The sequence below is a fragment of the Rhinatrema bivittatum genome, chromosome 6 (assembly GCF_901001135.1).
Source record: "Rhinatrema bivittatum chromosome 6, aRhiBiv1.1, whole genome shotgun sequence".
Taxonomy (NCBI): domain Eukaryota; kingdom Metazoa; phylum Chordata; class Amphibia; order Gymnophiona; family Rhinatrematidae; genus Rhinatrema; species Rhinatrema bivittatum.
The window spans coordinates 240,700,639-241,741,495 of record NC_042620.1 but is presented as its reverse complement, the minus strand read 5'-3'; the positions used below and the strand labels follow the sequence as shown (position 1 = coordinate 241,741,495).

General features: G+C 43.5%; 1 protein-coding gene and 1 long non-coding RNA gene across 3 annotated transcripts; one reads left to right on the top strand and one right to left on the bottom strand.

Moving 5' to 3' along the window:
• Positions 1 to 127,962: 127,962 nt before the first annotated feature.
• On the bottom strand, positions 127,963 to 838,527 carry HS6ST2 (heparan sulfate 6-O-sulfotransferase 2). Of its 2 annotated transcripts, XR_003857480.1 has the most exons (3): positions 837,878 to 838,527; positions 130,826 to 131,831; positions 127,963 to 130,529 (listed from the first exon to the last, which is right to left on the bottom strand). XR_003857480.1 is itself a non-coding variant. In XM_029606674.1 (2 exons), exons 1-2 carry the CDS (start codon positions 838,384 to 838,386, stop codon positions 131,135 to 131,137), a joined length of 1,206 nt encoding a protein of 401 aa, XP_029462534.1. In that variant the 5' UTR covers positions 838,387 to 838,527; the 3' UTR covers positions 127,963 to 131,134. The 2 variants fall into 2 exon arrangements, 1 of the variants encoding a protein (XP_029462534.1); XM_029606674.1 differs by having other exon boundaries at positions 127,963 to 131,831.
• Positions 442,344 to 454,406, top strand: LOC115094039. The gene is made up of 3 exons (XR_003857481.1): positions 442,344 to 442,469; positions 453,651 to 453,909; positions 454,038 to 454,406. It is a non-coding gene; the product is annotated as an uncharacterized LOC115094039 (long non-coding RNA).
• Positions 838,528 to 1,040,857: the final 202,330 nt, after the last annotated feature.

Genomic DNA, 1,040,857 nt, shown 5'->3' with positions numbered 1-1,040,857 from the left:
GTGCAGTGCCAAGAACGAAACAGCTGCGCATGTCCCTTACTGTGTGTGTGAAAAAAAAAAGAAAAGAAAATCCCCTTCTTCCTTTAGTTACTGTAACATCAACCCACCGAGTAGTTTGTGCTTTATTCCCCTAAAGTCGAAGAGTGCAAAAAATGACTCTGCAAAACAGGCTCACATTGTGCCGCTGGAGATCTAGCAGGCCACGGATGATACAGAAACTCCAGAGACAGTGCTTCAGACGTTTTTAAAAATGAAAATCAAATACTCAGCAGAAATAAAAGAAAACCTGCAGTGCCCTTACTCATCGCAGGGACAGGAGGTCTAAAGAATGACAGGCATATGTGAAGCAAGAGCTAATTTATTTTCTGCACAAGTCGTTTAAAAGAAGCAAAGAGCAAACATTTGCTTTAATTACAGTAGAAGTTCAAATTTGTCTTAAAACAGGGGCAAGCTGTAACAAATAAGAAATTGAATGCTGATGGTGAGACCTTTTGATGCCGTTTCCTAACCAACAATTTCATAAATTCTTTAAAATAAAAAAAACAAAAAACTGAGGAGAACGCATATTTTTTTTTCCTGTTAGCAGACTAAGCACGTTGATGTGCCCCACTGATTTATGCTCTGCACAACCGAACCGTAAAATAGAATTGAAAGCTGCAGAAAGAGCCCATAAACTGCACATCAGCCTTAAAAAAACAGAAAAAAAGCCTTTCATAGCAGTCTTCATACTGCTTTCCCACCCTCCAATGTTAAATTCCTATGAGAGAGAGCTTAGGGATTGTTTAAAGGAAAGAGCATAAAATCTAGCTCATCAAGCACAGAGAAAGGCAGTAGGTTTGGCAAGCTTTAAATACTGTGTACTAAAACCTAAAATAGAGAGACACATGCTGCAAGCAAAAAGGCAGTAGACACTGTATTTATGATTCAGAATCTCGCATAGCTCTGAACTAGCTGCACTGTCCAAGGTAACATTTTATATACATATATACATTATATATATATACACACACACATATATCTTTTGCTGAAGTTAAATTAGGATGTATCATTTTATCTACGTAAAACACATACTCATTCTTTCCTCATTTCGCAAACAGGCACCACCTCCCCCCCACTACCACACCACAATGAAAAGTAACATCAAAGTCTTACCTTAAGCTTTTCTTTTCTTTTTTTTGCTGATGCAAGAACAAAAAAAAAAAAAAAAACAACCCAGCAGCTAAAGGGCCCAACTCTCAGCTGCAACATGCCATATGTTAACTGCAGAAGCAAAAAAGCAGCACTAAGCAAAACAGGCAAAGTGCAGGGTGAGGTTTTAGCATGGGTATATAATGAATGCCGCCATTTTAAAACCAGGCTTCTGAAATCATTAGATATGAGCAAATTAAAGCACGCCCCACGTACATAACTTCATTGCTGGGACGTGCAAGCACGCTCAAACTATGCAGCTCTGGGGTACGAAATGTCATGTGGACAGAGAAAGAAATGATTCATGAGCCAAAGTTAAAATCAAACCATTCTGCCATACCCTGCCTTCCTCTGTTTTAGTTCTGCTTGTCAGTGCAAATGAAAAGGCACAGATTATTACTGACTTACTGGCTCTTTATTTCCCCCTAGAACTGCAAAGATGAAATATTTTTTTATTTTCCTGCCTCCCTCTGCCTGATTCACATGGTACATTCCACACAGGGAACACCTAATGGCCTTCAGGATCTATGTCGTAGGCTGTAGCTCAGTCTGGCTGCTGCCATAGCAACATAGCTAAAACCTTACTAGTCTAGCTAAATGAATCTATCAATACACTACGGTGAATCAACAAACCAATTAATGCAAACAAATACGCCAGTTCATGCGATAACTGTAGGTCGACATGACTGTGTACTTTTGGAAGATGAAATCCATCTCCTTGCTAAATACAAACATTTACTGGGGAAAAAAATATTTTAATAGGCAAATCAGAGGAATAGATTATAGTTAGTTAAAGCCTTCCAGTTGTAATTCAGAGAAGTGACAACTGCCAATGAACTATTAAAATGAAAAGCCCGTTCAACAGAACATGAATGTTCTGACATAAAATATGGAAAAAATCTTAAACTACTGTAACTATTTCAATGCTACCACGTCATCCTTAATTCATCATATTGAGCCTAGATAAAAGGGATGGCATGATATGTTATAGAAGGTACTCAAAGGGGCTGGCCCTAGCACCAGATCTGGGCCTGGGCACACTGTGGTGTTAGTACACAGGAAGGGGGGAAGACAGCTGATGATATGGTGGTGACCAACCAGCTGCACTGAGTGTGCGCCCAGTAGATGCCCTCAGGCTGTCGAGGATTATCTAATGCCACTCAGGCATGCCATTTTGGGAGAGGGCTTGAACACAGAAGGGGAAAAGTAGAAAAGAATCAGAAAAGAAGAAGGGAATCAAAAGATAATGTGGTCTGAAATCGCCTAGAAAGCCTACGTAATACACTTTTGTGTGCATGTTAAGACCCTCTTGTGCACACGAAAAGTAGTGTGCAATGCAGGAAGATCTTACTATGTATGTTGTTAAAGTGTTCCAAAAAGACGTTAACATGAGGAAGAGGAGGAAACTGCAGCCTGCCAGAAAGACTCAGTTGCTAATACTCTCTTCACTTTTTTGTAAATAAGGATGCTCTGTGCTTATCCCATGCCTGAAAAGAAGTGGGATTCTCAGATAATTCTTAGTTGCAAAGTGGGAAGACATAGCAGAAAAATTAACTGGGTCTATCTGGCAGGTGAACTTTCCTCCTCCTCTTCTTGTGCTAGCATTTAAATGTCAGTCCATGGCACATATTTGGGGGTTGGGGGGGGGGGGGGTGAGAGCAGGAATCCCAGACCCAAACCCACTCCCACTCCCTGGTTAGTCACAAAAGAAAAGTACCTGCCATGAATGGGCGATTCTCCCATGGCAAGTGTCTAGCCAGTGGACCTCCCTCAGTCTTTCACCCATAAAATATACACAAAATGCTTTCAACAGGATGCCAGCAGGATGTGGAACAAATATAGCGGAGGGCCAGAATGACAGAGAGCAAGAAAGAGGTGACAGAAGAGACACATTGATGTTTCTTGAGCACTTCAAATATATACCCACCTTTCTTCACACAAGTCAAATTTATTTCCACACAATAGGCTCCTAGAAGATAAAGATATTTGCTTACTTTCACATTGTTATTGTAGCCAAAACCAATTGCAGGACTTCAGAGGTTTGAATCTAAGGAGCAGTCTGAGCTTCAGAAGCTTTTCAGAGCTGACCAATTGCTTTGGTTGAAGTGCAGAACTCACTTCTGTGAGCTCTGAGGCAGTAGCAGACTATGTGGTGCATCCATTGTGGTGCCTATACTACAGAGTTACAGAGTGGTCATAGTGGAAGAAAAGGTTTGTGCATACACTGTCCTGAGGTAAGGCAGTCTACTTTGTGTTAAAGTGCGGTGTATGGTAATAAAAGTTAAGATTGCATTAAAAAAGCCTGGAGTCAGTATGGCTTTCTGCTCCAGCTTAGGTGATTTGCTCGATCACTCTCACATATGTGTCAGGTTGGAGATTTTTTTTCTAAGCTTGGCACAGAAAAACTCCAGATCTCCACGGGAGGTCTGTGAATTAAACTTTGTGGTGTCTGGCATGCAAAGATGTTGGAGGCAAAGTGCTGCTCAAAGAAATAAGCACCAAAGTTTGTGTGGCTCAGGAAGCACACACAAATAAAGTAGAAAAGAAAAGAGGAAACGTTTGTGGAAATCCTGCCTAAGAAAAGAGGCTGGGACAGGAGAGCAATGCTGCTAGGATTGCAGAGCACTGAAAAGGTTAAAGCTTGCTGGCTCAAGGAGGAGCACATAAGAAAAAAAAAATCTGAAACTGCCTTTAAAATAGTGGCCTGTCTGGCCTGGAAGGAGGCAGGTTTAGGGGTTTTTGCTTTTTTTTTTTTTTGCAGACTAAGGAGACTAGCTCCTTCTGAAATTTGGCCTGCTACACAGTGAAGTTAGTGCCAGAGAAGCAGGGTTTGTTTTTTTTGGTACTTTTTTTTTTTTTACCTTTAAAGAGAGAGACAGAAAAGCAGTTGTGCACTGTGGCTGGACAGAGTATGGCCCAGTCAGAAAGTGAAACTGCTTGCAAGTGCATAACCATGTACTTCTGCATACTGGGAGTGCCCCAGTCTCAAGAGCCAGCTGGGAGGGAGAACCTGAGGCTTGAGGCTTGGCAGCTGGAAGGGCAAGCCAGGCTAATGGAGCTAGAGAGTCCACTCCAAATGTCCAGGTCAGGCAGAGAAGTGAATGCCTAGAGTGGCTGGATAATGAGTGTTAACAGTTCATAGAGGAGATAGATGAGTTGCTGGCAGAGTGGTCCTGCGAGCTGAGTGAACCAGGACAACATGCTGAGGAGACCATTGGGAATGCACACAAGGCACAGCAGTGCAAAGGTGATTATGTTACCCAAGAGCTCAAGGAGAAGCTTAAAGGAATGGTCTGAGATCCCTGAGAGAGGTGTCATAGAAAGTCCAGAGGGAATACAGAAAGTGAGTCACCTGAGTGTGATTCAGCACTTCAGTGGGACTGACACGGAGACAGTTGCAAGCAGAAATGCCCTTGAAGCCAAAGCAGATCCTGAGGGCCAAAAGCCCACAAAAAGGAAGGCATCTGAGCAGGAGGAATGCCAAGGGATTGATCCTGTAATGACTGTTGAGTGTACCAGAAAGCTCTTGTGGAGTTTCATAGCCTTGCCTGGAAAAGGCAAAATAGACTGCCCAGAAGGAGGCAATGCAAAGTGGCCTGCTGGATGCAGCACTGATTAGCCTAGAAGAGGCAGAATGGACAAGCCTGAGAGAGGGGCTGCCAAGAGACCAGATGGAAGCACCACAGAAAAATAGAATGGAGGTGCTGCCACGGTGAGCCCAGAGAGGGACACTGTGGAGAGCCCAGAGGGAGGAGCTGTAAAGAGCCCAGAGAGATGCCATGGAGACCCCAGCGAGAAGGGATGCTGAGAAGCCACTGCACTACCAAGGGGCCAGAGGACATTGAGAGGAATGCTAGAGAGGAGGCACCAGAGAGTACCCACAACTGGTACCAAAGGGACCACCAGATGATGTCCCACAGAGTCCAAAGAATCCATCCTAGGAACCAGGAGCCAGCAAATGATTCAATTAAAGGACTAGGGATGCACATTGGGTGAAGGACACAGTGGGTGATGGTTATAGTGTTGGCTGGGGTAACCCTAGTATATGAGAGTAAGTCTGACCTGAGAACCCTGATCCCAAGCCAGGCTGGGGAATGGTCAGATGAAAGGGATTGAGAATTTGAGGCACTTCCCTGGATGAGATCCAGGGGAAGTGAAAAATGCTCAGACCAATGGGTCCAAGCTGAGGGAAGTGGTATGTGATGAAGTGACCCTTTTTCCTCCTTTTTGTGTGTGCAGGACCAGGGAGAAAGCTCTGTGGGCAGGACCTTGCTGGGCAGGGAGAGTCCTGAAGGCAGGACCAGCTAGGGCAGGATAAGAGTGTAAGCCCAGCTGGGTTCAGGAGGCCTCTGTGTCTCCAGGAGCAAGGAGTTCCTGACCCTCTCTGAAGGTTTGTGTGTACACTGTCCTGAGGTAAGGCAGTCTACTTTGTGTTAAAGTGCTGTTTATGGTAAAAAAAAAAGTTAAGATTGCATTAGAAAAGGTTGGAGTCAGTTTGGTTTTCTGCTCCAGTCTAAGTGATTTGCTTGGTCACCCTCACATTCAAATAAATACGCGCAATGGCATATAAATGTGTATATAGCCGTGAACAGATAATGCATGTATTTTACAACCCACATGCATATGTGTGTTTTATGAAATAGACGAATCTCTACATCGCAATATATTTGCATATGTAGGCTTACGTGTGAATGCATGCAATGCATTGCAACTATGTATATTTCTACCTATTTTAAAAATATATATGCATATATTTTGCACAGGAAAGTAAAGTAGGACTTATTTGTTTAAGCCCCAATTTATGCACATAAGTCAGCCAATTTTAAAACATGCATGCAAAAATGAAATTAACCAATTTATCAATTAGTCTATTAGTTTACCCAGTCCTTCAGATCATCAAGACATTTTTCTTGTTCTTCAGCCTGAATTCCCCCAAGTTCATCCAGACCTCCTACCCAGTCAGTACTACAAAATAAACATGTTTAATATCACTTACACCCAGGGCCGGGGCAACAGTATTAGGCACCCTAGGCAAACCTTACAGTCTGGCGCCCCCTCCCCATACACAATTTTAAATTATGCATTTATAACATACAATATATATATATATAATATACAAGTTGTTGTGATAATTTCATGCACTGTTGTGATGCCAACAAGAAAACTTTGCATCTTGGAATTCATATGGCATCATACTTAATGTGATATATTTTGGCATGGTCCTCCTGTATCAACACAGTACTATCTGCCAACACTCATGAAAAAGAGTACCACAAATATTACACCAGAATCTAAAATATCAATACACCTCCTATCAGGAAAACAGAACAGGCCAAGCTACTACAGATCCCTACAGAGAAACCACATGCTAAAAGAATGCTTCATCTCAGTCTTTGCATGCAGAACACAAACCCTCACCAAATACAGAATAAAGCCACAAAGTATAAATAGAAATGTGCAGACAAAAACTGAACTGTAAAACGCATCACGTCAGACTCTGTAACAATGATAAAACAAAAATGTCACCATTCCTCGTGAAACAAATCAATAAAATAAAGATATATAAATCATTAATCATAATTATAAAATCATACAAATAAAATAATTTCAAAACAGCTGATGAATAGAATATCTAATAATTAAAGACTCATGCACATTTTGAAAGCTTTACCAAACACCAATAAAATATTTCAAACAGCAGACACATCACATACTACCCAATAATTAAAATGGTAGTCAATCAAGAAAAATGAATTTAAAAAGCCACCTTTACTTACCCTCTCCAGCAGTTCTCCTACTCCTTTCCCTTGCAGGCCATACCAGAAGCAGCAGCAGTAGCTGCTGAAGCTGTCCTCACAGATCTCTTCCTTAGGGACCACAACCAGTCTCTTCTCTCTCTCACACACATACCAGTCACACCCTCAGGACCAGTTTCTGTCTCTCACACACCAGCTCCCGACTCGCCCTGCCTCCCCGCCAGTGCCACCCTCCCGACACCTCCCTAGTGGTCCAGCGGAGGTCCCGGGAGCGATCTGCCGCTCCCAGGGCCTCGGCTGCCACTAAGCAAAATGGCGCTGGTGGCCTTCGGCCCCTACCATGTGACAGGGGCTACCGGTGCCATTGGTTGACCCAGGTGGGGTTTGGTTTTTTGGTTTTTTTTTTTAAGCATAATTTAAGCATGAAGACTAGAATAGAATCTGAAATGGTTTTGCTTTTTTTTTTTTTTTTTAAGCCTTTAGAAAATGTATATTTTTAAATGACTAAGACTGGAATCTTCCCATTTAAAAGGGAAGCCGACTAAGGATGTCTTTCTGTTCCATATCTCCCACATGAATAATCATACGACTGATAGTTTGAAGAAAGACACTTGCTTTATTGCCTGAAAGCTTAAAACAAGAGAAGCTGTACGGTGTTGGTGGCTGTACCTTGGGAGGACAGAACACATTATAACTAAGCAGCTTGAAACAAAGTACAAAGAACAGGGAAGGGGCAGGGGGTAAAAAACGTTCAGGCTGCACAAGAGAAAGACAGGGCAGGAGGAGGTATAGCGTAACTCAAAATAACAAGCAATAATAAGGGTTGAACAAGAGGGCAGCAGGGTAATTATATACAAGGTACAAATTGAATTATATACAAAGCGGGAATAAATACAATTCAAGTATCAAGGATGGTTAATATAAGCTGGACGGTCCGAAATCCAACTAGTCAGTGATATGTGTAGGAATAGGGAGGGAGGAGGGCATGGGTGAGTAGAGGGGAGTGATCTATCCAGGGTAGGCTCGTTGAAAGAGCCAAGTCTTAAGTTTCTTTCTAAACTTAGCGTAGCATGGTTCGAGTCTGAGTAGAGTAGGGAGAGAGTTCCATTGTCTGGGGCCCTTAGACCTTAGGGTAGAGTTCCTGTAGTGGTGGAGAGCATGGCACTTTCCTCTTCAGACATGTAATGACCTATTAGAGTTCATTATGTAATGACCTATTAGAGTTCATTATTAATAGTGCCTTTAGTTTAACTCCTTTAGCTAGGAAGAGAGAGGTGGAGATTGTGGGGAGGCACCATTCGTTACAGCCTCTCCCTTTGAGGGTGCTGAGATGGCTGTCCCTCTAGTAAGGTAATACAAGCAGTTCTCTACTGAGAGCTCAGGAGGCTTTGAGTTGTGGAGTTAGCTGGAAGTGCAGAAGGTTTTCCCTGATTTGGATTTTGGGCCTACTCTGAGGACTCAGGCAAACTCAGCCTGGTGTTCCTAAGCAAGGTACGAACCCTCACCGCAAGTCTTTAAAAAACAGCTCAAAACATGGCTGTTCTTGAAAGCATTCCCTCCTGAACCCCAACATCCTATAATAAACGCTCTTGAAAGCCTTACCGCATAACTTCTACTCTGCATGAACGCATAACCCCTCCTCCCCTTCTCTACCCTCCCTTTTCCCTGTCCCCCACCCTACTCATAACCAAGTCATATTGTACATATTGTATATAGGCTATATGCCATATTTGCCATTTCTATATACCCACATCTAATATTTAATATTAATTTTATTCATATGTTACAATGTTCCTTATATTTATTGTTTAATCAACTGTTCTCTTGTTACAATGTAAAATAGGGCAGTTCCGGCTCTATTCAACCTGTTTTCTGGAAACCGATGTGATATCTCGATCGAATGTCGGTATACAAAAGAAATAAATAATAATAATAATAAAAGGTCAGGAAGCTTCCCTTCCAATCCACTCACTGGCTGGCTGGGTTTTGGTTCTAGGGTTTTTGGAGGGTTTTAAAATTTTTCTTTGTAAGAAGCATTGTGGGATCCCTGGGTATTTCCTGGAAAGATGTCATGGGGAAACCCTTCCCAAGGGGGGCCCAGGATAAGAAAGACCTACTCCTCTGTACAGGGCTGGTGCTAGCTTCTGCGGCGCCCTGTGCATTGAGTCCCTGCCACCACCCCTACGCCACCATGCCCCCCCCCCCCCACGGCGGCACGGGCAGCCCTCTGGCTGTCGGAAGAGGATACATTTCTCTTGAATCGTTTGAACCCACCACTGCTTCAGAGATCCAATCTCTATTAAAGAAAATTAAACCTTCCTCCCATCCTTTCGACCAAATACCTACAAAACAACTCCTGCTAGTACCGGACACCATTTCCAAACCCTTGGCTGTTCATTATCTTAGGAGATCTTCCCAGATGCCCTAAAACTGGCATCTCTTAAACCTCTCCTAAAGAAACCGAATTTGGATCCAAAAGATCCCAACAACTTCTGCCCTATTTCCAACCTTCCTTTTGTAGCCAAGATAATGGAAAAATTAGTCAACTCGCAACTTTCCGATTACCTAGAAGATCATAAAATACTGCACCCTACCCAATACGGATTCTGCAAGGCATTAAGTACCGAAACCCTTCTCATATCTCTGACAGACCACCTCAGCATGGGCCTGGACAAAGGACAATCCTTTTTACTAATTCTCCTTGACCTGTCTGCAGCTTTCGACACCGTCAACCATTCCATCCTCCTTAACCGACTGTCGGACATCGGAATAACAGGAACAGCATTTACATGGTTCAAAACTTTCCTCAGTAACAGAGTTTAGAAGGTTAGAATCGGATTGTAGTCTAAGTTCAGAAGGTAAACTTTTGAAAAGAACTCTAATTGAAGAAATATCAAGCAGTGATCTTCCTGGTTCTTTATCTATAGAGTCTTCTGTGGATACTATGTTGAAAGATTTTGCTAGATTGAAGAAGCTTTTAGTTGCAATGATTGACTTGCAGCACAATGTTGTTAAATTCAAAGAACGTGTTGTTAAATGTGAAGAAGTTGTGAAGAACGTTCATAAGAAATGTGTTTCTTGCAAATCTAAAGTTTCCTCCCTTCATGAGGCTTGTGGCGTGCTTGTTAGAGATCATTTATTGCTGCAGGGTAAGTTAGAAGTTACTGAAAAGCTATAAAAAAAATAAAAAGTTGCATTCTGCCCATTTTCCAAGGAAGGCGAATATCTCCGAGGTTAATACATTCAAAAGTTATCTTAACAAAATCTTGAAAACTCCAGCGCCAGCCTTGCTACCACTGGTCTGCGCTTACTATTTACCATAGGAAAAAAGTACAAAGGGGTGGCAATGGTAAAATGGAAGGATCTTATGTGACAGAAAAATCTTTGGAAGAGATTTTCTCTCCTGGCTTTAAACTACATTATTGGCAGCCTTGCTATTAGAATCTTACTGTGATTTTGAAACATTCTTTTTCACTAGGCGCAATACAATGTTCCTGGGACAGTCGATTAGAATATTTCTGGAGATTCAAATACATTGTCAAAAGTTATTGTCCTTAAGATCTCAAGTGACTAACCTGGGAGATACCTTTTCAGGTAATTATCCATGTGAATGTAAAATGAATTATAAGACTAAAAAAAATCCAAAACAGTTTTCCATATTTTAGAGCCTTATTGGAAGTCCTCAATAGAAGATGAGCGTCTCGTCTTATCTCTGGGTGACTCATTATCTGCTATTGAGGACTGAATAATTTCTTTCATTTTCTGATCAGGCTGGATCTTCCTGGATGTCACCCAACCGTATTTGTTTGTTTGCTTTTTGGTTTACTTTTTCTCTCTTGATTCTTGGAACTCCCTCTTGTGGACAGACCATTTGAATATGGTAATAAGAATTGATTTAGATTAATGAAAGGTCATACAGCGATTGGCTCAGGCATAAGAACTCCAAATTCATATACAGAGGTCTACACATTTTTCTATATTGCACTACTGTTTCTGTTTTGTTACATTTCCACTGCTATTTTGTTCATCCTACAAATGGCCTTTCTTTGTAATGAGAATATTTTCTATTTTTTCTACTCCTGAGGGAATTTTGCGCACAAAATTTTAAAATTCTGAAAAACTCTGCATACTTTATATTGGTCAGAATAACACAATATACATCCCAGTCTTTGAGTAATTAATTAAAAATGTAAAACAGAAAAAATATTATTCAAAGATGCAGTTTTTTAAAAATATTTTGAGCAGAATTCCCCTAGAAGTACACTGTAAGAATGTCCTTTCCACCATCTCTCCCTACTCCCCGGGTCAGACCCCTTTCACTCTGCCCTCTCAGGCTCTAATTCTCCCTCTCAATTATCTCTCCCCTCACTCTCTGGGTTTAACCCCTTCCACTATCTTTACCTCTCAGCTCTCCACTCCTATAAGCCAATGCAATACCAATGCAAGTCACAGTGCACAGCTCAACACATGATTGGATGCACGTTTTGGACATGCGTCCATAATCCTTAATGCAAAACGGGGGTTAGCGCTTCCAAAACACATGCAATTGAGCACATAGGAAATAGCACTCATCACATATAAATTCATGGTGATGAGGCTATTACCTATTTCTCCTCAAGTCAAAAGAAAAAATGAGCACCCTACACGTACATTTTAACCTGCAAAAATTAACACCTGCTCAGAGCAGGTGTTAATTCTTGAGAAGCCCAAAAAAATTATAGAAAAGCAGAAAATACTGCTTTTATGTTCCTTTTTTCAGTTCCTCTGACTTAGTATTGTTGTGATATTAAGTTGGAGGAACTGAAATAGGAGAGTTAAAAAAAAGTGTGCCGGTGGTCAGGTAAGAAAAAGGGACGTTCAATTAACGAGCATCCATTTTCCTAACCCAGGGGCGGATTACAAGAAAATATCAGCCTGGGGGATCTTTTTCAAATCTGGCCCACGTGGTATCTGACTCCCTTATGTGGTTTCCCTGCAGTTTGTGTTTCACCAGTTCCCAAAAGCACACCAAAATGACCCTTCAGATGTACATCATGTGACCTTAAGACTGGCAGAACTGAGCCAAAAAATCTGCAATGTAAATTTCAAAAGTTTCCTAAATAACTAAGTAATAGAACACACCCTAGACCGGGGTGAGTGAACAGAGCTGTGGGCCCTCTTCCATTCATGCAAACGGTTGCCATCTGCCCCCAAGTCTGGTTACATCTCTCATAATTATATCTTGGATTCCTGATCTGGTATTAAAGTCTCTTGTCAACCAATCAGCTCTTGAACCAGTTGCCAAGTAATGTGACAACCACACACATAGTCTCTCAGACACAAACACCTACACACACTCTTTCAGACACCCACTCTGTGTATTTCTCTTTCTGACACAAAGTCACCCACACATACACTCTTGCTCTCAGTGTATGGGTGTGTCATAGAGAAAGAATGTGTATAGTTGTCTTTGTGTGTTAGGGAGAAAGACACCCACACACACACACATTCTCTGACACACACACATTCCGTCATTGTGCTGCTGTTCATATGCTCACACAGTGAGTGCCCCCAGTCCAGTACTGCCACAGCCTGCAGCAGCCATCTCCCTTTCTCATTCCCACCTCCATCCTTCTTGGCACCCCCACTCTAGGAGACTCATGGGTTCCACATCTAGTTAACCCTTTCAGAAGGAAAGACCAGCCTACATATGCCTCCCCAACACTGCACAGGCACTTCCTCTTGGCTCATCCCATCCCTTTTTGTGACTGGAGCTTGCCTCCAATTCTCTGTGCCCCTGTCACTATTCTAGCGCATTACCATTGAGTGCTACATAATCTGCTGCTTTCATGGTTCCCCAGGCTCTGCCTTGACTACCTACTCCAGGGGAGGGGTGGGGAGACCAGACATATATCTGTTCCTTCAGGACTTAAAAAGAAAATTGAAGGCCTGGCTGAGACTAAAGAAAGCCACAGTATAGCGCCAGAAGCCTGCTTTCCATGTGGATCCAGTGCAGCCAGATATGATGCAAGGGTATTAAGCGTCATAGGTAAACCTAATAGCCTTGTACCCCTAGCCCCTTCCTCCCCACACACAGTTAATTATGCATTTATAACTGATTTTACATTAAAAATATAAATCAAAGTACAGTCTTATGAGGTAAAAGTATCACTTACAGCATGTACATTATATTTACAAGCACTGCTGTGGTGCCAACCAGAAAACCCTGCAAAATAAAAAATAAAGAAACATTTGGATTCCATATTGCAGTAAGCCTATGATAACCTTAGGTAACCTGAATTACAATTAAAATACAGTAAAACTCCTATACCAAAACAGCAATAACAGCCAGCATTCAAACTGTGACAACCCTACCTACGAGAAGGCAATGCTACAAATATTATACCAGGGTCTAAAACACCAATTTGGAAACCAAAACAAGCTGAGCTACTATAAGTGCCTACACTGAAACTACATGCTAGCAGAGTACCTCACCTCTGTCACACATGCAGAATACAGATCAACCCTCACTAAATACAGAATAGAGACCCTAAAGTATAAATAGAAATAATTGTGCAGACAAAAACTGAATTGGAAACTGCAATAAGCTAGATCCTGTATACAGTGCAACAATGGAAAGAAAGAAACATTACCATTCCTCTAAAATATCAAATCAAGAAATATAAATCAGCAATAGTAAAGCCATACTTATAAAAAGAATAAATATTTCAAAACAGCTGAACATCCAATAATTAAACTCATATAAAAAAACTTTAAAAATTTCCCAAAAACCAAAAAAAGATTTTTAAACAGCAGACACATCAGATAATACCCAATAAATTGAAACTAATAAGAATTTAAAAAAATGTCCTACTTTCTATACTTTCCAGTCCCCCTGAGATTGTTCTGGATTAGTGGGGGTGAAGGAGTGCACAAACTTTCTCTTCCCTCACATGAATGCTGGCACACACACACACACACACAAACTCCCTCGCTCCTGCTGACACACTCACTCACACACACCCACTACACATACATACATGGTAAGGGCAAAGGGCCATTTTGATTAGTGGCAGCCGACGGCCCAAGAGGGGGAGATTGCTCCTGGGACCCCCACTGAACCACCAGGGACTTTAGGCAAGTTTTTTTTTGGGGGGGAGGGGGTCGAGAGGGTGGGGGATTGTAATTAATTAAATCTGAAGGGTTGGGGTGGGTTTGGGTTTTTGGGAGGTTTTTTTATGTGCCCTTTCTCCTTCCCAAAAATGATAAGAAAACCACATGAAATTTCATGGGTTTTCCTATCTTTTCGGGGACCCCCCCCCGAAATGCGACAAAATAGGAAATATTGTCTATATTCCCTATTTCTTCGCAAACGAATGCACATCCCTAATACATACACAAACGCTCCCTTACACCCACTGACACATATACACATACATCATTTTTTGTCTGCACATTTCTATTTATACTTTAGGGTCTCTATTCTGTATTTAGTGAGGGCTGATCTGTATTCTGCATGTGTGACAGAGGTGAGGTACTCAGCTAGCATGTAGTTTCAGTGTAGAGACTTATAGTAGCTTAGCTTGTTTTGGTTTCCAAATTGGTGTTTTAGATCCTAGTGTAATTTCTATTGGTTCAAATAGACACACATACACATGCACTCAGTCACACCCGCTGACACACATACACTGCCTTGCACCCACTGACACATATACACACATGCATGCTCCCTCGCACACTCCCACTCTCTCTCTTTTACCCTGAGACCTCTGAATATCTATAAAAAAAAAATTTACTTACACTGGTGGGCAGGAGGGATCCAAGCAGGGATACTAGTTGATGGCTTTGCTATGGGTAGGTAGAAAGGGCCGATACAGCAGGGTGGGGTTATTTTTTGCCTCTGCCCCAACATAAGGGCAGAAATGAGTCAGAGGCCATTGGTCAGAGCCTGAGGCCTTCAGCCATGGTGAGGCAGCAGTGGGAGGTCTGCCAGCTGCCTCACAAGACAAAGAGAGCGATGGGGTGGTGTGAGGGAAGGTCTCGGAAAGTTTCCTGCCACCGTGGTGATGAGGGGAGGGGCAGGGAATGATCCCACAGAGCTCAGCAACACTGTGGAAAAGAAAAAAAAATGCAGGCCTATAGATCCACGCTGCAGCCGTGGAGACAAAAAAAATAAAAGAAAAGCCATGGAACCATGTCTGCAACCGTGGGACAAGAAAAAAACAAAAAAACCAGAAATGAGTAGAGAGCCTCGGTGGAAGTTCCCGCTCCGTGAGAACAGCTGCTGCGGGCCAGGTTTAATCGCAGTGGCATCCTGGGCATGGGGCCGCTGCGATCAACACTAGTATCATGGGACTGGCCCGACTGGCCCACCGGGGCATGCCCGAAGCCCCAATAGGCCAATCCGCCCCATTTAACTCGCGCGGATATTGCATCGGCCTGCTAGAATTTGACAACTCTTTCATACAGTCTTTCACATAGGCTCCCTCTGTCCCTTTCTCCCTCACACTCTCACACACACACCCCTTCATACAGTCTCTCTCTCTCTCTCGCACTCACCCCCCACACACAGGCACCCTCTGTCCTTCTCTCAAACACACATCCTCACACAGGCTCCCTCTCTGTCTCGCATACACACACATCCACCCACTCTCACTGTCCTCTCTCTCTCACACACACACCCTCACACAGGCTCCCTTTCTCTATTACAAACACCCCTCCCTCTCACATAGGTTCCATCTCTCTCTCTGGCAAACACACACTCACACAAGCTCCCTCTCTTGCACACCCTTCCACCCCTGCATATAGGCTCTGTCTCTCACTCATACACACCCCTTCACTTGGGCTTCGTCTTACACACAAACACATACCGTCATGAAATCACTCACTCACACACATAGTCTCACTCAAGACACAGGCTCCAAATCACACACACCTTCCTGTGCCTGTCATTCTGCACAGAATTCCCTGCGCGTGCACACACACACACACACACACACACAGACACCCACACAGACACACACACACACACACACAAACACACACACACATACTCATAGAGCACATTGATGTTGTCAGCTGTTCACTGCTCCTTGGCTGCGACCTGCTCACGATCCACCGCGCCTTCCTCATCTTCAGCCACGAGCGGGATGGGCTCTGCTCATGGCCTGCCAGGCCTCCTTCCACTTTGGCTGTGAACAGGATAGATTCTGCTCATGGTCCGCCGGGCCGCTTAAAATTCTGTGCAAAAAAAAGAAAATTCTGCGCAGGAGGGGAATTCTGTGCAAATTTGGCACCCCGCAGTAGTCCCGCAGTAGCACAGAATGCCTCCAGAAATAAAATGTTGTGTTATTCTTGTAGACTGAAAATGACTGTGTCTGTATTCTTATTGATAACATGTTTTCTTATTTAAAAAAAGCTAAGTAAATAACAGGGATGTGCTTTTGTTTGAAATGAAATCTCAACAAAATTTTGTTTTGAGAACAAATTGGATGCAAAATGAATTAAGATGTAGTTTATTTTTCATTTCATTTTTCTTTTTAACAAACTACCACAAGCAGATGCAGCCAACCCAAAAACCCATATCAGCAATTTTTTTTTTTTTTGTGGTGGTGGTGGTGGGGGGGTTGAAGGAGGTGAATGTAAGGTATACCCCGATCCCTTACCAATGTGTTTTTTCCTTTTTGTACCAACACTAGGGGCTTGCACTTTTTTAGACAGTCCCTAAAAGCTTCCTTCTCCCAAGGCTGGGATTGGTCAGCTTGGCCCTATGAATTAGGGCCGAGCACATGCAGAAAGCAGAGCTGAGAAGGAGTGTTTTGGCTGTGGTCCCTTGCTAAGCCGTCCCCGGCCTGGAGAAGAAAAGTGAAAGGAGGTTTTGTGGAGATTAATTTTTTGGAAAAAGGATTTTCTTGATGCTATTGTCAGGTTTGATCCCAGTTTTAAATGGGACCCCCCCCTGCCTGAGGGAAAGAGAATCTGGGGGTGTTGCTTGCTCGACACCCAGTTGAAGTGCGGTGTTGCTTCTGAACTTGCCTGGAGAAAAGAACATTTTTAACAGAAGCAGTTTGTTGCAATTTTGGAAGGTTTTTGGATTTTGCCATCCAAGATCAGCAGGGGTTTGACCATTAGAGAGACTGAGATCTGGCTGTTTTTTTTTCCAGAAGCCCACGTTCAGTCCGTACCCCATAGGGATTACTGGCTCACGAATTTATTAGGTCATTTGACTGCAATAACCAGACATGAAAGGTACAGCTGGGAAGATCGTTTCATCATTGCGCAATCTTTCAGTAAGAGTATTGTTAGGAACTGGTTCAGTTTTCAGTGTGTTTCCTATCACATAGATAGGTCAGTCAGCATTCATCGCTGCTGTATACCTTACCTCTACTTTGGGAAATTACTAAATGCAGTGTACAGGGCCTAGGAGAATTTATCTTCTCTCCGCTCAGGGAATCCTGGACATTGGAAAAACAAACTTAATGGGAATTATACCATCATTGAATGTGTTTTAAATATAGGCCTCTGGAACCTCTGTCCAGGATTATCAAGCCAGGGGTTACAAATACATCAGAATTTCATGGCTTCCACAGTCAGAAAGGCATACATCAGGCATGACCTCTGGAAAATATTAATTATATTCCTTCATCTCCATCTTCTTTTCCCACACAATTACCTTTCCTTGGACCAACCACAAGAAATAGCTGGAACTCTCAGATTCATTTTCACTCGTGCCTTTAGTCCCTACCATGTTTAAGGAATGAAGTTCACTTGTTAGCCTACCCATACCAACATTCACATCCAAAGGGGATATAATGCAACGCCTGTTTATACAACCTATTCATTCTCGTCTGGTCTTTGACTCTTCATCTAAAGTTGACACTATCTTCCTCCCAGTACAGGTTCCCCAGACTACTGCACTCAAAATACACTTTGAGAAATGCCTCACCTCAGACTCACCCCTACTCTCACACTCCTGGCCCATCTCCTCAGAAAGAGGAATGAACTACTTCTCGCCTCCTGGTTAGCTCCTCAGGAGGAGGACTAAATCTCTCCTTCTTCACAGCTTCAGGTATCTCCTCTTGAGGGAAAGAGCCCTTACAGGGTCCCTCTGTGAGATTTCTAGGCCCAACAGCCCTCAAGATGGCTACTCTAGCAGGTCGCATCTCTGGAAGTCCCTATTCACGCTAATCTGGAAAGGGCAGGAACCAAAGGGCAAAATGATAATAGCAGGATCTCCCCTACCCAAACGGGCTTGTGCAACTAGAAAACAAAAAAGAGGGTCATTAGCAAATATACAACATCATGCTTTCTTCTTACCCCAGCCCTCTACATCCAGTACTGGCAGGAAAGAGGAAAAAAACTTGTGCAACCTGAACAGCCACAGGGGAGGGAAGGGTCCCTTCTGGCACAGAGCCAGGTCCGTAATACAATGGACAAATCCCAGTAGGAAAGGTATTCCCTGGCTTCTGATTTGATGGTGGCACTGTCCTGCTGTAATATACTATATAATTCAAATAGTAAGATGGTTTGTACCATGGAAACAGTATGCAGGATATTGAGAGTACCAGGGAAACACTCTTCCTATTTGTATAGAAGTCAATTGACTCAAAGAAATCAGAGTCTACAGGCATAAACCATATAGATGGGGAAAAGCAAACCAGCACTGCTGTGGTCCCAAGAGTAATAAGTGGCATAAAGCAGCTGAGGGGCAATGCAGGAGTATTAATAAAATATATAGTCTGACCTTTCACTTAAAAGTCCTGAACTGGAAAAATCAAAGTATTGGTTGATCTCATTCCAAAGGCCTATATGGCAAAATCTGAAGCCCTCAAATGTATTGATGCAGAAAAGAACGGCTCCTTTCTCCTTCAGTGTTCTAGGACAGAGCTCCTCCTCCTCTTCTCTTATGGGAAATATCAAAACTCAAACTTTCCTTGAAGGGGTCTATGCCAGAAAACAACAACTACAAACTTACAGGGTCATTCATCAAAATGTGTTATGGTGTTAATGCCATAACACATGTGGTACTTATCACAACGTGCAGTGCAATTTTTTCACATTTATTCAATGGGGCAGGATTTGGGTGGGATCAACAATTTGTGATAAATGTTGGGGGGGGGGGGGGGGGAGAGAGAGAGAGTGCCCCCTCTAGTGTGGCATGCATAGTACTCAACTATTTATACTGCTATAGGAGGGCAAGCTAGTAACTCGAGGTGAGGTTTTTGGTGGTGGTGTAGGGTTTTGGAACCAGTTTTACATGCAGACTAAGACATATGAACAGCACAGTAGACCTTAGTGAAGATTTGATATCATTTGGAGTGAGGAAAGTCACACAAAAATGAGATTTCTACAATGTTCTCTTGCCCTAGCTTGATGGACTCTCTACCAGGCTACCATCAAGCTAGTACCCCCCCCCCCCCCCTCTCTCTCTCTCTCTCGCTCTACACAAAGTAGGGTGGCAAAGAACAAGTATCACAGTGCAGTAATTCTAAAATTATCATAGCATGCCCCTTTTTCTTATCATGGGTATTTGAAAATGATAGCATTTTGATGAACCTAGGGGTTACCGAGGTACACAGGACTACACCACTTTTACTGTTAAAGAATGTCTTTATTCCTTAGTAATGCAAAGGGCTCTGACACTGGTGTACTTGACACATGAAGCGAGCTAGCTTTCAGTCTCTCTTTCTTCACCTCACCCTCATTGTTAATTAAATTATTCCCAATGACTGAACGTATCATCTGTGCCTGGGAGACAGGACCTGTTACTGGCTTCAAAAAATTCCTCGAGGCTACCCCAACCTACAATAATAAACAGTGGCGCTTATATTGAAACGAAGGAATCTAGTTCCCCTACTTTTATTACAGCGTAAACCTAAAATATACTCCTTTTTGCTTTCAGTTGATTCTGAGCCATCACTGACCCAAACAAGCCCAACACCAGGCGGGCCTTCAAACCTGCGATGAAGCTAAAGTCTAAAACATCAGTGCCAAACAATCTGAGAGCCATGCACTAGCTTTTGATATGAATGTATTTAACATTCGTAAGAGGCAATTTTCAGAATGTCTGCTTTGGGACAAGGTCTGGGGGGTATTTTCTGCCCAGTTTTCAAAGGGAAGACCTGTCCGCATGCTCATCTTGAGACTTGCCACGGTTTCTCGAATTCAGACACCTTCTTTCGTGCAGGTACTTTTTCCATGGGAGAATATCTCCGCGTGCAATTGAAAATGCCATCTACGTGTGCTGTTTTCCTCCTCTGACCAAAACATGCCCACCCTCCCTCCCCCGAGCACCTCCAGCAAGTTTGACTAAAAACAAACTCACTGTGGGACAACGAGCACACTTTCAGCTGCACTGAGAGAGGGCGGCTTTCCAACAGCCAGTTTGTGTGCGTAAATCGCCGTTTGCCCACTTAAATGGCTTTGAACATCGCCAGGGTACATTTTACAGGCAATTAATTGTCAGGGTACATTTTACAGGCAATTAATCAGTCACAAGGCAGTGTCTCATAAACTCCAAACCCAAAGGCGCTGGTTCAAGCTCACAAGGAGTCAGTGGTGGAGGAGGGCAAGGGGGAAGGGGGGTCTTGAAGTAATTTTACCAAGGCTTCTCCTGATCCATCATTTAATGCTTTCATAACAGAACCCTCTTTCCTTATGAATTAAAATTGTAATCAGCTTTAGAGACTCTGAAACCCTGCTCCATTTGGGAGGCCTAACCGCTCTTTCTAATAATGTGTTTAATGCTGCCACAGTAAGCTCTCTACTGCACTGATAAGGATGAAATTGGAATCATGCAGGAGGTAAATAAAAAAAAATTTGGTTATGGTTATTGTTGGTTTATTTATAACCCAGCTGTGCAATAACCCTAGGCGGCTTACACAGAAAGTCAATAAAATAGCACAAAATAAAACGGCAAATAAAATCATCACCAATAATTAAAACAAACTGGATAAAAGCCTGAGAAATATTAAAAGCAGCTATGTGGGCTAAGAGTTGGGCACTCTGACCTGGGGTGGTAGTGCTGTGCACAGACAGTGGGGAGAGAAGCTTCAGAGCACATCATGGCGATAATAGCAGCTGAGGTCCTGAGTTGGAGGTGGATAGCGGTGGGTGCTGTTTCAGTGGTTCATGTGAACCAAAGAATGGCAATGAAATGCTTGACCGCAGTGGAGGCTCTCCTTCCAGTCAGAGGCACTGCTAGATACTTAAAAGATCAGGGGCTTGGGATCACAAGAGTTAGATAATGAAACTCAACAATCATGATCAACTGCCCCCTCCCCCTTCGACTGCCTGCCTTATAAAGGGTTAATTTTATAACAGGCTGCATACATTTACAAGTAGCTGTTATGGGCCCCAGTGACCCCACTTTCCAAAGTGGATGTATGCAAACTTACCCCTGCTATTTTGTGCAGGTAGTTTTGCTGAAAGAATTTGTGCACATACTTTTTTAAAACAAAAAGTATGTGTGTAAGTCCCATTCCCTCCCAGACTCCAGCCCCTGAAATGCCTATTCCCCTCCCCTGTGCACATAAAACTAGACACATTGTTATTATTTGTGATAATTGTGGGTGGATCCTTGGGCCGGAGGCAGATGACCACGCCCACGGGGGAAGATCCCGAGAGGGACCACCGGTCAGGCTCAGAGTTGGGAGACAGACACACACTAGTTCTTTTATTAAGCTGTTTTAGAGAACCACCAGAGGTGGCAGTAGTGAGCTGGAAGAGCCCGGCTGGGCTATAGTCCCTCAGGCACTGGAACAGCGATCCCAGGATGGCTGAGCTGTAGAGAAACTGAGAGACAACTCGATACAGTAAGGCCGCGGTAAAAACAGTGCGGCAGTGTCAGGCGCACCCTTCCTCCCCGCACGCACAGTTCTCCTGACCTAACGCCTGATTCTCTCTTCTAATCGCATGGAAATGCATGCCGCGGCTGTGAAGCGTTAGGGAAGGGTTATGCCCGCGCAACCCATTTTACTGTATAGGCGCTGTAACAGCGCCTATACAGTAACCTGGGTGCGCTGGTACCTGTCATTTCAAATGACATTTGAAATGACATTTGAAATGACAGGCACCAGGAAGTGTAAAAAAGTGTAAAAAAGTGTAAAAAGTGTAAAAAACAAAAAACCTGTGTGTTATATAAAAAAATAAAACAATTTTAAATACCTGTCGGAGGGCCGTGGGTCCAGGCGGCCGGTGGGCGGCGGGCAGCCATCAGCGGCATCCGGTAGTCCCTTCTCCCGATTTCGCACGGGCATTTATCCAGGCAGAGGGAGCCGACGGCGAACGACCTCCGGCTCCCCCTGCCTGGATGAGCGCCAAATCGCACGGGCGGGTCGGCAGCAGGGGGGGGGGGGGCGGCAGCGGCAGCGGGGGGGGGGGGGGGGGGGGGGGGCGGCAGCAGGATCCGGGAGCGGCGGGTAGGCAGCAGCGGGGTCCGGGGGGCAGCGGCAGCAGGATCCAGGGGCGGCAGTGGCAGCGAGATCCGGGGGGCGAGTAGCGGCAGCGTGTTCGATCGGGCAGGTAGGTGGGAAAAAAAGATGGCCGCCTGCACGGGGGAAAGCTGCAATTGGCCGCTGAAGACGTGACGTCACACCCCGTGACGCCAAACGTCGTGACGTCACGTCTTCAGCGGCCAATTGCACGCTTTTCCCGTGCAGGCGGCCATCTTTTTTTTGCCACCTACCTGCCTGCCCGATCGAACACGCTGCCGCTACTCGCCCCCCGGATCTCACTGCCACTGCCGCCCCTGGATCCTGCTGCCGCTGCCCCCGGACCCCGCTGCTGCCTACCCGCCGCTCCCGGATCCTGCTGCCGCCGCCCCCCCCCCCCCCCCCCCCGCTGCCAACCCGCCCGTGCGATTTTGGCGCTCATCCAGGCAGGGGGAGCCGGAGGTCGTTCGCCGTCGGCTCCCTCTGCCTGGATAAATGCCCGTGCGAAATCGGGAGAAGGGACTACCGGATGCCGCTGATGGCTGCCTGCCGCCCACCGGCCGCCTGGACCCACGGCCCTCCGACAGGTATTTAAAATTGTTTTATTTTTTATATAACACACAGGTTTTTTGTTTTTTACACTTTTTACACTTACCGTAGCAGGCCCGAGCCTTGCTACTTTTTCATTTGTTTTTTTTTTGCTTCGGGAGGAGGGGACCGGACGGGGCTGCAGGAGACCGAACGGGACCAGGGCGGGTAAGCAATGTTTTTACACTACACTACACTACACTAACTCCTACTAGGGGGAGGCGGTAAACTAGCAGGTTAAGGCCGCGGCAGAACAGCGGGTTACGGAGGAGATAATATCAGCGCCCGTTACAGTATCGCAGGGGAATAGCTAATTCCTTCATTATACAGCTTTTTCGTTCATTTACATGCTGGGTGCGGAAAGGGTTTAGGAAAGGGTTTAGGAAGCGCTAAGGACGCGTGAAACTGGAGACTGTATCGCTGGATGGCCTTACTCGTCTGTATTGTGCGCTCCCAGCACATTACAGACGGGGAATCTTTAACTCAACGTTACTGTATCGACCTGATAGTGAGTAGGCAGAGTTCAGGAACAGAACCTTGATGGTAATACTCACACAATAGTCTCTTGGAACAGCCCAGGAGCTGGAATGAAGTAGGCCCTCGAGGAGCGAGTACCTGATTCCAGGGAAAGCTCTGAGAGAGAGAGATGGTAACTCACTAGTGTTGTAGGCAGTGGTGACTTCCTGGCAGAAGTTATATTCAGTAGCAGGTCTGGGAACGTGGGCCTTCGAGGAGCGAATAGCGGTTCCAGACTGCGACCTGAAAAGCAAGAGAGAGAGCGAGGCCCCCGAGGAGCGGGTAGCCCTGGTAAAGTCCGAGGAGGCAGAGTAGCAAGGTAAGCAGAGAGCAAATCCCATCCGCAGCGATACCTGGAGGCAGCTAGGTAGGAAACCCTTTGCTAACTCGATTAGTTAGCAAAACAAGAGACCTTAAATATCTGGCGATGATGACGTCATCTCAGGGGGGCGCTCCTGATGTTCACGCCACAGCTGGTACTTGAGTCGGGGCCATGCCGCGCGCGCACCCTTAGGCCTCAGGGGAACATGGCGGAAGGCAGCGTCTAGCCAGTCCGGGGACGTCGGAGGAGGTCGGCAAAATGATGCCGCGGCAGCCAAACTTCCATCAACCAAGGAGGGAGTCACCAAAGAGGTAAGGTGGGTGGAGTGGAGACGTTGGGCAGCGATGGTCGCAACAGTACCCCCCTTCAAAGGGCGATCTCCTCTTCGGGTACCAGGCTTGGGTTTTGAAGGATGCGTGATGTACTGATGAAGCATGCGTGATGTACTGATGAAGCATCTCTTTGTCCAGAATATTGGTCTGAGGCTCCCAAGAGTTTTCTTGGGGGCCGAAACCTTCCCATGATAGAAGGTATTCAAAAGTATTGCCTCTCTTTTGAACATCCAGAATCTCTTCGACTTTGAACTCTAAGTCATCTTCTGCATTGATGATTGGTGAGTCTTGAGATTTGGAAGTAAATTCACTGAGTATGAGCGGTTTCAGAAAGCATTATGGATGTTGAGACCAGGTGGTAGCTTCAGACGGTAGGTGACTTTGCCAATATATTGAAGGACTGGGAATGGTCCCACATAGTGAGGAGCAAACTGAGAGGAGGGTAGTTTAAGTCTGAGGTGCTTGGTTGACAACCAGACCTTGTTTCCTGGTTTGAAGACTGGAGCTTGCGAATGGTGCGCATTGTAGTACTTCTTAGCACGGTCACTCGCTTTGATTAGCATGTCCGTTGTCTGAACCCACAGATTATGGATATCATCAGCAGTGGATTGAGCTGCTGGGGATGTCACTGAGAGCTTCAGTGGAAGTGGCAGTGTTGGGGAATGTCCAAAAACCACTTCAAAAGGTGACAATCCAGTAGATGTTGCTGGATGAGAATTGATGGCGAATTCAGCCCATGGAAGCAATTCTGCCCAGTTATTCTGTCGGGACGTGACATAAGCTTGAATAAACTGCTTCATTGTTCTATTCATCCGTTCTGTCTGGCCATTCGACTGTGGATGATGGGCTGAGGTGTGGTCTAGAGAGATGTCAAACAATTTGCACAAGGCCCTCCAGAATCGTGCCGTGAATTGGGACCCACGGTCGGATACGATGTGAGAAGGTAGTCTATGGAGGTGGAATATGTGCTTTATGAAGAGCTTTGCAAGCTCCAAGGCTGAAGGTATGCCAGGGAGCACCACAAAGTGTGCCATCTTGCTAAATCAATCCACTGTCACCCAAATGGTATTCATTCCTCCGGAAGTAGGTAAATCAACTACAAAGTCAGTAGCGATGTGCGACCAGGCTGTTCTGGAACTGGCAATGGCTGCATCTGACCCCATGGTTGTCCAGAAGTGGGTTTGTTCTTAGCACAATTGGTGCAGGATGCCACATAAGAATAGGTATCCTTTTTTATGGTAGGCCACCAATACAGCTTCTGTATCTTGAGCAGGGTACGGCGTTGGCCAGGATGGCCAGCCAGCTTGGAATCGTGCGCCCAAAGAGCACTTTCTTCCTAAGTCTTTTAGGGACGATAGTTTTACCAGCAGTTACAGACTGAGTGGATGCCAAGAGTATCTTCTTCAGGTCAATTATGTGCTGTGGCTCATCAGGCACATCCTTTGAATGAAAGGAGCGTGATAGCGTGTCTGCTCTGGTGTTTCTATCTCCAGGGCGGTACTTCAACACAAAATCGAAACGATTAAAAAATAAGGACCATCTGGCCTGTCTGTAATTCAGACGTTGTGCGTGGCGGAGATACTCTAGATTTTTATGATCCGTGAATACAGTTATTTGATGTTGAGTGCCTTCGAGCCAAGGCCACCATTCCTCAAATGCAAGCTTTATTTCCAAGAGCTCTTTATCGCTGATCCCATAGTTTTTCTCAGCTGGAGAAAATCTTCGTGAGAAGAAAGAACAGGGACGTAAGGCTTTCGAGTCTCCTGTTTGGCTCAACATAGCTCCTACACCCACATCTGAAGCATCAACTTTGACGATAAAGGGCTTGTTTGGGTCTGGATGCCGCAAGCACGGTTCTGTGGAGAAGGCAGTCTTCAATTTCTCGAACGTGGAAATGGCTTCCGCTGACCATTTTGAAGCATTGGCACCCTTGCGGGTCATTGCGGTCAAGGGTACGGTTAAAGAAGAATAGTTCTTTATAAAGCTTTGATAATAGTTGGTGAACCCCAAGAATCTCCTTAAAGCCTTCAGGCTGGTAGGTTGGGCCCAATTCTTGATACTTTCAAGTTTGTGAGGGTCCATTTGGAAGCCTTCTTTTGACACGATGTAGCCTAGAAAAGGCACTGAGTCTTTGTGAAATTCACACTTAGAGAGTTTGGCGTACAGCCGGTGTTCATGAAGACGGTGGAGTACTTGCTTGACATCTGCAATGTAGGTGTCCAAATCCTGGGAGAAGATTAGTATGTTGTCCAGGTAGACCACAACATTCTTGTACAGCAGGTCCCACAAGATGTTGTTCATCATATTTTGGAAAATGGCGGGTACATTGCACAACCCGAACGGCATTTCTAGATACTCGAAGTGGCCGTCTCGCGTGTTGAAGGCCGTTTTCCATTCATCACCATTCCGAATGTGAATGAGGTTGTAGGCCCCCTTCAGGTCAAGCTTTGAAAATATCTTGGCCCCTTGCAGCCGGTCAAACAGCTCCGATGTTAATGGCAAGGGGTAACAGTCTTTGATCGTGATTTCATTTAGACCTCGGTAATCAATACATGGACGGAGGGTATCATCCTTCTTCCCCACAAAGAAAAAGCCTGTGCCGGCTGGCGACATTGATGGTTGGATAAAACCCTTCTGGAGATTTTCTTCAATGTATTCCGACATTGCCTTATTCCTTTCGGTGGTTCAGCATTGGGCTTCAGTCTTATGACACAGTCATAGGGCCTATGTGGAGGAAGAATAGCAGCTGCTTCTTTGGAAAATACATCCCCGAAGGAAGCATATTGGGGCGGCAGTCCTGGCATCACTGGAGTCGTAGGCATGCAAATGATAGGTGAGATTTCCTTAAGGCACCTCCTGTGCCATTCTGGGCCCCAGCGGGAGAGATCCAAGGATGCCCAGTCAAATTGGGGTTGGTGCACTTGCAACCAGGATATCCCCAGGATAATAGGATGCATGGCCCTTTCCAGTACAAAGAAGGAGAGCGATTCCATATGGAGAGCTCCGGGGCAGAGAGTAACTGGTACGGTTTGGCAAGTCACGTCACCCGGTAAGGGCTCTCCATGAATGGAGGATAACAGTAGTAGATCTTTCAACTTGATGAGGGCGAATCCTCAAGTATTCCACTAGACGTCTGAGAATGAAGTTGCCTCCTGCCCCTGAATCCACCAGGGCAGGAGTCTGAACCATGACTGGTCCGTAGCTCAAGGAGACTGGGAGAAAGAGCGGAGGAGAGGGCGTAGTAAGGCCTAAGTCAGTCCTCCTGCAGGACTTAGGCCTGTCCATTTTCCGGATGAAATGAGCATGTAGAGACGTCATGGCCGGGCTGACCACAGTACAAGCAAAGGCCGCGCCTCTTCCGAAGTCTTCTCTCTTTGGAAGTCAAATGTCCATGACTTAGTTGCATTGGTTCATCTTTATCAGCAGCAGAGATTACTGGAACCATCCGAGGTGCAGGTATAGCACTAGCCTGTTTCAACCCAGGTAACACCTTAGGCTGGAGATCCTTCACCTTGTCCCGGAGCCGGTGATCAATCCGAGTGGCCAAGGCTACTAATTCGTCCAGCACATCAGGTGTTTTGCGAGTGGCCAGCTCGTCCTTTAAACGGTTATCCAGGCCTCTGAAGAAGAGACAATTGGGGTCCCAGCAGAGTTCTGCCGCAAGAGTTTTGAACTCTATGGCAAATTCAGCCAATGATCTGTTGCCTTGCTTCAATTCAACCAAAGAAGAACCGGCGACAGCAGTTTGGGCAGGGTCATTGAAAACAGATTTAAATAAGTCCATAAATCCTATGTCCTGCAAAATGGGGTCCTTGCGTTCCCACAAGGTAGATGCCCAAGTCAAGGCCCTACCATCCAAGTAAGAAAGGATGTAGGAAGTCTTGTAGAGAGCCGTAGGAAATAAAGATGGCTGTAAGATAAAATGGTTTAAAAAGCCCCGGGTCTTCTGGATTTCTCCAGAAAAATGGATTGGAGCCGCCAGTGGTACAGCAGTCTTTAAAGTTATCTCCTGTAACTGACCTTCATGGTTGGAAGATGTGCCTTGAACCTTCTGTGTGTGTAGCTAATGGAACGCTGAAGTAAGTTTCTCCAAGGTGTCTTGCTACTCCGCAATGTGTCGGGCCAGGCCCGGTATGGCCTACAAGGCATTGAGCTGTGCCGGATCCATGGAGTTAGCAATCTGTTATTATTTGTGATAATTGTGGGTGGATCCTTGGGCCGCTGGCAGATGACCACGCCCATGGGGGAAGATCCTGAGAGGGACCACTGGTCAGGCTCAGAGTTGGGAGACAGACACACACCAGTTCTTTTATTAAACTGTTTTAGAGAACCACCAGAGGTGGCAGTAGTGAGCTGGAAGAGCCTGGCTGGGCTGTAGTCCCTCAGGCACTGGAACAGCGATCCCAGGATGGCTGAGCTGTAGAGAAACTGAGATAGTGAGGAGGCAGAGTATGCAGAGTTCAGGAACAGAACCTTGATGGTAACACTCACACAATAGTCTCTTGGAACAGCCCAGGAGCTGGAATGAAGTAGGCCCTCAAGGAGCGAGTACCTGGTTCCAGGGAAAGCTCTGAGAGAGAGATGGTAACTCACTGGTGTTGTAGGCAGCGGTGACTTCCTGGCAGAAGTTATATTCAGTAGCAGGTCCGGGAACGTGGGCCCTCGAGGAGCGAGTACCGGTTCCAGACTGCGATCTGAAAAGCAAGAGAGAGAGCGAGGCCCCCGAGGAGCAGGTACCCCTGGTAAAGTCCGAGGAGGCAGAGTAGCAAGGTAAGCGGAGAGCGAATCCCATCCGCAGTGATACCTGGAGGCAGCTAGGTAGGAAACCCTTTGCTAACTCGATTAGCTAGCAAAACAAGAGACCTTAAATATCTGGTGATGATGACATCATCTCAGGGGGACGCCCCTGATGTTCGCGCCACAGCTGGTACTTGAGTCGGGGCCGCGCCGCACGCGCACCCTTAGGCCTCAGGAGAACATGGTGGAAGTCAGCGTCTAACCGGTCCGGGGACGTCGGAGGAGGCTGGCAAAATGACGCCATGGCAGGCAACCTTCCATCAACCAAGGAGGGACTCGCCAAAGAGGTAAGGTGGGAGGAGTGGAGACGTCGGGCAGCGACGGTCGCAACACACATACAGTATGTATGCATGTAATTTGACAAATTATTGGTTGCACAGTTTTACTAAAGGGCCATTTCAGCGGGTAAAGTATTATTTTACCAGCAGACTCTCTTTGAAAATCACCATAGCCAGACAGGCAAACATACTGGAAGAGCCAAGAAGATATGCCCATCCTTCACCAAGATATGCCCAGCTTCAGCTGTCCCAATTCTGCCCATCACAGGAATAACATGTAAGCTTGGCCACAGCAGTACTGTGGAAAATGTAACTCATTTCTAGGCCTCTGTGCCTCGTCTGATCATGCAGAGTTAATTTCAGGCTAAACAGCACTCTGTGCAGAAACTGAAATTGGTGAGTTTGGCACTGGTACCACAAACAAATTTTCAAAGCAGATTTATGTGCATTCATCTATTTTGAAAATTCTGGATAAAATCTGTGGGCAAAAGAGTACCAACAGACTTTAACCCATGCGGGCCATTTGACAATTACCCTCCCATTGATTGTACTGGAATATGAAAGCACACTGAGAAATAAATAGCTAGAACGTTGAAAACCTAAGTAGCATCATGGATTGGTGCCAGTGGCTGCAAGGGGCTGGAAATTAGGTGTGGAGGTTCCAGTCAGTTTATGAAAAGAGCATTTAAAGGAGAGAAGTTGGATGCAGAGTTGCGAGAAGGTAAGGAAGATAAAAAGCATCTTTATTGGGAAAAAGGTATCTTACAGCAGTAGTGTCACAAAAAAATAAGTAAGTAAATACAATTATTTAATAATTCTGTCAGCAGTCGAATGAGCAAAATCATTCAGTTTTCCCCCTTATTTTTCATGAGGAGAAATGTTTCACGTTTTTGGCATCTCCTTCTCGTTAGCAGCTCCTATCTCCAAACATCTGTGACCCTCACCTCTCTGGGTCCTCAAGACAGGAGTGGAAGGAGGCTCGCCCTGAAACCTTTACTTTCAGAAGAAACTCTAATACAATGGTTTCTTTTAAGCAGAGAGGAAGACTTATCTTAAGGGCCCTCTGTTTCCTGCGACGATGGTTTCCTAGGTAATTCACCTGGCGTTCACTGGGGGAATTTATACCAAATGTAAAAAATTCTCCAGATTTTATTCCTCAGTCCCTTCTGCTCCCCACAGTGTCCAGAAATCAGATATGTAGGTAAACAACTGTTCTTACTTATTAGGCACGCCTTATGGAATGCCTTATGTACCTAACCATTTGTAAAGTAGCTTTAGAAAAGGGGTTGTAGATGTATTTCTGGGAGGGGGGGGGGAAGAAAAAGGAATTCAGTCTCTTACTTTTTAGAGTCTGGATCCGGCTTTCTATCCAAAATCAAATCAGGAAGGGGGAGAATGATGGGGTCTTTCCCCTCACGTATCCACAAGAGTCAGAGTGACCAGAACTCAGTAGCTTCAGGTATGCTTCCGGGGGTTTCCACCTGAACTTTTATTGGCATGTTTCTAGTCTGTGATCTCTTATTCTGCATTTGGTGAGGATTTGCTTGTGTTCTGCATGTGTGACAGAAGTGAAGAATTTTGTTAGTGTTTACATTCTGTCTAGGAATCTGTTGCAGTACAGCTTGTTCTGTTTTCCCAGTAGGAGGGTTGTAGGTAGGGCCTGAAGTAATATTTGCAGTCCTGCCATTTCTTAGGCAAGGTTGTTGGCGTGTGAATCCTGGTTGTTAGTGCTGTGCTGTCATGATATGGCAGGTTTGCTAAATAGGTTCTGAGTGTGGTTGTGGCAAGGTTTTGTATGTGGTAGTTGAGTAAATTTGTTTTACAGTTAATAAGATCTAGAACCTAATTAATTTAATAGAATCAAATCCTATAATTCAATAGAAGTGAAAAAGGCATGTTCATTGAAGCTGATACCTCAATTGTTAAGAACTAACCCCTTGATTCATAAAAAATGCTGTAATACTGCATGGATAACGAACTATTTATATCTCTATAGAATGGCCAGCTAATAGCTCGAGGTGAGGTGTTGGTGGCTTCAGGATTTAGGGGCCGGTTTTACATGCAGAGTCGGATGTATGAACAGCACAGTACACCTTGGTAAAGATTGGACGTCATTTAAAGTGAGAAAAGTCTCACAAAGATGAGATTTCTACAATGTTCTCTTGTCCTAACTTGAGAGTCCTCACTCCAAATGACGTCCAGTCTTTACCAAGATGTATTGTGCTGTTCATACGTCTCACTCTGCAAGTAAAACCGTCCCCTAAACCTAAACTGCCACCAACACCTCACCTCGAGCTATTAACTGGCCCTTCTATAGTGATATAAATAGTTAAATACTGTGAAGACCTCCCCAGAGGTTCTCTCTCGCTCTCTGGCCAAAATGCAATAGCATGCATTATGCTATCAGATGGTGCAATATTGCCCCTCATTTTCATTAAGACACCTTGCCGAGATCCTGAGAGACTTTTGATTTTGTCCCGGGTCTGTGAATATTTTGCCATCATTAAGAAAAAGATAAAGATTTGTTTCCCCTGAAGAAGACTGTTTACAGTCGAAACATGGCCCATGTCGGGTTTGGGTTCTAAGTGATCTCCAAGTTGGCTAAGTATTCGTTTGCTAATGTTTTACATTAGGCTGATACACAGTGGCTTAATAGATACTTAAATAACAGTTATTTCAGTGGTTTAATAAATAATGAATTACATGGATGTTGGGTATACTATGAGACATGAGACAATAAATGATTGAATAAATATTGCTCAAAAGGCTGAAAACTGCCTGCGGCTCATTGCAGGCGAAAGACAGCAGATTAAACTATCTTTGAGCATGTGCTGATATTGTCTGTAGTCTTATGTTAGTATTTGTGGTAATAGTTGAGATACTATTTCCCTCTCTAAGTTCGCTTTGATCAGAGTAACTTTTAAAATGTTCATATATTTCTACTAATGTCATTTAAAATCCAATGCTTTTGCAACATGAAAAAGTTACTTATTCAAAATAATTTTGATGGTAATTTTGATAACTATAAACCTAAATAGGACTAAAAACTTACTTTATTAAACTGGAGAGCTAGCTCTTTCCCAAAACTTCATAACTGTTACGAACATGCCCAGCGAGCCCTGTGAAGAGCGAAGAGGCGCGATTGCTTGCTCCTGAGAGAAAGTGAGCCCTTGGGCCCCGAGGTTGCTCAGGGAGGAGCCCCCAAGACACACCCCGAGGGAGGTGAGTAAGTACAGGCATGGGCAGAGCAAGAACACAGGAGGAGGACAAAGTGGGTCAACCCTCTGTTGAACCAACACGTACTAGTGAGGACAGATGGAGGCAGAGGGCTGGAAACTCTGAGGCAAGGTACCAGAGTAGGAGATTCTGGACCCGAGAGAGAAAGAGAGTCAGAGTTCATAGGGTAATGAGGACTCCTGGAACTTGGACTCCTGGACTGGAGAAGATGAGATAGGACTTTTGGAGACTTGGACAAGACGAAACTCTTGGAGACTTGGACAAGGCGAGACTCTTGAAGACTTGGATGAGACGAGACACTTGAAGACTTGTATGAGACGTGAAGATGAAGAAGAGACGAGGCTCTTGGAGACTTGGACAAGATGAGACTCTTGAAGACTTGGACAAGATGAGACTCTTAAAGACTTGGATGAAACAAGACACTGAGACTTGGACGAGATAAAACTCTTGAAGACTTGGACGAGATGAGACACTCGAAGACTTGGACAAGACGAAACTCTTGAAGATGTGGAGGAGTGCTGTCCCTCAGGGTGCCCTACACAGCCCAATGTGGACTGGTCAAGACCACCCTGTCCTGCTGAGCGCCCTACAGAACCTGGAAGGCTGGTCACAGACCATGCAGAGAGCGGGATGTGCACAGGACGAAGAGGGTCCGGGCAGCGCTTGAGCAAAGTCCAGCCAGAGAGGATTCCAGTCACCTGAAGATGGACACTGGGGGAGACCAGAACTGCTTCTGAGAAGGTCAATTGGGGATGAAGTCCAGTGGACGGCAAGGCTGCTGGCAGATTCTTCTGGATAGGGATGAGGAGAGAAGAAGAGGGTACGCAAGAGGGGATGCCTCAAGCGCAGGTCATCCGGACATCTGGACACCTGGTCATCTGGATCTCAGAACAAGAAGACAACTGGACATCAGGGTCACTGGACAGAGAGAGATCAGAGGGTCATAGAGGAGAGGACAATGGACATCAGGATGAAGGACATCTGGACACCTAGACATCTAGATCTCTTGAACCAGAAGACATCTGGACATATGGATGACAGGAACATCTGGGACATCTAGATACGGACGAGGAACCCTGAGGCTTACGGGAAGGGAAGCCAAGGGATGGAACATACCACGAGGATGATCCGACGAGGGATGAAACCTGGAGCATCGGATGGAGACATCAGGAAGAAGAAGACATGGAACACGAAGTCTTCCAGACAGGAGCAGCAAGATGGACCACAATGGAAGCGGTGGAACTCCATGGACGAAGGAGATGCTCCATGGAGTGTGTAACTCCATCCAAAGGCTCTGAGGAACTGAATCAGAGCCTTTATATAGGGCAGGACCAGAAAGAGCCCTGAAGACGTCATCTGGGGGGCACAGGAGTGCTTCCTGTCTCTGGCCCTTTAAAAAGAGAAAGCCATGCAGCCAGCCCCTAGAGGGAGCCCTGGAGGAAGGTTGGCAGAGCTGAGGCCTGTGGAGAAGGAGTGGGCCAGCTGGAGGCAGCTCCTGCTGCCGAAGAAAAGCCATGCTGGGGCCGGGCTGCAGCCCTGAAGAAGAGGATGAGGCGGCGTTGACTCCCTGCCGCTGAAGTGGAGTCCGCGGCCACGTTCGGGTCGCGGCATAGGGAGGAGTCAGCGGCGCGGCTCCAGCCATGCAGGAGAGGAGCAACAACAAGCCACATAGGCAGAGGGAGCGTGGCTCGGCAGCGGTCCGGGCCGTGATGAAGATGGCAGCGCTGGGCCTGGCAGAGAAGGATAGGTGAGGGGCCTGTTCGCGGGATGGGGTCCGCGGGCAGGATCATAACAATAACAGATAGGGGGAACTTTTATAACTAACTCCATTCTAACTTAGGCAGTCTTTTTTCAATGGCTAATACATAAGGTAGAAATTGCTAATCAGTTGAATTGAGGTTAGTTCTGGTAGAAGTTAAGGATCACATTCATAGAGACCACTTGTGTCTACTTATAATAATAGTGTTATATTTAAATAAAAAAGCAACATTTAACAGTCTCCCATCTTGTGGTACCATGCAATGTATGCAGGGTGAGGGTGCACTTTTCATTTGGTCATAGGTGCCAAATTACATGGCTATGGCTCTGACCACCAAGCAAAACTATAATAGGAAAAAAAAGAGTAATTTAATAAGTCCAAAACACACATGTTCCTTTTGCAAATATTTTAACCCACCAAAAATTAAACTTGTAAAAATAGAAGGAAGAAGACCTCAGTGTCAGCTTGGTGTAAAGAAATCAACACTTCGCTTAGAGCTGTAATCATTGTTCTTAAAAATCCCTTTTTTATTTTATTTACATTTGTATTATCACTTTTAATTATTTCTTTGAATTAATATATATATATATTTTTTTTTAATAAAATACTTTACTCAGTACATGTATCTTTGCTCATTTTATGTGCAAAAATATTGTAATAGCTGTATATGGTCTGAATTAAAATACTTTTTTGACATTTAGAGAATACCATGTATATCACACTATCTTTGTGAAATGCTTAAAAATACAAAAATGAGAGCCTCCAGAGGAGACGCCCACAAGATGGCCGATTGAGAGGACATGCCGGTATGAGCTCCTGAGTTTTTCCTCGTTTTTCTAAAATTTCATGCCGCATACTAAGCAAAAAGCGAGGGTGCGGGGAGGGGAAACCTCCTCTACCCCGCTGGAAGCTTCTCAGCCGCGTATTGGAAGCTTTTTTCCGGCCATTCCACCACTCACGCCGAGCGGGCTGGCCCTTGAAGGAGCGGATCAGGAGCATGGCCTGTCCCTTCGGGCCGACGAAACTTCTCTGAGCCCCGGCTCACTACCAGACCGGCACCCCCAGGCTCTGACTTGGATTGTGGAAGGATTGGAACCATCGATTCCACGGGAGGTTCCCCGCAAGGAATCGAAGCGGTTAGGCAAGGATTACCATCTGGAGGACTTTCTATCATGGAGAATGCGACTAAAGTACAGCCCCTCCCAGGTAATGGCCGGGGAGAGGACGTGGGAAATGTCGCTATACTTGGTGTGTCAGGCCTGGATAATGGTGCCGGGGAGGCTAGGGGAGGAGGAGAAGAGAGCCGTGAAACTCTGGGACTGAATTTATTACTTCAGCCTACTTCTGAAGTGACTTTAATTGCAGTTTGGACGGCGCTTCAGTCAATTGAGAAGTTAATACTGGCACTTTCAAAAGATGTTACTGATATTAAAAATCAAACCCTTCTAAATGCGAACCAAATAACGGAGCAAAAACAAAAGAATGAATTGATAGAGGCTCGCCTGGAAAAAGTGGAAAAAATACAAGTAACAGTGATCAAGAAAGATATTGAGGTCGATAGAAGGCTTGAAAAAATTGAGAACAATCTGAGATCTCATAATTTAAGATTTATAAATTTCCCTGTTTTGAAGAATGTTTCCTCGGTTGATATATTCAGATTTTATGTTGCTCACATATTGAAAGTACCGGAGGAGATAAAACCGGTGATAACTAAAGCATATTATTTACCTTATAAAGAAGTGGCTTCAGGAAATTTAGAAGATCAATCATTGCCAGATTTAACTACTCTTCTAGAATCGTCTTTAGAACTGACTGTTTCAAGGAGGAGACCATTATTGGTCACCTTCACTTTTCTAATGGACAAGAATAATATATTTAAATATTTCTTCAGGAATCGACAAGCCATTTTCTTTGGTCATAAGATCCGGATCTTGTTAAGAGCACTCAAGATAGGCGAAAGCTTTTTTTGAATATGAGACCTGAAATATTACAATTGGGAGCGAGGTTCAAACTACAATTTCCTTGTAAATGCCTCATTTTTCTTCGGGATCAGAATTTTGTTTTCTTTGACCCATCCCAACTCAGAGTTTTCATAGACTCTCATTCCCAAGCCCCCCAATAGTCTAACAACTAAATATGATAGGCAAAAGTAATTATAAGTGGTGGTACCTCTCTTAGGCCTGTATGTTCAATATAGTTAAATGTAAATTTCCAAAAGTAATGCTCCTTGTTTGGGGCTCTCCCATATTTCCTTTTATAAAGTGCATTTAAATGACTAATATTTTGCCCTTTTTTTTTTATCTTTTTCTTCTACTTTAGTAATATGTGATGTTTAATATGCACTTTGAATATTACCTATCAATGTGTAAATACTTGTTAAAGTGAATATGTATTTAAAACTGCATAAATAAATAATAAAAAAAAAATACAAAAATGAAGGAATCCTTATCTTGTCCAAGGCATCTATAATGTTCCAAAGGCACCAACTGCTATCATTTAAAAACACTATTTAGAGACCACTGCTGAGTTCACTAGAAGCTGAAAAAACTGGCAGTGACCAGCGTTTCACATACGAGCTGTATCAGGGCTCTCAGATTTTGAATGAAAAAGTTTTCTCTATCAGATTTCTGGGCTGCTGCTAATATCTGTTTATAGACTTTTCCTTCAGGAACTTGTCAAATTCTCTTTTGAACCCTACCATGTTAGTTGCCTTGACTGAATTCCCTGGCAATAGATTCTTCATAGCATTCTGTGTGAAAAAAATTATTCCTACTATTTGTTTTAAATCTATCGGTTTCTAGTTTTATGAAGTGATCTGTAATGCTAGTGTTATTTGAAAGGGTAAATAATTGTTCCCTATTTTCCCACCCCCACTCATGATTTTATAAATCTCAATCATGGAAACGTGGTGCTGCTTTAGCAAGAGGAAGCAGATGCGCTGGGCTCCTATAGACCTTCACACGTTTTTACCTCCCATCAGTGTGTATTGCCTATTAGGATGTCAAAAACGTTCTCTAAGGACATTTGTAGCATCTCACTGCCAGCCCCGTAGTCTAAGCAAGCAGGAAAATGGTAGAAAACAATAGTTAAAAGTGCAGGGGAAAAGTTGGGGCTCGAGAACAAGATGGCGGTTGAGGAAATTGTGTTACCATTGACCACTCTTCCTGCCAATATGACTTCAGCCATTAAGGAGGTGCTCCAACAACTGTACATCCAAATTTATTCCAGTCTTGATGTTTTTGTTTCTTCCGACCCAGTGCTACTCTGTTTTATGCAATTCCGTGACACTTTAACACCAATACTTATCTTTTCAAGGCTCTTGATGGACAAACAACGCCAGAGTAGCATTATGTTTGAAGAAACAAAACATTTTTATAAGTATAACGCGATCATTAACTAAGAACTGTGTGCAATGAACTGGTACTAGATGTTGAAGAAGATTTTTGGATAAAAGAAAGAAATGTTTTGTGTCAAAGGAAGAAGCATAAGCACTTTAGTTTATGATCGTTGAAGCTTTATGAGATAGTGCAATACCAAATTAAGTAGTCTTGTTAAATGTAAAGACGGCTAGAGAATGGATAATTGATACTTATTTAACAAAGGTAAAATTGATAAAATGTTTTTTTTCCTGTGATGGCTAATTGCATCGCAAGAAATGATAAGTTAATACTTTCTGGAGGTGCGCTGTCTGAGGTTTTCCCATTGCTTTGAGTGGATGATGAAGAAAGGGTTTGAAATGTGGAACATTGATTGAATAATAAGAATTATAATAAAAATTTTAAAAACATTTTCTTTCATTGAGAAGTATTGTGTGTACTTGATTAATTGAGTCAGTTTAGCAGGGGAATTTGTGGACGATAAAGCACAGTTCAGACAAAAAGGCCTCTCCTACGTACTTCTGTATCCTACCAAGCTGCAGGTTTTTGTGAGCACAAATCTAAAATCTTTGCTTATGTTCAAGAAGTGGAGGAATTTCTGAAGGAAGACACAGATGGGGACATTAGTTCCAATGATTTAGTTTTAGAGCGGTGAGATCTTTGAATTTTTTTCTGTTTCTTCTTTCTATTTTGTCCAGAAACTTTCGTTTGTTATCCTGAGGAGGGTCTGCAGGGGTCTATGTGCCAAACAGTGAACTGTGAGAGTCCTTTTTTTTTCATGTGGTTTTTAAGTTTTTATATTTTGGATTTTTCTTTTTACATCTACAGGGTTTGCCTTTCTTTGGCCTGGATTTATCAAAATGCACTAAATATCGCATGCAATAGGAAAAGGGGTGTGTTTTTTGGTAATAGCCTGTTTATCGCAAAGTGTGCTATCTTAGCATAGGTATTACTGCAGACTGTGGAGAGTGGGAGAGAGAGAGAAGCTATGTGGCCCTCATACTAGGTAGGAGGCCCACCTAGCTACTCAAGGTGAAGTTTAGGTATTAGTGTAGGGGTTAGGGGCCACTTTGACATGCAGAGTGCGACGTACGAGCAGAATAGTGCACTCTTGTGAAGATTTGATGACCTTCGGAGTGAGGAAACTCACCCAAAGATGAGATTTCACCCAAAGATGAGCTAGGTTGAATGTTCTCTCAACCTAGCTTAATAGACTCTCTACCTGGGAAACATCATGCTAGGTTGAGAGAACATTGCACAAATATCATCTTTGGGTGAGTTTCCTCACTCCGAAGGTCATCAAATCTTTACAAGAGTGCACTGCTCTGCTCGTACGTCTCACTCTGCATGTCAAAGTGGCCCCTAACCCCTACACTAATACCTAAACCTCACCTCGAGTAGCTAGGTGGGCCTCCTATAGAGGTATAAATACCTACCTAATAGAGATGTGATTGGCCCACTGCGGGGAAATTTCGTCTTCCCGTGGTTCAGGCCGATTTTATTTTGGCTGCTCCAGAACGAAACCTGAAACCCACCCCCAACCCTTCAAATTTAATTAATTACAACCCCCCCAAAACTTGCCAAAAGTCCCTGGTGGTCCAGCGGGGGTCCCGGGAGCGATCTCCCGCTCTCGGGCTGTCAGTTGCCAGTAATCAAAATGGCGCCGATGGCCCTTTGCCCTTACCATGTGACAGGGGCTATTGATGCCATTGGCCGACCTCTGTCACATGGTAGGAGCAATAGATGGCTGGCACCATCTTAAAAAATGGCATGGGCCATCCATTGCTCCTACCATGTGAAAGGGGCCAACCAATGGCACCGATAGCCCCTGTCACATGGTAAGGGCAAAGGGCCATCAGTGCCATTTTGATTAGTGGCAGCCGACGGCCCGAGAGTGGGAGATCACTCCCGGGACTCTGCTGGACCACCAGGGACTTTCGGTAAGTCTTGGGGCGGGGTTTGGACAAGTCTTGGGGGGGGGGTTGGGCAAGTCTGGGGGGTTGCAATTAAATAAATTTGAAGGTTTGGGGTGGGTTGGGTTTTTTTTTAATGTGCCCTTTCTCCCCCCCCAAAAAAAACGATAAGAAAACCATACGAAATTTCATAGGTTTTTTTATCGTTTAGTCGGGCCCCCTAATTGCAATGAAATAGGAAATATCTTCTCTATTTCCTATTTCGTTGCAAACAAATGCACATCCCTACTACCTAGTATGATTACTGCTGCATGAAGATACTTAATTATTGCAATAGATTCTTTGTGCTATTGTCTTTCATTCATGAAAATCCAAATAGTTCCACTAAGTGATTTCCACTCCAGCAATGTTTAAAATAATTCTTCGACCCTACTGTGCTTCCTTTCTTTTAAACTTTCGACGGGAGACATTCACACCATTCAACCAAACATGTCTTTGCACATCTTGGAAAGAATATTCCGAACGTGACCGACGTTTCGCTAGAATACGCTGCTTCAGGGCGGACTCTGAAATTTTGTAAGCAAAAAATGAATTTATTATCTTACTTGCAACAAATTTTAGAGTGGAAATTTGTCCGGAATACTCACAATTTGAAAGGTAACCTTCTTCTTCTGGTATCGGGCTCAAACTGAAACTAAATTTAACATGGCCACGCTTATTTTAAAAAGCTGATTGGCTTAAAAATTCACCAATCACAATCTCCGTATTGAGTACATACTGTTGTCGTGTTTAAAAGTCCATACTTCCTTTAATTTCTTAAAGTAAAATGTGCGGCTTGGCTGCACATTTTACTTATTGTATTGCGCGGGAATACCTAATAGGGCCATCAACATGCATTTGCATGTTGCGGGTGCTATTAGGTTCAGGAGGGTTGGATGTGCATTTTCGACACGCTATTACCCCTTACTGAATAAGGGGTAAAGCTAGCACGTCGAAAACCACATACATAATAAAAAGCACATTACAAAAAAATTGAATAAAACTCCAGACAGATACAAACCACAGACTAATCAAAATAAACACAATTGTCCCCCTATAACCTCTTTCATTAACAAGCACCATCCTCATTATGACCACTACCACCACCCAAAGGCTATATAAACAGTGTTATCACTATTGGGCTGATACAGTAAATTAATTAATTTAAATTAGGGTCCGCGGCAAAAAGAGGCGCTAGGGACAAAAAAAAAATTAAATAACGACGAGCTATTACCCCTTACTGAATAAGGGGAAGGGGGTAAAGCTAGCGCATCGAAAATGCATGCCCAATCGCGGGTTAACACGCCTAATCGCAGGTTAACAGTGCGCTCCGGTGGAGCACACTGTACTGTATCGGCCTGATAGTAACATAGTAATGACAACAGAAAAGAACCAAATGGTCCATCCAGTCTGCCTAGTAAACTGCTTTTGGTAATATTTGCTCTGCTGTGCAGTCACCCCTAAGTTTCTCTTAAGGGTAGTCCGTGCAGATACCCCAGTCCTTATGATAAGGTTAGTAATCTTTACAAGCAACTGTCAAACCCATAAAAAATTACTGCTAGCAACATTTTTATTGGGTGAGGAGCCTTCCTGAAAATTCAGGCAATGCTGATGTGCTTTGCTCTTGGACTTGGCCATAGAACCAGTCCTGTGCTCTTTCCCTTATGTCTACATATCAGCACCCCCAGACCGTAAACGTCAGGGCCCGTGTTAGCTGCCATCTGAATCCAATTCTTCTTTCCCTCCTCCCCTTGCCGTCAAAGTGGAGAATGATGTTGCAGTTGCATCAAAAAGTCGGCAATAAGTGATACGTTCTGCGGATAAACAGGAAGGAACCAGACCAGAAAGAGATTTAAAAACTAAAGACAGAATCTTAAACCTGACGTGCCAAATGATTGGTAACCAGTGTGGGTCTGCTAACACTGGAAAAATATGAACCTGCATAGAGCAGGCCGCAGAGATCAGGCAGGCCGTGGAGTTCTGTATCAGCTGCAAGCCCTTCACTTTAGTCTGCGACAGACCTAAAAAAAGAGAATTATAGTAGTCCAACAAGGATAAAATTAAAGACTGAGTTACCACACGAAAATAGGCCTGACCATGAAATGCTTTCAAAATATGCAAGAGAGATGCAGCTTGAAAAAAAGAACAGAACAGAAAGGGCAGAGCCTACAACTATACTCAAGTCTTTAGCTTGAGACTTACTTGGAATCGAAGAGCCTGCAAAATACCAGGATGTAGGTGCATCAGTCACCTCGGAGCGAGAAAGCAATATAAATCTGTTTTGCTACCATTCAGAACTGAGCTATTATCCAAGAGTCATGTATTAATCTGCTGAAAATATCTAGACAGCTTTTCCAATGCTAAATCCCGTTGAAATAATGGGGGGAAAAAAAACCCTGTATGTCATCAACATACAGTTTAAGGTGATATCCATCTGAACCAGAATCTCACACAAAGGAAGCATATGCATATTAAATAAAGGAACAACAATGTTGCTGATCTTAAATCAAAGGAATGCTACCTACAAAGGCTTGACTATATAGATGTTTGTTATCCAATACAATACTTCTAACTTTATGTGACAAAGACTGTACATCCCTGATATCTAAAAACATTATTAAGTGCTTTGGGGATCAGAAACTGTTGCTGCTGTCTGTTCCATCATCATTAAATCTTTCCTGCATCATACTGGGGATGATGTAGTAAACCAAGCTAACCCTAGCTCAGGTTTTAACCCTTGTTGTAGTGCAGATTTTTCCACGCTAACATTACCTGGGTATGTAATAGGATTATGAGCTTGTAAAAAAAAAAAGAAAAAAAAAAAGATCACAACACACCTCAAATTCCAGCATATAATCTGAGCTAGGATTAGCATGGGTCCATGCTAATTAATTCCTGTGTAAACGAAGACATTATCTATTCCAGGTGATGCACAGAGGCCCATGTCTTTTTTTACCACAGGAAATTTAACCCCTGGCTCAGAGCAGGAGTTAAATTTCCCGCAGTAGAGAAGCAGCAATCAGTCAGAACTCTGGGAGTTTCTTTTAGATATTGGTGATTTCTTTTTGTGCGTGTGTGTGTATTCATTGCAAAGAATTAAATGTGCAGTCAGTTTTGATGGGGAAAAGACGAACGAAAACAAAAGCAGGGAGCTGGGTGGGAAGAAGAGAATGCAATTTATAAAAGAAACTCACATGGCCTCCAGGTTCCAGCTGAGTGTCCCGCAATTCTTCAATCAATGGTGATTTAAACCAAGTAATTAAAAGATATATAATTGCAAACGGCCCGGTACCATATTGGTAGGATAAAATGAGTGGTGGAACATGAAACTGAAGACATAGTGTTAATGACATTGGCACGTCCGTATGAAAAGAGACATTGGCATTTAGAAAGTAATTGAATTATGCAAAAATAATGTTGAGGCCAAATTTAGAAATCAGAATGAAAATATCAATAGGGAAGTAAAAAGCACTGCTTGTTAATTTGTTTTTAATATTTTTTTAATTTAAGATTTCATAAATAAAAAGAACAATGTGAAATAGAAGACTCTAAACACTAGGAATGTGCATCGGATGCCCGATCGTTTGCGCTTTCGGGTTCCTGTGGCCATGGGAAAATCTCATTTTCCTGCGGATCGGCGTTTTTTTTTTTTTTAGTAAAAAATCGTTTTTTGGCGCACTAACAAAAAATAACAAAAATTAACAAAAATAAATGGGTTTTTGTTAGTTTTTGTTTGTGAACGCTAGGAGAGCAATCCTAGTTGAGGGGATTGTGTGCTCTTGGGCCTCGGCATGACCCCAGACGAATCCAAGACAGTACCGAGGGTTGGCGAGGCGTGTCCCAGCATGGGCGAAGACAAAGTCTGACCCTCTGCTGGACCTGTATGCTTCTGGAAGACCAAGAACTCAATGTTGGTTATTGAACAGTCCTCCGACCATTCCCAGCCCTTTCGGACCTGCTGCTGGGTATCGGCAAGAAGCAGCAGGCCAGACTGAGGAAGAGGGTAGACAAAGGCCTTGTGACACAGAAGACTCAAGACATGGATGAAAAGACTCTGGATGAGGCGAGGAACTTGGAAGACTCTGGACGAGGCGAGGAACTTGGAAGACTCTCGACGAGATGAGGAGCTAGGAAGGTTCAGACATTGGCACTGTTTCTCAGGGTACCCTACACAGCCCACTGACATGGGCGGACCCAATGGGCTGGTCACGGACCACCCTGTCCCACTGCGTGTCCTACACAACCTGAAGAGGCTGGTCACGGACCACGCGGAGAGCGGGACAGGCGCAGGAAGGGAATCCAGCTGAGACGAAATTCCAATGAAGAAAACAGGAACCGACGAGATGGATTTACCCCAAGGTGTCATCTGGAGAACCAAAGGAGCTGGAGGGTCAAGAGGACTCGAAACAAGTGAAACAGGAATGGAACCGTGGAACATCAGGAAACGGAACATCAGGAAGCCTGGAACATCAGGAAGTGGAACATCAGGAAGCCTGGACTAGGAACCTTGGAACATGAAGACATTAAACATCAGGAAGCCACAGGAAGCAATGAAGACTCAGGCGAGACAGGACATGGAGCTCCAACAAAGAACAAGGAACGAAGACTTGACGGAGCGCTGGAAGATGAGACTTCCAGGAGCAGGAAACTCCAAATGCAAGGTAACCCAGGAGTGCAGGAGAAGCCCTTTTATAGGGCTAAACCAGGAAACCGGGTGGAGCTGACTTCCGGTGGGGCAGGTGGACCCCACCTACTCTGCCCCTTTAAGAAGTGGAAGAAGACATGGGCCTGCCCCTTAGGAAGGGGGCAGGACCTTGGAGAGCGGCCATGCTGCCGCAGAAATGCTGAGCCGTGCAAGGCAGGAGCTAGACCTCAGGGCAGGCCCCAAAGATGGCAGCGGCGTCCAAGCTGCAAGAGGAAGTCCGGGGGAGGCACCATGCCGTGGAGAGGATCACTTTCGCCACGGTCCAGGCAGCGGCAGTAACGGCGGCCTCCTGGCTGGGTGGTGGAAGGTGAACGGACCGATAGCGGCTAACAGCCGCGTTGGGAAGGCAGCAGCAAAATGGAGGTGAGAGGCCTGCTTGTGGGGGAAACTCCGTGGGCAGGAATCATAACACTCCTGTTAGCGCGCACTAACCCAAAAAATGATTTTCACAAAAATTCGGGGGGAAAAGTGTTTGTTTCATGTTTTACCCGATATATAACGAATTAAGAAATATCGTACAATATTTCAATTTGTTATAAAAACGATTCATACCCCTAATAAACACATAGAGCCTGACATTCAAATGAAGTTAGCCTAATATGTAGCGACTTATCCGGCTAAGTGATGGCTGCTGAATATCTGGCTGTGTTCAGCAGTGGCCAGATATTCAGCTGTTTATCCAGCTAAGCAGTTAGTCCGATACCTAGTGAGCGGGCAGTGGGCAGATCAGGGCAGTTCTACTTATTTGGCTAATTTATAGGGAGATTTATCAAGCTGCAAATGGACTATAATGTGCATTAAACGATGTACATATAGGCAATAAATGTATATCATGCAATAAAGATCTATCACAGTGATACTGCACGATTTTAGGCCGGAAACCCACGCCTATTATAAATCATTGCAAAGCAGCTCTTGTACATCTTATCCTATGTACATAAAATAACACGTCTGACTTAGAAATTTGTCAGCCACATTATTTCAGCTACACCTTTTCCAGAAACATTATTCAACCATGGTAGCGCTGAGACCCTACAGCAGGTCTCAATGCTGCTGCGGCATAATTAAAGGGCCCATCGGCCCAACATGACATCCACCCATAAGTAAAAAAAAAGTCACCGGGGGGTCTTATTAGACTCCCACCCCCATCCCGGGGCCAGCAATCATAGCAATCCTGTAAATATAAAGTTAAAAAATAGATTAAAGTTAGCTTGTGACAATGACTTCACTATTTATCCCCCTCCTTATAGACTCATTATCACATTATCATTATCACATGGCACCTTTAACTTTATTTTTGAGGGGCCACCTCAATTGGGTGGGGGTGGGGTGGGTGGAGTCTAGTAAGACCTGCGGTGACTTTATTTTTATTTGTGGGGGGAGCCATATTGGACCGCAAGTCCCTTTAAGCTGATGGCGGCCCCGTTTATTGGGGGCCACCATTGCGTTTTGATTAGGCCTTAGACACGTTCTTCTGTCTTGCGAGCTTTTTCCGTGAGACAAGAGAATATGGCGATACTGACAGGATATTTTATTGGGGAGGGGAAAATTATTGCAGGGCCCTCTCTCTCGCGATATTGGGCCCCTACTGTGATAAAATATTGTGCCTTAGTGAATCCAGGCCTTAGCCACATAATTGCAGATATTCAGACTTATCCAGCGAGGGGGCTGTTCTGCAATAATTTGTCCCTCCCCAACAAAATATCATGACAGTTAATCGGAAAAGCTAGACCTGTCATAGAGCAGGCTTAACGTAGCCAGATATAACTTATCTTATTCAGCTAAGTGGTTGCAAACAGGGGAATCTTCAGCAGCATAGTTGAAGCAGGGCTCTGGCTTTCACTTTCGTCACAGTGCTTTGCTGGGAGTGGGGGTGGAGTGATGCCCATGTAAACTCTTCCCGTGGCAGCTGAGACCCACGGGCGGGTTGACAGCACTGCCTTCCCCCTCCCCCCCTGCAGTTGCAGGATATTTACATGGCTTCTCCTTATCTGTGGGACTCGGGGGGCAGGGGAGGAGGGTGAGCTGTTCTCTGTTCAGCTCTTTGCTCTTTGGCTGCTGCAGGCTGCAGCTGCTTGTGATCTCTTCACAGCCACTTTCTACTGCATTTGCTCTGCTCCAGCCATCCCAACTCCCTCCCCCCCCCCCTTCCCCGGCGGTGGACAAACTGGCTTGGTGACTCTTCTACCCTTTCCTTCTCCTGTGTGTAATTGTCCGGCAGTGCCTACTCCCTTCCCCCTTCCCCAGCGGGGGAGGAATGGTCTGAGCCATTTCTCTGAGCGGCGACTCATCTGCCCTTTCCTCCTCCCCTCTGTGACACCCAGCACGTAGCGCAGAGCTCAATGGTCCGCACCTGCGCGGTAGAGCTGCTCTCTACTGTGCATTTGCGGGCCGTAGGTCAGAGCCCATTTATATTGTAGATAGCGTGTGTTGCTTGTACGTCCAACAGATGGCGCTGTTTTTCCAAAAAAACATGTTTTTACCTGTCACAGGTGTGACATCTATATAATATAGGTATATAAAAACATGCGCGTATTCGAATGCAATGTTGTGTCAAAATTTCAAAGCAATCGGTGAAGAACTTTCGGCGATTTAAGATTTTGAACAAACGAACATTTACATTTTTATTTATATAGATTATATTTTTATATATATTTTCCCATATTTAACAGCTGATAATTCTCAAAGAGATATATTTCTACAGCTAGTGGAAACCGATACTTCATGAAATTTGTTATTTCACTGATTAAGACCATGGTAGGAAATTCCAGTCCTAAAATGCCACAAATATGTCTGTTTTTCAGGATATCCACACTGAATATGCATGAGAGATATTTGCATACATTGCCCCCATTGTATGCAAATATATCTCATGCATATTCCTTGAGAATGTCCTGAAAACTAGACCTGTTTGTGGAACTCAAGGGCCTATCTCTGGCTTAAATCAAAATCCTAATATTTCCCCTGCATGACCAAAACATGCGGGGCCCAATATTGAAAGCACGTTTAGTGCTGGATAACCTGATAAGTAGGACTTATCCAGCTATCTTTTAGCCAGTCAATTTGTGGGTGGGCAGTGGGTGGATCTGGGCAGCACAATTATCCGGTTAACTTATTTGTTCTTAATCTGGTTAAGTTAATTGGAAAAGTTAGATCAGCCATACAGTTGATCTAACTTAGCCAGGTTTAATTTATCTGGCTAAGCAGCGCCTTGATCATGGATATTCAGCGGCATAACCATGTCGCTAAATATCCCTTGTAACTTAGCCGGATATTCATAAGTCATATCTGGCTAAGGGGGTCATTTTCTATAGCTTTCGCATGCTAGATCGGGGCGGAGTTGGGGCGGAGTCGGCACCAGAAGGGGAGGAGTCGGGGCGGCACTGGGGAGGATGTGGCGAGGACATCGCTGATGGTGAAAATGTAAGAACCCTTATCACTGCCAGTAACGCGCCCAATAGCACCATCTTTCACGGTGGCGCTATTGGTTTTCGAAAGCCGGCAGCGATGGCACCGCGGTGGTGCCATCGCTGCCGACTTTCGCAGGCCCAACCCCCCCCCCACTTCGCCCCCCCCCCCCCCCGTGATTAAGGCCTGCGATTTTAGAAAATCCAGGCCTAAGTTACTTAAACGGCCAGCGTTGAATATTGGGCCCATGAAATATTGTACCTTTTTTCAATGTGCATTTAATAAGTTTATCATATTGTATAAATTTTACCTTCAAAGCCCATTTTTGATGGCTATATGTACACATAGTACATGTGTCTAAAAGATGATAGTTGTTTCCCTTAATGCAACATTTTCCGTATTTTCCTTATAGTGTTTGAAACAACTTACAAACATATCATGTATCTAATGTAACTCATTATCTTTTTGCCATTTGTCAAACAAACCTTGTATCGCATCTTGTGAATTCATTAATAACATTAATAAACATGAACACGACCTGGCTTGCTCAGTTCTTCCAAAGAGGATTGCTTTAAAATGAATAATATCTGAACGTTTTTAAATATACATTGGATAGGTAATTTATAAAGGGAGTTCCATGGGTAAGGTAGTGTGCTTTGCCAGTGGAAATGGCTTATTATAAATTTTCACACTCGTATATTCTGTATGCAAATTTACCCAGAGTGAATGGAGGTGTCTTCAGGGAGCAGAGTTGGGGAGGGGTTTAGGCATATTTTCTAAAGTATGTGATTAAATCCCCCCCCCACTCCCCCCAAAAAAATCAGTGTACAAATTTGCAGGTGTAAATATGTGTGGGTCATTTTGGTGGGGTCATTTTCCAAGTAAAAATACATCTATACATTCATTTTGAAAACTAGTATAACTTAGGCATGTGTTTGCCAACTTTTTAAAAAGGCTGTTACAAAATTCCCCCTTATGGGGGTAATTTTCAAAGGTATTGTATGTCCTTTTGCCTGCAAGTTTACCTGAAGGCACATACTTTTGCATTTTTTAAAATATGTGTGTAAAAGTGCCCCCCAAAAATATTGGGACACAAATGAATGCTTGATTAGCACTCAAGCTCCAGGGCTAACGGGGTGATGTAAAAATGAAAAAAATAAATTCTATTCCATAGATGAACAACCGTTATCTCAACCCTGGAGTCTTTAGGCATCAGAACAGGAGTACATTTTCCCCAAATATTGGAGCTTGATTCCCCCAACCCCCACTCCCACCTCCAAAGGGGTCATTTTGTAACAGCTCCTATAAGAAAGTCAGCAAAAAGGCACACAAGTTACTCCAGTTTTTAAAGTAAATTCACGCATGTATGTTAGATTTGAAAATTATTCCACCAAAAACTAGCCAGACACAATTATACCAGCTGAAATATAGGCATATATTTTTTGGGAAGTTTTATTTCTCATTGATAGCAGGGCTGAATTAGCCATGCTGTCATGGGAACTGTCCATCAGGGCCCAGGAGGCGGAGCTTCTGAGTAGAATACAGAGCTTTGCTCTGTGCGGCTGCGCGTGCCTTCCCGCACAGAAAAGTCTCTCCTCAGTCTGCTTTTTCCGCGCACGGGATCGCACGCAGAGCTTCATTTCTCCTCAGGCTGTACAAAAAACAGAAAGAAATGTCAGGAAAACCAGGTCCGAGGCCTTCAGGGTTTAAACCCTGTGATTGCGGCAAAATCATATCCATCACCGATGGACATGATCGCTGCTACCGATGCCTCGGGCCCGATCATCAGTAGGCCACATGTAAGTACTGTGGCAGGATGTAGCCGCGAGCCAGGCATCAGAGGGCCCAAAAAATCCAAGCCCTTCAAGAGGCGCAATCGGGATCGTATGCCCCACCCTCAAAGGCTCACTCGTCACCGGGGCCCGCCAAGCAGAAGACCCCGAAGGTAAGGAGGGCGGCATTCGTAGAACCCTCCACCTCCAGGACTGGGGGATCCATTGGAGGGGGCTGAGCCTGGAGTCAAGGCCATGATAGCCATGACTCGACAGAGCATGATTTGCAGTGTCAACCGCAAGAGTCTAAGACGCACGGGGTGGATGACTCATATAGACCTGCATCGAGTAGCTCCACAAGGGCATCGGCGGCATCAGCATCAACGCATGCCCGACATGAGTCACCGATGGAGCTGAGGCATAAGACTTCATCAGCCCCGGGATCGGCGCAATCAGAACGGTCGACGCCTTCAACGGTGCACGTGTCGAAATACTGAACATCGATGCACAAAACGCTGAAGCCAATGCAAGGAGCATCGATGACGGTGCAAGGAGAGTCGAGGTCGACGCAGAGAGCGTCAATGTCAATACAATAAGCGTCGGGACCGACGCAGAGGACATTAGATACAATGCGAGATTCGTCAAAATCGATGCATAAAGCATCGATATTGGCACACGTAAAACTAAAGTCAATGACTAAGGTAGTAACACGATGCCACAAGAGTCTAATTCGGCACATACAGTGTCTAAACAAACGCACCCAACATCTACACTACAGCTAGGGGCGTACAATCCGACGCAACTGAAGAAAACACCACCACACATATCAACTCATGTATCGAGAAGGGAGACCCACTCAAAACACGAGTGCAGGCAAGAAAAGCACCGGGCGAGGTTGATTGGAAGCAACCTGCAGTCTTCTCCATCCCTGGGAAAGGGAGCTGATTATACCTCACACCATAGAGCCAAGAGACTCCCTAGCTCACACTTCTTGGAACACACCATATCTCCGAGGAGTGAGACTCACCATAAGTTGGCACCATAATCTGAGGAGGAGTATATCAGGCTTACATCCTCCTCCTCCTCCTCCTCCCCAAGGCGGACATCCACCCATCATTCGCCACTATCTACACAGGGGACGGATGAAACAACACCATGAGGACCAGTCCAAAAGATAATGAAGACTGGGTTGGATTGGGAAAATCCTTCGCCACCTCATTCGGCAACAGGGGGAAACCGTGGATGCCGCCGCAGACCCGAAAGGCATTTTTCCAACTATCAATGGGATTCTTTGAAATGCTGCAATCCATGTTCCAACTTCCCCCATCTCCCACGGGTAGCGCGCCACCTTCACCTCGACCACCATCATCACTGGAACAACCGAGGAACTCCTACCACCAGTTCCGTCCCATCAAATGCCCATAAAATCGAACAGGGGACAGTCACTGACAAGAATGGACTCAGATTCCACTCCATCATCACCCACATCATCAACGGGGTATCCATCAGATCCGCCAGAGGACACACCTGAACCATACTCACCCCCGGAAGACCTATCTTATCCCAAATTCCTGGATAAGATGGGGGGGGGGGTGTTTCTCAACCTGCAGGTCCAAAAAATACCAGATCCTCGAGCGGAAATGCTCGGGCTACTCAAAATATTTGATGTACCGGCTGAACCCACTTCACTACCATCCCACAAGGTGTTGGATTCAGTCCTGGAAAAATTGTGGTAATCACCTTACACTATCCCTCTGGTCTCTATAAACACAACCTCAAATTTAGAATGCAGAAATCACAATTCTATTCTACACCACAACTTCCACACTCTTCGTTGGTTTTGGAGTCTGCAATGCAGTGAGCCAAAAGGTCTAAACTGCACACATCGGCACCTCCAGGAAAGGAATAACGACTCCTAGATGATTTCGGGAAAAGAACATATCAATCTTCTATGCTGTCCTCCCGGATCAGTCAACACCAATTTTACCTGGTCCAATATCTGTACGAAAATCTGCAGATACGAAAGTCGGTGCTACCTATTCCAGAATCGTCCTCATCATCAATAACTCAACCGATTCATGACCTAGAAGAAGGCATTCAGCACCTTCTCTGAACAGTGTACAAGGTGTTCGAGTCGTTGGCTCGAACGTCAGCCTCAGCCATTGCCACCCACCGAATGGCCTGGCTCCACTCCAGCGCCATTAGGGAACATCTTCCTCAAAAGGCTGGTGAATTTTCCATGCAGAGGCGACAATCTTTTCGGGGACAAGTTCCAAGAGACGGTTGCAAACTCAGCAGTTTTGCCCTGCTCCTTACAACCCACCGCAGCGGGCAGCACCTCAAACTCTTCAACCAAGGAGGGGTAGATCAAGACCACAGAGAACTCCGGCACAACAACCTCAGCTGGTGGCCAAAGCAGCCCCATCATTTTGATACAACTGCCATCATCACTACCACTGAACCCACCAGGCAGGATTACATTATGCCTACCATGTTGGGAGATGATAACTACAGATCTATCGGTTCTAGAAATAGTAAGACAAGGATATCAACTTTGTTTCAACAGCAAACCCAATCTACCCCACCTACTGCCCAATCGAGTTCCACATCATCAGACTCAATTGGCACAGGAAATTTCGTCCGTACTCCAGTAACGAGCGATCCAATGGATTCCCATACATGCTCGAAACAAGGGATTCTATTCACCTTATTTCCTGATTCCCAAGAAAACAGGTGGGCAGTGACCAATCTTGGATCTACGCGAATTGAACAAACACCTAGTCAAAGAAAAGTTCAAAATGGTGTCCCTAAAAACCATCTTACCACTTCTTCAACCCAAGGACTGGATGTGCTCGATAGAGTTGAAGGATGCCTATACCCATATTCCTATCCACCATTCCTCGTGGCAGTACCTCTCTTTTCAATTTCGGGAGCAGCATTTCCAATACCGAGTACTACCCTTCGGCCTCTCAGCAGCCCCCAGGGTTTTCACCAAGTGTATGGCAGTGGTGGTGGCACATCTCCGTCAGCAGGGCATCAAAATCTTTCCTTATCTGGACGACTGGCTCATAGTGGCATCCGAACCACAGATTCTCAACAACTACCTTCACCAGACATTACACTGTCTACACAGTTTGGGGATTGTATTCAATTATCAGAAATCCAATCTGACTACGACGCAATCTCTTCAGTTCATTGGAGCACATCTGGATACAGTCCGAACCAGAGCTTTCCTGCCAAAGGATTGGAGACTAGAGATGTGATGACTCTTTCGTACCATCTGATTGCTCAAAAAACCTTCAGCGTGGCAGGTTCTTACCATCTTCGGACACATGGTGGCATCCATTCATACTGTTCTGAACACGCGATTGCACATGCGTCGACTACAATGGGGACTTAAGCGACAATGGAAACAACACTCACAGGCCTTAACATCGTGAGTGACGCTGACTCAGTCAATGCTGCAAGATATAGCGTGGTGGCTCAAGGAACCAACACTCAAAAAAGGAGCACTGTTCACTACCCCCGACCCCCACAATGTAGTTCTTACCACCGATGCATCTCGCAAGGGCTGGGGAGCTCATCTGGACCAACTGCAAACCCAATGTATCTAGTCCCCAAAGAAACAGAACCTGGTAATCAATCTACTCAAACTCAGAGCAATAATGAATGCTCTCCAAACATTCCTTCCACACTTAAGAGGACAGCGAGTCATGGTCTACACTGACAATCAGGTGGCGATATTCTATATCAATAAACAAGGAGGGTCCGGTTCATGGTCCCTTTGCAGGGAAACCCTGCAAATCCTGGAGCATGCGTCGCGTCACCTTCAAGCGATGTATCTGCCGGGGGCCATCAACACTCAAGCCGACCGTCTAAGTCGCATATTCTACCCTCACGAGTGGACACTCACTCAACAAGTGGTGGACACTCTTTTCGAGCACTGGGGGAAGCCAACGATCGACATCTTCATGACAGAACTCAACATGAGAGTCCCTCGTTTTTGTTCAGTGTGGGCCAATGCACATTGAACAGCGCAGGATGCGTTCCTCCTACCATGGAGAGAACCTCTCATGTATGTGTTTCCTCCAATACCTCTCATTACAAGAACATTGCAAAAATGCATAAGAGACGCAGCTCAATTAATTTTGATAGCACCACCATGGACACGACAACCATGGTACACACACCTCCTACATCTATCAATAGCAGATCCAATATTGCTACCAGACCACGCAGATCTCTTGACACAGGAACAGGGAACCTTACTCCATCTCATGCACAAATCGCTACACTTGACAGTGTGGAGATTGAGCGGCTCCTCTTGACGCAACAGGGGAGGATCTCCGAATCCACACAAACCATACTTCTCGCCTCAAGGAAACCTTCAACCCGACCGAACTATGGCTTCAAATGGAAGAGGTATTCGTCCTGGTGCTCATCTAAAGAATACATCCATTAGAATGCTCACCGGAAAGATTATTGGATTATCTTCACTCTTAATATATCACGGGCCTTGCAACTTCGTCCATTAGAGTACACCTCAGTGCGATAGCGGCCTATCACCGCCCGTATAGAGGACAGCCCATCTCTGTCCAACCTTGTATTTCACGTTTCCTAAAAGGCCTTACCCACCTACGACCTCCGATTTCTAAGCTGCCGGTGCCGTGGAATCTTAATTTAGTGCTTGAGCAATTGATGGTAGCACCCTTTGAGCCAAAGGATTCGGCGCACATTAAATATCTCACATGGAAAGTAATATTCCGCATCACCTTAACGTCAGTGCACAGAGTCAGTGAACTACAAGCTTTAGTGCACTATAGCTCGTATATGCAATTCTATAATAACAAGGTAGTACTTCGAACATGGACTGATTCAGTTCCACTTGAATCAGTCCATCGAATTGCCAACATTCTTTCCCAAACCTCATCAGAATGATAGGGAACGATTGCTACATACATTGGACTGCAAAAGAGCATTGGCATATTATAAAAGAAGAACGCATTCAGAGTCACGAGCATCCCAATTGTCTCTTTCAACCCGAACACTCCCGGTCTACTGGTAGCAAAAAGGACCATATCCAGTTGGATATCCCAATGCATTCAATTCTGTTACACAAGAAATAAACTACCTTTATCTTCTCAACCTAATGCACACCAAGTGAGGGCAGTGTCAACCTCAATGGCATACCTACAACATGTGTCGCCCATAGATATTTGCAAGGCGGCCACCTGGTCGTCGTTACATACGTTCACATCTCACTACTGTCTGGATCAACAGATGACTGAAGATGCTAAGCTTGGACGAGTCATTTTGCAAACCATGACAACCTGAATTTGTACCGACTATCCACAAAGTTAGATCACGCATAAAGACTTCCTGACCATATGATGGTGTGATTGGGAGCTTAGGACTCCCATGAGTGCATGGCTAATTCAGCCCTGCTATTAACGGGAATAAGCAAGTTTGCTTACCGTAAACGGTGTTTCCATAGATAGCAGGATGAATTAGCCATGCTGACCTACCCACTTCCCTGGATAGTCAGCAACTTATGTTCATGAACTGCTAAATCACAGACTGAGGAGAGACTGTTTTTTTCTGCGCAGGAAGGCACGTGCAGCCGCACAGAGCAAAGCTCTGTATTCTACTCAGAAGCTCCGCCTCCTGGGCCCTGATGGACAGTTCCCATGACAGCATGGCTAATTCATCCTGCTATCTACAGAAACACCATTTACGGTAAACAAACTTGCTTTTATCTGCAAAGCCCTCCCCAATTCTGTCCCTGGAAACACCTTTGCTCAGTCAAGGCAAACTTAATATACACACGTAAGACAGACGGACATAAGTGTACCTACAAGTAATTTCATCAGAGGCCTTGTCTACTGGCAGAGCACCATTTTACCAGCAAGCATGCTTTTGGAAATGATCCTCACCAAGACTTTTCAAGGTAGCGTCTAGCCTGGAGATACACAAGGAATATTCAGACAAATGTGCAGGTCGTTTCTTTTTGACAATGACCTGGCGTAAAGAATGAGGGGGAGGGGGCAGGAAATTCCACGCTTGCATGGTGTTTTATTACCCCTGACCCAAGCACCCCCACCCAGAAATTCCTCTTTTGAAATTGGGCTAAAAGTATGCGCGCCATGGACACCCATGCACCCTTTTAGCTGGAGAGTGGAGGCTAATTTTCAGACAGGCCAATTTACTGGTGTAAACGACTTTGAAAATTGCCTTCTCTGTTGGGATCTTATTGAAAGGTGCAAGAGAAAATCAAATTATTGTTGTTGTTATTATTATTTCCTTGAATTTGAATTATTATTTAAACCACCACAGGAAAAAAAGCCCGACGTCAAACGTGATTAGACGAGTCCAGCTCTAGGGACAAACCTCGGGAATCTCAGCAGATAATTATGTTCCTGTTACTGCACGATCTGCTTCACGACAGCTCCTAGAATCACATCGTTTATAGCCTGTGGTGGATTTGGCAGGAAAAATAGGAAAGGGAAAAGAAAAATAATTCCCTAAATACCTTTAATACCTCATGGCTAGACTACACTGAGAGGTCATTGTCTTCTTTCTATATATTAATCAACCACATGCTTGTTCTGTACTGCATGATGATGAACTGGGTGAGTAATCCGCCTTCTCTGAAAATGTTGCATAAAGAGTAAAGTGACCTTACTAGGTTAATACATTAAGATTTCTAAAAGCCAATATTAAAAAAAAAAAAAAAAAAAAGAACTCAGTCAAAAGAGAAAAGACTCCAGTGAACTCAGCCTAGTCCCCTGTCAATATTTGTTTACATCAAAGGATCACACAACACATAATTGCAATCTCTGCTCAGGGAAGGGAGATTCAGAGGGGAATACAAAGAATAAAGTGTGCTGAAGAGCCAGGCTGTGGTGCCTGGCTAGAGTTATGCAGAAAACCTTGCACAGTATTTTATGCAACATGCCCTCCTCCTGCCAGTGCTACCAAGACAAGAATTTAGAAATGTGCACAAAAACCTAATTCAGCAGACTGGATCTGACACATGCTAAGACCTGCTTTGTACAATTAAAGCCTAGTGCGAGTGTGTGTACGTTTGCATACTATCTACACACAAACAGCATATTCCCGGGCCAGCTGGTGGCACACTGTCATGCAGTTTAATTACTGGCTCCAATCTTCTGCTCTCTTTGGCAGCCGAGCCTGGGAATGCTGTGGAGGCAGGGTTCACAGTCCCGGGGTAGAGGCAGAGGGCATAACTGTTATCGCGCAATAGTGACATCTCCTGGCCAGATTTAGGGCCTAGGAGTGCAGGATTCCAGAGAAGAAGTCCTGAAACATGCCCCCCTCCTCCCCGCAGGTGAAAAACTGAACTAAAGTATAGCGGGAGATGATAAAAAAATAGGTGAAAAAAAATCCCTGGGTAGTTGCAAATGAAGACTCGTACCTACTCATAGCACCAGATCCTGTCCTAGTTCTGGTTCCGACTGAGCTGGAAGCCCATATGAACAGAAGAAAACTGCAGGGACAAAACCCCCCAATATATATAATCATGAGGCAGACATCATCCTGCACCTCGGACTGTAAAAGAGAATTAATTTAGCATTTCATTCCATTTTGCATGATAGCATTTCACAACTTGTTTCTCAACTGCTCCTGTTCTTTACTTTTTAATCAGCGCCTGCTGCAATTGGTTAACAGCACCCAGTTAAGTAGTATAAAGTTATCAGAACACTGATTTATTCAAATTCCAGTCAGAGCACGGAGTCATTTTTTTCAAGTAATGCTCACAGAATTGTGGTGAACAAAGCATGAGGACTACTTTTTTAAGTAACGTTTGCACAGTAATCAATGGCATCTTTCTTCAATGGCAGTCACAGAAGCTCAGATTCCTACCACTATGAATCATTTCTATAGTGCTACCAGATGCATGCAGCACTATACAGATATGCATGAGAGAATGTCCCTGCTTCATGGAACTAAACAGCTGATCAAGCCACTCAGATGAGACAAATAAGAGACTTTTTGTGATATATATTTCATATTGAAAACATGGTTCAAATCAACAAACTTAAGATCAGGGAAGGCTTAGAAAATGGCTTTCAAATGAGAGCGGACTATGATCAGAGAAAGCGCATGATGCACCAACTCAGAAAGGCTGTTCCTGGCATACAATGCAACAAGCTGGAAAGCAGCGGAAGGAAAAGGCACAGATAAGAAGTGTGCTAGGAGATAATATTAGTTTTAGTTCATTATTCATTTTGGGAGGGAGGATTATTCGGGTTTATGTTCATTTAATGCTTATTTCGGTTTGTTCATATGCCAAACCAATATAACCACTGAATTAAAAGAAACAACAACAACAACAAAAAACAAAAACAGGGCCTTCTCAGGGTCGTCGTCCCCCCCCCTTGCCACTGATGCTGTCACCTCAATGAACCCGGGCCCCTCCACTCCCTCACCCTTTCCCAAATTAGTTGGGAGCCAGGGCTACCTGGTCCTCACTTACCCCCTTCTGCGGGGTCTCCTTCAGCATAGAAAGGGGCTGGAGTAATTCCCAGTCGCTCCTGCTGTGACGGCTCCCGATACGGAATGGTGCCGGCTGGCCCTGAGGCTCGTGCCAATGTATTATTGCCTTAAAGAAACATGGCCATAAAACAAAATGGCGCAGGTCTCTGGGCAGGCTGGCACCATTCTGGATCGGGAGCCGGCAGGACCAGAGCGACTGGGGATGGTCCCTGACTCCTTCTGCACTGAAGAAGACCCTCCGTGGAAGGGGTAAGTGGAAGCTGGGGGGTACATGGGGTAGGGAGTTCCTTTTTTTTTTGTACCATTTTTTTTTTTTGTTTTGGAAACAAACTGAAAATATGCAAAACTTGTTGGATATTGTTGGGTAGGTTGATTTTTGGTTTGTTCCATTCATAATGGCCCGAAAATCAACTTTTGTGTTACAAAAAAATGGCATCCCCAGTAGCTTACCCGATGAATGGAATCCATGAGGAGGAGGGCAGAGGAGATAATAAAGGAGAGATAAGGAGGAACTGCAAAGTGAATGCAAGTGTGAGAAGGAGAAGCTTGAACTACATGTGGCAGAAGATGGGGGGGCTCAACATAGTGACTTAAGAAAAAGTGTTACATGGTTGTAGCGGCATTGCAGGAAGTTAAGACATGCGGTTGAATTTTGAATAGACTGTAGTGGTGATAGATGGTTCATTGGGAGCCCTATGAGAATTAGGTTGCAGTCGTCTATGCACAAGGTGATAAAGTGGATAAAGGTTATAAGAACATACAAAAACATACAAATTGCCATACTGGTTCAGACTGAGGGTCCATCAAGCCCAGTGTCCTGTTTTTAAGAGTGGCCAAATCAGGTCACAAGTACCTGGCAGGATCCTAAATAGTAGATAGATCATCAGAGATAAGTAATGGCTTTCCCCAAGTTTACCTGGTGAAGGACAGTTTATGGACTTCTCTTCTAAGAACTTGTCCAAACCTTTCTTAAACCCAGCTATGTTAACTGCCTTTACCACATCCTCTGGCAATGAAATCCCAAGTTTTTGTGATTGAGTGAAAAAAATGTGTTTTTTTTCCCTGATTTGTTTTAAATGTGCTACTTACAAACTTCATGGAGTATTGCCATTGTATTTTTTTAAACAACTGATTCGTATTTACCCTTTTTATTCCACTCATGATTTTATATTATATCCCCCTCAGCTTTTTCTTCTCCAAGCTGAATAGCCCATACCTTTATAGCCTTTCCTATGAAGAGAATGTTCCAGTCCCTTTATCATTCTGGTTTCGGCAATGTGTTCAGAAAGAAAGGGACAGATTTTGATGATGTTATAGAGAAAGAAACAGCCATTTTATGCTGTTTTGGATGTGTTCAGAGAAGGAGATAGAGGATTCCAAGATTAAAGGACCGAGGGTACTGGGAGAATGACAGTGTTATCCACAGATAGAGAAAAGGGAAAAGAGATAAGTGGTTAGGGAGGAAAGGTATCTTGTTCCTGGGATAAGTAGCATGGAATCTATCTACACTTTGGGATCCTGCCAGTGGATTGGCCACTGTTGGAAATGGTTACTGGCTTGATCTACCTTTGGTCTGACCCAGCATAGCAAGTCTTATGTTCTAAGATGACAGTAGGATATCTAGGTGCCAATGTTGCACAACCAGTCTGAAATTTAGGACTGAATTCTAGGTGCAAGCTCTGGTGCAGAGAGGTAGATCTGGGAGTCAACAAGATAAAGATGGTACTGAAAGCCATTCGAGGAGATTAGAACACAAAGGAATGAGCATGAAGAGAAGAGAAGAGAAGAGAAAGAAGAGGGGCCCAAAAAGAACCCTGTGGCACACCAATTAATAATGGGATAAAATTATATAGGAGGATCCACTAGAGAATACACTGAAAGTGCAATGGAAAAGGCAAGAGAAGAATCAAAATAGAATGGAGTTCTGGAATATAAGAGCGGTGTAGATGATGATGACCGGGCATTTAATACCAGTTAATACTCTGACTAGAGGAGATGAAGACCAGAGGGAATATCAATGGCATTTAGCCTAGAAAGGACATTAGATAAACTCCTCCACCTATGGGAGGTGTCACATTAAATAACTCCAAGTGTCAGCTAAGTGATTTAGAAGGGGCATATATAACACACCCAGAGAAGTAAAGCTTCTCCTAGGGAGAAGCGAGGCGAGAAGGGGAGGCGAGACTGAAGCAACATACATAAAATAAATACACCATATTACCATTGCAAGTAACATAAGCAAAATCAGTGCATACACCTTTACATAACAAATACACAAGCCGATGTAATACCATGCACTCAAGCTAGCACACAGGTTAACCCGCAGTTGGATGTGTGTTGTGGGTGCACGTCCATAACCCCTGATGCATTAAGGGGATCAGCGCGTCCAAAACGTGCATAGCTAATAGTGCTCATCATATGCAAATGCCATGTTGATGAGGCTATTGGCTATTACCCTCTGATATAAAAAAAATAACCGTGCACCCAACAGGCACCTTTTAACCCTCAAAAATTAACTCCAGCCCTGGAGCTGGCATTAACTTTTGAGGAGCTCCAAAAGTTGAACTGAAAAGCAGAAAATACTGCTTTTCTATGGTTCCTCCGACTTAATACTGCGGCAATATTAAGTCAAAGGAATCACAGAAAACAGCAATGTGATGCTTGTAAAATTGAGTGTCCATTTTTCTAGCTTGCACACAGCTGTTGCAGCCCCGGTCGCTAGCGTAGCGACCGGGTCCTTACCTCCTCCACAGTTCCCATTGCCGTGCCGCGAGCCGCAGGATCTGGGGCCGGCCTGGCCGCATGGCAGCGGCGTCTCCATGAGGGAGACGCCGCCGAGGCCCGACGATGACTCCTCCCCCTGCAGGGGAATGCGCGCGCGCGAGGGCCGGCTTTTTAGAGGTCCAGCACCCGGAAGTGCTGAACCGCCCTCTCCCTGACGTCAGCGCCGGCGGGGGATTTAAACCTGCAGCACTCCCTCCTGCTTTGCCTTGCAACGCGGTCGCTCCTGGAGTGTTAGTTGCTGTTCCCGTCTTCCTTGCTTGATTGCCTGCCTTGACCTCGGTTCGTCTCCACGCTTCTGACTTCTGCTGCCTGCCTTGACCTCGGTCCGTCTCCTTGCATCTGTCTCCTGGCCAGTCCCGTTCCAGGTCCACTTCGGGTCTTCTTTCCACGCCAGCATCTCTCCTAAGTCCCAGCGGTCCGGGTCCCTACGGGCTCCTCCTGGGGGGACCTTGGACTTCCAGGGCGAAGCCACCTAAGCCCTAGCGACCCGGGCCTCAACAGCTCCTCTGGAGGGGTCACGGGTTTCCTGGTGAAGATTCATCTTCGGCTGTGCGTGTCTGCCTCCCGACCATCTCTCTTCGCCGGTCGGCCTAAGGATCCACCTCCGGACCTTAACACACAGCCACTTCTCCTGGGCGCCCAATGCACTAAGGACGCACAATTTCCCCAGCACCTCCTTTTTAATGCAGAGGCTCATTTGCCAACTGTATTGCGTGCCAGGGAAAGGTGGATGGGCATGCATTAGGAAAGTGGGCACTCAGTCATGAGCGCCCATTTTTTCTGCATGGATATTGCATCGGTGTGTAGATTCTTGTACTCTATAGGAAACAGAAGTACATGGCATTATAGTGAAAGAATTTATTTGCATAGGAGAAAAAGAAAATTACCCTTTGTAAATGATCACAGAAAGCCACTAACCCCACCCTATATCTCAATTAATTTCAAGAAAATTAAATTATAGGGTTTCAAAATTTCCTGCTAAATTCTTGACAAAATGTGAGCAGACGTTCTCAGTTTAAATCTCAAGTGATGCTTGAATCCTTTAGATGAACTTCTTTGCAGTCCAGATGACCCAATTATCTAACTTAGAAAACTCTGAGACTGCCCCCACCATAAAAGATGACAATTGAGAGGTAGATTGACTAAGATTCACTTCAGTCAGAGTCACTATTTTCCAGACATCCCACAATGTTATTTCTGCTGGTTCTGTAATTATACCATCTGTAGATCCCTCCTCAGATGGAATCGAGAGCACATTCACTATAACTGGATCAAAAATAGGAAGAACTGCTGCCAAATCCTCTCTGACTGAAGTTGTGTCAACCAACACACCTCCACAGCTAGGAATAACCTCCAACTGGACTGAGGCTGTAGTAGGGACCACATTCCCACTTCCTTCTGTCAACACAGTGGGAGGCAGATTCACAGACTTCCCCCCAAGGGCATTCCAGGAATTCCAGAAATATCCATTGTTCCCAAAACTATAGCTCCCCTTCCCTTGGGAGAAGAGGTAGTTTGGGGCAGTGGGGAAGGAGCCATAAGGCTCAGAGAGGCCTCACCTGAAGACTCATGCTCCCAGGTCGAAGTAGATGGTTATCCTTAGGCTCTCTCACCAAATTAGGGACAGCAGGGGATTCAACAAGCTTCCCATTTCTTTGTTTCCCCCCATTGCTCCTTGCAAAGAGAAAAAACACTATAAGGGGCACATCCCTTTGGTGTGCGGCTTCGGTGCAGTGGCGCACTGCAGGGCATGTGCCTTTATGCCTCCAGCAAGGACCCCAGATGTAGCTGTCATTCTTGAGCCAGATGGGAACAGGAAGAGACTGCAGTACGGAGGCAGGCTCAGATCTCTTGCTGGAGGATGCGCCTTTATGCCTCCGGCAAGGACCCCAGATGTAGCTGTCCTTCTTGGGCCGGATGGGAACAGGAAGAGACCGCAGTACAGCAGGCAGGCTCAAATCTCTTGCCAGGGGTGCACCTTTAAGCCTCTGGCAAGGACCACAAATGTAGCTGTCCTCCTTGGGCTGGATGGGAACAGGAAGAGACCGCAAGCAGGCTCCTGCACCCAAGTAACGTTATTGAAAATATGAATTAATCAATCTGAAAATATGTATTCTGTCAAATAATCACCACTGAGCAAGTTTTGAACCAGTAAACTTTTATTTGTTGGAATCTCAGCTCTAGTATACTGAGTAGTTTTTGTCAAATATATGGCAAAAAAGAGGCTAAAAAATCACAAGGTATTTTGAAATTCAAAAAACAATTGTATCAAACTATATCATTCAATAGCATAGAAAATAAGCCATAGCATCAAACTTCAGGTGCTTAAAGTGCAATAATCCATCACTTGCTTCGCAATGGGCTATAGACGGTGTCAGAACTGCACCAAAGAATCAATCATCTGCTAATCGGCTGTGCCTAAATGTATCAAATACAAAAAATATGTACGTATCTGAATGTGGATAACTTCTCATCCAAGCAGAAAAAATCCCTCACAGCCAATCGTGACTCTAAAATGTCCACACTATGTACTTCATGTGCTGTTTATATAAACAAAAAAACAACACAGGCCAGTGTTTCGGCAACTGCCATTGCCTGCTTCAGGGACTCTCAATTCTCTACAAATAAGAATAAAACAAAAGAAATTTTATTACAAAGATTAAAAACATATAAGCAAAACATGGCTGTCGAACAAAAATTAACCAAACACATACTAATGCTTGAGTCTCGTCTGGCTTCCTAGCTCACCAACCCCAACCGGAAACCAACATTTAAAGGTCCTGTTATTATATCACATCCCTGTTCTTTTAATGCAACTTAAAACAACTGATCATGTCATTAAACGTCTCACCATGATCCCCAATCTATTTCCTTATTAAGTCCGAAAAGTTCAATGGCGTTTAAAAAATAAATCCACTGTTGTTCCTTTCTGAGCAATACCCAATTCAAATTACCACCCTGAATATCACATGACTTGTTCCAAAACTGCAAAGGTATGTTACTATTCCTGATGAGACACAGGAAGTAGTGTAAGAGAGTTTGCATTTTGATAATTTCTCAAAAGGAAAAACATTTCCATCAAACAATTGTGAGCAGACTGTTGCGACCGTCGGTCTACGACGGCTTTGCCCCACCTACCTTACTCTTCTTGCGGCTCCTCCCGCTCACCTTGGACTACTGGCTGCCACAGCGTCTGTCTGCCGACCTCTCTGGCATCCCCAGACCGGCTTTGGTGCTGCTTCCCGCCATGCTCCTCCAAGGTACCATAAGGCGTGCGCGCGCATGCTGCCCTCATCTTTATTTCTTCATTGGCACGAACTTCAGGGGCGTCCCCCTGAGATGACATCACGCTGCCCGGATATTTAAGCCTACCTCTCTTGCTAGCTGTGTTTCAGAACATGATGAATGACATTCTGCGGGACCTGTTATATAAAAGTGTCATTGTATACCTAGATGATATCCTGATATTCTCACAGGATATGCCAACTCATCTAGCTGATGTCAAGCAAGTATTACTGAGACTTCGAGAACACTGCCTCTATGCCAAGCTGTCAAAGTGTGAGTTTCATAAAGATTCAGTGCCTTTCCTTGGCTATATCGTATCTAAACAAGGCTTCCGGATGGATCCCCAAAAATTAGAGAGTATCAAGAATTGGTCTCAACCTACCAGTCTGAAGGCCCTGAGATGATTTTGGGGGTTCCAAATTACTATAGAAGCTTTATAAAGAACTACTCTTCTTTAACTGTGCCCTTAACTGCAATGACATGGAAAGGGGCCAACGCTTCTAAATGGTCTGCAGAGGCCATTTCCACATTCGAGGATTTAAAGACTGCCTTTTCTACTGGGCCACGTCTAGGTCACCTGGATCCCAATAGACCCTTCATCGTGGAGGTTGACACTTCAGATGTTGGAGTAGGGGCTGTGTTAAGCCAAGCCGGAGATTCCAAGGCCTTACATTCCTGCTCTTTCTTCTCGCGACACTTTTCTCCTGCAGAGAAGAACTATGGGATCGGTGATAAAGAGCTCCTGGCTATTAAACTTATATTTGAGGAACGGCAGCCTTGACGCGAAGGCGCCCAACATCAAATTACCGTATTCACGGACCACAAGAATCTAGAGTATCTCCGTCATGTGCAATGTCTTAACCACAGACAAGCCGGATGGTCCTTGTTTTTTAATCGCTTTGACTTTGTGCTCAAATATCGCCCCGGAGAGAAGAATACCAGAGCTGATGCCGTTTCATGCTCTTTCCTCTCTGAGGATGTTCCTGAAGAACCTCAGCACATTATCGACCTGAAGAAAGTCATCTTGGCATTTACCCATTCTGTGCCTGCCAGTAAAACAATTGTGCCAAAACACCTCAGAAAGAAACTTCTATACTGGGCTCATGATTCCAAGCTGGCTGGCCATCCTGGTCAATGCCATACCCTGCTGAAATTACAGAAGTACTATTGGTGGCCTACTATTAAGGAAGACACATACTTCTATGTAGCGTCATGTTCCAACTGTGCCAAGCATAAGCCTACTTCTGGTCAGCCATGGGGATTGCTCCAACCTTTGCCAGCTCTGGAACAGCCATGGACTCACATCGCTACTGACTTTGTAGTTAATTTACCTCTTTCTGCAGGAATGAATACTATCTGGATCACAGGTGACCATTTCAGCAAGATGGCTCATTTTGTGGCACTGCCTGGCTTACCCTCAGCCTTGGAGCTTGCGAAACTCTTCATCACACACATCTTTCATCTTCACGGCCTACCGAAGCACATAGTCTCGGATAGAGGATCTCAATTCACAGCAAGATTCTGGAAGGATTTGTGCAAGCTATTTGACATCTCTCTGGATTATACATCTGCCTATCATCCTCAATCAAATGGCCAAACCGAAAGGAGGAATAGGACCCTGAAACAGTTCATTCGGGCCTATGTGAGTTGCCGTCAGAATAACGGCCGAGTTGTTACCATGGGCTGAATTTGCCATTAATTCACATCCAGCATCATCCACTGGATCAACATCTTTTGAAGTGGTATATGGACGTTTACCTTCACCAACACTTCCACTGAAGCTCTCAGTGTCATCCCCAGCAGCTGAATCCACTGCTGATGATATCCATCAACTATGGACTCAGACTAAAGAAATGCTAATAAAAGCAGGTGATTGAGCTAAGAAGTCCTAAGACACTCACCATTCTAAAGCATCTGTGTATCAACCTGGTGACAAAGTCTGGCTATCCACTAAGCATCTGAGACTAAAGTTACCCTCCACTCGATTTGCTCCTCGCTACATTGGACCATTTCCAATCCTACGATGTCTTGGCAACATTACATACAGTCTGAAGCTACCGCCTGGATTGAAAATCCACAACGCATTCCACATTTCACTTCTGAAACCACTCATTCTCAGTGAGTTCTCATCCAAGTCTCCTGAACCATCTTCTATCAATGCAGAAGAAAACCTAGAATACAAGGTTGATGCCATTCTAGATGCCAGAAGATGTGGCAAGACTTGGGAATACCTTCTGTCTTGGGAAGGTTATGACCCCAAAGAAAATTCTTGGGAGCCGATGGCTAATATCCTTGATAAAGAGATGCTTCATCAGTTTCACCAGATGCATCCTCGGAAACCAAGACCTGGTACAAGAGTTGGAGTCCGCCCTTTGAAGGGGGGTACTGTTGCGACCGTCGGTCTACGACAGCTTCGCCTCACCTACCTTACTCTTCGTGTGGATCCTCCCGCTCACCTCGGACTACTGGCTGCCACAGTGTCTGTCTGTCGACCTCTCCAGCATCCCCGGACCGGCTTTGGTGCTGCTTTCTGCCATGCTCCTCCAAGGTACCATAGGGTGCACACGCTGCCCTCATCTTTATTTCCTCATTGGCGCGAACCTCAGGGGCGTACCCTGAGATGATGTCACACTGCCCGGATATTTAAGCCTACCTCTTTTGCTAGCTATTGAGTTAGCAACAACTCGGATTACTACTGATGGGATTTGCTCTTCGTACCAAAGCTACTCTGTCACTCCAGCGTTCTCTGGAACTCTTACTGCTAACGGGGTACCCGCTCCTTGGGGGCCTCTTCTGCTTCTTTCAGGTGCTATCAGGAACCGGTGCTCGCTTCTCGAGGGCCCATGTTCCCTGAGTTGCTGCCAGCATCTACAATCCTTTCCACTTGGAAGACTTCACTAACAGTATCCATCTGTGAGTACAACTACCATCTATTCCACAGTACTGCTTCCCTGGAACCAGGTACTCGCTCCTTGAGGGCCTGCCCTCTGTTCCAGTGCCAGACCTCTCATCTAGTGGAACTGCTGTGTGAGTACAATACCACTGAGTCTCCCTGCTCTAAGGGATCAGGTACTCGCTCCTCGAGGGCCTGCTCTTCCTGTCTCAGAGCTTCACCTATTCTACCTGGGACTCTGTATATTTCTCACTGTGTACTCATAACTTTCAGTCTCTTTCCACTACAGCACAGCCAAGCAGAGGATCTGCTGTTCCAGCGTCCTGTGGGATACTTGCCCAGCCGGGCTCAACATCTACTACTCACTACTGCCACATCTGGTGGTTTCCAAAACTGTTTAAATAAAGATTCAATCTGTGTTTGTGTGTCCAGAGTCTAGCCTGACACCGTGGTCCCTCACTGGACTGCCCCCCGTGGGCGTGGTCAGCTGCCACAGTGTCCAAGGATCCACCCAAACACCAATAACCATAACACAGACAGAACAACCCCTACAGGGGTGATGTCCAGTGTTCACTTCAGCAACTGGTAGTGGCTCACTGTCACTAAAATTATAATGAACAATTCTATCACAGATATTCTGTCTCCTAGTGAACGCAAAAATAGGCATATCATGAAACAAAAGATCTAGGCAAAACACATTCCAATGTTTTTTAATGCAATGTTGGGTTTTAAAAATTTGAGGAGAAAATGGCAAAACACATATTAATTGGTTTTCTTGAGCCTTGGACTTAGGTTGTAATAATAGATCCCAATTAATCCATTGTTCACGCTTATAAGCTTTGTTGATCACCCACCACATTCAGGAAAATTTTCTTCATTTCCAAAGTTTTGCATTTGAAATCTGCCAAAGAGGAACACACTCTTCTTACTCTAAAAAACTGACTAACAGGCACGTTGTCACGTAAAAGTTGCAGATGAAAACTTCGAGAATCTAGCAGGGTATTCTGGTCTGTGGGTTTCTTGTACAAAGAAAACTGTAAACCCTCCGTTTGCAACTTGATCACAATATCAAGGAACGACACTGCATGCTTGCTAAAGGTGCAGGTGAATTGCAGATTGCGGTCACAGCTATTTAACCAAGTCATGAAATGTTGAAACTGTTCATGATCACATAACCACAAAATCAGGACATCATCAATATACCAACTCCACAATTTAACGTGGCTCTGAAACGGAAAACTAGAAAGCCATTGTCTTTCAAAAGCCCCTACATACAAATTCGCCACATCTGGTGCCATTTTGTCGCACCCATTGCGACCCCTTTAATTTGTTTGTAAAACATGTTATTAAATATAAATTATTTTCTTTAAGGGCAAAAGTCGCTAATTCACGAACACAGGTGAGTGAAGTATGTGATGGGCATTCTGCAGAACTTAAAGTGTCGATAATAATAGTTAATGCCGCGTCTTGTGGTTTGTTCGTGTATAAGGACACTATATCGACAGTGGCAAGACATCTACCCTCCAGGGAACCTTGGTATTCTTGCAGAACACTTTTGATTAGATATATATAGGCACAGCCGATTAGCAGATGATTGATTCTTTGGTGCAGTTCTGACACTGTCTGTAGCCTATTGTGAGGGTTATTGCTCCTTAAGCACCTGAAGTCTGATGATATGGCTTATTTTCTAGCTATTGAATGAACCATTTTGATACAATTGTTTTTTGAATACCTTGTGATTTTTTAGCCTCTTTTTTGCCATATATTGGATAATCATATAAGACGGCTCTGCTTTTTTTGAGTCAGTATACCTGAGTAGTTTTTAAGCACCTGTAGTCCTGTTCTCTAATTGCCCTGAAGCTCTGATTTCTTCTCCTTTCCCCTCCTCCTCCCCTCGTTCAGGACAAACCTGGGGCTCAGTACTCAGTACCCCAGCGTACACTCCACCTTCCCAGCGAGGACACAGGAGGGGGCTTTAAATACCACTATGTTGTTCAGTTTATAATCTAAAGTAGTAAACAGCCAGTTCAATATCTGCACAAAAGAAGATTTCCATAGTTAAAGGAATGTTTTTCTTGCTGCAGACTTCAGGAAATGCAACAATATTTTACTCCTTTTTGATATTTTAATTTCTAGTATACTTCTTCTAACACACAAAGTGGGGGTGTGGAGGGGAAGTGATATAATTTAATCTCATTGTTAATCTTATTACAGGCCTGTTGCCAGAAGGACTATATTAAAGGATATGAGCAGAAGATGTGTGTCATGTTCTCAGATTTTCCACAGCCCTGCCAGCACAGCACACTATCAATTAACCTTCTTGCATGTAACTGAGCCGGAGATAGCTATAATCTATTTATAATTTTGTACTGCTTATTTTTATAGTACATGAGCTTTCAAGACCATATCTGAAGACATGATCTGTGTGGCCTCAAAAGCTCATGCATGACTGGATTATTCTTAAATTTTGTCCATTGAAGGGCATCAAAACCTAACTCATTAACTTTTATTGCCCTACAGTCCAGGCAGATTGATTAGAATCAAATGAAACATCCAGTCATACCTGTAATGTAGGATTCTAAAGGTTATGCATTGATTATTTAGGTATTCCCCCTCCTCATGCACTCCGCTCATCAGACAAGTCACGCCTATCTGTGCCCTTCTCCTCCATCGCCAATTCTCTTCTCCGTGCTTTCCACCTGGCTGTACGATGTGCTTGTAATAGCCATGCTCCCTCTCTCGCTGTGTTTAAATCTCAGCTGAAGACCCACCTTTTTGAGGCTGCTTTTAAATCTTAGGTCTGATTGTCTGTTATTAGCCTCATTAACTAACTTTTTTTCTCTTTTCTATTTTAAGCATTGCCCTACTTTACGAAATACCTCAAGTATCTTGTCCTGTAAGTTTTTCTTATTAGATTGTAAGCTTGTTTGAGCAGGGACTGTCTTTTTTGTGTGTTTGTACAGCACTACCTATGTCATGTAGCACTATAGAAATGTTAAGTAGCGGTAGTCTTAGTAGTAGCTAGGCTCAGTCCCAGAGGGACTCAACCTCATAGTTTTAACAGGAAGTGAACGTCTGTGTTCCGTAACTTTGCTAACAATTTTATTAACACAACCTTTAAGTCAACATGAACATCATATCCTTCATCACAATATCATTTTTTCAATTTTAGGAGTTTATTTACTAAGCTACGATAAATGATTAATGCACGAAAAAGAGCGTTTGTATGTAAAACGCTGTTTATCATGCAATAATTGCATATCACTGTAATATCATGCAATATTTTGTCCTAAACCCCACCCCTTTTGAAATTAGTTGCTTTGCATACATTTGCATGCATAAAATTTACTAATGTTTGCAAAACAACTAATGCATAGTTAATCCAATGCAAATAAAATAATTCAGCTGGAGACCATACAGCCCAAAAATACCCCCCCCCCCCCGCCACTGTGCAAAAATCGCCAACTAGGCCCAGACCAGTTGATGCCATTTTTCAAAAACCATAGCAACATAGTAACAGTCGGCAGAAGACCAAATGGTCCATCCACTGTGCCCAGCAAACATTTTTTCTGCACATAGCACTAGTTGTTTTACCTATTTCCATTAGTAAACCCGGATACAGCGTACTGCAATGTTTTAATTTCGGTTTATATTTAAAACCAATTTCCTAAACCAGACAAATAAGTTTTCCTAATTTTGCAGAGTAATTACATTATATGTCCGCTCTATGGGTAAGTGCATTTTATAAATTCCTTCAGTCAGATCAGTAAGTTTAGCATTAACTCGAAAATGAGCCTTTTCAGTGGTGAGTCCAACTCTGTGGAACGCTCTCCCTGAACATATAAGATTGACAGCCAATCCTAAAGACTTCAAGAAAAAACTGAAAACCTACCTGTTTAATAAAGCGTTTAATATTCAGTAACTTTAGTAAGATTAACTAGATATATTTATCGCACCTGAAATATTCTAAGTGTATTTAAATGTTTGTTTTGATTTTATGAATGTAATACTGTAAACTGCCTAGATGGGCAGCTACCTGCCTTATTCATGCGGTATATAAAAATGTTTAAATAAATAAATGTTAGAGAGTTTTATACATTTTTTTCTTTGCATGGGTCATTACTAGTACTACCTTTCACTTCTATAGTGCTACTTGACATATGCAGCACTGCACCAAAACACATAATAGACAGTCTCTGCTCAGTAGAGCTTACAATCTACGAAAACAAAAAAAAAGAAAGCTAGATGCAAAACCCTAGGGGAGAGAAAGGGAGAAATAGGTAAAATGGGTGAGGGGCCTGAAAATTACCTTTCCCCCTCTACGGGTAAAAGCGTCCATGCCTTCTCTTTAAACTGTGTGAAAAGCGGTGGGTCCAGGGATGGAAGAGAGAATGGATCTGGCCGACAACATGTGGAGATTTCATTTTAAAATCCCTGTGCAAATGTTCTCCCTGCCTCAAAGCTGCAAATGTTGTCCCTACTTCAAAGCAGGCGCGAAGTCTGTGGGACCTAAGGTACCCACAGCATGGCATGCCCCTGCATTTTCAAAGGGAAAGTCCCTGGGGACAATGATCTCACTGCAGTTTCAAAACTTGGACCCCAAAAGGAAGTAGTTGCGTCAACACTGATATTTTGAAGAATCTCATTAGCAATGCTGCCTGAAACGAATCTTCTAAAGCACGCACAGAATCGGAACACATGAATGCCGAATATATCGGGGGGGGGGGGGGGGGGCGTTATTTTATCTACAGGAATCTATAAGTATTGGAAAAAAAAATATTAACGAGCGTGCTAATAATACTTTGTGCTGGCCACTCCACTTATTGTGAGAGCATGGACTGTACTTTGAAGCATTAACGGCAATTTGGTCTTTAAAAGTTCTGGAGAAAACGATGTGGTCTTAAATACAGAAAGGAAATACCAAGCAAATATACCAGAAAGTATTACATAAACAGTATACCACCTGGGCTGACAGAAAATACATTTGCTTTTACTCCTTGTTATGACACTGCAGGCAGATAAGGACCATTTGGCTCATTCATTCTGCCTATTTTCCCCCCTGCTTACAATATGTACCTCCAGTACTCATAACTTACTCTGGTCATGAGTATTTTATACATTAAATAAGATGGGACCTATCCAGACTTCCTCTGTGTCATATTTATATCCTCACTCCCCCACCTCCACCTGTGTACTGAGGCTTTCCATGTCATAAAGGGCCGAATAAGCCCAATCTAGTTTGCTAAATCAGCTAAATTGCTAGGAAATATTTGGATTTGTCCCCTGTATCGCCAAACACTACGTGTGCTCACAGAGCAAGACAAAGCCTATTATTTTCATGAACCTCCAACACTGGGCAGGAAATTAGATGATGCAGGCCATTTCTCCAATTGAGCAATTTGGTTAGTTTAATACCCCGAAGTGCTTTGTAATACAAATGGAAGAGAGCAAATGTTTCAAAGTGAATTACTTCTCTGATGTAAAAAACACAACAAAACAAAAGGTATGCCAAGAACATCTGAGAGGTTTTTTTAGGTGGGAATCACACAGACTACGCAATCTGCAGACAGAAGAAAAGTGAAAACAACAGTTATTCTCTCTGATGAAAAATATAGCCAGCATTCATTAAAGAACATCTTTTCACAACAATTAAAACTGTAGTAGAGAAAGGTAAGGTTAATTTTTATTCTCAGAGGGAAAATAACAGAAATGTGCAGCAATATATCGTGGTCTGGAGAGGTGATGTAAGTACAGAATTGGAGGTACATGCTGGGGTACTGGGGGGTTGTCTGTGACTGTGTTAATGCTTCTATAGAGTGCATATGCTGTGTGCCTGTAGGGGAGGGCTAAGGAGATCAACAGAAATTTGCTGTACAAATTCAATCTGACATCAAGTCAATAACTCTTTTCTGGATAGAAAAGATCATTTTCAGGCTGATCTGATCTGATTCCCATATCCAATTGCTGCTCATCAGGCAAGTCAGGAGGAGGGAAACTCAATCATTTCACAATAGTATCGTCTACAGGGTGGATTTAAGTTGCATCAGATTTTGAAAGGGCTCCACCCGACAACTGTCACTGTGATGACCAGTTATAGAGGAAAGAGGGTGAGAGAATGAAAATGGAAGAAAAAAGCAAGTTTGCTTATCGTAAACGAGGTTCTCCCTGGACATCAAGATGAATTAGCCATGATATGTGACTGACGTCATCCGATGGCATCTGTAGCTCAGTAAAGTTTTGCTACTGAGCATGTGCATCATGATCCTCTCAGTCCATTGTAGAGCTTAGCTTTAGTTAGGTAGTTGACTTACTAGGGAGGTGGGCAGTACTAAACATGGCTAGTTCATCCTGCTCTCTATAGAGAACCCCATTTTAGTTTAGGTAGAACTTAAAGCATATCTCATTTCTCTAGCTAAATTGCTAGTTCTTGATAAGCTATGTTTTTTTTCCCCCCAAGAGATGTATACAATATTGCTTTTTAGTTGTTTTAGCATGTTTATGTTGTGTTGCCTAAGGTTTTGTTATGCTTTACTGTGTATGTTGACTGTAATCCGCCGAGCTTGGTGAATCAGCAGAATAGAAATTGTGGAAATAAATAAATAATAAACACATTTATAGCAAGCAAACTTGCTTTCTCCATTGACAAAGCAGGGCTGGCTTAGCCATGACACATGGGGAGTTCCAACCTGAGGGTTGCATAGTGGAGCACTTACTCAATAAGCAACCCAGATCCCCCATGGAGAGTGGACTACTGGGTGGACAGGCTGCACAAATTGTTCAAAGTTACTATTACTTCTTGAAAGATTGTCCAGACAGTAGTGACACATGAAGGTGTGAACTGATGACCAAGATGCAGCTTTGCAAATGCCTTCAATGGAGTTAGCTCTTAGGTGAGCCACTAAGGCAGCCATGGTTCTTACCTGATGAGCCTTGACAGATTCTGTGATCTGAAGGCCAGCTAACGAATAACAATGCATGATACAGTCTGCTAGCCAGTTGATAAAGTGCATTTTGCAGCAGTTATGTTGTCTGTTAGGATCGTAAGAAATAAACAGTTGAGTTTTCCTTAGATAACAGGCCAAGGCTCATTTACAGTTCAGAAAATGGAAGGCCTTCTCTCTTTTGTGTGCATGAGGTCTTGGAAAGAACATGGGCAACAATAGCTTGATTCAAATTATATGCAGATTCCACTTTAGGTAAAAACTTAGGATGGGTGCAGAGCAGTACAACTCCATTGTGAAAAGACTGAATCTTCTAGCCAAAGTGATAGTGACCAAGAACACTACCTTCCATGTAAAATACTTCAAGGAAGTCAGCTTCAGCAGCTGGTAAGGAGGTTTCATCAGCTGTGCTAAGTCTACATTGAGATCCCATGGCAAATGTGGTTTCATAAATGAGTCTTTGTATGCCACAGGACCCTCATGAGTTTTGATATGAGTATAAAGGGAGATCAGTTTTCCATTTAGTTGAGGGTTGTAAACAGTGATAGCAATAAGATGCACTTTGATTGACAATGTATTGAGATCTGATGAAGAGAGGGAAAACAAGTACTGAAACAGATCTTTTGGAGTGCAGGCAAATGGGTTCAGAGAGTCTGCCAAGATGAGAAGTGCTTCCATTTAAAGCTGTACACTTTTCTGTTGGTCTCTTTACTGTGCTAGATTTCAGCTAGGTCAGCAGTTTTGAATTTCCTAGCCAAAATCACAACTTTTTCAATCTCCTTGGATAGTAACGACAAGTGAGATAATCAAATTTGTAGATGACACAAACTTGTTCAGAGTAGTTAAATCACAAGCAGATTGTGATAAATTGCAGGAAGACCTTGTGAGACTGGAAAATTGGGCATCCAAATGGCAGATGAAATTTAATGTGGATAAGTGCAAGGTGATGCATTTAGGGAAAAATAACCCATGCTATAATTACACAATGTTGGGTTCCATATTAGGTGCTACAACCCAAGAAAGAGATCTAGGCGTCATAGTGGATAACACATTGAAATCGTCGGTTCAGTGTGCTGCGGCAGTCAAAAAAGCAAACAGAATGTTGGGAATTATTAGAAAGGGAATGGTGAATAAAACGGAAAATGTCATAATGCCTCTGTATCGCTCCATGGTGAGACCGCACCTTGAATACTGTGTACAATTCTGGTCGCCGCATCTCAAAAAAGATATAATTGCGATGGAGAAGGTACAGAGAAGGGCTACCAAAATGATAAGGGGAATGGAACAGCTCCCCTATGAGGAAAGACTAAAGAGGTTAGGACTTTTCAGCTTGGAGAAGAGACGGCTGAGGGGGGATATGATAGAGATGTTTAAAATTATGAGAGGTCTAGAACGGGTAGATGTGAATCAGTTATTTACTCTTTCGGATAGTAGAAAGACTAGGGGGCACTCCATGAAGTTAGCATGGGGCACATTTGAAACTAATCGGAGAAAGTTCTTTTTTACTCAATGCACAATTAAACTCTGGAATTTGTTGCCAGAGGATGTGGTTAGTGCAGTTAGTATAGTGGTGTTTAAAAAAGGATTGGATAAGTTCTTGGAGGAGAAGTCCATTACCTGCTATTAAGTTCACTTAGAGAATAGCCACTGCCATTAACAATGGTAACATGGAATAGACTTAGTTTTTGGGTACTTGCCATGTCCTTATGGCCTGGATTGGCCACTGTTGGAAACAGGATGCTGGGCTTGATGGACCCTTGGTCTGACCCAGTATGACTATAACATTTTCTTATGTTCTTATGAATCTGACTCTTGCAGCAGTGTCTCAGGCTAGAAGAGAGACCAGTGAAGTCTCTTTGTTCAAGAATAAGATGTACATTTCAGTAGAGAGTTCTGCATTAATGGCAAAGGGAGCAGGTGGGGGGCAGGGAAGGGGATGGTATATGGCAGAATCAAGGAACACATTTTGGGAAAGGGGCTAAAGCATAATGGAGGTAATTTTAAAAAGGTTTTGCATGCAAAGAACTGGGTTTTACACATGTAAAAGCACTTTACCCGTATAAGTGGGGTTTTGAAAATTGCTACAATATATGCCATTGAATTGTCCATAGGTTATATACATGTAAGTGCACTTTATGCATGTATATAGGTTTTGAAAATTGCTGTGACAGTATATTCCATTTACATTATAACTCCTTTTAAAATTATCTTCAATATGTTAGGAAAAAAATCGCCACAGTTCCCATTCTCTTCCTCAAGCATGTTATAAACAGATTGCTTCTTAGGCTCTTTCAGTCACGAGAGACCATGGATATGTGCCCTTTGTGGTTCTTTCAGTCATTGGGTAGACAACACTTTCTGTGACTATAAATTTACACACAGGAATGGCAGTGTTTGTTGAAATGAGTACAGTAGAAAACAGGCAAAGCTTTGTCCGAGTTTTGTTTCTTCCTCCTAAAAGCTCTCTTGTCTTCCTGGATCCATGTTAGTCTTTTCTTGTTAGTCTGAAGACCTTTGTGGAGTTTGTTTTTCTGATAGCTGAGCAGATGTTTCACAGGTGTCAATTTCAAGCTCAATAGCCTTAAGATCTTGTATGCAGACACCCTTGAACTGCAAGTGTGGATGGCTGACTGGCCTTTTGCCAGAGGTTAGTTCTCCATATAGGATGACTTTGGAGATCCTGCCATCATCCGTACAATGAATATGCCCTCACCACTGGATTCATCTCTGTTTGCTCAGGGTGAAAAATGTGGCAATAAGAATCCATTCCAAGACTCTGGGACTTTTATCCAACTGGAAGATATCAAGAATGCATCACAGGCAGTGCCTGTGAAAACTGTTCAGGCTCTTCTTTAGATGTGAGTGCAATGTCTATGCTCACTATCATAAAAGAGGGTATTGAGTACACAAGCATTTTTGTATTAATCCAATAAAAAGGTAGCACCTGCAACTTGTTTGCTGTCTTTAATTTTTTTATAGCATATTTTAATTTAGAATCTCTGCGTAGGAGAGCAGAAAGGACTGTAGATGATGTTATAATTTATTCTATAAAAGCGCTTGAAAAAGTGTCTTGCCTAAGTTATTACAAACGGCTTTTAAATGTTATGTACTGAAAAAATAGAAGACAGTGAGTCTGTAGTCTACACTAGCTTCTTTTTTCTTTAAGATTTAGCATGTGTGTACAAAAAGAAGTAGAAAGTACAGTATTAGTTAAAACTGAATGATTAATGTAAAGTATCTAAGAAGACATAGCAAACTCAGGAGTATCACGTTTCCATATATGCCTCTTGGTAGTACAGATAAGGAGAATTTATGTAAACAGGAAGTTAAATATTAATTAAGACATAATGAATCTTCTGGACTTCTAGCTGCTGAAGCTTCCACAAGATTTAAGGATTTGAATCCCTCTCATTAGTAATTAATTGGGCAGTTATCACCTTGAGAAGGCTCATTATAGCTTTCATTAGTGAAGGCTACAATTTAGAAAGTTTTTAAGATATGCTGTTCTTTTATCTTGCTGAGTATTTTAACTCTTGATTAAGCATGGTGTTTATCAAAATTTTATATACTGATGATTCATAGCATTGTATATTTTCTTCCCAGTTTCTCTCTTTTTGCGAGTATTCAGTTAAATTGAGATTTGCCCCATTAGGCCAGGAGTTGGCTACTTGGGGTTTCCCCCATGTTTAACTCTCTCCCCTCTCCCATATATATTCCAGTCATCACTGTGTCAATCCTCCACAAGACGCCATGTTGTTACGAATTCCGGAATCCAATACAACATATGCATCTAGACCCTAATCAGGAGACGATGCTGCTGTGCACTGCACAAGACTCCTTCACAGGAGCTGTGGACATCCCTCGGCACATCCTAAGCTCCTGCTGGTCCAAGGAGCAAAAGCCAGGACTTAGCAATTGAATCTTGCCTTCCTGCAGAGCAGTGCACAGTAGAATATAGGAATGTGCCACTGTTTATCTTTTGAACTGGCAGATTTGGAGTCGAGTATCAAAAGAATTAATCACTGAGATCTATTATTTCATTCAAAAATTATCTCTGAAAACCAAAACCTATTCTGCTTTTGTACAATATTTCAATCAACAATGCCAACTATCTCTTGAATCTACTCTCTGAGCAGTGATTGCTTGCAAAATATAGTTTCAGCTCTTCTTAAAAAATGAAAAGTATAACCTCTTTTTTAAACCTATTGATGCAATTCATTTTTAAACTAATATGAAGCACACAGGGAGGGCAGTTTTCAAAGGTGTATACTCAGGTAGATTACCTAAGTTGTAAATTGTTTCCCTCATAGCTGCTACAAATGAGTATAGGCTTTCACAATTAAAAAAAGGTTCTGAGAGTCCTTTTGATTTCTGCTAAAGATTTGTTTAAGAAATATTGGCTAGAAATTCTTAAATTACATTTAGAGGCCTTACTGCCAACATCTAGGGTTTATTATTTGACGCCTTCTAAAGAAAGAGTTGAAGGATACCAAGAAGATTCCAGCTGCTTTACCATTGTCAAATTTACTTAGAACCCAATATTCAAAAGCTGAATATCCAGCTGTGTTCATTGGTCACCACTTAGCTGGATAAGTCATTTACCTTGCTAAGTAGTTAGCCGCATAACTCAGGGGTGGCGAATGGCACTACTTCTCTGGCTAACTTAGGCCTGGATGCATTAAGCCGCAATGTCTTTTCATGGGAGGGGTCTCACTATGACGGAGGGTGTCACGGTGATAGTGGGTCCCATCTCCGAAAAAACATTGCGGCTGTATAGCGCGTTCTTTGTCTCGCAGCCAACACCACAGGATAAAAGAATGCAGCTCGTGGCCCCTTAGGTACGAGGCGGTCAAAACCTCAAGGGACTGCCATCGCCTTAAAGGGCCACTGCCAAGGAAAATAAATAAATTGCTGCGGCAAAATGAAAAGTTGAGCAGGGTCAGGGCAGACCTCTGGCTCAACCCACACTGGCCACCTAAGGCGGCCCCTGTTTCTCAAAGTAAAAACTAAAAAAGGTTCCAGTTCATGCACGGCAATAATCCCCATCACCCTCAGCCCTCCAAAGATTAAAATAAAATGCATTTTATTTTAATCCCATCCCAATAGTAACATGGTGGGGTATAATGCCCTCCTGGGCACGCCCTCACCCCCAAAGGTATCACCCAAAATCATTGGGGGTTCAGTGGGGGTACCCCCATCTCCCTCTCCCTTCCTCCCAGTTGTATCAAACTATATCATTAGGGGGGTTCAGGAAGCCCCCCTCGATCCCTCCTCCCACAGCCCCTATCCTTAAAACTAGAAGAAGGTCCCATCATGGGACCCAGAGCACACTCTAGCACCCAGCCGGTCAACACCATTTATCAAAATAGCACAACCTGCCCTTGTCCCTGTCATGTGATCGGGGATCAGACACTAAAATGGTATTTAATTAGTGATGTACTAAATTATTTAGCACATCCATTAAAATATAACATCTAAAGTGTATAAAAGAAATCGGGATATGAAGCTGGTTGTCAGAGTTGAAGGGAGAAGTGGTCCTTGGGGAGAGGAGGGTAAAAGAGAGCAAATAGGTCAAGAATAGGTTAAAAACCTCACATCTGCGTGGCTTGCATTGTGTTTTGTACTATTTTTGTGTATGGTCTTTCCTTTGTTCGCCCATAGGTCCTGGTCTGTAGGTGAGAGGGTGTGTGAATTGGTTATTGTGCGTTTCTGTCCATCGGCTTTCTGTTTCTGTAAGGGTCTTAAAAGAGCGAGGCGAGAGGACGTGGTTGGTGAGAGAATAAAGTGTGGGAATGGCTGAGTGACTGTGCATGAGCAAGCGGGAGGTGAAAGTGTGGGCTGGTGTAGTGAGAAGGACAGGGAGAGTGTGTCACATTAGTGTCCAGGAGGAAATGAAGAACAGAGGAAGGAGATTTACTACAATGCAGGTGTGGGGGGGAGGGAAGGGGGAAAGAGAGGAAGTAGTGGTGGAACAGGGATGGAAAGAGAGCAGTGAGCCCAGAGAGGTGGAGAAGGGATCCCACACAGCCCAAATCAGGACTACGAGACCATGCAAATGTAACCCCTGTGGCTAATAAAATTGGGGGGGGGGGGGGGGGTGTAATTTATTTTCATTAAAAATAAAACTGACCTGAGTTCCCGAAGGGAATGCTGCTGGTGTGAGGCTGTCATAGCCCACGCCTCTGCTGCAGGCTTAGAGAGCTGTAATGGCCCATGTGATGCTGGGGCAGTGTTTAGTTGCCCCATTGAAGCTGCAGGAAAGAGAGAGAGAGGCCTGTAGCTATCAGGGCCATTGCTGGCCTTTTTTGCTGCCCTGTGCGAACAATTATTGTGCTGCCCCCCCCCCCCCTCCCCCTGCATTTTCATTTAGTCTCTGTCTCGGGCCCACCAAAAACAGCCCAGCTCCTTCCAGCAACCTAAACTATAAAAACAGTCACCCCCCCCCACCTCCGGGTCTTCACCCCCTCCTCCGGAAACCATGGCTAGTGCAGGAATATTAGGTGCCCTAGGCAAACCTTACACCCTTGCATCCCACCCCCACCCTCTCCACACATTCAGTTAAAAATATGCATTCATACTAACAGATTTTACATGAAAACGAATATTCACAATACTTTTTATCTCAGTCTTCACCACTTTCTCATTGATGAATACCGATATTTTCTGTTTGCACAAAACAATTAAATACTATCCACTTACATTATTTTACTGATCACAACTTCTCAACAAATTATTTTAAATGGTTTCACAGTCAAATTATTTAAACACAATCACCTACACGCTGTGTATTTAACTGCTTACCAAAAGCAGTTAAATAATTGAGGTTTGTGGATTTTACGATGGTTGGAGATAAAATCAGTGCTTATATAGTGGGTTTGTATATGTTTTAGGTGAAACGGAAGGCTAAGAAACAGAACTGGCAGTTGGTTATTCTTATATAAGCCGCGTGGAAAACAGAGACGCGGAGTGTAGGTGATTGTGTTTAAATAATTTGAATGTGAAACCATTTAAAATAATTTGTTGAGAAGTTGTGATCAGTAAAATAATGTAAGTGGATATTATTTAATTGTTTTGTGCAAACAGAAAATATCGGTATTCATCAATGAGAAAGTGGTGAAGTGAAAATTGTGGTGAAGTAGCAGAATATTGGTGCAATAGGAGCTGGAAACAGGATGCTGGGCTTGATGGACCCTTGGTCTGACCCAGCATGGCAATTTCTTACGTATGTATGTTCTTAATTGAGGTAAGAGGATTAATAGAAGAAGAGATAAATGGGTTATAAGCAATTTGGAGGATTAATGATTTATATTTTTATACAGAGTGTGACAAGAGAAGAGTAACAGAGGAAAGAGATTAGAACATCTGTGGTGAAATAGTTGAATTATATAACACGTTGGAAGGAACAAGTACAGATCAAGAAGACGAATATACCTAAAAAAGAGAGGAATTTGCTTCACCAATGGAAATTATATTTTAGAAAAATTTGTAAAGTGTGTTTGATATTCCCTGAGGAAGCCTGACCAAGGTGAAACAATATAGGATCCTTATTGTTGGAATGTGAAATGGGGGAAAGTGGAATGAATGTGTTGTAGGTATGAGTGTGTGTGATTGTAATGGGGTATATATTTTTAATGTATAGGAGTGTTTACACAAATTTTGTATGAATAAATAAAACATTTTGTATGTATTACATTGGGCCTCATTTTCTAAAGTATCGCAGGCCTGCGATACTTTAGAAAATGAGGGGGGCGGGCCTGTGCTAGTCGGCAGCGATCGCACCATCATGGTGCGATCGCTGCCGGTTTCGCACCCAATAGCGCCATCATAGGAGGTGTAGCTATTGGGAGCGAAATAGGCAGCGAAAAGGCACCTACCTTTTCGCTGTCCGCAGCGTCGGCGCAGAGTCGGCCCCGGTGACGCCCCGACTCCTCCTCTTCCGGGGCCGACTCCGCCCCGACTCCACCCCCATCCTGGTATTGCACGCAATAAGGGACTTTTCGCGTGCGAAAGGTCCCTTATCGCGTGCAAGCGGCTTGGAAAATGAGGCCCATTGTGTCCTTATGTGATATGTGTTATTAGGACTACTGTAACACGTGTTGGGTATGGGCTTCACCCTCAGAAAGCTATGGGTAAATTGCAATTAAAATATAATAAGCCTCCCATACCAAAACAGCACTAACTGCCAGCACTTAAAAAGTAAGAACCCTATCAATGAGAAGGTAGCACTGCAAACCCTATCAATGAGAAGGTACACTAGGCCTTAAAACACCAATACACTTCCTAATAGGAAAACAGAATAAACCAAGCTGCTATAGATCCCTAAATGCTAGCAGAATACTTCTCCTTGCTCAAACAAGCAGAACACAGGCAGACCCTCACCAAATACAGAAAAAAGAAACCATAAAGTATAAATAGAAACATGCAGGCAAAAACTGAATTGGAAACCACAAGTCAGACTCTGTATGCAGTGCAACATTGGAAAAACAGAACCATCACCAGTCTCAGCCATTAAACAACAAAATCAAGAAATATAATAAATACATAAATCATACTAGTATAAACATATTAATAAAATACTTTTTCAAAACAGCTGATGAATGGAAGATCCAATAATTAAAAACTCATATAAAATTTGTTTTAAATTTCCTGAATACCAATAAAATATTTCAAAACAGCAGACACATCAAATAATATCCAGAAATTAAAACTAATAACTAATAAGGATAAGGAATTTTTTATTCCTGGTCACCCTGGGATTGTTGTAGATTAGTGAGAGAGGGATGTACAAGCTTTCTCTTCCCTCTCTCATAGATATAGATATCTATCTACACATATACACACACAAACATACAAAGATATGTTCTCTCTCATGCACATGCTCCCTTTCACATACACACATGCTTCCTCTTACATATACACACACACACAAGAGCTCTCTCTCACACCTACATGCTCAGATACATACATATGCTCTCACACATGCTCCCTCTCTCACATTTATTTTTATTTATATTCTGCTTTTCACACTTTTTTTTCAGCGCTTCAAAGTGGATTACATTCAGGTACTGTAGGTATACACATGCTCAGACACATACATGCATGCTGACACACACACACATATAGCCTCTCTCTCACACTCCACACACATGCTCACACATGCTCACACACACACACACACAAACACACATCCTCTCTCTCACACACAAACATGTTCAGATACACACACGAAAAGAAGTGGCAGGGTTGGACTCCCACCCATTCAGAGAACACCTTATGCTTGGATACCACAACCTTCCCTGATATAAATTACAGAATTTATTGCTAAAAAAAGAACCATTTAGACCTCTTACTCCATCAACCCTAGAGCTTGGTCTCTTCACCGGTCTCAATGCTCCCTTTCGAAAACATGTGTTCAGACACACACATGGTCACACATCCTCTCCCACACACACATGCTCAGACACACACCCACACATGTGCATGCTCCCTTTCACACATATACTCAGACACATGCAGACACAAGTTCACACATGTTCAGACTCGCACACAGGTTCCCTCCTGCTCATTCACACACACATTGGCTCCCTTTCTCACACACACACACCAAGGACTCTCCTGGCAGCCACAGGTCCTCCTCTTCTTCACTTCTGCCATGGTGAAGCTAGGGAATCACTTTGCAACCTTTTTTCCTTCTGGCTGCTTGGCAGGTTGGGACTGCCGGGCAGCCCGCAGCTCCTTGCTCTCAGATGCGAGGCAGCTTGGGAGCGCGGCACGATCCCACAGCTCCTTCCGCTCAGCCGCACGGCAGGTTGGGAGCACCGGGCAGCCCACAGCCCCTTCCGCTCAACCACGTGGTGGGTTAGAAACCACCACGTGGTCGCGGCCTCTTCCTATTCTTGGCCTCCTGGCGGGGTCCAGGGATGGTGGCGTGAGCCACATTGTCTTCATCTTGGGGCTGACTGTGGCAGCCAGGTTGCCAAGGCTTGCACAGTGGGTTGCGCCGGCCCTGCCTTAGTGCAAGGGAGACAGGGAATAGCTGTTGCTCTGCAGTCGCGAGATTCCCTGCCTCGCAGCCGATAACAGAAGGGTGCCAACAGCATTTGTCCTCCCCGCAATAGTGGGAAACTCGGGGCACGGTGAGATGATTGGCAGGAGGCGGCGGGACTAAGGGCCGCGATGACTGTGGTTGCAGAAAGTTGCTCAGAGCATCTATTTTAGCGGTAGCAGCTCTGGGGACACGGCCACTGCCCCTGAGATTCACGTCGGGGGCAAGTAAAAAGGTTTTTGGCACTGAGGGGAGCTGAGCTGTGATGCAGAAGTGACCCAGGTGGGCATTTCCAATTTTCGCAGCAGAATCGAGGCAAACTTTAACATTAAATAAAATTAAGCAGCAAAAACATTTGGAAAACACTCGATTCAGGGAGGGGGTCCCACTTAGCCCCAACAGTAATTTCAGAAATTTAAGATGATTCAGACCTGGTTTTACAGTCATCAGACTCCATTATGACATGGAGCTGCTGGAAAGTGGTGTCAGCATCTATGCAAATGAGGTAGCCTCAACATTTTGTGGGTCAGAGGTGAAAGAATGCTGCTAAGAGGCTGGCAGGATTATACGAGTGTGTTCCTCACTTATAGAAAAATTCTGACTACATACCAGTTTCTAATTTGGCTATAAAAATGTCCAAATTGTCAGTCCTATAACTTAATGCAAAGAAGGGAGACATTCATGGGTTAAAAGTATATTAAAATTGTCATAAAGTACCCCTGAGAACTATTTTTGCTGAGGTCATCACTAGAGCACTGAGCTCCCCGAGTGCGGCAGTTGGAGAATTCAGTCAGTCGGGGTTTGACTAAGTGAGAGAGTAGAAGGCATCTGGCCTGATCTCTTCAGAGACTGCTCTGTAATCCCAGAAATACACACCAGTGAAGCTTGCTGGGCAGACTAGATGGGTCGATTGGTCTCTTTCTGCCATCATTTCTATGTTTCTATGTTTCATAGAGAGGGCAGTCATTCTAGTGAGAGAAACAGTGTGAACGTGTGTGCTTTAGTGACAGTGTGACAGGAAGGATAACTTTGAAAGAGCCGCGTTGGTGCACATGTACGCATGTATGCCAGCTCGTGACCAGGGACATGTCCATTTTATAACATGCAAGCATATATACGTCCATATTATAAAATAGGCTGAATGTGCATACATGTGTGCGCAATTTTAAATGAACGTGTGCATGTGCGTGCAAATCCCGAGTCTACTGCATAGGTCGTGGAAATTTTCCAAGGGACGCATGCTGACACCATAGGTTGTTTTCCCAGTTCGATCCCAGTTCACCTAAGTAAGGGATACCTAATCCTCCTAGTTAAATAGCCTTCCTTCTCTCCTGTTAGCCCTGTCCCTTAAAACCCCACTGATCTTCCTATTTTTTTTTGTTTTAGTACTTATACGCCATCTGTAGCAGAAGTCAAGTTACACGGTAGGGGACCGTGGCGCACGCCTGTGCAACGTATTTACATGCAGATATTTTGGCCTTCCCTGACACGCCCATTTTCCCCCAAACCACACCCACTCTCCACCCCCTTTTAGAAACTTTTGGCTTGTGCGTGCAACGGGACATACGAGCGTCCGCAGGTGGCTTTCAAATTCTGCTTGGGGTGCGCCAACCTAACTTGGGTGCGTATCTCCCAGTTTAGGCACATGCAGGCCTTTTAAAATTCACCTATAAGTGTGGACTCCAAAGGTAAGGTTTAGAAGTTTAGGATTGCTCAGATAATCTTTAAATGATGGTTGGTCCGCGGAAATAGAAGCCAACCTTTACAGAACAAAGTCTGAATGAAAGAAAGTGAGACTGAGGTGTACAGTTTCATCCACATAATCTCATCTTCATCAGAAAGGAAACTGAACTGTATTGTTTAATTAAAGACATAACAGCAATAGGGGCAGAATTTGAAGTTCCCTCGCACAGTACACCAGTTAGTGGAATTATTATCTGAGGAGTAAATCTCAGTAATTGTATGGTTATTTTCTCCCCTTTAATAAACTGAAGAATCAGGAATAAATCCTAATGCTAGGAAAAACTGGGGACTGCTGCTAATGCTGAAAAATCATCGAGAAGCAAGATAAGCAGTTCAGGAATAGAAATCCCTGTTTAATGTCTCATGCCCGACTGCACAGCAGTTCTGATTCAGTGAAGCTTGGCACACACCGCTGCCTGTAAGTGACATCAGCTAGAGAGTCACTAGCACTGAAATATAGCTGCTTAAGCTGTATTTCAATAATGGTGAATTAGCTGGTGAATTGGAAGCTTTCAGTGAAAAGGAATATTGGTAAACGCTTCTCATGCCAGTCTATACTGACAGTAAAGCGAGAGTGAATATTACATACTACATAAGTCATTATATGATTGGTGAGAACTGTATAACTGGATAATATCATTGAGAAAAGAGAGTGATTGTGACAACAATGTGACCAGCCTAAGAGAGTGTGTGAGTGAGAAGTTTTTTTCATTCACTCACATTATTACTACAGATTCCTCTGTGCTAGCTAGGAGTAGGGAACCTTAATTATTTTTTTTTTCCACAATTAGCTAGCCCAGTTCCAATTAGACCTCATGAATAAACACTGAAGGAATATTTATAGTTCACTCCTAGATGATAAGCGTAGTTAATGTATCAGAAGAACATGCTATTTTTTAACGTAAAGAATAGTGAGGTTACTTCTGGATCCAGAGATAGTGCACCCAAATCAAGGTCAGAAATAAGCTACAGAGAGCAATGTCTGAGTTCCTCTGGCCATTCAAGATACACCCACTAGCCATGGCAGAGGGAATGAAGTATTCTTTCTCAGAACGGACTCAGCTAAGTCCACAGGCTAGACTGCAACATTGTCCAATTCACAGAGAAAGAGAGAGAAAAGAATAAGAGAGTGACACATTTAAAAGGACAGACAAAAGTATCTAAGTTAATGAAGTAGAATAAAACATGTTTCAGGAAAAATCAGATCTCACAGAGCCTGGAAAACACACAGAGAAAGAACCTTAGGGGTAGATTTTAAAAGATTTTAAAAGAAGTGCGTGTGCCTACATGTGCGCGGGCTACGTACCCAGTGCACGCACATGTATGCCTGATTTTATAACATGCGCAAGCAGGCGTATGCATATTATAAAATCAGGGCTTGGCGCGCACAAGGGGATGCACAATTATGCACCTTGTGCGCGCCGAGCCGCGCTGCCTTCCCCCGTCCCTCCCAGGCCGCTCTGAAATCGGAGCGGCCTGGAAGGGATCTTCCCTTTCCCTTTCCTCTAACATGACCATCCCACCCCTTCCCCTAACCTTTCCCGCCCTAGCCCTACTCTAACCCCCCACCCCCCCCAAATTATTATTTCACCTTTTGCGCCTGCCTCTGGGCAGGCCAAGTTGTGCGTGCTGGCAGATTGCCGGCACGCGATCCTCCAACACAGCGGCAATGGCCACTCTGTCGGAAGCTTCTGGCCTTGCCCTGCCCCCAGACTGCCCCTTTAGTAAAGCCCCGGGACTTACACGCGTCCAGGGGCTTTATGCGCGTCGCCGGGCCTTTTTAAAATAGGCCTGGCACGTGAAAGGCCAGTTACGGGCGTACATCCAGAGGATGTACGCCCGTAACCCTTTTAAAATCCGGCCCTTAGTGAAAAAGAAAAGAAAAAGAAAGACAGAAATATACAGCAACCTGCAATGTTGATCAGCAGTGCGATCCAGCAACATCTGAAAAATAAAAATTTTAACACCAAAATTCACCTCTCTTGAAAGAAATAGTAGTTGGTGTTTTTTGTTTCAGGGGAAACCTAGCAAAGTATTAGAAAATAATACTTAACTAATTGTTCATGTAACAGTAGGGAGAACTGGTTCTCTTTAGGACAGTTGTTTTCTGTAAAAAGAAAAAAAACCCCCAGAAATTGTGTTAATGGTGAAAAATTCACAGTGCCCTTATAAAGATTTCATCTGCTTACATTTGAAGTTTGCTTTATTTGGATTCTTCCTTTCCTCCCTTCCCCTGAGAGACTTGCTGGGTGGGCTCCGGACCCCTTTCCTATTCCTTAGGAGACCGGTAGGAAGGAGAATTCCCTTTCCTAACCTTCCCCCTTTTGGTATTTATATCCTGTGACTCCTCTTGTACCACCTGAAACCCTTAGCCACTTGATGCCTTAGCCAATGTAGCAGGAGGGGCACTACATTTACTCGGAGGGGTGGGGGCTTAGATGAAGGAATACAGGATTGCACAGCAGGGAGAGGAAGGGATGGAAGACAAAGGAAAACAAAACAAAACAAAGGAAGTAGAGACTCTCAGAGGCTCACGCTTTTTTAAAGAGGTAGAAAATGTTGCAGTGGAGGAGGAGCCAGAAGCGAAACCACACACTACAGCAACAGGGGCATGGCCATGCCAGTGGATGTTGTGCTTCACTCTAGAAGAAAACAGCTGCATTGAGGTTCTGGAGAATTACAATATGCTTTTTTGAAAAGGCTCCACAAATAAATCCCTGGCAACAAAAGATTACATCTGGAAACAAATAAAATTGGGTATTAAGCAACTTCGAAATCAATTCCAGGACAATAGTATAAATGAAACCGTACTATCAGGATGTTAAATGGGGCAAACAATAAAAGTCTGCAACCATCTGTGGCCATCAGACGAAGACAGGAAGTGGCCATATTGGTCTAATTCACCTCACACCGCTGGGGCAATGGCTGGCAGAAACACTGAGCCCAGACATCATCATCAGCCTCCTAGAATCCAAGAGTACAGCATCAGCAAAACATCTGGAGCGAGCTGATGAGTTGCTGCATTACAAGAGCACAAATTAGAAACACGCAGCAAGAGTCCACTAACATTCCTTTGCAGGGTTGTCGTACAGGCCCTGACCTGTCTATCAGGCCTATATATTTGGGAGGGATGGGGGAAAACCTGGACCAAGGACTTTTAGGAAGGTTGGGAACTTCTTTAGGCACTAATATATTTCAGGGCAGGGAAGTTTCAGGATAGAGACATTGTAGTAAATGATCCTTGCATTTCTGATGGAAACAAAAGGGATGCATGTTCTCCAACAATATACCTTACGCATTTCTGTATCTTTTCCAGAGCCAACAGGTTTGTGGCAAGCAGACTGAGTTCCTAGATGTGCTGGTGGATCCTACAGCTGCCTCTGAGGGAGAAGAATAGGAGTAGACAGGCATTAGCTTCATACTGGAAATAACCAACCTTCATATGACATCCAACAAGAGAGGCTGCAAAGAGGAAGACTGACATCAGACAGTGCACCTTGGCCAGCCCCAGAAGATCCATCCCATTGATGCCAAAGACAGGTTTTACGCAGGATGGCTACATCATCTGATCATCTTCTCTCTACAAGCACCATGCAGATGAAGTCAACGATGGAATCAAAGCTGTAATTAAAGAGCTACATATTCATACCAAAAGAACTGTTGATTTCAAAGAAGCCTTCAATTCCCTGATGGCTGTTCATGTTGAAGTCTCTAAGTACCTACCTCTTTGAGCACTCTTGCTACGACTACTCCTACTACTGCTTATCACTTCTATAGAGCTGCTCAATGTCTGCAAACACAAGCTTTGGTGTGAAGAGGCTGCCTCCTGGCCATGTCTCCTAATTCCCACTGGATGCTGTCTGTGAGGAACGTAGCACGTAATTGGTGCTACCTTGTGGGTTTCAGTATGGGGTTACCTGAGGGTGGGTCTGGAGGGATTTTATTTTGAAATCCCCATGTGTCTTTTATGGCACTGATTTTGTACCTGCTATAAAGCAATTGCAAAGTTCATGGTTACTGAATTACTCACAGTGCGCCAGAATTTTCAAAGGGAAATTAAATATGAGCTATCAAGTATCATGGTACCTTGTGTGTCACAATATCATATTTAAGGATCTGTCATAAGGAAATGTAAACAGTTTAACTACTTCAGTTTTCCCCCATCAGTTAGCCATAAAATACAACTACTAGTTTATGTAAACAATAACTTCTTCATAATAAGCAGCCTGGTAGTCTACCCATTTCGTTTACGGTGTAAAAAAAATAGGCATTGACTGCAGAATCAGACTTCTAACAATATGAGAATGCTATATCCTGGGAGGCATATAGGTTGCTAAAAAGCAATCTTTTATGGGAAGAGCACACATTACTAGCATTATTATTACAATGTACTAATTAGTGATAAGATGCAACATAGAAAATGACAGCAGATAAAGACTGCAAGACCCATCTAGTCTGCTCATTCCTGATGCAATACTGCAGAGCCTACCTGGTCTCAGGCCTTACCCTCAAATGCAAGGATCCTCTCTGCTATTCTGAAATATTTCTTACAAGTCTGGACCTGCGGCTCTGTTCCATGCTATTACAAGTAATTGCTTTTCATTACTATTTAGTGCTGTCAGTTATGCTATTCCCTCCTGATTATCTCATAACATCTAAGAAAGCTTTAGGCTGCTGTTTGCCAATATTTGGGATCAACTCTTGCATGAAGAAGTAACAAGATTTAGATGAGGGTGAAATCATGACAGTGTTACATTTTTCCACATAATTGTTTGCTTGTAAGAATTGCCTCAGCAATAGCGTATGGGGTGGATTTTCAGAAACCCGCTCAGCGGGTGAGATAACTGAGCAATGTTACTCAGATGCCTTTATCTGGATTTTCAGCCATATCTAACCAGCCAGATCAGCGATTGAAAGTCTGGCTAAATCTTGCCAAGGAAAATTTGACTGGCCATTTGTGCAAGTGCAGCCGCGTGGCCAATTAGAGCTGAAAAACCCTCCCCAGGATTGCATCTGTTCCCACCCCTTTTCTGATTGCTAAATGTGTGCATCTTGCAAATTATGTGCACACAAACTTAGCTGGTTGAGGGGATGGGAGTGAGGCAGGGATAGTTTTATCTAGCTGAATTTATTCAGCTAATTTCCGAAGTTAACCAGATAAATCTTTTGAATATTGATCTGTATGTTCCTAGCTCAAGAATTTCTGATAAAGAAATAATTCAGTCATGCACAGCTTCCAGCTTATTCACTAGATATATTGTCAAGTGATTATTATGCAGTTGCAAAGCAAAGCTTTCTTCATTAGAAAATAAATTGGAATCAGTAAATCTGTCCCAAAAAGTGCTTATTGGCCACTTAGAGTCTGAACTGTGCTTTTTTTCCCCTGGCAAGGTATAACAACTGTAATTATAAGGTTAGCAGAAACAAGTAGCTGTGTGACCATTTCAGTATGCCTAGTTTCTTACTTTGATAAAGAAATTTTCACATGGCTATGACAACTTTCATTATGTGATTTTCTGTGTAATATGTACATCATTAAATATTAGAGTTTTTCCATATTGAAATATGGTCAAGAAATAAAGGCAGCTGGTGACCACAGGCACTATCCAATGGCAAGCCATCTTTAAAAATGCTCAGTGTCAACTAATGGCAAGGCAGCTCAAAAATAGTTAGAAGATACCATAAGAACATAAGAAATTGCCATGCTGGATCAGACCAAGGGTTCATCAAGCCCAGCATCCTGTTTCTAACAGTGGCCAAACCGGGCTACAAGAACCTGGCAAGAACCGAAACACTAAGAAGATTGTTCCACCTGTCGGTCGCAGATGGCTGCTCACCTCATTTTGCCCTATAGCTCCGATTCTGGCAAAGATGGCCACCACTGCCTCTGCCTGCCGACCTCCCTGGCGTTCCCGGGATGGCGTGGGTGATCCCGGTCACCATCTTGAATCTGGTGTAACTTAGGGCATGCGCACGCCTGCCTCCGTCTTATCCAAGTCATGGCGGGAACCTCGGGGGTGTCCCCTCTGCATGACGTCACTGCCTACGTGTACTTAAGCCTACCGGACCTTCCTACCAACGAGTTAGCAAGGATTCTGTCTTCCACCTTCGCCTCGCTGTTCCTGAGTTCCAGACTGAGTGACTCAGGTACCCGCTCCTAGGGGGCCTTGCTGCACTCAGGGCTATCTGCTCCTCGGAGAGCCTTCTCTGCGAGTCTCACCTTCACCAGCTTAGAGAGTACCTCTCGCTACTTCTACGAACGACCCTTCAGTGTTCCTGCTCTGGGTCTCCAGTGCTGCTACAACGATATCTCTACTGCAACACCATAGAGTGAGTACTAGACCTGATCTACAACTCTGCTTCTCTCTTGCTGTATGGATCCTCGGGTTACCCTGCTCTGCGGACCACTACCGGATCCATGCTGACTTGTATCTGCTGCCAACATCTATCTCCAGCCTACCCCACACTGTGGACCACTACCGGAGCTACGACGCACAAGAACTACCAAGAAGGAAGTATTTCCCAGATTACCCCACTCTGCGGACCACTACCGGAGAATCCATCTCAGGTCTTCCTACTCAAGGACTGAGTTTACAAACCCGCTCCTCGGGTTTCTCTTTGCTGTATAATAAATATATCTCTGACTCCTGTGTCCATCACTGCTGAGACCCTGCCTGTCGTGGAGAGTCCCCACAGGGCTCCTCCCTATGGGTGGAGTCAGCTCTCTCCATGACCCAAGGGCCCACAAACCAAGTTCAAGCATAACAAAGATCCCATGCTACTGATCCCAGTAACAGCAGAGGCTATTCCCTATTCAACTTGATTAATAGCAGTTAATTAACTTCTCCTACAAGAACTTATCCAGACCTTTTTTAAACCCAGCTACACTAACTGCACTAACCACATCCTCTGGCAACAAATTCCAGAGCTTAATTGGGCATTGAGTGAAAAAGAATTTTCTCTGATTAGTCTTAAATGTGCTACTTGCTAACTTCATGGAGTGCCCCCTAGTCCTTGCATTATCTGAAAGTGTAAATAACCGAGTCACATCTACACATTCTAGACCTCTTATGATTTTAAAGACCTCTATCATATCTCCCTCTCAGCCGTCTTTTCTCCAAGCTGAACAGCCCTAACCTCTTTAGCTCTTCCTCATAGGGGAATTGTTCCATCCCCTTTATCATTTTGGTTGCCCTTCTCTGTACCTTCTCCATCGCAACTATATCTTTTTTGAGATGCAGTGACCAGAACTGTACATAGTACTCAAGGTGCAGTCTCACCATGGAGTGATACAGAGGCATTATGACATTTTCAGTTTTATTCACCGTTTTATTAACCATTCCTTTCCTAATAAGTCCTAATATTCTGTTTGCTTTTATTGACTGCTGCAGCACACTGAGCTGTCGATTTCAATGTATTATCCACTATGATGCCTAGATCTTTTTCCTGGGTGGTAGCTCCTAATATGGAACCTAACATTATGTAACTACTGCATGGGTTATTTTTCCCTATATGCAACACCTTGCACTTGTCCACATTAAATTTCATCTGCCATTTGGATGCCCAATCTTCCAGTCCCACAAGGTCCTCCTGCAATTTATCAAAATCTTTTTGTGATATAGCTACTCTGAATAATTTTGTATCATCTGCAAATCTGATAACCTCACTTGTTGTATTCCTTCCCAGATGATTTATAAATATATTGAAAAGCACTGGTCCAAGTACAGATCCTTGAGGCACTCCACTGTTTACTCTTTTCCACTGAGAAAAATACATTTAGTCCTACTCTCTGTTTCCTGTCTTTTAACCAGTTTGTAATCCACGTAAGGACATTGCCTCCTATCCCATTACTTTTTAGTTTTCTTAGAAGCCTCTCCTGAGGGACTTTGTCAAACGCCTTCTGAAAATCAAAAACACTACATCTACTGGTTCACCTTTATCCACATGTTTATTAACTCCTTTAAAAAAATGAAGCAGATTTGTGAGGTAAGATGTCCCCTGGGTAAATCCATGTTGACTGTGTTCCATTAAACCATGTCTTTCAATATATTCTGTGATTTTGATCTTTAGAATAGTTTCCACTATTTTTCCCAGCACTGAAGTCAGGCTCACTGGTCTATAGTTTCCTGGATCACCCTGGAGCCCTTTTTAAATATTGGGGTTACATTGGCCACCCTCCAATCTTCAGGTACAATGGATGATTTTAATGATAGGTTACAAATTTTAACTAATAGATCTGAAATTTCATTTTTTAGTTTCTTCAGAACCCTGGGATGCATACCATCCAGTCCAGATGATTTGCTACTCTTTAGTTTGTCAATCTGGCCTACTACATCTTCCATGTTCACAATGATTTGGTTCAGTTCATCTGACTCATCACCCTTGAATACCAGCTCTGGAATGTTATGATCACTATTGCCAAGTGGCCCCACCACAGTTACCTCTCTCACCAAATCCTGTGTTCTACTAAGAATTAAATCTAAAATAGCTCCCTTTCTCATTGGTTCCTGAACCAATTGCTCCATGAAGCAGTCATTTATTCCATCCGGCAACTTTATGTCTCTAGCATGTGCTGATGTTACATTTACCCAGTCAATATTGGGGTAATTGAAATCTAAAACCACAAGAAGCAGCAGCCTGCACTTGAGCAAGTAGTAGGCAACACGATAGTGCAAGAAAACATCAAAGTTCCACAAGGAATTCTTTAGAGAGTGTATATTTATTCAGCAAACATTTGTACGGCAACTCCACTGATTTCAAACAGCAGACATCTTATAAAAGTCCCCCGACATGGACCCGTGTTTCGCTGTGGCTGGGTCGGGAGGGACAGTAAACATCAAAGAAATCTGAAAGAAAATACATACAATGTGGAACTATAACAGAAAGGCTACCCAACCGATTTAATTGTAAATGAAAGAAACATACCTTTATAAACACATTCCAAATGTCAACAGGGAGCGCATCCACCCTCATGGAAGACAGACATTTAAACCTAAAAAGGGCGCGAAAAGGAATCCATCGCGAGACTCAAGCAGTCCAATCACACCACAGACAATAACTTCAAACCAATCACGATCAGACGAACAGATGCCATTCTATCTCTCTATTTAGTTCCGATGGATTTACAGTACCTAGATGTATGGATCCACCTCTGTTCCCTTCGACCCAGGTGTTCTGTGAAGTCACCTCCCCGAGAGGGGTGTGTGACCACTTCCACCACAAAGAAGAAGAGATCAGAGATGGAGTGTGATACCTGAGACCAATGATCAACCAAGGGCTCATTGTCCCGCTTGTTCCGAATGTTAGAACAATGTTCAATCATACGTGTCTTAACCATCCTGGTAGTCTTGCTCACATAGAAAAGCGGACAGGGGCACCTTACAACATATATTACACCTTGCGTGGTACAGTCCGAATCCAGACGCAGTTGGAACACACGTTTAGTAGAAGGATTTTCAAAAGACGAAACTATATCTGTATGACAGCACATCATGCAATGCCCACAGGGTCTGTGTGTACCTCCCAAATGTGTCAATGCAATTTCCCTAGGAAACACTGTATGGACTAATCTATCTATTATAAGGGATGTGCACCAACGCTATAAGTAATTTTCCTAGTTCATTCCCGGTTCACCCAGTTAAGGGATAGGACTTTACAAGCCTCTAGTTTAACAGTCACCCTTTCCCCATTAGCCCTGCCCCTTAAAACTCCACAGACTAGCTTAGATTTTTTAAATTTTATTACTTACACATCATCCATAGCAGTAGTAAATTATGCGGCATGGAACCCCAGCGCATGCCTGTACACAAAAATACTTATGCGCACATCTTTTGGCCTTCCTCTGACATGTCCATGTCCTGCCACGTTTTCAAAACTTTTGACTTGCACACAGGCAGCTTATAAAATCCACTTGCACACGCCAGTCCAACTTATGCACATATGTCCCAGCTTTGGCATGTATAGGGCTTTTAAAATTCTCCTCTAAGCTAATACTAAAAGCAGTTCATTTCCCTCACTTTGGGGCATATTTACTGCACTGTGCCTAATTTCACATACTCTGCATGTAAAAATGGCTAAATTGGGCTTAGGTACACAATTTTCCCTTTATTCACTGAAGTGGACACCTTGCAAAATGTATGGCTTTGCATGCAGTAAATCTATATGTGCAAGTTTATGCTTGCAAAATTTTATGCAAAATCACAGTTAATGAGTTGCTGTGATACAAATTCATGCAAATCTGCTCATTAACTATGTTCACAGTATTAAAATGTATGCAAAAAGGCCTTTGCAGCCTGGTTTTCTCTAAAAAGATAACTATACCTCAATAAGGTGTAGTTATTTTTTTATTCAAAGTTGCCTGTAGGAAACTTCCAAGTTTCCTACAGGCAACTACCAGGTTTATTTACTAAATAAACTACCAGGTTTATTTATGTAAATAAACTACCAGGTTTATTTACATATGAGTCCTAGAAAACTTATGTGTGGAGAATTGCAACTTCTGCATAAAATTTGGCAAACTTTAGTACATTGGCCCAAGTATTTTAATATAGTTTGAAAACAGACTTAAATCTTTCCGACTCTAAAAACAAACGTTGATTCTTCATCTAAAGCAATCTGACACTTTTCCACTCTAATGTACACTCTGAAGTGTCAGAGTGTACAAAAGCGGAATATAAAAATCTAAAATAAAAAGTAAATAAATACATTTCAGTTAAAGGCTTTTAATTAATGCACAAGAAAGTGGATCGGCCGCTGTTGGAGGAAGGCTGCTGGGCTGGATAGACCGTTGGGCTGAACCTGTATGGCATTTGCTTTGTTCTTACATTTTGATTTTAGCCAATTTCTGGGAGTTGCAGTGAACTCAGTCACTGCTGGCTCCCTTGGCGAAGGGACTTGCCAGTCTGAAATAGATGTGTCAGGTTTGTAAACGGTTATTATAACAGTTACCAGTTTTGCATAATAGTCTTAAGTCTTATCCAAAACATTGCACAGAACTTCAGATCCTGGGGTGCATAGACTGCTGGAGTCTTTTCTGGGCTAATACAGTTATTCCAGCCTGAAATATCACATCCTAAAGTAAGAGACAGCAATGCCTCTGCAGCCTGCCCTTTCATCACAACTTCACTGTGGTTTCACTACTTTGTGCAACATCCTAAAGGCACAAATTGAGAACGGCAGATGCACTTAAGCATGGGCATTTATAGAAATTACACATTCAGTGACTGACATCTAGCTGCTGCAGTGGGAATACACCTAGTCTGGGAAAGATCCGCATTTACTTCCTTTTTTTTGTTTTTGATGGTGCCGTTTCCTCCTGCTCCTTTGTACTCCCAGCTCGTTCGGAACTGTGGATGAATCCAACACCCTGAGCCTTCATTCCCCCCATAATTTTATGATCCCTCACAACTTTCTTTGGCCCAGTCATTGCAGCTACAGTCAGTAATCACAGAGGCTCAACAACTAACCTGTCCTTGGGACCTCACAGCAAGTCGGACTTTCAGGATATCCACAATGAATCTGCACATGATAAATAGGCATTGGTTGATGTCTCCCAGGTATGCAAATATATCTCATGCATATTCATTATAGATATCTTGACAGCCAGATCAGCTGCAGGTCGGTCTCCAGGACAGGTTTTGGAAACTATTACATGAAATCTGAAGACTTGTAATTTAATGTTAATGTAATTAATTGCATGTAATTTAGTCACATGTAATTTAAAGTACAATCATCCATTGCACCTGAAAACTGGAGGGTGGCCAATGTAACCCCAATATTTAAAAAGAGATCCAGGGGTGATCTGGAAAACTGTACACCAGTGAGCCTGACTTCAGTGCCAGGAAAAATTGTGGAAACTGTTATAGAGAATAAAATCACAAAACATTTAGATAGACATGGTTTGATGGGTCACAGCCAGCATGGATTTACCCAAGGGAAGTTTTGCCTCACAGATCTCCTACATTTTTTTTGAATGGGAGAATAAACATGTAGACAAAGGTGAACCAGTAGATGTGGTGTATTTGGATTTTCAGAAGGCATTCGACAAAGTCCCTATGAGAGACTTCTAAGAAAACTAAAAAGTCATGGGATAGGAGGTGATGTCCCTTTGTGGATTGCAAACTGGTTAAAAGAAAGGAACCAGAGAGTAGGATTAAATGGTCAGTTTTCACAGTGGAAAAAGGTAAGTCAATTACCTGCTATTAATTAAGTTGACTTAGAAAATAGCCACTGCTATTACTAGCAACGGTAACATGGAATAGACTTAGTTTTTGGGACCTTGCCAGGTTCTTATGGCCTGGATTGGCCACTGTTGGAAACAAGATGCTGGGCTTGATGGACCCTTGGTCTGACCCAGTATGGCATGTTCTTATGTTATTAAATAGTTCCAAAAATACCACAATGGGGCTATGGTGGTGTATATTTATTAATACTCATAATTCATAAGTGGAAAAGAAGAGGATCAATTTTTGATGACAGTTTTGGATGAAGTGACCCAGCGCTGCCTTATTGTTATGCTAGCTGCTTCACCCTGTTGTTTTTGCTGGTTCCTGCATGAGGTAGCCCGGTTGCCTAGGAAATGGCTTCACTTGCAATTTTCAAACAGCATGGAATCCTGCTCAGCCATGCCTAGAGTCACCAAAAACCCAGACTGATCGTGAAAAATGCCTGGATCAGAGTCAATTTTTACAATAAATTTGATTTTTTAAATTATTTTCACCACTAAACACATCCTCTGAGTAATTTTAAGATGTTTATGTAAATTTTCTTGATTTCAATCCCCATTTTACCCAAAATTACCTAAAAATACCTCAATTTTAATTGTGGTTAAAAGTACTTTTCGTTTGATTTTTAAATATAATGAGGGTTAATTTGGAGGTCTCTCATCTCTAGACTAATGTCCTCTGTAATTATTTTATTTTTTCTCTGCAACCTTTAAGCAATTTATTTATTTTTTTTTTTATTTTTAATTTTTATAGACCGAAGTTCTTGTAGGAACTACAAATCAATCCGGTTTACATACAACTTTTAAATGCCCAAAAAGAGTAGTGGGCTTTACATAGAACAGTTGATCAATAAAACAGGTAACAATAGAACTAACAATAAATTATGGAACAAATAGAATAGATAACCAATTAAACATAGTAATGTAGTAATAAATATTATATAGAAAAAAAAAAAAAAGAGATAGAGTAAATGGAGTGTGAGTAAAGTATAATTTAATTTAAGCCACTTTTTGTTAGCTCTGGAAACATTACTAATTTTGAACTTATTAAGCTTCAAAACACCCATCCAGGGCCAGATTAGGGCTCTCTAACATTATTCAGGTGTCTTATATTTGTTTTTCATTTATTTTGTTATATTTTATCTGGTTTTATTAATTTTACTGCTGGGATCCCCATTTTATTTCACAGAACTTAGAAACGATAGTAGGTCTCTATGACCTCGGGCTGTGTGTTTTTAAAATTTATGTTCCTGTATTTAATATTTATCGTGACCCTCATGTCCCAGAAGTAAAGTCAATGGCCTGCCTCTTTACTTGCCTAGACCTCCTGCAGCACCCCCGGATGCCAAAACAGGTTCACAATTGTATTTGGTAGTTTCCACAAAGATGCCACTGCCAAAATGAAAGCAAACCTTCAACAGCCTCTCTCTGTCATGGTGAGAGAAAACTGCCACTTGCTCCACTCCCTCCAGCACTCTGGGAGGACATACTCCAGCCTCCCTGTGGAAGACGACAATCTTCCGCAGCACAAAGATGCTCTCTTTTGATGCTGCCATAGGCCACAACAGTCTCTTTTTAAAAATAAACACACAGCATCCCAGTGCATCTCTGGGCCATAACACCACCTTTGGCAGAATAGCTCCACGGTCCTAGGGTAAGCCTTTCTGACCAGCCCTGTCAGTTTCTCCACCTCAGCCAGCTAGAGTCAGAGAAAAGGCAATTTTTAATTTTATTCTTTATTTTGTTCTAATTTTCCCTCCCTGTGTTACATGTGGTATGACCATTTATCCCACCAAAGTGGTACAGAGCTTAGAGGTAAGATATTATCTACCATGTTATTAATTAATTTGTTAGTTACATTTTATTACATGCGCTTGTAGCGGAGTCCTAGTGCAAGTTACAGACATATACCTATAATGACTGGAATAAGCAATCAAAATTTATATAGACATAGGGACGGATTTTCAAAGGGTTACGCGCGTATATTACGCGCATAACCCCGAAAACCCGCTCCTGCGTGCGCCGAGCCTATTTTGCATAGGATTGGCAACACGCGCAAGCCTTGGGACGCGCGTATGTCCCGGGGCTTGAAAAAATGGGCGGGGTATGGCCAGAGGCCTCTGAAGGCCTGCTAGGCTGGGGAATTGTACGCCGGCACTTGGCCAGCCAAGTGCAACCTATGCCTGCCCAAAGGCAGGTGCAACTTAATAATAAAGGTAGGGGGGGATTTAGGTGGGGCTGGGGGGTGGGTTAGATAGGGGAAGGGAAGGGACGGTGCAAGGGGGAGAAAGGAAAGTTCCCTCTGAGGCCGCTCCGATTTAGAAGTGGTCAGGGAGGGAACGGGGAGGGAACGGGGAAAGCCATCGGGGCTCCCCTAGGGCTTGGCATGCACAAGGTGCACAAGTGTGCACCCCCTTGCGCACGCCGACCCTGGATTTTATAACATGCGCGCAGCTGCGAGCGCATGTTATAAAATCGGGCGTAGATTTGTGCGCGCCGGGTTGCGTGCACAAATCTACGCCTGTGTGTAGGTTAGAAAATCTGGCCCATAGTAAACAATGTAAACAATGAGGCCGATATTTGGTGCCATTTAGCCAGATAAGTTCTGACTGGCTAAGTGGTAGGAGGGGAATGGGCATAACAGGGAGAAGCAGAGTTATCTGGCTAACTTTACAAAAATTGTTGGGAAATCTAGCTCTTTTTTATTTTAAAATTCCGACTTTACTCTGCTTTTTGTAAAAACTTAGGGGCGGATTTTAAGAGCCCTGCTCGCGTAAATCCGCCCGGATTTACGCGAGCAGGGCCCTGCGGGCCGGTGCGCCTATTTTGCATAGGCCTACCGGCGCGCGCAGAGCCCCGGGACTCGCATAAGTCCCGGGGTTCTCCGAGGGGGCGTGTTGGGGGCGTGTCGGGGGCGGTCCCGGTCGTCGCGGCGTTTTCGGGGCGTGTCGGCAGCGTTGTGGGGGCGGGTACAGGGGCGTGGCTACGGCCCGGGGCGGTCCGGGGGCGTGGCCACGCCCTCCGTACCCGCCCCCAGGTTGCGGCCCGGCGCGCAGGAGGCCCGCTGACGCGCGGGGATTTACGCCTCCCAGAGGGAGGCGTAAATCCCCGGAGAAAGGTAAGGGGGGGTGTAGACAGGGCCGGGCGGGTGGGTTAGGTAGAGGAAGGGAGGGGAAGGTGAGGGGAGGGCGTTAGAGGATTCCCTCCAAGGCCGCTCCGATTTCGGAGCGGCCTCGGAGGGAACGGGGGTAGGCTGCGCGGCTCAGCGCGCGCCGGCTATACAAAATCGATAGCCTTGCGCGCGCCGATCCAGTTTTTTGGAGCGCAAACAAAAGTAGGCCTATTCGCGGAGTATGAAAATCCGCCCCTTAGTATAGCAAATTAATTAATTTAAAAATACATTAGAATTAGGGCTTAAAGTATACATTGTATTTTTTTTTCCTTAACCTTACTTTCTTTCATTTAATTTTTGTGTTTTTATTTTATTTTATTTAAATTGGATGTCTTTCATTTTTATTTTATTTTATTTTTATCTGACTTTATTCTGACATTTGTAAACCGTTTTGGTCAAATTATTATTTGTGAAAGACGGTATAGAAATCTTTTAAAATAATATAAATAAATAAATAAATATTCAGGGGCATGGCTGCACTGCTTAATATATAGGCAAAGTTAGCTGGCTAAGTTTATCTGGCTAATTTTCTGAGTTGCATAGCGGCTGAATATGGACCTCAATAAAATCACATAAAAACATTCCCACATCTTCCTCCCAACCCTCTCAATACTCTAAACACACCCATAGAAGAATAGGACATCTCAGTTTAGGGAACGTATTATACCTCGCTTGTAACCAATAGGCTGAACTACTTTAGCTCGATTTATTAGGGTTTATCAGGGACTAACTTGCCTCAGTTCTAGCTTATCTAGGACACAGCAGCTCGTACGTAGGCTGTAGGAGCAAGAGGAGCAAGACAATTTGACCATGTTTCACCTTTATCATCTGACCTTCACTGGTTACCTGTTTTATCACAAATACAATTTAAGCTTGCTATCTTGGGGCTAGATTTTAAAAGCCCTGCACGCGTAAATCCTGCCAGATTTACGTGCGCTGGCGCGCCTATTTTGCATAGGCCGCCGGTGCGTGCAAAGCCCCGGGACGCGCGTAAGTCCCGGGGCTTCGTAAAAGGGGAGGGAGGGGGCTGGTCCGGGGGGTGAGGGGGTGGTCCGGGGTGGGTCCAGGGGCGTGGCGACGGTTCGGGGGCAGGCCGGGAGGGCGGTCCCAAGTCCCTCGGCACTGCGGCCTGTGCCGGGGAATGCCGAAGCGGTGCGCGCAAGTTACGCCTGCTTCAAGCAGGCGTAACTTGCACAACAAAGGTGGTGGGGGGGGGATTTAGGTAGGGCTGGGGGGTGGGGTAGATAGGGGAAGGGAGGGGAAGGTGGGGGAAGGTGGGGGGATGCGGAAGGAAAGTTCCTTCAGCCTCGGAGGGAACGGAGGCAGGCTGCACGGCTTGGCGTGCGCAGGCTGCCGATTTTGCACAGCCTTGCGCGTGCCGACCCCGGATTTTATAAGATATGCGCGGCTACACGCGTATCTTATAAAATCCGGCGTACTTTTGTTCGCGACGGTTGCACGTACTTATTTAAGATCTACCTCTTGGTGCTTAAATGTGTATCCTGTGGCTTCCCACAGTCTCAAGCAATACCAGCCAGAATTCGAAGCTCCTCTCCCCTGCCCCACAAGTTGAGATAAACAAACACCAGGTTTACTTACAATATGTCAACGAACTACATAACTGTAAGGGGACCCCAAAATCTGCAAGGGGAATGGCAATTGTGGCCTCAACAGATCGTCCTGCCAGCAGTGTGAGTCAGAGGTCTCCATCCAGAAGCTGCCTCTGTATGTGAAGCCAGCATACTGTAGGTATGTTAGTGGAGTGTACCATTCTCCCCATGGGGAGGGGGTTTAAGATATAACAAAATCCTGTGCCCAAGTGACAGTGGAAGATTCCAGAATCAGCCTTAGCACAGGGCTGAAGGAGCAGGCATTTCTTCTTATGGAGCACACTTGGGTGGGTCTGTCCCTCCACAAGGACAGGACCTGAAGGACTGATGTCCTTTGGGCAAAAGGGTGCCTGAAAAGAGAAAGAAGTTCCAGAGCCCAGAAGGGGTGAAGACATCCTGGGTCTCCAGAGAAACCAGAAGGTCAATTTTGAGTGAAGAAACTGCATCTGAGGCCCCCCCCCTTAAAAAAAAGGAATCTTTTCAGAGACAGAGCTCAATAGAGAGAATTGTCTTTGGAAATTGCAGAGAGAAGCAATCTGCCCAGGAAAATTTCTAGGATTGCTAACTGACAAGATCTAGCAGCCAGAGACTCTACTGAGAGTCCAGAGAGAGAGAGGAACAGAGAGGAAGACTTCATTAACCTAAAAGTACCAGGAGAGCCTAAAGTGGTAGGGTACCTGTCCCAAAGAGTTTACCGTTTGATGGGAAGGAGTGTGAGGAAGATACGGATTTGTGTTTCCGTACTTCTTGTACAGGGTGGTGCACTAAGGGGCCGATTTTAATTCCTATGTGTGCAGGGTACATTTGTGCGCGCTACCCAGCGCGCACAAATGTGCACCCTATTTTATAACATGTGCGAGCTGCCACGTGCATGTTATAAAATCCAGGGTTGGAGCACGCAAGGGGGTGCACACATGTGCACCTTGCGCGCGCCGAGCCCGAGGGGAGCCCCGATGGCTTTCCCCGTTCCCTCCAAGGCCGCTCTGAAATCGGAGATGCCTTGGAGGGAACTTTTTTTTTTAGCTCCCCCCACCTTTCCCTTATCTAACCCACCCCCCAGCCCTACCTAAATCCACCCCCTACTTTATTTCTTTGAGTTATGCCTGCCTCTGGTGTGCCAACCCTCGGCACAGGCCGCTGTGCTGGAGGACTCGGGACTGCCCCCGAACCGCCCTCCGCCCCTGGCCAAGCCCCCAGACCGCCCATTTTTGAAAGCCCCGGGACATACGCGCGTCCCTGGACTTGCGCACGCTGCCAAGCCTATGCAAAATAGGCTCGGCACGCACAGGGGTAGGTTTTCGAGGGTTATGCGCGTATCTTACGCGCGTAACCCTTTGAAAATCTACCCTAAGGGGCGGATTTTCAGAGCCCTGCTCGCGTAAATCCGCCCAAAACCGGGCGGATTTACGCGAGCAGGGCCCTGCGCGCCGGTAAGCCTATTTTACATAGGCCTACCGGCGCGCGCAGACCCCGGGACTCGCGTACGTCCCGGGGTTTTCGGAGGGGGGCGTGTCGGGGGCGGGCCCGGTCGTCGCGGCGTTTCGGGGGCGTGTCGGCAGCGTTTTGGGGGCGGGTACGGGGGCGTGGCTACGGCCCGGGGCGGTCCGGGGGCATGGCCGCGCCCTCCGTACCCGCCCCCAGGTCGCGGCCCGGCGCGCAGCAGGCCCGCTGGCGCGCGGGGATTTACGTCTCCCTCCGGGAGGCGTAAATCCCCCGACAAAGGTAAGGGGGGGGTGTAGACAGGGCCGGGTGGGTGGGTTAGGTAGGGGAAGGGAGGGTAAGGTGAGGGGAGGGCAAAGGAAAGTTCCCTCCGAGGCCGCTCCGATTTCGGAGCGGCCTTGGAGGGAACGGGGGGAGGCAGCGCGGCTCGGCGCGCGCAGGCTATACAAAATCGATAGCCTTGCGCGCGCCGATCCAGGATTTTAGTGGATATGCGCGGCTCCGCGCGTATCTACTAAAATCCAGCGTACTTTTGCTTGAGTCTGATGCGCAAGCAAAAGTAGGCTGATCGCGCTTCTTTTAAAATCTACCCCTAAGTGTACTGTTGTACTTTGATTTGTTTCCTGCCACCAGTTTGCAATAAAGACTTTTATGTTCCAGTTCCAAGTTATGGAACTTTTATGTTCCAGTTCAACTTTTATGTTCCAGTTCCAAGTTAATTTTCCCTGTTTTATTGTAACTTTCTCACACCTTTTAATTGATTCTCTGTATTTAAAGTTCACAGTTGTATTGGAAATATTTATTACGTTACGCTATACTTTACACACATTGTTATTTGTAAACCGGGTTGATGTGATGCCTATCATGAAACTCGGTATAACAAAAATAATAAATAAATTAATAAATAAATGTTGAATAACAGTTTGGAGTGAAGAATGAAGTGTGTTCCAAGAAATTTTAATACAATGTAAACAAAAACTGGTGTATCAAAAGTGAGTCCAAACTAGTGATGCTCCTGAAAATCACACAGGTTAATTCAGAATTCAGAGTCAAACACCCCAACTCAAGGCCTTAGTTATGTAGAATAACATAGGGATGGAATACTGCTGTCCCCTGTCGTCCCTTACCCCAAATAATGCAACATAGACCTTTGGTGGTATTAAATCGGCTGCAGTTTAATACAAAACATCAACCCGAGCCCTTACAACTTATAACTATTAAACAACCCCTCCAAACTGCCCCCCCCCCCCCGTCCAATTCCCGCCCTCTGCATCTTCACCACCTTGCCCCTAATGGTGAAGTGACTTCTTCCTTCCCCTATCCCCGCCTACTCCGCCTCAAACCCGTGAGAGTAGACTCACACTGGGAACTTTGGCCCCGTAGTTCTCCGGTCCTCCCGTGTAGCAGCCCCACCAACTACACGAGGCACTCCCCCCCCCCCCCCCCGTCCTTACCGTCATATCACTGCCCCATTACATATAACTTTTGGGCTCGGGTTTACCGCCACAACAAACGATACCCTATCAGTATCGGTTTGTGCCCCACTGCGGCCTGGTTACCACCTCCTAATCTCCCTCTCGAGCCCTTCTTGTATGGAATTATTAAATAAATCCATACCCACCTCGGATAAATGTATCCCATCCCCGCTAAATAAACCTGGTTCTGTCCCCCATGACCACTGATGTCTCACCCAGAATCCTCCTTCCCAACCCATCCATTTTCCTGACTGTTCAATTTTTTGACCCCTGTTTGCCAAATCCTTTCGTCCTTATTCCGCAGTCGCACAATAATGTCCGACCATCCTAATAAAATCCGTGGCCATCTAATCATGATCTGGGATAGATCTTTCTTCATGCAAGTGAGTAGTTCCCTGCAAGACTTTAACCCGATATCGTTACCTCCCAAATGAAAAATAATTATGTTAGGCTCTCCCCACATTTGAATCCGCTCGAACAAAAAGGGCAAGAGATCGTCCCATCCCATGCCCCTCTTGCTAAACCAGGACAAACGCCACCCGACCCTTTCAATGTCCAAATTTTCTCCATAAGGACGCTTCAATGCTCTTCTCTGCGCCCGATGTATGTAGGAATGACCCACTATCCAGGCACATCCTTCGAACCTTCGCACCCCCACGCGCTCTGCAATACAAATACAAAATTAGTAAACAGCAATGACATCCCTCCCCCCCTTTTCCCTCCCTCCCCTTGCCATGATGATTCCAGACTCTAACCCAAGCTAGGCCTAACGTAAGACCGGAAAGCAGAAGACTTCCAACGACCTAATCCTTTGATATCAATATCTGACAACCCGGCCTCTGCTGCAGAGGTTGCCGCCCCAATACGGAACAAATGCGAACTATAATAACCCGGATCCCCGCCTGCCTTGATGATAGCTAAACAACACTCTGGCAAATTGAAAGCGTGTGAGAGAGGAAAGATCCTTGTGTATGAAAAAAGGGCCCTTCGAATCCGAACGTATTGACATATACTTGTGAGCCAACCGAACTGGACACACCGCCTCCTGGGCATCTCGTAATAGCGGGATGACAGACCCTTTTCCTTCTTGTTCCGTCTTGGATCTGGGGATAAACAATCTAACCTCTGTATTACTAACCTGTACATTGTTTCTAAGCAGGCCAGTATCCCTGATAGCCCGCCTCGATTTTGCCACTAATTCACTGATTCTCATCGCTCCGGAAAAAGCCCAGGAAAAGGCTAATCTGAACATGGTTACTTCAAAAGTCGACCAGCAAACTTGTGGCAGAACCTCCCCCAGTACACCTAAGTCCCTGTAACGAATTGGCCTCCTTTTGTCTTCCTTGAAACCTTGACCCCTTCGCCAACCCCCCCAGCACTTTCTTCACCCTGAAACTATTCACGGGGTTCGGGTGTCCGTTTAATTTTTGAAAAAAGGCAAAACCAGCTAACTGCGAACGTACGGTGGCCAACGAACACCCTGCCTGCTTTGCTTCTATTATAAATTGAGACAACTCCCGCTCGGTCACATCCTTTCTCCTATACCCTATATTTCTTAGGAAACCTGACACCGCCATTAATCCTGTGATGTATGCCTTCCATGTTGCAGGCGCGACTGAGTTGTGGATCATCTCACTTTCTTCATCTTCCCAAGCAGACCTGTCACTCCCCATGTATCTCTCATCCGACAGTCCTCCCTGACTGCGCTCTGCTGGAACATCGTGATAGCGATAATGGCATTACAGCCCACCCCCCATCTCCCTGTTTGTTTGGGGTTTTTTTGTTTGTTTTTTTATATAATTAAAACAAATTTTTTTTTTGATACTACAGCTGGCGCTTCCCTGTCACTGCTCCTTTTGCAGCTCCTGGTTGCCCAACTTGGGGGCACTGAGAAACAGGATGTGTTCCGTTGCATGTGGAGCACGCATGCCGGAATTTGCATTCAGGAAATAAACAGCTGGCTTTATTATATCTCCAGCAAACGTCCAATCCACTAGATGGGATTTTGGCCTCATTCCCCTTTGTGTTATTCCCGAAACCCAAAGCCTCACCGCTCTTCCCTCTGCCTACCGCTGCACCCACACCACTCGCTAAACCTGTACTCTGCTCAAATTTACCAGAACCTTTGTTTGTCATTTGGGTGAGCCACAAGTTTATATCCTGCATTCCCCCAGGACATGAATCGGTTTCCCGCCATTTTTTCCCTAAAGCGCTCATCATAGTTGAGCCAAGCCCAACCTTCGTAATCCTTATAAGCCCCCAGAATGCTGTCACCATATGCCAGTAGTGCCCCAAATTGATCCGGGTGATAATGACATACGACGCTAGCTAATCTAAAAAATCCTCTCATCCAATTAAGGATATTCTTGGCCACTTTGGGCTCGGAATAATCCACCCTTTTCCTCTTTTTTCCCTTTTTACGGCCTTTATTGTCCCCCCTGCGTCCCGCTAACAAGCGGAAGATGTTAACATATCTTCTCCTGCGTATTCTACTGCGAAGCCTTCTAGGCACTCCCTCCCATAACTCTGTCAAGGACACCAGCGCTGGGTGCCCCAAATCCTGACATGGTCCCACTCCAATAGCCCTTCTTCTCTTTCCCGAGGACCCGCTGTCCGAAGAAGAAGACTCGGATGAGTCCGAACTCCCTGACGTACTATCACTGGGCAACCTAAGCTTCTTCCTATGTTTGCTCATCGCGTTTTTCCCTTCCTCCTCGCTGGCTTTACCTGTACTTCCAGGCAACCCTCCGAATCTGTGTTCTCCTGAAGCTTGTTCCTGCCTGACGCTCGGTGAAGCAGCCGCCCCGCCAGGGCTTCCTTCCTGTCGAGACCGCCAACTCTCCCTCATAGATATATATAGTCTTTCGTCGTCATCAAAACCTGAAACAGTAGAGAAACCACCACCAGTATCTTGCCCCAACAGTATCCTGTCTTCTCCTCCCCTGACCCTGTGTTGTGCGGTTTCATCTGAGTAAAGACTCCTCTCACCCTCGCTTGATACTACTGGCCTCACTGGTGTGGTGGCTGCCCTTCTTTCACTAAGTAAACCTTCTGCCCCTGCCCAGAGCCCCTGTCTAATCTGCCCCTTTCAAAACCCTCTACACCCACCCGCATCCATTGCTCCTACCATGTGACAGGGGCCGGCCAATGGCACGGATACCCTGTCACATGCTAAGGGCAAAGGGCTATCGGCGCCATTTTGATTAGTGGCAGCCGATGGCCAGAGAGTGAGAGATCGCTCCTGGGACCCCTGCTGGACCACCAGGTACTTTAAACCTTTTTTTGTGGGGGGGCAGGAGGGTGGGGATGAGAAAGAATTAAATTTAAAGGGTCGGGGTGGGTTTGGGGTTTATTTTTAAGTGCCCTTTCTTCCTGCCCTCCCAAAACGATAAGAGAACCCCACAAAATATTTTGTGGGGTTTTCCTATCGGTTCGGGGGCCCCCCGAATTCTGACAAGTTTGAAAATTATCTTCCGATATTTTCAATCATCAGAAAGACGATTCACATCCCTATCAAGAAGAAAATCAGCAGAATGTTATGAAGTTGACCCTGGCCAGGACGGAAAGCGATGCTTCTCCCAGACATTGCCCTCATTTTCCATCCTGAGGGCTGATGGAGGGAGCTATTGTGAGGCCTGGGACCCACTCTATTCTAGCCCGTAGAGGCTAGAATAGAGTGGGTCAACAGCCTTGTGGCCCCCTCCCCCTTTTAATGTCACTCAGGGAAGCCTTTTAAGCAACCCCCACTATGGGGGCAGGCTGCTCTTGGGCAGCTCATTCACCCTGAGAGGCTGATCTGGTAAACCAACCCAGTAGTCCAGTTGATTCAATACTAAGGTTAGGACAATAGATCTAAACAATTTAATGGGTAACAAAGCTTTCAATAGTTTTAATAACTTAAGTTTATAAAATACCACTCTAGCCAGCGATTGCACATGAGATTTCATGGTCAATTTAGAATCCAAGAATGCCCCCACCTTTCTGCTCTTTTCAATACTGGTAGTATATTACCTTCAAAAATTATTGTAAAATCCACATATGGCAGATATGTACCAACCCATATCAACTGACTCTTGGCTGTATTTAAAGACAAGCCCTTTCCACCTAGCCAATCTTTAATGTTTCCCAAACATTTATAAAGAAAAGGCAGATGAAAAGATCCATCTCTGTAAATCATCAGCATATATAAAATAAGTCACTCCCAATCCCTTGAGGAAGGCACCTAGGAGACAGGTAAATATTAAATAAGACAGAGGAGGAGAGCGATGATCCCTGTGAAACTCCAGAGTGTAACTGTCTCTAAATTGAAAATGAGTTACAATACTGCACCCTTTACCCCCTCCTTCGTAAGAAGGACTCAAACCAATTCAATACAACTCTGCCAATCCCCATCTGTTGTAGTTGATTAATCATCAGGTCATGGCTAACAGTGTCAAATGCTGACACGTCTAGCTGGACTAACAAGTTAGCACCTCTTCTTTCAAACTGACAATATAACTGATCCAAAGAGAAAGCAATAACCTTTCCTAAACCCAAGTTGGTGTTCATCCAATACTGTAACATTTTCCATATAGTATTCTCTACTATTTTAGCAAGTGTTGATAAATTGGATACCAGACAGAAATTAGATAAGTCATCCACAGGCAGATTTCCATTTTTCTGTACAGACCTAACAGTTACAACAAAAATAAATGCGTGGCAAATAGTATACATTGGTCAATACACGTTGGCATAACAGAACTTTAATTGTAAATTCACACACATAAGTGGTACAAATTCACCACCAGTGTATACCATTTGCCACACATTTTATTTTTGTTGTATTTTCTCTACATGGGTGTGCCGTTTACTCCGCCCTTCTTGTGTCCTTCCAGACCTAACAGTTGCCAGTTTTAATCAATCAGGCTCTACACCATTTAAGAATCTATTCAAAAGTGTTGATCGTGTTAAAATGCCCATCTAGGCGAGTGTTTGGGCCATGTGTGAGCAACGTGTATTTTAAATGCCACAAATTATGTGATGTATAGGCGCACGTGTGAGCTAAAAAAAAAAAGGGTGGGGTTGGGGCATCTCAAAGGTGTTCCAGGGCGGGACCAAGAGTTATGCTCATAAATCCCTATTTTACATCTGGTGGCTGCAGCGCATGGCAGGCTGTTAGCCACCACTCATGATTACTTCTGCTCTTGATGAAGCCCAAATCTGAATAAATCTCTATTTAGGCCTAAATTGACTGGTGAGGGGACTGGTGGACTAACTGCTGTAACTGGGAATGGCTTTGACGTGAGCATGTTTTAAAATCTGCTTACTTGTGCGAGTTAAACCCGACAAAGTCCTAAAGAAGATATGCAAAATACATTTGCTCGAGTAAATGCTTAAAATTAGGAGCATATATGCGCACGGTAAGAGTATCTTAAATTATAAGCGTGTATATGCATGCATGATTTAAAATTTCATCTTATGTGTGTTTGCTCATTTTAAAGTTATCCTCCCTGCTTCTAACAATAGGGAAAGGGTTTGCCTGTTTTCCCCCAATATATGAGAAATACATGGATCAAACTTAGAACGTGTGAAATGCAACTATTTCTCAAGGAGAAACTGGTCTACATTCTGTCCATTTTGGACTGATGCAGGCCATCAAATAATTACTATTGAACACAGGGCTTTTGTTAAAACAAGATGACATTAAATAGAAATAATTTTTCCTTGAAAAAATCTGCTAGTCTCTCACAGCTCAAGTGAGATTTAACTGTCAAAGTTCACACAGGGGAGAACAATTGTAATGGGCGATTAAGTGATGTTTCCAACTGATGGGAATAATAATCCTGTTTAGCCATCTGACAGTTTTTTTTTCATGTTTGCCTCTACAACTCCTCCATTTTCATTCTGCTCAACTTAAGGTTTTCCTTAATACTATCATGTCTTGTGAGTATAACAGGGCTTTTTTTTAATCTTGATTCGTCACTGTGACGTTCCCTTTGGGGTGCAACCCTGTCATAAGTAGAAGACAAACTAGCATTCCATCTGCCTATTACATCTTTGACTGAATAGTTCTCTCATTCATTATTGGCTGTGGTAACCTACCATTCAGTTTTAAACTAAACTCAACATGTGGGCAGACTAATTTCCTTTGCCAAGCAGTCTGCCACCATCCATTCATATACATCATTTGGAAATTAAGTAAATGATGATCAGACTAAACTGACTTATATACCCTAGGATGAGTCACCATCGTTACACAGTCAGAATGGCAAAAGAAAACATAACAAGTGTATGCCCACCTTTGTGTGTTAGCAAGTTTACCAACTGAACACAATTCAATGACAAAAAGTCTCTAGCATGCCCAGAAGAAGCATCATCTAAGTGCAAATTAAAGTCAGCCATTACTTTCTATGTGTCTTAGAATATATTATGTTTTGATTAAACTCCCCAGAGGATAACTGTCTGTTAAGCAGGAACTCTCCATATTGATTGATATTTTTAATGGAATGGTAAACTTAAATTTCAAATAAGTGAATAATTGAATGAAGGTAATTGTTGAGTTATCAATCCATGACTTTTTGTATGTAAACATTAATGAGTTTGTATGTTTGAAAATTGATAAAGAATTAAAAAAAAAAAAAAAGTCAGCCATTACTAAAATCTTGGATAACCTTAAATGTAAACTAATTAAATAATCAATCAAGTGTGTTATAAAGCTAGATGACACTCCTGGCAGACAATATAACACAATGTCACAATTAAGCATTCAGAAAAACGTTATGGCACCTCATGAGAAAATTAATTGTTCTAAGAGGAAAAAAACTTCAGATGCCTAATCTCAGCAATGACTGCCTATGATTAGGTGAAACAAAGCACCATTATTAGTTAAAAAACCTCCAATGAATCTCAGTGGTGTCTTCTTAATTTCTTATTTTATAAATGACTCTTTTTTTTTTATAATTTCAGCTTTTTAATGTGAGAACAAGCACCTTCCTTAAGAGTACCATTGAAATGTGCAAGTGTTACAGTCTGGCAAATCTCAAAAATCTCAGAATACTGAGAGCACAAAAGTACTTAAGCTTGCTGTCACTTCTCTTCAGAAGTTAAACTGTCACCGGACTTGTCCTTTCTCTCAGTTTATTGAACTTCCGGACACCAGACTTCAGTTTTCTCCTGTTTTTTTTGGAATAGACAATATATTTATTTATTTATTTATAATTTTTATATACGGAGGTTCCTGTATGAAAATACAAATCACTCCGGTTTACATAAAACTGTAACTTAGTCAAAGGCTGTGCATAAAACTGAACATTAGCCAGAGGCTGTACATAGAACAGTAGAATATGTTAAATACTTAAATATAACAAGAGAGAATGAGTACTGTGCATATAACCAGTGAGGATGAATAAGGTGCATATAACAAGGGAATGAAAAAGGGAACCTGTAACAAGTGCCTGAATACATAAGGCCATGTAATGAATATGGAACACAATAGCCGGTGAAAGAAAAGATCTAACCAGTTAGAGAATACTGAACGTTTGACCGATGGGAAGGTGAAATTAAGTCTGTCCTCACATCAAAGGCAGTTTTAAGTGTCAGGGTAAGCTTGGATGAAGAGCCAGGTTTTTAGCTTTTTTTTAAACTCCAGGTGGCTTGGTTCTAGTCGTAGATCTGGTGGGAGCGCATTCCAATGATGGGGACCTGCTGTAGATAATGCGCGCTTCCTTAGTGATGTATTAGCAGGAGGGGCATACAGTGTGCCTTTGTATGCACTTCTAATGGGTCTTGATGAAGTATGTGGTCGGAGTTGTGTGCTTAACATTATGGGAGAGAGGTTGTGTGCTGCTTTGTGAATAATTGTGAGAACTTTGAAGAGGATCTTGTATTTGATGGGCAGCCAGTGTAGGTTGCGGAGGATAGTGGTGATGTGTTGTCTTTTGTTGGAGTTTGTGAGAATTCTGGCGGCGGCGTTCTGAACCATCCATAGAGGTTTGATGGAGCTGGTAAGGAGTCCGAGTAGAAGGGAGTTGCAATAGTCGATCTTGGTTAGGATGATGGATTGTAACACCAAACGGAAGTCATTGAAGTGAAGGAGTGGTTTTAGGTTTTTTAGGACTTGTAATTTGTAAAAGCAATCCTTTGTAGTGTTCTTTATAAAATTTTTTAGGTTTAGTTGGTTGTCGAGCCAGGCTCCTAGATTTCTTACGTCAGGTGAGAGATTGATGTTTAAGCTGGTAGGTTGAGAGGAGCTTGCTGGGTTGATAGTGGTGAAATTGTCCTCATGGGAGATATAGAGCATCTCCGTTTTGTTGGCATTAAGAACTAGGTTGAGGCTAGAGAGAAGGTCCTTAATTGGCTGAAGGCAATTATTCCAATGGAGATAGTTTTTTGAAGGGACTCGGGATCAGAATTTGTATGTCGTCTGCGTAGAGGTAATGAATTAGCTTAAGGTTTGAGAGTAAGTGGCAGAGCGGGAGAAGGTAAATATTGAAGAGGGTAGGTGAGAGTGAGGATCCTTGAGGGACTCCCTGGTCTGAGAGGACAGGATGTGATTCTTTATTGTTTATCCTGACTTTATAGAACCTGTTGCATAGGAAGGACTTAAACCACTTGAGTGCTGAACCTTTAATGCCTATGTTCGTTAGTTGATCTAAGAGTATTGTGTGTTTTACCGTATCGAATGCTGCAGACAGATCTAGAAGAACCAGGAGATAAGATTGTTTTTTATCCAGGTTTAAGAGGATAGTGTCCATGAGTGATAGAAGTAGGGACTCGGTATTTAGAGATTTGCGAAAGCCGTATTGAGCCGGGGAGAGTATGTTGTTATCTTCAAGGTATTCTGAAAGTTGCTTGTTTACGATTTTCTCCATCAGTTTGGCTATCAGTGGTGTTTGCTATGGGGCGGAAGTTAGCAGGATCCTTGGAGAAGCGTTTGGTTTTTTCAGGAGTGGTTTAAGAATTGCTAATTTTAACTGGTTTGGTACTGTGCCTTGAGATAAAGAGGTATTTATAATTTCCGCTAATGGTTTAGCGATGGTATTCGGGATAGCGATGAGCAAGTTTGTCGGTAGAGGATCCGATGGGTGGGAGGATGATTTGATTTTCTTGAGGGTATTTTCTATCTCAAGAGAAGAAGTGGGCTCGAAGGACTCCAGACTGATGTTTTGTTGAGGTGGGATGATGAAAGGGTGAATTGGAGGGAGACTGAGAGTTGTAAGAGGGTGGGTTAGGTTGGAGATTTTTTTCTTGAAGTAATTGGCAAGTTCCTTGGCTTTGTTGTGTGCTTGGTGGTCTGGAATGGTGGGAGGTGAAGGTTTGGTAAGTGATGAGATGTAGGAAAAACGTGCCTTTGAATCAAAGATGAAGTTGTGGATTTTTTTTGCGTAGAAATCTTTCTTTGTTCTAAGGATAGTGTTCCTGTAGGTGTTGAGGAGGAATTTGTAGTTGGCTTGAGATGAAGTGGAGGGTTTTTTTCTCAGCTATGTTCTTTATTTCTTAGTTTTTGTTTGAGGGACTTAAGTTCATGGGTAAACCAGGGTTTTCTGTTGTCCAGCGTGGGTTGTAGGACTTTGGTGGTGGTCGAGCAGATTTGATCTGCAATTTTCTTGGTGATATTGATCCATGAGGTGGTGGCTGTGGTTACATCTGCGAGGTTTAGCTGGTTTAGTTCTTTGGATAGCTGCTCACTGAGTAGTTCTAGTGAACATGGTTTCCTGAAATGAATGGTGGTTTTGGTGGAGGCTTGCGGTGGGGGATTGTTGATCTTAAGTGTCGTGTAGATGACTCGGTGGTCTGACCACGGACTTGGGAGCAAGTGGGGTTAGAGTGGATGGCGAAGCTATCGTTAATAAAGATGAGGTCTAATGTGTGGCCTGCTTTATGGGTGGGGCTGTTGACGAATTGAGTGAAACCCATGTAACTGAGCGAGAAGAGAAACTTTCCACAGTTGATGGATTGAGGGTGAGCGTCTACGCGCATATTGAAGTCTCCTAAGATTATGGCAGGTTTTTTGGTGTTAATGTGTTTGGCTATTAGTTCAATCAAAGGAGAGGGGGTCTGATTCTAAAGTTCCTGGTGGGGCGTAGATGAGGACTAATTGTAGTTGTTCCGATTTGGAGGGAGAATTCGATTTTGGTTATAGTATTTGTTTGTTGTAAGGTTAGGCTTAATCCTTTTTTCGCCACCAAAAGGAGCCCTCCTCCTCTTTTTTTGGATCTGGGGACTGAGAAGAGGTCGTAAAATTGTGTGGGAAGTTGATTCATTAGTGCTGTGTCGGTAGGTTTAAGCCATGTTTCCGTGATTGCACAAATGTCTGGGTTCACTTCTATAAGATAATCGTTGAGAATGTGAGTTTTTTTGGAGAGCGACTGTGCGTTAAATAAAGTTAGTGTAAACAGTGAGAGACCCAGAAATTGTGTAATTGGAGATAACATTATTGGAATAAGCCTTTGTTGTCGTATGAAGGGATGAGATGTAGGTTTTGTAAGCATTCTGCCTTTGTTCCAGATTTTGGGTATAGCGAGGGGGTGTATCTTTGTGATGAAGACGAGGAGCAAAATGTTGAGAAGGAGTAGAGATTCCTGCTGCGAGGATGAATTGCTCCTACTGGTGTTAGGTTGTTAGAGGACAGGTAGGTGAGCCGTGGTGGACCAGGTCCCAGGATCAGAACACTTTAAGTCATAAGATCTCTCCACACTAAGGGGCTACACGAAGGGGTGCACAAAGGGGCAGGCCCCTTTGTCATGCACCTTCGGCGCGCGGTACCTAGCTGGCGTTTAAATTTAAAGCCCAGCCGGGCCTCTGTTGATTGGCTGCCCTGCAGCCGTCACGTGATTGGCCGGTTCGGAGGAGGGGCGGGCTTCAGTCGCGTGAGGAAGAGGAGTTAGGGCCCGGATCCGGAGGCTAGGCTTGCCTTGCATTCGGCGGCGGTCCTGCCCGGGTGAGAGGTGGTTTGAGAGGCCTTACCCCGGTGGGTCGCCGGCACCGATCGCACAGGCCTGTCCGTCTGTCGTCGGGAGAAGAGGAGAAGCTTCGCGGGCAGGTCTTAAAATATATATAGACAATATAGACAACAACAGTCCAAGTATACATAGTAGCAACTAATAATTCACACTTAGGGAGAGCAGGAACATCTACCTGCTTTAGGAAGAGTCTCCTTATAAATAATCAACACCCCTCCCACTCACCTAATGGGACATGCCTGCTGTAAATAGCAGTAACCAATGAGACAAGGACTGTTCATCATTATGACATCAAAGTCATAATCACTAAGTCAATAAGGTATAAATGATCAAATATAGTCCACCATAAAATGTAGGAGGAAAATTCAAGAATCTTTATTCAAAAATGGCTACCAAACTTCAGCTTAGAGATCAAGTTTATAACAGAATAAGGCTGCTATAAGATGGTACAGGGGGAACCAAGTCCTGGCCCTGACATAAGCCATGTTTTATAGAAACACTATCTCAAGTGGGCAGTAAGTCTAGTAAAAGTAATAGAATACATGAGAACAAAAATTAATACATGGTGGATCAAAAAATAAATATAGACAAAGTAAATGACAAAAACGTACGTACATGATAATATGTTTCAAAGAGGAGTGCTGCTCAAGCAGCTACAGCAGTTTATCTAATGAGAAAACATCAAAATTAGAAAATGGGAATCAATGTCGGGTACAGAAATGAGTTACAGAACTAATAGTAGAGAAAAGAATAAAATAGGTCTACTGAAGACATAAACAGGAGGTGAAAATAAATGTAAACAAACCAGAATCAGCTGTGGAATAAATCTCATACTTTGGGGGTGCTGGCAAGGCAGATACAACAACTTATAAAATGAAAAATCAGATTAAGACACAATAAGGTTAAGAAAAATTAAGAAAGAGTAACAAGCCTGACAGGCAGCAGCTAAGCAAATAGTCCATAAAAGACTTACCAGACTGAGTTAAACAGGAAGTGCATGAAGTGTCTAAGAGTGGACAGGCAGCAATCAGACTGAGCAAAAAACAGGATAATAAAGCTGGAAAAAGGTGCCAAGATGTCAAGATGTATGATTTGACCAATCGGATGTCTAGGCAACGGGAGTAAACAAATAACGAAGAGAATAAGGTTAGATACAAGAGAGCCACTCAGTTTCTTAGTTAAGGCCATGGGGGTGACTGGAACTGGAATATCCAGCATTATTCACGATGTTGCAGATTAGACAACTTGCCGACACAGGAGAGGGGAGCACAAATTTCAAGAACAAAGAAACGTAAATCAGAGACAGAATGCTGAAATTGTAGCCAGTGAGAAATGAAAGGAGCAATAGTGCGGGAATTTCTGATGTTATAACAATGAAGATTCTGGTTTTGATCCTGCGAATGGTTTCGCCAATAAAAGAAGGGGGCATGGGCAAAAGATGCCATAGATGACTCCTGCAGAGATTCAGTTTGAAAATTGTTTTAAGGTATATAAGTGGCCATTGTGTGGATTATGGGAGGAAATCGTGGATAAAGATAATGAACAAGCCTTGCAAGAACCACAGGAGAAGTGACCAATGGGGAGCAGGTTGGAAACATAAGATGAAGATTCATGGATATGGGGAAAGTTGGAGTCAGTAGATGAGGTTTCACAGTAGCAGAAGACACAGGAGAACCTCATCCATCAGCAACATCATCTTTTCCGAGGTCATCCAGCCAACAACACTCCTCGACCATCACACAACATGAGATTCCAGCAGTCCCAAGCTCTTCGTTGGTGATAAATTTGTCCTCTCATTCCCTGTCTCCCGCAGAAATATATATTCTGAATTGAGGACTATCATTTGTTCCTATGCCAATGTATGATTCAATTGAGATGCATGTATACCTCTACCGCTTCATCCGTTTACTAAAGTTAAAATCCTATTTCCATCTTCTCCCCCCTACCTCTGATCCATCTTTGGGTACCCATCCTTCTCACTGGTGCCCCCTCGTCCTCCCAATCCCCATATCTCTACTTTTGAGAAACTAGTTTTCTTTGATCTTGGCATACTGGAATTAAGACCCTTCCATCCATATTTTAATTTGTCACGGGAAGATAGAAATGCCCTTCACTCCCTTTGCAGTGATACCTCCATTGTAATCAAACCAGCTGACAAAGCCTTTTACATTCAAGAAGATAACCACCAACTATCCGACTCCTGCTTCTATCTCCCTTTTACTTGTGATCCCTCCCCCTCCTTTCTTTTAGAAATTAAGTATTTGGTTCATGACGCTGTATCCTCTCAATTTATCACTCCTTGAGAGGCATCCTTCTTAGTTGAGAATCACCACATAACCCCAGTCTTTTACATTGTACCCGAAATCCACAAGTCCATGACTCATTCACCCAGAAGCCTTATTATGGCTAGCACTGGTTCTCTTCTAGAACCCCTCTCTACCTTTGTCGACAAGTTCCTTCAACTATTTGTCCAAGAGACACCCTCTTACGTCCAGGACCCTAGTCACATGATTTCCCTTCTCTCTTCCATTTCCCTTCCAACAGACCCTGTCTATCTTATTACCTTGGATATCGAGTCACTCTACATTAATATTCCCCAAGAAGAAGAAGAATCAACACTTGACCTCCCCCCCCCCCCCCACCATCAATGTCCAGAATTACTATGTCCTTTTGTCAAATTCACTCGCATAGCACTTACAAGAAACTTTTTTTCTTTTCAAGGTCAATTTTTTCAACAAATCCACGGAACAGCCATGTGTACCACAATGGCTTGTTAGTGCCTGCCTATACATGGCTGCTTTTGAATCTGTTTCTATATCATTATCCTTTTTTCCAGTTGTTACCTGGCGTTGTTATATTGATGATATCTTTTGCATCTGACCCTGTTCCCATTATTCAATTTTTTTCTCTTCTGTGATTGGCTCAACTCCTGCAACCTCCACCTCCACTTTACCTTCAAGTACCAATTGTCCTCTATCCCTTTTTTTAGATATTCAGATCTCAGTGTGGATAACTCTTTAGTTACTTCTATATACAAAAAAACATCTGATTGAAACACTCTGCTTCACTTTGATAACTGCCATCACCGCTCCCTTAGACAAAACATTCCTACTTGGCAATTCCTCTACCGTAGAAGGCTGTGTTCTTTCTGAGAAGACTTTCCCTTCCATGCTCACATAATGACTAAAAAGTTCCTGTCTGGTGGTTATCTCTATCGCATCATTAAAAAAAGCCTTTAAACATGCATATTTTATAAACTGTAACCTCCTTTTCCTTCCCCGGAACACTGAAGACTCCAATGCAATGACCCGCATTTTGCCCTTTTCAACATGCATCAGAGCATTTTGTCAAATTATTCACCGTCACTGGCATCTATTTGCTCCCCTCTATGTTTTCCAATCCCCCCTTGTTTTGCCTTTAAACACAGTAAGAATCTGAGAGATACTGTTGTGTCTACTGCTACCTGTGAAACCTCGCCTACTGACTCTTAATCTAAATTTTCATTTTATAAGTTGTTGTATCTGCCTTGCCAGCACCCCCGAAGAATGAAATTTATTCCACAAGCTGATTCTGGTTTGTTTACATTTATTTTCACCTCCTGTTTATGTCTTCAGTAGACCTATTTTATTCTTTTCTCTACTATTGGTTCTGTAACTCATTTCTGTACCCGGCATTGATTCCCATTCTGTAATTTTGATGTTTTCTCATTAGATAAGCCACTGTAGCTGCTTGAGCAGCACTCCTCTTTGAAATATATTATCATGTAAGTATGTTTTTGTCATTTACTTTGCCTATATTTTTTGTTCCATCATGTATTAATGTTTGTTTAATTTATTCTATTACTTTTACTAGACTGACTGCCCCCTTGAGACAGCGTTTCTGTAAAACATGGCACATGTTGGGGTCGGAACTTGGTTCCCCCTTGTATCACATTATGGCAGCCTTATTCTGTTATAAATTTGACCTCTAAGCTGAAGTCTGGCAGCCATTTTTGAATAAAGAAATTGAATTCTCCTACATTTTATGGTGGACTATACTTGATCGTTTACACCTTATTGACTTATCTGATTTTTGGACTTTGGTGTATTACTGTGATCCTACCAATTTTGTTGCATGAAAGTCATAATGCTATGATCCTGTGATTAGTAGAATGTTCAAATGATATTCATCTATAATATCTGCTATATATATATTCCTCTTTATGCCTGACAGAGCGGGCTTTAAAATATTCAGCCTCAATATCATAAAAAATACCCCTATCTTCCTCCCCCCCCAAAAAGCAAGTGGGAGTCTTACAGGGTAGCTCAATATTTTCTTGGATAATAACCTTTTCTTAGGAATGGAAAGTCCTGCATAACAGCATGGATGAGTCACCACAGGAATAACACCAGCTATTATTATTATTATGCCCAATACATGCCAATAAGCTTAAGCCAATAAGTCCTAAATTCACTATTTAACAAAATAAATAAGTAGCTCAGTATCTTACTGACTGAGCAACAACCAGGGCTCCTTCATGATCATTACTATGTCCAAGTCTCCCGTTTGACAGCGTCCCCACGAAGCCCTCACAATGGGTCCCACAAAGGGTTGGGCCCTTAGCTAGGGGCCCACCATGTGGGAATCTGCCTAACGGGTCATACCAGCCCAGCAGACCCTCTTTGATAATCTCACAGGCTCCTGTGTGGGCCCTTCTCCTCACAGTGACAGGTCAGGAAATGCTGAGAGAATAAGTGCTGATGTGCCTCTGATCAGTAATCAGAGTCAGGACATAAGGTACAATCCCCAGTGGGCTTAATGGGCCACATTTTAATAACCAGCCCCACAAACCCTCTTTGAGGTCACCAGTTTCTGCACAGGCCCTTCTCCTCCTCCTCACAGCAATGGGTCAGGAAACGCTAGGAGAATAAAATGCTGATATGCAAAATTAGCAGCAAGTTGGCAGCAATTAGAGGAAAGATGCAAGGCACAGCCTTCAGTGGGCTTAACTGGCCACATTTTAGTATTAGCCCCGCAGAACTTCTTTGATGATGTCACCTACTTCTGCTTGAGCCCTTCTCCTCACAGTGGTGGGTCAGGAATTGCTGAGAGAATAAAATGCTGATGTGCCAAGGTACCAGCAGGTAGGCAGCAATCAGAGGCAGGAAAACAAGGCACAGTCCTCAGTGGTCTTAATGGGCCTACTTTTAATATCAGACCTCCAGTCCCTCTTTGATAATGTCACTGGCTTTTATGCAGGCCCTTCGCCTCCTCACAGCGACAGATCAGGAAACACTGAGAAAATAAAGCTCTGATGTGCAATTGTAGCAGCAGGTAGGCATGCTTAGAGTATTTGCTGCATTATTATTATGTATTTAATTATGATGATGTGTTTTGTTGTTTAGTATAATTTATGATGTATTTATTTGCACTGTAGTTTATGATGATGTATTATGTTTTGAATGTCTGATGCTTGGAATATGCATTGAATAGGTTTCTAGTAAAAAGGTGTGGCCATTTGTGAAAAGACCTTTTGGTTCCTTACCAGGAGCAGTGCCTCTCTTGGAGTTGATTGCCATTCAGACTAACCAATTTTCTTTCCATCAGAGACTCAAATTTTGAGAACTTCTTCTCTTCAGAAATTTCCCTCATTGCAATATTTTTCAAAGAAAGATTAAGAAATCTCAGTTTTTCCCCTCCTAAGAGAGCTGATGTATTGCCACGTATGCAATAATTAAATTAGTTAAAACTGAATTTTAATGCACAACCAGAACAGAATAAAATACTGCACATCTGATGAGATTGTTCTAGCAAAATAATGTCATTGCAGAAACAAATGTGGGAAAAATTGTCATCAAGTAATGGGTCCCATAAGCATGGAATGGGAAGCCATAGTAAATCAGACCCAATAATATTTGTTACTGTTTAGAGACTGGTGTAGCCCTCCCTCCAATGTTCCTTGAACAATGAAGGGATCCAATGCACTCCAGAGCAGTTATTAGGTTTGTTCTGACAAGGAGGAAGAATTCTCTTTTCAACACCCTTAGGGGCAGATTTTAAAACCTGCGCGCAGGCGCAGATTTGTTCGCACAACCCAGCGCGAACAAATCTACACCTGATTTTATAACATGCGCACGCTACTGCGCGCGCATGTTATAAAATCCAGGGTCGGCGTGCGCAGGTTTTAAAATCTGCCCCTAAGGGTGTTGAAAAGAGAATTCTTCCTCCTTGTCAGAACAAAGCTAATAACTGCTCTGGAGTGCACTGGATCCCTTCATTGTTCAAGGAACATTGGAGGGAGGGCTACTGTGTATTTATTTATTTATTTATTTGAGTTTTTTTCTATACCGGCATTCGCGATGGGAATCGCATCATACCGGTTTACAATTAACAAGGTGTGACAACAAGAAAATAATAATAAGAACATTAACAAGTGCTAAAAGAAAAAGAAAAAATTGCAGTTACAATAAAACAGGGACATAATACAACTTGGAACAGTGAAAAAGGCGATAGTAATGTAACAGTGGAAAATAAATGAGTAAACCTGCCAATTTAAAAGAGATTGTAAAATTGAGGGGTTGTCAAAATTGTTGATTATCCTGTTGGGTGGTCAGAGTTAATTAAGTTGAGTTTAGGTTCAATTGTTGTCTGGAAAGGCTTTCATAAATAACCAGGTTTTAAGCCTTTTTCTAAATGTTGGAAGGCAGGGTTCCTGTCTCAGGTCTGGAGTTCCACAAGGTAGGTCCTGCTGTGGAGAATGCCCTCTCTCTAAGAGTCATATGGTGAAAGGTTTTGGCAGGAGGAACCTGTAGTGAATCTCTGTAGGACTCTCTGATTGGTCTGGCGGAGGTATGTTTTTTAAATGGGATTTGGAGGTTAAGCGGAGAGAGTTGATGGAAAGCTTTGTAGATGGTAGTAATGGATTTATATAAGATTCTATAGTGAACTGGCAGCCAATGCAAGTCTTTGAGAATCGGAGTTATGTGTTCTTCTTCTTGTGTTTGTCAATATTCTGGCCGCAGTGTTCTGAACCATCTGAAGGGGTTTAGTGTGAGAAGACGGGAGACCTAATAGAATGGAATTGCAATAATCTAACTTAGAGAAGATTATTGATTGCAAGACTGTTCTGTAGTCGTGGGAGTGGAAAAGTGGTTTAATTCTTTTTAAGACGTGCAGTTTATGAAAGCAGTCTTTAGTAGTTTGATTAATAAAAGATTTTAGATTTAGCCGATTATCAATGATAGCTCCTAAGTCTCTTACTTGTGATGTTTGAAAGCCGGTTGGTGGATTTGAGGCAAGGTTACTGTTTTCGGGAGAAATTATGAGAAGTTCAGTTTTTGAAGAATTTAGGATTAGATTTAGACTGGAGAGGAGGTTGTCAATTTTTTGAAGGCAATTTTCCCAGATTTTATGGTTCTTGTGAGGGATTCTTTGATAGGGATGACAATCTGGACGTCATCTGCGTATAGATAGTATCTGAGGTTCAGTTTAGTTAGTTGACATAGGGGGAGGAGGTAAATGTTAAAGAGCGTGGGAGAAAGGGAGGAGCCCTGCGGAACTCCTAGCGTGGAAGGATAAAACTGAGATTCTTTCTTATGTATTTTGACTTTGTATCCTCTGTTTCCCAAGAATGATTTGAACCAGGCCAGTGCAGAGCCTGTTATTCCGATGTTCGCTAGTTGATTTAGGAGGAGTGAGTGGTTAACAGTATCAAAGGCGGCCGATAGGTCGAGGAGTATCAGCAGGTAGGCATGACCTTTGTTGAGGCCCATGATGAGGTAATCTGTTAGGGATATGAGAAGTGATTCGGTACTTAAAGATTTTCGGAAGCCATATTGAGAGGGGAGTAATATATTGTGGTCTTCGAGGTATTCTGATAATCTGGCGTTAACTAATTTTTCCATTACCTTAGCTATGAAAGGGAGGTTGGAGATTGGGCGAAAGTTGGAAGGATCTTTGGGATTTAAATTAGGTTTTTTAAGAGAGGTTTGTGGAAGCAATTTTCAGGTCGTCTGGATAGATTCCTTGGGCTAAGGAACAATTGATAATGTCAGTCAGGGCATTGGAGATGGTATCTGGTATTAGCAGCAGTAGTTTGGAAGGGATATGGTCAAATGGGTGAGAGGAAGGTTTCATTCTCTTCAATACTGATTTGGCCTTTGATGTTGCAATAGGTTCGAAGGCTTGTATAGAAGAGCCTTTGCACGGATGGAGGTATGTGCTGAATGGAGCTATGGTGTTAGGTTTCAGCTGTGATTGCAGGTTGGAAATTTTGTTACTGAAGAAGATGGCCAACTCCTCTGCTTTTTCGTGCGCTTGGTTGAGTGGAATGTCTGGCGGGTTGACTTGAGTTAAATTCGAAACGTAAGTAAAAAGGGCTTTTGAATCAAAGATGAGGTGATGGTGAGGTGTATGTTTTGCTGTGAACTGCTGCAATCATTCAGGATTGGCAGCATAGACATTTTTTTAAATAAATTAAAGCTCCTTAAACTTGGATTGCTTGGCACAGTCAGGGGTCTACTCTCTCTGAGCAACATTCCTGATTGGCCTCAGCAGTGGATCAGGAATCTTATGGAAATACAACACCTACAGCTCTGTCAAAATGCAATTTAAAAAAATATACCAGAGATGATGTTTGGTTAGTTATATTGAACTGCCATTCTAAGTAATGAATGGACAGTGCAGCTGCCTACCTTAGGCATGCCCAGAGCAGATGATAGGATGTGTTCATGTCAAAGAAAGATACAGATAGAAACATATTTTGAAAAGATTCTGAGGATGATTAGTACTGGTGTCTCTTCAACTTCTAAACAAATTTGATAAATTGCTTAAACTGAACTCTAACTGCATATGTATTTATTTGTTTGGATGCTTCAAGGAGACTTAACATGTTTTTTGTTTCTTTGTCTTCTATCTCCTTGAATGGTTAAAAAATTGTATGTTAGTTTTAAAATCATTGCAAAGCAAAGTATAAAGACCCATTGGTTCCTTACCAGGAACAGTGTACCTCACCAGAAGGACATATTGTGATTGGATAGTATATGGAGTGAAATTACACCGTTTTCTACAATAGTGCATGCCAGAGTTTTCAGATATTGACCCATAGACATTTTTAGAGTCGTTTTTGGGGAGTGAGAGAAGAGAGGACACAGGAAGTACTCTGCATTGGGCAGGAGCTGAAAACCCAAATTCTATGGATTTTATAGGGTCATTCATCAAAGTGCATTATGGCGTTAATGCACACGACAACGCATGCAATAGTACAATTATCGCATGGTGCGAATGCACATTTTTAGAAGGGGTGGGATTTATTAAAATGAGAGGCAATATCGCACTGTTTTAACACCTAAGAATCTTTGCCTGGCATTAAGCTGTGGAATATGCCATAACGCAAATTGCGTTAAACACTATAAATTGCTTTTTCAGAGAAACTCTTTATAAGGCTCTCAAATAAGTAAACTAATAGCTCGAGGTGAGGTGTTGTTGGTGGTTTAGGGGCCAGGGGCCAGGTTTACATGCAGAGAGAGACGTACGAACTGCACAGTACAACTCGGTGAACATTTGATGTCATTTGGAGTGAAGAAAATATCACAAAGATGAGATTTCTACAATGTTCTCTCGCCCTAGCTTTATACTACCATGTTATAGAGTCCATCAAGCTAGGGCGAGAAAACATTGTAGAAATCTCATCCTTGTGTACTTTCCTCACTCCAAATGATGTAAAATCTTCACTGAGGTGTACTGTGCAGTTTGTACATCTCACTGTGCATGTAAAACTGGCTATATAGGCATATAAATAGCTGAATACTATGAAGGCCTTATTAATAGTCTCTCTCTCTATTTCTCTCTCTCTCGGTGTGAAAACTTTACTGCACCATGTGATACTACCTGTGTGAAGTGCTGTGTTACCGCACCATGCAGTGATGAAAAAAATTACCCTAAACACGCCCCTTTCTCTTACCGCAGGCTTTATGCATGTAATAATATAGCATTTTGATGAACCTAGGGGTTAGGGATGTACATTAATTTGTACAACTACCAAAATTGCAAGAGATGAAGCCATTTTTGGTTTGTTTCAAATGGAACAAACTGAAAATAGCCTCCTGCGAAAATACCCAAAAATGTTCAGGTATTTTCATATTTGTGGCATCTTTTAAAATGCCCTGGCTGATTCTTACTGGCCAAAATGCGACCCAGGCAATTGTTATGGGTGATTGCTACACTGCAATTGATTATAACTGGATTAATCTCCCAGGAGGTGTACATTATATCAGCTTGTCTCTATTATAATTTATTTTTAACACATTTATTTCTTTGCTGGAATGTGTGAGATGATCATTTTACTAGATCCCAAGCCTAAGGGGTAGATTTTCAAAGGGTTGCACGCGTAAGATACGCTCGCAACCCCCAAAAACCTACCCCTGCCTCCCCTTGCGTGCGCCAAGCCTATCTTGCATAGGCTCGGCGGCGCGCGCAAGTCCCGGGATGCCCGTATGTCCCGGGGCTTCGAAAAATGGGCGGTCCGGGGGTGGGGTTGTGGGCAGGGACATGGACTGGGGGCGTGTCCGGGGCGTAGCTGCGGTCTGGGGGTGGTCCAGGGGTGTGGCCGAGTGCCCCGACACAGCAGCCTGTGTCGGGGCCTGGCCAGCCAGCGCGTGCAAGTTACGCCTGCCTCAGGCAGGCGTAACTTTCTCAACAAAAGTAGGGAGGGATTTAGTTAGAGCTGGGGGTGGGTTAGGTAGGGGAAAGAGGGGAAGGTGGGGGGGGGGCTGGAAAAAAAGTTCCCTCCAAGGCCGCTCCGATTTCGGAGCGGCCTCGGAGGGAATGGAGGCAGGCTGCTCGGCTCGGTGTGCGCAGGTTGCACAATCGTGCACACCCCCCTGCGCGCGCCGACCTTGGATTTTATAACATGCGCGTGCAGCCTGTGTTGGGGCGCGCGGCCTGTGTCGGGGCGTGCCGCACCAGCAGACAGCCGGCACGCATAAGTTACGACTGCCTGGAGGCAGGCGTAACTTCGCGGATAAAGGTTGGTAGGGAGATTTAGGTAGGGCTGGGGGGTGGGTTAGATAGGGGAAGGGAGGGGAAGGTGGGGGGAGGTGGAAGGAAAGTTCCCTCCGAGGCCGCTCCGATTTCAGAGCGGCCTTGGAGGAAACGGGCAGCGTGCGCAGGGCTCGCCGCACACAAGTTGAACAAATGTGCACCCCCTTGTGCGCGCCGACCCCAGATTTTATAAGATACGCGCGGCTACGCGCATATCTTATAAAATCCGGCGTACTTTTGTTTGCGCCTGGTGCACGAACAAAAGTACGCGCGCGCTGTTTTTTAAATGTACCCCTTTGTGATTAGCTTTTGAGAGTTAATCATAAATATATAATGTTGGTCTAATACAAAAGTATCACCTACAGCATATTTGTTGATCTTTGTTTCTATGTACCCAAGTGGACTATCACAGCAACCACACTGTTTTAGTCATATTTAAAAAATCTGGTTCCAGATATGGAGAATAAATAACATCAAATACAGGTAATTAAATTTTATTTATCAGTTCTATAGTTAAATTACACAATCAAAGTCAGAGGAATTTTTCTGTAAATCTACACAATAAGACACAGAGGTCTACTGTGAAAATCAGTAGATTTTCTATGATTATGACAAAAGATTGTTTCATACATCCCTTATATACAATAAACAGTATACACAAAGAAAATGCATCAAGTATCTGTAAACCATGCACACCACATCATAAAACAAAATGCATTGTCTGTAATAGACCCATTAACCCTCTCTTGTGTTATGAATAAATGTGTATGTGTATGTATATATATATTTATATATACATGCACAAACACACACACACATATATATATATCCACAATTTCATAGCAATTCTATTTTTACTTTTTAAGACTAAAATACAATTGAGAGACACAATATGGGTCTATGATTTTCTGCTCAAATAAATTTCTGTACGTGAAATGATTCTTTCCACAGTAGCACTTACTTCACTTTCTTTCCAGTTAAAAATCCCAGAGTTGTAGCATGCTGTCGTTGGTAACTTAAACCCTAGGACTAGTTGCAGTATTTCTTAAAGACTGAAGCAAAACATTTCAAAGCCTTCTACTTCCTATACTAACCTGACCAACGTGTCTTGCTGTACAGATGAAAAGACATACTGTAGTGCAAATGTGTATTTTTAAGCATCTAATTCAGAGGAAAGAATGATGTTACCAGCTGTCTTCTCACTGTTTGCTGACAATAAATGGCTTAGCCTAACACATGTCTTTACAAACAAACAAGCATATCAACTGAAATTAATTATAATGCTTTTAGTCTTGTGGACTAGTCCTATGACATCTTCATTAGCATTTGTACAGTGTTTTTGCATAGAGTCTTTGATACATTGTTCTGAATTTATACACCTATTACCTTACAACGTTTCTTTCTTTTAGTACTGCAGAGCCTTTAGGAGCACCACCAGAAATCCTCTTCCAGACCTGATTCTAACCAAGATAATGGCAGAGTTACCTGAAAGATTGGAGTGCTTAGTTCTACAACCCCCGATCAGAAAAGTTTGACCTATTTGGCCTGAGCTAATCTACTTTGACCGGCTGTCTACCGTAATTGCCATTTCAAACTACTGCCAGCTGAGCTGCTGCATAACTACGACCCCCATCCATGCTCCTAATATTCTTAATATTAAATATTTGCCTCAATTTATTTGCTGTCTATTCTGCTAGTTATAGAGGATGTACACTCTAGAAACAATTCCAGTTTTTACGATACTCAAAGTTCTACAGAAATTAAAGAAAATATATTTTTTAAGTGCAAAATGTACAATGAATCAATAAGGAGCTCTGCAATCTTTTAACAAATAGTACTAGGATCTAGACTTTTTTTTTTTTTACAGCTAAACTGCATTGAAACAATGAAAAGGAAATTTTGCAGGAGGTATCCCCTGATAATCTGTATTATAATCAACCACAGTAAATGCAGTTGCATAAGCTTAGATATGCTGTATAGAAAAACTGATTTCAAACGGTGCTTTTTAAATTTCAAATTGCTTTATAATGTAGAAAGTAGAGCTGATGACCAGAATATGTTAAAATGATAACGAGTCAAATCCATTCGTGTAACCAGCTAAAGAGTTCAGATTGCTTTTGTGACAAGAGGCTGCCCGCCTCTCTGAAATCTTCACACCTACCCAACAGAAAATCAGCATTAAGGCAAAGCGCTTCCTCCTTGCAGGAGCAGGAGACAGAAGGAAAGATGATAGAGAGATTTTCTCATCACCAAACTGGTGGTTTGCCTCTGCCAAGTTGAAATGGAGTGAAAGATGCTCTGGGCCCACTCCACTGCCTTGCGGTTTTTGGGGTCTAGTCTCGAGTCTGCGATTAAAGCTCTAAATGCCTTATTTACCACTTTGCTGGTCCGGTTTCAGGAACTGGCACTCCATTTACAACTTTGTTGTTTAAAACAGGCCTCGGAAAGTGTGTTCATTTTCTTTCATCACCCATAACCTTCTCTTTTTGGCAGCATTAAATTTCTCCATGAACAGGAGAAACTGCTATTGTAACAATGCTTCACAAAATAAGTTTAGATGTTTTTTATGTGAACTCTAAAACAAATGCACAGTTTTAAAGTTGAAATACGATAAAACTTTATGGATCATTTAAAACTCATATTTTTGGGACATGATCAGTGAACATTTTATGACAGTAATAAAAAATTGGGAATGGGTCTTATTCATATTAGGCAGCCTGAAAGTTATGACAGCACTTGGCTTTGCCTTCTCCTAGACATCCTTAAACGAGGTAGTATCTTCAATCAACAACATGCTCGTGTTATATCATGAAAAATTCTCCATTTCAAATACGTGTATCTGTATGAGATTCATTGTGATTTCATAGATTTCTCAGCAGCCTATATAACATTTACCATTTTGAGTAACTATGAATGTAAAAATGGACACATTCTTCCCTTTTTAAAATCCAATATTACAGTATTTATGAAATACCACTTTCTTTTGGTTTTCTGGATTTCTCTTTTCCCTCCTAGTTTGGCAAGCAATCCAGCTGGGTACATTTTCTGCAAAGATACCACAAATAAAAATGAAAGAGAAAGTTGGAAAATTCTGATTTTATATATATATATTTTTTTTTTGTTTTGTTTTTAAATTTCTAATGTTCTATTTATCATTCATTGCTAGAAAATCAGCTGGCATCTGGAAGAGCTTCAACAGTGTAACACAAATAATTTAAAAGCCATTTAGCGGCCATGTATAAAATTGTCACCCTGCTTCCCTCTTCTTGCCTACAAACCATAGAATTTATTCTCTCAGGATTTCATTTACCATTGTCAAAAACATAGGAGAAAATCCTTACGGTATATAGGCCCATGCTTTAGGACTTAGACAGTCATTTCCAAAGATCATCTCAGCAAGGCTGCAGGGAACCTCCTCTTGGCTTTTACAATTTTCATATATACTCCAAGAAATCAAAAAATGACAATTCATTTACATATTAAGTTATACCCACATAACATTTAATGCAAAGGCAACTGCAAAGGCAACGTATTAACTCTTTTGCTTCAAATATTTGAGAAACATAATCTGTTTGGACTATTTTATCTTCTATACATTTTTTTTTTTAATTTACAGTATTACTAGTCTTCTATAAAGATGCAAACTCCTATTATCGCCATTTCTCTATATTGCCAATGTAATCAGTAGTTGAATTATCAGTCTGGTTTTTGAAATAAATTTGCTTTGCTTTTAAAATTTTACGTTGCTCGTGACGCTTTCGCCGGGCTTCTTGGTGTTGTTTTTGTCTTGTATACTGATACCTTTGCAAAAAGAGGTCTTTTGCATAATCGTACAATGCCATGTCTAAATAATTTAGTACCTCAATGCGTTCTTGAGTCTGCTCATCTATTTCCACACTAGAGGCCCGTGTGCTATTAAACTGAGTGAATGGCGATATGAAATTCATGTTAAAAGTTTTTTCAAACAGATACTGAGTCTTTCTTTGAAATTCTGTTAAGCCAAAGAATGCCATGCGTTTCAGGTTCTCTTTCGCGCTGTCCAGAAGCAGTTTGTTCCTTTGCTCTTCTGCCATGATGGTCAAATTGTAACATCCAACCAGGCTCAGGTCAGAAAGCATGCGAACCTGACGATTATTGGCTAGATTATAAGGGCAATCCATAAATTCCTTCAGGGAACACCCTGACCAGTCATCCCCTGTATAACAACTGGGCAATTCTTCTGAAGTTGGAGATCTCCCATCACATAAGTGCAGCGAACCCTTCCATGTTGCTCCTCTCTGAACATGCCTCCATTCACTCAAATAGCGAGAAACAGGGTCACGTAGGATTGTGATGTAGTAGAAGTTCCTATGGAATATAAATAAAAATATGTTCAGTTTATGCAGTAATAAAATGATTGTGTATATATATCGCATGGCATTTTTAGAAACACAAGAAATGTCAGAAGAAAAAGACCACTTTGTCCACCAGTCTGCCCATTTGTGCCTGCCTACTATGCTGTCACAGGTTTTGCTCGATCTGCAGTTTCTCCCTCCCTCTACCACTAAGATCCCTTGTGTCCACTGCATGCATACTAGAATTCTGAAGCTGTTTTGACTCCTATAAACTCTGGTGGAAATCTGTTCCAGGTTCTCATCTTCCCTCAATGAAAAAATATTTTGTTGCATTTCTTTTGACAGTTTCTCAGTTCAGCTTCAAATAATGACTACTGTCCTTGAGTTTTCCAGTCTATGAACAAAGCCACCTTCTGGTACTCAATTGAAACTTTGAATATTTGTATGATTTGAATACAGCTCCCCTTTGCCACCTTTCTTGTACAGAGTTCATCTTTTGTTCCTTCATTCTATCTAAACGGCTTATACTGCAGGTCATGCAGTATTTTAGTGGCCATCTTTGAAATGACTTGTTAATGTACTTTTATAGATGTAGTCTCCAGAAATGAACGGTATTCAAGATATTCACTGGAGACGTCTAGAAAAGTAATATTTCTTTCCTTTTTTTAACTAGTGATATTTCTCTTTATGCGCCTGTTTATTATTTGCTTTCACAACTCCTTTATAACATTTATTAAGGACCAGATTTTAAAACGGTTACGCGCGCCAGGCCTATTTTAAAATAGGCCTGGCGACGCGCATATAGCCCCGGGACGCGCGTAAGTCCTGGGACTTGCAAAAAGGGGCAGGGGCGAGGTGTGGGTGGGGTGGGGTGGGGGAAAGGGCAGGGTCAGGCTCCCGGCACAGCGGCCGTATTTTCTGCTGTGCCAGGGATCGCGTGCTGGCAGTTGGCCGGCGCGCATCTTACTTCAGCCCCAGGCCTGAAGTAAATTGTGAAATTAAAATAAAAGCACAGGCAAAGGTAGGGGGGAAAGGGTGGGGGGTAGAGAACGGGGGAAGGCAGCATGGCTCGGAGAGAGTTCGGTGCGCGCAAGGTGCACAATTGTGCACCCCCTTGCATGTGCCGACCCCGGATTTTATAACATGCTCGCACATGCTCGCGCATGTTATAAAATCGGACGTACATATGTGCGCGCCAGGTAGCGAGCGCACATGTACGCCCACGGGCTCCCTTTAAAAATCTACCCCTAAGAGTTGATGACCCCAGGTCTCTTTCTTATTTGGTGACCATTACTTCTTCACCTCCAAAAAAGACATATGACCCTTGAATTTCTGCATCCCAAATGTATGATTTTGCATTTTTTTGACTGAAGTGTAGTTAACCATTCCTTTGAACATTTTTTCCAGTTTGTTAAAGTTATTTTTTATTTCATTTATGCACTCCGGCATGTCTGCTCTTTTGCAAATTTTCATTTCTTCTGCAAACAGGCATATTTTCCTTTCTAACCCTTCCTTAAGATCACTTCTAAAGACAATTAGATAGAAGGTCCATGGGTACAAAAGTACTCAAGTACTTTGAAATAAGGCAAGCTACTGAAAATTTCCCCATAAATAAATATAAAGTACAGTACAATGATATAGCTTAATAAATACATAGATAAATATGAATCAAATAATTATATGTGTGTATACTTGCGTGCATGTGTAGCTCTTAAGGGCTGGAGTTTGAGACCCTTGATTTATAGCTTGCAAATTCATGATGAATCTTGAGAATGATCACAGATACGGCAAGAGCTACTGTTGCAAACTGTATAACTCAAATGAAATACTGAAGTCTATTTTATACTTCATTATACTGTACAGTTTTTATTTATTGGTTTAAAAATGATACAAAGACTATGGTTATGGTTATTTATATTTTTAATATATTCATGGGGCTCTGCAGGACAAAAGCTCAGATTCTACTTTTGTGCTAATATATTCAACTGAACCCACTGTGTCAATGATAAAACTGTAAATTTCATTTGCTCCTGGGTCTCATTTCTAATTAAACCAAACTTTTTAACATGTACTGTACTAAAGCTTCAGTGACCTTTACTGGCAGAATCTGTAGAGAAATACTGCCCTTGCTAAAAGATTGCCTTGGATTTAATACCGAGGAAATAAAAAATCTTCCTATCCTAAAAACCAAACAAACAAACCAGACAAATTCTAAGAATTATGCATATAGATAGACTACATGAAATGCTTTCTTCCTATGGTTTGTACTTGTAAAACACAACAAAACAAAACTGAGTTTCTGTTATGCGCCCCGTCCGCACCCGTCCCGCGCACGGGCCTGCTCACCTTCATGGTTCCTCGGCAGGTCCCGGGTCGGCCTCCCTAGTGGCAGCTGCTAGCACTTCCAGGCCCCGGCGTCCCGCGACGGCGGTCGCCGGGCCTTCCACTGTGCACCAGGCCTCACGCCGGAGCTCAGCGTCTTCGCTGCTGTTGGCCATGCCCCTACGCGCACGCGCATGGACCGCCTGGCCTCTTGTAAGGCCAAGGGCAGGTCTTAGCTCCGCGGAACACCTTGATTGATTCCCCATTATAAGGAAGTCCCTGCCTGCACTTCCTTGCCTTGGCAATCGGGTTGGCTTATGCTAGATTGCCTCCGCGCTTGCACCTGCTCCTGTCTAGTTCCAAGTCTTATTCCAGGACCCTTCTGTTCCAGTTCTGTTCCTGCTTCATAGTTCCAGCATTCCTTCTGTTCCTGTTCATCTCCTAGGTAGTACCTCTGGACTGACTCTCTGGTACTGACCTCGGCTTGCTACTTTACCCGTCTGCCTGCCTGCCTGTCTCCTGACTCCAGTCTCTTCCTCAACCTGCCTGCCTCCAGTCTGTTCCTCGACCTGCCTGCCTGTAGCCTGCCTTCTGACTCAAGTCTGTTCCTTGACTCGCCTGCCTGCTGCCTGCCTTCCGACATCCGCCTGTTATTTGACTTGCTGCCTGCTCCCTGGCTTTTCACCTCAGCCTGCCAGTGACCTCGTCTGACCTCCGGTACCTGACCTCTGCTTTGTTGACCATTCTTCGGACTGACTCCTGGACTTTGACCTCTGCCTGTTTGACCTCGTCCCTAGATTCTGGCTCTGTTCCTAGCCTTGTTATCACCTACGCTATTCTGGTCCTCCTTGTTCCACCTGACCTCCAGTCTCGACCCTGACCACGCTCCCCTCCTGTCTGTGGGCACGCCGGACTTCCATTCTCCCAGGAGACCCTGCGAGGCCCACCTAAGTCCAAGCAGCCCGGGTCCCTTCGGGCTCCTCCCAGGGGACCTTGGGCTTCCAGGGGTGAAGCTCTTCCTAGCCTCTGTCTCCGTCTGTGCTCCGCCCCCTGGGGGCAGTTGCCTCCTGGTCTCTACCAGGAGGTGGATCTCCACTGCCACAGGATGAGGGTCCACCCCTGAGTCTCCCGCCTCCATGGCCCTACCTTGTTTGGCCGCTACAGTGAAACAGCATCATCAAGAGTTGGAAACGTTAGCCTCTTCGGTGGAGGAACTTCGTTCCCAATTACAAGATACAGCATTGGCCAATCCTGTGTGTCTCTCAGCCACCATGCTTCCTAAAGCATCTTTGGCATTCCCTGCTCTTCCTCGATATAATAGGGACCCATGCTCCTGTCATGGCTTCCTTAATCAGTGCTTTATGCAGTTTGCACTACAACCCTTGTTGTTTCTGAAGGAAATCACTAAGGTGGCCTTCATTCTGTCTCGTCTGGAAGGGAAGGCTCTTGCGTGGGCCTCTCCTTTATGGGAACGTTATGATCCCATCCTTTCCAAGTTATCTGAATTCATCGCTCTCTTCAAGCAGACCTTCGGAGACCCAGGCTGTTGCTAGCCATGCCTTACTCCACCTCCGTCAAGGGGCAAGGTCCCTCTCCGAGTATACAGTGGAGTTTAGGACTCTGGCCACAGAGCTTGGGTGGCAAGAAGATTGTCTGCAAGCCATCTTCCTAGATGGACTCTCCTGTGCTCTCAAAGAGGAGCTCTCTGTCCGTGAGACTCCCACATCTCTAGAGGAATTGATCTCCCTTGCCGGGAAGCTTGATCATCGTCTCCGGCAAAGACGCCTAGAAGTAAAGGCTCCACGCTCTCCTATAGCATGTCCCACAAGCACCTCCAATCTTCCGGTGAAGAACTCTGCATCACCACCTTCCTCCGTGGTGATGCAGAGTTCTTGTCTTCGACCGAACAGCTACGTCGGCGGAAGGAGGGGCTTTGCCTTTACTGTGGAATTTCTGGACATTGTCTGTAGTCCAGCCCGGCTCGACCGGGAAAATGCAACACCTGAGCCCAGCGGGGGTCCCTAGCTTGGGCGCATCTGTTACAGGCCCTCAACATTTGCTTCCTGTTTCCCTAGGCATCAAGGCCCACACCTTCGCTACCACCCCCCTTGTTGATACCGGAGCCAGTGGCAGCTTCATTATGGACAATATCGTCAAGCTCTTGAACATCCCTCTCCAGCCATTGGAGGTGAGTCTCCGCATTGCCTCCATTCAGGGGGATCATCTTCCAGGACTCATTACCCACCAGACAGTGGCTGTCTGTCTTACTGTGGGCACTCTCCATGAGGAAGAGATGTTTTTCTACGTCCTGAAGTGATCAACGCACCCGATTATTCTGGGCCTGCCCTGGCTCCAGGCTCACAAACCCCAGTTCGACTGGCAACCCCTGCAGTTGGTACAGTGGGGCTCCAAAAGCCAGAAGTCTTGTTTGCATTCCGTATCTCCAGTAGTTCCTGTCCTGAAGTCTGTTACCTTACCTGATCTGCCTCCGCAGTATTCTGACTTCAATGATGTCTTCTCGAAGCAGAAAGCGGATACCTTGCCTCTGTTACGCAAGTTCAACTGTCCTTTTGAACTCCTGCCGGGCACTGCACCTCCCAAAGGCAGAACTTACCTATTGTCTCAACCTGAGACTCAGGCTATGTCGGAGTATATTAAGGAGAACCTAGAGAAAGGTTTCACCCGTCCGTCTGACTCCCCTGTTGGTGCGGAGTTCTTCGTCAAGAAGAAGGATGGCAGCCTATGCCCCTGTATTGACTACAGGGGGCTCAACACCATAACCCGCAAGGACCGATACCTGTTGTTGCCCCTCATCAGTGAACTGTTCGATTGCCTTGAAGGGGCACGAATCTTTTCCAAGCTGGATCTGAGGGGTGCGTACAATTTGGTACGTATCCAACCTGATGATATATGGAAAACCGCATTTAACACAAGGGATGGTCACTACGAATACACCGTGATGCCCTTTGGGCTATGTAATGCCCCAGCGGTCTTTCAACACCTTATGAACGAAGTCTTCGAGATCTTCTGTACTCCTTTGTGGTTGTATATCTTGACAACATCTTGATCTTTTCTAAAGACCTGGAATCTCATAAAGATCACGTCAGAATCGTATTACATAAGAACATAAGAAATTGCCATGCTGGGTCAGACCAAGGGTCCATCAAGCCCAGCATCCTGTTTCCAACTGAGGCCAAATCAGGCCACAAGAACCTGGCAATTACCCAAACACTAAGAAGATCCCATGCTACTGATGCAATTAATAGTATAGAAAAAAACCTTAATGGGCAATACGATAAAATAATCAATTGCAATAAGACATATTTACCAAAGAATAACAATGAAAAAATAGTCTTCTACGGGACCATCATATAAACCCCTCACTTTAATATCTTTTAGAGCCTTGCGTGTGCTCTATCGATAAATCAAAGGGGTACAGTTTTAATCATTGGTCCAATTTTTAAAGGATTTTTTTAAAGGATTTTCACAAAAAATATTATTAAAAAAGTGTACTACTTCCCCATTAATTGAAGTTAATTCAAGCCCAACACGGTACCATGTTTCGCAAAACTGCTGCTTCAGGGGCTGGAATCAGCATATCTCAAAATTCAAAGAGTTCATTCTTTTCTTTTCAGTCCCGTTATTATTATTAATTGAAGCGGCTGGCCATTTCTTCACAAGGCATTTTCACCCACCAGAAACTCGGCGATTTAACTATGGTGACGAACCAGGTTTTTAAAATTTTCTACGTGATGACGTTGGGCATGAATTAACTTCAACTAATGGGGAAATAGTGCACTTTTTAAATAATATTTTTTGTGAAAATGCTTTAAAAAAATCCTAAAAAAATGGACCAATGATTAAAACTGTACCCCTTTGATTTATCGATAGAGCACACGCAAAGCTCTAAAAGATATTAAAGTGAGGGGTTTATATGATGGTCCCTTAGAAGACTATTTTTTCATTTTTATTCTTTGGTAAATACGTCTTGTTGCAACTGATGCAATTAATAGCAGTGGCTATTCCCTAAGTAAACTTGATTAATAGCTGTTAATGGACTTCTCCTCCAAGAACTTATCCAAACCTTTTTTGAACCCAGCTACACTAATTGCATTAACCACATCCTCTGGCAACAAATTCCAGAGCTTTTTTGTGCATTACAACGTCTATGAGAGAACCACTTGTATGCCAAGCTGGAAAAATGCCTGTTTGAGCGTAATCGCTTACCCTTCCTAGGGTACATCATTTCTGACTGAGGATTTTCCATGGATCCCAAGAAAGTCCAGGGGATCCACGACTGGCCCCAGCTAATAGGTCTCCGCGCCCTGCAGCATTTTCTTAGTTTTACCAATTATTACCAGAGCTTTATTGCTAATTACTCTTCCTTAGTTGTGCCACTTACTGTTATGACTTGGAAAGGAGCTAATACCCGGGTGTGGACACCTAAGGCACTTGCCGCCTTCCAGACTATCAAGGAAGCATTCTGCTCCGGCCCTTGTTTGCAGCACTCGGACCCCTCACATCCCTTCGTCGTGGAGGTCGAAGGCTCAGCAATTGGCGCAGAAGCCGTCTTGAGGCAGTTTTCCCCCAAGGGCAAACTGATTCCCTGCTCTTTCTATTCATACAAGTTCTCCCCCATGGAACAGCGTTACACCGTTGGTGACCGTGAACTCCTCACAGTCAAGTTGGCACTCCAAGAGTGGCGCCCCTCATTAGAAGGGGCGAAACATAAGTTTACTATCTTCACTGCCCATAAGAGCCTTAAGCTTCTGAAAGAGGCTCAACTCCTGCACCCTCGTTAAGCCCGATGGACACTCTTCTTCGAACGATTCAACTTCACGATTTGTTTCCGTCCTGGTTCCAAGAACCTTCGCGCTGATGCGCTATCCAGATCATTTGAACCTGAGGATGTTCCTGAAGTTCCTAGCTTCATTATTGATCCTGCCTGTATTTCCCTTGCTGTGACCACTACAGTTCCTACTGGAAAAACTGTCATTCCTAGGAGATTACGTGAACGAGTTCTGAAATGGGCTCATGACTCCAAGTTGGCAGGCCATCTGGACCATGCTAGAACCTTAGAGATGTTGCAAAGACATTATTGGTGGCCCAATATGGTGCAAGACTCCTGAAACTATGTGGACTCGTGTCCCATCTATGCCCAGTAGAAGCCGCCTACTGGAAAGCCCTGGGGCTTACTGCAACCACTCCCGGTGCCTACCGAACCATGGGCAAGCATCTCGATGGACTTTATTACGGATCTACCTCCTTCCTAGAACAACACGGTGATTTGGGTCATCATTGACCGTTTTTCGAAGATGGGTCATTTTATTCCTCTGCCGGGCCTCCCTTCAGCCCCAGAACTAGTGAAGCTGTTCTTGAAGAACATCTTTCGCCTCCATGGACTTCCCAAGTAGATCATCTCCAATCGGGGACCACAGTTTGCTGCCAAGTATTGGTGTTCGTTATGTAAGATGTTCAATATCTCCTTAAGCTATCATCCACAGGCCAATGGCCAAGCTGAAAGGACCAATTGGACCTTGAAGACGTTCCTCCGTTCCTATGTAAATGATCAGCAAGATAATTGGTCTGATCTTCTTCCTTGGGTTAAGCTGTCATACAATACGCATGTTGCTGCAGCCACTGTTTCCCCGTTTTCTGTGGTATTTGGACGGCAGCCCTGCCTGCCTCTTCCTGTTCCCTTGACAGTTCCGTCTCCAGCGGCTCAATCCATGGCTCACACCATTCATTAGGTATGGAACAGAGTAAAAGAACGCCTTTCTCAAGCCACTGAGCGCTCCAAGTGTAACTCTGATATCCATAGACGTCCTGCTCCACTCTTCCATCCCAGCCAAAAGGTGTGGTTAACCGCTCGACACATACAACCAAGACTTCCCTCTCATTGCTTGGCTCCGAAGTACATATGACCATTTCCTATAATCCAAAGAGTGGGAGCGGTATCTTACCAACTCCAGTTACCCCATGCCATGGGCATCCATAACACGTTCCATGTCTCCTTGTTGAAGCCGTTGGTCTTCTCCTGGCCCTCACACAAAGTACCCTCTCCTCCATGGGTCTCTTATGAACCTGACTCCTCCCTCCAGGTAAGAGAGGACCTCGATGTTCGGCGACGTCGAGGAAAATGGGAATATCTCTTAGCCTGGGAGGGTTATGGGGCCGAGAAGAATTCGTGGGAACCTTCCCATAATATCCTTGATAAGGAGCTCCTGAAAGCCTTTCATAAGGTTCATCCTGATAAGCCATGGCCGCATAGGGGGAGGCCTAGAAGGGGGGTACTGTTACACGCCCCATCTGCGCCCGTCCCACGCAAGGGCCTGCTCACCTTTATGGTTCCTCGGCAGGTCTCGGGTCGGCCTCCCTAGCGGCAGCTGCTAGCACTTCCAGGTCCCAGCGTCCCACAGCGGCAGTCAACGGGCCTTCCACCGTGAACCAGGCCTCACGCCGGAGCTTGGCGTCTTCGGCGCTGTTAGCCACGCGCGTGTGCGCACAGACCACCCAGCCTCTTGTAGGGCCAAGGGCGGGTCTTAGTTCCGTGGTGCGCCCTGATTGATTCTCCTTTATAAGGAAGTCCCTGCCTGCAGTTCCTTGCCTTGGCAATTGGGTCGGCTTATGCTAGATTGCCTCCGCGTTTGTACCTGCTCCTGTCTTGTTCCAAGTCTCGTTCCAAGATCCTTCTGTTCCAGTTCTGTTCCTGCCTTGTTCCTGCTTCCTAGTTCCAGCGTCCTTCTGTTCCTGTTCATCTCCCAGGTAGTATCTCTGGACTGACTCTCTGGTACTGACCTCGGCTTGCTACTTTACCGTCTGCCTGCCTGCCTGTCTCCTGACTCCAGGCTGTTCCTCGACCTGCCAGCCTGCTGCCTGCCTCCTGACTCCAGTCTGTTCCTTGACTTGTCTGCCTGCCTGCCGCCTGCCTTCCGACGTCTGCCTGTTACTTGACTCGTCTGCCTGCTGCCTGCCTTTTGACCTCAGCCTACCTGTAACCTCGTCTGACCTCCGGTACCTGACCTCTGCTTTGTTGACCATTCTTTGGACTGACTCCTGGACTTTGACCTCTGCCTGTTTGACCTCGTCCCTAGATTCTGGCTCTGTTCTTAGCCTTGTTATCACCTTCGCTATTCTGGTCCTCCTTGTTCCACCTCACCTCCAGTCTCGAACCTGACCGCGCTCCCCTCCTGTCTGTGGGCACGCTGGACTTCCACTCTCCCAGGAGACCCTGCGAGGCCCACCTAAGTCCAAGCGGCTTGGGTCCCAATGGGCTCCTCCCGGGGGGACTTCGGGCTTCCAGGGGGTGAAGCTCTTCCTAGCCTTTGTCTCCATCCGTGCTCTGCCCCCTGGGGACAGTTGCCTCCTGGTCCCTACCAGGAGGTGGATCTCCACTGCCACAGGACAAGGGTCCACCCCCGAGTTCAACAGTTTCTTAGGACCCCCTGTGCTGTATCACATCTCATGCTTCTATTTTAGTGAATGACGTTTCATCCCTCTGAACCACATTAGATAAATAACACTGTGATCTACCAAATACTCCTTTTAAGAAGAAACAAAAGCTGTATACACAACAAATTGATACTGCTTGCTAGCTATATCATATGGAGTGAGGAAACAGTCTAATTTGAGCTATGTTGCACAGCAGTTGTTCTGGCATTAAAAGAAGGCACATGAGACCATTCTCTATTACAAGGAAACTCACATCACCATATTTACTCTATAAGTTATGCATCCTGGGAATCAATGGGATTAAAACTAGCAAATTTGCTTAAAATGTGGACAATTTTGCTCTAAGCCCCAGAGGTTGAGAACTACCAACTTGCAAATAATTTATACATTGGATTAGTTAATATCTTTAATAGTTTGTAATTCAAATAAATGTACAGTTTGTTGAGAATTCATGCAGACATTTTGCATTGAACATTTACTGAAATCACTGTATGGTTGAAACGGATTCAAGTTTTGCTTCTGTATACGGAGTGGCCAAGATATTCCAGTAAAATATTAATTAAAATCTTATCTTGGACACCACTGTAGTTGAAGATCCTTCTATAAACAATAAGTTTATACCAAATAGAATGAACTAATTTATAGTACCAATTCAGCAAAGCTGACTCAAAAGGAAGCGATGCAGAAATGTCATCTTTTAGTACTATGAACCATGGAAAGAAAAATATGATTTTAATAGAAATTTTCCAATAAAATCATGGGCAGCTGCACACAAGAAATTTGAGGTTCTGTGAAGCCTGTTCTACCAAACAGGTATTATTAGACAATTAGCTTATATAATTGAACAATAACTCTTAAATGTTTGGATGCCATTAGCAATAGAGAGAGCCATCCTAAGTTTTATAATCCATTAATAGTAGATGTAAGGGGGTACGTCATTCCCTTTCCTCTAATTTTTCTGTTCTCTATCTTTGGAGGGAGGTTTTTTTTTACGTTTTTGGACAATCCCTAAGGTATTTTCCCACCTTGGGTGCTAGGATTAGTCAGGCTACCCCTATATTCAGCATATGCAATGTGTGGTTGATTGTAGTTTTGGTTTTGGAGCAGAAGGAGGGATTTGTTTTATGGATCCCAGCAGGTTCCCAAAGCCTGCAAAATTAGGGCAAAAAAAGACAGTAGCCTGCTAGAGCCCTCACAGATCTGGAGGGTACTGCCTTGTGTGAGTGGAGAAGAGAAGGAAGAGATTTGCCTTTTATTTTTGACCTGCTCCTAGCACAGGAGGGCAGACACCCCTGCTTGAGGGGACTGGGTCACTTTGCCCTGCGCCCAGTTAAAGTGGGCACTCTAGTTGCCAAGAAGTAAGAACTGTTTTGGAGAAGTTTTTCTTTATTCTTGGTTAGGAAGAAGTTTTCATTTTTTTTTTTTTTACTACTACCTTTCTACCCACTGTTTGGAGAAGAGATTTCAATCTTTCCTGTCATTAGGAAGGGATACCGACTCTAAGATGAAAATGAAGAGAGACAGAGATTGAGGTGCTTGGGAGTTTCTGTTAGGATGCATGGGTTAGTGGGCCCCAGGTGAGAGATGGCACTGCCCACGGGGAGGAGCCCCCCACTGAGCCTCACCATTGGGAGGCGAGCTCTGCAGCAATAGGAGACACAGTCCAGAGAGTACTGGGAGAGCAGGACACTGGGTTGTAGATGCGATTGCCAGAATAGGTCCTCCTAGTGGTGAAGTGCTGAACAGGCCCCCAGAAGCGGGGAATGCAGGCAGGATATGGAGGAGTGCCGAGGGAGTGACCCCAGGGGGCGGAGCCACAGAGAGAGTCAGCATGGGAGGAATGACGTAGGCTTACCTGAGGAAATGCGAAAGAGCACTTCCCCTAGGAGCAGGGGAGTGCGTACAGTCTCTGAGATAAAGCAGGACGCTTACCCCGAGGAGCGGGGAGTGAGGTGTAGTCACAGGAATACACAAGGTGCTGCTCCGAGGAGTGGGGAAGCGTGGCACCATCAAAAGTACACAACGTGCTACCCTGAGGAGCGGGGGGCACGGCACAGTCACAGGCACAGGCAATGGTCCGCAGAGCGGGGTCCACCAATGTTGAGTCTCCACGAGTAGAGTAGTTCCAGGAGCAACCCTGAGGAGCGGGGGAGCTGGTAGACAGCATCCGAGGCATAGGGCCCTCCGAGGAGCGGATAGCCAGAGACAGGTGCAGGGCCCCCGAGGAGCAAGTACCCGAGAGTGTCTCACACCAGGAGTACGTCTGAGCTTTGCTGACCAGGGAAACCACAGAACTACAATTAAGTCTTAACTGTACTCCAGAGCACTATCATTGGAATTCTGCAAGGTCTGGTTGTTTGCCTCTCTGAAAAGTTTGAATCCCAAAGTTAAAATAATAAAAACACCACAGGAGCACAGCTTAAGCAGAGTGAGGGATGGGGGAGACCACGTTTTGAGTAAGATTCAGCTCCAAAATATAATTTAGGTTGTGTGTATGTAAAAGGCAAAAAGATGAAGGCAACAAAAATATGTTGTACTATTACTGATAACAATACCTTTGTCAAAAAACCCCATGAAAAGTGGAAAACATGAAATAAATGACATCTATTAAAATTCCACCAATACATTTCAATAGTTACCCACCCTGTATACGCTAAAGTGGTAACTTTCAGTGACACACGTGCATACATGGACGCACGTGTATTTATGTGCGCATTTTATAAAATCTGCTACCTGCGCATACATGGGCACTCGATTTTATGTTGACACGCACATATGCTGTCTCCAGTGTGTAAGTGGAGGGATTTTAGTAGATGCATTTGGTGTCACATTAGGCCTTTTTACCAGTTCGCGCAAGTAAAAGAGATGACTTCCTAAACCCCCAACCTAGCTGTCTCCCTTTTAACCTACTAACCCTGATCCTTAAGATCCCACTAACTACCCTTTTTTTTTAAAATGTACCTACTTACACGCAGCCTATAGCAGAAGCAAGTTACACAGTTGTGGGATCCCGGAGGCGCTAGTGCAAGTAACTGACTGCATGGTGCAGTCCCAGGCCACTCATGGCCCCACCCATGCCGGTGTCCCACCCCCTTTTTGCCAAAACTTTATTATCCGCATACCGGGAGATTCGTGCACGGCCGCAGGCCTTTTAAAATCCATGCGGCCCACACACATCCAAGTCTCGCACGTATTTCCTAGTTTTGCCACACACATTGCTTTTAAAATCTACCTCAAAATGTCTTGGTATAACATCAAAATATTATAATGTATGCTTGTAATGCACTAAAATATCATTGCTTCCCGTCCTCTAGTCCAGTCATCAGTCTGTGTTTTTTTTCAAGTCTTATACATTATAAATAACCAGTCTCAATAAAACAGCCAATGTGCTAAACAACACCAGAGGAACATTATATCCACAAAATCTTGTCTTGTTGAAATACTTCTCTTCCGATTGGCAGCATACTTAAATGAGAATTTTAAAAGAGATGCGTGCACACAAAATAGCAGATGCACGTGCAAATAGCACAGATTTGCACACATGCTATTTTATAAACCTCACACATAGATGTGCAAGTACTCGTGCGCAAATACATTTGCTTGTGAAAAAAAGGGGTGGGTTAGGGGCTGGTCAGGGGCATTCCAGGGTGGGGCCAACATTCACATACATAAGATGCGATTTTAGAACCTGTGAACGCAGTGCATGGACGGCTGTTACTTCTGCTATTTATCAGGTATAAGTCAGAATAGAACTCTGTGGGGTAGATTTTAAAAAAATGCGCGTTCGCGTACTTTTGTTGGCGCATCAGTCGCAAACAAAAGTACGCTGGATTTTAGTAGATACGCGCGTAGCCGCGCGTATCTACTAAAATCCAGGATCGGCGCGCGCAAGGCTGCCGATTTTGGGCAGCTGGCGCGCGCCGAGCCGCGCAGCCTGCCTCCGTTCCCTCCGAGGCCGCTCCGAAATCAGAGCGGCCTTGGAGGGAACTCTCTTTCGCCCTCCCCTCACCTTCCCCTCCCTTCCTCTACCTAACCCACCTCCCCGGCCCTATCTAAACCCCCCCCTTACCTTTGTCCGCGGATTTACGCCTCCCGGAGGGAGAAGTAAATCCGCGCGTGCCAGCAGGCTGCTGGCGCGCCGAGACGCAACCCAGGGGCAGTTCCGGAGGGCACGGCCACGCCCCCGGACCGCCCCGGGCCGAAACCATGCCCCCGGGCCCGCCCCCGAAACGCCGCGTCCCGCCCCCAAAATGCCGCGTCGATCGGCCCCGCCCCCGACACGCCCCCGACAAAAAACCCCGGGACTTACGCGAGTCCCAGGGCTCTGCGCGCGCCAGCAGGCCTATGGAAAATAGGCGCGCCGGCGCGCAAGGCCCTGCTCGCATAAATCCGGGCGGATTTACGCGAGCAGGGCTTTTAAAATCCGCCCCTTTATAGCCAAATGCTGACTGGGTTAAGGGTCAGGGTAAACTGGGAGATGTGCAGGCTGAATAACCAGAGGGGTCTTGATGACGTAGCGATAGACTGGGCAAACTGGTGGACTAATTGGTAAAACTGGTCATTTCCTTCACTTGCGCATGTTATAAAATGTGCTGACCTGCACGTGTAAAAGCCGACAAGTGCTAAGAAAAATACACAAATAACATTTCCTCATGCAAATGCTTAAAATTAGGAGTACACAGATGCGCAGTGGGGTATTTTATATAATGTGATGCAATTGCGCGGACGATATAAAATTCATGTGCATGTGTGCTTGCGGCCACATATGTGTGTATATGGGAGTGTATGCGTTTTAAAGTTACTGTCCCTGAATATCAACATGGCACCATGTTTCGAGCAAGTTGTGTGTCAGGGAATATGAAACAAAAGTTTGAGATAGAAGCATAACTTGTACTGTGGCTGAACAGCACCATTTTAATTTGACGAAACCAGGCCTGGAGCCTTGGGGATGCTCCAGGACCCACTAGGCCACCAGGTCTTAAAAATATGCCCAGAGAGTGGGTCGGGAGGAGCCTAGAGCCAGGAAAAGGTTTGGAGCCTGAAAAGGGGTGGGGAATTGGCCACACAAACAAACTTTTTGGTGATTTTTGTATTTGGGAAATTTTTTTAATTCAATTTTTAAGTACCATAATCATAAACAAATATCAAATTCAAACATTATACAGGTATAACATAAGAACCCCATCCCTGGCCCCTGGCCCCTTACCCATGTCTCATTTCCAACATCACAGAACTCAATAAGTATACCAAGAGTAGATAAAAACACACCATAGCATATTGGGTATCTGCTATATGTACTATCTAATGAGAGGAGTACATTCCTTCTACCAAGTACTTCAACAGTAGGGTCATAATGCAGATTTAATGCTTTGACAGATGCTCCTTTATGACTTATGCCAAATTTGATATGGTATAGCCTGGCTGAAACCTTAATAAAGTTTATCTTTCATGTCCCTAGAAATTCTTTCAGATAAGATGAATAAAGTGTTGCGATTTAACAAAGCACATTATTTAGAGCAGGCCTGGGTGCATTTTCATTTGCAGCGGCCATTTTGCCATCAGCCATACACAAATTTTCTTTAATCTTTTTTCCTCACCTTAATGGGCATACTTCCTGGTGATTTTTTTTTTATTTTTTAGGTATAAGTTTATCAATTTACAAAAACAATTACCTTTGTCACAGAAATATATGGATTTTAGCGTGAATAGTTACATACTTTTCAAAAGTAAAAGTAAAAACAAGACATGCTAGTCTCCAAAACCAAGCAGTACAAATGAAAGGGGGGCTAAGAAACAAACAGGCCAGTTGGATGCGCATACTGGACATGCATCCACTACCCCTTATTCAATAAGGGGATTAGTATGTCCAAATTGCACGCCCAAACCCTCCCCCACCCTCCCAAAACTAATAGCACTCATAACATGCAAATGCATGTTGATGAGGCTATTAGCTATTCACCCGGGATACAGAAAAAAAAAGTGCGCCCGATCCACACATTCTATGCTCAGAAATTAAGGGCGGGCGTTAATTTCTGAGCAGATCAAAAATGTGTACAGAAAAGCAGAAAATACTGCTTTTCTATACATCCTACAATTTAATATCATGGCAATATTAAGTTGAAGGAACCAAAAGGTTAAAAAAAAATTGAAAATGTGCCGGTGGGTCAGGTTAGGAAAATGGACTCTCAAGTTTATGAGCATCCGTTTTCCTAACCCATAGCTGTGCACAGGTTAGGAAAACGGATGCTTGGGGGTTTACACGTGTAGAGGGGGAGGGTAATTGGACTAATATAGCCCTTTAAGAAGATGGTAGACCCTGACAAAGGGGCTGCCATCACATGGCTTTTGGGGTATTTTTATCTCATGGTATTTTCCCCCCACAGTATTTTACCATGGGGAAAATACCGCAGGGATTTACTAAGCTATGGTATCGAGTACCGCAGCTTAGTTAATGCCCACAGTATTTTACCCTCCAGCAGAAAATACTAAGGCTTAGTAATTGACCCTTATCACAGCATCACGGGTACCTGCATATGTTTGGGGATGTTCCCATGGTAGGGTTTGCTCGTGGGAGGCATTTATGTGGGTAGGTTTGTATAATCATAACTACCCCTGTAAGTTTCTCGTAGGAAATGTATCCATATCTGAAAACGGTGCATCTTTGTGTGGGTACTTTTCTGTAGGCAATAGTTAAAGCGAAATCATCTGTCTAGTTTGGCTTTATTCCAGCAACTGAAATGCAGGCAGCTTATCTACGCCCAAGAGCAATTTTTGCAAAAGCTGTCTACCCAGGAAAATGGGCTTTTTGAAAACTGACCACTTAGTACGGGGGTAAAAGCTTGCACACAGTTCCACAAGATGCACACTTCTACCCGCGTTGTAAGGGAGGCAGCATGGGGAGGGGTTAGGCCAGGGGGGAAAAAAAACAACATGTACGGTTTAGGATTTTCAAAACTATGCACCTTGCTTTGGTCGGGAAAACATAACTGCAGAAACAAAGGAGATACAAATCTCTATGGACATCCTTTCCTTAGGCAACTGTTCAAAGGGAAAGGATGCACATACTTCCTTTGTTAAAACTGCTGCTGCGAAATCCACAAGTAAAAGTTCCCAGTGGACTTTTCACCTGTCCACACAGCTTTGAAAAATTGCCTCCTCCAGCCCTAAATAGACCGCTGAAACATGGACAATAAGCAGAAAAGAGTTGAAGATCAGTTTTGTTTTTTTTTTAATTGTAGAGACCCCTTGGTTCTCTACCAGGTCAGGGCTAATTCTTTTTGTGGGGAGGAAACAGTGAAAGAATTCAAAGGGGCATGGGATAAACAATGTGGATCCCTAAAAGCCAGAGGATGGAAATGAAGAAAAGACTGCATGGGGGTAACTTGCTGGTGCGGAGGTTAACCAAATAAGCCTTCATACTGTTGATGCAACTCCAGCATTGCTCTCTGCTTCAACGGCAGGGGGAAAAGGGGAACTGGATTCAGATAGCAACTAAGGAGGGCCCTGACTTTTGTGGTCTGGAGCAGTGGTTCTCAACCTTTTTTCTGTCGGGACACGCCTGACAGATGGCTCTCACATGCGTGACACACTGACCCATGATCGTCACGGGGCTAGATGTAAAAGTACAGTTTGCATCCACGGGAACCCCCCTGACCCACAATAATGGATGTAAAGCAGAAGTATGACATTCCCCATACAACTCACCCTACAAAAAAGATATTCTGGTTCTGGTGTCATCTCAGTAACAGCAACTCAAACTCCTTCTACTTCCAGGCTCAATAGCCCTACTTATGAAAAGACAGCAGTTTACCACCAATGCATGTCCTCTTGAGAAAACACAACAAATAAGACCGATACAAACACTTACATGCTAGCAAAATATCTCATCTCGGTAACAGACACAGAACCGACCTAACATACTCCCAGGATCTGTAGTAATGCACATAAACTAATCCGCACACAGTTACACCTGTATTATGGAATACACTCTAAACAGGAGCAACCCTATCTATGAAACGGCAACACTACAAATATTAAATCAGGTCCTAAAAACCAATACATCTCTTATTAGGAAAACAGAACTAGCAAGCAGCTATAGATCCCCACACAGAAATAATTGTAAAACTATACTAATAAGCAGAATAAATGTTTCAAAACAGCTATGAACAGAATAACATCCAACAATTAAAAACTCATAAAAACTATTAAACATTCTCCAAACACCAATAAAATATTTCAAAAAAGCAGACATCATACAATTAAAATGGCAGTCAAGAAAAATAAACTTAAAAAGCCACCTTTACTTACCCCCTCCAGCAGCTCTCCTACTCCTCTTCCATGCAGGCCGTAGCACACAGCAGAAGCAGCAGTAGAGGCTAAGCTCTATACTCATGGTCCTCTTCCTTAATGCCCATGTCTCTCACACACACACACCATACCAGTCATGCCTCCATGACCAGTTTCTGTCTCTCACACACCAATCATCTCCCAAATAGTCTTTGACACACACACCAGTCACCTTCCTGAACAGTTTCTCTCATGCCATACACACACACAGGCTTCCCACTCCCGTGTTCTACTTACATATACGGGCTTCTCACTCTCATAATCACTTTCTCTGTCTCACACACACTCACCAGTCTCTCACTCCCATGCTTGTTCTCTCCACATGCACAGGCTTCTCATTCCCATAATCACTTTCTTTCTCTCTCACACACACACACACACACACACCAGTCACCTGATCTCTCTCATGCATACACACACAGGCTTCCTACTTCCATGTTCTGTCTTACATATACAGGCTTCTCCCTCACATGCTGTGTCTCACACACACCCAGGTTTCTCACTCCCATGCTCACTCTCTTCACATGCACAGGCTTCTCATTCCCATAATCACTTTCTCTCTGTTACACACACATACATACACACACACACACACCAGTCTCTCTCTCATTTCCATGCTCGCTCTCCACTGCACAGGCTTCTCATTCCCTGAATCACAATCTTTCTCTCATATTCACACACACCAGTCTCTTTCTCTCATACACACAGTCACCTTACCAACCAGTCTCTCGCTCTCATACATGCACACACACACAGGCTTCCCACTCCCATGCTCTCTCTCTCACATAATCAGGCTTCTCACTCCCATGCTTTCTTTCACACACATCCAACCCCCCCCCCCCCCCAACAGCAGGCTTCTTACGCCCATGCTTTCTCACATACCCAGATTTCTCACTTCAATGCTTTTTCTCTCTCTCTCTCACACACACACACACACACACACGTCACCTCCCTGACTAATGTCTCACACTCTCACATACACATCGGTCATCTCCTTGAGCAGTCACTTTCATTGTCTCTCACATATACACACACATCAGCTCTCTGACCAGTTTCTTTCACTCACACACATGCTCTCAATCACACGCAGGCTGGCTGCTTCTTTCTCTCACTCACTTCCTCTTCCCCGCCCCTCCCCGAGCACAAATGGTAGCTGCAGCAGCCTCCTCCTCCAGCTCCCGCAAGCCAAGAAAGTAGAATCCCATCGGCCACGGGAGGCTCATGCTGCTGTCTCCTTTCCCGATTACCGGCTGCTTCAATTGCTCGGGGGCCGATGCTGCAGCCGCCGCCGCTACTTTATCATGCGGCACGGTCTTTCTCCTTCCCGCGCACCGCGTATCACTTCCTGTTCCGGGTCACGGGTGGGGGCAGGCGCGGGAAGAAGAAAAGGCCAGTCACAAGTGCCACAGCTTTTTTTAGCACTGCTGCTGTTCCCACTGGGCTTGAACGTGTTGATAGCCCAGCGGCAACGGCAGCAGGGAAGAAAGAGCAGCGGGAGAGACCGGGAGCACGTGACCCAGCAGCCGGTGCTTGGCGACACACTGGTGTGTCGCGACACACCGGTTGAGAACCGCTGGTCTGGAGAACAAATAAGCATGGGCGTAACTTGCTGATATGTCTGTTACTACCCATAACCAATAAGCTGGATACTTTTGATGCAACTCCAACATTGCTCTCTCAATCCATGGTAAGGGGTAAAGGAGAATTAGATTCCGACAGTAACCAACGAGGGCCCTGACTTTTACAGTCTGGGAAACTGATAAGCATGGCAGTAACCTGCTTGGCGTGGCAGATACTACCATAAAGTTGCTGGGCAGACTAGGTGGACCATTTCATTTGTTTCTATAATAATAGTGTGGGAGTTGACTCCTCCATGTGGGGGAGGTCTGGTGGTGGATACCTCTTATATACATACTTTCACCACTCTGGAAGATTGCTGTTTATCTCACAGGGGCAGCAGGCTCCTGGCTGTCCCCTGATTGGGATTATGCTGAAAGGGAAAGGCCACTGGAGATCTCACAGTGAGACCTGGGTTAGATATGGAGTCAGAGGGCCTTTCTTTATTTTTGAAAAGCCATTGTATGTTGCTGAGCTGAGAGTTGTTCTACCCTCCAGGACTCAAGGGTTTTTCTGTATTTTGTAAAGAGATTTTTATTCTATTCTTTTTTTTTTTCGAGTTCCATTTATTAGGGGCTCAGCGTTTGTTTTTGAGAACTTCAAGGGAGAGGCCTCCTCATTATGAAGGAACCTGAGAGATCACCAGCATCCAAAGGAGGGGAGGAGAAGGAGAGGAGTCACCCCTTTCAAGGGCTCACATACCTACTGGAAGTACTGGGAGATGAGAAGTGGTAACAATATCAGGCCGGTACATGGAAGAGAATGTGAGTTCAGAAAAGGAGGTAGATGAGACCTTGTATTTAAACAGGGCTCATCATTCTAATCCCCTCCTACCACTGACCCTAATCCACGAGGAACGGCAAGGCAAACTATATGTATCCATTCGGATAATTGGCTTTTACAACCATTAGCAAATTAAAGAACAAAAAGGCCACCAATTTATCAAGAAACAACAGTAATATCTATATCTGAAGATAGAGCTGTAAAGAACACGCCATCATTGCCCAACTCGGTAAAAGTATTGCTGGAAGCGAATTCAGCTTCTAGTGTGCTTTTTCCTGCTTAAGGAACTGAACTCTTATCACTGTATCACACCATAACTCCTAACTGGGATTTAAATAACTGAAATGAGCCCCCCCCCCACTCAGGGATTCCTGGAAAATGATGTAATTTAATAGAAAGACCAAAAATGAACTATTCTAATTTCCACTCTAATAAATCATTATCCATTATTGGAAAATATTTCACAAAATACCACTCCCAAAGATTATTGTCAGCAACCTTTTTGTTAAATCTATGACCGCATCATCAAGCCTGACAGCGGGCTCCCTAAAGCGGGGGCCACCCGGACTTCTAATAATCTGCAGCATTCATTTTCTATTTTTGCTGGGGTTTTTTTTTAACATTTCTTATATTATTTTTTCTTTTTTACCCAGTAATTCTGAAAACAATTTTCTTATATATCCTTGTGTATGTATGTCTAAGAATTGTCATCGCTTTTATGAGTCTCAAAAAAACAGCTCGACAAACAGCCAAAATTTCGCAGAACAAACTGCTTCATCAGGAGCTGCAGTTCATAACCAACTTTTGAATAAGACAGCGATACTCTTCCATATATATATATATGTTCAACTTTTCTCTGTCAAGTAAATTCCTTCAAACTGGACGAACATCGTCTCGCAACTTGTTTCAGTAAAGGAACAGAGAGTTTAATAGAATTTAATAGAAAGAGAAATATAACATCAGTGACTGTGATTTGAGATATGGCCTCTGGAACCTTTCATCCGCAGGGCCGGAGCAAGAGTGTTTGCAGCCTAAGCAAACCTTCTGTCATGCGTCTCCTCTCCAACTTGCCTACTGATGGCAGCTCCCGCACAGCACTCCCCCTCCTATTGGTGGCAGTGGCTCCAGCACAACCTCCCTTATTTAGTGATATTGTATCTGGCACAGAACCCCTCCATGCCTCACGCTGGCAGGATTCTGCCACCCCCAAACGTTTGGCGCTCTAGGTGACCGCCTAGTTTGCCCTAATGGAAGCACCGGCCCTGTCTATTCAGGGCTACCAGCCCACATTATCAAACACGGTGTGCAAGTACAAATATATGGCAGTCATTCTGTATGCCAGTACTTCGTTGTCATTCTGATAAGCCAGATATGGGTGAGCAGCAGCTGCTAATTAAATGAGCCCTGCTCATCAACCACTTTTTTCTCATCCTAGCTTTCCGAAAAATGTTGCTTTCGGTCTATGATCAAAGAAAAAAAAATCTGCACCATGAGATCACGGATTCATAATTGTCACATAGGTTTGTGTTCGGATCAGAGTTGCCTACGGTCGGCCTGCACCTTCCAATGATTTTGAATCCTCCAACTTAGTCGCAGCAGTCTCTCCTGTAGTGCTCTGCAGGTACCCCTCAAACACCGCTTCAGAAGCTGAGCTGGTCACTGAGCCAGTCTGACCCACAGCCGAAGCTGACCTCACATCTCTATGCATGGGGGAGGGGGAGACAGCATGGGGGAGGGGGGGGGGAGAGAGTCTGCACACCAGGAGTAAGTTTCTTGCTCTAGGAGAAGTGGCACGCTGTTCAAATCAGATGCTCCACCAAGGGAGTTTCTTGGGTTTTTTTATACTGCCTAACCTTCCTACCCTTTCCCCTCTCCTCCCCAACCCCTTCCTAACTACTTACTTTTTTTTTGTTTGATTACTTATTGCTTCTCTGAAGCAGAAGTAATTATGCACCGGCCGGCTGCCAGCGTGCACTTCCTCGGGACAGCGGTTAATGCCGCTGTCCCGGCCCGACCCTGCCGGATGCTTGCAACAGTGTAACGGTTCACAGGTTGCAAAACTGTTTGGACCAGGAATGAGGAGCAGGTCTGGATCTGTCCATAGCAGGAAAAATAACAAAAAGGAGGTATCGCCTTCTTTCAACCAGACTAAGTGCTGCCACTCAGCATGGCTGTTTGTCATATTGGAACTTCCCTTCTCTACCATGCCAGTTTTAACTCCGGTAAGTACACAGCTCCACTAAATTTAGCTTTCTTGGTAAAACGTTATTAAAAAAAATTAAAATAAAATCCTTTTCACAAGAAAGCCACTAGATGTCATGGTTTTACAGAGGATGGAGTGAATTACTCAGCAAGCTCAATGTAATCAGAGACACTCGAGAGAAGATACATAGCCTCCCCCTGCCATTCACGGTATATAGACTTTATCGGGGTAATCATCAAACACATTTATGCACATAAAATTTGGTTTTATGCAGGTAAATGGGCAGGGGCTAATTGCAGGAAAATATCAGGCCGGGGGATTTTTTCAAAACCAGCTCATGGGGGTATCTGACGCTCTCATGCACTTTCCCTGCAGCACGTGTGGCAAAAGTTCCCAAAAGCATGCCAAGTCAACCCTGGAGCCCAGCAGAATTGAGCCAAAATATTTCCAAAATAAACGTCATTTTTCTTAAATAAATAAGAAGTTGAGCACATTCTAGACCAGTGGTGAGCAGAGTTGCAGCCCCCGTTCCATCCATGCAAATTGGTTGGGCCCCCTACACATCTGCTTATACCTCTTACAGAGATATATTCTGGATTCCTGGTCTGGCTCTTGAACCAGTTGCAAGTAATGACACTGCCAGCCAGTGTTAGACAAAGATATGCTTAGTCGCAAATGAATTTTTAGATTGCAGAAACTGGGATCCTGTCAGCTACTTGTGATCTGGATTGGCCACTGTTGGAAACAGGATATTGGACTTCATGGATCTTTGGTCTGACCCAGCATGGCAAGTCTTACGTTAAGACACGTACTCTCTCTCAGCCACAAAGACACACCCACACACACTAGGAGTGTGTGTCTGTGTCAGAGAGAAAGATACCCCCACAAACACTCTCTTTCATAGAAAGCGTGAATGGGTAAGTATCTCTCTCTCACTCTCTCAGACACAGACACACAAACACTCTCCTCTCTCTCATAGAAAGCGTGAATGGGTAAGTATCTCTCTCTCTCTCTCTCTCTCTCTGACACAGACACACACTCTCTCTGACAAGCTAATGTTGTGCTGCTGCTGCTGCTGATGTGCTCATACACAAGTGAATTTTTAAAGGCCTACGCACGTAAAAACTGGGGTTTACGTGTGTGGCCGGGCCTTGAGCGTATAGTGCGCATTTTACTACAGGCCCAGCCACGCGCGTAAACTCCGGTACGTGCACAAGTGCCAGCCGAGGGAAAAGGGGCAGCCCAGGGGGTGTGGTCTGGGTGGGGAAGGGCGGGGCGGGGTCGGGCCGGGACAGCGGCATTAACCGCTGCCCCGAGGAAGTGCGCGCTGGCAGCCGGCCGGCGCATAATTACTTCTGCTTCAGAGGAGCAATAAGTAATCAAACAAAAAAAAAAGTAAGTAGTTAGGAAGGGGTTGGGGAGGAGAGGGGAAAGGGTAGGAAGGTTAAAACCCAAGAAACTCCATTGTTGGAGCTCATGGATGTTAAAATCTGCTGTGCATGTGCATGCAGATATCATATTTTATAACACGCGCGCATGTTATAAAATAGCCGCGTCCATGGGTCTTAAAATCGACCGCACAGGGAGTGCCCCCAGTCCAGCACTGCTGCACCATGGTGTAAAGGTCTTGCTTGCTGCCAGCCCTTCCCCATTCTGCAGCCTCCCCCTCCCTTTCCCAATCCCATTCTCTAGGAGACTCGCTGGTTCCACAGCCAGCTGCTTCTCTCAGAGCTCAGTGCAGTCACCTCAGACAGGTCTCCCCAACACTGCACAGGCACTTCCTCCTGGCTTGCCCCCTTCCTTCCTGTGCCTAGAGCTTGCCTCCACTTCTCCGCAACCCTCCCACCACTCCAGTGAATTCCCATTGACTGCTTTAATGGTTCTCCAGGCTCTGCTCTGCCTACCAACTCCATGGGGGGGGGGGGGGGCCACCAGAAGTGACCCATACTGTTCCCTGGGCTTATAAAAAGAGAAAGTTAAGCCCTGGCTGAGACTGGGGAGAGCCACTAACCCAAAGCAGCGCAGCTCCAGATGGAGTCCTGCTTTCTCTTGCAGAGCCAGTGCAGCCAGAGCTGGAGCGAGGGTATTATGTGTCATAGGCGAACCTTACAGCCTTGCACACACTCCTGCCCCCACCCTTCCCACAAATAAATAAAAAATATGCATTTATAGTAACAGATTTTACATGAAAAAGAACATTCAGTGTTCTAAGGTAAAAATATGACTTACATGTGTATTATTTATATGCACTGCTGTGGTACCAACCAGAACACTCTGCAAAAAAGACACCTGCAGCCATATGGTATTAGGACTATTGTAAAGCATGTCAGTCCTCAGAAAGCTTTAAGTAAACAGAATTACAATATAGTAAACCTCCCACACGAAAACAGCAAACTGCCATCACTCAAACAGTAACAACCCTACCTATGAAAAGGCAACACTGCAAATATTAGCAGGCCCTAAAACACCAATGTACCTCCTATTAGGAAAACAGAACAAGTCAGGCTGCTGTACATCCCTACACAGAAACTACATGCTAGCAGAATACCTTATCTCTGTCACATATGCAGAACATAGACAGACCTTTACCAAACACGGAATAAAGAAATCATAAAATATAACAGACACATGCAGACAAAAACTGAATTGGAAATTGCAACAAGCCGCACTCTGTATGCAGTGCAACAATGGAAAAACCAAAATATCACCATGCCATATAAAACAACAAACATCAAACAACATGTAATAAACAAAATAAATAAGGATAAAAATTGTGAATGTTTGATTTCCAGTCATCCTGTGATTGTTGTGGATTAATGGGGGGAGTAGGAGGGAGGCATTCAGACTTTCTCTAGACATGCATTAACACACTCTTCTCACATGCTCACACACATTCTCTCTCTCTCTCTGCCATATGCTCTCTTTCACACACACACACATACTCTCTCTCTCCTTGGAATTTGCAGGTAGCAGCCTCCTCTTTGGGCTCGCCACTCATACATGCACGTTCTCTCTATCACACACACATGCTCTCTCTTCCTGGAATATGTAGGCAGCAGCCTCCTTGGGCCTTCACAGCATCACTCACATACACACTCAAGCTCTCACACATGCTATTTCTCACACACACACTAACTCTCATATGCTCTACTGCTCACACTTCCACATGTTCTTTCTCACAGATACATATACAAGCTCCCATACATGCTATTACACACACAGTAGCTCTCAACCATGCTACTGCTCACACTCACACAAACACACTTTTGCTCACTCACACACAAGCTCTCATGCATGCTATTGCTTACACACACACACACACACACACACACATTCTCTCACTCTCTCTCTGACCTGGAATTGTGCACAGTACAGGCAGCTGTAGTCGTCCCCTCTTCGGCCGCGTGGCCCAGCCTGATGCAGCAGCCTCCTCTCACATGTGGGGTCAAGCTGATGCTAATCTCTCTCACACTCACTGGATCTCGTCATCAGCTGCTGTGGCACAGTGAGGCCCTTCTTCTACCGCCAGCTTCAAGGGAAATGTCGGCTGCACAGCTGGGCCTCCTCTTCTGCTGCTGGCTTCAGGAGAAACACCAGCGGCACCACTGGGCCTCTTCTTCTTCTGCCGTCAGCTGCAAAACAAATGCCGGCGGCCCTGCTGGATCTTCCTATTGCTGGCAGGAAGTGGGAACCCCCGGCAGCATATCATTTCACAGCGTCACCGGGTAAGCCTACTCTAGTGCTGGCGGGGGAATAGGAACCCTGCCAGCACGTCAATCTGCAGTGCTGTGGATTTTCCTGAAAAGAGGGAGTGGGAACCCCGCTGGCATAAAAAATTAAAAGGCTACCACAGGAGGTTTTTTTTTTTTTTTTTTTTTTGGGGGGGGGGGATACTTGCCTCATTATAGATCTTGGAAGATGAAAAAAACCACATGATGGGAGCGATCAGCCCATTGGGGGAAGCCCGATCCTCTGATAGTTATATAAAAGTATGCACCAAAGTAATTTCATGTGCAATCTTGCACATACCTGAAAGAGGCATGAAGGGGGGAGGAGCTTTGATTTTTGAAAGCATGCACAGAAATGTATGCAGATATATTTCTGCCTGCTCCCAAATAGTTCTTCGGGATTCTGCATTCAGCCACCAATTTTCAAAGTGTACTTACATGTGCAGATCTGCTTTGAGCATTAGGGCGGATATAAAATTACCCACTTTAAATACAAAGAAAGACTTCCTACACTAATTGTCACTGAAGTCGCTATGGGCTGCCATGTAGGTCATTTGAATTTTGGATATTACTTGTTTTTCAAATTTAGATTTAAAAAAAAAAAAAAAAAAAAAAAAAAAGCTGTCAAAATCAGCAGCAAACTATTTCAATTTTTTGGGCTCAGATTACAAAAACATTAAGCCCATTTGCAAATCCCAAGCTTTGAGTTACATCATATCCAGCGTAACTCAAAAGTAGAGCCTGGGGAAAGTGACTTTTCTGAAAAGGTTTTACAATTTAAGTTGTCTTTGAAGCTATTTGTTTTCTGGTTTTAACTGATATAAAAGATACATTCATCAGATGTTTTCACCTTTTACCCTGAAACCAGACAACCTAACTGTAAGTTAAACGAGAAGTTCCTATGGAAAGCTCTGAAGAGTAATTAAACGGATATTGTCACTTAGAATGAAAGACTGCAAAACTGATCCGGATTACATAAAGCTCAGCTGGGAGCTGGGGATCTGCCTATGGGAGGAGTTTATTGGCTTGTGATCACACAAAACTCAATAAAGAGGAGACAAAAACCTAAACGCATGCGTGACTTTGTGTCCCCCCCCCCCCCCCAACAATTTAATTGCTTGTATTATTGTGATCGCTGCCTGATAAATGTCACCCTTAGCCCACTGTCCTGATAAGAGGCTGGATTTATGACTGCAATCATTTTGTCTATCTCTACTTCAGATTAATAAAAAAAAAAATCATCTGTGCCTTCAAGAGGGCTCTTACCCCCCAGTAATCTGTGCTCAGAATTCACATGAACGCTGAACCTGCAGAAAAGGGACAATGTAAGGAACAGGAGCGTGCCCTGCCGTAGGTTCCCTATTTGGCCTTTTCTTGGTTGTGAAATGGAAGAGTGTGAAAGCAAAAGGCAGATACCATAAGACTGGGCATGGCAGAATACCAGTGGGGAGAGAATTTAATGGTAGAAGGAGGAGCAGATGTTTATCAAATTCTGTATTTCAGTTTCTGAATACATATAATGCGTATTTTGATATAAACAAATGTCTCATCCCACTCACATTGAACTGTAGTTTACCTAGGGAAAACAAATACTTATAAATATAGTCTTTTTTAGATTAACTCAAATACAAAATTATCTGGTTTAGCTGTCTTCCAGTTGTTTTCACTACAATACTGTTGCACCTTATAACTCTGTTGTGGTCCCGACACGGCCAAACAGGACAAAATAAATAATAATAATACAAACCTAGTGCCCAGCACAGCCATTAGGTTGGGAAGCAGATAATTCTTTCTGATCTCTTATGTACTTGTAGTGGTTTGTGCCACAAAACTGACAACATGCTGATGAAACTTCTCTTTCAGCTTAAAAGTACAAGCGTTCAAGCCCAACCGACCACAAGTCACCTGCAGACCTTAGAAAAGGTGACAGCAGGAGGTCACAGAGACCCCCATGGATAATAAGAGACTGTTCCTGATTTGCACACAAGAAAATTTATAACAGAAATAACCTTTTATAATAAAGTATATTTCTTCCCCTCCAGTACAAGAAGATGAATCTTTAGCCAGCTAGGATGAAATACTGATGGAATACCTATTCTGGCTGGAATGTCAGCTGTTTCCCTTACCGGGAGGCTGTGCAGATGTACATCTTGACAAGCTACATAGAACCTTCATTTTCTTTATTATTAGACAGATACATTTTCAAAACGTTGGGGGTAAAATATAGCATATTATGTGCGAAAGCAGCTCCATCTGAAATATTACATATTTTATAAAAGTAAATGTGTGCGTGTTTACTTTCGCGCGCCCTTATATGCGTGTAAAAAAGGGGCAGTCTAGGGGTGTTGCAGGACAGAACTAACAGACCCGTGTGTAAGTTGCAATTTTAAAAGATACATGCATACATTTTCCAGCGTATGCATGTACTTTTACACTTGCTCATTATCTGGTGTGATAGTAAACGTATTTATTGTGGAGTACTAACAGGGATGGAGTTCAGACTGAAGAAAGGAGGAGGGTCTCAATGATCTGGAGAAGGACTGGGCCAACTGGTGAACTAATTGGTAAATTAGCTAATTTCTTTAACATGTGCATGTTTTAAAAGTGGCTGACTTGCACGTGTAAAGCAGGATTTACGTGAGCAAGTCCTAGTTTGCTTTCACGTGTAAATTATATGCATGTATATATTTAAAATAGGTGGGTAAAGTACGTCCATTCAATCCATTGAAATAGATGAATTCAATCGCTTACCCCCCAAAAACCTGGCCGAAGTACCCCCTGTGCGCGCCGAGCCTATGTTGAGTAGGCTCGGCGGCGCACGTGCAAGCCCCGGGATGCGCGTAAGTCCCGGGGCTTTCCTGTGGGGGCGTGTCGCGGTGGCACGTCATTTGGGGGCGGGGCCGAGGGTGTGGTTCCAGCCTGGGGGCATTTCGGGGGCATGGCCAAGGCCTCCAAAACGGCTCCTGGGCCTGGGAATCGTGCGCCGGCAGCCGGCCGGCACGCGCAAGTTACGCTTGCTTCGGGCAGGCGTAACTTGTACAACAAGAGGTAGGGGGTTTTTAGATAGGGCTGGGGGGGTGGGTTAGGTAGGGGAAGGGAGGGGAAGGTGGGGGGAGGCGGAAGGAAAGTTCCCTCCGAGGCCGCTCCGATTTCGGAGCGGCCTCGGAGGGAACGGAGGCAGGCTGCACAGCTCGGCGCGTGCAGGCTGCCGATTTTGGGCAGCCTTGCACGCTCCGACCCCAGATTTTAATGGATACGCACGGCTATGCGCGTATCTACTTAAATCCCACGTACTCTTGTTTGCGCGAACAAAAGTACGCGTGGGCGCAGATTTATAAAATCTACCCCTGTATGTATTCATGTGTAAGTTTCCATACACATGTATGTTGCATGGTAGAACTACATGTATTTTATAAAACATGCATAGATCATATGAGTGTTTTAGAAAACACTACAGCAGATATGCATGTGGCCACCACATGCAGTTGTTTGAAAGTGATCCTCATAGGTTTTAGTTAAAGATTGTAGTACGCAGACTGAGATTTTGATAGTTGGATTGGGGATTATTTTATGTTTATTATTGTAAACCACTTGGAGATTATTTATTTCAGATGAATTAAATCAAAACCAAATCTATATCTATATCTATCTATAGCTATATATTTTTGGATATATATATATATATATGCTACCCAAAGCCTATAGGTAGATACATTGTTTTTGTGTATACTGCCATTTCCTGACCTATGGAATTTCAGGCACTCAGGTCTCCTAACAAGGACACTTGTAATCTTTGATTCCATAGGTCAAATGTGGCCAGTTACATTCCTTGAGAGCCACAAACAGGCCAGGTTTTCAGGATATCCACAATGAATATGCATGAGATAGATTTCAATGCTTAGACTCCATTGTCCTTAAAAGGAAGCCTCCTCGGTTTTAACTGGTATGCTACTCTCCCATTTCTCAAAGGAATCAAACTGACATACTTCCCAGAGAAGGAACAAGGAGACATCGGAATGCTGCTAGAAAAAAGCTACAGGCCAGTTTGGCGAGACGTGACAATTCTAACATCCATTTAGTTGGTTCTATAAAAAGTATCACAACCTACTAAAATTCCAATAAATTAAAGTCAAATACAACTAAGAAGACAAAAACCAGCTACTGCAAGTAGATTAGCTACAAACTTATTTGTTTTCATCCAAGTTTAGTGGTTCACTGAATGTCGTAGCTAGATCATCTAAAACAGAAAATATCAAAGCTCTGTTGGAAGAAGAAGGCCAACTAATCTGTAAATTCGAAGGTCATAGCACCAATCAATAAGAAGTTAATGTAGAAAGGAAAACAAATCTTTAGCCCAAATCAATAAAGCATACATTTTATCAAAGCAGGAATTTTATTTATTTTACTTTGTGTTCTTAGGTTATGACCAACGATTAATAAAAAAACAAGAAATAAAAAAGAAGCAGCAATGGTCATCTATTAAGAAGAATGAAGAAGTTATTTTGTTTAATTCCAGCAAAGAGAAATGTGAACATAAAGAACTACAATATTACATCCAGTACTAATGAATTCTGAACAGGCTGTGCTTGTTAATATTCACTAAGGCTGCCAGTCTCATCAGAATACTTTAAGTCATTCTATGCTGTTCAATCAATCAATCAATCAAAATGCAGCTTTTCTAGGAGCATGAGAAACACTTTAATAACTGAATGCATCACTTGGAAAGTTTGTAAAAGAAAACTTTAAAAATGATTTTAAAGGCATGCTAAAATGACTTGCCTTGAAGAATCAGCACATTGGTTCAATTCCGGTCATCCAAACTGAATGGGTGCAGTACCCCAAAAAATCTATCATACTTATTTGGTATTGTCTCATTAAGGTCTATGGAGGAAGTAAAGATAGACAGAGTGGAGCTGGTAGGGTATGAGACAAGGAAGGAGCAAAACTAATCATGTTTCATCACTTTTTCAACCAGGCTATCCCAGCTGGCTGCTGCATAGATTGACTTCTTTAAGTGAAAGTGAAACTAAGTGCACTTTGAGCAGCAAATGGCCATTTTATTTTCAGTCATTCTACTGGATCTCTGTGCGAGAAGGCAGAGATTTTAAAGCTTCTTGCTTCAAAGTTCCAGAGTTAAGGAAAAAAAGCTTTAGATTTAGAGAAGCAAAGTGTGCTGTTTCAGTCACTTTGTCCTAGCTCTGCTGACAGCCACAGGAAACATTGTAATCTATCAGAAGGTTAGAGTGTAAATGTATATCAGCAGGGCAAGATTGTAGGTACCTTAATGCATGTGATAAGCAACATAATGCATGGTGCGATGCAAATTTTTAAAAGGGGAAGGATTGGGGAGGAGTCCGGGGTGAGATTTCCAAAAAAGTGGGCTGGCTTCACACAGTTTTAACGCCGAAAATAACTATTCCTTTTTCCATTGTGTTAAGCTGTGCAATATGCCCATAATGCAATTTTTTTTCACAAATTCTGTTTTGGGCATTTTTAGGTGGAGAGAGAGGGAGAGGGAGAACTTCTGGGATAGCCTCATAGTAAGCAGCTATTTATGCTACTATAGAAGGCCTACCTAGTAACTCGAGGTGACATTTAGGTAGTAGTGTAGGGGTTAGGGGCCACTTTTACATGCAGAGTGAGATGTATGAACAGAACAGTACACTCTTGTGAAGATTTGATGACCTTCGGAGTGAGGAAACTCCCACAAAGATGAGATCTGTACAATGTTCTCTCAACCTAGCTTGATGTTACCCAGGTAGAGAGTCCATCACCTAAACCTCACCTCGAGTTACTAGGTGGGCCTCCTGTAGACATATAAATAGCTTACTACTACAAGGGCCTTGTAGATAGTCTCTTTCTCTCTCTCTTGTGAAAAGTTAACACATTTTGTGGTAATAACTATATGTAGCACACATTGCCACACCCCTTTTTCTAACACATGCGATATTTTCACCAATTTGATAAATCTAGCTATTAGATTGTAAACCCTCTGGGGATAGGGAAATACCTATACCTTAATGTAATCTGCTTTGAAGCGCTGAAAAAAGTGTAAAAAGCGGAATATAAAAATCTAAAATAAATAAATAAAATGTGTGGAGTGACAAGGGACTGACTGTGACAGGGGCAAATTGCTTTTCTGTGTAAGAGAGTCAGTATCACTGTGATATTATACTAGTAGTTCTATTTATTACTTTTGCACTAGATTCTTAAGGCCTGATTTTAAAAATAATCTACACACTTAAAATTGGGTTTTTCACATGTAAATGCACCTTACTTGATTAAGTGGGCTTTTGAAAATTGCTAAAATATATGCCACTCAATTGTCCATAGGATTTACTCACATAAATGCACTTTACTTGAGTAAATGGCTTTTGAAATTTGCCACGATAGTATGTGTTTCAGGTCCAGACTGATCACGCACTGTTTGCATACCTTAATAACACTAAAACACCTCAGACCCAGGTAAAAGTAATAATGTATTATTAGCTTATAGGAATAATTTATAAATGGGACTAAATACTGCAAATAACACTAAATGGTACAAATAACACTAAATGGTTGAGTGCAGACAATAACAACTACTTAATTATACATACATATCTACATATAAAGATTCAGAGCTTCCATTCCTAGCCAGAAGGGCTCAAGAGATCCGTCCATACTGCCATCTCTAGGGTCTGTGTTGATGTTCTAATCATTTGTTGCTTTGTCTGCCCTTATAATGTTTATAAGAAATCTATCAGGAGAAGTCTAACACTAGCAGCTGCATAAAGTGGAATAAGCAAACTGAAGGAGGGAGGCTCTTCCTTGTGCCACAGTTAAGCACATCAGACCTTTATTTCATGGGCTGAGTCCTAATCAACAGCATCTGCAACTGTGAGAGAGGACTCCCTTCTGCTTGTTAAACTTTAACGCAATTGCTTGGGGGATGTACAAACAGTAAGCAATTATGCAAGCAGTGTGGTATATGCAAGCTGTAATTATGTAGGGAATTAGATGTCAGGGTCAGTTCTCTGTGCCTGCACATGTGTAAATTAAGTTAACAGGTTCTGAATTGGACAGACCCAGAATCAGTTTTTCTATAGGTACATTCTGTCTGTGGCTTTGAGTTCATCAATAACCATATTCAAGCAAAATAATCCCATAACAATATGTAACATTTACGCACCTAACTTCTTTGAAAATGACCCCCGAGATGGTAACTTTTAAACAGGCGCGCGGGCGCACATGTGCGCACATTCGTCAACCCGCACCCAGGGACGCGGCCATTTTATAACACATTTTAAAAAACACACATGCCATTGCCACTACCAGTTTTACCAGTTCATTCCCAGTTCACCCAGGTAAGGAATAGGACTTCCAAATACCCTTGGTTTAATAGCCTTCCTTTTCCCCTATTAGCCCCGACCCTTAAAACCCCGCCGATTATTTGTCTTTATTTTATAACTTGCATGTCATCCAGGGCAGAAGTAAAGTTATGCATCAGGGGACCCAGCGTGCACCTGTGCTCCTACGTATTTATGCGCACATTTCAATGTGGAATCCAGGAAAGCCCATACCCTACCCAGATAATACCCATAATCCACCCCCTTTTTCAGAACTTTTCATTTGTATGTGTAGCAGCTTTTTAAAATCTGCCTCAGCACGCGCTGGCCCAACTTGTGCGCATATCTCCTGGTTTTGGTGGATGCCAGGATTTTTAAAATTCACCTTTTAGTATAAACAGTCAGCAAGCATCGGCAGTTCCCTGCATTAACAGCAGGGGTCCCCAGAATATGGCCCACGGGCCAGGCCTGGCCTGTGGAGCTCATTTTTCCATTCCACAATCTTCTGCCTTCCCGCAGCAGGATCTGGCACACAGAGGAAGATTTTTCTTTTTCAGTTAGCAGCAGTAATGATGAGAGGCATAGGATCATGAGGACCAAGGGCCCTCGGCTAAGGGGGAACCATCTAGAGAGGCAGGGTCGGCTGAGAAAATATAACAGCTACCTTGGCTCTAATCTCCACCGTTAGTATTGGTGCTGGGGCAGAAGAAGGTGTTCAAGCCACTCTACCTCCTGTGATATCCCGCATTCCATGCCTTGAGCCCCTTTGTTCCTATTTTGGTACCGGGAAGCGTTCATCCCACATTCCACCATGCCCCTCCTCTCACGGTGGCATGAGCTGTTCATGCCACTGCTGAGGCCTCTTTTGGTGTCATGGGGTGTTCATGCCATTCTTGGTGTTTTGGTGTGCTGTTGCCTCTGATGCTGATGCTTGCCAGGAAGTTTTATAAAGCTTGAGTGGAAAACCCCCAAAGGAAAAGTGAAAAACAGGATGCACTGCTTTAATGGAAACAAATGAAATTAATGTGCTTCTGATCTCAACAAAACAGGAAACCAAACTGAAAATCTGAACAGAACTAAAACTTTTCTCCGTACAGACCCGTATATACTGTTAAAAGAATAACTTTTTATCAAAAGGTATTTTATCCTTAGATGGGTGTACAGCACTACATTTTGGAGCTATATACCATAGGAAAAGCTTTTCAAACTACCAGAATGTAAAGGCCCTATGTACAAAGCATTTTTCCCATAGAAAAAAATGGAAGAAAGTCTTAAGTACCGTATTTTTCGCTCCATAAGATGCACTTTTTTTCCTCCATAAGTGTGTGTAGGGGGGGGGGGGGAATGTCTGTGCATCTTATGGAGTGAATATAAAAAAAACTAACTACAACCACACACCCTCCTGACCCCCCCAAGACTTGCCAAAAGTCCATGGTGGTCCAGCGGGGGTCCGAAGCGATCTCCTGCACTTCGGCCGTTGGCTGCCAGTATTCAAAATGGCACCGATAGCCTTTGCCCTTACTATATCACATTGGTCGGCTCCTGTCACATGGTAGGAGCAAGGGACGGCCGGCGCCATCTTAACATGCCTTATCAATGTTTTACATTTAACTTGTTAATATTTATGCTTTATCTTATTTTCTTCTGATGGATCCTTCTTCCAATTTTTGAATGAAGATCTTTTGGCTAAAATAACCTCTTTCACCTCACTTTTTAACCATGTGACCTATGGAAAACAGAAGGATTTGTTGCCTTATAAGATAGCAAAGATAAATGAAATTAGGGAAGATAACTTGAAAATTGCGTGTGGTGGAATATGTGTGTATGTGGTCGCACGTAATTTTGTCTTAGTATTTGATAACATTCACATATCACACATGCGCATGTTATAAAATACACGTATGTTTACCCCACAAACTGTGTGTGTATGTAGGCTGATGCGTGATTACAAGCAATACATTGAAACCATGTTTTTCAATGCATTGAAAATATGTACTTTACTCACCTATTTTTAAAATATTCATGCATATATTTTATATAGAAAAATAAAGTATGGCTTACTTCCATGAATCAATATTTACACATGTAAATCGGTGTACTTTAAAATATACACACGAGTGAAATTGCCAGTTTAACTAATTAGTCCACCAGTTTACCCAGTCTTCCCCAGGTCATCAAGACCCTTCTAGTTCTTCAGCCTGAACTTCCCCCAGTTCCCCCAGACCTCCCACCCAGTTAGCAATACATAATAAACATGTTTATTATCACATACGACAGACAATTAGCAGTTGTAACAATAGGCAAGTAAGTTGGCTCCTGTGTGTGCGCGTGTCTTTTAAAATAGCAACTTTCGTAACTGTTGACCCCGCCCAGGGAACACCCCTAAACAGTGGTAAAGACAAAAACTGTGAAGGATTTCAAAGGGGCATTGGGATAAACACCGTGGATCCCTAAAAGGCTAGAGGATGGGAATAAATAAAAAAGCTTAACTGGCACGGAGCGGCAGTTACTACCTTGGGAAGTTCACTGGGCAGACTAGATGGACCATTTTGGTCTTTTTCTGCCGTCATTACTATGTGTTACATGCATCTATGTGCACATGAAAGTGAAACTACGTGTGTATTATAAAATATTGATCAGGTGAGTAGTGGCTGCTTACGCACCTGTATACTAATTTATATGCGTGTAACATTTTGAAAATTTACCGTTCATGTTTTCCCCCCCCATTCAAATAAGTTTTGGCTGTTGGTACAGCTTATTGCTTAGAATGCACTGCTGTGTACTCTGGAGACTAAATCCCATGCGGGGAATCCTGACCCCGAAAGTTGCTGTATGTGATTGGAGTAAATCACTTCACCTCTCTCAAACTCTGCTTGTTCTCCATATTATTTTTATTATCCCTTTCTTCAAATATTGGTGCACATGTTGTTGGCTCATAGTCTGTCAACGAAAGTAAAGTTGGGGGTGCAGAGTTTGGCTAAAAGGGGCTAAACATTTTTTTTTGGAAGAGTAATTGTCTGAGGCCAATAGCAGGGACAAGGAAAAAAAAAAAAAAAGCAAAAATTCACACATTTGACTACATATAGTGTTGAGGATGAAAAAATAAAAACATGGGAATAATTCTCAACATTTCCAGTTAAACATTTGTCAAGTATATGTGCACTGAAACAAAAATGATTTCTCCCTTAAATTTAGAAAAATTCAAACTATTTCTTCAAGAGTAGAAATGATTTTCCATGTCCCCCCCATGGAAAATATTTTCACAAAAGCAATGCAAACTTTACTGCTACGCACAGGCTGTTTGAAAATGACTCTTTCCATGATTAAGAATGGGGAACAGTTGTTCAATTCTAGAGAATTGGTGTCTGCTGCCTCGAAGGGCTCTCCTCTTTCTCCTATATCGCTTAATATCCTAATGCATTCTCTTTGTGATATTATCCAGAAATCTGACTTTACATTTTACTGCTTTTTGAAACCTTTTATTTATAGATCAGGCAGACAGAGAACACAGTGTGTTATGCATTACAAGCATGAAACAGAGATTACATACTAGCATAGGTAAAGCTCTTTTATCATCTAATCCAACTACATCCATTGAGTGTAGATAAACATCAATCTGTATTCCCCTTCAAGGTCACAAAAATCTTCTGTCTGAGATGATCTAGTCTCTTTCCTCTCTATATAGACCCCAGATTTTATCATATAAGGCTACTTTCTTTTGAGGAGAAAAAGTCATTTTCTCAATTATCACAATGTCATGAATTTGTTTATACTCAAAAATACAACCCAAAAGCAGTGCAAGAAAACCAATATAGATATATATAAAACTTGCTGCTAATAATTTCTCTGTAGGATAGTTAAAACTTCTATTCCAAGTGGATTTCCAGATAAGTACTATTTTAGTACTATTTTGATTGCCCATTTTCCTGGACTATAAACATCATGAAGCAATAGAACAGCACAGTTCCTGGTCACCTAATGATTAACAGAGCTCTTACTATAATTATAGAGCTGATCAGCACGATAACCATTTTTTTTTTGTATTGTATGAAGGTAGACCTACAGAGAAAATATTAGCAGCAAGTTTTATATATATCTATGAATTTGTTTATGCCAGTGACTGATTTGTGGATCTGATTTCCAGTGGGTTTGCAATTGTGAACAGTGCCATGTGTATTAGATGATCACACAGTTTGTACTGAAAGCTACTCAAGGTCATATCAGCTCAAATCCCCGAAAGACATGTTGCTGGCTGGAGTTGCATGTACTGACCAAGGACAGCAGCCATTCTAGCTTCAACCCTTCTCCAGAGCTCTTTCAGTAAAGCAGAAGTCCACCAAACACAGATATATGACACCAGTTCCCCACAGCCCCTCCAGCATAGTCTGGATGACTACAAGGAAATAAGCAGCACAAAAAAGAAAACATCTATAAGTCCTCCTCACTAGTTTACATATAAGCTCAACTCTATGACTATATATAGAGAGATTTTATGCATTCTTCTCCAAATTGTCCCCCAATCCCTCTCTGTCACTTGAAGCCCTAAATCTTCATTCCATAGATTTATCAATGCTGTTATAGGTTCCCTCTCCTCATATGATTACCCGGTACAAAGCAGAAGTGATCTTGCAACCCACCTTCGCTGCTAACGATATCTGCTTCACTAATGAAGGCTTTCTCCGTACCAGGGAGGTCACCTCTGACCTAGACAAATTCATACGAATCCTTTAGAAAAACCTCCCTTAATCCAACCCTCAGAGCAAAATTGCTCTTCAGGGTTTCAAAGGTATGTTAGTCTCATCCCACAATTGCCCAAGGAATCGCAATCCAGCATACTGCCAATCGTCAACTTTGGGATGAAATGTGGCAATGGAGATATTAGGGCTGTTTTTCAACACCACTAATGGCAAGTGGGCCCATAAGGGAATAGCCAACTGTTTGCAAAACATGCACTATACCCTAACTGTATGTGCTATGATTGGGAATTACCTTAACACTCGTTGAATCTGTGGGAAGGAGGGAGGTAGAAAGAGTAAAAGGGAAAGATCAGGACTCTCGGCTACACCAGCCCCTAAAGAGAGCCATGGTTCTGAGTGGTCTTTGGCCAGCTATGAGACCCTGTAATAGCTGAGCAGGGTTAGGAAGACCCATGCCCCCTTCCCTCCATTCTTTGTTCGCCGAAGGGTGCTCAGCTTTAATCTGGGAGACCTACCTCACCAAATGAATTTGGAGATAGGCCCGTTGAGTTCTGCAAAAATTTTCATAGGCAAATTTATAAGGGGATGTTGGAATAAATATATCAATAAATACATCTGGACAGCACATTCATCTTCAGGATCCCAATTCTTCCTGCCCAGGAAATCAGGAGCCCAGACCATCACTACATATCCTCTAAGATCTTGTTGCATATAGGTACATCATTTTATAGATATCACCAATTCTTTGATATTTGAACCCCCTCTGTTGCCATTTTGAAATGTGACATCCAATCCGGCAAGGATTGTGCATTAAAATTCCCTATAAAAATGTGATCAGACTGTATCAGACTGTTATAGAATCAAGGGTCAGCACATGCAAGGGGATGCACAATTGTGCACTTTTTGCGTGCCGAGCCCATGCTGAACCGGGCTGCCTTCCCCCGTTCCCTCCCAGGCCGCTCCGAAATCGGAGCGGCCTGGGAGGGAACTTCCTTACCCCCCCACCCCACCTTCCCTTCCCCTACCTCCCCTGCCTTTCCTCCCTAACTTTTTCTTTGGTTTGTTTTTATCTCAAAACTTACTTCAGCCCTGGGGCTGAAGTAAGTTGCACGTGCCTGCCGACTGGTGGCGCGCGATCTCCGGCACACCGGTAAATATGGCTGCTGTGCCGGGAGCCTGACCCCGCCCCTGGACCTCCCCGCCCGGCCCCTTTTTGCAAGCCCCGGGACTTACACGCGTCCGGGGCTTTAGGCAGGTCGCCGGGCCTTTTTAAAATAGGCCCGGCGCGCGTAACCCTTTTAAAATCCAGCCCAAAGTGAATAGCATGGTGAAGTAAAACAAATATTACTGCTCCCCTTGTGAATCCATCCCAAGAAAATAAAACTTGCATATACACCTGAGGCTCTCCCGATTCCTCCCATCCCCCTCACCCAGTTCAGTGCCCTTCACAATGATCTCAATAAATGACTAAAAGCTGAAAGTAACAAACCAGAATGTAAAGACTAAGGGGTACATTTTACAAGATGCACGAGTGCATCCATGTGCGCATATTATGAAATTGGGGGTCGGCACGCGCAAGGGGGTGCACAATTGTGCACCATGCGTGCGTCGAGTCGCGCTGCCTTCCCCTATTCCCTCCCCCCTAGCCGGACCTACCCACCCCTTCCCCTAACCTTCCCCCCCCCAGCCCTACTCTAACCCCCCCGACCTTTATCTTACCTTTTGCGCCTGCCTCTGGGCAGGCGCAAGTTGCACGCGCCGGCAGCCTACTGGCACGCTATCCTCCAACACAGCGGCAATGGCTGTTGTGATCGGAGGCCTCTGGCCCCACCCCTGCCCCGACCGCCCCTTTAGTAAAGCCCCGGGACTTACATGTGTCCCAGGGCTTTACGCGCGTCACGAGCCTTTTTTAAATAGGCCAGCGCGCGTAACACCCCCCCCCCCCCCCCCTACGCATGTAAATCCTCTTGTTGTAGTGCCATCTTGTTGTACTGCCATCTTGTTGTACTGCCATTTTGGAGCTCCTCAAAACTCCCAGTCAGGAGAAAAAATAAATAAAAAGGAAAAAGAGTACTAGTGAAAAAATTAAAAATGGAGTTAGTTGTCCTCCTGCTGTCTGCCATCTTTGTTTTAACAGTGTGGGTTTCTCCAGGCTTCTTTAAAAACCTCTGCACCTCCTCCACCACATTGCTTGCTGAAGACAGTGATTTTGAAGCGAGTGGGATACAACAGCACATATGACAAGCCTCTTTGCTGGAGGGTTTTCTTCACCATAGCAAATCCATTTCTGTTTTTTTTTTTTTTTTTTGCAGATTAGCAGAAACGTTTTTTGTAAAACATTATCGTCTTCCCTTTAAGGAGAATCTTTCCAGCACAACAGGCCTTGTCTAAGCTGTGTATCTTGTCTGGATAGTTGTGGAGCTACATAATGATTATCCAGGGGCACCGACTAGGGTCCAGGTTGGGGGGGGGGGGGGGGGGGGAGGAGCCAGTGAGTGGTGCGCTCTTTCAATTTTTAAACATGCAACTTTCACTCATAGACCCAGGGCCTCTGGCATCCAGGGTGCAAAGAAGGCTGTTGGGTTTGTTCTTTCCTCTCTTTCTGAGAATCTGTTTTGCCTGCACCCTCTGTTTTCCATCTCAATTTTTTCTCCTCTCGCTTTTAATCCTTTCTCTAGCGAGTCCACTTTTTTACAAACTCCTCAGTAAATCCTTCAGCTCCTCCATCCAGACCTCTGTTGCTTCAATCCAAGAGGAGTTTTCCTGTACTAAAGTCACCAACCTTTTCAACAACTTCAAAGTTGCTATTAAAAGTCTTAAATATTTTCTGCATTGTTTACATGCTATCAAGTGGTGTTGCGGGTGCAGGCCATTCCTCGTCAAAGGCCTGTTTATCCGCCGAGTCCATCTTCTCACTTGGCTGTTTTCCCCCCATTTCTTGGGCTTACCAGACTGCTCAGCCCTGACAGCAGGCAGATACTTTGTAGGCACATCTTTAGACATGGTTCCAGCAAAAAAGAGTCAGTATTAAAGTATTTATTTTTTTTTTATTTAAAATTACTTATTTTCTGCACTCTCCTATGTTCGGGGTGTAGCACATACATAAAAGTGTAATGGTAAATTAAAAAATAACATGAATACAGGACAAATAAAACAGCAGCATAGCAAAACAATAACATAAGTGAATTATGTACATAACTACATCATTCATGATTGACTCTTTCGGACCATGGATGCTGTGTATCTGTGAGGGAAGTGGATTTTAAAGGGTTGGGCCGGCAATGTAGATGTCAAAGAATTATGGACTGGAAGTCTAGCAGCTGTCAAGTCTCACGTCTCCACTCTTTAAGCATATCACATGACCCCCCTTCCCTATACTTCACATTTACACAGAAAATATTCAGATTCTTTGTTCTTCTCATTCCTTGGCGGTATTAGCCTTAAATAATTGTCTGAACAATATTGCCGTGTAGATGAGGTTGAGTTATCTTGCAATGAACAGGTAAAATGGAGGATTTTATGGCTTGTTGTACCAAGGATATAGAAATAGTCTTTGTCTCTTATGTCATCCTGTCAGCAATTAGAAATTTGGGGATTACTATGGATTCTACTCTCAGTTTTTAGCTTCATATTATATCAGTGGTGAAGAGACACTTTTGGTAATTGCAACTTGCTCATCAGTTATGACCCTAACTCCCTTTGTCTTTGTTTAAGATGGTGATTCATGCTTTGGTTATTAGTCAAATTGACTACTGTAACAGTTTACTATGGTTTCTCAAAGAAGACAGTTTATAAGATGCAGCTAGTTCAAAACGCCACTACAAGGGCTATCTTTAAAATCCCCCTTTGGGAAAGTATCTCTCTTCTGTTGAGGGAATTACATTGGTTTCCTGTAAGGCACCAGCTTAGTTTTAAGAGACTTGTAAAGCCCTTTGAAGTTTGAGACCACAATATGGGGCGGATTTTAAGAGCCCTGCTCGCGTAAATCCGCCCAGATTTACGCGAGCAGGGCCTTGCGCGCCGGCGCGCCTATTTTCCATAGGCCTGCCGGCGCGCGCAGAGCCCCGGGACTCGCGTAAGTCCCGGGGTTTTTCGAGGGGGCGTGTCGGGGCGTGTCTGGGGTGGGGCAGATCGGCGCGGCGTTTTGGGGGCGGGACGCGGCGTTTCGGGGGCGGGCCCGGGGGCGTGGCCGCGCCCTCCGGAACCGCCCCCGGGTCGCGTCTCGGCGCGCTAGTGACCCGCTGGCGCGCGGGGATTTACTTCTCCCTCCGGGAGGCGTAAATCCCCCGACAAAGGTGGGGGGGGGGGGTTTAGATAGGGCCGGGGGGTGGGTTAGATAGAGGAAGGGAGGGGAAGGTGAGGGGAGGGCGAAAGCAAGTTCCCTCCGAGGCCGCTCCGATTTCGGAGCGGCCTTGGAGGGAACGGAGGCAGGCTGCGCGGCTCGGCGTGCGCCGGCTGCACAAAATCAGCAGCCTTGCGCGCGCCGATCCTGGATTTTAGCGGCTACGCGTGTATCTACTAAAATCCAGCGTACTTTTGTTTGTGCCTGGTGCGCCAACAAAAGTACGCGAAGGCGCACTTTTTAAAAATCTACCCCTATATGTGGTTTAGATTGGAATATGCTCACTAGAATTGCCTTTAGATTTGTGACTCATTACTGATTATGTTAAGTTCTGAAAACTCTTGAAAGCATGATTATTTTCTTTGAATTAGTTTTTTTGGGCTTAGGATTATTTCTCTATTTAAAACATTTGTAGACTGTCTTCCAGCCATAAATTGGCCATCCAAAGTGGTGTACAAAAAACACAGCTGAACACATACATTAAACAAAATAAAAGTCAACATAATATTCATAAAATTCATCAGACAAATTAGAAACAAAACATAACAAACTAATATAATAAATCAAAAAAGCAATAGACCTAAACATATAACGAACCAGCCTTTAATGCATTGCCAGACATATTTGGTTAAATGTACCAAAGTAAAACTGATTACACCGCATACCGTTAGTTCTTGTAGATTTAAACATTTTCTGAAGATGTAAACTTAGATTTTGAAGACTGTAATCTGTAAGCATTTGTATTTATTGTAAGAATTTGTATTTATTATTTAGCTATTTACATTGATTGTATATACCTGCAAACTTTGCCTACTATAATTTATTAACCTAACTTTTTTCTTCTGTCACTTTTCCCCCCCTCCTTTTTTCCTCTTTTACCCTCTTGTAAATATGTTATTTTAATTTTAGTTTAAATCTTTATTTCCCCTTCCGTTCCTTTACTCTCTAGTTATATTGCTTCAATATGTTTCAATTGTATTCTGTTAAACATGTTCGATGTAAAGCGCCACCACAGGCACTAGTTTCATGTTACGCTGTGAACCGATGTGATATCATTGATGAATGTCGGTATATAAAACTTTTAAATAAATAAATAAATAAATAAATAAATCTGTTACCACTTGGTCCTGTTCTCTCCTTTACCTCAAGTTCTAAGTTCCTACAAAGTTAGCCTTGTTATTTTATACCCACTTGTTTGATGTAATTTTCCAATATTGGTTCTGTGTAAACCGAAGTGGTATGTACTAGTACATGAACTCCAGTATATAAAAGCCTTTAAATAAATAAAAATAAATAAATCTTCAAGGAAATAACCAGGAGGTCCACGTACAGATACAGTTTGGATAGCAAAGTTAGCTAGATAAATGTATTCGGCTACTTTAGAGGTATTTTCAATAGTGCAGCCAATCATTGATTATAACCGACCATCTTAAAGTTAGCTGGCTAACTATAGCTTGCTAATTTTAGGACGGTTCTTTGGCCCAACCAGACTTAGCTACCTAAGTCAGCCGGCTAACTCTGAATATGGAGTTAAGAACATAAGAACATAAGAAATTGCCATGCTGGGTCAGACCAAGGGTCCATCAAGCCCAGCCACCCGTTTCCAACAGAGGCCAAAACCAGGCCACAAGAACCTGGCAATTACCCAAACACTAAGAAGATACCATGCCACTGATGCAATTAACAGCAGTGGCTGTTCCTTAAGTAAATTTGATTAATAGCCGTTAATGGAGTTAGTCAATTAACTTAGGCCTGGATTTATCAAAATACAGTAAATATCGCATGCGATAGGAAAAGGGGTGTGTTTTATGGTAATAGGCTACTTATTGCAAAATCTTAGCCTTCGCATAGGTATTAGCACAAACTACAATAACATTTTTGCGATAAGTGATAGAGAGAGAGACTAGCTATAAGGCCCTCATACTAGGTAGGTATTTATACCTCTATATGAGGCCCACCTAGTTACTCGAGGTGAGGTTTAGGTAGGAGTGTAGAGGTTAGGGGCCACTTTGACATTCAAAGTGAGACGTATGAATAGAACAGTGCTCTCTTCTGAAGATTTGCTGACCTTCGGAGAGAGGAAACTCACCCAAAGATGAGATTTGTGCAATGTTCTCTCAACCTAGCTTGATGGACTCTCTACTTGGGTAACATCAAGCTACGTTGAGAGAACACTGCACAAATCTCATCTTTGGTTGAGTTTCCTCACTTCGAAGGTCAGCAAATCTTCAGAAGAGAGCACTGTTTTGTTCGTACATCTCACTTTGAATGTCAAAGTGGCCCCTAACCCACACACACTCCTACCTAAACCTCACTTCGAGTAACTAGGTGGCCTCATATAGAGGTATAAATACCTACCTAGTATGAGGGCCTTATCGCTAGTCTCTCTCTCTCTGGCCCTGATAGCTATGCTGGCTCTCCAGCAGCTTAAAATACTAAAAACGCTGTTTGTGAAAACATCGTAAAGTGCAATAAAGCCATATCGCACGGCTTAATTTAAAAGGTGTAGTTAAAATCTGAATTAAAGCCGTGCGATATGGCTTCACAAATTACAAAGCCAGCCCACTTGGCCACAAATTAGGCCCCTTTTCCTAATTTGCATCGTGCCATGCGTTATGGCATTTTCGCATGCATTAAAGGCATTTTTTGCATGTGAAAATGCCATATAGCACTTTGATAAATGACCCCCCTTAGTCGGTTAACTGAACTCCTCCTACTTATGCCCCCCAAACACCCCTAACTTATCCAGCTAAATTCTAGCCTCCTAACTTATTAGCCAGCTAGAATTTAGCTGAATATGTGCCCAGATATTCTTTTAGTCAGTTATCTGCTGAGTTAGCTGGCTAAATGCTTTTGAATATGGACCTCCAGGCTTTTACTAGCTTGTGGAAGTGAAGGTAATTTTGATTCTGTGTAATAACCACAGGAAGTTTCCTCCCTAATGAGGGAGCCACTACTGAGAAAGCCCTATTGCGTATCCTAACTTCTTTAGCTGACTTAACCTGATTAAAGCATGACTGACAGCCGGGTGTGTACCACCATAATTTCTTCCTCAAATACATTGGCCCATTACTTTGTAAAGCTCAAAACATACATGATAAAATCTTAAAATGTATCCGGAGCCTACCGGAAACCAGTGCATGCATGAGGTAGAGATAAAGATGAAGTACCCCTAGGTTACCCTAAATTAGCTTTCCCTTCCGCATTCTGGAACACTTGCAGCCTGTGAATTAGTCTCTCAGGGAGACCAATGCACAGCCCATTACAGTAAGTCAGGTGAGACAGAGCAAGAGCCTGAACTACAGTCCTAAAGGAATTTAAACCTAAAAAAAGGATGGAGTTTTCATATTAGGAAAGCCTATGGAATATCTGAGCTAACTGTGACTCCAAAGAAAACATCGACGCCAGCCAGACCCCTAGATCTTAAACTAGTGGGGCAGATGTAATGTCCTCTGATGCAATCTTTGGGGTGACAAGTCCCAGTGCTTATAATCTATGTTTTTTGGGTATTCAAGTTAAACATATTGTCAGATAACCAACTGATATAGTCAAAAGATCCTGATTAAGAACCAAAGGAGCTCTTGCACCCATTGGAACAATGATTTGTATATCATCTGCATAAATATAGCCTTAGAGACCTGTTGATCTCAACACTCCCACAAATGGTTGCAGAAAGACAATACCCAGGTGACAATAATAATCCCTGGGGAACGTCACAAGGCAATCTACATTAATATTAATTGACATTATCTGGTCACACAAAACAGTGGTGAGCCACTGCTTATTCCACCAGTAGTGACAAAAGTAAAAGTAAAAGTCGCTGAAAATGAAGGGAAATCCTTTATTAATATTACAAAAATTGATATGCCCGACTCAGGCCGAGTTTTGCCCAAATATTGGGCTGCGTCAGGGGCTTGCAAGTCTAAATGCATGATGGGAAAACTAAAATCAGAATGCTCCAGTGATTTCTATTAGTAGTAAATTGCTTGGTATATCGTGATTGTCTCTAGCTTACAAGTAATATGCGAGTAATCATTCAGCAAACACTTATAGTGAGGGAATTAATTCACAATTCTTTACTCGCAAGTGGCCAGTGCATGATTTCCTTAACGCTGCTCACTCCCGCGGTGCTACCGCAGTCCCCTCATTCACCCTCCCTGCTCCTGAAGAATGATTTACTACTAATAGAAATCACTGGAGCATGCCGATTTTAGTTTTCCCATCATTTATTTAGACTTGCAAGCCCCTGACGCAGCCCAATATTAGGGCGAAACTCGGCCTGAGTCGGGCGTACCAATTTTTGTAATATTAATAAAGGATTTCCTTTCATTTTCGGTGACTCGCCTCTTTTACTTTTGTCTCTTTCTGGCTATAGGAGATCGTCTTCCGCTTTGTTTGTTTGGACTATTCCACCAGTGGTGCACTAAATCGAATGCAGATGTTAAATCCAATAACATGAGTAAAACCCGTTCTCCTGCATCAATATAACCAAACACCTCATCATTCACAGATATTAAAATTGCCTCTGTGTTATGCCCTGAATGAAAATCAGCCTGCTACATTTTCTTTCAAAAAAGATGGCAACTGAGCGGTGACCATACACTTGATCAGCTTAGCCAAGAACAGGATGTTTGCCTCTTGTCCATAATTGGCACAGAGTCATCAAGAGCTGATTTTTTTTAAATAAGGGGGTCGCAGCAGAATTACATAGCTGAAAACAAACCACCATCCTTCAAGTGAATCATTCGCAATTCTCTTTGAGGAAGCTAAAACTGAGTCTGGCAAGCCTTTTAATAACTGAACAAGGCACGGATCAACAATACATGATGTAGCTCTAGTGCTGGGTAATAACTCCTTCGTTTTTAACAGACAGCAGATCAACATTCTCAAAATCCCTGAGATTACTTCATCAAACACATCCACTTTCAGCGCTGACATCCCTATACAATGTTACTCCCCTCTTTTCTAAACTCTTCCTCAAATTAACCTTCTTTTTACTAGAAAACTGGACAAAGGAACCACAATCTGGCATAAGCAGATCAGTCTGCCTCCCCATTAAATCCTTGCCCAGTAGTCAGAGACTACCAAGAATAATAACTTGGGAATTATTCCCTGTTTCTTAGCTTTCACTACAGCTGCATGATATCTACTAGCTTCTATCTGCCGGTTCTTCCTTGTTGTGGTTGGAGGATTACATTTGGGGTTTGAGGACCTTCAAAATTGTTGTAAATAATAGGATTATGGCACCTTATTGCTTTCCTGCTGTTTTTATTGTATTTTAATCACTTGATTTTATTTTAATCTTTGGAGGGTCCTCAAATAAAATAAGTGAGGATAAAGGGCTCCTAGTAGACTTGTTTTTTGAGTTTTTGTGTTTTGTCTTTCTTAAGGTGTGGATGTCACGTATATGTTTGCTATATTGTAGGTGGTTATGTTTTACTATTGTGTTTGGGTTGGTCTGGTTGATTATTAAATTGATTCTAAATTGTTTTTGTTTGTTTTAATAATTGTATATTGTATGTATATTATGTTTTATTACTTAATCCACCAGATTTATTCATGGTGTTATAAAGGTGGAATATAAATATGTGAAATTATTGACCATATAGATAGACAAGGCTTAATGGGGAACAGCCAACATGGTTCTGGCAAAGCAAAGTCTTTGCTTGCCAATCTTTTAGATTTTTTTTGAAGATGTAAATAAACATGTATTACAAAGGGGAACCAATTGATACAGTGCATGTGTATTTTCAGAAGGCATTTGATAAAGTCCCCCATTAAAGACTCCTCAGGAATTAAAAAAGTCATAAGAACATAAATTGCTTTACTGGATAAGATCGAGAGTCCATCAAACCCAGCATCCTGTTTCCAACAAAGGCCATTCCAGGCTACAAGTACCTGGAAAGTACCCAAACATTAAATAGATCTCCTGCTACTGATGCTGGTAATAAGCAGTGGTTATTCCCTAAGTCAACAGGATTAATAGCTTATGAACTTCTCCTCCTAGAACTTATCCAAACCTTTTTAAAACTGCCTTAACCACATCCACTGACAATGAATACCAGAGCTTAATTGTGCATTGAGTAAAAAATAATTTTCTCCAATTTGTTTTAAATGTGCTACTTGCTAACTTCCTGGAGTGTCCCCTAGTCCAGTGATGGCAAACTCCAATCCTCGAGTGCCACAAACAGGCCAGGTTTTCAGAATGTCCACAATGAATATACATGATCAATTTGCATACAATGGAGGCAGTGCATGCAAATCATTCTCATGCATATTCATTGTAGATATCCTGAAAACCTGGCCTATTTGTGGCACTTGAGAACTGGAATTCACAATCATTGCCCTAGTCCTTGAATTATCTGAAAGAGTAAATAACCGATTTACATTTACCTGTTCAAGTCTTGTCATGATTTTATAGACCTCTATCATATTCCCCCCTCTCTTCTCCAAGCTGATCAGCCCTAACCTCTTTAGCTTTTCCTCATAGGGTAGCTGTTCAATCCCCTTTATCATTTTGGTTGCCCTTCTCTGTATCTTCTCCAGTGCAACTATATCTTGAGATGTGGCAACTGGAATTGCACACAGTATTCAAAGTGCAGTCATGAGATCAGAGGCAGTGTCCTATTTTTGGACTGGTAACTGGTTAAAAGAGAGAAAATAGGTAGGACTAAATGGTCCGTTTTCCAAATGGAGACAGGTCATTAGTGGAGTAGCACATAGACTAGTACTTAGACCTGTGCTGTTTAACAAATTTATAAATGATTTGGAAAAGGTAAAAGTTGTTAAAACAGTAGCGGATTGTGGTGAACTGCAAAAGGATCTCATGAGACTAGGATACTGGGCCTCTGAATGGCAGATAAAATTTAATGTTGAAAAATACAAATTGATGCATATAGGGAAAATAATCCCAACTATAGCTACACAATACAGGGTTCTGTATGAGGAGCCATGAGCCAGTACTAGGACCTTGGTATCATTGTGGACAACGCATTGAAATCCTCAACTGAATATGCTGAGGCAGTCAAAGAAGCAAACAGAATGTTAGGAATGATACAAAAAGGAATGGAGAACAAGATGCCAAAATAATATTGTCTCTGTATCAATCTATGGATTGATTGTACCTAGACTATCATGTGTAATTCTGTTTGCCCCATCTCAAAAAAGACATAGTGGAAATAGAAAAGCTGCACAGGAATGTGACAAAAATGATAAAGGGAGTGAAACAGCTCCATTATGAGGAGAAGCTATACAGGTTAGGGCGCTCCACTTTGGAAAAGAGAAGGTTGAGAGAGGTCACGTGGAAGTTTTTAAAATCATGAGTGGGGTGGAACAACTAAATAAAGGATGCTTATTTACCCTTTTAATTAATACTAAAACAAGGGGGACCCTCCATGAAATTAGCAGCCAGCAAATTTCAAAGAAATCACAGAAAGTACTTTTTCACTCAGCGCACAATCAAGTTGTGGAATCTGCTGCCAATGGACTTGGTCCTCATGACTAGCACTGTGGGGTTTAAAAGAGGTATAGATAATTTCCTGGAGGAAAAGTCCATAAAACATTATTAGCCAGGCAGACTAAAGAAAGCAACTGTTATTCCCGGGAGTGAGCAACAAGAAGTGGCGTAGGAGGTGGATCCTTGGGCTGAGGTGGGGTTGACGGAGAGGCCCGACAGATGGAGGCATCCTGGCTGGAGGTCCCGGGAAGCGGAGCAGGGCCGGAGGTGCGGGCGGCCCACTGCCGCCAGCGACAAGGAGCTGGAGCCTGAAGCTTTTGTAGAGAGGTGAGAGGGCCGCACCATCGGGCTGCCGCGGGCGGGCGAGCGTAACACAAGAGTTCTTGTGTCACAGAGTGCTTACTGATGGAGACAGAACGGACCTTGGTCTGAACCAACATAGCATTTCGTACATTTCTTTACTCTCAATATATACAAAAAGGAACTCAAGCTTGATCTAAAAATACTTTAATAGTCCTATTTTGAAAATATTTCATCCATCAGGAAAGAATGAAATACCATATTTCTCTTATCTAGCAATAAAGACAGCCTTCATAAACTTGCTTGACAGAGCTAACCCCCTCCTCCCCTGATCTTTATCTAATCTTGAAATTGATGCCTTAAATGCAGACCTACCTTTCTGGTGTGTCCCAAACTCAGGGCTGGTGCGGGAGTATTAGGCGCCCTAGGCAAACCTTACAGTGTACATCACTGGCCCTCCCCACATGCAATTAAAAATTGTACATTTACAATAACAGATTTTTCATGAAAAATGGACACTAATCTGAGGTAAAAATATCACTTAAAACAACATGCACATTATATTATAAGCACTGCTTTGGTGCAAACCAGAAAAGTGTGCAGAAAAACAAGAGACACCTGCAACTCATATGGTATTGTAATGCAAGTTGGGTGAGGGCACGACCCTCAGAAAGTCATGAGTAAACGGAAATACAAATAAATTATAGCAAACTTCCCTTACAAAAACAGCACTAACTACCAGCATTCAAACAGTAACAATCCTACCTACTGAAAGGCAATATTTCAAATATTATACCAGGCCCTAAAACACCAATATATGTCCTATTAGGAAAACAGAACGAGCCAGGATGCTATATATTCCTATATAGAAACTAGCTAGAAGAATACCTTATCCTGGCAACACACAGAGAACATACACTGATCCTTACTTAAAACAGAAGAAAGAGACCATGAGTATAAACAGAAACGTGCAGACAAAAACTGAACTAGAAACAGCAGGGAATCAGACTCTGTATGCAGTGCAACAACTGAAAAACAGAAACATCTCCATTCCTTATAAAACATCAAATAATAAATTCAAGAAATATAAAGCAACAACAGGAAATCCATATTAATAAAAAGAATAAATATTTCAAAACAGCTGATGAATAGAACAACACCAATAATAAAATAATCATAAAGGAAAAAGAAATTCCACATACCAATAAAATATTTTGAAACAGCATACACAAACAACTCTCAATAATTAAAACAAACTAGGATAAACAATCCCCTGCTCGCCATACCTTAGAACTTTGGATTTTGAGATGCCCTGAGATTGCTGTGAATTAACAAGGGGAGGGTGATATGTCATGCAGACTTTCTTCTCTCTCTCATATACACACACCTAGTCTCTCTCTCACACACGCTCTCGCTGAGATTCCTCCTCTCCTCTGGCCATGCAGCAGCATGTGCAGACATGCTGTCACTTCTGACTCCTTCCATCATTAGAGCAAGCTGGGAGAGAAACACGGCCAGTGTTGGATTTGGATTTTAAGATTACTTGGCCTTTTCCACACCTAAGCTCAAGGTGAGTTATAATTCAGGTACTGTAAGTTATCTCCCAATCTAAGTTATACCTGAGGCAATGGAGGGTGAGGTGACTTGCCCAGGGTCACAAGGAGTATCTGCAGGACACTGGCTTCTCTGACTCTCAGTCCTCTGCTCTAACTCCTAGGCTGCTCCTCTACTGCCAACCACCTGGAAATCTACATAAAGATATTTACAGAGCTTGCAGACACATCCATTTTTCTGTTTTTACAGGCAGCCCATGAAATTACAGGCAATTGGGCAACCTTGCATCCCACAGCTGTTCAGAAGGACTCTCAGCAGAAGAATTACAGTTGCTGCAATAAGCCCGGTAGGTTTTTCCCTTAACAGAGTGACCCAGGATACACATCGTCTGCCATTCTGGGTTGCTTTCCTGGTTCCGTGGTTGGAAAGCTCTCCAGGGAAATGTGTCTGATTCAGCTCTGGGAACACAGTCCCACACCCTCTTTGGTCCTCTGATGTTGATAATCTCACTATAAGTCTGCACTGCTAGCACTTAGAGAGGGCTTCAGCTGCATCATGAGATATTGGCCCAACACATGCAGAAAACAGGATTGTATGTGGATCCCTTGCCGGCACACAAACCGGCCCTGTGCAGCAAGATAAATCCTGAAAGGAAGAAGGCATAATGGAAGCTGTTTCCTAAAGGCTTGCATTGCTTTGATGAGCCAGCAGGTGGCACTGTACCCTACATGGAACAGCCTGTGGAGAAGCAGTCACACATTTTATAAGTTTGGAACAAAAGCATATTTGTTACAAAGGGCATGATTAAACGAGTTCAGGGGAACATCAGGAATGCTATGCATATTCTCAGCATTTTTCAGCTGTTTCTCTCCCACCCCAAGTCCCTCAGGACATGGAACTGATGAAATATTCCTATGGCGTAGATAGGAAAAACAGCTGACAATTTATTATTAGAATAAGTTTTCTAAATTTCTATTAAACTGCGTGTCCTTCACTTTGCCTATTACATTACTGCTAACTTATACCCAAAATTGGCAATCTATAAGAAATATTACAATGCTATCCTGCACCTAGGTTCAATAAGATAAATATATTGCATGCTTAGTTTCAGTTGTACAATGTCATCACATATTGCTCTTTAACCCGTCAAATTAATAAAATGTTATTTTCACCATGACTTTCGAGTCGTACTTTTGGGAGCTCACAAACCTTCATGAGGTCCTATCCACGAGCACTTCCCAAAACGCAGACCCCCCCCCATGATAAGGCAGACACTGCTATGAGACAGCCATTGGAAGGGGGTATGCAGTATATCTATGAAATATATAATTCACTTTGCTACTCCTACTCCTGCTGTTCTGAGAATCACATTGATTTCAACGGGGCTTTATTTTTCAGGGGGTACTTGCCAGTACTAAAACCTTTTTCTTCCACCTTCTTGATTTGTACTGTGGTCCCTAATCTCCCCCCCCCCCCCAAATAAATAAATAATAGAAAACCTACATGCATCCTGCATGTGACTACTGGTACCATTTTTTCCAGAAAGATAGCAAAGATTTCCTGGAATCATCTATCATTACCCAAATGATTTCCCCAATGAGAACAGCCTGGTGGCCCCAGTATGAGTTTTCTGATCTACTGCTGAACTCTGGTTTCCCCATGCTCTCCAGACTCTGTGTCCAGCTTCCTTAATGAAAGCACCTCTACCAGGTCTCCCACTCTGATCTCTTCTATGCAAAATGGAAAGCTGCCATCTAAAAATCTTCTCAATAATCAATCAGTATTACTTCATGTAAACCACTTGGGAACTTTTTATAGGCGGTCAAGAAATATTGCAAATAAATAAATAAATAAATAAGGGAAATAATAGAAAACATATATGCCTGCTACATGGAGACTTGGTAGAACAGAATTTTTAAAGTTTTATCAGACTGTAGGGAAATTTATGTGATTTTTTTTATACCAGTCCCATTATCTAGCCAATGGTCTCTCCTCAACAGACTGAACTGCAATCTTTTTCATCTTTGAGGTTTATTTCCTTTTTGCTCCAAGCAAAGAGAGGAAATAGGGTAAAGCAAGCTTGCTTACCTGTAAACAGGGCTTTCCTTAGATAGCAGGCTAAATCAGCCATAACGCGTGGGTGATGTCATCCGATAGCAACAGACATGGACCCAGCGCTCAGCTCACAAAAAGTCTTTCTGAGCATACATGGAAAGTTTCGCATGTGTGCTGTCTCTTGAGCCCCTCGGTTGATTCTCCGGGTATTAAGAATGGTTGACTCATCATGAAGTCTACAAAAGGCAGGCATCTTTCATAGGAAAGGAGGCTCTGCAATGAGAGGTCATGGGATGAGGGTGGAAGGGTACAGACACAGGTGCAACCTAAGGCAATATTTCTTCACAGAGAGGATGGTGGATGCATGGAACAGCCTTTCAGTGGAGATGATGGAGACAAGGATACTAGCTGAATCCAAGAAAGCATCTCTGAAGGAGTGGTAGGGATTTTAGAGCTGAGTAGTTGGTATGGAATGGCAGAATAGATAGGCCGAATCGTCTTTTTCTGCCATCATGTTTCCATGTTTAGGTACTCTTCTCAGCATCTCATCCAGTGCCTTCCGATTCCATGCCTCACTCAATCCCTGGACTGTAGCAGGTCCAGAAGCTGGCACTACAGGGGTAGGAGGGGGGATCCTTTTCTGAGTTGAGGGAGTATGAAGAAGTAGAGTCTTGGTACGAGTGATATTTCTTTTGACACTGGAAGTTGAAACAGATCTTCTTCTGGGAGGTGAAATGGCTCCGGTGCCTGCCTTCACACCGAGACTTCGGGGTCTTATCCGACGGCACCTTTCACAAAGCTTCCGTCTTCCAAATGCAATACTGCTGTGCTCGTGAGGATATCCTACTACAACTGGAACAGCTGGTAATCATCGTAGTCCAAGTGCAATCGGCAACAGCAGACAGAGTGTGTGTCTGAGATGGATATGCAATGCCCACACTCACAGGCCTTAAACCCACTTACAACAGGCTTTTTAAACTTTGGTTTCTCCATTTTTTTTGGTAAACAAACATTTCTGTTGAAGGGCTGTCAAGACAGTGGCAAAAGAAGAATTTGCAATATGTTGTGTGGCAATAATTAATGAGCACCTGCATGATGTTGTAATTCCAGCCATTGTACCTTTGCCTGTGCTGCAATACTTGGTTCGTGGGTCTTGAGTATCCCTCTTTTGCATGTCAATGCCAGGGGGGTCCTGCATGTGCTGCTCACTGGCCTGTCCGCTGAGGAGGGTGGTTAGAAGAGGAGGACCTGATGGGAAGGGGAGGGACCTGATGGGAAGGGGAGGGTGCCTCGGTGGAGTAAGGGGAGACTTAAGGGGGGATAGAAGGGTGGTCAGAGGAGACATAGCTGATGGAAGAGGGAGGGTAAGGACCTGATGGAAGAATAGGGTACCTTAAGGGGGAACTCATGGGAGAGGATCGAGCTTTCATTGTCACATTTTAGTAGGTTTTTTTTTTTTTTAATTGTGTGTGTATATAATCAGTTAACCACAAATTTCCTGGGGGAGGGTTTTGTTGGATTAATTGAATATGGGTATTCTGTGTTTTTTTTACTTGTTATTTTTTTTTACTTACTACAGGGTTTTAAATTATACCTTTGTTTTTAATTTGATAATATTATGCAGCTTAAATAACCTTTTGGTGCTCTTGGTAAACTTTTGATATGATATAAACAGTATAAAATATGGCAAATTGTTAGCTGTTGCAGTATTCACTGAATTTGGTCTTAAATTTATCACTCAGTGCAACGCATTTTTGTTGTGGTGAAAGCATGTTGATAGCTGTAGAGGGAGACAGAGAAAGTCACCTGCAAAGAAACAGTGTTACACCATCCATATCAGACACTGAGATTTGAGAAAACTGTTTAATGCCTGCATCCATAGTTTTCTGCACAATTTTTCCCTCAGTCACTACAACATAAAATGATTTTATCCTTTTACCGCAGTGATAAGGAGAGAGAGTTGCGTGGGTGGCTGCAGGGAAAGAGGGAATGTGGCGGTGGAGTGAGAAGACAGTTACAGAGCACAGAGAGTCTGTCTAGTGACTGCTGTGCCCAGGCTAAAGTTTTGGCACACACAGTATTTGCTTTGCATCATTACAAACAGCTGCTCAAATGTTGGTGTCAGATCATCACACTGACTCAGAGGGTCGACAAAGAATCTCTGCTCGATTTTGTGAGAAAACACCACTAGAAAAGTCACAAATATATCAGCAAAAGAGAGTGTGACCGATTTTCCAGGACAAGCATTTGGAAACCGTGGAAAACTCTTTTACAAAATGAGCAACATTGTTCTGGAAAGGAAGTCAACAGTTGCAAACCACCTCAAATCACAGAAACACAAGCGGAGCAAAGCTGCATCAGACAGAGCCCTGAAAGTCTAGCTGACAATTTTAATGTGCTTTATACAAACCACAGTAGCACAACTTGGGCGAGTGAATGTTGCTTATGACTGGGTCTTAACTTGTGCTGCAGTAAACGTACCATTATCTAAAAATCACTCGTTTTCTAAACATAAGAACATAAAAAATTGCCATGCTGGGTCAGACCAAGGGTCCATCAAGCCCAGCATCCTGTTTCCAAAAGAGGCCAAACCAGGTCACAAGAACCTGGCAATTACCCAAACACCAAGAAGATCCCATGCTACTGATGCAATTAATAGCAGTGGCTATTCCCTAAGTAAACGATTAATAGCAGTTAATGGCCTTCTCCTCCAAGAACTTATCCAAACCTTTTTTGAATCCAGCTATACTAACTGCACTAACCACATCCTCTGGCAACAAATTCCAGAGCTTAATTGTGCGTTGAGTGAAAAAACATTTCTCCGATTAGTCTTAAATGTGCTACTTGCTAACTTCATGGAATGCCCCCTAGTCCTTCTATTATCCGAAAGTGTAAATAACGGATTCAGATCTACTCGTTCAAGACCTCTCATGATCTTAAAGACCTCTATCATATCCCCCCTCAGCCGTCTCTTCTCCAAGCTGAACAGCCCTAACCTCTTTAGCCTTTTCTCTTAGGGGAGCTGTTCTATCCCCTTTAACATTTTGGTTGCTCTTCTCTGTACCTTCTCCATTGCAACTATATCTTTTTTGAGATGCGGCGACCAGAATTGTACACAGTATTCTCTCAAGTCAAGAATGGTGATGCAATATCAGGAGGTTACCAGCCTCAAGATGATATCTTACAGGTGTCCTCAACATGGAGAGAAATAAATTTAAGGACAAACTGAAGAATAAGTACATATTAGTTTTATTTGATGAAATGTCTGATGACGAAGGCTGCTATGCACTCAATATTTTACTTGCAACACTGGACCACACAGACTCTACAGGAAAGGTGTCCTCCTAACTTGCTGATACAAACTTCATGGGAAAAACAGATCATAACACAGTTTCTCAGTCATTCAGGCTATAGAAAGCTACAAAATTGCTAACTACAACATGGTTGTTTTTGACACAGATAACCCGGCCTACGTGAAAAAAGCATACAAAACAGTATTGTCTGGACTGTTTCCTAATAGCATCCATGTAACATACCATATTCACATCATCAATCTAGCGGAGGAAAGAGTTTGAAAGCCATTTCAGGATGTCAATGTAGTGATAAAGTTTTTTCTCACAAATGTTCTATATGGCAGGGGGATAGGAAGATTACCTCAGGCAAAAAGTGTCCAGAGCACCAGAAGCAGATGGAATGCTGCCGTAGAGTAACAATGCTAAGCACTCTGAGGTAGATTTTAAAAGCCTTGCTCACACAAAAATGGCTACATATGTGGGTCGTGAAGGATGTGTGTATTCATGTCCAGAAAAAGTGGAGCAGGGCACAGGCCAGCACTGATGCCCATTAACACCTGATTTTCTTCATCCAGTGTAACTTTGCTACAGCTCTCAGTGGGTGGGTGGGTGGGAGGGAGGGAGGGAGGGAGAGGGAGAGGGAGAGGAGAGAGAGAGAGAGAGAGAGAGAGAGAGAGAGAGAGAGAGAGAGAAACTCTTTTTAGGGCTCATCCTGATACAATATATGCACCATTGTAAGGGGCACTTTGATTCAGGGTGAGTTTTCAGAAGGTGGGCTGGGGTTTGGAGGGTGGTGTTACAGAAACATTCAGAGGTATTCATTGTGAAATTGACATCAGTAAAGAATTTTAATCCTTTTAGGCAATGAAAAGGAGTTGATTTGTACAATGCAGCTAGCAGAGACTGCAGTGTAAAAAGCAACTCCTCTTGTTAGAATTTTCATCACTTATAAGGGCTAAAATTCTATGCGAATGTCAATTTTACAATGAACACCTCTGAATGTTTCTGTAACGCCAGCCTCCAAACCCCAGCCCGCCTCCTGAAAACTCACCCTGAATCAAAGTGTTTCCTTAAAATGGTGCACATAATGAGTGTCAGGCTCGCTTTCTCTCTCTCTCTCTCTCTCTCTCAGATGTGCATGTACAGGCCATATGCACATGAAGAGTATTTTAAAATAGTGCATATCTATGGGCGCATGCACAGTCGGCTTGAATTCTATCATTAGGTTGTTGAAGAAGAAATGTGTGTGTGTGTGTGTGTGTGTCTAACAGCACCGAATTCATTGTGTGAACTTTAAAAAAGGGCTATCAGATAAAAACCAGTGTTTAATGCTGAAAACTGTCTTGGGCTTAATTAGTGAAATGTGCAAGTCAATCATGGAACTAATGGATGTAGTTGAAAGCCTCTCTTCGCTTTTGAGAAAATGGAGGAACTGCTGTTTTTCCTTGACACACATGCCCAGTTTACAGAAGAAAGCACTCAAAGGTTTCTTAGGGCTGAAGATGTGAACTGTGTAACAGAGCCAAAAAGGAAATTCCGTCCGCCTGAAAACCTGAAAAAGTCTATAAGTGATAATGTTAGTGGGCAGCCTACAATTACATTTCTGAAATGCATCAGGATTTGGAACCCTAGAAGAGTTCTCATAACAAGGAGGACTACTCTTCATTTCCCGCCTCTGATGACATCTGGGCTGAGGAATTTGCTTTGTATACTGGGTAGGTGGTGCCTGATGCAATCCAAAGTACTCCACAAGGGGAAACTGACATTGCCACAGTTTGGTTATCAACAACTGATCACCTTCCAAAACTAAAAACATTAGCTGACAGATATATAAATTCTATAACAAACACAGCTAAGGCAGAGCGCAGCAACTCACTGTACAACCTTATCTTCTCTGCTCACAAGCTTTCTCTTTCAAAAAATGAACTGTAAGAGCTGGTCTTCCTTTATTTAAACCTTGGAATTTAGGATCAAGAAGATGCAAACTTTCAGCAGCTGCTTTAATTCCTTCCTTGACCAAACTGGCTGAAAGATTAATGAAAAGATGCAAATTCTACCTTTAGCAAGGAAGGAAAGGTGATCCAGCTGTTCAAGGCAGGGTTTGCGTCTTAATTAATCCTTGATCCAGTTTGGCCAAGGAAGGAAGGAGGTCCAACTGTTGAAAGCAGAGTCTGAATCTTTGTTTGAATCAGTTTAGCAAGGAAAACAAGATCCAGCTGCTCAACTAAAGATGCAAATTCTGCTTTGTATACAGCTGGACCTATCTTCCTTTCCTTGGTCAAACTACCTCAACAAGGATTAAAGATACAAATTTCAGTGCATCAAGGATTGAAAAGATGCCAACTCATTGGACCCTGCTGGTTCACAGAGTCCATCTCTGCCAAATGAACACATTCAGCTGAAGCGAGCAAGCCTTGAAAGTCCTCTTCTTTTCCTGGCAAAGTAACTCCTCCTGTGATCTTCTGTCACTGGCGGACCCTGACTTGTATCCATTCTTGAATTTGCAGTCTGTCTACTGTCTGTAGCCCTGCAGCAGCCACTTACTTCTCTCTGCCGCCTACCCTGGTCACCACCCCATTGGATGCTGAATTCCCACAGCAGCTGCATATATGTGATAGCTTTTGGCATGTGCACGTGAGAAGTAAACACCCAAAGTGGTCTGGCATCTGTTTCCAGAAACATATGTTCTCATAATTGTGGAATGCAAACTTACCTGCATATATTTGTAAGCATGCTCTAACAATATTCTATACTGTTCTGTTTAATGCACTGAACAAAAAGTAAAAGTATTTACTTTTCCATAATTTTGAGTTTTTCAGTGCATAATTTTCACTATTTTTATGCATAATTTTCCATTTTTTTGGCGCATAATTCCCAAGGATGTAATTTGTGAACTCAATGCATAAAAAGACTAGGCCAAAAAAAAGGTCAAAGGAGAGAGAGAGAGACTGGGCCCATGTCCATGTGGTAGTTCAGATGAAGAAAGACCGCGGTGCTTAGAAAGCATTGTCTGCATGTGGGAACATGCTTAGAAAGACTTTCTGAGCACTGAGCACTGGGTCTGTGTCAGCGCCATCAGATGACATCACCCACACCGTATGGCTGATTCAAGCCTGCTTGTGGATAGTTAAAAACCTTGTTTTTTCAACTACCTGAGGTAGTCACTTATCTCTTTTTTTTTTTAAAGTCATATTCACTCAGTAATGAACAAATTAAAAAGAATGCTGATTTTCTTGAAGAGGTCTAGTAGAAGTTTGGAATTACTTATTCGAATTTCCTTTAGAGAGCTGTGATAGCAGTGATGCTTGTTTGGCGAAATGGCTCGGTATATGTTTTGTACTCCCTAACATGGGAACATCATGAGTAAGGTGTGATGTGATCCTGAGGAAGTAAATAAAAACATCTCTTTTGTGGGCTAAAACTAAATCTGCAAATCTTGCTTTACTTAAGTTTCTAACTACAACATCTGGAACTTGGTGCGTCTCAAAACTGAGTACTGAACAGGCAGAGCAGAGATACTGTTCCATTAGAAATGTGTTTTTCTCTATCTGGGAATTATTTTATTAACCTAAACAAAGCCTATATGATTTGCAGAGAATGATAAATTAGGCCCTGTATTCCTGTGACATCTCAATTTCATATTTAGACTTGCTAGTTCTCTGTTCCCACACCATAGCATTCCCTTTATACTATAAGCAGCACTGTATGTAATCACTGCAGGGATAAAAAAAGAAACCGGTACATTTCTCTGAAATTTATTTACATAAAAATGTTGTCAGTTTAACCCAGTTTTCAGAATAAAATCTCATTTCCTCCAAAATTGGGTGTTGTCCATTTTTTCTTACTTAGGTTTGTAGACAATTTCACAGGCTCTGCATGGACATGGCTGATATTGCATGTCTGAAGAAAGCAAGTGATTTCTGGAATAATCCATGCAAAAATAATAAAAGAAAATTGGTGCTAGGTGATATTCTCTCTAAAATGAGACGGCATTTGCTGTCATTCCTTTTTAGTACTGGTTCTTTAACAATAACCAATGTTACGGATGCTTTATTCTATTACATACTGAGAACATTAGCCTTCACATGTGCCTGACCAGAGGTTTGAACAATTTAAGCCAAAAGCAGTGAAATGCTTAAGGCCAACATTTCCATCCAGCTTTCACATTAATCAATCATTCTCACAAAATGTCAATGAGAAGTCAAATTCAATTATACCACACAAACCACCCACAGTGTTTCTTCTTATTGACCATAGTTCTTCCCAGTAGGAGAAGTTAATTCTCAAAGACAGTGACCCACAGAGAATTTGATTTGTTAAGGTTATGGATTTTCTTTCCTTGAGAAGTATCCCTGCTACTTTGTTAAGAGAAAGGTGGCAGAACACAGGACTTGTTCTGGGGTGAACAGCAATGCTTAATTAATGTGGGCTAATCTAATACTAACTTTTATGGCTCTTTAGTACGAAGACACCATGTAATAAAAATGACATTTTTTATGCATGCTGTGAATACAAGTATACCAAAACCAAAAAACCCAGGAAGTGTAAGAATACACAAGGTATATACAGAATGTGATCTCACTCAATCGATAAGGGATCACATTAATCAGAAAAGGATGACCATCATTATTTGCACACGACTAACACACAGACGTAGGGTTTTATAGTCCTTCTTTTTGTGCTGGAATTCTAACCATCGGTCGGCTATATAATTTTCAACACTTTTCTTTCAATTTTTATTTTTATCAAGCGTGAGTGGTATATATTTTTAAACCATATTTTCTTTTGCTGCAAACTCCACATATATATCAAAATCTCACTTATGTGAATGCCCATGCTCGTGTCTCCAAGAACAGTCGTGGATAATGTTATGACTTTTTCAACCCAACCTGACACTGCAGTATTTCGGTCGGAGTCTTCCTTCTTAGGGGGTTACTCAGCACACACAACGCAGACGTGGCTGACAATAACGACAGCCTCTTACTCATTCAGGGAGTCTGATGTCAAACCTGGGATTCAAGCGAAAGTAGAACCCCAGTGTGCTGGGCGACCCCTGCAGAAGGAAGACTCCGACCGAAACACTGCAGTCTCGGGTTGGACTGTAAGAGTCAAAACATTCCCCAGGACTGCTCCCAGACACACCAGCATAAGTACTCAGATAAGTGCGATTTTGATATATATATGTGGAGTTTGCAGCATCTTTTATATGCAAAAGAAAATATGCTTTAAAAATATATACCACTCATGTTTGATCAAAAAAAAAAAAACACTGAAAGAAAAGTGTTGAAAATTATATAACCGACCGATGAAGGATGAGTGTAATTCCAGCACAAAAAGGACTATAGAACAGTATATGTCTGTGTGTTAGTCATGCGCAAATATGATGATCATCTTTTTATGATTAAAGTGATCCCTTATCGATTGGCGTGAGATCATATTCTACATATTTACCTTATGTATACAAGTATTACATTATCTACCGCACTGCACAGTTTTTAGAAATATATGTGGAGGACAATTTTCAAGGCATTTATGTGGGTAAAAATCGATTTTCCGGGTAAAATGACAGTTTTGAAAATTGCTCACCAGTAAAGCCCAAATTTTCAAAAGCCCACGTGCACAAAAACTGGGGGATATGCGTGTGGCCAAGCTGTGCGTGCACTGAGCGAATTTTACAAACGGCCCGGCCACACGCCAAAGTGCCGGGCTATGTGAAAGTGGTAGGCTGGGAGGCGGGAAGGGCGAAGGCCGGCCAGGACAGAGGCCATTAGGCCCTGTCCCAGGGAAGGGCACCAGCAGCTGGCCGGCACGCGCTACTCACTACTGCTCGGGGGAGCAGGTAAGTATAAAAACAAAACAAAAAAAAAAAAACTTAGGTAGAAGGGTTTTTAGGGGTCAGGGAGAGAGGGGAAAAGGGAGGGAGCAAAGGTAGGGACTTAAGAAAGGGAAGGCCCGATTGTGTCGCCGCGCGTCTTTAAAATAAAATCCCCCATGGTTCCGCGCACAAGTTGGAACCCGCACACACATGCGTGCGCTGATATAAAATCGGGCGCACATGTGCGAGCGGGTATCTGATTTTATAACATGCCGGGAACTGCGTGCGCATGGACGCTTGCACGTTTTAAAAAAAGAAATCTACCCCTAAGTGTCCTAAAGCACGTATCTAGTTTTGCCATGCATGTATTAATCTAGTGATTCCCTCACTTCCACAGGCTAAATTATCCTCCACCAGAAACAGAGCCTTTTCCATCATCGGCCCAAAGCTCTGGAATTCATTACCTCATTCCCTCACCAATCAAGAAAACTTAAAATCCTTCAAAAACGACCTAAAATCCCGGTTACTCAGCCAATCTTTTAAAGATAGCACTCAATGACTAGAAAATACTTTTATTTATTCTGCTATTTTTTCAATCTCCCTGTTTCAATGATACAGATGCCCTTCAATGCTTTACGAGTTCTATGTTCATCTATTCAGGGTTCTATCCTGTGCTATCTTGTTATTCATTCTTGTTATGTCTTTATTTATCGCTAATTTTAAATTGTTAACTTCATACATCGTTCAATGTAACATGTTGTTTCTGTATGTAAACCGGAGTGAAGGAAACTCTGCTATACCTCGGTATATAAAAAAATGCTAAATAAATAAAATGTACTTTTAGTTGCATTTAGGGGAGGCATTTCTAGAGGGGTCTTCTGGGAGGGAATGGAAAATGTACAGATTTCATTTTTACATACATGCATGCATGTCCTTTTTCTTAGAGGTTTAAGCAGATGCAAAGTCTGTGTACCCATGGGAAGTTTTCAAAGGCATCCTATGAACTCTACACTAGGCAGGCAGTTGGAATTTCGCTCCCTGGTGGGGGGGTCATTTTTATAACCGCTCTGCGTATATTAAGTGTCAAATATGCATGTAAGTTACACTGATTTTCTAAGTGCACTTACATGTATAAGTCTGCGTTGAAAATTTTCTCATCAAATTTATGTGTGCAGAAAAGTAACATGCATACTTTTCAAAATACCAAAATTATTCATGTTAAATCTGAGCCCCTCTCCAGCTCTCTCCCTAGGAATGCCTCTGTGAGCGAACAGGCAGTACGTACTCAAGTTTACCCACATATGAGGCAGGTTACATGCAGGAATGCTTTTTTTTTTTTTTTTTAAATGCCCTCTTTTCGTGCAAGGAGGCCATATTCTAAATTAGTTATAATTAAAGTGAATCTTATGTTTGAAGTTTATCATCCGGCGGGCAAAAATAGTATTAACATGTCCATATACTGTACGCAAGGAAGGGTAATCAGGTGCATAGGGTTACGCAGAGGCTAAATGAAAAATATTCTTGTTACATTATTGACCCTCTGCCCAGACCAGTGACCACTGTTTTGCAGAAGGTGCCAGAACATAGGACATGGGATTTCCCATGTCTGGGGATTGCACTCCATTTTCTGGAATGTGACCTATTTGTAAGGAATGTGACCTATTTAAATCTACTATAATGTTTTCTTTTTACTAGGCAATTAGTAGCTGTGATTTATAGGAAGAAAGATTTTGTAAGTACCATATTCTATCTTTTTAAGGTCCTTGTGTCTATTCTTAATTTTTAGTGCTCTGTCCCAAGGCATAGCATTTATCTTTACTTTCAGGTTCACTTTTTTCAGTGCTATATTCCATTTTATGACTTACAGGCTGAATATCTTGTTACTTTCTAGTGAGTAGAATTAATTTGTGCCATAGTAACAAAAAAAAACCTCATCAGAGATGTATTTAAAGAGATGCACTATCATATAACAAAGCATCTATATAAAAAGCCTCTATTTGTGGTCACACACATATTTTGATAATCTGTGGGTGTGGTTGACCAAAAAATGTAATATTAAGGAGCAATGAAGGGGGTGATTCAATCACGGAGACCGACCATTGCTGTTAGCTGCTTTTTCCGGCTCGATTGTGGAGACAATGGCAGTCACCCCAGCATGGATGTGCGGGTGCCGCTAATAACCGGGCGCCTGATGCACCCGTGCTGGCGGCCGCCCCCCCTCACCACACCCTGTGATGTACCTGAGCACGGCAGGAGGGGAGGGGTCCGACTCCCTTCCCCTCTATATGCCGGCATCAATGGCGCCGGTCTCATGTCATCGATGCAGCAGGCGTTGATGACATAAGAATATAAGAAAATGCCATACTGGGTCAGACCAAGAGTCCATCAAGCCCAGCATCCTGTTTCCAACAGTGGCCAATCCAGGCCATAAGAACCTGGCAAGTACCCAAAAAGTAAGTCTATTCCATGTTACCATTGCTAATGGCAGTGGCTATTCTCTAAGTGAACTTAATAGCAGGTAATGAACTTCTCCTCTAAGAACTTATCCAATCCTTTTTTAAACACAGCTATACTAACTGCACTAATCACATCCTCTGGCAACAAATTCCGATTCGTTCGACGTCGGGGGCGGTGATGTCATCCAAGTGCACCTTGACACCGGGCCACTTGATTGGCCTGAGGGAAGCACCTATGGCTGACATCGGAGGAGGTGGCCGGTTTAAATACTGCTGGCACCCTCATCCTTTTTGACCCCCGAGCGGAGCTGTTTCCCCACCCATTCCCCCCCCCCACCTTGTGTAGTTCGAGAATGCTGTTAGATAGTGGGTTAAACTTTTCTGTTAATCTGTCTAATGCAGAAGCATTAGAAGGAAGCTGGGAGGTGCCAATATGTACGTAAGAGGCCTAGGGGCCCTCACTCGCTTGCCACGAAAGATCAATGTTGGGCCCGCGCTTGTGGCTTTGACAGATCAAGGCTGTTACGTGGGGAAGGGACTCTGGCAGAGCTTGCTTTGTGGTGGTCTAAGCCGGATTCCATCCAGTTCTTGGCGGTCACAATAACTGTTCCGGGGGCTCGCTGGACGCGAGACCCTGCGGTGCTGCTTGCGTGGATATTAGAGTACCGGCACCTGCTCGGCCGCGATTTTGTAAACATTATTGAATGATTTGGCGCTTATTTAGACTCCCATGTTAGGGATTCTAATAAACGGCTGCAGGCTTTGCATCCAAGTTCTGTGTCAAGTTTTCCTTGTGTGTAAGTGGGGAAGCCCAGTGGGGCTGGGATGGATAAGAGCCCACGGGTGTCTGGACTGCCCGGTTATTATGTTCTCTGCTAGCTGTTCTCTCTGGCTCAATGTTTTGCCACATTGCGGTTTGTTTCTCCCCCCCCCCCCCCCCCCTCTCTCAGCAAGCATTGTCTTGAGGTCATCTAATGATGCCAAATTCCGCCTAAGAACAGCTCCAGTGTGGGAGTAGGGGGACTCAGTCAAGGAGACTGACCATCACTGCTGTTTTCTCTGGATGGATATTTTGCCACTTTGCAATTTGCTCCTCCCCACCTCCCAGCGAGCACTGTCTCAATGTCATCTAACAGCACCAAAATCTGCCTGTTTAAGAACATGCCCCAAGGCATGGCCCTTTGCTTGATGTTTTGAGGGGAAGATCGAGAGATTTTTCTTCCATTTGCCCTCAATAAGAGGAAAAAAGGGAGGTTAAGCCTCTGATGGATTCAACTTTGATTTGTGGCCCTATGGATGCACATAATAAGAAGCGCCATTCTGGGTCAGACCAAGGTCCATCGAGCCAGCATTCTGTCTCCAACAGTGGCCATTCTGGGTCACAAGTACCCGTCAGAACCAAAATAGTTGATCTATTTCTTACATTTCACTCCCAGGCTTTCCCATGCTTATCTGGCTAACGACTGGTTATAGACTTTTCCTTCAAGAACTTGTCCAATCCTCTTTTGAACCCCACTGTGTTTGTTGCCTTGACCACGTCCTCCAGCAACAGATTCCATAGCTTGACTGTGTGCTGAGTGAAAAAATACTTCCAACAATTTTTTTAAATGTGCTGGCTGCTAGGTTTCATGGAGTGTCCCCTAATCCTAGTATTGTTTGAAAGGGCAAAAACACACCACTCAAATTTTTATAAATTTCAATCATATTTATTTGATTTGATTTATATTCTGCTATTTCAATCGCTTCAAAGCGGATTACATTAAGGTACTACAGGTATTATTTATTGCATTTATTAGGGGTGTGGTTTTTTTTTCATGTCATTTTCATTTTGGGTCATTATCTGTTTGATTTTGTTTTTAAAATGGTTCAGGGAGTGTTTATTTTGGGTTTCCCTAATTTCAGAGTTAGTGTGCACTAACAGGACTTCTGAGCAAGTCTAAAGTTATGCGGCTTACTTAGCCAGATATACTTAATATTTGGCTTAAGTTAGCCAGATAATGGAACTCCGCCCCACAACGCCCCTTTTATATCCGGCTAAATTATAGCCAGATAACAACATATCCGGTTATAATTTACCCAGATAATTGGCTGAAATTGCCATATTAGCCATTTACATGGATAATTTTTCAGTTATCCATCTAAAAGGCTTTTGAATATCTATCTCCTCACTTTCATCACTTATATTATATTAACCTCCACTATTGTGGTATCAACCACAAAATCCTGCAAGAAAGCAAGACACTTGCAACACATATGGTATTAATCCTATTATACAGTGTGTTACATGTGATCTTGGCCCTCAGAAAGCCATAAGTAAACTGAATTACTAATTATAATATAGTAAACCTTCCATACCAAAACAGCACTAACTGCGAGCACTCCAACAGTTTCAACCCTACCTATGAAAAGCAACACTGCAAATATTTTGTTGGGTCCTAAAACACCAATAACCTCCTATTAGGAAAACAGAACAAGCCAGGCTGCTGTACATCCCTGCATAGAAACTACACATTAGCAGATACCTCACCTTGGTCACACATGCATAACACGGCTAGACCCTCACCAAATACAGAATAAAGAGACCATGGGCCAATGCTACTCCTGATCCTTCTGGCTGCAGTGGTTGTACTTTCTTCTTCCCACCCATGTGGGCCCTTGCAACAACTTCCTATGCTAGGCCCACATGGGCGGGAAGAGTAAGGAGCTGCAATCATTGCAGTCCTGCCCCTGCTGTACCACCCCCAAAATTGTGGCATTCTAGGCAGCTACCTACTTCTACTGGCCCTATACTCTCTCTCTCTCATTCACATCCCTCATAATACATTCTTGCTCTTCCCCTCTTTTCCCCATTCACTCACCCCTACCTCCTTTTCCTCTTCCTACTCTCACTCACCCATTACCCCTTCCATCTCTTTCTCTCCCCCTCTTCCCCTTCTCACTCAGCCTACCTCTTCCCCCTCTCACTCATGCCTTCCCTCTCTCTCTTTCCCCCTTCCTCACTCCTTCCCTCTTAGGCAATCTTCTTCCTTCCTTCTCACTCACTAACTCACCTTCCATTCCCTTCTCTCTCTATTCCCTCTCCTTTCACTCATTCAGCTCAGCTCCCTCCCCTTTCACTGAGAAGGGAAGGGGAGCTGAGCTGAGCTAAGTGATGGGAAAGGGAAGCATGAGAAGTAGTCTTTCACCTTCCCTTCTCTTCGCTGCCAGTGCATCGCATCTCCTTCTCCCCATGACCTTCTAACTGCCCGCGGGAGGGTGGGAATCTTTGGCGCATCACAACTCTACTTTGGCCCAGGGGCACATGACCAATAGCACGCTACTGCTACTGTGGTCACTTTCTTCTTGCCCACGGGGGGGAGGGGGGGCCCACGGGCATGTCAGTTTAAACTGTGCCACCACTGCTGTCTCTCTGGTTCCTTCTTCCTGCCCACAAGGAGTGGGGACCCCGTGGACACGTCATTAAAAGTGGCCATCGCTGGCCACGATACCTTTCTTCCTGCCCATTGGGGGTGGGGGGGACCCATGGGTCCTTCATCAAATTCGCACCACAGCTGTTTTTTTCCTTCCTGCCCACAGGGGATGGGAACCCCTCAAGCTTGTTGGCAGAGCTGCTCCTAAAGGAAGTGGCCGTGGACGGAGAGTTTAGAGAGACACATTTTGCCGCCAGAGGCATCTGCCCACCCTGCCTCATGACAGAACCGCCCCCACTCCTAACTACCCAGAGTATGCAGCAGCTTCTCAAAAGGGCAGGTGTCCTGCAGACAGGCATCCCACAGTGGCTGAATGCATTCCCTAGGGCTTTACTCTGAAGGGGAAAAGAATGACCCTACTCAGGGTGCAGATGTGTGTGATGTCCTCTTTCCTGCTTTGCACCTGCTCCTTTCTGACTTGTCTGGGGAACATACTAAGTGACTGTAATTTCTCTTCTCTTGCCACCTTGACTGGTCATGCTTATACTCTGCCTCTAAGAGCAACAAAAAGGGGAGGAAAGGCCCTAGGGAGACCAAGGAAGAACCCTCACCCCAGCCAGAAGCTCCTGAAACCTAGCACCCTCTTTTCCACTTGCCCCTCTGGGAAGTGAGATAACATTTTAATAAAAGCATGTTTTTACATAATAATATACAATAATTGTGTTTGAGATTGGATGTCGGTTGTGGTTGTTTTCTAGGCTTAATGTGATGATGAAGATGAATGCAAAAGTGCGAGTGCCCTATGCATACTATCTACTTGTGAGAGTGACTCTGAAGAGAAGTATTAAGGTGGAGGGCAGATTTGTAGCAAGTAGGAACTGTAAAACCTGCTTTTCACCTGAGAAGTGCCATAATGTGCTCTTTAAAAGCAGTGAGAAGTGGTGCCAAACAGTAGTTTTTGACAGCTTTTCCCTGAGCCATTTTACTGATCCCATGTCAATGGAACTGGAACGATTAAAAGGAAATAGTATGGCACTGGGTGGGCTACCATGAGTTTCCATGGGAGGAAAAGAACAGTAAAATGGTGAGAGCTGCATGGGCAAATGGAAGGCTGGCAAGACTTACTCCTGCTCTGAGCTAGAGAAAATCCTTTTGGGGGTAGAAGCTTTGGGGAGGTGAATGAAAGTTATGTATCTATGGGGGTGAATCATTATATGTCGGCAGAAGTGCAGTTCAAAACTGGAGAGTACAGACTGGCTCCATTTTCTGCACACTCCAAACATCTTGGTTTGGGTCCTTCTGATTACATTACTCATTGCTCCTTTCTAGATCACTAATGAATGAAGAAGCTGAATTTATTTATCATCCCACGGATAGGTCCGGATGAGTGGGTTTTCCTCCCTGGCAGCAGATGGAGACAGAAGAAAAGTCTTAACTGTACTGTTCGTTGGTAGATGTCTAATTTTAATGAGTGTTTGAATGGTATAAATACAGTGAATGTAATTGTGTGGTATTTATAAAATAATTGTATTATTCATTTGTTTATATTAATCATTTATCAATGCTCTTTGATATGAGATGTTGTAATAAACTTGTGGAAAATTAAACTGGAAAATTGAATTTAACAACTTTGTATAATTTTGTTATGATGATAATAGTGACTCCTTTTATATTGGTATATTTGAGCATTGGGAATCTGTAATGTATACCTTCGGTGAATATAAGACAGTGTGCCATCAGACTTTGGAGATGATTTACTCCCAAGGGTCTTAGGTCCTGGTTTGAGACTATTAGCCTACTCACGTAGGGATGAGCAGTGGATCAGTGTCCCTTGGTGAGCTTTAGCCCTGGCAATGAGGAGGATCTGATAGTCAGTGGGTCTGCCTCCTTCATTCCCATTCCTCGCCAATCTTCCTTTTGGCTGTTCCTTTCAGGAAAGTTTCTTTCATTCTTTTTCCTGGGATTATCTTCTAAGTGTTTGGGTAATTGCCAGGTTCTTGTGGCCTGGTTTGGCCTCTGTTGGAAACAGGATGTTGGGCTTGATGGACCCTTGGTCTGACCCAGCATGGCAATTTCTTATGTTCTAACATCAGAATATGCCCTTTATGACCCTAGGTATTCATGAGAACTCAATGTTTGCCCAATACTTTCCTCCTGAAGGTCAAAACCACCAGGATGAAGGGTGAATCAGCCTCTCTGATTTCATCAGTTTGAGTCCATTAACAAGGACAACACCCACAGTTCTGCCTCAGAGTCAATAGTAATTTTAGGAGATGATGAGAACAGCTGATTGGTGAAAATTCCAGGAAAAATAAAGATACATTTTAGATGTTAGCATGTCAAGGACTCTTTGAAGGATGTTAGAAACACAGCAAGGCCAGAATAAAAGGAGACTTTTTAAAGGATGTTATAAAAATTATTACTAACATCAGCTTAGGAAAATATTTTTGTGTGCTATGTCATTTAGGGTAGGACAAACATTGCAGTTCACTTTTTTTTTAGATATTTGTGGTCAAAATATTTTTTCTTTCTGGATAACATTTTTCTTAAATGGACCTGCAGCATGCTGTTCCCATAAATATCAGACAGTTGTGTATGTTGGTAGGAAGGTGCAAAGTTTATCTAAACACTGATTACATGCCCCAAAATACAGGACATGCTTCATCATCTTTAGGACACATGACACCACTAGTGCATACAATCTAATTAGGACAGAGGCAATACAAAATGTTTTCTCTATTATGATGGGGGAATAGCCATTGACTCATTGCAGGTTTGCAATCTCAGGTACCTGAGAGCTCCAGTTAATCTTATTTCATCTCTGCTTTCCATGAGATCCTTATCTGTTCATTCATTCAGCTCTCTCCATGAATACAACTGCCTATTTCCAACACATTCAAATGATAAGGCTTCTCTTCCCCCTCTGTCAAACACAATCAAAATAATAACACAAAAGAAGTACAATAAGTCAGATGTGTCCCAAAAAGGAGACAGGTGCTTTACAGTAGAGATATGGGAAATCTATCTCATCTGTTCAAATTAGAGTTTGGATCATTAAATGTTTGCCTTGGATAATCAGAGTTAGCTTCTGCTCAATTTGAATGTGACTCAATGTTTTTCTAAATCAGGATTTACTTGAATTTGCTCACACTTACGCACTTGCAGATGGTGTTAATCTTCAAATATAAGTACAGAAGGAAAAATTAATAAAAATTATGTAAAGTGATCCCTTTTCATTTGGATTAATTTACTACATTTTTTGATTGCACTGGCTCATTTTATTGAAACCTGAAGAAAGGTGTGTAGCTCCTTAAAGCTAGTCACGACATAGATTACATTAGTCCAATACATAATTGTTCAATGTATTGACCTTTATTTCTGCACATTCAAGTAGACTGACACAGCTGCCACAGTATTTTAACCAAATATAAGTGCAAATTCATGAATCCAATTTGTGATCTAAACCAAATAAAAATATGCAGTATATCAACTACAATAAACATAAAGGCACATTTTAAGACCTACGTGCGGGAGTACACATGCCCGCATTTGCCTGCATGAGCACACGGATGCGGCGATTTTATAACATATGCACATAGATGCATGCCTGTTATAAAATCATCTATAGACGCGTACATATACGCACAATTTTACATTGATGTACGGGTGCCGATTCAATTACCTGTTTCCCCAGTTCGTTCCCAGTTCACCCCAGTCAAGGAGAGGCCTTCCTAAACCCCCTAACTTGCCTCCCTTTTACGCTATTAGGCCCGACCCTTAAAACCCCGCTGACTAGCCTAGTATTTTTTGTTTCATGACTTACACACCGTCTACAGTAGAAGTACAGTTACGTGGAGAGGGACCCCGGCGTGCACTGGTATGTGTAAATACTTCCGCACTCGTTTCTTTCATATTTCCTAGAATGCCCATGCCCTACCCAGACCACACCCACTTCTGAAAAAAATTGTACTCGCGCACCAGGAGATATGCGCGTACCCGGGCACCTCTTAAAATCCGTGCAGTGTGCGTTGAGCCGATGCACGCTCGTGTCTCCCGGCTTTGGCGCACGTAGGTCTTTTAAAATTCACCCAATAATGTTGATGACAGTTAAGCCATGAATGGCTCAAATTCATCTAATCTCGTTTATAACCTATCCCAGTTTGACTCTGACTATCCACCCTTTCCACGTCTGGATGAAATCTGGATTTAATCCAAACTGGTTTGGCCAATGGTATGGTCTAAATTGTTCAACCCAATTTTTCATTTCTGTGGATAGCAGACAAGATTTGGTCTCTTATTCTCCCATTCCCCCTTCCCATTTTTGTAAATAAATGAAGTTTTTATTGACATCAAGATAAGGCTACAGATAGCTCCAGTTGTGCTACTCTGACATTATAATAATACAGTTTATTTTACTTGCTTAATCCTCAGGATAGTAGATACAAACTGGATATTAAGAAATTAAGAAGTTGCCATACTGGGTCATACCGAGGGTCCAACAAGCCCAGCATCCTGTTTCCAACAGTAGCCTATCCAGGTTACAAGTCCTGGCAAATACAGAAACATTAAATAGATCCCATGCTACTAATGGCAGTAACAGCAGTGGCTATTCCCTAAGTCAACTTGATTAATAGAAGTTTATGGACATCTCCTTCAGGAACTTATCCAAACCTTTTTTACACCCAGCTACACAACTGCCGTAACCACATCCTCAAGCAACAAATTCCAGAGCTTAATTGTGCACTGAGTGAAAAATAATTTTCTTCAATTTGTCTTAAAAGTGTTACTTGCTAACTTCATGGAGTGCCCTCTAGTCCTCTCATGATTTTAAAGACCTCTATCATATCCCCCCTCAGCTGTCTCTTCTCCAAGCTGAACAGCCCTAACCTCTTTAGCCTTTCCTCATAGGGGAGCCTTTCCATCCCCTTTATCATTTTGGTCACCCTTCTCTGTACCTTCTCCAGTGTAACTATCTTTTTTGAATTGCAGCAACCAGAATTGTACACAGTACTCTTGGTGCTGTCTCACCACAGAGGCATTATGACATTTTCCATTTTATTAAACATTCCCTTCCTAATAATTCCCAACATTCTATTAGCTTTTTTGACCGCCGCAGCACACTGAGCCGACAATTTCAATGTACTGGTATTGGAGGTGGCTACTTTTCCATGGGCCACCCTGTATTATCCACTATGACACCTAAGTCTTTTTCCTGGATAGCAACTCCTAATTTGACACCTAACATTGTGTAACTACAGCATGGGCTATTTTTCCTTATATGCATCATGTTGCACTTGTCCACATTAAATTTCACTGCCATTTGGATACCCAATCTTCCAGTCTCGCAAGTTTCTCCTGCCATTTATCACAATCTGCATGTGATTTAACTACCCTGAAAATTTTTGTGACATCTGTGATCATCTCACTCATCTTGGTCCTTTCCAGATCATTTATAAATATATTGAAAAGCATCGGTCCAAGTACAGATCCCTGAGGCACTCCACAGTTTACCTTTCTCCACTAAGATAACTGACTATTTAATTCTACTCTCTGTTTCCTGTCTTTTATCCAGTTTGCAATCCATGAAAGAACATCACCTCCTATCTCATGACTTTTTAGTTTTCTTAGAAACCTCTCATGAGGGACTTTGTCAAACACCTTCTGAAAATCCAAATACCCTACATCTACCGGTTCATCATTATCCACATGTTTATTAACCCCTTCAAATTTGTGAGGTAAATTTGAGCAGATTTGTGAGGTAAGACTTCCCTTGGGTAAATCCATGCTGGTTGCGTTCCATTAAACTGTGTCTTTCTATTCTGTGATTTTGTTATTTAGAATAATTTCCATTGTTTTTCCTGGTACAGAATTCAGGCTCACCAGTCTATAGTTTCCCGTATCACCCTTGGATGATTTTTTAAATATCGGGGTTACCCTTGGAGCCCTTTTCAAATATTGGGGTTACACCAGTATTCAGGTTCAAAGGAGGATTTAATGATAGGTTACACATTTTTACTAATAGATCTGAAATTTAATTTTTTAGTTCTTTCAGAACCCTGGGGTGCATACCATCCGGCCCAAGTGATTTGCTATTCTTTAGTTTGTCAACCTGGCCTATTACATCTTCAGGGTTCATCGTGATTTGATTCAGTTTATCTGAAATATCACCCTTTAAAACTGTCTTTAGAACCGGTATCTCCCCAACCTAATTAGTAAACAATGAAGCAAATAATTCATTTTGTCTTTCTGCGATGACCTTATCTTCCCTAAGAGCCCCTTTAACTCCTAGATCATCTAACGGTCCAACTGACTCTGTTACAGGTTTCCTGCTTTGAATATATTTTTAAAAAATTTTATGATGAGTTTTTGCCTCTACGGCCAACTTCATTTCAAATTCTCTCTTAACCTGTCTTATCAATATTTTACATTTAACTTGCCAATGCTTATGCTTTTTCCCATTTTCTTCAGATAGAGCCTTCTTACAATTTTTGAAGGACTTTTTTTTTTTCCCTAAAATAGCCTCTTTCACCTTGCCAGAAATTGTTTCGCTTTCCCTCTACCTTTCTTAATGCGTGGAATACATCTGGACTGCGCATCTAGGATTGTATTTTTAAACAATGTCCATGCCTGTTGTATACTCTTAACCTTTGTAGCTGCACCTTTCAGTTTTTTCTATTTTCCTCATTTTATCAAATTTCCAATGCCATTGTTAGATAAACCATACTTTAAATTCCATACACTTACATTCTTGTTTATTTTTTTTTATCTCTGAGGATGCTTATATTTGATTTGTAAAGCAGCTTTGATGAATCCATGGACAAAACTGCCAAGTTACTCTAATCCACAAGGAAGATTTTTTAGCCAGTTCTGGTTCTGAACTGACATCCCAGTGTACAGTGGTATTGGTAGTCCTTACGTCTACCTATTGAAAGCAGTGTTGTCAATACCAGAAAGCATCAGGATGGAGTTCTCAGAAATCCAGAGAGATGCTTGTATGAGACAATGAAAAAGACCAAAACAAATGGGGAGAGGCGTGGGGAAATTTCGGGTAGCTGAACATAAAATCCCATGGCACTGGAGCTCCAGTAGGCACTGCTTCTTACTTAGCTACAAGTGCAAAGGTACAGGAAGAAGTTGCTGGTGCCCAAAGTATAGAATACATCTCAGTAATATGCTCAGAAAGAGCTTACAATAAACTCTTTTGGGTACATAAGAAAGAACATAAGAACATGCCATGCTGGGTCAGACCAAGGGTCCATCAAGCCCAGCATCCTGTTTCCAACAGTGGCCAATCCAACCATAAGAACCTGGCAAGTACCCAAACACCAAGAAGATCCCATTCTACTGATGCAATTTGATGTTCACCTATTACACAATGGAAAAATAAAGTTAAGCAACATAAGTCGCTCATATGTGGGTAAGAGTGTTCTCAGACTCCTATATGTAAGCACACATTTTAGGGAGGACAGCATTCAAACAAAATACGTGGCAGCATATGTGGCCATGAGCAGATGTATGCTAGTATTTTATAACCCATGAGTTTTATACACGTGCGTTTTATAAAATATACATCTCTACCCTGCAACATATGTGTATATGTAGGCTTGTGCATGAATATGTGCAATATATTGAAAGAACATATATATCAGTGTATTGAACATTGTTTTGTAAACTGCTCTGAGCATAAGAGGGTGCAAGTAAGAAATACCCAATACATGAAATAAAAATGAAAATGCGTACTTTTCCTACATTTAAAAAAAATATATGCGCATATATTTTATGCATGACAATAAAGTAGAACTAACTTGTATTTACCTGGGGAAGGACTGGGTGAACTGGTGGACTAATTGGAAAAACTGGTAATATCCTTGATGCGAGCATGTTTTAAAATGTGCACACGTATTTTAAAACACGTGTGCAAGGAATATTACCAGTTTTTCTAATTAGTCCACCAGTTAACCCAGTCCTTCTCCAGGTTATTGAGACCCACCTGGTTCTTCACCCTCAACTCCCCCCAGTTCTGCCAAAGCTCCCATCTGGTCAATACTACCCAATAAGTATATTTAATATCACTTAAGCACCAGATAATTAAAAGGTGTAAAATTACATAACTAAGACCTGGATTTTCTAAGGTCGCAGATCTTAGAAAATCCGGCAGTAACGGGGGGTGGGGTGGCGAAGCAGGGGGCGGGCCAGCTTTCGCACCCAATAGCACCATCGTAAAAGATGGGCGCAAAACTGGCGGCGAAAAGGGTCCTTACCTTTTCGCCATCAGCGGTGTCTTTGCGATGCTGCCCCGACTCCTCCCCTTCTGGTGCGGACGCCGCCCAGAACCTGCCCTGATTTAGCTATCGCACGCGAAAGGTCCCTTTTCGCGTGCAATCCGCATAGAAAATGACCCCCTAAGTTGGAAAATCTACGTGCGTGTTCTTTAAAAATAGCAACTTAGGCATATAAATGTTGGCCCTGTCCCAGAATATCCCTAGACCCTCCTTTTTTTAAGCACATATATACGCACAAAAGGGAAAATAAATGTGTATTTTTTTACTTTTATAAAATGTGGAATACAAAAGTAGACACTACTTATGTACAGGTATGCTAATATTTACGCACGGAACATTTGGAAAATTCACTCCATAATGCACACAAACTAGTCTACATAAAAAAAGGGAAATCCAGGGGGATATTTTGTGGGTGTATATGAAATCTATGTGCATACCTTACATTATTGTTTTAGTTTTCCTAAATGTATGCGCATACAGACCTCATGACAACACAATTTTGAAACTCAATGCACATAGGTAGCTAGTATTTGAAAACTGCCTTATTCTGTACGGGCTTTCAAGTATGCACATAAGATTGTTGTTAGGTGCCTCAGTGAAAATGTATCCCTGTATAACAGATACCCATGTGCATGAATTATAAAACTGGTGCTTGAGCAAAATACTGTGGTTGCCATGGAGGTCCACTTGAACATGTAGAAATAAGGGTCAAACCAGTTGTAGGAGATACTTTTTTATTGGACTAGCTCAGCCCATTCATGAGTAGCTTTCAAAAGTTATGCTCCTTTCATTAGGTTAGTGAAGAGGTAGTGCACTTACATTGAGTTTATAGAGTCGGGGATGGGGGGGGGGGGGGGGTGAGGCATGAATTTGTCTATGTATGCCACGATATTATAGTATATATTACTACTGCTATACTTTTGTTATTAAATTAACTTCAACAGCACAGTCTAATCCAGTTCCTCAATCAGAACTACTTTTAACAGGAAAGTATGGGAGATGTTACTGAATGTGCAGGTCTGGCAAAGGAGACCAAGCCAATCTGTATTGTGTTCCTGCAATTCATAATTAATATAATACTCCATTTGTTACTATACCCAGAGGAAACAGCGTCAGAGTGATCTTGCTCCTATTTAATGCTATTTACAAGGTCAAATCTAAGTGTTCCAGGGCAAAAGTTGAGCAAGAAATACTGCTATGGCCCATTTCTCTAAGAGCAACAAAATCAAGGGATATAGCTAGTATACAATAAAGACAAAACAATGACTGGCTATGTAATATATGCTGCAAGATAATAATATTATATTCTCAGGGAATAACTACTGTAAAGTGTATAATGTAATTTAGATATAATTGTGACTATAGAGATAAGACCTCAGTATTGGTAAGAGATCTGAATTAACAGAAACTTCTGATGGCCAATTGGTCCAATCATCGGTCTTATAATCTCTAATTTTGATTTTATGTATTTTATTTAAAATTACTTTTATTATAACTTGTGCACACTTACTTTTTATTTTATTAAATTTTTTATAAAATTAATGTCTGTTAACACCAGTGAAGCAACATTGTGATTGGGTATTCTAAATTTACATTAAAGTTTAACTAGGTTCACTTTCAGTTTCCTAAATGTTAATGAGGTTAATATTAATCTTTCATTGTTGAAATCTTATATACTGTGTTGCCTCTTATCTGGAAAGCTATTTAAATGGACAAATACGTCTCCAAGAGGCAAACATAGTGTTGCTGTTCAGCAAGTTGATGACATTGATGAAACAAAGTGACAAAAACTTTCACTCAGCCAGACGATTGGCTGTGTTGTGCTGATGAATTCAATTGTCTCGAAAAGTAACAATGTTAATGTTCAAACAACTTAGTAACAGTAAGTTAACCACTCGATGATTTGGTATGAATAAACGACAATGTTGACTGATGAAACTGTTTAAGACTGGTTCAATGGCTTTGTGCCACAAAATTTGGTGCAAAATTCTCTGCAGCCGTATATGTGATGCAACTTAAGCAATGAAATTTCAGTCTTGCAATTGATTGCGGGACAGGTGGTATAATTCACTCCGTCTCTCATGGAATCTTGTGTCCCGACAATATTTATAAGCAGCAGAACACTTATCTTAAATTTGGTGAGTTTGATGATCACAGACGCTTACAGATTGTTCATTCACTCTGTTCACTCTGTTCTGCCGTGACTGGGACCCAGAGGGTCTAACAGCCGCCGCCAACGCGGCTGTTAGATTGGCAGCCAATCAACAGTTTAAATCTAGCGCGGCCATTTTTGAAAACAATTTCAGTCTGAACCCGACCACAGTAGAAGGAGTTTTTTCTCTACAAATCAGTCCGCCCTGAAGCAGCGTTTTTTGCGAAACGCCGGCCGCGTTGGTGGCGGCTGTTAGACCCTCTGGGTCCCAGTCATGGCAGAACAGAGTGAATGAACAATCTGTAAGCGTCTGTGATCATCAAACTCACCAAATTTAAGATAAGTGTTCTGCCGCTTATAAATATTGTCGGGACACAAGATTCCATGAGAGACGGAGTGAATTATACCACCCGTCCCGCAATCAATTGCAAGACTGAAATTTCATTGCTTAAGTTGCATCACATATACGGCTGCAGAGAATTTTGCACCAAATTTTGTGGCACAAAGCCATTGAACCAGTCTTAAACAGTTTCATCAGTCAACATTGTGGTTTATTCATACCAAATCATCGAGTGGTTAACTTACTGTTACTAAGTTGTTTGAACATTAACATTGTTACTTTTCAAGACAATTGAATTCATCAGCACAACACAGCCAATTGTCTGGCTGAGTGAAAGTTTTTGTCACTTTGTTTCATCAATGTCATCAACTTGCTGAACAGCAACACTATGTTTGCCTCTTGGAGACGTATTTGTCCATTTAAATAGCTTTCCAGATAAGAGGCAACACAGTATATAAGATTTCAACAATGAAAGATTAATATTAACCTCATTAACATTTAGGAAACTGAAAGTGAACCTAGTTAAACTTTAATGTAAATTTAGAATACCCAATCACAATGTTGCTTCACTGGTGTTAACAGACATTAATTTTATAAAAAAATTTAATAAAATAAAAAGTAAGTGTGCACAAGTTATAATAAAAGTAATTTTAAATAAAATACATAAAATCAAAATTAGAGATTATAAGACCGATGATTGGACCAATTGGCCATCAGAAGTTTCTGTTAATTCAGATCTCTTGCCAATACTGAGGTCTTATCTCTATAGTCACAATTATATCTAAATTACATTATACACTTTACAGTAGTTATTCCCTGAGAATATAATATTATTATCTTGCAGCATATATTACATAGCCAGTCACCATTTCTCTAAGAGCCCAACAAGACGCAGCAATTATTATATCCTGTAGGTCTATTTCTTTAACTTTCTTTAAAGCATCAAAAATAGATGTTTTTTTCCTGGAAAGTAAGGTGGGACAGGAGGAGGGAAAAGGAAAAAGGGGATCAGAGAAGGTGCTTTACAAACACCAACAGTTTTTTGGGTTTTTTTTGAGACAACAAATGAAAGAAAAATAATCACTCGAACAGCTAAAATACATACAAAAAGAAACTAAACTCTGCACACAGCCACCCTTATCCCCTTGCACAATACTAACCCTTCAAAACCTATTGACCCCTCAACCACAAAGAACCTCATTTTTTAACCTGACTTAACTGAATGGAACCTATTATTGCTGACATATAACCAGTGCACTATGCTAGGTTGGATTCTAACTAGCGTCTGAATTGTAGATCAATTCTAATTTCTACCTATACTGAACTGAATTCTAAACCAACTTAGAAGGCACTATTCACCCTAGAAGGAGCTATTATATATCTGTAAATAACTATCGGATTTACTCATACTCCTATAGCACCAGCCTATGTATTCTACTGTTCTGTACGTATAAAATGGCTCTACTTGTAACTCGCTTTGAACGCAAGGGTTGGAAAAGCATGTCATAAACAAACAATGATGATGACAAAAAAATAACCCAATGGAAAAAGAACTATTTAAAAATATCACTTAATCAAGAATTTATTACATTAATCATGAAAGTGCTAATCACACCAGAGTGAAAAAGAGAGAAAAACACATCGTGCAGCCATGCCAGGTCATGGGATTTGTTTAAACATTTGTCTACTGAAAAAACATTCTTAAGAGAGTAATTTCAAAGCCACTTTCACGCATAAAATCAGTTTTATGCACGTAAGTGGCTCTTTGATAATTAGCCCTGCTGGATGAGCATGGAAGAGCATTTTATTTATTTATTTAGACATTTTATAAACCGGCATTCCATGGATAAATCACAACGGCTTACAAACTGACATTCATAGGTAAAACTCAACAGCCAAACAATGACTGGTTACAGAGGTGGTATTCCTAGACAGGCATTAATATCTATCGAGTAAATTGTTTCGAGTACATATTAATATAGCTGATCTAGTACTTAAGGCAAAGAGTACAGAAAATGATAATGAAATGAGAGTTTCCACATCTTTGTTAGTGGGTTGTTTTGAGAATCTTTCATTCTCTCGTTTGATTTATTCTTCACGATTCGATTTTTATCTTTTGTTCTTCTCGTCTTTCTGTAGTTCTGTACATGCATAGTCTCATTTTACTTGCACTCAGAGAAGGCAGAGCTGGGGCAGGGATACTTATTTGCTAACTTTTGAAATTTTAATAATCTGCACATAAGTTTACATGCAGAAGTTACGCACAATTAGCAATAGGTGCAATTTCCTGGGTATTAGAAGACTTTATGCCAGTATTTTATGCACATAAAACTGCTTTGAAAAGCAGCAGTAAAGCCTATAAGGTAGATTTCTAGACCTGCATGCTGGCATCTAGACATATGCTCATATTCTACTGGCACATGAGATGGACTGATAACATGCGTGCATCGAAGCACGCATGTTATAAAATCCGCTACCCGTGCACACTATTTTATATCTGTGTGCGTGAGTGGGGGGATTTTACAACCTGCGCGCGGTGACACCTATTCGAGCAGACTGGGAGGGAACTTCCTAAACCCCCTACCTAACCTACCTACTAGCCCTGACCCCTAAAACCCCGCTAACTGCCCTACATTGTTTTGTGTTTGTACTTACTCCCTCTCCGGAGCAGCAGCTACTTGAGTGCGCTGGTTGGTTCCCGGCGTGCCCTTCAGTGGGACAGTGCCTTATGGCCCTGCCCATGCCCCACCCAGACCCCGTCTCTGGCCCGCCCCTTTTCCCCAAACCCGTTCTTCTGCGTGTACTGGGAGATAAGCGTGTGGCTGCATGTGTTTGAAAATCCGCGCGGTGTGCACATGTCCTGGCTACGTGCGTATCTCCTGGAACAGGTATGGCTAGGCCTTTTAAAATTCGGCCTTTTGTGCAGACTTTACTGCTATGAGCAGCATTCTAAAATGACCCTGTGTGAAGTATAATCTAAAAGGGGTTTTGCATGTTAAAATAGCATAAACACGTGTAAATAGAATGTGCACAAGAACTTGCTATTAACCTCGAGAATATGAGCATACGAGGAGTAGGGTGCATACATTTCACGGGGGCGGAAAAGTATGGTCTCGAGGCATTTTGGGACGTGGTTCAGAAGGACGTCTACAAGTGGCTATTTTGTAAGAGGTATAGGTTCATATATTACCAAACTTTACCAAATATTTTTATACCTGCTACAGGACTCACACAATTGAAATTGGACTTGTCTTTTGTCTGCAGCTTTTGAGTTGGCAGTCTGGGTTAAGTGGTGGGAGTTAAGTGTGAAATGCTGAGATGAACCGGAGAAAGAGTGAAAGAACTGGTGGTGGTATTAGCAAATTGGGGAGTCTAAGTCACGCGTGAGGCAGTATTTTCAGAATGATGCATACATATACTTTATAAAATGCCCACCTCCGCGTTCAAATCAGAGTTAGTAGCTGAACATATTAAGTATTTTTACATGCTTAAAATATACGTGTGCACATTTATAAAATGGGTAGAAAAATAAAATGTTTGGAAGCATTGGAAGTATACATGGTTTCTACGACATACACGTGTACATTTGGGGCAGAAATAAGTTGGATTTTATAAAATGTGTGGCACCTGCCACAAAGTTTATAAAATATGAATTTCTGCATGTCCAATTATACATGCATATTTTATACCACAGAGAGGTTTGAAAGTTGGGCTCCCTGTGTCCAAACAGCCCGACTTCTGTGTTTTGTCTATCAAGCCTACATCAAGGTTACAATTACTAAAACTATGCTAAACTTTGCTTCCTTATGATGGGTTTGTGCAAACTCAGGATCTCATAGCTGAAAATCAGTTTTTCATAGCATTTTTATATTTCATGCAGGCTTGATAGGGTGAAACTAGTAGGAGTCAGGCTATTAGGACATGCAAGAGTGCTTATATTCTAGGAGGAATAAAAATGCAAGAGAAAGGAAAAAAATATTATTTCTAGAAATATATATTTTTGGAGAATCAAACCATATTCTACGGTATATTTTTAAATGCTTAGTTGTGATTTACGCAGGAGTAACACAAGTAGATTTGCGGAATCCATGTAAGTGGATTATGATTTGCCTGAAAGCATGTGTGTAGTTTCACAACATATATTTTTATTCACATTAAAAAGAGGTGTTATGGGGGTATTTGGGAGGGAATGAACATAAGAACATGCCATACTGGGTCAGACCAAGGGTCCATCAAGCCCAGCATCCTGTTTCCAACAATGGCCAATCCAGGCCATAAGAACCTGGCAAGTACCCAAAAACTAAGTCTATCCCATGCTACTGTTGCTAATAATAGCAGTGGCTATTCCCTAAGTCTACTTAATTAATAGCAGGTAATGGAATTCTCCTCCAAGAACTTATCCAATCCTTTTTTAAACACAGCTACACTAACTGCACTAACCACATCCTCTGGCAACAAATTCCAGAGTTTAATTGTGCGTTGAGTGAAAAAGAACTTTCTCCGATTAGTTTTAAATGTGCCACACGCTAACTTCAAGGAGTGCCCCCTTAGTCTTTCTATTATCCGAAAGAGTAAATAAGTGATTCACATTAACCAGTTCTAGACCTACATTAACCCGTTCTAGACCTAGAATGGTTAGAAAGTTGTTTTTAAAATAAATATTTATTTATGTACAAGGATTTAAAAAAAAAAAAAAAAAAAAGTGTATTGGATCTAAGATATCTCAGAGCATATACTAGCTGCAAAATTAATATCCCTTAGCTCTATTTAAGGCAGTCCCTTTAAAAGAGTGAACAGATAAAATTACATTGAAGTAAGCTGCCATATGGTAAAATTAGAGTTTTCTGTGAATGGTCTCTTTTTTTGCAATTTGTTGTGCATTCATGGTATGCTTTTTTTTGTGGGTGATTTAGAAAGTATATGCGTGCATTAAAGTTTAAAAAATGTATGCTCGCAGCAGGCATGCTGCTAACATGGTTCCTTTAACCAGTATTCAACTCTGTTCAAGTGTTCATGCAAACTCTAAGCCACATAACAAGCCAATCTCACATGAATTTTCAAAGGAATTATGCATGCAAATGTAATTGGTTATTATAGCAATCTTCAAAAGCCATTTGCCTGTGTTAAGTGCGCTTAACACAAGTAAAACCTATGGACAATTCAATGGCATATATTGTAGCAATTTTCAAAAGGCCACTGATGTGGATAAAGTACATTTACACATGTAGAACCCAGTTTTAAGCATGCAAATGCTTTTGAAAATCAGGCCCAATGTTTGCAAGTACCCAGTGCTTGAAAATTGTCTGTGTTTTGCGTGGGGTGAAATATATGCATGTACTTCTGAAGTTAAGCATCTGGTTGAAAGGGTACCTTTCTATGTCATTAGCCCAATGGACATTACTGCACAGAAAATGTTATCAAGAAACAGGAGATTGAGATACCAGCACTAATCCTCAATTGTTCATTACTAGGCATTTACAGTAGAAAATATCGTGCAAACACTTGTCCATAAAGCACTGTCATACATTTGCCCAATAACGCTAAATGTAGAATTGTGCAAAAGTGTCATAATGCAGTAGGTGTAGTCTTTGCTTTAAGAATTTTTTCTGTATATAATTTTTGTCTTCCTGAAGTTGCATGAAATGTAATTCTGGGACATAAGATGCTCAATTTCAAAACCGGGCTAAAGAAATGGCTTATGTGCCTTGCACACTTCATTTTTCCTAAAATCAAAATCTGACTCTTTCCCAGATTTCTTTTCTCAATTGAATGGGGTCAATTTTCAAAGAACTGTGCATGTAAATATTTGCACACAAGAAGACTGTATTTACCCAATCACTATTTTATGAACACCAAAAGGAAGCACGTTCCTTAGGTTTCCTGCACACATATACATGTGAGAAAACAGGGGGTCGAGGGTCGATCTGGGATGAAGCTAACAGTTACATGCAGAAGCTGCTATTTTATAAAAGACTTATGCATGTACATTTGGCAAATTATAGAATTTTATCCCTGCTAATTATCTTGTTTGATATCAGACTTGTTATTGAGAGGGCGGTATGGATGAACTGGGGGGAGTTCAGGATGAAGAACTAGGAGGATGTTGATGACTGGATGAACTGGTAGAGGAACTGAAAAACTGGTAATTAAAATTACATACAAAGGGGTGAAATTTAAAAGCCTGGCACGTGCCAAAATCGGGAGATATGCGAGTATGTCCGGCCATCATGTGCCGTGTGGATTTTAAAAGACGCCCATGTATACGCGTATCTCCCAGTACGCGCACAAGTGAGACAGCCCAAAAAGAGGCGGGGTGTGGGCATGATCTGGGCAGGGCATGGATGCTCCGGGACTTTAAAATGAAATGTGCGTGTAAGTATTTATGCTCCAAGTGCACGCCAGATTCCATGGCTGTAACTTTCCTACTGCTGTGGATGGCATGTAAGTAATAAAAAAAAATCTAGGCTAGTCAGCGGAGTTTTAAAGGTTCGGGCTAACAGGATAAAAGGGAGGCTATTTAACAAGGGGGGTTAGGAAGTCCTATCCCTTATCTGGGTAAACTTGGAACGAACTGGGGAAATTGTGTTGGTGTGCATGTCTACTAAAATCCCACTGATGTAGAAGAGGTGGCATTTGCGCGCACATGCGCAGCCATATAAAACTGTGTGCACATGTACGTGTAAACAGCCTATTTTATACCATTTGTGCATATGTGCATGTATGTTATAAAATGGCTGCATCCTATGGCGCCAGCCAACACACTCCTGCGTGACTGTTTAAAAGTTATCATCAAATGTTTTAAAATATGCCAACTTGAATGTGTAAATCAGGTTTTATGCAAGCAAGTCCTACATTATTTTTGTGTGCAAAATATATACACACATTTTTGAAATTGGTTGAAAAAGTACGTGCATTGAAATACTCGCTTACAATGTATTGCATATATTTGTGCATAAGCATACATAGGCATATATGTTGCGGGGTGGACATATGCATATTTTATAATATGCACGTATCTTATTAGCATGGGAAATAAAATTACTATCATAGATCTCTGTGCAGCCATCTACATGGGTACATGTGGCTGCGCAGTTATTTGAAAGTTATCCTCAATGTATATAGAATTCAACGAACTATTATAAGAACTAAGCATTCTTCAACTTATCACATCATTTTTCCATAATCTAGAAGAAGGTACACATGCACGCACACACACACGCACACACAAAGTTTGGGAAAATATTCTTGCTACAGAATTAGATATTTCTATGCTGAAAGCAACTCTTGAATGGGAATTAAAAAAATTAACTGTTGCAAAATCTCAACAAAAGTAAATTTTTTATGAAATTTTACAGAGGGTAATATCACTGTTGGGTGAATCCGCAAAAGTCAGTGCTCAGTGCAAACAAAATCTCATAAATATCAACTGATATCCAGCAATATTTAGTGCATCTAAATGCAGCTCTAGGAATTGTTTTTCTCTTGCAGCTGATAGCTCTGTGGTGTACATGATGTAACCTTCAAAGGATTACACTCCATAAGCAGTGCTTTACAGAAACGGAATAGTGCTAGTTTTTCATTTTCCAGGGTCCGCTCACCCTGCTCCAAGCATCTAAATGCCTCATTGATTCATAATACAGTGCATAAAGATTCCATTTTTTTTCTGCTCACAGTGATATATTATGGAAGCAATCTATTTTGCCACTGAAAAGTTTGCTTTGCAGAAATACTTGGGAATTTTGACATTCAGGAAATTACAGTCATCTGTAAAATACGACTGATATGCCAAGGTTAACATTTTCATTGTAGCCATGGAACCTAAGTAACTATGCTCAAATATTTATTATCCCATATAAACCTTCCTTCTGAAGAAACACATTAAGCAAACTAAAAAGTTGCTTTAATACTCTGTACTGTAAACAAATGCTCCAAACAATATAAATCACACCAGAGCTCATAACTTAATGAAAGTGATGATCTTAGAAGCCCTGCTCCTTAGTTTAAAAGCTTATTGCATGTACCTAGAACCATGGGGTCAGTTTTCAAAAAAATGTTCAGCGATTCACTGGCTCCGCAGATTTAGGTGAAGTTTCAGCCAAACTTATTCCTGAATGCACTAAGCCTCGATGTTTTATCGTGGGAGCGGTCACGGGGGGGAGGGGCCCCTCCCCCCCAAAAAGAATCCCGGTTGTACGGCGCGTTCTTTTATCTCACAGCCAAACACCGTGGGACAGAATACATGGGATAAAGAATATGTGGGTATTTCAAAATGAAATCTCTGTGTGCACCTTACTGGGCTTACACTATCTCCTCCCCCATTCCTTTGACCTGCAGGGAAAAAGTACGCATGCAGAGGGAACGACGTCCTTCCCCCAGGGGGAAAGGAGGGAAGGACGACAGGCAATTTTGAAAGGGGTTTTTTTTTTTTGTTTTTTTGCAGATTCCTGCAGAAATCCCTTTCAAAATTGCTCCCACTATAAGCACTGTAAGCACCAAAAGCGCACACAGACTTTTACTTGGTCACAGTTTCAGTATTTTATTTTTTATTCAAGACAGTGACTCCTTGCATTAACACCACAGAATTCAGCCACAAATGTTAGCAGCGATCCCCGACATGGACCCGTGTTTCTCCAGTCCGGCTGCTTCGGGGGGGAATTTTTAACAATATCCGTGTTATAACCAGTCACTGGTTATAACACGGATATTGTTAAAAATTCCCCCCGAAGCAGCCGGACTGGCGAGACACGGGTCCATGTCGGGGATCGCTGCTAACATTTGTGGCTGAATTCTGTGGTGTTAATGCAAGGAGTCACCGTCTTGAATAAAAAATAAAATACTGAAACTGTGACCAAGTAAAAGTCTGTGTGCGCTTTTGGTGCTTACAATTCACTTGTGCAGAGTGCACTTGAGCTTCGGTTCTTGCTTGGACTCCCACACTCCAAGCGAGACATTTTTCAAAACTAATCATCATGAACCACTCAGAAACAGTAATGTAGTCCAAACTAGATTTATTTTTGGGGGGGCTCCTAAGGTTAAAATGGATGGGCACAGTGGCCAGTTGCCCCCAACCCCAGCCCTTACCTCATCCTATGTGGGTCTTCACGGCAGGGGCTACAAAAATCTTTTCATTCCTAGTAACACGACATCCTGTCTCTTCACTGTCTGCCCAGTCTATCTCTGCTGTTTCTCACTCTCCTTCTGCAGTTAAGGCAGCTCTTTAAATAAACGTCAATCTCTTGGTCTGCTGTAAACAGGCTTCCACAAAACCTAGGCATCCTGAACTTTGAAGGGCCTGAGAAAGGAGGGGGGGATAACTAATTACCTGCCACAAGTAAACAGAGACTTTGATGACCTCAGACTTTTACATGTCTAGCCCAAAGGGCAGTGGTGTTTCTCACTGAAGTTAGCCTCTTTAACGTTTACTCCCAGGGGAATTCTGCTCTCCTGCAGGGCGCAGAACTTCCACAGAATTCCTCTCCTGCGCAGAATTTTCTTTGTTTGCGCAGAATTTTAAGATGCCTGGCAGGTCATGAACGGAGCCCATCCCTCCCACTGCTGAAGATGAGGGAGGCATTGGTGGAAAGTGAGCGGAGTCCCGCTTGCGGCTGAAGTTGAGGGAGGCCCGGTGGGCCACGAGCAGAGCCCATCCTACTTGCTGCTGAAGACGAAGAAGGCCCCAGTGGGCTGTGAATGGAGCCCATCCCACTAGCGGCTGAAGATGAGGGAGGCCCTGGTGAGTCACGAGTGGAGCCCATCCCGCTCGTGGCTGAGGAGTAATGAACATGGCCTGTGATTCTGTGTGTGTGTGTGTATAGAATGACAGGCCTAGGAGGGTGTGCATGTGATTTGGAGCCTGTGCGCCTGAGAGTGTGTGTGAGAGAGGGATTTTGTGAGGGTGTATGTTTGTGTCTGAGAAGGAGCCCATGTGAATGGTTGAATGTGTGAGAGAGAGAAAGCGCCTATGTGCAGGGGTGTATGATTGTGCAAGAGAGAGGAGGAGCCTGTGTGAGTGCGTGTTTGCCAGGGAGAGATGGAACCTGTGTGAGGGGGGAGGGGTGTGTGTGATAGAGCAAGGCAGTCTATATGAGGGTGTATGTGTGTGCACAAGAGAGAAGGAGCCTGTGTGAGTGTATATGTGTATGTGAGAGAGAAAGGGAGCCTGTGTCAGGATGTGTGTGAAAGAGGGAGGGAGCCTGTGTGAAGGGGTGTGTGTGTGTGAGTGGGACAGAGGGAGCCTGGATGAAAGGCTTTATGAGAGAGTGGTCAAATTCTAGGGGTTGAGTCTGGAAGGGGATGGTAGAGATAGTGAAGAGCATAGAAGTTAGAGCCTGAGAGGGCAGAGTAAAAGGGGGTCTAGCCAGGGGAGTGGGGAGAGAGGGTGGAAGGGACACTCCAATGTTCTTCTAGGGGAATTCTGCTCAAAATATTTAAAAAACTGTATCTTTGAACAACAAATTTTCTGTATTACATTTTAAGTCAATTACTCAAAGACTGTGTTATTTTGACCAATATAAAGTATGCAGAATTTTGCAGAATTTTAAATAGTTATGCACAGAATTATAAAATTCTATGTGCAGATTTTTAAAATTTTGTGCACAGAATTCCCCCAGGAGTAGTGTGCATGAGATCATTAACTGGTAGTGATTTTAATACCTCCAGACCTTTTAACTCCTGCAATTTTAAGGGCCTGAATCAGATGGGACATGACCCCGTTTCTAGGGGCATGGCCCAGAAGAGCATGCTAGCTACCAAAGTTTAGAAATAACTGCCAACATATTTCCTAACATGAGGCAAGAAATGAAAGATTTTGAACTCTCTTTCAGACATGGAATCATTGATGAGTATATGTAGTTAACTAAACTTTGGATCAAATATATGCAGTGTGCATGATACCATTCTCTGGACCAGTGGTTTGCAACCTGTTTTCGACCAGGACACACCTGACAGATGGTTCTCACATGAGTGACACACTGAACATTTGACCGTCACGAGGCTAAATGTAAACATACACTATGCATCCATGGGAACCCCCTCGACCCCCGACACTGGGTCAGAACAGAACTAGGTCTTTACCCATACAACTCACCATACAAAAAAGATATTCTGGTTCTGGTGACATCTTAGTAAAAGCAAAACAAATGCCCTTTACTACCAGGCACAATAGCCTTCATTATGAAAAGACAGTAATTTACCACTAATGCATATCCTATTGAGAAAACACAACAAATAAGATTGATACAAATGCCTACATGCTAGTAAAATATTTCACCTCGGTCACATACAAAGCCAACCTTCACCAATGACAAAAAGACCACAAATTATAAATTTGGGACAGAAACTGGAATGGAAAACCAAAAAAGCCACTCTGCATGCAGTGTGAACCTGGAGAAATGGAAAGAGAAATATAGCACCTAACATAGTCCCAGGATCTACAAAAATGCGCATAAACTAATCCTCACAAAGTTACACCTGCATTATGGAACACACTCAAACAATACAATCTTATCTATGAAAAGGCAACACTACAAATATTAAACCAGGCCCTAAACACCAATACACTCCTATTAGAAAAACAGAATAAGCCAAGCTGCTATAGAACCCCACGCAGAAATAATTGTAAAACTATTCTAATAAATGTTTCAAAACAGCTGAAAAGAATAACATCCCATAATTAAAAATTCATAAAAATTGTTTAAAAATTGTCCAAATACCAATTAAATATTTCAAAACAGACAGATTACTTAATACCCAATAGTTAAAATGGCAGTTAATCAAGAAAAATAAACTTTAAAAGACACCTTTACTTCCCATCTCCAGCAATTCTCTTACTCCTTTCTCTTGCAGGCCAAAGCAGCAGCAGCTGCTGAAACTTCGTCCTCACGATCCTCTTCTTAGGACCCACTCACACATGCATACCCCAAATTAGACCCCATGACCAGTCTTGGTCTCTCACGCACACACCAGTCATCTTCCTGACCAGTCTCTCTCTCACCCAGAAACACATCAGCTCCCTGACCAGTCTCTCTCTCTCTCTCAATCACACACACATGCTCTCTCTTATATACAAGCTCAAAATCACACACAAATGCTCTCGCACCCATTCACACCCACAAAGACCAGCCTGCACCCATTCACACGCACACACACCAGCCTGCACCCACTCACACCCACACACCAGCCCGCACCCATTCACACACACATACCAGCACTCACGCAGGCACCCATTCACACCCACCAGCCCTCACCCAGGCACCCATTCACACCCACACACACACCAGCCCCCACCCAGGCACCTATTCACACACCAGCCTTCACCCAGGCATCCATTCACACCCACACCCACACACCAGCCCTCACCCAGGCACCCATTCACACCCACACACACACACCAGCCTTCACCCAGGCACCCATTCACACCCACACTCACACCAGCTCTCACCCAGCCACCCATTCACACCCACACCCAGGCTCCCAATCTCACATGCATGTACCGGGCCTCACCGCCAAACCTCTTCTTCCTTTGCTGCAGGGATGGGCACAAGTTCCGCCATGGGTTTACTCCAGCGGGACTTCTTATTCGCCACCATGGGGATGGGCTCCCATGGCGGTCTTGCTTGGCCAGGGTAAGGCTTCCTCTTCACCACCATGGGGATGGGATCCCGTGGCGGCCTTGATTCATCGGGGTTGGGTTTCCTCTTCACCGCCACAGGGATGAGCTCCCGTGGTGGCCTTGCTTCATCGGGTCAGGCTTCCTTTTCACCGCCATGGGGATGAGCTCCCATGGCAGCCTCGCTTTGACACTGCCACTCCTCCCAATCCCCTATGCTATGGCCTATGCTATGTCCCTTCTTCCTGCCTCACTGGCCAATCAGAAGCTTCCTACTCCCACTGGCAGGTAGAAGGGAGGAGGGTTCTGATTGGCCTGTGCGGGGGCAGGAAGAATGGAGGAGGCTTGCCATTGGCCCGCGGGGGCAGGGAATGGGGAAGCACAACCGGGGCAGTGGGACACCAGGAGTCGCGACACACCTGCCGGTGCTTGGCGACACACTGGTGTGACGTGACACACCGGTTGAGAATCTCTGCTCTGGACCAACTTATACATGATCCCTATTTGTTGAACATAAACTTCTGAAATCACAAAAGTCCCTTCTGCAGAATACAAGAAAGGACCGATATGGTCTCAAAAGTACATTCATAGCACCGTGTTCTGATCACCCTTGAACTAGCCTGATATGCATTTACCTTAGTTAATATCATGAATCTCTTTCTTTAAACCTTTGTAACTGGCATACTAGGTAATACAATCCCTGTTGGAGGGGAGTTCTAAACTAGTCGTGATGATTCCTCAGCTGTTGAATGGAAATAGTTGTAGATCTATTGGACAAGTTTCAATGGATAAGGGGAACTGAGTCAGTTGATTGAAGTTGGGGAGATGAGGCAGAATGATTGAGTTTGGGATGGGAATGGAGTTTTCTTTAGTTGGAGAAAAGGAAGGGAGGGATTTTTTTTACATTTTGTTGGGCAACAAATGTGGCCTATATTGCTGATTAAATCCCTTCTGGAGGACCTATTGCCTAGACTGCAACAAGTTGTTAATACCTCTCTTGCTGTTGGGAGTTTACCAGCCATATTGAAATGAGACAATTTGGACAAAGAGGATTGTACCAGTTATCACCCAGTGGCAGACAGTCCTATTTTAGCTATGTAATTGAGAGAGTGGTGTGTTTACAGTTAACCTTCTATTTAGATGAAATTGGGGCTTGGATGTGTGTCGATCTGATTTTAAGAGGGGGTATGGTATGGAGACAGTTTTAGCAGCAGGAAAGGATGATATTTTGAGATATAGAGATAAGAGTAAATCACTGTTCTTGATATTATTGGATTTGTCAAGTGTCTTTGATTTGGTGAATCATGGGATCTTATTGGAGAGATGCAAGATGAAGGGGTTAGGTAGGATGGTTATGAATTAGCTGTCATTTTTGACTGCTGTAGTTCAAGTGAAGGGTGAGTTTTCTAATCCTTTTAGTATGGATTGTGGGGTTCGTCAGGAATCCCTTTTATCCCCTTTTTAATTTTATTTTTGCAACAGTTAGGATTAATCATCCAAAAGTTGGGTTTTAAAGATTGTATTTATACGGATGATGTTCAACTGTTGCTTCCAGTGGGTAAGGAGCCTAGTGAGTCAACGAGGTCGGCTATTGAAGGATTGGGTTTGAGACTAAAGTGGTTTGAGGTACATAGACTGTTACTGAATATGGGAAAAACAGAATAAATGTATGTGGGAGAGGCTGGAGGTCTCTATGAAACTTTTTCCTTGAGTATAAAGGATATGATAATAACTAAATGTTTAAAGGTTAGGAATTTGGGGGTGCTATTGGATGCATCTTTGAATTTGGATCTCCATATCTCTATTGTGGCATAGAAGGTCTTTATTAGACTTAGGCAACTGAGAAGGTTGCATCTATATTTGGATAACCCCGTATTTGATAGTTCATGCCCTGATATGTCCTCTGATTATTGTTACAATTTATTGGTAGGTCTTCCCTAAAAGAGCATTCAGCATTTAGAGGTAGTACAGAATATGGCAGCCCATCAAATTTTTAGTTTTTTTTAATATGGGTAAGCACAACACCAATGTTATATTAACTGCACTGGTTGCCAATTTAGAAAAGAGCACAATTTAAGCTTATAACTGATGTATAAGGCATTATGTGGGTTGAGGGCCCAGTATTTTCAGGATAGGATAAGGAGTTGAATTCCTAATCAAAGTCGACAATTTATGGATGCAGCCATGGCTCATGTACCTACAAGACAGGAAGTATGTAAAGTAGCCCACAGGATGGGAATGTTTTCTTGCATGGTCAAGAGCTGGGGAACTTGGCACCTTTGGAGGTAAGCATGGAATTGAATTATTTATTATTTAGAAAGAAGGAGGAGGCTTGGCTTTTTCTAACCTAATTTGGTGTTGTAGCAGTTATAGTCACAGTGGGACTTTATCCTGATGAGGGTAGTAATGTGGTTTTTATTTAAGGGGTTGGGGGTGGCTGGGTGTTTTGTGACGATGTTTTAATTTATTTTTATATTTGGGTGTTTTTATTTTAACGTATTGTTTGTATTATTGTTGTGTACCCGTTTTGGCCAGATCTGGTATTTGATCGAGAAGTATAAAAGAAGTAAGCAAATGAATAAATAAACAAATAAATACATTTACAATAGTAATCATTTATCTAGAGTGCCTACTTTCTCTCTTAAGTCTTTTGGTGAGAAGAGCCTGAAACACAGAAACATTTATATCAGCAAGTTACAATTTTAATTTTGGCTTTCATTGATTTTATTTAATGCACTGAGATCACATAATCAAGAAGTCAGTCTCAATTGAAAATAAAATAGTCCTTACCCACTAGGGCACTTTGGTCATATCTAAGTAATGAAAGGGGACTTTCATTTAATTGAAATGGAAATGCAGCCTATATTAGCTAAAGAAACTTAATCAGTGTAATAAAATTAAAATGCAGCACTCAGACAATCTGTACTGATTAAGGTACTTGCAAACATTCTATAATGATCACAGAGATTCATAGTGTTAATGATTTAAAATAATTTCTTTTCCTTCAGGGATTAAACTTGGTATTTTATATTACACATTATGTGACCTATGAACTAAAACTCAAGCTTAAAGGTTTTTTAGCATACTATACTAAAACAGCATTTAGTGGGCATTGTACTTTGGCATATATCGTAGCCATTTTCAAAAGCCCATTTGCGTACATTCAGTCCATTTACTTGCATAAAACGTTTTGAAAATTCAGCCCTATGGAGTAAATTTTCAAAGGGGTTGCACACATAAAATTAATTTTCAAAAGTCCTTTAACACATGTAAATCCTTTTGAAAATGATCTCCTAAATCTGTAGTACACCTGCTAAAATGTAGAATCCATAGCCCATGCGCAGTAAAGGCTGAATTTTAAAAGGTCGGTGAGCACTGAAACGGGCAGATACGCGAGTGGATGGGACATGCGTGAGCTGAGGGGATTTTAAAACGCCCGCAGCCACGTGCGTATCTGCCTTACGGGCACAAGAAAGGCTTTCGGGAAAGGGGGCGGGGCGTGGGTGGACCGGGACAACGCCATTAGGCACTATTCCCGCTGAAGCGCACCCCAGGAGCCGACCGGGCCGCCCAAGTTGCTGCTGCTGAGGAGAGGGAGTAAGTACAAAAACAAAAAAAGAAAAGGGTAGTCAGCGGGGATTTAGGGGTCGGGGCGGATAGGGTAAAGGGGAGGCAGGTTAGGTAGGGGTTTAGGAAGCCCTTTACTGGAGCGGACTGGAAGGGAACAGGGAATACTGCCGATTGCTTTGCCGCATGCAAGTTATAAAATCTCTCCCCCCACTTACGCGCGCGATTCGGCACTTGTACGCAGATGTGTGTGCCGATATAAAATCGTGCGCGCGGGCAGCGGATTTTATAAATGTGCACGCGTCAGCACACAGATGATATAAAATCGGAGCGGCCATGTACGTGCGCCGGCAATGCGTGCACATGGGCGCCAGCGCACAGGTCTAAAAATCGACCTTCAAGGAGTTTTCAAAGGGTGGGGGGGTCAGTGCAGAAAAATAAGCGTTTGTGGGCGCAAGTACACATACGCACGTATCTGTTACTTTATAAATTATGAGAGCATGCGCACATTTTCAGTTTCACACATACATTTTAGCCAGGGAGGAAAAAGGGCTGGGAGTTAGAAGTACATGAGCAGTTGCTATTGTGTAAGAGATCTACGCGGATACATTACCCTCCACATATATATATATATATTCCTTTATGAAAATCTGTTTTTGTTGTGGCAATGCAATTCCTTTATAAATGTTATATTTCTGTAAAATCTTGTGTGTGTTGATTTTATACAATAGAGGGCAAGATTGGGGAGGAGAGCTTATTGGAATAATATTTTGGTGTTTACGATTTTAGGCGGGAACTGAGGAGAGCGTGGCTGACTGAGTCAAGAGATTATTATTCAGAAGCTCTGAAAAGCCAACCCTACCTCCCAAGCTGCTATGTATCACCATATAGGAACCTATGCAATAAACTCAGCCTGCAGGCTAAGGCTGTTTAATGTGCACGCGAAATACCATACTATGCACTTAGCTCTAGTGCGTGCACTAAACTGATCCCAGTAATTGAAAGAGCATCAGATGCAAATTAGGATTTTGCAGGCGTGTGCTGATAGGTGTCATGTTCTCCTTATCCCACTATTTACCATCTACCTGCATGGAGCCCAACTTTAAAACGTGTCTGCGGTGCAGCATTTGTGTACGTAAGTAGGCGTGTGTAGATTAATGCTGAGATTTGTAAACTGTGCTGCGGGAGCTGCACAGCTTATAAAATACTGCTCTGAAAGTACACGTGCATCTTTTAGTATGTGCGTGTATTTCCAAAACAAGAAAATGCACGCTTTCTCTACCCATTTCATAAATGTATGTGCATATATTTTGCGTGTGAAATAATCATGATACTGCATGAACACCCAGAATTAAACGTGGAAGCTGGTATTTTATAAAGTATGTGCAGATACCATTTTGAAAATACTTGTTTGCATACTTGGAATCACCAGTTTGCCAATACCTCCACCAGTTCACTCAGATTCCTCCAGCATTTCACCCTGAACCCGCACCAGGTTACCCAGACCTCCCATCCAAAACTGCAGACAAGTTCAATTTCACTTGCGCAAGTCTATTAGTAACTCCTAAAATATATGTGTGCATATTTTTAAAATAGGTAGGAAAAGTATGCACGTTCAGTACATTGCTATATGCTCTTTCAATGCACTACATGTATTCATGCATATGCCTGCAAATGCGCGTGTGTTGTGGGATAGAGAAACGCACATTTATAAAACTGCTATAAAGTACTTGTATAGATCTGCTCATGGCCATAAACACGAGTATATGCTGCTGCATATACTCCTTATTTTTACCAAAAGACTGGAAAGGGGAGATAGCTCTAGTGAAATGCAGGTATGTGCTCACAGAGAGTGCATCCGGTATCCTATCCCAGACCTCCACAGAACAAACTGCCACACGACCTCAGGGACAGGTGTTCCCAGTGCATCTGCTTCCAGGGCTAATGATCTGAAAACAGACCACTTAAAGCAAAAAATTGCATCAGCAATATGATTTTGCAAGCCCAAAAAATATGAAGCACTAAAAGACATTCATCTTATGGCAGCAGAACAAAAGCTCCCTTAGTAAACTAATGATTCCCTCGGACCAGGCAGACAAATGGTTAATGGAATGCATTGCGATATTATCAATATGAAAAACCAGGGTGCTGGTTGCTTTTTTTTTGTCAGAAATGTAGAGCTACTACAATTGGGAAAAGCTCTACAAAAGTCACATCCCAAGTTATCCCTTCATCCAAGTACTAACCAGGCCCAACCGTGCTTAGCTTCCAAGATGAGACAAGATCAGCACATTCAGGCCAGCTTGGCCATAGGCATGATGTCAGGCCTCCAGCCAGGCTTCTGCACACCAAGCATCCATGAAATAAACACCAAAATCCTTCCTCCCAGAGGCATCCATAAATAGCTGAATATCACTAATAAAGATGCTCCCCCCACAATATTCTATCATTAAAATAATAGAGGAATCAACCTCAAACTGTCATGTTATCACTTATTGGACAGGTATCTGTAATAAAATGCTTTCTGTATATGCCCACTGTGGCCAGTTCCAGGTACCAAATAAAAACCTGTCCCATAGGTATAAGCAAAGTTTAATTGACTTAACAGGGATTGGAACTGATGTAGAGTGTCCTTCTTTGCAGCTAACAAAAACCTCAATAAAACAAAATACTGTTAGGAAGTCTGAAGACCCTGGTTCTCACATCTGTTTCAATACTTTGAAAAACCAAAGATGACACTGGACCCTGAGTTTTTTCCCCTCTGTCAGTGGGATAGCAAAAAGACCAGAAATAAAGACACTGCTGCCCATCTTTTCCTACAAACAAATCATTTTCTAGATAATTAATTTCATTTGGTATATCCACACAATGTATAAAGGGATCTAAATTTTCAAAATTAGCAAAGGATATCGAGCAGCCTGTAAGCATACATTTGCCAAAATAAAAATTATCTTCAAAGCAAAAACTTAATACAGGAAAACTAGAAGGATGAACTTGAAAAAGGCAAAATACTGATTCTCTGTCAGCCTTTGCTATGAAAACTGATGAGCCAACTTTCTTCACTAACTCAATGGCTCGGTCAAAAGAGGAATATGGGACAGAACACATAGTCAGGGTCAGGAAATTCCTTACCAACATACCCAGGGAATAAGAAAGGTTATGAATTTACTGGAACTTGTGGGGTTTCCTCTTGAGCAAAATGCCCAATGGGAAGACTATCATAATGTTAAAAGAGGCCACACAAAAAGGGTCAGCTAGTCTTCTTAAGGAAAGCTCCTTCTCTATTTTTGCCTCAGCCACCTCACAGTATTTCTTTAAGGAAGAGGTGTTAATACAGGGCCTTGACAGAATAAGAGGAAACCAAAGGAAAATCAATCTAGCAACATCTATACCTGAAAAAAACATTTCAACCAAGTAGCCATAGACTCAATCTTAACTGGAAATGGGGCCTGGGCCATCACGCCTCTCTGAAGTACAGGATGGAAAGGTGCATGATGTGAAATCTCTACTCCATCCAAAGCACTGAGATAATGGGTGGATTCTCTATCCTTAAGAACATAAGAAATTGCCATGCTGGGTCAGACCAAGGGTCCATCAAGCCCAGCATCCTGTTTCCAACAGAGACCAAACCAGGCCACAAGAACCTGGCAAGTACCCAAACACCAAGAGTATCCCATGTTACTAATGCTAGTAATAGCAGAGGCCATTCCCTAAGTCAACTTGATTAATAGCTGTTAATGGACTTCTCCTCCAAGAACTTATCCAAACCTTTTTTAAATCCAGCTACACTAACTGTACTAACCACATCCTCTGGCAACAAATTCCAGAGCTTAATTGTGCGTTGAGTGAAAAATAGTTTTCTCTGATTAGTCTTAAATGTGCTGCTTGCTAACTTCATGGGATTGCCCCCTAGTCTTTCTATTATCCAAAAGTGTAAATTGCCAATTCACATCTACTCGTTCAAGACCTCTCATGATTCTAAACCTCAGCCGTCTCTTCTCCAAGCTCTTCCCCTTACAGCCAGAACAAGGATATCAGAACTTGCAATGCATCCATGCATCCATGTACATTGCCCTGCATTAAATATTAAATATATATAGTTTCCAGTTCCAGTCTGGAGTGTTTGGCCTCTGAGGAGTCATCTTTTTCAACCACAGATCAATGTCCCTATACTTTCAGGAAACAGATGAATCACTGGCCATAGTCTTTCTATAATTTTATGTCATAATTTAGCCAGGCCCACCACCATGCTTCCTGTGAGCTTTCATGATTGTGTCAAGATATCTCAGCAAATAAGGTCTCTGATTATGCACCTTAGCTTTTCTTCATTTTCATCATGCCTGTTTTTCCTTATCCTTGCATCAATTTTCTTTTTTATCATGATCAGTTATCAATAAAAAAAATATATCCTAAATCTGAATCTAGTTCAGAGGTTGAAGAGCTGGACACCAAACTTTACTCACTTGAATCCAAGTTGGAATGTACCTTCGAAACATTATGTGATGAATCTGCATGGATATTCTGCTTGTTGCTCCCTTGCTCATCTGACTGCTGCCTCTTGCTTCCAGATGATGGAATAGCCAATGGTTCACTTATATTGAGGATTGCTGAACCCATTCAGCCCCATACTGCTTTGTCTATTCACAAACCTTAGTCATAATTTTATCTAAACCATCAGGATCAGTAGCATAAGAGTTTCTCCTTGAATAGATAATGTACTGGAAGATCCAGGCAAATCTTTCATCAATGCAATCTCACCCACGCACCTACCTTTCTTCTTAGAAGACGGCCATGCTGAGATGGATAGCCTCCACTAAAGGCTCTAAATGAGTTTGCGTGACTATCACTTTTTTAACCTTCTGAGCCTTTTCCTTCGGAGCGATGTGGGCTGCATTATCCAAAGGTTCAGGGAAAGTGAAACAGGTAATTCAAAACATCAGAAGCAGCAGCATGTGAAGCCTCAGTCAAATGGACATTTCAGCGAAATTGCCTAATTCGTTGTGGTTCGGGGACCTGAATCCCAAACGGATTTTTCCCGAAATTCAGGAAAAATTTGTTTTTCGGGTTAGCGTGGGGGGGGGGGGGGGGGGGGGGAGGGAGGGGCACATTTATTTAAAAAAACCCAAAACCAACCAAACCTTTCAAATTTACTTAATTACAACCCCCCCACCATCCTGTTTTCCCCCCCAAGACTTACTGAAAGCCCTGGTCTAGCAGGGGCCCCGGGAGCGATCTTCTGCTCTTGGGCCATCGGGTTCTGCCAGGATTCAAAATGGCGCCGATGGCCCTTTGCCCTTACAACGTGACAGGGGCTACTGGTGCCATTGGTTGGCCCTGTCACATGGTAGGAGCAATGGACAGCCGGCACCATCTTAGAAAATGGCGCGGGCCATCCATTGCTCCTTCCATGTGACAGGGGCCGACCAATGGCACCAGTAGCCCCTGTCACGTGGTAAGGGTAAAGGGCCACCTTAGTGGCAGCCGATGGCCCGATAGGGAGAGATCGCTCACAGGAGCCCGCTGGACCACCAGGGCTTTCAGTAAGTCTTGGGGGGGATTGGGATAGTTGGAGGTTGTAATTAAGTAAATTTGAAGGGTTGGGGTGGGTTTCTTTTTTTCATGGAAAATCGGCGAAAAAAAAAACCAAACGAGCCACAGGAAAATGACATTTTCCACGAGGCGCCCGAACCGCAGCCCGACCCGAAAACCTTAAACGATGCACATCTCTATTTTTAAATAGCCAAGTTTTTAATTCATGTTTCAATGTTTTTCTTTCTGGGATCAATCATATTGTCTATGGTAGTGAATTCCACAGTTTAGGGCCTGCTATGGAGACCACGCGATCACTTATTTGCTTCAGGTGATTGTAGGTACAGTTAGTAGTCCTTTGTTTTGGGACCTTAGGGTTCGTTGTGATGTGTATAGTTGAAGCATCACGCCTATTAGTCTTGGGTTATCATTGTGGATGATTTTACAAATTAAAGTTAAAACCTTGAAATAGATTCAGTATTGTATCGGTAGCCAGTGCAGTGCTATTAGCGAGGGTGTGATGTGATCAAATTTCCTGGCTCCAGTTAAAAGTCTTGCTGCTGCATTTTGTAGACTTTAATCTAGCAGACATCAATTGGAGCACCCCTGCTGCAGATACCTTTAGAAGCATGGAGATCCTGAGCTGGAAGCGCCTTAAATGTCACCGAAAATAGTCATCTGAGGTGCAGAGATCAACAGGCAGTGTGGTTTAAGAAGAGAGAGAAGCCACACTAACTTCAGGGACCTGGATTTCAACAGCATCAAGTTAGTTAAAATAGGGTGTATCTTAATGAAGATCTAGGCAAACTGGGAGGATCTAGACAAAATAGAAGCGCAGTGGTTTAAACCTAAAAGGAGCCAATATAAAGACAAGAGGTCCTTACAACAGGAAAGTACAATTTTCAACAGAAGAGGCTTAAATGGAGAGGGCCAAAGCACAATGTAGAAGATATCTCAGAAAGAGGACAGGAAACATTGTCTGGAAAAGCTGAAGGAGTCAGGACAGCAAAGACACACAAAAAAGAAATAGCTAAGGTGGCAATGCTGTTTTATTTTTAGATGTGCAAGTGAAGGGAGGATGTGCCGGTGGGACCGTGAGACAAAGGAGAAAAGGAGGAATGTGCAAGGGTAATGAAACAAACACAAATACTGAATATTCTGTTCAGTGATCACTAAAGAAGGGGTTGGAAAAGGGCCTCAGATAGATAGCAGATACATATATGGCAGAAGAAATGCAACCATTCAATTTACAGAGCATAGGGTTTGTGTGGTCCTTGCAAAACAAAGCGGACAAGTGAACATATGCTCTAAATGATGGGGGGAGGGAGGTATGATAGAGAGATTCAAATATTTCAGAACAAAAAGCAATTATTCTCCCAGTGGAAAGGAGGTTCTAGAACTAGTCCCAGTGGTGCTAGAGTCAGGAGTAATGTAAGGAAATATAATATAGAGCCTCCCGGTGGAGTTACTGGAGGCCAAAACAGTACTAGATAAGAAAGTCCAGGGTGAGATGAGAGCATATAAGGATAAAGTCTGAGACTGAATAAACTCTGTTGCATTAGGAATGGGCAGACAGCATTGCATGGCCGTGCAGTCTTTATCTGTCAGCACATTCCTAAGGATGAATTATGTTCAAATTCGATTGGTATCTGCAGATTTGTTGTTGATGCTGCGTCTAGAAATGTTTAGATCTGGAAACATATAGTACACCTGCCACCTCCTTCTGTCCTTATTACCAAGCGCATGTAATGAAAACAGGACAGAAGGCCCTTAATAATATGTCGCCTCCTTTTGGTCATCCTCAGAATTTAAAATGTAACATTTGTATTATGCTTTTTCACTATTCCACCCTTACACTTAAAAGTAAAAATTGTTCCAAAAAAAGATATTACCAACAAACAGTAGTTATCGATGATCTCTGCAATGTAAACAAACCAGGATAGAAACTCATCATGTGCTACTTGTGTACAGATTATTCTGGTTAAAAACCTGTGACATTTTAATTATCAAGTACAAATGCTACTGCAAGCAAGAAATCAAACAGATGGTGTCCTGAATTTTACAGCAGAGCCAGCATTTTCCAGACAAAATTTACTGTTTACTCATCAGTGAGCTTTGAGGTCTGCCATGCCTTTTTTTTTTTTTTTTTTTAGCTTGAATTATAGTAACAGCCAAAGATAGAGAAGAGCAATTTTGCCAGTGGAAATAAAACATAAATTAGATTCTGGTGCAAGGAATCAAAGAATTAGCAAGTAACACCCATAATGTTATGTACATTTCAGAATGCCTGTGCGTCCCACTTATATGGCGCACAAACAAAGAAAATTCAATAGCAAAATAAAAACTGCAGGCCTTTGGGAAATTTAGGACTTCAGTAGGGAAATTAGCTAAATTCCTTGTTAATAAAAAATAAAAATGCCCGTAGTCTTCCTGTTCTGCTTTCCAAGCTGTGCTGTTCATTAAGCATCTTCGCTAATTGGGTTATTACTTAAAGCAGCATTTCACAATAAATGATCAAAAGTCAATCATGCTGAAATACTCAGCTGTGAACATATAAAACTACACCTGCTTTGGATGTAAAAGAACTACTTATCAACAGACCTTATTGCTGCATAGTAACTTACTCTAAGAAGAAAGGACGCTCTTGGTATTTCCTACAATTGTCAAATATGGATTCAATGAAAGTTTTAATTACATGTGCCACATGAATTTTTAAAGGCCTACGGCCACGTGTGTATCTCCCGATACATGCCGAAGACCGGCTAGAAGAGAAAGGGGCGGGGCAGGGTGGGACAGCACCATTAAGGTATTGTCCCATTGCCGCGTGCACTGGGAACGCCGGACACATGCAAGTCACTGCTGCTCAGGAGAGCTGGTAAGTTGCAGAACAGAAAAATAAAGGTTAATTGGGGGGTTTTTAGTTGTCGGGGAGGATATGGGATAAGGCAGGCAGGGGGTTTAGGAAGTTCCCTCCCAGTCTGCTCATTTATTGGAGCAAACTGGGAGGGAACTGGGGGAAGGCCCTATCGCATCGTCGTGCACGAGTTGGCACTCGCGCACACGCTGATATAAAATCGGGTGCACAGGTAGCCGATTTTATAACATGCACGCGTCAATGCGCGCATGTTATAAAATCGGCACATCCATGTGCGCGTGCCGGGAACCGCGCGCACATGGATGTGATATTTTCTTTAAAATAAAAAGTTAAAAAAACCCCCTCCAATTAATAATTTACATACATATGTTTGGAATCTATTATTTACAACTCTCAACTGTACTGACTATAGTGCCTACTTAGTATCTCTATATCTTGATAACATAGCACCCCACACTGTTTTTGTAAATCCCTTGAATAATCTAGAAATTAAATGCAACAGCTCTGTATTCACAACCTGTCCTTTTGTTCTCCACATAAGGAATTTCAGCTTCATTGCCTGAGGAGGGGACTGCAGAAGCCTAAAAATGTTTGCATCATTCACTGGACTAATAAACTATCACTTCTTCAACAACTACTTTGAGGCAACTTTCAAAGCAAAAGTATGTGCATACTTTTTCTTTAAAAACCGATACAAAGTCTGTAGGTTAAAACTACCTGTGGATTTTGTACCAGTGTGAATCATTAGAAAATTACCCCCAGAAATTTTAATCTCACAAATTAGCAACCCATAAATAAACTCTTTGATTGCATAGGATCACTTTGAAACATGGGGGTGCGTGCGCCTATATACATGTGTATATGGGTGTGTACAATTTTACTATAGTATTTTATAATATGCATCTTTCACATATGCGCATAATATAAAAGACACATATGTTTGCTACACAACAGGTGCATGTATGTAAGCCTATGCGTGAATACATTGAACACGTGTACTTTATCCACCTATTTTAAAAATATACATGCATATATTTACTCACGAAAGCAAATGAGGACTTAGTCCCGATTTGCACGCTTACCTCAGCCAAATTTATAACATGCGTGCACGGAGGAAATTATGTTGTACCAATTAGTCCACGAGTTTGCCCAGTCCATCGAGACCCTCCTGGGTCTTCAGCCTGAACTCCCCGCAATTTACCCAGACCTATCCCCCAGTCAGCATTACACCACATGTTTATTATTGCCAGCTATGCCAGATAATATAAAGAGCAGGTGTAAAATTAGGCAAGAAAGTTGGAAAACGTACACACATACGCGTCTTTTAAAATAGCATTTACATGTGTACATGTTGGTTCCACCACGGAATGCTCCTTTTCTAAATGCATATATTTGTGTGCGAAAGTGAATATGTGCGTGTAATTATGGCATTTATAAACATGGAATAAACGTGTAGCAGCTACTTAAGCATTTATGCTAGTTTTTGCTGGTGTAAGAATTTTAAAATTCATCTTTAAGATTTCTTTCTAGACTTCCTCCAGCAGAAGTCCAACTTAAATAATCTTAAGTCTAACAAGAGCTGAGGGACAGTGACAGCTACTACTGTACCAAACATGAGAAGATGTGACGAAGATGTTTCACTTTAATTAATATGGAAGTCACTTTTCTTTGGACTGGGAAATGAAATCAACACATTGGACTAGATGTTTGCTTCTATCCAAAACAGAAAGTTGGTTAAATAACAACAAAATACACAATATGTGGTTTGCTTGAATATTATTTCTACCTAATTGTCCAAGGAGGATACGCTGCAATGCAGATAAATTGATGTGAAATAGTATTACTAGAAAAGTAATGGGGCATTAGTGGTGGAAACTCTGCAGGTTCAGTTACATTACATCACAGCAAGGTTGCAATTTAGTGTAAATCCAACATTTTATTGCTACATTTTTTTTTTTTTTTACTATTACAACCTGAACTACACCTGTGCTACGCAGGTAAATGAACCCTGCTGCTACAGCTGCAGTAATAAAATGACAAGATATTTTTCAAACAAACAGGCAAAACGGGATCTGCTGCGCGTTGCAGTATTTTAATTGCCTAGGTTGGAAAGCGAAAAATCTCAGCAGCTTGTCCTATAGCAAGATAGAATATCGGTCAAATCACTTGTTCCTGGCTAAAACAGTCATGAGAGCAGCTTTCCTTCCTGGTATTTATATCCCATTGTAAAAAGAATGAAGAGTCAGTTGCTAGTCTCTTCAAGAATCAATATTTCAAAAGAGCGTTACATAAAATCCCAAGATCCATTCTAGGTAGGAAACTTCAAACAGATGGTTTATGACCCACGCACATACACAAAAACAAGGTGTGATGCAGAATCTGTTTTACAACCTGGTCATTATGTTCAGTTATGGCGCCCCTTGTCCTTTAATACAAAAGCTTTTCATCATTCTGTGCATTCTTCTAGAAACCTAATGTAATCAAAAGAATTGCAGAGGCGCATATTAAGCTCCAATTTCTCATAAATCTCTCGTTCCATCAAAAGCACGCTTTGTTCATATTATATCTGGAGCGGATGCACTCCGTTCATAATGAGCAATGAAGAATGCAAGACAATCTCCAATTAGATGCATGTCAAGGTGCTTCACTCACTGTGGTTTGCAGATAAGCTAACAGCGCGCTTAACAAAACATTTTGATAGAATTTATTTTCACATATTAAACAATCTTTGTGAGCTGAATTCTAAGATTCAGCTTGGAAGCACTGTTGAAGCAGGTGCTTATTCATGCGCATATCAATTTCATTCCAAAGTTTTAACGGAGATTTTTCATGGTGCTTGTAAAAGTCAAAACGAGTTGTAATCTGCTTTGGGGATGTAATCTTTGGCTTTCATCTCAGATTTTTTTTTATATTCACGTAAATACCTAACATTTCATGCTACGTAAGAATCTGAAATGGCATCATGGAGGGAAACAAAGCCTCTTAAAATAAAATAAAATGCAAATAATATATTTTTTTGTTTCTGGAAATGAGAATTGGAACACGGTCAAACTGCAGCATTCACCGTCTAATTCTGAATGTAAAAGTATGTAGCTGTTGCAAATTCCCCTCTCATTGCAAAGCCTTGTTCTTGTAGAGACATATCTTATTGCCAGATTAGGGCCCTTAACACAGCTAAACCATTTTTCATCTTCTCTATTCCCACAAAACACGACTTAGAAAGACAGGTCATGCTCTCTATCAGTGTTTGTGCTTACCACCCAGCGATACAGCAACACGTCCCATTATAGTTGTGTCTGCAGAGATTGTGAGAGCGCGGGCATGGCTGCAGGCACCTCCTAATGGAATTACATAATTGGAGGTATGTCATCTAAATCTGAACAAATTGGATTCACTTGACATGCACTATTGAATCAAAATGAAAAGAGTATTCAATGCTGCTATCTTTGGGAAGCCAAACAAGGCACCTTCGGTCTCACTGCTATTTTCATAATTCAATGCATGACAATATTTACAGTACCATAATGAAAGGGGTTGGGCTAAGTGGGCTTTAACTGTTTGGTGCACAAGGCACAACTGGTGGTAAAAACAAAACAGCTGAATTTGAAAATGTAAAACAACATTAGTTATGCAATCATGTGGCAATGGATTGAACTGAAATGCAGCACTGTTCATATAGTCAGTTCTTTCTTTATAATCATCAGTATAGAAAACCTTTTGTGTGCCTAATGAGTGCAAGAGGGACCTTATGTGTACAGAATCCATGAATCAGCCAAGCTGATTTCCTGATATAATACTTATTCTTTCTATAATGTTATTAGATGTACATAGTGCTACATGATGTTATATTTATTGCTCATCAGAGCCCTTAATATATACTTGGGGGAAGGTAATTTTCAAACAGTCCACACACCTTAACACAGCATAGGCATACACATTACGTCTGTTAGAGAGCAGACGAAAATCCCCATGCAAACATTTATTTGCATACTTTCGAAAATCAAAAGTGCACTGTAGAAATATAAGGGACTTCTTTAGCCAATGCCAGACAGCCCACTTACTCCCTGCCTTTTTGTATCTTTCTGCCTCTGGGGAGGGGAAGCACTACTGCTTTATTTATCTTATATGCGATATGAAAAACCCAGGAAAGGATACCTGTTTATCTCAGAATCAGACCTATTTATTTTCTGACATTTCAGATTTACCAATTAGAATAAAATAACACTTTATGCTAGGTAAGAAACTTATAGTACAATTTTTAACACAGCAAATACTTATAATGTCAACAGTTTAGCATACTGTAAGTAAACTCAGAGCAGCAAACATCAGAATTCTTGACTTGCTTAGGAAGTTAATTAATAAAGATAGCTAACTAGCCCCATAACTTTAGAAGATTGCAGTCTCACCATTACAGATGCCTGGTTTGCAGAGCCATGGGAGTCCCTCTGGAATGGCCACCCATGTTAGTCTCCATTGTCTCAGGCAGCAATGCAGCAGACAGGAGACTTTCTTACATGCAGGGACCTCCAGTATGCTGAAGCTGCTCCACTGGGCTATAGGAAGGGGGCATACTCAGGTATCATTTTCAGGTGTTAATGGGTTTTCTTCTGCCTGCCACCTCCACTGAACCCTCTCCTCTGCTGCTTTTCTAAGCCAGGATATTCATATATAGGAGCTCATACATAATAAACAGGAGCACAAAATGGGGTGTCTTCTTCATTTTGGACTGCTGGACACTCCCCCCCCCCCCCCCCCCCCCCGATCTTGTGATCTCCGGACATGTGACATCTGTTCTTATGATGTCTTGAGCAGAGCTCTGACCTGGATGTGATAGAGCTCCCCGCCTTTTAAGCCCACCTTCTTGGATTGGTGGTTTCTGGTCTCCAGGCAGATTTGGGCTCTGCTGCAGGCTTAACCTGTCCTTATACACAAACATCTGGCCTGTTAGTCTCAGGACCTCTGTTTATAGAGAGAAATTATTATTACCTCAGAGGGGCCTTGTTAAACAGGCAGATCAGATAATTCAGTCACATATTACTATTTTGGCCAAAGTTAATCATCTCTGTATTTCTGCTGAAATACAGGTCAGTGTCCATCTTATGAAGTTGGTGTCCATTCTGTAAAGTCAGTATTCATATTTGCCACATACAGTAGTGAAACTTCTGGTATCTCCCTACAGCACGTATAAATGATCTCTCCAGCTCAACTTCAGCCCTGTTACTCTTTGCAATACTTAGAACAGTGCACATGAAACTTCTTCCATGCATACTTTTATGCATACAATCCACAGGGGAATTTTCAAAATCCATGGTCCAAGGGTAATTTTCAAAAGGATTTACGCACCTAAAACAGGGATAACATGTGCAAATGCACTTTACCTATGTAAGTGGGCTTTTGAAAACTGCTACAAAATATGCTATTGAATTGTCAATAAGTGCAATCAACAAGGGTAAACAGCTTTTGAAAATTGCTATGATAGTAAGGTACATTTACATACTGTCTCGTAATGCCACAACACTACCGCTAATACCCACGCAGGATAACCCTGTGGCTACTTGGAGGGTCCTGTCAAGCACTGCACAAGTCTGCCTACACCTACACACATGCTTCTACACTGGCAACCTCCCACCCCACTAACTGGGTTTCTGCTTGCCTCTGGGCAAGTTCCCTGCCCGCAAGTTATCTCCTGGTGGTTTCTAGAGATATTGAGACCCCTCACAACCAAGGGTCACACAGTTTCTAGAAATACACCCACAAACCAAGACAGGCAGAGCAAACAAACTAATAAGTTTTTTTTATGGAAAAGGCTGAATAGTGAATGGATAAAAGTTTTAAATTGCAAACAGAAACAGGTAACACAACAAGGATTAAACAATAGAAAGTAGCTAAACACTTTTCACTATCTTACTAGTGCCTGGGAAGGTCAGGAAAAGGCTGTCCACAATAGGGTCTCAGTAGAAAGGTCTGTTCCCTCTGCACTCCCAGCTGAGACTAAAGAATTCCAGAACCTTCAGGGCGAGTTCTCTGTCTCCAGGGCCAATCAGGGCACGCGTTAACAGTGAGCTTTTTGGCCAATGTCACTGCAGGGTGTTTTGGTGTCACATGTGCTCAGGGCTGCCGGGATGTGTATGCTGATTAAACCACTTTCAATCAGGGCAGAATACAAAGCCTCTGCTTGAACTACAGGCAGTGGTCAAACACTACCTGCAGGCCAGCATACAGGAAATGAACTCACTGGGGAAAAGTGTCACAAGGCAGAAAAATAATCTACAAGACATGCAACTCCCCTGTTTCACAACACATACATTAACTCCTTTTAAAATTCACTAGTTTTTTTGCACAAAAAATGCATTTGAAAATCATCCTCACAAAACCCAGTTTTATGCATCCATACAGCCATTCTAAAACTGGCCCAGGCTCAGTGCATTTACAAGTTCATGTGTAAGCTGGTTTCACACATACTTTTCCTTGCATTGAGGAGAGACATTCCAGAGGGTGGAGTTGGGGGTGTATAAGTTCACTCTGAAAATCAGGATGGAAGTCAAGTGCATGCGAAGTTCAGTTCTATGCAAGCTGTTACCCTCTAGGTGTGTGAAAATGTTCCCCATTGTCATTCTATAAAAATGTTACTACATTCCTATATATCACAACCTCTCTCCTCTCATACTAAGTTCTTAATTGAGACCATTCACCTCATCCAGACCCATAAGAAGTGCATACAAAGGCACGCTGTATGCTCCTCCAGCGAAAACATCACTGAGGAAGCGGGCCCTATCTACAGCAGGCACCCCCATCAATGGAATGCTCTCCCCCCGGACCTAAGACTTGAACCATGCCCCTCGGCTTTCAAAAAAAAGTTAAAGACTTGGCTTTTCATCCAAGCCTTCCCCGAAACGTAACCGTTCGGCCTGGGTTTACTAAAAGCTTGGTCCTGTTCACAATGTTCTCTCTCTTAACTATTAGCCTTGGTTTAATAATACTCTCTCCCATTTCCCAATGTACTCCCCACTCAGTTTATACCCAGTCTTTAAGCGCTCCCATTAAGCTCACTTTGGCGGTCTCCTGGACCAATTCATATTATAGAATATTTCTTTCACTTTCCTTGAACCATTCCTGTATCCACTTGCTCACCTGTACCAGATGTATTACTTGTTTTAGCCGTACCAGTTGTACCAGTTGCACCAGTTGTACCAGCCATACCCACTGTTTTCTCTTTTAACAGTGGTACTATTTCAGGGCATCCTTCTGGTATTCACTTGTTCTATGTATCGCCGTCTTGTATTCACTTGTTCTATGTATTGCCTTTGAGCAAAGTTGCTGTTCACTGTAAACAGGGATGATCTGTATCCCATATAGGAATCTCGGTATATAAAAATTAAAAATAAATAAATAAATATATTATCTTACTAATTCTAAGGGCAAGTGCAGACAAAAAAAATGCTTATCTATAGGGCATTTGCACCTTCATAAAAAATCTTTCCCTGTACTTAATTCAATCTCATTTACAAGAAGCACTAAGAATAAGTCTTTCAGCTAATGCAGAGCTGTAATATTTTCTATTTATGCCATGTATGAATGCTTTTTCTTTGGTGTAGGTCTTTCAGGACTTTTTTGGGGGTGCTATACAAGGCCTTTTGTGGTTTCATCAACCATGGAGAAACCACCAGAATATACATTTATCACATCTGATTGGGCAGACACAGTCTGATGTATCATTGCATTCTAATCCCAGTGCAGAGTTAAAAAGAAACAAATACGTTAAAAGAAATGCTTACTGAAAGTATATTGACAATCAACCCAGCCAACTAAAAATGCCTATATATATACTTATGTAGGCATTTTCTCTCTCAAAAACAAAAAAACATTTCTGATTATCCAGTAATGTAAATAGGAATGTGCACTCAACATTTTCATTTCATTTGATTTGTTTTTTTTTGGGGGGGGTTGGGAATGCAATTATTCATTTCATTCAGGAAGGCCCTTTTGTTTTGCTTCTTTAGCTTACTTTCAGGCCAATACAGAACGGTGTGCTTGGCCGAGTGCACTGTTTAGCCCTCATTTGGCTGCGCGTTTTAGACGTGCTATTATTACCCCTTATACTCAGGCCGATACAGTACAGTGCACTCCGGAGCGCACTGTTTACCTGCCCTTGGAAGCACGTTTTCCTTTACCCCTTATTCAGTAAGGGGCGGAAAACGAGCGTCCAACCCGCGGCACCTAATTGCGCCCTCAACATGCAAATGCATGTTGATGGCCCTATTAGGTATGCCCGCGGGATATAGAAAGTAAAATGTGCAGCCAAGCCACACATTTTACTTTAAGAAATTAGCGCCTACCCAAAGGTAGGCACTAGTTTCTGCTGGCACCGGGAAAGTGCACAGAAAAGCAGTAAAAACTGCTTTTCTGTGCACCCTCCGATTTAATATCATGGCGATATTAAGTCGGAGGTCCCGAAAGTTAAAAAAAGGAAAAAAAAAATAGGAAAAAAAAATTGAAATAGACCCGCGGGTTGAAAACCGGACGCTCAATTTTGCCGGCGTCCGGTTTCCGAACCCGTGGCTGTCAGCAGGTTTGAAAACCGATGCCGGTAAAATTAAGCGTCGGCTGTCAGACCCGCTGACAGCTGCCTCTTCCGCTAATAAGGATGTGCTAGGGACGCGTTATTGTCCCTAGCACCTCCTTGTTAGTGCCAGGACTTATTTAAATACAGAATCACACACCCAGGAGAGGTGCCCAGGCGCGCGTCGGGAGAGCGGGCGCTCAGCTCGGAGCGCTGGCTCTCCCGCACCTTTTACTGAATCGACCTGCTTGCGTTCAGTAAATAGTGCACCTATTAGAAAATAGGTTCCTAATGTTTGAGAAAGTAAATAGTTCACTTGTTACAAAATAGGTGCACTATTTACCTCTTGGTTAAAGAGGACTTACAGCCAAAGCAAAACCTCAACACAGCACAACCCCAGAAATAAAGCCTCTCCATGGTTTAGTGTCCCCCTCCCCCACCCAAACTAACCTGATACAAAAGATTCACGGAGTTTAGGGCCCTCAACCCCTGAATCCCATCTGAGCTCTACGTTAGTATCCCTGGGCTCAAGTGTGGACAGGAACAATTCCCATTTGCTTCCACCATGCCCATGTCACTTTTCAAAATGGTAGCAGATGATGGGATCTGCTACTTGGATGCAGTGCAGAGGGTCAAAGTAGCGAATGATATCAACCGGTACTGGCTGAACCAGGGTGCTTGAGTGCCTGCATGTCTGGGGTCACTGCCATCTAATGTCATGTGCTAATTTTAACCTGCCACATGGGGTCAAAGCAGCATTATCACATCAGTGAGCACCATTCTGAAAAATGATGTGGATGTGGTGGGTACTGCGGGAGTGAATGGGGATCACTTCTCTTACATCTGCAGCACAGGATACTAGGATAAGCTTTGGGAGGTGGGAGTACTAGTCTCCAGGGATTTTTATGTATTGGCTTTTGGGGGGGGGGGGGGAGGGGTCAATGGAACCCAGGGAGTTTTTTTAACTGGGGATGTCCAAACGTGAAACATCTGAAACATTTCAGAAATTTCCAAAAATTTTCAGATGAGTCTATTTTCATTTTGTTTCATTCAAAACAAACTGAAAATCAACTCACTCATTTATGGTAAAACGAATGCACATCCCTGGTAGTTATTACACTAATTAAAGACATCCAGAGTAAAAAGTGTCCTTAAGTAGTATGAGGAGAATTTTCAAAACGTTATGCACATAAACATTAGCATATATGCATGTAAGTAGCCTCTGCTGGCATATTCCTTATTTTATGAAAGTCCAAAAAGCCTGCATTTACATTTTCATGCGCACATATATCTGCAGAAGAAAGGGGGCGGTCTGAGGGCATTCCTGGATTGGGGGGGAGGGGAGGCTAACATTTACATTTATGCATATAAATCTGCCAGCTTGTGTATTTTGCACCTGCTAATTATCTGGCATAAGTGACATTAATTGTGTTATTGTGTACTATTGGCTGGATGGGAGGTCTGGGTAACTAGGGGAGAGTTCAGGCTGAAGAACCGAGAGGGTCTCAATGTCCTGGAGAAGGACTGGGCGAACTGGTGGATTCATTGGTAAAACTGGTCACTTCCTTGATGCGCAAATGTTTTAAAACTGGCCAACTTACTTGCGTAAAACGAGACTTAAGCAATAAGTCCTGCTTTACTTTTGCATGTAAAAATAAGTGCATATATTTTTAAAATAGGTAGGAAAAGTTTAAATGCATTGCATGTATCTGCGTGTAAGCATACATACACACGTATGCTGCAGGGTAATACGTATTTTATAAAATGCGTGCATGTCATATGTATAGGTGGCCATATATGCGCATATATGCTGCTGCATGCATTGGTTTGAAAGTTATCCTCCCATTTCTAAGAAGATGCACATGTCTCATACATATTTTACAAATGAAAACTGTGGTAAAGGGACAAACTTGTTTTTTTTTAAACTAACCACCAAGTGCAGTACGATGACTTACAACCTCATCAGAACATTGTTGATAACCTTAAAATGCGTACCTCTTTTCAGGTAAATTCCGAAAGCTTTTCCCCATGAACCATAAGGAAAATATCTTTTCAAACTCTGCATTTTTTGCAAAATGGTGATACAAAGAAACAGTTATACAATGTTTCAGTTGACACAAGGTTTCTAGAATTTGAGAAAAGCAGAGAGTGGGGGAACCTGAGCTGTGTCCTGAGATCCTTGCACACTCAGTGGAATTTTTGAGGCTTTACTTTCCTATGTAAGAGTGTTTGCCTTTATTTATCCTACATAATGTATATCCATTTTATATTCTATATATATGTATATGTTGACATAAAATTGTATATGCATACTTTCTGATGCAGTGAAGAATTATAATAAAATCTTAAGGAAATGTATTTCTCAGCACTTTAAGCTTCAAATGATTAATGTTAAAACTATTGTGTGAAATGAGCATAAGGGTAACAGGACTACAATAGCAAGCATTTCATGTGAAACCCCATTGCCTTCCACCCATTTGTACCTCTCAGTTTAAGAGCCTGCTGACTTTTGCTGAACTGAGAGGAAGCCAATTGACCTTTAAAAGCCTTTGAGAGATGTTATCAGCTGGATTAATATTTTTAACACATAATATTAATACGGGATGGCCAAGCATTCAGATATTTTTCCTTTAAAAGCACAATGGCTTTATAACTAATTGAATTTAAATCTCTCCTTTTATAATTCTACAATTTATGTCAGTCCTCTAAAGCAATTACTAATAAATCACAAAGAAGGTCTGCTTAATCTCATCAGGTTGATAAGATCACAGCAGAATTAATCAATGTAATGTAAACAAAAAAGAATAATTGATCAAGCTTTGAGCCTTTGAGAATTTGTGCTTTTTGTTTTATGGCAATATTTAGGTATTAGCTTTTAACTTCAGCTATTTTATAAAATAGCTACCTTTTCTCATCTCTGAATTTCCATGGAGATCTATTTGAATCTTACGTTTTTTTCTTACAGAGGTATTGATTCACCCAAATCCAGAACTTTAGAAACATTTCCAACAGAACTTGGTGAAGGAAACTAATCAGATCCTATGTTTAAAACAAATAGTTTGAAATAGTACAAATCTTGGAAATGTTGCACAAATCCACAGTTATGTGCTGTTCCAAGTGACACCCAGTAAGTTGCATCAACAGTAGGAAGGCTTGTTTTTTTAAGGGTAGTAACTGCCACACCAGCAAGTTACTCCCATGTGATCTTTTCCATCCTCTAGCCTTTAGGGATCCATTGTTTATCCCATGCCCCTTTGAAATCCTTCACCGCTTTTGACTTCACCACCTCCTCTGGAAGGGTATTCCTGGCATCAACCACCCTCTCCGCATTCCAGGCATCAACCACCCTCTCTGTTATGTTATGATCACTATTGCCAAGTGGCCCCACTATTGTTACCTCTCTCACCAAATCCTGCATTCCACTAAGAATTAGATCTAAAATAGATCACTCTCTCGTCGGTTCCTGAACCAATTGCTCCATGAAGCTGTCATTTATTCCATCTAGGAACTTTATGTCTCTAGCATGTCCTGATGTTACATTTACACAGTCAATATTGGGGTAAATGAAATCTATAAATAATGAGGGAAACCAAAAATATATTTATAGAGAAGCCTAAGTGACGGTGTCAGCAAGCCTGACGTTGTGATTTTTTTTAAAAAGAACCCAACCGGTCTTCTAATCATTCACCATCACTGTCAAAAAGGAAAACTTTTATATTTTTCGTTTTAGTCTTTTTTTATAAAAATCAACTGTAATCCTTAGGAGAAGTATGACCAGCAATCTCTCTGTAGAATAATAAACGCAGCCCTACACGGCCGGTGTTTCACAAAACATGCTTCCTCAGGGGCGTGTGAAATTATTATCACATGAGTCCTTGCCGTTTCAAGATGGACACAGTGTCTCAACAATCTTCCCAAAGGTAGGCATTAATTTCTGCCGGCACGGGGAAAGTGCACAGAAAAGCAGTAAAAACTGATTTTCTGTGCACCCTCCGACTTAATATCATGGCGATATTAAGTCGGAGGTCCCAAAAGTTAAAAATAATCAAAAATTAAAAAAAAAAAGTTGCCAGCATCGGTTTCCGAATCCGTGGTTGTCAGCGGGTTTGAGAACCGACGCTGGCAAAATTGAGCGTCGGCTGTCAAACTCGCTGACAGCCGCCGCTCCTGTCCAAAAAGAGGCGCTAGGGATGCGCTAGTATCCCTAGCGCCTCTTTTTACTGCGGGCCCTAATTTAAATATTTTGTTTTAGTGAATCGCACGCACAGGAGAGTGGCCTATGCGCTCTCCCGTGAACTTTACTGTATTGGCCTGATTGTGATATAATTTATACCCTGATATAACAGTCTCATTGGTAATCTTCCTTCCACCAGGTCTCTGAAATGTCAGTTATGTCTATCTCATCATTCATTGCTATATACTCTAACTCTTCCATTTTACTTCTACACTTCTGGCATTGGCATACAGACATTTCAAAGTGTGTGTTTTGTTTGTATTAATAATCTGCTTTTCAGTTGATAGGGATAATTTGGAATCCTTAACTCAGGTGATTTTTTACATATAGGCACATAGACTACTTTTGCTTTTATTGGAACCCCTCTGTTGGGATGCCCAAACTCTCCTGCTTCATTAGTATCCTTTGAAGATACCTTCCTCCGAACCATGCACTGCTGAGTGACTGTCGGCTTTCCCCCTTGCTCTAGTTTAAAAGCTGCTCTATCTCCTTTTAAAAATTTAGTGCCAGCAGCCTGGTTCTACCCTGATTATATTATATTATCCTCATGGCCAGATACGTTGCAATTGTATATCCTGCGTGCGCATATACTGGCATGTTATAAAATAGCTCTGACGCGCATATGTGTGCTCCTCCCCCTACTAATTGTAAGCTTGTGTGTGAAGTTGCATAAACCAGCTTTGGGACGCACAGGTGAGGGAATTTTATTATAGACATGTGTCCAGGCCATGACCAGTTTCACTTGTTCATCCACCAGTTTGCCCAGTCTAGAGCTAGGTCCTCCAAACTCTCCTGGTTCTTTAGCCTGTACTTCCCCCAGTTAACCCAGACTCCTTCAAACATTTAAGAACATAACAACATAAGAAACTGCCATGCTGGGTCAGACCAAGGGTCCATCAAGCCCAGCATCCTGTTTCCAACAGAGGCCAAACCAGGCCACAAGAACCTGGCAATTACCCAAACACCAAGAAGATCCCATGGTACTGATGCAATTAATAACAGTGGCTATTCCCTAAGTCAACTTGATTAATAGCCGTTAATGGACTTCTGCTCTAAGAATTTATCCAAACCTTTTTTGAACCCAGCTACACTAACTGCACTAACCACATCCTCTGGCAACAAATTCCAGAGCTTTATTGTGTGTTGAGTGAAAAAGAATTTCTCCGATTAGTCTTAAATGTGCTACTTGCTAACTTCATGGAATGCCCCCTAGTCCTTCTATTATTCGAAAGATGTCTGGTCATAGTTTTATAAAGACTTATAGCTCCTCTATTGCAGAAGTAAATTTGTGCTCAAATATACCTGGATGCATGCCCAGGCACATAGCTACTTGCATGCATATCACTTGGTCCCACCCTGGAATGCCCATGCCCCACCCACATTCCGCCCCTTTTCCCCACAATGCGAGATATTCATACTTCAGTACTTGTGCATGCTTGTGGGTGGTTTATAAAATTGGTTGAACATACATATGTGCTAGATGCATGTATATCTATCGATTTTGGCATGCATCCAGCTTTTAAAATTCATCTTAAATTGAGAGCAAATACTCACATTGGCCCAAATCCAAAAGAAATCAAAACAGAACCCAGGGGCACACTCTATAGGTGCACTGGTGGCGGCATGCCTCAGGTCCGCAATTTAAGCAGGGGGGAGCAGGCACCAAAAGATTACATCAGGCGCTTCCAAGGCCAGTCACACACAATTCCCACAGCACGGACTGAAGAGAGGGCCACTGGCTGCTCTCACCTCCACGATCTCCCCCAACAATGCATATCTGTATTCATTTATATTCGGAAACATAGCATTTAATAAAGTTTCTCAGCTTCATAAACTATGTACAGTAAAAGAAGCTATAACCCTTGGGCTGGTTTACCCTGGATAGTGGATCCAGAGACCACATCTCCAATACAGACACTGATGGTAAATGTCCCTTGATAGTAAATTACTTTAATCTCTAGGATTCCCGGAGCGGGGGAGGGGGAGGAGAGATAACTTTCAAGACCCTGGGTCATTGCAAATACTTAAGTCCTAGTTCAAAGTGATGGTAGACAGCAGTGATGATAACAGCACTAATGATTTAATCAGTCACTATGCAGCAAGAAACACATTGGAAGCTGACATGGTTTCCAACATTACTTTTACTGAGATACTGTGAAATGATGAAAATCATCTTTACAGCTATTTGCTCAATAAATTTGTGACTTCTCAAAGTCTTGTTTAAAGTTTAAGATGGTAAAGCCAATTAATTCAGTTGTAAATCTGAGGTTTCTCCCATCCTATTGGCATGGGGCAAGGTTATTGCTTCCCTTCCAATGGAGGTGAAATATTACGGATGAAATCCAATCTTACACTGTCATTTATCTCCTTCCTCTCCTTGTTCTCCTCTCACACTCCTTAGTCTCCTCACAGCACCTGAATGGATTGGAATGATTTTGCTTGTTACTATATGTCTGACAATACATATCATGTCCTAGGGATTCACTGCTATACCTGCTAGGTATACTGAAGGCTGTTTGGTAAGATCTCAAGTTACAAGATCAATTTCTGCAAATCTGAGGTGATGCCCTTGTCCTCCAGAGTTGATAAATAACTGTTTAGCCACCATTTGTTTAACTAGACTACTTCCACATTTAAATACCTAGTCATTAACATTTTAACCTGCCCTGAGAGCCTGTACAAGCCTAATTACCCAAGGGTAAGAATTCTATTAAAACAGACCTATCAGGATGGCATACTTTGCCTTTGAAGCTCTCAGGATGCAGTAGCAGAACAGTCAAAATGAACAGCACGTCCAAATTGCTTTATTTATTACTAATGATCTCAGTGCCTGTCCCTAATAGGGTCAAAGATCTGAATAGCTTTTTTAAATGTATCTGGAGGTATAAGAAGCTGTGTGGATGACTCCAGCTTAACCAGGCTCCTTAATAGCATGGCGGCTGGCACTGATGGACTTGCATATTTATCTTCTGGTGCAAAATTCCTCTGTCTCCGGAAATGGCTGTTGAATGATAATGGGATTGAGTGGATTGCTCTGGAAGGCTCAGCTGTCTCCCTTTATAAACTCAAAAACATGATTTTGGTGCCTGCAAAATGCATGCTGCACACAGTTAAGAACCATCCTCTGGCTCATTTTACACTGCAGGCTTGGTATAAGGCTCCAACTATTTCTAGGGTCAACAAAAAGGCAGCAGGATAACTTTGAACTCTCCCCTATGCTATGATAGTTGGGCCTTTCCTGCTTAGTAGATACAGGCCTAGGTCAAAACAAATACCTTATAGCAAGGGAACAGAAAGTTCTTTTTCTAAATCTTGTAAAATCAGAAGCATTCTTGGTTCCCCCTAGTTGGTCTATGGCCAGAATATTATTCACTACATTTCAAAAAGGGGCTTACCTGCCTTCTATAGGGAATTCACACCTTTAAAGGCTCAAGGAACAACAGACACTGAGTTTTCTGAAGACTGCCAATATATATAAGCTACTAATTTCCCACAATAAAGCTCAGAGTAGGGCATTGCTTTGTATGTCTTATGCTTGGAAGGAGATGAGGATGCCCACTCATGTAGAGGATCCCAAATCTTTCATAAGTTCTTCCTATTTCTTAGAAATATGTTCTGTAATGTTCTCTGGGTTTGTTAACTGAAAACTACCAAATACAATATATTTTTTTTAAATAGAGAAATGAATGTATGTGTGGCGGCTGTGGCATCTGTACAAGCTGGATATACTTGTGCCTTGCAAATTTTCTATATGTATTTGGATGAACAGCCACTGGGAGGAAGACCCATTGCTGGAGTTGAACGGAGTGTCGATGGTTGCCCAACCTATACACAAATTTATTTTGAGCTACAGTAAAATTGATTTTGCATGAATATATTTTTATAAAGAAATCAGCAAATAAGCATAAAAAATATACAATAAATTAATGAAATTCTTCAAATTTTCACGGTCATTAACGGCATTAATGGCCTAACACATGCGATATTAATGGTATCTCATTGCACAAATGCAGACTTTTCATAGGAGCGGGATTGGGGAGAGGTTGGGGCGGGATTAATGAAAATGAGGGGCAATATCGCATGGTGCGATAGCATAACGCATGCTATTGCACGTTTTTAACGCTGGAAATAACTACACCTTTTTTCCTGGTGTTAAGCTGTGCAATATGCGCGAAATGGCTGTAACACGATTTGCAATAAAGGTTGCAAATTGCATTTCAGCCATTTCTGGGCTGGAGAGGGGAGAGTGGAGTGAAGTAGAGAGAGAGAGCCTCTGGGGAGGCCTTCACAGTATTCAACTATTTATATCACCATAGGAGGGCCAGCTAACAACTCAAGGTGAGGTTTTGGGGCCAGTCTGACATGCAGAGTGAGATGAACATTCTGGCTTGGTATAAGGCTCCAACTACTTCTAGGGTCAACAAAAAGGCAGCAGGATCTCATATTAATTTATGGGAGCTCAGCACAGTATACCTCAGTGAAGATTTGACGTCATTTGGAATGTGGAAAGTCTCCCAAGTATGAGATTTCTACAATGTTCTCTCACCCTAGCTTGATGGACTCTATTACAGGGTACTATCAAACTAGGGCGATTACTAATAAAATAGTTAGATGATAATGGTCGGGCAGTCTCATCTCAAAACCCAACATGTTTTGCCTAAGGCTTTCATCGGGGGTAATCATATTGCATGGCTGAACTTTTTAATAACTTCTTGTTATTGACCCCCATCAGCACCGTCACTAGAAATGGTCATCAGAAAAAAGGGAGGTGATATTATCCCTGTATAGCGATTGATATTACTGTGCTTGTCCAGTGATTCAGCAGTGATTGTTTATTTGTTCAAGATGAAGATCTATATGTGTTCTCCATATCCCATTGACTCGTCTTTTATTTTACGCACCATCTAGCTGTGGCCAGTTTTTGTGAATGTGGAGCTTTTGATGGTTGAAAATTGATTTCCATTAGCTTTTTTGGTATTTTTTTCAGCATTTTTTTTTAAAAAGAGCACATACAAAGGAGTTTTTTCTTTTCTGTTTTGTGTTTTTTGGTGGTCTTTGTGAGTAGTTATTTGTGGTTTTTATGCTTTATTTATATGTATATATAAATAAAGCATGTTTTGCCTAAAACCTCAACTGGATCTCCCCTCCCCTACATCCGCGCACCTCCATCAGACCCACCCGCCCCACCCTACAAGGAACCCTCTGCACGCCGACTATCAAAACTATCAAACTTACCTTTACCATGAACAGAGCATTCTCACTTGCTGGCCCCACCCTATGGAACTCCCTACCCCCTGATATACGCACTGAGACCTCCACTCCTAAATTAAAAAAAAAACTAAAAACCTGGTTGTTTATACAGGCCTACCCACATGCTCCCCCCTCCTAATGAAGAAGACCCTACAACAGGAATTCCCAATGAAGAAGACCCTACAACAGGATATCGATAGGATAACCCATGCTTCTGGCTCTCACCCCCCCTTAGCGTTTCTGCTACTCCCTAAACCCTTTGGCCACCTCCCTGTAACTCATGACCCACCCCTCGCTCCTACCCCGTATGCCCTCCTTTTTATTTTCCCTCACCCTCCTTTTCTCTCCCACACCCTTTTACCTCCGTTATGCTGTTTTCCCCACGACACACCATTTGAACCTCTGATTTACTCTGCTCAACACTGCTGTTTCTAAACTTTATTATGATAACCTTGTATAGTTTAAGATTATTGTTTTGCTAGTAACATGACACCTTCATCATAATTATTCTCTTTAAGATATATTTATTACTATTGTTGTCTAAGAATCCCTCTTCCATACTCCCTGTTAGTATATACATATATATCCCTTGTATATTGTTGCATAGAGCGATTAATTACACATATATCTCTTGTATATTTGTTTTCCACATTCTTTTTACTGTTCGTTGTAAGGGCTATGCCCACAGGTTATTAGTTGATGTAAACCGATACGATGTGCAAACGGCTATCGGTATACAAGAAACTCCAAATAAATAAATAAATAAATAAATGTATATATGATTTTTGAACTGGGCCCTCAGCAGTGTGATTAGATTTAGTCTTGTTTATTTAGATGGTGGTTTAACATTTTTTTTCCTGAATACTGTGAGTTTTGTTAAGAATGTGTGATATTTTTGTTGCATTATGAACATTTAATATAATTTGTAGAATTTCATTAATTTATTGTATATTTTTGTATGTCTTATTGTTGATTTCTTTATAAATAATAGTTGTATGTTTAAACCAAGTTTTCTTATTTGAATATATTTTTATGACAGTTTATGTTATTCAAAACCTGAATATCCAAATTTATTCATTTTTATCTAATCAAAAATAATACAGATGATTTGAGCCTGGCATGATTAGGGAAATATTAAACTTCACTTAGATCAACTGTTTACCTTTGTGGGATAATTATGTAACATTGTTCATAAGTTAGCTGACAAATATGTGCATAAGTTACACTCATTTTCAAAGAGGACTAATTGCATAAAGTTACTTTGAACATTATCCTAACAAAACTACACACACACACTCATTTATCTGATTGATGTATGTAGTTTTGTTGAGAGAATTTACTGCCTTAAATGCAAATTTTAAAAGTTCTACGTGCGCCAAAGCCGGGAGATACGTGCAGAAGTCGGGCTGGCATGCACCGCACAGATTCTAAAAGAAGGGCTGGGTCATGGACGGGGTTTGTGCAGGGCATGGGCATTCCTGGGTTTATGAATGAAACCAGCATGTACTTACAAGCACAAGCACGTGCTGGGGTCCCCTACCGCATAACTTTACTTCTGCTACGGATGACGTGTTAAGTCATAAAACAAAAAATAACTAGGCTAGTCAGCAGGGCTTTAAGGGTCGGGGCTAACAGGGTAAAAGGGAGGCTAATTAACTAGGAGGGTTAGGAAGACCTATCCTTTACCTGGGTTAACTGGGAACAAACTTGGGAAATTGGAAATTGCATCGGCACGTCTCTTAAAATCCCCTCACGTATGTGACTGAGACGGCATTTGTGTGCACATGCATGCGCCCATATATAATTGTGCACCCATGTACACGCATACAGCTTATTTTATACCATGTGTGCATATGTAAGAAAATGGCCAGGCGTGAGCTGGCATATGCGCGTACATGTGTGCCCGCACGGCTGTTTCAAACATCTGCTGTGAATTTTCAAAGGAGCTACGCATGCAAAGTACCCTATCATAGCAATTGTCAAAAGCAATTTACCCACGTTATCTCCACAGGTTGAGTCCTTTGGTTTTACAGCAGGCAGGTCTTAGGAGGGTCCCTGGGGTAGTGGCAAGACGAGAGTCCAGGTCCAGACAAGTTTGGGGCAAACAGCAGACAAGTGAGATCCAGGAGGCAGGCTGAAGGGCAGGGCAGGCAGCAGACAAGTGAGATTCAGGAGGCAGTGCTTTTATGTTTGTGTTGAAGTGTGTGATCATTATCCTTTTGATGTTTTAGTTCTCAGATAGGTCTGAATTTCTCTTTTCTTATCCTGATCATAAGTGGTTTGGACCCAAAAAATATTCACCTATAGCTAAAGAAACTGTGGGGTAGATTTTCTAAATCTACGCGCGCGAACAAAAGTACGCCGGATTTTATACGGCTACGCGCGTATCTTATAAAATCCGGGGTCAGCGCACGAAAGGGGGTGCACATTTGTGCAATTTGGGGTAGATTTTATAATTTTGTGCGAGCACGAACAAGAGTACGCGGGATTTCAATAGATACGCGCGTAGCCGCGCATATCCATTAAAATCCAGGATCGGCGTGCGCAAGGCTGCCGATTTTGGGCAGCCTGAGCGCGCCGAGCCGCGCAGCCTGCCTCTGTTCCCTCCGAGGCCGCTCCGAAATCGGAGCGGCCTCGGAGGGAACTTTTCTTCGCCCTCCCCTCACCTTCCCCTCCCTAACCCACCCCCCGGCCCTATCTAAACCCCCCCCTACCTTTAGCGCTGGATTTACACCTGCCGGAGGCAGGTGTAAATCTGCGCGCGCCAGCGGGCTGCTGGCGCACCATCACCCGACCCGGGGACTGTTCCGGAGGGCGCGGCCACGCCCCCGGAATGCCCCCGGGCCGAAACCACGCCCGCGCCGCCGCCCCCGAAACGTCACGTCACCCGCGCCACACCCCCGAAACGCCGTGTCACGACCGCCACGCCCCATGACACGCCCCCGGCACGCCTCTTCATGCAAGCCCCGGGACTTACGCTCGTCCCGGGGCTTGTGCGCGCCGCCGAGCCTATGCAAAATAGGCTCGGTGCACGCAGGGGGGGTTTGGGGTAGGTTTTCAGGGGGTAAGCGCATATCCTACGCGTGTACCCCTTTGAAAATCTACCCCTTTGCGTGCACCGAGCCCTGCGCGGTGCCCGTTCCCTCCGAGGCCGCTCTGAAATTGGAGCAGCCTCGGAGGGAACTTTCCTTCTACCCCCCGCACCTTCCCCTCCCTTCCCTATCTAACCCTTCCCCCTACCTTTGTTGGCAAAGTTACGCCGGCCGGAGGCAGACGTAACTTTGCGCGTGCTAGCGGGCTGCTGGCGCGCCATCACCCGACCCAGGGGCTGGTCTGGAGGCCTCGACCACGCCCCCGGGCCGGCATCACGCCCCCGACACGCCTCTAGCCCCACCCCGAAATTTGCGCCGCCCACCCGGCACGCGTCCCGGGGCTTGTGCGCGCCGCCGAGCCTATGCAAAATAGGCTCGGCGCACGGAGGGGGCTTTTAAAAGGGTTACGCGTATAACTTATGCGCATAACCCTTTTAAAATCTGGCCCTGTATTTTTTTGATGTTAACAAAACAAATGTGCCCACTTTATTAAAAAGGCAATTCTGAAACTCCCTAGGTATATTTGTGATTCTTGAGGATTATAGGCAACTGAGAGCACAAATATTTCCACAGGTTAGAGAATAGAGTTCTTATTGAACAGAGGGAAGAATCAAGACAGAAAAAAAAAATTCAAAATCATGTACTAAAGTAAATTGAATGTAGCACAGAAAAATATCTTTATTGTATGCATATTGGCATGGGGCAGAGAACAGCACTGGTAAGTTACTATGTGGCAGGGAGATGGCTTTTAATATTAATTTACAGTGCATACCCTAAAAATAGTTAAAAGCTGATTTACAAAATCACATTGCCTTCCATCTGCAAACACCACATTCATCATATAACAAAATATTGTTCTGAATGTAAGTAAAGGTAAATTATTTCATAATTATTACTGTTGTGGCCCTCAGAGGGCCTGCTGTACCGCCACAGAATCATAATCAAGGTTCATCAAAGTTCTGTAAAAACAAATCAATATCTAGACTTGGCAGAATGAGTTAATTAATACCAGAGTGCTTTTCTCCAGGTTTTTCAGCTGTCAGTCTACCACAGTATGTTAAGCATAGCTCTTTTTGAATCCTCTGCAAAAGCCTTCTTCCACATCTGGTGTAAAAGTGAGCCAGAGGCACTGCAGTACCATTAAGCATATTGTATTCAGGTGGGAAACTGTAAATCGCTACGTTTTCAAATGGTTTTTAAAGCAATGCTTTTTAACATAAATAGTATTTGGTGTGTTTAAACTGAAAGGCTGTAATCAAGTCCACATTAATCTATACTTTTATCTTCAATGAAGGAGGTGCTTGAGGCAGAGTGGCTCGGTGGTCCGAGAAAAGCTGCAGACGCAACCGATTACCTTTCTGTGTGTTTCAGAACACAGCACCGGAATCATAACAATCTACAGTCTACCCTGCATGCCCTTAAATACTCTTGCATGCTTTGTCAAAAGACAAATGCCCAAGCCCAATTAATAAGGCATTTCTGTTTGCAGTGGAGTTGATTGATTGGGGGATTATTAGGGGTTCAGTTAACCTAAATGTTTTATGTCACAATTGTGCACACCAAGTGAAATGTATTATTTTTCACATTGTATGTTCCTGTTAAAATAAACAGTTTAAAAAAATAAATAAATTCTGGTTCACTAATTTTTTCTGGTGGTATAGGCTCTCTTGTACAAGTGATACCATCAATATATTACATAGTGAGATTTAGTTTCAGCTCCTTATCTACCTGTTTCAATTTACTGAATGATAGAAGATGCCAGGCCATACCTAACAAGCATCACACTCTCCTAGATTTATATTGTTACAGTTTGGAAAGCCAAGGATTTTGAAAGGAGCCCAATGCCAATAATGAAGAACTCATCCCTGAGGGGCTGCTGTCACTGCAGAGAGGAAGAAACGTCTCCTGGGCAGTCATGTGGCTTGGGTGGCAATTTGCAAACATTCCTGGCTCATAGATGTTGCAGAGCTGGGGCCCCTAAAAGGCTATGTGGGGTTGAGTTGGGTATAGCCATGGAGGAGGAAGGCAGTCTAGTTGGGAAACATGGCAGGACTCGGTCAACAGATTCTTGAGGCTGGCCAAACTGGTCCTATGATGGGCGTGATGGAGGAGGAGCTTTCTGGCTATTTCCACAGTGGCCAGTTGGACACAAGTGTTTTTTTATGACTCAGGTACATGCAAAGGGGATGATTTCTTTGCCATATACAAATAAAGCTGCAGCCTTTTTTTATTATGCCATAACACTTGATTAGGATGTAGGAAACAAAGAATACCAAAACATTACAGAGGGGAATTTTCAACTGTCGGATTTGATGCAAAATCTGCAAGTACATTTTACCCACAGACTTTACAGCTTTTTCAAAAGGAAAGTTCACAAGTACTTTTCTTTTTGCACTTCCTTTTGTATGAGTAGAATTTTTATGGAAAATAACATGCATAGATTTGAAAATAGAAATTTACACATGATATATTCTGCACATCCTCAAAACATGATCACAGGAAATCTTCCCCCCAAATGTACCCATGTTATACAATTCTGAAAGTACTTTTAGCCATATTGAGGAGGTAAGTTTTCAAACAGTTGATTAATGTGGGTAAAAATGTTTTTTTTACATGTATAAATCATTTTGACAATTACTCTCTAAAGCCCCTATCAATCATGCTAAACCACTCTGAAAAGATGTTCACATATAAGTGTTAAAATGTGAAGTATATCACATGCAAATTAAGCTTTAGTGAGCACACAGTAAACAGTATGGAACATGCTCTTTCATACACTATTTATGTCCGTACCCTAGCACCTAAAATTAAACATCTGCTTCAGGCTGGGAGTTTACTTCTTAGCTCACACACTATTTAAAGGGCTCAGCTAACAGTATGCATTCAAGGAATAATGATGGAGAAGATGGGACTGTGGTGATAGGTAGAATTATGGGAGATGAGGAGGAGAGTAGAAAGGAGAGAGGAATAAAGAGGCCAGAGAGGAGAGACATCAACACACAGCTGATCTCTTCCAAATTGACTTTTTATTTAGAAAACAAATAAAAGATTAACAGATGGTAACTCCTTTTCAAACATTGCTATACACTGGCTGTTATGACTGGGCGGTGGTAAAGCGAAGAGTGGACCCTTGGGCCGGCCTGCAGGTACTACACAGAGCAGGCCGGGAGGCGGAGTCAGTGCTTGGCAAGGATACCCGGAGCCTGGAATCCCCCCGGGAGGGGCCCGTAGGGACCCAGGCCCTGGGGACTGGAGCAGTTCGATATAGTCCAGAGATAGCTGCCGGTGGAGAGGCAGATGGCTGGCTGGCAAGCAGGTCACAGAAGGCGGTGGGGTCTGAACCAGCAGCGGGTAGGAGACCAGGCCGCGAAGCAAACCAGAGTCACAGCAGGCGGCGGGTTAGCAGAGAAGGCCGCGAGGCAACCCGGGATCAGGAGTGGCGGCAGGCTAGCACAGGAGTCCGTGGCAGACCGGGGTCAAGACAGGCGGCTGGCTAGCAAGGAAGTCCGTTAGGCAACCGGGATCAAGGCAGGCAGCAGGCTAGCGAGAAGTCCGTCAGGCAAACCGGGATCAAGGCAGGCAGCAGGCTAGCGAGAAGTCCGTTAGGCAAACCGGGATCAGGAACCAGGAGACAACGAGAGTCAGCAAGCAAGGACAGGAACAGGAAGCAACTAGTCAGCAGGAAACCTCGTTGCAAGGCGTCTAGTGGAGGACTGGACGCCGGTTAAATCTGGAGCGAGGCGTGACGTCAGCAGGCGAGGCAGAGCCGGGCTTCCAGGTGCTGTGCGCTCAAGAGAGCCCTCCTCGCGCGTGCGCGCAAGGCCTGCAATGGCGTCCTCCTTGTGGGAACTCCTCGGGCGGAGGCCCTGTCGAGCCTGGATTCAAGTGAATTCCTGAAAGAGCTGAAGAGACGGTAAGCGGGCCTGACCCCGAACATGAGAGGAGCGGTCGGGACCGCAACACTGGCGACAGGGAAATACCTATTATATCTTAATAATAAATAAATGAAATTAAAATAAATACTTTATAATGTATGAGGCACAATGTTGTAACTACCCCACACATTGAACAAGTACTTCAGTTCTGTGTTCACTAAAGACGACTCTGGAAAAGGACTGTTGCTGGTTAAATAGATGTAAATGGAATGGGATAGACGACTTCTTTTACAGAAGGGATGTATGGGAAGAGCTGGGAAAACTGAACGTGGACAAGACCATGGGGCCAGACGAGGTACATCTCACGATACTGAAGGAGCTGAGAGATGTGTTGACGGGTCCACTTAAGGACCTGTTCAATAGATCCCTGGAAATGGGAGTGGTGCCACAAGATTGGAGAAGAGTGGTGGTGGTCCCGCTTCACAAGAGTGGGAGCAGAGAGGAGGCTGGAAACTACAGGCCGGTTAGGCCTCACCTCAGTGGTGGGAAAATTAATGGAGACTCTACTGAAAGAAAGAATAGTGAACTATATACAGTCCAGTAAGTTGCAGGATCCATGGCAACATGGATTCACCAGGAGAAAGTCCTGTCAGACAAATCAGATTTATTTTTTTGATTAGATGACTAGAGAATTGGATAAAGGAAGAGCACTTGATAGGATTTCCTTGGATTTCAGCAAAACCTTTGATATGGTCCCGCATAGGAGGCTTGTGAATAAAAAGAGAAGTTTGGGAGTTGGTGCCAAGGTGGTAAAGTGGATTACAAACTGGCTGACTGATAGGAGACAGTGGGTAATGGTAAATGGAACCTAATGTGAAGAGAAAATGGTGTTAAGTGGACTGCCACAAGGATCGGTATTGGGACTGGTTCTGTTCAATATATTTGTGAGCGACATTGCAGAAGGGATAGAAGGTAAAGTTTATCTATTTGCGGATGATACTAAGATCTGCAACAGAGTGGACATGCCTGAAGGAGCAGAGAGAATGAAAAGTGATTTAAGAAAGCTTGAACAGTGAATGAAGATTTGGCAGCTGGGATTCAACAACAAGAAGTGCAGAGTTGTGCATCTGGGATGCAGTACTCCAAAAGAGCTATATGTGATGGGGGTGAAAGACCGATGTGACTGGACCAAGAGAGGGATCTTGGGGTGACAGTATCTACCAATCTGGGGGCGGTGAAGCAATGTGATAAGGTGATAGCTAAAGCCAGAATGCTCGGCTGCACAGAGAGAGGAATAACCAGTAAGAAAAAGGAGGTGATAATAATGCCTTTGGACAGGTCCTTGATGAGGCCTTACCTGGAGTAGTGTATTCAGTTCTGGAGCCCATATCTCAAAAAGGATAGAGAAAGGATGGAGGCCATCCAGAGAAGGGCAACCAAAATGGTATGGGGTCATTATCGGAAAACTTATGAGGAGAGGCTGAAGGATCTAAATATGTATACCCTGGAAGAGAGGAGGTGCAGGGGAGATATGATACAGAACTTCAGATACCTAAAAGGTTTTAATGATGCACGAACTTCAAACCTTTTCCATTGGAAAGAAATCAGTAGAACTAGGGGTCACAAAATGAATCTCCAGAACCAACACCAGAAAATATTTCTTCACGGAGAAGGTGGTGGATTCCTGGAATGTTCTTCCGGAAGATGTGGTGAAGATGAAAACAGTTAAAGAATTCAAAGTGGCGTGGGATAAACACTGTAGAGCCCTAAAGGCTAGAAGATGGAAATCAATAAAAGATGGCATGGGGGTAACTTGCTGGTGTGGTAGTTACTACCCTTAACCAATAAGCCTTGATACTTCTGATGCAACTGTAACATTGCTCTCTGCTTCAACGACAGAGGAAAAGGAGAGATGGATTCTGACAACAACCAATGAAAGCCCTGACTTTTACAATCTGGAGAATTAAGTATGGGGGTAACCTGCTCAGAGCAGCAATTACTACCCTTAACAGAAGGCAAGAGATTACTACCGTCAACCAATAAGCCTTGATACTTTTGACACAACTACAACATCTCTCTCCATTTTGATGGTGTTGGGGGGAGGGGAGTGTAGAAGAGGAATTGAAATAATATAACCATCAACATGGGACCCGACTTTTTACGGTCTGGGGTACTGATACGCAGACATAAGTGAAAAAGTATAGGACTGCTTCTAAGGCCAACTCCATAAGCAAAACATATTAGCACTGTCTGAATTTTCAAGAAGGCTCAGTGGGTAACTGCATGGATCGGCAGTTGCTACCCTTAAGAGAAACAAGGGGTAACCTGCATGGCATGACAGATATTACAGACCATTTGGTCCTTTTCTGCCATCATTATTATGTTATGTTGATGTTACACTTTTAGTGATAGTGTGCAAGCTAACTGTGCTCATATTATAGATGCTACATTTTGATGGGTGCTAAAAATATTTAGTGAATTGCTGTTATAAGATGTTTTTAGTATACATGCTGCAATTTTTATCACATTTTCTAAAAGATTTTGCATGTGTGACTTGCAAAACAAGATAGATGGTGTTAGCGAAGAACTAATTTCTATAAATAAAACTGTATAATTTGTGTTTCTATAATCCCAAATAATTTCATACTAAAACTAAAAGTATTTACCACATTTTTAGTGTAGGGTTTACATGTGCATTAGAGGTCTCTTATTTATCAAGCTCTAGATGGAGTTAATTTGTGGCTCAAATTTAACACTCATTGGATAAATGTGTGGGTGCAACAATTGGTGGTATGCTAAAGCACATTTTCCTAGCTCATGGGACAGACTTGATGAGTTTAATTGCTTGAAAAGTCCAAACAAAGGAGCAGCACTATAGTTTCTATTCATGAAAGTGGTGTTGGTATGAAATGAAGGAGGCAGAAGGGCAAAGTATAGGCAGCAATGATAGGTACTTCAGATGAGAGACTTTGGCATCCTCACACTTTTATATGGAATTAATCCCCTGTTTGGACAGCATGAAAAGACAAGACTGGCATCTTTTGGCATTACTAGGACTACAGTACAGAAAAGAGACTTAACAAACTTACACTGGATATTTGTATGCATGAATAAAATCATCTCCAAAAGAGATTGCTTTTCGAATTTATTTGGTGTTTCTACTTTTTAGAAGTCTCAGAAGTGTCAGAGAAACTGGCACGTGGAGGTATAGTAAGAACTCAGGATGAATGGCTTAGATGTCTTTTATTAAACTGATTATTCTAAATGACTCAGAAAGGGATATTTATGACACAGCTATGTATAATTGTATAAGTGTTTTAAAAGCTTGCCAAAATTGTGTTTCATCAGAGAATAACTGATGATGCATATATTATGGTGTATATGTAATTTATCAGCTTTCAAAATACATTTTTCTGCAGTCATTTATTCCTTCTTGACATAAGCTTGATCCCACAGCCTTGTATATGTTCACTACTCTATTCTTTCAACCTAAACATAACTAGGAGCTCAACAAAATTAAGATGAAGACAGCGTCCAGCAGCAAGAGGGGGAGCCTTCCAGTCTTTTGCATCGAGTGTCACATATATGATTTGTTACCCGCCAGTGAGAGGTTGTATGTGTACATCCGATGCAGAGAGCTCCTGGCTCTCAGAGAACGAGTCTGATCTCTGGAGGCTACAGTGGCAGACCTGGAGGAGCTGTGGGTGTAATTTTGTAACATGATGCATAAATTAGCCAGCAAATAGGCGCTTTGAAAATTATCCCATTGAAACTACCCCATGCAGTTCCACCTGCTAAAAACACCTGCCCACATTTCTTGGGAAACTTTTGTATACTTACTTTATAAAATCAAAAAGTATGCATACAAGGGAAAACCCCTCCCTAGCTATCTGCAATGCCTCAGTTCAGCCTCTATTCCACGTGAACATGGTATACGTGTGTAAGTTTATCCGCATTTTGGGCAGGTAATTGTGTAAAAGAACATTTCTGTACACGAGAAATGCTTTACCTGAAGAAAAGCTTTTGAAAATTCCTCTCCCAGTGTTGCTGTACAGCGTTATATACATATGATATGTGTTGTACAAATAATAATAAGGGTGACTCCACTTTTGTAGGCGATTGAAGAATGGCAAAGGGATGAGGAGGTTGTGAGCAGCAGACCTGCACTTGATTAGAGGCCAGTAAATTCATTAACTGAAGATCTGAACTGAAACTATGAAGTGGGAAATGTACCTATTTTACAACAACCTGTGTCTCCTATTTACAGTGAAATTACTTTTTTCCATTGGTGGGAATCATAGCTGCTTTCAAAAGTCAAGTGAGAGGATTACTATGGCAAACTTAGACGAATACTTTGAAGCTTATACAGAACAATTTTCAAACACAAGGTACCCACTTAATATGAATCCTAAAATCAAGTTGTTATGGAGCTAAATATACACATGCATATTTAGGGAATGCATAATTAGAGTGCACCTTTAGAAACACCGCTGCATTTCAGTGGCTACTTTTCCAAGCTCTCCCCAACAACAACAAACTCACAATAATCTCCAATACTAACCACACCAATCCAACCATTGGGCCCCTAATGACGTGAGGGTCAAATTCCATGATTTAAATAGCAAGTTTAAAAGCATGCACACATATCTGATGAAGTATGCATGTGTTTCACGTATAAAATACCCCAGAATGCCCTATTTGTGCATACATTTGCACACAACATTGGCAGAACACACATTTTGCCAACCTTTGGAAAATTCACTTGGTTCATACTAAAGGCCACTTAATAAACCCTGACTAACTCTTTGAAGTGTAACTCCTAAGGGTACATATAATCTTTTATGCACATTGTAGGAGATGCAGAGTCCCCCCTGCAGCAGAATCTTTTACCCCAGAGCTGATGACTGAATGAGAAAGCCTGCGTAAATTCAGGCTGGCCAGAACTCCATTTCCCAGTTGTATTCGTACCCGGTATCATATGCAGATTGCCTTAACAGCTTGTCTGATGAGGTGAAATCGATGACAGGTCTGCAATATCTGACTACTGGTTCTTTCTAGAGGTTGGAAAGAGGCATGACTGGCATCAGTTAGTCTTCTGTCTCCAGATATCCCTACTCTTTTTTGGAGGCCATGCTTGCCTTCTTGACTGACTACCTCCATATGATACCTAGTGTAATTCAGCAGCTGCAGCACTGCTGGCAAAAGAGCACTCATGTCCCTTCTGCCAGTGAATGTCAGGACTCCAGAATGGTAGGGGTGGTAGAGAGCCTTTCGGGCGTGTATGTGACTGGAATAAGAGGTCTGGCCTTTAGGGGTATTCCATGAAAGGGGGGCGGGTCATTTTCTTAAGGAGGGAGAAGTCTTCCTTAAGGTGGGATTTGGTCTAGTATGGGGAAGGCATGAGATTTGATGGGATAGTCACAACTCCAGGTTGGGGAAGGACAACCAGGCTTGGGTAGGCTCAGGAGATGAAACTCTCCATATTAACTGGTCCTTTAACTTTGGGACAGTTTATCATGAGGGATTTCAATATGCAGCAAGTGCATACAAGACTTTTGTTTTAGTTTGCCTGCTTTATCTACATGTCTGCTAAAGAGGCACTCAAAACTTTTCAGTACACCCTATATTAAGTAGGCCATTAGTTTGTATCTTCAATTTTTACTACACGCAAACAAAGTTAAGAGTTATATTATGGTGCGTGACATTTTGTGATGTATTATATGTACATTATTTTTTTATAAATGTTTTTAATGTTATTTATTTATTTGAAAAGATTTGTTGACCGCTCCCTCCAAATTTTGTGTACGATTCCTGCTCGCGGTGCTCATCCCGTGAGCAGGCTTCTCCACCTACCTTCTGCCGCTGCCATGTCTACGCAGCCTGGACCGCCGCACTTCTGACTTCCTAAGCAGCCCGGTGGCCGCCCCTAGTCTTGTTCTTCCTTGTGGCAGGGAGCCGCGGACTTCGGTCCTCTTCGCGGCCTGGAGGCTGCTCCTGACGCCGCCCTCGGGGCCTTCACTCATGGCAGGGAGCTGCGAGTCAGCCTTCTGTTACAAGCGGCATGGAGCCGCCACTTCTGAGGCCTGCTTTGCGGCCAGGGGTCGCCCCTGAGCCTTCTCTTGCGGCACAGACACCGCCATCAGCTGTCTCTGTTGCTTTCCTGCTCCTAGGCGCCGGCGCGCACCTCTCTTCTGGATTTAAAGGGCCCACGGCCGGATATGCCCCGGGCCCCACCTGATGACTTCATCCTGGGCGTCTTCCTGCTAGCCCTATATAAGGGCTTCTTCAACAGTCCTGCTTTGCCTTGCATCGGAGTTCTTCGTCCCTGGAGGTTCCTGTCTTCCAGCGCTCCGTCAGGTCTTCGTTCCTTGTTTTTTGTTGGAGCTCCATGTCCTGAGTCTTCATTGCTTCCTGATGTTCCATGTCTTCATGTACCGAAGTTCCTAGTCCAGGCTTCCTGATGTTCCACTTCCTGATGTTCTGAGGTTCCATTCCTCCTTCGCTTGTTCCGAGCCCTCTTGACCCTCCAAGCTCCTTTGGTTCTCCAGATGACACCTTGTTGGGGTAAATCCGTCTCGTCGGTTCCTGTTCTCGTCATTGGAGTTTCGTCTCGGCTGGATTCCCTTCCTGCGCTTGTCACGCTCTCCGCGTGACCAGCCTCTCCAGGTTGTGTAGGGCGCGCAGTGGGACAGGGTGGTCCGTGACCAGCCTATTGGGTCCGCCCATGTCGGTTGTGTAGGGTGCCCTGAGAGACAGTGCTTATGCTGAACCTTCCAAGTTCCTCATCTCATCCAGAGTCTCCCAAGTTCCTCATCTCGTCCACAGTCTTCCAAGTTCCTCGTCTCCTCTAGAGTCTTCTATGTCACAAGGCCTTCATCTGCCCTTATCCTCAGTCCGGCCTGCTGCTTCTTGCCGATACCTAGCGGCAGGTCCGAAAGGGCTGGGAACGGTCGGAGCACTGTTCAATATCCAACATTGCGTTGTTGGCCTTCCAGAAGCATGCAGGTCCGGTAGAGGGTCAGACCTTCAGTCTTCACCCATGCTTGGACACGCCTCGCCTACCTCGATGCTGCTCTGGAGTCTTTTGGGGTCGTGCCAAGGCCCAAGGGCACACAATCCCCTCAAGATGGGACCACTCTCCTAGCGCTCACAGAACATTTTGGGGCAGTTTACAATAAAACGGGCATAATAAATTAGTTTATAGAACATTATATACATATAAAATAAAGTTACATTAACATAAAATCAAAATGAGCAGACATCAAACAGAGTAATGGGGAACTACAGACAGAGTCAGCTAGAAGGTCATATCTGTGGACGTAGACAGGTAAGATCATAAAAAGTCTTTGAAAGACTTTTTAAACAGGTGATGTTTAGGGCTTTCTTAAAATCTCGCTTGTTATTTAGAATTCTTATGGAGTTGGGTGTGGAGTTCCATAAAATGGGGCCAGCAATGGAAAAGCCCCGCTCTCTTGGTATGTCGAGTCTCATTGCGTTGGGGGATGGGATCTGAAGGAGTGATTGGCTTTGAGATTGAAGGGTTCGTGAAAGGGTGTAGAGGTGAAGAATTGCAGAGAGCAAGGGGCTATTATTGTCGTGAATGAGATTGTGTAGATGATTCAAATTTTGTACTTGTTCATCCAGGAAATCACTCCCTAGAGCTGTGGAAGTAGGCAGCATATAAATCTGTTAAATAAATAAATAAAATAAAATAAACCTCTAAATTAGAAGACATTAGGAAGAACATTCTCTTGTTTGCAACAACCCAAATTGGGTTTTAGAATCAGACAGATTTTTGGCATAATAAGTCAGAAGACTGATAGGTCATGACTATTCCAAACTTTAGCACTTTAAAAGATTGGAACTGAGTTCTTTATTGTTACAAGCTGAAATATTGTACTCTCATTATAAACAGAGCTTTTATGTGTAACTGATGAGATCATAGTTGGACTTGAGAACCAGTCACAGATTCATCTGATTGAGTCATCGGCTACTTGACAGCTCCCTCCCTTTATTGGGCACTAAGGCTTGAGAATGCATTTTTTATTTTTAAAATCTGAATATGATTTAACAACAGTACAGGCCTTAAGTTATCAAAACTCTACTTAATGAAAACAGAGTTCTTACCATCATAAGAACATAAGAAACTGCATGCTGGGTCAGACCAAGGGTCCATCAAGCCCAGCATCCTGCCTCCAACAGAGGCCAAACCAGACCAAAAGAACCTGGCAATTACCCAAACACCAAGAAGATCCCACGCCACCGATGCAATCAATAGCAATGGCTATTTCCCAAGTAAACCCAATTAACAGCCGTTAATGGACCTCTCCTCCAAGAACTCATCCAAACCCTCTTCGAACCCACCCACACCAACTGCACTAACCAGATCCTCTGGCAACAAATTCCAGAGCTCCATCATGCGCTGAATGAAAAATAATTCTCTCCAATTAGTCTCAAATGTGCCACTTGCTATCTTCATGGAATGCCCCTAGTTCCTCTACCATCCGAAAGTGCAAAAAACCGATTCACATCCACTCGTTCAAGACCTCTCACGATCCTAAAGACCTCCATCACGTCCCCCCTCAGCCGTCTCCTCTCCAAGCTGAACCTCTTCAGCCCTTCCTCATAGGGGAGCTATTCCATCCTCTTTATCATTTTGGTTGCCCTTCTCTGTACCTTCTCCATCGCAACTATCTTTTTTGAGATGCGGCGAACAGAATTGTACACAGTATTCAAGGTGCGGTCTCACCATTGAGCGATATAGAGGCATTATGACATTTTCTGTTTTATTAACCATTCCCTTCCTAATAATTCCTAACATTCTGCTTGCTTTTTTGACTGCTGCAGCACACTGAGCCGACAATTTTAAAGTATTATCCACTATGATGCCTAGATCTTTTTCCTGGGTGGTAGCTCCTAATATTGAACCTAACATCGTGTAACTACAGCAAGGGTTATTTTTCCTTATATGCAACACCTTGCACTTGTCCACATTAAATTTCATCTGCCATTTGGATGCCCAATCTTCCAGTCTTGCAAGGTCCACTGCAAATGGCTAAAAAATATCAACTGTATAAATATGATTTTATATATATATATATATATATATATATTGTGATGCAGTGCGACCTGGCCCGGGGCAGAAACAGCCGAGACACAGCCAAGCAGAAGCTAGTGGTACCAAACTTAGCCACCGGAGGGCGCTGAGGAAGATAGCAAAGACTACACATCCCAGGTTCCCTGAACCAACACCTGACCCCTGGCTGGAGCCTGAGCAGGAACAGGTGGAGGAAATTGGGACTGATCCCTATGACTCAGCAGAATCTATGGAGGCTGAGGAAGAGGGCGTGCCCCCGTGGTGGACCTGGCCACAAAAGCCCGGCTCCTCAGAGTCTCTGGAGGAGGAGATGGAGGTAAGCTGGGGAGAGGAAAGTTCCAGCTGTTCCTCTATGGAGGTGGAATAACCAGGAGGTTGGGGGATGGTAAATCCTGTATTGCTGTATGGATGTATGAGAAAGGCGGGAAGGGAATTGTGTTTTAAATGCTGTTTACCCTGGGGCTTGTAAGGACAACCCCGCATTAGTATAAGGCTGCAGCCGCTGAGCTACAGCACCACATTAAACTCCTTATTGATTAAGATCCTTTTTCTGTGTACTGCTTGGGAGTGCCAGGACTGGGCCTGGCACTCTGACTAGAGGCTGTGAGGAGTCCATAGCAGCGCTGTGCATGAGCTGTGCAAGGGGACAGGACGTGTCATAGGAGCGAAGCCAGGGGCCTGAAGCCCAGCAAAGCCCCACAGCATGCTGAGCGGAGGGACCTGATCGTGACAATATATATATATATATATATATATATATATATATATATAAGATTTCTGAATATTACTTATATCTTTATCGCCTCAGCTGACCAATGCCCTAAATATATAAAGAGAATACAGGAACCATATTTTGTTTGCTCACACCTTTTTCTCAGTTTTTGATAATTCCAGATTCTCTCACTATTCCTATTAACTTGGCAGCAGCTAGAAAGCCCACAGGAGTTTGCTGCTTCATTATTCCCCTTCTCTCCTTCTCCCTGAAACATCAGAAGTGGCTCTAGCAGGGCCCTACCCACAACCCCAGAGGTCAGACAGGACAGTGGAAAGTTCTCCCAAAGTGACCTCCTGTATCTTCCCAAGGTCACACATTTTAAGTCACTGTTCAGTCTTCCCATGGATAGGAAATGCCCCTACAATGAAATGCATTTATTTTACCTTACACTTTATCCACTATTTTCAGTACGTCTTCTATTTGAAAAGCTGTAGTTTATTATTTTTCCTTGCACTTTTCAATTGGGCATACTGTTAATTGGAGGCATGTGTGTAAAAAGCACAATGTATAAACCAGCCTAACATTCATGCTCAATTTGTCCAGTGATGCTGATGCTATGGTTCCTAGTCTCTCACATAATCCTTTTTTCCATTTATTGTGACTTGGGGGTTTAGATGGTGGAATGATTCAAGGGCTCTGCCACAATTAGAAAGCTGACTATATAGGACAGATAAAAAACACAAAAGTCTTCAGTCAGGTCCATGAAGCAAAATAGAGGGTCCTGATTTATTATTTCTCACATGCAGTCCCCCACCCCTGCAAATAATCCTCTAAGCTTTATTCCCAAAAGACATTTATTTTATTGCTGATGCTAGTCCTAGCATTTTTGCAAACCTAGGAAAACATTTTAATTGTGTTTCCCACTCCATTTAATGGAACACGTCAGAGAAATCCCTTTCTACCCCTCCTTTCCTGACTTGATGCTGTCAGCACAGGATCATTCTTCTTGCCTAAGCATCTCATGTCCCACATGTGGGTTGCACTACTCATGAGTAATGAGGTCTGTGTAATGAGGAGAAATATCGAATATCACCAGCGTTGCCATGAAATATTCTACAGGGTGGCAGGTTCTGTACTCAGCTGCTACTTTTCCTATAGGTCTCAGTGTACCCAGAGCATTCTACATATACATTTATATATATATATATATATATATATATATATATATATATATATATATATATATACATAGAGAGAGAGAGAGAGAGAGAGAGAGAGAGAGAGAGAGAGAGAGAGAGAGAGAGATACACATATATACACATTTAGGGATGTTTTTATTTTCAGAAAACAAGAAAATGAAACAAGCTGTTTCATTTAATTTAAAAACAAAAGGAAATGTTAGAATTTTGTTTTCATTTTACACACTACACTGGAAATAAAAAATTGAAAAAAAAAAAAAAAAGACTTTCCCTCCCTCCAAAATAACACAAAACAAAATATTTGGGGGCTGCACACCCCTAATATATAAACACATACATATAAGTATAAATATATACATGCACACACACACACTGACTGATTTTTCATATAAGATGTCTGCAGCTGGCAGCTGTAGATATCTGTAGCTAGAGCACTCACTGTAGGCATGGACAATAGAGTTGACTAGGAAGGCCTTATCTGCTGATGGCACATTTTTTATGCTATTCCTGAAAACTGGAATCATAACTATTCTTCTCTTCAACCTAGTGTCAACTGAGTATGATGCTGGAGATGTGAATATAAAAGTTACTACAATGATTATTTCTGGGATGTATACATTTTTTACATTATATTTTGTTCTTTGAGCTCATTTCTACTGTACACATCTGGTGCTTTCTTCAGAAAATCTTTACACATTTTTATACACCTTTTTTAACATTTTCTAAATGGTCTCTAGCATATATATACACAGGCTGATTCAATAAGAAGTACAGGCGAACGAGCGCTCCGTGCTGAGTGCCCACTCTCCCAACGCGTGCCTAGCCACCTCTCCTGGGTGCGTGACCCTGTATTTAAATCAGGGGTCGCGCTAAAGAGGAAGTGCTAGGGACGAGAGTGCATTCCTATTGCCTCCTTATTAGCAGCAACCCAGGAGAGGTGGCTGGTTCAGGAAACCGATGCTCAATTTTACGGGCTTCCAAATCCACTGACAGCCATAGATTAGGAAAACGGATGCCGGTAAAATTGAGCATTCCTAACCTGATCGGCCAGCACATTTTTAAAATTATTATTATTATTATTTTTTTTTTTTAACATTTTTGGTTCCTCCGACAATGTCACTAGGATATTAAGTCAGAGAATGTACAGAAAATCTTTTCTGTACACTTTTTCGGGCTGCTCAGAAATTAACGCCTGCCCATGGGATTGGCCGCACATTTTACTTTCAGTATCCCGGGTGAATAACTAATAGCCTCATCAACATACATTTGCACTATTAGTTCCTGGGGGGATTGGCCACGCATTTTTAACGTGTTAAACACGTGTCCAAGCACATGTTAAACAGTGCGCTCAGCCCAAGGGCACCTTACAGTATTGGCCTCTAGATGTGTAAGAAAAGAGCCTTAAGAGCTTTGAAGAGTAGATACAAGATGACTGAAATTTATGTATAGATAAAAATCTAGTACCTCACTTTCACTGTAGGGTTATGGATTCCATCTACTGTACACTAGCGTGACCCAAGTACTATATGATTACTGTATGATTTATAAAATAAAGTGCAAGTACAGCTTGATTAATTCAGAGAATAAATAAAGAAGAAAAAAGAGAGGGCAATTTCATTTATAGTATTTATTTATTTGTGGGGGGTTCCCAGGATATTAACCAAGGTAGATATAGGGTCTGTCGTTGTGGTCATGTGCTAAGTCAATTGAGACTGCCATTGGTTAATTGCTCTGTCCGAGGACTGAGCATCCCCTGGTGCACTGGACAGTTGTCCAGGCTCTGATTTTCCCTGTCATTGAATACTACAATGCAACTTATTCTTGGTATACCATCTACTACTATGAGGGTCTTTCAGTTACTACAGAATGCCTCTGCTCGGTTAATTTCTGATTGTAAAATGAGACATTACATCTTGCCAGTTGGCTACCTGTGCAGTGGAGGATCAAATATAAAACTGTCATTTTGGTTCATAAACTTCTAGCCCTAGATGCCTTGCCATGGTCAAATGCTTGGCTTCAGATTTATAATAGTAGTTGGACATTGGGGTCTTCACAGAAGGGATTACTAGATGTGCCCTCAGGGTGACAAGCTAGGCTTGCTGACTCAAGCGAGTGGGCTTTCTCAATCACTACTCCGACTCTTTGGCACACCTTGACTCAGGAGCTGTGACTGCTGGACTGACCCAAGACATTTAAAAAGATGGTGATGACTTTTCTTTCAAAGCTGGTAATCTTATAGATAACAAGCCCTTGTACTTTGAACTTACATTGACCTGCAGAATATGAGAGCGTCTATGTATGTTATTCTCAGTCTGTTCTTATATGCCTTCGCCTAGGTGGCATATAGATAAATAAATAAATAAGGCAATGTGGGCAGCATTATGTTCCACCTGAGGTCGCCCCCTTAAAGGCACTGGAATCACCACCAGCCCCTGCACCATGCCTTGAACCTTTAAGGGGATGGACTTGGATAGGATATGCCACTCTTCAGTGCCAGGAGTACTAATGGCTAGTACTGGCTGCAAGAGGAGAGGAATGGGAATACTTGCATCTGGTACGGTCTATGAGAAGAGGGACCATGGCCTATGCCCGAGCGCATTGCCGGAGTCTTTGCCTAGGCCCTGGTCCAATGCTGGGGCCATGGCCAAGACCCAAACAAAGGACCAGGTCTCAAAATTTTGCACACTTCCCTGATCCAATGTGCTGGCCCAGTCCAGAGGCCAGGTCCTGATGCCTGGACCTTGGCCTAGGCCAGGGCCCACTCCGAAGACTGAGTCCCGATGACTGGGCAATGGCCCCTACCCAGGGGTCTGACATGGAGCCTGAGTTCTGAAACATGGACCTTGGCTTAGGCCTGACACAGGTCTGGTCTAGAGACTGGATCCTGACGCCTAGGCCTCAGTCTGGGCCCATGCCCAATGCTGGGGCATGACATGGAGGCTGGGTCCTGTTCTCTGAGCCTTGGCCTAGGCCAAGGGTCCAAGCCTGATAATGGGGCCCGGTCCGAAGACTGGGTTTCAATGCCTGGGCCTCGGTCTGGACCCAGGACCAACACCTGGGCCTCAGCCCAGGCTAGGCCCAGAGCCCAGGCCTCGGAAGTCCTCTTGTGACATTTTATTTCTTCTTACTTAAAATGATGGGGTCTGGCCTGTGCCCAGGCTCTGACCTAGGCTGAGGCCCAGGTGTTGGGCCTGGGCATAGACTGAGGTCCAGGTGTCCTGGGCTTTGCAAAGTGCCTAGGCCAAGGTTGCAGCAACCTACCATGGCTTAGTCCTTCGGAAGGCTGAACCTAGGCCTCCTCAGGGGATCCCCCCCCCGTACTGGATAAGTGGGAGGTTGGGGAAGTTCCTAGTCCTGGCATTTTTGTGGTTGAGAGGGATGGGTGGAGGGGACAGGTGGCCTTGAAAGGCCCTGCTTCTTCTTTGTATTGCTTTTTGGGTTTTTTTTTTAACGTTTATTTCGTTAAAACTACAGGAAATCCTTGGGGAAAATATCTCAATAACAAAATCAAAAAACAAAATTAAATTTTTACCTTTGTACATCCCTTCTACCAACTAAGAAAAGAGGTGTGCAATGTACCACCACCATCTCTGGGTCCAATCCGAGGCCTCATCTGGGCTTTCCCAGGCCCAGCCCTGAGATCGCTACTATTTTGATGTCACTATTGCATTGATTTCACAGTTGACTAATGCCTATTTTAAGGGATGTCAGTGGGGCAGAAGCCAAGTTGGCATCCCTCTTGCTCCAGGACCCCCATTAGATGGTTAAGTGGGGGCTGGGGTGGTTCCCGCCTTGGCATATTTGTCAGGGGGGGGGGGGTATTACTGAGGGGATTTTCTTTTTTTTTGTGCACCACCATCTTTGGCAGTCACCTTATGCCTCTACTGGCCCTTACCTGTTTCCTGTTGGGGGGAGGGGGGCAGAGAAGACAAAAGAGTGGGGAGGAGGGAAAAGAAAAAGAAGAACACAGAGGTGAGAGCACATGTAGGCATACATGAAAAATGCCCAGAGATGATCCTCTTTTAACACACAGTGTATCATGTCTCAGTAGCTTCTGTTTCTCTTCCTTTTCCCCACCCATTGGCCAAGCATACTGCAGCTGACATCATTAACACTGGTTATAAATTAGATTGCTGATCTCCACCATCAGCAATACAAGAAACAGAGTACAGAAGAAATGCTTTCCAGTTTTGGGCATACTTGCTCTTGCAATTTTAGATTTATTAAAGTGCATGTGTTGATTTAAAAATATATTGATTTAAACTACAGAAAGACTACAGTGTAAACTCAGTGAAATAGAAAATATTTATTTCCCATGCAGAAAGTCATGACACATACAATCTATATTTACTTATGAAATTTAATGATCAATATGGAGAAAACATAAGAGAAGTAAAAAAAAAAGCTATAGTTCTGTAGTAATGAAAAATCATTAAATCATTTCCTCAACTGTTTACACTTGGAGCTGTGATAATAAAGTGATGGGAAAGCCAGAAAGATGCTTGGCTGCATAGGAGGAGGAATGGTCAGAAAAAGGGAGGCAATATTGCATCTCTACAGGTCCCTGATGAGACCTTATTAGGAATTCTGTGTGCAAGTCTAGAGACTGCACCTTCAAAAGGATACAAATAGGATGGAGTCAGTCAAGAGGGTGGTTACTAAAATGGTCAGTGGTCTTCATTTTAAAGCATATGGGGATAGCCTGAAAGATTTAAACATGTATACCCTAGAGGAAAGGGGAGAGAGGGGAGATATTTAAATATCTCAAAGGTTTCCATGCATGGGAGTGAACCTCTTTCAGTGGACAAGAAGCTGTAGGATAGGGGTCATGTGATAAGGTTGAAATGGGGTAGACTCAGGAGTAATCTTAGGAAATATTTCTTTACAGAGAGGGTGGAGGCTATTTTTGTCCACCACCTCTACCTCCCAGTGGAGGTGGTGGAGACAAAAACAGCATCTGAATTCAAGAAAACATGGGATAAATACAGGGGATCTCTAAGGAAGGGATGGAAATTATAATGCTAAATTAATTGGGCGGATGGGCAGACTGGATGAGCCATACAGACTTTCTCTGCTGTAATGTTTCTATGTTTCTCAGGGAAAGTCAGCTGACAGCTTGGAAACTATGTGTTAGCTGAGTGAATGTACGTCCAGGTAGAAGATACAAGGTAAATATTCAAAAATCTGCTGAAAGGGCAAGATAACTGGCAAAGTCTATCTGGTTTTACTTAGGCGAATATACAGCTGAACCTGACTGGTTAAGTTTTCAAATAAATAGTCATCGAAATCTAGCTATGCAGAATTTGATTGTCTAGCTTTAATGCAGCTGGGTTCTTTGGCTAAGGTTTTCTGGTTAGCACTAAAAATCAGCTCTAATCAATTAAGTTAAAAGTACCAAAACACCATGAAGGCCAAGGTCTCCCCCCTCCCCCCTTTACACAGTCTCTCTTCTGATCCCTTCCCGGCTTTCTTAAACCCCCCATCCCTCTCACAATCCCCCTTCCTGGCTTCCTAAAATAGTGTTGCAAACCCCCCATCCCTGTCCCGATCTGCCACCTGGATTTCCCTCCTGACATTTTAAAAATATACAAAGTGATTGTGCCCCAAAGCCCTCTTCTTTCCCTAGAAATACTCGTGTTCCACCATTGCATGACTTCCCCAATCAGAGGTCCCAAAAGTATTCCCCAAGCTGAGCGGGAAATGAACACAGTCTTAATTCCTCCTGCTTCAGCTGAATACTAAGTGCAGGTAGCGCTCAGAGCCTACTGGCATTTAGTATTCATTTATTCACTGCACTGTCTGTGAATGGACCAATCCTCATTCAAAATGCAGGGCCCAGCCACACAGTATATCTTTTGAAATGGTGGATGCAGGAACCACCCATGCTGAGGTCTTCTATTACTAGGAACAGTAACATGGAACAGGTTTTAGTGTTTGGGTACTTTCCAGGTTCTTATGGCCTGGATTGACCACTGTTGGAAACAGGATGCTGGGCTTGATGGACCCTTGGTCTGACCCAGCATGGCATGTTCTTATGTTTCATCACCACTGTTGCACTAGCAGTCTCAGGGGCTTAAGACAGTAGCTTTCCTTTGGAGTCCAGAAGCAGCTGCAGTCCTTTCCTGACCAAGGTTAGATGGCTGAACAAGATCTCCTTGAGCACAAAGAGGAGGAAGCAAACAGGAAAAGTGATGATGCAGCTCCAATTTTGAGGCTTCTGATCTCAATCACACTCCTCCAAGCAGTAGCAGTGGTGCTCACATGTCCTGACTACTGGGAAATGTGGCAGACTGTTCCATCCCCTTTTCATTCCCTTCAGCGCATATCAAGGAAAAACAATTTGTTCACTATCGCATGCGGGTTTATTATAACAAACAACCTGACAGAAAAGACAGAATATACACATCACACTAGGACAGAATACTTTGGCAGCGCAGAACTAATTGTGTGGAGATACTCATCTGCCTTACACAATTCCGGCATTAACAGCCTTTGGCACTCCATGATGTAAAATGCACAAAAATACAGGATAACTTTATTACAAAGTGGGCAACTACACATCTCATAAACCTAATGAAGAGCCTACATTCAACTGTCTACAGCTTTTAGATTAAATGTTCTCAATAAATAAATCTGTTAGATTTTGTATAATTTTTGTACATGTTACATTTCTAAGCCATATGTTCAGAAGTGTTGTGTATGGAAAGAAAAATATGGTAAGTGAAATTGAAATTGATGTGTTGTCTTTATGTTGCGTGAAATCAGGGTATGAGTGATACATGTGTACATTAGCTTTTATGATACAGAAATGCCTGTATGAAGTAATGCTATAATCAGTAAGAGTAACTTATGCTGCTAATATAGCATTGCTGTTGTACGCTAATAATATATAGAAAAAATAGAGGAGCTTAATGTTTTTCCATCCAATCCCAAATGAAAAAAATCAAAAAGGAAAAACTCCAGAACCGCCTCTCTTGTGCACTGCACCACTCACAAACCTTTGTCCAAATTTCAAAAAATTTTTTGTTGCTATTTAATCCACATCAGCAAGCCTGACGGCATGCTTACCCACCACTTTCAAAGGGAAGCCGCCCGGTCTTCTAATCATTTGTGGTTAAAGTCTATATCAAAATGTGTGTAATTTTTCAATTTTTTCAAATTTTTTTTTCCAATTTTTTATTTATTGCAATTTTTTATAATTACAAAGCATAATCATCTTTGTACAGAAAAGAAAGGAAAACAACCATTTTTTATCCAATCAGAATAGAATTTCAAAGAAAAATACTTATTTCTATAGTCCCCTATACAATTGGGGGGGCGGGTACTTAGAAACTAAGGAAGCTACGATCTTCTTTACATTTTAAAGAAATAGACATAAAGGAAACTACCCTTAACTTGCAACAAAAACACCAATTTTTTTTTACTAGGTTATTGGACCTTCAACAGGCGAAGATGTTACCATCGCCCTTTTATGGGAATTGAGCCACAATTTCAGTTGTTCAGGAGTCGTAAACACATATATATATTACTACTATATTTAATGACACATTTACATGGATATCTAAGTTGGTATGTAGCCCCCATGTCTCTAGTTTCCTTTCGGAGTGTCAGGAAATCCTTTCTCCTTTCTTGTGTGCTTCTTGCCAGATCAGGAAAGATCTGAACAAATTGGCCCACGAATTTTTCCCCCATATTCTGGAAATAGTTCTTCATTATCACACTCATATCTTGTTCGTAGATAAAGGAAATCAATAACGTTGCTCTCTCAATGATCTCTGCCACTGATGACTCTAAAAAGTCAGTGAAATTTTCCAAATCCATTTGATTCTGTCTCATCCCTTCTCTTCTCTGTTTAAACGGCAAGAAATAAACCTTGATAAATGCTGGAATGTTTTCAAAAGGGATTTTTAATATTTCATTCAAATATCTTCGCAGTGTTAGTCTTGGTTGCTCTCCCAGTATTCCGGGGAAGTTCAATAGCCTTAAATTAAGCCTTCTCAGCCTATTTTTCAGTAGCTCTGTTTTTTTATTTAAGGCAATACAGTCCTGGATTGTGACCGCTTGTACTTTCTGCATTTCTTTCATCTGCGTTTCAAATGATTGCATTTTATCTGATTGATTTTCGATTCTTATATCGTGATCTTGAGTTACCATTTCCAGTTTAGCAGAAATTTGTGAAATTTGATTCATACAGCCCTGGAGGGCTACATTTTGCTGGGCCATCAATTCCCATAGGGAGTCCATTGTTACCACCACGGGTTTACTAGGAGGAATTAGCTCACCATGTTGTTCCATTGTCGGCGATAATAACAAAGAAACATTAGAAGTAGGGATCAAAACAGCCTTACCATTACTGGCTTCTTCAGGCTGCAAAATGGCCACCAACATTAGAGCTGTCTCTTCTCCCTGTAAGTTGGTTTTCCCTCCGTTCAAACCGCCAGCTTCTGTGCCCTCCATGGGCTCCCCTGAGCTAATTGCTCTGGATATCTCCGTCACAGCTTTCACCGGCTGGCTGAACAGCGTCGCTTGTGGAGTCCTAGGTGTGGGGGGGCTTAAGGATAGTTCCCCAGACGAAGCGGCTGCTTCCCCACCAGTTTCGTCAGTGGGGCACGGCCCCTTCCGCTTCTGGTGAACGGTAGCACACTCTTCGATGGTTTTTTGTCCCGAGGGTACTGAGGAGCTGGAGGGGTAAGTCCTCAGTTTCCCCTTTCTCTTTGGAGGCATGTTTGTCAGGAAATTTACGTTTAGAAAGAATTTCTATGCGGGAGCTCAGCGTCAACGCTACATGCAAGCGGCCATCTTGACTCCACCCCCCTTTTTCAAATGTTTTAATTTTATATTCCCATAGCCAGAAAAGGATTAGCTCGACACCCGGCCGATGTGTCGCTATGCTTCATCAGTAGCTTTTGATATTGAAACCTTTCCCGCCATTTTTTAAAGGGAACCCATCTTCAAAACATTTCTCACTTGCATTTACTGTTCGCTTGCCGACATCCTACATAAAAAATACTTCAATCAATATGTATTTAAACCAAGTGAACACTTATCTTGTGTTGGTAGGGCACACTCCAACCTTCTCACGGGGCGGGAAAGGTTTCAATATCAAAAGCTCCTGATGAAGCACAGCAAAACATCGGCCGGGTGTCGAGCTAATACTTTTCTGTCTATGGGAATATAAAATTAAAAAATTTGAAAAAATTGAAAAATTACACACATTTTGAAACAGACTTTAACCGCAAAGGATTAGAAGACCGGGCGGCTTCCCTTTGAAAGTGGTGGGTAAGCATGCCATCAGGCTTGCTGATGTGGATTAAATAACAACAAAATTTTTTTTTAAATTTGGACAAAGGTTTGTGAGTGGTGCAGTGCACAAGAGAGGCGGTTCTGGAGTTTTTCCTTTTTGATTTTTTCAATCGCTAATAATATATGACATCTGATTTTCCTATAGTCTCACGGATCCATTGTGCTATGGATGTGTTCTGTGTGATACAAAAGTTGAAAAGTAATATAGTAGATGATGGTGGCAAGTAAAGACCAAGTGGCCTATCCAGTCGGCCCATTTATTCTGGTCTACATTGCTAAAGATATATCCCAGTTGCTAGCATTAGAAACTTGACCACTTGTAGAATATTGCTCTTTAATCAAGTCAAGTCCTGGGTAACATAATAACATACAGGCCGATACAGAATGGTGCGCTCAGCCGAGCGCACCATTTAGCCCGTTTGGCCGCGCGTTTTTAATGCGCTATTATTACCCCTTATACTGTAAGGGGTAATAGTGAATGGAAATCGCACGGCCAACCCCCCCCTCCCCCGAAACTAATAGCACTCATCACATGCAAATGCATGTTGATGAGCCTATTAGTTAGTCACCTGCAATACAGAAAGTAAAATGTGTGGCCAAGCTGCACATTTTACTCTCAGAAATTAACGCCTGCCAAACGCCGGTAAAATTAAGTGTCGGCTGTCAGACCCACTGACAGCCTCCACCTCCGCCAATATGGAGGTGCTAGGGACGCGCTAGTGTCCCTAGCACCTCCTTATTAGCGCGGGCCCTAATTTAAATATAGAATCGCGCACCCAGGAGCCTCGGAGCGCCAACTCTCCCGCGGACTTTACTGAATGGGTCTGATAGTAATGATGGCAGAAAAAAGCCAAATGGTCCATCCAGTCTGCCCAGCAAGTTTCTTATGGTAGTAACTACTTCTCTGTGTAGGTTGCCCCCCATGTTACGATAAGGGTAGTAACTACCATTCCATACAGATTGCACCCATGTTTCCATTAATGATAGTAATTGCTGCTTCGTGCAGGTTACACCCAAGCCTTACGTTAAGGGCAGTAAAATTTACAATCAAAATCAAGCAACTATCAAACCCATAACAAAATTACTGCAAGCAACATATGGGGTGAGCAGCCTTCATGATAATTCAGACAATGCTGCTTGAATGTGCTTTGCTTTTGGTCTTGGCCATAGATGTAGTCCTGTGCTTTTTTCTCTAATGTCTGCATTTCAGTACTCTGGAATGTAAAAGTCAGGGCCCAGTGTTGGCTGTTGTATGAATCCAATTCCTCTTTTTGCCCCTACTGTTGAATCGAAGAGCAATGTTACAGTTGCTTCAAAAGCATCAAGGTTAACTGGTTAAGGGTAGTAATCACCATGCCTTCTGTTAAGGGTAGTAACTGCTGCCATGTGCAGGTTACCCCCATGTACCCTTTTCTTCATTTCTAACCTCTAGCATTTAAGGATCCACAGTGTTTATCCCATGCCCTTTTGAATTCATTTACTATTTTCATCTTCACCACCTCTTCTGGAAGGGCATTCCAGGCATCCACCATTTTCTCCGTGAAGAAATATTTCCTGATTTTGGTTCTGAGTTGTTCCCCCTGAAGTTTCATTTTGTGACCCCTAGTTCTACAGTTTCCTTTCCAATGGAAAAGGTTCAAAATTCATTCATCATATCTTCCCTGCACCTACTCTCTTCCATGTTTAGATCCTCCAGCCTCGTCATAAAATTTTTGCTACATATCCTATACCATTTTGGTCGCCTTTCTCTGGACAGTCTCCATTCTGTCTCTATCCTTTATCAGATACGGGCTCCAGAACTGAAAATAATACTCTAGGTGAAGACCTGTACAAGGGCATTATCATCTCCTTTTTCCTGCTGGTTATTCCTCTCTCTATGCAGCCAGCATTTTTCTGGCTTTGGCTATCACCTTGTCACAATGCGTTGCCAACTTCAGATTGCCAGACACTATCACCTCAATGTCCTGCTCGCAGTCCATGGATGTTGGTCTTTTACCCCCATCACATAAAGCTCTTTTGGATTACTGCTCCCCAGATGCATGACTCTGCACTTCTTGGCACTGAACCCCAGCTGCCAAATCTTCAACCACTCTTCAAGCTTTCTTAAATCACTTTTAATTCTCTACTCCTTCAGGCGTATTCATCCGCAAACAGACAAACTTTACCTTCCATCCCTTCTGCAATGTTGCTTACAAACATATTGAACAGAGCCGGTCCCAAAACCAATCCTTGTGGTACTCCACTTAACACTGTTCTCTCTTCAGATGTCACAGTCGTGAGCCCTTGTGCTGTGGCATGGTTGATACAGCCTACTGGCGAACCTACTAGGCCCACACCAACTGCTGATGAACATGCCCATATTGGGACGGAACAGAAGCTTCACCAATACCAGCTCCATTCCCCGCAAGTTGAGCTCTTAGGTTCCAGGGGCCAGCAAAACTTAAATGAGTACCCTTTAAAGCTTGAACATAGAGTCCAGGTACAGGCAGTGATCAGGGATGGCAGCAGGCAGACAATAACAGGGTTCAGGCCACTGGTCAGGGCAGGCAGCAGGCAAGAGCATGGTCAAAGTCCATAGCAGAGGTCAGTACCAGGTGGCAGGCAGTACAAGGAGAGACAGACACAGGACCAAGACAGGATGAAATGGGCTCAGTCAAGGGAACAGAGAGGCAGACTAAGAAGGGGCAAGGAGGCAAGGCAATCAGAAAGATACGGAGTCAAGGCAGGACAAGACTCAAAGCAAAGTAGAAAGGAGACATGAAGATAGCAGCGTACACTGCTGGCTAGGCAGGGGTCGTTGCCAAGACAGGGAACTGAGCATGGCAGGGGTTTAAATACCCTGCTGCAGACGTCCTTCTCAGGTTTTCTCGCCACAGGGCCTATAACGATCAGTGCGTGTGCCTAGGGGATTAGGCCAGGAGAGCTGGGATCAAAGCATGGTGCAATTCCAGCCAGTGGAGTAATGATGTGCATGGTGAGTGCGGCTAGTACCGGGACTGTTCCGCAACTGGCCAAACATTACATCAGAGTAGGTTTCATTTACTATTACCTTCTGTCTCCTGCCAGTCAACCAGTTTATAAACCACTCAACCACCTTGTCGCCCACTCCCAAGCTTTTCATTTTATTCACAAGCCTTCCATGTGGGACCATCTGAAAAGTTTTGCTGAAATCCAAGTAAATCACATTGCGTGCTCTTCCTTGATCCAATTCTCTAGTTACCCAATCGAAAAAATCTATCAGGTTTGTCTGACATCATTTTCCCCTGGTGAATCCATGCTGCCTTGTGTCCAGCAACGTACCAGACTGTAGATCGTTCACTATCATTTCTTTCAGCAAGGATGGCGAACTTTCAGTAGAACTCGTGTGTGTAGGAACACACCAGTTCCTATATATAGTCTCTCAGGTCTTACCACATAAGGTCTGTAATAATCTAAAAATGCACATGCATTTGTGTGAAGAGGTTTGTGGGCATCTCTGTAGGTTTCACACATCTTTTCTTCAGGCCCTAATGAATAAAGTCTTTGGTGACCATCCGGTGAATGTCTCTTTTCACAATAGCTGCTATTCGGTAAAACCCATATATCTCCTGCTGTTTGCCTTCTGGAGGCCAAAAGGATTTCAGGTGCATTCAGCCACAACCAAATATTCATAAGGCAAGCATTAATCATTTTAATGAACATGTTCATTTATAGAAAAACCGTGAAAGCTGGGAATGTGCAAAAGAATCAACCAATATTTCACTACAGTCACGTCACAGAAAATATTTTCAGATGACTAAATATTAAATGCTTTTCTCAGCGACTAATTCCAACAGGATTAAGTGCCTCTATTACTCTGCTAAATACAGACTGGAGATTGGGAAATGCCGCAGACATTCATCTTTCACAGGTTTCATCTTCCTGTGGATTTGGCAATTACTGCAAACACAGGACAGGGCTGAATAGCAGGTGAGTGAAAAATTGAATATGACAGCACTAATTGAGCCTGAAGTCCCATTTACTGAAAGTGATCTGGCATAATTAAAAATTCACGACTGGAGGAGACTGGTTATGGTGAATGCTATATAGTATGGGCTCTCTGAAATGCACCACGAAAGATACATCATTGAACTCAGATACACAGCCCAAACAGTCAGTTCTAGGATGACAGTATGACTCCTCTAGAAGGCAAAAACCCCCAACATCTAGTTGCTCATGACACTGTTTGCAATCTGCAGTGACCGCCATGGCATTGGAACTTTCCATGTAATGAACAAAACTTCTGCACTCAACAAATATAGCACCAGATTCATGAAGGCTTTTCTCCCATTTTTTTTGTCTATAGGAAAAGCCCTTAGTGAATCAGATACATAGATAGTTTAAAAGATGAATTGTGCAATGATCCCTACCCCACAAGGAGGGAAATTACTGTTCGCATGTGCTGATCACAAGATGCATTTGTGATTCTTGGGCCCTATGCTTGCTAGTGCAGTACACTGTAAATTAAATTAGTATGCTAACATCTATATACTTAATGAGCTCTACCATGTGAGCTGAGATCACAGAGGAATCTATTAGCATTTAGGAAAAAAAATTAAATACCTTGCTGCTTCAGGAGGGTACATAGTGGGTAATATGGTGATAGTGGAGGGGAAAATATGGGATAACGATTAATTTGGGGGAGTCTATTTTGGTGTTGGCAGCAGCTTTATAAGATCAAGAAGAGTTTGGTCTATTTTGTGTTGATTTATAAGTCTTATGCATTTTACTATGATATTTTGATTGCGTTTATTACGTTGTTCACCACTTCAGGCCATTTTATCTGGAAGGCGGTATATAAATATGTATGAATGAATAAAAAAAAAAAAGATTAGGATACAGTACTCCTCTGAATTGGGCATTTTTGACAAAACACTTAATTCCTCACTTAATTTACATGCCCCTGTATGCCCTGTCAGTCAGCATGTCAGAAGCAGAAACCTCTGCCAGGCACTCATACCAGCACATAACCTTGCCTCTGGGATGCTCTACTCAGACTCTGTCCAATCCTGGCTACTTTCTGCTTTAGGAACAAGCAATTCAGTATGATTTAGTTTCTTGACTTGTGCTTTTATAGCTTATTTTAGTCTTTAGAGTTTTACCAGTTTTAGTATTTGGCTTTGCTACTATTTAGTCTTCAGCATTCATAACCACACAGAACTGGTTCTATGGGAAAAGCAGTGGTTCAGAGCGGCAGACGGGGACTTATCAAAATCTACCACATTGTAAGCTCTATTGTATCTGTGACGCTGAGGTTTGATTCTTAACCTCTGCAGATTTCTATCCCTTTCCTCACTTGCCCTTTTTACTGTAATAGCTTGCACTCAAACAACATTGGGTGCACTGTCATAACCCCTTCTGGGACCTGCTGTCCTCAATGGCCAGGAGGACACCATGGGTATTCCCAGAGTTGTGTATGCTACCTAAATAACAATGACAGCCAGAGGAACAAAATAATTTTTCCCTATCTTGTGTCTGGAAAAAATGTTTAGCCCAAGAGAAATAATTTAGGAAGTCTATGGCAAGGAAAGAGCGCTACAAAATAGTCTGTCCTGGCACTGTCAGGTGTGTTGAATGTTCCTGAGGACTAAAAGAACTTGGATCCTCTGGGGATCAGGATATAATATTATTGTAGCAATTTTTAAACAGCCTGGGTAGTCTGCAGGTCTTTTGTATCCACGGACCTGCAAGTTAATTTTGAAAGAGTGATTCTATGGAGAGTGTCACATTGAAAATTCATGGGCTCTTTAGTATCCATGGGCTGCTGGCCTGAGCTTGCATCTGCTTCATTGCAGGTGTAAGGAACATGCAGGGATTTAAAAATGAAACCCCCTGCTTGTACTTTCCCTCCCTCACTCTGGGCATTTCCATTTTATCCACAGCTAGAAGAACATGCACTGGGAAACCGCGCAAATATTTTTAGTCACTGAAGGAAGGGTAATTTTCAACCATGCATAATTTTTAATTCAAGTATATTTATAATCAAAGGCATTACTGAGTACTTAATAGATATGGGACTCATGCTCAGATGTAATGCTATGCAAATGGTGTTCTTTACAGTAGGATGGGGAGCGAAGGAATGTCCCCTCCAAAAAGTTGCAGCTACTTGTGTGGGGAGACCCCCAAAATAGTATGTTTCTGGTATAATTGTGGGTGGGGGAGGCCCTGGGACTTTCATTGTTCAAAGTGTTCTAGAAAAGTTTTGAACCTTTGAACCTGTAGTACTGCTAAGTGTCCACAGGATGGCATTTGGGTGTGGTAGCTGGGGTATGTTAATGCCTTTTAAGTTAAGGGTCTTTTTTTTTAGGGAGTTGTCCCCTTAAATGGATAGGGTCAGGTTCTGATTGACTGGGGAGAGTCCAAGGAAGGTATAAATTCTTGGCAAATTGGCAGGAGTTGCCTTTCTAGGCTGGAGTTTGAGAGAGAGGAACCTCTAGGACAGGGCTTCCCAAACCTGTCCTGGGGACCCCACAGCCAGTCGGGGTTTCAGGATATCCACCATGAATATGCATGAGATAAATTTGCATATACCGAGTCTCCCAAGGTATGCAAATGTATCTCATGCATATTCATGGTGGATATCCTGAAAACCCGACTGGCTGTGGGGTCCCCAGGACAGGTTTGGGAAGCCCTGTCCTAGAGGTTCCTCTCTCTCAAACTCCAGCCTAGAAAGGCAACTCCTGCCAATTTGCCCAGAATTTATACCTTCCTTGGACTCTCCCCAGTCAATCAGAACCTGACCCTATCCATTTAAGGGGACAACTCCCTAAAAAAAAAGACCCTTAACTTAAAAGGCATTAACATACCCCAGCTACCACACCCAAATGCCATCCTGTGGACACTTAGCAGTACTACAGGTTCAAAGGTTCATAGGCAGGCTACCTACAGGTTCAAAGGTTCATAGGCAGGCTACCTACAGTAGCCTGCCTATGGACTGGTGGGGTCTGGAGACCTCCTCCAGTATGGAGTGAGTCCTTCCCTCAAGGGAAGATACCTGAGGCCGTGGAGTGGAGAGTTGGCCATTCCTTCCCTTGAGGAATTGCTTAAGGAGAAGGAGTGGAATGAGAGGCAGTTCCTCCTCCAAAGAAGAAAGAATAGGAGACCATACTCCTCTGATGTGGGAATTTTGATGAAACACTTAATTCCATGCCCCTGTATGCCCTGCAAGGAAGAGTCTTCGTGTCAGTCAGCATGTCAGATGGGTTCTTTGACAGTCAGTCATACCAGCACATAACCTTGCCTCTGGGATGCTCTGCTCAGACTGTCCAATCCTGGCTACCTTCCGGTTTAGGAGCCAGGCAGTTGATTATGATCTAGTTTCTTGACTTGTGCACTTACAGCTTATTTTAATATTTGGCCCTTCCTACAATATAGTGGCGGGCTATAAAACCAGAAATAAAGTTATGTTTTGGTTCTACATGAACATGGCATGATTGTTTTTTTGAGGCTATACTGGTGCCAACTCTGTATTTTCTAAGCTTATTTGTGCACCTAAATTCACTTTGAAAATCCTTGGTTAATTGACTGAGTATACACACAAATTACCTTACAAAAAGTTATACTTGCTCCAAGCAGAGCATTAAGTTTTGTGGGGTAGCTTACGCTAATGCATTTGCATTAGTTGCAACTCTGCCCCCTGGAATACTCCTTAGTGCACATAGAAGAATGCTTGAAGCCAGTTGCATGCATACTCATGTACATACTCTCTCTCACACAGATGCTCACTCACTTTTCTCTCCCTCTGAAAGGTACATGCTGCAGCAGCAACCTCCTCCCTGGAGCCGCATAGCGGACAGTATGCCTCCTCTTTCTTCAGGCTGTACGGGCCTAGGCTGCTCCACCTCCTGCCTGCTCCTTGTGGGCATGCAGCCTGCGCCTCCTTCTTCCCACTTGCATGGGGCAATATAGCTCTCTCTCCCAGATCCACACATCGGCATGAAGAACGAGGAGGAGCAACCGCTGCAAATCTGCACCAGCTACAACAGTGGCGCTGTAGGGGGCTGCCTAGTCTGCCTTGCGCTGCCGCCAGCCCTGCACCTCCCTTCTTGTTCTCTCCCATCTCCTTGTGTCCTAGCCTTTCTCTCTCCCCTCACTTTCTCACTTTCTTCTCATGCTTGCCTGTCTTTCCTACCCCTCTCTGGCTCTTGTCTGCCTCTGAGCCCTCTACCTTCATACCTAGGAACTCTCTGGATCTGGCCTGGAGACTCTGGAATTCTGAACACATTACCGGGTCTCCGGGCCAACACCCAAAAATTCCGGGTCCCCTGCTGCATAAGAGCAGAAGAAAAACCGGCTGGAACAGCACAGGCCTGAAGGAGGAGGAGGAGAGTCAGCAGTGGCACCCGTGCTGCAGGAGGATGAAATGAAGTGCGGGGCTGCGCAGGAGGAGTGAGATAGCGCCCGTCTACCCCCCCCCCCCCAACCGTGAGGAAAAAGAAACTGCAGATGTAGGATGAGCAGAAAAGTTGGGCCGTGCGCAGGAAATAAGGGCAGCGCAGGCCTGATGCTGCAGAAGAGGAGGAAGTGGCACATTTGTCTCATGAGCCTGAGGAAAGAGGTGGCTCCTGTGGCTAAATGGGGATCAAGATGTGAGCATGCACGTATGTGTATGAGAGTGCATGTGTGTGTGTGTGTGAGAGTGCATGTGTGTGTGTGGGAGAGTGCACATATTTGTGTGGCAGGAGGGAGGTGAATGAGTATGTGTGGAAAAGGGAAAGGAGTGAGTGTGCATTTGTATGTGAGTGCATGAATGGGTATGAAAGAAATTGAGAAATGAATGAGTGTGCGACTGTGTATGTAGAAAAGGGAGAAAGTGAGTGTGCATGTGTGAGGAAGAGAAGTGTGTGTGTGTAAGAGAATGAGCTTCTGTGTGTGTGTGACAGAGTGTGAATGAACATGTGAGTGTGCTAGAGTGTGAGACAGAAAGTTTGTGCACAATTACTGCTACTAGGCCCCCCTCCCCCATGATGATCTCAGGGTGACAGGAAATCAAAAGTTCCCAGGGATGTCTATTTTCCATCTCTCTCCATCTTTTCCTTCAGTTCCTCCCTACCTTTCCCTGTCTCTGTTTGCCCTTCTCAGTCTCTCTCTCTTTCATCTCCCTCCTGCCACCTGTGCCCCTAAAGCTCTGAAAATGCTTTTTCTTTATTAGGAATATGAATTTACTTATGCACCAGATATAAAGGGATGCATATCCATATCCAAATTTGACCTTAGCTCAGTTAGAGCCCAGCAATAAATCTCTACTAGTTTTAGGGTTCAAAGCAGATCATCTCTATATGGACGCAAATATTGACAAAATAAAGAACATGATTGTTACAGATACATATTGTTAGGTGGCAGGCCTGTTATTTTCAGAAGCAGTCTGCCAGCTTACCTGTTCCTTCTCCTAAGCATGGCTATTCCTGCCCTTGTTTCAGGGCTGCTGCTTTCCCTTATCCCTGCACTGAACCGTTGGTAGCAGAAAAGCCTCTCAGGATTCTGTGCAACCCAACCTCATAAATTACCAGCAATGATGCTTCTAAGGTTGCTCAGGAAGCATCTTGCCCCCAACGAATCCATAGTTACGAATTTGAGATATATTTCATAGTGAAGGCTTATTTACTGCAACAAAAGACAATAAAATAAGAAAATATATTTTGGCACATAAACTAGATGCAGTCAAATATAACAGGATTTGCATAAACATGAAACATAATTTCCCAAAGCAACAACTAATCTACTTTTGATGATCTTCCCAGTGTTTGTTGTATGCACTGCCTGTCTAAGCAGAAGTGGACACTGCTGTTCCTCTTCTTTCTTCATTTACGGTATGGCGCTAAATCACTTACCGCTGATGCTTTGTTAGAGCTATTTAAAGAATATCATTTTCCTCAGTCAAGAGATGAGGCATGATCTAAAACAGCAGTGCCACGTGCTTGCTCTGTTTTGGTCAAATCTGAGTGAGACATTCAGTGATCTATTATCCTTTAGGCTTGGGTGTGCCAAATGGCTCTATTTTTTAAGACACGGGTGAGCCAGTCCTGGTTTTACTTCTATTGTACATATAGACCTATAGTTCTCAATCTCTGTACACCCCCCCCCCCAAAAAAAAAAAAAGCAGGACTACAAGTCCCTGCATAGTGAGGGGCAGAGCCAGGAGTGGATCAACCAGCCCTGGAAAAAAAACCCCAAACAAACAGCTGGCACCCCTATTCTGGGCTGAACTATCTTGCCAATTCTTTTACTTCCGAGTTTCTCGGATTTAGTAGAACATAATTTTTAAGGACCATTTTTAATAATTCAATTTAAAATCATGCAGTGATGCACTTTCCAGAGTTTATTCAAGTTTTAGCCTCATCTATGCACAGACACCATGGAATGCTACTTTCTAGTGGCTAAACAGTAACAAATGATGACTGGAAGGAAACAGAAAAGAAAGAACCACTACCACAGATGTTAGAGATGACATGGTAAAAACCACAGAGATAAGAAAAGCTATCTTGGGGAGGAGCGGTGGTTCCATCTTGGCCTGTTCCTCTCTGCCTACGACGCTGAGCTGGCTCCACATGTCATCATTGAGTGGCTGGAACCCTTACACAGAGGTGTGCTGTCACAGGCACACCTAACGGGTGCACCCCGGGAGGAAATTTGATCGAGTACCATGCCATTTTCATCTTTTGCCGCAAAGGGGAAGAAAAGAAAAGGGAGCATTCAAACTCGCCCAGTTCCTTACAACTGATGATAGAAGCGTTTTATTCACCAAGTTCTGGTGAACTTGGTGTTCCAAACTCCGTTCCGGATGACTCTTTCATCTCCCGGAGTCCTGCTGGGCCTATACCCCCTCTGGCTTCAGTACCAGTGGAAAGTGGAATTTCCAGAGGAAGTGAAAGGGTTAATTACGTCATCCCCTCTTCCCTCTGGGGGTGGGGAGTTATTGATCCCCAGGAATAGGGCTTTGATAAGCTCCTCAGGCTATCAAGCTGGTTTAAGTCTTCCAACTGAGAAGCCAGCTATAACAACGTTGGACACTTTATGGTTTGCAATTTCCAAGCCGGATCAGTCCGTCTCCACAAAATTTGATTCCTTGGCTTCACAGAAATGGTTGGAACAGAGGGACTGGCCACTAAGGGCCTCATTTTCCAAGCAGTTTACCGCGTGCGATAAATTCGCAAATCGCGTTAACAGCTGTTAACAGCCGCAGTGTTAGCGCGGCTAATAACTACAACCCTCAAATTTGCATTACGGAGTGCGCTACAGGCCAGTAAAGGGTTATCGCGGGAAGAGAGAGAGAGAGGTATTTTAATCCCTATGGGAGGGCCACCTACTAACTCGGGGTGGGGATTAGGTATGAGCGTCGGGGGTTGGGGGCCACTTTCGCATTCGGACTGCGCTACGGGCCAGTAAAGGGTTATCGCGGTCCACGATAGTTCCGGAGAGAGAGAGAGAGAGAATGGCGAAAACATCGCCGCACGCGATGTTTCCCCACTGCACGAAAGAAGCCTCATTTGCATTGGTAACGCCCCCTAATGCGTTACCAATGCGATATTGGAAAATGAGGCCCTAAGTGTCCTATTTTAAGAATTTGAAGTTGATGATGCCAAAAGTTCTCAATTTCTCCATCGAAAGTTGAAGAATATGGGTAATTTGTTAAGAAGGTGCAATTTAAGATATCTTAACTTTCCTCGATGTGCGGTGATTTCTCCCTTGGAGATGCTGAGGAGGTTCTATTATAACTTCTTCCTCAGGATATCCAAGGAAATTATATCTGATGTTATTAAAGTATACTATTTGACTGCTAAAATTGTTTCTTTGGGGTTTATTTATTTATAATTTTTATATACCGACATTTAATCAGAAGTATCACATCGGTTTACATTCAGGTACTGGAAGTGTTTCCCTATCCCCAGTGAGCGTTTTGATTGCTGAGAGTTTTAGAAAGGTGGGTTGTTTAAATATCAGGAAGTCCAGAAGAAACTCTTTGAGCGTGGAGACGCCGTTCGGTTTTTTGTGCTGCAGGGTGGAGCCGTGAGCGGCCAAATAAATGAGTGAGTCCCGTGTGTTAAAATGCCAGGCAAATTTGTAAATATAAAAAATTTTCTGTAAGGGAATAGTGTGACAGTGTGCGTGTTGTTTTTCATTATTAGGAAGAATCCCCTGAAGCAGGCGAGATGAGCCACCGAAACATTGCAATGTTGGGAGGTTGAAAAGTTTTTAACAGCCACAAAAACAGATACACTGAACGGGTGGTAATGAGCACATCAGGTTTTGAGCCACGAGAGGAGGTGATGGAAGTAATTGGAGTTTTCATGGAGCATTTTTAAAAGATAAGTGATTTAGTAAATGAATGAGTAATTTTTAAAATAATAATAAATAAAAATTGTGGTCTAATGGGAATTGGTAAATGAGGTTAACAACTAAGTGCTGTTTTTGCCACGAATATGGTTGCAGCCCTGTAAGGGCAAGAGCCTAAACGAATGAGCACAAAACATTCTGATACTAATTCCCTGAGTTAGGAAAAATTTTGAAAAATGGAGTGAGAAACTTGGTAGTCCTCATTTGTTTTTAATACTGAGTATAGGCATACATTGTGAGGAAATAATAGCCCCAATAGCAGGTTTATTGGGCTTGTTTACATTTGCCATGTATTTTTTAAAACAATGCTCATTACTGTGACATTTAAAAAAATAAAGTAAAATAAGAAAAAGAAAAGCTCTAAGAATTTTTTTTTAATATGTCTTGAGAGGAACTGCTGTTTTAATAGTCATGCCAACTTATAATATTATTAAAAGAATTTTGAAATGGCAATCACAGGGGGAGAGGAAGGTATCATCCTTAGCCACAGCAAAAGTGCAGGTGCAATAGCATTACAAATTCTATTTATTTTCAGGTTTTTCTGCAATCTTGATTTGCACTTTTTACATTTTTCTTTTATAGGAAGTTTCATTCTGTGTGTATTGAACATAGATTCAGGTAATCTTTTCTCCACTCTCCCTGAAGCTTATTAGACATTTGGAGAAACTGAAACCCCAAAATGTGGGGAAACAGATAGTACAAATGAGTCTAAGTGAATTCTTCCAATTCTCCTTACTATGAAAATTGTCCACACTTCCCCAGTGGCCCTACCTGTAATCAATAGAGAGCACAGTCTGCTGTGAAATAGAAGAGCTGGGTTTGGTTCCTTTACCATGATAGGTCTGCGAGGGCAGGGAAAACTATTGAAGTAGCACTCACAAGCCTTGGAGGGGAGGGCAGACTGAGGATGGCAGATTTAGGCTGAGACAAATTTACAAGTTATTTTTTGACTTTTGAATAATTTTGTTTGCCAATCTTATTTAAAAAAAAAAAAAAAAAGAAAACAGTTTAGAAGCCCTGTCTGCCTTGGAAAAAGGCTATGCAAAGTGCTTTATGTGCCTATTTAGACAAGCCACCATCAAGCATAGAGGCTTCAGTACAATATATATGGCTCTCACTGTCCCATTCCCAACACGCAGAGTCACTTCAGTGACATCATAACATTTGTCTTTATCTTTATTAACATGTATAAATCAACTGATGCATTAGGCTCTAGGTGATTTACAAGTCAACATACAAAATAAAATGAATTAAACAATCATTGACAATGACAATCTGGAATTAGGTAAAGAAATTGCCATGAATGTGCTCCCATTAACTAAGAAAAAAAAGTAAAAACTGCTTGCCCATGTTGCCTTATTTCAATATGCTGAAAACCATAATATGTGCACTAGTGTTGTAGGAATAGTAACATAGTAAATGACAGAAGAAAAGTCTTAATTGGCCCATTCAGTCTGTCCATACTGTTATCCCAGCTGGCAGTTTGACCTCTTCCTTATCCAAGTTAGGTTTTGTTTACTTTCTTATTGGCTCTTCGATCCAGAGAACATAGGCATAAGCATACAAGATTCAATATTTATTGCAATACCCAGTAGCACTCCATATCTTACCAGCAAGCTTTGCAATAACCTAAACAGTTTCCAAAACTAGTGAGACTGTTGCCCAAACATTTGGCATCCTAGGTCCCCTTCACCTTCCTGGATATGGTATCTTTATCTACCTCTCATTTTCTCCTTGTCATCTTCCTGGCAATATCTGGTTAGCGCCAACCTCCCAGTACTGACTGTGTTGGTTTCTGAGAAATTGTAGCCTATAAGTACCAACCTAATTAACCCATGGTTTGCAATTTACTAGGATGTTTTTTCTTTATTGGCCCTTTTTTTCTCCTTATTACTGTACTAGACAATACCTAATTACTATCAAACTGCCGGTACCGACCTGGTTACTTTCTGGAGAATTGCCACCTGCTGGTACCAACTCAGCTAACCCATGACTGTTACACCCCTGTCCGCGGACTTCATCCGCGGACAGGGCCCACCTCTCTCTCCAGCGCTGCCTTTTCACCGCGGCCCAGACTGCTGCCGAGCCACGCCTCCTTTCTCCTTAGAGGCCTGCTGCCACTTCTCCACGCTGCTGGAGTCACGCTGACGACTCTTCCCTTCGGGGAAATCCCCTTGCTTTCCATCTTCGGAGTTCCACTGCTTCCAACGTGGTCTGTCTTGCTGCTCCTGTCTGGAAGACTTCATGTTCTGTGTCTTCTTCTTCCCGACGTCCGTCCGACGCTCCAGATTCATCCCTCGTCGGATCATCCTAGTGGTATGTTCCAGCCCTTGGCTTTCTCCTTCCATAGCCTCGGGGCTCCTTGTCTGTCCCAGATTGTCTCTGATATCCCTGATGTCCTGATGTCCAGATGTCTAAATGTCCAGATGTCCTCTGGTTCCATGGTTCCAGTAATCCAGATGTCCTTCATCCAGACGTCCTTCGTCCTGATGTCCATCATCCTCTTTTCTATGACCTTCTGATCTCTACTCATCCAGATGTCCAGAGACCCTGATTTCCAGTTGTCTTCTCATTCCAAGATCCAGACGTCCAGGTGTCCAGATGTCTAGATGACCTGTGCTTGAGGCATTCCCTCTTGCATTCCTGGAGAATCCGCCAAACAGCCTTGCTGTCCTCCGGACTTCTCCTCCAGTCGTACTTCGCAGAAGCATCTGGTGTTCCCGGTATCAGTCTTCAGGTGACCGGAATCGTCTCTGGTTGGACTTCTCTCAAGTGCTGTCTGGATTCTTTTCTCCGTTCTGTGCACGTCCCGCTCTCAGCGTGGTCCACGACCAGCCTTCCAGGTTGTGTAGGGTGCGCAGCGGAACAGGGTAGTCCATGACCAGTCCATGTCAGGCTGTGTAGGGTGCCCTGAGGGACAGCACTCTCCCAAGTCTCCAAGAGCCTCATCTCTTCTTCATCTTCAAATTAATCCCCTTGTCTAAGTCTTCAAGAGTATCATCTTGTTCAAGTCTTCGAGTGTCTTCCCTCATTCAAGTCTTCAAGTGAATCCCCTTGTCCAGGTCTTCAAGAGTATCGTCTTTTCCAAGTCTTTAAGTGTCTCCCCTCGTCCAAGTCTTCAAGGGTATTGTCTTGTTCAAGTCTCCACATCTTCGAGAGTCTCGTCTCATCTAGTCCAGGAGTCCTCATCTCCCCATGACTCATTGACTCTCTCAGGTCCGGAATCTCCTACGCCAGTCCTTGCCTCAGAGTCCCAGCTCTCAGTCATCTCCAGTATGTGTTGGTTCAGCAGAGGATTGACCCACTTCATCCTTCTCCTGTGTTCTTACTCTGCCCATGCTTGTACTTGCTTACCTTACTCGAGGTGTGTCTTGGGGCACTTCCCTGAGCCACCTCGGGCCCAAGGGCTCACACTCTCTCTCAGGAGCAAGGGATCACGCCTCTACGCCCTTCCCAGGGCTCTCCTAGCATATTCGTAACAATGACCTGCTGTGTCACTACAGTATTTTTTAAATATTCCCCTTGTTTTCTCCTAATACCCTTGCTATACAGTATCTGACCAATACCAACCTACTGACATCGATTCACTTGGTTTATGGGGAGCTGTAGCCTGCTGATTATAACTGTATAAAGCTGCTTACTGAACTTTGTCCTACTAAGCTTGTGTGCCAATATATGTCAGTACATATGAACAGTAAGGACAGCTGACTAGTATCTGGTCAGCAGAAAGTAAAGGACATTGGAATGGGCCACATAGGATATATGTGTCATCTGTGTGGAAATCAGCTACAAAGGAAAGTACAGATAGTGATAAGAGATGATCAATGTCTTCCTACAAGCCGTGGGGAGACAGTACAGAAGGAGAATAAACATTTGGACATGAAAGAAAGAGAATGAATGTTTGGGTGCAAGTGGTCTGGGGAAAGGAAGCCAGGCCAGAATGATGCATTTAGAAAAGCCCAATACTTGGCAACAGAAATCAGGAAAAAATGTATATAAGCCTTGTAAGGTTGTGACATAGGCAAGGACAAGCCTAGGGTGTCCAGCGATTTGCTCAACCTGAACTTTTCCTTTCCAGACACATATTGTGATTGGCAATCATTTATTTCCTATAATAAAGCTTTTACTAAATTACTAAAATATCTCAGAATCTTGTGTCTGGTACATTGGGGCAAAAACCATACAATTTGGTGACCTCGACGTGATTGCCAGGCATGGCCTGGAAGGCTAGCAAAAGTTGTTTTTGAGACGAGTTTGAAAGTAAGTGAAGGGATACCGTAAGATGACAACTCTATAGGAGATTGTAAGTATAATTATTTCCTGCTTTTTTGTAAGTATAAGATTTGCTTACTTACTTGTAGGTAAAGGTGCACTATTTACTTTGATTTGCCATGCACACGCCCACTCATTTTTAGGTTCTTTCTAGCATACTAAATGAAAGCTTATCATGACTGATTTTGGTTCTAGTTTGCCTGTAGATTTGTTTTGCATAGCATTTCCATTTAATAAGAAGCTTGTACTGGAACATAATAGAAAGTGGTTCAAGGCAGCAAAATCTAGCCCTTGTTTATATTGGCTACAGAAAGGATCCTTGATGGCAGCCTCACTTGCAGGGCTCCAAGATTACTTACAGGAGCATTAGAAGGGAAAGTCTCTTGAAAAGCATTTGCAGGATTTGGACTTGTGGGAAAACTATCATCAGACTAGGGAGGGCAAAAAAGATAATCCCCTAAAAATTGTTTGGAATCGGGTTTTATGTTTATGTCTGATTGCTGCTATGGTGTAACTGTGTTAGCACATCACAGTGAAGAGCTGCTGTCTGCCCAAATCACAGAGTAGGGATATGCTTCAGGAATCACAGCTCAGTCTCAATTTACACTTGCCGTGGAAGTTTTAGAACTTGAAAGGACACAGGGATCTGAACAGTTAAATGAGTTGGCAGATAAGGAGAATTGGGGGATATGTAAAACTGAAAGTGCTTCTCATCCGCAAACACAAATAAAGGAGAAAAATTGTTTAAATGAATTGATTTTTCTGTTTAAAAGTTATAAACAGACTGATGGGGAATAAAAAATATGGAGACATTAATTTTTACAGAAAATGAATTTAATTTAGTAGATTGTTTAGGAAAGTTTAGTTTTACTTGCAGTGAAGTGTGATCTGTAACTTGTCAAAGTGACAGCAAAGAATGTTTACCTGTCTTAATGGCTAGCAGTGAATTTCTACAGAAACTAATAACTTATGGTTTCTTTAAAGGCTGGATAAATACTTGTATTTGAGTTACATAAGGAAGGTGAATGGGCCTGGTCAGGAAATAGAGAGAGAGCAATGTCTTGTCTATTTTCCCTGAATAAAATGTATGTTTTGGTTCTGAATTAACAGACCGGAATGCCTGTCATGTCACTAATTGTGTTTATATGTTTTTTTTATCCCTATTATATGTAATGAAATATTATAGATACTATTTATTCAGTGAAGGGACCCTATACATTACAACATGCATCGCAGAATGAGTTAAAAATGCAACTAATTTTTGGAGTGCTTTGATCTTTGAATAAATCAAATGTTTGTAGCTGTTTATACAGAGATTTGATATAAATGATGAGATAAGCTTCCTTTTAATTTTCTGCTTTTTGTTTTCTTTGTTTAATAAATGTAGTTAGAACAGAATGGGATTTCTTTCTTTCCTTCTTTTTTAAGTTGTGTAAAATAATCACAGTAGTTTTCTACTTTAATTATTCAGAAATGAAAATGTATCCTATAGCTATTTTTGTCTTGCTATGTGATTAGATATTAAAGATGAATCCATTTTTCTTTGTATATGAGATTTTATTTCTACAGGTTAACAAAATGTTTGATCTGCCAGATGCAGAAACGAAAGGGTTATTTTCCCCAGTTTGTTTTTTCTTTTAAATTTCTGACTTTTGATTTAATTTTGGATCTATCCAAATGCTTTTCTTTGGTCTACATGTTGAGCTTAAATTTTTGATAATTGGTGTCTGTCTTTATGTGTTGTCTGTATGTTATTACAAAATGAAAACAACAGAGTTTGATTAGAAGAATGGAATGAATGAATTTATGTAGTCAGTTCAATGAAATAGGTGATCAACCATCCCAAGAGCCATTTATAGCTTTTTTTTTTTTTTTTTTTTAAAGAGGGCCACGTTACTGGTGCTTATTGGAGCTGAGGGCCAGAGTCCCCCTTAAAACGTTTCAGTGGGGGGATCCTCCTTAGAACTCCATGAGCAGCGACTGTACCAATAAAAATAATTCAACTATCAAATAGTTAAAAACTCATATAAAAATGTTCCAAACACCCATAAAATAATTCAAAACAGACACATCAAGTAATACCCAGTAATTTACAAAAATTACCCACTCTCCATACCTGGAAACTTTTGATTTCCAGATGCCCCGAGAATGTCATGGATTAGCAGGCAGAGAGGAAGTTGGGGGGTTGTTGCACACAGCTGTACTTTCTTTTTCTCACCCACACACATATACACATGATCTCCCTTACCCAGACACACAATGTGCTCTCACACAGACACACACATTGCTCTTTCTCCCATGCCCCTTCACACAAACATGCATTCACTCTCACTGACTCCCACACATTAGAGATGTGCATTCGTTTTTGCTGAATTGGAAAATTGCAATGAAATTGTCCAATTCGGCATGTTTCAGGGAGCCCGAAAAAAATCAGGATTTTCCCGTTTTTTCGCAAAAATTCATTTTTATGATTAGTGCGCACTAACGGGAGTCAGTGCACGCTAACTCCCTGTTAGTACGCTCTAACTTCCGTTAGCGCGCGCTAACAAAATAACAAAAAGAAACAAAATCTAACGGTTTTTGTTAGCGCGCGCTAACGGGGAGTTAGCGCACACTAACTAAAAATTGATTTTTCGCGAAAAGAAAAGACCCGAACCGAAAAAACCTGACATTTTCCATGGCGGCTGAAAAACGAAGAACGACACGAACACAAAAACGATGCACATCTCTACCACACATACATGCAAACCTCACTCTGGCTCCTTGACCTGCACATGCACTCACCCTCACTGACTCCCTGACACACACATATGCACTCACTCTCACTGGCTCCCTCACATACATAACCCAGGCAAGCTCCCATTCATTCTCACACACACAGACCCCCCAGGCAGGCAGCATTCATTCTTACATACACAAACACACACACCCACCCACACCCAGGCAGGCAGCCATTCATTCTCTCCCTCACACACGCACAGACTCCCATTCATTCTCTCTTTGAACGGGTACCTGCCTGAGGCTTGAGTCTCTCTTGCTCCTCTAATGTCGGCACCGCCGCCACGTGCCGGAATGGAACGATCCATCGTCGAAACTGCTCTGCAGGCCACTCAGTATTGAAAAATCAAAGTTATTGTATTTTCTCCATGCCGATCTCATGTATCGCAAGATCAGCATGAGAAAGTGCTGCCCTTGGGAGCTTTTAATACTGTGAGGTCTGCTGAGATGACAGGCTCAGTTTGCCTGGTGGTGCAGATGCACATCTTCTGCAATGCCAGACAAACTGAAGAGATGGGTCTCTTCTCCTCATGCTGGTGGGATGGGATCCACTGGTAGCCACTTCCTTTCTTTGGTGCCGCATGGGCTGCTTCTCTTCGCCACCGGTGGGATGGGGTCCACCGCTGGCCTCTTCTTTTCTTCACCACCAGTGGAATGGGGTCCACTGTCGGTCGCAAGGGCCTCTTTATAGCTGGGCAATGCTTCTCCTCTTCCTGCCCTGCTGATCCCTCTGAGGAGGATGTCACCTCCGACCGCTGACATCCAAGTTCTTAACAATTGTTGATTACATTGAAGGTGCTGGTGGGCTGGATCTAATGGAGCAAATTAAGAAAGAGGAGGGCCATAAAAAATCTGTCAGTCCAGCTTTGGCCTGCGGGCTATAGTTGGCCCAACCCTGATTTAGAGCTCTCTAAGTCCCTAGAATATCAGGTAACTGGTCTGACTCCACAGCAGGAAAGGTTTTCATGACTCTAGAGAGCATCTGCAAGCTTCAGGTACAGATAAAGGAACTAATGGTGGTCAGGAAGCCCCTGGTATATGTATATCTCCAGGTGCTGGGCTTGATGCCAGCAGTCAAAGACCTGGTCCCCTTTGACAGAGTCCATATGCATCCCCTCTAGTGAGTGCTTTTATCCTGCTGGTCCCTGAAAGAGCAAAGTTATGAAAGGACTATCATGGTACAGAGGGAGGCCAGGAAGAATTTGAGATGGTGACTAACAGAAGCCAATCTGCTGAAGGGTGTAAATCTAGAGCTCCCAGAGTGAGTCATGGTTACTACAGATGTAAGCCAAGAGGCCTGGACAGTGCATTGTGGATCACAAGTGGTGTAGGGCATCCAAGAAAATCATCCTGGCCAATAAAATTGGCTGGAAACCAGGGTCATAATCTGTTTCCTTCCAGTAATAAAGGGGAAAGCATTCAAGGTCTTGTTAGGCAATGCTTCAGTAGTAGTTATGTGAACCACCAGGGAGGGACCAAGAGTCTGTAGCTAGCAGCAGAGGCAAAGCTCATGTTATTCTGGACAGAAAGTCATCTCAAAAGAGTTATCGGGGCTGCATACCTCTGGGATGGACAATGTTCAAGTGTAACTACTACCTCCGTGGGGGGGGGGGGGGGGATCTCCGTTATAGCCGAGGATGTTGGTGTGATCAGCATTTGTAGTCATGTCTGCTACAGTGGCGGGTCCCTCAATGTTGTCCCACAGGGTACTTGGTTCAATGCCATCCTTCCAACCCATTCTCCCCAATGAGAATAGGGCCACACAACCCACCCAGCACAGTCTCCCAGGGAATTAAGGGGAGGCAAGAATGTGTTAAAGGAATATACTTTCCCTTTTAAATATTGGCTTTAACAATTTTATTCAATTTCTCAAAATAAACTTTTATCAACAATGTACTTTTCTTTTCTAGCTTAACATCTAGGAAGAACCAGTTCAAGAACTTAAAGAACAATACTCAGCTAAGTAATATTGTTTTAACTTTTCTTAACTTCAGTTTATTTTGCTATATATCTCCTTTCCTTAGAAAGTGAGTCTTTTGCTCTACTTTTGTCTTACAGAGGAAGGGTGTTCATTCTATCGAAAGGACGTTTTATTATTCTGACCTTTTCTCTTGTGTCTGTCCCTGTTTATGTTGAGTTTGCATTTTCTTTCTTGCTCCCTGTTTCTCCTCTTTTTTTCTTTGTTGTGCCTTTATGTTTATTTTTGCCTTTTTCTCTGTTTCCTGTCTTGTTTCTTTTGCGTGCACTCTCCCTTTCTCAATCTATTGTAATGATGATTATTGCAATGATGGTGTGTATATACACTTAACTTGAAAAAATGTTGGGCTCCCTTTTAACGCAAATCTTCCGGAATCTGGTGTAAGAGTTCTTTACTGTGGCTATCTCCATTTATTTATTTATTTATTTAAAGATTCTTATATAACACCCATATGTGAGCTCCATGCTGGGCAGTTTACAATAACAGAATAAAAACAGGCAGCACACAAAGAATGGCAACAGCTTAGCAAATCATAAAACAAAATAATAACATAATGGGACAGGCAGCATACAATAAACAAAAAAGCTTGGTGTTACTGTGATACTAGCTATTAAAAATTAAAAGATAATTAATTCTGCCTTACACCAAACAAGGACAGGGAGTCCCCAGACTTGCTTACACTTTCACACTTGGTAACTTTAGACAATTCAGATGAACTTTTATGCATCACATAAACTCCTCCATATTTGCTAGGAGTGTTTTATCCTAGAAAGTTAAGAATTGTCTTTCTTATTTCAGTCACCTTATAGTATATATGGTTGGAATTTATTTCCCTTTGCTTTCCTTACTTTTCAACTTTGAATAAGACCATGCCGCTTCCTGACAGTGGTAAAATGGAGTTTAGGATCCACTAGGAAATTCACACTTTATATCACGGTGAATAATAATAAGGCACTGTATTTGCTACAAGTGTTTCTATTCCTTAGTTATACAAGTTATCACTCACACTCTGGTAACTCTGTAACAATTCCCAACAATCATCAAAAGTAATCTCTTCAATGCCTATCAAATGCTGACTCTAGATCCCGTGAGTCCGCTTAATTTACTTGTAAATTTTTCTATTCCTGCCCTTATCTGATCTGGATACCTTTATTAAAGGCCCATCCGCTCAAAACTTCACTTAGTAAAAGAGCTCTTTCCACCGCTGGACCTAAACTCTGGAACTCTCTCCCTCCTGACCTGAGATTGGAACAATCGACTCCCACCTTTAAAAAGAGACTCAAGACTTGGTTGTTTAATCAAGCATTCTCCTAATCCCAATAACTATTCTGAACTTTTCAATATTCGACCTCAGGCCCGACTCTGTCAATTCCGAATATATATTCTCCTATATTATATTGTATTTAAATTGTACTTTCCTTGCTCCGTTGAAGTTATTTATTGCTCTCATTAAGTTATTTTATTTATTTCCAAGTTAAATCTTCCCTGTTCTCTGTAAGACATTATTCTACATTCTGTCAATTTTATTGTTACAATGTAAACCGAATTGATTAGCAACTTTGTTGCTAGAACTTCGGTATATAAAACAGTTAAATAAATAAATAAATAAATTAAAACCACTCACTCACTCTTTCATATACATCCACTCCAAGCCTAACCACTGACCTTGATATTTAGAAATATTTTCTGCACTTTTTATTCTCTGGATCACTGGCACAAATTCTAAACTGTCATCCCTCTTCTTAGAGTCTAAAATGATTGCCCTGGCTGATGTCATGATCTTAAATAGTCTTTAGGTTTAGATTTTATACCTATTAAATGATCTGCTATGTGCTCTTTCCTTGTTTGTTGTTACTGTCATCTATGTTGGAGAATTTTTGGTGACTTTAAAATGTAACACTGTCTCTGGTTTTCTGTAATTTTTGGTGCTTTGACTGTAATTTTTGTTATTACGCTAGCCCTTTCTCTGTAACTAGGGAAGCCATTGCCATGGAGCCTCGGCTACAGCTTCAGAATCTCCCTGTGTTGCCATGGCAGTCCTAATTTTCCTCAGGTAGTGACTGGACTAATCCATTAGAACAGGGTAAAAAGGGAACTACCATAGTTCAAAAATATTAATTTTTTGTATCTAAAGTCTTCCAAAAAGTGTTTTCCCATACAATAAAATTATTCTAAGAGCCAACTCCCCTCCATCCATGACACCATGAACCCCTAAACATTCCCTAAGCTGTTCGTTGGCATTAACATTCATATTTAAAAAAAAATAAAATAAATAATTCCAGTAATCCTTGGGTAGGAGTCCTCATGGTCCCTGATGACTACAATCATAACCTCTCTAGTGGTTTTTAAGGGTTTTTGATCTCAAAATCAGCAGGGCTACAATGAGGTTCTCATGGTACTTTTACAAGGCACTTTGGAGACAAAGTGGTGGTGTCCTCGTCGTCTTGAGGGTCTCCCCACCTGAACTCAATCTTTATTTTATTTTAATTTTACTTCTGTTTGCCTTATTTTTAGTTAAATTTAATAGCCCCCAACTCTGGAGCCCTGGATTCCTGCTGACATCATTACTATCAGCAGCAGGATTGCAACCTGACTCGGTTCGCTGTGCCAGGGGCCTCCTCAAGGACCCCAATCCCTCCTGCATTCTCCCTCTTTCAAACCGCAGCAATATAGAACTTCTGGACTCACTGCTACAGCTCAGGACATCAGCAGTACAGTCAGCTGGGAGCGACAGCAGCTTTATGCTCAGCTATTAGCTATGGCCTGCCTCCTATCAGATGTTTCCTGCTCTGGCACTCCCTGTGGCTTCTTGCCACCGCTCCAGGCCTTCCCCATTCATTGTCTTGGCCAGGCTGACATCGGGAGAAGCAGCAGTGGCTCATTGCCACTCCTCTCTCACCAGGCCTTCCGCTACAGGGCTGCCTTCTCTTCAACTCTGGGTAGCTTCTCTTTCCTCCTACAGCAGACAGCTGTTGCCAGCACTCTGAGACTCGACAAGGCTCCCCTCCTCTTGTAGGCCTTTCATCTCCCGGTTGCCCTAACTTGTGTCTTTGTTCCTCGGACCCCACTAATGAAGCTTCTCATTGTCTATTTGTGGCTTTCAGCTGTTGCTGCAGGTCTCCCTAACAGTCCTCTTTCAGGCCTACACCAGGCCCTGGATTCTTTCACAAACCCAGTACAAGCAGCTTGGCCTCTGCAACCTAAGCCCCACCATTCTGTGACCACAGGATTTTCCCTTCACCATTGGAGCAGATTTACACTGTCTCCAGCCACTGTATCCATCAGCTCTGGGCCTTCTCCAGTGCCCAGACATTCCCCCATCTATGTTAGTAGGCTTCCTGAGAAGGCATACCCTAGACTCAGTGGAATGGGAATTGATACAGGAGACATTTGCATAAATAGAGTCAGCACAAGGCCTTCTTCAGTGGGAACTAATGACAACTTATCAGAATGCCAAAGTCATGAAGTTTTTTAGCCGATGGAGAGAACAAGAATCCAAGAGGTTGGATGTATTGGTTCAACCTTGGCTACAGGATGAGTTGTGTATATGTTTCCCCCCTTGGCCCCTGATAGAGTGGTACTTCAAAGGATTGCAGATAACCTAAGCTGGGTCATCCTGGTCACGCCAGATTGGCCCAGATGACCGTGGTATGTGGATCTGATCAGACTCTGAAGGGGGTTGCTGGTCAAACTGTCTTTGGGCAGAGGCCTACTTCATCAAGGTCCAATGGAGATGGAGGATCCATGTCCATTCTGTCTTATGGCATGGAGAGGACAAGACTGTGGAAGAAAGGTTACTCAGAAGCAGTGATCTTGATATTTTTGAAAGCAAGAAAAAAGTCCACATTCCTATTGTGTGTCAGGGTCTGGAGAATTTTTGACACCTGGTGCAAGAAGAAAGGATATTCTCCCTTTAAAGGGCAGAAATCAAATGTGCTGGAATTTCTGCAAGAAGGACTAGACAAGGAACTGGACTTAAACTCTCTGAAAGTTGAAGTGGCAGCACTGGCCTACTATAGAAGTCAGATCAAGGGGATCTCATTGGCCTCATATCCTGATGTTCAGGGGAGTGAAATTTGCAACCTCCAATCTGCCCACTGGTTTCCCCATAGAATATGAACGTGGTACTCAGATTCATGGTGGCAGCACCCTTTGAGCTGCTGAAAAAAGCATCTCTGAAGGATCTGACCTTGAAGGCGGTGTTCCTAGTAACCGTCTATTCAGCTAGGAGAATTTTGGAAATGCAAGCAGTACAGGGCTTCCTACTTGATGCACTCAAAGGAGAAAATCTCAATTTGTCCAATGCTATCCTTTTTGCCTAAGTGGTGTCAGAGTTCACCTCAATCAAGCCATCTTGCCACCATCATTCAGGCCATTGGAGAGCATGCAATAGAAGCCAGGTTTACACTTCTTGGATACTTCTACCTTACCTAAAGGTTATGAATTGATTCCAGAGGTTAGTTACATTGTTTGTTTAGTTTGGTGATCAAGGAAAGGAAGAAAGAGGCATCTAAATCTTCCACTGCTTGCTGGTTCAAGAAGGAAATGGCCTCAGCATACATTGGGAAAGGTAGGCATGTACCCTAAGGATTGAAGGGCCGCTCCATTAAAATGCAGACCTCATCCTGGGCAGAGTGCAGACTAGTTTCTCCAGAGGAGATTTGTAAGACAGAGACATGGGCTTCAATGCGCTCATTCGTGAAACATTACAGGCTGAATTTCCAGGCAAGGTCTTTGGTGCTGGCATCCTTGAGGCCACTCTGGCTTCTCCCCACTCGGGTTAAATGCTGCTTTGGTATATCCCATACATCCAGACTGGCAGGATAATAAGTAAGGTGAAATTTAAGCATACCTGTTAATTTCCTTTCCTTGAGTTCTGACAAACCAATCCAGAACCCACCTGAAAGCCAGAATGATGGACTAAAGGAGGAATGTTTTGCTGATAATTTTAGGGGAGATCGATGTTGGTATATATGTAGATAATGGACTCAAAAGAGACGACCAGGGCTCCCTACAGGTATCTTTCTGGAGAAGATAGAGCAGAAAGATCTGCTATTTCTACAAGAGAAAATATTTGTTTAATTTGGCTGGTATAGTCCTTAGGTATTGAAAGCTTAAACAATGGACTACTGACAAGCTCTCCTGCTACAGCAGACTATATAGCCACAATGACATCAGTATTAAGAATTCTCTGCCTCCATCTGCTGGTTGGTGAACATAACCTACCCGTCTGTGCTGGTCTGTCAGATTCAAGGAAAAGAAATTAATGGATATGTTTAAATTTCACCTTAGTATATAATTCTTCCTAGGCTCTACAGTCCCAGGCACAAACTTATCAGACACTAGGAAGATAGTGGGCAAGGCTGGACAAAATGGCAGCCAAGTTACATCCAAACCTAGGAGCTCCTAAATATGTTGAGGATAATTTTATAACACTATGCACAGCAGTAAAATCTATATGTACCTTTATTCCCAGATTTTACCACTAATATTCAAAATGATTTTATGTGCATAGACGGGTAAAGTCCCCTAGAATATGCACTAATTACATGTAAGAAGTTACATCTGCTCCTAGAAGCCTGTAATGTCTGCTTGTAAGCTTAGGCATAGACTTTTGAAAATCCCATAATCTGCGTGTAAGTCCTCACCCTGCCCCAACTCACCCAGAATACGTCTTACAAGTGTGCATAATAATAGTACTTGTACACACATATTCGCCCTGGCATCAAAGGTTGAAAATTATAGACCAATTTCTTCGCTTCCTTTACCAGCTAAAGTTATTGAAGGGATTGTGCTTCAACAACTTACTAATTTCCTTGAGAAATATGACATCTTAAGCCCCCATCAATTTGGTTTTCGGCGAGGCCTTAATACAGAGCTTCTCTTGATCTCTTTGGTCGACTCCTTTAAAAGAGGTCTCGATCGTGGTGAACAATTTATATTAGTCTCATTAGATATTACTTCTGCTTTTGATTCTATAGATCATGAAATTCTGTTGTTTCGTTTGAGGGAGTGTGGCATTACAGGAACAGTGCTTAGCTGGTTTCAGAATTATCTTTCAGATCGGTCTCAGACGATTAAATTTAACAACTATGCCTCTGACGCTCAGGCTTTGAAGGTTGGGGTCCCACAAGGCTCTGCTCTTTCTGCTATGTTGTTTAACATTTATCTGGCCCCAATAACTAAACTTTTAGCCATCATCACTGATGGCTTTAAGTTATATGCAGATGACATACAATTTTATGTCAAAGTAAAGAAGTCCTGGCAGGAAACAGTAGATTCTCTCACCTTATGTTTAGACACAATGAATCGCTGGCTGAAACATAATAAATTACTTCTCAATATTAATAAGACGACTATGTTGTTAATTCATCGATCATTATCCATTCCTATTCAGAATTCTTTGTCTATCAATAATATTTCATATCCTCTTCTGTCTCCGATTAAGAGTTTGGGTTTCTTGTTGGACTCCAACCTATCCTTTAAACCTCAAATTAGAATGCTTATCAAAACTGGTTTTTTCAAATTGCGTTTACTTGTTGGATTACGTCATTTGCTCTATGAGAGGGATTTTTTGACCGTTGTTCGTGCGCTCATATTTCCGCATATCGATTACTGTAATGGACTTACATTGGGTTACCAAAATGTCAAATTCATTCTATTCAGTTGTTATTAAATTCAGCTGCTCGGTTGGTTTCCAATCTAAAATGTTTTGAGAGAATTTCACCAGTGCTCTGTCACCTTAATTGGTTACCTGTTTGCGACCGGATTTCCTTTAAAATTGGTTTAATTGTCTTTAAACTATGTAACTCCAACTCGTCACATTGGTTTAATGCTTTATTGAGAATATTATATAAGCCAGTGAGATGCCTGAGATCTTCACAATTGAATAATCTCGAAGTCCCTTCTATTCGTCAAGCTCGTCTGTTTAGTACCCGAGAGACCTCTTTTTTCAATTGCGGCACCCTCTCAATGGAATTCAATCCCTATAGAATTGAGATCTATTGATGATGTTAAGAAATTTAAATCATCCTATAAAGAATTTCTCCTTGCCCGTGCGTTCAGGTTGTAATGCATTGTTCGATTCTCATTTTGCTTCTGTGTTTATGATTATTTTATTGAAGTAAAAATGTTTATTTTTATTCAGATGTGTTATTATTGTATTTTTATTATTTTATATAATTTATAATGTTTGTTTGTTTTGGTTTTTGTTAATTTTCTTGTTTTTATTATGTATGTTCATTTTGTATATCGCTTAGGCCTTTTGTGTTAAGCGATTAATAAATTTTTTAAATGAAAAAAAATTTTTTTCAAAACGCCACTTACAATGCAGAAAACCAGGTTTTATGCACATAAGAAGCTTTGAAAATTTCCCTTGGCAAACCTAAGTCTATTGTTTCATGCAAGGCACAGATTTCAGACATATATCCTTTTGATGTTATGGCAGCTACATATATTTATTTTTAGGCTTCACCAGCAGAGCTATCCATTGTTGAAAAGAGGTTTGCATTACGAGTCTGTATTATGTGTAAGCATGGGGCTTGCATAGCTTGGTCCATCTGTCATTTCAGATGTGTGAAATACTGTTATTATTTTTTACTACTGGGAAAGAACATGATACATGGGAGTATAATGAGTGGCATTACGGAATAAACAATAGTAATAACTAGAAATAGGATGAACATTTAAACAGTAGGTGGTACATTTTTACTGCTATGTTTCTGGGCAAAGTACTGGCAATGGATTACAGAATTGAAACAACACAGAATCAATATTTTCTTCCAGGTGTATTCCTCTGTTAAACATTTTAGAAGGATAGGGTGAGCTGTAGCTCTTTCAAGGTTACCAACAAAATGTTACATATAAAAGCGATCTAATCATGTTTAAGATGATAAGGTCGTACACTGAAATATAATTCCACAAAAGTCAATGGAAATTTAATTATATGTGAACCATTTTAAAACTGTACTTTTGATCATCCACAAAATAACATAAATTAGTGCCTACAGCATGTTTTTATTTTCAGATCACAAACTTACTGATTTAAAACATTAAGTACATTTAATCAATACCAAATGTACTATTAAACAGCCTGTGTCCAGTTCACTCTTGACCACCTCCTGCATACCAAGGTCATTCTGAAGGACACAACACAATGGTCTCCACATTTCACTTTGAATTTTTTATTAAACATCTCACCCTTCCCCCACCCCCCCCAAATACTGCATTTTCCTTCATTTAAGAGGCAAATTTCAGCAAAGCAGGTAGTTCAAAGGTCTATGAGTATCTTTGTACCTTTCAGCTCATTTTTAAAAGGGTGGTTAACCTTTGAAAACTGATTTCAGCAAAATTGTTTGGCACCTGCTGCATGCATGGGCCATGCAGGAAACTACACAGGGGGTTTAAAGATCAAATCTCCTCTCGCCTCCCCCTTTCCTTGGGGATGTTCATTTCCCCCACCCCAGTTAAAGCTACCTGTCCTGTGAAACTGTGGCCAGATTTAGCTGCTTAAGAGAAGGTGATTTCGATTGCCAGGAATTTACTGGACGGCTCCTTAGTTACCATCTACCATGGTTTAAAATTGTACACTAATTCATCTTGCCTAAAATTCAGCTCCTGCACTAACTGAACACAAATTTAGTCTAAATATATATAAAAAAAGGCCAAGTTACTTTACATTCCACAGACATATAACTGAAAGGCTTATAACTATTTTTAACTATATACAGATGGCAGCTAACCCATCTGAATGTGAAACAAGCTTAAATTTCGTTCATGCAAGAATTTTACAGGAAATTAAAATCTGACATCAGGACCCACAGTCCCACAGAGTAAAAACACTAGGAATCGGATGATCAAAAGTAGCCCTTTATTATAACGCTACTTTTGATCATCCGATTCCTAGTGTTTTTACTCTAATACAGCCAACTGGATCGGCTTCCGCTTTGCTTTTTGGGTCCATCCCACAGTCCCACATACACATAGGGAGGGTAATGTAGACGCGCAGACTTTACCCACACATTTTCAAAGCAAACCTGCATATATGCTTAGGTTTGCAGTGAGAATGCCCGGGAAAATTACCCTTTACCACACACAAAATAACCTGTACGGGCTATACCTGCTCTTTGGAAGGTGTAACATGTGGGTAAACTTGCACACATGCTTTTAAAAATTAAAAAAAAAAAGTATGCAGAGAACTTCTAACTCCGCCACCCAGAACAGCTGTCCCCAGTGCACATAAAAGTACTTTCATGTGCACAGAACCTTGGGCAATTTTATCAAAGCCGTGTTTTACAAAGGTAAATGGCCTTGGAAAGTCAGCACTAAGATGGTCATTTTCCTAAGCATTTCCATGGGTGACGCAGTGTTTCACCGCAGAATTGGGCTTTGATAAAATTGCCCTGCCCGATATTATGGGTAAATTTATATGCACCTATGTCCTGCTTGCGCATAAACGTAATCAGACTGAGTGGAGGCGTTGCTGGTGCTGAAACTGGGGAGGGGTTTGGATGTATATGTACATTCATTTTCCCCGAAAACTTTCTGTGCCTTGTGCAGCAGGGATAAGCGTGGTGGGATGACTTTCAATGTGGAGTGCACTTAGGTCCGCTGTGAAAATCGGTTTCATTTCTGCATGGTGTCACAACACTACCATCAAAGAGGCAATTTTCAAGTGGCCCACATATCTGCAAAGTCCGCAGACACTTTCATCATGCGGGATCTGCAGAAAATTCCCCCAAAATGCCTGGGTTGTGATGCTCCTTGCAATCAGCCAGCATAAAGTCAAGGCGCTACAATGGCCTGCGGACTTTGCATCAGCTCTTTGTGTGGGCAGCTGAATGATGAGGAGGGGATGAAAAACTGCAAGTGCACTTTTGAAAATTCTGTAGATAGTTTTCCTTCTTCCCTCCCCCCCATTTAAACATGTTAACTGGGACCACCTTTTTACAAGCCGTGCCATGAAAGCCTGTGGGTATTTTTAGCTGGGCTGAGGAGGGCAATATTCAGACCACAAACCACTTTGAAATCTGCCTTTTCAATGGCAAGCAATAAAATTGCTCATTCTTGCATTCCAGTTACAATAGAGATTGATTCAGATAGGGGTTACTGAAAAATCCAAGTCTGTGAGCTGTGCTGGCCATGTTTGGCCTTTCAAGCCTGACAACCACTACAGATACAAGACAGTGAACAAAAACACCTTATACATTTCCTGTTCAGAAATATTTCTCAGGTTTACATGAGCTTCGAGCTGCATTTTTGCACAAAATACGGAAAGCTTTGCTCCTGTCAAAGAATTCAGCCTGCCTTGCAAATGAGATAAGCAGAAACACAGAACTTTTAGAAACGGTAATCTGCATTATGTTAAAAACCTACGCTTAAAAGAACACTATGTCAGCAACAATAAAGTCCAAGATGGAATACGGAGCTTCTTGGCCCTCATGACAGCTCTGAAAGGCTTTATGTACAATTGTTTAACACAGATATATCTAATACTCCACCTTTGTAGTCTCTCTTTCTGCAGATTATCAATCATTGATCCATGTCAAACAGACCAATGTCCTTGCTACAGTTCATCAGATTATGGGTTTTCTTTCAACAGAAAAAGAAAGGGCATGGCTACAAAAATAATGCATTAATTTTGACATTCGAGGGGACAGTTTGGTAAGATCACGCATACGTTTTTCGGCAAATACTCGCATAAATTACACCAATTTTCAAAGCGGATTTACGTGCATAAATCCACTTTGACAACCATCCCACCACATCTACCCACATGAGAAGAGGTGTTACCGGGGGGGCGGGAACAGGGATGGGTTTGCACTTATGTACATAGTTTTGGAAAGCCAAAAGGATGCACATGATTTTTCTAAGAAAAACTAACCTGCACAAATTAACAGGCGTGGGCGCGTAATTTTCCTGGGATAATTTTCAAAGGGAAAGTATGTTTTGCAAAGTTCCCAGGTAAAACGTATCCACAGACTTTGCAGCAATGTGGGCAGTTAAAAAAGGATCTCCTGAGGGTATATATACACTGCTGCGTACGTCTGGTACGTGCCGAGCAAATGGGCTGATGATGAGAATGCAGAACGGGCAGGGCACCGAATGTGCTGTGTAATCCCGGTGCAAAAAACGCAGTGTTAAGAGACATATTCTACAAGCCCCTAGTTTTCTTGTTCAAGGCGTTTGCTGAACGGAGTCTAATGTATCGTGCTTTATACAAAAAAGCCCGATAAAGTCTTTTTGCATTTGCTTCATGGCTACTGTTCATCTCTTGCTGAGATATGTGGATAAACAGTAAGAGGCATTTATTTAAAGATTCTGTAGTTGTGATGGCGTTAAGAACAAGATGTATAATCCTATTGCCTCCTTGCACGCTCGGCTGCCCCACTGCAGCTGAATCAGCTGACACACTCAATCTCTGTATCACAGGTGAGTGCCCCCTTCCACATCTTTATATTGATCTGTTTCGCAGTATGCCGAGCAGCAAATACGGTGCAGTGGATGAGTCCAGAACAGCATTCTGATGTTTGCCTTGGGTCACCAATCCACCCAGTGGGAGCGCCATGGTCTAATTTTGGTTCATTAGAGCATACGCAATCTACTGCAACCTTGGCAAGGCAAAACGAGCTCGGATTAACTTCTTTGGTAAGGTGACACATAGCTCTCTGTAACTTTATGGTGCTTACAGAGACATCTGGATTAGAATGTGAAAGGTAGGCAGGAGGTGGTACAAAGATGCTTCTGTTCGACTAATGACTGGGGCAGAAACGCTCATGGTTGGGAAAACCATTCCTGCAGAGCGTTTCTGTCTAGACTAGAGCGATGCCCATTTCATGCTTCTGCGGTAACATAATACACAACCGACAGAATCACACTTTTGATTGCAAGTACGGTACAAGTATTTCTAACGCAAGAATTTCAAGAGCTTGGTAGTTAAGGTAAGAGGAATTCCTTCTTCAGGTGATACACATTTAACATGACGCTCCACTGTCCTCTGAACAGCACTCACACAAATAGCTCCCTTTTTCTTTCTTTTTTTTTTTCCCCCTCAACAAAATCAAATCGTAGAACAAAACAGCTAAAAGCCAAGCATTCATACGGAAACAAGTTGACAGAAGGGCTGGCAGAAAAAAAAAATCTTTTGTCATTAAACCGTACACAATGTTCATCTGACAGGAAACAACCGGGTATCTACTTTACCTGCCCTTTTACCACCAGAACACAAGTAACGTTGCAAAATTGGGGAACAAATCAACCGCACCATTTATTCCATATCATCCTCAAGCTGCCTACAAGGAAGGAGTTTAATTTGCTATTTGTAAAGATTGGGGGAGGGGTGGAGGGCTTTTTACACAGCCCGTGTACTTGCAAAGCACGCCGGCACTTTTAGGGTGCAGGCTTAATGCTCTCTTTCAAATTTAGCGTGAAGTACGTGTGCTAAATGTGGCCGACCACTTTGCACCTGTTTTTTTTTTTTGGGTGGGCAGCCGAGAATTGCACACACATTTGTGAAAATGTCATCGGTGTGCGCTTTATTCCTCCCCCAATCTAAACAAACTGCTGGGGATGATTCTTGGCAGCCTCCCTGAAAGTAGCTGCAATACAAAAACACCGACAGTGGGGTCTGGCAGCTGGGGGCTATTTTTTTAAACACAAGGAAGGGGCTGGCAGCAGGACATGAGAAGGGGAGCTTTTTTCTAATACATTTTTGGGGGGAACTTTGGCTGCCTCCAGGGCTGGATATGGGATAGGGGGTCCCTCAGGTTATTTTGTTTGTCCGAGGAGCCGATGCGCACTATCGGCAAAACAGTGCGAACAAAAAAAAAAAAAAAGCGATATAAATTAAAACATAAATTTCATGTTTTTCTATCATTTAAATGTAAAAAATGACTTGAAATGATAGTTTCAAATGACACCACCTCCCTACTACCAGATAAGTATTGATCTGCCATTTTGAAAGGTCCCCATGAAGAAGCCAGTTACACTGGTGAAGCCTGAACTCTGTTGGGGTTTCTGCTGCATATATTTCCAGAGATAAGATTTCCGGCTGACTTTCCTAATTCATGAGACAAGTGATGGCTTATATGGATTATTTATGTGTTTTGAGTGTTTTTTAATGGCTTTATTATGATTATTTTTAAGCCACTACTGTCTACATTACCATTTGACTTGTAATGCCGGCATGAACCAGCCATTTTTTCAGTCATTTTTTTGAGTTGACTATTCAGATTTGTATTAATTAAATATTTAAGTTTATTTGTGTAAATATTGGGTAATTTCTTTTCTCTTGATAATCACCGGTGCGTGCAAAAGCTGGAGATACAAGCGTGGCTAGGCCGCGTGCATTTTCCAAGCGACCCGGCCACACGTGTTTTTCCCGGTATGCATGGAAGAGCCGGGTTGGTAAAAGGGGGAAGGCCAGGGACTGGGCGGGGCAGGGGTGGGGCAGCGGCCGGCCAGCCGGGAAGCGTCATCAGGCTCTGTCCCAGTCAAGCGGGCACCAGCAGCCAGCCAACACGCGCAACTTACTGCTGCTCCATCGTGCAGGTACGTTTAAAAACAAAACAAAATAGGGTAGTTAGGTAGGTTTGAGGGGTCAGGACGGTGAGGGGGAGGCAGGGTAGGTAGGGGGTTAAGGAAGTTCTCTCCCAGTCCGCTCCTTTATTGCAGCGGACTGGGAGGGAAATGGGGAAGACCCTCTCGCGTCGCCGCGTGCTTGTAAGAATATTCCCTCCCCTTGCGCGCGCAAGTTTGCACCCCTGCGCACGCCGATATAAAATCGGGCACACATGTGCACGCGGGTAGTAGATATTATAACATGCGTACGTTGGGAACCACGTGCACCTGGAAGCCCGTAGGCCAGTTTCAAAATCTACCTGTAAGTGGACAAATTATCCAGCTAAACATCCCGCTGAATATACCTGTTTAAAGTTATCCGGCTACATACAGCCAGATATGGCCAGTTAAGATTAAAGTTATCCAGCCTTGTGTGGCCAGATAGCTAGCTATTTACCTAGATACCATCAAAGATGTCTGGGTAGAATTCCTGTAAAACAAACAAAAAAAAAAACTTAAAAAACCAAGTTGTGAGCCTCCTGGCCTAATTACCAATGCCCCACCATAAGTTGCAGCTTTCTACTGGTCAGGATCCCCGCAACCCCTAGAAATGTTTAATACAGAAATACTAGTGCTCTCAGGCCAGGGCCCCCCAGTCCTCACTTCCCTCGTTAAAGATACCAAGAAATCACATTCTCTTCCCCGAAGCACCTCCCCCCTCCAGAGCGACATCCTTTCCCCAGATACCCTCCCACCCACCCAGTACCCCCATCGGGGTCCCTGCTTCGTACGCCGGGATCGCTGTGCAATACGATCCTGGTGGCTTCCAGGGTTACTCTGGTAATAATGCTGGACGCATACATTCATACTGATACAGTACACTTCTAGGGTAAGAATAACGCTGGAAGCTGCCGGGATCGCATAGCTCAATGGTCCAGTCATACAAAGAGAGGGCCAGGTAGCAGGTGGAGGGGAGGGCTTCTTGGGAAGGGTGTTAGTCTTGGGGGGGGGGGGGGAAATGTTTGGGGAGGAAAAGGTGCAATTTTTTGGTACTTTTGGTGGAAAGGTTGGTGGGAGGGCTGGAGGCCCTGGCCCAGCAGCGCTAATACCTCTGTATTGAAAACATTTCTAGGGTTTGGGGAGGGGGGGTTTCCTAGCCAGTGGTGGGCTTGCAACTTGTGGTGAGGGGCGGGAATTGGGCTGGGAGGACAGCAACTGTTTTTTCTTTCATTTTACAGGAGCACTACTTACCCGGCTGTCTCTGAAGATATCCAGGTAAGAGTCAGTTATCCAGCCACACGAGGTCGGAAAACTTTATGTGTGTTCTGAAGCAGGTCTAAAATTGTCCGGCTAACTTAGCCAGTTAGATCTGAAAATTGGCTAAGTCAGCTGGTTAACTTTATTCTTCCCTGGAAGGCCTCTTATTATCTGCCTGGATTTTAGCCGGATGTCTAGCGGGATAATGGGCTGAATATCCAAAACCTTGCCATTTAGACAGATAACTAAGTTATTGACCTCATCATTTTATGGGTTGCCTATTTAAGTTTGATTGCCATTTTGTGTTCATCTTCAAACTTGACTTCTCCCATCATTCAGCAATTCTAGGGCATTGTGCTGGTCCAAAAAGACTGCTGGTTCATTTCACCCCCAAAGTTACTCTCTTGGGGGTGGTGCAAATGATTTTACATCTTTTTGAGAATCTGTGGGAATGTAAATCGTTACAGGAAATACAAAGGATAAAATTAACATTATGTGTTGGACCTAAAGATACAGAGAAACCAATTCTCCTCAAAATGTAACCGTATTTCCTGGGGGGGGGGGGGGGGCAGAAAACACATTGTCAGTAGTAAGAAATCACAAAAGACAGACTTTACTGAAATCTTCACACAGCATTTTCCTTGGAGACTAAGAACTATGCATCTTTTCATTGTTTGCTTTTGATTTAAGTGCACACTTGGCATGGGCTTGACACACCTAACAGAGCAAACACTGCAGATAACCAATCACAATGTGACAAATTAATGGCTAATAATTAATCACAGTGGTAAGTACAAAAAATACTTACACAGTAGCTGGCAGTTTGGAACCTGTTCCTGCTACAAGGAATGAGATAATGTTTTACACTTATTCAATTAATCATTTTCATTTTTCTGCCAGGCTGCCCTTGCCATGTAAAACTTTATATTTTCAAAAATTATTGTTGAAAAGAACCCACAACATTTTATAATGATTGTTGGTCTCTACAGAGCTGGATTAATTGAGTGTTGGGCATTAAACTGAGCAAGAAGCCATCTGCTTTATGGCTTGTATGTAGAACAAAGCTATTCCCAATTAACAACCCCAAGAACCAGTTACCTAATGATTTTGGTATAAGAATTTCTATGCAGTGTATCTGATATCAGACAGCTGCCGTCTCGAGAGCAGCTAGGATTAAATAATTAAAGAGAGAACATGAATGATGATTTTTTTTTTTTGCAAGCGGGAGAGAGGAAAATTGTTAATAAGGAAAGATGCACTAATGTGAACTCTGGTACTCGGAGATAAAATCTGGTTTTGGTCAAATGACTATAGCCGATAGTCCAGAAATCTTTTCAGCATCTTCCCCTGTCCCAGTGATACACACTTTTGACAACAAAGGGGAGACACACACACAGAGAGAACAGCTGAGCACAATGTGGGAACACAGAAAACATGGGAGCTTTAGAAAGCAGGCAACAGGATATACTAGTAACATGTAAAATCCAGTGGATTGTGTAAGAAGGAAGGCTGAATGCTTTTGGGGTGGACAGGGCCGGTATTAGCATTTTTGCTGCCCTGTGCAAACAATTGCCATGCTGCACCTCCCACCCCCATTCTGTGTTTTTGTTTTTTTTTTTAACATAAAATTTTTGTTATTTTCCCCAATAACCAACACACAATGCATTTGACAAAGTGGACTATCCTCGAAAGCTCATGCTTTAATAAATTAGTCTATAAGGTTCCACTCAACTCCTGTCATTTCAACACACAATAGAAATTGTCAGTCTCACACTCTGTCCCAATCCCCCTTCTGCCTCCAAAAAAAGCCCTGCTCCCTCCGGTAATTGAAACTATGAAAATTAACATAATCCCCCCAACCTAATTTACTCCATCCAGAGGTCTAAAATTTCAAAATTGTGCAGGAATGATCCCCAAGTGCTCCATCTCCACCCACCTACCAGTATATAAAATTGTTGCCGGCTGGGCCGTGTAGCCTGCACCAGTTTATTGTACAGAAAAGCATGCACTGCTGTGCTGCCAACCAGAAAACCCTGCAAAAAAGACACTTGGAACCCATATAGTACTATTGTAAAGCATCTTAGATGTGGTTTTGGCCCTTGGACAGCCAACAATATAGCAAAAATCCCATATCAAAACAGTACTAACTGCAAGCACTCAAACAGGAACAACCCTGTCTATGAAAAGGCAAATATTACACCAGGCTCTAAAACACCTCCTATTATTAAAGCAAAACAAACCAGTCTGATCTAAATTCCTTCATAAAAATTATACATGCTAGCAGAATACCTCACCTTGCTTACACATGCAGATCACAGACAGAACCCGACCAAATACAGAATAAAGATACCATAAAATAGAAATAGAAATGTGTAGACAGAAACTGAACTGGAAACTCCAACAAACTAGACTCTGTATATTATGAAGCAATGGAAGAACAGAAATATCGCCAATCCTCATAAATCAAACAATAAATCAAGAAATATAAATCAATCATAATAAGCCATACTAATATAAAGAATATTGCCAAAAAGTTGACAAATAGAACATCATCCAATAATTAAAAACTCATATAAACAGTGGCCTGGATTGGCCACTGTTGGAAACAGGATGCTGGGCTTGATGGACCCTTGGTCTGACCCAGTATGGCATTTTCTTAATATTAAAAATTTCCAGACAGCAGTAAAATATTTCAAGTTAGCAGACACATCAAACACTGAATAATTAAAAGAAGAAGGAAAAAATACCTCATCTCCAATTTCTGAAAATGTTTGATTTCCAGTCACAGTATCATTAATTTTATGTGCCTTGATGTAAACCGTTGTGACGGTATCTTCCAAACGACGGTATAGAAAAGATTTAAATAAATAAATAAAAATAAACTTGAGTTTGTCGTGGATTAGTGGGGGTGTCAAAATTTTTTCACCCCCTCAAGGCAGGCTCCCATTGACACCCACCCACCGCAGGTTCTCATTCACTCATGCATCCCAGGTAGCTTCCATTCACACACATACACTCATTCCCCCCCAGGCACGCTTCATTCACAATTATACACACAAACTTCTATGCTGGCAGGGTCCACGGGTCTCTCTTGCTGCTGTTGCCATCCAGTGCCTCTTTCCTTGGGAGAGCGCAGGATTCGCGGCAGAGCTGTGAACATCCTTCCTGAGATTCCTCCTCGTGTGCAGGCCAGCCCATGGTATTCAACACTCGCACTGCTGGCACTTCCTGTATAATCATCTCGTGCATCGTGAGATGACCATAAAGGAAGTGCTAGCACCATCAGTATTGAATAACGCGGGGCCTGCAGCACACAAGAAGGAAATCGCAGAAAGAGCTCCCGTTCCTTCTGATGCTGCTGCTGACCGCACGAGCCTCTGCATTTTTCTGCCGCAGGTGGGATGGGGGTCCACCGGCAGCTACATAGGCCTCTCACTGCTCCTTGTCCTTGGACCCCTCTTCCAGGTTTGCAGCTGCCACCTTCCCAGGTGTGCTGCTCCGTGCAATTGCATGGTTTGCTCACCTGGTAGCGCCAGGCCTGGGGGTGGAGGCTGATGAGCCATATCATAGGGCTATGGAACAGCACACTCAGAGCCATGAAATGTGGCCACAGTGATGGAGAATGGGGTCAGTAAGACTGGACAACAGCTGGGGAATCAGAAGCTAGATGTGAGGGACAGATTGTAGAACATGGAAGGAGAGGGCTGTACCCGAGGACTGGAGTCTCCAGTGAGAAGAGTAGCTTGAGAGACACAACAGGGAAAAAAGAAAGAAGGTGGTGATGCATATGTTCTTCCTGGAAGATGTGGCAGTGCAATGACTGAGCTTAGGGAATAGGTAGGGAGGCCCAGGGACCACAGTTTGGTACACAGAATTAAAGAAAAACCTGTCCTCAAGGAGCAGAGAATCAGATCACTATGGGGACAGAGGAATAGCATCCACAGAGGATGTCCACCAATGAAAGAGCAGTGTACACCAGTCTCAAGGAATCATTGTCCTTGATGCAAAAGGCCCAATTCATAAAACAGCAGCAGGACCCCCAAAATCCTTGACAACAGACATACAAAATTGGGACAGACTCCCCGAAGGGAACTGCCACAGAACTGACTGAGGGGGTGATATTGAGTGGGGGGGGGGGGGGGGGGGGAGGAGGAAAACAAGTGTTTCCAACATGATCACCATAGGTAAATACAGAAAGGAGCTCCTGGTTATGCTGCTGCTCTGTCCAGGAAAATTAGAGTCCCTTGAGATCATGGTGAAAGGGGAAAGTAAGAGCTTATCCGATGGAGCTGGTGGTGACTGTATGCGGTCCAATAGATAGCTTTGTGACCTAGACCTCCAATATTTATTTATGTCTTTATTTCTTTACTTTTCATCCACCTATAGTGGAGGCGAAGTTGCTGTTGGGGAAGATATGAAGTCTGCTGGCCCCTTGGAGCTGGATATCTTTTTGACTTTTGACAGTAGTAGGTCCCCTATTCCTCACCCACTTGATTTCAGTGGCAATCGAGATTGGATCTCCAGCCAGTCTCTTCAGTGGAGTTGATTGAAGAGAGCAGAATGTTTGTTCCTGCAGTCACCAGCATTTCTTTGGGTAGGTGGGGGTTCAGCTGCAGCCCAAGGCCCTAGTGTGCTAATGTAATCTGCAAGAGCTTGGAGGCGTTCCGATTCCTACAGCTCGGAGGCGTTCCGATTCCTACAGCTCGGAGGCGTTCCGATTCCTACAGCTCGGAGGCGTTCCGATTCCTACAGCCTGGAGGCAGGAGTTGGAGGTGCTAGAGCAGCAGGTGTACTAGCTGTATGGCAAGTGATTACCAGGTACTCTTTCTGAACTGGTTTCCAAGTTACATCAATTTTCATATCTCAAGCAGAAATCAAGTTTCAAGATCAGATATGAAACTGGAAGGTAATCACTCTGGGAGGTTAGGTCTCTGGTCTGCAGGCTTCTAATGCAGCCTTTATTAAGGACTCGTTGCTGCTATACAATAAAGCTGAGGCTACACAGTATTTGGCCAGGGCAAGGAATCTGTGGTTGCTGAACCTCACCAGGACCAGGCTCATATATAATTAAGAAACTTGTGGGAAATTCTGAAGATTGAGCTAATTTACTACTCTTAAGGGCAGATTTTATAAATCTGCGCACACGCGTACTTTTGTTCGTGCACCAGGCGCGAACAAGAGTACGCGGGATTTCAATAGATACGCGCGTAGCCGTGCGTATCCATTAAAATCCAGGGTCGGCGTGCGCAAGGCTGCCCAAAATTGGCAGCCTGCGCGCGCCGAGCCGCGCAGCCTGCCTCCGTTCCCTCCGAGGCCGCTCCGAAATCGGAGCGGCCTCGGAGGGAACTTTCCTTCGCCCTCCCCTCACCTTCCCCTCCCTTCCCCTACCTAACCCACCCCCCTGGCCCTATCTAAACCTCCCCCTACCTCTATCCCGAAAGTTACGCCTGCTGGAAGCAGGCGTAACTTTACGCGCGCCAGGCCGGCTGCTGCGCTCCATGTTCCGGTCCGGGGGCTGGTCCAGGGGCCGCTGTCACGCCCCCGGACCGGAACCACACCCTGGACACGCCCCCGGACACGCCGCGTCACTCCTGGCATGCCCCCCCCGACACGCCCCCCCCTGAACGCCCCCTCCATGCAAGCCCTGGGACTTACGCGCATCCCGGGGCTTGCGCGCGCCTCCGAGCCTATGCAAAATAGGCTCGGCGCGCGCAGGGGGGGGTTGGGGTAGACTAGCATCAATGTTAGGCTGCTGGGCAGCTGAAGGGACTTGAACAATTGTTGGACTGCAGAGTGCACTAGTCCCAGTGCCCTCGATGATGGAGCAGTGAGGCCTCACAATGCACAATGTCCAAGGCCTACTGTATCTTACTGTGCAGCTTCTCCTCAAAGATAATTGATGCCAAAACTGACTGGGAAGCAGGAGGGATGGCCACATCTTCCTAGGAACTGAGAGGTATAGAAGTGGCTGACACCTGGACCCTTGGAGACTGGCATAGTACCTGGTACTTCAGTGACGATGAACTCTACTCTCCACAGATCCAGTTTGGGGGGGTTCTCAGCCACAGCTGGACCATCCCTGCTCCCGGCATTTTGCACAGACACAGACTGATGTTGATGCTTCTTTGCCTTCGCTCTGTAATTGGCATCAGAACTCTTTGATGGCAGGGTCAAAGAGGATAAACTCGATACCTTCTTTGAATGGGAATAAGCAGGCAATGGCTTGTATCTCTGTCCCTAACCAATGCTTGATGTTGAGAGCGTGGAATGCTCCCCCAATGCAAATGCATCACCAGCATCTGGCACAGCTCCCAGGTCCCAGATCAATGCCTCCAATGCTTATGGATTGGTCTTTCAGTGCCCAAAGTGCTTCTCTCATCATTTCCAACCCAGATCGTTGTTCTTTTGGGGTGATGGTCAGGTACAGACAACTCTTCCAGACATCATGCGATGCCCTCTGTGCACAGAATAAATCTGTCATGATGATCTGTGATAAATATAACCGTAGTGCACAGGGAGGGGGGGCTTATTAGAAGCTGCTGGTTTGCTTATCCATGGTCAGACGGAAAAAAGGGAAACAAAATTAAACTTGATGATTGCGAGACGGTTAATGCCTATCAGTGCACTAATGGTGCATTGGTCAGGCATAGGGAATGAAACAGAAACTCAGGAAAAGATGAACAAAAAATGTACCTGGGTTTCTAGAAGGGGTGAAAGAAGACTACAGGGTCGTGCAACAAATGACCTGCATCTTTTTTGCTGAAATACCCACAACCCTAGCAGGAGAGTGAGGAACTGTGTCTGGTGGGCTCCATGGAAAAGAAGAGACTGAACGGGCCCCCTGCACGGATGCATGGTATAGTGCCAATTCTTGGCATCCCAGTGAGACAAAGTCAAAGTTGTAGAAACTTTAACATAAAAGTTCAGGGCTGGGCTCCATTAGATGTATCAACACACAATTTTAGCATAAGGATATTATTGTGAAATTTTTGAATTCCAGTTCCAACAACCCTGACAGTGTCCCTGTGATTAGGAGCAAACATAATGAAAACTACAAAAACTGCCTGTTCTAGACTTCACTCTGCAGCACATTGACACTTGGATCAAACAAGCAACTGCTGGGGAATTCCCAAGATATATTAGTAGGACTGTGACGTGTATAGAGTTCTTCAACCATGAAATTATTATTTTAATAGCTTATATTGTAAATGTACAGAATTATATTTACAAACTGCACAGAATGGCTGGGGATGGAGAAGGTTTCCAGGTCAGTCATTTAGTTGATCAGAAGGCTTTGTACTTTTTCCACAAATGTGGTCTAGGAGTTTTCAAGCAAACTTTAATTTATTAAAAGCTGGGAGTACAGAATATAGGCAACAGCATCCCACAAGATACTCAGAGCCTACATTTGATAGAACATTTCTGTACCTTACTCCTGCACCTTTCTTAAATGCACTTAGTATTAAATTGATTTGTTTCCCTTGTTGTAGGTGTGCATAATTACATCTTTGCTTCTTGTTCTCCTAACTGCAGAGGCTGCAGCTAAAATTAAACATAATGTACAAATGTGGGGCTTATTTCATAAAACAAAATTCCTCAGAGTTTTTTAACCTTAGTTTTAAAACAGAGCAAAGTCGAAATTGTTTCCCCTAGACTACTACTTCTGTAGATACCCCAAGATCAAAGCAGTCCCTAACATCCACATGATGCCTTTGGCATTTGTAGACTGATAAGGTTAAAGAATTAATGGTATTTATTTTGGCAATCTAGGGTGAGCCTGCTGAGATGAGACACTAGCTTATGAGGCTCATTATGATCATACTGCAGTTGTGACCTTCAGCATGCAGCAAAGGAAAGCAGGATTTACTGCTCATGTCAACAGGGTAATGAAACAACTGTAAGGAAGGCCAACCTTATCCGCAACTTTTGTACTGGCAAAGAAACTCAAAAAGTAGGGCCAGAGAGAGGGAGCAACAGAGAAGAAGAAACGAAACCCCTTGGGATATTTGATTTTTCTCTTTTTTACCCTCCACATACTTAGAACATTTTATAACAGGCAAATCACTTTTTAAAAAAATTGGTAATTGTGATCTGCAGGAATTCTGTAGCTCCTGTTTTATCTAGAACACCTCTGCTGAAACAACCATAGAGACTTCACCAACATTTTCTTTAGAGTGAAAGCATACTCTGCCTTCTGCGAAGATGGTACTATCAAAAGGTACAGGTATGTTGCAATAGTGTTCACAAATGGTCCGACAAACTCAGAATGAACAAGCAATAAGAGCCTTCAAGGTTTGTGCATAACAATAATCTATTATGTAATTAATCCCCCTTTTTTTTAGGGTTTGTATATAACAATATTTATTATGGAATCGGTCCCCCGACACGGAACCATGTTTCGCATCGGCTGCATCGGTAGGGACAGTTTACATGAGAGTAGAAATCTCTATAGGGTTGAAAGTGAATTCCAAATGAGAGCTGTTATGGTTATGCCATGTTCATTGTACCATTCCAAAAGGAAAATAGTTATGCATGTAAAGATGGGTACAGATCTAATAAAAAGGGGGTTGGCAATCTGAAATCATCATAGCGATTGAAGAGGAAGGAAACAGGGTTGATATAAAGATGAGGTAACAAGGCTGTGGATAAACTTTTGTTGACAGTAATTCAAAACGGCTGAAAGGAATGGAGAATAAAACGTATCAATCCATGGTGTGACTGCACCTTGAGTATCGTGTGCAGTTCTAGTTGCCCCATCTCAAAAAAGATTTAGCGCAAATAGAAAAAATGAAGGGAAAGGCAACAAAAATTATCAAGGGGATGGAACAGCTCCCATGTGAAGAAAGGACAAATTGGTTAGGGCTTTTCAGCTTGGAAAGGAGACAAGACGGATGTTTGTAAAATCATGAATGGGGTGGAACAAGTAAATAAAGGAGAGTTTTGCACTTTCAAATAATACTAAAAGAAGAGGGCACTCCATTAAATTAACACCAAATTTAAAACAAATCATAGAAAGTACTTTTTCACTCAAGGCACAGTCAAGCTGTGGAATCTGTTGCCGAAGGATGTGGTCATGCCAAATAGATGTTGCATCGGCCGGTCACGGAACCCATGCCAGCCTTCCTTACTCTCTGCCGCTGCCTTCCTGGGAACGAGCTCTGGCCCCTATGTGATGCGGAGGGAACGCCTCCAGCGCTGCCCTCCTCACTGCGGCCCTGTCTGCTGCCCTCAGCCTCGTGGCATGGTGGAGACGCCGCTGCTTCTTGTTTGTTGCCAGCCCTGACTCTAGCTTGCTCTACGACGCCTCTTCAGTCTACATCTTGGACTTGGCCTATTCAGGCTTCGGCCTGCTCTTGCTTGGGCGCCCCCTTTCTGACTTTGGTTCTATTGGCGTCCAGGTCTCCAGGACTCCACCTCATCCAGTTCTGGCTTCCCAGCGTTTCCATTGCTGCCTCTGGGCTGACCTCTCGATGACGATATACTTAGGCCCACCTAAGTCAAGCCGGCCCTGGTACCCAAAGGCTCAACCCGCAGGGAACGAGGGCTGGGTTTGGTGAAGCGCCAGCTGGCCTCCATCCTTCAGCCCACTCCACTTGCTGACGGTGGGGACCCATAGGGTCCCTCCTACGGGTAGCGTCAACCCCACTTCGGCCCAAGGGTCCACCTCCGGCGCAACGATAGTATAGCTGAGCTTAAAGAAGTTTGGACAGGTTCATGGAGGAAAAGTCCATAAAACACTGTTAGTGAGGTAGACTAGGGAAAACCATTGCTATCCCTGGGAGGGAATCATAAGAAATACTGTAGATCTACTTTTGGGGATCTACCACGTACTTGAAACTTGGACTGCCCACTGTCCGAGACAGGATGCTGGGCTCATAAGAATTGCCATGCTGGGTCAGACCAAGGTCCATCAAGTCCAGCCTCCTGTTCTGATAATTTTTGTTGCCCTTCCCTGCATTTTTTCTAGTTCTGCTATGTCTTTTCTGAGATGGGCTAGCAAAACTGCACACGATACTCAAGGTGCAGTCACACCATGGTTTGCTACAGAGGCAATATGCTTTATTCTTCATTCCTTTCTAAATTTCAAACATTCTATTTGCTTTTATGACTGTCGCTGCACACCAAGTGGAGGATTTCAATGTATGGTCCGCAATGAACATATCTGGGAACTCTCCAGATTTCACCCAGAGATTCACGGAATTTGCATCAAATTACCAGGTCTCCAGGAAAACACTATAAATCCCCAAGCCTCCCACTCCAGCCAAGGAAGCTTGCAGAGAACAGAAGAGGAGGGGAGTCAGCCTAGAGCACACACTGCAGGCAGCATATGGAGAAACTGGAAAGGAGCTGCAACACACAAAGCTTAGCCTGCAGTTGTGATTCCAGGATTTGAGACTCAGCTGAGGATTGAGTGAGGATGCACAAGTCAGGGAAGTGTGCCTTACAGGTGCTGGAAGCAGAGAGTGCTGGATGAGGATGGAAGAGAAAGAATGCTGGAGGGGGTGGTGGCGGAGAGTGTGGATTAGCAGGGAAGAAGTGGAATAGAGAAAGTTGGTATGCATTATTTCTTCCTCCCAGCCCCGTGCTAATCCATAGCAATCTCATGGTGACCACCTCTCAGAAGTTCCCTGATATGATAATGACTCCAAGTCCTTTTCCTGGGTAGTGACTTCTATTATGGAACTCAGCATTGTGCTCCTGTAGTTGGGATTAGCTTTCCCTATGTGCATTACTGTGAACTTTTCCAGTCTCACAAGGTTCTTCTGCAGTTCCTGAAGTGAACTCCATGTCACAACTTTGTAGATCTCTTCCATGGAGGCTGATCTCAGGTAGGCGACTGTCATGGCTCTTAATACTATCAGCCTTGATATTCTCAAACATAAGAGGATTGTTTGGCCTAAGCCTCACAAGCTTGACTTAGGATGCATTCCGAAGTTAGACCTCATTGGAATCCGTGTTTTCACCACTGGCCCCTGCATCATGTGACTGTGCAAGTGTGGGAAAGGAAGATATGACAGATGCACAAGCTCTGTGGTGAGGGAGTTAAGAGTCACAAGAGAACACCAGTTGTTTTCTTTCCCTGGACCATGTTTTGGAAATCACATGAAATCTCTCAAAACATGCTTTCAGGTGTGCAGATGAAAGGGGTATAATTAACAGAAGCATAAGAGGGAGTGGGGGGAAGGACAGACAGAGAGAAAGAGAGAATATCTAACTTTCAGCCACCCTCTTAATAATTGTAAGAAAAGTATTTGTACTATATTATTGCAACTATGGTCTTTGCTACCGGTTGCCTACTGCCTTTAAACTTACCCTTTATGAAGCTCTTGAATAAATCTGCATTAACTACTTCACTGCATCTTCTTAATTAAGTTGGTGGACATTGTTAGCGTTATCACACATTTGCCTCCTTCTTCTTTGTGAGATCTGTACATTACCCACTGCTTTTGCTATATGTATCTACATTACCTTTGCTGCAGTGCTTTCTGGAGTGTAACCTAGCATTAATAATGAAGCACTGCTTATCCTGGAACCTGCAGTTGTGCTGATCCAGGGTGTGAGCATGGCATGAAGTACTTTGTGTCGCAGATCCTGTCAGGAAGGGAGCCTACAGAATATAAGCCCCATTGATCAGGACAGTGGATATACTGTGTCTTACCATACCCACAGAGTGTACCTGTAACAGCATCCAAAGTCAGATCAGCCTAGGCCTAACAGGGAGAGATGCAATCTGCTATCTAATTAGAAAGGGTGCAGTGACAATGGCAGTTCCAGGTTTACTGGGGTCAAAAGAAAGAAAAAGCTGAATAAGCATTCTAAGGGCTTCAGTCTGCTCCAGATAGAAAGCTAAGATTCTCTAACAATCCAAATGTGCAAGGCTTGTTCACCTTTCTAGATATGTGGCCTGGGGAAAAATGTTGGAAGGACAATTGACTGGTTAAGTTAGAAGTCTGACACAACTTTAGGCAGTAATTTAGGGTGTGTGCATAGAGCCATACTATTATGAAAAAAACTTAGTATAAGATGGATACTTCACTAGGACCTGGAGTTCACTAACTATGCATGCAGATGTGACTGCCCCCAAAACTATGACCTTCCAGGTCAGGTACTTCAGCTCAGAGCAGTCTAGTGACTCAGCTGGGTGAGTACTGCATTGAGGTCCCAAGACACAGCAAGAGGCCTTGATGTGAGGCTTCAACTGAAGCAAGACCCACATGAAAGGCTGCTGATTACAGTGAGATGAACTCTAACAGAGTTAGTCTTTAGACAAGACTCTGAAAGATGTAGAAGGTGTTCAAGCGGTTTCTGTATGGGACCGAAGCAAGAATCTAGAGCCTTTCCCTCACACCAGAAGGCAAACCTCCTCCATTTAAAACCATACAATTTCTTTGTGGAATCCTTTCCAGAAGCCTGAAGAATCTGAGAGATACCTCAGAGAGATTAAGGGAAACCAAAGCTAACCTTTCAACATCCAGACTGTGAGGGCTAGGGATCTGATGTTGGGATGACACAATGTTCCCTGGTTCTGAGTGTTCCCCAAATCTGTCTCGACCAATAGGGGGCTATGAGGATCATGGTTCCCCAGTGTCTGAGTTTTGCTAAAAGTCAGAGAAGAATTGGAGGATAAGCGTAAAGAACACTCTCTCCCCAATCTAGGGAGAAGGTGTCCAAGTTAGTTTGACTTAAGTCCGTCTTCCAGAGAAGAAGATCGGGACCTTTCTGTTCAGAAGAGGCATAAACAGATCCACCACGGGTGTTTCCCACTTGCAGAATATCTGATTTCCTACTCCTCTTTCAAGGATCATTTGTGTGGTTCTTTAATCTAACTCAGTTTGTTTGCCAGAACATTCTCCTGGCCTAACCCACAGGACTATTCCTTGAGAAATCGTCCAGGCTCACAACTGGACAGCTTCCTGACAAAGAAAGTGTGAGGCTTTTCCTTCCTATTTGTTCATGTAGAACATTGTTACTTGCTTGTCTGTATGAAAGAGACAATTTCATTGGCCAATTGATTTCTGAAAGCCTTTAGAGACTATAGTATTGCCTGTAGTTCTAGAAAATATATATGATAAAGCTTTTTATGAGTAGACCAAATGCCCTGTGTCTGAAGCCTCTTGTGGTAACATGGCCAACTGTGATTGTGTGCCACCTGTTGTTCAAATAGCATAATCGACCTCCCACTGGTATCTGAGGCAGTGGAAACTGGATGCTGCTCTCTAAGCAGGAGTCAAAAACCGGAAACAGGGCCCGGCTGAGGAGCTGCTTGCGGCTTTTGTTTACGAGGTTGACGAGACTGGGCTTTTTGGAAAGGTCTCGTGGAACAAGTCCTAGACTGTGGTGGATAGGACTTCTTTGGATGGAAGAATTACTTTTTAGTATCCTTCCTGAAAGGCTGTTTTTGGAGGAATACTCAGAGGGCATCAGAGAGAGCTGGTGAAGGGTCTCATGATGGTCCTTGAGTTCCGCCACCGTCCGCTGAATCTGTTCCCCAAACAGATTGTCTCCTATGCAGGGCAGATCAGATAATCTGTCCTGTACTTCAGGGCGCAAGTCCGAAGACTTAAGCTAGGCCCATCTTCTTGCCGAAATAGCAGTTGCAGATACCCTGGAAGTGGTGTCGAAGATATCATAAGAAGATTTTATTTCATGCTTCCCTGCCTCAAAACCCTTGTGTACTAGGGTTAGACGTTGTTCCTGGAATTGCTGAGGCAGGGACTCTGCAAAGTCCTGTATCTGCTTGAATAAGACCCTGTTGTACTGGGTCATATACAGCTGGTAGGAGGTGATTCGAGAGATAAGCATTGATCCCTGGAAGACACGCCGGCCAATGGCATCCAGGAATTTCTATTCCTTACCTGGGGGAAAGGAAGAGTGGGGTTTTGATCTTTTTGCCCTTTTTTGGGCAGATTCTACAACCACAGATTGGTGATCCAGCTGAGGTTTCTGGAAACTTGGGACTGACTGGACCAAATAAGTGGTATTAGCTTTTCTGTTGACTGGAGCAACAGAACCAGGGTGTTCCCAGTTCTTTTTGAGTAGATCCAAAAGAACTTGGTGAATAGGGATGGAGGTTATTTTCTTGGGAGCAATCAAGAATTGTAACAACTCCATCATTTGATGTCTGTCATCTTGTTCAGTCTGCAATTGGAAGGGAACCAATTCAGACATTTCCTTCAGAAAAGTTATGAAGGATAGGTCCTCTGGAGGAGAACGCTTCCTGCTTTCAGTAGGAGAAAATGGTGATGGCACGTCATCGGTTTCTTGAGAAGAATCATCGGTCCAGGTGTCATAGGGATCAGGGCCTGCCACTCTAGGAGCCTGATAAGGACGGGACGATGGTATTCCTGAAGGTCCCAGTCTAGGTTCCGAAGGCATCGAGAGAAGTGCTGGAGGCACCGATGAAGGCATCGAGGGCATCGATGGATGGATCGGTGGCGCCGAAGGGCGCATTGGCATCGATGGTTGAGGCATCGGAAGGACTCCTGATGGAGGAATGCTGAACAGTGTTCCCCCCCCCCCCCCCGATGACAGAGTAAGCGGAGAGGGCACCGGAGCCATCGGTGACCCAGGATCCATTGCTGGAAAAGCAGCTATTAGCGCTTCCATCTTTGAGAACAGCGGTGTCAGTGCTGCCGGAATTGGATCGTGGTCGGTTCCACAATCGGCACCGGTTTCGGTGTCGGAGGAACTTGGAATCTGTGCATCGCCTTCTCGATGGCCTCCTGAACCATCCGGTCCAGTTCTTCATGGAGACCTGGAGCAAGCAGCCCCGGCTCCGGAAGGGAAGAAGGAGGCAGAGGCATAGCCGGAGGGACCACCGTTAAAGGCGGAGTCACGGCTCCCGATACCCGTCCGGGTGAGGGTTGCCTCGGTGACCCGGTCACAGAAAGGGTCGGTGCCTTTTCTGGACGGGGCTTTTTTGATGGCGGCTTGGACGATGGCGAGGTCGAAGATTTTCCTTCCTCGATGGTCCGAGAATTGCGGTGTTGATGCCGATGTTTCTCTCTACAATCCCCTCGGTCCTGACGGGGGGAGTAGAGGTAGTCGATGGCCGAGAAGTCGTCGACGCCGGACGGTCACCGGCCGGTGGCCAATACTGGCGCAAAGTGGACGGTGCCGGTTCAGACGACGTTGATGCAATAGACGGCGTCAGAGTTTGAGAACGGAAGAAAAGTTCCATTTTCTCCATTCTGGCCTTGTGACCTTTTGGTGTCATTAAGGCACATATGGTGCAAGTCAGGACATCATGCTCACACCCGAGACACATTACACAGACTTTATGGGCATCTGTAATGGACATGGTGCGAGTACAGTCTGGGCACCGACGAAACCCTGACTCCATGGCCTTTGAAAAATTTAGCCGTGGTACGGTCGATGGCCAGTAGGTCGCAAGGGCCATACTCGACGGGAATCAATCAAAACCGGGTAAAAAACTTACCGGAGTACCGCGGAGTCAAAATTTCGAAGGAGGGACCTCTGTGGTGTATGAAAGTTTTTAGTAATTCCGTGAGGAAAATTCCTGTCAGGAATCTCTGTGGAGCTCCTTAACCCGCGTGGCTACTGCTGCTCGGAAAAAAGAAGACTGAAGGGGACCCCTGATGGCTGCAGGTTTAGTGCCATGCTGGGCATGCCCAGTAGGTGGGCATGCCCAGTAGGTGCCAGTCAAAGTTCTAGAAACAAAAGTGTTCCGTGATTGGGCTCCATCCTGTGATGTCACCCACATGTGAGGACTACCATCCTGCTTGTCCTGTGAGAAAAGGCCTTGACATATCTTCACATATTCATGGTTGTAGGTTGACTTGTGTTAATTTTCTATTTTCCATTTTTCATTAATGCCAATCCCTCTATGGTGATGTATGCTTGGATCTCCCCTATATACAGTTGAATTTTCAAATGTTGGGCACATAAAAATTAGCATTTGCATGTGAAAATAACACTTATGCGAATACATGCTATTTTCAAAACAAATATACACGCGTAAATTGGGGTCAACAAGTGACTGCTCATATAAGAAAGGGGCATGCCAGGGGCAGGGCCAACATTTATGTGCTTAAGTTGCTATTTTAAAACCTGCCAAAGTGACATGCATACATCTTTTACTTGCATGTACCGTATTTTTCGCTCCATAAGACGCACTTTTTTCCCCCCCAAAAGTGGGGGGAAAATGTATGTGCGTCTCATGGAGCGAATATTAAAAAAAAAAAAAAAATCTAACAAACCCCCCCACCCTCCTGACCCCCCCAAGACCTGCCAAACGTCCCTGGTGGTCCAGCTGGGGTCCAGGAGAGGTCCGGAAACGATCTCCTGGGCGTGGGCCGTCGGCTGCCAGTAAACAAAATGGCGCCGACGGCCCTTTGCCCTCACTATGTCACTGGGACCGACCGCTGCTATTGGTCGGTCTCAGTGACATAGTGAGGGCAAAGGGCCGTCGGCGCCATTTTGTTTACTGGCAGCCGACGACCGAAGCCCAGGAGATCGTTCCCGGACCGCTCCTGGACCCCAGCTGGACCACCAGGGACGTTTGGCAGGTCTTGGGGGGGTTGCAGTAAATTAAGTCGGCAGGTCTTGGGGGGGAGTTGCAGGAAATTAAGTCGGCAGGTCTTGGGGGAGTCAGGAGGGTGGGGGGTTGCAGTAAATTAAGTCGGCAGGTCTGGGGGAGTCAGGAGGGTGGGGGGTTGCAGTAAATTAAGTCGGCAGGTCTTGGGGGAGTCAGGAGGGTGGGGGGTTGCAGTAAATTAAGTCGGCAGGTCTTGGGGGAGTCAGGAGGGTGGGGGGTTGCAGTAAATTAAGTCGACAGGTCTTGGGGGGGTCAGGAGGGTGGGGGGTTGCAGGAAATTAAGTCGGCAGGTCTTTGGGGGGGGTCAGGAGGGTGGGGGTTGTAGTAAATTAAGTCGGCAGGTCTTGGGGTGGTCAGGAGGGTGGGGTTGTAGTAAATTAAGTCGGCAGGTCTTGGGGGGTCAGGAGGGTGGGGGGTTGCAGGAAATTAAGTCGGCAGGTCTTGGGGGAGTCAGGAGGGTGGGGGGTTGCAGTAAATTAAGTCGACAGGTCTTGGGGGGGTCAGGAGGGTGGGGGGGTTGCAGGAAATTAAGTCGGCAGGTCTTTGGGGGGGGTCAGGAGGGTGGGGGTTGTAGTAAATTAAGTCGGCAGGTCTTGGGGGGTCAGGAGGGTGGGGGGTTGCAGGAAATTAAGTCGGCAGGTCTTTGGGGGGGGGGTCAGGAGGGTGGGGGTTGTAGTAAATTAAGTCGGCAGGTCTTGGGGGGTCAGTAGGGTGGGGGGTTGCAGGAAATTAAGTCAGCAGGTCTTGGGGGAGTCAGGAGGGTGGGGGGTTGCAGTAAATTAAGTCGGCAGGTCTTGGGGTGGTCAGGAGGGTGGGGGGTTGTAGTAAATTAAGTCGGCAGGTCTTGGGGGGTCAGGAGGGTGGGGGTTGTAGTAAATTAAGTCGACAGGTCTTGGGGGGGTCAGGAGGGTGGGGGGTTGCAGGAAATTAAGTCGGCAGGTCTTTGGGGGGGGGTCAGGAGGGTGGGGGTTGTAGTAAATTAAGTCGGCAGGTCTTGGGGTGGTCAGGAGGGTGGGGGGTTGTAGTAAATTAAGTCGGCAGGTCTTGGGGGGGTCAGGAGGGTGGGGGTTGTAGTAAATTAAGTCGGCAGGTCTTGGGGGGTCAGGAGGGTGGGGGTTGTTAATTTAAAGGGTTGGGATGGGGTTTTTTTTGGGGGGGGAGGGGTTCCCAGAGAAAGAAAAGTTTTCTGATCTGGGGAGTGGACCGAAATGGCCCTCCCCAGACCCGAAAACAAAATGGGGAGGAAAAAAAAAGCTATGCACTCCCCTAATTTGTTCCATAAGACGCCCAGACGCAGAGCCGGTTTAGCACAAATTTTTTTTTTTTATTTTCCCCCTCTGAATCCTAGGTGCGTCTTATAGTCAGGTGCGTCTTATGGAGCGAAAAATACGGTAATTACTTCTGCTTAATATCTGGTGTAAGTGATTTTAAACAACGATTGAAAAAAATGACTGGGTAGAGGGTCTGGGTGTAATGGGCAAATGTTAGGATGAAGAACCAAGAGGGCCTTCACGAGCTGCAGATGGACTGGGCAAACTTTAGACCAGTTATTTCATTTTCTCACGCATGTTATAAAATATTCTGATTTATGTGTGTAAAAGCCAACTTACGTGGGATAAAAGCATCAAAGTAATGTGATAAAAATCTACACTCGTATCTTTGTAAAACTGAAAATACAAATACGCGGGCATATGAGATGTGCACACTTATCTGGCTAATTTCCAACTTATTTGGCTAAGCAGCACCTTTCCTGCTACTTAGATGGCCAAATTTGAACTTACTTGGATAAATAATGACACTTAACTGGCTATATTCCAATTTATCTAGCTAAGTAGCAGCAAGCTTCTATACTGTAGCCAGATAAATCTGAAAAGCACTATTTGTCTAAGTAGCACTTTTTGGACTTATCCGGCTTCATACCGCTACTTAACTGGATAAATCAGCATTTATCTGTGTAAGTCCAAATTTGGTGACTTGAAATTTTTACATATGCAAGCATTAGTGTGCGCATATGTACATGTATTTTACAACCTGTACATATCCTTTCTACGCTGGTTATAAAATAAGTAACAACTTTGTGTGCACCCATATATACAGGTAAATGAGCGGATGTGAGCAGTTTTGAAAGTTGGACTCATTGTGGGCTAATAGGGAATGCTGAAGTAATTGCTTCTTATGCAATGTATTTAGATATATTTCCTTTTTCATTGTATCCTGTTTTTTTATTCAACTTTGGCTTATTGAAATTAATTTGGAAGAAAAAGAAAGTTAAATAAAAATTAAAACATACTGCAGATAATAGTAGCAGCTAGAAAAGCAAAAAGCCATTAGAAGTCACACGCTACAACAATTTTTAAATTAAAATTGTTAATACATGGTTTTATAACTAGCACAGATTTAAACCATGTCAACGCTAAGGAAAGTCCGTATATTCTCTTTCTCTCTCAATGCATTAAAGGACATTCAGACAGAGTATTTTTGGTGGACATAAGAAGAAACCTCTTGTCTCCTAGCTGTGTTGATACCCTTGAAATATCTTTGATTTCTAGCCAAAGAAGAAGCAATAAGATGGTGACAAAACAATTACCCATGCCATATACTTTAATTATAAACACAGAAATGATACCCAGTCAGCCAAATCTTTTGACCCTGAACAGATTGGTTCCTGGTAGAGTTTAGAGGAATAATTATAGAGGGAAACTAGATCCAGAATAATGTGAAACAAAGTCAAATTTTGAAAAGGTGTGTTCATAGAAAACGAAGACCACCAGCTAAAATAAACTTTTGAATAGTTGCAAAACCATCCTCTTGTTACTAGAATGTTATTTTAACAACATAAAGAATTATTGAGACTATTTTCACTCAGATGATATTGCATTATTTCACTAAAAAGTACTTGTAACACTGCAATATGGGAAAAGTGGTTATATTAACTCTGTCTAGGCCTGATTTGTAATCTGAGATGTTCTTGTTCAATGTAAGTACACACAGGAACTCCCTTCCCACTGATCTCCGTCTAGAACCATCCTTACGCAATTTTAAAAAAGGCATCAAGACATGGCTTTTCAAACAGGCCTACCCAGATACTAACCAATCCTAGGCATAGCCCATCCTGCCTCGCAGAACTCGCCTTACAGCATATTTATGTATATAGCTAGCCCAGTTACTTTATGTACTCTCCCAATGATGTAAATATAGTAAGTTTTTATAGCTATTTTGGTTCCTCTCCACTCTCTCCTCTTTACTTCGTTTCAGTACTCTACTCCTAGTCCCTCTCGTTCCCAGCCCTTTTCTCTCCTTTTCTTGCCTGCTCCCCTCGCCCAACCCCCGTTACATGTAATTTTCCTTTCTTTGAGTTAATTGTAAACCAGCGTGATGTGTTCTACGAATGTGGGTATATTAAAAGTTCATAAATAAATAAATAAATAAATAAATACATGTATTACTGAAAATGTTGACAAGACTAAGAATGTTCTATGAAGAACAGCAAGAGGTCCATATTAAAAATTATTTAGCTGGTTAATAATTAGGTGGCCAGAATTTAGTTGGATAAGTTAGGGGTATTCCGGTGGCATAACTGGGAGGCGCTAAATTAACCAGTTAAGTAACCCTCCTAACTCCAATATTCACAGTTAGTCGGCTAAGGGGGTCATTTACCAAGCGGATCGCACACGATAAGGGACATTTCGCATGCGAAAAGTCCCTTATCGCGTGCGATACCAAGATGGGGCGGAGTCGGGGTGGCACCGGGGCTGACGCCACGAAGACTGTGCCGACAGTGAAAGGTAAGCACCTTTATCACTATCAGTTTCGTACGGAATAACTACATCTTTTATGGTGTAGTTATTTGGCACGACGCTGCCGGCTATCGCAGGATGGCCCCCCCCCCCCCCCGCCGTTTCACCCCCCTGTTCCCCATTACCGCTGGATTCACTATGCCTTGTGGCATTAGTAAATCCAGCCCTAAGTCTGGTTGGGCAAAAGAGCTGCCCTAAATTTAGCTGGATATAGTTAGCCATCTAACTTTAAGCTAGCTGGCTATGTTCAATAGTGTGGATGCACTATAGAAACTACCTCCAAAGTTATTTGGATAGGTTTATCCAGCTAACTTTGCTATCCAGATGGACCTCTAAATACCTTAGAAGAGAAATGGGGCATTTTTTCTATACAGACACATTAAAAAAAAAAAGACAAAAAGTATATTCTGTAAAAATTCAGGACTGGGAGACTATGGTAATTTTATATACTGCAAGTAAGAAGTTCCTTAGATATTCATGTGAAAGACAGATGAGGATACACAGAAATAGTCAAACTCAGGGATGCAGGTTGAACGTGATCAAGGACACATTTGCATTAAAAGTAGTTTTAAAGGAAATGTTTACATGCGGTTCAGTATTTTAAAAAAAGAAATATATGAATTACGGATGTGTATTAATTTTAAACAAATCAGTAAAATACAACGAATGAGTACATTTTCATTTGTGGACCCCCTCGAAACAAATTTAAATAAAAACTTTCATCTCATTTGCTGTAACCCATTCCGGTCCATGGCTCTATCAAGTGAGCACTGAACAAACAAGTGCAGGTTACTATAGCAACCAATTATTGTTTGTATGATGTCAAAACCTTCTGGTAGCCGCGGCAGGACAAGTTGGCAAGGAGACTAGACTGAGGACAAATCATCTTTTTAACTAGTGTTGCGCGTCCCATCTGCGCTCAGCCCGCGCATGGGCCTGCTCACCTCTCCAGCTCCTCCGGGGGTCCCGGGTCGTCCTCCCCTGCAGCGGTGGCTAGCATGGCTAGGCCTTGGCGTCCCGCGGCGGCGGTCCCCGGGCCTTCATCCTCCAGCCAGGCCTCACGGCTGGGCTCGGCATCCTCCGTGGCGTCGGCCCCGCCCCTAGGCACGCGCACACGGACCGCCTGGCACCTCATAGGGCCAGGGGCGGGTCCCAGCTCCGCGGCGCGTTCTGATTGAGGGACCTATATCAGGAAGCTCCTGTCCTGACTTCCTTGCCTTAGCAATCGGGTCGATCCTTGTGATTTCTAGTTTGCCTCTGCGTTCCAGTCTCGTTCCAGCCTTTGTTCCAGTCCTGCTCCAGCGTCCTTCTGTTCCAGAGTCCTCCTATCTCCTCATCTCCCCAGGTAGTACCTTTCGGACTGTCTTCTCGATACTGACCTCAGCTTCCCTTGACTACATTTGATTGATGCCTGCCTCTGACCTTCTGCCTGTTTCTATGACCATGTCTGCATGCTGCCTGGAAATGACCTCTGCCTGATTACCGACCACATCTGCACACTGCCTGGAACTGACCTCTGCCTGATTACCGACCACATCTGCACGCTGCCTGGAACTGACCTCTGCCTGATTACCGGCCACGTCTGCACACTGCCTGGAACTGACCTCTGCCTGATTACCGACCATGTCTGCACGCTGCCTGGAACAGACCTCTGCCTGATTACCGACCACGTCTGCTCACTGCCTGGAACTGACCTCTGCCTGATTACCAACCACATCTGCACACTGCCTGGAACTGACCTCTGCCTGATTACCGACCATGTCTGCACGCTGCCTGGAACTGACCTCTGCCTGATTACCGACCACATCTGCACACTGCCTGGAACTGACCTCTGCCTGATTACCGACCATGTCTGCACGTTGCCTGGAACTGACCTCTGCCTGATTACCGGCCACGTCTGCACACTGCCTGGAACTGACCTCTGCCTGATTACCGACCATGTCTGCACGCTGCCTGGAACTGACCTCTGCCTGATTACCGACGTCTGCACACTGCCTGGAACTGACCTCTGCCTGATTACCGACCATGTCTGCACACTGCCTGGAACTGACCTCTGCCTGATTACCGGCCACGTCTGCACGCTGCCTGGAACTGACCTCTGCCTGATTACCGACGTCTGCACACTGCCTGGAACTGACCTCTGCCTGATTACCGACCATGTCTGCACACTGCCTGGAACTGACCTCTGCCTGATTACCGACCATGTCTGCACGCTGCCTGGAACTGACCTCTGCCTGATTACCGACCACATCTGCACACTGCCTGGAACTGACCTCTGCCTGATTACCGACCACGTCTGCACGCTGCCTGGAACTGACCTCTGCCTGATTACCGGCCACGTCTGCACGCTGCCTGGAACTGACCTCTGCCTGATTACCGACCACGTCTGCACGCTGCCTGGAACTGACCTCTGCCTGATTACCGACGTCTGCACGCTGCCTGGAACTGACCTCTGCCTGATTACCAACTACGTCTGCACACTGCCTGGAACTGACCTCTGCTTGATTACCGACCATGTCTGCACGCTGCCTGGAACTGATCTCTGCCTGATGTCTGACTGCCTTCTGGAACCTGACCTCTGCTTTGGCTGACTTCCCACGGACTGACTACTGGTAACTGAACTCTGCTTTGCCTGACTATCCACGGACTGATTACTGGCTCTGACCCTTGCATTGGCTGATCATGCTTCCTTGAATCTGGCCTTGATCCTTGCTATACAATCAGAGACTCTCTTCTGGTCTTCTCAGGCACCCAGGACTTCCGGCCTGAGTATCGACCGCGCACCCTTGATCGTGGTGGGCACACCTCTGAACTTCCTATCAAGGAGATCCTGCGAGGCCCACCTAAGACCAGGAGGCCCGGGTACCCAAGGGCTCAACCCGGGGGTACCTAAGGTTGCTAGTGGCAAAGCTCCAGCTAACTTCTGTGTCCTCTTGTGCTACGCCTCCTGGTGGCAGGCGCTCTCTGGGTCCGACCAGGGAGCCTACCAATCCTGCAGTAGGCCAAGGGTCCACCTCCTAATAGATAGTTTTTGGGTACTTGCCAGGTTCATATGGCCTGGATTGGCCACTGTTGGAAACAGGATGCTGGGCTTGATGGACCCTTGGTCTGACCCAGTATGGCATTTTCTTATGTTCTTATGTCCTGGCGCAACAACTAGCCTATAACTGTCATCTGGATCAAGTAACACTGATGCCCCCCCCCCCCACACACACACACTGAAAGGTTGAAGCAGGTGCAAGAAAATCTCTATTTCCTCTTTAGAAATTGGTAGAAAAGGCTCTAGTTTTAAGAAGCTCCCTGAGAGTTAAAAAAAAAAAAAACAACTCTACAAAAGTTGGCTTTGGCACAAGCAAAGGGATGTTTCTGATCTCCGGTTCTGCAGCAGTCTTGACTCACTGTATCAGAAAGACAAAGGAAGTAGCATTGTGCTTCCTCTGTTCACTGGGGAAGGTAGGAGTATAGAGATTCAAGCAGTGCTTTTGTCTGTGTCTGAGTGTCTAGTACAGTGTAATAAGGTTGGCACACTAACAAGTGAAGATTAAAAAGAGTTTTGCCAAGCTGCCAGCCTTGTTGGTTCTGTTTAACTTTCTAACAGTTTTTGCGTGTGTGGAAATGGAGTCATTCACTAGTGTACTGGAGAGCACACACACACACACACACACATACACACTGTATGTGTCTGCATGTGTACAACAGACATTTCTGCACATGGCGTAGTGTTAAGGGGACGCTGGGAAGCAGTCCCAATTCCGAAGAGGTTGTGTGCCCTTGGACCACGGCGTGACCGCAGAGGGGCTCCGGGGAAGCGCTGAGGCAGGCGAGACATGTCTAAGCATGGGCAGACAGGCTGAAGACCAGGAACTCTGATCTCTGCCGAACCTGAACGCATCAAAGAGACCCAACAACGCAATGTTGGTCTCTGGGTTAGCCCTCCGGCCACTCGATAGCCCTTTCGGATCTGCTGCTTGGGAATGGCAGATGCGACAGAACGGACAGAGGTTGAGGACAGGCGATGGTACTGGAACCTGGAACACAGACGAGATGAGATGCTTAGAACATGGATGCAGGATGTTCAGACGTGGACTCAGGAAAGTTAGGCGTGGACTTCGGATACTCAGACAAGGACAAGGACTCAGGATCTAGGTCAAGGACAGAAGCAGGCACAAGGTACTCTGAAGACTGGGAACGGGATACAAAACTCCGGATTCAAGACTCGGAACTTTGAATATTAAAAGCAAGGGTCTTCCAGAGGCTTGCGCTGCCGAGGAAAAGGACATCTGGATACAAGGACATCAGGGGATGTCTGGAACTTCAGGACATCAGAACTTCAAACTCCCAGGGCACTCAATCAAGAGCATCAAGGAGGCACTGAGAGACAGAACATCTGGGCATCAGGACATCTGGAAAACAGGACATCAGGACTTCGGACCCCCAAGAGACTCAATCAAGAGCATCAAGGAGGCACTGAGAGATGGAACAAATGGACATCTGGAGAAACAGGACATCTGGAACATCAAGGCAACGACATCAGGAACTGACAAGATGGACACGCAGGATTCGACGAGAGACCAGGACATGGAACCGTAGATGAAGATAAGGAATTCCCATGAAGAACAACCTAAGAGAAGCTGAGATGACGAGGAGTCCAGGAGCAGACTGGCTCCTTTCAAAGGCAACGAAGAACTGATGAAAGGCCCTTCTTATAGGGCTGAAGAGGAACACCCAGGATGACATCATCAGGAAGGGCCTTGGGATTATTCCCACCGCGGGCCTTTAAGAAGGCAGGAGAGGCGCGGCCTCGCGCCTAGGGGCAGGACGCTGGAGAGCGGCATCCATGCTGCGAAGAGGAGCAGAAATGGCACTAGGCCGCAGGACCAGTCCCAGTGTTAGCAGCGGCTTCCAGGCCACAGAAAGGAGGTTGGGGCGGCTACAAACAGCATCAAAGGAAGCTGGCGTCGGTGGCCTCTGGGCCTTGGGACAGGACAACGTCAGCAGCCTCCTGGCTGTAAAGGTGGAACGCGGTGGCTCTAGGCTGCGTGGAAGCATGGCGGCACAGCCTGCCATGCAGGAGAAAGACAAGGACGGCCTCCAGTCTACACAGTGGCGGCTCCGCCCGCTGCGGAGCACAAACAGCGGTCACAAGCCACGAGGTGGCATCGGGAGAGGCAGCAGAGGTGAGAGTCTGCTTGCGGCCCTAGCCGCGAGCAGAATCGTAACATGTAGTATTGTGAATGATGGTACAATATCAATAAATAAATTCCTTTGTGTATCCAAACCCCCAGTAGGCACTTCAAATTCCATCATGCCACTGAGAGGGAAAAGCAGAGGAAAGAATGGAAGCCTTGGCAGGGGTAAAGGGTTTGCTACAGAGCTAGTCCAGCTTAGTAGCAGTACTTCATAATGATTATGAAGCCCGTAAATTGAAAGACTAAGAGAGTTATAATCCGCCCTGACGAAGCGTTAGGCGAAACGTTAACGTTGGCAGTGGCGTGCAGTACAAACTTGTTCAACATGAAGGAAAATTATAACAAGTTTTAAGATAAGTGCTTTACTATGATGTCGGGCAAAGAATTACTGAAATTGGAGACATGTTAATTCTGTTTTAGAAGAAAAAAAGACACTAAATTGATGGGCTTATAGCAAACATAAGTTATCGTGGCAGCAAACAGCGAGAATATACATGCCGTCAGTGTGGCAATAAACGGCGAGAAGAAAATATGCCATTGAAAGCAGTCAGCATATAAGGCTTTTGGATTGCTGGGACGTTAACCAATACATTGTGCTATTCAGTATGCTGCAACATTGATAAAGTTTGTTACAACAAAACAAGCGATACCAGTTGTTTATACACAACGGGAATTGAAAAGCTGCTTAATTATAAAGAGTCAAACATGTTTTTATAAAAAAAGAACAAAAGAGACATAATAGAGACCTATGATTGAACTTACTGGTTACAAAATCCATGGTCAGTCAGACCTTTTTTTGCCAGTTCTGAGGTCTTTGTCTCTTAAATAAAAAATAATAAAACAAGAATAATTGGTATTAATAATCTTCAATAAAGTTCAATAAAGTTTAATTTTAACAGAGTTTCAGAACAAATGATAACTTATGCAAGTTGTTACAGTTAGTTTTTGAGTATAATTGAATTGGATACTAGCTGGTTCCTTTTTTTCGTTTATTTGATATATTATAAGAATGGAAAGCAGTTAAAGGCAGAAGAAATGTGGAGAGCATGTGCCATTGCTGTCTATTTCTCTCCCTCTTGTTTTGGAGCAGAGGGGAAAGGCAGAACCATCCAAGTACTTGCGGCCTGGCTTAGCCACTGTTTGAACAGGATCCTGGGCTTGATGGACTTTTGGTCTGACCCAGTATGGTAAACCTTATTTATTTATTTATTGAAGGCTTTTATATACCGACTTTCTTGATACAAATCAAATCAACTCGGTTTACATCGAACTAGGCAATAAATATAACCAACCAAACAACAAGAGACAGTTTGAAGGAGTAAAAAGAGGAGTAAAAAGTTATATTATAACAAGGGTGCCTTAACTGGGAGTAGGAAACAAGAAAGGAGGAACGAAGATAAAGTGCAATATACAAGAGAATATGTGAGGGGCAAGGAGCCATCCTCGTGGTAACTAGTAACATGATTAAGTGTTTTATGTGCAGGAGGAGTAGCCTAATGGTTAGAGCTGAGGGCTATGACCCAGAGAACCACGATTCAAATCCCACTGCTGCTCCTTGTGACTGTGGGTAAGTCACTCTACCTTCTATTGCCTCAGGTATAAAATTAGACTGTAAGCTTACTGGGGATTGGGAAATACCTACAGTACCTGAATCTGCAGAATTAAAAAAAAAAAAATTATGTTGTTAAGTATTCATGAAAGTAGCAGTAAGTTTGTCATCAACATTTGATTTTTCACTATTTTATTAGTAACAAACCAAACATAAGTGAAACTGATATGTCAGGTGAAGTTGTACCTTTGCTTTTCATAACTGAAAACCAAAACACCTAATTAACACGAACATATTGTTTTTATAGTACAAACATTAAGCCTCCAGAATAGCCCATCTGATTTAACTGAGGCTACCTGCAGATATTTAAAGCAAAAATGCTTCTTTCTAGCTGCAAAACTGAGATGTGCAGTTAGCAGGAGACTAACAACAAATAGACAGCCTGATGCAGAAAAGTGTAGCTTTGCCTGCACTGGAACACTCATTTTGTGAGCATAAACTTTACTGCCAAAGCAGCAAGGAATTTAACGCTGATGAAATGAGCATTCTAAAATGGAAGTACTGCTTAGCCCCCATGCATGCAAATCCCATGCAAATGAGGGCACCAAGTATTACTTCCCGATGCAAAGAGGTGAGTTGGCTGACCAGAATTTTCTTAACGCTGGAAACTTAACTCCAGGGTTAGAGAAGGAGTTAAGTTTCCAGCGCTACTGTGCTGGCACTTAAAACCCATAAAAGAACTGAATTTTTTTTTTTAAATTGGCAAATACACTTTGCCAATAGCTACTCATCTGGGTAAGTGGTGGCAACAGACACTACTTATCTGTATAAGAAGACTTAACTTGCTATCTGGTGAGGTTTAAGTACTTATCTGGATAAGTAGCAGATACCCAGGGAAGTGCTGATTTATACGGCTAAGTGGCAAACCTCATCAGATAACCATATAATGTACCTGGGAGAATTCTGCGCAAAAAAAATGTGAATTATGTGCACAAAACTTTAAAATTTTGCAAAATTCTGCAAACTTTATATTGGTCAAAATAACACAATTTACATGACAGTCTTTAAGTAATTACATTTTAAATAGTTATTACTTAAAGATGCAGAATTGTAAATATTTTGAGCAGAAATTCCCTAGAAATTCACTGTAAGAGTGTCCCTTCCACTCGCTCTCCCTACTCCCCTGGCCACTTTGCCCTCTCAGGCCCCTTCACCTGCCAGTATCTCTTCCCTCCACCTCTAGGCTCAACCCCTTCCACTCTATCGCCAGTCCTAGAATTTGACCCCGTTCTCAGTACTGCCCCTCACACAGGCTCCCTCTGTCCCTCCCTCTCTCTAGTACACATACACACACCCTCATACAGGCTCTCTCACACTCTTGCACACACACACACACACATCCCCTCATACAGGGCCCTCTCTCTTCTATACACACCCACACAAGCTCCCTTTCTCTCTCACACATACATCCTCACACAGGCTACCTATGTCTCTCTCTCATGCACCCCTTCACACAGGCTGTCTCTCACACATACACAATCCCTTCACACAGGCTAGCACCCTCACATACACACGATCCCCTTTTCATACACACGAGCTCCCAATCTCTCTCTCACACACACACACACACACACTCCTTCACAATCTCCTCAAACAGGCTCCCTCTCTCTGAAACCCACACTCAAGCATCCCCCCCGCTCTTACCTTCCATGTTCTCTCTCATCTTCCCCTCTCACACCCCTCTCCCTGCTCTCACCCTCCCCTCCCCACATCCCTCCCCTCCCTCACACCCCCCTCTCCCTTCTCCTCTCTCACACCCCCTCCCCTCTCTCACACCCCTCCCCCCTCCCTCACACCCCCTCTGCTCTCTCACACTCCTCTCCTTCTCCTCTCTCTCACACACACACACACACATCCTCTCTCACTGGGTTCTTTATCTTTGCTGCGAGCAGAGCACACTCCGCTCACGGCACATGGGGGCCTTTCATTTTTGCCACGAACGGTGCGCCGGGCCTTCATCTTCGCCACGAGCGGAATGTGTCCCGCGGCACACGCAGGCCTTTGTCTTCGCGCAGTCCGTTCGTGGCATGCCGGGGTCTTCTCTGCTATTTTCTGCACATAATTTGGCAATTCTGTGCAGAAAATGGCAATTCTACGCGGGGGGGGGGGGGGGGGGGTAATTGTGTGCAAATTCTGCACTCCGCAGTAGCGCAGAATTCCCCCAGGACAATATAAGTCAGTTCAGCTTGTGCCTAACCCACATTTTAAAGGCAACCAGCTTTTTTTTCTTAAACTCCCAATGCATTAGCGTATCATTAGCTTGCTACTTTGAGAGTTAAGAACATTTTTCTCTTGAGCGTTCACATTGGGTGCTGAAATCCAGGGCACAGCATTTTAACATGCAGATTGCGGCAGCGGCCTGAAAGCCAGCAAATCTAAAAGAAAGCGTTTTTCCTCAGCTGTGAGAAAATGCCAGGTGGTGGGTTGTATGGCAATTCCCAGACCTAGTAACACCTACTTTGTGATCTGCGAAGAGCAAAACAATGAAACAGCTCTTTAAGGAGCCCTACTAAGTGGCAGAATGATAATGTCACATTGGTTCTGGATCTAAAAGTTTAATCAGATTATTTTCTTAAATGGTCACGTGTCCATGAGAACAGGAAATAAGAAGTTCTGATAAAAACGCTCCAGTTGTTTCTTCCTGGTTAAGGGGTCACAAACTTGCAATGGGGAAAAAAGCAGAGAGAGAGGGTAAATAATTAGACATTGCTGGAGAAGCACTCTTAACACAGCTGTTTGACCTTGCTTCAACTGTTAAACACAGGTTAGCTGAGAACAAGTGACATCTATTCAAACTGAGAAACTTCGACACTTTCTTGCCATCTTTTTCTTGCCATCATCTTTCAAGACGGCCTTAATAACAAGTTTACAATTGTTGCTCCCAGTTATGCTATATCCTCGCTTTTTTTTTTTTTTTTTTTAACTGCAGCTGGTATTGCTCATCTCTCTTCTAAAACCACTGAGGTATTTATTGATTATCAGACTCATTTTACAGTTCTCTAATGATCTGGATTCTGACATTTTTATATTTCACGATTCCCTATTCTACATGGTAATTATAGATTTCTTTCTTTTCTTTCAGGTGGAGCTACTATTGGCTTCACAAAGCCAAGTGACCACCTGGCTGTCAGGAATTCTTAGCATTTCTTCCCTGTGATTCTGTCTCAATAAATACCTTATAGTCTGCAAAAAAAACAAAAAAACCCCCAAAAACTTATGCTGGCTTGTAAGGAACTGTTGACAATAGCATTCATCAATCCAATAAGGCTAGTAGAAGCGAAGTTGATCAGGTGAGAACATTTTATAAAGTACAAATTCAGCAATGGCTGAATATGCTAAACTCACTTGCAAATTTGTGATTCTGTGCTATATTTGAGTTTTGCACACTGCATATCCAGGAATATAGCCCTTTCATTACTGCCAGATTTGCCTACGTACTGCTTGATACGGTGAGCTGCTTCCTTTGTCATGAGGTACAAATTGGTCTGTTGTGTCCGTTGGTCGCTCCCCTCCTGCACCTAATCCCAGTAGAAATCTCTGCAGAGGTCTGAGCGGGTTAACTGCAATTACTAAACTCCCTACCTACCCACAATGACTTGTGCTGACTCGTACTTAATGACTAAGATAGAAAATTTCTACCACAAGGGATTAATAAAATCAGTGCAAATGTCATCTGTGGATTCAATTTCAATTACCTCATATTAGACCAGTCATCAAGAGGTAACATAAATCAATATTTATTTGCACCAGAGCCAGCATAATTCTTGCAACCATAACAGCTGGCTGTTATAAAGTGAGGTGCTATCTAATGAATGAATTGTTAGAATTCAATAATGTACAGCCCAAGAGACACTTTTTGTAGGAAGAAGAATTAATAAATTAAATTCTCTATATAAAATGCCTTAAGAAATTTACATTTATTATTAGGTTCCTCGGGGAATATAAAACGTTGTCCAATAGAAGTGAAAAAAATGGAATGTTGTCCAAATATATCTTTAATCAATTGAATTAAGCCTTAACCTATTTAAACTTGCTAATTGTTTTGGCAGTTACAAATTAGTGGGAATAACCTTCAGGATAATGTATAATGCACTTTGATGACAGCAGATGAATAAATACAGATTTTTAAAACTAGATCAAAAGAAAATTATTTACACTCAACTTTCTACAAATGCAGTTATCTAGGCTTCCCTCTATATGGACCTTTACCTATATTCCTATTCCTTTAGGTAAAGCAATTAGGAGTAGCACATTTGTACACCGTTTTTCCCTGAGGGCCCAATGTGCTCTATAAAACATATAACATCAAATACAAAGCTGCTCAGCAGCCAAATATTCAGCTATGATATGGGTAGGCCAATTTTTAACATTTTTTCCTAAAGTTTGCCAGCTAGTCAGGTGCCTAAATTTGTAGCCTACCTATAGGCAGAAGTCTAACTAGATGGCTTTGAAAATCTAGCCCTAGGTGCTGGGTTCTCATATCTTTAAGTTTATGCTCCATGTACAGAGGATTTTCATGTCACATCTCATTGCTGATTGAGCGTCTTTGTGTGAATCTGCAGCCTTGCAGTACACGCTGCTCTGTATCTTACAGCGAATGACTTAGGTATGGTAGGGGGGCTTTAAATATAGCATCAGCTGGTCTATGGCTGAATCACATATGGCCAGTGCATGCAGGTTATTGCAGAAACTTACATTTTTCAAATACAGTAAATCTTAGTTTCAAGAGTTTCCATTTCAATTTGATTTCTGACCCCCACAGTAAAGTGTCATCACTCAGTAGCTCAATAGGTCAGGGAGCAAGGGGTCCTTGTTTTATTGCTGAATTCTTCTCCAGGATTATAACATTTACAGAAAGGAAAAGGTTACAACAATGGGATGACTAAGAATTGTAATATTAACCATCTATTTTCTTGATTCTCATGAGGTTGATATGGTACGGAGTGGGCAGTGGCAAGTTAGCTGGGATATTCAGTGGGAAATGTAACTTGCTGAATATACTTGGTTAGGATTAAAGTTAAGTGGCTATGCTTACCTGCTCTCCACAATGACCAGTCTTACCCAGTTAAACTTAGCTGAATATCAGTGCTACCCAGCTAAATTTAAGTCCCATCCCGGAACACCTCCATCCACCTCTTTTTATCTGGGTAAGTTTTAGCTGAGCTATGACTTACTCGGCTAAAACGTATCTGCTGTGAGGGGCAGGAAATTGAAAACGTGGGGTTTGTCCAGCTAAGTCCCAAACGTAGCTGGACAAAACCTTTGAATATAGACTTCTATATCTATCTATCTATATATTTTTTTTTTAGCAAGTAGGAAAGCATGCTGAGGAATGACTTCAGGAATGCTTTCCAACCCAGACTAGTAGAACGTAGTAACGTACATGGTATATGACAGCAGATAAACTCCAAAATGATCCATCCAGTCTGCCCAGCATTCATCCAATTTAGGTATATGCACACACAACATCCCTTATGCAACCCAACACCATCTTCTTCCTCTCACCAAGCCATTCACCTGTCCTTTCAATCCTTTTCTCACCACTATCCTGAGCATGCCCAAAATCTGCCAAATGGATGGTCATTCATATCTGCTTCTAATAGGCCATTTCAGATGTTGCCATCCTCAGTTTTATTTCTCCTAAAACCAATGCCCATATCAACAAACTGAGCACATGTGATGTCTCAGCATGATTTTTCTACTTGCTCAATATGTTCAAACGTTTCGTGTCATGACTACAAAGAAAAGAAAACTTCTGGAAAAAAGTGATAGGAAATACTATTTTATTTAAGACCGTTCATGTGTTTGGGTCTGTGTGCACATGCATCTGTGTAGCATAGTAGATGATGGCTGAAAAAAATCATTTGGCTCATCCAGCCTGCCTAGTTATTCCTGTCCACACTGCCAAGGATGTATTCCCAACTTCCAGCCATAGAGAGTTTGCAGGACAGCACTCTTTATCCAAGACAGTATTTACCATCTTTCTCCTATATATTCCACTATCTTAGGTACAGATAAATCAAGATTCATTATTTAGTTAACCCCACAGGACCCATTCCTTCCTACTTCTAAACACAGAGGGGCGGATTTTCAGAGCCCTGCTCGCGTAAATCCGCCCAAAACCGGGCGGATTTACGCGAGCAGGGCCCTGCGCGCCGGGAAGCCTATTTTACATAGGCCTCCCGGCGCGCGCAGAGCCCCGGGACTCGCGTACGTCCCGGGGTTCTCGGAGGGGGGCGTGTCGGGGGGCGGGGCCGGAGCGCGCGGCGTTGCGGGGGCGTGTCGGCAGCGTTTTGGGGGCGGGTACGGGGCGTGGCTACGGCCCGGGGGCGTGGCCGCGCCCTCCGTACCCGCCCCCAGGTCGCGGCCCGGCGCGCAGCAGGCCCGCTGGCGCGCGGGGATTTACGTCTCCCTCCGGGAGGCGTAAATCCCCCGACAAAGGTAAGGGGGGGGTGTAGACAGGGCCGGGCGGGTGGGTTAGGTAGGGGAAGGGAGGGTAAGGTGAGGGGAGGGCAAAGGAAAGTTCCCTCCGAGGCCGCTCCGATTTCGGAGCGGCCTTGGAGGGAACGGGGGGAGGCAGCGCGGCTCGGCGCGCGCAGGCTATACAAAATCGATAGCCTTGCGCGCGCCGATCCAGGATTTTAGTGGATACGCGCGGCTCCGCGCGTATCTACTAAAATCCAGCGTACTTTTGCTTGAGTCTGATGCGCAAGCAAAAGTAGGCTGATCGCGCTTCTTTTAAAATCTACCCCAAAGCTTGTACATTCAAACTTTAGAATGCCAGCAAGGAAGAGTAGACCAAACAAAACGGCTCTCTCTTTATTTGCAAACTGAAGGAGGAGGGTATTACATTTGGAGGAGAAGTAGACACGGGCACACAGACATATGCACACATAGATATATACAGTAATAAATCTCATATGTATGTGTGTGTGTATGGAGTGTTGTGTATGTGTGTGCCGGGTGGGAGCTGTGTGTGGCGGAGGCAGAATGTGCCTCCCGTAGTAATGCAATGGTGATATTTTGGGAGGATCTGTTCTCTGAAAACACTGACCTAATTCCCATTATCTTCCAGCAAGCTGAATTTGGTGACCTCCTGTCCCTAGATGGATGGACAGACACAGACCCCTTTTACAAAATTTTTTCCAACATTCCACACATGATGGAAAGCATAAATACCATTACAGTCTTTAGAAATACTGTGTCAACGTACCTGGGTTTTTATCATAATACTTTCTGCAAAGAAGAAATTCTGATTTGCAGATGGAGTCTAACTTAAAATTGTCTCCTTGCCTATATTAATATGATAGGCTTAATAGCACTGCAATAACAGGGAGAAAAAGATCATGGCTTTTAATTAACAGAACATGGCAAATGAAAATAAAGACCAGCAAGGCATCTTTCTTGGCTTCCTTCCTCCCCAGCTGCTCAATGACCCCATCTAAGTCCTTGGAGGAAAAAAGGGCAGCTAAGGAAGGAAGACTGCAAAAGTTATTTGCCTGACATTATTTTACTAGCACTTAAAATTATTTTGAACTCCTCTGTGGAGCTCTTGCTCCCCTAATTGGATAAATTAAAACACAACCTTGACAAAGATAAATTCTGACTCGAGCAGCCGATTGGAACCTAAAACTTCAGGCAATTCCAACTTATTTAAAACCAGATGGTACAGTGTTTTTTTTTTTTTTTTTTAAAGATGTTTCTTTCACATCCCAAACTATTCTGATTTTGAAAGCCTGGATTACAAGTGATTAAAATCTGTATTTCCTTTCAATTGAAAAGGAGACAGCTCTTCCAATATTGTTGTTGGGCTCCAATAATCCTTGTGACAGTCCAGTATACACTGATCATGCCTCTGGTAATGTCAGTCTGACTATCAGTCTAGTGCATTAACTCACTGATGACACTTACATCTATATAAATAAAAATGTTAAATAGTTTGGACAAAATCGCTAATCTCAGAAACCACTGAACCGATTGCTTTCAAATTTGGACACAACCTTCATTTCGCATACAGGAAGGTTCTTCTGTACTTACATTACAGATATGTCACACCTGTGGCAGGTAAAATAGGTTTAAAGATGTTTTCAAGAAAACAGCAACATCTGCTGGACGTAAACGCCATCTGTTACACCTTACACTAACACACGCTACACTAATCATTTCGCCAGTCCAGGTCCACGTTTCACTTCCATTTTAACACATTTGCGCACTTTTTTCGCCGGAAGATAACTATTTCCTTTACAGATAAAATACACCCCCCACCCTCCTCACACCCCCCACACACATGCCAAATTGATTTACTTCCCACAGCCTCCCAACACACACAAAACCACCCTCCTCACACCCCCCACACACATGCCAAATTTATTTACTTCCCAGGCCCTCACAACACACACAAAACCTGACAGAAGTCTGGGTGGCTCCAGCGGGGGGCCAGGACCGGTCCGGGACACATCTCCTGCACTACGGCCATCCGCTGCCAGCAATCAACATGGCGCCGACGGCCCTTTCCCTTACTATGCCACTCGGGGACACCAATGGCAGCAGTAGCCCATGTGACATTAGTAAGGGCGAGGGCCCCTCGGTGCCATTTTCAGGACTGGCAGCCGGCGGACCTTTGCCCTTACTATGTCAGAGGACCTACCGCTGCCATGGCTCCACCCCACTGACATAGTAAGGGCAAAGGGCCGTTGGAACCCGTTTCAGTGCTCGCAGCTGACGGACCAACGCCAATACATTGCTCCCAGACCGCTCCTGAACGCCCGCTCCACCGACTGACATTTTTATCAGGTCTCGGGGGGGTCTGGAGGGTGGGGGGTGGTAATGAATTTATTGCGAACATCTTGGGGAGGGGTCATGAGGAGGGGCAGGTTTCATTCATTCAGCAACTCTGGGGGGGGGGCAGGGGGTGGGCTACTGTTTTTCGCAGGGCTGGGGGAGGGGGCAGGAGAGTGTGGGGTGGTTAGTTTAAGAGAACTTTTCTCATAGGGTTGTTTTTTTGGGGGAAGGGGGAGGTTCACACACAAATACATACACTAAACTTGCACGATCTCGGGAACGCACCAAAATAGCCCTCCCCAGACCACAAAACAAATTTGGAAGTGCAAATTTGGTTAGGCACTCCCCTATTTGGCTACATAACGCGCAGAGATGCCCAGGGACAGACCACATGTAGCACCAACAATTTTAATTTCCCAGGTCTTGGGAGGGGGCAAGAGGGTGGGGGGTTATTATTTGATTTAAAGGGTTGCGATTGGGGGGGGGTTCCCACAGAAATAGAAAGACAAAGGTTTTCTGATCTGAAGGGTAGGCAGTAGGCGGGGGGAGGTGACAGTGAGGGGAGGGAGAATGAGGGGGGAGGTGAGTGTGAGGGGAGAGAGTTGGAGTGGGGACAGGGGAGGGAAGGGGGGGGTGAGTGACCAAGGGGGAGGAGGATGAGTGACTGAAGTAAATGGGGAAGGGGGAGGGAGGGTAAAGAACCTGACTCTGCCACTGCAACGCGTGGCCGGGTACCGCTAGTTTCTAAATATAAACAAAAACGTACTACAATATTTTTCATCTGACCAAGAAAAATTGACACCTTGTGGTCACTGTTGGCATTGCAGCCTCCCATGTTTCCCGAACAGATAAAAACTATTATTTTAGGAAGCTTTTCTTCGTCTTGAACATGCATGTAGAGTCTGACTATGAGGCTGCAGCTTTGGGCCATGTTGGGCATGGGTCCAGAGTGGGTCACACTGCAGGAAGGCATGCCAGTAATGGATGATGGGAAGAGAAAGTGATGCAGAACCGACTGCAGCATTGTTGGCACCAGGCAGGCCACATCAGGTATACCGGCAAAGGGTGGTGGTAATGGGATACTGATGCAGCAGAAGCAGTGGGGGTCATGGCTACATTGTGCTTTAGAGGGCAGCGAGTCATGGAATCGGTGCACAGACCACATGTGTTTGACAGCAGGAGGAGGCATCAGAGGGGCAAGAGAGGGGATTGGTAGTGGTATCCACTGGGGGGGGAGGGGGGCACTGGGTATTGACAGAGGGATCGGCTTGCAGAGTGAAAGGGGATTGGCTCGGTGTATGTGTGTAAGAGAGAGAAAGGGGATCAGCACTAGTGATATGTGTGAGAAAGGGGGTGGGTGCCAGTGATGAGTGCGTTTTTGAGAGGATACCAGGGATGGGAGATTGAGAGAGGGCAGCAAGGTTAGGATTTGGAAGGGAGAGAAAAATGATTGGGGGTAGTGAGGTGATGCATGGGGGAGCGGGAGTAAAGCTGAGGGTCACGTCCTCACCCTCCAATACTGCTCCTCTCTCCTCTGGATTATGCTAGCCTTTGGTAACAGAATAACTAGAAATCCTGGATTTACATACGAATACACTGGAATAAAGATATTAATTTGACCACAAATGGTTTGCAGGTTTCAGCTAGCGACCAATGCAAGAGTTTGTTAAAGCGTCCGTTCACTGCTGTTCAGCACCATGGGCTGGAGAGCTCCTCTGACAGCAGGCCATACTGAATTTAATAGCACTTTTCAAATGTTTGAAATTATGATTGAGCTATAACTATACAGATGCATAGAAAAGGACTCCTTTTGAAAAATTTTTCTTCTTAAGTTTGTGATGTTTCTGTAGCCAGGATACATGGTCTTTACGTTTTAAAGCAGCAGTGCTCCTTACTCACGGCATAGTTACAATCTATTGTGACCAAGCATCTGCTTATTTCGAGAAAAAAATGGTCTTATTTGCTGGCACTACTAGATTTGACAAACACAACATACACACACCAGAACAATTTATGACTTCAAACTCGACTTGTAATAAAAATGTGAACAGGATTTTTAAAAACCCTTAATAGTTCATATTTTATAAGTACAACAACAGGGGTTTTAAGATATGGACATAAAATCCATAAATTATGTTTATGCAGTCCTGCTATCTCACCCTTTTAAATTAGACTTCATGTTCACTAAACATTAAACCATCTCACACCTAAATTGTGTTACCCTATATTTCAAAAGAATTGTCAGAAGCAAGCTTTGTTTTTCTTTTAGAGTAAACATTTATTGCTGTAAAGACTTATCATCATGTTAAAGGAAAATTCATAACTCTCTTATCTGACTTTGCCTTCTGCATGTTGGAGACAGACAAGAATTTGGGGGTAAAGTAAAATACTGCTTTCATTAACCGTTACTGAAACACAGCTGTAGCCCTGTTGCCTGAAACATCCTGGCAGTTGGCAAAAGCCTCCAAAAATCTTATGATCTCATCTATTGGCGCACTAGCTCCTGTACTAGTGGATAACCACCCATAATGCAAGTTACTACAGCTTCCTTAAGCCAAAGATGAGAATGTTCAAGGCAAAGGCAAAGGTGTTTAGGAAAGAACAGGCTAGTGAAAGGAACTAAAGCTTTTAAAATACAAAACCCCCCAGAAACAAACATTAAAAATCATGTAATGGGAGGGAGGTGTGTCCAAGATGTTGGATGCATGGCTTTGAGCTCCACATGTTCTATGGAATCCTACTCCGATTCTTCTGGCAATGGTGAACAGAAAGGGGAAGATTCAGGTGAGAACAGTAGAGCCCATGGACTGGCATATGGTAAAGAGTCCCTTACTTTGATCTCCGGAATCTTGTCCTTGGAGGGGCAAACACTTGACACATCTCTCTCTGCTCCTATGGATATTGAGACATCGCTCACTCTGGTGGAATAGCTCTGTCCTCTGATGCTGAATCACAAGGAGATCTTGGAGAACAGCATATGTGAGGTGCCTACTGATAACATCAGATGCCAGATATCATCAGATGCCAGGACCTGTGCCATCAGATGCCAGGACCTGTGGAAACTACAATAACCTCTGGAGATAGTTGAGATACAAGGGAAGCTATAGGAGTTGTAACACAGTGAGGAAGCAATCAATTGGAATCTGGAAACCTGTATGGAAGTCCTCAGCGAGACAGCTCTCTGGTCAGTTTTTTCCCTCTATTGACCTTGGTAAGACCATCTGCTTTCATGTTAGAGGGGATCTCTGATGCAGTTGCCAAAGTGGAACAATCTATGACTATCCAGTTACAGGGACTTTTCCAACAATTACAGGATATTCCTGGGAAAGTTAAAGAGCTCCAGTTGGAAGTTTAGGATAATAAATTTGAAAAATTTGGAGGTTACTATGGAGACAGTACAGCAGCAAATACAGACTCTAAAAATAATACTCTAATTCATAATAAAGTGGAAATGTTGGAGAACATCTTGGAGATGTTTCAGGAGATCATCTGTGCAAGCATTCTTTCTCCATGTCTGTCCCCAACCACATTTTCAGCATTCATGCTCTCTCCAGTACCCCCTACACAACCCATTCCCTGTGATCTTTCTCCTGTAGCCCCCCTTGCTCTCTCTCTCTCCCATTTGGTCTCCCCAACCCAACTCCAGCACTCTTTAGCCTAGCCCCTGACATTTGCTTTCTCACCTTAACCCCAGCCCCCCAACCCTGGAACTCTTACTTCTCCACCTCCATGTTGCTGTGACCACTTCCACTAAACTATCTCCATGTTGTTCTTTCAGTAGGATTGAACTGTATAGTGCTCCTGGAACTGCACACTCCACGGTGCTGAGTAAGGTCCCAAAGAATGACATGGTAATCCAAGCACTGCACTTCACAGTTTAACCGTATCCAAAGAACTATGCAAAGTCAGATTGGTAGAAGCGGCAGCTATGACAACAGGGGATTGAGAAAGAAAATCAAGAGGGGTGAGGGAGAATGTGGGGGACCTGCTGGGGTGCCTGGAAGAAAATGTGCATAGTGGATAAGTAATGACTGTGCAGAGAACCCATCAGCGATGGACTGAAAGAGGTAGCGGCACACCGAGGAGGGACCAGAGGACAGAAACTGGGAATGAAGAGAGTGAGCACAGATGGTAAACTTGAATTCTGCAGAGGCTGTAGTTTCAACAAAGGGAAAGGAAGCAAGTAGAACAGAGGGAAGGAGGCAGGGGATGAGAAAGTAGGAGAGGACAGTGTGGGGAGGGTATGGATGAGAAGAGAGCAGGTGGGGGGAAGAATGGAGAGGGGGGACAAGATGCGGATGGATGAGGAAGGATAATGGCCATGCTGCTCATTGCACCACTTACATTTTGACTTACCTACTGCCACTAGGTACATAATAAACCCTACTGTAGTAGACAGTAAATGCAAATAAACTTTTACATATTCCTGCACCAAGCTTCTAAATCTATTATCTCAGATCTTTAGAAAAGATCTATTTTAGCACTACACTGTTTTCAGAAATAATCACATTAACTATAATGTTATTAAAAACAGAAATACTAGCCACATTTTTCTTTTAATGTAATTTAGTTATTTTTTGTTTGCCTTAATATATTTTACTTTTGCTTATCTGTCTATGTATAATTTGCATCATTTGCATTTCAGTCGCTCTGTACATTCTGCTCAAAAACAGATAGTAGGGCAGTCTTTCTGGGCCATTTCATGCTTGATTCCGGTTTCTTTGGTTTTTCTCTCAATAAGGACCTTAATTATGATTTCTAAGAGACAATTTTCAGTGGGGCAGACCTTAAAAGGGCAAAAGAGCATCACAGATTACATTTTTGAATGTCACATACAGCATTACTGCCTCAATAGTAAAGCTTTTTCCCCATTCTATCTATCTAAGAGCAAAAAGCCTTAGTAAGCCAGGTCTAAAGAAAAAATACAATTAAAATAAGTGTTGCCTCATTGTTTCTCATGGGTGGAAATGTATGCGTGTAAACCAGAAGACAGTCCAGCCTCTCAGCAGGTACAAATACGCATGGCTTTCTAAGACTGTGCACGCTTTTTCCCTGCTGCAAAGCAACTTTCAGGCTAGTATTAAAATGAGCACGCATGTGCCCTTACGCACGCGAATCAGCAAGTAAGCGGAGATACGCTACAATATTAAATCGTGCACACACTTGCACACATGTTTTACAATATACCTCCTGGCACAAGTATACACCTAATCTTAGGACATTGCTTTCCTAGGACTTTGCCGGCTCTTACTCTTTTATTTAGGTGGATTTTAAAATATGCCGGCATGAGGGACAACGCAGTGTTTCCAATGAGCTCACCAGTTTGCCCAGTTAATAGCAAGGTCTTCAAGACCCCCTCTGGATTTTCATCCTGCACGCCTCCCAGTTGACCCAGACCCCTTACCCTAAGTCCTAAAACTCGAGATCCACAGAGTTGCTCCCCATCTGGAGCAGCAGGAAAGTTACGCGGATAACAAGCCACCATGTGCCGCTGGCTCCAGTTTTAAAATACTAAATTGCACGTCTAAATGTTGGCCTCATCCTGGAATGCCCATCCTCTGCCCATACCCTGCCCTCTTATTTTTAACACACGCACCGGTCTATATGTGCATACTTTGCAGCTGTTTTAAACCGCATTCCTCACGCGGGGCTCACATATGCGTGTATTGGGCATTTTTGCACGATCAATGCTTTTAAAAATGACTTCTTTGGGTGCTCTATAACAGCATGCGTACACGTGTCCTCAAGGTGAGCTTGAGAGATGGTGCAGAACTGGGGGTGGGGACAGGTTGGAGCAGCGAGTTTATGCGTGCGCCTGCTTTTTCAACCACTACTATTGATGGGCCACTGGTTTCTAAACAAAAAGCATTGATCTCTCTATTTTAAAAGTCTCTTCTGCAGATTCTGTTGTTCATCTCTTCGTGTGTTTCGGTGTGACATCTGCATGGGCTTCCGATAACCTGATTTATTGCCATTTCAATAGATTTGGATTCAATTACTTGCCGATCCAAACCTGAGCTCAAGGCAAATTACATTCCAGTACAGCAAGCATTTCTCTGCCCCAGAGGGCTCAACAACTAAGTGCTTTGTTTACTAAAGCTTTTACCCCATTCTATATCTATGCCCTATGTTTGTATTTAAGGCAGAGAGAGTGATGTGACTTGCCCAAGGTCACAAGGCACATCAGTGGAAGGAGGAGCATTTGGACCCTGGCTTTTCTGATTCTCAGCCTACTGCAGTAATAACTCCACTCCCCCATTATTAACTAGTAAGTGTTTTGCTAATATTGCCACCATAAGCCTGTAGAAGGTTCTTTAATCCATGATGGGCATGCTGTCTGTAATCTTCTGTGCTTCTTTCATGTTTCTTTCAAAATCTATCAATCTAGTTTTTATTATCCAGATCTTCCCTACTCATTACAAGTGATTCCTACTATGACAAAAATATTTTCAGTGGCAGTGGCTTAAAATATTATCTGGGAAAAAAAAAGTAATCAAGAAAAACATCAACAATTACTCTTATTTTGAAAGATCCTCTTCTGCCTGATTAAAGATTGGCACACTGCCCAAACCTTTTTTTTCCCTGCAAAGTAACAGTCCAGTACTGCCGCCGAAGTTGGCAAAGGTTAAAACAACAAGCAACATTCTAATCCATATGACATTTCCAGAGGTTGAAAAGCTGGCCTTTACATCAAGACTTCAGTTTAATCTGAAAAGAAGGGAACCTTTCATGAGAAAAGAGCCTTGTGTCTCTCATTCCCACTTTCCAATAATACCTATCAGCCACAGGAACAGCAAGTCACATCTATCCCACAAAAATGTTAAGCCATCCCAGGTATCAGCCATCGCAATGAGCAGTCCTCTTCTCCAGACTGACCCCTGGAGGAGTGGGTTAAATGAATCAGTGTCTGAACTTTAACCATTTCTATAACCTTTTCTTCCAAATATTTGTCCATGCCAGGGTAGGAAAATATGGCACCTACAGCAATGACTGGGATAGCTCCGGTGAGAGCGGATTTGAAAGCGAGATGCTCTATATCAAGTCAGTCCTCTACTGGACCCCCATTAGAATCCGGACTGCACTCTTGTGTGCTACGAATACTGATGGAGCAGACAGCGGAGAGGCAAGCTTTTGCATGGTTTTCTTAAAGCAGCATTGCAGGCATAATCCTTTTTAACTTTGCCAGGAGTTCTGGTCCTGGATATATTTTAAACACTCACCGATAAAGCTGAGCGCTGCTGTGCTCCTTCGTATAAGTTCTTTACATTCCCTTATCCTGTACAAGATCCAGTGGTGGCGTCTGCACCTTCAAAAAGCCTTCTGAATGTTTTTTTTATCCATTTGAATACCTTTTTTTTCATGGCAATGGACATAGTTTTATTTAGTAGCACCATCTAATGCCAACCATAGAGTTCAGGTTTTCTCCTGAGCTGCACTGCTGTTTGAAATCAAGCTATATAAAAACATAGACATTCTCCTTGGCTTCTTATCTCCAACTTCCTACTGCATGATGCATTTTGGGGAAATGTTTTAAGCATTCCATGCTGGGAACTTTTTGCCCAGTGCCTTTGCACAGAGTTTCAAAATAAAAACCTATACCTGTCCTTTCACTCTGAATCATGCCACGGGGAATATCGGCACCTCCTTTTTGCGAAGGTAAAAGTGGAAAATAACACAGGGAGGGCTGAAAATGCTATCTATGCACATACGTTTCTTGCCCCGACCTCAATACGTCCCCTGGGCATGCCTCCTCTCCATGCGGCTAAAAGCACGCACGTGTGAATGTGCTGAAGGAGGGCAATATTCAGCCAGCCAACCTTCGTGTGCAACTCCCCATTTACCCGCAAAGCTGTCCTCTTACAAGGCACAGGGTGCTTGCTTTCCAAAGCTTGCAGTCAAGAGCGTGAAATATTACAATCAAAGTTGTTCATATTGTCCTGAAGTGATTACAACTACTGACAATGTGCCAGTGTATTGCATTATCAGGGCAATTGTTAGTGCAAAATGCATTCCCAGTTGGTACAGTTTGGTGCATATTGGGGAAAATTCACGGCGTTGCACAGCTAGTTTCGCAGAATAATCTTGGAATATCAACATTTTTTTTACCTTCTTAAGTTAGCTGTTTTCCAGCACGCACTGCTCTCAGTACCTCAGTTTTATGTCAAAAATCCAAATAGGCGGGCGATTATCACCCTTGGTTTGATGTTACTTTCTTTTTTTGTACCCAGCCGGTTAGCTCGCTCAACTCGCAGGTCCCCACAGCTCTCTGTAAAACTCAGTTCCTGGGGCAGCCATTCTTCTAAGAATGTAGCAATGTCCTGATCTTCCAGTGCCTCCGGGATACCGACAAATCGCAAATTGTTTCATCGGGACCTGTTTTCCAGGTCCTCCAGGCGTTCTTCTTGTTTATCGAGAGCGTGTGTAAGGCAGTTACCGAGGTTTGCACAAAGTGCAGGCCGTCTTGGCTGGTAGAGATTTTTTGCTCTGTTTCCCCCATGCGTCGCTCAAAAGTGGACATTTTTGCTGATACCTCCTCCAAATTATTAGTAATGCGCTTTAATTCAGGTTCAAGGGCCTCTATTTTGCCCAATTTAAGGTCAGCCACGGAGAGTGTTGTCTGGACATCCCGTGTGCCTTCCACACTGCTGGTGGCTGCCTTAGGAGAGGGCGGCTTGTACTTGTCTTTGTCCTTTTCTTTTTCGCGAGGCACGCTGACATTCCCACCGCGAGTAAGAAGAAACTTTACATACTCCCCGAAAAATGATCCTCCTGAAGATATAAAATGAAATCAATTTGGGGTTCTTTTAGGGGTGGAAAACAGAGGGCCGGCTCGGGAGAGATGGAACGTGTGTACTACTCTCTGCACAGCATCACATGAGCTTGCGGTCCAGGGGTCATGTGACCCCTGGACCACAAGCTCTTTTAAAAGGGGAAATCCCGTGTGGGATTCCCCTTCTGAAAATGCGTAAGTCACGGGAATGGGGCCCAAATTTGGTGCCTATATTGGTACCCAGTTTTGGAGCAGGTGCAAATCAACCTGCTGAAAGTATGGGCTTTCAAACTAAAAACCCCACATGTACCCTTCCCCTCCCCCACCTCCCTTTCCTGCCACGAGGGAAAAATTACCCACATTGGGGGGGGACGGGGGGACGGGCATATTTCAGTAAGACTTTTACCTGTGGAAAAATATTTGAAAATTGCCCTCTCTAATGCAAGTAAATGTGTAAATATTTGGAGAAATAGACTGGAAAGGTTCTATCAATAAAAACAGATATTAGAATTTATTTATTTACAAATACAGCCACTTTAGTATGTTTTTTAAAAACCTAAAACAATATAGCGCTTTGTCATCTACAGAAAGGAAATCTTTGTGACTAATACTAAGACAAACACTATCATGTTATCCCGTCAAAAATAAAAGTTATAGAAAATCCGTAAAGCAGTTCAGTGGAAACAATATCTTTATTAGGATAAATTAGGGCCTTGCTTGAGTAATGATACAGGACAATGATAGAAACTTTTAGGATTACTAAGCATTTGTTAGTGCAACTTAGTTCTTTTTTTTTTTTTTTAACTAGGTCTACTAGGGATATCATGAAACAAAAACATTCAATCTATCTTCATGTTAATCTTTGGAATATGCAGTGGCAATAATGAATAAAATATATAAAGAAATGTCAATGCCTTACCCTCAAATGAACTTTTCTCACAAAAAAAATTCCAAATAAACTTGTTTTTTTGCTTTAACAAGTTTGTAATTAAGTAGTGAGTTTGCCATGTAAATCCTTTTGAACATATGCCTATAAAGTTCAAATATTAGGTAATATCTTTTTATTGGACTAACTTACCACATTACTTGACAAGCTTTCAGGGAGGATATTCCCTTCATCAGGTTAAAACAGGTTCATCTACTTTGGTGTGCCAGAGGGAAGAGAGCTCCTCCTTTATCATTTTCTTGGTGAGAAGGGGAAGGAACCTATCCCTTTGGAGGGTGAGTTGATGGATTTTTCAGTCTTAATCTTTAGCTTTCCTTTACTGTCTGGAGATCCCAACTGTCTGCGACTATTAGAGTTCATATAAAACCTCAGCCTTCCTTCAACAGGCAGATTCTCTGAGAAGGAGACTGGGAGACACTGACTCTGGTTTTGCCTGGTTTGCTTAGTGGTGTTTTGAGCTTCTGCAATAACGCTGGTGAGGCCTTGAGTTCTGTTGCTGGGGTCAAGCATATGGTAGATAATAGGGATGTGCATTTGTTTTTCATGAATTAGATAATGTCAATGATATTGTCTAATTCGTCATGGTTTGGTAGCGTTGATTTATGAAGCGATTTTTGCCAAAATTTCGGCAAAATTTGTATTTCTGCACACCAATGGAGTTACTGCGCACTGCATATCTCTTAGTGCGCAGTAATGCTAATTAGTGCGCACTGTTTTTCTAGCTAATGAACTCCTCTGAATTGATATTTTTTAATTTTTAAGTTGCATTTTTTTAGTGCGCACTAACATTAGTTACAGCGCACTACTACATACTTAGTGCGCGGTAAGTTCTATTAGGGCGCACTAACTAACCTGTTAGTGTGCACTAACGGGCCTTAATACGCATTAACATCTAGCTAGTGCGCACTATCTCGTTCGGTGTACTGCGCACTAATGCTGAGATAGTGCGCACTAACTGGTTGTTAGTGCACAGTATTGCCCGTTAGTGCGTACTAACGCACTTCGTCAAAAATTGCTGGATAAAACAAACAAACCGTGGGAAAACAAAATTTTCCTCGGAGCACCTGATCCGAAGCCCATACTGATATCTTTAAACAAAGCATATCTCTAGTAGATAATGCTTTTTCAGAAGGAAAAAACTGCCTTCTTGTTGTACCACTTTAAAGCCTGCTAGACAAGGAGGAGGGTAGATGAAAAATGGCAGTGGAGAGCATCTGAAGTGTTGAGCAGTGATCCTTTATGAGATCCAGTATTTTCTTGATCTTTTCATCAATAAGATTCTCTCCACAGCATGGCACGTTACCCCTCATGCACATATTCTAAAGCCTGAAGCTTCCAGTGATGAAAGTCTTCATGCTCCGAAAGCCATGGTGGAGTCGTGTCGAAAGCAGCATAGGTCACACAGATCAACTGCTTTCAACACTCCTCTCCTTGCTTCATTGAGTGAATGAAGACCTGATTCTTTAGAGGGAAAAATTCAGTAAATCTCAACTTTTGCAGAATGACATACATTTTTCAATCAAGTAGATCTAATGAGATGCTATGTAGAAGCTAAGCAAATCTTTATGAAAAAATTCCCTCCCAATAAGGTTCAAGTTCTTGTACTCATTCCCTGATGGCTCTGAGAAAAGATTTCTAGACTTCTTGGACCTTTTCAGAGTGGATTCAACAAGCAGAAACTAGTGCGGTAGCTAGACCTTATTGAATCAGGAGCCTCTTGGACATGACACTTGGTGACTGCTTTCTTTTCAATAGGACGTACAGTTGAGTGGGGTCTCTCACAGCCAAATTGCACATCCTGAAGAAGCTGGTGGAGGGGTACTGCCTCTAGTTTCTTAGGGCATTGAAATTGTGAAGAAAAATGAAAAAGGTGCCTTAGGCAAACTATCTACCTCTGAATTAAAAGGAATGGCTTCAGCCATTTCTTGCACAAAAGCTGAGTAGGAGAGATATTCTGGTGGGGAGATACTGCTAGCCTGTGGTGGGGAGGAATATGAAGGGAGGTTTGGATATTTCCTCTCTTCAGAGTTATAGTCTGCAAACTTGAAGGACAAATCCCAGGATTCCTCACACTCTGACTCCAGTCTAACAAGAGTCTTAGAAAGCTGAGATGGCACTGACCCGACAGTCTGACCCTATGAAGGTTTACCATGAGGCTGTTGAGGCCTAGGGAACAATGGCCATTAAGCTGCAGGTAAGGCTTCCCTCTCCAAGGTCAATTGACTATGACTTGGTGCAGTCAGCACAGACGTTCAGCCATGGAATTGCATGGCGCCCTTTCAGTCCTTTTTCATCTGCACACCTACTGCTGGACATGATTCAGTTTACTTCATTCTTTAGCAAAATAGTCTTTCTTGTGCTGGAAATCTTCAGACCATTGTTATTGTCCCATCTAGGTTTTTCTATAGTTGTGCAAGAATCCCTCTGTATCGATACCATTGGATGACATCACCCACTTCTGTAGCCAATCCATCTAACTTGTTAATTGAGAAATACAAGTTCATTAGTTGTAACAATTACTCTGTACAGAACCTCTCTTTATTGTGTGGCTGTAAATCTTCAGGCTTAGAACATTTTTAATTAACTTTTGTCTCACAAAGGCTCCTGTTTCCAACAGATTTTCCCTCAAGATATGGACCGCAAGAATATCTTCAGAAAACAGATGAAATGTTTTGTCCAATACTAAATAGAGTCAATTTTGAATAATATGATATGCCGATATTTTAGTTGGAAATGAGGGGCATGCCGAACTCTCCCACTGAAATGGACTAAACTAAAAGAATGTTTTGGATGAACAAAGTGTAGAAAATTAAGAAATACAGAGCTGGCACTTGATGGAATTTATAATGTGAAATTAAGTCCTGAATATATTCTGCTCTGGTGGTCAGTACATTTTGAATTCAGTATTGTATAATAATTTAAGAGTTCATGCAGAGTGAGATATATATATAAATATATATCTAATATATATATATATATATATATAAATATATATCTAAATAGAAACCTATATGTATCTCAAAATCACACTGCATGAGTGTTCTCTCTAGTCTTTTTATTTTCCCTGCCTACTGCAGTATTACAGACCACATATAACCCTGGCTTTAAAAATTAATGGAGACTTATTAAAGGAAAGAATAGTGAACTATTTACAATCAGGTGGGTTGCTGAACCCGAGGCAGCATGGATTCACTAGGGGAAGGTCCTTTCAGAGAAATCAGATTTATTTTTTTTGATTTGGTGACTAGACAATTGGATCAGGGAAGAGCACTCAATGTGATTTACATGGATTTTTAGTAAAGCTTTTGATATAGTCATGCATAGGAGACTCGTGAACAAAATGAGAAGCTTGGGAGTGGGTGCCAAGGTAGTGGCGTGGATTGCAAACTGGTTAACTGACAGGAGACAGCATGTAATGATAAATGGAACCTACTTTGAAGAGAGATCAGGTTTGGGAACAGTTTTGTTCACTATCTTTGTGAGCGACATTGCGGAAGGGATAGAAGGTAAAGTTTGTCTATTCAAGGATAATATTAAGATCTGCTTAAGGTGGAAATCGGTCACAACCTTGGGCAGAAACTTAGCATGTGAGAAAGACCACACGATCGTCGAAGAAATTTGTGTATGGCGGATATGTAACCAGGACCTGAAGCTCACTGAATTTACGAGCTGAAGTAAATGCCACCAGGTGAGGAACTTCAGATCGTAGCATTGTAGCGGCTCAAAGGGTGGGTTGTATGAGCCATGCCAGGACAATGTTGAGGTCCCAGGATGCAAGAGGAGGCCGAAGAGGGGCATTTGGGCTGGAGGAGGCCCCTCATGAAACGGCCTACTAAAGGCTGTACCAAAACAGGCATGCCAGCAACACCCCGTTGGTACACACTGACAGCGCTAGGGTGAAACCTGACCGAGATGGTTTGGAGCCCACACTCGGAGAGGTGCCACAGGTAGTCCAACAGCTGGGGAAGGGAACATGAGAAAGGATCCAAGTCATGCCCTGCACCTCAGATGGAAAATCTTTTCCACTTTAAGCTGTAGTACTTCCTGATGGAAGGTTTCTGAGGCACCACCTGTACCTAGGGAGACACAGTCCAAAAGCACGAAGGGCTGAAGGACTATGTGCTCAACATCCAAGCCGTCAGAGCCATCACTCGGAGGTTTGGATGGCACAGGGTGCCCTGATTCTGTGAGATGAGATTGGGCACCATCCCCAGCTGGATGGGAGCCCAAACCGACAGGTCCTGCAGAAGCGGGAACCAGACCTGTTGGGGCCAAAAGGGCATCACAAGGATCATGGTCCCTCTGTCCTGTTGAAGCTTCAGCTGTTTCTTGTAGAGGCCTCTCCCCCAGTGGAGGGAGAAGGCATCGCAGGCCAGATGTCCATCCCCTGACTGCAGGGAGCAGAACCTACTCACTATGTAGTTGTGAGGGGAGGTGAAGAGGTCTACATACAGCGTACCCCACCGGCGAAATAGCTCGGTCGCTACCACCAGGTTGAGGGACCACTCGTGTAGATGGAAGGAGCGACTTAAGAGGTCCGCCAGCACATTCAGATGACCGGGAAGGTATGTCGCCCGCAGAGACAACCCCTGTGTCAGGGCCCAGGTCCATACTTGCAACACCTCGTGACAGAGAAGGAATGAGCCCATGCTACCCTCTTGTTGATATACCACATTGCTACTTGGTTGTCCGTCCGGATCAGGACTTCCTTGTGCAACAACTGGTCTCTGAAAGCCCACAAAACATAATGGATTGCCTGAAGCTCCAGAAAGTTTATCTGACAGCGGGCTTCGGAGGCGGTCCAGAGACCCTCCATGTGGATGCCATTAACATGGGCTTCCCAGCCCTGAGAAGAGGCATCGGTGGTAAGGATCACCTGAGGCAGAGCAGTTTGAAAGGGAAGTCCCCTCTCCAAGTTGGAGAGGCCTTCCCACCAGGACAGAGGCACTCACAGAGGTGCTGTGACTATGGCATGAGTCTTGAGGTCCTGGGAGGCCTGTCGCCATTGCGATCTCAAGGTCCATTGAGCCCTCTGCATGCACAGGTGGGTGAGAGGGGTGACATGGACAGAAGCTGCCATTTGGCCTAGCAGACAGAGCAGAAGGCAGGTGGATACATGCCAGCTGTTGCGGACAAAGCCGCCAGTGAGGCAAGGGTGAGAGCCTGATCCCGGGGCAGAAACGCTTTTGCCTGTGCTGTGTCCAGCCTGGCCCCTATGAAGTCCAGCTGAGTAGATGGGCAAAGGTGAGACTTGGGGTAGTTGATAACAAACCTCAAGGTCTGTAGCATCTTGTGAGAAACTTGTTCAACGCCCTGAGGTCGAGGATGGGGGCGTAAGCTGCCACTCCTTTTGGGAATGAGGAAGTACCTTGAATAGAACCCTCGGCCCTCCTGGGTGCGAGGGCCTGGCTCTATCGCACCTGCTACAAGAAGGACAACCTGTTGGGCGGACGAACCCCACGATGGACATTGGGGAGAGTTCTCTGGGAGATGACTGAAGTTGAGACGATACTCCTGACAAATGATGGCAAGGACCCAGTGGTCCAATGTGATATCCTCCTAGTGATGGGCGAAGCTTAGGAGGATGTGGCATTGACTTTCACTCCCTAGCCGCCATTCAAAAGCTCATAGCTGGGGCTTGCTGGGTTACCGGCTGGGGTCTGGGCACTCACTGCTGGTGAGTGTGGCCCCTGGAGCTGATGCATAGTGGACGAGCCCAGGAGGCGGGAGGATAATACTTCCTCTGCCTGTAGAAAGGCTTCCGAGATCCCAGCCTGGAGGATTTCCTGGCCAAGGATGGGGTGTCGTAGGCGCTGGCGGAAAGTCGTTGAAGGGTGTCATGGTGGTCCTTCAGTTGTGCTACCACATCCGGACCTTATCCCTAAAGAGGTTTTCACCTGTGTAGGGGAGGTCCGTTAGCCTTTTTTGCACCTCTGGACAGAGGTCAGGGGCCCTGAGCCAGGCCATTCTTCGGGCGCTGATGCCCACCGCGGCCACGTGGGCTGCTGTCTCAAAGACATCATAGGTGGAATGCACCTCATGCTTGCCAGCTTCTAGACCCAGGACGATGGCCAAGAGTGCCTCTTGTTGCTATTGAGGCAAGCCCTCTGCGAGGTCCTGGACCCGTTTCCAGAGGTTCCTGTTGTACTGGGTCATGTAGAGCTGGTAGAAGACAATACAGGTAACCAGCATAGCGCCCTAGAAGACCTTCCTGCCCAAAGCATCAAGCTCCCTGTGCTCTCGCCCCCAGGGGGCCGGGGGGGGGGGCAGAGGCATCAAGCTCCATGTGCTCTCGCCCCGGGGGGCGGGGGGGGGGGGGCAGAGGCGTGCATGCATGAGCACCAGACCTTCTTCAGGGTGGACTCCATGACCATGACTGGGGGAGATGCCATCTCTCAAATCCCATGGCCTGCTGCACCAAATAGGTGGCATCAGCCTTTCTGTTTACAAGGGAGATAGAAATAGGGTGCTCCCACATCTGAAGGAGAAGGTCCTTGAAGATGTCATGGATGGGAACCACCACGGTCTCCTTAGGAGCGTCGACAAACTGGAGTATCTACAGCATTTTATGTTGCGCATCCTCCTCCATGAGCAACTAAAAGGGAATGGCTTCAGCCATGGCCCTGACAAACCCCGCAAAGGACAAATCCTCAGGGGGCGAATGGCATTGTTCCTCCAGTGGGAAGGGATTCAAGAGGGGGTTATCTGAGTAATTGGAGGACAACTCAGTGGATTCATCTCCCCAAGGGTCGTAAGGCGGGCAAGGTCCGTGAGGGGCATCAGCCCTGGGATACGAAGTCTTCAGAGGCCTCAAGGACACCACGGGAATTGACGGTTCCTCTGGCATCAAGGAGACTGGAGGCCATGGAAGTCCAGAAGGACCCGGCAGGGGCTCGGGGAACCATGGCACCAGCCATATCTTCCTCCTCGGAGGACCCAAGGATCGGGATCGCTCCAGTGGGGGGCATCAGTGGTCATTGGAGAACCGAAGGCCCCTCGGTCACCGGTTGCATTGGTAGGGCACCTAAAAAGATGTCCAGATGCTCCAGCAGAGGTGTTAAAATCAATGGTGGAGGCTCGGCACTGGTATGGGGGCCAGTGGCACTGGCAGCTCAAAGCTCTGAAGTGCCTTGAGCACTTAGGACTGCACCCTGCAGTCCAACTCCCCTGAAAGTCCAGAATGGCCAGGACTGAGGGAGGGGGATGAGGTGGTACGATGCCCGGCACTGATATTGGTGGGGAACACCTGGGACTCCCAAGGGCATCGAAGGATGGGGCCTCCTGCTGCATTGGAGGGGGATTCCTGGGCTGAGGTGGAGTTGGCGCAACCCGTAGGCAAGGGGCCCATGGGTCCCCACTGTCAGCAGGTGGAGCGTGCTGAAGCTAGAGGCTACTGGAGCTTCATCTATACCAGCCCATGTTCCCCTCAGATTGAGCCTTTGGGTGCCAGGGCCAGCAGGACTTAGGCGGGCCTTGAGATAGAACAATGCTAGTAGGTAGTTCAGCCCAGAGACAGCAGCCAGCAGATGGCGTAGCTCTATCCAGGATGTGTTGCGGAATGGAAACCCAAGCACCGAGGAAATGGAACAGACTGAGGGTGCTTGAGCACAGAGGGGCCGAAGCCCTAGGAGTCCACGTCCTAAGGACAGAGTCCAAAGAGTCACTGAAGAACTTGAGCTGAGGCTGGCAACCAAAGGAAGCTGTAGCAGGCAACAAGGAACTCGGAACGTATCAGAGTCTATAGCAAGGTCATATGTAGCATTGGTCCGGATGCGGAGAAGGCACGCATGGTCAGGCGTAGCAATGGTCAAGGCACGGAGAAGGCAAGCGTAGTCAGGCAGGTGCAGGTCAGGCTTGGAGAGAGGCGACGTTGTCAGGCAGGCAGAGGTCAGGCTTGGAGAGAGGCGATGTGGTAGGGCAGGCTTGGAGAGAGGCGACGTGGTCAGGCAGGCAGAGGTCAGGCTTGGAGAGAGGCGACGTGGTCAGGCAGGCAGAGGTCAGGCTTGGAGAGAGGCGACTTGGTCAGGCAAGCAGAAGGGAGCATAGTCAGAGCGAAGCAGAAGTTGGCACCAGAAGTCAGTCAATACGAGGAGACAAAAGAACACAGGAACTGGGAACCGGAGACACTGGAACAGGAACGAAGACACAATGAGGCAATGAACGCTTGGAACCAAGGACAACTGTTGCAATGGCAAAGGCTTCAGAGTAAACCAGGGAATTTATACTGAGCAGGACATGACGTCAACATCCGGGGTCAGCGGCCTAGTTCCCGCTGCGGGCCCTTTAAAGGTCTCAGAATGGCACGTGCACATGCCTAGAGGGAGGCACCGCACTACTTACTCGACTGATGGAGGCGTCCCAGATGGAGGGCCCAGGACACAATGCAAGACCCGAGGTGCTGGCGAAGGCATCCCGGCCAGAGGGCCCGGGACGAGGTGCAGAATCAGAGGTACTTTCGGAGGTCCGCGGTTGGAGCCGGCGGCCTACCACTGCCATGGAAGCAGAACTGGGTCCCGTGGGCTGCGCAGCAAGGTACCAGGGCTGCACCGTGGGGTTGCCATGGGCGGTGAGCGTAACACCTCCGATAGCTGGCGTTGCTTCGATGGTGGCCCGGCAGCTGCTGGTGCCACACCAGAACCGGAGCTATGCACCGACAGCAACCGGTGGCTATTCTTGCAGGATATTCCACGGTGCTCGGCCCACTCTTTCCCCGGTGCCGAGAAAGCAGAGAATCCCGATGTCCGAGACAGCAGTGAAATCATCGAGGATCTGTCACCGTTCCTGCAATCCTTTGAAGAGCTAGCGAGAGGAATGGTGAGCAGGAGCATATCAAGAGGCTCCCCGCAACCTCTCAGCATTGATAGTTCCGACGCAGGAGTGGGAGGAGCAGACTTTGAGGAACCAAACATTTTCTCCATCTTATCAAGGCGCACCTGATGGCCTTTGGGAGTCACCTGGTCACACAGATGACACCCACGGACGTCGTGTGAGGCCCCCATGCGGATCCGTGATAGATATGGTCCATGGGCACTGGGGACACCAATGAAAACCAGTCAGTGACATGAAAAAATACCTGGTGTGCAGTCAATGACCGGCGGTCACCATGAGGTGAAGAGTTGGGAATTGACCGCAAAATTGAAAAGGCAAAAAAAAAAAACCTACCACACCGAGGAAGCACCAACCGTGAAGTGGGACCCGACGAGGAAAACCGTGAGAAGACCCGATACTGTCAAGCAAAATAAGAAATAGAGGAGTTCCACAAACCGCGAGGGAACTGCACTGTGGAAAAAAGAGACTGAAGGGGGACTTTGTGTGGACGCGCGGATAGCAGCATGCTCAGTGTGTTGATCAAAGCTTGTAGAAACGTTGACAAATTTTTTCCATGCTGGGCTCCATTGGATGATGTCACCCACATGTGAGGACTACCATCCTGCTTGTCCTAGGAGAAAGAGGAATAACCAGTAAGAAAAAGGAAGTGGTGATGCCCTTGTACAGGTCCTTAGTGAGGGCTCACCTAGAGTACTGCGTTCAGTACTGGAGCCCATATCTTAAAAAGGATAGAGACAGGATGGAGGCTGTCCAAAGAAGAGCAACAAAAATGTTATGGCGTCTGTATCGGAAGACATGAGGAGAGGCTGAATGATCTGCATATGTACACTCTGGAAGAGAGGAGGTGCAGGGGAGATATGATACAGACCTTCAGTTAACTGAAAGATTTTAATGATGCATGTACTTCAAACCTTTTCTGTTGGAAAGGAAACATTAGAAGCAGGAGTCACAAAATGAAACTCTAGTGGGGACAACTCAGAACCAATGTAAAGAAATATTTCTTCACTGAAAGGATGGTGGATGCCTGGAATGTCCTTCTGGAAAAGGTGGTGAACACAAGAACAGTCAAAAAAATTCAAAGGGGCATGGGACCCTGTTGACCCCTAAAGGCTGAAGGACGGAAATGAAGAAAAGAGTGCATGGGGTGTAACCTGCTCGTTGGCAGTTACCTTCCTTAACAATCTGCATGGGGATTACTACCCTTAACCAATAAGCCTTGATGTTTTTGATGCAATTGTTCTCCACTTTGATATTGCTCTGCACTGACGGAATGTGGGGAAAAGGGGAATTGGCTTCAGAGGATTACGAACACGGGCCCCAACTTTTAAGCTCTTGGGTTCTGATATACAGACATAGAATTTGGCTTCTATGGCCAAGTTCAAAAGCAAAGCATGTCAAGCAGCATTGTCTGAATTTTCAAGACAGCTCCTCACCCAGTAATAATCTTACTTTGTTAATATACAAGGCTTGGGGGTAAACTGCATGGAGCGACAAGTTGCTACCATAGGAAACTTGTTGGGGCAGACTGGATGAACCATTTGTTTTTTGTTTTTTTTTTTCATCATTACTATGTTACAATATTATGGCAGATACATATTATATACAGTATATCTATATATAACCACACAATATTATGGCAGATAAAGAACTGTAGCCATGGCAAATGTAAGGGTAAAGCTAGGATTATGTGTAGTCTGATTTGCTGCTGTAGGTAGGGAAAATGAAAAAACTAGGTAACAGAAAAAGACTGCTAAATCAATCAAATTCCATATTTTTTTTTCACATTTGCATGTGATATGCCGGAAATGTTTAACAAAGTCTACTGACTACTTCAGTAGAGTGTATTCAAATTTTATGCATAGTAAATGCCATCAGATGACAGTGATGCATGTTTTAGTAGATGTTACTATAATATTTTCTATGCTTTCAATATGGCATAAAAACAAACACAGACTGTACTTGGACAAGGCACAAAAAAAAACCCAACAACCCAGAACTAGACTCAGTGATCCAACATTGTGCTGGAGTTGCAACTTGACTCTGGATATCACCTTCCTATACTATATTTTGGCAATGGGACAAAAAGGAGATATAGACACAGTAATGCTATAAATTCCTATACCATTTGTTTTAAATGATGGTTCTACCTCCTGTCAAAAAAGGGGATAACCTTTTTAGATTTCAATAACTAACTTATCTCTACTCCAGATATTATAAATAGAAAAATAAGTGAGTAAGAAAGATCCAATCATTCTAAAAAAATGTTCCTGTTGTGAGTGATCGCTTTTTTTTAAGAATAATCATACTAGTTCAAAAAACACTCTGAGGATAACTTTCAAACAAATGCATGCAGTAGTATATTCAGATGTCTATAGCTGTGAGCAGATCTATCCTAGTATTTATTAACCCACGCATATGATATACGTGCATTTAAAAAAAATATGCATATCTCTCCCTTGCAACATTTCCGCATATGTCAGCTTAAGTGCAAACGCACACAATGGATGTGGAGTAAAACAATCTGGCAAGAGAAAATGTGTGAGAGCAGGTAGCACTGTTCAAGCTGATAGAAGAATACTCATAAATCTTCAGAGGATGCAACAAGGCTATTTATTTTTAAAGCTTATTGCAAAGTACACTTTGTATAGGAAGGTGATATCCAAATTCCAGGCTTGTTGCAAGCTCTGAAGATTTATATGAGTATTCTTCTATCAACTTGAACAGTGCTACCTGCTCTCACACATTTTCCCTCAGCTTATGCGTGAATACGTGCAATGCTTTGAAAGAATGCACATATTTTTCCTACCTGTTATAAAAATATACACATGTATATTTTAGGTGTGAAAATAAAATAGGACTTATGTATATTGGGATTTATGCGTGGTGAGCAGTGTATTTTAGAATATGTGCATGTCGAGGAAATTACCAGTTTTACCAATTAATCCACCAGTTCACCCAGTCCTCCAGGTCACTGAGACCTTCCTGGTTCTTCAGCTTGAACTCCCCTTAGTTCAGCCAGACCTCCCACCCAGCCAATGGTATGCAATAAACACATTTAATATCACATCAGATAATTGGCAAATGTAAAATTATGCAAGCTGGCAAATCTATGATGTTTACTTTCAAACCAGCATGTGGGCACACTTTGGTGCGTGTGCCTCGGTGCATACCCAGGAACAAGGCGATTTTATAACTTGCACACGTTATAAAATACACTGGGCATGTGCACATGTGCCCCTAATCTTAAGAAGGTGTGCAGCTAGCCACGTAAATCACGATTCTACCGCAGAAGATGAGGAATTTTGAAAGGGGCGCACTGCCTCGCCATTCCCAATTTCACCAGTTTGCCCAATTAACAGCTAGATCCTCCAAACCCCCCTGGTTTGATCGTCTGAATTCCCCCCACCCATTTACCCCCCCCCCCCCAGATCCTTTAAACTAGTGGTTCCCAACCCTGTCCTGGGGACCCACCAGCCAGTCGGGTTTTCAGGATATCCACAATGAATATGCATGAGAGAAAATTTGCATGTTATGGAGGCAGTGCATATACATTTTCTCTCATGCATATTCATTGTGGATATCCTGAAAACCCGACTGCCTGGTGGGTCCCCCAGGACAGGTTTGGGGACCACTTCTTTAAACCCATCAGAAATGGGTCTTTCTTTTTATTTTATTTTTTTAACTTACACCTCCTCCAAGGCAGAAGTAAACTTATGCAGCACGGGATCTGCACATCTCTTGGCCGTGCCCTGAAACAACCATGCCCCACCTAGCCCACACCCCAACCCTTTTTGAAAACTTGAGATGTACGTGCAGCGGGAGATACAGTGAATCTGGATGGCCTTTAAAATTCAGTGGGTGCACACGTGCCCAGCTTGTCAGCGTACCTCTCGATTTTTGACATGCGCTGGGCTTTCCAAAGTCACCTTTATGAGCATAAGTGGTCTTTTAAAATAGCATCTTACGACATAATTGTTGGCCCAACTCTGGAATGCCCCTAGACCTCGAAAGTGAAAAAACGCATGTATTTTCAACTTTTATAAAATATAGAAAACACAAGTAGATGCTACTTATGTACATATATGCTAATTTTAATGCATGCAACATTTTGAAAATTCAGCCCTCCATGTGCAAAAATTCAACTCTCAGCATTTAAAATGTGATGATGTGATTTGACTTAAGCCTGAAGCTCCGATTCTTTGTGTGGCTCACTAAGCATTTGCAAATGCATCAGAAAAGTGGATTTTGGTTACAAGTCCACTTAAAGAAGCCATGGGGCAGATTTTAAAAGGTACGTGCGCCCTACATTTGGGCGCGCTACCCCGGCGTGCACAAATGTACACCTGATTTTTTAACATGTGCGCGCAGCCGCGCATATGTTATAAAATCAGGGGTCGGCGCACACAAGGGGGTGCACACTAGTGCACCTTGCGCGTGCCGAGCCCTCGGGGAGACCAGCTGGCTTTCCCCGTTCCCTCCGAGGCTGCTCCGAAATCGGCCTCAGAGCGGCCTCGGAGGGAATTTTTCTTTCTCCCCCCACCTTCCCCTCCCTTCCCCTACCTGTCCCGCCCCCCAGCCCAAACCTCCCTCCCCCCGTACCTTTGTTGTGTAAGTTACGCGATCCCCCGGCCCAGTGGCCGTGGAGAGGCATCTGGCCACGCCCCCGGCCTGCCCCGCCCATTTTTTCAAGCCCCGGGACTTACATGCATCCCGGGGCTTTATGCGTGCCGCCAGGCCTTTTGAAAATAGGCCCGGCGCATGTAACCCCCCCCTATGCGCGTAAATCCTCCTGGATTTACGTGCGTAGGGCTTTGAAAATCTGCCCCTATGTTTTTAGAGAAACAGAGGTCGTTTGTCAGGGCTTGATGTTATTTACTATTTTTACCAGCAAGAATCAGAGTTTTGGTTTTGAAATAAGGAGCTTGATGCTATTTATTATTTCCACCAGCAAACTGGAGCTTTGATTTTTAAATAAGGAACTCTGGTGTTCTCATGCTACTTAAACATTTTTGAGATATTTCAATAAGAAGTTTGAAATTTAGATGCACATTATAAGTTCTATAAGGGATTTTTGCAAATCGAGTGGTTTTGACCCAATATGTTTATTCTTTAAAAAATAAAAAAAGCTGTCACTTACAACAGGAACACATTTTTGGAATGATTGCGTCTTTTTCACTAAAGAATTTTTCTAATTATAATAATAATTGGTGTAAGTAGAGATAAGTTAGTTATTGAAGTTTAAAATGATTACCCCTTTTTTTATTTTTTGACACGAGATTTCATTAGTTGGGCTAAAACCTTTCTGTAATTTATAGTGCCTATGGTTCAAAGTTACACACATTTTCAGTAGATTTCTACAGCAGTCCCTTGTGCTCGAACAATATTCCCATAACAGAAAATAACTTCCATTCTTCACTGATGGAGTTCAAAACCTAGCAGAAAGCTGCTTTAAAAAAAATTACATACAAAATACAAGATAAGCCCAATCTTTTCTACACAGTGAATTATTTGTGGTAAATTTAGAAAGCACTCACATTACGTTATGCATTATTTGCATTTAAAATGGCAAAGAAGTGTGTCAGATATGTTATCATACATATAAAGACCGACATTAGAGCTAGTTAGCATGCCAGTGCTCCATTATCTAGCACTTAGAATGACAAAAATATAGAAAAATCTACAGTTCTGAAATTATAAAAACTGAGCTTGACTATTTAGAAGATGCTTTCCCAGAATAGAAATTTGCTTACCATCAGCTGCAGAAGCTGTGATAGTGTTGGCTATCTCAAAAAATATAAGACAATCACTCAGAGAATTCATGCTCTTCCATCCCACAGAAAAACAAACAAGTTCCTGATCCCAAACAATTAGTATTCCTGTTAATTATGTATATGCATTAGGAACAACATCAGGGCTTTGGGACTGCTTCCATTTCAATTGTTCTCCTCCTGTTCTAGATAACAAAATATATTCAGACAGCTAAATAAATTCTTCATAATACTGATGGGACTTCTTCATAGCAAGCAGTTATGCAAATTGGTAATTACAAGGCAGAGAATGATAATCTTGCACATTTGTGCAACCACATATACAAGAGGGATAGCCACAGCAATAGTTACTTTATTGTTACATTAGAATTAAAAAAAAATTATGGCATGATACCTATTTGTTAATGGACCGTAACGAAGGGAACATTATGATCTAACATTGCAGTACAGTGTCTGGAATGGATATCCCACAGCAAAAATGAGCTACGCAATGCAATGACAGGATCAGAATGCTATAAAAGGTGAGGCTACTTTAGATTATTCTAATCGTAGCCAATTACTTTTAAATCATTTCTTAATTACTGTTCATTGATTACTATTAAAAATGACATTCTGACAATGAAAATACTAATGTGTCCCTTCCTTTTCCCCAAAGATTAGATTCACGGATTTGTTAACGGAAGATCTGATCTCAGACTTTTACGCCTTCATCTTCTCTCTCTCATTTCATATCTTTTCTTAAATGAGTTGGAAGGCTCTGCATGCAGTACAGGGCTGCACAACTCAAGACAATAATTTCAGGGCACTGGGTAGCTAAGGGCAAGGCAGGGTGATGAGGAGCAAAGGTGTCATCTGTAAGTATTGGCCCTCAAAGTCCCCAAACAAATGTCACATCTAAGGAAGTACAAGTGAAGTGTCAGTGAAGGAGATCATGGAAACTCATAGGATCCCAGAAGAAAAACAGAAAGTAAATGACTTGCGGACAAATTTTAAATCGGCCAAGCGCGTAAAAAAACGGGGCTTACGCACGTGGCCTGGCCTTGCGCGCATTTTCAAAAGGGCCCAGCCACACGCGTAACCCCCTTTATACGCAGAAGTGCCGGGCCCAGAGAAAGGGGTGGTCCGGGGAAGGGTGGGGTTAGAGGTGGCCAGCAGTAAGCAACAAAACAAAAAAAAGGAAAAGTAGGAGAAAGGGTTTAGAGGGTGGGGAGGAGAGGAGAGGAGAGGGAAGGAGTATGGGGAGGCCCGATTGCGTCACCGCACATAATCTTATAAAATTGGCCCCCCTTGTGCACTCCGCCCAGACATGCATGCGGCCATGGGATTTTATAATATGCATGCGCTGGCGCGCGCATGTTATAAAATCAGCGCATCCATGTGCGTGCGCCGGGAAACACGTGCACATGGACACATGCACGCACCTTTTAAAATCTACCCCTATGTACGTTAACATCTTGAACTTCTAACTTATTACTGAATTAACGCTTCCAAACACAATCAGCAACAAAAATATGTATTTTTTTAAATTCTGGAAATTATTTGGGCAGTATGATTTGGGGAGAGATAAATCATTGCTATTTTAACACACCCTCTAGTTTAGGCTTTTACTGCAAAACTTCACTTTTCAACCTCGCTTCAAAAATTTGAAAACTGCTATTCATTTTGAATTGGGCATCTATCAGTCACTGTGCACAGGAGCTCTCCACACAATAGTGCTCAATAGCAGTGTAATGCCCCTGTTGAGCTGTGGATAGATATAAACCTAAGACTACCATTTCTTGGGCTTCTCTAAATTTTACTTTGCATTATCTCCAAGTTTTGTTCTTGTCTGAATTACGCTGTGAGATCTTAGCAGCACTGTGTTAGGAAAATATATAGGGAGGCACATTTTCAAGTTTGCAATGCACCAGCTCTGATCCTCCTGGTACTGAGGCGATAAACTCCGTGCTCTGCACTTCATATTCTAAATGAATCTTTATCAAAGACTTTTCTGTTAATTCCTGCAGAGATTATCAGGGCTGGGACTTTGTGATAAGGTGGTGGATTGGTTCTCTTCTGTACATTCCTTCTCAAAGAGTTAAGGTTGCTGATAGTATTTTGGAGTCCTGGCCTTCAATTTGTGGTGTCCCTCAAGTCTTTATTATTACTAATGCTTTTAAAAATCTATCTTGGACAGCTGCTAAAGGGACATGGGATTATTTATTTAATGTATGCTGATGATATTCAGCTGTTTATCCTCCTTAGGGAAAAATGTCTTGGAATTGTTATATTAGACTGGATGAGCCCGAATCAATTAAAGCTGAATCCTGGAAAAAAACGAGATATTGTGGATAATAAAGTCTGTATCCCAGCCATCTGCTCTGGGTTTGACTTTGAATGGCTAGCCTTTTTCTTTGAAGAGTGTAAAAGAGTGAATATCAAGATCCCCTTAAAAGACCAGAGCCAGACATTTAGCCTGGTCCACCTTAAGGTACAGCCCAGAAGGGAATCCTGGTCCCAGAGCATTTCCCTGAGCAGGAGATTAAGAGAGCAGGCCCAGGAAGGACTCTGTGGTGGCAGAAGATAGATATCCTGCTGAGAATCTTAATTTATGTTGCCAACGTAAACAGGCTGTTTATGTTATTGTTTTGCTTCACTATGAATAAAGCATTTTATGTAGAGAAAGGTAGGAGTCCAGACCGTTCTGACCTTCAGCCCCATTCTAAAGCCAGAGACAGCTTGCACGGTATCACATATGGTATTTGAAGTGGGATTTCTGCCCTCAGCGAAGACCCACAATGAAGTAAAAAAATAAAAGGAGAACTTTTTTTTTTTCCTGGAGCCTCGCTGCAGCGGCAGCCAGGAGTTTATAGCAGGCTAAGCCTGCCTGGACAGATAGGGAAGGGTAGTGAGTTAGAGGCAGACAGGCTAGGTTGTTTCGTTTCCCTTCACCGACGCTGAAGAAAGAAACTTGTGCGACAACAGAGCAGATTAAATCAAAATGGAGAAACCACTTGAGCTCTTCAAAGAGAGACAACAGCAGCTAAAACAGTAGTACAGAACCAGTATATTAAGCAGAAGGTGCTACAAGAACAAATCAGTCAGCAACAGTTGTTACTGATGCAGATTGCACAAGTCTACAAGCTACTATAGCACAGCCTACCCTACTATCTCCCATGGTATTTAAGATGGCTCTAAGCAAGGATCCAGATTGCATTTTGGTCAATTTTGAGGAAACCACCTGGCTGCCAGGATGGCCAGAGTTCACTTAGGCTACATACCTTGGGAATATACTGACAGGCAACAGCTAGGTTGCCTTTCAAACTGCAAACCCTGATGGACAGGTCAGCTATGCAGAAATTAAAGCCACCTTACTTGGGAGAGCTGAGGCACCCAGAAGAGTATTAACAACATTTTCAGCAGGACATCCCTCAATCTGGGGAGAATCCACAAAACGTTTTCTACCAGTTAAAAGATGTAGGTGGGAAATGGCCACAGCATCAGGGGAAGACTAGCACTGAAGTAGCCAAACTGATATTACCTGAGCAGTTTGTGGATCACTTGGACTCACCTGTGTGACAGTGGGGGTGTGCCAGCACCCAAATATTAGCATAGAAGCAGCTTATGCTTTCTATCAGGTACACTTGGTGCCAGAGTGCCCTAGGCTGCCTGAAAAACTACCACCAGGGGACCAAGATGCCGCAGTCTGAAAGCAAGACACAGTCATGGGATCCAGGTCTGCCACAATGCTTCGGTTAAATAGAGAGAAAGAGCACTTTACCTGCAACTCTCCTAGAGCAAGCACCGACTATATAGATGTTAATAGAAGAACCCCACATGTTTGCAACTTTATAAACAGTCTCTGATCAAGTTTCTCCACCTTTGTGATTCTGTGGAGCTGGATAGCTCTGACATGTAAGTTTGTGGTGGACTTGGGAAGCAAGTAAAGAAAGCACAGATTAACTATGAGAAAAGCATGACTCTCGCCTATATAAATGGTGACCAATGACAATACTGACCAGCAGGTCCTACTGCCTACCCCAGCTGGACAAGCCAGCATAGAAATGGGAGTACTTCCCAGGCTCCCATATCCTGATTTTTTGGGATGCAATTATTAGAGTTTGAAGCTCTCTGAACCCAGCTTACGACTAGTTCAACCAGTTCAGACTACATAATGAGGCATCTCTCCTGGAGGTCTTCCCATCAAAACAGCCAAATCTATATATCAGGAAATATAAGATGTTCAGACCATGATGGTAATACCAGAGAAGAAAATTCAATTAGTTCTAGAGTTTAGAAATAGCTATGGATAGAGTTCCACCTGGGGTACAGGAGGTTCCCCAAACACTCCATGATCCTGTAGCTCCACCAGATGGGGACAGGGAAAGTAACCCAGATAGTTTTAGAAGTACCAAAGGGAAGATGAGCCAGTCAGGTCTGCCCAGGAAGTAAGTCCCTGGGTCTGAAGGTCATAATCCAACATCCCTCTTATTCGTAATGAAGAAAGAGGTAAAGCATTGAGCAAACAGGGGAAATCCAGAGACTATTTCCATTTCCAGGCAGGTAACCATGGTAGGGGAAGAGACTTGACCTGGGAAAGTTAATATGAGGGTGAGGGTATATAAAGGCGTGTATATCAAGTTCCACTTAAAAAAACAAACCAAATCTAAACATTTTACCTGGTCCACCTTAAGATACAGCCCAGAAGGGAAGCCTGGTCTCCGGGCATTTCCCTGAGTAGTATATTAAGAAAGCAGGCCCAGGAGGGAAAAAAGAGGCCCTGGGGTTGAGGGAGATAGATATCCTGCCAAGACTTTTGATTTATTTGGGAATTTTGATTTATGCTGCTGAGGTAAGCAGACTATTTCTGTATTGATCTGATTCCCTGGGAATAAAGCATTTTGTGTGTAGAAAGGCTAGAATCTAGACTGTTATGTCCTCCAGACCCCTTCTAAAACCTAAGAACCTTTGCACCACATCACAAGGAAGAAATATGTAGTCTCTGTGTTACCTTCAATATTGCCTAAATCTTGGAAATGCAATAAGCAGAGAGGAGTGGTTAAAAGGTAGGGAGTCCATAAGCTAATGCAAATTAGAACAAGAGTTTATTGAGCTTCAAAGATGTGTCAAGAAGAAATAATACATTTGTAATTGTTTTTGCGGTTCCCCGACACACACCATGTTTTGATTGACTGCTTTAGGAGGGACCTCAAGCTACAATTCAGAAACAGAATATAAATATTTAGAAATAGCTGTACAAAAGGGCGTAGCAAAAAACAAAAAACACAACCGGCATAACTAGATCAGATAAAGGGACAGCTAAACACTTACCAATAGTTTCAGTGATTCACAATGCACAATTGAATGGCACATCAAACGGAACTTCCGGTGAGATAAGGTTAAATAAGTAGTGAGTGAAGAAAGCATGACAAAAGAAAGGTCATTTGACATACTCTGTCAATCAAAAAAGCAAGGCTAGCATATTATTTGGATATAATGATATGATACAGTAATGTGTACAAATATCAAATATATGAGCAAAATACAACAAATATTGATGAATCAATGCAAGACAAAGAAATAGTGAAAGTAATAGTTTAGAAGAACACAGATCATTCAATATTAATATTGAGCTCAACGGGAATCACAGTTTTAAGAGTGTGCATATCCACTTTTGTTCATGTTGTACTAAAGTGCGAGAGCAGTGGCTATTTTCTTAGTCAACTTAATTAATAGCAGGTAATGGACTTCTCCTCCAAGAACTTATCCAATCCTTTTTTAAACACAGCTACACTAACTGCACTAACCACAACCTCTGGCAACAAATTACAGAGTTTAATTGTACACTGAGTGAAAAAGAACTTTCTCCGATTAGTTTTAAATGTGTCACATGCTAACTTCAAGGAGTGCCCCCTAGTCTTTCTATTATCTGAAAGAGTAAATAACCGATTCACATCTACCTGTTCTAGACCTCTCATGATTTTAAACACTGCTTTTTCCAGGATTTTTGAGAGGCAAGATAGGTTGGATATTGGATGATAAGTGTCCCAATCGTCAATTCTATCAGCTTTATTTTTTGGGATTGGTTTTATCACTGCTTGTTTTGCCCCATCTGGGACCAATCCTTTTGAGAGCGAATGACTGATTATAGTTGTGATTGTCAGAGTGATTATGTTGTGTATTAGCTTCAAGGAACTTGCTGGGATTGGGTCATGTGGATCAGTTGCCGGATTAATTTTAGTAATGATTTGACTGATTTCAAGTTCAGTTACTTTGTCAAATATGGTCCATTTAGCTTGTTCATGATTTTCTTGGCAAGCTGGTGGTGATTTGTATTTTTAATCTATTGATTTTGTCTAACAAAGAGGTTGCATAATTGTTTCTCTGAGAAGTTATTGTTCTTTGAGATTGAGGAAGACAGGTCTTGTATTAAGTGTTTTACAACTTCAAAGAGTAATTAGGAGTTAAATATGACTCCGTGAATCTGTTTTGCATAGTATTCTTTTTTTGCTTTATTGATTAGTATGTGGTATTTTGTTAGGAGGGATCTGTATTTTCCTAGGGAATCTGTGGAAGAGCATTTCCACCATTGTTTCTCAAATTTTCTCAGTGTCTATTTCGTGAACCTTAGCTCTTCATTGTACCATGGCTTCTTCTGTTCAGTCAAGTTTTGTGCTTTTTGTAGCATTTTTGTCTGGACTGGGCTTAGGTTGTCAGCTATTTCATTGATGATTTTATCTCAGGAGTCAAATGCTGAGTAGGCATTTGCTTGATTGAAGGCAGTTAGTTTGTTTTTAATTGCTTCTGCAAGTATATCTGTTTCTATCTTTTTCTGAAGGTGAATGTTTGATTATTATTTATGTTTTTTTTGCGTTATGTTGAGGAAGGTTATTTCTGCTTTGATTAGTTGGTGATCAGACCAGGGCAGTATAGTGTTGGAAGTACTGATGAGACAATTGTTGTAACTGGCAAATATTAGATCAAGGATGTGTCCTGCTTTATGAGTGGGGTTAGTTACAAATTACGACCATCCCATTGCTTCCATTGTGTCTAGGAAGGTTTCACATGCTGTAGTTTTTGGTGTTCTATCTACATGTAGGTTGAAGTCTCCTACTATAATGGCAGAGTCAAGTGATGGAAATGTATTTGTAAATAATTTGATTAGTGGTGAACAGTCATTTTGGAGTAATCTGGGGGAGGCAGTAGACCAGTCCTATGTTAGTAGTTTAGTATTGCTACCTCATAAGGTGGGTTAATCTCTATTTTATAAGGTTTCAGTTTGAGTTTGTTTTTACTGATTATTAATAGACCCCCACCTTTATGTTTAGGTCTGGGGAAGTGAGACATCATAACTGGGATGTGCAATTTCATTTAGGAGTACACTGCTTTGTCATTCAGCCAGGTTTCAGTAATGCAAAAGATAGTAGGATTTAATTCCTCTATTAGATTTATCAGTGGCATTTTTTTTTGATAGAGCCTAAACATTCAGTAATAGTAGTGCAAATGTTAGGTAAGAGGAGTATATTGGGAGTGTTGTTGCATATAGTGCAGAAGACTGTCTTAGATTTCTTTCTTTGGTTGTTTCTTAGGTTCCCACATATACCCTGTCCTAGTGTGGGTTTGATTAGGTGGTGTCGCTCCATTTTAGATGACAGAGAAAATGTAAAACTGGGAAAAATAAAGTGAGAGAACTGAAGGGGGAAAAGTATGAAAACAGAAAAAGAAAACAGAAGTGAACCACAGACTAGTGGAAAGGGGAAAACATAGAAAGGATGGAAAGATATTTAAATGTTGCCTGTAACTTTCTATTTGCCATATAATCTTCTCCCACTACTGTGGCAAAATCTTTGGTGTAAAATATTTCCAGTTCTCAGCATAGTAGCACAAAACACTAATTTTAAACAGCAGTAACCTTCCCCCAACCCTGACCCCCAAAATAAGTTTCTTTCAATCTGCTGCACTTTACTGCCTCTGGTTGCCATTCTCTTAAATCAGCAATGATTCTGCCTGTAGGCACTCTCTGTTCCTTATTGTACAAAAGAAAGAAATGGACTGATATTGTTTTAAAAAAATGGTGTTCATCGGTGGACTTTCTATTTTCTTGGTGAAAGCGATACCATTCTTGGGTTGGACAAGTGCTAAAAGCACCAACAGCATAAAAGCAGAAATGTTATATTTCAGTATCTATTATTAATCATCTACTCCTGCAGCACAGGAATCCAGAAATGTATAAAAAGGAGCCCAGTTTACAGGCACTTGCAACACTGAAGAAATTAACACTGATTGTGCCAATCAGAAACTTTAGTTGGGCATTCAAGTACAAATGGAAGACTGGGTGGTACCAAATGGTCCTTTTCTGCAAATCCCCCATACTCTATGGCAGTGATCCTCAACCAGAGGTATGTGGAAGCCTGTCAGGGGGGGTACACAACCACACACACACACACACACACACACACACAGGATCCCAAACTGTGGAAAGCAACCATCAGCCCCAGTTGCAGAAAAGTGGCAACCTCAAGTGGAAGATCCTGAGCTCTATCCAGCTGCCATGGTCTGGCCTAGAGAAGTAAAATGCAGATGTGCAGCATCGCTGCTGCTACACAGGAGAGGGGGGAGCCTGAGGTTGCCATCGCTAGCACAAGAGGAGCAGGAAAGGCAACTGGCTGCCGAACTAAAGCACAGACAGCAGGCACTGTGAGGGGCAGTGAAAGCACTGTCCTTCTAGCTCCCACCGCTGTCTCTTCTTCCTCCTGCCTCCCTACCACATGGGCTTCCTGATTGAAAATGAAGCCTTCATACGAGTAAGAGGAAGAGGAGGAAGCAGCCACAGAGACAGGAAGTTCAGCATTTCACTGTCTCCCACAATGCCTGATGGCTGCTTCTTCTGCGACCCCTGTTCCCTGCTTGTGGTGGTTGCTTTGTTGCTGCTTTCCAGATGCCAAGATTAGTGAGATGGAGAAAGAGGAGAAGAAATGGAGGCTGGGAGTTAGAGAAAGCAAACAGGCTGAGGTAGGAAGAAAGAGCGAGAGAAGAGATGCGGAAGGCTAGCTGGTTGGGAGAGATTAATTAAGGGACATGAAAGATTAATAGGTCAGGAGAAGGGGAGATGAAGGCTGTGGATATATGGGGGGAAAGGTAAGAAGAAAGGGAAATGAGAGTGGGAGGTCTAGGGAAATGAATTGTAGAGAGGAAGATGGAGGGCTGGTAAGTGTGAGGAAAGAGCCAGGGAGAGGGAGATGGAAAGCACGAGAGCCAGTAAAGAAGAGATGGACAGCCCAGAGGGCTCAAAAGGGTAAGAGGCAAGGAAATGGGAGAAAGAGGTAAAGCAGAGAGAAATATTTGGAGAAGAAAGATGGAGAGAAAGGAGGTGGAAGAAAGATCTGAGAGACAGGTGAGAGAGAGGGGTGAAAACAGGAGACAAGCATAGAAGAGCAAATGGAAAGGAGAACCAGGCCCCAAAGTTAGAAAATGGACAATATGAAAGCAGAGAAAAGACCAAAGAGAAAAACCTCTTATAATCAAGGGGCGGAAAAAACAAAAGTATGGTATTATTTGCTAAGGAATCCAGAAACCAGGGAGAACACAAAACACCTGGAATGCTTGAAAGACATACATTAGTCATGAAAGCTTAGGAACCACTGCTTTATGGGGTAAACTTTCAACAATCTGCTAAGCAGGTAAGATAGCCGGATAATTTTATTTACGAGGTTTCTTTAGTAAAATTTTCAATCAAACTAACCAGCTCAATTATCAGCTGAAATTTCACTTACACCTAGCAGGTCAAAATTTGATCACTCATTTTTGTAACTGGGATAGCCTGCCTTAAACTTAGTCAGTTAGCTGATAAAGATAAACTTAGCAGGTTAGATTTAGAGCAGCTGTTTGTACAACCAGTGTGATCCAGCTAAATTTAGTCTGTTAGTGCTGAAAATCCATGCTGACTGGCTAAACTGCAAACCCGCCCTGTGAATATCTCCAGAGTGTTACAATGGCTAAGCATATGTGCCCTGTACATTTGGGTAGTTTATCCAGTCAGCGGGGAACATTTTTCAAAGTTAGAGGTGTAGTCAACCATCCTCTGAAGATAGCTGTGTAAACCTAATGAAAAGTAGGTTCTACGTATTGTAGATTTATTTATTTATTTGGAACTCTTATATTCCACATTTTCCATAGTTCACAAATTGAAATACAGTAGATATTTCCTTCTCCCCAGGGGGCTTACAATCCAAGGGCCGGATTTTAAGAATTACGCGCGGGCGTAGATTTGTGCGCACAACCCGGTGCGTACAAATCTACGCCCGATTTTATAACATGCGCGCGCAGCCGCACGCATGTTATAAAATCCGGGGTCGGCACGCAAGGTGCACAAGTGTGCACCCCCTTGCGCCGAGCCCTAGGGGAGCCCCGATGGCTTTCCCCGTTCCCTCCGAAATCGGAGCGGCCTCGGAGGGAACTTCCCTTCCGCCCCCCTGCACCTTCCCCTCCCTTCTCCTATCTAACCCGCCCCCCAGCCCTACCTAAATCCCCCCCTACCTTTGTTTTCTTATTTACGCTTGCCTCTGGGCAGGCGTAGGTTGCGCGCGCCGGCTGAGTGCCAGCGCATGATCCTCCGGCATAACCGCTGTGCCGGAGGCCTCGGTCCCACCCTCGCCCCGCCCACTCCCCACTCCTTTATTCAAGCCCCGGGCATACGCGCATCCTGGGGCTTGCGTGCGTCTCCGGGCCTATGCAAAATAGGCTCGGCACGCGCAGGAGTGGGTTTAAAAGGGTTACGTGCGTATATTCTGTGCGTAACCCTTTTAAAATCCGCCCCTCAGTGCCTAATTTACTAAGCATTTTTCCCATGCACACAGAATTGGAGAAAAGTCCTAAGTTTGTGCACCTATCAACCCTCACCATCTCAAATTAAAGCCAAAATTTGATAACTAATCTCATATTCTAATTTGGATAAAGGCATTAAAACAAAGCTGTAGTATGAGTTTTGATATAAAAAATAATTTATTTTTAAATTTTAATAAGCATTTTCCTTGCTATTAGATAGTAGCTATTGGAAGCTATACATCCCTTGTGTTTCTTTAGGACCGTGCTTTCACCATAGTGCATAGAAAAGCATACACCCCAAATCTTAAAGGCAACAACATTAGCTGGACTCTTCCCACTGGTCTGCAATCCAGCCCCAGCCCGCAGCAGCATTTCTGCTAGTCCGTAAAAGCAGCAGTGATTGCAGGAGGAAACGAGACCCGTGCCATGTCTGCAGCTGTTCCGCTGCACTGCTTCCCACCAGCAGAGACTTCTCCTAACCCCCCCAAGGCCCGAACGCTGGGAGGGCAGCAGTGGCTGCAGCTCAGTGTTAAGGAGTCAGCAGGAGACGGAGTCAGCATCCACTTAGCTCCGAGTGGACGCTGCCTCAGCCACCAGCCGGCTCCTTAACGTTCAGGGGGGGAAACCGGTGTTGCCCTCCCAGCGATCGGGCCTCAGGAACGGCCCCCAACTAACTGAAAGGTATGCAGGGCAGGGCAAGGGACGGGCAGTGATTGGTGGCTGGGTGGCATGAGGGCCAGAGGGAGGCAATTTTTTTTTTTTTCCAAAATGAACAACTGCTTGCAGGCTGGGTGGAGAAAAGGAAAGAGAGAGGGAGGGATTTTTTTTATTTTTTTTAATGTCCAACTGCCGAGTGCCTGGCTGAGAGGGAGGAGTTCATTGTCTTCTTTTTCCTTTTGAAAACAGAACTGAGAGAAGGGAGGGGAAAAGAGAGTGAAGGGTAGATTTATTTTTATTTTATTACCAACTGATGACTGGCTGAGATGGGGGGAGAAAGGAGAGAGAAAGAAAGAAAGAAAGAAAGGGTTGGGTTTTTTTTTTGTTTTTCATTAAGAGCTTGTATTTTAGAAACTCGAAAAGTGAATATAGATCTCTATATTTTTACATGCAAAAAAACCCAGCGTCAATATTGCACAAATAGCCATTTATGCACTAATTACTAAATAGTATTAGGCCATAACAAATTGGATGTATACTCTAAAATGAGCAAAGAGAGTCCTCTTTTCCTTATAACTCAACTCCCCTCCTTGCAAACCTGTATAAAAGCCTTGGGGGCTGCTTGTCAGTACTGAGGACAGAAGCAAGAACACATCTGGATGCCAGGAGTGGAGGGGGGGGGGGGAAGACTTCCAGGAGAGGAAAACCAGACCGAAAACATGCATCTCAGGTGTCTGCCCAGGAGGAGAAGGACTGGCATCAGAAGATGCCTTGGCCAGCCCCAGCACATCCATCCCGATTGCATCAGCATTTAACCATTTCCCTCTATGAGTACCCTGTAGGTTTGGGGCAGGGCACGGTCAACTGTTCTGCAGTTGGCTCTGTATTAATAATAAAAGTAGCAATCATAGTAAGAACAATTGTAAAAATAATCCAGGTCCCAAATTCACTTTCCAGTTAACCATAGCAAAGAGAGCAAAGACCATTACCATATATTAGCAAAGGAAGCTCAAATGACCGACACCACCACTGTGTACCCCATCACCCAAAGCTACACCCCCTCATCCCAACTCATCTGAGGCCTCCACTCCATCCATCCCATGCAAGAACATCTGTCTCTGAACTTCCCAGACCAGAGGTTGCAAAGAGACATCCAAGCTGTGGTAGGAAAGGGATGCTCCCTGAACAGCCCTCCCTGGTTCCCCGTCCATGCTTTCTACTCCTGATCTGCTGGTGCTTCTTCTCCGCTGCAGTTTCTGTCCTGCAGACTGGGGGAAACCTATGAGACCATGCAGGACATTAATCACATATGGAGAAATGTTTGTGTACCATCATGGCAGTGGCAAAAACCTGATGGGATGACCCTTTTTTTTTCATTCATAACGCCATTGGGTCTTACACATTTTGAAGTGTACAACATTGTCCCCTGTGAACCTTTTGCTTGGAAATTCCTTTGAATTATGTACATAAATGTGGATTTACTTTTGAACTGCTCAATTGTGTGTTGGTATCTCACTTCTGTCTCCCACTTCATCATTTTTTAAAAAGGAGCCGGTCATCCATTGCCCCTACCACGCTGTCTCCGGATCCCCCCCACCTCCTGAATCCAGATATAAGGTTGGAATCCTTTGATCCCACTTACACTATAGAGGTGGAAACCCTGATAAAAGAATGAAACCTTCTACCCACCCTCTAGACCAAATACCATCCAAATTTCTGATTCTCATACCAGAATCTTTCTCTAAACATCTAGCAGATATTATCAACTGTTCCCTCTCACAAGGAATATTCCCGGATGCTCTCAAATTGGCCACACTTAAACCCATACTCAAAAAACCGAACCTGGACCCAGATGACCTCAACAACTACCGCCCTATATCAAATCTGCCGTTTGTAGCTAAGATCATGGAGAAAATCTTAAATAAGCAACTTTCAAATTACCTGGAAGAACATCCTACACCCGTCACAATATGGATTCCGAAAAGAACACAATACCAAAACCCTCCTCATCTCACTCCTAGATCAGGTATACATTGGCTTTGACAAAGGACAGTCCTTCCTCTTAGCACTTCTCGATATCTCTGCGGCTTTCGACACCCTAAATCATAATACCCTTCTAAACCAGCTATCAGACATAGGAATCGCAGGATCCGCCCTCAGATGGTTCGACTCATTCCTTAGCAACAGAGGCTACAAGGTTAAAATCAACAACAACAAGGAATCCCCTCACACTAACGCCCCAGTCGGAGTCCCCCAGGGCTACTCCTTATTGCCCACTCTGTTTAATATTTACCTACTCCCTCTCTGCCACTTACTCTGAAAACTAAAACTGAAGTTCTATATATACGCAGATGACATTCAAATTTTAATCCCCATATCTAACTCACTGGACTCAGCACTCAAACTATGGGACTCTCCCATGCAAACCATCAACCTTCACCTCTCAAGCCTCAATCTGGTGCTCAACACTACCAAGACAGAACTATTGCTCATCACACCAGAAGGCAGTCCCTTCCATCACCAACTGCACGCTAACACACAAGTATCCCATGCAAGAGACCTTGGAGTTATAATAGATAGTCACCTGAACCTAAAGCGATTTATAAAACACATTACAAAGGAGTGCTTCTACAAGCTACAAGTACTCAAAAAACTCAAGCTGCTCCTTTTCCATTATGATTTCAGATCTGTCCTCCAAGCCATTCTGTTCTCCAAGGTCGATTACGGCAATTCCATCTTGCAAGGTCTTCCGGCTACTACAATAAAACCCCTCCAGTTGCTCCAAAATGCGGCGGCGAGAATTTTGACGAATACCAATCGGAGAGAGCACATCTCTCCCATATTAAAAGATCTTTATTGGCTCCCAGTAAACTTTACGATTCTCCATAAATCACTCACAATTATTCACAAAAACATTCACCATCAGACCCCTCTTGATCTGCTACACCCTCTCAAACTTCACTCTACGACCAGATCCTTAAGGGAAGCCTACAAGGGATCCTTACACGTTCCTCCAATCAAAGTGGTGCACCACTCAAACATCAGAGACTGGACATTCTCAATAATAGGGCCCTCCATCTGGAACGCCATGCCTCCGGACCTCAGGCAGGAAACTTGTCTACTAACTTTTAAAAAGAAACTCAAGACATGGCTGTTCGGTCGAGTCTTCCCTAATCCTAGCCCTACAGCTTGACTCAGAATTGTTCCATCACCTCTGTAAATAAACAAGCTCTAAATCCCACAAACACGTCATAATGAGGTTGGCTCTCTGCCTCCCTCCCACACCCTCTTGTATATAGTATTCTATCTGTGTTCTCCCCTCTTTATTTCCTATTCCCAGTTTAGGTACCCTTGTTATAATGTAACTTTATGCTTCATCAAATTGTCTCTGGTTATTTGGTTATGGTTAACCGCTTAGTTCGATGTAAACTGAGTTGATTTGATTTGTATCAAGAAAGTCGGAATATAAAAGCCTTAAATAAAAATAATAAATACCATGTGACACAAGCCAGCCAATGGCACCAGTAGCCCTTGTCACATGGTAGGGGCTAAAGGCCACTGGCATCATTTTGGTTGGTGGCAGCCGATGCCCTGGGAGCGGCAGATTGCTCCCAGACCCCCCACTGGACCACCAGGGTTTTTGTGAGTCTTGGGGGGGAGGTGGAGGGGTTATTTTATTTAAATTTGGGTTGGCGGTGCAGGGGATGGGGAAGCAGGGGCATGTGGTCCCTAACCCTGGAGTCAGGGCTGCGACCAGGGGCGGGGCGGGGCAGGGGGGTGTCGGCACGATCGGGGTGGGGGGGGGGGTGCGGTGCCAGGCAGAAGGTGCCTAGGGTGATTAATCCCCTTGCACAAGTCCTGAATTCAGATACTGTCCTTGTCTCCACCACTTCCAATGGGAGCTGTTCCATGAATCCACCACCATTTTTGTAAATAAAAACTTCCTTATATTACTCCTCAGTCTACCCCTTTCACCCTCAACCCAAGACCCTTTGTACCAGAGTTTTTCTTCTGCTGAAAGAGACCTGCCTTCTGTGCATTGATACCTCAAAGATTGTCTTTATCATATCTTTCTTACCTCGCCATTCTCTACAGTATACATGTTTAGATCTTTAAAAAGCCTGTCCATCCCATTGACGTCAAGGAAGAAAATCTACCAATCCTAACTCCAGAGGGCACCAACACCCAATCATCCACCCTCAACAACCACCCTATAGTGTTGGAGCTTGGGCCAGCCATAGCAACCATGCTTCCCTGTGTAGGAAAAATGAAACAGGTAACTCAGATTTTATGGCTGGTTCAGTTGGGTTTGCTTATATATTTGCCTGGCTTTAGTTGTGTTAGATTCTGAAGTCTTAAATTCTTTCAATTCAGTTTGCTTCAATAGGAAGATTAATAATAAGGTTAGCATTTTTGCTAAGGCCATTTAGCATACACAAAAAATGTGTTCTGCCCTAAGGCCCTATCATTTATTTATTTTTTATTTATTTATTATCATGCATGCTAAACCAGGTTCAGAAGACATTAGTGGGTATGTGCTAAAAATAGTCCTTATTTACATGTAAATGAAGTAACATTACATGCAAATTTGGCTTTATTGGGCATACAAGAAGTATTTCCTGTGCATTCACTATGTCCTAACATTTTATGCCTGTTTTGGACTAGGTGTTCCTTTTTTAATTTTATTTTATTTTTTTTTTTTTAGCAAGCATGCTATTGAAAAGGCTCAATCACCACCATGCATTGTGGATAAAAACAAACTCAGCTGAACTAACCATCAAAACTGAGTCACCCATTTCATAACTGGCACAGCTCAAATGGAAGTTCACCGAGGAGCACAATGCCTAAGGCTCTTAACAAATTAAGCCTATAATTTGCACACCTTTGTGCATTAGTGCAGGATTTTCCTAAGACATCTGACCTAATAAATCTCACTCTATATTTGTAAAAGTAATAAAAAGATAATTAATTAATTTCGGTTTTTTTTTGAGACAAGACCATGGAGTTTCCTTATAAAGCTGCAGTGAGCCACAAAGGTTTACAGAAAAATCAAAGCTATAAGAGAATACAAAAGGATGTGGAAAATGCATTTATTCAGCATTCTGATAACATTTACTCTAGCTTGTGTTTGGTTTTATATTGATTCATGCTTGCCTAGCTGTGCTTTCTTGGCCCCTTTGCAAAAGTCATTAGTCGCAGCTTGGTAGAACCAATATAACAGATTTACATGAATACAAAGTTTTGCATTTTGGAAACAAGCCAACCTACCAATGCAAATAAAAACTAATAAAAAAGCAAGGAACTGTAAGCATGAAGATTACATTCCTTGCTTTCAGTATCCTTTTCTTTCTGGTCTATCCTACCATTATTTATTTTCTAATCACATTCTATAGGTTACAACAATCTAGGAACTGTACATTGACACATAAGACCATTTCATTTGCAAAGTAATTCCTTCTTCACTGGATGCTCAGAAGCACCAATACAATTTTAACTTTCTAATGGCAGTCATCCAAAAGAGGACAGCTTTTCCAGGACAAAAGTCCATAGTGTACCTAATTATTAGATCAGCATCTTTCCCTTAAAGTCTTATTTTATAAAAGTCAACACCCATTAGTTTGTCTTGATCGCTTTACACCCATTTAGAAAGAAGTCGATACTGGGACACTGTGTCAGCAGCAGGTTTTAAAAGTAGTGAGGCCACTTTCCTGGCGTTATCCTCATTTCAGCTGGGGGCTTTTCTTTAGGTTGTAATCTGATCGTGCCATACTAACAAGGTTACTGCTGTTAAAGTACTTTGCTTATCTTAACAGCTGTATCAAAATGAGGGCCTATGCAATAAAACTCTTGCTAAAAATTGTTATCATGCACAGTGGTAAAGTTTGGGTGTGTATGTTAAAATGGTCCTTATGCTATGCAACAATATTTACTAAGGATACTGTAAAAATTGCCCTCAGTTCTGCAGATGCAGGACTAGCATGTACGTTATCACAAAAATGTTTAATGTCCCTGTAACCCATGGGTTGGTTTATCCCAAACAGTGGATCCAGAGGCCATATCTCAAACACAGTCACTGACAGTAAACTTCCCTGCTATGTCAAAAATGTTATTAACCAGGATTCCCCAAGTGCGAGGAAAGATAAAGTCCAAGGCCCTATGCATTGCAAAACACTTAAATCCCAGTTTACAGTTCTAGTACACAGCAGTGATGACAACAGCACCGATGATTTAGTATGTTTCCTCCCCCACACATATGGAATATTCTGAAGGGCTCTGTCAAAGATCTGACAAGATTTCTACATCCACGTAAAGTTGCAGCCTGAAATCTCCCATGTCATCTGGCCTTTTCACTTTGGGGCAGCTAACTTAGGGGATACCTTCTCTCTCTGTACTCAGCAAACAGAAACTGGCAGGATGAAACACCACCTTCCAAACACCATTCCCTCCAGCATAGCAGGAACCCCAAATCCTTCTAGAGGCATCTTTGTGACCCATATCAGGAATGGCCCCTCCCAAGAAAGGCTTCCTCCCCCAGCTTATATCAGGGCCACCACACAATTGGCTCTCCCCTGTAGACATATACACTCCCAAAAGCCAACCACTCTCATATATCAGGAACCCCCACCCATCACTTCAAATAGGTCTTACCATCCTGGCAGTGTAAGACTTTCAGGGGCCGGAGCGGGTATCAGGGTTCAATTGCCACACCATAGTTGTCATGAATGATGCCACTAGGATCCTTCATTAATATCCCATTCATGTTTTAACATGCGGCCTTACTAAATAGCACTCTATTTTTTAATGCATGCCAAAAGGCCTTAACATGAACATTAAGCGTTATTGCATTGGCCCCGTGGTGCAAGAATAGTATGATTTGCATAATCTTTCATTGTTACAGCAGAAAGCAACAATAATTAAATCTTAAAAAGTCAATAGAGCCCTGTAACCAATCTAAAACATTCCCATCAGAAAAGTTTATTGTATAACATCACTACTGTTGCTGCTACTACAACTAATACTTTGAATTCAAACAGCATTGGTCATCCCAATGCAGTACGTCAGTAACTAGAGCAGATAGCCTTACTGCATATTTTGGTCACCTTAAATTCATAAAACCTTCCAAATCAATGAAAGAAAAATGAAACTGTGCTATTACTGTTAGCCATTTTCAGCTACACAGACTGAAGCACAGGAAGATAAAGTAGCTCATGTGAGGATACACGAGAAAGTTTTGATTTTTGATTTTCAGAATAAATCGATGTTCTAAGTACCAAACCAGGAAACCTCCAGCAAACCAAACCAGAATATGACAGCAGATAAACGCTGCAGCGTTCATCTGGTCCACCAGTTCCTAATGAAATACATCATAACCTACACTATCTCAGGATTTACCCTCCCTTTGTCACAGCCAATGATCCTCTGTGCTTATCCTGTGCTTTTCGATATGTTAGTGTTTTGGCGTCCACCATGTCCACTGGGAGGCTGTTTCATAGATTCACAAACCGTTCTGTGAAGACATATTGCCTCATGTGACTCCTCAGTCTAATCCCTGTATTTTATATATAAACATATACTGTATCGATATCTATATATCTGTTGGTGGTGTCATGCCTCTAACTCTATGGTACTCTCTCTAGCCTCCATCTCTTCTTTTTCTGGCTGTTCTTCATCACTTTCCTTTTCCTCCTGCAGTCCTTGGCCTCCTTCTTGCCTGCTCTTGAGACATTCGAGGTGCATTCATTTGTTTTTGTTCTTCCCTAGCCTCCTCTCCTGCAGTCCAGTAGCTCTTGTTTCTTCCATTCAGTTCCATGAGTCGGGTTTACTTATGTATACATCTGTAGAAAGAGATCCCCGACAAGAGGAAAAGAGAACTGAACATATTCAGTTCAGTGTGTGCAGGTTAAATGTGTGCAGTGTCCACATACTATTTAATGCACAGATGTTATAGTTTTGTGGGTTAATGTGCATCACATGTTGAGTGATGTTTGAGCACGCATGCTAACAGTTTTGCAAGCTCATGCTAAAAATGAAAATAGTACGTGTTTTAATGTACAGGCCTCTACGTTATTTATTTAAAAATTTTGCAGTCCGCTAAACTGAAAATCTTAGCCGTAAGAATAACACGCATAATAAAACTGGCAAAATACAAACGATCAATACTTTTCTTACTTGATAGTACCAATTCTGATATTACCTCCGACTTTTCGGATCTGTTAGCAGCTGCCTGAGGAACGCTTCTTATTTATTTATTTATTTATTTATTTATTGTTTTTGTTATACCGAGTTTCATGATAGGCATCACATCAACCCGGTTTACAAATAACAAGGAGTGTAAATAATAAGTGTAAATAATAAGTGTAAATAACAAGGAGTGTAAATAATAAGGAGTGCAGGAAGGATGCTCCCATCAACATCTGTCAGATAAAAGTCTCTCACCAACATTTCCCCCTTTCATTGTAATCTTATGGATGTCTTTGACTAGTACTCTGTCCAGCTTATTCACCTGCACTGAATATTTAAAGATCACCACTGTGTAGACAGAAGTGCCAGACCCCCTTTTTAAAGTGTATCAAATATCTTCATGGAGATTGGAAGTTGCTGTTAGTAGGACTTCCTTTTCGCTACAGATAGCAGTGTTAGGGAGGCCAAGACCAAACCCTTCACCCCATTTAGTTTTGCAGGTACAAAAGCAGTGTAAAATGCTACAGACACACAACTCAGACAGGGTCCGTGTTTTGCCGATTCAATGTGTTCAGCTCATGGATTCAGCAAAAGAGACTGAACCGGTACTGAGAATGTGTCCCCACACTACAAAAAAAAAAGAAAGCTCTGAATGGGCCATGAACTGGAAATGATGGATGCTGCTCACTCTTGCTGTAATTAAATCTCCTTTCACAAAAGAAGAACTACAATCTGTGTTCTTCTGGAAAAAAAAATGCTGCATCATGGAAATAGAGAAGACTGATTGAAAAAACCAAGGCAAAACTGCCAGGAAATTTCTCACCCTGTCAGTGGGATATTAAACACAGACAAAAATAAAGAAATACAGCTAGTGCAGACCTGCTATCCCCTCTCTAACAGCCCGCTGGAACTCAGAATAGAATATATAGGCAGCAAAACCGATAGGCTAGCATTCCATATTTATGATTTCAAGCTACAATAATAAAATCAGTTTTTCTACGTTTAGGGATTTAGCTTTCCTATATATACACATAACTAGATACATAACGGGCCCGTTGTGCCAAGGTCCTTCCCAATGGACACAGAAGGGAGAAAAGCCTTACTGATCCAGGCCCTTAGTGATAAGTATCCATTGGAAACATCTACTGTTTCAAGGCCATACGTTCTATATCCTGAGACACCATCTGCACCGTTAACAGTAGTGGTATCCATTTCATGTTGCATTTTATCAAACACGCCTTGGGGGTAATATTCCAAATTTTACATGGATAAACCCCCATAAAATGCCCTCGGGTAATTGTGCTCCTAACATGCAGGTAAATGTTTTTACTTGCGTGATTAAAGGAGCAGGGGTGGGGGGAGTATGCACGACGATTTCCTTTTGAAATCACTGAACCTACTTTCCAGCACATCTATTGAACCTGCTTCAAAGGAGAAGAAAAGTGCCAAGGCACAAAGTGTGTCAACCAACCTCATGGGGAATTTCCCTTGGAAAATGAGCCTGCATACCTGTGGACACAAAAGTACCTGTGGGCCTGTAAACTACCAGGGGTTTTGAAAATTGCCGCTCTTGCAGACAACTGGACAAGAAGATGCTCGGCTCCTTATCTAGCTCCTCTAGTAGACACCAGCATTTCACCAAAATGGCAAGGTCCAAAATCTACACGGGAACTCCAGATATACACAGACAGGTACATTTTCAAAGGCCCACGTGTGTAAATTTTGGGGTTTACGCGTGTGGCTGGGCCTTGTGCACATTTTACAACTGGCCCAGCCACACGCGTAAACCCTGATACGTGCACAAGTGCCGGGCCTGTCAGAAGGGGCGGGGAAGGGCATGGGGCGGGCTTGGACAGCACCGAAGTTGCTTCTGCTCCAACAGAACAGTAAGTAAAAAAAAAAAAAACAAAAAAAAAATGGGGATAGTTAGGGTTAGGTTGGGGAGGAGAGAGGAAGAGTTAGGAAGGGTAGGGTTAGGGATAGGAAAGATCCCTCCCAGTTAACTCCTTAATTGGAGCGGACTGGGAGGGAACTGGGGAGGTCCGATTGTGTCGCCGTGCATAGTTTGCTAAAATTCACCACCTCTGTGCGCGCCGCTCGCACGTACGCGTGCGGATTTTAAAATCCAGCTCGTATGTTATGAAATCAGCATGTCCATGTGCGCACGCTGGGAACCGCACGCACATGGACGTGTGTGTGCTCCTTTTAAAATCTACCCCATACTGTAAGTAACTGGTTAAATAAATCCTTAAAAGCACTTGACCAGTTTCATTTCAAACAACCATCCACATGACTGAAATAGTAAAGTACTTTATCTCTAGAGTGCCAAAGAGGTACCAGAAGAGGCAGCGTAACAATAAACTTAGAAGGCTGTGAGACAAAAGGTGCTGCATTCATTTTGAGTGTACTTCTATTTCTAAAAGACCTACATGGATGTATGTTTGTTCAAACATTTAAAACTGATCACGTTTTCAAAAGCTCCCGCCGACACTCATAATACATGACCTCAGTAATGTGATTCTGAATTATCTGCTATACGACAGTACAGGATACGAAAACTGTTCACATTTATCTTGTATTCTGCTCATCACAGAGACAGCGAAAATTAAAGGAAAAGGTAAAATTTGCATCTTACCTATTAACAGATGTTTGTAGAAATGTTGCAGTTTTGAAGAAACATCAAGGAACCACAGACGGAACAATCGAAAGGATGATCATTGGAAGTAAAAAGAAAAAAAAATACACATTAGCAGGTTTTAAATGCAGAACTTTAGCTAAAGCCTTTAAATGAAATGTATATACACTTCAGTACTTACAGAAAGCTGTAATAAAATACATATCAAAAAACAAATACCACAGGATATATTATAGATCAGAGATGTGCATGATGACCTTCCTGTATCTCGAGACGCTAACTGTATTCATAGGTCCAGTGGCTGAAGTCTTGTGGCATAATCATAGGTCAAACACATACCTAAAAGGACCAAAAAAAGTATGTATGTGTATGACCTAAGATTATACCACAATATGCTATGCAACAAGACTTCAGCCACAACCTATGAGTGCAGTCAGCATCTCCAGATATAGGAAAGTCATAATACACATCTTTGATCTACATCATATCCTGTACGTGTCTCAGTTTCCTTTATGGAGGATTTGCTTTTTGATATTATATTATTATTCAGCTTTGGGGGTTCACACTTTCAGTAATAAAACACATGGCATTTGCCCCTAAATGTTGGTGGGATTTCAGAATCACAGTTGACATACAAAATAGAGCAATAAATGTCCAATCCATATATTTTTTAAACAAAGAACTTTATGCTTTGAAGCAATCACTTTGTACTTGTTGCTCACATAACTTTATGCACTCAAGTCCCACATAAGATACTACTGTTTTTCAGCTTTTAAGCTCCTCCTTCTTAGCTGCCCAGCAATATAAAACTAAATAAACAGATTCTCACCAGAAATAATCCCACAAAGGAAGCATACTAATACATATAAAGCACATTTTTAATAATACCAAAAGAACAGTTAACTTGAAAAGAAAGAAAGAGGACCAATGCAGAGGGAGCCAGTCATTGTGCAACGGTGACACCCAGTGGCCAGCTTTAGGGGTTAACAGGCCGATACAGTAAAGTTTGCGGGAGAGCGGGCGCTCGCCTGCTCTCCCGGTGCACGCACAGGCCAGTGTCCTGTGTGCGCGATTCAGTAAACTAAAATATTTAAATTAGGGCCGGCGGTAAAAAGAGGCGCTAGGGACACTAGCGTGTCCCTAGCACCTCTTTTTGGACAGGAGCAGCAGCTGTCAGTGGGTTTGACAGCCGACGCTCAATTTTGCTGGCGTCGGTTCTCAAGGCCGCTGACAGCCATGGGTTCAGAAACCGGACGCCGGCAAAATTGAGCGTCCGGTTTTCAACCCGCAAGCCACGGCCGATTTCAAATTTATTTATTTTTTTAACTTTCGGGATCTCCGACTTAATATCGCCATGATATTAAGTCGGAGGGTGCACAGAAAAGCAGTTTTTACTGCTTTTCTGTGCACTTTCCCGGTGCCGGCAGAAATTAGTGCCTACCTTTGGGTAGACGCTAATTTCTGAAAGTAAAATGTGCGGCTTGGCTGCACATTTTACTTTTTGTATCGCGCGGGAATGACTAATAGGGTCATCAACATGCATTTGCATGTTGCAGGCGCTATTAGTCTTGGGGGAGTTGGACGCGCGTTTTCAATGCGCTATTAACCCTTACTGAAAAAGGGGTAAAGCTAGCGCATCCAAAACGTGTGTCCAAATGCAGGTTAACAGTGCGCTTCACCGGAGAGCACTGTAATGTATCGACCTGTATGATAGCTCTGGTTTATGGCCCCAGCCAAGGATTGTTCCTGTGATGACTTGGCAAAAGTAAGCTGGGAAGGGATATGAAGAGGGCAATTTTATTTTTTTTTTTTAGTTCAAATTGTTTATTAGAAGCATATACCGAAAAACAAAACAATACAATACAACACAACAAACCCCCAAAACAAACATCCAACAACACTATACTTCAAGGAACAAGTTAAGAATATAGGATTACCAGAGATACAAGAGTCAAATAATGGAAAAGAAAGAATCATATCCCACATTTTCCTTCGTGCGGGACAAAGGCAGCATTTCTCCAAAGCAGTCAACTAATATTTAGAATACAGGCACATACTGTTCCACCACATGTTAATATTCAAAACAGAACAGTCCTTCCAGTGATGTAAAATAAGTTGAAGCGCAACTGAAAGCAGAAAGTCTAAAAGCCTTTTATCCTGATGTGATAATCAAATGTACAAAGCCAAAAATTTCCAAGTAATTTGTAGGAAAGAAGTATCTTGTAATACGTTGCAAATACGCTCCCAGATCTAATCCAGATAACTCTGTAGATTAGGACAATAAAATAGCAAATAGGAAAATGAACCTGCAGAGCCACTATAAGACCAACACAGAGAGTGAGCAAACTTAGCAATTATAATAGGAGTGCATGGAACTCGATGTGCTAGAAAAACCATGGATTAACCAGGCAGAAAGTGATTATATGAATCATTTTATCCCAGAATGTGGACTACTGAACAGGCGCCTGCTCTACACTGGCATCATTCTCCCACATCTTTTCAGTGCCCACACATATGGAACTAAGTTTAAGTTTCAAAAATGTATGGAAACCAGATGCAGGCTTAATTGAGGCAAAACCCACATTACATGTCGACTGATAAGAAGGAGAGTCAGGGGCAAAACCAAAAAGTCAGTCAGGGGCTAAAATACAAGAGTTAGAGCCATGAGAAGTGCTGGTGAGCAGGCAAACCATATTCTTGACACACGCATGCAAAGGACTTTAAATGATTATTAGAAAGCACATGCTCTAAAGACCATATGCCCTTACTATACACCAATGACTCCAGGAAATGGGATGCTTCTTAACTTGAAGGTTAATATTGCACCACAATGGGGTCTGTCTAGAATATTGAGAGTACTGGAGGGAAATCAGAAGAGGTATTCACTCTAGTTGAAAATACAAAATTCTCTTTATTAGCAGAAGAAAAGGACATTTCAATGAGATATCTCAGTGGAACTGGATAAGCAAAAGCTTCTTCCAACTGAAGCTAAATAGGTTTGGCAATGAGAATGCAATTTTATAATAGCCCATGTCAGGCTACAGTTTACAAGTAGAAAATACACGCAGACATTAGCACAAATAGTCAAAGTGGACACATACGCATAAATCTGCTTTGAAAATGAGCGGGTGTACCCGGAACCCTGGCGGTACACATGTGTGCAAGTAGAACTGCAGGCATATTTTCAAAGATTTAAAGCATGGTTAAAATGGTTTCCCAGCCCCCAACTCCCTCCCCTTCCCAAAATGCCTCTTTCTGCGTGTATAAAAGTACATGCAAAATCACACTGTAGGTGAATTTTGAAAATCCTAGGCGCGCCAAAGCCGGGATACACACGCACAAGTTGGGCTGGCATGCGCCGAGCAGATTTTATAAGCCGCCCATGTACGCACGCATCTCCTGCTATGCACACAAGGGGCAGGTTGTGGTCTGGGTGGGCATGGGCGTGTCAAAGGAAGGCCAAGGGATGTGCGTGTAAATACTTACGCGCCTAGGCACCGGGTCCCCTGCCACGTATTTTTACTACTGCTAAGGATGGCATGTAAGTAAAGAAACAAAACAAATCTAGGCTAGTCTGCGGGGTTTTAAGGGCTGGGGCTAACTGTGAGGGAGGGAGGCTAATAAATTAGGTGAGTTTGGAAATCATATCCCTAAATTGGATGAACTGGAAATGAAATGGGAAAAATGGCTATGGCGTCGGCGCACGTGCCTTATAAAATTCTCCCACTTATGCAGTAGCTACAGCATTTGCATGCAAGAATGCATCCATTTAAAATCTTCACATTTTCACCACCCCTCTCCTCAATGTGTACTTTATTCTAATATATTTTAATGGGAACAGAAGTACTAATTAGTGACTTCAAAGTTTCAGCATACAAGCCTCTTGGGTTTAGTATGTCTGCTTTTGTTCACATTCCTAGGTCTGCCTTTTATTTTGTAATGAATTTGGAAAACCAGGAAATGTGGCATTTATTGTTACATCTCCTCGTTTTCTAAATTTTCTCTTTTTTTGGCAATTTCCTGGCGGTTTAATTTACTTTATTTTATATGCAATATGAAACTTAGTTTTCCAGATATTAAATTACCGGTACATATCAATCCTGTATGAGCCAAAAGTATTTCACTTGTTAAAGGCAGTTTTTGTCTTAGGCCACAGCATTGTGCACTGAGGCAAAAGCAGACCATGTTAGGACTCCCTGTCCTTCAGGGCCAGTTGGGTGGGAAGGTAGAGCTCAGCACGCGCAGGGGCTGCCCTAAGCTGCCCCTGCGCGTGCTGAGCCTATCTTGCATAGGTTCGGCGGCGCGCGCAAGTCCCAAGACGCGCGTATGTCCCGGGCTTCGAAAAAGGGGCGTTCCAGGGGAGGGGTCATGGGCGGGGCGCTGGCCCAGGGGTGTTCTGTGGGCGGGACCGAGGCCTCCGAACTGGGGGATGGCGCCCCGGCAGCCAGCCGGTGCGTGCAAGTTACGCCTGCCCAGAGGCAGGCGTAACTTTCCCGATAAAGGTAAGGAGGGGGCTTTAGATAGGGCTGGGGGGCGGGTTAGATAGGGGAAGGGAGGGGAAGGTGTGGGGGGCAGAAGGAAAGTTCCCTCTGAGGCTGCTCTGATTTTGGAACGGCCTCGGAGGGAACGGAGGAAGGTTGCGCGGCTCGGCACGCGCAAGTTGCACAATTGTGCACCCCCTTGCGCGTGCCGACCCTGGATTTTATAACATGTGCGCACTGCAGCGCGCACATGTTATAAAATCGAGTGTAGATTTGTTCGCGCCGGGTTGCGTGAACAAATCCGCCCACGCGCAGGTTTAAAGATCTGCCCCATAGTGCGCTCAGCTCAGCATCCACAACCCCTTATACCATAAGGGATTTAGCACATCCAAAATGTGCATCCACCATCCCCTGAAACTAACAGCGCTCATCACATGCAAATGCACGATGATGAGGCTATTAGCAATGCGCCCCAGATACATAAAAAAAAGTGCACCCAACCTGCACATTTTTACGCTCAGAAATTAACGCCTGCCCTAAAGCAGGCGTTAATTTCTGAGCAGCCCAAAAAAATGAACAGAAATGCACAAAATACTGCTTTTCTGTACGTCCTCCAACTTAATAACATGGCGATATGAAGTCAGAGGAACAAAAACGTTAAAAAAAAAAGGATGCAGACGGTCAGGTTAGGAAAAGGGACGTTCAATTAATGAACGTCCCTTTTCCTAACTCATAGCTGTGCACAGGTTAGGTAAACTGACACCTGTAAAATTGAGCATCTACTTTCCTCACCCGCTGATAGCTACCTCTCCTGGGCATCCACCGCCAAGGAGATGCTAGGGGCGTGCAACTGTCCCTAGCGCGACCCCCTCATTTAAATATTGTGTCGCACGTCCAGGAAAGGTTGCTGAACGCGCATTAGGAAACCGGGCGCTCAACCCTGAGAACTCGTTTTCCACACTTCTTTACTGTATCGGCCTGTATGTTAGTCCCTGCCCGAGAAAAACAGCACTTGGGCTGGCAAGGGTCTGTGAAAATAGCTGGGCATGCATTCTTGGGGAGGCTGGGAGAATGTGGAAGGTATTTAAAAGGCGGGAAAAGTTTATTCTAATGTATTTTCATTTGTTACTGTATAACACAGTAACACCTATTTTTAAAAAAAATACCTAAAGATGTGGGGGGTTCTAAAAGTTAATATTTGCTTCACTGGTTTACTGGTACTAGTCTGACACTTGTAATGTATGGAAGTTTGGAACTAGAATATGCATTTAGGGTTGATGGTCTATCACTGGGATATCTGTATTGATAAGTTGATTAGACCTATGACTGATGGTCAGTATAGTTAGTTGGGGGTGGACGAAGCATGGGTGATTGCAATTGATGAAAATGGGGTGGAATGGTCCAAAATCTTTTTAAACCTTTTTTTTAATGATTTTTATAAAACATATTGATTTGGACAGATATATTTTAAGTCTGCTTAGGCTGAAATTGGATTTTATCTTACTGTTACACACCACTTTGGATGGCTCTGTAGGGAAAGCGGCATAGAAATTATTAAAACAAATGAGCTAAATTAGATTATGTTGCATAATAAATCGCAAATCAAAGTGACATCTTCCATCCTTGAACTACATGAATAAAAACCCCATAGATACATGAGGTACCAAATTACAGATTTTGACGTGTAGATATGCAAAATCATATTCACATTCACATGTGACCTTTGATCTGGCTGTAAAATTGAAAAATATCTACTGCACATGTGTTCTAATGAGGATCAGAGTTTTGAAACCTGCATAATTTTGCATATGATTTGTGCATCATTGCTTCAGCTAGTCTACTTCTGTGCACTGCTTTGAATGGCCTCATGACCAGGAAAGCGGCATATAAATGTTAAACAAATAAAGATTAAACGTCTGTTCAATCACATTAGAAAGATTTCCACAGCTTCATGGCATAATGTTGTTGGATTATTTTCATCAAAGCATGGGCAGATAAAATGCAATCAAGGACCCTAATTTCTCAGAATGCAGTTACAAGAAATGGTTGCTATTGAATTTTGAGTAATGTGCTTAGCAATCATTAGCAACAGTCAACATTTAAGGGCCTATGCAATAAAACTCATGCAAAATCATTTTAAATGTGAGCTTGCAAAAAAATATGGGCACATTAAAAAAAAACACAACACTTAAGCATGCAAAAATCTTAGCATGCTCAAAGTAAAAAATGTCTGATATGGTGTGATCATGCTATCCGCATGCTCGAAAACCTGAAAATACAGGGGTAGATTTTATAATTTTGCGCGAGCGCGAACAAAAGTACGCTGGATTTTATAACATACGCGCGTAGCCGCGCGTATCTTATAAAATCCAGGGACGGTGCGCGCAAGGGGGTGCACATTTGTGCAACTTGCGTGCGCCGAGCCCGGCGCGCGGTGCCTGTTCCACCCCCCGTACCTTCCCCTCCCTAACCCACCCCCCCGGCCCTATCTAAACCCCCCCCCTACCTTTGTTGGCACGCGCCAGCGGGCTGCTGGGGAGCCATCACCCGACCCAGGGGCTGGTCCGGAGGCCTCGACCTCGCCCCGGGCCTCAACCATGCCCCCGGTCCCACCCCAAACCGCCCCCTGACCCCCAGACACGCCCCCTCCACGAAGCCCCGGGACTTACACGCGTCCTGGGGCTGTGCGCGCGTAAATCCGGCCGGATTTACGCGCGCAGGGCCTTTAAAATCCGGCCTACAATGCCTAAATATCATGAGCAGGTAACTTACTGAAGGCATGCTAATAGCATGAGAATATTAAACTGAGCATATTCAGTTCTCTTTTCCTCTCAACTCCTCCTGTTGGTTTCTAAGAGGTATACAACTAAGCCTGGCATATGGAGGTTGCTTGTCAGTAGACAGAAAAGAAGTGGAAGAGTACACTCGAGGAGGTCAGAGGAGAGCAGAGAGTTCCAAGAAAGGAGAATATTGCCATGACTGTTTGGAACTCTCTGACTTGTGTGTCAGTTAAAGAGTGGTGTGAAAATAAATAGCTGTGTACAAGAGGGAGACCCCAAGAGGAATCTGGCTGCCTTAACTCATGAGGGCATTAGCATCTGACCATTTCCCCCTCTTTAACTACACTAGAGTTTAGGCACAACAAAGGCTGCACCACAGTCTGCTACTGCCTCAAAGCACATAGAAATGAGCTCTTCACTCAACCCAAAACAATTGGTCAGCTGAAGAAAAAAAAAACCCACCCTGCTTTTCAGCCTTAAGCCTCTTAACTCCTACAGTGGTCTTTGGACACAATTTCAATGTCAGTTTTTTTATTTATGAAAAGTTCTTATTAACCATTTCCCAAATTCTAACAAATAGTTCAAAGTGGTGTACAATACAACATGCATAATTTACACACAACTAAGTAATGATAGCAAAGACCCGGAAGGCTTTCACAGGGTACCACCTGAATAGGGAGACAAAGGAGATGAAAGAGAAAGAGAAGGATGTGACAGGAGACGCTGACATACATGTGAACAGTTCAAAAATAAATCCACCTTTCTTTACACAAAGCAAATGTATTTTCAAATTTGTGGTCCCATGCAGCATTGCTCAGTAAAGTACATGCATTTTAGAGCATGGAGCACCCCCTAGCAATCAGCGCCAGAATAACACTGATTGACAGACGGATATGACAACTCTCATTAACTGCAATTTATATATATATATATATATATATATATATATATAAACACACACATACTATATAATCATGTGTGTGTGTGTGACAAGGCCTCTAATCGGAGCCTGTAGCACTGTGATCTTGTTGGTTAGAGTGCAATGTTCCTTTAAATTGTTGAAAGACTGGGTGCACAAAAATGTTCCTTTTGTGCAACCTTTTATAAGACAAGTTCAAATTTATGCACTATGAGCCAGTATAATGCAAATAATATCAGGGTATTCTGTGTGCGCTATGTTTTGCTGTGTGCTTGGGGTTCACGACTTCTATGCATGCACACAGCTAAAAGGGTACAGTTGTAGACAGTTTGGGTGGGAAGAGTTCATGTAAACTCTGCCTATGTAGTTGCATATGGTTTTATTATGGTTGAGTGTTGTGAAGAAATTTAATTGAACTGCCACTAGATGGCACTGTGTTTGGTACTATTACATGATGTTTGTGATTGAGAGCCTATAAGGGGAGAAGGTTGAATCTAGGCTTCTTTTAGGAGGGTTGGGGAAGAGGATTCTGTAGAGGGAGTAGTGGTGGGGTATATAATCCTGAGTTGAAGTTTGGCAGGAGAAGTAGGAGTTGGGTAGATTTCAGGGACTCACTTGGGATTGGGCAGCCTGGATGGAGCATCTCTCCCCAAGGAAAGGGCTTTGCCGGGGCTTTCCTCCTCGAAGGGAAAGGCCCAAGGTTGGAGAGGTGTTTCTCCCACAGAGAAATATCCAGGTGACTTGTCCTGAGTCCTGAAGAAAGGAGGAGTAATTATGGGTCCCACCATTCATGGAAGACCTGGAGAAGAGGGTGTGACAGGCTTCAGCTGCCCAAGTCTACAGGTGCATTCCTGTGTTGGTTTGGGAAAATAAGGTGATAACTCAAATGTGGTAAGATGACTTGAAGATTTCATTTCAGATTAGTAGTTTAGAAAAAGCTGTAAAGCCACTGTGAGAGTAATACAGTTTGGCAAGTGATTGGAGCAATGAGGGAAAACGGGATGGGAGACAGATATTCTATACCCAATGGAAAGAAATAGTTGTAATACTAAAAATGAACATCAAGTCCTTATTAAAATTGACGTTGCTATAGCCGTTTGTGGAATCCTATTAACTCCTGATTTTATCAGTGCATTTAAAACCCTTCTGTAAACTTTGACTGCTGAAAATAAATGTTATTAGTTTGGATATACCTTGGAATGAGTTCTTACTTTATCTGCTACTGTATCTGGGGATAACGTCAAGCAAGCAGTCAAGGGGGTTCATAGAGGGGGGAGAACCAGATGGATGGTTTTCCTGTCCAGCTCAGAAGGAAAACCTTGCCTCTGGCTTGGGTCCACTATAACATCTGTTTGACCTAGCTTTTCTTGAACCCATCAAAGAGACTGGTATTTGGTTCACTCAGGTGCCAGATCCTCTTGCATTTTATGTGCCCTGTCTGGCACATATATACAGATATATACAGATATATAGAGAGATATATATACAGATATATACAGATATATAGAGAGATATAGAAATTGATACTATATATCAAAGTCTCCACCCCAAAACCACATAGAAAATACTCTCCCAATTGAAAAACACCATAACACATTTAAATCATCACAACAAATAAAATAAAAAATTGCACTCTCACAACATGAAAATATAACACAAACAACAACCCATAAGTTGCTTAAAATCAAAACTCCCCGGGCTACCAGTCATTCCCAGCAACTCTCTTTGTATTGAGAACCAATCTGGATTGTCCAATTGTGTAGTCACAGGTCTAAGATCCTTCTGGGTTGCTCTGATTCTGTTTATCCACGATACACAGTGGCTCACAGAGAAGGCGCTAGCCCCTCCCCCAGTAATCTGCTGGTTCAAGACCGGATTAGGCTCTTTTACCCTGACATCAACACCACCTAAATTCTGAACAGAAAAAAAATAACTCTTTCCTTGTTGTCCAGATTAAATTTAATTTGCTAAAAGTGTGTGTTAAATTTAGCTCTAGCACAGGAAGCCTTAGAAAAATATCATGCTAATGACTATTAAAGTCATTAGCAAGTTATGCATCTGTTTAGGATTTGTGAGTGCATGAAAATCTGAAGAACCCACCTATGAGATAAACATTTTCATCAGCATCAAGACCTTTGTACATAGCACATTAATTTTAATGCACTTTTAGAATATTCTGTATGCTCTATAAAGGGTTCCCTAGAAATAGAATCTAGGTCAAGCATTGAAAAAGCAAATAAATGACAAGGTAGTTTTTAGAGCATATACTTCATTCTTACTTATTAATTACACCAAAATGCACAGAACACTCAATGATTCTGTTAATAAACACAGCTTCTTTTGCTTTCTGTGGAACTTCACATTCCTCAAAAACTGACAGGTTTCTGATGACTGCACACTGCTTTATCCTCCCCAGAGGGTCATTTCAACTGGACTAGCAACAATAGAAAAATCAATGTCATACTCAACATCTTCTTTAATGAGTATAAATCAGCGGAGCCAGAGACAAAACCCTTCAGATGGAAGCTAAGCCCTTGTAAACTGGCTGCGTTCGGCAGAGAAAGGCTGGAAAAAAAGCGGACTTCACCTCTAGCAGTTCCTTCCTTCCTTCGAGCTGACCTCGCACAGCAAGAGGCTTGTGCACCAAATTAAAAAAAAAGAAAAAAAAAAAACCCCCAACCCGTAGGTCTCATTAAAAGAACGGAGGTGTTGAGAGAAAGAATAAAATGGGCAGAGTGACAAATATTAAAGGATCAGCACCCTCTTGTCACACAAGTAGCTGTGGATGGTTTCTGGATGTGTGATGGCAGTGAGCCCTCCACAAGTCCTATTATGCTCTTTTCATCCTAGGCACAATTCTCTCAAGTTGTAACTATGACAACTTTAGGTTCAACTTAACTAAAAGGACAGAGATACAGAAAAGGGAGAGATTAATTGCATCACAGATCTAAAATGTATAAACTGCATTGAACAGCTGTTGGGGGGGAGGGTTCACATATTACTTTAACACTTGTGTCTGGCAAACATCAGTGATTTTGCTGTATATTCTGCATTCTGGGTTTACAAAAGAGCATAAAGACATTACCCTCTGAAAAGAAACATGCCTAATCAGAAGAGCTGTTGAATAATCTTTTGCAAAATGATATGTATTACCTAAGTAAATATTAGGAAATCCAGATGGTACTGCATGGCATGCAATCTTCTACCATGGAACGGGTATGTGCAGTATTTACTCCACGTAGCCCGAACTATAGGGCCGATGCAGTAAGATGCGCGTTGAAAACGGGCGCTCATATTGAGTGCACTTTCTCCTAATGCGCACGCGGCCACATCCCCTGGGTGCCCAAATGCAGTATGCAAATGGGCTGTGTAAAAAAAAAAAAAAAAAAAAAGGACACGCTAGGGGAGAACTGTGTCCTAGCGCTCAAATACATCAGGCACCACACAATTGCAACGAGGGTTCAATATGAGCATCCGGTTTTTATCCCACTTCTTCTAGCCGGTTTTGCTCGTGGTTGCAGAAGACGCCCAGAGCTAAGCACCCCTTGCTATGGGCATCCACATTGTGAGTCCAGAATAATATATTTTTTTAACAATCAAGCCAATATATATTTATTTTTCAACACTGCGGGCAGTAAATTTGTGTCACAATGATGCTAAGACAGAGGACCATATTTTTTAATTTCTCGTGACTTGCAGATTGACTTTATGCCATCTCCGGGGCTGGAGTTAAATTTGCTGCGTTGAAAAGTGTGCGTTGGACGCCTAGTGATTTTTTGCATTGGGGGGTAATAGCTAATAGCCTCATCTACGTGGAATTTACATGTGACGGGTGCTATCGGCTACACATTTGTTTGGGTGCACGTTCTGGAGAAGCTAATCTCTTTATTGCATTGTGTGCTAGTCTAGCACATCCAAAACGCACCTCCATGGGTAGACCTGTGCATTAGGCTGGGCCCACTTTATTGCACTGGCTCCTATGATTTGGTTCATTAAAACCTGGCCATTTCTATTTGCAGAGCTCAAGGTTTGCCTCGGCAATGAAAGGAAGGCTTTTCGTGTGGTTTTTAACATGGTTTTGCAAGCATCTACTAGACGACTCCATCCAGGGCCGGCTTTTAGGCTGTGCAACCTGCAGAGGGCACCAAACATGAGAGAGGGTGTTCCTACACCAACTCCCTCTCCCCCATCATGTGGGTGAGGGAAAGAGAGGGGATTGGGGAGGAGAGGGGATGTATGGGCAGAGAGTGGGGAGAAATAAGAGAGGGGGAGGGAGAAATGGGGATGCTGCAGTGGCACCAACACCACTACCAAAGGAGGCAACACTGTGCTGGAGCAACCACTGCCAAAGGGGAATGGGAGCATCAACTTCAGTTTCTGCACAGGGGGCCAGCTAGGGGTGAGCCAACCCAGATTTCATCCATAACTTTTATGCTGACAATACTGAAATATAGTTCTGTAAACAAGCAAGGAAGTAAAACCAGGCATCCAGGCATCCAGGCATTTCAATCTTATTAGGCTGAGGTCATTTTTAGTAGCGTAAATTCCTAGCCCCTTGTTGGCCTTCACCCCAAATTTGACTGTGGTTTATCCTTCTTGAGGGGAAGTTATTATCATTATGCCTCTAAACAGATGGCTTGAATCACTACAAATGTGCTTTCCATCATGTGTAGAAAAGTACGTAAAAACATACGGGCCGATACAGTAAAATTCGCGGGAGAGCCGGCGCTCTGAGGTGAGCACCCGCTCTCCCAACGCACGCCCAGGCCACTCTCCTGGGTGCGCAATCGAGTATGCAAATGAGGGCCCACGGTAAAAGGAGGCGTTAGGGACACTAGCGCGTCCCTAGTGCCTCCTTTTTGACAGGAGCGGCGGTTGTCAGCGGGTTTGACAGCCGACGCTCAATTTTATTGGCGTCGGTTCTCAAACCCGCTGACAGCCACGGGTTCGGAAAACAGACGCCGGCATAATTGAGCGTCCGTCTTCCGACCTGTGGACTGCCAGCCGATTTAAATTTATTATTTTTTTAATTTTTGATTTTTTTTAAATTTTGTGGCCTCCGACTTAATATCGCTATGATATTAAGTCGGAGGGTGTACAGAAAAGAGGCTTTTAAGTCGGAGGGTGTACAGAAAAGCAGTTTTTTCTGCTTTTCTGTACACTTTCCCGGTGCCGGCAGAAATTAACGCCAGCCTTTGGGCAGGCATTAATTTCTGAAAGTCAAATGTGCGGCTTGGCTGCACATTTTACTTTCTGTATCGCGCGGGAATAACTAATAGGGCCATCAACATGCATTTGCATGTTGCGGGCGCTATTAGTTTCGGGGGGGGGGGGGGGTTGGCCGCGCGTTTTCGACGCGCTATTACCCCTTACTGTATAAGAGGTAAAAATAGTGCGCTGAAAACGCACGGCCAAACGCGGGCTAACAGTGCGCTCCACTGGAGCGCACTGTACTGTATCGGCCTGATAGTAAATAGGGCCAAATAAAAATGTATATAATTATTTCAGGAAATGTGAAAGCATTGTATTTTCTCTCAGTTTTGCTAACATAATAAAGCTACATTTTTTTCTACAGAAATGCCATGACAACTAAATAAGTATATGAACCACTAGGAGTGGCGGAGTGGCCTAATTGTTAGAGGAGTGGCTTCTCCCACTAATGCTTCTTGTGATCCTGCACAAGTCACTTCGCTATCCGTTGCCTCAGGTACCAATTTAGATTTAAGACTCGCCTTCATCTTGAGCGCAGGTTTAGAAAGGCAAATATTAAATCCCATCCTAAAGCCCTTTGGGTGGACGAGGGGGTAAGAGGCTAAGATCTCATTAGGCAGAAACTTGCTGCTGTCAAATTTTCATTCTTCTTGACTTCTTTTTTTCCTTTGTACAAGGGATCCAAATCCTAATTCTTCAGATTATTTTAAATGAGAGAGGGACAAATATAAATATATTCACATGGTTTCAAGACCCTCTGCTTTGTAAGCTCTTGAATAAAAATGGATTCGTTTAAAAAAATTTCAAACAGTTCTCAGCATTAATGGCTCTATTCATCAGCACTTACTATGTGATATAAACCGTCATTTCTCCATACGAATAATGGGAAAATGGCCTTATAATAGACACAAACACACTGCTAAGTACAACCCTGTAATTACTGCAAAAATGTTGTGTCAATAAAACTAAAGTATCATCATCCATGCTCTTTAGCTACTCACTTAGTCTATTTACTAACCAGTGTTAGAACCAACACAGTAACATAGGTGATGGCTCTCTTCTAACATGTGTGTTAGATCAAGCTTTAAAGTTCATGATATACAAAATGCGTCTGCACTCCCCATGGCTTCTTTAAAGACAACAGAATTCAAAGAAAGCTACCATGTATTGCAGTTCAGATACCCCCATGTTAACCAGTCCAAAGTAGAAGGGATGGCCAGTTGAGATGGAGAAGACTTTGCCTCCCCATTCCCAACCAACAAAGGTATCAGCACTCCCCGGCAGCACAAGACCCTCTCTGGCATCAACATTCCCCTCAGAACTGTAAGAAAGCACAACAGCAGCACAAGACAACCCCCCGCCCCCCAGCAGTGAGCACTCCCCCTCGGCACAGCAACCTATGCCTCCCTCCTCAAAGTGGAAGAGCCCCCAAGAGGTCCCAAAATCCCCCCATATCCCCCGTACCAGAATCAGTGTCCTCTAAGTCTTCCACAGCAGGACAGAGTCAGTCTCCCTCCTGCTGGCCTAGGCACCAAGTTCCCATGCTTCGACATCTGGGTCAGCGGGTGACAGGTGACATATTGTTAATTGTGCTTGAGCCATCAGGAGAAAGACTGGCTTCCTCCTGCTGCAAAAGATTCAGAGGGCACAGATTCCAAAACTTGGCGGTTTGGGGAAGATTGCGGTCCTTGGAGGCTTCCGTGGTGTGAGTTTCTGGAAGTGGGGTGTTGACTGCTGGGAGAGAGGAATCTCGCTCTGCTGGGATCTTCAGTGGCCGGCAGATGGGGGGGGAATGCTGGTTAGAATTGCTGGGGAGGGCAGGCCTACCCTTGGGTAGCTCTTACTAAAATGGGCCATGCATGGCTGTACAGTTTAGTGCTCCTTCTGAGATGTACTTACTTTCTAGCTTTATGCGGCCCATGTTACACCTGTTAGATTTTCACACTGGACGGTGAATGTAGAGCGTTAACCGGTTTAGTGAAACGGGCATTAGGTAATACGTAACACACACATAGCAGATGGTAACTTTAAAATGAGTGCACGTGCGCCCACATAAGCGCCTATGTGGACGCGAGCACACACACGCTGGAAGGTGAAACCGCCTGTGCAAGTGCAGGTGCACTATTGAAAATATGCCTGGCACATGTAAGGGTGGCTCTAATTTTAAGCTACTACGCGAGGAAATGTTATTCCTTAGGGCTTGTCGACTTGTACACGTGCAAGGAAGCACATTTTAAAACATGTGCGGGTGAAAGAAATAACCAGCTTGACCACTTAATCCACCGGTTTGCCCAGTCTATCTCTAGGTCATCAACCTGCCACACCCCCCCCCCCCCCAAGTTTACCCAGATCCCTCACCCAGTGAGCTGTTGGCTAGAATGAGTTTTATTCCGACTTACACCTGAAAAAGAGCAGAAGAAAACACGCGCAGGTAACAGCTTGGATTTAAAATCACGACTTATGCGTGTAAATGTTGGTCCCGGAATATCCCTGCTCCTCCTCTTCTTTTTTGTGTGTTCAGTTGTGCGCACGCACACACACGCACGCAATTTGCTGATCTGAAGCTCAGGCTTGGCCCATATACTCACATTATATGGGACTTAATGCGAGCAACTCTTTTAAAATTTACCCCAAGAGGGTAATTTTCTAAAGAATTTACATGTGTACAAGCAGCATATATCGTAGTAATTTTCAAAAGGCCATTTATGCGCCTAAAGTGCACTTATGCACGTAAAACCTATTGGCAATTCAGTAGTATATTTCAGAACAATTTTCAAAAGCCCCATTATGTGTATAAAGTGCATTTACTTGCATAAAACCCAGTGTTAAGCACATACATAAACCTTTTTGAAAATGACTCCCTACATGTGTATATCAAGCTCAGCGCCTACAAGTAAATATTAACTTTAACATCTAGTTTCATTTACTGTACAGCCTACAAATCTATATGTAGTTATTTTTTTCTATGTCCTCCCAATTTAATGCACAGGCACCTCTTCACCATACAATTTTCATTTATTAGATCTTAAGACTTCATCCCCTAAGGTGAGAGCCATCTGGGTGGTCCTCGACACAAACCTCTATGCTGCAAAATTTCTGAGCCGTGTAAATGGCCAATTATCTGGATATACTCGGCCACTCTCATCAGAGAAGCATGGTTTATAGCCTCCTGAAATTTCCCATTCTCTCCCATATACCCTCCAGTCAGTGTATAAGTCAAGTATGGTAATGACCTTCTATGCCTGAATGAGCAGGATGCGCTTCCCATGAAAACTACTTACAATGATTCCCTCTAGCCCCCAAGTTGGTATTACTGCAAGGACATAAGCATCACATTGCTACTGAAATTATTTACTCCCATTAACAAACATGAAACACAATAAAAAATCCCCTATTTGGTGCTTTATCATGAAAAAAACAGAAGCTTGGAAGCTCTCTCTTTAGGTTTTCAATAGGCAGCCTTACCTCTCTGTTTCAGTAAAGATTATGCGTAAGTATGGAAGGCTAGCTGCTGGAGAGGAAGAATAAATTGCACGGTGGTCAGTCTTCTTTAGCTACCTCCTGGGCATTTCTTTATGATGATTCGGGGAAGGCAGAAAGAAACTAGGTTTGTCACAGCCAAACCCAGAGGACAAAATGCCTTCATGATGCCAAAAAAGTCGTCATCAGCACTTAATATTAAGCAGATCAGCACAACTGCTGATCGTTTTAGCCATTGGGAGCCTATCTAGCTTCTTTAACATTTCACAGGAGCTAGGACTACATAAGAGATTTATCACTCTCAAAGTACAAATCATGCCTTCGTTTGGGGAAGGTGAAGAAACCTGCACATCTAGTTTCAGAAGTTGCTCCTTGTTTTGTTAGCCCCACTATAAGATCTTCAGTTACATATTTATATATAATGAAACTGTATAATCAGAAAGCTCCAGCTCAGGGCTTCCCAAACCCGTTCTGGGGACCACATAGCCAGTCAGGTTTTCAAGATAGCCACGATGAAAATGCATGAGATAAATTTGCATACCATGGAGCCTCAATATATGCAAATTTATCTCAGGCATATTCATTGTGGGAATCCTGAAAACCCGACTGGCTGAGGCAGAGCTTTCCAAACTGTGTGTCGGGACACGTTAGTGTGTCGCCTGCAGTGTGCAGGTGTGTCGCACAAGCCCGGTCAACTCTGATGCGAGTTTGGGCTTTTTTTTTTCTAGAGATTCACTTTTTTTTTTCAGTTTATGGGTTGCTTATTATTGGGTGATTTTTGCTGTCAATCGCGTTTTTTTGGTGCGCTTGGTGGGTGGAACGAGCCCAGCCATCCTTGCATTGGCTGCTGCTGCCGATGAGGCCTGGCCATGAGGAGTACTGACTGCAAGCAGCAGTGTCTGGTGATCATGGAAGGGAGTGAAGCACTTAACTGGCAACAATCAAAAAGACGAGGTACATGAGTGTGGGGGCCAGACATGTGCTGGGGGGAGAGAGATGAGTGAGTGGGGGGACAGACATGTGCTTGAGGGGGAGAGATATGAGTGTGTGGGGGCCAGACATGTGCTGGGGGGGAGGAGAGAGATGAGTGTGTGGGGGACAGACAATTTGTTTTATTATTGTTTCTCATAAATTATAACAATAACATGAATCTTGGAATATATATTTTTAATATAAATTTAAGGTTTTCATGAGATAGGTTGTGTCATGAAACATTTTATTTATGTATATATTTAAGGAAACATACATAAATTGTCGAAATATGTTTCATTCGTTTAACCTTTAACCTCTGGTTTACTAGTAGACAATTACTGTGTCGTGAAATTATGTTTGTCTAAAAAGTGTGTCACCAACATGAAAAGTTTGGAAAGCTCTGGGCTGAGGGGTCCCCAGGACTGGTTTGGGAAGCCTTGCTTTAGCAACCTTTTTTGAGTTGGGTGCATTCTGCCTTTTTGGATCACTATTTGTGACACGTCCCCATTAAGACCTGAGAGAGCCTTTAGTTCAGCTAGAGAAGGTGCAGGTTAGTGTGAGGAGGAGGTTACCTTTCAAGTCCAGCCCTTCCTTTTGAGAGTCTGTATAGCAGCTCCCTACAGAGAACTTGGGAGGCAGTCCCTTTAGGTTTGCTTAGAATTAAGTTATTTTTTCAGGCCCAGTCAGAGGAGCAAGGCAAGCCCAGCTTGGTAGCCCTGACCAGGCTTGGGAGGGGTTTCCTTTTCCAGTCCACTCACTGGCTGGTTAGGATTTCCCCTCTGGGTTTATTTTCTGGGTTTTAAGATTTTAAGTGGTACCGTGTTTCTCCGATAATAAGACAGTTCTTATACTCTTTTTTTAGCTCCGAAAAACGGTTAGGGCTTATTTTCAGGGGATGTCTTATTTGTTTTCCATGAACAACAATCACACATTTATTCTTGAACAAAAAATCAACATTTATTCAAATATAACCATGTCATCAAATTCTGAAACATCATCATAACTCTCCAAACCCTGAATTCCATCATCATAACTCTCCAAACCTATTTTTCCATGTACAACAATCTGCATTAACCGGTATTCATGAACAAAAACCAATATTTATTCAAACACAGTCATGTCGTCATCTTCTGAAACATCATCATAATTCTCCAAACCCTGATTTCCAGAGTGAATTTCTTGTGATTCTATTTCCTTTAGAATCATTGGCCCCAATTTCTCATGTCTAGCAATAGCACTTTCCTTAAATGAGCACTTCTTGTCCATGTAGCCTGCTTTTAGTATGTTGCCAACGCAACTGTCAGTGACTTTCTCCCATTAATTCTTTACCCAAGTCACAATCTCCTGCAGTTTAGGCTTCACAAAGTTTCCACGCTGATTTCTCTCCATTCTATTTTCAATGTACTCATTCATTTCCATGCGCAAATGGTCCTTAAATGGCTTGTTTATTGCAATATCAAGAGTCTGGAGATAGGCTGTCATTCCTGCGGGAATCATTATTTGATCTATTTTTCTCTCATGAAAAAAGTTCATGTCTTTAGCATGGGGTGTACTGGCTGAATCCCACATTAGTAGGCCTCTTTTGCCACCTCACAAAACAAGCGGCACCATTAAATCGACCCACTTTCTTATAACTGCCTGTGTGCACCAAACTTTTTTGGATTCAAGAATATAAATGCCTGCCTGAAACACGTTCAATCTTATCCTTCTTGCTCTTGTTAATGATTAGAGGTGGGGCTTTAGTTCCATCCAGATGAATTGCCAAAATACAGGTAACACGTGCACTTTCGTAACCAGAGGAGGGAACATAGACTGAAGAGACACCCTGGTGATCAATTGTAGTTTGTGAGCCTTGGCCCATAAACACTGCAGTTTCATCCTTGGCAATCGTACTTAAAAGCTGGAATTGAGAAAAGTCGATGCCATCAACAAAAGATTTGAATGCAAGTGCACGTTTAATAACGTATTTATTTATTATTTTTTTATATACCGACATTCTGCATCGTCCAGCTTAAACAATGTTATGGATCTTCTTAGAGACAGTTCACATCGCTGAAGGAAGCCATCTAGCCAGCGATGTGATGCTTTGAAATCTTCTAGGGATATGTATAATTGTGGTACCATTACAAGAGCAAATTCTTGAATATCAGCCCTGCGCACAACCAAAGCGTTTGCTCTCTTGTCAGCAACCCATTCACAGATCATGTCTTCCAGCTCAGAAAATAATGGATGCCGACCTGATCCACACTTGCGCTTCTTAGCATTTCCCTTGCACACCTGTTGACAGAGGTTATCATACTCTGCTCGCCATTTTCTGACCATTCGAATATCCAACATCTTCTCTTTGCAGAAAGCAGTAAGATTTTTTCCTTGGGAGTCCTCCACGATTCCTTTCTTGTACTCCACAGTATAGGTCTTTCTTCTTGAAGTCATGTTGTCTGAGGGGCGGAGGGGGCAAAATGTACTGGTGGTACCAGTAGTACAGTATACTGCAGTGGCATAATAAGAACCTTAATACCGGTAATACAGTTTCATGTGTCCCATACAGCAGTCTCCCCTGCCCAAAACACAACCCAACTTCCCCAGCTCCCTGCACTGCTACCATACAGTAACTGTCCTCTCCTCACACTGCAGTCAAGCCCCACACACAGACAGCCAGGAGCAGAACAACACCATCAGCAGCAGAGATTGGTGAATGAGGACAAGGCTAAGCTCGCCTCCTCTTTCATTCACCAATCAGATTCAATTTTCAGCCGAACCTTTTAGTTTGGCCTTCATTATCTGCCTGCCGCAGGAAATGTCTTTTTCCCGAGGGTCGGGCCGATTTTATTTAATCTGCCCCCACCCCCGAAACAAAGCCCGAAACCTGGGGGGGGGGGGGTGCAGACAAAGGGTTGTAAAAATCAAAAAACCCCCAAACCCACCCCAACCCTTCAAACGTAATTCATTTCAAACCCCCCCCACCCTCCCGAACCCCCCCAAAACTTGCCGAAACTCGCTGGTGGTCCAACGGGGTCCCAGGAGCGATCTCCCGCTCTTGGGCCGTCGGCTGCCAGCACGCAAAATGGCGCCGATGGCCCTTTGCCCTTTCATTGTGACAGGCTATCGGCGCCATTGGCCGGCCTCTGGCACATGGAAGGAGCAATGCCTTGGAGGGGTGGGGGTTTGAAATGAATTACATTTGAAGGGTTGGGGTGGGTTTGGGTTTTTTTTGTTTTTTACAACTCTCCGTCTGCCCCCCCCCCCCCCCGGGTTTCAGACCCCCCCCGGGACTTTCAGTAAGTCTTGCGGGGGGGGGGGGGGCGGGCAATTCTTGGGGTGGAACTGCTCGTCCTCTTAAAAGCTAGGGCTAACTTTTGGAGTAGGGCTTATATTTCAAGCCCTATATATATATATATATATATATATATATATATATATATATATATATATATATATATATATATTTGCAGCTATCAAGATTTTCTCACCATCGCAATCCCTTCTGCAGATCACATTTAACTTAGACAATTACGCCTTATTTTATGATTTGGTTTCTCAAAGAGACTTTACAATTTTCTCAATGTTATTTTTCGAATCTGTTTTCCCTGTTTTCCAAGTTCTATAACCTTGTTATATGTACCGCCTCTTGGCGTAATTTTTAGGTTTCATTGTAAACTGATGTGATCTGTATTTTAATACAGGAACACCGGTATATAAAAATCTAAAAATAAATAAATAAATAAATGTTAAGTTTAAAAAAAAAATGTATAAGATGGAAACAAGTAACCGTGAAAAAGGTGGCGCATGCTGTTAAATAACTACTTGTGTCTTGAGTTGCTACCTAGCATACAGGCTATTACCTTCCTCCTGTTTCCCCCAGCAGGGGGGAGGAAAAGTACCAAGGGAAACAAGATGACACAGGGCCCTGGAAACGGGGCAGGTCCGCAGGTACAATCGCGAGCAAGTCAAAACCTGCACAGCTCTCTAGCTGGTGCCAACAGTTTTTATAAAAATGTCCTTTAGTGCTTTCAGTTTCTGAATTCAGGGACTAGCAGCAGCTAAAACTCCTTAAAATCTATAGCAGAAGGAAACATTTCTGGATTCTGAACATTCAATGCCTCTACCACCGGGGTTACTGTGAGAATCCTGCAGGACGCCCTATTGTAATTAATGTGTAGCTGTTGCAGTCAAATTAAGACATAGTATGAGTTTATTCATCTGAAAACTGTCTGTCTTTATGTGTTACCAAGGTAATAACTTACTCCAACTTAATTAATGCTACAAGGCAATGGAAGACTGTTCCAAATCGTTCTAATCAATACATCTTGTAGAATGTAAATGAGGACTAGAAAACGCTGGTGCTTTAGTAAGAAATATGGAAAGTCTGACTTTTCCAGCTACCCTCAAACATTGGGTCTAGTGTTATTTAATGAAAGTCTATTTTGAATTGATGAGAAAATGGGACTATTATTAAAAGTTATAAGGATGCTAGAATGGAAGAAGGTGATTGGTCAGAGAATGGATTCAGTGAATGAGCTTGCAACTTAAGAGTTGCTGCTGTGATAATCTGGAAAAAAGAAAAAGAACACATAATGAAGAAAGATTATATAATCATGTTGCTTCTAGAGCAATATAAAACTGACCTAGTAAATGAACGCAATCTAAACATTCACTGTATATAAGAATTTGAACGTTTTCCAAGGTCAACTAGGATTTCAGTTATTCAGGTTAAAAGAGAGAAAAAAAAAAACATTGTTCTTCCTTTCCCTCTTAAAAAAAAAAAGATAAGATTTTTTTTTGTCGGGACCCCTAGGTCCACATTCCATGTCATCTCTAGTTGAGGCTTTGCGTTAGGATTTAGGAGAGGTGAGTTGGCAGACCATCCCTGACAAGCAGGGCTGGAGGAACCACTAGGCGAGAAAGGCCTGTGCCTAGGGCACCGAGACTTAGGGGGCGCCACGGCAGGCAGCCAGCCCCCGACTCGCCCTGCCTCCCCCCCAGTGCCACCCTCCTGACGCCCCCACTGGTGGTCCAGCGGAGGGCCTGGGAGCGATCTGCTGCTCCCGGGGCCTCGGCTGCCACTAAGCAAAATGGCGCCGGTGACCTTTAGCCCCTACCATGTGATAGAGGCTAACCAATGGCACCGGTAGCCCCTGTCACATGGTAGGGGCTGAAGGTCACCGGCGCCAATTTGGTTAGTGGCAGCTGAGGCCCCGGGAGCGGCAGATTGCTCCCGGGCCCTTCGCTGGACCACCATGGGGGGCGTCGGGAGGGAGCACTGTGGGGGGGAGGCAGGGCGAGTCAGGGGCTGGCTGCCTGCCACGGCGCCCCCTAAGTCTCGATGCCTGGTCTCCGGCTGCACGATCTTCCTTTCTTCGGCCACGTGATCAGCTAGACCTGCTGCGCCGATCTTCTTTCTGTGTGTGTGTATGTGAGAAAGGAATGGAGCTTCTGTGTGGGTGTATGTGATGGATATGTGAGAAAGGAATGGTACTTCTGTGTGTGTATGTGTGAGTATGTGGTATGTATGTGAGAAAGGAATGGAGCTTCTGTGTGGGTGTATGTGAGAAAGGAATGGAGCTTCTGTGTGTGTGTATGTGGTGTGTATGTGAGAAAGGAATGGTACTTCTGTGTGTGTATGTGTGAGTATGTGGTATGTATGTGAGAAAGGAATGGAGCTTCTGTGTGTGTGAGTGTGTGTGTGTATGTGGTGTGTATGTGAGAAAGGAATGGAGCTTCTGTATGTGTGAGTGTGTGAGAAAGGAACGGTGCTTCTGTGTGTGTATGTGGTATGTATGTGAGAAAGGAATGGAGCTTCTGTGTGTGTGTGTGTGTGTGTGTGTGTGTGTGTGTATGTGGTGTGTATGTGAGAAAGGAATGGAGCTTCTGTATGTGTGAGTATGTGAGAAAGGAATGGTGCTTCTGTGTGTGTATGTGTGAGTATGTGGTATGTATGTGAGAAAGGAATGGAGCTTCTGTGTGTGTGTGTGTGTGTGTGTGTGTGTGTGTATGTGGTGTGTATGTGAGAAAGGAATGGAGCTTCTGTATGTGTGAGTATGTGAGAAAGGAATGGTGCTTCTGTGTGTGTATGTGGTATGTATGTGAAAAAGGAATCTGCCAGTTTAAAAAAATGAAATGTGATAATACATATACCTCAACTTTTGTGCTGGTAGCGCAACTTTTGAAAAGTTGGATGAAAAATGAAATTACTGAATTTTAAGCATCCCTCTTCTGGAAAATAAAATTTAACAAAGTGGGTAGAGACAAATACTAAAGCAAAAAAAAAAAAAATTAAAGTATTCAAAATGTTCATCTCAGCAAAATCACAAATTTAAGATACTTATGCCAGGTGGGGTTTGGGGTTTGTTTTTTTTTGAAGCATAATTTAAGCATGAAGACTAGAATAGTTCCAATCTGAAACAGTTTTGCTTTTTTTTTTCTTTTTAGCCTTTAAAAAATGTATATTTTTAAATGACTAAGACTGGAATCTTCCCATTTAAAAGGGAAGCTGACTAAGGATGTCTTTTTGTTCCATATCTCCCACATGAATAATCATACGACTGATAGTTTGAAGACACTTGCTTTATTGCTTGAAAGCGTAAAACAAGAGAAGCTGTACGGTGTGGGTGGCTGTCCCTTGGGAGGACAGAACCTGAAGGAAGGGTGTCATTTCGCCTTTGATAGGAATGTGGTTTTCTTATTTAACGGTTGGGAGCATCACTTTCACTTTTAATGTCGGTATAAAAAAGTACTAACTAAATAAATAAATAGTAAAAGTGAAAAATGCTACAAGTCTGAAAGCAAGGTGCTTCTGTGAGAATGTAATGTGTATGTGAGACAGGGAGGGTGCTTCTATATGTGTGTGGTGTACATGTGAGTCAGGGAGGGTGCTTGTGTGTGTCAATGTGTGTGCGTGAGAGAGATGGAGCATGTTTTTGGCTGGCTTGTGGCTGTGAGAGAGGGCATGTATGTGATTGAGAGCTTGTGTGTAAGTGAAATAGAGAGAGCATGTGTGTGATTGAAAGCCTGTGTGTAAGTAAGAGAGAGCGAGAGCATTGTGTGATTGAGAGAGACTGACCAGAGAGGTGACGTGTGTATGTGTGAGAGAGACTGATCAGGGAGATGACTAGTATGTGTGTGCTTGTGTGTGTGTGTGAGAGACTGGTTGGGGAGATGACTGGTGTGTGAGAGACAGAAACTGGTCCTGAGGGTGTGACTGGTGTGTGTGTGTATGTGTGAGAGAGAGAAGAGACTGGTTGTGGTCCCTAAGGAAGAGGATTGTGAGGACAGCTTCAGCAGCTACTGCTGCTTCTGGTGTGGCCTGCAAGGGAAAGGAGTAGGAGAACTGCTGGAGAAGGTAAGTAAAGGTGGCTTTTTAAGTCCATTTTTCTTGATTGTCTACCATTTTAATAATCGGGTAGTATGTGATGTGTCTGCTGTTTGAAATATTTTATTAGTGTTTGGTAAAGCTTTCAAAATTTATATGATTCTTTAATTATTGGATGTTCTATTCATCAGCTGTTTTGAAATTATTTTATTTGTATGATTTTATAATTATGATTAATGATTTATATATCTTGATTTTATTGATTTGTTTCACGAGGAATGGTGAAATTTTTGTTTTTCCATTGTTACACTGTATAGAGTCTGGCGTGATGCGTTTTACAGTTCAGTTTTTGTCTGCACATTTCTATTTATACTTTATGTGGCTTTATTCTGTATTTGGTGAGGGTTTGTGTTCTGCATGCAAAGACGGAGATGAAGCATTCTTTTAGCATGTGTTTTTCTGTAGGGATCTGTAGTAGCTTGGCCTGTTCTGTTTTCCTGATAGGAGGTGTATTGATATTTTAGATTCTGGTGTAATATTTGTGGTACTCTTTTTCATGAGTGTTGGCAGATAGTACTGTGTTGATACGGGAGGACCATGCCGAAACATATCACAATAGGTATGAGGCCATATGAATTCCAAGATGCAAAGTTTTCTTGTTGGCATCACAACAGTGCATGAAATTATCACAACAACTTGTATATTAGTTTTACCTCAGAATGTCATTTTTCATGTAAAATATGTTATAAATGCATAATTTAAAATTGTGTATGGGGAGGGGGCGCCAGACTGTAAAGTTTGCCTAGGGTGCCTAATACCCTTGCACTGGCCCTGCTGACAAGCACCTCCAGTGAGGCTGTTTGCATTGGTTAGCCTGCCTGCTGAAATGCAGACAGAGCAGAAAAGAAGTGTGGCCATTTTGGTTTGGATTTTGGAAATGGAGTGTGTTGGAGTGGCTCTCAATTTCAGGCATTATAGCTTGATATCAGAGAAAGCAAGATGCAGAGTCAGATTCCTGGCCCAGCACCCAACTGGTCTGGAAGGGTTTGTCTTGGTAGAGAAACATCAGGTGAGGAATTGTTTTTCTTATTGTGTCATGGAGACACCCTGATTCTGCCTTTAGGAGGACTTTATCCCCGGCTTGGAGAAGGACAAGGGAAAAGAAATTGGTGGCTCCCATCTTAAGGGGAAGCAGTTCTTGCCACAGAAGATACTTTTTCTGGAATTTTGAGAAGATTTTGCTCCTATTATTGGTTGGGAAGAAATTTTATGCCATCATTCTTGCCCTAGAGACAAGAATGATGGCAAATCAGATGGAAACTATTATAAAGAATAAAATCACAGAACATATAGACAGACATGATTTAATGGGACACAGCCAGCATGGATTTATCCAAGGGAAGTCTTGCCTCACAAATCTGTGGTGTATTTGGATTTTCAGAAGGCATTTGACAAAGTCCCGCATGAAAGGCTTCTAAGAAAACTAAAAAGTCATGGGATAGGTGGCGATGTCCTGTTTTTGGATTGCCAACTGGTTAAAAGACAGGAAACAGAGAGCAAGATTAAATGGTCTGTATTCACAGTGGAAAAAGGTAAACAGTGGAGTGCCTCAGGGATCTGTACTTGGACCGGTGCTTTTCAATTTATTTATAAATGATCTGGAAAGGAATAAGACAAGTGAGGTTATCAGATTTGCAGATGATACAAAATTATTCAGAGTACCGGTACTTAAATTACAAGTTGACTGTGATAAATTGCAGGAGGACCTTATGAGACTGGAAGATTGGACATCCATAAGGCAGATGAAATATAATGTGAACAAAGTACAAGGTAATGCAGATAGGGAAAAATAACATACTGTAGCTACACGATGTTAGGTTCCATTGTAAGAGTTACCACTATTGAAAAAGATCTGGGTGTCAGTTGATATTACACTGAAATAGTCATCTTAGTGTGCTGCGACAGTCAAAAAAGCAAACAGAATGTTAGGAATTATTAGGAAGGGAATGGCAAATAAAATGGAGGATGTTATAATGTCTCTGTATTGAATACTGTGTGCAATTCTGGTCACTGCATCTCAAAAAAGATATAATTGCACTGAAGAAAGTACAGAGAAGGGTGACCAAAATGATAAAGGTGATGGAATGGCTTTCCTGTGAGGAAAGGCTAAAGAGGTTAGGGCTGTTTAGCTTGGAGAAGAGATGGCTAAGGGGGGATATGATGATAGAAGTCTACAAAATCATGGAAGGTCTTGAACAGATAAAAGTGAAACGGTCATTTACTCTTTCGGATAATACAGGACTAGAGGGCACTCCATGAAGTTAGCAAGTAGCACATTTAAATTAGAGAAAATTATTTTTCACTCGATGCAAAATTAAGCTCTGGAATTCATTGCCAGAGGATGTCGATAAAGCAACTAGTGTAGCTGGATTTAAAAAAAGTTTGGATAAGTACCTGGAGGAGCAGTCCATAAACTGTTATTGCTTGTTGCCAGCATTAGAAGCATGGGATCTATTTAATGTTTCAGCACTTGCCAGGAACTTGTGACTTGGAATAGCCACTGTTGGAGACAGGGGCTTGATGGACACTTGGTCTGACCAAGTATGACATATCTTATGTTCTTATGTTATGTTCTCAGACGTGAGGTTGAGAGGGCATTGTTTTTTCTGGGTCTCACTATTAGAGAGGGCCCTGAGAACACCAGAGGAGGACAGGAGAACCCAGTGCTCATCACTAGGGGCCTATCTTTCATCCCTGGAAGGAAGGGCTGTCCATGATATCTGCAAATCAGCTCATCATGCCTGCATTGTGCCAGTTTTGCTGGGGTGGGGTGGCTAACACACTATCTCAAATATCACAAGTTCTCTGCATTTGGACATTTACCATGCATTAAAGCTCTATGGCGGCTTAGTAAATCACCCTCTAAGTTTGTATCTTAGACCAAGGTGAGCAAACCTTTTGAGCTTGGCTCTCCCCTTACATTTATGCAATTAATTGGAGGCCCCCAAGATTGGTCTATATATATATATATATAGAGAGAGAGAGAGAGAGATCAATATTCATGGGATCAATATTCAGACATAATTGGCTAAGTAAGAGCGGCCATGCTGCTGAATATACCTGGATAAGTTTAAGGTTAGCCAGATAAGTTATCCAGCCAATCTAATATTAGCCATATAAATAAGCTGACTAAGTCTGAATATCACTACTTTTCCGGCTAAGTTAGCTGGATAAGTAGCTCCTCCTAGTTTATGCCCTTGAGCTCCTCATTTATAGCCAGCCTGATTTTAGCCAGATAACGACTTACCTGGTTAAAATCTAACTGGATAAGGGCTGAATATACCAAAACGTGTCATTTGGATGGATAACTTTGTAATCCCTATAAATAGCTTTGGAATATTATAATATATAAAGAGTAGCCATTCTACCAACCATGATGTCACTAGACTCTTGCAGCTCCCTCCCTTCTTAGCTTGCAGTACCTCCACGGCACTGCGACTATTTGTAGTCATTGTTTTCTTTCCTAATTGAGCAGCCAGCATGCCCCCCCTTCAAGATCATTCATGGCCTCCAGTTTGCACATCCCTGCCTTAGATAGTGCCCATGGTCACAAGGAGTGTCAGCAGGATTTGAACCTGGTTTCTCTTGTTCACAACCTGCTGCGCTAATGACTAGGCCACTCCTTCACAATTCATTTCCCTTTGCTTTTGGATGACAGATGATGGCTTCCGTAAGTAATTAAAACGGACTCTGACAGAACAACGCTGGCAGGAAAGACAATTCTTCTGTTTCACTTTTGGTTCCATTCATTCAAAATTGAATGTGTGCAAATATTTGTATTTATGAAAACCATGCTTTTGTTTGAGTCCTGGCACTGTGTGTAACAGTAAAGGTTTAGAATATTTCAGAAAAGGCTTAATTTACACAAAAACTCTTATTGGCCTCTGGAGAGAGAATATCAGGAAGTATTCAGGTTGAGTGGAACAGCAATGGTCGAAAAAGGAAATAGACACACAATAGTAAGCAAAAAAAAAAAAAAAAGATTAAAAAAACAAAAGCACATGAAAAAAATATATTCAAGGCTCAGAGAAGGAAAAGCCATCAAAGAAGCTCCATTAACATCCTTCACTTTGCCCCCAGACTTGGCCACAAACACCTGTTCTCTCACACATGTGTGCCTATTAGTCACTTCATGGGGAAATCACGCTCACTGGGGTTCCTTCACCTAATTCTAGATATCAGTGACACCAGGAGAGCAACTTTGCATATTTCAAAAGGTCATGAAAATATAATTGAACAGTTCCAAGAGGGAGCCAGTCAAAAATCTCATAGAGAAGGGATTCATTCACTTTTCTCAATATATACTCTACATAGCCTCAGAGTTTTTTGTTTTTTTTACATGAAATGTTTTTTGACACTCACAAAAAACAAACACCAAAAGTCAATAATAAGACCTAAAAATATACAACAGATAACTTAAGTTCTAAAATAACCTGCAAAAACAATCTAAATATGAAATTACATTAGATTGAAAATTAGAGACCTTCATACACAGATGTGAACCTGTGCGGGTTAATGTTTGTCTGGTGCCTACATCACCATTATAATCATCAGTCTTAGTCCAAGTTTTACTTGTGATTTCACAATTTTTATCTTGCATTAAAATATCCACCAAGTCAATATAACAAAAATAACTGCTTCTCTTCAATAAAAAATTCATTGGCTAGAGCTGCAAGCTACAAACCAGGGATACAAGTGATCAAATCCCACTGCTACTCCTTATAACTTTGGGCAAGGCCTTTCACCCTCCAATGCCTGAGGTACAAGCTTACAGAGTCAGTCATCAAATTGCGATGGACCGTTATCACGATTTGAACATTTAAATTAGGGAAAGGGGAGGGGTTGGGCAGTGTTTAGGGAAATTAGGGGCCTATCGCACTGCGGGAGATAATGTATCACGCATTATCGCCTACAGTAGCACTGGAAATAGCTACAGATATTTCACTGGCACTACGGGGCGATAGTGTGCAGCACAGCGGGCAAAAACGCACCACCATGATGTGGCCACTGCTCACTATCGCCCCCCTCACCCCTTTTTTTTCTCACGGCTCATCATTCGCAATATATTTATAGCGGAATGATGAATCCAGGCCTCAGATTGTGAGCCCTCTAGGGACAGGGAAACACCAGCATGTAATCTGTTTTTAACGCACCTGAAAGGAGGAATATAAGTAAATTACAGATATATGGCATGTTCACATTTACCCCAACTCAGCAGCTGTGTTAATGATAAGTAGTGATTTTTGGTTGTCTTTTGTTATACTGACTTGGTGGATATTTTAATGCAAGATAAAAATTGTTCCTGGGGGCAGCATTGGAAAGGGGTTTGGATCTCCTTGTATGCTTTAGAAAATGTGACTGCATGCATACATGTAAATGAGCATCAAACAGCAGGTATGATTTGTGTGGGATAATTTTTAAAGTGGACTTATGTGTCTAAGGGCTAGATTCATAAAACTATTGCATGTGATAGGAAGAGGGGTGTGTTTTATGGTAATAGCTTATTTATTGCAAAGTGCACTATTTTAGCACTGGTATTATGAGAGAGAAACTAGCTATAAGACCCTCATACTAAGTAGGTTTTATACCTCTATAGGAGGCCCACCTAGTGACTCGAGGTATTTAGGTATTAGTGTATTTAGGTATTAGTGTAGGGGTTAGGGGGCCACTTTGACATTCAGAGTGAGATGTACGAACAGAACAATGGTCTCTTGTGAAGATTTGATGTCCTTCAGAGTGAGGAAACTCTCACAAGATGAGATTTGTATAATGTTCTCTCAACCTAGCCTGATGGACTCAACCTAGCTTGATGGACTCTCTTCTTGGGCAACAACAAGCTCTCTCTCTCTTCCCTGTGGTGGTAGGTAGCTTACAACACTAAAAATGCTATGTGCGAAAACATCGCAAAGTATGATAAAGCCATGTGAAAGGTGTAGTTATTTGCCACATTAAAACTGGTCTGAAATCCCGCCCCAAACTCCACCCCTTTTCTAAATTAGCATTGCACCAAGCATTATGGTGCTTTTCGCATGCGAAAAACACCTTAACGCAGCTTGGAAAATAACCCCCTAAGTCTGCTCTAAAAACTGGTACAATTTATTTGCATATTTGTGTTATACATTATGTGGGATGTTTGAAACTGCCTAACTACATATTCCTAGCATTTAAGGAAACACATTTTTATTTCTTTTCTAGTACTATTGGAAGGAATAAACTCTCAGGAAACTGCAATTCTGCAAACACAACTAGGGAACCAAGCAGCAATTTATCTAAGTTACTGCTGAAAAAATACCTCTTGAAGAGGATTTACAAGCTTCATGAAATTATTATCTGTAACACCTGCCTTTTCCAGACAGGTGCTTGTTAATTCATAAGCAGAACTCAGCTATTTTTGCCTCACTTATTTCTTAAAGAAGACAGTGATGAGAAATATGCAAGGCTGATGTATTTTTCTGCCAAGGCTTTTTATATCAAATCATAAATACAATGGGAGATCATAAATTGATCATCAGTTTGAAATACGGAACAAATTCACCTACAGCTACCAACTGAGGAGAGTATCACATATGGATGAAACTTTATCCCTGTAGATTCCAAGTCAATTCAGAATTATAGCCCCGATATGGAGGGAGGGTGGGGTGGGGGCAAAAAAGTAAAAAAAAAAAAAAAAAAAGGGCCTAGCTTCCAGGGAAGCCATATTCTGCAGCCTTTTCAAGCTAAAAGAGGGGATCACCTGTCCTTGCCTCCTCACCTGGCCTGGAGAACCTGTGGGCTGTTGGCCTGAGAATTCCATCCTCTATTCTGACTTGTGCCCTGGATTGGCCACTGTCAGAAACAGGATACTGGGCTTCATGTTCTCTTGATCTGGCCCAGCATGGCAACTTCTTAGGTTCTAATGACGCCACCCTCCACAGGCCTCATGAGCTACCCTCCGAGCGCTGGCTGCAAGTCACCTCCAAAAGGGCAATCCAAAGCTGCTCTCCCCTCTGCAGGCACCTTAAGAAGCACTGCCGCTACCAGTGATTAACCTTAAGATGTCCAGGGATCAATTCAGCTTGCAGTAAGGATGCATACTCTGAGAATCCTTTCTGTGGCTAAATCTCTGCTTTACTTCACTCTCTGGTATAAAATTTCTGGAGGTTTGCTACTTACATAGCAGCACTGCCCCTTTAACATGTATTTTGTTATTGTATATTAATCAAATTAACTGTTTATCCTGCTGGCTACTGATTTTTGATTCATTTCACTTTGGTTCTTAAAGGAATTTTAGGGGCTAGTGAGATGAGTAATATTCAAACTTTCTTCCCTATTAAGACAATGACATTTACAATCTCTTTCTAGAGACTGTAATTGGATAACCTACTCAGAGTCCAGAAGGGGTAAGGATGATATAGACTAAATGGGTATAAGAAAAAAGGGTACAACAGGGTTGACAATACAGAGGTTTATTTTGCCCACTTTGATTATAGAGCCAGGTATTATAACCAAGGGGAGACAGAAAAGGAAATGAATTCAACACATATGTTATCAAAAGGGAGACTGGTGATAAAGGATTTATTATTCATTATTTAAGTAAAGAAAAGGAGCTGGAACTGATGGTCATAACAGAGTCATGGTTAAAGGCGAAGGGAAGGAGTGGTTATATCCTAAATGTGTCCATTAGAATACTTTCTTGAACACCAGCCTAGGACATGAAAGTCGGGGGGGGGGGGGGGGGAGGGGGAGAGTTGTGTTGATGTGTAGGGCTCAAACTGACGTTACATAGAATTAGATGCATCCAATAATTTAGGTAAATCATCAGCCCTAGTCATTTAAAGATGAATTCTAAAAGCCTGGTGTGCCCATCAATTAGGGGACGCTTGCACAAATCGGACTTGCATGTTCCCACCCTTTTTCCAAAACCTGGAGATGCACGCACATTTCACGTAGTTCAAAAAGGGGCGTGGTGTGAGCAGGACACGGGCATTCTGGGGCAGAGCCGAGAGATGTGTCGAACTTATCTACGTGCCTGGGGGCGAATCCAGGTCCCCTACAGTGTACATTGTTTTCTGCTATGGAAAAGCGGTACGTCAGAAAAAAAAAAACCAGCCTTTCTTTGGAGGGGGTTTAAAGGTAGAGATATGAATTGGAACCGGAATCAGTTCCAGTTTCATGGACCATCGGGAAATTCTGTTTCCCGCGGTCCGAACGTTTTTTGTTTTTTTTTAATCAGCTGCGCCCGAGCCGATAAACAAAAAACCCACCCCGACCCTTTAAATCTAATTCTTTAGAATCCCCCACCCTCTTGACCCCCCCCAAAACTTTCTTAATGTACCTGGTGGTCCAGCGAGGGTCCCGGGAGTGATCTCCCGCTCTCGGGCCGTCGGCTGCCAGTAAACAAAATGGCGCTGATGGCCCTTTGCCCTTACCATGTGACAGGGGCTATTGGTGCCATTGGCCGGCTCCTGTCACATGGTAGGAGCAATGGACGGACGGCGCCATCTTTAAAAATCGCTCCCGGACCCCTGCTGGACCACCAGGTACTTTAAGAAAGCTTTGGGGGGGGGGGGGAGTCGGAAGGGTGGGGGATTCTAAAGAATTAGATTTAAAGGGTCGGGGTGGGTTTGGGGGTTATTTTTGTGTGCCCTTTCTTCTCACCCCCCCATCGCTTTCGGGGACCCCCTGATTTTTGACGAGCTTGAAAATATTGTACGATATTTTCAGTCGTCAGAAAAATGATTCACATCCCTATTTAAAGGGTCTGGAGTAACTGGAGGGGGGTTTGGAGGACCTAGCTCATAAGTGGGGTGAACTGGTGAATGAACTGGAAATGGCGTGGACGTGTTCCCCTTTTAAAATTCTCTGATTTACAAGATAGAAGCAGCATTTACATGTCAACTGTATCTTATAACATGCACACATATGTGCGCACAAGTTAAAAAATTGTTGCGTCCCCAGCGTGCGCCAGCACACATGCGCCATTGTGTGCCCATGCACCAGCTTAAACGTTACCGCCCCTAGGGTTACATCTGAATATTTGGAGGCTACGTTGGAAGCAATTTCACAGGTAAGTTTGAGATTTTCCTCTCTACTACTGTCAAGACATTTTAATCATGATATTGATGACAAGAGTTGTAGAAATGCTTAGCATTTTATCTCAGCTGTATGAATTTGTGAATTGGAGAAAGTGGTAAAAAAAAAACAACCCCTACTCATAAGGAAGGCCACCTATTTGATTTGGCATTTTGCTCTGAAGATGTGAGAGAAAGGGGAATATATGGTATAAGCATGCGAGAAGTTCCTTGATCAGATCATTGTGTTTTTAGGGATATTATCAAACAGTACCTGAATGTAATGTATTTTGAAGCGTCTATAAAAGTGGTACATAAATCTAATAGGTAAACAAAACAAGGAAATCTGTCTTTATCATGGTGTCAAATTAATAGCAGAGTTGCTTACCTGTAACAGGTATTCTCTGAGGACAGGCAGGATGTCAGTCCTCACGTATAGGGAATCCTTAGCTAGAGACTGCCTTGAATGTAAAAAGGAAGAACCCCCCCCCACCAATTGCCAATGAGCACAACAAACTATTTTTGTTGGCAACAAGTCTTTTTTACATTTTATATCTTACCTATGAGTGGTAGCCTAAAACAAAAGCAACAGACGTTGGTGAGGTGATTGGGAGAAAAAACTGTTTAAATTACATCAGAGGTGCATATATAGGCTTAAATCTATTGAACCGCAAGGAATGAATTTGTCAATTGAATTTTTGCTGAAAGAAAATTTGAATAATATACGATGAATGTGCATAAAAGATTAAAACAGCCTGGAGAGCACTGAAGGAGGTTTTCTGTTTTAAACCAAAGAAAACAAAGAATGAATGTTTTGACGAAAACTGATTGGCTGTATGATGTTTCTAGCATTGAGCTCATACTGCACATGCATAAGTGTACGGAAGCTTCGGCACAATTTTTGGAGGGAAAATAAGTAAGTGAAAAAGCTTTTAAGCTAGATCTATTGATAATTTAAAATTAATTAAACATTTATTATGTGTCGTAGAGATTGCCCTGAAGCAGGTATCCCGCAAGATGATGGCCACCGTCGGCATTGGCATTTAATCATTTCTGCCTTCACAAAAATAAGTGGATTATCAAAAAAAAAAAAAACAACTTTAAAAAGAATCAGATGAGTTTCCTTTCATTATAAATTTTGAATGAAAGCCGTTGAAGGTTGATAATCTCAATGTTCCTGTAAGGATTGGATTTTCAAATGGCATATTTTCTGTTGTATCTTTTTTTTAAAGGGATAGTACAAAAGAGAATCAATAGGTGTTTTATGCCTCTAGGAAGCATTAAACAGACACTGGCTGGTTGAAGAAAGCATCCTATGAACACTGGTGTTTCTAATGATCATAGTTATATATTTGTTATCTCACATTTTAGAAAAAGATAAACAGATAAAAAAAATAAGATATAAAGAAAAAAAGAAAAAAGTGCTTATTAGTAAAGAAAATTTAGCTTTCAAAATAAAATAAATATTGGAGGCTGGAGGTTTATGTGACCTATGATTGAATGAACGATGCTCTTTTTTTGAGCTTTTAATAGCTGTGGCATCAACATTCTGACACCTTTTCCGCCCTTTAAAAAATATTCTTAATTATAGGGTGATGTTGGTACTATATTATATTTCATGCTGATCAGTGCACAGAACTTACCACTTGAGCCATCAGGCTGGTAAGTACCACCTTTTTAAAGGTCTCCTGGTTTCGACCGATATGATAGTCTAAGGACAATATAAGATCCAACATGACCACAGATCTCTAATCTCTATGGCCAATGAGTAGAGTGCCTTCAACTACAAGTAATATCAGTAGATCTTTTGAACTTGTTAGGAGCGCGGAGGCGCGGTCCTATTTCAAGGGAGGTGTGAGCCCTTGGATCACGGCACAGCTCAGGGAGGAGCCCCAAGACACACCGCAAGAGGTGAGCAGGTACGAGCACGGGCAGAGCAGGAGAAATGTTGGACTGAAGACAAAGTGAGGAATATCTGGAACAGGAACAAGGCAGGCTCATGTATATATAGGACCTATATGTACCAATGAGACCCAGCAACGCAATGCTGGTCTCGAGAGTAGCCCTCCGGCCACTCGATAGCCCTTCCGGACTCGCCGCTTGGGAACGACGAGTGCGTGAGGCCAGACTGAGGCTGAGGGCAGGAACAATAAGACTCAGACGAAGGATACTCAGGAGACTCAGACAAAGACTTGGATACTCAGGATACTCTGAGGACTCAGATGAAGACTTGGATACTCTGAGGACTCAGACAAAGACTCAGGTTGCTCGGAAGACTCAGACAAGGATTCAGGTTACTCAGAGGGTCTCATGCAAGGATTCAGGATTCAGATGAAAGTACTGGGTGAGGACAGCATCACAGCATGCCCTACACAGCTGCCGATGGCTGGTCGCGGACCATGCTGAAAACAAAGCAGACTCCAGACGAGGCAATGGAATTTGAAAGCAGGACATGATGAAGATTCAGGAGAGGCCTGCACCGGGGCACGCCCTACACAGCCAACTATGGCTGGTCGCGGACCATGCTGAAGTGGAGCAGATTCTGGCAGAGACTTAGGCATGGATGGAAGTAAGCACAAGGAACTCCGAAGACCGGGACAGAATTCAGGACTCAGGATTCTCAGAAGCAAGGCATTAAAACCAGAAGTCTTTCGGAGGCTTGCACTGCAGATGAGAAGAAGACCTTGTACTACGAGGCGCCCTACACAGCCCCCCATAGGCTGGTCATGGACCACAACAGTGGCACGCTGATGTGAATCTGATGTGATCTCCGTGAGGAGATAACAATCTGTTGTCAAAGCTCTGTAGAGAAAGCTGGGAGTTAGCAATCTGTCAGAAAGCTCTGTTGTTAAAGCTGGTATTTAGCAATCTGTAGTTATTTAGAATAGTTGTGGGTGGATCCTTGGACCAGTGGCAGATGACCACGCCCTCGGGGGAAATCCCGAGAGGGACCACTGGTCAGGCTTAGTGTAGGAGACAGACACACACTAGTTCTTTTATTAGACAATATAGTAAACCACCAGAGGTGGCAGTAGTGAGCTGGAAGCGCCTGGCTGGGCTGTAGTCCCTCAGGTATTGGAACAGCAATCCCAGGGTGGCTGAGCTGTAGAGAAACTAAGACAGTGAGTAGGCAGTATATGCAGAGTTCTGGAACAAGTCCTTGATGGTAAAACTCACACAATAGTCTCTTAAGGCAGCCCAGGAGTTGGTATGCATTAGGCCCTCGAGGAGCGAGTACCTGGACCCAGGGAAAGTTCTGAGAGGTAGATGGAAACTCACAATGTTGTAAGCAGCGATGACTTCTTAGCAGAGGTGGTATCCAGGAGCAAGTCCAGGATGTGGGCCCTCGAGGAGCAAGTACCAGTTCCAGACTGTGACCTGAAAAGAAAAAAAAAAAAGCGAGGCCCCCGAGAAGCAAGTACCTCTAGTAAAGTCCGAGGAGGCAGAGTAGCTAGGGTTGCGGAGAGTGAATCCCATCCACAGCAACCAGGAGGAACCTAGGCAACCAATCCCTTGCTAACTCATCTTGTTAACGAAAACTGAGACCTTAAATATCTGGAGCTGATGATATCATCTCAGGGGGACGCCCCTGAGGTTTGCGCCAACCCTGGTACATTAGTCAGGCCGCGTGCACGTGCGCACCCTTAGGCATCTAGTCAACATGGCAGCTTGCAGCGTCGAGCTGGTCCGGGAACACCAGAAGACGACGGCCTGGAGACACCGCAGCAGCAAGCCTTCCATCAACCCCGAAGGGAGTCGCCAATGAGGTAAGGTGGGCGGAGCAGAGACGTTGGACAGCGAGGGACACAACACACACCAGGAAAGGTGGACAGATGAGGGACCTGGGAACTGGACGAAGAGCTGAAGATGAGACGGACAAAGTCAGGACAGGAACATCGGACATCAGGAACGTGGAACATGGTACCTCTGGACACGGGACATCAAGACATGGAACATCTGGACATCAGGAGAACTGGACATCTGGAACATCAGGAACATGGAACAAGTGACGAGGGAGCTCCAATGAGGGACGATACCAGGAACATCAAGGTGACGAAGTTCAGGAACACAAAGAACACAGAACGAAGATCCATCAAGGCACAGGAAGACCACGGAGGACCTGGATCCGGAACGAAGACCACAGATACTGTGAAGACCGGATCCGAAGGCCCTCAGGAACTGAGGCTGGGCCCTTTTATAAGGCTGATCGGGCGAAGACTGGATGATGTCATCAGTGAGGGCCGCGGAGCTTTTCCCGCTGCTGGCCCTTTAAAACAACAGAAGAGGCGCGTGCCCAGGCCTAAAAAGGGCAGGAGGCAGGAAACAGTCGAGAGGCCATGTTGGCGGCGTTCCTGCCGTGAAGAGGATGGACAGCGACTTCCCTGCTGCTCAGGCAGCAATGGCAGTGGCACCCCATGCCGCGAAGAGGGAATCCTGGCGGCGGCTAGTATCCGCAAAGAAGCAGGAGCAGCAGTCCGGGCGGCGGCACTAGGACCATGGAGGCACCAGCAACAGGGGTGGCCTCTGGGCCGTGTGAAAGTCAGTGTTGGTGGTGACCCGCAGGCAGAATCCTAACAGAACTCATAGAGCCCATCTTCAAGATCTTGGTCTTATCACTGTTATTCCAAATTAGCCAGCTAGAAACCTGCAAACAAGAGTTCAATGGCTCAATTGTTTTTGCAGGGTCATTTTTAAAGGTCACACTAACTGAATGACATCTGCATAGAAATGTGTCATAAACCCCCACCTCATTATTTCTCCCAAAGATGTTCAGAAAGCAGCTGAAAGTGTTTTCCTTTCACAAGCATTTGAGGTTTTGTCATGATATTATTTCTTCCTTATAGTCGCTGCATTTTTATTTTGGGGACTTTTATTGCAGGTTTTCTCATGGTCCAGTTTGTTTTGTTGATTGTTATTAATATGCGTCTCTTTATTGTTCCTTGTCTTGGATAATGAATAAGGAGAGTATAAATCTTTATAAATAAATAACGGAGAGACATACATATTAAAAAGGAGCAGGGATAGGGCTGATCCTCTGAGGCACTCCATCTGGAATGCCACTGGGTAATAACATTTCCTTAGCACTAATTGATTATGTTCTTTCCCTAAGGAATGCCTAAATCCAATCACCATGCCTTCCAGAGCCAGTTCTTGACCTTTGTACAACAGTACGATATGATTAACTAAATCAAATGGACTAGATAGGTCCAGGAGGAGCACTAGTACCAAATCATTCTTATTAAGAATACCAAGGGTCCTATCCATGGCAGAGACTAAGAATGCCTCTGTACTATGTCCTGCCTGACTGTGCAGGCTTTGTGAAATGTCCAGAAACAATGTCAATTGAGTCAGGATCACCCTTTCTATCAACCTAACACTAAATGGCAATTCTGAAACAGATCTGTAGCTCAAACACAGGACGTTTTCCAGCCAAGGAGGTGTTATCCTTCTCCTCCTTGGTTCTGTACACAGCAGACCCCACGTGTCCATCTGAGGCAGCAGCACGCCCCTAAGTCCAGCCAGCACTCCAGTCAATACCTTGGGATGAGGTTTTGACTGAATTGCGGAGAGAATAACCTGCATCTCAGTATTGATGTCAGAGTATTTTCCCCATCGGAGGCAGGCTGAGGTTTAACAAACCATTGGCCCAGTGTAACTTCAGAAATGTGGGGATCAAATTACATGTGGGGATCAAATTACATCTATTGGGTCTCCTGCCATATCTGCCCCCGGACCCAAGTCAGGGTCATTCACCATATCAGGAACTGCTTCAAAATGCGCTTTCCTCCCTTTTGGAGACCAAGGCCACTGAACCCGTTCCAGCAGGGGAAAGAGGATTCTACTCCAGGCATTTCCTGATTCCAAGAAAACAGGGGGACTCCATCCCATCCTAGATCTAAGGGCCTTAAACACATTTTTTTAAAAGAGAAAAATTCAAGATGGTTTCCCTGGACACCTTGGTTCTTTTACTTAAAAAAGAAGACTGGCTATGCTTTCTTGAACTCAAGGATGCTTACACCCACATAGAGATATCATCCTGCCACAGGAAGGATCTCAGATTTGTTGTGGGGAGATCATCACCCCCAGTATCACATGCTGCCTTTTGGCCTATGGTCAGCCCCACGTGTCTTCACCAAATGTTTTGCTGTGGTGGCAGTACATCTGCATAAACTGGGGGTGTATGTGTTTCCCTATCTGGTCTAGAGTACATCATGTTGGAGATGTTAGGGTTTATCATCAACTACCTGAAGTCCTACTTGAGCCCATCATCTCAACTGGAATTTATAGGCGGTTTGCTAGACACAACTCAAGCAAGAGCCTTCCTTCACCAACAGAACGCTGTCACCATGATATCTGCAGTGGAAAGGATCTAGATGAGTCAGCAGACATCAGCATAGGACATGCTGAGGATGCTGAGTGACTTCTTTGGCACGTCTCCTCATGAGAAGGGTTAGAGGTCAGTTGGTATATATAACAGATGAGAATGATTATAGATAAGATTCATAATGTTATAGAAGAAATAGGAATTGGGAATTTAGAGAGTTGATACAATAGGCGTGAGAATCAATTAGAGATAACGGAATAACTGGCTCTTTTGGGGGTATTAGTATTAAGTAATAATGGCTAGAAGATAGTTTAGGCTGAGAAAAGATGGAGGGAATTAGGCTATTATGGTGGGCTGGGGCATTGTTTTTGAGCAGGATGAATGGGGAAGGTGAGAGAGCTTGATGAGGTTGATTATTAGGAGGCAAAGGTTAATGTTATGTATATGAATGTTGTCATGTTTGTTATATTAAGAAATGTATTCAGATTTTTAAATAATTGTGCACTGCTTTGGAGGAATTGCAAAATTCAGACAGGCAGTCTATAAAAGATGGTGAAGATGACACAGTAACATAGTAGATGGCAGCAGAAAAAAATCATTTGCCCAGCTAGTCTGCCCAATTATTCCAGATATAGTCCAACTGCCAAATGTAGAAGCATAGCCAATTGTAAAATATTATTCCTTATCCTAGTCAGGTTTTATTTTCTAAACTTTTGGTTCTACACCATGCTGGGTCAAATGAGTGCAAACCTTTTTCGGAGAATAGTGCTGATCCCAAAGGGCCATAAAAGAATTTCTTTCCGTGGGCTAGCTCTTCTGTTTTTTTCCCCCAGCTCTTCTTTCTCTCAGGGAGGGATTCTTTCTGTGGGGGTAAAGGATAACCTTCATGGCCTCAGCAATGGAAATCTTGTGTGTGTGTTACCCTTACTCTCCAGGACAGGTACCTGGACAAAACAGGCAGGACTCAAAGGATGGGTGTTTAAAATAATAATTTTACGGATATTGATTATATGAAAATCAATAAAGTGTATAAATAAAATGTCCAAATACATCCAGATTCCTTGTCTTTGATATAGTACCAGTTGAAATGATGTACCCCTCTGTGGAAGTGTCCCTTTTTACTGAAACTTGGAACTTGTAATCCATCCATGGTGTGTGTAAGGGAAACTGCAGAATCAGCTAAGCACAGCATGTTTTTTGGCCCAGAGAAAAGATGACCATCCATCCTTGAGTCTGGAATGCATTGTTTAGACTGGGACTGCTGACACAGGCCTGATTCTAGGATATTGAGTAATCCTGCCCACATACACACAGTTTAGTTTGACACGCACACTTGTTTACATTAGGCTATAAAAGACAAACAGCTATGGCCGAGAGAGAGAGAGAGAGAGAAACCTGCTCTTCCTTTGCAGACATGCAAAGTGATGCTTCTCCTTTGCAGACGTGCAAAGTGATGAGACCCCTTCGTCTGTGATGCGCTCTCTCCTTTCCAGGCTGATGACTAAAAGGGTGTTGTGAGTATTGGCTGAGATAAAGTGTACACACATATGTATATGCTTAGCACTATTTCAATGCTTAGAACTGTATATCTTTAATGCTTAGAATTGTTAAGATTGTATATCAATATCAATACTTTTACTAAGATTGTATATCAATAAACATATTATTTTTACTTTTACCTTGTTCTTGCTTACCTCATTCCTAACAGTGTGGAATGAATGTCTGTCCCGAGGGGCTGGGGTATCCTAACCAGGGCAGATGTCCCTTTTCCCAACAGTACCTGACTCCAGAAGGGCACTCCTGATCTTCAGCTGCTTGAGTCCAGGGCAGGCGCAAGGGTATTAGGCACCCTAGGCAAACTTTCTGCCTTGCACCCGCCGACCTCCCCCCCCCCCCCCTCCTCGATCCAGGGCCCGGCTCTGGCTCCAACCTCATTCACTCAGAGAGGCCCCCTCTCTTACACACACACAGGTTCCTTCACAGGCTCCCTCCCTCTCTCTCACTCTTTCAAAAATAGCTCTCTTGCTGGGCAAAGAAGGGGATGAGGGCAGCAAAAACACTTTCCTTCCCACAAATTAGAAAAAAATACCAAACAGGAGTTTCCCTTGCTGGGCACTGCAGCCTCCTCTTAATGGATTGAAGGGGTGTACAAGGTCCTTACAGCCTCCCAGAAGGTGCAGGTCAAACCAGCCAAAATCCTCACTTTCAGTCTAGGAAAAATTTAAAAAATCACCCTGTTTCCCTCTCTTTCCCTTCAGCCTATCGCCAAGAACTGGCAGGGCAGTGCCTCTGCCTTCTTTTGCTAAACTGAGAGCCTAACTCTGGACAGCACACTGAAACACGTCCTTCCTTCTTGAAATCAAAACTACCCTACCTCCTAATCACATGGTCTAACCCCAGTGGTGTAGCCAGAATTCATATTTTGGCAGGGCACTAGACATACAAATATGACCATGCTGTTTATACATTTATCCACACCCCCCGAAGCAGTCACTCTGGTCTCTCTCTTCCTCTCTCAATGCTCCTTCTCCCCTCGATACGTGAGAGACAGGCTGATGGAGGAGGGGCACTGAGAGTGCACAAGACTGCTAGGGACAGGATAGGTAACAGCACTGCAAACATATTACACCAGGTCCTGGAACACTAATATACTGCTGAACAAGCTGAACTGCTACAGATTCCTACACAGAACAAACCGACCTTTACCTAATACAGAGAAAGGGACCACAAACTAGAAACAGAAATATGTAGACAAAAATTCAACATGAAACCCCAAGGAGCCATTTTTGCATGCAGTACACTGGAAACAAACAGAAATGCTTTTTTTTTCCTGAACTAAACAAAATATAAAGATATCAAAGTTGCACATTCCCAAAATTAACATATTCCAGTCATTAAATTGACAATAAAATGCTTTTTTCTACCTTTATTGTTTGAGCATCTTAGTTTTCTTATTGCATTGGACCCAATTTCTCTCCCACTTTCCTCTATCTTCTTTTAACTCTTTTTCCAGGGTCTTCTTTCTATGGTGCATTTCTTTTCTCTCCTCCTGTCTTCTTCATTTCTTCTTCATCATCTGTCTCGGACATTGATCTTTCATGTCTCTTTCATCCATTTTCTCTTATTTACCTCTCATTACTGTAGTCCTTAATATCCCTCTTTTCACTTCACCTACCTATCAGACTTATCTCCCTATCTTCCCCCCCTTCCATTTCCCCCTCTGTCTCTCTCTCTTCCCCAGACTCTTAGCCCCCTGCCTTTCACTCATTCTCTAGTCTGCCACTTCTAGTCTATACTCATTCTTTTCTTAGCCCTCATCTATTTTCCTCTGCCTTTCATATTCTCACCAGCCCCAGTCCCTTCCCTGCTGCTGTTTCCCTTCCCTGCCTCCAGTTCCTTTCATCTATCTCTTATCCTCTACTTAGCCTTCTATTACACCCTATTTACTTCCTTTCCAGCCCCATTTCCATCTTCTCTCACTCCCTTCAGAGACCCTACCTTTCCAATGTCTCTCACCCCTCTCCAGCCCCCTCTTCCCATCCTTTTCCACTATCTTTCACCCCAGGTCATTCATGCCACCTTTCAGCTCCTCCCCACCCTTAAGCCCCCTTTCTTACACCCATCTCACATTCATAGCACCACCTCAAATTCCCCACTCATACTCTCCCTGCCCAATTAACAACCCATAAGCTTCCTTCCACATGCCAAGTACCCATTACCTTCCCATTCCCCACTCAGTCTCTTGTCCTTGTTCTCCCCCATCCCAGAGTCCCTACTTCCCCACCACTTTTCTTAGTCCCTTTTCAATCTCTTGAGTTCCCACCTCTCCTAATGCATACCCAGTCCCTCAGCTCTCACTGACTCCCCATTCTCCCACCCAATCCTACTGTTCCCCAATTCCTCATTCAGTACCCACTCTTCCCCAAAACCTTCCTCAGTCTTATTCTTTCTTCACAATCCACAACCAGTCCCTGAGCTCTCATTAACCTCCTACTCACCTTTCAAGTTCCCAGTCTCTCCTCCCCATGCACCTCACCTAATCCAGATATCCACTTTCACACCATTCCCCAGAGCCTCTAACATCCAACGCACCCCACTCCGGAATTTCCATTCTCCCCCCGAAGTCTCCACTCCCTAGTCCCTAAGCTTTCACTTAGTTCTTCCCCAGAGTTCCTTCTTTCCATGGAGTCCTCACTTCTCAGAGCTTGCACCTTATATCCTTCTCCACCCTCTTCTGTGCTCCAGCATAAACGAGCAATTGCTCAAACCCTCCAACTTCTAGTTGTTGACTTCATTTCTCCCCCCTCCCATTTGGTACAATGATCTGCTTTTTGTAGTAAATCACCTGGACCGGATGGTATACAACCCAGAGTTCTGAAGGAACTAAAAAATGAAATTTCAGACCTATTAGTAAAAATCTGTAACCTATCATTAAAATCAATCACTGTACCTGAAGATGCAGGATAGCTAATGTAACCCCAATATTTAAAAAGGGCTCCAGGGGCGATCCGGGAAACTACAGACCAATTAGCCTGATTTCAGTGCCAGAAAAAATAGTGGAAAGTGTTCTAAACATCAAAATCACAAAACATATAGAAAGACATGGTTTAATGGAACAAAGTCAGCATGTATTTACCCAAGGCAAGTCTTGCCTCACAAATCTGCTTCACTTTTTTTGAAGGAGTTAATAAACATGTGGATCAAGGTGAACTGGTAGATGTAGCATACTTGGATTTTCAGAAGGCGTTTGACAAAGTTCCTCATGAGAGGCTTCTAAGAAAAGTAAAAAGTCAATGGATAGGTGGCGATGTCCTTTCGTGGACTACAAACTGGCTAAAAGACAGGAAACAGAGAGTAGAATTAAATGGACAATTTTCTCAGTGGAAGGGAGTGGGCAGTGGAGTACCTCAGGGATCTGTATTGGGACCCTTACTTTTCAATATATTTATAAATGATCTGGAAAGAATTACGACGAGTGAGGTAATCAAATTTGCAGATAATACAAAATTGTTCAGAGTAGTTAAAATCTCAAGCAGATTGTGATAAATTGCAGGAAGACCTTGCGAGACTGGAAAATTGGGCATCAAAATGGCAGATAAAATTTAATGTGGATAAGTGCAAGGTGATGCAAATAGGGAAAAATAACTCATGCTATAGTTACACAATGTTAGATTCCATATTAGCTGCTACCACCCAAGAAAGAGATCTAGGCGTCATAGAGGATAACACATTGAAACTGTCGGTTCAGTGTGCTGCGGCAGTCAAAAAAGCAAACAGAATGTTGGGAATTATTAGAAAGGGAATGGTGAATAAAACGGAAAATGTCATAATGCCTCTGTATCGCTCCATGGTGAGACCGCACCTTGAATACTGTGTACAATTATGGTCGCCGTATCTCAAAAAATATATAACTGCGATGGAGAAGGTACAGAGAAGGGCTACCAAAATGATAAGGGGAATGGACCACCAGGTACCTGTAAAATGTTTTTGGGGGAGGGTCAGGAGGGTGGGAGAAGCAAAGGGATTAGTTTTAAAGGGTCGGGGTAGGTTTTTTGTTTATTGGCTCGGGCGCAGCTGATAAACAAAACCGCGATCGGGCCCGATGAAAAAAACCCCACATGTGAATCGGAACCGGAATCCAAACCGATTCCGGTTCCGATTCACATCTCTAGTTATTTACTCTTTCAGATAATAGAAAGACTAGGGGGCACTCCATGAAGATAGCATGTGGCACATTTAAAACTAATCGGAGAAAGTTCTTTTTCACTCAATGCACAATTAAACTCTGGAATTTGTTGCCAGAGGATGTAGTTAGTACAGTTAGTATAGCTGTGTTAAAAAAGGATTGGATAAGTTCTTGGAGGAGTAGTCCATTACCTGCTATTAATTAAGTTGACTCAGAAAATAGCCACTGCTATTACTAACAACAGTAACATGGAATAGACTTAGTTTTCGGGTACTTGCCAGGTTCTTATGGCCTGGATTGGCCACTGTTGGAAACAGGATACTAGGCTTGATGGACCCTTGGTCTGACCCAGTATGGCATGTTCTTATGTTCATGGGGTGCTCAGTATTTACAGAAGTGTGAGTGGTTCAAAAAGCAGACCATTGAACTGAACAGGTGGTAGGAGCAGCACTAGCAGCTAGAAGCTGCCCGGTTAGATACATGATCACAGCATTGGCAGGTCACATTGGCCTAGCAATGGCCCTTTCTCTGGCACCTCAGCATAGCTCCTGATGCTTATGTTGCCTCTTTTCCACTGGCATAGGGCTGCAGAAACTGATCTGCCTCTACTTTTGGCCTTGCATGACCAGGCAGAGGCCGAAATTGGGTGGGCCTGGCTTCAAAATGGGTGGGCCATGGCCCATCCAGGCCCACCTGTAACTATGCCACTGGTCTAACCCCCCCTCCCCCCCCTTGCACCTAACAGACTATCTATTCCTGCAAGCCTCTGGGGGAGGAGCAGAACTGAATGGCATGCCTATAATGTTGCTATCTAAACAGGGCTGGGGCCCTCTATATCTTACCACCAAGCTTTGTAATAACAAATCTACAAAAATCTACATCTAGCCTCCCAAATATGAAGTATATTTTGTGACTCTATTCTTAATATCAAATTTGTGAGAAACATATATGAGTTCTGGAATCATTAAGACAACATATATAAATTATTCCACAGATGGTTTTATTTTTTAAATACTTCAGACAATATCAGCAGGGAGCTGACATATTTCTAGTCTTATAGGGGCGTCATTAGTGTGTGCACATGGGAACCATGCAGCAACTCTCTTCCTCAGTGCCACGGGTCTCTGGTGGCTGTCAGGCGATGAAAAGGAAAGGCCCATCCCAACCTGGATCCCAACCTACAGTGGCCCAAGAACAGACCCAGCAGGTTGGCTGCAGACCCCATCATGCAGCAGCACCAGGAAAAGGCCTAGTGTGACTGAGAGAGAGAGAGAAAGAGAGAGAATAAGGAAGTTTATGTGACAGCATACATGTCTGTGTGTGTGTGAGGGAGAAAGACAAGAGAGTGGGAGCATGTGTAAGAGCAAGAGAGCATGTATGACAGCCTGTGAATGTGTGTGAATGAGAAAGAGAGGGTCAGAGAAAGAACATGTGTGTGTGTGTATGTGTGAGACAGATAGTGGGCGTGAAAGAATGTGTGAGATCATGTGTATGTGTGAGAGCATGTGTGTGTGTAGGTGTGTATGCAAGTGTGTGTGTGACAGCATGTGTATGTGTGTGTGTGAAACTGAGCTCATGTGTATGTCAGCATGTGTGCGTGTGGGAGAGTATGTGAGAGCATGTGTGTGTATATGACAGAGTGTGTGTGTGTTAGAGAGAATACACGTCAGAGCATTATGTTTGTGTTTGTGAGAAAGAGAGTGTGTGTATGTTTATTGCTGCTTGATTAATCACAATTAATTATAGTATGAGTGTGAGAGAGAGAGCATGTGTGTGAGAGAGGGAGTGTGTGTGTGAGTGTGTATGAGAACAGGCATGTTTGTATATGGCAGAGGATAAATTTTGTGTGGTCCTCCACCCTCCGCTTATCCACTGCAATCGCAGGGTGCTAGAAATCAAAAGTTGTCAGGTATGGAAAGCAAAGGATTGGTTTATCTTTATTAGTTTTAATTATGAGTGTTATTTGATGTGTGTTCTCTTTTGAAATATTTTATTGATATTTGGGAACTTTTAAAAAAGTTTTATATGAGTTTTAATTATTGAATGTTATTCTTTTTGTCAGTGATTTTGAAATATGTACTATTTTATTAGTATGGTTTTAATATTATGATTGATGTTTTATATTTCTTTATTTAGTTGTTTGATGTTTTATGAGCATGGTAATGTTTCTGCTTTTCCATTGTTTCATTGCATACAAAGTCTGGCTTGTTGCAGTTTCCAGGTTTTGACTGCACGTTTCTGTTTATACTGTATGATTGATCTCTTTATTCTGAATTTGGTTTGTGTCTGTGTGTTCTGCATATGTAATTGAATTGAGGTATTCTGCTAGCATGTGGTTTCTGTGTAGGGATCTGCAGCAATCTAATTTGTAGTTTTCCTATTAGATGTATTGAGTTTTAGGGCCTGGTGTAATATTTGCAGTATTGCTTCTTCATAGGTAGGGTTGTTCCTGTTTGGCAGTTATTTTTTTATGGTCTGGCAGGTTTACTATAAGTTCTGAGTACATTTTTTGCAGGGTTTTGAATTATTACAATATTTGTGTGTTTCGGTTACTGAGGTAACACCTGAATTTGAATATTATTTTCCTATGGTGAGTGGTAAGAGAAATGTCCTTGCTCTGCTCTGTACTCTTTACCTTGAGGTGCAGAGTTTATATTGGGATTCTGTCCCATCTTGTATAGATCCCAGATTTCACTCTCACATAGGATTTTGATTGATTGATGCTCTTGAATAATTTTGTGGCAGTCTTACTAGATGGCTGCAACTGGCCAGGGTTTTTTTTGTTGTTCATAGAAGGTCCTTCTGCCTAAATACGCCACTGACATGAATGCTCTGCACCTTGAGACAATGGTGCAAAATATTTGTAGCAGTGCCTCCTGCTTTTTTTTTTTTTATTATTTTTATTCCGCCTTTTGATACTTCAAAATGGATTACATTCAGGTATTGTACGTATTTCCCTATCCTCAGAGGGTTTGCAATCCTTATGAGTGGGGTGTCCTGCCTCTGCTTGGATAGAATTTGATAAGAGGTGGGTAAGAAGAGAGCCATTGGATCCCCGCCAGGCTAGTTTCCCCTGTCACATATCATATACGATAACTCCCTGAAGACAGCTGCATGGGAATGTAGAACAGAAATCACTGATGTCAGGTCCCATTATGTGTTTTTAAAGGATTGTTCTTGGTGGGGGGGGAGGGGAGGAAAACTGCTGATCATGATTGAGTTAATTATCAAAATCTCAGGGGAGGAGGGAAATGGGGAGGGGGGGAGGGCTTATGGGACCATGCACCAGATCTTGTAAGTACCTAGCAATGCCTCTGCTATATAAAAATAAACTTCCCCAGTACTTTGAATAGTACAAATATATCCCCCATTCTAAACAAGAAATGTGGGTGTGAACTATGTTTTCATCTTCCATTCATTAAGGAAAGCAACTTTGACCTCCTTTTTTTTCTTTGTTGACTGAAGTATAAAAACTTATGTTTTGTTCACGAAAGCCAGTTTTGCTAAATTTCTGAAATGTGATGGTGTTTATGAAAATTTTCAAAATGTGCACACTGGCGCAAAATCCATGCACTTCCTACCTGCCAACACTGCACTGGTCGTCAAAGGGAAACTATGCAAGGACCCATTCTGAAAATTGTGATGGGTACAAACAGCCTTATTTACTAGGGGTTTTTTTGCTCCATGCTATGTAAAAAAAGGCTGAGTAAATCAGGCTCAAGGAAAGTACAGTCACTTGGTCTTGCTTTTTTGTGCGGGTGGAAACCTGCTTGAAAAGTGCACGCGTGCGTGGCCTCCAGCGACCTAAACATGCCCCTGGGAATGTATAAGCTTTTAGCTGCACAGAGGATGTATGATTAAAATGCCTTTTGCCTGAGTAAATTGCTTTGTCCCCGTCAGTACGTAAATCCACCAGCCATGATTCTTCAGCTTAAATATTAGAAAATAAAATACAGTGAGCCTCATCTTTACATCTTTTGCTTTGCATAAATCTCTGATACCAGGCAGGCATTATACAGGAACCACTTTATTGCTTTAAATGCTTTTTCTTTCCCTGGTTCCCTTCTCTCAGAATAAGGTACCTGATGATTAAATACTCTCAATTTATTCAGCTCAAATTTAAAATGTATTCTGACAACTAGGTAAGGGATTGTAACCAGAGATAAAAGAATTCCTTAAGGAATTGCCTGCCAGAAACGAAATGTAAATCACTAAGCACTGCCCTGCCCCCACCCCCAAGAATTTGTTTTGATGGGGAGGGGGGGGGAAGCATCAGCGGGAGTCCATGTTGACTGCATTTGTGCCCCAGTAACTGCACGCTCTCCTTTTCCAGTTCAACCTTTTCATTCTCCTTCTCCATTCCCATTCCCTCCCTGAATCCCCCACCCAGGTGCAGCCCTCTCCCCAGTCCTCTCTCCCACCTCCCCAGTCCTTTCATTTTTTTTTCCCCCATCAACCTTATTCTCCTCTCTCTCTCTCACCCCCTGCCCTCTCACGCTCTTCTTCTACCCCCTCCTGCTTCCTGGGCCTGAAAGAAAGCGCTCCTTCCTCCAGGAACCAAAGACGACACCACTTAGGGACAACGAGGCCGCTTGGTCAGCTGAGGAAATCTGCTCACTCCCTCGGAAATCCTAACTATACCTACTGAAAATGAATATATGTATATTTACATAAAGTCACTGGATGCATCAGGATAACGCGAGTCCAAGCTGGGAAACTGATTAACAGACTGGCGTGGAGGAGAGGTTAAAGCAGTGAGCTTAGAACCAGGAACGCCGGGGCTCAATCTTCTGTTACGTTTATATCCTGCTAATCAGAAGAAAACACGATTTGCCATTCTGGGTCAGACCAGAGGTCCGTCAAGTCCGGTTATGCTGTTTCCGATCCAGGTTACTAGTAGCTGGCAGGATCCTGAAAGGTAAACCGATTCCACAATCAATCTCACTGATGCTCCTTGGGCAATGCATTTGCCTTCCATTGCTGGGGGCATCCATTGTAGACCCTCTCTGGGGCAGGGCCTTACCAACTGTTACAGAAATTCTAACTTGCCCTGCATATGGGTTTGGAAAGGCGAGTAAAGAAATCAAAATCCATAAGAAAGTTACCTTACATATGTGTGACAGGCACTGCTCACACCCTGGCCTGGACCACTGCCAGATAGCCCAAAACAAGCAAGCCAGCCAGGCAAACGGGTCAATTTTCAAAGGCTTTAGATTCCAGAATTTGAGGGATAGGCCCCTAAATTGGCCCTTTGAATATTTACTAGAGCTGAGCCCCTAAATTTAGGCTCCTAGTTTTACTAGCCTCTTAAATTAAGGAACCTAAAACGTGGGTGGCTATGGGTGTGGAGTTAGGGTGGGGAAAAAGTCAGTATTTAGCACTGATTTTCAGAACTAGGAAGATAACTTGAGACTAAATCTAGGCAAATGAAGAACAGCCCTAAATTTAGGTCCTAAATTTAAGCTCAATGACTTCTAAAACTCCTAACTTATGTTCCAAAATTTAGTTCAGCTTTTTTTTTTTTTAAATTAATAATGGTTGTAATTAGCTTTGAACAATTTTATTGTCTGATTTCGAATATAAAACCTTTCAATAAGTAAAAAAATAAATAAATGTTGGCCCCAGTGCTTTTTATTCTTTTTCTGGGTCTGTTATTTCATCGATAAGCAGGTCCTTCCTTCAGACTGTAGTGTTCCATATATATATATATATATATATATATATATATATATATATATATATATATATATATGGTAGGCATTTATGTACAGGCAGGTACATGCAACAACCTATAGCTCCCTTTAAGACTGTACCTGCTACTCTTTAAGACAGACTTTAAGCCTCAGACTCGCCAGGTTTCTTGCACGTGGTAACTTTGGGCTTCCCAGGATGTTTCTCCAACTGGCCTTTGCTTCTCTGGCAGACTCTTGGCCCTTGCAGGCTCTACATGGCAGCTCTTTGGCCCTCTGCTCATCAGCTACCTTTTTTCAGCTTTCCCAAGGGACTTTCCAGTCTATTTGGAGCACCCTGTAATAGGCCACATCCCTCTCCATGGCTCCTGCCCCATTAGGAGTATATTAAGGCAACAATCTCCTGGCTTTCTTGCCCCCTTTCATTTTCCTCGTTGTAATGCCTTCTGCTTCTCTGGTGGGCTAACTGCACCATATCCCCGCTCTGTTCCCAGCTGGGTGGAGTCCAAACTACGTTATAGACTGCATCACCGAAGAGCCTTGCCAGCCTGCCCATTTTCCCTAGCTACTACAGTACTGCAAATCCTACTTCATCTCTGACTTTAGCCTTATTTTTCAAATACTTGGCATCCTTGTGTCACTCCCTTGCATTCTTGAATTTGAATGTCGTCTTTGTCCTCAGTATACCACAGAGTGCGTGCAATTGACTTGCCACCCATGGTTATCACAATGAGTGGGCAGGAATGGAGACCACCCCGGGCGCCAAGCATATCACCTTTTTTGCGCCAGTCTGTAAGCATTCGAGTATGAAAGGGGAAGAGAGGCAGAGAAAGCCACCCTTGCCCTGGGGGCCATATGCCCAGCAAGCACCCTTTCGCTTGAAAGGAGGATTCACAAGTCACCAGACCTGGAACAGACTATTCCAATGCATTGTGGTAAAAACCAGAAAATAAAGTCAGCTAAATATGTAATATGGAACTCCATACCAAACTATATCCGTCAACTTACTACCAAAAACGACTTCAAAAAAGGCAATAAAAACATACTTATTCTCTATGGTCTTTCTAAATTCCCAGAGTTAATTTTTCTTAGAAAAGCATTAAGTAACTTGTACCTTTTGCTATTTTTCTTTGCTTGTTTTAATTTTGTTTATTTTTATTGATTTTATGTGTGTTAATTGTAAACCGACTAGTATCCACCAATGTGTGTATATGCGGTATATAAGGATCTTTTAAATAAAATAAACCAATTATTAAACCCTGTAACTTTAATCTTTCTAAACAGATTTTTAACTGCAAATAATACTTTCTTTTTTTCAGAGCACAAAACCAATGCCTTTGAAGAGGAAAAAAACTAAAGTGCAAGCCATGTTCATAAAATATCTGTGCCTTCTACCTGTAAATGTTTTTTGTTTTTTTTTTAACATATAAATAAGTTTAGTTCTCGGGGGTGCTTTTTCTTAACAATTAAACAAAGTGCGTCACAACATACAAGCAAAGATGGAAACTGTGAGCTTAAACTCCAATCAACTACATTCTTTCTACAGGATGAACTTCACTTTTAATTACACTTTTAAAGGTACAAATTGTTTTCTGGCCCTTAAACATAATTAAATATAGATGTTCTCAGTGCTTAATGTCACTTTAAATTTCAGTCCACAGAAAGTAATTTGTTTGTATGTTCAATGAACAAACCCTTTCTTATAGGTTTGAAAGAACCAAGCTCGTACATCATGAAACAAGGTTTCCTTTATCAAAGCCAACTGCGACAAGACCTCAGAATGCAGTTTCGCTGGCCTGGAAGGACAAAAATCAAACTTTTGATTTTCTTTCACATTGACTGCGCAGGCCCCTTAATTCTCCAAGTCAATTACGCCTGAGTTATATGCACAATCACAACCAGTCTCTGCTCCCTTCGTGTCAATATGGGCTCTAGAAGCTGCCTAATGAACTTCATGCATCACATGAAGGGGCAATCTGTCTCGGGCTTCTAATTACAACCTCTAGAGGTCATTGAAAGTGACACTGTGCGTGATCCAGAGTCGAGGTAATTAAACTGAAATAAACGTAAAATACACCAGCTTCCCCATTGCACGCTCCAGGTTTTGTAATTGCGATTTCATTCGATAACCGCCACCCCCGCCCAAAAATAATAATAATAATAATAATAATAATAATAATAAAACAGCCTATCATTTAAAAAATAATAATAATTGTAGTCTAGGAATGCGGAAACAAAGGCATTTGTTGGGCAAACCTCTTTCTCTGCTAGATGATATTTTGTGTTCCACACCATTCTTCTACATGTCTTCTTCCGAGGTGATATCCCAGTTAACTGAGCAATGTGTTAATGCTACAAGTAACACCAGCAGCCTCTTGGCATTTCTCTCTTGCAATCTGTCACTTTTTTTTATTTCATGGAAGCAAGGAAAATTCTCCTTACTGAAGACAAATTAAGTAGGTGAGAAGTCACTCTACGGGTGAAAACATTCCTTCGGTTTAGGGAAAACGGAGATAATGGGAGCAGCATTCTGAAAACTAAGGTGACGTCCCATGCCTGACTAGCCATGGGAAGGAGGGAGGGACTGAGCTTCCTTTTTTTTTTTTCCTTTTCATCTCTTAGATGATACTCAAAAAGAATATTTTTTTTTTGGTGTGTGTGTGTGGGGGGGGGGGCGGATCCTACAGGGACCTCCTGCTCCTCTATACTCTCAGCTCATCATTTGGAACCAGGGCTGGGATCTGGCAACCTGTCCCCTTTTCTCTTTCTCCTCCCAGCGTCCTTGAGTCCAGTCACTGCAGTGGCAGGCTGTGGCGGGGAGCCACGCACCAGGGAGACTTTCAGAACCCTGCAATCGAGGTGCCTAAATCCAGCCAGCAGGGGTCTGCTTTGTGATGGCCGGAACCCTTCCCCCCCCCCCCCCCCCCCAATTCTCCCCAGCAGCCATCCCCATTCTCTGGCCAATCCAGGCACCAGGGCATCGGATTCCGTTTCCTCTGTAATGCTGTCCAAGGTACTGCCTCTGAGACGCAGGACTAGCCCCAGAACAATGATATCACATCTGCACTTATTTGTTCTATCATTCAAGTAAGATCTGCAGGTATATGAATGGCGCTGTGATTTAAGCACTGATGCACTTCACAAGAGCCAGGGTAAGAAAGGGCATCTCTATATATAAAATGCATAGGTATGGTGCACAGGCATCTATCAGGGACTAGGTGTGAGTGTGTGTGCGTGTGCCCTCGCCAGCCGCCGTATGCACCCGTGTGGCTCTGGTGGCTGCACAGGCTGGAAGGAGGCTCAGGCACTTGCCTCCAGCTCACGTGGCCAGAAGGCCTGGGGAGAGTCGCAGCACAGCCAGAAGGCTAGCATGGGCCATTGGCAAAGGCAAACAACTGGGGCAGCTAAATCAGCCAGAGGAGGGACACAGGACACCAGTGCGATCAGGCAGAGAGAGGGAGGGTCATACAGATATTTATTCATTTAACAAGGATTTATATTCCACTAGTTCCATAGTTCACAGCGAATTCTATAAAACAAAACCCACATGCACAATAAATAACACTCATCACAATTGAAAGACACAAGAATGTACTTCTTAATACTATAACAGACAAACATACTCGCTGTCCTGCAAATATTTTGTGGGTGTCAGCTAGTTAAGGTGCATACCCTTACATTTGTGTAAACAAAGCCAGTGGTTACAGATTAGACAGAAGCTTAGCATAAGTATTGCCATCTGACGAACAATGCTCTCAATAGTGAGGTACTACTGGCAATATGATTCTAGTTCCGATATAAGAAATCAACCAGTGACCTGTGGCGGAGAGATAAAGGTAATGCCAGTTAAGCCAGGGCTTCCCAAATCTGTCCTGGTAACCCTACAAATAGTGGGGCTTTCAGGTTGTCCACAATAAATATACATGACGTAAACTTGAATGAACTGGAGACCTGGAATATGGAAATTTCTCACACATATTCACTATATATATATATATATCTCTGAAAGCCCAACCGGCTGTGAAGTTAACAGGACAGGTTTTGGAAACTTCCGAGAAAAGTCACATCAACAATTATGAAACTAAGACTGGTACCTCTAGCTGGCATCAGACACATGCAGTTCTAACTCGTCATACAAGTCTGCCAGTGAACTACTACTTCCCATAAGAACATTACTCCAAAACACCCTGTCAATCAGGCAGAATTCACAGACAATGGTGCTCTTTTACAGAGGATAATATCTTCCTATATTTTACAACATCAGCTAACATAATTGCCAAACCAGTAATAGCTGCACTAGCCACCGAATCCCTGGCAGGAGACTTCCGAGAACAAGACTGTGAGCTCCATCACTGTGCTGGGATTCTATAAACTGGCAGAAAAGCCAAAACAAACAGCAAGCCAAGTTTTCTTTTGCATCATATAAAACTTTCCACAAAGGCAACACATACATACCCAACATGTTTACCAGATTTTGCTTTACTGGAATTAATGAGCAAACAGAGATCCGTTCCTGATGCTATCAAGGGTTATGTGGTCTGTCTTGTATGAGCCAATTATGTAAACTGGAGTTGCAGGGGGCCCAGAGTTATGCCTGGCACTGCAACAAATCAAAGGATGAGAACCTTGCCCTGCACGATCCATGTCATATGCCATTAATGTTGTTATGAACAACTTTTAACTACTTCTGGCAAGGATTTGCCTTCTCTTAATATTCATATGAATGAATTAGAATGAGTCACTCTTTTATTAATAAATAGGGCCACAGGCATACAACAGAATATTCCACTGAGGGCATACTGCTGCATACCAGACTATGGGCAAACACAGCCAAGTGAGGATGTGGAGCTTGAAGGATTCAAACAAACCTCCTTTCATCTGCTAATCAAAAATATTACTTAAAACACTCTTTCATGGTAGTGGAGAGGGGAAGGATCCAATTCCTTTGAACTGACTTTCTCTCTGGGGTATGAATGTTTTCGCCTGCTCAACTACACTGTAAATCGATTATTTGCCACACTACTAATTATGCTCCATTGATTTTAAGCAATCCAAGTTCTGTAGATGGCTGCAATATTTTGGGAGCCGGGGTAATTCCGTATGTTATGGAGTCATTAGGAATAAAACGCCAAAGAGAACACTGCTATGCACTGCCAAGCAGAGGGACCCTGGGTTCAACTCTTGGCTCGGGTCCTCTGCACTCCGGGTCAGCCAGAGCTGGGGATACTGTGCAGGCAGCATTCACAACCCCTAGGGGAGGGGAGTCATAAGTCATCATGCATCAGCGACACCCACTGGCTGAGTTAGGGCCCGTGATTGCAGGGTTTCCGAGGAAGGCCTGTCGCTGTGATGACTGGACCATAGTAAGTTCGCACAAAAAAACCCAGGGTGCCGGATCTGGTTCAGACTGAGCTGAACAGCCACAGGAGCAGAGAAAATAACCAGATAAAAAATAAAATTGTAGGTGCACACTAAAATATCACTTAACAGGCAGTATATAGGGACAGTAACTTTCAAACCAGCGCATGCTGGCGCGTGCCAAAATAAGTGGCCATTTTATAACACACGCACACACGTGTGCCAAATTTTAAGTGGACGGGTGTAAATCCTGCTTCTTCTGCGCACGTCGGGGAATTTTAAAAGAGGGGCGCATCCACCCCATTGCCAGTTTAACCAGTTCGTCCAGTTAACATCTAGGTCCTCTAAACCCCCCTGGTTTGATAGTCTACACTCCCCCCAGTTACCCCAGACCCTTTAAACCCCTCAGAAATGGCTTGATCCTTTTATTACTTAGATGTCCTCCATAGCAGAAGTAAAGTTACGCGACAAGGGGACCATGGCACGCGGCGGGGCGCATAAATATTTGCGGCCACATCTTTTGGCCAGCCCCAAGACGCTCATGCCCCGCACAGACCACTTCCACACCCGGAAACTTTTCAGATGTGCGTGCGGCCAGTTTTACACACGTATCTGAGTGCTTTTTAAAACAGGGTTGCTGCGCATAAGCCTGACTTATTCACGCATCCTCTGACTGATGTGCATGCCGGGCTTTTAAAATTCACCTTTAAGTTTTAGAAGGCCCCCATTAAAACATAGCCTCAACAGGGTGTGAATGCTATTAGAAGTGGCATGTAGATGCCACACCAAAAAGTATTAATCCTCATACAAAACAGACCAAAGCCTTATATCAACTACATAATCAAAGACACAAATCCTCAAACCTTGCACCTCAACAGCCGGACCTGCTGCGGGGAAACACTATCATCACTGGAATTGTGTCATAAAAAGTTCAATGATTTTTGTGTTATTTTTTTATGTTGCAAATAAAATCTTTCATGTCTTCTTTTATATTAAAATCTTTCAATTCTTCTTTTATATCAAAAAGTATTTATTTATTTATTTATTTATTGGTTTTTATATACCACCGCTCATCAAAGATATCACGTCGGTGCACATAGAACAAAAATACGCAGTTGCGTGTACATATAACAATATAATAATAGCTGAATTCCATAAAACATTAGAACAGTTACATATGGTATCAAGAACAACTTATTTAGCTAATAATAGATGATAAAATAGTGTAAAAAATAACTGTGAATGCACAACTTTATCTAGTATCAGGGCAAAACGGGGTGGGGAACAAAGTGGAGCGGGAATGAAGGAGAAAGGGTCAGGAATGGAACAGTATATATACATATATACTTAGCTTACCCAGGGTGGCCCATGGGAAAGTAGCTAGCCTGGTGGCACAAGTATTGGAGGCGGGCTACTTTTCCATGGGCCACCCTGTATAAGCGAGGAATACAGGCGACACCAGACACTGACAGCGTTTCTAGAACGTACTCAACTGCTCTCTGCTTCAGGGGAACTCCCATCTTGTCCGATCAAATCCTTGTTTCTGAGAGAAAAAATGTTTTATAGTCAATTTATTCACTGCTTCTTCTCAATAACCAGAGTTGCTATTCACACAGAATGTCAAACCTCACTTGATGCCCAATGCAACTCTGATTGGTTATTGAGAATCTTGAAGCAGTGAATAAATTGACTATAAACATTTTTTTCTCTCAGAAACAAGGATTTGATCGGACAAGATGGCAAGTTCTCCTGAAGCAGAGAGCAGTTGAGTACGCTCTAGAAACGCTGTCAGCGTTAAGTGTTGACTGTATTCCTCGCTTATATAAGCTAAGTACTTTTTGATATAAAAGAAGAATTGAAAGATTTTGATATAAAAGAAGAATTGAAAGATTTTATTTGCAACATAAAAAATAACACAAAAATCATTGAACTTTTTACAACAGTGTTATGATAGTGTTTCCCCACGGCGGATCCGGCTGTTGAGGTGCAAGGTTTGAGGAATTGTGTCTTTGATTATTTAGTCGCTATAAGGCTTTGGTGCTGTTTTGTATGAGGATTAGTTCAAATTTACAGCGTGCCTTGAGTGTGTGTTGTAATTAGTTTTGTACACCAAAAAGTATGGCATCTACATGCTACTTCTGGCAAAGCGGTAGAAGGCATCTAAAGACGACACCAAATAGGCTGCGCACACTAAAGGAAGGATATGCGATTCTCTGTTCTTCATGCTTCTCTGTCCCTTTGCTGTTAAACTGTATAAAAGAAAGCTTTGCATATGGAACTGGTTGTCAGTGCAAAGGGCAGGGGAGAGAGAGAGAGAAAGAGCATTTGAACTTCAGAAGAGGAAGTGAAAAAAAAAAGAAAAGAAAGGAAATACCTGACCAAAAATATGCACCTCAGATGTCTAATAAGAAAAGAGAAGGCTCAGAGGAAGAACTGGAGCGTGGTTGGAAGCTGCAAGCTCCAAGCACGGATTATATATGCTTCTCTGTTCTTTGCTCATGATTGTAGATCTGCTCTATTAAATTTGTTTTGTTTATATCAAATATATAAAATCTAAATAAGCATTACCTATAGCTTTCTGTTACTCTATATCCCTAAATGATGGAAGACAATTATAGCCTCAGTCTAAAAAACAAAGCGTGCACCCCCTCCCCGCTGCAACCCTCTGAATTTTCCAGGTGAGTCAAAGCACCCTCACTGCTCTCCTTTAGCGTCTCAGACGAGTGAGTGACCAGGAGGTTCATATTCAGACAGTCCGGATAGCGGAGCGCAGAATTTGCGCGGAAATTCCCCCCTGTGCAGAATTGCCATTTTCTGCGCAGAATTGCAGAGGAGACCCCCGGCATGCTGCGAACGGTGCGCATCCCGCGTGTGCCGTGGGATTTGTGCCGTTCGCGGCGAAATGGAAGGCCCCCGGTGAGAGATATGTGTGTGTGTGTGTGTGTGTGTGTGTGTGTGTGTGTGAGAGGAGATGGGGAGGGGAGGATGAGAGAGAGCAGGAGGGTGTGAGAGAGAGCATGGAAGGTAAGAGAGCGGGGGGGAACGCTTGAGTGTGGGTTTCAGAGAGAGGGAGCCTATATGAGGGGAGGGGTTGTGGGGGGAGGGGAGGGGTGAGAGAGGGTAGGAGGGTGTGAGAGAGAGCACAGGAGGTACGAGGGGTTGGCATGCTTGAGTGTGGGTTTCAGAGAGAGGGAGCCTATATGAGGAGATTGTGAAGGAATGTGTATGTGTGTGAGAGATTGGGAGCTCGTGTGTATGAAAAAGGGATCGTGTGTATGTGAGGGTGCTAGCCTGTGGGAAGGGATTGTGTATGTGTGAGACAGAGCCTGTGTGAACAGGTATGTGAGAGAGAGACACAGGTAGCCTGTGGGTGTGTATGCAAGAGAGAGAGGGACCTTGTATGAAAGGATGTGTGTGTATGCGAGAGAGTGTGGGAGCCTGTATAAGGGGGTGTATATGTATATTAGAGAGAGGGAGCATGTGTGTGAGAGAGGGAGGGACAGAGGGAGCCTGTGTGAGGGGCAATAGTGAGAACGGGGGTCAATCTCTGGGACTGGCAATAGAGTGGAAGGGGTTGAGCCTAGAGGTGGAGGGGAAAGATACTGGCAGGTGGAGAAGTTGGGACCTCAGAGGGCAAAGTGGCCAGGGGAGTAGGGAGAGCGAGTGGAAGGGACACTCTTACAGTGAATTTCTAGGGAAATTCTGCTCAAAATATTTAAAATTCTGCATCTTTAAGTAATAACTTTTTTCTGTATTAATTTAAAATATAATTACTTAAAGACTGTCATGTAAATTGTGTCATTTTGACCAATATAAAGTTTGCAGAATTTTGCAGAATTTTAAGTTTTTGTGCGAAGAAATTTAAACTTTTTTGCGCAGAATTTCCCCAGGAGTACATACAATTGAATATAGCCGGCTATCTTAAAGGTAGCCGGCTAACTTTACGACAGGTCTACAGGTTGATCAGACTTAGCTAAGTTATCCTCTGAATATCAGAATTAGCTGGTTAATTTAGCTAACTCCACTCCTCTCAATTATGCCTCTGGAACACCCTCACTTATAAGGTCCTTCATCAAAATGCGTTTTGGCATTAATGAAAGTGATAACACATCAGCGCATGCGTTAACACCATAACACATGCGTTAAGAACAATAACAACGGCGCAAATGCAAATTTTTTGGAAGGGCGGGATCAGGGAGGACTTTGGGCAGGATTTAATAAAATGAGGGACAATATCGCACCATGTGATAGCATAGCACATGCTATCGCACGGTTTTAACATGGGAAATAACTACACCTTTTTTCCTGGCATTAGATTAGGCAGTGCAATATGGCGAAATGGCCATAACGCAATTCACAATAACTTTTTTGAATTGCATTTTAGCCATTTCTGGGCGCGAAAGAGGGACAGAGAGAGAGAGCCTCACAGTGGGCAACTATTTATATCTCTACAGGCGGGCAATCTAATAGGTCGAAGTGAGGTGGTGGTGGTGGTGGTTTAGGGGCCAGTTTTGCATGTAGAGTGAGACGTACGAATAGCACAGTACACCTTGGTGAAGATTTGATGTCATTTGGAGTGAGGAAAGTCTCACAAAGATGAAACTTTTACTATGTTCTCTCACTCTAGCTTGGGCATCAAGGTATACGGTGCTGTTCGTATGTCTCACTCTACATGAAAACTGGCCCCTAAACCCTAAACCAACACCTCACCTCAACCTATTAGATGGCCCTCCTATAGAGATAAAATACTTCACTACTATGAGAGTCTTGTAGATAGAGTCTGTCTCTCTCCCTCTCTCTCTCTCGCTCTCCCTCCACAAGAAATAGGGATTATTGCAGGTATTGTACTAAGTTTACCGCAGCACTTGATACTACCAATGCAAAGCAATAAGTTGTTAATAACGCATTTTTAATGAATCTAGGGGTTAGCCTACTAATGTTTTAGTTGGCTAGAATTTAGTTTAGTTTAAATATTAATTTAGCCGACTAACTTCGGAATTATCCAGCTAAATGCTTCTGAATATGAACCGCCAGAAGCCTATGTGCATTGGTGTCTTTTACTTTTCCAAACACAAGTAAGAGAAGATGTGTTCCAGCTCAGGGGCCTATGGGTTACAGTGTTATCACTTGCACATCTGCTCCAACTTTAAACCACAACCTATAAGCTAAAAAGTTAACACCTGGTTCAAGGTAAGTTTGACATTTTATATTTTAGTGGCTTTCATTTGCATATGTCATTCCCTCGTTTACACATGGATACATGCATGCTAATTTTAGCATGAACCCATTAATGTCCCCTGACCACATGCATGCTAGGGTCTTAGTGTATAGCCTGCTATTCTTGGTGCATGCTAAAAGGTGAGGTTTAAAACAGATGCACACCCATAAAATAACAGATGGATGCACAAGAAGCACTTATTTGTTCGCCTGCTGTTTTATAAACCTTGCATATAGGCAGGTAAGTACTGGTGCATGAATAACTTTGCTTGTGTAAAAATGGGGCAATGCGCATAGGGCTGTTACCTGCGCATATTTACTTCTGCTCTTTAATCACATAAGAACTTGCCATACTGTGCAAAGGGTCCATCAAGCCCAGCATACTGTTTCCAACACTGGCCAATCCAGGTTACAAGTATCTGGCAAGTACCCAAACACTGACTAGATCCCATGCCACTAATGCTAGTAATCACTTATATAGAAACATAGAAATGATGGCAGAAGAAGACCATCCAGTCTGCCCAGCAAGCTTTCGCACTTTTTTTTTTCTCTCACATACTTATGTTTCTCTTGGCTCTTAGTAACCTTTTTTATTCTATTTCCCTTCCACCCCCGCCATTAATGTAGAAATCAGTGTTGGAACTGCATCTAACTGAAATAGCTTAATTAGTTAGGGGTATTAACCACCGCAATAAGTAAGCTATACCCATGCTTATCTGTTTATCCAGACTATGTAATTCAGTCCTTGTTGATTGTTTACTGAATATAGATCCACCTTTATTCATTCCCCCCTGCCGTTGAAGCAGAGAGTTATGCTGGCTTTGCATTGAAAGTGAAGTATCAGTTTTGCTCCCCTGCCGTTGAAGCAGAGGGCTATGCTGGATATGTGTGAAGTGTCAGACTTTCTCCCCTGCCATTGAAGCAGAAAGCTATGCTGATATGCATTGAAAGTGAAATATCAGCTTATTTGGTTTGGGGTAGCAACTGCCGTAACAAGCAAGCTACTCCCCGCTTTTTTGTGAATGCAAATCCTTTTTTCCACATTTCCTCATTGCCGCTGAAGCTCAGAGCAATGTTGGAGTCGCATTAACTGTGTGTATGTTTATTGAATAAGGGTATTATCACCAGGTAGTAGCCATCGTCCTGTGAGCCACCCACTCTTCATTCACATCCTCTAGACTTTATGGATCCACAGAGTTTATCCCACGCCCCTTTGAAGTCCTTTACAGTTTTGGTCTTCACCACTTTGTTAATGAACTAATGCTAGTAATAGCAGTGGCTAATCCCGAAGTCATCTTAACTAATAGCAGCTTATGGACTTCTCCTCCAAGAATTTATCCAAATCTTTTTTAAACCCATCTACACTAAATGCCTTAATCACATACTCTGGCAATGAATTCCAGAGCCTAATTGTGCGTTGAGTGAAAAAAGAATGTTCTCAGATTTGTTTTAAATGTGCTACTTGCTAACTTCATGGAGTGTTCCCCTAGACCTTTTATTATTGAAAGAGTAAATAACCAATTCTCATTTACCCATTCAAGTTCTTTCATGATTTTATAGACTTCTATCTTATCCCCCCTCGGTCGTTTCTTCTCCAAGCTGAACAGCCCTAACCTCTTTAGCCTTTCCTCTTTATCAGATGTAAGTCAGAATAGAACTCTTTATAGCCAAAAATTGGCTGGGTGAGGGGTCTGGGTAAACTGGATGGCGTACAGAGTGAAGAACCAGGAGTCTGGATGACCTAGAATAGACTGGGCAAACTGGTCAACTAATTGATAACATTGGTTATTTCCTTCACCCATGCATGTTATAAAATGTGTTCATTTGAGTGTTTAAAAGCCGCCACACACTTGTGAGAACCATTTAAAATTCAAGTGCATGTGTGCTCGTGCTCACATAGGTAGGTAGATGGACCCACACATGTTCATTTTAAAATTACCATCTAAGATTCAGTGCACAGGCCCCCAAATCAGAACACAAAACTTCACTTGCATTAAAGATTATGGTTGCTTTTATATCAACTCACAGACATGTAGGAAGTTATTGAGAAAGGTCTTATAGCCACATCAAAGTGAAGTTCATAATCATAGATGTACAGGTAAATAGAAGTTATTATGGGCGCTTCTCTTTTCTATTACTTTAATACATGGAGAGGGGAAAAATGGAACAAGATAAACAATAGCCGTAAGGGAAACTTCACATTTCGATATCAATAGTTAATCTACTGTGTCACATTCCCTCAAAAAACTAAGTGAAAAGCAGTAACTGCTGTGAAATTGGACCTGGGTAGCAAAATGACTTTCTAGCGCAAATAGCTATCTTATAGTTGAAGTTTTCTGCCTTATTGAACATCTTGCAGTTTATGAAACCAAAGTTTCACAAATCTTAGCATGCCAGGCTTCTCAGTGAAAATATGAAGCATTTATACAAGTAGAAAAAAAAGGATCAGCTTTGCTAGTCTCCCACTCTCAACAGGACAAGTCCAACATATATTCTGTGGTGCAGGGACTACAGTACTCAAAAGGCCCCAAGATGCATGACATATATCTATACGGCAAAAATCTTTGGTAGCACAGGACCGTCCTAAATTCATTATTTTTAATTTGATGACTGAAAACGTGTCAATTCATTATTTCATTCATTTATTTTTTATTAAAAATATGTATTTATTTTTCACCTAAACCAAAATGTGCTAAGCAAATTATAACACAATTCATAAAATAACAGGGTAGAAACATAAAATAATCAAAGCAGATATCCAACAATAAACATCAACAGAAGACATTTTGTTACCCCTCTCTGCCTCTATTTCCTGTCACACCACAACATCTAATTAAAAGCTGCCAAAGGCCTCTTTAAATAAAAAAGTGTTACAAAACTTTGCAACACTTTCCATTAACTGTAGAGGCTCCGGCAAGGCATTCCAAAATGAAAGGCCAATATAAAAAAAAAGCTTGTCTGGCCTCGGTGAAATGTGCGGCCTGAGCTGAAGGCTGGACTAAAAGAATTTTGCTGGAGGATCGTAATGGTCCTTTAAGTGCCTTAAATTCAGGACTAGATCCTTGAATTACACTTGCTGGGGGATGGGGAGCCAATGCAATTCTTGCAGGTCACATGATGCTATAGCCGGCCACCAGGAGCACTGCAGAAAGCAGAGTTGCCTACCTGTAACAGGTATTCTCTGAGGACAGCAGGATGTCAGTCCTCACACATGGGTGACATCATTGGATGGGGCTTGGCATGGAAAACTTAGGGGTGGATTTTAAAAGGCCTGCGCGCGTAAATCCTTCTGGATTTGCGCGCGCCGGCGTGCCTATTTTGCATAGGCCGCCGGCGCGTAAAGCCCCGGGACGCGCGTAAGTCCCGGGGCTTTCGAAAAGGGGCGGGAGGGGGCGTGTCCGGGGGCGTTCCCGAAACGACGCGGCATTTCGGGGCGGGCCTGGGGGCGTGGCGCCGGCCTGGGGGCGTGGTCGAGGCCTCCGGACCAGCCCCCGGGACCGGAGGACGGAGCGGGGCTGCTGGCCGGCGTGCGCAAAGTTACGCCTGCTTTTCAGCAGGCGTAACTTTGCCGACAAAGGTAGGGGGGGGTTAGATAGGGCCGGGGGGGGGGGGGGAAGGGGGGTTAGGTAGGGGAAGGGAGGGGAAGGTGGGGAGAGGGCGAAGGAAAGTTCCCCTACGAGGCCGCTCCGAAATCGGAGCGGCCTCGGAGGGAACAGGCAGCGCGTGCAGGTTGCACAAATGTGCACCCCCTTGTGCGCACCGACCCCGGATTTTATAAGATACGCGCGTAGCCGCGCGTATCTTATAAAATCCAGCGTACTTTTGTTTGTGCCTGGTGCGCGAACAAAAGTATGCGATCGCGTATTTTTTAAAGATCTACCCCTTAATGTTAAACTTTGACTGAGCCTCTTTGAGCATGCTTGTGTAAGAAATATACCATGCATCCATGAAGATTCCCTTTGGTCTTATAACATAGAATTCAGAATAATAATAACATAAAATAATGAAAAAACCCATATGTTGGAAACCCGACTTCGCAGGGTGGTGGGCAGATTTCGTGAGAACTGACATCCCGCTGTCCTTGGAGAACACCTGTTACAGGCAAGCAACTCTGCTTTCTCTGAGGTCAAGCAGGATGGCAGTCTTCATGCATGGGTGAATCCCTAGCTACAGATTGCCCCCAATTTAAAAGGGGAACAACAAAATACCAAAATAAGTGCCATCAGGCACAACAACTAGTTTTGTTTGTAAAAGGTGGGGCAGCCTGAACAAAAACAAAGGGCCCTAGGCAGGAACAGAGTTGGGTTCTACACTTCAAACAAGTTCCAAAGTACAGATTGGCCAAATCTGCTGTTGCGTTTGCCATCCTTATCCAAACAATAATGCAATGTGACTGCATGGAGACAACTCCACGTGACAGCTCTGCAGATCTCCTCCATGGAAACAGCTCGTAAGTGGGCCACCAATACTGCCATGTCTTAAACAGAGTGAGCTTTGACATGCCCTCAAGATGCAGTCCTGCCTTGGCATAATAGAAGGAGATGCAGTCTGCTAGCCAATTAGAAAGCATCTGCTTGGCAACAGCGCTGCCCTACTTATTTCTATCAAAAGAAACAAAGAGTTGGGTGGACTGTCTATGGGCTTCTGTCTGCTCCAGACAGAAGGCTAAGATTCTTTTGCAATCTAAACTGTGCAGGGCTTGTTCACCTTGATGCGAATGGGGCTTGGGAAAGAATGCTGGCAGGACGATGGACTGGTTAATATTGAAGTAAGACACTACCTTAGGCAGGAACTTAGGGTGCATACGTATGACCACCCTGTTATGAAAAACGTAGAATAAGGTAGATAAGTCACTAAGGCCTGGAGCTCACTGACTCTATGTGCTGAAGTGATCGCCACCAAAAATATGACCTTCCAGGTCAGGTACTTCAGGTCACAAGAGCGCAGCGGCTCAAAGGGAGCTTTTATCAGCTTAGCTAACACCACGTTGAGGTCCGAAGACACAGCGGGAGGCCTTAGTGGAGGCTTCAACTGAAGCAGGCCTTCATGAAACATACAACTATAGGCTGTACAGCGATGGGCATACCATCTACACCATGGTGATATGTCCTAGTTGCATTCAGATGAACTCTAACAGAGTTGGTTTTCAAACCAGCTTTCGATAGGTGTAGAAGATAATCAAGTAGCTTTTGTGTTGAGCAGGAGAAAGGATCTAGGACCTTCTGCTCACACCACACAGAAAACCTCCTCTACTTCAGTCTGTAGGACTTTTTAGTGGAATGCTTTCTGGAAGCCACCAGGACCTAAGACACATCTTCTGAGAGATCAAGTGGTTGTAATATTAACTTCTCATCTTACAGGCTTTGAGTGACAGGCCCTGGAGACTGGGATGGTGCAATCTACCTCAATCCTAGGTGATGAGATGTGAGGAAGACCCAGCCTGATTATTTTTTGGATGGACATCTCCCCGAGGAGTGGGAATCAGACCTGCCTCAGCCAATGAGAGACTATGAGGATCATAGTCCCTTTGTCCTCGTGAAGCTTCAAGAGAGTCTTTGCTACCAGTGGAGCTAGAGGATGTCCACACAGGAGACCCTCACCCCAATGGTGGGTAAAGGCATCTGAGGCTGGTTTGCTGTGTGTCCTGTACAGGGCCCAGGACTAAGGAAACTTCCTGTTCCAAGGTGCTGTGAAGAGATCCAAATCCAAGCTTCCCCAGAGGCAGAAGATCAGATTCACAACCCCTTAGTCCAGAGACCATTCATGGGGTCTGAAGATACGACTCAGACTGCCCACTGTTACATTCCCTGTTTCAGCCAGGTACACAACCCTGAGCACCACCCATGGGAGAGGGCCCACAACCAGATGTGGGCCACTTTCTGACACAGGACATACGATCCCGACCCTCCCTGCTGTTGACATACCACACTGCCACTTGGTTGTCTATCTGTATCAGAACAATTTTGTTGGATCTCTGAAAGTCCACAAAGCATACCTGATTGCCCGGAGCTCAAGGAAATGGATTTGATAGAGACGTTCCTGGGCAGACCATAGACCATGGGTGCTGAGTCTATCTACATGAGCTCTCCAGCCCAGGGTGGACACATCAATAGTTAGGACAATTTTGGTGGGAGGACGTTGGAAGAACAGCCCCTTTCCCAGATTCAAAATTTCCCACCACCAAGACAAAGAGTCCCAGAGAGATGGCATGACTCAGATGTAATCCTGGAGGTTTGAGTGGCTTGTCACCACTGTGACCTCAAGGTCCATTGGGCTTTTCACATGTGCAAACTTGCCAAGGGAGGGATGTGTACTGTTGCAGTCATATGGCCCAATAACCTTAATATGTGCCATGCTGACACTTGTTGACTCTGTTGAATCCCCGCCAAAGGTCATCAGATTGATGGCCTGTTGCTGGGACAGGAACGTGTTGACCTGAGCCATGTCTAACAGGGCTCCAATAAATTCCAACTGTGGTGACGGGCTGAGATGGGATTTGGGGTAATTGACAACAAACCCTAATGTCTCCAGCACCCGGATGATTGAGCGCATGGGCTCGTGAGCTCCCGCCCAAGAGGTGCTCTTGACCAGTCAATTGTCCAGATATGGGAAAATGTGAACACCCAATCTGCAAAGGTACACCACCATCATAGCTAGGCATTTTATAAAGACACATGTGGCTGACGTGAGCCCAAACAGCAGAACATGATACTGGAGGTGCAGCTTTCCTACCACAAATCTGAGATACTTCTGGTGTTCTGCGAATCTCTCAATGTGAATGTGTCTTTTAGATCCAGGGAGCACAGCTAGTCCCCTTTATGCAAGAAGGGGATCAGGATGCCCAGACAAACCATCTTTATTTTTCTCTTTTGATGAAATTGTTCAAGGCCTTTAGGTCCAGGATGGGAAGGAGTCCCCCTGTTTTCTTTGGTATAAGGAAGTACTGGGAGGAAAAACCCCTACTCTTTTTGCGCTAGTGAAGTGGTTCGACCACTCGGGCTATTAAGAGAGAGGAGAGCTCTGCTACTAGTACTTTCTGATGTGCTATCAGGCCTCAGAATGGGCTTGGGGGCAATTATGTGGGGTACTCAATAGGTTCAATTTGTAGTACTCACAAACGATGGAGAGAACCCACTGGTCCAAGGTTATACTGGGCCACTGGTTCACAAAGAACAGAAGCCTTTCCCCAATCGGCAGGCACATCACTCCAGATAGGGGCAATTTGCTATGTTCCCTGCAATCCAGTCAAAATCTGGAATTGACTGGAGGTGCCTGCTGGGGCTTCAATGCCCTCTGTTGCCTAGAATTGCCACAAGGGCCCTGGTGCTGCTGACGGGAGCAAGGTGGCAAGGGTAGTATTTCTTTGGGTGAAAGGACTTCCTGGGCCCAAACCTTGATGGGCTCCTGGCTGAGGAGAGCGGGTCGTGAGTTCCAGTGGAGAGCTGCTGGTGTGTTGCATGGCAGTCCCGGATATGGGCCACCACACCCTTCACTTTATCTTCAAAGAGATTCTCTCCTATATAAGGCATATCAGCGAGTCGCTCCTACACCTCTGATCTCAGATCTGAGGTTGAAGCTGTGCAAGCCTGCGGGAGCTGATTTCCACTGCAGAAACACTTGATGCCCTTTCAAAAGCATTGTAGGTTGATTGGATGCCGTGTTTCCATACTCCATACCCTTATGCACCAGCAACTGCAGGGTGTCTTGCTGCTGCTGAGGCAATTGCTTGGCAACCCCCTTCACCTGCTTCAGGATGTTGCGAATGCACTGGCTCATGTAGAACTGGTAGGCTGCTATGTGGGCAATCAGCATAGCACCCTGGAACATCTTCCTCCCAAGAAATCCATCCCTCTCTGATTCTTCCCTGGGGATGCCGAAGAATGTGTCTGAGAGCGCTTGGCCTTCTTGAGAGCGGATTCGATGACCACTGATTGGGGAGGCAGCCGACACATATTGAATCTAACAGTCTTTTGGACGATATAAATTGCGTCTGCCTTCCTGTTCACGAGAGGCACTATGATGGGGTGTTCCCACATCCTCATCAATAACTCCAAAAGGATGTTGTGCACTGGGAGTGCCACTATTTCCTTGGGAGGCTTCAAATATTGGAGGATATCTGGCATTTTGTGCCTGATTTCCTCTTCAGTCAGCCTCAGCCATCACCCGAACAAAACCTGCGAAGGAGAGGTCGTCTGGTGGGGATTTCCTTCAGTCATCTGGAAGAGATGGTTCTGAGGGGACACCATGCGAAGCATCATTGGAAGCCATGGAGGAGTCATCCCCACAGAGGTCATTGATACTCTCGTCTCTGCTGTCATTGACTGGTGATGAGGCCCTAGGTGCTAAGCCCCCAGCCAGCGACATAGGCACCAATTCAACTGGCCTTTCTGGTCCATGCCCCAGTGCCACCTCCAGTATTGGGGGGGGAGGCTTCCTTCTCCAAGGAACTGAGGATGACAAGCAGATTGGCTGGTGGTGGCATCTGTGCCCTGCAAGGCATCAATACTACCACAGGAACTGACACTGGGGACTGAGTCAGAAACATGCCGATAAGTGCGTGCAGGGATTCAAGCAGTGGCTCAAGAAGAAACATCGCTGGTGCTCCGATGCCAAGGCCTCGCATCCCCCTCTCCGTGGCCAGCTGCATTCACCTCTCCAATTCCTCCTCGAAAATCACCAATGCCAGGAGAGGATGAGACCCAGAAGGTGTAACCAGATCCTCTTCAGAACTGACAGGAGGACTGGTAGTGGGGATTGGGACCAGTAGAGATCGTGGGGCACCTCTGGCATTGATGTAGGACTGCCTCTCCTTTCCATGGGGGTCACTTTAGGGGCATCACAGCAGAAGCGGGTGCGTTCCCGAACCTGGCACTGTGCATCGACCGGGACCAATTCCAATGCTTCTTCAGCTTCCTTCGATGCTCAGATTGGTCCTCCCCAGTTCCAAGGACGACAAACCCAACATCCTTGACTGGAGAAGCCTGACAATGGCTGATTTCTGGCATCCCTCTCAGCCGACCTTGACGGAACCTGCAGCCCCGCCAATGTCGATAGCTTGGTGTCCAGAGTGGCTCCGGCATCCCTCAATGACAATGTCTCCAATCAGTGACATAGCAATGGGGGGCCAGGGGGGCCAAGGCCCCTGGTGCCAGGTTGTAGGGGGCACCCGGGGCAGTGAGGTCTCATCCTGCCCAGGCAAATAAATGGTCTGCAGCCATGGGAGAGCCCATCCCTTCCGGCGGCAGAAGAACAAGAGGCCAGCGGTTGCCATGGAAACCCATCCCACCCAGTGGTAGAAGAAGAGGATGTCTGTGACCATCGGGGAAGCCCATCCCACACTGCAGCAGAAGAAGAGAAGGCCCGCAGCCGCCAGAGCCCATCCCAACCGGCAGCAGAAGAAGAGGAGGCTTGTGCCATCAGTCTGGAGGCATGGTCTTTCCTTCATGCCCACGCAGCCTGGAGGAGGATGTGGTGGTCTGATTGGGCAGGAAGAAGCAGCCATGCAGTCATGGCCAGAGAAAAAACAGCGCATCCTCCATGCATCACTTGCTTGCTTCCATGCATAGTCTGGACTGTTATGATTTACAGTTCAGTTTTTGTCTGCACGTTTGTATTACTACTTTTGGTTACTTTATTCTTTATTTGGTGAGGGTCTGTGTGTTCTGCATGTGTGATTGAGGTTAAGTATTCTGCCAGTGTGTCATTTCTATGGAGGATCTATAGAAGCTTAGTTTGTTCTGTTAACCTAATAGGAGGTATATAGGTGTTTTAGCCTAATGTAATATTTGCAGAGTCTCCTTTTTATAGGGTTGTAACTGTTTGAGTGCTTGTGTTAGTGCTGTTTTGGAAAGGGAAATTTATTATAATGTAATAGCAATTTAGTTTGTTCATGGATTTCTGAGGACCAAGATAGGTAAAAAAATGTTAATGGGTGAAATTGCACGTTATTCCCAATATACACTCATATGCAAACATTTAACTAATGGGAAATATATATACAAATACAAAAAAATACAAAATTAATACAAATTTTATTGAAATAGCAGCATAATTTTACACAAGTGGCATTATCCCAATTGTCTCATTCATATCATAAAAATCAAAACATCTAAATTGTGTTTCAAAGTTTAAAAACAAATCACACACATTTTTTACAAAAATTCTCTATCAATATTACAAAATTATTCACACACCTGTTGTAAACAATTTACCCTATTCACCTCCCCACTATGTGAAAATCTTCTCATATTCAACATGATGCGCTATATCATCCGGGTGTCTCAAGATAGTATCTCTCACGTCAGAAACGATCCCTCCTCACTATGTCAAAATCTTCTCATATTAAAAGTGATGCACTATATCATCCAAATATCTCGAAACAATGTCTCTCATATCAAAAACGATCCACCACTCATCCAAATATCTCAAAACGATGTCTCTCACTTCAAAAACGATCTCCCCCTACAAGGGACCCTTGTTTCACCCTACCGGGCTTCTTCAGGGGGACATTCTACAATAAACATAATAAATGAACCTTTACTATGTATGACAAACAATAAACTCCTTTTAATATAAAAATAAAAATATAATTACCACAAAAAAAATCTGAGGACCAAGCCCACACTCAACATGCTACAATAGTACTAATACCATATGTGTTACAATGGTCTTTTGGGCTTCCACGTAGTGTTTTCTGGTTGATACCACAGCTGTGCATGTAAATATAATATACTTTGAGTGTGTTTTTTTCATGTCAAATTTTTTATTATAAAATGCATAATTTGAAATTGTGTGTGGAGAGGGTCGTAGAAGGGGGAAGGCTGGGCACAAAGCTGTAAGATTCACTTAACATGCCAAATACCCTTGTACTAACCCTGATTGGTAAAAGAATATAAATTAAATGTTAAATAAAAAAAAAAAACCAGAATGAGGAGGGGCAAGCTCAGTAATTGTTTGCATAGGGCTGCAGAGAAGTTAGCATTGGCTCTGTAGGGCAGCACCCTGTGGTGCTGCACTGGCAGGATTCCCATCCCTCCCCAGTGAAGAGACCACACATGGTAGTGCCATGTGGTGATGCACTGGAAGATGGGTGGGGAAGGGGGCCTGCTCTGGAGACATAACATGTATTGGCCCCCGGAAACCCTTGCTACGCCTCTACCTCCGATGGTGATGGATCGGTCTTCTCTGGCCCAAAGCAATGTTCCATCTTATTGAGCCAAATCTTACATCCCCTTCAGGGTCATCTTGGCACACTTACTGCAACCCTGGACATTGTACAATGCCCCAAGGCAGAGAACACATCTGTCATGGAGATCCGTGATAGATATGGTCCTCGTAAATCTGAGGTATCGCATGAAACTAGAAGTGGACATGTCATTGCGAAACAAAAAGGACGCCAGATCAAAATCAATGGCAGCGGTCGTCGATGGCCGGTGGGCACCGAGCGCATTGCTGCCCCAGGAGATTGACAACAAAAATACCCAAAAACAACGAGAAATCTATCTAGGACATTAATGGGAGAACCAGGGGAATCCCACATCAACGGTGCACGGAATACAAAAAGGAATCGCTGAGAAAAAAGCACTTTAAAACTGTGCCAAACGGTTGAAAATTTTTGAGGCTCACCCAACCACGAGACGCAAGGCTCCACAGAAAAGAAGAGACTGAGGGGACTCCGAGTGGACGCATGGTTTATTGCATGTGTGAGCATGCTCAATGAGGCTCTGTCAAAGTTCTAGAAACTTTGCCATAAGTTTTCCATGCCGGGCTCCATCCAATGATGTTACTCATAAGCAAGGACTGTCATCCTCGGAGAATACTGCAAAACCTGCAGCATTTTAAGGTAGGAACCTGGAACTCCAACAAAAAGTGAGTAACAATAATCAGAAGTGGTAAGTATGAAGGCCTAGTTTCAAATGGCGGAGTAAACGTAAGTTATAATATACTGTATGTATATTATGCTAGCTGGATTTGGGACTTAAAGGCATTCTACTATCAAATACCAGGTTCTTAACTGCGTCTTTAAATTTAATAGAGGCACCCAATAAGGGGATTCAGCTTACTACTTGAAATTATTTAAAACTGTGCTGGAAACTTTTCAACTATCTTATCAGTATAGCATTTGGCATTAGACATGTCAAACTCAAGATTAGGGGGTGGGAACTATTAATGACCAAAATATCTTGTAATTAAAGATCATGATGAATTACCTCAACCATTCTTTTCTTCTTTAGGAATATTTTTTCCTTCTAGAGATGTGCACAATGGTGCAATAGCAGCACCACAAACTGCCATAAGGTTTATCACCAACAGAGATCTTTGTCCTTGTACAAACCAAGTAATCTCAAGTCATCATGCATTCAGTCCCTCACAAGGCGAGAGGTGCAGCACGGTAAATATAAGGAAATGAGACCGTCATCTTTGGAAATTCAGATCCCTATTTGGTAGGACCTCTATGCTCATTTGGGTGCTACTGCTGGGGGGGCGGGGGGGCAACAGGATTCCCCTTATTCTCTGATTTTATAGATACCCCACACACACATGCCCAAATAGCACCAGAAATCCTTGGAGCCCCTGAAGCCTGGAGGGATGTCTTCTCTAAGGAAATCTCTCTAAGCCACTTCTTTTATGGCAGGCAGGGGGGGTCCCTATGATAGCTGCAGCCAGAGTGTACGTTCCATTAGAAAAATATTCCATAAAAACTACCCACAGAAATTTACACCTGCTAAATTATGTGGGTAAATTCAAGGCCTCCCCAATTCTGCCTCCCCCTGCTGTGGGTAAAACATGAGCATAGACGTCCTACATGTGTAATTTTATTAAAAATTCTTGCAAACCACCTATTTTAAATCAAATCATTCTAGGTGGTTTTATCTGCTTATTGGGTGGACAATTTTCTAAACACCTCTTTCCATGGGAATTACCTTTGAAAATTAACCTCTCTGATGGCAAATGCCAAGCTAGTTTTTCTCTTTGAAAATTATTTACAAAGTAAATGCAGTAAAAATACCCCATCCCCCATCATAAACAAGCAAGCAAAAATTTTTCAGAGAATGGAAATGATTTAGGGAAAGCCATAACACATAAAACAAAAATCTGGTAACGTGCAAGACGATGGCATTCTGCAGAAGCAGTAAGGCCTCTAAAGTTTAATGTCTGGGCAGCTTCCGAGTGCAGCCACCAGTTCTTACTTATGGCCACACTGACACGTCTCCCTAACACTCGGTCTTTTTTACCCAACTCCTTCATCTGTAGTAGCTGCAAAATATTTCATTGGTAACCATATCTGAGAAATGCTGGCTTAATGCTAAAAAAAAAAAATTCTTAGCTGTCATTCCAATGTTGACAGCAGTTTTTCTCAGAAGAAAGGTTTACCAGATTTTATCCTTAAAAAACCTGGTGTTATGCAGACAGAAAAAAAAATGATTATTGTATCTCTTGACTCAAACACCTCCAGTGCCCAGGGAGTAGCAGTCGTTACAAAGGCAGCTGCGGTACCACAGAGGAAAGCAGTATTGGCTGAGCTCACCCATTGGTGAAACAACATTGACCCTCACCGGGAAGTAATAAGAACTCTCTGAGATTTTGAGCTATCAAACCGACATTGATCCTATTCGTGTTTTGGTGGAAGAGAATCCTGATCATCTTGGTCTCTCAAAAGCAATTCAACCAAAAAGAATAGTTTTATTCTCATAAAGGGCCTGAAATGCCAGCTAATGTGTCTTCTGATGAGGCTTTATCCACTGAATGCATGGTGGTAAAATTTTTATATCTATTTTGTAGGTATTAGTGACAAAAATAGATGAGATTCAAGATTCAATCATGTGTCAAAAAAAGTTAAAAAATAATTATGATGTGCTTTACAGTTGACAAAGATTATGACATTGAAGTTGGGTGAAATATGGCAACCATGCAAATAAAACAGTAATCTCAGCTTTAATAAAGGAAAATGCAACATATCTTGAGACAAAGCAAGGCTCTAGTTAATAAACGTGCCCTTTAGAAGGAACAGATGACAACTTTCCTGGCTCAGTAAGGGAAGAAATCATGTTTAGACAATTCCGATATTTATTAAAAGTGGACAAAGCTTAACTAGAATTTAAACTGCTTAAGTGAAAGCACTTTCTTCTGTGAATGTAATTTCTACATACAATTTGCCAAACTCAAGGAAAAGAAGCATTGATTTTGACAACTTTATTAGCTCAAAATCTGGAGCAATTTTGTTTTTCTTAACCTGTCAGTTTCCTCCTAAGCCTGATTAGACTTCCAACTCAGTAAGAACTATGGCACCTTCATTTACAGCTAGCTAGACATTATCTCTTTTTTTTTTTCGGCTAGGAAGTTCTTCCTCTCGCCTTCCAGCCTTTGTTTGCAACTACTTGATAATTGTTTTTCCCACTGGACTAGATCATTCTACTGCTCTGCATCTGGTAATTGCAGCAAGAGTCCTGAAGTTGGGAGCCATGCACTGGGGCTCCTTTCAGAACCCTGTGTCATGGGCTCTAAAATCTGATTAGCAGACATTGCCCTTGTCGATTGACCAGGACTCCCTCACTGAGACGCAGTCCATGCTGCCATTCTTGGGGGCAAAAGGTCCAATTCAGGAATTGAACCTGAGATTTTCCTCATAGAGGCGCACATAGCACCTGTCACTGAACATCCAAGCCAGGACTGATTTTCCCCATTTTTAACCCTCTTCTTTCCTCCTATCTAGCTCAGCCATGAAGCAACATTCCTCAGCCAAGGGCCACAGAGCATAGCTACATTCAAAACATGGCATCTTTACACCTGGAGTACGGCCAAAACCATAGGATGCACATATTTCAAGATCTCTCTAAAGCTGCGTAAATAAGACAGACGTGAGAACCTTTTATATGTAAAGATTTCTGACAATAAATACTAAACAGTAAATGGTATTCCACACGGAATTTAGAACCCTTCTAGGTATATTCAAATGTACATTCTTTGACTATAAAATAAAAAATAAAAAGACTACAAACCTGACCCCCAAAAATAGTAAATGTATGAACTAGGAATTTTTTTTACAATAAGCGGAGAAGGCATAACCCTCAAACCGTTGCACTATTATTTTGCAACTTCCATAAAGCCTATACATATATTTGTAATCATCGAGCTTATGCCACAAACCACCTTAAAATTGAAATTCAATTTTTGTGAACAAGTACATTTAGGGCCTGATTTTAAGCATTTACATGCGTAAATCTGGGTTTTACGCATGTAAATGCACTTTACTCGAGTAAGTGGGCTTTTGAAAATTGCTACAATAGTAGTTACATTTATGCGCGTAACTCCTTTGAAAATGACCCCCTTAGTGAAAAAAATCTTCTAAAAAGCACACTTATCTTGAAAGGAATGAAGAGTACGCCAGTCTCTGATATCTTAACAATTTAAAAGAAGAGGATTGAGCCAATGCGGTCCACATTTTAGAAGCAACCACTTCCTACTTCAGGGAACAGCTTCTTTCTTCTTTCAAATACAAACTGGACAAAACCTTAAAAATTTTTTGTGATCATATTCCATGAAGACACTCCGTGAAATTCATCTCACCATCACATTCTTGACGCTCATTGTATTACCATAGCATCTGACGTCTTCTCCACTTAAATATTTGTTGTAAAAAATTCATAGTTGATATATTTACTATTTTTGGGGGTTAGGTTTGTTGTCTTTTTATTGATTGGAATTTCCTACCTTGGACTTATGTTTTTGATACATTCTTTGACTATGACAACTCAAGATCTTTCCTTAACAATTAATTGCCAAAAATTAATGGCTAACAAAACACAAGTTGTGAAACCATAAAAGAATTAATCTCTGAGTTTTTACCAGTTCATAATGTGAAACACTTAAAATATCATTCCTTTATTTTTTACAATTGCTAATCTGTTCATAAAGGCTTAATGAGCTTTGCTTAATTTGGAAAATGACATCAACTGTTGTTTCCAGGATAGGGATTATAAACTGGTTACATATCCTTCTTCCTGCTCTAGAGGAAAGTTGTATAATTATTTATAATGAATGCTCGCTGCTTATTAAAAATGTTAGTACCGTCATGGTTACTGTGGAGGTTTTTCCCACCCCTTGGCCCCAGAGATAGAGTAAAAGTTTAATTTTATGGAATTGTGTATAACAGTTTAATCTATCAAGAGGTTTAATTGCTGTATTTTATAGATTATTAATGTTTCTCTCAAATGGTGATTGCATTATTCTGAAGCTTATGAAAAAGAAAAAAACTTATAAAAGTATAACTATATGACACTGATCAACAGGATGCTATCATGATTTGTGTCAGATTTTAAATATCAGGTCAAAGTATTTTATTTTAAGTTAAGGGTTGTGCTCAAAGACAGAACAGACTTAGAAACCATGCCACAGGAAAAAATGGGCGATATTATTTTAGGATTCCTTTAACATGTTAACAGATGATCTATAAATCATCTATAGAGAAATCCCAGAACCAAAGTTTGACATATTGCTTGTGTGCTAATATGGGATATAGGCCTTTTTGAGGCAAATCAATTTGTAGGGTCATTCAACAAAATGCATTATGGCATTAACACATGCGATAATATGTTGACGCCATAACACATGTGATAATCATATTACCGCATGGAGCGAATGCAAATTTTTTGAAGGGGCGGGGGATTAATGAAAATGAGGGGCAATATCAAATGTTTTTAACACCAGAAATAGTAATGCAATTTGTGTTAAAGATTGTAAATTGGAGTGGGAGAGAGAGAGAGAGAGCACCTCTGGGGAAGCCGTCACAGTATTCAACTATTTATATCTCTATAGGAGGGCCAGTTACTAGCTCGAGGTGAAGTGGTGGTGGTGGTTTAGGGGCCAGTTTTATATGCAGAGTGAGATATACGAACAGCACAGTACACCGAGGTGAAGATTGACGTCATTTGGAGTGAGGAAAGTCTCACAAAGCTGAGATTTCTACTGTATTCCCTCACCCTAGCTTGATAGTACCCTGTTATAGAGTCTATCCTGATAAATAGGATCTCTCTCGCTCTCCCTCCCACTCTTTTCTTACCGCGGACGTTATCCATGCATTATTATAGCATTTTGATGAATCTAGGGTCAAATGTTTTGCCCTGATAGTAAATCATGGGAGAAATTAAATACAAACTGAATCGATGGACTATTGTTATAATCTCTCTCTCTCTTTTTTAAATAGATAATTCAGTGGAGGGAAAGGAAGGAGGGGGAGAATTAGTGCTAAGTTTAATAATTTTTAGTTATGGAAATTGTACTATATGACCACAGGGAAAAAATGAAATCCTTGCATAAAGTCATTGATGAAGCAAAGCATAGAAGAACAAAGAAGGACTTACATAGCACAAAAGGGAGATGAATGCATATACACTGTAAACACCAGTGAGGCCTCCTTATGGACCAGGAGACTGGGGCTATGCATAAGCAAGTGTAACTCTGTTATGACGGTCGGTCGCAGACGGCTGCGACCGATCCAACTCACGACATGTGTAGGTCTGCTCTCTGCGGGTCAGCTCGTGGCCACTGCCGCACATCTCCGACTGTACAAGGCTCCTCGTGGTGGCCGGGACGCCACCACCACCCACGCTGACTCTGGGCCTTCCTAGGTGCGTGTGCATCACCAGGCCTCTCTTTAAAGGCCAAATGACAGGAACCTTGAGGGTGTCCCTGACTGATGACATCACGAGGTTGGGATTCTTAAGGACCTCCTTCGCCCCTTGCTAACTGACTTGGCAACGAGTTCCTTCGCTAGTGCTTGCTTCTGTTCCTGCTTCGGACCTGCCTTGGCTCTGGACTCTAACCTGGGTACCCGCTCCTCAGGGGCCTGCTCGCGCTCAAGTTGGGGACTCCATCTCCAAGCTTCCCCGCTCCTCGGGTTAGCCCTGCGCTTTCAGAGTTCCTGCCTGCCGGCTTCCCTGCTTCTCAGGGTTGTCTCTTGGACCACCTTCCTGCCTAGAAGTCAGGTCACTGCGCTTCCCTGCTCCTCAGGGCAGTGCCTGCATTCTACTACAGACTGTGCTCTGTGCTTCCCTGCTCCTTGGGGTAGTACCTACATTCTACTTAAGACTACTCTCCGTGCTTCCTGCTCCTCTGGGCAGTGCCTGCATTCTTCAAGAGACTGTGTTCTGGGCTTCCTCGCTCCTTGGGTTTGCCTACGTCATCATACCAGAACCCCGCTTGCTAAGCTGTCCCGCCCCCTCGGGACAGTCTCTGCAGCATTTCACCTACAGTGCCTGCCTTGCGCTCCCCGCTCCTTGGAGCCTGCCCAGCGATCCTCTGTCGGGGGCTCTTGCTCTCACATATCCTGCCCAGCCCGAATACTGTAGGTTCCCTCCGAACTGTGTCTGCACCCCGCTCCTGGGGGCTCCTCACAGTATCTACTAGCTCCTGGGATCACATAGCTGTGTCGCAGGACATTCCATCTCTCTGCTACTACTCACTGATCTCCTGCTACAACTGGCTTCGCCTCCCAACGGTGAAGACCCCACAGGTGGTCCACGAAACCCACGAATCCTAACAAACTCTTGCCTTGAAAGTGGTAGGTTCTTTCAGGGAACACAAACAATTTATAAATTGGGGCTGTCTCTCTTGCCACTTATCCCCCTCTGGATGAGTCCTTTCTGTAGGGGGAAAGCTATTGCTTCTGGCCCAGGGGGTAAAGTGGATTCCTTTATTAGTGTGTAGCTGATTAGTGTGGTGCTGATGCCTGGCTCGGACACACGAAGCAGGACACAGATCTGGGTGTTCAAATAATAAAAGTTTACTGATTTTTTCAAAAGTAATCATGTTGCGTGTTCTTTTCTCTCTGTGTACATGTTGAGTGTGTGAGAGGCCCAGGCTCTGGGGTAATCCTATTCTGCACAAGATCCCCTTTAGAAATATACAGTCCTACCTGAGTCCACCAGTTGATCTGAAAAAAATTCCCAACCTGTGCCTGTATCCCGGGGTGAAGATCTTGAGCATGGTCTTCAATTCTGCTCTTCTTTTTCCTTCCCTGCTTTATGGGACCCTCTCCGAAGGAAAGATACTGACGGAGAAAGATCAGGCACACAGTGCCCCATCAGCAAATGTATTTATTTATTTGTGATTTTTCTATACCGGCATTCACGGAGTTCGTATCATGTCGATTTACATAAAACAAGGGGTGAGCAATACATAACTATAACTTGAATGTATACATTACAACTTATAACAAATTATAACAAGTGTTCAGAAGAAGAAGTTACAATAAAACAGGGATGATTCTAACTGGGAGTAAAAGAAGAGGAAGATAGAAGTTTAACAAGAGGTAGAACTTTGCGGTGGTTGTTAATGACTATATTAGTTTAACGGAAGATGATCAGTCTTGTTGTATTTAGTGTAGGAGAATCAGTAAGGGTCCGGAAAGGCTTTCTTGAACAGCCATGTTTTAAGTCTTTTTCTGAAGGTTGGTAGACATGGTTCTACCAACCTTGGTAGACATGAAAGGAGGGGTGACAAATACTTCCTCTCAACAAAAAGAGAATGATTTATTCTAAAATGTCCAAAAACTTCCAGGATGACGCTATCACTGCAACTCTTCTCTTTTCTAGAAGGGTACTAGCAGATCTTCAGTTTCATGATCTCTGGATCCAAGGAAAGGCCATCTCCAGGAGTACCAGGCTGCAACCCAGCAAATAACACTCTCAAAGTAGTCACAATCCTAACAAAGTCTCTTTCTCTAACTTAAGGTGTATAACCTGGCACAGAAAGGAGTGAAGAATGTAGACCTCACTAAAAGGAAACCACTCTAACAGAGCTCCTCTCTACAAAATCTCAACTCAAATGCCATGCACACTATTGATCTAATCTCTATTTAAAGGCAAGGTCCACCCACTCAGGTTTCCTGTAGTGGAGGAGCTGAAATGGGTTATTCCTGCAAGATCCATGGGCTGCTGCACTAATCACATCTGCTGGCAACAAATTCCAGAGTTTAATTGTGCATTGAGTGAAAAAGAATTTTCTCTGATTAGTTTTATGGTAAATCTGTTTTTATTGTTTTGGATAAAACAATGAACATCAACAAAGCATAACATATGGTACATAATGTGGTCTGTTACACACCATACAGTTGTAAACCTCTATGGTCATAATTTCCTCCCCCACAGCCCCCTGAGGGCCTTCCCCTAACCCCCCACCCTCCCCCTGTGCAGTTTTAAATGTGCTACATGCTAACGTCATGGAGTGCCTCCTAGTCCCGTCTATTATCTGAAAGAGTAAATAACAGATTCACATTTACCCGTTCTAGACTTCTCAAGATTTTAAAGACCTCTATCATATCCCCCCTCAGTCTTCTCCAAGCTGAACAGCCCTAACCTCTTTAGTCTTTTCTCACTGGGGAGCTGTTCCATCCCCTTTATCATTTTGGTCGCCCTTCTCTGTACCTTCACCATTGCAACTATATTTTTCTTGAGATGAGGATACCAGAATTGTACACAGTATTCAAGGTGCAGTCTCACCATGGAGCGATACAGAGGCATTATGAGATCCTTTGTTTTATTCACCATTCCCTTCCTAATAATTCCTAACATAGGGGGGTTTATCGCGTGTGATAAGATGCAAATAAGCTGGAGGGGAGGAGTCGGGGCGAGGAGGAGTTGGCCGCGGCACAGCTGCAGGCGATAATGTGAGAGATTATTGCTGGCAGTAGCGCGGCAAATAGCACCACCTTTTCTGGTGGCGCTATTTGTGTGAAAGGCTGCAGCTGGCCGCATTGCGGCTGGTGAAATTGCACCACCGTGGTCCAAACGGCTGCGGCGTTTCGCAGGCCCACCCCCGCCCCCTTTTTTTCTGGATTCATCATTCTGCGAAGAATGAAGAATCCAGCCCATAGTTTGCCTTTTTGACTGCCACAGCACACTAAGCTGACGATTTCAAAGTATTATCCACTATGACGCCTAGATTTCTTTCCTGGGTGGTAGCTCCTAATATGGAACCTAACATAGTATAACTACAGCAATGGTTATTTTTCCCTACATGCACTTATCCACATTAAATTTCATCTGCCATTTGGATGCCCAATTTTCCAGTCTCACAAGTCTTCCTGTAATTTATCACAATCTGCTTGTGATTTAACTACTCTGAATAATTTTGTATCATCTGCAAATTGGATGACCTTACTCATCGTTAGGGATTTGCAGAAGAGAAGGATTCATCCGAGTCGGTATTCGTAGGGATCCAAATCCGTTGCATCCGTTTTCGGGGAACCTGATTCGTCCATTAGTTACATATGGTATTCATTTCCCAATAAAGTTGAAACCCCCCCCCCATCCCAACCCTTTAAATTTAATTAACTACAACCCCCCACCGTCCTGACCCTCCAAGACTTGCCAAAAGTCCCTGGTGGTCCAGCGGGGGTCCTGGAGCGATCTCCTGCACCTGGGCCGTCAGCTGCCGGTATTCAAAATGGCGCCGATAGCCTTTGCCCTTACTATGTCACAGGGGCTACCGGTGCCATTGGTCGGCCCCTGTCACATGGTAGGAGCACAAGATTGCGATATAATTTGTACCCCGGTATAGCACTGTCCCATTGGTTATTTTCCTTCTACAATGTCTCTGAGATGCCCCCTTTGTGCACCCCTTCGTGCAACCCGTAGTGTTAACCATTTTCCATGTTATTTCCCTTGTTAACATTTTCCATGTTTTTATTGTTCAATGTATTTGACAAAGGAAATGCTTGATTTCCTGCATTTTTTGTTGGAATGTAAACCGATGTGATGTGAAAAACGAACACCGGCGTATAAAAACAAACAAACAAACAAACAAATAAATAAATAAATAAATAAATATCATCATTCACTGCTTACATTCTAATTCTCCCTTCTTACTTCTTAGACTTCTGGCATTAGCATACAAACATTTCAAAGTGTGTTTTTTGTTTGTATTTTCATTCTGCTTCTAATTGTTAGGGATAAATTGGAATCTTTTAGCTCAGGTGACTTTTTAATTACAAGTACTTGGACTACTTTTCTTATTATTGGAATCTCGCTGTTGGGATGCCCTAATTCTAATGCGTCATTAGTATCCTTTGAAGATACCTCTCTCCGAACTGAACTACAGGACAAATTGATTCATAACTGCTGACAGAAGAGATTCAACAGATACTGCAGATTTTGTAAGCTAGAGTGCACATATTAAATCATATGCAATTAATGAGCTACTATTCTGGAACAACATAGAGCTCTGAAATATCTTATTTTTGCTGTTATCAAGTGTTTTGGCATTTTTCCATGAGCATTATTTGAGCAAAATTCTACTACTACTGAGTGTTTGTTGTAGCTGAACTTTCTCATGACTTGGAGAAGGTTAGACTCTGTACTTGAGGTCTATTCTTTTGATACTAGCTGACAGACAAAGATGTTTGTCAAATCATGGACTGAAGCTCTTGGAGTAGTATGTGGCTTGGCACCATGAGTATCTATTTTGGAGTGTTGATTTATTTCAAGCTACAGATCCCCTTCAAGCTACAGATCCTGCTGTAGCTTGAAGGGGATTTCCTTTACCATATTTTAGAGGAAAGCTAGATAGGACAAATCCTCTGGAAGGGATGCACTTCTAGCTTTTCAGGAGACAATAACAATAGAAAGCTTGCAGAATAGTGCTCCTCAGATAAGAAAAAGAGACTGAGCAAAATTGAGGCTTGCTTCCGAGTCAGATATTTCTATAGGTTGCACAGGAAGTGAGGACACGCAAACCCCGGGACGCACGTATGCCCCGGGGCTTGAAAAAAGGGGCAGGGCGGGGACGTGGCCAGAGGCCTCCGAAGGTCTGCTGGGCCGGGGGATCGCGCTCCTGCACTTGGCCGGCGTGTGCAACCTACGCCTGCCTGGAGGCAGACGCAACTTAAATAATAAAGGGGGGGGGGGGATTTAGGTAAGGCTGCAGGGCGGGTTAGATAGGGGAAGGGAGGGAAGTTGGGGGACGAAAGGAAAGTTCCCTCCGAGGCCGCTCCGATTTCGGAGTGGCCTCGGATGGAACGGGGAAAGCCATCGGGGCTCCCCTAGGGCTTGATGTGCGCAAGGTGCACCTCCTTGCGCGCGCCGACTCTGGATTTTATAACATGCGCGGATGCGTGTGCATGTTATAAAATCGGGCTTAGATTTGTGTGCGCCGGGTTGCGCGCACAAATCTACGCCCACACCTAGGATCGAAAATCTGGCCCACAAATTCTAAATGATCTTGAGATTTCACGCATATCCAGCATTGCTATCTGCTTCAACGGCAGAGAGCTATGCTGCCGCTTACCCAACTAATCAAACTTAATATTTCACTTGGAAGCAGCTCCATCACTGCTCTCTACATTAATGGTGGGGGTGAAAGGGAAATAGAACCTAAGGTTACTAAGAGCCAAGAGAAAGAGATAAGTATGAGAAAAAATAGTGGGGGTGAAAGGGAAATAGAACCTAAGGTTACTAAGAGCCAAGAGAAACAGATAAGTATGAGAAAAAAGAAGTGTGAAGCTTGCTGGGCAGACAGGATGGACCGATTGGTCTTCTTCTGCCATCATTTCTATGTTTCTATGTTTCTATGATTTATTAGAGTGATCTGTTCACTGATTAGGTGAAATAGGTGATTGGCTATCTAACCTAGGGATCATAGTGAAAATACAGGCATCATCTTTATTTTATTTTCAAATTTTCTCTCACTCAAATATATCTCAAGGTAGATTACCAAAAGAAGATATATAATACAAATATATAGGTGTGCTTGAGTCATTTTTTGTTACTTTTTGCTGAGGATGTACATAGAGGACAGGCTGTATGGATTCAGAGTTTTCACCCAGACACAGACTAGTTTGAAGGTCAAAGACCAATCTCTGAGTTAACTCCTGTTTATTGTCTTACGCTATGAAATGTTTATGAACAGGCAAGAGTCTGCACTAAGTCTATGATGAGAAAGCAAGCAATTAGCTTATACTAAAGCCTGAGAGAGAGAATGAAGGCCACAGCTGTGTCTGAAAACTGATAAGAACTCAGAGGGAGGAAATGGGGCTGTTCTCACAAGTGTTTGTAGTGTATAAGGAGAGACAGCAAGAGAGGGCAGAGAGCCCTGGGCGTGAATGTATGGCTGATCCTTTGGAAATGTAAGCTTTTTATATCTATGTAGCAATTGTTACCATTACTTTTTCTATAAGATCTGATTTTATTTGTTCTATCCTTCTATTGCTCAAATAAACTTACTTCCTTACCTGGAACCATGACGTACTGAATCCAAGTTTGTGTGTGGCTCTCTGTATAGGGCATAAGTCCCTGGGTTCAAGCCCCCAGGTATAATCCCAGTAACTGTGTGTGGCCATTTTTGTGGAGGATAAGCCCCTGGGTTCAAGCCCCCATGTATAATCCCAGTAATTGTATGTTTATATGAGATTATCCCCCAGGTCAGAGCCCCTGGGCAGGAGAGCAGTGTGCACAACCTGAACCTGTAACAAGGTGTAACATAATACAGCAAATAAATACAATACAATAGCAGAAACATTCTTCCTAAAATGCTTGCTTAAACAACCAAAACCTTTAATTGTTATAGAACAGAGGTTGAGACCTCTGTCATTTGATATGCATTTGGAAGCCAATTTTATCCACTGGTATCCCCATGAGGTAATAATATTTTGAGACAAAATCTTCCCCAGGTCATGATGGATTTGAATTGTCTAATTTAGGAATCAAAATGGGTGGTGAATCACCTGTTGACCTTGACTGATCAGCACCAAGAAGCTGTTTGGTGATGTTGTGTAGAATAAGGTTGCTCTATACCATAAGGTAGGGACAATTTTCCTTGCATGGATGCTTCTTTGGCACCATACTGTATAAGGGCTATGCCTGCCATTCTTGGGCACCATGTGGCGGTGTGATCCTTCTCAGTGCCAAGAAATGCTCCATGCCATGCTGCAGCATGAATATCCGTGGGTCCAAAGAGTGTTGGGGTCCTAAACTAGAGCAATAGCCTTCGGTGTCAGAGGTGGCTGGATGTTGGATTATGGTGTCATATTTCTTTGCCTCAGTGGTATGGGTGGATGTCTGACTGCGTCAGCAACAAAGAATAAGCATGCTTTTCTATGCTAATCATTTTTGGCATCCAGAAAGTTCAGTTAAGAGGACAAGTTCTAGTGCTCGGACTGCTCACAGTTACAGTGCCTTGCTGCTTGCTCAGGCATCTGTAATTGAGCTTGTTCAGGGCCCTGGCACCGAGAATCCAAAGCAACACTACTGTGAGCTGGCACAGGGATTTCATGGAGACACTGCAATCACCCTGTCATCTGGGAAAATTTCACTTTTAACTTTTTTTGCGGCTGGCTGAGCCCCTTCTGACATCTTTTTTTTTGGAATAAGTAGGCAGAGGGGAGACCAGAAAATCAGAAAGAATATAACCCCTCAATCCGATGGCTCTGAGAGACATACAAGCACAGGCAGTACAGTTGGAACATTATGATCACAGCCTAAGCACTTAACACATCAATCATGCAAATCAGTCAGGGAGCTCAAAACCCATAATGCTTAAACCCTGATTTTGTCGGCAGGACAAAAAATCGCTGAAACAATGTTGAACTCCAGTGAAGAGGTAGAAGACATCAAAATATTTGGACAAATAAAACCAGGAATCAAATCACGGTGAACCTAGAAGATGTGGTAGGCCTGATTGACAAACTGAAGAGTAGTAAATCACCTGGACCGGATGGTATACACCCCAGAGTTCTGAAGGAACTAAAAATGAAATTTCAGACCTATTAGTAAAAATTTGTAACCTATCATTAAAATCATCCATTGTACCTGAAGACTGGAGGATAGCAAATGTAACCCCAATATTTAAAAAGGGCTCCAGAGGCGATCCGGGAAACTACAGACAGGTTAGCCTTACTTCAGTGCCAGGAAAAATAGTGGAAAGTGTTCTAAACATCAAAATCACAGAACATATAGAAAGACATGGTTTAATGGAACAAAATCAGCATGGCTTTACCCAGGGCAAGTTTTGCCTCACAAATCTGCTTCACATTTTTGAAGAAGGTAATAAACATGTGGATAAAGGTGAACCGGTAGATGTAGTATACTTGGATTTTTAGAAGGCATTTGACAAAGTTCCTCATGAGAGGCTTCTAGGAAAAGTAAAAAGTCAATGGATAGGTGGCGATGTCCTTTCATGGACTACAAACTGGCTAAAAGACAGGAAACAGAGTGAAGGATTAAATGTACAATTTTCTCAGTGGAAGGGAGTGGACAGTGGAGTGCCTCAGGGATCTGTATTGGGACCCTTTGATATAATTCATAATTCTGGTTCAGAACTTCGGCTCATTCAGCCATTCCCAGAATCCTCAGAGGGCTGATTCACACTGACACTGCTGAAATATAGTGACTTTCTGACTATCACAGATTCAAAGAATGTAGAAGAGTTGGGAAACTTGTGGCTCTGCAAAGCCTATAATTAAAAGCCAGGTGGGCATCAATGACAATATTTGCACTACAATACAGGGAAGCTTGGTTCGCATGAAGCCAAGATGCAAGCTTTTGTCTTACAGATGCCTATCTCAACGACAGGAGCCAGGTGAAAAGAAGATTCTTTTAAGGTTACAGTGTTAATTAAAGTCCTGGCGCCAGCAAACGGAATTCAGGCCTATTTTCTATTCAGAACACAGATTTGCTATCTGTTTACACAACACAGCGGATCAAGAGAAGATCAGAAGAAACAAAGGGCATCAAAGCCATGTTGATAAAGGAACTTTTATGGTGGGAGGATGGACAGGTTTAGTTGGTGAAGAATTCTCAGGGTGGGGGAGTGATCCTCACAAGCATTTTCTATACATGATAGATTGTCATGAGAACAGCATAATGTGTCTCTGTAAATGAGTCTTTGGGCAGTCACGCCATTCTGGAAACTTTGGCGGTGCTGTATGTTTGACTATAAAAGTAAGGGCACGTCCTATATTCTGGGAGATGCTTGTTATTTTGAAAGACAAAGGGCACCCAATATACAGCATCTCCCAGGAACACTTTAAAAAAAAGCCAAATAAAATTTACTTTATACCTTTTACTGAGTCTAAGTGTTCTTGCTTGCCTGGCCCTGAGTACAGAAATTATGGACACCTTACTTTTCAATATATTTATAAATGATCTGGAAAGAAATACAAGTGAGATAATCAAATTTGCAGATGACACAAAATTGTTCAGAGTAGTTAAATCACAAGCAGATTGTGATAAATTGCAGGAAGACCTTGTGAGACTGGAAGATTGGGCATCCAAATGGCAGATGAAATTTAATGTGGACAAGTGCAAGGTGATGCATATTGGGAAAAATAACCCTTGCTGTAGTTACACGAATTTAGGTTCCATATTAGGAACTACCACCCAGGAAAAAGATCTAGACCATAGTGGATAATACTTTAAATGTTACGGCTGTGGCTGCTGTGCTACCGCCTCACCACCAGGGGTCCCTCTAGGGCTGGCTTTCCTGACAGGCCCAGTCCATCTCCTATGTCCACTCTATGCTCTGGGTGTGCCCTCTTAACCCTGCCTGACAGTTGCCTCGGTGCTTCGGCATCGAGCTCACCTGGGCTCCCTGCTCTAGCCTGCCTTGCGCGGCCTTCGGGCCTATCCTTGCCTTGCCTTGCGTGGCCTTCGGGCCTATCCTTGCCTTGCCTTGCCTTGCGTGGCCTTCGGGCCTATCCTTGCCTTGCCTTGCCTTGCGCGGCCTTCGGGCCTATCCTTGCCTTGCCTTGCCTTGCGTGGCCTTCGGGCCTTTCCTTTCCTTGCCTTGCCTTGTGCGGCCTTTTGGCCTTCTTCCTTGATTTCCATACCTGGCCTACGGGCCTTCCGTGTGTGTGTGTGTGGCCTACGGGCCTTCTGACCTGCCTTGCCCCGCTATTGGTGTGTGGCCTACGGGCCTTCCGTGTGTGTGTGTGTGGCCTACGGGCCTTCTGACCTGCCTTGCCCCGCTATTGGTGTGTGGCCTACGGGCCTTCCGTGTGTGTGTGTGTGTGGCCTACGGGCCTTCTGACCTGCCCTGCCCTGCTTACTGTGCCCTGACCCAGCCTGGACCCAGACACTGCTGACTGCCGCCTGCCCTGACCCAGCCTGTACTTGACACTGCCACTTGCCGCCTGCCCTGACCCAGCCTGTACTTAGACACTGCCACTTGCCGCCTGCCCTGACCCAGCCTGAACCCAGACTCTGTTTCTTGCTGCCTGCCCTGACCCAGCCTGGTACCTGACTCTGTTCGAGCTTCCTGTCTCTCTCCACCTGGAGCCACCCTGCGGGGTGGTGTGCACGACTCCTGTCCGGAGCCCAAGCGTAACAGTATGCCGAAGACATCACATTTTCCAGGGGAAGAGATAGGTCTGTGTCCTGCCGGTGAGTCAACTTTTCACTAATTCAAGATGCCTCCTTCTTTAAAGTTTTATACCTGCAATTCCTGTCAAACTTTGAACTATCCTAGCTATCAGAACTGTCTAGCCTGTGAACTTGTTGGTCAGGAACACTGGTCATGCAATAACTGCAACAAGAAAAATGTTTCTGTCTATCAGGAGTGTTTGAACTGTCTGGCTCCTAAACCAGGGTGGTGGAAATGCTCCTGTCTCCCGTGTTTGTTACCTCCAGGCAAACCCTGCCCCTGTTGTTCTGCTCTAGGACCAGCTGTGCAATTAGAAAAAGCTATCAGCTCTCCTAACCAGTATTCTGTTTCTGGCTCAACTAAAACAGACATTTTTGCTGGCAGTTTGTGGGTAGAAAAACCCAGGACTTACCTGGCCAAGAAGGCTTCTGTGAGACCAGTGCTAGAGCCTCGGGAACAGGTTTCTCTACAACGGAGAGAGCTGATTAACTCTAGCAGGGCTCAGCTTCCCACAGCTGCCAAGTGGACACTAACGAGCACCTTCCCTAGACGTCCTAGAACTGCCTGTGCCTTCTCTAAACTGCTCCTCCAGAAACAAAATCAGGAGCATCAGACTTTGGCTCGAGGTATCAAGCCCACGGCAGTACAATCTGTGTCTTCCATGCACACTACCTTTAACCATGCTACTCTGCCATCTGAACCTGCTGCACTACCCCGAGAAGAGCCTGAGTCTGCTGAACCGGCCCTGCTGCCGTCCTCGGAGGGGTCCGCACCAGCCCTGCTGACAGACTTTCTAACTCTGCCATCTGAGCCTGCCGAACCGGCCCTGCTGCCGTCTTCAGAGGGGTCCGAACCAGTCCTACTGACAGACTTCCTGAGTCAGCCATCGGAGTCTGCTGAACTGGTCCTGCTGCCACCCCGGGAGGGGTCCATACCGGTCCTGCTGCCACCCCTGGAGGGGTCCATACCGGCCCTGCTGACGCCCCGAGAGGGGTTCGAGCCTGCTTCATCGCCCCGAGAGGGGTCCGAGCCTGTTACAACGCCCCCGAGAGGGGTCCGAGCCTGCTTCATCGCCCCGAGAGGGGTCCGAGCCTGCTTCATCGCCCCGAGAGGGGTCCGAGCCTGCTACAACGCCCCGAGAGGGGTCCGAGCCTGCTACAATGCCCCGAGAGGGGTCCGAGCCTGCTTCATCGCCCCGAGAGGGGTCCGAGCCTGCTTCATCGCCCCGAGAGGGGTCCGAGCTTGCTACAACGCCCCGAGAGGGGTTCGAGCCTGCTTCATCGCTCCGAGAGGGGTCCGAGCCTGCTACAATGCCCCGAGAGGGGTCCGAGCCTGCTTCAACGCCCCGAGAGGGGTCCGAGCCTGCTACAACGCCCCGAGAGGGGTCCGAGCCTGCTACAATGCCCCGAGAGGGGTCCGAGCCTGCTTCATCGCCCCGAGAGGGGTCCGAGCCTGTTACAACGCCCCGAGAGGGGTCCGAGCCTGCTACAATGCCCCGAGAGGGGTCCGAGCCTGCTTCATCGCCCCGAGAGGGGGCCGAGCCTGCTACAACGCCCCGAGAGGGGTCCGAGCCGGCTACATCGCCCCGAGAGGGGTCCGAGCCTGCTACAACGCCCCGAGAGGGGTCCGAGCCTGCTACAATGCCCCGAGAGGGGTCCGAGCCTGCTTCATCGCCCCGAGAGGGGTTCGAGCCTGCTTCATCGCCCCGAGAGGGGTCCGAGCCTGCTACAACGCCCCGAGAGGGGTCCGAGCCTGCTACAATGCCCCGAGAGGGGTCCGAGCCTGCTTCATCGCCCCGAGAGGGGTCCGAGCCTGCTACAACGCCCCGAGAGGGGTCCGAGCCTGCTACAATTGCCCGAGTAGGATCCGAGCCTGCTGTACTGGCCCAGCTGCCGCCCCTGGAGGGGCCTGTACCGGTCTTAATGCCGACCTTGGAAGGGTCCGGACCGGTCCTACTATCGCCTCAAGAAGGGTTACGGACTATTTCTCTGCCCCAGGTGGGGTTTGTGTTCCCCTTGTCACCCCAGGAGGGGTTATGGAAATCTGCACCGCCTCTGCTACCCCAGGAGGGGTCTAACCCTGCCGCCTTGTCCCAGGAGGGGTTATGGACTATTTTTCTGCCCCAGGTTGGGGTTGTGTCTGCCTTATCACCCCAGGTGGGGTTATGGACTGCCTTATTTCCTCGGGACGGAGTTGACCCTGCCGCATCACCCCCGGAGTGGTCTCCCGTTATTCTTGATTACCTCCTGCACAGATGGGATCCAGGAGGAGGGGGAGGCCTTGAGGGGGGGGTACTGTTACGGCTGTGGCTGCTGTGCTACCGCCTCACCACCAGGGGTCCCTCTAGGGCTGGCTTTCCTGACAGGCCCAGTCCATCTCCTATGTCCACTCTATGCTCTGGGTGTGCCCTCTTAACCCTGCCTGACAGTTGCCTCGGTGCTTCGGCATCGAGCTCACCTGGGCTCCCTGCTCTAGCCTGCCTTGCGCGGCCTTCGGGCCTATCCTTGCCTTGCCTTGCCTTGCGTGGCCTTCGGGCCTATCCTTGCCTTGCCTTGCCTTGCGCGGCCTTCGGGCCTATCCTTGCCTTGCCTTGCCTTGCGTGGCCTTCGGGCCTATCCTTGCCTTGCCTTGCCTTGCGCGGCCTTTGGGCCTATCCTTGCCTTGCCTTGCGTGGCCTTCGGGCCTTTCCTTTCCTTGCCTTGCCTTGTGCGGCCTTTTGGCCTTCTTCCTTGATTTCCATACCTGGCCTACGGGCCTTCCGTGTGTGTGTGTGTGTGGCCTACGGGCCTTCTGACCTGCCTTGCCCCGCTATTGGTGTGTGGCCTACGGGCCTTCCGTGTGTGTGTGTGTGGCCTACGGGCCTTCTGACCTGCCTTGCCCCGCTATTGGTGTGTGGCCTACGGGCCTTCCGTGTGTGTGTGTGTGTGGCCTACGGGCCTTCTGACCTGCCCTGCCCTGCTTACTGTGCCCTGACCCAGCCTGGACCCAGACACTGCTGACTGCCGCCTGCCCTGACCCAGCCTGTACTTGACACTGCCACTTGCCGCCTGCCCTGACCCAGCCTGTACTTAGACACTGCCACTTGCCGCCTGCCCTGACCCAGCCTGAACCCAGACTCTGTTTCTTGCTGCCTGCCCTGACCCAGCCTGGTACCTGACTCTGTTCGAGCTTCCTGTCTCTCTCCACCTGGAGCCACCCTGCGGGGTGGTGTGCACGACTCCTGTCCGGAGCCCAAGCGTAACATTAAAATCGTCGGCTCAGTGTGCTGCAGCAGTTAAAAAAGCAAATAGAATGTTAGGAATTATTAGGAAGGGAATGGTTAATAGAACGGAAAATGTCATAATGCCTCTGTATTGCTCCATGGTGAGACCGCACCTTGAATACTGTACAATTCTGGTCACCGCATCTCAAAACAGATATAGTTGCGATGGAGAAAGTACAAAGAAGGGCAACCAAAATGATAAAGGGGATGGAACAGCTCCCCTATGAGGAAAGGCTGAAGAGGTTAGGGCTGTTCAGCTTGAAGAAGAGATGGCTGAGGGGTGATATGATAGAGGTCTTTAAGATCATGAGAGGTCTTGAACGAGTAGATGTGAATCGGATATTTACATTTTCGAATAATAGAAGGACTAGGGGGCACTCCATGAAGTTAGCAAGTAACACATCTAATCAGAGAAAATTCTTTTTCACTCAATGCACAATAAAGCTGTGGAATTTGTTGCCAGAGGATGTGGTTAGTGCAGTTAGTGTAGCTGGGTTCAAAAAAGGTTTGGATAAGTTCTTGGAGGAGAAATCCATTAACGGCTATTAATCAAGTTTACTTAGGTGTACATTTTAAAAAACAGCGCGCGCGCGTACTTTTGTTCGTGCATCAGGCGCGAACAAAAGTATGCTGGATTTTATAAGATACGTGCGTAGCCGCACGTATCTTATAAAATCCGGGGTCGGCGCACGCAATGGGGTGCACATTTGTGCAACTTGTGCACACCGAGTCCTGCGCGCGCTGCCTGTTCCCTCCGAGGCCGCTCCGAAATCGGAGCAGCCTCAGAGGGAACTTTCCTTCCGCCTCCCCCCACCTTCCCCTCCCTAACCCACTCCCCGGCCCTATCTAAACCCCCCCTACCTCTGTTTCACAAGTTACGCCTGCTCAAAGCAGGCATAACTTTGTGCGCGCCGGGCCGGCTGCCGCACGCCATGTTCTGGTCCGGGGGCTGTCTGGAGTCCGCGGCCACGCTCCCGGAATGCCCCGGGCTGAAACCTCCCCCGCGGCACTGCCCTCGGATGACGCACCGACCGCGTCACGCCCCCGACATGCCCCCCGATGACGTGCCGTCCGCGTCACGCCCCCCGACACGCTCACCCCAAGAAAGCCCCGGGACTTACACGCATCGGAAGACTATGCAATATAGGCTCGGCGTGCGCAGGGGGGTTTTAAGAGGGTTACGCGCATACTTTATGCGCGTAACCCTTTTAAAATCCGGCCCTTAGGGAATAGCCACTACTATTAATTGCATCAGTAGCATGGGATCTTCTTAGTATTTGGGTAATTGCCAGGTTCTTGTGGCCTGGTTTGGCCTCTGTTGGAAACAGGATGCTGGGCTTGATGGACCCTTGGTCTGACCCAGCATGGCAATTTCTTATGTTCTTAAAGAAATGAGGATACTTGTGCAGTGAGTATGTGCGCAGAATATCCGCACATAATCAGAAAACCTCTTCGCCAATTTGTTCTAAAGCTTTGAGAGAGCTTTTCCAGTTCAGCACTATTTATCTATTTATTTATTAATTTATTATTAATTTATTTATTTAACGTGTTTTGTATACCGTCATTAAGTTTCACCATCAGAACAGTTTACAGTGCTCATGAAATAATCATGGTTACAAAAATCAACGCAGCAAAAAGTCATCTGGACGGAAAGTTTTGGGGTTTGATTCTTAGTTGAGTACAAATACAATAAGTATTACATATTAACAATCTACTATCACAGAGATGTTCATATATGTGGTAATGTTTATATAACTAAAAAAGAAACTGTTGATAGATATAGGCTAGGGGTAGTAAGTGAGGTCAGTTGCACATTGTCTTAGGTGTTCAAATGGTGGGAGTTATTTAATTGATTGAGGGACGGAGCGTTTTTCTTGGTGTTGTGTTGCTTGGTTGCTTGGTGGTCTTGTTGAATGAGTAAGTTTGAGTAGGCTCTGGTGAAAAGCCAGGTTTTCAGGTCTTTTTTGAAAATTTTGGTGCTTGGTTGATTTATTTCCATTGGTATTGTATTCCATATCATGGGGCTAGTGATGGATATGGCTCTCTCGTGGGTTGCGTTTAATTTTGTGGTTCTGACGTGAGCGATTTTGAGGAGGCCTTTGTTCATTGAGCGTAAGTTCCGTTTTGGAGCATGGATTACGATGGATTTGCTTAGCCAGTTGTTTTGATGAGCTTGGATTATTTTATGCAGGATTGTAAGTACTTTGTATTCTATACGGTATTTTATTGGGAGCCAGTGTAAAGAGATGAGGGTTGGTGTAATGTGCTCATGTTTTTTTGATCCAGTCAGAATTCTTGCGGCAGTGTTCTGTAGGATCTGTAGAGGGTGGATGGTGGTAAGTGGTAGGCCAAGGAGTAGCGCGTTGCAGTAGTCTAGGTTGGAGAAGATGAGTAGTTGCAAAACTGTTCTGAAGTCATCCTGTGCAAGGAAGGGTTTGAGACATCTGAGCGTTAGTAGTTTGTGGTATCCTTCCTTTATTTTGTTGGTTATGTGGGTTTTGAATGAAAGTTCTTTGTCTATTGGATGATGTCACCCACTTGTGTGTCTGATATTACCCTTCTTGACCACAGAAAAATGTATACATGTTCAAAATGCACTCTTATCTGCAGATTCTGGAGGTATTTGTAGGAGGCAAATGCATTTAGGTTTGATTACTGAAACACATGTGCATGGTTTCTGAACTCTGTGGCTAATTTTCTGGCAGCAAAAATCAAAGTAAAACGTTTACTTTGTTTACTGGTGCAAACCTTCAGGTCAATACAGTGCGGCCGCGGTTACCCTGCTCCTAACCCGCTTTCTACTCACTTTTCGGCCGCGTTAGTCCAACCCGCGATACACTATCCCCTTTAACCCATTCTTACCGCCTCTTTAAATCACCGGGTAACCCCTTCCGCCCGCGGCATGTATATCAGATGTAAACGATCGAATTAGCTATTCCCTCCCATACAGTAACGCGCGCCCCGACTATCGCTTTTTTAACCTGCCGTTTTGCCGCTCGTTTAACCTGCTAACTTACCACCTACCCTTACCCCTGCATTAGAGGCAGGGGTAAGGGTAGGCGGCAAACTTTCCCCCAGCCCCCGCTCACCTGCCCTGGCCGCATCCATGGGTGCTGGTCTCCGGGGCAGCCCCAGTCCTCTCCCCTCCTCCCCTCCTCCCGAAGCAACGAAAGCGGGAAAAAGCGAAAAAAAAAGCAACGAAGTGGATGGTTCTCCTACGCTCGGGATTGCCAGTCCTCTCTCCCCTCCTCCCGAAGCAAGGCACGTAAAGCAGCCTTGCTTTGGGAGGAGGGGAGAGAGGACTGGCAGTGTAAAGCAACGAAGTGACTTACTCTTCTTGCAGCCCCCCTCCGGAGACAGACATCGGCAGAGACGGACCGCGGCTCCCCTGCCTCCAGCTGCCGGCGAAGATGGATGCCTGCACGGGCGAAAGCGGCTCCTGTGCGTGCAATTGGGCCGCTCAAGGCGTGACGTCACGACGTTTGGCGTCACGGCATGTGACGTCACATCTTGAGCGGCCCAATTGCACGCACAGGGGCCGCTTTTGCCCATGCAGGGATCCATCTTCGCCGGCAGCTGGAGGCAGGGGAGCCGCGGTCCGTCTCCGCCAATGTCCGTCTCCGCCGATGTTCGTCTCCGCCGGGGGGCTGCAAGAAGAGTAAGTCGCTTCGTTGCTTTACACTGCCAGTCCTCTCTCCCCTCCTCCCGAAGCAAGGCTGCTTTACACGCCTTGCTTCGGGAGGAGGGGAGAGAGGACTGGCAATCCCGAGCGTAGGAGAACCGTCCACTTCCTGGTACCTGTCATTTCAAATGTCATTTGAAATGACATTTGAAATGACATATACCAGCGTGTCCATGAAGCGTTAGGCCAGCGCACCCAGGATACTGTATAGCACTCTATACAGTAAAATGGGTTGCGCAGGCCTAACGCTTCACGGACGCTTCTTGGACGCAGCTTGCATTTGCAAGGTATTTACATACAGTATCGAGCGGTAGGTGAGCCGGACTGTGCGTGCGGCAACCGCGGGTGCGCCCGGCACTAACGCAGCTCTTCCTACCGCTCCTTACAGTATCGGCCTGCTTGTGGGTAAAAGTACCTGCAGGGTTGCACTAACACAGGCAGATGTGATTATTGCCCCACGTTGCTACATACCTCCTAATGGATTTATAAGTGCTAACTAAAGGAGCTGGGGAGAAGTGCACCCAGAATTCTAGTCACACAAGAAATATTGCATCAATACAACAAAACAAAACAGGATTATACCTCACAAGGTTGATTAGAAAAAAAAATCACCACACTTGTGCCAAATACAGTATTCATTAGTATAATGTCAGTTAAGCTTACAAATATCTTTCAGACATATTTCAATATCTTATTTTACTCCAATTCATAATAAACTCAAGCAACATAACTTGCAACAGAAATTTTGGGTTTACATACAATTACAAAAACAAATCAAATATAGAAAAAAGAAAAAATATATACTATCCTCAGTACGATAAACCCATCGTCAAAGGAAATGGAGGGAGAACCAAGAACAAGGAAGCAAACTTTACCCAAGAAAAGTAAGAAAATATTAAACAAATAAATGTAAGGACAAATCCAGCACTACAATATATGACAGTTCTAAATAGCATTAGAATGCTGCTGGCCTTTAAGAATCAAGAAAATATCTTAGTTGCGAAGGCTGAAAAGTTCACATATCTGGCATCATAGAATCTCAAAATACATTTACATGGATAACAAATAGTAAGTCTCCTGGCTCATAGCCAAAAATGTTTTTCTACGATCTTGTGTAGATCTAGCAACATCTGGATAAATCCAGATTTTTTACCATAATATAGAACAGATCTGTTTCGAAGAAATAATCTCAATATTGTGGCACGATCCTGAGGCTACCAGAAGAATATTTCTATTCATTATCTGTATGGGATCTAAGCTTTCCAAAAGATCTGTCAAATCTGAGGCAATTCCATCTGTGTGGGCAGTTCCTGGGGCCATTCCAGTCAGACCCCCCTTCACTACAGGCCAAAAAACCCCACTTTTGCAATAGACGAGGTTGCCTCAACAAGATGTTTTTAAAATTTTAACCATTTTTTAAATTGTTCCTATGGAACATGCGCTCAATTATTGAAATGTTCAAGACTCTAATATTTAGATATCAAAAAGAATTTTCCAAGTTTTCCAACTTCTTGGCGTGAATCAAACCCCCTTGAACCAAATTTGACTGAATATTTTGGATTCCAGTGATTTGTTTGTCCATAGCTTCCAATTTTTCTCTCTGTATAGCATTTAAATTCTCAGATACCCGCATTTCCTGGCTACTCTAGCCTCCAAGTTCATTTTCCCTGTTATTTGTAACTGCGCCTCGGCCTTCTTGTTATACAGTTTTTTTACTAATTTAACCCCTAAGTTCGATGTAAACCGGCCTGATATGACGCCTGTCATGAAGATCGGTATAGAAAAATGTTAAATAAATAAATAAATAAATAAATAAATTTGGTGATGAGTATCAGAGGTCACTGACATTAACTGAGATATAGATTTCCTGAGGGAAACACGTGCCACCCAAACCACTAGTGTAATAGTTTCAGGTCTTACCAGTCTTAAGCAGAGTCCTGAAAGTGCAACACTGGGCCCCTCCATTGCGCTCTTACTCCCAGCGTGGTCGTCACCGACTAAAGGAGCAGAAGTCAAGATTTGAGGGCTGCCCCCTTCTCCTACCTCCAATACAGCCCGATATTCCGTTGGCAATGTAGCAGCTTCCATCAAACATCTTGTGTCCACTCTTGCGTTGTTTAACGAGAGAGACACCCTAGCTATCGTCATTCCCGCAGCTTGTTCCAACAAAGCTGCTGGTGGCATTTTGGGGCCTAGTCAAGAGATGCACACGTAAATACTTCTGCACCCCTGGTGCGTGCCAGTGTCCCCTGCTACATAACTTTACTTCTGCTATGGATGTTATGTAAGTCATAAAACAAAAGAATAAAGTCATTTCTGAGGGGTTTTAAAGGGTCTGGGGTAACTAGGGGGGAGTGTAGACTATCAAACCAGGGGGGGTGGGATGACCTAGCTGTTAACTGAGTGAACTGGTGGATGAACTGGTAAACTGGGAATAGTGTGGGTGCGCACCCCTTTTAAAATGCCCCCAACTTATGCGGTAGAAACAGGATTTGGGTACCTTCTTAAACTTTGGTGCATATGTGTATGCGGCCCTGGGAGCAGGCCAACATATGTACACAATTGTACACCTGCAAGCCAGTTTGAAAGTTACCATCCCTGCCTATTTATTTTATACATTTATTACATAGTGGGTAATAATTTATGCTGCTTTGATTATGATTTTATCACATATGTGGCCAGTTGCGCTAGCCTGTTTTTGTTTTTTTTTACATGGTTTTGTTCATCACCTGGAGCTTGTGGGTAAGGCGATTAATCAAATATTCTAAATAAATAAATAGAAAGTAGTTTACCCTGAAGCTCAAATTAGGTTAAATAAAATTCATGCAGTTAAACACTACTAAAATGTCAGAAACTCATTCAGCCTCTGCTAGAAGTTTAACCTAACCCCCAAAATGATGACTACCAAGTGTACCCACTATTAATAAACTTTTCCCAATTAAAGATTGTTGCAATGTAGTGATGGATTTAATGAGCAGCAGATCAGACTCAATATCATTGCTTCACTCTCTTTAAAGTCCTTATTGCTATTAGACAGGTTTCATGGTTATCTAAGACTTCAATATTCTTTTTTGTGCTCTGCAAAACATTTACTCATTTTTATACTACAGTGTTATATTAATAATAAATCAAAATGGCCTAGAGAAGTGGCTAAACAAAAACTGCTAGTAATTTTAGTCTGTCAAAAATTTGCTCAACAAAGTCATAAATTTAGCAGACGTCTATTTTTACTCTAGTAATAAAAGCAGCAGAAAGGAGAGCAGATGTCCAAGATCTGCACACATGTTTCTTTGTGATCCCTTTGGAACTTGATATTTAAATATCATACAGCTCTGAATAAGTGCTTAGTGTTAAGAATGTCTATAATTATGTGTTGAAAAAAGCCCTCCGTTTTCCTCTAAAACTCTGAAGGAATCCCTCATCAAATTATATGGTTTAAACAATAGAATCCAAATCTGTAGTTACTTGTCTTAAATATAAAGGTGATGGTCCACATATCTAAGAAAGAGAATCAGTATTATACTATACAAATATACACAAAATGACTAACAGTAAACTGGTACTAATTTCCATGTGAAAACCATTGCTGCAGAACATAGGAAGCCTACTGTGGAGTGATAGCAGAGAGAAAAATTCTAGGAATAACAATTGTATTAGTTTTATACAAATATCCAATTATACTAAGTACTGTGGAACAGCCTGCTTGGACATGCATAAATCTTTAGCTAGCTATCCAATCAAATAAAAAGGAATTATCTCACCCAAAATCAGTCAGTCCTAACTCTTGTTACTTCGGCCAGAGTTCCATTTAATGCACATGCGCGCGCACACGTGCACACACGCTTTTTTGTGTGTGTGCACGTGTGCGCGCAAAAGAGTTCTGATAGTTCTGATAAGAGTTCTTGAAAGTTCTGAATGTGAAAGTTCTGATGCTGTCACTAACAGATATTTATAAGAACTGCATGACCATATTTGATATATCATTTGCTCTTTAGTCATTAAATGCAGAAAAGATGAACATTGATTGCTTCTTTCATTTTAAATCTTATGCTTCACAATAATTGAGCCAAATGGTCAGTAGAGGGAGTGCACCCTCTTCCATATATTGATGACCTCATGACAAAATCATTGTAAGATATTCCATCTTCCTTTGCAGCTTTCCATTTTGCAAACCAGTGGTTGGTTTGTGATAACGAGCACTGCTCTAAGATACCTATCTGAAACAACAGCTTTTCATTTCATTGACCAGTTAAGCAACTCGCTTCTTCCCATTACCTGGTGTAAAGACCAGATATAGTTTACAAAGACAAACCAATCCATTCTGTTCTTTTTCTTGGTATTCAGCAGATTTTGTGATGACAGAGAAACGGGCATTTTATACTTGCCCAGAAAGAGACTGATTTTTTAAAATTCGTCTCTATTATCTACATTAATCAATCTATACCTGTTAATCCACCCATCTTTATATAATAACACCATAAGAAACAATCTCCCCATTTTTTTTTTTAATTCTGTAGAATCCATGAATTATATACTAACACAAAAATTTAGAATGTGGGGCAATTTTCAAACTGTCCACTGTGGGATAAAGGGTATTTTTTACCCATGGACTTTGTGCTGAAACATGAAAGGTTTTAATGATCCATGGTCGTCAACAAATCTTTTCCATTGGAAACAATTTAGTAGAACTAGGGGTCACGATTTGAAACTCCAAGGAGGAAGACTTAGAACCAATATCAGGAAATATTTCTTCACTGAGAGGGTGGTGGATGCCTGGAATGCCCTTCCGGAGGAAGTGGTGAAGGCTAATACTGTGAAGGATTTCAAAGGGGCATGGGATAAACTCTGTGGATCCCTAAAAGGCTAGAGAGGATGGGAATAAATAAAAAAGCTAAATCTAAGAGTAACATGGGGTAACCTGCACGGAGTGGCAGTTACTACCCTTAAGAGAAACATGGGGGTAACCTGCACGGAGCGGCAGTTACTACCCTTAAGGGAAAAATGGGGTAACCTGCACGGAGCGGCAGTTACTACCCTTAAGGGAAACATGGGGTAACCTGCAAGGAGCGGCAGTTACTACCCTTAAGAGAAACATGGGTGTAACCTGCACGGAGCGGCAGTTACTACCTTGGGAAGCTTGCTGGGCAGACTAGATGAATCATTTTGGTCTTTTTCTGCTGTCATTACTATGTTACTATGCTGTGGATACCAAGTACCTGTAGATATTTGTACCTGCTTCCTGTGTGGGTAGATTTTCTGACAATATAATCTACATGCTTGTTTTTTGATCCTGCTCAAAACGTTCCCCGAGGAACATTTCCCCTAAATGCGGCTACAAGTACATACATTGTCTGCCTATACTGTTAGCCATACTGAGGGAAAGCAGTCTTCAGACTGCCAATTTACATGCCTAAATTGCTATCAAAATAGTCCACTGAGAGCGAAAAAAGTAGTAAGTAGGTTTTTAGACACAGATTATCCTCATGAAATTGTCAAACTAGCCTCTAAAACAGTGCTGCGCTCTTTAACAGGCAGCCACTATTATGCCCAAGTGAGAAATATATAAATACAATTCGCAGTAATATTCAATACTCTTTGGCTTAGTGTTTTAAAAGTACATGGGCACATTTTAAGATTATATGATATCTTTGCAGAGTTACTACACTTATCATTCTCGCATGCTAAATTAAAGTCAACATCAAGAAAAGATGTACCGGGTGACTGCATCCTCACTGGCCATTTTAAGCGGGTTGGCTAGTTTTATTCATCTAAAACTAATCTGTTCACATACCAATGGATTCAGAAATACTCTAGACAAATACATTTCTCCAACTGCAATTTTTCATTTTTGTTTATGAGATTCTCTCTCTTTGTTGCTTGATTTGTGTCAGTAAAAAACAGATTTCTATGCATAAAGAAGGACACTGTGCCAATTTCATTAGCATCATTTTTTTGCAAAAAGTACTTTATTTTAATGATTTGAAACTTTTGGCCATCAAATTTCTTAATTAAACCTGACATCACTTATGCCAACAAGACCAAATAAAAATATGGAATTACAGATACTTTTTGACAATTTTAAAGTGCAATTCTTCCACTTCAAATATTATAATTTAAACTGAAGCTAGCCACTTATGCATGGACTGTGCTGTAGATTTCTCATTTACAGTTAGGCTCATGAATATTGTTTTAAATACATTCACAACCATGAGCATGTATATTTTCAAAAAGGCATCAAATAAACAAAGGACATGCATACATTTCAGTCTGCACAACTCCACCTGCTCTTCAAAGACAACTTCCTGCAAAATATGTGCCTGAAGATTGAGTTGCTAAATAGATGAAAAGTATGCATGTATTTTTACTATTTTTTTAAATCATTTTTATTGAGAGTTTTTTGTTTTTCACCATAGAAACATAAATGAAAAATACAGCCACACGTGTAACAGAGCATAGTTGAGGCATAACAGAGAGATCCAAACAGAAAAACTGGTCTCCCGTGAAACAATTTTTACATGTAAGATTTACATGCTATAGTAAATACAAAACTGGAAGAACTTAGGACAGGAAAAATACCTCCCCACCCCTCCCATCTCCTCCCCCCCCCCCCTTCCTAGTCTAACCTCCCAATGTTGTTCTTGGAAACGCTCACTAACAGTGCGTGATCAAAGAGTACAACTTAACGTTTGATACTCCTAATCAAAAATAGTAGAGTTACATTTTTAGGTTGAGTTGCTTTAAAAAGCAGTTCTAAAGGTTCGTAAGCTGATCTTACTAGATATGGTACATGTTTCACAAAGCCTGAATGATAAAGTTAAAGTTGAGGGTCACTAACTTGGGTTGAGTGAGAGACCCCAATTGTAAAGCTTGCATAAATGGAGACCTTGCATAAAAGGAGACCTCGGCGCACGCTTGTACACGTAAATACCGCTGTAAGAATTTCATTGAGAATTCTAAGAACGCCCATGCCCCACCCAGACCACGCCCACCCCCTCCCTTTTTTTGCAAAAACATTTTTGTACGCGTGTACTCGCCTGCTTTTTAAAATCTGCATGGCGCGCACCTACCCGACTTCTGCGAGTCTATCCCTGCTTTAGTGACTCGTAGAACTTTTAAAATTCACACCTCAGTTTTTCCGTTAATATGCTCCCTTTACCTTTTGTGCCATTTAATACAGTTCCTGTTTCCCATGGTACTAGATGAGGTAATTTGCATAGTTTGCTTCTCATCTCATTATAAATTGTAGCATTAAGGAAAACTCAAGTGTATTAACACATTTAATGCACATTGGATGCCAGTGTCAACTAACCAGGTAGTTAATAGGTGTTAATGCTGGCATTAGCACTATCACACCTTAGTAAATGAACCTAAGATTATTTAAAGTGAATTTCCTCTTGTTCTTTGTGCCTGTAAAATAGCAAATGACAGATTTCAAATTGTTATGTCTGTGGCAGCCTTAATGAATTGTTTGGGACAATCTTGCAAGACTTTTTCATCCAATTTCATCCAAATTTTCCCATACATTCATTTCCTCTCCATATATGCAGCTGAGAGCAAGCTGCGGGTCTGTTTCTGTAGAAACTTCCAAAACAGCAGTTGAGGAACCATAAAGATTAATGGCCCGTAACCGAGGAGAGGACAGGGAAGGCACAAACTGACCTTTCTCCTGATGCTCCCACATGTAGGAGAGACAGGTGGAGGAAAACATGGGAATTCTAAGATCTAAAAAAAAGCTTTTACTGTAAAAGCAAAGTTTGGCATTGTTTTTAAAAACAAATCCTCCCCCCCCCCCCCCAAAGGGTTCGCAATGAAACTAATCCACGGTACACATTTCTAGACTGGATGTTTTCCAGAAAATACCTACATCAGGAGATAAAGAGAGACAAGGAAACTGAGAGATCCTCTTGTAATTTAGGGCTGAGTTTTCAAAGCCATTTACATGCATAAAACTGTGTATTACGCATGGAAATGGCCGTTAGAAAATAGCCCAGGTCTCAATGTATGTACAAGCTTTTACACAAACCGGGGAGAGGCGTTCCGGAAGGCGGCGCTGAAACTTACATTCATTCCTTTGATTTTAGAAAGGGATCTGCATAAGTTTACCCGCCCTCTGAAGAGCTGGCTGTAACTTTGTGCAAGTTAATCTGTGCATATACTGGACCAACTGCCCCCAGAGTTTCAAAGCAAATTCATGTACGTAAGTTTGATAAAGGCCGGAGTAAAGTCCTGACTAAAAGGTACGCACGTACTGTCTGACTGCCCACAATTATAAAGTTACCCTCCCCGGTGCAATGTAACAGCAGCCCATATAGCGGTTAATACCTGGATGTACACTATACATACAGATTTCTAAAGCATTTTCAAGGTGGAATTACGCACACGAGTTCGCTTTGAAAACCAGTGGGTAATTTGGTTGCGTGCGCACAAAAATGACCTTGCAAAATTGTGCCTGCTCTAAGCAGGGCATAACTTTTGCGCCTTCCATCAGTGCGAAGAAAAATCCACATGCAATAGAGTTAGACGTGAACTTCCCCCCATACAGCCCCCCAGATGATTTTTCACAAGCCGATTTCTGTGCATAAATCATGGATTGTGCACGTAAATCACTTTGTAAATTACCCCTTCACCCAGTCTCTAAAATCAGGTCACTATTGATGAGAACCCCCAAAGTACTACGTGTGGGTAGGGTGCAGCATTTCATCCATAACCCTTTTAATTTCTGTCTCATTGAACGTTATTTTATTTTTTTTTAGTACTGTTAGCAATTTTTCTTTTAAATTATTATTATTATTATTTTTTTACCTAGTAGTTTCCTTCTACTTCTTTTGGGGTTCCAGCTCATTCAAATCCAGGGGTGGGATCTGGATCCACCAGCCTTCATTCGCAACTACCCGGGGACTTCCCCCTGTTATATCCCCTCTCAGTTTACTTAATTCCAGTCACTGCAATGACAGTGCACCACGCCTGCAATGAGTGCACCACGCCTGCAATCATGGGTCCTAAATCTGGCCACTAGGTGTCACCATTGCACAATGACTATTGATTCCCTCCCCCTCCCTGGGACTGTGAATGCTGTCTCCACAACATCCAGAGCCTCAGCTTGCGTGGGTAGCTAAAGCCTTGAGCTGGTAATCAAACCCATGTCTCTCTGCATGGCAGTGTACAGTACTAGTACACAGTCACCATGCTAGCTCCCCCTGTTTGCAATTTTTTTTTTTTAACATAATTGGGACTTTATTGTGAAGTGAAATATGATCAGTAGTCCAGCTGGTCTCTGAATCATGAAATTTAATCATGGTCAGGAAAACTAATCTATTAATATGTAAACTATGAGAGCCAGGTACAACAATCATTTAAAAAAAACCAAAAAAAACCAGGAGTGCACTAAACAGCACAAACTAAAGTCACTGTACGTTTATAAAATCTGATTTCTTTAGTCCATTATTCCAATAAAAATATGCTAATAAACACCGAAACACCCTCTGCCAGACCCAGGCTGATGCCCTAATACTGTCATTTTGTGCATCTGTGCTTCTCCAGGAGTGTGACTCTCATCCTGCATTTAGACTCCAACCCACCAATACAAACCAAAGCTAACTCTTTCCACTGGCAGGCAACATCCTAGAAGCTATGAAGTTTACAAATAAACACCAATTCTGAAGCTGCTAGGAGCATCCATTTTAAGCCCTGCACTCAAATCAGTCTACGATGTCAAAGTCATGTATTCTACCTGAATCAAAGACTGCCCCCGGCTGCTAGGGCAAAACACAAATGCACTCAGTCACTGAGGGATGATATTAAAGCTAGGGTACCGGCCAGGAAGTCCTTCTCTCCTGACTAGATATTGGCTTTGGGTTTTTGAGGTGCTAGATTTTCTCCCTTAATGTTCTTTCAGATACATACCCTTTAAAATCCAAAAGGTCCAAAGCTGGGAAAGCAGCCAACCTGAGAAAGTACTATGCTGCAAGTGAAGAACAGTTAAACCTCTAATTTCTCCCCTGGTGAACATACAATAATCTTAAGCACTTATTTTGAAAACCACTTTCTTAATCAAGGCTGGATCATTTATTCTCAAGCTTCTATTCAACTTTTAAGATATATGTGACAACAAATGCTTTAGTAAATTAAAACCCATCCTGATGTCAGGTTTTTCTGTGACCTTACTTTTCCATTGCCTATTAACAAGGCTTTCCCTACACAAAAGGCCCAAAGTCGGCATCTTATCTCCTGGGCATAACAAAGTGAATCAATAAGAATCTTTATGTTATTGCAAAGCCCAGAATTTGGTGTGACAGCACCATGACACAACTTAAACGGAGTCACTGATTAAGACAAATAGAGCTCAGCATGAGCGGTGCAGCGGCAGCCAGCAGCAGCTTGCCAGTGAAACCCCCAACAAGCTCATATCCTTCTATATGTTCTTTCAACCTTATGATAAGCCAGATGCTGATCACTTCACCCACAGGATACAGTTTGCTTGTTTCTGATGTAATGGAGGGCAAGACAAGGAGAGAGAAAAAAAAAAAAGCCAGTACTTTTGCAAGCTGATTCACAAGTAAAATTGCAGCAGCATTTCAGCCTGGGTCAAAGTAACAGCAAAAAAATATTCTGTCATAATCTGCTTTCAAACATTAAATTCTAGAAGGTAAGTGTAATGTTGATTGAATAAAGATGCCACCATCATGAACAATATAAGTGCTAACCTCTCCATCCAAGTTCATAAGCTATCATCTGGTGATGGTCTAACAGAAAACACATAGAAGAAAATCTGATTTTCTGCAATAAATCATATTAATTTGTAGAAGATATTAACAATGAAAAGGAAACAGTGCAAAACTTCTCTACAGGTATTAAAGTAAAAAAAAAAAAAGAAAAGAAAACTTTCCTAAAGTACAGCATGAAATCACACAATTAAATGCTGCCAATCAGTAAAAATGCTACTCAAAAACCTATACCACTTATATATGTTATTGCCTTTAAAAGGTTCTTTCTTTTTTGTTCTCAGCTTGATTGCTTCTTCAAGTCAATTGTAAGCTATTTTGCTACATCCAAGATTGGTGAGAAAGCTAGGGGGGTTGCTTCTTTTTGAGCATAGAAAACAAAACAAACAAACAAAACATAAGACAGCATGACAAAACAAGAAGTTCTAGCACCCTCATCTCCCATCTCAGCTAATTACTGTATCTTAAAGTCTCTGTTTTAAAAGTATATTTATACGATTCAGCAGGTACATTTTTAGAAACTCTGTTTTATATTGCTTTTTCATGTTGTGTTACTCCTGGCAACAATTGTTTAAAAATGCCTTTTATTCAAAATGTTGCTATACAATATTAGTACTACATTTATTCAATGCAGTGTTAACTAAATAGGAAGCTCTGCACCTCCCCTTTAACTGATCTGTTCACAAAACATCAATCCTGCTCCCAGTCCAATGTGGGATGTGTGTTAACTGGAGTTCCAACATGCTGGTGGCAGTGTTGCCAATTAGCTACATGTCATAGGGCAGTGTTTCCCAGCCCTCTCCTGGACACACACCTAATCCAGCTGGGTTTTCAACTAGAAAGTGGACAAAGCCATGGGGCCTGATGAGGTTCATCTCAGGATACTGAGGGAGTTCAGAGATGTGCTGGCAGGTGTGCTGCACGACCTATTCAATAAACCCCTGGAAACGGGAGTGGCACCGAGTAATTGGAGAAGTAATGGTCCCGCTTCACAAGAGTGGGAGCAGAGAGGAGGCTGGAAACTACAGGCCGGTTAGCATCATCTCGGTGGCGGGAAAAGTAATGGGGACTCTGCTGAAGGAAAGGATAGTGAACTATCTACACGCAGGTGGAATGCTGAACCCGAGGCAGCATGGATTCAGCAGGGGAAGGTCCTGTCTGACAAATATGATTTTTTTTTTTTTGATTGGGTGACTAAAGAATTGGAATGAGGAAGAGCGCTCGATGTGATCTACTTGGATTTCAGCAAAGCTTTTGATACGGTCCCACATAGGAGGCTTGTGAATAAAATGAGAAGCTTGGGAATGAGCACCAAAGTGGTGGTGTGGATTACAAACTGGTTGACAGATAGAAGACAGCGTGTGATGATAAATGGAACCTACTCTGAAGAGAGAGGGGTGTTAAGAAGAGTGCCGCAAGGATCGGTGTTGGGACCAATCCTGTTCAATATCTTTATGCGTGACAATGTGGAAGGGATAGAAGGAAAAGTTTTTCTTTTTGCAGATGATACTAAGATCTGCAACAGAGTGGAAATGCTGGAAGGAGCAGAGAGAATGAGACGTGAACAGTGGTCGGAGATATAGCAGCTGGGATTCAACGCTAAGAAGTGTGGAGTCATGCATCTGGGGTGTGGTAATCCGAAAGAGCTGTATGTGATTGGGGGGGGGGGGGGGGGGGTGAAGGGCTGTTGTGCACCGAGCAAGAGAAGGACCTTGGGATGATAGTGTCTAGTGATCTAAAGATGGCAAAGCAATGTGACAAAGAGATAGCTAAAGCCATAAGAATGCTGGGCTGCATAGCGAGAGGAATAACCAGTAGAAAAAGGAGGTGATAATCCCCTTGTTATGCCCGGTCGCAGACGGCTGCGACCACTCATGCTCACCTCTTTTTTCCCTGCACCGTCAATCCTAGGAAGAATGGCGGCCTCCGCCAACCAACGCCGACCTCCCCGGTGTCCCCGGGACGACATGGGGATTATGAGATATAACTGGTTATGAGATAATTTATCTCATAACCAGTTATATATTATTTATTTGTTGCTAATTTCCGCTCTACCTTTCTTCCTGGCTACTTTAGCCCCCAAGTTCTATGCCCTTGTTTTATGTAACTTTGCTTGATTCAGCCTTCTTGTTTTTTGGTTACTCTTGTTTTTTTCCCCTAAGTTCCATGTAAACCGGCCTGATGTGAATTCTATTCGTGAAGTCCGGTATAGAAATATATATTAAATAAATAAATAAATAAATGGGCACTGCCGACAGCCATCTTATCTACGGAATCACCTAAGGCGCGCATGCACAAGGGCCTCCTTTGTACACGTCATGGAGGGAACCTTGGGGGCATCCCCTCCAGATGACATTAACTCAATGCTGTACTTAAGCTGACCGGCCCTTTGCTTCAACAAGTTAGCAAGGAGTTCCCTCGTTGCTGAATCCGCTCCATTCTTGGACTTCCAGTTCCAGATTCCTCTCTTGGCGTGTGGACGCTCTGTGTATCTGCTCCTTGGGGGTCCTTCTGCGTTCTTGGCTATCCGCTCCTCAGAGAGCCTTCCTGCCTTGGACTACTATCTGACCCACTTCTTGGGACACTCTCCTGGAACTACCACTTGTGAGTACTTTACTACAGACTTCAATGATACCAGTTTTACTGAAGCTTCTCTGCGGTGTACCCCGTGCCTCGAGCCACTACCGTTTCCTCTTCAATAGAAGTTGTTCCAGTATACCCTGTGCTGCAGGGTATTGCCACACCAGCTACAAGATCCACTTCCGGGTTCCTGCACCTCAGACTTCTCATCATCACCATCTTCAGTACAGTCATCATCGGTGTACCCCACTCTGCGGGCCACTATTGGATCTGCACTTCTGAGGTAATCTCTACTCGTCTGAAGGGACTTCCTGGTGTATCCTACTCTGCGGGCCACTACCGGATCTTCTCATCAGTGGTATCTCTCTGGGTATACCCCACTGCTCAGAACTGTCCTTTTGCATCTCCTGCTATGCAGGCTCTGCCTTTCCTTCCTTCATAATAAAGTCTCTATCATACAGCTGTGTCCTATGCCACTGAGACCACGCCTACCAATGGCGAGGCTCACAGGGCTCCTCCCTGTGGGCGGAGACACCTCTCATCTCGGCCCAGGGTTCACATCCTTACAAAAACATAACATATTGCTAACTCCATGGACCCGGCTCAGGTCTCAGCCATTCAGGCCACCCCTAGCCTGGCCCAATGTCTTGCCGAGCAACAAAGGACATTAGAGACTTTGGCTAATGCCTTCAATCAACATCAACGCCTGACAAGGCCACTTCCTCTCCACATGTGTTGCCTGTACGGCTCTCTGTGCCCTTCCCTGCACCCACTCGTTTTACAGGTGATCCCCTGTTATGTAGGGGCTTTCTGAATCAGTGATGTATGCACTTTTCACTACAACCTACCTATTTCCCAGACGTAGTGTCCAAAACTACGTACATACTGTCTCTTTTAGACGGGAAAGTCCTGTCCTGGGCTTCACCTGTCTGGGAGCGTAATGATTCAATTCTCAATGATTTGAAAGGCTTCCTGTTCTCTTTCGTTCTGTATTTGACGACACCGCTCACAAGACTGTTGCTGGATCTGCACTCCTGCATCTACAACAAGGTACCAGACCTTTTACTGATTATGTTATTGAGTTTAAAACCTTGTCCTCGGAGCTACATTGGGACCTGGGTTGCCTGAGGGCTATTTTCCTGGAAGGTCTTAACTCTCACATCAAAGATGAATTAGCAGCATGTGAACTCCCCGATACTCTGGACTCTCTCACTGACCTTGCAGGATGAATTGATTGTCGTCTGCGTGAGCGGTCCAAGAGGTAAAGGGTCCTCAAAAGATGCCACCAGGGGTTCCTCGATCTCGTCCAGCGCCTGTTACTCAGACTACTCCCACACCCAGTATCAAGGAGGAAGAACCCATGCAACTAGGCCGCAGCCACCTATCAACTAAGGAGAGGCATCACCAAAAGAGATTAGGTCTCTGCATGTACTGCGGACAATCTAGCTACGCTGTTCCCTCCTGTCCTATCTGTCCGGGAAAATCACAGACCTAGGATCCGCTGGAGGACTCCTCCAATAACTTCTCTATCTCCGCCACTAACACTTCCAGTCTCCATTAACTCAGATGCCCTTGAATTCCACACACTAGCCCTAGTGGACTCCGGTGCCGGTGGGAACTTCATACTCAAGACAACTCGTAGAGCACCTACGAATCCCCACTATTCAGACACCTACTTCACTGCTATTGTCATCTATACATGGCGAGCCATTACCTGGTGAGGTCTCTTATTCTACTCAACCTATTCGTCTCCGCATGGGGTCTCTACACTCAGAGACCATTTCTTTCCTAGTCCTGGATAAGGCAATACATCCAGTGGTACTCGAACTGCCATGGCTACAAATGCACTCACCCCAATTCGATTGGAGTACCCTGGAACTGTCCCAATGGGGAAAAGCTTGCCATGGAAAATGCTTAGAGGTAGTAACTCCTGAGAGGACTCAAGATGGCCCCCAGGTAAAGACGCTGTAAAAACCTCTCATGGCGTTTTTATCCTGTTACTGGATTTCCTTCATTCTAAACATGCCACACACAAATGAAAAGTGAAATTGAGGGGCAACAACAAGTTGATCCTCAAGCGATCATCTTCAGCCACGCATCAAGGGTTTCTTTACAGGCGACATGACACAGATGCCGGGAGGCATTGTTGCTGAAGGGAGAGTTGAGTAGCGAAACCTCTTCCCTCTGACCCTTGATACAACTTTAAGCCCCGGAGCGCTGAACAGACCCGTTCCCCCAGACCAAATAACACAGAGGCTCGTGGAATCGGCAGCATCTTCTCCTGTAATTTTACAGGAGAATTTGGAAGCGCTGCAGTATCGGGTGACCCTGGGAGAGAAGACAGGGCCCTGAAATTCTGGCGACACGAGAATGGGAAAAGAAAGCGAGGAAGATCAAAATCCCTGCGAAGAGAGGGAGTCAGCTACTCCCGGAACATCAGAACAAGGTAGGGGAACGGGCACAAGTGAGTGCTGGGGAAAAATCCAAAGGCTCTTGAATCAGAGAGTATAAAATTTAATTCATCACCTACCACTATGGAAGGCATATGTAGAGCATTGAAATCTATTGAGTCCTTTCTGGCTCTGCAAAAAATCAAGTTATGATAAATACCAGCTTATTATCAACATACAATCAAAAATTAGAAGATATGGATAAAAGAGTTATTGAAACAGAAAACATCTCTCAGAACTTGGTAAAATCAGAAATTATAGTAAACAGAAGATTAGAAAATCTGGAGAATGCTTTGAGAATGTGCAATTTAAGGGTGTTAAACTTCCCTGTGATTAATATGATCTCTCCTATGGAACTCTATAAAACATATATGCAAAAGGTATTAAAAATTCCAAAATTGGTATTACTGGTAATTACAAAGATTTACTATCTTCCACAAGTTGCTTCTAGAGATTAAGAAGAGAGAAATTAACCTGTATCGCTGGATATTTCTGAAATATTGGAACTTTCTAGTGAGACAGAAGTTACCCAGAGGAGGCCAGTTTTGGTGACATTTGCATTTATATCTGAATGTAATAATATTCTGAAAATGTTTTTTCGCAACAGGCAATCTTTGTTCTATGGTCATAAGATCTGGATTTATCCAGATTTGACTAGACCTAGACAAATAAAGAGAAAACATTTCCTAATGTTGAGATCAGAAATATTGAAACTAGGAGCGAAGTTTGTATTATGTTACCCATGTAAATGCTCTATAATTATAATAATGCCAACTGTGTCTTCTATGAGATAGAACATTTGAGAACTTTTTTGGAAGCCCATACCCAGACATAGCACACTTGTGGTTCGCAATAGAGAAAAGGTCATGTTAAATACTTGGCAACCTTATTAGTATGATTATCTTTTTCTTTGGACTGATTCGTTCAGACTTTCTAGTCCTCTCCCATATTTCCTCTATTTAGGTACAAGGAATGAATAAGTGAATTGTATTTCCTATGCATTGCTTAAGATGTACTGTATTACCCTAGCAAGATACATGCTTGTTATAATATGTTAAAATTTGAAAATTAAAAAAAAAATACCTGACCACTACCACCTCCCTTCCGGGCCTACCTCAGCAGTACTCTGCGTATCAAGATGTATTCTCTAAGGGGTAGATTTTCTAAATCTACGTGCGCGCATACTTTTGTTCGCGCACCAGGGGGTGCACATTTGTGCAACTTGCATGCGCCGAGCCCTGCGCACGCTGCCCGTTCCCTCCGAGGCCGCTCCGAAATTGGAGCGGCCTCGGAGGGAACTTTCCTTCTACCCCCCGCACCTTCCCCTCCCTTCCCTACCTAACCCACCCCCTGGCCCTATCTAACCCTTCCCCCTACCTTTGTTGGTAAAGTTACGCCAGCCAGAGGCAGGCGTAACTCTGCACACGCCAGCGGGCTGCTGATGTGCCATCACCCGACCCGGAGGCTGGTCCGGAGGCCTCGACCATGCCCCCGGGCCGGCGCCACGCCCCCGACATGCCCCAAAAATCACACCGCCCACCTGGCACGCCCCCCTTGCGAAGCCCCGGGACTTGCGCGCGCCGCCGAGCCTATGCAAAATAGGCTTGGCGCGCACAGGGGGGGGGTTTAAAAGGGTTACACACATAACTTATGCGCGTAACCCTTTTAAAATCCGGCCGTAAGAAAGCAGCAGACACTGTACCACCTCACCGATCTTTTGACTGCGCCATAAATTTAGTACCTAATTCCGAGCCTCCAAGAGGAAGGGTGTACCCACTTTCGCTGTCAGAGACCAAGGCTATGTCTGCCTATATTCAAGAGAACTTGGTGAAAGGCCGAATTCTTTTTTGTGGGTAAGAAGGATGGATCCCTTCGCCCATGTATAGACTACTGCGGCTTAAATGAGATCACCATGAAAGACCGCTATCCATTGCCATTGATTTCTGAACTCTTTGATAGGCTCCAAGGAGCCAAAATATTCACGAAGCTGGACCTCAGAGGGGCATATAATTTGGTCCGAATACACCAGGGCGATGAATGGAAGACAGCATTTAATACCCGTGACGGCCATTTTGAATATTTAGTCATGCTCTTTGGCCTTTGCAATGCCCTGGCCGTATTTCAAAACATGATGAATGAAATCTTCAGGGACATGCTGTATAGCTGTGTAGTAGTATATCTAGACGACATAATGTTTTTTTCTCAAAACCTCCACAGCCATCAATTGGACGTCGCCAATGTTCTACAGAGACTAAGAAATAACCACCTGTATGCCAAATTAGAGAAATGCTCATTTCACCAGGAGTCCGTTCCCTTTTTAAGCTATGTAGTATCCAGTCAGGGGTTCCAGATGGATCCGCAAAAAACCAAGAGTATTGAGGACTGGCCCCAACCTACTGGTTTTAAAGCTCTGCGAAGATTCCTCAGATTCACTAACTACTACAGACCATTCATTCATCACTACTCTATCTTGACAGCGCCTCTTACAGCAATGACGCGAAAGGGAGCCAATCCCTCTCAGTGGTCTCCAGAAGCTGTGATTGCCTTTCAGGAACTCAAAAAGGCGTTTCTTCAAGAGCCATGTCTACGCCACCCAGATCCCTGATGACCTCTCATCGTCAAGGTGCATGCTTCAAACATCGGAGTTGGTGCTGTCCTTAGTCAACATAGTGACACCCACACCTTACATCCCTGTTCCTTTTTCTCTCGGCGCTTCGCCCCTGCCGAGCAAAACTACAGGATAGGAGACAAGGAGCAACTAGCAATCAAATTGGCATTTTAGGAATGGTGCCCATGGCTCGAGGGTGCACAACATCAGATAACGGTTTACACCGACCACAAAAACCTCGAATACTTATGTCATGCGCAATGCTTGAACCACAGACAAGCCCGCTGGTCCTTATTTTTTTAACCGATTTGATTTCCTCTTGAGGTATTGCCCAGCGGACAAGAACACCCACGCAGATGCTCTCTCCATAGGACGTCCCTGATACTCCATGTCCCTGATACTCCATGTACCCTACTAGGGTACTTCTCTCAGCTACCCACACAGTTCCAGCCGGGAAGACAGTGGTTCCCCAGACGACACTCAGGAAGAAGATCCTCAGATGGGCCCATGACTCTCTGCTTGCAGGTCATCCTAGACAATCCAGAACACTGACCACCCTGCAAAGATATTACTGGTGGCCCTCCATGAAAGAAGACGTATGGGCCTATGTGGAGTCATGTCCTATCTGCGCAAGACAGAAACCACCGGCCAGTCATCCCTGGGGACTTCTCCAGCCTCTGTCCACTCCTAGCGAACCATGGACACATATAGCCACGGATTTTATTGTCAATTTACCCATGTCCAATGGCAACAACACCATCTGGGTCACGGTAGACCGCTTTTCTAAAATGGCTCATTTTGTGACATTACCCGGGTTACCATCAGCTCCAGAATTAGCGAAGTTATTCATCCATCACGTCTTCCGTCTGCATGGTATGCCAAAGCACATCCTCTCTGACCGAGGGGTTCAATTCACAGTGAAATTCTGGAGATCCCTCTGCAAAAAGTTTGACATATCCTTGAATCTTACATCAGCATACCATCCGCAAGCCAACAGACAGACAGAGAGGACGAACCGTACGCTAAAACAGTTTCTCTGGGCTTATGTCAATTTCAAACAAAGCGAATGGTCCGAGCTGCTCCCCTGGACCGAATTCGCACTGAATTTCCATCAGTCAGCTTCAATAGGATCGTCACTTTTTCAACTCGTCTATGGACGTCAACCTCTACTTCTATCATACAGCTGTGTCCTACACCGCTAAGACCGCGCCTACCGACGGTGAGGCTCACAGGGCTCCTCCCTGTGGGCAGAGACACCTCTCATCTTGGCCCAGGGTTCACATCCTTACAAAAACATAACACCCCTTGTACAGGTACTTGGTGAGGCCTCATCTGGAGTATTGTGTTCAGTTCTGGAGACCATATCTCAAAAGGGACAGAGACAGGATGGAGGCAGTCCAGAGAAGAGTGACAAAAATGATGGAGGGTCTCCATCAAATGACTTATGAGGAGAGGTTGAAGGACCTAAATATGTATACCCTGGAGGAGAGGAGATGCAGGGGAGATATGATACAGATCTTCAGATACCTGAAAGGTTTACCGATGCATATTTGACTAACCTCTTCTGTTGAAAAAATCAGTGGAACTAGGGGGTGACTCAGAACCAACGTCAGGAAATATTTCTTCAAGGAGAGGGTGGTAGATGCCTGGAATGCCCTTCTGGAGGAGGTGGTGAAAACCAAAACAGTGAAAGATTTCAAAGGGGCATGGGATAAACATTGTGGATCCTTAAAGGCTAGAGGATGGAAATGAGGAAGAGAGCACATGGGGGTAACTTGCTGGTGTGGTTGTTACTTCCCTTAGCCAATAAGCCTAAAACTTGTGATACAACTCCAACATTGCTCTCTGCCTCAACGGCAAGAAGTAACGGGGAATTGGATTCAGACAGCAACCAACAAAGGCACTGACTTTGATGGTTTGGGAAACTAATTATGGGGGTAACATGTATGGCATGGCAGATGCTATTCCCCGATGCTACCATTATGAGGAAGACCTGTATGGCGCAGCTGATGCTACCATAAGCTTGCTGGGCAGACTGGATAGGCCATTTGGTCCTTTTCTGCCGTCATTTCTATGTTTCTATATTTCACAATGAATATGATGTGATAGGCTTGCATACACTGAGTGTCCAATGTATGCATTCTATCAAGTATATTCATTACCGATATCCTGACAACCTGACTGTTTAGGTATGCCCCCAGGAGGGATTGGGAAACTGTCATAGCTAATTTTTCCTCCCAGTGCATGTATGGATTTGTTGTTCCGATTCTAGAGAAATCAATGGAAAAATCAGAATTACAAATCTATGAATGCAACAGGGAAAAAACAGGTCTGGTTTAACTTGTTCCTTAAGACAAGAAGCCAATTGGCAGCCTTAACTTGGGCCCCATCTGCTGCAGCAGAGCAACCAAAAATTAGCTGGCAGCATAAGAAGAAAGAGGTTGCTGGTTACAGCAATAGTTCCCCGCCAACAACCTTCAAAATTAGACATGAGCTCTACATGCTTTTTTTTTGCTTTTTAGAAATTGCTTATTTGAAATATGTGAAAATGTATTTTTTGCAACCAAAAAGGCTTGGTCCTACTCCCCTTGGTTTTACCCTATTATGTGGATAACTTCGAAAACAACTGTGTGCAATGGCTATACACATGTATGTGGCCGTGCATAGCTTTACTATAGTATTTTATTACATAAACATATATATCAAGCACATATTATAAAATAACGGTTATGCTTACTCCACAACATACTTGAGCATAGAAGCCAACATGCAAAAACATTTTTAAAATGTAGTCACATATTTTACACGAGAAAGAAAACTAGGACTTACTCGCCCAAGTCCCGATTTACATGCTTAATTCTGCTAATTTTAAAACCTGCGTGCTGAGGAAATTAACCAGTTTACCAGTTAATCCACCAGTTTGCCCACACCTTCTTCAGATCATCAAGACCTTCCTGGTTCTTCAACCTACACTCCCCCCAGCCTACCCAGACCTCCTACCCAGTCATTAAACGCAATAAACACATTTAATATCACTTAGGCCAGATAATAAGCAGGAGCATAAATACACAAGGAACTCGGAACATGTGCGCCCATGTAGCAACCTACGTAAGTATCAGCCCTGCCCCAGAGTGCTCCCTCCCCCCCCATTTTTTTTTTACACGCGTATGTGCGCGTGAAAGTGTAAATACACACGTATTTTTGACTTTTATAAAATACGGAGTACGCAAATTTACACTCATAGGGGTGGATTTTAAAAGGGTTACGCGCGTAACCCCGAAAACTCACTCCTGCACGTGCCGAGCCTATTTTGCATAGGCCCGGCGACGCGCGCAAGCCCCAGGACGCGCGTATGTCCCGGGGCTTGAAAAAAGGGGCGGGGAGTCCGGGGACAGGACAGGACCGAGGCCTCTGGCACAGAGGCCGTGCTGGGGGATCGCGCGCTGGCACTTGGCCGGCGCGTGCAACCCAAACCTGCCTAGACGCAGGCGCAACTTTTAAAATAAAGGTCGGGGGGGGGGTGATTTAGGTAGGGCTGGGGGGCGGGTTAGGCAGGGGAAGGGAGGGGAAGGTAGGGGGGCGGAAAGAAAGTTCCCTCCGAGGTCGCTCCGATTTCAGAGCGGCCATGGAGGGAACAGGGAACGCCCCTAGGGCTCGGCGCGCGCAAGGTGCACAAGTGTGCACCCCCTTGCGCGCGCCGACCCTGGATTTTATAACATGCACGCGGCTGCGTGCACATGTTATAAAATCAGGCGAAGATTTGTGCGCACCGGGTTGCACGCACAAATCTACGTCTGCGCGTAGCTACTAAAATCTGGCCCATAACGTTTTGGAAATTCACCTTCAAGTCTAATGAATGTCACAGCTGGAAAGCAGATAGAGAACTGTAATAAGGTTACCCCTAATCCGCAGAAATGAAAGAACCAAAGGCTTATTAGCACAGTCATGGATTTTTATGTAAAGAGAGGTCAAATGTTAATGATTTATTCCACCCTTATTGGGACTTCTGTTAGGACACACGTGAGGGTACAATCTAATTCTCTTGGCTCTCAGTTATATCAAACACACTTAGAATCACTGCATTAAAAAAAAAAAATGTGCATAGAAAATGTTAGACTCCCACAGTTCCTGCATAGGTAAGGGATACTTATTTGGTAAGTCAAAAAGTCTTGGTATGCAATGTGATGTCGATTTGATAAATAAGATGTAGTGATGTAAAAACCTCATGGTTTCTCTGAGGAACCCTGCATTTCTTCTTGTGTAATGCAAATGTTACCATAACAAACATCAGGACTGGGTGAGACACCTTTGGTAAAAGCCAGAGAGGGATGAGGTACTCGGATAATTAAAGACAAACGGGGACATGTTATGAATAGATTGGATAAATCTGAGACATTTGCTAATTAACTGTGATAATTCTGGACCAATTGCAGCTCAACATGAATATTAAGACACTTCAATTTTTTTTTTTATTTGGTTCAGATAAAAATTAACAGATTCACATTTGTACTCGGAAAAATGAATTTTAAAAGCGCCAACGTGTACATCAATTGGTGGATGCACGAATATGTTGGGCTGGCGCACGCTAATGGATTTTAGAAGCTGCCTGGATACGTGCGTATCTCCCGCAGCGAGCACATCTCGGAACTTCTCAAAAAAGGGCGGGGCATGGGCGGTACATGGGCAGTTTGAGACTTTAACTAGAAGTTTGTGCTTACTTACATGGTCCGACACCTGCGGAGGATATTTTTACTGCTGCTACCGTTGACGTGCAAGCAAAATAAATCCTACCTAATAAACGAAGGATGACCGACGTGCCGCAAATGCGCAGTAGAGACCAGCTCTACCGCGCATGTGCGGGCGAGCACGTCGGTCTGAGCCAGAAAAAAAATGGCGGCGTCGAGTGGCAGCGGTGTCCAGTGGCAGCGGCGGCGTCGGGAGGCAGCGGCGGCGGCAGCGTTGAGTGACAGCAGCGGCGGCGGCGTCAGATGGCAGCGGCGGTGGCAGCAGCGGCGGCGGCGAGGGAGGAGAGAGAGAGGGAGGGACTGACAGAGAGAGGGAGGGACTGAGTGAGAGGGGAGGAGAGAGAGGGAGTGGGACTGAGTGAGAGGGAGGGAGGGAGTGGGACTGAGTGAGAGGGGGGACTGAGTGAGGGGGGAGAGAGAGTGAGGGGGGGAGAGAGAGTGAGGGGGGAGAGAGAGTGAGGGGGGAAGAGAGTGAGGGGGGAGAGAGAGAGAGGGGGGGAGAGAGAGGGGGGGAGAGAGGGAGTGGGACTGAGGGGGAGGGGGAGGGAGTGGGACTGAGTGTGAGTGAGAGGGAGGGAGAGAGGGGGGAGTGAGTGAGTGAGACTGAGTGGGAGGGAGGGACTGAGTGAGAGGAGAGGGAGGGAAGTAGGGGTGGTGAAGAGTGAGGGGAGAGAGAATGAGGGGGAGGTGAGAGACAGAGGGATGTAGCCCGTTAACGGGCTTAACGGCTTGTAAATAAATAAATAATGTGCCATATATGAGAGGTGTAAATGGTCTGGGGTACCTGCGGGGTGTGCAGGCTATCAAACCAGGGGTGGGTGGGGTTTGGAGGACCTAGCTGGTAACTGGGCGAACTGGTAAAACAGGCAATGGCGTCGACACATGTACCTATTAAAATGTTCCCACTTATGTAATAGAAGCCGCTTTTACATGCACAGGTGCATGTCTGCTTAAAATTGGGTGCACTTGTGCGTGCGGCCAGGCTATTTTATAACATGCATGCATATATGTGCCTATGCTATAAAATAGCCGTGTCTCTGGGTGCAGGATGACGAATCGTGCCTATTTGCACCCCTGCACCGGCTTGAAAGCTACCGTCAAAGTATTCAGACTCACACTATCTTTAGAAAATTAAAATTGTTTAAAATCTGTAAATATTCATATAGAAAGGAATGATCTAACTAAACAAATTAAAAAAAAATCTATGTTGGATTCAAAGCAAGCTGAAATTATTACTGAGAGTAGAGAAGTAGTCTAGTAGTTAGAGCAGCAGACTAAAAGCCTGAGAAGCCAGGGTTTAAGTTACTTTACCTTCCATTGCTTCAGGTACAAATATAGATTCTAAGTCCTTTTAGGCAGGGACATACTCCAATACCTATATGCAACTTAGCTTGGGCTTGGAAAGGTTGAGTAATATAACCTAAAATCCAAGTAAATTTCATTTATATTTGTAGATTTGAACTTTGATGCAAGCCAGGTTGAAGGACGCTCACCCATTCTCAATATAAGCTTTAAGCTTAGCATAGCCTGAGGATGGAATAATCATAGGTATTATTTGTTTGGCTCCTGAGTATAATGTCCAAGGTTTTTTGAATATCATGCAAGAATCTGCATGCGGCATTTTAAGAATGGCATCTCTGCTTTACAACATAAATTCTCTCAGGGTCTATGTAATAAGCATGAACAAAAAATCAGCACCTCTTTTTCAGCACATGTACTACAAAAAGTGATCTAAAAAGAGCACATACATACAATACAAATTGCACGATTGGGCAGGATTTAGATAAATGAGGGGCAATATCACACGGTTTTAACACCGGAAATAACTGTTGCGCCCGACAGTCACAGATGGCTGCGACCTCTCATGCTCACCTCTTTTTTCCCTGCACCTTCAATCATTCCCCGGGATGGCATGGGCGCTGCCGACTGCCATCTTACTTCTGGAATCACCTAGGCGCGCAGGGCCTCCTTTCATTTACTTCATGGCGGGAACCTCGGGGGCATCCCCTCCCGATGACGTCAACCCGCTGGTATACTTAAGCCAACCGGCCCACTGCTAAGACAAGTTAGCAAGGAGTTCTCTTGTTGTTAAATCCGCTCCACATTGGGATCTTCTCTTCTAGTTCTACTCGTGGCATTGGGACGCTCTGGGTACCCGCTCCATAGGGGCCCTTCCGTGTCTCGGCTATCTGCTCCTCGTAGGGCCTTTCTGCCTTGGACTTTGCCTAACCCAAACCTCGGGTTCAGCTCCTAGAACTTCCTTCTGTGAGTACCTTCGTCAGTTTCCTATGCTGTCTACATTGCTGGGATTCCACAGTGTACCCCGTACCTCGGGCCACTACCGTTCGTCAGCATACCTCTTCTACCTATCCTGAGCTACAGGGTATCGTACCACTACTCAAGATCCTCTACCTGGTTCCTGTATCTTCAGACCTCTGCTACTTCATCTACTGACCAGCTATCCTCGGCTTACCCTGTGCTGTGGGCCACTACCGGACCTTCACATCTACAGTACTACCCTGAGTATTTCCTGCTCAAGAATTGTCTGTCTTATTGCATTTCCCGCTCCTCGGGTTATGCATTATCTTTTCTCCCTAATAAAAGCTCTTTACAGTTGTGTCCTTCGTTACTGAGACCGTGCGCACCGAAGTTGAGGCCCACAGGGCTCCTCCCTGTGGGCAGAGACATCGCTCATCTCGGCCCAGGGTTCACTATTTCCAACAAAGTCATAACAATAACTACACCTTTTTTCCTGGCGTTAGGCAGTGCAATATGCCCGAAATGGCCATAGCGCAATTCACGATAAATGTTTTGAATTGCATTTTGGCAATTTCTGGGCTTGGAGGGGGGGAAGAATAGGAGAGGAGTAGAGTGTGTGTGGGGGGGAGAGAGATAGAGAGAGAGCACCTCTGGGGAGGGCCTCACTGTGTGCACCTATTTATATCTCTATAGGAGCGTCATCTAATAGGTCGAGGTGAGGTATTGGTGGTGGTGGCAGCGATAGCCCCGTCACATGGTAAGGGCAAAGGGCCATCGGCACCATTTTGTTTACTGGCAACAGACAGCCTGAGAGCGGGAGATCGCTCCCGGGACCTCCGCTGGACCACCAGGTACTTTAGAAAAGGTTTTTTTTGGGGGGGGGAGTTGGGAGGGTGGGGGATTCTAAATAATTAAATTTAAAGGGTCGGGGTGGGGATTTTTTTTCCTTCGGCTCGGGACAGCCAAACAAAAGCGCTCAGGTGGTTCTACGAACACGGTACCGGAAACGAGTCCGCTACCGATTCACATCTCTACATATTATAGAGGTGTTTAAAATCATGAGGGATCTAGAATGGGTAAATGTGAATTGGTTATTTACTCTTTCAAATAATAGAAAGACTAGGGGGCACTCCATGAAGTTAGCATGTGGCACATTTAAAACTAATCGGAGAAAGTTCTTTTTCACTCAACGCATAATTAAACTCTGGAATTTGTTGCCAGAGGATGTGTTTAGTGCAGTTAGTGTAGTAGCTGTGTTTAAAAAAGGATTGGATAAGTTATTGGAGGAGAAGTCCATTACCTGCTATTACTAGCAACAGTAATAACATGGAACAGACTTAGTTTTTGGGTACTTGCCAGGTTCTTATGGCCTGGATTGGCCACTGTTGGAAACAGGATGCTGGGCTTGATGGACCCTTGGTCTGACCCAGTATGGCATGTTCTTATGTTATGTTTGTACATCTCACTCTACATGCGAAACTGGCCCCTACACCACCACCAACACCTCATCTCGACCTATTTGATGGCCCTCCTATAGAGATATAAATAGGTGCACACAGTGAAGCCCTCCCCAGAGGTGCTCTCTCTCTCTCTCCCCAAACACACACTCCACTCCTCTCCTCTTCTTCTCCCCCTCCAAGCCCAGAAATGGCCAAAATGCAATACGGAAAATGTATCATGAATTGTGGTATGGCCATTTCAAGCAGTTTGCACAGCCTAACACCAGGAAAAAAGATGTACTTATTTCCAGTGTTAAAACCATGTAATATTGCACCTCATTTAACTAAATCCCTCCCAAACTCCTCCCTGATCCCAAGCCTCCAAAAAATGTGCATTTGCGCCGTGCATTATTGTTTATAACGCATGTGTTATGGTGTTAACGCATGCGTTATCGTGCGCGTTAACACCATAATGCATTTTGATGAATGACCCTGTAAGTTATCCGGCTAACTCCAATAATTCAGAGTTAGCCAGATAACTTAGCCAACTAAATTATTGGGCTAACTCCGATATTAAGAGTTAGCCGGATAACTTAACCAGCTAAATCTGGTCAGGTGAAAGAGCAGTCCTAAAGTTAGCCAGATAAAGTTAGCAGGAGTTAGCTGGCTATATTCAATAGTGCAGCCACCCTTTTGAATATACCTTCAAAGTTAGCCTCATAAAGTTTATCCGGCTAACTTTGCTATCCGTGCATACTTTCCTGCTTGAAGATCGGTGAAAAACTCTGCATGGAATAAGCACTCACAGATTTTGTCCCAGTGAGGATAGCTGGAAGATCTCTGCTAGGCCTATTTGGGAGAACAGGCAGCATTGTTTACCAAAGTTAGCATGATGAAAAGGCAGACTTCATATTGATCTGTCAGCCGTAGCCTAAGTCACCAGGGAAAGCCAGTCTGAAAATATATTCGTCAAGGAACAGCAAGACTTAGAATTCAGCTTCTCCTAAACGAAATAGTTGTTTCTCAAGAGAACAGAGCAGAAATTAATCATGCAGCCAAGGAAGAACTACATAGGCCTAAAACCTTCAAAGAGAAGAAAAAAAAAAAAAAAAAAGAGAAAATGTTTCATTGCTACAGCGATTCAAATTATAATTCAGGACCAGCATTGGGCTGAATGGTGCCCTAGGCAATCATGGGGGCCCTCCTCTGATGGTACAGATGCAGACCACTTGGGGGGGAGGAGGGGGAAGGGGGCTTCCCTCCATTAGTGTGGCAGCCTTAGCAGATGTAGCCGCGTATTTTTTTTCACAGCCCTGCTACAGCTGAGCAAGCAGCAAGACTATCACCATCTCACAAGAACTGCATGCCATCACAAAGGCAAGCACTGTTTATATTTTATGACAAGTTCATGTTAAAGCAACTGGTAAATAGAACGTTTCCAAAAACGTAGTTAAACAAATTCATTGGGTTTTTTTAGGGATTTTATAATTTTTCCCCATTTTTCACCCTCCAACTTTGAACTTCCCTCCTCAAAGGGCAGGCAGCTCTCGGAAACCCTTGGTGGCCAGAGGACCGCTTACTTACTCCCAGCTGCACCCTCAGCGCTGCTCTTTCACCTGCAGAGGCCCCCACAGCAGCAGCAGCAACTCATCCTCCCTCCTCCTATATCTGAGCACATCGGCTTCATGATGCTCCCAAACTCATGCAACTCCACTGGATGGGGCATTAGGACCTGCATCGTGGCATATAGCACTATAACCTAAGTCACGGGGTGAGTCTGCCCATCGCTTTTCTTTAGGGTAATTTTCAAAGGGATTTCTGTGGGTAAAGTGGTGCATCGTCCACTAAAATCGTCCTTTAGAAAATCTGCACAACTGATACCCAAGTAAAAGTACATGCACACACGCTAAGTACATGCACTTTTACTCCCCCAGGGGAAAGGCAGTCCAGGGGTGAAGCCCGGGTTGTGTTGGGATGTGCATACTGTTTATTTTAAAAAGTATGGGCATTAATTCTCTTGGCAAGATTGTATGCACCAAATAGGTGTATTTGAGTCTGTGTAGTTTTGCTGGGATAATTCTCAAAGCAAAAGATTGCATGCACTTTCACTTTAAAAAACCAGTGTAAAGCCTGCGGGTAAAAAGTACCCACAGACTTCACACCGGCCGGAAATTGTTTCTTTATGTCATATATATTATATGATGTAGTCCAATGAAATGCATCCCACATCTGAATAAGGAACCTATGTGGTCTCAAAAGCTCATAATCATCATCTTTGGATAATTCTTTACACTGGAACAAAAGGAGGTATCACAACTTGCAGAAATAATTAAAGGACTAAGGGGCACTCCTTGAAGTTAACAAGTAGCACATTTTAAACAAATTGGAGAAAGTTCTTTTTCACTCAATGCACAATGAAGCTCTGGAATTCATTGTGGGAGGTTGTGGTTAGTGCAGTTAGTGTAGCAGGGCTTAAAAAAGGTTTAGACAAGCTCCTGGAAAAGTCCATAAACTGTTATTAGTCAAACTAACTTAGGGAATAGCCACTGCTTATTTCCGGCATTTGTAGCATGGGATTTATTTACTGTTTGGGTATTTGCCAGGTTCTTATGGCCTGGATTGGCCACTGTTGGAAACAGGATGCTGGGCTTGATGGATCCTAGGTCTGACCCAGTATGGTAACTTCTTACATTCTTATGAGACCAGTTTTTTCTTAGCATTGATTTGACTATTAGTGCTAAGCACTTGAATCAACTTGAAATCAAAAGGAAGAAAAGAATTGAAGCTACCTGCAGAAAAAGCAGTGCAACTATCAACAGAAATCCAAGCTTCACAAATTCTGATCACTACTTGGATTTTCAGCCTCACTGTCTCTATACACCAATTCCAAAGCCAGACAAGCCAGATGTATTAATCTGTCACATGCACTGTTATCAAATTATAATTAGAAAATGCTTGATTAATGGAGCAAACTGGTTAATGAACATTCAGCCTAGTAAAATGACAACAGGAACACAGGGGTCAGAATTCTTATGCCGCTTTTAGGTACAGGGTAAGGAAAAAAAAGCATTTTCTATCACATCTTCCAGGATATGCACCTGAGAAAACTGTAACAAGAAAAGCATGACTGCTCTATCTCCAGACCTTCTTACTGCCTGGTTTTATCAGCACAAAATACAATCCAGACTTAATTTACCACACGGTTGTTTATCAAATTATAAACAAGACGAGACTATTCTTCAATTCTGGCTGCTGATGGTTACTTTAAGAAAATGCAGCACACATTTTCAACATTTTTTCTTCTCATTATAACCCACCCAGTTTTACTGTTATTGTTACCTTTTACCTGATTGATGGTTCTGTGCATGAAAGCAAATGACTTTTTCTAGGATACATTATTAAACTGAAAACCGATTACTCTAATATTAAAACATTAGTAAACTGAACTGCAAGTTATGTACACATCTACTATTCTCCATGTAATTACTTAGGGCCTGTGGATGAAAGAGGCTCACCAGCAGCATCACCAGAATGTTTAACATTATCAAACTCTAGAATGTTTTGAAAGAAATGATTGCTTTGAAAAAATATATATATTTTGCCTGCATTTTTGGAAAGAGTGAAAAGCAAGTGGAAAATTTTAAAAAAGATGTGGACGTAAAAAATAGGACGTGCATGCAAAACCCGACTGTACTGCACGTCAGGCTATTTTATAACGGGCGCGTGTCCACGCCATTGACAGTTTCATCAGTTCGTCCACCAGTTCGCCCTGTTAAGAGCTAGGTCATCCAAACCCCCCTGGTTTGATGACCTGCACGCCTCCCAGTTACCCCACACCCTTTAAAACCTGGTAGAAAGTTATTTTAAATTTTAAGTTATACTTCCTCCATAGCAGAAGGAACGTTCCATAGCAGTGGGCCTGGGGGTGCATAAGTATTTATGTGCACCTCTCTTGGCCACGCCCCAATATGCCCATGTCCTGCCCAGACCACGCCTATTTTTGAAATCAAGTGGGATATGCGCACAGCAGGAGAACGCATCTGGGCAGCTTTTAAAATTTAGTGGGCACGCACACAAGCCCGACTTATGCATGCATCTCCCGATTTTGGTGCGCCAAGCTTTTAAAATTCACCTTTAAGTGAGGAAAGTTAGTTGAAAACCGGTGTATGACTAATTGAATAGATTCTTGGAGAATACACAGACTTTTCATCTGCGTCACTATGAGTTTAGGAGGAGATATGGGACAGAATTGGTATTGCTAATGCCAATAGATGAGATCTGGAGGCATACGGATAGGGCATTGGCACTGTTCTAGTGTTGTGGTTTCTGCAGCCTTCGTCACACAGGATTATAATCTTCTGTTCTGGGGGTTCAGATTCATTAGCAACTGTGTTTTTTTTTTTGTGTTACAATAGTTTGAGTTAATCATTGCTACTAGGATGTAATTGGTAAGATGGGCCAATAGTGCTCTACTTCAATTATGCAAAGCTCAGTATTCTCCCGTTTTATTTAATCTGTGCATGCAGCCCCTAATAGAGATGATTCTGAGCCACAGTGTGGCTTGTCAGCTCTTTGCTGACTATGTTCAATTCTATATCAATATTGATGTGGAACAATGAATGCCTGCCTACAGGCAGAAGCTGATTGGCTGGAACTCCACTGGTTAAAAACAAATCCAGCAAAATCAGAGTTACTTTGCCTCAATAGAAGGAACAAAGTTCACACTTATTTTCCTCAAATCTCAGGAACAGAACTGAAGCCTAAGAAAATGGTCCACAGCTTGGGTATTCAAATGGGTTCCCAACTGGAAATAGAATCACAAGTGTCATCAATGATTAAACACACTTTAATCATTTATCACGGTCAGGCAGTTGTGCCCTTATAATGAGAAGAATCAATTAATTTCTTATACCAGGGTTTACCGTCAGGGCTGTTAAGTCTCTCCAACTGCTCCAAAATATGGCTGCTAGGATTTTAGTGAGAGTGAGGACTCATGATCATAATACTCCAAACTTACATTTGTTACCTATTCTTTGGAGAATCAAATTCAAAGTATTGTCAGTTGTGTTCAAGTGTTACCATTATATAGCTCTACTCCATTTGACTGAATTATTGACACATATACTAAGAGCTCTTTGGTCATTCTTCATCTCTTCCTGCAACAAAATTGTCAGTCACTAGGAGTATTGCCTTTAGCTCATATGCACCATTTTTAATGAATTTGTTTCTGTCTGACATTTAGGAAGAATCACGTTATCTTACTTTTCGTAAAATGTTAAAAATATTTTCCTGAATAGTTGAACTGAATAGTTGAACTGGCTTGTATTAAGTCATGCTTATTTACATTGGTAACTAGAAATTAGCTATAGATGTTGCGTTGGAAGTGGATCCTTGGGCTGAGGTGGGGTTGATGCAACCAGTAGGCGAGGGCCTACGGGTCCCCACCATTAGCAGGTGGAGTGGGCTGAAGCTGGAGGCCACTGGAGCTTCACCTGTACTAGCCCATGTTCCCCTCAGGTTGATCCTTTGGGTGCCAGGGCCGGCAGGACGTAGGCGGGCCTCTAGGTAAGGGACAGGTAGTAGCTGGTTCAGTCCAGAGACAGCAGCCAGCAGGTGGTGTGGTCCTATCCCGGACAGGATGTGGAACAGGAACTCAAGCACCAAGGAACAAGAAGGAGCTGAAGGTGCTTGAGCAAAGGAAGGCCAAAGCCTTAATAGTCTGTATCCAGAGGATAGGGACAGAGACATCACTGTAAAGCTCGACTGGAAGCTGGCAGCACTTGGAAGCTGTAGCAAGCAACGTGGAACTCTGGACTCAAGAAAGTCTGAGGCAAAGTCGATCGTAGCAATGGTCAAGGCATGGAGAAGGCAGGCATGGTCAGCCGTAGGAATGGTCAAGGCACGAAGAAGGTAGACATGGTCAGGCATATCAATGGCCAAGGCATGGAGAAGGCAGGTGTAGTCAGATGTAGCAATAGGCAAGGCATGGAGAAGGCAGACGAGTTCAGGCAAAGCAGTGGTCAGGCTTGGAGAAGGCAGGCGAGGTCAGGTGTAGCAATGGTCAGGCTTGGAGAAGGCAGGCGAGGTCAGGTGAAGCGATGGTCAGAACCGGGTAGTCAATCAGCACACAGATGAGACGAACACTGAACAGGAACCAGGAACTTGGCGAAACAGGAACACAAGGCAAACTCACGGAGAAGCAACGAGTACGAGGAAACCTGGAACAGGAGATCTGTTGCAAAGGCAACACTTCAGTGTGAGGCCTGAGCATTTAAGTGCTGAGGGAACTGACATCAGCATCTGGGTCCACGGCCAGGTTCCCGCCGCGGGCCCTTTAAAGGTTTCACATGTGCGCGCGCGCCTAGAGAGGGACGTGGAGTTGCCGGAGGTGTCTCTCTGTGAACCCCGCGAAGAGGCCCAATGGATGGAGGCATCCTGGCTGAAGGACCCGGGAAGTGAAGCAGGGCCGGAGGTGCTGGTGGAAGTCCGAGGTCAGGACTGGCAGCCCACTGCCGCCAGCAACAAGGAGCTGGAGCCTGAAGCTTGTGTAGAAAGGTGAGCGGGCCGCACCACGGGGCTGCCATGGGTGGCGAGTGTAACAATAGATTAAGGGGCTGACTCTGATGAAGCTAAATATTGTTATAGGGTTATGATTTTCTGTTTTCTACCATAATTAGATGAGGTTGGTAGGAATGCTAGAGGGAAGGGATTGCACATTTTTAATATGTTTAGTTTTATTTTTCTTGTCCAGTCCTGTGCTCAGAGTTTTATTGTGCATTATTGTATTTGTCATTTCATGTATTTGGTTTGTATCTGCTTTGTAGTTTGCACAAAAAGACAGAACATTAAATCCATTCTCTTCCTGCAGGCCTTATAAGAGTGTTTTACCCCCTTCTCCTCTCCCCAAGAAACTCTAAGAAAATCAGATGAAAGACTAGAGCAAACCTCAAAAACTGAAACAAAACAAATTTCTGGAGGAGTGTAGAACTGTGCATTCTCAATATACACTTGCAGAAGATATGAACTATTATGTTGAGATTTTGCTTTAAACTGCACAATCTGAAATCAGCCAGATATCACACAAAATGGGGCAGAAATGACATGTATCTAATTTGAGTGGTTTTATATTTTTATGTTATTGTAAGAATTTCACCTGCTACACAGCCTCATCTTACCCTGCTGATTCCTACAGTGATACCTCCCCATCTGCGGAGGCCTCTAATGAGCTCTGTTTCCAGCCACTGGAGCCATTTCCTCGCGGCCAGTCTGACTATGCCTATGGTGCAGCCTCCTCTCCACCAGGAATTCGCAGTGAGCTTGGCTTCCAGCCTTGCCAAGTTTCCCCTCTATGTCTGCACCACAACCATGCTCCAGCACCATTTAACCCTGTCTTGTCAGAACCTCCTTGCCTTCTCATGGTGTCACTCTTGGCTCCGTGACCTAACCCTCATTCCTTGTCTTGTGGCCTTTGGGCCTTCTTGCAGTGGAAAAAAGTTAAACAGTAGAGTGCCTCAGGGATCTGTACTTGGACCAGAGCTTTTTTTTTTTTTTTTTTTTTTTTTTTTAATTATTTGTTTATTGAATTTTTCAATATATATACAGAACAAAAGTTCTCAGAATAATGACATCATGTTAGGATTAAGATTAAAAGACAAATGTAAACACAGAAATAACATTTTTTCCTCACATTTATGTCTACTATTATAGGAAATTAAGAGGACCAAAATGTAGCTTAAAGCAGACTTACTAAGAAAAGCACATACAAATGTATTTTATACAAAATTGCCTCAGAATTAACCCATGCCTTATTTTAATTTTACTGCCAACTCGCCCTTGGAGCTTAATTGGAGTGGGAGTCAAGATATACCCTTAGTTATTCAGGTTCTCTACAAATATACCTAGAATTCTGATATACTACAATACATTTACATGGAAAGCGAAGTATATACTTAGCTCCTCTCGCTACAACTTCTTCTCTCATAAAAATACATTTTTTCTCTTAATCTGAGTGATTTTAGTTATATCAGGAAATATTCTTAATTGGTATCCATAGAATTTATGACATTGATTACGAAGAAAAGTTTCAATATTGTCTCTTTCTGATGCAAGAGCAAACTGTACAAACAGCTTAGCTCTTTCTTCTACTACCATTTCATGAGATTTTTCAAATATTGATGTTAGATTAATCAATGTTTCCTCCTTGTAATCTTGCTCCTGATTCTTTCCTCTCTCACCTTGGGGTAAATAATACATCTTTACAGTAGCTGGCATTGCTTGCTCTGAAATCTTAAATATATATTTAGAAGATAACTCTTAAACAATTCATGATGTGCTAGCAATCTAATCCTAGGGAAATTGAGAATTCTTAAGTTATTTCTCCTTAAATGATTTTCAAGGTTTTCCATTTTATTCATCTGGAAACTTTCAGATTTAACCAAATTTCTTGAACTTTTTCCATCTCTACTAACTTCTGTTCAATTCCCGTCATAGATGATTCAATTTTCACAACTCTGTTCTCCAAAGTCTGATTTTTTGTAATACTTTCTTTCACCAATAAAGTTAAAGATGTTATCGATTTTTCCATAGATGATATTGCTCTCCATATTTCTTCTAACGTTATTTTTGACGATTTTAATATTGGAGTTTCGCAAACTACTTGTATTTCTCCTTCGCCCACACCTTCCTCCAAGGGTTCAGCTCTTTCCCCTGCTCGATACCGTGCTTCGATATCCAGGCCCCTGGAGCCCATTATTACTGAGCTCTCCAATGGCTGCATTAGTCCGGCAAAAACCTCCTCGATCCGGGGCTGCCTTGTAGTTTGAATCGGCATTGAAGTAAGTTCTTTAATTTTTGCCTTGTGTTTCGTATGTTGCATGGTATACCATGTAATCCAGAGGAAAAAAATTTTAATTTAAGGTAAATTTAGGGAAAAACGAAGTAAATCGCCACCGGAGCTCAAAGTTTGCCATTCATTCTTCGGTGGCCATCTTGGTCTGGGTGCTTTTTAATATATTTATAAATGATCTGGAAAGGAGTACGACGAGTAAGGTGATCAAATTTGTGGATGACACAAAATTATGAGACCACACCTTGAATACTGTGTGCAATTCTGGTCACCGTATCTCAAAAAGGATATAGCTACACTGGAGAACATGGAGAGAAGGGCAATCAAAATGATAAGGGGCATGGAATGGCTGCCCTATGGAGAAAGGCTAAAGAAGTTAGAGCTGTTCAGTTTGGAGAAGAGGCGACTGATGGGGGGGATATGACAGGTCTACAAAATCATGAAAGGACTTGAACAAGTTATTGTAAATCAGTTATTTACTCTCTCAGATAATAGAAGGACCAGGGGACACTCTATAAAGTTAGCAAGTAGCTCATTTAAAACAAACTGAAGAATATTTTTTCACTCAGTGAAATTCATTGGAATTCATTGCCAGAGAATGTGGTTACAGCAGTTAGTGTAACTGGGTTTAAAAAAGGTTTGGATAAGTCTATAGGAAAAATTCATAAACTGCTATTACGGTAATTAATAAATAATAGTAGCTTGTGATGTATCTAATGTTTGGATACTTGCCAGGTACTTGTGACTTGGATTGGACACTGTTGGAAACAGGATACTGGCTTGATGGACTCTTGGTCTGACCCAGTATGGCATATCTTATGTTCTTATGTTATGTTCACCTTGCCTTGTTTTGAGGCTTTCGAGCTTGCTCTATCTTGCTTTGAGGCCTTCGGGCCTGCTCTGTCTTATACCCTGGCTTGTGGCTTTTCAGGCCTTCCTGTGAACTAGTAACTTTGGGGCCCTTGCCTTGTTGCTTCTACGTTCTCTGCTCTGCGTTACCCTTGTTTGCCTTGTCTAATTCTTGCCCTAGTTTGCCTTGTTTAGTCCTGTCCTTGTCTGTTCCTGTCTTGTCCAAGTCCTGTCCTTGTCTGGGCTTGTTGTGCCCTGCCCACTCCAGCTTTTGTATTCGTGCCTTACCTGGCTCTTGTCTGTACCTGTGTCCTATCATTGCCTTGCCTTTGCTCATTCAGTGTTCTTCTAGTTCCAGGTCCTGCCCAATATCTTGCCTTGCCTGCACTCCATGTCCAAGTCTTACCATATGGTTCAAGCTTTGCTCCAGCCTGGCCTGCTCAGCCTTGCCTGCCCAGCCACGCCTTGTCTAGTCTGGTTCCAGCCTGTAGAGACTCACAAAGACCTACTGGCCCCCAGAGCCCAAGGTCTCAACCTGTGGGGGAGGGAGCTGGCTAGGTAGAAGATCAGCCCTTGTCTAGTCTGGAGTCCTGTCTTGCAGTCTTGTGTCACTCTCCGAGTGGGTTTCCCCGATTCCAGAAACCGTGATAGTTATATTTGTATCACTTATGTAATGTATATTGAGATGTACATAGTTAATACACACAGGTAAATATATACATTAAGTTTATTTGTCCATTTTTTTATTTTAAATACTGTTACATTTCTTTACAATCCATTTTTGTTACTACAATGTCATATCCTAATGCCAAAAGCCAAATGTGGTAAGGAGTATCTTACTATACAGCACAGTACTGAAATATTTCAATCAATTACTCAATGAATTCTGAATAAGGTTTTGCAAGTCCCTACAATGAAACCATTTTCAACAAGAGAGATTTATTTCTTTTTGAATTGCAAGTTCCCCCTTCTCAGTAAACACAGGATGAAAAGCACTAGAAGCATTCTCTCCCCCAAGGCATCCGCTCTCAAAACCACCAACTGCTAACAACGTGATAAATCAACAATTTTATACTGTCTATTCCAGTATTCCCAGAAGAGCAATCCAATGGCTTCCCAGTTATTTTTCATTTCTCATTCAGCAGCAAATATGAGCTACCACAGAGATTAAAAAAAAAAATTCACTGCAACAGATCTCAAAATGGATCCTTCTCCACATGTCCTAGCAGCACCTGAAGGAACCCACAGAGTCATTAGCATCATCTAGTCTTTCATGAGCTAAAGCCTGGTTTGATACCCATTTACCGGTATTTATAGAATCCTGATTGAGCCATTAATAAGACGGCTAAAAGAACAAAGTGAGCTTTGAAGTAGCTAGCAGTCAAAAAAATGAAAGAAAGCTTTTTTTATTGGTGGTCTAGTCAGTCAATTATTCCCCTTTACCTTCTTTTTTCTCATCCCTTTATCCCCTCCTCCCCATCTCCATTATCAAAACCTAAAATAATGGGAGCAGTGACTGAGAAGCCATTTATTTAAAGGTCTATTTTGACTTTGTTAGCCTTTAACTGGTACAGTTTAAAAAGGCAAAGAAATGGTCCTAGAAAATCCAAGAGATAGTTCTTCAGTTCACAAATTAAAAATTGGGTGTAGAATTTCAAGTAAGCAGGAGCCTCTCTGCACCGTCCTAGGATGTTCATATACACGACACTGCTCACCTAATACACCGCGCGGCACGTTCCACCACAACTTGATGAACTTTCTGAAAAGTTCCCCCAAACCACTACATTATCTTTTAGAGAGTTAGAGGGTAATTTTATAACAATCTGTGAAAGTTATGCGTTATCTATGAACATAAGATACATCAGTTTTCAAAGCCATCTTATATGTTTAAGCTCCTTCTTGTAAATTAGCATCCAGGTTTCCTAACAATAGCTGTGTGAACATGAGCGCCTTAATGCTGGCACACTGAAGTCTTACAGCAAATTCACTTATTCAAGATGATCTTCAAGCCCAGAACAAGCGTTTAACCCAGTGCCAGTTAAAATGGATTTTGAAGGCTCTTGAACTGAATTGACTGAAACCATTAGCAGATTATCAATATGATTATACTCAATCACTATCAGAATTGCAAGTACATTATCCTAGCTGTGTATATAGGCAATCAAACAGTAAACCTTGGCTGCCCAACAAAGTCAAATTAAATGATACCTCTGGTATTTATGTAATGTTTTCCATCACCAAATAAAAGAGGGGAAAAGAAATCCACTTGAGATTTACAGTTGTTTGAAGAGAATATTCCAAAAGCTATCTCTGAAATGATAAAAATAAAAAGCCATGCACATGTCATCTCCTGGAGAATAAAGGCTTCAGCTCTGAAGCGGTCCCACCAGAAATTAGAAATAGAATATAAATGCCAGTAACATTATGTGCAGGAAACACTTTATGAAAATAAATCTCCGAACATAAAACCAGCATAATGGCAAAGTTGATAACTGCTGCCTTGAATCAAGGATGTCTCTGGGTTTATTTCTCTCTGAAAGCTCAGAACTTGCTAGCTTTGTACCTTAGTAATGTCAGCTGCACACTACAGCAAAGCACGTACTGTAGATGGCCCAGATCTAAAACTAATAGTCTGTTCATGTAATAATTTCTACACATAACAGGAAAAAAATGTCTCTTTCTTTAAACATATTGTCCTGCCAAGCAGCTAGAAAGGCATTCTTTCATCACCTAACAAATTTCTAAGGGTAATGACAGATCCTTTGAAAACATGAGCCCAACTTTCAAAACAGTCTGCACTGCGCCATTTGCATGCATAAGTGGGCCCATAGAGATTTAAGCATGTATTTTAGAAATTGTTTTGGCAGGAGCCACACAGTTTATAAAATACCTTGCACTGCTTCCCTGAAAGTCTGCACATATTTTCATTATGCATACCTTACCTATTTTATAAAAATACACGTTAAAATTTACATGACTAATAACCCAGAAGTAAACATGGAAGCAGGTATTTTCTAAAGTATGGGATACATTTTCAAAACTTTACACACATAAAAATTAGCACATATGTGCATAAGTAACCTCTACTGGCATTTTCCATATTTTATAAAAATCATAAATACATTCATATTTTCCCTTTTGCACACAAAACTGGGGTGATCTAGAAGAATTCAAGGGAAGGGCCAACACACACAAGTTGCTATTGTAAAAGACTCACCTATAAATTTACCAAGTTACTCTCATATTTTTATACCTGCTAATTATCTGGCATAAGTAATATTAAACTTGATTATTTTGTATTACTGACTGAATGTGAGGTCTAGGAGAAATGGAAGGAGGTCAGGCTGAAGAACCAGGAAAAGGTCTCAATAACCTGGAGAAGGACTGGGCAAACTGGTGGCTAACTGGTAAACTGGTTAATTTCAATCACAAGTACATGTTTTGAAATTGGACGACTTACGTTAAGTCCTATTTTACTTTCGCACGTAAAATATTTGCGCATACCTTTTTAATATAGGTAGGAAAAGTATGTGCATTCGATGCATTAATACTGACGAGTTTATGCGACAACCATACAAAAAAAGGAAGGTTTTTAGTTTAGATTTAAAAGATGATAGAGAATGTTGATTCCAAATAAAACATAACTAAATAAATACATAAATGGAAGGACCTAGGAAAGAATGCCCCAGAGTGAAAAGAAGCTGATATATAGCAAGATCGAACAAAAATGAATACAGTTGAAAAAAAAGTCTGTATGCATGCAAAAAATGTAGAAATACAAGGATGAGCAAATAAGGTAAAAGAATGAGCAAGAAGATATAAACAGTGACTACAGGATAAGAGAGACAGAGTGAATGTTATATAGATTAAAGTAAGCAGAATTGGTATAAGCAGTTTGTGGAAAGCAAGCGCCACAATCCCTGTGTAGGAAAACCGCCCTAGCCTTTTAAAAGCAGCTTTTGCATGACACATAGTAGTCAGTGTTTAAAAAAAGGGAAGGTAATTAAACATTTATCAGGGCTGTTATCTGATAGCATAAAGATAGATAGGGGTTTCCTCCAACTAATAGGGTCATTCATCAAAATGTGTTATGGCGGTAATGCCCATGATAATGCCATAATGCATGCGTTAACGCCATAACGCATGCAACAGTAATGGTATCACATTGCGCGAATGCAAATTTTTCATAGGGGCGTGATTGGCATGGGGTTTAGGCACCCTGGGATATTACCTATGCGAAGGGCTAACACAGTGCATGGAGCAGTAACTAAAATTATCATAGACATGCCCCTTTTTCTTTTTTGCAGGCGTTATACATGTGAAATTATAGCATTTTGATGAATCTAAGAGAATCTTTGCTATTTTTATGCATGTATAAACATTTTTCAAACATTAACATGCTCCATAGAAAAGTAATGTGAGCTGCCTAGCAGCAGCAGAACTGCAACCTGGAGCAGGAGTAAATATAATTGGATCTATTTGTCCTCCAAAAACCCAAAAGATTCTAGGTAAATTGAGTCCTTTGTCTACGCTTCCTTTTTAGATTCAAGAAACTTGTTTTACTTTAAAACACCGATGATGCACTGAAATTCCAACATATTTATTCATTGTGTATAACTAAAAGAAACATCCAAATATCTGCATAATCTACATAATTAGTATTATTTTCTGTGCCAGGTTTTTAGCAGAGATCCTGCTCAGCAATTACTTTCAACCATCCTTGCTGAATGCATAATTAAAATTCAGCATACAGATATTTCACTACTTTTAGGTGTTTTTCCACCTGTGCTCATTTATTAAATGTGTTACAAATATCCTAATAGATTATCTACTCAATAAGCTCTCCCTCAGAAATGTTGTATCATATAGAACTAAGCTATTTTAGAAAAACATAGCGCAGATATTTAGGTTGGTGACAACACAATTCAGAGCTATTTGGGAGGGTCATAGACAAGACTCACGATGGACCTCTCATTCCATAACATATGGTGCTCCATTTATAGTCAGAAGTAATTAGTTTAGAATGGGTGGAGATGGAACAGGAATAATTTACAGTAACAAAATGGGTGATTGCTAATTATTAGTTATACTATCTATGCTACAAGGGGGGCAAGTCTAGAGCGTATGCTGGAGATTACTTATGTTATCGACTGATGTTGTCTGTTATTTGTATGTTGTGTTTATAACTCACCAAGATGAAACAGAGCAAGTAATAAATATATTAAAGTTAAACTCAAACACGATTATTATTATCATCATGATTTGTATAATGCAGAAGTGCTGAAATAGGTCTCTGGGCTCCTGCACCCCCCCGTTTTCAGGATATTTCTAATGAATATGCGTACAATTTATTTACATGCACTGCCTCCAATGTAGGCCAATATTTCTATTTATTAAGGATATCTTGAAAACCCAGCTGGCTGGAGGGGGGGGGGGCAAAGATATTGTTTGACCCTCCCAGGTATAATGCATACCAAATGTACGCAGCACTGTACATATACACATAACTGACATTCCTTGGAGTTTACAATCTCATCAAGACAGAAAGGACACACTACAAAAAACCATTAACAGGTTTTGCGTTAAGAGAGCAAGACCATGATTAAGCCTATTTACGATAGGTGATTATAGGTGCAGATCAATGGAAGGTTTTGATTGAGTATCATCAAATGTGATGCTGGGGCTGTAAATAATTAAGGAGAACTCTGGTTATGGATGTTGTTACTGATCAGACTATTCTTTCCACTCTTTTATTGATGAGCTGTACTGTGCTGCATATGTCAAGTGGCACTTTAAAAATGATAAGTAGATAAGTAGTGTGATGAATGTAAATAGTTTACAGCCCATGCAGAAAAAAAATGAGTTAAGACTAATCTCTATGGCCAGAGAATCAAAGTATAGAGAAAAGGAAGGTGAGGCCTAAAGACCTGGGTGTTGTGAATGCCACTGCGGGACTGCAGAGTGCTGCCAACCTCCTGGCGTGGCCTTGTTCCGCCGCTCTGCGCTGCCTTGAAACACCACCGTCATCGCAGACCCGCGCTGCTGTTCCACCACCTTCTGCATAGCTTGAAGGGCTGCCGCTGATGTTTGTGGCCTAAAAAAGCCGCTGACATTCCTCTTTGCAGTGCGCTGCCTCCCTAGGTGTGCACGCGTGCATCTCCAAGATTTAAAGGGCCCGTGGTGGGAAAAGCTTTGCGGTGCTTCCCAATGATGTCAGCCTGCTTGTCCTATAAAAGGGCTCTTCGGTCTGTCCCTCGTTGCCTTCGCAAGGAGTTGCTTCGGCTCTGGAGTCTGAACCATCTCTCGCTCCAGGAGTCTTCGCAGTTCCAGTTCTTCACTCCTTCAAGATCTCCATGTTCCATGTTTCTTTGTGGGAGCTCCTCTATGTTCTTCTTTCCATGTTCCTGGTCTCTCGATGGTCCCTGCACCTTTTGTTCTTGATGTCAAGTCCTTGCTTGCTCCCAGTCTTCATCCTGTCCAGAGTCTTCAGAGTCTTCGCTGTTGGATCAAATTTCTGGAAGTCCACCCTTGATTTTAAAGTCTGAGCCTGAGTCTGAGTTCCTGAACCTGAGTCCGAATTCCTGAGTCCAGTCCCCTGGTCTTCAGAGTCTTGACCCAGCTCCTACCTGGATCCTGAGCCCAGTGCCTTCACTGCTATTGTGTGGTCCGCGACCAGCCTCTGGGTTGTGTAGGCTCTGCAGCGGTGACAGACACCCTTAGAGCCTTCATCTTATCCAACTCTTCACAGCCTTCATCTGAGTCCTAGTCTCCAGGGTCATCTTCCGTCCTCGGCCTCTGTCTGTCCTGACAAACAGGCTGCTTCCAAGAGGCAGGTCTGAAAAGGTTTTCGAGTGGCTGGAGGGCTACCCCAGAGACCAGCATTGCATTGCTGGGTCTCACTCCTGTGCATGCAGGTTTAGCAGATTGTTCCAAGTGTTCTTAGTCTTCAGGTGTTCCAAGTGTTTCCAAGCTTCTGTCCATCCTGTGCACAGATGCGCTTGCCTACCCACAGCACATACCTTGGAGCCTTGCCCTGGGGTTATGCTGTGGTCCAAGGGCTCACACTTACCCATCGTTCAGGGCCTGTGACCCTGATCGCAACACTGGGATCCATTCCAAGCATTTCCTTCTCCTATGCATCTCTCACATAAGGGAAATTAATCTAGAACAAGGAAACATAGAAATGACGGCAGAAAAGGACCAATAGTCCATCTAGTCTGCCCAGCAAGTTTATGGTAGTTTCTGCTGAGCCATACAAGTCCCCCATTCTTATCAGTTTCTCAGGCCGTCAAAGCCAGGGCCCTTGTTGGTTGCTGTTTGAGTCCAATTCTCTATTACCGTCTGCCGTAGAAGCAGAGAGTAATGTTGGAATTGAGAGTAATGTTGGAGTTGCATCAAGAGTTTCAGGCTTATTGGTTAAGGGTAGTAACAGCTGCATCAGCAAGTTACCCCTATACTTATTTTTCCCAGACCGCAAAATTCAATGTCCTAGTTATTTGCTGTCTATAATTAATTCCCTTTTCCTCCTTTCTCCCTGCCATTGAAGCAGACAGCAATGATGGAGTTGTGGCTTATTTGTTGTGCCAGAAAAGCAGCATCAACTAGTCACATCATTTTCTAGTTTATAAATCCTAATTTGCAGATCTCTGTCTCCTGCTCTAGAACAATCTCCCTTCTTGACCAGACTCAAAGGAACCTCTTGGGATCCAAAAAGAAACGATAGAATTACAGTCTGGTTCCTGAGGCTTATCTTGGTTACAAGAAGGGTAATTTTGAAGAGCAAAGATTCTTTTATAAACTTTTTTGCTAACAGTAATTACTATATTAGATATCAGAGACCTTTTTGCTTTTTGTATCCTTTTATTCCAGCAACTGGAATACTTTCCACTCGTTCCTCTCAGCAACAGTCGCCTTACAAAGGATTTCAATTAGTTGTAATTCAATATTGCTTAAAAAGATGGGAATCAAATATGGTTTCCTAACAGGTGAAACAAGACCTCTGCAGTTATAAAGGTGAAGTATCTTCTAATACTGTACAGACTATTAAAAAATGTCTTTGTGTCCTTTGTAAATCTTTCAATTTTTCTTTTGCTCTGTTTCTACAATTAAAAAAAGGTATCTATGCAGGAATCATTAAGATTCCATCTTACTAAACTGTGCAAAAACTGCACATCAGTTTCCCAGGATGAACAGGGGATTTACTAAAAGGCGGGAAAGCTACCAATGCTCTCAGCCAAATTTAACTACCCCTTTTAGAGGGTGGTGAACTTGACGGGGCTGAACATGGATCACGTAGTTCAATGCAAATGGCGTTAATCTACTTTAATATTAATGAGCTTCTTGGTATGAAGCACAGCTCATTAACATTTGCCACACGTGAGGTAGAGATTTTTCGTATTTTTGGTGCTGTATAAGCATATTAACACATCTGTTTATTTATTTATTTGCTTATTATTCTCTTTTTATTTCCTGCCTTTCACTTTGGGAAACTTCAAAGCAAGTTGCAGGAACTACTGAATTCAATGTTTACTGGGCAGTAACACAGCTTGGTAAATAAGAAGGATAAGGGGAGATAAGTCTGGAACTGTGTACTCCTATTTGGAATATACAGACGTTCCAAATGCATTCCTTGTGCCTTGCATACTCCTCAGTCTATTTCACAGTTTAATAGGTGTGTAGATGAACAGACAGCCGGACGCCGGCAGGATGTGTATTTTGCTTTGCTGCTTAGCAATGCAGACAGATGGATAGACAGTCGCACACTGGAACACATACGAGGATGGATGGACAGATGGAGACGATTTCCCCATAATGCATTCACTGACTCACAAAGAACACATACAAACGGTTATGTTTCTCATGATCTCACCTGAAATACTTTACATAAACCTCATGCTATGGTACATGGCTCCAATTTTTTGTTCTTTTACTTAGTGAGTTTATTTTGGTGCACTCAATATCTCTTCTACTTGCTGCTAATACTGTGCATTAATTTTACCCCAAACACAGAGTGAGAAATTCTGCCTCAGAAGCCAGGGGTATTATTGCCCCAAGGCTAAACTGGCAGAGGGCACTGAAAGTAAGGCAGCTAGCAGCCAGAATGTGAGCATATTAACAGCAGGAGGACACCGTTCTGTTCTTCAAAGGCTGCAAACAAGTCTGGTTTTCAGAGTAACTAAGCTATGCACATTAGCATTGTTCTTAGTTCATCTAATGAATATTCATTTTGGATACACTGAACACGGGACCTGTTTTTGACCCTTTCGGGACCAGAATTGTGAGCCCTTGTGCTACACAATGCTTTGGTTTGATATATCCCAAGGCTTGAAATTGATCTAACATCTGAACTTTGGTGACCCTTTAATTACCACTTACGAAAACTGTGTTAGAAATATATTGTCTTCTGATAATCCATAAATAATAACACTGTCCTAACTATACCTGGATAAAGTTCACACATAACTCATCAAATAAATTCAATGGCAGACCTGCATGTAAGTGCCACTGAATATTCAGGAAAATGTAACACATAACTTTCCCCAAATATTTTTTTGCTGCTCGCTGAATGTTAACTTCAGTGTATATAGATAAGCACCACAGAATCCATTACTAAGAGTTCCCAGCATGATATTAGCTGGTAACTCTCGTCCTATGTGAAAACGTAAGCAGAACATGGAATCTCATTTGCCTTAAGCAAGTTTTTATTGGCCAAACTCTAACAGATTAAAATCAAATGGCTAAATAATTTATTTGGAAACATAAATACAGAGAATTACATAAGCCATGCTGAGCAGCAAATAAGATTGGACATCTCCTGGGTTTTTAATCTTTTAAATTTATTCAATTTCTGAAGCAAAATGGGTAGAATAGTTTATTTGATTAGTGACCACAAAACCATGAAGCCCAAGCTCCAAAAGCAGTGAGCTTAGTTTTCTTCAGGCAATAGTATTAACCTCAGCCCACAGTCACTTCAGAGAAATATGAGTACAAACACTATTTTATTTTTTTAAGGTTACTACTAATATTCGACCAACAACTAGCTCAAGATCTGGTCACATCTTTGTCCTCAATGTCACATTTTTTTCCTACTCGTCCAGTCTAAGTGCAACATCTGCCTCTGAATATTCACTGGCATTGGTAAATAAAGTCTTAGATAGTGCTGTGGACACTGCCTTGAGGTAAGTACAGCAGCAACCCCCTGAGGCTGAAAATGAAGTTGATAGTAGGGATGTGAATCGGGCTTCGGACGATTGAAAATATCCCCCAAAACGATAGGAAAACCCCACGATATTGTTCGTGGGGGTTCTCTTATCATTTTGGGGGAGGGCGGGAAAAACGGCACACAAAAATAACCCCTAAACCCACCCCGACCCTTTAAAACTAATCCCTTAGCTTCCCCCCACCCTCCCGACCCCCCAAAAAACATTTTACAGGTACCTGGTGGTCCAGTGGGGGTCCCGGGAGCGATCTCCCGCTCCCGGGCCATCGGCTGCCACTAATCAAAATAGCGCCGATGGCCTTTGCCCTTACCATGTGACAGGGTATCCGTGCCATTGGCCGGCCCCTGTCACATGGTAGGAGCACTGGATGGCCGGCGCCATCTTTAAAAATGGTGCGGGCCATTTTTAGGAGTTCTGTTTATTGCCAAAGGGGTGGCACTGGGAGGAGGACTGTTCAACACATCTGGGAGAGTCGAGGTGCTTGATATCAGGACCTCAACATGACTAACATGTTAAGTAAACACATAAATTATTCTATTCACCAATTCCACCTTAAAGAGTGTCAATGACAACACCAAAGTCAGCCTCATAAGGGAGGGAACATCCTCCACAGCTTTCTGAAAGTCACTGTCCAAATCTCTAAATTGGACATCTGTAGACCAGCATAGCATTTTTAATGTCTGGGAAACTGACCATCAGATGGGGCTTCTCTGAATTATATGGATCCTCTAATACCTTCCAGTTCTCAGAGCTGTGCTACAAAGAGATATATTTAAGTTTCAATATGTCTGCTTAAGGCTCTCTTGCTCCATGCTTGAGCACAAATGTCTCTGGCCTCAACCCAAGTTGGGTGAGTGGAATTTTGCTTGACTCCTGTGTTTGCGCTCAGACTGAGGAGTTGATGAGGTAGAGGGACTCTTCAATATTGCCTAGCCACCAGTGGTTGGTGTGACTACTTCATCTTTGGATCAGGTCCTTGATGCCAGCTTCAAAGAAATTGCCTTTAGCTCACCAGTAAGAAAGGCAAGAAGCCTGTCCTTCCAGGTGACATATTTGCAGAGATATTACAGTTGGAAGTGTCATGATCTTTTCCCAGAAATGTATAACAAACCTTGAAATGGTCAATAAAGGACATCTGTTTGTACCTGGGACAGAACCTGCAGCCACTGACCTGATTCTCAGAATGGTAAGGAAAACAAGAAAAAAATAAATAAAAAAGCAGAGATACATACCTGTAACAGGTGTTCTCCTAGGACAACAGTCCTCTCACATGGGTGACATCATCTTTGACTAGGCACACTGAGCATGCCCAGCATGCCACTATCCATGCATCCACACGGGGTCCCCCTTCAGTCTCGTAAAACAGAATTATGAAAAAATAAAATAACAAACATAGTAGAAACCCAACTCCGCGGAGTGGTGAGTGGGTTTCCTGAGGACTGACATCCTGCTGTCCTAATAGAACTCCTGTACAGGAAAGCAACTCTGCTTTCTCCTAGGACAAGCAGTATGGTAGTCCTCACAGATGGGTGAATACCAAGCTACAGGCTGCTCTCGGATGCAATAACAACCAACAGCCCGTAATTGGGTGCCAACAGGCACAATAAACTATGGTACTGTTGGTAACAGAGGGAGGCAGCCTGGACCCTAACAATGGGCACTAGGCAGGGAGAGTTGGGTTCAAAGCTGGAAGAGATTGCGAAGGACATATTGGCCAAAGCTACTGTCGTGCCAACCATCCTTGTCCAAGTAGTAGTGGGCAGCAAACATGCTCCACATCACAGCCCTGCAGTTTTTGGCAACGGGAACTGCCCACAAGTGGGCAACTGATGCTGCCATAGCCCTCACAGAATGAGCCTTGACACAGCCTCCAAGGCCGACTTGCGCATAGCAGAAGGAAATAGAATCCGCTAGCCAACTGCACAGATTTGCTTGCCCACCGCAACTCCCTATCTATTCTTGTCAAAAGATATGAAGAGCTGTGTGAACTGCCTGTGGCCTGCTGCGTGGCCTGCTGTGCCTTCCAGATGGAAAGCTATCCAAAGTGTGCAGAGCCTGTTCACCCTGGTGTGAATGAGGCCTCAGAAAAAAGGTGGGCAGAATGATTGACTGATTGAGATGAAAACCAGTCACCACCTTAGGTAGGAACTTGGGATGCAAATGCAGACCCACCCTATCATGAAAGAATTTTGTGTAGGGTGGATACGTAACCAAAGCCTGAAGCTCACTGACTCTACAAGCCAAAGTGACCGTCATCAGGAAGAGAACCTTCCTGGTCAGGAACTTCAGATCGCAAGAGAACATAGGCTTGAAAGGATCTTGTGTGAGCCACACCAATACCATGTTGAGGTTCCAGGACACAACAGGAAGCCAGAGGGAGGCTTCAGTGGAAGCAGACCCCGCAAAAAGTGCCCCACTATGGGCTGCTCAGAGATGGGTGTACCAGCAACACCCTGATGGTAAGTGGTGATGGCACTCAGGTGTACCCTGACCGAGGTGGTTTTTTAACCCAGCCTCTGACAGGTGCCACAGATATTCCAGTAATTTCGGAGTGGGACAGGCAAAGGGATCAAAGCTATGCCCCTCGTACCAGAACTTCCTCCATTTTAGCTGGTAAGACTTCTTGGTGGAAAGCTTCCTGGAAGTTACCAACAACTGAGATATGTCGTCAGAGACGTCCAGGGGCTGCAGGATTAAGTGCTCAACATCCAGGCTGTCAATGCTAATGGTTGGAGGTTTGGTTGACACAGCCTATCCCCGATCCTGCGTGACCAGGTTGGGCGAGGTCCCCAGACGGATGGGCTCCCTGACTGACAGGTACCGAAGGAGCAGGAACCAGACCTATCTGGGCCAGTAAGGGGCCACGAGAATCATGGTCCCCTGGTCCTGCTGGAGCTTCAAGAGAGTCTTTATGACCAGTGGCAGAGGAGGATATGAGTACAGGAGACCTGTGCCCCAATGTCGGGCAAAGGTGTCTGAGGCTGGAAGTCCATCTGTTCTGAAGAGGAAGCAGAATGTGCTCACCTTGAAGTTGTAGGAGGAGGCAAAGGGATTCACATCTGGAGTTCCCCACTGGCAGAAGATCCAGGCTGCCACTGCTGGATCCTGCGACCACTTGTGTGGTTGAAACGCATGCCTCAGATGGTCTGCTACCACATTCTCTGCTCCGGCTAGGTACATTGTCCTCAGAAGCATGCCCTGCGACAGTGCCCAGGACCAAATCTGCACCATCTCTTAACAGAGGAGGAACGAGCCAGTGCCTCCCTGCTTGTTGATGTAACATATTGCTACCTGATTGTCCATCTGGTTCAGGACTGCCTTGTAGGATAAGCAGTATAGAAATGTGCAAAGGGCATAATGAATCGCACGAAATTCCAGGAAGTTGATATGACAGAGATTCTTGAGCCATTCACCGCCCCTGTGTGTGGAGGTCGTCCACATACGCCCCCCCCCCCCGCCCCAGCTGCGGGGGGATGCATTGGTTGTATGCACCACCTGAGACAGGGCAGCCTGAAAAGGGACACCCTGCTTCAGGTTGGATAGATTGTCCCACCAGCACAAGGAGACCTGGAGAGGCAGCGTGTTGTAGACACGCGCCTCGAAGTCCTGGGAAGCCTGCTGCCACTGTGACCGCAAGGTCCATTGCATCCTGTGCATGCACAGGCGGACCAATGGGGTGACATGGACAGAAACAGCCATGTGACCCAAAAGATGAAGAAACAGATGAGCAGAAACCTGTTGACGGCTGCAGACCAAGCACGCCAGCGAAGATAGGGCAAGCGCCCAATTGTGGGGCAGAAACGCCTTAGCCTGAACCGTGTCTAGTCTGGCACCTATGAAGTCCAGGCAGGGTGAGGGGCAGAGGTGGGACTTGGGGTAATTGTGACAAACCCCAGAAATTGCAGCACCTGGATGGTCAAATGCAAGCAGCGAAGCACCTCCTGCTGAAAGGCGCTTTACACCAGCTAGTCATCCAAGTAGAGGAAGACATGCACCCCCTGACACCAGAGGTGCATCCCCACCACTGCCAGGCACTTGTTGAAGACTTGAGGGGCTGACCAAGGCCAAATGGTAACACCTGATACTGAAAGGGATCCTTTCCCACCACAAAGGGGCAGATTTTTAAAGCCTTAAGCGCGCAGGGGGGATACGCGCGCCAAGCCTATTTTGCATAGGCCCAGCGACGCGCATATGTCCCGGGCTTGAAAAAAGGGGTGTGGTGTGTGGGTGGGGCGGGGGCGTGGCCAGAGGCCTTTGTAGGGCCGCTAGGCTGGGGGATCGCTTGCCGGAACTTAGCCGGCGCGTTCAACCTACGCCTGCCCGGAGGCAGGCACAACTTCTAAAATAAAGGTATGGGGGGGTTTTAGGTAGGGCTGGGGAAGGGAAGGGAGGGGAAGGTGGGGGGGGGGGGCAGAAGGAAAGTTCCCTCTGAGGCCGCTCCGATTTCGGACTGGCATCGGAGGGAACAGGGAAAGCCATCGGGGCTCCCCTAGGGCTCGGCGTGCGCAAGGTGCACAAGTGTGCACCCCCTTGCATGCTCCAACCCCGGATTTTATAACATACGCACGGCTGCACGTGCGTGTTATAAAATCGGGCATAGAGTTGTGCGCACAATTCTATGCCCGCGCGTAGCTACTAAAATCTGGCCCAAAGCGAATATACATCCTGTGACCCGGGAAGATTGCAATGTGGGTGTAGGTATCTGTCAGGTCAAGGAACCAGAGCAATCTCCTCTTCTGAGAAGCAGGATCAGGATGCCAAGGAGACCATCTTGAACTTCTCTCTTTGAAGGAATTTGTCAAGGCTCTCAGATCGAGAATAGGGCGAAGACCCCCCAGTTCTCTTTGGTATTAGGAAATACCGAGAATAGAACCCTCGGCCCTGCTGGGAGGGGGGAATGTTTTCTACTGCTCCTGCCATTAGAAGGGCGGAGACTCTGTCAAAAGTATTTCCGGAGGAGTGGATGAAACCCATGAAGGACATGGGGAAAAGTCCACAGGATCGACCCTGAAATTCAGCCGGTACCCTCAGCGAACGATTGTGAGAACCCACTGGTCCGAAATAACAAGGAGCCAATGGTCGGCAAAATGGCACAACCTGCCCCTGACCTGAGAGCAGGACACTAACGGTATGGAAAACTGACTCGCGTTCCCTCGCACCCAGTCGAAACCTCGCGGTGGGGCCCTACCTGGGGGCTGGCTGAGGCCTGGGGGTCCGCTGCTGGTGGGATTGACCCCTGGAAACAGTGCAGGGGTGCGAGCTTGTGAAGCCAGAGGATAATACTTCCTCTGACGATAGAAGGACTTCCTCAAGCCTTTTCGTGAGGATTTCCTGACAGAGGATGGCAGGTTGGAATCACTAGTCGACAGCTATTGAAGGGTCTCATGGTGGTCCTTCAACTGGTCCACATCCCCGAAGAGATTCTCTCCCATATAGGGCAGGTCTGCCAGCTTTCCCCTGGAATTCTGGCCAGAGGTCCGAAGCGCAAAGCCAGGCCATCCTGCGGGCACCAATGCTCGCTGCAGCCACCCTCGCCGCTATTTTGAAAACATCGTAAGTGGACCTCACCTCGTGTTTTCCTGCCTCCAGACCTTGTTGTACCACCCTGCAAATGCATCTTGCTGCTGTTTAGGCAGGCGTTCTGACAGCTCCTGGACCTGCTTCCATAGGTTCCAATTGTACTGGGTCATATATATTTGGTAGGAGGTGATACAGGAGATCAGTATAGCGCTCTGATACATCTTCCTACCTAGGGCATCTAGTGCCCTGTGATCTTGGCCCGAAGGAGCAGAGGCATGGGTGCAGAATCACTACCACAGACTGGTATGGGAGATAGCGCCTCTCAAAACCCAGTGCCTGTTGGACCAGGTAGATGCCATTTGCCTTCCTATTAACAGGAAGAATGGACACAGGATGTTCCAGATCCTAAGGAGTCCCTTAAAGATATCATGGACAGCGGCAGCCACTATCTCCTTTGGAGCATCTATGAACTGGAGGATTTCCAGCATTTTATGTTGAGCGTCCTCTTATGTGAGGAGCTGAAACGGGATGGCCTCAGCCATAGCCCGGACAAAGCTTGCAAAGGAAAGATCCTCTGAGGGAGATCTATGCCTCTCACCTGGTGGAGAAGGCTCCTGAGTCTTCATAAGAGGACTCCAAGGTAACATCTCCCCAGGGGTCATACAGGGCCATTTCCTCGCTAAGGTCCCCTGGGGGCTGGCGTGGATGGCCCCTGTCCAAGCTCTTTGGTTTGGGCACCAATGGCATTGAGGGCACTGGGGGCATTGATGGCCCTGAGGGCTTCGACTGCCCCAAGGGCAGTAGTGGCATTGATGGCACCGAGATCCACAACAGACCAGGAACGGGATTGGGAAACTCTGGCCGCGGGACAGTGGTCCCGAAGGCACCAATGGCTGTTGCAAGTCCTCCTCCTTGGAGGACCCAATAATGGGAATTGCTCCAGAGGAGGGCATCGGTGGGGACCCAATGGTCCTAAGGGCATCGGCTGCAGCAGAAGGACATCTAACAGAACATCCAGATGCTCTAGCAGGGGCGTCAAGAGAGACGGTGCAGGCTCCGGCATGGGGGCTGGTGTCGGGAGCAGCTCAATACGCCACAGGGCTCAGAGCACCGCCATCTGAATACTGTGGTACAATTTCCCCTAAACGTCTGGTGAAGTTAGGACAGATGAAGGAGGAGGAAGAGGCATCACCGGAGTCTCCTTGGAGCCCCAAGGAGGCTCGGTGCCCAGCACAGACATTGGTGGGGAACGCCTAGGACTCCCAGGTCTGATAGAGGACGACACTTCTTCACTACGGAGTTGCTTTGGTGGCATCATGGCACCGATGCCACACCAGTTTCAGAGCCGAGCGCCAATGGCGACCAGTGGCAATGCTTATGGGACTTTTCACAATGCTCGGCCTGGTCTTTCCCTGGTGCCGAGGAGGCTGAAAAGCCCGATGTCTTGGAGTGCGACAACAGCGGAGACGGTCTATCACCGGCTCCTCAAGAGAGAGAGACGGGCCCACTGGGGGCAAGGAAAGAGACGGCAAATCTAATGACTCCCCTCAGCTCCTAGTTGTCAACACCTCTGATGCCAAAGTAGATGGAGCAGACTTTTTAGGCTCAAAATGTTTCTCCAGTTAATCCAGCTGGGCACAACGATCTTTGGGTGTCATCTGATAGCACAGATGACACCTGCGGATGTCATTCGATGCCCTCAAGCAGAGGATACAAATCTCATGCAGATCAGTAATCAACATGGTCCGCGGGCATCGTCGAAAATCGGACGACACCATGAAAAGCAGCCGGCGAGCGGTCAATGGCCGGCAGCCACCGAGAAGCGACACGCTAGGAATTGACCGTAATGAAGGGAAACGCAAAAATCTTACCATGCCGCTGGACAGGGCACCGACCGGAGAAGAGGGACCCAACTGTGACAAGCTGAAAAACCGGGAAAAAGAAGTTTGAGAAACTCTAAAGAGCAGAGCTCCACCACCGCGAGACAATTACTTCGCTGAAAAAAAGAGAGTGAAGAGGGACTCCACGTGGATGTGCGGATAGTGGCAAGCTGGGAATGCTCAGTGGTGCCAGTCAAAGTTTCCATGTCAGGCTCCATCTGATGATGTCACCTATCTGTGAGGACTACCAACCTGCTTGTCTGAGGAGAATAAGCCTTGACGAGTCTCCAAGCTGAAGGCCTGCCTGTGAATAGCAGAAGGAAATACAATCCACCAGACAGTTGGATAACGTGTACTTGGTGACCTCAACTCCCAATCTGTTTTTATCAAAGGAGACGAAGAGTGCGTGGACTGTCGGTGGTCTGCTGTTATCTCTAGATAGAAAGCCAAGGCTCTTTTCAGTCCAGGCTGTGTACAGCCCGCTCACTATTGTGAGAATATGGCCTGGGAAAAAAGGTAGGCAGGACAATTGACTGGTTGAGACAAAAATCAGTCACCACCTTGGGCAGGAACTTAGGGTGGGTGCGAAGTACCACCCTGTCATGGAAAAACTTTGTGTAAGGTGGATATGTTACAAATGCCTGAAGCTCACTAATTCTGCGTGCTGAAGTAACTGCAATCAGGAAGATAACCTTCCATGTCATGTACTTCAACTCACAGGAACACAGTAGCTCAAAGGGATCTTGCATGAGACGAGCCAAAACTACGTTAAGATCCCAGGACACCATAGGGGGGGGGGGGGTTCAGCTGAAGCAAACCCTGCATGAACCAGCTTACCACAGGAAGCATGGAAATCAGCGAATTATCCAACTCGTGATGGTAGGCCCCGAGAGCACGGAGGTGCACCCTGACCAAGTTGGTTTTCAGACCAGCATTAGAAAGGGAGTAGGATAAGTGAATGGATCCAAGCCATGTCTCTCACACCTCCTCCACTTTAAAGTGTATGACTTCCTGGTGGATGGCTTTCGTGAAGCTACCAGGACCAGAGATATGTCCTCTGAGAGGTCAAGGGACCCTAGGACTAACCTTTCAACATCCAGGCTGTCAGAGACAGTGCCCGGAGATTGGGATGTGCAGCCTGCCTCAATTCTGCGTGATCAGGTTGGAGGAGCTCCCTAGACTGATCAGAGACAGAGAGGTCCCGAAGAATCGGGACCCAAGCCTGTCTTGGCCTTCGGGAGGCCACAAGCTTCAGGAGAGTTTTTCAACACCAGTGGAAGCTGAGGATATGCATACAGAAGGCCTTTACCCCAATGGCAGGCAAAGGCATCTGAGGCTGGTCTTCTGGTTCCCCAGTGAAGGGTGCAGAAGTTGCTCACTTTGCTGTTGTAGGGGGAGGCAAAGAGATCTATGTCCTCGTGGGGGTGGAATGCTTGGCTCAGGTGATCCGCCACCACATTCGCCAACCCTGCCAAGTGTGCCACCCAGAGCAGAATTCCCTGGGACTGGGCCCAGGACCAAATTTGGACAGCTTCTTGGCAGAAGAGGAATGGTCCAGTCCCTCCTTGCTTGTTGATGTACCACATCGCTCCCTGGTTGTCGGTCTGGACCACTCGATTGGACAGGAGATCCCAGAATGCCCAGAATGCATACCTGATCGCCTGAAGTTCCAAGAAGTTGATCTGACACGAGGCCTCCTGGGCCGACAATCAACCTTGTGTGCGGAGGCCATCGACATGCATCCCCCAGCCCAGGGTATAAGCCTCCATAGTGAGCACAACCTGGCATGGAGGGGTCTGAAAGGGAACCCCCCGCTCCAGGTTGGGGAGAATTTCCCACCAGGACAGGGAGACCTGGAGGGGAGGCGTGATGCGCACCCACACACTGAGGTCCTGGGAGGCCTGGCACCTTTGTGACTGCAAAGTCCATTGGGTTCTCCGCATGTGCAAGCAGACCAAGGGGGGTGACATTGACGGAGGCAGCCCTGTGACCCAACAACAAAGCATAAGTTGGGCCGGCACCGGTCAGCTGCAGCGGACCAGCCTCGCCTGAGACGCTAGAGCAAGCACTCGTCCTGAGGAAGGAAAGCCCAGCCTTGGGTCATATCCAGGTGGGCCCTGATGAAGTCCAACTGGGTAGTTGGAACAAGGCGGGACTTCGGGTAGTTGACAACAAACCCGAGGGATTCCAGCAGCCATATGGTCAAGTTCAGGGAATGAAGCGCCCCTTCGTGTGTGGCCGCGTTGACTAGTCAGTCGTCCAAGTAGAGGAAGACATGTACCCCTAGACAACGAAGGTGTGCCCCCACGACTACCAAGCACTTGGTGAAGATACGAGGGTGCCAAGACCAGGCCAAATGGCAACACCTTGTACTGGAAGTAATTGTCGCCCACCAGGAATCATAAGTACCTCCTGTGACCGGGAGAGATTCCTACATGGGCATACGGGTCCTTTAGGTCGAGGGAGCAAAGCCAGTATCCCTCTTTGCAGGAGGGGAATCAGGGTGCCTAGTGAGACCATCTTGAACTTTTTTCTTTGTGGATATTTGTTCAAGGTCCTCAGGTCTAAGATGGGGTGTAACCTCCGCTGTTTTCTTTGGAATCAGGAAGTATTTGGAGTAGAAATTCCATCCTTGTTGACACTGCGGAACGGGTTCTACTGCTCCTGCCATTAACAGGGCGGAGAGTTCTGTCCAAAGAATCTCTGGCCCCATGATGAACAGGGAGGAGAGTCCTCCGGGACACTCAGGAAAATCAACTGATACCCTCGAAGGATGATGGACAGGACCCAATGATCCAAGGTGATCTGTGGCCATTGGTCCTGGAAGGACTGTAGCCAATCTCCGACCAGGGATGGCAAGAACAAGGGTATGGGTAGTGGGCTTATGCTCCCTTGGGGCCAGTCAAAACCCCGTGGCGGGGCTTTGCTGGGGAGCCGGCTGAGATTTGGGGGTCTGCTGTTGTCGAGACGAGAGCGGCCCCTAGAATTTCCTCGCGGCAGTCAGATATGCGGGGCCAGAGGATAGTATTTCCTCTGGCGATAAAATGATCTTCTGCTGCCCTGATGTGAGGACTTCCATGCAGATGGAGGGTCCAAAGTGCTGGCAGAGAGATGCTGGAGGGTCTCATGGTGGCCCATCAGCTGAGCCACAGCATCCCTCATTATGTCCCCAAACAAGTTCTCCCCAGTAAAGGGACAGGTCAATGAGCTTGTTTTGGACCTCTCGCCGGAGGTACAATGCTCGGAGTCATGCTAGCCTACAGGCCGAAATGCCTGCCGCCACTTCCCAAGCCACAGTCTTGAAAGCATCATAAGTGGAACACACCTCATGTTTGCCACACTTGAGGCCCTGCTGAGCAATGGCCAGAAGGGCTTCCTACTGTTGCTGGGGAAGGCGTTTGGCTACCTCCTGGTCCTGCTTCCAGAGGTTGCAAGTGTACTGGGTCATATAAAGCTGGTAAGAGGCGATGCGAGCAATCAACATCATGCCCTGATACACCTTTCTACCCAGAGCATCTGCAGCCTGGTGTTCCCATCCCAGAAGTTCCAAATCATGGGTACGGCAGCGTTTGGTTTTTTTGAAGGCCAACTCCACTACCACTGACTGATGTGGGAGCTGGTGCCTCTCAAAATGTAAGGCCGGCTGGACGAGGTAGAGTGTGTTTGCCTTACAGTTCACCGGCAGTACGGAGACTGGGTGTTCCCACATCCTGAGGAGTAATTCCTTGAAAATATCATGGATGGGGATAGCAAGCACCTCCTTTGGGGCATCCATGAACTGGAAGGGGACAGACTAACCCATAGTCTGCACAAAGCCCGCAAAGATCAGATCCTCCGGGGAGGATCTATGCCTCTCATTCGGAGGAGATGGATCCGAGGGGATGTCTTCCGAGTCCTGCGAGGAAGACTCAGAGGGTATCATCTCCCCAGGGATCATACAGGGCTTCCACCTCACTGAAGTCCCCTGGGGCTTCCTGAGGAGGGTCCCTGCCTGAGACCCCCCAGCCTCAGAGCCAAAGACACTGACAGCACCGATGGAATCGGGGGCACCAATGACCTCGAAGGCACCGCAGGCCCCAAGGCACCAGGAACTGGAGTGGGCAAAATAGCATGCGGCACTGGCACTCATGTTGCCCCCAGACAGGAGGCGTTGTCCTTCTCTGAGGAACCAATAATGGGGATGACTCCAGATGGAGGAGGACTCGGCGGCCGCTGAGGCATTGAGAGACCCCTGGGCATCGGTGGCGGCTGCGTAGGCAGAATGCCCAAGAGGATGTAGAGTTGATCTAGTAGGGGCGCCATCATTGAAAGGGCAGGCTTGGATGCCAGGGGCACCAGCAGAATTGGCGGCTTGATGCCCCGAAGGGCTTGAGACACCACCTGTTTCACCCTGCGGCCACCTCCTCCTGGAAGTTCTCCAAATTGAGGATGGAGAAAGGAGGAGCAGGACGAGGCGTCATCAAAGCCTCCCCATAGCTCAGGGGAGGCTCGGTACCCGGCACCAATGTCGGTGGGGAACGCCCAGGACTCCTGGGTACGATGGAGGTCGATGCCTCTTCTCCGCGGGGATGCTTTGGGGGTAGCACGGAGGACCCTGGTGCTGCCCCAAGGATGGTACCATGTCATGATGGTGACCGGTGCCGATATTTCTGAGGTTTCCCACAGTGTTCAGCCCGGTCTTTCCCCGCCACCGAGGATGGAGATGATCCTGAGGTCCTGGAGTGCAACGACACTGAATAAGGTCTATCTCCGGCCCTGCACTCACAAGAGGGTGCCAGAAGGGGAGTGGGCACCTAGGGAATCATGAGTTCCCCACGGTCCTTGGGAGTAGAGGTGCCCGACGCTGGAATCTAAGGGTCAGATTTTTTTTTACCCAAAGAGTTTTTCCATTTTATCAAGACGAGCTATATGATCCTTGGGGTTCATTTGGTCGTAAAAATGATACCCCTGGACATCATGCAATGCCCCCAGGCAGAGATTGCAAACGTCAAATGGATCCATGATGGACATGGTCCACGGATACTGGGGGCATTGGCGAAAACCTGACAACGCCATGAAAAGTTGATGACCGGTGGATACCAAGCATGGCACAGTCAGGAATCAACTGCACAGAAGGTACAAAAAACTTACCATGCCGCCCTGAAGCACCAATGGGGAAAGAGGGACCCAGCCCAGAAAAATACTGATGAAAGAACTGATGAAAGTACCAAGAAAAGACTCTAAAGAGCAGAGCTCCAAATAACTGCAGGGCAAACAGCTTTGCGGAAAAAAAGAGACTAAAGGGGGACCCTGCGTGGATGCGTAGATAGTGACATGCTGGGCATGCTCAGTGTGATTGAGAAGTTTTCTGTGCCGGGCTCCTTCTGATGATGTTACCCATGTGTGAGGACTACCATCCTGCATATCCTAGGAGAAATTTTCTTTCCACAAAAAACAATCTAGAGATGAAATATGGTTGCTCTGAAGGAATAAAACCCTACTGATTTGTTCAGTGGATCAATAATGAAAGAAACTTTCAAAAAAAATCTAATTAGGACAATCTGAGGGGAAGAAGGGTATACAAGAAAACTTTATTAAAAGTACATTTATTGAAATTTATAGAATTGCAGAACATATCCAACATTCTCAGTTGAAAAAAAAAAAACAAGTGGAAGTGAGCTGAGGAAGCCTCTATGGAGCTACATGCATTAGTAGTGAAGGGTTCTTACCCTTTCCAGAAAGCTCTGAAAGTAGCCATATGTTCAAAATTGAGTTCAGTCACACAAGACATTATGTGATTGGTTGAACTGCTGGTCTTAGCTATTCAGCAGTACAGGAAATTAGTCCTAAATTTAGCCAGACAAAGCCCTTTGAATGAGAATAAGAACTGGCATGAAAAAGAAATATATAGCAATTTACTTAAAAAATAAGCAAATATTAAAGCAACCAAAATCCAATGGAGAAGGTACTGTGGGGTTGCAACAAATGGAAAAATGGAACTTTGGGAACTGGGTAAATGAGATGGGCCCTGTGATTTCTTGCCGCTTTCATATTCTCTGTTTCTGTTTCTATAAATTATCATGAAAACCTACTTCCCACTGAGTAGAAAGACACACAAAATCTATATTAATTATAATTAAAGAGACTTTCATTCCCTCCTAACCTTTAGAATGATCCTTAATAATGAGCAAAACTATAAATGCAGAATATTACTCTTGAGCCCTTGATTATAGGAAACTGGAAGGAATTACTTTAAGCTTACACAGTAGCTTTTAATATGCATCAAGACAAAAAGTCCCTTACAACTGATGAGTGATTGAAAAGGAATTACATATTTTGTACCTTTGTGGACTAGAATTTAAATTAGCAGCAGAATGATCTATCATGATACTCAGACAGCACATAACCAACTGGAGAGAATGCCATCCTATTTATACCACTGAGAGTGCATTAAAATTAAGAATGTCAATTAGAAAGTCAAGTTTTCTGGTGAATTACAAGGCAGAGGAAAAAAATCTCAGATTTGTACAACCAAAATAAAAATAAATCTATTAAATTGCCAAATATGTCAGAGCCATATCCCAAATATCTAAGCTAACTTTTGATTGTTCCAGGGAATATCATCATATAAATGGTCCGCTATACAATATATTTTCCAAGATACAACTTTCATCAAATTTCTGCTATTTCTAATCTGCCAGTTCAATGCAAATCTTCTGCTAATTAAATAATCCATTTAAAATGCTCTCTGGGACACTAGAGGAGTGTACCAGTGATGGCAGCTTAATATTTTCTCTCACCCACTATCCGGGCCTCTTTTCTGTTTCCCAGCCTTTTTCTTGCTGGCTGTCCCTCAAATGGCCATATCCCCTGCTTTATTTACTCATCCTGGGTGCCGAGGGGCTGTCTCCTCACTGTGGGGCATTTGAATCAGCTCAGTTTTAGGCACTGGAGCTCTGGGGGAATTGCAATGCGAACTGGGCCTACAATGCCGATTGCCGCCTTCGTTGAACAAGTCCCGTGGTGTGTGCTGATGGTTTAGGCCATGTTCGATTTTGGTGGGAGGACTCTGGGAAGTGCCAGACCCAATGCTCTTTAGATCCAAGGAGGAGGAAGAACCAGAATCCTGCCTTAATTTTGCTGGGTTATAACCTTAAGACCCTGTTGGTGCTATTCAACACCGTTCCTTGGTGATTCACATGCTAATAGCTGCAAGGTGCCTTGTTGCTTATACTGGAGCTCCCCTTCTAAGCCTTCATTATCCTTGTGGTTCCAAAATTTGTAACGTACTTATGCCATGGGGCACCTGACTCAGCAAGTTAGAAATTCATACGTGGATGTTGTAAAAATCTGGAAACCCTTTTTGGATATGATGGGTAAAGAAGAGAGGAGCAAACGCCTGGGGGCTTTGTAGCCCCTTGTTAGCCAGCTGTTTATTTTCCTTACCTATTTTACTTAATGCACGTATATGCTACACATTTGCCTTTCTTTACTTTTGGAATTCATGTCTTTATGACCCTTTTAGCAGGTCACATGTTCTCTTTTTGTTTGTTCTTGTTCAAACTCTTTTGATTCCTTTATGTTTACCTAGAGGGTCATTCCTGTTTGATGTACTGCATATAGCCTCGTTATGGGTACCTTTATATTGTATTTTCTGCAATGTTATGTATCTTTGGTCTTAGATTCTTGCAATGATTCCTTTTGCTCTAATAAAATTTTTTTAAAAACAAACAAATCTCTCCCTGATGCTGTGACACATCTATCGCACCTTTGCTCTTACAGAGCTAGGACAGCACCATTAAGGGATAAGAGAGGCCTTGTCAGAACTAATGGTTAAGAGAGACCGGCAGGGAGGGAGGGCGGACGGGAAAAGGGAATGGAGGCACCACTGCATCAGCTGAAAGCGTGATCCCCACACAGCTAGGAGATTATGTTACACTTCAAGTTGTCATCCATCAAACACAAAAAGCAAGCTCATCCGATGGGAAAAAATCAATACCTTTTCATTTCAGTACCACAGGATGCATTTCTCCAGCATAGGTCTTAATCGGCATGTACATTCCAGTATTGTGTTTATGTGGCTTGTGAATTCAGCAATGGTAATGTCATCTGGAATGTCAAACTGAATTTTAGTCAAAGACATTGCTTTTAAAATATACTCTTCCTCCTTTCTTTGTACAATCATTAACAAAAAAAAACTTTGGAAAGTTAAGCAACAGGTCACAGATGACAAAAAAATACCCTAAGGTCATGATATGAAACTTTAGGGGAGTAGAAGAAGGAACAACATCAGTATATATTTTTTCATGGAAAAAGCAGGGATGTCTGCAATACCCTCCCAGAGGTGGTGGTGAAGACAAAATGATGACAGAAATCAAAAGGGTGTGGGATAAACATAGAGAACTCCTAGTGGCAAGCGGATGAAAACTAAGCATTGGGTAGCAGGTGTAACTCTTCTGTATGGCTACTCACACAAAGCAGCAGTTACAACCCTGAACTTGAAGGAAAAGGGGTAACCTGCATGGAGAGGCAATTACAACCCTGAACACCTTGTGTATCTGCCATCATTTACTATGTCACTATCATTTCTCTCAAATACATCTCTATTCCGTAGAAGAATATCTGTTGCTTTTGTGGTTACTAGTTAAGTGCATGTCCCATAGATGAGATATAGGACTAAGGAAATTACCCCAATCCACCTGGGAAATACAATAGATAACTAATGTAAATATTTTCCAGTCATTTAAATACAATGACAAAAACAAAAGATATTTAGGAAACAAAGTAGTAATTTCATGGAAAGGTTTAGCACTTAATGAGCTATTTTTCTCAATAAATGTGGTTTTATCCACTTTCATATTATATAAGATGGAAACTACATTTCTTTTTCTTGTTTTGTTTTTTTTTGACCCAGCAGTTTCCTCCTGTTCCTTGGAACTTCCAGCACCAGGTGACTTCATTTGCAACTACAAGGTGATTTTTTTTTTCTTTAGTTTATATCCCTCCCAACTCATGTTTAGTCTAGTCACTGCAGTGATTGTCCTGAGCCGGAGGCCATACCCCAGATATTTTTCTGATGATTCTAAGAAACTGAATAAAATCATGGTGAAGTGGAAAGCAGAGTTGCTTACCTAGGACAGCAGGATGTTAGTCCTCACATGCGGGTGACATCATTGGATGGAACCTGGCACGGAAAACTTATGTCGGCATTTCTAGAAACTTTGACTGGCACACTGAGCATGCCCAGCATGCCACTATCCACGCGTCCATGCGATGATGTCACCCACATGTGAGGACTGCCATCCTGCTTGTCCTAGGAGAAAGGTGTAATAGAGCAAACTGATAAACTAAAGAGCAACAGTCACCAGGACCAGCTGGCATACACCCCAGAGTTCTGAAATAACTAAAAAATGAAAGTGCAGGCCTATTACTAATAATCTCTAAGTTTCATTCAAATCAACTATGGTACCTGAGGAGTGGAGAGCATCCATTATTTTTTTTATAAAGAGCTCTAAGAGTGATCCAGAAAACTACAGATGTGCAGGGGAAAAATATTCTTTTTCATTTTGTTTTGGGAGTTTTATCCCTTGAATTTTGGTTCATGGATTGCTTGATTTGTTTAATTCGTGAGAAAAAAATGAATCAAGAAAAAAAAAATTGAAAAACGGCCAAAAATCATAAAAGGGGGCTCCTGCCTGCCCGGAAAAATGCTAGGGCAAGGATCCCTGCCAGTCCCCAATTACCCAGTCCGGAGATGATTTGCAGGTGAGACCTAAGCCTAGGCAGAAGCCTTGGCCTGTCCCACGGCCGAGGCCCAGGCAGCAGGACCCAGCTTCCAGGCCAGGCCCTGGCATCGGGATCCAACCTCCAGGCCAGGTTGTGATGTTAGGCCTGGGACCAGGCTCCAGCCTAGGCCAAGGCTTAGATGTCGAGAACCGGTCTCCAGGTAGGGTTGCAGCGTCGGCCTGGGTCCAGGCTGAGGCCTCTGCATCGAGACCTGACCTCCGGGCCGGATCGCGGTATCAGGACCTGACCTTTGGGCCGAGTCGTGGCATCAGACCTAGGTCTGGGCTCCAGCCTAGGCCGAGGCCCCAACATCAGGACCTGGCCTCTGGGTCGGGTCATGGCATTGGGCCTGAGTCCAGGCTGAGGCCCAGCGGCAGGACCCAGCCTCTGGGCCAGGTCATGGTGTAGGGTCTGGTTCCGGGCTGTGGCCTAGGCTGAGGCCCTGGCATCGGGACCTTCCCTCTGGGCCGGCACAGCATCAGATCTGAGCCCAGGCTCCGGCTTAGGTCCAGACTTCAGGACCCAAGATCCAGCCTTGCCATCGGATACCCGCCGACAGATCAGGTAAGATACCCCGGCATTGTACTCAGACCTAGGCCGCAGCCTCTACTTTGGGCCTTGGTCTATGCCATAGGCAAGGCCCCGGCTTCGGGCCTAGACTTAGGTCTAGGCACCGGTGTCACACTAGGGCTTAGGCCACGGCCCTTATTTTGGGCCTCAGCCTACCCTTTACACAAGGTCCTGGCTTCGGGCCTAGATTTAGGCCCACTGCATTAATTTCAAACAAATGCAAGAATAAGGTTTGTTTCATTCGGGGGGGGGTGTCCCTGAAAGAAACAAATTGCCCTTATTTGTCGTGTTTTTAAAATTTGTTTGAAGCAAATGCACATCCCTACAGCTTATTAAGCCTAACACTGGTACCAAGCAAAACAGTAGAAGCTATTCTGAAGAAAATCATTACTGCTCAACTAGATAGACACAGATGAATGGAGCAGAGCCAACATGGATTTATCAAAGAAAAATCTTGCCTTACAAATGTTATATTTTATTTGAAGGAATTAACAAAAATGTTGATAAGGGTGATCTGCTTAATATAGTGAATTGGATCTTCAGAAAGTGTTCGTCAGGAAATTAAGGAGCCACGGGGTAGGAGGCAATGTCCTGTTGTGGTCTAAAGGATGGAAAAACAGAATGTAGGATTCAATGGTCATTTCATTTCTCTCACTGGAGAAAGGTAAATAGAGGAGTGTCTCAGTGATTTGTACTGGGACCAGTACCTTTTAGTATAAATAATCTGGAAAAGGGAACCTTGAAAGACTGGGGGACTAGGCATCCAAATGGCAGAAGAAATTTAATGTGGGCAAGTGTAAAGTGATCCGTATAGGGAAGAATAATTCAGATTATAGGTAAACAATGCTCGGTTCTATATTATGTGACACTAGCTAGGAAATGGACCTCCGAGTCATTGCGGACAATATATTGAAACCCTCGACCCACTGTGCGACAGCAGTAAAAAAAAAAACCAAGTGGAATATTAGGCATTATTAAGAAAAGAAAGGAAAATAAAATAGAGACTATCATATGGATCCATGGTGTCACCATACATTGAGAATTTTGTTTGCAGTTCTGGTTGCCACGTCTTAAAAAAATATATAGCGAAACTAGGAAAGGTAGAGAGAAGGGTGACCAGAATGATAAAGAGGATGGAACAGCTTCCCGATGAGGAAAGGTTAAATAGGTTAGGGCTCTCCAGCCTGGATAAAAAGCAGCTGAAAGAAGATATAGTACATTTAAAACAAATCGGAGAAAGTATTTTTTCACCCAGCGCATAATTAAACTGTTGAATTTGTTGCCAGAAGATGCAAGTAGTTAGTGTAGCTGGGTTTTAAAAGGGTTTAGACAGGTTCTTTGAGGGAAAAGTCCATAAACTATTATTAGACATATAAATTTGGGAAAGCCATTGCTTATCCGCGGTTATAAGCAAGAAGGACTGGGCTTTTTCTTTGGAATTCTGTGAGGGCTTGTGACCTGGATTGGTCACTATTGGAGACAGGATGCTGGGCTTGATAGACCTTTGGTACGACTCAGTATAGCATTTCTTATGTTTTGATTCTGATACTTTCTGCATGGCTGTGCAACCATTTATCAACTAAGCCTGCAGGGTGGCCTGGAAATTCTGCATTTCAGTGGATATTTTGCCCTTCCTAGCAATATTAACTTTCAGCAAAGAGAAGAACAAGTTTTACACGTATCTGTACAGCACTGTGAACAACTTGTGGTGCTACCTAATAGTAGTAGTAAGACAGGAACCCGGCGCGCACAAATCTACGCCCGATTTTATAACATGCGCGCGCAGCCACGCACATGTTATCAAATCCGGGGTCGGTGCACACAAGGGGGTGCACACTTGTACACCTTGCGCGCTCCGAGCCCTAGGAGAGCCCCAATGGCTTCCTCGTTCCCCCCGAGGCCGTTCCGAAATCAGAGTGGCCTCGGAGGGAACTTTCCTTTCGCCCCCCCCCCCTCCACTTTCCCCTCCTTTCCCCTACCTAACCAGACAACCCCAGCCCTATCTAAACCCCACCCTGACCTTTGTTGACAAAGTTGCGCCTGCCTCTGGGCAGGTGGAGGTTGTGTGCGCCGGCCAAGTGCCGGCGCACGATCCCCTGGCCCGGCCGCTGTGCCTGAGGCCTCGGTCCCGCCCCCGCCCACTCCCTGCCCCTTTTTTTCAAGCCCCGGGACATATGCGCGTCCCAGGGCTTGCGCGCGTCGCCGGGCCTATGCGAAATAGGCTCAGCGCGTGCAGGAGCGGGTTTTCGGGGTTACGCGTGTAATATACGCACGTAACCTTTTTAAAATCCGCCCCAAAATCCCTTTTAATGTGCTATTTCCATTTTCTGCATGCTAACATTTTTACTACACACTTAAAACTTAGCAGACACCATAAAAAATTTAGCATGTATTAACTGAAATGAAACAAATAACAGCACATCCCCACTATGAATACCACTACTGAGATTTCACAATACACAAGTCACATTATCCAAATACCAGATGACACTCGCACAAGCTCCAAAAGGAAACAAAAAATTTGAACCACTGCTGTGACATGGAAAAAAGTGGAAAACCTTCCCCTGTGTGCTGCTGGGTCACTATCTTAATGAAGATTTTAAAAAAAGTAATTTAGAGGAGAATTTAAACTATTTGTTTCATCAGAATGACTGTTTGGGCCGTTTTTCAGAGACTAAAGTCAAGATGTGCAGTCACTTATCTGCCACACAAAGAAGACTGATTGTTCCTTTCATGAATAAAATCTAAACCCTCTGATAATGTCTTCACTCAGCCACTACGACACCCGGGCAAACACCACTAAAACAACATCTTCTTGCATTTAACCTTCAACCAAGATACACAACAGCTAGTCTGCAAATATTTGTGAGCTCAAATGGAGCTAGCATCCTCCACAGGCTGGCATGCAATTCATCTAAGAATGCTCTCGTTTACAATAAAAGAAATAACAAACAAGCAAAATATTGTTCTATAATCAGCAGATATTGTATGAATAGAACATGAAATATCATTCTAAAAGATAAAACACAAAGAAACACTATTACAGGGCTGTTCTCTGTTTCAGCATTGCAAATGTGGCCTTTGATTACAATCTGAATAAGACAGGAAGACTCACTAATACCTACTTAGAAGAGATCGAATTGTTAATTAAACAAGTGCAGCTGTAACTTGAACCATACTCTCAAACCCTCACAGACGTCACATGGTACCGTTACTCAGGGAGCAGGAGATGGATAAACAGTAAATCAAATCATGGAAAAGCCTGTAATGAAGGCTTTGGTTCAGAGCTCACTGATGTCTCAAGGCTGACATTCTCCATGGAATTGTTTCTCATTAAAAGAACAAACAGGGAGTACAGCATGCTACCCATCCTTCTCCCCTGCACAACAATGCCTGCTCATAAGAGATACGATTGCCCAGAGATTTCCTCCTGTTCACCCATTCACTTCTTGCACTAGAAAGGTAGAGCCCTGAGAATATTTATTCATTACTAAATATATTCTTCTCACTAACCATTTCTACCTTACGCTCAAATTAGGACATTCAATGCTGATCCCTTAATAGGTTAATCAATCGTAATTATTTCTGCATTGGTGGTCACAAGTATTTTCTCTTGAAATATCACTAGGGATGGCATGCCAAAAAGCAAGCAGGTATATTTTCATAGGCTTGGTTAGTAGCTCCATCTTTAAAATAAAAAGCAGTCTAGGTAGCTTTGCTGCATCTGCTCTAGTTGATTATCAGCACGTGCAGACTTTCACAATGCGCATACTTGTAGCCACATTAAAAAAAAGAGATATTTTGGGAAGCATGATTGGAAACTACTTGTGTGAATTTAATATTAAAAAGAAATAAGTACATGAGATTTGCAGGATCCCAAGGGGTAAATAGATTCCATGCTGCTTATCCCAAGGATATGCAGTGGATTTCTGCAACTCTACCTTAATAATGGTTAATAGACTTTTCCTCCAGGAACTTGGCCAAACCTTTTTTAAATGCAGCTACACTAATAGCTTTCACCACATCCTCTGGTAACAAATTCCAGACCATAATTATGCATGGAGTTAAAAAATATTTCCTCTTATTAGTTTTAAATGTATCACCTAGTAACTTCATTCTGTGTCCCCTAGTCTTTGTTCTCTTTGAAAGATTAAACAACCGATTCGCGTTTACCTGTACCACTCCACTCATTATTTTACAGACCTTTATCATATCTCCCCCTCAGCCATCTCTTGTCCAGGCTGAAGAGTCCTAACCTCTTTAGCCTTTCCTCATAAAGGACTCATGCCATCCCCTTTATCATTTTGATTGCCCTCTGTACCTTTTCTAATTCTGCTATATCTTTCATGAGATGTGATGACCAGAACTGCACACAATACTCAAAATGAGGTCGCACCAAGGAGAGACACAGAGACATAATGATTTCTCTGTTTTATTCTCCATTCCTTTCCTAATAATTCCTAGCATTCTATTTGCTTTCTTGGCTGCTGGTGCACACTGAGCAGAAGATTTCAGAGTATTATCAACGATGACGCCCAGATCCTTTTCCTGAATGGTTACTCCTAATGTGGAGCCTAACATTGTGTAGCTATAATCTGAGTTAATCTTTGCAGTTGTCTACATTAAATTTCATGTGCCATTGGTATGCCCAGTCTCCCAGTGTTGCAAGGTCCTCTTGCAATTTCTCACAATCCTCCTGCAATTTAACAACTTTGAATAATTTGGTGTTATCGGCAAATCTGATCACCTCACTTATTCTCATTTCAAGGTTGTTTATAAATATATTAAAAAGAAGTAGTCCCAAAACAGATCCCCAGGGCACTCCACTATTCAACTTTCTCCATTGGAAAAATTTACCATTCAGCTCTACTCTTTTTCTTTTAACTAGTTCACAAGCTACAATAGGACACTAGCCCCTATCCCAAGACTTTTTAATTTCCTATGAAGTCCCTGATGAGAAACTTTGTCAAATGCTTTCTGGAAATCCAGATACACTATGGGGCGGATTTTAAAAAGCATTTACATGCGTAAATCTGGGTTTTACGCATGTAAATGCACTTTACTCGAGTAAGTGGGCTTTTGAAAATTGCTACAATATATGCCATTGAATCGTCCATAGGATTTATTCGCATAAGTGCACTTTACGTGAGTAAATGGCTTTTGAAAATTGCTACAATAGTAGTTACATTTATGCACGTAACTCCTTTGAAAATTACCCCCTATACGAACTGGCTCACCTTTATCCACATTTATTTACATTCTCAAAAAATGTAGCAGACTGGTGAGGCAATACTTCCCTTAGCTAAATCCATGTTGACTTTGTCCCATTAAACCATGTCTATCTATACGTTCAGCAATTTTGTTCTTTGCCTGGCACAGACGTCAAACTCACTGGTCTGTAGTTTCCTGGATCACGCCTTGATCCCTTTTTAAAAATTAGCGTTACATTGGCAATCTTCCCGTCTTCAGGTCTATAAATTGTAATGATAGTTTATAAATTACTAATAGCAAGTCTACAATTTCATTTTTCAGTTCTAGCAGCATTCTGGTATATATACCATCTGCTCCAGGTTATTTGCTGACCTTTCGTTTGTCAACTTGCCCTATTACATCTTCCAGGAACATGGAGATTTGATTCAGTTTTGCTGAATCATCACCTTTGAATATCATTTTTGGCATGGTTATGTCTCTTACATCTTCCTCAGTGAAGACCGAAGCAAAGAATTCATTTAGTCTTTTTTCTATGGCCTTAAGTGCCCTTTTTACCTTTTGCTAATCTAATGGCCAAAAATGATATTCAAAGGTGATGATTCAGCAGAACTGAAACAAATCTCAGTGTACCTGGAGGATGTAATAGGACAAATTGCCAAACTAAAGAGTAGCAAATCACCTGGATCAGATGGTATACATCTCGTAGTGATGAAAGAACTGAAAAATAAAATTGCAGATCTGCTATTACTAAACTCATTATAATTATTTTTGCTACCTGAAGACTGGAGGGTTGCCAAGGTAACACCAATTTTTAAAAAGGGAACAAGGGGTGATCCAGGAAACTTCAGACCAGTGAGTCTGACATCTGTGCCAGGCAAAATGGTGGAAAATATTATAAAGAACAAAATTGCTTAACATATAGATAGACCTATCAACAACCAAACCTCTGTTCCCCCCCCCCCCCCCCTCTTTTTTTTTTTTTTTTAAAGGATTATGTGCGGTAGCTATATCCGAGATGACCACTCTGTAATCATCTCTTTGTATAGTCACAGTCTTTATTCTCAAAATATTTTTTAAGTTTTTACTTTTTTGTATTTTTATCAATTATTCCATATCTAGTCCTTGATTTAGACTCTCCCTGGTGGTCAGCTCGACCCTCTTAGAGTGCTTAACCTTCTTGTCATCAACACTTATCGTTCTTTATGCTGTGAATGAGTGCCTGCCACTTCTACCGTATTGGCTTTCTCTGAGTCGAAGCCGCCTGCACGAAATCGGCCATGTTTCAACAATTGCTTGCCTGCTTCAGGGACCTCGAAGAGATTTTTTGTTGTGACCACACCGTGGTTTCAAGGACTCTAAAACACATTTATTTTTTCTTTCAGAATCATTCTTGTATGCGGGAAAGGCGTCGCGTACAAGAATGATTCTGAAAGAAAAAATAAGTGTGTTTTAGAGTCCTTGAAACCACGGGGTGGTCACAACAAAAAATCTCTCCGAGGTCCCTGAAGCAGGCAAGCAATTGTCGAAACATGGCCGCAGGTGGCTTTGACCCAGAGAAAGCCAATAGAAGTTGCAGGCACTCATTCACAGCATAAAGAACGATACGTATTGATGACAAGAAGTGTAAGCACTCTAAGAGGGTCGAGCTGACCATCAGGGAGAGTCTAAATCAAGGACTAGATATGGAATAATTGATAAAAATACAAAAAAGTGAAAACTTAAAATATATTTTGAGAATAAAGACAGTGGCTATACAAAGAGATGATTACAGAGTGGTCATCTCGGATATAGCTACCGCACATAACCACACATCAGGGTGTTCCCTTGATGGTTAGTAGTTGATGAACATATAGACAGGACAAAGCCAACATGGATTTAGCCAAGGGAAGTCTTGCTTTACCAATCTGCAATATTTTTTGAGGGCATTAGTGACTTGCCTACTACGACAGGTGCATTAGTGACTTGCCTACTACAACAGGTATAGGAGGCAAGTCACTAATGCACATACTTTACATCATCCTAAGGATACATGCATGCTTTTATTCGCATAACAAGACGATATTCAAATACAATGTATGTAGATAACTTGTACTTGAAATCGACTAGTTTTTAGTGAGCTGAAAAGTACATGCTTACATTGACAGTTAAACACCCTGTTGAAACTTTCCACTTGACTTTATTGGTCACGGGGAAAGTCCATGAAACCCAGCATGCTGTCTCCAGAAATGTCCAATCTGCATCACAAGGAGGTACCTGGCAAATCCCAAAATGTAGATCCATTTCTTATTGCTCACTCCCAGGGATAAGTAGTGGCTTTCCCAATTCTACCTGGCTAATAATTGCTTATGGACTTCTTCTCTAGGACTTCATCCAAACCCCTTTTAAAACCAGCTATGCAAGATATCTTGCTCACATCCTCTGACAACAAATTCCACAGCTTGATTGGGCAATGAGTGAAAAAAATGCTCGCTCTCTCTCTCTCTGATTTGTTTTAAATCTGCTAGCTGATAGTTTCATGGAGTGATCCCTAGTTCTGCTACTAGTCTCTCATAAAAGACTTTGTCAAGTGCCTTCTGAAAATCCAGATACAGTATACTGATCAGTTTGCTGTATGTTTATTTAATTAAAGCCTAACTAAAAACATATGGTTAGACTAAAATGCTTTAAATGCTCTATTATATGGACTCAGAACAAAACTATTTTGCTAAAGAAAAGGTTAATTTTTCTATAACCCATTCTAATCAACTTTTAATAGGCAGGAACAAGGATCCTGGATGGCACAGCTCGTTAACTAGAGAACTGTAATATCAGTATGCGGCTTGTTTGGTGGCTCAATGGTAGTGCTGTGCACTTCCATGGAGAGGATATGGGATCAATTCCCAGGTCAGATCTTTCATGCTCTGGGCTGGCCTGTGCTGGAGAGGCTGCAAAGTCAGCATTACACACCCCCTTGGTGCGGAAGCCCTAGTCACTATGCAATAGCAATATCTAGTAACCAAATTTAGGGGCCATTATTGTAGAGTGCAGGAAGGAGCACTGGTGCATGCTCCTGGCCAAGGACTATCACTGGGATGACTGGGCTAGATGAGCTGGAAGTGGATATTAAAATAGGGGACATTTTTTTCAGGTAGTTGTGACTAAATGTTCATGTTGCCAAATCCCAAACCTTGTTTAATTGTAGTTATTTTACAGCAAAGTAGGGTATAATAAAATATTAAATCACAAGGAAATAGCCATCACAATTACCCATCCCCAAATATGTTGCTCACAAAAATGTTGAAAAGAACCATTCCCAGGACCAATCCCCGAGGCACACTGCTAGTAACAACTCACTCCTCAGAGAATACTCCATTTACCACGACCCTTTGTTGCCTCCCGCTCAGCCAGTTTCTAATCCAGTCAGTCACTCTAGCCATACCAAGGTCGCACTATTTATTTATGTCTTCATTGTGGAACCATGTCAAAATCCTTGCTGAAATCCAAGTACATATGGGGCAGATTTTCAAAGGGTTATGCGCGTAAGATACGCATGTAACCCCCGAAAAGCTGCCCCTGCACGCACTGAGCAAGCCCCGGGATGCATGTATGTCCCGGGGCTTTGAATAAGGGGCGGGTCCAGGGGTCAGGGGCGGTCCGGGGGTGTAGCAGAGGTTCGGGGACGGTCCCGAGTCCTCTGGCACAGCGGCCTGTGCCGGGGGATGGCGAGCTGGCGCGCGCAAGTAACTTCAGAAATAAAAGGTAGGAGGAGGATTTAGTTAGGGCTGGGGGGTGGGCTAGATAGGGGAAGGGAGGGGAAGGTGGGGGGGAAAATCGCAAAAAAAGTTCCCTCCAAGGCCGCTCCTATTTCAGAGCAGCCTTGGAGGGAACGGAGAAAGCCTTCAGGGCTCCCCTTGGGCTCGGCGTGCACCCCCTTGCGCGCGCCGACCTCGGATTTTATAACATGGGTGCGGCTGTGCATGCATGTTATAAAATCGGGCATAAATTTGTTCGCGCCGGGTTGTGCGAACAAATCTACACCCACGCATAAGTTTAAAAATCTGGCCCATAATGTCTAGCGATCTCCCTTGATCCAAGTATCTGGTCACCCAATCAAAGCAATTGATCAGATTTGTCTGACAAGATTTACATTTGGTAAAACCATGCTGCCTCCGATCTTGCAATGCATTGGAGTTAAAAAATTATAATATCCTCTGTTTTAGCAGAGATTCCATTGGTTTTCTCACCACATATTTTTGTCCAGTTGCAGCACTTTGGATATAGGATCTGATTTATTAAGGCTTTTGTTCCCATTCTGTGTCTATTGGAAAAAGCTTAGTAAATCAAGCCCTTAGTCTGAAATTTTCTTTACAAGTAAAATAAAGAAATACTAGGTGTTACTGCAAGTGAAAACTCCTTGCTAGATCATTTGAGTATCAGTCTGAAAATGTCTTAGAGAAGGAAGAGCAGTTCACTTATTGGATAATGGTATGCAAATCAGGATTATTTGGTTCTAATGTTGACTGTTCCATCAAAGCTCTTTCCAAATCATAACGTCACAGGATTTACAAGTAATAAATTCAGTTGCTATGACATTCACTATATAGGTAACTTTAAGCGTTTTTCTTAGAATCCATGATACTAACACATAGGGGCAGATTTTAAAAACTTGCGCGAGCGCGTACTTTTGTTCGCGCAGCAGGCCCGAACAAAAGTATGCTGGATTTTATAAGATACGCGCGTATCTTATAAAATCAGGGGTCGGCGCGCGCAAGGGGGTGCACATTTGTGCAACCTGCGCGCGCCGAGCCCAGCGCGCGCTGCCTGTTCCCTCCGAGGCCGCTCCGATTCAGAGCGGCCTCGGAGGGAACTTTCTTTCGCCCTCCCCCCACCTTCCCCTACCTAACCCACCCCCCCGGCCCTATCTAACCCCCCCTTAACTTTGCGCGCGTTGGCCGGCTGCCCCGCTCCATGGTCCGGTCCCGGGGGCTGCTCCGGAGGCTGCGGCCACGCCCCCGGAACACCCCCGGGCCGAAACCACGCCCCCGAAACGCCGTGCCCCGCCCCCCAAATGCCGCGCCATCCCAATACGCCCCCCGACACACCCCCGACAGGAAGCCCCGGGACTTACTCGCGTCCCGGGGCTTTACGCACGCCGGCGTAGCCGCGCGTGCGTAAAGCCCGGATTTTATAAGTGCGGATTTTATAAGATACGCCGGCGTAGCCGCGCGTATCTTATAAAATCTGGGGTTGGCGCGCGCAAGGGTGTGCACATTTGTGCAACTTGCGCGCGCCGAGCCCTGCGCGCACTGCCCTTTATTGGAGCGGCCTCGGAGGGAACTTTCCTTTGGCCTCCTCCCACCTTACCCTCCCTTCCCCTACCTAAACCCCCCCCCCAGCCCTATCTACACTCCCCCCCTACCTTTGTTGACAAAGTTACGCCTGCTCGAGGCAGGAGTAACATTGCGTGCGCCGGGCCGGCTGCCGCACTCCATGGTCTGGTCCGGGGGCTGGTTCGGAGGCTGCGGGCTCGCCCCCGGGCCGAAACCACACCCGCAGCGCCGCCCCCGGATGATGTGCCGGCCGCGTCATGCCCCCGACATGCCCCCGATGACGCGTGGATCGAGACACGCCCCCGACACGCCCCCTCCAGGAAAGCCCTGGGACATACGCGCGTCCCGGGGCTTGCGCTCGCCGCCGAACCTATGCAAAATAGGTTCGGCTCGTGCAGGGGCAGATTTCCTTAGGTTACGCGCATAGCCTTTGAAAATCTGCCCCAAAGGTTCCTTAGTTGGAAAACAGTGAAAAGAAAATGCACAAGTTTATTAGTAGCTGGGTCTGTCTGACAGGCTGCAAGGCCAGGAATAACTAGAATTAAAAACCTAGCAGAACTGCAGGCACTCACGTAGCTGGGTCCATCTGTCAGGCTATACAGATAACCTAGGAGGCCTGATGTGTAGGCATTGGCTATTTGGATTATTATAAAACGTTATACTTAGACATTGGGAAAGGTGAGTTGCCGGAAGGGAACTTAGTAGAAATATTGTATGCTTATCTCTCCAAGATGGTAGAGTACAAATGAAGAAAAAAGACTGCCTTGGATAAGGAGAGAGATCTTACAATGGTAACACTCTGTGGCTGGCAGCTGGGATATATCATTAGCACTGTGGACCAAAATAAATGGGCAGACTGGATGGGCTAGTTGGTCTTTTTCTGTTATCATCGACTATGTTACCCTGTCTCCTCTTTTCATTATCACTTTTAGGATATGCTCTCCTTTGCCCAGTAACATCATGCCCATCTGGAAAAGGGCAGAGGGAGTAACTGAGCATACCACAACTGTTCAAATCACTATGGTGCGGGTATGAAGCTCAAATAATCTGCAGATATACAGATGGATTTTTCTGATTTTCTGCCTGAAATATAGATGCATAAGTGACAAATTAGATAAGACAAGATGAACTCATGGCACTTCAGCTCACACACAGCAATTATTTCAAATATAAAGTAAACCTTCTGCTCCTCATCTACTCAATTAGTCAAAGAATAGCAATTCAGAGTTTCAATATATATAGAAATATAAAATGTCAAAGGAACATTCTTGACACAACAAAAGCTCTCAGAATTCTAGGGTCACTCAATCCTCTACAGGCATCTCCCTGAAAACATCCCTTCCAGATTATGATTTCCACCTTCACTCACATGATCCTAGTAAACTGCTAAGATATGATTATATTTTACCATAATTCAGTATTTAAGTCCTACCCTATATGAAAACATATATATTTCTTTCTTTAGGAGATCAGATCTTGGTCCAGGAAGTGACCACAAATTTTTTCCATTGTTACTGCCTGCACACTACACGACCACCATCAATGCAATCACATCCAGACTGCTTCAAACAGTACTGCGATGGCTTTTCGAGAACTAGAGGAATCCAAAGTACAAATGGTGCAATCTGCACTCACAGGTGGACTACAAGATAACCAGAATCCATAGAAAAGGCGAGCCTGGATTGTCTTGAACGGCACCCTACAACTTCTCATCCTGGAGCCTTACCTAGTGAACTATTCGCCTGCCTAAAGCTTGATGTTTTTCTGTCAGCTCACCACTTCCCTTGAGATTTGCATGAACTTCACCAACCATTGGCCTACTGGACGGCACAAGCCAGCTATTATTTGCTGGCGTATATAACTTCATCTTCAGCCTTGGCTTACTGTTGGTACAATCACGCTGCCTGGATCCATTCCGGAGCTCCTGTTTCCTTGGACTCTCCCCTTTTCTGGTCTTCATCTTGCTTGTTTACTAATCTGTAAGCCCTGAACCCACTTCCCCCTGATGTTGGTTTTGCAGCTTCAACCTCGGCCTGTCCTCAGTTGAGTCTGCTTGCCAGAAAGCTTCTGTTTCTTCCGGAACGATCCCCATCCTGCTTCTTCTAAACCAGTGGTTCTCAACCTTTTTCCCATCTTGACACACCTGACAGACCACACTCACACATGTGACACACTGCTCAATATAATTCATGGCGGAAATAAAAAATAAAGGCCCAGTATTACTTTTATTGTTAAGAATGACACAAGTGAAAGACAAGTACTCTGTCTGAACAGAAATTGCATAAATAGTAAACATCCCATACCAAAACAGCACCAATTTCCAGCGCACAAATAGTAATCACTTTACCTAAGAAAAGGCGACACTGAAAATATTACACCAGGCCTTAAGACACCAATACACCTCCTATGAGGAAAATGGACCAAGCCAGGCTGCTATAGAGCCCTACACAGAAACTACACGCCAGCAGAAAACCTCACCTGAATCACATGTGCTGACCCTCACCTAACAAAGAATAAAGAGACCGTAAAGCACAACTGGAATCATGCGGATAAAAACAACTGGAAAACTCAACATGCCAGAGAGACTGTATGCAGAGTAACAAAGGAAAAAGAGATACGTCACCAGTCCTCATAAAATAAATCAAGAAATATAAAATTAACAGCAGTAAAACCATAATAATAAAAAGAACAGATTATTTCGAAACAGCTGATGAATGGAATATCCAATAAATAAAAACTCGTATCAAAAATTTCTAGATACCAATAAAATATTTCAAAATAGCAGACACAAAGACCCAATAATGAAAAATAAGGATAAAAAATGCTTTGCTCTGCATACCTGGGAATGTTTGATATCCAGGTGCCCTGGGATTGTCTTGAATTAGCAGGAGGAGGGATGGTTTGCTTGCAGCTTTCTCTCTCTCTCAGTCACACACAAGCTCTCTCTCTCACGCTGGCTCTCAATCACCACATATACACATGCACTCTCACTTACATAGGCTCTCAGTCATGCACATATTCACATGCTTTTGCTCTCTCACTTATTTAGGCTCTTAATCACACATTTACACACATGCTGTCTGTCTTTTCACACATACACACAGGCTTTCAATCACACACTTGGATACATGCTGTCTCTTTCTCTCACACATATAGATTCTCATTCACACACTTACATACATGCTCTCTCTCTTTCTCTCACTTACACACAGGCTCTCAATCACATACTCACATGCTCTCTCACTTACACCGGCTCTCAATCACACACAGACATACATATTCTCCTCTCACTTATATATACAGGTTCTTAATCACACATACACATACTCTCTTACTTACACATACAGGTTCTCAATCAAACACTTACATTCATGCTATCTCTTTTACACACAGGACCTCAGTCACACACAAGACTCTTTCACACAAACTGGTTTTCAATCACACACTTACATACATGCTGTCTCACACATACACACTCACAACATCTCAAACACACATGCTTGCTTGCACACTCACTCACTCTTTCCCCCCACCGAACTAGCGGCAGCAGCAGCCTCCTCCACCTACAGCCCTCGCGGCCTCTAGAAGGGAGTCCCGTCAGCCGCGGGGGGCTGACGTTGCTCCTCCTTTGCTCCGTGCTGCGCTGCTCATTCTTCAGGCCACGCTTCTCTTCCTCAGGCCGATGCTGCCCGCACTAGCATGGTCTCTTCTTCCCACGCGCGCGGCCACTGCATACCACTTCCTCTTCCGGGCCGCAGGGGAGCAGGAAGAAGAAACCATGGCTCTCCCTGCCACGTTCCACCCGGGCTATCATCATTTTAAGCCCGGGTGGAAGATACTTTTCTACTTTGCTGGGGCAGAGGGAGCAGCCGGGCCAGCAGGGGGACCGGGAAGTGTGGCAACACACCTGCGTGTGCTTGGCGACACACTAGTGTGTCGCAACACACCGGTTGAGAAGTGCTGTTCTAAATTGTGCATCTGCGTTGGTCATCTTCTCCTTGATTGTGACTTAGAAGAGGTACAGTGATACAGGGAAACAAAATCTAGAAAGTAGGTATAGGGAGGGCAATAATCAAAGGTATTTCCATGTGTAAAATACTGTTTTATTTGTGGAAAAGGGCCCGTTGATTATTACCTACCCTGCATTTGGATAAAAGTGCACACATTTTCAACGTGTGTACTTATAGCCGCGTACTACATAGACATTGCTGAGGGCAGGAAGAAGGTGCAGAATGGAATAACGCACAGTCCTGAGGGCAGGAAGAAGGTGCAGAATGGAATAACGCACATAGTTTTCATCAAACAAATCGATGCCCATTGTTGTGTTTCGAAAAATTGCCTGCAGAAAAAGCAGGTGCAGGTCCCTGCAGGTAATTTTTCCTTAAGTAATAATCAAAAGAAAACTAGTGGCATAGTTTCACTTTGATTACTGGTGCACACCCTTTGGGTAAAAGAACTCATGGAGCAGTGGCGTAGCCAGAACTGAATTTTTTGGGGGGCCCAAGGTTAACATGGGTGGGCAGTAGACATACAGATCTAGGCCCTACTAGTTGTACTCTTATCGATGAATAATGCCTTAGCATGCACCCTACAATGGATTTTTGAGTTGTCTGCAACAGCCATCATGCATCATGAGTTACTTTTTAAATATTTTAATTCTATTATTTCAAGCACTTACCAACATTAAAAATGCCTTATTAACCTGTTTTATTTGATATTTAATGCAGTTTATAAAGCACAATATCATGTAAAAAGTAAACAAAGAACACTTAACAGAACATCAGCTCCAATCATGTAATAAAACAAATATCAATACATTCTTTTCTGAATCCTCTTTCCAAAAATGCATAGAACTACAATAAACAGCAATAATCATAATAATCTTACATGCTCTCTCACACACAGGCTCCCACAAACACATACACAGGCTCTCATTTTCACAACCTCTTACACATATGCCCCCATTCCCACAAACGAAACACTCAGGCTCTCACGCCTGCTCCCACTTCCATACATACGAACACATGCACGCTCTCACTCATATGCAGGCTCCTACTCTCATATGCTGTCTCTCAAACCCCCCCCCCCCCCCAGATAGGCTCACATTCACATCCCCCCACCCAAGTAAGCTTCCATGCTTCCATTCAAACACACACATGCACAGGCAGGCTCCCATTCACTCCTCCCCATCCCTCCCAGACAGGCTACCATTCACACACACACACACACTCAGGCAGGCTAACATTCACACATATACCTCCACTCCCCTGGCAGGCTACCATTCACACACAGACCCCCCCAGGCAGGCTACTATTCATACACCCCCAGGCAGGCTACCATCCACATACACACTCACATCCAAGCAAGCTCCCATTCCCCCCCCCCCCCCTCTCCTCCTCTGGGCAGGCTATCATTCACATACACACACACACACACACAAACAAACACAAAAAACAGGCAAAAGGGGGAGCCTGTTCTGATGCTGCTGCTCCTCATGTGCATGCCCGTGACAATAAAAACTCACAGGGGCTAGCATGTCCTCTATGCTGATCTAGCAATACATGAGATCAGCAAACATTGGACACGCGTGTTTTGAATGCTACAGGGCCGGCCCACGTGGAAGAGCAGGAGAATGGATGCCTTCCAGTGAGGGTTATTTTTTTCCTCAACCACCAGCCTCCCGGTCCTAACCCTCCTCTCGTCCACCGGTGAAATGGGGTCTACCGGTGGCCTCGCGGGCCTAATCCTCTTCTCGGCGGCCGGTGGGATTGGTCTACCGGTGGCCTTGCAAGCCTGCTCCACTTCTCAGCCACTGGTGAGATGGGGTCCAACGGCAACCTCACGGGCCTGCTCCTCTTCTCGGCTGCTCGGTCTCTTCCCTCTTCTCGGCCAGCGTGTCTGCTGCAGCCCTGTAACAGGGCTTCTTCTTGGGCCACCGGGCAATGCTGTTTGGGTGCCCCTGAGCCCAAAGTGAGTGGGCCACGGCCCACCCGTGGTGCTGTCACTGCTGTGGAGTTTGCACTAATGCACTTTTGATTATTGCACCCCACAAAGTGCAAATATGTAAAAGTCTGGGGTGTATGACAGAAGTCCCAGCTGAATTCAGTGCAGCTGCTTTGCTGCATACTCCTGCCAAGTGGATTTACTTCTGCCTGAGACAGGAGTAAATATATTTGTTCTGCAAGAACCTATGAGGCTGGCTGGAGGCTCCAGGGACTTTCAAAGAATAACTTTCTTGATCATGTCAGGTGGCAGAATTTGACATGTCATGGAGTATATGTGATAGCTTCTCTAGCACAAATAAATCTCCATAGGAGAGATTCATTTCCTCTAAACCAACCTGAATATCTTAGTATAGGCACAATTCTGTGGACAAATTATCTCCAGATATTGTCATTTCCTAGTCTAAGGAGTCTTACAGAATCAAGGGCAATGAGATTCTGTTAGGATAGATAAGAAGTTCAGTGGAAACTTAAAATTAACTAAGTACTACATGCTACTGAAAACATATGTAAATATTTAATGGATTCCTATTTAAAATTACTGCGAGACTTCAAACATAAGTGCTGATAAGGGACATTTAAAATAACAGCGCTTCCATTTTATAGCATATTCATCACCTATTTCTGCCAGAAATTCAGCTGGGCTGCAAGATCTGATGTACAATTCCCCCAAATTAAAAAAAAACCCCACAGTCTTGTTCTGTTAGTTTGTTAGTTAATTAGGTCCCCATGGCTTGCTAGTTCATTTTCCATAGGGACTCTTATCTTGAGGGGTATGGAATTACAAAACATACTATAAACATCCTCAGCTATAAATCCTTCAGGGTTTTTATGGTCACCAAATTTAATAATTTTTTTCCTTTGGTATTATTTCATAATTAAACTGTAAGAGCAACTTCATGGATGGCATTCATAAAATTCCTTTTATACATTTTTTTTTTTGAGGCTGCAAAACTGAGCTATCGCCTCTTGCTGTTTCTGCTTCCTCTTCTGGCAAATTTCACATTCTCTGATGACAAAAGAGCCTCAATGGAAGCACACGGATGGGACTAGATAGCTAAGGACTGCCTTCAAACAAAACAGAGGTGAAAACAGCAGCAAAAATACCAACACTTCAATCACCAAAATTCAGGACTCGGAAATAATTGTATCCTTGCCATCTAGAGGCGTGATAGCATCAAAATCTCTGGAGTAAAGGATCTGCAGGAAGATCTGATTTGTCTGTCACCGCCCACAATCCCTGTTCATGTCTCCCTATCCAGCAATTGTAAAATACATTACGTCTGTTCCTTATACACCTTCTCATCATATAGGGACTCTTGCATTGTTTACTACTGTGGATGATTTTTTTCTATAAATGAAAATGCCTAAATACAAACAATTGAAAAATAAAGAAGAAAAAGTGAATAAACATTTGGATCCTATTAAAACCCTCAAATGACTAATATAATTAAGGAAAACCAAATAAACCCCCCTATACATAGGTTTTAAACTAGCTCCCACACGGCACCACAAAATGCATTATTCGCTTCGCTATAAGTATGAAACTCATCTCCTTTTCAAAATGCAGTCACACTTCTGACACCAGAGGAAGGGCTCTGAGCACATTCCAGCTATGAGGTTAACTCAAAGTTAGAACACCAAATAATTCAGATACGCTAAAATCATTTATGCAGATCTACTCCATAGAAAAAAATTAGGAAACTAGGGTAAATAAAAGAAAAATCCTTCATTTTATTGTGCAAACAAGCACTTTTTCAAACTGTCCACACTGTGATACAGAGCATGCTTTTTTTTTTTTTTTTACCAGCAGCATTAGTACCAATTCTCAAAGCAAAAGTATGCATGTCTTAGTGCTCTGAAATCTGCAGTGGGTACAAAGTTTGTGCAATCCTTTGCACCTGCATTTTCTGCTGGGAGAACTGTGCTGGAAAAGTAGATACAAAGGGGCCGATGCAAAACTGTGCACTCAGCTGAGAGCACTGTTTTAACCCGTGATTGGACGCGCGTTTTGAAGGCGCGTCCACAGCCCCTTATGCTATAAGGGGTAGATTTTAAAAGAAGCGCACGCGCACATGTACGCCCAATTTTATAACATGCGTGCGCGAAATCGGAGCGGCCTGAGGGGGAACTTCCCTTCCCCCTAGCCTGACCTTCCCACCCCTTCCCCTAGCCCCCTAACTCTAAACCCCCCTGAACTTTATTTTACCTTTTGCGTTGCACGCGCTGGCCAATTTCCGGCCCGTGATCCCCAGCACAGCAGCAAATATGGCCACTGTGCCGGGAGCCTGATCCCCACCCCTTTAGCAAACCCCGGGACTTACGCGCGTCACTGGGCCTTTTGAAAATAGGCCCGGCGCGCATAATCTTTTAAAAATCCGGCCCTAAGGGATTAGCGCAACCACAACGCGCGTCCAACGAGACGCAAAACTAATAGCGCTCATAACGTGCAAATGCATGTCAATGAGACTATTAGTTATTCACCCCACATGGGAAAAAAAAAATGTGTGCCGGACCCGCACATTTTTACGCCCAGAGCAGGCATTAATTTCTGAGCACCCCAAAAGGTTGCACAGAAAAACAGAAAATACTGCTTTTCTGTGCATCCTCCAACTTAATATCATCGCAATATATAGTCAGAGGAACCAAAAGTTTGGGGATGAGTGGGTTGAAGGCGTTGGAAGTATGGCCGGGAAGGAGCCTGTGGGGGGGAAAACGGCAAAATAAGATGGGATAGAGACATGATGGAGGTTTTGTTGTTGTTATTTTGTGTTGGATAATTTTGCGCTGTATGGGCTTCTAAATATATTGGTTGTGCCTGCTGCAGTGCGGGATTCAATGTCTGTTCATGTTTTATCCCAATAAAAATTATTTTGGAAAAAAAAAAAGTGCTGGTGGTCAAGTTAGGTAAACAGATGCTCAGTTAACAAGCATCCTTTTTTCTAACCCGTGGCTGTGCATCGGTTAGGAAACTGGACACTCATAAAATTGAGTGTCCACTTTCCTAACCCGTTGACAGCCGACCCCCACCTGGACGCCCGCTGCCAAGGAGGCACTAGGGGCATGCAATCGACCCTAGAACCTCCTTAGCAGGTGACCCCTAATTTAAATATTGCAAGGCGCCCCCAGGAGAGGTGCCTGGGCGCACGTTAGAAAAACGCGCACTCAACACTGTGCGCCCGCTTTCGGCACACTTTTATTGCATCTGCCCCAAAGAGAGGAAAATGCAGTCTACACGCCTTATTTCACTCCGCTGACCTAAACATGCCCCCAGGAGCAACTCTGCTCAATGCGGCTTAAAGCATGCACATTCTGGAACACAAGGCTAACTTTCTGTCACATTGAGAGTCACTTTCAGACAGCCAATGAGAACATATAAACACGTTTATTTATTTATTTATGTACTTATTTATTTATTTATTTAAAGAGTTTTCTATACCGACATTAGTCGAAACATCACATCAGTTTACATCAAAAATGAAAAGGAAGGAAATTACAAAAAACAGGGCAGAGGGTAGGGGTTTAAAGCAGTTTTCACCCTTGTAAACTGCTTTAAGAATTGCCTTCTACATATATAAGGAAATAGTGATTCACAGAAATTAAGGAAGTGTGTCACGTATTCTGAAGTTAAAAAAAAAATCATCATGCATATTTAACACTTTGGCAGGAATCAGCAGCAGAAAGTCATGAATCACACAGTGAAAGTAGGTTTTCAGAAGGCTAAACATTTGCTTAATAACGTCCCTGGTTGACTGATGGGCACAACTATAATGCTCTTCTGAACCAGCAGATGAGTATAAAAATTAACAACCAGGAAAAGAGGGGACACCCATGATCATCTACAAACACTCAACAAGAAGGATACAACTCCACTGACAATATTCCCTTCATACTTTCATCACACAAGTATTCATTCTCGTCCATGCTATGCAGCAGAACCCAGTCCTGAGGATTCTGATCACACATGCAGTTGTACATGGCACTCTGCTTTAAATACATGGGGCACCATGGCAATCCCACAAAACCCAGCTACCACAGTTGTTACCAGGTATTGTATGTGTGAAGTGAAGGAAGCTTATGAGTTATCTGTATGTATATTAGCTTGTGTTTCTAAGAAATGACTATATAGTAATACTGGATAGTATTGTAAACTCATAATATAATAAATCTTCCTTGTCAACACAGTAATGTAGTACGCCAGCTGTACATGTGGTTTAATATCTGTAGTCTCATGAATGCATACCATGTATCTGAGTACATGACAGACGTATATGTGTAAATAAGGTTTGCATGCATGTAGAAAGTATGATTGAGAGAATGGGTAATAATCTGTGAATGCTAATTTTTTAAAAGGCTCATAATAATATAGGCCAGCAGAGGCACCTGGGTAGGCCAGAGTGCTTTTTATAAATGTGAGCACCATAACATCAAAACATGAGTGGCACTTTAAAAGGGGTTCTTGTGCAACAAGCCTTAGCCAGTGTTTAGAAAATAAAGCTAAAAACTTGGGGGGAGGGGGTATTATTTGACTATACATTTAAGATAAGTTACTTATTTTACTTATTTTAGCAGAAGGGTAGGCACATTTTAAATAAGTCAATACTGCTCCTAAAGAAGGCAGTGGGAGTTGTGTGACTGACAGTGCTCTGGCCCAGAGTTTGCTACCTTCAAGCAGGAATAAATAGACTGAGATCTGAGGGTTGCTAGAGATAAATAAGAGGTGGATATGTATTTGGGTGAATGGTGGTTGTAAGCAGATCTGTGGGAGGAATGGAAGGAATTAATGGAGCATCTATGGAGGCTCATCCTTTTCCACACACCAAATATATATTTTTTTCAGGCCATCACAAGTATTTTCTTTTTATTTGCTGATTATAATATGAGCAGCTCCTCTTATGAGAGTTGACATTTGGCAAAATTGAACCATTTCTTACTATTCATCCTTTTAGAGACCAAAAAATTGTTGGGTAAAGTGAGCACTAAAACTTTTGGGTAGAAGTCCCTCTTTCTCATCCTTTTTTTCCCTTATTGTGGGGAGAAGGGGGTTCAAGTTAAACACAAAACAAATATCAGAAGACAATCCTGGCCACTTAACAGATAAAGGCCCTACAACCAATGGGATTTATCCTCAGAAAAGACCTTGAAGCAACAATAGGCCTGATCGGGAACCCTGCCGAGAAGCAGTTACAAAACAATAAAGTTTCATGAATATATATAGAGCTGCAATCCATGGCCCAGCATTGCAAATCTCTTCTAAGAAGGCAGATCTTAAATTGGCAACTCATGCAGCCATCAGCCAAACAGCATGGGTTCTGACATGTCAGTCTACAGGGAGCTCTCAACGGCACAACAAAGAGAACTGCAGTCTCCTGATCAGATAGAGATGGTGCATTTTCCCTTAGAAACTGCATGCATGCTGGTGTCAAATGAAACAAAGAGCTGGGTGGAATTTCTAAGGCCTTGATAACACTGCACTTGGTCTTAGCCGATGCAAAATACCGAAATGTGCCAACAATTTTACCTGGGAAAAACATTTGATCAGAAATCTTTAATTTTAGACGTTGAGACTTTCTTCAGGTCTTGTATAATACAAATCTACCTGAAAAATAAAGACCCTTTAAAAAAGAGCAATGCCTTCTTTAAGCTGAAATCATTTTGTTGTGAAGGGGAGGCTAGGGGGACAATAGAAATGAGAATGTTTCCAGCAGTCTTTTTTTTAATTTTTTTTAATTGGATAGGTAAAAGTAATTACAAACCTCCGGTAAATCAATTAACTAGACTGGCTAGCCAGTTGCAAAAACCTGATGCTCCCTCTCATCCCCCTCCTGGTTGTAAACCCCCCCCCTCCCCCGAAAGGAGTGGCATCCTGTGACAGCTGACGGAAGGAGTAAGAGGAAGAATGGAGCTGCTGCAGCCAGTCTTAAGGCAGTGTCACAGGTTCAATCCAATTTTTCTTTAACTTGGGCTCTGTTTTTAGTTTTGCGTGTCTGTTTCTAACTAATGCACCAGGGGATATGTACTTGCTTCCCCATTCCCCTCAGCCTCCTACGTGCAGCAAAATTACATTTTTGCTAATGGGATTTTAAAATGAAATTCTTGGGGTGTGAATATTATCGAGAGAGAGCCTCTTACTCAGCTCTCAATTTCAGTTTAACACACAATTATAATCATTCACAATAGAGGGATGTGCATGGGGACAGTAACTTTTAAATAGCCACCCAGGTGCACATGTACGTGCATATGTAGGCTCACGCCAATGGACATGGCTATTTTATAACATACGCGTGTATATGTGCGCATGGTATAAAATAGGCTGTACGTGCGTACATGTGCACACAATTTTATATAGATGCGCACATGTGTGTGCAAATGCCACCTCTAGTGCGCAAGTGAGGGGATTTTAATAGACGCGTGCGCCAACACAATTACCAGTTCGTTCCCAGTTCACCCAAGTAAAGGAGAGGCCTTCCTAACCCCCCTAGTTAACTAGCCTATCTTTTATCCTGTTAGCTCCAACCCTTAAAATCTCACTAACCTCTATTTTTTTTTTTATTTCAGGACTTACACGTTATCCATAGCAGATGAAAAGTTATGCGAAAGAGGACCCGGTATGCACTTATGTGCGTAAATATTTACACGCAGACTTCATTAAGAAATCTAAGAATGCCCAGACCCTGCCCCTTTTTTGAAAAAATATTTTTGTTTGTGTACCAGCATGCTTTTTAGGATCCGCACGGCACACGCTGGCCCAACATCTGTACATATCTCCTGGCTTTGGCACACATAGGACTTTTAAAATTCAACTTTCAGTTTCTTAGTATGGCAGTAAGGACAGCTTGCATTCCATCTTTTGCTCATGGGAAGACCCTGTGGTTGTTCAATCTTCCATGGTGCCATAAGAGAATAACATAAGAACATAAGATTTGCCATACTGGATCAGACCAAAAGTGTTCAGATGTGTGTGTGTGGGTCAGGCCACTGTTGGATCCTTTCTCCAACAGTGGCCAATCCAGGTGACAAGTACTTGGCAGGATCCCAAAAGGTTGATAAATTCCATGCTGCTTATTCCAGGGTTAAACCGTGGATTTCACCAAGTCCAATTTAATAAAGATTTATGGACTTTTCTTCCAGGAACTTGTCTAAAACCTTTTTTAAATGCAGCTACATTAACAATTTTCACATCTTACGGCATTGAATTCCAGACTTTGGCCTGACCCAGTATGGCAAGAAGTTGCCATACTGGGTCAGGCCAAAGTCCATCAAGCCCAGCATCCTGTTTCCAACACTAGCCAATAGACGGTACAAGTTCCTGGCAAGTACCCAAAACTACTAATGCCGGTAATAAGCAGTGGCTATTCCCCAAGTCAACTTGACTAATAGTAATTTATGGACTTCTCCTCCTGGAACTTGTTAAAACTTTATTTAACAAACAAAATACGTGGAAAATGCAAATCCTTATGCATAGACTTTTAATGTCCGGTATCTTTAAAGGTGACTCCCAAAAAGGGAATACCTCAATGTTAGAATATACTGTTTTTGCTTTAAATTTTTAAGTGAGCTTTAGTACTCGTGTTTGTGCAGCATTTTGTGTTCTATGAGATAATATATTTTATCTTATTCGCAAACTCTCCTTAATAACCACAGTCCTTAAGAGAAGCTTTGAAAGGTAATTATTACACAAAAAAAAGAAATGAAGCCACCCATACTTGAGCAGCCACTATCATGAGCTGAGCTGCTTTTCACCGCATTGGTAATGAATACCTTAACCGCATTGTAACCAATTTCTCTTAGGTCCTGTGAAGCCACCCGACACTGCCAGTGTTTCAGCAATAATTGCCTGCTTCAGGGGCCGGAGAGGTGTGGATTCAATGCTGCACAAACATGAGTACTAAAGCTCACTTAAAAATTTAAAGCAAAAACGGTATATTCTAACACTGAGGTACTCCCTTTTGGGAATTACCTGTAAAGATACCGGACATTAAAAGTCTACCCATAAGGATTTGCATTTTCCCCTTATTTTGTTTGTTGTTTGTTCAAGAAGAGGGGAATTATATTTTTGAGGTGTGTATTTTTTGGTTAAAGCTTTTTTTTAAACCAAGCTAAGCTAACTGGCTTAACCACATCCTCTGGCATGAATTCCAGAGCTTAATTGCACATTGAGTGAAATATAATTTTCTCTGATTTGTTTTAAATGTGTTACTTGCTAACTTCATGGAGTGCCCTCTGGTCCTTCGATCCTCTGTATCATTTTGATTGCCCTTCTATGTACCTCCTATTTGTCTTAAATGTATCACCTAGTAACTTCACTGAATATCCTCTAGTGTAATTTTTGAAAGAAGAAACAACCGATTCGTGTTTACCAGTTCCACTCCACTCAATTTATAGAAGTCTATCATATCTCCTCTGAGCCGTCTCTTCTCCAAGCTAAAGAGTCCCAACCTCTTTAGCCTTTCTTCATTGGGGCTTTGTTCATCCACTTTATCATTTTGGTTGCTTTTCTCTGTTCTTTGTCTAATATTGTCTTTTGCCTCAACTACACTGGTGACATTTTGTACATCAGGTATAACATTGCTCCAACAAAGAAGCTATTTGTTTTAGAGCTTAATGACAATGATTTTAATATGGGGAGGGCAATTTTGCTACTGCCTATGGTGCTTCCCTTTCAAAATGCAGGTGATGCCCACACTTCGAGTGCTTCTGTACCTGCAAACTTTGCAGCTGCATTGAAACATACTTTCCCTCTCCAGCACGTATACTTCTACCCAGCTACGGAGAGAAGCAATTTTTAAACCATAATTTTAAGCGAGTAAACACACATTTATCCACATAAACTTTTGAATTTTGCCCCACAACATTTTAATGCTTCACAGTGTTACAAAGATCATTTTTCCAGATTTGACATTCTACCCAGTATTTTCATAAGAACAAGACAATAATTTGATATATGCTGGTACTAATTATTTTCAACCTTTAATTTTAGGAAACTTCAAAGGTCAATGTAATGCGCCAAGGTCTGGCTGGTCCTTTCTGGCCTGTTCAAGATGTTAGCACTGGTTTTGCTTAGTAAAATAGGGCACAGAAATATTCATTTGCTAGGGAAGATTTACTCACAATGCCTCTGTGCAGTAGAAAAAAGGGATAAAGTTGCAATAAAAGATTAGGAAAGAAGGAAAAACATAACACCGGTTACCTTGCTGACTGGGGCCAGACTAGGCCTATCATTCCTACCAAATAACAAGAGTAAATGTGTAGAGAAAAATGAGGAAAAAGTAGAAATATTAACAAATACTTCAGTTGGAGAAATGATCACTACTAGTTGAAATGAGTATGAATGGTCATGGGGTAGATTCTCTCTCAATTACAGAAGAGAGTTTTTTGGTTGAGCTAACGAAACTGAAAGTGGAGAAGGCCATGGGGCTGGATGAGATGAATTCCAGAATACTAAGAGATCCACTGAAGGACCTGCTCAATAGATCCCTGAACTCAGAAGTGGTGCCGCAAGATTAGATAAGAGCAGCTGTGGTCCTGCTTCTCAAAAGTGGTAGCAGAGAGGAATTTGGAAATTACAGGCTGGTTAGCTTTGCCTCGGTGGTAGGAAAATGAGATTCTGAGGCAACATGGTTTACCAAAGGAAAGACTTGACAGACAAATCTGACTGATATTTTTAATTGGGTAACTATGGAATTAGATCAAGGAAGAACACTTGGTATGATTTACTTGGATTTCAGCAAATGGTTTTGACACAGTCCCACATAAGAGGCTCATGAATAAAATCAGTAACTTGGGAGGTGGTACCAAGGTGGTGGAATGGATTAAAAATTGGCTGACTGACAGACGCCAGCACATGGTAGTAAATGGAACTCACTCTGAGGAAAGAAAAGTGGTAAGTGGAGGGCCTAAAGGATTGAGTCCGTTCGATATCTTTGTGAATGGTATTGTGAACAGTTCACAAGGAAAGACTTGTCTTTTTGTGGATGACACTAGAACTTGCAACCTCTGAAGGAGTAAAGAATAAGAGAAGTGGTCTCTGCCCACAAAGTCCAGTCTGTGGCTTGTGCCTGCCCTGCCTGTCCCACCTTGTCCAGCCTTATCCGGCTTAAGCCCTACTGGTCCCCAGAACACATGGACCCAACCTGCAGAGGAGGGGGCTGGCTAGGGAGATGACCATTCCTTGTCCAGCCCTGCGGTCCTGTACCACCCCTGTGGGGGCTGTATCCTAACCCCAGCAGGGCACCCTTGACAATAAAGCAGTGTGGCTGTCATACAGGAATCATAAAAGGCATTTTAATGATAGGATGAAGGGGAAAGGGTGGGGAAAGGGTGAAGGGAGTTTGATGGGTGATCAACTGGTGACAGGCAGTTTAATTTTATGGCTCAAAATGTGATAGGAAACCTAGGTTTTTACTGGATCCGTGCATTCAAGTGGACTGACACAGCAGCCAAACTATTGTATCCCAAAAATACAGTCATACATTTGTGGTGTAGTAATCTAAAGGAGCTCTACATATTTGTGATGGGGTGGGGGGGGGGGGCAGAGAGATCTCAGGGTGATAGTATTTGATGATCTAAAGGCAGTAAAGCAATATTACAAGACAGTGATTTGGACTAGAGGAATGCTGAGCTGCATAGAGAGAGGAATAACCAGCAGGAAAAAGAAGATGATAATGCTCTGTATAGGTCATTGGTGATACCGTTTCCATCTGGGCTTGAGCATGCTGACAGGCTGGGCGGCATCAGCAGCAGTGCAAGGATGTCTGCAGTCTCTCATTGGGGTGAATGGAGGGGAAGAGAAGAGCAGCCGGGCCAGTGGGCGTGCGCAACACACTTGCCGGTGCTTGGTGACACACTGGCGTGTCGCGACACACCGGCTGAGAATTGCTGATCCAGTCATTTGAAATAACAGGCCCTCAGTGGGGGCCCATGAACCAGGGCTCCTTCTGCAACTCTACAATCAGGAGCACTAAAATCCATCCCACTTGGTGTCCCCAGTGCACTATGACTATGAATACTGTCTCTGCAGCAAGCCCAGCTTCAGCTGACCTGACCTGAGAACTGAGCTCAGCTCTCTCTACAAGATGGTGTACAGCACTGCCACTGAGCAACTGGGATGGCTGATTTCTCTGTAATTAAAAGTTTCTTTATATATTTTCTATTATGTGTTTCTGAAAAGTGGATTTATAATGTTGAAAAAGCTTTTTTGATACTCTGTCATCAGAGCAATCAATGTTTACACATAGGTAGCTATTTTTTGTTTTTTGGTTGTTGATCATCGTTTAGTACATTTTGTTTGTTTATAGCTTTTCAAGGTTTCCATGTTCAATTTATTTACTCTAAACTCTGTCCATGACTCTTTCCCGATTCAAGGTGTACCTGATGAGGCCTGGATAAAACATACGTTGGGTCTTTTTTGGTGGGAAGGAAACTGTTCTGGAGCCTCAGATCTCTTGTGCATTCACCACAATAACCATGAATATTTTGTGATGATCTTGTTACTGTGAAAATGAATATCTATAAGCATTATATATCATTGCAAATAGGGTCACTGCATATGAGTTAAACAAAATGTAATTGTAAAGAAATCAACAAACCTCCTCATGCTTTCAACTACAGCTAATAAATGCTTCTAGATTTCTATCGGTCTTTACTCATGTAACTGGACAGGAAACCAATCGACAGGGTGTGATCTGTCAATGCAAAATTTGTAAACACAACTAAATGTATGCCCTGAACGGAAACGCAAACAACACACCACTTGCCATTATGAAGTTCAAAGCAAACAGTCTTCTGAATTCTCAGCCCTCTAAATAACCCCCATTGAATAAAGAAAGAACAGTTTCTCAATTATATTCCAGCTTCAGTCTGTCACATGGGCCCACTCAGGACCTGTGGTGTCAAGCTGACAGAACTGGGAAGAATTGCTGAAGCATGAAATTGGTTTAAAATGATGAAGTGAAGCTCTGTTTTTCTTCAAGATCAAATAGTCTCCAAAACTACTGACAAGCAGGTCTATAAAATTTCTCCAAAATTTGATCTGTAGCATTGTTTTTCATAACTTCATCTGCTCTAGAGATCACTATGTATTTTCAGTTACCCACAAGGCATTTTATGAGGAGCAAAACTAATATAGGCCAAGCTAATAGTATGCCCTGAAACACAGAACAAAAATAACAAAAACAAAATATTTACTATAACTTTCAGTGGAAAAAAATAAATGGCTAGTATATTTCCCAATCTGTGTTGTAGTGCTTTCCAGTGACAGATTATTAATACTTTGTCATCCTGTGAAAGAGCTCAAGTAAGAAAGATGACATAATAGTATTTTAGGTCTTCAAAAAGCACTACTATCACCTATTAAAGCTCAACCTAAAGATTTAGAAATGGATACTCAAAGAATGTGTCCAGCTAACTTTTGGAGGAAACTAGAAAAATGCTAAGATTTGAATGTTTCTCACCGAGCGGACACATTTTGTGCACATAACTCATGCACATTAAATGTGCTGGACATGTCCTGGGGGAGGGCTAAACTTTAGCCACTGTGCAATATTGAATGCTATCCAGTTAAAGTTACATGTAAAAATCTAGTAGAAAAAATATCTGTCCTAAAGTTGTATTGGTAAATTTATGTGTATAAGTATCTGTGTATATTCAGCAGCAGACTTAGGCCTGGATTCTCTAAGGTCGCAGACCTTAGAGAATCCGGCGGTAACGGGGGGCGGTCCTGTGACAGCCGGCAGCAATCGCACCTCCGCGGTGCAATCGCTGCCGGCTTTTGCGCCGAATAACTACAGCGCGAAACTGGCGGTGATAAGGGATCTTACCTTTCGCCGCCAGCGATGTGTCCGCAGCGTCGGCCCCGGTGCCGCCCCAACTCCTCCTCTTCCGAGGCCGACTCCGCCCCAAGCTAGCTATCGCACGCGATAGCGTTAGAGAATGACCCCCTTAACCAGGTAAGTCCTGCTAAATAGCTAGATAAAGTTACATGTATAATCTTTAATTCGATAATTTATTTATTCACCACCGCTCTAAATACAGACTTCTTAAACTGCAAAAGGTGCTCCACAAAAAAATACAACAAAGAATGTTTGGAAGTTTCTATTTATTAAGATTTAACAAATTTACATTAAGAATTATCTTAAAATAAATACACATACAAAATAAATCCAGAACAAACATGAAAAAAATTAATCACAAAATCTAATTAGAAAGAAAAACATGCTTAACATAGACTCCTTTATAAGGGATTCAAGGTTCGTTCATCCCGGCTGCCCTTCACTGTGTGCCCGGGGACTCCGTCCTGGATCTTCACCTTGGAGGCTCGTCTCTTAATCATTCCTCCGATGTTCTGGACTCCAACTACGCCTAGCCTCTGGCGGGCAGTGCTCCAGGGGATAGCCTGAGGGACATTCTGGCCACTGCAGCCTTCTCCCCAGCTGAGGGTGTTAGAGCCTTATCCAGAGTCTTCTCCATCCTGAGTTTTATCCTGATTTTAACTTGTCTCATCCTCACGACATCTGAGTCTGATCTTCGTCTGAGTCCGTCTTCATCAGCACCAGAGTCTTCAACTTCGGTTCCAGTCCACCCTTGCCTCCTGTCCAGTCTGCTGCCTCTGCCATTACCCAGCGGCAGGTCCGAAAGGGCTTGGAGTGCTCGGAGGACTACTCAGAGGCCAACCTTGCGTGGTTGGCCTCACTGAGGCTGTGCAGGTTGGCAGGGCCTCGGTTTTCACTCCACTCCCAGATGAGGTTCCGTCTCACCGCAAGGGCACACACACCTCGTTCTGCAATGCTGAGCGCAACAGTAACTTTCAAACCGGATTGAGGGCACATGTTTGTGTATCTGCATCGGCCAGCACCCAGGGACGCAGCTATTTTATAACTTGCCTGCATATACATAGTAACAGAGTAACATAGTAATGAAGGCAGAAAAAGACCAAATAGTCCATCCAGTCTGCCCAACAAGCTTCGTATGGTAGGAACTGTCGCTCTATGCAGGTTACCCCCATGTTTCTGTTAAGGGTAGTGTGAGGGAGTGTACAGAAAACTCAAGTCATATCAGAGGGGAGTCAAGATGGCCGACGGTGAAGAACTCTGAGAAGAGCTTCTCTGCCACGATATTCCTCTTTTTTTTTACCTCACAGAGCTTTTGATGCCGCATACAAAGCATAAGGCCAAGCTGTGGAGTGCTAGTGTAAGCTCCCTGTCACCGGGTAATTTACAGCTGCGGATTGAGGGCTTTTTCTCTCCCATCCCAAGAATGGCTCCGGAAGTGATTGCATGTGGGAACGATGCTGAGAAAACGCCGTCTCCTTTGATCGAGGAAATATCGTTGACTCCCAGAGCGCCTAAAATGCCTTCTCCTCCTAAAAGTGAATCTTTTGATCATCTGTTCATGAAGGTGATGAACCGAGTTGATTTGAAGGTGGGGCAAATGGAGGCTAACCCTGATTGGGTTATGAGCACCAAGGAGCCTGAATCTATTCTGGGCGCTACAGGAGGAGTGAGCCCCGATGGAAAAGTTGTGGAAGGGGCCATTTCCTCATCTGTAAGTAAAACATCTACCCCGCTAGTACAACTCGAGGGCGGAATAAGGAGCAGAGGTGGTGCAGACCTGACTGCTATATTCCCTAACTTGGGTTTAGTTAAACCCCCAGAAATAACGCTGGAAGTCTTGTGGCAACCTATCATGTCTTTAGAATCCTCTTTTTCTAACCTTGCAAAGATTTTCATGGATACAAACTCTAAGGTTTCAGCTAATGTGAATTCCATTTCTCAGTTTGGGTCTAAGTTAGAAGTGTTGGAATCATGGTTTACTGTAGTGGAGCAAACCTAATCAATTATGGTTCAATCTGACTTAATTACATCAAAGAGGTTGGAAAATATTGAGAATACCCTGAGGAGCTGTAATCTGCATATTGTAAACTTTCCGGTTATAAAATCTTTGCCTATTATTGATTTATTCAAAAGCTATCTTTCCTATGTTCTGAAAATACCTGAATCAGCTATGTTGGTGATTACTAAAATATATTTTTTTCCTAAATCTGAGAGATTGGCATCGACTGACTCTCTTGAAGAAGTCTCATTGAATTTAACTCAACTTTTGAAACAGCCGAATGAGATGGTAGTTTCTCGACAAGGAACTTTATTGGTCTGATTTGCCTTCCTTGCTGATTGAAATACTATTCTTCGATTCTTTTTCCAGAACCGGGAATCTATGTTTTATGGTCAGAAGTTATGGATTTTTCCAGACGAGACAAGGTCAACACAACATCGGATAAAATTCCTATCAATGTGTGAAGAGGTTCTTTCAAGGGGGTCTTATTTTCTATTACAGTACCCATGTAAATGTTGTGTCAAACTAGGGAATGTTAAATATCTTTTTTTGAGCCTTCACAATTACAGGTTTTTCTAGATACGCACACCTAATAAGGCTCTGAATGTTAGGCAATATGGAGTAGATTTTCGAAGAAGTGTGCGGGCATGTTATAAAATCGGGGGTCGGCGCGTGCAAGGGCGTGCACAATTGTGCAACCTGCGCGCACCAATGCCTGTGGCCTTCACTCGTTCCCTCCCAGACCGCTACGATTTCAAAGCGGCCTGGGAGGGAACCTCCCCCTAATCTAATCTTCCCACCCCTTCCCCTAATCTAGCCCACCCCTTAGCCCTATCCTAACCCCCCCTGACTTTTATTTTACCTTCTGCGCCTGCCTCTGGGCAGGTGCAGTTTGCGTGTGCTGGCAGCCTGCCGGCACGCAATCCCCCAGCACAGCGGCAAATGGCCTCTATGCCGGGAGCCTCTGACCCGCCCCGCCCCTTTTTCGAAGCTCTGGGACTTAGACGCATCCCGCAGCTTTATGCACATTGCCAGGCCTTTTTTATAAAATAGGCCCAGCGCGCGTAACCCAATTTATGTGCGTAGAGCTTTGAAAATCCAGCCCTATATGATTAATGGGGTGTCTCCTCACCTATTTCTTTTTACATATTTCAATGTTTGTTGCTCTTAAGAACATAAGAAATTGCCATGCTGGGTCAGACCAAGGGTCCATCAAGCCCATGTTTCCAACAGAGGCCAAACCAGGCCACAAGAATCTGGTAATTACCCAAACACTAAGAAGATCCCATGCTACTGATGCAATTAATAGCAGTGGCTATTCCAAAAGTAAACTTGATTAATAGCCGTTAATGGACTTCTCCTCCAAGAACTTATCCAAACCTTTTTTGAACCCATCTACACTAAATGCACTAACCACATCTTCTGGTAACAAATTCCAGAGCTTTATTATTTATTTATAATCTTCCCCTCCCCCCTTTTTCCCTTAGTTTGGCATAGAAGATGATCTTCTTTTTTTTTCTGCTGGATATTATTCCCTGTGAAATATGTATATTTAATGGTAATTGTATATTCCTATTTCTTGATATCATACAAGATGTAATTTTTGGTTGTCTTATTGTAAACGCAATAAAAAAAAAATTATAAAGAAAAAAAAACAACTCAAGTTATAAAATAGCCTGGCCATGCACACATATGCTCCTAATTTTACGTGGGTGCTTAAATCCCGCTTCTACCATGTAAGTCATGGGATTTCTAAAGGGATGTGCGCCCACACCTTTCGCAGTTTATCAGTTCATTCACCAGTTCGCCCAGTTAACAGCTAGGTCCTCCAACCCCCCACTCCCACCCCCTGGTTTTATAGTCTACACTCACCCCAGATACCCCAGACCTTTTAAAACCCTTAGAAATGGTTTGATCCAATTATTTTATAACTTACATGTCCTCCATAGCAGAAGTAAAGTTACACAGCAGGGGGACCTTGGCACGCCCCGGGGCGCATAAGTATTTATATGCACATCTCTTGGCCAGGCTCCAAAACACTCGCACCCTACTCCTTTTTGGAAATTTCTGAGATGTGCGCGCCGCAGCATTTACACATGAATATGGGTGCTTTTCAAAATACGGTTGGTGCGCGCAAGCCTGACTTCTTCGTGCATCCCCTAATTTCGTCGCACGCTAGGCTTTTAAAATTCACCTTTTACAGTGCATTTATGCACATAAAACGTATTGAAAATTAAATGGCACATACTATAGCTATTTTGAAAAGCACACTTACATGTGTAAAATGCATTTACATGTGTAAAACCCAGTCTGAAGTGTGTAAATCCTTTTAAAAATTACCTAGATATACATAAATTGCTGATAAAATTGCAACTTTCTCACAGAAATGTTGGCCCTGCCCCAGAGCACTCCCTAGCCGTCCCTTTTTTAAACATGCAAATTTATACACGTACCCTTACTTACATGGGTATTTTGAGGATTATGAAATAGCATATACCCTATAGTGTTGCTGCATTTGAGGTTAAATTGACATTTTTATTTCGCCCAACTGGTACTCCAAATCAAACAAAAGCAGTTGAAAAATGGTATGGGAAGACGGTATGAGTGACGGTAGAGCTCCATATCTGGAGGGACAGATTAAGCCAGTCCTAGTTTTACTCTATGGTATGCATGGAAATGTTATTCTGATTTCCCTACTGACACAGCAGGCTTCATCAAAGCTCAGTTAATTCCCTGTATTAGAAAACAGACTGGGGAAAGTACTCATTTCACATCCTCCCCAAACCTAATACTCACATCACGTCAAAATGTAATTTTGTCAGGCGTGGGCAGCCTTAGTGCATTAAAAACTGTCTGGCATTTTACATAAAAGAACTGTATTAATCACAACTAAAAAGGAGAATGACAAGTCAGTTTTCCTAACAAACAAATCAATTCTTATAAAATAGTCAATATTTCATATTTGGTTTTATGGTTCCTTTGATTCACATTAAAAGATTTACTCCTTTGATCAAACCATTGGCTGTTAGAGGGTGTGAGTGGTTTTGTTGGAAGCCCCTCTAGCATTTAAGCAGCAGCTCTGGCATTCACAAGTGACTAAAAACATATGGGTTGCAAAGGTAGAAAAAAATGGACTTTGTTTCAAATAGTGGGGGGGGAAGGGGTATTCAAAGGAGTATGTGAAGCACAAAGGGAATCTTTATGAGATTCTACAACATTAGAGAGATTTATGGGGCAAAAGTTACTTGCATAAAAGCCTTTTTTCTTTTCTAGCAGAATTTACGACTCGCAAGATTTTGACTAATTACTCCTGGCATCATGCGCATCAGCAATTTGAGTTCCTTCATTCAAAGAAAAAGGAACAGCTGGAAAGAATGCTGCATAAACAGCTGCATCAAGTTGTGATAAATAATTTTGCATTAATTAATCATTTCAGCAATAATTGGATGTCAGGTTGTATAATCCTACACACGTTCTGTTACAAAGGTCGCGAGCCCAAATTTGCATTGAAAATCACTTACGTTTTCATGTTCCATGAGACACGTCATAAACGATTTTTCTACAAATTGCCATAGAATTGTAGATATTCTACAATTTTTTTTTTTTGCGTACATAGCCAGATCTATAACAGTTGGAACTGCTGCCTGTTTCTTGCAGAGATTCTTGACACATTCCTAATTCCTGCTCAGTCTGCTTTGTCCGGATGAAGGATATGTAGCTCTGAAAAGCTAGTCAAGATATAAATGAAATTAGTTCAATAAAAAGATCTCACCTACAACTTTTTTTGCTGACCTTCTTTCTACTAATTCCTACAGAACTTCCTATGATTGACAGATTGATTTAAGGTGTTCTTAAGAGATATTGCACTTTTTCAGAAAAACATAAGTACAGAATAGAATGATATTAACTTCTACAGAGCACATCTGAAAAAAATATTAATATAAGTAAGCTAGCTACCATTAAACCTTTATGACTGTTTAAATGAAATATTAGAAAAGCAGAACTGAAGATTGTGAAACTGCAGCCTTCAATTTATGTCTGATAAAAGCTTGTTGTCATAGTGACAATGAGGAGTATTCCAATTTATTTTTTTAACACTTTTCTGTTCATCTACAGACAATGCTGTTTTTCGAATGAATATGCAGATTAAGATTAATTTACTACCATTACACTATGACAAGTCAACATTCAGGAAATTGTCCTTAGAAAACACAGAAAGCCACCCATTCCTTTACTCAATTAACATTTCATCTTTCTTTATTTTGAGACTACAGATATCTTATACAGGGATTATTTAACATCAATCGTTTTTGCTACGCTGCACTGGGAGGGCAAACTCTGATCTTCTTCCATGGACCATTGCCTTTTGCAGACCTCGTTCACCTTCCTGTCCTAGGGCTAAGAAAGGAAGTCTCCTCTAAGATCAAACACTCCAGCTACACTCTTGAACAAGTAGGGAGTCGCACTCCTAAAGCAGCAATCAACTTTCTTGCCCTCCCCTCTGAACGCATTCTAGACCACAAGTAATTTGCTGCTGAAAGGCTGCCATACTCTCCAATAAACAGTAGACTCCAACATGGGTCTCCACACCAGAGTGCTGAGCGCCATCGCTAAGTCAAAATAACTATGTTAAACATTGACAGTTTTCCTTAGCTTTTAAATGATGTGCCCTACTGCATCCTTTTCTCGGTTTATTTTCAAATGATTTATCAGATTATATAAGAGCATTATTATTATATTTTTACTGACGCTCGTTGTGTTTTGCTAGTGGAAGGCAAGCTGCATATTTAATTCATTGTGAAATCATCCTGTCCTTCGTATTTTACTGTGAGGCTATGGAGAACACCCACAAATACATTGAGGGCAATTTTAAGACAGCCTGTATAGGGCTGGTCCGCATATAGAAAGTGCATGTGGGCTTCAGCTCTTAATTTTAAAAGTGGACTAATGCGCATAAATCCGCTTTGAATAATTAGTGAATACACAGGCACCTCTACACAATGCACCTGCTTGGAAGCAGGAGTACAGTAAATGTATACCTCTTTCAAGTACACATAAAAGTACAGGCAAATCAGTACTGTACATACTTTATCCATACAATCCCCAGGGTAATTTTCAAAAAGCTCTTTCATGCATGTTGCTTTTGAAAATTATCCCTATTATATTTAGATATAAATATGGCTTTTTAAAGATGAATTTGCTGGATTTAATAATTGTTCAGACACAGCCTACAGCACAAGATTAACATAGTAACTCATGACATTAGGAGGGTATTTTTTAACAGCTCATGTCAGGCTAAACTGTACACTCAGAAAGTATGCACTGACTTCAGCCCGAATTTTCATAACTGACTTAGATGCGTAAGTCTGCTTTGAAAATTAGCGGGTATGTGTAGTACCCCAGCAGCATACACACACACACACACACATGCATTTATAGCTGCAACTTAGCAAGTGTAAATGTATGTGTAGATTTATGTACATATCTAAGAAACTGAAACTATGCATATTGTGATGTAGCGCAGCCCGGCCGCAGGCAGGAGCTGACAAGCTACCATAAGTGCAACAAGAGTACCAGAGCCAGACAGCAGGGGGCGCAGGGGAAGAGAAGAACTACGAATCCCAGCTTCCCTGAAACACCACCAGACAGGGAAGGAAAGCCTGAAGGCGAACAGGTGGCAAGCATAGAGGTTAATGAGGCAGACACCGATGAGTCCATGGAGGTGGAGGAAGAGGGCGTGCCCCCTTGGTGGGACTGGCCACAAAAAGCCAGCTCTTCAGAGTCAGAGGAGGAGGAGATGGAGGTAGGTTCAGGGATAGAGGAGTCCTCCAGTTCATGCATGGATACGGAGTAATCCAGGTGGAGGGGGAAGTATAATCTTTACTCTAAAAGGGCCTGTGGTGTTGGGGGCTGGTAATAGTGCTGAGCAGAGGAGGTAAATGATGGCTCTGAACTAGCACTGCTTGTAAGGAAACCAGAGGGCTGAGGGGGAGGGGACAAACCCCATGTAATGCAGCCAGTTGTTACTTATTAAACTGCTTTGAAGGAACTATTCCTCTCTCTGTGTTGTCTTTGGGGATTGGGGGAACTGCTTACCCCCAACCCTGCCTGAAGGGAACTCAGAAGCCCAGCAAAACCAGGGCCAGCAGAGGCACGGACTCAGGGAGTTACGTGAACACCGTGAACTCCAGGGACCGGGGCAACTGGTGGCGACTCAGGACTGGAGACCGAAGAGTGGCGCTCGAGGCCTCACGGACGGTGAGCCATCACAATATAAATGGTTTCCCCTCCCCAACTGTGCCTTCAGAGCGCCTCTTTCTAATGTGCATAAAAGTACACCTGAAATTGCTTTTGCACATACTTTATGCACGGCACCCCCGACTCCCCCCGGGCAATTTTCAAAAAATCACTTACACGCATAAATTGCCCAAAAAGGCATCCTGATTGGTTTTTCATTTCTTATTGCATTCTAATAAACTCTCCCTATTGGTTCTTTTTTCCAATGTGATCTATCTGCATGTTAGCACCATCTAGGAGTTCGAAAACCGCCAAGTCAATTCTCAAGAAGGGAAACAAATATGAGAATTCATGTAAAACACCTGGGCAGAGCTGGTGTTGGTTGATTTATAAGAATTTACATGCGTATATATCCATAGTGGTAGAGAACCAGAGAGGAAGGCAAGTGAGAGGACTGGGTAGGCCATTTGCTCTTCTGTTGTCCTTTAGTAAGTTAGACACCATGTTAGAGTCTAATTTATACTAAGATTTTCCCCATTCTGTGTCTATGGAGAAAAAGTATAATAAATCAGGCCCAAGATGTCACACGTACAAAAATTGCTTCGACAACTCTTCAAATAACTTGAAAAAGTTAATGCCCTCATTCATGATATCAGAAACCTTTCCAATCTCTATCAAGAAGGCAAAGAAATCAAAACTATAACTGCACAAAGGGAAGGCAATTTTAAAAGCCATTTCTATAGGTAAAACAGTATTTTGCCCACAGAGACAGCCTTTTATAAAACTGCCTGCCCGATACACTTAACATACTGCCTGTTCACGTGTTAGTTTACCTGGATTGCATGGAGCGTTCCCAGGGACAGAGCCAAGCTGGGGGTCTACGCTTATTTTGTTTTGGATTTTCAAAAGTATGTGTGGAGATTTTTGGGGAACATAATAGCAGGTATAACTGCGCAAGAATAAATGCAACAGAAACATGCATATAAGCTGGCTTTGAAGTCTGGTGTAACTTGTGTGTGTTTTGGCCACCTAATTTAGGGCCAGATTCATTAAAGCTTTTCTCCTATTTTGTGTCTATAGGAAAAACCCTTAGTGAATCAGGTCCTTGGGTGGGCTGTTAGAAAATTAACCCCAAAACTGGAATCAATTTAATGTCGAACAATTTGAAGCAATACTCTGCTGTGATTCCGAAAATATGAAACTGCTCTGAACAAGAGTCATTCTGATTAATTTATCTGATGGTTACTTAGTCTACCTTACCTCGGTCTCATCCCATTATTTCAGTGTTCTGTTTAACTTCCAAAGTCAACGAGTTTCTTATTATAATGGTTTAAGTTTTAAGCACAAAATAGTGTTGCCACTAGGGTTGCCAACTGGCTCGATTTTCAGGACAGGTTAATCCAGTCCTGGTTTTACCTCACTGCATGCTGGGCAGAGCACAGGCGTTTTCTGGCATGAAGCTGAGGTGCACACATAAAATACTTACACGATCCGGCAAACCAATGCTCCCTGCCACGAAACTTTACTTCTACTATGGGTTATAACAAAGTTATAACAAAGATAAACAGGCAGATCAGCGGGGTTTTAAGGATTGGGGATAACTGGGAGGAGTGAAGGCTATTAATCTAGTGGGGTTTGCAGAATCTCTCTCTTAACTGGGTGAACTGGGAAGAACTGGGACTAACTGCGCGCATGTTATAAAATCCGGGGTCTGCGCACCCAAGGGCATGCTGAGCCCTAGGGGAGCCCCGATGGCTTTCCCTGTTCCCTCCCGTCACCCCCCACATTCCCCTCCCTAACCCGCCCCCCAGCCTTATCTAAAACCACCCCTTACCTTTGTTCGCGAAGTTGCGCCTGCCTCTGGGCAGGCGCAGGATACACACGCCGGCAATGGCCGGCCCGCTGTGCCTGGAGGCTCCGTCCCTGCCCCGCCCCCTTTTTCAAGCCCCGGGACATACGCGCGTGCCGCTGAGCCTATGCAAGATAGGCTCAGCGGCACGCGCAGGGGCAGCTTTTCGGGGGTTACGCACGTATGTTACGCTCGTAACCCTTTGAAAATCTTCCCCCTAGTGCGTAAGTCCACTTTGAAAATTGTCGAAACCTACTCACATTTTTGCTGACTTTCTTAGTTTGAAAATTACCCCCACAATGCTGGGGTAGGGGTGGAAAATAAAAATATTTAATTACTTGATTATTTAATAATTAAATCGATGTAGATCTTCTCCCACTTTACCTCATCTACGACTCCGCCAAAGGACTACTCAAGAATTCCCCTCAGGATCAGCTATTCGCCTAAATAAGCCGGCATGCAGCTAGTGAAGTGTGAGGCCATATAAGCATTGACAGAAAAGGATCATTTGCTGCTTCAAAGGAACAGCGCATTCACCAGATTGCAGTTTTATTCTTTACGAGAAAGGAAAAACAATTGTTAAATGGGCTTTCTCCGAAAATAATAAATATATAAAATAGAGTATGACTGCTTTACTTAGAGCTGGTTTAAATTTGGCAGGTTTCATATGTGGCATTGAAATTTCCCTGGATTCGTTTTTAAGGAAACAAAAGTTTACATTTCATATATCACTGAATAAAAAGAGGATTCTTCCCATACATGAGGAAACGATCTTGGTACCGAAAAAAACAACATCTTCACGCCCTCAGCAGTTTAACAAAATAAATTCCTATCAAGGGAATAAGCGCGCATGAGCTATGAAAAGATGCTTTACTATGGACTCCTATTTCACACAAAACAGAGCATTTCATATACCAATCCTAAAATAAAAATGGTAAAGTAGCAAATCCCACCTCCTCCGCATAAACAGCAAATTAATTCAAGATAAAACTAAAGATCTTTAAATACAGCGCGTGCTATGAACCTCTCCACAGGACTGCTGCCTTTCCTCAGACAGGGAAGATTGTAACGGCCACGAACCGGCAGGGAATCAAACTGGGATTTCATAGGGAAATAGAAACTTGACATTAAACAGCGTGATGAGGACTGAAAATGCCACGAGAGCTTTCCCCCGAGCCCTTCATTTTCCCGGTTTTGTACACTGACAAATAAAATGTTAGGTGACTAGGTCGCACCAAAAAAAAAAAAACCTTGCATGCGGTATGGAAGTGCTAGCCTTGGCTCCACGCATTTAATTCTGGCAACATGTCCTTAAACAAGGATTGATATCTCCTATGTATAGGCACCTGGGCAGAACTGCCAGCTCTTCTGCTTATCAAACCAAGGAAGGCGAGCAAGGATGTTGCCCAATTAGGAGACAAAATAAGAGGAGAACTAATTTACTGAATGCTCTCTCCCATTCTGTTGCTATGGAAAGATCCTCATTAAATTGCAGCAGTGCCTCAGACTACAAAACCAGGTACAGGTGATGAAAACCCCCCAGACTGGTAAACATGAAAACAGAACTCCAGCTGAGCAGTGAAATGAGCTCCAAGAACACAGCAAATGGATGTCATCTGAAATGGTGGCTTGGCCTTCGGATAACGTACCAGAGAGGAATTGAAGGGTGGCAGGGAACCGGTGCTTTCTTGTTACTCAGTTCATTAACTGGGGGCTCTGTTTTAACATTACTGGTCTATTTTTTTTTTATTTCCCAGTGCCTCTCAGCAAGCAGGAAGTAAAGCTGTTTTACACAGGGCCTATAAAGATGGCGGCAAGAGAGAGTGCTAACAGAGATGATGGAAGGGAGGCAGACCACGGAGGACCGAAGGAAGTACAGGCCACAGGGGAAGGAACCAAGGGAAGAGAGGAAAGGCGAGTCCAAGCCATGTGGTAAGCTGAGAGGAAGAGCTAATTCTGGAGAAAGAGGGACAGATGGGAGACAGGCTCGTTGAGTAGAGAGGGAGAAACAAAATGGCACAATGGGTAAGGGGGTGAAGACAGCTACAGCGATATAGAGAAGAAGAGGAAAAAGAGCTAGGTGGCCATATATAAATCAGAAAGGCTGAGACAGATGGGGAGAGAAGAGCGGACAGCAGAGAGGAGTTTTGTGGAGCTTTGCTGATTTTTTTTTTTTTTTTTTGCGAAAATCAAAATGACTTTTCAGTTGAAAAAACATCACAAACTAGCAAAATGCAAGTCTTGGAATATATGTAATAAAGGAAGTGAAAAAAAAGAAAAGAAAATTATAATAAAGAGAAATGAAAGGTAAAACAAAATCAGAAAACAAAAAATGTCCTACAGAAAGAGAAAAAATAATGAAACAAAATCAAAAGAAGAAAGAAAACAAATGCAACCCCTGGTTCAGATCTGTGAACCAAAAGGGCAGGGACACATGAGGCTCCTGAGGCTGTTTTTCTACTTCTCTCCCACTCTGGCACAGTCCAGGGAAACCCGGGATGTTTCGTTTCTAGTTGGGGGGGGGGGGGGGGGGAATAGATCCTTCAAGACCCAAGGTACCAGGGTTGACTCAAGTCTACTGTCTGGGGAGGGTATCAGTTCACTTTCACCACAGATAAGAGGGCCAACAAAATATTATGGAGGCTCTGATTGAGCATCCAAAATAACATCTTTACTATAGCAGCTCTTAAATGGCAAAATGGCATAGTTCACATCAGTTCTTGGCACGACCACTGAAAATCACAGCTCTCTAACCTTTTCTCTATCTCTGCAAGAGAATATCTGGGCCAGGAAAACTCTTACCCTACAGGACATGAAAAAACAAGGCTTCTCCTAGGTGGGCAGAAAAAATACTGGCATCCAAAAATATAAGATCTCGGTCTTTGCACAGTTCTTAAAGTGACCTCTTCCCATGACGAACACTCCGGATGGGGGTCCTCAGATGTATCAAAACTATTTTATACACAATTCTCCTGTTCAGACAACATAGGATATTTCTTGGGAAAGATCCAGATAGAGGGGAACATAGCAGCTCTTTCAGATGTCTCTTCTTCAGTGTAGGAAGGATGACTACAAACTTCCTTCCTGGTACACAAAAATGGGAAAATCTGGAATTCTCCTGCATCGAATCACCCCTGGTCCAATACACAGTTTGTGGGGTGGAGAGCAGCAGAATTGTCCGTACCTTCTGGCCTAGCCTAGCTATTGGACTCCCCCAAATCCTCCAGCCAGGGCTCTCCCAAGAAAGAAACCTCAAAAGTAAGTCCAAAAATCCTTAATCAAAGCACTGGAACCGGCATCACAAGGTACTGGAACCCTTCCTACTGCAGGTGGAATTCTGGGCCATCAGGCCTAGCACAAAGAGCAAGGAAGCACAACTGTAACTCAAGAAACCTCTCTTACTTGCCTCCACTCAAGCCACATTTTGCAATGCTGCAGGCTGCTTTTATAAATAGCAGGGGGCTGGAGGAGCAGTTCCAAAACAGCGTACCCCTCCCCCTGCTACCGCTTCCTACCCTCGCTCAATCAGGATTCAGAACTAGGGCCATGTTCGTCATGAATCCCAAAGGGTCACTGCACACAACAACGTGAAAAATGTATTTTTGAAGGGAGATGGTTTTTTCAAATTGGATATTGATGTGGTTGATATAAAACAAAGCTAATTAAAACAAATTCTGAAAGAGAGCCACATGCAAGACAGTGTGCAAAAACAAAATCACCCCATGAACTGGAGTAAATACCACTTGGAACATATGAAGTAACATCCGATGCATCTGACAAAGTGGGCCCTGGTCCTCGAAAGTTTATGCCATCATAAATCTGTTTGCCCAAAAGATGCCACAAGCCTCGGTGTCAACATATGAAATGTAAGCTACCAACCAAAATGGATATTGTAAAGCCTTTGCCCAGACGGTTTCTTGCTGACTGAGTACCAAAACAGAATTGTGCAATGCCTAGATGATCGAGGCCAATGTCACTGCATGCGCAAAGCTGCTTTCAAACCTACTTTAATTTCCAAGGCATGGAGAAACCAAGTTTCAAAGTGATTTATGTGAGCAAAAAGCGTTTTACCTGTGCTAAAATTGCCCTCCACAGCAGGCGCATTTTTAGCCGCACTGAGAAAAGACATTCCCAGGCAGAGTGCTTGGATCGAGGAAGGGAACAAATTACACACGCGGATGGCATTCTCCAACTATAGGCCCCGATTTTCAAAAGCATTTACATGCTTCAAACTGGGGTTTACACATGTACGTGCGGTTTACTTGTGTGAGTGGGCTTTTCAAAATTGCTACAATATATGCCATTGAATTGTCCAAAGGTTTTACCTCTGTTAAGTGCGCTTAATGTAGGTAAATGGCTTTTGAAAATTGCTATGAAAACAGGTCACATTTACATGCATAATTCCTTTGAAATTTCACCTGTTTGTAAATACATTTCCAACAGAAACCTAGCCACAGAAAAAGCAAGTGCAAGCAGCAGCATGCACTACGTGCCCATGGCAAACCTGAAAGCCAATGTAAGCCTGCTTTTTTTCTTTGGAAAAAAGTACATGTGATCTTTCTTCTAATGTGGACAATTTGACAATTGCCTCTGTAATCAAAATGTGGTCTGTTGATGTCTTTTGAACAGAGTTGTGAAAGTTCCTAAAACATGCAGAATGTGAGTACATCTCTAACTCGTCCATTCATTTATATTACCTTGAGATGTTTTAGTGGAAAGCACGGTCAATCCTTTGTTAAAAACAAAACAAAACTGCATCCCTTAAAGGCTGGCTTCTTTTCCTGCATTGCATTACTTTCTATCTCTTATAAATATATCCCATTATATCTTTAGCCGAGAAGTTATGCCAAATCCTGTCCTGCTCAGAGCATGAAAAATAGAACATCATCTCTCAATCGGTAAGAAGTCAGAGAAACAGATTGCAAGCAGGGTTGCCCACGCATATTTATCCTAGAAACCTAGTATGTTCAGGGCCCTGCCATGACCACGTGCATGCCACATAGCCATCTATACCAAGGGTACAGAGACAGAAACAGGCCTTGTTTTCAAGATATCCACAAAGAATATGCAAGCGATAGATCTACATACAATGGGGGGCAATGCATATATTTCTGTCTCGTGCTTATTCATTGTGGATCTCCTGAAAACCAGGCCTCTTTGTGGATGGAGTTTGCCACTTCTGATCTACACTCGGCTATTCAGCCGTGTCATAATTTCTTTGAGGGTGGGACCTTACTTCTTAAATGCAAGTTGAAATGATTTGTACAGTCTGAGTTGTCAGCATGTCCCCTTCCAATGATGTTGCCACTTTTGGCAAGCCAGGCAGGGGCATGCAGACATTTTAGCCTTGGATGTTTTTAGCAGTGGCAGACAACAGCTTACATGCTTGCTTTCAGCTGCCTCTATCCTTGGATTCCAACTTCTGAAGATAATGTAGGATTTCCTTCCCTTTTGGAGCTTATACTGCTTTTTTACAAGCTCAGAGCACATCCTTGAAAGATCAATTAATAAAAGCAACAGAAGCATCCCTAAAACTGCTGAAACAAACTAGGCATTTACCCTTGCAGAAAGTACTGTGGACAGCAAAAAGGATGAGCTGGAATACACTGTTCCGCTTATGCAAAATTCCTCTCCGGCTCTACAAATAAATACTGAAGGGCAACAAAAAGCAGGGAGATGTGAGTCAGCGATTTCTTCAAGACGTCTTGACAATGAAAGCAGACTGGAGGTTTCACTGTGTAAGTTCACATCTTTTTTTTTTACATTTGTATAATAAGATAGGTTAGCAATACATATAAAACATACAAACTGCATGATGATAAAAGGAAAACTCATTACAAAATGTAAATGGGACCTGGCCATCTTATGGTTGGAATTTATATCCCACGCACAGCAGCTACTCATTCAGCTCTCCGAAGGAACTCGAGACTGGTTTGCCAGATGCTATAAAATGTGCTTATCTTCCCTCAAAGTTACAATGGACATTTCCAGAGGGGATTTAGGCTGTTAAATCAGTCACTCATTTCGGTGCCGAGGTCTATCAATGTTTCATAGAGGAAGAGAAAAAGAAATGTGGGTCAGCAGCAAAGAAAGGCAGGGTATGGAATGGCAAGAGGAAAGAAATGAAAAATCAAGTGTTAATGTGCAATTTTCAGACTGCTGGCATTAGGGCAATCTCATTTTAGCCTTGGATGTGCACCAATATTCAAAAGGAAAGTAGGTGGCTACCATTTTCATTTTAGCTTCATTTTGTGTCACGGGGGGGGGGGGGGGGGGGGTGGGGGGGTTCATTTCATTTTTATTGCATTTTGTTTCTAATGTGTGCTACTTGACAATGTTTTAGTGTACATCAAAGGCTCCGGTATGTACTATAAAACCATAACCCGTTTCGTCCCCCCCGCACGGCCACCATTTTAAATTCAATCCCGCATCATCCAATTACAAACCGCCTCCTTCTCATGAGCTCTCCCCTCAAACCCCTTGGATGCCCACCAGGCCTTCACCCAAACTTACCCACAATGATAGTAAATCATAAAGAGACAGAAGTCAATCGTGCCTTGCCGGTACAGAATTAAAAGGTTGTGCTGGATGACCCGAGGCTGGTGTCATTTGTGAAGTACAATCCATACAACAAAATGGCACCAGGCTTAGGTCCACCAGTGCCATTTTTAGTTACCTGACTCGCTACCTTCGTTTTTCTACAGGTCTCTGGGTAGTGATTGCACTTAAATTCCTGCCGGAGGTGGCCTTTGTCAGCTTATGTTCTGCAGCTCCCTTTTGTTGTTTTCTTCTTTTTGGTGTTATTTAGCTTTTAATTTGCAACTTTGTTGCTGTCTTATTAATTATGCATGGAACTCTTGTTCTCTGCCTTGAAGGTTCTAGGAAATGAATACAATTTTTAAATAAATACATACAGGTAGGTCGATTTTAGAAGCATTGCTCATGCAAAAATGGCCACATATGCGTGTATGTGCACTGTGCGGGAGCCACACAGATTTTAAAAAGCCACAAAACATGCGTGTATGTACCTGTGTGCGCATAAGGAATAAGGGGGCGGAAAAGGAGCAGGGAACGGGCGGGGCATAGAAATTGTGGGGCAGGGCCAAGACAAGCGCATAACTATGAACTTTAAAAACGCAGCCCGCTTATGTGAGATAACCACGTAACTTTACTGCTGCTCCTGATGAGGAGCAAGTCTATAGATCTCGGGTTTTAGGTCATATAGGACGAGGTGAGGGTGTCTGGGTCAACTACGTGGCAGGCAGGACGAAGAACCAGAGGGGTCTAAAAGTCCTCGACATTAACTGTTTAAAATGGTGGACTAATTGCAAAACTGAGAATATGCCTCATGTGAGCCTGTTTTAAAATTCGCTGACATCCATGTGTAAAATCCAACAAGGTCCTATGGAAGACACCCACACGCTAGCTGTGCTCGCGTAGCCTCTTAAAATTAGCATACTTACGCACGGTTGGGGCATATGTAAGTGCACGCACTATTAAAAATTCCAGCGTATCCTTGTTCATGCATTGATGCACATGTGAATGGACGCACCTCATACTGCATTGCTTTGGGTATTATTACTGCAGGTAAGCCAGGGGAGGCCTGGAAGGGATCTAGGAAGGTCAGGTTTGAAGAAAGCCCAGAGGGTTTTTTTTTGTAATCAGTTGACCCAAGATTTAATTTAAAATGGCGGATGGGGCAGAGAACAATAAAGAAATGAAATAAAAAATGAACTAAATTTAAATTTGGTTTCTTTTGTTTTGTTTCAAAAATGATACAAGATATTGCTGACATTTCCTATGTTGTTACAAATGAGAGTACATCCTTAAAAGAAAGTATGAAAATACTTTCCCTTTGAAACTTCCTGTGGGTACAAACTGACCACGGACATTTTCACCTGTTGTTTTTGGGCAGGTTCTTTTTCCATGGAAAATGCAGGTAGAGTTGAAAATGTCATCTACGCATGTTATTTTCCTCCCCCGATCTAAACACACCCTCGAGAACACCTCCTCTAAATGTGGCTAAAAGTACACACTTTGTGCGACGACATGCATATCTTCAGCGGCACTGAAGGAGGGCAATTTTCATGATAAATCGCCATGTACCCACAGAAATAACTTTGAAAATGGCCCTCTTTGTGAATAAGCGATACCCCCTGGCTTGGATAGGGGACCTGGTCCTTCAGCTGAATGACAAAGCCTTCAACAATAAGACTAAAGGGCTTGCAAGTTCAGTTCCAGAGATCCCCAGTTCAAAACTTAAGGAGTAAGACTACAAAATGCTTGACTGGCCATGAACTCCTCATGAAGTTCCAACCTTTTCCCCCTCAAAGAGTTCAATAGGATAATTAAGCAGCACAACAACAAAGCTTGTTTGAACTCATTATACATTCTGCATACCTGGGTGGTGAACGTACTCTTATATCTGCTAGATAAGTATGGCTCGGAGCCCAATGAAGGCACCGAACTGCCAATAATGCAGATTTTCTTCTGTTACCAGAAGCTGCATTAGCACAGTGACTTCCACAGTTTTTGGATCAATCCCCACAAAATAGAAATCCTGCGAAATCCTAAAACACATGATTAAATCCCAGTCTTTCTCCCTCCCTCAATCTCATGTCTGCAAGACTGGTGAGTATATGGGGTTTTTTTGGGGGGGTGGGGATGGGGTTGCCTACTGTACTTGGACCTGAAATTTGATGCTTTGGAATTTTATGCAACTGGAACAAGTCCTTTATTTTCAGACACTATGGCAGAGAAGAATATAGAATATGTACAATATTCTCAATCCATCATGGGAGAAGACAGCAATCTGCAAATCAAAGTCTGTAAATCTTTCCAACTGCGCTACCATGTAAGTAGGAAAACAACCCAAGCTGGTTTAACCAACTTCGAAATCACAGGCAGGCCAACATATCTCTCAAATTAAAAACATGCTCACAATTCCAATATCACAGGTTTTCAACAGGTCATCAAAATCAACATCCTCATCACTTCACGTTATCTTGCATTGGAGGACATGACTGCTGGAGTACCATTGGAGAAAGACTGAATCTGAGAGACTGTGCACCGATTTCCACCTAGCGTGCATCTAGGGCCCCAGAGGCTTGTCCTCCCCCCACCAATGGAAGCCTGGCTCCCCAGTGCTAACAGTGTGGGAAATGGAGAGAAAAGTGAGAGGTCCCAGACAGTGAGATTGGCCCTGGGGACTGTGAGGCCCCCCCCCCCCCCTTCCCTTTATTCTGGCACTAAACCAAAGCAGGGGTTACACACTGTTCACAGAAACCCAAATACACTGTTAAAAGATCCCAAAATAGAAAAATCCTTCTCTTGGGAGACTTCACTGTTAAAGATACTAACTTGGGGACAAGCTTAGAAAGTATCAAACTTACCAAAAGCCTGGCAGGATACTCAGCTAGCAGGAATACAAAAGAAAACAGAATGTCATTCTTCTGTGATTGCAGAAAGAATCTGACACTCATCTTATATCCATTCAGATACCATTGACTTGGCAAGAAATGAAGTCTACTGATTTCCAGACTTTAGTGACTGGGTTCAAGCCTCCGGCAAGAACAGAGGAATTTTCAGAAGTATTGCCTGTTCATAGTATAGGAACCGAAAGGCTTGGTTGTGTTGCCAGCTTTAACAGTTGCAGAGTCCAAGGCAGCAGTGATATGGCTGCATTGGTCATCCTGGAAGGCATGGGGTAACCTTCACAGAGCAGTAGCTGCAACTTTAGGGGCTGATGTAATAAAACCCATGCTAAAACAGGAGTTACATTTTAGCACAAGTTTTGATTAGTGCTGGCAGCAAAAAACAAGGTTCCTGTGGGATGCAGTAAACTAATGGCATGCACATGCCCCATGAATCAAAAAAGCATGATACTTATTTATTTAGTTGGTTATTTAGATTTATATTCCGCTTTTTGCACTTTTTCAGCGCTTCAAAGTGGATTACATTCAGGTACTGTAGGTATTTATGCTAAAAGTAACTGTTTCAAGCCCTCATGAAGAGTGCAGTATACAAAAAAATTAAATAAAAACACTCTTTTATTTACCCAGAGGCAATCTGCATGCCCACAGATCTGCAAACCCTCACTAAAAGCAGAGGAATGACAGCCAAGCGAAAGAGCAGGCAGCCCAGCTGAGCAGTGAACCTCCCTCCTACCACAGCCCACCCCGTGGTGGCCAGGGCACACATTTCCTCCTGTAAGATGTCCTCGCACAAACAGCACAACTGACTTTCTTTCTGCAAAGGAATGTCACTTTAGGAGTTGTCCAAAGAGGAGGGGAGAGAGACCTAATTATTGCTATGCCAGTCTGGGACCTTTTGGGCAAACGCAAGCCTCAGTGTAAGTGAGAGAATGGAGGGCCCTGTTGTGGTAAATACACCCAGACCCCAGCACGAGGGGAAGAGTCTACCTCCCTCAACAGTAGTAGCCTCGGCACAAGTTTCCTCCTCACACCTAAACTCCAGCATGAGGAGGAGGAGGAGGAGGAGGAGCTTACATCTCCCACTTGGCAGCCCACAACAGTAGGATTACTATGAATGAATTCATGTCCTCCTTTCACTGACAGTAACAAGATCAGTCCCATTGGGGAATAATGAACAGTACTGGGACAGTGAGAGTTGCAGCAGGCTAGCTGGCTGGAAGAGGTTAAGCTCTTTTCCTACTGGTGCTGGCCCTATTTATTTTTGTACGGTGAGAGGGAGACGCCCGCAGGGGAGGGAGGCCCGACCTGATCCCCTTTTTATTTTGAAGGTAAGAGCAGTTGGCACGCTTGGGAGGAGAGAACTTGCCAGACCGACCCAACCTGCCCACCCGAGTGGGATTTTGTGCCCTCCTTCCTACTGTGGAAAGTTTACATTTCCCATGGCAGGAGGCAGCGCGCTTTGGCAGACTGCCCTCTAACACACCTCCTCGCACTGCAGGCTAATAACTAATGAGGCTGCTTACCCTGCAATTAGTATGAGATACGCTAATCTTGCCACAGATCTGTCTGGCGCTAAAGCCTCTGTTACATACCAGAGTTAGGTTAGCGCCTAAAAACACAGCAGGAACTGGAGTGGATTCCATGAGGGAATTTGATCTACTCTGGGAGGATGATGGGCAGATCAAGCTGGGCCTTTTGGTCTTTATTTGCTGTCATTTGCTATGTAAGATATTTTTGTCAGATTCCATGTTTTCATATTTTTGCACAAATATACATTTTATATTAACTTCCACGAGTTGTCAGCCTTCTGCATCCTATGATGTAACTGTATACAGTTGTTGTATGTTTGCATTGCATTTGGCTTTTTGTGGTCCAAAATCTTGTATAACTTGAATAGTCCTTACATGGGATGAAAAAGAAAGCTAAATTAAACATGCCAAGTTCTTTATTTACAGTTCAGTCCAGGGAAGCCTCTAAAGATGTAAAAAAAAAAAAAAATCACTTAACAGTTTTGATTGATTGTAAATATAAAGATGATCATGATTTTCTGCAACCACTGGTTCATTACCATATCCATCTTATTCTAATTACATGAGGTAATCTGCAACCTGTTCCACTACATGACATAAAAGTACTCCAACAAAATGCTCTGGCAGCCAGACAATTTCATCAGAAACCCAGGCTAGGAGGGGGTAATATGCACAAGAGAACCCCCACAGCCCCGTGGGTAAGAAAGACAGGGTGAGGGGGTGGTAAGTACTGAATAACACTTAAAGAGATAGGTCCCATGCCACCCTGATCCACATACTCAAAGTGAGATCACACCATGGATCAATACAAGGACATTAGGATAAACTCCATTTTATTCTCCATTCCTTTCTAAATTATTCCTAACATTCTATTTGCCTTTCTGGTGGTCACTGCACACCGAGCAGAAGATTTCACTATATTATCCACAATGACTCCAAAATCATTTTCTTGGGTAGTGACTCCTACTAAGAATATACTTAGGATATGCAGCCCCCCCAAAAAATGTTTTTGGTTTTTTTTTTTTCCATTTGAGGGGAGTTTCAGGTTTCAGCTCGTTTAATGTATATTTCTGATCAGGTCGTTTGCAGAACCAAAATTAACATAAAAAAAATAATGGGATCTCCCAGGTCTCCTCTGACTCCCCCCTCTACTATTATGATCGACTCATTTATTTTAAGTATTTATTGCAAACTGCTTTCATTAATACAGAAAAGCAATACATTAAGAAAATGACAAATCTAAACTAAACCTAAACACAATTTGCTCATGTTTTAACAATTTTGAATAATTTTGTGTCATCTGCAAATTTGATCACATTTTTTCCCAGATCAGTTATCAAATCTTAAACATCACAGGTCTCAGCAGTAAGCCCTAGGACACATTACTATTCACCTCTCTCTATTGTGAAAACTGACCAAAGTCCAACTCTGTTTTGTATCTTTAAACCAGTTACCAACTACAGTAGGCCATTGCTTCCTATTCTATGGTATTTTAATGTCCTAAAGAGTCTCTCATTAGAGACATTATTAAATGCCTTCTGAAGATCCAATTGCACGGTATCAACTGGCTCTCCCTTATCTACATTTGTTTACACCTTCAAAATATTCTAATAGATTAGTAAGGAATAACTTCCCTTTGCTAAATCTATGTTGGCTTTTTCCAATGAAATTTCTATCCATATGCTCGGTATTTCTTTTCTTAAGAATCTCTTCTACTATTTTGCTTGGTACCGACATCAGACTCACCTATGGTTTCTTGAAGCTCTTTGGAAAAATTGGCCACTCTCCAGCCTTCAGGTACAGTGGCTGATTTTAATGATAGGTTACAGATTGCTAATAGCGGATCTGCAATTTCATATGTGAGTTCTTTTAGATCTCTGGGGAGATTACCATCCAGTCTTGGCGATTTGTTAATCTTTAATTTGTCAAGTTACTCTATTACATCTTCCAGTCTCAGATATTAGCTATAGTTCCCCTGATTCATCACATTCAAAGATTCTTACCGGCGTATCTCCGCACCATGTTCCTCAGTAAAGACCAAAGAATGTATTTAGATTTTCTGCTATGGCCCTGTCCTTCCTGAGCACTCTTTTCACCCCCGGTCATCTAGTGGGTCAACTGATTCTCGCACAGCCTTCTTGCCTTTGATACAGCATATTTGGGAAAAACTTTTAGCATTATATAGCAAGCTACTATAAACCAGATTCCTGCCCCCACGAGCTTATCGTGTACTGGAACCTTACAATGTGAACTGAGCTTTATCTAGATCTGAATGATGTATTTTGGACCTGTCAAAAAGGGATTTTCAATTCTCCACAGAATGCTAGCCACTGCAGCCAAGGTGAAAGAATATGAAAATACGTCAAAAGCCCTGTGTACTCTCTTGTGAATGATACAATGTAGTGCTGTTCTCCTACCCAGAAAACAGCACTACATAACCAGCAGAAAAGGAAGCCAAAGGAATGCTGGGAGACCTATTAAAGTAAAAATGCACAATTTGGCTGGCTCTGTCTGTGTGCGGGCAAGGGACGGCCAGGAGTTGGAATCAGGAAGAGAGGAGTGCATCTGGCAACCCTGCAATCAGTTTATGTATTTATTTATTTATTGATCATTTTTGTACACCGACTTTCCTCACAAGATATCAAGTTGGTTAACAGTACAACAAATACTTCTCAGTTCTTCTCCTGGAGATAATTATCAAGAGGGAGAGACAGAAGTCTGTGCTATGAGGAAATAGAGAGAGACTGCTGTTCTTGCTTCATAGCTGAGCTTCATGTAAAATCCCAACAAGGGACAGAGGAGCCAGGAGCTGAGAGATTTCCTTTCCAGAGATATCCAGGCCCAGGAGCACATAGCTGGATCACCCTCCTAAGAGACAAAGTTAAGTAATGTAAACTTTTGTACAGAGTATCTTAGCAGAGGAGGGAGACAATTTATTTCCTTGCCTTTTGTCACAAATTCAGTATCTCATCTTAATTATTTCAGCCTTTCAGTCAAAGTCAAGAATAAACCCTTGTTCAGAAAGAGAAACTGGTGGACTGTGGTCTTTCTGTAAGAGACTGAAACCAGACCCGCTTTCTGTTTAGTAAACCATCTGGGGAAACTCCCCAGGAGAAAGAGACCTTTTACACACTACAGTGCTCATCTATTTGGTTTGACATCTAGCCAGCTCCATCATCAAGAGGACTTCTTCATTTTTCTTGATTGTTTATTTCTACACAGTTCTGCATTTGGGACAGGGTGCACCCTTTACAAACTGGTGACATTTACCCCTAAGTGCTCAAAAAGAGTTGAGCACTTAGGGGTAAAGACAATTTTTGAAAGTTGTGTACTTCACTGCTTTTCCCCCAACCTTTCTCTATTATTGTTTTGTTTTGCTTTTTTACTATCCATATAAGTATGTTAGTTGCCCTGGCTAATAGGCCATAACCAGTGTTATTTTTGCAATGCTTGATTTAAAATAAGAAAATAGCAAGTTTATATTTTACTTTACTACTGTACTTTTCCCATTTAATGCTCTAGTTGGATTTACTGTCTACTTACAAAATACTAGTAAAAGGGTTAATTACCATTTTATTCTGGTGTGATGATTTTATCTGGTCTGTGGTGCCACAAGTGAGAGAGTATTTGGAAAGGGCACAGAATTGTGGTTATCTGGGTGACTGGGACCCAGGCTACAAACCCAAAGATACATCATATTAGTAAGTATTTCTCATGTGGTACTCCCCACCCTAAGCATAGGGGTAATTCATAGTCTGGACCAAGAGAGGGCCACAATTAGTTTTGGTGTCTATGGAAAATGTCTTCTCAAATTATGTCTTATGGATGCTTAATATCTAACTTGTCAGTGCTTATATTATTTCCTAATCTCATCTGAATTTGCCTTCATTGATAAAAGATGCCTCTTTCATCTCATCATTTAACTATGCTGGCATTTGTTTGGTCTGCCTTTGACCTTTTCTAATGCATGGAATACATTTATCTGGGCTTCCAAGATGGTATTTCTACACCTTGTGCAAATTCAACCTTCAAATCACTTTGAGTTGTTTTTTTCCCCAACTTCCTTATTATATCATAGTCTCCTTTTTCAAAGTCAAATGCTACTACAGTAATTTTGACTCCACAAAGGAAAGGGCTTTTTCCATTGCGCTCCTACCCTATGGAACTCTCTACCCTTGTATATCTGTGTAAAATTGAAGAATTTAAAGAATTTAAAAAGACACTGAAAATTTTTTTCTTTAACATCAACTTTAAAGATTTGCTCCATGACCAGTACAACTTATGTAGTAACTATCCCTAAGCATTATCAACACAATGCCATGCTAGGGTCTTTACCAGGCTGATCTATGCATCTGTCTATATTGTCATTTTATTTTGATGTTATTATGTACTCTTTCTTTGAATGTATCCCACCCGAACTTTGGAGGGAGTGGGTAATAAGTGATTTTAAATGAATAAAATACTTGATATCCTCCCTCCAGTGATTATGCCAAATTTGACTGTATTGTGATCATTATTGTCAAGCGACTCCACCACTTTTATCCCTTTCACCAGGTCCTGCATTTCACTGAGAAATAGATATAAAGTAGCTCCTCATCTAGTCAGTTCCAGGACCTGCTGTTCCATTATACAAGCTATTAACGGCATCTAGGAAGCTTACCTCCCTAGCATGTTCCAATAAGACTTTATCCAACCAATATTTGGGTAACTAACATCTTCTATTATCATTGTGTTGCCAATTTTATTATCCCATCTAATCTGTTAGCATTTCAGAATTTTTTTTTTCTTCCTGGCCAGGAGAGCAGTGGTAAACCCCCATAGTTATATTCTATCCATAGAGATGCTGGAGTGCAGTTTGTTTCCAATAGAAGTTTTATTCTACTGGACTCTAGGCCACCCTTAGTGCCAATCCTTCACCAATTTGGTCTGCCCTCTCACTTTGATAAAGTTTCTGTGAATTTACAGTCCCATTGGTTGTCCTCTTTCCACCAGGTTTTTGAGATGCCTACTATGTTGATATCTTCATTTATGGGTGAATTTTCCAAGTGTTATGCAGGGGTTGCACATGTACACATAGGGGAAGATTTTAAAAGAAGCACGCGTGGCTGTAGAACAGCGCGCGCTGCTGCGCACACAGTGGGTCACATAAATTTTGCACAGTTTGCGCACTTGTGCATGCACTACACAAAATCTGCGCATATGCGGACTCTGATTTGTGCGTGTAACTCAAGTTGCCGCGCACGCGGCCTATGCGCGCAAGTAAACTTGTGCGCGCCGGTATATCTGTGCACCTCCCGCAATCGTGCGCCCGTGAGCAAGCGAATGCAAGGGCGGGACTTCCCGTTTCGCCCACACCCCAAAATGGCAGAACGTGGAAGGCTGCCAAATTTCACCACCAGGGACGTCTAACTTCTGGCATCCCTGGTTGTGGCGAGGGAAAGTTTGCTTTTTCCAGTCCGTGGACATAGGACCGACTTCCCTCACCTTCAGCGGTCCTGGAGGCAGTTGCAGGGCCGCTATAATGAGCAAGCTTCCCACTCCCGTGGAGTAAGTAGACTGTACTACAGCTGATGGGGTTAATGTGGGAGTGTGAATGTCAAGTTAGGCCTCAGAGGAGGAATCAGTCAGAGTATTGTAGTGTTATAGTTTACTGTAATGTTAAAAGATAATTGGCAAAGCTGATCTAACTACATGATTATTCAAGATTATCATAGTTCTTCAAGATTCGTTAATGTTATAACACTCACATTCAAGTATGCAATTCCTATTATTACTATCAGAGTATACTAATGGTTCTCTCTTCCTTTCCTTCTAATAGATAGAGGACCTGAAGAAGAAAACCCGGTGGCTGTGCCTCAAGAGTGGAGGTGGCTGGAGCGGCTGTGGGCAGAGCGGGCTGGGCCTGGTGGTAAGTGATCCTTCCAAGCTACTGGAATGTTCTATTTCCTTTCTGAACCTGAATGTACTGTTTATTCAGACTTCTCCTTTTGTTTGACAGATGCTAAAGAGGCCAGGCCAGGCCCAGCTCCACGGGAAGTAGCCACAGCCGCTCCGGGGGAGAGCTGGATTCTCCCCTCCCTCCCCCCGGCGAGGTGCCCACCTCCCCGGGTGGAGGCGCACCCTGGGCCTCCCCCTAGCCCCCCCCCCCGGTACGGCATCCTCCCCGTTTTGCCCGGAGAGTTAGGGACACGGGGGCACCCAGGGGCCAGCCTTTGCTGGCCCAGGGAGGCATTCATGGCCCTCTTGTGCCTCACCGCCCCCCCTCATGGCAGCAGCACAGAGGCTCATCCTCATCCTCCCAAAGATGAGCCTCTGACGCAAAGGCAGTTTATGGCTTTCGTGAGGGGGGTCCGAGAGGGACTGAGGGCTGTGAATGCCTTCCAAGAGAGGATGATCCGGAACATGGATCAGATCCTCAGGGTTGTACAGCTGCTTGGCGCAGCTGTATGGGTCCTGGGGAATCTGATCTGTCGTCCGTGATCATCCTCTCTGGTCCCTGCCTCCCTAACTTCCCGGGTATTTTTTTTTATGTAAAACGTTTTGCTCCTTAGTTCTCCTCTTCCCATCCTTTTTTTTTTTTCATTGTAAATATTGTAAATATTGTTTCATATCAATACAAGTTTGATTTTCTAAACTGGTGTGTTCATTTCAGGTAAGTGTGGAAGGGGCTCATGTACTGTCCCAGAGGGGGAAGGAAGGTGGGGGAGGGAGGGAAGGAAGGAAGGAAGGAATGTGGGGGAGGGAAGGAAGGTGGGGGAGGGAAGGAAGGTGGGGGAGGGAAGGTGGGGGAAGGAAGATATAGGTACAGTAAGACTGCAAATTATCATCCAGTGGTCAAGAAGGAAGAACCATCTTGGAGGTCAAGAAGTGGTATCATCTGTATGATCCCAGAGGATCACCAGCAACATCTCCTGCACCACATACAGCTGGGATGTTCAGTCACCTGGACATGCAACACACATACAAATACCGTTGTCATCTCTCTTCATAACAATGTCTATAGTACTGTAAAGCTGAGGTGCACAGGGAGGCAGGGCAGTGTAGGCATCAAGGTAAATGGAGACATGTAGGCTTAGAAAGAAAACATGAGGAGTAGTGCAGATAGGGATCCTAATATGGTGAAGGAGGAACAGCTGACGGGCTAAAGACTTTTGTAGGTACCACGTCTATCGGCAGTATAATTCTGCATTGCTATACACACCATGAAGTCATGGATGGGGGCAGCCACAGGGCCCCACCTTCCTATTAACACCACCCTCTGTACATATCACGGCACATACATACTGAAACACATGGTCATAGTAATTAAGGACACCCAGAAAGGGTGTGCAAAGCCTGCACACCAAAGTTAGTTATCATAGGTATGTTATACAGCTCTCCTCTCACTCATAACCTGCCAACAGAGCTCCATTAAAGTCAATGGACTAGAATCTTGTCCCACTATAGCAGCCCACCAAACAGCCTGGATTGCCGATGATATTGTATCATCTGTTCTGTAGTATGGTATGGATTACAGGCAACATATGTGTGTCACCCACAGACTTTAATGGAGATGTGCGCGCCGCATAGACTTTAATGGAGATGTGCGCGCCGCATAGACTTTAATGGAGATGTGCGCGCCCCATAGACTTTAATGGAGATGTGCGCGCCCCATAGACTTTAATGGAGATGTGCGCGCCGCATAGACTTTAATGGAGTTGTGCGCACCCCATAGACTTTAATGGAGTTGTGCGCACCCCATAGACTTTAATGGAGATGTGCGCGCCCCATAGACTTTAATGGAGATGTGCGTCGCCCATAGACTTTAATGGAGATGTGCGCGCCCCATAGACTTTAATGGAGATGTGCGCGCCCCATAGACTTTAGCGCGCACATCTCCATTAAAGTCTATGCGGCGCGCACATCTCCATTAAAGTCTATGGGGCGCGCACATCTCCATTAAAGTCTATGGGGCGCACAACTCCATTAAAGTCTATGCAGCGCACACATCTCCATTAAAATCTATGCGGCGCGCACATCTCCATTAAAGTCTATGGGGCGCGCACATCTCCATTAAAGTCTATGGGGCGCACAACTCCATTAAAGTCTATGCGGCGCGCACATGTCCATTAAAGTCTATGGGGCGCGCACATCTCCATTAAAGTCTATGGGGCGCACAACTCCGCAAGTCTATGCGGCGCGCACAGCTCTGTTGAAGTACATAGGCGGCGCGCACATCTTCATGAAAATCAATAGGCGGCGTGCACAACTCATCCAGAGCGCACAAGTTCCGCATCAATTTTAATTGTCGGCGTGCATAATTGCAATTCGCGCTGATAGGATCAGCTGTGCGCGTTACTTACACGGCAGTGGGGTGGGAAACGCACAAATTGGGCTCCCTTCAAAACGATCACTGGTCCACTCACTGGGCACCTTCACCATGTCTCAGGCACGTGCTGTTCTGATTCGGAAGCCGAACTTCTTGCCAGCGGAGGTTGATATGCTGGTGGAGCATGTCATATGGCACCAGGATCTGCTGTATGGTCCACAGTCTCGTACGGTGGGTGCATACAGGAAGGAAGAGATCTGGAGAGGGATCAGGCACGCTGTCAACTCCATGTTCCACCACAATCGGAGTATTGCTGAACTCATGCACAAGTGGAGGGACATGAGGAGACTCGTGAAGCGCAAGCAGGCCAGGCGCCTTGCAGAGGGAGAATGGAGCCACATCACCTTCTCTTCCTCTGAGCAGCTGATACTGGGTACCATTTCTGAGGCAACTGTGGGTGGAGTTGGCCAGCTTGACACCATGTGCCGTGTAGGGCAGGAAGGTAAGCAGAACTACAACATTTTCAACCCCTCTGTAATCCTATCCATGTACCTCCATATTATAGCAGCATAAGTCTTCATATATCTCTACTACCTGGGCAGCTGTACTTTTTCTGAACTGATTACTGTTAACCTGTATAACCAACACAGTGGCCATTGCATGTAGAGCAGTCAGTATCCAGGATTCCAGGCAGGGCTGCTGTATAGATATATGTACCAAACCAGCACAGAGGATTGCACTGCTCCAGCTTAGGTACTAGACCAGCAGTACAGCGTGCACTTGTCTCGTAGGTATGTGTGTGTATGGCAATGCTTTATATATGTGGTCATACAGCAGGCCGTATACGGCATTATAGCGTAGGGACTGTCTTACAATATTTTGTGGATGTTATTTCTTAGGGGCAAGGTAGACTGTCAGGGTATCTGCTGGTCCACATGGGTAAGCAGCCACACAATGCTAGCTTTCCACACTGTCTGCAATGAGAGGGGGCAGTTTTTGTATGGGAACTGATGAGCGGCATATGAACGATGTGTCCATTACAGTTGGTAGTGTCACCTGCTCATTATTGGATGTTCCACCTTGCAAAGGGATTTTTAACTCTTCCCCCCCCCCTTTCCCCATGTTCCCCTTCAGCCCCTTCCTACCCTTCCCCTATGATTTCCCTTCCTCCCCTCCTCTAGCAGGCATGCCTAATTCAAAGGTTCCATAGCATGTTGCACAGGTCATGTGTCCCTAGAATGCATATAACAGTAGGGCTCGATTAGGTTGAAGGTTAGGGCTTTCTGTCCTAACTCAGCCTGGTAACTGCAGCACACTGACAACCCTCTCTATCCAGAAGGGGTTGTTGGGAAAGTGCTGGATGGTTTGGTTGACGGCCCCACTATGCCACACATGATACCCCCAGGGGTGTACATCAGGATGTGGGCCTACTTAGAATGCCGAGTCCCATGTCTCTACCACTGGATTAGTAGTCAGGTCGGCTACTGTACCATGTATCACATATGGAGCCAAGTACATAACACCCCTATTGCCAGTGGGCTAATGTCTATATGCTTTTGAATTTAGGGGAGCCAGATGATGAGCAACCTGGACCTGCACCTAGATGACCCCAAAGGCTGTACCGGCGTCTACGGGTGATCCCTGACTCGTCGCCACAGGAGGAAGTGGAAGCCCGTGAACACATGGAACAGCCTGCGGAGGAGGAGCAGCAGCGGCAGGGAGAGGAGCCGGAGGACCACTGGCTGAACTGCTGCATGATCGGCAGCAGGACAGCAGTGCGTCGGACCAGCCCGAACCCGACCTAGATGCCAGTCAGGCAGAGAGACCATTACAGCAGGGTGCCAGGCTCTTGGACGCTATCTCTGGCCTGTCTGATGTGGTGCAGCAGGAAGCGAGTTCCCTCCATGATACCATCAGGGAGGAGTGTCAGGGGATTCAGGCGTGCTTCCGAGACTTTTGCCGGGCTACTGAGGAACAAACGGAGGTTTGGAGGGAGATGCTGCAGCGGTTGCCTCCTGTGCAGCTGCAGCCACCAGCGGCTCCATGGGCTTTCATGGGGCCCTGGATGCATTACCCTCCACCTTATGGGCCTCCATATCCATGGATGGCACCTGCCCGTGCAGAGGCGCCCGGTGTGGTACCGTCACCTGCACCTCAGCCTGTTTCAGGCTATCCGTGGATGGCACCACCACCTCCGCCTGCACCTCCTGTGATGCTTCCCCCACCAGCACCAGAACTGCTGTTACCCCTGGCTGTACCGTCCTGCAGCCATGACCTGGAACTGCCCCAACCTCCTCTGTCCTCTGAGGGTAGTGTAAGCAGTGGGAGGAGTCCACTGCGCCGGAGCACCCAGTTGGGGCAGTCTAAGCTTCCTGATGGCCGTAGGAGAGGATGGCCGAGGAGGTGAACTGTTGCTATATTTTTGTTCTTGCTTTTTACTTTTATTTGATTAGCACTTTTTTGACACACTTGTTAATAAATGCACTATCACCTACTGAAATGGCTTTCTATGAGTGTTCCTTTCTCGTATTGCCCGCCTTTGGCTCAAGCAATGGATTTCTGCCAATTCCTTCACAGTCAGCTGCACGTCCTCATCCTCCTCATTCTCTTCAGGGTCCTCCTCTGGTACAGGGATGTGTCTGTTAAGTGCAAGGTTATGTAGCATACAGCAGGCTAGGAATATCTCACAGACTTTAGGGGGGGGAGTACAAGAGACATCCACCAGATCTTTCCAGACAGCAGAAGCTTGATTTCAGGATGCCAAATGTTCTCTCTATGACAGCCGTGGTCCTACGGTGTGCCCTGTTGTAGCGAGTCTCAGCTGCAGTGTTGGGGCAGGCCATGGGAATCATGAGCCAGGATTTCAGTGGATAGCCTCTGTCACATGTAGCATAAGAGAAAAAAATGAAGGTTATATTCCGTCTGTGCTTCATTGGGGTACAGCTCACAGGGCTTACAAATAGAATGCTTACTGTGGCACCCTAAATATAAGGGTTCTACTAATATAGGTGGGGGCTCATGTGAGCAGTTGATTAGCGTACTACCTACGAGCCAGCCCCCAGTGATGTGTTGCAGCTGGGACTGTTGATAGATCCTGGATTGAGTGAGAATGTAGGTGTCATGAGTGGATCCAGGAAAGCAGGCCACCACACTGGTGATGAGGCCCTTGGCGTTGCACACACCGCATGTTTAGTGAGTGGAAACCCTTGCGGTTGCGGTAGATGGCCTCATCTCCTGGTGCCCTTAGGGCCACATGAGTGCAATCAATAGTTCCCAAGACTGAGGGGAAGTGTGCTATTTGGTAAAAGTCTCATGGTTTCATGCTGTTCCTCTCTTCTGAAGGGGAAGGAGATAAAGTGGTGTGTGTGTGTCACAGCAAGGCAGCCAGGGCCTGCTCCAGACACCTTGATGTCGCAGCCTGAGTGATTCCAGAAGTCACGGCAAGTGGTGTTCGGAAGGTGCCAGTAGCCAAAAATGCCAGGAATGTAGTCACCTTGATATGTACAGGCAAGGCATGGCCCCTTTGGGTGAGAGGTTGCAGGTCAGCCTCTAACATTTGGCAGAGGGACAGTATGGTCTCCTTATTAAATCTGAAACGGTGCATTACTTCTTCCTCAGACATATCCAGAAATTGTTTGCGAGTCCTATAAACTCTGTGTAAAGGGTCCCGCCTCTGTCTCAGCATTCTTCTTCTCCTCCTCCTCCTCTCTCTTTCTCTTCTGAGCCATACTGATTGCAGGAGCCATATTGCTGCTGTAAACATGTATAGAAAAGGAATAACCAAAGAATAGCTGTTGACTTTAGACGCTCCTGAGGCAGTCAGCTACCGTTATACACACATTAACGGTGGCTATGGAAAACGTTTCTACTTTCCCAATTACTTTCCCAACTTCTGCCCTTCTCCAGACTGTCTGGTCCTTGAGCGATGAGAGCCATCAGCCGCAGACCCTTCACTCGTCTCTTGTGCACACAGGCAAGCAGTAGTAAATATATGTGCGTGACCTTGGCAGCGCGCGCCGGTGGATTTATGCATGTCGCTTATAAAATACGTTTTACGTGCGTATGTCGGGTATCCGCCCCGACACGCCTCCCCCCGACACGCCCCTTTGCCATTCGTGTAAGGTTGTGCGCACAGGGTCATTTACGCGCACAAATACTCCTATGCAACATTTGGGTTGTGTGCGCCCCTGCCACTTACGCGCATATGTGCCGGTTTCGGCGTGCGTAACGCTTTGAAAATCTGCCCCATAGCATGTACATGCATAGTAACAAAGTGAACGATGGCATATAAAGAACAAAATATTCCATCTAGTCTGCCCAGCAACCCTTCTGTTAAGAGCAAAAGCAACTATTGCTCTCGTGCTCCATGCAAGCTACCCCCAAAGCAGAAATGTAAATCTTATATGTAATAGAAAAGTTACTCCATTTCTTCATTTCCATTCTTTAACCAGCAGGTATCCTCTGAGCTTGTCCCTTGCCTTTTAGAATTCCATTACCGTTCTTGTTTTCACCTCTTCTAGAAGGGCATTCCATACATCTACCACCCTTTCTGTAAAGAAATATTTCTTGGCATTGTTCCTTAGTCTTCCCTCTGCATTAAGTAGCATGTACATGCTTTTATATTTTATAAGCCTCATGAGTACATGCATATCTTTTAATGGGAAAAATCGGGACAATCTGGTATGTTCCAGGGAGGAATTGCTAAGTACATGCCCAGGTTGCAATTTTGTAAGAGGTATGCATGCATGTGTTACCAGATTGTCTGAACACTTGTTAATAGACTTATGTAATTGAAACTGGACTGCTCTTTTGTATGCAATTTTTAAGTGGTAGGTGAACTGGTGGAGGTTATCGGTGAACTGGGATTCCAAGTAAGAGCACAAGTATGACTTTTCAGAAAATGAGTATGCGCATACTTTAGAAAATTACCAACTTCCACATTTAATTCTGGGTTAATACTCACAAATTGTTACAATTATTGCACACGTAATAAATACATGTGTATTTTTCTAAAATGTTTAGTGAGATTATGCATGTTCCTCTATTGCAAAAATGAATATACTGAAACATACGCATGTACTTTCAGGGAAGAAGTACATGGTATGTTACCAACTTTGCAGCCCCTGCCACAGAGTTTATAAAATGCTAGCATAGATCTTCATGCACCCACTTAAATTGCGCAAATGGTGTACCACAAACAGTTTTGAAAGCTAGGCAGTTAGTGTTAAACATTCTAATTCTCCAATCTTATTTTTGTAGACTTCTGACATTTGCAAACAGGCAACTATGAGTATGGGTTTTTTTTTCCTATTCAAAGCCTGCTTATTATTAGGAGTTGATATAGGTAATTTGAAAGGATCTCTACTGGGAAATGTGCTGTTTAACATATTCATAAATGATCTGGGAAAGCGAACAATAAGTGAGGAGATCAAATTTGCAGATGACACAAAATTATTCAAAGTTGTTAAAACAGCAGCAGATTGTGAAGAATTGCAGATGGACCTTGAAAGACTGAGAGACTAAGCATCTGAATGGCAGATGAAATTTAATTTGGAAAAGTTCAAAGTGATGCACACAGGGAAAATGAATCCCAACTACAGGCACATAATGCTGGATTCCATATTAGGACTCACCAGCTAAGAAAAGGACTTTGGAGACCATGTGGACCATACATTGAAATCCTCAGCTCAATGTGCTGTGGAGGTAAAAAAATAACCAATAGATGTTAGGTACAATTACAAAAGGAATGGAGAATAAAATGGAAAATATCATACTGCCTCCGCAATGGTCCATATGATGACAGAACCTTGAGTATTAGGTGCAGTTCTGGACACCTCATCTGAAAAAAAGACATAGCAGAACTAGAAAAGGTTCAGAGAAGGGCAACAAGAATGATAAAGGGTAGAAAAGCTCCTCTACGGTGAGAGGCTACACAGATTAGAGCTCTTCAGGATGGAAATGAGACAGCTGATGGGGGGACATGATAGAAGTTCATAAAATCATGGGTGGGGTGGAACGGGTATATAAATCTTTCAAATAATACTAAAACAAGGGAGACACTCCATGAAACTAGCAACCAGCAGATTCAAACAAATCACAGAAAGTATTTTTACTCAAAGCATATCCAAGCTGTGGGATCTATTGGCAGAATACGTGGTCAACTTAGCAGGCTTTAAGAGAGGTATGGACAAGTTCTTGCTGGAAAAGTCGATAAAATGTTATTAGCCAAACATACAGGTCTATCCAGTAAAGTGCGGCCGCGTTTACCCCGCTCCTAACCCGCGTTCTACTCACTTTCCGGCCACGTTAGCCCTTCCTGCGATCCACAACCCCCTTTAACCTACCCTTACCGCGTCCTAAAATCCCCGGGCAACCCCTTCCGCACACGGCATGTATATTGCATGCAAACGAGCGAATTAGCTATTCCCTAGCATCCAGTAACCCGCGCCCCGACTATCGCTATTTTACCCTGCCGTTTTGCCGCGCGTTTAACCTGCTAACTTACCGCCTACCCTTACCCCTGTGTTAGAGGCAGGGGTAAGGGTAGGCGGCAAGCTTTCCCCCAGCCCCCGCTCACCTGCCCTGGCCGCGTCCATGGATACTGGTCTCCGGGGCAGCCCCAGTCCTCTCCCCTCCTCCCGAAGCGAAAAAAAAAGTTGCAAGAGAGAGAGGGGAGAGGACGGGCAATCCTACGCTCGGCGACAGTGTAAAGCAGCGAAGCGACTTACTTTTTGCAGCCCCCTCCGGACATCGTGGCTTCCCACGTGCCAGTCCCCCTCTCCCCTCCTCCCGAAGCAGGGCGACCTCTCCTGACTCCAGCTGCTCGTGAAGATGGACGCCTGCACGGCCGCTGAAGATGTGACATCACATGCCGTGACGCCAAACGTCGTGACGTCACGTCTTCAGCAGCCGTGCAGGCGCCCATCTTCGCGAGCAGCTGGAGGCAGGAGAGGTCGTCCGATGTCCGGAGGGGGGTGCAAAAAGTAAGTCGCTTCGCCGCTTCGTACTGCCAATCCCTTCTTCCCTCCTCCCGGAGCAAGGCTGCTTTTCACGCCCTGCTTCGGGAGGAGGGGAGAGGGGACTGGCACGGGGGAAGCCACGATGTCCGGAGGGGAGCTGGCAATCCCGACTTCCTGGTATCTGTCAATTCAAATGACATTTGAAATGACAGATACCAGTGTGGCCGTGAAGCGTTAGGCCCGCGCACCCAGGATACTGTATAGGCGCTCTATACAGTAAAATGGGTTGCGCGGGCCTAACGCTTCACGGTCGCTTCTTAGACGCAGCTTGCATTTGCAAGCTATTTACATACAGGATCGAGCGGTAGGTAGGTGAGCTGCACTGTGCGTGCAGCAACCGCGGGTGTGCCGGGCACTAACGCAGCTCTTCCTACCGCTCGTTACTGGATAGACCTGATAGGGATTTACTTTTAGGGCCCAGCATTTAAAGGGGTGTCATCCAATCAATCAAATGGCTTAGGAGGGGAGAGATAGAGTGGTGGGGCCATCTTGTGGGAGACAAGGTAGAGTGGTCTGGCTGGGAGGAGGTTGGGAGAGTGGGGAAAGATTTTTGGGATCTGGACTGGAGAGGGGAGAGAGAAAGATAGTGATTCGTGTGAATTAAACAAATCAAGCAATTAAAAAAAAAACCCAAAACAACCAAAAATAAAAAATTAGGACTCCTTACCACCCTCCCCCCCCCCCCGGGAAAAATGCCAGGGCCAGGATTTCCCCTCCCCAGCCCCAATTTACTCGGTCCGGTGGGGAATCACTGGTGGCAATTAGGCCAAAGCCTCAGACTTGTGTAGGCTGAGGCCATGGTAGGTCACCTAGGCCCGATGCATTTGTTGAAAATAAAATGATGAATAAAGTTAGTTTCATTCAGGGGGGGCCCAAAATGAAACAAATTAGCCTAATTTGTCACATTTTGCATTTTTGTTTTAAATGAATGTGTATCCCTAGTTTGCACATAGATAAATCAAATTTCAAAAGCATTTTCCAAATGAGGATTGCCAGTAGTGTGGGTAGAGCTGAATTCTCCAAGCCATCGATCGGGGCTCAGTGCACAGAAAATTTTACGCAAAACCCAATTTTAAACACATTTTTATGTGCACCAGCTATTCCATCAGCAGAATTAGAAGTTAAGCACACACTTTTGTATTTTAAAAGTATGGGCCTGATTTTTAAAATCAGTTACGTGCTTAAATCTGGATTTTGTCTGTAAATGCACTTTACCCATTTAAGTGGGCTTTTTGAAGATTGCTACAAAATGGGGGTAATTTTCAAAAGTATTTACATATGTAAATGTAACTATTATTGCAGCAATTTTCAAAAGCCATTTACCCTCATAACATGCAATTATGCAGGTAAATCCTATGGACAATTCAATAGCATATATTATAGCAATTTTCAAAAGCCCACTTACATGGGTAAAGTGCATTTACATGTGTAAAACCCAATTTTAAGCGTGTAAATGCTTTTGAAAATCAGACTATAAAAGTCATTGAATTGTCAATAGGTTTTACCCATGTTAATTATGCTTAACATGGGTAAATGTCTTTTGACTATTGCTACGTAGCAAGTTACATTTCCATGCATAACTCCTCTGAAAATTCACACATATGCATATAAGTTCACCTGCATAAGTAATGACTTCGATACCACAGGAGTAACACGTGCACACATACCTGCCCACGTTTGCAGGAAGTTTCCAAATGAACTTATGTGCATAAGTTGTCTTTGAAAATTCAGGGTAAAGTCAAAAGTACTTGCAGACTTTACTTCTTATTTGCACAATTATAAACTTACCCTCCCTTCCACCTACCATTCTCAGTCCCTACCATGAATCTTAAATTTAACATCTTTGAGCTCTCAAAATCTGAAATTAGAGCAGGTTGATAAGAAAATACTTAGGTGAGGAATTCTCCCTGCTATACAAAAAAACCCCAGAACTTAGAGCTAAAAATTAAAATGTTTTATAACTTTAACTTCCTAAAGTTCACAGTAAACAACCTTGAATTTAGCTTCTAACCAGAGTAATGAAACCCTAGAGCATTGAAAATTCGTGCTGCTGTAGAGAAAAACAAATTGGACAGACTCGATGAGTGCTGTACTTCTGGACAAATGAGCATAAAGAAGATGCAAGAATGCAAAGCTAGCATGTACCGCCAGCAATAAGTTTTAGTGATTAGAGACTGAAATGAAATGTAAAATAAGGTCCCAGGGTGTCAAATTAGTAAATAAAAAAAGCCATGAGAAACATGAAAAGTAAAACCCAGTAACATGCAATAAAAATGATTAAAAACCAAGAAAAGATTGTTTTTCAAATGAGTTTCTGCTTCAGTTAAGCACATGAAAAGAAACCTAGGAACTATATACATAGGCTGTAGGTGGGGCTGAGGCCTACCAGGTAATATAAATTGAAGTCTCCCTGCAAGAGCCTTCTACTCAAGCAGAATGAGCCACTGATAGTGAACAGTCTAGATTTGGGCTACCATTAGGGTTAAGAATGAAAGAGTAATGCACTACTAAGCCAAATATGAAAAAGGAATAATAATAAACACTACTGTAAAAGAAAGGGATGTTAACAAAATAAAACAGAATACCCATCCACAAAATTAAATAGCTACAATGTTACTTGTGAATAAATATATATAAACAATATAAATAATCACAAACTAAGAATACAAATACAAATACAAAAATCCCAACATGATCATGTTTCGGCAATGCCTGCATCAGGGGATTATTTCAACAATGGATTCTGAAATTAAAAGTTGTGTGACACCATAAGAATGGACTAAGCAGCCTCATAAAAGTGGAAATCTATAAGGAGCTCCTTAGTTTTTCAGGGACTGCTACCGCATCTCTGATGAAAAACCAATGATTGAAAAAGTCAAATCCTCCCTCCAGTGGAGGATTGGCTGGTAGTCCACCTCTCACAGCAAGTGATCACTTTCTCTCCACTACTGAGAAAGAATAACTGCATCCAACCATGCCAAGAGTAATTTGTTTGCAAATACAGGAACAAAGCTCTCTAACCGCAGCCAGCAACACTGCACCATTAACCAATTGTCAGCCGGCCTAATGATGGGGCCGATGCAATATAGTGTGCTCAGCTAGTACACAGCTCGATGCTCAGTTGGACACACTAGAATAACTCCCGATGCAATAATGGGAATAGCGCGTCCAAAAAAAAAGGCATCCAAACCAGCATGTAGCAATTAGCGCTCATCACATGTAAATACCATGTAGATGAGGCTAGTAGCTATTCCTCGATGCAAAAAAATCATGTGCATGTTTTAACATATAAAAGATAACGCCATCCCCGGAGCTGGCGTTAAGTCTTGATGCTCCCCAAGCCTCAACCAAAATGCAAAAAATACTGCTATTCTGTGGTTCCTCCGACTTAATAATACTGTGATAGTAAGTAGGAGGAATCACAGAAAGCAGTATCATGAAAAAAAAAAAAAAAAATCTTGACAGAGGTCAGGTTAGGGAAATAGGCGCTCAATTTACCAGCATCCGTTTACCTACTCCGTGACCATGCACGGGTTAGGAAAGTGGATGGTCGTAAATGGAGCATCCCTTCTCCTAACCCGCAAAGCCACGTCTCCTGGGCGCCCGATGCCAAGGATGCACTAGGGATGCACAATTTATCCCTAGCGCACCCTTTTTAGCGCGGCACCTCATTAACATGTTGCATTGGGCCCAGGAGAGGTTCTTCCTCTCTGCCAACTTCTCACCGACCTCAATCTAAAGTTTTTCCTTTACGCAGATGATATTCAAATCATCATCCCCATCAAAGACACATACTCTAATACTCTTGACTACTGGGAATCATGCCACCAAAAAATCAAACAACTACTCAACAGCCTACACCTCATCTTAAATTCCTCCAAGACTGAAATCCTACTCATCTCTCCTGAGAACAACACCTCCAACAGTACTCTTCCTACCAATCTGCCTACCACACAAGCTAGAGACCTAGGAGTAATAATAGACAACTGGCTAAACTTCAAGGCACACATCAACAAAACAACCAAAGATTGCTTCTATAAACTCCAGGTCCTGAAAAGGATAAGACCTCTTTTCCACGCTCAAGACTTCAGAACGATCATCCAAGCAGTCATTTTTTCGAAACTAGACTATTGCAATTCCCTATTGCTAGGTCTACCTTCATCCTACTCCAAACCTCTACAGATGGTTCAAAATTCAGCAGCCCGAATCTTGACAGGCGCAAGGAAAAGAGACCACATATCCCCCGTCCTGAAAGAGCTTCACTGGTTACCTGTATACTTCCGCATCATGTATAAAGCCATAACTATCACCTACAAAACTATACATCAACTCACCACCCTCGATCTCCAATTCCCTCTCCAAGCACATAACTCTACCAGACCTACCAGAGATGCTCACAGAGGCTCCCTCCAAGTTCCCCCAGCAAAAACGACCAGACACGTTACCATAAGAGATCGCGCCACCTCCACAGCTGGCCCTCTTCTATGGAATTCCATTCCTACAGACCTCAGACAGGAGCCCTGCCTCCCAACTTTTAGGAAAAATCTTAAGACTTGGTTATTCAAGCAAGCTTTTCCGGACACAACCCATTGACACAATCCAATGACTCCTAAAACACCATGCCTCTTGTATATAACATTTATTTTGTATACCATACTTAAATTGTATATTGTTTAACTATTTCTATTCTCTCCTATTTCTTCCTCTCCAAGTTCGGCTACCCTTGTTAAATGTAACTGTACCTTCGGTCACCACAGTTCTAGTTTTTATGTATATAATGCACCCCTGTTTTATGTAAACCAGCAAGATATGTTTTCATGATTGCCGGTATATAAAAATTCTAAATAAATAAATAAATAAATAAATAAAATGTGCACACGTTTAGGAAAACGGACACTCGATATGAGCGCCCATTTTCTGTGCACTTTTATTGCATCGGCCCGGAGGAGTGTATCGCAGCCAGGCCAGCAACACTTCCCTGTGCTTTGTGACACATTCCAGTTGAGAACCACTGTCCTAGATCAATCAGCTAAATCTCTTCCCCAGCTGCAGATATCAGATAAACTCAGTTCTTGGTTACCAAAAAACATGTACTTGAATGAAGAACAATTCAACACTCAGAGCAGATGAGCAGGTTCAAGAGTAGCCAAACAGATTGATGAGACTGATACAGCTGAAAAAGGATTCTCTGAAAGTTGAAAGTAGTTACGGGTTAATAGGAAAGAGGTGAAAGATGATGTCTATCAGAGCCCAAAAGAGAATGAGAACAAGCTGTATGCCTGCCAAGAGCCTACTTCCAACTGAAAGTCTCTGCAGGAAATAAACTGTCCCAGGCATTCCTTGGGTCATGGGACCAATAGGAAGAGGAGAAAACACAGTGAGACAGCAAACATGAATAGATCCAATAGGGAGCTCAGAAACATTCAAACAATAACCAATCAGGAAAAAAAACTCCAGTCTGTAGAGACTCTAAGCTAAGCAATACCACACGATGACACAGAGTGGCAGTGTAACAAAGAAACATACATATACAAAACAAAAAAACCCAAATATAACCCACAGCATCCTTTCAATACAAAACAATTTTTAAATACTTTATTCATTTATATAGTAAACATCTTTCCAATTAAACCACGTATTAATACCCTCCCTATGTGGTTTAATTGTAAAGAGTTTTACTATATGAATGAAGTGTTTAAAAATTGTTTTGTATTGAAAGGATACTGTAGAGAATATTAGGTTTTTTGGTTATTAATTCTGTGTGTATATATATATATATATATATATATACAATTTTGAATTAAGTACATGCCATTAGTGTACACACACACAGAGATATATATATACACACTGCAGAGGCAGAACAGTGGATTAGAGAGGGGGAGGGGTGTTTGCACATCCCCATCCCCAATCTCTCTCACACTCATATACACCATCTCTCTCTCTCTCTCTAACACACATAACATACGGTATATATATATATATATATATATATATATATATATATATATATATATATGTGCTTATCACACACACACATACACATACATACACACTCTGTCTCTAATGCACTCGCTCATTCTCTTCCCATCCCCTCCCCCTCAGGCTCGCCCCCACCAGTAGTGGCTGCCTCTTTCTTTGGCCTGTGTAGCTAATGGGACTCCTCCTCTTTCTTCCGACCACACAGGCCAGCTTTGCTACTGTTCCTTTTTGGGCCATGCTGGAACACCTAGGGGCTCCTCCTCCTCCTCGCCCTCCACCTCCTTCCCTCCCTCCCATGTGGGCCAATGCAATGCGACTTCCTCTTCTGAGGCTGCTTTAGAAGAGATTCCCCCATTTGCCCAGCGACCCAGCAATCTTGTAGAATAACAGAAATAAGAGTGGATATTCCTTAATATGTAAGTTTCTTTTGTCTTTTTCTCTCTTTTTAGAATGAAAGCTTCTGGCATACCTCGTTTCCTGTTTGCTGACTGCAGATTGCCATTTTTGAAGCATATATTATATAACAGATTTATCAGCCAGTAAAGAGATCTTCAAAAAGTCTAACTAAAATCAGTGAAGACAGGTTTGAGAAAATTGCTCATTTTGGGCCAGATTTTCAAAGGGTTATGCACGTAAATCCTCAGGAATTACGTGCGTAACCGCTCCTGCGCGCGCCGAGCCTATTTTGCACAGGCCTGGTGACACACGCAAGCCCCGGGACGCGTGTATGTCCCGGGGCATTGTGAAAGGGGCAGGACCAAGGCCTCCGGCACAGCGGCCAGAGTCAGGCATAACTCCATGGAATAAGGTAGGGGGGGTTTTAGGTAGGGCTGGGGGGTGGGTTAGATAGGGGAAGGGAGGGAAAGGTGGGAGGGGAGCGAAAGAAAAGTTCCTTCCAAGGCCGCTCCAATTTCGGAGCGGCCTTGGAGGGAACAGCGAAAGCCATTGGGGCTCCTCTTGGGTTCGGCGCGCGCGCAAAGTGCACAAGTGTGCACCCTCTTGCGCGCGCCAACCCTGGATTTTATAACATGCGCGCGGTAGCGTGCACATGTTATAACATCGGGTGTACATTTGTGCGCGCCGGGTAGCGCGCACAAATGTACCCCCCGCGCGTAGGATTTAAAAATCGGCCCACTCAGTGCTGTACAGATACACAACTGAAACAGCCCCTGCTCAATGATGTTTACAATTTAGTCACGACAATTCTCTTTCTTGACCCAGTGACTCTTTTCCCTTCCATGAACAACCTGGGATGGTCAAGCTAGTTAGTGCCTGTTACTTCATGCCTGAAGCCTCAGCTCATGGCCCTTCAGTGTTCCCATAACCATTGGGGGGGGGGGGGGGTGTCCCGAGAATGAAAGTGGCTGTGCTCACACTTCATGGAACTGCAGTAACATAGTCCCTTTCCAGCTCCGATGCAGTTCCTTTTCTACAGACTCACCAATGCAGTCACCACGGCTCTTCAGCTTGCACTGCGGGAAGCCTGGCATATCTACATGCAGGACTTGGGGGAGGATGAAGAGGAGCAGCAGAAGGGATCCTGGGAGGAAGGCCGTATCATGGGAACTCTTCCTAATAAGACTGGCTTTGGTCTGCCAAGCTGGGTGTTTTACTTGCATGGTGAACAGTGGCAGAGATGTAACAGAATAGCATGTTAAACTAACAGTAATAGCACTCTAAAAGAAATCTGTGTAGTAATTAGCATTTTCCTTTGTTCTCTCAGGCTTCTAAAATATACCGTATCATTTGTCACCCAAATAATGGGCAGTGAAAGCACTGTCAACCAATCCACACAGCACTGAGCTGATAGGTCGATTAATTGAATATGCCACTGAATAGTGAGAGAATTCCATGGGGCACACTGACAGACAGGTGATAGAGAAAGAGCACAATATCTTAGGTTTCACAACCTTCTAAGCCAAATGCCTCCCAAGTGGCACCAGTTTTTAAATGGATGACATGTAAAGAAACCAGAGACAAAGCTTAGGAAAAAGGTTATCCAAAAATGGACACAGTACTATCATCTAACAGCCCCGTGAAATGCTGCTTTGTGTGCTGTGCATTGTTGTAGAGGTGCTTTTTAAACTCGGACGCCACTGTGCATGCCGTCACGCAAAACCATGGCCAAAAGATATGTATTCCTTTCTTTCAATTTCTTTTGTCCAGGGCAGTCTCTTCCTGCCCCTTTGTACTTCGGCTCAGCTGGAATCAGGGCTGGGATCATCTTAACAGCATTTGCAACTACCCAGAGATTTCTCCCTCATTTCATAAAATCACAGGCCACTCCCCTCCCCACAACATACCCAATCTGGTCCTTGTACAGACTGTGCTGGGCCAAGGGCCCATGCACCAAAGCTCCTTCTAGGGCCTTGCAATCATTGGCCCTGAATCCTGCCACCAGGTGTCACCCTTCAGCAATGATTATGACTCCCTCCCCGCCCCTTCCCCACCTGGTGTCTGCTGTCTCTGTAGTGTCCCTAGCCACAGCCAACCAGGGACTGGACATGGGACCTTAAAAAGTACGTATTTCTGCCATCAGGAATCTAGCTCAGAGTTTTGTTTTTTTTTAATACATTTGGAGTATTATTTTCAAGTACTATTAATATTAGTTATGGAAGAATATATTTAAGAATTAAGAGAAAAAAAGATTAAGACGTTTTCTTCTTCTTATGGTTAGGGCTCAGTTATAATCCAGTGCTGCTGAAGTATTTCTGAGATTCCAATGAAGCAAATTAAGAAAGTTAGCTGAGCTTCAAGTCAGCATTACTGCGGGTAATGATTGTGTCAGTTCATCATAACAATGCAACTTAGTTGACTTTGCTCAGAGAGATGACAGAGTGCAGTAATATTCTATAACTGAACCATAGCTTAACTGCACATTATTAAATCTGAAAAACGTTACTTCTTGTCTGCCAGTAGCCTAAACAGTACCTTCTGCAACCACTGTTCAGTGTCCTCATGGCAGCGGTGCCCCTGTTGTTTATAAGGTGGCATTTTGACTACATCCATCTTACTGCAGCTTTTGGGCAGCAGCGAATTCAGCTCCATAGTATGGGTTTGCAGCTAGCTTTGCCACATTTTTTTTCCCCTAACTGTAGCACTATCACAAAGCTTTTCACAAGCATACTTTTTGAATAAAGATGGACTTTAGTGCTAAGATATGTAGAAACAGATGTCTGAATTGTTTTTCCCCAACAGGCACAGCACAAGAGAAACCCCTTGATAATCCGGCTGATTATTACATGATGGGCATTCTGTTGACTACCTCCTTCACCAGTGCTTTGCCCAGCACTATCTTTTCATAGACAGCATCTTTCTATGTGACTGTCTAGAAGATTTACAAGTTATCTTCAGTATGCATCCACATTCAAGCCAACACTTCAAGATGCCAATCACCTAACTTTCATCTGATAAATGGACTCTTGCCCTTGAAAGCTTATGTCTTAATACATCTGTTTGTCTATAACGTGCCAACAGCCTGAGTGTAATTTTTCCAATTGCTGTAGTGTTTCTTCTTTCTAGTGACAACTCTTCACTTGATGATAACCAATATAAAAGCCATGGAAATAATAAAAAAAAGATCCATCAAAGTCAAATCACTATATCTCAAACTTCTTCTCTCTCTTAAATAATCCTGAATTGTACTCCCTTGTTCATTGTAACTTTCTTTCTTTCATCCAGTTAAATGGTTTCCCCTGGTTCTGCTGTAAACCGATACGATAAGACTTGGTCTTGAGCATCAGTATATCACAAATAAATAAATAAATAAATAAATATACCAAAATTTGTGACCAGGATGATCTACTTTAGGAGCATAATTTTCAAAGGGACTTCTTTGTGTAAAGTAGTGCTTTACCCGCAAATATGGTCCTTCAGAAAATTGAGTGACCGATATATAAAATATATGTATAAATGCATGTACTAGGGAGATTTCAAGATGGCGCTATAAGGAGAGGTCGTAGTGAAGTTGGCTCCGCTCTCTTTAAAAATTTCCCGCGATACTAATGCCCCACACTAAGAGGAAGGGGCGAATTCGGCAGGAATCCTCCATACCTGCTGTGATGACCCCCTCCCAGCCTACGATAGTGGGCTTCTTCACTCCGAATTTAACTTCAACTCCGGGAGAGAAGTCCGCAGGGGAGTTGGGCGAGGGACACGCTGATTCACCCCAGGACACACAGACATCGTTGAGTCCCGGAGCGCCCGAGAAGCCATCGCCTCCGGCCCACAGCCATAACCCGGACCCGGGCCGGATCATCTCTCGGCGAGAAGTGGAGAGAGAATTGGCCACTGAGGCAGAGAAGGGTACTTTGGCTGCGTGTGCAATGGCGGACAGCACTGAGGTGGTAAGAAGACGGCAAGATCAGAGGGCGAAAATGCAGTTGCGGGCTGATCTGAGACCGAGTGCTTTCCCAGTAGACCTAACGGAGGAAGAGGACTCGACAAACGAAATCGCTAAGGTTTCAGAAGTTTGCCGAGGGGATAAGGTAGGCACAATCCCCGTTCAAAAATTGGTAACTTTGGAGACGGTGTGGAGTGCCTTAATAACATTAGAAAAATCTATTGCAAAGCTAACACAGACACTAGTTAACAATCAAGAGGCTTTTAAAAAGATTGAACCTTGTGTAGCCCAGCATGAAGCCAAAATTAAAGAAATGGATACTAAAATGACTATTTCAAGAAATACAAATAAATTTGGTGAAATCTGATATGATAATGACTAGAAAGATAGAAAATATGGAGAATTCTCAAAGATATCTAAACCTGAGGGTTTTGAACTTCCCTCAGGTGAGACTGATCCCCTTGAGGGATCAATTTAAAAAGTATCTTACAGAGATTCTGCTTGTACCTGCTGAAGCTATTCCCCCAATAGCAAATATATTCTACTCCGCAAAAGTGAATTTGTCTAACCCACCCTTGAATGATGGTAACAACCTAACAGCATTTCTTAAAACTTCCTTGGAGGAACAAGTCGAGTCTCATGGAACTGTCTCCGTCTCATTTGTTTTTCCAACAGACAGAGATATGGTTTTAAAATTATTTCTGAGAAATAGGGAGAAAGAATTCTATGGACAAAAGATTTGGATCTTCCCTGACATTACAAAAACAATGCAAATTAGAAGGAAAAAAATGGTTGGAGATGCACCAGGAAGCAAGGTTGTTGGGGGCCAGAGTCACAATTAGATATCCTTGTAAATGTATTTTATTTTGGAATAATGCTCGCTATGTTTTCTTTGAACCAGACCAAATGCGTGTATTTCTGGATAGTCATAAGAATGGGGGGGAGTGCTGCCTAAAAACGTCTCGAGCTAGTGATGAGTTAATAATGCCTCCTTAATTCCTTACATTTGTGTTTGCAAGATGATGTCCCGTAAACTCTTGGATCTCCCAGTTTTCCGCTTAAATAATTAAATATGATAGGGGAGAAGGAAAGGAATAATTGTCTAACAAAGTTGTTTCTTTTTTGTCTTTTTGCCTTTCTTTAATGTTTGTTTCAAAGAGATGATAATCTTTAGTATTATGTTTCTGTATATCATATTAACATTAAATAAATAAATGCATGTGCTTTTACGTGCATGGGGAGGGGCATTCCAGGGAGAGGAGTCTGGGCAGGTTTCAACTAACATGTATACGTTTTGATTTTAAAAGGCATGAACGTAAATTCTCTCGGCAAAACCGTGCACACCAAATAGCTGCTGTTACTGTGTGAGCATGGTAATGTCGGGATATTTTTGCAAAGAAACTTGCAGGCAGAAGTCTGCCTTGAAAATTGGTGTAAGTTGGGTGCATAGCAGCCTGCTAGAAAAGGAGCCCCAAAATGCCTAACTCTGCCGATACTGTAAAGTTCGCGGGAGAGCAGGTGAGCGCCTGCTGTCCTGTGCGCGCAATTCAGTAAACTAATATATTTAAATTAGGGCCGGTGGTAAAAAGAGGCGCTAGGGACCCTAGTGCGTCCCTAGCGCCTCTTTTTCGACAGAAGCGGCGGCTGTCAGCAGGTTTGACAACCGACGCTCAATTTTGCCGGCGTCGGTTCTCGAGCCCACTGACAACCACGGGTTTGGAAACCAGACACCGGCAAAATTGAGCGTCCGGTTTTCAACCTGCGGGCTGCTTTTAAATTTTATTTTTTATTTTTTTATTTTTTTTTTAATTTGCGGGACCTTTGGGTAGGCGCTAATTTCTTAAAGTAAAATGTGCGGCTTGGCTGCACATTTTACTTTCTGTATCACGCGGGAATGACTAATAGGGCCATCAACATGCATTTGCATGTTGCGGGCGCTATTAGTCTCGGGGGGGTTGGACGCGCGTTTTCGACACGCTATTACCCCTTACTGAATAAGGGGTAAAGCTAGCGCATTGAAAACGCGCGTCCAAATGCCGGTTAACAGTGCAGTGTACTGTATCGGCCTGTAAGAGTTTCAGAGGGAGGAACTCTACCAGAGCTGACAACCAACCTTAAGTTCACAAAGCATATAATACTACAAATTGCAACTGGCTGTCCAGTGTTTTCCTCTTATTTTTCCAAACAATGCTTCGTCTTCTGATGCACGTAATCTTCTACAGTTCACCCTTGGGTCCCAGCCACAATTTTAGAATCAGTGACCTACAAACTGGAAGGATGTCAGTGAAAAACAATTCTCTTTGCTAGCCTCAATGATTGTGATAATTTCCCACTGCGCAAGACAGAACTACAACCAAGTTAATATTGCTCTCTGCTTCTAGGACAAGTCAGTCAAAGCTATGTCACTAGAAAAATCTAAAATATTTTCAAAGATAAACCATAAATTTGAATAACTTATAGGATCCGTTTTAAATGTGGATGGTCTTTTTCTGCCATCATGTTTCTATGTTAAATAATGTTCCAGCCTCCAGTGAAAGCAGGTGTAGCACACAGTAGTGGCAGCTGGCTTAATTGGAACATAATAGAGTGCTGCAATATTTTCAGTATTTCGTACACAATTACACAAGGTGAAGGGCTAAGCCAATACATTTCTTATATGTGTACATGCCTGTCTTATGCTAGAGGGACATTGCTAGTCTAGAAAGTCAACAGGCAATACAGCATCTGTACAACCACACTAAAATTTCCCAAGGAGCCAGAAAAAACTAATTTACACTGCTTCTTCCAGAAACCCAAAAATCTATCTGAAATACATTTTTAAAAATGTTGCTTTTATGCCTAAAAGAAGACCTGATAATCTCTCTTTATGTAACACTATCTACTACATCAAGTTTAACTCACTTTAGGAGTCAATTAAAAAAAATCACTTAGTGCTCTACTTAGGTCTCTATGTTTTAGATGACATTTTTAACCTTGTTTAGGTCCCTAAGTTTTCAGCTGAAAATGTACCTACATTTAAGCCCCTAAAACCTAGTTATCCAAATTTAGGCCTGAAATTCATTTGCCTAGCTTAGGTGCCCAATGCTGAAAATCTGTGCCTTTCCCACTCCCCACCCCTAACTCCATCTCCATTAGAGATGTGAATCGGAACTGAAATCGGATCCGATTCTGGTTCCGATTCACATCCATAGCAGCACCTACATTTGGAAGTTCAGCCATAGTCAGTTTTGAAAATGGGCCAATTTAGATAATTAAGGGCTAAAAATCAAAAACAGGCTTAGTTCTGAAAAATCAATGCAGAGCACTTCTTTTGTTTCCCACCCCCCGCCCCCCCTTCATCCTAGCCACCTCCTAAATATTCAGAAAGGTCAATTTAAGAGCCGAATCCCTTTGAAACGACCCCTTAACTTGTAAAGAAGTGAAAGAAGGTAATGACTAAGTGGAGGTGAGAGCTTCGTCTTACTGCACTTCTACAATAGACAGAAATGGGGGGGGGGGGGAGGATGCAGTGAAAAATATCAAAAGAAAGCTTATGCTAGGAAAAAAAAACAAAGATGACACATAAAGAGCCTGAATTAGTAAAAGTTTGAAATGTGAGCAGTTGCACCACTTAAGGTAAATATGTTAATACATCAACAAAAATTAGAATTACATCTGTGGTTTTCCCCAGTAATGATATATAGTTATGAAAACTGGATATTATGAAGGAATGTGAGGAAACGAACCAACACATCTGAAATAGGATTTTGGAAACGATTCCACGGACAGTAAGGAGGATCAACTAATCTTGGGGCAAATGAACCCCCAATTCTTCTCTTGAAGTATTGATGCTAGAGCAGCAACTGGCATTCTTTGGCCATGTGATGTGGCCAAACAGTGGAAGAGAAAAGATATTACTCTGTAAAACGGAAAACGAGAAGAAAGAAAACAAGGTGGATGGATGGGATCAAGGAAGTCACTAATGTGTCTTGGCAGCAACTTTGGGAAGCAGGTCACCTTGGCGAGAAGTAGTCCGTCAGTCATCAGGTCAATGAACGTGATGGACAAGCTGGCAAAGTGAAAATAGACTATTTCACTTCTATTTACTATGATACTATGTAGCAGGAGGTTAGCAAAATGAGCTTTACACAAACCAGAAGCTTGCAAACCAAGTTCTCAAATGTAAATAATTTTAAAAGGTATTCTGCTGCAGCGAGTGTTTAATGTATATTTAAAAAATAAAGCAAAAATGTCACCTTCTGGATTGCCTGCTGTGTGTTTAATATTCCTCCATGCAATCATATCAGCATGCAGCAGAGTGCTAAAGCAGGAACAAAACTGTGATTTAGAAAGACAACAACATCCAAAGATCATTTCTATCCATTTCTTTTCTAGAGTGCTGAGGATGCAAAGCTTTGCAGCACACTTAAGGAAGTACTTCACTGTTACATGTGTTCCAACAACTCACTATTTACCAGCACATTAACATAAAAGGAAATTATTTCTCTTCAGTCATGCTTAAATGCTAAGCACAGTGTTTTACAGTGGTCTCAAGTAGGTGATCTTTAATTCACTTAACTCTGGTCTGAGATATAGCAAATGTTGCCTACCTGTAACAGGTGTTCTCACAGGACAGCAGGATGTTAGTCCTCACATATGGGTGACATCATCAGGATGGAGCCCAATCACGGAAAACTTCTGTCAAAGTTTCCAGAACTTTGACTGGCCCCTACTAGGCATGCCCAGCATGGCACTAACCCTGCAGCCAGCAGGGGTCCCCCTTCAGTCTTATTTGAAAGCTACAGGCAGTGCCGAAAAATAAAATAACAAAACGTTATGAACCCAACACCGCGGGGCGGCGAGTGGGTTTCCTGAGGACTAACATCCTGCTGTCCTGTGAGAACACCTGTTACAGGTAAGCAACATTTGCTTTTTCACAGGACAAGCAGGATGGTAGTCCTCACATATGGGTAAGTACCGAGCTGAGGATGTCCGAACATGCACCAAATGTACCCAACGGCATGCAACAGGCACAACAACTGGGGTGGAATTTGGTAGAGAGCATCCTGAACCCCACCGGGCAGGCGGTAGGGTGTAGGTACGTCACGTTGGAAATAAGTTACGCAGGACAGACTGGCCGAAGATGGAATCTTGTCTTCCGGCTTTGTCCAAGCAATAGTGGGCTGCGAAGGTATGGAGAGAGCTCAAGGTGGCAGCCCTGCAAATGTCAGGAAGCGGCACCGATCTTAGGTGTGCTACTGAAGTCGCCATGGCCCTCACAGAGTGTACTTTAACACGGTCTTGAAAAGGAATGCCTGCTTGCTGGTAGCAAAAAGATATGCAGTTGGCCAACCAGGAGGAGAGAGTCTGCTTACCCACAGGTTGCCCTAATTTGTTGGGATGGAAAGAGAAGAATAACTGAGTGCTCTTCCTGTGGGCAAGTGTACGGTCTAGATAGAAAGCTAGAGCCCATTTACAGTCAAGGGTATGCAGAGCCTGTTCCCCTGGATTGGAATGGGGCCTGGGAAAAAAGGTAGGTAGTATGATGGATTGATTAATGTGAAACTCTGAAACTACCTTGGGTAAAAACTTAGGGTGAGTGCGGAGTACTGCCCGGTCCTGCAGGAGTTTAGTGTAAGGCGGATAGGTAACTAGGGCCTGTAACTCACTAACCCTGCGAGCTGAAGTGATAGCTAAAAGGAAAATCACTTTCCATGTGAGATATTTTAGGTCACAGGAGTGAAGAGGCTCGAATGGCGTTTTCATGAGCGGACCGAGAACGAGATTAAGGTCCCAAGAAAGGGCCAGAGGACGTAAAGGTGGCTTGATATGGAGCAAGCCCTTTAAAAATTGTGTTACGAGGGATTGTACTGATATAGGGACATCCCCGACACCTTTATGGAAGGCGGCTACCACACTGACATGCATTCTGATGGAAGAGGTTTTTAGACCTGACTCTAAATGCCAGAGATAGTCCAAAAACCTTGGGATTGGACAGGAAAAAGGATCAAGGGACTGCGAAGTGCACCATGATGTGTACCTTTTCCATTTATAGGAATAAGATTTTCTTGTGGAAGGCTTCCGTGAAGCAATCAGGACATGAGAAACCGAATCTGAAAGGTTAAGTGGTTGAAGGATTAACCTTTCAACATCCATGCCATCAGGGACAAGGACCGAAGATTGGGGTGGCGTAGGCACCCATCGTTTTGAGTGATCAGATGCGGGTCCGTTCCCAAGGGAATGTGCCTGCGGATGGAGAGATCCTGAAGTATTGGAAACCACACTTGGGGTGGCCAGTGAGGTGCTATCAGGATCATGGTTCCCTTATCCTGACATAACTTCACGAGAGTCTTCAAGAGAAGAGGAAGTGGAGGGAATGCATAGAGCAGACCGGTTGCCCACGAGAGGGAGAATGCATCTCTGGGCAGAGAGCGCTCGCTCCGAATGAGGGAGCAGAAATTGTCGACTTTGTGGTTCTGAGGGGACGCAAAGAAGTCTGTCTGGGGATATCCCCATTGTTGGAAGATGAAGTTCGCTGCCGAGGGGTTGAGAGACCACTCATGCAGTTGGAAGAGACGACTCAGTTTGTCTGCCAAGACATTGTCCACTCCCTGCAAGTAGGTGGCCCTGAGGTACCTCGAGTGGGAGAGTGCTTCCGACCAAATCTGCGCAGCTTCCTGACACAGAAGGAAGGAGCCTGTGCCTCCCTGCTTGTTGATGTACCACATGGCCACCTGGTTGTCTGTCTGAATCAGGATGACGTGATTTGACAGGCATTCCTGAAAAGCCCTGAGAGCATATCGCATTGCTCGAAGTTCTAGGAAGTTTATTTGATATTTGGCTTCCCCTGGAGACCAAGACCCTTGTGTCTGTAGATTGTCCATGTGGGCTCCCCACCCGAGGTGAGAATGAGTTGAGGATCTGGCACTTGAAAGGGTAGTCCCTGGAGGAGATTGTTGTGATCTTTCCACCAGACGAGAGACAGACGGAGTGAGTCGGTGAGTCGGTGATGTGGACAATGGTCGACAGAGGCTGAACAGCTTGAATCCATTGTGACCTCAGAGTCCAATGCATGAGCCTCATGGCCAGGCGGGCCATTGGTGTGACATGGACTGAGGACGCCATGTGTCCCAAAAGGATGAGGAATTGGCGAGCTGTTGCTGAATGCTGAGACTGCAACTGGTGAGCGAGAGACACGAGGGTTAGTGCTCGTTGTTGAGGTAGAAAGGCTTTTGCCTGCAAGGTGTCCAAATCTGCGCCAATGAACGACAAGGTTTGAGATGGGACTAAATAGGATTTTTCGTAATTGACGAGAAATCCTAGAGAAATTAGAGTGTGTAGGGTCAATTCGAGCAACGACAGAGCGGCTTGCTGGGTTGGAGCCCTGATTAACCAGTCATCCAGATAGGGGTAGACGTGAACACCTTCTTTCCTGAGAAAAGCTGCGACAACCACGAGACATTTGGTAAAGACTCGTGGTGCTGATGCTAGGCCGAACGGAAGCTCACGGTATTGATAGTGCTTTGTGCCTACTAAAAACCTGAGGTACTTGCGATGAGCTGGAGCTATCGCAATGTGAGTGTATGCGTCCTGAAGGTCCAGAGAGCAGAGCCAGTTTCCTCTTTGCAGAAGAGGAAGAAGCGAGCCCAAGGTTACCACCTTGAACTTTTCTCGCTGTAGGTACTTATTGAAAGCACGAAGGTCCAGAATTGGATGAACTCCCCCGGATTTTCTGGGGATCAAAAAGTACCAGGAATAGAACCCTAGGCCTTGCTGCGAGAGAGGGACGGGTTCTATTGCTCTTAACTGGAGAAGAAGGGAAACCTCCTGCTCCAGAAGGACAGAATGGTCAGATACTCTCCATGCTTGCAGAGGTGGGGAGTCCGGTGGCAGGGCGAGAAAGTTTAGATGGTAACCCTGAGCAATGATTGCTAATACCCATTGGTCGGTTGTGATTGACTGCCACATGTTGTGAAAGTGGCACAATCGACCTCCCACTGGTATGCTTGGCAGAGGAATCAGGCTGTTGCTCTCCAAGTGAAAGTCAAAAACCTGAAGCAGGCCCCGGCTGGGGAGCTGCTTGCGGCTTTTGCTTCCGGGCCTGGCTAGGCTGAGTTTTTTGGGAAGGCCTCATAGTCCGGGACCTTGCTGGTGGAGGATAATACTTCCTTGGACGGAAGAATGACTTCTTAGAGTCCTTCCTAAAGGGCTGTCTTGAGTGGAAGTTGGAAGGTATCGAGAGCTGTTTAAGGGTCTCATGATGGTCCTTTAATTCAGCCACTATTTGCTGGATCTGTTCACCGAACAGACTGTCTCCTGCACATGGTAGGTCAGATAGCCTGTCTTGTACTTCTGGCCGAAAGTCAGAAGATTTAAGCCAGGCCCATCGTCTTGCCGAAATGGCAGCTGCAGACACTCTAGTAGAGGTGTCGAAGATATCATAAGCTGTTCTTATCTCCTGCTTTCCAGCCTCAAACCCTTTGTTGACAAGGATTTGAAGCTGTTGTTGGAATTGGTCAGGCAGGGTTTCAGAGAAGTCCTGTATCTGCTTGAAAATGACCCTATTGTATTGGGTCATATACAGCTGGTAAGCAGCAATTCTGGAGATGAGCATGGCCCCTTGGAACACTCGTCGACAATATTGTCTAGGAACTTGTGTTCCTTAACAGGAGGGGTAGATGAGTGAGGCTTCGTCCTTTTTGCTTTCTTTTGAGCCGATTCCACCACAACTGAGTGGTGGTCAAACTGAGATTTTTGAAAGCCGAGGGCTGACTGTACTAAATAGGTAGTATCAGCTTTTCTATGAACTGGGGCAATGGATCCTGGGTTTTCCCAGATCTTTTTGAGGAGGTCAAGAAGAACTTGATGAACGGGAATAGAAGTGATCACTTTAGGGGCATCCAGGAAATGGAGGAGCTCTCTCATCTGGTGCCTATCATCCTGCTCCGTCTGAAGCTGAAAAGGGACAAACTCAGACATTTCCTTCTTCCTGGAGGAGAACGCTTTCTACTTTCAGTGGGAGAGGGAGGTGAAGGTAAGTCATCGGTGTCTGTGGAAGTATCATCACCCCAGGTGTCATAAGGATCAGCAGACTGACCTGTAGGATGAGAAGGGGGTTGGATACCTGAAGGCCCCGGCTGAGGCTCCGAGAAAATCGAAGGAATTGCCGGGGGCACTGTAGACGGCCTAGAAGGCATCGGTGCTGGTATCGAAGGCATCGATGGCGCCGATGTGCGTATCGCCCCCGATGAATGAATCGGTGGCGAGGGACGAATTTGCATCGATGGCTGAGGCAATACTCCCGAAGGAGGAATGCGGAACGGTGTTTCTCCTCCCGATGAAGTTGTCAACGGGGAGCGCACCGGAGCCATCGGAGACCCGGGAATCACCGGTGGAAGGGCGGTCATTAGCGCCTCCATCCGGGATAGCAGCGGTGCCAGCGCTGCTGCCATCGGGTCAGTGACCGGTTCCACTCTTGGTGCCGGTGTCGGTGCCGGAGGAACCTGGAGCCGTTGCATCACCTTGTCGATGGCCTCCTGGACCAGCCGATCCAGTTCTTCCCGGAGACCTGGAGCAAACAGCCCTGGCTCCGTGACAGAAGAGGGAGGCGGAGGCACAGTCGGAGGGACCACCTTTACAGGTGGAATCGTGACTCCCAAACCCCGATTGGGTGAGGGTGGCCTCGATGTCCCAGTCGCAGGAATGGTCGGTGCCATTTCTGGACGGGGCTTCTTGGATGGTGGCTCGGACGGTGGCTCGGTCGATGATTTCGCTCCCTCGACGGCCCAAGACTTACGATGCCGATGGCGATGTTTCTCCCTACGATCCCCTCGATCTTGAGGGGGAGTAACGGGAGTCGATGGCCATGAAGACGTCGGGGTGTGAGCACAGAAGAGGAGTCCCATCTTCTCCATTCTGGCTTTGCGACCTTTTGGTGTCATGAGGGCACATTTGGTGCAAGTCAGGACATCATGCTCACGGCCTAAACACAGTACACAGACTCCATGAGGGTCTGTGATAGACATGGTACAAGTACAGTCTGGGCACCGACGAAACCCCGACGCCATGGCCATAGAAAAAAATCGAGCCGCAGTACGGTCGATGGCCAGTAGGCCGCAAGGGCCAAACTCGACGGTAATCGACGAAAGACGGTCAAAAACTTACCGGAGTACCGCGGCCTGAGAAAAGTTAGAGGAGGGACCCCTGTAGGGCAATTTAAGTTTAATTAACTCCGTGAGGAAAATTCCTGTCAGGAATCTCTTCAGAGCTCCTAAACCGCGAGGCTACTGCTGCGCGGAAAAAAGAAGACTGAAGGGGGACCCCTGCTGGCTGCAGGGTTAGTGCCATGCTGGGCATGCCCAGTAGGGGCCAGTCAAAGTTCTGGAAACTTTGACAGAAGTTTTCCGTGATTGGGCTCCATCCTGATGATGTCACCCATATGTGAAGACTACCATCCTGCTTGTCCTGTGAGAAAGGGGTCATCATCCCGGGTCGATCAAACAGGCTGATCCAATCCTATTTTTTTTTTCCCATTGCATGCACGGAGTTCTAGATCTGATTATCTAAGGCAAATCAAAGGGACAATCAGAACTATAACACCATACATGGGGAAAACCCAGAACTGCATCAGCCTGCAAATCAACTTGACATTAGTTGGCAACCCTACTAAAATGTAGGGGGTGAAGTGGCAACATAGCGCATAAGTTAGCCAGCAAATGTGTCCAAAAATTACACCACTTTTCAAAGCAGGTACAGTAAGTTTACTCGGAAAATTATCCCATCAAATCTAGCCATGCACATTTACACCTGCAATTTACTGCATGGAAACCTTGGGAGAAAACGAAAACGGGTATGTTTGACATATGCACCTAAGTTCAAACCCCTTCCCAACTTCACCGTGAGAACCACCTCCACTCAGTCCAGGTAAACTTATGCACAAAGACAACCTTCACACATAAGTTTACCCCCATATTGGGCAGGCACTTTTTTAAAAGCCCTTTTCTGTGGGTAAAACCACTGTTGATCCATGATCTTTCGCTCAGTAGGTCTATTGATAATGTATTACCCATCTGCTGCCTAAGTACTTTCCCTTCAAAAACTGTTCCAGGAAAAAGTACCTGCAGAGATTTCCACTTGCTTTTTCCCCAGGACAAAACCTGTATACATTTCAAAATGTAATCTACGCATGTTACTTCCCCCTACCACCACCCTAAACACACCCCGGAAATGTCTACATCTTTCCTACCTAAAAATATGTGCATTGTTGATCCCCCATGTACTTTTAAGCAGGAAAGGGCTGGGTAATTTTCAGAGCCAATTTACCCAGATAAATGGCTTTTGAAAATTGATTTTGATACATAAACTACTATGTTGTATGTAATCTACATTTTTTCAGCAAGAAATGGTAGTCATGAAGGGCTCGTGTCTTTCAGCTTCAAATATTACTACATTCTTAAAGACCTGGTCACAGCATAGAGGTTTTGTTATTAGATAACTTTGAAATGTCAACCAAGTTTATTTTGGTCCTTCTTGATGTTTGTGCCACTTTTGATACTGTGAATCACTGCACTCTATTAAGTTGTCTGATGGAAATTGGTATCTCTGGGACTGTATTAAATTGGTTTACCTCCTCTCTTTCCAACTGTGTTCAGCAAGTTAAGAACTCAGCGGGGCATCTGTGAAAACTGGGGTCCCCCAGGGCTCGACATTTATCTCCATCTAATCTGTGTCCTATTAGCCATTTGGGGTATAGGCTACAGACTTTTATGGTGATAACATTCCATTTTTTTTTCCTGTCTTTACCACGATAAATGAGGCCTTCTTGACAGTCTCAACATGCTTGTGTGCTATTAAATCATAGATGGCAACAAACAAATGTTGAATGTTGGAAAACTGAAAGGATGATTTTAAGCAGATTTCCAGTTGTAGATCCTCCAACTTGTCATTTTCTTTTGAGGAATGGACAATTCTGGTGTCATGTAAAGTGCAGATTCTTGGGGTTATTAAGTGCCTGACATTGCCTTGCATTTATGCAGAGTACTTTTTACAAACTATCAGGGTCATTCATCAAAATGCATTAGGGCATTCTCACAGGCGTTAGGGCCCTAACACCCGCGATAACGCATGCGTTATTTATTGCATCACGAGATGCAAATGCAAATTTTTAAATTTTAGCCAAAGCGGAGGAGTTTATGAAAATGATGGGTGTTTAACATAGCATACAATAGCATAACGCATGTTATAATACCAGAAACAACCACACCTTTTTTCCTGGCATTAAGCTGTGTGATATACCCAAAACAAGATTTGTGATATTTATCACAAATCTCATTTTGAGAGAGAGAGAGAGAGATTCCTTATAGGGCTCTCATAGTATACCACTATAGGAGGGTCATCTAGTAACTCAAGGTGGGGTTTTGATGATGCTCTAGGGTTTGGGGGCCAGTTTTACATGCACAGGCAGATATACGACAGCACAGTACACATCAGTGAAGATTTGACGTAATTTGGAATGAGGAAAGATACACAAAGATGAGATTTCTACAATGTACTCTTGACCTAGCTTGATAGCAACCAGGTAGAGGGTGCATCAAGCTAGGGTGTATCTGGCCTTGGATGCTTTTCACTTTTTGTTACAGGCATTAGTGTTATCTATCTAAATGATTACTGTAATTCTTTGTACACTGGTTTGCCTTTATTCTAAAGAGTCTCGAAACAGTACAAAATGCTGCTGTGAGGCTAATCACAGATGCACAGATATATCATCGTATTACCCCGGTGTTACAATCCCTTCACTGATTTCTGATCTTTTTGCACATCAAGTTTAAGATAGCATACCTGGTTCATCAGGGTCTGAGTGCAGACACTTCTATTTAATCAGTTCTCTATTAAAAATCTTTAAACCCCCTAGGGGACTAAGATCTGTGGGTTGTAATTTGTTGGAGATCCCCTCAGCTCAGCAGGTAAGGCTTGATGAGATACGTGAAAGAACTTCATGTTGGTGTGAGCTTCCTGGCAAGTTGATGCAAATTGATGACTATTTGCCATTTAGGAAGAAGATGAAATCTCACTTTTTTAAAATTAGCTTATTGCTGTGAGACCTAGACTATTCTTTGTTGTTATGAACAAATCAGCTTTACCATATAGCTGGCATTTTACTGCAGTTGGATTAATTATTCCATTATATTTTATGTTTATGTCTTTTTATATTTATTATCATTTTATCTTTTACTTTTATGTATGTATACAATTGCCACCCACTAAGTTATTTGGATCATGTGGGATATAAATTAAAGTAAATCAATGCATGGAAAAAAAGTCTGAAGTAAAGACATAACATCTGTAAACTAAATTTCAAGATGCAAATATATTTTTAAAATAATGTCAGACTCAATTTCCAAGGAAGGGTTAACCTATTTAGTCAGGCACCCTTGATTGGCAGTATGATGGACTAGGAGGCTGAGAAACATTTTTTGACATGAGATATGTTTTTTCATATGAAATTGTACTCTTCTTTCATGTATGTGATAATATTGCATATGTTCTGTTGTGAGCCGCTTTGAGCTTAGGCATTAGCGGCATAGAAATCTTAATAAATAAGTAAATAAATAAATAAATGGAATAGTTTCAAATAGAAAAGAGTAGTTAAAAAAAATTAATAGTGCTAGAACATGTTACTATAGGGGTAACATTGTAACAGCCTGCGCACATTTAAATTCAATTGCCTATGGACTGTGCAGCAATTTTCAAAGAGAAAGTATGCCCAATTTGGAGGAATTTTCAAAGAGTCATAAGAAGCATGTACATGCATACATGCTATTTTATAAACCTCAAGAGTATACTTGTACTTGCAGAGTAGGAATCCTATGGGATATCTGTATCATTGCAAGCAAGTCATAGTACGTTTTGGATAACGTGCTAAGGTGCAATAGGAAGAAAGCTTAGGTGTAACCTCCAATGTCTTCATATCCTCCTTCTGACTGAACAACCTCCCCTCCATGGGAGATGCTAAACATTTTTCCTCTCTTAAGGGAAAGTCATGTATAGACAAAGAGAAGTGCAAATAAATAATTTACCGAGTTGTAAAGCATGGTAAATAACAAGTCTGTTGAATCATGAACTAAGCCAACAGCTGAATCATAGGTAAATACTGCTTTGAAAGCAAATATTTGTATGGATTTTAAAGCTTAATTAATATCAAAGCAGGTAAACAATACCTACTTTACAATCACAAGTTGAAGTTCATTTTAAAATGTATAGTGGGCATCTCACAGCCTTCTCTTTCTCCTCATTTAGAAATGAGGAACGAGGGGCTCTAGATATCTAAAATGTCAGAATACCCACTGATCCAGCTTTGCAAAATTTAAACAAACAGGGAAAGCATGCAGAGGCATGGCTTTGGGAACGCTTTCCAACATAGATTTGTAGAAATAATGTGTGTGTGTGTGTGGGGGGGGGGGGGGGGTTATGGGCTGGCTGTGCTGTGTGTGTGGGGGGGGTGGTTGGACGGTGCCCGTGTATGAGGGGGTATACTTAAGGTGTGTTGGGAGGGGGGTGTTTCGTAATGGATGGGGTTGTATGGAAGATTGTCTCTATATGTGCATGGCTGGATGGACGGGGGTGGTGGAGGGATGTGTTTGGGGATGTAGAGATATGTATGTGGGGTACAGGGCTGTATTTAGAGTGGATGTGGGGGCATTCTGGGGGTGGATATGCAGACATGTGGGATACGTGTATGCATTTTTGGGTGAGTAAGGGTTCTATAGGTAGGAAACATTTATGGAGGAGTTGTGTGTTTATGGGAGGTATGGATGTTTGTTTGTAGATAGCAGATGTGCTTATGAGGGAGTGTTTGGGGTCTGTGTGTAAGTTGTAAATGAGCAGAGGGGTTGTGGTGAATGTGTATATGTGGGGATAATGAAAGTGGATGTGCTTACATGTTTAGGAATGGACGAGTGTGGGTAGGTTTGCAGTGGTGGGTTTTGTGGGGGGTTAATGTACGACACGTTTGTGTGTGTGTGTGTGTGTGTGTGTGTACGGGAATCTATAGTATATTTTGGGGCATAGTTGTGTGTATGCAAGAGAGAATGTGGTTGGGGCAAGTGTGTTTGTGTGATTACGATTTGTGGGGGGAGAAGTGAGAAGCTGTGCCATTTATTTTCCCAGTTCTGTTGGGAGATGTGATGTGTGTGAGGGAGCAGTGGAGGATTTTTGGGGTATAGGAATATGTAGGATGTGTGTGGGAGTGAGACACAGGGCATGCACCTGTGTGTGTGTGTGTGTGTGTGTGAGGGTTGTAAGTGTGTAGGGGGAGATTGTATGTGAGGATGCACAGGGATGACTGAAGGTTCTGTGGGAGGAATGCGGGTGTGAGTGGGTGTGGCTTGGTGTGTGTGTGTGTGTGTGTGTGTAGAGTGGATGTGAGGTGTGTGTGGGTGTGTGTGTCTGGGAAATATGTCTGTGTGTGTGTTAGGGGGTGGTATGGGGAGGAGGAGGTGGGTGCATTTCAAGCACCATATTTGGTATATTTCCATCCCTTTTAGGGACAGTTATTGTGCTGACAGATGGATGGATGACAGACCTCTTGTTCTCACCCAGACCATATCTCTGCTTTTTCCTAGAAGTTGATAAACTGTTGTTCTTCATTTACCATTTGTATATATGGAAGTTGGTCTACCTCATCTCAAGCATTGTAAGTATGCAGAAAAGTGACCAGATCTATAGCATAAAATAATGCACGCATCTTGTTCAAATATAAGTTAAAGATGGTTTCACTTCACATTTTGTACCGAAATCAAGGTCAATAAATATAAACCTTTTTATCAGACTAAGAACATTTCCTGAATAGCTCTTGGAAGCTCCTGAAAGACAGTCAAGAAATATAGTTGGCCTATTTTAAGAAAAAGTATCACCTTATAATTTATTGACTTTTTCTATGCATTCAAGTGAACTAACATAGAAGCAGATTTAAGATTACCTTACATTTTGAAAGCTATATAAACCTATACAAAAGAAAGCAAAAGTCTTTATGGTGAGAAAAGGCAGCAAAAACATTATAAGGTTACATAAAGAAAATCAGAAAAAGTAACAGATGCTGTGTCAGCCATCATCCCCGTCCATGTGCCTGCCACTTTGCCTGAGCCCTTCCCCCTCCCCCCCCCCCCCCCCCACACACACACACAATGAGACACTGCAGGTCCTAGCAGATGACTGACAAGACTATTAGTTCAGAATGACTATTAGGAGTGACTACTAGTGTTACGTTTTGGACTGCTCATCTAGTGAGGGACAGCTGCCTGGCAGTATGAACAGCTGAAGATGGCACACCTACTGAAGCTAATCCGTGGTTCAGTGAGCTACCATCCAAAATACAAACTAGGGATGTGCTTTGTTTGAAATAACAGACAATGTTATTGACTTTCCTATGCTGTTTCAAATAAAAGCATATCCTTTGTTTCATGGTATGTAACTAATGCTTGCAAATCACTAATCTGTCTTGCCAACATGATCACTAATAAAATTTCCACAGGTGAGATGTTGTAAACTGATCTCTTCATTAGGTTCAAACGGAGGCTTTCTTAATGAAGATAAAACCACAGAAAGATCCCATTATGGAATTGATTTCTTTATAGGAAGTTTAAGTTTGTAGAGTCCTTTCATAAACCTTGAGACATCCGGATGTAATGTTAAAGATTTATCATTAATAAGTATATGAAAAGCTGAAATAGCACTTAAATGATTTTGTACTGAATTTGTTTTTAAACCAGAGTTCAACAAATGCAAAAGTTAATTCAATACATGTACCTCTTCTGCTGTTCATAAGCCTTCCAAGTATTCGGTTTTCTTGAAGCTTGTATTACTTGTTTAATCTCTTCAGGGTATTTTAATGCCCGATTTTCCATGCAGTGAGGTTGAGAGATTTGAGATTGGGATACAACATCGTCCCGTGGTCGTGTGTTAACAGATTCGGTATTAACGGCAATGTCACCATATTCTGCTTTGCTAGTGCTTAAAGCGATGAGAACCATACTTGGCGAGCCCGACCCTGGACCACCACCACCTATTCCTCTATTACCCAGAGTAAGTCTCAAGATACAATTCTGCCTGTCGGTAGGTAACTTTCTGTAAAACTGTGTCCAGTTTTGCTCCAATAAATTCCAACTTTTGAGATGGGATGAGAAAAATGTTTTCTAATTTATTAACCAACAAAGTGATTACAAAAAATAGATCTGAAAGCGTACCACTGTATGATGGACTGGCAATTAACAGGTCATCTAGATATGGAAAAATGGAAATTCCGATTCCACAAAAAAAGCTGCTACTACTACCAGACATTTTGTAAAAAAAAACTCTCAGCGCTGTTGATAAGCCGAATGGGAGAACTTTGACTTGGTCGCTCTTGTTCTGAAATTGGAAATGCAAGAACTTCCTGTTATCACATCTTATGGGAATATGCACGTAAGCATCCTTTAGGTCTATAGAGGTTAACCAATCCCCCTAGTTTATAAAGTGAAGTATTGTGCCTAGGTAGATCATTTTGAACTTTTCTTTCACTATATATTTGCTTAGATTTCGTAAATCTAGAATTGGTCTCATTTCTCCTGCTTTCTTTGGAACAAGGAAATCACGGGAATAGAATCCCATATGTTGACATGAAGAGGGCATTAGTTGTATCGCTTCTTTGTGAAGAAGATCTTGAATTTCCCTCTTTAGAAGCTGAGAATGGTGGTGTGACAAATAAATCTTTAGTGGTACTTTCTGAATTAGAGAAGAATGAAATTTTAGAAAAAATCCCTTTTGAACAATCAAGAGTACACAGGAATCTTTTGTAACCAATCTCCAATTGTTGATGAAAAAAAGTTAATCTGCCCCCCGCCACTGGAATTTGCACATTTAAATTGTCTAAATTACTGTTGCAACTACTCTAAATTCTGGGAAGTTGCTCTCTGAACAGACTTTCCTCTACCTCCTCTGGAAGTAGAATTATGAAGTTGTTGTAATCTAGGTTGAGAATAGGATCACTGTCTTTAAGGATAAGGATTATTGGTATTTCCTTTTGTTATAGAAATTGTAATTCTTTCCTCTATAACGAGTTGTAGATATTCTTGACTGAAAAGGATCAAATGATGGAGTTGTTATTTGACTGTAGTGCTGTACAGATTCATTCATTTTTAGTACAGCTTCTTGTACCTTTTGTCCAAATAAATTATCACCAGTACACGGAGCATTATCAATTCTATCAAACAAATCTTCTCCTTTGCTCGAAGATTTTAACCAGGCTATATCTAGCAGCAATAGAAGTAGTTGATGTTCTTGTCACAGAGTCAAAGATATTATATGCTGCCAGCTTTAGATGACCTGTAGCTTCTTCTAGTAAAGTTATGTGATTTAACAAAATTTTCCTATCCTCTTTTAATAAATGCTGAAGATATTTTTTTATATCCTGCATTTTATTAAAAATACATTGCACCATCTGAACATAAAAACATAAGAAATTGCCATACTGGGTCAGACCAAGGGTCCATCAAGCCCTGCATCCTCTTCCCAACAGTGGCCAATCCAGGTCATAAGAACCTGGCAAATACCCAAAACACTAAGAAGATCCTATGTTACTGATGCCAATAGTAGCAGACGCCATTCCCTAAGTCAACTTGATTAATATTAGTTAATGGACTTCTCCTCCCGGAACTTATCCAAATCTTTTTTAAACCCAGCTACATTAATTGCACTAACCACATCTTCTGGTAACAAATTCCAGAGCTTAACTGTGCGTTGAGTGAAAAAGAATTTTCTCCAATTAGTTTAAATGTGCTACTTGCTAACTTCATGGAGTGCCCCCTAGGCTGTTCCATCCTATTACATTCGCCAGCTGCAGCAACACATGGCCGGCCTCACTTACCCATCGGGACCCCGGAGCTGAATCATCCTCTCTTGCTGTGGCGGGAAGACGCCGCCACGATTCCCCAGGCCCATCGGCAACACCACCAATCCTCCAAGGCCAGCTGCAACCTAGGAGCACCCCTTGTCGGGTCTTAAAGGAACTGTGGCGGGAAATGTTCCCGCGATTCCTCCCTGAGGTCATCCAACAGGGACTATTTAAACCTAGTCCCTGCTCTCCAGCCTTGCCTCTGCAACAGAACTTCTGAAGCTGCTGGCTGCATTATTGCTCCTCGTCCTGGTTCCTGTTCCTCTCTGTTCCTGCTCCCTTCCTTTTGGATTGCCTCTTGGTCTCGACCCCTTGGATTGTTACTGGTTTCTGCTGTTTGCTGCCTGCTCGACCCTTGGATTGTTACTGGATTCTGTTGTTTGCTGCCTGCCTCGACCCTTGGACCAAGTACTGGATTCCACTGCTCGCTACCTGCCTCAGCCCTTGGATTGTTACTGGATTCTGTTGTTTGCTGCCTGCCTCGACTCTTGGACTGTGTACTGGATTCCACTGCTGATCATTGCCCGGACTGGTACTGAGATCCACCTCCCCAATGACGAAAGCCTAGGAAGTCTCCTCTCAGGTAGGCCTTGCTCATCTCGGCTCAGGGGTCCACTGTTGCAATACATCCCCCCTTTATCATTTTCTCTGTACCTTCTTCAGTGCAACTCTATCTTTTTTTTGAGATGCGGTTACCAGAACTATACACAGTACTCAAGGTGCGGTCTCACAATGGAGCAATGCAGAGGCATTATGACATTTTCTGTTTTATTCACCATTCCCTTCCTAATAATTCCTATCAGATATTCTTGCTGTTAGCATTGAAGATTGAAAAGTCTTCTATCCAGTATTCTCATATCTTTTGAAGAAGGAACCAATGCAAAAGCCTTTGACTTTATATTTTTTAAGAGCAGATTCAACCATATCCGAATCATGAGGGAGCTGCATTCTCTGATGACGAGGACTGTCACGCACCTTGTATTTTAAATCTGTTGACTTAGGTACTGCCGGAATTGTGTAAGGTGTTGACCACAATTTTTCCTGTAAATTTTTCAAAGTTTTATGAATAGGAACTGTTCTGGCCTTTGATTTCAGTTGAATACTCTTAAGAATTCCTGACAATTCCTCTTGAACTGGTTCCTGAGGTTGAATTGGAAACGGGACTTTCGCTGCCATTTTATCAACAAAATTTGGGTAGGACACATCAGGTGACAGGGAATCAGACTTATCCAATGATGGTGAATTAGGCAAATACCAATATCCGATTCTGAACTATTATTTTGCTATGTATCTTGATTATTTAATATAGTACTATTCTGACTTTTCTTATCAGAAGGTGGATCAGGTACAGAAACATCTGATTTATGCAGATTCAAAATATCTATACCTTTAAATTGAGCCTTTAGGAATTTATGCCATAAACTCTATAACTTTCCTTGGAATAGGGAGATTTTCCTGTACAGGAATTTCCTCTTCCAGCTATGTAACTGATTTTGTAGGAGATGGTGATAACATCCTTCTTCTCTTTAAATTCCTTTTTGGAGAACACTGCAGAGTTATGACTGAAATTATAGAAGAATTTGATTCCTTTTTGATTGATTATTAGAATTAGGGTTAGAACCTTCAGACTGTGAATTAAAACCTCCACATTATGACTTTTGTCTGAAGATGCTATATAAACTATGTGCTTCTTATAGTTTCTATCAATTTTCTTTGCTCTCTTTTTATGGTGTTTTTTAGAATAATGCCACAATGAATCTTTATGGGTTTCATTACTTGTCGCAGAAGTCCCAAACATTTTTTCAATTAAATCTGAATCTTGTGCATGGCACAATGAAGGGAGTCTAGAATCAGTAACATGTGGCCGACTTGTACTAGGGACTAGTGAACCACTAAACCCTCACCTCCTCGGCGCGATAAATCTGGACTCTGTTCTCGGCACAGCACTGTGGCCTTATGCTGCCAGCACGGTGGGATTTCTGTGTGCTCACAGTGCGATGAAGATGTTTAATGCGGTGAGCTTGTTTTCTTTTCTCGGTGTGGTGATCGTGTCTGGCGCCATGCCTGCTCAGGAAAAGGCGACAACGTCTGGCGCCGTGCCTGCTGAGGAGGTGGTGACAGCGTTCGGCGCAAAGTTTCTATTTGTTGATGCTGGCCCAGTAAAGAGGTGTGACTCTTACGGCACGGTGACAGTGATTGATCGTGGCATCCCTGTGAATGTGCAATGTGTTGTCGGCTCGGGGAATTCCTGCCTTGGCATGATGACCGTGAACTACTTTTCTGGCGCGATACTGATAATTCATTATTTGAGCAACTTATAGATGTCTGGTGCTCACGACTGAATGAATGCAGTTCACAATCTTTCATTAAAGAAGGAAGTCTCTTATTGACATTTGCCTGTGGATCCGCACGTTTCTTTAATCAAGGTATAATGTTAACGGCTTGTATGTCTTTGTTGCATTCATTAACAGATAAATCAACGCATGCCTCTTCTATTGAAGAATCTGTTAAATTCTTCAATTGTTTCAAAGGTGTTATACAGTTATTAGTTTTCCCTTTCTTAGCCTTTGGTGCTTCAGATTCATGGGAGATACTATCCTTCTTCCTTTTAGAAGGAATATTCTCTCCTAATTCCTTTTGAATGTCTCCTAGAGCGCTATATTTTAGCACTCTAGGAGACATTCTCCCCTAGGGCGCACAATTCATAGGATCATGTTCTGTTCCTAAACAACATATGCAAACAGAATGCAGATCCAATGCCCTCATGCACTTAGGACATTTCTGGCATAATTTGAAGAAAGCCTTACCTTTAGTCTCTATCTTTCAACAAAGAATTTCTCCTGTATGAATCTCTTTATTAAGAAAAATAATTGTGGTTTTTTTTTCTTTTAAATGCAGAGTTGAACGATGCGCCCACTGTTGGCCAGTGGAAAACGTTGAATTGAGATAATCGAATGCTAACGGTCATCGTATACTATTGCGCATGCTTTTAAGATTCTTCTAGAGTCTTAGGAGCTAGGAGAGAGTTCACTGGTCCGCCATCAGCGCCTTTAGTAATGTCACCCAGTATGTGGGGTTGTTTTGGCGCATTCACGGAGAATTATCTGGCTTTGTGGCGCAGTTCACCATTAGTTAGCTGGATAGATAGCCAGATAAGTCAGTACTTATTCAGCTAAGTGGCAGAAGATTGCTGCTGCCAGATAAGCAGATAAATCAGTACTTATCTGAGTAAATGGCAGCGGCTACCGCCATTTACCCAAATAAGTCAGTACTTATCCAGTTAAGTGTTCTGGACTTTTTTCCAATTCTTTTCTCCATTTTAAGGGGCTTAAGCGCCAGTGCAGTAGTGCTGGAAACTTAACTATTGTGTCTGTGGAACCTTGGGCTGAAGTAAGATTGATGCTACCTGCAGGGAGAAGCCCCGCAGGTTCCCACCGTTGCTAAGCGGATCCAAGCGAAACAGAGATCAGTCAGGATCTTCACCTATACCATCCCACCTTCCTCTCGGGTTCAGCCTTTGGATGCCGGGGCCAGCAGGACTTAGGTGGGGATCTCTGCTGATGGCAGAGGGGAAGATCCATAGTTAACTAGAGATCATAGGCAAGAGGCTGTCAGGTGTATCCAGAATCCAAGCAGTGGTCAGAGGCAGATGGAAATCAGGCGTATCCAAAGTCCAGGTGGGGGGGTCAGAACCACGTATCCATCTGAAGGAGAGGAAGAGGGATGGATAGGCTGGGGCAGGCAGGCAAGGGCTGGACAAACTGGCAACAGAGGATGGAACGGTTGGATCAAAGACTGAAGACAAGCTGGTCGAAGACAATCGCTGAGAAGCAACTTCCACTACTATAGAGTAGCTGGACATTTGTTGAGGACGGTTGTTTCTGGAGAACTGTCCTTATATAGGGCAGTACTGATGATGTCATCTCAGTGGGGACTTTCCTGCCATGATCCCTTTAAATTTCAGGCAGTGGTGCATGCACGCACCTAAGGGAAGGTGCGGCACGTGCTCTTGATGACGTCCTGCTGGCAGCATTCTGCCGTGTGACTTAGCTGGCGGCGTTCGCCACGTTGTTGAACAGCGGGATTGGTCCGGCCAGGAGAGGTAAGTGCAGCGCTTCGCGGAAGCAGCCCGCAGTCTGCCAAACACAACATTAATTCCATCTCTGACCCAGAGTTAAGTTTCCAGCGCTAAGAAAGAGTGAGTTTGGCCAGCTCAGCTACTTAATGCCCTCCTTTTCATGGGATTTCCATGTGACAGCACTAAGAAGTACTCCCAGTTTTACTTGCACATTTTCTGCGAGTAAAACTCCTTACTGCTTCAGTGAGAAAGTTTACCTGCAGAAAATAAGCGCACAACTGCTTCTAAAACTGCGATAGGCCAAACGCACCTCTCTGCATCAGCCTGCAAGAGAAACAAAAAAGTCAAGGCTTGATCTTCTGGTGAGAATGGTGTGGTATGGATTATTTCACTTGCCAAAACCTAGAAACACAGAATACTAATTTCATTGCTGGTGCAGTGCCATAGACAACGGTTGAATTTTAGATTTCACTTTGTCACAATCAGTAATCCTCTGCACTTATCCCATGTTTTCGTCGTCACTGTTTCCATCTCTGCCACCTCGCCGGGGAGAGCATTCCATGCACCCATCACTCTTTCTGTGAAGAATTTATTTTCTGCTGAGCCTCAACCCTCTCTTATTCTAGAGCATTTTTTCTTCTGGGAAAAAAAAAAAAAGCTTTGTTTCCTACCATTGCTTTTCTTTTTTTTTTTTTTTAGTGCTAGTGCACTAAAAAATGCAGGGCCGTCCTTTGGGCGGGATACTGCGCAGGAGAAATGAGGGCAACCGTCCAGCGCCCCACCCACCCACAAGGTAGCCCAGCTTCCTGCAACTGGTGGTAGGGTTCAGTCATTGCATGATCCTCTCCCTCTCTTCCCATCCTCCCACAGGTTAAAGGTAGAAAAAAGAAGAAAACATATATAATATTGCTCATAACAGTAATTAAAATTACAGGGTACGAAACGGTTAATAATGTAGACAATTACCACACTCTAGTGCTGTTTTCTATTATCCCTAGTCAATGCATAGGGCTGGCGCCCCAACACTATTGGTCCTTGGCCTGCTAAAAACAGACTGAAGCAGAGTAGAGCTCCTTTGCCCTCTAATCCAGCCCCTCCCCTCCTGGTATTTTATCAGGGACTTATGCAGAGGGTGGGAATAAGTGCAAGTTCTATGCACCCTCAAGTACTATCAGATAAAAAGTCCTGCTTCCTGTGCGTTATGGATAGCTTTGATGTATTTAAACATCTCTATCATATTCTCCATCTCTCTTCCAGTATATACATATTTCATTTCTTAAGGTTCACCACAGGACATTTGGTGTAGACCTGCACCATACTGGTAGTTTTTCTCCGGACCATCTCCACCCTGTCTCCAGAACTGGACGCAATGCAGGTAATTTCAAAAGGCATTTCCAGAGCTAAACGGTGTTTTATTTGCAGAAATATAAAACTGCCCATCTAATGGGCAGGTAAGCTTATGCACATATGTCCTGTTCGAATGCAAGTTTGCACAGATTGAGCGGAGGCATTCCCAAGCGTGGGGTCAGGGAGGGGGGTTTGTGCTTAAGGGCATAATTTTGCATTTTCAAAAAGTATGCACGTAACATTTCCTGAAAATCCTCTGCGTACAGTTTAGCAGGTGAAATTATGTGTGGGTAGTTTCCGTAGGATAATTTTCAAAAAGGAACAAATACATTCATACACACACACACACACACACACACAATTTCCCTTTGAAAATCGGTATAACTAATAAGCAATTTGCCTTCTACTTAACTGGAGCAGGCTGGACACCTGAGGCTCCCATCGCCTCCTTTTCCTTTTAAGCCAACCATAATCACAACACAAAATGTAAGAACAGTTACCATAACAATAACCACACAAACAACACATTAAACGCTGAGTTGGATGCAAATGGCCACAGCTATTTATTAGATGCCCTAACAGGGAAATCTAATTGGAGTGCAGAGTCCTATGCACCTATCTATGCTTTCCCGCGGGGGCAGGTGCCACGATCGGTGTGTCCTGCGAGCCCCAATAGGTGTGGTGGGGAGAACTTATGCCACCATGCAGCAAGCTTACCAAGAGCCCTCCTCTGTCACATTTGAGGCCGTAAATACATCAAGGCCCAATCCCAGGGCCTCACATCTCCCCTCTTGCTGTCTGCCATACAAGGGTATAGTGCACTAAGGGAAAAATATAGTTCAATAGGTTCCCTATATCTATGCAAAGTCACAATTAAGGGAGCCCTCTATATCAATATCAACTCACACAATATGTCAGTGAATGACATATCAGCTCACACAATATGTCAGTGAATGACATATTGTGTGAGTTGATATTGATATAGAGGGCTCCCTTAATTGTGAACTTGCCATACAAGGGTGGCACTATTCCTTTAAATAGCATCGTCCCGCCCCACTATCTCCCATTATCACTACATCAGCCCTCCTGGATTCAATCACCCCCACCATAGGGATCTCATCACCTGTGGCCCAGGGTGCAACAGACTGACCAGCATGTGAGGAGTCCCCCCAAACAAGCTATAACTCATGCATCCAAGTTACAGATCGTCCTTCGTATGGCTTGAAGAAATTGGTTGTTACCCATATCAGAAAGATGAACTCCATCCCACGCATAGAACTTGGGGCAATGGACATCTACTCATTTGTGGCACAAGTGTATGCCACCAAACCACTGCACAGTCTTGGCCACTTGCTGATTGAGCTTGGTGCAGTACTGCCCCCACCAACCGCTGCCTATCATTCGTAGCCATATGAATGCATCTGTATGATTTCTGAACAGCAAATTTTGAATTCTGGCCATTCTATGGCTAGCTGACTTAGATCATCTTGGATGTTATTCAATAACATCAGACCTTTCCTATTCCCCAAATCATTCCCACCCAGATGTATGATGAGCAGGGTCAGTTAATTTGGTCCTGCTGCACCTGATCGAAAAAGGGGACATAGTTGATTCCAATGTATGCACCCCCTCTCCCAAGCCACTCAACTGCCCATCCTTTTGCTGAGAGTCCTAAAGCAGAGTGGAACCTCCCTTGGATGGCCCTTCTGTGAGCGTGCGTGACGAAAGAGTGCCCGATAATCAATGCGGAACAACCACCCATCGTGGCTGTAATTAAGCAAAAGAGGTTAAGCTTTGTCAGGTATCCTGCTCTTCTCAAGCACAGGAGGAACTGTTGCCATGTTGAACGCATGCCATAATATCCCCTGAATCACCACCTTCCCATGTTTTGGATGGCTGCCTTCAGAAGACCCACAATGCTGGTACAGGATGCTGCTCTGATACGGAACAAATAAGTGCCAAAGCACTCATTCTGCAAACCCACCACCATCATGAACCTCATCAACATAACTGTGAACTAATGTCTAGTCAAAAGGGTTCTGTCACAATGGAGTAATAGCAGGCCGTCTGCAGCGGGGCGTATAGCTAGGTAATTCATCACGGTTTTCACCTGACATATTGTCAGACCCGGCACCATTGTCAACATGATGGTCTGCCCCCATGCTGCTTGGTTGGTCTTCGACTGCCTTAATACTCTTTTCTTCACTGATGCTTATATCAGATATAAGCAGTCCCCTAAACTCCACTGCCCTTCTAGATGAATTCTCTCACTCACATTGCGCTGAAAATCGCCATGGAAAAAGCAGCTCTAAACAGAGTGGTCTCGAACACATCAGCAGCGACTTCTGGCAGCGCGCACCAAATTAGATGCAGCAGCTCATACGTCAATGGCCTCCATGTTGGTGTGGAAGCTTCTTCCTAGCCCAGCCCTGCATTATCCTTTTTACAGCAAAATATTAAGTCTCAGTGCCACCATATGGAGAAAAGGCAGAATGTCTGAAAACTGCAATACGAGTACATGCTCCTCAAAGAAACTTAAGATCGGCCAACAAGGACCTTTTGACAATACCTACTATCAAATCAGCCTGCTTAAGTCAAGTAAGGGAGCAGGCAGTATCAATAGCAGGATCAAAACTTTGGAACTTTCTCCCTATGCACCTACGGCTACAAACAGATAAGAAAAAATTTAAAACCGAGCTGAAAAACCTGGATTTTTAAATGCGCATACGCAGAAAATGAATAGCAATCTTTACCAGCACAACATGATTTTTCTTTTAGTTACTTTTAGTCTCTATTTTTATTTTAGCTTAAATTGTTTTAAAATGTTTGTTATTATATTGTTAGGTACGCTTGATTTGTTTATGAGTTTTATTATTTTATCCATCACAGGGTATTTTACGTTATAGTATGTAGACTGTTATGTATTTCGGCTTTTAAGATTACGACTACTTAAAATGTATTTATTGTTTTAGCATCTAAAATATAATTTTATGTACTTTTTAACAGATTTTAGATGCCACTATATTTGATAAATGTTTTGTATTTCCTTTATGTTACTGAATGTGAACCGTTGTGAAGGCCATGCCGATGTGACGGTATATAAAAACAATAAACCATAAACCATACTTGAGTTTCATAAAGCATGTTAAGGCTTTAGGGTGTGAGCGAACCAAGTTCCTTGATAAGCCTTGTTGTTTTGCCTGCACTATGTGACTGATCAATAGATCCTCTGGAACCTTCTCCCTGGACCTGCCATGACTTTGTCATAGTTTCTGCTATAGGCATTCCATGAGGAAGTGGCGAGTAATCTTCACAGCATTTTGCGTGCTGTCTGGTTCCAAAGGCCCATAACTGCTCTGGGACCTCCTATCCAACCATCTCTGCCTGAGGTGCCAGCCTCCTGAATAGGGACCACTTGCAATGAGAAAGAGACCGCTATCTCACTGCACATCCCAGGAAACTGTTTCACTTGCGCCACAATATTTCTACGCAGGCAGAATAGAACAAATTCCCTTAGCAGCTCAATGCCAGGGAGCATTTAGATGTCTGCTTGTTTATCGAGTATTCCTCAGCCACGTTGTCACACCACAGGATTACCTGATGGCTTTTCAATACCTTGCCCCATTTGTGGACTGCAGCCACTAGGAGGAAGAGCTCAGGAAAGGTGATATTCCTGGTTAACCTGCTCTGTACCCACTCTGCTGGCCACTGGACTGTGCACCATGTCCCTTTAAAGTAAATGCCAAATCCAATGCCCTCAGCGCTCCGAGGCCAGGCCTGCTCACCTCTCCCGACCGTTCACGAGCTCAGGCCTCCCTTCCTCTGCTGGTCCCGGCCTTTCCCGTCACTCTCCTCGGCCCGCTCCAACTCCGGCAACGTCGCAGGCTTCACAGTGGAGCTCCCACCAGGGCTCCGAGTCCAGCGTCTCCTCGGCCCTGCTCCTCGGCGCGCGCGCAGCCGATCTCCTTCAATTTAAAAGGCCAAGCACAGGAAACCCGGTTGGGTTGCTCAGTGATGACATCATCCCTGCCTAGTATCTACGTGAGGCCCTGTCTCCCAGGACCTTGCCTTGGCAATTGGGTCGATCACTTTGTGATAGCAAGTTTGCCTTCCTGCGTTTCCTGTGTCTCCTGTTCCAGTTTCTTTGTTCCAGAATCTCCTGTGTCTCCAGTTCCAGCGTCTCCTGCTCCTTCGTCTCTCCATCCCTGGTAGTACCCTTCGGACTGATCTCATGGTACTGACCTCTGCTTGTTCTTGACTACTCCTTGATCGCTGCCTGACCTGACCTCGCTGCCTGACCTGACCTCTGCCTGGAACACAGTCTACTCTCATCTGCCACCTGGAACCCGACCTCCTCCTTGACTTGACCATGTCTGATCTGACCTCTGCTACTGACCCTGCCTGGCTGACCACTCTACTCCAAGACTCTGGCCTTGATTCTCGCTATACACTCAGACACTCTGTTTTGGCCTCCTGCGACCTCTGGACTTCCTTGTCTGAACACCGACCGCGCACCCTTGTTCGTGGTGGGCACTCCCTTGAACTTTCTCTCTAGGAGACCCTGCAAGGCTCACCTAAGACCAGGCGGCCTGGGTAACCAAGGGCTCAACCTGAGGGATCCCCGGGTTGCTATTGGTGAAGCTCCAGCTAGCCTCTGTCTCCTCCTGTGCTCTGCCTCCTGGTGGCAGGCGCTCTCAGGGTCCGACCGGAGGGCCGTACCAATCCTGCACCAGGCCAAGGGTCCACTCCCAGTGCAACAACTATGACACGTCTCTAGTTTCTAATTCAGTCTCCCGGCATGCGACCCACCCCCCAAACGGCTCAGTTTTTTTATGAACTTTCCATGCAACCCAGTACCAAAAGCTTTGCTGAAATTCAAGAATGCTATATCCAATGCACCTTAAAAAAGGTTTGGAGGAATTCCAGGAGGAGAAGTCCATAAACTGCTATTAGTTAATTTGATTTAGGGAATAGCTACTGCTTATTACCAGCATTAGCAACATGGGATCTATTTAATGTTTGGGTTCTTGCCAGGTACTTGTGTCCTGGATTGGCCAATTTTGGGAACAGGATGCTGTGTTTGATTGACCCTCAGTCTGACCCAGTTCTAATGTCACCTAATCAAGAAAATTGATCAGACTGGTCTGACATAATATCCCTCTAGCAAAAATCATGCCTTGGATCCTGAATCCTGCTGGATTCGAGATACTTCAGCATCCTTTCCTTTAGTAGCATTTCCTTCAATTTACCCATCAATGAAGTGAGACTACCTACCACTCTAATGAAGAGGGGCAACGTCTGCCCTGCACCTGAATTGTGGAACCACTCCCATCTCCAATTGCACATCAGAGGACCTTCCAGAGTATCTCTGAGCTCCGTCAAAATCATAGGCTGCATCTCATCTGGTCCCATAGCTTTGTATACTCTTGATTCTATTTATTTGAAAACATTTACTTACTTCCCACTAAGATGCCCAAGTTGAAGTACTACAACATAAATAAATACATTCAACAGTAATATAGTTATCATCAAATAAACATAAAGAAATAAAAACACAAAAAACAATACCCATGTTACAACTATCAAACAAAGGAACTACAAATAATCTCCTCAATACAAACCTTCCAGAGGAAGATCTGAGTTGTGCTAATTCCTACAAACAAAAAAATCAACATAAAAATACCTTTGTGTGTGTGTAAGTTCACGAGGATTCCTATGCTCATTTTCAAATGTGCCAAATTAAAGGGACGCTTTAGGATATGGAAAGAAAATGATAAACTCTTGGAGAGGTTGGGGAAAAATAGAAAGAATACTAGTGGGAAAGTTTGCATAAACAAAAAGATTTCTAAAACTTTCAAAGAAAAGGATAATTGAATTGCCTCAAATCCAATGTCACAATAGCCCAAAGACAGCAACCTATTTCTGTAATTTCAAAGTAATGACAAAGAGATACATAAAGAAGGTTTTGTTACTCCAGTGGATTTACTCAAAAGAGAAATTATTCCACATCAATAAGTGCAAACATCTTTTTTGACATTCTGGTTTAGGCTCTATTGATGGAGGTGTGTTCTGATATTTTTTGTTTTTCCCTGTGGTGGGGTTTAGCATGTTAATAAATATCCATGGTTAAATGTTAGAGAAATTCACTGCCTACAGTCTTCAGATAAGCAATCTTCGAGATGCAAAAGGCATAACTTGATATTTTATTTTATGAGTAGGAGTCAACAGATTTTTAATTCATTTTCCAAGATAAAGGGAAACTAAAAGACCATGAAAGGCTCTCACAGGTGTTCACCACAAAGAAGTCAACAGTCATTGGTGCAATGAGTTAGAAGTTAGCTGATTAAAGTTAACCAGCTAATGTTGGTCAGAATATTCACCGGGACTTAGCCAGAATATACTTGGCTAAAATTACTCTGATAAAATCACCTGGGCAACTTTACCATTCACCAGGCTTTTGAATGTTGAAAAAACTAGAATGTAGAGTGGGTGCCAATCCCCCCATTCCCAACCTTAAAAAAAAGTGTTGGCCAAATCCTTAACTCTTGAACTCCCAAAGTCGCCTGTTGGGTTCAATGCGAAGTGTGATAGAGCTGAAAGCTGGCAGCACGTTAGTAATGTATTCACTTCACTCCAGGTGAAAACACTGGTCCCATCACTGACTAATCTGCTTTCAGAACTAAGTACTCTTAATCAAGTAAAGTTAAATGGCTAACTTAACTAGTTAAAGCTAACTTGCTAGAATTAACTGGATGTCTGGATAAAGTTGCCTAGTTAACTTTAGCAATTTAAAATGTCTCAGTTCTAAATGGAGATTGATATTTTCACTTGGAATGAAGTGAATAAATTAATCCTAAAGTGATGGGAGCTGTCAGCTCTACTCCAGCTTACAGAGGGCCATTTTTAAGGGTTGTGGTGGTACAAGGAGGGACTGAGAATTTGTCTAAATCCTTTTTATTAAGGTATGGAATTTGAAGAAGGTTTTGGAACCTGCTTGGCATGCTAGTTTGCTTGTTTGGGGGGGGGGGGGGGGTGTTTCTCAGTTATCTGGCTAACTTTAGAGCAGCCATTTCTTTTTTTACCAGTTAGCCTGATAACTTTATCTGGTTAGGGATGAATATCGGTGCTAAACAGATAACATTTTAGCCATGCCCCTGGAATGACCCTCCCACCACCACACACACACACACAGCCTCTTTTTAATTGGATAAATCTTAGCTGGGTATTAACTTACATGGTTAAAATTCAGCCAGTGAATGGGGAAATAATTTAAATACTGTGTTTTGTCTGGCTAACTCCAAAAGTTAGCTGGACAAACACTCTGAATATCAACCTGTAAAATATCATATTATGCACCCTTTCAGTCTTAAAACAATTTGAAGGCTACTAGACTCCAAAACAATTTTTTGCTTCAGCCCAGAAGGCATTGTAACCCCTGCTGGTCTTATGAGAGCATCCATTCTCCCCAGAAATTACCACCGAAGAACCAGCATGGCACCAAAGAGCAGCTGAGTGCCCAGCATCATGAGGAAAGTAATTTTCATTTACCAAAGCAGTATATGATACAAAATGACTCAGTACTGTAAATATACCTTTGGGAACTTTGTCAAGTAGTCAACATTTGACTTGGATAGTTTGAAGGCCTATTTCTCATACACAATAAAATCCTACATTGAGACACATGTACACTTCATGTCATTCATTTTCATTTAATAAATGTATCTATTGCTTAACACTTATGGCCTAAGCAATGTACAAAATAAAACACTCATATGTTGTACAGAAGCACATACATACAAATGCACAGTTGATATACAATACCGGAAAATATAACAAGGCAAAACAACAAATTCACGCTCATTAGTAGACTGCATCCCAAGACTCATCCCTGTATCCTGCCTAAAAAAGGGAAACTCACTGATGTACAATACCTACTAAACTTGAACAGCAGGACCTGCAAACCTAGCAATACGCCTGCTCGAACAGGAAGGTTTTCAAAGCTCATCTGTCTTCCACTGGAAGAGAATTAAAAAAAAAATCTGCTACAGAAAAGGCAGATCCTCTGGTAGCTGTAAGAGGAGCAGTTCTCACTGATGGAATACCAAGCATGCCACACTGCGATGACCTTAACTGGCGGGAAGGTTGATATAGTTTAAGAAGGGCATTAGCCCATGGCCAGGAACTTGAGTTTATTAACTTAAACATAATTGTTCCGATTTTATAAGCTAGCCACTGTTGCATAGGAAGCCAATGTAGACTCATAAGGGTAGGAGTGATGTGTTGATTGCATTTGATTCCAGAAATCAAATGTGCAGTGGCATTCAACAGAAGCTGAAGAGGTTGCAAGGATAGCTCAGGAAGACCAAGATAAAGACTATTACAATAGTCAACAAGGGGAAAAATAGAAGCTTGCACGACTGTGCAAAAATCACTTTCATGCAAGAGGTGTTTTAGGCCTGCAAGCAGATGCAATTTGTAAAAACTTTTTTTTTTAATTATAGACTTAATTTGAGTACGAAATGTGAGATGTGGATCAATCCAAACTCCTAAACTTTTAATAGAATCATTGATTGGGAACATCATGCTTTCAAAAGAAATAGGAGCATGATGTATCATTGAATGTCCCTTCTGGATCAATAGAAATTCTGTTTTTGACATGTTGAGTGATGATTTATTGTGATGTAACCACTGTCTGATAGTAGACATACAAATCTGCAGGTGTTGTTCTATGGTATCTTTCCATGTGGTATGAAAAACAAATATAGAATTGACGCATAATATTTACAAGGAAGTGTCACTGCTAACCAGAAATAGCAGAATACAGAAATGAATATAGAAATGTTAGCTTTCCAAAACTTACCAAAAACAGGGAGACATGATATGCTTAATAGGCTAATAAATGTATTCACTACTCCTAAAGTCTGGATTTTGGGCAATATTTATTTATTTATGCAGCAAACCAACCTAAAGTTGCTTATGTAGGCGAAAAGAATAGGAAAACTCCTGTCCAAGGAAGTTACCTGACTGATCCAAGTGCCAGAAAGCCACCTCAGAAATCTGAAAGTGCTAGGACACAGAACTGGAAACCCTTTCTAATAAAAACTGCTTGCGAGATATCAGCATCACGCAGAACCAGAAATCCCTTCTGATGAAACCACCCAAGTGATCGGAACACTGGCACAGGAAAGAAAAGCTCTCCAGACAAGGCTATATGGGCAATTTGAGCGCAAGCCGGAAAACCCTTTTGCCTGATTTTCTAAAAAGAAAATTTTTTTGTTTCCACTTTTCTCCAACATCCTGCATTCCACTTTGTACCTTTTACACACTCCCTCCCCCACCTAGTTTCAGAAACCTTGGGGTAGGTAATTGCATCAGAAAAACAACTGATGAGCATTACAATTCACCCTCACTTCCTGACTCTGAAAAACAGAAGGTGTTTTCACTGAAAAAAAAAAAAAGGTTTTGCATCTCAGCAAGTACTGCTGCTTCAAAGGGATGCAGCTGCTGATCTACGTCAAATGGAATATCATGGAAAATCTCTTGACATATTACAAGTGACAACTTACACAACATGCTAGTTCTCTTTTATATTGCTCTTTGTATAAATGTCTCAATCACACACACAGGTAGGGGAAAACCCGAGGAACAGGAACGTCTCTCTTCACAGGGGCAATTTTCACAAAGCAGCGTAGTGGCAAAGTATGAGAAAATTGCATGGCCATGGAATGTGTCAATACTGCGATTTCTGGGGATGGGGGATACGTGGGAGAAACAGAGTGCGTAGATTTGGAAATTCACTCATATGTACTTAGTTTATGCCCAGCTCAAAAATAGACCATCCATAACGCCTACGTTAACAGTGGCTAAATAAAGCCATTAAGCAGCTAAGGGGGTTATTTTCCAAGCTGCGTTATGGGCGAAAAAGTTATCGTACTCTGCGGTAATACCCATGCGAAGCGCTTTTCAAATCACTTTCTTAACACAGGCTTGTTTGTGTATGTGTAAATGGTTTGTTATAAAATTGCATAGGGGTTGTATGCATAAAAGTATGTGCATATCCCGATTTCACGCACACTTTCACATGCACAAAAAATTAGGTAGCTTCAAAAAGGCATAAATTCTGCAGGTGCATTGGGAATCTTTTCCCAAACCAGTCCCACTTTACGGATTATATCGCCAATGCCTGTAATTAAAACAAGCAAAACAGGGCAAGAAGCCCAGTCGTTCAGTGGCAATGCCATGCAGTAGGTCCCCAGTTTGATCCCCAAGGCAGGTCTTCTGCTCCCCATGTCAACTGGGGCTAGGGATGCTAAGGAATTATTATTCATATTATTCATATCCATGGGGGGAGAGCAAGTCCTAGCCACTGCTTACAGGTAACAACCTAGTGGCCAGATCAAGGGCCCATGATTGCAGGGTTCCCTAAGAACCCCCGATGCACGGCCCCTCTGCCCAGGACCATCACCGCAATGACCAGGTTAGGTAAAGTTGGGAGGAGATGGAGGGGTGGTATATAATAGTGGATAACTCTCTGGGTAGTTACAAATGAAGACTCATGACACAATATTTCAGCCCCATTGCCCCATAACATATGGACAGTCCATATGTTATGAAAGACACCCTAGTAGATGCATTAGTTCATGATACGCCCATTAACATTGTTCGCTGTTACATGTATCATTCAATTCTTTTTATTCATTTTGTTACGTCTATTTATTTTGTTACGTATATTAACGCTGTTCGACGATTCATTTACGACTATTTAATATTTACGTTCTATTGTTCTGACACCTTGTTTAATGTCACGCCTTAACCGTGACTGTTTTGTTATAATGGAAACCGATCTGATTTGATATTTGTATCGAGAATGTCGGTATATAAAAAGTCGAAATAAATAAATAAATAAATTGCTAAGTGAGTTGGAAGTACAAAGGAGCATGAAGAAACTGAACTGTTGGGTCGAGGGGAAAATGAAACAATGAAAACAACAATGCAGATGAGAAACGTAAGACTGCATCCAGCCCTCCAGCTTACACTCCCATTTTCAGTTACATACAACTAAAAGTCAACAAACATGCCATAGGTGATACCTTTTTAATGGAGTAAGTAAGGACTGATTTACTAACATATTTTTCCCATTCTGTCTCTATGAGCTCATCTGCATGGACCTGATGAAGGGTGCGTAGTTCCTTAAAGCTAGCGGCAAATGTATCAAGTTAGTCCAATAAAAAAGCATCACCCACAACTTGTTTGTTAAGTGTTATTTCTGTGTATCCAATTGTACTAATGCAGCCACTACAATATCCCATTTTCAGTTGAATGCAATCTGCAGCTTTGACAAAGATTTATAGCCAAACCCCAGAAGCAAGAAAGCAATACAATAGGAGCCTTTTCAGGCACAAATACAGCAACAGACTGCTACCCCTATTGTGAAAGATTACACACTAAAAAAAAAAAAAGAAACTGCATGAATTATAAAAGTCATAACCCAATCTAATAAATTGAAAATGCCTCTAATGTTCTTTTCACAGCATGTGCCGTAAAATGGTATAATGAAACTGTTCAGATATACTGCAGCAGTAAAAAAAAGAAAATGTACTGAAGGAACAAAAGTCACATCTACCTTGATAAAATGAATCCACATCCTTTTCCATGTCAGTGCACAAGTTCGGAGAAATAGAGAGGACAAGGGCTCTCCAGAAACGGCAGATGAACTGGAAGGAAATGGCAAAAATGGACTGCTGCCGACGCTATACATGGGTTCAAATCTGGCTAGCTTCCGAGAGATGTGAATTACTCTCACTAGCAAAGGAACATGATATCCTGTGACTTCACAAAATATGAACAGGATAAACATTGTAACCAGTTAGTTCCTGAAATGTATTTACTGGGGACAGAAAGGATTATTTCAAAGCATATTAAAATGAATAAAAAGCAAAAAAAAAAAAGTAGGGATCTGCAGTGGGAAATGAATATGAAACAAACGAATGAGACATCAATTATTCGTTTCATCTGTGGGACCTCTCCAATCGTTTCTGGGGACCAGGAATATGGGCTCATTTCTAATATTTTGTATATTCAATTCAAATAAATGCACATCCCTACCAGATACATAAAAACAAAATCTTGGGGAAACAATTTTTTTAAAGGAAAAAGGTTAAAACTTAAAAACTAACGCCCAAATTTTAAAAGGCCTTGGTGCGAAAAATCAGGGGTTACGCATGTGACCGGGCCTTGCGCATACCGTGCGCATTTTAGAACGGGTCCTGCCACGCGCGTAACCCCCCGATACGCACACAAGTGCTGGGCCTGCTGAAAGGGGCGGGCCGGGACAGTGTCATTAGACGCTGTCTCAGGAAAGCATGCACTGGCAGCCAGCCGGCGCGCGGAGTTTACTTATGCTCCGGAGGAGCAGGAAGTACAAAAATAAAAACAATGGGGATAGGTAGAGTTACTTTAGGGGTCGTGGAGAAGAGGGGAAGAGGGAGGGAGGATAGGGTTAGGAGTAAGGAAGTTAACTCCCAGTCCACTCCTTTATTGGAGCGGCCTGGGAGGGAACTGGTGAAGCCCTACGCACGTCGCCGCGCCTATTATTCTAAAATTCCCCCACCCCCCACGCGCAGAGCAGGCCACCTACCCACACAGGCGCACGCAGACATGAAAATTCAGCGTGCATGTGTGCGCGGTAAAGGTATTTTATAACATGCGCATGTTATAAAATAGCTGTGCCCATGTGCACGCGCGCACATTTTAAAATCTACCCTTAAGGCAACACAGCAGACAAACAAAGCTAACTAATACTGCCGCATCGTGATATTTAAACAATTTTATAAATGAGGCACACGTTGAATCAGGCACAAGACTGCTCTTCTAGTCTTGAAAGATGTGTGAAGAAAATATTAAGAGAAATAACTGACATGTAGCACCTAACAGTAAAAGGGGATCCAGTCAGCTATTAAGCTTTCTGTTTCCCTCCAGTGCCAAGCTCAATCTACACATGCATACACACGCACACCCCCCATTATCACCACAGATAAAAGTGAAAGTAAACCTGCTCTGCAGTATTTACGATGCCCATTCTGTGCGCTTTATTTACCGTGTGCCAAATGTTCAGCAAACTGTCATTGTGCCACAGGCACCTCCCAGTGGGACAAAGGTTTTTGAGGACACCTGGGATCCAGATGTCAACAACACATTAAATGGTTGACTTTGGTTATCGTAAGCTCTTTGGGTGGTATTCCTAATCTAGAAAGACAGAAGGACTGCATGATTTTCATATTTCGTTTGTGCCAAAACAGACAGGTCAATTCTTTTATGGTCATTATTATTTGAGGGAGGCTTTTTACATAAAGACAGAGGACCTGGCTATTTAACTCCACGCCAAGTCGCCTTCGCTTCTGGAAACCTAATGCAAATACTCCTACAGTAATCCTGAGCTCACAACAGTACATGTACTGTAAAAGTTGTAAAGAGATTTCTTTCAGCCTAGATTCCTACAAAGGAAGAGGACATGAGCTCAATCACCTGTTCCCCCCCCCCTTTTGAACCATTCACATTTCTGTCACAAACAGTAGCACATCCAATGGTCTCTCTTCCATCTCCCCTTCACAATATTTTGTTTACATTTTAGGTAGGAAATACATGCTATTTTATAAACATCGAGAGTATGTTACATTTTTCTTTAAAAACTGACCCTGCTTGTGTTTTGAAAATACATGCGTGCATACTTGGACTCACCGATATCTGCACCAGTTCTCCCAATTCTTCTCCAGTTTACCTAGACCCTCTAGCTCTTCACCCTGAACCCCTACCTGTTCATCCACACCTCCCACTCAAAAACTGCAGACAACAGACAAGTTCAGTTTTCACTTGCACGAGTCAATTAGCAGGTGAAAAAGTGTATTTATTTATTTATTTATTTAAAAGGTTTTATATACCCACCGACAACCGTTTGCACATCATGTCGGTTTACAGATAACTTAGAACCAAGGTATAGATAGGCATGGCCTTTACAAAGAACAATGAACAATCAACATATAACAAACAGAAAACTAGATAATTTAGTTGATGGATTCAACTGGGGGTAACAAATTAGGAGAGGGGGATGAACAAAAACAATAAGAAAAGGCTATGTACAGGGTTCAAATAATACGTTCGTTGAGATTTTTTGATTCTTATTGGGGGGAAAGAGAAGGGGAAAATTTGGGAGGCCTGAAATTAAGCAATGAGATTTTTTAGCGGTAAGTCACAGGGAGAGAAGAGTTAGCAAGAGAGGATGAGGAGGGGTAGGCTTGTAGGAAGAGCCATGTTTTGAGTTTCTTTTTGAATTTATTTTTTATTTTTTTGAATTTTTGAAGTGTAGGAATAAGTTCAGTAATGTATCTGCGTAGTTCACTTACAAAATAGCTACCTGCTCTAAACCTTCCCCTGGAACACCCCTTTTTTCCCCTGATAAAATGTACACATGAACTAAAAATATGCATATTCTATCGTACCAATTTTCAAAAGCCGATTTACCCATGTTAAGTGCACTTGATGTGGGTAAAACCTATTGACAATTCAATAGCATATATTGTAGCAATTGTCAAAGGCTCTTGAAAATTCCTACAATATATGCTATTGAATTGTCAATAGGCTTTACCCACGTTAATGGGGTAATTTTCAAAAGGAGTTACATGCATACATATAACATACTGTCGTAGCATTTTTCAAAAGTAAGTGCACTTATTCAAGTAAATCATATGGACAATTCAATGGCATGTATTGTAGCAATTTTCAAAAGCCCGCTTACTTGAGTAAAGTGTATTTACTGGAATGAAACCCTGTTTTACTGAAGTAAATGCTTTTTAAAATCAGGCCCTAAGTGCACTTAATCGGGTAGATTTTCAAACAGCGCGATTTGGCGTACTTTTGTTGGCGCATCAGGCGCAAACAAAAGTACGCGGGATTTTAGTAGATACGCGCGTAGCCGCTAAAATCCTGGATCGGCGCGCGCAAGGCTATCGATTCCGTATAGCCGGCGCGCGCCGAGCCGCGCAGCCTACCTCCGTTCCCTCCCCTCACCTTCCCCTCCCTTCCCCTACCTAACCCACCCCCCCGGCCCTGTCTAAACCCCCCCCCCCTTACCTTTGTCGGGGGATTTACGCCTCCCGGAGGGAGACGTAAATCCCCACGCGCCGGGACACAACCTGGGGGCGGGTCCGGAGGGCGCGGCCACGCCCCCGGACTGCCCCGGGATGTAACCACGCCCCCGGACCCTCCCCCGAAACGCTACGTCCCGCCCCCAAAACGCCGCGTGGATCGGGCCTGCCCCCCGACATGCCCCCTCGGAAAACCCCGGGACTTATGCGAGTCCCGGGGCTCTGCGCGTGCCGGTAGGCCTATGTAAAATAGGCGCACCGGCTCGCAGGGCCCTGCTCACGTAAATCCGGGTGGATTTACACAAGCAGGGCTCTTAAAATCCGCCCCATTGTGAGTAAATGGGCTTTTAAAAACTACTACAATAGTATGCTACATTTACATTTTCCTTTGAAAATTACCTCTATATGTAATAGAAAATATCTGTCTCCGTGTATAAATCCTGATTATTACACATACATGTTATATTTTTTTATACACCTAAAATATGTGTATGTTTGTTTATAAAATGGGTAGAGAAGGCATGTGCTCCTTGTTTTTCAAATATTTGCCTTTACTGAAACATATACGTGCACTTTTGGAGCACAGATATGCAGTATTTTATAGACTATGCAGCTCCCGCCGCACTCTTTATAAAATACTAGCCTTAATCTCCACGCGTTCATTTGCGCATGCAAAAAGCAGACCACGGAGAGGTCTGAAATGTAGGCTCCCTATCGCTTTGAAAATTAGCGCAGACGCAGCAGGTAAAAAGTATCTGCATTTATGTAGCCAGTCTAAAAGTGACTCCCTTAAGGGGGTCTTTTATCATGGCGCACCACTGGCAGAGTGGTAAGGTTGCCCACATGCAGGAAGGGACATTTTTTAAAAAGCACTGCTTTACCAGCAGAAATAGCTTTGAAAATTACCCTCCCTAAATATTATTATGTGAGCTACTGGATTTTTAGTGTCTTTAATGCTTTTACTGTATTTAATTCTTGTACACCACTCTGAGCATCATGGATGGAAGGGTGACTCGTCAGAATGAAAATAAAGACCAGTTCAGTTGACATCTCACGTAGGTCAGAGCCACACTGTGAAGTCATGGACCATTTTGAAACATGCCCTAGCCCTTGGTTAGGAGTCACTCTAATATCGTAGAAGTTAAGCAGGCATCATGAAACGTTCGCACCTCGCTTTGTTTTATGATTCGTTTCACTAGAATCTTAATTCAGTTATAAGCCCAGATATAAATCGTGAAGACCACTATTACTCTACAAAAAACATGATCAAAACTCTGTATGCGGCAAAAAAGTCAGGACTGCTCAAAGACAATCATCATACCTTGCATTTGCCTTTCTAGACCCTTCATTAAAAGAGCCAGATGGCTCCTAACAACATAAAAAATTGCCACTAGGTAATAAATAAAGCATGTGCTAAATTCATGACTTAAGAGCATATTTTGAATTAAGCAAATAACTGCACTGCACACATTGTTTTTTTAATTAAGCTAAGCAGAATGTTAAATTGCTTCATAATCAGTCTGACTGGCTTGCCGTCTGAAGCATCATTTCACCGAAGTTCCCAGCATCGCAATGCTTGAAGAGATGAAAACAAGACATAAAAGAATACGTTTTAGCTTACTGTAGTAATGACCCCCTTGATCCACAGCATTTACTAGCAGCTTTCTCTCGTATAACGTGTGGTTTGGGTTTCCTTGCAGTCCTTTTTGAAGTAGCATTCAATTTTCAGCTATACTGATATGGCTTGCTCGTCTAAACTCCGCCCGTGGAGGGATTTTTGTCTTGGCTATTTCACTATATAGGTCTTGTCTTCATTTTTTGTTGGGCATTCTTTTTTTGCCACAGTAGAAAAAAGGATCTTTCTTGGTTAACCAATGGGGAAAAAAAATCACTGGGCTACCCAGAGAGTTGTTTTGACTCATACAGCACAAATTCTATAGTTTACACTGCTGCACATTTGAATATTCTCATGATCTCATCCATTCATTACCAGATATTTTCTGCCAATTATTTTAGAAGCAATTTCTGGCCAGCGCTAGCTCACAATATTATTTTGTGGCCCAAGTATACAAAATTCCCCAAGTATTAGCATTTCTAATCAACAGCCTTTTATCCATCCTCACCCAGTTTATTTTGGGGGACAATTATTTTCAGCCTAAGCATGGAAAATTCGTTCCCATACTTTAACAACAACAAAAGTCTACAACAGCAACTGTCACAAACATAATCCGAGTTGCAAATAAGTGCATGGCTATCTAATTTACTCTCAGTTGCCCAAGTATATATGTATATACCAGTAAGCGAGTGTACATTAGGCAAATTCGAAAACCTGATTAGCAAATAAGTTCAAAGTTTGCTGCTCTAAGAAGGACTAAGAACATCGGGCTGAATCTGTACATGGTAGCTGGGGGCTTTGTTGCAGTTTTTGCTCAGCAGATCACGTCAAAGGTCAATGCTCAGGACTGCTGACAAAATACAAGAGCCTTGTATTTTTGGCTGGGTTTGCTGAAAGCAGGTGTGCATTCCTCCAGTAAGTGCAGATGTTTGTCCACACTGACAATCTTAGCAATTCTGGGGCTGCTCTTGCTGCATTCCTTCCCGAAAAAAAAGAGAAGGCTCTCATCTCGATGGTCGAGGGCAGCCTAAAACCATTTGTTCCACCAGTGATTACTGGAGCTGGAGGGTGCCGGGCAATTTGCCACTGTATTCCTGATATAGCATGTTTAAAACCTTTCCCCTAGGCATGGTAGGAAAAAAAAGCTTTCAATAACAATTTATAAGGAACATTTTAAGACTCCCATTGCAAAACAGTTTGAGCCATTTCATCTTTGACTTTGACTGTAGTTAACCATATCTGAACAGGTGAAAAGCCCTTAGCCATACCTATACAAATAAAAAATGTAGATGTGCCTAATTAAGCTTACAGTCAGTGCTCAAAACTGCTGTGCAGTGGAAGTCAAGTTTTCTTGGAACCAGAATCAGATTTTTAACATGTGGATTATTTCTGTTGCCAGAAAATTCCAATTATACTACGAAAGCAACTCTAAAGGCAACTCTTACGACACTCTGCCTACAAAGATCTGTACTTAATTACATTTCATTTGTAATTTTATAAATGCATAATGTGAGCCCGCAAACAGGCCAATTAAGGGGGTAATTAGCCAAAGGATACACACCCATAAACTCTGGTTATTCATGACAATTGGCTTCAAAATTACCCGGGGGGGGGAGTGTGCGGGGAAACGTATGTGTGTGTACGCGTGTAACTCGAATACATGTGTACTTTGCCCTCCACAACATTGGAGGTGTTGGGGGCAGGGAAAGTATTTGTGCACACCTGCTCCAGAAAGGGGCAAGACAAGCCTCAGACTTTCAAAGCCGATTTGTGCGAATAAAGCCACATTCAACATTCTGTGGGTACAAACCTTTGGCCTCTGAGGGCTGTTTGAAAATGACCCTCCACAAGTAATAATCCAGATTTTTTTTTTAATTTTATTTGGATTCAAAAAAAAACTTTCCTTTAGAGACTGCAAGGTTTTTTGTTCTTTTTCAGGATCCAGTCAGATCAGCATGATTTAAATCAGATCAGGAAACAAAAGGAACGTGTGATTGCATGCTAAGCAGCATTCTCATTAGATAAACCAAAATAAGTAACAAGGGTATGGATTATAACTTTTAGCCAAGATTCCGTTACATTTTGCATTTAAAACCTAGAAAACTTAAAAAAAAAAAAGTGATCTGAGAGAACAGGTGATATCAAAAAGTAAAAACAGCAACAATGGTATCTGAATGTATTTAGTGCTTTTCCTGAAAAACGGATCCCAGTGGGCTTTTCAGTTTAATATTTGGAAACGTATATGCAGTTACCTCTGAGGCTGATTACCTGGAAGCAGGTTTTGGATCAGAGAACTATATAAAAGCCTGAAAAAGAGGTACAGGAGGAATAACATTTGGTGAACCTAGGCACAGTGAAACAAAATTACCTGCCCACTGTCAGTAGTAGAAAACAGACAAAAATATTCCAGGAATTGTTTTTCTTTCATTTCAGTGTTGCAGTTCCTAGATCACAACGGGTTACCAATAAAAACCAACACAGTGCAGTAGCAATTATGAATTTCCCCATCCATGTCCACTTTACTTTGCTTTTCACATCTAGAAAAGGGTTCATGTCACATAGTTTTTGGACCTGTTCAGTACCAGCTCTACATAGAGAGACACATTTTTCTAGAACTTTTTTTTCTTTGGTGCCAGCAGTTTCTTTTTTGGACTTCCAGCTCAACTGGAACTGGGTCTAGGAACTAGTACCATAAGCCTCTAATTGCAACTACATAGGGATTATTTTCCCCTTCCAACTCATTGCAGCAACTCCCCCTCGCCAAGAGTCATTGTTATGAAGCAACAGACCAATGGACGAGGGCCACCGTCAGTCAGTAGCTCTTGAACCCACAGCCTCAGACAGTCTGCCAGGGCTACAGCAGGGAAAGCCAGAGAAGCAGTGGAAGCAGAATGAAGCCAGCATTAAACCATTCCCTGGCCCAGGAAGGATTAGGACTGCCTCATATGCACGCATTTGGTTCTGAGAAGGGACTGCCAAATTTAAATCCAGAGCTAGCAGGGACACCATGCTGGCATAAAAGAATTCCTGGAACCTCTCGGTGAAACCTGTCCCTTTGCCTGAACTATTGCCTGGACTTCATGCTTGCACTTTTAGCCTGGACCTTCCTCCTAGATTGCTCTTGGACTCTTACCTAATCTGTGCTTGAGCTATTCAGGGCCGGGACCTCTCTCAACCAAGCTTTGCCCATATTAATCGAGAAGTGCCACAAGCTCTGCCTGGTTGTTTGGAAGAATGTCATCCAAGCAGGTAGGTGGACACTTCCTGCTGAACAGTCAAACACATTCCCAATCACTCCGATAGTGTGCTGGAGTCCCCCCATGCTCCCAACCACATCCTGATAACCATGCACCATGGATTCTCCCAGAGCTCTGAAAATTATGAGCCCATTCAATCTCTAAGTAGTGCCATTATGTAATGACTTAGACTCCCCCCTCCAACCTCCAAACATAAAAGGCCTGATTTTAATCCCCTGCGTGTGGGGAAAACGGGAGTTACGTGCGCAGCCGGGCCTAAAATGCGCACGGCGCACAAGGCCCGGCCGAATGCGTAACCCCCGTTACACGCACAAGAGCCAGGCCTCTTCCAAGGGGTGGTCCCAGTGGTAGGGAGGGGCAGTCTGGGGGGGTGGGGCGGGCCAGGACAGCGTCATTCATTGCTGTCCCGGACCCTCGTTCGTGCAATTTACTTCAGGTTGGGCCCTGAAGTAAGTATTGAAACAAAAAAAAAGAATCAGTCAGATTTAGAGGTTGGGGAGGGAAGGGGAAGGGAGGTTAGGGTAGAACCTGGGGAAGGCTGCGATGCGTCGCCACGTGATTTTGCTGAATTTTACCCCCCTTGTGCGCATGGATTATAAAATCTGGCTGCGCATGTGTGCATGGCCTGCCGATTTTGTGTGCACGCTCAGGAAGCGCGCACACATGGACGTGTGTGTGTGTGTGCACCTTACAAAATCACCCGAAATTTAATATACAATTTATTCATGTGACCAATAGCTTGGAATTATACAATACCAGTGGCCAATAAGAAGTTTTCTTTCCATAGGTATTTGGCAATCAAAGATATCAGTGTGCACTGACCTATACAAACTTGTAACAAATGCACAAAAAATGTGTAAAAACATTAACAAGGATCTTTGTAACTAAAACGAACATAGAATAAAAAATGTTACATGCAACATTGAGAAGCTAAATCTTCAAATAAGAGAGAAATATATATCCTCATATCTGGCAGCTCTTGAAAGAGAGCTCTTATTCTCCCTTTAAAACACATTGGAGCCAAAGGAGTTTTAAATGGAAAGCAGTGAAAAAATAGTGAAATGTTTGACGAAGGAAGAAGTCTTCTAAACTAAAGAGGAAGAGGAAATAACTCAAAATAAATATTAATTCCATCCGAGGATAAAGAGACAATCAAGACAAAAACCACAGGTATCTGGATTACAGACTCGGGCAGGTAATTTTTAAGAGACAGCATTAGTTGGTAGGAAATAGAACAGCTGTGCCAGATGGAGAGCAGAAAGCCATATTTTGAAATTATGTACTTTGGAACAAACACACGAGAGTAAGTGATTTTCAAGAAAACTCCAGCTTGGGGGTTCTGTGACATTTCACAAATTACTTAAGCTTCACTCTCTTGGTTCATAACAGAGCACAGTCCCAGACGGATTTATGTTGTGTAATTCACTGCGGTCTGGGTATTACTGAGTCCCGTAATTTACTGCAGTTCCCTCCATATGTCCTGAAACTCAATTAGTTCTTCACAGAGTTGAACAAGGACTTGAAATTAAACCAATATGTGGAGGACTGCCTACAGAGAGGAAGTCTTGACTTCATAATTATGTTCTAAAATGGAACCCAACGCGGCAGCAAAGGAATATAGCCAAACCGGTAAATCACAACACATTTATTAACAATTATCGGGTTACATTTTTTGTTAGGTGGCATTATTTAGCCGGCCAAGAAGAATCTGAAGCATTTGGCTTGCTTTTATACCGCAAGCACCTTTAGGTGCTCCCCTGTTATTTTCTGCGATCTTCATCTGTGATCAGTTTGCAGAGGTGCACAGCAATGACCTGGGAGAGTTTAACATCAGCAAACTTTACATGGGAAGCAAGAGGAGACCATGACCAGCAGTTAATTTAATCTGTTCGTGAACACTGTGCAAACTGGTGGTTTTAAACTCAAGAAGGTTTTTGGCTGCAAACCTTTTTTGCATTTTTTTTTTTGTTTGTTTGCAATATTTTGTTTCCCTCTCCTGTTACAAAAGGGAAGGGCTATTTAATTCACATTTCAAAGCAGGCACACGTTTTGCAAGGCTTCGTGGTTAGATAATAATGTAAAAGATTTTCATCTGGGTCATGGTAAACTGAACACCTGGGCTATGGGATATATTTGCAAGTGGGTTATGGGATATGTTTCAAGTGCTTTAAGTTTTTTAGACAGTTTATTCTACTAAATACACTTGGTTTTTAATTAAGTTTATAAGGGACACTTTGGGGTGTAAGATATGCACGTAACCCCCGAAAAGCTGCCCCTTCCACCCCCTGCGCGTGCGGAGCCTATCTTGCATAGGCTCGGCAGCGCGTGCAAGCCCCGGGACGCGTGTAAGTCCCGGGGCTTTCCTGGGGGTGGGCGTGTCGGGGCGTGTCACGGCCGGCACGTCATCGGGGGGTGTTCCGGGGGCTGGGCCGCGGGCGTGGTTCCGGCCCAGGGGCATGGCCTCAGCCTCCGGATCAGCCCCCGGACGGGAACATGGCGCCCGGGCAGCCGGCCGGCGCATGTTACGCCTGCCTCGGGCAGACGTAACTTGTAAAATAAAGGTAGGGGGTGGGGAATTAGTTAGGGCTGGGGGGTGGGTTAGATAGGGGAAGGGAGAGGAAGGTGGGGGGGGGGGCCGGAAGGAAAGTTCCCTCCAAGGCCGCTCCGATTTCAGAGCGGCCTTGGAGGCAATGGAGGATGGCTGCGCGGTTCGGCACGCGCAGGCTGCCGATTTTGCGCAGCCTTGCGCGTGCCGACCCTGTATTTTATAATATGTGCGCGGCAGCACGCGCATGTTATTAAATCGGGAGTAGATTTGTTCGCGCCGGGTTGTGCGAACAAATCTACTCCCGTGCGCACCTTTTAAAATCTACCCCTATGGGAGCAATTTTTCGAAAACTATGCATTTTGATGAATACTGTGTACAATTCTGGTCGCCGCATCTCAAAAAAGATATAATTGCGATGGAGAAGGTACAGAGAAGGGCTACCAAAATGATAAGGGGAATGGAACAGCTCCCCTATGAGGAAAGACTAAAGAGGTTAGGGCTGTTCAGCTTGGAGAAGAAACAGCTGAGGGAGGGATATGATAGAGGTGTTTAAAATCATGAGAGGTCTAGAACGGGTAGATGTGAATCTGTTATTTACTCTTTCGGATAGTAGAAAGACTAGGGGGCACTCCATGAAGTTAGCATGGGGCACATTTAAAACTAATCAGAGAAAGTTCTTTTTTACTCAACGCACAATTAAACTCTGGAATTTGTTGCCAGAGGATGTGGTTAGTGCAGTTAGTATAGCTGTGTTTAAAAAAGGATTGGATAAGTTCTTGGAGGAGAAGTCCATTACCTGCTATTAAGTTCACTTAGAGAATAGCCACTGCCATTAGCAATGGTTACATGGAATAGACTTAGTTTTTGGGTACTTGCCAGGTTCTTATGGCCTGGATTGGCCACTGTTGGAAACAGGATGCTGGGCTTGATGGACCCTTGGTCTGACCCAGTATGGCATTTTCTTATGTTCTTATGTTCTTATGATATTTCACTTTGAAATCCAATTCCTCAGTGTAATCTGCCACCGGCTATGAAGTATTTGCAAATTCTGCAGGTAAAAGCTAGTCCTGATATTACAACAAGAAATGTCCTGGGGCACTTCCCCGTGACATTTAGTTCGCAGGTCCATGGGCACCTGCAAGCTTCCTGCAAAGTTTGGAAATCACCTTGTAAATGTTTTGTGACATTAAGGACTGAATAATGAACAATGTTTATGAATTCTTGATCACAGCACAGAATGTAGGAACCTTTCATTCCTTAACTGAAATAGATTTGTGGATAGTCTTTCTGTCTGTTGTGTTAAAGAATTATTTTATTCTAATTCAGCAATTTTACCTATAAAATGGTAAGTCATAAATGTCTTGATAGACTAGTGAATGTTTCTCAGCCCATAAAAACCTGTTTCACTCCAATAACCTTTGCACTGATTTAATGTAGATTTTCCCCCCATTTCCAAGATTGCCCTACCCTAAACATTTAACACATTGAAGTGAATTTTCAAAGGAGTTATGCACATAAACGGGCGGATTTTAAAAGCACTGCTCGCGTAAATCCACCCGGATTTACGCAAGCAAGGCCTTGCGCGCCGGTGCGCCTATTTTCCATAGGCCGCCGGCGCACGCAGAGCCCTGGGACGCGCGCAGGTCCCGGGGTTTTTCGAAGGGGGCGTGTCGGGGCGGGACCGGATGATGCAGCGTTTCGGGGGCGGGGCGCGGCCCGGAGGCGTGGTCCAGGCCTCCAGACCAGCCCCCGGGTCGGAAGACGGCACGCCAGCAGTCCGCTGGCGCGCGTAGATTTACGTCTGCTTCTCGCAGGCGTAAATCTAGGGACAAAGGTAAGTGGGGGTTTAGATAGGGCCGGGGGGGTGGGTTAGGTAGGGGAAGGGAGGGGAAGGTGAGGGGAAGGCGAAAGGAAGTTCCCTCCGAGGCCGCTCCGATTTCGGAGCGACCTCGGAGGGAACGGAGGCAGGCTGTGCGGCTCGGCGCGCGCAGGCTGCCCAAAATCGGCAACCTTGCGCGCGCCGATCCAGGATTTTAGAGGCTATGCGCGTATCTTATAAAATCCAGCGTACTTTTGTTTGCGCCTGCTGTGCAAACAAAAGTACGCGATCGCGCTTTTTTAAAAAATCTACCCCAAAAGTAGCATACATTGTAGCAATTTTAAAAAGCCTATTTACACACGTAAAACCCAATTTTATGTGCACATATCCTTGTTAAAATTACTTCCTACGGGCCAGATTTTCTAACCTGTGCGCGGGCGCAGATTTGTGCGCGCAACCTGGCGTGCACAAATCTATGCCTGATTTTATAACATGCGCGCGCAGCCACGCACACGTTATAAAATCTGGGGCTGACGCGCTCAAGGGGGTGCACCACTTGTGCACCTTGCACGTGCCGAGCTCTAGGGGAGCCCCAATTGGCTTTCCCCATTCCCTCCGAGGCCACTCCGAAATCGGAGCGGCCTCAGAGGGAACTTTCTTTCTGCCCCCCCCCCCTTCCCTATCTAACCTGCCCCCAGCCCTATCTAAATCCCCCCACCTTTGTTTTATTATTTATGCCTGCCTCTGGCCACGCCCCCTCCCCGCCCATTTTCTCAAGCCCCGGGACATACGCGCATCGCCGAGCCTATGCAAAATAGGCTCGGCGCGCACAGGAGGGGTTTTAAAGGGTTACGCGAGTATATTAAGCACGTAACCCTTTTAAAATCTGCCCCTATATGTTTTGTGCATTTTTAGTAGGTCTTTTATAACTTTTAATTTGTATATATGTTTGTTCTGTAATCTGCTTTAGCACAACAGGTCTGATATAAGTGGAATAGAAGAACAATTAAATAAATAGATACTAAACAGAGGAATACCAATGGAACGAGTAAAAAGGCATACTACCATAATTCACTTTACTTGTCTGCTGGGATGTTCTGGACAATGTATTATTATGACACATCAGTAACTGCAATAGTTTTTAAATTTCCCTCTAAATAAGATGGTGATGTATTTAAAGAGCTGTAGTTGAAAAGTCGCATGCATGTTTCAGTAGCTGGTCTGCCAGTCTTCTTACTGAACAAACCAACTACAATTCTCTGCAAGAACTGAAACTGCTTGTGGTCCACTGCATTGTCACACACTATATTTTCGGCTAAGAATGCCCATTAACTTTGCATAAACTATTACCACATTACACGTATGAAGAACAGAAGCAAGTGACATACCTGAGATCTGTCATCCTTAATTGCCTTCTAATAATCCACATATTTAGTGACAAACTAAATGCAACACATGTTTACTAGAGATGTGAATCGGAACCAGAATAGGTTCCAATTCCGGTTCTGATTCACATCGTGAATTTTTTTTCATGCGGCCTGATCGGGTTTGGTTTTTTTTTTTTATCGGCTGCACCTGAGCTGATAAACAAAAAACCCACCCTTCAAAACAGCTCCCTTAGCTTCCCCCACCCTCCCGACCCCCCTCCCCCCCAAAACATTTTAAATTACCTGGTGGTCCAGTGGTGGTCCCGGGAGCGATCTCCTGCTCTCGGGCCGTCGGTTGCCACTAATAAAAATGGTGCCGATGGCCCTTTGCTCTTACCATGTGACAGGGTATCTGTGCCATTGGCCGGCCCCTGTCACATGGTAGGAGCACTGGATGGCCGGCACCATCTTTAAAAATGGCACCGATATTTTCAATCGTCAGAAATATGATTCACATCCCTAATGTTTGCAGGAGGGCTTGTGTGTATCACAAAAGGAAAAACTACAATGGGACACTGTTTATTGTACGATAATGGAATATCATGGTAATATTGTGTAATACCGTGAATATTGTGCATTATTTAACCCATATATTGGACCCCTATTGAAATTAGCTGCTCTGCATGCATGCATTTTTAAAATGTATATAAAGCAGCTAATGCTAAGATAATCCTATGCAAATAAAATAATGAGATAAAAAAAATAAGGGAAGATGCATTATTTTAACTACAACTCAGGAGTTGTAGATATAATTTTCTGAGGGAGCATCAGGATGCTAATGCACATCCCAATACTCCTGCACTGAAATTTAAAGAGCCCCGGAGGCTGGGAAGCCACTCTCCCCCCGCCACTTGTCAAGGCGGCCCAAACGTTATTTTAAAAAATCAATTTTCATCTGTGCAATGTCTTGTCCTCTTCCCAAACCCAAAGATGTCACATTCCCCACAAGCAACTCTCCCCAATTAACCCCCCCCCACCCCACCCCCTTCATAAAAGAACCTAATCCCTAGAGATGTGCATTCGTGTTTTCCGAATTGGACAATTTCAACGAAATTGTCCAATTCGGCATGTTTCGGGGATCCCGAAAAACGATTGGGATTTTCCCATTTTTTCACGAAAATTCGTTTTTTGGATTAGTGCGCACTAACGGGAGTTAACGCGCACTAACTCCCCGTTAGCGCGCACTAACAAAAACAAAAAGTAACAAAATCTGTTTTTGTTAGTGCGCGCTAACTCAAAAAACGATTTTTCACAAAAAAAAAAACCCGAACCGCAAAAAAACAACATTTTCAGTGGCGGCCGAAAAACGAAGAACGACACGAACACAAAAAACGATTCACATCTCTACTAATCCCCGGTAGTCTAGTGGCTCCCCCCTTACCTAAGAAAAACTCCCCTGGTAGTCAAGAGATGAGACACAAGCTGGTCAAGGCTGTTTTGGAATATATTGATGAGTAGCCCTGGGCCTAGTGGGAGCTCCAGGTCACCATTAGGTTAACAGGGAGTCATTTTTAAGGGGAGAATCTTGGGAGTAGGCCACTAGACCATAAGGATGTCTCTCCTATATAAGGAATGGAGGACCTACCTTAATACCAGGGGAATATGTTGTATGGGGGGGGGCCCAGTGATGGGGGGGCCTATTACTGGGGGGGGGGGTGTTTTAATCTGAGAGGTCTTTGGTTGGGGGTTTTGTGTAAAGGGGAGGAGTTTGGCAAATGGATGGGGCATCACTATGTGACTTTAAATGATTTTTTAAAAATCTATTTTAAGGCTGGGCCACCTCTACAGGCAGCGAAGCATGGGGGGAAATTTAACCAGACCTCCGGGGAGATTTTGAAACAGCAGGAGGGGGTTGTTTTGGAAATGTAGCATGGGAAGGAGCAAATTATGGCAGGAATCCTTTGCAATATATCTCCCATCCCACGGTAAAATTTAGCACTGTAGTGAATCTCCCCTTAGGTGAATAATCAGTCTTAATTTTCAAGTTAAGCTGACTGAAACAGCATTTGACAATGCTAGTCTCATTAAATGCGGCTGGATTTATCAGTTCAATGAGATCCGCAACAGTTTGTTTTTTTTATCAGGTGAACCAGCTTTGTGCACAACAAAATATTAAAAAGCGAAATGAAGCAATCATCAGGAGAATACTGCCACCGGTAGGCCTGCCCCCAAGGAAATACCTTTTTTGTTTGCAAGTTGGCAAGATGAACAGTTCATTACATATTTTTCTTGCATCTGAATAGAAATTAATCACTTTTTCTTATTTGTTTAAAAATTATGCATTTCTAGGTAGAAAACTACTGGCCTAGGATTCTTATTCCATATCCTCACCAATGAATGCATATAACTGGAACCAAAAAACTATACAAAGTATCAACATGGAGTTTATGAAAGTGAGAAAATTAGGGTTATTACTTCTGGAAAACTGCTGAAAATGATGTTAAAATATTGCAGTCAAACGTAGTCAGTTGCCTACATTTGAAAACATAAGAAGTGCCATGCTGGGTCAGACCAAGGTCCACTGAGGCCAGCATCCTGTCTCCAACAGTGATCAATCCATGTCAAAAGTACCTGTCAGATCCCAAACAGGTGATTTATTTCTTGCATCTCACTTCCAGGGATAAGCGTTGGTTTTCCCAACACTACTTGCCTAATAATCGTTATGGACTTTTCCTTTAGGAACTTGTCCAACCCTTTTGAACCCCTCTGTGTTAGTTGCCTTGACCACATTCTCTGGTAACAGATTCCATTGCTTGACTGTGCACTGGGGGAAACGAATACTTCCTGCAATTTGTTTTTAAATCTGCCAGTTGCTAGTTTCATAGAGTGTTTCATGTAGTTTGAAAGAGTAAATAACCATTCCCTATTTACTTATTTCACCCCTCTGATGATTTTATAAATCTCAATCATATCACCTCTCGGTCATCTTTTCTCCAAGCTTAAGCCCTAATCTAGTGACTCTGTTTCTGTAAGAGAGCTTTTCCATCCCCTTTATCATTTTTGTCGCTCTTCTATGTCCCACTCCCATTACACCAGTCAACTTGACTACATTTTTTTTTAATTTTTAGCGATTGTCAGAGTTTTTCCACTTATGACTAACGTCAGCTGAAAAACCACTTCATGTATAATCACAGTCTCACCAATCAGACACTTCGAGGTGGTGACTCTCCCGCTTCGGTGGCTGAGTGAGAAATTTCAAACGATAGGGGTTTTGGATGTTAATAAGAGGGTCACTAACAGATGTCATCAAAGCACCAATTGAGAGAGGAAAAATGTGACTGCTCTTCTTCCTGTTGGGTCTTCCTCCAAAGAAATATGGGACAGAACCCACCCAGGCAGTCTCCCAGGGGTAGAGACGGAAGACAGAGTCTTTAGACAGCAATAATTCACCCTCCTGACCCCCCCCCCAAGACCTGCCAAAAGTACCTGGTGGTCCAGCTGGGGTCCAGAAGCGATCTCCTGCACTCGGGCCGTCAGCTGCCAGTAATCAAAATGGCGCCATCGGCCCTTTGCCCTTACTATGTCACAGGGGCTACCGGTGCTATTGGTCAGCCCCTGTGACATAAGGGCAAAGGGCCGCCGGCACCCCGAGTGCAGGAGATCGCTCCTGGACCCCCGCTGGACCACCAGGGACTCTTGGCAGGTCTTCGGGGGGTCAGGAGGGTGGGGGGGTTGTAGTTAATTAAATTAATTGGGATGGGGTGGGTTTTTTTTTTTGGGGGGGGGGGTTCCCACAGAAAGAGGACGATAAAAGTTTTCTGATCTGGGGAGTGGACCGAAATGGCCCTCCCCAGACCTGAAAATGAAATGGGGACAAAAAATGTTTTTATACACTCCCCTAATTTGCTCCATAAGACACACAGATGCCCGGGAACAAAGCAGTTTTAGCTCACCTTTTTTTTTTTTTTTTCATTTTCCCCCTCTGAATCCTAGGTGCGTCTTATGGTCAGATGGAGCGAAAAGTATGGTAGCTGTTTCCTTTGCTTTGCAGTCAATCTTTGTCCCCTTCACTGATGCTTGATAACGTAGCTAGCTAAATTGCTGTTAGGGATCGCAGCTTTTGCAACTGGATGGACCCTGTCACCAGATTCACAGTTGGGGAGCATAGTCTCCTGGCTTGACTTTGTGCCTAACTGAACTTTAAATAACAGAAATAGTGTATTCCTAATTACACTGGGACCGACAGTCTCTTCTGCAAGTGTTCTAGTTGAGTTCCTTCAAGCTGTGGACTAGAAGCCTTATTGAACTCGGCTAGCTAAGTAAGTGAAATAAAAAAATAATTAAATTTCTCTCTCACTACTTATGCACAGAGAAATTGCTTCAGCGGTCTCTTACGTGTATTATACAGAAATTACACACTCTAACGCTCTCTCTTTGTACTCACATATTTACCGTATTTTTCGCTCCATAAGACACACTTTTTTTCCCCAAAAAAGGGGGGGGGGGGGATGTTTGTGCGTCTTATGGAGCAAATATAAAAAAAACAAACCAACCCAAAACACCCCATCCTAACCCTTTAAAGTTAATTAACTACAACCCCCCACCCTCCTGACCCCCCCCCCAAGACTTGCCAAAAGTCCCTGGTGGTCCAGCGGGGGTGCGGGAGTGATCTCCTGCACTCGGGCCGTCGGCTGCCAGTATTCAAAATGGCGCCGATAGCCTTTGTCCTTACTATGTCACAGGGGCTACCGGTGCCATTGGTCAGCCCCTGTCACATGGTAGGAGCAATGGCCGGCCGGCGCGTAGTTAATTAACTTTAAAGGGTTGGGATGGGGTTTTTTGTTTTGGTTTGGTTTTTTTCCCAACAAAGAGAATGATAAACGTTTTCTGATCCGGGGAGTGGACAGAAATGGCCCTCCCCAGACCCGAAAATGAAATGGGGACCCAAAAAATGTTATGCCCTCCCCTAATTTGCTCCATAAGACGCACAGACGCCCAGGAACAGAGCCAGTTTAGCACACCATTATTTTTATTTTTTTTTTTTTTATTTTCCTGCTCTGAATCCTAGGTGTGTCTTATGGTCAGGTGCATCTTATGGAGCTAAAAATACGGTACTTCTGGTCACTGTTTTCTAGACCAGGTATCTAAATAATATAAGACTGAGTCAGTTCTTATAACCCTTTTAGGATTAGATTATAGCTTTACACTCTGCTCTGTAGTACAGACATGATATCACACCACTGCACTTATATCTGGTTTTTTCTTAGCACACTCACAGTTCTGAGTGGTTTAACACTCAGAATAATCTGTTTCTAGTGTTTGATTTGTTTCCCTAATATTACAGTAATGTTCTCACTCTGGGTGAGAGATGCTGTTTTGAAATACTGTACTCTATATCCTTTTTTTTTTTTTTATCAGTACAGCTCTTACAGTAGAGTTCTGGTACTCATTTACCTTACCAGCCACTTGACCAGCAGTTTAGGGAAATTGATCCTTAAAACCAATATTAGTTTGCCAGACACCTTGTCCCAGATTACTGAGGCTGTCTGGTTTTCCATTCACGAAGAATCCAGTTATCATATAGCAGAGGTTCTCTCAGAAGATAAACTTCTCTCATGTACTTAAATTTCTCCTTTTCCCCTTGACAGCAAAGAAACAGAGATATAGCAGGAATATACACAATGTATAACTGGATGTGTGAACAGAAATTCACTTCACAATCACACTTATCAGGTTCAGATAGCACATGAATTTTCTATAAACAGCTGCTAAAATCTCATGCGCTGCAGCCAAAATTATTAATCTTGCAGGATTAACTGTCTTTATCCCGACTCTTACCTGGAAAATACTGACTCCACCACTACTGAAACTCTCTGTATACACTCACACACACACAATACTCATACACTCTCTGGTGTGTGCCTTCCTCTCTGTGCTTTCTACTACTTTCTAAAGTTTCTGAGCAGGCTCTGGTAGAGCTGGGACATAAAACCCCTTCTGCTCTGTCTCTCTCAACTTCCCCTCTCTGACTGGAATCCCAACTGCAAGAACTCTCCTGTCAGCTTAGCTTGAAGCACTTGGGTTACAATGGATACAAGTATAGTAACAGTTTCCAGCAGCTCTTAGGTTCCAGCATGGGCTATGACAGTCCCAATCAGCGGACAACTTCCACTGAGAGCCGGGGATAGGATAGGGCATCTTCTCATCTATTATATTTAACAAAAAAAAAGAAATGTTACCCTCCCCCTTCTTTACTGGGTTACAATAGTTCCAGTCTTTTTCATTATATTGCAGTGCAATCCATACATGAATTTTAAACAATCTTAATAATTTCAAGAATTAAGCCAGCATTTCCCTACAGCACCAGACAGTGGCATGTTTCTGAGTCCTGCTTCAGGAGCATAGTCATCCATAAAACTCTACTGCAGGGTCGTTGCTTCCACATTTTCAAAAGGCTTACACATGTAAAAAAAAGGCCATGTATGCAAGCAAGTGACCCGATCACATATAATGTTCATTTTAAATTATTTTTAACAAGGGGACATATACTAGTGTACATGCACGAGCACAAGCAAAAGTCCACATGCAATGAGATATTTTAAAAGCAACGTGTGTGAGCTCATTTACTACTGCTCATTTACACACACAAGTGTAAACTTTCCTTTTGATTTTTGACTTGGTGTTTGGCAGGTTGGCCTATCTGGGTGAGTGGACACAGGAGCAGACTAAGGGGTGAGAGGGAGTGTACCAGGGATAGACTGGGACTTACAGGGGCCAAACTGGGACACACCTGGGTCATACGGCAGGGGGGGGGGGCTCACCAGGACACACAGGGACATGTGGGGGGGAGGAGTCAGGGTTAAAAAGGGGGATGTAAGTGCCTGGGATAGATACGGGGTGGTAACTGGGACATAATGGTTTATACTGAAGGTTACTGGAACACACTGGGGGGGGTGGGGGTAAGTGGCATATACAAGGCTATACAGGGGGTGGGAGTGTGTGCTACTGAGTCCTATTTGGACCTAGTGGGGGGTGGGAATCATTGGTGATTACCTTTTCAAAATGACTAATTGCCTTATTAATACTTATGGCACAATGGCTGAGAAGAGGAGGAGGTAACCTTATAGAGACTCTAAAGCACTAGGGCACAGTTTTTGGATCTCACAAAGGAGCAAGTCATGTGCAGGTTCAGATTCATCAAGGAAACCATTACTATACCTATGCCAGAAGTTAAAGCAGGACCTGCAACCTACCACCTGAAGGGACAATGCCTTGCCAGTCACATAAAGGTCACTACCACCCTGGCATTTTTGGCCACTGGCACCTTCCAGGGGTCACGACTAGAATAAGCCAGTTTGCCAACTCCATATCTACAGATCAGTTCCTGGCACCATTGATCCAGAAAACACACCACTATATATCCTTCCCATGGAGCACACAAAAAGAATGAACCATAACTGATTTCTATCAAGTAGCACGCTTCTCCCTTATTTTGGAGGCTATCGATTGCATTCATGTTCCTATAAAGATACCAGGAAGAGATGAGGCCACCTAATGCAACCTCAAGGGCTTCTATTCCATGAATATGTAGGTGGTTTGCGATGCCAAGGGCATCATCATAGCCATCATGCCCAGTTTCCAAAATCTACTCACAATGTCTACAACCTCTCACAGTCAGGAATTCATGACTGCTTCCAAGAAACATACATCACCAGGAGCTGGTTCTAGGTAGGAATGTACTTATCACTACCACAACACACCAGCTAACCTCTTTTTATTGTCTCCCTCATATCTAGGACAGACTGACAGTTTGACCTAGGAGGATTGGTCTAACCCTGCCCTGTGAACTACCCTGCTACCCAACCCAAGGGCATACCTATCTGCTCTTCTCAGCTACAAGGGATAGATCATATCCACTCAAAACCTGGCTCATGATTCCGCTGGCTAACCCACTACAACAGGGCCCACTGGGAGACTGGGCAGTCAACAAGAGAATCTTCATTACTTAAAATGCATTTCTGCTGCCTGGACAGATTTGTGGGATACTTTCTCTACAACACCCTAAGGTCTGTGAGATCTTTCTAGCCTGCTGCATGTTTCATAACCTGGCTAGAATCAGAAGCCTAACTCCTCCAGAGAGACTACAAGATCATCTAGATGAAGAGCAGGAAGAGCTGAATCAGGAGGAACTGCAGGAGATACATCGCCAGAGGCAACTATAGAGAAAAGGAAGACTGCTACAAATACATTTTAGAAGGTGAATATGCATTTATTTACATAGTGTGCTCAATGTGATGAGTAATAAATTAAATTTGTGCTTCCTTGGCCACCTCTGGTGCTTTCAACTGTCCAATTCTGGCATGCCGCAGCAGCAGTGTCCTGTCACAGCTGATGCTGCCCTCAGCATGGGAGCTGTTGGAGGGGCCTGCAGGGCTCAAAGACAGCTAAAAAGATAGACCCACCACAGCTGCTGACCTTTCCTCCTCTGCAACCTGTTCCCTCAGAAAGGTAGGAGCATCACTCTGTGGTAGTGGCTGTGGTGATGCTGCAGGCTACATGGGCAAAAGTGGTGATTGAAATGGTGGCAGTAGAGGAAGTGGTACCATGATGGGCAGTGGTGGAGGCATGGATGGAGCAGCCAAGGGGGCAGGTAGAACTCTGGTCTGAGCAGGTCATCCAGCCTGGTGGTGCTGCAAATGCTGGTGGGAGTGCATTCAGTGAGCCATAACATAGCATGGGGCTGGTGGGGGCTATGGCTAGCATCCTCTGTGGCATCTCTCGCCACACTGAAATCTTAGCCTCAATTGCATTACGTATGCCCCCTGGCTCCTGCCAAACATCCTGCATTTCCTACAGTATGTCCTGCATCTCTGTCCTCAGTTTTGCCATCCTGCCCATCAGTCTGGAATTTAGGTCTATTAAGCACCTCTTCACCAGTATGGCCTGCATCTCCTCTTCTTGAGGAGAGACGAGGTCCTCCTGTACAGAGCTGGGCTCTTCCAGGCCACCTACAAGCTGCTGGACATCTGGCATGCATGGAAGTGTAGTAGTTGCTTGAGTCTCATCTGTGTCCTCCTCCTTCATCATGAGCTATTGCTACCCAGACGCTAGATGCTCCTCTGCAGGTTCACTTAACCTCCTCACTGTCCTCTTTAGGGCTAGGCAGCAGCACCGGAGAGTGGTGTCTTGATCCATCTGAATCCTCAGACAAAAAGGAAGAGTTGTACATATTTTCAATATACCTGCAATGTGGCTTGCTCTCTTCACAGGCACTAGAGCTGTCTCTCTGCCTACCAGAACAACTCCATGGGCCCATATCTAGCATCTCCAGCTGCACCACAAACTGTATAGAACACATTCCCACATGCCTATTGCTGGTCTGAGTGCCCCTAGTAGGACAGAGGTTTCTTTAGATCTAGCCTGTCAGCTGTCAGCATTGTGGCAGTACTGAAAGGATGTACAGCACTCCCCCATTGGGTGGAATGTCTTCACTGAGTGGCAGCATAGGGACAGTATCTTCTAAGAGCAGGCTCTGCGCAGAGTTGAGAAGATGATTTATATGTAAGGACTAGCACAGGGAGGTGCTACAGGTAGGGCATCCATGCTGTAATGTTTTGTAAGGTTTGGGTGGACCCTTGGACACTGTGGCAGCTGACCACGCCCACGGGGGGAAGTCCCTTGAGGGGCCACAGGTCAGGCTCAGCTCTGGACACACAAACACAGGTTTAATCTTTATTTAGACAGTTTGTGAAGCCACCAGAAGTGGCGGTAGTGAGTAGAAGATGGAGCCCGGCTGGGCTAGTATTCCTCAGGGCGCTGGAACAGCGGCTCCTCCGGTAGCAGTGCTGTAGTGAAAAGAACTGAGAGAATGAGTACAATAAGACATTCACAGAGTCCCCAGTATGGAGAAGCCCTGAGATAGGGAGAGCTGGCCCTCGAGGAGCGAGTACCAGATCCCTGGGAGCAGAGACTCGTTGGCAAGTACTCACGCAGCAGTTCCACGTAGGAGATGGCACTGGCGCTGGAACGGGGGCAGGCCCTCGAGGAGCGAGAACCTGGTTCCAGGGAAACAGCTCTGAGGAGTAGATGGTAGTAGTACTCACAGATGGTCTCTGTAGCGAATTCTTCCAAGTAGAAGAGGAGATGGACACAGGCAGCGAGTCAGGGAACATGGGCTCTCGAGGAATGAGTACCAGTTCCTGATAGCGACCTGAAAGAAGCAGAGAGGCCCCTGAGGAGTGGGTACCCAGTTAGCAGAGAACAATGGCAGTTGGAGGCAGAGTAGCTGGGTACGGAGAGCGAATCCCATCCGTAGGAATTCCCCTTGCTAACTCAACAGCTAGCAATAAACTATAGGCTTAAATATCCGAGCAGCATGACATCATCACAAGGGGACGCCCCTGAGGAACGCGCCAATGAGGAACTAAGAATGAGGGCCGCGCGGAGCACGCGCCCTAAGGTACCTGTAGAACATAGCGGAAGGCAGCGCCCAAGCCAGTCCGGGGACGCTGGAGAGGACGGCAGGCGGACACTGCGGCAGCCAGGCATCCGTGAAGAGCAGGAGGAGCCGCAAAAAAGGAAAGGTAGGCGGAGTGAAGCCGCTAGGAAGTGACGGTCGCAACACATGCTTGGGAACAATCACCAGATTTGGAGTCTGATTCAATTACAAGCAGCCCTAGACTGTAAGGAGTGTGAACACAGCATAGCAGCTCATGATTAAAGCTATCATCTACTCTGGGGGCCCTGTCCCAAAGACCTGACCAGTGTAGTGGGTCTGGAGGTGACAAGACGAAAGGATATTGTTGTTTCTGTGTGAGTACAGAGATCATGGCAATCCTAGAAAGAAAATTGTCCAGGTTTTACAATCAATTCTAAACCAGCATTCAATAAAACTTTATATTCTACCCAATAGGCCTGGAGTACTGATAAGAGAGAATGTTAAAGGAGCGAGAAAAGTCTCAGAGTTTACCAGTGCATTAGGCCAAATACATAACTCTGATTTCCCCCCCATATCCAGGACCCCAAGGAGGTCATGAGGCCTGGGATGGTGCATGGCCCTCATTGTGTGCCCTAGGGCCCGGGACCTTTACTGGATGAGGAGCACATATAATCATGGAACAATATTACAAGATATCAAATTGAAATATTGCCAAAATTATATGTTCAATCAACCATGACAAATTTTCCCCCAGTTTACTACCCCCCCCTCCCCGCAGATAGTCACAGTGTGGTGTATATGGCTGAGTAGAAAGTCTCTGATCAACATTGTTATTACCATTTCAAGAATGGTTCCCACACTTTTATATGTTTTGGTAATTTATCTCTTTGAATTGCAGTAAGATAACTCATATAATGCACTCTCCATGGTCTACACACAACTAGGCGCATATTCTGTGCCTGCAAACATTTCCAGTGTGCCACCACTTCACTTCTAGCTGCACAGAGAACATTATTAATCAGAAGCTTCACGTCCATGGACCAACAGGATGGGTAAAGTGATAGTAAGAAAATCTTGGGGGTCCCAATCTATTAAAATAGAAACCATATTCTCTACCACTGTCCCAATGTTCTTCCAGAAAGAGACCATTCTTGGACAGGACCACCAAATATGGAAAAACATTCAGTCATCATTACATTGTCACCAACAACTGGAAGGATATTTCAGATATATCTTATGAATCTTAGCAGGGCTCAAATACCATCTAGACAATAATTTGTAATTTAATTCAACAATGACTGATGATATGGAATTTTTAGCTATTACCAGGAAACACTCTTCCCACACTGGATCCACCAGTTCTTCCCCCCAGTCTTTTTCCCATTCGATTACACTGGTAAACAAATTTCTGGGAACATTTTGATTCCTCCACAACCTTCGGTGAAACAAGTAGATTTTAACAAGCTGAACACAAATATGATTTATTATGTCTGCGTCACGTACCGTTTGCCAGAAAAGTGTGATATACATTAAGCATTGTTACATGTCTGTAGCGGCATAAGCTATAATGGCAATGTTGGCACCAGAAAACAAAACTAAAAAGGTTTTGCCGCAGATTTTCGTTTGTAATCACTGTCTGACGCTTCGCGGATGAGAGTCCAAGAATAGTCACCCAGCATGGAGGGGTTCCACTTGTCTTGATAAATTTTCTCCATTTTGACAATGTCTTGATGAAACCTTTCACTGTCACTCACAGTGCCAAGGTTGTCTGGGAAGAAGTCCAAGTGGGAATGAAGAAAATGTATCTTCAATGACATATTGCACATCATCAATTTGTATGCCTCAAGCAGATTTGCAACCTGTTTGACATAGTCTGATGCCTTATAGTTGCCTTGAAAGTTACAAATGACATTCTTGAAGGCTGTCCACGCAACACGTTCTGTACCTTGCAGAAAACCATCAAAGTGGCTGTCCTTCATCACAGCTCAGATTTGTGGACCAATGAAAACACCTTCTTTTATCTTGGTGTCACTTATGCATGGAATCATTTGTTGGAATATTACTGCCGAGCTGGGGCTTGCCCGAGCAAATTCTGGAATGCTCAGGCACAGTTTCTTGGTGTATTTTAAAAAAGGTTAGTCTCTGTTACATGTTACGTTGCTTATGGCCATCAAAAATACGACATGAATTTTAAAAATCATAAAAACTACTGTCCAGCAAGAAAATATATGTACGCGAGATTATGTTTTAAAATTTCACAATTATCGTAACACAAAATTGGCCATTTCTCAAAAACTTTATGTGATGTACAATTTCAAAGTAATATCTGTGATCAGCATCAAAACCTCTATTTGGAACACCAAAATGCCTGAAGGAAACAAAAACTTTGTTTACCAGTGTTACATATTTGGCCTTAGCTCCCAGCAGAGGCTCGTTATAGAATCCTCAAATGCACACTAGAACCTGCTCCCACCTCCATTCACACGCGCCTTAAGCAGCCCCCTAGTGAACCCATGCACCTAACTGCCCCCACTCCTACTATCTGCTGTTTATCCCACATGAGTATGATGCCTGGTGATTAAATTCTCACTACAGGTCTTTCCAGGCCTGTTTGTTTTCCTGGAAGTTCCTCCTAATTCCCCAGATGGGGGAAGAGAATCCTCTCAGCGAAGTCCCTAATGATGAATTTGGGCTGTCCACATGGTTGCAGCATGGTAGCTGAATAATCCTGCACCAGAAGAACTGGAAGCTGTGCATCGCAGACGTATATGCACGTATGAACCACATGCAATTTGCACATAAAAATTACACGTATTTTATATCGTGCGCATGATATAAAATTTGCACACGTGTGCACACGAATCCACATGCATATGAATATGGGCTCATGCACAATTCTTTCAAAGTTATCCTCCCTACGTTCAGATTTTCCATTTCTATGTCCGCCATGTCTTTCTTGAGATGGGGCTAACAGAACTGCACACCATACTCAAGGTGTAGTCACACCATGGACTATGCAAAGGTATTAGGATATTCTCAGTTTTGTTCTCTATTCCTGGAGCAGTGCAGGAGCACATCCTACTCCTCCATCGCGTGATGTGATATCCTAATTACTTTTTTTTTTTTTTTTTTAAGGCTAACTTGCCAGTGCTTATGCTCTTCCCTATTTTCCTCAGTTGGGCATGCTTTCCATTTTTGAAAGATGCACTTTTCGCCTAAATTGCCTCTTTCACCTCAGCCCTACCACTCTTCTCCATCATTTTTTTCTCATTACTCTCTTTTTTTCTCTCTAAATCCTTCCCTCACATCACCACAAACTGTCATTCACTTTGGGTGGGGCGGGGGGGAGAGTGGAGGTTATCTCATCTGGATGCCTCCTGTTTCCGTCTCTCCTCTTGAGTATCTCTCTTTAGTTCTCTTTGGGGCGGATTTAAAATGCCCTGCGCGCGTAAATCCGGACGGATTTACGTGTGCAGGGCCCTCGCGTGCCGGCGCGCCTATTTTGCATAGGCCGCCGGCGCGCACAGAGCCCCGGGACGCGCGTAAGTCCCAGGGTTTTTTAAAAGGAGCGGGAGGGGGCGTGTCGGGGGCGTGGCAGAATGACGCGGCGTTTCAGGGGCATGACGTGGCGTTTTGGAGGCGGCGACACGGGCATGGTTTCGGCCCGGGGGCGTGGCCGCGGCCTCCGGACCAGCCCCCGGGACCAGAACACGGAGCGGGGCAGCCGGCCGGCGCGCGCAGATTTACGTCTGCTTTTCACAGGCGTAAATCGTGGAATAAAGGTAAGGGGAGGTTTAGATAGGGCCGGGGGGGGTGGGTTAGGTAGGGGAAGGGAGGGGAAGGTGGGGGAACAGGCAGCGCGCGCTGGGCTCGGCGCGTGCAGGTTGCACAAATGTGCACTCCCTTGCGCGCGCCGACCCGGATTTTATAAGCTACGCGCGTATATTATAAAATCCAACGTACTTTTGTTTGCGCCTAGTAACAAACAAAGGTACGCGATCGCGCAATTTTTTAAAATCTACCCTTTTATGTATCATCTCTCCTATTCCTTTCATTTAGTTTCTTCCAAGACCAAACATGCTAAACTTTGCATGGCTCTGCTTATTTTACATGGGCTTCTGAAAACCCTCAATCCAAATGAACAAAGCATCCAGACACATTTAAATCGGCTTTAAATAATAAGAAGAAAGACCCAACACTCACCAAAGAACAGAATACAGTTAAGTTAACAATCTGTCAAAGACAGGAAATTGCAAAGCAAAAGAATCCACAATACTATTGCATTAGTAATTTTCTTCTTGCCCTAGTAACAAGAAACTTTAAGAGAAAGTTTTCAACTAATATAATGTATTTTATTGCACAAGCCAGGACCTGAAGATAAAACAGACAATAATGGTTATAGTATAAATACTGCTGCTCCAATTATGTCCCTAAGATATACCCATCTAGTACTGTATAACACTAGATTCCATAGCAGTACAATGAAATAGACCTGTGCAGAATTTCTAGAACATTCAGGGGCCAATGTACTAAAGTGCAATGCAAAATTTACCGTACATTAAACACTTCTAGACATGAACTATTTACTGTGACAGCTATGATGAAGTAAATAGTCCTCTGTATAAATGTGATGACGTGCATACTAAAGCAGAATACCGAGGTGTCCAGCTACCCTCCTCCAAGGTGCAATAAGTAGGAAATTTAAGTTAGAAACAAAAATATGCAGGGTGGGGTTAAGTCACATTCCATGTGGGAGAAAAAGGACAGGGTGGCTTCTCTCACTAAGGTGGAATCTTTTAGAGACTTCAACAACAGCAAGGGAAATAGGAGGAGAGTCCTCAACAAGCTGCACCGCATTTGTGTTCTGTCTGCTGACCCTGGATTGTCTCAGCAGGTGCTAGTCCAGATTGATTGAGGTATTTCTTCCCTGCTCCTGGCTGGCTCATGGTCTGAACTGTGGGTTACTCATGTTCCTGCCTATATCCTCATTGGCTTGTATCTTCCATGCAACACCTGTGTTCTTGCCTGTCCCCTGGTCTATTTGGGTGTTTTGGTGCCAGACTTTAGCCTGATTTTCACCACAGTACCTCTGTATCGCTCCATGGTGAGTCTGCACTTTAAGTACTGTGTTCGATTCTGGTCACTGCATCTCAAAAAAAGATATACTTGCACTGGGAAAGGCTCAGAAAAGGGCAACCAAAATGATAAAGGGGATGGTACGGCTTCCCTATGAGGAAAGGCTAAAGAGATTAGGGCTGTGCAGCTTGGAGAAAAGACGGCTGAGGCGGGATATGAGAGGGGTCTATATAATCATGAGAGGACTAGAATGGTTAAATGTGAATCGGGTATTTACTCTTTCAGATTAGGGGGTACTCCATGAAGTTAGCAAGTAGCACATTTAAAACAAATTAGAAACAATTCTTTCATACAACGCACAATTAAACTCTGGAATTCATTGCCAGAGGATGTGGTTAAAGCAGTTAGTATAGCTGGATTTAAAAAAGATTTGTACAAGTTCTTAGAGGAGAAGTTCATTAACAGAAAATTAATCAAACTGATTTAGAGAATATCCATTGCTTATTACTGGCATTAGTAACATGGGATTTATTTACTGCTTGGATATTTGCCAGGTGCTTGTATCCTGGATTGACCACTGTTGGAAACCGGAAGCTGGACTTAATGGACCCTCGGACTGGCAACTTCTTAAGTTCTGCTTCTGCCCACTGAGGCTTGCTGCTAAGGTATGGTAAATCTTGATTAGCAATAGATAAGCATTGTACAGAACTTCTAAATCTGGTTTCCAGTTCTTGGTGATTAGATTTGTGCTATCAGTGAGCATAACGGGGGTTCCAACCCTTAGTGGCTGCCCACACTCCAGCCAAAGATCCTGACAAACACTTGCCAGTAGTATTGAAGCTGTTACAACAAATACCTGACAAAGCCATAAAAATAAGTATAGCTGTGAGCTAATTTGTCAAAGTTGTTACAGGTAGTGTATATCTGTGATGGGGTTAAAGTGATGCTTCTTCTTTCAATGACTTCTCCCATCTGCAATGACATGCTGATAAGGCATAGGAACCAAAAGACACCTAACCAGCAACTACTTGCTTTTCAGACTAAAACATAAGGAGAAGTTTTCAATAAACTGCATGGTGGCACAATACAGGAGTTACTTTTGCAACCACATACCTGTAGGCAATTTTCAAAGAGAATCTATGTGTAGTTTCTCTTTGAGAAATTTCCTACAGGTGCATAGGCATTGTGCCTGCTTCTTATACGACTAAGGTCCTGGAGGACAAACTAGGTGCATACAACTCAAAACCCAAACATACTTCCAGGACACCTACTTGAAAAGTGGTAAAATATAGCTGTGTTGTGAAACCATGAGACCAATATTTAAAAAAAAAAAAAAAAAAAAATCCAAGCTCCCAAATTTACACTCCTAAATTAGGTGCCTGTTTTAGGCCCTAAGTTTTCAGCTAAAATTCACATTTAGACTCTAAACAGGTTCTAAATTTAGTGTTGCTATTCATTTTCCTAGATTTTGATGCCTAATGCTAAAAATCAGTGCTAAGGCTCCTTCCCTAACCCTGCTACTGTAGCCATCCACTTTCTAGGTCCCTAAATTTAGAGTCCTAGTGAAAAAAGGAGCCTAGATTTAGGGACTCAGCCCTACAAATTTTCTAAACGACCAATTTAAGAGCCTAACTGCAAAAGTTAGGGACTAAACCCTCTGAAAATGGGCTTCTATGTGACTATATTTAGTCGCTTTGCCTAGGACCCTTAGATCCAGTTTGAAACTTGGCCCAAAAGCTGTTTGGCTACACAGATTTGACAATGAATATATGAATATTCGTGTATACATATATGTATTTTTTAGGAATATACTAATCACTATTCAAATTGACCTACTCTGCCATATCACTACTTTACAGATATTTCATAAGAAAGTAGGAACTCAAGGAACTTATGATTCTCCTAGGAAACATTTTAAAATGCAGATACATTCATTTTTCATAGTTTTAGATGGACTGCATATTGAAACTTCTTGTAAGAAAAAAATCTTGAGGACTAGAAAAATATTTCCCATTATTTGTACAAAAATAAAAGGTCAATAAACTAATAAACCTATATGGTGATATCTTTTTATTAGACTAACTTAGCTTGCCCGTCCTGTAAGGCACATCAAACCCCAGTCTTGGCGCTCCCGAGAATTCACTACCTACATCTCTGGAAAAACTCCTGGGTCCATGCACACTACTATATCCATCTGAAAAACTCTCTTGCATCCAACCCTCGCCGTCTCTCTTTGCCATACTCAATTTCCTCCTCAAACTTCCCTCACCTCCCTCCCCCCTACACTCTCTGCCCAGACTATGGCTGACTATTTCCATGACAAGATTCACAAAATTAGTCTTGCATTCCCAATCAGGACACCTCTACCTCCCTCTCCCTCACTTCTTTCCTCTATCCTTCCCCTGGCAGCCACCACTCTCTCCTCCTTTCCTGAAGTCACAGTGGAGAAAATTACCCATCTTCTCTCATTCTCCAAACGTACTACTTGTTCGTCAGACCCTATTCCCACCCAGTTCTTCAGCTGTCTCCACTGCAATCATCCCTTTCTGTCACAAGTTCAATCTATTACTCACCACTGTGACTGTTCTGCTGCCTTCAAACATGCTGTGATCATACCGCTCCTTAAAAAAAAAAAAATGTTGCTGGACCCCGATCAGCCAACTATCATCCCATCTCCCTTTTGCCTCCAAACTACTTGAACATGCTGTTCACCACTGCTGTCTTGACTTTCTTGCATCTCAAATCATTCCTGATCCATTCGTCTAGTTTTTGCCCTCAACATTCAATTGAAACAGCCCTTGCCAAAGTTTCCAATGATCTGTTTATGACTAAAGCCAAAGGTCTTTACTCTGTCCTTATCCTCCTTGACCTGTCTGCTAGTTTTGACACTGTTGATCACTACCTACTCCTTGATACTCTGTCCTGTCTTGGTTCTCTTCTTATCTCTCCCATCGCACTTTTAGCATTTCCTCTGGTGGTTTCTCCTCTATTGCCATTCCACTATCAATTGGTGTGCCTCAGGGTTCTGTCCTGGGTCCTCTTCTCTTCTCCTTGTATACTATTTCCTTTGATACTCAGATTTCTTCTCATTGCCTAGCAGGGACAGTGCTATGTATATCAAGTAGTGCTATAGAAATGTTGAATAGTAGGAGTAGTAGTAGCTTCAGCTCCCAAAAGTAGTTAGTCCAATAAAGGAAACTACATATTTTTTTATTGACCTTTCTATGGATTGAAATGGATTAACACAGCAACCCTACTACTTTATCCACTAACTTTAAAATAGAGTAATTATACCAGTATGACCAACTTTTCATCATGTATCTTCTGTATATACATACAGCAAGATAAATTAAAATGTATTTTTAATCAAAAGTTAATTCAAGAATTTAAAATACCCCCTTAAATAGTCTTGCTTCTTAGTTGCTTGTAGCAAGTTGCAATTCAATTATATTAAAAGGTCATGGATCTATTAATTATATACAAACATTCTGTAAAATCATGTGAATTAATTGATGGCAGGGCAAATAAACACATTAGCCCAAGGTTGTTATTTAAAAGCGTAAGGTACTAAAGACAAAGAGAGGCAGTTTGATGAGCAAGCATTACATGGGAAAAGAATGTGAAAATACAGAGAGCCAGCAAGAAATGCTATAAAAGAAATGCTTCTCAGTCACTAGTTTATGAAGACGGGTCGAATGCTTATGTTATTTGTTTTCTGCAGGATGCACCTTGACTAGCATTCCTCCTTGCTTTTGATCCTTTTCCTACTGTTCTGGGAAACAGTATCCTTGTCAGTCAGTGGCTAACCTTGTCAGAGGAAAAAGGACTGAAAAGTGACAAGTTTGACAACCTGTTGGATGCCTGGTGCTCAGCTATTCTCCTCATCTGATCCGTATCAAACACACTGCAAAGGAGTGTAACTCAATGCTTTCCAAACTCAGCCAAGAAAGATAGCAAATCAGCTAAGCTGGCAAGAAGCTTCCATTGTCTTTTCCATGAGTTGCGGGCCACTATAAATCTGCTTACATCCCCTGAATAAAATTTAATGGAGCTTTAGGTTGAAGATCGTCATCAAGATAGAGGGAAAGTCCAGGTTTTCCTACAGTCAACATCTGATCGCTTGTTTTCTCTCTCCTGCATCCAGCACACCTAAAACCCAGCTCAGCCAGAATAATGCAACCTTTTTCAGTAGATGACTGCCCCAGCCTCTTTAACCTCGGCATGCCATTTCCTCTCCCTGATACACCTGTCCCGTCGTCGTCCCCCCCAACCCTTCTTTTGCCCTTAAACCAATAACCACACTTTGGCAGCCTCAGATTGGAGAAACACATTCAGCTATTCAGCTGATCATGTAGCTCACATTGCTCAGGAAGTCTCATTATTCTCAGACACAGTCACTCCATCGGCTAACACAGATCTATTTGGTGATCTCACGAATCTATATAAGAGATGCGCTCGTGCTGAATTACATGGCATTTCATTAATAGAATATGTCAAGCAGCAATACATTCCCCGGGGTTTAGGAATGAACAATGAACCCCTAATGTTCACAGAACACCCGGATTTCATGACCAAATGGGTGGCCATATTGAATAAATGTTCTCTGGACTTGATGCTATTCATCATCGAATACACTAAATTAGTGACTGAAGAAATCAAAGCCGAAATTGTCGTCATTGAAGATGAATACAAGCAAAACCTTACTGAAGATGTGGTTCAAACATCACTTGAAGAACTTCAAGGATCTACTGAGAAGTTGAAAGCCAACATCAAACGTAGAAAAATCTCAAAAATTTAATAGAGAGAAAAATGATAACAACACTGACAATGTATATGCATGGTTAAATAAATATAAAGAAGGCGCCCAATAACCAAAAAAGGTTACTTTTGCCACATCTGACGACTCCTCAGATGGATCGGATGATCAGCTTGAAACTAGACAAGGCAAACCTTTTTTAGGCAAACGCAGGTACCCCCCCAAACCTGGACGATCTCGAGGCAAGAAGACAACATACACCCAATCCCAAGACGAAGACACACAATGGCACAAGCCGTTCACCAGGTCCCAAAGCAATCGTCCATAATTAACTTATCTCATCATATCTTAACCCCAGAAGAAGACTCTGTCCTTAACAGGGGGTTATCATTTGTCCCAACCAACAGGCACAATCCCTTCAAGTGCAGGATAGCATTACACAGGTTCTTTCGGTCTCTTATAATCAAACTTTATTTTTCCAACACATCAGATGTAGCGCAAGACACATCTATAGTCCATCCTAAATCTCGATGGCTTCCACCAGGTCTCGTTGACCAGCAAATCAAGGCATTTCAGACCTTGGTATTTTACAAGACATTACTACAATTGAGGAAAGTCAACACCACACTTTCTTTAACTTATCCAAACGTGAGAATCAAGCGTTAAAATCCTTATCCACAAATAGAGACATCATCATTAAACCAGCTGATAAGGGTGGCGCAACAGTCATCATGGATTATACAGCATACCAACAAGAAATTTATCAGCAGTTAGACGACTGCTAGTTTTACCGTAAGCTTTCCGAGGATCCGACTACCAATTTTAAAAATCAAATTCAGCAACTGCTACAAATTGCTTCCATGTCTGGTTTTTTTTGACTCCCAACGAACAGAGATTCCTCAATGTAGAATTTCCTAGGATTTCTGTTATATATGGGGTACCCAAAGTGCATAAAACTCTAGAACAGCCCCCCTGCCATCCTATAGTATCGGCCAATGGGTCTCTTTTGAAACCATTGGCTAAATTTCTTGATCATTTTCTTCAACCGGTTGTGAGTCAATCTAAGTCATACATACAAGATACCTCATACATGTTACAAAAATTAACCGACATTCCTCACATACCAGCCGGGACCATACTTGTCACCCTTGATATTGAAGCTCTTTATACAAACGTACCTCAAGATGAGGCCTTGGAACTCACAAAGGAAGTATTAACCAATCGAGCACGTTCACAATGTATCCCCACTGAGTTTTTGGTATCTCTGATGGAATTGGTCCTATTCAATAACTACTTTGCCTATCAACAACAGTATTTCCTACAAATTCATGGTGTTGCCCCTGACATAGCCAACCTATTTGTTGCCAAATTTGAGGAAACTTATATACCCCTCTGAGTACTTTAAATCCATAGTGCAATGGTCCAGATACATTGATGACATTTTTTTCATCTGGACAGGCACTGAGAGTCAATTGCTACAATTTCATCTGTGGCTTAATGCTTCCCATCCTCACTTGAAATTCATTATGACTTATGACACAGACCATCTTCCGTTCCTGGATATTCTGATTTCCATAAAAACCTGTGGCATTCACACTTCACTTTATAGGAAATCCACAGACAGGAACAATTTCCTTAAATTCGAAAGCCATCACCCCAGACGGTTCAAAGTCCTTCCCGTCAGGCATTTTTTCCGCAAACAGAGAATCTGCTCGGACTATCAAGACTTTTTACAACAGAGTAAAGTATTGACAGATTCCGCGAAAGAGGACATCCTCTGCAATCGATCAAACATGCCTTCAAACGGGCTAAATACTCTGACCGTGAAGGACTTCTTCAATACAGGAACAGAAAACAAACACCAAATTTAGTGTGTATATTGGAACATTCAGATCTTACCCATCACATTAAACAGTCTGTCCGTCGGAATTGGCATGTATTAAGTCCGCATTCTATTTTTCAAACACCGCCCATGTTTGCTTACAGTCGAGGCATCAACATTAAACAACATGTGGTACGAGCAGCACAATCTATTGGATTTTCTCATGATCCCCCTGGACAAACCACATGCAGCAACTGCAGTTTTTGTGCTCAAGCCATCACCGGGATAGAGTGGCATGATCCCAACAATCGGGTTAAAATTGCCCGCAAACAACCCGTAGATCACAACTCAGAATTTGTAGTGTACGCGCTGATATGCCCATGCTCTAAAATTTACATTGGCCGCACCAAGCGTAAAATCTGTGTTCGCTCAGTTGAACATAGAAGCAGGGTTAACAATTTAGATCTAAAAGCCCCCATTGTTCAACATTGCATTACACATCAGCACACATGTGAACAATTCAAATGGCTTATTGTTGAACATGTTGCTCCATCCTGGAGGGGAGGTGACCGATTATCTCTACTCAATTATAAAGAAAACCAATGGATTCACTGCCTCCAGTCAGTAGAACCTATGGGCTTAAATGAAAAAGTAGAATGGTTCACCTTAATTTAATGCTACATTGATGTAAACCTTATCCACCATAGCATTCCATCTTCTCTCAAATGCAGACTTTTCAACATGGCCAACAGATGCCGCGCGCAACGCGATGACACACACACTTCTGTCTGGACTATTCATAGAGTTTCAACAAGTTCCGATTCTAAAGCACACAAACCAAGATAGCACCCGATGATGCACATGTTCTTATTTGGACTATTTAGAGACTTCTAACACAGCTGATCGACAACTTCATCAAACCAAGATGGCGTCTGATGATGTATGTGCCCATATTTGGACCATCTTCATCCTTGCAGCCCGATACTTATGCACATAAACCAAGATGGTGTCTTGATGACGCAGATAACCATATACGGACTTTCCCAATTAATCGGTCCGAGTTTTTGGCGGGCCTTTGTGTTTTAAATGTCAGCGTTTTGGTCTCATCGCTGTTGCTGATAGACTGTTCACAGCGGGGCAGCAGATTGTTTTTCAACATCGCGCAAATGAGTGCCAAAGCTTTTCAGGTATACAACAACATGCCAACGCCAACATGACTGTCTTTCTTTATTTTTCACATGCATTATTTTTTGCAGCGCAATTTCGAAACGTTTGTCACAGCGACATAAGAGCACCACATAAATGTAAGTTTTCTCCAACACTGGCGCCACTTTTCAGAAATTGTATGTGGGTTACTTTGTACTCTTTTCTGTCACAAGATAAGTGTACCTTTCATTGGCTCCAGACTTGGGAGCAACCTATAAACTCTCTCTCTCAGTGACCAAGGATTAAAAAGATTCCTGCTGCTGAAAGCTCTTTTGGAGCCTGTAGCTTCCGTAGCTTGTGACCTCTAGGGCACGGTATATGAGGTCACTTTGAGAAACATCATATAATCTTTAATCCACTACACATACACTCAGGATCTTCATATTGCATATAAATCTTTATTCAGTGGATGAAAATGGCAATTGTTCATTTCACCTGATTAGCTTAGAAGTTCTTTACTGTAGTGATTCTGTCTATGCTACATCACACATAAGAAGTCATCCCCTTAGGCTGAAGGCAGTACATAATTATTCAATGCAATTACAGATGCACTGAGCCACAATAAGCACATCCTTTGACAGTGCAAGAATGTTACATAAAGATTAAAAATCTTCAAAATGGGGGATGTTATATGTATGCACAGCATGAATGGTCGGCAAATTCTGAAAACACCACCAATGCAGAGGTCGCGCCATACTGGGAGGTAATGACACCCGCAACAAGGATTGCTCTTATCCATTGGAAAATGAGGCCTTCATTGTGTAACCCTAATAAGTAGTTTGCCCACCTGTATATTGCTTTGTCTTTTACCTGGTTAAAAAAATACAAATATCTTGCCTTGTACGTGTCTTCTTTTTCTACCATAGATATTATCATTATGGCGTAATCACATAACATGCAGTACAGCAGTTCTCTTTACCACTGACCAAGAGGACCAGCTCTAGAGTAAATGGCATCCTGGGCAAACATAGTTCGTGGCATTGATCTCCCCCACCCCAACTGATCCCTTCCCATGACAATGGTATTAAAAAAAAATGTGTATACCTTATAGTCTAATAATGGAGAGCAGAATAAAATGGTTTTAAGAATTTGCTGCTGACTTTGACTGAAAAATGTTTTGCCATAACACCGGCACCTTTTTGTAACTGGGCACCAGGAAGTGTTTGGAGGCAGCATTTTGATGCAACTTCTTATAAAAGCCAGTTTAAAACACGGGTGCTGCAATGAACAGTTCAACACACATGAAACTGAGATGGAAAGCAATGCGTGCACCTGTCTGATTGCTCAACATGCCAAAGTGCGCTTTATCCCTCTGCACCTCAGACTATCCATGTGAGCACAGGCAGCACAAGGTGGCGTGTTACAGAACGCAGTTCTAAAAAACGTAGTGCCTCTCTTGTACTGCCCCCTCCAGCAGCGCCTTCTCACGGGCATGGCAAGAAGCAAAAATGGAAAGCAAAAAAAAAAAAACAAAAAAACCCCCCACAAACTGTAGGCACTATTCCTGTGCACTGTGCTGTTTTTAATGTCTTTGATGAAAGTATCTGCAGGTGTTTGCTTTAAATAGTGCCTCTCTTCTCACAGCACCCCCCGTTGACTGCCCAGCTCACTCTACCCAAAGGCTGGCACTGCTGACAACCATTTCTCTAAACAATGGGAAACTAGCATAAATTTAATCTCCCTGTGGCCTCCCACCCAACTATTTATAACGCTCCAGCTCCAGTGAAATGTTTTACTACGGGTACGAAAGTTCACTACTGCAGTACAAGCAACAGCCTAGTTCTTGAGAAAATTCAATAAGAAATCAACAATGATGAATGTTGTTGCACAATATTTTTTACATTAATCGTGTTTCTGTGCTCTCAAGAATATGAAGTGTAAAATCTATACTCATAAAAGCATAATTGGTGACATTCTTTCCACTTACAATGATGTGTGGAAGTCAAGCTTAACAGAATTATAATTATGTATCTATTGCTTTTCTTTTATGTTTGCTAAAATATTCCATATTTATTGAAAGAAAAAATGTTTCCCTGATGTTTCTCCTTGCGTTTTCATTTTTACATATCTGGATCGCTGCGCGAGTTTTCAAAGATCTCCAACTTAGATTATGTTATTGCAATAAATTAATAAAACAGAATGTAAGATAAAATGCAGTCCTCTTGTAAAGTAATAGATTTCCCTTGAGGGATCAGGTCACAGTGATCACATGGGAAGCAAAGGTGTCTTCATTAGCTTTTATAGTACCGTCCCTTAGGAAAACTAAGCCCTTTGTTGCCTGGGAAGAGATGCCTTTGAGATTTAGCAAGGGTAATAAAAACTCCTCTGTAAATTGATGACACCAAGGCTTAAGATGCACAGTTTCCTCTTCTTCAGCATGAAGTAGCATGAAATAAATGGATGCTTTTTTTTTTTTTTTTTTTACAAAACATATAGGTAAATAAAGAAAACTGATCATATTTAGATCTCTATACGGTAAAATTTGTGCTAAAAAGTGTTAGCAGGCATGTTGGTAGAAATGTAACATGCATGCTAAAACACTGAATTTCAAGGGTTATGCAATACATTTTAATGTGAAGAACCTAAAAGTTAGCCTGAATAGTGTGTTCATGACAGCAGCATGTACATGAACCTAAAAAATAACTTGACTTTTCTTCCAGGAACTTGTCCAAACCTTCTTTTTTTTTTTTTTTTTTTTTTTTTTTAAACACGGCTATGCTAACTGCCTTTCCTCTGGAACTCTATTCCAGAACTTCATTGTGCACTGAGTGAATACATTCTTTCTCTGATTTGTTTTAAAAGTGCTACTTAATAACTTCACGAAATGTCTTTATTTTTTGAAAGAGTAAACGACTAATTTGCATTTACCCAGTGCACTCCAGTCATGATTTTGTAGACCTCTATCATATATCCCCTCAGCTGTCCTTTATCTAAGCTGAAGAGGCCTATTCTCTTTAGCATTTCCACTTAGGGGCGCCATTCCATTCCCTTTATCATTGGGATCATCCTTCGCTGCACCTTTTCCAGTTCTGCTATTCCGTTTGTGAAATGCGTGGACCAGAACTGCACACAGTACTCTAGAGGGTAGATTTTCAAAGGGTTATGCGCGTAACCCCTGAAAACCTACCCCAAGCCCCCCCTGCGTGCGCCGAGCCTATCTTGCATAGGCTCAGCGGCGCACTTAAGCCCCGGGATGCGCGCAAGTCCCGGGGCTTTCCTGGAGGGGGTGTCAGGGGGGGCGTCGCGGCCGGCGCGTCATCGGGGGCATTCCGGGGGCATGGCCGTGGCCTCCGGACCAGCCCCCGGACCGAACCATGGCGCGCTGGCAGCTGGCCCGGTGCGCGCACGTTACACCTGCCTCGAGCAGGCGTAACTTTCGCGATAAAGGTGTGGGGGGGGGAATTAGTTAGGGCCGGGGGGTGAGTTAGTTAGGGGAAGGGAGGGGAAGGTGCAGGGGGGATGGAAGGAAAGTTCCCTCCGAGGCCCCTCCGATTTCGGAGGGGCCTCGGAGGGAACGGAGGCAGGCTGTGCGTCTCGGCGCATTTTGGGCAGCCTTGCGCGCACCGATCCCAGATTTTAATAGATACACGCGGCTACACGCGTATCTATTAAAATCCCGCGTACTCTTGTTTGCGCCTGGTGCGCGAACAAAAGTACGTATGTGCGTAAATTTGTAAAATCTATCCCTAGGTGCAATTGCACCATGGAGTGATGGCTTTATGACGTTCTCCATTTTATTCCCCATCCCTTTCTAATAATTCCTACCATTCTGTTTGCTTTTATGACTGCCGCTACACTGAGCTGAACGTACTGTCCACAATGATGCCTAGATCCTTTTCCTGAGTAGTGACTCCTAATATAAAACCTAGTAAATGTGGATTACTTGTCCATATTACATTTCATCTGCCATTTGGAAGCCTAGTCGTCCAGGCTCTGAAGGTCCTCCTGAAATGTCTCACAATCTGCTTCTTATTTATCAACATGGAATAATTTGGTGTCACCTGCAAATGTGATCACCTCCCTTTTCCAAATCATTTATAAATGTATTAAAAAGCATCAGTCCCAGTACAGATCCCTGGGGCACTCTACTATTTACTTTCCTTCACTGAGAAAAGCGACCATTTTGTCCTACTTCCTGTTTAATCTTCTAACCAGTTCACAATCCACAATCTTATAAGCCTCCCTTCCATAACTTTTTTATTTTCTCAGGAGGCTCTCATGAGGGACTTTGTCAAAGCCTTCTGAAAACCCAGATATACTATATGCAGGATCCACCACATCACCATTATGCACATGTTTATTAACCCCTTCAAAAAATGGCGAGGCAAGACTTCCCTTGGGTAAACCCCTCAATCCAATTCAGTCCCAACATCAGTCCAAAGCCTCCATAATAACTGGTTTCATTCCGTATCTGCAGCGTAGATTTCTAGTAGCTGTGTTAGTCCTGGAGAAAACTGGAGCATTTGTAAGCTGAGATACCTTTTACAGAATCAACAAAACCGAGACCCTGTAAGGTCTTGAAAGTTTCCGAACCTCATCTTTTTTGTTGATCCTTTTAACGTTCTCTCAGGCTATAAAAACTCTGGTGCAGATGCTTAAGCCTCTTATCAAGACTATTCAGCCTAACAGGTACCTACCTTCCATAAAGCAGATGAAGAGGTCGGCTTAGCAAAATCATATTCTAATTGGATCCTGAAATTATTCATAAAAAGTATATTCCTATTAATTTGGAGAAACTAACTAGATAACTTTGCCAAATGGGAAGATAATCACTGTATATATCACTCCAATTTGCTCAAAATTGAGCAGGTAGGAGACACTGCTGCTTAAAAATTTGTTAATTTGAAAGATCTTCATATAAGAAAACATGCAAAATGGACATAGCTCGATGGAGATGTTTGCTCAGCTCCTGACTTGCATGAATATGACTGTATCTTTTTGTCCCATAATAAATATCTCTCTAAATCTTTAATTTAATTTGCAATTTATATTCAGTCTTCCAAGGCTAAAGGCCCCTTCAATGCATATTACAACAATTTTTCAATATATTAAAATTGACATTAAAATAAAAGTTAAATCCTACACCATAATTAAGTCCAGTATAGGATTGACTAAAAAAAAAAATCCCAAACAACACCACACAATGAGGTACATAATCAGCCACCGCGCAACTGAGCTGGTTAGCCAATTATACATAACCAGCTAACTAGTGATGTATATTCAGTGGCACAGCCGCTCTGCTAAATATGCCTGGATATTTTAAAGTAAGCTGGTTATATTTAACTGGCTAACTTTAGGACAGCGCTACTGCAGTTAACTGAATACATTAACTCCGCTCCTCCCAGGAACACCTCTGGCCTGCCCCTGGAATGCCCCTGATTTATCCAGCTAAATTCCAATTTAGCTGCATACAAGCTGAATATAGTCAGGTAGCCATTTAGACGGATAACTTACATTATCCATCTAAACGGCAGTTGAATATGGACCTCAATATTACACTATACAAGAAAAAAAAATCATAACCATAATATATTTATTTTATTTATTTATTTTGAATTTTTCTATACCGGTGTTCGTGTATCAAATACATATCACATCGGTTTACAATGAAACAATGGATGCAAAATAGCATTACACAGATCAGGGGTTACGCAGAACTAGGATCCATGCAGATAAATAACTGGGGTTAAATACAAACTGCTAATATGATATTCGAGTATAGTATATGTATGTAATCTTCCTATACATGCTAAAAATCAAAACAGCCCCTTAATATGGCTATAGTAGTTATAGGCCCTAGCTAACATATATTGAGTTTTCAATATCCCTACTTAAAAAACTATCTATACATCAAATGCTCCACTGGGCAACCTTCTCCCTTCACTTCTATTATGAACTGGGACTACAAAGCTTACATTCTATACATTTTGTACAAGGAGAAGTGTTCAAATATCAGTAGATAATCTTCAGACATTTAGCTGCTTGAAATAAAATGCAGAAGACACATGCAGCACTCAATGAAAACAAAATGTTACACTATCTTTGAAAAGTATGCCAGAAACACTGATTGGTGCAAACCTAACGCTAATACGCTTCTTCGTGCAGAGAATCTGGATGCAGAAACGCAGCATTAACTCACACTGATAACTAAGGTTGACTGAGTTTTGCATTTCAAGTACAGCGTCTCTCTAGATGCTGATTAGTGATCCAACTGCTATACGGCCTACATACGACAAAGTCATTCATCATTCCTCATTATTTCTACCAGTTTCCTTTTGTAGAAAGATTTTTTTTTTTTTGCTGGCCTTTAAACACATGCAAGGGAAATCGTCCCCTCCCCCCAGTGTTTCTCAAGTCATTGTTCTCTGGAGAAAATGATGAATATGATGTTGAATATTAAACATGCTATTTTCTCTTCCCTAGTTTGATGTTGGCTTGCTAGCTGTAATTCAGTGAGAGAAAGCACAGGTGCGAAGGCTGCACAAAGAAGGAGCAGATATGAGCAGTGAACCCTCTGTTACTTAACACACAGTACATGCTGTCATTTCTTTTCAAATGTTACCTTTATCTCAATATGTGAGAGCGGCAGAGGACTCCAAGAGCACGCCGCTGAAATGTGTGTGTGTCACCGCTTTAAACAACAGAATGGATACGCACATATTCCAGAACACGAAGAGCAGCACATTGGGCAAATCAAACAGCCTCTAGTGCTCAAACTCTAATACAGAAATATAGCCAAAAAGAAATGCTTTCTTTACTAGAGGGCAACATAATCTGCACTATACCAATCCATTTATTTAAAAATAATAAAACTAAGATTTTATGCTAAGCAGACTTTTCTAAGACAGCACTGGCAAACAGAGCAATCACATTATTTATTTATTTAAATTTTTTTCTATACCGACGCATAGCTAGATGCCTTCACTCCGGTTTACAGATACAACACCTTAGTACAATAGTCAACAGCTGATACACACAGGGTAATACAACAACCGATCCAAACAGGGTATATCAAGAACTGATGCAAACAGGGTATAACAGTGATCAAACCGGGTAATGATCCACAGGTTGATTGAAACTTATGTAAGTTAAAAAACACCTTAGAGTGGGTTAATTTATATAATTGAATTGTGTTGTCCTTGAAGGGGAGAGTGTAATTTAACGTGCAGAAGTGGATGGCTACGTTGATTTACCTATGGGGAACTAAATTTTAAAGTCTTTGGATGTTTATATCATATTATTCCTTTTTGTCAGTGCACAAACAAGCTTAAACGTTCTATGTAACAGACTTGGGATTGTTCTTGCATAACCACAATGGGTTATGTGTTTGATAAGTTGTGTGTGGTTATCCGATACCGTCTTTGAAAGTTTGACTGAAGATCCATGTTTTGAGCTCTTTTTTAACGGATTTGATGTTGCTTTGGAGCTCAGGTAGTCTGGTAGTGAGTTCCATAGTTTCGGTCCTGCAATGGAGATGGCTCTGTTTCTTGTGTTGGACAGCTTAGCTAATCGCAGTGATGGTATGACTAGATGTAATTTACTTGCGGTTCTTGTCGTGCGTTGTGATCTGTGTATCTGTATGATGTTATTGAGTGCAGTGTTTTCTGCTTTGTATATTGCATTGTGCAGGATTGTCAGTGTTTTGAATTCAATTCGTTTTTCTACTGGTAGCCAGTGTAGACTGTTGAGTACAGGGGTGATGTGGTCTTAGAAAAGGGCTGCCACAACAAAGGGGATCATATGGAAGCCATGCTGGCAGAAGCCAAGAAACCAGAAGAAAACAGGAATCCAAAATGGAAGACCTTAGGGGAGGGGCCTGATGGCAGTGCCGTGGGCTCTCATTCAGGAGATCCAAATTTCATTAAGTGCTGGCGATGTTCAGAATCGAAACAGAACGATCATACAAGGGAAACTTTCTGGTTAGGTGCACGGTGCGCATAGAGGGCTCCAGAGGAAACCACTGTCTAGGACCCCTGGCTGACAGCTGCCGCTGCAAATACAGCAATACAGCAAAATTGCCAGCTAGTTGCAGATGGAGGCTCATGGCTACGTAGCCCCAATACGTGTTGGTTTGGATTGAGATGGAAGCTCCTCGAAGGGCAATGCCAGTGTAAAAAATAAAAAAATGAAGAATTTCTGCTAAAACTATATATACTCCATTTTTGGCACAATAAATATGGAACCCAGTTTCCAATAGTATGCGTCAGTCAAACACATGCATAAGTGGGGCCAGTGGAGATTCATGCTAGTATTTTACACACTGTGTGGTGGCAGTTGCACAGCTTATAAAATACTGTGTATTTCAGCCCCAGAAGAATGCGTATATATTTCTAATATAGGAAAATGCACACTTTCCCTAAAGGTTTTATAAAGGTGCATGCATATATTTTCTGTACATAATAATTGTAACATATGCACGTTACATGCTGAGACTTTTTAAAGACTGTGTACACGCTGCTTCTGAAAATGCTTGTGCACGCACTTGCAATCACCAGTTCACCGATACCTCCCTGGTTCACCAACACCTTCACCGGCTCATCCAGACTCTCCAGCAGTTTTACCCTGACGACTCCCCTCACCATCACCACCACTTAAATTAGACTACCCACCCAAAAACTGCAAACAAAAAATGAATGCAATTTCACTTCTGCAACTTAATTAGGTGGAAAAGCATACAGATAAGTTTGGTAATACATGCACATTTGTGGCCTGCAGAGTAGCAACCTGGGCACACACACTGCTGAACACCAACCTGGAATGCCCTTAAACCATACACATCACAAGTACACGCGTAATCATGATGCTGCAAAATAGCACGCACACATCAAGAGTACATGCCCATTCGTGGTGTCACGCATATATGTTAACAGGAGGATTGGGGCATGCCACGCTGGGGGTCAGAAGTACGCAGCGTGGCACCCTACTCGCGATTTTATAAATCTCAGTCGTATCACCTGTCAGGCATTTCTTCTCCAAGCTAAAGAGCCTTAACCTCCACAATGGAGCTTTTCCATCCCCTTTATCATTTTAATACCCTTTTCTGTGCCTTTTCGATGTCCGCTAGGTCCTTTCTGAGAAGTGGTGGCCAGAACTGCACACAATATTCAAGGTGCGGTCGGACCACAGATCTATACAAAAGCATTATGACACTCTCTGTTTCTTTACAAATAACTCCTAACATTCTATTTGTCTTTTTGACCACCGCCACATACTGAGCAGGAAGTGATCCTGTAGCAAGGACCTGCTCTCCAGGTGATGTATTGTCCTCTCGCACCGAGGACAAGTCTCCCAGGGCTACTGCCCAGGAGGGAAGGGTTAGGCCTGCCATCATAGTTGGCGATTCAATTATTAGAAATGTAGATAGCAGGGTGGCTGGTGGACGTGAGGACCGCCTGGTAACTTGCCTGCCTGGTGCGAAGGTGGCAGACCTCACGCGCCACCTAGATAGGATTATAGACAGTGCTGGGGAGGAGCCGGCTGTCGTGGTACATGTGGGCACCAACGACATAGGAAAGTGTGGGAGAGAGGTTCTGGAAGCCAAATTTAGGATATTAGGTCGGAAGCTAAAATCCAGAACCTCCAGGGTGGCATTCTCTGAAATGCTTCCTGTTCCACGTGCAGGACCCCAGAGGCAGGCAGAGCTCCAGAGTTTCAATGCGTGGATGAGACGATGGTGTAGGGAAGAGGGATTCAGCTTTGTAAGGAACTGGGGAAACTTTTGGGGAAAGGGGAGACTTTTCCGAAAGGATGGGCTCCACCTTAACCAGAGTGGAACCAAGCTGCTGGCACTAACTTTCAAAAAGGAGATAGAGCAGCTTTTAAACTAGAACAAAGGGGAAAGCCGACAGTCACTCAGCAGTGCATGGTTCGGAGAAATGTATCCTTGAAGGATACTAATGAAACAGGAGAGTTAGGGCATCCCAACAGAGAGGTTCCATTAAAAGCAAATATAGTCCATATGCCTATATGTAAAAAATCACCAAAACTAATGATTTCCGAATTATCCCAAACAACTGAAAAGCAGGTTGTTAAAACAAACAAAAAACACACTTTGAAATGTCTATATGCCAATGCCAGAAGTCTAAGAAGTAAGATGGGAGAGTTAGAGTGTATAGCAGCAAATGATGAGATTGACATAATTGGCATCACAGAAACTTGGTGGAAGGAGGATAACCAATGGGACAGTGCTATATCAGGGTACAAATTATATCGCAATGATAGGGAGGATCAACTTGGTGGGGGTGTGGCACTTTATGTCCGGGAGGGTATAGAGTCCAACAGGCTAAAGATCATACAAGAGACTAAATGCTCAGTAGAATCTATATGGGTAGAAATCCCATGTGTGTTGGGTAAGAGTATAGTGATAGGAGTATACTACCGTCCACCTGGACAAAATGGTCAGACAGATGATGAAATGCTAAGAGAAATCAGGGAAGCAAACCAATTTGGCAGTGCAATAATAATGGGAGATTTCAATTACCCCAATATTGACTGGGTAAATGTAACATCAGGACTTGCTAGAGATATAAAGTTCCTGGATGTAATAAATGATTGTTTCATGGAGCAATTGGTTCAGGAACCAACAAGAGAGGGAGCTATTTTAGATTTAATTCTTAGTGGAACACAGGATTTGGTGAGAGAGGTAACGGTGGTGGGGCCACTTGGCAACAGTGATCATAACATGATCAAATTTAAACTAATAACTGGTAGGGGGACAATAAGTAAATCTGCAGCTCTAACACTAAACTTTCAAAAGGGAAACTTTGATAAAATGAGGAAAATAGTCAGAAAAAAACTGAAAGGTGCAGCTGCAAAGGTTAAAAGTGTTCAACAGGCTTGGACATTGTTTAAAAATACAATCCTAGAGGCGCAGTCCATATGTATTCCACGCATTAAGAAAGGTGGAAGGAAGGCAAAACGATTACCGTCATGGTTAAAAGGTGAGGTGAAAGAGGCTATTTTAGCCAAAAAATCATCCTTCAAAAATTGGAAGAAAGATCCATCTGAAGAAAATAGGATAAAACATAAGCATTGTCAAGTTAAGTGTAAAACATTGATAAAACAAGCGAAGAGAGAATTTGAAATGAAGTTGGCCATAGAGGCAAAAACTCATAATAAAACTTTTTTAAATATATCCAAAGCAAGAAACCTGTGAGGGAGTCGGTTGGACCATTAGATGACCGAGGGGTTAAAGGGGCTCTTAGGGAAGATAAGGCCATTGCAGAAAGACTAAATGAATTCTTTGCTTCCGTGTTTACTAGTGAGGATGTTGGGGAGATACCAGTTCCGGAGTTGGTTTTCAGGGGTGATGAGTCAGACGAACTGAACGAAATCACTGTCAACCTGGAAGATGTAGTAGGCCAGATTGACAAACTAAAGAGTAGCAAGTCACCTGGACCGGATGGTATGCATCCCAGGGTACTAAAGGAACTCAAAAATGAAATTTCTGACCTATTAGTTAAAATTTGTAACCTATCATTAAAATCATCCATTGTACCTGAAGACTGGAGGGTGGCCAATGTAACCCCAATATTTAAAAAAGGCTCCAGGGGTGATCCGGGTAACTATAGACCAGTGAGCCTAACTTCAGTGCCGGGAAAAATAGTGGAAACTATCCTCAAGATCAAAATTGTAGAGCATATAGAAAGACATGATTTAATGGGACACAGTCAACATGGATTTACCCAAGGGAAGTCTTGCCTAACAAACCTGCTTCATTTTTTTGAAGGGGTTAATAAACATGTGGATAAAGGTGAACCGGTAGATGTAGTGTATTTGGATTTTCAGAAGGCGTTTGACAAAGTCCCTCATGAGAGGCTTCTACGAAAACTAAAAAGTCATGGGATAGGAGGCGATGTCCTTTCGTGGATTACAAACTGGTTAAAAGACAGGAAACAGAGAGTAGGACTAAATGGTCAATTTTCTCAGTGGAAAAGGGTAAACAGTGGAGTGCCTCAGGGATCTGTACTTGGACCGGTGCTTTTCAATATATATATCAATGATCTGGAAAGGAATACAATGAGTGACGTTATCAAATTTGCAGATGATACAAAATTATTCAGAGTAGTTAAATCACAAGCAGACTGTGATACATTACAGGAGGACCTTGCAAGACTGGAAGATTGGGCATCCAAATGGCAGATGAAATTTAATGTGGACAAGTGCAAGGTGATGCATATAGGGAAAAATAACCCTAGCTGTAGTTACACGATGTTAGGTTCCATATTAGGAGCTACCACCCAAGAAAGAGATCTAGGCGTCATAGTAGATAATACATTGAAATCGTCAGCTCAGTGTGCTGCAGCAGTCAAAAAAGCAAATAAAATGTTAGGAATTATTAGGAAGGGAATGGTTAATAAAACGGAAAATGTCATAATGCCTCTATATCGCTCCATGGTGAGACCACACCTTGAATACTGTGTACAATTCTGGTCGCCGTATCTCAAAAAAGATATAGTTGCAATGGAGAAGGTACAGAGAAGGGCAACCAAAATGATAAAGGGGATGGAACAGCTCCCCTATGAGGAAAGGCTGAAGAGGTTAGGGCTGTTCAGCTTGGAGAAGAGACGGCTGAGGGGGGATATCATAGAGGTCTTTAAGATCATGAGAGGTCTTGAACGAGTAGATGTGACTCGGTTATTTACACTTTCGAATAATAGAAGGACTAGGGGGCATTCCATGAAGTTAGCAAGTAGCACATTTAAGACTAATCGGAGAAAATTCTTTTTCACTCAACGCACAATAAATCTCTGGAATTTGTTGCCAGAGGATGTGGTTAGTGCAGTTAGTGTAGCTGGGTTCAAAAAAGGTTTGGATAAGTTCTTGGAAGAGAAGTCCATTAACTGCTATTAATCAAGTTTACTTAGGGAATAGTCACTGCTATTAATTGCATCAGTAGCATGGGATCTTCTAGGTGTTTGGGTAATTGCCAGGTTCTTGTGGCCTGGTTTGGCCTCTGTTGGAAACAGGATGCTGGGCTTGATGGACCCTTGGTCTGACCCAGCATGGCAATTTCTTATGTTCTTATGTTCTTAAGATTTCAATGGATTGTCCACAAGGACTCCACGGTCCTTTTCCTGAGTGGTGACTCCTAACACAGAACCCAGGATTGTGCACCTGTAGTTAAGATTCTTTTTCCCTACATGCATTACTTTGCACTTATCCACCTTAAATTGCATCTGCCATTTAGATGCTCAGTGTCCTAGTCTCACAAGGTCCCTCTGCAGCTCCTCATAGTCCACTGCTGTTTTAGCACAAAATAATTGTGTGTCATGTGCAAATTTGGTCACATTATTCATTATTCTCTTTTTCTCAATCATTTATGAATATGCTAAATAGAATAGGTCCCAGTAGAGACCCCTGGGGCACTCCACTAACGACCTTTCTCCATTTGGTAAACTGACTTTTTAGTCCTTCCCTCTGTTTCCTGTCTTTTATCCAGTTAACAATCCACAATAGGGCACTGCCTGCAATCCCATGACCTTCCAATTTCCTGAAGAGTTTCTCATGAGGGACTTTGTCAAATGCCTTCTGAAAAGCCAAATGCACTACATACCCTGCTCCATCTTTATCCTCATGCTTATTTACACCTTCAGAAAAATCCAGTAAATTAGTAAGGCAAGACTTCCCTTTGCAGAAACCATGTTGATTCTCCATCGTTAAACCACACGTCAGTAATTCCATTTATAAGGATTGCTTCTTCCATTTTGCCCTGAACCAACATCAATACTCACCGGTCTATAGTTTCCTGGATCACCCTTGAAGCATCTTAAGGATCTATGTTAGCAATTGATAAATGAAGGTGGCAGGAAAAAACTATAATATATATATATATATATTTGGGGTTTTTTGCACCATTTATTTTCTTCAATTTAACTTAAAAGGTGAATTTTCAAAATGCTGTGTGCGTAAGAATTAGCATATATGTGTGTAAGTAGCCTCTACTCACATATTTTGTATTTTTACAAAAGTCCAAACTACGCACGTTTTTTTCACTTTCGCACGCATATACAAGTGTGTGAAAAAGAGGTGGCCTGGGGCATTCTCTGGCAGGGCCAACAGTTACGTGCATATGTTGATATCTGAAAAGACACTTACAGCTTATGTATTTTTACACCTGTGATATTCAGTGTGTTTCTTGAGTACTGCTGACTGGGTGAGAGGTCTGGAAGAACTGGGAGGCGTTCAGGCTGAAGAACCAGGAGGGTCTCGATGACCTGGAGAAGGACTGGGCAAACTGGTGGACTAACTGGTAAAACTGGTCATTTCATCGACCCACGTATATTATAAGATACTCCAACTTACACGAGCAAGTCCTATTTTATTTTCACGCGTAAAATATTTGCACGTATATTTTTAAAATAGGTGGGTAAAGCACATGGTCTCAATGCATTGCATGTATTCGCGCACAAGTCTACATACCCTATACTATGTAATCTCAGTGTTCCTTGTAAACCGATACGATGTGCAAAAGGTTATCGGTATATAAAAACCATTAAATAAACAAATAAATAAATAAATACCCTCAGGGACAGTAACATTCAAACAGTACACGGGCACACATATACATGTGCATATGGGCGTGCAGCCAGATACGCAGCAGTTTTTATATCCTGCATGCACATACATGTGCATGTTATAAAATAGCCCTGGCACGTGTATGTGTGCTCCTAATTTTAAGCTTGTGCATACACAGCAGCATAAGCCTGTTTTGGGAGACGCAAGTGAGGGAGTTTTATAACAGGTACACGTCCAGCCCATGACCAGTTTCACCAGTTCGCCCAGTCTACAGCTAGGTCCTCTAGACCCCGCCTAGTCCTTTAGCCTGCAATCCCCTGCAGTTAACCCAGACCCCCTCAAACACTTCATATATGCCTGGAAATTGTTTTAGTAACACATCTTCTCCATAACTTTGTGTTGAAATATACATGGATGTGCGCCTAGGCACATGGCCCCACTCCGGAAACTCACGCACCACCCACATTCCACCCCTTTTTTTCCCCCGATGCGAGATATTTACACATCAGTACTTGTGCGCGCATGTGGGTGGCTTATAAAATCGGGTGGACAGGCGGAGATGCTAAATGCGCACCCATCTCCCCATTTTGGCTCGCACCTGGCTTTTAAAGTAATCTTATACTTCGCAAGGTAGAGATATGTGTATTTTGTAACAAAAGCGTATATCATCACATGCGTGTTATAAAATAGTGAAGTACATCTACGCACGGCCATGTACATGCTACCTTACACAGTTGTTTGAAAGTTATCCTCCCTATGTGTAGCACCTAACAGGACATTCAGCCACAGAGGAAAAACATATTACAGGTTCATAAAACAAACAGAAAACAGTCAGAGGACAAAAAGAAAGCCATCTAGACCTGCAGGTCTTTCTAACATACATTTTCACTAGATAAGCAGTCAACAACATTATTTTGCAATGGTTCCAATAGAAATAAATGGGCTTAGGGGGGATAATTTTAAAAAAGCCCACGCAAGGCTGAACACACAGAGAAAGCACACACAGATTTCAGACCACATTTTCAAAGCAGACATGCACATACAGAAGCCAGCACTGCAGATGCACACACATTTATGCTTGTTTGGGAGCAGGTCTGTGTGTGCGTTAAGTGGTGTCTCTGTGCTCCAAGAACACCTCTTTCTAGTACGTATAAAAGGACACGCAGAAATCACTTCCCTGTGCACTTTTCCATGCACAATCCCCAGGGCAGTTTTCTAAAAACCCATTACATGCCTAAAACCACAATTTATGCATGTAAATGCTCTGGAAAAATCAGGTGCAATATGTCCAGGAGTTAAAATCATTCCAAATTTATGTAATGAGTGCGAACAAGCTCTGTCCTTGGTACAATGCTTAAAACTTTCCACATTATCTTAGGCATATGCCTAGGCTGCAAGGCATTGATATAGATAACCATCTTCACTGTCCTAATGTCATTTATTACATTAAAGTTAATTAAAAATGTACTTCAAATAGCTCTTAATTATTTATAGTCATTTGAAAAGAATGTAACACAAACCCATTAATGTTAATGAGAGATTAGATGCACAATAATTATCTTTGACCTTAGGTGAATTAAAATGAAAAGGAACGGGCCATATCAAGTCAATGTCAGTGTCAAAGTGTTTTCACTCTAAATCTCAGGCTACATTTGATAGCACATGATAGAACTCATAGACTTTTACTGTTTTACTGTAAAAAGCATATGCTAGCCTTTACCACATCAGAAATAAAATCCTCCAACTGAAATTTCCATAACAAAGCACTCATTTTGAAATGCCTGCCATCAATAGTTAGTTTTAATTTACTTCTAAGTCATAGACCCCCTTAAATTTAACAAGATAAAATAATTGTTTTGACAAGTACCAGCTCTGGTGAACAGATTTTTAAATGACAAATACGATCTTGACTCTTCGTTTTCCCCCTCTGCTGACACCTAAGAAGTAAATCATTCATTCCTTCTGGCATTTTGCAAACTTGAACCAATGCTACAGGGAAATGCAGTCTTCTATTTCTCCAAGTAATTTCATAAAGTGTCAAGCCTGGAGCACTTGCGCAATTTGTTAAAATACAATTCTGTGAAAAGTAAACACCTGTCTAGCAGCTTTCCAGCTTCTGTGGCCCATATGTTGCCTTCAAGCCATCCCTTTTCAGAAAAGCACAGTCTTCCCGTCATATCTGGCCACTGCCTACGTACCAACGTATCGGCTTTCTTTTCCTAAGACAATTATTTGCTGGTTTTATAGGGGTGGCACAGCATCACGCTACAGCTTTATTACATTCAATGGGACAGATAAGAGCAGCAACAAAGGGCAGTTGTTGAAATGAAAGGATGATTATGAGTGCTAGGGAAAATAAAGGACTACAACCCTATTCAAAAAAGTACTATGAAGCTATCAATGGTCCAATGTCCAATGAGAGCTATCCCAGGTCTTTGATCTCCTGGCTATCCAAGGCTGGGAATACTGAAGATCTGAAAATAAACAAGAAAATGTTTCCTGGAGGAAATCCTGAAGAGTCCTTAGCATTACTGTTATGCAAAATAGACAGTGTACCCAATTAAGCAGAGGATTGCATATGAGGAATAAAGATGACCAACCTTCTGGCTCAAAGATTCAAACAGTATTATTGATCATTTCTTTTTGTATACTTATTTGTTGATGAGCTAGTCTTCCATGCACCTTTTGTCCATTAACTAACCACACATGGCTCTCAGCAGCTGATTATTCCCCTTGCTAAGATTCAATAAAATATATAGTAACTTTTGAAATACACCCTTGTTTAATACACACCCAAAACTTCACTCACAAAATCCCTATTAAAAAAAAATACTTCTACTAGCAAGTATAATTCACACCCTCATTTTAGTACCGCTCGGCTCTGTAGCTGTCTCTGTAGGTCTCTCAGCGTGTATTTGCTGGAGTCACAAGGTCCCCATTTTTTTTGTCTTCTTATTCCTCCACCTGCAGCATTCCAGTGCAGTTGGAGATTATAGTGCCAGAGGGTACTGTGAACTTGAACTCATGAGGCTGCCTTAATCTTGCAGTACCTGATGGCATCACAGTTTCCAACTGCATAGTGCCATAATGGGTGAAGAAAAAGGTTTCACGGGTGGAAATCTGCATCAGCAACAGCTACCTCATACAGAGGAGCTGGTGGAGCAGCTCAGGGAGGCAAACTCAAAGCAAATACAGGATAAGCAGTAAAGCAGAACCAATGTCAGTGAAACAAGTGAGTTACATAGTGGCCTTCAAATTTAAGATGATAGAGGTTGCTGAATAAAATGACAGAGCATCGACATGTGCATTTCAAATATACAGGTTCATTCATCAAATTGTGTTAGAGCCCTAACACCCATGATAACACTATAACACATGCGTTATCGCAGTGCATGCTGCGTATGCAAATTTGCAAAATTTATTCAGGTGGGTGGACTTTGGGAGGAGTTTGGACCTTGAATACTGTGTACAATTCTGGTCGCCGCATCTCAAAAAAGATATAATTGCGATGGAGAAGGTACAGAGAAGGGCTACCAAAATGATAAGGGGGATGGAACAACTCCCCTATGAGGAAAGACTAAAGAGGTTAGGACTTTTCAGCTTGGAGAAGAGACGACTGAGGGGGGATATGATAGAGGTGTTTAAAATCATGAGAGGTCTAGAACGGGTAGATGTGAATCGGTTATTTACTCTTTCGGATAGTAGAAAGACTAGGGGACACTCCATGAAGTTAGCATGGGGCACATTTAAAACTAATCAGAGAAAGTTCTTTTTTACTCAACGCACAATTAAACTCTGGAATTTGTTGCCAGAGAATGTGGTTCATGCAGTTAGTATAGCTGTGTTTAAAAAAGGATTGGATAAGTTCTTGGAGAAGTCCATTACCTGCTATTGAGTTCACTTGGAGAGTGGCCACTGCCATTGGCAGTGGTTGCATGGAATGGACTTGGTTTTTGGGTGCTTGCCAGGTTCTTGTGGCCTGGATTGGCCACTGTTGGAAACAGGATGCTGGGCTTGATGGACCCTTGGTCTGACCCAGTATGGCATTTTCTTATGTTCTTATGTTCTTATGAGTAAATGAAAATGAGATGTGGTAACGCTGCATGCAATAGCAGAACGCATGTGTTATACATGCTGTCACGGGCAATAACACTGGAAATAAACTACACCTTTTTTACGCACGCTATGACCTGCAACATACTCTCACCCTAGCTTGATAGCAACTAGGTAGAGATTGCATCAAACTAGGTCGCAAGGACAATGAACAAATCTCATCTTTGTGTACCTTTCCTCATTCCAAATCACATCAAATCTTCACTGATGTGGACTGTGCTGTTCGTACCTATGATTGTGAATGTAAAACTGCCCCCCAATTCCTAGACTACCACCATAACCTCACCTCGAGTTACTAACTGACCCTCCTGCAGTGATATAGTTTACTTATATGAGAGCCTTATAAAGAGACTCTCTCTCCTGACCCAGTAAGGCAAGTGCTTAACATCTACCTGATGATTTTGTATGAGGACCAGCATTTCATCATAAAGCTGCAAAAGAAGCATCACTGCAATACTTGTCATATTTCCAGTGTGGTTCACACACCTCTCAAATTTGACATGTACGATGCCCATTGAAAGGAAAAGATTTCTCACCTTAAGATCTACTAGCACAAAAATAAAAATATTTTCTATCATGCTCAGAGCATATGGAGATGGGAAGAAGATGCCATCATATAAAATTTCAAAACAACATCTTCCATGATTACATGGCCATGAGGTGTGATCATTACGCACATGAAAAAAGGATGGATGAATGAATAAATGAATGATTTACCAAAGAGTGATTGCATTGCATGTGGTGAAAAGATTCCTCTCGAGAACATCTTGCACTGATTCTGATGCTTTCAGCCAACTGCAATTGATGGATGTCAGCTGCAACCCATAAAAATCCATTTACCCATAGAAATCCCTATACAAATTGTCCCAATCAATAGAAAATAAGCCAAACTTTGAGCAAGTGGTTTTATTCTGGAGCATATGCATTTACACCATCAGTAAAAAAGAGGAAACAGATGCCTGGGCTGCAATTGATCTGCACCTGATTAAAAATGGCTAGAAGAAATTTTGCCTCATAAATAACTTGGACGGTTCAGAAGATGACATCCTCTAGGACGATCATGAAACCAAGGTGGATAATAAGGAGGAAGATGAAAAAGACTAAGTCCACATTGATGAAGAGAGAGATGCAGACATGGTATAGAGATCCACAAACTTTTTGAGAACTGTGATTCAGAGTTTGAAATTGAAGGTTTTACCGAAAACTATTTATTTTTCTTTTCTAACATTTCAGACTGCACATCTGCATGTAATAAAATATTCACATCTATGCCTTGAAAACCAAAGGAAATAAACACAGTAATATGTAAGACAGTACACGACAGCAGCAAAAGACTAAGTGAACCCTCCAGTCTGCCCAGTTATGCCAAGTCACATTGATAAAGACATATCTCAGCTGCCAGCCATAGCAGCTTGACTGTTGGTAAGATATTGCTCTTTATCCTTATCCAAGTCAGATTTTACCGTCTTTCCCCTTGGATTTTCACCATTCCAAACAGCTGAGTACGCAAGTTCCCACACTCAATCAAAATCCTATCAGCTCCTCCTTCAATCTCACCTGCAAACCCTGCAACAATCCAAGCAACCAACAAAACCAGAGAGGTAGCTGCCCAAACATCCAGTTACCTAGGTTCCCAGGGCCTTGCTAGATGGTACCCGGCCACCTCCAATCTGGTTGGTTTCTGGGGAGTTTAGTCTGTCGATACCAGCCTGCCTACCTCATGACCTATGGTATTGCTCACTCATGCTTCCTTTATCTACCCCTTGTTCTCTTCTTATCACCTTTCTGGATAGTATCTGGTTACCACCAACCAACTGCCACTTACCTGGCTGGTTTCTGAGGAGACTTGGCCTGCTTCTACCAACCCAGCTACCCATGGCCTTCACTTTCTCACTTAATCCTGTTTCTACCATTGCCTTCTATAATCTGACCCAAGCATGCCCAGATTTCATTACAAGTGTTGGCCTCTGTAGAAGTGCAACATTTCTAGCAAACATTCAAATATGATGGGGGGGGGGGGGGGTTTTACAGTTACAGTTACATTGTAAGCCGAGTTTCCCTTTTAAAGTCTCTTGGAGGCTGGACGTCACAGAGATCCTTTACCCCACACACTTTGGAGGTGAAAAGTAGGTGAGATAAAGAATGTTCAGGGATCTCAAAACAAAATCCATGTGTGCACTTACCCAGCCCACCTAACTCTGGCCCCTCTCCTTTTTCCCCCACATGGCAGGTAAAGGGACGGCAACAATTTTCACAGGTATTTTTTTTTCTGCTGCCATACATTGTGAAAATCACTTTGAAAATTGTCCTTACTGTGTATAATACACACACACACATTTTAACCTTTTTTTTTCTTTTAATTTCAAAGAAACAAAATGTGTATTATATATGGAAATTACAGTATTTACAAACATTGAAACTACAAAAGCGAAAGAACTGGAAAAGAAAACAATGCAATGATACAATCTCAGTTTGAAATGATTCGAGATGAGAGGCTTCATGGTAAATACTGATTTTCATAGCCAGTCAGCAAAGCTGAAGCTGCCACGTTACTCAGTGTCAGGAGGGAGATTGTAGGCGAGGACTGGTTTTCTGACCCCGGCATCCTAATGCAGCACTGAATTCAACGGGTAGAATCAGGGACTACAAATAGCACCATGCTCTGGGAGGTCAGCTGAAAACCAGGCCTTGCCAAAAAAGAAAAGCAGCTCTGGCAAAGCTGGAGCAACTTATGTTCATTAATAATCAAACACAAGTCCCAAACGTAGAGAAACCCATTAGTGGGCAAAGGGGCTGGCCCTCCTTCTTTACATTTCACAGGTCATTTTAATTCAGTTAAATGGTTTCAAAACATTAATGTTTTTGTCAATAATTCTGCATCACATTTTAAAAGGCCCTCCATGGGACTAAGTTACATTGACACAGAATAGGAAAAAAGCCCGAGTATTTCAGCCCCCATGAGTTTCTTTTTTCTTTTGATTTGTGTGCCAATTCTTTAACCTGACGCTTTGATTTTTAATGCAATGTTCATAGCATATTGAACATTTTTTTTTAATCAATAAAAATCAAGTTTTAAAATAAGGCTCTCTGAAGTACTGGGATGGTAACATTTAAACATTTGTCGGCCCGCACCCAGGGTCACGGCCATTTTATAACATACATGCGTTTATGTGCACGTTATTTATTTATTTAAGTTTTTTATATACCGGCATTCATGAGCAAGTCACATCATGCTGGTTTACATAGTAACAAGGGGTGCATAGAACAGTAGAACTAAACTAGTGCAAGGGGAAGCAGTTAAAAAAAACAGGGGTAAGATAACTGGGAGAGAGAAAGAGAGGAACGGTGGGGCGTAAAGATTTGTACAGGGATAATTGCTTAATAACTTAGTGAATATTTACAGTAGCATTGTTACAGTAGCAAGTGATGGTTATAAGTTATCCGGGAAGGCTTACACGCAACTTTAAGTGGATGTGTGCCTATGCACGCAAATCCAGCTTCTACCACGCAAGTGGAGGGGAATTTTAAAAGACGTGCGCACCAACGCCATTACCAGTTTTAGCAGTTTTTTCCCAGTTCACCCAGGAAAGGAATAGGACTTCCAAACTACTCTAGTTTAATAGCCTCCCTTCTCCCCTGTTACCCCAACCCTTAAAACTCCACCAATCTATTTATTGTTATTTTATAACTTGCACATCATCCGCAACAGAAGTAAAGTTACACTGCACGGGACCCCGGCGCACGCCCATGCTCCGCCCAGACCATTCCTCGCCCTTTCTTTGGAACTTTTCATTTGTGTACATAGTGGTAAGTACGCATGTACTTGGGCAGCTTTTAAAATCCGCTCAGGGTGTACTGGCCTGAATTGTCTGCGTATCTCCCAGTTTTGGTGCGCACCAGACTTTTAAAATTCACCTTTTAGGTTTTAGATCTATTGAGATGGGGCTAATGCAAGATGTCTGACCATGAAAAGCACTGTAACAATACAAGCACAACCATAAGAACAGGCTTGATATGGTGGTAAAATTTAACTTGCATATCCTGGTTCAGGAATAAAAGTTGGGGAAAAATGCAGACCCCTAGAGAAATGTACGAGTCCTGCATGCATGCAGTTCTGTAAAACCTAGTGAACCATTTCTTCCGTTAGATTCTTTGTACATGGGGATAACTTTTATTGAATCAACGTAAGGGTTCTCCAAAGATGATGATGTGGCTGCAAGTAGAGCACTTCCAGCCCTTGCGAGTTCCAGCCATCATTCAACTGCAACAATTGTTGCTGGCTGATTCATCAGGGTAGTAGAAGGAACCATGATCTACTGTTCTCAGTCAGACTATTCTTGCTGAAATGACTGGACTAGATGAGAGAGGCTGAGGGACTAAAAATAATAGGGGAGGAAAAGAGCCCGGGTGGCCAAGAATAAAAGCCCATGGTGCTGTAGATTTAGTGAGGCAGGCTCTAACTGGGTTGGAATCTCAAGGAGTAGCTTTCAAGCAAAAATAAAACAGCTGCTAAGATACATCAGCTTTCAAGGTCCCTTCTCCACCTCTTTTAAAAATTTAATATTGATAGTATAAAATGTATCTATAATTTCTTGGTATGCTTAAAGAGGATTGGTAAGTATAGCTTTGGGAAATCTTTGGACTTATATAAATTTGGTGAAAGGTGAAATAGAGAGATATACTCTTTAGAGTTTGTGTGTGTCTGAGGTAATAAGCAAGTCAGAGAGTTAATTCTAGTGTCTGTCTTTCCCACCCACTCAACCCTTGATGTTTAGGCAACAGACACGTTCTCAATAAAAATCAATCAGGGTCTTATCTAAATCATACTATTGTACCAGCCCTTATTGAAATTTTAATCATCCCCTTGTAGGACACTAGCTGATTAATTAGTAAATTCACCTGTAAATTTAAAGTACACTAATTCCAACTCCCTTAGTATCCTAAACTTAACTAGAAGCTCAATAAAACTAAGATGAAGGCAGCAATCCAGCAGCAAGATGGGGGCTTTCCAGTCTTTTGCATTGAGTGTCACATGTATGATTTTTTTACCTGCCAGTGAGAGATTGTGTGTGCACTCGGTGCAAAGAGCTCCTGGCTCTCAGGGAATGAGTCCGATATCTGGAGGCTAGAGTAGCAGACTTAGAGGAGATGAGGCAGACAGAGAGATACATTGATGAGACCTTCAGGGATAAAGTAGCCAAGTCCCAAACCCAGTCTGCAGCCCCAGTGCTGCCTTGGATCAGAAAGGTCTCCCAGTAGGAGAACATCACCCTGTTGTAGCAGGAAGTGATCCTGTAGCAAGGACCTGATTTCCACGTGATGTACTGTCCTCTTGCACTGAGGACAAGACTCCCAGGGATACTGCTCAGGAGGGAAGGGTTAGGCCGGCCATCATAGTTGGTGATTCAATATTAGAAATGAAGATAGCAGGGTGGCTGGTGGACATGAGGACCGCCTGGTAACTTGCCTGCCTGGTGTGAACATGGCAGACCTCACGCGTCACCTAGATAGGATTATAGACAGTGCAGGGGAGGAGCCGGCTGTCGTGTGGGCACCAACGACATAGGAAAATGTGGGAGAGAGGTTCTGGAAGCCAAATTTAGGATTTTAGGTAGAAAGCTGAAATACAGAACCTCCAGGGTGGCATTCTCTGAAATGCTTCCTGTTCCATGTGCTGGCCCCCAGAGGCAGGCAGAGTTCCAGAGATGGTGCAGGGAAGAAGGATTCAGTTTTGTAAGGAACTGGGGAAACTTTTGGGGAAGGGGGAGACTTTTCCCGAAAGGTTCAGCTCTACCTTAACCAGAGTGGAACCAAGCTGCTGCCACTAACTTTCAAAAAAAAGATAGAGCAGCTTTTTAAACTAGAACAAGGGGAAAAGCTGACAGTCACTCAGCAGTGCATGGTTCGGAACAATATATCCTTGAAGGATACTAATGAAACTGGAGAGTTAGGGCATCCCAACAGAGAGGTTCCAATAAAACCAAACGTAGTCTATGTGCCTATATGTAAAAAATCACCAAAGCTAATGATTTCCAAATTATCCCTAACAACTGAAAAGCAGGTTGTTAATACAAACAAAAAACACACTTTGAAATGTCTGTATGCCAATGCTAAAAGTCTAAGAAGTACGATGGGAGAGTTAGAGTGTATAGCAGTAAATGATGAGTTTGACATAATTGGGATCACAGAGACTTTGTGGAAGGAGGATAACCAATGGGACAGTTCTATATCAGGGATCAAATTATATCACAATGAACTTGGTGGGGGTGTGGCACTTTATGTCCGAGAGGGTATAGAGTCCAACAGGATAAAGATCATACAAGAGACTAAATGCTCAGTAGCATCTATATGGGTAGAAATCCCATGTGTGTTGGGTAAGAGTATAGTGATAGGAGTATACTACCGTCCACCTGTAAAAAAATGGTCAGACATATGATGAAATCCTAAGAGAAATCAGGGAAGCTAACTAATTTGGCAGTGCAATAATAATGGGAGATTTCAATTACCCCAATATTGACTGGGTAAATGTAACATCAGGACTTGCTAGAGACAAAGTTCCTGGATGTAATAAATGACTGCTTCATGGAGCAATTGGTTCAGGAACCAACAAGAGAGGGAGCTATTTTAGATTTAATTCTTAGTGGAAAGCAAGATTTGGTGAGAGAGGTAACTGTGGTGGGGCCACTTGGCAATAGTGATCATAACATGATCAAATTTAAACTAATAACTGGAAGAGGGACAATAAGTAAATCTACAGCTCTAACACTAAACTTTCAAAAGGGAAACTTTGATAAAATGTGGAAAATAGTTAGAAAACAACTGAAATGTGCAGCTGCAAAGGTTTAAAAATTGTTCAACAGGCATGGACATTGTTTAAAAATACAATCATAGAGGTGCAGTCCAGATGTATTCCATGCATTAAGAAAGGTGGAAGGAAGGTAAAATGATTACTGTCATGGTTAAAAGGTGAGGTGAAAGTTCATATTTTAGCCAAAAAAAATCCTTCAAAAATTGGAAGAAGGATCCATCTGAAGAAAATAGGATAAAACATAAGCATTGTCAAGTTAAGTGTAAAACATTGATAAGACAGGCGAAGAGAGGTCCCACACAGGAGACTGGTGAATAAAATAAGAAGCTTAGGAGTGAATGCCAAGGTGGTGGCCTGGATTGCAAACTGGTTGACGGACAGAAGACAATGTGTGATGGTAAATGGAACTTACTCTGAAGAGAGAGCGGTGTTGAGCGGAGTGCCGCAGGGGTCGGTGTTGGGACCGGTCCTGTCAATATCTTTGTAAGCGACATTGCGGAAGGGATAGAAGGTAAGGTTTGTCTTTTTGCGGATGACACTAAGATCTGCAAGAGTGGACACGCCGGAAGGAGTGGAGAGAATGAGACGGGATCTAAGGAAGCTGGAAGAGTGGTCGAAGATATGGCAGCTGAGATTCAATGCCAAGAAGTGCAGAGTCATGCATACGGGGTATGGAAATCCGAATGAACTGTATTCGATGGTGGGTGAAGGGCTGATGTGCACTGAGCAGGAGAGAGACCTTGGGGTGATAGTGTCTAATGATCTGAAGTAGGCGAAACAATGTGACAAGGTGATAGCTAAAGCCAGAAGAATGCTGGGCTGCATAGAGAGAGGAATATCGAGTAAGAAAAGGGAAGTGATTATCCCCTTGTACAGGTCCTTGGTGAGGCCTCACCTGGAGTACTGTGTTCAGTTCTGGAGACCGTATCTCCGAAGGGACAGAGACAGGATGGAGGCGGTCCAGAGAAGGGCGACCAAAAAGGTGGAGGGTCTTCATCGAATGACTTATGAGGAGAGATTGAAGAATCTAAATATGTACACCCTGGAGGAGCAGAGGTGATATGATACAGACTTTCAGATACTTGAAAGGTTTCAACGATCCAAAGACAACGACAAACCTTTTCCGTCGGAAAAAAATCAGCAGAACCAGGGGTCACGATTTGAAGCTCCAGGGAGGAAGACTCAGAACTAATGTCAGGAAGTATTTCTTCACGGAGAGGGTGATGGATGCCTGGAATGCCCTTCCGGAGGAAGTGGTGAAGACCAGAACTGTGAAGGACTTCAAAGGGGCGAAGGATAAACACTGTGGATCTATAAAGTCTAGAGGACGTGAATGAAGAGCAGGTGGCTCGCGGGAATGACGGCTACTACCTGGAGATACTACCCTTATTCATTAAACATACACACGATTAATGCGACTCCAACATTGCTCCAAGCTTCAACGGCAAGAGGAAATGTGGAAAAAGATTTGCATTCACAAAAAGCGGGGAGTAGCTTCACTTTCAATGCATAACCAGCATAGCTCTCTGCTTCAACGGCAGGGGAAAAAGTCCGATACTACGTGCATATCCAGCATAGCTCTCTGCTTCAATGGCAGGGGAGACAGTCTGATTCTACGTGCATATCCAGCATAGTTCTCTGCTTCTACGGCAGGGGAGAAAGTCTGATACTACATGCATATCCAGCATAGCTCTCTGCTTCTACGGCAGGGGAGAAAGTCTGATACTACGTGCATATGCAGCATAGCTCTCTGCTTCAACGGCAGGGGAGAAAGTCTGATACTATGTGCAAATCCAGCATGGCTCTCTGCTTCAACGGCAGGGGGAATGAAGAAAAGTGGATCTATATACAGACAACAACCAACAGGGACTGAGTCGCATAGTCTGGATAGACAAATGGGCATGGGTGTAGCTTGCTTATTGCGGCAGTTACTACCCCTAACTAATTAAGCTAGATATTACACTTAGATGCAGCTCCAACACTGCTCTTTGCATTAATGGTGGGGGTGGAAGGGAAATAGAACCAAAGGGTTACTAAGAGCCAAGAGTAACAGATAAGTATGAGAAAAAAAAAAGTGCGAAGCTTGCTGGGCAGACTGGATGGGCCGTTTGGTCTTCTTCTGCCGTCATTTCTATGTTTCTATGAGAGACTTTGAAAGGAAGTTGGCCAGAGGCAAAAACTCATAATAAAAACTTTTTAAAATATATCCGAAGCAAGAAACCTTGTGAGGGAGTCGGTTGGACCATTAGATAACCGAGGGGTTAAAGGGGCTCTTAGGGAAGATAAGACCATTGCAGAAGGTCTAAATGAATTCTTTGCTTCCGTGTTTACTAATGAGGATGTTGGGAAGATACTAGTTCTGTAGATGGTTTTCAAGGGTGATGAGTCAGATGAACTGAACCAAATCACTGTGAAGATGTAGTAGGCCAGATTGACAAACTAAAGAGTAGCAAATCACCTGGATCAGATGGTATGCATCCTAGGGTACTAAAGGAACTCAAAAATGAAATTTCTGATCTATTAGTTAAAATTTGTAACCTATCATTAAAATCATCCATTGTACATGAAGACTGGAGGGTGGCCAATGTAACCCCAATATTTGAAAAGGGCTCCAGGGGTGATCCGGGTAACTAGAGACCAGTGAGCCTGACTTCAGTGCCGGGAAAAATAGTAGAAACTGTTCTAAAGATCAAAATCATAGAGCATATAGAAAGACATGGTTTAATGGAACACAGTCAACATGGATTTACGTAAGGGAAGTTTTGCCTAACAAATCTGCTTCATTTTTTGAAGGGGTTAATAAACATGTGGATAAAGGTGAACTGGTAGATGTAGTGTATTTGGATTTTCAGAAGGCATTTGACAAATTCCCTCATGAGAGACATAAAAAAATTAAAAAGTCATGAGAAAAGAGGTGATGTCCTTTCATGGATTACAAACTGGTTAAAAGACTGGAAACAGAGAGTAGGATTAAATGGTCAATTTTCTCAGTGGAAAATGGTAAACAGTGGAGTGCCTTAGGGATCTGTACTTGGACCGGTGCTTTTCAATATATATATATATATATATATATATATATATATATAAATGATCTGGAAAGGAATACGACAAGTAAGGTTATCAAATTTGCGGACTATACAAAATTATTCAGAGTAGTTAAATCACAAGCGAACTGTGATACATTACAGGAGGGCCTTGCAAGACTGGAAGATTGGGCATCCAAATGGCAGATGAAATTTAATGTGGACAAGTGCAAAATGTTGCACATAGGGAAAAATAACCCTTGCTATAGTTACACGATGTTAGGTTCCATATTAGGAACTACCACCCAGCAGTCAAAAAAGCAAACAGAATGTTAGGAATTATTAGGAAGGGAATGGTTAATAAAACGGAAAATGTTATAATGCCTCTGTATCGCTCCATGGTGAGACCGCACCTTCAATACTGTGTACAATTCTAGTCGCCGCATCTCAAAAAAGATGTAGTTGCGATGGAGAAGGTACAGAAAGGGCAACCAAAATGATAAAGGGGATGGAATAGCTCCCCTATGAGGAAAGGCTGAAGAGGTTAGGGCTGTTCAGCTTGGAGAAGAGAAGGCTGAGGGGGGATATGATAGAGGTCTTTAGGATCATGAGAGGTCTTGAACGAGTAGATGTGAATCGGTATTTACACTTTTGGATAATAGGACTAGGGAGCATTCCATGAAGTTAGCAAGTAGCACCTTTAAGACTAATCGGAGAAAATTCTTTTTCACTCAACGCACAATTAAGCTCTGGAATTTGTTGCCAGAGGATGTGGTTAGTGCAGATAGTGTAGCTGGGTTCAAAAAAGGTTTGGATAAGTTCTTGGAGGAGAAGTCCATTAACGGCTATTAATCAAGTTTACTTAGGGAATAGCCACTGCTATTAATTGCATCAGTAGCATGGGTTCTTCTTAGTGTTTGGGTAATTGCCAGGTTCTTGTGGCCTGGTTTGGCCTCTGTTGGAAACAGGATGCTGGGCTTGATGGACCCTTGGTCTGACCCCGCATGGCAATTTCTTATGTTCTTATGTTCTTAAATGGCCCATATAATACTTTAAAATGTGTACATTAAGGAGATATAGTTGTTAGAATAGAGGTTCTAAAGCAAAAATATGTTTTATAGAATTAAAGATTACACTATGTTTCAATATGCACTAATGGATGAATTTTAAAGCCCGACACATGCCAAAGACGGGAGATATGCAGAAAAGTCGGGCCGCCGCGCATGCTCAGATTTTAAAAAGCATGCGCGTACACAGATATCTGCTGGTACGCGCACACATTTTTTTCCAAAAAAGGGGAGGGGTATGGGCATGGTCTGGGCGGGGCATGGGTGTTCCAGGATTTCTCAATGAAAGCAGCACGTAAATACTTACACGTACTAGTTTGTGCCGGGCTCACATACAGCGTAACGTTTCCTTCTGCTATGGATGGCGTGTAAGTCAGAAAACAAAAAATACCTAAAGAGGTGAGCGGGGTTTTAAGGGTCAGGGATCACAGGATAAAAAGGAGGCTAATAAACAGGCGGGGGGGGGGGGGGGGGGTAGGAAATCTGATCCCTTAACTGGGTGAACCAGGAATGAACTGGTTTAATTGGTAATTGTGTCGGCGTGCATGTCTACTAAAATCCCCCCACTTATGCAGTAGAGGCAGAATTTGCATGCACATGTGCGTGTCTATATAAAATTGCACATACAGCCTATTTTGTACCCTGCACGCATATATGCATGTATGTTATAAACTGGCCGCGTCCTTTGGCGCGAGCTGGAATAAGTGCGTACATGTGCGCCCGCACGCCAGTATCAAAGTTATCATCCCTGGTAACAAACCTTACGTACAAATTCAATTACCAAAATACCATCAAGATTCAAGAATCTAAATCTCAGCTAGCAAAGCCAAACATTCTCAAACATTATAATTTGTATCATAGCCTGAACCAGGCATAATTATAGCATTCTGAATCAATTTGTAGCCAATTTTAATCTTTTCTGAAATAACATTGTCAGCCAGGAAATGTTAACTCTTGACAACCACATAAAGGATAAATTTATCAGTTAACTACTGAGTTCCATATAAAACAATGAAATAATGAAAAGAGGGGGTTTTTTTAAATTTTATGCTATGAAATCTTTCTATATTAAAATGCAAAGTAATAAATGAATTGACAGACATAAAATGGCCTTATGCTAGAAGCATCCCTGTGACTGGCACTAACTGAAGAACACCCACATTTCTACTGGCAGAAAATATATCAAGGAGTGATTCCTAGAAGCTACAAAACTAAGGGGCAGATTTTCAAAGGGTTATGCGCGTAAAAGCTGCCCCTGCGCGTGCCGAGCCTATCTTGCATAGGCTTGGTGGCACGCACAAGCCCCAGGACACGCATATGTCCCGGAGCTTTCCAAAATGGGCGGTCCAGGGGCGGGGTCGAGTGCTCCAGCACAGCGGCCTGTGCCAGGGCATGGCGCGCCGGCAGCTGGCCGGCACGGGCAGGCGTAACTTTTGGAGCAAATGTAGGGGGGGTATTTAGTTAGGGATGGGGGGTGGGTTAGATAGGGGAAGGGAGGGGAAGCCGGAAAAAAAGTTCCCTCCAAGGCCGCTCCGATTTCGGAGCGGCCTTGGAGGGAACTTTTCCCCATTGGCTTTCCCCATTCCCTCTAAGGCCGCTCCGATTTCGGAGCGGCCTTAGAGGGAATGGGGAAAGCCTTAGAGGGAATGGGGAAAGCCATCGGGGCTCCCCTCAGGCTCGGCACGTGCAAGGTGCACATGTGTGCACCCCCTTGCACACGCCGAGCCTGGATTTTATAACATGCACGCAGCAGCGCACGCATGTTATAAAATCGGGCGTAGATTTGTTCGCACCAGGTTGCGCGAACAAATCTACACCCGCGCATATCTTTTAAGATCTGGCCCTAAGTGCATGCCTGCCTATATATCACTAACTCATGCGCTCTTTCCTAGATCGGTTCAATTAAAAATGTCACAGAGAAGTTTCTGTGATTCTCCGTAACACCTTCAGGAAGGTAGTCACTTGAGTTTTAGGAAACAAAGCTTAGAATTATTTAGCAAGTCTGAAGCACTGAGATGATTCCAAGATTTGGGAACGCAAGTTAATTTAAGTAAAAAATCTAGATTTTACGAAGAGAAAAAAATTCCAGCTAAAAACTACAAGGTCTATTACACCAATTTGGGACTCAAAGTCTTCTTGCTCTGCTTTCCAGCAGATGGAGACAGAAATAAAGCAGATTGAAGATACACTTAGAAGATAACTTCAAACACCACGTTGTAGCACATATGCGTGTATATGACCATGTGTAGGTCTATGATAGTATTTTATAACCCACACACATCATATATGCACATCATATAAAATGCACACATCTTTACCCCAGAATATATGTGGGTATGATATGCTTACATGTGAATACATGCAATGCATTGAATGTATGATTCTTTTCCTACCTATTTTAAAAATATACGCACATAAATTTTGCATGCAAAAATAAAGTAGGACTTAAGCGCATAAAACCCAATTTATGCACACAAGTCGGCATTTTTTAAAACATGCACATGTAATTTAAATTGAACAGTTTACCAATTATTCCACCAGTTCACCCAATCCTTTCAGGTCATTGAGACCCTCCTGGTTCTTCAGCCTCAACTTCCTCCCAGTTCCCAAATCTCCCACCCAGCCAATAGTGCACAAAAAACAAGTCTGATATCAATTATAGCAGATAAGTAGGTTGTCAAATTTATGCAGATAATTCTTTTGAAACATGCAACTTGTGCATAGAAACACTGGCCTCACCCTAGAATGCCCTTTTTGATGCACATATATGTGCATGTAAAACGTAAAGTATATTTGTACTTTTATCTTTAATAAAATACTAAGATGGTAACTTTGATACCAGCTCGTTGGCACACAAGCCGCATCCTATGTATGTACATATGCCGGCTCGCTCCAAAGGATGCAGCCATTTTATAACACACGCAGATATGCGCGCATGGTATAAAATTGGCTAAAAGCAAGTACATGTGCGCACAATTTTATATGGATGCGTGCAAATGCCACCTCTATCGCGTACCAACGCCATAGGGAGTTTTCCCAGTTAAGAAATAGGATTTCCCAACCTCCCTAGCTTAACAGTCTCCCTTTCCCCCGTTAGCCCGGACCTTCAAAACCCTGCTGACTAGCCTATTTTTTTTTTTATTACTTACATGCCATCCACAGGAGTAGTAAAGTTACATAGCAGGGGACTCCAGCTGTGTGTAAATAATTACCCGATTTCACGTTAAGGTCGAGGAATGGTAGTATAGCGCTGGTTACGTTCATGGAACCTTGTCTTACAGAGCTCAATCGAAGAAACTTAACAAAGAATTAATTTTAACATATTCATTATTTATTCACAGTTGTTTGACGAGAACAGATTTTTGGTCCCTCAACGTGTTTCACCGCATGGGCTGCGTCGGGAGGGACAGGAGCCCAAAGGATGAGCGGTAAGGCCAGTTATGTAGGAGTGATGAATATATAGAAGAGCCCTGCAGAGGAATCAGAAGAGTTTACAACAGTTAATAGGGAGTGCAGCAGCGTCACCTGAAGATAATTGTTTTCCAGATTAAATGCAAAGTACTTGGGATGGTTAGCAATTATATTCAGGAGATGCTGCTGCACTCCCTATTAACTGTTATAAGCTCATCTGAAAATAACAAATCTTAAGGGGCAGGAAGAATCCACTGAGATGAAAAAGATGGATTTCATATTGAAGACATTCCTTGAGGCCCAGTTTAAAATACACAGTAAACTCAAAACTGCATGACCTCTGAAAGTAAACACTATACCCAAAATCAGAGGTCCTTAGGCAATTATCCATGCCATATTATCTTTTATTTTCAACAATTTGTTACCTCAAATTTTTCACAAATACTCTATTACATACATGGACCCTTCCCTATATTACCTGTGCTAATTATATCCAATTACTAAAAATCATCCAATCATGCTTTACCCTTCAATTACTCCAATCATGCCATACATGTATCACACTCATTCCTCAGTCATCCTTCACATAAAATATGTAAATGCTAAAACTTACTTTGCACAAATACAGTTACATTATTTAAACATTTGCAACACATTCAATGCTATCTTCAAATATCATTCAAAGAAGTAAAGTTTTCTTTTTTCATAATGACTAGCTTCAATTATCTTCATTTACTCCTATAATCATATTGTATTGTCCACATATATTCCTGAGGTCTTTGTCCAAACGAGAGCCTCGTTTCACCCTAACACTTAGGGCTTCTTCAGGGACATCATTCTTTTTAAATTTCCTGATCTGTTACTTCACTTATAGAACCTAGCACATGTGTTCACAAACAATTGGTCCACTGTATGACGTTGTCTCATTTTGTTATCTATAATGCAATAAACAATCATAACTACTAATCTACATTCATGTTCTTTTTTATATGAACTGTATACTTCACACAAATACATAATGGGGGTAATTTTCAAAGGAGTTACGCGCATAAATGTAACTACTATTGTAGCAATTTTCAAAAGCCATTTACTCACGTAAAGTGAACTTATGCGAATAAATCCTATGGACGATTCAATGGCATATATTGTAGCAATTTTCAAAAGCTCACTTACTCGAGTAAAGTGCATTTACATGCGTAAAACTCAGATTTATGCATATATATATTGGCTCGCCCTTCACTAAAACTGTTTCACAATTCGTTTCAAGAAGTCCAATGGTCTAACTATCCCTATTGTTGAGCCTCATATATGAACAGAATATTGATCCTCCATATTGGTATGCTTCAGGAGATTAAATGAACAAATTTAAACATCCAATACGATGTTACTGATAATTGCCTAACACTTATCATATATACACATCCATCTGTATATTTATAAAACGGCCAGATAATCTGAAATCCACCCCATCATAAAAAATACCATGAACTGCTCTTGCATTCCTTACTACCCAAGTAAATGGTACTTCATAAGAGCCATCAGAATAATTGATGTTATTACGATGCATAAAATGCATCCCATTCCACTGATTCATTGAGACCCGATGGCGTTACCGTGTTCCAATTGCATATATATATATATATATATATATATTTGCTCAATTCTTCTTACTAAATTCTTCTTACTTTTTTTTTTTTTTTTTCTATATAATATTTATTACTACATTACTATGTTTAATTGGTTATCTATTCTATTTGTTCCATAATTTATTGTTAGTTCTATTGTTACCTGTTTTATTGTTCAACTGTTCTATGTAAAGCCCACTACTCTTTTTGGGCATTTAAAAGTTGTATGTAAACCGGATTGATTTGTAGTTCCTACAAGAACTTCAGTCTATAAAAATTAAAAATAAATAAATAAAATAAAAATACTATCTTGTTTTCTCCCCCTTGCTGTTGGATATAACATTGTTGAATAACAAAAAAATTTGAATTGTTCAATATTGTGATGTTTCCTGTCAATGAGATACTAACGGAGCTCCAATCTTCCCTGTTCTCAACCTACTTTTATGTTCGATAATTCTTGTTTTTATTTGTCTCTTGGTATGGCCAATGTATATTAAATCACATGGGCAAATAATTGCATATATAACCATGCTGGATGACATGGGGCTGTCTGTCTGAGGACACCTTAAATGATTTAATAGCAAGGACATTTCCACAAACAGAGCACTCCCCACAAGTGTATTGTCCCCATGATCCTTCATCTACAGATATTTCTCTAGATATTAACATGGATCGAATATTAGTACCTCTTTTCATAGCAAATATAGGAGATTCCTCAAATCCAGGTAATGTTATTACCACGGCCCAATGCTTCAAAATGATTTGTTTAATAGTACTTACTTTTGAAGAAAATGGGAGGGTACTTATAGGCCTAATAATCTGATTGAATGATGAAACTAATAATAGATTCTTCCTATTCGAATATAGGGCTCTCTTATAAGCCTGCCTTATGCATCTGTTGGGATATCCCCTCTTCTTAAATTTCTCCATAAGTATGGATGCACATTTTTTATATTCAATAGATGAGCAAATTCGTCTGTACCAGAGGAACTGGCTTATAGGAATGCTTTCCTTAAGCTTTTTTAGGGTGAAAACTTCCAAAGTGTAGGGTAGTATTTCTATCTGTTGGTTTAACATATATAGACTTATGTAGTTTATTATTAAACAATTGTATACTAATATCTAAATATGATAACTGTATAAGATTTGATTGTAATATGAATGTTAAATTTTCATCACAAGAGTTCATGTAACGTTCAAAGCTATTCAATTTATCCATGTCTCCGTTCCATACCCAAAATAGATAGGGGTACAATTTAAAAAATAGCGCGATCGCGTACTTTTGTTCGCGCACCAGGCGCAAACAAAAGTACTCTGGATTTTATAAGATACGCGCGTAGCCGAGCGTATCTTATAAAATCCGGGATCGACGCGCACAAGGCTGCCAATTTTGGGCAGCCTGCGCGTGCTGAGCCGCGCAGCCTGCCTCGGAGGGAACTTTCTTTCGCCCTCCCCTCACCTTCCCCTCCCTTCCCCTACCTAACCCCCCCCCTGGCCCTATCTAAACCCCCCTAACTTTATTCATGGATTTAAGCCTACTGGAGGCAGACGTAAATCCGCACGCACCAGCGGGCTGCTGGCGCGCCAAGACCCGACCCGGGGGCTGTTCTGGAGGGCACGGCCATGCCCCCGGAACGCCCCCGGGCCGGCGCCACGCCCCCAGGCCTGCCCCCGACACGCCCCTTTTAAAAAGCCCCGGGACTTACGCGCGCGCCAGGGCCCTGCTCGCGGGCAGGGCATTTAAAATACACCCGCTAGTCTATATACCTCTTGTAGAATCCCACATATTGAAAAAAATCAGAGGCATACAAAAATTTATCTTCATATGCACTGACGTACAAGCATACCACTGAGGGTGCAAGGGGCGAACCCATGGGGATCCCTTTGATCTGTTTAAATAAACTTGCCTTGAAATTGGAAGTAAAATTGTGAGATAACAATCTCAGCCAACTGTATGATGAATGCTTTTCTGCGGCTGCCAATTTGTAATTTAGTCAGGGACATATTGATAATGTCAAGGGCCTCTATTTGGGGGATGTGCATATAAAGTGATGTAATATCTGCTGTCACCAGCCTACTGCCCTCTGGTATATCTTGTAACCCCTCAATCATGTTAATAAATTCTGTTGAATCTCGAACATAAGATGTAATATCTTTTACTAAGGGTTGTAGCATGTTATCAATAAACTTTGCTGATGTCTCAAAGACCGACCCTCTCCCTGATACTATGGGTCTCCCTGGTGGTTTATCTAAGGACTTGTGAATTTTTGGTGCAAAGTAGATATAGGGCATTTTAAAACACTATTTGCAAATATATTTTTTCTTTTTTTGATATAATGTGATCCTTCAATGCTTTATCCAAAATATTATTGATCTGACTCATAATCTGCTGCCCTGGATCACTGTCAATATTTTCATAAAAGATAGTGTTATTAAGCTGTTGCCATGCCTCCTCCTCATACATCACTGTATCCATAACAGCCAAGGCACCCACTTTATCTGCTCCCTTAATCACTATATCTCTATCCTCTCGCAATTGTTGTATAGCTGACTTTTCATCTTTAGAAATATTAAATTTAATCCACTCATTTTGAGCTTCTAAATCCTCCATATCTTGTATGACCAATGTCTCAAAAGCTATTATGAGGGTATTGGGGGACTCCGAAGCATCCAGCCTGTAGATTTTGTTACCATGTTGTTAAATGGAACAACTTGTTGGGGGCCAAAAAAATCTTTTAGTCTGATTCTGCGAAAAAACATTTTTAGTTCGATACAGGTAGTGAAGCTATCATGCTTGCTGCTTGGGATAAATGACAATCCTTTATTCAGGACTTCCATTGCAGGGTTAGAGAGGTGTTTAGAGGATAAATTAACCACATTATTAAGCTGGTTATTCTGTTGTGTATCACTATTACAATGTCAATTACCTGCGAAAATTATACAGTTCTCTATAACCAAACTGCTTTTTGGTCCTAGGATTATATTCACCTCGAGCCCCTCTACTCCTATTTACAAAGGATTCCTTATCGGGCAAATGATCTTCATATTTATGCCCTTCTGAAGTTTTAAAATGAACTTGTCTGGCGTTATCCTTGCTTTTACTATTCTTTTCCTCTCGGAGGAATCATCCAACGAAGGGGGAGAAATCCCCTTTGCCTTTATATCTGTTCTTTTTGGCCTGCATCCAGGGATATAATTAACCCAAATTATCTTTTATGTCGCGATGAAACTTATTCAGCTTAATCTTTTTAATGTCATTACGATATGAATCTAATTGTTTCTGATGTTCACTGAGCTGTAAATCAAAGGCTTCCTTGGAGAAATTCTGCTGTATTTTTAATGCCTCATTTTCTCTCTCTTTATTAATGTCCTCCATCTGATTCTTTATTGTAGATACAATGAGAACCATGAGATCATGGCTGCACTTATTCAAAACAAAATTCCAACATCCTACAAACTTCTCATCAGTCGCAAATAGACAGGATTCTTTAAAGACCCTCAGTCCTCTTGGGATTCTCTTTACATGGCAGTATTCAGCCAAAGTTGCAGCATGCTACTCCATTCGTATAACTTTTCTCTTGGCTTTTTCAAAAGTATTCCAATCACCTTCGCCACCTGCAATTACTGTATCAAATAAACGCAAGCCAGCGAGAATCTCAGCTGATGCCTGGTCTGTATAGCTATGCATATTATCCATCTTTATCTAAATTCAAGTACCAATACTATACTTAAACAATTTATTCAATTTACCTTTGGTCACGTTTTTAATACTGTGTAGTCATGCACAAGTAGGGTAACCTTATATGGTAAACACAAAACTGCATGTCCTCTGAAAACTCAGTAAAAACTATACCCAAAATCAGAGGTCCTTAGGAAACCATCCATGCCATATTATCTTTTATTTTCAACAATTTGTTACCTCAAATTTTTCACAAATACTCTATTACATACATGGACCCTTCCCTATATTATTACCTGTGCTAATTATATCCAATTACTAAAAGTCATCCAATCATGCTTTATCCTTCAATTACTAAAATAATACCATACATGTATCACACTCATTCCTCAGTCATCCTTCACATAAAATATGTAAATGCTAAAACTTACTTTGCACAGATACAGTTACAATTATTTAAACATTTGCAACACATTCGTTCAAAGAAGAAACTTTTTCTTTTTTCATAATGACTAGTATCAATTATCTTCATTTACTCCTATAATCATATTGTATTGTCCACATATATTCCTGAGGTCTTTGTCCGAGAGCCTCATTTCACCCTAACACTTAGGGCTTCTTCAGGGACATCATTCTTTTTAAATTTCCTGATTTGTTACTTCACTTATAGAACCTAGCACATGTGTTCACAAACAATTGGTCCACTGTATGACGTTGTCTCATTTCGTTATCTATAATGCAATAAACATAATCATAACTACTAATCTACATTCATGTTCTTCTTTTATATAAACTGTATACTTCACACAAATACATAATATGTATATCCACACAGTATCTAAGTAAACAAATACAAGTGTTTAATTATACCATTGACGTTCACACACCCAGCCTCTCATTCTTTCACGTAACTTCATACCGGCTAAACTGCATTCCTCTGATGTCTTATATGCTTAATGCTTCCAGTTAATCATGTTTCTTTCTTGTATCTTATATTCAGATGTCTCACTGTATACTCAGCTGCATTCACACATCTGAAATAGATTAAGTCCACCATTATCACGACCATCACACTATCAACTGCCATGCTGCTTACCACTATTATCCATTTTGATACCACCACAACCCACACTACTCGTTACCATGATTTTCTCAACGGTTTTTTTCCGGCATCCTCTAGCTGGGCCAAGGCCCCTTATTTGCGTCTATGCACGTATCATGCGTTCTTTTAACTAACCTTAAGCCAATGACCCATCGAACATGCATGATGTCAAAGCCACATCCGGGAACCTCAATTCTCAATAAACTTTATTGATAGTCACATTTGCGATCACTATTATGCCTATGTACCTATATACATCCTGCAAGAGTAGTTCATGGATTTTTTTTTATGATGGGGTGGATTTCAGATTATCTGGCCATGTTATAAATATACGGATGGATGTGTATATATGATAAGTGTTAGGCAATTATCAGTAACATTGTATTGGATATTTAAATTTGTTCATTTAATCACCTGAAGCATACCAATATGGAGGATCATTATTCTGTTTATATATGAGGCTCAACAATAGGAGTAGTTAGACCATTGGACTCCTTGAAATGAATTGTGAAAGTTTTAGTGAAGGGCAAACCAATATTATGACCAAGCTCTTTGAAGGAATTGTAGGGTATGTGAGTAAGGTCCCGTAGTTGAACTCAGGATGTATATAGGTACATAGGCATAACAGCGATCACTAATGTGACTATCAATAAAGTGTATTGAGAATTGAGGCATCCGGATGTGGCTTTGACATCATGCATGTTCGATGGCTCATTGACTTAAGGTTAGTTAAAAGAACGCATGATACGTGCATAGACGCAAATAAGGGGCCTTGGGCCAGCTATTTATTTATTTATTTAAAATCTTTTCTGTGCAGTCGCTAAGTCATATACCATCGCAGCGGTTTACATGTAGGCACATAAATTAATGTAGGTGAGGGCGTACAATAGTACATTCATTTCATTTATTAAAATGTATTGATCACCTAACACAGAATACGGCTAGGCGATGAACAAAAATACATACATAATAAAAACAATAATAAACACACACTTCAGACAAAAATTTTTAGTTTCACAGAAACTAAGGGAAAAATACTACCAAATAATGGTATCTATGTCCCTAGATCAAGTTATTTATTATTCGTCAGTTGACATTAACGAAAGCTCATAGCAATTACTCTACTCACATTATTCTCATTTTTCTAATAACCATATTCTCACATTCTTTTCACTGAAAACTGAATTACACATACTTCAGGCTGTTACATGTTATAGGCACGGCAGAGTAAAAACTCTTTAAATTCTAATTTAAATCTTTTAACATCATCCAAAGACCTCAATTCCACAGGAATGAGATTCCAATGAGTAGGAGCTGCTATGGAAAAAAAGGTCTCCCTCGTACTAAACAACTTAGCATGTCAAACTGAAGGAATCTCTAAAAGATTCAATTCAGAAGATCTCAAACATCTTACAGGTTTATAAATCCGTAATAATGCATTAAGCCAATATGAAGAATCTGAAGCAAGAAGCTTATAGACTATCATGCCAATTTTAAACACAATACGCTCAGTAGCTGGCAGCCAATTAAGCCTACATAAATTGGAGAAATCCGCTCGAAACTCTTAGAATGAGAAACTAACCTAGCGGCTGAATTCAATAAAGCTGAATTGAATAAATCAAACCTTTAGGTAAACCAATATAAAGACTATTGCAATAGTCAATATGCGGAAATATGATCACCCGTACCACTGTCAAGAAATCACTGTCATAAAGCAAGTGTCGTAAACTTGCTAACAACCGAAGTTTAAAGAAGCCAGGTGCCGCTAAAGGTTCGGTTACAATATATCATTAAGGACAATCAATTGTTTAGTGGAGTAGGTCATGACCAAATGTACCAGTAAGGTACGGTTCACGGGTAAAATTCACTATTCATAGTGTTACAATTATGTTTATAGTGATGCAGAGTTCGTGGACCACTCTACTGTACAATTCTAAGTGCTGTGCGCCGGCATTCTTCTGCCTGTTCCTAAATATTTTCTATTCTCCCGTCTCTTTATAAAATGCTTGTTTGAAAAGCCATGTTTTTAAACTTTTCTTAAATGTTTTGAGATCTCTTTGCAATCTGATCTCTAAAGGCATTGTGTTCCAAAGTATGGGGCCTGCTAGTGATAAGGCCCTTTCTCTCACTTGGGTTAGTCTTGCCGTTTTTACTGAAGGAATGGTTAAGAGTGCTTTATTTGCTGATCGAGGGTTTCTGTGTGGGACGTGTACTCTTAATGCTGTGTTCAGCCAATCCGGAAAAAAAACATTGAAAAAATCATTGAGAAAATCGTGGTAACAAGTAGTGTTGAAGTGGCGTATCTATGCAGTGAGAGACACAGTAAGTTTGGGTTGCGGTGGTATCAAAATGGATAATAGATAGTTTTAGGTGGCGGTTTCAAAATGGATAATAGCGGTAAGTGGCATGGCAGTTTATAGTGTGTTGGTCGTGATAAAGTTACTTCACGGCGCCAGGCGGGGAAGGTCCTCACTGCTGATCAGCGGAGACTGCCGGCGGCAGCGCGGGCCGACGCATCTCGCGCGCAAGCTCCGCCCACCAGCCGACGTCAGGCGCCCTCCTGAGGATCGCGTTTGCACGCGAAAAACTAGTATTTAAAGAGCTGAGTCCAGCACAGCATTGCCTCAGCTACAGGCTTGCTGTGCTGGTGCTCAGTTGCGTTTTTTGCCTTTGCCTGACTTTTGACCCGGAGTGTTTGGACCTGCCTGCCTGCCTGCCGCCTGCCTTCTGACCCGGATTGCCTATCGGACCTGCCTGCCTGCCGCCTACCTTCTGACCCGGATTGCCTATCGGACCTGCCTGCCTGCCTTCTGAGCCGGATTGCCAACTGGACCTGCCTGCTGCCTGCCTTCTGAACCGGACTACCTGGACTTGCTTGCCTGCGGCCTGCCCTCTGACCCGGAGTACCTACCGGACTTGTCTGCCTGCTAGCTGCCCGCGGACCGAAATTGGGACAGGACTCCGCCTTCGCAGTACTGCGGTAACGCAGTACTGGGCAACTATCCTTGTTGCAGAAACCAGGGATGACCGCGGCAAGGTAAGGCTAAGGGATATTTGGGGATCCACTATCTACAAATCGTAACAGATAATGGTGAACTTAACAATCTATTTCAGATGTGTGAAGGCAGCTGAGTATACGGTGAGATGTCTGAACACAAGATACAAGAAAGAAACATGATTAACTGGAAGCATTAAGCATATAAAGCATATAAAAAATCATTTTGTTTTTTATTCTTTTTGGTTAGTAATATTATATTATATTGTTTATAATGTTATATTGTTATATTGCTACATTGTTTTACTGTATCTCATCTGAGTTCTTTGTAAACCGGCATGATGTGCTTCACGAATGTCGGTAAATAAAAGTTAACACTTGTATTTGTTTACTTAGATATTGTGTGGATATACAAATTGGGCCAGAGTTTTAAATCTACGCTCGATTTTATAACATGTGAGTGCAGCCGCGCGCATGTTATAAAATCCGGGGTTGGCGCGCGCAAGGGGGTGCGCACTTGTGCACCTTGCGCACGCCGAGCCCTAGGGGAGCCCCGATGGCTTTCCCCGTTCCCTCTGAGGCCGCTCCGAAATCAAAGCGGCCTCAGATGGAACTTTCCTTTCGCACCACCGAACCTTCCCCCTCCCTTCCCCCATCTAACCTGCCCCCCAGCCGTATCTAAATTCCACCCCCCCCCCCACCTTTATTATTTAAGTTGCACCTGCTTCTGGGCAGGCATAGGTTGCGGGCGCCGGCCAACTGCCGGCGCGCGATTCCCCGGCCTAGCAGGCCTTCGGAGGCTTCTGGCCACGCCCCGCCCCGTTTTTCAAGCCCTGGGACATATGCGCATCCCGGGGCTTGGTGCGCGTAACCCTTTGAAAATCCACCCCATTATGTATTTGTGTGAAGTATACAGCTTATATAAAAAAAAGAACATGAGGAATGTAGATTAGTAGTTCATTACAGATAACGAAATGAGACAACGTCATACAGTGGACCAATTGTTTGTGAACACATGTGCTAGGTTCTATAAGTGAAGTAAAAGATCAGGAAATTTAAAAAGAATGATGTCCCTGAAGAAGCCCTTAGTGTTAGGGTGAAACGAGGCTCTCGTTTGGACAAAGACCTCAGGAATATATGTGGACAATACAATATGATTATAGGAGTAAATGAAGATAATTGATACTAGTCATTGTGAAAAAAGAAAAAATTTCTTCTTGGAACGAATGTGTTGCAAATGTTTAAATAAGTGTAACTGTATTTGTGCAAAGTGGGGCGGATTTTCAGAGCCCTGCTCGCGTAAATCCGCCCAAAACCGGGCGGATTTACGCGAGCAGGGCCCTGCGCGCCGGGAAGCCTATTTTACATAGGCCTCCCGGCACGCGCAGAGCCCCGGGACTCGCGTAAGTCCCGGGGTTCGCCGAGGGGGCGTGTCGGGGGCGTGTCGGGGGGCGGGCCCGGCCGTCGCAGCGTTTCGGGGGCGTGTCGGCAGCGTTTTGGGGGCGGGTACGGGGGCATGGCTACGGCCCGGGGCGGTCCGGGGGCGTGGCCACGCCCTCCGTACCCGCCCCCAGGTCGCGGCCCGGCGCGCAGGAGGCCCGCTCGCTCGCGGGGATTTACTTCTCCCTCCGGGAGGCGTAAATCCCCGGAGAAAGGTAAGGGGGGGTGTAGACAGGGCCGGGGTATTGGGTTAGGTAGAGAAAGGGAGGGGAAGGTGAGGGGAGGGCGTTAGAGGATTCCCTCCAAGGCCGCTCCGATTTCGGAGCGGCCTTGGAGGGAACGGGGGTAGGCTGCGCGGCTCGGCGCGCGCCGGCTATACAAAATCGATAGCCTTGCGCGCGCCGATCCAGGTTTTTAGCAGATACGCGCGGCTCCGCGCGTATCTACTAAAATCCAGCGTACTTTTGTTTGCGCCTGGAGCGCAAACAAAAGTAGGCTATTCGCGCGCCTTTTAAAATCCGCCCCAGTAAGTTTTAGCATTTACATATTTTATGTGAAGGATGACAGAGGAATGAGTGTGATACATGTATGGTATGATTGGAGTAATTGAAGGGTAAAGCATGATTGAATGATTTTTAGTAATTGGATATAATTAGAACAGGTAATATAGGGAAGGGTCCATGTATGTAATAGAGTATTTGTGAAAAATTTGAGGTAACAAATTGTTGAAAATAAAAGATAATATGGCATGGATAATTGCCTAAGGACCTCTGATTTTGGGTCCAGTTTAAAATACAGCATGAAGATGTTATGGATGAACTGTAAGTAGATCTCAAACCACTGGCAGAAAACATTCAACACTCTCTGTAGTATCTTCTGTTCCAACCACTCACTGCTGAATGTCAGTTTACTTGAGGCAGATTATCCAACGATAAGATCTACAGATAGATAGATATATAAAATGGTTTTTCTTACTGAATTTTTATTTAATCCTTTAAGTAATTTTCAAAAGTACCTGCATAGAAGCAAAAGGACTTTGCACCATGAAAATATGAGCATGCTTTCCCTCTGCAAAACTGACCTGGGAAAAAAGTACCCACAGAGACAGACACCCGATTTCTTTCTGCATGTACTTTTTTCCTTGAAAATAAACAGGTGAATTTTCAAAAGGTTACTTGTGCAAAAAAATCCCCACATACACACATTTGTGGACTGGGAGCGAGTAACCCAAATTTTAAAAAGCTGCAAAATACATGTGTATATACCCTGATGTGCGTAAAAAATAAAAGGGTGGAAAAGGGGCGTGGTATGGGCGAGGGGGGAGCCTTCCAGGGTGGGGTCTAGACTTACGAGCATAACTCCATATTTTAAAATGGGTGACTGTGGCGCGCGTAGGCTTTTCTTATAATATTTATTGCTGCTGCTTATGAGCAGCAAGTTTGTAGATCTTGAGGTTTAGGGCTTTTAGGACTGGGTGAGGGGTCCAGCTCATCTTGCAAGCATCAGAGGAGTCTGGAAGACCTTGATAGGGCAAACTGGAGCCCCTCGCGCAAGCATGTTTTACAAGCTACTTACATATGTGTTTTAAAGCCAGCAAAGTTCTACAGAAGATGTGCAAAGAAGGCTTGCTCGAGAAAGTACTTACAATTAGGAGCATAAATGTATTTTCAATAGTACATGCATAACAGCGCGCACGATATAAACTTCCAAGACATACACGCATATATGTGTTCACGTGCGCTCCTTTTAAAGCTAACCTGAAATTGTGCGTATTTAAAAATGTAAATCTTCATGAATTATTTCCACCTAGCACTCCCCATCCTTGCCTACTTTTCACCCAATTAAAAGTAGGAATTTTTTGATCAGCTTACGTACTTTCAGACAGGCAATGGCAAAGCAATTTGTTAGACAGGCAAATGATTTATGAAAATTGCTCAATAAATGCAGTTGCCACAAGCCGAGGTCAATATTCAAAGGGTCCTTCTGGCTAATTCTGGCAGTTAGCTGGAGGAACCCCAAGGTTTAATATCCCCCACCCCCACTGCTTTGCAAAATTTTGATCATTGCCTGCATAGAATTTACCCAGGTGAAAAGAGGAGGCGCGGGGGGCATTATCGGGGCATGGCTTCACTTTGTCCAGACAGCGCTAATCTCCAGTGCTGCTTGGACAAAGTAACCCAGGTAACTCTGATCAGACAACTTGATGCTCTATTTCCCAGATAACTTTATCCAAGTATATTATCCAGTGTCACATTTACCCTGATAAGTGCTGCTGAATAGCTAGGTAAGGTTAACTGGATAAAAGGGATTATTAGAAGAAAACAAAACATATCCCCTCAACAGGACTTTGAAGATGGACCTTCATGTATTTTATTGGTCTAGCACTTTCTTCCTGTTTCTTTTGCTCTTCCAATTCAAACAGAACCAGCCTCTGCTATGGTACATGAGCCTTTGGGGCCGATGCAAAAAAAGTGGGCGCTGAGTGTTCCGCACCCGCTTTCCTAAAGCGCCCCCAGCCACCTCTTCTGGGGGCGTGACGCAATATTTAAATTAGGGCTGCGCGCCCCTAGCACCTCCTTGACAGCGTGCGCCCAAGAGAGGTCCACTGTCAGCGGCTGTCCATCGGTTAAGAAAAATGGACGCTGAATTTTCCTAACCGGCGCACATCAGAGACTCCTGAGAAAAATAAAAGTCATGGAATAGGAGGCGTTGTCCTATTGTGGATTGCAAACTGGTAAAAAGACAGAAAACAGAGTAAGAATAAATGGCAGTGTTCTCAGTGAAAAAAATTAAACAGTGGAGTGCCTCAGGGATCTGTACTGGGACCAGTGTTTTTTAATGTATTTATTAATCATCTGGAAAAGGGAACAACCAGTGAGGTGAACAAATTTGCAGATGACAGTTATTCCTAGTGAAATATCAAATAGACTGTGAGAGAAAAGCAAACGGGCCGATACAGTACAGATACAGTACAGTGCACTGTGGTGGAGCGCACTGTTAGCTCGCGTTTGGATGCGCGTTTTTGACGTGCTAGCTTTACCCCTTATACAGTAAGGGGTAATAGCGCGTCAAAAACGCACGTCCAACCCCCCCAAAACTAATAGCGCCCGCAACATGCAAATGCATGTTGATGGCCTATTAGTTATTCCCGCGCGATCCAGAAAACAAAATGTGCAACAAAGCCGCACATTTTACTTTCAAAAATTAACGCCTGCCCAAAGGCTGGCGTTAATTTCTGCCGGCGCCGGGTATGATATTTCTGCCGGCGCCGGCGCTATGATATTAAGTCGGAGGCCCCAAAAATAAAAAATATAAAAAAATAAAAATTTAAAATAGGCTCGCGGCCCGCGGGTCGGAAGACGGACGCTCAATTATGCCGGCATCTGTTTTCTGAACCCGTGGCTGTCAGCTGATTTGAGAACAGACGCCGGCAAAATTGAGCGTCGGCTGTCAAACTCGCTGACAGCTGCCGCTCCTGTCAAAAAAGAGGGGCTAGGGACACGCTAGTGTCCCTAGCGGCTCTTTTTACCGCGGGCCCTCATTTGCATACTAAATCGCGCACACAGGAGAGTAGCCTCTGCACGCATCGGGAGAGCGGGCGCTCACCTCAGAGCGCCAGCTCTCCTGCAGGTTTTACTGTATCGGCCTGAATGTTAGGAATTATTAAGAAAGGAATGGAGAAAGAAAAGGAGACTATCATAATACCTCTGTATAAATCCATTGTGAGACCACACCTAGAGTACTGTGTGCAATTCTTGTTGCCACATCTCAAACAACATATAGCTGAACTGGAAAAGATACAGAGAAGGGCAACCAAAATGATAAAGAATATGAAATTGATCCCCTGTGAGGAAAGGCTAAAGAGGTTAGGACTCTTCAACTTGGAGAAGAGATGGCCGAGGGGGATTATTAAAGAGGTCTAGAAAATCATAAGTGGAACAGAACAGGTAAATGTAAATCAATTATTATTTTGAATAATACAAAAACTAGAGGACTTTCCATGAAGTTAGTAAGTAGCACATTTAAAACAAATTGGAGATAATTATTTTGCAATGCACAATTAATCTCTGAAATTAATTACTGCAGGATGTCGTAGCTGGGTTTAAAAAAAGGTTTGGACAAGTTCTTGGAGGAAAATTCCCTAAACTTGTCAACCAGATTGACTTGTGAAAAGCTACTACTCATCCTTGGGCATTAGCATCATGGGAACTATCTCCTAATGGAAACAGAATACTGGGCTTGATGGATCCTTGGTCTGACCCAGTATTGCAATTCTTATGTTCCTATACTAGGAACAGTGAGAGGTTTTATCTATTAAAATTAGGGGTAAAATCCCTGGACAGGTCTCAATCACCTTTTGGGATTTTCTTTTGTTTTGACATCTTATTTGAATACATTAGAACATGTCCAGTTTGATTTTTTTCAACTGAGCTTGCTGCCTGGAGTCACAACCACTAATAAATATTTGCAGAGCCAAAACAATTCTGATATCGCAGTGTGAAAGGAACAAAGTACGGAACACAGCAAGACACCTTTGAAAACCAAGGGAATCAATTGTCTAATTCCAAAACAGTATTAAAGTACAACATTTTGCAGAATCATTTATAAGCAACAGGTGAAAAATTAAGCAAAATTACATTACCAGTCAGCTTCTGCTCAATTTCGGTTTATGCTTAAAGCTAACAGCAGTACATCGATGCAGCCAGTATAGTAACATCCAATCTGCAAAGTATTCTCTCTCCTAGAATGGGAATTTTCCTTAATATTATTATGTTAATTCCACAGCAGTCCGGGCCTGTGAGCAGTTCTGCTGGGGAGCAAAACAGACACACAGCTCCAAACCTAATGCTGAATCATGCGTCCCCTCCCAGCAAACCCTCCTGCTGTGGTCCTTCTTGCTCACTCTCAGCACTTCTCAAGTAATCCATTACCTGAAATGTACATTTTGATGATGCTCTTTAGTACTAGATTAGGCTACGTGCTATACAAGTGGCAGGCAATTCCAGTCCTCGAGGGTCACAAACTGGTCCGGTGGTCAGGGTAAATCAAAATATGTATGTAACCTCAGGTGGGATAAGACCCAAATATTGAACTCACAGGCACACAGAAATAAGATAGACAACTAGTTGAAAATAGGGTCTAAGGATAGCGTTTACTTCTGAGGCCCATGGCTGCCTGTGTGGGGAAACAAGCTTCAAGGTCCTTTTGTATTAACCAAAGCACACAGCCCTTTTCCACTCCCCGTAAACAGCACTGATAATGTCCACCATCTACAGCAGCAATAATTGCACTGAGAGGCAATGTGGTTTCCAACTCCTCTGCGGATAGCTGATAAATTGACTGAAGATTCTTTGCAACACAAAGGGTTCGATTTTAAAAGGAGTGTGCGCGCGTCCGTGTGTGTGCGATTTCCGGCGCACGCACATGGATGCACCGATTTTATACAAGCGAGCGCCGGCTCGCACATATTATATAATATCATGGCCGCACACATGTGCGGGCGGCTCGCATGGGGGGGTGAATTTTAGTAAACTATGCACGACAACGCAATCGGGCCTCCCCCAGTTCCCTCCCAGTCCGCTCCAATTAAGGAGCGGACTGGGAGGAAACTTTCCTGTCCCTAACCCTATCCTTCCTACCTCTTCCCCTCTCCTCCCCAATCCCTAACCTAACCCTAACTATCCCCATTTTTTTTTTTTTAACTTACTGCTCCGTCGGAGCAGAAGTAAGCTCTGTGTGCCAGCCAGCTGCCGGCATGCACTTCCCCGGAACAGATTATAATGGCCTCCGTCCCGCCCAGACCATGCCTCCCTGCTCACCCCTTTTTCAGAGCCCGGCACTTGTGCACGTATCGGGACTTGCGCACGTGGCCTGGCCCATTTGAAAATGCGGGCATCGGGCACAGGGCCCGACCACTCCCCTTAATAAATCCTCCAGTCCTAAGACTTTTCCTAGGTGAAAGACACCTCTTCTTCCCAATGGATTGGAAACTAGGCCCCCTGCTACCAATGGCACTCAGTCCCAAAACAGACATTTACTTAAAAGGGGAAAAACAAATAAGAGACAGGAAGGTGGATAAAATATCCGTATCTCCTATAGTCACTGATGAAAAACAACTTAAAGAGGACCTCCTCTGCATCAGGTCACTGACTTGATCTATTCACTGGAAGTGAGAAAGCAGCAGGTCTTCCCTACCCCTCAGTCTAACTTTACACAGGGACTCCCTAAATCCTCTGTGAAGGGGTACCAAGGCTCTCGCAGCGAAGGTTTCCAAAAATAGATCAAAAAGAATAAATAATTAAAAATAGATCAGACAAAACACCAACCCCCAATAGGGCAACTCAGGAGTCCCAAAAGACTAACAAAATAACAAGAGACTCAAACCTCCTGCAGTCTGAAAGGTTAACTAAAAAATCCACACCCTAAGATGGTGGCATGGGTTTATAAACTGCTAGAGCACACCATCTGCAATTTCCATATGGGGGAGTCAAAACCCAAATGTTTCTTCACTAAATCTCTCTGAACCTCCCTAGCTAGTTAGTACTTTTCTTTTGGCAAGGAAACCAACGGTTTCTTACATGTAAATTACCTCCATCTCTTGCACCAAGTGCATACAAATATAGAAGCCAATTTTCAAGTAGGCTGCAGTTCTTGCATGACAATTGTCAAAAGGAAATGCACCAATTTCTGACTCCAGTAACTAACATTTATTAGTTATATACTTATTAGTTCAAATATCTACTTCTCCCCATATATGACCTATCTCAGGTGCCAAGGTGATCTGATAATAGGTCAGTTACTGTAGGTTGGATACAGGGTCATTCGTTGCATGGACATTTCTTTATTTCTTCATTGGTCACTAGCACTGAATTTTCTATTAAGGCAACTAACACTGTTCATTGATGAGAAAAGACAGTTTAAGCATCCCAGGGACTCATTTCATGATACAATCAAAAAACGAATTATATTGGTATTATGATAGGTGGCGGGCAGCCATCTGCTCATTATTTTAATCCCCTTCAATTGACCTTAGTATGGTTCTGCATGCTGCTCTCCGAGAAAGCAAAAATGAAAAATTATCCTTTTAAAATAACTGCTTTTGTACTGAAGAGATCTAAAGAGTAGAATGCCGAAGGTGGTGGTGTTTATTTTGTTCATGATATTTATGACCGTTTATATTAAAGAATAAATCTTTACAATCTTATTGCTATTCTAGTTCACTGCAAACTTCTTTTAACAGAATTCATCTAACAAGCTGCAATGGCTGCACGGAGGCGGCACTCTGTTGATAAGGCCAGTCTTTAGCCCCTGCTTCTGCCATCTGTCCATCCCCTAGAGCAACTGTCATTGAAGCCAGTGTCTAGAGTGATGTGCCAGCGTAATGAAAATCCAAAGAGACGAAATAGGGTGCTGAAGAGCAGTGCATCAAGCCTGCAGCACAAGAAGCCTCAACATCTTGCAACTCCTGATTGACTAATGTTTGACTTGTATTCAGTAATGACTGGAGCTCTCACTCATATTGAAAGCATGCTTGTTTTTCTTTTTTTTTTAAGGAAGTTCATATATTTTGATGGGAGGACTGCATGCTGCTTTTGAATATGTAATTCCATTATACTCCCCAAAAGTTATGATAAGTGGCAAATTACTGATCAGATAAGACTAAATGAGACCAGTAATCTGAAACCAAAAGTTGCATCATTGTACTGTCTGCCTCTCCAAGTCCTCCTTTTCAATGATTCTTCCTGCCCGTTCTTCTGTTCGTCTTAAGCATGGAAAGACTGGCAACCGTTCCTTTAATAATTATGCTACTAGGCATAGAGTTAAACCCTCACCCCACAACCACTGCCATGGCAGCCTCGAAGGGCATCCCATGTGCGGACTACCCATAGCTGCCATCTGAGCAGGTGGACCAGGTAAAAGCGCTCTGCAGATGCCACCATGGAATCAAGTTTTACAAACTACAAAATTGGAAGTATGGCCCCAGAGGCCTTGAATTTTGCTTTTGACATGTACATTTTTTCTTTTTGGAATTTACTGCCATTTCTCTTGTAAGTCAGGTGCTTCAAGACTGTAAAAAGTTTTATGTTAATTTTTTCTTGACCAATAAAAATGAAGAGTTACTTTTGCAAAAAACCAAGGGAACAGTACAATATAGAGGCTGAATTTTTCTGTGCATGAAACAAGAGCAGGGTCTTGTGAGTGATTGTATCTGATGATCTTAAGGTGGCCAAATTAATACGGCAAAGGCAAAAGCCAGAAGGATGCTTGATGCGTAGGGACAGAAATAGCTGAACAGAAAAGATAAAAAAGAATGAAGAAGTGATATTGTTATGTGTAAGTCTCTTGTGAGACTACATTTGGAGTACTTTGCATAATTTTGGAGACTGCACCTTCAAAAGGATATAAACCAAATAGAGTCAGTCCAGATTGCAGCTACTAAAATGATCAACAGTCTTCATCATAAAGCATATAGGAACAGATAAAGATAAACATGCATAGCTGGAGGAAAGGGGAAATATGATAGAGATATTTAAATATCTCTAAGGAATAAATGCACAGGAAGCAGGCCTCTTTCAACGGAAAAGAGGTGCCAGGACAAGGAGTCATGGGATAAGGGTGAAAGGGGGTAGACTCAGAAGTAATCTAAGGAAATAGGTCTTTACAGGAAGGGTGTTGGATGCATGGAACAGCTTTTCTATTGAGGTGGAGACAAGGACAGAATCAGAATTCAAGAAAACATGGAACAAGAACAGCAGATGTCTAAGGATGAGGAAGAGACTAAAAAGCTAATCAGAAGATGTGAATGGGCAGATTGGATGAGCCGCATGGTCTTTATTTGCCATTATGTTCTATGTTTCTGTGAATCTTAACTGCCAAGCAATGGACCACTCCTTGAGCTTTCTTAGATTATGTCTCATTCTGTTTACTCCCTCAGTGGTATCCACTCTTTTGAAGGTCTTAGGATCATCTGCAAAAAGCCAAATGTTTCCTCCTAACTGTTCCGTAATATTGCTCACAAACATGCTGAGCAGATACAGCCCCAGGAGCATTCACTGAGACACTCCACCAATCACCTTTCCTTCACTCCGTTTCTAATCTATTCTACCATCTTAGCATCCGTCCCTGGACTGCTCAGTTTATTGAGCCACCTATTAGATTCAGTATCAATATCTTTGCTGGAGCCCATGTAAGCCATATCCAGTACATGCCCTTGATCTAATTTTTCTAGTCAACCAAATCAGAGAAATCAGATGTGTTTAATACATTCTCCTTCTGGCAAAATAATCAGGCTGCCTCAGATTCTAAATAACGTACTATCCTTTCCTTCAATTGTTTCCCTTAATTTTCCAACTACTGAGGTCCAGACTAACCTGCCAGTAGTTTCCCATCTCTTCTCTCTGTTTCTGCTTTTATGAAGAAGGCCAGAATCTGCCCTTCTCCAGTTCCATGAGACCATTCCCTTCCCAAAGATCTACTGCACATGCCCTAGAACCACTCTGGGCTCTGTAAATATTCTAGGATGTATCCCAGCTGGCCCCTTCAGTTTTGCTTACTTGCTCTTCCATGAATGGTGCGGTATCTACCCCACTCCCAAATGTGCCCTTGCATGCGATCAGCAGTTCTTCCCCAAGCCCTTCTTGGATGAACACCACACAGAAGCATCTGTTTAGCATTTCTGCTTTGTCCTTGACCTCCTCCATACATTGCGCCTTGTCTCTTCTCAGTCACCCAATTCCATCTCTTGCCTTTCTCCCTGCACCGAAACACTTGAAAAAAAAAATCTTGCTTCCTCGCTTTATCTCATTAGCTATCTTTGCATTCTTGCCAGCGTTCCCTGATTCTTCTCCGTTTTACCAGATATTCTTTCCTGTGCTCTTTTTGAGATCCTTTATACTTTGACGGCTAATCTTTCTGCCCCGATTTTTTCCCTGTCAACTCTTTGGAAAATCACGGCAGTTTCTTTTCCTTCTTACTTACATTTACTTTCCTGACAAACGTTTGGTACCCTTCTTTTAGTTGAGCTCACTGTTCTTCCACTTCACTGGCCTCATCCCACTCTGCCAGCATCTCCTTAATCAAAGTCAGCATTTTTGAAATCCAGCAGTTTGAACTTCGTGTGACTCCTCTGCACCTTGGCTGTTATATCAGACCTCATCACCTGATGATTACTGGTGCTCAGGTGGGCATCCACCCAGACATTAGAGATGCTTTCCCTGTCATAAGTAAATGCATGGCACAGCAAAGTCACACAGGGCCTTCTGGACATTCTCTAGGCATCTCTGTAGGGACAGATCTTATAGCTTGCGTTCTATGAGGCCTCTCAGCTTGTTCCTTCCCAGCCAGACCTCTAATGAAGTCCTGTACAACCTCCAGCAATGTCACTGTTGCTGTCATATATGCCTTTGCTAGAGAGTAAAAAAAGAGAATTAAAGAACTTGGGTTCCAATAACAAAAATATTAAGAACCAGGGTCCTTTTTATTTATTTATCTTTTATTTATATTCCAATTTTATTTACCTTTATGTTTTTTCTTTGCATGGTTTTCTTTTTGGGATTTCTTCTTTTTTTTGACTGCTCTATTTTTTTTGTGCAAGGGGTTTGCTCAGTTTTCTCCGATCTATGTTTTTCTTTTTGTTCACTTTTGGGAGAGTTCAATCTTCCGTGGTTTAATAATTTTCTAATTTTTACCTCCATGAGCACCCTTTCTCCATCTCTTCCCCTCCCATTCCTGTGTTCCTTCTTTCCCTCCCCACTCTTCCATTCTACTTCCAGACAGTCATTGTGTTGCCAAGTGGTATGCCCCAGCCCTTCCGCCTCTTCATGGTGGCAGGGCAGTATGGGCTTCACTAGGTCACAGGGCACACCCTTCCTCTCCATGGCCTGGTAGTATTAGCTTCATCAGGTCACAAAGACAGGCAGCTTCTCCATGGTCCAGCAGGGGTCAAAGTGTTTAGGTACCTAAGCTACCAATTTAATATTGCACTTAAATAGAAACAGTATTTACAATTAGGGTTGAATTTCCAATCGAAAGTCATTTATGTTGGTGTGCCTGCTTGTGACTCCGAGCTGTTAACGCTATAACTTCTAGCCAAATGCTGAGGACTTCATTACTGAATACCCTTTGGTGTAATTAGGGTTAATCAGAGAGACTGCTCATGGAGAAGATCTTTAGTTGGGTCTAGCAGAAAATAGAAAAGCAAGAAATTCATTCCAGGCACACATGATCAATATTTTTACAGTCCTATTTTTAGCTAAAGCAGGTGTACTATGCTATATATAGACGAATGGAAGGTTGGCTTTGTTGAAATGCTGCTTTAAGTATCAGCTCTAGGAAGGCTGTAATACATTACAATGCTATAAACAAAGAGAAACCTGAAAAATCCATGTTTCACAAGTTTAATAACCTGTGCCCACCACAGGGAAGTTAGCTTTTGGAAAGAGCTCTGAATCTTACAAAGAGAAAAGCGAGCTCGTGTTTGAAATGTCATTTTAAGGAAAACATTCTCAGCCTGTCACTTCCTAGCCAGGTGTGAGTTCTGAACCAATGACTAGAAAATGGAAGATGTCATTTTGCAGTATTAACATCCACAATCTAGTATCTCACAACACCACCACAACACATAAAATCAGGACCATGCCCTCCAGAGTGAACAGGTAGAAGGGAACAGGTACTGTGTACATCAGATCAGTACTTTCCTAATAAAATATTCTCAGGCCTGACTAGAAAATGAACTTAGGCGTTACATATCCAAACTATTTCTTCTGGAATCTTCTTCCAGCTAATGAAGGACAATTTCTCAGTAAGCCTTCAGTGAGAAGATTAGAAATGAGCTCTCTGCAGTGGTATTGCCTGAATAGCCCCATTTACTGTATCCCGTTTGGCCAAATAACTTCCTCCTGATAAGAAATTGTTCACACAGGACAGTTGGAAATGAATTGATAAGCATTTAAGACCAGATTCTTTTTTTTAACCCTTTAGGAGATTACTTGCACATATACCTGCACTTGTTATTTGTGTAAGTACTTTTTCCAGGAAAATACATGCTAATTCCTCCCAGCCCTGTTCCCACATCGCCTGTTTGTGTATAACTTTGCACGCAGATAGGGCAGGCAATTTCTAAGGATCCCATTTCTGTACATAAAAACTCTCTTTTATGCGTGTAAATTGCTTTCAAACTTGCTCTGGTAATACAACCGATACTTTTGAGACCAAGCCACTAACTTCACAGTGGAATCTAAGCAGTGCCATCTGTGTGCACCCAGCTCCTCACTCAGTCAGCTCCCTGGGCTCAAGTTTGTATGTTAAACGGGTCCACGCTGAGGAAATATTCAGTCGCTTTATTGCTAGCTGCTGCCTTTCTGACCCAGATCATTCATAAAATCCTAGTTTGGTTAGGACATCAAACCTCTATGAGCACAGGCATCAAGAGTAAGTTTTTCAAAAAGCTGCTACTATCTAAAATCCTGGACAAACCACAAAACATGATACTCTAGTCATATCGACACCATCAGTTCCTACCCTATGGCAAAATTATCTCCTCTTAAAACATGTTGCCTAAAAAATGTTCTTTGAATTCTGCACCAACAGAATGTGAAAAGAACTTTATTGACAGTGCCACAAAAAAGAAAAAAAAAAAGAGGTAGGTTTTGTTTTAGCCTTCTTATCAACAGACAACAGGACGCTCATCTTCAGTCATGGTCTGCCTGCTAATTAGTCTCTTTTGTTGTTTGCACCCTGTCGACACCTGAATCCCTGTCACTGCTGTTTCTCTTGCCAGACAGTTAACTTTGGTTTTAAATTGTTTAAAATGTAATACAGTAACAGAGTAAATGATGCAGATAAAGACCGAAATGGCTCATCCAGTCTGCCCAGCAAGGGGTTTAGGTCAGTAACTGCCACAGGTTACCCTCTCGCCTTCTGTTTAGGGAGGTGACTTTTTTAGTTGTAATAAAAAGTGAAAGACATGAAAAACAAACTGCTTGCCCTTCGGCATAAAATGTCTGCACCATGGGGCAACATGGGGGAAGCAAACAAAGGTACTACAAAAGTATGTTTTTAAACAGTTAAAAACTTGGCTTTGTCTTTTTTTTTTTTTTAATCTTTAGTGATTTTAAATTTCTGAAGCTTCTTTTATGCTGTTTATTTTATTTTAGAGATATCATCAGAAAATGTAAGAACATGCCATACTGGGTCAGACCAAGGGTCCATCAACCCCAGCATCCTGTTTCCAACAGTGGCCAATCCAGGCCATAAGAACCTGGCAAGTACCCAAATACTAAGTCTATTCCATGTTACGATTGCTAATGGCAGTGGCTATTCTCTAAGTGAACTTAATAGCAGGTAATGGACTTCTCCTCCAAGAACTTATCCAATCCTTTTTTAAACACAGCTATACTAACTGCACTAACCACATGCTCTGGCAACAAATTCCAGAGTTTAATTGTGCGTTGAGTAAAAAAGAACTTTCTCCAATTAGTTTTAAATATGCCCCATGCTAACTTCATGGAGTGCCCCCTAGTCTTTCTATTATCCGAAAGAGAAAATAATCGATTCACATCTACCCGTTCTAGACCTCTCATAATTTTAAACATCTCTATCATATCCCCCCTCAGCCGTCTCTTCTCCAAGCTGAAAAGTCCTAACCTCTTTAGTCTTTCCTCATAGGGGAGCTGTTCCATTCCCCTTATCATTTTGGTAGCCCTTCTCTGTACCTTCTCCATCGCAATTATATCTTTTTTGAGATGCGGCGACCATCATTTATTGATATTAGCTTCAGTATAGCTGTGTGGTTGGGTTATTTTATTTATTTACCTGGGTTGTTTCAGCTGTTTAGTTTGTTTTATGGAATTCCCTGAGATTGACTATATCTAGGTTTTTTTTTGTTTTGTTTTGTTTTTTAATTTAGCATTACATTTGTTAAGACAAGGTAAATTGTAAGTATTATATAGATAGGTTTTTATATGTTGTGGATTTTATTGCTTGAACTTATTCTCTGAATTATTGTATTTTGTTTTTATAAATTGTTTCATGCTTAGAGCACTTTGATGAAGACGCATTCTATAAATATTGGGCGCTCCTGGGTGCCTGATGCAATAGACACATGAGCTATCGCACTAAAAAGGATGCGCTAGGGATAAATTGTGCATCTCTAGTGCATCCATGGTATCGGGCGCCCAGGAGATGTGGCTGTGCGCAGTTAGGAAAATGGACACTCCATTTATGAGCGTCCGTTTTCCTAACTCACGCAGAGCCATGGGTTAGGAAAACGGATACCTGTAAATTGAGCGTCCATTTACCCAACCTGACAACCATTATGGTTTTTTTTTCATGCTGCTTCCTGTGGTTCCTCCTACTTAGTATCAGGACAACACTAAGTAGAAGGAGCCAAAGAAAAGTAGTAATTTCTGCTTTTTTTTTTTTTTTTTTAACCCTTGACGTGCATCAAAACTTAACACCAGCTCCGGGGGATGGCGTTAAATCCTGCATGTAAAAACGTGCACGTCGTGTGCACGGTGAGTTTTTGCATCGGGGCAATAGCTAATAGCCTCATCTACATGGCATTTACATGTGATGAGTCTATTAGCTACGAGCGTGTTTGGACATGCATTTTGGACATACTAATCCCCTTTTTGCATCGGGTGTTAGCCTAGCACATCCAAAACGTATGTCTAATCACGGCCTTGAGTGCTTGATATTGCATTGACCCCACAGTACATTCCAGGATAAGTTTCATTTTAGCGTGCATGTTATACTTTTACCAATGTGCATACAAAAAATGTATATTGCAAGCTTTAGTGCATGCGCCTCTAAGTCCGGGGTGGCCAACTCTAGTCCACTAGAGACACAACAGGCCTAGGTTTCAGGATATCCATATTGAATAGGTATACGTTTTCCTACAATGGAGGCAGTGCATGCAAATCTATCTCATGCCTATTCATTTTGGATATCCTGAAAACCTGCTCTGTTTGAGCTGTTGAGGACCAGGCCTTTTAAATTTTTGACCGTTTCCTGTAGTTAAATGATGTTACTGTGTAAAATAGTAATGTACTGAAGGTTTTACCTATGGTTTAGGTTACTCTATCATGTTATTTTATGTACATATATTATAATTTTATGAATGTTTTCTGTACATCACCTCAGCCAGTAGTGTGAGGCGATTAATAAATTTTTAAAAGAAAAAAAGAAAAGAAAGAGTTGGCAACCCCCTGCTCTAAGTGGCGTATAAGGAGGACACTAGGAAAACTGTGTTTTCATATTCTGATTCCTTCTTTGTCTCCTATGCTGCCAGCATTACCTTTAGCAATCATTTAAAGCTTCATTTTTTATGCATCCACTAAAATGAAACCAATTTCATGCAGGCAAAAAGAAGCATGCACACTAAAACAAAGAAGTGCAGTGTACACATGGTGCATTTTGAAATCCCAAGTGCAGGCACACAGTTCAATCCTGACAGAGTGCTCTGAATCGGTGTATATATTAAATGCTTTTAATTCTTCAATATGGCAACTCCTCTGGCTCATACAAACATCAGACTTAATGGCGTCCCCCGACACGGTACCCGTGTTTCGCCGCGGGCTGCATCGGGAGGGCTCGCCAATAGGGATTCATAAGAAAGCTGTAGAAGATAAATATACATCAGGACAACACGACAGGACTTATAACCGAATATAAAGTGCAGCATTATACAACATCATAACATACCTGACAGCATGAGAACTTCAAAGTGACAGGGAGCGCACTACCCTTTCCCACTGACAGGTATTTAAATCTGATTAAGGCGCCAAAACAGGAAGACAGACCACGTGGGACTTCAACGTCCCATTCATTGGCTGCCGTTCCTGTGACGCGCCTCAGCAGGGTTGTAAACCAAACAGTGCTTGTGAATGACCGGCGCTAAGGGAGGGCTCTATGTAAACAGAAACCATTCAATGTCTCGATTTAACCCCTTAGGAAATACAGAATCCAAAATAAAAATCCAACGTTGTTCGATACGACCCAGTTGTTCAGAATAGTTACCCCCTCGTGGACACCGCGGGAATACCTCAAGAACACTGTATGTAAGATCTGACAAGGTGTGTGATGTTTTAACCCAATGGTCTACGAGGGGTTCGTTTTCACGGGAGTGACGAATATTAGAGCAATGCTCTATAATTCGAGTTTTTACCATGCGGGATGTTTTCCCAACGTAGATCAGGGGACAAGGGCATGTAATCACGTAGATTACGCCAGCCGTAGTACAATCAGAGTACGAACATAACCTAAAAGTTTTTTTAGAAACTGGATGAATAAAACTAGTGGAGGGTGAAGTATGAGAACATACAGTGCAGCGTCCACACGGGTGGTGACCAGGTACACTATCGGAATTCCGTGGCCCCGGAATATCAGTGTGAATGAGTTTGTCTCGTAAATTTTTTCCCCGTCGAAAAGTAAATCTGAGGGGACCCGGAAATAGAGTGTGTAAGGAAAGGGCCTCCCAATGTCTGCGAATCATCGCAGTAATCTGGCGGCTCAGGGTGGAGTATGGCAAAATACAATTTGTAACTGTTTGATCATCATGGGATGATGGTAAAAATAATAAGTCACGATTGGTGTACAAAGCCCGTTTCATCGCCTTTTTAACAACGTGCCTCGGGTACCCCCGGGAAATAAAGCGAGAGGACATGATTTGAGCCTGTTTGAGAAACTCACATCTAGTAGTACATAATCTACGAAGCCGAAAGAATTGGCCAGTGGGAATATTCCTTCGTAATGTACTGGGATGACAACTTTGAAAGGCAAGTAAAGTGTTCCTGTCAGTTTCCTTGCGGTGGATGGTGGTCGAAAAACGGCCCTCATCCACAGACACAAGTACATCCAAAAAGGCTATATGAGACCGATGTAAACAAAAATTAAACTGTAGATTAGAGTCACATGAGTTAAGCCAATCAATGAACAAATAAAATTGAATCTCCGTACCCTGCCAAAGTAAGAAGATATCATCAATGTAGCGGAGCCACACTGTTATGTATTGAAACCATTCACCAGGGTACACAAAAAGATCCTCAAATTCCGCCACAAACAAACACGCCAAACTGGGGGCCATAGTCGAGCCCATAGCGGTGCCCTTTATCTGGAGATAAAACGTCTCACCAAATCTAAAAAAATTCTTCGTGAGTGCCAGAGTGGCTAACGTAACTAGCAAGGAAGTGGGGACACGCTGGGGACCAATGCGAGAGTTCAAGGTTTTTTCTATAACTTGTAAAGCAGCAGTTTGGGGCATACTCGTGTACAGAGAGATAATATCCAATGTGACAAATAAAAACGGTTCACTGGGAACAGGTGTCATATCCAGAAGGGTGATGAAATGTGAGGAGTCCCTTATGTATGATCGAATACGGGGTACGAATGGTTTCAGGAACAGGTCCACGAATTGGGACAGGGGTTCTAACAGCGAACCAATGCCTGCCACAATGGGTCGCCCTGGTGGGTTCTGTAGATTCTTATGTACTTTTGGTAAAGTATAAAAAACCGGGGTAATCGGGTGTTCTGGTGTAAGGAACTTGGCCTCACGAGGGGTCAAAATATGGCGGTCCAATGCATCTTCCACCACTTGTATAACCTGCTGACGTAACTGAGGGGTGGGATCCTCAGTTAAGGGAAGATAAAATGATGTATCGTTTAATTGTCTAGATGCTTCAGACATGTATTGGTGTTTGTCCTGGATAACAATGCCTCCACCCTTATCGGCGGGTTTAATAATAATAGAAGGATCTTGCCCAAGTGATAAAACGGCCCGATGTTCAGATTTTGATATATTGAACTGGGTATAATGCTGCCTTGAAACCAACTCAGTCATACCCTGATCCACCAGCCGCTCAAAAGCCATAATGAGCGGATCTCCGGGGCCAGGAGGCACCCATCTGGATTTTGGACGGGCTAGGGATAGGTCTGGGCTGGGAGGCACATCTGCAAAAAACATTTTAATCTTCAACAAACGACAGAAACGATATAGATGTATTCGAAGATCAAACAAATTACATTTTGCAGTGGGCACAAAAGAAAGTCCTTTAGATAAAACCCCTAATTCAGAGTCAGTAAGGGCGCGTGAGGATAAATTAAATACCGAAGGCAGGTCTACAGCCATGGGTCTGGAACTGCATGGGTCGCTCTGGTCACTCGAGGAGGAGGCTGAGATTGTTGATTGCGGCCGCGGGACCGAGTCGTGCGAATAGGTTTGGTAACAGGGCCGGGATCGGCGAAACACGGGTACCGTGTCGGGGGACGCCATTAAGTCTGATGTTTGTATGAGCCAGAGGAGTTGCCATATTGAAGAATTAAAAGCATTTAATATATACACCGATTCAGAGCACTCTGTCAGGATTGAACTGTGTGCCTGCACTTGTGGTTTCTGCGATATTGCTTGGAGTGCAGGATTTTGCTCCTATGTACTGTTGGTCTTGCATTTTGAAATCCCCCATACTAACTGGCCCAAAATGAAAGGATTCCCTCCACATCAATGCAACCCCATTGAACCAAGACCTCTCCCCATCCTGCAACATCAACACCCTCCTCCCCTCACACCACATCAAGACCAGTCTGCCAACCTTCCAGAGTACATAATTCTATAGGGCCCCAATGTTCACTGCTAGAAAGAGCATGAGAGCTCCCAACAATGCTGCCTAATGGCATTTCATCACTATCAAAGAAGGGTGGGAGGATGGCTGGGCCACTTTTAGTTTGGAGGGGGCTGGTCTTGATGAAGGGGTCTTGATGTTGGGGTATGGCATGGGGGGCATTTTGAAGAGGGGTGGTGTTTCCTTGATGAGGAGGTATGGCCCTGTTTTTTGTTTTGTTTTTTTTGAGGGGGACGGGAGAGACAAGACAATGGGAAGGGGGATCAGGCTTATTTTGATGGCGAGCTTAGCAGGTGAAATCCTTCATGCTAAACGCCCCTTTCATTTTGGTCCAATTAGCATGGAGATTTCACAATGCAACGATTCACATTTAGATTTAGAGTGCAAGCAAACTATTTAACATCTGCTACGAGGCAGGTGTATTTTAAACCTGAATGTGCACACATGAAATAGCACATTCAGGACAGCATACCACATATTTTATACCTGTCCATTAAAGCCTAATTTGCATATGACCTGCCCTCACTTACATATGGGTGTTGCACCCGGTCGCAGACGGCTGCGACCTTTGCTGCTCACCTCATGTTGCCCAGTAGCCTCAATTCTGGCTAAGATGGCCATCTCTGCCTCTGCACACCGTCCTCCTTGGCGTTCCCGGGACGGCGAGGGCGATCCCGGTTGCCATCTTGAACCCGGAGTGACCTAGGGCACGCGCAAACGCACCTGCCTCCTTCTTGTGCATGTCATGGCGGGAACCTCGGGGGCGTCCCCTCCGCGTGACATCACTGCCTACGTGTATATAAGCTAACTGGGCTTTCCTACCTACGAGTTAGCAAGGATTCCATCTTGCTATTCCTTTCTCTGAGACGCTTCGCATCGCTGTACTGGCGTTCCTGGCTGAGTGATTCAGGTACCCGCTCCTCGGGGGCTTTGCTGCACTCAGGGCTATCCGCTTCTCGGAGAGCCTCTCCTGTCTCACCTTCTTCAGCTAAATGAGTTCTCCTGCATTGGATCTCCGCTGCTGCTACTACATATTCTCTACTGCATTGTGAGTACAAGACCTACTCTTCGTTTCCTCATCTATCTTGCTCTGTGGGATCCTCGGGTGACCCCGCTCTGTGGACAAATACCAGATCCACGCTGTCTTGGGCCAATTGCCAACACCTACCTCTGGCTTACCCCGTGCTGCGGACCACTACCAGAGCTACAATGCACAAGCTATATCTGAAGCAAGTACTTTCCGGGTTACGCTGCCTTGCGGACCACTACCGGATTTACCCTGTCTTGTATCAGTTACTCACATCTGCCTCCGGCCTACCCTGCACGACGGATTACTACTGGAGGTACCACGCACAAGATTATCAAGAAGCAAGGAATCCCCAGGTTACCCCGCTCTGCGGACCACTACCGGAGAATCCATCCCAGGTCTTCTAATTCCAGGACTGAGTTTACAACCCGCTCCTCGGGTTTCTCTTTGCTGTATAATAAATATTCTCTGACTCCTGTGTCCATCACTACTGAGACCCTGCCTATTGTGGAGAGTCCCCACAGGGCTCCTCCCTGTGGGTGGAGTCAGCTCTCTTCACGACCCAAGGGCCCACAAACCAAGTTAAAACATAACAATGGGTAAGTACTAATTTTAGTGCTTTACCACTAACATAGCCATGGACCAGTTTAGTATACATGTTAGGCCATTATTGCATAACATGCTATTTTTTGTACACAGTACATGCAAATTAAGCTTTAGTGCATAGATCCCTTATAATTGTGAACTTGCTAGAAATCTCCTAACACTTCCTGTTAAGCTGCCCAGTATGAATGCAAAGAAAAAAGTCATTATCTGAAATTTCAAACACTGATATCAAATAAGGAAATTAAAAGGTACAATTATCCTAGAAAAGACTTCATTAAGAACAATTTGTTGTAGATGTGGAATACAATTTCCTTTGAAAAAAAAAAAGACCTCTTTTGAAAAGCAGTTCACAAGTTCAGTCTTCACTGCATAACAATCTTTTATGCACATTGCCACTTAAATGTAAGGCTGCACTGAAGAGCTTTTTTCTCCTTTTGTTCTAATTTTATGAATGCCTTCTGGTTACCCATTCTGTAGCGCTGTAATCTGTAGAACCTTGTGAATTTCCATTTCTACAACAATGCCTACAGTAAAACCAACATAGAGGAATCGCACAATACCCCTCTGCAGAGTAAACAGTGATTGGATTGCATCGTTAAGCTAAATTACTTTTTTCTGCATCACAAAACCAGTGGAAACAGCGAATCCCACTAAAGGAATTACTCTCTCTCTCTCTCTCTCTCTCTGTGACCACCAATCTTTCAGTAAAAGAGTAAAACTATCCCAGGTAGCAAATTAAAGGGTTTATTTATCAAACTGCACTAACATGAGTTGTCAGGCATTAACTCATGTTATTAGTAAATAGGCCCCAATGAGATTAATGGGGCCTATTTACAAGTAATGCACAATAACACATATTAAGGTTGTTAGCACAATTTGCTAAATAGGCCCCTCAGCAAGGAAAATTGTTTGTTTGACCAATTATGGACATCAAAAAGGTGAAGGAGCAAACCCAACTCAGGAAATTCCAGTCCCCCCTTGTTTAATACCCTGCAATCCGCCCCCCTTTACCCCAAACCCTTTAAACCCCTCTGAAATGGCTTTCTTAAAAAAAATTGTTACACCTCTTCCAAAGAGAAGTCAATTTACGCAGCACTGGACCTGGACACGCGCCCAGGCAAGTAAGTATCTACGTGTGATTCTCTTAGGCCCGCCCCGGAACACCCATGCCCCGCCCCTTTCTGAATCTCCTTCAGATGTGAGCACAGTACAAGACGGGCGCACATCTTCCAACTTAATTCGCTGAGCACAAGTAAGCCCGACTAATTCGCGCATCCCCAACTGATGCACGCGCCAGGCTTTTAAAATCTACTTCTAAGCACACATGTCGTCTGTACTCGTGTACGTACTATTTTACAAACACAAAAATGTTTGCGTATTTTTGCTTTTGTGCACACATATGCATGCATATAAAAGGGGCCGCCTAGGAGTGTTCCAGGGCGGGGCCAAGAGTTACATGCACTAGTTGCTATTTGGCAACTTATTCCCACAGTTTTACACCTAAGTATCTTGCACATTTGTTATCAGACTGGTCTGTTGTCAAATATTTGTTGGGTGGGAGGTCTGGGTGAACTGCTGAGGAATTCAGGCTAAAGGACCAGGAGGGTCTCGAGAACCTGTAGGAGGACTAGTTGAACTGGTGGAGGGATTGGAAAACTAGGGATTTCAATTTCGCGCACATGTTTTAAAATATGACTTATGTGCATAAATCAGGGTTTTATGTGAGCAAGTTTGATCTTTGTGCATAAAATATACGAAGCAAAAATACACACTTTCAAAGCATTGAAATGCACACTTTCAGTATATATAAATATATAGTATCATAGTAATGACAGCAGAAAAAGACCAAATAGTCCATCCAGTCTGCCCGGCAAGCTTCCCTAGGTCGTACCTGCCGCTGCATGCAGTTATCCCAAAAACTTTATGATAACCCATAAAAATTTTAGCTAGCAACATTTTTACTGGGTGATGAGCTTTCTCCAAAATTCAGACAGTGCTGCTTGACCTGTGTTGTTTATGGACTTTGCCACAGAAGCAGTCCTGTACTTTTCCCCTTATGCCTGAGTATCAGTACCACATATAACCATACATGTGCGCATATATTACGAGGTAGATACGCACGTATTTTATAATCTGCACTTACCCAATATGCACAGGTTATAAAATATGTAGAAGATCTCTGTGCAGCCATATATATGCATATATGGAGCTATGCAGAGTTAATTGAAAGTTATCTTCCCTGTGTGTTGTAACAGAATTGGTCTTTTCTGAAGAATTTAATTAAAATCAGAAGAAATAGAGGAAGAGTTTAAGTTAGTTTGATTTCTGAGTTTGAGAAAGGATACCACCTAAAAAACGGGGTAAAAAACATATTCTGGATCCAACTAGGGTCTTTCTTTTCAGGCTGGCAATTTGACTAGAATTTGACAAACCCTTATAAAAATAAGTTTCTTTTCTTGGGGATCAGTAAGGGGACAATTTTCAAAATTATGCAGATGGCTGCAAGTCTATGGGAATTTTTCCCCATGGACTTTGCACCAATTCCCAAAGAGAAAAGCACCCACATGCTTTACCTGTGAAAGCTGCCCAGGGGAAAAATCTGCACCTACTTTTTCTGCAGGTACGGTTCCCTTAAAAGAAAAACTCAACATGCAAATTCTGGAAATGCAAAACTGTGAGTTGTCATCTCCTCTGACCTAATCCCGCTTCTGATCCTACCCTCCTTTCTCTACAGGTAAAATACAGGCGTTGTTGATCCCTACACATGCTTTTACCTGCTGCAGGGTGGGCAATTTTTAGACAGCCAGCTAAATGGCTTTTGAAAAACTGCTCTCCTCAGTCTGATTGCAAATTCCAATTAAAAAAAAAAAAAAAAGGCCTCCCCTGCAAAGTGCCCACATTGGGCATCATGTTTTTGAAATGCAATCCTCATGATCCAAAAGTTGGCTCAGTCTTAATGTTTTGGGGTTTGTTTGTTTGGTTTTTTTTATTCAGTTAGCAACTATCTCGTGCTTAAAAAAATTGAATCAGTTCAGTTCATTCATTTTGTACGTCATTTTGATTTACACTAACAAAAAATAATTAATAAATAAAGCTATTAATAAAAATAATATAACCAAAATGGCAGGCAACAGAAGTTAAAGTTAAAAGAAAAGTCAATGAAATACAATACAAAGACAATGATTAAAGCAAGTATTCAAATAGTTAAGGCACAAATAGAAAACAATTATACTAAAAATGATGAAAGAAAAAGGCCACTAGAAAGTGATACTAAAAGCTTAGACTACAGCTGACCGGCAGACATTACGTTTGGAGCTTTCACAATTGGCATCCTAACAACTTTAACCATATATTTATCAAAATATAAAATTAACTAACATTTCTTACTTTTTATTTTTTCTTCTCGGTTTCTTTTTTATCAAAAAATATTCTATATATTGTTTAGAATAAAAATATAGATGCCTTTCATTATGATCACACAATTTGTTTTTAAAAACCTACCTCCTTGGGGTAATTTCAGCTCGATAGAAATCACCCAAAACTGTTTCATGAGAAAGCTCTCCAATTTAATTAGACCGATAGAGCATGTAGGAGGAGCTCTCTCACACTTCGATTGCCTCATACTAATTAAAATATCGGAATGAAAGGGCCAGCCGAGTACCTCAGTGGCAAGCGTGTTTACGGCCAACTACTGCTCCCTGGGCTGATCAGGGATGGTGGATGCTACAGAAGTAGCGCTCATGGCCCCTGAGGTGAAGGGGCCTCAGTTACTGTCACCACCTGCAGGAGATGACATAGTGGGGGTCCAGACAGAGCCTCCAGCCAAGAGCCACTGCAATGGCTGAATTAGGTAGGGATTATAAAAAAAAAAAAAAAGAAAAGAAAAAAAAGAGAGAAAACCCCAGATAATTGAGAATGAAGGCCCATGGAGCCAGAGCTTAGACTAGATCTTTTCCAATTGGGCTTCTAGTTCCAAGGAGCAGGAAGAAACTGCCAGACCAAGAAAATAAATTCTGAATGAAAAGTAAGTATACAGGATATCAAAAGCTGCATTAACACGAAGTCCATTAAAAACTCACTTATACCAAAAAGCCCTCCCAAGGCATAGGCACTATTTTAAATAATGCTATGCAATCATGGAGGAGTACTTCAGAAAACCCCCTTTTGCGTTGTTAAAATGGAGAGCAGTTTAATGATTCCATTTATTGTGAAGGCCAACCGAAATGTGCCTGCAAAAAATAATTTGGCAGCAAAGCCGTTTTAAAATTGGACACGTTCAGTCTCCTGCCTTCCACCACCTCATAAATGAGGTGCTTCCTCCACCATCCCTCTTTTTCTCTACACCAGTGATTCTCTTTGCTTCTTGGGTTGGGTCATCTGTATAGCAGTTCCAAAAAAACCACGGATTAATTGCACTCTCACTCCCTCACTCACACATACACACACGGCAAGAAAATATAACTCAGCTCTTATAATAGAATGCCTTATTATAACATAACATTTACGGCTACAAATTCTATTATAACAATTTGGGAAAAAAAAAAACATTGAAATGCTTTTTCCTACAAACTCAGTGAGGCACTCACTATTATGAAAAAGAGTAATTTTCTGCACAGCACATTTTTTCCTGGGTTGATAAGGGTGTGCTAATAGAAACATCAATCATATAATATTTTGCTTAACCACACTAGCAAAGAAAAGTAGGGTCTATTTTTCTCACTGTTGTGCTATAAGCCACAATTTAAATCTCATAGTTTCAATTCAGGCAAGCACACCAAACTTCCCATAGGTCAAGTAGCGTCATTATGTCATGATCATGCCATAAAAGCAGAGCTCTGTTTAGCTGTATTGAACATACCACCAGCACATAAACTATTCTGCCACTGCACTCGTTACCATTGTCAGACAGGTATATCATCGGCTTAATTGGTCTGTTTGGGTTGGGGGGGCAAGCATTTTTCAATTCACTTCTTCAAAATACAAATCTGCAGATGAGCTACAAAACTGAAATTTTCAGCCAAGATGGCCGTCAATGGGTCTCTGCAATTCATTCAGGACACTGGACTCATCCCCTCAATGGCCACTTAAGAAAATGGGAAGCTTGAGGGATTCTTGTGCCTTCATTTTTTTTTTTTAACTTGTAAAAATGTCCTTCAGAAACATTCACCAAGCAAATTCTTCACAGGAAAAGATAAAGAGGCCCACACATCCTGCTGAAGCTAAATAAGCCCCCTTTCTATGGGTCCTCAGGCCAGCTAAGATGTTCCAGAACATATTACTAGGCTCTTTACTATATACTTTGTACACGGATTTGGGCAGCCTAGAAAGGCTGGGAAGATGGACTAGGAATATTTTTAAATAACTAAAATAAGCATGTGGCTCATTATGACTTTTCAGACATGTAAATTCATGTTCCTGATGTCAGAAACATCTGGAATGGGGAGAGGAAGTACAGACAGCTGCTCACTGTATAACCCCAGTACAAACTAAGGGCAAAAAGCTAAAATAGCTTGCCCACACTAACAACCACTCACCTGGTCTCATGGGGAGGGCAATTTTCAAAATGTTTTATACGGATAAATATGGGTTTACCTATGTAAACTAGGGTTTTGAAAATTATCCAGCCTCAGTATGAATAAAAGTACTCGTCTTTTATTCTTGGGGAAAGGGGCAGTAAGGGAACGTACAGTGAGGAGAGGATTGCGAGTATTTATTACCTGCTCAGCTACCGGAGTATTCAAAACAAAGTTATTATCAAGTAGCTATATACATGACAAAATATATAAACATAATAAATAATGTAAAAGTACATAAACAGATTTAATATTTTGAGCCCTGTAGGTACTTTTCCCCAGTGAGCTGGCCAACACAGACAGCAGGTACAAAGACTGTTAGTACCTTTGTACCCACGGACTTTGCAGGTCGGATTTTGAAAGGAAACTCTGTGGGGTGTTTCCCTTTGAGAATAAAACTAAGGCCTATAGGCCTGTAACCTCCACAGGGAATGTGAAAAATTGCCCCTTAAAATTATGTCCTGGAACACATATATGCCCCTCCTCCAGAGGATAAAATAAGGGGGAAAAAAAAGGCTCAAAGCACCAGATCTCAGCCTTGGTTTTCAATTGAGCTGGAAGCCAAATGGAGGATGAGCAAACAGCTGGGCACAATTCTTGTAATATACGTCCAACCTGACTTGCAAAACTGCACAGCTTTTACAGACCTTGCCAGAGCAAACACTTATCAACTAGGCATTGCTTTTATAATGAGAACAAATATCCACTGGCATAGGCTTAAAAGTAAGATTCAGTAAGATTCAGAATAGTAACCCAAGCCGGACATTAAACCTAAAGGTAAACAGTGCAAGGCTATTGCAATTACTCAATGTACCATCTTGACCTCTTAGAACCTCACTTTAAAATGTTGGGTTTTTCCCAATGCACAAATTCTCTGACAAACTACAAAAGTTATTGAATCTGCCAACAGCTGCCACATTCAACAATCTACTGTGTGTTCCAATCTCAGTACAAGCCCACCATTTCCTGGCATGGGCCGGGACTGCTTATGTTTCAGGAATGCCAAACACACAAAACTGTCTATTCTAGATAAGGTAGGTAATTTCTATTTTTAAAAAATCAAATTTCTACATAACATCAAACTTCAAAGGGATATGGTAATTAAAGATTATAAATTCATTTATTTAAAAGAAACAAAAAACATCATAGGAAAAAAAAAAAGCCCAAATCCTGCCAATTGGAAGGCACAATGGGTGAATTTAGCTATATCTGTTGAAAAGAATCTGTTGTAGAAAGAGCAGTAGTTTCATTTAGCAAACTAAGGGGGTCATTTTTCAAAGCGATCGCACGCAAAAAGGGATTTTTCGCGTGCAATCACTAAAAAGGGGCGGTGTCAAGACCAGAACAGGAGGAGTCGGGGGCGGCACCGGGGCGGACGCTGCGAAGACAGTGTGAACGGCGAAAAGGTAAGGAGCCTTTTCACTTCCAATTTCGTGCCCAATAGCACCACCTTTTACGATGGCGCTATTGGATGCGAAAGCTGGCAGTGATCGCACCACGGAGATGCGATCGCTGCCGGCTATCGCAGGCCCGCCCCCCCCCCTCCCCCGCTCCCCTGTACCGTGCGATTCACGCCACGGTGTCTTAGAAAATCTAGGCCTAAGGGGGTCATTTTTCAAAGCGATCGCACACGATCACTAAAAAGGGGCAGTGTCAAGATCGGAACAGGAGTCGGGGCGGCACCGGGGCAGACGCCGTGAAGACAGCGTGACGGCGAAAAGGTAAGGAGCCTTTTCGCTTACAATTTCGCGCCCAATAGCACCACCTTTTACGATGGTGCTATTGGGTGTGAAAGACGGCAGCGATCACACCGCGGAGGTTAGAAAATCTAGGCCTAAGGCTTAGATTCATCAAAATGCTATAAATAAAGCAGAAATATGGCACAATAGCGTTCCGGGATTAAAAAAAACATAGGCGTGGCTAGGGGAATTTCTGATCTACCGCATCATGTAAGTAAATTGTGCAATTTGCAACAATTAATCTCGTTGTGTAATGCATTATCGTGTCGCGTCCTTTTTTTTTTTTTTATATATACTGGCTTCTTGCAGCTGTCTCTCTGAGGATATGTCAGGCATGGGAGGGAGAGGAGAAGGGGTGAGTTCTTGAAGTTTAGCAAGTTCTGAGTTAGTTGTCCTGTTTAGTGTTCTCTTTACCTTTGTCTCTTGTCTTTATCTACGTGTGGAAGTTTTCTGTGTGTGTCAAGTGTGTCTGTCTTTGTGTTTTGGAGGAGTGGTGGAGAGGATGCAGTGCAGAAGGCATAGGGAGAGAGGAGAGGCATGGAGAGGAGGTGGAGGATGGCAGGAGGGAAGCGAGGAGGAGGCAGGAGTGGTATGAGGAGCAGGAGTAGGAGTAGGGACAGGGACAGGAGTAGAGATAGGGAGGAGGGACAGGAGGAGGTCGTGAGAAAGGGGATAGGTTGGCGAGTGTGGCGGAAGGAGGACAACAGGGTAGGGATAAACAGAGAGGGCAGAGCGGAGGTGCCAGCGCAGGTGCAGAAGGGGGGAGGGAGGGGAGCAGGGAGTAGGAGCGAGAGCGAGGAAAGTGGCACCTCTCCGGAAGCAGAAGTGGCACCTCATTCATCTGACAGCCAGGCAAGCAGGGTGGACTTGTCTTCGTGCGCACAAATTCACTGTTGAGGACAATGCGATTCTCCTCACCGAGGTCCTTGAAAACTACAGCAGGCTGTTTGGGAACCATGCGGCAAATATGTCCAGGACAGCCAAGGGCCGGATAAGGCGCACCATCGTTCAGGCCATATCTCGGCACAGTGAGATAAAGAGGACCTAAGAGCAGGTGGCACACCGCTACCACGACATCAAGGCCCAGCTGAAGACCAAGGTGTCAAGCCGCAATAAGTATCCGCGCCAGATGGGGGGGGGGGGGCCGGCTCCATAGTCCTGACCCCCATGGAACTGCACTGATCGAATGCTTGGGACCAGAAGTTTTTTAGGAGGTGGACGAGCACATGGACACAACACGAACTGGGGCCGGTAAGTTCTCCTCACCTGTAAATATCATGTCTGCTACAGATGTTCACATATTTTGGCATAAGATGTTTACACTGATTGATGCAAAGTGCTCATCTTATGCCACATAATATATGTGTACTTCTTAGCATTCATACTTATGTCTTCTTTGTTTCCACAGCTCTTGCCCAGGAAACCGCCTATCCCAGCCGTGAAGCCACAGGGATCAGCAGCGCAGCTCCAGTTATCACTGCAATCTTGCAACTTGATGAAGAAGGGGAGGAGGAGGAGGAACAGCATCAGCTGCCACCAGAACAGCACCAAATACTGGCACCCCTTGTATCACCTCTACCCCTTGATACGAGCCTTACACTCTTGTGCTTCATAGAGGGACATCCCTGCACTGGGAGCAAGCTGCCAGTCCTCACCTGCCTTCAGCATGCTACATCGTCAGCAGGATTCATCAGACACCCAGACACAGCCTACCAGCCCAGGCATGCCGGCTTTAGAGCGACAGACAGCACCTCAAGCACCAGCAACCACACCACCAGCAGCACCAGAGCAGGCAATACAAGATACGCTCAAATGCATCAAAAGGAGGCACGGGTTCCACTTCCACCACATACAGGTAGAGATGGTGCTGTTGATGAGGGCACAGATCTGCCACACCCAAACCCTGCAGGCACAGACAGCAGCCCTGATGCAGGGCCTAACACCATACCTATAGTACATGAATGTAATCCACTTTGATGTACACTTTGAAGTGCCAAAAAGCAGAATATAAAAAATTTAAATAAATAAATAAACAATAAATAAATCTGGACCTCCATAAACAATCTTACAACTGCACCGACACAAATCCTTGACAGATTGCCAGAGTTTCCACCTGTGCCATCCCTACCATCCCAGGAGTTCACTCCATGTGGTAGTCCCTGGCTAGCAGAAAGGCCAGGGGTAGGTCCTCCAAAAAAATACCACCCCAAACTGAAAAGCCCTTCCGAGGAAAAGGCCCATGGGACCCCTAGTAGTAAAGAGAAAAAAAGCAATCAAAGAAGACTTGTCCAAACAAGCCTGGCATGTCCTGAGTCCAGAGTTCCTGACTCGGCTAGATGGAAGATGCCTGCTTTGCCCATCCTGACTACAGAGTTCCTATTCTGGCTTGCTGCTGGGAATGGTCTACTGTCTGCCTGTGTTGTCCTGCTACTTACTTGTTATGCCCTCCTTTATGCTCTGCCTCCTTGATGCAGTTTCCAGTCACAGTCTTCCTAGTGTCTCTTCTCAGCTCATCCTGCTGCTAATTCCATGCTTCTGTCTCATCTTCTGGGGCTCCTGCTTCAATGCTGCTGCCTCATTTCTTGGTCTTGCTGCCTCCATGCTGAACTCTCCGGTCATGGTTCCGCTGCCTGCTACCTGAACTTTATTGCCATGGCCCTAAGGCTGTCCCCTTTGAGTGCACTCTCAACATGGACATAAGAACATAAGAAAATGCCATACTGGGTCAGACCAAGGGTCCATCAAGCCCAGCATCCTGTTTCCAACAGAGGCCAATCCAGGCTACAAGTACCTGGCAAATACTCAAACATTAAATAGATGTCAAGCTACTATTCTTAATTGATTAATAGCAGTTTATGGATTTTTTCCTCTAGGAACTTATCCAAACCTTTTTTTAAACCCAGTTACACTAACTGCTGTAACCACATCCTCTAGCAATGAATTTCTGAGCTTAAATATGTGCTGAGTGAAAAAGAATTTTCTTTGATTTGTTTTAAATGAATTACTTGCTAACTTCATGGAGTACCTCCTAGTCTTTTTAGTTTCTGACACTAAATAACTGATTTACATTAACCTGTTCAAGTCCTTTAATGATTTTGTAGACTTCTATCATATCCACCCTCAATCATCTCTTCTCCAAACTGAACAGCCCTAACTTCTTTAGCCTTTCCTCATAGGAGAGCTGTTCCATGCCCCTTATTTTGGTCGCCGTTCTCTGCACATTCTCCAGTGCAACTATACCATTTTTGAGATGTGGTGACCAGACTTGCACACAGTATTCAAGGTGCAGTCTCATCATGGAGTGATACAGAGGCATTATGACATCGACTGTTTTATTTGCAATTCCCTTCCTAATAATTCCAAACATTATTTGCTTTTCTGACTGCCACAGCACACTTAGTCAATGATTTCAATGTATTGTCCACTATGACGCCTAGATCTAGACTGTCTGGGCCTTCTCTGCACTTTTCTGCCATGGCCCTTAGGCTGTCCCCCTTTGAGTGAATTCTTTCAACATGGACTGACTGGGCCTTTTCTTGCCATCACATAGTTGTGCTGGCATCAGCTCTAACCTTAGAGCTGAACTATAGCTATTGGGTTGTGACTTCCACTTTCTAGGTTCTTTGCAATAATCATGATTTTGCAAAAGGATACGATCATAATACTGTATGTGTCATGTTGCCATTTGTAACAATGTATGTACATATCATCATTAAATGTACTGGTATTTTCAGTTGCAGTGTCATGTGCTATTTGATATCTTGTCCTTGCAGCATGTGATTACCAAAGATGATGACTTGCTTTGAATCTGGTGGCTATAGTTTTAAAATAAAGTGGTCACATGCTTTGAAACTTCACTCTCTAGTTGTGTCTTTTTATTGCATGGTTTTTGTTTTAAAGGCTCACTAGGTAAAAGGTTTAGGACACACATGATCTTGCATGTGAGAGTGCCACTGGCCATTCCAACCAGGCACATTTCTCACATGTATAGCCATATGGACTATGCCCTAAAATTTAAAGCTCATTGTATGCTCCCAAGGAGGATAGCAAGAACCAATGGTAAACTCCTTACTGTAGAGCTTCACAAGTGGCTCATGTTGTCTTCTCCAGAGAGCATACTCTTAGGTAACTCTTGGGTATATGGGCATGTATGTGAGATGGGCACTATCTAGCTAGTGGTCACCACCATACGCTGACCAGTGGAAGAGGTGTAGAAATGCTTGGTTAGAAGTGCAGTACTAATGTTATTTTATTTAAAAAGTTTTATATATATTGCGATTCCAGTAATATTCATAACAGTTTACAATATTACATACATAATTAAAATACAGATAATGGGGTATATGAAATACAATACAATATAAAACTTTATGCAATCAAATATCTTACTCTGTTGGTGAACAATAGGTTGTCTAGCTATGCTAATGTCATAGTGCAGCTAAAAACACACCATTGGCCTCTTCCATTGTGAAGATCTAGCACCTCTGACCAAACAATGGGCCTTCTCCCTGGGTCTAGCACCTAATGCTATCTTTTCATAAGTCTTTAGTCAGAAGCTTACCTGAAAAGTACATTAAGCACTAGGTCTTATTCCTCTCTAGGGAGCAGAAATGTGCAGCTGCAGGTGCCAGACTGAGAGGATATAGTGTACATGTAAATCTTGTGTGGTGTTAGGTGATGTACCACTCATCATCCCACAACAGATTACTTACTCCACTTAAAAGATACTCAATAAAAAAGCTTTTAGGATATGATAGTTTAAAAAAGATGTCATCTACTTGCAGCCTGCTAGAAGACCATGTCATCCCTGAAAGTGGCCTCTATGAAAAGCTCAGAGGCTGCTGTATGAACACTGCGGATGAGTCACAGAGGAAAAGAGGATAAAGATTCCCCACTGGCCAAGAGCAGAGAGTGATGAGGCTTGCTGTTGCTTGGGACCAAGCAGACTTGAACAGATTGGCTCCCACCCATGCACTGCCTTGGGTTGGTAATCTATACATACCTGTTTAGCTAAGGCTGATGTCTGCAGGGCTTGCGGCTCTGACTCCAGTGCTGGTACTTCCCTAAGGAAGCAGTTGAACCTGCCTTCCTGTTGTAGTTGATGTTGAGCAGCCCGAAGGAGCCAGTATCCCACTACTAGTACACTTCTCTCTAACATTGTAGCTTTAGGAAAATAGGACAAGTAACAAAAGCTGTTTTTATTGGGCCAACAGAGCTGTGTAGTTATGTCTGTGAGAAGGCCTTTTTTTATCACACCCAAAAATAGCCATGACAATGGCTGCTATGGTGCGATAAAAACTTTTTTTTTTCACATCTACCACAAAAAAGTGGGGGTTTTTTGGTTTTTTTTTTATTTCCCACGTTAAAGCCTGAGTTATTTTGCGTTATTTTACCACAAAATGCAGTAGGAGTCCCTCATTTGCATAATTTTCCTGGTTCTGCATACTCATCATATTTGCATGCTAGCACGCGATGCGATAAAGATTACACATTTATCGTGCAATAAGGCCCTAATGCAGTTCGATGAATGACCCTGTAAGACATGAGCATCATTACTGTTACTGAAGTAAATCTACCCTGTAAAACTGCAGACTCTGAGAAAACAGTCTGCTGGCATTTCATGTATACCACCATTTTCTGGAGAGCAACAACCTAAAATGCAGCTTTGATGTCCTCAGTCTCTGCTAATACATGAGCTATTTACGATTGTGGCTACAGGACCAAGGGAAATGCGCATTGTTGAAAGCTACAATATCTCGCAAATAGCAGATACTGGAAGCAATTTAATACTTAAGTATGTCACACGCAATGCTAAATGGAAACAAAAAAACATTTTTTTTATTCCAAATTCAGGAACACCAGAATCTTTATCAGAGCTGAAGACTTGACCTTTATAAATTACAGCCACAACCTTGGTCCTTATTCAGCAATTCTGCATAGCTTGACAGCAGAGTGTATCAGAGGATGGCATAAAAAACTGGGATTTGGGTTAATGCTATATATTAAGGGGTTAATTATGTAAAAGCCCGCATGAGAAAATAGTCAAATACATACATACATTACATCAATCTTCAAACCACACTTACGCAAGTATGAACGCTCAAAGTTATTCAACCAAAAATTACCCCCACACAATTACATTGGCTAATTTGTGTGCAGGAAATTTTTGAGGATATTTAAAGTGTAAAATTCAAAAGTATAAATGCAAATCCATAGCCCTCCACAAATCCACCCCCAGGAATGCCGCCATTCTGGGTAAACGTACACACATACAGGACGCACGCACATAAGTTTACCTGCGCACTGAGCAAGCAATTTTATAATGAGCCATTTCCCCAGTAAAGCCTTTTCCTTGAATATAATAATGCTTTACCCATGGAAATGATGTGTGTGTGTGTGTAGGTGTTAACAGGGCCAGAGTTGGGGAGGGGATAAGACTTACATGTATACTTTAACATTTTCAAAAATATGGGCCCAATTTTCAAAAGCATTTACACATTTAAAAATGGGTTTTATATGTGTAAATGTATTTTACCCATATAAGCGGGCTTTTGAAAATTGCTACAATATATGCTATTGAATTGTCTATAGGATTTACCCATATAAGTTAACTTACACAGGAAATGGCTTTTGAAAACTGCTACAATAGTAGTTATATTTACATATGTATTGTGTAAATCCCTTTGAAAATCAAACCAGCGTGTGGGTGCACATTTGAACATGTATGTTGGTCCGCGACGAGGGACGTGACCATTTTGTAACATACAGACGCATGTTATAAAATAGTCTGGCTGCACAAACGTGTGCCAATTTTAAGTGGGCATGCAATGCACGCAAATCAGGGGCAGGCACCGACGCCATTGCCAGTTAAACCAGTTCATGCCCAGTTAAGAGACAGGTCCTCCAAACCCCCTAGTTTAATAGCCTTCACTCCTCCCAGTTAGCCTTGACCCTTAAAACCCTGCAGATCTGCCATCTTTATATCTTACATCTCCTCCATAGCAGAATTAAACTTATGCAGCAGGGGATCTGGGCATACGCAGGCATGTAAGTATTTACGCACATATCTCTGGTTCATGCCCCGAAAAACCCATGCCCCACCCGGACCATGCCCCTTTTTGAAAACTTTGGAGATGTGCACGCTGCGGGAGATAAGCACATATCCAGGCAGCTTTTAAAATCCGCTCGGCATAGAAATGTTGCACTGGAGGTGGACCCTTGGCCTGGCGCAGGATTGGTACGGCCCTCTGAGGGATCCCAGAGGACGACTGCTGCCAGGAGGCGAAGCACACAGGGAGACAGAGGCTGACAGGAACTTCACCAATAACGGTCCAGGGGCTCCGCGGGTTGAGCCCTTGGATTCCCGGACCGCCTGGGCTTAGGTGGGCCTCTGGGGATCTCCCGGAGAGATGATGGAGAAGTGTGCCCACCAAGAGAAGGGGTGCGTGGCTGTCAGTGAACAGGCGAGCTAGACCGGAACCGAGAGTTCCGGAAACCACGGGAACAAGGCAGGAACTGAAGGTCCTCCGGGAAGGATAGGCAGCACCTAATGGTCCAGCTCAAAGAAGGCCGCAGGCGAGGTGAGCCTGGTGATCACAGGAGGAGTGAAGAGAGTGTCCGAGTGGAGCACAAGGGTCAAAGCCAGGGTATCCGCCCGAGGATAGTCAGCCAAAGCAAGAGTCGGTTCCAGGTATCAGTCCGGGCGTGGTCACAGGCAAGCAGAGGTCGGTTCCAGGTATCAATCCGGGCGTGGTCACAGGCAAGCAGAGGTCGGTTCCAGGTATCAGTCCGAGCGTAGTCAGTCAAAGACAAGCAGAGGTCGGTTCCAGGTATCAGTCCTAGCGTAGTCATTCAAAGACAAGCAGAGGTCGGTTCCAGGTATCAGTCCTAGCGTAGTCATTCAAAGACAAGCAGAGGTCGGTTCCAGGTATCAGTCCGAGCGTAGTCAAAGACAAGCAGAGGTCAGTTCCAGGTATCAGTCCGAGCGTAGTCAGTCTAAGGTGAGCAGAGGTCAGTTCCAGGAATCAGTCTGGGCGAAGCCAAGGGCAGGTAGAGGTCAGTACCGGATATCAGTCCGAGAAGGTATTACCTGGGTAGCAAGACGAGGAACAGGAATCAGGAACGAAGGAACTCTTGAACAGACGCTGGAACACAGGAAGGACCACGGGAACTGGAACACTGGAACAAGCACAGGAACAAGGAACGGCAACTAGCTACACACGAGGGTGTCGACCCGATTGCCAAGGCAAGGGGCTGAGGAGCAGGCCCTCGCTTAAATACTGAGTCAAGTAACGTCATCGGGACGCGCTGCGGAGGAGTTTCCCGCTCTTAGCCCTTTAAAGGGCCAGGCGATCCGTGCACACCTATGGGCGGAGTCGAGGCAGCGGAGGACGCCGAGCCCCTGTGTGGGACGAGGGGCGAGGCCTGGGATGCCAAAGCGCTTGAGGCAGCCGGGGACGCCGCCGTCCTGAGCCAGGGACACCGCCGTCCTGACCCGGGGACGCAGGCAACTAGCTGCGGCAGCGAAGGAGGAAGGGCCAGAACCTGCAGAGCTTGGAACAAGGTGAGCAGGCCTGGGCGCAGTGCCAGCGCAACCGGGACACGCAACAGGAAAAACCTGATGTTTTTGCAAATCCCCTAATTAATGCGCATGCTGGGCTTTTAAAATTCATCTTTTAGTGTGCAAATTTTCCTGAAAAATTCCTGCATAGTTTTGGTAGGATAATTTTTAAAAAAAGAACTTAATGCATAATTTGCTTTGAAAACTAGTGTAACTTATAAGGTATGCACTTAAAAAGTTTTAAGTTTTGTCTGTGGTTTGTTTTGTTTGAAACTAAATACAAATTAAAAAACAGCAACAACAACAACAACAAAACACATCTTCAAAGTCCAATTGGGGCAGGAGTGATCCTCAGTCACTCTTGCCTGCCAAGTTGATATTTCAAAATGGTGTCAGCCAGCAGATCATCTGAATAATACAGTATTGGTGTCAGCACTGGTTGGTGCCTTTTGGAAATGCTGACCCAATGGAGGCAGGGTCAACTGGGGAATATGCCTGCCCCACTTGGGCTCTGAAGACCCCCGACAGAGTAAGAAGCATCTGAAAGGAATAAGCACAAGTACAGGGGATCTTGAATTTTGTTGTTTTGGTTTTTTTTTTCTTTTTTTTGCAGCAAGGTAACGGAGCTGTAGGGAGCCCAGGCAGGAGCGGATGGCTGCTTACTAGAAGGAAACTGAAATGAACAAATGAACAAATTAGTTTTTCTTTCATTTCATTTTGTATATGAAACCTACAGGAAATCTCATTAAAATTTACTGTTTTGTTTCAAATGAAAGCACATCCCTAGCAACCTAGTGAGTACATTTTAAAAGGGGTTCCATGTAGAAGAATAGCACATACACCTGTAAGTAGCACGCATTTGCATAAATGCTATTTTATAAACAGTGAAAGAGCATGTTTTTTCAGTTTGGCGTGTATATTTTACTGGTGCAGAAAAGGGACAGTCTAGGGTAAGGAGTCAAGAAGTCCACGCTTTAGTTGCTATTTTATGTTATGCACATATATAAATTATGGAACTTATTCATCCAATTTTACACCCAATTGACTAGCGCGGGTGCAATTGGACTTGTCCGCTGTCTGTAATCTTTGGGTGGGAAGCATGGTGAACTGTGAGGGTTCAGGGTGAAGTACTAGAGGGTCTAGGTGAGCTGGAGACAGACATATTGAACTGGCGGAAGTATCGGCGAACTGATGTTGCAAGTATGCACACAAGTGTTTTTAAAGCAGTTTATTTATTTTGTTTATTTAACATTTTTATATACCGCAGTTCATGTAGCAAAGTTACAAATCACTTCGGTTTACATTAGAACATTAAACAAGCATGTGAGAATGCGATTACATTGAACAAGGGAGATAAACTTGGATCAAAAACGGAACTGGGGAAATAAAGTACTAATGAATAAATAAAGGTAATAAAATTCTTTAGTAGATACTACTAAACTGGAAGAGGGTCTAGGTGCGTACTGGTATAATTAAAATTACTGTACATGGAGCATATATTTGGATTGGTTGAAAGTAGAGTTGGAAAGCTGGAAAGCTAAACTGATATATAAACTGAGGGAATCTGATAGAATAGCTTGTAGGATAGTAAGGTGAGGTAGAGGGAATTATTGGCCTAAATTAAAAGCTTGTTCGAATAGCCAGGTTTTGAGTCTCTTTTTAAAGGTGATGGGGCATAGTTCCTGCCGGAGTACTGGAGGTAAAGAGTTCCATAGCGCAGGGCCTGCTGTGGATAGAGATCGTTTATTTAAAGAGGTTTTGATGGGTGGGGCGAGGAGAGTATCTCTATAAGCTGTGCTCACCGGTCTGGAAGGTATATGTGGTCGGAGAGGGATATTGAGTTCCAGAGTGATGAGGTTGTGAATAGCTTTGTGTATGATTGTTAGAGCTTTGTATGTGATTCTGAACTTAATTGGGAGCCAGTGTAGGTTTCTCAGGATCGAGGTAATATGGTTTCTTTTGTTGGTCTTGGTTAGAATCCTGGTTGAGGCGTTTTGCAGCATCTGTAAGGGTTTTATGGTGTTGGCTGGGAGGCAGAGTAGAAGAGAATTACAGTAGTCAATTTTTGAGAAAATGATTGCTTGGAGAATTGAACGGAAGTCTTGGAAGTGGAGGAGCGGTCTGAGCCTTTTTAGGACTTGTAACTTATAGAAACCATCCTTGGTAGTGTTATTAATAAATCTCTTTAGGTTTAGTTGATTGTCCATGATGACTCCGAGGTTTCTAACTTGAGGAGAGAAGGATGGTAGATAATTAGGGAGTAAGTTAGACGTTGCATAGCTGCCGTCCTGTGAGACAAGTAGTATTTCAGTTTTATTGGGGTTAAGGATTAAGGCTAATGAGCAGGTTGTTGATGGCTTGAAGGCAGCTGTTCCAGAATTCTAGAGATTTTTGTAGTGATTCGGTAACCGGGATGAATATTTGCACATCGTCTGCGTAGATGTAGTGAATTAGTTTTAGTTTGGTGAGGAGGTGGCAGAGTGGTAAAAGATAAATGTTGAAGTGGGTGGGGTTAAGGATGAGCCTTGAGGGACTCCCAGAGAAGAGTGGATGGGGTGTGATTCGTTATTGTTGATTCTGACCTTGTAAAATCTGTTATGTAGAAAAGATTTGAACCAGCTGAGAGAAGTGCCTTTGATGCCGATGTCAGATAGCCGATCCAAGAGTGTTGAGTGCTTCACCGTGTCAAATGCGAGAATGAGTAGACCGAGTTGTTTTTTGTCAAGATTCAAAAGTATAGTGTCTGTTAAAGAGATTAAGAGAGCTTCTGTGTTTCGGGCTTTTTGGAAGCCGAACTGAGAGGGGGCTAATATTTTGTTATCGTCTAAGAACTCCGAAAGTTGCTTGTTAACTATTTTCTCTAAGATTTTGGCAATGAAGGGAAGTTTGGCAAGCAGGCGTTAGTTGGCGGGGTCGTCTGGAGACAGGTTGGGTTTTTTCAGAAGTGGTTTTAGAATTGCTAGTTTCAAAGGGTCCGGGGCTAAACCTTGCATTAGTGAGCAATTGGTTTGGCGACGGTTTTTGAGATGGCGATGAGTAAGTTGGAGAGGATCGCATCTGTTGGGTGCAAGACAGGATTGAGCTTCTTTAGGACTGTTTCAATCTCTAAGGAGGAAGTCAGCTCGAAGGTTTCCAGACTTGTGTTCTGTTGAGTAAGTGTAGAGTAAACTGGTGGAGGAAGAGGGATGTTATTGGCAGTTAAAGGTCGGATCAGGTTGGTAATTTTTTTCTTGAAGTAAGTTGCTATCTCTGAGGCTTTGTTGGCCACTTGATTGTCCGGGATGGTCCTGGGGGAAGATTTGGTGAGAGACGAGACGAGAGAAAATAAAGCTTTAGAATCGAAGAAGAAGTAGTGCATTTTCTGTGAGAAAAAATCCTTCTTTGTTTGCAGGACAGATATCCGGTAGCGGTGCATGAGAGATTTGTACGCACCCATGTTTGATGGGGAAGGATTTTTTCGTCATGCATGTTCGAATCTTCTAAGCTCTTGTTTTAGAGTTTTAAGTTGAGGGGTGTACTAGGGTTTCCTGTTGTTCAAATTAGAGTGGATGGCTTTAGTGGTTAAAGGGCACATAAGGTCTGCCACGTTCTTAGTTATGTTGATCCAGGAGGATGTGGCTGAATTGGCATCCATGAGGTCTAATTTGTCTAATGTAGAGGATAGATGAAGGCTAAGGGTTTCTGGGTTGCATAACTTCCTGAATTGGACAGTTGTTTTTTGTAATGGTAGGAGGATGGGTTGGATGCGCTTCAGAGTTGTAGAAATCAACCTGTGGTCCGACCAGGGGACTGGGGAGCAGGTTGTAGATGAGGTAGGAGTAAGGCTTTCATTTATGAAAATTAAATCCAGTGTGTGTCCCGCTTTGTGCGTCGGGCCTTTGATGATTTGTTTGAAACCCATATACTTTAGAGTAGTGAGAAAGGTTTCACAACTGGTGGATTGGGGGTTTTTATCCACGTGGAGGTTGAAATCTCCCATTAATATAGCAGGCGTATCTGTGTTGACATGTTTGGCTAAGAGTTCAATTAAAGGAGACGGGTCAGATTCTAGACTTCCTGGTGGGGCGTAGTTAAGGCAGATTTGAAGGTTTTTAGATTTGAATATTGTGAGTTTGAGAGAGGTAGATGAGTTTGAAAACTGTAGAGATAGCCCTGGTTCTTTTTTTGCTGCTAGTAATAGACCGCCGCCTCTTTTTTTCAGTCTGGGGATAGAGAAGATGTCGTAAGCATGTGTAGGGAGTTGGTTGATTAGTACCGTGTCTTCAGGTTTTAGCCATGTTTCGGTAATTGCGCAGCAGTCCGGTTGTGAGTCTGTTAGGTAGTCGTATAGGAGATGAGTTTTTTTTTAGAGATTGAGCATTAATCAGGGATAAGGAGAGTAGCGTTAGGCCCAGAAGTTGGTTCAGAGGTGATGTCATGATTGGGATAATTCTTTTTTGAATGAAGTTGGGAGTGGTGTGGTTTTTTACGAGGTTTCTCTGTTGGTTGTAAATGATCAGAATAGTGAAGGTGTGCATGAAGGATACTGTCTGGATGAGTGCTGGGGAAGTCAGAAAGCATGCTGGAGAGGTCTGGATGAAAAACTGGATGAGAAACTGGGGGAGTCTGGTGGAATGCTGGAGGCGTCTGGATGAGTGCTTGCGGCTTCTGGATGAGTGATGGAGGTGTCTGGATGAGTGATGGAGGGCGTCTGGGAGAATGCTGGAGGCTTCTGGATGAGAGCTGGGGGGGGCTCTGGATGAGAGCTGGGGGGGTCTGGATGAGTGCTGAAGGCGTCTGGAGGATTGCTGGGGGGTCTTGATGTATACTGGAGAGGTCTGGGATAATGTTGGGTGAGTGCTAGGAAATGGAGGGTGATAAGTTGGAAGATGCTGGGTGAATATTAGTGGTCCTTATTTAAGATGAACGGATTCTCAGAGGGGCTTGCAGGGGTAGGTTGCAGGATACCGATGGTAGATGGGCGTCTGGGCTGTTTCTGTGCAGTAGCGCACTGGATTCCGGTAGATGTTGTAATAATTGGCTTTGAGGGCGGGTGGTTGAAGAGGTAAGATTTCAACGGAAGTTCAGCGATGCCCTTCAGGGGCTGCACGAAGGGGCGCACAAAGGGGCAGGCCCCTTTGTCGTGCACCTTCGGCACGCGATGCCTGGAGGGAGCGCTGGGGTTTAAAGCCCCCTAAGTCGCCTTCCTATTGGTAGCTGTCCGGTGGGGAGGCGGGACGCGTATTTAGGAGGAGGAGGAGACGCCGGGATCGATGAGCCTCATGGCCGGTGGGGGAGACGTCTGCGGTAAGTGTTTCAATTTGCGGGCCTTACCCCGATGGGCTCTCGCACCAGCTGCGCAGGCCCTGGCTCCCACCCCTGTCCGGTTGTCTGTTCGCGGGTCCGTCAGGTCCGGGGCACGCTGGTAAGAGGGCGCCTGGAGGGAGTGCTGGGGTTTAAAGCCCCCTAAGTCACCTTCCTATTGGTAGCTGTCCGGTGGGGAGGCGGGACGCGTGTTTAGGAGGAGGAGGAGACACCGGGATCTGTTTACACACATTCTGTTTACACACATTCTGTATAAAATACCTGCGGCCACCTATAAATCCAGGTTAATGTGTGTACCATTATATTTTTACTCCCACCTAAAATAAACGTACATAAACTAGGTACAGAAAGTAAGAGCTTTCATTGCTTTGCAAAAATGCATGCATACTGAAACATATGTATGCACTTTCAGAGCAGGACTACATGACATTTTATAAACTGTACAGCTCCCACTCACAGTTTATAAAATGCTAGGATAAATCTCTGCATGTCCACTTACATGCACAAATACAGTATCACAAATAGATTTGAAAATTTGATGCATAATTGCCATCAAATGTATGCGGGCTGTTACAAAATTAGCCCCTGACTGGCTTGTTAATCAATGTTGCTATTACACATCGAAGCTGGGAGATATGTGCATGACTCGGCACAGCGTGCACTGCGCAGATTTTAAAACCCATACAGGTGTGCGCGTATCTCCCACTCCGCACACAAATCATAAAATGCAAAAAAGGGGCGGGGCCTGGATGGGCTGAGTCTGTAAAAACTAGGCTAGTCAGCGGGGTTTTAAGGGTTGAGATAACAGGGTAAAAGAGAGTCAAGTTAGCTAGCTGGATTAGGAAGTCCTCTCCTTTACTGGGGTAGTGAACTGAAAAAAAGGGCTATTGCATCTGTGCGAATAGCTAGTGCTACTAAAATTTCCCAATTTATGCGTGCAAGGCATATGTTATACAATCGCCATGTCCATATGCGTGCACCGGCAAACATGCGCACATGTGCCCCCGTGCACGGGTCTTAAGATTCACCTCATTCTGTTTTTGTGGGATTCATAAGTCTGTACAGCGAAAAAAACTAAAACTGAGACATCAACACCTATTACATACACAGTACAACTTTTTTTTTTTTAAAGAAATTGTATTGGAATTTATTATTTTATTAAGAACATTGAAATGATTGTTTTAAAATTCTGTGTGCACACTGACTCATATTGACTATTAAACACAATCTGGTTGGCTAGTAACACTGCATGACTCGGGACAGATATCTTCTATGCTGTTTTGTCCAGTTTAATATGTCTATCAGCATTTGACATCTGACTTTTTTATAAAGAAAAATTAATGGTTGAGCTCAAAGCAGCAAATCTCACAGTTCAGCCTTGCAAGATACAATTGTAGCTTATCCTACGATTGTGTTCTAATGTCCATACTGCATATGCAGACATTTTTAACACATTAATCAACACATGAACTATCTACTGCAGACCTTTCTTGCCAGGTAGAGTCAAATGTTAAGATGAAACTCTGGAGCTCAATAGGATTTTTTTTTTTATGGCTGTTAATTAAAAAATAGAAGTCTCTGCCTACAGCTTTCATGCTCTAGTCTATGCGCCTAAAGGTCTGTTTACCACTCTCAGTCAGCTGAACAAAAGAATAGCTGTATAGGCTTGGTGTGGAGTGCCTGGAGGTAAGACACTGATACTCACCTAATCCCATATCATGATGAGAATATTCATATGATCCTTTTGTTCTCTTAAGCCATCGAGTTCCCCAAGTCATTTGAAAATCAACAACAGCTATATTGAATAAAGTGATATCACGCATTTAAGTACAAGGTAGAGATAAACTCCACCATCTCATATTCTATAACCCCCTTCCCCCCCCCCCCCCCCCCCGAAAGACTTCAGAAGGGAGTCCGCTATGCTATAGTTACCAGATTGTCTGTGCAGAAGCTAAGAGGCAGGAGTAGAATAATTAAAGGCAAGAGTTAACTTTAGCAGAAAGCATATACACTATCCAATCTTCTAGAACCAGCCACGAAGACAGACAAGACAATTTCAGCCTTTTATAATCAATTTACACTGCTTTAAATTAAAGTGAATGTCAACATGATGTTCTTATTAAATACGTTTTTTCATTATTCATTGTGCTTAAACAAAATAACGCAAGTTAATTCAGTGAATCTACATTTTTCTCATTTTGTCAAAACCAATTTTGATGCTATTCAGTTTGCCTTGAACAGTGTGAACTGTATTTGGAGAGTTGTTTTCAATCACTGAGTAACTTTATGGATAATCTTGGCAAAATACAAAATCACTCCCACACTTCACATTTGAATCTTAATGTAATTCACCGAATGCCACCACTGCAGATCTCATTTAGTATAGCCAGGGGACAGGATTCCGAAATGCAAGAATCTTCTTCTGAATTTCTAGCAGACAAATGTGTTATTCACCGCAGCACTTTATCCAGATGAAGAAAAATCTGTTATATCTTTGAAAGTGTCATTACAGGCACCATGGCTAAAAATCTCTCTCCTTCTTTGATTCAACCAACATACCACAACTTCATTTTGAGCCAAATGAGGAAAAGCGTAATGCAGATTAGCTTAAACTACCAGCACAGACGTGGGTAGGTACAGAAGCAAAGAGACTTGCTGCAGCTCCTGTGCTTACTCGTGCTCATGCCGGAAAGAAAAGCGGATCCTGCCAAATAGGATCCAGATCTTTGAGCAAAGCTTACCAGTAATAAACTTGGAGGTTATTACATTGGTTGGAAAGTTATCCTCCTTGTGGATGAATACCCACAGTGCTGAGGCTTGGCCAAAAGGCAGAAAACCGCGCTAAACCTGTCTTTTTCCTACTACAATTCTAAGATACCTCCTGTGACTTGGATGTCAGCCTCTTGTAGACCCAGAGAACAAGGTAAGTCTCCTTTATTTAAAAGGGGAGACAGAGAGCCCAGAGTAACCATCTTGAATGGTTCTTTTTTCAGAAATGTGTTCAAAGCTCTACGGACTAGGATGGGATGGAAGGCTCCTGTCTTTAGGGACAAGGTTGTAGCTGCTATAAAATCCCTTCCCTCACTAGTGCTGTGGCATAGGTTCAACCACTCTGACCTGCAAGTGGGAGGAGATTTCCAACCTGAGCAAGTCCTGGTGTTGAGTTTTAGTGCTTTTTCTATGTGGATGATTTGGAGGGATTCCCAACAGGTATAATCTATTGCATTCTGTTATGATCTGAAGGTTTCAGCTCTGAGGCTGCAATGGGACAACAGCTTATCAAAAAGCTCAACCTCCTGTCTCTACCCCCACCCTACAGGAAGATCTTTTCTACATTACATTACACTTTAGATTTAGTTGTCTACCCTTCTCCAAAAATGACTCAGGGCAGCTTACGACATAACAACAAAATACATCATCAAAAATACAGTTCAATGGCTGAAAGAACTGACCTAATATTAGTAATCTGTAAATCATTAATATTAGCTATGGTACCTGAAGATTGGAAGGTGGCCAGAATAACCCCAGCTTTTAAATTGTGTTAAAGGGGTGATCCAGGAAATTACAGACCGGTGAGCCTTATGTCAGTGCCAGGAAAAATGGTTGAAGCTATTATAAAATACAAAATAACTGAACATATAGGTAGTCATAATTTAATGAAACAAAACCCACATGGATTTGATACTTTTGGTTATGGGCTTGGAGGAGTGGGCCCTGGGACCACTGACTGACAGAACCAAGGCGTGGCACAAAATTGTGAGGCAGAGACGAGGTCAGGCACGCAAGGCCAAGGCAGGCGGAGTCCGTATAGGAGCAGAAGACAAAGCAAGGATCAGGGCAGGTAGCAGACAGAAAGAACCAGGCCAGGTCTCATTAGAAAGTCAGAATCAGGAATAGCGAGACACAAGGCAACAAAGAATCAGAAGTGGTTTCTCAGGCACCTGTCCAGGGGAGTAAGCTTCTTTTTAGGTTAGAGCAGTGCTGATGGGATCAATGCAAGGAGGAAGGACACGAAAGTTCAGCAATGTCCACAGAGTTCAAATACAAGATTTTTATAATATTGTGTACAAGCAAGCAGAGAGTTTAATTGTCAGCATCAAACCAAAAAGGTTATGTCAATAGATTCATGATCCCCGACAAGGGCCATGTTTCAAAGAGACTGCGTCGGAAGGGTACTCGTGAGGAGTTGAAAAATCTTCTAAACTAAGAGAGTAACAGGTTGAGTGAGCTGAGTCCCCAAGGCAGAGATGTAAGGAAATTTCATTACAATGCTTTACGAGAAGTGTTTATAGAAGAAAGTCCAGTTCTAAAGGGAGGCAGACAAGGTCAGTCCAAGAAAAAAAACTTTTGCTGTTACGCCTTTTAAGCAGACTGTAAGCCAAAGAAGCTTTTGTGACGGGGTCAGGGGGAAAATCAGGCTGCGGAGCAGGCAGAGGGACGCTGACTGAGCTTGCCGAAGGAGTGCTGATGTCATCAGTCCGTGCCACTGGGCCAATAAAGATGGTGAGTTGCTACGGGTTCTCATTCAGAGCAGCACAGGAGCAGGATACCAAGAGCTATGCTGGGAGGTCCCAGCAGATCGCTGGGGACCATGAGGTACAGAAGCAACCGCAGTGCGTCACTCTGTGGTTGGTGGCATGTTACACAAGGGAAGTCTTGACTCGCTAAACTGCTACATTTTTGGAAGGCGTGAATAAGCATGGAGACATGGGTGAGCCAGTTGATATATCGTATCTGGATTTGCAGAAAGAGTCTGAGAAAGTACTGCATGAGAGACTTGAGGAAATTACAAAGTCATGTGATAGAAGGCAATGTTCTATTGTGGACTGAGACCTGATTAAAAGATAGAAAATAGAGTAAGGCTAAATGGCAAATATTCTCAATGGAGAAAGGGGAATAGTAAAATGCCTCAGGGATCTGTAATGGGTCCGTTGCTTTTTAACATTTATAAATGACCTAGAGATGGGAACAAGTGAGGTGCTCAAATTTGCTAATGATACAAAATTATTCAAAGTTGTTAAATCACAAGAGGATTGTGAAAAATTGCAGGAGGATATTGTGAGACGTAGACTGGGCATCCAAATGGCAGATAACATTTACTGTGAACAAGTGAAAAGGGATGCAAGTAGGGAAGAGCAACCCAAATTATAGCTACATGATGCAAAGATCCAAATTAAGAGTCACCACCCAGGAAAAGGATTTAGACCTCATTGTGGATATGTTGAACTCCTCTGCTCAGTGTGCTTCAGCAGCAGCCAAGAAAGCAAATAGAATGAAGGAATTATTAGGAAAGGAATGGAGAATAAAACAAGGGGTGTCATAATGCCTCTGTATTGCTCCATGGTGAGACTGCACCTTGAGTATTGTGTGAAATTCTGGTCACTGCATCTCAAAAAAGATACAGCGGAATTAGTGTACAGAGAAGGGTGACTAAAATCATTAAGGGGATAGATTGATTCCCCTATGAGGAAAGGCTAAAGAGGTTAGGACCCTTCAGCTTGGAGAAGAGATGGCTGAGGGGAGATATGACAGAGGTCTATAAAATAATGAATGGAGTGGAACGAGTAAACATGAAGGGTTTATTTACTCTTTCAAAATGTACAAAAGCTAGGGGAGACACAATAAAGTTACTAGGTATTACATTTAAGACAAATAGAACATATTTTTTCTCAAGACATAATTAATCTCTGGAATTTGTTGCCGGAGGATGTGGTGAAACCTGTTAGTGTAGCTGGATCTAAAAAAGGTATGGATAAGTTCTTGGAAGAAATGTCCACAAACTATTATTAAGGTGAACTTGGGGAATAGACATTGCTTATCCCTGAAATAAGCAGCATGGAATCTATCAACCTTTTGGTAGTGTGTCCTGGATTGGCCACGGTTGGAAACAGGATTCTGGGCTTGATGAACCAGTATGGCAAATCATATGTTGACTATATTCTTATAGAAAAGAACCATAGCATAAGAATATAAGAAAATGCCATACTGGGTCAGACCAAGGGTCCATCAAGCCTAGCATCCTGTTTCCAACAGTGGCCAATCCAGGCCATAAGAACCTGGCAAGTACCCAAAAACTAAGTCTATTCCATGTTACCATTGCTAATGGCAGTGGCTATTCTCTAAGTGAACTTAATAGCAGGTAATGGACTTCTCCTCCAAGAACTTATCCAATCCTTTTTTAAACACAGCTATACTAACTGCACTAACCACATCCTCTGGCAACAAATTCCAGAGTTTAATTGTGCTTTGAGTAAAAAAGAACTTTCTCCGATTAGTTTTAAATGTGCCCCATGCTAACTTCATGGAGTGCCCCCTAGTCTTTCTACTATCCGAAAGAGTAAATAACCGATTCACATCTACCCGTTCTAAACCTCTCATGATTTTAAACATCTCTATCATATCCCCCCCCTCAGTCGTCTCTTCTCCAAGCTAAAAAGTCCTAACCTCTTTAGTCTTTCCTCATAGAGGAGTTGTTCCATTCCCCTTATCATTTTGGTAGCCCTTCTCTGTACCTTCTCCATCGCAATTATATCTTTTTTGAGATGCGGCGACCAGAATTGTACACAGTATTCAAGGTGCGGTCTCATCATGGAGCGATACAGAGGCATTATGACATTTTCTGTTTTATTCACCATTCCCTTTCTAATAATTCCCAACATTCTGTTTGCTTTTTTGACGGCCGCAGCACACTGAACAGACGATTTCAATGTGTTATCCACTATGACACCTAGATCTCTTTCTTGGGTTGTAGCACCTAATATGGAACCCAACATTGTGTAATTATAGCATGGGTTATTTTTCCCTATATGCATCACCTTGCACTTATCCACATTAAATTTCATCTGCCATTTGGATGCCCAATTTTCCAGTCTCACAAGGTCTTCCTGCAATTTATCACAATCTGCTTGTGATTTAACTACTCTGAACAATTTTGTGTCATCTGAAAATTTGATTATCTCACTCGTCATATTTCTTTCCAGATCATTTATAAATATATTGAAAAGTAAGGGTCCCAATACAGATCCCTGAGGCACTCCACTGTCCACTCCCTTCCACTGAGAAAATTGTCCATTTAATCCTACTCTCTGTTTCCTGTCTTTTAGCCAGTTTGCAATCCACGTAAAGGACATCGCCACCTATCCCATGACTTTTTACTTTTCCTAGAAGCCTCTCATGAGGAACTTTGTCAAACACCTTCTGAAAATCCAAGTATATTACATCTACCGGTTCACCTTTATCCACATGTTTATTAACTCCTTCAAAAAAGTGAAGCAGATTTGTGAGGCAAGACTTGCCCTGGGTAAAGCCATGCTGACTTTCTTCCATTAAACCATGTCTTTCTATATGTTCTGTGATTTTGATGTTTAGAACACTTTCCACTATTTTTCCTGGCACTGAAGTCAGGCTAACCGGTCTGTAGTTTCCTGGATCGCCCCTGGAGCCCTTTTTAAATATTGGGGTTACATTTGCTATCCTCCAGTCTTCAGGTACAATGGATGATTTTAATGATAAGTTACAAATTTTTACTAATAGGTCTGAAATTTCATTTTTTAGTTCCTTCAGAACTCTGGGGTGTATACCGTCCGGTCCAGGTGATTTACTACTCTTCAGTTTGTCAATCAGGCCTACCACATCTTCTAGGTTCACCGTGATTTGATTCAGTCCATCTGAATCATTACCCATGAAAACCTTCTCCATTACGGGTACCTCCCCAACATCCTCTTCAGTAAACACCGAAGCAAAGAAATCATTTAATCTTTCCGCAATGGCCTTATCTTCTCTAACTGCCCCTTTAACCCCTCGATCATCTAACGGTCCAACTGACTCCCTCCTAGGCTTTCTGCTTCGGATATATTTTTAAAAGTTTTTACTGTGAGTTTTTGCCTCTACAGCCAACTTCTTTTCAAATTCTCTCTTAGCCTGTCTTATCAATGTCTTACATTTAACTTGCCAACGTTTATGCTTTATCCTATTTTCTTCTGTTAGATCCTTCTTCCAATTTTTGAATGAAGATCTTTTGGCTAAAATAGCTTCTTTCACCTCCCCTTTTAACCATGCCGGTAATCGTTTTGCCTTTTTTCCACCTTTCTTAATGTGTGGAATACATCTGGACTGTGCTTCTAGAATGGTATTTTTTAACAATGACCACGCCTCTTGGACATTTTTTACTTTTGTAGCTGCTCCTTTCAGTTTTTTTCTAACAATTTTTCTCATTTTATCAAAGTTTCCCTTTTGAAAGTTTAGCACGAGAGCCTTGGATTTGCACACTGTTCCTCTTCCAGTCATTAAATCAAATTTGATCATATTATGATCACTATTGCCAAGCGGCCTCTCCACCGTTACCTCTCTCACCAAGTCCTTTGCTCCACTGAGAATTAGATCTAAAATTGTGTGTGTATATATATATATATATATATATATACACACACACACAAAAATATATATAAAGTCTGCATCTACCTTTTTTACATGCAGACTTTATCCTGAAGTTTCGAAGTGAATTCATATGCTTAAGTTGTGCTTTGAAAATTAGTGGTGGTCTGCCTAGAAAGCAGTGTTTCCCTCAGTGCCATACTCGCCCCAGACAGCAGGGGTTTTAAAGCTTTGCCATCAAGACCAGAGATACTCTGAGCCCCACAGTAAACAGCCAGAATCCCATCCAGGTTCTAGCAGGCTTGGACTGTAACTCACTGCCTGCAGTTGGCTGCAGGATGCTCCTGGTTGCAGGATGCTCCTGAAGGGGACTTCCAAAGTGGGGGATTACCCCTTTTGGATTTCCTTCAGGAGTGAAAGGGAGAGGGTGGCAGGGTTCTGATTTATTTTTTTGTAGTGATTTAGGTAGGAGTGTTTATAAATTGTCCTGATCCCATATGAAGGGAGAGATACCCTATCTAAATCACTACAAAAAAATAAATCAGAACCCTGCCATCCCCTCCCTTTCACTCCTGAAGGAAATCCAAAAGGAGTCATCCCCCCACTTTGGAAGTCCCCTTCAGGAGCATCCTGCAACCAGGAGCATCCTGCAACCAACTGCAGGCAGTGAGTTACAGTCCAAGCCTGCTAGAACCTGGATGGGATTCTGGCTGTTTACTGTGGGGCTCAGAGTATCTCTGGTCTTGATGGCAAAGCCTTAAAACCCCTGCTGTCTGGGGCGAGTCTGGCACGGAGGGAAACACTGCTTTCTAGGCAGACCACCACTAATGTTCAAAGCACAACTTATGCATATAAACTCACTCAAACAGGGACAATTTGAAAGGGATTTCTGCACATAAAGTAGTTCTTTACCTGCAGAAATGACCCTCTATAAAACTGTGTAACCATTGGTTACCAATATGTGAGTAAACTAGAGTCCGTGCGTATGGCGGTGTATGCGATTTAACGCGCATAGGAGAGAGGCATTCCACGGACAGGGGGGATGGAGTCTGGTTAGGGCGGTATACATTTTGACTTTATAAAGTAAACGTGTAAATTCTCTAGGCAAAATTACGCACACCAGACAGCTGGCGTAATAGTGTGCCCGTCATTTTGCCATGATAACCCCAGTCAACGCAAGTGTTCTTCTACCTCATGCTGCAGTCGGCAGAGAAGGGGATATTCTTGTTAGCATTCCTTCAGCATGATACGGGTTTTCCAAGATTCTGCATATTTCTTATCATCAACCTAACAGTTTCTTTTGATTTTAGGAAATTATTAATGTTTGCCATTATAAGCAAAAATGACTCCGATTTTTTTTTCCTACATAGCACAAGCTCATTTCAGTGGCAAGATCTAATCTTGCTGCTGCATTAAACACTATCTCAGCTGCATAAATTTAACCAGATCACATCAAAAGTACACCTCCTCCTGGGTAGGATGAGCTGCTGGAAATTAAAAAAAAAAAAAAAAAAAAGCAGTGTGATTTGAGTCTTCGACGAATAGATCTTGTGACATCCTGGTCTCTAAGCACTTAATGATTTTTCCAGGCACTTTGGAATAAATGGAAATTTCTCTCAAGGTTGTATACCTGCAGAAGATGATACTTCACATGGATTCCCTATAATCAGCATCACTCAAACGCAGAGGAACAATTACATTAAATAAGCGTCTCTGTCTAATTGCCATTAACACAAGCAGCCACTGCTATTTTTTCCCCCTTTCCGAAGTACTGCTAAAACCAGCGCTTGGAATCTGAAACACTCCGTGCTCCTTTTCCTGGGCAAATTTGCAGGTCATTTCCAGTGCGTCTGGCACGCACGAAACAACGTAAGTTAAACATGGCATATTCTCACAGATAAAGAGCGGCACTTTCAGGCAAACCTGCATTCACTTGTCCATTCACAACACATTAAATTTAAATTGAAGATAATATTCCCAGATCCGCCAAGTCTGGGGGAGGGGGGGGGGGAGAATCTCACCCCAGAGGCATTGCTAGGCACATAAACAATCCAGGGCCTGGGCCCATAAACCCTTCTTTTCCCTCCCCCTGAGATTTTGACAATTAACTCCCATCATAATCATCTGCTTAAGCTTGCTCCAAGAAAAATCCTATAAAAACACATAACTGGACCTCACACAAATAATCTCTGTTCTACATTCTCTTGCGTCCATCAGCCTGTGACAGGTAAATCACCCTGCTCGTTAAATCTTGGTGAGGGTCCACTGGCTCTCTCCATACCCGTCTTCTACCAAATTCCATCCATGCAGAGAAAGGACGCCCCCTTTCATAAAGCAGGAAGCACTGCTACAATTATTTTGCACCACTGCCGCAAGGTGTGGGGCATGCATGTCAGTCTCTACACAGAAGGACCTTCTAAGCAACCAAGAAACCTCTGGATAGTCTCAACCATCTAGACAGACTATCGCTAAAATTATTCAGGAGCATCAATCAATAAGAATTCTTCCATACGGGAGCAAAGTCTGGCACTAGGACAGGATCCAAATATAAAACCTGCACCAAAATCCCCCAACAAAGGGTGCAGAGCTAAACAAGGACATTTCCCCTTACCACTCATCATACAAAAATAATATTCAGATTCTGATGTCACCACAGAAACAGCAACACGCTGGGGCAGATTTTATAAATCTGCGCACATGCGTACTTTTGTTCGCACACCAGGCGCAAACAAGAGTACGCGGGATTTCAATAGCCTCGCGTATCCATTAAAATCTGGGGAGCGGTCTCGGAGGGAACTTTCCTTCGCCCTCCCCCCACCTTCCCCTCCCTTACCCACCCCCCTGGCCCTATCTAAATCCCCCCCCCCCACCTCTGGCCTCTGGACCAGCGCCCGGACCGGAACATGGACCGCGCTCCATGTTCCGTTCCGGTCCGGGGGCTGGTCCAGAGGCCGCGGCCACGCCCCCGGAACACCCTTGAGCGAAAACCACGCCCGCGGCACCACCCCCGGATGACACGCTGAACGCATCACGCCCCTCGACACGCCCCCAATGATGCGCAGATCGCGACACACCCCCAGAAACGCCCCCCCCCAGGAAATCCCCGGGACTTGCGCGCGCGTCCCAGGGCTTTGCACACGCCGGAAGCCTATGCAACATAGGCTCGGCGCGCGCAGGGGGTGTTTGGGCCAGGTTTTCGGGGGGTACGCGCATACCTTACACGCATACCCCTTTGAAAATCTGGCCCAAACTTCCTCCGCTACCATTGAATATTGCATAATGATACAAAATCCGTCACAAAATATATTTGGAACCTATAGGAAACCTGTCATACCATAACACCCTAACAGTAACAACCCTACTATGAAGAGACAACAGTGCAATTACACCAGGACCTTAAAACCCCAATACACCCAATTAGGAAAACAGAACAAGCCAGGCTGCTACAAATCCCTATACAGAAACTACAAGTCAGCAGAATAATACACATGCAGAACACAGACATACCCTTGCCAAACACAGAATAAAGAGACCATAAAAAAGAAATATAAATGTGCAGATAAAAACTGAACTGGAAATTGCAAGAAGCCAGACTCTGTATGCAATGCAACAATAGAAAAACAAACATCACCAGTCCTCATAAAGCCTCAAATAATAAAATCAAGAAATATAAAATATCAAGAACAGTAAACCATACTAATAAAAAGAATACACAACTGACAAATAGAACATCCAATAATTAAAAACTCATTACAAAATGTAAATAATTTACCATACACCAATACAATAACACCCACTAATTAAAACTCATAAGGATAGAACTCCCCCACTCTTCATAACTGGGAACTTTTGATTTCCTGTCACCCTGCGATGTCTTGAATTAGTGGGATGGGGTGGTGGGGGGCATAGGTTGCACCAAATTTATCCCTCACACCCACATCATCCACATAAATGCTTTCACACACACTCCCTTTCTCTCTCACCCACACACAGGCTCCCTCACAAACACACACATATATGCTCTCAATCCCATAGGCTCTGCCACACATACTCACATAGGCTCTGTCTCCTCTTGCACCTCTCACATAAGCTCTGTCACACACTCTAGTCCTCCCCCCTGTGCTTTTGTTGCCAAGGAATGAGGTTCATAGCAGCCTGTCAGTCCTCTTCTTTGGCTGCTGTGGGATAGGGTCTACAGTGGCCTATCAGGCTTCTTCTTTTGCCATCAAGGGATGGGATCCATGACGGTCTGTCAGGCCTCTTCTTTGGCTGCCCCGGGATTATGTCTATGATGGCTAATTGAGCAGGATAGGATCCACAGCGGCCCCACTGGGCCTCTACTTTGGCCCCTATGGGATGGGATCTGCCGTTGGCCCTGCTGGGCCTCTCTTTTTTTTCATGGCTTAACAGCCACTGGAGACTTGAGGCATCAAGAAGGAGACTCAGGTTCTCACGCTTTTTCATAGTATGTTTTTACTATTATAATTGATGTTTTGTATTTCTTGATTGTATTGTTTGATATTTTATAAGGAATGGTGATGTTCCTGTTTTTCCATTGTTGTACTGCATACGGAGTCTGACTTCTTGTGGTTTCCAATTCAGTCTTTTGTCTGCATGTTTGTATTTCTATTTTAAGGTCTCTATTCTATATTTGTTGAGGGTCTGTATGCATTCCATATAGTACAAGGAGCAGCCCACAGAGAGTTCAAGAAAGCCCATATTTATACCCCAGACATGCTGCCTGAAAAATCTCACTCCTTAGCATACAATCTCATTGGAGGGTAAATCTCATGCACTGGGATGGACCATCCTTGACATCTCTATATTCCTTTGGATTCATATTTATTAATGTAATTATCTTTTATTGATTCTACATGAATATTCACTTTGGAGAGAAACAATTTCTAAGGGGGGGAATTCTCAGCCAATGGAAATAAAGCTTGTGCATCTTCTCTCTTTGAAAATTATCCATGGAAAACATTTATGCTTACTAACATGCGCTGGTAGTTTCCCTGCCAGAATTTGCATGCATAATTTTTTTAATTAAAAAGTATGCACGTAAGACCAATCTCTGCCCAGACTCTACCCCCTGGAATGCTTCTCTGATATGCAAGGCACAATATGCATATACAGGATATACATGTGTATTTTCTAAACAAAAAAACAAGCAAAATCTTGAATTATCAAAATAAAAAATAAAAAATTTGATATAAGACTTTTAACCACAAAAACATTTTTCTTTTTTTTTCTTTTCTTTCAAAGGGCATGGTATCAGTTATATTGGTGCTTATCTTTTAATCTAGAGGCTCTTTCCTGCAATGAGCTTCAACCAATATCATAAACTTAGCACTCAAACTCATGTCATGTACCTTTCCATACAATTTTTCTTATACTGCTAAAAAACTTTGTTATATATCCTTGAAAAATATTAAAAACTTGAATATCACTTAGCTTAGTATCCTGCTCAGATTAAAGTGCTCAAACATACTTTAATCTGAGTGGGATACTAAGCTAAGTGATATTCAGGTTTTTAATATTTTTCAAGGATACATAACAATAAAAACATTTTTAGCAGTATAAGAAAATTGTGGGGAAAGGTACATGAAATGAGTTTGAGTGCTAAATTTATGATATTGGTTGAAGCTCATTGCAAGAAAGAGCCTCTAGATTAAAAAATAAGCACCAATATAACTGATACCATCCATTTTGAAAGAAAAGAAAAAACAAAAAAGAAAAAAAATTCTGGAAAAAAATGTTGTCGAAAGTCTTATCTTGAATTTTTTATTTTTTTTCTATCATGTGTACTTTCTCCCATAAATCAGGGAGGGGAGAATCAATTTTAGAAGACAGCATTCATGCAGGTAAACACTGCTTTACTCCCATGAAAATGTTCTTCCTTCTGTCCATTTAAGAGCAAAATAACACTTTACTAGATTTATTACTCAGCCTAATATATATTGCTCACTTTGAGACTAATAAAATTATTTCTGACTTTGAATATATACCTGCTCCTATCAGCAGGCCAATCAGAAAAATAATCCGTACTTGGCGTTTTCCAACCCTCGCCTCTAAGCATTCCTTCCCTAAGTCAAATGGGAAAGAGACTGGGAGAATACTGAAATTTCAATTCTATATTTGAGTCAGAGTTGGTTAATAACCACGGCTTACAGGGTCCCAACGATCACAAAAACACACAATCTGAAGCAGCCGACCACCAAACACCTTGCATAATAAGTTTCCATTTAAGGCTTTGTGCAAGGCTTTCGACGTGACCATTAAACGGGGAGTAAAAAAAAAAAATCTAGGATTTCAATTCCACTGGTCTAAAAGAAACATTTAATTTCTGCAGGTCGGTTTTTATCATTTCCCATTTCCATGTTGGTGTTGCTAATCACAGGGGGAAGAAAGACAGATGAACAATTCTTAACTGGAAAAGAGAATAGCTACAGGTTTAACTATTAAATGAACTAAATTTAATTAAAAAATAATAATTAGGAAGCAAAACTGTATACTTAATGCATGGTTAGATAAGAAATACGGGTGCCTAGGCTTTGAGTAGGACAAGAATTAATAAAACAGCATTATACAATGCATCCAAAACGAAACATTCAAACGTTCTTCTATCAGAATGAAAGCAAATAGTAAGAGAAAGATCTTACTGCTGTCGCACAGGTTTCCAAACAGAACAGTGGCATTCACTTCTAGTCCTTGAGGGCAGCAAATGGGTCTGCTTGCCATGATATCTATAATGAATATGCATGGCATAGATTTACATACAATTGGGGCAGTGTGCATAAAAAAAAATCTCTCTCATGCATATTCATTAGGTTTGCCCTGATAATCCCACTCGTTTGTGGCCCCCCCGAGGACTGGAAGTGAATATCACTGCCCTAGAATAAAACACTGTACAGATACACATAAGCAGGGTGACTTATATGATCTGGCTTTTCTTGGGGAACGCAACAGGAAAATCAGAACTACATCTCCCATGCATATAATGGGGTAAAATCAGGACTGACTCAAGTTGTCACCCTGGAGATGGAGTTATAAAGGTCCACCCTGCTACATAGAGGCCTGTATTCTGCAAATATTCCAGAGCCATGGAAACCACTGATTATCTGAAGATACTGTGTCAGCACCTTTTGTATTCGGACCGAGGGTTTGCTGACTCACTGTGATTCTGGATAGCGATTACCAGCAGGAAATATCCACATCATAGGCAGAGTTTGCAATCACACTCCAAAAATCTCAAATCACTTGTTTTTGGGCCCAGCGGTTTCCTCCTGCTTCTTTGTACTTTCTGCTCAATTAGAAACAAAACCGGGATCTAGCGTCAATCGCACCAACCTGGAGATTTTTTTCTTCCCCTATTTTATATTCCCACCCAATTTATGTTTAGTCCACTGGGCTGGGGGCAATGCACCAGGGCTACCTCCAAAACCCTGTGACCATGAGCTCTGGATCTGACCCGTAAGCAGAGCCCCTGGGTTTCCTGAGGCAGATGAAACATTCCACACCAAGAACAGGCAAATTCTGTGGCAATTATATGGCAAATGGGCACACTTTTGCATATATTTTTACTTTATAAAAATTAAGTTCTTTTCTGACATTTCTGTAACGAGTTAAATATATTTGGGGTTTTTTTTTTTGTTTGTTTGTTTTTTTTTTAGAGGAAATGGAATCTTAATGATTGGGGCTGAGGAGGAAGGAGTGGAAGCGATCTGGGAATGGGAAAAGATGAGATCACAGAGGTGGGACATGAAGAAATCTTAGGCAGTATTTATTAACAAAGTCTTGATATTTATTGTTTATTTATTTATTTACAAAATCTAATATTCTGCAATTTCCAAAAATATCTTGTTCAGGGCAGATAACAACATTCCATACATATCTGGCAAAAAAAATATTCCGCACTTATTACCAAACAAAATGTTTGAGGCGGATTACAACAGTAAGTGCATGCAAAGTTTAAAATAACAGAATTAATTCGTTCATCTAAATAAAATACAAGTTAAAAATACATTACTTAAAAGCTTCTCTAAACAGATGAATTTTCAGCATCTTCCCAAGCTTTTTATAATCATTTATCAATCCTCTAACAGGATCTCATTCCACAATCTAGGCGGTATACAGGAAAACGCCCATTTCAAAGTTTGTTGCCTACGAACCTCACTAACACTCAGAAGCGTTAGCAACTGTTGAAATTCTGAATGCAAAAACATTAACGAATGCTATGCACTGATCAACTGCTTTAGAAAAGCTCACCATAAATTATTCTGTGAACTAAAGATAATACCTTAGAGATTGATTTTAAAAGGAGCGCGTGCATGTGCCCATGTGCACGCAGTTCCCGGTGCACGCACATGGACAAACTGATTTTATAACATGCGTGCAAAGACGCACACGTTATAAAATGCGAAATCCGCATGCATGTGCGGGTGCCCCATTCATGCAATTAAGGAGCAGACTGGGAGGGAACTTCCCTAACCCAACCCCGACCCCTGAACTATCCCGAACTAACCCCTTTTTTGGGGTTAGTTCGGGGGCGCCGGCCAGCTGCCAGCGTGCCCAGGGACAGCGGCTAATGGCCAACCCGTCCCCGCCCGACCTCGCCCCACCCAGACCACACACCCCGGCCCACCCCTTCTACTTGGCCCAGCATTTCTGCGCATAACGGAGGTTACACACGTGGCCAGGTCCTTTCCAAAATGCGTGCAGCATGCACATGGCTCAGCCACACGCGTAATTTCCGTTTTTTACACGCGCAAGGCTCTTAAAATTTGGGCGTTAAAGCACCCATGAAACTCAACAGGGAGCCAATGCAAATCCCGCAAAATCAGAGAAATATGAGCAGAGAAGACAACCCAAAAGCACAGGAGCAACAGAATTTCATCAATATTTGCAGTGTTTCCACATAGCATTGAGGCAGCCCTATCTATAGGGCATTACAATAATCCTAACAAGTTAAAACAAAAGCTTGCACAGCCATCCTAAAGTCATCATGATGCAGGATGAATTTTAGTCTACGCAGCTTCCGCAACTTAAAAAAGCCTCTTTGTACCAGAGCACACAATTGAGGATGCAAAGAAAAATTCCATGTCTAGCTAAAAAACGAGGCCAAGAACCGCCTCTATTACCGAGATAGCATCCCCCTCAACCTGACAAAAGATGGGAGGAACTGGTATCTTTATCCGAGTAATCGGTAAAATTTTGGTTTTCTTCACATTCATCAGTAAATCACTATTCTTCATCCATAGCATGATCTCATCTATGTTCTTATTCACATGCAAAAGCCTTTCCTGCATATCAGTGCTAACTAGATACAACAATTGCTGATCATCAGCATACAGATGGAAAATCACATTCATATCTTCCAACAATTTGCATAAAGGCAGTAAAAAAATATCAAACAATATAGCCGATAGACAGGATCCCTGAGGCACCCCACGATCTGGGTTCATACACACAGAACTATCATCACCTACTCAAATCTGAAACGACCCACCTATCAAATAAGAAGCAAACCATTTTCCTACCAAACCGTCTATCCCAATATCTGCCAGCCTGGATAATACCAAAGGGTGAGACAGCGAATCAAACACACACGAGATATCTAAAAGCACCATCACTACTGCATGATTCTTATCTATTTCTCAAAGAACATAGTCTGCTACAGAAACCAAAACTGATTCAATACCAAGTGCACTGTGAAACCCACTCTGTCTTGAATGAAGCCCACTATTATCCTTTAAATAGGATGTCAACTGATTTAGCACCAGTTTTTCAATGACTTTCCCTACAGAAGGCAAGCTAGAAAGTGGACGATAGCTACCTGGGCCAGACCTGCATAAAGCAGCCCCTGACCCCTTCAGAACAGGGTGCACAATTGCCTGTTTAAATATCTCAGGGAAGAGACCTTCCATCAAAGACATATTTACTAGCATCAAAAAATTTCTTTACATAGATTTCTATTCCAATATGAAAACCAAAATGGACACGCATCCAATGGACTATGAGATTTCCTCAAACCAGATTTCCATTTAAGAGGCAGCTACCATATCAACAGTGCCCCATTTAACCTATCTAGAACAAAATTAGAAAAACTAGCTTCTGCAAAGTGCGCTGTCATAGCCATAGCAATCTTCACGTTTTTTTCCTTCCCAAAACTGTGCCAGATCGGCCACACCAATCCCTTCCTGAACTAATCCCTCTGGAAACTCGGTGAACTGATTTACTTTGGAGGATAACTCAATAGGGCGATTCAAGGATGCCTTTAACCACATAATAAAATAAACTTTCCTAGATTTCATAAACACCGACCTATATGCAGATCTGCAGCTAGTGCATCTATTGGCTGCCTCGATGATATGGCGCTTTCTCCAAAAATGCCCAGCACTTCACATCCGTTATTTTAACCGAGTCAAATTCTTATTAAACCATGACACTCTATGTCTAAACACACGTCGCTCAGTAATGATGCTGCCGTGGTGGGGGAACGGGGCAGACGAGCCTCGGGAACACAGAACTCTCTCCGCTCTCAGAATGAAGTGCAAATGCAGGAGCACATCAAGTAAAAAGTAAGGCTCACTGCAGCTCACAGGCCTTCACTTCTCAGCCAACAATAGAGGCTGAGGGATAACAGATGGAGGCAGACAGAAGCACAGAGGGAAGAGAGGATAAGAGAGGGAGAGGAGAGGCAGGGGTGAGGGGGGATCAGTAGTGGGGAGATGGGAAGAAAGGGAAGATTGGGGATCGGAGTGGAAGAGAAGAAGGGAAGATTGTGATGAAAAGAAAGGACAAAGATGAAAGACAGGGAAGTGGTAAAGGACGAAGTCACAGGGGGCCCCCCCCCAAATCACAGCCCATCCCCTCTCTTATCCCCCTCTTCCAAAGCCCCTTTTGATCTCCTCACTCTCCCACATTCACTTCCTCCCCTTCTTTCCCTCTTCACTAATCCTGGTTCATGCCCTCTCACCCCCCAACAAATCCCTTACTCACCCTGGTTCACTCCTTCCCCATCCCATGAACCCCCAAGTTCATTCACTCCCCCCTTCTCCTCTCCCCCATGGCAATTCCTGGTTCATTCACCCCCTCCCACCCCTATGGTGATCTCCAATTCATTTATTTCCTCCCCCCCCCCCCGTGTTCCCCAATTCATTCACTCACCCCTCCCCTTCCCTTCCCCTATCTTTGCCTCCCCCCAAATCACTCCTATTGTAAAGCAGGTGGAGGCGGATGCCAGCCTTGCACATCTGGGTTCAAGCCTCACACTCTGAACCGTGTGGTTCAGGGACTGCCATTCAGGCCCCCATCCGGCTCCACCTGGTTTATAACAGGAATGGGTGAGTGAAGGGTTCTAGGGGTGTGCACCGCTGCACTGCCAACAACGCTTTTTTTCCAGGAAGGAAGAGGAACCGCACGCTGTATCAGTGCTACCAATACTTCTCTTCTGAGAGGACACACGGCCTCCTGCAGCAACTGGGTCATTTTTTTACTAATGCAGGGATTGAACCAGGGACCTTCTGCAGGGCACTTAACAAGTGAGCCGCCAAGCTGGCACCTCTGAGTAGCTTATACCAATCTCTTTCTTTCAGAGTGTACACCTCTATTCTTCAACAATGGAGATTTTCACTAATTTTGTGTCCAATCCCTTCAAGTTTCTGCAAAAAAAAAAAGCAGCAGCAGCAGCATGGGGCTTTGTCAGATAACTATGACAATATGAGCATCAGCTCATATTGTCATAGTTATCTGCCATCAGAATATTCCTAGTCAAGGAGCATCAGCTCCTTGACTAGGAATATTCTGATGGCAGTGCTAAGTGTCACTTCTTGAGTCAATCTTCCTCTATAATCATCATCACCCAGTTTGTGCATATTGACTGAATACTTGTCTGGAGGAACCACAAGAGGATGCTTGGCAGGGGGCTAAGGTAATTATTGTTTCACTATAACCTGAAAAGAAATCTGTTTTACATATAGAAACATAGAAATGATGGCAGAAAAAGACCAATCGGCCCATCCAGTCTGCCCAGCAAGCTTCCACTCTTATTTTCCCATACTTATCTGTTTCACCAACCACCAACTTCAGGGCTCTTGCTGGTAACTGATTCAAGTTTCCTGTCATCTCCTGCCATTGATGCAGAGAGTAATGTTGGAGTTGCATCAAAGGTGAGCATAAGGCTTATGTTTAAGGGTTGTAACCACCGATGCTTGTTCACCCAGAATGCACAGATCGATGCCTTGTTGGATGTTGTCTGAATGTAAATCCTGTTTTCCTCACTTCCCCCTACCGTTGAAGCAGATAGCAACGCTGCGTATGCTTTCAAAGTGATGTATCAGGCTTAATTGGTTTAGGGTAAAACTGCCGTAATAAGCAGCTACCCCCACGATTGTTTACCCAGATTGTGAAGTTCAGTCCTTGTTGGTTGTTGCCTGAATGTAAATCCTGTTTTCTACTTTTTTCCTCCTGCCGTAGAAGCAGAGAGCAGCACTGTATATGTAATCAAAGTGATGTATCAGGCTTAATTGGTTTAGGGTAGTATTATTTTGTGAACCCCAAAAGGAAGTGAATAATATATTTTGGAGTTTTTAGACCCAGCATTTTCTTCCCACTCCCTTGAGCTTCCAACCCAATCAAAACCAGGGCTGAGATCCTGGCCCCCATGAATCCTCACGTATGGGGATTTTTGTTCCCTCTTTTTATCCCACTGCAGGATAAAGTCAACATCACAGCTGAACTAAAAAGGGACTTCAAAGATGCAATTAACAGGAATCTTGTGAATTTTGGCAATTCCAGGAGGATCCAGTGAAATTCATGGAAACATTTCTGCTAAAGCTACTGGGATTTCACTTTCTAAAGGACTTTGAAACTGAAAGAGTATGAAGAGTGCTTTCCCAGAATACCACCAATAAAAATGCACATCAGTGGTGATTTGTATCTTAAGATACCCTCAACAATTGGGTATCATGAAAAGAAAGTCAAGGCATGGGTACCTGGACGGTGAAAAGAAAGTAAATTTTGATTGTCAGGGTATGACCGAGATAACAGATAGAACCAGAACTGCAGTCCCAGGCTCAGTGACAAAAAAGAAAGCGGATCAATAACGATAGCTTGAATTAAAACATGCTAGAATCATGACAAAGGCATGCTTCCCTTCCACCGAGTGAGTGAAAGTTGGCTTGGGGATGAGACAAATTTTTCAGACAATTGCATTTTGTACTGATTCATGACAAAATCACAATCCCCTTACAACTTTTAATTCTGATCCCCCATGCTAAATTTCAGCCATATCCATTCATTAGTTTTTGAATTCCAACTTACAGACACACAGAAGGCCTCAACATTTACAATAAGAGCTCTCACACCAGCAAAATGCTTCTAAAAACATAGGAAGAGAAAATGAGAGCCCCTGGGAGGAGCTTGGACTGAGCTTCACCCCTTTAGAAGGGCTGATGCCTTTGGGGGCCTAGAAAAAGCCAGCCAAGGTGGCTCAGTGGGAGAAAGACTAGAGTGAATGAAGCCTAAAAGCCTGGGAGAATTGATAGCTGCTGGTTGAGCAAGGGGTCTAAGACAGAAGGAATTTTACCAAGGAAAGCCCCAAAGAATGCTGGGAGCCAAGACTCATGTTTGACAGTCAGTTGCAACAGGAAGTGGAGACAGAGAAAAGAAAGAGATGGCCAGACAGACATAGTAGTACAGCTTCTACGCAGAGTTCAGAGGCGGTCGGAAGGCCACCTTAACTGATGAATCTATTTTAAGTCACAGCAGAAAAAAAGGAAAACTATTTCCATAATACCAGAACAACTAGTATATAAAAAAAGCAAGGCTCAGCTGGTTCTACCCAACATTTGAGAATCCTGAAGAACAAGCTTACCGTGTATTGATTCTCTTTCAGAAAACAAAAAAAGGGAGACTCAATAATTCATATGTGCCGAAGGAGACAAATGGAGACCATCAGGATGAAACAGTGAAGTAGGTAGGGGAAACGGTTCAGATAAATTGTACACTTGTTAAAATGAATGAATGGGATTAAATCAAAGGATGAGTGTTTACAGGGAAGGGAACAGGAGGGCAGAAAGAGGGCTAGAGTAAGTGAGATTGTGAGACTGGACTGTGAATGAGTGAGCAAGGAAAGAGATGATTAGTTTTCTTTAGGGCTGCTTCCAATCTCCAAGGCCTGATTTATCGAGGTCTTTTCCCCGTAGACACGGAATGGGAGAAGAACCCTGGTATGAGTCAGGCCTGTAGCACTAGACTGCCTGGGAAGAAGTAAAGACTCATCATGGGCTGTGGGAGGAAAATCTTAAATAGCAGATTCCTCTTCTTGGTATTCTGAATGTAATTTGTGGGGCTCAGATGATTCGTTCTATGTTCTGCAGAAATTGTGAAAGGTCTGGTGGATGTTTGTTGCTGATTACAGAGATGATGATGATGATGCATAAATTAGGCTGTACAGTATGCTGGGGAGGGTCCTCTTAAATGAGTTAATGTTATGATGTTCAATTGCTATATAAAACACATCTTGTGAACTGAAGATAAATATGTGAAAAGGGAATTTGATGTGTGTGTTTTTACTGAAGATGTGCAATTTTTCACCAATTATTTTTGTATCTCAATGAATACATGAATATTAAGTGCCTGGATCTCAGAGTCTCGCATGACAGATAACATTACAAGTGGGTGTAGTTTAAATTTCCTTCGGCATCTTTTCATCAATGAACAAGTCTCAGCTGACTGTCAATCAATAGAAGAGACAGGTTTTTATACACTCTTTGAAATTACTACTGGCAGAGCTATCCAGAAAAGGGGGGGCGTGTTACAAAGTCTGCCCCGGGCCCCCCATGCATCAGCAGCTTCCAGCGTGCTGCCCGTGGCAAAGTCTTTCCTTAATGTGCCCCAGAGCCATAGCAGCCCCAGCAGCTTCTTCCGCCTCCTCCTCCCCTTTACTCCTGCCCATGGCACGATCCTCTCCCGCTGGCAGGAGGAGATGGGGGTGCAGCCCGTCACACCTGCACCTGCAGATAAGCAGCGCTGCTCTCCGACTCTTCCTGCTAACGGGAAGGGATCGCACCGGGAAGCGAAGTGAAAAAGAAGAGATGCCAGGGGGTAGGGTGAGAGGCACCCCTCCCCCAGCAGGGTCAGCCCGAATTGCTGTTCTTTGCCATACGCGTTTTCACTGATGCAGACACAAATCTGTAGAAACATAGACCAGAAGTGGGTGTCAGATGTGGACTTGCCAAGAATGTTTGAAGAAGCAAAGAAAGACATAACTACATTTTATTAAATGGACCGAATAAGTATATATATATATATATATATATATATATATATATATATATATATATATATATATATATATTTAAAAGTGTTTTGCATGAATTACACTTTCACATTTTGTTGTATTTTTGGCACTTTGAAAAATTGGGAACTTCCGATTACAAACTATTGAGTTTGATGATGACTTGATGATTTGCAAACTTGATCATATGCAAGCGTCCTTAAAAGTTCTTTTATGCCTCGATCCCTATAGGCTGCATGAAGAGAGGCCTAACCAGCAGGCAAAAGGAGGCAATGATGCCCCAGGACAAGCCCTTGGTGAGGCATCGCCTGGAGTACTGTGTTCAGTTCAGGAGACTGTAACTCAAAAAAGTATAGGGGCAGAATGGATGTGGTTGCAGTGAAAGACTTATGAGACTGAAGGGCCTAAACATACATACCCTGGAGGAGAGATCAGATAGGGGAGATACGATGCAGACTTTCAAATTCCTGAAACCTATTAATGATGCGCACGAATCAAACCTCTGCCGATGGGAAAGAAAGCTGCAGAAGTGGGGGTCATGAAATGAGACTCCAAGGGGGTGCACTCAGGAAGAACATTAGGAAATATTTCTTCATGGAGAAGGTGCTGGATGCATGGACTGCCCTCCCAAAAAAAGAGCAGTGAAGGCAAGAGCGTGGGATAAACACAGAGGATTCCTAGTGGTTAAAGGTTGGAAATGAAGACAGGCATAACCTGCATTAACAGGGGTAACTTGCACAGAGTGGCAGTTACTACTCTGAAACAAAAATAAACTTGCTGGGCAGACTGGAATGGCCCAATTGGGCCTTTTACTGCTGTCATCCGCTATGTTACAATGAGACCACCGGGGTATTTTGTCCGTCGTTTTCTTTCGCTAGTCTCTTTCTCCTATTTTTCTCCGATGCTTCCCAAAGCGGAGACATGATCTCAGAGGAGCTTTCTCTCTTTCCCCCCCAGCATTCAGTCCACAGAGGGCTCCCAAGCCATCCAGGCATGGCCTCGGGCATGGGGAGTCTATTAAACGAGTGAAAAAAAAAAATCACCCTAAGATAAAGTTATATAAAAATATATCTCCAAATGTCGCACAGCTTAGTAGCAGGATATCACGGCAACCTGGTTCAAAAGTAAGCTGGGCTAACGCACGCCCAGCAAGTGATGTGATCAGAAGAGGCACGGTGCAGGACAGTGAACATAAACATTGTTCACGCTGGAGTTTTAAAGCAGAAAAGGAAACGCTGAACAGTGGCGTACTAACGGGGGGTGCGGCCCATCCCGGGTGACGGCCGAGAGTTCGGCAGCCACGAGCAGGTTTTTTTTTAAGAGAAAACTTAGTATTTAAGACCTTCTCCTGTTTGTAACAAATACTTTTCTTTTTTTTGTGTGCGTTTCAGAAAAGAACACAGACTCCTCCTCTTTCTTTTCTTTCTGTATATTTTTGGCCTGGCATTTTATTCCTGCTCCAGTTCAATCGACGCCAGGACTGGGATCTAAACACAGAACATGACGGCAGATAAAAAAGACCTTATGGTGCATTCAGTCTGCCAATCTACATTTCCAGTTCAGCTTTATAGTCGTTTCTGGGAACTTTTCACCCTGAGATTGCAGGGAGGGGGGGATGGAAAGGAGGAGCAGGAGTGCCTATCAGCCTTCTCTCTTTCACCCCATCCCTCCAGGAATAACCCCAGAATTCTTCCGACCTGGATATCAATATGCTCTCTCTCTTCCACTCCCCGATAAGTCAAAGCTCCCTAACTTTACACCATTCCTCTACCTTCAGCCGAGTCCTAAGCCCTGGAATCACAGCTGCAGGCTGAGCAACGTCTGTTGCAACCGCTCTCCTTCACTTTCTCCCCACACATCTGCCTGCAGTGTGTGCTCCCTCCTCCTCTGCTGCGTTCCCTGCAGGCTTCCTGAAGGGGGGAGCGACTGGAGCAGCGAACAGAGAGACCCGGTGTCCCTGGATGAAATCTGTGCAGTTCCCAGGTACGTCTGCAGTCCTTTCCTCTCCCTCGGAGGTTCTTCTCTATGCTTGTTCCATACTGTCCTTATCTCTAGCACCTCCACTGGGAGGCCGTTCCAAGTCTCCAGCGCCTTTCCGTAAGGAAACATTTGCTCAGATTACTGCTGAGTTTATTCCCAGTCACCCTCATCCCAGAGTCTCATTTCTGCTGAAGGAGCCCCACCTCCTGGGCATTTATTCCTTGGAGGTATTTTTATACCTCTATCCTATCTCCCTTTCCCTCCTTTTCCTCCAAGGTGTAGATGTTTAGTTCTTTAAGTCTATCCCCATATGCTTTGTGAGGAAACAGTTGACCATTTCAGTAGCTGCTCTCTGGACCTACTATTTGGTTTTTAGCCATTTGAAGGCCCAGTCTCCAGAACCGTACACAGTACTTCAAATGTGGTCTCACCAGAGACTTATACAGAAACAAAACCATCTCCTTTTTTCCTGCTACTTATTCTTCATCCTATGCAGACATAGGTTTATGCCATCACTTTAGTTCCATCTTTGGCCACCTTAAGATATGATCACTGCTAGATCCGCCTCCTAATTAGGGTTGTCAACCGGCTCCAGATTTTCAGGACAGGTTGATCCAGTCCTGTTTTTATGCCCCTGCATGCAGGTACTTATAGTCTTGCTTTTCTTAGGAAATGCAATAGGGAAAGCAGAATAAATCCCAGCATGCAATGGGATAAAACCAGGACTGGATCAACCTGTCTTGAACATCTGGAGACAGTTGGCAACCCTACTCTTGAAGAACTTTACCCCTTATATTGTACTGCTCCCTTAGGTTTTTGCCAAATGCAAGACTCTATAAATCTTAGCTGCCATCCTCAAGTTTCCTTCTGACGTTTTCCACACCTTCCAGAGTGTCTATCCTTTTACAGATTTTGTGTATGATTTTGTAATGATTTATTTTTGTAATCCACCCAACACAGATTTGTTATAGGTGGGAAATAAATGTTTTAAATAAATAAATAAATAAATAAATAAATAAATAAATAAAATAAATAAATAATAAGATGTAGGTATCATCCACAAAAAGGCAAACTTTTCTTAATAGCCCTTCTGCAAAATCACTTTCACAAATGTTAAACAGAACTGGACTGAGAAGTGATCCCTGCGGCACACCCCTGGTAATCCTCGTTTCGTCAGAGTGAAGTTGTTTACCACAACCCTTTCTTGCCTCTCGCTCAACCAGTTTCTAACCCCGTTAGTCACATTAGGGTCCATACCCAGGGCACTTAGTTCATTTATAAGTCGCCTATGCAGAACCGTGTCAAAGGCCTTGCTGAAATCCAAGTACACTACATCTAATGCTCTCCCCTGGTCTAACTCACTGATCACCCAGGCAAAGAAACTGATCAGATTTATCTAACAAGACCTACCTTTTGTAAAACCATGCTGCAATGGATTCTGTAATCCACTGGCTTCCAGAATCTGCATCATCCTCTATTGTAACTGCGATTCCATTCATTTACTAACCACCGAGGTCAAACTAACTGGCCTGCATAGCTGAATAGTTGGCGTGGATGGGAAGCCTAGACTAGAGCGGCTGTATGGTCCTTTTCTGCCATCACGTTTCTACATTTCTCTGCAGCTTTTCAGACTCTGCCTTACGTCTACTTTTATAAAGAAGAACCACATCCCCCTGTCTCATCCTTTGAACCCTCTCCTGATTCTAAAGAAGTGTTGAAAAAGGCAAACAGTATAGTTTATTTAAAAGAACTAGGACGACACATGGTTGCTGTTCAAAATAAAGTTTTTACTGAAGCACTGGTGCAATAAAATGAATCTGACACTTTTCCTCTGGTAAAATCCACAATCCAGAAAAAAAAAAAAATACTTGAATCAGCAACTGTGATGTTCCCCTCTGTTACTGGGGTCCCTCGGTCCTTTTTTTTTTTAATTTTGGACCTCTGTCAGATATTCCAACTGGAATTTAGGGACTATCAGGCCTTTGTAGGATAGACACTCCCTCTAATTTACAATTCCCTATAAATAGTACCTGAGTAATGCTGGAGCTCTGGTTGGAGCCTTCTCTTTAACTCCACTCCAGTGTTTCTTTCTTGTATCGGTTTAGTACCTTCTTACCTCTCTGGTGTACACCGGACGGGTACAAGCTGTGAATACCCTGTGGGTGCCACTTCTCTCTCCTGCTTTCTCTGGACAGTGAGGAAAGAGGCCTCACTTTCTCCACGACTGCTGCCCTGGTCGGCACAGACTCTCTTGGGCTGAGAGAATCCCGTGTGAAATAAACAAAAAAGTGAAAGGAAGAGTGGAAAACTTCCTTTCAAGTGAGGATCCACAATAAAAAGAGACTTCTTTAACCTCAAGAGATAAAACCCAATCAGAACGACTCAAATATCCAAAAATCCATATCCCATTGACTTGGACCTAGGATTTTTTTTATTTTTTTTTTTTCAGGAAATAGGGAACTTAAAAGTAAAACTCCTCTCCCTTAGACTTTCAACTGAAAAATCCACAACTCCTCTATCTGTCTGATATAGACACAGAAATAGCCACTGCAGCAGCCTAACATGGGGGAGCTGTGGCACAGAATGTATGTTCCTCTCTCTCTTTCTCTAAATGTACAGCTTTTCTACAAGGCTAAACCTTCGTAAGGATCCTACTGGGGTCCTACACCTGCAACACTGTCGGTAAGCCACCGGGCCACCCTCCCCCTTACAGGCCGGTGCAATGAAACGCGACCAGCCTAGGGCACAGCTTAACGAGCTGCGGGTTTTGGACGCACGTGCATAACTCCCGATGCAATACGGGGATCAGGGCATCCAAAATGCACATCCAAACAAAAGGCGTAACTAATAGCGCTCATCACATGTCAATGCCATATAGATGAGGCTATCAGCTATTACCCCGTGATGCAAAAAAAAAAAAAAAAAAAAAACCCGCCATGTGCCTAAGGTGCACTTTTTAACCCCTCAAAATTTTACACCTGCCCCTGAGCAGGCGTAAAGTCTTGCTGCACGTCAAGGGGCCTACTTAAAAACAAAAAAAATACTGCTTTTCCATGGTTCCTCCAACCTAGGATCGTCGCGATACAAGTTGGAGGAACAGGAGAAAGCTGCATCCTGGAAATAAGAAAACACAAGGCTTGATGGAAAAAAAACCCAAAATTCTGGGCACACAATAATATGCATGCTCCAGGTCATGAATATTGTGAGTGTGTATTGTCCCAGTAAATTCGCTGCTGTGGGATAAAAAAAAAAGGACGCTCGTAAATTGAGCGTCCATTTTGGTAACCCGCACACAGCCACGTCTCCTGGGCGCCAGATGCCAAAGATGCGCTAGGGACGCACAATTAATCCTTTGCGTGTCCATTTTAGCACGGAAGCTCATTTGTATAATCGCATGGCGCGCCCAGGAGAGGTGGATGTGCACGCGCTCAGAAACAGGCTCTCGGTTTGGACGCACGTGTTTTACGTGCATTTTATTGCATCGGCCTATGAGCCAGCCAGCCGTTGCACGGGCTGTCCTTGACCAGCAGCCACAAACTGTGGAACCCCCCCCCCTCAACACCCAGCATGCATGCACCCTAAAATGTCACCACTAGAAGAGGACGCCCTTCTCCCCAGGGGGGCTGTGAATGCAGCCTTTGCCGCACCCTCGGCTCCGACCGGCCCACAGAGCTCGGCACTCAAACCCATACACGCTGCTGCTAAGCTGTCGAGTTAGCCCCCCTTGAATAGTGAACAGAAAATCTATCAAAGGAGTTATAAGGTACCAAACCTTGTCTATAGTAAAATGCCTTGTCTATAGTAAAATCAGTAAGTAGTGATACCAAATCGAAGGGAAATAAACCGCCCCACAATCCGAAACTGCTAGTGAGTGCTACTGGGAGAAAAGCACCCTTCTTTTTAGTTTCTGTGAAGCAGTGCCGAATACTAACCCGGGCCCGTCAAATGCAATGAACAGACTGAATCACTGCTCCCTTGGGGTACCCAGGGGCACTTCTAGGCTGTCTTAACATATTCTCGCATTAACTTTGCAAACCTGAACGCTTTTCCCCTGGTCATTTCCTTATTCTGCTTTCCTGCAGGGGAAAGGTAAGTCTTTTTTCCCAGACTTTAGTAATGCTGCAATCATCTACAGGAGTTAGCCTAAGCCGATACTGTACTGTCTTCATTATTACAGTTGCTGGAGAAAGTAGATTAATGCCAGGGACTGCGCACAGAGGCCTAATCCATTTGATGTAAATCAATGCTTTGCACATTTAAATTGCTCTGCTTTCCTTCAGAAAAGTACATAGAAGTGATTCATTAGGCAGTGAACTGTTCACAAGAAACCAAGCGATTCTCCCAGGCATGCCCAGTGCATCTCTGCAGCTCAAATTTAAAAAGCAATCAAATCTACTAAGTCTGTTTTGCTGACATTTACATTGGTGGCAAACATGATTTTTGACAATTCTGATTTAAATAAATGAGAGGCAAATACATCCGAGTTAATATAGCTCAGAGCTGAGGTTTGAGTTGGGTACTCAGAACTGACCATATTTTATCCTAACATCCATTGGATGAGAAATCTCTTGACATCTGTGCATACTGGAGAAATCTAAATGAAACATTTTCAAGATCAGCATTAGTGCTGCTTATTATTATAAATGGGACACAGACAATCACAGTGTCCTTTTACTAAAATGGTAACTTGCAACCATGTTTTTTAAAATTCTTCTGAATAAAGCAAAAGCAATTCAATGCACAATAACACTGCACAATCAAATCTTTAGTGGTATCTAAGCCTACTACTTTATTTAGTGAAGTGGAACAACAGACAGGTTAAAACAAATTTGAGCCACATGCATACAATACCTAGCAATGCTAGCAGAATCTCCAATAACTGTTGTGTTGGTTTTGCAGACTTATATAGATTTAAAAGGAGCACAGCGCAGTAAGTGCAAATAGACCGTCTCTCGCTGTAGCAGTGTTACTACCGGCGGTGCTATCAGCAGAAGGAGCCTGCTCGGCCTGGAAAATCCAAGTGCTGCAAACATCTTTGCTGTTGATCAAATAATAGGTATCATGATCTGCAGGGCTGTTGTTTCTCTCCAGCTTGGGTTACTAGGACTCTGCCCTTACAGGGGAATAACTGCATGGAACCCTGTTTATCAGAGCCCACAAAGGGCAACTTTCAAAGACCGGATACCGAAACGGCTCTGCACCAGCTGTGCTAATTGGCAAAGCAGCCTAGGTAGGCATTGCTGATGTGGCAGCTTCCAGGACATGTTTCAAATAAGTGATTGCTTTAAGAAAAAAAAAAAGTATCTCATTCAGTTTACTGATCTAATTGCACATTGTCACTGTCTGAATAGGAAAAGTATTCTCAGTTTGTTTCTTTCTAAATACACACACACACACCTTTAAAAAGTTGCCCAATTTGCAATCTGATATTTTTTGTTCCACTGTCACAATTTCATGACTCAAACACCCCTTTATAGGCAGTTTTAGAATTTCTAGATAGGCGGCATTTTATTTCCCGTCATTTCTCATCACAATGGGGGTTTCTGTATCGTGCCAGTACAGCAAAGGGAGATGGAAGGATATGCTCCATGGGAGTCCGCTGCCAAGCTCACTGATCGGCATCTGATGCGGAAGAGTTTAAGGCTGCACAGCAGTTTCAGCTAGTACAGTTTTTCCTTTAAGCTTAATTACAGAAATGCCAAGGGGGAGGAATTTTTAAGGAGATTTTTAGTCCACGCCCCCCCTGCCCCACCCCCACTGCCAATTCTCAACCGTGCTTTCCACTATGCTGCACTGTGTGTGTAGGTCTGGAACAGACTTCCCGAACTGAAACAACCTATTCCCTCTCTGCCTTATTCAAATGCAGTCCAAGAACTGAAACTGCTTTTAAATGTCCATGTATTTATTTACAATTCACCTTTCAGACACTTCAAAGTGAATTTCTTAACACCAGTTTACAATACAATCTCTACGCTCTGGATAGATTACAAGTTAAGGTACATTTGGTAAGTCCCTGCCCCAGAGGACTTAAAATCCAGGTTTTGTAACTAAGGCAATGGTGGGTGAAGTTGTAGTAGTAGGAGGAGGAGGAGCAACTCACACATACATACAGACCCCTCCCTGAGGTGACTGATGTCCCCACCCCCTTTCAAGCAACACACACACACTCTCCTAATTGACACCTTTCTCCTCCTGCCTATGAGCAACTGCCTGTCCCCACTCAGCAGCTGCCCCAATCTTCTTCACCACTATCTGCCCCGCCTGGCCCAATCCCTTTCACCAATAGCTGCCCCTGCCTTCCCCCTCCTCCAGCATCTGCCCCCTGCCTGTTCCACTGCCCTTCACCAATATCTCTGCCTCTACCTGTCTCCACCTCCTTTCTCCCTTTCACCAGTAGCTACCCCCTGCTTTCCCACTTTTTTTGTGTTCCCCTTCTCCTCTCTTCTTCCTCTAGTGTACTTCTTATCCTGTCTCTCCCTTCCTTCCTCTGTGCCTCTATGACCCCTTCTATCTTCCCTCTCATATACATATATCCCTCCGGCCCTTCCTCATCTCTCTCTCCTCTTCCCTTTCATCCCTCCCTTCTGCAGCTCTGGGACTTCCCAGCCCAGTACACAGTCAGAGGGAAGGGGGACCAAGAAGAGCCTTTGCTGCTAAAGCCAGAACTGTATGAGAGAGCTGTGCTGTGTCCCCTTGCAGCGCTGCCCTGCCTCCTTGCCCAGCACTGACTGGCAGCAGTGAGGAGAGGAGGAGGAGGAGCACAATCAGTGCTGGGGAAGGAGGCAATGCAGTGCTGCATCTGGAAGTGCCTGCACTGCCTGCCTCCCTCTCTAGTCAGGAAGCACTGCTGGGGAAGGGAGGAGCTCTCCCATACAGTGAGCCTGCTGCATTTAATGGGCGCTCAGAGGTCAATATTCCTAGCCATAGCCAATTTCCATCTAACTCCCAGACAGATGGATAACTTGGAGTTATATGGACAATTCTATATGCTCTCCAGGTTAGCCATCTAAATGTTTAGTTTTTAATATTGACCTCTCAGTGGCTGGTTCTAAGCAGACTAAACAGGAGTTTGGCCACCTTTGGCAGGAGTGCAGAACATGGCCTGCCAAATGCGGGAGATGACAGCACTGAAAAGGGGAAAGAAATTAATCCACCATAAGAAACCCTTCTCTTCTAGCACCTCTGCAGCTCAGGGTCTAGCCCCAGGGGAAACAGGGGGCAAAGAGAGGCCTAGAAGTAGTAGAAGCAAGGACAAAAGGAAAAGGCTGAGCAAAGCCTAGGATTGCCCCAATGCATGCATGGAGCTGTAGTTCCAATTATCTTGGGGACCTATTTCAAGCATTGATAAACATGGCAAGGGCCTGTCATCATAGGTAGCAGCCCCTGCCACAGCTGCTTTCCTTGGGATCCGTTTCAACAGAACCCAAGCATTAACAGGGCAGGGAACTGCCTAGTTAACCCCATCACGTGTGTCAACTAATTGGGCCCTGCATCCTGCGAAGTGACCACAAAATCTCACCTGAAATGTGGTTCCTCCAACTGAGAGACTAGAAAACTGAATGATTGATGTTCCCAAGCTCAAGAATGGAACTACAACCTACTTTCTCATGACCTTATTGTACCAGCAAGGGGAAGTTCTTGCATGCTAGCCACGCTTGCTTCGCTCTTCAAGTAGGACAACACTATGTAATCCACTTAGCACGGTGGGTCCACTATAAGCGAAGGATAAATTAGTAAATAAATAGGATGGTGCCCCCCTCACATAGTAAATGCCAGCAGAAAAAGATAGGCAAGGTCCATCCAGTCTGCCCAGTGAAGTTGGTTTTTTTTCTTTTTAAGTAGTAGCTGCCACTCCATGCAGGGCTAACATAGGTTATCCCTTTTCTTTATTTCCATCCTTTAACCACTAGGATCCCCTTCTGCTTTTATTCCATGCCCTTTTGAATGTCATTACTGTTCTTGCCTTCACGACCTCTTCTAGCAAGGCATTCCTTGCATCCATCACCCTTTCCATGAAGAAATATTTCCTGACGGTGCCCCTTTGCCCTGATAAACAATTAGAAAAAAAAAAAAAAAAGAGAAATGAAGACCGACCTCTCCTTGATAGGGGTGGCGGGGGAGCCAGACGCCTCAAACCCACACAAGCCAAACTCATTACTACGGATTATTTACAAGGACCCATGCACAAAAGGAACGCATTGTACTTCTGCAGGATGTTACATAGCCTAGGAATGATTAAGTCCTCTTCAAGAGTGGGCATGGATCCTGGCCCCTAAAAGAGATCGAGTGGGTAACAAGCCTCACACACAACTCCTGGGGCACCCCCTACCATCCAGGGCCACCCCCACCACAAAAAAAAGGAAAGAGAAGAGCACCCAGTTCTTTCCCACCTCCTCTGCTTCAGAGTAGGGAGGAGAGGATCTAATGCCGCACACGCGCCGCAGAGCTGCCTACCGCCCCCAAGGGCCTTGTACCTGCTCTTCCTTACTCCTGATCTCATTCCACCAGGGGAAGATACAGCTCGGTGTGTGATGGGGAGGGTCACTCACTGCAAAACCCATTGAGGACGTCAGTAATGACAGCTGCGAGGACTCCAGAGGGCACGATCACCCCAGGTCCCTTGACCCTCCCCCTGGAATGGGAGGCTATTTTTCACGACTTTCCCTTTCATGACAGCCTTTATCCATCTCTGACTTTCTGACATCTTGGGAAATCAGCTGTCCCTCCATCTCCGGGAGCTTTCAAAGCCCTCCCAGGATGGGAAGTCATCCTACAAAGGATTTTTTTCCCCCCTTTGCCTTCTCCCACGAGTCTGGAGGTTACCCTCCTACCATCCCTCCTGCTTGTGCTGTTCCGGGTCTCAACCCCTGGGAGAGAGAATTAGAGATGACCCTCTATGGCACCTCACCGCTGACATTAGGGGGTCAGCAGGACCACTGCTGGAGAGCTAAGGTGTTCTGGGTCTCCACCAGGCTCAGGTGAACCCTCAGCCACATCCCTGGTGCTTCTGGGCTGCGACGTCACAGCTCCTTTTCTGGGGAGTGGGGGCCCTGGATGCAGGTGCACCTCCGTATGCTCTGGATTGTGGCAGTGGAACCACTCCCTCACCCCTGCTGCCCCTCATGTTACCCTGGCCCCTTGAATGACGTTAGGTGTCACAACTCCGCGCCCCAGGGAAATCACAGAAATCTCTAAGCTGGCCTACCCTTGGGCACGCAGGTGTGGCTGCAAAAGGTCTTCCAGGAGGAAGGATGCATTTGACAGCATCATTCTTGTCCCTGGCTTCTCCAACTACTGGGTTATGCCTGCGGTCTTAATATCTTCCTGGGGGGGCTCATGTTACTGCAGCTATGGATGTGAGGAGTACAACTGCCCTCCTGCTTGCCTTCGTGGCCACCAGCACAGCCTTCAGCCCCACTAGATTGGCCACAGCAGAGGTGTAGTGATGGATTTTATGGTCTGGCAGTGTATGACATGATAGCATATGCTGCCAGCTTATGCCCCCCGCTGCCTGGCAGGCTTGGTCTCTGCCCAGACTCAACTGATGGCTGGGCCTCCACTGGCCAGATGTTTGGTTTTCTTTATTGCCTTCCGACTCCTCCCTCCTTGCCCGGGGTCCTATCTCCACCCCCGCTCCTGACAGTGTGCTGCCGACATGAGGCAAGGCTACCCAGCGAGTCCCTTTCTTGCTCTTTGGGGATATGGAAATACCTGAATGTAACTCGCATTGAGCCTACCAATGGAAAGGCATGAGCTAAACAAACGATTCGGAGGAGAATCCTCAGGAGGAGGAAGATATTCTCTTTTTTTGGGAGTCACAGGTGGTTATGGTGTGCCCTTCCTGGGAATCAGCAGCAACCAGGACACCCGCTCCCCAGGGTTAGGGACAGCAGATACATCCCCTCCCCTCCCTGGCGATCAGGGGGAGCCACATTATCCCCTCCCAAAGAATCAGGGGCGGCCAAGCTGTTCTCTCCCATCGGATCCGGCGTAAGTTCCTGTTCATTGTACACCGACGTGATATCTTTGATGAGCGGCGGTATATAAAAAACTTTAAATAAATAAATAATAAATAAATGCTCTGCCTCTGAGGGTCAGGCTGGTCAAGGTGTTCTCCCCTCCTGGGGGATGCAGACTGCTTCCCCAGCCTCGGCTAAGAGGCCACCAAACCCTGATCCTTAGCCAGCCCCTTGTGAGGCCGATTCATTTATTCTTTGGGGGCCTGAGGCCATTCAATGACCCCTTGGTGCTCCTGATGTTTGTGGTTTACTTCGAGGGCAAGGCTTCTATCCAGCCTGCCCCTGGCTTCTCTCCCCAGGACATCTTTTTAATCAAAATGAAAAAAAAAAAAAAAAGAATAGGGAGTCTAAACCAGGAAGAACTGTCACCAACATGCCAGTCCTAGATCTTCCAAGCAATTGTTTTCAATTTAAAGACAGAATATTTTTTTAAATCGCGATTCCAGGTTTCATTATTTTTATTTGTTGCATTTGATTTCCTGCCCTTTATCAGAGACCTCAGAGCAGCTTACAATAAATTAAATTTACAAAATAAAAATCTCAGAAGCCAACCCCACAATATTAATTCCCCCCCCCCACACACACACACACAATAAACCCATGCACACAGCCCCCAGTTTCCTGTGGCAGATTTTTCAAGATTTTGCAGAAACAGCAAATTCTGTGGCAGATTTTTTAAAACCCTGGCAATTATGTGGCAAATTTGCATGCATTTGCATACATGTACAATTTAAATAAGGCTGGGGGGGGGGGGGGTTCTTCTCTTCTTTACGTTATAAAAATACAAGTCATTTTCTGACATTTGTGTGTCCAGGTCATTTATTTTGTTCTTTAACAGAGGGAAAGGGATCTTAGTGATTGGGGCTGGGGAGAGAGGAAATCTCAAAAGAGGGAAGGGGGGATCTCTCTGAGGAGGGCAATGACTAGGCAATGTCAGACATGAGGAGTAGGGGAATCTAGGATGCAGGAGACTAGAGGTAGAAAGAAAGGAAAAGATGGGGGAATCAGGGAGGATTAAGAAAGGGAATGATAAGATGAGAGGAAGGGAGGGAAGAGGGGATGAGCAAGGATGGGGGATACGGGTGGAAGAGAAGAAGAACAGGAGGGGAAGGAGGTCCTGAGATCTTGTGAGGGTGTTGGGGCCAGGCAAGGGACACTTCCATCTCCATCTCCCCCCCCCCCCCCCCTGAGCTCAGGATCTCCTTCCCTTCCTACTCTATTCCCTAGATCTGAGATCCGTGCAGAGGATAGGGATCTGTCCCTCCCCAGGCCCCAGCTCTGCTCCCCCTCACATTCCAACTCCCAAGCCCTACCCTCTCTCTGTCACTCTTCTCATTCCCAATACTCTCCCCTTTCCTTTTTCCCCCAACAGTTCTTTAATTGTCCCCATCCCACCTGCCCATACACACACACACACACACACACACCCATCCTCACAATACCTGATTTCCCAGTCTCCCGATCACACACTTCCCATCTCCCCAGTCCATCCACCACACATCCCGTCTCAGAGGGGAGGGGTAAATAAATTGGACCAATACGGTCCTTTAACAAGTTGGTAACTCCAGGTGACTGGGTCGCCATCATGCAGCTTGTGGGGCCTTTAACCTGCAGAGTAGCACAGCATAGTAAACCCCTGTGGTATTTTCCCCACAGGGTCATTCACCAAGTTGCGGTATTTTCCTCCAGAGGGGAAATTCCGCTGCTTAGTAAATGACTCTCTAAGTTTTTACCTGAGGCAATGGAGGTTGAGGTAACTTGCCCAAGGTCCCAAGGAGTATTAACAAGATGTGAACACCTTCCCTGGTTTGTAGCCTGCTGTGCTAACCACTAGGCTGCTCCTCCACTAGTGGAGGGACATGGTTCAACCTTCTTTTCCTCTCAACTAAGCCAGCAACAATGTCCAGAAGCAAATTCAATCAATCACTTTAATCTCACAGCAGGAAGCCCTTGATAGAGGGCATTACAATAGTCGACTTTCCCCCAATATCAAGTCATGAGTAAATCTTTCTTATCAAGAAAAAGTCGCTCCTGACCAATGTATCTCAGAGCCATAAAAGCTGGTTGTACCGCTTGCAGTATGAGGAGATATTATTGTAAGCTGGGAGTCAAACCGCACTCCCGGACTATATACTGTCGCTTTCAGCTGCAGTGCACACCCAAAAACTGAGAGCAAACACACAAGTTGTCTTATACACCTACTAACCCACAATCGTTTCACTGTAAGCTTCCGTCAAGTTGATGATACTCAGTCTCAGTGCATAACTGTGCTAGAGGTACCTGCCCCTTAAGCTTTCTAACATATTACATGAAAAAAAGAAGGCAAAATGCCAAGAGAGCGAATGTCCTTATCTCTGCAACTCCGCATTTCAGAATGGCTCAGCCTTTTATTAACGTTACCTTTTGTGCAAGCTTATCCTTAGAACAGGAACAGATTCATTTTATTTCCAAGAAAATGCCATAGACTTTTTACAAAAAAATATTTACCCCCCCAAAAAAAACCCCCACACTTTTTATATTGTTCAATACAAAATAGACAATAGTTTGCTATCCACAGATAAAAATTATTACATTATGGCTACCATAAGGTATTCTAAAGTGCGTGAGCATGAGAAAGCTGACCTCAATAAGCATTAATACTATAAGAAGTGGCCTTTTAATGAAAGAGCTTATGGATTAGGTATTTCCCACATTTAACAATATAATTATAACATGAATCTCTACAATAACATGGGTTTTCTAAGAAATGAAAAAAACATATAAAAAATATTGTTTCTACTAGATGGCAGTGTAGGCAGTCTTTTACAAAAGAAGCCTACAAATATGTTATTATCTTAAGTAAATAACTGCTTAAAAATGTGACCCTTCAGATAGTTAAGTACACACAGAATAAACTCTATAATATTCTACACCAAAAAGCTAATTCAGACAACCAACAATGGCTACCAATAACAGTCATGTTTCATTCTAAACACTTCATGACCCACTAGTATGCAGATTCCACATATCTACATTTTTAACAGGACAGGTGAATGCAAACATTTTGCCCCATGCAGAAAGGGCTCCAAAATCTAAATGAGTACAAAATGAATACAGCAGCTGACATTATTCTGGGTCTCTGTCCAACTTGTTTAACATGCTTGCTCTCAGCTATGGAACTAGATAAGGTGAATGGCACAGTTTTATTTAAATTTCCTAAACCACTAAACCTCAGTTGATCACCTGAAGCAAGTGAATTTGAAATACTAGTCTCTGCACATTGAGCAATAAAATAAAATAAAATACAAATAATCACCACTCATTTTGCCAAAGGCACAAGTTTATTTTTTTTTAACAAGATGCTGCTTGCAGAATCTATTTCATCGTGCACTTCAAGTGCCCGAGATTAAAAGATGCTTTGTAAAATTGTGAAAAATAATGTAAAGCAAAAAAAAAAAAAAGGGAGATCTGACACAGAAAATATATTTGATTTGACAATAAACTTTAAATTACAAAAATAAAAAAATATTTGGATTATACAAAAATGTCTACTATTGCACCACAGCTCACTTCTTTTCAAAAACTGTAGACGAAACACTGACACATTGTCATTACAATGGCACCATTTGCAGCCTGGATGCTTAGAGAAACATAAAAACAAAACTGCATACATGTAGCTACTTCAATTAATGAAGAGAAACATACAAGATTAACTGTTCATTCCTTCAATGACCAAAAACCAATATTTATTGCCAAACTAAAATCATTAGTGTTTAACTACAATTAATTTGTACATGAAATCCTTAGGGCCTGATTTATTAAGCTTTCCCCTGCCCCCACCCTAGACATACAGCATAAAAGAGCCTCAGAAATTCAGGGCCCAGTAGCTGGGAATTCTTGAGGGTCAATCCCATCCACACAGGTTTAGCTATAGGGATCAAAATGATGCACAATTTCATTATAGTTATTATCAAACGTTCAACTTGGTCAGCCAAAATAAAACATGATTTCCTCATTAACCAAAAATCTTTTGCCATGTGTAGTAAATGTGAGAATAGAGACTTTGTGAACAGGCCCTTGGCGCATAAATCGGTGAATTCACATTAAGAGTTGATCCTTGTATAGGTAACTAGCCATTCTCACCATATCACATCAAGTATGCAGTGGTTACTTCATATCGCTGAAAAGGTTCCCTAACCGAGCTATAGTACAAGCTCTCATTGAGATAAACTGATACACTGACAGGATTCAGTCTGGACTCCACGGGCTTCGCGTTCCCAAAAACCATGCACCAGTAAATGCAATTCTGCCCAAGACAGCTGTATTAAGAAATTAAAATAATCATCTTCAAAAGACACACATATTCTAAAACATCAGTTTGCCTTTAGACGGGCACAAATTCGAGCCAGGCTGCATAAAAACAGCGTTGAAAGCCTCCAGCACTTTTCATGCACGTTTTTGACTACTGCGATCACACAATAACGTCACTGCTGAAATTCAAGCTAAGGAAAAGAAACCCCTGTGCTCTCCCTAAACAAATACAGCATTATCTCTTAAGCACCTTCTTTCTCCTAAAGAAACACGCTGCAATGATCAATCGTTAGCACCTCTGGTTTTCTTAAGATTTCACTGAACAGCAGCCAGGAGGTTCCTTGCGGTTCTTTTTATTTATATCGGTGGAAGCGAGAGAGAGAGAGAGAGAGAGAGAACGAGGGAAAGCATACAGACTCAGCCCCGGGCCAGTGATCTCAATATTGAATCTGACAGCAAAGATATATATATATATATATATATATATTTTTTTTCTTTTTACAACGGCTTTAATAAATCACAATCAGACGTAAGAAAAAAGTGCAGAGCTCCTTCCTAACCATGCTGCATAAAGTTGCAGAGCTGGGGAAAGAACGCCTTTGTCAGCGCGCTGAACGCTGCCGCTGTCTAACTCACCTCGTGGGTCTCAGCTTGGCTTCTTTCTTGTTGTCCACCACGGCGGGGACACAGTTGGTCAGCTCGGTCCAGTCCGCGTGCAATCCACAGCTCCAACCGGTCGAAAACCGGGAGAAGAGCCAGGTCTCCTTCTTCCCCGGTCGGTGGCAAGTGCATTTCTTCTGTCCGGCTTTGCACTCGCAGGGCTGCTCGAGCTGGATGTTCCTGACCAGATGGCGACCGAAAGTGGTCCCCCCCGTCTTCTGGATGTGCAGGAACACGATCAGGTCGTCCCCCTTGATGTTAAAATCCACCTTCCTCAGGAGATCGTCTTCTGAAAAATTGAATTTGGGGACAAATTTGACAGGAGTTTCGTCTTCCGCCCGGTAAGGGTCTTGCATGGAAGAGCTGAAGGCTTGCAGTCTCAGAAACTGGCATTCCGTCCCCGGGCACACGTACTGCAGGACGATCACAGCGAAGAGGCAGAGCATCACCAGGGCCAGCAGCAGCTTGTTGGATTTGTCATCCATGTTCCCGGTGCAGCTGGAGCACCAGGACCATTACGACTATTCCCGATCGCGAAGCCGGGACGAGGAAGAAGGTAATGCTGGCAGCTGAGCTCGGCTCGTGCTTCCAGCTCGCTGCCTTCCTTTCTGCCTGCCCCCGCCTCCTCCTCCTCCTCCTCCTGACAGAGAAAATCAACATCTTTCCCAGGCCCCATTGTAAACAACTTCTTGATTGGGTCATGCATATCGGCTCCTGATTGGGGGGGGGGGGCTGCTGGGCTCTTGCCTCATTGGTTGGAGTGAATCGCAGAAGGGGTAGCGAGGAAGGTTTCTTCCCCCCTCCCGACAGAAAAAGGGTCCTGTCAGACACACGCACAGAGAGAGAAAAAAAAAGCTCCCATGTTATACGGCTTTTAATTGGCTGCAACAGCTGTCTGTGGATTAGCAGGATTCCACTCCCTCGCCGGCCTTTCTGCTGGGCTGGGAGACAACTCAGGACCCACCCGAGAGAGAGAGAGAGAGAGAGAGAGAGGGAGAGTTCACACATGCACTTTCAGAGTAGCACCAAAATAAGATGAATAAACTTAAAGCCTCATTTACTAAGCATTTTTTCCCATAGACACAAACTGGGAGAAAACCTTTAGTAAATAACCCCCCTTAGGGTGGTTGCCGTGTTAGTCCACTTGAATGCATGGAAACAAAGGTTAACAAAAATGAAAAATATATAAGCTGATAAATTAGTCGATAAAATGTAACACAGTTTGGAACTGGATGGCTAGATGTTCAGGGTCTGGCTGAAGGAACTACAGTAAAGCTTTGCAGTTAACTGTCAATCTGCAATTGCCAGTGACTTTTTTTTTTTTTTTTATTGGACTACTTTAATCCATTTGTGACTAGTCAACAAGATCAAAAAGAAAACTGAACACAGAATTTGGGAATCTGCAGAAAACATGCTTAGCCTAAGGCTCCTTCTGGTTTTGTTTGGGGTTAATCAAGGCATACATATGAAAGTTCCCCATTATTTGTGTTTTTAAACATTCTAGCATAAATTATATGTATTTATCTCAATTTGCAGCTGCACTGATAAAGGAAAAGCAGAAAAATTGCTATAATCAAGTGTGATATTAAATGTGGAAATTGATGTGGCTTCTCTTTGAAGGAGGAAAATAAATTTTTAACATGAGATTTAATAGATTTTGTTTGTTTTTTTGGAAATTATTATGTTTAGTGTTCCTGGTATTGCCTACCACTTTAGGTGTAGTGTTATCACAACAAATACATTATTTTTAAGGTTTTTGTTTGACCACGAAGAGAAAAGGTAGTCACCAAGAGCAATAAATGGTTGAAGAGACATCTGTAAGCTCCTGTTGAGTATTCTGTACTTTAGAATATTTCTTTTAAGAAGAAGTATAGGTTTCCCAGGCATTAAAAATGTTTTCCCACTCTGTTTGCATGTGTACCCCCCAATCCCTTCTTTCAGGCACTGTCATGTAAATAGTAACAATTCTAAGTTTAACCTGCACAGAGGTCCAGTGCTCTAGTGAATTAAAATTCACTACAGACACAAAAGCTTGGACCACATTGTTCTTGTGAACATTAGGAAACAAACAGTAGCTTAAACCTTTTTATGGTTTAGGATAAGTGTAAGAAAGGGGAGTGCAGTCTACCCTGCCGCCTTTAACATGGCGGCAAGAAGACAGTCTGTGTAGGCACTGGAATTTAATTGGATCCCCCTTCTCAGGCCTCCTGTTCCATGGTGGTGTTATTCCTTGACTTTCCTGCCAGTGCCCCAGGGCATTCATGGGAGATGGGGCAAAGGCGGGAAAAGCTGGCACTTCAATTGGTCGATGGGAGAGGGGATAGATGGGGAGGGGGGCTCAGGCTGAGGTTGTTTACCTTTTCCTCACTCTGTTCCCTATGGGCTCAAGTCGTCCTCATCTTCATCCTTCATCCAGTTGTGGTTTCAGCCCTGGACTTGTGTCTCTGAGGTTGCAGTAAAGAAAAGCGCGGGTGCTGGGATGTCGGGCAGTGCACTTGGCAAGGGTGTTGGAGCAAGTCAAGCAGGTCTGTGGTTTGTAGTGGGGTTGGAGGTCCTGTCACAGAGGATAGCGGCGCTGAGTGGTTGAGTACGAAGGCTGCGACAGTGGTGATGCGCAGCAGCATTGGCTGCGGGGTTGATCAAGGAGGAAGCGATTCGAGTGGAGGCCCGCAGTCAGCATTGTGCGTGGAAGAGCATGCAGATCAGGTGATATTGGGAGGTGGGACAGTGATTATTGTGCTGGAGACTCTGGGTCAATAAGGCAGCCGGAGTGCGAGGAGGGCATCCTGGTGCATACCAGGTAGCTAGGGCTGGCCACGGGCGGAAGTGATACCCAAAGCTATGAGCACACACATACAAAGTGGAGCTCCATGCATAGGGACCAGGGCAATACGTCTTACGAAATTTGGGGCTGAGGACTGCATGGCTAAAGGGGGTGGGGTTTGCAGGGTTGGAAGAGAGGCGATTTTTGGGGCAGTCGTGGTTCCTGCTGGGTCAGTGGGTGCAGGGGGAGGGGAAATATTGGTAGGCATGAAAAGGGCTCCGGCAAAGGAAAAGTGGCTAAGAGGAGCGGAGTTAAATGGTAAAGCCAAGGGAGTTGTGACAGTCAGTGCATCACAGGGAAGCAAAGGGGGGAGGTTTTGAGGGGGCAGAGGGTGTACAGGAGGAGGATAGGGAGTCTGAACAGGGGCAAGAACAATTGTCTGATGCGGGGCCCGATTTTTCTGGAGCTTGGGGTATGGGTGTTGACCCAGATACTGGCAGCAGCGAATTCTCAATGGGCTGGGGTGGTTGGGGTTAGCCTTGGAGTTCGGGTGGGGTGGCTTCTTTCAGCAGGGTAATACGGGTTGGGTTTGGGGATATACAGTTGGGGAGAGGGGAGGGGGTTAGGTGAGGGATATTTTTACACGGACAATAATTTGGCATTAGAAAGGGGTGCCTACAGTTGGGGGTTAGGGCAAGAGTGATTGGAAGATTTGGAGCAGGTGAGAAGAATGTAGGGTCTGCGGATGGGATAAAGGGCGGAGCTTGACTTCGACTTCATTGTCCTCTTCCACTTCATGAAGGTCCTCTGATCTAGATCGTGTAGTGATTTATCAGGTGGGCCGTGTCATGACACTGAATTGTGGGAGGGGGTGCCCAACAGATTGTGGAGGAAGATCAAGAGGTGTGTATACTTAGATATTTTTAAATTAATGGAAAGAAAAGATGAGGAAGGGAAAGAAGAAGGGGAAGAAAAAGGACAAGTAGGGAGAGGTTAGGAAGGTGCCTGTAATATATATAATTGGGTGCAATACTTTTCTTTTTTTTGAGGATGGTGAGCAATGTTGGGCATTACGATCCTTCACAATATGTGTCATTGCTGGCTCATCCGGACAGCGTTTTGGGTGTGTATCAAGACTACAAGGGTTGGGCTTGCCTCAACTACAACAAGCGGTTCCAAGACAAGATGGAAAAGAACCACTTTGTCTTGAGGGTACCTGAGATGTTAATCTGTGGCTGATGCAGCTGACACTCAAGGGGTGTGGTATGGGGGAGACAAGCCAGATTTGCTGGTATTGCAGGTGGTTCCTTTCATGCTTCTTAGAAGTCCAGCAGGGCGAGCAAGTTGGGAGTGCACTCCAAGGGAGCTGGGGGAGGTCAGGACATTTGTTGGCATTTTAAAAAGTCCTCCTATATGTTCCCAGATTGTAAGTTCCAGCATGCTTTTTAACATGTGGGGCAGGGCAGGGCACCCTGCTTCTAAGTGAGGGGGAAGTGCAAGAAGAGGAGGCAAGGCCCTATCCCTGATACTGGGAGTGTTGTGATCTTCCTGCACGCAGTGCCCTATCCCAGTTACCGGGGGTGTTGTGATCTTCCTGCACGCAGTGCCCTATCCCTGATACCGGGAGTTTTGTGATCTTCCTGCACACAGTGCCCTATCCCTGATACCGGGAGTGTTGTGATCTTCCTGCACACAGTGCCCTATCCCTGATACCGGGAGTTTTGTGATCTTCCTGCACACAGTGCCCTATCCCTGATACCGGGAGTTTTGTGATTTTCCTGCACACAGTGCCCTATCCCTGATACCGGGAGTGTTGTGATCTTCCTGCACGCATGAAGATCACAACACTCCCGGTATCAGGGATAGGGCACAAGTTCTAGTCACATTGACTGATCAGTGATCACATTACTTTTTTTGTCAAGCTACCAACCGTTTCCACCCATCCCCCATATATTAAACCATCACCTCAGTGGGAACCTTGGTAACATCAATAAATAAGAGGGCAGCCAGCCAATAGGAATACATATTCATTCCTAACTGACTTAACTTGACCTGAAAAGTGTCAAATTGTATCATTTTCTGTTAGTGCGCACTAACCAAAAAACCCGATTTTTCACGATAAATCGGTGGAATTCCTATTGTATCGAGTCCCTTACCGATTAATGATGATTTTAAAATTATCGGATGATAATTTAAATTGTTAAAAAACGATTCACATCCCTAGTTCCTGGTCCTACCATGAGTTTTTAAACGGTAGCCAGGAAGGACTTGAGAAGGTTAATGAATATTATGCCCTCATCTAAGTTTGTGTGGTCTGTTATGTTAGTCAGACCAAAGTATAAAGAATGGGCCGGATTTTAAAAGATTTACGCGTGTAACCAGGTCTACGCACGCTGGGCCTATTTTCAGAAGGCCCGGCGACGTGCATAAATCCCCGGGACGCGTGTAAGTCACAGGGCTTTACTAAGGGGTGGGAAGGGGTGGGGTTAGAGGCTTCAGGCACAGCGGCCATGCTGCTGTACTTGGGATCGCGCGCTGGCAGTTGGCCGGCGTGCGCAACTTGCGCCTGCCCGGAGGCAGGTGCAAAAGGTAAATTAAAAATGTGGGGGGGGTTAGAGTAGGGCTAGGGGGAGGAAAGGTTAGGGGAAGGAGTGGGAAGATCAGGTTAGGGGGGGGAGAACAGGGGAAGGCAGCACGGCTTGTGCGCTTGCGCGCGCCGACCCCTGATTTTATAACTTGCGCACGCAAGTTATAAAATCAGGTGTACATGGGCCAGCGCCGGGTAGCGCGCGCACATGTAGGCCGCGCGTGCTTCTTTTAAAATCTACCCCAATAGGCCTTATGGTCAAGGGTTGTTTGATCGCCAGGTTGGTAATTGGGTAATGGCCCAAGGAGTTTCCACGTGAGACATGATTGGGCATTGGATGGGTACCCTGGCCTTCAAAGGGCGGATGGGGTCCATTTATTCGACGTGGGGCAGGCGGCTTTGGAGGTAGTATTTAATATTAAATTATCGGACACAGTGTTGGGGACTATTTCTGGAAATGCCCTTGGCTGTGGTGGTGAATCTGAGTTAAAGTTATGTTTAATTGTGATATCGCTGCCTTTTTATGTGTGCATGACTTGGGGGGGAGGGGGCACATGTAGCTGGGGGGACTGCTACATGAGGCCATGGGCAGTAGGCGAGAACTGCAGCTGGAACACTGATGTTCTCTGTTTGGGTGTGGAGAGAGGGCCGAGCAGGTGGCAGAGTCCGCTGGAGGTATGCTGGGGGTCTTGGTGGGCTGAAGGTCACAAGCCGTTGATGAGCTGTCCTGAAGAACACCACGAAGGTGTGAATTGGGGCAGGTGGCTTGTTTCTGTTGTAAGGCTTAGGTTTCATGATTGTGAAAAATAAACTGTGGCCTTTGTTAATGCTTGTGTCAGTGTGTATTTGCTAAGGGCGACTGGGAGGAAAGCTACGAGTCCTGCATGCCTATGTTATTTCATGCAGTTCCCATTCTAATTTCTATTTTCATATAAAATAAGCAAACCAAATCTGTACATAAAACTCTTTTGACCACTTGCAGAACATAAAATCTCAAATGGATTTTTTTTTTATTGAATACATATTTTAAAGTACACCTGTAAACAGTAAAATCAGCCACAAAAGGTTTCACTTGGCCACTGCCATTAAACAATAAGTCACTGCTGAAATCCAAGCTAAGAAGGAAAAAACCTGTGATCTTGCTAAACAAATACAGCATTCTCAAACACCTTCTCATAAAGAAACCTTTCAGCAGTTAATTCTTATCAGCTCTGGTTTTCTTAAGATTTCATTGGACACTAGCCAGGAGGATCTTTGTGATTTGTTTGTATTGGTGGAAGAATGAGAGACTAGAGAGCGGGATGGAGAGACAGAGATAAAATGTGCACACTGGAAACAAACAGACTCTGCCCCGAGCCAGTGATCTCAATATTGAATCTGACAGCAATGATTTTTTACAAAGGCATTAATAAATCACAATCCCAGACGTGAGGAAAAGTGCAGAGCTCCTTCCTAACCATGCTGCATAAAGTTGCAGAGCTGGGAAAGGATGCCTTCGCGCATGTACAGTGCCGCTGTCTAACTCACCTCATGAGTCTCAGCTTGGCTTCCTTCTTGTTGTCCACCACGGCGGGGACACAGTTGGTCAGCTCCGTCCAGTCCTCGTGCAGTCAGGCCCGGCATGACTGGATGTGCATACCGTGCATTTACACGGGGCGGCACGCCATTAGCAACAGGAGGGGCCACCGGTGGAGCCTAATCTGCTGGTGGCAGAAGAAGGAGAGAGACTGCCAGCAGAATGGAAGTCAACCCACTGGAGGCTCAGCAGCTTAAAATGAGAGGTCGGTGTTCCTATGCGTGCACGCGCCCCAAGCAAACTTTACCCACGGGAGCACACAGCTTACGCTCTCTCCCCCCCCCCCTCCCGCAAACAGGAAGGCTGGTGGGCTGTGGTGGAGTTCATCTTACCACAACCCGAAGAGAATAGAAGGCTCGCGAAGGCATGGTGGAGCTCATCCCACCATGGCCCGAAGAGAACAGAAGGCCATGTGTGTAAACAAGTGAGAGCTTGTATGTGTCTGTGAGAGCGTGTGTGTGTGTGTCTGTGTGAGAGTATGTGTGCCTGTCAACATGCCTGTGTGAGAGCCTTTGTGCTTGTGTGTGTGTTTGTGTATGTTTTTGTGCCTGTGAGAGCCTATGTGTCACATATAGGCTCTCACAGACATGAACAAACAAACATATAATGTATCTGTGAGAGAAAGGGAGTGTGCAAGAGAATGAATGTGTTATTGTGCGTGTGTGTGAGAAAGACGATAAAATGTTTGCAGCCCTACTTCCCCAACGATCTCAGGGTGAATGGATATGAAAAGATCCCAGGTATGGAGAGCAGATTTTTAAATCCTTATTAGTTTTAATTATTGGGTGTAATTCTAAGTTTCTACTTTTTGAAATTTTTAATTTTTGTAGGGGAATAGAACATTTTTTAATTATTGGAATTTTTATTAATCAGATGTTTTGAAATATTTTATTTGTGTTTAGGAAATTTTTGATATTTTATTCAACTGGTTTGAAATATTCTTTTTATGAATATGATTTTAATATTATGATGTTTTATATTTCTTGATTTTATTATTTTATGTTTTATGAAGAATGGTAATGTTTCTATTTTTCCATTGTTGTTCTGCTTATAGCGGCTGGTTTGTTGTGGGTTCCAGTTCAGTTCTTCTCAGCACATTCTGTTTATACTTTCTGATCTCTTTATTCTGTATTTGGTCAAGGTCTCTCTGTGTTCTGCATATGTGACTGAGGTGAGGTATTTGCTGGCATGTAATTTCTGTGTAGGAATCTATAGCAGCCTGGTTTCCTAATAAGAGTTTTATTGGTGTTCTAGGACCTGGTATAATGTGTGCAGTGTTGTCTTTTCATACATAAGGTTGTTAGGGGTGTTTTGGTATAGGAGGTTTACTATGGTAATTCTGTTTATTCATGGCTTTCTGAGGCCCAAACTCACACCCAACATGCATTACAAAAGGTCTAATTCCATAGGAGTTCCAAGTGTCTTTTTTGCAGGATTTTCTGGTTTGCACCACAGCAGTGCATGTAAATATAATATGCATGTTGTAAGTGATATTTTAGCCTCAGAAGACTGTACTTTTGAATGTTCTTTGTCATGTAAAATGTGTTATAAGTGCATAATTTAATTGGTGTGTCTATAAATGCTGTGGGGGTGTGGGGGGATGGCATGACTGCAAGCCTGTAAGATTTGCTTAGGGTACCTCACACCATTCCCTATCCATGGGTTCTGGGGAGGGGGTGGGGTTTGTCAATTTTTTAAAATATAGATTGCAGGACGGAGCTGGGCTTTATTTGATGGGACAGAGACTAAATGAATGGGGGGGGGGGGGGGGTTGGGGGGAAGCACAGTAATAGTTCACACAAGGCAGCAAAAAAGCTAGCACTGGTGCTGCAAGCAATCCACAGCTCCAAGGGATTGAAAACCGGGAGAAGAGCCAGGTCTCCTTTTTCCCCGGTCGGTGGCAAGTGCATTTCTTCTGTCCGGCTTTGCACTCTCAGGGCTGCTCGAGCTGGATGTTCCTGACCAGATGGCGACCGAAAGTGGTCCCCCCCCCGTCTTCTGGATGTGGAGGAACACGATCAGGTCGTCCCCCTTGATGTTAAAATCCAACTTCCTCAGGAGATCGTCTTCTGAAAAATTGAATTTGGGGACAAATTTGACAGGAGTTTCGTCTTCCGCCCGGTAAGGGTCTTGCATGGAAGAGCTGAAGGCTTGCAGTCTCAGAAACTGGCATTCCGTCCCCGGGCACACGTACTGCAGGACGATCACAGCGAAGAGGCAGAGCATCACCAGGGCCAGCAGCAGCTTGTTGGATTTGTCATCCATGTTTCCGGTGCAGCTGGAGATCCAAGATTATTAAGTTTCAATGGCCCCCCCATGAGTGGCCAAAGGCACTTAACACTGCCATTGTCTTTGGTCTCCCCCAGCTCAATATTTTGTTTGAAGGGGTCCAGTTTCCAGCTCTTGGGACCTATGGGTAGAGGAACAATGCAGGTTGGTATAAGGTGCCAAGGGATAGGAACAGAAGATGGAATAGTACGCAGCATGCCAGGGCCATTTGATCAGGACAGCAGCCCTTCCAGTCCAGTATTACTGAGGAGGAAAATGCGCCAACCTGGTCCAGAACAGGGGAAAGGGGAGAGGAAATTGGTCTACAGGGCAGCAAATGCATAGTAGATGGATAGAGGTATAAGGGGTGTCATATAAAATAAGCCTTTGCTTTAAGAAATTAACAGGATCTAGAAGAATGTGATTTTATATGTAGCACACAAATGTATGGAGCTACAGCAGGGCAGCATAAACTGGATAGAGTGTACCATCTCAGTAACCATCGGAAGTTATAATTTTTTTTTACGTGGAAGTAGAGTCTGTGGAGAGGTAAAGTCAGTGATGGAATAAAGAGGATGCAGAGGAAGATAAAGACACAAGACAGCAAGGGACCAGAGAAAGAGAGAGAGAGATCAGAAGGGCGAGAATGGCACAGAGTGGCAAGTAACCAGACAGTGATGTAGACAAAGGCAGAGCAAAGATATGCAGACACCCTAGGAGTAGCGAGGCACTGAGAGAGAGATGCGGGATGCAGCAGAACGGCAAGAGAGAGAGATGCAGACAGACGAGGAGCAGCAAAGGACCCAAGAGAAATGCAGACAGACTAGGAGCAGTAAGGGATCGAAATTTACTGAGTGGCATTGTAGAGAGCCCTCCACTGGCCTAGACATCGTGTAGACTTCAGGAATGGAGGAGGTGCATTTAATGAGTGTGTGTGTGTGTGTGTGTGTGTGTACTTGTGTGCGCGCGCACACAGACACACACACATAGGCTGGGGGAGGGGATGAGAGAGGGATACTTTTAAGATGATTGTCATCTTTTGAAAGATGATGCTGGAGAGCCATATTAATGACAAGGTTTTATAAACAAGATAATTCTATCAGTTTGTTTAATGCATGAGCAAAAGATGCACTTAAATTAATAGTGAACTGTGGTAACGTGGCATAGGCATCAGCAACTAGCTAAGAGCAGTAAGGGAGATAATTTGTTACTACTAATAGGTCATTTGTGTACAAAGCTGTTTTAGATACAGTATATGAGGGCATGGTAGTGAATGAGCTCTCCAGCAATAACAAACTGCACCTTTCTATAAAATATGGCTAGTAGCAAATTTACCAGATGATATGTGTTGCTGTAAGAATCTACCTCCAGGTACCATGGGGTTTTTGTAAAGGGGCAGGAGAAGAGATTGTAAGTGTATGGAGAATTGTATAGACAGATATATAACTAGTTAACATTATATGCTGCATACATATTTTGCATAGGAAGGATGAGAGATATATATTTAAATAAGCTTTTGCTAAGCTTTCCTACAAGAGTTAACTTCAGTGGCAAGGGTATACAGTACAGGAAAATAATAGTTCAATTAAGTTTTTGCTAAACTTGTGGATAAGATTACTTTGATGCTAGGTTATGATTTGAAGGTGAATGTAAGTGAATATTTGTAGTTCAAAAACCTCTAGAAGAAACTGACTTAATGAATTACAGCAATATTCATCCAAGAAGTTAACAGATGAATTGAAGGATGGTTTCCTGCACCCATAAGTCAGTCATTTCATTAACAGAACTGACCACTATCTCCTTTCAGTAACAATGAACAGGTGGGAAGTCAGCGCTGGTGGAAAAAAAAGATTGAGATTAAGAAATACTCATGTGAACAACCCTTCAGTTTGTCACTAGATGGCCCTAGTAACATGATGGGATTTTCCATTCTCTTTCAGTCTCTCCATTCCGCTGACTCTGATTGGCCACCCCAGGGGCATAAGGCGGAGTTAGTGGAGTACAGAGGGTGGTCACTTTGAGTTAGAGGTTGAGGAGTAAGGAGCTGTTTTTGTTTTCTCCCTGCTGAGTTGGGCCCACTAACCCAGCTTGGTATTTTTCTTACGTTCAGAGGAGATCCCTGTCTGAGAGGGTCTGCCTCTCTTTTGTAGAGAGTAAGGTTTTTGTAGCATTTGATAAGATTTTTTCTTATTCTGGGAAACACCCCGTGTCTTGAGAAAGGATCAATCCCCTCTAATCCTGAAAGCAGGGGCTGGAAATCTCTGAGCAACTCTCTCTACTCCCTAGAGGAAGCAAAACCAGTGACAGCACTACCCAGCGTGAGATATTTTGGATTTGTGGGATTTTTCCCTTTGTTTTTGTTCGTATGGAGCAGCCCCAACTTATAAATGCTTTTATGGCCCGAGAGGAACCACCACCCCCACCCCAGCAAAGGGTAACACGTAAGATGTTTGTGATGCAGGAATATTAAACTAAGGGAGGCTCACAATATGCATTAGGAGCTAATATACATGAGACTGGAAATGGCAGCTTCTTCATACAGTAGTGAGAGCAGAGTAATTCTGTGGAGCAGTATATACTGTGCACATCCGGTATTTACTAAACTGGCTTCCAAATTGAATTTGAACATGCTGCATGGACACAAGGGTAAGAAGCCAACTGCAGTGTAAAATGGGATAGAAGAAGTTGAAAATAATTTGAGAGGGCCATTTCAGGAATATGCAAACAAGAGGAAACCATGGAGTTTAACAACTTAATGGGTGGGGCGTCAGACAGTAGGTCCGCAGAGCAATGATGAACAAGAAGGGTCAGACAAAAATTGTTATTAACAACTACTTCTGAAGTAATAGAACTATAATCAAGGAGCTCACATTCTAGCATCGGGGCCGGCGCAAGGGTATTAGGCACCCTAGGCAAACCTTCTGCCTTGCATCTCGACCCCCCTGGCCATGGCCCTGACCTCTCCCCACATACACACACATTTTACATTTATAATAGATTTTACATGAAAAAGGGCATTCAAAGTACAGTTTTCTGAGACAAAAATATAATTTATAGCCATGCACATAAATATAATATACTTATTGTATGTCAACCAGAAAAGCCTGCTAAAAGGTAAAAAAAAATACACTTGGAATCTGTATGATATTAGTCTTATTGTAACTTGTGTTCGGTGTAGACAAGACACTCAAAGCCATGAGTAAAGTGAATTACAATTACAATATAATAAACCTTACTTACCAAAAACAGTATGATTTGCCAGCACTCAAATAGTAACAACCTTACCTATGAAAAAGATGTAATATTTACACCAGACTCTAAAACACCAACACACCTCCTATTGGAAAACAGAAAAAGGCTAGCTACTATAGAACCCTACACAGAAAATAATGCTAGCAGAATGCCTCAGTCATGCATACATAAAACAGACAAACCCTCATCGTGTACAGAATAAAAAGACCATAAATTAAAAATGTAACATGTACAGAAAACACTAGATTGTGTACGCAGCGCATCAATGGGAAAACAGAAACACTGCCATTCTTTGTAAAATATCAAACAATAAAATCAAGAAATAGAAAATAAATAATAGAAAAACCATACTATTAAAAAGATAATTTCAAAATAGCTGACAAATAGAATGATATCCAATAATTAAAACCTCATAAACATTAAAAAAAGAGAAAAGTTCCAACTCCCCCCAAAATATTTGAAACAGTGCATACATCAAACAACACCCAATGATTAAAACTAACAAGGATACAAAATCAACCACTTTCCATACCTGGAAGCTTTTGATTTTCAGATGCCCTGAAATTGTCGTGGGTGGAGACCGCGGGTTGTTGCAAACAAACGTTCTCCTTTCTCATATATATATGCACACCACATGTTCATTCTCTCTCACACATGCACAGGCACTCCTACACATGCATGCTCTACCACACACACACACACTCTCACTTATGCATACACAAACATATGCTCTCTTGCTCACACCCTCTCTCCCTCATATACACACCCCCTCATTCACTCAGACAGGCCCCTTCGCTTTTGACACACATACACACCCTCACACAGGCTCCTTCCCTCTCTCTCTCCCACACACAAACCCTTGCTCCTTCATACACACAGAATCCCTCTCACTCACATACACACCTTTATATAAGTTCCCCTCTTACTTACATACCCACTCCTTCATAAAGGCGCCCCCTCCCTCTCACACCCACATACTCCCTCTATCTCTCTTTCATACACCCCCTCCCACAGACACTGTCTCTTGTGAATTCACACATCCCTTCATACAGGCTCCTTCTCTCTCTGGCACATACATCCTCACAAAGATCCCTCTCTCATACAGACACACTCACACACATACGCTTGCTTTCTTTTACAGGCTCCCTATCTGTCACTCATATACACACCCTTTCATAAGCTCTGTCTCTCTCTCACACACACATACCCTTGCTCCCTCATACACCTACACCCTCAAACAAGCTCTCCCTCTCACTCACATACACTCCTTCATAGAGACCCCCCCTCTCTCTTTCACACACACCCTTCCACTGTCTCTCTCAAACACCCCCTCACTCAGACACTATCTGTCTCTTGCATACACACATACTCTCCTTCACACAGGCTCCCTCTCTCTCTGGCATATACACCCACACATGCACTCTCATTCCCTCACACAGGTTCTCAATGTCACTCATTCACTCCCTGATACAAGCTCCCTCTCTCACACACACACATAAAGGTTCCCTCAAACAAACACGCCATGATTCCAGACTGTCTCTCACAGGTTCTCTTGGTCACTCATTCTGGGCCTCTCTTTCTTCCGTCCCCAGCTCTCCCTGGCCTCTTTCTCCTCTTCTGTCATGGGTAGGATGGTTCCGCCCACAGCCTTTGCTAGACCTCTCGCTGTCTTCTGCCGTGGTTGGAATGGGCTCCACCCATGGCCCTGTCTGGACTCATCTTCGGCTGTGAGATGGGCTCCGCTCATGGCCCCAATAGGTCTCTTTCCTGATTTTGGCTGAGAGCAGAATGAGCTCTGTTTGCAGCCCCAATGGGCCTCTTTCCTAATGTAAATCATGAGTGGGATGGGGCTCTGCTTGTGGCCTACATGGCTGCTTTTTGCCACCCCCCTCATGTTTGGCAATTTAGGTGACTGCCTAGTCCACCTAGATAAGGAGGATATAAGGATAGAATAATGAAAAATTGAAAATTATTTCTCATGCAATAGGGAAAGCTATTCTTCTTGTGAAGTTTAATGCAAGGCAACATTTGCAATTTTAAAAGCTTTTGGAGAAAATCAATCCATTCTGGTTAGCTATTTTGAAGACATGGGTTGCAGCCCATCTGCCTACTTTACCTAGCTGCCTCAGTATTTGATTCTGGAAGTCACTGCAACCTACCTCGGGACTAAGCTGTTCCTTAAGCAGCTGGCCAGGTATTGGGAAGTTTGTAGGCCTCTCTGTTTTCTATGGCTCCATTACATTTCTCTTCCAACCATTCCCTGCTGAAAACTACTACTAATACCAAAATATACCATCCCCATTCTCTATATTCTTTACCTCACTTGCTTTTCTGTCATCTGCACAGTCCACTATTCTTGAACTTCAAAGTTTTCTTCCTCTCATTCAGCCATCTCCACTCTCCCTGACAGCATCTCATCTTCGTCACTGTCATCTCACCTCTACCTCTCTTCTATGTATTCTCCTGCCCCTCCTCCCACTCTCTGCCAGGGATATCAATTCAATCCTGGCCTTCCAAGGCAAATTTCACCCCATTCGTGGATATCAAACCATTACCTTTCCAATCTTATCACTATTCCCCCTTCTTCCTCCCTCTTCTCTTTCTTGTGCTCTTTGTGGAATGCCCACTCTAATCCCAACAAACTTGCCTATATTCATGACCTCTCTTTCTCATATTCTTCATCTTCTTGCATTGACTGAGACCTGCCTTTCCCTTGAGGACTCTGTTTTAATTGCTGCACTCTGTCATGTAAGTTACCTTTTCTCCCATACACCTTGCACAGTAGGCCATAGTAATGGTGTTGGCCTGCTGTTCTCCCCCTCCTGTAGCTTTCAACCCCTTCTTCTACATCAATCCTGATGTAGAAGAAAAGACTGATGTAGAAGAAAAGACTTAAAACCTGGCTCTTTCACCAAGCCTTCACCGATCCACCAGACAATCTCTAGTTGTCCTTCACTCTAACCCGGTCTGGCATTTATACTCACGAACAATGGACTCTGACACTTCCAGGTTAAAGCACCTTTTAAGCTTTTAACCCGTACGCTCTATGGTAACACTTTATACTTATTTCCTGCCTTATCTTCTTTCCAGCTTGTCGCAAGCCTCCAAGTTCTCTTTCCCTGTTGATTGTAACTTTGACCTATTCCTACCTATTGTTATCTTTCGTTTACTTGAATTGTTACTCCAGTTATACCCTGGTTAAATGTAAACCGATCCGATATGGTTATTTACTATGAAGGTCGGTATAAAAAACTGTTAAATAAATAAAAATAAATAAATCAATCCCACTCTTTCTTCCTTTGAGGCCCATTACATCAACCTATTCATCCTATTGCCTCTCTGAGTAGATGTCATTTATCAACCCCTTGATAAATCCCCTTCCTCTTTTCTCACTAAGGCCTGGATTCATCATCCTTCACAGAATGATGAATCCTGCAAAAACGGTGCGCCGGCTGCTGCCTTTCACACTGAATAGCGCCACCATGAAAGGTGGTGCTATTCGGCGCGCTACTGCCGATGATAACGTTACTAACATTATCACCAGCAGCGAAGACACCGCCGACTCCACCTCCTCCCCACCCCGACTCCTCCCCTCCCCCTAATTTGCATTATATTGCATGCGAAAAGGCGCTTTTCGCATGCGATTTGGTCTTATCGTGTGCGTTAGGGCTCTAAAGCACACGATAAAGCTTTAGAAAATAACCCCCTAAGTTTGATCCTGGTTTTCCTTCTTCCTTGACCCATCTTCCTCTTCCCTTGGCTACTTTAACCGCCATGATGATGATCCCTCTGATGCTTATACCTCAAAACATTTTTTCTTAACCCCTTCATTTGATCTCCAACTTTTCTCTACTGCCCCTTCTCACAAGCATGGCCACTGCCTTGACCTAGCCCTTTCCCTCAACTGCTGTCTCAGACTTCTCCACCTCATTTATTCCTCTAAGACCTTCATTTGATAAGTTTCACAATAAAAACCATCCTCCCCCATAGCCTTGTCCAGTCATCACCTACATATTCAGGAATCTTCAGACTGTAGATCCTTGTACCCCCTCCCACTTCTGTTTCTTCTCTCCTTTCCTCCACTACATTTCTGAATCAGTTAATGAAGCAGTTTGTTCTAAAGACACTCTTTCCCCTCCCCGTTCCCATCCTATCAAGCACACTAAAACCCAGCCTTGGCTTACCCCTAGTATTTGCTTCCTATGTTCCTGTGCCCTTCATACATTTCAAATTCATGCAAATCTCCTTCCAGTCTGCTATTGCACATGCCAAGTATGTTTACTACGTCCATCTGGCAAATATTCTTGCATCCAACCCTCACCATCAATTTGCCACGCAATTCCTTCCTTCGATTCTCTTTCCCCTTCACCCTCTGCCCAGACTATGGCTGACTACTTCCATGACAAGATTCACAAAATGAGTCCTGTGTTCTCAGCCAGGTTACCTCCAGTTCCCTCTCTTCTATTTCATTCCTCTCCTCTTTCCCTGGCCTCTGCCACTCTTTCCTCCTTTTCTAAAGTCACAGTGGAGGAAACTGCCCATCTTCTCTCCACCTCCAAAATCATTACTTGGTCCAGTGACCCCATTCCCACCCAGCTACTCAGCTCTATTTCCACTGCAGACATCCCATCCATCTGTCACATCCTCAGTCTGTCACTTTCCACTGCTGCTGTTCCTGCTGTCTTCAAACATGCTCTGATCACACCACTCCTGAAAAAAAAAAAACCTCATGGAACCCTTTTCCTTTTTGCTTCCAAACTACTTGAATGTGCTGTTCACCACCCCTGTCTTGACTTTATTTAAACTCAAGCCATTCTTGATGCACTCCAGTACGGTTTTTGCTCTCTACATTCCAGAGAAACAATCTGTTTTGGTTAAAACCAAAGGCCTTTATTCAATCCTTATCCACCTTAACCTAGCTGCTACTTTTGACACTGTTGATCATCACTTGCTCCTTGATATTCTGTCCTCATTTGGATTTCGGGGCTCTGTCCTGCCTGTTCTCTCCTTACCTCTTCCATCACCCTTTTAGTGTTTCCTCTGTCAGATCCTCATCTACTGCCAGCCCACTATCAACTGATAGAAACACAGAAATGGCGACAGAAAAGGACTAAATGGTCCATCCAGTCTGCCTAGTAAGCCTGTGCTGTGTAGGTTACCCCATGCTTATATGTTTCCCAGACCATAAAAGTCAGGGCTCTTCTAGTTGCTGTTTAAGCCCACCTATTTGAGGCTGCTTATAATCTTAACCCTTAATTGTTTCACTTACAGTTTCATTAATCTTTAACCTTTTTCCTAATATATGAAATTCCCAAAATCTCTTTTGGCCTGTATGTGTTTGTCTTGATTAGATTGTAAGCTCTGAGCAGGGACTGTCTCATATGTTTTCTACAATGCTGCGCATTCACTGAGTAGCACTACAGAAGTGCTAAGTAGTAGTAATAGCAGTAATTAAATTCTGTTTTCAATCTTAATGTAGGCGAGCAATCAAGTTGCGCCATTAGTTAATCATTGTTCAGACAGAGAACACCCTGGGCCTAATATAATAAACTCGGCACACAGTTTCTTAATGCACAGATTAAAAAAGTTTTTGAAATCCTGATGCCGCAAGTTAATGGTATACTAATGCATCAGAAGTTAAAACAGTGTGCTGACTGGAAAATGTGCTCAGAAACCCAAGTTAAATGTTCGTTCAGCACAGGCTGATTGCATATTTTAACTCAGAAAAGCAGAAAGCATTTTTTTTTTTACACATAAAGCATATTAATGTACAGAAAACATGCTCTGTGTGCGCAAAGCATGTTTTCTGCAGACAACTCCAGATTGCAAGTCCCAGCACTGAAACGGCAACTTCTGCCTATAGACTAACGCTAACAGCAAAAACATTGTTCCACCTCTGACCAAGAGTAAAGTTTCCAGCACTAAGAAAACATGAATTAGGCCAGCACATCTCCCTGCATTTGCGGGGGAAGGGTGGGGGAGTGGGGATAATAGTTACCACTTTGATTTGCATGGGATTTCCATGTGAGGGCGCTAAACAGAATGCCCAGTTTTACATGCACATTTTTTTTGTGGGCAAAATTCCTTGCTGCATCAGGAGTAACGTTTGCGCATAAAAACTGTACACATCCCAATAGGTACAACTGTGTGCTCTGCTGAACACACCTTATTGCACAAAGCCCACTCTGACTAGAAAGTTAAAAGTAGTAAAAAGATTATACAGAACAAGAGCTCAGGCAGATTTTCAGCGGGCCTCTCTCTGGTGAATTTTCTAGGTGGAGCTTTTCCTTCCAGAGAAAAGGGAAGCCTCACAAGGTTGTTGGAGTAACTACTGCTAGTGGACAATGGTGTTACACAGTATATGTAAACTTATCTATGGGCACTAAGAGGTAGATTTTAAAAAGGTTGCGCATGGAAAACCTGGGAGATGCGCACATGACTCGGATGCGTGCAGGTCATACGGATTTTAAAAGGCCCGCGGCCACAAGCGTATCTTCTGGTTCGCAGATGATAAGGTTTTGGGCAAAAAGGGGGCGGGAGGGGATTGCACCAGGCAGTCAGTTAGGCACACTAGCGTGCACCAGGATCCCACAACAGTGTAACTTGCTTCTGCTATGGGCTGCGTGAAAGTAGGTAAATTTTTTTAAAAAGGCGGTAGTTAGCAGGGTTTTAAGGGTTGGGTTAGTAGGGTAAAAAGGGAGGCTAGTTAGGTAGGGGGTTTAGGAAGTCCTCTCCTTTACTGGGGAGAATTGGGAGGGAATTGAGATATAGGCTTAATGCATACGCATGTACGCGCACGTAGCCAGTTTTATAACATGCACACATAAACACACGCATGTTATAAAATCGTTGCATCCATATGCATGTGCGCACGTCACTTTGAAAGTTACTAGTTTTGTAAATATCCAATTATAAGTACAAAGAGGGAGGTGAGTGCATCATATATGCATATATATGTATTTAATTGCATGTATTCCTACCTAGTTAATATATAATCAATTTACAAGGGTTTGGGATAATCCAGTTTTTTCAGAGTTGGGGTTGCAAGCTAGCTATAGTGGGGGTGGAGATGGGTGGGGAATAAAGCAGTCTTTTTCAGAGTCAGGCACAGATAATTACAAGCATAGCTGAGCTCAAGCTAAGGGCCTTTTGCAGCGGTGCACAGTGGTAAGCTGCATCCTACATGTGAGATAAACAAAGGGTCATAAATTCCCTTCCCCACATTCCAGCAAGCCACTGCAGCTGCTAGCAAAAATGGGATTGACCTGTTTACAAATAAATGCATTGCTTAAAGCAAACTTTTACTGCTGTGCCCTCACTTTTCAGTTGTCTGGTTGCAGGTTACTGACTGACATCTGAGGCAGAGGGATGAGCCCCGAGAACTGTGATAGGGGTTCAAGGAGCTCTAAAGACTGAGTAGAGCGGAAAGTTTATGGAAGGGCTACTGGAGGGTCTAGAAGAAATTCCAATTATTGGGTTGCACGTAGGGAATGGTAATCACCCAGGGGCAGGTCAGTCTAGTCTGATCCCAGTTTTAGCCAGTGGGTTATGCCTCCACTCTTAGTCAGTCTGGGATAAGTTTCAATAACTTGGCCACACTTACCCTGAAGTTATCAGAAAGCAATCGTTAATGTATTGGTACCCTGACGATAGGAGGGAGCTTCTAAGGTACGGAAGGGTTGACGTTTAACAATCCATGCCTGCGATAACTACGGGGGCTGTAAGACATAAAAGAGTTCTTCCCACTTAAGAAAACAATAAAAAGAAGGGGGAAGATAGAAAGGGACTAAAAGGAGACTCTCTGGAACCGATCACAACCAAGGCAGTGGCAAAGGTGCTGCCATCTTTTTTTGTTGGGTTAACGTTGGGTGGCAGAAATTCTGCTAAGGGGGCCGTGAGGATCCGCAGTGTGTTAATTCCCATTCTTTCCAAGAGTGAATGTGGACTCTGACTTCCAAATTTATTCTTTCAAAACAGAAGCAAGAGGTAGGTCTTGTAGGTGGCAACGACATGGCATTAGTAAGGCCATTGATAGCATCATCGGAAGGAATAATTGTTTACACAGATTATGATGAGGTTACCAGGGGAGGGCCATGAGAAGGGGGAATTATTATATAAAACACATTTTACCCAGGCCATGCTGGGAGGGAGCTGGTGCCTTGGGGAATTTAAGGTTTACGAGGTAATGCCAGAAACTAGGACCACGGCACACAGCCCAGTGCTAGGAGAAGGAGATGTGCTAGTGGCGGACTTTTCAAGTTTAGTTTAATAAATTGTTATACCGCCTTTCCAAATAAAATCTAAGTGATTTACCATAACATATATAATTAAAATGCAATAAAACAGACAACTTCAATATAACATACATACAATAATAAAATCCATGCCATGATCAGGCAAAATTTACATTTATTTGAGTTTGGAGTTATAAATCCCTTTGGGCTCAGTTAAGCTTACTTCATTTTACTCTTTTGCCTAATGGAAGAGGTTCCCTTCCTGCAAGAGGAGATCACCATGATCCAAAGAGAGGATGACTTCCAGGATTCCTGAGAGAAGGAAGGGGAAAGGGGAGAGAAGGAGAAGAGATGGATTACAACCATAGCCTGAGTATTTGTCTACTAAAGATTGGGAGAAAGAGTTATCACCCTTCATAGTACAGAAGGAGGTAGGAGATAAAAGGCTAAGCACCAAAGCTTTGCCCAGAACCCAACAGGAGGGAAGAGCTCAAGTAACTAAAAGAATATCAATTGGATTAATATCTGAATTTAAGAAAGACTGTAAGAAGTCACAAACTTGCTATAAGTATTTGGGACATTCTTTGTCAAGTGGACCAATTTAGAAAATCATCCACACTCGACCTCCTTCAAATTGAATACAATTTTCTCTAAATGTTTGCTAGGGCCTCAAACAAAACTATGCAAAATTTTTCGGCTGGATCTCTACTGGTTCAAGAGCTAGAGGCAACTGAATGAAGGTCACAGAGTACTGTGCTTCACGCAACACAAAATGGCCGCTTTGTCCGGGCACTGCAGCCAAACAACCCTTATTAGGGACCTGAAATTTTGTGGATTATTGCAACCTCTGGTGCTAAGTTCCTAAGCAATGTTTGGAACCTAACATGAGCTTGTCACCCTTTTTATTGGCCAGCAAAGTACGTGAAACATTTTACAAAAGAAATTTAAGGCCTACTTTGACTCCTCATTGCTCCTGATGTATATACTTCGATTCAGGCCATAACTGGATCAGTAGTCATGGCCCATGACGTACATCTAGGATTTTCACTAGGAGGCTTTGCAGCCAACTGGAAGCAAAGATATAGTTACATAAAGAAATGTCACCTTTTCATGCAAATTTTTTCCATTTTTTGGGTGCAAATATCTCTGTAGTTTTTAATTCTTTTCTAATGTCATTTGAAAAAGCACCTTTTTTGCTACAAAAGTCACCCTGTTTCATCTTGAACCCAGCCTTGCTTTGGTCAGAATTACAGTCCCAAAGACAAACAGCATTTGCATGCGTGACTGCATTATGTTAAAAAGAGCCATTTTTGGCACCCAACTGTAAAAACATGCAAATGAGCTAGAGATGTGAAATTTTACAATGCAGTTCAGTTTACTGTGCTTACCACACTTTTAGCTTTTGACACATATTTGTTTAGACATATTTTCATAAATTAGTCATCAAATTCAGTGCAAAATGTTGTATGCTGATTAGTTACCTTGCATTTGTCAGTGGTGTCTGAGCCACTGGGCACTATGATAATGATACCTGCCGAACTGTATCCAGCGCTTGTGGGCAGTTTGTGATAGTGTTCCCTGCCGAACTGTACTTAGCACTTGTGCCCTATTGTGCCTGAGAGTGGGCAAGTTTTTTCTGTACAGAAGGAGTGATTTATTTCTTTGAGTTTGAGTCTCTATGCCTCAGCTGCCACTTCTTTTTTGAGTCCATTGAGACAAGCGTTTCAAGTTTTAGCCGGTGCTTTGTTCAGCTGCTGTGTCTCTAGAACAGTGGAGCTTCATAAATATATAAAAATACAAAGTTGATGAACCTGCGAATGAAGATAGGCTTGGAGTTGAATCTTGAGAATGCATTCATTGAACAGCTTTGCGGCAGCGGAAGTGTGGAGTGAACTGAATTAACCTTCAGTTTGAATGGACTATTACTTGCTGAAGGTGTTTGGGTAATTGGCAGGTTCTTGTGGCCTGGTTTGGCCTCTGTTGGAAACAGGATGCTGCGCTTGATGGACCCTTGGTCTAACCCAGCATGGCAATTTCTTATGTTCTTATGTTCTTAAGGAATATTACAATTTGTACTTTCATTTTTTAAATTTTAAATAGTATTGGGAAGTTTTGATTTGCCTTTTTTCTTTTTGGTTGTTTTTGCTTTCTTTTTATAATTTTTTCCCTACAGATTTTTCTATTTCTTGGGGGTTTATGTTTCTGTCGTTATGTATGTTTTGTGTTTTGTTTTTTTGTTTTATGTTAGGTAAGAATTTTATACAGTAATGATCAAGAGGTGTTTTCCTCTTTTTGTATAATGCAGTGAGGAATTGATAAGTATAGATATACATAATTCTTAGATTTTGACAAGCATATTAAAACAGGAATTCATCAATAAAGAAATATAGGGGTAGATTTTATAAAAGTACGCCCGCGCGTACTTTTGTTCACATACCAGGTGCAAACAAAAGTACGCCGGATTTTAATAGATACGCGCTTAGCTGCACGTATCCTTTAAAATCCGGGGTCGGCGCGCGCAAGGCAGCCCAAAATCGGCAGCCTGCGCGTGCTGAGCTGCACAGCCTGCCTCCGTTCCCTCCGAGGCTGCTCTGAAATCGGAGCGGCCTCAGAGGAACTTTCCTTACACCCCCCCCACACCTTCCCCTCCCTTCCCCTAACTAATCGCCCCCAGCTCTAACTAATTCCCCCCCCTACCTTTATTGCGAAAGTTACGCCTGCCCAAGGCAGGGGTAACTTGCGTGCGCCGGGCCGGCTGGCCATGGTCCAGTCTGGGGGCTGGTCCGGAGGCCGCGGCCATGCTCCCGGAATGCCTCCGATGATGCACCGGCCGTGACACGCCCCCAACATGCCCTCTAGCAAAGCCCCGGGACTTACGCTCGTCCCGGGGCTTTGCGCGCGCCGGCAGCCTATGCAACATAGGTTCGGCGCACGCAGGGGGAGCTTGGGGCAGGTTTTCGGGGGGTACATGCGTATCTTATGCATATCTTACACACGTACCCCTCGGAAAATCTGCCCCAGTGTTTACTAGCTGATTAGGATCAGCTTATCTTTATGATTGTCTTTTTTTGGTGTCCTTCATGTGACTGAACCACTGCCAATTCAGCAATATTGACAACCCCATTGCCTAGGGGCCACTCCAGACAGCCAGACAAGGTACCAGCCACAGATTTCCAAGCTTTTATTTAATCACAAAACAAGAAAAGGCAAGACACTACATATGAGAATTGCTTAAACTGCAGATTTCACAAAAATCCACTTACGGGTAGATTTTTAAAACATACACGTGTGCGTCCATTTGCGTGCACACATGGATATGCAATTTTATAACATGCGCCTTGCCGGCGCGCACATGTTATAAAATACGGGACGTCGCGCACAAGGTAGGGTTTGAAAATAGCAATTTACGGCAGCGACGAGATCGGTCCTCCCCACCAGTCTGCTCCAATTAAGGAGCAGACTGGAAGGGAACTTTCCTACCCCCCTATCTACCCTCACTCCCTTTTCCCCTCTCCTCCGCGACCCCTTCGAAGGTCCTACCTTTTTGTTTTTATCTTGTTTTCGAACTTACACCAGCTCTTGAGCTAGCATAAGTTGTGCGCGCTGGCAGGCTGCCGGCACGTGATCCCCTGGCACAGCAGCAAATGGCCACTGTACAGGCGACCTCCAGCTTCACCCCACCCCGCCCCCTGGACCGTCCCTCCCCGCCCCCGGGACCGCCCCTTGGACGAGGCCTGGCTCTTGTGTGCGTACAGGCCTCTTCTAAAATGCGCACAGCACACGCAAGGCCCGGCCGCGTGCGTAACCCCCGTTTTCCCCGCGCGCAGGGGATTAAAAATCAGGCCTTTAGTCTTTTTTCCTGCCTTGCACATGCTTTTGAGTGTCCCATCAAGGTGTGACAAAGTAGCTTGTGAATAAATGTACTACCTGCCTGATGAAGTTGATAAGGTGCATCAAGGGTAGCAATAATGTGCTCTTCTGAAACCCAACAGGTGTTTCTATGGGGCGACCAATAAAATGACCTGGCAGGACCTTGGGGATGCAAGAAATTGACCAAGACAGCATGTTCCTCAATTGAGACTTCACATATATGGCCAATCCACCAAGAATTATCATAGATGTAAGCTAAACACTGACCAGGCAAGTAACACATTTAAAACTAATCGGAGAAAGTTCTTTTTCACTCAACGCACAATTAAACTCTGGAATTTGTTGCCAGAGGATGTGTTTAGTGAAGTTAGCGTAGCTGTGTCTAAAAAAATGGATTAGTTCATTTACTGCTATTAATCAAGTTTACTTAGGGAATAGCCACTGCTATTACTGGCATCAGTAGCATGGGATCTACTTAGTTTTTGGGTAATTGCCAGGTTCTTATGGCCTGGTTTGGCCTCTGTTGGAAACAGGATGCTGGGCTTGAAGGACCCTTGGTCTGACCCAGCATGGCAGTTTCTTATGTTCTTATAATTGGCATCTCATAGATATGTTAGAAGGAGGGTAACCAATGGGACAGTGTGATCCCAAGGTACATTTTATATTGCAATGATAGGCCAGGTCAAATTTCCATTCATAGAGTTTTCACATTGCATTTTGTCTCCTGCAGGACTTTTATCTTCTTTGACTGGATGCCATCCTTAACATATAGTACCTGTTCATTCAGGCATGTATTCCAACTCTTCCATCTTCTATCATTTCCTACACTCTTTCACTTGAAGTCCTGACCTTCCATTTCATCTTCAGAATTCTGCCGTAGTCCCACATTTCAAATGTGTATCTGTGAATGCACTGTTACTCATAGTTCACCAAAGTCAAGTTCTCAACTTGCTTCTTTTAAGTTTTAAGGACCAACTAGAAATAGAAAACAGAGATCCATGTATACAATGGAAAAAATGTCATGCCAACAAAATATTTAAGTTAAATCACATGATTCAAATGATAATGTAAGATGAAAATATACATTACAAAAAAAAAGAACTAAATCTTTTTATGTATTATATAGATATTTGAAATTTGCAATAAATGCAAGTCTATATCTTAACATGCAGAGATCTTACATATAAAGCATGAAATCAACAAATGCCAGAAAGGGGAATTTAGAAAAACTAGGTTAATGGCATGATGCCTTTAGATTTAAAGGTGATGCTTTTTCAATGTTATATTTTTAGAAAGACTTTCAAAAAACTTTTCTATTTTTAAATGTTTTGGTAGCACTTGCCCTTTTTTTCCTTTACAAATTATACACACTTGCATACTTACAAGTACATTTTCAAAGGGTTATGCGCGTAAATTTCGGGGTTTGCGCTCATGGCCGCACCTTGTGTGCGCCGCATGCATTTTACGACCGGCCAGACGCATAAGCCCCAGTACGCGCAGAAGTGCCGGTGAGGGAAAAGGGGTGGGCCGGGAAGTATGGTCTGGGAGCAGGTGGGCGGGCCGGGACAGCACCATTAACCACTGTCCTGGAGAAGCGCGTTCTGGCAGCCGGCCGGCGCGTACAAATTACTTCTGCACTGTAGGAGCAGCAAGTATTAAAATAAAAAAATGAGGGATAGTTAGGGTAGGTTTAGGGGGCGGGGAGGAGAGGGGAAGAGGGAGGAAGGATAGAATCAGGTGTAAGAAAGCTCCCTCCCAGTCCTCTTCTTAATTGGAGCGGACTGGGGGGAACTGGGAAAGTACCCAATGGCATTGCCGCACGTTGCTTTGTAAAATTCCTCCCCTGCGTGCGCAAGTCGCAAGCCACCCGCACATGCGTGGACGGATTTTAAAATACAGCACGCATTTGTGCGCGGCCATCAGACTTTACAACATGGCGCGTGCCGGTGCACGCATGTTATAGAATTGGCGCGTCCGTGTGCACGCGCCAGGAGCGGCGCACACACAGACGCGCGCCTTTTAAAATCAACCCCATAACGAGGTCCTACTTAAAGATCTTGTAGCTTAACTGCATGTCCAAGAAAGAACCAATGCCAGTAAGGTTCACATGGCAGGAACATCTGTGACAGAGGCAGAGTTTGTAATTATGTCTTCTGCGTCGCGTCTTTTAATTTGCCCACAAGACCACTCCTCTGCATAAAAGTGATTCGTTTTATAAAAGTCAAGAAAGGGTTGAAGGTTATATAAAGAGAAAAAAAAATGGTTTTTAACTGAATAGGATCGAGAAGACCTGTCCAAAAAAAAAAAAAAACCCAAAATAAAATATTAGTTCTGTATTTTTTTTGTTGTTTTTACTGAAGTAGCTTCCACTTTTGAATTACATCCTCATTTAATGCATTGCTTATAATCATTCAGCGTAAAGGCTCACCTTACCCCATGACCATTGGTAAACAGGAAAGCATGTATGTAACCGGTTCCACCTGAATCAACTGCATCCAGAGAAATTGTTCAGCAGCTGCTTTAACTAGCCTCAGTGGTTATGGTATAACTGCTACAATGGGCATTTTCTCAGCACAGCAAGAGTAGCTGAATCATCCATGCAAACTACTCAAGAATTCCTGAGAGAGGTTTTGAATTTTATCTTATTTTCTGATGGTGACAGTCTTTATGATGCTTAGTGCAAGGCTTTGCAAATTTTAAATGCCCTGAAGGAAAAACATTGGAAGAGGCCTAGAAAAGGCAACAGAGGTGAAACGTCTTCAATGTAATTTATTCAGAAATTGACAGTCCACTGAAATGAGTAATTGATTACTAGTAATTACTACAATAGTTAAACAAAACTGTTGAACCAGAAAGCGCAGGTGTTCTCGGAGCACACCCATTGCAGAAAATGGAGATAAGTTCAGCATCTATTGCTGTGGGTGCAAAATAAACCAAAGACAGTGGGAGCTGGAGATAAATGAAGACATACTGTACACGATGAACAATGGGACCGTATTCCAGCAAACAATAAGAGTAATACTGCAGAAGCAAAGGCAAACCAATTCAATGTAAAATTACAAACAGATGGGACTGGACTCCTGGAGAGAGATTTGAAGGGAATCTCTGCAAAAAGACGACTTTTTAAACAATCCTTTGGGATTTAACTGTTCTTTAAATGTTGCTAGAGTATGCAACTTTTTCAGTTATACAGAAATATTGTATTGCTTTAGTACAAACCACAGCCCTCATTAGACCGGGTCTGCAATGGATTTTTTTAAAATCAGCTTCTATGTATTTTTGATTCAATATATTGATAGTGTGTGCTAAATTTATTCTTTTAGTTGTTTAGTGTAGTCTCAATGGGGCCGATGTAATAAGGTGTGCTGAAGCTGCCGTGGGTTTGTGCATGCCTGTACACGTGTTTGTACGCGCATTTTCCCACTCAAAGCCCTATACGGGCATGTAATAACAGTTTTGTGCGCAGGAAAAAAACGCGTACCAAAACACTTACAGACCCGTGGTTTTTACTGCGCGAATGCATGCTAACAGCATGCAAAGAAGGCAGTTAGCTAATCATAGGCAATGCAGAAAGCTGCGCTAATGCTAGTGTGGGGTTTTTAATGCGGGATTTTTACCGCCACAATCAGGGCACGAGTTAAGTGTCAGTGCTGACTCGGGGGGGCCTATGTCGGTGTCCGAGCTTCCTGAAAACCACCTACCTGAGCGCCAATGTCAGCATCCGAGTGGCCAGCCTAGCAAAGCACTTTTCTGGAAGACTGAGCGGTCAGCATCGCTAGGCGCTTTTCTTGGCATCGGAACGACCAGCTTAGGTTGGTGCTTCCCTAGGCAATTTTTCTCAATGTTTGAGCGGCCAGATTTGCGACCAGAGTCTAGCTCATAAGAACATAAGAAAATGCCATACTGGGTCAGACCAAAGGTCCATCAAGCCCAGCATCCTGTTTCCAACTGTGGCCAATCCAGGCCATAAGAACCTGGCAAGTACCCAAATACTAAGTCTATTCCATGTTACCATTGCTAATGGAAGTGGCTATTCTCTAAGTGAACTTAATAGCAGGTAATGGACTTCTCCTCCAAGAACTTATCCAATCCTTTTTTAAACACAGCTATACTAACTGCACTAACCACATCCTCTGGCAACAAATTCCAGAGTTTAATTGTGCATTGAGCAAAAAAGAACTTTCTCCGATTAGTTTTAAATGTGCCCCATGCTAACTTCATGGAGTGCCCTTAATTGATAAAAAGCAGTAATTATTACCACCATTCTGATTTGATTCTGTAACGTTAACAAAGAGTCCAAATGAGCTCCCAAGGTCAGATAAAAAAAGGTCTGTTAGAATCTTTTTCTATTTGTAGGAAGGTACCAGAGGGTAAATTATCATTCCTTCCTAGCCAAAGAAATGTTGTCTTTTGAATGTTTAGTGCAAGCACATTATGCAGCATCCATTTATTAATCATTGACATACCTTGTGGAAAAAAATGTTCTGTCCCACTGCCATCAGTATGACATGGAATTAATAACTGAATATCATTGGTGTGTACATAATATTTTACATCCAATGTTTATAATACATTAGTCAAAGGCTGAAAATATATATTAAATAATACAGCTGACAAGGTTGATCCTTGTGGAACAGCACAAGTTTTCACCTGGGGGAATTCTGCACAAAAAAACCTTAAGATCCTGCAAAATTCTGCATACTTAAATTGGGTCAAAATAACACAATATTATGTCAGTCTAAGTAACTAATTTAAATTACTAATTTAACTAATTACTTAAAGATGCAGAGTTTTAAATATTCTGAGCAGAATTTCCCTAAAAATTCACTGTAAGAATGCCTCTTCCACCCTTTTTCACTATTCCCCTGTCCAGTCTCCTTTCACTTTGCCCTCTTAGGCCCCAACTCCTCCACCTGCCACTATCACTCCCTCCCACTTTAGGCTCAGTCCCTTCATTTCTACCTCCACTCCCAGAGTTTCACCCCTCTCTCAATACTGCCCCTCACACAGGTTCCTCTCTAGTGCACATACACACCCCCTCATACAAGCTCCTTTTCTCTCCCTCACATTACAGGCTCCCTCTCTCTCTCTGGCAGACACACACACACTCTCATTCAGATTTTCTCTTCTCTTGCACACACACACACACACACACACACACACACACGCTCTCTCTCTCACGCATACACCCTCACACAGGCTATCTATACCTATGTCTCTCTCTCTCTCACACACCTCTGCACACTGGCTCCATCTCGCTCACCACCCTACACATAGGCTCCCTCTCTCTTCTCACACACACACACACACACACACACACACACACACACACACACATATCCCTTCATACACTCTCTTTCTTACACATATACACACCCTCACACAGGCTCCCTCTCTCACAAACAAGCACCCTCACATACACATAATCCCATTTTCACACACACCAGCTCCCAATCTCTCACACACACACACTCCTTCGCAATTTCCTCACAAAGGCTCCCTCTCTCTGGCACCCACATTCACACACCCTCACACATGCTCTCTCTCATCCCCCCTCAGGCTTGCACTGTTACACGCACACACACATACACACACTCTCTCACAGTGGCCTGCTCCATCCTTGCCACGAGTGGAGGCCGCCCCACTTGTGGTGAAAATGAAGCAGGCCCAGGCATGCCACGAACGAAGGCTGTCCCACTCACAGTGAAGGAGCAAGCCCAGGACTGCCGCGAGTGAAGGCCATCCTGCTCGTGGCACGCCAGGGCCTGCCAAATTCTGTGCAATGGCACAGGAGGGAAATTCTGCGCTCTGCAGTAGCACAGAATTCCCATAGGACTACAGGTTATAAGTTTCCATGATGACAAATTATTTACAATTTGTTCTTGCTGTTTCCTTTTTGTTAAAAAAAAAAAAAGGCAAACTATTTCAATACTGTTGATCCAACCCCAATGGCCTGCAAATTCCTTAATAAAATTTTGTGACATATAGTAGTACCGAAGGCTGCACTCACACATCAAGCTGGACTTACAGCACTGGACTTCTCATCTGTTACTTTATACAAGCTACCTAACAAGGATCGCATACATGCTTCTGTGCCCCAGGCCTTTCTAAATGTGAATTGATAGTAGTTAAAAGCTCTCTTTTCTTCTAAAAATTCATTCAGCTGTATTAAAAACTATTTTTCAATTACTTTAGTTAGAGTAGGCAAATTTGAAATAGAATGGTAATTTGACATTTCTGAAGAAGGTAAAGGTTTGTTTTATTCCAGCAGACACATCCTAGCCTTCATCAAATCAACTTGTAAAAGCATAATTACTAACACTAACACCTTCTACATCTCTTTCATTAACATTCGAACTATCCCAAAAGGCCACAGGTCTAAAGAGCTAAATTTGGACTTTAACTGTGAAAACATTTCTTTTATTCTAATCATTGTAATTGGAGAAAATTCAGACCATTCCTCTACTACATTATTTACTCCTGGAGGAATTCTGTGCACAAAAATGTAAAATTCTGTATATTTCATATTAGTCAAAACAATACACATCAGTCTGAATAATTAATTTAAAATGCAATGCAGAAAAGTTATTACTCAAAGATGCAGAGTTTTAAATATTATGAGCAGAATTTCCTAGAAGAACACTGTAAGAGTATCCCTTCCGCTTCTCTCCTTACTCCCCTGGCCAGACCTCTTTCACCGTGGCCTCTCAAGCCCCAACTCCTCCGCTTTCCTCTGTCTCTCCCCTTCAGGCTTAACCCCTTCCACTCTATCTTCATGCCCCAGCCCTCCACTCCCAGAGTTTGACCCCTCTCTGTCATACTGCCCTCACACAGGCTCCATCCCTCCCTCCTATTTCATACACCCTCTTGCACACACATCCCCATGCAGGCTGTCTTTCTCTCTCAGACACACACACACATTAACCCACCCACCCCTGCACACAGGCTCCCTCTCATACTCACACCCACACACCATAATACAGGCTCCCTCTCATACTCACACCCACACACCATGATACAGGCTCCTATCACAAACAAACATGCACCCTCACTCCCTAATACACACACACCAGTGCCCAGTCTCTCACTCATATACACAATTCCTCACAATCTCTCCACATTCACACACACCTATACACTCTCACACAGGCTTCCTCTCTCTCTCTCTCTTGCATACACATCCATGCATCCTCACAGAGGCTCTCTCTCACACTCACACACCCTTGCACACTCACCTGCCTGTCAGATCTCCCTGTACTCATCCCCCCAACCCTGTCCCCCAAAATTATTTCTTCGCCTTCCCTCTGCACATATACCTATGCTGTTTCTCCTCTTCTGGAAAAAAAAGTATCTCTTTAGGGATGGGCTCCACTCGCAGCGTGCCAGGTCTCATTCAACTTCACTGCGAGCATGATGGACTCTGCTTGCAGCACGCCGGGCCTGTGAAATCTTCATCAAGCAGGATAGGTTCCGCTTGCAGCCTGCTGGGCCTCTTCAACTTCTGCACCAAAAATTGAAATTCTGCACTCCACAGTAGCACAGAATTCCCCCAAGAGTAATTAACTTTCTCCTCTTCTACTTTTGTCCTATCCCTTTCCAAAGTGATATACAGATCCACAATTTTATTCTAAAAAAATTGAGCTAATAATTCACTATCTGGCATTTCAGCTTCTAACTTTCTAGGTGGGGGTTAATAAATTGTGTATTAGATTAAACAATACTTTAGGAATATTTAATGAACACTCTGTGCACTTGGTATAATAATTCTTCCGAATTTCATAAACACACTTTTTATCTTTAATCATACATTCTAAATATAGGCCTTTTGTTGCAATATATTTTACTCTTCTCTATTTTCTTTCAGCTTATCTGACTTCATATCTTAGCTCTATCAATTACTATTCCTACATTAGCAGATTTGTTGTAAGAAATGTCAAAAAGTGTATCGTAGGAATATCTGATTTATAATAAAAAGGACAATATATCAAAACATAGTGCTATATGGTTACTGTTCCTATTCCAACATTGATATAATCCTATTCACATTATGTCCCTTATATCTATATCTATCTTACTTTTATAGATACATGTTTTTTGCAGTTACAAGTTGTTTGAATATTATAGAGTTGTAATTTTTTTTTAATATTTGAAAATTTTATTGGCTGACACCACAAACAATACACAATAAAACAGATACAGCAAAGAGAAAAAGTAACGAGTATATGGCCAAGTTTGTTTTCAATCCCCCCCAACCCCCCCCCCAGTGCAAAATAAACTGAGCAACACAAATCGAATAGTGCTATAAACAAAAATAGAAAGACCAATAGGCCAGGGCTACAGAATATAAAAGCACTCCCTCCTGGAGAATCCAATACTAAGCTACCGAATGGTTATTGGTATTATAAGTAGATAACCATACATGAAACACTTCTGCAAACATCAACATATCTAAAAAATATATTCATTATAAAACCCAGCACATCAGGTGCCCTGACCCTGATCTGTGTACCAAGTTTTAAACAGACCTGACATTGCTACAAAGGCAGGTAAGCTGTCATGTTTCAAACTAGTAATATGTGCTAGGTCAGTGGTTCTCAACCTTTTATCTGTCGGGACACACCTGATAGATGGTCCTCATATGTGAGACACACTGAACACATGACAGTCACAGGGCTAACCCCACCACCACACCTGGCCCTCAGTAATGGGTATAAAGCAGAAATATAAAATTCCCTGTACAACTCACCATACAAAAAAGATATTCTGATGTTATCTGAATAACAGCAACACAAACCGCCTCTACTACCAGACGCAATAGCCCTACTTATAAAAAGACAGCAGTTCACCACCAATGCATGTCCAATTGAGAAAACACAACAAATAAAGGGGGTTATTTTCTAAAGCTTTATCGCATGCTTTAGGGCCCAACACACGCGATAAGGCCATATCGCATGCGAAAAGGGTCTTTTCGCATGCGATATAATGCAAATTAGGGGGAGGGGAGGAGTCGGGGAGGGGAGGGGTGGAGTCGGCGGTGGCTTCGCTGCCGGCGATAATGTTACTAACATTATCGTTGGCAGTAGCGCGCCGAATAGCACTACCTTTCATGGTGGTGCTATTCGGTGCGAAAGCTGGCAGCCGGTGCTCCGCCATGGTGCAAAGGCTGCAGGCTTTCGTAGGCCCACCCCCCTGCTCCCCGTTTTCGCATGCTAGTTAAATATCTCACCTCGGTCATACACACAAGATCGACCTTCACCATATACAGAAAGACCATAAATACAAATATGGAGACAAACTGGAATGAAAACCCAAAAAAAGCCACTCCGCATGCAGAGCAAACATGGAGAAATGGAAGCTGAGATATAGCACCTAACAAAGTCCCAGGATCTGGAATAATGCACACAAACTAATCCACACAAAGTTACACCTGCATTATGGCAAGCACTCAAATGGAACAACCCTACCTATAAAAGGCAACTCTACAAATATTAAACCAGGCCCTAAACACCAATACACCTCCCATTAGGAAAACAGAAAAAGCCAAGCTGTTATAGATTCCCACACAGAAATAATTGTAAAACTATATGAAAAATGTTTCAAAACAGTTGATGAACAGAACATCATCTAACAATTAAAAACTCTTAAAAATTATTACAAATTCTTCAAACATCAATAACATACTTCAAAACAGCAGACACATCACATACTCCCCAATAATTAAAATGGCAGTCAATCAAGAAAAATGAACTTAAAAAGACACCTTTACTTACCCTCTCCAGTAGTTCTCCTACTCCTTTCCCTTGCAGGCCACACCAGAAGCAGCAGTAGCTGCAGAAGCTGTCCTCACAGTCCTCTTCCTTAGGGACCACAACCAGTCTCTTCTCTCTCTCTCTCACACACACACCAGTCACACCCTCAAGACCAGTTTCTGTCTCTCACACATCAATCATCTCCCTAACCAGTCTCTTTCTCTCTCTCTCTCTCTCTCTCACACACACAAGCACACACATACCGGTCATCTCCCTGATCAGTCTCTCTCACACATACACACATCACCTCTCTGGCCAATCTCTCTCAATCACACAATACTCTCGCTCTCTCTCACTTACAAACAGGCTCAATCACACACATGCCCCCCCCTCTCTCTCTTACACCCAGCCAAAAACATGCTCCATCTCTCTCTCGCCACACACAGTGACATACACAATACCTTCCCTGTCTCACATACACGCCACACACCCACACAGCACCCTGTCTCACATACATGCTACACACACACAAAGAAGCACCCTCCCTGTCTCATATACACGTCACACACACACACACACAAGCACCCTCCCTGTCTTATATACACACACACACAGAAACACCTCCCTGTCTCACATACATATACACACACACACAGAAGCACCCTCCCTGTCTCATATAAATGCCACACACACACACAGAAGCACCCTCCCTGTCTTATATACATACCACACAGAAGCACCCTCCCTGTCTCATATACACACCACACAGAACACACAGAAGCACCCTCCCTTTCTCACATACTCACCACACACAGAGAAGCATCATTCCTTTTTCACATACTCACCACACACACACACAGAAGCACCCTTCTGATCTCAAATATATACACACACACAGAAGCACCCTTCTGATCTCAAATACATACACATACACAGCACACACATAAAGGCCCCCAGCTGACAGCTCATCATCAGCCCGCCAGCCTGGTTTCTGGCGGCGGCTAGCAGCACCGGTCTTCCTTTCTTCAGCCCTGCCAGCTTGGGTGGTGGCTAGCAGCATCAGTCTTCCTTCCTTCGGCCCCGCTAGCCTGGGCTCCAGTGGCGACCTGGTCTCTGCCGGCGGTGCCCGTCTTCCTTTCTTCAGCCCTGCCAGCCTGGTCTCTGGCGGTGGTGCCAGTCTTCCTTTCTTCGGCCTTGATGGCCTGGTCTCCAGTGGCGGCTAGCAGTGCCGGTCTTCTTTTCTTCGGCCTCGACGGCCTGGTCTCCGGCTGCGAGTAGCACGCGACACACCTGCCGGTGCGTGGCAACACACCGGTTGAGAATCGCTGTGCTAGGTGATAGTGGGTATACAGGTGTTGGATGACCATCTGTAAGGATGGTACATGAATTTGTTTCCATACTCTGGCCAATTCACATCTGGCTGCAATAAAAACCTGGAGGCAAAGACACTGCAAATGTTTAAGACCATCCACTGGTAGATTGAGCAAAATGAAGCGTGGATCAAGAACTTCACCTTATCCCAATAACTGGGATATCCAATCTGCAACTTGTTTCCAAAATGAGGCCACCACCGTACATTGCCACCAGATAATATAAAAAGTGCCCAGTTGTCCACAGTTTCTCTAGCATCTATCCAGTGCTGTAGAAAAAATACTATGTAACTTGGGGTCAAACACCATCGATAAAAAATCTTGTAACAAATTAGCAGTTATGAACATTTAGCAGTGCGGAGAAATACTAGATCCCAGTCATCGTCAGTGGGTTTCCCAGATCTAAATTCCAAGCTTGAACATGCCAAAAAGGTTCATTGGAGCAGCTATTAAGAATACAATACATTTTGGAGATGAGACCCTGTAATTTATCAGATTGCTCACAATAGTTCTCAAATAAGGATTTAGTTAGCCGAAAAGATCCAGCTCACTTCAGCAAGTCTATAAAGTGTCTAATTTGAGCATAAGCTAAAAAGTTCATCAATCCCAGATGATAGATAACCGCTAAGTCACCTGTGCTATATAGGTCACTTTGGGTAATAAGGTGGCCCACACGTGATACCATGATCAGACCACTTTGTAAACGTCTTAGAAAGTAAACCAGCAGGAAAAAAAGTATTGTGAAAAAGATGGGATAAGTAGAAATAGATACTGTTACCAACTCAATAAGACTTCCAGTGACGCCATGCCCGCATAGTATTCTGCATAGATATCGGTTAATACTTCACTGGTCACTGAGTGGATCGGGGTTGCCAAGGCAGGACAGCTAAAGGCATCATCCCCACCAAAGCCTGTTCCAGCAAAACCCATTGTTTCACCTTGGTCTTTCTATACACATCCACCAAAGCCCGAAGCTGAGCAGCAGCAAAATACCACAGCAGGTTAGGTATTCCTAGTCCGCCTCAAAGCTTGGGATGAAATAAAACTGAGCTAGCCACTCATGGCGGACGGTTCTTCCAAATAAAGCCAAAGATTCTCTTTTGCCACAACTGCAATAAAGAGGAGGAAATAAAAATTGGGAGAGTGGGAAAAAAATAAAGAAATTGGGGAAGGATAATCATCTTAACATTGGCTATGCGGCCCAACCAGGAGAAGCTATCCCTCCCTATTCCACTTCTCCAAATCTCACTCAATAGCTTTCAGCAGTGGAACATAATTTAAAGCATATACGTCTGCTACATGGGTCCCTATGTGAACCCCTAAGTATTTAAGAGATTGCTTGGCCCACTTAAAGGGATACCATTGCTTAATATTGCATACTTCGATGACTGTGAGATTAACATTCAAGAGTTCAGACTTTTCAAAGTTGACTTTGAAGCCAGAGACTCTGCTAAACTGATCCAGCTCAGCCACCATACCTTCTAAGGACAGATAGGGATTCGTGAGCATAAAAAGAATATTATCAGAGAAAAGAGATAATTTAAAATCCAAATTATCCAACCTGATCCCCGTAATTTGCTTAGACATGCGAATCATCATAGTAAAGGGTTCCAAAAATAATATAAACAACAGTGGGGATAAGGGGCAGCCCTGCCTCGTTCCCCATCCTAGACTTTCCTAGGCTTTCTTCATAGCCACCATTAACTTTAACCCTAGCTCTCAGGGATTCATAAAGCTTTTCAGTCCATTGAAAGAAAAAAGGCCCAAAGTGCATTTTCTTTAAGGTCTTAAATAAAAAGGACCAATGCACTAAGTCAAATGCTTTTTCAGCATCAATTGACAGCAAAGCAGATGGAATATTTTCATATTGTATCCAATGAAGGAGGTCAACAACCTTTCCAACATTGTCTGCCACCATGCAAGTAGGTATAAAGCCCACTTGATCAGAGTATACCAAGGAAGTCAGAATTTTATTCAGCTGCTCGGCAAGAACTCTTACCAATATTTTAAGATCCAAATTAATCAAGGAAATTGGGCGATAGGATCCACAAAAGGAAGGATCCGAATCCAACTTTGCCAGCACCATAATCCCAGAAACATTAGAATTTACAGAGAAAGAGCTACCCCCCTAACAAAATTAAAGATGTCCATTAAAAGAACCACTAAAACATGAGACAGCTTCTTATAGTAATCACTGGAGAACCCATCCAGGCCCAGTGACTTCCCTGATTTCAGCAACTTGATAATGTTTAAAACTTCACAGGTGCTAATCGGGCTAACAAGAAAAAGATGTTGGTCAGCTGAAATTGCGGGAAGAGACACTGAAGCTAAATATGCATCAATAGCAGAGTCCTGCCCAGCTCCATTCGTGCTATACAGGGAGGCATAAAAATTGGTAAAACATTATTTTATTCCAGCAGATGTGGTAAGTACCCCACCTGAAGTATTTTTAATTTTGGCGATGGAACTCTGTTTTGGCGATGGGGCTCTGAGACACCAAGGCCTTTAAATGCCTAGCCAAAAAATGCCTAGTCTTATTTTCCCCTTCATAATACACTTGTTTAGTGAACTCTAGTTTATGGGCAATAGATTCAGCATCCAGTGCCTGAAGCTCAGATCTTGCCACAGTGAAGTGCTTAAAGACTGTCACAGACTGGGTCTCCATATATAAATGCGACAAATACGATATGCGTGCTATGAAGTCATTTTATGATTTCTTCCTCTCTTTCTTGCAAAAAGTTGCATGAGAGATAAGGAGGCCTCACCACAGCTTTAGAGCAATCCCAGATCACTCCCTTAGAAAGAGTGGAAAGTGCATGAAGATTAAAATACTCTTTCAGGTGCCCCCCCCCCAGTTACCTGACAAATAATTTGTCCTTCAAGAGACCCTCATTTAAATGCCAAAAGTGTTGCCCATTTTCCACGCCCTGAGTCTGAACATCAATCCAAATAGGCATGGGATCAGACCATGTAATATGGTCTGATGCCCGCAGCAATTACTCTTTTCTGAAAAATTTTATCCACCAAAAAATAATTGATGCGGGAATAAGAGACATGAAGCGAAGAATAAATTCCTATGTGTCATCCTTGCCCCTGATAAATTGCAAGTGGTGTGTTGGGAGTTATCCAGGTTAGAGTTCCTGGTGAAATTAAAACCTCTGCCTATAACCAGCAAACCCTCTACATGGTTCAATAGAACCATATCCAAAGTTTGCAAAAAAGACACCTGATCAGTGTTGGGAGCATAGATGGTAACCAGAATAAAGACATCCCTTTCCACTCTCAATTTTAAAAGAAAATAGTGACCCTGAGGATCTGCAACTTGTGATAATACTTCATGAATAAGGTGACAAGATATCAAAATGCCCACCCCCGAATACTTCACTCCCTTGGAGCTGGCTGACAAAAACGTATGTGGATAATTCCGGAAGGAAAGTGAATGCTCGTGTCATTTCTGCAAGTGTGTTTCCTGAAAAGGCTATTCTAGCATTATGTGCTGACAGCTCTTGTGCTAATAAGTGGCATTTGCGATATGTGTTAAGTCCCTTTACATTCAGAGAGTGTCCTCTCCACCATTTTTTATAAAACAAAAACTTCAGTAAAACCAGCCATCCCACAAGATACCCCCACCTGAAGCCCTGACCCCTGATCTGGTAATTTTGTTGCAAACCATACAAGGAAGCTAAGTAAATCCCCCATATATTTCCCAAACCCTTACAATGAACCACCCAACCACCATGATGGTCCCCACTGAACCCTGGGGGCACAATTGTCAATCCAAGAAAAATGCCCTACAAGCCTCCACCCACAGAGCAACATTCATAAAAAAGGAACAATAACCACCATCGCCTCTTTAACAAGTATAGCTCTCCACCGGGAGAGAGAAAGGTTTGCTCTATAATGAAAAATACAGCACAATAACACTGTAAACAGTAAACCATAGCACATGAGCATTGACTATAGCCAGAAATAACAAGAAAAACCATCAGCCCTGATTGGACAAGCAGAGCAAGAGTCCTCAGAATGGCGGCACAGGCATCATCCCACTTTGCCTGCCCAATGCCATCTCGGGTGCATGTTCACCTTCTGTGCACTAGGCGCCATCTTGGGAACTGTAAAGTTTATCATGAGGCCCGCCTGCTTGAAAGCCTCTGCCGCTTCAGAAAGCGATTTGACCCGGTGAGTGGAACCCTTTAGGACAAATTGGAGTGCAAATGGAAAGGTCCAGTGTTAGCAGATACCTTCCATGCGGAGAAAACTTGTCACCTTACGTAGCTCATACCTTTTACGCAGGGTCGATGGGGCCAGGTCATTGAAAATAGCCAAGATATGACCTTCCCATAGACATTCTTGCTTCTTTCTTGCTGCCTCAAAAAGATTTTTGTAGATAGCTGTGGAAACACAAAACAATGTCCCGAGGATGCTTGTCAGACTGGGGGCCAAGAGCCTGGTGAGCACACTTGAGTTTAATATCTAGCGCTGAGGGATCCATATTTGCCATGGCATCCAGGCTGCCAGAGAGAATAAATGTACAGATTTGCTTGGCAATGTCACTGGCGTTTGCAAACTTGGAGTATCAGTGACTCCCCTGATCCTCAAATTGCACCTCCGGGTGCGATTCTCCAAGTCCTCATGTTTCTCGGACAAGGTAGTGAGCTCAGCATTAATCATCTTGTGCTGCGCAGTCAGGGTGTTCAAAGCATTGCCATGACTGTCGACTCGGGTGTCCAGTACATCAACCCAAGTGCCGAGTGCCACCAGATCATTGCATACATCGGAAATAGAGGCTAATAACTCAATCTTGTGTTGGAGCATATCCGAGCAATGCTCAAGAAACCAGTCTCGAAGCTCATCTCTGGTTGGTAAGTCAATGGATCCTGCCAATGGTGAAATCATGGAAGTCCTGCCAGTGCCATCTTTCTCACTTGAGTCATCTGTGGCCTGCCCGGCCTGCTCGCTATCACCATCCAGTAGATTCGCCGCATGCTTCCTGAAGGAAAAGTGTTTCAAGGCCACGGTTTTGTGTTTGGCCGTCATTGTAAGTGAATAGGGTAGGCTAAGAGAGAAATATTCTCAAAAATCGCAATTAGAGCACAGTTAGGCGATATCTTTATTGTTCTATGAGAGGGAGCTCAGCACTCAGACATCCACCCTGGATGACGGCTGTATAGCGCCCCAGCTGTGATTTTGTGTGCTCATATTGTTTTAAGTTTTGTGTATTACTCCTAAAAATTAAGGTGAATGTTAAAAAGATGACACGTAAATTTTTAAAAAGAGTGCGAGTGCGCCGATAAACATATGTATCAGCCACGTGAGCAAAAATACGCTGAATTTTATATTGTGCATGCAAGTACACACATATCATTTAAAATATCCCTATTGTGCATATGTGTGGAGTCTTGTGACCATATTGGGGAGGGGGGGAAAGAGAGAGGGAGGGAGGGAGAGAGGGAGAGAGAGACAGACAGACAGATAGACACATGCACACACAATCTGACACTCTATATATATCACCCACTGTAAGAGGGGCGCTTTCAACTCAGGGTGGGTTTGGGGGGGGGGGGGGGCGCAGTGTTACAAGGGTCTACAGAGCGTTGCGCCATAGGTAGACCAATGTAACATTGCCTCCCCTCCCCAAACCCACCCTGAGTTGAAAGCGCCCCTCTTACAGTGGGAGACATATAGACTGTCAGATTCTCTCTCTCTCTCCCCCCCCCCCCCCCCCGGTGTTCAGGATCCCTCTGGTCAAAAATCTCCTGACTTGCACCTCATCAGGACCAGTAGTAAAGTTACACAGGTAACATGGCTTGGCATGCATTGCCATGTTCAGTCTTGCAAAATTCAGGGGTTACGCGCTCCAGTCTTGGCCCTATCCCAGAACGTCCATGCCCTGCCCCTTTTCTACCTCCTTGTTCTTGATGCGCACACAGGCATGTATGCATATACTTCACGGCTTCTTAAAAATCGCATTGCTTGCGCACAGCCCACATACGCGTGTATGGGGCCGTTTTTGCATGAGCAATGCTTTTAAAATCTGTCTGTAAATGTAGCACATAAAGGTGTTGTGCATAAACTGCTTGCATGAGACACATACAGATATCTGTAGGGGTTGGGTTCAGTAGTGCTATTTGCACCAATTATTAACCTCACCAGCAAATCAATTTAAAAATAAAGTTAATGTACTTTCTTCTACATTTCAGTCCCATAAATTATACAGTAACTGAACATTGAACAATACACCATCCAGTTTAATTTTCTCATTAGTTTCTAACATTTGGTCGGTATAAGGAGATATTTTCCATGTTAAAATGACAAACAGTTTGCAAATACCCACTTGAAAATTGCAGAATTTGGATTATATGCAGTTATAGTACATTAGATGGTAATGGATGAAAATTGCAATGTGCTTGACTGAATTATTCTCGAGTGTCACAGATGTACATAAAAGCATTTATGGGCATCACTTATATAAAATTAAATACACTAAATTTACAAAAGCTCCAAAACATGAGCATTCATACAAATTTTATCATCATAGATAATTAAACACATCCTTAAATTTTTTTTTCAAAATACAAAAATATTTCTCATATAATAAACCTTTATTATTCTTACAAAAGTTATTTTTGATCAGTTTCAACTAATTGCTTATAAAGACATATCAATAGCAAACCTTACATATTTAAAAAAACAAAACAAAACACAGTCCTAAAATAGTCCAATGATCCAATGCAAGACTTTAATTGTCTTGATGTTACTTATCGTCAACGTGACAATCGTGTAACAGCGTTTAAGACACCCCAGATCATGCTTTACCTGAACGGAAGAGTTCTAAAATATTCTGAGTCGTTCAGCATTTGGCTCTGCACCTCCATGTACATTCAAGGCACCAGATTAAGCACTCCCCTTTGGGTCTTAAAGGTTCTTTATACCATATTAAATAAGGTCACAATTCCCTGTGCTTCATCTTAGTGCACCTAAAAGTGCAGTCCGGCTATATTTTTAGATTTGATGCAGCGAATTTGTTCTAGCAATAGCACACAGCAGCATTGACATTAACAGATTCTGATATCCATCTCAGATGAGAACACAGACCACTTACCTAGAAAGAGCATCAATATCTGCTAATGCCACCATGGTATGTGTTATCACAGATACAAAATGTGCAAAAATCAAACCAAGCATAAAGTACTTTGCCTTTAACTTCAATAATGTTTAACTTTAAATATGCTTTTATTTTAATCTTAGTTCTGCATAATCTGCACATATGGCTGAAGAGTTGATCCCAACATTATTTTTTCTTCCACTGCAAAACATGTTCAGATCAATTAAAGATATATTGCACTTTTACTTTCTTATTGTAGTTAATAAGAATTTCTCCCCCATCTTTCCAAATAACATTCAAGATCATTTACAGCATTATAAGTAATCCAGCTACAATTAGCCCCTGTCCAGTGACAGATTTAGGATTTAGTGCCCCTAGGCACTGCTGGCACTGTTGCCTCTCTGTCACCCCATTACCCCTCTCCATCCCTGAGGATGGACAAAAGGGAGCAGAAGGTCTAAGGCACAGACCCCTAGTTTCCTGTGGCAGCTCAGCGGTATATTTTATTGCAAAAATGTAAAAATTCTGAAGCAAATTGGCAAACATTTCCATCTTTTATATTACAATATTTTAAAAAAGTAGTTTTACAGTATATTTATTACTATAATTTATTTTTATTGTGTAAAGAAAAGTGATCTCAATTATCAGACAGGGAGAAGATCTCGGGGATGGGAAGAGGAGACGGGGAGGTGTATGAGAAGGAAAGAGAGGACTAGGGTTGGGGAGGATGGGAGATGGGAAAAATTAGGAGGGAAAGAAGAGGGAGGTTCTTGGATTGAAGAAGAGGAGGAGAAGTAGGAATGGTTGGGGAGTGGGTCTGGGGAGAAGAGGGAGGTAGGAAGGGAAAGGGGGTTCTAGGATCTGGGGAATAGAATCCAAGATCAAGGGAGGGAGGATTTAAATTGCAGAAGATGGGAAGGAGAAGAGCAAGCTGTCCCTACCATGTTCTAGTCCTGCTCCTCCTTACATCTCCTCTCTGACATCCTACGTAATATAAGATACACACACACACACTTGGCACCAATCCTTTCTATCTCACACACACAAATACTGCCCCCTACCCGTGTTCCCCTTTCTCTTACACAGACATATGCCCCCCCCCCAACCTCCAATTGTCTCTAATCAGCTCCTTCTAACTGCCCCAAAATGAACCCCTTTGCTGTGTCTGCTGCAGGCTCTCCTGTTCTCTGTATGCTGCCTGGACATGAGGGGCTGGATCAGGAAGCATAACTGAAAGGCAGCAAATCTTCAGTCAGCCTGCTGCCTCCCAGATTTCTGCTGCCTTAGGCACAGGCCTAGAGCCTCTATGCCTGACCCAAAAAGCTTCCATTCTACACAGGTTCCTAAGGCAATGGGAGATAAAGTGACTTGCCCAAAGAGACTAGGAGTGTCAGCGGGATTAGAACCCAGGTGTCCCTGGTTCTCAGTCTTTTGCTGTAATAATTAGCAAAGACAAAGGGAAACCAAGCACAAATTAGAGAACAAGGGCTTAACTAGAAAGGTATCAGCAAGCTAGACGGCGTGTTCAAGAAAAACTTGAACTGCCTGGTCTTTTCAATCATCCACCTTGTGATTAAGTGAACATGTATAATGATGTGATAATAAATAAGAGAAAATAATCTTTAAATAATTTCCTCAAATCAATATGTCCAAAAAGCTAAGGGGCAGTTTTTCAAAGGCTTACACGCGTATATTACACACGTAACTCAGAAAAACCGCTCCTGCACGTGCCGAGCCTATTTTGCATAGGCCCGGTGACGCGTGCAAGCCCCAGGACGCGCGTATGTTCTGGGGCTTGAAAAAAACGGACGGGGAGTGGGTGGGCCAGGGGCAGGGCGGAACAGAGGCCTCCGGCACAGCGGTTGTGCCAGAGGCTCGCGTGCCGGCACTTGGCCGGCGTGTGCAACCTATGCCTGTCTGGAGGCAGGCGCAACTTCATCCACAAAGGTCAGGGGAGGGTTTTAGATAGGGCTGGGTGGCGGGTTAGGTAGGGGAAGGGATGGGAAGGTGGGGGGGATTTCGGAGCGGCCTCGGAGGGAACAAGGAAAGCCATCGGGGCTCCCCTAGGGCTCGGCGCGCGCATGTTATAAAATCAGGCGTAGATTTAAAAATCTGGCCCCTAATGCATCCAAAAATAATCCTGATGATGAAATTCCAAAGGAAGCCCGACACGGCTGATTTTTTGCTTGAAAAAGCTTCATCAGGGGTAAAACGATAATCAAATTTCTAAGATTAGGGACTGTAGGAAATAATAAATAAATAAGGTCACCATTTTAATAATAGAATCCACCAAATACTTGTGAAGCCCAATAGCGTATACCGTCAAATCAGAGTGAACAGGTCTCAGAATCTTTCAAGGCAGGATGAAACCAGAAGGAAGTTCACACTGCTTAAATATATTCATGATGAAATGACGTAGGATGCACAAGGACCTGAAAGAGAATATTGAACAATATTATATCAAAGACGTGAAAGAAAACTTAGATCAAAATGGTTAATTAAAAAAAAATGCTTAGATCACGATCAGCATTCAAACTGTTGCACTAGGAGTGGACCCTTGGCCTGGTGCAGGATTGGTACGGCCCTCCAGTCGGACCTGGAGAGCGCCTGCCACCAGGAGGCAGAGCACAGGAGGAGACAGAGGCTAGCTGGAGCTTCAGCAATAGCAACCCAGGGATCCCTCAGGTTGAGCCCTTGGTTACCCGGGCTGCCTGGTCTTAGGTGGGCCTCGCAGGGTCTCCTAGAGAGAGAGTTCAAGGGAGTGCCCACCACGAACAACGGTGCACGGTCGGTGTTCAGACAAGGATGTCCAGAGGACGCAGGAGGCCAACACAGAGTGTCCGAGTATATAGCAAGAATCAAGGCCAGAGTCTTGGAGTAGAGTGGTCAGCCAGGCAGGGTCGGTAGCAGAGGTCAGATCAGACTTAGTCAAGTCAAGCAGGAGGTCGGGTTCCAGGTGGCAGACGAGAGTAGACTGTGTTCCAGGCAGAGGTCGGGTCAGGCAACGATCAAGGAGTAGTCAAGAACAAGCAGAGGTCAGTACCGTGAGATCGGTCCGAAGGGTACTACCAGGGATGGAGAGATGAAGGAGCAGTAGATGTTGGGACTGGAGACACAGGAGACGCTGGAACGGGAGATACAGGAAATGCAGGAAGGCAAACTTGCTATCACCAAGTGATCGACCCGATTGCCAAGGCGAGGTCCTGGGAGCTAGGTCCTGACTTATATACTAGGCAGGGATGATGTCATCACTGAGCGACCTGGCCGGGTTTCCCGCGCTTCGGCCTTTAAATTGAAGGAGGTCGGCCGTGCGCCTAGGGGCGAGGCCAAGGAGATGCTGGACAAGGGGCCCCAGTGGGAGCTCCGCTGTGAGGCCTGCGATGTTGCCGGAGTCGGAGCGGGCCGAGGAGAGAGACGGGGATGGCCGGGACCAGCAGAGGAAGGGAGACCTGCGCTCGTGGATAGTCAGGAGAGGTGAGCAGGCCTGGCCACGGAGCGTACGGGGACGGGAAGCGAAACACAAAACAGAAGGCATTTGACAAAATCCATCATCAGAGGCTTCTAAGAAAACTAAAAAGTCATGGGATAGGGAGGTGATGTCCTTTTGTGGATTACAAACTGGTTAAAAGACAGGAAACAGAGAGTAGGATTAAATGGTCAATTTTCTTAGTGGGAAAGGGTGAACAGTGGAGTGCCTCAGGGATCTGTACTGGGACCGGTGCTTTTCAATATTTATTTATTTATTTACTTGTTTTTTATATACCGATATTCAACTCGAGTCATTACATCGGTGTACATATATATATATAAATGATCTGGAAAGGAATACGACGAGTGAGGTAATCAAATTTGCGGATGATACAAAATTATTCAGAGTAGTTAAATCACAAGCGGATTGTGATACATTACAGGAGGACCTTGTGAGACTGGAAGATTGGGCATCCAAATGGCAGATGAAATTTAATGTGGACAAGTGCAAGGTGATGCATATAGGGAAAAATAACCCTTGCTGTAGTTACACGATGTTAGGTTCCATATTAGGAGCTACCACCCAGGAAAGAGATCTAGGCATCATAGTGGATATTGCTTTGAAATCATCAGCTCCGTGTGCTGCAGCAGTCAAGAAAGCAAACAGAATGTTAGGAATTATTAGGAAGGGAATGGTTAATAAAACGGAAAATGTCATAATGCCTCTATATTGCTCCATGGTGAGACCGCACCTTGGAATACTGTGTACAATTCTGGTCGCCACATCTAAAAAAAGATATAGTTGCCATGGAGAAGGTACAGAGAAGGGCAACCAAAATTTGACAAACGGGATGGAACAGCTCCCCAATGAGGAAAGGCTGAAGAAGTTAGGGCTGTTCAGCTTGGAGAAGAGACAGCTGAGGGGGGATATGATAGAGGTCTTTAAGATCATGAGAGGTCTTGAACGAGTAGATGTGAATCGGTTATTTACACTTTTGAATAATAGAAGGACTAGGGGACATTCCATGAAGTTAGCAAGTAGCACATTTAAGACTAATCAGAGAAAATTATTTTTCACTCAATGCACAATTAAGCTCTGGAATTTGTTGCCAGAGGATGTGGTTAGTGCAGTTAGTGTAGCTGGGTTCAAAAAAGGTTTGGATAAGTTCTTGGAGGAGAAGTCCATTAACGGCTATTAATCAAGTTTACTTAGGGAATAGCCACTGCTATTAATTGCATCAGTGGCATGGGATCTTCTTAGTGCTTGGGTAATTGCCAGGTTATTGTGGCCTGGTTTGGTCTCTGTTGGAAACAGGATGCTGGGCTTGATGGACCCTTGATCTGACCCAGCATGGCAATTTCTTATGTTCTTATATTCTTATATCTGGACAATTTTCTGGTGAACAAAGTGGTTCTTAATGCTGGTAGTGTTAGTTTTCAGGGTAATTATACTGGTCCAATTGCGTAAATGACAGTTTTTTCTTTTTAATATTATTGTATGTTGTTTCTCTCCCTGTTGTGGTCTGATTTAGTTCTTTAGTCCTATTTCATATTTGGTAAAAAAAAAAAATAAAAAATTCTCTGTTAATCTTATTAATGCTGTGACAAAAGCAGTATTTTTTTCTGTAACCAAGTTTTCTTGGATAACTGATTTATCAAAAATGTAATAAAGATATGGAAAAAATAAAAGAACATTCACTAAGCTTTTGCTGAATCAGGGATGCCATGACAGATGAAGCTGTAAATTTTCACACGGATTAAATGTAGCAAGCGCAAATATACACGTGTGGATTGATATGCATGCTTTGGAATATCAAAACTGTGCCCGTAAATGATTTCCCCACCCTAAAACCACCCCCCAGAATGTCTGTTTTGAGTGAGTGTAAAAATACGCGCACTATTGCTTTTGCATGCACTTTCATGCACACAATCCCCCTTCTCTCTAGGTTTTTATGTTCGTAAGTCTTTTTGGAAATCCAGCCCGGAATGTATAGTTCAGTCTTAAGTCACTTCTCTCCCCATCACTTTAAATTTCACAGCGAGCTCTGAATTCCACAATGCTGTACTGCTGCACAGCGGTAGATAAAGGTCAAGAGATCTCTGCCCTACATTATAAACTGCTGTAGAAAAAAAAATAATTGTTTTCGAAACAAATCAATTAAAAAACCTAGGAGACAAAAAAAAATGACAGTTTGAGAAAGGACAGCTTGTCAGCTGCATTATTGACACAAGTAGTAGAGGGCTCAGAGGTCAGATAGAGGAATGGGGACAATGAACTGGCCCAATTACTGAGGGAGAGAGTAATTAAGAGGCAAATAGCATGGAAGAAGAAATGGGATGGGGGGAGGGGAGGGGAATTGGGGGGGGGGGGGGAACTCATGCCAGCCCAGGCAGCAGCAATGTCAAACCACTACCACCAGGGCAGTTTCTTTATAGGGACACATAATGGGTTATTGGCTGTACTCAGCTATAAACAAATGGATGGGAAAATAATCCCCATTAAAGATTATAAACTGTTAAGAGCAAGGCGCTCCTTTGTCTGCTGTACCAGCCAGACTGGTCTTAATCATTCAGGGGCTCGATACTGAAAAGCCACAGCACAGCCAAAGATAGCCGGGTTTTACCTAGTTTATCTTTACCTGGATATTCTGCAGCACTTACCCAGCTAAAAGGGAATATCCGCTGACAACCCAGTTAAGTTTACGCGCACAGATTTGGTGTGGATAGATTTCAGAATATCGAGCTACTTTGCTCCATTTAATAAGCCCTCCCCGGGAATGCCCATGTCTTGCACCAGGTACACTGGTGTGGGTGGCGAGTTGTCTCAGAAAGCAGCCACAGCTGAAAGCAAAATGTCTTTGTTCATCTCATTTTCACTCCCATACTTACCTTCTCTAGTTTTGGCTCAGCATATTTGCTGCTGCAGTTGATTATAACTCCATTACAATACCCTCTTCCCTGGTCATTTCCCCCTAAAGATAAACAAACAGGTTGGGGAAATGCAAGAGATATTGTTTGCAGAGGCTCTGTAGATTATGCTAGGAGCTCACTGGTGTTGCTAGCTCATGATCTCCTTAGTCCAGCTGCCCATCCAAATGTTTGCAGGATGCTTAGAAAGTCAATGTCTAATCGATTCCAAATACAGTGTATACTATGAACTGACTGTGTCTGATTATTTACACGATATAAGAACATAAATGCCAAACTGGGTCAGAGGGAAGGTCCATGTAGCCCTGCAATTTGTCTATAATAGCGTGGCAAGCACTAGCAGCAGACGCTTAGAGGACGCGTAAAATAGCAGGGCATGGGCAGCACTGGCTACACCCTTTCGGCTCCAGGCAGTCATTGTCCAGGGATGCAATGAACCAGATATGACATTAAACAGCCCGTAATTAATGTCTTCCAAAAATGTATCTAATCCTTCTTTGAACCTACTTGATCCATGTGTCTCAGCTCTTGTGGCAATTAACTGTATGTTGTGTGCAGAAGCCACTTCCGGCTGCCTGCTGGTTTTAATGCATGCCTAGTGGTATTATGAGATGTTCTGAATAATAGTTGCCTTTTTACTTTGTCTATACTTTTCATAATTTGTATAGCACTACCTTACCTTCCTTCAGTCACTTCTTTCTCACCTGGGTACTAATAGCCATTAAAATTGCCAGTTATTTATTTTGAGGTATTAATGAGGATGCACAGAATTTAACCCTCATTATCAAATCCTGTGTTAGTGTAATGAGTCTATTTGCATACATTTGCATCTCATTAGCTCATTAATATGGGCATTAAGGCAGGCCCCTGTTAAGGTTAAACACAGGTATAATGCATGTTAATGGCCATGTTAACAGATGCATGTTAAATGCCCATATTAGTGCTAGCACACTTTGGTGCATAGACCCCCCTCCCCCAAGAAGGTAAAAGCAAAATAAAGCAAAAGTAGTAATTCTGCAAAGTATGTAAAGTACCTCATTATCGATTAGTGCAGTGATAAACCACTTGCCTTAAAACTTTGCAAAATCTGCTGCAGTCCCATTAATGCTAAAGACTCAAACTATGCTTCCCTGGACATGGTTACCCTTTCAGAACCTAAGAACATAAGGCTTGCCATTTTGGGTCAGACCAAGGATCCATCAAACCCAGTATCCTGTTTCCAACAGTGGCCAAGCTAGGTCACAAGTAGCTGGCAGGATCCAGATTCCAAGCTGCTTATCCCAAGAATAAGCAGTGGATTATGACGACATGGGGGGGGGAGTTTGTAAACTGCTTAGGTAGCTTCTATGGATCCCACAAACTAATTTTAAAAGTAAAACTTCCCATGCAGCGGTGGCATGCAGTGACATTTATAGCAGGGGATTCAGTCTCCTCCTGACCCCTCCCGTCTTGCTGGTTCAGTTCTGTCTCACCTTCTACACCCTCTCCCCCAGGTCTCCTGCAGTCTTACTCCCTTAACACTGTCTCCCCAAGACACAGAAGATAGTTGGAACACATACAGCATTAGGTCCCCCTAGCACCTCCTTGAAAACGGGAGCCTGCGAGCAAGCATTGGCTGTCCGCCGGTTAGGAAAACAGATGCCGAATTTATCGGCGTCCGTTTTCCTAATCGGTGCACAGCCAGGGGTTTAGGAAATGGACACTTGTTAACTGAGCTTCCGTTTCCTGAACCTAACTGCTGGTGGTTTTTTTTTTTTAACTTTTTTTTTTTTTAAAGATTGGTTCCTCCTACTTAATATCGCAATGATATTAAGTAGGAGGATGTACAGAAAAGCATTTCTTTCTGCTTTTCTGTACAACTTTTGGGAGCGCTCAGCAATTAATGCCTGCTCTGGGAAGGCATTAATTTCAGAGCACAAAAATGGACATCTTAGACCCACATTTTTTTTTCTTTTTTTGCATTCGGAGTGAATAGCATTTGCATGTGATGAGCACTATTAGTTTTGCTTCGTGTTGGACGTGCATTGTGGAGGCACTAATCCCCTTCTTGCATAAGAGGATTAGGTAGCACCTGTACAACCCGTGTTCAGTTGCCGGTTAAACCGTGTGCTCGGCTGAGTGCACTATATTGCATCAGCCCCAATGTTGCTTCCCTCGTCTCAGACCTGACTGACATTCTCCAGCTGTTTTTTTCTCCGGTTCCCTCTCCCCATAGTCTTCACTATAACTCATAGCTCAGTTCAAACACCAGCACTGAGATCCTAGAAGAAATAGCCATATAGTACATTTACTTATACACCTACTGCCTTGCCCTTGGATCCACGTGGGCACAGAAACTAGCTCTGAGTTGAAGGGGTCCCACCCTACACACCCCGGGGACCTGTTTATCCAGCAGAAGCAGAGTCCTGCCTTCTACCTCATGCTGTGCTGCTTCTGCTTAAGTCAGTGCCTGAGCTGCCACTTGCCTGCATCCAGTCCCCGCGATTGGTCCCACCCACGAGGCCCCTGCCTGTTCTGCAGACCATGAACCTTCTTTTTATTGGCTCCCTCTGAGGTGTAGGCTGCTGTTTCTATTGGCCGCCCAGACTTGCAGCTGAAAAATAAGAAAAAGTCCAGAGCTGGGGATTCACTGAATCCCTCGAAGGCCCTGACCGCATGCCACTGCTCTCTTTCATTACTCTCACTTCTTCCTTTTACTCACCTCCTTCCTGTTTTCCTTCCCCCTTCTTACCATCTTCCTTCCCTCTCATTCATAACCTCCCTGCCTTCCTGTTCCCACCAGTCCTCTCACTCACCCCCTTCCATTCATCCACCCCTTCTACCCTCTTATTCAATCATCCCCTTCTTTCCCTCAGCTCTCCTCACTCATGCTTTCCATTCCCTCTCACTCAGTCCCCTCACTCACACTCTTCCTTCCTTCTCACTTAATCCCCTCCTTTTCTTTCCCTTCACTTTCACTCAACTCCTTTCCCATTCCTCACCCTCTCTTCACTCGGTCAGTCTCCCTCACCTGTCTCTACTCTCTTCCTTCTCATTAACCTCTCCCACCTCAGGCCTCATGTTCCTACAACTGGTGGTGCTTTCTGCTGCCACCATTGATACCTCCACCACAGTGCTGATCCTGCTGCCCCTTGTTCTTGTACTCAAGGCATCATGTGGCAGTGGGATGAGTTCTGAGCAGATGTTCTATGATGTTCACCTGGGGCCCCTTATAATTTCTCTCTCTACACACACACACACACACAATGTAGAGGGGGATTTTTCTAGCAGGTACATGCTGGAGAGGGAATTTAGGGGAGATTAGTAATCCTCTTAAACAGAGCTAGACTTTGTTTTGTGCAGTGCTTATACTCTATATATGGCTGCATTGTAAAGAATTTCCCTATAGAGGTTGTATTGTAAGAAACTGAAGGGGTGGCAGTGGTTTTAAAGGCAGTCTGGAGGCCCAGGCACATGGATTGGACGCATCCATTGTGAAACTTTCACGCTTATTGGTTCAGGATTTGTATTTACTTTCTGTATCATTTTTTAAAAATTCAATAGTTGGGGTTTTCTGGTGCCTGATTGTTTTGTTTTCTGTGTGCTGTCAATCTTATACTCTTCTTGCTGGAGGATGTTTTTGATTTCTTGGACCAAAACTGATGCTGAATATATGTTTTATATTTGTTCTAATAAAGTGCATGTGTGTAAGAAAGGGGGGAGATCCATTCCCTAAATGCAATCATTATGATATTCCAGCTGAATAATATCAGGTAGAAGAGGATGATTAGCCTTCTTGGTGTAAGACTGAGTGCTTGGATTTTTCAGTGATGCCTGTAAAAAGCACTTCTTGCAGCACTGTACTAAAGTACTCTTTGTCAAGCAGATTTGCATCAGAATAAAATATCAGGAATAAAATATCAGCTTATGCCAAATAAAAGGCATTCTAAGTTTCAGAGGATGTGACAGCAGGAATATTTACATCTTAAACCAAGAGCTGTATCCTGTCAAGGGTTTCACATCAGATTCACTGACTGTGATGAGGAGTTGGCATTTTTGCTTCTGATTAAGCTCTTTGGTGTCAAATACTAAACAACTGACACTGTTTTTTCCACTGACATTTCTTATACTGATCCAGCATGACACTGGCTGGCAAAACACTGAGCCAGCTAAGCAGTCTTTTGATACAGACAGTCAGTTCTCAATCTGTCGAGCAAGAAATATTGTTTGTAGAAGTCATAAAGGGGGGTCTGCATATAAAAGCAAGGTTCTTTCATAAAATAATTTTATCTACTACTACTATTAACCATTTACATAGTACTACCAGATGTATGCAGCACTTTTCAGATACAGATAAGGTGACAGTCCCCATTCCGTGGAGCTTGCACACAGACACAACAACTAATAGAGAGGGTTTGGATTAAAATTGGCAAAGGCATAACTGGGAAAAATCAGAACAAGCAGGCTGATTCTGTAAAGTGTGCTCAGCAGTGCACACTGTTTAACACAGGTTTGGTCGCATGTTTTCTAAGGACGTCTATTACCGCTTATACTGTAAGGAGTTTAGTGTCTCAAAAACACGCAGCCAAACCCCTTGAAAGCTAATAGCGCTCATCATATGCAAATGTTGCGGGAGCGCTAGGGAGTGGTTCCGATTCCTGAGAGGTTAGTGTGCCCTTGGACCATGGTGCAACTGCAGAGGAGCTCCGAGGAAGCGCCGAGGCAGGCAAGACGTGTCCATGCTCGGGCAGACAGGCTGGAGACCAGGAGCTCCGACCTCTGCCGAACCTGAACACACTGGAAGAGATCCAACAACGCAATGCTGATCTCTGGGGTAGCCCTCCGGCCACTCGATAGCCCTTTCGGACCTGCCACCTGGAAACGGCAGATGCGACATGACGGACAGAGGTTGAGGACAGACGATGGAACTAGAACTTGGAACAAGACAAGGGTACTTGGAAATTTGGACAAGACGAGGAGACTTGGAGACTTAGGCAGGCTGGTCACGGACCACCCTGTCCCACTGTGCACCCTACACAACCTGAAGAGACTGGTCATGGACCATGTGGAAGTGGAACATGCACAGGACTAAGACTCAGGATGAAGGAGGAATCCGGGCTGTGCTTGAGGAAGAATCCAGTCACCGAAGACGGACACCGGATCAGATATGGATTTACTCCCAGGAAGGTCGGCTGGAGGCGAGGTTCAGCAGGCAAGGCAAGGCTTGAACCCTGAGCTAGGAACTAGCAGATACATCAGGATCAGGACTGGAACATAGGACGTCAGGATTAGGACTTGGAACTTGGAACTCGGCGTGACTGCAGAGGAGCTCCGAGGAAGCGCCGAGGCAGGCAAGACGTGTCCATGCTCGGGCAGACAGGCTGGAGACCAAGTTCCAAGTATCCTCGTCTTGTCCAAGTTTCCAAGTACCATTGTCTTGTTCCAAGTTCTAGTTCCATAGTCTGTCCTCAACCTTTGTCCATCCTGTTGCATCTGCCGTTTCCAGGTGGCAGGTCCGAAAGGGCTATCGAGTGACCAGAGGACTACCCCAGAGACCAGCACTGCATTGTTGGGTCTCTTCTGGTGTGTTCAGGTTTGGCAGAGGTCGGAGCTCCTGGACTCCTGCCTGTCTGCCCGAGCATGGACACGTCTTGCCTGCCTCGGCGCTTCCTTGGAGCTCCTCTGCAGTTGTGACTTCAGGATCAGGACTCAGAACTTGGAACTTGGAACTCGGATACATCTGGATCAGGACTGGAACATAGGACACCTGAAGACAAAGACATCAGAAGACAAGGACATCTGGACATCTGGAGATGAGGAGATGAAGAGACGGGATCCAACGAGAGAGTAGGACATGGAACGAAGACAAAGGATCAGGAACCACAGAGGAAGACAAGGGAATTCCCATGAAGAAACAGAGTGCTTTGAAGAAGTGAGGATGGACATCGGAGCCTCCTGAATGAAGAGATGAAAAAGCGGAGAATCCAGGAGCAGACAGCTTCTTGTGAAGGTACTGAAGAACTGGCAAAGGGCCCTTTTATAGGGCTGAAGTGAAGTCACCCTGATGACATTATCAAGTGAGGCCGCGGGGCTTCTCCCACTGTAGGCCCTTTAAGAGAGCAGGAGAGGCGTGACAGCATGCCTAGGAGGCAGGACCATGGACAGCGGCATCCATGCCGCGAAGAAGAGGCAGGAGCAGCACTAGGCTGCAAAGCCAGGTTCCTGCGTCGGCTTCTGACCGCGCAGGAGAGGAGGATGACGTCAGCGGCCTCCGGGCCACGAAAGCAGGACTATGGCAGCCTTGCCAGTGCAGGGAAGATGTCAGCAGCCTCTGGACCATATGGAAGCACGGCGGCACAGCCCACCGTGCAGGAGGAGGACGAGGGTGGCCTTCTGGCCGCAGAGGCAGAACAGCGGCAGTTCTGACTACTGCGGAGCACAGGCTGCAGCCTCCAGGCCGCAGTGACGGCATCAGGAAGAATTGCGGCGAAGGTAAGAGGCTGCTCATGGCTAGGCCCGCGAGCAGCATTGCAACAGCAAATGCATATTGATGAGGGTTTTAGTTAGTCATCCGGGATACTGAAAGTAAAATGTGCGTCCAATCCGCACATTTTCCACTCATAAATTAATGCCTGCCCGGAAAAGTGTACAGAAAAGCAGAAAATATTGCTTTTCTGTACACCCTCCAACTTAATATCCTAGTGATATTAAGTCGGAGGAAACAAAAATGTAAAAAAAAAAAAAAAGTGCCAGCTGGTCCAGTTAGGACAACAGATGCTCAATTTTACTGGCATCTGTTTTCCTAACCAATTGCTGAGAGAGAGAGAGAGAGAGAGAGAGAGTGAGAACCTAGCTATAAGGTCTGCATAGTAGTTAGGTATTTATACCTCTATAGGAGGCCCACCTAGTTACTCAAGGTGAGGTTTAGGTATTAGTGTAGGGGTTAGGGGCCACTTTGACATTCAGAGTGAGACGTAAGAAAGAACAATGCACTCTTGTGAAGATTTGATGTACTTCGGAATGAGGAAACTCAACCAAAGATATTTGTCAATGTTCTCTCAACCTAGCTTGATGTTACCCAGGTAGAGAGTCCATCAAGCTAGGTTGAAAGAACATCTTACAAATCTCATCTGTTTTACCTGCATAACTCCCATTGACAATTACCCCCAAAGTAAGGATATCACTAGTAGAAATAAAGAAGTAATATTATCTCTCTACAGGTCTCTGGTTAGAGCCTCACCTCAACAACTGTCCAGTTCTGGAGATCGCATCTACAAAAGAACATTGTCAAGGTAGAGATAATTCAAAGCAGAGACACCAAATCAAAATGGTATTTGGCCTGCAGTAAAGTACCCGAAGCTGGGATTTTGCATACAATGAAAAGTTCAAGGAAAATTGGGTCATCATATGAATTTGGAGGGAGGAAAAATCGCAAGGAATGTGTGAAAATACTTTTTCACTGAGGGATGGACTTGTGGAACAGATTTCCAGAGGAAGTTACAGGTGCCAAAATAGTGGCAGAATTCAAGCATACATGGGATAGACACAAGGGAACCTTAGTGGCAGAGAGAGGGGGAAGACCCCCCAGACCAAAAATGACCTGTGCCAGGACAGTAAGCAGGTACAAAAGGGCAGGCTGGATGGACCAAGTGGTCCTTTGTCTGCCAACATCTTGTTTGTCTTTGTTTTTGTAAAGCAGTTATGCCCACTAGCATTAGGTAGGTACACATTAGAATGCTAAGCAAAGACCCAAGGAAAGATATATTGAAGAAAGTTAAGAAAGAGATTAAGCACAGAAAATACATTGCTTAAGGCTATGCAGAGAGTAACTGATGAAGCTTTGTTCTCTGACTGCTAGTTCACACTGTTAACGTCTCATTAATTTTCACATGCAGAATTAGATGATAAAACAGTAGCTCATATTTCATGAAACATATTCCATGTATTTTGGAGATTGAGAAAACCTACATTCAGGGTTCATAATTCGAGCGATTTAGGATTCATTTTCATTATTTCAATTTCATCCAATGATCGCGATTTAGATTGAGGATTGCTGATTGTGATTTGAATTTGAGTACATTTAATTTGCTTGGTCGTGTTTGCTTATTAATCCCCATTTAACAGGCAAGCATCACAAAAAAAAACAAAACTGTTAAACTTGAAATAATAGATGATTGTGAAAGAAGTAACAAATTGGATACCTAACCACCAACTCTTTGAAGCATCCAAAGATTAGGAAAAATAATAGCTTGCTTGAGAAGCTAGCACAAATGTTTCTTTTCTATTTATATTCTGCTTTTCAGGCACTGTAGGTATCTCCCGATCCCCAGAGAGTTTATAATCTAACAGGAAGATGTATGAAGCCAAAGAAGTACTTGAACACACGTTATTAAACAGTGTATATCACGCGATATATGCAATATTTTGCATGTCCCTACCCTGGCACCCTTCCCTATTAAAAGGACCTTCTTTGCATGCGATTTGCATGCATGAATAATACAGATTCATTAATAGGAAATCTGATGCAGATTTTTTGTTGCAGCCAACTTATTTGAAAAGTGGTAAATGTGAGGTGGGAGGCGCAGGACTCACATGAGGGTCCCCAAGGCTCCCACCTCACATTTAAAGTGTTCAGCATAAAAATAAATTACCCCTCCCCCCCTCAACTTCCCTCATTTCCAAATGGGGAAGTTGAAGGAGGTCAGGGCTGACCCTCGGCTCAATGCACGGATGCCACTCAAGGTGGCCCCGACTCCCCAAAAGTGTAAACCTAGATGAAAGTGACAGCCCTGACCCCCCATCCCCTCCCAAAGGAGTATTACAATAAGTGGCACCCCTTACCCCCTCGATGGGGGCCCTGGGTTGAGCCGGTGGTCAGCACTGAACCCTGCTGAACTTCCCCATTTTACTGGGCTTTTTTTTTTTTTTTGGAGGGGGCCAGCAGATCTTTAAGATAATAGTGGGTACCTTGAGATTGGGGCTGCCATCACATTAAAGGACCACTCACCACCATGTTCTTTTGTCCTGCGAATGTTTGGTCATGAGACAAAAGAATACTTCACAGAGCTGCAATGTTTTCTCAGGGGAGGAGCCCCACTATTGCGGAACAGCTCCCCTTCCCACTGCAAAAATAAATCATAGCTTAGTGGCTGTAGGTCTAAGTTTGTACCTGAGGCGATAGAGATTGAAGTGGCTTACCCATGGTTGCAGTGGGATTTGAACCTGTGTCACAGCCCATTGTTCTAACCACTAGGCTACTGCTTTGATATTGGGGGGGGGGGGGGGGGGGCGGTCAGATTTATCAAGTATATGCTTTCAAAACAAGTAGTTATGGTATGAGGCTCCAAAGAGGCAGACTTGGGAGTAACATCAAAAAATATTTACATAAGGCTTACCATACTGGGTCAGACCAAAGATCCATCATGCCCAGTATCCTTTTTCCAACAGTGGCCAATCCAGGTCACAAGTACCTGGCAGGATCCCAAAGGATAGACAGAGTCCAAGCTGCTTCTCCCAAGAATAAGCAGTGGATTTCTGCAACTCTATTTTAATAGTGGTTTATGGACTTTTCCTCCAGGAACTTGTTGAAACATTTTTTAAACACAGCTCTACTATTAGCTTTCACCACATCCTCTGGCAATGAACTCCAGCTCTTAATTATATGTTGAATAAAAGAGATTTTCTCTTATTAGTTTTAAATGTATCACCTAGTAACTTCATTGTGTGTCCCCTGGGCTTTGAACTCTTTGAAAGAGTAAACAACTGATTAACGTTTACTTGTTCCACTCCATTCATATTTTATAGACCTCTATCATATCTCTCCTCAGTCATCTCCAAGCTGAACAGTCCTAACCTCTTTAGTGTTTCCTCATAGGGGAATTGTTACATCCCCTTTATCATTTTGATTGCACTTCTCTGTACCTTTTCTAATTCTGCTATATCTTTTTTGAGATGCAGTGACAGAATTGCACACAATACTCAAGATGGAGTGATATAGAGACATTATGATATTCTCCGTTTTTTGTCTCCATTCCTTTCCTAATAATTTCTAGCATTTTATCTCTTTTCTTGGCTGCTGCTGCACACTGGGCTTAGAAGATTTCAACATTTATCAACAGTAATGCCTAGATCCTTTTCCAATGTGTAGCTATAATTTGGGTTACTCTTACCTAAGTGTATCACTTTGCATTTGTCCACATTAAATTTCATTTGCCATTTGCATGTCCAGTCTCCCAGTTTTGCAAGGTCCTCTTGCAATTTCTCACAATCTTCTTGTAATTTAACAACTTTGAATACTTTTGTGTCCTTGGTAAATTTGATCACCTCACTTGTTGTTCCTATTTCCAAGTTGTTTATAAATATATTAAAATATAGTAGTCCTAGAACAGATCCCTGGGATACTCCAAAATTCACCTTTCTCCATTGGAAAAATTTACCATTTAGCCCTACTCTCTCTGTTTTCTATCTTTTAATCAGTTTCCAATCCACAATAGGACACTGCCCCCCTGTCCCATGACTTTTTCATTTCCTAAGAAGTCTCTCATGAGGAACGTTGTCAAATGCTTTCTGGAAATCCAGATACATTACATCAACTGGCTCACCTTTATCCACATGTTTGTTTATGCCCTCAAAATATGTAGCAGATCGATGAGGCAAGACTTCCCTTAGCTAAATCCATGTTGACGTTGTCCCATTAAACCATGTCTGTCTATACATTCAGCAATTTTGTACTTTGTGATGGTTTCTACCATTTTGCTTGGCACAATCAGACTCACTGGTCTGTAGTTTTCTGGATTATCCCTTGATCTCTTTTTAAAAATTAGCATTACATTGGCAACCCTCCAGTCTTCAGGTACCATAGACAATTTTAATGAAGGTTTACAAATTACTAATAGCAGGTCCACAATTTCATTTTTCAGTTCTTTCAGCACTCTGGGATATATACCATCTGCTCCAGGTGATTTGCTACTCTTTAGTTTTAACCATGCTGGTATCCTTCCTTCCATCTTTTGTAATGTGTGGAATTCATCTGGTCTGGGCTTCCAAGATGGTATTTTTAAACAACGTTCATGTCTAATATAGATTCTTAACATTTGTAGCTGCTCCTTTCAGTATTTTCCTAACCATTTTCCTCATTTTATCATGGTCACCCATCTGAAAGTTAAATGTCGCTGTAGATTTCTTTAGTGTCCCCTCTCCAGTTATTGTCAAATTTGATCAAGTTGTGATCATTATTGCCAAGTGGCTCCAACATTGTAATCTTTTGTAACAAATCTTGTGTTCCACTAAAGACTAGGTATAAAATAGTTTCCCTTCTGTCATGGAGTGTGAGCCCTTTGTGCTGAGGTGGGATTGATGCTGCCCAACCAGTGACCCAGCTGGGCCCCTTCTGTAAATAGGCAGACTTGCAGAGACTGGGACCAGGTCAGCTTCACCTATACCAGCCTCCTGCAGGTATAGTTAGAGCCCTTGGGTTCAGAGGCTGGCAGGACTTAGGTGAGGACCTAGAGATATCAGACCAACAAAGATGAGAAACAGGCCACGGTCAGGGCAGGCAGCAGAAAATGGCATTAGCTACCAAGCAGTGGATGAGACAGGCTGATAATAATCAGCATCAGGTCCAGGCAGTGGTTGGGGCAGGCAAAGATGGGGTAGTGTCAAGTTCCAAGAGAGGGTCAGAGCACATGAGATCAGTCCAGAGGAGCAGGAGAGGATCAGGACAGGGCAAGATAAGACAAGACAAAGGTGTTATGACCGGCAGCCGCAGGCAGCCACAGCCGACCCAACTCATGTCATGTGCTGCCCTGCTCTCCTCTCTGGGTGAATTTTCAGCTGTGGCTAGCTGCTGCTGCCGCAAACTGTCTGTCTCCCAAGACTTCTCATGGCGGCTGGGATGCTGCCGACCTCCATGCCTCCTCTGGGCCTTCCTAGGTGCGCATGCCACCGAGTCTTTCCTTAATTACTCTATGGCGGGAACCTCAGGGGTGTCCCCGATTGATGACATCACAAGCTGGGATTTATAAGCACCTCCCTTGGCCTATGCTAATTGACTTGGCATCGAGTTCCTTTGCCTACTGGTGCTTGTTCCTGTCTCCTCAGACATTGGTGCCTGACTCGGATCTCTACCTGCGGTTCTGGACTCTGGCTCGGGTACCCACTCCTTGGGGGCCTGCGTGCGCTTCCTTGGGAGACTTGTCTCCAACTTCCCCGCTCATCGGGGTGGTCCTTGCACCTCTCCAGAGGTGCTGCCTGCTGGCCTCCCCATTCCTCAGGGTTGTTTTGAGAACTTCCTTGCAGAGACTCCTGCTCTACGCTCCCCGCTCCTCGGGGTACTATCTGCCTTGCCACTGGAGACTTTGACTCTGCTCTCCCCCGCTCCTTGGGACAGTGCCTACGTCTCTACACCAGTGACTTGCTCATGTTTCCTCACTCCTCGGGGCAGTGCCTACGTCTCTGCATCAGCGACTTGCTCCATACTTTCCCACTCCTCGAGGCAGTCTACGTCTCTACATCAGCAACTTGCTCCACACTTTCCCGCTCCTAGAGGCAGTGTCTACGTCTCTGCATGAGTGACTTGCTCCATACTTTCCCGCTCCTCGGGGCAGCGCCTACGTCTCTATATCAGCGACTTGCTCCACACTTTCCCGTTCCTCGGGGCAGTGCCTACGTCTCTACATCAGCGACTTGCTCCATACTTTCCCGCTCCTAAAGGCAGTGTCTATGTCTCTGCATGAGTGACTTGCTCCATACTTTCCCACTCCTCGGGGCAGCACCTACATCTCTATATCAGCGACTTGCTCCACACTTTCCCACTCCTTGGGGCAGTATCTACGTCTCTACATGAGTGACTTGCTCCCACTTCCCTGCTCCTCGGGGCAGCCTACATCACTACTGCCAAGATTGACTCTGCACTTCCCTGCTCCTCAGGGCAGCCCCTACATCATCATACCAGAGACTCTGTTACTACGCTGTCCCACCCCTTGGGACAGTCTCTGCATCTCGCCTACAGTAGACTCTGTCCTTGCGCTCCCCGCTCCTCGGGGTCTGCCTCACGGCACAGTTCTGGGCTAGTCTGAGATCACATGGTAGTGATGCAGGACGTTGTCTCTACTGAACTACAGCCGGGTTTCCTGCTGTATCTGACCTCGCCTCCCAACGGTGTGGACATGTGGGGCTCCACCCCTCAGACTGTAACAACCTTCACCTCGGGCCAAGGGTCCACAAAACCCACAAATCCTAACAAAGGAGGGAGAGCAAAGGTGGGAAGGAACAAGGTTCAGCAGGAATAGAGTAAGGCAAGAAGGATGAGGCTGGGAGGAAGGTCAAGCCTAGGCAGGAATCAGGCAAAGCAGAGAGGGATGTATAAAACACACTGCAGAAAGGCAGAAGGACCCATTGAGAAGGCTCCGGCTTGGTGCATGGCAAGGGTTTAAATGCCTTGCCATGCTGATATTATCAGAAGGTGCCAGTTCTCTTGGTTCCTGCTGCAGGGCCTTTTTAGCTGGATGTGTGTGTGCATGCATGCCTGGGGTGGCATCAGGCACAAGGGAAGATGGCGGTGACCTGGAGTGAGTGAGGCAGGTTGCGGGCTGTTCCGTGACTGGTCAAACATTACACTCTTATATTGGTTCTTGTACCAGCTGCTCAATGAAGTAGTCATTTATTTCATCTAGGAACTTTACCACTCTAGCATTGTCTGAAATTACATTCACTCAGTCAATACTGGAGTAATTGAAATCACCCTTTATTATTGTGCTGATGATTTTGTTAGTTTCCCTAATTTCTTTTAGCATTTCATTGTCTGTTTGTTCATACATTCCCAGTGTTATTTTATTCCCATTTTCACCTTGAATAAAGATTCAACATTAAATTTTATTTACTGCAGAACTTTTATCCTGTTTGACTCAATGCCCTCTTTAATATTTAGTTCCACCCCTCTACCAATTTGATCATTTACCCTGTTATCACATTCTCCTTCCACTAGCTCTCTGAGATGCCAATTATATCTACCTCTTCATCCAGTGCTATACATTCCAACTCTCCCATCTTATTTTTTAGACTTCTAGCATTTGTTTACAGACATTTCAAAGTATGTGTTTTGTTTGTATTAACAACCTGTCTATCAATTAACCACGGTAATTTGGAATCTTTCTGCTCTGTCTGCTTTTTACTTAAAGGCACCTGGTCCACTTTAGCATTTATTATAACCTGTCTACTGGGATGCTCTAAATTCCCTGTTCTCTTAGTATCCTTCAAAGATACATCATTCCAACCATATGAATCTGAGCAACTATTGGCTTTTCCCCATCATCTAGTTCAGTGATTCTCAAGTGGTGTGTCGACACAACCGGGGCAGATGTGTTGTGGCTCTCGGTGTCCCAATGCCCCAGTTGTGTTTCCCTTCTCTGTTTTTCCTGCCTCTGTGGGCCAATGGAAAGTCTCCCTTTTTCCTGTCCCTGTGGGCCAATGAGAAGCCTTCTCCCTTCTTCCTGCCCCCACGGACCAATTGGAAGCCTCCTTTCTTCTTCTTGCCAGTGGGAGTAGGAAGAAGGGAGAAAGCCTCTGATTGGCTGGTGGGGCAGGAAGAAGGGGCATCCCTTAGAAAAGAATCCCAACCCCACGAAGCAAGGCCATCAGGGAGCTCATCCCTTTGGCGGTGAAGAGGAAGCCCAACCCTGCAAAGCAAGGCCATCACGGGAGCCTATCCCTGTGGTGGTGAAAAAGAAGGCCCGCCAGAGTAAAGCCATGGCACAACTGGAGCCCATCCCTGCGGCGAAGGATGTAGAGGTTTGGTGGTGAGGCCCAGTGCATGCATGTGTGAATGGGATCCTGGGTGTGGGTGTGTGTGTGTGTGTGTGTATGAGAGAGACAGACTGGTCAGGGAGGTAACTGGTGTGTGTGTATGTGTGTGTGTGAGAGGCAGAGACTGGGCAGGGAAGTGACTGGTGTGTGTGTGTGTGTGAGGGACAGAGACTGGTCAGGGAGGTGACGTGTGTGTGTATGTGAGTGTCAGAGACTGGTCAGGGAGGTGACTGGTGTGTGTGTGTGTGTGTGTGTGTGAGAGGCACAGACTTGTCAGGGAGGTGACTGGTGTGTGTGTGTGTGTGTGTGTGAGAGAGAGAGGCAGAGACTTGTCAGGGAGGTGACTAGTGTGTGTGTGGGTGTGTGTATGTATGTGTGTGTGTGTGTGTGAGAGGCAGAGACTGGTTAGGGAGGTGACTGGTGTGTGTGTGAGAGGCAGAGACTTGTCAGGGAGGTGATTGGTGTATGTGTGTGTGTGTGAGAGAGGCAGAGACTGGTCAGGGAGGTGTTACTGGTGTGTGTTTGTGAGACAGAGACTGGTCAGGGAGGTGACCAGTCTGTGTGTGTGAGTGACAGAGACTGGTCAGGGAGGTGACCGGTGTGTGTGTGTGAGAGACAGAGACTAGTCAGGAAGGTGACTGGTGTGTATGTGATTGTGAGAGACAGAGACTGGTCAGGGAGGTGATCGATGTGTGTGTGTGTGTGTGTGTGTGTGAGATATAAAGAGACTAATCAGGGAGGTGACTAGTGTGTGTGTGTGTGTGTGTGTGTGTATGTGAGAGGCATAGACTAGTCAGGGGGTGACTGGTGTGTGTGTGTGTGTGTGTGTGTGAGAAGCAGAGACTGGTCAGGGAGGAGATTGGTGTGTGTGTGTGTGTGTGTGTGTGTGTGTGAGAGAGAGAGAGAGACTGGCCAGAGAGGTGACTGGTGTGTGTGTGTGTGTGTGTGTGTGTGAGAGAGAGAGGGGTAGAGAATGATCAGGGAGGTGACTGGTGTGTGTGAGAGAGAGAGAGGCAGAGACTGGTCAGGGAGGTGACTGGTGTGTGTGAGAGAGAGAGAGGCAGAGACTTGTCTGGGAGGTGACTGGTGTGTGTGTGTGTGAGGAAGAGACTGGTCAGGGAGGTGACTGGTGTGTGTGTGTGTGTGAGAGAAGCAGAGACTGGTCAGGGAGGTGACTGGTGTGTGTGTGTGTGTGTGTGTGAGAGAGAGAGGCAGAGTCTGGTCAGGGAGGTGACTGGTGTGTGTGTGTGTGTGTGAGTGAGGCAGAGACTGGTCAGGGAGGTGACTGGTGTGTGTGTGAGACAGAGACTGGTCAGGGAGGTGATCATTGTGTGTGTGTGAGATAGACTGAGACTGATCAGGGAGGTGATTGGGGTGTGTGTGAGAGGTAGAGAATGGTCAGGGAGGTGACTAGTGTGTGTGTGTGTGTGTGTGTGTGTGTATGAGAGAGGCAGAGACTAGTCAGGGGTGACTGGTGTGTGTGTGTGAGAGGCAGAGACTGGTCAGGGAGGTGATTGGGGTGTATGTGTGTGTGTGTGTGTGAGAGAGAGGCAGAGACTGGTCAGGGAGGTGACTGGTGTGTGTGTGAGACAGAGACTGGTCAGGGAGGTGATCATTGTGTGTGTGTGAGATAGACTGAGACTGATCAGGGAGGTGATTGGGGTGTGTGTGTGAGAGGTAGAGAATTGTCAGGGAGGTGACTAGTGTGTGTGTGTGGGTATGTGAGAGGTAGAGAATGGTCAGGGAGGTGACTGGTGTGTGTGTGTGTATGTGTGTTTGTGAGGCAGAGACTGGTCAGGAAGGTGGTCAGCGTGTGTGTGAGAGAGAGAGGCAGAGACTTGTCAGGGAGGTGACTGGTGTGTGTGTGTGTGTGTAAGAGAGGGGCAGAGACTGGTCAGGGAGGTGACTGATGTGTGTGTGTGAGAGAGAGGCAGAGACTGGTCAGGGAGGTGACTGGTGTGTGTGTGTGTGTGTGAGTCAGTGACTGGTCAGTGAGGTGACTGGTGTGTGTGTGTGAGACAGACTGGTCAGGGAGGTGATCGTTGTGTGTGTGTGTGTGTGTGTGTGTGTGAGACAGAGACTGGTCAGGGAGGTGATCATTGTGTGTGTGTGAGATAGACAGACTGATCAGGGAGGTGATTGGGGTGGGTGTGTGAGAGGTAGAGAATGGTCAGGGAGGTGACTAGTGTGTATGTGTATGTGAGAGGCAGAGACTAGTCAGGGGTGACTGGTGTGTGTGTGTGTGTGTGTGAGCGGCAGAGACTGGTCAGGGAGGTGATTGGGGTGTGTGTGTGTGAGAGATAGAGAATGGTCAGGGAGGTGACTGGTATGTGTGTGTGTGTGTGTCTGTGTGTGAGAGAGAGGCAGATACTGGTCAGGGAGGTGACTGGTGTGTGTGTGAGAGAGAGGCAGAGACTGGTCAGGGAGGTGACTGGTGTGTGTGTGTTTGTGTGTGTGTGTGTATATGTGTGTTTGTGAGGCAGAGACTGGTCAGGAAGGTGATTGGCGTGTGTGTGTGTGTGTGAGAGAGACAGAGAGACTGGTTAGAGAGATGACCAGTGTGTGTGTGAGAGAGAGATAGAGAATGGTCAGGGAGGTGACTGGTGTGTGTGAGAGGCAGAGACTGGTCAGGAAGGTGATTGGGGTGTGTGTGTGAGAGAGAGAGAGTGAGAGACAGAGACTGGTTAGAGAGGTGACCAATGTGTGTGTGAGAGAGTTAGAGAATGTTCAGGGAGGTGACTGGTGTGTGTGTGTGTGAGCGGCAGAAACTGGTCAGGGAGGTGATTGGGTGTGTGTGTGTGAGAGGTAGAGAATGGTCAGGGAGGTGACTGGTATGTGTGTGTGTGTGTGTCTGTGTGTGAGAGAGAGGCAGATACTGGTCAGGGAGGTGACTGGTGTGTGTGTGAGAGAGAGGCAGAGACTGGTCAGGGAGGTGACTGGTGTGTGTGTGTATATGTGTGTTTGTGAGGCAGAGACTGGTCAGGAAGGTGATTGGCGTGTGTGTGTGTGTGTGAGAGAGACAGAGAGACTGGTTAGAGAGATGACCAGTGTGTGTGTGAGAGAGAGATAGAGAATGGTCAGGGAGGTGACTGGTGTGTGTGTATGTGTGTGTGAGAGGCAGAGACTGGTCAGAGAGGTGACATGTGTGTGTGAGAGAGAGAGGCAGAGACTGGTCTGGGAGGTAACTGGTGTGTGTGAGTGTATGTGTGTGTGTGTGTGTGTGTGTGTGAGTGAGTGACAGAGACTGGTCTGGGAGGTGACCAGTGTGTATGTGTGAGTGAGAGACAGGGACTGGTCAGGGACGTGATCAGTGTGTTTGTGTGACAGAGAGACAGACTGGTCAGAGAAGGGACCAGTGTGTGTGTGTGAGAGAGAGAGACAGAGACTGGTCAGGGAGGTGACTGGTGTATATGTGTGAGAGACAGAGACTGATCAGGGAGGTGACTGGTGTGTGTGTGTGAGAGGCAGAGACTGGTCAGGGAGGTGACCAGTCTCTGTGTGTGAGTGACAGAGACTGGTCAGGGAGGTGACCGGTGTGTGTGTGTGTGAGAGAGAGAGACAGAGACTGGTCAAGAAGGTGACTGGTGTGTCTGTGTGTGTGAGAGGCAGAGACTGGTCAAGGAGGTGACGTGTGTGTGTGAGAGAGAGAGGCAGAGACTTGTCAGGGAGGTGACTGATTTGTGTGTGTGTGTGTGTGTGAGACAGAGACTGGTCAGGGAGGTGATCAGTGTGTGTGTGTGTGAGATAGACAGAGACTGATCAGGGAGGTGAATGGGGTGTGAGTGTGAGAGGTAGAGAATGGTCAAGGAGGTGACTAGTGTGTGTGTGTGTGTGTGTGTATGTGAGAGGCAGAGACTAGTGAGGGGTGACTGGTGTGTGTGTGTGTGAGAGGCAGAGCCTTTTCAGGGAGGTGATTGGGGTGTGTGCGTGAGAGGTAGAGAATGGTCAGGGAGGTGACTGGTGTGTGTGTGTGTGTGTGTGAGAGAGAGAGAGAGAGAGAGGCAGACACTGGTCAGGGAGGAGACTGGTTTGTGTGTGAGAGAGAGGCAGAGACTGGTCAGGGAGGTGACTGGTGTGTGTGAGAGGCAGAGACTGGTCAGGAAGGTGATTGGGGTGTGTGTGTGTGTGAGAGAGAGAGAGAGAGAGTGAGAGACAGAGACTGGTTAGAGAGGTGACCAATGTGTGTGTGAGAGAGATAGAGAATGTTCAGGGAGGTGACTGGTGTGTGTATGTGTGTGAGAGGCAGAGACTGGTCAGGGAGGTGATGTGTGTGTGTGTGTTTGAGAGAGGCAGAGACTGGTCAGGGAGGTAACTGTTGTGTGTCTGTGAGAGACAGAGACTGGTAAGGGAGGTGTGTGTGTGTGTGTATGTCTGTGAGTGACAGGGACTGGTCAGGGAGTTGACCAGGGTGTATGTGTGAGTGAGAGACAGGGACTGGTCAGGGACGTGATCAGTGTGTTTGTGTGACAGAGAGACAGAGACTGGTCAGAGAAGTGACCAGTGTGTGTGTGTGTGTGTGTGTGTGTGTGTGTGTGTGTGAGAGAGACAGAGACTGGTCAGGGAGGTGACTGGTATGTGTGTGTGAGAGACAAAAACTGGTGTAGGCCCTAAGGAAGAGAACCATGAGGACGAAGCTTCAGCAGCTTCTGGTGTGTGTTTTTGGCCTGCAAGGGAAAGGAGTAGGAGAGTTGCTGGAGAGGATAAGTAAAGGTGGCTTTTAAAGTTTATTTTTCTTGATTGACTACCATTTTAATTATTGGGTATTATGTGATGTCTGCTCTTTTGAAATATTTTATTGATATCTGGCCATTTTAAAATAATTTTTACTAGTTTTAATTGTTGGATGTTATTCTGTTCATGAGCTGTTTTGTAACATTATTTCTGTGTGGAGATCTATAGCAGCTTGGCTTATTCTGTTTTCCTAATAGGAAGTGTATTAGTGTTTAGGGCCTGGTTTAATATTTGTAGTGTTGCCTTTTCATAGATAAGATTGTATTGTTTGAGTGTGTTCCATAATGCAGGTGTAACTTTGTGCGGGTTAGTTTGTGTGCATTATTGCAGATCCTAGGACTATGTTAGGTGCTATAGTTCTCTTTCCATTTCGCCAGGTTTGCACTGCATGCAGTGACTTTTTTTGTTTCCAGTCCAGTTTCTGTCTCCATATTTATAATTTGTGGTCTTTCTGTACTTGGTGATGGTCAGTTCTGTGTGTGTGACCGAGGTGAGGTATTTTACTAACATGTAAGCATTTGTACCAATTTTATTTATTGTGTTTTCTCAATAGGACATACATTAGTGTAAAATTACTGTCTTTTCATAAGGAGGGTTATTGTGCCTGGTGGTAAAGGGACTTTGTTTTGCTTTTACTGAGATTTCATCAGAACCAGAATATCTTTTTTATATGGTGAGTTGTACGGGTAATGCCCTAGTTCTGCTCTGCACCCATTGTTGGGGGTCAATGGGGTTCCTGTGGATGCAGAGTGTATGTTTACATCTAGTTCTGTCATGGTCACATGTTCAGTGTGTCACGCATGTGAAAACTATCTGTCAGGTTTGTCCCAGCCGAAAAAAGGTTGAGAACCACTGATCTAGTTTAAAAATTGTTCTGTCTCCTTTTTAAAGCTTAGGGCCAGCAGCCTGGTTCCACTCTGGTTAAGCAGGAGCCCATCCTTTCAGAAAAGGCCTCCCCCACCCCTTAACCAAAATGATGCCCAGTTCCTAACAACCTAAACCCCTATATCTTACACCATTGTCTCATCCATGCATTGTGACTCTGGAGCTCTGCTTGCCTCTGGGGTCCTGCACATAGAATGGGGAGAATTTCTGAGAATGCTATCCTGGAGGTTCTGGATTTCAACTTTCTACATAAAATCCTAAATTTGGCTTCTGGAATCTCTCTCCTGCATGCTCCTATGTCATTGATACCCATATTTAGCAAGACAACTGGCTCTTTCTCAGTACTATCTAAAATCCTATCTATGTGATGCGTGAGGACTGCCACCTTTGTATCAGGCAAGGCAAGTTACTAAGCGATCCTCACATCCACCCAGCTATCTACTTTCCTAATAATCAGGCCATCCTAACCCTTCCCTCCTGGGCACATGTTCCTAGAAACATATCCTTGGTGCAACAGGATACTACATCACCTTGAGCACAGGTCCTAGCTACAGGATTGCTTCCTGCCTCACCAAGGTGATGCTTTCCTTGCAGGTGACCTTTATCCTCCAAGGCAGCATAGGGGCTGCCAGAGATAGGACTTCTTTACTATGTCCCTGAAGGTCTCCTCTATATACCTCTCTGTCTCCCTTAGCTCCTCCAGGTCTGCCACTCTAGCCTCCAGAGATTGGACTTGTTCTCTGAGGGCTTGGAGCTCTTTGCACCGAGTGCACACCTACAACCTCTCACCAACAGGTAGCAAGCTAAGTCATATAAGTGGCACTCAGTGCAAAAGCCTGGGAAACCTCCCTCTTGCTGCTGGACTATTATCTCCATCTTAATTGAGTTTAAAAATTTTAAGGCATGATTATTTTATATTTGTCTGTCAGTGACCCTCAAAGCACTACAATTTTATAACTATTTACTTACCCACCTTATTGACTCTTGTTTTGAATTAAATACCTGCTGTATAAGATTTGTATTAAATTTATAGTAAGGAGCTTTGACGGCGCGCTTCCAGTCCTCTTCTGTTGCAAGGGGTGCAGGGCCTCTGAAAGCTGGGTCTGTGCAGCCTGATATCTTGAAGTCTCTGGGTGACCCTCTGGGTGACCCTCTGGAGTCCTCGCCCCGGGACTGCTGGGCAATGTATGCAGATAAGCCTTCTGGTTCTCTTCTGCTGCAAGAGGTGAGGAAGGAGTGGTGGATGCATGAAACGGCCTTCCAGTGAATGTGATGGAGGGAAAAACAGTAACAAGGTATGGGATAAGCAGCACAGTCAATCCCTGGTCACAAAACACTGAGAAGAAATCCAGAGATCAAATGCAGCTGGAAGTAAATCGGTCAAACTAGGTGAGTATTAAAGTTATTACTTGCTGTTATATTCTGTCTTTCTACAATATTGCTAAATCAGTCTAACTAAAGAGATGCAAAAGACAGATATCAGTCAGTATCATCATTGTAAGCAAGGCATTGTCGAACTGAACTAGTAAACCAGAAACTAGAAGCATGCCATTTTCAGTTACTATGCCCTGGCAGGCTACTAAGAGCAGCGGCATCAGTAGTCAAAGCGGCAGAGAAAGTGTGCCATTTCTTCAAGTGGAATGAGTAGCAATGATGTGAGCAGTATCACAATTACTACTATCATCATCATCGTCATCACTGCCTACAGTGTGTCTGATTTCCTATTGTCATCAACTACAAGCTCATTTTTCTAGTGGAAGAATCTGAGTATGCTCTTCCAACTGACCAGAGTATGCAGCCAAAAGTGCTGTAGCTAGCTTTGATGTATACAAGCTTTTTTTTGCACAATTAAAGAAGCAGACGCCTGTGAGGATCATTGAAAAATATGGTTCCAGCAATGCTAAATATTTTCTCTTTCTTTTTCTTTTCTTTTAAAATACTTCCTTTACATGCAATCAGCTGTTGCTTTTTTCCTTACTTCCCTTCATATATATACCTACTTTCACTTCTCGCGACTGGTTGGGAGTGAAGCATTTCTTCAGTACTGGAATATGCTCTAAAATGGCAGGTGAGATCAGACTGAGTGTGCTCAGAATGGCTGAGAGTTTGGAATACTGCAAGAACAACCAGAAGAAGTTAGTCTCAAGATATTTCAGTGCAAACTGGAACCAGAAGCACTCCAATCCAGACTTGTGACTGATGGCTCGTGGCTTCAAGTTCCACTGGCTTGCCCCTTCCAGATCACTTTTGTATCATGATCTCCTGAAACCCTCGACTCAAAGAAAGCTTGAGAGGGAGCCCTGGTGCATGGTACCCAGCCAAATACTGACACCACAACGACTTGACTAAACGAGTTAGGAGACTGATATAAAACAAGGGAAAGTCCCTGGGTAGTTGCAGAAGACGACTCATGACACTCAAGCCCAACAGAGGCCAATTCTGATTGAGCTGGAAGCCCAAAGTAGCAGAAGGAAACTATTGCCTTCACCAAAATAAATTTGGAATTTTTTTTATCTCCACACTAATTTCTAAATGTAAACTTGAAAAACTTGTTTTTATAAGAAGTCTGTGCCCTCTTGTATTGTACAATAGTTGATACAGCAAGCTGTGTTTGGAACTAACTGGAAAGGATGGGATGAACAACATCTAAGGAGAGTCATTTCCAATTAAGAAGAGCAGTATACTTTGTGGTTTTATCCAGTTCATTTTGCTACATGGTTTTTTGCCCTAACAGTTCCTACTTTCTTCTTCTTTGTCCAGATCAGTCAGAACCAGTGCTAAGATCCTAGTACCATGAGCCTTGATTTGTGTTGCTCCTTCATGTTGCATTTGTGGACCCTTGGGCTGAGGTAGGCTTGATGCAAGATACAGGGAGCAGCCCTGTAGGTTCCCACCATCAATAGGCGGAGCTGGACAAAGCAGAGGCTCAGCAGGAGATTCGCCTTTATCAGCCCTTGTTCCCCTTGGATTGAGCCTTTGGCTGCCGGGGCCAGCAGGTCTTAGGCGGGGGCCTCTGCTGATGGTGGAGATGTTCATCAAGGTAGCTAGATTGACATAAATGGAGGCCAGGCATATCCAATGAAGGACTGTGGTCGGTGGCAGAAAAGAGTATCCAGAAACAGATTGAGGTCAATACCTGGTATCCGTCTGAAAGGAAGGCGGAACAGAAAGGCAGGGTAAGCAGGGTGGAGAAGAACAGGTGAGTGATAGGGAAGACACTGAAGAACTGAAGAGATGAAGGCAAGGATGCTGGAACTGAAGACAGAGACAAGATGCTGAAGACATTGGAAGTGAAGACAAAATGCTGAGGTAACTCATACTACTCAAGAAGCAGGAATGTTGCCAAGGCATGTTGGCAACTGAGCATTGCCTTTAAATAGAGCCTAGTGCTGACATCATCACCTGAGGTTGAGAGGGATTTCCAGCTGTGGTCTCTAAATAGAGACAAGAGCCTAGGAAGAAGTGCAGCACTCAAGGCTGGCAGCATCCAGCCGTGTGTGCGGATGGCTTTCCTCAGAGGCATGGATGGTCGGGACGGCGGCATTCTGCCACACTGGAGGGCAATGTTGGTGGCTTCTCTTCATGTTGAGGATCTCTAGCAGCATCCTGCTGCATATGTTGGGACTGGGCCTGGTGGGAAGAACAGTGATCTGAGGAGCAACCCATGGGCTGCCAATCATAGCAACACGTCCTTCTTAAGCCCCTCTCCAGAGGCCTTGGATTTGCAGGGGTACTGGTAAGAAAAGTCCCTTTTCCTTATCTTCTACTGGGATGCCAACCCCCTTCAGCTAACTGAGGGTTTCTTGGCTCGTTTGGTGTTTTTTCACAACCAAACAATTGTTTTATTCCCATAGTTCATGCAATTCCAGGGACAAAAGCTGAGCTGCAGGTGAGGGGGGTAGTGACTTCTGGAATGTTTTAATGGAGGACAACCCCTGCCACGAGGGTGGAGACATCTACTTCTTTGTTAGATTCTGGACTGATGGGACTAGATGGAAATACCAAATTCCTTTCCCTTTCTTGCCGAAGTCAGGTATACAGGATTTGTATCTGTTCATCTTTTCCGGTGATAAGAGATTCAAGTCTTTGCTTAACACAGCTGTTTTCCTTCTCCAGGCTCCTCCATTTTGATCTCTCTTATTCCAGCTGTGCTTATAAGGGATTATAAATAAAAAAAAGCCCTTGGTTTTTGTGCAATCAATTAGCATAATAAAAAGCACACAGGTGAATGATTGAAACAGAAAGCACTAACGTTTTCAAAAAGCCCAGTCTTCAAATCTAGATACTATCATATAGCTTGAGTGTATAAAGCTCTCATTTAAAAGTGCAAGAAACCTTGTAAACACCACTAAATGTGCTAACGCTTCAGAAACTTTAATCATAGGTCTCAAGAATTTAGAAGCTTGTAAGGGATCACTTCCCTCATGCCCTTTTTTTTTAAAGATTTGTTTGTAAATTGTATATAAAAAGAGTCTTTAAATGAATGACACTTAGCTTATATGTAGTCCATAAAAGTAGACCTTTAAATGTAGATGCCAACCCAACATGAATCATATTTTGGTGCTTCATTAGGGGCTGTGTCCAACAAACAAATAGGACTTCTATTAAATAGTAGCTTGTCTTCTTCTTAAATAAGGCTTGTTATCGGATCCAGGAGACGCATGATCCATGGATTACAGACTGCTAGCATGTTGAGTTTTATTTAAGGCTCGTGGACTCTTGAGCTCTTGGGCTCTTGAGCCAAGGTAGGGTGGACACAACCTATAGGGATGAGCCTTGCAGGTCCCCACTGTTAGCAATTGGAGCCAGATGAAGCAGAGTCCCATTGGGAGATTTCCCTCTACCAGCCCTTGCTTCCCTTGGGTTGAGCCTTTGGGTGCTATGGCCAGCAGGTCTTAGCTGGAAGCCTCTGTTGAATGCAGAGATATTCATTAAGGTAGTAGATTGATGTAAATGGAGGCCAGGAGTATCCGATGATGGGCTATGGTCAATGGCTGCCAGCAGACAAGGGTATCCAGAAACAGGATGAGGTCAATACCTGGTATCCATCCCAAAGGAAGGCAGGACGGAAAGGCAGGGCAGGCAGGCATGGAGAAGAACAGGCAGGTGATGGAAAAGACACTGGAGATCTGAAGAGATGAAGGCAAGGATGCTGAAACTGAAGACAGATGCTGGAACTGAAGGCAGAGACAAGCCACTGGAACTTATGATGGAGATAAGACACTGAAAACAATGGAAGTGAAGACAAAATGCTGAGGCAACTTGCACCACTCAAGAAGCAGACAAATCTGTCACCGAGGCATGTTGGGAGCCGAGCGTTGCCCTTAAATAGGGCCTAGTGCTGCCATCATCACCTAGGGAGACGTGGGTTTCCTGCCGTGGTCCCTTTAAATAGAGGTAAGAGTTGTGTGTGCGTGCCTAGGAAGAAGTGCAATGCTCAAGGCTGGCGGCGTCCAGCCGCATGTGCAGAGGGCATCTTCGAAGTATGGCTGGTCGAACTGGCAGCATTCCACCGCATTAGAGAGCAATGTCAGCGACTTCTCTTCACATCGAGGAGTGGCCAGCTCAGCCTGGGATTGCTAGTAGCATCCTGCCACGTACATTAGGACCGGGCCTGGTGGCAAGAGCGGTGGTCCATGGGGCAACCTGCAGACTGCCAATCATAATACTTCACAGTGTAAATAGGTGCTCCAGTGAGTAAAGATCCTGTTTTGTTAATATCACTATGAGCCTTTAAGGTCTTGTCAATCAGTTTAAGAAATCCCTTGTGTGTGTGTTGTAATACCACTAGAGGTCTCTCTCTTAAAGAGCTATAGGCAGTTGTACAGGAGGCTGTGATGTAGCACATCAAGTTGCCTTCTGCTCATTATGGAAAATTCCAGCTTTCCAGCCTATTGCTAGGATGAGCTTTTTCAAATCCCTGGGAGTATTATGCAATGCAATTACTGAGCTCTTCTTTTTCTGATGGTGCTTGCCTAAAGATCAAAATCACAGAACATATAGAAAAACATGGTTTAATGGAACAAAGTCAGCATGGCTTTACCAAAGGCAAGTCTTGCCTCACAAATCTGCTTCACTTTTTTGAAGGGAATAATGGACGGCCAGCACCATCTTTAAAAATGGTGTGGGCCATCCAGTGCTCCTACCATGTGACAGGGGCCGGTCAATGGCACGGATACCCTGTCACATGGTAAGGGCAAAGGGCCATCGGCGCCATTTTGATTAGTGGCAGCCGATGGCCCGAGAGCGGGAGATGGCTCCCGGGACCCCCACTGGACCACCAGGTACTTGTAAAAAGGTTTGGGGGGTTCGGGAGGGTGGGGAAACTAAGGGAACAATTTTTAAAGGGTCGGGGTGGGTTTAGGGATTGTTTTGGTATGCCATTTTTCCCGCCCTCCCCCAAAGCGATAAGAGAACCCCAGGAACAAAATCGTGGGGTTCTCTTATCGGGAGCCCCCGATTTCTGACGATTTTGAAAATATCGTCCGATATTTTCAATTGTCCGAAGACCGATTCACATCCCTACTAGGGATCTTCCTAGATTGTGAATTCACAATGAAAGCGTGCGTAAAAAAAATCATTTTTGCAACAAATTTTGAGTAGGTAAGGTGAAAGGGATGAAAGATTTTACTCAATGAATCACGACAGAGGTCTTCTGATGGGGAAGTATGTTCAGAAGGATCCAGAACTGGATCAGAAGGAATACCTGTAGAATCCTCTTCTGCACCTAATAGCAAGGATTCACTGATCCAGAACTCCAATGATGAAGAAGGCAACAGAGGGGATTCTCCTGGTTGCCTTGAGAAGGCGCCATTTTTAAGATGGAGCCGGCCGTCCATTGCTCCTACCATGTGACAGGGACCAGCCAATGGCACGGATACCCTGTCACATGCTAAGGGCAAAGGGCCATCGGCGCCATTTTGTTTACTGGCAGCCGACGGCCCGAGCGCGGGAGAATGCTCCCAGGTCCCCCGCTGGACCACCAGGTATTTAAAAAAATTTTGGGGGGGTCCAGAGGGTGGGGGGATACTAACAAACTCATTTTAAAGAGTCGGCTGTATTTTTTTGTTATCGGCTCAGGCGCAGCCGATAAAAAAAACCCGATCGGACTGCAAGATAAAAATTTCACAATGTGAATCGGAACCGGAATCCGAACTGATACCGGTTCCGATTCACATCTCTAGAATCTGGTGCTTTGAAAGGAGTCAAATGCCTGGAAGCTGCCTTGGAATTCTTCCTTTGAGACAATGTTGACGCAGAGCTGGAATGTTTCTTTGAAGCATACATCAGGAGCACCAGGATGGTTCCATGTGTTCTTGCGCTATGCATTGGTGGATCATGTGCTGCATCATGAGCACAATGCGTTGATGCATTAAGATACATTGATGAAATGTGGCCTCAAGCACTGAGGCCTTTAATGTGTCGTGTGTCAAGGGTACCAGTGTGACATGCTTGAGTGCATTGATAGGTTGTGTATCAAGTGCACCAGTGAGATGTGCATCAGATGCATCGGTGTAACATGCATTGAATGCAGTGTTGCACCATTGTCAAGAGTTCTAATATGTCATGTGCCATGTGCGAAAGAGCCAATAACTGCTGTGTTGAAGACTCAGATGCATTGTGCATTGATTGTGCCAATGCACCTCACTTCAAGGTCTACTGCTTCTTCAACAGACTCCAATGGCTCTAGAGAGTGACACTGCTTGATCTACAATACAGGGCAGCTCATTCCACTTGATCTCATGGCTTTGGACTGTGCTGATGGGGGTATTTTGGAGGAGCTCCTGCTAAACTCCTTACCCACAGAGGCAGACAATGCTGCACTGCAGGAAAAGTATTTGCTGTGACTCTGAAGAGATTTATACAACATCCGTCCACAGGTGTAGCAGTTTGCCTGATTGTGATTAGGCCCAAGCATTGAGGAGTAGCCTAGTGATTAGAACAGTGGGCTACAAACCAGGAGACCAGGGTTTGAGTCCTGCTGTCACTCCTTGTGACCTTGGGCAAGCCACTTTACCCTCCATTGCCTCAGGTACAAAACTTAGATTGTAAGCCCTCTGGGGATAGAGAAATACCTACAGTACCTGAATGTAAACTGATGTGATATCTCAGATTGAATGTTGGTATATAAAAATAATAAATAAATCTGTGAGGGAAATTATCTTGCCACAGGCGCAACTCTTGAAGACAATGAGATAGATTTCTTTTTGCAGGACATGTTGAGGAGGCAATTAAATAGTTTTTGTAAGCACTGAAAAGTGTTGTCTATGCTGCAGAGGAAGTGAGGCAAATGAAAAAGGCAAAATCTGATGAAAATATATAGAAAAATATCAAGGTTTAAAGATTATATAGAAACATTTCTGGTGAGACTGAGTACACATCTGAGTTTGTGCTTGGACAAAAATGACCAAGGAGGCTCATGAGGCAACACCTATGTGAGAACGCCCACACATGCTGAGTAGAGCTTAAAGCTCTACTAGCTAGGAGAGATATGTCCTTTTGGTGCCACCGGATGACAACACCCACATGTAATGGCTGTGGCTAATTCGGCCTACTTATCACGTAAAAAGCCATATCCCTTTTATTTCTCCATAATCCTATACAAAGATATTCAAGGAAATATGATCTTGATTCAGAGTTCTATCATACCATAGAGAAGTGCAATCATTTCCTTTGGAGAAAGTTATTGTATAGCTTGTGGCTTTGTTTTGTACAGTTTTAGTGTAGTTTTGATTACTGTCAGTCAGTCTAACCATCTTGCTAATATGATGGAAAGAAATCTTGAGTCATAAACATCTTATAAATCAAGAGAAAAGAACGGAAAACCTACTGAAGAGGATTCTGTGAGCCTACTACATAGGACATCAGCATTAAGATGGCACAAGGTAAGAACAAAATAAAATAATTTGTTTTTGAATGCTTTTGTAATTAAAATGCAGAGTTTATAAAGGTTAAAGTGTTCTGAACACAATAAGAGGTCGTTTTGACTATTGAAGTAAGGCTGCAGTTTTTTTACAACCGCTCTTCTTGATGTAGATTTCCATACAAGCCAGTCTCTTCCATTGCACTCATCACTGTATAAAAGGTCACTCAAGTGCTCTCATCAAGTTTTTTAGATTCTTGTTCTGATGAGTTCAAAAGGTTGCAATTTGTTATGCAGTAGGCTTTCTCTTCAGCAATACAAAAAAAGAATCAAGCTTTTATCAACATATTCACTTTTCGTGCAGAAACAGTTTTCTGTTATTTTTCAGCCAGGGATTAATAATTGAAAGGAAGAGACACTGAGATTTAAACAGAAGGTCAGAACTGGGTGATGACTGCATGCCAGACTGGAGAAAAATAAATGCTGCTTAATTGCATTGTCTGTTGTATAATATAGAATCTGGTCTGGAACTGTATCCTTCTGCCCCTATCCCCCACCAAACAAAAGTCTCATTGGAAAATAATATAAATTTACTTCAGAAACAATTTGGAGGGCAGTCTAAGAGTCACAGGAAAGACACTAACATCTTGCAATGGAGCATTCCATACTGCTATGTTATTAGGCTCCACTGTAGGTCCTAAGAGCTAAATCCCCCTACAAAAAGGCAAAAAATACTTCACCAGCTGAGTTTCGATGAATGTAGAATCAAATTAAACCACAGTTGGAAACTGTCAGCTTGTGTCTAGTGGACTTGATAAGATTTGTACTTGATATTATTGGAAAATAATCTTTTTAAATTAAGAGTCGCATATTTAATAAGGGAGGAAGTGAAAACCAGGCTTATGAATATATTTTCTAGCGCTTTCCAACTTTGATCCTATTTATTTTATTTATTTACAATAATTTATAGCCCTATTGAAAATGACCTTAGTCTTATCAGATCCAACTCATTTTCAATAGGGTAGATGGCAGGACCATGCTCCACCTTTCTCCCAAGTTTGGACCTGATTTGTGAATTTTCCTGGAAGTTAGCATGCCCTCAGGCAGGCAGATTGAATCACTGCTATTATGCTTTCAGTCCTCATTGAAAAGTGCTGAAAAAAATGATTGTGAATAATATATCCAGGCTATTAAAGAAGATTTTGTTTAGTTTAAAAAAAAATCTGCATAAATATATAAGCAGGAGGAGTAAAGAGAGGTTCCTTATATCAGTTTAGGGAATGTGGGCCAGCCCAGAGGCTCAGAGGCAAGTGCTGAACACTTCTATGCATAAGATCTCTGTTACAATTCCCAGATTGCATCTTCCACATCCCTGGTTCGCTGGGGCTGAGGTTAGGGATGCTTTAGAAGGAGCATTCATAGCCTCTTGTCATTATTAAGGGTGATACCTAGTAGCTGGATTTAAAGCCCATATTACAGGTTTCCTAAAGGAATCTTGGAGCATGGCTCATGGCCTCAGGACTATTGACCAGAGTAGGAGGGTCTATTAATTTGGGGGGGGGGGGGGGGGAAGTCCATGCATGATTGTAAATGAAGGCTCATAGTGCCAAGATCCGGGAAGTGATCCGGGAACTGAGCTGGAGGAAGGAAGAGAAAAGAGGAACCAATTAAAAAAAAAGAAACAAAACAGTGAAAGTGTTAGCACTCAAGGACTACTTGGCCCACCCAGTCTGTCCACTGGTGCCTGCTCACTCCTTCACCTTCTCTCCACCCACCTCCACCACTGAAATCCCTTAGCATATGCCCTATGCATACTTGAATTCTGCCACTGTTTTGGGTTCTACGTACCACTTCCACTGGAAAGTTTGTTCCAAGTGTCCCAGCAACCTCTCAGTGAAAAAACATTGTCTCAATATCCTTTTGAGCTTCACTCCCTTAGCTTCATATGTTGACCTCTTGTCCTTGAGCATTTTATTCTATGGGAAATGTTATCTTCTAAATTAAAGCCTAATCAATATTTGACTATTTGTATCCTCCCTTTTTCTCTCTTTACTCTAGAAAGTACATCTTTGTACCTGTTATGGATTTGATGCCGGATGGGCGGAGACATCAGATAGGAGTTAGCAATAGGGATGTGAATCATTTTTGAACGATTAAAATTATCGTCAGATAATTTTAAAATCGTCCAAAATCGTTAGATACGCGATATAATACAAATGCCCCCGATTTATCGTCAGGGGCATTTGTATTGTATCGTTAAATAGGGCGCGGGAAAACCGGCACACCAAAAAAACCCTAAAACCCACCCGAACCTTTAAAACAAATCCCCCACCCTCCCGAACCCCCCCCCAAATTACCTGGGGTCCAGTTTTAAATTACCTGGGGCCCAGTGGGGGGGTCCCGACGCGATCTCCTCCCACTCTCTGGCCACCGCTGCGTTGAGAAATGGCGCCGGTGACCCTTTGCCCTTATCATGTGACAGGGCAAAGGTAGCGCAGGCGCCATTTTGTTTCCTGGCTCCCGACGTTACGCATGCGGGAGATCACCCCCGGACCCCCGCTGGACCCCCAGGGACTTTTGTCCAGCTTGGGGGGGGCCTTCTGACCCCCACAAGAATTGCCAAAAGTCCAGCGGGGGTCCGGGAGCGACCTCCTGCACGCGGGCCGTATTGCCAATCTTCAAAATGGCGCCGGCACTACCTTTGCCTTCACTATGTCATACGGGCGACGGTCGCCCGTATGACATAGTGAGGGCAAAGGTAGCGCCGGCGCCATTGGCAATACGGGACCGTCGCCCGTATGACATAGTGAGGGCAAAGGTAGCGCCGGCGCCATTTTGAAGATTGGCAATACGCCCCGCGTGCAGGAGGTCGCTCCCAGACCCCCGCTGGACTTTTGGCAAGTCTTGTGGGGGTCAGGAGGCCCCCCCCAAGCTGGCCAAAAGTCCCTGGGGGTCAAGCGGGGGTCCGGGGGCGATCTCCCGCATGCGTGACATCGGGAGCCAGGAAATAAAATGGCGCCAGCGCTACCTTTGCCCTGTCACATGATAAGGGCAAAGGGCCACCGGCGCCATTTCTCAACACAGCGGTGGCCAGAGAGCGGGAGGAGATCGCGTCGGGACCCCCCCACCTGGATCCCAGGTAATTTAAAACATTTTGGGGGGGTTCGGGAGGGTGGGGGATTTGTTTTAAAGGTTCGGGTGGGTTTTAGGGTTTTTTTGGTGTGCCGGTTTTCCCGCCCTCCCCCGATTTACGATTTTTAACGATTTTTAGAAAAAAAACAAAACTCGACGATCAGATTTCCCTCCCCCCCCCAGCCAAAATCGATCGTTAAGACAATCAATTACACGATTCACACCTCTAGTTAGCAATCTGTTAAGGATCTGCTAGGGAGTTGGCAATCTCTTATGCTTTGACTCCTGAGAGGTGGGGGCCTTAGCAGAGACAACTGATGTAGAGGTAATAGTATTTCGTAACCCTTTCTGGTTCTCCCGTGCACAGCAGCAGCAGCAGCAGCAAGTTGGGCTAAGTCCTCCTCCTCCTCCGCTGGACATGCCCAATTGCTGCTTTCAGCCACGGGGTACTAATGATATCACTCCTTACTCAACCAATTATTTGTTTCCCCAACTGCTTTATCACACTGATTGGCGACCTTGGAGCAGGCCTAGATTTGTCATTAGGCACATTAGGCCTGTGCATAGGGCGGCAAAAATCTGGGAGGGGGCAGCAGGCTGGCTGAAAAGCAGCTGTACTGAACCTTACTTAGCAAAAACCGCTTTCTGTTTCCTTATCCAGCCCCAACCCCTCCTCCCCCTTCCTCAGTCTCAGACCTTCCCTCCATTTCTTCCATCCTAAATCCCTAATCTCACCCTCTCTTCCTTTTTCTCCCATTATCTCCTCTCTTTGGTCCATCGCACTTTCTTCTTCTCATTCCTGAGATCTCCTCCTGGTACTGACACTTGAGGTCCCTTTTCCTCACCCAATAAAAGGAAAACAAATTGTACAGACATAAGCAAGGTTTATGTTGTCATAGAAAAGAGCTTCAGAATTTTCACATTTTTGCCACAGAATCTACTCCCGAGCTGCAGAGGGAAGCTCTGGGTCTCTGCCTTTGACCTATTCCCTGTTGTCCGACCTTGCTCTGGTGGGAGGTGAGGTGGGGAGGGCGGCCAACAGCACCAGCCATGCCTAGGCGTGGCAAAATCCTAAATCCATCACTGCCTTGTAGGTCATTAGAAATGATGACCTCCAGGTCTTTTTCCACTTTGGTGATTGCTAGGATTTCTACACCCCCTCAAAAGAATAAGATTTCTATACCCCCCAAAAGCAAAGGTTTTGTTTTTTTGATTAAAGCAGAGTTGCCTAACCTTTGACCAGGCTTTTATGCTCATCTTATATATTTCCCTGGCAAGTCTGTTCTGTTATAGATTTTAATATCCATAACATTCCCTTCTAGTTCTTCCACAATATCACTTACCTTTTCTTGGTTGTATTTCTTCCTCTTTGTGACTTAGTCTTCAGTCTCCTTCCTTTGCTGTCAATCTATTTTTTTATATTCTCTTCCACGTCCTGCACTGAATACAGCAGTTAAGCCTGGCTGGCAGAGGAGGAGAATGTTCTTCTGACGTCCTGCTGGGATGGGGGATGGAGTTGTTAGAGGCTGGAGGTGGAAAGGGGATAAGAGATTAGATGGAGATTGGGGAGGGGGTGATTGGATGTGGAGGTTGTGTGAAACAGGGGAGAGCCTGGAGATGGAAAAGGGAACCAAGAGATGGAGATGTGTGATTGGGGGGGTTTGCGTGAAACAGAGGATGGGGTTGAGATAGGTTGGAGGGATTATGGGAATGGGGTGTGTGATGGAGATGCTGGGAATAAGTATATGACAAGAATCTGGGGAGATGGGGGTGTGTGATAGTGGGATTGGGGAATCTGGGGTTGTGTGAAAGAGATGCTGGGGGAGGATGGATATATGTGTGTGTGTGTGGTCAAGTGAAATGGGGGACAATAAAAGAATGGGTTGGAGAGAGGAAAGGATAATAAATAGAGGATAGGGACTGAGGATTGGGATGTAAGGAGGAGCAGAGCTGGAGCCAAGGGAGGGATACTTCCTCTCCTCGTCCCCCCTGCTAGGTCTCAGGACTTCCCTCCTTATCCCAACCCCAATTTTCCTTCGCCACAACTCCATCCTCATATTCCATCCTCTTCCTCTCCCATCTCCAGTCTCTCTTCCTCCTGATTTCCATCCCCCTTCCTTCCTTTCTTCCTACCTCCCCATTCCTGATCCCTCTTCCCTCCCTTCCTTTCATTCATTTTCCTTATCCTCTCTGTTATCCCCATTCTCACCTCTCTCTGTGCCTCTAATCTTCCTCCAACCCTTATCCCTTTACCCCTCCCGCCTGAGATTCCTTCTTCATTTCCCTTCTCTGAGATCCCATCTTTCTCCACTCCCAGAAACTAAAATCCCTTTTCCTCCAATATAGAAATCTCAGAAAATTACTATTTTTATAAAGTTTAAAAAAATGCATTTTAAGTGTGCAAACACATGCAAAGTTATGCAAATTTGTCATAATTACCACAGAATTTTAAAAAATCTGCTGCAGAAACCAGGAGCTCTGCTTAAGGGACTTGGAAAATGTGTCTTTTCCCCCATGTTGGGAAAGAATCCTTTGGGAGATATGAATTCTGCTTTTGCTCATGATCTCCCCAGTAAATCCCTATGCCCAGCCAGGAATCAGCATAAGGATTACACATTCTATGGGGAAAAATCTTTCAAAACACATATATTTGTTTTCACTTTACAAAAAGCTTATTAGCATCAACTTTATATTTTCTTATTAATCTCTCTCTCTCTCTCTGTTATGGTTTGTGGGTTTCATGGACCCTTGGCCCGAGGTGAGAGTTGTTACCACCTGTGGGGTGGTGGTAACAGCCCCACAGGTCCACACCATTGGGAGGCAAGGTCAGGTGCAGCAGGAGCTCGAGGAGGGGTAAAGGGATAAGGGTTGGAGGAAGATTAGAGGCCCAGAGAGAGGTGAGAATGGGGATAACAGAGAGGATAAGGAAAATGAATGAAAGGAAGGGAGGGAAGAGGGATCAGGAATGGGGAGGTAGGAAGAAAGGAAGGAAGGGGGATGGAAATCAGGAGGAAAGAGTGACTGGAGATGGGAGAGGAAGAGGATGGAATATCGGGATGGAGTTGTGGAGAAGGAACATTGGGGTTGGGATTTGGAGGGAAGTCCTGAGACCTAGCGGTATTTTAGTTTCTGGGAGTGGTATTTTAGTTTCTGGGAGTGGAGAGAGATGGGATCTCAGAGAAGGGAAATGAAGAAGGGAAGGTCCCGAGGAGTTGGGTGAGAGACACAGTACTGAGGGACCCCACATTATAGGCTGAGCTGGAGAGCAGTACCTGGGCAGAAACATTCCGAGAGAGTGGTGCTAGTCAGGCCCGAGGAGCGGAAAGCATGAGGCAGGCGGTGCAGGAGGTATACTGCTGAGACAGCCCCGAGGAGCGGAGCTGCATAGCGAGGAAGATACTGATGCGATGATGTAGGCTAACCCACGGAGCGGGGAAACCCGAGTCGGTTCTCCAGGTAATCTTGTAAGCAACCTCGAAAAGCCAGGGAGGTGTGAGAACAGTCACTGATGCAAATGAAGATGCAGCCCCGAGGAACGGGGAGCACAGACAATCATCGGTGTGGAATGTAGGCACTGCCCTGAGGAGTGGGGAAGCACAGACAGTCTCTGGTGTAGAACATAGTCACTGCTGCGAGGAAAGGGGAAGCACAGACAGTCTCTAATGTAGAATGTAGGCACTGCCCTGAGGAGTAGGGAAGCACGGAGATGAGTCTCCCAAGTGGTGAGGCAGTTCCCAGAGGCAACCCCGAGGAGCGGGGGAGCCGGCGGGTAGGACTCCTGGAAGGCGCAGGGCTAGCCCAAGGAGCAGGGGAAGCCAGGAGACCAGGTCTCTGGAAAGAGCGCAAGCAGGCCCCCAAGGAGCAGGTACCTGAGCCAGGGTCCAAAGTCCAAGGAAGGTCCGAGACAGTCACCAAAGGTCTGAGGAGAAAAGAGCAAGTAGAGTAGCGATGGAACTCGTTGCAAAGTCAGCTAACAAGGGGCAAAGACAGTGCTTAAGAACCCTGACCAAGTGATGTCATCAGTCGGGGATGCCCCTGAGGTTCTTGCCGTAGCGTCTTCAAAAGAGGGCCCGGTGGCGCGCGCGCATGCCTAGGAAGGCCCAGAGTCAGTGTGGGTGGCGGCGGTGTCCTGGCCACCACGAAGAGCCTTGAGGTACGCGGCGGTAGAGACTAGCCCCTGTCACGAGCAGGCCCGGAGAGGGGAGAAGAGTAACACAAGACGTGAGTAGACGCGGTCGCAGCCATCTGCGACCGATGGTCATAAAACTCTCTGTGTATATATATATATATATATATATATATATAAAGCATTATGTTAGTCAGTCAGTCGGTCTGTCATAGTGTGGCATTCTGACCACTAGCTGGTATATGGATCTTTGAAATTGCTTAGACTGAATGTAGCCTATATGTTAAAATGTGGAATTCTTCAGTTTTAGAAATCAAGTAGAATGTGTGGAAGAGGGTGCTAATGTATGAGTGTCAGCATGATTCAGTGCAATAGGGGAAACTATCAGAGTGGTATAAAAGAGGTTGTTCCATAAGAATTAGCTGCAGGTCACTGAAGGAGGAGTCTCAGGGTAGAATGTTCTAGAGAGGCTTGAACCAAGGAGAAAAAATAGGTGCTGCACTCAGTAGTTCTAAGGGGTTCCAGAAGGAGTTAAGGAGTGAAAATCTGAAAGACATTGACAGAAGAAGCAGAGAGAGAGACAGAGACAGAGAGAGAGAGTATCTGAGTACAACATAGCAAGAAAGGATTAGCATAAAGTGAGAAGCTGTGTTGAAATTCTGTAGGGCCCAAGGGAGAGTGGTGCCTGAGAGAAGTTCCTGTTGTGACTGAGGATCTGCATCTGCCTGCTGAACCAGACAACCTGAGCAATGCCAGTTACTTTTGACTTGCAAAATAATTCCAAATTATCCCTATCAACTGAAAAGCAGGTTGTTAATAAAAACAAAAAACACACATAATACCAGGGGTGTTGTGATCTTCCTGCACACAGTGCCCTATTCCTGATACCAGGAGTGTTGTGATCTTCCTGCACGCAGTGCCCTATCCCTGATACCGGGATGTGTGCAAGAAGATCACAACACCCCCGGTAACCTGGATAGGGCACTGCATGCAGGAAGATCACAACACCCCTGGTATTAGGGATAGGGCACTGTGTGCAGGAAGATCACAACACCCCGGAGGAGTGAGGGTCAGGCAGCTCCCCCCTGTCTGTGAAGCCAGCCTCTCACTAGTAATGCAGGGAGGGAGCTGTCTCAGCCTTCACCATCCTCCCCCCCCCCCTCACCCACACACCATTCACTGGCTGGGACATGGGGGAAGGGAGGAGTGAGGGTCAGGCAGCTCCCTCCTGTCTGTGAAGCCAGCCTCTCACTAGTAATGCAGGGAGGGAGCTGTCTCACCCTTCACCATCCTCCCCCCCCCTCACCCACACACCATTCACTTGCTGGGACTTGGGGGAAGGGAGGAGTAAGGGATAGGCAGCTCCCTCCTGTCTGTGAAGTCAGCCTCTCACTAGTAATGCAGGCGGGATAGGGCACTGCATGCAGGAAGATCACAACACCCCTGGTGTCAGGGTTAGGGCACTGTGTGCAGGAAGATCACAACACTCCTGGTATTAATAGGGATAGGGCACTGTGTGCAGGAAGATCACAACACCCCTGGTATCAGGGTTAGGGCACTGTGTGCAGGAAGATCACAACACCCTGGTATTAATAGGGATAGGGCACTGTGTGCAGGAAGGTCACAACACCCCTGGTATCAGGGTTAGGCGACTGTGTGCAGGAAGATCACAACACTCCTGGTATTAATAGGGATAGGGCACTGTGTGCAGGAAGATCACAACACCCCTGGTGTCAGGGTTAGGACACTGTGTGCAGGAAGATCACAACACTCCTGGTATTAATAGGGATAGGGCACTGTGTGCAGGAAGATCACAACACTCCTGGTATTAATAGGGATAGGGCACTGTGTGCAGGAAGGTCACAACACCCCTGGTATCAGGGTTAGGGCACTGTGTGCAGGAAGATCACAACACTCCTGGTATTAATAGGGATAGGGCACTGTGTACAGGAAGATCACAACACCCCTGGTGTCAGGGTTAGGGCACTGTGTGCAGGAAGATCACAACACCCCTGGTATCAGGGTTAGGGCACAAGTTCTAGTCACATTGACTGATCACATTACTTTTTTTGTCAAGCTACCAACTGTTTCCATTTCCCATCCCCCATATATTGTCCGTGGGAACCTTGGTAACATGAATAAGTAAGAGGGCAGCCAATAGGAATACATATTCATTCCTAAACTGACCTTAACTGACCTGAAAAGTGTCAAATTGTATCATTTTCTGTTAGTGCGCACTAGCAATGGTTAGTGTGCACTAACTCCCGTTAGTGCGTACTAATCGGAAAAAACGATTTTTTAACTAAAAAATCGTGCCAAACACGATTCTCTTCTCCTGCCAGATGATTTCAATCGTTAAGACGATAGGGCACACAATTCACATCCCTATCATATTGACTTATGGAGACAGATAGAAATAATAAATCAAGAAGAGGCCAACATAAATCAAGAAGAGGCCGACATCCTGAAAACCAAACTGGTTTGCAGGCCTCGAGGACAAGAATAATGACAAATAATGAGCATTATTTGCGATAGTACCTACCATTTTCCCTTGCAGTGCATGAAGTGAATGTTATAAAACCGGTTGGCCTCGCAAATAGTAAATTTTCATGCATAGCCGCAGGCTAGTGGAAAAAAAATGAATTAATAATTAATGAGTTGGAGCAATGCAACATTATGTAAAGCAGCTCATTAACTATTGGCACATAGTAAAACTGTGTGAAATATTCTTTTCAAAGCGAATTTTGCACTTACTTTAACTACAACCTCCATGAAATTTTGTGAAAGTTTTTGTGAAATTTTCTCTAGAAAAACAAGTATGCTATTTTCCCACCAGACTAATTTGCATAGAATTTCCAGTTGAAAAATAGCACATGCTATTTAACAAATAATGAGCATAATTTTTATTGGCGTTAGTACATCAACCTCCAAGTCCCTAATAATATATACTTATTCAAAATGGGGTAGATTTAAAAAAAAAACCACGAGCGCGTACTTTTGTTGGCGCACCAGGCGCCAACAAAAGTACGCTGGATTTTATAAGATACGCGCGTAGCCACGCGTATCTTATAAAATCCTGGATCGGCGCGTGCAAGGCTGCCGATTTTGGGCAGCCAGCGCGCGCCGAGCCGCGCAGCCTGCCTCCATTCCCTCCGAGGCCGCTCCGAAATCGGAGCGGCCTCAGAGGGAACTTTCTTTCGCCCTCCCCTCCCCTCCCCTTCCCCTCCCTAACCCACCCCTCCGGCCCTATCTAACCCCCCCCCTACCTTTGTCGACGGATTTACGCCGAGACACGACCCGGGGGCGGTTCCGGAGGGCGCGGCCACGCCCCCGAAATGCCGCGTCCAGCCCCCAAAACGCCGTGTTGATCGTCCCCGACACGCCCCGACAAAAAACCCCGGGACTTACGCGAGTCCCGGGGCTCTGCGCGCGCCGGCAGGCCTATGGAAAATAGGCGCGCCGGCGCAGAAGGCCCTGCTCACGTAAATCCGCCCCAATGAAATTAATAGCAAAAAATATTCAGAATGAAATGTAGCTCCAGTTATATGCAATTGATTGTACGTATGTTTGCCCTTTAACTCTGGCTCAGCCTTTCTGCCATGGGCCTTCAGTCATAATAACGTATTCAAAATGTAGTTTTTCCAACATCATTCATTATTTATTTTCTCCTTAAAACTCATCATAATATCAGCTAGTGATATCAACTTTCTCTTAATTTTACTAATCAAAGAACAAGTTAGTACTTAAATAAACATTATTTGATTCTTATTCATGGAAATGAATTTCAAGCTATTGGTTTTAATTTAAGGGATTCCCTAAAACATAATTGTTTTTAGCCTTCCTTTTCTGACAGAAGAATACATTTTTTTCTTACCACGTGTTTCAGGTCTGTAGGATTGCTTTCACCTCACGGTAATTTGAAAACAGGCAACAGAAGGATAGAGGCAGTCTAAAGAAGAGCGACCAAAATGGTGATAGGTCAGCACTGGAAGACTTATGAGGAGAGGCTGAAGGATATGAATATATATACCCTGGAAGAGAGGAGGTACAGGGGAGATTTGATACAGACCTTCAGATACCTGAAAGGTTTTAATGATACACAATCGTCAAACCTTTTCCCATTGGAAAGCAATCAATAGAACTAGAGGTCATGAAATGAAACTCCAGGGAGGATGACTCAGAACCAATGGGCTGGATTTTAAAAGGTTACACGCATAAGGTACACGCGTAACCCTTCTAAAACGGTCCTGCGCGCGCTGAGCCTATTTTGCATGGGCTGGGTGGCACGCGCAAGCCCCGGGATGCACGTAAGTACCGGGTCTTGCAAAAAGGGGCGGTCGGGGGCGTGGCCGGGGGCATGGTGTCAGCTCGGGGGCGTGTTCGGGGGCATGTGGGCGGTCCGGGGGCGTGGCCAAGTGCCCCGACACAGCGGCCTGTGTCGGGGCCGGCCGCACCAGCGCGTAAGTTACTACTGCCCGGAGGCAGTAGTAACTTTTCGAATAAAGGTAGGGGGGGGGGGGTCTAGATAGGGCTGGGGGGTTGGGTTAGAAAAGTGAAGGGAGTGGAAGGTGCGAGGGGGAGGTGGAAGGAAAGTTCCCTCCGAGGCCACTCCGATTTCGGAACGGCCTCGGAGGGAACGGGCAGTGCGCGCAGGGCTCGGCGCGCGCAAGTTGCACAAATGTGCACCCCCTTGCGTGCGCCAACCCCGGATTTTATAAGTTACGCGCGGCTACACACGTATCTTATAAAATCCGGCGTACTTTTCTTTGCGCCTGGTGCGCGAACAAAAGTACGCGTGCGCGCTCTTTTTTAAAATGTACCCAAATGTGAGGAGATATTTCTTCATGGAGAGGGTGATGAATGCCTAGAGGTGGTGAAGATGAAAACAGTGAAGGAATTCAAAGGGGCATGGGATAAACACTGTGGATTCCTAAAGGCTAGAGGATGGAAACAAAGAAAAGAGTGCATGGGTGGTAACTGGGGGTAATTTGCTGGTGTGCAGGCCAAGTGTGACCAGGTATGCACCTGCATGGGGCAACACACCCGGGGAGGCGGCGAGTTGGCGGCAGAAGGAGAGGCTACGGGGCCGCCAGCTGCCGAAGAAGGAGAGAGGCTGTCGGCGCTCAAGCCCCCTCTGGATTTATACACATAACCCTTTTAAAATCTGTTCCACAGCTTCTACTCCCCCCCCTCCCCAAACAGGAAGACCCTCAGGGCTATAGTGGAGCTCATTCCCTGTCGGCAGGGAACTCAACAGCTTTGATAAAATATGCTGTGTGCAGTTATTTTTTCTATTGTCATTATTTGGAAAGTTCCAAAAAAACGGCTTTAAAAAATAGTAAAGACCTACTCTTTCCATCTGCACAGATGCTTGACTATGAGATAAAAAGCTATATTAGGAAGCAGAAATTTTTGTTCACAAGAAACTACGTTTTTCTGGCACACGGCACTTAGCACAAAGGAGGCCATGTGTGTATGTGTGTGAGTGACTGAGAGCATATGTGTATCTGAAAGCCTGTGTGTTTGTGCATGTGTGTGTGTCTATGTGAGAGCCTATGTGTGTGTATGTGCGTATCTGTATGAGAGCCTGTGTATATGTTTAGGTGCTTGTGAGAGCCCATGTGTCACATATAGGCTCTCACAGGAAGAGGGAACCTGTGCATCTTAGAGAGAGGGAGTGTGTGAGAGAATGAATGTGTTATTGTGCGTTTGTGTGTGAGAAAGAAGATAACATTTGGGCGTCCCAATCCACAACAGTCAGACTGGAAATCAGAAGATCACAGGTATGGAGAGAAGGAGATTTTTATTGGGTGTAATTTGATAATTCTGCTCTTTCAAAATATTTATTATTTTTTTTTGGGGGGGGGGGGGGAATAGCACATTTTTTAATTATTGGATTTTTTATTCATCAGATATTTTGAAATACTTTCTTGGTGTTTGGGAAATTTTATATATTCTATTCATTAACTCTTTGAAATATTATTTGTATCAATATGACTTTACTATTATGATTTATGTTTTATATCTCTTGATTTTATTATTTAATGTTTTATGAAGAATGCTACTGTCTCTGTTTTTCCATTGTTGCTCTGCATGTAGAGGCTGGCTTGTTGTAGGTTCCAGTTCAGTTCTTCTCAGCACATTTCTGTTTATACTTTCTGATCTCTTTATTCTGTATTTGCTCAGGGTCTCTTTGTGTTCTGCATATGTGACTGAGGTGAGGTATTTGCTGGCATGTAATTTTGGTGTAGGGATCTATAGCAGCCTGCTTTCCTAATAAGAGCTTTTATTGGTGTTCTAGAGCCTGGTATAATGTATGCAGTGTTGCCTTTTTCATAGATAAGGTTGTTAGGGGTGTTTTGGTATGGGAGATTTACTATATTGCAATAGTAATTCTGTTTATTCATGGCTTTCTGAGGGCCAAGTGCACACCCAATGGGGCGGATTTTAAAAGGCGCGCGAGTAGCCTACTTTTGTTTGCGCTCCAGGCGCAAACAAAAGTACGCTGGATTTTAGTAGATACGCGCGGAGCCGCGCATATCTGCTAAAAACCTGGATCGGCGCGCGCAAGGCTATCGATTTTGTATAGCCGGCGCGCGCCAAGCCGCGCAGCCTACCCCCGTTCCCTCCAAGGCCGCTCCGAAATCGGAGCGGCCTTGGAGGGAATCCTCTAACGCCCTCCCCTCACCTTCCCCTCCCTTCCTCTACCTAACCCACCCGCCCGGCCCTGTCTACACCCCCCCCTTACCTTTCTCCGGGGATTTACGCCTCCCGGAGGGAGAAGTAAATCCCCACGCGCGAGCGGGCCGCGACCTGGGGGCGGGTACGGAGGGCGTGGCCACGCCCCCGGACCGCCCCGGGCCATAGCCACGCCCCCGTACCCGCCCCCAAAACGCTGCCGACACGCCCCCGAAATGCCGCGACGACCGGGCCTGCCCCCCGACACGCCCCCCACGGAGAACCCCGGGACTTACGCGAGTCCCGGGGCTCTGCGCGCGCCGGGAGGCCTATGTAAAATAGGCTTCCCGGCGCGCAGGGCCCTGCTCGCGTAAATCCGCCCGGTTTTGGGCGGATTTACGCGAGCAGGGCTCTGAAAATCCGCCCCAATATGCATTACAAAAAAAATCTAATTCCATAGGAGTTCCAAGTGTCTTTTTTTTATTTTGCAGAGTTTTCTGATTGGCACCACAGGAGTGCATGTAAATATAATATGCATGTTGTAAGTGATATTTTTGCCTCAGCAGACTGTACTTTTGAATGTTCTTTTTTCATGTAGAATGTATTATAAGTGCATAAGTTAATTGTGTGTGTCTGTAAAGGATGTGGGGGTGTGTTGGGTGTCTTGTGTGTAAGGCTGTAAGGTTTTTGCCTTAGGTACCTCATACCCTTCCCTATCCATGGGTTCTGGGGTGGGGGTGGGGGGGAATGTCAGTTTTTAAAAATATAGATTGCAGGACGGAGCTGGGCTTTATTTGATGGGCCCGGGACAGATACTGAATGAATGGGGGGGGGGGGGGGAGGGCAGCGCAGTAACTTTTCACACAGGGCAGCAAAAAAGTTAGCACCGGGCCCTGCGGTTATGGCAGTTGCTCCCCTTAACAAATAAGCCTTGATACTGTTACTGCAACTCCATCATTGCTCTCTTCTTCAACGCCAGTGGGATAAGGGGAATTGGATTCAGATAGCAAGCAATGAGGGCCGCGACTTTAATGGTTTGGGTAACAAATACATATGGGGGGGGGGGGGTGGTGGTAACTGGCTGATGCGGCTTTTAGTATCGTTAATCACCAAGCCTGATACTTTTGATGCAAGCCCAACATTGCTCTCTGCTTCCACGGCAAGGGTTAATAGAACAGCATCCAAAGGCCCTGGCTTTTACGAAACTGATAAGCGTGAGGGTAACCTGCACAGTGCAGCAGATACTGGCATACGCTTGCTGGGCAGACTGGGTGGATCATTTGGTCCTTTTCTGCCGTCATTTCTATGTTTCTATGAATCTTAATGTTAGTTTAAAGAAAAACCTTTTTGGTTTTCTATAGCCTCAGCAAGGATTCAGATGTAGTAAAGTAACCAAGCAGAATTTGGATGTGTTAAAATTGCCATCTGTCGTATTACACAGTGCTATGGACACTTGGAGAAAAAAGAAAAATGTTGCAATAGCAAAGTAGTTGTCCCTGTAATTTTCGGCGTAGGTTTTCGTTAAGACACTCCTAGATGGGCTCTGATCCCCACTGAGCCATTATAGAGGGACTCGCAAGGAAAAACAGGCTCTCTGTCAGAACTCAGCGGGGGTCAAAGAGCTGATGGGAGGAGAAGAAAGTGATCGTGGTAGGCAACCTCAATAATTATTTTATTTCAAGTTATTTTGTTCTTCAAAGAGTGTGCAGTGCCATGTAATTATATAAATCCTGCTTTATAATCACTGAATTTGTTTGTTAAAGAGAACCATTAAAGTCACATTATAGGTTTCTGATGAACTCACAGCAGCAGGAAACTTTAAAGTTAATGGAAGTATGCAAGAGGTGCCTCTCCGAATTTCATCAACAGCGCATTATTCATTCTGAAGTTCAAGAACCTGAAGGATCCTCAGAGACTCAAGGTTACACCAACAAATAGGTTTTTAGTGAAATAATAATTTTTTAAAACTCTTCTGCATAGCTGCATGAACAAACAATATCCTCTATCAATGCCTTCATTGATCTAAGAACTTGACATTTCCCTTCTTTCAGCACTTAATTGCTTTGAAGATGAAGACATTAGAATCTGTGCCCCAAGTCTCATGCTGAAACAATTTAAAATCCTATAAAAATGGGAAAATGCCTCCTTGAGCATCATTTATCAAAGGACTTGAAAACCTTGTAAATCTGAAGCAGCATCAAAAGTAAAGCCAGATCTGTGGGGGAAAAGGGACCAGGCGTAGAGGCACTGAGCCGCAATGTTTTTTTCAAGGAAAGAGGTATCACTATCATGGGGGAGGGGGGGATGTTGTTGTGATAGTGGGGCTCCGCCCCCCAAAACTATCGTGGCTCTATGGTGCATTCTTTTGTCTCGCAGCCAAACACTGCAGGACAAAAGAACGCAGCTACTGGCTCTTTAGGTGCGATGGTGGCCCTAACCTCAAGAGACTGCATTCACCTTAAAGGGCCACTGCCAAAATCTTAAAATTGCCACGGCTAAAAAAAATGTTGAGCGGTGTTGGGGTTGGCCCCTGGCTCAACCTTGAGCTGCCACTTGAGGCCGCCCTAACTCTTCTAAGTTAAAGTGTCCACATCACAATAAAAGTCATTGGTGTTCAGGGTGACCCCCCCCCCCCAACCCAATATTAAGTGAAACTCATTGGGGTATAGTACCCCCTCCAGGCACCCCTCCCTCTAAAGGTCTAACTAAAATCATTGTTCAGTGGGGGTACCCCTCTCTCCCCTCCCCCCCAAATGTAGCCTCATGGTTTTCAGGGAGCCCCTGCCCCCTCAGGAAGCCCCCCCCACCCCTGACCCCCCTCCCATACCCCAAACCTTAAAATATAGATGAATGTCCCATGATGGGGCCAGGATGCCCCATAGCACCCAGTCCGGTCGACACCATTTTTCAAAATGGCGCTGACCTTACCTTGCCCTGTCATGTGACTGGGGCAAGGTCTGAGGATCAGATCTAGACTATGTAATACTGTCTCCCTCCTTTTTCTGATCGATCTGTCTTTAGAGTAACCGGAATCTGTCCCTTTTATGTCCTGCTGTCTCTCTTCCCCTTTCTGCCCCTTTTTTATTTCCCCAACTTGCCATACCCCAAATCAGCTGTCTTCCAGGGTATTACCCCAAATCCCTGTCTGCATGACTATTCTGCTTCTGTGCTCACTTGAGACTTTGCCTTGTTGGAGCTCGCCCTGCTGCTTCAGGGTGACACATAGAGGGTGTCTCTACATGCTTCTGAGACTACATTACCCAAAAGGCCTCTGTTTAAAGTTACACTGTTTTCCTTCCCTTTCCCACTTTTCTCTCTCCAGAGCTGGATATTACTCTCACAAGCTGTTTGCTCAGCATTGCAGGGCCAGTTCTGCATCTGCAAAATACCCATTTCCTCACATCTCCATTTGAAGGATCAAATTAATGATATCTCAAGCACCAACTGGCATAGCCTTAAATGTGATCATAACAGCAGATGGTAGCAGAAAATAAAAAATTGCCCCTCCCCCAAAGTGTGCCCAATGTTTACCCACTGTTATTTTCTTTTCTTCTGAAAATAATTATCAGTAAAGGACCACCTTATTTTCTGATTTAATCAGTAAAACAAAGGGTTCTTTAATCTGTCACACAAACATTTGTACTTTAGTTTCCATCCTAAGCTGAGATAGCTGCACCTAATAGGGTTTATGTAGTAAGCTGCAGAATGGCCGTATCTTGAGAGGTATTTCTTGTGGTGCCAAGTCATTTGCATAGCATGCAAGTGGCTCCCACAAGCAACTTCCATGCAAAAAACTGAGCAAGCAAATTGCTAGCTTTTTTGTAAAAACACTTATCTACACCTCTCTGAGGTGTATCTAACTTTCAGGGGAAATTGCCCATCTGAGCGATTTTCTGCCTGAAATTTAACTTATGCAAATCACTAATGAGCTGATCTGCATGATTTCTAAGCTCATTAGAGATTTTACATAAGTATTATCAACAGCTTTGCAAACGAAAATAGCAGATGCACAAACAGCAAATACATGCGTAGAAATTCACAAATACCATTACATGCATGATTTGGATTCTTTGTGGGCACTATCGCTTTTGTGAATCTGTTTGCAGTTTAATACATTGACCGCATTGTTTTTGTTTATCTGGGTCTGCAAACATTTTTTTTTATTGAGAGAGGGGGATTTAATGCAAATAGAATGAAGTGGGATTTCTTTAAGGTAAAACTTTGTACATTTATAAGCCGGTTTACCTGAGGCTACAATGGTAGTGTTAACATTTGCAGGCTTCTTCTAAAGTTCCAAATCCTTGACTTCTTGGTAACACAGTCTATGCTTTGTTAGAGAACTATTAATATTACTTTTCTGTAAGAATGCTTTTGCGTCTTTTCCCATTGCTTCCCTATGTTCAGTGACTTTCAGCAGGTGACATGTCCCTTTGTGATGTTCTTCTGTGCTTTAATTTACTTTTTGAGTAAAACGTTTTTCAAATTTCACAGTTAATTATAGATTAAAAACTCCTTTAGCATATTCTGAGCAATGTGATAATAACCTGTTATGGCCGTCGGTCACAGACGGTTGCAACCGCGTGTACTTACTTCCTGCACTGCTCTCCTGCCCTCTCTGGGGCTGCTCGAGGCTTGGGCCAGCTTTCACCGCTGCGTTCCCTGGTACTCCTCATGGCGGCCTGGATGCCGCCGCCACCCTCCTTGACCGGGTCTTCCGAGGCACGCGCACGCACCACTGGGCTCTCCTTTGAAGCCTTCTTGGCGGGAACCTCGGGGGCGTCTCCGTTGATGTAGTCATCAGACCACCTTCGCCCTCAGCTAGCCGACTTGGCAACAAGTTCCATATGTCTTCAACTACTGCCTACTTGTTCCTGTGACTACGCTTCGTGCCTGTGGACTTGGACCCTGTCTGGTACCCACTCCTCGGGGGCCAGTGTACGCATTGGGGACTTGCTCTCCTTGCCTACCCCGCTCCTCGGGCTGGCTTTGCGTCTCCTGGGTTCTAACCTGCAAGGCCTCCCATTCCTCGGGACTTCCTCTGGGACATCTCTGCTATCTGTGAGTTCTACAGTGGGGTTCCCAGCCCGCAGCCTGAACAAGACTGTCCGCACCTCCTGCTCCTCGGGACTGCGCTTACGTATTTCTTAAGTGACTTTCTCGCTCCTCGGGGTAGCGCTCTCCGGCTTCTCTGGGACTTTGTACGCTTCCCCGCTCCTCGAGGTCGCGTCTATGTACTACATCGAGACTGCCAACACTTCCCTGCTCCTCGGGGCTGTGCTACATCATCTCTAGAGGCTCAGCTTGTGCTTCCCTGTCCAGAGGGTTGGCCGACGGCGTTACATCATCACCTGCTATGCTGTGCAGCTCCTCCCCTCGAGGTTGCCCTTGGAATACTTCCTGATTGGTCAGCCTCGTGTCCCCCGCTCTGTGGTCTGTCTGGCATTTCTCCCTTCAGGGTCCCTGCCCAGGTACTATCTCCAGCCCAACTCTCCACGGGGGTCCTCTCCTGGCTATTCGGGACTCCTCCAGAACTCCTCGCTGTCTCTGACCTCGCCTCCCGACGGTGTGGGCCTGTGGGGGTTCTTCCCACAGGAAGCAACAACTCGCATCTCGAGCCAAGGGCCCACATACCCACAAATCATAACTTAACCTTTGCTGTATACAGTACTGTAGCCACCCAAGAACTGCGGAGTCACTTTCAGTGCGGGCTGGAAGGAAGTGGAGTTACAGTTTACAGTTTATTAAAATTTATGAATCTCCAGATGTAGGAAACTCTAGGCAAATTTCAATAAAAACATACACAATCATTTAGACATACCATAAACCACAATAAAAAAAATAAAAACAAAACATATTCACATAAGTGCTCTTCATAGCAACTATGACATTAGCAACCAGATCACAATGGTCATGCAAAAGCCAAATAGAACAAGGAGGCCTTCAGCTCAGCTTTAAATTTTTTAGTGTTCGTCTCTTGCTGCAGCTGGATGGGTGGTGGCATTGCAATAAAGAACATTTTGTCTCTAGTCTCTTGAAGCCGAGCCAGTTCATGTGAGGGTACCTCCAACAATCCTCTATTCTGTGAACTTAGGTTACGGATAGGAGTGTAAATCTTAAAGAGAGAGTGTGCCCATGTAAAAGAATTAATCTGAAGCAGGTGGTGTACCATAACAGAAATGTTATACTTTATTCACCACTGAATTGGAAGCCAGTGCAAACTGTAAAGTACAGGTGAGATGTGCTTTCGAATGTGTGTCCTGAGATAAGATTGCACAGATAAGACAGCATGAGAATTAGGATGTTTATTTGAGTTTGGAGCACTGCTGTCAGCTGGTGAGGAGTCTGGGGCTTGGGGGGGGAAATGCGTGGGAGGAAGCTGGAGACGGGCTGGGGGATGAGTGTGAGGGGTCTGAAGGCTGGACTTGGAGGTGGGTTGAGCATGGGGGGGCTGGGAACTGGGCTTGGAGCGGAGGGGTGAGGGTGTGGGGGCTGGGGTTGGACTTGGGAGGAGGATGAGGAGGCTGGGGGCCGTGGTCAGGCTTGGAGTGAGAGCATGAGGCATCAGGTGGATTAGAGTGAGATTGTTTGAGAAGAGGTACATGAGGGATGAAACTCGTCAACATATGGATTCTTTCCTGTCCTCAGCAGTCTCTCAAGTCTCAGTCCTGGTCCTCCCCACTAGGCTCACCTGCTCTCTCTCTCTCTCTCTCTCTATTTATCTCTCTCATCATGGGAAGGAGGGGCATTGAGAGAGAGAGAGAGAGATGGAAACTCCTGTGTATAGGGCTTGAAATTTTAGAGAGAATCAGGAAATCTGACTGGCAAGGCAATTTGTACATGTTGCCAAAGTGATTACAATAAAAGTAATATTTGTGAAAAAAATTACATTAGTAATACCAGTATAATAAAATTACAGGTTAATGAAACGTCAATAATGAGAATGATTGTCAGTTTCTGGTGCTGGTCCTTATTTCATTTAATCAGAACATGTTTATGTCCTGGTGGCAAGATACAGCATATTTTGTTGCTATAATTGCTATTTCTCCTGTATTTGTAGTAGAGGATAGATGCACTTTTGGACTGGACATGGTCTTTTGTTAGATTATTTTGCTGATGTATTTTAGATATTTTATACTTATTATTGTAGCGGGTTTGCTTCAGGTGAGGAAGGTGGTATATAAAAGTGAATGTAATATTCTCCCGGGAGGTTTTCCTGCTCATTTATCAATTTATGGGAAGTGTTCCATCTCTCTATCAGTTTTGAAAAATGTGCATCTCGGATACCTTTGTATTTTGCACAGTACAGGAGGAAATGCATTTCTTTTTCTTTGGAGTTGTACTGCAGGCACATTCTGGCATTTTGGAGTTTCTGGTTCAGCTATTGTCTGCATATTTCTTTTTCATTTTTTAAATCTATTTTATTTAAGCATATCCAAGAACAACAAATAAACAATAACATTTCAATTCCAATAAACCATATGTGTCAAAGCAATATATCATATGCTTGGCCAAAAGTTATCAACACTCCATCATCCCTTTTTAATTTTTTAATTTAATAAGCTTACTTCCCTCATCATTTACTCCCAGCCCCATTAGTGCTACCTTCTCTCCCCCACTCTCTCTCTTTACTAATTTGTATCATTCATACCCTCACACACACACATATACCCTTGGTTATCATTTATCATCCTTATTTTGAAGCAAAGAATTACTTTATCTCACCAGGCTTCGTTGTCCAGTTGGAGGAATATCCCAAACTTTTTAGTGCACTTGTGCATAACAGATTAAAGAAGCAGTCCCATGCCTTAATATAATCTGTAGGGACTTTTCTAGCCATAACCTTTATATCGTATCTTTCCTTTTGCATTAAGGAGGTCATTTTTTCACACCAAATATGGAATGAGGGAAGTATGACGGTCATCCATTTTTTAAGAATACAATTTCATGCCACCAACAATGCCAATAATATAAATAAGTAATATCCCTTAGAGATACCTGATGTTGAAGACTTTAACGCTTCCCTATTTCTCAATAACAAAATAGCCCACTGAGATGGCAGCATAAAACCTGTACATTTATTCAACCGATTGAGCGCCCATTTGCCAGAAAGAGGCAACCTTCTGACAGGTAGGGAACATATGGACAAAGGTACCTTTTTTTAGTTTGTATTTATGGCATTCATCCATATCTACCGATTTCATTTTGTGTAAATGATCCCTGTCTGCTTAACAGTGATTTTATATTTTAAATTGTATTTCCTTATAATGTACCGGTAAATAATGTACCTCCTGAAATAGTTCACTAAATTACTCAAATGTGTAAGTCATACCCATTTCTCCAGCCCTGTACCCAGCCACTCCCTGTAAGCCATCATGACCCATGTTTATCTTGCAAAAGCCATATCACTGAGAAATAGAATTCTTCCTTCCCACTAACTGCTCCATCTGTGCATGACCTTGATTTCCTTTTTCATGTCTTCATGATTAAACGCCAGGCTGGAAATACAGTGTCAAATTTGTAGATATCCATAGAAGTGAGCGTGTGGGATGTGAAAAGCATCTTGTATCTGTGAAAAACTCAGAACACCACCCGTTTCCTTATCTATCAGTTGTCTAATAGTAATTAACCTTTGTGTGGCCCACATTTTAAAAATAGCATTTTCCATCCCTGTTGAGAAATTGGGATTAGCCTGAATTGGAGAAAGCAGGGAAACATTACAAGGCAATCCCAAACTGTCTCATGCACCTCTGTGCTAATAGCCGCGCCCTCCCAGCCATCCCTTCCTTACATTCAGTGGTTCTTGTTCATCAGGAAGATGCAGTACACCCAATGGAGTGAAATGTTTACTTATTTCTTCCAGCAGTTGAAAAGTCATATTTGAATTTTCCACTAATGCATGCACAGTTATATAGTTTGAAATTAGGAACATCTATTCCTCTCCAAGCTTTACTTCTTACTGGTTTATTATATGCTACCTTGGGTTGGCACCCTCTCCAAAAACATTTTACAAATATAGATTTGAGAACAGCCAAATCCTCATTCTTTAACCAACAGGTAAGCATTGCAATCTATATAGTAACTTAGGGATTAATATCATTTTGAAGAGAGCATTCCTGCCCATCATTGATATCGGCAACTCTCTCCAAATATTTCATTGGTGAACCATCCCCTCTATCAAATCTTTTAGATTCAGCTCTTACAGCACGGAAAGGTTATTCAGTATCCAGACCCCTAAATACTTTATCTTTTAAGGAGCCCACCTAAATGCAAAAAGGGTCTTTCCACAAATCCAGCATATCCCTGTTAAAATGTAATGCCTCAGATTTATCATAGCTTATTGTGAGACCTGCGAAAGATTGGAAAGTACTGAAGAGGGACAGTGCAGGTTATATTGCAGCTCTAGCATCCTCCATGAATAACATCATATCTGTGAAGAGACACATTTTAATCTTCCTTTGGCCAACTTTAATGCCCTCAATCTCCAAACATTGCCTGACATTTTCCACTAAATGTTCCAAAGTCAATACAAAAAGCAGCGGGGGAAGTGGGCACCCTTGGCAATTACCCCCTTTCTAGAGAAAATCCCCCCCCCCCCGAAAGTGAGCCATTTACCATGATATGAGCTATGGGATCTTTATTCAGTATCCTAATTCAGTCTACAAAATGACCGTTGATACCAAATCTATCCAGCACAAAGAACATATATTCCCAGTTTATTTTATTGAATGCCTTTTCCACATCCAAACTCAAACCATTCTCCAGCCAATCCGCATTTCATCGCCAGATAGAGTTGCTAATAGTTTTCTAACATTATTGACGAACAATGGTGATCGGTGTAAAAGGGATTCTTTATTGGCTAACACCAATTGGCTAACACCAATAAAGAATCCTTTTTACACCGATCACCATTGTTCGTCCTGCTTCTCAGCATAATTGATCGGTTTCCGATTTGCTTTCTGAGCCTAACATTACTGACTCCATATCTTACGGACACGAATCCAGTCTGATTAGAATCCCGAAGCAATGGTAACACATTGCCCAATCTGGTGGCTAAAATGGAAGCCAATATTTTCCCTAGATCCCTGCCTTTCTTTGGAAAGCACTATTATGACTGCTTGGGTCATATGAGAAGTATAAAATCCATTGGTTAACGCATGAATAAACATTTCCTTCAATGATTTCAGCAGCTAGAATTTGAGAATTTTATAAAACTCAGTACCTACCTAAACCATCTATACATGGGGCCTTTCCCAGCTTTAACTTACTTATAATTCTAAAGATCTCCTCCTCAGAAATGGGTAAATTTAGTTTGTCCAATAAGTTCTCCTATAGTACAAGAAGTGAGAGACTGTTGAAAAAACTATCCCTCATCAATTTATCTGACCCTTTTCCTGAATATAATTTTGGATATTTCCTAAATATCTCCAGCATTTTATTTGTATCTGTCAATGGGGAACCCTGTTCATCTCGTAGACTCGTAATGTAAATTTTCTGTCTTACTCCCTTAACTAAATGTGTCATCATCTTCCCTGCTTTATTTCCAGATTTGTAAAATTCAAAACAAAAATAATTATTAGAGCAAACTGCTTTGAGGTATATCAAATAGTTCAGCAAAACCTTGATCTCATCCATTTCTTTCTTCACCATTTCAGAGAAAGGGGAGATATGCTCTCTTTTCAGTTTTTTGGATAGATTCAAAATCTTCACATCTCTCTGCTTCCTTTTCTTGACTACATACATCAGTAATTCCCCCTGCATGACTATATTCTATCCACTTCTGTGGATAGAATATAGTCTAAGAAATCACAAAAATAAGAAATCATAAATAAGAAATCACAAAAATCTGAATCCTTGAAAAGGCCCGGATTCATCCTCCAGGAATATTGATTGTAGGCTTCTCTACAGACTTTCACTGTGAGAAAAACTGGAGCATGATCCGAGATAATAATGTTACCAATTGATTCATTTAAAACAGTAGGGAACAGCTTCTCCAATAGGAGAATAATATAGTCTAACCTAGAATAACTCTGGTGAAGATTAGAAAGGAAGGTGTAATCTTTCTCTCCCAGGTGTAGAACTCACCATCTGTCTAATACTGCCAATTCTCTTTTCAATAAATTCACCCCCCTTTGGCTCTCCCTTGGATTAGGGGTTCTAGACGGTTGGCAGTCCTCACCACTATCTGCCACTACATTTAGAATCCCCCTCTAATACTAACCCATAATCATGATATCCCAAGAAGCACTGAAATAAGTTTCGAGAAAAAATCTGGGATATAAATATTGGGTGCGTAAATGTTCCCTATAATTATTTTCATCCCATAGAACATTCCAATTAAAAACAGATAACACCCTTCGGAATCTTTAATTATCTTTTCTGCTTGAAAAGGTAAATCTTTATAAATCAAAGTGGCCATTCCACATTGTCACCTGGGCAGCTTCCCACCCGTTCTTTTTTTTTTTTTTTTTTTTTAACTTGCAGTGTTCTTCTTCAGTCAGATGTATCTCCTGCAAACAAGCTTTATGTACTTTCTGTTTCTTTAGCAAGGCTAAAATTTTTGTTCACTTTATTGGAGAGTTGATACCATCAACATTCCAAGTCACAATTTTAGGATCACCCATTAAGAAAAATAAAGAGCAGACACAGTTATAATTCCCCAGAGACCCTGTATTCCCCTGCCTAGCTGCAAGGATGAACCATGAAGCAACTCTAATCCAACTCTCTGCCTCCGTTTCTTCCTCCTTCTCCATTTATGAAAAACTGTACTCCTGCTTCCCTTTAACCATTTCTGGACCTTTCCTCTGCTAGCAATAGTACTCCCCACTCTCTTCCCTACTTCCCCCCTTTTATCTACCCTCATTCTCCTCTCCCTCCTCCCTCAAAAAATTCCATACTCACAACAGCCATACTACTCTCACATAAAAACAACTCTCCCTGAATATTACCCTAAGGGACCACCATCCTCTACTCTCCATCATCTCTTTCTCTTCTGATAAGATAAGAAGATGGGCCCATAGGAACCCTCACCACGTTTCATAATAAAATAAATTACTTATGACACTTTGACATGTTAATAAAAAACATATACACAATCTGCGCATAATAATAAATCTAGAAATAACCTGCAAGTGCTGAGGGTGAGGAATAAAAAGAAACAAAAAGAAAGAACATCCATCAGTATTCGCTAGCCACTCAGAAATGTGTCTAGCAACCATGTTTATGGTGCAGTTATTAAACAACTCTCCGAACTTCCTTTCAACTAAACTCTGGGCAGATTCAATGTGTGGTTTGTCGGGGAATAGTCCAAATTAGTTGGGACCTCTCCTTTGATTGCATGGGTAGCGTCTTTTGTCCCACACACCTCCAGTGACCCAGCCCATGGGTAGGAAGTGTTCACCACAAGACATGTCATGCTGAAGTCCTTCACTCATGCCTGCATTCCAAAACTGCCGACCCCTCTTTACTGATTGTTCCCCAAGTGTTTAAATAGAACAGTACATTTTATAGTGTGAGCCAATATTCAGGGTGTCAGACTGTTGCGGCTAGGACAATTTGAAAATAAACTCAAACTTGGTTAATGGCTGCCAGTAGGAATTCACAGTCTTAGATTCAATGGCCCCTGTGAAAGTTCCTGCATGCATATTCACGGCTCCAGAAAATGATCGATCCTGCACCCAGTACAGTCATCATCCTCAATCAACTACCGGTATGTATATTTCTCCAATTTGTAAATTTGTAGCTCCCGACTACTTTTGCAGCCCCAGAACCATACATTTTAAAGCATGATCCAATATTTGGGTGTCAGACTGTTGCAGCTAGGATATATTGGAAAATTATCTCAAACTTAGCTAATGGCCACCATTATAAATTCACATTCACTGACTCAACGGCCCTTGCTGAAGTTCCTGCGTGCATATTCATGGCTCCAGAAAATGATCCATCCTGCACCCAGTGCAGACATCCTCAATCAACTATGTATATTTCTCCAGTTTGTAAGATTGTAGCTCTCGACTACTTTTACAGCCCCTGGATGAACTTTTGTATCTGCTCTTCATCAGTTAAAAACTAAAAAGAGTGTCTTGCCCGCATGTTGGATTCATAGCTTTGCAGGAAAGAGCACTGAAAAGGTGATCCTGCATATAGTTATGAATTCTTTCTTCTGGGCCACCACTTTGGCTGAATAATCATTAAATAAAAATATTAAGATCTTAATACCATCATATTCGACAGAGCCTTTAAGTGTGATAAGCATTCAAAATTTTTGTTTTATCAGCCCAGTTTAAAATACAGGCGATTACCGGTCTCGGCCTGTTACCAATACTCTTAGGTTATTCCGTCACTTCCTATTCTCTTGCTCTTCAACTTTAGCCATCAGCTCTGCATTTCTTTTTGGAGTGTAGTAATTTGTCAGTGTTCTGCATGTGGAAGGGATTCTGCTAGCACAGGAGTGGCTCGTAGCTGCAGCCCTGGCTATGGCACAAACGAGTCTCCTAGAGAGTGTGGGTGCCAAAATGGAGTGGAAATGGGAAAGGGAGGTGGCTGCTGCTGCAAGCTGTGGAAGGGCTGGCAGCAAGCAAGAACTTTCCATAACGCTGCATTTACTGGGGTGTGGGGCACTCACTGAATGAGTACATGAGCACAGCAGTGCAACAGCAGAATGTGTGTGTGTTTTTGTGTCATAAGAAGTTTCCAATCTGGGTCAGACCAAGGGTCCATCAAGCCCAGCATCCTGTTTCCAACAGAGGCCAAACCAGGCCACAAGAACCTGGCAATTACCCAAACACTAAGAAGATCCCATGTTACTGATGCAATTAATAGCAGTGGCTATTCCCTAAGTCAACTTGATTAATAGCAGTTAATGGACCTCTCCTCCAAGAACTTATCCAAAGCTTTTTTTTGGATAGTGTGTCTGTATCTTTGTGTCAGAGAGAGGAAGTATGTGTATGTGTATGTATGTATATTTTTATCTGAGAGATTCACATTTTTCTTATGTGTGTGTGTGTGTGGGGGGGGGGGGGGGGGGGGGAAGCTGAGGATGTCATCTCTCGCCTGCCCATGAAATGCATGGCAGCTCTCTAACTCTGTGAATTATTTTGAGACTCTCGACGTATGAAAGGTTGGCCACCTCCGCATTATTTGATGCAGACCCCATTACTTTCACTGGGCCCTATTACTAATAAAGTACAGTTTAATGCATTAACACAATGCACCTTTTTGAATAGGGCCCAATATTTTTACAGTATAGTATAATATCTGGGACTGTGCCCACCCATGTTAACCTTGGGCCCAGCCAAAAAAAAATCAGTTCTGGCTATGCCACTGATTGTATATTTTCTACTATTCAAAAGACTGGCAACCCCTGTCTGAATATAGATAAAGCTCCTGTAATTTATCAGCTTTCAAGCCACTGAAGTAAGATGGACAGAGAGATCTTTGTTGTTTAATACTACTTTGCAGTCAGAGAAAACTGGCCACTGAATTTATTTACCCTTGTCAAAACAAATTTGGCTCTGGACTGCTGCAGTACCATTGAGACCCTGCTGATAATTTTAGTAACCAAACACTCACTGACAGCTTGAATGTTTAATGGATTTTTTCCCATTCTTTGTCTACGGGGAAAAGAAGCGTAGTACATAGGTCTTTTAAAGTGGGATAAACCTCTACAGTGGTAGTGTAATAGGAGTTAAGTATTCATTCATTTATCTGCAGGCCCATTTGCTTGTCCTCAAGGAGTGCTTCATCGGGGCTTACAGGATCCTGGCCATGTTGATTACCCATTCTTTCAGCATGTTCCAACTCAGTGGGTTCTGGCCTGTTAGAATCTGTGCACAAATACTTAGGGGCAGATTTTAAAAGTTACGCGTGCGGGGTACATTTGTGTGCGCTACCTGGCGCGCACAAATGTACACCCGATTTGATAAAATCCGGGGTTGGCGCGCGCAAGAGGGTGCACACTTGTGCAACTTGCGCATGCCGAACCTATGCAAAATAGGCTCGGCATGCGCAGGGGTAGGTTTTTGGGGGTTACGCGCATAACCCTTTGAAAATCTACCCCTATGTGTATGAGTACTATTGCTTGCATGACTGTTTGCAGGTCGTCTGGCTGCAGAAAGGAGTGTAAGTGTTTCACCATTCGGCGGAGCCAGAATGCTTTCTTTGTCACTGCTATTTGTACCTCCATGGTCAGTGCAGAGTATAGGTTGATTCCTAAACCTTTTATCTCATGCGGTAGATTCAGAGTGACATCATCTAAGATAAGAGAATGAAGGCAGGGGTAGTATTACCTAATTGCAGAGCTGTAGCCAGGTCATTTGGCACCCATGGCCAAGAAAAAAGTGCGCCCTCATCTTGAACACCATATCCAACACCATGAGCGGGGAGCCTCTGCTAAATGTAGGGGACTTTGAGTTTTATTTTGACCCAGCAGTTTCATCCTGCTCCTTTGGGCTTCCTGCTCAGTCATTACCAATACAGAGATGCTGGCGCCCTGAGCCTTCATTCACACATAATACTGAGGATATTTTTTCCCCTTATTTGATATCCTCTCCCAACTTATTTACTCAAGTCATTGCAGTGTCAGTCCTGGGCTAGGGGCCAAGCACCAGGGCTTCCTTCAGAACCCTGTAGTCATGGGCCCCCAATCCAACCACCAGGTGTCACCCCCTCCCAGTCCTGCCTTCCCCACACACATTTAAAAATTATGTATTTTATAATACCAGATTTTACATGAAAAAGGACATTCTGAGGTAAAAATATCACTTATAACATCTATATTATAATGTGCATGCAGAAAACCCTGTAAAAGAAAAAAGGTATTTGGAACCCATATGGTATTAGGCCTATGGAAACACATGTTAGATATAAGCTTGGCCCTCAGAAAGTAAACTCAATTACAACATATTAAGCCTCCTATACCAAAACAGTATTACATGCCAACACTCAAACAGTAACAATCCTAGCTATGAAAAGGCAACACTGTAAATATTACACCAGCCCCTAAATCACCAATTTACCTGCTATTAGTAAAACAGGACAAACCAAGCTACTATAGACACTGCACAAAACTACATGACTGCATGCTAGCAGAACACCTCACATTGTTCACCATGCAGAACACTGACAGATCTTCACCAAATAATAAACAAATAAGATCATAAAGAGTAAATACAAGCATTCAGATAAAAACTAAACTGCAACAAGCCAGACTCCTCATGCAGTGCAACAATGGAATAACAGAAACATGCCTAATAAAACATCAAACAAAATCAAGAAATATAAATTATAATAGTAAGACCATACTAATAAAAATTATAAATATTTAAAAAATCATGATAAATAAAACATTCAATAATTAAAAATTCATATAAAAATTTCAAAATGCTAATAAAATATTTCAAAACAGCTGATACATAAAATAATACATAAACATACTCATTTGCTTTTCCTCTCATGCACAACTATATATGTGTGTGTGTGTCCTCTCTGTTTCACATGCTGAACTACATACACACACATGCACATACACTTTCTCTCTCTCAAGCTCAAACATACACACACATACTCGGACCCTTCCTCTCTCATGCTCAACCATACATAAACATGTTCATTCACTCTCTCTCACATGCTCAATAACACACACATGTTCATATGCTCTCTCACACAGGCTTAATCACATTCACACACGTGTTTATATGCTCTCTCACATGCTCAATCACTCATACCAATACAGGCTCATATGCTCGCTCTCACATACACATGCTCACAAGTTCATATGCTTTCCTTCTCTCACTTGCTTAATGGCACACACATTCTTATGCTCTCTCTCACGTACTCAAACACATGCCGTTGCTCATACACTTTCACATGCTCAATCATATGCTCATATGTTCTCTGTCACATGCTCAATCACTTACATGCTTTCTCATATGCTCAATCAGACACAAACGCACCCATACATGATCTTTATTTTCCTCTTTCAGAAGCACAAGGGGCGGCAGTAGCAGCAGCAGCCTCTCCTTCAGCCCCCAGGAACCATCAGACTCTTCAGTTTTCTTCTAGCCTTCATTTGTGCAGTACTTCTCCTGCTTCTGACTTTGGGGGGGGGGGGGGGGGGGGGGATGGAGTATGCAGAGGGTGCAAATGCTTCTTGCACCCGATAGGCCATGCTACTTTTCACTGCCGGGGAAGGTGGGTTTGGAGGAGGCCGATGCTGTTTTTTTTTCCTCCTGTTGGCCGCATTGCTTCTCACTTCAGGAGGAGGAAGCTGATGTTTCTTGCGGCCCCACGGGCTGCACTGCTTCTCCTTACCAGAATGGCGGTGGGGGGGAAGGAGGCCAATGCGTCTCACAGCCCCGCGGGCCACACTGCTCCTCACTGCCGGAGCAAATGAGAGAATAAGTGGCTGACACTTTTCACAGCCCTGCAGGCTGCGCTGTTCCTCACTGCCGGGACGGAGCATGGAAAAGCAACCCGATGAGTCTTTCGGCCCTATGTTCCTCACTGCCAAGGCAGAGGAGGAGATTGATACCTCCCCCTTGGCAGTGAGGAACGTAGGGCCGAAAGAAGCATCAGGTTGCTTTTCCATGCTCCGTCCCGGCAGTGAGGAACAGCGCAGTCTGCAGGGCTGTGAAAAAAATATCAGCCTCCTCCTTTCCTTCATCGCCCCTGCAGTGAGAAGCAGCATGGCCCTGTGGGCCGCGCTACCTCTTACTGCGTGGGGGGGGGGGGGATGCTGCTGATGTTTCAGCACGATGGTTTGGTGCCCCTGGTGAACGGAGCCTATGGCTGCGGCCATATTGGCCATAAGCTAGCTACAGCTCTGCCTAATTGTAGTGAATCGCTCCTCCATAGGATCTCCATTTTGTCTCTGTTTATCTGAAGTTGGTTGCTAATCATCTAGGTTTATTATCTCTTAAAGTCATTGTTTGAGGCGAGCTGCTGTCTCTTCCTAGGTGTCTGATGTTGGCATAAGTATCTGTATGTCATCAGCATAAATGTATACTTTAACCTTCTTACAATATCTGCAAGGGACACGAGGTATACTTTGAACAGGATGGGCATAGTGGAGAACCTGCATCTCAGGGGCCAAGATTCAGAAAAGACTGCATCCCAGTTTATTTTCTGAATTCTGCTGGTAAGGAAGGATTCTAACAAGTTTTTTCACATTTTCCCGAATACCCATGCTTATTAGCCTAGTCTGGCTAATTTGGAGATTGATCCTGTCAAATGTGGCTGATGGATCCACCTTGATCCATCAGTAGCCGCATGTCATCTATTAGAGATATTAATAATGTTTCTGTACTATATCCTGTATGGAATCCTGACAGGGTTGGGTCTAATCATTTGGTTTCTTCAAGGAAGTCTCTCAGTTATCTGGTGGCCATGGACACCAAAAGTTTGGCCAATGTAAGACGGTTTGATAGCAGGTGGTAGCTGTCACATTTTGAGGTGTCCAGTGAGGGCTTTTTTAAGTGTACGTTTGAAGTAGGTTAACATTAATCAGTAAGGACGCTACCTGGACTTAAGGGAAGAGTTTGCCATTCTTACTTTGGTGAGGCAAGGATCAGATAAGCATCCTCCAGTTCCTAAGTGCCCTGGGAGTTTTTTGTTGCTCTGAAAGCCTATACTGCAAAACTATTTGGGAATGGCTGCATCTGCTTCCTCCATCTCTGGTGCAGTGAGGGATTTGCACTTCCCTTCTTACTTGTGTTTCCCATCTTAGTTGCTGTGACAGAGGACTTTCCTTCCTGGGGTTTGAATATGTCTGGGGAATTCAGTGATTAATATATTTTTACATTGCTTCCTCTAAAACAGGCCTAGAGGCTTCTTTTATGGTCAATTTACCTTCATTACTTAGGTGAGGCTCAAAGTCTAGCTTCTTTTAAATGTCAGTTATTTTTCTAGAACAATTTGGAAAGTTGATTACAGTCTGGGAAATTTCCAATGCATTGATGAGGCTGTGGAGGTGTCCAGGAGGCCATTAACAATGTGGAATAGCTCTTTGGTAGAGATTTTTGCTTCATTTATGGCATTAGAATAATGGTCCTTTTTTGTTTTATTTAGAGCTTTTCTGAAGTTCTTAGTGCCCATTCCATCATGTCCTCTTTTCCTGATTTTTTATCTTCCTTTTGGCAGATATTATTTAGTTTTCTTACGTACTCTATAAATTGTGGTTTAGAGCAGTTATGATTACTTGTTTTGTCTTTCGGTGATGCTACCTGGTCTAGGGCTGTCAAACAATAATTGTTCTGATGAAGAGCTAAACTATCAACTAGTTCTCTTAAGAAGTTTTCCAATTTAGTGCTCAGATTTTCACCGAATTGGAGAGCATTGGTCTTTATCTTGATTTTTATGTATCGTTTGGCCAGTCGTGGAGAAGGCCCATGAATGGCCACACTCATACCAGGCCGCCGCCAGTTCTCCCAAACACCATGCTCCGTCTTCACAGCACGAATGCCACCACTCCTGTGCGTGTGCTTTCACCAGGGTTAATGGCTTTGCAGCAGAAAGCCCTATGCGGCACTGCTGGATGATGTCACTAGAAGCTCCCTCCAAGTACCGAGTAGTCCCACTTCCCAGCACCTCAGCAACAGGTCCTCCTGCTCTGCACTGCATGTTGATTTTCCCTGTGCCTTGTCTTGCAGTCCTGTGCATGCTTTGTTTTCCTGCTGTCTTGCCTTGCCTTGCCCATCTTATTTATTTATTTAACGCTTTTCTATACCGGCATTCATGATGGATATCATATCATGTCGGTTTACATGGAACCGGGGTAAACATTAACTTAACATTGAACAGGAGGCAAAGTTACAATAAACAAGGTGGAGTGAACTTGGGCATTGAGGTAGCAAGTGGCTACAGAAACAAAGGAGGAGAACTTAACATGTGGTAACTGGGGGATGCCTAGATCTATATAGAGGATTTTCCTAAAAGTCTTTTATTCATGGTTCACACCAGTTGGGGGAAGGCTTGAGTGAATAACCAGGTTTTAAGTTTTTTCCGAAATGTTGAAAGGCAGGGTTCGAGTCTGAGATCTGTAGGCATGGTGTTCCAGATGGTGGGTCCTGCAATCGAGAATGCCCGATCTCTGGTGGTTATATGAAGTGTGGCTTTAGTTGTGGGGATGTGTAGGGTTCCTTTATACCTTTCTCTGATGGGTCTTGTAGACGTGTGAAGTTTGAAAGGAATCTGCAGATCGAGTTGGAGCTGTTTGTGGATGATTTTGTGAATGATGGTGAGGGACTTGTGTAAGATTCTGAAGTTTATTGGGAGCCAATGTAAGTTCCTGAGGATGGGTGTGATGTGATCATCGTGGTTGGTGTTTGTTAAGATTCTGGCCGCCGGGTTCTGGAGCATTTGCAGGGGTTTAGTTGTGGAGGAGGGGAGACCCAAAAGAAGGGCGTTACAATAGTCTAACTTGGAAAAAAGCAGGGTTTGGAGGACTGTCCTGAAATCTTGAAAATGTAGGAGAGGTTTGAGTCTTTTTAGCATTTGTAGTTTGAAGAAGCCATCCTTGGTGGTGTTGTTGATGGATTTCTTTTGGTTCAGACGGTTGTCGAGGATTACCCCGAGGTCTCTTACTTGCGTGATCTTGGTATTGAAAGAGGTCTGTGGAGGAAAGTCGGTGTGATTGGAGGAGATGAGGAGGAGTTCGGTTTTGGCTGTGTTGAGGACCAGGTTTAGACTGGTGAGGAGGAGGTTGATGGATTGGAGGCAGTTTTCCCAGAATATGAATGTTTTTGTAAGTGATTCAGTTATGGGGATCAGAATTTGAACGTCGTCGGCGTAATGTTTTAATTTTAGATTTGTTAGCAGCTGGCAGAGGGGAAGGAGGTAAATATTGAAAAGGGTAGGAGACAGTGAGGAGCCTTGGGGAACTCCTAATGAAGATTTGATGCGGGGGGGGGGGGGGTTCTTTATTGTTGATTTTCACTTTGTAGCCTCTATTATTGAGGAAGGAGTCGAACCATCTGTGGACTGTTCCTGATAGACCAATGTCTGAAAGACGATTTAAGAGAATGGAGTGGTTCACAGTATCGAATGCGGCGGAGATGTCACAGTATTGAATGCGGCAGATCTTATCTTGTCCTGTCTTGTTCCATGGTGTCTTGTCTCTGTCTGTCTTGTTTGTCTTGGCCTGATTCTCTGATTCTGACTTCTGCCTTGGATTATGACCTCACCTGGACCCGTGTATCGTCTGCTCGCTGCCTGTCCTGACATTTGGCCAGGACCTGAATATGGTCTGCCTATTGCCTGTCCTGACCCTTGGCCTGAACCTGAACTTCGTTTGCTCACTGCCTGCCCTGATCACTGCCTGTACCCTCTCTGGCCATTCCTGAAAGGGACACTCGTCTAAACCCTGCCAGCCCCTGGAACGCAAAGGCTCAACCCGCAGGGAATGGAACTGATACAGGTGAAGTTCCAACTACAGTCCTAGTAGTGTGTGTTGGCCAGCTGTCGGCATGGGCCTAGTAGGTTCACCTACTTGGCTGCATCAACCATGCCACCGTCCAAGGGCTTACAACCATGACATTTACATGGCTTGCTTTTGTGATAATGTATATTTATTTTCAGACCCAGTACATGTGTTGCTGTTAAGAAATTAGAAGCTGCACTATACGTTTGTTAGTGAAAGGGCAAATTCCCTTTCAGAATTTTGAAAAGCCAGCCTTCTGAAAGGGGATTGGTCCTTTCACTGACAACTGGTAGTGGAGAGACCAATCAGTAGTCAGTGAAGGAGTGAATACATTTATATTAAGGGTTGGGTTGTGGTCAAGGGCCATGCAGCACATAGTTATGGGTGTTTCTAGGATAGAGGGATATATACTTTCAGGAGTAAGACATTTTGGAGTGGGTTGATACACCCTTCAGAGTTTACAGCTGGGACTGAGAGCACCTTCCAAGTAACGTTTCATGATAGTGCTGCCCGTGACCCAAGAAATGCCAAGATCAAAGTATGTTTGTATGAGAGTTTGTTTAAGGTTAAGGCAGAGAAAGGGTCTTGCTGAGTTGTAGGCCAATAGTGTGGCTGGTGATGTGAAACAGGATGTACACAGACCATGTGAAAATCTCCCTGATGGCCATATCATGAACCTACCTTCAGCCTCATCTTTCCTGGCATGCAGCCAGTCCAGCCACCTCCAACGCTTCTGGCACAGCTCCCAGTCCTTCTTCAGCTACTTAATCTATAAAGAGAAGTTGGAATAGAAAGTTTAGTGTGCACTGCAGCTGCTACTGTGACCTCCATACTGGTATGTATCTATGATTCCAACTGATGTCTGGAGGGAGTGGCATGGATCTTTGCACTCCCATAATGCACCTAGAAGTGACCAGACCTGAAAGTACCCCAGAACATGAACTTCCATGATACCTCTTTTCATGAGGGAGCAACCTAAGCAGTCTAGCAAGTGGGAAGGGAATATCACTTTCTAGTAATAGCTAATTAAAAACGGAGAATTCTGGCACAACAGAGAGCACACAGTTTTGGGAGTAACAGGAACCATACGAATGGGCCAAACCTCTCCCTTCTGAAAGGTTGATTTACTCTGCTGTTGGAGCCACCATTAAATCTATTACATGTCCCAGAGGAGGTTCTAGCTCATCATGGCACCTTTATTTTACTTATAATTATTGGTTTAAGTCCTCCCTTTTTATCTTTGCTTACAATTTCACTCTCGCATTATATTACATTGGCAACACATGTTCATTGATCATGCTATTAATGGAATGTAGATCTGTTATCGTATCCAGACATACCTATTAGGGATGTGAATCGTTTTTGAACGATTAAAATTATCGTCAGATAATTTTAAAATCGTTCTAAATCGTTAGAGTGCACGATACAATACAAATGCCCCCGATTTATTGTCAGGGGCATTTGTATTGTATCGTTAAATAGGGCACGGGAATTATTTGGGGGAGGGCGGGAAAACCGGCACACCAAAACAACCCCTAAACCCACCCCGACCCTTTAAAACCAATTCCTTACCCTCCCCCACCCTCCTGAACCCCCCCAAAATGTTAAGTTACCTGGTGGTCCAGTGGGGGGGGGGGGGGTCCAGGCGCAATCTCCCGCTCTCGGGCCATCGGCGCCATTTTGGCTGCCACTAATTAAAATGGCGCCGATGGCCCGATAAAAAAAAACAAACCACCCGACCCTTTAAATCGACCCCCCACCCTCCCGACCCTTTTTTTTAAGGGAGGCCCGCGCTGCTAAAAAAAAAACCCCACCCAACCCTTTAAATCAACCCCCCAAAACCTTTTAAAATTACCTGGTGGTCCAGGGGGGCCTCGGGGGACCTTGGGGAGAGATCCAGGGGGGCCTCGGGGAGAGGAGAGATCCAGGGGGGCCTCGGGAAGAGATTTACCGTTCCCAGGCATCAGCTGTTCTAAAAAAAAAATGGCGCCGATGCCCCTTTGCCCTTACCATGTGACAGGGTATCCGTACCATTGGCCGGCCCCTGTCACATGGTAGGAGTACTGGATGGCCGGCACCATCTTTAAAGATGGTGCCGGCCACCTTTACTCATCAGCCCCTATAGGGGGCTGATGAGTAAAGGTGTGATAATCGGAAATGATTCCAATTCACATATCTTAACAATCAGATTTCCCCCCTCCCCAGCCGAATCTGATCGTTAAGACGATCTGGCACACGATTCACATCTCTAATACCTATTGACTCTTGCCCTACCAGTAGGTCACATTGGTGACCCCTCTAATGACCCCCTATACCCATCCTAAGCAGCTCTCTCCCCATCCCCACAGCCCTATAGCCTCAATTATTGACCTCCATGCAAACCCTAAGCAGCCACCACCCCTACTACCCACAATCTACTTGCCCCACGTGGGCATGACGTTCTGTGGTTAAAAACACATTGCAGGCCTTTCCAGGCCTGCTTATTCTCCTGAAGGTTTCTCCTTACTCCCAGGATGGGCATACAGCACCCTCTCATGTTCCATCACCAGGGACGACAGTCGGGAGACATCCCTGGTAGTGAAGTTTGACTGATGCACTGATACTGACATTATGCAATGAACCCACCCCAGAAGAACCAGAAGTTGCATGTCATGGAAGCGATTTGCTTATGAATGAAAGACCACATGCAGAGGTACATGCAACATGCATGCACAACATGCATGCAAAAGCTATGCTTATTTTTAGGGATGTGAATCGTTTTTCAACGATTAAAATTATCGTCCGATAATGTTTATATCGTCTTAAATCGTTATAGAACACGATACAATAGAAATTCTAACGATTTATCGTTAAAAATCGTTAAATCGTGTTAGTGCGCACTAACTCGAGTTAGTGCGCACTAACTCGATTTAGTGCGCACTAACTGAAAATGATACAAATAAACACTTTCCAGGTCACTGAAGGTCAGTTAGGAATGAATATGTGTTCCTATTGGCTGGCTGCACTCTTATCTATTGATATTACCAAGGTTACCACTGAGGTGATGGTTGGGGGGATGGGAAATGGAACTGGAAACTAACGAACACCAACAGAAAATGAAACAAAGTGTTCACACTTCCCAGGTCAGTAAAGGTCACTTAGGAATGAATATGTATGTATGTATTCCTATTGGCTGGCTGTGCTCTTATCTATTGATGTTACCAATATGGTTGGGGGGATGTGAAATGGAAACAGTTGGAAGCTTGACAAAAAAAGTAATGTAATGATCAGCACTCACGTGACTAGAACTTGTTTGTTTATTATTTTTGTTAGCAGGCACCTGAAATGCTAGTGCATGTTGAATTTGCCAATCACTGTGCATTTTAGAAAGGTGGTCCTGGCTGGAACTGTACACAGTTCAAATATATGTAATTGATTGTTGGTAAGTGTATTTTTTAAGTAGCCACACTGGCACCAGTATGTTTACTTTTCCTCCTACTTAACTCACTAGCTCAGCTTTGTAAGAAGGGCTTCTCTGCTTGTGTGTTGTTTTTGTTTGGTGTGAGGAGAGCAGAAACATCAGATCTTTATTCAATCTACTACAGTCATCTCTTACAGTGCCCTATCCCTATTAATACCAGGAGTGTTGTGATCTTCCTGCACACAGTGCCCTAACCCTGATACCAGTCTGAGACAGCTCCCTCCCTGCATTACTAGTGAGAGGCTGGCTTCACAGACAGGGGGGAGCTGCCTGACCCTCACTCCTGACTTCCCCCATGTCCCAGCTAGTGAATGGTGTGTGGGTGAGGGGGGGGGGAGGATGGTGAAGTCTGAGACAGCTCCCTCCCTGCATTACTAGTGAGAGGCTGGCTTCACAGACAGGGGGGAGCTGCCTGACCCTCACTCCTGACTTCCCCCATGTCCCAGCTAGTGAATGGTGTGTGGGTGAGGGGGGGGGGGGGGGAGGATGGTGAAGTCTGAGACAGCTCCCTCCCTGCATTACTAGTGAGAGGCTGGCTTCACAGACAGGGGGGAGCTGCCTGACCCTCACTCCTGACTTCCCCCATGTCCCAGCTAGTGAATGGTGTGTGGGTGAGGGGGGGGGGAGGATGGTGAAGTCTGAGACAGCTCCCTCCCTGCATTACTAGTGAGAGGCTGGCTTCACAGACAGGGGGGAGCTGCCTGACCCTCACTCCTGACTTCCCCCATGTCCCAGCTAGTGAATGGTGTGTGGGTGAGGGGGGGGGGGGGGGGATGGTGAAGTCTGAGACAGCTCCCTCCCTGCATTACTAGTGAGAGGCTGGCTTCACAGACAGGGGGGAGCTGCCTGACCCTCACTCCTGACTTCCCCCATGTCCCAGCTAGTGAATGGTGTGTGGGTGAGGGGGGAGGATGGTGAAGTCTGAGACAGCTCCCTCCCTGCATTACTAGTGAGAGGCTGGCTTCACAGACAGGGGGGAGCTGCCTGACCCTCACTCCTGACTTCCCCCATGTCCCAGCTAGTGAATGGTGTGTGGGTGAGGGGGGGGGGGGGGAGGATGGTGAAGTCTGAGACAGCTCCCTCCCTGCATTACTAGTGAGAGGCTGGCTTCGCAGACAGGGGGGAGCTGCCTGACCCTCACTCCTGACTTCCCCCATCAGCTAGTGAATGGTGTGTGGGTGAGGGGGGGGGGGGGGGATGGTGAAGTCTGAGACAGCTCCCTCCCTGCATTACTAGTGAGAGGCTGGCTTCACAGACAGGGGGGAGCTGCCTGCCCCTCACTCCTGACTTCCCCCATGTCCCAGCTAGTGAATGGTGTGTGGGTGAGGGGGGGGGGGGAGGATGGTGAAGTCTGAGACAGCTCCCTCCCTGCATTACTAGTGAGAGGCTGGCTTCACAGACAGGGGGGAGCTGCCTGGCCCTCACTCCTGACTTCCCCATGTCCCAGCTAGTGAATGGTGTGTGGGTGAGGGGGGAGGGGTGGATGGTGAAGTCTGAGACAGCTCCCTCCCTGCATTACTAGTGAGAGGCTGGCTTCACAGACAGGGGGGAGCTGCCTGACCCTCACTCCTGACTTCCCCCATGTCCCAGCTAGTGAATGGTGTGTGGGTGGGGGGGGGGGGGAGGATGGTGAAGTCTGAGACAGCTCCCTCCCTGCATTACTAGTGAGAGGCTGGCTTCGCAGACAGGGGGGAGCTGCCTGACCCTCACTCCTGACTTCCCCCATGTCCCAGCTAGTGAATGGTGTGTGGGTGAGGGGGGGGGGGGAGGATGGTGAAGTCTGAGACAGCTCCCTCCCTGCATTACTAGTGAGAGGCTGGCTTCACAGACAGGGGGGAGCTGCCTGACCCTCACTCCTGACTTCCCCCATGTCCCAGCTAGTGAATGGTGTGTGGGTGAGGGGGGGGGGGGGATGGTGAAGTCTGAGACAGCTCCCTCCCTGCATTACTAGTGAGAGGCTGGCTTCACAGACAGGGGGGAGCTGCCTGACCCTCACTCCTGACTTCCCCCATGTCCCAGCTAGTGAATGGTGTGTGGGTAAGGGGGGGGAGGATGGTGAAGTCTGAGACAGCTCCCTCCCTGCATTACTAGTGAGAGGCTGGCTTCACAGACAGGGGGGAGCTGCCTGACCCTCACTCCTCTGGGGTATTGTGATCTTCCTGCACACAGTGCCCTATCCCTGATACCAGGGGTGTTGTGATCTTCCTGCATGCAGTGCCCTATCCCTATTAATACCAGGAGTGTTGTGATCTTCCTGCATGCAGTGCCCTATCCCTATTAATACCAGGAGTGTTGTGATCTTCCTGCATGCAGTGCCCTATCCCTGATATCGGGATGTGTGCAAGAAGATCACAACACCCCCGGTATCAGGAATAGGGCACTGTGTGCAGGAAGATCACAACACCCCTGGTATTAGGGATAGGGCACTGTGTGCAGGAAGATCACAACACTCCTGGTATTAATAGGGATAGGGCACTGTGTGCAGGAAGATCACAATACCCCTGGTATCAGGGTTAGGGCACAAGTTCTAGTCACATTGACTGATCACATTACTTGTTTTGTCAAGCTACCAACTGTTTCCATTTCCCATCCCCCATATACTGTCAGTAGGAAACTTGGTAACATGAATAAATAAGAGGGCAGCCAATAGGAATACATATTCATTCCTAAACTGACCTTAACTGACCTGAAAAGTGTCAAATTGTATCATTTTCAGTTAGTGCGCACTAACTCGAGTTAGTGCGCACTAATCGGAAAAAACGATTTTTAACGATTTTTTAACTAAAAAATCGTGCCTAAGACGATTTTCTTGCCCTGCCACACGATTTCTATCGTTAAGACGATATGGAAAACGATTCACATCCCTACTTATTTTATATCATGTACACAATTGTGTGCATGATATAAAATTCACACACATGCACATGAGCCCATATGCACGCAAATATAGGCTCATGTGCAGTTCTTTTACAGCTATCCTTATAATGTCTGGGATTAGATGCAATTCACTGGGCAAGGCATTCCACCTAGTAGAACCAATAATAGAAAAGGCCCAAGTTCAAGTTTCCTGTTGTATGACCAGTGTGCTTGACCTTTTCTAATCAAGGCTTTGCCACTGTATTCTGCTCTGGATTGCACATAAATAGAGCAAATTACTGTAAATTACGTTAACAATGTGCGTAAGGAATTAATGCAACAAAACGTTCTTGCTAGTCTGTATGTTCACGATTCCTTACATATTTTTTCTATTGCATTGCTTGATTGGCCCCAAATACATTTGAATAGCTGTTATAAACTTTGCACATTTCAAAGTCTATGTCAAATTTGTGTTATCGAAGTCGGTTTAAGTGGAGGGAAGAAGGAGAAATTACAATTTTGTTAAGACACAATAACCTGAATAAATGACAACCCACTATTATGTTGGAGGTTTTTATAATGCTTATTTTTTATTTTTATTTTTTTCGCCATTCATATCCAGAAATATACAGAGATTGAAAGGAAAATCACTGGGTTTAAGTGACACATTCTTCTTACTAAACCAAACAGCAAAGCCATGGCAGGAGAATATAATTGTAAAAAAAAAAAAGAAAAAGGAGAGCAAGGTGAATGGGTTTCTCAAAATACTAACCTGCAACTTCAAAAGCCCTGCTGATTGCAGAGAAAGTTGGCAAAAGATGCCAACATCTGTGCTGCCTTTTCCGTCAGACCCATGTATTTCCCACTTCAGAAATATATTGGGGGGCACAAAATATTGTGTTCAACTGTGTTTTTCTTTCAGTAGTACTGACGTTTAATTATAATATTTTAATTTTTTTAAAAAGCACACTGTTTTTCCTGCAATTTTTTTTCTTGCCTCGATGCTTTCATTAGTCACCAACAACTAGAAGAGCTGTGAAGAATCTGTCATGGTGAGTTGTTCAATAAATTGCGCAAACAGCCCTCCTGTCACGTTACAGCCACCCACCCACTAATCATAAAAAAAAAAAAGGAATTGGACAGCCACAAGCAAAAGGTATTTTGGCATTATGTAAAAAAGTGTTGGCAGGAATTAAAAAGAAAAAAAAAAAAAAGACTTGAAAACCAGTTTGAAAACAATTAAATGTATGTTGCTTCCACAGGCTGGAATTATGGCAGGGAAAGAAAAAAAAAAACCTCCCTGTGTAAAATGTTTCACATGTACTGGAAGTCAGAAATGTCTGGTGCTCGTGCTTGAGGAGTTTCCACCCCAGTCAGTGGCATTATCTATCTAACTCTGAGACCAGTGCACTGCAGCAGCAAGATTTCTCAGGTCATACTATTAGAAGAATGAGCCCTAGAAAAAAAAAATGAAAAAAACCTAACATTGGCACCAGGAGCCCTTTTTCCCGCAGGCTGCTAGACAACGTTCTGTAGGCGTTGTGGGCTGGGAGGAAGAATGAGTGTGTGCTGGGGGTTCACTTAAAGAGGAGGGCAGAAAGGAAGGGGGGGAGGGGGTCCTTCTCTTTCCACTCAGTGCATCCACCAGCATCTGACTCTGCATAGCCCACATGTTCCTCTTTAGCAGTTTTTCTGTACCTGCATCTCCCGCCCCCCCCCCCCCCGTCATCCTGGAGAAATCATCGGCTGCATGAATGGTCCTCTGGCATCTTCAGTTGACTCCTTTTGCCTGCCTATTCCTGCATGTGGCAGCTTCTTTTGGCTCAGTAGCAGGTTTGTCAGAGGTTTTCCAGTCTGCCAGCATTTTCAGGTTAGCATCTCTCTTTTTTTTTTTTTTTTTTTTTTAAAGTGGAGAAGCGGCTTCTTTGCTTTTCAGATGGCTCAGGTACTAAATGAAGGCTTCATTTCCTTTAGTCACCCACTTCCTTTTCAGTGCATTGTTTCCTTTCAGGGCCTTTACCAGCAAGTTGGCTGCCCCTCATTCTTCCAGTGGTAAGGCCTCTCTTCTGATGGCTGGCCTCTTAACAAATGCCTCAGTGCCCAATGTCACAGGACATCCAGCCCTGCAGCCCACTCCTGGATAACATACTCAATCTGCAGTAAAACCACTCAGGTATGTAGCCAAGCCTTCCTGGGCATCAAGCTGGGGATGATGGGCATGTCTGATAGCTCTATGCCATTGCCTTCACTTCAGTGTAGACAGTTGATGCCTCAGAAGGGGTTTTTGAACTTACGAGGACAGCAGTGGAAAGGATAGAGAGAAGAGGATCTCTTTTTGTCCCCACAGGTTCAGAGATGGTGTTATGACCGTCTGTCATAGACGGCTGCGACCGCATCTACTCACATCTTGTACTGTCCTGCTTCCCTCTCCAGGCCTGCTCGCGGCAGGGGCTAGCTTCTACCACCCTGTATCTCATGGTTTCTCGTGGCAGCTGCCGCCATCTAAGCCAACTCTGGGCCTTCCTAGGTGCATGCGCGTGACACCGAGCCCTCTTTTGAAGTTGCTACAGTGGGAAGCTCAGGGCATTCCTGACTGATGACATCATTTGCTCAGGGTTCTTAAGCACTGCCTTTGCCCCCTGCTAGCTAACTTGGCAACGAGTTCCATCGCTACTCTACTGTCTCCTTGGACCTGTGGTGACTCTCGGACCCTTCGTGGACTAAGGACCCTGGCTCAGGTACCCGCTCCTCGGGGGCCTGTGTGCGCTCTCTCCGGAGACTTGGTCTCCTGGCTTCCCCCGCTCCTCAGGCTAACCCTGTGCATTCGATGAGGTCTGCCCGCTGCCTTGCCACTCCTCGGGGCTGCCTCTGGGACGCCCTCACCACTTGGGAAACCTAACTCCGTGCTTCCCTGCTCCTTGGGGCAGTGCCTACGTTCTACTCCAGAGACTGTCTGTACTTCCCCGCTCCTTGGGGCAGTACCTACGTTCTACTCAAGAGACTGTCTGTACTTCCCCGCTCCTCGGGGCTGTGCCTACATTTGTATGCCAGTGATTGCCGGTATTTCCCCGCTCCTCGGGGTTGTCTACGTCTTCACTTGGAGACCTGACTCGGGCTTCCCCGCTCCGCAGGGTAGCCTATGTCATCGCATCAGAACCTTCTTCGCTATGCAGCTCTGCCTCTCGGGGTTGCCTCAGCTGTATACCTCCTGCGTTCCCTGCCTCGCACTTCCCACTCCTCGGGCCTGCCTAGCACTACCCTCTCGGAGGTCTCTGCCCAGCTACTGCTCTCCAGCCTACCAGCTTACTGTGGGGTCCCTCATTCCTGTGTCTCTCACCCCGCTCCTCAGGACCTTCCCACAGATTCTCTCCCAGAGCTCCTGCTGTACCAGACCTCGCCTCCCGGCAGTGTGGACCTGTGGAGCTCCTCTCCACAGGTGGGAACAACTCTCACCTTGGGCCAAGGGTCCACGAAACCCACAAACCATAACACTGGCAAATCCTGGACTGCACAAGTTTCTGACCCATGCCCTTAACCTGATACAGATTCTACTGTGGTCCATCAAACTCAGCATGTCACTTCTTAAACCAAGAATGCCTCAGGCCTGACAAAGAGGAAATCATCCAGGTAAGGCACTATGTTCCTGTTTCCCAAGACTTGAGATGTAACTCAGTACACAAAGCATTAAAGGCTTCAAAGTAAGTACATTACATAGCCCATTGGCATGTAGATATCAAAGTAAAACTACCCTTCAAGGTAGAAGCCTAATAGTGGAAACTTGAGTTTTCCTGGCAACAGGTAGAAGGCGCTCAATATTTGCCTTTGCCATGAATGCATAGTGCCTGCATTTCCATATCAGAGAGATTGTGCTATCAAAAGAGGCATAGTGGACAGAGTAAGAGAGAATGCCGTTAACCAAGTCACCCTTCAGGTAAGAGAAGCTGTACATGTCTATATTTGCCTGATTTCTTTTTTGGGATCATGGCCTAAGGTGACAACCAACATCTGGTGAAAAGACTTTCCTGAGAAAGGGCCAGTTATCTGTACCAATTCAAGTTCAGCCTCAATCTTGATCTTCCTTTGTACTATCTCTACCAGCTGCTGGATTGACAAGTTATTTCTAATGGGCTGATCATGCACAAAACCATAACAGGCTTGAGCTGTTGTATCACCAACAGATGTCTTTGTGAGCAGCCATGGACATACTTGACTGTGCCAAATGGCCGAAGAATCAGCAATGATTTTTCTGCCAGGTTCCTACCTCAGAACCTTATCCAGATAATTATCTGGATAATTGGCCAAGATATTTAAACCTCAGGATTTAACCAGATAACTCAAATGTTATCCAGATAAACCGCTTTGAATAGAGACCAAAAAAAGCACTCTTCTGTTATTGTAACATTGTCGGTGCCCTAGACCTTCCAGGTTTGTAGCAATATATCACCTTAGTTTCAGGTCCTAATGATGACAAAAAAGAACAAATGTCTGAAGCTTCTTAAAAGAAGAAATGAAAAGTCACAAAAAGGAAACTCATCATCCTTTTTAAAGATGATAAAGGTTGATTTATGAAATACTCAGTGCCAGGCTTACAGTTCTGTCTGAACAAAACTTGACTTCTTTTTCCAGAATTGCTCGCCTAGATATTAGTCCCTCGAGAGGCCAACAGGCTTTCAGAGTAAGACTACTTTGATTTAATGAATGAAAGAAAAGAAAAAGGTAATTATATAAAGAATACAATATTTTTTCACAGACAGTTTGCAGAATGCAATATACCGTATATTTATTTACCGTACTTTGTTTACTTTATTCCACAGTACGAAACACTTTAACAATAAAAACACAGACAATATAATATATACTAATCAGAAATGACCCCAGCAGTACATAGCAACCTAATGAAAACAATAATAATCCATCTTATTGATCCAAAGGTCTAGTGGAAGAGGAAAGCTTTCACTTTCTTTCTGAAAAACAAATATTCCTCCTCTTGATAAAGATATAATAGCAGCAAATTTCACAAAATGTGGCCTGCAACCAAAAGGCATGGGTCCAGTACTCCATTAAATGGATAGCCTTAAAGATGGAATGCAAAGCAAGAACTTTCCACTTGAATGCAGCTGATGAGAGGGAACATATTTTGTAATAACATTTTTAGACCCTTAAAGACTGCCATTTTGAATTTTATTTATTTATTTATTTATTTATAACTTTTTTTTATCCCAAAGTTCAGGTAACAGAATTACTTATCACTCCGGTTTACATTATAACAAGTAGAAAACAATGACAACATATGTCTTACAATGAACAAGGGAGTGAACAACTTAGGTAATATAATATAACATAACTAGGAACAGTAGCAGTATGCACTATTAGAGCGAAACTAGCGCATGGGGAGGGAGGTTTGCTAATGGGGGGGGGGGGAGGGGGAAGGAAGGTTGTTCGTGGAGGGGGGGAGGAGGGAGAAATTTCTTATTGGTGAGTAAAAACATGAGCATAGGTTCTGGATATCAACAGTATGAAAACAGTCTATGGGAGCTGTGGAAGACTAAGTAAGTTAAGGGAATGCTTGACCGAATAGCCATGTCTTGAGTCTATTTTTGAACGTGTTGGGGCAATGTATCAGCCTTAGCTGATACATTGCCCCAACACTTTACTTGCCATAGTACAGACAGCTAATGCAAGTCTGCCAGCACCGGAGTAATATGATCCTTTATGGTAACCCCTAAAATAAAACAAGCAACTGCATTTTGAATCAATTGCAAAACCCTCATCAAAACAGCAGGAAGCCTAAGATAAACTGCATAAGAGTAGTCAATATCTGACAATAACCTGCTCAACCATTCTAAAACCTTTCACAGACAGCAGAGGCTTTAATCAACAACCTACCAGCCTCAGTTTAAAAAGGCAGGGTGAGGGAGAGGCAGCCTGTGTATGTTAGAGAGAAGGAGTGGATGAAAGAATGAATGTTTTTTGTGCATGTGTGTGAGATAGAAGATAAAATTTGTGTGGCCCTACCTCGCCCAATCCATGACAATCTCAGGGTGACTGGAAATCAAATCCCAGGTATGGAGAGTATTGACTACTCTTATGCAGTTTATCTTAGGCTTCCTGCTGTTTTGATGAGGGTTTTGCAATTGATTCAAAATGCAGTTGCTTGTTTTATTTTAGGGGTTACCATAAAGGATCATATTACTCCGGTGCTGGCAGACTTGCATTAGCTGTCTGTACTATGGCAAGTAAAGTGTTGGGGCAATGTATCAGCTAAGGCTGATACATTGCCCCAACACGTTCAAAAATAGACTCAAGACATGGCTATTCGGTCAAGCATTCCCTTAACTTACTTAGTCTTCCACAGCTCCCATAGACTGTTTTCATACTGTTGATATCCAGAACCTAAATATACGGTAATATACCTAAATATACGGTATATTGCATTCTGCAAACTGTCTTATTAATTTTAATTATTGGGTGTAATTTGATGATCCCGCTCTTTTGAAATATTGGGGGGGGGGGGGGGTTAGAACATTTTTTAATTGGATTTTTTATTCGTCAGATTTTTTAATTTTTTTGGTGTTTGGGAAATTTTCGATATTCTGTTCCTTAACTGGTTTGAAATATTCTTTTTATAAATATGACTTTACTATTATGATTTATGTTTTATATTTCTTGATTTTATTTAATATTTTATGAAAAATGGTAATTTTTCTGTTTTTCCATTGTTGCTCTGCAAGTGCATATATAGAGGCTGGCTTGTTGTGGGTTCCAGCTTCAGTTCTTCTCAGCATGTTTCTGTTTATACTTTCTGATCTCTTTATTCTGTATTTAGTCAGGGTCTCTCTGTGTTCTGCATATGTTTATTTATTTATTTATTTAACATGTTTTATATGCCGTGTATTCGATTTTGCCATCATAACGGTTTACAGGACAAAAATATTAGGAGAGTAACAGAGTTTTAACAAAGAATTTCATATGTGACCGAGGTGAGGTATTTGCTGGCATGTGATTTCTGTGTAGGGATCTGTAGCAGCCTGGTTTCCTAATAAGAGTTTTATTAGTGTTCTAGAGCCTGGTGTAATGTGTGCAGTGTTGCCTTTTCATAGATAAAGTTGTTAGGGGTGTTTTGGTATGGGAGGTTTACTATATTGTAATGGTAATTCTGTTTATTAATGGCTTTCTGAAGGCCAAGCTCCCATCCAACACGCATTACAAAAAGTCTAATTCCATAGGAACTCCAAGTGTCATTTTTGCAGAGTTTTCTGGTTGGCACCACAGCAGTGCGTGTAAATATAATATGTATGTAAGTGATATTTTAGCTTCAAAAGACTGTACTCTTGAATGTTCTTTTTCATGTAAAATGTGTTATTAATGCATAATTTAATTGTGTGTGTCTATAAAGGGTGTGGGAGTGTGTGTGTGTGTGTGTGTGTGTGGGGGGGTGACATGTGTGGGTTCTGGGCGGGGGGGCTTGTAAATTTTTAAAAATATAGATTGCAGGATGGGGCTTGGCTTTATTTGATAGGCCTGGGACAGGCACTGAATGAATTGGGGGGGGGGGGGGGGGGGGAGGGCAGCACAATGTTTTCGCTCACAGCAAGAAAACTAGCACCGACCCTGTTAATGAGCCCCCACTTAATCATTCTGTTTCTAGTGGCTTGTTTAAAATTGCAGAGTATTGTATTAAGCTACCTTGAAAGGCTGTTGAATTTAGGTGTCAATTTAAGGGTGCAAGAGTGTAAGAACATAAGAAATTAGCATACTGGGTCAGACTAAGGGTCCATCAAGCCCAGCATCCTGTTTCCAACAGTGGCCAATCCAGGCTGCAAGAACCTGGCAAGTACCCAAACACCAAGAAGATCCCATGCTACTGATGCAATTAATAGCAGTGGCTATTCCCTAAGTAAACTTGATTAATAGCAGTTAATGGACTTCTCCTCCAAGAACTTATCCAAACCCTTTTTAAACACAGCTACACTAACTGCACTAACCACATCCTCTGGCAACAAATTCCAGAGTTGTTTAATTGTGCGTTCAGTGAAAAATAAGTTTTCCCAATTAGTTTTAAATGTGCTACTTGCTAACTTTTGAGAAGGGCTTAGAATCCTACCCACCCAACTGGCTCCTCAGACATAGACTCCGAAGAAGCCTCATTTTTTGCAGCTTTACACAAATAAAGCTGCCCCTTTCCTTAATTAATTCCAGATCTAACTCACCTACTTTAATTCTTCCCAAATCTGGCCTCGCTGTTTTTAACTCAAAGCCTCTTGTTCGTTTTTGTCCATCTCCCTTGGCTGGAAAGTCTTTGCTCCTTGGAGCTTACGGTCTTTTATGTCTTTGTGAAGTGCTGCCCACACCTTGTAGCACTATATGAATAATATTAATAAAAATAGCAGTAATTATTATTATTGCTGCTGTACTGCTTAACATGCACTCAATGAAAATTTACAGTCATTAGAATGAATATAAAATAGGTTGATCTGCAGCCAGTCTGTTTTAAACACCCCAGTGCTATAATTATGATTGTAGTTTGTTAAAGAATTCTGTTTGCTTAGCATAGAGTATTTATAATGCTCAACTACTGCAGCAGACAAGTTAAACCACGTGATTCATAATAGTCTCAACATAATCTGCTGAAACCTTTTTATAGTCCCCAAAGGTATTCATTTTTCAGCTCATTTTCAGTGTTAATCTAAAGCAGCAGTGATTATTTTTGCTAGCAGACAAGTAATCCACCACCTCACATTCTTTAGTACAACAACAAATGTACGAATGAGGCAAACATTTCAGCTCATTGTCCTCATTTGATGGGTGGGCCTACTGATGAGGCATTTATGCTAAATGCGGTAGCAATGCCATGTGATATTTTCATGCAGAGTCCAAAACTATTTGTAACCCTCCTGACAGGGCACATAAAATAATAGAGAGTCGGATGCCTGTTTGTGAGCTAAGCACCAGTCTCTGTGGCATCAAATTATAAAAATGGTGAAGCAGATGGTGCAATGGACCTGGCCCAGAGCCATGGGCTGTATTTCTCAAAATGGACAAGGAAAACATGTCAAAACCTCTCTTTCCCCTCTTTTACTCCCCAACTTCTTCCAAGGATGGACAGATGACTCTTTCGAACCCATATCCTGGGATAAAGAAGCTTCTCACTCAAAAAGTATCTTTGTTTTTTAATCTGGGATTTCCAGCAGTCAGCTTTTCATTCAGCACTCCACGGGCTCGTGGGGGCACCACTTCCAGGTATTTAAAGGGACCATGTCTTGAAAGTCCCTGCGGATCCTAGAGATGACTTCATCGGCACAGCCTGATATAAGGGCAGCTCGCCTCAGCATCAGGCCCAGCTACTTCCCAGTAGTGCATGTTGCTGCCCTGCGTTCCAGTCTTCAATCCTTGTCCAGCTTGTCTTCTGTCTTCGTGTCATGATGTTCCATCCCCAGAATGCCTGACCGCTGACCGCCTCTGACCATTGCCCTCTACCCCGGATCCATCTGACAGCCGCCACCCCATTACCCTAGCTACTACAGACCTTCTCTTCTGCCATCAGCAGAGACTCCCACCTAAGTCCTACTGGGCCCAGCACCCAAAGGCTCAACCCAAGGGTAACATGGGCTGGTATAGATAAAGGTCCCAAGTGGTCTCTGCTTCGCCTGGGTCCACCTGCTGTTGGTGGGAACCTGCAGGGCTCCTCCCTGCAGGAGGAGCCAATCCTGCTTTGGCCTAAGGGTCCACAGATACAACATCAGTGCACAGTTTTAATGCTCAGATTATTATTTATTTTTTTTTAACTACAAATTAGCAAGCTAATAATATGCTAATGATAAAAAAAAAAAAGCTGGTTGCCTTTAAAATGTGCCTGGCTGAAGGCAACACTTTAATTCAGGAAGGGGGGGGAGGGGGCGGCATCCCCGACAGGCAGATTGTGCAGCGGCAGCCACCACCACCTAGCCGAATATGTACTGATTTATACGGCTATCTGATGAGGTTCCCCAAGTGTACTGGACATATTTTTTTTAAATTTTGTTTTATTACGTTTTTAAGTGCTAGCACGGTACTGCTGGAAACTTAACTCCATCTTTGACCCAGCACTAAGAAAATCCTGGCCAGGCCAATGATTTCTCTGCATCGTGGAGTACTACCTAATGCCCTCATTTGCATGGGATTTCTATGCAAGGATGCTAAGTAGTACTCCCATTTTAGAACACACATTTTGTGAGTGTAAAACTCCTTGCTGTATCAGCAGTAAAGTTTACGCTTACAAAATGCATGTTCAAGTACAGGCAAATCTGTGCGTCGGCCAAAATGTACCTTTCTGCATTGGCCTGTGAGGTCGCAGCAATAATACCAAAGCACTCTTCCTCTAATCAATCTTCACTTCAAAAGTTTATCCCCAAAATACTAGGGGTGTGCATCCGTTTTCCACGTATTTTTAATCCGCAACTTATTTTTTGCAATCTGAAAAATACGTGGGGAGGCGAAACGCATCGCGACGCCCCACGTATTCAACAGATATCCGTTTTATTCGGCCTCCTAAATAAACATTTAAACCCCCCACCCTCCTGACCCCCCCAAGACTTACCAAAACTCCCTGGTGGTCCAGCAGGGAGTTAGGAAGCCATCCCTGCACTCGTTTGCGGTTTCCTCACGACGCCGATAGCCTGTGAGGTCATGTGGCAGGTCATGTGGCAGGAGGTCGCTCCGGGACCCTTGTTGGACCCAACCGGAACTTTTGGCCAGCTTGGGGGGGCCTCCTGACCCCCACAAGACTTGCCAAAAGTCCAGCGAAGGTCCGGGAGCGACCTCCTTTCACGCCGTCTGTCCGATCCGATTACTCAAAATGGCGCCGATCGCCGCCATTTTGAGACTCAAAATCGCCGTCCCGCCAATACTCAAAATGGCGCCGATCGCCGTCATAGTGAGGGCAAAGGCGATCGGCGCCATTTTGAGTATTGGCGGGACGGCGATTTTGAGTCTCAAAATGGCGGCAATCGGGACCACCAGGGAGTTTTGGTAAGTCTTGGGGGGGGGGGTCAGGAGGGTGGGGGGTTGTAGTTAATTTAGTGGTAACGTATTTACAGATAGACAACTTATTGAATTTTCCATACTTCCGCATGAAACGGAATTGACCCCCCACGAATACCTATCGCGTACGCAACGAAAACTTTTTGCCTGCACACCTCTACAAAATACCCCAATTCTTCTTCAGTTCAGATGAAATTCAGTATTCACACCTTACAGAAATCTCCTCAGTCATAGTCCCATCAATACAGTTCACTCCCCAGTAGCTTTCTACTAGGCTTTGATGACCCATAATCCTCCCAGGCTGTCACATGGATACCACCCAGGAGCCCAGGAATGGGTCACTACTGTCCCATGCCTTGGCTGTGCTAGACTGTGAGGACCAAATGCTCTCCAAAGAACTGTGAGAGCTCGGTACTATAAAGGAAAGCCAAAAGAAGAAAGACATTTTTGCACTCTGAGCTCCACCTTATATTGACTCCAAGAAAGCTCCCTTTTTTGTCTCTCCATCATAGCACTCTTTTAAAGAGATTTACCATCCCCTTAATACATTTCTGCCACACTGACTCAAACTATAAGCCAAAAATAGAGGTTTCGTGACCACCCTTAAACAGTTTTCCAAGGAATACATTCGCTAGCAAAACGAGGAATACATTCGCTAGCAAAACGAGCACTCTCCACTGCTGGGCCCTCCCTATGGAACTCATTACCGCCAGATCTTTGTCTTGAAACCTGCCATCTTACCTTCAAGAAAAACCTCAAAACGTGGCTCTTCCGACAAGCCTATTCGGAATCGCAGAAACAATTCGACACAGGTCAAAGAGCAAAATAGCACAATATAAAGTCCACTACCGACTTTATACACTTAGGACCTTCAGGACCTTTTCTGGACAGTCCACCCACCTGCTATGAAAAACCATCTCTTGAAGCATCAGCTTTCTAGCTCATGCTCTTCCCATAGTTATTTTATTTTATATATCTTTTTTACGTTTAATATTTAATATTTATTGATCTACGTTCTTTTGTTCAATAATTTGTTGATTGTTTAATGTTATGCTGCACGTTCTCTGTTCAATACTTTGTCTATTGTTTAATGTACTCCCTTTACCTTTACCATGTTTAATGTAACGCCTTACCGGCGACAGTTTTGTTATATGGAAACCGACTTGATTTGATATGTATATCGAGAATTTCGGTATATAAAAACCCTAAATAAATAAATAAATAAAGTGACTAGGACCTGATTTTAGGGTCCTCTGCTATACTCCACTCCCCACCCATAAAACATTTTGATCCTCCAAAAACTCCCAGTGACCACTCACCATTGTTACCAAATACACATCGTAAAGTAGCTATAGCAGAAACTGTAAGGAAATCTTTAAAAAAATAGACGCTAGCAGTCAGATACCGAGAAAATCTGCAAATAGAGATTGGATCAAACATGAAAGAATATCATGCATCAGGATGATGCACTTGTTCCCCACTCAGAAGGGAAAAAGTAGAAGTTTAGTGGCCACTGGCCTGAAACATTTTTCCAAGAACAAATTTCAAGTGACCAGGACCAATTTAGGGCTTCCATACAAATATATATATATATATATATATATAGTCTTTCTGTCAACTTACGAGCAGGATTAATGTTATATTTATTCAACAGAGGTGCTGAATAAATATAACATATCGGATATATCAGAATTTAGACAGATAAGTGTGCACAAATAATATATCCGCATATTGAGGTAGATTTTAAAAGGTTGCGTGCGGGCGTACATGTGGACGCGCTACCTGGCACACATGTACACCTGATTTTATAACTTGTGCGTGCCAAGCCGCGCAGGCTTCCCCATTCCCTTCCCCATAATCTGACCTTCCCATCCCTTCCCCTAACCCAGTGGTTCTCAACCCTGACCTGGGGACCCCACCAGCCAGTCGGGTTTTCAAGATATCCACAATGAATATGCATGAGAGAACATTTGCATGCACTGCCTCCATAACATGCAAATTTTCTCTCATGCATATTCATTGTGGGTATCCTGAAAACCCGACTGGCTGGTAGGGTCCCCAGGACAGGGTTGAGAACCACTGCCCTAACCTGTCCCCCCTAGCCCTACTCTAACCCCCCCCCAACATTTTTGTTGTATCTTTTGCGTCGGCCGATTGCCAGCACGCGATCTCTGACACAGCGGCAAATGGCTGCTGTGCCAAGAGTCGTTGACCCCGCCCCCTGGACCACCCCGGACCACCCACACTCCGCCCCCTCCCCCGCCCTTTTTGCAAGGCCCAGGACTTACGCGCGTCCCGGGGCTTTATGCGCGCCGCCGGGCCTTTTGAAAATAGGCCCGGCGTGCATAACCGTTTGAAAATCCGGCCCATTTTTACTTCAAATTTTAGAGGGCTAAGTGAGTAGATTTTATACACATTATTTCGATGCATAAATCAGCTTTTATATGCATAAGTCGGGATTTTCTAACATGCGCATAGCAATGAACTAATCTGTTTTATCGATCAATCTACCAGTTTGCCCAGTCCATCTGCAGATCATGAAGACCTTCCTGGCTCTTCAGCCTGAAGAACCCACATTTCACCCAGACCCCTTACCCAGTCATTATTTCACTTTTTTTTTTTAATTCTCCTTATTAAGCCACTGAGACAGTACAACCAATCAAGAGCAGAATCAAGAGCAATAACAATATATACATGTGAGCAAATACTTAGACAATTATGGAATTATCACCAGTGGCACATCAAGATTTTCCATTTATTCTTAATCCAACATCCTCATACACAACACCAACCACTCACACATTCACCCAACATGTAAAAGATGATGCCATCTCTATCTGCAACTCTTTTTAACATTTACATGTTACCATTGTGCAAATTATTGTCCAGACTAGGTATTATCCACTATATATATGCAGACGAAGTGCAATTTTTAATTATTTATTTATTTATCTATTTATCTATTATTTATTTAAAATTTTTATATACCGACATTCATCCAGGATATCACAATTAAAGATTTCATAGAAAATACCTTTGTTATGGGAATCGGCCATGGAGGGCCATGGCCAGCTCCCTCCACCTACCGCTCTCGCACCGGCGTCCTGACCAGTCTAGTTGGCCCCACGCCGGACGTCCACTGCCAGAGCGGCCTTCTTGGTGCACCCAAGCCTATCTGGACCCTCCTGCTTCCCAGCTGCCTTAGGTGCACACGCGTGCCTCTGAACTTCATTTAAAGGGACCACGTCAGGAGGCGCCCTGGCTCCACCCTCCTGACCCCGGCCAATATTAAGGCAAGGCCTGCCCCCAGACCTTTCCCTGGCTTCCTTTGGCTCCCATTCAAGTTCCTAGAGGTTCCTGTTTCTGATTCTACATTCTGACCCACTGGACCTGAGACCCACGCTTATCCCTGGACTACGAGATTCGCTGCCTGCCTTGATCCTCGTTTGACCCTGGACTATGAGATTCACTGCCTGCCTTGACCCACGCTTGATCCTGGACTACGAGATTCGCTGCCTGCCTTGATCCTCGTTTGACCCTGGACTATGAGATTCACTGCCTGCCTTGACCCATGCTTGATCCCGGACTACGAGATTCGACACCTGCCCTGATCGACGCTTATACCTGGACTACATGTTCTGCTGCTTGCCACTACCCATGCCAAACCAGGACCTCGAGACACTCTGGAACCGTGACACCATATAAGTCCAGCCGGCCCTGGTACCCAAGGGCTCAACCTGAGGGGAATGAGGGCTGGTAGTGGTGAAGCTCCAGTGGAGTCTTGGCCTCACTCCAGCCTCGCCAGCCAACGGTGGGGAGCTGTGGGGCTCCACCCCATAGGTAGCACCAATTCCCCCTTAGCCCAAGGATCCACGTTCCTAACAACCTTGAAGCTGGTAGAGGTCTATCCAGAAACTGTTGATTCATATGAAACTGGTTTTGAACCATCTCAGAGCTGAGATTATACTATTAAATAGAAAGCTATCATCAACATTTATTTTAAAACAGATTCTATGCAAATTGAATTAACTAATCATGCACGTGATCTGGGTACAATAATTGATGGTAATCTTTTTTTTTTAGTTAATCTTTATTGAATTTTCATTTAAATCTTTTAAACAAAAATATCAAGAAGTAATTTTGATGTTATCAATACTACATATATCTTCCATAATCATATACATCTCAATTACATAACCCATATTATGGGGGATCTAAATTATACAATAATACATAAATAAACAGCAAAGCGGTAGGGAGAGAGAGAAAAGGATTTCTATTGACCTTCTATATGTTGCGATCCCGGGTTGGCCCCGGGACCGCCACTCACCCCCAAGCCGGGTTCGGGCCGCCTCCAGCTCCGTTGGGCCTGCACAGGCCTCAGACGCGGCACTCCCGCTCCGGAGGAGCAGCCGGCGTCCTCCCACGGCTGGCCCCGCCCCCCAGCCGCGCGCACGCTAGGGCACCAGATTTAAAGGGTCCAGCGCGGGAAAACTCTAATCTGCCTGCAGATGACATCAGACGCTGCAGGGCTATTTAAGCCCTGCAGCTGGAGCCTTCCCTTGCCTTGCAATGAGGTTCCTCAGGTTTCCTGACTACTAGTTGCTGCATTCCTGGCTTGCTCTTCACCTTCGACCTGGCTTGACTCCTGACTCGTCCTTCGTCTTTTCCCTTGGCTCTGGTATCTACTTCTGACTTCTGGTTCTGACCTGGTTCCGTCCACGACTCCGCTTTTAGTCTCATCCCTTGGTTCTGGCATCTACTTCTGACTTCTGGTTCTGACCTGGCTCCGTCCACGACTCTGCCTCTTGTCTCTCCTCCTGGCTTGGCTACCCCTCTGACTCCTTGCTTTTGACTTGGCTTCGTCATTGGACCCCGTCTCGGACCTTTGTTGTTCCTTGGTTCCTGGTGTTCGCCGGCCCTGAAGATTCGCCTAAGTCCCAGCGGCCGGGCCCCTACGGGCTCCTCCTGGGAGGGCTCCGGCTTCCAGGGTGAATCTCCAAAAGTCCCAGTGGCCTGACTCCTACGGGCTCCTCTCGGGGGAGTACCGATCTCCAGGATGAAGACTCCTCAGTCTACAGGGCCCAACGTCGTCCGTCCTCCTCCCCATTGCCGAGTCCTTGGTCGCATAGGACTCCACCTTGTTCCAGTATCCAAGCCTTCCTCAAGTCCGTCGAGCCGCCTCCCGGTCAGGACGCTTGCTGTGGCCCTCCACAGCGCTCCATCCCCTGTTCCGACCGGCCCAAGGGTCCACATTTGTAACACTATATTATTTCCTCCAATTGTATCCTTATCTAAAATAAAAGTTTCCAATTGTAATGGGTCAACAAAACTATATTTCTTCCCTCTAAAATTAATATGACACACAGATGGATATTTAAGGAAAAAAATTGCTCCTAGGGCTACTACTTTAGTTTTTAGAGAGAGGAAGTGCCTTCTCTTAGCCTGTGTGGCTCAGGACATGTCTGGAAACATTAAGATCCGTTGCCCATAAAAATGTATTTCTCTGTGTTTAAGGAAGTCCCTAAATACTCTATCCTTGTCAATTTCTAATAACATAGAAACAAATAAAGTAGCTCTGTTTTGTATGATATCAATTGACTCTTCAAGGAAAGTAGACACTCCAATAGTTGAAGTTCTGGATTCTCCTCCTCCACCCCTCCAATTTTTTTGGAGAAGTAGAAGACTTTTGAGAACACAGGTATTTCTTTCTCTGAATATTGTAATATTTCCTTGAAGTATTTTTTTAACATTTCACTGGGCGAAAGAAGCCTAGTTTGAGGAAAATTTACCAAACGTAAATTTTTATCTCTCATCATATTTTCAAAATTTTCTCAATCTCTGTGAATAGAGAGACTATCTTTGATCTGGGCCACCCCAGTATTTTCTAACAATTTAATTTTAGTTGTTACTTTTCCCACTTCATCTTTCAAGACTCTTAAATCCTTTCTATGTTCTTCTATCTGTAAACTATTAGAATTAACAATACAAGACAATGAATCATGCATTTTTGAAACATTATTACTCAAAGTAGCCGTCAGTTTCCATATATCTTTGAGGGTTAAATTGTCAGGGGGATCCAGAGGCCACTGCTCTGGTCTCTTTGATTCCCCTTTAAACAACCCTATTTCGATAGTTTGTAAATGTTTACTTATCTGAATTTCTCCAGAATTGGTTGAATCTCTTCCATTTGGTGGACCAGCCAATTCCAATTGTAAAAAACCTTCAGGAATTGACGCTTTAGGTTGTGGAGGAAATGGTCCTTCACCGGACTTAGTGAAGCAGAAAACTGCTCCTCCTGAATGTCCTCTCTTGGTGATGTTTCGATCCGTCGTATGACATGGTCATCCATAGGGCCCCTGGATGTTATCGGAGATATCGGAAAGCTTTTGACTTTCCTTTTCCTCCCCATAGATCTTAAGGGAGTACTCAGGAAGTTCCAACTTTATCTCGAGCCCACGAGGAGGGTGGATAGCTTCTCCAGCCTTCTCTGGACTAAGCCGGACAAAGCCGCATGCCCCTTCGGAGGCACGCGGCTTAGGTGGCGTCGGAGACGGTGGTGCGCCGTCTGCTGTGAGATTTTATACCCAGCAGATGCCGGATGATGACGTCGGACACGCCCTCACTCGCGGGTCTTGCGGCTTCCCAGGTGTTACAACAGTTCTCAGCGGTCTCGTACCAACAGGGGAGAGTATAAAAGAAGGTGAGAGAGAGACGCCCCCGATTAAGACACCATTCTGGGAAGGACTGTTGGTACAAGACCGTTGAGAACTGTTGTAACACCTGGGAAGCCGCGAGACCCGCGAGTGAGGGCTTGTCCGACATCATCATCCGGTGTCTGCTGGGTATAAAATCTCACAGCAGACCCGGGAGAAATCGGGGCGCGTAAAAGAAGGTGAGAGAGACACGCCCCCGATTAAGCCACCATTCTGGGAAGGACTGTTGGTACGATTAAGCCACCATTCTGGGAAGGACTGTTGAGAACAATTGATGGTAATCTTAACATGAAGAAGCACATCAGCCATAAAATTAGAGATGGCTACAATAAATTACATATTTTAAAATGACTAAAGCCTCTCCTCAATTACAATGATTTCTGTTTTGTGCTTCAAACATGGATATTTTCCAATCTGGATTATTGTAATACCCTTTTACTTGGTCTACCTGCAAGTACAATAGGACTACTACAATTATTACAAAATGCTACAGCCAGGACTCTGACAGGTAGAAGAAAATGTGATCATATTACCCCCAATTTAATGACTCTACACTGGTTACCAGTAAAATTTAGAATTTACTTTAAAGTCCTGTCTCTATTATACAAATTAATTTATAATGATAAAATAGAAAAGCTGAATGCCTCTCTATACCTTCATACCCCTCAATGAATTTTGAGATCTGAGACTAAAGGCCTCTTAAATATTCCCTCAGTATGAACTGCACATTTAAGTGAGGTGAGGGAGAGAGCTATATCGATTGATGGGCCCAAGTTATGGAATTCTCTCCCCGCTGAATTAAGGCTGCAAAGAGACTTTTTGGTTTTAAGAAAAACCTGAAAACCTGGTTTTTCAAACTGGCATATGAGAGCAATGATTTAATTAAGGCAATATTTTAAATTCATGTTTAGATTAAGGACTATGATGGAATTGGATTTATGAAGGATTGAGTCCTTTTTTAATTTTATTTTCTCCTTGCTTGTCTTTCTTCTCCCTCCTTATTTTTTATCTTTTATTTACAAAATGTGTTATAGTTTTATTGTAATTATTATGTGTAATTTTATTTCTCTTGTTTTATTATAATGCAGTTAATGATTTTATTGTAATTTTAGAATTCTATTGATTTTGTCTTTTACTATATTATGGTTTTTTTTGTAAACTGTTATGATTGGTCACAAAATGCTGGTATATAAATATAATAAATAAATAAATAAAATTGGACAGAACATCTTCTGAATTTTCCCCACTTAGGAAGAATTCCAGTGAAGAACATACATTAGAAAGAGAAAAACATTAAATTATCTTATCAATCCTCTCCCATATACAAAGGCGAGCCCCCCAACATTGCAGCTATAACTCATATTTAAACATCGTATCCACCTTTTCCCTTAAGAAAAAATAACCTCTTTGAGCAGCCAGTAATTTGGGGTATTGATTTCTTTTACGCAAAATTTCCAACGTAGCAGTTTGTGACATTAAAACTTTCCAACTATTAAATGTCAGAATTTCATCACTCTTCCAAGTAGCAAGAATCACCTTCTTGGCCAGTAAAAATGTGACCACGTAAAACGTTATTCCCCCTGCTGGTAAACAAAAATCCTTAAGGGCTACATTTAAATAAATAAAAAATACTAGCCAGTCCACAGACTGTCACAAAAGCCTGTCAAGAATGACAAACATTTGTCCCCAGAAAGCTTTTAACATATTGCATCCCGTAAACATGTGGCTCAGGCTTCCCTCTTGATAGTTACACTTCAAACACAAATCTGAAGGCCAAAGTTTCATTTTGTATCCTAAAAGCCTAAGAAATATAAATTCTGTGGAGCAACTTAAATTGTAATTCTCTCATGGTAGCTAAAAGAAAATATTTATATAACATTGTAAAAGCTTGTATTGTAAAATCCTCAGTAATGTCCTCCTTTAAATTATCATTCCATTGTACTGCTAATCTAAGTAAATGAGTAGTGGGCAGCAACTAGGGGTGTGCATTCGTTTTGAACTTAAATGTAAAACGCAACTTTTTTTTTTTTTTTTAACTTAAAAAAGTGATGAGGCGAAAACGATCGGATTTCCAACTTATTCAACATAGCTATGTTGAATACGTTGGAAATCGCGATTGTTGATCCTAAATAAAAATTTAAACCCCTCACCCTCCTTAATCCCCCCCCCAAGACTTACCACAACTCCCTGGTGATCCAGCGGGGAGTCAGGACGCCATTTCTGAACTCCTTTGCGAGGAGCACGTGACGTCGGCGCCACGTCGGAGTGACGCGGTGTCACGTGATTCCCCGCGGGTTCGCTCCGGGACCCTCGTTGGGCCCAAAAGGAACTTTTGGCCAGCTTGGGGGGGTCAGCAGCAACCATACAACATGCATAGACCAAGTAGCAATTTTATTGTATCTAGGCACAGTATCCAAGAGTGAATCTTCCAAATCATTAGCAGCTATCAGCCCCAAATTCCTTTTGGCTAGTTGCAAACAATAATTACAACTTTGCAAATAAGCAAAAAACTGAGTCTGAAGGAGATTCCACTGCTCTCTCAATTCATCGAATGAGTACATAATGAGAGATTCAAAATCTATCCATTGATTAACATTAACAAATCCCCTTTGGAGCCAATCTTAAAATGTGTTGGTGTCAAGCCCTGGCGAAAAGTCTGCATTACCCACTAACATGAGATTTGGGGAGATATTTTTGTCACATCTCAGTGCCCTCCCTCCACCAATTCCAAGCATTCTGGATAGCAAGGACCTAAGAGTTAGAATTACCAAGACCACCAAAACTACCCGGAAGGTGATGAGGCAGATTGCATGGTTTGTATGGGAGTGCCCAATCCAGTATCAATCCCTCTACATCATATTTATCATAACATCATATCAATTAGTTTTAAAATAATAGAATATTCCTTTGTTCAATTTAGTTACGGTGGTTACTATCAGCTCTATTATTGACTTTTATGCTCTAAGGTTTTGGTTGGTTCGTAAATGATTTCTAGAAAAATCCGATTTCATTCTTGTACGTAAAACATTATATTAATTTATGGTTTACTGTCTGTACTGCCTGTTATCTATCATACTTGTTATCTGTAAAGCCTGTTGCTAATTAGTGTTTATTGTAAACCGCGGTGATATATCTTTTTACGTACTGCGGTGTATAAAAACCCCTAAATAAATAAATAAATAAATAACCTGAGACACAGTCTTGTATTTGACATAAAAGACAAGATATATTATAAAGCAGAAAGTCGGGAACAATCGAACCACCTTTGCATTTATCCAGGCATATCATGTCAAACTTCACCCTCACTCTTTTGTTATTCCATATAAACACCTTCAACAGAGCATGAAATAGTTTTACATCTTTGTTCCTGATTCAAATAGGGAACATTTGTAAACAAAATAAAAATTTGAGGGGAACCATTTTGACTAGAGCACATCTCCCCATCAATGAAAGAGGTAATGATTGCCATTGTTTGAGTGTGTGCCTAGACTTCTCCAGTAGTACCTCAAAATTATGGTGATATAGTTCTCCATACCTATATGCCAGCTTGATACCCAGATAGCACATAGGATTCTGGGCCCATAACAATGAAAAGTTACCCACCCATCTTGTTGATAAGGATTTGTCAATTGGAAATACCTCTGATTTAGTGTAGTTGATTTTAAAGCCTGAGAACATACCAAACCTGTTGAATATCTTCAAAATAGTATCCAGACTGATCTTAGGGTTCCCCACAAAGAGCATAATATCATTTGTGAACAGACAATTTGATATATTTATTTTGAATGCAAATGCCCTCAAAAATTTCTAAGGAGCACAACTTCACCGACCAGGGGATCCAAGGCTAGCACAAACAACAGAGGTGAAAGAGGACACCCCTGACATGTGCCTGTTTTTAAAAAGAAAATTTCTAATAGAGAACCATTTACTAACAGCTGCGCCTCCGGAGCTTTGTATAATAATTGAACCCCATGTATAAACTGGGAGCCCAGGCCAAATTTATCCAGTATCCACATTAGATAGGGCCATTTCACCCTGACAAAGGCCTTTTCAGCATCTGTGCTCACTATTATCCCAACCATCCTGACTAGATTAAAAGCCTGATGTGTCAGCAGCACTACTTTGAACAAATTATTGTTGGAAAGCCTATTTTTTTTTTATAAATAGTTTGATCTGTAGCAGCTAAGCCTTGTATGACTCCATTTAATCTATGGATTAAATTCAGCAGGGATATTGGCCTATAAGATTTAGGATATCTATTGTCCCTACTAGGTTTAGGGAGAAGGACAACCGTTATCAGATTATGCCCTGATTCAAAGCTTCCTTTCTTTCAAGCTTGGCAGAGCATATTATTCAATGGGGTGAATATTTGACCTCCCAGCAGTTTATAAAATTCAGGCCCAAACCCATCAGGTCAAAGTACGTTGGCAAGCTTCAATTCAGTACTAACTTTCAAAATTTCCTGGTCACTAACTGGGGCATTCAATCTCGTAGTAGCTTCTTGATCAAACCTTGGAAGTGCTAAGTTAGAAAAAAAAAAGAATGTCATTCCTGCACAGACCCTTCCCCTGCTTGATAAACGAGCACATGTTTAATCATTCGCGAGTGTAAAATCCGGGGGTTACGCGCACGGCCAGGCCTTGCACGCATTTTAAAAAGGGCTCAGCCGCGTGTGCAACAAGAGTTACGCGCAGAGGTGCCAGGCCTCACACAACGATGAGATTTGTACAATGTTCTCTCAACCTAGCTTGATGGAGTCATGGTTGTGTGAGTTTCCTCACTCCGAAGGACATCAAATCTTCACAAGAGTGCACTGTTCTGTTCGTACGTCTCACTCTGCATGTTAAAGTAGCCCCTAACCCCTACACTACTACCTAAACCTCACCTTGAGGCACTAGGTGGGCCTCCTATAGTAGCATAAATAGGTAACTACTACAAGGGCCTTGCATCCACATTAACAAAATTTATCATGGCTGAATACTATGAATTATTTTAAGACTGACGTCATATATTCTGAAGCCATCCCTAAATGGATTTTAAACCTTTGGTCTTGGAGAAGAAAACATGAGGTGGACACTGTTTTTAAATATACAATCATTTAATCTATAATTATAAATTGGGACTTGAATTACAATAATGCTATTGTACAAAAGCAGTTATATTGTTAGAACATGAAAAAAAACAAATACATAAATGCTCACTAATTTGTGTAACGATTTCCTTTTGATAGTCAAATAAATGTGAACATAATTTTCAAGGGTCTGGAATATACTTAATCATGTGTCAAAAATCAAAACGTTTAGATTGGTTCCCCCCACTTGTCACCTTCTGAAATGAACACAGATGTATACTGGTGTGTCTAGGTTTCTAGCACAGGTGTTCTTTGTTTTAAAGTGGTCTCATTGTTCAGAAGCATTTAACCTTATAGCTTTCAGAGTCTTTCTTGCCCTTTTCAAGAGCCTGCTCCTGATTCAAGCCCTTCTCCCTGGTTTCTATGCCAACAGCACAAAAGTTCACATCTGAGGAAGGAAGCACGAAAACTAATTCAGACTACCATGCCACCCTTCTGCTAAAGCTACTTAGGAAATTTTCCAGATTAGATTTTGCAGCTCAGACACATAAGAGAAATTAAATACATTTTTTCCCCCATTGCATCACATATGCAATTACAGGTATACCTCCATGGCCAAAACAAAAAGGAGCCTCTACATTTTTTGAGAAAGATTAAAAACATGTGACATGCTTCTGTTCTCCCATTTAGAATCTGCTGTTAATTTGTATTGTCACTAATGCTGCTAGTATAGAAAAAAAAGAAGGCAGCCTCATAAGACATAGGACCTGGAATAGATTTCATTGAGGAAGCATTTGTGATTTTAAGACTCCTGGGGGCAGGGGAGCAGTGAAGGGTGAGAATGAGACTGCCGGGGATGGGAGAGTAGCAGAGGGTGAGCGTGTGAAACTGCTGGGGCAGGATGGGAACAGAGGAGTGAATATATGAGACTATTGGGGATGGGGTCAGAAGGGGGATGAGTGAGAGAGTGAGACTCAACCCCATAGCCTTCAAGTCAAGGCACGTAACACTTAACTTTAAACTTCGAATGCTACAAAAGATTAAACCTTGCCTTGAGCACATTGATTTTCAGACTGTTCTGCAATCATTGGCTCTCTAAGTCTTGACTATTGCAACATAATTTACTTCTAAGTACCACTATGAAGGCTTTGCAAGAGGTAGAGAGCTCTGCTGCACATGTACTTACTGGGGCAACTTAATATGATCATATCACTCCCCTACTAAATGCATTGCATTGGCTGCCAGTAGAACAGAAAGTGAAATTGAAGTTGCTGCACATCATTCATAAGCTCCTGATTGCCATTAGCTCCATTCTGAAGTTATACAGGCCACCAAAAAATTGAAGGTCATCTTGCTCGTGATCATCTGTGCATGTATTATGATAAGCAGAATCTTGCGACAGATCATTTGCTGTGGTATTGGTCTGACACTGTGGAATAAGGTCCCTGAGGCACTCTATGAAGAATCAGGAATAAAAAAAATTGTTTTAAAAGCTTTGGAAACCTATATAAATCCTATATATAAAAATCCCATATAAAGGGATTTTTAAAATCCTTGCCCTGTTGAGGATTGTTTATTTAAAACCATTTATAGTTCACCTATAGCGAACCAGTCATGTTGAGCGGGTCACAAACATAAATTTCATAACATATTCACATTAATATACATACTCCTAATATAATACACTAAAAAGTAAAAACACAAGGCAAGCATTGTGCTTTAACACCTGAAAGTCAAGGCTCACCAAATGCTTCTTGGAATAAATAGGTTTTTACCTGCTTACAGAATACTTTTATATCTTCTATTGAACGTAAAGCTTGTGGCAAAGCATTCAAAATAGTGGGGCCTACTATAGAAAAAAAATTATTTATTGTTTCCTTTAAATGGGCCTCTTTCATAGTGAGAACCTTGAAAACAGTGGTCCCCAATCCTGTCCTGGGGGCTTACCAGCCAGTCGGGCTTTCAGGATATTATCCACAATGAATATGAATGAGAGAAAATTTGCATGCACTGCCTCCATAACATGCAAATTTTCTCTCATGCATATTCATTGTGGCTATCCTGAAAACCCGACTGGCTGGTGGGCTCCCAGGACAGGGTTGGGGACCACTGCTTTAAAAGACCCATATCCTGGGAACTAAGGGTTCAAACAGGGAAATAATATTCCAGAGTTGGCTGTTTGTTACAGTGTTCATGCATTCTATGGTGTTTTATATTGTCATTTTTTAAAATTTTATGACTGTACCATTGTAAACCAATTAGAATGTAAGATAATGTGGTATAGAAATGTTTTAAGTAAATAAATCTGTCCCCAGTAATCTCAAACCCTCCTTCTCAGGTGTCTGAGAAAGCTAAATATCATTTTGCGTGGCTTCTTTTATTTGCTAAGCAATACAACATTCAGATCTTTTAATATTTATACCCCAGACACATAGCCTGAAAATCTCATGCTTTGGCCTTCAGACTCACTCATTGGGGCAGTAAATCTTTCTCATTGGGATGGGACCCTCCTTGGTGTCTCTGCTGCTTTTCCCTTGGGAGCTCATTACATATAGGCAGGCACAACCCTTCAGTTTGGCCTAGAGCCTCATGGAAAGAGTAGATGTTAGCAGAAAAGAAGCTTCTTGCCCCCGAAGCTTCCAGAGCTGTGCTACTCCCACTGTTCTGCATCTCACCCAGCAGCCTGGCAGAGTGGGACCTTTTGCCAGAAAGCTCCTTAAGCCAGGTGGCACCCCTCCCCCTTCTGTGTTGTACAGCATGTTAAGCAGAGCTACCTTCAAGCTGGCCGCTTAATTGGCTCCCGACACCCACCTTACCCTTCTGTGGCACCATGTGCAGTCAGAATGGCCAGAGAATAGACACAGGTTGGGCTCTGGCTGGCTCTTCGTGAACTTCTATTAATTCACAACAGGAAAAACAACTCTGCATATCTTTGCAGCTTAGAAACAAAGAAGCAGTAAAATAACGTACAATCTCTCAGTCTTGGTCTTTCCTAAGGTCCCTCCTGTTCCCTCCTGGGCCTGGCTAGATATTCACCTTCCCAGGGGCCTCCTCCTAAACCAGGATTCCCTGTTGTCTGGGGCTTAAGATGGACTGGGCCAGATCTCTGGATCTGGTCCCTTAAGGTATTCTAGGGTTTTCTTGTGCATAGCCCTTCACACCTTCTCTTAAGTTTACCTTCTGCATCTATTTTCCTCTAGGCACTTACCACTCAACAGTATTCTACTCTGCGATTTTACTCTCTCCAGATGACCCTCCAGGCCCAGGTCATCTGCCTAAGGTTCTACCAAACTCCACAGGTGGGAAAGGGGTCATTTCATGACTGACCACGAGAAGGGCAAGCCTCCTCATGTCCCACCCATGAAGTTCATCTTTCATACCTGGGCTGCCATTTTACCTATGTGCATACCCCATGTGGAAGCAGAAATACAGTAGTATATGCTAAAAAGGACACCTATACATTTTACCAAAGTGCGTGCATATTTTCTATGCATTTAAGAACATAAGACTTGCCATAACTGAATCAGACCAAACGTCCATCAATTCCAGTATCCTGTTTCTAACATTGGCCAAACGAGGTCACAAGTATCTAGCAGGATCCCAAGGGGTAGACAGATACAATGTTGCTTATCCTAGGGAAAAGAAGTGGGTTTCTGCAACTCCACCTTAATGGTTTATGGACTTTTCCTCCAGGAACTTGTCTAAACCGTTTTTAAACACAGCTACTCTAATAGCTTTCACCACATCCTCTGACAATGAATTCTAGAGCTTAATTATTCGTTGAGTAAAATATATTTTCTCTCATTAATATATCACCTAGTAAATTCATTGAGGGGAGGATTTTAAAAGGGTTGCGCATGTATATTACGTGCGTAACCGCAAAATCCTGCTCCTGCTCGTGCCGAGCCTATTTTGCATAGGTCCGGCGACGCGAACAAGCCCTGGGACGCGCGTATGTCCCGGGGCTTGAAAAAAGGGGTGGGGAGTGGGCAGGGCGGGGCGATCCAGGGGCAGGACCGAGGCCTCCGGCACAGCGGCAGTGCCAACGCGTGCAACCTACACCTGCCCAGAGGCAGGCGCAACTTATAAAATAAAGGTGTGGGGGGGGGGGTGATTTAGATAGGGCTGGGGGGCGGGTTAGGTAGGGGAAGGTAGTGGGGGAGGGGGGGAAGGAAAGTTCCCTCCGAGGCCACTCCGATTTTGGAGTGGCCTCGGAGGGAACAGGGAAAGTCATCGGGGCTCCCCTAGGACTCGGTGCACGCAAGGTGCACAAGTGTGCACCCCCTTGCGCACGCCGACCCTGGATTTTATAACATGCACGCGGCTGCGCCCGCATGTTATAAAATTGGGCGTAGCTACTAAAATCTGGCCCTGTGTGTCCCCTAGTCTTTGTACTTTTTGAAAATGTAACCAACTGATTAACGAATACTTGTTCAACTCCACTCATATCATATCTCCCCTCAGCCACCTCTTCTCCAAGCGGAAGAGTCCTAACCTCTTTAGCCTTTCTTCATAGGGGAATTGTTCCATCCCCTTTATCATTATGGTTGCCCTTCTCTGTACCTTTTCTAATTCTGCCATATCTTCTTTGAATGTGGTGACCAGAACTGCACACAATACTCCAGATAAGGACACACCATGGAGCGATACAAAGGCATTATAATATTCTCTGCTTTATTCTCCATTCCTTTCCTGATAATTCCTATCATTCTGTTTGCTCACTTGGATGCTGCTGTAAACTGAGAAGAAGATTTCAAAGTATTAATATTAACAATGATGTCTAGATCTTTTCCCTGAATTGTGACTCCTAATGTGGAACCTTGCATTGTGTGGCTATAATTTGAGTTACTCTTTCCTGAGTGCATCAGCTTGCACTTGTCCACATTAAATTTCATTTGCCATTTTCATGCCCAATCTCCCAGTTTTGCAAGGCCTTCTTGCAATTTTTCACAACCTTCATATAATTTAACAACTGTAAATAATTTGGTGTCATTGGCAAATTTGATCACCTCACTCGTTGTTCCCATTTCCAGGTCATTTATAAATATATTTAAAAGCAGTGGTCCCAGAACAGATCTCTGGGGCACTTCACTATTCACCTTGAGAAAATGACCATTTAGCCCTACTCTTTGTTTTCTATCTTTTAATCAGTTCTCAAGCCACCATAGGACACTGCCCCTCATCCCATGATTTTTTCATTTCCTGTCATGAGGAAATTTGTTCAATGCTTTCTGGAAATCCAGAATTGTATGCGGGTACTTTTCTGCATAGAAAAGTACTTTTGGGGGCAGAGGTACACATAATATTATAAAAGCTGCGCTGCTCCTTCCACACAGTTTCTAAAATACTTTTAGAAATCTCCGTGGGCCTGCTTACCTGTGGACTTCATGACTTGCGCAGACTATTGACAATTAGCCTCCCAAGGTTTCCAGGACTGGTATGTAAATAGTTGAGCTTCATTTGACAGCTAAGATTCTGATTTTATGATGCAGCCATATAGCTCTTCACAGCTATAGAAATATCAGCATGAAACAGCTCTCATTTGGCCCATCCTGTCCATGGATGCACTCACAAGCTGATGCTCAACATGCCTGTACACCAAGAAAATTAAGAGACACCAAAAAATGATTTAGCGATAGGGATTTAGAGGCTTTTATTTTTTTTTTTGTTGGCGAGTGGGACACGTTTGCAGGAATGCTGAATGCGTCCTCTTAGCGAGGTTTCTTAGACTACGCAATGAACCAAAATGAGAAAGGTCAGGTAAACATCATTACATCAGGACATATATTTTTCATTGAACAGACTTTCTCATCTAATTGTTTAAAACTGCCACTTTACTAGGCCTTGGCGGGCTAATGACTTTCGAAGCAATTTGCAATAAAAGTTGGAGCCTTATTTTGTACTTGATACAGTAGAAATACAATGACTTGACAGTCCTTCAGAGTGGATGAACTAGCTACTGCTCTTTTGTTTGTTATATGGAAATCTGTAAAAAAAAAAAAATAATAATGGGACAGAAAGTGAATATTTAACCTGCTCTTGTAATTTATCCAGCTGAGACCTGTGGTAAGGAGGAAGCACGATGCGGAATAACTCACCTTTCCTTGACCCGGCCGTTCCCTTCTGCTCCGTTGGGTTCCCAGTTCAGTTGAAGGCTGGGACTAGCGTGCCACGATTCTCCATTTGTAAGTTCCCAGAAAGGGAAGGTACTTTGCCCCTCTCCCTCCTCCTTTCTATGCCAGCCATTGCATCGACAGTCGTTGGCCAGGGCCCACACCAAATGGCCAGGAGATTTGAGGGAGCCGCAGTGAATAAGAAAGTTCCTTTGCTTGATTCTGTTTAGCTTCCCAAAAGGGGATACCAAAGTATATTCAGAGAAGGAGCAACTGGGAGCAGGGGGCAACCAAAAACTGAAAAAATAAGGATAAATTATTAAAACTGTTGATGATTTTACTGTACCTCACTTTGATGTGATTAATGAAATATGAGTAATCAATTATTATTAAACTGGTGGAATTGCCCATCAAAACAAGTACAAATGTACTCCCCTACACTCTCTCTCTCTCACACACACACACACACACTAGTCACCTCCCTGACCAGTCTCTCTCATGCGCACACACACACAGGCTTCCCACTCTCGTGTTCTCTCTCACATATACAAGCTTCTCACACCCATGCTCTGTCACCCCCCCCCCCACACACACACACACACCCACCCAGGTTTCTCACTCCCTTGCTCGCTCTTCACATTCACAGGCTTATCATTCCCATAATCACTTTCTCTCTCACTCTCTCTCTCTCACACACACACACACCAGTTTCTCTCACACACACCAGTTACTTCCCCAACCAGTCTCTCTGTCTCATGCATACACACTCACACAGGCTTCCCACTCCCATGTTCTCTTACAGATATAGGCTTCTTTCTCCCATGCTCTCTCATTTACCAGGTTTCTCACTTCCATGCTTTCTCTCTCTCTCTCTTACACACACACACATACCAATCACCTTCCCGACCAGTCTCTCACTCTCTCACCCGCAGCCAGTCATCTACTTGACCAGTATCTCTTTCTCTCACACACACACTCCAGTCATCTCCCTGACCAGTCACTTTCATTGTCTCTCACAAATATACGCATCACCTCTCTGACCAGTTTCTCTCAATCACACACATGCTCTTTCTCTCACACTTACACACAGGCTTTCTATCACATATATGCTCTAACTTACACACTGGCTCTTAATCACACATGTTCTCTCTCACTTCCACACAGGCTGTCAGTCACAGTTACACATACACATTCTCAATCACACACACACACTCTCTCTCTTACACACAGGCTGGCTGGCTGTCTCTCTGTCTCTCACTTCCTGCCCCCAAACACAAATGGTAACTGCAGCAGCCTCCTCCTCCAGCCCTGCAGGCCAAGAAAGAAATATCCCTTCGGCCGAGGGGGACTAATGCTGCTGTCTCCTTTGCCAATTGCCGGCTGCTTCTGATTTTGTTCCGGGCCCACCCACTGTCGGGGCCAGGCCATGGGGACAGGGGCAGGAAGAAGAAAAGGCCAGCTGCAGTTGCCAGCTTCCACTAACCTTGCTGCCATTCCCAACAGAGCTTGAATGTGCTGATAGCCCGGGCAGCTATTGGAAGAACGTCTGCCTCTCGCTCGGTGGAGGAAGGGGAGGGAAGAGCATTGGGAGACAGGGTAGCATGCAACACACTGGTGTGATGCGATACACCGGTTGAGAATCGCTGGTCTAGGGAGTGCAGCACTATAGGGAGGTTGGGTATCTGTATGTGCAGCATGGGGGGAGGAACAGTGTGCCCAGACAGAGAGGGAAAACTAAATGGTGGGTGTGCCAAAGAATGGCAAGGTTAGCTTGAGGTAAGGTGGAAGAGGAGAGAGGGAACTCAACAGAAATTGATTCAATTATATCCCAGAGAATTACGTGATTATCCACATGCAAAATTTTGCATAATTAATGAGCAGGGTCATAATCATGTAATTCCTCTTGTGCTAGGTATCTTTGCCTGTCTTCAGTGCATCTAGGTTCTCGAAGCTGATCCTGAATCTATCCTAGTGTGTGCCTTGCCTTCCAGGAGACCCTGCATGCGCCCTGTGACATCATTGTCTCGCCAGTACCCTGCCCTGCAGCTGCCACTGCTTCCTCGCCATCAGGTTGCCTGAACCAATGACTGACTGTCTCATTGTGCTCCCACAGTGGGCAGCTTGCAGGTTAGTCAGGAGAAGTAAGGAAGCCCTGCAAGTCAGTCGATAAATAAAGTGTGTTTTCCTTCATGCAGCAGCTGCTGCAAATTGAGACTTGCACGTGCAATTGCTACTGGCTGCCTCAGGTATGGTGGTGGTATACCTCATTCATTTTTCCTGTGGCTTTGCTGCCTGCTATGGAGGAAGGGTACCTGGATGGGGAGGGAGGAATGTGAGGGCCATTTGAAGAGAACTCAGGAGAATGTCTAAAAGGGGACAGGGAAGGGTGCTCTGAATGATGGGAAGAGGAGGGTGCTTGGAGGAAGGGGGCTTTTCTGGGGGGAGAGAAGCTAATGGGAGAGTTCCTAAGCAGGGAGGAACTTGTGGGACCTGATAGGAGAAAGGTGGGGGCACAAAAGAGGGTGCCCAAGTGGGAGAAAGGGGAGAATCCTCATGGGGGAGGAAGGGGGAACCCAATGGGAAAGAGGGTGGTGGTTGGAGGAGGGGACATGATGGGAAAGGAGAGTACTTTAACAGGTAGGGAGGAAGGAGGAAACCTTATTAAAATGTAAGGAGCCAATGGAGAGGAGGAAGTCTTTACCACATAATATTTAGTTTTATTTTTTAAAATTACATATATATCGCTAGAAAGAGTTTTTCTGAGGGATGAGAGTTTTGCTGGATTCATTATATATGGGTTTTGTGAGGCTTTCACTTAGTTTTTACTTTCTATGCAGTTAATTATTTTTAAGTTGTTCAATTATTTTTTGATTTGATTATATTTTGGAGCTAGATAATTTTTTGGTGTCTCTTGACAGCAGCTGCATATGTGTGAGTTTTTTTGTATGTACATGCGAGAGGCGAACAGCCAAAGTGGCCTGAGGTGTCTCTCTCTAGAACTATGTGTTTTCATAATTGTTCAATGCAAAAGAACCTGCATATATTTGGGCGTATGTGGCTCATCTGCATATGTGGGCCGTGCATGAGTAACACAAATTTTAAGAAGCCAGGAAGGGCGTAGCTAGCACCACAGTGCACAAATCAACTTCTCTTGTTAGACTTTTAATCACTTATAAGGACTATAATTCTTTACTGATGTCTGTTACAACATCCCCAACCCACCTCCCGAAAACCCAACCTGATTCAAAGTGTCCCCCTAGAATGGTACATATTTATAGAGTGTCAGTCTGACTTTAAACAGAGGTTCTCTCACTCTCTTTTTCTCTCTCTCATGCAAGATATGTACATAAAAGACTGTAGAAGTATGCGTGGCAACAATATTTTAAATGCCCCACGCATACTTTATAAAATTAGGTGTATTTTTGCTCGCGCTGCAATACACCTATTTATGGGCACATGCAAGTTCCTTTTAAAATTTACCAGTATGTATTTACCTTTGCATAATTTTGAGATTTTCAGCAGATAATTTTAAAACGTTTGGTGCATAATTTTTAATTTTGTTGGTCCATAATTCCCTGGGGTGTATATAGTATGACAAAATGGTGAATTGTTCTGAATTTTTCAGTGTGACTGACAGAAGCCCTAGCAAATTCTGCATATATAAAATATATTAAATTAAATTAATTTAAATGAAAATTCTACTGCACTTAATTTGCATGGATGTTGTTTAAAAACACTGTCTTGAAATCCCAGAGAAGATATAGTCTATGCATTAGAAAAGGTAGAAAAAAGACCAAACGAATGCCAGCATGGTTATGTGATGAGGTGATAAAGGCTATGAAAGCCAAAAGGCCATTTTTCAAAAATTAGAAGGTAGATCCAAATGAAGAAAATAGGAAAGAACATACTAAATGTATGTACATAAATGTAAAAGTATTAATAAGGCAGACCAGAAGAGAATTTGAAAAGAAGCTTTCCAGACCTATTACTAGTAATTTGTAATCTATCATTAAAATAATCCATTGTACCTGAAGACTGGAAGTTGGCCAGTGTAACAGTGATATTTAAAAAGGGCTCTAGGAGTGATCTGGGAAACTATAGACCGGTGAGCCTTACTTCAGTGCCAGGAAAAATTGTGGAAACTGTTACAAAGAATAAAATCAGAGAGCATATAGTCAGACATGGTTTAATGAAACACAGCCAGCATGGATTTACCCAAGGGAAGTCGAAGCTCAGAAGACTTTTTGAAGGGGTTAATAAACAAGTGGATAAAGATGAACTGGTAGATGTAGTGTATTTGGATTTTCAGAAGGTGTTTGACAATGTCCCTCATGAGAGGCTTCTAAGAAAACTAAAATGTCATGGGATAGGAGGAGATAATATTCTGTCCATTGCAAACTTGTTAAGACAGGAAACAGAGAGTAGGATTAAATGGTCAGTTTTCTCAGTGAAAAAAAGTAAACAGTGGAGTGCCTCAGGGATCTGTACTTGGTCTGGTGCTATTTAATATATTTATAAATGATCTGGAAAGGGATACAATGAGTGAAGTGATCAAATTTGCAGATGACACAAAATTATTCAGAGAAGTTAAATCACAAGCAGATTGTGATAAATTGCAGGAGGTCCTTGCGAAATTGGAAGAATGGTTGTCCTAATGGCAGATGAAATTTAATGTGGACAAGTGCAAGGTGATGCATATAGGGAAAAATAACCCATATACCAGGCACAAACAAAGGTACGCTGGATTTTATAAGATACGCGCGTATCTTATAAAATCCGGGGTTGGCACGCGCAAGGGGGTGCACATTTGTGCACCTTGCGCGCGCTGCCCATTCCCTCCAAGGCCGCTCAGAACTCAGAGCAGCCTCGGAGGGAACTTCCCTTCCGCCTCCCCCCACCTTCCAATCCCTTCCCCTACCTAACCCACCCCCCCCCCCCCCAGCCCTATCTACACACCCCCCACCTTTATTCCCAAAGTTACGCCTGCTCGCGGGACGGCTGCCGGCGTGCCAGGTTTTAGTCCGGGGGCTGGTCCGGAGACCATGGCCATGCCCCCGGAACGCCCCCGGATGATGCGCCGCCACGGCACGCCCCCGACACACCCCCATCATGCCCCCCAGGAAAGCCCCTGGACTTATGCGCATCCCGGGGCTTGTGCGCGCCACCGAGCCTATGCAAAATAGGCTCAGCGCGCGCAGGGGGGGGGGGGTTGGGGTAGGTTTTCGGGGGTTATGCGCGTAACCCTTTGAAAATCTACCCCATAATGTTATATTCTATATTAGGAGCTACCACCCAGGAAAAAGATCTAGGCTTCATAGTAGATAATACATTGAAATGGTCAGCTCAGTGTACCATGGCAGTCAAAAAAGCGCACAGAATTTTAGGAACTATTAGGAAGTGAATGGTGAATAAAACAGAGGATGTCATAATGCCTCTGTATCGCTCCATAGTGAGACCGCATCTTGAATACTGTGTGCAATTCTGGTTGCCACATCTCAGAAAAGATATAGTTTCACTGGAGAAGGTACAGAGAAGGGTGGCCAAAATGATAAAGTGCATGGAACGATTCCCCTATGAAGAAAGGCTAAAGAGGTTAGGGCTGTTCAGCTTAGAGAAGAGATGGCTGAGGGGGATATTATAGAGGTCTATAAAATCATGAGAGGACTAGAATGGATAAATGTAAATCAGTTATTTACTCTTCCCAATTCTACAAGGACTAGGATGCACTCCATGAAGTTAGTAAGTAGCACATTTAAAACAAATTGGAGAAAATTCTTTTTCACTCAACGCACAATTAAGATCTAGAATTCATTTGCCAGAGGATATGATTAAGGCATTTAGTGTAGCTGGGTTTAAAAAAGGTTTGGATATGTTCCTGGAGAAGTCCATAAACTGCTATTAATCATGTTGTCTTAGGGAATAGCCACTGCTTATTACTGGCATCAATAGCATGGGATTATAGTGGGTTTGGGTTGCAGCAAGGGTGTTGTGAACACCACCTCCAGGAGTGGTGCAGGAGGGCAAGGCTAGAGTTAAGTATGGGTGGTCCAATGAGGCTGGAATAGGAACAAAGCGCAGACTGTGCTGGAGCTCAGGGATGGAGTGAAGCTGGACTGGAGCACTGGAGTGAGGTACAGGCTGGCCTGGAGCTCAAACACTGGAGCTGAGTGCTGGTAAGGGTGAAACTGGAACACAAGAAAGGAGTGGAGAGAATGAGACGGGATTTAAGGAAGCTGGAAGAGTGGTCAAAGATATGGCAGCTGAGATTCAATGCCAAGAAGTGCAGAGTCATGCATATGGGGAGTGGAAATCCAAATGAACTGTATTTGATGGGGGGGGTGGGGGGTGGGGGGAAAGGCTGATGTGCACGGAGCAGGAGAGAGACCTTTGGGTGATAGTGTCTAATGATCTGAAGTCGGCAAAACAATGTGACAAGGCGATAGCTAAAGCCAGAAGAATGCTGGGCTGCTTAGAGAGAGGAATATCGAGTAAGAAAAGGGACGTAATTATCCCCTTGTACAGGTCCTTGGTGAGGCCTCATCTGGAGCACTGTATTCAGTTTTGGAGACCATATCTCCAAAGAGACAGAGACAAGATGGAGGTGATCCAGAGAAGGGCGACCAGAAAGGTGGATGGTCTTCATCAAAGACTTATGAGGAGAGATTGAAGAATCTAAATATGTACACCCTGGAGGAAATGAGGAGCAGAGGTGATATGATACAGACTTTCAGATACTTGAAAGGTTTTAATGATCCAAAGACAACGACAAAAAAATCAGCAGAACCAGGGGTCATGATTTGAAGCTCCAGGGAGGAAGACTCAGAACCAATGTCAGGAAGTATTTCTTCACGGAGAGGGTGGTGGATGCCTGGAATGCCCTTCCGGAGGAAGTGGTGAAGACTAGAACTGTGAAGGACTTCAAAGGGGCATGAGATAAACACTGTGGATCCATAAAGTCTAGAGGACATGAATGAAGAGTGGGTGGCTCGCGGGAATGACGGCTACTGCCTGGAGATAATACCCTTAATTCAATAAACATACACACGGTTAATGCGACTCCAACATTGCTCTAAGCTTCAATAGCAAGAGGAAATGTGGAAAAAAGGATTTGCATTCACAAAAAAGTGGGGAGTATTGTTACTGCGGTTACTACCCCAAACCAACTAAGCCTGATACTTCACTTTCAACAGCATAGCTCTCTGCTTCAACGGCAGGGTAGAAAGACTGATACTTCATGCATTTCCAGCATAGCTCTCTGCTTCAACGGCAGGGGAGAAAGACTGATACTTCACGCATATCCAGCATAGCTCTCTGCTTCAATGGCAGGGGAGAAAGACTAATACTTCACGCATATCCAGCATAGCTCTCTGCTTCAATGGCAGGGAAGAAAGTCTGATACTTCACTTTCAATGCATATCCAGCATAACTCTCTGCTTCAACGGCAGGGGGAATGAAGAAAAGTGGATCTATATACAGACAACAACCAACAAGGACTGAATTACATAGTCTGGGTAAACAAATAAGCATGGGTGTAGCTTGCTTATTGTGGCGGTTACTACCCCTAACTAATTAAGCTAGATATTTCACTTAGATGCAGTTCCAACACTGCTCTCTACATTAATGGTGGGGGTGGAAGGGAAATAGAACCAAAAGGTTACTAAGAGCCAAGAGTAACAGATAAGTATGAGAGAAAAAAAAAGTGCGAAACTTGCTGAGCAGACTGGATGGGCCGTTTGGTCTTCTTCTGCCATCATTTCTATGTTTCTATACAAGAACAGAGTAAAGGTAAATGTGGAGCTGGATGCAGGTAGGTATGGAACTAGAACACTGGAGCTGAGTGCTGATAAGGATGAAACTGGAACACAGGAACATAGTGAAGGTAAAATTGGAGCTGGATGGAGGTAAGCATGGAACTGGAACACTGAAGCTGGGACAGGGGCAAGACAGACTAGAACAAGGCAGGACAAACCAGTACAAGGACTACACAGAACATGGAACATAGAATGCTCGAAGGCGGAGTAGGCAAGGAAAGGGGGGCAAGAGAGAGAGAGAGAGGTCTAGAAGCAGAGAGAGACCTAGGACTCTCATGATTAGGCCAGAGGCTAGGAAATAGGGAGGCCTAGAAACAGAAGAGACCTGGGAATTCTCAGGTAGGCCTGACAGGACCGAAGACCGGGGGCCACAGGACAGGCAAGGGAACCAGGAAACAGAAGGCCCAAGGCCAAAGAGCAAGGCTCAGAGGCCATGCAGAAACACAAGGAAAGGCCTTAGAAGGCCACAGAGTGAGAGTGGCTAAAGCAAGGAGCCAAGGAGTACTCTATGCCAAAGCAATGAGGCATGGGAGAGGCAGGATTAAGTAGGGTAGGAGTCTGGGTATGGTGCAGGCAGGAGAGAAGGGCTTGGCTAGCCAAGGTCAAGAGCTCATGGAGGCCCTCTGGTAGCGTGGAGGCTGTAGGACAGGCAGAGGCCAGGAACCAAGGATATGCTGGTAGTTCAGAGCCGGGCTCACTGGAGTTCTCTGGTGGAGGGGAGGCCGGGCAGGGGCCAGAACCATAACAAGAATCTAGTTAATGTTTGGGTACTTGCCAGATATTTGTAGCCTGGATTGGCCACTGTTAGAAATAGGATGCTGGGCTTGATGGACCCTTGGTCTGACCCAGTAAGGTGACTTCTTATGTTCAGAGATGCAAAAACCAACAATAAGTATATTCAAATCAAGAACCCTGTAAGATGACTGAAGGCTAAAAGGGGCATGTAGGAAAGACAAGGCATAGCAGAAAAACTAAATGTATTCTTTTCAATGATCTTCTCTGAGGAAGGTGTCAGGGAAATATCTCTGCCTGAAACAAATCATGGTGACCTGGGAAAATATAATAGAACAATTTATCAAGCTGAAGAATAGCATATCACCAGGTCTGGATGGTATATACCCAGAGTGCTGAAAAAAACTAAAGAATACAATTTTGGGTTTATTAGTAGTAATCTCTAACTTCTCATGCAAATCAGCTATAGTGTCTGAAGATTGGAATGGCTATTTTTAAAATGGGTTCTAAGGGTGATCCAGGAAACTATAAACCAGTGAGCTTGTCATCAGTTCTAAGCAAAAGAGTAGAAGCTATTCTGAAGAACAAAATCACTGGCCATCTGGATAGATATAGATTAATAGGGCAGAGCCAACATAGATTTAGAATAGGAAGTCTTATCTTACAAATCTGTTAGATTTCTTTGAAGAGGTTAATAATATGTACAAGGGATAGTCAGTTGATAAGGCATACCTGGATTTTGAAAAGGCATTTGACAAAGTCTCTCATGAATGGCTCAAAAGGAAATTAGAGAGTCATGGGATAGGAGGCAATGTCCTATTGTGGATTGGTAACTGGCTAAAAGATAGAAATCAGAAAGTAGGACTGAATGGTTATTTCTCTCAATAGGAAAGGTAGTGGAGTGCCCCAGGGATCTGTACTGGTGCTTTTTAATATATTTTTATAAATGATCTGGAAAAGGGAGTAAAGAGTGAGATGATCAGATTTACAGATGTCAGAAAAATTATTCAAAGTAGTTAAATCTCAAGCTGAATGTGAGGAATTGCAAATGGATTTTGCAAGATTGGGAGATTGGGCATTTAAATGGCAGATGAAATGTTTATGTGGATAAGTGCAAAGTGATGCATATACTGAAGAATAATCCAAACTTTAGTTACATGAGGCTGGGTTCCATATTTAGTGTCACCACCCAGGAAAGGGATCTTGGAGTCACTGTGAACAATACTTTGAAATCCTCTGTTCAGGAGGTGGAGGAGTGAGGAAGTGCCTGATATTGGACTGCCATTACCTGCTGGAGGAGAGGAAGGGGTGAGGAGGGCTCTCCCCGCCCCTAACGGACCCACAGTAACCGGTTTCCTCAACGCTGATGTCATCAAGGGGCGACTGGCTAATTCTTTAAAAGCCATCCCTCTGTGGCGTTCAAACGAGGTGGAGGAGTGAGGAAGCACCTGATATTGGACTGCCATTACCTGCTGGAGGAGAGGAAGGGGTGAGGAGGGCTCTCCCCGCCCCTAACGGACCCACAGTAACCAGTTTCCTCAACACTGATGTCATCAAGGGGCGACTGGCTAATTTTTTAAAAGCCAGCCCCCTGTGGCACTTGCCGCCACCGGTGCATCGCTGAAGTCGCGCACGCCAAAGTGGCGCGCGGCTTTGTTGGAGTTCTTCAGAAATTATTTGGAATTTGGACTTTACATTTTCAACTTTATGTCCACCTCTAAAAACTGTGAGTAATTGATACGTTTTGCTTAATTCCTAGCTTCCTCAATCGAAAACCCCTACCCAGGAAGGAAGTTGAGTTAATTAGAGAGTGTTGTGAAGAGAGAGTTTTGAATCTCTTTTTTTTTTTCCTATAACGATGCCTCATACTAAAAGGAAGGCCAAAATTAGAGAGATGAGCACATCATTAAGATGCAATGTCATAGATTAGAGAGATGAGCACAAAAATTAAAAATAAATAAATCATCTCCCTTAATAGAGCCTTCCCAGTTGCAGATCCCTGCCTTCTTCACACCAACACATGGTAACGTACCGGAGGAAAGGGCCATTGAAGAATCAGGCATAGAGCGGATGCCTGCTCTTCCGGCCGAAACATCTCTAAGCCCCGGGGCCCCGAGTACTCCTCCTCCACACCAGCTAATGCCTCTAGATTTTCTAAATATACAAATGGATCAAGGGGAAAAGAAAGGAGGCTAAAGAGGGGATTTGGGAAATGAGAGTGGAAAGTAATATTTCCTTACAATTGGAAAGACCTACACAAATAACATTAGAATCCCTCTGGTCTGCTATCAAATCTTTAGAGACTGTGATTGTTAATTTAACAAAGATAGCAATGGATTCAAAACAGTGTTTTACAGAGATTGTAATCTCTATTCTAAAGTAGGATAAAGAAAGAGAGCAGATGGAAGCAAGAATGATCAACTTGGAAAGCTGCCATCAAAGACTTACAAAAACTGAGATATTATATGATAAGAGGCTTGAAACTATCGAAAACTCATTGAAATATTTAAATCTTAGAGTACTGAATTTTCCTGGACATTCTTTAATAATATCTCAAGATATGTTCAAGAAATATTTAAGTCAAGTATTAAAAATGCCACAACAAGCTATGCCAGCTTTCTCTAAGATTTATTACACTGCAGCAAAGGGACCCATATCATCAGATGGCAAACCAGGAGAAACCTCATTAAATTTAACAGCAATTATTGAGGATACCTCTGAAACAATTATTACCTCTAGATCTACTTTGCATGTCTCTTTCATTTTCGCTTCAGATAACGATGCAGTTTTTCGCCTCTACATGCGAAATAGAGTGGAACTTTTTCATGGGGAAAAAATTTGGATCTACCCCGAATTCTCTAGATTCACGCAGGAGAGGAGGAGGAAATTTCTTGCAGTAAAACAAGAGATAGAAAGTAAGGAGGGTAAAATGACCTTAAAATTTCCATGTAGATGTGAGCTACTGTATCAAAATCAGAAATATATATTTTATGAAATATCACAATTACGATCCTTTCTCGACTCTCATACCCGTGAAACTTTAGCTACAGGATCAGAGCCAAAGTAAATATATACTATGTGAATCTCTTATTTTCAATTGTTAAGAGGGGTTAATTCCCTAATTTACCTTTAACCGCTTATTAATGCATCTTCTTTTCCTGGGGATTACCCCTTAATATACAGATTTGAAATATGATTTCCATTTAAATATACTAATGGTTTATAGTTTATAAATGTATCTGTATTCCTAAAATTTATTCTTTTGTATTTTGAAATGGCATAAATAAAAAATTAAATAAAAAAAAAAAGAAATCCTCTGTTCAGGATGCAGCAGTAGTCAAAAAGCAAATAGAATGTTAGGAATGATCCAAAAAAGAATGGAAAATATAACAGAAAATATATTGCTTTGTATGACAAGAGTACCTGTCCCCATGAGCATGTATATGTCTCTGGTTTGAGCAGCATAAGGACTTTGAATGACTTAATATTGACAAGTTGCGTTTAAGTCCCATGCAGGGAAAATATCCATCAACTATAACAGCCTTTTACTGAAACAAAGGACTGCTATCAGTCCCTTCCATTAGATCTGCTCACATCTCAGAAGTCAGGGAGAGAGCTTTTTTCTATAGCAGGCCCAACAATGTGGAATCAAATACCATGTGAACTGCGAATGCAAAAAGATCTTAAGGCCTTTAAAAAGATGTTAAAGTCTTGGCTTTTTAAAAAGTCATACGACTCTTAAATTCTTTTAGCTGCCAAAGCACGTTTGCAATGTATAATATTGAGACCATATTTTAGCTGTTTTTTTTACCTTGTATGCTCTTATTTTTTAATTTTTTTTAAATTAAAATTTAATTTTATATTCTTTATTTTAACAATTTTATTTTGTAATTTATTATTGTAATTTTCATTATTATAACGCTGTACACCATTAAGATTGTCATTACAGATTGACGGCATATAAAATAAATAAATGGATTAAATTCAAGAAAACCTGCGAGAACTGACTGCTCTCCAAAGCCTCCCCTCCTGAGGACAGCTGAGTTAAACTGCTGTAGGAAGTGTGTTGGACCAATGGGGAACCTTAGGACTGCCTAGGAAAGAAAGGTTCGCTCTGACCAATGGGGAGGGAGGAAAGGACAAATGCAGGCTTTTGCTGGGAAAAACCCCCTCATACAGACAATGGCATCAGAGTTGAAAGGAAGGTCAGAGATCTGATATTGTGTAGACTTCACACAGCCCACAAGAACTTGTGCTAGCATAAAGAAACCCTGGGAGAAAAACAGGAAAGAATTTCTCGGCAAGAGACTGGAGATGAGCTGGTAAGAAGTTCCTCCTTAGCTATCCTCCCTGACCTCAGAAGACAGTCAGAATACAGTGATTTCAGCATCCATGGATGGGGTACTACTCTGCTACAGAAGAAACCAATTAAGATAAGTAAAAGAAAATAGTTCTAAACTTTGACTGTAAGATTAAAAGCCAGAGTTTCCTTGAAGTGCCTCCCAGCACTAGATCCTCATAATTATGAGTAGTTGAAGAACTGTTCTGAAGTCGTTGGGGGAGAGGAAAGGTTTTAGACGACGTAGAGTTAGAAGTTTGTGATATCCGTCTTTGATTTTAGTAGTGATATGGTTCTTGAAGGAAAATTCATTGTCAATTATGACTCCTAGGTTGCGGGCATGATTGACTGGTGAGATTGCAGCTTTTTGGTTCATTAAGTTGAGTGGTGGTAGGTGAGGAGCGTTGTTCTTTCTATCCAGTATGATTATTTCTGTCTTATCGAAGTTTAGGATGAGTTTCATATTGGTTAGTAGTTGCTTTATTTTGGTGAGGTAAGTGGCTGTTTTTTTGTAGGTGTCTTCCAGAGTGTCATGTGTCAATGCCAAGAAGTGCAGAGTCATGCATATGGGGAGTGGAAATCCAAATGAACTGTATTTGATGGGGGGGGTGGGGGGTGGGGGGAAAGGCTGATGTGCACGGAGCAGGAGAGAGACCTTTGGGTGATAGTGTCTAATGATATGAAGTCTGCGAAACAATGTGACAAGGCGATAGCAAAAGCCAGAAGAATGCTGGGCTGCATAGAGAGAGGAATATCGAGTAAGAAAAGGGAAGTGATTATTCCCTTGTACAGGTCCTTGGTGAGGCCTCACCTGGAGTACTGTGTTCAGTTCTGGAGACCGTATCTACAAAGAGACAAAGACAAGATGGAAGCGGTACAGAGAAGGGCAACCAAGAAGGTGGAGGATCTTCATCGGATGACGTACGAGGAGAGATTGAAGAATCTAAATATGTACACCCTGGAGGAAAGGAGGAGCAGGGGTGATATGATTCAGACTTTCAGATACTTGAAAAACTTTAATGATCCAAAGACAACGACAAACCTTTTCAGACGGAAAAAAATCAGCAGAACCAGAGGTCACGAGCTGAGGCTCCGGGGAGGAAGACTAAGAACCAATGTCAGGAAGTATTTCTTCACGGAAAGGGTGGTGGATGCCTGGAATGCCCTTCCGGAGGAAGTGGTGAAGTCTAAAACTGTGAAAGACTTCAAAGGGGCGTGGGATAAACACTGTGGATCCATCAAGTCTAGTGGGCATAAATATAGAGGAGGTGGTAAAACACTGCACGGAGCGGCAGTAGCCACAGAGGCATTCACGGAGCGGGATGCCAGTGGCAAGTAGTTGTTCCACCTTCAGGCAGCAAAATACTGCACGGAGCGGCAGTAGCCACAGAGGCATTCACGGAGCGGGATGCCAGTGGTTTGTGTTCCACCTTCACGGAGCGGAAGGTTGGAGGGCTGCCATCTCCAAAAAAACAAAAAAACAAAAAAACCAAAACAAAAAAACAAAAAACAAACAAGCAAAACAGAGGTGGGTAAGAGTATGGGGCAGGGGTGTGGCCGTTTATTGTGGCAGTTGCTACCCCTGATTGAACTGGATGTTCATTGGGATGCGGATACGGCACTGCTCTCTGCATTGGTGGAGGGGTGAAGGGAATTGGGGCCGGAGGGTGCTGGAAGCCAATAGTGACGGGGGAGGGGGAGAAAAAAAGGGGTGGGGGGGAAGATAAAAAAAAAAAAAATGGATAAACTGCGTAGCTTGCTGGGCAGACTGGATGGGCCGTTTGGTCTTCTTCTGCCGTCATTTCTATGTTTCTATGTTTCTATGTTATTATCCATGGCCCAGGGCTTATTGACTCATGATCACAGATCACACAAATATGATCTAAAAAATAGCAGGTGAATTTTCAAAAGTTGTGTGCATAAACATTAGCACTTGCATGCATAAAATAGCATATACATGAGTGTATGCTATTTTAAAAACTGCCACAAAAACGAAAAGATTCAGCTATATAAGGAACTCTATGGAAAAAGGTGTCAAGCAACCGTCATATCTTGCCACAATATGCTTTATGGCTTATATTGTCAAACCCATGAAGCACAGGGCTTGACATAGGTTGTGTGGGACATATTATATGTCCCACGCAACCTATGATTAGACAAGCCCAGCGCTTCACAGGCTTGACAATATAAGCCATAGAGCAAATTGTGGCAAGATATGACGGTTGCTTGCACCTTTTTCCATAGAGTTCCTTATATAGCTGAATCTTTTCTTTTTTGTGATTGATTTCTAATTTTCAGCTATTGTTTGGGTTATCAATAGTGCTATTTTAAAAACTGCAATATACATGCATAAAACAGGGTCTGCAAGAAAATTTGTGTGTGTAAAAAGAAGGGTAGGCCAGGGAAATTCTTGGGAGTGGCCAACATTTATGCAAATTGCTATTTTGCAACCTGCCAAAGTGACTCATGTAAGTTTTTACTCCTGCTCAATATCTGATGTAAATGATCATAAACATCTTAAAAGTAAAAAAAATGATTGGGTAGGGGTCTGCGTGAAATGGGTGGACTTCAAGCTGAAAAGCCAGGAGGGTCTTCACAAGGTGCAGATAGACTGAGCAAACTGGAAGAATAATTGGTAATACTGATTATTTCAGTTCTGTATGCATGTTATAAAATCCCCTGACTTACACATGTAAAAGCAGATTTACGGGTGGTACAAGCAACTAAATAATGTGAGTAAGATCTACTCACAAATCCGTTTAAAATTTGAAGTACAAATACGTGGGTATATCATGTGCGCATACTTATCTGTCTAAATTCCAACTTATCCGGCTAAGTCACACCTTTGCTGCTATTTAGCCAGACAAATTTGAACTTATTTAGATAAGCCTAGGCACTTATCCAGATATATTTTCATTTATCCAACTAACAGCAGCAGGTGCGACTTTAGCTGGATAAGTCTGAAAAGTGCTACTTCTCCGTCTAAATAGAACTTTTCAGATGTATCCAGCTAAGTGCTGCTACTTAGCCAGATAAATTGGTATTTATCCGGATACGTCCAAACTTGAGCAGCTCATTGTTTTTAGATACATGAGCATTTGTGTACACATATGTACTCATATTTTATAACCCACACATACTGCATGTGCCCATATACGAGTGTAAATGGGTGCACACAAGCTGTTTTGAAACTTATCTTCTCAAGGAAAAAATATCAGTCCCCTTTAAGGAATACCTTATTCTGCAGTTTGTGACTGCAAGTCAACAAACACCATCCAGATTAAGAGATAAATTTATAATTTGAATTATCCCAACCCTGATTATTTAGCACCTCCTTCCTTTTCCCTCTCCCCTCCCACCAGTTCACATAAATGTTGGATTTAATCAGGCAATAGGTTTTATCATCAGCAACAGTAAAATTCTTAGACTCTTTAAAACTGTCAAATATCTGTCATTATGGGGATTGCCTGATGGCTCTTTAGCAGGACTTGGTTTCATTCTAGTCCAGTTTTTGCTCCTCAGGCCAGCTCAGGCCGGGAATGCTGCGGAGGCACTGTTAACTGGCTGTAGAAGGGACAGTGCCGCATTTGTCGCTCAACAGCAACACCTAGTGGCCAGGTTTGCATATTCATGGCCCTGAAGAGAATTGAACTCTGTGGCATTGGGCAAAGGGATTGCTCTTGGATTGGACCTATGGGTGGAGAGAAAACTCTGGATAGTTACAAATGAATGTTTATGGCTATGTAGCAACTGGAAGTCCAAAAGAGCAAGGAAGATACTGATAGACCAAAAAATAAATAAATATGCCATTGAAATTACAATACTGAATGGTTGTCTAATAGGAACACATTAAAAAAATATTATAGATGAAATATAACTCCAGGAGAAAAGCAAAATGTTTTCAATTGAGGTAAGTCTAGCTTTGATTAAGATCAAGAGTGACTGTTCTTCAGGATGATATTCAGGGACCAGTCCTGCATTCATTTTCCATATTCTACTTAAGTTCTCTTATGTCATTGAGATAAGCAATCATGAGGTACAGTATGTGTTTTTCAAAGTGATGTCCTCATTCATCATTTCTTCCTCAGTGCTCAACCTGATTACAAGTAATTTGAATGAAAGAAAAACCTCGATTTGGCCCACTGAACATGTAAGGTTAAAACAGCAATGCAAATTAGGAACCTGCTTCCTGAGATCGCAGCTTATGTGGCTGGATGATAAAAATGCAGCATCCTTTATCAATATGTTATCACGCATTTTCATCCTAATAAGCCTAAAAATCCTCAAAGGGCAAACAGAGAATTCAAAAGAATGCTAATGATTGTGCAGGCAGCAGGTACAATTCAATATTAAATAATGAGACCATCAACAGCACCCTTTACACACACACTTGGAGCATTAATCAGGTGTTAATAAAAGAATATCCTAATAGTCCATCCCTCTTTCGCAATGTTTGCTTATGCAAATATATCTTTTTTTATAGGATGTTGTGTTGGTTGCACAAAAAAACATGGGAATATCCTAGATCTCTACTTGTAAGCTGATTCTGCAGGGATCTTATAATTGTTATAGAAACTATACAGTATAAGAACAGATGTACCTACTCTTCATATTATTCATCAATCTAGTTAGGACATACAGGGGCCGATGCAATAATGTTCGCGGAAAGCGGGTGCTGACTTTTCAGCGCCCGCTTTCTTAATGCATGCATGGCACCCGCAAGGGGGGGTGCCATGCAATATGTAAATTAGGGGGTCGCACTAGGAAGGAGGAGCTAGGGTCGCTTGCGCGACCTTAGTGCTTCTTTGCTAACGCGACCCGTCGCGGCTGCCGGTTATGAAGACCGATTCCGGTAAACTCGGCGGTCTGCCGAATTATTTTATTTTATTTTTTTTACTTTAAAAAAGAAGTACAGAAAAGCATTTGTATGTGATGAGCGCTATCTTATTCACTCTGCGTTGGACGCACGTTAAATAGGCGTTAATCCCCCTATTGCATTAGGGGATGGATTAGTGCGTATTTATCCCGTGTCCGACTGTGGGTTATACAGTGCGCTCAGCTGAGTGCACTGTATTGCATCGGTCCCACAGTGAACAAAAGATGTGTGTAACTCTTGGTGTCTGATTCTTTCTCATTTTATGTCTATGGGAAAAGACCTTGATGAATCAGGCTCATAGTATAAACACAACTCCTAACGGAAATGCTATTAAATATTTTGCTGTTGATTAATATTAGGTAGGTTTTGCCCTGCCAGTTCTTCTTCTTTATTATATATTTATCATATCTTTCTACGTTGAAGACAAAAATGTACCCAACCGACAATTAACCGCTAAGAAGTATTATTAAATATTAGGGATGTGAATTGTGTGCCCGATCGGGTTCGGCTGGGGGGGTGGGGGGGGGGGGGGGAAATCTGATCATTAGAGATGTGAATTGGGATCGGTTCCGATTCCAATTCACATCACTAATTTCTTTTAGTGAGGCCCGCGCCGATAAAAAAAACCCCACCCCAACCCTTTAAAATTATCCCCTTAGCCTCCCCCACTCTCCTGACCCCCTCAAAACTTTTTACACATACCTGGTAGTCCAGGGGGGCTGCGGGGAGCGATCTACCATTCCCAGGTCATCAGCTGCGCTAAAAATAAATGGCACCGATGGCCCTTTGCCCTTACCATGTGACAGGATATCTGTGCCATTGGCCGGTCCCTGTCACATGGTAGGAGCACTGGATGGCTGGCGCCAGATGTTTTCTAGGATCACACAAAGATGTCACAGAAAAGTTGGGAAATTTAAGGGAGTGCCACCAATGGAGCCTGCCACCAATCTGTGGTGTCCAGTCAGGTGAAAGTTGATTTTCACCTCTGTTTTCCTTTTGGCTGTTTCTCTCCTTGTTGCGATCCCGGGGCATGGCCCGGGATCCCCACTCACCACGGGACCCGCCCCGGCCTCGGGAGCTCCCCTCTGGCCGTCCAGGCCCGAGACGCGGCCTACCGCAGCATCCTCCCTGCGAGGGAGACGCCACTGATGATCCGCTGCGGCCCCGCCCCCTAGGCGCGCGCGCAGGGGCTCTAGATTTAAAGGGGCCAGCGCGGGAAAACTAAAGACAGCCTCCTGATGACGTCAGACGCTGCTGGGTTATTTAAACCCGGCAGTCACAGCTAACCCTCGCCTTGCAACGAGGTTCACTCTTCGGAGTAGCTAGTTGTGCTTCCTGCTTCCTGCTTGTTCCTGACGTCTGATTCCTGGCTCCTGACCTTGCTTTGTTCTTCGACTCCGGCTTCAGCTTCCGTCCCTGGTTTTGGCATCCGACATCTGATTCCTGGCTCCTGACCTTGCTTCGTTCTTCGACTCCGGCTTTAGCTTCCATCCCTGGTTTTGGCATTCGACTTCTGGCTCCCGACTTTGGCTTGCTCTGGACTTCGGCTTCGTCTCTCTCCACTGCCGCAGGTACTTCTTCTTCACCCACCCAGAGGTTTCTCCTAAGCCACAGCAGCTCGGGTCCTCACGGGCTCCTCCCGGGGGGACGGCGGGCCTCCTGGGTGCCATCTCATCATCAGATACCTCGGCAGGCTGCTCTTCTGATCCTTGGTTGCATAGGATCCACCTAAGACCAAGAGGCCCGGGTCCCTACGGGCTCCTCCTGGGGGGACCTCGGGCTTCCAGTGGTGAAGCCCTCTTCGAAGTCTCTCCTCAGCGCCACCTCCCGGCGGCGATGCCCACTGTGGGGTTCCACAGCACTATACCTGCCGTCTCAGCCGGCCCAAGGGTCCACGATCCTAACACTCCTTGTGTATCCAAGCATCCTTCTGGCTTTTGCTGTCACCTTGTCTATCTATTTGGCTATGTGAAGATCATTAGAAGTACCTTGTCTCTTATACTGTTGCACTCCCTTGGGTCTTTGTAACTCAAATGCATTTTATGTTGAATGTTTACTATGTATTTTATGTTTACTGTTTTTGTAAACCAGCTTGAAGTCTTTATGAACGGGCCATATATAAGTTGAAGATACTGCATAAACACAATTTATTGTATAACTTTCTGACAAAAACACATTTTCATCTTGTGATATCCATACTGTAAATTTAAACACTCACCTAAACAGTTCAAAGACATTCAGAGGCCTCCCTTATTGCCCCTTTAGGGATCTATCCTTGACTCTTTTGGACTCCTCTTTGTACCTAAATTATCCTCAACTCCTTTCTGTGCAACTCTCCTCCTCACTTGAAATGCTCTGAAGCACTCCTGGCTCCTTTCTCCTCTCCCCTTTGATTCAGCAGTAACTGGAGAAAATCCTGCTGCACTCTTCCTCTTGGCTGCAGACCTTCCACAGATTCTCCAGATCACTGGATCATCTTGATTCTTTGTGGGTCTTGCCCAAAAAATACTAGAAAAGGACTCTTCAGCTTACAGAAGAGACAGCCTTTCTTCATAAGAACATACCATACTGGGCTAGACCCAAGGATCCATCAAGCCCAGCATCCTGTTTCCAACAGTGGCCAATCCAGGCCATAAGAACCTGGCAAGTACCCAAAAACTAACTCTATTCCATGCTATTGTTGCTAGTAATAGCAGTGGCTACTTTCTAAGTTAACTTAATTAATAGCAGGTAATGGACTTCTCCAAGAACTTATCCAATCCTTTTTTAAACACAGCTACACTAACTGCACTAACCACATCATCTGGCAACAAATTCCAGAGTTTGTGCGTTGAGTGAAAAAGAACTTTCTCCGATTAGTTTTAAATGTGCCACATGATAACTTCATGGAGTGCCCCCTAGACTTTCTATAATCCGAAAGAGTAAATAACTGATTCACATTAACCCGTTCTAGACCTTTCATGGGTACCAGGGCCGGCTGGGCTTAGGTGGGCCTCTGTATGTTGTCATTGATGGAAGGATCGAGAGGTCAGCCCAGAGGCAGCAACAGGAGGATGAAGAAGTCTGTACTGGACAAGGCGGAGTCCCAGAGACCCGGGCACCAATAGAACCAAAGTCAGACAGGGGGTACATGAGCCTGATTAGGCCAAGTCCAGGTGTAGACAAAAGGAGTGTCGTGAGGCAGGCTGGAGTCAGGGTCGGCGGCAATCAGGAAGTGGTGGCAAGACAGGCTGAGGTCTGGACTAGGATAGAGTTGAAGACATAGTCAGGCAGTGCAGAGATCTGGACTTGGAGAGAGGCAATAGTGTAGTCAGGCAATGCAGAGGTCCGGGCTGGAGAGATTCAACGACATGGACAGGCAATGCAGAGGTCTGGGCTGGAGAGAGTCGGGAGCGTAGTCAGGTAATGCAGAGGTCGTGTCCGAGAAGGCAGTCCAAGGGTAGATAGGAATCAGGAATGCAAGAACAAGGAGAACCGGAATAGGAGACAACTTGCCAGGGGCCATTTAGCAGGTTAGAGTTATGATCCTCTAGGTTCTTGGCAGATTCAGAGAAATCAAAAGGAACAGAATCAAAAGTGAGAAAACAATCAATAGAAGGAAAGTCACTGAGAGACTGAGGTACATTTGGGGAAGCAGAAAACTGAAGGACTTTGTTCTCAAAGGGATTTAGCGCCTAAAAGCTAAAGTGCATCCAGGAGGAAATTGCATATACTATAAGGCCAATGCAATATCGTGTGCTCAGGCTAGTGCACAGGTTAACCCGTGGTTGGATGCACGTCCATAAACCCTGATGCAATAAGGGGATCACAGCGTTCAAAACGCCCAAATCAGGGCATAGCTAATAGTGCTCATGACATGTAAATATTGATGAGACTATTAACTATTACCCCCCCCCCCAATGTAAAAAGTATCTGTGCACCTGACGCGTACATTTTGACCCTCAAAAATTAACGCCAGCCTTGAGCTGGTGTTAATTTTTGAGGAGCCCCAAAAGTTGAATAGAAAAGCAGAAAATACATGTTTTTCTGTGGTTCCTCCGATATTAAGAAGGAGGAACCACAGAAAGCAGCAATGTGGAAAAAAAATGTAAAAAAAAAAATGTCTCGACAGCAGTCTGGTTCAGAAAACAGATGCTCAATTTACAAGCCTCCATTTTCCTAACCTGTGGCTATGAAATTGAGCGTCCGTTTTCCTAACCCAAGCACGCCATTTCTCCTGGGCACCCGATGCCAAGGTGGCACCAGGGATGCACCATTTCCCCAGTGCCTCCTTTTTAATGCAGCGGCTCATTTGCCTACTGCATTGCATGTATGGGACCAGTGGATGGGCGTGCGTTAGGAAAGCGGGTGCCCAATCATGAGCACATTTTTCCTGCTTGGATATTGCATTGGTCTGTATGTATTCCCTGGGTGCTATAAGAGGTGTCTGAGGGATAAACAAAAAGGGATTTGTTATGCAAAAGTTTGTTTTTCCTCTCAAGCGAAATTCTTTCAGTAAGGTTTGTGCTAATGTGTGTGTGAGAAGGTTCTAAGAAATAGTATCATGCTGAGGAAAGAGCATATTTAAGGCACTTTATGACTGTCAACCTTGTACGGACCCTTTGGGAATGGTTTATAAGTTATAAATCCCCTGGACGGGGGTTTCTCCAGAGTGACAAGTAATTCAAAGTTGTAGCTGTTATCTCCTCCCTTGGAATACAGCTAGGGAAGCCAGGAGATCAGGAAGGATTCTCCCCAAGCATCCCAGGAGACCTAAGAAGTGCTAAAGTGTTGAATTGCATTGTGAAGCAGTTGGAGTTCCAAGGATTTATAACTATGGTGGGAGCCAGTGGGACAAGGAGACAACTGTGCCTAACTGGACTTGCCACAGGGCTCGGAGGGCTTCACTACTCAAAAGGACAAGAGTGAGCCTTTCTAGAGCTGTGCTGGATATCTGAGAATGCAAGAAGTGGGGAAATACAACTGCGAATGGGGACTGACAGGATCTGCTTGGGACTCAGTAAAGGGCTTGGGAGGTTTCAGCCTATAGCAGCAGTAATCCTCCCTTGAGCTGTTTTGGATATTGTGAGTACTGAAAAAGGCTGGTTGTAGGAGAAATATTTTGTTGAAGAATAATCTGAAACTCACGGAGCCCGAGTGAAATGCTGAATAAAAAGGAGAAATTACTACTTACTTGATGATTTCCTTTTCTTTAATAAAAACAGGTGGATCTAAAATCAGTGGGTTCTGTACCTCTACCAGCAGATGGAGATGGAGCACAGCTGACATCACAATATATATACCCCCTGCACTGACATCAGCCCACCAGTATTCTCTGCAAAAGCCAGCAGTGGACATACTAACAAAACTTGATTATTAACAAATAACCATTCCAGCACTTAGCCAACAGGAAAACACTGAGTTAAGAACATAAGAACATAAGAAATTGCCATACTGGGTCAGCCCAGCATCCTGTTTCCAACAGTGGCCAATCCAGGCTACAAGCACTGTTGCGATTCCGGGTCGGCCCCGGAATCGCTACTCACTTCCTCGGACTCCCGCACCGGGCCCGCGCTCCCCAGACCTCCGGGGACGTCAGCCACCGCAGGCTCGGCGTTCCCCCGCCTCACCCGGGCCTGTACCAGCTCCTGCCAGGCCTTCTTCGCTGCGTCGCAGCAGCCGGCGTTCCTCGGTGGCTGGCCCCGCCCCCTAGACGCACGCGCGCGTCTCTGAGCAAGATTTAAAGGGGCCAGCGCGGGAAAATGCAGGGGAAGCCTCCGAGTGACGTCAGACGCTGCAGGGTATTTATACCCTGCAGCTCAGCCCAGACTTTGCCTTGCAACGAGGTTCCCAGGTTCTCCTGACTCCAGTTGCTGCATCCTGAGCCCCCCTGCTCTTCCTGATCTTCGATCCTGGTTCGGCTGACGGTGTTTCCTGGCTCTTGACCTTTGGACTGGCTTACGACGTTTCTCTGGCTTCTGACCCCGGTTCGGCTTACGGTGATTCTCTGGCTTCTGACCCCGGACCGGCTTACGTTTACGCTTTGGCTCCTGACCTCGGACTGGCTTATGGTGATCCCTTGGTTCCTGACTCTGGACTGGCGAGCGACGACCCTTCGGCAACTGACCTTGGACTTCATCCGACTCGGCCCTCGCGGGTCCGCCTAAGTCCCAGCGGCCGGGTCCCTACAGGCTCCTCCTGGGGGGACTCCGGCTTCCAGGGTGAATCTCCTAAGTCCCAGCGGCCGAACTCCTACGAGCTCCTCTCGGGGGAGGATCGGCTTCCAGGGCGAAGATCTTATCACTACTGGACCAACTCCGTCATCTCCACCTTCCTCGCCAAAGCCCTTGGTCGCATAGGGCTTCCAGAGTTCCTCCTTCGGCCAGTTCCGAGCCTGTCTTTGCCTCCTCCCGGTCGGGGCCACTGCTGCCACCATCTACAGCAACTTCTCCTTTGGTTCCGATTGGCCCAAGGGTCCACGAACCCAACAAGCACCTGGCAAGTACCCAAAAACTAAATATATCCTATGCTATTGATGCTAGTAATGGCAGTGGCTGTTTTCTAAGTCAACTTGATTAATAGCAGGTAATGGACTTCTCCTTCAAGAATTTATTCAAACCTTTTTTAAACCCAGCTACACTAAACTGCACTAACCACATCCCCTGGCAACAAATTCCAGAGTTTAATTGTGCGTTGTGAAAAATAATTTTCTCCGATTAGTTTTAAATGTGCTACATGCTAACTTCATGGGGGTGCCCCCTAGTCTAGGGACTGGAATAACACTTACCAGTAATGCCTGGAACATGCAGCCATGCAGGACGACAATAGCACAACCATCCAGCAGCCAAGGGTGGGAATGAGGATCTACCTGTCCTTATTAAAAAAAAAAAAGGAAATTATCAGGTAAATAGTAATTTCTCCTTTCTTAGCATATGGACAGGTGGATCCAAAACCATTGGGATGTACCAAAGCTACTCCTGAACATGGTGGGAGGCTGCTAGGGGTCCAATCAATATGCACTCACAAAGGTTGTGTCCTCCCGGGCCTGCACATCCAGGCGGTAATGCCTGGAAAAGGTGTGTAAAGAGGACCACATTGCAGCTAGGCAAATGTCGATGGGAGATGGCAATCTAACCTCTGCCCATGACACTGCCTGAGTCCTGGTGGAATGAGCCCTGACGACTAGGCTACTCAGCAGCCACATATACAGCCATGACTACCTCCTTAATCCAGTGGGCTATCGTAGCTCACGATGCCGGCTCACTCTGTTTACTCCTACCATGGAGAACAAACAGGTAATCCATCTTCCTTAGAGGTTTAGAAACCTCCAAATACCTCAAAATATGCCTCTTGACATCCAAGGGCCGTAACAAGCAATATTCCTCTGCATCTCTTTCCCTGTCCAGAGACAGCTGGGAAATTGACTGATTCAAGTGAAAATCCGAGACCACTTTTAGCAAAAAAGAAGGAACAGTACGCAGCTGTATCACCCTTGGAGTCATCTGTAGAAACACCTCCCATCAATGGGCGCCATCAGGCTGTCAATATGCCCTAACAGGTGTCTGATTGGAGTGCGCCCAGCTGCGTCCGCACTGCATAAACTAGGTGTCGAAAGTTTAGGCGTCCAAAATTTAGGCGCTCAATACTATGCATCGATAAGCACACAAACCTGAGCTCCCACAAGGCCGCTCAGATAGTACACATAAATAAGTGCATGCATGTGAGTACCCAGGTAGGCTCCCCTATGCGCCCAACTAGGTGCACGAACTGGATGCACAGCCCGGCGCACAAGCACGAACAGTTGTAACGGAAGAGGGCAGCCTTATGCGCAAGAAAAATGCGGAAAAAATGCCACTGTGGCCTACCATGCGGTGAAGAAGACAAGCCTGAGAGTGGGCCCCAGCCAAAAGGCTGTTCAACCCGTCAAGCTACCTACGTCCCCTAAGCTCCCCCGGCAGCGGGAATGAACGTCGGATCAGAGTGCCGAGCACGGAGACTGGAGGAGAGACGAATCCCTACTTAACTCTCTCTCTTTTTTTTTGAATTACTCTTTACCTGAACTCAGCCCGTCCCAGCTGAGTATAAGATCGGTCTCCAGCTGCGGGGGGAGAGGGCAAGGACCTTTACCGCCACTTTCAACTTCTTGCACCTGCTTGCCTTTCAGCTGTTTTTTGTTTTTTTTTACAGCTGAAAAAACAGCTATCACACCAAGGTAGTCATCTGAGGGAGGGATCCAAAGATATCACCTCAGGAATTCTCAACTGAGGGAGGGACCATAAGGTATCACCACAGGAGAGCGGGGCGAATAAATCTCCTTTGAAATTTTTTTTAAACAATCCCCAGTAGGGAGATGCACATCCATCATCTGCTGGAGACAGAGAATACTGGCGAGCTGTGCAGGGGTATATATACCGTGATGTCAGCTTTGATCCATCTCCATCTGCTGGTAGAGATACATAACCCACTGGTTTTGGATCCACCTGTCCGTATGCTAAGAAACTGTAATTTTTCCTGTTTTTTTCTGAATGCTTTGGTCTGAACAAATATCTGTTTTGGAGCACAAATTTGGTGTAGACAGTCAGTTATTTCATGGAGAGATCATTGACCCTGTTTTGGCCATGCAGGTTTTCCTGCCCCCAGCCCATGACCTGAGAGACTGTTTTGGAGATCTGCCCCAGTGCTCCCCAAGGCTGAGAAAGTGACCCTGGAGGGAAAAGGGATTACATATAAATGAGAGTTGGAGGGAAATAAAGGCAGAAGATTGGAATGAGAAAAAAAAAAAAAGATTTGGGTATTGACAGCATAGCAGCACTGTAGGCACCCAAAGGAAGAAATCAGAGCACCAAGGCTCTCAGTGTAAACAGTGAAGAACAAGGGATCTAAGACACAGCCTGAGGAACACAAAAAGAACGTGGGGAAGATTCAGAAAAAGAATTGTAATTATTATATTGTGCTAAATCTTTGCTAAAGTGCATTTCATATTATGAATAATTCATAAAAACAACATGTCAATAGAGATTAATAATATGGGACCTTTTTATGTAACACATTTTACAATGTTAACAAAATATTTTAATAACGAATTAAATCTGTTGTTTCTTTTTTTTATTTTTGAGGTGTTAGCTCCTTTGCATGCGGAACTAGCTTTCAGTTGAACTTGACAGCCATGCACACACATTTTAAAGTGCTGCTCTATTTTTATAAATAACATTCAACAAGGAGCAGTCAGGGTAATTTTCAAAGGAAATGTAAATGTAACATACTATTATAACAACTTTCAAAAGCTCATTTACTCACTTTAAGTGCAGTTAATGCGGGTAAAATCTATTGACAATGCAATAGTGCATATATTGTAGCAATTTTTTTATAAGCTTTTGGGAAAACCCCAGCATTTCCTCCTTCCCCTAGGCCTAAGCCTGACACCACCCCTCTTCAAATACTTGAAAGGTATTAATGATACACAAGCATCAGACCTTTTGTGCTGGAAAGGAAACTGCAGAACGGGGGGGGGGGGGGGGGGGGGGGGGGGGGGTCATGATATGAACTCCAGGAGGGATGACTCAGAACCCACATCAGGAGATATTTCTTCACAGGGATGATGCCTGGAATGCCCTCCCAGAAGAGGTGGTGAAGGTGAGAACAGTGATGGAATAACAAAAAGAAGGGCATGGGATAAACTCTGCGGATCCCTACAGGCTTAGAGCAGGGGTTCCCAACCTTTTTGTGATTGGGGACCCCTTTGCAACCTCCAAAATTTTGTGGACTCCCCCCCCCCCCCCATGTGTTTCCCTTTAATTTTTACATTCAGTTTCAAATCATATATAGAAAAGTTAGTGCACCAACAAAGAAATAATGATATGCACACTAGAATAATTCATAATATATAAAACTTATTAAATAATGATATAAACAGAATACTCTGTATATAATTTCAGAGCATAGCAGTAAATGTGTAATACCACCTCATCTTGGTAATACACGCAGAACACACAGACCCCCTCACCAAATACAGAATAAGAAGGCAAAAAAAGGATAAAAAGACACGTGCAAATGATGATCAGATTATCTTCCAAGACTCATAACAATTTTTAAAAATTTTCCAAGCACCAACAAAATATTTTCTAGCAGCAGACATCATCAAACATCACCAAATAATCAAAACTAATAAGGAGACCAAAATTCCACCACTCTGCATACCTGGGAATTTCTGATTGTCACTCTCAGCATCTTCTGCCCCCCAAAAGTCCCCAGCAGTCTCACTCTCAACCCCCTCTCCCCCCCCCCCCCCCCCCCAAATCCCCAGCAGTCTCACTCAGGCCCCTCTCTCCCCCTCCCCAAATCCCCAGCAGTCTCACTCTCAGGCCCCTTTCCCATCCCCCCCCAAATCCCCAGCAGTCTCACTCAGGCCCCTCTCTCCCCCTCCCCAAATCCCCAGCAGTCTCACTCTCAGGCCCCTTTCCCATCCCCCCCCCAAATCCCATCAGCCTCAGTCTCCGCCCCCTTTCCCATCCCCCCCCCAAATCCCCATCAGCCTCAGTCTCCGCCCCCTTTCCCCACTCAGGTCCCTAGCAGTCTCACTCAGGCCCCTCTCTCCCCCTCCCCAAATCCCCAGCAGTCTCACTCTCAGGCCCTTCCTCCAAATCTTCTGGGAACAGGACCTTCTGCTCGACCTCTGAGATAGTGCTGATCCTACCTAACAGCCTGGGCGGACCAAACGCTGGTTCCTCCTTCTTCTGCTGCCATGCCACCGCCACTACCAATCCTCCGCTGGTCTTTCCTGCTGTTACTGCCCCACTGCATCCTTCCCTTTAGTGCCCACGTGGCCTTCTCTCCTGCATGATCTGCCTGACTCAACACATTACAGCCAGTAGCACAGCACAGCGCAGCGCAAGGCAAAAGGTGGGAGCAAAGCAAAGTCCCATCTTCTGCCCTGTGCTGTGCTGCTGCTAATGGGCATGAGAAATGCTGCCCCCCACCCTGCTGGGAAAAACAAATGATGCAAAAAAAAAAAAAAAATTGCATTTAGGACAGGGATTCAGTGAAGCCCTTGAAGGTCCTGACCGCATGCCACTGCTCTCACCCCTATCTCTAACGTGCTACTTTTTTTTAAAGAAAGCCACCCCATCTCCTGCTTACTTCCCCTCACCCATGGCCCCTTTTCCAAATGCAGCTGCCTCCCTTGGCCTCTTTCTGAGTGCTTTCCCTTCTGTCTTCTGCCACTTCCCCTTCCCCTCTCTCTATCCCTTCTGCCTTCCCCTCCCTTCTCCCTAAGCCCCTAAATGCCTTCCCACCCATTCTCACCATCCTGTCCTCCCTCTATGACCCCTTCCAATACTGGTCCTCTTCCTCCATATTCCAGTGGTAAAATACTCACAGCCGCAGCCTCCTCCTCTTCTCCTCCATGTCCTGCTATTTTCACATAGGGAGTGGGCTTCTGGCTCTTCCAGGCCTCAGGATCTGGCTCTGTGGCAGCTCTGCTCCTCACTCTTCCAGCAGTCTTCCCTTCTCTTTGATGCTGAGCGCTGGAACAGGATTCTGGGCAGCAGTGGTTGCTCCTTTTCACTGCCAGCAATTGTATCGCTCTGTCCGTGCTCCTAGCTCAGCACTTCTCCTCCAGCGAAGGACCGGCCATCTGTGAGCACGGGAGAAGCATTATGGATACAGCAGGCTTCTAATCTAGGCTTTGTCTAGTGGCAGGAGGTGCTCCTCTTCCTGTTCTGTGCTGACGCCCCGCTCCTCTCTGCAGGAACAAAGGCGGCTCTCCTATCTCGGGACTCCTCAGCACACCATGTCTACACCAGCAGGCAGAAGTGGTAAAAGACTGAAGCATGCACGGACCATAGTCCCTCCCAGCAGTGACTCTCCTAGCTTGGCTACCCGGCAGCAGCGGCAAAAGAGCAGTGAGTTACCACCAGCATGAACAGCAGCAAAAGGAAACAACACATTGAACTGCTGGATATTTAAACTTGCTCACAGCGTAAATTACATCTTTATGATGTAACTTCCATCACAAGCAAGTTGCAGGAAGAAGGAGGACCAAAGCACAACTCAGCAGCACTCTGGTTGATGGGCCAGGTGGGGCCATGGCCCTGTGAACTCCCTCTTTCTGATGCACATACTTTCTAAAAGAGCATGCAGCTGATTGGTGTACAGCCCAGAATAGGTAATTTGATTGGCTCCAATGAGGCCACCATATTCTAGCTCTGCTGCCTGCTTGACCGGATCTTACAGTATCTGTAACACTTGTAACCGGATAGTGTACAACTGAAAGGAAAACCGAACTGACCAGTTCAAAACTGTGCAATTCACCACTCTACGACATCCAGCTCTCCCATGCTGACTCCTCACTCCTCTCTACAGCAGCAGCAGCAGCAGCAGCGTGGGACTGCACTTCCTTTGCCAGTGGCGGATCCCGTGTCATTGTCTCGTGAACCTCTAGGGATCCGCATATCACAGGTTGGGAACCACTGGGCTAGAGGATGGACATGAAAAAAATGGGGTAACCTATGTTAACTTTAGGTGTTACATTTCTGCATGGGGGTAACCTGTGTGGAGCAGCAGTTACTACCAAAAGCAACTTGCTGAACAGATTGGATGGACTTTATCTGCTGTCATTTACTATGTAACTATGTTATCACTGTGTTAGGCTGTTTACCACACGGTAAATGCCTAATGCAGCTGTTATGGTTTGTGGGTTTGTGGACCCTTGGCCCGAGGTGAGAGTTGTTACTGCCTGTGAGGAGGAGCCCCACAGGTTCACATTGTCGGGAGGTGAGCTCAGGTACAGCTGGAGGTCTGGGAGAGAGTCTGTGGGGAGGCACCGAGGAGTGGGTGAGAGGCACAGCAGTGAGAGACCCCAGAGTAAGCAGGTTGGAGTGGAGAGCAGTATCTGGGCGAAGACCTCCGAGAGGGTGGTGCTAGGCAGGCCCGAGGAGCTGGAAGCGCGAGGCCAGAAGGGAAAGAGGTATATTGCAGAGATAACCCCAAGGGGCGGAGCTGCATAGTGAGGAAGGTACTGATGCAATGACATAGGCTAACCCGCGGAGTGGGGAAGCCCGAGTTTGGTCTCCAAGAAATGACACAAGCAACCTCGATAGTCTCTGGAGTAGAACATAGGCACCACCCCGAGGAGCGGGGAAGCACAGACAGTCTCTGATGTGGCATATTGGCACTGCCCCGAGGAGCGGGGGAGCACAGACAGTGCAGAGATAAGTCTCCCAAGTGGTGAGAGCATTCACTGAGGCAACACCGAGGAGCAGGAAGCCAGCAGGTAGGATTCCTGGGAGGCGCAGAGCTAGCCCGAGGATCAGGGGAAGCCAGGAGACCAGGTCTCTAGAGATAGCGCACACAGGCCCCCGCGGAGCGGGTACCTGAACCAGGGTCCAGAGTCCAAGGAGGGTCTGAGGCGGTCACCACAGTTCCGAGGAGACAGGAGCTAGTAGAGTAGCGATGGAACTTGTTGCCAAGTCGGCTAGTAGGGGGCAAAGGTTGTACTTAAGAACCCTGACTCAGTGATGTCATCAGTCAGGAACGCCCCTGAGGTCACTGCCGTCGCAACTTCAAAAGAGGGCCCGGTGGTGCACGTGCCTAGGAAGGCCCAGAGTCGGCATGGATGGTAGCCACGAGTAACCAGGAGATACACGGCGGTGGAGACTAGCCACCGCCGCGAGCAGACCCAGAGAGGGAAGTAGGGCAGTACAAGATGTAAGTGGACGCGGTTGCAGTCGTCTGCCACCGACGGTCATAACAGCAGCTTAGTAAATGTGCCCCATGGAAAACATGCAGACAACAAAAAAGATCAGATCAATCAAAAGATTGAAGTCTGTTAAATTGTGTTTGGTCATTCTATAACTAATCAATATTCCCAGTTTGCAGGTATGATTAAGTTGTAATATTCCATAGGTAGCTGAGAAAATAATCATCTTACAGGGAAACTGGGGCTCCAGGAAAGGAGTGGGCATATTGCGCTTTCTCTCTATTGGTAGAGTGTTGGCTGGAGTGAATTCCATGAAGAGCTCAGCAAGCAGGCTTTGGAGGAATTACCTTTCCCCAAATCCAAGGGAAAAAAAACAAAACTATCTTGCTCGAACTGAGCTCATTATGACTTTTGAATTTTAAGTTACGGCTCTGCTCGGGCCTTTTTTACTCTATTTACTTCCAAGCTGTAAAGCCTCCAAGTTTATAGTCCTTGTTTAATGTAACTTTCTTGCTCTCTTTCTGATTATAACTTATTGTTCCGTTTTCTGTTACAAGTTTCTATCCCTCATTCGATGTAAACCGATCTGATATGGTATTCAACCATGAAGTTCGGTATAGAAAAATGTGAAATAAATAAATAAATAAATAAATAAAAGGAGACAATAATTGAGTCTCACTATGCTTGGTGGGTTACACTAAAAGGTGAATTTTAAAAGACTGGCGCGTACCAAAATAAGGGGATGAGTGAATATGTCGGGCTGGCACATGCCGAGCAGATTTTAAAAGGCGCCCGGATACGTGCATATCTCCCGCTGTGCACTCAAAAAATGTTTCCCAAAAAGGGTCGGGGCATGGGCGTGGTCTGGACAGGGCATGGCTGTTCCTGGATTTCACATTGAAATTAGCATGCAAATAATTACGCACACAAGCACGCACCACAGTTCCCTGCTGTGTTACTTTATTTTTGCTATGAATGCCGGGTAAATTGTAAAACAAAAAATTCTAGGTAGATCAGCAGGATTTTAAAGGTCAGGGCTAACGGGAGAAGGAAAGCTATTAAACCAGGAGGGGTTTGGAAATCCTGTCCCTTACCTGTGTGAACTGGGAATACTGCTAATTGCGTTGGTGCACGGGTCTATTAAAATCCCCCCACTTATGTGGTAGAAGCAGCATTTGCGCACATAGGTGAGCATCCACTTCAATTTGTGCGCACATGCGTGCACGGGCAGCCTATTTAATAACATGCGCATATATACGCGCGTATGTTATAAAATGGCCGCATCGCTGGGCGCACACATTACACCCGTGAGCCAGTTTAAAAGTTACCAACCCTGTCTCTCAGAGAAGTCTTAGTGTAACCCACCAAGTATAGTGTCACCAAGTTATGTGAGAGAAGAGGATTTCCAGGATCTGAACAGGTATCTGAGGGAGGATCCAGTGGATGTTTCACATTTTCTACAACTTCACTTAAAGGGCATAAGAATTTTTATTTTTGTTTCTGTTTGTCTCAGACTGGAAGAACTGTTTGCCTGTCTTTTTGTACTATTGTACTCTGATTTTTGGTAATCTCTTACTGTCTATATTTTGACCTGTAAAATCTGCTTTTGTTTTGGAACACTATCCAGTTGTAGACATTCTGAGATGGGTATTCAAAAGAAAACAGCTAGCTAAGTTAACCGGGTTAAACTTATCCAGCAATCTTACGTAAGATATTCAGCAACACGGCTATGCTGCTGGATATCCCCGTATTCGGCGCTACCTCGTTACTGGTTCACTTAATTGGATAAATCCAAATGTCAGTACTTATTCTGCTAAATTAGCCAGATAAGTAGCACTACCCAGTTATGCCCACTGCCTGTCCCTGACTTATCAGGCTATCTCCCAGTAAGTCTGATTGGAAAAATAACTGTCCTAAGTTACCCGGGTGTATTCAGTGGAATACTTGCTCAGATAGCTTTCCTGCTCACTGGCCCACTGAATATTAACCTCTTAAAGCAACTGTGAAAGCTATCAATATGCTAAGCTAAACAATTGAGGCATCACCAGTTGCAAAAATGAAGTAAAGTTGTCTTTGTATTGGCCCATAGAGCAATGTGTTCAGATCTGGAGACCACACTTGAGAGGATGAAAGCAGTTCAGAGAAGGGCTACTAAAATGATACAATGCCTGCAATACAAATCCCTACAAAGAGCTGCTTGAGATACTCAAAATGCAGTTGCCGGAGGAAGGAAGGGATGGGAGATATGACAGTAACATTCAATAAAATAGGGAAAGGCTGAATTTTCCATAGAAAAGGAAATTCAAGGACAAGAGCTCATGATATGAAGTTGAAGAGAAGAAAGTTCAGAGGAAACATGAGAAAATACTTCTTTGCTAAAAAGGTGGTAGATGAGTAGCCTACCAGAAGAGCTGGTGGAAACCAATGCCATGACAGAATTTAGACATGCTTGAGACAGAATCAGAGTGCAGTGATAAAGGAAGGTGAAGAGTAACAGGTAGACGAAATGAAGGATACGGCTTGGGTGTTTGCTTAGTCATATGGAAGTGTAAAATGCCAAAGAGGAGATAAATACAAGCCAATGAGCAGAGAGTGGAGAGGTATGACTGCATCAGACTTCCAAGAAAGCCACGGTTATAATCCCAACATCAACAAAAACAGGTCAGTCAGATGTTTCAGACAACTGCCTCATTAATTTTTGGTAGCCATTCAGATTATTACAAAGCTTGATGGTAAGATCTGAGAGGTAGCCTTGATGTTGAATTTGGAAGCACCAAAGAGGAAGACAACCAAGGCCTGGAATAACCTACCTGCGCAAGGGATGGAGGTCAGCAATGTGACAGAATGTAAAAATGCTTGAAACAGGCATAGAGGACACTGGTAGGAATGGGGTTGAGAGGCTGTGCAACAACACGAGACAGGAGCTATTGGTTTTTGCATGGGAAGTTATATGCTCATCTGGGCAGACCAGCTGGGTCAATTGGTCTTTATCTTTTGTTATCTAAAATGTCACTATATTATTATGTACTTTACAAGGACATTAACTTTTTTATTCTGCATTTAATGTTGAAACATAAGAAAATGCCATACTGGGTCAGACCAAGGGTCCATCAAGCCCAGCATCCTGTTTCCAACAGTGGCCAATCCAGGCCATAAGAATCTGGCAAGTACCCAAAAACTAAGTCTATTCCATGTAACCATTGCTAATGGCAATGGCTATTCTCTAAGTGAACTTAATAGCAGTTAATGGACTTCTCCTCCAAGAACTTATCCAATCCTATTCCATATATTGCTAGATGGGACATAAATAACTATTAGTTGGAGCTGCTAAGTCTCTGCTCCATCATGCTCCTGTTCAGGGCTGGCTCAAGCATTGCACAAAATAGGCGGTCACCTAGGGTGCCAGCTTCTCGGGGTGACAAAAAATAGCATCAATGATAGCAAACCAATAGGTCCTGACAGCCACACAAACTCAAAGTTCCATCAGTTCTTAGGGAGGGTAATTTTGTAAAGGACTTCTGCGGATAAATTAGTACTTCATCCACAGAAATGTCCCATTAGAAAATTGTACTACATATGAATGCATAAAATTACATGCATACACTCTGTAGATGGTGTACTGTTAAGTGCATGAGCGACAAGCATTCCAAGGATGGAGTCTGGATGGGGTTGGGTGTTATGAGCATACTCTTTGATTTTAAAAAGTATTTGTGTCAATTCTCTTTGCAAAACTATGCGTAAATAGGTGTAATTGAATGAGCTTAGTTTTACTGGGAATATTTTCAAAGCACACTTACGTGCATAAGTCTGCTTTGCAAATTGGTATAAATTATGTGCATATTTGCCTGCTAACATGTGCAATGTTACAAAATTGCCCCCTTAATCACTTTGGGGTAGATTTTAAAAGAAGCGTGCGCGGCCTACATGTGCATGAGCTACCCGGCGCGCTACCCGACAGGCATGCGCATGTTATAAAATCCAGGTTCGGCGCGCGCAAGGGGGTGCACAATTGTACACCTTGCGCGCACCGAGCCTCACTGCCTTCCTCTGTTCCCTCCCACCTAACCTAACCTTCCCACCCCTTCCCCTAACCTTTCCCCCCTAGCCCTACTCTAACCCCCCCGACTCTTGTCTTACCTTTTGCGCCTGCCTCCGAGCAGGTGCAAGTTGCGTGCACCGGCAGATGGCCGGCATGCAATCCTCCAACACAGCAGCAATGGCCACAATGTTGGAGGCCTCTGAACCTGCCCCCGCTCTGCCCCGGACCGCCCCGCCCCACCCACACCCCGCCCCTGGACCACCCCTTTTGTAAAGCCCCGGGACTTAAACGCGTCGCTGGGCCTTTTTAAAATAGGCCCGGCGTGCGCAAGGCCGGTAACGCACGTAACCCTATTAAAATCCGGCCCTTTGTCTTCAAGTCTTTTGTGTGCATAGTCACAGCAGTACTGATTTTCACCATCACTTTGTATATTTTGGGATTTTATGGGATTTTTTTAAGTGTTTGACTCATTAAGAGGTAGATTTTAAAAGCCCTGTGTATGCATCAATTGGGGGATGCGTGCACAAGTTGAACTTACGCGCTCCCAGCAAATTTTAAAATCTGCCCAGATGTGCGTGCATCTACTGCAGCATGCACATCTCGCTTGATTTTAAAGAGAGGCATGGTTTGGGTGAGGTGTGTAAATACTTATATGCCTAGACATGCACCCAGGTCCAGCACTGCGCAAGTTTACTTCTGCTATGGAGGAGATGTAACCTAAAAAAAAATAAAACCCAGCCATTTCTGACTGATTTAAAGGGTCTGGGGTAACTGGGGGGAGTGCAGAACTTAACTCTCGACTGGGTGAACTGGTGGACAAATTGGTTGAACTGGCAATAGTATGGACGCATGCTGATTATAAAATACCTTTACTTACATGGTAGAAACCAGATATACATGGCTAGTTGCCTGCACAGTTAAAACTGCGCGCAAATGTGCGTGCGGCTAGGCTATTTTATAACAGGCCTGCATATGTGTATGCATGTTATAAAATGGCCGTGTCCCTGGGCACATAAAGACCTACTCACGCATATGTGCAGCCGTGCGCCGGTTTGAAAGTTGCCGTCATAATGTCTACACTTCTAGCAGTGTGTATGAGTTTCCTTTCAAAATGATCAGTAAAGTCGGCATGTAAAATGTACTGACCAACTTTAACACTATGTGGGCTGTTTGAAAATTATCCTCTTGAAGAGCAATTTTATTGCATTATCATCCTCCAAATGATGATTGATGAAGGCTTGTCAGGAGTATTAGAAATAATTTCGGATGCTCTTATACAATTTCCTTATTTGTTAATGGTAAGTAATTTTAACTATCACATGGAATCACCTGTAGCAAAACAAGCTGTGCGTTTACTAGAATTTTTGCCTTCAGAGCCACAGTCAATGGCATAGACTGGATGGTATCTTTTATCCAGATTTTTATAGAGATGAGATTATTATGGGCCGCAATATGTCTGTTCTGGGGACAGACAATAATTTAATTACATTTAAATGGTGAATTATAACAATATGGACCCATAAAGTGAGCATGGTAAAGACATTGTGCAGAGGGTTGAAAATTAATCCAACCAACTTAATGGTAGTAATGTCAGCATTGAAAGTGTTGTTGTTCTGTCCTAGCATGGATGAGAAAATTGACTGGTGGAATACAGAACTGAGCAAGGTATTACATAAGGATGGCCTCTCTTAAAACCATGATTATATCTATAATAAAGAAATCACCTTCATTCACTCAGGAGTTACATGTATTTATTTATTTATTATTTAAAACCTTTTCTATACCGGTGTTAGTGTGTTCATCACATCGGTTTACATCATAACAAAATGCTTAGAAAGTACATTTAAGAAGGGAACAACATGGTAAGGGTCAGGTGCACTCATAGAAAAGCATAGAAAAAACAGCACAACTGGCAAGAGGTTCTAATATAGTAATGATGGTATATATCATGCTCGATAATATTATAATTGTATGTTATTTACATTATGCACAAGAGTGCATATAGTCACAGATTACAATGATATTAACGGTGGCGGGTTATGGATTAGGGGGAGGCAGATTGTAGCAGGGAGAGTCAGATTGTAGCAGGGAGAGTTGGTTAGTCAGGAAATGCCTGTTTAAACAACCATGTTTTTAGTTTTATTCTGAATTTGAAGTGACAGGATTCAAGACGGAGTGTTGAAGGCAGGGAGTTCCAATGTGAAGGGCCTACGATCGTGAGGGCACGTTCTCTTGTGGTGGATAGGTGTGCCATTTTTAGGGAGGGCACATGAAGTGTTCCTTTGTTAGTTGTTCTGGTGGGACGATCCGGGTGAGAGGAGGTGAAAGGATGGTCGAGCCAGTTGGAGTGGTGGGAGTAAATGGCTTTATGGGTGATTGTGAGGGTTTTGTAAAGAATACGAGAAGGGATGGGGAGCCAATGCAGGTCTTTGAGAACGGGATGTATGTGGTCTGTTCTGCAGACCACATAACTCCCATTTGTTATGATTCTTGCCATGGCATTTTGGAGCATTTGTAGGGGTCTTATGGTGGAGTATGGGAGTCCTAAGAAGAGTGAATTGCAGTAATCCAGTTTTGATGATAGGGTGGTTTGAATCACTGTCCAGAAATCATGGGAATGTAGTAATGGCTTGAGTTTCTTAAGCACATTAAGTTTGAAGAATCCTTCTTTAAGGATGGAGCAGATGTGTTTCTTCAGGTTTAGATGTTGGTCAAGGAGTACTCCAAGATCTCTTACAAAAGGTTGTGTGATGAGCTTGAAGTCTGGGTCAATAGCAAAGAATGGTTTAAACAGAGTAAAAGGAAATCCGAGTGACAATGGCAAAACAATCCTACAGGCATACCTGGGAACTCTCCGGATTTGGGGAATTCTAAAAGAATTACAGGGACTCTGGGCCAATACCGGAAATTTCCGGGTGCTGCAGCAAAAGCAATCTGCCTGGACCCAAAAAGAAGAAAGGTCCAACCAAAAAAGGATGAACTCGACAGTGATTTCTACCCTCTCTGGCCCTTTTTAACTCTTAACTTCATTTCTCCTTGATACCACCTGCTCCTGCACAGTCTGTTTCCTGTTTCTAGCCCCTTACCCGCCCCATCCTGTTACCTTGGCCAATCAACATAGTGATTTCCTGCCCATTCACCATTTAAGTTGTATGTAATTGAGACCTTGGGAGAAATTGATCTAGTAATTTGGGATACTTTACAAAGATGATATACAACTTTATTTGCCATTGAGGAGTGGGAAGGTTGAAGCGTAAGTGAATCTGTCAGAATGTATGAAGGCACCGAACAGATGGATGCTAAGAATTGTCTGAAATTGTATAATTTAATTAATTTATTTATTTAAAATTATTAGTTAATCGCTTTACTAATAAAAATCTCTCTAAGCAATGTACAACAAAACATAACATCAACATCCAGTTCATAAACATTATGGGGTAGATTTTAAAAGGGGTGCGTGTGCGTCCATGTGTGCGCGCTTCCCGGTGCGTGCATATGGACGTGCCAATTTTATAACATGTGCGCGCCAGCGTGCACATGTTATAAAATCAGTGGACCCCGCACACATGGGCGCCAGATTTTATAATACGTACGCGCATGCGCTGGTGGCGCGCACGGGGGGGAGGGACCTAGTTCAGGCATCTCCCAGTCCGCTCCAATTAAGGAGTGGATTGGGAAGGAACTTTCCAACCTACCTACTTAACCTCCCTTCCCCTTCCCCACTCCTCCCCGTCCCCTATCCTATATAACCCCCGATTTGTTTTACCTTTTGCTCTTCTTCCAGAGCAATAGTAACTTGCCAGTGCACACTTCCCCGGCACAGCGGCAAATGGCCGCTGTGCCGGCCGCTTCCAGCCCTGCCCCTCCCTGCAGACCGTCCCTTTCTCTGGGCCCGGCAGGGGTTACGCGCGTGGCTTGGTCCCTTTGAAAATGTGCACGGTGCGAGCAAGGCCCAGCCACGCGCGTAACCCCTGTTTTTTTTTTTACACATGTGGCCCATGTAAAATTCACCCGAATAAAAGAAATACAATAAAAAGAAAAATTAAAACTCATCACAAAGAGCCCTTTACCTCCTGTATAAACCCCAAAATTAGCAGCCAGGGACAGCTAACATTAACCATGCTTTGAGCTGTTTCCAATATGTCAAGAGAACCTTCTCTTCACTCAGTGATAATGCTAAGATGGAAGTATCATGTGTGGGTAAACTCGGCTCTTTGAAATAGGCCTACCAATAAGGAAAAATGTTAGCAATTCAGGAGTACAAATTGAAAGTGAATGAACAATGGTACCTCCAATCCTCTCTGTAGTGTGTGCCTGCTTTTTATCAGTTAAAATGGATCCATCAGCTTTTGATCGATACTGGAGAAGAGAAATTTACTGACCTTAATGCATGCATTTTTGTCTAGCAGATTAGATGACTATAACATCCTGCTGCTTGGCCTCTCTATGCAATGTATAGGGAGTCTTCAGCCACCACTGTGATGAGTTCAGATCTACGGGAGAGAATGGACTCTGTGTTAGCTCCATTGCCTCCTGGTGGAATACAGAATTCCAAGTTTTATGTTTGGCTTTTAGAGTTTTGAGGGGTTAAGGTGCAGGATACCTTAAAAGAATAGGTAAAATGACATCACCCAAATAGATCACTACATTCCTCACAGGGAGTGTCCCTAGCTGAACTTTCAGTTAATGTATTTGGACTTTGTGCTGCCACATGAAGGGCACTCTGAGTTGTAGTCCCAAATTCATGGAACATACTTCCGCTAAACAGCGTCGAATGGCGCTGTCCTGGCCTGCCCCTGCCCACCCAGACCCCCCCCCCCCCCCCCGGCCAGCCCCTTTGGAGAGGCCCGGCACTTGTGCGTGATCCGGCGTTTACACACGTTATAAAATACATGCAGCGTGCACAAAGCTCAGCCATAATCGCCGGTATTTGTGTGCGTGGGCCTCTGAAAATTTACTTGTAAATCTCAGGTTTTTGTCAAGGTAACAAATAATTACCTGGACAAACATTTGAATGTAGACCTTTTGTTTTACTGTTTCCATTTCTTGATCATTTATATGTGGCTAATAGATTTTTGCCTTCCAAATACACAATTTTACACTTTTACATTTTTTCATCATATCTACTATGTTACAGATTTTGATTTCATCTGTAATCATTTTTTCCTTCAAGATCCTCAGTAAAAACATAAGAACTTGCCATACTGGGTCAGACAAAGGTCCATCAAGCCCAGTATCCTGTTTTCAAAAATGGCCAATCTAGGTCACAAGTACTTGGTGAGATCGCAAATGTAAATAGCTACCTTGCTTTATCAATGGTGATAAGTAGTGGCTGTTTCTTAAGTCTACTTGGTTAATAACAATTTATTGATTTCTCTTCCAGGAATTTGTCCAAACCTTTTTTAAACTCACCGATGCTAAATGCCTTAACCACATCCTCTGGTAATGTATTCCAGAGCTTAATTGTGCATTGAGTGAAAAAACAATTTTCTTTGATATGTTTTGAATGTGCTACTTGCTAACTTCATGGAGTCCCTCCCTTTTCTTTGTATTTTTTGAAAGAGTAAATAACCAATTTACATTTACCCATTCTATTCCATTCGTGATTTTATAGACCTCTATTATATACCCCTCCCTGATGTCTCTTCTCCAAGTGGAACAGACCCAACCTCTTTAACCTTTCCTCATAAGGGAGCCATTCCATCCCCTTTATAATTTTGCTTGAACTTCTTCATACCTTTTCAATGCAATCTATATCTTTTTAAAGATGTGGCTACCAGAAGTACACATAGTACTCTAGGTGCGGCCTCACCATGGAGCGATACAGGGGCATTATAACATTCAGCGATTTATTTGCCATTCCTTTTCTAATAATTCCTAACAATCTGTTTGCTTTTTTGACTGCTGCTGCATACTGAACCAAGTATTTCAAAGTATTGTCCACTATGTTGCACAGGTCTTTTTCCTGGGCGGTAAATCCTCATATGGAACCTAACAGTGTAACTACAGTTTGGGTTATTTTTCCCCCATGTGCATTACTTTGCACTTGTCCACATTAAATTTCATCTGCCATTTAAATGCCCAGTCTTCCAGTCTCATCTTGTCTGCAAATTTGATCACTTCACACGTGTTCCCTTTTCCAGATCATTTATAAATATATTAAAAAGCACTGGTCCCAGTACAGATCTCTGAGGTACTCCAATGTTTACCCTTCTCCACTAAGATAATTGACCTTTTAGTCCTACTCTTTGCTTTATATCTATTAATCAATTTGCAGTCCACAATAGGACAGTGCCTCCTATCTCATGATGTTTTAATTTTCTCAGGAGTCTCTCATGGGCCCTTTGTCAAATATCTTCTGAAAATCCAAATACACTACATCCATTTGCTCACTATTATCCACATGTTTATTAAAACCTTCAAAAAATGTTGCAGATTGGTGAGGCAAGATTTCCCTTGTTTAAATCTTTGCTGGCTGTGTCCCATTAAATGATGTCTTTCTACACGTTCTGTGATTTTCTTCCTTAAAATATTTTTCATGATTTTTCCCAGCACTGAAGTCAGACTCACTGTCTATAGTTTACCAGATCACCCCTAGAGCCCTTTGTAAAGGTTGGGGTTACATTGGCCACCCTCCAGTCTTCAGGCATGGTAGACAATCCCAATGATAGGTTAAAAATTACCAGTAACAGATCTGCAATTTCATTTTTTAGTTCTTTCAGAACTCTGGGGTGTATACCATCTGGTCTAGGTGTTTGCTACTCTTTAATTTGTCAGTCTGCTTTATTACATTTTCTAGCTTCACAGTGATTTGTATCAGTTCTTCTGAATCATCACCACTGAAAATAGTTTCTGGCAGAGATATCTCCCCAACATCTTCTTCAGTAAACATGATGCAAATAATTCATTCAGTCTTTCTGTGATGGCCTTATCTTCCCCAAGTGCCCCTTTAACTCCTCTATCATCAAATGGTCCAACCGACTCCTGGTCTGGATATATTTAAACAGCTCTTATTATGAGTTTTGGCTCTAAGATCAGCTTCTTTTCAAATTCTCTTTTAATCTGCCTTAATTATTTTACATCTAACTTGCCAATGCTTATGCGTTTCCTTATTTTCCTCAGATAGATCCTTTTTCCAATTTTTGAAAGAAGTTATTTTGGATACAATAGCCTCTTTCACCTCACCTTTTAAACATGCTGGCAGTCATCTGGTCTTCCTTCCACTTTTTTGTAAAGCATGGAATACATCTGGATGGGCTTCTTGTTATGGAGATGGAGGCCTTGAGCATGGGAAAGCTCAGAGGTCTTCGCATCTGTTGGGAAGCGCTAGGAGGGCGCACACATTACCAGGGGAATGTGTGTTCTTGGACCACGGCTCGACCCCAGAGGAACTCCGAAGAGGTGCCGCGGCAGGCGAGGCATGCCTGAGCATGGGCTGGATAGGAGCGAGGCTGGACTGAAGACAGATGGCAGAAGATACTGACCCTCCTCCGGACTTGCACGCTTCGGAAAGACCATCAACGCAATGGTGGTCTTATGAACAGTCCTCCGACCATTCCAAGCTCTTTTGGACCTGCCGCTGGGTAACGGCAAGAAGCAGCAGGCCGGATGGAGGCCAGGGCAACGAAGAACGGAACATGGAGATTCAGATGAAGACTCAGGAACGAGGTACTTGGATGCACAGATGAGACTCAGGAACGAGGTACTCAGAGAAAGGTTCAAGGTATTCAGAAGACTCAATCTAGGTTCAAGGCATTTGAGAGAATCAAGCAAAGTTCAAGGTATTCAGGAGAGTCAAGTAAAGTACTGGGTTGAGACTGCGATGCAGCGTGCCCTACACAGTCCACCCGTGGGACTGGTCGCGGACCACGCTGGACTCGAAGAGCCTCTAGAGATGATGGACGCTGACACTGGAACATGGCAAAGATACTGAAGAGGCCTGCACCGAGGCGCGCCCTACACAGCCGCCAGTGGCTGGTTGCGGACCACGCTGCAACGGAGCAGGTTCAAACAGAGTCTTAGGCATGGACGGTGCAGGCACAAGGTATCCGAGAGCAAGCAAAGTTCAAGACACAGGACCAAGACACAGCTTGGCTTCAAGCAGAGAATTCAGGACCAAGACACAGCTTGGCTTCAAGCAGAGAATTCAGGACCAAGACACGGCTTGGCTTCAAGCAGGGGATACCCTCTGGAGGCTTGAGCTGCAGAAGTGAGGAAGGCAATGTACCATGAAGCGCCCTACTCAGCCCACCTATGGGACTGGTCGCGGACTATGACATGTCATGCCAGGAAAGGTGGTGACAAGGAACCTGGGGTTCAGGACTGGATCACAGACATTGGGAACAGGAGACAGACATCAGGACTGGATTACAAACATCAGGAACAGGAGACAGACATCAGGAATGGATCACGGACTTCAAGACAAGACATGGAGCTCCAACAGGAAACAAGGAACACAGGACCTTGAAGAAGAGCTGGAACAGAGAAGACTCCTGGAGCGAAGGACAGGAACATCCAGGAGCATCTAACTCCTTGCAAAGGCAAAACTGGAATGAATGCTGGACCCTTTTGTAGGGCTGAAGAGGACAATGCCCAGGGAGGAGCTAGCAGGGGGCCACACCTGGCTGGCCATTGAAGAGGAGGAGAGAGGTGCGTGCCCGCGCCTATGGGGACTGGAGCAGGTGGTGACCTCAGCCACGTGGAAGGCCCAGGAAGCAAGGCAGGCTGTAGAAGAGAGAAGACATCAGCAGGCACCGGTAGGGACAGCTTCCCTGTCAGCTGAAGACCCCAGGAACGGCAGCAACGGAGCTGCAGTCCTGCCACGGAGCTGGGTGAAGAAAGGCAGGCTGAAGGCATCAGCAGGGACAGCTTCCCTGCCGGTTGAAGACTCCGGCACGACAAGGATGGCTTCCCACCATTCTAGGACCCCGGGAGCGGCAGCAGCGTTCCAGCCACATTGGAGCAAGGCTCCCGGCACTGAGCTTTGCCGCGCAGGGCAGGGGAGACACACGGCTTCTGTGCCGCGGAGGATGGCATTTTCAGGCGCCGGGGAGACAGTGTCAGCGCCCGACTGGCCGCGAAGAGGTAGGGAGCCTGCCTGCGCTCGTCACAGGCAGGTTCACAACACTTCTAAGATGGTATTTTTAAAAAATGACCATGCTTGATGTAAACTCTTCTTTGTAGCTGCACCTTTCAGTTTTCCATTCTATTTTCCTCATTTTTACAGTCTCCCTTTTGAAAGTTTAATGTTAAAATTGTAAATTTGCATAATGTCCTCCCAGTCATTAAGTCAAATTTGACCGCAATATGATCGCTGTTGACAAGTGGCACCAAATCCTGCATTCCACTAAGAATTAAGTCTAAAATGGTTCACCATCAGTTCCCAGACCAACTGTTCCAAGTAGCAGTCATTTATTTCATCTAGAAACTTTACCTCCGTAGCATGTCCTGATGCTACAATTACCTGGTCAATATTAGGGTAATTGAAATCTCCCATTATTACTGTGCTTCCAAATTTATTAGCTTCTCTAATCTCTCTTAGTATCTCATCGTCCATCTGTTCATTTTATCCAGGTGCTATAAATAGGAATGTTACTGAAAAAATTAGCAGATAGATCACACTGGTTTATAAGTTGCACCTTTTCATCATGCATGTGACTGAGTGATAGAGGCTGGAGGAGCAAGTGCAATATGCAGGTGGTGAACGCACCACTGACATACTTGAGTTCAGGAGGCTGCACGGAGGGAACAGTAAGGAAATACTGCGCAACTGAGAAAGAGACAGTGGTTGGAAGAGCATACACAATAGGCAGGTGGTAAATGTGCCAGTGACATAGTTGAGTTCAGGAGGCTGCATGGAGGGAATGGTAAGGAAACACTGTGAGAGAGAGAGAGAAACAACAGATAAATCGCACTGGTGTATAAGTTGCACCAACAAAAATTGGGGAAAAAATGTGTTGCGTCCGTTGCTGCTCAACGCCCTCACTCCACCCTCTTTACCTCTGTGGTGACTCCCTCCGGGTCTGATGGACGGTTTGATGCTGCGGCGTCTTCTTGCCGTCTTCCTCCGGCGTCCCCGGACCGGCACGATGCTGCGGATCCACCATGTTGCCTGATGACGTAGGGCACACGCGCTCCGATTGATGTACCAGCAAGGGAGCGAACCTCGGGGGCGTCCCCTGAGATGACGTCATCCACTTCCAATATAAAAGGTCTCAGTATTTGCTAACGAATTGAGTTAGCAAGGAGAAAGTCTTTGCTTCTATGCAGGGATTTGTCCAAGCTACTCTGCCTCCTCAGACTTACCAGGGGTACCCGCTCCTCGGGGGCCCCGCTCTCTTTTTTTTATTTCAGATTGCCTATAGGAACCGGTACTCGCTCCTTGAAGGCCCATGTTCCTGGACACTCTGAAGATTCTCTACTGCCTGGAAGCTATCACAGATACAGACATTCGTGAGTTACCATTGCTCTCTCAGAGCTTTCCCTGGAACCAGGTACTCGCTCCTCGAGGGCCTAACCCTTTCCAGCTACTGAGCTTCCTCAAGACCTTATGTGAGTTTTGTCATCTAGTTCTGGCTATGAATACAGTATACCCTGTCTATTCACTATCTATAGTTTCTCTACAGCTCAGCAACCCTGGGATCGTGGTTCCAGTACCTGAGGGACTTCAGCCCTGCCGGGCATATCAGCTCACTACTGCCACCTCTGGTGGTTCTACTAACCTGTCTAATAAAAGAATTATCTGTGTCTGTCTCCATACCCAAGCCTAGCCGGTGGTCCCTCTCAGGATATCCTCCTGGGGGCGCAGTCATCTGCCATCGGCCCAAGGATCCACCTATCTACATTCCTCTACAGCTGAGTGCCCTCTCCAAGCACTCCGCTGGTAACAGATTGCTACTCCTTCTCCATCAGGAGTCTTCAGCAACAGATTCATATTAGATTGCTAGCTCCGCAGTCTAATCTCTAACAGATTGTTATCTACTCCCTCTACAGGAGCTGAGCATATCAGATTGCTAACTCCTACTTCCTCAGGAGCAGTTTCATAACAGATTGCTAACTCCACTCACTGAGCATAACAGTTTGCTAACTCCTCCATCACAGGAGACGTATTCATAACAGATTGCTAACTTCTCCTCCTTCAGGAGTATCCAGCAATAGATCTACAACAGATTTACTACAAAATGTGACTTAATGGGAAAATAGAGTATTCCCACTGCTACAATCTTCCCCATTACTCATGGGATTTCCATCCATAATGATTCTACTGTTCATTTAGTTTCTTGCATGATCTTTATCCTGTTGGACTTAATGCCATCCCTACCATAAAGCGTAACCTCCCCACCAGTATGATCCAACCTATCATTGCAATATATTTGTACCTTGGTATAGCAGTGTCCCATTGGCTATCCTTCTTCCACCAGGTCTCTGAGAAGCCAGTTATGTCCAGCTCTTCATTCAGTGCTGTACATTCTGACTCTCCCATCTTACTTTTTAGACTTCTTGCATTAACGTACAGACATTTCAAAGTTTGTTTTTTGTTGTTATTAACAATATTTTTTATCACTTGCTAACTCAGGCCTGGATTTATCAAAATGCGGTAAGTATCGCATGCGATAGCAAAAGGGGTGTGGTTTTTGCAAATATTCATTTTATTGCAATTTGTGCTAATTACCTAGCTTGATGTTACCCAGGTAGAGAGTCCATCAAGCTAGGTTGAGAGAACATTGCCCAAATCTCATCTTGGAGTGAGTTTCCTCACTCCGAGGGTCATCAAATGTTCACAAGAGACCACTGTTCTGTTCGTACATCTAACATTGAATGTCAAAGGGGCCCCTAACCCCCTACACTGATACCTAACCCTCACCTCGAATTACCAGGTGGGCCTACCATAGGGATACAAATACCTATCTAGGGAGATGACATTATGGCCAGTCTCTCTCTCTCTCCCTCTCTCTCTCAGTTGGGAGCTTCAATTCATCTAAATAGGCAGCAAACCCCACCCCTAACTCCTCCTAATTTGCATCACACCATATGATATGGTGCTATCACATGCATTAACAGGGCTTTTCACATGCAAAAAAGCCTTAGCACATTTTGATAAATGACCCCCTCAGTTTACTTATAAAGACATGTGCTGCTATTGCTTTTATTGGAACCTCTCTATCAGGATACTCTATCTCCTTTATTATTTTAGTATCCTTTCAAGATACCTCCCTCTGAAATATGCACTGCTGAGCAACTGTTGGCTTTCTCCCATTTTCTAGTTATATTAGACGCTTTGGAAACCCGACCACATCCTCATAGGATCCCTACAGATTTTATTGTGGCTATGGCCATGGCCACTAAAGCTCTTCAAGAAAATTATTTCTGGTTTGAAAATAAATTTTACAAACAGATAAATGGGACAGCCATGGGGGCCACAATGGCCCCCAGTTTGGCTAATTTATATATGGCCAAATTTGAACTGTCGCAATTGTATGCTGCTGATCGCTTTGAACAGGTGGCCTTTTGGGTCCGATATATTGATGACATTTTTCGGCAATGGATATTAAGGAGCTTGAGTGCTTTCTGGTATGGTTGGGTTCTTTAAATCCTAATTTGAAGTTTTCCATGTCCTACCATTTTCAGTCCATCAATTATTTAGACATCATGATATTTAAGTATGCTTCCACTTTGCATACCACCATAATTCGGAAGACTAGCGACAGAAATACTCTGTTGCAGTTTATCAGTTTCCATCCGATGGGCCAGTTTTTAAGGCTCAAGCAGATTTGTTCTTCTCCTCAGGATTTTGTGTAACAATCCGATATTCTCTTTACAAGATTATTAATTCACGAGATTCCATGCAAGACTATTAAAAGAGCATATAAGAGGGCCTTTCATGCTGAAGGATCCTCTTAGATCAAACACATGACCGTCAGGATGACACTCTGGTGTGTGTATTAAAATACACAGCGACAACATTAGCTATTGTTGGATTAATTTTTAAATATGGGCCACTTTTACAGTTACACACCAATTTTTCAGATAGACCTTTGATAGCTTTCGAATGTGGTAAAAATATACATGACTACATAGTACATTCGTGGTTGCTGAACATGGAAACAGAAGATACTGAAGAGGCACATAGCCAGAAGTGTTATTGGGAATGCAGCGGCTGCTCGATATGTGAACAATCTATCACAGATCTCGCTTGGCATGATGCAGCTATGGGAAATATATATTATGCATGACATTATACTAATTGTAAGACCTCCAATGTTACATATTTGATAATCTGTCCTTGTGGCACAAAATACATTGGAAGGCCTTCACGTCCAATCTGCAAGCACATACTTGAACACCACAGCTGCTTTTCCACACAGAAACTACAAGCTCCTATGGTCCAACATTGCATTGAGTTTGATCATTAATTCTCTGTTCTTAAGTGGAGAGTAATTGAAAAAGTATGGGGGAATCCTTAAGGTGGAGATCTAGCATACCAGTTAAATTATAGGGAACAATTTTGGATCTTTCACCTCAATACCCTGCAATCTGTTGGCCTTAATAGCGAGATTGATTGGTACTCGCTATTATAACATGATAGGTCATCAGATTTAATAGAGCCTCTTTCTGATAAACTTTGACATATTTTGATTGACATCTTTGGACCTTTAAATAGCCTGTTATCTTGGGGATATGTCTGATGTCATTTCTGAGTAAGAACTACTATGCATGTAAGTTTTCTGAGCAGCGGTAGAAATGTTGTTAATGCTATGTTTGCTTTAAAATGGACTGATTCTAATATTCGTCTTTAGATCGACATCTAAGGATAGCACACTGATGAAGAACTAATGTTCAAAACACGGCCCTCTGAAATGAGAACGGTGTTTTGAACTGCAACCAGTGTTGTGCTCTGTGAGAAAAGGAATATTTAATGAAAACCAACTGGTGGTGGCTGTTCGGTGTTTATTTACATGATAAGTTGATGAACTCCAACTATAATTATTTGATTCGTGAAACTAGCGTTTATTTGACACAATTTAAGAAGTGCATAATCAAAGAAGAAAAATATATGTGGGACATTGCAGTAGACCAATGATTAGATATAATGTTTAACCACATTTTCCTGATGATGCCTATTATGATTGTCTAACTCATAATATTTGAATTACTTGTTGAGGTGGATTATTATTATGGTACAATATTATAAAAGGCTGTTTCAGTGGGTAAAATGCTGCTTTAATCAAGGAATCAGCTTTGAAAATTACCCTCACTACTACACTATGGGGTAAATTTTAAAGCATTGCTTGCACTAAAAGGCCCATATACATGAGTATCTGGGCTGTGCTTGAGCAACATGTATTTTAAAAGCTGAAAATTCTACATGTATATGCATGTGCTCGTGCAAAAAAAAAAAAGAGGGTGGAAAGGGGGTGAAGTCAAGGCAGGTAATTGGCATTCTAGGATGGGGTCAACAGTTCCCTGCATAAATCTATATTTTAAAACCAGCAACTGTAGTGGGCTGTTAGCCGTGCATTGTTTACTTCTTCTCCTGAAGAGTTGTAAGTCTTCATAAATCTCTGATAAGGTCTAAATAACTGGGTGAGGCATTTGGGTCAACTGGGATGAATGCAGTCTGAAGAACCAGAGGGGTCTGGTTGACCTTGAGATGAGCTGGGCTAATTGGTGGACTAATTGGTAAAATTGGGAATATCCTTCATGCGAGCAATTTTAAAAATCTGCTTCCCTGCATGCGTTAACGCTGACAAAGACCTAAGGAACATATGCAAAATACATTTGCTTGAGTAACTGCTTAAAATTAGGAGCACATATATGCACAGTAGGTGTATTTTAAATCATACTTGCGTAAATGCGCTCATGATTTAAATGTATAGCATATGAGCACTTGCATGCCCATATGTGTGTGTATGGGCACCCACAAGCTCATTTTAAAGTTACCGTCCCTATTGGCAAGTCCAGACAGAACAAGATGATTTTCAAACACAAGGTACTCACTTACATTGAGTTTGAAAATCAAGTTGTTATAAGGATAAACGTATAGCCATAAATTTAGGAAGAGTATAAGAGGGGAGTGTAAAATTAGGATTTTTAACAGCATGCCATCTACATGCATACCTTTTAAAAATGTAAGGAACATGCATACATGTAATACATGCTCATGGAATGACTCCTTACCTCCCTGGAGTTTCTGCGCATGGGGAGTTCAAAGTCATGTACCTAGGTAAATAATGATTTACAACATTCTATCTTACTCGGTTTTTACTATTTTTTAGTGTAACCACGTCTCACTAGTAGCGGATGCTACTGGGTCTTGTCATAGACAAGTTCAAGGAATAAAGGCTTTGAAAGGATCCAACAGCTAGGGTCTTAAAGGTGAAGTTTAAAAGCCTGATGTGCACCAAAACCAGAAGATATGCGAATATGAGGGGCTTGTGCACGCTGAGTGGATTTTAAAAGCCACCGCGCATATCTGCCGCTGTGCGCACAAAGGAAAAGTTCCAAACAAAGGGCAAGGCATGGGCATTCCTGGATTTCAACTTCAAATTAGCATGTAAATACGTACACGCACAGGCACACACTGGGGTCCCCTGCTGCGTAACTTTACTTTTGCCATGGAGGACATGTAAGTAATAAAATAAAATAGATATACTGGCGGTGTTTTAAAGGTCAGGGCTTTTAAACTAGGGGGGGGGGGGGGGGTTGGAAGTTCTATCCTTACCTGGGTGAACTGGGAATGAACTGGAAAAACTGGAAATGGCATTGACGCACATCTATTAAAACCTCCCCACTTATGCTGTAGAAGCGGTATTTGTGTGCATAGGTCCTCTTCAAATTACATGCACATGTATGTATGTTCAGGCTATTTTATAACATGTGTGCATATACACACATTTTATAAAATAGCCATGTCCCTGGGTGCCAGCCAAACGCGTGTACATGTGCACCCACGTGCCTATTTAAAGTTACTGTCTCTGTGTATATGCTTGTGTATGTGAATATGTATACACACACACACATCCACAAACATAAATATATAAACATATGTGGAAAGATTGGGGGGCTTGTCCAACAGCCACCTTTAACGTGGTGGCAGGCAGGCAATACCCCGAACTTTTGTTGATTAGGGGCTGGTTGCCGGGACAACTGATTTTTGAATCGCTGGTTGGTGTTTGATTGGACAGATACGTTTGTTTGTTCAGGCGGGCTTTTGTTAATGTCTCTCTATGACAGTTACCTCACTTTCACAGAGGTGACCATCAGCTAGGTTTTCTTTCTGTTTTTTCACAGCAAATTCTTTCTTTTTTTGTTTCTCACCACATGTTCTTTTCTTCCCATTGCTTCCCACAGTTGCCCCCCCCCCCCACACCTCTGAGTCTCTTCCTCCTCCTTTACCATCCTTTTCCCTCCCCCTCCTTCTCATCTTCTCTTACCCCCCTTCTTTTCCTCTCAGGCAGGAATCTGCGGTCCCGGCTGAGTGGGCGTCTGAGGTGGCGAACTCCAGAGGGGGTGAGGAATGCGAGGCTGCGGCGACCCCTGTCGCTCTGGGTCATCTTTCAGGATTTCTTCCTCCCTCCTGGTCTATCCCTGGTGTTTTGCATATGAGCGGTGGGACCGTCATGCCTCCCACCGCTCCGATGGCCGTCCCCCGAGAGTTCGCTTTCATTTTCTGCTTGTGGTTCTGCTAAGCCAGTTGACAAGAGCAGGGCCAAATCTTTGGCAAAAGCATCAGGGGAAGAGGTAAAACTCTTCTGTCATCTCCTTCCATTCATTCCGGGCCAGCTATTTCTAGTGGGGAAGCGCCTATGCACACCCCCCCCCCCCCCCCGCCGCGCTTTCTGTTCCTCCACCTGTCTCTCCTGCCACCGCCGGCAGTCATTTTTCAGGCCCTGAGCTTGGAGGGTTTGCTCCTTTGTCTGGTGTTTCACAGGCTGGACAGCAAGCAGGTGGGGTTCTGGCTGTGGTTCTCAGGGTTCCTTGTGGGGGGTGGGTTCAGTATGGGATTTGTTCCTCCTTTTGAAGGTGTCCCTGGTGGGTGGGGGATGGGAATGAATGGTATGCTGTATGGTTGGGAAGGCATGGGATGGTGTCCCAGGAATAGGGCAGTTGGGGGGGGGGGGGTAGCAAGGATTGGAGAGCATGGGAAGGATTGGCTATCAGGGTCTGCCTTGCCTGTGGGTCAAGGTGGTTCTGGTAATGTTAGTCCCTGGTTGTCTGCAGGGTATGGGGTGGGCCAGGGGTTCAGCGTTGTTTGCGGCGGAAGATTAAAAAAAACGTGTTTATTGATATTTTCAAATTATTAGAAGGAAGGAGAGGGAGAAAAGGGTAAAAAGGGTAAAAAGAAGATGAAGGAAAGTTCTGTTCATAGAAAGGTTCCGAGAAACATCATTAACTGGTGGTGTAAAGAATGCTAGATTAGCTTCTCACTTTCAGAGTGTGGTGAATGATAAATTGGCATCTGAATTGTCTTTGAGGCGGATTGCAGGACCATTTGCGGTTCTGTCTTTTGAGGTCATGCATTTGTCCCTTTTAGCAGTGGGCCCCAAGAAACAGCCTAGTAAGTTTTGGCTTATCTTGAAATTGTCTGCTCCTTTGGGCTTATCGGTAAATGATTTTACTCCAAAGGATAGATGTTCGGTACGGTATGCGAGTTTTGATGAGGCTGTGGATTTGGTAAGAAGGGCTGGGCAGGGTGCTCTAATGGCCAGAGCCGACATTGAGTCTGCTTTTCGGTTGTTTTTCTTTGTTGGGTTTTTACTTTTCTTGGTCAATATTTTGTGGATCATTGCCTGCCAATGGGTTGCATGGTGTCTTGTGCTCTGTTCAAGATGTATAGCTCTTTCATGTATTGAGTGACAGTGCAGGTCACAGGGCGTGATTCCATGCTTCATTACCTGGACAAATTTTTGTTTATGGGACCTGGGGACTGAGGTGATTGCAATGAGTTGTTACGGAGTTTCATGGAAGTGGCAAGAGCATTTGGCGTAATGATAGGTCACATCAAATCGGAGGGTCCAGTGGTTAAGCTTACCCTTCTGGGTATAGAATTGGATTCTGGGTATATGGTGTGTCGTTTGTTGTTTAGATGTTTAACAGGCAGTCTGCCAGATGTGAGCTGGTAACTGCTTTGTTGAGGGAGTTTGTGTTTAAGAAGGAATATTTCTGCTAGGGCTAGGCATGCTCCAGGTGCTGAGAACTGAATTGCGGATGCTCGTTCTTGTTGCAAGTGGGATACATTCAGGTATTTGGCCCCGCATGCAGATGTGGAAGGAGCTTCGATTCCAGACTATCTCTGGAAACTTGGCCTGCTGAAGCATGGGAGATGATTCAGGTTTCAATGGCACCAGCAACATAGGTATCTTAGCTAAGAAGCAGAGGTTTGGGAAAAGGGTGGCAGAGTTGTCCGGTGCAGGATTTGGAAATTATACAATATGTAATGGGGGCTAGGAAGGCTGGGACTATCTTTGGTT

Excerpts from the sequence above, each read along its gene's own strand:
- HS6ST2 (XM_029606674.1), bottom strand. The coding sequence starts at position 838,386 with ATGGATGACAAATCCAACAAGCTGCTGCTGGCCCTGGTGATGCTCTGC. Across the intron at positions 131,832-837,877 it reads GCCAAGCTGAGACCCACGAG|GAACTTCTACTACATCACAA; the intron begins GTGAGTTAGACA and ends TATATTCCATAG.